The 1,153,433-nt window shown below is 43.2% G+C and overlaps 5 protein-coding genes and 3 long non-coding RNA genes across 26 annotated transcripts; 4 read left to right on the forward strand and 4 right to left on the reverse strand.

The window, feature by feature from the left end:
- Nucleotides 1–4,899: 4,899 nt before the first annotated feature.
- Nucleotides 4,900–9,441, reverse strand: SOX4 (SRY-box transcription factor 4). Its single transcript, XM_084850136.1, has 2 exons — nt 9,380–9,441; nt 4,900–8,643 (listed from the first exon to the last, which is right to left on the reverse strand). The coding sequence occupies exon 2, from the start codon at nt 8,607–8,609 to the stop codon at nt 7,326–7,328; it is 1,284 nt and encodes a 427-aa protein (XP_084706262.1). The 5' UTR covers nt 8,610–8,643; nt 9,380–9,441; the 3' UTR covers nt 4,900–7,325.
- A 10,990-nt stretch (nt 9,442–20,431) lies between these two features.
- Nucleotides 20,432–70,782, forward strand: LOC146347223 (uncharacterized). The gene is made up of 4 exons (XR_014790202.1): nt 20,432–20,573; nt 47,810–47,891; nt 62,210–62,358; nt 70,192–70,782. It is a non-coding gene; the product is annotated as an uncharacterized LOC146347223 (long non-coding RNA).
- Nucleotides 70,783–122,308: 51,526 nt separating this feature from the next.
- LOC146347224 (uncharacterized) lies at nt 122,309–132,218 on the forward strand. Of its 3 annotated transcripts, XR_014790203.1 has the most exons (4): nt 122,418–122,681; nt 130,596–130,653; nt 130,904–130,988; nt 131,527–132,207. It is a non-coding gene; the product is annotated as an uncharacterized LOC146347224 (long non-coding RNA). The 3 variants fall into 3 exon arrangements; XR_014790205.1 differs by lacking the exon at nt 130,904–130,988 and having other exon boundaries at nt 122,309–122,681; nt 130,596–130,861; nt 131,527–132,218; XR_014790204.1 differs by lacking the exon at nt 130,596–130,653 and having other exon boundaries at nt 122,426–122,681; nt 131,527–132,218.
- Nucleotides 132,219–150,799: 18,581 nt separating this feature from the next.
- Nucleotides 150,800–612,411, reverse strand: CDKAL1 (CDKAL1 threonylcarbamoyladenosine tRNA methylthiotransferase). Of its 11 annotated transcripts, XR_014790207.1 has the most exons (16): nt 612,341–612,411; nt 606,681–606,850; nt 604,202–604,314; nt 556,052–556,136; nt 484,393–484,489; nt 481,945–481,993; nt 472,185–472,305; nt 435,361–435,464; nt 322,315–322,481; nt 310,806–310,951; nt 273,820–274,000; nt 267,243–267,305; nt 220,241–220,422; nt 175,756–175,839; nt 174,774–174,938; nt 150,805–152,778 (listed from the first exon to the last, which is right to left on the reverse strand). XR_014790207.1 is itself a non-coding variant. In XM_084850140.1 (15 exons), exons 2-15 carry the CDS (start codon nt 606,845–606,847, stop codon nt 152,575–152,577), a joined length of 1,746 nt encoding a protein of 581 aa, XP_084706266.1. In that variant the 5' UTR covers nt 606,848–606,850; nt 611,637–612,411; the 3' UTR covers nt 150,806–152,574. The 11 variants fall into 11 exon arrangements, 8 of the variants coding, with proteins under 8 accessions (XP_084706269.1, XP_084706266.1, XP_084706264.1 ...); XM_084850140.1 differs by lacking the exon at nt 220,241–220,422 and having other exon boundaries at nt 150,806–152,778; nt 611,637–612,411; XM_084850138.1 differs by lacking the exon at nt 220,241–220,422 and having other exon boundaries at nt 150,806–152,778; nt 611,572–612,411.
- LOC146347226 (uncharacterized) lies at nt 611,872–622,313 on the forward strand. The gene is made up of 2 exons (XR_014790209.1): nt 611,872–612,610; nt 613,453–622,313. It is a non-coding gene; the product is annotated as an uncharacterized LOC146347226 (long non-coding RNA).
- Nucleotides 612,900–642,708, reverse strand: E2F3 (E2F transcription factor 3). 5 transcript variants are annotated; one of them, XM_084850147.1, is made up of 7 exons: nt 642,210–642,704; nt 624,295–624,406; nt 622,136–622,355; nt 621,350–621,508; nt 620,422–620,536; nt 617,432–617,567; nt 612,900–615,729 (listed from the first exon to the last, which is right to left on the reverse strand). In XM_084850147.1, exons 1-7 carry the CDS (start codon nt 642,549–642,551, stop codon nt 615,464–615,466), a joined length of 1,350 nt encoding a protein of 449 aa, XP_084706273.1. In that variant the 5' UTR covers nt 642,552–642,704; the 3' UTR covers nt 612,900–615,463. The 5 variants fall into 5 exon arrangements, with proteins under 5 accessions (XP_084706273.1, XP_084706278.1, XP_084706277.1 ...); XM_084850152.1 differs by having other exon boundaries at nt 617,432–617,570; XM_084850151.1 differs by lacking the exon at nt 642,210–642,704 and adding an exon at nt 641,348–641,575.
- Nucleotides 642,709–672,822: 30,114 nt separating this feature from the next.
- Nucleotides 672,823–736,974, forward strand: MBOAT1 (membrane bound glycerophospholipid O-acyltransferase 1). Of its 3 annotated transcripts, XM_084850153.1 has the most exons (13): nt 672,823–673,046; nt 691,476–691,621; nt 691,986–692,063; nt 700,360–700,455; nt 705,881–705,936; nt 708,998–709,052; nt 712,470–712,653; nt 713,167–713,359; nt 718,183–718,286; nt 721,866–721,930; nt 723,269–723,401; nt 725,964–726,115; nt 735,045–736,944. In XM_084850153.1, exons 1-13 carry the CDS (start codon nt 672,957–672,959, stop codon nt 735,181–735,183), a joined length of 1,491 nt encoding a protein of 496 aa, XP_084706279.1. In that variant the 5' UTR covers nt 672,823–672,956; the 3' UTR covers nt 735,184–736,944. The 3 variants fall into 3 exon arrangements, with proteins under 3 accessions (XP_084706279.1, XP_084706281.1, XP_084706280.1); XM_084850155.1 differs by lacking the exon at nt 691,476–691,621 and having other exon boundaries at nt 672,902–673,046; XM_084850154.1 differs by lacking the exons at nt 672,823–673,046; nt 691,476–691,621 and adding an exon at nt 675,665–675,933 and having other exon boundaries at nt 735,045–736,974.
- Nucleotides 736,975–945,299: 208,325 nt separating this feature from the next.
- On the reverse strand, nt 945,300–950,503 carry ID4 (inhibitor of DNA binding 4). The gene is made up of 3 exons (XM_084850156.1): nt 949,783–950,503; nt 947,938–947,996; nt 945,300–946,828 (listed from the first exon to the last, which is right to left on the reverse strand). The coding sequence occupies exons 1-2, from the start codon at nt 950,197–950,199 to the stop codon at nt 947,952–947,954; spliced, it is 462 nt and encodes a 153-aa protein (XP_084706282.1). The 5' UTR covers nt 950,200–950,503; the 3' UTR covers nt 945,300–946,828; nt 947,938–947,951.
- Between the last annotated feature and the right edge of the window lie 202,930 nt (nt 950,504–1,153,433).

The raw sequence follows: 1,153,433 nt of genomic DNA on the forward strand, positions 1-1,153,433 counted from the left end.
TAACCAGTGGGGGCTTAGGTGCGACCATTGCTGGTTTTGTGCCCCAGTTCTTATGGCACCATGCTGATTCTGCTAACCCATTTGGATTAGCAGGGATCAGCACTGGGGCTGTCATTGCCCATGCGGAACACATAGGTGTCAGGCATGTAGCTTTGGTAAGCCCATTGCTAGCAAAAGCCTCAGCCTGGAAGCTGCCCAACACTAACCCTAATCACGCTTGCTTGAGAAGTACGCCCATTGAACTCAGTGGCATTTATTGCCAGGTGAAGATGAGTAAGATCGGACTGCAGGTTTTCAACAAGAAACAGCCAGCACGCTTGCCAGCAATCAGTTGTGGAAATCTGATTTGTTTCTTAAGTAAGAGCCAAGGTTCCCAGACAGCCCACTCCTGCCTGCCTCAGAGGAAGAGAGAAATCAACATACCATGGGAAAATATTCTTCTCCTGACCACAATAGGATACTACTGAAGTGTCAAATTAAAAATCATCATATGATAGCTATCTGAGCCATACAACTTGGTGTTTCTTTTCTCCCATGAATGGTCTGAGGGCGTTCCAGAATGTTATTTGATTAGGGGGAAAAACACCTTGTAATTTCCTGGTCTACATTTATTAATGCACTGTTTATATTCAGTTGCTACTTTACCCATTTTTTTTTAGAACCCAAATTAAGGGTTGTTTCCATTGTTAAGTCCCATTAATTTAAATGGGCCTACTCTAAGTAGGGCTAACATTGCAACAACCCAGAATTATCCCTCTGAATACACCCTTTCTCTTTCTCACCCTCTCTCACACTTTTAAGCTATAGCAACCCTGCTTTTCCTCAAAAGATTGATCATAGAAAAAGGAAATCCACTCTCACTGGATTTGTGTGTATGCACACAATTCAAGTTTTACATAATTATTTTAAACCATGAAAGATCAGTATTCCAGGTGAGGCCTATCCAACCATTCCCTTGCCTTGTACAACAATATTATACATTTGCTATCCAAGCACTGGGAATGCTTCATTTTCTAAATTCAAGAATTATGCTGCCTCCCTGTTCTGCAAATGCAGCACACTGATAGCTCACAACCATCTTTGATTGACGAAGACCTTGAGATAATTTCTTCCCCTGTAGTTTCAAGCTGACAAGTCTTCTCCAAGAGAGATCCAAACAATACCTTAGTAATCCCAAGCACCTGACTTCACATATGGTAATATATTTCACGCCGCTTCTGTTCTGTTTAAATTTTGTGATTCATTTTGTATAATTGGAGGTTGGACTTGATAGTCTTATAGCCCCCTTCCAACTGTACTATTCTATGATTCTATGAATTGCTCAGTCACAGTGTGTGGTGATCATGTCAGTTGACATATCATTAGTACAAATAACAATAAATTAAAAGTAATTTAAAATACGTGCTCAGTATGACCCTGTTAACCTGTTCCTTTCCTAGTAAGGGGTGACATGATAGCTATTTTCAAATATTCAAAGGGCTGTCAACACAGAAGATGGAACAGACTTGTTCTCTGTTGCTCCCGAGGGTAAGACTAGAACCAATGGAGGAAAATCGGAAGAAAGCAGATTTCAGCTAAACATTAGGAGAAACTTCCCAGTGATAGGAGCTGATAAGACAGTGGAACAGCCAGTCTTGGGAGGTTATGGGTTTTCCTTTACTAGAGGTGTTTAAACAGAGGCTAGACAGCCATCTACCAGGGATGCTGTGGTCACATGCTGCACTGAAGTTCCTGCATTAAGCAGGTGGGTAGATTAGAGGATCTCCAAGGCCCCTTCCAAGACTACTATGATTCTATTTTGCAAATAATTAAGCTGAAATATTCACCGAAATATTCACCAGTTGTTGTTGCAGACCCGTGGATACGCATGTGTGAACTAGCTAACAGGGTGCTTATTCTTTTACTGTTTTATTTCTTGTGTTCACCGCTCCAAAATCTGTTCTAGATATGGAGCGGTATATAAATATTGTAAACAAATAAATCAATAATAAACAGGTAAAATAAATGTAAGATAAGAGTCTCTGTGAGAAATCTGTCATTACTGCAGTTACACACTAGATCCATGATTGGATCTCTTGACATTTGTTTTGATTGGGAAGCAACTGGAAGGTCACCAAATTGGCTTGGAGCAGCAACGCTGGTGAAAGGAGTCTTTATCCCTTCCCCTCCATGCAATTTCCATTATGTAAATTACTGCAGCCCCCACCACCACCCATACTGCTTGCTTTCCCGGGAAAAAAATACAGGCATAATATAGGCACATGCCTTTTTCCCACACCAGGACAAATGGAAGCTAGAGACAGGGGCAGCAATTTAATTTGGAAAATGGCATGGAGGAGAGGGAGAGAATTCAAGACACACACCCACTCCGCCATCACCACTTCTCCACTCCAATTTTTCCCCTTACCTGATTAAAATCGTTGTCAGGAGATCCAGTCACAGATCTCCCATGTAACATGTGGTTTGAGCTTTACAACAGACAACAAAAATAAGGTAGTGGCCTGTATACTCTCCCTTGGTATGCAACGTTTTGCATTTTAAAAAACATTAATTAAAAATCCAAAAAAGGCTTTGAAGACCCGTGAGCTTCTACAACCTATGAAATGCTGAGGGCATAGAGATGAGAATTCCTTATTTGTAAAGGAAACTTAGTTTCAAACAGAATGCCACATTTTTCTACAGATTGCTCTTATTACCATCCTGGAAGAGAAAAAGGGCCTAAAAATACAGGAAGTCAGGCACGCTATGAGAGTCTCGATTTAAGTCTGTGGTGGTGGGAAGTTAATTAATTGAAGCTATCAGCTGAGCGAAAGGAAAGCGGAGATAGGAAATCAGTCTGCTTGAGCTCCTGAGAGTTTATAGTATGCTACAGATAATTAGGATTAGGCGATTCATGTGGCAAGGTTAAAATATCCCCCTCCCCATTCAGCTATATAGCAATAAAGCATTTATGTACACTTTAACACTGAATAGCACAGCGGGAAAAGTTTCAGGAGCGCAGCAAGGAAAAAGAGTGTCCTTCATAAACCCCAAATAAACTACAAGGCTCCTGTCCCAGTCCTACTACAACTCTGAATATGTATATTCCCCTTAAGGACTGGGTTTGCTGCATATTTTGATGTGATGCGAGTCACCACTTGTAATCTTATTAAGATGGAACACAGTCACTTCTGAAGGTCAACCTCCTCCTCCTGAACCTCTTCACAAACCTGATAGGGAGGTAGACCATCATAAAGTAAATGACTGTATCTGGGGAAGTGGAGACGTTTAACATGCAATAAAGCCCTGCCAACCCCCTGGAAACTAAGGAAAGCAACATCAAAGGCCTAGTATGCAACCTTCACTTAATTTGTGACATCATTAGCCAAGAAACCAATTTCCCCCATCTCTATTTGCATAATTAAAAACTCTTGCCATTTTTAAAAATGTGCACCCTGTTTCTTAGTATCTCTATATTATCTTAAGAGGACATACCTTATTCCACAACTCCAGTACTCTCATAATGGACTGCCTTCATCGAAAGTTAAAAAAACTGAACAAAATCCCCTTATACAGTAACGATAATCCAGTGTGCCCACCCCTCACTTTAACAAAATAAAGGTGAATATAAACATTTCTATTTCCACTATGAAATAACCCACTTGTTAGACAGTGCTCTTAAACAACCCCATCAACCACATCTGGTAAGTCCCATTACTTTCAATAGAAACTATTTCCAATGAAGCATGCTTAAAAGTGCAGCCTATTAATCAAGGTTCTTAAACTGCACAAGAAGTAGATACCTCAGGGTCTTTTTTAAATTGATATGAGAGGGAGGTTTAAAAAAAGATTTCGTCAGATATACTTTCAGTTTATAGGTCATTACATTTCCAGTGCAACTAGCTACTAAGATTGCATCCATGGCTCTGTGTGTGTGCGCGCGTGCGCACCAACGCTTCCATCACACTGATCTGCAATGCAAATTCTAAGCTTCTTCATCAAAGCTGCCACAGCACTTAACGGTTCACCCACTGACCTAGTATTTCACATCTGCTTAAAAAGGATTATCTAAAAGGCCAAAGGAACTACTAGCCAGTGAAGCAATCTTAAAGAATAGCCCCACTTAGAAGAAACTGTTCATAGCTTGCACCTGCCTTCCCCAACTCATGTGAAAACTCTTCATTTTTCCTTGCAATTAGAACACAGCTGGTATTTTCAAGCCTTTCCCACAAATTGATTGTAAGGGAGTAGGAAGATAGGAAAGAGCTACAGTTTGATTTGTGTTTTGGCAACGCACCAAACTAAGACCATTTTAAATATACTTTCTACAATGTCAGAAGATGGTATCTAAGCTGTTTTGAAATATATGAAATTCTAAAGTTCTTCCAGTTGCAAAATCCTTTTGTGGCTCACAAGAGTAATTGAACAATGTGCCTTCTCCATCTTCAGTGTAGATGAACACTGGGGCAATGGACAGAGCAGAATTACTGGCAGAAGGATACTGAAAGAGGCATGATTTTCACAGTGCAAGGACAGGCTATGAGAACAAATGGTTGATGGGGCCCTTTAAAGCTCATTCCCTGTAGCTGTGTTTCAGCTCTGATGGTGTTTTCTTTGTTACTAAGTGTAGCTAAGCCCATCTTCCCACACCTCTCCCTCCTTTTTTATTCTTCCAGTGAAAACGCTATTAGCATTTGCTTAATGCATACACACATTCCTAGAAAGCATGCAGGCCAGCACACATACAAAAGGTCTGAAGCGGCCAATTGAGGGGGGTGGGTGGGAAAAAAGCCTCTGCATTAACAGTTCTGCATAGCAGAGTGTTTACTGCAAGGATGTTTCACTGAAAGTGTGCAAAAACACAGAATAACCACAAAAGGGGAGATCTGAATGACAACAAGAACAGCAGAGTTTTAGGGTTCAGTTCCAGCTGATTTTATTTCCTTTGGAAAAAAAGGTTATTTACAGAAAGTATATTGACAATCTGACAGGCAGTGAACTTGGCATAATTAGCCAGCTTCCCCCCACCCCATCCCCACATTGTGTTATGGGCAGATCGTTAGACAAAGATATTCCACACAGCATATTGCACAGGATGGATGACCAAAAAAAAAAGGAAAGAAAAAAGGAAAAACCCTTAACGGAACCTCCTCATTAGGCTGATGTCCTAGCGCCTGTCACGTTATATTAACATACATAAACACACAATCTTTTTTGCTTATTATAATACAGACTTAAATGTACAAAGATGTTTTCACTTTTTCTCATCTTAAACACAACAGCTATAAACCTGAATACATATGCTATCATCATGCCATAAGAGACTAAAACAATTATATTTAGCGACAAGTAGAAAGGATTAAATAGTCAAATACAAGAATGAAAAAATGCAGTACATAGTGTCGCGAACTCAAATCGGCATTTAGATAGATCCAGTGATTTAAACGGCACGGTTTTTTGTTTTTTTGCTTATAAAAAAGTGCAAAAGATGTGGTTTACAAGTTAAAGCTACAGGATCCCTTTTTTCCTGAAAATACTCCTGCTGTTTCTGTACAACATACTATTTTCTCTGAGAGGGGTTTTATTTGTTAGAAGTTAGCCCTACAGTGAATTAGTTCAATCCCTCTCTCTCAACTCATAAGGAGAGCTGAATAGCAGATATAAGGGATACTGTCTCTTTAAGAAGCCTGCAGATTGGAGTGTAAACATGATGAAAGTAGGGGCTGATTTTTTTGTGTGAGAGAGATTAACCAGCAGCCCTGTTATAATCAGGAAATTCAAAACAGCACTTTACACCCCTTATATATTTTTTACAAAAATACACTGAGAAAATAATCAAACGTTTTCATCTCTCTTCTCTTGTTTTTAAAAGTGTCAAAAGTCTACATTTAAATATAAAAAATTAAAAGTTAAAACTCTAGCCCTTCAGTGAAGGTGACATAAAAATGGTGTGGGTAACAACAGAACTACCAAAATGGACAACGTAATACAGATAAAAAATGTTTGGCCAGTATAAATACTTCACTTTATAAAATGGCATCCAATTTCATTTACAAGGAAAAAAATGTTTCAAGAATGGATCATCATGGTGTGAAAAGAGTCTTCATTTACATCTATAAAGGAACACACACGCATCCACACATACATACAGACACTGAGGAAAAATTTGGTCCTGATTTTTTTTAAAGTCCAGCACAGATTTGAGTTGCGTTTGAATCCTTAAAGAGTTAAGAATGAAAAAAAGCTGGTGATAATTTTGTAGGAATCAAACATAGCGCCATCTATCTGCTTTTTATATTATTCTAACACTATTCTTTTAAAACTGTTCAACAGTCTTACAGAAACCTCAGAAAGATCGATAGGATAACATGCTATATTAAACCCCACCAGTGAAATAATCCAACACCATCACGATTCTGAGTAAGAAAAACACGTTTTCGCAAGGAAGAGCAACTGCCCTCTATTTCCCCTGTACCACATCATTACAGAAACTTGGTATACTCTATATCTGTCTCCATTAAAAAAAAAAGTTCAGTGTTGTTGGAATTCCACACATACTGACTTCTCTGTATATAATATAAGGTGACTAAGAAAACTGCTGCCACCTTCTCCTTTATACGTGCAAATCCTTTTCGGGTTTATTATTATCTTCTTAGCCGAGCTTCCAGTTCATTTCTTTTTTTAAGGAACACCTCCCTCGTTTTCCATCCCACTTAGGATTTCAGTCCAGTTCCCGGGGCCTGTCCCTTACCACGTCTCTCCTCTTGATGTACCCCCCCCCCAACCCAGCAAACTAGGGCTAACCATTGCAAGTCCAGCAGATCGGTCTGAAACAGATCCCCACCCCACCCCCCAAGATATCTAATGTACATAACACACAGTATTCCCCACCCCCAACCCCTTCAAAATGGGCAAGAAACAAACCTTTTGGAGATGTGCGTGATTTCCAACCCCCCCCCTCCCGCCGCATTCTTGTTTAAGCCACTCGAATCTCGCCATAGTCTGTGAAACGTGGAACTCTTTCTTCGGCTGTGGGAGCGTGGAAAAAAAAGGGGGGGGATCTGTTTAGCTAGACAGATACTTCTGCGGTTACTTTTTCTCTCACAAAAAAAAAAAAAGGAAGAAGGTTGATCCCTTTTGCCATTTTCTTTTTAGAATCGCAACCCCCCCCCCAGTCAGTTTCGTTGGGGGGGGGGAACCCCGCAGCCACCGCGGGCGAAACGCTCGCTCTCCAGTCCGTGTGTAGCGTGCGTGGGGTCCGTGCCGTGTTTGCGTCTCTCTCGCTCCCCACGCGCGCGCGCACCCACTACTTTTCTCGTCTCCTCTCCTCTCCTCCTTCGTCCCCCTCAGTACGTGAAGACCAGGTTGGAAATGCTGGATTCGAGCCAGTCCCCCGAGATCATCTCACTTACCTCCGGGGTGCAATAGTCTGGGAACTCGAAGTGTGAGCCCGAGCCGGGCTCCAAGCTAAAATCCAGGTCCCTGTCGAGCACCGACGAGCTCAGGCTGCCCAGGGCCATGCTGTCGAAACCCGGGCTGGGGTTGAGGTCCAACAGGTCGTCTTCGAACTCGTCGTCCGAGGAGGAGGAAGCGCAGGAGGCGGAGGAGGAGCCCGACGACGACGAGCGCGAGGTGGACGGCGCTGGCGAGGGCGCCCTCAGGCTGGTGTAGCTCCGGTGGTCCGACGGCGAGCAGCCGCCCGCGGGGGAAGCGGAGGGCTCCCTGCCGCCGCCGCCGCCGTCCTGCTGACTCCCGGCGGCGGCCGCTTCGTCGTAGAGGCTGAGCGGGTCGCTGGCCTCTGTCGAGGTGCTCAGCGTCGGGCTGGCGGGCACGGCGCCGCCGGGCGACGAGTGCGAGAAGAGGTAGAGCCGCTTGGCCTTCTTCTCGGGGAGGTGTTTGCTGCTGCTGCTGCTGCAGGGCGAGGAGGAGCCCGGCGAAGCGGCGCGGGATTTGTACAGCGAGTGGTGCTCCGGGGGCAGGAGGGCGGCCGGCTGCTCAGACGCAGAGAACGCAGACGAGCTTTTGCTGCCGCCGCCGCCGCTCAGGCTGAGTTTGGGATGCGGCTTGCCGGCGCCACTGGGGGAGAGTTTGGCGGCGCTGCCCTTTTTCAGGACAAGTTTGGAAGAGTTGGAGACGGCGGCGGTGGCGGCTCCTCCCGGGCCGCCGCCGCCGCCACTCCCTCCACCCCCGCTCTTCTCGCCCGGCTTCGCCGAGTTCGTGCCCGATTTCACCTTCTTCCTGGGCCGGTACTTGTAGTCAGGGTAGTCCGCCATGTGCTTGAGGCGCAGCCGCTCCGCCTCCCGGATGAAGGGGATCTTGTCGCTGTCCTTGAGCAGCTTCCAGCGCTTGCCCAGGCGCTTGGAGATCTCGGCGTTGTGCATGTCCGGCGACTGCTCCATGATCTTCCTCCGCTCGATCTGAGACCACACCATGAAGGCGTTCATGGGCCGCTTGATGTGCCCGCTGGGCGTCTTGCACCAGCTCGGGTCGTCCGCTTTGCCCCCCGTCGAAGCCGTGGAGCCCGGCGTGGGCGAGGAGGCGATGCCCAGCTCGATGCCAGCGCCGGAGTCCGAGCTCTCGCCGGCCAGAAGCGCTTCCGTGTTCTCCGCGTTGTTCGTCTGTTGCACCATCTCGGGGGCTCGCGCGCGTTGGCGGCGGCGGCAGCTGTGGGGAAATCGGAGGGTCTCAGTTTGGCACCAGCTTGAAACAAGACACTCAAGTTTCCCACTCACTGGGCGTCTCAAGCTCCCTTCGCAAGCGCTCCGTCCTTCTGCTACTTAAGGCACCGTCCCCTCTGGGAAGTAGTTGTAGCTCCACACCGCTTTTGTCTCTCACCACTTTCTGCACGCCTTTCCCCAGCAACTTTGGCCTGGGAATCCAGTTGCAGAAGCCGGGCTCCAAAGTGGAAAGAGGTTTTCTTTCAAAACAAAACACAAAAAACACCAACCGCCAATCCAAGTTCTCTCTCTCCCACCTCTTCCCTCACCCCGGAGTTCACAAGTGCTTTCCCCCCCTTGCTTTTCTTCCACTCTTTCCCTACTCGAGGTGTTTCAGCAAAAAGCAGCACGCCCACTACTAAAAGTCTCTCGTTTCTTTAAAGGGCACACCAAAATCCAAAAGCAGTATTTTTTTTTTTTAAAAAAAGCCCACCTCCCACAAAACAAAACGTCCGCAGTCTAAGACTCGTGGCAGAGGGATCAAGAGTTTGTTCGCTTGTTACTCAGTGGCTGCGAGGAATTAAACGGGGGGGAAAAAGCCCCGCTCATGCAACCAAGCAGCATTAATAAATGTGTGTCTTCCTGGTAGGAAGAGCGGTGACTGGTGCAATGAATGTATAGAGTCCCGTCTCGCCTTCCCTTGGATGTACAGTCCCAGAGAGAGGAAAGAGACATGTACAAACCGGGGCTATGGAGTTGGCCTGTCTCCCCCTTACACACACTTTCTCCTGCCGTAGCTTAGAGCAGACCCCAATTCCACCTCGCGCCTCTTTATCCCTTCACAGTCATTTCCCCAGCCAATCGCAGGCTGTATCCAACGCTCCGCCGTGCCAAACCCCACCCCCTCCGCTCCGATTGGCTTGGAACCCAACGTAATAATAATCACCGCGTGCAATGAGAAGCTCCAAATCTGACCTCATTCCAATTTACACAAACTTTTTAAAAGGGCCAGAAGTGCAGCTGAGATTTCTGAGGGTGTTTTTTTCTATTTTGCATTTCCCCTCCTACTTCCCCATGTATGTATGCGAGACCGTGCGCGTGTGCGCGCGCGGGAGAGGAAGCGTGTGCCCGTGTGATACTACTCTCAACTACAGGGGGTGGGGAGGAGAGAGACGAGCTCTGCCCGTTATGTTAGAGAAGGGGGATGGGAAGAGGACAAACGCCGTATTGGAAGCCTTGACTTCCGCATAAAAGGAAAAGCGACTACTTGTTTCAATGGAAATAGCACGTGTTTTTGTTTAATCCTTACACTGAGGCACCTTAACGGTTAAAGAAAGCGTTCTCCCAGAAATTAGCGTCGCCGCTCTTTTCAGCGCGCCACAGCATTTTCTTACACGTTTCCTCAAGATTATCCGTATGAGCAGAGCATGCCTTTTGTACTGCAAGGTTTTGCCTAATTATTTCTATAATCCACCCACGTATACACACCAAGGTAACACAGTACGGTAGTTTCTACCTACTTGTTAAGGTGTATGAAGTCGCGTTTGTTTAAATTACACTACCTTGTCGGTTTCTTTGTTAAGCTTTTCTACATTAAACATCATGACTGTCAATTACGCTATGTTATTCACATGCAGTAGCGTTGGATTGGTTTCTCTATCTGACATGGGATTTCGTGTATCCCTGAATTATGTACATTCAGTATTGAGGCAGGCCTTCCTCCTGTCCCCTCTTCACTTGTCTCTAGCACGGAGGCAAAAAGCTCTGTGAAGAGCTCTACTAAGAAAAGTTTTGATCAGAAGAGTGGCAGGTAGAATGAACAAGGTTGCAGGAAAAATAAGGCTGTAAACTAGAAGCTCCCCCCACCTTCACTTTAATAGGCGTAGCTATGATCATGCATAATTATGATCATGTACCTTATTGTGTTTGTCTGTTTATCAAGTAGCTCAAGTCTTAAAATTACACTCCCTTTGAAGACAGAAAAAAATAAATTTAAAAACAATAGCTCACATATATATATATAAATTATCTCATCTAACAACATTAATGGTATGTGAATAAAGCAGCTTCTACCACACCCATCAAATCAGCATTTGTGTTGAAGCATGATGGACTGAAAGAAAAAAGGGGGATCTTCACAACTAATTATAGGCCACTTGATATAATGTAATATATATTTAAAAAACAATGATCAAGCAGAGTGTAAAAGTATCCCCCCAGATATCTGAAGTCCTCAAAATTAGTCCCCCAATAAGGCTGCCATAGATATGCTGTAGTTAGTGAATGAATCGATCTCCAAAACTTTTACTGTCATGATCAGTGCCGCCCCCCCCCCCCCAAATGCTGTCAGCCTACTAACAAGCTGGGCTCCAGCAATGGTCTTTTCCTGTTTAATCAAGGACCTTAAGTCATGCAGCTAATGCTGAACAGTGTGAAGAGACTGTTCACAAAACACACCACAACTGAAAGAGTATAACACACGAATTAACACATCAAATGACCTTTCAAACACAGTTGGGCTATGTATTATTTTATTCAGAAATTCACAGAATAGTAGATTTGCTTTACCAAAAGTCTTAGCCAAATCACATAAAACAGTAACCAGTACTTTGAGGGGAAAGGCAGAATGCAGCAGTAGAACACATGCTTGGTAGACAGTAGGCCTCAAGTTTCCCTGGTGTCTCCAGGTAGGATTGGGAAACACTCCTGTCTGAAGGGCCAGAGAACCAAGGCCAGTACTGTGGAATCAATACTAAGCCAGGTGGACAGTAAGGCAGCTTCCTGTGTTCTGTTCCTAATTAAAGGTACATAAGATATTCACCTATGCTAAATAGAATCAAGAGTTGGTGTTACCAGTGCAGCCTTACAGAAACAATATATTGTATACCATTAAGGTGCCCTGGCCCCACAGCCGAATTCCTTCCCCCAGTAATCCTGATAGGACCAGCAAGGAAAGAGCAATCTGCATCATGATCACTGGGGGAGAAAAGACACTCTGTCCCCTAGCGATCCTCATATGGATCTCTGGGATGTGCATGTGCAGACCTCGACCCCCAAGCCAGCAAAACATGCGGCTCTCAAGATCAAAAAGATTGTGCATCCCGATATATCTTTACAACCTTTGGAAAAATGATCTATAATCAACTGAATTGAAGTAGTTAACTAATACCCGTATCTCAAACTGTACATACATCCCAAGGCCTTAGAGTCATATAATCAGTTTAATCATACCAAGGATCCAAATATTAAATATATTTAATATTATTTAAAGCAATGTTCCAATCAAAACATTTATGAGAACAGTGTGACGGAGCTTTTGTTAGCTTGTTAACTACACACAAGCCTAGATCTATGACGTACTAATTGCACACAGTATTTTGGGACTGTGTTTTATAGCTATTTTTGTAGACAGTATATTTGTATTACATCGTGTGTCCTCGGATTTATTGTTCTTTTCTCATCTTTTCTTTGAAGTACGTGCCAATGCATTTTTAGAATTATATTTGATTGTCCCATTTAACAAAGCACGCAAGCCCCAAATCAGATATTGTGCAACCTATTCTATGCATGTTTATTCAAAAGTAAGTTCCACAGAATTCAGTGGGACTTACTGCCAAGGAATTGTGCACAGGATTGCAGCTGTGCACACACTCTGATCCTCTGAATGTTTACTCAGAAGTCAGTCTTACAGGGTTCAATGACTTACTCTCAAGTAATTGTAGTTAGGATTGCTACAGCCTTAAATGAAGGTTCATAGACCAAAATATATGTATATATTCTATATGCTTTTAAAAAACATATAAAACACATTTCTCAGCCACAGTCTTTATTCCTTTTTATATTTCCAAATATTTTAGCAGTTACTCTGGTGTATATGGGCATTGCTGCAGCACCATTGTGACATTCTGTGTCCTTGTATTGGCACAGATGGCCCATCCTATATGCAATTATGTGGGAAGTCTTAGGATAGGGGTTTACAACCTGATCCTATGATATGGCACTTCACCGCTACAGTTCTAGAATTGGGTTTAAGGGCCCAAACACAAAAACTCACAAAGCTGCACTATCAGGAGGAGTTTGTCCTGGCATCAAAACGATGCAGCAGCAGCAATTAATACGATGCTTTAACGTGATACATTTGTACAATACTTCTGGAACTGGAGCCACGGATAAGTGTCATCATCCTTGCTATGGATACTTCAACAGTGGCAACAAATCCACTACTTCCACTGCCACACCCACCACAGACCAACATAAACAATCTGCCCGGCTGCAATCCATATATCACTTCAGCAAGACTACTATGAAATAAGTAGTTTGTAGCTGAAGTCAAATGCTCTTTATATCACTTCCTTAATGAAGAGAATTTTTGAAACTATTAACACATACATTACTACCAGATATGTCCAAATGGAGTCCCTTTGTAAACAAGAATCAGATGCTGCCTCTTTTGTTTAGAGTCAATAATATTATTAGCATAGATACAAGAAAATTATGATGCAATACATGCATAGAATATCTTGATATGTCACCCCCTCTCTTCAGGCCGGACAGTGTTTAGGTAAGTTACCCACATTTTAATCTCAAAAAGGTAAGAGGTGTAGGCAGAGTTTGATCATCATCTCCAATTTACCCAGCCCTGATGACAATGAAGTCCTTGGTTAGGTCATAATGCCCCCCACCCAGTTTTTTTAGATTAGTTTTATCTGCTACAATGGCCTGCTTAATTTGTCAAATTCTATTTTTTAAACTGCTGGAAGTCCTTCTGAGTGCTACAAATGCAGTGGAAGGGTGGGATATATTTTTTTATATGTAGGGTTATATCCAATACTAGTCTAACTGAAGTCCCATTAATTTCAATGGGTCTATTCTAAGTAGGGCTAACACTGGATACAATCCATACATAAAATGTCAATATGATTTAAGGATCACCAGAAAGCCACTAGCCCTATTCACTAAGTTCACCTATTAATACATCCTAACAAGTTATCTTGCTGGGCAATGTTAAATCACAGTCTTTTGCAATGGAACTTAGAAGCAAGTCGCGCTGTACCCAGTACGATTTACTTGAGTAAATATGTAAAGGATCCAGCTGAACAACTAACAGCAGCTAGGCATGGCGGAGAATTCCGCCACAGATCTCAGTGAAATCTGTGGCGGAATGAAGCCCCCCCCCCCACGAAATGGGCCCGGAACGGAGCCTACCTTGGTCGGCCGTTCCGGTGCTCCTCGAATGGCGGCCGCGTCTGCAGCCGCCATTCACGTCTTTCGAATGGCCGTGATAGGCTATGTAAATACTTACGTAGCCTATCACGGCTAACGCAGGGACGCCATTTGCGTCCCTGCGGAGGCTGTGATAGGCTACGTAAATATTTACGTAGCCTATCACGGGCCGGCATAGGGATGCAAATGGCGTCCCCTACACAGGATGCCATTTGCGTCCGCACCAGCCCGGCAGTGGCTGGAGGCCCCGCTGCGGGTTGGCCCTGCTGCGGGTTGGCCCGGCTGATGGCTCTGCAGCCTGGCTGTGGAGCTGAGCTCACCAGGCAAGATTCCGGGGGGGGGGGGGAACAGATCGCCTTCCCCCCTCGAGGATTCCGGGGGGAGGAATGGATCGCCTCCCCCCCTCGAGGATTCTGGGGGGAGGAACGGATCGCCTCCCCCCACCTGCGGAACCCGGCGGAGCCAGGTAAGCGGGATTTCGTACACCCCTAACAGCAGCCCTTCCATTTCTGGATTTACATTCACAGACCCAAATACTGTAGAAAACTATTTGCATAAGTGGCATTACTCTGAAATCATATGAACGAACGTAGAACAAAATTTGACTATCTACAGATGCCCTTACATACAGTAAAATTTTACACAAAAAGATTGTTTTGTTGTACAGCTTAATCTTGTGCATGTTTTCTTTAAAAAAAAATCTCACTGCGTTCACTGGAACTTCCAGGTAGGTGTCCATAGGATTTCATCCTTAATAGGACACAAACCAAGGGTTTCATCCAATATCATGCAAACAGACGTCCGCTCACATGAAAGGACTTCCCCTCCCTCTCACCCCACACCCCTACAGTCCTCCCCACACATTCCAAATCTGCTGAAAGTTTCCCCAACCCACCGCACTAGATTCTGGGGGTATGCGTGTTGGGGGAGGAATTTGTTCTGCTAGTAGTGTCCATTCTGCTGGTAGGCGGAGGGAGTTTGAGACAACCCCAGATGTTCTGGCAAAGTACAATGCCAGTTTACTGTCACTATTGCTATCTTGTGTCCCAATCTTAAACCCATTTACATTAAACTCACATTCATGTAAATGACATTCTCTTATAAGATAGAGGTGTACAAAATTACGCATGGTGTGGAAAATGTGGATAAGGAGACATTTTTCTCCCCTTCTCATAATACTAGAACCTGGGGTTATCCCATGAAGCTGATTGATGGGAGATGCAGGACAGATAAAAGTACTTCTTCACACAGCATATAAACTATGGAATTTACTTCCACAAGATGTAGTGATGGCCACCAATTTGGATGGCTTTAAAAGGAGTCAGACAAATTTCTGGAGGAGAAGGCTATCAATAGCTACTAGTCCTGATGGCTATATGCTACCTCTAGTATCAGAAGCAGTATGCCTATGCACATCAGTTGCTGGGGAAATATGGGTGGGAGGTGCGGTTGCACTGAAATCCTGCTTGTGGGTTTCCCGTTGACAGCTCGTCGGCCACTGTGTGAACAGAATGCTGGACTAGATGGACCCTTGATCTAATCCAGCATGGCTCTTCTTATGTTCTTAAGTTAGTAAGTTCAGGAACTCTGCCTAGATGTGTCCTAAGCCCACTAGAATAACAAGTCTGCAAAGAAGCAAACCAACTTGTTATATTATGTACAGGAATTTCGCAGTGTATCAAGTTTTTGACACCTATCTTTGAATAGACAGCATTTCTTCTGATCTAGTGCTTCATTCACAAAACATAAAGCCTAAAAGTTTATCCTCCCACCAGGGTTAAACAGAAAAAAAGGAAGAAAAGTATCACTACACAAAAGAGTAGTGGGGATCAATCTACTCTGTGTTCTATTGATGTGCAAAACCGTAAATCATGGGGTTAAAAAACCCCAAGAACAACCTTGCAAACAGATATAGAACCTCATAACACAGTAAAATGGCTCCGGAGAAGAAGTAAAGAAGGAAAGTAACAGTTGAAAAATAACTGAAGTGGAAAAGCAATAGAGGGGAGGGTGGTGTTCAAATTTCCCACACACCATGCTGCTTTGCAATAAAAGAAGCAGGCTGGCAGGGTTTTATTACATACATTTGGATGTAACATTTCATACATTAGACCCTTATATGGACAAAATTGCAGCAACATTTTATGTGAGTCAACTGGGAGGCAGTTGTCTTATCTATTATAGTGTAGCTTCTTACTACAAATGTATCAGGAATGTGGTTGAATCTGCCTCCCCTCCAATTGTCCGAAGCCTGAAAGCCTTTTAAGAAGGCATCTAGGTGGCTGCTTCTAGTCCTGACCCCAACCTGCACATACCATCCACAGCCTCCTGTGCCATGCAACAGCTCTCAAAATTCATCTGCCAGACTACCTCCATTCTGGTAGCTGTTGCTAGTGCAGAAGCATTAATACACCGATTCTTCACACAAATATGATGTTCTGTGTCCAATCATGTCACCAGCAGAACACACCCCTAGTATTATAACATTTTGCTGGTGCAGTAAGCCTTGGCTTTATCACACTTATATACCACTGCTGTGAATAAGAGTCAGGCAGTAAATATAATTCACTTACCCATAACATTAGCTTAAGATGAACTTCTCCATTTAGATTTATTGTGCAATGTTTGATATTTTGAAAAAAGGAGCAGATGGGAGGAAACGGAGGAGTGCCTGCCCCAGGTGAAGTCATGTGAAGGGCACAAAAGGCAACGCATCTGAATGTTAGGGCCCTGCAGGAATAATGTAATTTTCCAGGTGCTTTTCTGAGCATGCCCAGACAGCTTCCCCTCAACCAGGCTACAGGAAGCAAGAGAAGAAATACCCAGCGATTCACTGTGCTGGGGAGAAGTAATCAGAACTCAGAGAGCCTTGAAAGTATAGAACAAGCCATAATCACACACGCAGCATAAACTATAGGACATGCAGTGCAGGAGTCCTCACAATTGACTTTCCACCCTGAGTATATTGGAGAGAAAGCATCACCTAAAGGAGCAGCTTACAATTTTTGACAGCTGTAGTGAGCAGCAAAGGAAAGACAGGTGGTGATTGCAGGCTGGATGACACAAGTGTACACTGGCAGAAGCCTTTCCAAATTTCACTGTGTTTTGAGCTGCCTGCTACTTATCCTTCATCTTTGGAGTACCCTGTATCTTCTGGTCCTGTTGCTTCCACTTGCACTTAAAGTGGAAGTGCTGTGCTGAGTGCTATGCTAATAAATCCTTTGAGAGGAACAAAAAAATAATTTTCATCCTCATAAGCCTGAAAAATGGTGAGAAATGGGGTGGGGAGTCCCTTATCCAGAGTAGTATATCATCTGCATATAAAATCAATATTTTGTCTTCAACTTAAAAGCAGTATCAACTATGTATCATGAATGGCTATGTAAGTCATTCAAAATAGCATTTTCAAGAGTCAAAATTAGCCCTGTGTAAATCTGAAGCTTTAAGATTTTTAACAATGCCGAATAGAACAAGCATTTAAAATTATTGGGGGAGGTAGTTTAAAATCAGTTTGTATAATCAGTTAGCAGTTAAGTCCACCAATGCTGTTGCTGTTAAATCACATTTTGCAGTTTAAAATTATTGGACATTCTGGTCACAGTCCTGAAATCACTTCACAGGAGTTTTGTGGAAATCAATACACTGGAATACATGGTTAGAAGAATTCACTTCTAATTAGATATCTTGCAAGTAACCAAAGTATGTCATGGAAAACAAGACACTAGGTGGCAGTGCTGAGCCTCTTCTGCAAAAAAATAAGTAGACGTGGGAAAATTTGGATGCAACTAACACAAGGTATTATTTTTTCCATGATTTATTGAACAGCATACAGCTGTGCATTTCTGACTGAGCTCCAAAGGGTTTTTAGAAATGCTTTCTTAAGGGAAAACACCATACACCTACACACATCTTCGACAGTTGGAAGTTAACTCAAAATATTACCATAGTGTGGGAAAATGAAGTCTATTTATTTCCTTTTTTGCAAAGTATTAGAGCTTATAATTTATGATATAAAGGAGGAAAAGTGCTAGAAGTTATCTCAACAACTGGCTCCAGAATAACCCCCATAGTAAAAGCTCAATCCTATAGCACTAATCTTATGCATACTTATTTATGGCTGCCACTGAACACAATGGAACTCGCATCTGAATAATCATGTATAGAATTGGGCTGCCCAAATAATTTTCATAAAACTGATGAGGGCCATTGTCATTGTTAATAGTCTTCAAACATTTCTGAGGTCCCATCTACCCACTCCACTTTTTTATGGGGCTACCTTAGAGTATATGTTTTCGTACAGGCGTACGTTTGTAGGGATGTCATGTATGCTGTTATTTTTTTGTTTTGTAAACATTACTCTGACTGCTTTAACTTTGGTCTGATGACTGCAATAAAAATAACAGAATGTAACTTAACTATTATATGAATCGGATTTTAAAAGCTATGGGGATCACATTCCATAACCACCAGATGCATGGGGGTCGCACCCATAGTTCTCCATGAAAATATGCCAACTTCACTTCAGTTAGACACCAAATCATTGATCTTGCTTCAATTAAAGGTTTTTTTAAAGCACTGTTCTGACATCTCTGGCAAATTACCTGATCTTAAACACACATATTATGCCTTGCTGTGTCCTGGGGACTTCTAATGACGATAAGGCCCAGGCTGTCCTATCATACACTTCCTATCCTAATGCTGAATATTCAGTATGGAGGGTGATAGGAAGGTCCTGTTAAGGCCTGTGGACTTTATATTTGATACTCTTCCTGACACAGATAGGGGCAGATGAACTAGAACTCCTCTCAGAATGTGTTTATGGGACTAGAAGGTTCAAATATGTTTTCAAGTCCTGATGTTATTGGCATTAAAATACTTCTCTTCGAGGTAGCTGGTGGTGTAGCATGCTCAGAAATCAGCAAGTTCAGTGGGACTTACTCTCAGCTGTGCATGCAGAGGATCATAGCCTAAGGCGGCAATCCTATCCAGAGTTAGGAATAAGCCCCCACTGAACACAATGGTACTGAGTAAACATGCACAGGATTGCAGCGCAAGACTATCAGTTGTGACCCAGGAAGACCCCAGTTCAAATCTTACCTAGTGATTTCATGGGTGAGGTGACCTTAGACTAGCTACTGTGCATGCTACCACATGGCACGGAGTTGCAGCTGGTCCCAGTTGCCTAATTTGCATACCTATATGCAGCTGGAAATTACATTTTTATTTGCTTACATCAGGGGTACAGAATCTCAGGCCCCAGGGGCCAAATACAGCCCTCTTGGGATCACAATACAGCCCTTCGGGCTTCCCCAGATGGCTCCACCCCTTTCTCCTGACCCCACCCTTTTCCTCACGCATCAGTAGTTTGTTCCTAACTTTAATGCAGTCCCCTGCCCCCATTCTAAAAGGCTGAAATGCCTCTCTTAAGGTGTAGTTTCTGGCAGTAAAAGCTTTAAGCTAAAATAATGTTGGTATTTTGGCCCTTTCGCCTTTGGCCTCATCCACCGAGATGCAGCCCCCAAAAGCTTCTCCAAAATGGAATTTGGCCCTCAGGCTAAAAGAGCTTCAATACCCCTGTCTTACAGTGACAATTTTAAGAAGGAAAGGTTCCTCTTGTGCAAGCACCGAGTCATTAGTGAACCCTAGAGGGACACAGTTTTTCCTCGGTGTTTTCCTGGTAGACTGTATAGTGGGGTGGTTTGCCATTGCCTTCCCCAGTCCTACCTACCTTTCCCCCAGCAAGCTGGGTGCTCATTTTACCGACCTCAGAAGGATGGAGGGCTGAGTCGACCTGAGCTGGATACCTGAGAACCAGCTTCCGCTGGGATCAAGCGCAGGTCGTGGGGAGACTTTCGGTTGCATTACTGCCGCCTACCACTCTGCATCACATGAGGCTCGACAATTTTAACAGGTATCCAAAAATGTTTTGTCACCCAGGAACCCATGAAAAATACAGTACCTGGTGGCTGTCAGTCAGTACTCCTTGCATTGACAGGTGCTTAATGGCAACTTCGCAAGATTCCCAAAAGTCCCTGCCGCTTGAATCGGGAACCTGGTCCTGTGGGTGCTGTGGCTTAAACATGTAACTTTTGAAAAAGTCACTGCCATCTGCAGGGCACAATAGCTTGTATCCAATATTTCTCTAACAAGCCCCATTCATTTCAATGGGTCAACTCTAATCAAGACTAGGATTGTATACAACCCGATCAGTGGGGTTTGCTATGATAAGCAGGGGTCCATAATAAGCAAGTCACTGGGAAAGCATCAGGTTTGAGAGCTACAGATTGGACAATCTGTCATTCACTTTCATGCAAGTATTTACCAAATTGTTGTCATCCCTATTCCTACATGTCAGATGTTTCCCATGGTGGAAACCACTGTTAGATCTCTGTCGCTTCTCAACTGCTGAGGGGAAAAGAAAATAATAATAATCTGAAACGATCTGCACAGGAAAAGGGAAAGGAAGCGAGGCTGGCCGCGTCTGAATCTCGAGCAGCAGCAGCTCCTCCGACACTATTCATTCGATTCTCCCCATCCCCCACCTTCCTGTTTTCTCCCCCGAGGGTGGCGACGGGGTCACCGGGAAGAACGGGCCAAGAGAGGCAACCTCCGCTGCGCAACGCCGAGGGGGGTTGTTCGCTTTGCGGTCAGGCAGGCCCAGACTCCTGCTGGAGCAGGAGCCCGAGGAGGAGGAGCAGCAGCAGTAGGTGGCAGGTGAGGCAGACAGCACGGCTCGCCCCCAGGTTCGAGGCGGGAGCAGCTTGGCCGACCCTGCCCCGAGGCGCAGAGAGGCGCGCGCGCGCCTCATGCGCGCCGCCGCCGGGAGGCTGCTCGCTGCTTTCGCCTGTGCGGCTGCGTAGTCGCTACGGCTGGAGCTCTTTTTACCGGGAGGAGCTAACACGGGGGGCGCGCCAGCTTGACCTTTTCGCGAGTGACGCCAGCAACTAACCCTTCTCCTCCTCCCCCCAAGCAGCTGCGCTCACCACCACTAGCCCCGGGGGGAGGCGAGCATACTGGGAAGTTTCCCTCCCGCCGCAGCACGTTCTCAAGCCCGCGCGCCTCCTCCCTTGAGGCACCCGACGCAAGCAGCAACAGCCGCCCCCGTTACCCCTTCCTCCAGAGCGCCTTATTGCGAGCGCGGGCACTTTCCCGCCCTCTCTCCAACCGCCCTGGAAGCCCCGCGGCGGGCGGCTCTGGCTTAGGACTCGGGCTCCTTTATGACCGTGGGAGCGAGCCTCCCGGGTCGGTTATGCTCACCGCGCGGGTTTCAGCACATTGACTCAAAAGTGAGTCCCACTGGGCGGAATGCGAGCCGCTCCGCGGTAGGACTGCCAGCGCTGCAGTGCACTCCTGTGCGCGCGCATAGCCAGGGTTGTATCCAACGGTCTAACTTACGTCCCATTCATTTCAATGGGTCTACTCTGAGCAGGGTTCACAGGGGACGCGCCCCAGCGGAAAACGCAAGTCCTTCTCGAGTAAGGCTACAACTGCAGCCTCAGGAGATTGTAGTCGTTGGCCTAGACGCACTGTTTGGGGTCCCCGCTGAACGAAGGAGGACGTGGTTCTTCCGAGTGAACGTGCGCGAAAGGGCTGTGCTGCGAGCCTGTGTGCCCTTCAGCTCCACCCGGGATGGGGCTGTGCAGCAGCCTTCCTTCGCCTGCCAAATCCCCTCTTCTCCCCCCACCTTTGACGTTCGACTTGGTCTTGGGTGGGGCGTGGGGTGGGGAGAAAGGGGGAAGGAGAGCGCGGGCTAAGGAGCAGCTTTCCCAGGGAAATGCCACGCGACTCTTGGCTGACGGGAGATAAAGGAAGGAGCGGGCGTAGCGCGGGGCGGGCGGGCAGGCAGGCGGCGCCGGGAGTCCTGCTCGGAATGGAATTGCACAAGCGCGCGGGGACGGGTGCCAGCCCAGGCTTGGCGGTGAGGGCCGCAGTACGCACCTACTCAACTTCCCTCCCCTGGTGCCTAGCTAATGCACTGAGGGCGCAATCCTGTGCGTATTTAGACAGGAATGTCCTACGACTCCTAGCATTTCCCAGCCAGCCAAGCTGGCTGGGGAATGCTGGCAGTCGTAGGACTGCCTAAACATGCGTAGAATTGCGCCTTAAGATTGATATAGAGCCCTACTGACTTCAGTAGGATTACTGAAGGTTTGCTCCCGCGTTGGGGAGGTGGTTGAGGTCCGAGGCTTCCTCCCCACTTCTCGTGTTCACGGCCAAGGAGAGCAGCACCCACTGAGCTAAAGCGAAAATGTGGATCAACTCCTAAGCATGTCTTCCCGGCAAGCTTGAGCCCTGGCAGCGCCTGCCATTTTTCGAAATGAAGCACCAGCTGAGGCGTAGTCGATTGTATCCTGAAACAAGGGCAGTAAAGACAAAAGTAACATTTTAAGGCTAGAATCCTATGCACACTTACCTGGAAGTAAGCGCCATTGGATTCACTGGGCCTTCTGAGTAAGCATGCATGGGATCGCACTGTAAGTGTAACTGATGTGGTTTGAATACACCAGCTTTCTCTACCCTGGTGTCCTCCAGATTTGTTGGATTTCAACTCCCATCAGCCTCAGCCAGCATAACTGATGGTCAGGAATGCTGGGAATTGTAGTCCAAAAATCATGAGGGCACTAGGTTGGTGCCAAATAGATGAAACCATTTCCACTACGCTTGAAATGCCATTCATGTTTTCACCCATGTATCTATGTCACATACTCATTTAAAGCACTTTGGGACTTCTCTGCTGCACATGTGTGAGACAGAAATGCAATTTTAAATAGCCTTGCATCAGGTTTTTAAATTCATGGCCATGCAAGAAGCTGGACTTACAGCCACATTTTCACTTTTCTCCATTTGTATACCCTGTGAAAAGATTTGCCCTAGGTGAAGTGCATTTTTAGTCCTTCACCTGCCATTTTACCATAAAGTTCTACATACTTAGCAATGACTTTTCACATTTTCACTCCCCATACCTAAGTATTCCTTCAGTCATGATTAAGAGGTACAATAGTCCCTTAACTGATTACTTTCCTGTTGTGTCTGGGTATCTGACAGACAGCAGTTCTCCCCCTCCCTTTTCTCTTGTGAAATGGACAAAGTTGGCAAAAGCATTGCCAGTTTCATCAGTGTGTGTGTGAGAGGGGGAGTGTCCTTTAAAAAGGTAATATATATTAGGCATAGAGTACAGGTGAAATTGCTAAGAACTTCCCCCTGACATTTTCAGTTTCACACAAGACAAAATCCAGCCTTGTAAATAAGCCTCCACCCCAAATTACTATCCTGCTGGGGGCTCTGGCAGAGAAGGGACAGCATATGGTACAGAGTATGGTATGCTGGGCATGGGGGGAGGGGACTTTCCTCTTCCACCAGTCCGCTCACTCACCTGCCTGTAGTTTCACACGCTTGCATGGAATTCCTAGTTTCCCCATGGCTACTAGGCTAGTACTTAAATACAAGGCTGGCAGATTCTGTGAAATTGACATGGCTTTTCCCAAACTGTGGCAGTTTTCCTGGAGATGAAGATTTTGGTAAAATTGACAAGGCTTTCCCCAGGCCTTATGACTATGAGCAGAGATTGGGAATGGTGAAGTAAACAACTGTGTGTCAGGCAGGTAATGCAGGAAGTGGAAAGGGGGAGGGTGTTATACAATGCCAAGCTTTCATCAACTATGTTATGATGGGATTCCATCCAAGTCTAGTCACAGGGCAGTATGGTCCAGTATCTATGCCATTCAAGGCAAGTATGGGAGTGCCTTCTGTACTAACTGCAGGGAGTGTGATAACATTGGAAGTGGAATAAGCATAAGTTGTGAATGGTGGTAGTGCACATTAAGTGAAGCAGGAAAAGATTCCTGAGTGATCATTAAAGCATTTGTAAATGTATGTGAGCAATGAATATGAACTTGAGCACACTCCGGGAGAGAGCGGAGGACAGGAAGACCTGGCGTGCTATGGTCCATGGGGTCACGAAGAGTCGGACACAACTTAACAACTAAACAACAACAACAAATGTATGTGTAATTTTGGCCTGATTCTGGAATAAAGGACAAAGGAGAAGAAAGCTTTTTTTTAATGTGGGTTTTAAGGTTTTTTTTAAATTTTCTCCTGATCTTCATGGAGTATTCCACATCTCAGGATGGCGTTTCATCCTGGAATGAGTAGGCAAGGTCCACTTCTAATTCTTGCCTCTCCAGGGGGAGGAGCCATCCTGTCCCTAGGCCAACCTTGCGTAGAAAACAGAGTGGTTGGGTCTGGAGCTCCTAAGATCCCAAGCCAAACCATCAAATTCCCCTACCCAAACACATCTGATAATGGTTGCCAACTTCTCTTGAAAGGCCCCTCTGCCTCTAATACCAGCAAGCAGAAATTTAACAAGCAAAGGGTCTTCCTACCAGAGATAAAATGATAGGGAAAGTTTAACATACTAAATTTCTACATGTCAGCAGCTGTTAAGGCACCAGAAATCTTGCTACAAAAACTTTCCAGTCTTATCTACCATTCCATTAGGCTCCTAATGGAGGCAGATATGGTAGCACAAATATTTAGAATTGAGTTGCGACTGATTAACCAGTACGCAATAAGCATACCCTTAACTCTAAATATGAAGTATCTTCAAGAAATGTGTTTTAAAGTTATAGATATTATTGTTCCTAGAATCATCCCTTTAAAACAGTATAGAAGAGAATATTAGATTGGTCATCCACCAGTTTTCCTCTGCTACAGTTTTCCTCTGCTACATTGCTACATCTGACATTACAATCAGTTCTTATGATTGATCTTAATGTGCAGGTGTGCTTAACTGAGGCAGGATGTTTGAATTTGCTTTTCTCTAGAAAGTTTGTATTTAAGGTTGATGAATTGTTACCTTATGAATAAATTTTCTGGACAGGAAATTGGGAAGTTGCAACATCTTACACATTTCTAGAGACTGCATAAAAGTAGTCACTTCCAATGAATCAAAGCATTTATATTTTTAGAACCTATACTTTTGGACAAGACATATTGCAATGTCTGCACTAATTCCCCAAAAAATGGAAAGCTATTTTTCACCTAAAAGTAGGGCTGAAAAATTCTCTACCATCTGCTTGCCTTTACTTTATGCTGTTGTGGGGGGAGGCATACACTGCCACTATGCTGGCAGAATGATTGCCATATCCAATGTGTGCCTAGGAGGGGAAAAACATACAATCAGAAAATACGAACACCGTAGACACACACCTAACATCCCTGGAAATTCTACCAGTGCCAACCAATCAGGGACTGTTCTAGAGACAATTCTCCCACATCAACCCCACACAGAAGGAGCCAATGATTTCATGATGATTGGGGTATCCCCCCCCCCATTGGACATTCTGCATTTCAACACATAAGGGTGCCAGAATGCCCACCACTCCATGAAACCCCCAAGCACAGCCAGCAAGAACCCCACTACTGCCAGCCCACAGATCTCTGCAGGCAGGGGCTCAAATCCCCTTATTCTCCTCACAGCTGCTGTTTTGGAGCACAGCTCAAAGGTGAAGAAGGAGAAGTCAGAAAAATACAGCCACATATGCTGCATCATCTTTTCTTTATCATCCTCCTCCCACTAACTGACTGTCTCAAACATCCTGGCAGCAGAACCCATCCTACTTGTGCAGACTGAAAGGCCTGCCCCCTCACAGCCCAGGAGACCGGAGTGAGCAGGGAGAGAGGAAGAGCCGCTGTCCTTGAACCTATCAAGTTTTCTGCCCACCCCTCTGGGGAGTTTGATCCTAAGGCTAGCAGAAGCCAGATAAAACTGGAATGGAGAAAAGAGGTCCTTAATCACCGCTCAGCACCGAAGGAACACTGTGGCAATGTCAAAGCCTATACTGAACAGCATTCAGCATGAAGGAGAGACTGAAAGGGAAAGACACATGTGGGGTTGTCAACCAGTAACTCCAGCAGAGCTCCTGTGCCTTGGACAGTGGCTTGGCAGACAGCAATGTAGCAGGTGCAGTGTCCCTTATGGCGCCAACTCCATGCTAGGAACACCACCTGTAACGTAACTGTCTGTCATGGAGCTTGCAAGTAACTTGACTGGAGCAAGCTGGTTAACAACTCTGTAGAGGAACAGCTGATCTTTTTGTTAGTCATGGGGTGAGCCAGTATATGGAACAACATAAGTGTTCTGAGTCATGCAAGCTGTTACCAAAGGCCAGGATCATGTCATTAAGGGTGATTATATACATCCCAATGTACATCTTGACGGTGAAACTGACATGTGCATAACTATTCTTAAGTGATGTTTACAAATCTTACAGTGCATGTATACAAAAAGTATGGGGCGCTTATGATTGGTTTATAAGAGTACTTCCTAAAATATGTTTAGTAAGCTTTCTGCAGATTTCAACAGTCAATTCCCATTTACAAATATAAAAATTGCACTCAGGGCAATGAAAATTATGTGTAGTTTGCATCGGGTTCAGTAATAGAAAATACAAGATACCTGTTTATATTTACAAGCTAACTAGTCATATGGATCAGAAAACCGGAATTCACTTCTGTAAAATGTGTTTCAGATGTAATCATAAGTCTCCATTGATATCTTCTGTTTGACATCAGGCCCCATGGAAAGCCTTTATGAATTTAAGCGTGACCAGGATTGGCTTTTGAATGGTGTGCACTATGTCCAAGTATTATGCCCTACAGTCTCATGTGTTGTGGTCTTAAAGGGGGGGAAATGGAGAGAACAAGGCTGTCTCTGCTGATCTGTCAGAACTCCTCTAGTTAGGTAATATTCTAACTAAGTGGGTGAGGCTTCAGCCAGCTTGATTCCCGGAGCCTACAGTATCTAAGAGATAATTACAGTGCATTGTTGCACTGTCCTGTTTCTTCTATCACTTATCCCCAAACATGCCTGAATCTGTAGATGATCTGGAACATTAGCTCTAAGCAGTATTAACCAGAGAGACATTTCTAAATCAGTTAGAATGTCAGCAACACCCAGTGTTTGGGGCAATTTTGCCCAACCGCAGCCAAGAATATTTCCATTAATCTGCATCAACCTGTCCTATAAAATGAAATTGTTATGGGTCAGTTAATTTCACATACTGTGAGTGGTACTGCATCTACAAATATAACTAGAGCTGTAATATAATTCCTTTTTGGTTTGTATCTCATATCAAAATACAAGGTGTTGATATATAAAAGGTGGTTTCTGTGGCATTTACAGGTTGTATCTAGAGGGGTCCCTCCACTGGTAGATGGGTCTTTGATTCCAAAAAGGCTTCCATCGCAGAATGGGGAGGGAGGCTTAAAAAAAATTTACCTTCATGGTGAAACCTCATACACTGTTCTTGAACCCCTCCCCCAACCCTCTGGAACAGATGGGGGGTGTGTGCCATGAGCTACAGGGGGCGGGGGAATTGGCGAAAATCATCTCCCACCCTATTCTGCTAACAGAAGCCTCTGCTGGATCAAAGAGCCTTCCATTAGCAGAGACACCACATCAGATACTACACTGTTTATTAGTTGCAATATTTATATCCTGCCTTTTGTCATATAGTTCAAGGCAGATTACATAAACAGTAAAAGAAAACAATATATAACAAACTTCTTATCTAATTTTCCGCAGTTCTATCAAAGATGGTTTCGCACCATTTTCCATTTTCTGTGCTTTGCTGTGCTGCTGTGGGTTTGTTTTTTTTACTGGCTTTCTGGTCCACCACTGCTGCTAATGCCCACAACTCCTCAGTCCCTAAACACTGCCATTTATGGGCCTTTATCTATTGACCAACCATATCACAGTACAGTGATGTTGTCACCTAACAGTAGAATTCCAGTGGCAATTTATTCAATCATACTATATGTTTGTCTCAAAACTGCATATGATCTCTTTGTTAATTTATATTGATTTGTTGAGTTCTTCTGTATTCATTTTACCTTTGTATCTGGTTGATGAACTCAGTTTAAAAACACTGCTAACATTTTGAAACAGGCTGTGAAAGATGGCCAAAAATTAGTTGATTTCAGAAAGTGGTGGAAACCAAAACACAAAGAATAATTCAACATAACCTTAGTAATAACATTTGGCAGGTATTATAAGGGAAAAATATTTTTATACCACCTTTTGAGGCAAAACCTCCTCAAGGAAATTTACAAGATAAAATTATAAAGCAATAAAATATAGAATACAATCAACTAAAACAACAGCATAAAATGTTTATTAAAATAACAGCAACAGTAAAAACTCCACTGTACATAATAAAGATCAGCAACCATTCATTTAAAAGTAGACTGGGACATCCAGGCCTTTAAGGCCCATTTTAAAATATTCAGAGAGGGAGCCAGGCACATCCTATGCAAGGATATTCTATAAGGACGAAGCCACCACGGAAAAGACCCTATCTCTTGTGCCTGACAACCGAATAGATCTTACTGGCAGGCATGGGAGCTAGGCCTCTGTGGTCAATCTTAGGGCATAAATAGGTTTATTTTTGAAAAACAAGAACAATTGCATAAGAAAGACTAGTATGTTATTTCACTGAAAAGTCATTATTGTCTTTATCTGAAAAGCACTGAGGTAGATAAGTCAACCAGTATGTTCCAGTCTATATACCAAATTTTTTGTTCTTCTTGGCCAGACTTTGTCTTGTAAATCATAAATCTGCAACTCAGACAAAAGTTTGTGCTAAGCAGAATGCTTTCAGCTGTTCCTAAATACAACAAAACCTTTTAAAATTATTATTTACCAAACTAGAAAATGCTCACTTATCACAATCTGTAGTGTAAATCACAGGGAGCATTTTATAGAAGGCCAGGTGCAACGTTATCATTGATTTGTTTTACCTGCAGCTGCAACAGTTGGTGTCAGTTAATAGTTTACTTGCTGTCGAGTATGCTATTTCCTTTTAGCGGCTTCCTGACTACATTGCCCTATTGTGTGCGTGTGCGCGCGCGTACACATTTGTAGTTGAATTTTAATGTCACCATTTGGAAATTAATGCTGTTTTGTTGTTTAGAAATTGAAAACACATGTGCACAGTGAACCTTACTACCCTGAATGGTCCCTGATGAACTTAACCTTCATCTCAAGCATTTACAACATCTCGGTCAAAAAAATCTTATCTTCTTTTCAGCTGTAGAAGAGGGTGTACAGTAAGACAGAGATTGGACTGAACAACATGTTTAGAATGGTGGCTGCATGTTTCTTCTCAGAGTGGTGGAAATGGGTGTGCAAAGCTCCCATGTTCTCTCTCAGAACTATTGCTACCACCTCGAGGATTGATTTTTGGAGAAAAGGGCCTTAAACAGAAAGATTTCCTGGGAGCCCAGTGGTCCCAGGGGCTTACTCTCCACGAGTTTAATATGATGGTTCTATAACTCTGTTGTTATATATTTTCTGTATATTGGCCTGGTCATCTTTGGAAGGAAAGACAATTTAGAAATTTCAGAAAAATATTGTATGGAGTTTGGATGTAGTTTAATACGATACAATAGAACTGTTTGTATGCCATGGTTCTGCAAAAACACAGGAAAAAGCACAGAAGATGGTACTGATCGCAGAATTCAGCTTCCCGTGAATCAGAACTATCCCTCCCCCCCCCCTTTTAATACTCACATTTTATTTTTGGAACTGATAAGTACTGTGAGAGGACTAAAATGAACAAACCAAATGTTTAGAAACACAGCCTAGTCCTATGGCCTGCTGTATAGAGCAAAAATACATAGCAGCATTGTGAAGGGCTGTTGCACCAGGGATGTGTTTCCACCAGCGATTTACTCCAACCTGGCAGCATGCGGAGGTCACGCGGTTTACATGACGTCGTGGCCATCCAGCAGGCATCCCGGAGTTTATCGCAGAAAAACCGGTTCTTCTGAGACTGGTTATAGTCCGACTTTTCCTCTTTACTTCAGCTCGGTTACAGTCCTGTTGGGGTGTGTTCCATCACTTGTACTTGTATTGGTATCATAGTCCTACCCATGGGGGCGTTTAGCCCTGCCCGTGGGGGTGTGTTGCTCACCTGCCTGTGACCCTACTGACCCAACCCATTCCGTTCCTGTTTTCTGGAAGTTTCAATGCCTTTTCAAGCAGGATGCTGAGGGGCCAACTTTTAAAAAACACAGTGAAAATAAGTGCTAGATCACTAGTGTGTATACGTGAGCTATTGCAAGCAAGCGTGTACTACCACTACAGACTGAAAATCAGGTTTATCTCAGGTCACTTCCCCAGAAGTACATGTGGGGAGGATCCATGGCCAATGTTCCTTTGTGTCCTTCAGTCCCGTTTCGCAAGCTTCACAGTTCAGCCTTTGTATTACATGCTAAGGTGCTATCTCATTAGAACACCACTGCACATCAATATGGTATCAATACGCATACCCTCTATGTCAGTATCTTGCTATCACACTCTATCACGAAATAGTATTAACATGCATTTGTGCTATCGCGCGATAGCACATTGGTTCGGGGTGCCTGCTGACTCCTGTTGTAGTCAATGAGGCTTGTACCTCAAAATACAGTATCATGCATTTGCACTATTGCACGACAGCGTTTATTCAGGGGTGCCTGCTAATGTGGTAGCCTGGTATTTAGAGGGAAAGGGGGGGGAAATGGGCAGAATGGGGCATTGGTCCGGGAAGTCTACTCAGAAGTAATTCCTGTTGTGGTCAATGAGGCTTCCTGAGATTGCCATTAAGGGGAGTAGCGCCTGGAGAGGGGGAGTCTCTCTTATTGGTTGAGCAGCCCCTGCCAGTCTGATGATGCTCACTTCCAATCCCACCCACCTGGAAATATGTTTCTGTCAGCAACTTATAATGGTGCAGTGCAGTCCTTTGTGGAGCCCTGTGCGGAGCCATGCCGATTCCATGAAAACTCCAGTATTCCTTTGTTTGCTTAACCCTTCCATTGTTGTGGAAGGGTTAAGCAGCCCAGGACAGCACTGCAAATTGTGGTGCTGAAATAATGGGGCAAAATGAAATGTAAATGAGGCTTTACATTGATCCAGCAAATCGAGAGAATGCAGTATAAGTCAGTTCTAGGTGTAGAAGAATAATTATGAAGGGCAGTACAGTAGAGATAAAAAGCACAATCCTGCCGATGTTAACTGGATCAGGGATAAGCCTTTGTATCACTGCAGCTGCAACTGCAGCAGCAGCAGGGTCTTTACCTGTATTTGACTGCCAAGGCTCAAATGCAGAAGCTTAGTGAAACTAATGGAACAACTTTCAAGTAACTGCATTCATGCCTAAAATTCAAGGGACCCATGATTAAAACTACAGATAATGTACTATGTATATTATGTTGAAGGACACATCAATAAAAAATGTTATATAATCTCAAATGAAGTCAAATGACTAGAAAAGTCTGATTTGCATAGGTGGGGGGGGGGGGAAGGTGCTACTGCTCAGCATATTTTGCTACACCAGATAACTTCTGAGTCAAAAAGATCCCTAATTACTTCTTAATGGTATCATGCCTGGAGAAACATTCACAGTAAATACCTACCCAATTACATTGCCACAAATGTGGAAAAACTAGGCACCATCTTGCAGGAATTGCATGATATATATATGCTGATATAGACAAACTGACATAGAAGAAGAAAAGCAGGTGGGTGTTATGAGCAGAAACCTACAAGGGGGGCTGTTGCTCAACCCCTTTTCTACCTGCACCCTTTCCCTACTCCTAATGGACTTCTCTAAGCTGTTTTCCTACCAGTAGCATTCAAAACACACTCCAGTTTTGAAATCTGCATGGGGGAAAATAATTTGCAGGGAGCAATTGGAGCAGAGAAGCAGTGTGGTGTGGGGAAAGGGGTCATCACCCTGTCCTCCCAATTCTTCTGTGGTCAAAATTCTCTTCTCAAAGCTGCTTAAAAGAAATCAGCATCAGGGCTAATGTATGCATAACATTTAATATGTAATCAGTCCTTATGAGCAAATTTTAAAATACATATATGTGTGCTTGTACATATTTATGTTTGTATAAATGAGTGCCTGTGAGAACATTTAGCACAGCAACCAAATAAATTATGTTTACTATCTGTTTAGACTACAGTTACATAAGAAAAAACAGGCGCATGATCTCTTGTGTGCCATACACCTGTGACCTCTCACTACGCTTCTTTCACTGCTTCTTTAAAATCCTTCCTTGAAACTTCTTTCACTATGTCTACCATATTTCTGGCACCATATAGGAACTAAGCAAATGCAATTTAGTATTGCAATTATTACTTTTAAACCACTCAGTCATACAGTCCATGCATTATATAGTACATGTTGTTATCAAAACCTATAAACATTTATGTCTCCTATTAAAGGGCACAGTGTCTGTTCTCTCTTGTTTCACAAAACTTGGAACACTAATTGTGCCTGAGGTTTTGTCTATATGTACTTATATAAACCAAATGAATTTGGCACCTGGCCTGTTTTAAATTGGCCTGAAGGGTGAGGTGCTTTTTTCTGGTTTGGTTTGGTTTTGGTTTTGTACCATCTGACCAAAGGTTTCCACCCTATCCAGATGCGTGTGTGTGTGGGTGTGCACACACACAATCTCAAAGGTTAAATTTCTACCTGGGAGAAGTGACTGTTCTGTAGCTATACTTGATCTGGCTGAAACTTTCTTGGTAGCACTACAATAAACAGCAACTTGTTATGGGAACACCAAAGCTGATTTAAATTTGTTACTTGTTTGAGATAATACTCACTGTTTTATCTGTCTGTGATTCACAGCCTCAACAGGATTCTACTCATCATTTAAAATTAAACAAATAATCAGACATTGATTCAGGCAAACATGTTTAACGTAGGCTGGTGTTTAATTATTGTGTTGTACTAACATGGCTCTCCTACTGCATAATAATAGGCACATACATTTTAACATCCAATTTTATCATTTTACAGGATTAGCTAAGGTGGTTCAGGAATTCAGCTATTCAGTTACAGTTCTGGGGAAATTCATGAGAGAGGAGGGGGGAAAGCATTGTTATTCTGTTTGCTGATACAACATGTACCTTTTCTAAAAGCCAGAATGCTGATGTAACAGGCAAGATGGCTGTGTAAGACTTGTTTCAAATTGAAGCAGGGAGATATTCATTTCAAAATACCAGAGCTGCTGAATCTCATGAAAGAACAGTTTAGCTGGTTGTCGGGTCAAAGTAGGGATAGGACAAGCATCTAATATGGCACTCAGCACTTCCCTAGACCTAATGGAAAAGTAAAACACTGCTGGAAAACGTGAGCACATGCTTTGCTTTAAGATCAGAGAAATCTGTGGGAACAGCCTCTGTTTTGGGGGTTCCTGAAAGGGGAGGCTACAAATGGAGTCTGCAGAAGACAGACTCTTCCATATTCAGCCCGTGTGGTGTATATTTATCTTCCATATTCAGCCCGTGTGGTGTAGTGGCAAGAGTGTTGGACTGGGAGCTGGGAGATCCGGGTTCTAGTTCCCACTTGGCCATGGAAGCTCACTGGGTGACTTTGGGCCAGTCACACACTCTCAGCCCAACCTACCTCACGGGGTTGTTGTTGTGAGGATATAATGGAGAGGAGGAGGATAATGTAAGCCACCTTGGGTTCCTTGCAAGAGGAAAAAAGGCGGGATATAACCGGTTCTTCTGAGACTCTGATATAAATGCAATAATAAAATATTCAGAGGAAATAAACATTATGACATGATAGCTAAGTCCCCTCCCTAAAACTTGAAACACTGGCCTCAAACTCACACAAATCTACAACACCCACAAAATGAAGGGGTTACAACTCAGATATCAGTATCTTTCTGCTGAAGTCCTGAGCCAAAGAGCTGTGCTACAACGTATCACAGAAGTGCTGCATAATGCTTAACTAAAATACACCTGGATTTTCTCCATTCACTTGTTTTCTCATGAATACAAGATGTGGCAGGTTACCACCTACAGAGAGGGCATACAGCTCTCTCTATACTAGCTTAATGCTACCATTTGGAACCTGCACCAAACCCGGATGATTACTCATATCTGACAGCAAGAAGGATGGCTGGCGACTAGTCCACCATTGAAGATGTGGTGGGAAGCACTGCTGGAAATGAGCTCCCTGGATTTACTCCTAACTCACCTGTCAAATATTGCATCCATCTTCCAACAACAGAGAAGATGCTCTATTCAGTACTGGTCCAGCCTAGAGATTAATTTCAGGGTGTCTGTGATCTAGTGGTGAAAATATACTTGGACGATAGTCTCTCGTTATCTTGCTTTTTAAAGTACGTGGTTGTTACTTGTTAATAATCTACTGGTAGTAAGTCTGGCTTCAGTCTTTATTTGGCTACTGGATTATTCCTTACATCATTTTACTTGACTTCTGCAGTTATTCTTGTGGGTGGGGAAGGGGACTGTGCAACCCAGCTGAAGTGCGGTGGGCTGATGAGCAAAGGGATTGAAGCAACAGAGCATGCAAAGATAAGGGAGGGGAGGGTTCCATTCCTCTCACCCACATGATCCTTGCAATGTAAAAAGTAGAGACACCTCCACCTTCCAATTTAGATTTGAATGGGGCATGCCCAGCAGATCCTCATCTGATGACCTCAGTGACCAGGCAGACTGGTAAGGGAGAAAGTGCTCACTCAGATACTTCACATGCTTATATACCACCACAAATGCCCTTTGTGAACCTATACTTGTACTAAATAAATTTCATTTTCTGTACAGCTAACAAAAAGGAGGCTTTAATTTGAACAGGCACAGTACCTGGCTATGCTCATTGGACCACAAAGGGCACTCTCATCACTATATTTACAGTGGGAAAGTGGAAACTGTATGTATTTATTTATTTATTTATTTATTGCATTTATACCCCGCCTTTCTCCCTCTTGCAAGGAACTCAAGGCAGCTTACATTATCCTCCTCCTCACCATTGTATCCTCACAACAACAACCCTGTGAGGTAGGTTGGGCTGAGAGTCTGTGACTGGCCCAAAGTCACCCAGTAAGCTTCCATGGCCAAGTGGGGACTAGAACCCGGATCTCCCGGCTCCCAGTCCTTATTTAACATGCTTTCCAACAGAAACCATTGTTAACCATGCCGTGGGTGGCTTGCAGTATTTTAAGATTTCCTGCCCCTGTGTTTATTCTACCCTTTTTAATGGTCCCTTTGCCCATCCCTTCCATAGACAGATATTTTAAAATCTCTATCATATCCCTTCCATCTCACTCGCTTTTGTATACTCCAGTGACCAATTCCTTGCTAAACCATGCACATACATCCCAAACACTACTCCCCACACTGTTTTCATATTTTCCTTCTCATCCTAACCTCTCAACCCTCCCAGATGAATATCTGGTCCAAAAGATTGTTCTATGAATCTCTCTGAGCTGAAATTTATTTAAGGGGTGTGCAAATAAATAAGAAATGCAATACATTCTTATACAAGGAAAAGCAGGGTGGCATGTTTCTTTCTTACATTATTGCTTAATAAATTAAAATGGAAGCCTGCAATGACTGTGAGCAAAACCACCATTTAAATCCATGACCACCCAGTAGAAAGAAGGGAACAACAGAAGTGGGTTGTTTTGCTGTGGAATTGATTGCAGTCCCACTTATGGTTGAGCTGATATTCTCATTCCGTGTGTGTGTGTGTGTGTGTGTGTGTGAAGTGTAATTGATTAAACAAGCAAAATGAGTTGTATTACTGAGTCAGAGACAGGCAATAATACAGAATTACATGGTGTGTGTGTGTGTGTGTGTATATATATATTACACACACACACACACACACTGTGTGTGTGTTCCAACCCAACAAACCACAAACATTTAAAAACAAATGAGGAATGAATAAGGCCTTAATCTTATGCACACTTACTTGGGAGTTAAACCATCAACCTATTCAGTAAACATGCATAGGATCTTGCTGTTAGGTAAATTTAGCATACAGGTCATTTCACCATTTTGTTTTTAATTGCCAAAGCTGTGCTAACAAACACGTTTTCTCTAGGCCAAGTGTAGGGAACTTCCAGCCCATGGGCCAAATGCACAGCTGAGGCCTCCCCATCCAGCCCACAATGTCCCTTCCTCAGCCCCATCACCTGTGCAGCTATTTGGCTTTTTTTTTTAAAAGCATCCATTAGTGCTTTTGGGCTGCAACCCCCCTCCCCCTGTGAAAAGGGGGAAAAGAGAGAGAGAGAAGAGGAAGAAGGGAGAAAGAGAAAGCGGTGGAAAAGAGAGTGAGATGGATAGATGGATGGAGTATGAATGGATGGGGAGGGTGAGAGAAAGGAGACAGTATGTGGGGTGACTGCCCCCCTCATTTTTGCCTCTGGGCACACCCACTGGCATGATGCCCCCAATAGATTTCCCTTGAGACAGTATAGCCTTTGAGTAGAAAAAGATTCCCTCTTTCTAGGCGTCTAATATTACACTCTGCATTTAGGACAATGTGAGAAAGTAGCAAAGAAACTTCAAGGCTCACTCTGAACTTGGGGGGTGGGGGGGATTGGAGTGCTAGTTCCTGAATGATAAAATTATGGTACCTGGGCAGGACCCCAGGGGCAGGACTCACGGTGTCAAGGTGTGGTGCCCAGGAAGGGTTCCTGGTGGGGGTTAAGGGATGGAATGTGTGTGCCTGGGGTCATACCCCTGTGGCACAGTGGCAGTGGTAAAAGGGCTGGATACAGCCCACAAAAAATCCTATGTTCATCTAAGGTGTACAGCTATACCATGTGCTCACAAGTCTCCCGCCATCCAGCAATTCAGCCGTGCATGATACTAAGCCACAAAAAACACCTTTTCACATGCCCCTTTTTCATTCAGAAACACGCATGCCACATGCCCCCACACAGAGAAAAACCCTTACATACTGTCATACAGGGGGCAGATCCCACCTCCCACCCCCAAGCAACTTGTTGTTTTCTGGCAGTCAACACTAATTATATAGCCTCTCCCTATATATGCCTGCCTGAAGATTGAGATGTGTTGGAGAGGCCCTCCTCTGCATCCCACCAGTGTGAAACATACACTATGGTGGGACGTGGGAGAGGGCCTTCTCTGCTCTGACACCCCAGTTATGGAATACCCTCCCCTTGGAGGCCCAGTTGGCGCAGATGTTGGTTTCATTTCGGTGCCAGGTTAAAAGTATGGCTTTTCATCAAAGCCTTTGAGGGCTAATTGAATTCCCTAAAGTCACACACTGTTTTATTGTTTTAGATTTTCTAATTGGTATTAGATTGTTTAATGGTTTAGGGCGCAATCCTATGTGTGTTTAGACAGAGAAAAGGCCTACAACTCCCAGCATGCCTCGGCCAGTATTTCTGGCCAGGGCATGCTGGGAGTTGTATGCCTTTGTCTAAACATGCATAGGATTGCCGCCTTAATATGCTTTTAGCTGTTTAAATTATTCATTGTTTTATACTGTTTAAATTGTTTTTATCTGTACGCCACCTTGAGATCTTAATGATATAGGGCAGGATACAAATGTTTTAAATAAATAAACAAGCAGTCACAAGTAGCATAAAAATTGAGACCAGCCTTTCCCAATCTGGTACCCTCCAGGTGTTCTGGACGACAACTCCCAGCAGTCCTGACCATTGGCCATGCTGGCTGGGGCTGATGGAAGTTGAAATTCAAAATATCTGGAGGGCACCAAGTTAGTGAAGGTTGGCTGAGATGTAGTGCAATGGTTTGAAGAAATGCTCTAATCACATGACTCAGGGTCCTCAGAGGTCTGCCCTGTTCCATTGCTCTGCTCATCACTGGGCACAATCTGGAGAAAGTTAGTAATGCATAAGTCCAGTAAAAGTCTATTGGACTTTAGGCAGCTGAATGCACAATAAATTTCCCAAATATATCAACAGGCAAAATAGACACATCTGGATTTTGCCACATGTTTTCTAGTATGCTGGATTTATATCCGTATAGCAAAATCATAATTTCTGAAATGGCACTTGGGTGTTTAAATGTCCTGCTAATTTCAACAGAACTGTCTCACGGCTAATTTCAGGAGCATAGGAGCCTGCCTTATACTGAGTCAGACCACAGGTCCATCTATCCCAGTTTTGTCGACACTGACCGGCAGCAGCAGCTCTCCAGGGTTTCAGGCAGGATTCTTTCCTAGCAATACCTGGAGATGCTGGGGATTGAACCTGGGACCTTCTGCATACAAGGCATGTGCTCTACCACTGAGCCACAGCCCCTGTCCACCATACTTTCTCTGGCTTGTTCCCTCTCCCTCTAAAACCCAGCTTCAACTATTCTATTGGAGTCATGCTTAGTATGATCAAGAAACAAAATCTTGGAAACTGACAGGAACTGGGTGGGTGGGTGGATGCTAAATCTGGGGCAGGAGATGAAGGGAGGAGGTGCATTTCCCACACTCCTGAATACAGTCTGGGAGCTGGCTTTGGAGAGACATTTTGAACACATTGTCTTCCTCTCCCATTTCCGAAAGGTAGCTTCAAAGTTGTGGTGGAAAGGAGGATTTGTTTCCGATGGTTGCCCACCATCTCCACCAAGAAATGCTTGGCTAATAGAGGGCACATAGTTGCCCTGGGCGAGTATTTCTCAGCCCTTGCTTGGGCCCGTCACTTAGCTGACTTCTGCAACTGCACATACAGACAGCAATTTAGCAATCAGTTTTTGAGGTGTTTTCATATACATCACAAAGTAATATTCAGAATCTTGGATGTAAATTAGAACAGTTTGGCTTATTTAGCAACTGAAATAGCCACACAGGCTTGGAAACTGGGATTGAATTTGGTGTGACAATAGTCATTTTTGTAATATGCTAGTTAATTCTAAAACCTGGTCGTGGCCAATTCCTGGGTTGTTTAACCCAGGAATTGGTGAGGATGTGCAGGAGTGAGTGAGTGCGCTTCCTCCCGCCCACTCACCATTTCCACTTTCAGTTAACATCCTGGGTTGTTTTGTGACATCCAAACCTGGAAATTCTGGGTTATTTAGGTGTTTGTTGTTGGGTCAATGCTGGGTTGTTCAGCCCCTAAACAACCCAGTTTCTAGGTTCACACATCATGAAATAACCCAAGAATATGGGCGTTCCTGAGTTGTTAATTGAAAATGGAAGTGGGTAGGTGGGAATCTGCATGTTTGCTCACCCCCACACACTCCCAAACAACCCGTGGTTAACAAGCCATGGGTTGTTTGACGTGCAAACCAGGTCTAAATGTGGAATTAATGAATAACAATAATTATTTTAAAGATACTGCGTAAGCTTTTGAGTTACACAGAACCTTTCTTCTGTATAACCTGAAGGCTTCCATAAGATCTTTACTGGTTGGTTCATATACACACACACACACACACACTCATTCACACATATATATACATAAGCTGAAACATTAGCTTAATGTATATTTTTGAATACTCTGTTGTTAGTCTTTCTATCATTCATATATATATATGTAGGTAGGTAGGTAGGTATATGTATGTATATGTCTATTCCTCTCCCCTGTGTTTACTTCTGAGGGCCCAACACTTGTTACCAGCACAGCCACCAGCCTCTGGATAATTCTAAGGCCTTCCATCAGTCTTTGCAAGGACCAAGGAAAGGTGCTGGGTTATTTAAAAAAAACTCCCCCATGCCTTTTGGGGGATTTTCGTGCAGCTATTCTTCCTAGTGTTTCAAACCTCAGCTATATTTCCTTCAGTTTGTAGGATTTGGGGGGAAGAGGAGCTTTCTGATGATGATGCTCCCAATATGAAGAAAGAGGAATTATTTAGAGAGAGAGAGACTCTACCTCTTCTCCCCTAAAATCCTTCAAAATGGATATTTAACCTAAGTACCTGGGAGGGCTTCCCAATGCCTGATTAATTCATACAGAAGAAGCAGACTTTGAATGGTGGCTGTCACCAGCAGAGGAACATTTTCCATCTTTTCTACAGCCACAAAATACATCTGCGTTAGGCAGTTTTCAGGAGTCTGATGGTGACAGCAAATATAATTGCCAGCATTCACACAACAATACTGCTCAGCCCTTACAGGTCATCTGCACTGAAAGTCTTATAAGCCACAACTGAAATGCAGCAATATTAGGTTTGAGATTATAGATGGCCCTTTAAGAGAGGGCAGCAGTTATGCAAGTGATGACTGCCCTCTACACACACACACACACACACACACACACTTGGGTATTCCCTGAAAAATGATAGTCTTAATGCCTTCCTGGATATAGCTATCTTTTTTTTTTTTTTTTGGTAAGGGACACAAAAATAGCAAGGAAGAGATGGAATCATGGCTGTACTTCTTAGCTGGTTGATTAGGGAAATGTTTGCTTCAACTCATATTATTATGTGCTATAGATAGGAGCCTAGATGGAAGAGAAACCTACGTGGTGAGACTAGGTCATTGGATCAGGCCAATCATAGCCTAACAACCTAATCCTATGCATGATTTCTTATAAGTAAGCCCTCTGAATTGAATGGTACTTACTCCACGGTAAGTGTGCAGCCCTAGGATTGCAGCCCTAGTTTAAGATGGGGAGACAGAAAGATTGTGGTCCTGCTGGTTTCTGCCAGTCCACTCCAAACTATACATTTTGGTGTTTATACCCAAATCCAGATCTATTCCACAGAGCTCTGAGTGTCCGCTGATGCCAACAGAAGATGTATTTTTTAAGCTTAATTGCCATGAAAGGGAGTGATTTTCAAGGCAGACTGCACTGTGGCTTAACCCTTCCCTCCCCGCATGATGGAGTACCCCCTAACACATATACACACACACAGCAATTAAGCTTAGAAAACATTAGTGTTAAGGGAAGCTTCTAAGCATAATTGCATGAGGTGAGTTTTCACCAGGAGTGCGGGGAGAGAGAAATCAGGGAAGGAACAGGGGGATGGCTTTGCCTTCTGTGAATTTAAAAAACAAATCCTAGTAATTATTTTAAAATGTACATATATTATAAAATGTGCATGTATATTAGTATATGCAATTTTATGCAGATTTTTGTCCTGTGAGTCTGGACCCAAATCTTTCAAAAGCCTAGCAACTGCCACAGGACTCCTTTGTTGTTGTAGGAACTGTTCATTTATGAGGATGCTGAGAATTCTTCTTTAGGAAACTTGGCCTCTTCATAGAACTATAGTTTCCAGAGATCCTTGATTTAATACTATGACACTTAAACATGTTTGAAACTGGTTTCAATCTGTAATGTAAACATGCTGTTCTGATTTTCCAAATACTATTCATCAGTAGTAGCTCCTATTGATTTTAGCTGGAAAGTCTGCCAAATGTTTGTCACCTACAAAGGACTGCAACTTGAGTGCCAATGTAAGAATTAAAGGTGCTACAATTAGGCTCTTAACTTTGGCTTTCTGTGCTTTGTTTCTATTCCCCATAGCACCCATTGCTTCTAACATGACTGTGATCTGGATCTGTGATCTGGATCACAGTCATGTAAAAACCTTTCTCTAACCCATGCCTGCCAATCTGTTGCTCACCTTTTGCTTACAACATTAAAACTTACCTTCTTTGCCAGTCTCTTTATAAATATTGTGAACAATTCTGTATGCCAAAGGATAACTCTACTACAAAGCAGCAGAAACCCTCTTTTTCTTCCCCAAAATTAAGAAGACAAGCTGCCCCATGCAAAACAGCTGAAATCAAACAAAGCTGACATAGGGTCATAATGGGGAAATCCCCAACATCAGTCCCTTTGTTGCTGTTTTTTGGGCCAGCCTTGGTATGCCAGGTCATCCCTCTGGTGCTACCTTAGAAACTGGCCTTATTTTTTAGAGAGGACATTGAATTATAACAGTGCAAGTCAGCTGACTGCTTTGTCACAGAGCTGCTGCTTTCTACATTATCGCAAGTGCCAGAGCTCTCACTGCTGCAGTTTTCTAGTCGCAGTGCGGCAAAGCAGACGCCTAGAACCGGGCATGGAGTAGCATAGGTTTTATTTTATTTTTTTATTACAAAAAAACCTTCCATCTCTTTTAATATACTGTACTTTTTGTTTTCTTTTTTTTTTACTTTTGTTAGAGTGCAGGAGCAACATACCACCTGGATGTGCACGTTGGCTTCTGACATTAGCAGCATCTCTGAACTGAGGCAGGCACTGCTTGGAGCCTTTTACCTAAATTGCCTCTGACGAAGAATGATTGGTTTTCTGCCTTGTATGTGAACACTTGCTTATGCCACAACGATATACACCTGCAAGAACAGGACAAAGGAGACGATACCTGTTACTGTCTGGGGCCTTTTACCTCCCTTTCCTTTCCTTTCCTTTCCTTTCCTTTCCTTTCTTTTCTTTTTTCTTTTCTTTTCCTTTCCTTCTTTCTCTCTCTCCCTCCCTCTCTCTGCTGCTCTGCTGCTGAAGCCTTCTAAATGTCCCAGAGTAATATGTTAGTCCTGGTCCTTTAGCTAGCCACAGTTCCTCACCTCGGTTAGAGCAAAAGCTCAAACAAGAAAGCAGACTCCCTGACCTAAATCAATCCCAGTCCTTTTGGATGGATGCAGGGTAGAAGTCGACTAGCAATGACACAACCAGCCATCAAGTGGAGAATCTCTGGGATTGCAATCTGTTTCGGTTTCAGCCTGTGAGAATTGAACGCTCCACTTTGTTACCCAACTGCTGCTGTTTTTTTTTTGTTTTACGATTTTCTTCTTCCATAAGCAGCTATTAATTGGTTTTTTTTGAAGTCTCCTAAGTGTATATCTGTGTGGATTAGCCTGTCGCGAGTGCAGTTCTTGTCCGCGTCATGTTGGAAACAAGGGCACTGAAGTCAGCTTGCTTTAACAGTTGTTTCTTTCTGCGTGATGCTATGCAGCTAGAATGGGTTACACTGACAACAAAGGAAGAAGCACAAAACACCACTATCTGCTGGGTTGTTGTTGTTTCAGGAAAAATATAACTCTTCTTCAGTTCAATATACTATTTTTGTCTTTTGCTGTTTCTTTCCTTTTTTAAAGAAAAAAAAACCTAATCAAAGAGCCTAACAGGCACCGTTGTGGATGTGGGTTTTTAAAATACTATGGGGGGTGGAAGGGAGAAAAAAAGACAGCTCATGGAGAACTGCGATTTGAAGCAAGCAGCACATCTTTTGCATTCTTGCTGATTTGAAATACTCAGTTTTTGCGAAGAGGAAGCCCTAAGGGACAAGTTCAGTAACTAAGAAAGCGATCGTAGATAAAAGAAATAAAAATGACAAGCGTAATGGAGGCTCAGCAGAAGAAACTGTCAGAGAAATCAGTGCCTGGATGGCAATCTTACCCAGTCTGAATAATTATGAATAATTCATAGAACAAAATTACTCTGCTTTCACCTTTTCCACTTAAAATGGCATGATGTGAATCTCTAATAAATTTTCAAGATACAATATAATGCCAATTTGAATCTGAAGAGCTTTTTGCAGCCAGATGCTACATCCTGATTCTTCCGATACCTTTCACAATTATTCTGTGAGAATCCCACTTCATCACGAAGCACCATTACCAATGAAAATTACTGTGATTACAATGGCAACAATAGAATGCCATCAAACGATTTCTAATTTACCTAATTTACTAAGGCTGGCTGAATTGGTTTTCATGCCCAGGTCTCCATGCTTGGCATCTTGGATCCATATCAGAATGAGACAAAAATGGCTTGGTAATGTGTTCTGTATTCAGCACCTTTAACTTCGACAGCACAGGCAAAGTGTATGTTAAACATGGTTACAGCCATATATGTTACATGCTTGTTTTCCAGCATTCTTGATGGTTTTGTTTAGCTCCTGGGCGTAGGATGGCACTCTGTTACAGGTTTGTTTATACCGTAATGCTCAAGTGCTTGAACTGCAGCAAATTTTCAAATGAGTAATCTATACAGCTAAAGCAGTGCGTATACTTCGAATCAGATAAGTTCTTTCCCCACATTTGAACGGTTATCTGTTTCCAAGTTAGAAAAGCTTTCTGCCGCTGCTGAGAGTTAAGGTTCAACTACCTAAGTATATAATCTGGAAATGAGTGCAATAGACAAAGCCGATGATAACTGTGTACATAGCTTTGAGGATTTAAAAAAACCTCTTATTCAGCCCTAATTCTGTGTTTTTACCATTACATGTTTTGTTGAATTAATATGTGTTGATCATTTGAACAAAAAACAGTTTTTAAACAACCAGGGAGCAATATAGGACAAGATCAGAATATGCTCGTATTCTCAGTGAGCCCTTTTCATGAGCTCTTTTGGTAATGAATCTCTACTTTGGTGCTAGCCATAACTATAGAAAGACTGAGGATTTGAAGAACAGTGGGTTCCTAAACAAGTTAATATAAAGTGGAATGTTGTGAACCTAAGTTTAGATACATATTGCTTCTAAATGCAATTGTAATAATAAGGATAGCTGGAATACACTGGCTTAAAATCTGCACTTTGGTGGAAAGTAATTTGAGTTTATACATTAATTTTATCTTTCATTCCATCAGCAGATTCATTTATTCACTGTAAGGTGTTTTTATATAAGTGAAGATGGCATGCAGTAGTTCTTGTCAACTACATGACTGTTTAATTATGCACTGTCTAACGTGTCTTAGTGGGAAATGCCTGCTATTTGCATGTAGTTACATTCCATGCCTGATGAGTATAACAAGAGCATATTTAACAAAGTACATCCAATGTGCATTTTTCTAATAACTTTTGAAAATATTTAAAATTTGGTTTCCATTTACATGGAAGCATCTATTTTTGTTTGTTGAAGGACTGCTTTTCCGTTGCATTTTAGCTTTCAAAGCATTTTACCTGAAACGTTGACAAGAAGAATGTGCTTTGGGCTTTAGTAGTTTGTGCATCACAATCTCAATGAAATATAAACTGTCAGATTTATATATGCTGTTTTTAATTGGTGCCTCGTTTCACACTCTACTGCATTCCGTGTTTGGGATCAGATTTGAAAGAGGTTCTTGCAGCTGATGACATGCTAACAGAAAATTCAAACTTATAAAATGACTTTAATTGCGGCAGTGCAAAGCTTGTGCCGCAGTATCCCATCCCCGATGAGTGAAGAGCTATCTGCCAGAGTGATGCGGCAGACACTAGAAAAACAGTGGGTTAGATCCAGACTTAGTCATAACTCAAGTAGACCCACTGAAATCAATGGCCAAGTTAAGTCATGATTTCATTGGGTCTGCTCTATGCGTGACTAAGTCTGGATCAAACCCAATATGCAGAGCTGGATTGCTGTTGGCAGTGGCCCAAGTGGTCCTTGAAATATCACATATAGAGCCGTCAACAGCTCCACCTCCTCTCCAGCTAGTGCCAGGGAAGAGTGTCGAATTGATACAGGGCTACAAGCTCTGGTTCTAGATTCAAAGTCTCTTACTGGCGCCAGCACTGAAGCCACATTTGTGGCATTGCACCAGTAGAGGGGACATTGTGCCTGGTTCTCGGCATTCTGGGAAGGAAGAACTGATGGACAGAATGAGACTGTAAAGGACTTTTAGGCTGCATCTTGTATACATTCACTTGGGAGTAAACCCCACTGAACTCAATGAGACATCTCAGTAGACTTGCGTAGGCTTGTGCTATAAAAGGCACTAGATTAGTTTGTTTCCTTATTCTATACCAATGCCAGTGCAATCTTTCTTAAAGGGCTCTCTACTTAGCGTTGGAAGCTAACGAAGAAAAGTATAAAGATGCCTGCTCGTCATTTCTGGTGCTGAAAGTATGTTAGCAGAAGCCTAATTCAAATGAATAAGTACATTTGAATCAAACTGCTTATTAAAAAGTATCTTGTCTGCATACCTTCTAAATGCAGGAGAATAACATTGATTAATATTAATCCTGTTTAGGGAACATGGTTGATTTGAAAAATCAAGAACAAAACTATGACCACACTGATGTTATGTTTCATTTTCAGAATTTGATTTGATATAGAATAGGACCCATACACCGAATCTAGACATTTCAGTTTATGTAGCTGAAATAATGTTATAGTTAAGATGCTGCACTAGCAAACAGCCCACATGCACCATCCTAAGCATGCATTTGCATAAGGTGCTGAAATAGCAGCCTGTAGAGCAGGGGTTATGCAACATGGTGCCCACAGGCACCAATGTGCCCCAGGACACTTTTCCTGGTGCCTGCCAAGGTGCCCTATGCTTCCCACATTAAAAAAAATTTTTTTTTTAACATACTGGTACTGGGATCGGTTCCACTGCTGCCATCTTCATTCCCAATTAATGCCCCTCGGCCACACATGGGGTACAGAGACATTCTTAGGAAATGAAGGTGGTGGGTGGCTGCAGGCCAATGCTTTCCTCTGCAGTTTGCCTAGCCACCAAAAAAAGAAGAAAGAAAATGGACTCCTGTCACTTCCATCTGGTAAGCTTGGGGGAGAGCAGTGGGGACAAGGGAGAGGAGTGTTGGGGCTCAGACCCCATCTCTGCCTTGTACTCAGTCTTTGGGGCAGGTTAATTGTCCTTTGTGACTAGCCACACCTCTGATGGAAGCCATTTTGTGGTGGTGTCCATGACAGTTTCTCAAATTGCCAAAATGCCCATGGCTCAAAAAGATTGCCTGCCCCTGTAGAGTAATAGCAACCTGTGGAGCATTTCCACATGGGCTGGAATATTACAACAGTGATGATGTGCAAAGAGTGAGTAGGCCATATGATACTAGCTGTATTCTTTTCTGGTTTCTACATTATACTGAGACTTAAAGGTATTAATTGTTTGTCTTTATTATGCATAATCCTGAATCTTTAGACTCATATCTGAAGTCACTACGAATATTCACTATCCACCTCAATAGTTTTTGAGTCTGTCCTATACAGAAGTTGATTTGAGGCCTAATCTAGAGGGTTTCTCTGAATATGTCTAGTCCTGAGGATGTCATATGTAACAATATTCAGCAAAAAGCTGACAAGAGCACTTTTTATTACATGTTTTTATATTCAGAAAGAGAACTTGCACCTCTCTCCTTGGGGGTGGGATGTACGTTGGCATCTGCTTGCAGGGAAGACATATATGCTTCATTGTTGATGTGATAACATGTTTTGGAAAACTGAAGTGCGAGTACACTGTGCATCTATTTGTCACTGCATGTCATTACCATCCTAATACTCGCTGTACCGGCACTCCAACTGCTTATGCTAGGATGTACCAACACCGACAGCACATCACAAACCATAATATAATGCCAGCTTTACAGGGATGTTATAACATGAGCATGATGATGATGATGCCACTTTTCAACCAGAAAGCCCTCAAAGTTGCACACACAAGTTAAAAATACAAATATCAAAAACAATTCAGTTCAACAAGTTATATATATATTAAAAGCATCTTAAAGTAGCAGGAGATATACAAGAACTGGAGCTGTGGCACAACTCAGTTATCACCATCAAAAGGCAGGAACAGAGGGGCCAAATGGACCTCCTGGGGAGACAACTTCCGAAACCTAGGTGTATAGCTACGGTCCTGCATAGCTATTGGCCTAACGGTTTCAAACAGTGGTTAGAGAAGAGCCCTTTCCAACGATCTTAGCTGGTGGGCAGTATCATATGGGTCCAAGCAGTCCTTCAGATAGCATAACCCAAGCCGTTTAAACCTTCAGAGAAAGCCTTTCCCTTTCCACTAGTACAGTTTTGCACATGATAAGACTAGTTTATCATGTGCAAAACTGTAGAACACCTGCAAGTAACAGATAAGTTGCACATAATAAAATGTACTTGCAAAGATTAACAAGTTAACTTATAGCACAATCCTATACACGTCTACTCAGAAGTAAGTCCCACTGCGTTCAATAGGTACTCCCAGGTAACTTACTTTCGGGTATGTGGGTACAGGATTGTATCCTAAATTAATAGGACTAGTATAATACTCCTGCAAGTGATATTCCCTTTTGAAGGAGTCAGATTAAATCATTTTTGACATACTTGATTCATGTTGTGTATATGCATCAGGCTATTAAAAACATACAGCATCTTTTATACTGCTTTATTGGGGGTGGGCTGCTGGGGAAGGACAAAAGGTGGAGGAAGCTGTGGCAGAGCTATTTTCACGTCTAAACTAAACTGACTATGTTTTTTCCTGTTTTCTCAGGCTATGGATAAAGAGCATTCTTGGATATAATTCCACTGTGTTCATGAAATATTCCTTCCATTTAACTCCACAGCACCCTAAGGTATTGGTAGCTTTCAGTCTACTTTTCCTCCAGGCCTTTGACTCTTAATGGATAAATGCATTTAGTCTTTAGCATATGAGTTTCCCGCGCCGTCAGCGGAATGGTCATGAGATGTCCCCAGCAATGAAGTGAGTGAGGATGTCTCTGCCCACTGTTTTATTTATTATATTTAAAATAGTCATATCCCACCACATGCTAGACAGCTTACAAACATAGTTAAAATCACAACATCCACTATTTATAAAAGCACATTTTAAACAAAGAAAATATACAAAGCAGCATGAATTATGTACATAGCTAACTAACCCCACTGTTTTCTGAATGAGCTCCTTCTGCTGTGCCAAAGATTTCTACCACATTTTTAAACCATTCTCATTCAATTTGACAGAAAATAAACCACTTTTGAAAAATGTTAGAAATGAGAAGAAAACTTTGAAGAAGTTCTCATAGGTGGGGTTTAGAGTTCTTGTGCTTACCTTTCTTATGAAGTGACCAGCAATGTCTGTGAGTGTCCTTTCTTTCGTTATACAAATCCCTCCTGCAGCCTTGCTGGCTTCCAAAGCTTCAGTTAAAGTCACAAGAACATGTTACCAGGTAACTCCTCCCACACGGGACATTTTCAGATCAGGAAGTGTGGGAGGCCAGGGGGGCTGCAGAATGATGGGAAGAAAGAGGAAAAAATCACACAGCCCCCACAGCCTCCTCGCAACCACCAAAAGAAATTCTAAAGAAATTCTTAAAGCGCCCTGAGAGATGAGCCAGAAAAATGGAAGCTTTTTTCATGGGGGAAGAAAACTTTTGGGAAACTGGAGAAGTTTTTTGCACAGCACTAGCTAGTACAGTGATTGAACAGTGAGCAGGACACCCATTGCTTATCTTAATTGGCAGAAGCAAATGTAGATATGCAGATGCCAGGCCACGAAGTGCTGTGAAGGTTAAAACTAATACCTTGAATTGAACCTAGGCATGTGGTATCTGTATTGGCCCAGGAGCGTAGCCAAGTCATTTGTAGTGTTAGAAGGGCCTAGAGATCCGTAATGCTTGCTTAAGTTCATTATTGGTGCAATTCCCATGCTAGTAAGCCTCTGAGCATGTACAGATGAGTCAAAAGGTCGATAACAGCCTTCTTGGTGCATTCCTTGCTAATGAGGAGAGTCTTTATCTCTGATGTGCCTGGGAAGCAAAGTCTGTTTACAGGTGGCTGTGCCTGAGAACCAAACACGTCTACCCTATGCTGAGAATGAACGCTAGGGGCGCGTGCTGCTGTTACGCTGCTTATTGCTAACCTGTACAGTATAAGACCCATTGTACCCAATGGCTGGGGGTTCAGAGAAGCTGTCTGATCCAACCATTGGTATGCCTGTGTGCTGTAAGTTACTCAATAAAGTCTCCTTTTAAGCAAACCTTTGAGTCTGATTTATCACTATCTTGGCACTTCCAACCTAAGAGTTCAACGCCCACGGCCAGGGCAATACATTATCCTCAGGCATTAGCCAGAGCCCTGGCTGGGCCCATTAGTAATGCCTGCTCTGCTCCCCACCATGAGTGTCAGGTGACTTGAGTTGGGGTCTGGGAGCTACCATTTTAATTTTCCACAGTGTCCTGAACACAACATTGCTCAAGAGTATTGAGAGTATTGTGAGAAACTAAAATGGTGCCACCAGTGGGCATCAGAGAGCCCCAATTTTAGTTTCCCACAATGTCCCAAGCAATGCTTTGTTCACTGGACTGTGGAAAATTAAAATAGCAGCCCCCAGATCTCCACTGGAGCAGCCTGGTGCTCACTGGAGCACAGCTGCTGCTGCTGCCCACCACTGTTGCTAAGTAAGCCTGCTGGGGGGAGGGCATCAGCATAGGAGGAGGTGCACGAAGTGGCACTTTGCCAAGAACCCCCTAAAACTTGGACCTGTATTTGTTGTTCAGTCGTTCAGTCGTGTCCGACTCTTCGTGACCCCCTGGACCATAGCACGCCAGGCCTTCCTGTCCTGCACTCTCTCCCGGAGTGTGCTCAAGTTCATATTCATTGCATCGGTGATGCTATCTAGCCATCTCATCCTCTGCCGGCCCCTTCTCCTTTTGCCTTCAGTCTTTCCCAGCATCAGGGTCTTTTCCAGAGAGTTTTCTCTTCGCATTAGGTGGCCAAAATATTTGAGCTTCAGCTTCAGTATCTGTCCTTCCAATGAGCACTCAGGGTTGATTTCCTTTAGGATGGACTGATCTGACCTCCTTGCAGTCCAGGGGACTCGTAAGAGTCTTCTCCAGCACCACAGTTCGAAAGCATCAATTCTTCGGCGCTCAGCCTTATGGGGGATTTTCCTGCTGGTATGGCTGGTGCTCCTGTCGAAGCCCAGGTCGCTCTGTGCAATGCAGAGATGACTCGGGCGGTGACACGATCGCGCCCAAGCGCCCTCTCCCTCTGAGCAGAGCCCGGCCAGCTCCTTGGTATACACCTGAGCTGAGGTCAATGAAGCAAGAGGGGAGACGGCTAGAACGCAGGTGGAGGAAAACTCGTGCTGAGTCTGACCGAACACAGGTAAGAGCCCACTATCGAGCCTACTCTGTGGCGGTGAGGGTGGCAAAGAGACAGTTCTTTTCCACCAGCATGGCATCTTCTCAGTGTCGTCCAGCGGAGCTTTTCCGAGTGGTTCGTGGCCTGTTACATTCTGGGCCAGGGAGAGAGACGGTGGAACCCTCGGTAGCACGCTGTGACGAGTTTGCACGGCACTTTGAGGATAAAGTTGCTCAGATTCGTCATGAATTGGACACCACCATTAATGCAGTTCCATTGGTAGAGGCGTTCAGAGCACCGTCTGGTCCAGTTTTATTGGATGAGTTTCAGTTATTGAGGCCTGAGGATGTGGACAAGGTGCTTGGCCAAGTCCGATCGACCACTTGTGTGCTTGACCCTTGCCCTTCATGGCTTATTAAATCAAACAAGGAGGGGTTGTCCGGCTGGGTCCAGGAGGTTGTAAATTCCTCCTTGAGAGAGGGAGTGGTGCCTGCTGCTTTAAAAGAGGCAGTAATTAGACCACTCCTGAAAAAGCCTAACCTGGACCCAGAGGATGTTAACAATTATAGGCCAGTGGCTAACATCCCCTTCCTGGGCAAGGTGCTTGAGCAGGTGGTTGTAGGACAGCTCCAGGCACTCTTGAATGAAATGGATTATCTAGATCCATTTCAATTGGGCTTCAGGCCTGGTTTTGGAACGGAAACTGCCTTGGTCGCCCTGTGGGATGACCTCTGCCGGGAGAGGGACAGGGGGAGTGCGACCCTGTTGATTCTCCTGGACCTCTCAGCGGCTTTCGATACCATCGACCATGGTATCCTTCTGGATAGGTTGTCTGGGTTGGGAGTAGGAGGCACTGCACTACAGTGGTTCCGCTCCTACTTGGATGGCCGATTCCAGAAGGTGGTGCTGGGGGATTACTGCTCTGTGCCATGGCAATTGTGCCATGGGGTTCCACAGGGCTCTATTTTATCCCCCATGCTGTTTAACATCTACATGGAACTGCTGGGGGAGGTTATCTGGAGGTGTGGGCTGAGGTGCCATCAATATGCAGATGACACCCAGCTCTACCTCTCTTTTACATCAAAACCAGGTGAGGCAGTGACTGTTCTGAATCAGTGCCTGGACACGGTAATGGACTGGATGAGGGCTAATAAACTGAAACTCAATCCAGACAAGATGGAGGTACTGTTAGTGGGTGGTTCGTCTGCCCGGCTAGGTGATATTCAACCTGTTCTGGAGGGGGTTGCACTCCCCCTAAAGGATCAGGTTCGTAGTTTGGGGGTGCTCTTGGATCCAGAACTGTCACTTGAGGCACAGGTGAACTCAGTGGCACGGAGCACTTTTTATCAGCTTAGGCTGGTATACCAACTACGCCCTTATCTGGACGGAGATAGCCTAGCTACAGTTATCCATGCTCTGATAACTTCTCGTCTGGATTACTGCAATGCATTATACGTGGGGCTGCCTTTGAAAACGGTCCGGAAACTTCAGCTGGTCCAAAATAGGGCAGCAAGACTGTTAACAGGGACTGGCCTGCGAGCTCATATTACGCCAGTACTTTTCCAGCTGCACTGGCTGCCAGTCCATTTCCGGGCCCGATTCAAAGTGCTGGTGTTAACATTCAAAGCCCTTAACGGCTTGGGGCCAGGTTACCTGAAGGATCGCCTCCTCCCATATGTGTCTGCCCGGACCTTAAGATCATCATCAGCGGCCCTTCTCCGTGAGCCCCTGCCAAAGGAAGTGAGGCGGGTGGCTACTAGGAGGAGGGCTTTTTCTGCTGTGGCACCCCGGCTCTGGAATGAGCTCCCTAGTGAGGTTCGCCTGGCGCCTACATTGTATTCCTTTCGGCGCCAGGTGAAGACCTTTTTATTTTCCCAGGCATTTTAGCATTTTAGCTTTCTAAATTTTTATCTTTGCTGTTTTAAATCTGTATTTTAAACTCCTGCACTGCTGCTAGGTTTTATTGTGGTTGTATTGTTATATTGTGGTTTTAATGTTCTGTATATTTTAAATTGTTTTATTGTGTGTTGCTTGGATTTAATTTTTGTGAACCGCCCAGAGAGCTTCGGCTATTGGGCGGTATAGAAATAGATAGATAAATAAATAAATAAATAAATAAATAAATAAATAGTCCAGCTCTCACAGCCATACATTACTACTGGGAAAACCATAGCTTTGATTAGACGGACCTTTGTTGGCAAGGTGATGTCTCTGCTTCTTACTATGCTGTCTAGGTTGGCCATAGCTTTCCTCCCAAGGAGCAAGCGTCTTTTAATTTCATGGCTACAGTCACCGTCTGCGGTGATCTTGGAGCCCAAGAAAGTAAAATCTGTCACTGCTTCCATTTCTTCCCCTTCTATATGCCAGGAAGTGATAGGGCCAGATGCCATGATCTTAGCTTTTTTAATGTTGAGTTTCAAACCAGCTTTTGCACTCTCCTTTTTCACCCTCAACAAGAGGCTCTTTAGATCCTCTTCGCTTTCTCCCATTAGGGTGGTATCATCTGTATATCGGAGGTTGTTGATAATTCTCCCAGCAATCTTAATTCCGACCTCTGATTCATCCAACCCAGCATTTCTCATGATGTACTCTGCATATAAGTTAAATAAGCAGGGTGACAATATGCAGCCTTGTCGTACTCCTTTCCCAATTTTGAACCACTTGGTTGTTCCATGTCTGGTTCTTACTGTTGCTTCTTGGCTCTCGTACAGGTTTCTCAGGAGACAGGTAAGGTGGTCTGGTACTCCCATCACTTTAAGAATTTGCCACAGTTTGTTGTCCACACAATCAAAGGCTTTAGCGTAGTCAATGAAGCAGAAATAGACGTTTTTCTGGAATTCTCTTGCTTTCTCCATGATGCAGCAAATGTTGGCGATTTGATCTCTAGTTCCTCTGCCTCTTCGAAACCCAGCTTGTACTTCCGGTAGTTCTCGGTTCGCATACTGCTGAAGCCTAGCTTGTAGGATTTTGAGCATCACCTTGCTGGCATGTGAAATGAGCGCAATTGTGCAGTAGTTTGAACACTCTTTGGCGTTGCCCTTCTTTGGAATTGGAATGTAAACTGACCTTTTCCAGTCTTGCGGCCATTGTTGAGTGTTCCAAATTTGTTGGCATATTGAATGCAGCACTTTAACAGCATCATCTTTTAGGATTTTAAATAGCTCAGCTGGAATACTGTCATCTCCACTACCTTTGTTGTTAGCAATGCTTCCTAAGACCCACTTGACTTCACTCTCTAGGATGTCCAGCTCAAGTTCAGTGAGCGCACTATCATGGCTATCAGGGACATTAAGATCTTTCCTGTATAGTTCTTCTGTGTATTCTTTCCACCTCTTCTGAATCTCATCTGCTTCTGTTAGGTCCCTGTCTTCTTTGTCCTTTATCATGCCCGTCTTTGCACAAAACGTTCCATTGAGATCTCCAATTTTCTTGAAGTGATCTCTAGTCTTTCCCATTCTGTTGTTTTCCTCGATTTCTTTGCATTGTTCATTTAAGAAGGCCTTCTTGTCTCTCCTTGCTATTCTCTGGAACTCTGCATTCAGTTGGATATATCTTCCCCTTTCTCCCTTGGTTTTCGCTTCCCTTCTTTCCTCAGCTACTTGTAAAGCCTCATCAGACAGCCACTTGGCTTTCTTGCATTTCTTTTTCTTTGGGATGGATTTCGTTGCTACCTCCTGAACAATATTACGGACCTCCGTCCATAGTTCCTCAGGCACTCTGTCTATCAGGTCTAATCCCTTAAATCTATTCCTCACCTCCACTGTATATTCATAAGGGATATGATTGAGGTCATACCTGAATGGTTTAGTGGTTTTCCCTACGATCTTCAATTTCAGCCGAAATTTTGCATCAAGAAGCTCATGATCTGAGCCACAGTCAGCTCCAGGTCTTGTTTTTACTGACTGTATAGAGCTTCTCCATCTTTGGCTGCAAAGGACATAATCAGTCTGATTTCGATATTGACCATCTGGTGATGTCCATGTGTAGAGTCGTCTCTTGTGCTGTTGGAAAAGAGTGTTTGCTATGATCAGCGTGTTCTCTTGGCAAAACTCTATTAGCCTTTGTCCTGCTTCATTTTGTACACCAAGGCCATGCTTGCCTGTTATCCCGGTGATTTCTTGACTTCCTACTTTAGCATTCCAATCCCCTATGATGAAGAGGACATCTTTTTTTTGTGTTAGTTCTAGAAGGTGTTGTAGGTCTTCATAGAACCCATCAACCTCAGCTTCTTCAGCATCAGTGGTTGGGGCATAGACTTGAATTACTGTGATGTTGAATGGTTTGCCTTGGATTCATACTGAGATCATTCTGTCGTTTTTGAGATTGTACCCCAGTACTGCTTTTCCCACCCTTTTGTTGACTATGAGTGCTACTCCATTTCTTCTAAGGGATTCTTGCCCACAATAGTAGATATGATGGTCATCTGAATTAAATTCGCCCATGCCTGTCCATTTTAGTTCGCTGATTCCCAAGATGTCGATGTTCAATCTTGCCATCTCATGTTTGACCACCTCCAACTTACCTTGATTCATTGATCTTACATTCGAGGTTCCTAAACAATATTGTTCTTTACAGCATCGGACTTTCTTTTCACCACCAGACACATCCACAGCTGAGTGTCCTTTCGGCTTTGGCCCAGTCGCTTCACTCTTTCTGGCGCTACTTGGAAATACCCTCTGCTCTTCCCCAGTAGTATATTGGACACCTTCCGATCTGAGGGGCTCATCTTCTGGCGTCATCTGTTTTAGCCTTGTGATACGTTCCATGGGGTTTTCTTGGCAAGAATACTGGAGTAGGTGAAGGCCATTTCCTTCTCCAGTGGACCACATTTTGTCAGAACTCTCTGTCATGACCTGTCCGTCTTGGGTGGCCCTGCACGGCATAGCTTATGGCTTCACTGAGTTACGCAAGCCCCTTCGCCACAACAAGGCAGTGATCCATGAAGGGGTGGACCTGTATAGCCTGTATAAACTACACCAACCTGTATAAACTGCACAGTCACAGAACCTAGTTGTATAGTGTACATTTAAATAATAAATCATTGAAAGAAACGCTGCAAGCCTTTAAGAACATAAGAGCCATGCTGGATCAGACCCAGGGTCCATCTAGTCCAGCATTCTGTTCACACAGTGGCCAACCAGCTGTCAACCAGGAACCCACAAGCAGGGCAGGAGCACAATGGCACCCTACCACCCATGTTCCCCAGCAACTGGTGTACATAGGCTCACTGCCTTTGGTACTGGAAGTAGCACATAGCCATCAGGACTAATAACCATTCACAGCCTTTTCCTCCAGGAATTTGTCCGACCCCCTTTTAAAGCCATACAAATCTGTAGCCATCACTACATCCTGTGGTAGCAAATTCCATACTTTAACTATGCACTGTGTGAAGAAGTACTTCCTTTTATCTGTCCTGAATCTCCCAACAATCAGCTTCATAGGATGACCCCGGGTTCTAGTATTTTGAGAGAGGGAGAAAAATGTCTCCCTATCCATTCTCCACACCATGCATAATTTTATAGACCCCTATCATGTCTCCCCTTATCCTCCTTTTTTCCAAGCTAAACAATCCCAGCTGTTGTAACCTTCTCTCATAGGGGAGATGCTCCAGCCCCTTGATCATTTTAGTAGCCCTTTTCTGCACTTTTTCCAGCTCTACAATATCTTTTTTTTAGGTGTGGTGACCAGAACTGGACACAATATTCCAAGTGTGGTCACACCATAGATTTGTATAGGGGCAGAATGATATTGGCAATTTTATTCTCAAGTCCTTTTCTCATTATGTCTAACATGGAGTTTGCCTTTTTTTACAGTCGTCGTACACTGGGTCGACATCTTCATTGAACTGTCCACCACAACCCCAAGATCTCTTTCCTGGTCAATCACCACTAGCCCTGATCCCATCAGGTTATAGTTGCTTCTATATGCTTACTAATTCTATCTTTAATAATGTCTTCAACCAATTTACCTGGAAAAGACATTAAGCTAACTAGCCTGTAATTTCCTGGATCCCTGCCAGATCCCTTTTTGAACACTGGTGTTACACTAGCCATCTTCCAGCCCTCTGGTATAGAGGCTGATCTTAGGGACATGTTGCATATTTTGGTTAGAAGATCAGCAATTTCATATTTGAGCTCTTTGAGAACTCTCAGATGGATACCATCTGGGCCCAGTGATTCATTTGCTTTCAATTTATCAATGAGGTTGAGAAATGAATCTTTTGTTGCCACTATTTGCCTCAGTTGCTCAGACTCCCTTCCTGAAAACATCAGTTCAGGCACAGCTATCTATCCTATCTCTTCTGCAGTGAAGATGGATGAAAAGAATTCATTCAGCTTCTCTGCAATCGCCTTGTCCTCCTTCAGTACTCTTTTAACTCCATTGTCATCCAACGGTCCAACTGCCTCCCTAGCCGGTTTTCTGCTTCTGATATATTTAAAAAATTCTTTATTGTTGGCCTGGATGTTGTTAGCGATATGCTCTTCAAAATGCTTTTTTGCATCTCTTTGCTTGCATCGCCTTTGTGCAAGCTTGTGCCATCCTTTGTTTTCCTCACTTAGGCAAGACTTCCATTTTCTGAAGGAAGCTCTTTTCTCTAATAGCACCCTTAACACTGCTCGTTAACCATAAAAGCGACCTCTTGGACTAGGTGCTACCTTTCCTAACCTGTGGAATACATTTTAGCTGGGCTTCTATTGTGGTTTGAGTAATCTCCAAGCATTTGAAGGGATTTAATCGTCTTGACTCCCCCTTTTTACTTCCTTTTCACCAATTCCCTCATTCTAGAGAAGTTTCCTCTTTTGAATTCAAATGTGACTGTGTTGGACTTCCTGGGCAATTTTCCACTTAAATATATATTAAATGTGATAGCACTGTGAGTTTGATATTTGATTGAAAAATATTCTTTAGGTTACATTCTAATAGAGTTGCAACCTGATGCTAACCATGTTTATTGTAAAGTGAGTTTCACTGATTTCATTAGGATTTGCTTCCAGTTAAATCTAGAACTGGATCCTTACCCCTTTTTTTAATATTCCTAATTTCTAAAATGGAAATTTGCTTGGTGAAAGTCAGATGTTCACCTAAGTGAAGAACTGGTGTAGACTTAGTACTAGTTCCCTTGAAACTGCTTTTAGGAGACCAGGGGCTCATCTACACTAGGTGTTTACTCCAGTTCTGTCCAACCCCAAGTCGATTATGTCAGATGACAGATGCCCCTCCCCATAGCTAATGTGGTGTTTCTTGCCCTAAATCAGGTTTTTCTTTTTAAAAACACCCCTTGTTTGTGGCAGGTTTTCCAGTCACAGAAGCTTTGGTGCAGTTTGGGAGTCCATGTGACCTCAGCTGGCTTCAGCATATGCTGGTGGAAGCAGCACTGCTTTGCAGAAGGGAAGCATTGCATGGGGTGGGGGCTTATGTTTGCCCGGAAGTAACTCATTGCCTTGGGGATGGGAGTCAGCCCTGCTGCTTTGAAAGGATGCTGCTTTGACCCTGTGCTCAATCGCTGCCTGCCCCTTTAAATATTCACTAAGCACAGGAGTGGGGAGCTGCTTTGAAAGGATGCTGTTTCGACCCTGTGTTCAATCTCTGCCTGCCCCTTTAAATATTCTCTGAGTGGGGAGGGAGCATAATGAGGCTGTTACGTATGGAAATGCAAAGGTGCGCAGAGCCTTACTGATTTTAAAAGGAGGCGGGAGAGCAAGCCTCCATGCTTCCTCACACCTACCCATTTGATGACGTTCAGTTCTACTTGTCTGCCCCATGCAAGCTGATATTTTTAATGTATACCCTGCATTACTGGCTACCGTTTGCCCCAGGAGGAGCTAACCCGATTTCATGAAAATCCATATTTAAATGGACCACCTCAAAGCTCATTTCCATGTAGATTGGCTCCAAGAGCTAGCAACAGAAGGCCACGGTCCCAGGGCCTCCCCCAATCTCTGAAGAGGAAGCCAGCATTACATCCGCATGTGCCATATTTGAGTAGTTTGACTTTGCTGCGTAACAACACTGGGCACTGATTTAAGTACTTGCCAGTCTTACTTCATTTCAATTTGAGCTAGGTGATTGATTATTTCAATTCATTTTCAGTCTAGTAATCAAAGGAAAACAAAGCAGCCACTGTGGAATTAGAGTAAGTTAGTCATTTCTTTATAAGCCTCTACTGAACAAAACAGACATTCACAGGGAGGCGGGAGAAAGCAATGCATTGAGGTTGCTTAGAATTAATTTCTTACTAAAGGTGCTTTTTTGGGGGGGTGGGAGACTGGTATATTAGGGTCTGTCTGAGCCAGAGTAGTTCCTTTCCTTTTAATTTGCTCTTTGTTTTTCATTATACCTTATTTGTTTCGATGCTACTCTGTGCATTTGCAGTACACACAGAGGAACATAGCCTACTCCTATGCATGATTACTCAGAGCTAAGTCCCACTGTGTTCAATGAGGCTTGCTCCCAGGTTAGTATGCGTCGAATTACAGCCACAATGACGCAAATATACTGTTTCACCTGACAAGCTGGGGTGACTGAGTAAATTTACTAGGTAGGTGGGCCTGACTACTGTAAACTGCAGTAAATTTTACTCACAGGTAGATACAGCAGCACACCTTAAAATAGGGGCCAGTGTTCCTTTCAGAAATACTGCAGTAAAGTTAGTTGCTCTTTAATAAGGTGTTCAGGGACACCACCTAAGCTGGGGTCAAGATTACACCAGCTGCATGTGGTATGCCCTGGGATATATTACACAAACAGACGGTGGTATGGGCAAAGCCATAATTTAGAGCAAGGAGACAAAATATCTCACCCCTTTGCTCTACTTGGAGCAGTATATTGCTAAACAATTTCCTTGGTGTCCAAAGGTACCATATTTTATTCCTCAAAGAAAGTACTTTTGACATGCTTGAAGTTTAGTTCAGTTCATAAATTACAGCATTATGAACTTTTGAACATATGGAACAGGTTATTTTTCTTCCAAGGTTTTCACTTGCAGTAGATTTTATATTAAAGCTGTCCTTGGACTCTAGCTATTGAGTAACTTAAGGTCACTTCCTATGTTAAAGTTGTTATCCACAGGTGTGTTCGCACAGATCACTCCTGAAACAAAAAACATAACTTTAGGAGGATTTATAACCCTGCCTGCAAGAGCTGGGTATTTCAGAGGCCATAACTCAGTGGTACAGTACATGCTTTGAATGCAGAAGGTACCAGGTTCAATCCCCAGCATCTCCAGGTGGGATTGGGGGACAATCACTGCCTGAAACCCTGGAGAGCCACAGCCAGTCAGTGTAGACAATACAGAGTTAGATAGACCAGTGGTTTGACTCAGTGGAAGGCAGTTTCTTATCGTCATATTTCAAGACTCTGGAGATGTTCAAATACGGGGGTCTTAATTATCATTTTGATTGAACATTCCAGGGCATCCTAAGAATGTATCCCTGATATATACATTCAGTTATGGATGATGTTATTTCCCTAAACTTCCCTGGTGATGTAGGAGCAGGATAATGCAAGAACTAACCTTAGCATAATTCATCTCCCACAGACAATTGCATTAACCTCATTGCAACTGTTCACACAACTCCATGCACATGCGGGTGGGGCATGGAGACACAAGATCATGGCAACAAGCTCCTCCTCAACCTATCTGTTTAGGTTACAAATTGTATGTGCATAGGTTTTGTACATGCAGGTGGATTATCTGCACATACAATTTACATGCATAGGGACTGTACAACAGTGGCCACTTACAAATTGCCAAAAAAGATGAAATGCACAAAAGAGAGGACAAAAGAGGATGCCAAGTTGCATAACATTTGCATGCTTATGTACATGTATAGACAAAAATTTAGAAATAATTAGTATAATTTAGGTAGAAATACAGTATTTCTCACCATTCTGTGGAAGACTGTGACCAGGTGATCTGTGTGCCCGCCTGTTCAGTCCGCTGCCTGGGGTCCCATCTACATGAGCCTTTTACTCCGGGGTGGCTGTGAGTCGAGGTCCCTTGGGATAGATGATGCGGTCACCACTTCACAGCCATCCGTGGTTCTCTCCCAGGAACTGCAGATTTCCAAGGTGGCGTTTTGCTGTGATTTTGGGGGGTTGCTGCAGGGCTCCCCGTGGTTGCGGGCCCTCTGTCCCCTCCCTGAACTAACTTCGCATTTTGCTGTGGCCGTGTTGTAGGCGTGCGTAGTGCTTGTGCCCCTTTACGCCCCCCATCCCTTTGCAGCTGTGCAGTTGCAGAGGCAGGGAGAGGCGTTTTCAGTTATTTAATCACACTTTCGCACATTTTTGCAGCTTCGTATCTTCGCAACAGTTGCTTTTGGTCTCAGGGCCCAAGGGTTGGGGGATCTTGGGGGAGGACCATCTTCACTCCGGCTACGAAGTCATTTTACCTTGGTTTTGTCTGGCATGCTACCCTTTTTGTTATGAATGATATTATTACAAGGGCAGTAACCAGATGCCTCAGCAGGAATATTTTCATTAACTCCCATTGTTTATATGTACACAGAATTTTAAGACTCTATTTTACATTACAGTATCTGTTCTCCCCCCCCCCTCCTTTTTAATTTCAGCTTGATATTCTGTCTCACTGTAGTCCACTTTTTATTGATGGGACAAAATAAAGTGACCAGAGTAGTGCTTATGAAGGATGGGGGGAAATTGCTGAGCTTGGGGCCAGACAAAGGTAATATTTGAACTGGCCCTGAGTTAATGTCTGTGAAGCATTTTGAGCACCAAGGAGATTGTGTTATTCCATACAATTTTTCACCTCTAAAGTAGAGTTTGGGGAGTGGGAGAGGAAAAAGGACATTGTCAGGAAAAAATATTTGGGACGTTCCTACCAGTCCCTTTAACTGGGTAAATAGAGTGCACTCTTTTGTATTGCATACTAATAGTTGATTCCTTACTAGCCTCAAGTCTACAAAAACAAATCAGATGTTCAGGAAGTGATGGCCAGCAATGTGACATGGCTCAAAGTTTGTTTTTTTTTTAAAGCAATATTATTACCATCACTTTGACTTGGGGTCCAGCATGAAGCAGTCTTGAGACCTAATATTTATTTGTTGTTTGTTTTTAACATTTATATTCCGCCAATCATAGCTCTTGAGGGAGCACATTCCACAGTTTCAGAGTGACACAGGAGAAAGCCCTTTCACACATGCCCAGTGAACGGGCCTCTGCGAGTAATGGTGCACTCAAAAAGGCCTCTTAATAATCGGGCAGGTTCAAAATGAGACAGGCAGTACCATAGATAGCTAGGTCCTAAACTGTTCAGGGATTTAAAGGTTAAAATCAACACTTTGAATTGAGCCAGGAAAGTAACTGGCAACCAGTGCTAGTCTTTCAGGATGGGTGTAATATAATCCTGATACCATGCACCAGTTTGCAGCCTAGCTGCCACATTTTGCACCAATTAAAGCTGCTGGGTATTCTTCAGGACTCACCCCATGTAGAGTGCATTGCAGGCCATAGCTTGATGGTTAAGGAACAGTAGCCTGGATTGTGCAGGATAATCTTGGGATAAGAGCAACCTGATTCTACTTTCCAGCGGAGTTGCACAAGATGGCAATTCAGGTTTTTCTTAGTCTGTGATGCTATGATATTACCAGTCACATGATTGACTGAAAGCAGCTTTATCCAGGCCAAAAACAGATGACCGTTGAAACGGCAGAAGATGACTCAAGAGGGAAATTGCCCCAGGATAAGGCCCATACATATCATGCTTGCAGTATGCTAGGAAGTATCTCTTCACGTGGCTGGCTGCTTGTGTGAAGTGGCACCTACATTATTTGTATTGTATTGATTCCAGCTCCACCAGGGAATGAACATGCATACACCTGAAAACGGAGGGGCATTTCTTTATGTGGTGTGACTTGTTCCAAATAATGTGGGCATCACTTCGCACAAGTGGTTCGGCTGTGTGGAGAAACACCTACAGTTTGGACTTTTGAGAGAAACGTAAGTAACATTCATCAGAATTTGACAGAGCTAAGAAAAAAACATGGCTTTTAACTGTGCAACCAGCCAGGCTTCCCAAATTCTGCTTTCCTCCATCACATATTCTTAGTTAACTTAGTTTTTCCTTATTACAACGGAAACACTTTTAGCATGGTATTTCATAAGAACATAAGAAAACCTATGCTGGATCAGACCAAGGGTCCACCTAGTCCAGCATTCTGGCCAACCAGCTGTCGACCAGGAACCCACAAGCAGGACATGAGTGCAACAGAACAGCGACTGGTGTACATAGGCTCACTGCCTTTAGTACTGGAGGTAGCACATAGCCATCAAGACTAGTAGCCATTTCATTATTCTGTTCAAATTGAGAAAGTAGGGCTTAAGAAGCCTATACCTATCCTTCTGAAATTTTGCAAATTTCTTACCTAGGGACACTTCCATGATGTATGCCACTTTCATACAAATTGCCCTCAAAACATAAGAGGGGAAGCAGAAGCAGATCCCTTTCCTGCTCCAAACTTCAAAGACTCCCCTTGCCCAAACCCTCATACTTTAAGATCGTAAGAGAAAGCTCTTCTTCAAGTACCAATGGTACATTATGTCACAACAAGGGAGAGAGTGTGCCTTGATTTTGGAACATCATCCCATAGAAGTTTGACTGGTGCCAACATTGTGTGTGTGTGGGGGGGTGCCAGGTCAAACCTAATTTGTTTGCCGGGCATTTTAAACGAGTTTATTAAGCTGGTTAATGTGAATTGTCTATTTTATGTATTTCCTGCCTTTTATTGATATCGTTTGATATTATTTTACTGTTTTGTTGTATATCAGGTTAGGATTTTATAATTAGATTTTGTATACTGCCCTGGTATCATAAGATGAAGGGCGATTTAAAAATATTTTAAGGAATAATCATTAAAAAAATCCTGCACATATCCTTCTGAAATTTTGCAAGGGCACCTCTATGATATATGACATTTTCATATAGATTTCCCACAAAAACATGGGGAGTAGGGGTAAGCACATTCTTTTTTATACCCCCAGACTTTAAAATCACTACTTGCACAAAAGCCCTGCATCTATTTGTCTGAGATTCGGTAGACGTCATCCTCTTGGAAGGAACTACTATGCCTGAAATATTATCTAATTCTATAACCACCCCACCTACCACCCACCCTGCCAAGTTATAGCTATTTGTTGCTTTCCCCAATATAGTAAATGGGAAGACATATGAGCCTTCAGATTTTTTGAAGCGAAGTTTTGATTCAAGGTGTCCTCTGAAGTGGTCCAAGCCAAATCAGGGACCTTTCCAAAGTGCCAAAGCACAGTCTGAACTGAATCTTATATTTGATGCACACCCCTACAAAAACATGAAGAACAGCAAAATCTTAAAAGCCAGATAAAAACAAGCAGCTGGGCTAAAACTAAGTTGGATAGGCCTCGGATGGCCTTCTCTCTGTCCTATCAGCCAGGACAGCTAGGCTGATGAGGACGAGGGAGAGGTCCTTCTCTGTGGTGGCCCCCACTCTGTGGAACTCCCTCCCTAGGGAACTCCGCCATGCCCCCTCTTTAATGAGCTTCCGCCACGTGTTGAAAACTTGGTTGTTCAGGCAGGCATTTGGGGTAGGTTAGGGAAATTTTAGAAAATGATGTTTTAATGTGTAATTTTATTGTTTTTAAACTGTTTGTATTATTGCACATCACCCAGAGTGGCCGGGCGACCGGCCAGATGGGCGATTAAAAAATTACATAAATAAATAAAATAAAAAAACTTTTCCTGGCACCAAAAGAACAGTAAAAGAGGTATCAGGCAGATACCTGGGCCCAAGGGCTCAAGTCTTTGTGGAAACATCTCCCTATGAACTGAAACCCTATTCCTTTTTATATGAGAACTCTCACCTGAATCCTTGATATATGGGGGGACTCACTAGTTTCTCAGTGGTGAGGTCACTCAGGATCATTATCATCTTATTCCTACTTCATACTATTGATGCTGCTGAAGTTAGGAATAGGGTAGTCCAGAACTTTCAAGCTGAGTCCAAGCCTTTCAGCTGTTTGGGCGGTTCATAATTAGCTTGACCCTGGGCCTAGCAAGAGCCCTCCTTGACACCACAGCCACCCTCCTATATCCAGCTGAAACCTACCTGGTAGAAACAATGAGAAGGAATGCCACTGTAGCCTTGGGAAACCGCAGCAACATGGTGTGTGCCAAGAACCCTGAGGAGTGCAGTGCTACAGACTTCCTGGTCTGGGACCCAGAGACCCTGAGAAATTACAGTTTCAAGGGATCCTGCTGCCCTTGCTACTGTTGCCATAGCATTTTAGGGCCTGGTCAACCGCATAGCAGCAGATCTTCTTAGGTAAGTCTCAGGGTCAAACTATGTGTTATTTTTATTACGTAGTGCGGGAGTTCCCTGTTTTTGTTTTGATTACTGTAAAGAAAACGTGAGGCCCTGATATGGGTTGGGGCACTGTACATGGGGACAGGAGGTTTATTTCTCCTCTCCCCTGCTGCTTCCCTTACGAAATCCCACCCTGCTGGTGTTGTTAAACAAAGAAAAGGTTTTTAATTTTTTTAACAGTTGCATGGTGGGTTGGGGATTTGGGGAAGGGAGCAGCTGAGGAGAGAAGGATTAGACCTCCCTCATGAGAGGTGGTCCTGATCCTGCTTGGGGCCCCTGTGCACTTTATTTCAAGTAATCAAAAACAATACAGGGAGCTGTATGCTTGATTACATAATTACACAAATTACATAATGTGTAATTTGACCCTCAATGGGAAAGGATAGAGGAAATGGGATAGCAGGGGATTCACAAGGGGGGAGGAAAGGCGCTCAGATCTCACTGGGTTCCTGATGACATAACTGGGAGTACAATGAGACCTGAAGTTTGGACCTAGAACAAGCGAATGGTCCTGAGCTTGTTGTTGTTCAGTCGTTAAGTCATGTCCAACTCTTCGTGACCCCATGGACCATAGCACGCCAGGCCTTCCTGTCCTGTGCTCTCTCCCGGAGTGTGCTCAAGTTCATATTCATTGCATCGTTGATGCTATCTAGCCATCTCATCCTCTGCCGTCCTCTTCTCCTTTTGCCTTCAATCTTTCCCAGCATCAGGGTCTTTTCCAGGGAGTTTTCTCTTCGCATTAGGTGGCCAAAATATTTGAACTTCAGCTTCAGTATCTGTCCTTCCAATGAGCACTCAGGGTTGATTTCCTTTAGGAGTGACTGGTTTGACTTCCTTGCTGTCCAGGGGATGCGTAAGAGTCTTCTCCAGTACCACAGTTCAAAGGCATCAATTCTTCTATGCTCAGCCTTCCTTATAGTCCAGCTCTCACAGCCATACGATACTACTGGGAAAACCATAGCTTTGATTATACAAACCTTTGTCAACAAGGTGATGTCTCTGCTTCTTACTATGCTGTCTAGGTTTGCCATAGCTTTCCTCCCAAGGAGCAAGCGTCTTTTAATTTCATGGCTACAGTCACCGTCTGCGGTGATCTTGGAGCCCAAGAAAGTAAAATCTGCCACTGCTTCCATTTCTTCCCCTTCTGTATGACAGGAAGTGATGGGGCCACATGCCATGATCTTCGTTTTTTTAATGTTGAGTTTCAAACCAACTTTTGCACTCTCCACTTTCACCCTCAACAAGAGGCTCTTTAGCTCCTCTTTGCTTTCTGCCATTAGGGTGGTATCGTCTGCGTATCTGAGGTTGTTGATAATTCTCCCGGAAATCTTAATTCCGACCTGTGATTCATCCAACCCAGCATTTCTCATGATGTACTCTGCATATAAATGAAATAAGCAGGGCGACAATATGCAGCCTTGTCGTACTCCTTTCCCAATTTTGAACCAATCAGTTGTTCCATGTCCGGTTCTTACTGTTGCTTCTTGACCCTCATACAGGTTTCTCAGGAGACAGGTAAGGTGGTCTGGTATTCCCATCTCTTTAAGAATTTGCCAGAGTTTGTTGTGATCCACACAATCAAAGGCTTTAGCGTAGTCAATGAAGCAGAAATATATTTTTTCTGGAATTCTCTTGCTTTCTCCATGATCCAGCAAATGTTGGCGATTTGATCTCTAGTTCCTCTGCCTCTTCAAAATCCAGCTTGTACTTCCGGTACTTCTCGGTTCACATACTGCTTGTAGGATTTTGAGCATAGCCTTGCTGGCATGTGAAATGAGCGCAATTATACGGTAGTTTGAACACTCTTTGGCATTGCCCTTCTTTGGAATTGGAATGTAAACTGACCTCTTCCAGTCTTGTGGCCACTGTTGAGTGTTCCAAATTTGTTGGCACATTGAGTGCAGCACTTTAACAGCATCATCTTTTAGGATCTTAAATAGCTCAGCTGGAATACTGTCATCTCCGCTAGCTTTGTTGTTAGCAATGCTTCCTAAGGCCCACTTGACTTCACTCTCTAGGATGTCCGGCTCAAGTTCACTGACCGCACTATCATGGCTATCAGGGACATTAAGATCCTTCCTGTATAGTTCTTCTGTGTATTCTTTCCACCTCTTCTGAATCTCATCTGCTTCTGTTAGGTCCCTGCCTTCTTTGTCCTTTATCATTCCCGTCTTTGCACAAAATGTTCCCTTGAGATCTCCGATTTTTTGAAGAGATCTCTAGTCTTCCCCATTCTGTTGTTTTCCTCGATTTCTTTGCATTGTTCATTTAAGAAGGCCTTCTTGTCTCCCCTTGCTATTCTCTGGAACTCTGCATTCAGTTGGATATATCTTCCCCTTTCTCCCTTGCTTTTTGCTTCCCTTCTTTCCTCAGCTACTTGTAAAGCCTCATCAGACAGCCACTTGGCTTTCTTGCATTTCTTTTTCTTTGGGATGGATTGAGTTGCTGCCTCCTGAACAGTGTTACGGACCTCTGTCCATAGTTCCTCAGGCACTCTGTCTATCAGGTCTAATCCCTTAAATCTATTCGTCACCTCCTCTGTATATTCATAAGGGATATGATTTAGGTCATACCTGAATGGTTTAGGGGTTTTCCCTACGTTCTTCAATTTAAGCCGAAATTTTGCAATAAGAAGCTCATGATCTGAGCCACAGTCAGCTCCAGGTCTTGTTTTTACTGACTGTATAGAGCTTCTCCATCTTTGGCTGCACAATCAATCTGATTTCGATATTGACCATCTGGTGATATCCATGTGTAGAGTCGCCTCTTCTGCTGTTGGAAAAGAGTGTTTGCTATGATCAACGTGTTCTCTTGGCAAAACTCTATTAGCCTTTGTCCTGCTTCATTTTGTACACCAAGGCCATGCTTGCCTGTTATCCCGGTGATTTCTTGACTTCCTACTTTAGCATTCCAATCCCCTATGATGAAGAGGACATCTTTTTTTGGTGTTAGTTCTAGAAGGTGTTGTAGGTCTTCATAGAATCCATCAACCTCAGCTTCTTCGGCATCAGTGGTTGGGGCATAGACTTGAATTACTGTGATGTTGAATGGTTTGCCTTGGATTCATACTGAGATCATTCTATCGTTTTTGAGATTGTACCCCAGTACTCCTTTTCCCACCCTTTTGTTGACTATGAGCGCTACTCCATTTCTTCTAAGGGATTCTTGCCCACAGTAGTAGATATGATGGTCACCTGAATTAAATTCGCCCATGCTTGTCCATTTTAGTTCGCTGCTTCCCGAGATGTCGATGTTCAATCTTGCCATCTCATGTTTGACCACCTCCAGCTTACCTTGATTCATTGATCTTACATTCGAGGTTCCTAAACAATATTGTTCTTTACAGCATCGGACTTTCTTTTCACCACCAGACACATCCACAGCTGAGTGTTCTTTCGGCTTTGGCCCAGCCGCTTCACTCTTTCTGGCGCTACTTGGAAATACCCTCTGCTCTTCCCCAGTAGTATATTGGACACCTTCCGATCTGAGGGGCTCATCTTCCGGCGTCATCTGTTTTAGCCTTGTGATACGTTCCATGGGGTTTTCTTGGCAAGAATACTGGAGTGGACTGCCATTTCCTTCTCCAGGGGACCACATTTTGTCAGAACTCTCTGCCATAACCTGTCTGTCTTGGGTGGCCCTGCACGGCATAGCTTATGGCTTCACTGAGTTACGTAAGCCCCTTCGCCACAACAAGGCAATGAAGGGGGGTCCTGAACTTACAATGAACTAATTCAGACCCTGTCTGAATTGCACCCAAATTAGATCATTTGAGGCAGACCCATTCCAAATTAATGCTGGAGAAGCTCACCAATCAGTACGTCATACTTTATTTATTCTATCGCATCTGTACAACATTTTCTGCCAGTTAAGCAGCATTTGAAGCAGCGTACTATATTACAAACGGTATATCACAATTCTAAAATGAGTTTTAAAAACATTCTGGAAAAAATCCAAAGCCAACCCCCTTTAGCCATCCTCAAACACCTTCCAGAAAAGTCAGGATTTGACAAGCCATCAAAACACTAGCAGATATGTGGCTAAACATGCTTCCACGGGGAGTATCATCAAAAGTATGGGTACTAATATGCACACACTATAGAAATTCCAATCAGTACCCACTCTCCCACTAGGGTCACAATCCTGATTGGGGCCGCTACACTGGCAATTTGTCAAATACAACCCTGTACTCAAAGGCATGATTAAAGTCATGTACATGATTAAAGTCATATGAAGTTTGGCCCTAATTCCTGGCACAATGTAATTTCTGCATGCAACAGTTCTGTGAGGCAGGTTATGCTGAGATCCAACCCTATGATTCTATATATAACAATAGTGACTAGCCCAAACTAATCCAGTGAGCTTCATGGCCAGGAAGAGATCTGATCCCTAGTCTCTTTAGTTCCAGTTCAATATTCTATCACAAGGAGTAAGCCACTCCTCTGTGGCAGCTCACCATATAAATCATATGAGTTTCCCCATGTTGCTACAATTATTACATTTGCGCTGGAATTCACAAAGCATGATCACCATCTTGTAACAACCACTAAGGGCTTCATCACACAGAGCTTTTATCCCACGATTGAGATTGCTCCTTCACAGAAGTTTGCAGGCTCTTTACATGACGCCGTGACCCTCCTGCACTAAATGCCCTTTGTTCTGTTCTTAAATAGATTGCAGATAATGAGCTATCAAATTGCCCCGCTGTGTTCCACTTCAGTTTCCTCCCTGAAAAGGGTAAAAGCGGCAAGAAGAGGCGTGAGATCAATGAAAGAGAATGGAAACTCAGATACGGGGAGGAGGAGGAGGAAGGGGGTGGGGGGAAAGGAAGCACATGAAAAAGGGTGTCATTGTGATTCTGCATTTAAACCGGAAGCAGAAAGCCCCATTTAAACTGCAGGATTTTATGATGGTGTAGAAATGCCCTATATGCAGTGCTTTTAATAGCCTCCATGTGGTAAGATGGTAAGATGGGCATACTCAGACATTATTAAAGCTGTCCAATTTTCAAACTGCTTAGTTCTGGTGCAGCTCTATTTATTTCAGCAGGTCCCTTTGATGAAGTCTTGATATATAGGTCACACACACAAAGAGGAAAGTAGCAGAGAGAGAGAGAGAGAGAGAGAAATGCAGCAAGAAGTATAAATACATGCTCAAAACAGATTTCCCCTCCTGATCCTTTTTTATTTACATGATCAAAAACACCCCCAGATCATAGGGTGCCTCAATGGCAAAAATGAATAGGAAGGTCTCTGAGCTACCTACAACAGCCCAAAACATCATAGATTTTGATTGCTTACTATACAACTCTATCAGGGTTAGTCCAAAACATCTGGAGGGCACCAGGTTGCCTATTGTGTGGTGTTGTTTTAACTTAGGGCATTATAGTGTATGACCTTGTTGTGATAGTTAATTATATTTCTTTCCTTTCTAGGAAAGTGAGTTTACTCTTTCTGGATTGTGCCAAACCGCAAACCCTTGAAGATCATATTGTGGCTCTGGATGGAAAGGACCACTTGGGCTTCAGCCATCCCTGGGAAAGCTGCACCGTCGTTTATTATTTTAACTGGCCAAATGCCCTTTGTTCCCACATTAACAACTTCCCTGTGGTGCCTCTAACCTTGACATTATTTTCATTTCCACGCTAAATTTCAGCAACTGAAATACAAGGTTCTCCAATTTTAAGGGAGGGAAAAAGAACGGTGTGCTTTATTAATTCTAAATGTTACATGCCATTAACAAAGTCAGTAAAAATCACAAGCTGTGTCTATTGGTCCAGTTATGTTCACATAACACATCCTGACAACTCTTCCTAATGGCAAAAGAAAGCAGAATAACTGTTTGGTATCTTCAATTTTTGTTTTGCTTTTTTTATTTTCCTTCAACGGATGATTTTTGCTTGTTTTGTGTAAGCTGTGCAAATTAAGTCAACTCTAGCAACAGATTTAAATATAATATGCAAAGTCAATTTTGTATAGTTCGTTTTTATGACACTGCAATAAAGTCATTTTGAAATATTGGTTCCAATATTGTTGGCCTGTATTTGGAATTCCATAAGAAGAAAAGAGGAGAAGTCTGGGGCATAATTTTCCCTTATTAAAATTGTGTTTTTGTGCTTTTTGGCATCACCCTTCACCCTACAGATAAAAAGGTAGCTACCCCCACCCCAATGCTGCCCCTAATTTAAAAAGGGATGTGTTGCATGCATTTGCTACCAGAGGATCCCTCCCATGTCTTTTGATTTGATATGCTGAATACTGGTGCTGACAAAGCTTCAGTGGAATGGGAACAGGCCCAGTTAGTCATAAGAAACTAATGTGATAAGTATCAGTAATATCAGGGACATGAATGGTTAGGACACAAATTATGCATTTATTTATTTTATTTGTTGTTGTTGTTGTTGTTGTTGATATTATCAATATCTCACCTTTCCATCAAATAGTGGTTCCCCACTAGGCTAACAATAATAAAACCAAGATGAAAACAAAAACTTAATTAAAACAATCATAAAAACAAATAAATTAAAAGCACAATTAAAAACACAATTAAAAAATATATATAAACTGCACCCAATCCAATAGAACTCCCTTCAACAACAGATCAGCTTACATGCCAAAGGCCTGCCTTGGCTGGAAGTTCCAGAGCCTGGGAGCAGCCACCAAGGAGGCCCTCTCTTGCATCCCCACCAAACATGCCTCCAATGGTGGCAAGATCAACAGAAGAGCTTCCCCTGAGGATCTTAAAACCTAGGCAAGCTTGTATGGGAGAAGGTGGTCTTTCAGGTAGCCTATTCCTAAGCCATATTGGGTTTTATAAGGTCACAACCAGCAGTTTTAATTGCGCCCAGAAAAAGGCCGGTAGCTAGTGAACTGTTGTAACAAGGGAGTCATGGGCTCCCTACAACTAGCTCTGGGTAACAGTCTAGCTGCAGCGTTCTGTACCAGCTGAAGTTTCTGAAAACTTTTCAAGGGCAGCCTCATGTAGAGCCCCTTACAGTAGTCCAAGCAGGATGTAACTAAAACATGTGTCATCATGGTCAAATCAGACATCTCCAGGAATGGGCACAGTTGGTGCACTAGCCTTACCTGTGCACTCCTGGACACCGCCAAAACCTGAAGTACGGTAGGGTTCAGGGAGGGCTTTTCACTGCTTCCTTTAGATAAGATGGAATCACACCTTGTTATAATGAGGAATTCACCACTACCATTACCCAGTCAGCCAGTCCCCCTGCCCCCTAACTGCTCTTATAAGCCAGGAAGGGCAAGGGTCCAGCACACATATAGTAGGCCTCATTTCCCCAAGGATCCTGTCCACTTCCTCAGGCTGTACAAATTGTAAAGTATCCATTATAACTGGACAAGCAGAGACCAAAGTTACATCCACTGGACCTGTATGAATTATGATGTCTAAGTCAGCACAGATCCAGGCAACATTATCTGAAAAGTGTCATGCAAATTGGTCACAACAAGCTACCAAGTGGTCTACTTTTCTTCTGGTAGAGTGGAATGTAAGAGGCCTTTGACTAACAGAGAGCTCTGTTAGGCAACTCTGTGCAGATGCAATTGTGGCGGAGAAGAACACTTTCTTTGCTGCCGCCACTGCCATGGAGTAGGCCTTCAGATGGGCCATAGCCAGTGTTCAGTTGGACTCGTGGTTCAGGTTTTCTGCCAACATCACTCTATTCATTCCACTCATTTCATCGCCATCAGCTGCCTGGACAACCAGGGGGCTTGTAAAGCTCCACTTAGCAGGACAGGATACTTAGCAGGAGTGATTATATCAATGGCCTGGGCTATTTTCTCATTCCAAAGGTCAACAGGGCTTTGACAGAATTGCCAGCCAAGGTGACAGGAAAATCCCCAAGAGCTGTCAGAAAACCATTTGGATCCATCAGCCTCCTGGGGTGTATCATCTTGATTGGTCCCACACCCCTGTGGAGGCTCTGAGTCCAAGAAAGTCTTGACCCCACCAGGTAGTGCTCTGGCCATGACAATGAAACTATAGAGAGTTCCTCCACCCCGAGATTACCGTCAACCCACCCAGCATAGAAAACCAGATACCGATTGAGATAGATCCATGGCCACTCTGACAGGGAGCTTTTCTGCATGAGGCACAGTGCCTCATTTATTGTGTGCTCATGATTCCTTACTCAGTTGTTTACGGGTTCTTTAGACAACATCAACACCCTCCAATTTTGCTTCTGTTTTTTAAGAGCACTTCCATGGGTTTTTTTAGAGTGGGGAAATTGGGGTATTATTTCTGAAAGTGAAAGAAAAGTATTTTCCTACTTGTGTAATTGCAATATTATGCTATAGCACAGCATCATCCAGTGGTTATGTAGTGGAAAAGCAGGAAAGGAAAGTCTCTTTGTGTAAAGCTTGGATTTCAATTCTGCAAAGAAACCGAAAGCAAATACAGCAATGAACAGCCTCATGCAGAAAAGTTCAGGGTGGTCTCTGCATGTATGTTTGAGGCCCACAGCACAACAAGCTGGGGTGGAGGGGACTCCAGCACCTCCCCACTCTCACTGGCAGTGGCTCTCCAGCGTCTCAGACAGTGAAAGAGGCATTTCCCACCACCTGCTACCTGAACTGTTTAACTGGAGATGCTGGAGATTGAACTTGGAAGCTTCTGCGTGCAAAACATGTCTTCCTTCATTAAGCAATGATCCATCCCAAAAGTTAAACACATGTTTAACACACTTCCATTGAAATCAATAGGATTTAGAAGTACTGGCTGGAGTGTGCCCTTCTTTCTTGTGAAGATCATAACAGTATCTGAACTCCACCATAACAAAACAAAGCAGATGAGATCCTTATGATTAATACAAGAAGAAAAAATATATTCCAAAGGTCTAGTATTAAGGAGTTTCTCCCCTTTTAATCAGGTAACCAAGGGACTCAGTTGAGAAGGGTATCTAATTACACCCTTTTCAAAGATAAGAGCTCTAGTTTGATATTGTAATGTGAAAGGGAATTTGAATTAAGGTGAGTTTATTTTTAAAGATTAAGACAATACAGTTTGATTAACATTTCATTACTGAAGATGATCCTTACTCATACTCAAAAGAGAGAGCATATCGCTATAGCCCATCTAACTGAACATCAAATTGCTCTCCAATGCTGTTTTCTAAATTAATCTGAAAATAGCTCTTGAGGCAGCGTGTAAAGATTATTAAGCCTGAGTTCTTATATATGCAGAAAATTTGCTTTTGCATGATTACACTCTTAAAATGTTAATACATGCACAAGAAAATGGCATCCTTTAATCTCTAAGAAATTTGTATCTCGAAGAAACTCTTTGCTTTTTCTGTGCTTGGTTTATTGGGTTTTGAAAGCATGCTACAACTTTGCAAATGACTGGATATTAATCATCAACTAATTTATGCCCCAAATGAAATCACTGCATGGCCTCCATTTTTTAAAATAAATTGGAATTTACATAAGATTTATAAAAAGGAGTGGGGAAGCAGAAGTGCCTCCATAAGAACTGAGGTCAATGCATCTTTTATCTTGATACTGATTCCACCTCTTCAAGACACACTGAAAATGGTCTCCCTACTTTATTAAATGATGTGTGTACAGATTTTAGCATTAGCCAGGCTAATTGACTTCTTAATACTGTGTAATTCCAGAATTTTTTAAAGTTAGAGAATAGTTCAAAGAATTTAAATACAGAATAAATCTAGCAAGAATGGATGGATATGCAGTAGATCTCTCATCCTCATCCTCTTTAGTAATTACTTACATGTTACATTTTTGTTTGTATTTTACTGTATTTTAATTATGTACAGTGTTTAAATTATGTACCATGCCCTGAGAATATGCTGAAGAGCATGTTTTGTTGTTTATTCGGTCAGTCACTTCCGACTCTTTGTGACTTCATGGACCAGCCTACGCCAGAGCTTCCTGTTGGCTGTCGCCACCCCCAGCTCCCCCAAGGTCGAGTCCGTCACCTCCAGAATATCATCCATCCATCTGGCCCTTGGTCGGCCCCTCTTCCTTTTGCCTTCCACTTTCCCTAGCATCAGCATCTTCTCCAGGGTATCCTGTCTTCTCATTATGTGGCCAAAGTACTTCAGTTTTGCCTTTCATATCATTCCCTCAAGTGAGCAGTCTGGCTTTATTTCCTGGAGTATGGACTGGTTGGACGTTCTTGCAGTCCAAGGCACTCTCAGAATTTTCCTCCAGCACCACAGTTCAAAAGCATCTATCTTCCTTTGCTCTGCCTTCCTTGTGGTCCAGCTCTTGCAGCCATATGTTACTACGGGGAATACCATTGCTTTAACTATGCGGACCTTTGTTGTCAGTGTGATGTCTCTGCTTTTAACTATTTTATCAAGATTTGTCATTGCTCTCCTCCCAAGGAGTAAACGTCTTCTGATTTCCTGGCTGCAGTCAGCATCTGCAGTAATCTTTGCGCCTAGAAAGACAAAGTCTGTCACTGCCTCCACGTTTTCTCCCTCTATTTGCCAGTTATCAATCCAGCTGGTTGCCATAATCTTGGTTTTTTTGAGGTTTAACTGCAACCCAGCTTTTGCACTTTCTTCTTTCACCTTCGTCATGAGATTCCTCAGCTCCTCCTCGCTTTCACCCATCAAAGTGATATCATCTGCATATCGGAGATTGTTAATGTTTCTTCCAGCGATTTTAACTCCAGCCTTGGCTTCATCAAGCCCAGCACGTCGCATGATGTGTTCTACGTACAGGTTGAATAGGTAGGGTGAGAGTACTGGAGATCGTTACCTTGTCGTGGTGCTGGAGCTTGAGATCCTCAATGATGTCATGAGCGAAACCGTGAAGGGACACCCAAGACGGGAAGGTCATGGCAGAGAGGTCAGACTAAATACGATCCCTGGGGAAGGAAATGGCAACCCACCCCAGTATTCTTGCCATTAAAACTAAATGGAAGAGCATGGTATTAATGCCTAAAATGATTATTTAATGTATAACCCACCTTTCAGCTCAGCATAGTTAACAACATAAAATCAATTAAAAAACAAATATTAAAACAGGAGAATGCAAATACCAGCAAAGACCTTAAAAGTACCCACTAGAAAAACTAAACGTCATCCCAGCCTATGGAGGATTTTCTCTCCCCAGCACTGCCTCCACCTATGGGGAAATTGCTCCTTCACTGGGCAATCCCACCTATACGTTTTTTTTTTATTTTTAGTGATTGTTTATATTTTTGGGCCTAAGCAACTCTCTGCCACTGTAACTCAGAGTTCCACAAGCTGACCTTTTCTGCTGCCACCAGTTCTCTTATAATACTTTAAAACTTCTTAGTAGCCTGGAATAAAAGACTTAGGCATGAGATGGGTACCAAAACTACAGACAAGATGAACAATTAAGTTAATTTATTAAAGGGATTTTTGTACATAAGGGAATATTAATATCTACTTTGGGGTTTTCGAAAGAATACTTGCTGACACTTCTTAAGGACTCAAGAGACACTGTTGCTGCTAAGCCTCTTAATGACTTCTTTTACCTCAGGCCAAATTCCCTCAGCCTCTAACCCACCCAAATATACTCACAACCAGGTCCAGCCTTTAGGTATAGTCTTTTTCTGCCTCCCAAAGCTCCTCCTGTTGTGCTACTGCCTGCCTGGGCAGTCTATCTCAGTTTTTACTGCCTTCTTGTGTAACTTTCTTCTGGCAAGATCTTGGGGCAGCCTCCTGGCATAACACAGCCACCTGCTCTCTACCCCTGATCTTCACCAGCCACATAAGGTTATCCCACAGATAATCTCCCGCCAATCAAAACTGTATTTACCTGAACCGGGCCCCATCTATAAATATTCACAACGATCATCTCTCTCCCTGCCTTCAGAATATCACTAAGCAACTACTTCACAGGCCTTTGAAGTAACAGAACAAGGCCTCGGACCTATTCAGATATAGCCTTTCAGAGGCCACACAAAGTGAACATTACCGAACAGCAACAGTTATATATATGGCATTTGTTCACACAGCCTCTCTCAAACAGCAATCCTAAGTGAGGTGGGGGACTTTCGTGGTGGATGATCCACCACTTCCAGAGCTGTGCCAGCTCACTCCAGCCAGAGCGGGGTGGTGGTGCTTTTTTCTGGTCAATCTTTGATTTTTAAAAATTTCCCTCACATTGAAAGCAATGGGAGGGGAAATACCTATGATAGCCTGGAGCTGGTGTGGGTTGGGGGCCTGATCCAGGGGCATATCTTGGAAAATGCTAATGGTAACTAGGGTGCTTTGGATCCAGCAGATACAAAGCCACCCCAACATACACACAACCCACTGAAATGCCCTAGATCAGGCCCTACTGCCAGCAGTACTTCTGTGCCTGCAGAAATTTCCACAGGTGTACCAGGTGCCTCTGGGCCAGATGTGCTGCCCCACCAATGGAGGGCTTCCTTTTCCATTACAACCCCCCTCAGCCCGCCTTCGTTGGGGGCTAGAATTGCTTTCTTTCTACATGAAGCTGTTAACTGGCTGTTACTCCGCTGTATCTACTTTCAGTTTCATCACAGAGTTGAGCTCTGAGCACTACACAAGTGTTTCCTTTCCTGCTTTTCTGCTACATAACCTCTAGATGGCACTGTGTATAGCGGAATAGCACAAATACACAAGAGGAAATTGCGCTTTCTTTCACTTTCACAATTAAATGCTGCATTTTCCCTGCTCTAAAAAAACTGGCCAAAAATGCTCTTTAGACACAGAAGGAAAACTGGAAAGTCAGCTAAAGAACCTGTAAACAACCATGAGTAGGGAGTGACAAGCGCACGATAAAAGCCCACAAACTGCAGATCACTGTGTGTTTCTCTGTAAAAAAAAATTAATATGAGCAGCCCTGCAGGGGAGGCCATTACAGACCACTAAATTAGAATCAATTAACTTTACAATGCAGTAAGCTCCATTGAAAATCATGCATAGGAGTGCACTGCAACATAAATTCAATTATACCCTCTTTACTCATCAGCAAATTGTAAAATGAGAAGAGAGTGAGTGCAAGCATTTACACTATTGTGATTCCTTGCTAGTTTGCTGGAAGGATTCACAAAATATTCCCAACTCATATCTGGAAATACAGCTAGGACATTAGAATGCCCACTGGTGATAGTATGAGAAGTCAGCTCTTTGGATCTGCTTTCATGGGTGATATTTTTTGTTTATTTCTCACTACTTCCCAGTGTGTCCACACCACCCCCTTCTTTCTCTTAATGCCCTTTCAGGGCCATTTGACTTTCTTCCCCATCATGTCAGCTGTCATTAACATTTCCCTCACCTTCTTCCCTCTTCCTGGAAAACGAAGCTTTAGGCTACAGGGCCCCTTCCATATTAGGGCTTTTGGTCTACATTTCTTTGACAATCTGAACTGGCAATGAACTATATCACCTCTGCACTGCTTCCGTAAACCGTAACACTATATGTGTCTTGCCTTTGGCCTTTCTCATCAATGCGACATTCATTATGACACAAGATGGTCAAAGACATCAGGATTTTCCAGAAATTAAAGAATGCAGCTGCCAGTGAGAGAACCGGTGAGGTTATCCTGTGGCTAGGGGATGTTAAGTTTATTCATAGTAAAGCAGAATGACTTGACTATTTCATATTAGCTACTAAAAGAGGTGGGCATGGGTGGCCACATAATATAACTGCACAAGGAGAACTAGCAACACTTCAGAACTTACATTAGAGAAGCCACCCCCAAGATGCAGATTGTATGCCCTCTCAGCAGGGACTCTGTAATTTCTGTGTTTAAAGCTACAATATTGATCCTTCTGTCTCAAAACATTACCTTTTTTTGGTGGTCTAAAATGAGCTACTGAGGCTGCAAACCTGTGCACTAGGAGGTAAAGACTCCATTTCACCTGGGGCTTACTTTTTATTTTTTTATTTACTTGTTTGTTTGTTTGTTTGTTTATAAGACCATTTCTAGACCAACTTTCAGTCCTAACAAGGATTCCCAAAGAGGTTTATGATACACTGAAAACCAATAAAAACACACAAAAAAAAGTTTTAACATTTTAACAGCATTTAAAAACCAAGGTTATTTCTGAGTAAACACGCATAGCTGCCTTCTTCAATCTGGGTCCTCCAGATGAGTTGAACTTCAGCTTCCATTAGCCCCATTCAGCATGGCCAATGTCCAGGAATGCTGATAGTTGTAGTCCAAAACATCTGGAAGGCACCAGGTTGGGGAAGACTGGCATATAGGACTGAGTTGCATATGGGTATTGCAGGCCTTAGAGCTACATTCCATTGCATATGTGCCTATATAAGGTATATATCAGGATACATGCAATCAGGATTGCACAGAGAAACCTTTGGCTATTGCTGTGTTATATGCTAGCCTTCCCCAACCTGCTCCCCTCCAGAAGTTTTGGACTACAACTCCCATCAGCCTCAGCAAGTATGGTCAATGGTCAGGGATGATGGGAGTCACAGCCTTTTGTCAGGAGTGCCCTAGTTGCCTCTTACAGTCACCTCCAATAGCCAACTCAAGACACAGACGAAAAGGATTCTTTTCAAGGCTTTATTCCATTTACAACTTAATGACTCTTTCAGATGCTAATCACCAGCGACTAAGCAAGGAACAGCCCTGGGGAAAGATAGCAGAGTAGCCTATGCTCCAGGTAAGGCAGTTGGTCCCCGTTTGAAGGAGAATCATGGGAAGACCCTGAACTTATGGGCTAGGGTGAGATCCTCCCTCTTTCCCTTGGGTCCTCGGGACACGACTGTTGCTTGTGCGCCAAACGAGCGCTACACCTCCTTTCCGCGCCCTCCATCTGTCGTCGTTCCCTGCATCAGCGCCAATCATCCAGCAAGCCCCCTTCCAGCGCTCTCTCGCTGCCATGGTCACTATCTATCCTAGGAATGCTGGCAGGAGGAATCTCTGCCAGCTGCTGTGCTTGTGAGAGATGAGCGAGCTCCTCTCCCATGGATTGCTGTTCCTCCTCAGAATCAGAACTGCTCTGGGGTCCTATTGGCTCAGTTTCCACCCTGACACCTTTAATATCTGGAGGCCACCAGGTTGCTATATGCCATCAGTATACTTGAAGCTGCTATCCTAGATACACTTTCTTAGGAGTAAGCACCATGGGGCTGAGAGAGATTTATGTCTGAGTAAACATGTATAGAATTGCGTTGTTAGGTTATACTCTCTCTTGGAAGTAAATTAACTGAAAGGAATAGGGCCTAACTTATGTAAGCTGAGGATGGTTAGGACTGGCCTGTTAAGGGGTTTTTAGTTTTCACACATGGCAGAATATCAGCCTGTAATATCAATATTAAATCTACAATAGCTGCAATGTACATTAGATTTCTGTCCTGAGTTAACAACATTCACACATGTTACTACCGGTGAAAGAGACAACTTTTGTAGTTTTATATATAAAAATGCTTTCAGGGTTCTTTTCACACACACCGAACCCAAACTGTGTTCAAGGAGAGTAAGAGGAAGCAACTATACTGTCATTTAGCCAAATTAGAATAGAACAAGTTCAGAGCTGCTATTAGAAATAAGGTGGTAATGTGATCTGGGAAGTTTTGCCTGTATGGGTTGCCTTGCTCTGTGCTTTCTGTATTGTCTAGGGTTTGACAATTTAAAAAATGATGGTGACTTACCTAGTGTCAGTTCATGATTCAAGAAGAATGGGATCAGTGGGCCCAGATAGAGAAGATGTTCACTTGTAACTGCATTCAGCCTCTTGGGCTATCAAAATTGTGAGGACATAAGAACATAAGAGCCCTGCTGGATCAAACCAAAGGCTTATCTAGTCCAGCATCCTGTTCCCACTGTGGTCAACCAGATGCCCATGGGAGGCCCACAAGCAGGACATGAGTGTAATAGGACACTCCTGCTCATGTTCCCCAGTATTGTGAGACATACTGCCTCTGATACTGGAGGTAGCCATCAGGACTAATAGTCATTGAGAGCCTTATCCAATCCCCTTTTAAAGCCATCCAAGCTGGTGGCCATCACTATATCTTGTGGTAGCAAATTTCATAGTTTAAATATGCACTGGAAAACAGAACCTTGGTGAAATAAGCCTAGGGAAAGTCCACCCCCCCATCCTGGGGGTACTCTACCCCTTCCAAAATAGCTGCACGAGGTGGTAAAAGTGTGTGTTACTCTATGACACACACATTTTCTGCAATCAGTTTAGTGATCTGGAAGAGGAGAGTGGTGCTGTCAGCTTGAGAAAATGACAGTGGAAATTATTATTTTGGCTCCTGGAGTCTGATGGACTGCTCTTTGTCCTTCTTGCTTTCTGGATTATACAGACACAGAATCCGTGCCAGTTTATGTCATGAGATGACCTGATTCTTCAGATAGACTATCCAGAACCCCCCGCACGTGTGCGCGCACACACACACGCACACACTGAATCTATGTTGCCCAAACCATGTGTTACACATCCGTCAACCAGTTAATTCAAAGCCATGTTCATAAACTGTTACTCTATGACATTGCCCTAAGTCCCAGTCCGTTAACATGGCCAATCCCATTTGTTTTCACTTTTAAGTCTAAAAAGGTCTGATACATCTGATGAAATAAAAGCATACATGTGTAGGAGTCTTGGTGAAGTACTCAGCTCCCATTTTGCCAGTCACTCAAGAGAAACAGCTCAGGTCTTTATGCGTATAATCTGTATTCACCAACAGTCCCTTTAAGGTTTCCTCCAGTTTCTAAGCACTTAGCAGAAAATGCCACCATGAGTTGCTTTTCCTCTCAGCAGCCAAGACATTGGAAGCCTCCGATTCTTTGCTTTTTGGGACAGCATCCAGATTCTGGCCTAGAAGTTTGATGTTCCATAGTGGGGATAAGACCTTGCAGTTTTCTAGACTTCCTGAATATGTAAAGGCTGGAAAAGGCCAGTACAGCCAGCTGTACTAAACTCTTTGGAGAAGCATAAAGGCACACGTTGGAATGCATGCCCTGAGTTCCGTTTACACAATCCAGCAAAAAACAATACAGCTTATTAAAGTGTTGGCAGCACTCACACAGTGACTCCCAATGCATTCTGATTGACCCAACTGGAACGAAATGAAACTACACTAGCTCAGGAGCAGACAGAGACACCAGGTGCTGCTGCTGCTGCTGCTGCTGCTGCTGCTGCTTCTTCTTCTTCCCAAAGTAACTATTCACCCCATGTAAGGCCAGCTGCACATGTTACAAAATGAGCTGGGAGCTCAGTTGTTGTTGTTGTTGTTGTTGTTCAGTCGTGTCCGACTCTTCGTGACCCCATGGACCATAGCACGCCAGGCCTTCCTGTCCTGCGCTCTCTCCCGGAGCGTGCTCAAGTTCATATTCATTGCATCCGTGATGCTATCTAGCCATCTCATCCTCTGCCGTCCCCTTCTCCTTTTGCCTTCACTCTTTCCCAGCATCTAATGAGAATTTTTGCTACTCAACAATAAGACACTAACAAAAGTAACATTTCTCTGTGAATCAAACAGATCCATGACAATTGCTGTGGCTCAAAGAGATATTTGAAAATATTGATAGACAGCAGACCTAGGGCTGCATACAGATTTGGTCATACTTAGAGTAGATCCATTGAAATCATTGGGACTCAAGTTATAAACATTTCCACCATTATTTCTGTTTCTAATGCCTATGTTGTTCTGGCACACCCATATGTCCTACCCTTATCACATCTTATACTTTTAGATGCTACAAGGAATGTCCAGCACATACAATCGTAGCTCCTGTCCACAAGCTCATAGCTCCAAAGGCTCAATAAAATATGCAATTCCACTTTCTCCTGATTTTCTACTCCCCCATTTGCATTTGAAAGCTTCTAAGCTTTTATGTAAATATTTAATCTGGTAATCATTGTGCCACTTCTTGATATGTAGTTACAACATTTTAATTATTTTTAGAGGTTCTGATACAAATTCTATGCAATAAACAGACACCATGATCATATTTAGTATGGTGCGCAGATTAACAAACACAAATGCAATCAGCCTTAATACAAATCAAAATATATGATAACATTTCAAACCCTTTTTAAAAGCATTACTGCTTGAAGCATAACCGTGAACTCTTTGGGGGCTTGGATTGGTTTCAATATTCCGACAGTAAACAGACAGTCATTTTGAACATAGGTGCTAAACATTATACGAAGAATGGGTAGATCCAATGGTGTCATTCCACTGACAGAACTAATTCCGTCAGTGGAACTGGAAGGGGGCAATTCCCTTTCTCCCACAGCCCCCCATCTGTCTTCTAATTCTGCTCCAAGGGCTGGGAAACCCTGAGGGACAGATATCTGGCCAGTGCAGAGGGCTGCAGGGGGGAGCAGAGAGGGAGAAAGTCCGGTTTTGCTAGCAAACATCCGCTAGTGTGATGTTGGGTTCAACTCAATATCATAAAGAGCAAATAATAAAAGAAGGGTTATTGGAATGCATGGTGATTGTAAACCACCCAGGCATTTGCCAGTTGGGTGGTATATAATAATAATAAATCAGGAGTTATAGCTACACATGATGTAGTAAGATTATTGTAATGGTAGAATCACTGATTAAAATCAGAGGCATTGCTTCTGGACACTCTCCCTCTAAGGGAGAGAGATGTGTGGGGGGTTTTATGTGTGCATTTATTTAAAAGATTTATATACTGCCATTCAGCAGGGCTTCCAGGGGTGTTTACCAAAAAAGAAAGATAAAAATATTCAAATAAAATATTTAAAATATACTAAAGATAATTTTAAAAATAAAAAGCTTGGGAGAATAAAAACTGCTTTGCCTGGCACTAAAAGAATATCTGTGTTGTTTCCAGGCAGACCTTCCCAGGGAGGGAATTTGACAAACAGGGTGCTACCACCGAGAAGGCTCTCTCTTTGGTCATCAGCTGCCTTCCCTCAGAGGAGGGGGGCTGGAGGAGAACCTCTGAAGATGACCTCAGTATATGAGCAGGTTGGGATGAGAGCAGGTATGCATTCAGGTACATGGATCGTAAGCCATATAGGGGTTCAAAGGTAAGCACTTGCACTTTGAACTGTGCTTTGGAAGCCCATGAATGCTTGGTACCAATGAAACATGTTCCCACTGACTGGCCCCAGTCAACAGCCTGGCAGCTTGTTTTTGAACTACCAGAAGGTCTATGCAAATACAGTATTATTGCCTTGCCACCAGTGATGTAGCATTAACCCATGTAACTCCAAGACATGTCAACATGAAACAGTTATTTTAGGCAGCAGAATCTAGTGACATTTCCTCCCTCAAATCTTCATCTCTGTCCATAGCAGAGGGGATGTCAATATGCTTTGCTTGAGTTGTGAAACTGTCTAAGGCTAGCACAATATACACACTAGTTATAACTACTGATAACAACTGCTTTAATTCTTGTTTGTGTATTCTCCATTTCCAGGAATAACAAATGTCTGATCATGTGTATAAAGTCTGTGTGATTTTGATATGCATTAAATGCTTTAGAACAGGAACACAAAATAAAACAATTGGTGAGAATGTCAGTAAGATGCTTAAGAAGCCCAAATATGTTATGATATTCTTTACACAGGAGAAGTAATAAACAGAAGAGGCAATTAAAGAAAATGTTTTGCCAGCTACTGATAGCTGAAATGGGATCTGAGCCCATTCACACCTTTGAAAGGTTGACCATCCATATATCTGAGCATGACCTTGGTTTGATAAGCTACATGCTTTTAGCATTTTCAACTGCCAATATTACCACTAGAACCACTAGTAAAAAATAACACACACACACAAGTCCAAGAGTACTTGAAATAATTAGATTACTGTGTGTTTATTCAAGGAGAATTAAATACAAGTAAAGCACAAAGAAAACTCACAATGATTATTGATATGAACCAGGGAAATATACAGTCAGTCAGAAAGCTTTTTAATTGCTCCTTTTGTTGAGACCCTGGAAACTCAGTCCAAAGGATATTTCCTAGTCTGAGCAGCATACATAGCATAGCATACATAGTACTCTATTCTTCTTCTGGGGAGGGAGAACAGGGGAGCCCTAATCAGACAGCTGGTCCATGCTTCATTGGTGGAATATCTCTTCAAATTAAAAATATTCACCACGGATTGCATCCAATTGTGGCTTTACAGTAGTCAAAAACATGTTCGCACAAGGTGAGGCGTCCAATTTTCACTGATTCCCACCTCCACCAATTACAGCACTCTATGCCATATCCCATCCTGTTCCAGAGGTTCCCCTAACCCTCAGGAACAGCGTTTCAGTTGTGTGGGAGAGAGCTGCGGTGGGTAGGAGGCTGGCAAATGATCAGCCCCTACCTTACATGAGTGTAAGTGCTTTCTGCTAGCACAAAGCCACCCTTGGATAGAGTCACAAATATAAAGGCTAGGAAAATATGGTTTATCTGTAATAAGCCTTGGTGAAAAGACCCTACAAAAATGCTGCCTTCCTTTCACACCTTCTCCCAGGCTAACAAACCTTTCCTTACTGTACCAGATTGGATATCAGCCTTGATGGGATGGGCCCTTCTTCCCAGCTACTCTTTATTTTAAAATATGACATTTCCTCATTTTATCAACAGCAGACTACGTACAAATGTGGGTTGGTAATGGAAAGACTTAGACTCCACTGGCATTTCCCACGCAGGCTGCTTCTGATAATTATGCACGAATGTGGATCAGGTCATTCTACATGCCATCCACCAGCAGTTTCTCCTTTATTAGAACTCCACACATCTAGATGGCTTCAGATGGTGTGTGTGCGTGTGTGTGTGTGTGTGTGTATGCATGTGTAAACATTCTCGCACATCATTAAAGAGGCATAAACCTATCTACAATTGGTCAGGACCAAATTTTTATGCTGTTCTTTTCATCCATAGCCATTTCCTCATCTCCTCTTGCTGCAACACTAGAGCTATCATCACCAGCTACATCCATTCACCACCCTGCTGATTTAATTTGTCTCAGTAAACTCTAACCCAGCAACTCACCATCAGCTGCTACTACACGGTCCCGTCTCAACTTCTGCTTCTCCATCCCACATTTCTATGGCGCTGTACATGAAAGCTGCAATCCTATGCAGACTTATCTGGGAGTAAGTACATTGAACTCAGTAGGACTTACTTCTGAGTAGACATGCATAGATAGGATTGTGCTGTAAATGTACTGGGGTCTGCAAAGGTGCAGCTGAGCAAATGCAGCAGTATTTCGGGGCGGGGGGAAGCAGTGCAAACCCATGTGAGAGCTAGTGTGGTGTAGTGGTTAGAGTGTTGGACTGGGGAGGCTTCAATTCAAGTTCCCAATCAACCATGAAGCGCACTAGGTGATTTTGGGCCAGTCACGGGCTCTCATCTAACCTACCTCACAGGGTTGTTGTGAAGATAAAATGGACAGGAGGAGGATCATGTATGCTCCCTTGGGCTCCTTGGAGGAAAAGGCAGGATATAAATGTAACAAATAAATAAACAAACCCAAGTCTGCCCCTTCCACCCAGACATATGCATATATAGATGATTGTGAAGATGGAAACTGACACTGAGAGAGAGAACAAGAGGAAATGAAATGTGACAAGACTGCTGGTCTGGATGCAATTAAATATCTGACAGATACGAACACAAAGTTAGTATTTCCTATTACAGATTTGCTAGTACTGAACAAATGGGATCTCCTAGTGTTTTGATATGTTTTCAGGACAGAAGGTTTTGAGCATTCAGATACTGAGGGTTTTTTCCACTAGGAGCTTTAACAACAATTTTAGCTCACATGGAAATTATTTTTAATCAGCTGGGAGTGGTTCCCTAATAATTCCTGACACTGCTGCCTACTGTTGGTATCCTTTCCAGCCTGGCGCATGATAGGAACTACAGCCCGCATGTGGACTGACCTCTGTTCGCAAAACCCCACATGATTTTTATTAATGGTAAAAAAAAAACACCAGCCAAAAAAGGCTAAAATTATGACCAGTTGTACACAAATGACTGAGAGAATCATAATGGGACCTCATCAGTCTGACTTTGGCCAAATAACAGCCAGAGATCCAACAACATGACACATGAATGAAACATTCATTCTTTTATTATGGGTGCTTCCAGATGAGGCTTGTAGCGTACCATCCCCCTGCCTCATTCACATAATTTTACTGGGGGTCTAGATGTTGTCATCTTCCATTCATAACTCTTCGGTGTTTTCTCATCACTTCTGTCTTTTTTTCCTTACTGCAGAAAACCAGCTAAGGAAAACAGATGGAATTGCTGCTCCTCAGATTAGTAGCACTTTAGGAATCCTTCGTCTGGAAGCACCCTGTATGTCCTGACACTGTATTGCAGTACTGCATTTGAAATAATACACTCATGTTTCTTTTGAAGCACTTTGTTGTTCATTTAGTTTACAATCCAGCACCTCTTACGTAGTGCTAATAATGATATGCAGTTATTGAAGGATTTATTCATTTGCTGAGGTGTTGAGCCAGTTTGGAATCTAGAAGCATAGTTGAAGAGATGTGCTAGGTTGACCCAGCTACCAGGCAGGCTCAAGCTCTGGAATACAGCTGGATATATTAAGTTTGGGCTCCAGGCTTTTTATCCCGCACTTTACCAGGGCTTCCAGATTCTTTGTGGGATTAAGAATGGCTTCCTTACACGGGCTGACATGGGCTGTTTTTTCAGGGCTGTCTTTCTCGGCAAGTTCTCACACAGCCTCTTCGCCACTTCCTCAGAACTTGCTGCATCTCTCTGCTTGGTCTAGGAATTGGGGGAGCGAGGTGGGGGGAGAAAATGCTGAAAGGGGAATGTTTGGTCAGAACTTGCTGTGCTTTTCCTTTTTCTCCCCATCCTGCTGACTCCACTGAGGTAGCAGAGAGGGCACCCCAATTTACCCAGTCAGAAAGGACCACCCAAATATGAAATATCAACTCCATATTACATGTTTATCCTGCCATTTGTCCAAAGAGCTCAGAGCTGCATACATGTCTCCTTCATTATAGAACAACCCTGCAAGGTAGCTTAGGCAGAGGAGAGGGGCGGGGTTGGGAGACTAGTGCAGAGTGTCTTCCCTTCTTCCATGATGGAGTAGCTTACCATATTGAACCACCCTATGGGCTCCTTCACGTAGGGTTTTTTGGTGTGATTGTCGTTCTTCATCCACAATAGTTACCACATGCAATACACGACATCATTGTCCTGCAGCAGCTGACCCACACCATCCCCTTGTTTTCCCCATTATATTTCTATACGCGGAAAATGAGGTATTATTTGCAGCCATGTAACAGATCCACCCCCCTTCATGGATCACTGCCTTGTTGGGGTGAAGGGGCTTACGTAACTCAGTGAAGCCATAAGCTATGCCATGCAGGGCCACCCAAGACGGACAGGTCATGGCAGAGAGTTCTGACAAAATGTGGTCCACTGGAGAAGGAAATGGCAACCCACTCCAGTAGTCTTGCCAAGAAAACCCCATGGAGCATATCACAAGGCTAAAAGATATGACGCCGGAAGATGAGACCCTCAGGTCGGAAGGTGCCCAATATACTACTGGGGAAGAGCAGAGGGTATTTCCAAGTAGCGCCAGAAAGAGTGAAGCGGCTGGGCCAAAGCTGAAAGGACACTCAGCTGTGGATGTGTCTGGTGGTGAAAAGAAAGTCCGATGCTGTAAAGAACAATATTGTTTAGGAACCTGGAATGTAAGATCAATGAATCTGGAGGTGGTCAAACATGAGATGGCAAGATTGAACATCGACATCTTGGGAATCAGTGAACTAAAATGGACAAGCATGGGAGAATTTAATTCAGGTGATCATCATATCTACTACTATGGGCAAGAATCCCTTAGAAGAAATGGAATAGCACTCAGGCAACAAAAGGGTGGGAAAAGCAGTACTGGGGTACAATCTTAAAAATGATAGAATGATCTCAGTACGAATCCAAGGCAAACCATTCAACACCACAGTAATTCAAGTCGATGCCCCAACCACTGAGGCCAAAGAAGCTGAGGTTGATCGGTTCTACGAAGACCAACAACACCTTCTAGAACTAACACCAAAAAAAGATGTCCTCTTCATCATAGGGGATTGGAATGCTAAAGTAGGAAGTCAAGAAGTCACCGGGATAACAGGCAAGCATGGCCTTGGTGTACAAAATGAAGCAGGACAAAGGCTAATAGAGTTTTGCCAAGAGAACACGCTGATCATAGCAAACACTCTTTTCCAACAGCACAAGAGGCGACTCTACACATGGACATCACCAGGTGGTCAATATCGAAATCAGATCGATTGTGTCCTTTGCAGCCAAAGATGGAGAAGCTCTATACAGTCAGTAAAAACAAGACCTGGAGCTGACTGTGGCTCCGATCATGAGATGCTTCTTGCAAAATTTCGGCTTAAATTGAAGAACGTAGGAAAAACACCTAAGCCATTCAGGTATGGCCTAAATCATATCCCCTATGAATATACAGTGGAGGTGACGAATAGATTTCAGGGATTAGACCTGATAGACAGAGTGCCTGAGGAACTATGGATGGAGGTCCGTAACATTGTTCAGGAGGCAGCAATTAAATCCATCCCCAAGAAAAAGAAATGCCAAGAAAGCAAAGTGGCTGTCGGATGAGGCTTTACAAGTAGCTGAGGAAAGAAGGGAAGCAAAAAGCAAGGGAGAAAGGGGAAGATATATCCAACTGAATGCAGAGTTCCAGAGAATAGCAAGGAGAGACAAGAAGGCCTTCTTAAATGAACAATGCAAAGAAATCGAGGAAAACAACAGAATGGGAAAGACTAGAGATCTCTTCAAGAAAATCAGAGATCCCAAGGGAACTTTTTGTGCGAAGACGGGCATGATAAAGGACAAAGAAGGCAGGGACCTAACAGAAGCAGATGAGATTAAGAAGATGTGGAAAAAATACACAGAAGAACTATACAAGAAAGATCTTAATGTCCCTGATAGCCATGATAGTGCGGTCAGTGAACTTGAGCTGGACATCCTAGAGAGTGAAGTCAAGTGGGCCTTAGGAAGCATTACTAACAACAAAGCTAGCGGAGATGACAGTATTCCAGCTGAGCTATTTATGATCCTGAAAGATGATGCTGTTAAAGTGCTGCACTCAATATGCCAACAAATTTGGAACACTCAACAGTGGCCACAAGACTGGAAAAGGTTAGTTTACATTCCAATTCCAAAGAAGGGCAATGCCAAAGAGTGTTCAAACTACAGTACAATTGCGCTCATTTCACACGCCAGCAAGGTGATGCTCAAAATCCTACAAGCTAGGCTTCAGCAGTATGTGAACCGAGAACTACTGAAAGTACAAGCTGGGTTTCGAAGAGGCAGAGGAACTAGAGATCAAATCACCAACGTTCGCTGGATCATGGAGAAAGCAAGAGAATTCCAGAAAAACATCTATTTCTGCTTCATTGACTACGCTAAAGCCTTTGATTGTGTGGATCACAACAAACTCTGGCAAATTCTTAAAGAGATGGGAGTACCAGACTACCTTACCTGTCTCCTGAGAAACCTGTATGAGGGCCAAGAAGCAACAGTAAGAACCGGACATGGAACAACCAATTGGTTCCAAATTGGGAAAGGAGTACGACAAGGCTGTATATTGTCGCCCTGCTTATTTCATTTATATGCAGAGTACATCATGAGAAACGCTGGGTTGGATGAATCACAGGTCGGAATTAAGATTTCTGGGAGAATTATCAACAACCTCAGATACGCAGACGATACCACCCTAATGGCAGAAAGCAAAGAGGAGCTAAAGAGCCTCTTGTTGAGGGTGAAAGAGGAGAGTGCAAAAGCTGGTTTGAAACTCAACATTAACAAAATAAGATCATGGCATGTGGCCCCATCACTTCCTGGCATATAGAAGGGGAAGAAATGGAAGCAGTGACAGATTTTACTTTCTTGGGCTCCAAGATCACCACAGACAGTCACTCTAGCCATGAAATTAAAAGACGCTTGCTCCTTGGGAGGAAAGCTATGGCAAACCTAGACAGCATAGTAAGAAGCAGAGACATCACCTTGCCGACAAAGGTTCGTCTAATCAAAGCTATGGTTTTTCCAGTAGTATCGTATGGCTGTGAGAGCTGGACTATAAGGAAGGTTGGGCGCCAAAGAATTGATGCTTTCGAACTGTGGTGCTGGAGAAGACTCTTACGAGTCTCCTGGACTGCAAGGAGGTCCAATCAGTCCATCCTAAAGGAAATCAACCCTGAGTGCTCATTGGAAGGACAGATACTGAAGCTGAAGCTCAAATATTTTGGCCACCTAATGCGAAGAGAAAACTCCCTGGAAAACACCCTGTTGCTGGGAAAGACTGAAGGCAAAAGGAGAAGGGGATGGCAGAGGATGAGATGGCTAGATAGCATCACCGATGCAATGAATATGGACTTGAGCACACTCCGGGAAAGAGAGCTGGACAGGAAGGCCTGGCGTGCTATGGTCCATGGGGTCATGAAGAGTCAGACACAACTGAACGACTGAACAACAACAACAGATCCACCATCACCCACCCGCGTATTCTTGACATCGCGTTACGACATGCTTTGTGTAGGCAGGTGTTCGGTGGTGCAGTGTTTACATCACCTAGTGACAATGATTGATTGTTACTCTCTCGCACCTCCCTTGACCTTCAGCCTCTTTGCCATTCCGGTCTTGGGAACAACACCAGGAACTTCGGAAGTGCAGTATACCAGCATTTCACGAATACAGCATGTCAGAGACCACTACTGCTCCCCAACACTGGCAATGCTGCAACCTCTTTCCATTCAATCCCCTCTCCCAGTGTATACTCAAATGAGAAAGTGTTACTGGTTGCTTTTACAAGGACAATACGGACTTGTGCATGTGTGTGTGTGTGTGTGTGGGACTTCAGAAGTTCAGCATACCAGCGTTTCACTAGTACAGCATGGCTGACTTGCGCATACGGGGGATGGGGGGAGAGCAGACTTCTGAAATTGCAAACGTAGTGTGGATTGTATATAGACATTGCCAAGGTAGGGATCAGAGACAGCAGAAGTGAAAAGAGGAGGCAAGGAATTTGCAATGGAAAAGTTCGTGCCAAAAGGGGGGAGGGGCTACCCCAGAGGTGGTGGACAGATGGCATACAACGCTGCTGACATCTGATAACATCCTGCCAGGCTCCACCCACCAGTGTAAATGGCAGGTAGTTTTATGCAATAAAAGAAAAAACTGGCTGCATAAATAGCTGATTTAAATTCACAAATAATCTGGAAGCAGAAGCCCCAGTAAGTTGTGGGATAAAAAGCTTGGTGTGGTGAAGCCCTATATTTACCTCATGGTGCTGTGGTTATAGTGGAACTGTGCAGTTTCATATGGCCAATAAAGCAGATTTATATTTAAATACTGCATTATCTCTGATCTTTTAAAAAGTGGGATAAAGGTAAAAAAAACACCCATGGAGATGCCCTGGAGGTTGATGACATCGTATAAAAGACCCCCAAACCTCCATGAATGACCAATCACAAGCGTGCAATAAAAGCCCCATGTGAAGGAGCCCTTCATCTCCTGTGGAAGAAAAAGGACGTTATGAAGAGTTCCCATGGATTTCAGAAAGTTAGTCTAGAAAGTTAGAATTAGTGCCAACAACTACAATTGCTAAAAGTGAAGGACTCTGCAGCCACCAGACCTTTATTATATCTGGATCCATCCCTTATTTCTTTGTTTGCTTTCTAAAACATACTTTGTTCCAATGCAAACACATAACAGTTCATTCATCCTGCTGTCCTGTAAGCATACCAGACACTGACAGTGCGCTCTGTGAGGATATAAATACACTACAGTCAAAGGAGACTAGTCTGTTGGCTACTACCCTTCAAGCCCCTTCAATTGGTTCATTGATCTTATTCAAGTGCTGGGGCAGATCAGATCTGACAGTGTTGAGGGGGACTATTCCTTCAGACTTCAGAGAGGAATATTGCTGCTCTAGCTCTTTGACAGTTATCAGCATCCTCCTTTTAAGCTGTTACTTTGGCCTATGAGCCAGCTGGCTTCATAGTAAGACAAACTTGGCAACTCCTAAGGCATCAAAGCCTGTGTGAGTTTAGCAAGGTATGATTTATAGCTCCTCTTTATTGTACAGTATATGCAGAAGCCAAAACTATGTAATCCCCTCTTGGAAAGAAAGAATTCAATCTTTTTTTCCAAGTAATAACCAGCATGAGGCAACTGGGCCTCTGTACTCCTGGGATGGAATTATGTTTTGGCAAGAGTAGTTTTCCTTTTGGGGCTGACAGTTCTGGAGTGGTTTCAGAGTATTCCATGACCAGCTGACATGAAAAAGCACTAGAAGGAAAGTGTTTGTTTATATCCTGTCCTATCCTGAAGACTCTGGAAGGATTGCAATATGAAGCCACATCTCCCCGCACAATCCATTTCTTGTGTGTGCCGTGGTTGGTCCAAATGTGGGCAATTGCTCAGCCATCCACTTCTTCCAGTCATATCAGAACAAATATATATGTGAGCTGTTTCCTTCTTCTCTTCCTGGGTTGACTGATGAACAATGTCAGGGACTGATGGGGCAAGTACTATTTTTCATGGCCACCAAACGTGGCACCCAAACATTTCAGTTCCCACAGACCTTAACTTAAGCCGCATGGACATATATCTAGCACTTCTTGTTCTTCACAGTTCTCCATATCACTCATAGTATGCATTTTACACTTTGCCAAAGGTGAAAGTTTGCTTTTAGACAACATGGAGAAGTGCAGGGAAGAGGAGGCATAACTTCTGTGGAAGTCCTACGAGAGAAAGCTGCAAACTGCAGCTGTGGGACTTATTTCTGCCTTTGCTATATGTACATTTGAATTCCCTGCTAAAACTGCAGTGCCATCTGTCCCCATAGGGCAGGGTCCTTTGTGGCCTTCCAGATGTTTTGTCCTACAAATCCCATCATCTGTCACCATTGGCAGTGCTGGCTATGCTTGATGGGGGTTGTAGGCCAAAACGTCTGGAGGGCCAGAAGTTGCTCATCTCTGCCATAGGAGAATGCCATTATATATTATCTCAGTGTTGACTATATAGATCCACTGGCATCTGCCTTCTCTGCCTGGGATATATGACAATACTTCTAATGTGTTACTGGCATACCATTGTTTGATTCAAACCTAGTTGCTATTTCTCCCACTGTGGGGTGTTATAATGCCTTCTGCCTTCATTAGGTTGATAGTTAAATAATTACACCAGTGTGGTGCGGTAGTTGTAGTAGTGTTGGACTGGGCCCAAATCCTCACTCAGCCATGAAGTTCATGGTGTGACCTCAGACCAGTCGCTCTCTCTTAGCCTAACGTACCCCACAGGATTGTTGTGAGGATAAAATGTGTGTGTGTGGGGACCATGAACGCCACCTTGAGCTCTTTGGAGGAAGGATGGAATATACATATAATAAATACATTAAATACATACATACATACCCCACTTTTACCCCATTTATTTTCTCTAAAAGCAATATTTCTCTCCTACATTTATATACTGCTGCACATTGGTTTTTCTCTTGGATTAGCAAGGTTATGGCAATTCTTGATTTAGTTTACTTGGTGCATTTGTAATTCAGTTGCTTCTGATGTATCTAAACTAAATAATTGCTCATAGTCTGCCAAGACTGTTCTTTAGCTTATAGATTTGTTTTGTCATGATATACTGTTCCTTGTGTCCAAAACCAGTATGGTCTATGTTCAGATGGTGTTTTGAAATGCTTCTCACAAGTATAAAAGAAAGTGGTAAATATTATCTAAGAAATACTAAAGAGATAATGCTCAACCATTATGCGATTTTGTAAAAAATCAAGGACATTGTATTAAAGGACCATGACATCTTTTACTGTTCTCTCCTGTTTGATTATGTTTTTTGTCAATGTATTATTTTACTTTGTTTTATTGCTTGTACCCCACTTTGGTATTATTTTATAATGAAAAGCAGGTAACAGATGTCTTAAATAAATACATTCTAACACATTTTGGCTAGACTTAGCAGCCAGCCATGATTTGCGGTTGCCCCTTCTCTTGAGCCCTGTGACACATGTAGAGATTTTAAGGAAATGGTCTCTCACCTTGTGCCAGTTCTGATGAAGGTTAGAAACAGCGTAAATCTTTCTCCCTGCTTCTTAGTTTCAAAGCTGGAGCAAATGGAGAAATAAGACATGCACCCCACTGAGTTTTCTATGTGCACCAGAGAATCCAGAGGATGGGTGAGTTCAGTTTCTCAGTGCCAGGCTTTAGAGAAAGGAAGAAGGAGAGAGAGAGAGAGAGAGAGAGAGAGAGAGAGAGAGTCAATCAAGAAAGATAATCTTGAACAGACTACACATTTTTGCTGATGTAACCTTTTGGTTACTTACGGTGGAGACCATACACCATCTGGAATGTAGCCTCAATTGCTGAGGAGCAGATATGACAACAGCAGCAGTGTCCTACGAGATAATGCATCATCTTCAGTTTTGATATCAAAATCCAAATGCAAAATATTACCTTTTTCACTGTAGCTTTCAAATTTTGTTTCCACTCTAATGTATACCCTCAAGAAGAATTAAACATCCTCTTGCTCCACCTGTAATGGCCTGTGAACCCTTCAGTTGCTCTAAGGTAATTATTCGAGCATTATCCTTGCCTGGGGATTTTCCATTCTATTAAAATAACAGCACAATTAACAGAACCGCATTTTCAGAAAGAGGCAGGGCACAGTTGGTAACAGATGCTCCAAATACAGAGATTGGCAACAGCCCTGACTATATTTCCCTCCTATAAATGCTGGGTTGGATTAATCAGAAGCTACCTTGTGAAAAGATGAAAAGCTTGACCTCTTCATCAGGGAACATCAAAAAGTAATCACAGCAGTTTACTGCTTCCTTCTTCCCATGTATAATAATTGCCTGATGGAAGGAATTTAATTTTCATAAATTAAGGTCATCTGAAGTCATCTGTTTTATTTAATAGAATTTAGTAAAGAGAATAATTGAGTTTATGTCAGGCAGCAATGAATATTAGTGGAAGTCAGTTACAGGCTATAGCATATGCAGTGTTCATTGTGATATTAGTAAAGAGGTGGGAAATGTAGAACCACTACACTAGCTACTAACGTGCAATACATTAAGGGTGCAATCCTATGCATGTTAGACAGAAGAAAGTCCTCCAACTCCCAGCATTCCCCAGCCAGCCTAAGCAAGCAATCCTATGGCCCTTAGACATTGTCTGTAGGATATGGGGTGTTCCTGGGTTATTGATGAACGTGGATGCAAAGTGGAAGTGGCAAGCAGTCGGGAGGCAACACACTTCCTCACTCCATAGGTTGTTGTTATGTGCAAACTGGATCACTATCTGTTACCAGCTAATTTTAGCGTAGCAGGAAAAGGCCTGAGGGGGATGGGAAAGAAAATATTTCCCCGAAAACTCCTCCTTTCAAGGAGTAAATATGGGCCTGAACTCATAGTATACAGTCTACGCTGTGGCAGTGGTGAAGAAAGCTTACTTCACCACCACCACTGCAGTCCAGTGTTTTCCAGCAGAGCTTTTCTGAGAGGTATACGGAGTTCCGCAATCTGGCTCAGAAGATGATTTTATAGAAACCTCAGAAGCTCACTATTACAAATTTGCAACACTTTACACAGGGCTCCCCAACCTGTTTGGACCTGTGGGCACATTTGGGAATTTGAGAAACTGCTGTGGGCACCACTACAAAATGCCTAATCAGTGGATCATTGCTTGGGCATCTACCTGTCACATCTATGGATCTTATGCTGCATCTTATTCAGCAAACGTTTTTGTTTCGTGTCCATTGGACACCACAACCTCTCTTTAATAAGGGACTGCCTAGTCTGGCTAGTTGCTGGCAGTGCAATACAGCTAATGCTTCTTTTAAACATATGTTTTGGCAATGTCCAGTTGTTGCATCTTTTAGGGAGGAAGTTATTACACGAATAAATTTTGTACTGGAACAGTTTCGATCTAATATTCACTGATGTAAATTAAACTTTAAATTATTAAATTTATATTATTAAATAATTATTAAATTAAATTATTTACCTGTTTCATGGAAATTAACAAATGGTCAGCGTAAATAGATTCTCCATGCCCTTTTGACAGCTAAAAGACTGATATTACAACACTGGAAGAATAAACACTCACCTCCTATAATGCAATGGTCTGAGGACCTTACAATGCTTTCATTATTTGAACAGGTAGCATATAGACACCACCTTCAAATGGACACCTATTTGGATAATTGATCTGCTTTTGCTGAAGCCTATGCTAGAAAGTTGTATCCACTGCATATGTATTAATTGTTAGGGATATATACAAATCCATGTACATATATTAAAAAAGAATGAATGAATGAATAAAAGTTTTGCGGGTGCCCATGAGTGCCACATTGGGGAACTTTTCGGGGGCACCACTGGAGATGCCACAGGTGCCATGGCACCTGTAGGTGCCACATGGGGGACCCCTGTTTTACAGACTCTCAGAGCAATCCTGTGTCTACTCAGAAGTAAGTCCCATTAAATTCAATAGCTCATACTCCCAGATAAGTCAGTATAGGATTACAGCCTAAGTCACTCACATCTAGTCTAACTTGGATGCCACAGTTATTACAAAATTGGTCCCAGTTGCAATATATTTTTCTCTTATCTGATCAAACTCTCCGACTGTAAGATCTGTCTCCGTGCGTCTCTGCCTGACCCATTCTACATGGCCTGCAAGGTGGTGATCTTGTTTAGGAGTTGTCGCTAGGGGCAACACTAAGTTTTGGATAAACTGTACTATTTTTGCTGCTATTTGGAATTTGCTTTTCTATTGTTAGGCCTTAGTACCACTAATTATTAGTGGATTGTTTAAGCTTGGTGTATATTTATTAAGATGAGATGTTTCTGATTTGCTCTTAATATTGGTAAGACTGTTTACCTAAATTTTGTTGATATATTTTGTAATTGTTAATGAATTGACTTGAAATTGTTATGAATTATTGTGCAAACTTTTCTGATACTGTTGCGAGACACTTTTAGTATGGTTTACCATAGAAAAGTGGAATACAAATAAACTGATTATGATGGTATCAATTTTTTTTTTTGATATTTGAGGATGTGGACAGTGTACTTGGAGAAGTGAGAGCCACCATGAAGACTGGGGATAGGCAACTTGTGGCCGTCCAGACGTTTTGGCCTACAGCTGCCATCATCCCTCACCATTGGCTATGCTGGACAGGGCTGATGGGAGTTGTAGGCTCTGGAGGGCCACAAGATGCCCACCCCTGATGTAGACTCTTGACCCTTGCCCAGCTTTGCTTATTAAGTGAGCTACAGTGGGTCTGCGTGTCTGGGTTATAGAGGTAATAAATAAGAACATAAGAGCCATGCTGGATGAGACCAAGGGTCCATCTCATCCAGCATTCTGTTCACACAGTGGCCAACCAGCTGTTGACCAGGAACCCACAAGCAGGACACGAGCGCAACAGCACCCTCCCACCCATGTTCCCCAGCAACTGGTCTACATAGGCTCACTGCCTCTGGTACTGGAGGTAGCACATAGGCATCAAGACTAGTAGCCATTGATAACCTTCTCCTCCAGGAATTTGTATAATCCCCTTTTAAAGCCATCCAAATTTGTGGCCATCACTACATTCTGTGGTACTGAATTCCATAGTTTAACTACGCGTTGTGTGAAGAAGTACTTCCTGTTATCTGTCCAGAATCTCCCACCAATGAGCTTCATGGGATGACCCGGTACTTTGAGAGGGAGAAAAATGACTTCCACTCCACATTCTCCACACCATGCATAATTTTGTACACCTCTTTGGGCATCTCTACACCAGCCTAAAATCCTGCATTTAATACAGGGCTTTCTGCTTCTGTTTTAAATGCAAGGTCACAATGACTCCATTTTTCACCTGCTTCCTTTCCCCCTCCCCTTTCCCCCTCCTTCTCCCCATATCTGAGTCTTCCATTATCTTTCATTGATCTTGCTCCTGTTCTTGCCGCTTTTCCTGTTTTCACAGAGGGAACTCAAGCTGAACACAATGGGGTAATTTGATAGCTCATTATCTGCGATCTATTTAAAAACAGAACAAAAGGCATTTAGTGCAGGAGATGCATTGGAGGTTAATGGCATCATGTAAAGAGCCCGCAAACTTCCGTGAAGGAGCAATCTCAATAGCAGGATAAAAGCTCCATGTGAAGGAAGCCTTTCAGGTCTCCCCTTACCCTCCTTTTTTCCAAGCTGAACAAGCCCAGCTGTTGTAACCTTCCCTCATAGGGGAGATGCTCCAGGCCCTTGATCATTTTAGCTGCCCTTTTCTGCACTTTTTCCAGCTCTACAATATCTTTTTTAGGGGTGGTGACCAGAACTGTACACAATATTCCAAGTGTGGTCACACCATAGATTTGTATAATGGCAGTATTATATTGGCAGTTTCATTCTTAGTTCCTTTTCTAATTATGCCTAACTAAAGTTTGCTTTTTTTTTTTTTACAAGGCTGCACACTGGGTTGACATTTTCATCGAGCTGTCCACCACAACCCCAAGATCTCTTTCTTGGGCTGAATCTACACATAGCAGTTATACCGTTATCATACTGTTACCATAACTATTGGTGCCCATTGGTGTCATGTGTAGCAATAGTTATGATAACGGTATGATAATGGTATAACTGCTATGTGTAGATTCAGCCTTCATTGGTCACTGCTAGCTCAGATTCCATCAGGTTATACTTGAAGTTGGGATTTTTTGCCCCAACATACATCATTTTACACTTGCTTACATTTAACTGCATTTGCCATTTAGATGGCCATTCTCCCAGTTTGGAGAGATCCTTTTGGAGCTGTTCACAATCCCTTTTTGTTTTAACCACCCTAAATAATTTGGTGTAATCGGCAAACTTAGCCACTTCACTGCTCACTCCTAAGTCCAGATCCTTTATGAACAGGTTGAAAAGCCTTGGTCCTAATACAGATCCCTGTGGGAGCCCACTATTTACTTCCTTCCATTGGGAGAATTTACCATTTATTCCTACTTTCTGCTTTCTGTTCTTTAACCAGTTACTGATCCATAGGAAGACCTGTCCTCTGATTCCATGACTGCTAAGTTTGCTCAGGAGTCTTTGGTGAGCGACTTTGTCAAAAGCCTTTTGGAAGTCCAAGTAAAAAATATCTACCGGATCATCCCTATCTACATGTTTATTGACACGCTCAAAGAACTCTAGAAGGTTAGTGAGACAGGACTTACCTTTGCGGAAGCCGTGTTGATTCTTCTTCGTCAGGGCTTGTGCTTCTATATGCTTACTAATTCTATCTTTAATAATGTCTACAACCAATTTACCTGGAACAGACATTAAGCTAATCGGCCTGTAATTTCCCAAATCGCCCCTGGATCCCTTTTTGAAAATTGGTGTTACACTGGCCATCTTCCAGTCCTCTGGTATAGAGGCTGATCTTAGGGACATGTTGCATGTTTTGGAGAAGATCAGCAATTTCATACTTGAGCTCTTTGAGAACTCTCAGATGGATACTATCTGGGCCCGGTGATTCATTTGCTTTCAATTTATCAATGAGGTTGAGAACTGAATCTTTTGTCACCACTATTTGCCTCAGTTCCTTAGACTCCCTTCCTGAAAACATCAGTTCAGGCACAGCTATCTGTCCTATCTCTTCTGCAGTGATGATGCATGAAAAGAATTCATTCAGCTTCTCTGCAATCGCCTTGTCCTCCTTCAGTACTCCTTTAACTCCATTGTCATCCAACGGTCCAACTGCCTCCCTAGCTGGTTTTCTGTTTCTGATATATTTAAAGAATTCTTTATTGTTGGCCTTGAGGTTGTTAGCAATATGCTCTTCAAAATGCTTTTTTGCATCTCTTATTGTCACCTTTGTGCAAGCTTGTGCTCCCTTTTGTTTTCCTCACTTGGGCGAAATTTCTGAAGGAAGCTCTCTTTTCTCTAATAGCGTCCTTGACACTGCTCGTTAACCATGCCAGCCACCTCATTACCCCATTAAAGGAAAGTTTGATTCCAGTAGCTCTTAGGCTGTTTTGAAAACCCTTTCTGGGGGGAAAAAATCACTTGATCCAGTCAGTTTTAGCAGCTATGCTCTATCACGTTGTTTCAGAGTTTCCTTATTTGAGCAAGCTGCTTGAGCGTCGCTAATGGTGATCTGGAAGTAGGAATGCCAGTTGGGGTTCCTGGGAGGGTCCCTGAAGCAGCCAGTATTGCTACTTATATATTGCTAATGGAAGCACGAAAGCAGCAATGCTGGTGGTGGGGTGAAGGAGCCCTCAGTGATCCCCAAAACAGCCTCCCCCACCCCAGTGTGTGTGTGCACGCAGGGAGAGACCTCCAGGCCCCATGCTGACCATCAGTGCGGTCCTTGAGGGAGGTTATTCCAACCTCTTTCCCCTTTCCACCTCTGTATGAGACAAAAGAGTGTAAGGAATGAAATATCTCCGAAAATGGAAACACACAAAAAAACATGGATGGGAGGGCAGCGGAATCATGGCAGCAGACTCCACCCTGCCCTCTTGTGTGTTCAGTAGCTCCCCTGGAATTACCCTATGAGCTCTGGCTCTGGGTGGAGGAGCCAATGAATATGTGATGGAGGCAGGGCCAGCCACCCCGCCTTCCACAAACCCTGCATTCTATGTCTACTTTTGGTCATGTGAACAAGACTGTTGTCTCTCCATTTTGTGAGATATTTCATTCCTTATACTCTTTTGTCTCATATACTGTAGGAAAGGGGAAAGAAAGTGGAAGAAATGGTTTCGAGGGTTGTCTGTTCCAGACAACAACAACAAATTAGTCTGGAAAGGGCTCTGCCAGAATGTTGGTTTCCAACTGAAATTAAAGCACTGGATTTCTAAATTGTTATTTAAAATAAAAGCAATAATTTGTTTCCAGCTGGTACAATTGTTAAAGAAAATGCTTGCAGTCTCTAGAAACAATATTCTCCTTTCCCTTGCAACAAAGATAATTTATTCTGTCACTAGTAAATCTATCCAAAAATGTTATAATTTTTAAAGTATAAGATTTTCAGTGACAGTAATTTGCCATATGGAAGAATAATCGTTGGATTTTAAAAAAATCATTGGCATGTGTGCAAATTGCAAAAAAAGAAAATGGTAATAGAAGGTTAATGCATTTTGCTGTTGCTGAAATTATTCATCAGCTGTTTTTGTATTTAAAGGTGTCAACAGCTTGTCTCTTTTCTCGTTTGCATTGAACTTCTACAATTGTTAGGTGTTAATCTTTGCACCTTCTAACTTTGAAGTATTGAAGGGAAAAAAGCAACTTCAACAATTCAAGGGCTGAGAATAATACATCCTGGAGATGTAGTTAATTATCTGTCTAATGATCTATATGTTAATCCCTGTGTTTATCAAGAACATTAAAAGGAGAGGCAATAGAAGTTTCTGAAGAGTCATCATACTGGTGAGTGCACTGGCTTTTTAAAATGTCATTTGCATGTTGTTTTGACTGTAATTCTCCATGTCTTTCTCAACCCCCCCCCACAAATGTTTAAAGGATTAGAATAAATTGATTAATTTGTTTTCACTCTGTAAATGATTAAATAAGGAAGCAAAGGTAAGACATAAATGGTATAGCAATTCTATTAGCGCAGTCATGTCCTTGGTATAAGCATTCTGTTGATTCTTTATTTACTATATTTCAGTCCCACCTTTCCACCCAAGATGACTCACAACCATAAAATATCAAACAGATTAATCACATAACCAACATAATCACAACACAAATAATAATACCAGTTCAAACCAAACTCCACACCAGACACACATTAAACAAAGGAAACAGAAAACTCAGTCTCCAAAAGAGAGAGAAAAAAGTGTCAAGGAGGTGAGGAATGTCATTCCACAAATATGGAGCCACAACAGAAAAGACCTGCTCATTGTGGATGCCAACCTAACTTCAGCCAAGGATGGCACCCTGAACAGGACCCTATTAAAATGGTTTGTTTGGGAGACAAATAGTTTCATTCTTATGAAGCAGTATTACTTAGGATGGAACAGACTACAGATTACAAAAACCATAGAGCTCCTACTGAGAATGGAAGCCCCATGTCAGGTTAAACCCCCTCTCTCTCTATAAAGTGCTTTTCAACTTAGTTTCGGCCCTGGCGCCATTACACTGTGTATTTCTCTCCTCAACAGAATTGGTTTCTAGGTGCCAGTGGGAAAACATTCACTGTAATGATGCCAAAGCATGAACTAAGTTGAATTTGATGTTATAGAAGAGGAGGGAGGACTAGACACACAGCTACCTTTTTGGCAGCAAGTCTGTGTAGTTGTTGTTTGTTATACCTAGTTTTCTCCTCAGATCTACATCCTAGAGCTGTGATACATAAACCATGAGGCCAGGCTGAAAATGCATTCGCAGCGCTTCTCTTCTTCCCTGCCCATAGTGAAAAATGGAAATTGTTTAATAATAAACTTTGCAGACTTCAGAATAATTAGATCAGAAAGCCCCTGATGTATCAGGATTTTAAAATGACATTGTACTAGTAGTGTAAAAATAGATTCTGGATGGAACATGATTGCCTGAGGAGGAAATACAAATTCAGAATGTCTGTTTGTCAAACCAGGAGTGGTACTGTACCCAGCGTAGTTACCAAGTTAGCATACAGTATATATCCCCACTAGATCACCTGTCATAAGAGGGCGCTGGGAGCATGGACACAGAACTACACTACATCCTACATTATAATGTAGTGTGCAGCTACGCCTCACTTACTTCACTTTCAAGTAAGCATGAGGCTGCCTGATCCAGTCTCCTCCCCTAGATTCTCCCCTCCCCAGGATGAGGGGCTAAGACACTTTAAAAAATCTCCATTGGCACCATGGAGGCTTTTAATATATTTTAGGCTGTGTGGGGGAGGGAAATTTAGGGGGGAAGCAGCTGGGTGGGAAGGTTTAAATTTCCCCTACTCATGCGCAGTAGTACCAATCTGGAATGGTGAGATTCAGCTGCAAGCATAATATTAAGAGATATGTGCTGGCTGAGGTTGATGGCAGTTGTAATACAACACTTCTGGAGGGCACCAGGTTGGAGAAGGCTGATATGCTAATAAGGGAAGATTTTGTGGCTGCAGTCCTACACATAGTTACCTGGGAGCAAGCCACACTGAATTAATTCATAGTAGACACGCATACGATTGTACTGGTAAGAGAAAAGAAAATAACTAAAGCCACTTTTAGATCAGCATCATTGTGCAAGGTCAAGGAGGGTGGCGTGTGTGTTCTCCACTTATTTAAAATTGACTCCGGAAGTTTTATGCAATCCAAATGCCTTTGCACTGAGTGAATGAGAACCAAGAAACTGAGCAGGGAAGTGTGAGATTTTTTTAAAAATAGAAAGTGGTTAATCTTAGCTCCTGGAATTTAGGGACTTTCCATTGCTTGCATGTCTCAGTGTGTGCATTATTACTCAAAATGCACGCCAAGAATAATCACTGCTGACTGTGGGAGACTAGGGAAAAGTCATTGGGCAGGGTTGCTTGTCACATGAAATACACCACACTGTAATGGTTGATTTATTTGCTGTTTTTGCAAGCAACGGGTAATGTTGACACTTGGTAGAAGACAGACCCCAAATGGGGTCAAAAGACATATTTTTCACAGTGTGATTCTGTTTAGGAGGGTCCAATTTGTGCACTGTATTTTGTATTGCAATGAATGTGGTTATTTATTATTTATATAGCACAGTCCATGTATGTGGAGCTTTACAAAGTAATGTATGTAAAAGCCAGCCCTCAGGAGTTTGCAGTCTGTATTTTGACAGAGGAGTGATGACTGAAGGAGAAGGGAAGACAGAAAGGTAAATGGCACAAAGTCAGCAGTAGGCAGGATTGCTTGAAATAATGCATTTTGAGGCCATGGGTATATACCATGTATTAGATACTGGATGTAACTTTCATCTAGTTTTATAGGAATAAACATATTTTTTAAAGGCTCTCAGGTACATCATGTTTGACAAACTCTTACCAAATGATTCTTAAGCCATCTGTGTTGGAGCAAGAACTTACGAGGCCTTGTTTATAATGAAACAGTCCATATAATTAAATATGCTGGTTGTGTTCGTAGAACACAGGATTTTCAGTAATGCCATATGTCTACATGTTAGCTTAACAGTCATGTTAACTTAACAGTCAAACACAATAATACTGTTCCTGCCTTTTAAAAAAAGTTAACAGGGTATTACAAATTTTTGATCTGGAAAAAAATGGTTGAGAAAATTTGTAACTTTCACCAAACTTGAGAACTGTTTTTCATGTAGACTTTTTAGTCTATAACAATTCGTCCTTATAGAAACAGGAAGAAGTAATTTCCCCTTTCAATAACATTTATAGCTTTAAGAAGAACACAGGAAGCTGCCTTATATCAAGTCAGACCATTGGTACATCTAATTCGGTATTGTCCACACACTTTTGGTCTTTAACTGATGGGTTGGGACCCAGTAGTACAGCCTTCCCCAACTTGGTGCCCCCCAGATGTGTTCACAGCTTGACCTAAGGTGAGCCACTGCAACAGCACCACCACCACACAAATATATGGCAAAAACTAAATGAAAAAGTGGGTTACAGTTGGATCCCAGGTCTGAAAAGATTGAAGAGTACTGGTTTACATTGCCTGGCAGTGGTATTTCCTATAATTTCCCTCTGCCTCATGAAAATGTGGTTCAGCCCTAGTAAATAGGGACCTGTTCCTGACTTGCACATCAACTGCCAGTAAATATCACACAGAGAAAATCTTCCTTTAAAGGGATTCCCCAAAACTGAATTTTGTGTAAGAACATTTTATTTATTTATTTACGTATTCATTACATTTAAATCCCATATTTCCACTAAAAATAGTGCTCAAGGCCACTAACAATAAAATACAGATAAAATAACAAATGTATAATTTAAACATTAACGCTCATCAAATAAAAACACATCAGTAAGAAAAAAATAACAATATCCACCAGTTTAACACTTCTGCAGCAAGTCAGCTTAAACACTCAAAGCTTGCCTGAATATAAATGTCTTTGCCTGCCAGCAGTAGAGAAGGAACTAGCTTGGCCTCCCTTGGCAGGGAGCTCCAGCGCCTGGGGGCAGCCACTGAAAAGGCCCTGTCTTGTACTCCTGCCAAATAGGGGTGGTGCTAGGTAGCTAAAAGAAGGGACTCAAGCATATAGGACCAGCACACACACACACACACACACACACACATTTGCATATGCTAATTGACATATGCAAATATATGTGCATAATTACAAATAATTACTATAATTTAAAGTTTATAGAAGGCAAGCTAATTAACCTCTTGGTTGTGTTCAGGACAGAACTGTGCAAAGTCCCAAATTGTGCTTGCTTAAAACTTACCCTCCATGCGCCCAGTTTTCCTTGGTCTTTCCAGCCCAAATCCAGATGGGAAGGATGGAGTGCCTGGAACCAGCAAGGAGGTGTATGGCACCTTAAACATTTACTGATTAATTGCAAAGGGACCATTGCACACTGGCAAGGGAGAGTGTGGGAATGTATTGTAGACTATAATAGCTCTTAGGCTGCCAACTTACACAGTTACTAGGGAGTAACCCCCATTAAACATAGTGGGATTTACTTCTGAGGAAATCATCACCACTCTCCCCACCCCCACCCCCACGCACAACAGCACCAGGCAGAGACCTCAGGACTGGAGGACATCGCTTTCCTGCTCCTGAGCAGCCACCAAAGATGGCTCCTCATTTTATTTCAAATACTTAATTTTGGCACTTTCTGGGATTCTAGAACACTTCTTTAAATACTTTTAAAGTATTTAAAAGGCCTGTTTCCTGCCTCCCAGCTGAGCAGAGCAGAGGAAGCTGCTCCAGCTGGTCTTGGGACTATAGAAGCAAGCAAGCTCCCAGAGAGCTAGCGAACAGGGAGAGCAAACAGAGGGAGCAAACAGGAGTTGGCCAGGGGAGTTGCAGTTGCAGAGGAGACAAAGGAGATAAAGGAGACAAAGGAGACAAAGGAGACAAAGGCAAAGAGTGAGTAGAGGACCAGGACCAGGCTACACTAGAACAATCAGAAAGCTAGACACAAAAAGGGAAAAGAGGCTATGGAAGGACAAGACTCTCCAGTGGTGGTGACCTGCAAGGTGTGTGCCATGTTTGTTTTCTTGCCTGAGAACAACATGGCCTACACGTGCAACAAGTGCAAGTTGATCACACTGCTGGAAGATAAAGTAAGAGGACTGGAGCGGCAAGTGTCGACCCACCAGGGAATAAGAGAACACGAAGAGTTCTTGGACAGGATGGTGGAACTACAGCAGCAAAGTAAAGTACAGGAGTTAGAACAGCAACAGCAAGCTGAGGCAGAAGAGGAAACTGCTGAGGTGAGGAAAAATGAAGTAGAGGATACTCCTTGGAAAAGGGTGACAGGAGCAGAAAAACTAGAAGACACTCTGCACCAGCGGAGGCAGTGGAACTAGGGAACCATTTCCAGGTACTTGCAGATGAGACTGGAGGACAGCTTGCAGAGGAAGAATTACAGGGGAACCTGCATGACAACGAGCAAGAGGCTGAAGGTCAGTCAAGCAGAGGCGATGAAACCAAGGCCTACAACAACAAGAAGAGAAGAGTAGTAGTAGTGGGAGACTCCTTGCTGCGTGGGATCGAAACCTAAGTATGTCACGGAGACCCGTGGACTCGCCAGGTATGCTGTCTCCTGGGAGGACGGATTAGAGATGTGACTGAAGGGTTGCCTGCACTCATAAAGCCCACTGACAGGTATCCCTTTCTTCTCATCCATGTGAGAACAAATGATACCACCAAGCGCAGCTTCGAAGAAATCATGTCAGAAATTGAAGCTTTGGGAAGGAAACTCAAGAACTTTGGGGCCCAGATAGTTTTCTCATCCATCCTTCCAATAGTTAGAAGAGGGATAGAAAGGGAAAGAAAAATACTCCAGGTGAATGACTAGCTATGAAAGTGGTGCTGACAAGAGAGATTTGGATTCTGGGACCACGGGCTATACTTCCTGGAAGATGGACTGTTGGCAAGGGACAGGTTGCACCTCACAAAGGCTGGGAAGAACATGTTTGGCCACAGCATGAAGAACTTTATCAGGAGGGCTTTAAACTGAATGCTATGGGGAAGGGAGACATAAAGTTGGGGGTAACAATGGACGAAGGCTCATGTGCCACAACAGAGAGAACAGCTCTAATAGTGCCCAATAATAGTCTTCAGAAACATGTAGGAAGAAAGCCAAACTATGAAGCACATTGTCTTCAATGTCTATATACTAATGCCCAGAGTACGGGAAACAAACAGAACGAACTTGAACTCTTAATACAGGAGGGAAGTGATGACTTGATAGGTGTAACTGAGACTTGGTGGGATGACTTTCATGACTGGAATACAGCAATTGAAGGATATAACTTATTCAAAAAGAACAGGAGGAACAGAAAGGGAGGTGGGGTTGCACTATATGTGAAAAATACATATCTCTGCACAGAAATACAGGAGGATGAGCTTGGTAGCCCCATTGAGAGCCTCTGGGTTAAAATAAATGGAGCAAAGAATAAAAGGAACACGGTGGTTGGAGTCTACTACCGGCCACCCAATCAAGGAGAAGGCAAGGATGAAAGTTTTGAAAAGCAAATAGACAAAGTTTCAAGGAAGCATGATATAGTAGTAATGGGGGACTTCAATTTCCCCGATGGGAGACAAATTCTGCAAAACATGGCCCCTCCAGGAAATTCCTAACTTGTGTGCTGGATAACTTCCCCCTACAGAAAGTAGAGGTAGGAACTAGAGGATCGGCTATCCTTGACTTGATCCTAACCAACAGAGATGACTTAGTGGGTCAAGTAGCAGTTACAGGAACTCTGGGGGAAAGCGACCATGTTATACTTGAGTTCTTGGTTCTAAAGGAAGCAAAAGCTGAGCATAGCCAAAGCCGTACCCTGGATTTTAGGAAAGCTGATTTTAATCAACTCAGAACAATGAGGAAGGTCCCATGGCAAGTGACTCTAATGAGAAAAGGAATCCAAGATGGGTGAGAGTTTTTAAAAAAGGAAATTCTCAAGGCACAATTACAAAAGATTCCAACAAGAAAAAAAGGTGGAAGACAACAGAAGAAGCCAATGTGGCTTCACTAAAAGCTTAGAGATGACCTGACAACAAAAAGGGACACATATAGGAAGTAGAAGGGAGGGCAAGCAACAAAGGGATGTTTGTTTGTACAGGCTACCTGCCTGTACAGGCAGGTAGCACAGAATTGCAGGGATGGCGTCAGGAAGGCTAAAGCTGAGAACAAGCTGAGGTTAGCGAGGGATGCTAAAAGCAACAAAAAGTCTTTCTTCAGCTATGTGCATAGTAAAAGGCAGAGGAAAGAAATGGTTGTTCAGCTATTAAATAAGTATGGCAAAACGATAACAGATGACAAAGAAAAGGCAGAAGTGCTCAATTCCTACTTTGGCTCAGTCTTCTCCCAAAAGGCAAAGGTGAAGTACAGGGTGAAGGGGCAGGATTGCAGCTTGAGATCAACAGGAACACCTAATTTGAATGAGTTCAAATCTCCAGGGCCAGATGAACTGCACCCTAGAGTAATAAAGGAACTGGCAGAAGAACTCTCAGAGCCACTGCCTGTTCTCTTTGAGAAATCATGGAGGATGGGTGAAATGCCAGATGACTGGAGGAGAGCTAATGTTGTCCCTATCTTCAAAAAGCGTAAAAAGGAGGAACCTGGGAACTACAGACCAGTCAGTCTGACATCAATCCCTGGGAAAATGCTGGAGCACATTATAAAGCAATCCATCTGTAAGCACCTTGAAAACAACGCAGTGATTACTCAAAGCCAACATGGATTTGTCAAGAACAAATCCTGCCAGACAAATCTGATCTCATTTTTTGATCAAGTAACCTCCCTTGTGGACTGTGGAAATGCTGTGGACATAATATACCTCAACTTCAGCAAAGCTTTTGACAAGGTGCCCCATGATATCCTGAGAAGGAAACTAGCTGAAAGTGGGCTAGATGAAATAACAATCAGGTGGATCCACAGTTGGCTACAGAATTGGACTCAAAGAGTGCTTATCAATGGAATCTTCTCAAACTGGGGAGAGGTAACAAGCGGGGTACCGCAGGGCTCAGTCTTGGGCCCAGTGCTCTTCAACATTTTTATTAATGACTTGGAGAAGGAGGTGCAGGGAATGCTGATCAAATTTGCAGATGACACAAAATTGGGCGGGATAGCTAATACCTTGGAAGACAGAAACAAAATTCAAAGTGATCTTGATAGGTTGCAGTGCTGGGCAGAAAACAACAGAATGACATTTAATAGGGATAAATGCTAAGTTCTGCACCTAGGAAAAAGAAACCAAATGCACAGTTACAAGTTGGGGGATACGTGGCTCAACAACACTACAAGCGAGAAGGATCTTGGAATTGTTGTCAATCACAAGCGGAATATGAGCCAAGAATGTGATGTGGCTGCAAAAAAGGCAAATGCTCTTTTGGGCTGCATTAATAGAAGCATAGCTTCCAAATCCCGGGAAGTACTAGTTCTCCTCTACTCAGCACTGGTTAGGCCTCATCTGGAGTACTGTGTCCAGTTCTGGGCACCGCACTTTAAGAAGGATGCAGACAAACTAGAGAGGGTTCAGACGAGGGCAACAAAGATGATCAGGGGACTGGAAACAAGGCCCTATGAAGAGAGACTGAAAGAACTGGGCATGTTTAGCCTTGAGAAGAGAAGACTGAGGGGAAATATGATAGCGCTCTTCAAGTACTTGAAAGGTTGTCACAGAGAGGAAGGCCAGGATCTCTTCTTGATCATCCCAGAGTGCAGGACACGGAATAATGGGCTCAAGTTACAGGAAGCCAGATTCCAGCCAAACATCAGGAAAAACTTCCTGACTGTTAGAGCAATACGACAATGGAACCAGTTACCTAGGGATGTAGTAGGCTCTCCCACGCTGGAGGCATCCAAGATGAGGCTGGACAGCCATCTGTTGGGGATGCTCTGAGTTGGATTCCTGCATTGAGCAGGGGGTTGGACTAGATGGTCTTGTAGGCCCCTTCCAACCCTACTATTCTATGATTCTACTTCTTGGGTTCTAACTTCTTGAAATCCTGAAATCTACACCAAATGTTGCAATATAAAGTTTCTAGCAACCTTGTTATCATACAAGTCGTAAAGTACAAAAATGGATAGTTGGGTTCCTTTATTAGGACCAACCAACATTCCTAATAAAGGTATTGCCCAACTGTAGATTTTGAGTTTTTATTTCTCATGGGCCAGCATGGCTACCTATGTTTGGGGTTGTTTGTTTTTTAAATTATCAAAGTTATCAATCTCCAGGTTTCTGTCTTGATCCAGATATTTGAACTATCATCAGGGTGGAGAAGACAGGTTGTTGTTGTTGTTGTTGTTATTATTATATTTATTTATATCCCGCCTTTTTCCCAGTACTGGGACTCAAGGCGACTTTACAACATTAACACTTGTACAATTAGAACCTATAAACAGAAGTATAAATAGAAGTATACAAAAGTTAAAAATATAATTAAATAATCAATATTTAAATTGTATAAAATATCAAAACGATATTTGATATTTTATACAATTTTAATGCAGCTCTGAGCACATTTACTAAGGAGTAAAACTCCACTCCTACATACTCTTACCTGGGAGTAACAAGTACAACTTACCTCTGAGTAAACATGTTTAGGATTACATAATAAATTTGATGTAATCCTGAACATGCTTCCCCATCCACAGATCTCTCTGTATCCCCAGTTTTTATCCTACTCCATATAATTTCCTGTACCATCTCAGCCACCTTTTCCAACCCCACAGATCTCTGTAGCGATGTCCAGGGCTGGCCCCAAGTAGGGGTGGACGAAAGTCCCTTACCTGTCCTCGAAGGACGTTCGCGGTGGGGGGGAGGCGCTTCGCTGCTCCCCCCGCGAAGTTCAGGCCGGGGAGGAGGCTTCCCGCCTCGCCCGGCCGCGAACGCAAAAGTTTTTTTTAAAAAAACAAAAATGCCCCCTGATAGGCTACGGGACAATTAACGTAGCCTATCACGGCTAGATTTGCAAAGTCAGCCGTGATAGGCTACGTCAATCGTCACGTAGCCTATCACGGGTGACTTAAAAAAAAAAAAAGTGTGTACGGATAATGGCGGCCCCCATAGGGAGCCGCCATTCGCGTTCCTTATTTAGTCGCTGTAGTCTACGTAAATGTTTACGTAGACTACGGCGAAAATAAGGGCAACGCAAATAGCGTTGCCCTTATTTTCGCCGTAGTCTACGTAAATCTTTACGTAGACTACAGGGACCAAATAAGGAACGTGAATGGCGGTTCCCTATGGGGGCCGCCATTATCCGTACACACTTTTTTTTTTTTTTAAGTCACCCGTGATAGGCTACGTGACAATTGACGTAGCCTATCACGGCTGACTTTGCAAATCTAGCCGTGATAGGCTACGTTAATCGTTATGTAGCCTATCAGGGGGCATTTTTTTCTTTCTTTTATTGTAATGGTGGCGGCGGCAGCCGGTCAAAAGACCGGCTGCCGCTCCCGCCCCACTTGAACACCCGCCGAACCGCCGGCTGGACCCGCCGCCAGGAGGGACATTTGGCAAAGGTAAGTCCCGTCCCGGGGGGGGTGCGGAGGATTTCTCCCCGAAACTTGTTTGGGGGGCCGAACACGTTGGTGTTCGGCCCCCCGAAGTTTCGGGGAGAAATTCTCCGCCAACGCTAGCCCCAAGACATTTTGCTTCCTGAGGTAGAGCAGCAAATAGCCCCCACCTCCCCAGTCAAAGTGGATAGTAGTACTTAAAGCAAGTCAAGTTGTTTTGGCCCCTGAGGTAGAAAAATCCTACAAGCACCTCTCCCCTTCTTCTGGCAGTGAAAATACAATAATAATTAATAAATTAAATAATGGATAATTTGCTACTTTTTCATGAAGTTCCAAATTAGCTGTCTGAAGCAGCTGCCTCAGGTTTTAAAATGTGTGTGTGTGTGTATGTATCTTTAAAGGATCCTGTCTCCTAAAGTTGTATAGTCAGGGGAGACGAGGGCTTCTGATTTCAGAAAAAAAAAAACCTCAGGCAGAAAGATTCAAGAGAGATAGCAGGAGGGGAAGCATATGTGGGTAAAAAGATACCTAGTCAGGGGGATCAGATGCAACAGAAATCATCAGGGCTCCTGCACTTTTATTTCAGCCATTTTTCTCCAGTCACATGAAGTACAACGTATTTCAAAATAACTTTCTATCCAGTGGACTCCAGTACATACAAGTTTATTATGCCGCAGTACATTTGTGGGTCTTTTCAGGTGCCACAAGGCATTGTGGCTTTTGAATACAAAAGAACAAGAAGCCCCTGTCCTTCTCCCACATCTGTTCACCTTTTTCTAGCCTAGTGCAAACCCCTGATGTCAAGAGGGACCATGCACGCACCAGAATCTGGCCACATGGATCATGCCAAAAGCAGGTGCACTCCAGAAGGAGGCCTGCAGAGCCAAGGAGCTCTAGACACACTCAAGCAAGCTGGCAAGCCATACATTCATACATTCCTTTGCCCCAGAATTAGACACAGCTGCTCATTCAAACCCTTTTTGCAAGCAAACCCCTTCAGTTTTTCCCCAAGGCAAAGGGCCTGAACCAACTTGGGGGAAGCAACAGATGAGGAAGGCCTCTGACGCTCCATTTGATATGTGGGCTGCCAGTGTACCTGCTCTTCCTCTTGTCAGGGCCTCACTACCTACAATGACCCAGGGCACAAGTGCCCAGTAGCAATTGGCTGGGCAGGTCTCTGCAGGGTCAGGCACACTCTGAGAAAGCCGGGTGATAGTGGTGCTGTTAGGCAATCTTGACCTCTGGACTTAATGAAAATAATGAGCAGACTGTACAAAAAAAGGGGGCAGTCTCCCCTCTAGTTTAAATGGCTGGTGCTTTCATGCTACATTCCCTATTACTAGTCTGCTAAGGGAGTGAGTCCTAAGGTCTCCTACTAATTGCAAGGCGACTGAGGTCAGAGGGAAGAAGGAAGCTTGTATTAAGTTGATGATGGCAATTGGGGCAGCTCTAAAGATCCAGGACCCATGGCCAGGTGGGTCCTTCTTAACACGCCCATGCTGCCAAATGTGCCCCCAATCGTGGCAGGACAGAGAGAAGGGCCCCTCCTGATGCCCTTAAAACCAAGGCAGGCTCATGAGAGAATGCAGTTTTCAAATAGCATCATTCCAAGAATTGGTATAGTAGAAATCTTTGAAGCGCAGGCACTCATCATGACAGTCCCATAGCCATTCTCCCAAGGAAAGTCCACAAATTAGGGCAGCTGTGTTGATCCATATCAACAAACCAGTTCTAGCAGTTTTCATCTCCACCAGCTGCAGGTCTTTTGTAAAGCTAATGGGTCTTAATTGCCTGTTCAAGACCAGGAGCCAATCTAAACGGAAATACTTTGTGAAGCAATTTGGGCAAAATCCGCATTTTCACAGAATCAAATCAGTTCTTTCCATGGTGCATGCAGTGCTGCATTCCTCTGCTTTTGCTATGTATACGGGAACTGAAGCCACATTATTTGGGGTGGGGTGGGTGAGTCCTGCCACAAGTAGAAATTAATGTCAGCAACTGCGTAGGTGTGGGGCAGCCAATGAGCAGAGGCCTGCTCCTCCTCCCTCGCATGTTCAAGGCAGTGCAATGGAGGACTTGCTTATGAATAGATGTTCATGACAAACCCCACATACCCCCCCCCCACACACACACATTTACCAGGCAGCTGCCGACAGGAGGGCAAGAGGCACTGAGAGCGGAGAGCGTGGAGCCAGCGAGGAGGGAGAGCAACTAGCATGTTGACTTCGATGTATCTTAACTGCCCAACCAACAGGCTTCCCCGCCCCCAGATAAACAAACATGGGCTCACTGAAGTGCTTCTGAGCACACATTCATGAAAATCACCCACCTTGGCAATCGCCCTTTCTTAGCTGCGCAGCTTTGAATCAACAGGCATCCACCGTTTCTCAGCTGTGCTCCTTCGTAGCTGCACAGTTTTGAAACAGCGGGGCTGGCAAAGTGGAGCTGAAGGCAATGAGTTACTTCCAGGTAGACGTATTTACCCCTTTGCTCTCCCCACGCCCCGGCCCACGCTAGTTTCCCTTCCGCCAACCAGTGCTGCTTCCACCAGCCCACGCCGAAGCCAGCTGAGGTCACACAGACTCCCGAACAGCACTGAAGTTGGTGTGACAGGAAAATCCGACACAAAATGTGTTTGAAAAAAACCCGGATTTAGGGCAAGAAACACCAGGCTAGCTACGGAAAGCAGCATGCGTCATCTGACACTATCAATTTGGGGATGGAGTAGAACTGCAGTAAAAGCCCCATGTAGATGGGGCCTAAGCCACCCCAAAATACTTTGCATTACAACAGGGAACAATATATTGTTGTTGGGAAAATTCATTTTCCCCAGCTACTGTGAGGATTGCAGGTAAGCTCAGAGAAAACGGGGAATTCTGAGGGGTTTTCAGATGATGTCAGAGTCCCAACTAATCAAAACCTGCTGGTGCGGCACCTCTGCAAGCCCTGGCTCCAGTATACCACTGGTCCCAAGTTGTGTAATCTTTATAGGTCATAACGAGTACTTTGACTTGTGCCCAGAAGTGGGCCAGTAGCCGGTGAAGCTGTTGTAGCAAGTGAGTCACATGCTCGCTATAACCAGCCCCAGTCAACTGTCTGGCCACAGCATTCTGGACCAGCTAACATTTTCAAACAGTTTTCAAAGACAACTGTAGAGCCCGTTACAATAGTCCAAACAGGATGTGACTAAGAGATGTGTCACTATTGCCAGACTTGAAATCTCCATAAATGGGCACAGTAGGCACAGTAGCCTTATTTGGGCAAAGCCACTCCTCGCCATTGCCAAAACCTGAGCATCAGAGTTCAGGAATACACTCTGCAAACCTGAGTCTTCAAAGGGAAACTGTGAACCTGAGGGCTTCTTCACATGAAGCTTTTATCCTGCTATTGAGATGGCTCTCTCACGCAAGTGTGTGGGCTCTTTAGATGATGCCGTGAACTTCCAGGGCATCTCCTCCCATTTTCCCCAGCCTATCCCATTTTCTTCAAATGCAAAAAATGCGGAATTTTTTTCCATCCCACGGAGCAGGAGTGCCATGACCTCCCCGTTAAATTCTCCAATAGTGGAAGAAACTGCTGTGTCTGGTTGGCTGTGGGCTGCACTCTCTCCGCACCTTCCATGTAAATGTGCTTGAGCACATTTCTCGACTGGAGGGAGAAGACGGTAAAATGCCTTCCTGCAATGAAGGGAGACAGATCTGATCCCCCACCACATCAAGCTCAGAATCAACACCCTCTGTTGATTTAGAGCAGCCCATTAAGTTCAACAGGGTTTATTTCTAAGTAAGTGCGCCGAGGGTTGCAGACTTACAGCGCGATCTTATGCCTACTTAGAAGTAAGTCGTAGCTTTCCTGGGGGCTGCAAGGAAATAGTACAGAACAAGTTAAGAGATGAAAACAAGACTCTCCCACCCCTGCTGCTCCTTTGCACACATGCCAGTGAGGGAGGGAGGCGCTCCTTTGATTCCATCCACCTTTAAAGTCACTAGAAGGGCTTCTGACTTCCCTCCTACTGCGGAGCCATCAATCATGTTACAGGAACCAATGATCAGCCTTCTGTCCTGATTTTTCTGTGCAGCCATGAAAAAGTATAGAGGGCAGGGAAGCACTATGAGAGGTGCCTGCATACAGGGTCAGTCTAAATCCCGGAAAGGATCCAGAATCAAAAGGATCAGTTTGTAGTGGGATAAAATGCCAGGTGTGAAGAGAGCCTGTGGGCTCCTTCACACCGGGCTTTTATCCTGAGATTGAGATTGCTCCTTCACGGAAGTTTGCGGGCTCTTTACATAATACAATGACCCTGCCATGACTGTCCTGCACTAAATGCCCTTTGTTCTGTTTTTAAATAGATCGCAGATAATGAGCTAAGTTCTGCTTCAGTCTCCTCCATGAAGAGTAAAAGCTGCAAGAAGAGGAGCGAGATCAATGAAAGATAATGGAAGACTCAGATACGGGGAGAAGGAGGGGGGAAGAGGAGCGCATGTAAAGGGAGTCAGTAGTGATCCTGCATTTAAAGCTGATAACTGAAGGGCAACTTCAAAACATCCTGGCTTGCAGACCTGCACTGCAACTCCTTACATCCCCTAGCAGCAGCCGTAGCCTCTACATCTCTTTGGCTGCCAAGCTAATGTTTGCAGGGCCATAACAGCAATGATGATTTAGTTCTTTCTTCTATAGTTGTGAAGGCAGCAAACCTATGTGTTAGAATCAGGTTGATTCCAAATTCCTGTGAAAGTGCTAAATGGTATTTAAACTGCAGTATGGGCAGACATCATGGATCACTGCCTTGTTGTGGCGAAGGGGCTTGTGTAACTCAGTGAAGCCATAAGCTATGCCGTGCAGGGCCACCCAAGACGGACAGGTCATGGCGGAGAGTTCTGACAAAATGTGGTCCCCTGGAGAAGGAAATGGCAACCCGCTCCAGTATTCTTGCCAAGAAAACCCCATGGAACGTATCACAAGGCTAAAACAGATGACGCCGGAAGATGAGCCCCTCAGATCGGAAGGTGTCCAATATACTACTGGGGAAGAGCAGAGGGTATTTCCAAGTAGCGCCAGAAAGAGTGAAGCGGCTGGGCCAAAGCCGAAAGGACACTCAGCTGTGGATGTGTCTGGTGGTGAAAAGAAAGTCCAGTGCTGTAAAGAACAATATTGTTTAGGAACCTGGAATGTCTTATCAATGAATCAAGGTAAGCTGGAGGTGGTCAAACATGAGATGGCAAGATTGAACATCAACATCTTGGGAATCAGCGAGCTAAAATGGACAAGCATGGGCGAATTTAATTCAGGTGACCATTATGTCTACTACTGTGGGCAAGAATCCCTTAGAAGAAATGGAGTAGCACTCATAGTCAACAAAAGGGTGGGAAAAGCAGTACTGGGGTACAATCTCAAAAACGATAGAATGATCTCAGTACGAATCCAAGGCAAATCATTCGACATCACAGTAATTCAAGTCTATGCCCCAACCACTGAGGCTGAAGAAGCTGAGGTTGATTGGTTCTATGAAGACCTACAACACCTTCTAGAACTAACACCAAAAAAAGATGTCCTCTTCATCATAGGGGATTGGAATGCTAAAGTAGGAAGTCAAGAAATCACTGGGATAACAGGCAAGCATGGCCTTGGTGTACAAAATGAAGCAGGACAAAGGCTAATAGGGTTTTGCCAAGAGAACACGCTGATCATAGCAAACACTCTTTTCCAACAGCACAAGAGGCGACGCTACACATGGACGTCACCAGATGGTCAATATCAAAATCAGATCGATTGTGTCCTTTGCAGCCAAAGATGGAGAAGCTCTATACAGTCAGTAAAAACAAGACCTGGAGCTGACTGTGGCTCAGATCATGAGCTTCTTGTTGCAAAATTTCGGCTGAAATTGAAGAACGTAGGGAAAACCACTAAACCATTCAGTTTTCATATCCCTTATGAATATACAGTGGAGGTGAGGAATAGATTTCAGGGATTAGACCTGATAGACAGAGTGCCTGAGGAACCATGGATGGAGGTCCGTAACATTGTTCAGGGGGCAGCAACTAAATCCATCCCCAAGAAAAAGAAATGCAAGAAAGCAAAGTGGCTGTCTGATGAGGCTTTACAAGTAGCTGAGGAAAGAAGGGAAGCAAAAAGCAAGGGAGAAAAGGGAAGATATATCCAACTGAATGCAGAGTTCCAGAGAATAGCAAGGAGAGACAAGAAGGCCTTCTTAAATGAACAATGCAAAGAAATCGAGGAAAACAACAGAATGGGAAAGACTAGAGATCTCTTCAAGAAAATCGGAGATCCCAAGGGAACGTTTTGTGCAAAGACGGGCATGATAAAGGACAAAGAAGACAGGGACCTAACAGAAGCAGATGAGATTAAGAAGAGGTGGAAAGAATACACAGAAGAACTATACAGGAAAGATCTTAATGTCCCTGATAGCCATGATAGTGCGGTCACTGAACTTGAGCCAGACATCCTAGAGAGTGAAGTCAAGTGGGCCTTAGGAAGCATTAGTAACAACAAAGCTAGCGGAGATGACGGTATTCCAGCTGAGCTATTTAAGATCCTAAATGATGATGCTGTTAAAGTGCTGCACTCAATATGCCAACAAATTTGGAACACTCAGCAATGGCCACAAGACTGGAAAAGGTCAGTTTACATTCCAATTCCAAAGAAGGGCAATGCCAAAGAGTGTTCAAACTACCACACAATTGCGCTCATTTCACATGCCAGCAAGGTGATGCTCAAAGTCCTACAAGCTAGGCTTCAGCGGTATGTGAACCGAGAACTACCGGAAGTACAAGCTGGGTACAGACAGGAGGGGTGTGTGCCAAATCCTTCCTTCCTCCTATTTCCCCTCATAAAATTTCCTTCTGCCAGGCTCTTTTCCTCCTCAAGGCCTGCTCCCAGGACCAGCAGTAAAGTTCAGCACAACTTACATTCTTATACTCAAGCTTGCTGCTGTAGTATCTAGTTTGGTCCTAGTCATAAACAAGGCAGTGACGGGCAGCCATTAGAATACAAGACCCAGCCTTCATTTTTCCCACTCAGCATTAGAGTTCAGATGGCTCTAAAGGTGAAACTCCCTGCACCTCCTTAGTCCCAACAGAGGGTCATATTACATTAAAGCCATAGCGTGCAGTTGCCCCTGTACTTTTTAATTATTCACAAGTAAGAGTACATGACAACAATCTGAACCACTTTGTGCAAAGAAGGGAGGCTTAAACCTTAATATGTGCTCTCAATATCCTCCTGCATGTGTGGTTTTAAAAACACACAAAAACCTCAATTGACAAATATCGGGAGGTGGGGGGGGATGTTTAAACCTTCCCATTTCTAATCAGCCCCCCCTGCCCCGCGCTTACTTGTGAATAATTAGTAGGATGGCAACTGCACACGATGTCTTTAACATGGACACCAGAACTCAGGGCTGGCCCCACCATTAGGCGGAGTGAGGTGGCTGCCTAGCAGCTGAATGTTGGGGTCATGAAAAGATAGGAAATTGTTGCTGTTGTATTTTTACTGCCAGGCAGGACAAGAGGTGTTTGTGGAATTTTGTGCCTCAGATGCCAAAATAATGTGACCAGCTTTGGATACTGTTTACCTTGATGGGGCTCTTACCCTTGGTGGGGTAAGAGCCCCATTTGCTGCATCGCCTCAGGTAGCAAAATGTCTTGAGTTGGCCATGACTTGAGGCCTCCAGGGATACAGCCAATGGCAGTAGGAATCAGAGAGGGGCGCCCCTCTAAAAACTCCAGAAAGAAAGGAACATTTTAACAGGAATTACCCCCCTTTGGTTTCTCTGCTGCAGCATGACATTGCCAGCTGCTGCAGCTGCTGAGTATAGTGGGCAAGGCATCTAAATTGTTTTTTAATCTAAATTCATCTAAATTCATTTTTTTACATCGCACATTTTAATTGCCTGAAACCCAGCTTTCTGCTTTTAAGGACTAGGGGCGTGGTTCCACCCTATCAGCTTCACTTTGTTTGCAACTTTGTTGCCATGTTTCCCCAATCGTATCTTTTCCTTTTCCAGTTTCCACAAGTCCCAGCTTATCATCACTGTAGACTGGCGCTCTGTGCTGTTTCCTCTGAGCTCTAATCGAATTATTTTCTTGATGGCTGGGTGGTGTCTGGGTGGAGACTGGGTTGGTCATCAGTGTTCCTGCCTCCTTGGCCATCTTTCCAGGACAATGGAAGGAGAAGCTAATGGAGGAGTACAGGGTTTTTAAAAAATGAATCAGCTTTGCTGGGAAGTGAGGCTTTCCCCCTCTCCCCCCTTTCTCCTAAAAGTCCAGATGTACCTGCATTTCAGGAGCAAGCCTCACTGAGCACTTTGGGAGTTACTTACGAGTAGACACGCATGCTTATTTATTTATTTATTTATTGCATTTATATCCCGCCTTTTTTCCTCTTGCAAGGAACCCAAGGTGGCTTACATTATCCTCCTCCTCTCCATTTTATCCTCACAACAACAACCCTGTGAAGTAGGTTGGGCTGAGAGTGTGTGACTGGCCCAAAGTCACCCAGTGAGCTTCCATGGCAGGGTGGGGACTAGAACCCGGATCTCCCGGCTCCCAGTCCAACACTCTCGCCACTACACCACACTGGCTTGTGTTGGGAAAGGGGTGGGGAGAACACAAAGAGGGAAACTAGTCCCCATTTTAATCCAGAGGACCTCATTGACCACAATGGGAGTTACTTCTGATGAGACAGTAACGGGTTTGTTGGGGGAAAGAGAGCGAAACCAGCCCCCATTTGAATGCACAGGAACTCTATATGGAAGCTGTGAATGAGTTACGTCCTAAGGCAATGGGCCAAAGCCTTGAGATTGTGCTTAATTGCATTTAAGGAATTGGGTTTAAAGGTGTGCCACTTCAATTGAGGGGGAATCTCTGTAAGTTCCCATGTAGGTATTCAAAGGCAAGCCTCATTCAGCACAAGAGTTACTTCTGAGGAAACCAGCCCCCGTTTTAATGCACAGGATCTCTATATGGGAGCTGTGAAGGAGTTACCTCCTAAGGCAACAGACTGAAGCCTTGAGATCGTGCTTAATCGCATTTAAGGAATTGAGGGCTTTGCTATCTGTCGTGGCTTCTCTGTTATTTCTGTGGTCATTGAGAGGGCAAGCCTCATTCAGAACAATGGGAGAAAACACACCTTGACGGGGGTCATGGGCTGTGTTCTAGTGCTTATTTTCAATTATATTGTAAAAGTTGGTCCCTAGTTGCTCCAAAACAGCGATGAAACTTCCAGAAAACAGGGAGGGAAAGGGTTGGGTCACTGAGGTCGGAGCAACACACCCACAAAGGCTGGGCTATACGCCCCATGGGCAGGACTATGATACCAGATCCAGTGCGATTGTGGAAACAGGTCAGTAACAGAGCTGCGGTAAGCTGGAAAAGTTGGACTATAAGCAGTCTCAGAAGAAGCGGTTGTTCATCGATAAAATGCAGGGCTGGTGCTGAGTGGTCATGACATCATGGAAACACAGAGACCTCACCGCACAGGTTGGAGTAAATCGCTGGTGGAAACACAGCCTAGGGCTTTCTTCACATGGAGCTTTTATCCTGCAGTTGAGATTGCTCCTTCAAAGACGTTTGTGGGCTCTTTACATGATGCCATGATCCTCCAAGGCGTCTCCTCCACTAAATGCCCTTTGTTCTGTTTTTAAATAGCTTGCAGATAATGAGCTATCAAATTACCCCGTTGTATTCTGCTGGAGTTCCCTCCATGAAAAGAGGAAAAGCGGGAAGAAGAGAAGCGAGATCAATGAAAGATAATGGAAGACTCAGATATGGAGAGAAGGGGAGTGCATGTAAAGGGAGTCGTTGTGATCCTGCATTTAAAACGGAAGCAGAAAGCCCTGTATTAAATGCAGGATTTTAGGCTGGTGCAGAGATGCCCATGGAGAAGGCTTAATGGAGGGCGACCCGTCTGGCACTCTTTTTTACAGGAAGGAAATGTTACAAAAAAAGAAGGAAGTCTCATTGTCTGACAGAAGCAGCCACTAGCAGCAACACAGAAGGAGCAGAGGGGTAGATGGACGGTGGAGAGACCGCACGGACCAATCACTGCCTATCGGGTTGGCTCAATTGAGGCTGACCCACCAATAAAAATTCCTGTGGGCAGGGCTCCTCTGTAGGCGTGCAGTAGAGCTGTCTCAGGGCAAGCCAAGGGAGGAGCAGGTAGCGCTAGCGCAGTTGCTCTGGCTGGGGTTAGTGGTTGTTTGTTTTTTCTGTGCTGAAGACAAGATGTCAGAGTCCAGCTTGCTGCTTTCCAATTCCCCATGACCTTATTTCCTTCTTGTCTCCTGCTGGCTCCTGCATGCTTGCTAAGCCTTCCTGCTCAGGGGCACTCAAGAGTGACTGAGTGGTGTGCTGGTTTGTATGAAGTTCAGTTGGGGTACGTATGTTGTTGCTTGTTTGCTTATTTTGCTCTGTGAGTTGGGTTTCTTCTCCCCACCCCCCATTATTTGTGCTGTGTTGAACTGTATTACTTATTTTGAAAACATTTTTAAAATGCATGATGGATAAGAGTAGAATATTTTTGGCTGGGTTGAAATAGATTGCAAAGTGTGTTTTTTATGCTGTGTTGAACTGGCTTATTGAGTTCCAGAACTGTTTTAAAATGCATGGGTAAGACTGAAATAATTTTTAGCCGTGTTGAAATAGATTGTAAAGTGTGCTAAACAACTGAGGAGCGCCTGAGCCATGCTGCTTCTGTTTTAAAAAGCCATTAGGGTGCAATCCTATGCATGTTTATGCATGTCTTACAACTCCCAGCATTACTCATCTGGTATGGCTGGCTGGGGAATGCTGGGAGTTGTAGGACTTATTTCTGTCTAAACGTGCATAGGATTATGCCTGTAAACTTTTTTTAAAAGCATCTGTTTGGTCTAAAGAGCTCCTCAGTGTGCTGGGGGTGGGGGCGAAGAGAAGGCTTTCACTTTCTCAGCTTGCTTGCTAGATTTAAAAATCTGTTGTTGAAACCTTTTCCCCCTTTTGCTTTTAAAAAGTGGTGCAACTGTACTGATGTTGCTTGTTTTGTTTTTGCTGAATTTATGTAATTCTGGCAGAGCTACTACTATGAAGCTACTTTACAGGGTTGTTGTAAGGATTGATGAGCCAGTGTACTACAGGGCTTACACACTTTGAAATGTGATGCCTAAGCGCCAAGGCTGATATGTTTCCTCTTTGATGCAAGCTCCGCTTCTTTGGCTCAGCCTCTGCTGCCCTGCCCGCTGCCCCACCACTGAGATTGGCCATTGGCTCCCAGTGGATACAGGGCAAACTGCTGGAAGTTGTTCCTCCATTTTACCCTCAGGCTCACCCAGCCTTAAGGCCTGCCCTGTATTACCACAGTTGTTGCTAAGCAAAAAAGCTGAGTGGCTTCTTAAGTGGAAGGGGCTGAAAACACACTGCTGAACAATAGCACAGTGCTCTGAAAACCAATTAAGGAACACCAGGAATTTTGCATATTGTTAAGAAAAGTACAGACTTACTGGGAGAAAAACAAAAACAGAAAGCCACCAGAATGGCATTAAGATATTTGTTACAGTCCTTTTAAGGCATATTTTGTGGGTGTGTTTCTCTCTGCTTGTCAGTGACCAAAAAGCTCTTGGGCAGAAAAGTTTGCTTATAAGCAGCTTCCTGAACAAGCTCTCCTTAATTACTTTAAAGTCTCTGCAATTCAAATACTTGGAAAGTTCTTTCTAACAACCGCAGCAGCATTAGCAGAGCAGTCAGGGTGGTCTTGTTACTTGAAAGCCCTTTGAAAATTCGCAGCCCACAGTCATCTTGACATGTCAACGTCCACAGAGTCAGAAAGAGAGAAAAACAGTATTTCGAAAGGCCTGTTAAATACACTCCATGCACATACCACCCTCACAGCTATGTAGGTTGGGTGAGATTATGCTCTCTGTCAAAAACTGATATTTTAAGCCATTTGTATTGTATTCTGCACAGCAGAAAAACCCCCCTCTGCACTTAAATATTTCTGCAAGGAAAACACCCTCCATGTTTCATGGGGTGGAGGGGTGGGGAACAAAAACAAGTTGTTTCTGAGTAATTATTCATGAAGGGCCCTAAGCACTCAGAATCTGGAATATGAGCCAGGTATACCATTTCACTTACAAGGCCGAAAATAAAAGATTTCTGGATTTTCCCCTTTGAAACATTTAAAATTCACTCTCATGTAACAATTTAAGATAATGGTAGCAATTATTCCAACAAACTAAGTTAGCAACAAGGCCACATAAAGATTCTGCTCTCTTCTGTTCCACAGGCTTTCCACAGCATTCAGCTGAACTATACAACACCTGAGCTTGGGGGGCGGGGGAATCAAAATATGCTGTCTCGACCCTTGCCCATCATGGCTTATTCAAGCCAACCACAGGGGCGACTGGATGGATCTGGGGAGTGATGAACGCATCATCATGTGATCGTGTGGTCCCTACTGCCTTGAAGGAGGTAGCGGTATGACCACTCCTGAAACAACCCTCCCTTGATCCAGAGATCTATGCTAACTATTGTCCTGTTGCAAATACCCTGTTCCTGAATAAGGTGCTTGAGAGAGTGGTGGCATCTCAGCTGCAGGTGCTTTTGAATGAAACTGATTATCTGGATCTATTTCAGTCTGGGTTCAGGCATGGGTTTGGGACAGAATCGGTCTTGGTCACCCTGATGGATGACCTCCTTCAAGAGACAGGGGAAGTACAATGCTGTTACTACTTTTCCATTGCTCAGCGGCTTTTGATACTGTTGACCGTGGTATCCGCCTCCATGAGTTGGGAATTGGAGGCACTGTTCTGCAGTGGTTTGACTCATCCTTGTGGGGTCAGTGCCAGAGAATAGCATCAGGTGACTGTACCTCAGCCCCATGGCACTTGAACTGTGGGGTGCCATTCCCAATGTTATTTAATATCCATATGAAGCCATTGGGAGCGGTCATCAGGAGATTTGGGGCAAGGTGTCACTGGTATGCTGACAGTATCCATCTCCATTTCTCTGTGGCATCTGAATTAGGAGAAGTAATGCACGTTCTGAACCAGTGCCTGGATGCAATTATGGCTTGGATGAGGGCCAATAAACCGAAGCTGAATCCTGATAAGGTAGAGACCCTATGGGTTGGCAGTTCCAGATCCGGGAATTGGGGTGTTTGCCTGTGCTGGATGGGGTTGCACTTTCTCTGAAGGAGCAGGTCTGTAGTTTGGGGGGTGCTCCTGGATCCATCTTTGTCACTGGAGGCTGAGGTGGCCCAGAGTACCCATTACCAACTTTGGTTGTTATGCCAACTATGCCGGTTCCTGGATAGGCATAGCCTAATCATGGTGATCCGTCACGATTAGACTACTGCAGTGCGCTTTATGTGGGGCTGCCCTCATGTGTGGTGCAGAAGCTGCAGCTATAGCAGCTAGGGTGCTCACTGGGACACCTAGCTATGCTCATATAACACCTGTGTTGAAAGAACTGCACTGGCTGCTTGTTAGCTACTGAGCTGCATATAAGGTTATGTTATTGTCATATAAAGCTCTAAACAACTTGGGACCAGGATACTTTCCCTTATACATACCCAGGCAACCTTTAAGATCAGCAGAGGAGGCCTTGCTGGTCATTCCAAAACAAACAGAATGTCACCATGAAGTACCGAGGTGGTGGGCCTTCTCTGTAGTGGCACCCACCATCTGGAAAACCCTCCCTTGTATAGTTCAGGAGGCACAAAATGTGACATCTTCTAAATGAATATTTAAAACACAAAGCGGGGGGGGGGATCAAACTCAGATTTTGTCTGAAAGCAACAAAAATCGTGCCATAGCCTTACCAATGAGTAAGGGCCTCTCCAGTCATTCTCTTTCTCTCACATGCACACTACACCTGTATGGGAATCACTTTTCCATGGTGTACTCCCACACAGCTGTGGTATATGTGTCTGCAGGGCCAATTGCATGGACCTGTCCCATCTGAATGCCTCCCCACAAGGAAGAATGACCGGAATTTGATGAGGAAGATCCTTGTGATCAGCCTGGCCCACTTTGTAGCTGCATTCACACAGAGAATCTGATGCTTTCCTCTGAGTTCCTCCACCATCTCAAGCTAGATGGGTGGTGACTGGAGAAAGGGCCTTTTGTGTTGTGGTGCCCTCCCCCCCCAGGGCAGCTCAGTTGATGCCAGTAGTATTGTCTTTTCATTTCTGCACAAAGACATTTTGATTTGCCCAGGCATTCCACCATGAAATGTGAATTGGCTGATTAAATAGGTTTTATCTACTCTGCTGAATCTTTTATGTTGAATTTTTATGCATCTGTTGTGTTTTGTGTTAGTTTTGTGATTTTATACTTATGTGTGTGTATGTTTTTTTTAAATGTCTAATTGCATGCCACCCTGGTAGTCTTAATGAAAGGCAGCCGAAACCCCTGTTAAATAAATAAATATTGCAGGAGAATGCCCCCTCCCCCCAATGTGGCTGTGTTTGTAGTTCTCCATTCCAGCGTCTGGGAGGCACATGGACATAACTGTGGTCAGAAAAACAGCATTAGAGATAATCAGCTGTTTGGGAGACGGAATGCAGTGCTGAGTTTTAATCTGTCCCTTCCCTCTCCCCCCTGCACAATTGCTCAGTCATTATTGCAGATTATCTGACCTCAGCTGCAGCTGCTGCTGCTGCTCTAGTACCTGGGTGATACCTGGAGGTGGAACTGTCTGTGCCAGCAAGCGGAGTGGTTTGGGCCATTTTTATTTTGGCAGGTCTGGAGGGGAGGCTGACTCAAACGTTGTTTATGGATCTGTGGTGCACAACTTAAAAATGGCTGTGCTGGGAGTTGAGAGTGAAACAGCCTTGCTCCTTGCTTTTCTGGCAGCCGAAGGCAACCAAATATTTTTCTGGTGAATTCACAGCCCTAGTTGGTGCTGCACAGATAGGGTGGCCACTTGCATGTCCTCTTTATTGACAGTTTGCATCACCAAAAAAGAGGACAGAAGAGGACAGCGATTTGCATAAAATCTGCATATGCTAATTTATATCTACAGATGGGGATTTAGAAATAATTACTGTAACTGAAATAGAAATATATATCTCACTATAGTGTGGAAGACTGTGATCAGGTGACCTGTGGGTCTTGCTCAGTCTGCTGTCCAATATCATAGTGCCCTTATATAAATGTATAGTGTGGCTGCAGTTGCGTATAGTTCTGGTCACCACACCTAAAAAAAGATATTGTAGACTGGAAAAAGTTCAGCAAAGGGCAACTAAAATGATCCAGGGTCTGGAGCATCTCCCCTATGAGGGAAGGTTACAACAGCTGGGATTGTTTCGCTTGGAAAAAAGGAGGCTAAGGGGAGACGTGATAGAGGTCTACAAAATGATGCATGGTGTGGAGAATGTGGAGAGGGAGACATTTTTCTCCCCCTTTCATAATACTAGAAGCCAGGGTCATCCCCTGAAGTTGATTGATGGGAGGTTCAGGACAGGTAACAGGAAGTACTTCTTCACACAGTGCATAGTTAAAGTATGGAATTTGCTACCACAAGATGTAGTAATTTGTAGTAAAGCCACCAACTTTGATGGCTTTAAAAGTGGGTTAGACAAATTCCTGGAGGAGGAGGCTATCAATGGCTACTAGTCCTGATGTTTCTATGCTACCTCCAGTATCAGAGGCAGTAAGCCTATGTACACCAGTTGCTGGGGATCATGGGTGGGAGGGTGCTGTTGCACTGAAGTCCTACTTGTGGGTTTCCTGTCGACAGCTGGTTGGCCACTGTGTGAACAAAATGCTGGACTAGATGGACCCTTGGTCTGATCCAGCAGAGCTCTTCTTATGCTGTTGATGGGCAACTTTAAGGCTCAGCTCACACTTCTGATGGTTCTTTATCTTTATATCAGACTTGGAATGGACAGCCATTCAAATAGAGGATGCTGTCAAAGAGTGGCTTCCAAATGTATTCAGTCTTCTGACAGCCCTTCAAATAGAGGTCTGCCCTCTGTAAAACAGCACACATGGCCAGCCTATAACTTCTGTAGGTGGATCATATACAGCATTTAACAACTTGATGGAAAATATTTAGTGTTGTTGTTGTTGATGATGTTCAGATCCATATGTCATCCTTGTTTTTTAATGATGCAAATCTCATGCTCTCTCTCTCTCTCTCTTTTGGCCAGAAGACCTTTACTGTTAATGCATTAAAGTCTTCAGAAGAGATCCTTAATATTCAGTGACACAACAAAATTATAACACTGACCTTTCAGTTGAAATTAAAGGAGGGAGCATATTGGGCAAACAGATTCCCTGTCAAATAAGACTTTCCCCAAGAGTGAAGACAGCAGATTATTTTCTTAGCTTAGGGAGAAGAAGTAGAATTCAAAAATGGCTTGTTCTTGTCAGAGTAAATCTTTTAATGCCTTTAATGAATGTTCTTCCCTCCCCCTTTATGAAGTATTCTCAAATTATGGGCAAATTTCTGATATCCTCACAGTCAAGTTTAATTGTGGCAATTCCTCCAGCAAATCGAAAGATGACATTCTTCTTCATTCCATAGATGGAATGCTCAACAGAAAGCAGGGCTGAAATGTCAGGGTGAAATAATGCCAACAATTATTCAGAATGTTACATTATCCTTGCCCTCAGAATTTAAGAGGCAGGGATGAACGGGGGTTTTTTTGTCAAAAGTCAGGAAGTCATCTAGAGACTCTGCTGACATTTATGATTAATGTGAGGGAGAAGAGAGACACGATACCATTACATTCCTGTGTGTGCAAGAAATCCATTGCTAGAACTCATTACAGAGCCTGTACTTATCAATCATGGCACATCACTTGTAATCTGGGTACCTATGCACCTTCCAAAAATTAATATATATTTTACCCACAGGAAATAAATAAATTATATCACTATACAGAGATGAGGTGGGAAGCATAGAGTATTTTATTTCTCCATGTAATGCATTTTTTTACAGAAAAGCCACACATACAGTGGAAATATGTTCTGTTTTGGCTTAGGCCTTACACATTCTTGTAAAAAAAAATTCTTTCAGTGGAACAAAAAGAGCCTAGAGTATAGAAAGTAGTCCCTTTACACAGATAAACTCTAGATCATTAGTAAATGGAAAATGTTTTCATGGTTAGGGTTGCCAAATGCCACCTTTCTAAAAACAGTGACTCGGGCACAGGCAATGCCACAGACACTCCGTGGGCTGGAAAAAGAGGTATGTAGTCAGACACACTAATTATTTTTAAACATATTCAGTATTATTTCTAAATAAATGATCTAAAGGATGCAGGATTCAGAAGACTGCAAGTCAAATTGTGCTTGTGCAAGAGCAGGGCTTTCGTGCCTCCTCTTTCTCATTGCAGCTCCTTTCTCACTGCAGCTCTGTGCACCTCCTGAAAAGCTGCTCCTAGAGTTTGGAGGACCCTATGGAATGGTATGGGGTGGAAGGGAGTTGCAGCTGGGGGAGAAAACTGGTAGGAATCAGAGACCCTCCCTTATACGAGCAGAAGTGCCTTCCGATAGTGTGAGGGCCATCACTGAATTTCAACCCATTGCTTTAATCTGTAACAGAGTGGGAGGGGAATGGGCAGTTGAGATTGTGGGACCTTGGGTTGTAAGTATGCCCTAAGAGAGAGAGAAAGGGGGTGCCAGAAAGAGAGAGAAATGAGAGTGGCAGAAAGAGAAAAGGGGTGGCCCTACTCACTGCTGGGTTTGGCTTCACTGGCTGTCAACATGCAGCACCTGACAGATTACCCACGGGGGAATGTTTCCCCTGGCAGAAATAAGGTCGCCCAACCCTGACCTAGGGAGACTCTGGGTCATACTTGGGAAGGATAGTAATAACTTGGTGATTTACTTTATATACTAACCTGTACAACTTGTGATTTGCTAAGCTGAATGTAGTCTACTACCCGTGCATCGTGTCCTGCGAGATGCTTGACAGCATCACTGGTTTACAGCCTGTCAAGCAAAACTATAATAAAAGAAAGGAAATAAAAGAAAAATGGGCAGCTTATGGAGTCCCTGCTGAGTTGTTTTCATCTTGATGGGTTTTAAGTTGTAAAAGGCTATAATGAATATTTTGCAGCCTTCACAATCTGTTTAACCATGTTGAGGGTTATTTTAATGAACCAGGAAATTAAGATGCTGTAGACATTTTATCAGTAGGTATGCACGTGCAAGTATGAAGGTGAATATTCTGTGGGATTTCAGGGTGGCTTTCAAAATCCCTACATTATTTACATTTACCAACATTGTTGCTCTATATTGCTGGTGATCATACATATATAGAACCCATGTCATCTGTACTTTCTTAGTTATTATCTCAATTCCAGTTCTACAGGTTTTGCTGCCAAACAAGATCCAGTGAGTTTGATCGGACGTACACCCGAAGTAAGGACTTACACCCAAAGTAGGAAAGTCAGTGTGGAGCTGTACCTGAGTCATGCGTTCAAATTCCCAGTCAACCATGGAGCCAATTAGATGCCTTGGAGAAGTTACTAGCCTTTGGCTTTCTTCACACGGAGCTTTTATCCTGTGATTGAGATTGCTCCTTCACGGAAGCTTGCGGGCTTTTTATATGACGTCGTGACCCTCCAAGGTGTCTTCTGCACTAAATGCCCTTTGTTTCATTTTTAAATAGATTGCAGATAATGAGCTATCAAATTACCCCATTGTGTTCTTCTTGAGTTCGCTCCGTGAAAAGAGGAAAAGCGGGAAGAAGAGGAGTGAGTTCAATTAAAGATAGTGGAAGACTCCGATATGGAGAGAAGGAAGGGGAAAGTGGAGGGGGGAAAGGAAGCGGGTTGTGATACTCCATTTAAAATGGAAGCAAAAAGCTCTGTTTTAAATGCAGGATTTAAAGCTGGTGTAGAGATGCTCTCAGACTTATCCATACCAGAAGATTGCTGTAAGGATGAGTTAGGATAACCTCATGTGTGCTCTTTCTTTGGAGATGGGGTAAGACAAATGTGATAGAAAGATAGGTGTTTGCATAGGGTTGCAAGCTTAGAAAGCTTATGGTACCTAGTGCTAGCAAGCAACACAGGTAGAAATGGCCTAGATTTTTCAGTGATTTGATATTTATTTTACCGATGTATATATAATTGTGCCCTCATTGCAAAGTCCTAAGCAACTGGCAAACCAGAAGTATATGAAAACAATTGTATGAAACAGATTCCTGATAGGTTTCCAGACTGTAAAGATAACCAGCTTGGTAGGAAGCTTTCATTACCAAACTGAAATAATGATTTCTTTCTCTTGCAGACGCTTCAACTCATAGATTGGTCTTTTGACAACTCTCCTCTCTTTTCTGTCATGTGCCAGACTTTTTAGGTCTAGATATATTGCTACTGTGCTTCTCTTTAATGTGTAATGTGTGTATGTAATTATAATTATGCCTTTCTCTTATTCTTCTGTACAATTTCCTTTCTGTTATAGTATTCTATACAAATCAGTTTTTGGAAAAGAAAAAGGCAGCAAATGGTCAAGGAAACCTGAAATACTGAAAACCTTAATGTCCAAGTTTGTTACTTTGCTTCTTTTACATTAAAGGGCCAAGATGTAAGATAAGGAGCTTTGATAAACTAGAGAATTCTCAGACGGAAGGGCCCTTGTGTGATGTTTTTGCCCTCCCATTGCATTTTGTATCCCTAGTGATAGGAATCCAGTGATGATTACTGGCAAGTGGTTAACAGTATGTCCCAAATGGATGGTGTAGGAATTGTAGGACCCCACACCAAAGGGAATCTACCATGGTAAGATTCTGAAGCAATGGTATAAAGCTTTTATCTGTGTAGACTGTATGTAGCCAGTATGAGATACCCAGTTACTCCACGAATGTCAACTCATCTCTCCTTTCTTTAGAAACATGAACATTATTGGACCACTTTAATTTAGTAAATCATTTGACATGCTCTGCATAATAAAATTACTGCATAAACATACACATTGGATACAAAGCCTGGCTGGTCCTTCGATAAGTTCACTGCCTCCTTTGTTATTGGTTATCGGAGATCTAGACTAAACACAATGTGCTGGGCTTATAACAAAAATACCTGTAGGGTTTCACACAGCCCGTATTTGTCACCTATGTTGCAGCATTGGCATGCTAGCAGAGCATATACATGGGTCATGGATCCCTGACAAGACCCTTGTCTTGGAGAATGAGAGGGTCCTGGGGTTTTGCCTGTGTTCATGCTTCTATTTATAATGCTATTTACTGCCAGCACCAGCAATTGGGGTGATTTGATAATGCATCTTCATCCCAACTGCTGGCTAAGGAAAACACAGGACTTCTAAGTGAAGCCAAGTGGAGGTCAGCGGACGCAACTTGTCTGGGTTGAGTTATGCCCTAGTGATGCTGGGATAATAGGATTTAGTTGAATGTATGACTGTATCTTTTAGGATGTGAGGGAACCGCCACCCTTGGCGAACAGCTCGCTCACTAATGCCCTGCGTAGTTCCATGATCGGGGGGGGAGGAGCTTGCCGTGGCTTCCCTTCCCACAGCGTGGCTCTGCTACCCCGCCCCCAGCCAGTGATTGTGTGAATGCAGCCACTGCCTCTTACCACAGTCCCACTCCCTGTAACATGGCTATAGTAATAATGGACTTTTAACTGCATCTGCAGGGGTAGGAAACACATGGGTGGTGGTGGTATGAAATAAGACCTCAGGTAGAAAAACTCCTGGTTTTGCTGCTACCCTTTGTTTTTGGATAGACATATTATTAGTACCCAATCACAGCTGCACAAAAATCCTGGATTGCTGACTTGTTTTCCATGGGGCAGTCATCACTTGTCCATGAGGGAAGAACGGTGGTGTAATGGGAAATTTTGAAGTGCAGGCATTCATCGTGACAGTCCCAGGCCCCCTGTATAATTTTACTTTAACATCCTGAGAACCTGTTTCTCTTCTTTGTGATCCCTAACAACAAACCAGTTGTAGGAGGTTTGATCTCACCAGGAGCAGGTCTTTTACAAATTGTAATGGCCCATTCAAGAGCAAGCTGCCCCGAAATGCTCTGCATTACAGCAGGGGGAATATATTGTTGCTGAGAAAATTCATTCTCCCACCCCCGCTACTGTGAGGATTGCACCTAAGCTCATAGGGAACAGGGAATTCTGAAGGAGGTGGCAGATGAGGTGAGCATCCCTGGTAATAAAAAAGTGTCAGTGCTGCGTCCTTGTGAGTCCTGCCTCCACTATACCACTGGAGAAGAACAAGAAAATGGGTTAAAAATGAAGCAGGAAGTTTGTTCTCCAGACAACTGGTGTGTTGATCATTGTCTGTGACTTCATCCATTTGCTAAAAATACCGAAAGGTGGGATCAGGCTAGTTCCTCACAAAACAGATGTGCAGAATAGCATCTGCAGATTGTGTCATGTATCATATGTCTTACAAGAATTAGATTTGCTCTTTTTCTTTTCTTTCCTTTTTAAAAGAAAGCTGAGTGTCTGGGGATTATAGTTCATCCAGGCCAACTGCCCTCTTACCATGGACACCAATGGTTGGCATTTGGTTTTCTGGCAAGGATCACATGCAGTGACTAGCTGCTCAATCTTCTCACACAGCAACCCCCCCCCCGCCCCCAACTGGTTTCACACATTATGGTATACATGTGTTTTCCACACAGCAACTATGTTAATGTAGGAAAACTGTATTTATTGCAGCTGCTTGGAGTCACAAATATACCTGTAGTACTTTGCTGCTACTACATCTTTGATGCATAAATCAAACCTGGAAGGAGATCAGCATTTAAGGTAACACAACCATGTTTAAAACCGTTCCTCTGTATCAGGAGAATCAATGACCTCTCAAAGTTGCTTATTTGAGTTCAAAGACTCCTATTTCTAATACAAAAATTCAGTGCATTACCACACAGATCTTCCTAAGGAGATGTACTGAGCTGTCTGAAAGATTCCATCACTAACGAGGTTTTAGCAGCCCGGCAAGTCTGTGCAGCAAGAAACTTCCAGCAGACAGAAATAATGATGGGACACACCTTTAAAAATCAAATCCCTACCCCAAATCCCAATGTTACATTACTTTGTTTGACAATCAAACTGTCTCCAAGAGCTTTCTCCAGCCTTAGGTTTTATTCTATCACATTATATATTGCACTCTCCCCCTCTCTGCAGTGTGAGAGTACAGTCAGGGGGCTCGTAGCGCTTTGCTCTGAAAGGGATATGGAGAGAGGATTGTATGCTTACAAGAGCCTATGTGGTTAAGGACAGTCAAGAGGTTTCTTATTAACAATGGAAATACTAAGAAGCGCACCAGTTCCATCCATACAGTAGTTTAGGATAAAGTCTCCTTTTTGGAGATGCCAGAACCGATGATTAATCCCTCTAACTCAGTTCTCTCTCTACCTATCTACCTACACTCATATTCATATTCACATATATATATACACACACACACACACACACGAGACATGACACAAAGATGATAAACAGCTATGCTGGAGCTCTTACTTGTGAGGAGATCTGATGCTGGACAGGGCTTTATTTTTAAACCTGTTGTCCTTAGTGGTAATGGACTCCTGGTTACAGAATTCCAATTTCATTTTGCTTCGGAGTCAGCAGCGGGTGGGGGGTGGGGTGGGGTTGGTATTTTGCTGTAGACCCCGACACCCCATCATAAGCTATCCATCCCTATAATAAGGTTTTCAAGTAGCTTCTCTACTAGGCAGATCAAGTGACACCTGTTGGGGGGGCTGAGCAAGCCATATTTTTGGCAGAGGGATTAATCGGCTAATCTGCTTGCAGAATTCTGTTTGTTTACCATGCGGTTGGATTTAGGAGGTTTGTCTGGCGTTCTATTTATTTACCAGGAGCTGAAGCGGAGATCTGCTTACTTAGATTATCTTCCTGCTGTTTACAGCCTCTTTGGTTTTTCTTAGTTGCAGGAGCCCAGCAGTCCTAACTGCTTGGAGACTCCAGTAAATGGTGGTCAACACTGAAGCTTGATGAGCCAACAGGGTTCCAGGAGCATTTTCTGGTTTAACAGCAAGCCCAGTTAACTCTTCAGCCGCCAAAACTTCACTCTTTCTCTTTCCCTATATAATTACGCTGCTGTTCTTCCTCCTGCTTCTGTTCCGGATTATCCCAGCAAACTGATGGGCTATTTGGAAGAGCTGCCCACAACAGAAAGAGACAAAATACTGGCAACAGATAAAACAAAAGGATACACACACAAAGGCTCTTTAATTAAAAACTCCTCAAAGGGATATGAAATGCCAGCAGAGATTTTAGTTACCCTGCTGAGCCTCTGTCTGATTAGCTACAACACATCTGCTTGGTTTCCTAGTATCCATCTGTACTGTTAAGGAGAAATTTATTCCGACTACCTCAGTTCACAACAAGATGACTCCACAATGGCACTTTCAAATAAACCCATGGTTATGCATGCTGACAGTGTTTGTAAGTATTTCTTGCTGGGTTGACAGAGCACCCATCTTCGGTGTACATATACATGCACACACACATGCTCACAAAATAATGAATGTCTGTGTAACTACATGAGAATAAAAACAAACCTTTTTTATCAGAGACATAATGATTCTTCTGACTGTCTGCCACAGCTATGCATAAATTGGAAAGTGGTTTGTAACATAATTCACAATTTTGTAAGTTTATTCTATAGATTCTACTGGCTATTGTACAAATCAGAAGATTTTAATACCAAAAGAGAAAAGGGAAAAAAGAGCCAAAAATATATCATATGGCAACAGCTGTTTTTTTTTTTTTTTTGTAAAGGCATGCATACAAATTGCTAGTATTATGTGCGTCTAAATGTCTGCCAGGTGACATAAATCCTGTTACTAGCTGACTTTTGTGAAGCTCACAAGATTATATATACTGTGTATATATCTATATTTCTATATCTATATCTATATATATCTAGAGAGAGAGAGAGAATAAAATATACATATATAGACACATATATGCACACAACTTTTCTGGTCGCTCAAATGGATTACAAGCCAATAATTAAGAAATGACAGGTAAACCAAAAATATAAAACAATTGTTTTAGGAATAAATATTACAATTGCAAGGCAGAGCTGCTCAGTTTCTAGGGTGTCAGCAGCAGCCAACAAATAATTAATGGTTTCATTGACCATCACAGATCTGTGGAATTTGTATTGATCCTTAACGCCCAGGTAATTGACTGTTTACAGAGTGTCAACTGTAGTCATTCTGGGTCAAAATGGGGAACTGGACTTTGCAAGTAATTTGGAGTCTACAGTTGGGATTCCTACGAATTCAGAAAGCCTTAGCTATGTTTCAGAGGAGTGCAAAATTATGAGATGATATTCGTATGTCACCTTCCCTCCAAGGTCAAGGTGGTGTACGTGGTTCTCGCCTGTTTTATCCTCACAACAACCCTGTGTAATAGGGTTAGGCCAAAACAATGACTGGCCCAAAGTTTCCCCAGTGAGCTTCAGGGCCGAGTGGAGGTTTGAACCCAGGTCTCGTCTTTCCTAATCCAATACCTGTTTGCTAGTGAGACACCAAGATGGACCTTCTCTGCCACCTGTCCTATGGAATGATCTCCCCGCCGAGGTATGTCAGGCCTCAATGTTGGCATGTTTTAGGTGTTCATTGAAAATGTATCTGTTTGCTTTGGCTTTCCCCAAGCCATGAGCCATCTTTGTATCAGCTTCATGATACTATCGTGCATGTGGTTTTTGTTTGTCTGTTTTCTTTTGTAAACCACTTTGGGATTTGTTTCAAATGAGTAGTACTATATAAACATTGCAAATAAATAAATAACCATGATACCACACTGGCTCTTGATGGGCTAGGAATCAACTTCATGAGAACTATCTCTTTCATTTTCTAAAAGGCAAATATACCGCCCCCATGGCTGCAAAGAATATGCTTGAAAGCATGTGGGCAATGCATCCACTGAAATCTCAGAAGCCAAATGGAATAGAAATTGTGCGGATTTGTATATTTTGCATAATTTACACAGATGGCATAATTCAGTTTTGTATTGCCATATTAATTTATTTAAAGCATTTTACTCTGCTATTCAGCCAAAAAGGGCTCTCAGAGCAGTTTAATAATAAGACAATCCCTCAGGCTTGCAATCTAAAAGAAACCCCAAAGGAAACAGGATTGGGAGAGGAGGAGGAAAGAAGCCAACTCAGGCACTCGTTCTCAGTTCCTAGGGCCTTATCGGTGTTCTTCTCTGGCAGGGGAGGGCAAAGCAAGCTCCCTGCAGCTGCTCCTTCTCTGGCTGAAGTTTGGGGCCAGGTTGGTCTCCCTCGTGCTAGGATGTCCTTCCTGGGGGGCTGGGGCACAGCCCCCTGGTGGCCCTTGGTCCCCTGGCTGATGGATGAGGCCAGTGTGTGGTTCGCTTCTACTCTGCAGACCAGGGCAACTGTCAGTTGGAGATGAGTGTTCTTCCTTGTGCAGAGTGTTCCTTAAAAACACACATACAAAAATACTAGGTACACACAGGGGTGGCCTTCAGAGCAATGCAGAACTATCAGAAGGTTTTCTGTCCAGAGAAATTTCATACTGTTGAGGTTGTGCATAAGGAGGAGGAATGGCAGAGATGCAAAAAGTAAACCCAGCATCCACTCGGAAGACCGACTCTCTGTGACCTCAGCTCCCTCACAGACTTCCTGAGATAAGAAATGAGCACTTCTGCAATCAAATATGGAGGCTAAGAAATCTTCATACGCTGTCCTACCCAAATGTAGGATTTTTAAAACAACCACAACTACCTATTCACATGTGAGGAAAAGTCACACAAAGTGGCCCTAAATGTTTTTCTGCACTCAACTCTTCTATCTTTTCTGCAAAAGATCAGAAACTCTCTGCACAAGTATATAGATGAGAACCGCTGAATCTGATAAAATCCTCTCAGGGACAAAGAACCAATGATGGAAAAGTGCACTAACCACCATCTGACCTGTAGAATCTATCCATGTGCATAAAACTGGTAAGAGGAAAAGTGAAATATTTGAAGTAGGTCAGGCTGAGACCCCAAACCTTCAGAGACGAGTATAGAAAGACAGGAGGAAATTATGGGGACCTCTTTATTTCTTGGAGATGCCATTAAAAAACTAGCACACCCTAAAATGTACCACTGCACTGTTTTGGCCCTGAGGATTCTTATGATGGATTTCTGATGCTTTGGCTGTCCAATAAACTGATGAAAAAGCAGAGCCTTTGGTACATGTAATTGCTGGCATGAATGGAGAAGTGAAGGGATTTGCAGAGGGCTGTATATAATATGAACAGTTTCAAACTGAGCCATTCCAAGGCAAGATCCATTAAAAAGCACTTTGGGGAAACACAATCAGTAATTTTTTTTTAATGTTTTTTCTTTGAGTACATATACTAGTATTTCTTTAAAAGTTTGTAAGGGAATTCTCAGGTGTACTGATTCTTTTTAGAGGTAACACTTCTGTGGACTTCAGGCTGCTAGATTATCAGAGCTGGGGGACCGGGTTTGCCTTAGACTGAAATGGAATGTGTGACGTTTTCATAAGTTTCTAGTTTGACAGCTAAGTCAAAAACTATGTCCACGTTTACACCTATGAGAGAGTAAAACAGTCAGTGTAAGACTTTGAGCCATGGTGGTGGTGAACAACACGGACAAGCAAAACAAATATTTCCTTTTGAAAATATTTTTATGTGTGAACGTTCATTCTTTTCAAGTAAACAATGCAAGATGTTTTTATAGGCCAAGTGAATGCCCCAGTCTAGCCACTTCCTCACAGATGGTTTGGTTCTTGTCCATGACCTTTAAAAGATATGCCTAAGAATTAAAATGTATACCCTTCCTACATTCAAAGAACAATGGTTTCAGTGGTCTGCAGTCTTTACAAAATCTCTAATGCTCCTGCTAGATAATATATGGTCTGATGTGCTAATGTGACTAGGTTATTATCTACTTGAAATGACTACAAATATTTATATTAGTAACAGGTTCTGAGAATTAGATACTATTCTAGTCTGCTTGGAAAAATGTTTTGTGCAGCTTGAAAGCTTGTGTACACCTTTATCTGTAATAAAATGGTTCAATTAAAGGTAGGCACATAACTAAATATTATTTTATATATTCCACATCTTTCAGTCTCTTGGAGGAAATAAAGCCACATGTTTCTATACTAAATCAGGAGACTGGAAAGCTACAGTCCATAAATGTCATGTGAAGCAAAAGATAAGTTATTTACCTTTTGGTTTTTATTCAGACCATGATCTCATACATTTAGACTGGCACTACAAATGCTATCTTTTATATACTAGTTTAATTCAAGAGGAAAAAGCAATCTGAGCCTCAGCTTTAACTGAACAGCAGTAGACTGCTGAAATGCAAGGAGAATCTATTAGTATATATCGTGCAATCCTATGAATATTTACTCAAAATTATGTCCCGCTGTGTTCTGTGGCACTTACACACCCCAGGTAAGTGTGTAACCCAAATACATTGCCTACGAATGCAACCTTAATGTCTCAGCCTCCCTGTTTCTTCTGCCCAGGACAGATATAATGATCAGGTGGTTTATAGTATTTTAGGACAAGGGAGCCTTATTTGTATATATAACTATGTCACGATGGCAGAAAGCACAAGTTACCTCTTATATTTTGAGCGGGATAGCTGGATTTTGAATTCACAATAAATATTTCCTCCCTATCCGCCCAAAGAATGCCCTTCCAGTCTCCACATCCTAGTTAAACTAACAGGCAGTATTTAAAACAAGCAAACCAACCAACCAACCAACCAACCAACCAGAAACCATGCCGATTCCCATGATTCCCTGGGTGTATTTTGTAACAACTGCTTGTTGGTTACAGACATTGCCTATTCCTTGCAACCATCAAGGACTGGCCTGCGAGCTCATATTACGCCAGTACTTTTCCAGCTGCACTGGCTGCCAGTCCATTTCCAGACCTGATTCAAAGTGCTGGTGTTAACATTCAAAGCCCTTAACGGCTTGGGGCCAGGTTACCTGAAGGATCGCCTCCTCCCATATGTGCCTGCCCGGACCTTAAGATCATCATCAGCGGCCCTTCTCCGTGAGCCCCTGCCAAAGGAAGTGAGGCGGGTGGCTACTAGGAGGAGGGCCTTTTCTGTTGTGGCACCCCGGCTCCGGAATGAGCTCCCTAGTGAGGTTCGCCTGGCGCCTACATTGTACTCCTTTCGGAGCCAGTTGAAGACCTTTTTATTTTCCCAGGCATTTTAGCTTTCTAAATTTTTATCTTTGCTGTTTTAAATCTGTATTTTAAACTCCTGTACTGCTGCTAGGTTTTATTGTGGTTGTATTGTTATATAGTGGTTTTAATATTCTATATATTTTAAATTGTTTTATTGTGTGTTGTTTGGTTTTAGTTTTTGTGAACCGCCCAGAGAGCTTCGGCTATTGGGCGGTATAGAAATGAAATAAATAAATAAATAAATAAATAAAGTGTACTTAATAGATTTTCCTGATTATATATCATCAAATTTTCAAAGGTGGTTTTTTCCCAAAGAGGTCCGGATTTCCTTAATAACCTTAAGGCTATATTTCTAAGCTGTAAATACTGAAAAGATAAAGGTTGGGAATATTGCATTTCATTCCGTATTTGTTCATATGATTTAAATGTTCCCTTATCTATAAGTGTGGTTATTTCTATTAGCCCATGATTGTACCATAAAGATAGATTCCCTAGCTGTGTTTCATCTATCATCTCATCATTATATGTAATAGCTGTTAATGGAGATAAGCCCAGACTTAAAACTCTTTTAAGTTTCAACCAGTTGTTAAACAGGGCTTTGGTACATGGGTTCATTCTTAATATATTTCTGTCAAATTTATTGATTAAACCATGTCTTCAAATTCATAAGCATAGCTGCAACATAGTAATTGTTTATGGATGGGAAGGCTAATCCACCATTCTTCGTTGGTTTTATTAAAGTTTTTTTTTGCTACTCTTGGTTTTTTCCCATTCCAAACAAAATTTAAGAACATTGTTTGCCAGTCTCCAAGTATCTTTTGTGGGACCTTTAATGGTATGTTTAAGAACAAAAATAAAATTTTTGGAAGTACCACAATTTTTAAGGCAGATATCCTACCCATCCACGAAATATGAAAGCTAAGTCATCTTTTACTTCACGCAGACTTTACGATGATTATATTCTGTTAAGATATCAAGATTTTGTGTAATCCATACCCCTAAGTATCTAAGTGGAGTATCTTTCCAAGGGATTTTATATTCTTCGGTAATCTTAGTTTTTGTAGAATTATCCATATTGAATCCAATCCACTCTGATTTTGTAATATTAATGTTATATCCTGATACTTGACCATATTCCTGGAACAAAAATAAAAATTTATCGTAAGTGTTCATTTGTTGTTCAGTCGTTAAGTCGTATCCGACTCTTCGTGACCCCATGGACCATAGCACGCCAGGCCTTCCTGTCCTCCGCTCTCTCCCGGAGCATGCTCAAGTTCATATTCATTGCATCGGTGATGCTATCTAGCCATCTCATCCTCTGCCGTCCCCTTCTCCTTTTGCCTTCAATCTTTCCCAGCATCAGGGTCTTTTCCAGGGACCTTTTCCAGTCTTGTGGCCATTGTTGAGTGTTCCAAATTTGTTGGCATATTGAGTGCAGCACATTAACAGCATCATCTTTTAGGATCTTAAATAACAGCTGGAATACTGTCACCTCTGCTAGCTTTGTTGTTAGTAATGCTGAATTAAATTTGATTCTTGCCCACAGTAGTAGATATAATGGTCACCTTAATTAAATTCGCCCATGCCTGTCCATTTTAGCTCGCTGATTCCCAAGATATCGATGTTCAATCTTGCCATCTCATGTTTGACCACCTCCAGCTTACCTTGATTCATTGATCGTACATTCCAGGTTCCTAAACAATATTGTTCTTTACAGCATCAGACTTTTTTTTCACCACCAGACACATCCACAGCTGAGTGTCCTTTCGGCTTTGGCCCAGCCGCTTCACTCTTTCTGGTGCTACTTGGAAATTCCCTCTGTTCTTCCCCAGTGGTATATTGGACACCTTCCGACTTGAGGGGCTCGTCTGAGATGGGAGTACCAGACCACCTTACCTGTCTCCTGAGAAACCTGTATGAGGGTCAAGAAGCAACTCTAAGAACCGGTCATGGAACAACCGATTGGTTCAAAATTGGGAAAGGAGTACGACAAGGCTGTATATTGTCGCCCTGCTTATTTCATTTATATGCAGAGTATATCATGAGAAACACCGGGTTGGGTGAATCACAGGTCGGAATTAAGATTGCCGGGAGAATTATCAACAACCTCAGATCCACAGACGATACCACCCTAACGGCAGAAAGCGAGGAGGATCTAAAGAGCCTCTTGTTGAGGGTGAAAGTGGAGAGTGCAAAAGCGGGTTTGAAACCCAACATTAAAAAAACGAAGATCATGGCATCTGGCCCCTTCACTTCCTGGCATATAGAAGGGGAAGAAATGGAAGCAGTGACAGATTTTACTTTCTTGGGCTCCAAGATCATTGCAGACCGTGACTGTAGCCATGAAATTAAAAGACGCTTGCTCCTTGGGAGGAAAGCTATGGCACACCTAGACAGCATAGTAAGAAGCAGAGACATCACCTTGATGACAAAGGTCCGTCTAAGCAAAGCTATGGTTTTCCCAGTAGTAATGTATGGCTGTGAGAGCTGGACTCTAAGGAAGGCTGAGCGCCGAAGAATCGATGCTTTCCAACTGTGGTGCTGGAGAAGACTCTTACGAGTCCCCTGGACTGCAAGGAGGTCAAATCAGTCAATCCTAAAGGAAATCAACCCTGACTGCTCATTGGAAGGACAGATCCTGAAGCTGGAGCTCAAATATTTTGGCCACCTAATGCGAAGAGAAAACTCCCTGGAAAAGACCCTGATGCTGGGAAAGATTGAAGGCAAAAGGAGAAGGGGACGGCAGAGGATGAAATGGCTAGATAGCATCACCGATGCAATGAATATGAACTTGAGCACACTCCGGGAGAGAGCGGAGGACAGGAAGGCCTGGCGTGCTATGGTCCATGGGGTCACGAAGAGTTGGACACGACTTAACGACTGAACAACAACAACATAGAGACTAGGGGGTCATGCCAAAGGCTTTACAGAAAAGGTGATTTGCACCCGCTCTCAGATATCCAACAGCACACTCTTCACTGGACCATCCTTTCTGAAGGAAACGAAAATAGCTGCATGATTGCCAGTTAGTTTTGCTGCAAATTCTTTTATCATATTTGCATTGATGAAGGAACAGCTTCATTACTGCGGCTACTTCATTAGCATTCACAAGACCTGGCACCAACAGTTAAAATATCCATTAGCTTTTCAGCAAAGCACAAACCCCACAGGTATTAGGTGAACCTCTGGCTGCTAAAATATACTACAGAAAGAGCAAAAGGGAATTTCTGCAAGACTGACTTTTTGGATTATTCAAGAGTGATATAAAAGCAACGGCTATTCCTGCTGAGAGACAGCTTGAAGAATTTGTGCCTATTGCTCTTCTTTTTTAACTACACATCTAGGGCTATGCCAGCTGATAACATGGCGGGATGTCTTGCTTGTTTGCAGCAAATCCAAAGAAGGGAAAGCCAAGAGGAATTGTCTTATGTAGATTACAAGGCAGTTTGAAAGAAGCAACTTTTGTGGCTTGCCTCTCATTTTTGTAGGTCTGGCTAATTTATTTTCAGGCTAGTTCATGCATGTGGTGGCGCTGAGTCTCCTCCAAGCTTGTGCTGTTCCATGTTACTGGAGGAAATGTAAGTGAACCGGAAATGAGTATGCATCCAGTTACATGTGCTCTTTTGCAATTCCCCCCAATCATGGAGGCTCCAGAAATAGCCACCACCTTCATGACAAGTCCACATGTAACTCCATTTACATGCTGCTCCTTCCATGTAAACAGAAGCAAGGGCAAGGTCAGGGTTGCGTAGAAAACACAGCAGTGGCACTGTGTGGGGGGCGGGGGGGGGACACCGGCACTTAGTGAGCGCAAAACTCAGAGCTTGATATGTGATTGGTTTTGTTCAGTAAAGTGTGGGATGGAATGCAATACAATGGACATATGCACACACTAAGTAGCTTCTTTTTATCGAGGGTCAGCCTGGTCTTCAGATGCACCCCAGTGACCTGCCCCACACATTGAGTGCTACATGCTAAGTCAGCTGCTGGGCTTCTGCTGTGCTGCCTCTCGGCTCAGAAATGGCTTTACTGAGCAGCTCAAGCCAGGTTTTACCACTGCCTCCAAAGCTTTCACAGCTTAGAGTTGTGTAATGGCTTCATGCAGGGCTGAGATGGAGCAGATCCTGAAGCAGTGTCATTATAGACAGAAGGATTCCAACAGCTGCATACAGCCTTCAGTGTCTTCCAGACTTGTGCTTCCCAGTAAGCCTGCGCAAAGGTCTAGTTTTTTTCAATTATCTGTAAGACCTCAAACTGTGAGACAACACAAGTTCTGAAAACTACATAGCCTTTTCCACTTAGACACATGAGAAGGCAGGTGGGTGGTGGTGGTAGTAATGAGAGGAAAGGATAATGTCACAGCAGCACCCAAATGTACATTAAGCACCATATAAATGTGATGAGCAGCACAGAGAAGTGGTAAGAGATTGGATGAAAGGCTTTGGGGCTTGGCAAGGGAGGTGGCCAAACCCACTTGGCCCCCAGGTAGCATCTAGTGATGTTATGCTATGTCCCCTGGTTTTGTGGCACATTATAGAAATGCCTTCCTGGCTTCCATATTTTAGACTGGAGAAGTGGCCTCTTGCTTAGTCAAATCACTAACAAAATGGGCTACCTCAGCATGCACGCTTCTGTTCTTGCGAGAGAGAGAGAGCGAGAGAGAGAGCACGTGTGTATGTATCCATCCATCTCTATCCCTGCTGCTGCTTCACTGATGCTGACATACGATATGGCAATCTTCTCATTCGGATTGTCCTTAACCCTTTTATGGGGTGGGGGAGGCTCTAACAAAAACAAGTCAGATCACCACGGTCTCACGGTATATCTTAAGTTATACCTTCAACATAGGAAGCTGACTTATAACACTTCAGGCCATTGGTCCATCTAGCCCAGTTTTGTCTATGCTGACTGGCAGTGGCTCTCCAGGATTTCAGACAGGGGTCATTCTCTAAAAGATGCAGGGGACAGGACCTGGGACTGCCTGAATGCAAAGCAGGTGCTCTTACCACTGAGTTATGATCCTTCAAGTTTCTGGGTTTACTGCATGCCTTTTATGGTATGCAGGATCACAGACCCTGATAATAATGAAACATGTTGGCCTTCTATCATTGAGATGCTGACATATTTATTAATCCAGGGGAAGAAATGGAAGCACATGGTTTAGTGCTAAGAAGTAGAAGTTAAGTTGCTTCTTTAAAGCTAAGCAATGTACATAGGCATGAAGTTTAGGTATGTTTTTGAAATAGTATTAGATTGAAACACTTTGACACAGGCCTATTGTCTCTGTGAGTGTCATTCCTGTTTTGTCTTGTTTTTTGCAGGCTGCATATGCACAAAAAACATATTTATTCTGCTAATTTCTGCAGTCTTTTAACATGCAAGTTTTCAGCAACCGTTTGTGTTTGATTATTTGGGATATATTTTGCCCCACCATTCAACTTTAAAAACCCACAGTAGCATACGAAACAAAAATCATTTTAAACTTACATCTGTGCTACTTTCTTCAGCCATCAACATACCTGGTTCAATGCCTGTTATCTGGATTGTGCTCAAGGACATCTAGCAAGTCTGTTTCCAACTGGTGAGCACCATTCAAAGCCTGCTGTGTGATGCCAAGACATATAAAACTTACCCCTGACTATTTGGAATATTTCAGCAGGCTTAGTTGTTTGGGTTGCTTGGTCCTCTTTTATCTTTTCAGTAAGGTTGCATATCCATAGCAACTGCAGGAGACCGTTCAGGAAGGGGGTGTTGGTCCCTGCCAGGCCAACGGAAGGGGCTTGCTATCTTGCCTCTCCCGCCAAAGCAACCAGGTGGAATGGCTGCAGATGGATGTAGTTCTTGGGAGGGGAGGAGCCAGATGGCAGGTGGTCCCAGCAAGCTTGATGGAGGGAGCCACGTTTTCTTGGCTTTCCGCCCATCTCAAGTCATTCAAAAAGGCTAAATTGCACATGGAAGGATAGAATAGGCCTATATTTAGTGGGGCAAGAACATATATTTGTTTTTGTTTAACTGCTCTCTACATACCACAGATTTCCATAAAATGTGTATGTGATAATTCATATAAATAAATACAAATTTAGAAAAATTATAATGTAAATGAAAATAGAGTGCATATTGTCACCATAGTGCAGAAGCCTGTGACAAGGTGACATGTGTCTGCCTGTTCAACCTGTTGTTCGGGTGCTTACTGTTGATGAGTAACTGTTTCTATGGTTCTTTATCTTTAAACCGGGCTTGGGTGAGCCAGCCCTTCAAACAGAGGATGACCCTCAAACAGAGGAGTTTTCTCTGTAAAAGGGGACACAGGGCCACTCTAAGTTATAGCATCCATTCTGGAAGCTCTTGTTACAGTTTTTGGATAAAATTGGTTTAGGCGGCCCATTTGCTGAATGAGTTAAAATGATCTATACAAACCCCAGTGCTTGTGTTCTTGTGAATGGTGTCGATTCAGACAAATTCTGAGGAGGGGAACTAGACAAGGTTGCCCTTTATGTTATTTGCGTTATCTATAGAGCCTCTTCCTCAAGCTATTAGAATGGAAAATATATTAAAGGGGGTAAAGATTGGTAGTGAAGAGTTCAAAATTAGTCTCTATGCTGATGATATAGTTATTTATTTATATGATCCTATGAACACTTCCCCTTCATAGATCATGGCCTTGTTGTGGCGAAGGGGCTTGCGTAACTCAGTGAAGCCATAAGCTATGCCGTGCAGGGCCACCCAAGATGGACAGGTCATGGCGGAGAGTTCTGACAAAATGTGGTCCACTGGAGAAGGAAATGGCAACCCACTCCAGTATTCCTGCCAAGAAAACCCCATGGAATGTATCACAAGGCTAAAAGATATGACGCCGGAAGATGAGCCCCTCAGGTCGGAAGGTGTCCAATATACTACTGGGGAAGAGCAGAGGGAATTTCCAAGTAGCGCCAGAAAGAGTGAAGCGGCTGGGCCAAACCCGAAAGGACACTCAGCTGTGGATGTGTCTGGTGGTGAAAAGAAAGTCCGATGCTGTAAAGAACAATATTGTTTAGGAACCTGGAATGTCTTATCAATGAATCAAGGTAAGCTGGAGGTGGTCAAACATGAGATGGCAAGATTGAACATCGACATCTTGGGAATCGGCGAACTAAAATGGACAAGCATGGGCAAATTTAATTCAGGTGGCCATCATATCTACTACTGTGGGCAAGAATCCCTTAGAAGAAATAGCACTCTTAGTAGCACTCATAGTCAATAAAAGGGTGGGAAAAGCAATACTGGGGTACAATCTCAAAAACGATAGAATGATCTCAGTACGAATCCAAGGCAAACCATTCAGCATCACAGTAATTCAAGTCTATGCCCCAACCACTGAGGCCGAAGAAGCTGAGGTTGATCGGTTCTATGAAGACCTACAACACCTTCTAGAACTAACACCAAAAAAAGATGTCCTTTTCATCATAGGGGATTGGAATGCTAAAGTAGGAAGTCAAGAAATCACTGGGATAACAGGCAAGCATGGCCTTGGTGTACAAAATGAAGCAGGACAAAAGCTAATAGAGTTCTGTCAAGAGAACACGCTGATCATAGCAAACACTCTTTTCCAACAGCACAAGAGGTGACTCTACACATGGACATCACCAGATAGTCAATATCGAAATCAGATTGATTATGTCCTTTGCAGTCAAAGATGGAGAAGCTCTATACAGTCAGTAAAAACAAGATCTGGAGCTGACTGTGGCTCAGATCATGAGCTTCTTGTTGTAAAACTTTGGCTTAAATTGAAGAACGTAGGGAAAACCACTAAACCATTCAGGTATGACCTCACTCATATCCCTTATGAATATACAGTGGAGGTATATTAAATAGATTTAAGGGTTTAGACCTGATAGACAGAGCGCCTGAGGAACTATGGACGGAGGTCCGTAACATTGTTCAGGAGGCAGCAACGAAATCCATCCCCAAGAAAAAGAAATGCAAGAAAGCAAAGTGGCTGTCTGATGAGGCTTTACAAGTAGCTGAGGAAAGAAGGGAAGCGAAAAGCAAGGGAGAAAGGGGAAGATATATCCAACTGAATGCAGAGTTACAGAGAATAGCAAGGAGAGACAAGAAGGCCTTCTTAAATGAACAATGCAAAGAAATCGAGGAAAACAACAGAATGGGAAAGACTAGAGAGCTCTTCAAGAAAATTGGAGATCTCAAGGGAACGTTTTGTACAAAGACGGGCATGATAAAGGACAAAGAAGGTAGGGACCTAACAGAAGCAGATGAGATTAAGAAGAGGTGGAAAGAATACACAGAAGAACTATACAGGAAAGATCTGAATGTCCCTGATAGCCATGATAGTGCGGTCAGTGAACTTGAGCCGGACATCCTCGAGAGTGAAGTCAAGTGGGCCTTAGGAAGCATTACTAACAACAAAGCTAGCGGAGATGACAGTATTCCAGCTGAGCTATTTAAGATCCTAAAAGATGATGCTGTTAAAGTGCTGCACTCAATATGCCAGCAAATTTGGAACACTCAACAGTGGCCACAAGACCGGAAAAGGTCAGTTTACATTCCAATTCCAAAGAAGGGCAATGCCAAAGAGTGTTCAAACTACCGCACAATTGTGCTCATTTCACATGCCAGCAAGGTGATGCTCAAAATCCTACAAGCTAGGCTTCAGCAGTATGTGAACCGAGAACTACCGGAAGTACAAGCTGGGTTTCGAAGAGGCAGAGGAACTAGAGATTAAATCGCCAACATTAGCTGGATCATGGAGAAAGCAAGAGAATTCCAGAAAAACGTCTATTTCTGCTTCATTGACTACGCTAAAGCCTTTGATTGTGTGGATCACAACAAACTGTGGCAAATTCTTAAAGTGATGGGAATACCAGACCACCTTACCTGTCTCCTGAGAAACCTGTATGAGGGTCAAGAAGCAACAGTAAGAACCAGACATGGAACAACCGATTGGTTCCAAACTGGGAAAGGAGTACAACAAGGCTCTATACTCTACTGTAACTAAGCTGAAAGTACAGGGAACTGCAACAATCACATGTCTTCCCACTTACCCTTCCCACTTACCCTCCATTTTGCTCTGCTGCCGCTGTTCTTGCCTTTGTGTCAGTTTCTAGATTGTAAGTCCTTGGGGCAGGAACTTGTTCTCTCTTTTTTTGTAAAGCTCCACGTACAAGGATGACATCATACTACCACTACTATAGATAATCCTTGGGCAATTCACATTTCTGTATGTAAGCTAAGATGAATTAATTTTCTACACAGATTTTTGCTTTGGGTATAATTATGCTAAAACTGTGACATCGGGATGTGGCAGCAAGAGGACGACAAAAATCCCGACAAACGTAGCACATATTAAAAAATGTTACATGCAAATAGTATCTCTAAACTCCAGATCTCCTGCAGTCCCACATCTTATTTTGTTTAGCTCTCTTGGTTATGCTTCAGGGGCAGTAGCTTTCCTAGAGTGGGTAGAGTCAGCTGTAAGTATTTGCCACTTGAAAGAATGTGAATCCACAGTAACCAAATGCAAATCTATTATTGACTAGCACCAGTGTATGAGGTAGCATTGGGTAAAAATATCACATTGCTAACCTAATGTACCAGGGAATATTGTATTCTCCAGCATAATGAGTGAGTTGGTCTTTATGACACCTTGAATTTACACACGTTACGACAAGCTATTTTAAAAAACATATAGGCTATTAAGTTGCTTTTACAGGCATCACATATTAGGAAACATCCTGTGTGTGGGCAGACCATGCTGTTCTCCCACATGTACTCAGATGTAGTGGAAATCTGGAGCTTTTTAAGTTGTCAGCCCTGTACACAAGGCATGAGGAATTCTATTTTCACTCATACCACAGTGAGAGATTAGCAGCTTGAAATCACTTTGACAGTTTGTTACTCTATTGCATGCTGCAGGGAATTTTAATTCCAACCTGTGAAATTGTAATTGCTTCTCAAAAAGAACAGAGGAATTCTGGGAAACGGCTACAACTAAGCTCAATATCAGAGTTGCCAGTTGCTGCCACTTTAGATATTACTTGCTGTTATTCAAAAATCACTCCAGCTTTCCATATGGGAAGCTGAACTAGGGAGTGAGACTAAATTAACAGGAACTGTCAGATGTTCCGAAATCTGCAGGCAGAAACGTGACAAAGGTGGCTGAGCAATTGTCAGAAGATTCTCTCTCTCTCTCTCTCTCCCCCTCCCCACACACACTCTGTCTCTCCCCCCCTCCTCAAGAGTATTGTGCACTTTCCCCCATTACATTGTCCATTGATAACATGGACTCATATGACTTGATCATGTGAGTTGCAGCAAATGAAAGGCTTAAACTCCAAACTACCTTAAATGCACCCCCCCCCCCATAGAATAGATTTAATAACTGTTTAGAGCTGAAAAAGGATTTCATTGTTCACATTTTGCAGGACAAATTCATTTGGCCATTTTTTTTTTTCCTACCAAGATGTCTTTTTTTAGTCACCTTGTGGAAGAAGTTCTTATGGTTCCCAGACTTGTGGATAAGTGAACATGTAAACTATAAATATGGATGTATCAGTGATACAGTGCAAATACTGGCTAAAGACAGCTTGAGATCCCTAGGTAGCCCAGTCTCACTTTTTCTAGTGTTTGGGCCATAGCACCTTGAAGCTTGCTGCCTTGGCTACTTTCTCCTAAGCCAAGTGCTTCATCTAAGCCAGGGGTGGGAAACTTGTGGCTCTCCAGATGTTTGGGCCTACACCCTCCATCGTCGTCCACCATTGCCTATGCTTGCTAGGGCTGCTAAGAGTTGTAGGCCAAAACTTCTGGAGGGACACAAGTGATCCACCCCTGATCTAAAGCTTTGGTGCAGTGAGCCTTGGGTGCTCTTTGTGGGGTTTCTTCTCCTTTCTGGTCTGCTACTACTAACTTCCACATGTGGAAATTTTCATATGAGAGATAGGGGAACCCTTTATGATTGCAAAGAAGCCAGTATGAGTCTGTGGCCACCAATCTACACACACTTACTGCGAAGTGAGCCCCAGTAAACACAGCAGGACTTACTCCTGAGTAAACATGCATGAGGTTAAACTCTAAATGTTTCTGAAGACTCCCAAATGGGTTGAACCATAGAAGATGGGGAACGAGCTCCCTGCTCCTCAGCAGCTCCAGGAGGCTGAGGGGTCTCTCTTGCGGCCAACTGGCAGGAGGCACTTGGCTGAGAGTCAACTCAAGCGAGCCGTCTGCGTTGTCAAAATCCAAGACTGCTCTGTTGCCCGGGGAACTACAAAATCTTGGACAGATGTGATTCTTCCTTTAGGAAGCAAATATGGATTGCCAATGTACCGGCTCCCTGATGATGAAGGACACCAAGTAGGGAGCAGAACATTCATACCTTCAAATATTCCCTACCCTCACCCTCCATGGTTTAGGGAAGCATTCTCGAAGCTGATGCCTCCCAGATGTTTTGGACTACAACTCGCAGGATTCCTGACCACTGGCCACGCTGACTAGGGCTGATGGGAGCTGAAGTCCAAAACATTTGGAGGGAACCAGACTAGGGAAAGCTGATTTGGGGAAATCAGTTCTATGGATATATACTGTTACATTTATAGCTTGAATTACTTGTTCTCCTATGGATGTGAAGAAAATATGCAGCAGTATAAATAACAGTTCCAACTTAGTCTGATGGCAATTTTGAACAATTTCATTCTAATACAAAAAGATGGCATGTTTCAAGGTGTTTAAGAAAAAAACAAGTTTAATAAGGCTTTAAATGATCATCATAGAAGGGAATTGTCGATTACTTGCCTAAGAAATATACTTAAATAACTTAATTTTCTAAAAACTCACACTTGTGTGGCAGTTACGAAAATGGTATATATAATAAATGTGTTACAGAAATAAAGAAGGAAGAGGTGGACATTTTTAATACAAACTGATACTTTGGATCTTGAAGAAATAACGAAAAGTGCAATCCTATTCATGTCTAGGTTGCCTAACATGAATAGGATTGCACCCTAAAGAACTTATACCAATGTAGGAGAGGTCTTATCCAGGTTGTGACTAAAAGGTAAGGCCTTGGAGTATAAATTATTATCCAACATTTGACTCTGAAGTTTTCAATCCGCAAGTTATATTTCTTAATGTGATCATCATTCAGTTCAGCTTTCCACTTGAGCACCTCCATAATAAAAGGCAATAAGGACTGCCAGAAGAGCCACACTTAGTGACAGCATCTTCAGTACACTTCCCCCTTGTTGCCAAGGCAACCGCATCGCCATCCTGTGGCTCAATGGTGCTTTTTGCCTCTCAGCAGATGGACACGTTTTTGCTTTTGAGCTGTTCTCCACTACATGTCTCAGCTCCTGTGGAGAAATGCAGAAATTAAATCAAGAATAGATGCAAAGAACATTTGGCATATATCAAGTACAAAGGAAATTTTCCTTCAACTCTGAACAGCCTAGAATAAATTAAAGAATGAAATACAATTGTACAAAACAAAGAATTGGTGCTGTTGCTGCATGGAATCAGCCTTTTCAATGAAATCAACTGCCATAGCAATAAAGCTGTTAACATCATCGTAGACTAAAACCCCACTGGTTAGGATATAAGTGTCCTAACCAGTGTCAATTAATTTCAGTTTTGTATTTTAATTTTGGTGCTCTTGCATTTTCTTAAATGGCGAATCTGTAAGCGGTGATGAAATGGACAAGCAGCACTGCTGTCTTCCCCACTGTACAGCACCACGAATACTGTAATTGCTTCTGTCCCATGTACACTGGCCCAGCAGTGTTCTAACATCCTTTCTACAGTCCTTTCTCCATCCCTCTCAGGAGGTGGCTGGACTAAAACAGTCACTTCACTGATTGTATTCAGAGCCACTTTTTCCATGTAGGGAAGAGCATAAATATATATAAAGCAGCAAGTGATGCATTCATGTGCATCCCTTTAATTGCATGTAAATATGGTGCACATATAACTGGGAAGCTAGGGCCAGTTGCAGTTTCCCAGCACCTGAAATAGATATGAATGCAATCATGACTGTAACCACACAGCAGTTTCATGTTTTCCTCCTACATATGCCGTTCTGGGGGGCAAATGCAGGTGGTCCTGCAAGATCCATACACACATTCCTGCCTGGTGGTCGTCTGGTCTCCCAACCTTGCTTGTATGTCTGCCTGTCCATCTGCTCATCATTGCCCTGCATTTTTTCTCAATCCTCCCCCTGATGGTTTCCTTCGATTTAGCCTGGGCCCATGATGAATTTTGTCTTTACAATGCTCATCTTCTACTACATGCACATGAACTTGCTTTCCCCATCCCACCTAGACCCTTCTGTGATATTTTGGCTGGACATGTAACTCAGTGCCAGCCTCTGATCCTGCAGGGACTCTCAGCACCTCTTGGGTAGTTGAGCAGCTTACACCCCAGGGCTGACACCTCTTCAGTTTTGATTATGTCCTTCACCTCTTCTTCCTGGCTAATCACTGTTATTACTTGTAATCTTCCCTTCACCTGCTGTGAAGAAATGCTGTGTATATAAGTAACTGGATGTTCTGTAATGTTAAAATACTCTGTGTGACCTCTGTGAGGCTATAATGTATCTACGTAGGCCTGAGGTCCTTCTTTCTGCCTCCATTTCTATCAAGTTCAGGTTAGTGTATTTCAAACTCCGAAGTATGTCTGCATGAAGAAAATAACAAACATGCTATTTCTGTTGTGCTTCTCATGTTTTTATTTAGACAGCTGACTGCTCAAATGGAATCCAACTGCCTCTAGGCCTAGTCTTCTATGTATTGCAGTCCTCGGTTTAGACATCGAGCATGCCTTTAAGCTAATTTCCCCATACCTGAGCCCTGAGCATGGATTTCTATGATGTGCATATGGTTCTCTGCTTTATAGGTTTAATATGCTTAGGAATGATGGTTATATATGACCTAATGAATTCCTTATTGGAGTACCTATAGTGCCTATTACCAGCAAACTAATTTCCCAAAGTGATCAGTGTGTACATTTTGGGATTCTTGTGTGATAAATAAACCACCTCCCTTTGGAACAGACTGGTGTGTGTGTGTGTGTGAGAGAGAGAGAGAGAGAGAGAGAGAGAGAATCATTGGGGCAAATCTGCTGAGACTCACTATTGCCAAGGTTAAAAGATCCCTCATATGTGTGTATCGTGGAACATGTTGCTCACACATGTGTCTGGAAAGGATGCTAATTAACAGCCTGCTTGAGCTTAGTGCTCCTTTAGCGTGCTGTGGTGTCTTGGTGGATTGTCTGGTATTTCAGGCAAAGTAGACTGAATACATGAGGGATCCTGGTATCAATAGGTGCCTCCTCTGAGTTGGCATCAGACATGCTGATGAGGCCAGGACAGTGTCTGCCTGTAGCAAACCTGAGAGCATGGCCCACACAACTAGCACCTTTAAAATATTTACATGTATTTATTACTTTTCTATACTGCCCAATAACCAAAGCTCCCTAAAACGTAAAAATATGTAAAACATAATATAGAAACCATTTACATACAAAAACAGTTTAAAACAATCAACAATAAAAATCTCAGGACTAGTTAAATCTTATCATATACTGTCAAATGCCTGGGAGTAGAGGAAAGGCTTAACCTGGCTCAAAAAGGATGGCAGTGTTGGTGCCAGGTGGACTTCACTGGGGGGAGTGTTTAATAATGGGGGGGGGGCACTGAAAAGGCCCTCTCTGTTGTTGCCATCCTCCAAACCTCCCTCAGAGTAGGCAGCTAGAGGAGGGCCTCAGATTACAATCATAGTGTATGGGTAGGTTCATACTGGGAGAGGTGCTCCATAGGTATTTTGGTCCCAAGCATGTAAGGCTTTATAGGTCAAAACCATCACCTTGAATTGGGCTCAGAAACATACAGGTAGCCAGTGCAAGTGGGCCAGAATTGGTATTATATGTTTAGGCCTTATGGTCCCCACTCTGGCTGCTCCAAACTATCTTCAAGGGCAGCCCCATGTAGAGTGCATTAGAACTTTGCCAGAAGTTGGAGATTGCCAGAACGTGGACTATTGAGGCCAGGTTATCCCTGACCAGATAGGGGTGGAGCTAGGCCAACAACAAAAGGTTGTAGAAGGCATTACATGACAGTGAGGTCACCTGAGCCTCCAGTGACGAAGATGACTCCAGGAAAATCCCCAAGCTATAAAACTGCTCCTTCACAGGGAGTGCAACCCCATCCAGAACACCCTCCATCCAGTCAGAACAACCACCCACTAAAAGCATCTTGGTCTTGTCTAGATTGACCTTCAGTTTATTGGCTCTTATCCAGTCCTTTGCTGCAGTCAGACACCGATCTAACACAGCCACACCTGATGATAATGAAAAGGAGAAACAGAGCTGCATGTCATAAGCATAGTGATGACAATACACTCCAAAACTTGAGCTGACCCCACTCAGTATTTCTTGACTGTGCTCCTTACAGGATTTGGACAAGAAAAACAACAATTATTGTGGTGAGCTGGGTGGGTGAGAGACCATAGAGACTTCACAAACTTCCTTTTAAGCATCCAAGGTGGCAGTGACTTATGGTGCATGAATTAACTACAGGTATGAGAAAGTTATGGAACTTATAGAAAGGTTGCCCAGAAAGGTGAAGTAAAGGAGAAGGAAACTCAGTGCTTAAGCCATGAAAATAAAAGGATGATAATTGTATCCACCATTCAGAAGGAAGTACTAGATTTCACCATAAAATATTACATAAATAGATGGCTATTTCCATGTAGTGACAGGCAGCTGGTCAACACCTGGCTGGCCACTGTGTGAACAGAATGCTGGATTAGATGGACCCTTGGTCTAATCCAGCATGGCTCTTCTTATGTTCTTATCTATTCCTAATTTAAGTTTTATTTCATAATATGATTATATTCTACTGCCATTGATTAAATCAATATATCTGAATAAGCCACTTTTCCGCCATATCCTATATTTTCTGAGTTAAATTCTGGAACATCAATTACAGTAGTTAATGGGGAGTTTGGGGAATTGTTCTTATTTTATATTTATCCCAGATCCACAGAAGATTTTTAAAAATCCTGAGCATGAATCCATACTAATAATTAGGGTTGTGCTGGGTCCCCCGATCTGATTCAGAAGCGGCTTTGTGGCTTCAGAGGTGGCCCTGATTTGGCTCGGGCTGATTCGGGGGGGCCTCCGACCCAATTCGGCCCTGAACCCAAAGCAGAATTCGGAGCTGAACCCCACTTTGGGTCCCCCCTCGACGCCCCTGCGCAACCCCCCAGCTCCTTACCTTGCTGCCGCCTCCTCCTCTGTCACTGCCACCACCTCTGCCGCCGCCTTCTCCACTTTCACCACCTTCTCTGGCTCGCCACTGCTGCTATCATTGCCACCGCCAGGTCCTGAGGCCTGGACACATGCTGCCATTTTTAGAATGGCAACCTCCTGGAAATTCCTGGAAGTTTGCAGTCTAAAAATGGTGATTCCCTGCAATAAGAGTCGGCGCGTGTCCAGGCCTTAGGACGTGGTGGCGGTGATGACAGTGGTGGCAGAGATGGCAGCGGCTGCAGCGATGGCAGTGATGGCAGTGGAGGCAGAGATGGCAGAGGTGGGGATGGTGGTGACGATGACGGCGGAGGACGAGGAGAAGGCGGCAGCAATGACAGCGGAGGAGGCGGATAGCTCAGCTCAGGTAAGGACCTGGAGGTGCCAGTGTGGCTGGGCTGGGGGTGCAGAAGCTCTGAAGCGCTCAGTTCTGCTTTGCCTTGGAAGGGGTGCAAACTGACCTGAAGCAGCCCGCTTTGATTCGGGGCTTGGGTCTCGGGCTGAAGCGATACACAGCCGTACTAATAATGTTTGCAGAGAATCTCCTATTTTTTTTCAAATAGACATAGTGGCAAATCTGGATTTTTAATCCAGTCAGTGATGCCTTGGACATTTTCCCAGCAAATAAATCATATCATAAAGGCTATCTTAAAAGGGATTGGCTTTCACTAAATGAAAGACTAACAGTGCAATGTCTTCTCAGAAGGAAGTCCTATTGAGCTCAATAGGATTTACGTCCAGGTAACTGTATACAGGGCAGCAGCCTCAAATCTTACTCCTCCCTTCACATTGAAGGTGTGGAAACCTTCAATATGAAGGTTTAGCGGAAGCCTAAACTTAGCGGAAACTCACCAGGAAGGGCTGGTCCTGCTGAAAGCATGTTCAGTGCCACCCATTAAGTTTCCTTTCATCATGCTGATACTCTTATTATTTTGGGTAATGTTTGGCAAATTAGACATTATCCTAAGTACAATTTATAACATAATGGTGAAATTTTATCACTTAGGAAACAAAATTTATTCACTGAATCTAGGTTATACTGTAAATTGATAATGGGATATATATATATATAGGTGTCCAAGGAAATAATTAGATGCCTCAAGTGAATACTATTCTGTGCAAGCTTTTTCTTCCAAGTTCAATCAGTCTACAAAATGAAGTCTATTATGAGGTAGCTTTTGTTGCAAATTAGTAAAATGTTTAATAATTGGTGCTCTGTGGTTTCCAGTTTTATTTCTCCATATAAAGGTTAATTAGCTTTGACTCCAGGAATGAAATAGTTGTAACCAGTTATTAATTTTTCAGATTCATTAGGCAATTGATTTTAATTACTCTACCTGTCACTACATGGAAATAGCCATCTATTTATGTAATATTTTATGGTGAAATCTAGTACTTCCTTCTGAATGGCGGATACAATTATCATCCTTTTATTTTCATGGCTTAAGCACTGAGTTTCCTTCTCCTTTACTTCACCTTTCTGGGCAACCTTTCTATAAGTTCCATAACTTCCTTGTACCTGTAGTTAATTCATGCACCGTAAGTCACTGCCACCTTGGACGCTTAAAAGGAAGTTTGTGAAGTCTCTATGGTCTCTCACCCACCCAGCTCACCACAATAATTGTTGTTTTTCTTGTCCAAATCCTGTAAGAAGCACAGTCAAGATTGAGTGGGATCAGCTCGAGTTTTAGAGTATATTGCACTAGTAACATCAGCTGAAGCAACACTGTCGACAGGCAGCTGTATGGTGCAGGATCAAGCGTCCTCTAGCACCATAGAGACTTGTGAGACACACATGCCAGAGCGTCTCTCACAGGAAGACAGGAAGAGACGCAATGCTGCACAGAAACACAATGGAAAGGAAGCACCCCAGATATAGAGATGAGCTTTTGCTGGTGTTTTTGATGGGTATGGTAGGAGGGGCAGGCACAACTGCTACTTTATTTTTGCAGCAGTTGGGGGGGCAGAAAGGGATCAATGGGAGGAGGAGGGACAGGTGCTGAAACTGCTTTATTTCTGTGCCAGTTTCAGCAGTGCTTTTGGTGGCAGCAGTGGCAGGGGAACACAGCAAGGCCAGGAAGGTTTGCATTGCATATGGTAAAAACAGTGAAAATTGTCTCTGCGAAAGACCATAAAGAATTCCAGCTACAAAAGGTTAGCTCGATTAAATGTAGGAATACACAAAATGGTAAAAACCCACATCAAGATGAAATGACAAAAGCAACTGGATACCATTACTACTTTTTGTAACAAGAATAAATTGTCATCAAGTGTACAATCTTGTTTTTCACTTATTATGTATGATTTGTTGTTCTGTTGTTTATAATAAATATACAGGGCATTTTAACACGTTGCTCTGGTATGTACTTCCCCTTAAGAGTTCCATATCTAAGGAATGTATCTCTAGCATCAAAACAATTGTAATTTATATCAATCATTAGATATAAGCTGATTAAAGTAAAGCAAAAGGCTATTTATTTTAGGCCAGTGGCCTCTGTTTTATGTAGTAACACCGCTAGTGAACCACTAGACACAATATTTAGCAAATATTTTCAAAATCACTCAAAATTTGCTTTCAAAGTTGTGTCTTGAAGTCTTGTTAAATCTTCTAAAATGACATTTAAAGCCCAAAATTAACAGTTTGTTGGGAAGCCTTGTTTGTAATGCGGATGGTTTTTCCCAGGGATATGATAGATTTACATGACATCCTTGAAATGCCGCAAGGCTGTTTCCCCCCCCCCCATAATGACAGAATTTTAATAATTAATCCTTTCATTTTTTAACAATGCAGCATAAATATCCACATTGTTGCTATAAAAGAAACAACAGAAAACTGAGAACAGCAATACCTGTTCAGTTTAATGGGTACTTGCTTTAAACAGAGCAAGAAAGGGGAGGAGGGAAAAGCCATGTATGAAAAAAATGAGTGTATTAATCAAACCTGGGAAATGGACAATATTTTTGGAAATTCCCCAAATCAAGTGTAAAACTCCCCAACCACAAGGCAGGTATTTAATGTATCAGTGGAAATGGCCTTTCGACTTGTTTTGGCTGCAGCAGCAGAAGCAGAAACATAAGGTTTTACTAATAAGGTATAATATAAATTATTAAAACTTCCAGGGTATGATCAAATGCATTTCAGATTATTTTCTGAATAATTCTGTCCTGATGTGTGCCAGTAATATTATATTTTGTGTGTTCTTATTCAGTCTCACAGATCCCCTTTTTCTGATGCACCTGAATTAAACTGCAGCCTACAACTGAATCGGCAATTAAAATCTGTGCATCACAGCGCAGGTTTTCATGAGGTCTTTACTCTATGTCAACAAGCACAGAAAAGCCAAGTCAGCGAGTGTGCAAACAAGTATCTACACAAAAATTGGCAGAAGTATATACATTTGCAAATTAAAAGAAACTATTAAAAGAGAAAAACAAAACAAGACTGATAAGGACCTGTGAGCTTCCAGGACTATGGTGGCTAAGCCCCACAGATTAAAAAAATCTTGATAATGCACTCTATTGTCTGGAGATGGAACTTCCTAGTTCCTTTTTCTCTTTCTCCCAGGACAGAAGTGAGAACTGCCCATAGAAAACAATGGAAAAATAAAGAATTTTACCATCGCTGTGATTGGGAAGCAGCATGTCTACCCAGAAACAGAATGTAGCAGCAAAGGGAGTTAATGCTTTAACCCGATTCTTATTACATGTGAAAAATGTGTTTAAAAAAAATTTAAAATGCAGCGTGGTTGCATGTAAGTTAATAAAGTACAAGGCTTCAATATACAGTTGAGCACGGGATATGAGTCTGGGAGGAAGTCTGAGGGGCCAATTTCAATAGGTTGACCTTTGCTGTAACCTAAGGGGTGTTTTATATGCAGGGATTTTGGCTGGAAATCCAAACAGCCCCAGTCCCCGCTCTAACCTGCAAAGTTAACAGTAGGTTACATTACAGGGCTGTTGTAACGTACACACTCAGCCAGAGCCCCAACCTGCAATATGGGGATGGAGGGCTGTATTGGCACTGGTTGTCTGCAGATCAATTTTTCAAATGTTTAAAATTCTACAGCATGTTGAAGGTCTCAGTTGAAAAATAACAACAGGAAAATGGAGAGGGGAGACAGGGAACTGGCCTGCTCAAGCCCCTAACAGCTTATAGTAAGTATCTTTAAGGTGGGGATTAAAACTCTCCTCCTTGCACTATACAGAGGACAGCAACTTTCCCCCTGCAGAAACCTCCTCACCCAGCAATAAAGGAGAACAAAAAAGTTGGCTGTTTTTGTCCTCTACGAATTATTAGTTTTTCCTCCTCTGCCATCTATCTGGCCAAACAACACTACTCACTCGCTCTGATCTATACCAGTTCTAGGAATCTTTACCTTTGAGTGCTTCCTAAGGTTTGCCCCACTGCCTCCCCACTCCTTGCACTGAAGACTTTGCCTCCTTCAGTACAAAAACGGCATCCATCTGTACTGATCTCTTTAACAATTTCCCACAATTTCCTCCTCTTCCAGCTCACCCCTGTCCTACACCTTCAATCCTTTCCGACGGCCTCACTTGATGAGCTAACTATCCTGTTGTTCTCAGCAAAGCTCTTCAAATGTGCCCTTGATCCTATTCGGCCTCCTGGTTGCCATCTTCTCTGCTGTTATCCCTTCTCTCCACTGGCTTCTTCCCTACGGAAACACACAACTGTTTCTGTTATTGTAAAAACAAACTCATAAATAACCAGACTTTGGACACATCCTCCATCTCCAATCACTGTTCAATGTCCCTTCTACTCTTTATCTCCAGACTAATGGAGTATGCTGCTCACTCTCATTATCTTGACTTTCTCTTCTCTTTTGGCACCTCTCCAACCTGGCTTCCACCCTTAGCACTCCACTGAGACTGCCCTCACCAAAATCACTAATGATCTTCTCATTGCCAAATCCAAAGGTCCTTATTCTCTTTGACTTCTCTGCCTGCTTTTGATATAGCTGATCACTCCTTGCTTGATACCCTTTTCGCTCTAAATCTCCGTGATCCTGTTCTCTCTGAATCTGTGTAATCACACCTTCAACGTTTCCATACAGGAATCCTCTTCCATTGCTTTCCCTCTCTCCACTGGGCCCCCCAGAGATTTGTTTAGTATGTAGGAACATTTGGGTCACATGGGATCAAGTGCATACTTTCATTCATTCATTCATTCATTCATTCATTTATTATTGTATTCCTGCCATCTCCTTTCCACGTTGTCCTCACAACAACTCTTTGAAGTAAGTTAGGCTGAAACTTACTGGTCCAAAGTTACCCAGAGAGCTTCATGGCCAAGAGGGGACTAGAACCCAGGTCTCCTGAGTCCCAGTCCAACAATCTACTACACCACCTCTTCATATGTTAGTGTAAGTGGTCCAGATGGCTGACCTGGGATTTGAACACTGATCAACCAACTACAAGTCTAGCTAAGTCCAGCAATAGACCACATTGGCTCTACCTGAGTTCAGCATTAATATAAGATTCTTTATATCACTGTCATGGCTCCATTGTCCCCTAATACTTGTAAGCAGTTTAAGTGCCTGCTGTGCTGGCTGGCGTACATCTAAACACCTGAAGGAGTGATTTGAGAATCTTTTTTAATTTCATGCTCAGTCAAGTTTAAATGCCATTAACAGAAATTCTCTCATTGGAAATATCAAGTTTTGAGAATTATTTTGATGGGGGAAGGAGGTTTTATCTGACCTAATCAGTACTGAGATGGTCTCACAGAAATGCTCCTAGTGCATGTAGGACAGAGCTGTGCTCTCTAAAAGCCACTTGGACAAATCACAGGGTGCTGGGTGCATTCTTGGGCCTATTTTCAAATGAGTGATGTACTTCCTTTCCAAATACACAACACATATCCTATCGGGGAGGTCTAATTCCTTCTAGGGGCATTTCAAGAATAGTTTCAAGAGAAATTATTTTGATTCTTGAAGATATTTTACATTCAGTGTTCTCAAATGGGAAATAGATATTCCATGTCTCAGCTCAGCTTTATCCCATTGACCCTGCATGTAATCCTGTAAAGCTCCAGCTATTTATTATACAAGACATTTACGTCATTAAGGCTTGAAGTAAGGGTTATCACTCAAGTACCTCTATTCAGAATCATGATGCTAAGGATTCCGGCATGGCTAAATCAATTTTCTGAACACTCTTGTGTCCGTGTGCACACGTCAGAGTCTCTATCAAACTGCTAAGGGAGAAGAATGTTTGACAACAGACCAACGGATACAGATGTGTCACACAGGCAGTCATGAAACATTGCATTGAGTCCTTTTTGGCCTGGACACTATCAAGAACAGCTGAAAGGAGGCAAACTTTGGGCACTACCACCAGCCAAGGGGCCTAGGGCCACTGGTAGGCTGCACCCCTGCTTCCCAAGGAGAACATTATGGCAAGGTAGAGACCAACCTGGCACCATCCATCAGCCAGCAGCTCCAGTAGTCAAGTGTTCTGTTACCACAGCAGCCAACCAGATGGCTATGGGAAGCCTACGAGCAGAACACTGGATGACTAGTATGATAATGTAAGGGCTATTCTTGAAAAAGTTGAGTTGAGTTGAGTTCATAGCCTACATTTATGACTGCTTTCAAGAAACATCTCAGCTGACCAACTTGCCTGCTGCTCTTCCTAGTTTGATCAATTGGAGGTCACAGCAGTATTTCTCTCTGTCTTTGTCTATATATACTTACACACACACACACACACACACAGTCAACAACCTCTTTCCATCTATTCCTAGAATCTTTTAGTCCTTGAATCTATTTATTCCTTGCTTCATTATGAAGCTAAGATTTTATAACTCTGCAATAAAACCCCAGAATATTTCGAAACTTTCCTTCAGAACTGCAAAAGAGAACTTCTTACTGAACATTAAAACAGCTAAACTCTTGAAGTATAAAGGTCATCAAGATGTGAAAACCTTCATTTTCCTATTTCACTCACTTAGTGAAGGGAAAGAGTTCATAGCAATATAGCTTATCAATATGTAGCAGCCAGCCAGCCAGCCAGAGGTGTGGCATAATTATATTTGCAAGAATGCTTTTTAATACTCATGCATCACTAACACTAGCAAAAAATTCCCCCCCTTGCAGGTTAGTTACATTAAATCATTTAAAATGTTTATGCTGGAAACGATCTGTTTGTATCAAATATGTATGATCTCAGAGGTCCTAAGCAATATAATTTCTTGCAAAATATGAAAAGCTGAATCCATGTGAGCCTCTTGCATTGTATTCACAAGCTTAGCAGGGATTCTGAGAGCCAGCTCTCTCTGTCTATTGCAATCGCTTTTGTGAACCCCAAGTAGTCTCACAGAAACTGGTTAATGCCAAAACCACCTATCAGGAGTCCAAAGAAAGAAAATGTGGAAGAAAACATTGGAGGCACACTTGAAAATGACAACCATATGAGACAGACCCAGAGGAGAAAGGAATACAAACTTACAGTACAACCACATTGTGACCTTGGCTGGTTCATGTTTTTAGATGTTATTTTTGGCGGTTACTTTCTTAGACTCAGAAGGCATCACAACAGTAGTCTTATATACGAAAGTGATCTCTGAGGAAACAGGAGTATGATTTCTTCCTCCTAGGGAATTCTAGGCTATTAATCTATGCTTACAGTGTTCTCAGCCTCTTTGTTTATGTGCAGACATGCATGTTAAACAGTTCTGGTAGGAAAGAAGCTTCCAACCAGATAAGCACAATTTCTAATGCTTATCACACATAATAGCCTTGGAAAGAATGGGCAGTGTGTTGTTCCTATAAGAGATCTTTTGAATAACATTATCTGGTTCCCTGATGCACTTTGTTCTTTAGCAGCTATTTCTAGGTCAGGATGAATGTGAATAACTTGCAAGACAGTTTCCTAGCTTAAATATTGGACAACTGAGGTACAGAAGATGCAATCCACATCCCACTGAAGTCAATTTGAGCAGGGGTTTCCAGGGCTTCAGCCTTTAAATATGCTTTTCATACAACATATGAAATAAAAAAGAGCATGAATGAGTACATATACAATAATCTTTCTTCAGCACTGGGTAATCACAGCCAACCATCATATATCATCATATAAACCAGCCTACCTCAATCAGGTGGTCTCCAGATGTTTTGGATAACAACTCCTATCATCCTCAACCTGTGGCCATGCTGGCTGGGAATGATGGGATTTCTAGCCAACACATCAGACAGACACACACCAGGGTTTCAACTTTATGCACGCAAAGTTCATTTGCTTTGAAAAAGGCCCACAAATTAAAAACTGCTTTATATCTACACATACACAAACGCACAACTCAGAACATATGAATCTTCTTTGGACTTTTAGCCTAATGCAAAGCAATACACATGTAATCTATTTAAAACTGAGTTTCCTCTTAAAAGATAGATGGGAGATGGATGCTCCTTAATGTTCCCCTGAAGTTGCTACTAGGATCAAAGCTTTATATGAATGAAAAGCAGGTTGAAAATGTGTGCAATAGTTCTCACTGTATATGAAATGATACACAAAGAGGAAAGCCAGAAATCTGATAGTGACCTGGAGCCCCAGATGGTGTTGCCAAGGAAGAAACGTTTTGCCATGGAAAAGCTATTGCCATGTAGCCTGAGCAGCACCATATCATAGTGGCCGTGGCTGAATTTATTCTCTCTCTAGAGCCAATCCCTACTCTCAAGAGAAGCCATAAAGTTAATCTGGGAATGACTCTCTTCAGCACAATTGCTAGGAAACAATTGACCTTACTGGTTATAATGAAATATATCGGTTAAGTTTATGTTTTTGTTCTTTTTGCCATGCAACAACATGGGAATGTGACTGCAAAAAAGGCAAATGCTATTTTGGACTGCAATGAATCATAGAATCATAGAATAGTAGGGTTGGAAGGGGCCTACAAGGCCATCCAGTCCAACCCCCTGCTCAATGCAGGAATCCAAGCCAGAGCATCCCCAACAGATGGCTGTCCAGCCTTGTCTTGAATGCCTCCAGTGTGGGAGAGCCCACCACCTCCCTAGGTCATTGGTTCCATTGTCGTTTTGCTCTAACAGTCAGGAAGTTTTCCTGATGTTCAGCCGGATTCTGGCTTCCTGTAACTTGAGCCCATTATTCCATGTCCTGCACTCTGGGATGATCGAGAAGAGATCCTGGTCTTCCTCTCTGTGACAACCTTTCAAGGACTTGAAAAGCGCGATCAGATTTCCCCTCAGTCTTCTCTTCTCAAGGCTAAACATGCCCAGTTCTTTCAGTCTCTCTTCATAGGGCTTTGTTTCCAGTCCCCTGATCATCTTTGTTGCCCTCGTCTGAACCCTCTCCAGTTTGTCTGCATCCTTCTTAAAATGTGGCGCCCAGAACTGGACACAGTACTCCAGATGAGGCCTAACCAGTGCTGAGTAGAGGGGAACCAGTACTTCCCGGGATTTGGAAGCTATGCTTCTATTAATGCAGCCCAAAAGAGCATTTGCCTTTTTTGCAGCCACATCACATTGTTAGCTCATATTCAGCTTGTGATCGACAACAATTCCAAGATCCTTCTCACTTGTAGTGTTGTTGAGCCACGTATCCCCCAACTTGTAACTGTGCATTTGGTTTCTTTTTCCTAGGTGCAGAACGTGGCATTTATCCCTATTAAATGTCATTCTGTTGTTTTCTGCCCAGTGCTCCAGTCTCTCAAGATCACTTTGAATATTGTTTCTGTCTTCCAAAGTATTAGCTATCCCGCCCAATTTTGTGTCATCTGCAAATTTGATCAGCATTCCCTGCACCGCCTCCTCCAAGTCATTAATAAAAATGTTGAAGAGCACTGGGCCCAGGACTGAGCCCTGAGGTACCCCGCTTGTTACCTCTCCCCAGTTTGAGAAGATCCCATTGATAAGCACTCCAAGCTTAGTGCTTGGAGTCCGATTCTTTGAATCCGATTCTGTAGCCAACTGTGGATCCCCCGGATCGTTGTTTCATCTAGCCCACTTTCAGCTAGTTTGCTCCTCAGGATATCATGGGGCACTTTGTCGAAAGCTTTGCTGAAGTTGAGGTATATTATGTCCACAGCATTCCCACAGTCCACAAGGGAGGTTACTTGATCAAAAAATGAGATCAGATTCGTCTGGCAGGATTTGTTCTTGACAAATCCATGTTGGCTTCGAGTAATCATTGCATTGTTTTCAAGGTGCTTACAGATGGATTGCTTTATAATGTGCTCCAGAATTTTCCCAGGGACTGATGTCAGACTGACTGGTCTGTAGTTCCCAGGTTCCTTCTTTTTACCCTTACTGAAGATAGGGACAACATTAGCCCTCCTCCAGTCATCTGGCACTTCACCCATCTATCACCCATTGATAGAAGTATAGCTTCCAAATCAAATGAAATACACTTTAAAATGTACACTTTAATTTTTAAAGTTGTGCATTTTAAAACTTGTGCATTTTCATGTTTTAGTCTATAGGGGAAAAGGGCACACTTTTGAAAAATGTGCACTTTTGCTGTTTGAAAAACTGAAAAAACAGGTCGTAAATGAGAATGGAGGAGAGCCATACCAAACTTTGAAGTACAGTTCAGAGAATCTCAGAAAGCTCGAGCACCCATGGTTCTCCCATCCCTAGCCACAGCACCAGAAAATAACGTAACACACAAAGGTCAACATCCAACACAACTAAGTGACGGCAATGTAGGCATAGGGAAATCTGAAGTGATGCTTTTCCATCCACTTTGGTATAGGGGCAAGCTCTTTATATATTGTGAGGATGCATGCATGGATTTTCCCCTGGAACTTTAGTAAATGGATCTCCCTTTTCTCAAAGTAATTTAAAATGCATAATACGTATGTACTCAATATAGTACTTCTTTCCAGCATGGACCATTCCATTTCTGACTTTCCTAAGACAAAACATCTTGTAAAAATAAGATTTGCCTACAAACCAAAATGTAGAAAAATGCTGAATATCCCTGTCAGTGGACTGAACAAAGATCTCAGCTTCTTGGATCACTGCAAACTATATGCAGTTTTACCTTCTATGGAGAAGAGAGAGTTGATACATACTGTGGAATTTGTTACTAACATACTGCCTAACATAATTCACAGTTTCATTTTTAACTAGTTCCACCTTGTCAATAAAACACAAAGCAAGTTAAGTGCTCACTGAAATTAATAGAACTGAAGCACATAACTTTCCCTGAATATCCTTCTATATGTAAGCTTAGAATTATTCTTCATATTGCTTGTTCTATTTTAAAAGAAATAGCCTGGGAAGTTTCTGAAACTTGCATACACCTCTCCAATGGAGGCTGGTCCAATTCATCAGCTGTCTCTCACTACTAAAAAAAGTATAATGTTAAGTTGTCTTAATTCAAAAATTTTAACCAAGTACAAACTGATAGCACAGAAATTAAAAACAAATAAAACACAACTTCTTTGTCTGCTTCAGCCTTGGAAAGATAGGACTTTAGTTTCATAAGACTTCAGAATACAGTTTAAGACAAATGTCCCAGGAGACTTTGTTCCAGCCAAAGCTTTTAAGACAAGAACACTTCTTTCTTGTACGATAATGTACACATCTAATCTGCAAAGTGTCATTTCCAAGAGAAATATTGATGTGCTCTTGAATTACTAATACAGACAAAATTCACTTAAGCATTACTTTGAAAGCATACATTAATCTTTTTTGGAATACTTTTAGAATTGCAGGTTGCTTTTTGTTTCCCTAAACATCCTAGAGGATGTTATTCTGATCAGGGCTGGCATCAATGGTAGGCATGGGTGGGCACTTGCCTCGGGCCCACACCCCAGCAGGGGTCCATTGACAAGAGCTCCCTGGTATTGCTCCTCCTTTTCACCATTGCGACCTGGTTGTTCACCTGCCTCTCGCCTTGGCCCAGACAAGGTGGTGGTGAGAAGGAGGAGGAAAAGATGTCACTGCCTACTTGTTTACTTGCTCTTTGCCTGCCGAGCAAGCAAATGGCGGCAATGATGAGAAAGAGGATTATCACCTGGTGATAATGGCGGCGAGGTCGACTCCCTGAGGGAGGAGGCCCCTGAGGCTGTCTTGCCCAAGGGCCCTCAAAAACCTGGAGATGGCACTAGTTCTGGTATGGGGACAACCAAGGAGGGTTATGTGTTTGACTTGTGCATGTGTACTGGGTAGAACATACTTCTAACACCATTTTATTTTACATAAGTAGAAAGCGCTTTCTTTCTAACACTTATGAAATACATTTAAAATAATTCTTTTGCCTCTTCTTTCTGTCAGCCTCTATTTCCTCACCCGAACCTTTCTTAGAGGCAGAAATCTAAGTTGACTTTGCCTCAGTTATCCATGCACAGGTGATCTCCAGGCCAGACTACTGTAACGTGTTCTATGTGGGGCTGCATTTAGAGATGATTTGGTAACTTCAACAGGTGCAGAATGTGGTTTCCCAAGTATTGATGGGTGATGAACAGTCAGTACGTTTCTAAGCCCAATTTGAAGTTCTGATTTTAACCTTTAAAGAATTAAATAGTTTGGGTCTGAATTACTTGAAGGTCTGCGTTCACCCATACTAGATTGGCAATGGAGGTCCTTCTTGCTTGCTTGCCTCTGAAAGCATGTTGGTGGGGGACCGAGGGAGAGGGCCTTCTCTGCGTTGGCCCCACATCTGTAGAATGCACTGCCAACTGAAGTTCACCAAGACCTCAAAATATGTGGCTGCGTCTTCCTAAGACTGTACTACTATAGACTGCAGGTGGAAGAGCTTATGATTGAATAGTCCCCATGTAAAAGCACATTCTGCAAATAAAAAGCAAACATGTCAAGGACAATGTAAGAAGGCTTAGCCTTCTCCTTCTGTAGTGCTTTCTATATTTGGGCTCTTTAGTACTGCTGAAGTGTTGTTCCTCTGAAATTACCTGGAAGCTGTATTAAAACTGTGGTATTAGATGGCACTTAATAAAGTGCTGTATCCCACAGTGCCTGTCCCCACTTAACGTATTTGGCCAAGAATGCCACCTGCACCTTTCCTAAACTAAGGGTGCAATTCTATGCAAGTTTAGATAGAAAAAAGTGCTAGGACTGCCAGCATGCCCAAGCCAGAATGCATAGGATTGCACCATGAGCTAAATAGGAGCAAGGAGTTGTCATTTATGTTAGCTTTTTAGATAATTATCGCTTCCTTCTTGATATGTACTGCTAATTCTAGGAAGTGGGGGCTGGGGGGGACAACCAGCTATACAAAAAGATGGAATGAATAGTGAATGTATTACTCAAGGCGCAAGTATAATAGATAACATTACATTCATCCAAAAACAAAATCTGTGTTTAACATAGACTCTGCTTTTGTATCCTACGTAGATGTGCAATGCCATCAGCATTCACATATAAAGGAAAAAATAAACAAACAACTCCATTTTACTGGATGTTTATTTATGTTTTGTTGTCTCTTCTAACCATGGCAATGAAAGCCAAAACTAAGGAAGAATTTAAGAATTAACCTATAAGAAATAATATTAAGGGTACATGAAAAATTCAGGCACAATTGGTTCATCCAAAGGGTAATAAACATATGCAGCGAGTTATGTTGAAATGTAAACCAAACCTAAGGAAAAATTAATTCCAGAGATGCAGCTATTTCAAGTGCAACAGTATTTCAGGCATACTCAGGGAACTAGGATTATGACCCAAAATGAACCTGCAAAATTCATAAGCAGCACGTACTATTTTTACATAAAATTAGAGATTTCTCATGAAACCATCTCAGACTGGCAACGTTCTTGTCTGATGAGTCAGCTGGATTCTATCAAGACAGCCCTTTATTATTTTCTCCATTAAAGCTGCCCCTTCTAAGTAAACACCTATGGGAGAAATTAAAAAACCAAAAAATCCAAAACAAAACAAGATGCTTTTTGCTCTCTGGACACAGAACGCTTACTTTTTCATAAGTGCAGACGTCACGGCCATTTTTCCAAGACATAGTCATCCTAGTCTAGGTATGCATTTTAAAGACAGTAGATTTTTTAAATGTGGGGGGACCTAGCTAGTAGGTGCAGTTTTATACTGCACAACATAGAGTTGCCTCTGAAGTTCCATTTTCCTATGCATATTTTAGAAACAGGAAACTTGGGAAATGGCCAAAAATGGCTGGAGATGCTATGCTTTGTAATGCACTACACATGGATAGGAGAACAGCATAACAGAGAGCACATGGTGCTCTTGAGTTCACATGACTTGGTTGCACCTAACTTTTCTGACATTAAAGGCTGGTGGGATTTTCAAAACACTACTATGGAAATGTAACACCAAGATCAGCCTTTAAAGAATAAGATATAAGATCACTGGGCTGGTTCTAAACGTCCACCTCTGATAACTGGAGTCTTCCTGTGATGGAAGGCCTCCTTCCACTGATGAAAGGATTCCCTCTGCCAGAAGAAGATTCCTTCCACTGTAGGAAGGGAATCTTTGGATCCAATTCTTCTTCTGTCAAGACACTCACATTTTTCTCTGCCACTAGAACTGTCCATTTCATAGCAAGACTAATCAAGTTAAGAGCTATGAACTGTGTCAACCTGTTTCTCTTCATAAATGTACTGTATTCTTGTGACTTTGTTACACACATTAAATGTTGAGGGGTGCTATCACAGTCACAAAATAGTTTTCAGATAAAATTTGAAATGGGTTTTCTAGTCTATTTGTAAGGAAAATAAGGTTCTCCAAGTGTGTTTGAGAGAGTCCTTTCCCTCAGGTGAAAAAAAGGATGATCTCTTTTTATAAGTTTCACTTCATTTTTAGATATTGCTGGCAATGTGCTTTTAAGAAGTATCTGAGCCATCTTCCTAACTGTTTGGAGCATTCTTGAGTGTGAGAGATCACATGAACTACCTATGATATCACACATTCCAAAATTCTGCAATAACAAGAATTTGCTTCAATTCACAAATTGGCTGGGATCCAATTCACACAATCAAGCAACCACCAGGTGACCCACACTAAATCCAAACTGGGTAGAGGCTTCTGTATATAGTGAGCCGTTCATGCGCAATTATTCACCTTGCAGATCTCTCACTTTTACCATGGCAACGATGAGCTATTTTTTAAAGCAATTCACAGTGTGGAGAAATGTGCATGGCAGGTAGCGGTTCGCTTGGCAAAGGGCTACATACAATGGCTTGCCATGGGGAGTGTCCTTCACACCATTTGGATTTCAATTACATTTTCTCGCTTTCATGCTATTCCTCTATCCTACCCCAATCTTATCTAAATCTTCCTTATGATCATGAATCTCAATTGCAATTTCCTAAATTAATACTTTCTGCTCTTCTTTAGCTGTCTTTAATTCCTCATAGTTTTCCATACAATCCTGAACTTTAATCTGCATTTGTGTAATTTTAGCTTCAAATACCTTCAGTGTGTATTTGATTTCAAACATCCACCACACAACTGCTTGTTTCTCTGCGTCAGTTCTTATTCTGAACTTTAGTTGAAGGTCTAGGAAGGAAAATAGAACTCTGACTTGGGTTCCTGCATTGAGTAGGGGGTTGGACTCGATGGTCTTATAGGGCCTTCCAACCCTACTATTCTATGATTCTGTGATCTGTTTAGAAATGTGCAGTGTACAAAGCATAAATACCTAATTACTTGAAGAGCAACCTCCTCAAGCAAAGAATTCTGAAATACTGTTTTGGATTCCACATTGCTAGTATTGCCCTGCATCTACAACATAAAAGGAGTAGTCGTAAAAAGCTAAAGGGCAGCATTACAACACCTGAACCATGCACCCTGCTTACATCAGCATCACAGCCTCTTATGAAAGCCACTTGTTACCTGTTGTTTTTAATCATTATTTCTGCCCATCTCTCACTTTTAATATATCCATCACCTTCTGATCCCCTGGCTACAAGTTTATTGGCAGCATATAGTGGTTAAGACGCTGAACTGCAGACTGGAAGGTCGGCAGGTCAGCAGTTTGAGACCCGAGTGCCGCGTGATGGAGTGAGCTCCCGTCTTCAGTCCCAGCTTCTGCCAACCTAGCAGTTCGAAAGCAAGAAATTGCAAGTAGATACATAGGTACTGCCTCGGCGGGAAAGGTAACAGCGTTCCGTGCACCTTGGTGTTCAGTCATGCCGGCCACATGACCACGGAAGCGTCTTCGGACAGCGCTGGCTCTTCGGCTTAGAAACGGGGATGAGCACCGCACCCTAGAGTCGGACACGACTGGTTGGGGACACCTTTACCTTTACCTTTATTCCTCGCAAGGGCCACTCTGGTTTAATTCCAATAATAAAAATAGAGTTACATGTAAGTAGTTACAAGATGCACTCAGAGAACACAGATGCTAACGCTGGATCTTTCCAGATGTTCTCAGAAATGCACAAAGTATATAATGTGTAGTCCTCTTCAGGAATTCTACTCACTATGTTGTATGAATGTGTGAAGAGAGGAGTGTTCTAGCTCCACCCCGTCCATTGTTGCATTTGTCACCCTGTACATGAGGTGACAGTCTGAACAGGAGAGACCTCTCTATTCGTGCAGGATCTCCATGCATGCAAGGCAACAGATGCAATGATGGAGGGGTGGGGCTAGAGCGCTCCTCTCTTCACGAGTTAGAACAGAAGACGAGCCCTGCTGGATCAGAGCAAGGGTCCATCTAGTCCAGCATTCTGATCACACAGTGGCCAACCTGCTGCCCACGAGGAACCCACAGGCAACACATGAGTGCAACAGCACCCTCCTTCCATGGTCCCCAGCAACTGGTGTATACAGGCACACTGCCTTTGATACTGGCGGTAGCATGGAGATCAACATGCTAAGTAGAATGCCTGAAGAGCAGTTTGTGTGTGAGTTTGAACTTTTGGAATAGGAAACTCTCTTGGGCAGTTGATAAAATAGCTTCCAGGCTACTTTGCCTGGATTCTCCCCCACGTGGAGGAAAATGTGCAATGAATCTGGCCAAAACCAGCTTAGAGCCCATTTCCCTTGTGCCCGAGAGATATCTCTTCTTGCCACTAATGGATCCATGTGGTCTTGCCCAGTGGAACTTTTCTGAGTGAAGAAGGGCTTTTTCCAGCCTAGTTTAGATCCTTCTGGGGCTTTAGACCATTCAGTAGCTCAATGTGACAGCTTTGCAGAGTACTTCGTGGATAAAATCTCTCAACACACATAACAGAATGAATTCATTTGGAGAAGTGGTGGATTTGGACAAGGTGCTTGGTGCTGGTCACACCACTGCACACCCACTGGATCCTTGTCCATATTTGCTGTTAGTTACCTGTTACCTGTTAAGGTAAATTGCTAGATCCATCCTGATTATAACTAATGCATCTTTACATGAAGGACCTAATGCCATCAATCTTTAAAGAAGCAAATGTGAGGCTACTGTTAAAAAAAGCGTTCCTTGAGCCCTGGTTTTGGAGAATTATGGGCTGGTTTCTAATCCACCATTGCTGCCCAAGGTTGTCAAATTCTCAAAGTTGTCAGTTCCAGACACTTTTGGAAGAAATGGAGTATTCAGCATCCATTTCAACCTGTGTTCTAGCTGGGGGACCAACTACCTCAGTCACACTGGTACACAATCTGTATGGGTGAAAGACTGGGGGAGTGTGGCCCTTTTGACACCATTGACCATGGTGTCCTTTTGGATGGCTTGAATTGGGAGTAAGTCATGCTGCCCATCCACCAAGGAGCAGAGCTCTAAAAAACACATAGAACAGCTTGAAATGGTAGAAAACACCACAACATGTGATGTGGCCCTTAGGTTTAGGAGGGTAAATCATATTGGGTAAAAATGATGGCTATTCATATGTTTTCCTTCCCAATTTTTTCGTCTTACATTGTGGAATGAAAAATGAAATTACAACTGCTTCTGCAAGGCAGAGATGTAAAGCTATGGCACATTAGTCAAAACATCATTTAAATTCAGAATTTAATTTTGTTAAAGAAAACAGTAAAGTCTCATACATATATGAAAAAGAGAACTATAAAAAATAACAGAAGCAGTGTTTAGAATCATTATATTTGCATACCGCTCCTCTTTTACCCAAGTAAAAAAGTTTAAAATGTCTTTTACCCACCTCTGTTAAACCAGAAACCTCTCCTTTGGCTAATGGCCTTATGATAGATGGGGTGAACACTCTGGCATCTGACACAGGCTGCCCCCTCATAAAGTGCTTCCCTGCTTCAAAAATGTCAACTTCCACCATTTTACCCATGAATTTGGGGTTCTTTGGCACGAGAACCTTGAAAAGAATGATACAGACAACTTTTTCTAACTGGAATACATAAAAGTACTTGGGTTTTTCATTCAGAAAGGGGAAAAGGTAAATATCAACCAGCAAAGTTCAAAGCTCAATCGCTCACATATTATAAAATTTGGTAACATCTTTATATGCCTTGGCAAAAACTTATGCAGCATTAGATCTACTTTTTCTTTCTGGCTCTTTAAAGTATATCCTCAGGATTTGATTATATGCAATCTAATTAATTTTTGATGAGAACATTTTATCCACTTTGATTTATAATCAAAATATTCTTTGTACTTAAGAATTGCTTTGTTTTAATTTATTTGACTCTGATATGCATAATAGTTAAAGTAAAGATATTGTCTTTCATATAACTTGGAATTCATCTACCCTTATAAACATATACTTATGTATATAGCTGGAAATCAGCTGTGAACCATTTCTGCCCGGAAGAACTGCTAGTCTCTGAACTAAAAAGTGAAGTATGGAAGCCATCTAAATAAGGGTCAGTCAGATACAAGGGAACCTTCAGATGAAGGGCACCATTTTTTAAAAAGAAAAACATGGAAAGTACATAGATGAACTAGAAGAATTAATGTTTATATCAGTCTTTCCAAACTCTATATGTGCTGAACTATAAGACCCATCATCCCCCACCAGCATGGCCACTGAATGATGAAATGTTTAGTCCAACACATCTGGAGGGCACTAGGTTGGGGGAGGCTGCTTTATTTAATTGTTACAGGAAGGAAGGAAGGAAGGAAGGAAGGAAGGAAGGAAGGAACTACAACGTTTCTTCTTTTTGTAGTGGTACCTGCTCGTAGAATCGATTATGAGCAACATAAAATTTGGAATCAAATGATTCTTCTGTCACGAGAACTTCCTGTCTCTCTCCAATCTGTGGAATAAAAAATGCAAGTAGTGATCAGTCAAGACGTGACGCCATTAGTTACCCTCTGAAGAAAGGAGGGACTAAGAAACTACCTTTTTCAATTAACAGGCTGTTGCTGGATAATTTAGTACCCCACTGGGAAAAAGTACCACTTCAGGTTATCCATATGACAGATAACATGATTACAAGAGATTAGCAGAGTTTGAACTATACAAAATATTTTTTAAAAATCTAAAGCTCACTTTTAATCGCCAAGAGCGTTCAATGTGAATCTAAAAAAAGATCTACATCAGTGCATCATATATGAACACATGCATGTTGCATGTGCATCTCCATGGTACAGATATGGATTTTCAGATCTTTACAGGTGCTCCACCTATAAATATTGTACATATTCCTGGATTATTTTTAAATTTCTTGACTTGCTTTGACAACTGCAGTTGCAGGACCTCACAATGTTATCCACTGTCTAAAAATATTAACTGCTCCAAGTTTCTCTTATCTTTGTTTTGCTGAGCAATAATTACAGAAGTACCATAAAGATTCTTAATAAAAAAATAAAAGTTTTAAAATCATAAGCTACAAAAATTAAACTATTAATTACCATTTACTGATTGCCTTCACTGGAAGACAATCTCCAGTTTTAATGAAACTAAAAGTCATAGTTAAACAAGGACATAGTTATGCATTATATTATCTTAGTGTAGTGAAGACTGCTTTCTACAAGAAGTATTACAAAGTACAGTTCATGTGAAAGTCCTACCCTTATGCAGACTTCAGGTTTGGGGGATACACAGAATTAAAGAATTCTGAGCCCAGTAATTTGCTTTGAGTAAAGTTCCAGAACTGAATGGAGCTCACAGTCCTTCCACACAAAAATCTACTCCTGGTTACACTCCTCACCCCACTTTACTCACTATCAACAGTATAATGGTGTGTGTGTGTGTGTGTGATTTTGTTGTTGACATTGTTAAATAATTGGGAGTAAGAAATCTTTGCTGATCTAATTCAAATAATCCGGAAATCTACCTGTAGATTCTGATCCACCTGGACCATCCCTTGACTAAACCATTTTTTTTTCTTATTCTATTATTTATTCATTTATTTTATACCCTACCTTTCTACCCAAAAACAGCACTCAAGGCGGCTTACAAAACAATTTAAAATAGATTAAATAATAAAACACATTGCAGCACCCAACCCACAAACCCATATACAGGCCAAGGGCCTTCTTGAATAAAATGGCCTTTCCCTGATGTTGGAAGGACAACAGAGAGGAAGCAAACCTAGTCCCCCTTGGGAGAGAGTTCCACAGCCTGGGAGCAGCCACTGAAAAGGCCCCCTCTCACGTCGCCACCAAATGTGCCTTTGATGGTGGTGGTCTTGAAAGAAGGACCTCTCCAGAAGATCTTAAGGACTGGGCAGGCTCATATGGGAGAAGGTGGTCTTTCAGGTAGCCTGAAAGGCGAACAGGGCTTCATAGGTCATAAACAGCACTCTGAATTCTGTCTGGAAACAGACCAGTCGCCAGCAAAGCTACTGTAAAAACGGAGTTGCGTGCTCCCTGTAAACAACCTTAGTCAACAGTCTGGCTGCAGCACTCTGGACCAGCTGAAGTTTCTGAACAGTTTTCAAAGGCAGCCCCATGTAGAACATGTTACAGCACTGCAAAAGGGATGTAACTAAGGCATGTGTGACTGTGGCCAGATCAGACAGGAATGGGTGCAGTTGGCGCACTAGCCTCAGCTGTGCAAACACACTCCAGGCCACCGCTGAGACCTGGGCGTCCAGGTTCAAGCCCAAGTTGAGGAGTGCATCCAAACTGCAAGCCTGAGTCTTCAGGGGGAATGTAACACCATCCAGCACAGGTTGATTCTCTATTCCTTGATCTGCCTTTTGACTGAGCAGGAGCACCTCTGTCTTATTTAAATAAAATTTCAATTTGTTTGCCCTTATCTAGTGCATTAACAATATCAGGGACCAATTTAGAACCAGAACAGCTTCCTTGGATTTAGATGGAAAGAAGAGACAGAGTTGTGTGTCATCAGCATACTCGTGGCATCGAACCCCAAAACTCCTGTAACCTCTCCCAGTGGTTTCATGTATATATTAAATAAGATGGAACCCCAATGGGCACCACAGGCCAACCGCCATGGTGTTGAACAGGAATCCCCCAGTGCCACCTTCTGAGATTGGCCCTCCAAGAAGGACAGCAGCCACCATATAAAAGTGCCTCCCAGTCCTATCTCAGACAGATGCCCCAGAAGGATACCAAGGTTGATGGTACTGAAAGCTGCTGAGAGGTCCAGCAGAACTAATAGGGACACACTCCCCCTATCCAGTTCCTAGTGCAGATCGTCCACCAAGGTCACCAAAGCAGTCTCTGTCCCATAACCAGGTGTGAAGCCAGATTGAAATGGATCTAAATAATCTGTTTTATTCAGAAATCCCTGGAGCTGAGAAGCCACCACAGACTCCAGCATGTTGCCTAAGAATGGAGTATTGGAAACTGGCCAAAAATTATCCAACACAATAGGGTTCAGGGAGGTGTGTTTTTAAAAAACAAAACAAAACAATGGTCTCACCACGATCTCCTTTAGGCAAGACGGAATCACTCCTTGTCATAAAGAGATGTTCACCACTGCCCTTACCCTCTCAGCCAGTTTTCCCCGGCTATTTTATAAGCCAGGAAGGGCAAGGGCCCAGCACACAAGTGGTAGGCTTCACTTCTCCAAGAATCCTGAACACCTCCTCAGGCTGTACAATTTGAAAAATATCCATTGTAAGGACAAGCAGGAACCAAAGTTATATTCGCTGGACCTGTATCAACTATGGTATCCAACTCGTCACAGATACAGTCAATTTTATCTGCAAAGTGTGCGCAAATTGATCACAGCAGGCTATTGAGTGGTCTACCTCTTCTTCTTGCAGGCCAGAGTGTAACAGGCCTCTGACCACTGAAAAATCTCCACTGGGTGACTCTGAGCAGATGCAATGATGGCGGAGAAGTAGAATTTCTTCGCTGCCCTCATTGGCATGGAGTAGGCTTTCAAATGAGCTCTAGCCTATGTTTGATCGGATTCATTCCGAATTTTCCACCAATGTTGCGCTAGTTGACATCCCACTCATTTCATTGCTCGCAGCATCCTGGAAAACCAGGGGGGCTTGTTGGGCTCCACTCCTTGGGAGAGGACACTCATGCGCGATTGTATCTATTGCCTGGGCCGGGTGTCTGTTCCAGAGATTAACCCTGCTCCTGGCACTCCACGTGGAGGCAATGGCGAGAAGTGCCTGTTATCAACTTCAGCTGATACACCAGCTATGCCCATTCCTGGAATATGTGGACCTGGTAGCGGTGGTGCATGCGCTGGTAACCTCTAGGCTCGATTTCTGCAATGTGCTGTACTTGGGGCTGCCTTTATATTTGGTTTGGAAACTTCAACTGGTACAAAATATGGCAGCCAGATTGGTCTCTGGGACATCCTGTGGAGACCATATTACATCAGTTTTAAAGTCTTTACACTGGCTGCCAATTTGTTTCCAAGCAAAATATGAAGTGCTGGTTCTTACCTTTAAAGCCTGACATGGTCTAGGTCCAAGGTACCTTAGGGAGCGCCTTCTCCCCTACATCCCAGTCCACCACCTAAGGTCCTCTGTGGGCTCTCTGCTGCGGCTGCCTAATGTGAGATTGGCAGCCACACTCAAGAGAACCTTCTCCTTTTCCACCTCTCAATTGTGGAATGACCTGTCAGTTGAATGCACTTGGTGACCTTGTTGAAGGTTTTTAAGCAGGCATTAAAGACGCTATTATTCTGGCAGGCCTTCCCTTTTTAGAACTCTTGTTCCTTTTGCCGACTTTTGTATACTGTTTTGAGCGGTGTTGTTTTAAGCTGTGTTTTGTTGTTGGATTCTTTAAAAATGGTTTTTAGTTCAAAGTAGTTTTTAGTTATATGTTGTTTGTGTGTATTGTCCATGTGCTTGTATGTAAATGGTTTTCAAACTGTTTATATTGTATTTTAATGTTTTAACTTTTGTAAACCTCCCAGAGAACTTCGGCTATGGGGCGGTATAGAAATGTAATAAATAAATAATAAATAACCAGGGCTTTGACACAATTGCCTGCCGAGGTGACAGGAAAATCCCCAAGAGCTATCTGAATCCATCAGTCTCTTGGGGAGGACCATCTTAATCGCCCCCACTCCTGCAGAGGCTCCAAGTCCCAGAAAGTCTAAATCCCACAAGGTAGTGATCTGTCCATGACAACAGAACTATAGAAAGTTCTTCCACCCCTAGACACCATCATCCCACCCTACACAGAAAGCCAGATCGAAATTGTGCCCTGCTGAATGAATGGGGCCAGATACTAATTGGGACAGACCCATGGTTGCAATGGAGGCTATGAAGTCCTGAGCCACTTCTGAAAAGGCAGCCTCAGCATGTACATTGAAGATCCCCAGCACAACAAGTTGTGGAGGCTCCAGCACCAACCCCAAGACCACTTTGGCTAGCTCAGGAAGGAAACAGTTGAGTAGTGGGGTGGGTGGTACACCAACAGAATCCCTATTCTGAAAACCCACTTTCAGATATACAACTTGAAACTGGAACACTGTGGGATGGGGGACCTGGACAGGGGGATTAAATTATGATACACCACTGTGACTCCGCCTCCCCATCCCCCAGGTCCTGGCTGCTTCAACACAGAGAACCCAGTTGGACAAAGCTGGGAGAGATTTACTCCTGCAGTCTCATCCAACCAGGTCTCCGTGATATAGGCCAGGTGGGCATTCTCATCCAGGATCAAGTCCTGGATGGCTATTGTCCCATTCATCGACCTGGCATTCAGGTCAGATATTTTATCATGCAAGATATACTGATGTACTGGACTGGATCTTTTGTTCCGTTATGGAAGGAGATAGAACCCCTTCCCTGAGTAGAAGCTCTTTCTATTCCTGGAATGGAAACATAGGGTCCAAGCTAGCGGGTTAGATATGGGCTTAGTCATACTTAGAGCAGACCAACTGAAATGAATGGGGTCTAGGTTACTCATGCCTAACTTAAGCCTCCTTGATTTCAATGTGTCTACTATGACTATGTCTGGAACTAGCCAAATGTCTGTAACGCAGGTTTTCTATTTAATGAAAAGAAAATACAGTTTTTTTGCTTTTCTAAAAGCCAGGTGAACAATAAGAAAATGTCAAACAGAGCCAACTTCAGTAAAATGAGTTTTTCATGAAACCTACCTAGAAAAATACATAAGGTTAACACATAAAATTCTGACCTTAAACTGAAAAATATTTCTAATGTTATCACAAAAGAATTAGCCACAAACACCTTTATATTTATTGCTGTAATGTCACATTAATAGTGAACTATTGAAATTACATTTTGAAAAAAGTATGATCCACAATTTCTTTCAAGTTAATGAAAATCATAACCTTTCCCTTTCAATTCCTCACTGAAAACGAATAGAGCATATCAAGTGCAGACTCCAGATTATATGGTAATTTTGTAAACTCTTTTTGCAAATATTTGCTTTCAGGCTTATCAGAAAATAACAGAATCCCTCATGTTATGCATGTATGAAAACCTTTATATTGTTTCCTATATTTCTGCATATATAATACCTTGACAATTACAGGAAAACATTCCTGTAACGAAGCTATAGGATGGGTTCGTACTTACAGGGTTGCCCGCAGGTACAGTTGGGAATGTGTGGAAGCTGCCGCAAAAGCTCAAACGGCAGGTGAACACATGTACTTCCAAGTGGAAGAAATATGCATGGCAGCAACCAATTTGTGTAATTGCACTGGTCCTTTTTTGGGCTACAGGCTCCGCAAGGAGGCCTGGTTTTCTCAATGTATGAACATTCCTCGCCTGCAGGCCTGCCATCAACATGCTGCCGAGGTGCTTAGATGGGGCGTGAAGTGTGAACCAGCCTGCACATATAGATTTTGACCATAACGGAAGAACTGTAGTTAATTTGAATGTCAAGTCTCCATTTTGGATGCCAAAGATGTTTCAGCTTAAGGGGTTGTGAGTTTCAGACTAAACCACCTTTTGAATACTGAAGCATTCATAAACTGTGTAACTTCTCCTCTGATTAAGTTATCAGCATTCTCTCAGAAAGGATATGTAAATTTCTGGAGAAAGTACTCTTGTTAAAACGGTTTACCAACCAATTCTAGGACTTGCTATTTTTTTCTGTGTTCACCTGTATCAGGCTACCTCAACTGGTGTCCCTCTGGATGTTTTGGATTACAACTTCCCATCAGCTCCAGCCAGCATGGCCAGTGGTCAGGGATGATGGGAGTAATAACAAAACATCTTTAGGGATCCAGGCTGGGGAAAGCTGGCTTATATAATGAATACCCATTGGAACCAGAAAATGTCAAAACAAACAGAACATAAATGTATGCATTTAGGGAACAAAATAATAATAATAAAATCCTTCCAGCATCAGCCATTATCATTCTTTCTCTCATTCACTGTGGAATAAACTGCACCACAGTATCATAGTATTCTCTACTATTAAGATAACCAGAAACTACTCTGTATGATGGTGGTGGTAGACGTGTGCTAGTTTGTTTAAAAAGCAGATGTGGAAAAGTGAATGTTGTACAAAAATAACTGAACTTCAGTTTCGTATGACCGGAGAATTCTGCACAGGAAGATTCACTTGTGTCACACAGGTAATATCTGTCAACTTCCTATTGACCAAGGTGATGGTCTTGGAAAAGGCATGTATCTTTCGCCCAGAGTGTCACTGCTTCCTGACACTGAGTGGTATGGCTCAGTTGGCAGTGTTGTGCTTGATACAGCACATGCTTAAGCATTTAACACAAACCACCAGGCTCCACTCCTTTACCAAACAGTTGGATATGATGGTGGAATCCAGGCATCCTTGTTATCTTAACTAACACATTGGACTGAGCTGTTCAGCAGCAAGTGGCTAACCTGTTTTGATGGAATGGTGGGCCTATGTTGACTGTCAGAAGGGCCATGGCCCCTCTGGCTTGCATTGGATCACCTTCTCTGATGTCACCGATGGGCAGGGCAGGGCAGGGCAGGGCAGGGCAGGGCAGGGCAGGGCAGGCCTTGGCTGGTCACCTGAGTGTTGTTTGTGACTTGAGAGAACTTAGAATTGGAATTCCAAGGCATATGCAGTATATATTGGCTACATGTCATGGTCTTTCAACTCATACCTTGATGTTGCAAATTAAGTTAATTTTCTAGAACCTCTCAATAGAAACAGACTGATAAGCAACATTTGCTTATGTTGTGCATTATTACATGTCAAAGCCTTTGGGATAATACATAAGTATATAACATATCCTCTGTACTGGGCATAATGATCCAGAAGCTGCAGCTGGTGCAAAATGCTGCTGCCCGTGTGTTGACAGAGGCAGTGAGATGTGAGCATATCTCACATGTTTTGAAATCTCTGCACTGGCTGCCAGTGAGTTCCCAGATGTAATTCAAGGTGTTAGTCCTATTGTACAAACCCCCAAAAGGCTTAGGAGTAGGGATGCTGGAGAAATCTGCAACAGATTCAAATGAGTTTGGCTTTCTATGAATCCAAGTGGCAGATTCTGCAATGGACCAGCTTTTTCTGAGTCGCGTGGATTCTGTGGACTGTTTTTTAATTTTTTGAGGGGATTCTCACAAATTCGTGCTTGCACTAATGTACATTTGCACTTCCACAAGTAGAATGAAATTCTTGTACGTCCCAAATTCTGTCAATGAGCTGACAAAATTCCATCAATGAGTGGACAACGGAAAGAAAGATGCATGATAATCCATGAAACATAGACAGAATGGATTTAACAACATCCATACATCCCTTCTTAGGACCCAGGTACTTGACCTTCCCCATTTCCAACCATCCCTGGATTTAAGATCAGTGGGGGAATCTTTCCTTGCAGTGCCCTCAAGGAATGTGGCCCTGTGGGGCTACCACACATGGCAGCACCCCAGCTGTGGATCTCACTTCCAGTAGAGATTTAGTTGTCCCACATGGTGTTGTCATTTAGGCACCAGTTAAACACCTATTTATTTGTATAGTCTTTGGGGGTATAGGCAAGTCTTTTGATTGATTCTGCTGATGCTTTTATTGTATTTTATTATATATTTTAGAGTCATTCTTTTAATGTTGTCTATATGGTGCATTATCTTCTATATAGCCACCCTGGGTGCTTTGTGAGGAAGAGCAGGATATGAATAAAATAAAATAAATAAAACAGCTGTACAATACATGTAGTGTTAGTAATGCTGTACACACAAACGCCATGTTCTCCTCTTCTTCATTTAGCAAAACAGAACTGATCTAGGCAACAGATGTACACAGTGCAAACCTCCATCTTTTCAACTATTTCGCTGCCTGGCTTGAGGCTGGAGAAGCAGGAAGGATTAAAAAGAAGTCAAAGAAAGCAGGGTTTGAATAGCATCTAGTTAGCATAACAAAAGGAAGCCCCTCAGTTGTTTAACATTGGGTAATGCATCTCATTAAATACAAGTGAAAGAACAATTATTTAGGCCCCCTATGACTACTGTTTGGCACTGAGATATATATCAGAGAGAAATCACAGGGCCATTCTGCTGGGAGAGCTTTTGCTTTCCCAGCCCAGCAATCCTGCTTCAGGGTAAATAGCCCACTTCCATTACTGTGCACCTGCATCTGACTGCTTCATTTTGATTTGGTCTCTTGCTGTGAAAATGTTGCTTCTTCAAGCATATACAAGCTCTGAAATGCAACTCATATGACAATTATATTCAGAGATGTCAGCGGTGACCTAAAAATGACAACTGGGCCTCCATCTATCTGCTTCTTTTTAAATTTTGTTATGTTTTACTGATTTCCACTCCCTTACTGTTGCTCTTGTTTTGTACAATAGGATAATCAAATTAAAATATAATGCTGGCAGTTCTATAAAACTGTATTTTAAAAAGAAATTAAACAGGTAACATTTGCCTGTCAGAGAATTAATTTTATGCTTCATGCCTCCCAAAGATTGCCTCTTTTGATTTTCTTTACCAAAAATATGGTCTTGAAGTGACCATATTTAAGGATGCAGAATACATTAATTGCTATGGAAACCTGCATTGGTTACTTATCATGTGCCAACTTCAATGTCTATAATTACAGTTTTTAAAATCAGTATAGTAATAATACAGGTACATATAAAAAATACATATTCCATCACTACTTCTATATATGCATATTCAAATTTTAAAAATCTGTGAAAATGACTTATTCAATAAAATTCTTTGCAACTAAAAATAATCTTAAGATTTAAGTGCATTTATTTTCCAGATATATCATACCTATATAAATTACTTTTTAAAGAACTGATCTACAATATTATCATGGTAATAAAATCAAAAGACTTTTGATTATACTGGTTTTCCAAAAATTTAGAACATTGGTCTAAGCCAAGTAAAAGTTCCTAATTTCTTATATCCTTCACATCCTTCTCTAACTCTCACCGACTGAGCATGTTTAACCACAAGTAATATCTACCATATTCATTTCAGCCGTAACTTCCAATTGTAGGCTACTATATTTTTACACTTACAGGCAACCTCCAACCTTGCAGTTCTTGAAAGATAATGTATTAACTGTTTATTTATTTCTTGCACAATATCATCTATATAGCCTAGTAATAAACACATTGGGGTAAAAAATAAATTGCAAAGGAAGATATATTCTGAATAACCAAAGAACTCCAAACATATTTCCAGGAGGCTTGAATTATCTGACAACCAAACCACATATGAAAGCTATTGTCATGACGCAGGGTTGTGATTCCCCCTCCTCAGGAGGAGAAGCCTCTGATACAGATCTCTCAGAGTCAGAAGAGGACATGGCTGCGGAAGCACCTGTTGGTGCCCCTCTCGTCTTAGGGCCCTGAGCCCTGTAAGAGCCCCGTAAGAGCTCCTGGGACCTGCCCTCCTGCTTCTGGAGGAGGTTACATTACTAGCCTCAGATTCCAAGAACTCTGTCCTGAAGCCATCACCACACCCCAGTTCCCTCCATGCCAAAGGCTTCAAAGGCAAGCACGGACCCTTTCAAGGAGAAGGCCCCATTCAAGTGTGAGAAGAGCTAGCTTGCAGCCTCCAGGAAGTGGAAGGCTCAGTCTGAGTCTGCCAGTTGTTGGAGCAACATACAAGCTGAGCTTGTCTGCCTCCTGTAGAGGCCCACTTGGAGCTCTCCATGGTGCTATACACTCTTTGATTTCTCTAACTGGTATCTGACCTTGCTTCTGGACTTTCCCCTGTGTTGACCATCCTGGAACATGGCCCTTCCTATGCCTGACTTTGCCTATTGGAGCTGAATCTTTCTTTGTTGATTGTATCCCTGAGAAGCTGGGTGTAGCAGTACCCTCAACTGGGTTAGCCCTCATACTTAACAGAATCTGTGGCTTGAAACAGTATAGCTATTTTCCTCTTTTTTTCCCAAGTTGAGAAAATATTTACTTTGTAGAATACATTGTTCAAAGGCAAGATATTATATGCTGTATTCTTAGTATTTGTTGGTGTTCTTGAGCCTGGGGTTCCATCAAGCATCACTTGCCTAGTGCAGATGAAATACTGCCAAACAGGTGACTGGGGATGCCATGTAAGCTTGTGAGCTTCCTCCCTCTGTCTTACAGGAATTCCCCTCTCTCTTTCACTAACTATGGTTAGTGTTATGTGCAACCGGCATTCTTGCTAATCATAGCATCAAACCACAGTTTGCAACCATGGTTAGAACCAGGCTTGGACTGGTGCATGCATAGAACTAACATAGTAAGCTCCAAAATTAAAAGGGAGGGGAGAATGCCCTCATGAGAGGAGACGCACACAAGCCCACAGGGTGCTCTCAACAGTCTATCCATGCTTAAGTGACTGGGCAGCATTACATCTGCACTGAACCAATGCAGTGTACTACATGGATGCTGCTTTTGCAACTCTGGTATAGGGCACATTATAGGGCTAGGGACTTCTGCACTAGTACAAGAACGTTTTCAAGGTTGTGCAGCTCCCATTCATTTTAATGAGGGTTGTGCAGAACTTCCTGATGTATTGTGGCCTTTATGGTCAGGAAGTCTCATTTTTGAGAATAGCTTTTGTTTTGTTTCTTTTTTGGTTTACATATTTTGGAGTGAGACAAGTTTGCCCTTTGGGGAAATAAAATATAAATATATAATATCTATCAGGTTGCATTTGTGTGACATTTTCACTGTCAGATCTTAGAAGAGAGTAAGAAGAAGAAAAAGACTGAAAGCTGAAAGGCAAAATAATGCTGAGAATTCTACACAACCTGTATCTATCCACACTGATAAAGAATTAGAAAATATTTATTTGCTGACAGTTCTAATAAATGTCTAAGTTAGAGAATCGGACATGTTCATGGATTAAAAGCACAGTAAGCAGCAGGGCTTGCATCAGTACCTGGCATCCTCAGGCAGCAGCCAAGGGCCCAGCATCACAACAGGACCCACCGCTATTGCCTGCTCTGGGCCCATTTATTCCTTTATTTATTGTCCCAGCTCTCTAAGAAGCACTGGGTGGCTGGGCCCAGCTGCCATATTCCCATCAACATTAGTACCCCCAACTATGCTCTAATGCATGTGAAATCCACATATTCATGAATGCAAAAACAGTTTTATTTATTCCTTTGAAAAAGTAGCTCGTTCATATGTATACCTTTTTAATTCTTTAAAGGTAGTGTCAAAAATGTACATTGCCATCAAACTGTTAGGATCCTTGCACCCTCAGTTTTGGCTTATTTTATCAAATGGCTCAAGCCTGTTTCGTCCATTTAGAATACAGACAGCATAGAATCATAGAATAGTGGGGTTGGAAGGGGCCTACAAGGCCATCGAGTCCAGCCCCCTGCTCAATGCAGGAATCCAAGTCAAAGCATCCCTGACAGATGGCTGTCCAGCTTCGTCTTGAATGCCTCCACTGTGAGAGAGCCCACTACCTCCCTAGGTAATTGGTTCCATTGTTGTATTGCTAAGTAAAAATAACATCCAAAAGTCCAAAGGCTCTGCATGGCCTGAGGGGGTTGCTCCACAGCAGATTCTACAGGTCAGATTCTTAGAAATCCAAGCTCATTTTAGTCCACCTTGAATTTCCCCAGCATCCCTAGGTACAGACACCAAAATCAGAGGTGCCCCAACAACCTTAGTAGGAGAGAGTTGAACTCTGTAGAAACAGATGAGTAGTTGTCACCATATCATGAATAGTTAGAAAGCACTTTGGTGTGAAGAAAGCACAAATGTAATTATACCTGCACTTTTAGGTAAGAACTATCCCTATGTCCTTTCTAGAAAGTTTTTTGTTTTTGTTTTAAATGTGACTTCATCCACTTGTGCATCTTTCTGTTAGCAGGATTTAAATAGCTGATTTGAACACAGTGTTCTGCTAAATTTCAATTGATGCTAAAGCCTTGCAGGAATATACTGGGGGAAGGGTAAAAAAAATTCCTGCCTTTCTCCAAAATCCTCAAAGTTGGCTCCAGTTGTGGTTGGTGAATGGGCTGGTGTAAGTGGAGAATATCTCCAGCATCAGAAGGCAACATAGAGGTGGTAACCCTGAACAGAGTCAGGAGGCTACTTACTCAGCTAATGCAAAAAAAGCAGCAAATCTAGATTTGATCTCTTCAGTACACTCCCTGCCTCAATCAGTCCTAGCAATGACTGGAGCTCAAAGTAGTTGTTAGCAGGGGGGACATGGGAATGGGGGGGAGGAGCTAAGGAATAAAGATGGTTCTTTGCCTTCTACTACCAAAGAAACTACCAGGAGGTGGGAGAAGAAAAGGAAGCAGAAATGAATAAAAAGAGTTATTTGATCCTCCTTCCCCCAGTTCCTCTTGTTCACCTGCTCCACAAATTTCCAGTAGTCCACATTTTGTGTCTGCATGGATATCTGTATCTTTTATATTGTATTATATATGCATTTTAGCGTGGGCCGTTAGAGATTTCATTATATTAAACAGTATAGAAGTAAAATGAATAAATAAATGTGGTTGACATCCTTAGCACATTTCAGTAAATTTGTACTGTGTTAATTTTCCATTCATCATCAAACTCTCTTACAAAGAGAAACCAATGTTGACTTTAGTGACCGAACTCCTCTCTTTGCCACTGAATATTAAGATACACATTGACCAAGTTTGAATGATCTGCAGTGGCTCGGCGTGGGTTATTTAACCCATGATGAGCTGCAGAGCCTGCAGGCACCACATTGTATATTGAGCTGTCACTCAGAGGTTGTTGTCTCGGATGAACCTGGGAAGCATGGGTTATGTGAGGCTAAACAACCCTCGCATAACCATAAAGCAGACCAGGGGTTAGGCGAGGGTTGTTTACCTAACCCTCACCTAACCCACGCTTGCCGGGTTCACATGACATGACAACCCTCGAGCGGGGCTTGCATATTCAAAATGGCGGCAGATGCACCACAGCCTCATTATGGGTTAAATAACCTATGGTGGGCTGTCATGTCATGTGAACAGTCCCATTATTAAAAGCTGAAGCATCATCCCCATCCTTTTTTCTTTTCTTTTCTTTTACGTACTGAGTATATCATAAGACAGCAAGGGGAGAATGTGTTATTGCTTTCTTACTTAAGAACTGGAGGGAAAAATAATAAAATTGGCAGTTAGAGAGAAAACACTGTAAGCATAACTACTCAGAGTGTCTCTTGTGCAGCCCATTCAAATGAATGCAGCATTGTGATAAAATGCTAGTGTATTTACAGAAACAGGCAAAAACAGGATTCAGCAGGAATCAGACTACAGACAGCTTCACTATGTATTATCTTAAGCACATTTTGGTCATTAGAGAGCTATCAGCATTGGCAAAAATCTATGCATTTGACATTTTGCAGTGTATTGTTGCAATGATATTGGGATTCAAGTGTAAACCTGTCCCATTCATGGCACACAGATGTTGGCAAAAGGTGAACTGTACACTATTGCAACTGCTGCCAGGTGTTTTACATAAAACTGTATAACAGTTTTCACTTAGAGTTATTTTTAACTACTACTGTTTCATTGTTCCCAATCAATTTGTGGTTTGTCAAGATCACACGCACTCCTGGGGAGGTGGGGAGAAGAAAATTGGACAGAATGTTAGTTGCACATTTTACCTCATATCTGGTTCTATACAGGCTAGAGATTTGTGTGTGTGTGTGTGTTTTAAATAAAGAAATACTGAGAATCCAGACCAGCTAATGGTCCAAACAAGAAGCTGATTGTATGGGGAATCATGGGGAATACGACTAACTGGGCCACTGGAAGCCTTAATGTTGGAACTAGAGCCCCTTCCCTTCAAACAACATTTTGTCCCTAGGACCCCTATAAAGTCTCTTAAGTTGCTTGAAAGATAAACCTGGAATTCTAGATGCTTTGAGGTTAAATCCAACTGGATGAAGCTTTTATTACATGTCAGCAGGGAGGAAAATTTCAATCATTATTTTCCCCAATATTGTGCAGTACTGCAAGATTAAATTAATGGCTTTAGATACATGTCTTAGTACTGCCAATATAATCCTACTTAAGGCAAAGTACCCAACTTGGGAATGATTAGAAGGAAAATTCTTACCTTGCCATGCTCATAGTGGGCAAAACTCTTGTTCCTCACCTATTTTCAGAAGGAATGAGCAGCTAATATGGATAAATGGCACAGGAAAAAAAAAGTAGCGTGTAGTACGGAAGTGGAAAGAAGCAGACAGGTGAACCGATTATGCTTAAGAGCTTTTTAAATTAACAATCCCTTTTTCACAGCATTTTTTTTTTTGCAATTATTCTTTAAAAGTTTTTGCCTTTGGCTTGTTTAACCCCCACTCCCTCCTCATGACCATAAGGCTAAAACTGAACATGTTAATGATGTTCTACCCTACTTTCTGAATAAAGAGTGGAGTTCGTTAAAGTGAAGGAAGCTACTGAAAACTCCTCCGACACATGCATGTTTATGCATGGCTGGCTGGGGAATGCCAGAAGTTGTAGGACTTCTTTCTGTCTAAACATGCATAGCCTTGTGCCCTAAAGGTAGGAAATCAGGAATTATGTGACTGAAATGAAGGCAGATTTGTTAACTGGCATTTAAAGAGGCAGAAGTTATTTTTCTATTGCATCATACTTTCTATGCTGTTTAACATCTACATGAAACCGCTGGGGGAGGTTATCTGGAGGTGTGGGCTGAGGTGCCATCAATATGCAGATGTCACCCAGCTCTACCTCTCTTTCTCATCAACGAAACGAGGTGAGGCAGTGGCTGTTCTGAATCAGTGCCTGGGCACGGTAATGGACTAGATGAGGGCCAATAAACTGAAACTCAATCCAGACAAGACGGAGGTACTGTTAGTGGGTGGTTCGTCTGCCTGACTAGGTGATATTCAACCTGTTCTGGAGGGGGTTGCACTCCCCCTAAAGGATCACGTTTGTAGTTTGGGGGTGCTCTTGGATCCAGAACTGTCACTTGAGGCATAGGTGAACTCAGTGGCACGGAGCACTTTTTATCAGCTTAGGCTGGTATACCAACTACGCCCTTATCTGGACAGAGATAGCCTAGCTACAGTTATCCATGCTCTGATAACTTCTCGTCTGGATTACTGCAATGCGTTATACATGGGGCTGCCTTTGAAAACGGTCCGGAAACTTCAGCTGGTCCAAAATAGGGCAGCAAGACTGTTAACAGGGACTGGCCAGCGAGCTCATATTACGCCAGTACTTTTCCAGCTGCACTGGCTGCCAGTCCATTTCCGGGCCCGATTCAAAGCTCTGGTATTAACATTTAAAGCCCTTATCGGCTTGGGGCCAGGTTACCTGAAGGATCGCCTCCTCCCATATGTGCCTGCCCGGACCTTAAGATCATCGTCAGTGGCCCTTCTCCGTGAGCCCCTGCCAAAGGAAGTGAGGCGGGTGGCTACTAGGAGGAGGGCTTTTTCTGCTGTGGCACCCCGGCTCTGGAATGAGCTCCCTGGTGAGGTTCGCCTGGCACCTATATTGTATTCCTTTCGGCGCCGGGTGAAGACCTTTTTATTTTCCCAGGCATTTTAGCATTCTAAACTTTTAGCTTTGCTGTTTTAAATCTGTATTTTAAACTCCTGCACTGCTGCTAGGTTTTACTGTGGTTGTATTGTTATATTGTGGTTTTAATGTTCTATATATTTTAAATTGTTTTATTGTGTGCTGTTTGGTTTTAATTTTTGTGAACCGCCCAGAGAGCTTCGGCTATTGGGCGGTATAGAAATAAACAAACAAACAAACAAACAAATAAATAAATAAATCATACGTTGGAAATCGTTGTGTACATCTGTGTCCTCTTGGTTGATTGAAACCTGACTTGATTTATATAAAGCACAATTAAGACCAAAAGCAGAACTCTTATTTGAGGAAGAGGTAATCATGTATTTTTTTGGCAAGAAATTGCTGGAGAGCAGGGAGGGAAGCATCAAGAAGAGGAATCTGCATTACTGAGGTGATGCAGGATACTGTAGCCCTCAGAAATGTTATCTTAGGAGACCACATGCAACACACAATAAGACATCATTGCAGCTTTTCAGCCGGTCTGAAGCTATTTTCTGTGCTGTTAGATAAGTTATATGTCAGAGTGCAGTTTTCATGGGAAGGTGAATAAGAAAATTTATGAACAAGTGTTCTGTGCTAGTAGCTTATACTCTGTCAGTATCAGCAGATAGCAAGGTGTTTTCTTTCCTCACTAAACTGGATTTTACTACCAAGAACATAAGGAAATAAGAAGAGCCATGCTGGATCTGTCCAAAGGTCCATCTAGTCCAGCATACTGTTCACACAGTGGCCAACCAGCTGCCCATGGGAAATCCATAAACAGGACACGAGTGCAACAGCACCCTCCTGCCCATGTTCCCCAGCATATGGTGTACACAGGCATACTGTCTCTGATACTGGAGGTAGGATACAGTCACCAGGACTAATAGCTATTCATAGCCTTCTCCTCCAGGAATTTACCCAATCCCCTTTTAAAGCCATGTGAATTGGTGGTGATCATTACATCTTGTGGAAGTGAATTCCACAGTTTAACTATGGTACTGTGTGAAGACGTCCCACCAGTGGGACTCTGTTTTTAACCTCCAGTGAGTAGAGGATCAAGCACAGGCTACTCTAGTACAATCAGAAAGCTAGACACAAAAAGGGAAAAGAGACTATGGAAGGACAAGACTCCAGTGGTGGTGACCTGCAAGGTGTGTGCCATGTTTGTTTTCTTGCCTGAGAACAACATGGCCTACATGTGCAACAAGTGCAAGTTGATCACGCTGCTGGAAGATAAAGTATGAGGACTGGAGTGGCGACTGTCGACCCGCCAGGGAATAAGAGAACACGAAGAGTTCTTGGACAGAACGGTGGAACTACAGCAGCAAAGTGAACACCAGAATCTTGAAGAGCAACAGCAAGCTGAGGCAAAAGAGGAAAATGCTGAGGTGAGGAAAAATGAAGTAGAGGATACTCCTTGGAGAAGGGTGACAGTTAGGAGCAGAAGAACTAGAAGCCACTCTGTACCAGTGGAAGCAGTGGAACTATGGAATCGTTTCCAGGTACTTGCGGATGAGACTGGAGGAAAGCCTGCAGAGGAAAAAGTACAGGGGAACCTGCATGACAGTGAGCAAGAGGCTGAAGGTCAGTCAAGCAGAGGCAATGAAACCAAGGCCTACAACAACAAGAAGAGAAGAGTAGTAGTAGTGGGAGACTTCTTGCTGTGTGGAAACCCAAGTATGTCGCAAAGACCCGTGGACTCACCAGGTATGCTGTCTCCCGGGAGGACGGATTAGAGACGTGACTGAAGGGTTGTCTGTACTCATAAAGCCCACTAACAGGTATCCCTTTTTCTCATCCATGTGGGAACAAATGATACTGCTAAGTGGAGCTACAAAGAAATCATGTCAGACTTTGAAGCTTTGGGAAGGAAACTCAAGAACTTTGGGGCCCAGGTAGTTTTCTCATCCATCCTTCCAGGAGTTAGAAGAGGGATAGAAAGGGAACGAAAAATACTCCAGGTGAATGACTGGCTACTAAGGTGGTGCCAATGAGAGAGATTTGGATTCTGGGACCACAGGCTATACTTCCTGGAAGATGGACTGTTGGCAAGGGATGGGTTGCACCTCACAAAGGATGGGAAAAATGAGTTTGGCCACAGCATGAAGAACTTCATCAGGAGGGCTTTAAACTGAATCCTACGGGGAAGGGAGATGTAAAGTTGGGGGTAACAATGGATGGAGGCTCATGCACCGCAATGGAGAGAACAGCTCTAATAGTGCCCAATAATAGTCTTCAGAAACATGTAGGAAGAAAGCCAGACTATGAAGCACATGGTCTTCGGTGTCTATATACTAATGCCCAGAGTATGGGAAACAAACAGAATGAACTTCAACTCTTAATACAGGAGGGAAATTATGACTTGATAGGTATAACTGAGACTTGGTGGGATGACTCTCATGACTGGAATACAGCAATTGAAGGATATAACTTGTTCAAAAAGAACAGGAGGAACAGAAAGGGAGGTGGGGTTGCTCTATATATTAAAAATATATATCTCTGCACAGAAATACAGGAGGATGAGCTTGGTAGCCCCATCGATAGCCTCTGGGTTAAAATAAATGGAGCAAAGAGTAAAAGGAACATGGTGGTCGGAGTCTACTACCGGCCACCCAATCAAGGACAAGACGAGGATGAAAGTTTTGAAAAGCAAATAGCCAATGTTTCAAGAAAGCATGATGTAGTAGTAATGGGGGAATTCAATTTCCCCGATATTTGTTGGGAGACAAATTCTGCAAAACATGGCCCCTCCAGGAAATTCCTGACTTGTGTGGCAGATAACTTCCCCCTACAGAAAGTAGAGGTAGGAACTAGAAGATCGGCTATCCTTGACTTGATCCTAAGCAACAGAGATGACTTAGTGGGTAAAGTAGCAGTTACAGAAACTCTGGGGGAAAGAGACTATGTTATACTTGAGTTCTTGGTTCTAAAGGAAGCAAAAGCCGAGCGTAGCCAAACACATATCCTGGATTTTAGGAAAGCTGATTTTAATAAACTCAGAACAATGATAACTAAGGTCCAATGGCCAGTGACTCTAACGAGAAAAGGAGTCCAAGATGGGTGGAAGTTTTTAAAAAAGGAAATTCTCAAGGCACAATTACAAACAATTCCAACAAGAAAAAAAGGGTGGAAGACAACAGAAGAAGCCAATGTGGCTTCACAAAAAGCTTAGAGATGACCTGAAAACAAAAAAAAGGACACACATAGGAAGTGGAAGGAAGGCCAAGCAACAAAGGAAGAGTACAGGCAGGTAGCACAGAATTGCAGGGATGGTGTCAGGAAGGCTAAAGCTGAGAACGAGCTGAGGTTAGCGAGGGATGCTAAAAGCAACAGAAACGCTTTCTTCAGATACGTGCACAGTAAAGGACAGAGGAAAGAAATGGTGGTTCAACTATTAAATAAGGATGGCAAAATGATAACAGATGACAAAGAAAAGGCAGAAGTGCTTAATTCCTGCTTTGGCTCAGTCGTCTCCCAAAAGAGGGTCTATGACCCCCCTGGCAAAGGCGAAGTACAGGCTGAAGGGACAGGATTGTAGCTTGAGATCGATAGGCATATGGTCAAGGAACACCTAATTACTTTGAATGAGTTCAAATCTCCAGGGCCAGATGAACTGCATCCTAGAGTAATAAAGGAACTGGCAGAAGAGCTCTCAGAGCCACTGTCTATTATCTTTGAGCAATCATGGAGGACGGGTGAAGTGCCAGATGAGTGGAGGAGGGCTAATGTTGTCCCTATCTTCAAAAAGGGTAAAAAGGAGGAACCTGGGAATGACAGACCAGTCAGTCTGACATCAATCCCTGGGAAAATTTTGGAGCACATTATAAAGCAATCCATCTGTAAGCACCTTGAAAACAATGCAGTGATTACTCGAAGCCAACATGGATTTGTCAAGAACAAATCCTGCCAGACGAATCTGATCTCATTTTTTGATCAGGTAACCTCCCTTGTGGACCGTGGGAATGCTGTGGACATAATATACCTCGACTTCAGCAAAGCTTTCGACAAAGTGCCCCATGATATCCTGAGGTGGAAACTAGCTCAAAGTGAGCTAGATGAAACAACAGGCAGGTGGATCCACAGTTGGCTACAGAATCGGACTCAAAGAGTGCTTATCAATGGGATCTTCTCAAACTGGGGAGAGGTAACAAGCGGGGTACCGCAGGGCTCAGTGCTGGGCCCAGTGCTCTTCAACATTTTTATTAATGACTTGGAGGAGGAGGTGCAGGGAAGGCTGATCAAATTTGCAGATGACACAAAATTGGGTGGGATAGCCAATACCTTGGAAGACAGAAACAAAATTCAAAGTGATCTTGATAGATTGGAGCGCTGGACAGAAAAGAACAAATGAAATTGAATCGGGATAAATGCCAAGTTCTGCACCTAGGAAAAAGAAACCAAATGCACAGTTACAAGATGGTGGATACATGGCTCAACAACACTACAAGTGAGAAGGATCTTGGAATTGCTGTCGATCACAAGCTGAATATGAGCCAACAATTTGATGTGGCTGCAAAAAAGGCAAATGCTGCATTAATAGAAGCATAGCTTCCAAATTCCAGGAAGTACTAGTTCCTCTGTACTCAGCACTGGTTAGGCCTCATCTGGAGTACTGTGTCCAGTTCTGGGCGCCACATTTTAAGAAGGATGCAGACAAACTGGAGAGGGTTCAGACGAGGGCAACCAAGATGATCAGGGGGCTGGAAACAAAGCCCTATGAAGAGAGACTGAAAGAACTGGGCATGTTTAGCCTTGAGAAGAAAAGACTGAGGGGAGATATGATAGCGCTCTTCAAGTACTTGAAAGGTTGTCACAGAGAGGAAGGACAGGATCTCTTCTTGATCATCCCAGAGTGCAGGACACGAAATAATGGGCTCAAGTTACAGGAAGACAGATTCTGGCTGAACATTAGGAAAAACTTCCTGACTGTTAGAGCAATACGACAATGGAACCACTTACCTAGGGAGGTAGTGAGCTCCCCCACACTGGAGGCATTCAAGATGAGGCTGGATAGCCATCTGTCAGGGATGCTCTGAGTTGGATTCCTGCATTGAGCAGGGGGTTGGACTTGATGGTCTTATAGGCCCCTTCCAACCCTACTATTCTATGATGCTATGATTCTAAGTACTTCCTTTTATGTGTCCTGAAACTCCCACCAGTCAGCTTCATGGGATGGCCCTGGGTTCTAATATTCTGCTCATTAAAATGATTAAATAACATTATATCAGGCTTTAAAAGCAAAACTATGTATGCATTTTTAAATGGCGATGCAATCGTAATCAGTCTTACAGTGAAGAACTGGTTGATCAATGGAAACAAAGCCCTATGAAGAGATACTGAAAGAACTGGGCATGTTGAGCCTTGAGAAGAGAAGACTGAGGGGAAATATGATAGCGCTCTTCAAGTACTTGAAAGGTTGTCACAGAGAGGAAGGCCAGCATCTCTTCTTTATCATTCGAGAGTGCAGGACACGGAATAATGGGCTCAAGTGACAGGAAGCCAGAATCCGGCTGAACATCAGGAAAACTTCCTGATTGTTAGAGCAACACGACAATGGAAGCAATGACCTAGGGAGGTGGTGGGCTCTCCCACACTGGAGGCATTCAAGACGAGGCTGGACAGCCATCTGTCAGGGATGCTCTGACTTAGATTCCTGCACCGAGCAGGGGGTTGGACTCGATGGCCTTGTAGGCCCCTTCCAACCATACTATTCTATGATTCTATGATCACTATAATGCCTCTTCTATAGAAAATAAACTTAAATGATGTGATGAAACACCATACTCACAGAGTATGTTCAGGACTGTTTTGAAACCATTCACATGCTAACATATTTAGTTTCTATGGAACGTGAAATAAGAAAAATCATTGTACTACAAAACAATATTAGGACTGTTATGGCTTTAAAAGGAAATTAAACTGTATACTATATCTTTTCCTACAAATGACCTTTACAAGTCATTTTTTTTAAAAAAACACAATCCTCTATGGCCTAATATTTTTTTAAAAGTGCAATACTAGTCTCCTGAGCTTTGCAGATGCCAATTAAATTGATACAGTATTTTCGGCTCAATTGCTTCACTTTTCCAGAAAGTGAAATCCTACCCTTTTCAACAACTGCTGTGTGCTGAGATTGGCCTAACCAGTGCCTCTGTCCAGTATGCAGCATAACTGTCATCTTGCCAGGAAATTAGATTCCTTTTCAGCTGTTCCAAAAACTTCATCACAGATGATCTGTCTAGTCTAGTTTCTCCCTTGCAGAGCAGAAATCAGAACAGATGTTGGGTTTGTGATTTCTGCATTTTCACTCTGGGAATTCAAACTTAAAAATAAAGGAGAAACTGTCATTATTAAATGTGAGAAATTAAAGTATCAGGTGGAAATAAGTAATCGTCCAGATCAATAGCCAATTAGTTGTTTAATGCATTTGATCATATTTCTATACTAAGATGGGTAAATTCAAATGGTGCTTTATACTACTGCATTGTTGTGGCGAAGGGGCTTGCATAACTCAGTGAAGCCATAAGCTATGCTGTGCAGGGCCACCCAAGACGGACAAGTCACAGTGGAGAGTTCTGACAAAATGTGGTCCGCTGGAGAAGGAAATGGCAACCCACTCCAGTATTCTTGCCAAGAAAATCCCATGGAACGTATCACAAGGCTAAAACAGATGACGCCGGAAGATGAGCCCCTCAGGTCAGAAGGTGTCCAATATACTACTGGGGAAGAGCAGAGGGAATTTCCAAGTAGCGCCAGAAAGAGTGAAGCAGCTGGGCCAAAGCTGAAAGGACACTCAGCTGTGGATGTGTCTGGTGGTGAAAAGAAAATCCGATGCTGTAAAGAACAATATTGTTTAGGAACCTGGAATGTAAGATCAGTGAATCAAGGCAAGCTGGAGGTGGTCAAACCTGAGATGGCAAGATTGAACATCGACATCTTGGGAATCAGCGAACTCAAATGGACAAGCATGGGCGAATGTAATTCAGGTGACCATCATATCTACTACTGTGGGCAAGAATCCCTTAGAAGAAATGGGGTAGCACTCATAGTCAATAAAAGGGTGGGAAAAGCAGTCCTGGGGTACAATCTCAAAAACGATAGAATGATCTCAGTACGAATCCAAGGCAAACCATTCAACATCACAGTAATTCAAGTTGATGCCCCAACCACTGAGGCCGAAGAAGCTGAGGTTGATCGGTTCTATGAAGACCTACAACATCTTCTACAACTAACACCAAAAAAAGATGTCCTCTTCATCATAGGGGATTGGAATGCTAAAGTAGGAAGTCAAGAAATCACCGGGATAACAGGCAAGCATGGCCTTGGTGTACAAAATGAAGCAGGACAAAGGCTAATAGAGTTTTGCCAAGAGAACACGCTGATCATAGCAAATACTCTTTTCCAACAGCACAAGAGGCGACTCTACACATGGACATCACCACATGGTCAATATCGAAATCAGATTGATTATGTCCTTTGCAGCCAAAGATGGAGAAGCTCCATACAGTCAGTAAAAACAAGACCTGGAACTGACTGTTTCTCAGATCATGAGCTTCTTGTTGCAAAATTTCGGCTTAAATTGAAGAAAGTAGGGAAAACCACTAAACCATTTGGGTATGACCTAAATCATATCCCTTATGAATATACAATGGAGGTGACGAATAGATTTAAGGGATTAGACCTGATAGATAGAGTGCCTGAGGAACTATGGACAGAGGTCCGTAACATTGTTCAGGAGGCAGCAACAAAATCCATCCCCAAGAAAAAGAAATGCAAGAAAGCAAAGTGGCTGTCTGAGGAGGCTTTACAAGTAGCTGAGGAAAGAAGGGAAGCAAAAAGCAAGGGAGAAAGGGGAAGATATCTCCAACTGAATGCAGAGTTACAGAGAATAGCAAGGAGAGACAAGAAGGCCTTCTTAAATGAACAATGCAAAGAAATCGAGGAAAACAACAGAATGGGAAAGACTAGAGATCTTTTCAAGAAAATCGGAGATCTCAAGGGAACGTTTTGTGCAAAGATGGGCATGATAAAGGACAAAGAAGGCAGGGACCTAACAGAAGCAGATGAGATTAAGAAGAGGTGGAAAGAATACACAGAAGAACTATACAGGAAAGATCTTAATGTCCCTGATAGCCATGATAGTGCGCTCACTGAACTTGAGCATCCTAGAACTTCCTAGAGAGGGAAGTCAAGTGGGCCTTAGGAAGCATTACTAACAACAAAGCTAGCGGAGATGACAGTATTCCAGCCGAGCTATTTAAAATCCTAAAAGATGATGCTGTTAAAGTGCTGCACTCAATATGCCAACAAATCTGGAACACTCAGCAATGGCCGCAAGACTGGAAAAGGTCAGTTTACATTCCAATTCCAAAGAAGGGCAATGCCAAAGAGCGTTCAAACTACCGTACAATTGCGCTCACTTCACATGCCAGCAAGCTAAGCTTCAGCAGTATGGGAACCGAGAACTACCAGAAGTACAAGCGGGGTTTTGAAGAGGCAGAGGAACTAGAGATCAAATCGCCAACATTCGCTGGATCATGGAGAAAGCAAGAGAATTCCAGAAAAACGTCTATTTCTGCTTCATTGACTACGCTAAAGCCTTTGATTGTGTGGATCACAACAAACTGTGGCAAATTCTTAAAGAGATGGGATTACCAGACTACCTTACCTGTCTCCTGAGAAACCTGTATGAGGGACAAGAAGCAACAGTAAGAACCAGACATGGAACAACTGATTGGTTCCAAATTAGGAAAGGCGTACGACAAGGCTGCATGTTGTCGCCCTGCTTATTTAACTTATATGCAGGGTACATCATGAGAAATGCCGGGTTGGATGAATCACAGGTCGGAATTAAGATTGCCGGGAGAATTATCAACAACCTCAGATATGCAGACGATACCACCCTAATGGCAGAAAGCGAAGAGGATTTAAAGAGCCTCTTGTTGAGGGTGAAAGTGGAGAGTGCAAAAGCTGGTTTGAAACTCAACATTAAAAAAACTAAGATCATGGCATCTGGCCCCATCACTTCCTGGCATATAGAAGGGGAAGAAATGGAAGCAGTGACAGATTTTATTTTCTTGGGTTCCAAGATCACCGCAGATGGTGACTGTAGCCATGAAATTAAAAGATGCTTGCTCCTTGGGAGGAAAGCTATGGCAAACCTAGACAGCATAGTAAGAAGCAGAGAGATCACCTTGCTGACAAAGGTCCGTCTAATCAAAGCTATGGTTTTCCCAACAGTAATGTATGCCTGTGAGAGCTGGATTATAAGGAAGGCTGAGCGCCGAAGAATCGATGCTTTCGAACTGTGGTGCTGGAGAAGACTCTTACGAGTCCTCTGGACTGCAAGGAGGTCAAATCAGTCAATCCTAAAGGAAATCAACCCTGAGTGCTCATTGGAAGGACAGATGCTGAAGCTCAAATATTTTGGCCACCTAATGCGAAGAGAAAACTCCCTGGAAAAGACCCTGATGCTGGGAAAGATTGAAGGCAAAAGGAGAAGAGGACGGCAGAGGATGAGATGGCTAGATAGCATCACCGATGCAATGAATATGAACTTGAGCACACTCCGGGAGAGAGCACAGGACAGGAAGGCCTGGCATGCTATGGTCCATGGGGTCACGAAGAGTCGGACACGACTTAACGACTGAACAAGAACAGCATTTGATTACAATGGACTAAAATTAATTACTTATACCACCAACTAGAAATAATAATCTCAGAATGCTCTACAGAGATGGCTATGCATAAACACTGCAGATTCTGAATAATTCAAAATAATTGCCTTCCACAGCTATGGTCTAAAGAACAATGTACTCCGGCAGGCTTCACAAAATTAACTTCTAATAATAGATCCTTTCAAATGTGGGAAATGATTGGGTCTTTGAATTCTACTGTATTTATTATTCAAAGCATGTTAATATGGTTTGCTAAAAATCTGGGTCAGAATATAAATACACTTCAGTATAATAATAGTAGTAGTAATATTTTATTCTATCATCATAGGCTGTAACAGTATAAAACAGAAATAACAGCAGAGTTGTAAAAAAAAATAGCTACAACAATTGGTTAAAACAAGGTTCAAATGAAATCGACAATTCATCAAACTTATTTTGTTCACTGGTGGTATGTATACTATGGGACACCTATAATTGTTAATTATAGTGTTTATAAATAATAGTTATTTATCACATAGATAATCGACAGCATGGACCTTTAGAAATGTGTATTTACAAATATGGGATGGCTATGTGAAAACTGTCACCTTGTTAAATAAACTTCTCCGGGCTTCCACTGAGCTACAAATTAGCAACGTAGATGCCAACAAAATTATGCACACCGGCTAAACTACTTGTTTGAGACTACTGAACAACGGTAACTTCTGCAGTAGTTCTTTATATTAAACTGCTTTTGAAAAGAGGTTTAGAGAGCCTCTTGCTCTCTAAATGGGCTCTGGACAGTGAGGGGCCATAGGATCCTTTGGATTTCCAGATCCAAGGTTGGAGGCAGCACTCTGACCTCAGAGGAGAGAATCCATGCTCTCCCTCTTTCCCCATCCCAGTCAGCAGTGGAAGAACCATGCTGACTGCTCTCTGGGGCTGGGAACTCAACCTTGGAGAGGGCTAAAGGGGGTGTTTTGGTGGGAGGAGAGGGGAGTGGACTGGAGAGGCTGGGATATGAGCTACCCTGAGGCCTCTCCAGCCTCCTTCCCTCCCCCTCTGAGATGCCCGAGCTAGATGGGCAAAAAAGCTCCGCTAGTGAATATGCAGAGTGGGAGGAGCAGAGAGGTGACGATCACCTCTACCGCTCCTCCTGCTCTGCACTGGATGCTCATAAGCCTCCCAATTTGGAGGCTTACGAGAACTGAGAACGTAAACAATAGGATTGTACCCTTAAGGATTTCAGTGGTGCTCCTGCAAAAAATGGCTAGAAGACCCCTGAGATATGCATGTATAACAACCCAGGTGTCTTGATAAATGGTTGATGTTGCAACATGAAGAATCCCTACATACAGAAACAATTCCAGTTCTTGCCCTCTTTAGAAAAGTTCTAATAATCTAAATGGTTATGTAATAATATTAACTTAAAAATTCTTTCTAGACAGAAGACTGATTATAGATTATTGACTCACCTGTTGTGAAACTTTACACCCTGATGTAACAGTAGTAATTCAAACATTTCAATATGATAGTCTGAAGTAGATAAATGACCTGAATTCAAAAAGTAATGCCACATATTTGCTATTTTTCTTGGAAATGATACTGATCACTTACAGCTTTAAAAAGGTTGCATTTGAGATTTTAACTACACACTGAGAAAGATGGCATAAATAGACAGGATGCTTATGTGTAACTGTAGTTCTTCAAGTAGTCATCTGTGCATCACACATATTAGCTCTGCTCTTGCATGGAGCCCCGATCAGGAACCTTCTATAACCGAGGAACCCTCCCCTACCGTCCCAGTGCACATGCCCAAGCAGGTTACTGCCTATTTCCTCAGTTCCTTCAGGCCACTGAACACATCCTTCGAACTGATAGAAACCTCAGTACCAAAACAGATGCTGAAGTGGGGATGGAGGGTGGGTTGCGTGAATGCACAAATGACCACTTGAAGAACTACAGTAACAGGTAAGCAACCTGTCTTTCCTCTTCATGGTCTCTGTGCATCACACATATGGGCAAGCAGCAAGCTGACTTATTGGAGGAGAGTTCAATGCCCTATTGCAGAACAGCCAACTGGACAGCATGTCCAAAGGAGCAATCAGCTCTGGCCCTTGGTAATGACTGTGAAAGTCAATGCTTCCAACCAAGGGGTGCAAAAGCACTGATACCCCTTCAACAGGCAGATGAGAAGCAAAAACTGCTGCTAAGTAAAGTCACAAGGAGGAAACAGACAAACCCTTTTCGTGAAGAGAGATAATGAACTTGAGAACTTGGTGCAACAGGCTCCAAACTGGATCAAACCTGTGAAGGTTTGCAAAACTGCAAAAAGAGGCCCATTTGTGGGCATACGACTTTGGTGTAGCCAGCTTGTGAGCAGTGTTAAGCACCCGTTGAACTGTCTGGGATACAAATAGAAGGTACATTTACTGAATCCTCTATGCCATCATGTGGAATGTCTCCAGGTCTGAAGGGCGGATTCTGCCTCAGGAGGTTTGAGATCCAGGGGAGGCAAACATACTCCCCCCAAACATACTCCATCTACGGGGGGAGGGGGGCGGTGCAGACAGCCTTGGAGGTGGATGGCACTGACGGAGAGGTTGAGCTCGAAGCCATGGAGGGAGCCATGTCAGAATTGGCTGAGGCTCCTGACGCCCCAAGGAGGGGACCTTTGGAGACTTGAGACATTTTGGCCAATGGCCTTTGATCTGTAAACTTGGGGTCAGTGTCCACTGCTCTCAAGGCTTGATTCCAGAGCAGAGCGTGAAGTCTGGTGGACCTATTTTGCAAAGGCCTTCTCCTATGCCCTTCTCCTAAACAAAGGAGACAAAGCAAATGCCCATCAGTTGTGGGGAGTCTGCTCCCACAACGAGAACTTTTGTGAAACGGGGCCCAAAGGACCATAAGCCCTCAGGCAATTGCAAAGATCACAACAAAAATAAAAACACAAAACCAAACAGACAGGAAATATGAGAGGATAGAAATAATAGTAAGAGAAAGTGAAAACAAACCTCAGCATGCTCTAATTTTCCTTCAGGAAAAAGGGAACAAGAGGGAAGATTCCCTATGAGGCTGCCACAGGAGTGACTGAAAGAGAATTTCAGCCATGTGCACTGGTATAGTGGGAAGAGTTCCTGCCAAAAATTCCTCATCTATAGAAGGTTCCCTGCAGGGCTCCATGCAGGCACAGAGCTCATGTGTGTGAGGCATAAAGACCAATGCATATGGTTTTCATTATATGGACTGGAAATCAAAATATTTGATTATGTCCTATGAAAGAAACAAAAGTTAACAGATTCATTTGACATGCCTGAACATACCTTCAATTCATACACCTCAGGCTATAAATATACCATGGGAATTCCAGATTATGTTTTGTGATTTCATTGTTTTAGATTACATTTATTACTGTGGATTTTATGAATATTCTTAATTCATAATCATTTGACAGAGCTTGACACCTCTGTTGGAATGGTTTCCATGGAAGCATTCAAACCACTGTCTAGTCCAGTTAAATGGATCAGTTTCACTAGCTGTGTCCTGAGGAAGTAAACAAAGCACTTGGACAGAATCAGGTGACTGTCTGTGTACTTGACTATTGTCCATCTTAGTTAATGATATCTAGCTGTTGGGTGCATCCAGGAGTATATTAATGTCTCTTTGAGAGAGTGAGTTGTCCTAGCCATCTTGAAGAAGGTGGTCCTTAAACAATCTTTGCTGGATCCAGGAGTTTGTCTTAACTATCACCCAGTTTCAAATATTTCCTTGTTGGGCAAGGTGCTCAAGTGAGTGATGGATGTCCAATTCCAGGTTATCTAGACCCATCTCAATCTGGCTTCTGGCCTGGTTTTGGCACCAAAACAGCCTTGCTCACCCTGATCTCTGGAGTGAGAGGGGAAGTATGATCCTGTTGATTGTCAACCTCTTGGCAGCTTTTTGATATCATCAGCTATGGTATCCCTCTGGACTGGCTCTGTGAGTTAGGAATGGGAAGCATGGTGATAGGGGCTCTGCTCCTACTTGCGGGGTTGGTTCCAGAAGGTGATGTTGGGGAGCAAATTCTGCTTCAGTCTTTGACACTTGAGCTATGGGATCTTGCAAGGTTCCATCCTGTCCCCCATGCTTTCACCATCTATATTAAGCCACTGGGTGAGGACCTCTGGGGATTGGGAGTCACATACTATCAGTATAACGATGATACTGGGCTCTATTTCTTCTAGTCATATACTCAGGTGAGGCTGTAGAAGTGCTGAACCAATGCCTGGACTCAGTAATGGGCTGAATGAGGGCCAATAAACTGAAGCTGAAACCTGACAACAAACTGAAGCTGAAACCTGACAAGATGAGGTGTTGTGGGTACATGGTTCTTGAGTGTGAAGAGACGGTGTCTAACTTATTCTGGATGGGGTTGCATTCCCCCTGAGAGCTCAGGTTCACAGCTTGGGGTACTCCTAGATCTAGCACTGTCACCAGAGGCCCAAAGGGCCTCTGGGGCACTGAGTGCCTTCTACCACCTATGTCTAGTTCACCAGTTACGCCACTTCTAGACAGAGAGAGTCTGGCCACAGTGATCCATGTTCTGTTAACTTCTCAACTGGATGAGTGCAATGTGTTATACATGAAGCTGCCCTTGGAGACAGTTTGGAAGCCTCAGTTAGTATAGTATATGGTTGCCAGAATTCGGAGTGGTGTGGCTTGGTTTTATCTGTTGTTTTCTTGTCTTTAGCATTTGTTTTATGTTGTATACTGCCCTGAAAACTGGTATGATGACAGGTAGAATACAAATGGCTTTAATAAATAAATAAAATTAGTGAAGAGGCAATGCAAGCAAGACCACATTCCTGATTTCTTTGTTTAAAATTCAGTTTATGAAATCCAGAAGATGGGGAGCGGAAATGTATTGAATCCCAAAGAGCACTCAGAATCTGCAATTTTAAATTAATTTATGTAAACTCAAAAGCTTACCTCCCATAAATAGCATACCCATGGATATGAATGCTTTAAATCCTTAGTGAACCCTTTGCCTTTGAACCTTAAGAGGAATAACTAAGCACTAACGTCCATTCTTGAAGTACTTTGGCCACATAATAAGACAGGATACCCTGGAGAAGATGCTGATGCTAGGGAAAGTGGAAGGCAAAAGGAAGAGGGGCCGACCAAGGGCCAAATGGATGGATGATATTCTGGAGGTGATGGGCTCGACCTTGGGGGAGCTGGGGGTGGCGACGGCCGACAGGAAGCTCTGGCATGGGCTGGTCCATGAAGTCACAAAGAGTCGGAAGTGACTGAACGAATAAACAACAACGTCCATTCTATCTCTGTAATGAATTATGTAATGCAATACTGAACAGGCCTCATTTTAAGTCAACCCTGACGTACTGAACTGATCTGAAGGAGCAGATGATCGCAAATGGTGCTATAATAAATAGATACAATCATTTCCCTATAGGGCAGTATCTTCCCTGGTAATTAGTAGTTTTTGGTAATTTAAAAAGATTAAGGGGAGCTATTCAGAATGGAATAACTAAACTGTAATAGAATAGCCTGTTTCTGGTTGGCAATATTGTAAAATCACTTGGCAGAGCCATCCTAAATATTCAGTTGACTCAGTGAGTAACCGAACAGCAATGAATAGCAAAAATAGAATTCAAAATGGTTTCATATAAATTTGCACACTATGGTATAGCTTATCTGGAAAAAACATAAACAGAGCATTAACTTCTCAGAATGGTATTATATTGGAAGAGAGCAATCCAAAAGTATATGCTTTAAAGGATGGAGACAAGTTCTACCAGATGCTGTATTGGCTCCAGCACATCAAGTGGCAGCACTGCTGTGTAGAACAATGTTCTAATGTATTGGTCTAAAACAGGTGGGCTGGGACCCAGAACTGGATGGTGAGCCAACCTAGTCATGCCTGGGCAAGTCTGAGCATGTTTCCTGGTCAGGGACGAGTTGAAGCAGGGAGGGGGAAAGAGGCATTGAAAACCTACTGGCTTGTAATCTGTCTTTTTAAACTAGTGATATGATGTAGACTTTGCTTGATACAGGAAATAGCTCCTGCAGCCTGGATCTTTAGTTATTTTTACCCATTTGTTTTTTATCCTCAAGATTTTACTTTATAATCGGAATCCTTAGCATTTTCTGCAAACGAACAATAGTTATACATCTGCCCAGATAACACTGGCTATTGGGTGGATTAAAACTGTTGTTGTTGTTATTATTATTACTTTAGTTCAATTCTGCAATAAACAAACAATTGGCCTAATAAACACCAGGGTGGATATTGCTATAAAATATTTGATACCCTGTATGCCACACATAGGATACTTGGTTCATAGGTGGCTACAGAGAACTGCTGCAGCATAGCGGCTACTTCTACTTTTATTCAACGCAAATCTACTTCACCATCTGAGGGAACATGATGCAGCATCTGCTGGGAGATATATGGGAATCCTATGTTCACTGTGCTGAGTTCCATGATAGAAAAAGATATAGATCTACTAAATAATAGCAGGATTCTGTATATTATAACAAAACTTTAAAATTGAACAAATATGTAACAATACATTAAAATATAATTCAGCCAGTATAAAAGAACATTTCCAGAACCACAGTAATAAAACACAGCATTATCAATAAAACACATCAAATAAAACACATCAACTAAACCTCATCTGAAACAGGTGGGTTTTCAGACCAAGGGAACCAGCCACATATCCCCTAGGAGAACATTCCATAAGCTAGGGGCCACTACTGAGAAGGTTCTGTCTCCAATGCCTTCCAATCTAAGTGATCTGAAAGATGGGCCAATTGGGCCGCCAATCCAATCTTAAGCATGGGCAGGTTCACATGGGAGCAGGAGATCCTTTAAATAACCTGGCCTCAAGCTATTTAGGTCTTTAAAGGCCAAAACCAGCTCTTTGAATTGGTTCTGCTGGACCTCTTGGTGGCTTTTGATATCATCAACCATGGTATCCCCTCTGAGGCATCTGTTTGCGATGGGGCTGGGAGGCACTGTTTTACAGTGGCTCCGGTCCTTGGAGGGGCATTTCAGAAGGTGGTGCTGGAGGATTCCCGTTTGACCCCAGGGCTGCTGGTCTGTGGTTCCACAGGGTTCCATTTTCCCCACGCTATTTAACATTTATGTGAAGCCACTGGGAGATAATGTCCGGAGTGTTGGGGTTTGGTGCCACCAGTATGCTGATGACACCCAACTCTACTTCTCCTTTCCATCTGAATCCGAGGAATTTGGCTTCTTCTGATGTACCCTTTAAAATGAGGAGTGCTGTAGCTGCTTCTGCATAGCTGGGACAATATTTAAATGATTCAGCCATGTGTGTAAGAGCCAGTCAAGTGGGAGAGGTATGCTGATTCCATGGGAAAGGCCCCTGCCCACACTGTGGAATAATTTTAGAACTTTCTCCCAGCCATGTGCAAGTTGCTCATGGATAAGCAACTCCAGTATGTTGATGACCCCTAACTCTTATATCTCCTTTCCATCTAAGTGCAAGGAAGCCTTTCTAATTCTAAATCTAATGTTGGTAATGGACTGGATGATGATGAACAAACTGGAGCTTAATCCAGACAAGACAGAGGTGCTCCTGGTTAGTCGAAAGGCAGATCAGGGAATGGGGACTCAATCTGTGCTGGATGGGGTTACACTCCCCCTGAAGACTCAGGCTTGCAGTTTGGGTGCACTCCTGGACTTGGCCCTGAACCTGGATGCCCAGGTTTTGGTGGTGGCCAGTACATTTGTGCAGCTGAAGTAGTGTGCCAACTCCACCTGTCCCTAGAGATGTCTGATCTGCCTACTGTAACACATGCCTTAGTTATATCCCATTTGGACTACTGTAACACACTCTACGTGGGTCTGCCTTCGAAAACTATTCAGAAACTTCAGCTGGTCCAGAATGCGGTGGCCAGACTTTTGACTTGGGCCAGTTGCAGGGAGAACATGACTCCCTTGTTACAACAGCTCTACTGGGTATTCTGGGAGCAATTCAAAGTGCTGTTGTGACCTATAAATCCTTTTACGACTTGGGACTAGGCCATCTGAAAGACTGCCTTCTCCTATACAAGCCTGCTTGGGTTTTAAGGATTTCTGGAGAGGCTCTTCTTTCTATACTACCACTTTCAGAGGCACATTTGGTGGTGAAGTGAGAGGGCCTTCTCTGTGGTTGCTCCCAGGCTGTGGGACTCCCTGATGAGGGAGGCTAGGTTGTCTCCCTCTCTGTTGTCCTTCCGCTGGCATGCAAAAATGTTTTTTATTCAAGCAGGCCTTTAGTGTGTAACCCAGTCTGTTGGGATGGGTGTTGTTTTTGTTCTGTTTTTGTTGTGTTCTTAATTGAATTGTGTTATTGTTTTAATCAAGTTTTTAATCTCATTTTTAAGAGTTCTTATTTATTTATTTATTTATTTCTTATTTATTTATTTATTTATTTGTACCTTGCCTTTTTATCAAGAAATGGCACTCGAGGTAGCTTACAGTCATAGATAAATGAAAACTTCATTAAAACAATAATAAAACAAATGCATTAAGAACACAATTGAAAACACAACTCTAATCCGTTCTTAAGACTGTAAGCCGCCTTAAATGCTACTTTCTTGGTAGAAAGGCAGGGTACAAATGAAATAAATAAACAGTACAGGATAATTATCTGCAGGAGCAGAACTGCAATATTTGCTACAAGAAGTGACTATTCAGTGCCATGACATCCCCCAAATCAGCCAATATGTTTTTGGTTTAGTAACTACCAGATTGCTCCTTCTCAACCTGATTAAAAACAACTTAATATCCATTGTGACTGCAGGTGTCAAAAAGCCAAGAGCGTAACTCTAGGGATCAGAAATAGCCCATGCAATTAGAACTGTATACAGCATGAAGTAAAAAAAAAAGCATAAATTAACAATGTCGACTGCAATCACCACAATTAATCTATGGATGTTTTGCTTAAGTTTGCATTATTAAGGGCTCTAGAGCAAGCAGGTGGAACACATGCTTCAATATGTGTAATTGGGCAAAAGATCTGTCACTTGCCTTTGCTTTCAAGTCAAAAATACCTCCCCTTCTGCTACAGTTGATTTGGCTTCTACTAATGTACCCTTTAAAAATGTACCCAGCATGAGGGGAGCTGCGCATTTGTGAGTTGCTGCTGCATAGATGGGAGAACATTTAAATGATGCAACCATGTGTGTAAGAGCCAATCATGTGGGAGAGGTATGCTGATTCTGTGGGAAAGGCCCCTGTCTGCATTGCTGGGTCATTTTAAAACTTTCTCCCAGCCATGTGCTAGCAGCTCATGGATAAGCAACTCCCAGACAGTCGGGACAGTGTTGAAGTGCACCTCTGTGCACCCAGTTGTTGAGACTGGAATGGAGGGCCTTGTTTCAGATCTCATCTATCAAAGAGTCAGATCCCTTAACAGAAAGGAACAGGCCCTCTTTGGTTGCAGCCCCAAATTGGAGGAGTGAGCCCCTTGAGGAGATGTGTTACAGTATATCCCTTTCCATTTTTACATTAGCTTTTGCGAAATCGTGCTGCTTCCGTTGCATTTTTACTTTGTGATTTTAAGGCCATTTTCTATATTTTAGCTAATTTTATGTTTTTATGTCAAAAAATGAAGAGGCAGGATAAAAAAGAAACATTGACAGGTATCTTACAAACAAATGTACACAATCTGCCAAAATGAATGGTAGCAGAGTCTATTGCTTGCCCCTATTTTTACTTGCTGGTGACTAGAAGCACTCAGTACTATTATCTGGACCCCCCCCCCCCCGAAAGTCCCTATACACTACGAGAAACAGTTCTGTTGGCTCAGTGAAATACCTGAGCAACGAGATAGCTCATAATTTCAAAGAAAAATCTTCTACGTTTTGCTTGCTTCCCAGTTTAGCACAATTAGAAAAGCCATAAGATGCCATGAGGAATAAAATTGTTGGAAGAAAATCAGAATGTTCAACAAGCGGACACAACTGAAAAAAGAAGTTGAGAAAGTGAGAGAGAAAATATTTCTAGCATAAGCCTGATGCAGTCCAGCAGCATAAGTTTCCAGTGCTTGCAGCTGTCTGACTTGCTGGTTTCCATCACCACAATGCTTGATGTTTGTCCCCAGAGTAATGAGGAGGTAGCATATCAGATTCCTGCAGATGCTGGCAACGGAAAGCAAAGCTTTGACATCCTGTCACAAGGATGACAGGACAAAACGGCCTGCACTAAACAACAGTTCGCACAGGGTAATTTGATGTATCGAGTTCTTAAGCTTCTCAGATGCTGAAGTCAGCTTGCCATGCAAGATAAGGGAAGAACATTTACTTTGCTGGAGAGTCTGGTGTTATGAAGAATTAAGGGAAAGGGAACTGAAACTCTCTATGGAAAGGAGGGGCAAATCTGCAAAATGTGCTTTTCCGACCCTGTTCATAGAATCATAGAATAGTAGGGTTGGAAGGGACCTACAAAACCATGGAGTCCCACCCCCTGCTCAATGCAGGAATCCAAGTCAAAGCATCCCTGACAAGTGGCTGTCCAGCTTCATCTTGAATGCCTCCAGTGAGGGAGAGCCCACCACCTCCCTAGGTTATTCGAATCATATTCGAATCATAGGGTTGGAAGGGGCCTACAAGAGCATCGAGTCAACCCCCTGCTCAATGCAGGAAGACTGATTCCCAGGCAGTCTCCCATCCAAGTACTAACCAGGGATGACCCTGTTTCACTTACGAGATCAGGCGCATCCAGCCCTTAATTGGTTCAGTTGTCGTATTGCTCTAACCGTCACGTCTGGCCAGAATCTGGCTTCCTGTTACTTGAGCCCATTATTCCATGTCCTGCACTCTGGGATGATCGAGAAGAGATCCTGGCCTTCCTCTCTGTGGCAACCTTTCAAGTACTTGAACAGCGCTATCATATCTCCCCTCAGTCTTCTCTTCTCAAGGCTAAACACGCCCAGTTCTTTCAGTCTCTCCTCATAGGGCTTTGTTTCTAGTCTCCTGATCATCTTCACTGCCCTCCTCTGAACCCTCTCCAGTTTGTCTGCATCCTTCTTAAACTGTGGTGCCCAGAACTTGAGACAGGACTCAAGATGAGGGGTAACCAGTGCTGAGTAGAGGGGAACTAGTACTTCCCGGGATTTGGAAGCTATGCTTCTATTAATGCAGCCCAAAAGAGCATTTGCCTTTTTTGCAGCCACATCACATTGTTGCCTCATATTCAGCTTGTGATTTACCACAATTCCAAGATCCTTCTCGCTTGCAGTATTGTTGAGCCAAGTATCGCCCGTCTTGTTACTGTGCATTTGGTTTCTTTTTCCTAGGTGCAGAACTTGGCATTTATCCCTATTAAATTTCATTCTGTTATTTTCTGCCTAGCACTCCAGCTTATCTTATCAAGCAATATCAAAAACAATCAAGATAGACACTTGGGTGACTGAAAATGCCTTTCTCATTAGTTTCTAGTCATTTAATGTTAGTTTACTATTACAAAAGCTGTTCTGTAATGCTGGGCAGTATCCAGCAGGGCTGCTCCGCTTTGGCTGCTGCTGCTGTTTAGCTCATGGGAGCAACCACTTGCACAACAGGGCTTTCACACTTCTAGAAACAACCCCAGAAACTAGTGGAAATGCTTGTTTTCAGACTGGGACAGGTCAGCAGAGCTCCCTTCTACAAGCTCTGTTGACCTCCCCCATTTGGGTTGTTTGTAGAAGTGCAAAAGCCCTGTTGTGTGAGTGGTTGCTCCTGCAAGTGCACAGTCACAATAGGATATTGCTCATGATACCAAAGTGTATTTTCATCTATTTTCCAGATTTTATTCTAAAATAAAATATTGAAAAGCATTTAATTTAATTTACCAGTAACTATACAAAAACCTCCTCTCCCATATTGGACATTATTTAGCACTATTTATTTATTTGGTCTTTTTGCCTATTACAAACCAGAGATTGGGAGTGGGAGAGAGAATTTAAAAGAGCAACAATATGAGACAGGGATCAGCCCCAACACCACATCTGGCCCACATCTGCTCCCCCTTCATCATGAACCCAGAGACAAGAGTGCTGTGAGTGTGGTGGCTACAGCAATTCAATTTGCTGCCACTTCAAACTAGGAGATGAGGGCACACCATCCCCTCCTCAGATTGGCCCTTCCATAAAAGTAGTTGCCACCTGGGCATGTAGGAAATAGATACACAGAGACCCCAAAGTTTTGGGGCTATCCATTACAGTCAGAACAGTATTTATTTTTATTGTATATATTTAGCACATTTATATCTTGTTTTTCTTCCACTATGGAGCTCAAGGCCGCCTGCCTGGGGTTCACAGGCAGTACCCCATCCAGGCATTGACCAGACCCAAAGCTGCTTAGTTTCAGCAAGGAAACTGCATCGTCTACTCTCACACCATGCCCTGGGACCAGAGCAAGCCTGCACAGGCTTGAACTAGACATTATTGCAAATACTAGGCCATCAAAAACAGGAGTCCCATGTTTCTTTCTTCCCCTTTGGCTTGTAACATCTAGGAATACTGTATACATAACAAGATGTCACTATGCTTTACTTTTCCCTACCCTGGCAAGTGGCAGGCAGTGCATAGCTGTAGATATACTGCCGAAGTAGACATAGTGATTGTTTTTAAAAAAGGGCTAGACTTATAAATATGGTCAGGGCCAGAAATATCGGAACAAGGATAACTGTTTTGGCAGTTGGCCTCTGTACACCACCACATTGAAGTTGAAAGGAAACACACCCAGAGGGGAGCGAAGTCAGGACTTTCAGCTGTAATTCAAGGGGTTTGACAAAAGTGGGGCACTAACCATTCAGGAAGTACAGCCAGTGGCATACACACACACCCATCGTTGGTGGCTCATAAGTAATGGAACAAACCAACATCATTTCAAACTTAAGGATCGCCTTTACTACCTGGATGAAAACTTTGCAGTCAATGACTGCCTGAAGTCTGGAACCCATGGACATGACCAAATGCTGAGTTTCCTCCCTCGAGATGCTTTGCCAGGCCTTTACTGCAGCTGCCTTCAGCTGCTGCTTGCTTGCGGGTCTTTCTGCCTTCAGTCTTGTCTTCAGGAAGTGAAAAGCATGCTCTCTTGGGTTGAGATCAGGTGATTGACTTGGCCATTGAAGAACATCCCACTTCTTTGCCTGGAGAAACTCTTGGGTAGCTTCTGCTGTATGTTTTGGGTCATTATTCATCTGCAATACGAAGCCGCGTCCTATCAGTTTGGCGGCATTCAGCTGAATTTGAGCAGGAAGTATAGCCCTATACACTTCAGAATTCATCCTGCCGATTTTATCAGCAGTCAGGTCATCAATAAACACCAGTGACCCAGTTCCATTGGCAGCCATACATGCCCATGCCATAACACTGCCTCCACCATGTTCGACAGATGATGTGGCATGCTTTGGATCATGAGCTGTTCCTTTCCTTCTCCATACTTCTCTCTTCCCATCATTCTGGTACAAGTTAATCTTGGTTTCATCAGTCCAAAGAATCTTATTCCAGAACTGGGCAGGCTTTTATAGGTGTTTGCTGGCAAAGGCTAATCTGGCCTGTCTGTTCTGGAGCGTTACCAGTGGTTTGCACCTTGTTGATAATGACATGCCTACCTCCGCAAGAGCGTTCGTGACCTGGCTAGATGTTGTGAAAGGGTTCCTCTTCACTATGAGCAGAATTCTGCAGTCATCCACTTTAGTTGTCTTCTGTGGTCTTCCAGGCCTGTTGCTGAGCTTGCCAGTTAATTCCTTCTTTTTCAGGATGTTCCAAACGTTGTGTTGGCCACTCCCAATGTTTTTGCTATCTCAATGTTTTTGCTATCTCTCTGATGTGTTTATTTTGTTTCCTCAGCCTAATGATGGCCTCCTTCACTCACATGGACACCTCTCTGGACCTCATGTTGGAAGTTGCAGTGAACAGCTACCAAGTGTAAATGTCACACTCAGAACTACCTCCAGGCTTTTGATCTGCTTGATTGGTCATGGGGTACCCAGGAAACAGGCCACACCTGGCTGTGCAGCTGCTTGTCAGCCATTCGTTCCATTACTTATGAGCCACCAACTATGGGTGTGTGTGTATGCCACTGGCTGTCCTTCCTGAATGGTTAGTGCCCCACTTTTGCCAGACCCCTTGAATTACAGCTCAAAGTCCTGACTTCGCTCCCCTCTGGGTGTGTTTCCTTTCAACTTCAATGTGGTGGTGTACAGAGGCCAACTGCCAAAACAGTTATCCTTGATCCGATATTTCTGGCCCTGACCGTATGTGCTTTATTTTATTTATTTCTAGCATTTGACTGGATCCCATTTGAGAGCATTGCCAGTGAAATAGAACATTTACTCTGAACTCTGTAGCACTCGACAATAAATTTCTCACCTCATTAGTGAAGGAAACTTTAAACTTTTTATTAACACTTGGCGGATTGATATTCATGATAGATTTCTTCCATCACCTCAATTTAAGATTGTATAGCTGGAAAAATTATTCACAACAAGAAAATTCTGATACGTGCTGCATTAATTCAAACTACATGAGGGGAAACCACAGCAAGAATATAACTGACTTGGATATCCCTGCCACCCACCCCAATCATATTTGTCAATTCAAAATTCTATGTGAGAGCATTGTAGTTATGTCTTCTCTCTATCTCCCAAACCAACTAATAATCCCGCTCAGTTTTCTCCCCCAAGTCAGCCGTTCTGATCATGTTGCTGTACGAAGACATTAATAGTCCAACAGGGAGATTTTGTCATACAGAACTGGAGATGTTACTGATACAGAGAAATTACCATTTCCAGGGCCTATGAGCTCATCCCGAGTCAGTATCAGCTACAGAGCAGGAGCACAATCATCACCTTGCAGTGGCACAATTTTATTTCTTTATTAAAATTTCTTATAAAATAATAATGTGTAATTAATAAATTATAATTCATTAATAATTTAATAATCATTTGTTATTTATTAACAATCATTTATTAATAATTATATTTATTAACTAAAGTTGCACCCACTGCAGATGCAGCTCTGTTTCACTTGCTGACTTAAAATGTAACTTAAAACTTAAATCTAATGACAGTGTGGTCCGCAAGCACAGTGTCCTTAGGATGGGGCACAAGGAGCTATCACCGTTCCTTTCCTGCCAGAGCAGAACCTCCATTACAGGGCACAGCTGTACCGGCACAGCTGTCAAGTTCCCAATTCTGGTCCAAGGTCTTTCTGGAGGCCCTTGCATCAATGCATGGCTCACAGGAGCGGGCACTAACATCAGCCTCTTTGAAAAACTGCCATTTTAGGCATCTGTTTTTTGCTTTTAATGATGCACACACAATCTTTGTATACAACTAAGGAAAGAAAACTCTCTGTTTTCCTGGTCTTTTTCTTAAAAAGCAACTCTGCAAAATGGAAAAAAACACAGAGAAGAGGCCTTTTATAGGAATGGATGCAAGCAATGCTTGCTAACAATGCCATTTAGCCCCAGGAGGTCAATCGTAACAAGTGCAGTGAAGATAAAAAGGTGTGTTTTAAGTTGCCTTTGGTTGAGTGAATGTATAACCTAGTATAAATACAGTTGCTGTTAAAGCTTCCTGCGTTTGGGCCAGGACATGCGCTCTGGGGGCTCATAATGATCACCTTCAAGAAGAGACACAAATTAAGAGGGCCTTGAATACTTCTCTCACTCAAATCAAAATCCTGGTCAACTAGAATTCCTGGACTAACAAACTTCCACCACTAAACCCCCTAATTGCTTCCTCCAGCCAGGAGAGGGTTCAGTAGACATCATCTTTATGGGTTTGCATAGGAACTTTCAAAGGCTACATCTGGGGAAAACTGATGGTGTGTGTCCATCCACAAAAACCCCTGTGGGTAGTGCTCCGCTGCCAGGATTTTTTGTGGATGGGCACTCTTGCCCTCGGTGTCCTGTGCAGAAGGTGGAGTCCCTCCCCTCCAAGTGGTTTCCCTAAAATGCTTTGTCCATACAGAATGATCTCTCCAGGTCACAAAAAGCTATCAGTTGAGAGCTGGGATTTGGGAGGCTTGAGCCATCATGACTGAATGAGAATTGTGGTTTTGGAGGAAAGATATGCCTCCCACAGAGAAATACTGTGGGTGGAAGCAGTAGAAGCAGCCCTAATGTAACTATATTTTATTATCTTAGGTAAGCCACTTTGGAAATCCTTCTGGATCGAAAGGTGGGATAGATATCAAATAAATAAATCAAATTAAAATGTGTGGAGTAAATAAAAATAGAAAAGACAAAAGTGTAAGCATCATGTATATAAAACCAGGGAGGCATTCCACAAATGGGGTGCTACCACAGAGAAAGTTCAATTTCTGTGAGAGAACCCAGAGAAAGGCCTCATCAGATAATCATAAAGCACAAGCAGGTTTATTTGGAAGCAGGCTGGTCCCAGCCTCTGAATGGCTTTAAAGGTAAAGATCAGCACCTTCAGTTGCACTCAGAAATGCATGGCAAACAGTGAGGCTGTTTCATTCTGGCAAAGTATGATTCATGGAAACAATTCTTATAGACAAAAAAGTCCTATATGTGTTTGATTTATTTTGTAAATACTTTTCATAACAATTATGTAGCTTCATCCACTTCTATCTATCCCTTGCTTCATTACGCACCTGTACCATGAACATTTGATGGCCTCATTTGCAGCCACAGCTAAAGGCTAGTCTGAGAACCACTGTCTTTAGTAGTATGCATCTTTCTTCCACTGAAGGAATCAGTAGCTGTGCTGACACCAGTATTTTCACAGAAGATCTAGGTTTGCACAGATTTTTATTTCTCCAGGTAAAGGGTTGTTAGTCATGACTACCTTAAGTACCATTCATTTTAATGGGTCTACTCTAAGTAGTACTAACATTGGATACACCCCAGAATCTACAAGGACAACTATTAAAAACAACTGAATATATATACATTTCTTTATTTTGTTTATTAACAGTGGTTTTATAGCAGCCATTAAACAGTAAGTTCTATGTGTGGTGGACAAAAAAATTACATTGGACTCTGTGGGAGCTCATTCCAGTCCAACTGTTCACTGGGGACAGCGAACAAGCAATTTAAAGAAAGAGAGAGAGAGAGAGAGAGAATGAAAATCTTTCTGAAAAATCTGTGGTGGGTCATTGTAACATGAACCATTTTAGTCTGCCTTTGTCAGACAGCAAGACCACTGTCGCTCTAGCTGGATGACTCTTGGTCATTTACCTGACTATTGTGTTCTGTGGTATAATAGGGAACGAAGGAGAAAATTGCTAAGCAGCAAAGGCTATTTGAGAGCGCTGGGTACCCTATTAACAAAAATATGTGGGAAAGATGAAGGTGTCTTATTACAAACTACTTTGAGATTACAAAATGATCCTGAATTACTATGGAGCCATTATATTAACAGCTCCCCATTGCTACCACAAGCTTTTTCCTATAATAAATGTGATGTGTAGGTTGGGGCTCTTCCATTATACCCATCAACATTCTTTCTCTCTCCACCATGTTTTTGTTTTGGTGTATTTTTCTTTGTTTCTTTTGTCTATTTGCTTAACATCAAGCTTGAAGAATTCTGGTGAACCCCAAAGATTGCTCACTTTGTGATAGTTCTCTACACCCTAATAAAGCTTTTACGCTACTGTTAGTTTTGATTTTTTTCAAATTAATCAGCATGTCTACCTACACTTTATGCACACTAGTATAATTGAAGTCACTAAAGGTTTTGATTGCAGTATGTTTAATCTACAAAGCATTGGGTTGGTTCAGACACAATGGGAAACCATGGCCTCCCACTGAGTGCACGGGACATGGTGAGTCTCAGGCTCACACACTTCTCTTCTCTCCTACGTGAGAAGATTGAAAGCTTTCTCCTTTTGATTTTAAACAAACCAGAGTTACCCATTTACATCCCACTTCAAGGAACCCTTGTTAGTTCAAAGAACCCAGGATCAAACTGTGGTTTATGATCTCTGCTTGTTCATTAGCTAGAGTATAAACTAACCAGAGGTCTCTGAGTTCAGACATAATGGGAAACTATAGTTAGTTTAAAACAGGGGTGAGCAGAATGTAGATTGGGATCTACTGGTAGATCTCTAGTTGGTCTGCAGTAGATCTCAAAGTGTTTCTAATTTTAACAAGAGCAAGGTTTTGTTGTTGTTGTTTTAAAGGCTATGGCTGGCTTTCTGCTAATTGCGTTATCTCTCAGCCTCAGTGTTCTTCATCTGTGAAACAGGAGTATGAATTGGTTGCTTTTGACCAGGAATTTATTTAGCTTTGGTGGCCAGTTTTAGAATGATGTATTGGAATCCCTGATCTCTGGTAACTTGCAAGTAGATTTATGTATATCTCAGTTCATAGGATGCAGCAAATAATTGACTCAGCCCCATGTGCCACCATTTTGTGTCTAGCTGTGGTTGGTGGTAGATCTCAGCATTCTTGTAAAAAAAACAAAGTAGATCCCACAAGCACGAAGTCTGCTCATCCCTGGTTTAAAATGTCTCCTCCGCTTTAGCACAAAAGAGAAGGAGAGGGGAGGGGAAAGTGAATATCTGAATTGTCCCATTGTCTTTATGAAGCAATCTAACATGATGCCAAGAGTCAACATAGATGCCACTTTGGGAATACAGAGAAAAATGAAGAACTAACATGGGATATTACCAAGGAATGCAGTAAGACAGTTTTCCACTATATAAACAGTAGGTACCTCATTGTTTTTGTTTGTCTTCTGCACTGGTGAGACTGTTCATCTATCAAGATCCCATTCTTGGCACTCGGCCTACCCTGAGTGCTGCTGCCATATTTTTCTGATTTACTGCAGATGTAGAAAGAAGTGTCACAACCTCTGCGGTGAAGCTCTCCATGGTGTATTTCTCCTGTATTTTCTGGCTGGCAACAAAAAGCATCAGCCTTAAGGAGCCAATATAAAGCAGTGTGTGTGTGTGTGTGTGTGTGAGAGAGAGAGAGAGAGAGAGAGAGAGAGAGAACACACGGGAAGAATGAAGGTTCTAATTTTAAACCTTACTTTTTAAAGGCACTTGCTTTTTGCTCAGTGCTGATTTTAGTGATCAGTCTGACACCAGCTTCCAAGTAAGTGGCCCAGCTTCACAGCTTCCAAGATGCTTCTATTTTGCTGCCACCTGAACTCCAAGTTAGTGAAAGCTATTTTTTATTATTTGTAATTCTTCTCGCAATCCTTTTATATTGCAGGCATAAAATTGGCATATTGCCAAGTTCTCCCAAATTGGGAGAGTAAATATGCACCCTTAACAAGAAGTATTTGTCCAACTGTCCAAAGAACTCTGAGATCACTAATATCATTGACATACACACAACCAACTGGTAGAAGAGATCAATGAAATGGTGCCTTATTGACTCAATAGGTATGTATATAAGACACATGAAATTACATGAAATCAACACAATCTAAAGATGCAATTTACAGAAATTATGGGTAGTATCCAACAGGGCCCTGCACTTATGAAAGTGACATAGCACTAGCTTAAGTGACCTCTAACACAACACTAATAGTGTAAGCTACGTCATCTGTGCAAGAGCCACATTGGATACTGCCCTACATAAACATTTTTATCAGTGGACTAACTGTAAGGTGGTCTAGTGTATGACTTTAATTTTTAATCTGCTTGGGCAGAACATGGAGACTATATATGACTTACATACAGGGAAATTAGTTATAACAGATTAGTGGATATCAAGCCAGCCTTATGCTACTTTCCCAGTTGTAGAAGGTATAGACTTGGTTTATATCACACACACACATCTGCCCTGGCTACTAGGCATAGTGGCAGTCCTATTGCTTAATTAAGTCTCCAGACTATTTTCAGTGCATAGAAATCACTGCGTGATAGAAAATTTATCAGATGGCGATTTTGAGTCAGAGCCAATTTGCAGACTAAGTGAATTGGCCCTATGAGACTAGGGCCAAGTTTAAATTTTAAATTTGAGAAGACAGGATGCCATATTTTTGGTCTCACATCGACTACTGAATCAAATTAATAGCAAAATTGCATAAATTCAGCCTAACATTCGAAGTGCTATACCTATTTATTTGAAAGACTGCCCTATCAGTTCCATTGGAGCCTACATCTAAACGCATACATTCTTAAATGTGCTTTCTGAAAGCAAATTCATTAGATTGGATTAAAAAAAAAAGGTAAAGGTGCCCCCAACCAGTCGTGTCCAACTCTAGGGTGTGATGCTCATCTCCATTTCTAAGTCGAAGAGCTGTCTGAAGATGCTTCCGTGGTCATGTGGCCGGCATGACTGAACACCGAGGTGCACGGAACGCTGTTACCTTTCCTGCCAAAGCGGTACCTATTTATCTACTTGCAATTTCTTGCTTTCGAACTGCTAGGTTGGCAGAAGCTGGGACTGAACATGGGAGCTCACTCCGTCACGCAGCACTTGGGTCTCGAACTGCTGTCCTGCCGACCTTCTGGTCTGCAATTCAGCATCTTAACCACTAAGCCACCGCGGCCCCAATTAGATTGGATACAGAAGGTTAAATCCAACATCACACTAGTGGACATCCACTAGTGCAGTGGGACTTCCTCCCTCTCCCCTCTCCCTTTCTGTGGCCTTCTGTCCCACCCAAAAATCTGCTCTGGAGGGTTTCCTAGCTCTCCACAGCAGATTTTGAGGGCACACGGGGGGACCCATTCCTAGAGGACTTTTCTTTTCCCTTTTATCCTAGGGGTCTGGCAGGCTGCCAGACAGAACGCGGGAAGGGCACACTCTTTGTACACCTGGTTTAAATGCAAGGGCAGACCACTCTTTTAACTGTAGTATGTGGCAGTGATACAAACAGAAAAATGCTGAATACTAATATTCAATTATAAATGAAGCAATAACAAAATTTCTTATTGGTAAACAACTTTCTTTCAGATCCCTACTCCAAATACTTTAGAATATCAGATAATTTGATCTTTTGCTGAAAAAGCACTGTAGGCAAGAAAATGATGGAATTTGCTGTTATAATTAAAATGGCTGCAATAAAAGTTATGTATGACTTAATAACAATGCAAGGGAAACAATTACAAGTTCAAAATTTGCTGCAAAGCTACTTGTATATTTTTGAGTTGGCCCCTTATAAATTTTCTTCCCTGAGAATCTACAGATCATAACCAACGGGATGTTTCTTTGTAATTAAAATGTTTGGAAGTACTGCTCCCAAGTCTTATTTGAGACAGCAGTAGCAATTCCAAGATACAAATTCCTTCGTGACAGCTTTCCTGTTTCTAGAAGCTATCATATGGAAATCAAGGTATAAATCCAGGTAATGAAACCAGTCAAACTCCTCATAAAATGTCACAGTATTATGAGAGTCCACATCATCTTAAATACTGTACTGTCAGTCAGTCATACGGCCATCCTCTACATGACAGTAATTCTGGCCCATTGCATGCTCCGAAGCAACAAACCCCAAACCTAAATTCCGTACTGTTATGACACCTTCAGCAGTAAAATAGACTTATTCTTCTCTTTAATGCTCTCTAGGAGGCGGCAGAACACTCAGTGTCTGAGGATAAGCAAAATGTTTATAGAACAAGGAGGGGAGAAAAGTGACACTATGAACCACTACACTTGAGCGTGTAATTTACAAATAAATGATTTTATTAGAGGTCCTGGAGAGGAAAAGGTATACAAATGTTATTTATAGTGTCAGAAGGAAAATGTGACAGCTTTAACACGTGTGTGTTTTTCTCCAGTTTGTCAACTACATAGCTGAAATAAATTTCTTATTTTTTTTAATGCTTCAGAAGAAGATGACATGAGACTGAATTCATATTTTTAGATCCTTCTCCAGCCACTGAGTTGGTCGCTTTGCACAATCCACAAAAATGGCAACAGCAGAAGTGTACATGACTCATGCTTCCTCTCCCCTTGCAGTGCTTGAATTATAAAGGGGTCAAAAGGGGGATTACCGCCCCTTATTTTTTGTGATGGCCCCATAGCCACTATTTTAGAAAGGTACAACCGCTCCTCCTGATTTGGCTAGAATTAGGAGTTTGGGGGGGGGGACTTGTGGATTTAATTAAGGTCTCCATACATTTTCCCCAATTTGAGCAATGACTCCCATACTTCAGGACATCAAACAAATGGGAGAGATACAACATCGCCCACAGAGTGTGGACAGAACCATCATTTTCCCATGAGAGATGGCTCCTCCCTTTGCACAGGACCAGTAAAAGAAAAAAGGGGAATGCTGAAGCATGAATAATTCATGCTTCTTCTTCCACCAATTCTGTAGACCAGGGATGGGCAATCTGCACAGCCCTAAGCTTGAGTTCTTGGTTCTAAGGGAAGCAAAAGCCGAGTGTAGTCAAATGCGTACCCTGGATTTTAGGAAAGCTGATTTTAATAAACTCAGAACAATGAGCAGTAAGGTCCCATGGCAAGCGACGCTAATGAGAAAAGGAGTCCAAGATGGGTGGGAGCGTTTAAAAAAGGAAATTCTCAAGGCACAATTACCAACAATTCCAACAAGAAAAGGTGGAAGACAACAGAAGAAGCCAATGTGGCTTCACTAAAAGCTTAGAGATGACCTGAAAACAGAAAAGGACACATATAGGAAGTGGAAGGAAGGCCAAGCAACAAAGGAAGAGTACAGGCAGTTAGCACAGAATTGCAAGGATGGTGTCACGAAGGCTAAAGCTGAGAACGAGCTGAGGTTAGTGAGGGATGCTAAAAGCAACAAAAAGGCTTTCTTCAGTTACGTGCATAGTAAAAGGCAGAGGAAAGAAATGGTGGTTCAGCAATTAAATAAGGATGGCAAAACGATAACAGATGACAAAGAAAAGGCAGAAGTGCTCAATTCCTACTTTGGCTCAGTCTTCTCCCAAAAGAGGGTCTATGACCCCCCCGGCAAAGGCGAAGTACAGGCTGAAGGGACAGGATTGTAGCTTGAGATCGATAGGCATATGGTCAAGGAACACCTAATTACTTTGAATGGGTTCAGATCTCCAGGGCCAGATTAACTGCATCCTAGAGTAATAAAGGAACTGGCAGAAGAACTCTCAGAACCACTGTCTATTCTCTTTGAGAAATCATGGAGGACGGGTGAAGTGCCAGATGACTGGAGGAGGGCTAATGTTGTCCCTATCTTCCAAAAGAGTAAAAGGGAGGAACCTGGGAAAGACAGACCAGTCAGTCTGACATGAATCTCTGGGAAAATTCTGGAGCAATTTCCAGCAATTATAAAGCAATCCATCTGTAAGCACCTTGAAAACAATGCAGTGATTACTCGAAGCCAACATGGATTTGTCAAGAACAAATCCTGTCAGACGAATCTGATCTCATTTTTTGATCAAGTAACCTCGCTTGTGGACTGTGGGAATGTTGTGGATGTATTATAGCTCAACTTCAGCAAAGCTTTCGACAAAGTGCTCCATGATATCCTGATGAGCAGAGTAGCTCAAAGTGGGCTAGATGAAACAACGATCCAGTGGATCCACAGTTGGCTACAGAATCGGACTCAAAGAGTGCTTACAATGGGATCTTCTCCAACTGGGGAGAGATAACGAGCGGGGTACCGCAGAGCTCAGTGCTTGAAATTGGGCGGGATAGCTAATACTTTGGAAAACAGAAACAAAATTCAAAGTGATCTTGATAGATTGGCGCGCTGGGCAGAAAACAACAGAATGACATTTAATAGGGATAAATGCCAAGTTCTGCACCTAGGAAAAAGAAACCAAATGCACAATTACAAGATGGGGGCTCAACGACACTACAAGCGAGAAGGATCTTGGAACTGTTGTAGATCACAAGCTGAACATGAGCCAACAATGTGATATGGCTGCAAAAAAAGGCAAATGCTCTTTTGGTCTGCATTAATAGAAGCATAGCTTCCAAATCCTGGGAAGTACTAGTTCTCCTCTACTCAGCACTGGTTAGGCCTCATCTGGAGTACTGTGTCCAGTTCTGGGCGCCACATTTTAAGAAGGATGCAGACAAACTGGAGAGGGTTCAGAGGAGGGCAACAAAGATGATCAGGGGACTGGAAACAAAGCCCTATGAAGAGAGACTGAAAGAACTCGGCATGTTTAGCCTTGAGAAGAGAAGCCTGAGGGGAGATATGATAGTGCTCTTCAAGTACTTGAAAGGCCCCTTCCAACCCTATTATTGTAGCAGCCATATCGGGGGTCAAACTAAGTAGCCTCATACAGTCTCATGCTTCATGTTCTTGCTGAGCTCTTTCTCCCTTGAATATATTGTTGTAAGCTGACGAGACACAGGAATTCCTTATCTTGTCAAAGGTCATACAATTGTATATCTTGTTCTCTGCTGTTCTCTTCTGTTCTCTGCTTATCACGGCTACCCTATAACCCAGTTCTTGTATTATAAACAATGGTGCTAAGAGAAGAAATGTTGAGGACTGCAACCCCACATGGGAGAGAGAGGAGGAGCCGTTTCATATGTGTCACAATGTCTATAAAAACAATGTGTTGATGTATTTCGGGGCTTCTGGCTCTTTGGAAATGATTCCAGCCTTAAGCCCGCGCGTTAAATAAAGAATCTCTTTTTCCTTCACTCCGTGATCTCTCTGACTCTGGGTTCTGCAACATAAATGGTGCCGTGACTCGGATGTGGCAGGCTCTGAGCCAGACAGGTGGCATTTGCCTGCTCTTGATCGCCACACCGGGAAGACGAGCTCGGCGCATGCCTCCCTTTCTTGGCGCCACCGACCTTTTTGTCGGATAAATGGGAGAAAGCCTGCACTGGGACTGCCTGAACAGCAGCAAGCAGCAAGAGAACCTTAGGAAGCGGAGGAAGGAACTTGAGCCCTGCCTGTATCGCAGCTGCAACTGAGTTGAAACCACATTGGAAGCCTTCAGGAGAAAGGCAAGTATATGGGAAAAAGAGGGCCCCGCCTTTAGGGAGAAAGGCCACTGGGCAGAAAAAAAGAGGGCCCCGCCTTATGAAGAAGGTCAGTGTTGGTGGTATACGTATACAAAAAGAACCTACTCCTTGTGGGTAGAAGGGGGGCCTGATCATACCCCCGAGTGGGTGCCAGTACCCAGCACACCAGTACTCAGTAGGAAGCTGAGGAAGCTGGGGAAGCCGCTTTCCACTCTGGTAAAAAGTGGAAAAAGTGGGTGGCAGGGACATATGGATGCACTGGAGAGATTGATGATTGTGTGAGTGGCTACTGCGGTTTCTGACGCATACCGTTGACCGTCCGGGTGCCCAGGCCAGTAGCAAAGTGCGTGGTGTGTAAAATCCTCTTGTGTCGGCCAGTGAGACCCCTTACTCACTGACCAATTCCCCTTCCCTAATTGTGTCTGTCTTCAATTTAGGAGGGAGGCTATGGGTGGTGGGGGAAGCAAACCTTGCACCCCCTTGGGATGTATGCTAGCAAATTTTAAGAAAGGTTTTAGTACAGATTATAGGGATCTCCCCATGAATCCTCAATGGTTGCGGATTTTGTGTGAAATAGAGTGGCCGTCTTTTGGTGTAGGATGGCCTACTAAAGGCTCTTTGGAGCCCAGCAAAATCAGTCGTGTATATGCCATTGTGGTTGGGAGACCTGGGCACCCCGACCAATTTCCCTACATAAACTCGTGAGATTCCATAGTCTGTGCTTCTCCTCCATGGCTAAAGAAATGCCTAGAATCCCAGGCAAATGTTTTGGTGCTCAGAAAAGAAAAATTGGCCAAGAAATTACAACCAGTGTTAGAAGCCCCGTGTAAAGATCTGGCAGAGCTAACGGCGTTTCCACCTGATTATGCCCTGCTTCCACCACAGGCCCATGTTACTGTAAGACCACCCCGTCGAGATCCAGATCCAGTGGCTCCTGACCCCTGCCATCCCCCCTGCAGAGGCATTGCCCCTCGTTTTGACTTAGAACTGTCGCCATCAGTTTCAAGCCCCACCGGCAGTAATTCGCCGATTTCAGCTACGGTCCTCAACTCCCAGATATTGCTTGCCGAGACTTCATCTCTACGGGATCGGGAGGTTCCCCTCTTACACCTCAATCAGCATTAATAAAAGAAACTGAAGAATTGAAGTGTGGGGCAGAAAATTTAATAAAATTGGCGGTGACCCTTAAAAAGATGTGTTCTCACAAAAAAGGGGAGGCGAGCTCGTCTACTGCTCAAGACTTGCACCCCCTTGAGATGTATGTCAAACAAAGAAAAGGGTTTTTTTTTAAAAAAAGATTCAGAATAGAGAGGGAAAACAGCAAAAAGCTCAAGGTCAAGCTGAGAGAAAAAAAAGAACAAGGTTCTGAGGCTGTTAATTAGAGAAATGTTGTTGCAGGACAGCCTGGCTTTTAACAAAGCGTGGGAGCGTGAGAGTGTAAGGCCGAAGAAGTAGCTGTTAGCCTAGCGCGCCAAGAGGGGGGGCAGGAAAATTGCCCACAACGTTCTGAGTTGTGCAACATCATCACCTCGCCTAATTGAGATGAAATCCCTAAGAAATAGAAACTGAAAATGAAGACCCAGAAGATGAAGGCGCAAAATAGAAAATAAAGGTGAAGAATCAGCCCCCAGGGCACAGGCTAGACCCCTCTTTGAGTGGAAAGTGTGCCATAGGACGGTCCCAAGGCAGAATGAAGTGGAAAGACCACGTTGAAGATCTCTGTCAAGGTAACCGTGTTTAGCTTTGAACTGTGTTAGAATTGCATAGAGCCTGTAGCTACTGACCATCGGCTATATGATTTCTGAAGAGTGTAACCATTAAGCTTTTGCCGTGGGATTCCCTGCAATGACGAAATCTCACTGATTTAAGTGTCCAGTGTTACACTGCCTGAGTGTGTGCGCTGAAGAGACCGAGAAACCAGACAGCATGTTCTTGGCCAAGCCAAAATCACGCTACTACCATGCTCCTAAAAGCTGCAATAAACTGTGTAAGCTGGGAGACCCAACCTGATTGAGAAGAAAAGAAGATATTGGAGTAACTGTCTTGAAAAACAGTGAGATCTGTGTAGCTGGCTGGCTGACGCTGTCAGTGATGTTACAACTTTAAATTAAGACTGTTTTCCTGTTTGAGACCCCAGCGAAGAAAGCTGACCTGAGTTATTTGTTGCCCATGCCAAAGCAAAGGTTTAGCTGCCCTGCACCTCATCGTGTCCTGTTTTGAGCTTGGGATTTACAAATACAAACAAACTGAGAAGCTTGCCTTTGAAGTCCTGCAAATCACCCCACCGCCTCCCCGAAGATTAATTGCTGCCTGAAAAATGCAAGTATAAGGCGATGCCCATCACCCCCAAGCGTCCTGAGTTTCGGCACTCAGTGTTTCAGTGCTTTCGTGTACCAGGTTAGAAAAGAAAAAAAAAGAGTAAGTTTTTAAAATGTCTGTGAGAACCTGACAGAAGTAGAATAAAATTTACAGAGGAGTTGCCCAAGTTAAAGCGTCACGGCTAGAGAGCTGAGCTGTGCCGCTCTGTTTAGACAGAGGCCTTGCTAAAAAGTTAAAGGCCCTTGTCTGTCAGAAGGGGTGTAGGGCCACACTTCCCCTTTTTAAACTGATGCAAAAGTGGAGAGCCTTTGCTGGAAACATTTCATCTTCATTGCCCAGAGCCTTCTCTGTTTGCCTCCATCATCATCTGGGCTTTTTAGAGACACTCTGCACATGGACTAAAATTTTAAATTGTCAAAGACTTGCCATGGACAGTGCTGTAAAGCTTTTGATAAACTTGAACTCTCATCGCTGTGGACCGTGTGTCTGTGTTTGTAGTCAGCTCAGTGTACAACAAGCTAAGTTTGATATATGACTTTTAGATTTCCTTCTGCTAAAACTCATGCAGCATAGAGTTGCCGATGCAAAAATGGTGACCTAGAACTCTCTGCGTGTGTAAGTATGCCCATCCCTTAATTTTGATGGGCCCTGAGCTTTCAGCCAGAAGAGCAGTATGATTGCTGGATCTGCTCCATCATGCCTTACCATGCAAAAAGTGTTTTCCATTCATTGTGTTAAATTGCAGAAAAAGTTTGTTGTGTATATTTTATGATTTCTTAGATATAAAGTATATGTGATATTTGCAGATTAGTGTTAGTTGCAACTCCAAATGATACTGAGTGTGGTTCTCAATGGATGACAAGAAGAAAAGACAAAAAGCAAGTCGAGAAAGAGGAGGCAAGAGGCAAAGAGAAAAAACATTTGTAGAAAAGAGGCGTGGCCATAGTTGCCCCCAGGGTAAATTAAAAGCAGCTGATTGTGCCTGGAGCTTATTACCTGGGATAAAGTAGCCACAATAATGTAATAGTTCTTTAAGATGAAGAAAATGTAACTAGAAAGAAGAGCCTATCCCAAATGTGTGTCATTGAGACTAGTGTAAGGCAGAAAGGTTTAAGTAAGTGAGTTTAACTTGAAAAAGACAAATAAAGAGACAAGGCTGGTGCATGGAGCTGAAAGTTTTATATAAAAAGTTCGAAACATGATCTGCAATACAGGCAGATCAGCAAAGAAAAAGAAAGCAAAAGAAAGAGAAAAAATTTGTCTTCCCATACTAATAAATAAAAGTGTTATCAAGCACTTTGGGAAGCGAAGTTGTTTACAGGAAGCTGTGCCTGAGAACCAAACACTTCTAGCCTATGCTGAAAATGCTTGCTAGTGTTGTGCTGCCTCATGAGTAACATGTATGGTATAAAACCCATTTAGCCCAATAGCTCGTGGTTCAGAGAAGCTGTCTGATCCAACCATTAAGTACGCCTGTGTGCTGTAAGTTACCCAATAAAGTCTCCTTGTAAGTAAACCCCCCCTGCTGGAATCCTATCACACAAGCGGGGCTAGAGCGCCTCATCCAGTATCAAACCCTGCTATTAGAAGCCATGAAGGCAGGTATAAAGAAGTCAATTAATATGACCAAAGTGTCTAAAGTGCTGCAAGGTGCCACCGAGGCCTGAGAGTGTACTTGGAGCGTCTTTCAAATGCCTATCGCCAGTATACCCCCCTCAACCCAGAGGCCCAAGAAGACGTGGGCGAGGAGAAAAAGAAGACCCGGCAGAGGCAGAAGATTCTTAAAAAAGAACCAGTGTGCCCAGTGTGGACAAGATGGACATTATAGTGGCATGAATGCCCAAATAAAATGAATCAAATACACAAAGGAGAAAACCAAAGGGGCCAGAATGGGCGAAGAAGGAGACAGCTTGAGAGGGGCCGAGACATTGACTTCATAATTGACACTGGAGCGGCCTCCGTGGTCTCTCTGACTCTGGGTTCTGCAACACTATGATGCTATGATTCTATGATTCTAAGTACTTCCTTTTATCTGTCCTGAATCTCCCACCAGTCAGTTTCATGGGATGACCCTGGGTTCTGGTATTCTGCTCATTAAAATGATTAAATAACAGTATATCAGGCTTTAAAAGCAAAACTATGCATGCATTTTTAAATGGCGATGCAATCGTAATCAGTCTTACAGTGAAGAAATTGCAAATAGGGAAATTCCTGAACTTCCTGGAATACTACATACATTAGCATGAATGGGAAAGGATGGGTTGGGGGAGAGAAACAGCTACTCGTTAATTAGAGAAGGGGGACTGTTTCCCTCTCCATGATCTTTCTAAGTTTCTTAGAAAGGTTCTAACCTTCAGAGCTGAAGAAAAACTGAAAATATGGGAACAATGACACTTAGCTTCCTTAGTGAAGTGGGCGCAATTCTGGAGCAGCCTGGAAGGTATAGTTTATCTCCCTGTCTCCTCTATAGGGTAAAGGTGAGAGGAAGGAGTAGAATGTTCTTCTCTCTTCTTATTTTCATGGGTGTATTACAGTGTAACAAAGCATTTTGAGAAAGGTTACTCTGATTGGCCGGTGTTATATAACCAAAGGAAGGAAAAGGGCAGGCCAATGAATTTTGATTGAATTTGATCCTTAATTAGATCAGAATTAGCCAAGACTGGAGGCAAGACCAGAGTGCAAGACCTAGGTTTAAAGGCTGCCATTTATGTTGATCAGCTGCACCCAACGCTTAATTTGGGCCAGACCTCAATCCCACAACTTTTTAATGTAAGGGATGAACCTTAGAACATGTGAAATAATACCAAAGCTGGACAGCATCAATATGTGCAGAGTGGCCTCCCTCCATCATTGGCCAGGTGGTAGAGCCAATGAGAAGGAATGTTTGTTAACTGCTCACACCTATGATTCTGCTGCTGTTATACTTGCATGCTTAAGATCCCAATATCTCCAGTTACAAATAACTTAGGAAGAAAGGGATAGGAAAAGCCTATGCTTCAAATCCTGAAGAGCTATCAGGGAGACAGACAGACAAAATGACCTAGATGTGGTTTTGATTTGGCTGTTAAAGGCAGATCTTTAAGCACAAAAGCAAAGTCAGATACCATGTGGCACCATCACCTTATTAATGTCTGTTATCTGCAGCAGCATTATATATTGGTAAAGTAGAATCGGTAAAGTAGGGAATGACAAAGACATACTCTGTATTTTGTTTTACAAGTTAACCCAATTAGTTGGACTATGTCTCCCAAGCATTCATTAACAAGTATTTCCAACTGTGCAAGATATTAGCATCATTTTCGAGGTGCAGATGGTGTTAAAATGCAATTTAAAAATATGATTGGAATTGCAAAGCTGAGAACCCCAAGTTCATCTAAAATGGGGGCAGCTTATACTTATCTAAGGAAGCTTATTTGAGGTTAATTAGTTTGTATTTTATCCAGCCCTCAATTAAAAAAAAGACTCTCATTCTCTGTTGTAATTTTGAAGGAATACTTAGCTTTAACAGACTTTCCTGAATAACCCCTTGAGAAGAAGGTATTAGTTAAACATTACTATTCATGTCTGTCAGCGTGTTTTTTTTAGCGTATTAGACTGCAGTTGCCTTTCTCATTACACTTTAGACTTTTGAATGTATGAAAAAAAATCTCACACTTGTAGAAATTGCGTAGAATAGTGTTTCACAAACTATCATGTCTGATTCCCTAGGGGTGACACATGAGGGACGGGAGCAAGTTGAAAGTGAAATTACAGTGAGAATGACAGGCCTATGAATCTGACTGAGAATACAGGAATAAGAACCACAGTAAGAATACAGCAGCAGAAGGTAATGGACACAAGCAGATTCTAGCAAAATGGTTCCTCTTGATATATGTGATCCATAGGAAGTCTTCAACAAACCTGCTTGTCAACAGGGCACGGGCAAAAAATGTTTTTTTTTTTTTAATCTTGGTGAGCAAGAATGCTCTGGGAGGGAGGTTGTATTATAGCAGCTAAATTATGTGGCCAGAAAAACCTGGAAGAGATTTTTGCAAGAGAGTCTGTTCTCTAGTTCTGCAAGGTTTTTTCCCTTTCCCCTCTCTTCCTTTTCTGGCAGTACTGCAGATCTGATTGATGGACTGAGGGATATGTGTGTCTGCACCATTTGCAATCTCTCTCTGGTGCTGTTCAGTATTGTGTTTTAGTTACTCTCCCCCACCATGTGCAAACTTGCTTTCTTCATGCAATCTCTCCCTCCCACTCCTCAACCTGGGAATATATTCCTTCCAGTTATCTCCCAGCCAACAAGCTCCTTCTGCATCTCTACCTGTGCAGTCTTTCTCCATTCCTCATCCCCACTTGCTTCTTTCTCTCATACCCCATTCCACATCAGAAAGGCAGCAGCGGGGGGAGCTGATTAAGGAACAAAGACTGGGTTGTGAAGGGAGCTCCTGCAGGGAAGGAAGAAAAATCTGGAGTGGATTTCTTTGAAAGAGAGGGAGACAGTATCTCCTAGCCTTTAAACACTGATATTGAAAAGAGATGCTGTGTTTGAGTTTGCCATGGAAGTGGGTGCAATGTTAAATTTTCATAAAGCGACCTCCAGAGGACTCAGGCTTATGGGAAACAATATCACTTGTGCTATTTACCCTTGTCCTCAATTCTGTAGGAGGGACAGCCTGTCACCTGATTTATTTATTTATTTATTCATTTCATTTCTATACCGCCCAATAGCCGAAGCTCTCTGGGCGGTTCACAAAAATTAAATCCAAGCAACACACAATAAAACAATTTAAAATATACAGAACATTTAAACCACAATATTACAATACAACCACAATAAAACCTAGCAGCAGTGCAGGAGTTTAAAATACAGATTTAAAACAGCAAAGATAAAAATTTAGAAAGCTAAAATGCTAAAATGCCTGGGAAAATAAAAAGGTCTTCACCTGGTGCCGAAAGGAATACAATGTAGGCGCCAGGCGAACCTCACTAGGGAGCTCATTCCAGAGCCGGGGTGCCACAGCAGAAAAAGCCCTCCTCCTAGTAGCCACCCGCCTCACTTCCTTTGGCAGGGGCTCACGGAGAAGGGCCGCTGATGATGATCTTACGGTCCGGGCAGGCACATATGGGAGGAGGCGATCCTTCAGGTAACCTGGCCCCAAGCCGATAAGGGCTTTGAATGTTAACACCAGCACTTTGAGTCGGGCCCGGAAATGGACTGGCAGCCAGTGCAGCTGGAAAAGTACTGGTGTAATATGAGCTCGCAGGCCAGTCCCTGTTAACAATCTTGCTGCCCTATTTTGGACCAGCTGAAGTTTCCGGACCGTTTTCAAAGGCAGCCCCAGGTATAATGCATTGCAGTAATCCAGATGAGAAGTTATCAGAGCATGGATAACTGTAGCAAGGCTATCTCTGTCCAGATAAGGGCGTAGTTGGTGTACCAGCCTAAGCTGATAAAAAGTGCTCCGTGCCACTGAGTTCATCTGTGCCTCAAGTGACAGTTCTGGATCCAAGAGCACCCCCAAACTACGAACCTGATCCTTTAGGAGGAGTGCAACCCCCTCCAGAACAGGTTGAATATCACCTAGCCGGGCAGACGAACTACCCACTAACAGTACCTCCGTCTTGTCTGGATTGAGTTTCAGTTTATTGGCCCTCATCCAGTCCATTACCGTGCCCAGGCACTGATTCAGAACAGCCACTGCCTCACCTGGTTTTGATGAGAAAGAGAGGTAGAGCTGGGTGTCATCTGCATATTGATGGCACCTCAGCCCACACCTCCGGATAACCTCTCCCAGCGGTTTCATGTAGATGTTAAACAGCATGGGGGATAAAATAGAGCCCTGTGGAACCCCATGGCACAATTGCCATGGCACAGAGCAGTAAATGGGTCAAAAGGGAAAGGAACTCTGGATGTGTACAGAGGCACTTTTACTATATTCGTGCCAGCTACTAGACATAATTTTTGGGTACTGAGCCTGAACATAATTTGTGGATTCCCACCCATAGTCCCTAAGAAAACATCTCATTTCTACAAGCCAAGTCAAAATGGGAAAAGTGGAACAGTTAAGATAATGGTTTAGTAGGCACTGTCATCACAGAGGAATGTTGTGCAAATCCAACTCCTCCATGCAACATATCGATTTTTAAAGTGTTGCTTTTTAAATTTCTGGCTTAGTACTAAAGCATGGAACCTACTACTAACAGTTATTTATCACCAGAGATGTGCTGGGCACTGTAGAGAATACAAAAATTGCATGATCCCTGCTTAGAGTGTTAGTTTGGCGTTAGATGGCCAATATTGGGGAAAATTCAGAACAATGAAATAACAAAATAAGGATTGCCAAATGTCAATGAAGAAGCAATTAAGGACAAGATTACAGTGATTCTGGAACAGCTTTGTTTATGAAGTGAGTCTTGAGAAAGGACTTGAAGGAGTAGAAGGAGATAAGATAAGCCAAAAGTACAGGAGGCACCCTTGTCAATATGGTGTTAGGAGTTTATCACTATGACATGTCCAAATGCCCTATTTATCAGGGATAGCCCCTGTTTTCTGGTACCTGCTGCTAGCATGTCACTGTTCCTACTTTGCCTTTTGGATGAGATTTTGGGCGTGGCTATTAAAAACTGTTTTGGTGCACGCACATGGGTACAGACCCAGATTCCTATCCAGATAGCAAATGTTGTTTAAAGTGTTTGAGTTTGGGAATGAACCCCAAAGGGGGCACTTTTAGGGTAGGTTTTGGAAGGGTAGGGTAGGTCAAGAACTGCCACAATAATTTTTCAGGATTGGTTCCAAAAGGGTGTGAAAATATTGATCCATTCAGAGTGAAGGCAATGCTGATTCACTGTAATTAATTATATTGCAACAGAGCAAAATCTGATTGACTTAGTAGCCAAGTGACATCATCATCATCTCTCTGATCCCTAATTGTTTGTGATTATCCACATTACTGTTCCTAGGAAGACAACAAAACGTCTGCTGAAGCAACAGAAACAACTGCAGAAAATAGGAATTAAAAAAAAGTGAACATCCACATAATTTATGGAGCTTGGGGGACCTATTTCATCCCCTCCCCAAAAGCACTACTTTAGACTAAAAGAGCAAACTGGGATAACATTCCTTATTTGAGTTGCAACTATTCTATCACAACTACAACCAGATCCTCTGTGTGAATAAACATTCTCATAATTAAAAAAAATTAAAATCCTTGAAGGCCCCCCCCAATGGGATAGAAACGTAAAAATAAATAAAAAAGAAATCGTTATGGGAAGCCAACCTGATTCAGAAGCCAGTGTAGAATAAGCTACTGCAGAGTAAAACAAAGGAAAGCTTTTAGCAACATCTAATTTGGGTAAATCATAGAATCATAGAATAGTAGGGTTGGAAGGGGCCTACAAGGCCATCGAGTCCAACCCCCAAAGGGGCAGCCATATCAGGCAGTGATTCTTGGTGACAGAACAGGATAGTAAATTCGCATGAGGACCCCTATTTTAATCTGTGAAATGTTGGAGGGTGTGCATTTAATTTAATTTCATTCACTAGCATATCACGCTTAGTTTATTTACACTCTCTAGGCCTGGTACTTGGAGGTTAATTTGAGTGAAGTATGAGTAGAAGAGAGAGAAAAAGAAATAAACAAGTATTTACACATATAATAGTAATCTCAAGTACTGTTTGTACATTTGAACTATCGTCCATTTTTCAAAGAATGGGTAGTCCATGACAAGATGTTTTATGCACTCAAGACCTACTAACAATAATTTGCATATAATGTTGATGTTAAGGAGCACATTAACTGTGTAGGGATGGAATGAAAAGATGGTAAAAACAGCAATAAATTATATTGTGGAACATGGCTTGTAAACAGAAATTTGCCACTGGTTCATAATTCATTCACTTTATTGTTTATTTGTCACTAGCTAAATGTCTATCAATATGACAAGGTGGGGGGAAAGCCTAATATTTATTTATTTATTTATAAAAACATTTCTATGCTGCATTTCAGTCCTAACAAAGCAGTTTACGAAACAAAATATCACAGCTATTGCACCCATGTCTAACTTGTGTTTCCACAGGCAGCTGGTAGTCCACTGTATGAACAGAAAGTGGGACTAGATACACCCTTGGACTGATCCAGCATGGCTCTTCTTATGTAAACCCAATTTAAACAATAGCAGAATGAAAGCAGAACATTAAAACCCAGAAGAACAGAATTCAAAATTCAATTTCAAATTAAAATCCATTAAAAGCCAAGCAGAAGAAAAATGTTTCTGCCGTCTGCCTAAAAGAAATCAGAGACAGGGCGAATCTAGCTTCCTTTGGGAGGGAACTCCATAACCCAGGTGCTGCCATAGAAAGGGCTCTGTCCTGCATTTTCTATCAACCAGAACTGCTTTGGGGGTGGGCCCAAAGTCAGGGCCTAAGAAGCTGATTGCAATCTATGGGCAGGTTCGTATAGGAGGAGGTGGTCTTTCAGATATTCTGGCCCTACGCTGCTTAAGGCTTTTTAGTATTGCAATGGCCTTCCTCACATCTCAAGGATATCTATTCTCCTATATAGCAAAAAGTAATAATTTCAATTCATAAGATATGAAGATTCCATGGACTGAAACTTGGGAGACACTCCAGGGTGAAAATCTAGCACTCTGCATTGAAATAGATGGGAGTTATGAAGAAATATGCTTAGTAGACAATAGTGGCGCGTAATGTATACTCAAGGTCAAATTATGTAAACCCGAAGTGTTCTCTGTGTCATGTATTATGCTGTAACACAAACACTGTGCAACAGCAGGGGTTGAGAGTAAAAAGGCAAATTCATTTTAATGAGTTGAGGTCTGAAGGTTTGTGTTTTACCATTAAAATATTCCTTTGATCTTTGCCATGAAGAACAAACAATTCTTGTGCTTTCATCCGTAAAAAACTGACTTGACTTCTACTGAGCTGAGGTTATGATCTTTCATTTCAGAAAAGAAATGTGACTGCACTGTGTCACCCAGAGTCACAGCGCATGAGAGCACTGCATCAGAATAGTCAGAACATTTATGTATCCAGAGAAGCTTCGGAAAACAAACCAACTATTGATGCAGTCTTGCAATACTGTGCAGCTACACAGGGTTAGCACAGAGATGCCGCAAAACTGTTCTTAAAGCCACTTAAGAATTCCTATGGCTCAGAGAAAATGTGTGTGTTGGAGTTGGGCAAACTGCAGATTTCCCCCTTTTCTTCTATTTGGCCCATTGTACAGATCTCAGAGAGAGAGAGAGAGAGAGAGAGAGAGAGAGAGATTTCCCATTATCTGTCAAAGGTGGTATATAGTTCAGTACAGAGGGAAGTTCATAAAAGCGTTTCATACAATCTAGTTATTTTTGCAATGGCAGCACAGAAGGTTTGGGAGAGTTTCCTGAATCACCCTTGAGACTGTTATTGCTTGTGGCTTGCGATAGGTTGGATTTTTAAAATTAGTTGATGTTTATATATTGTACTTGCAAATTATTTTATTGTTTGGATTTGCTATTTGTAATGGCCTATGACTTAAAGATAGTTTTTAAATATGGTAAGCAGTATATAAATCTAGTTATATACCATACTGCTTACAGATATTTTAAAAACGTGGTACACGTCAAATAAATCTATTACATAAATAAATAATAAATGGAGATAGACCAGCCTTCTCCAAGATGCATTGGATTAAACTACCAGCTTGTCCCTGCAACCAGGTTGGGGAAGGATGCTAGATAATAAGTTAATACAATTTTAAAAATATTCTTGAAGCCACAGATGGGCTTCAAGAAACCTCCTCTCTCGATCTTCATTAGGTCCTTATATTGATTAAGCTGGATCTTGATATTGCATTTAAAGAGAGTGCATAGGGAATGGCACAGGCCAGCTTCTCAGGACTTGCTGCTGGAGCTGATTCACAGTGCGAATTGGATTGCAAGTTATCACTCAGGGCTATTCTTATTCTAGTCCATTCCATTTTATACGACAGGCTACCTTTCACCTTAATGAGCTGGACTTTGATAATGGAATTAGAGGAGGTTTTTAAAAAATGCAATATATTATAGTAAGAGCAGGCTTAATAATTTAAGGGTCCATAATGCCTGCCAACCTGAAGAGTCCTGTTTTTAACTGACTGATCAATCAATGTTTGCAACAATGGCATTAACACAAATTATTCTTTATAGGTTGACAGTTCCAGTTCCCCGCCTCCCGCATGTTATATCTGTGACTGAATTTTTAAACAATTAGGCTACACGGTTTAAGAAACAGAATATGGATTTCTGAGTGCTTAGAGAGCGAAACAATTCTGCATTCCACGGGTAGCCAACTTGCTGCATATTTGCCACGAGCCGGACAAATAGTGGAAGTTCCCCAACTCCTGAATCTGCAAGCCTGGCTGTGACTCAAGAGTCAGGGCACACTTGCCTGCCTGTCACTTCCCTGCTTTGCTTATGCCTGCTCCCTGGCTCAGTAGACTAGACGGAAAAGTACACCAAGACCCAGGAGCTGCTTATGTACTACCAGACTAGCGCTATCTCGTACACTGGACTGGACTTGCTGCACACCTGCCAACAGGGCTGGCCTCTACTGCCTTATAGGAAACATTTTAGTCAATTTATAACAAGTGAACTGTGGTCCCTAATATTATTCTAGCCCGGGACTGACCTATAGCTAAGAGCAGGCTATGTGTTTTCTATGATTCTACCATCACATTGTGCAAGTGCAAAATGTAGTACTGGGTGCAAAATGAAGTATTCCAAGAATCTCAGTAGTCAAAGAAAGCTAAATGAAACTTGCAGTAGTCAGAAGGTGGGACTTAAATACTGTGCGTAGCTCTTTGCTCCTTTTACAACTAGCTGAAACAGAACAAATTGCACAAAAATTAGTACATACTTGCTGAACTGATTCATTTGAATAATTTATACACACTGTAAGATTCAGTTTTTCTTGGCACTGGATTATGTTACAGTGGAAGGGAGTTGTGATTTTTTTAAAAATGTATACTACACAAAGCCCTAAAACATTTTTCTATTTATAATACAAGTCAGATCCAAGTGCATTGTCTTGCTTTTGAAGATTAGGTAAAAATCTTCCTTCATTTTATAGTTCTTAGGAGGTCATCAGCTTTGCTAATCTTTATGGAAAGAAAGAATAAGGCTTTGACAATCACAGGAATTTAAACACAGGTTTAATTAAAGTGCATCATATTGCTGATAAAAAATATCAGATAACAACTGCTGGGTAGTACCTATAGTAGGGTGTTTTGTGTTTAAAAAGATGTTGCAGAAATCCTATGATAAATGCAATAAAAATAATTTTAAAATGTATGTGCGCAGAGGCCTTAGGGAATCGAGCACAATTTAAAAATCTAATCAATCAATCAATCAAGATTCCAGATTTGCTAAAATTAAGGCCACTAAGTTATCATGGATGTGTGTATACACAACAGCCAATCTGAACTGGTTTGCCTTTGCTTCATCAGTAACTGGTTCTTCTGATTTTTAGACACGTTCCTTGTAGTACAGCATTTATTTTGCTCCACACTACACTAATTATAAAGGAAACCATGCCAAATGTCTCCAAATAACCCTCATAAATATTTACCCTAAAATAAACTCTGTTAAGAGTGGTTCGACTAAAATTAGACCAGGTGGTTTTTGTTTTAGCTGGCAGGAAGGTAAGTGTAGACTGCACCTTCTATTGTGTTATATGTTACATTCGAAAAAGGATTTTTGAAGTACAAGTGAGACTGCAAAGGCAGAGAAACATGCACTGACTTTGCATTATTGGTTGCTCAGCTTAAAAACAGGTTCAGATGGTTTTTCAGATGTTTGGGGGTGATATTATGTTAGTGCACTGCATTTTATGCATTACTTCCCCATTTTGGTAGCAATCCTGAGGCTTCCTTCTCAGAAAACAGTCTTCCATATTTATTTATTGTACTACTCTGTTTTTCCCAACAGAGCTGTGTCAGAGCCAATATGATGTCATGGGCTATTTACACCTAGTTGTGGTTAGGCCAGGTCAAAATTTATTGCTTATGGCCAAAGTACTTTCCAAAAGCATCAACTCAAACATATAAACTCAATTCAACCATGTGCTATAAATCACATTTACACATTCAGATAATAGATGATGAAAATATAAAACACAGTAAATAAAAAACAAAAAAGAATAATAAACAACAAAAAAATTCCCCATCAGATCAGGGCATTGCTGTGACAACTTATGGCAATCCCTAAAAACACTTTTACATGAATCCTTGAGGCTGCCAGTAAAAAAAAGACGGACTCCCATATGTGACTGAAAATAACATATATATTTGGGGGACACTTTTTTGAAAGTAATCCCATTAATATAGTACCTACAAATTTAAAGCAGGCTTCCAAATACAAAGGACACAATAAAATATAATGGGCAGCATCAAATCAGACAGTAGCGCTAACAGAAATGATGTTGCACTAGCAGAAGAGACCCCTAACACAATGTCAATAGCATTGGCTGGCACAATGGGTTTTCTGGGGAATTCTGTTGCACCACTAATGCTATTGGTGCTCTGCTATAGGTCCCGCACGCCAATGCAACATAATTTACATTAGCCCTAGTGTCAACTGGATACTGCCCAATGTGTGCTCAAAGGAGCCTGGTGATACTGATCATCAATCATGGCCAATCAACTACCAATCATAGTCTATAAACCAGGGCTTCCATGAGGGTCTATAGGGCCTGGGGCAGAGCTGATGTTGGGACCTCTGCCACTGCCTCCTACAAGGACCCATGCGTGGGTGGGGCTCTGGTGAACATCATGACACGAGACCAAAACTACACGGTCTGAGACCAAAACTACACACAGGAGTGAGGGAGGTGGCCCTTTACTTTGTGGGGGCAAATTACCCCAGCTGCATCCCTACTAAAAGTAATAAATAGCCTTTGACATGTAATGCTTTAACATCCATAAATGTAAAACAAGGATGGTTTAACTGAGCATAAGCATTTGAAAATCCCAGGTGTCTTCTTCCTCAGGATCCTAAAACTGTGATGTTCTGATGCCAATAAACTTGTAACATGTTTCTTGCTCTGACAGAGTGCATACTTGGGGGGGGGGGTTCTCTTGTTGCTCATCCCAGAATTCAAATCAGGGATCATAAGCATACAACAGCTACTGATTTTGAAAATCCTTATCTCTATATACCACACTGTAACATTCTTATTTCACACTTTTAAAATCGAGCCTCTCCAAATATTTTCTGGAACACTGTGGCATTTATGTAATGGAGTCTAACTTCCATGATGAATGCCACTGGCAAGCAAGCAAGGAGAATCACATAAAAGCTTAGCTCAACATTTATATTAGAGTATATTAGGTTATACTCTAATATATTAGGATATCATCATCATCATGGAACTATGTAGCCTTTTAGAGTGTTCAAAGCGCTTTACATACTTTCAGATTTTGGCTATCCTAAGCAGTCATAGGGTTGGATCAAAAGGTTCTGCTTCACTCGTGAAAGGACGCTGTCTGTGAGTGGAAGTTTCTTTTATGAGTGGAATGGAACCTTTGGAACCAGCCCATAGTGTTTTGTGGATGGCTAGCCTGATGTGTCAGACAAGCATGAGCCAGATGTCAACTATGGTGATATCTATGCTGATCACAGGTAGTCCCAAATACACTAGCATGATCAGCACTGGGGAGGAAAGGGGAAAATGGGATGATAGCAGCAAACATATTGCCCATAGTTGTGACTAAACGAGCGCTCAGGAGAGTCCAGTCATTACCACTCCCCGTCTGGAAAATTAGAATAATGCCAGCCTGGATTTGGTGCAACTGCCAAAGAAATCAAGATGAATAAAGCAAAGGAGGTCAAATCAGTCAATCCAAAAGGAAATCAACCCTGACTGCTCATTGGAAGGACAGATACTGAAGCTGAAGCTCAAATATTTTGGCCACCTAATGCGAAGAGAAAACTCCCTGGAAAAGACCCTGATGCTGGGAAAGACTGAAGGCAAAAGGAGAAGGGGACAGCGGAGGATGAGATGGCTAGATAGCATCACCGATGCAATGAATAAGAACTTGAGCACACTCCGGTGGAGAGTGGAGGACAGAAAGGGCTGGCGTGCTATAGTCCATGGGGTCACAAAGAGTCGGACACGACTTAACGACTGAACAACAACAACAGCACAAAGTGCCATATTAATGAAAAATAACAACAATGAAGGATTAAGGTCACCAAATTTCTATGCAAAACTGTGTTCAAGTTTCAGGAGCTATTAGCTCTAGAGACACCTTTCTGTAGCGTATCTTTTATCTTATTATGAGTTCTTGTGGTTGTGATTAACAGATGTATATATGAAGGGCTGGTATGTGAGTAATCCTGTCTTGTGGCAGGATTAACTTGATAGCCTTGCAGGGTCTTCCATTTTTATTGGCTTGTGCTGCCACATCTAGTCATATCAACAGTACAATGGCAGCATAAAAACATGGTGACACTGCGCTGGAGGAGTTTGATGCTTCAACCAATCTTAAGCATGTGCCACCCCAGCAATTTTTAAGCAGGAACAGAAAATCTCTTTAGACTTTAAACAGCAAGTTTTAAGGGTAAAGTAACAGAAACATGCAGCACTAAACGAATTCATCAAATGTATGTGAAAATGAGATGTACCTTTGTCTTTTTGGAGTGATGATATTTATGCATAAGAATGAACGGCACGTATATGAAACAGAGCTGATTCTCATCTCTTCAAACAGATTAGAAATCATATTCCCAATTTTGAAGTGCGTTATTGTGAAATGCACAAAACAACAAATAATTTTGTTTCCCAAAGGCCCATTTTAAAGTAACCCCAAATATAATTTGCAACCTGAAATTAATTGTACACCAAGTTATTTTGATATGTTCAGATTTATTTATATTCCCTTGTGCTAGAAATTCATAGAATGGATAGTGCAATCCTATCTATGTTTACTCAGTAGTAAATCTCAGAGATCAATGGGACTTGCTTCCATGTAAGTGTGTACAGGATTGCAACCTGAATGAAGCACAATTGCCTTCCTGAACTACTATGAAATATATACACATATGAATGAATCTCTCTTTGTAAGCTGCATAAATAATTTTATATGAAACTAATTTTTTTCTATCAGATTAATTGTTTTTAATGTTATATATTAAAATCAACACCCTTAGACACTGACATGCACACACATTAAACAGTCATGAATATATTTGCTTGGTTTTCTTTTTCTAGGTTATGATTAATGCAGCCTATCAGAAGCCAGATGGTGCAAAACCAAAACCATCAATCAAAATGAAAAGACCACTGAATACTATTCCACAATGATGTGCTTGCAAATGGAAATTTTGTTCATAGACCCTTGGCTATGATATGCAGAGAGAACCATAAACAGGCTTGCACTGTCGCCAAGGAATTGGCAGAGATGGCCTGTGCTTTGTTAGGCTAAAAAGCTGGAGAGGCGATGCTTGCTGCTGAGAGTGGGAAAGATTGTACAAGCCCAAATGTTACCTACATTTTTTTTATTTAAAAAAAACAAGTTAAAAGTGGATCTGAAAATTATTTTAATAATGTTTGCATTGATGACAGTATCTGTCAAACTGTCCATTTGCCATTGATTTAATGTGGGATAATGCCACCCATTAACAAGCAGCTGCCACTGTCTGCCTGACACATGAATCGGCATTTAATGACTTGCCCTGCACAAGCTTTTTAAATACAGTAATCCCAAATGTCTTGGTTTTACAATACATTTTCCCCCTCTAAAGTTCTGAAAGAAAACAAATGCTCATCCACTTATACATTCATCTGTGATGGCTGGTTCCTGATTCATTTCTCTTAGCAAATAAATGAGCATTTTGAATATGCATAATTTGACATACATGAGAGCCACCAGCAAATTCAGAACACAATTTATTTTTTTACACAAAGACTTTTTTGTGTGGAAGTGTAAAATAAATTCCTCATCTCTCTGTGAGTGTGTCATACACATACATGCAAACACCTCCATAAATATATGATTGTGTGGATAGAAGGTTGAAATGTTTAATCTGCAGACATCTGGCATGACATGTATTCATGATGCCAATTATATATATTCTACGTATTCCATGTTTTTCAACCCAACCCTTTCATAAATATTTTTATCTTTTTTCTGGTAATGTTGGATAAGTATTACTGAATTCCACAATACACTTGCGCTAGAACAGTCTTATTAAAACCAGTGGATCTGCTTCAAGGTATGTTATCAGTAAAATTCATTTCACTGAGGTTGGGGATGTCGTGGAAGTCCAGGAAAGGGGTGGACATCCCCTTTCTTGGCCCCCCCGATATCAGTCCGCGGATCCCCATGCTTGCCTGACTCGGCACATGCCGAGTCAGTCAAGCTTGGGGATCCCTGCTTACCTGCAAGCCACCATTTTGCGGAAAATTGCTGGTAAGCTTTTTATGTAAATGGCTATTTTGTGCAAAATTAGACCATTTACACCTGCAATTTTACATAAAAGGCACTTCTTATGGCCGCCATTTTGTGCAAAATGGACATGTATGTAAAAAGCTTATGCTCCGTTTTCCACAAAATGGCAGTTCGCAAGTAAGCAGGATGCCGTGTGCTGCTCACCCATGGACTGACCGTCTGGCAGCTTGCACTATGCAGGGGTGGGTGGCTGGCCAGCGAGTGGTGTGCAAGGCGACTGTGAGTCAGTTCTGCCATCCCCAACTGAGGCTTGCGCCAGCTGACCCTTTAGGGGATTGAGAGACGATGTATAGTAATATCATGGTTTCCATACATTCCCACATATGGGTGACTAGTAAGCGACATATCTGAAAGAGTGTGCAGGTTCTCCAGGAATAAAGACTTTGAAGGACAGGTTGCTTATCTGTAACTGGTTCTTCGAGTGGTCGTCTGGGAATTCACACATATGGGTTATGCACCTGTGCAGAATAGTCATTCGGAACATTCTAGAGCTAAACAGAGTTTTAGGCAGGAGCCCCACCCACCTCCTCTGCACATGCTCCAAGCATGACTCTTGCTTGCCTCTCAGTTCCAAGTCCACTGCAGGGGAGGAATAAAGAAGGTGAGGCATCGAAGCAGGGCAGAGGGTGGGTTGTGTGTGTCAGGGTTGGAACTGAGCCCATAGAACCCCAAAGCAGCTCTGATTCTGAGGAAGAGCTCCAACCTGTGGGAGAGGAGCCCGCTCGTCTCTCAGAGGCGCAGCTACAGGGAGAGGCCCCCCCCTGCTCTCATTCCTGAAAGAGATAGTGACCCTGGCAGCGAAAGAGCGGGGGGTGGGGTGTTGGTGGACACTCGGCGCCGACGCAAGGAGAGGCGCCAGATGCAGGGCGCCGAGAGGAGGCGCTTTGCCTGCTTGGTGCTACGACAATGGTCACGTCCAGAGGACCCATGGGTAAGAGGGAGGACCTCTCCATAGCCCATAAGTTCAGAGTTTTCCCGCTCTTCTCCTTCAAACGGGGACCAACTGCCTTACCTGGAGCTTAGGCTACTCTGCTAACTACGCCAGTGCAGTTCCTTGCTTAGTCGCTGGTGATTAGCATCTGAAAGAGTCATTAAGTTGTAAAGGAATAAAGCCTTAGAGAGAATCCCTTTTGTCTGTGTCTTGTTTGGGCTACTGGAGGGGACTTTAAGAGGCAGCCAGGGCGCTCCTGACAGTGTGAGTTCACAGATGAGCACTCGAAGAACCACAGTTAAAGGCAAGCAACCTGTCCTCCATCTTCATGGTCTCTGTGAATCACACATATGGGTAACTGAAAAGTAAGAGACTTACTGGAGGAGGGAGATGTCACACCAGAATTGAAGAAAAGACCGCTCTGCTGAAAGCCACATTGGTGCAAGCTCTGATATCCAGGCAGCAATCTTCAATAAAGGCACAAAGCTGAGCCCAGGTTGCTGCAGTACACAGTTGTGGAAGCGAAATATTTCTGTAGGAAGCAGCAGAGGATGCTATGGCTCTAGTTGACTGACACTGTACTTGTCAAGGGCCCAGTAAGCATGCCAATCGATAAGCAAGAAGTGTGGCTGAAAACACCCACTTGGCAAAGCGTTGAGGTGATAGTGGGTGACCCTTCTTGGGTCCAAGTGGCAGACGAATAAATGAGGTAGATTTCCTAAAAGATGATGATCTATGGATGAAGGATAAAAGTGTCCTCTGACATCTAAGGAATGAAGCTTGACCTCAATTGGGGAGGTAGGTTGAGAAAGGAAAGTTGGTAGTACAATATCTGAGTTAGATAGAATTGTGAGATAACCTTTGGAGGAAAGGACCAGTCTAGCAGTAGCACTACTTGTTCCTATGAAAAGCTAGGAATGGTTGGTCATGCTTTAGAGCGCATAGTTCGCTCATTCTGCATGCTGAAGTAATAGCAATCACAGAATCACAGAATCATAGAATAGTAGGGTTGGAAGGGGCCTATAAGACCATCAAGTCCGACCCCCTGCTCAGTGCAGGAATCTAAGTCAAAGCATGCCTGACAGATGGCTGTCCAGCTTCATCTTGAATGCCTCCAGTGTGGGAGAGCCACTACCTGCCTAGGTAATTGGTTCCATTCCATTGAGAAAAACCACTTCATTGTGAGGAGCCTAAAGTCAGCCAGGGCTATAGGTTCAATGGGTTTGGCTGTTAACTGAGCCGGTACCGCTGACAGACTCCAGTCAAGACTGGCATGGAGGCCAGTGGATAGAGGTTAGCAAGTCCTTTAAGGAACCATTTAATGTGAGGATATGAGAAGAGAGAGAAATGTTCAATATTGTCATGGTTAGCAATAAGGCTGCTAAGTAAACTTCAATAGAGGAAAGAGCTAAATCTCTACATTTCAAAGAAAGAAGTCCAATATATTCAGTAGACTACAGGAATTTGGGTCCTGTTCCGTGAGAAATTTCAGAAAGACTTTCCACTTGGCAGCATACGAGGCCTGGGTAGAAGGTTTGCATGACACAGTTATTACTTGTAGGACTTTGTTGGAGAATTAGCGAGGGTGTCCACTTTCAATGAAGTGAGACACAGAGTCTCCAGCTCCGCGTGCCTGATCTTCCCACTGCTCATTGTGAAGAGAACTGGGAGATAAGGGAGATGGATAAAAATGTTTGGACAGCAGAAATGTCACAAATTATTTGCCTTGGCCACAAACCACATTTGGCCTGGCCACCATGGGGTTATAAAAATGCAGTGAGCCCCATCTTCATGTATCTTGTTCATCATTCGTGTGACTGAAGGGAAAGGGGGGAAAGCATAGGTTACAGTGCCTCCCTAGTAAAGAGGAAAAGTATCTCCTAGAGAGTCCGGGTCATGCCCAGCTATGCTGCAGAAAATTTGGCATTTCATATATAGTGCTGTAGCAAAGAGGTCGATATGTGAGATGCCCCCCCTCCATATCAAAGAGTTCTAGTGTGACTGTCAGAAAGAGTTCTCACTCATGATGGGTGGTTTCTGATCTGCTGAGCGAGTTGGCAAGAGTGCTGGACATTCCTGCGAGATGTATGGTGACAGGGGCGATATGACGTATGCACCAGTTCCAGAAGAAGGGGAGGGGATCTTGTCCCACCCTGATTGTTCATATAGAAGACAACTGTGGTATTGTCCATTGCGTTTTGGATGAATCGCACTTTGACGGAAGTTTCAAGTGCCTGTAGGGCTTTAGCAACAGCCAGAAGCTCAAGTTGGTTGATCAGGGTCCACACTCCTCTGATCGTGAGTGAACCACAGTGAGTGAACCACAGTGGGCTCCCCAACCATGAAGGGACGCATCTGTGGTGACTGTTAGGGAGCAGCGGGGAGTCCAGAAGTTGAGCCCCCATAAGGGGTGTGTCAGAACCGTCCACCAGTGTAGGGAACATCAGACTGAATTGGGAAAAGATAAGCAATGGGTCTGGGGGTCCATTTCTGGGTTGAAGATTCGTAGGAACCAAGACTGGAGCGGTCTCATAGAGAGGCATGCTAACAGAATTGCTGAGGTGGTGTAGGCCATGAACCTGAGAAAGCATTGGATGCTGGTTGCTTGGCATTTGTGGGTAGCCTCTAGTTTTAATGTAAGGCATTACAGGGTGTTTGTTCTGTCCTTTGGTAGGTAGGCATGGGCTCAAGAGGAGCCAAGAAGAGCTTCTATGAATTGTAGGGCTTGAGATGGGATGAGACAGGATTTTTTCTTTGTTGACCTGCAGGCCAAGAGATTCCAGAAGCAACAGGGCAACGTTTATGTTGGCGCTGAGGCAGTGGTGAGAGGGGCACATGAAGAGCCATTCGTCTATGTATGGAGAAATGACAACCCCTTGAAGTCTCAGATGTGCTGCCACTACTGCCATACATTTTGTGAAGACTCTCAGAGCTGTGGCTAAGCCGAAAGGGAGCCCCTTAAACCAGAAGAGTTTGTAGCTCAAGGCGAATCTGAGAATGGGGTGAGATGCAGGGTGTATAGTGATGTGGAAGTAAGTGTCGCAAAGATCTGTTGTTGTGAACCAGTCTTCCCGATGCAGGAGAAGAATGAAGGAGAACAGTCTTCCCGAACTATTTTGGGCAGATGGAGTGGTTTACATCCCGAAGGTCAAGTATAGGTTGAAGACCACCATCCTTTTGGGGGAGTGTAAAGTACCTGGAAAACAAACCGGTGGTTCTTTGAGCTGGGGAGAGTTTTTCTATTGTGCCCTTGGTCAAGACCATAGCAATTTCTTCTTTTAGAACCCTAGTAGGGTGAGTAGAGCAGAAGACCCCTGTAAGGATGGGGGGGATCTCTGAATTTGATGGAATAGCCTCAAGCAATAATAGAAAGTACCCACTTGTCAGTGGTGATGGACTTTCAGGCACAGAGAAAGGGTTTGAGCCTGTTCTGGTGGAAAAGAGCTGGTGGTTGGGCTCCTCTGTAGAAGTCAAACATACCATTTGTTTTGATCAAGGTGTTTACCATGAGTGGGTTGGCAGTATTTGTTCTGAAATTGTCTTTTTGAGTGAAAGGCCTATGAGCCTTCTTTGGAAGCTCAGTTTGGGCCTTAGTTGGGTTGGTGCTGAGATGGCCATTGGCACTGCCAGTAAAGACTTGGTGGGTTGGCCAAGGATTGGGTTCCCATTCCCATCTTTGGGGTGAATATCTTCATTGTGTAGACATGGTCAAGGGTGTCATCCATGGATGAACTGAGAAGGCCTCTGGCATCGAATGGGAGGTCCTCCACTCTCAATCTAGCTTCCTGATGGAGTCCTGCAGTATGGAGCCAGGCATGGAGTCTCAAAGAAATAGCAGCGGCCATGGCCTTTGAGCCCCAATCGGCCAAGTGGCGGGGTTTGTTATGGCCTCCCATAGCAATTGTTGGCTGGCTGCCATGCATGCTTCATAGTTTATTTATTTATTTATTAAATTTATTAATCGCCCATCTGACTGGTCACCCAGCCACTCTGGGCGATGTACAACCCACCATAAAACAATTTAAAACAATAAAATTTTACCATAATTTTTTTTTTTTAAATACCCTAACCCAACCCAAATGCCTGCCTGAACAACCACGTTTTTAATGCACGACGGAAGCTCATTAAAGAGGGGGCATGACGGAGTTCCCTAGGGAGGGAGTTCCACAGAGTGGGGGCCACCACAGAGAAGGCCCTCTCCCTCGTCCCCACCAGTCTAGCTGTCCTGGCTGATGGGACAGAGAGAAGGCCATCTGAGGCTGATCTTGTTAAGCGGCCTGTCTGGTGCTGCTGGAGGCGCTCCTTAAGATAGGCTGGGCCGGAACCATATAGGGTTTTAAAGGTCAAAACCAACACCTTGAATTTGGCCCAGAAAACAACTGGTAACCAGTGCGGCGTGTAACATAGTTGGCGGTGTGGAGTGATAGGGTTGCAGCGGAGTAGATTCTGCATGCCACTTAATCTAATTTTCTTCTCTCTGAATCCACGGGAGCAGAGTGAGGCTTTTGGTTTGTCTTTGATTAGGGTGCTTCCACCATTATGGTGTGGGGTGTTGGAAGAGGAAGGAGTAATTATTTTCATGAACCCTGTATAGATTCTCTATTTTTCTAGATGTGGGCAGAAGAGTAGAGGGTTTCGCCAAGCATTGTTTGATTACGTGCAGTAATGTAGGGGTAGGTGATTGTACGGTTCCAGTGAGCAGCGTTCCTGGAATCACCATCCAGGCTCTAGATATCTGGGGAGTTACTGCCCAATGGGAGTTGTAGTTTCTCTAGGACTGACGCTGACAATCACATGAGAGTTTGAGGCGCTGTGTGCACCGAGGGTGGCTGATTTGGAGCTGGTGTAGGCTCGGGTTCAATGTCAGACTCTATCCTACGAGCTGTCTTCTTTTTGTTTTCTGGTCCCGGAGACTGGGGGTTAACAGGGCATTTGTTTCATGACTTGGTCCGCTTGACCTATTTCGTCTCAACTGTTGGTACTGAAGGGCTGGTTTCAAGCTGTTTGAGGGGATGGCCAAAGCTGTCAGTACAGCAAGGGCTGGTACTCCCGATACTGGGGATGGTTGCCCTGAAGCGCTTTCTATGATGTTATGCAGACGCTGGTCCAGTGTGGCCGTATCTGCTGCCTTGTTCCCACAATAGGGCACGGAGGCTTACCATTCTGTTTCTCCTGGCCTGCTTCATAAAGGCCTGGCAGTGGGTACAGGAGTCCACCCTGTGTGCCTCTGTAAGGCAGAGAAACGGAAATTCTTTACTCACTGGCGAATTTCTATTCTTGCCAAGTGAAGGAGGCCAGCCAGTACAGGGAAGGCTCCACCTCTGGGACAGAGAAGGCAGTCTCCAAAAATAACTTCCGGAGGAGGCGGGGCCTCCCCCATGTTTGCCAGTTGAGTCTTCCAAGTCATTGAAACTCCTCGGAAGCCTCCTGTCCTGACGGTCTCTGATTGTGAATCTTGAATGATGATCAGGCTGAGGAAGCAATAGTGGTGTAGCCTGCCTAGCCTAAGAGTTGCCTAGAAGAAGGCCGGCCCGGGTGGGCCTGGCTGGCCTCCTTCACTTGGAGAGAACAGAAATTCACTGCTGAGTAAAGAATTTCCATTTCTCGTACAGCGTGCAGGAGGCCAGCCAGTACAGGGATGTGCCAAAGCAGTTCATCCCTGGGTGGGCCAACAAACCTTTAGGCTGGCCCCCTGCTAGGGCTGTGGAACCCTCTGGAGGACCCTCCTGCCAAAGGCACCCTCTACAGAGGCAAAAAGGTTGATTTTGTAGTGATGTGTAGTGCACGGATGACCACGTGGCCACCCTCCCCCAGAAAGCTGCTGAAGTGGCCATCCCCCTAACCAAATGGGCCAATATTCCCTCTGGGGCTGTTAGGCCACTGGAGGTGTAAGCCAGCGTGATGCACTTGCATAGACAGCATGCCAGAGAGGCTATTGGCACCTTCTTGCCCAAGGAGGATGGTCTGAAGGACACGAATAGGGCACTGTGTTGTCTGTGGCGCCTGGGTCTATCTAGATAGAACGTGAGGGCCTGCCTGACATCCAGGGTATGCCACTCCCTTTCCTGGGGGCTGGAAGGGTGAGGGCAAAAAGATGGGATGACCAGTTCCTGGGCTCTGTGGAAGTCAGAGTTGATCTTGGGGATGAAGGTTGGGTCCAGGCGGAGGAGCACCTTGTCCCTGTGAAAAATACAAAGCTCCTTTTTCCGCCGAAAGAGCCCCTAGTTCAGAGACCCGCCTGGAGGACATGATAGCCAGAAAGAATATCATCTTGAGGGACAACACCTTACGGGTGGCAGCCTTAAATGGGGTCCAAATGGGGCTTTGGACAGTGCCTTGAACATAGCATTGAGGCTCCACGTGGGGAACCTTCTCACCAGGTTGATCAGTGAAGCTTTCCTCAGGAACCTCTTGATGTGGGGGTGAGAACCTAGGGCTCCCCCTCCTAGCTACCCTAGTATGGATCCTAAGGCAGAAACCTGTCTCTTTAGGGTATTAGTTTTAAGACCTTCTGACAGGCCCTCCTGGAGGAACTCCAGGATATCACCTACTAATGGGTCCCTCCCTGTAGTCTGGGCCCATATGATGAAAGCCTTCCAGGTGCGTTCATATGATCTGTTAGTGTAAGACTTCCTGGAGGCTAGGAGGGTGGAAACCACCCTTGAAGAGTAGCCCTGGACCCCTAGCAGTTTCCGCTCAACTTCCAGGCAGTTAGCTTCAGGAAACCTGGGTCTTGAGTCAGTAGGTCATGCTGGGGCAGCAGAATCAGAGGCTAGACCATGGATAGGCTTACCAGGTTGGCGCTGGGCTGCGCTGCGCTGAATGTCCATGGAGCTGTAGCTGGATGAGCGTGAGTGGGTGCACTGCTTGCGATGGGCCCTTTCCCTAGATGTGCTCTAGTGCTCACGGTGTCTCACCCCCTCCTGTGGGGAGGCCTTGCGTCTGATTTGGAAAATAGTCTCCTCCACTAAATCCAGCATGGACCTTTCCCTCTCCTGGATTTGTTGTGGGGGCTGGCCCTTGGGGTTGGGCCCATAGCTGGGCTCCAGGCCCTCCGCCCTTTCCTCCAGAGGCTCCTGCAATGGGGAAGGTGGGGGACTGGAGTCCTCCATTTCCTGCCCTTCCTGAGGCTCCAAATGGAGGCGTGGGCCTGATGGGTTTGCCCTGGATTTCCCACTCTTTTAGTCCCTTGACCGGGGGGGGGGGGAATGGGATGGGGGCACGAGGGGCCTTGCCGCCGCCTGACTCACCCTCTCCAGACCGCTCCTGTTCCTTGGAGGGAGGAGGGGGCAATGGAAACCACTGCCTCCCCTAGCAGGCCACGTCGCCTGGTGAGGCCTTGCTCCGCCACTCTGTGCTGGTTGTTAGTGGGGAGGGGGCCAATAGTGGCGCCTGCCTCGACCCGTGGCAGAAGATTCACCCCACGTCACGGGCGGAGTTGGACCTTTGGGGCTTCCCCAGCACCTGTGCGGTATGCCAGTATGCCAGAGGAGCAGTTGCCTCCCCCACGTCACGACTGCAAGTCACTCTTCTTTTGTCTTCTTTCTCCTTCTCCTCCTTCTTAAAGTTTCTCTCGCATGCGATTGCTAGGAGAAGCTGCCACCTTCCATGAGGCAGGAAGTACAACTGGCAAACATGGGGGAGGCCCCACCTCCTCCGGAAGTTATTTTTGGAGACTGCCTTCTCGGTCCCAGAAGCGGAACCTTCCCTGTACTGGCTGGCTTCCTGCACTCGGTAAAGGCCTTCATAAAGGCCTGACGGACAAAAAGGAACAGAGAGGCAGGCGGGAGCGACACCTGGAGTGTACGTAGAGGAGGTGGCGGAGCTTCCGCCTAAAACTCTGTTTAGCTCTAGAATGTTCCGAATTATTGTTCTGTGCATATGTGTGAATCACAGAGACCATGAAGAAAAAGAATAGTTCTGAGAAATGCTGCAACTTGGCCTAGGACAGGGGTGGGCAACATGGTGCTTGTGGGCACCAATGCACCTGTGAACACTTTCTTGGCACCTGCCAAAGTGCTCTACCTCTCACAATTAAAAAAAATGAACGTATTTTCTTCCTGGCAGCTGGGATTGCTGTCAAATAGGTTTCTGCTGCTGCTGAAAACTGTGAGTTCAGGAAAAAAGGAAAGTACCACATTCTGGGTCAGATCCAAAGTTGCAACTAGGTGAGGTGTTGAAGACATTAGCCAAGGCTGAGGATGCAGAACCTAGAGAAGCCGATTTCTGTAAATGATGTTTCTTCTATCTCTGAGCTGCTACAGTTGTGGCAATCAGAACAGAACAAGTAGGAAGATTTACATGCTGTGCTCTTGAGGATGTGCAGATAATCCGAATCTGCTCTTCTAAGTGAAGGGGCAGGAGCACCAACTCCTTTCTAACAGGTCTTAGAATGCCTTTCTAAAAGCTCTAGAACTCTACAATGAGGACTGTGTAGGCATAGAACCAATATGTGGGACTTCATAGAAACCATAATGAATATGGCAGAAGCACTGTGCAAATGTCATGAGGCTTTCATAATAGTAGATAGTGTCACGTGCACGCTGGAGATAAAAATGTACTCCACTGTTCATAGGTGTGCATATCTGCTACTATCCAAAATAAGAGGAAAAACCAGATACACAAGGCTATATGTGCATACTTTACTAAACATCCCTCCATTTTTTACGGATAGTTCCATCCACTCCTTTTTAAAGGGTATCAAAGGCCACTACTTCGTTATTGAGCTGTACAGCTTTGTGTATAGTTAAAGTGATATCCCACCTTTCTTTCAAGGAGCTCAAGGTGGCATACATGGTTGTCTCCTTCCCATTCTATCCTCACAACAACCCTATGAAGGCCTGAGAGGTAGTGGCTGGCCAAGGTCATCCAGTGAGCTTCATGGCTGGATGGGGATTTTGTATGTGGGTCTCCACAGTCCTTGTACGACATTCTAACCACTATGCTACACTGACTCTCCATGTGTTGGCTCCTTCAATGTTATTTTTTTGTTTGGGTTTAGTTTTCCTTTGGCAATCTGACTGCACATTAATACAAACCTTCCCGAAATACGTATTCAGGTCAAAAACCTCCACACAATTATGGGCTCTTCAGCCATTAGTAAGCCACTTAGTTTAAAGTTGTTTGCCTGTTCAAGATATCTGGCAATGGTTCCATCTAGCAAGTATCTCAGGTGATTCTCTGACTTGATAAATTATCCCTGAATATCAACACTATGCACATACTGTATATAGGAAAGACCAAAACCACACATCTTAAATTCTTCATAAATACAGTTCCTGTAAGTAGCAGTTACAGGAACTCTGGGGGAAAGTGACCATGTTGTACTTGAGTTCTTGGTTCTAAGGGAAGCAAAAGCCGAGTGTAGTCAAACGCCTGGATTTTAGGAAAGCTGGATTTTAGGAAAGCTGATTTTAATAAACTCAGAACAATGATAAGTAAGGTCCCATGGCAAGTGACGCTAACAAGAAAAGGAGACCAAGATGGGTGGGAGCTTTTAAAAAAGGAAATTCTCAAGGCACAATCACAAACAATTCCAACAAGAAGAAAAGGTGGAAGACAACAGAAGAAGCCAATGTGGCTTCACTAAAAGCTTAGAGATGACCTGAAAACAAAAAAGGACACACATAGGAAGTGGAAAGAAGGCCAAGTAACAAGGGAAGAGTACAGGCAGGTAGCACAGAATTGCAGGGATGGTGTCAGGAAGGCTAAAGCTGAGAATGAGCTGAGGTTAGCGAGGGATGCTAAAAACAACAAAAAGGCTTTCTTCAGCTACGTGCATAGCAAAAGGCAGAGGAAAGAAATGGTGGTTCAGCTATTAAATAAGGATGGCAAAACGATAACAGATGACAAAAGAAAAGGCAGAGATGCTCAATTCCTACTTTGGCTCAGTCTTCTCCCAAAAGAGGGTCTATGACCCCCCTGGCAAAGGCGAAGTACAGGCTGAAGGGGCAGGATTGCAGCTTGAGATCGACAGGCATATGGTCAAGGAACACCTCATTACTTTGAATGAGTTCAAATCCCCAGGGCCAGATGAACTGCACCTTAGAGTAATAAAGGAACTGGAAGAAGAACTCCCAGAACCACTATCTATTATCTTTGAGAAATCATGGAGGATGGGTGACGTGCCAGATGACTGAAGGAGGGCTAATGTGGTCCCTATCTTCAAAAAGGGTAAAAGGGAGGAACCTGGGAATGACAGACCAGTCAGTCTGACATCAATCCCTGGGAAAATTCTGGAGCAGATGATAAAGCAATCCATTTGCAAGCACCTTGAAAACAATGCAGTCATTACTTGAAGCCAACATGGATTTGTCAAGAACAAGTCCTGCCAGATGAATCTGATCTCATTTTTTGATCAAGTCACCTCCCTTGTGGACCGTGGGAATGCTGTAGACATAATATACCTCGACTTCAGCAAGGCTTTCGACAAAGTGCCCCATGATATCCTGATGAGCAAACTAGCTCAAAGTGGGCTAGATGAAACAACGATCCGGTGGATCCACAGTTGGCTACAGAATCAGACTCAAAGAGTGCTTATCAATGGGACCTTCTAGGGAGAGGTAACGACTGGGGTACTGCAGGGCTCAGTGCTGGGCCCAGTGCTCTTCAACATTTTGAATGACTTGGAGGAGGAGGTGCAGGGAATGCTGATCAAATTTGCAGATGACAGAAATGCTTTGGAAGACAGAAGCTAATGCTTTGGAAGACAGAAACAAAATTCAAAGTGATCTTGATAGTCTGGAGCGCTGGGCAGAAAACAACAGAATTACATTTAATAGGGATAAATGCCAAGTTATTTGCACCTAGGAAAAAGAAACCAAATGCACAGTTACAAGGTGGGGGATACATGGCTCAACAATACTACAAGCAAGAAGGATCTTGGAATTGTTGTCAATCACAAGCTGAATATGAGCCAACAATGTGATATGGCTGCAAAAAAGGCAAATGCTATTTCGGGCTCCATTAATAGAAGTATAGCTTCCAAATCCTGGGAAGTACTAGTTCCCCTCTACTCCACACTGGTTAGGCCTCATCTGGAGTACTGTGTCCAGTTCTAGGCACCACACTTTAAGAAGGATGCAGACAAACTGGAGAGGGTTCAGAGGAGGGCAACGAAGATGATCAGGGGACTGGAAACAAAGCCCTATGAAGAGAGACTGAAAGAACTGGGCATGTTTAGCCTTGAGAAGAGAAGACTGAGGGGAGATATGATGGTGCTCTTCAACTACTTGGAAGGTTGTCACAGAGAGGAAGGCCAGGATCTCTTCTCGACCATCCCAGAGTGCAGGGCATGGAATAATGGGCTCAAGTTACAGGAAGCCAGATTCCGGCTGAACTTCAGGAAAAACGTCCTGCCTGTTAGAGCAATACAACAATGGAACCAATTCCCTAGGGAGGTAGTGGGTTCTCCCACACTGGAGGCATTTAAGACAAGGCTGGACAGCCATCCGTCAGGGATGCTCTGACTTGGATTCCTGCATTGAGCAGGGGGCTGGATTCGATGGCCTTGTAGGCCCCTTCCAACCCTACTATTCCATGATTCTTCTATTGACCTAATTAATGGTGTTTATGGGCACAATCTGCACTGCCTACTTTTCTGAAAGAGGCACACAGAGGCAGGGTAGCAGCTCGTCAGAGTTGGGCTACATTCCCTAGGGTCTAGGGGATGTGACTGAGATCCTCTGCTAGCTGCCCATGACACAGCCACTGTTATAAAAAGAAGGAAGCAAAGTAAAGATGTGGCAGACATTAAAAAATGAAAATAAGAAAATACATCCCGTCAACTCTTGATCTTTAATGTGTCATTGTTAAGCTGCTCTGCATATGATACGGCATTGGAAGAAAAGAAATTTACTTTTCCCAGGATAGCAAAAAAACACCTCGGACTAGCCCTGCATAAAATGCCTGAGGAGCACTAGGCAAAATGAGATAATGGTGCCTTCCTAAACTGGGTACTCGGATACCATTTATAAAGATGCAGTCTACCATCTAGGCAACTGTTTTGTATATTTCTTACAAAGATAAGCCAGAGAGGTTACCTTAACCCCAGTATAGAATGCCTTAATGCCATTAGGAAAATGCTCCCTTGCAATACATAAAAGGCTGTAATAAAATTCTTACTCCAGTGAGAATGCCTCGGTGAACAGACTTACCTTTCTGTGTTAGTAATAAAAAGCTTTCTATCTCCCTTAACATCTCTCATTCACTTTATATAAAACAAAAAGCTCTTCTCACATGCAACATGTGAAAGTGTCTCTTAAACTGGAACAGAAAATACCAAGAAAACAAAGTAGCTTAAGAACTGCTTGACATGAAGGTCTAACAATATAAAGGGATAATGCTAAACTGAGAAAGAGCACTGAAATCGCCTTTTTGTGTCTGAAAGGAATCATAATCCTAAAGTCTTGGATAACTGGGGCATATAACACTAGAAATAGTTTAGAACATTGTTATATAACGTGTTACAGTGGCAGTTCAAGGATCTTATCGGCCTTGAGTGATACTCCCTCCTCCCCCTAGTAAAGTTCAAAATTCAATTCAAATACTTAATGTACAAAATTCTATATCAGCTGGGACATGTTAATGTTAGGGAGTGGTTTCGCCACCTTCATGGAAACTGCCATCAGTCAGAATTCTCTTGTGAAGGATCCTCATCATTGCACTTGCCTGTCCTTGGTTAGTCCTGATTCAGTCTGGCAGGACACTTAGTAAAACCCATCAATTTAGATTTGCTTAGAACTGGTTTGCAGGGATTAGATCCAGATTATTATATGTTTTTGTGACCTTTTTTGCAGTGTTTTGTCTTGTATGTCATATCTGCATCATACAAGAGAAAAGCAAAAACTGCAGGGGCAATAGTTTGTACATCAATTTTCTGAGCACCAAACTCAAAATGCAAGACTATAGTGAGGAAATCAGAGACATGAGAAAGCAAGTTTGAAAAATCTTTGGAGTTTTTGTAACAAAACACAATAACTTCAAGCACAATTATAATGGAGACAAATCTTTTGTGAGATAGAACGAATGATGGGGTTTAATTTGACTATGAATATCTTACTAATATTGTTGAATTATATAACTGATGTCCTAAATGTGAATCAGGTGTACTTGATTGCTAATCTTTTGGTGGCTGCAAAGGTTGCATTGGCAAAATATTGGAAATCAGTAACTATACCAAATATTAGGGAATGGTTGTTTAAGGTGCTGGAATTGGCTCACATGGACAAATTGATAGAACTGATGCATAGATGAAATGGGCAAATGCTTCAAACAGGTTTTTTTTCTTAAAATGGAATCTGTTTATTAGGTTTTGGAACAGTATTTCTGTGTTAAGATTTATATATCTGTATTCAGGATAGGATTTGTCCTGAATACATGGTACTGAATTGGTTTATCCCCCCCCCCTTCTTTTGTTAAAGTTATTTGACCGGTTTTGTATTTTTGTATATAAATAAAAATAAAAATAAATTAAAAAAGAAAGAAAAAAGAAATAACCTAAGGGCCGTATCAGCTACAGAATTCAAAAAGTGGACACGCTTTCAGATAAAAGCCAAGTTGGAGATACTGAAACGGAAGTAATTTCAGAGAATAAAGCTATACCTTTATCAATTTCTTTAAAGATTTAAAGAATGCAGACAATCCTACTCACAAATGCATATCACATAGAAGAGGGGGGAAAGAGAAACAAATCTAATGCTTTTGAACTCTAAATGAAACAGAGACTACCTTAAACCTATTGGTTTTATATCAAGAGAAAAATGTGATCAGGGTCTTCAGTGACTTAAATGAAAGGTATCTCATTCTGGACAAAATCCAGCAAAAAAAGAAAATAAACAAAACTCAATCGGCTGAAGAACATTCTCAATTTGGAGCTTTTCCATAATACGTGGAAAGACTTTAAAAATGTTGAAAGAAATCTCATTAGCTTTAGTCATTTGTTAGCTATGGCATGTTTCTCTACAGGATTTTCAACAGGCTTCTGGAGCTTGAGGTAACTCCTGCCTATTTTGTTTGCTTTAAAACACCACAGTGCCCCTGAACAACATCTTCTGAGCCATGAAGACTTACTGAGGAGGATATACCCCAAGAAAGACAATAGCAATGTCCCATAGCATCTCAAAAGCTCATGTCCTGTTTGTGGGTTCCTGTTCGACAGCTGGTTGGCCACTGTGTGAACAGAATGCTAGACTAGATGGATCCTTGGTGTGATCCAACATGGCTCTTCTTATGTTGTTATGACCAAAAGTGGGGAAGAAAAATGTATGTCGCTAAGCAAGTGCATTCAGATGCCACAAAATGTGACAAAGAAGCTCCACACTTAGTGAAAGGGTAGCTTTCCATAGTCCTCACATTGTACTATTACAAAAATAAAGCCCTGGGTTTGTCTGTAACTGCACAGAATCTGTAACAAACAAGCACAGACATGCCTTGGACATTTCTCCACTTTCTGGATGCCCTGCTTCTTTTAACCATGGTAAAAATAGACTTATTTTTCTGGCATGTCTCTGACACGGTTGCCACACCAGACAACATTTGAGATATAAATGTTACATTATGTCCTCTCTTACAACCCCTGCCTCCCTCTGTCTTTCCCTATGGTCTTCTACTCCTTTCTCTCTGAGAATAGTGGGAAGTAAAGTCCTATGTATCAGGCTACAGACACTTGCAAGAGACAAATTTCTGAACACAAACAGGGGAATACCCTAAAGCTATGAGGATAAATACATATTACACAATTATTACATCTTAAAGTTTGCATCCCATGTGGAAGTATTTCTGGCACAGTCCTAAACCCTTTGGGCCTAATTCAGAGTCCTTTGCACACATCCTGGGTTTTGGTGCCTTTTCTAATCCAGCAGCCTTTCCCAACTTCAAACCAAATTGAACCAAAAGCCATTTGCAATTGTCCTGGGGAGAAAGGAGAGAAAAATACAACAGTCTCCCTTCAAAGATTAGGATTTTGCTGGATTATAGCCATGATGAAGAAATACGTTCCACTGAAGTCATTGCAACTCCAAGAAATGTAAAGAATTGTACTTTTAAAAAATCTGTGGAAAATATTAGGAGCTAAAAATAAGTGAATTAACTTGTTGGGCCACCATAAGGCAGCAGCTGCATCAAGGTATTGAATTTCAGAAACTCTAACCTAGAAATTTTAATGTGATGTGAACATTATTAGGTTACAGCAAATGTTTAAACTAAAAACAGCAGCAGCACAGGGCTTGTATAAAGAAACTACTTCTGGTGGTGGTGGTGGTTGTTAGGTTGGAGAAGTATGTGACAAATCAAATCCCTACTTCTGATATAAATCCACAGTGCCCCCTAGAGCATCGGGTCAGCTGGCGCCCTGCTGGGCAACCTGAATAGTTTTATCTAGCCTTATCTCACTTCTTTGTCCTCCAAAATGCGAACAAACCTTAATCCCTTTTCTTGAACAGGCTGAGTGGTTCCAACCACCTTGGGCTTTTGAGTTGTAAGTTACTGTCGTTAACAAAGTGGGTCCAGCCACAAGATAATTTTCTGATCTGCTGGCTAGGCCACTGACATCAGAAATGGAGGCTACTGTAGTATTGGACTGATCAACCATCAGTCTCTGCAAAGAGACTGGCTTTTACTGAGTGGGGATCCCCATAAAAAAGATCCCCTCAGTACTTTTAGAACTTTCTTATATACCATCTAACAGGAAGCCAGATGCGCACGTTCTCTCTCTCTCTCTCTCTCTCTCAGACCATCCTCTCCACAATAAATTCAGCATATGCTCTAGGACCCAGGACTGTACTGAAGTAGGTAATGTGACTAGGTAATTTAGACTGACTTTTTTATTTTTATTTGCAGTTCCTGTTTGTGTGTGTGATTGTTGCTGTCCCTGTTTTTTCCCCCTTGTTTCTCTTCTTTTCTCAAATCAACTCCTTTTTATATTTAGACATTCGGCTGTGTTGTTTTAAAAAGGGATTTCTCACTGAACTCTTCCCCATGTGAAAGATCACATGGTTACAAAGCTTGTGTTTTAGGATTTTTATAAGGGTTTTGGGAAGAACTCTGTTTCTGAGCTTTGGAAAGGAAAGTCTAAAGCACTTTTATTTTTTCTTTGGTCTGGGCTGAAGGGAGGGGTCCTTGGCAATAGGGCTCAAAAACTCCCCAAACAGCTGTACACTAGGGTGTGATAGGAACTCATCCTGACTGGTGGCAGCCTATCAAGAGGTTCTATTCCTGGGGAACCCATGTAGAGAAGGGGTCTACCAGGAGGAGAAATTATTCCCCCCTCCTGGTGCTATAACAAAGTACCAAAGGAAAATGGATTGTTTCAGACATATAGTAAGATGTAAACAGCGCAGAGATGATTTGGGATGCAAGAGCACACCTTTTTTGATGGGCTGCATTACTCTATCCCCATTCCACCACAAAACACAATTTTGTGATCTTCAAAAACTATTTGCCACTCAATTCTGCAACTTCTGCTATTTATAAAAGGCCTTAAACATAAGATCAAAAGTACAATACTAAGTACAATTCTTTTCCATACTTTCTGATGGCGAAAAAAATAAATTTATTTGAAAAGTAAGTGTGTAAGTGCATAACTAAAGTCAAAATCATTTCAGGATACTTTGATAAAGTGCCACAAAGGAGATGAACAAGAAGGAAGCAGAGGTTAGTTACAATATGGCCAAGCTCCAATAAGAGTGCTAATAAAAAGAACAATGGATTTTTTTGTACCATGAATGGAAAAAAATGTGCCACCAGGGAGTTTAGACGAGGAAAAAATATTGACGTACTTCAGTAGCTTCTTTTTATTGTATCTTAATTGATCTACTATTGTTGTTCAGTTGTTCAGTCATGTCCGACTCTTCGTGACCCCATGGACCATAGCACGCCAGGCCTTCCTGTCCTGCGCTCTCTCCCGGAGTGTGCTCAAGTCCATATTCATTGCATCAGTGATGCTATCTAGCCATCTCATCCTCTGCCGTCCCCTTCTCCTTTTGCCTTCAGTCCTTCCCAGCATCAGGGTCTTTTCCAGAGAGTTTTCTCTTCGCATTAGGTGGCCAAAATATTTGAGCTTCAGCTTCAGTATCTGTCCTTCCAATGAGCACTCAGAGTTGATTTCCTTTAGGATTGACTGATTTGACCTCCTTGCAGTCCAGGGGACTCGTAAGAGTCTTCTCCAGCACCACAGTTGGAAAGCATCGATTCTTCGGCGCTCAGCCTTCCTTAGAGTCCAGCTCTCACAGCCATACATTACTACTGGGAAAACCATAGCTTTGCTTAGACGGACCTTTGTCGGCAAGGTGATGTCTCTGCTTCTTACTATGCTGTCTAGGTTTGCCATAGCTTTCCTCCCAAGGAGCAAGCATCTTTTAATTTCATGGCTACAGTCACAATCTGCGGTGATCTTGGAACCCAAGAAAATAAAATCTGTCACTGCTTCCATTTCTCCCCCTTCTATATGCCAGGAAGTGATGGGGCCAGATGCCATGATCTTAGTTTTTTTAATGTTGAGTTTCAAACCAGCTTTTGCACTCTCCACTTTCACCCTCAACAAGAGGCTCTTTAGATCCTCTTCGCTTTCTGCTATTAGGGTGGTATTGTCTGCATATCTGTGGTTGTTGATAATTCTCCCGGCAATCTTAATTCCAACCTGTGATTCATCCAACCCGGCATTTCTCATGATGTACTCTGCATATAAGTTAAATAAGCAGGGCGCCAATATGCAGCCTTGTCGTACTCCTTTCCCAATTTTGAACCAATCGGTTGTTTCATGTCTGGTTCTTACTGTTGCTTCTTGACCCTCATACAGGTTTCTCAGGAGACAGGTAAGGTGGTATGGTACCCCCATCTCTTCAAGAATTTGCCACAGTTTGTTATGATCCACACAATCAAAGGCTTTAGCGTAGTCAATGAAGCAGAAATAGACGTTTTTCTGGAATTCTCTTGCTTTCTCCATGATCCAGCGAATGTTGGCGATTTGATCTCTAGTTCCTCTGCCTCTTCGAAACGCAGCTTGTACTTCTGGTAGTTCTCGGTTCGCATACTGCTGAAGCCTAGCTTGTAGGATTTTGAGCATTACCTTCCTGGCATGTGAAATGAGCGCAACTGGATGATAGTTTGAACGCTCTTTGGCGTTGCCCTTCTTTGGAATTGGAATGTAAACTGACCTCTTCCAGTCTTGTGGCCACTGTTGAGTGTTCCAAATTTGTTGGCATATTGAGTGCAGCACTTTAACAGCATCATCTTTTAGGATTTTAAATAGCTCAGCTGGAATACTGTCATCTCCGCTAGCTTTGTTGTTACTAATGCTTCCTAAGGCCCACTTGACTTCCCTCTTGAGGATGTCTGGCTCAAGTTCAGTGAGCGCACTATCATGGCTATCAGGGACATTAATATCTTTCCTGTATAGTTCTTCTGTGTATTCTTTCCACCTCTTCTTAATCTCATCTGCTTCTGTTGGGTCCCTGCCTTCTTTGTCCTTTATCATGCCCGTCTTTGCACAAAACGTTCCCTTGAGATCTCCGATTTTCTTGAAGAGATCTCTAGTCTTTCCCATTCTGTTGTTTTCCTCGATTTTTTTGCATTGTTCATTTAAGAAGGCCTTCTTGTCTCTCCTTGCTATTCTCTGGAACTCTGCATTCAGTTGGGTATATCTTCCCCTTTCTCCCTTGCTTTTCGCTTCCATTCTTTCTTCAGCTATTTGTAAAGCCTCATCAGACAGCCACTTGGCTTTCTTGCATTTCTTTTTCTTGGGGATGGATTGAGTTGCTGCCTCCTGAACAATGTTACGGACCTCCGTCCATAGTTCCTCAGGCACTCTGTCTATCAGGTCTATTCCCTTAAATCTATTCGTCACCTCCACTGTGTATTCATAAGGGATATGATTTAGGTCATACCCGAATGGTTTAGTGGTTTTCCCTACGTTTTTCAATTTAAGCCGAAATTTTGCAACAAGAAGCTCATGATCTGAGCCACAGTCAGCTCCAGGTCTTGTTTTTACTGACTGTACAGAGCTTCTCCATCTTTGGCTGCAAAGGACATAATCAATCTGATTTCGATATTGACCACCTGGTGATGTCCATGTGTAGAGTCGCCTCTTGTGCTGTTGGAAAAGCGTGTTTGTTATGATCAGCATGTTGTCTTGGCAAAACTCTATTAGCCTTTGTCCTGCTTCATTTTGTACACCAAGGCCATGCTTGCCTGTTATCCCAGTGATTTCTTGACTTCCTACTTTAGCATTCCAATCCCCTATGATGAAGTGGTGTTAGTTCTAGAAGGTGTTGTAGGTCTTCACAGAACCGAACAACCTCAGCTTCTTTGGCCTCAGTGGTTGGGGTAGACTTGAATTACTGTGATGTTGAATGGTTTGCCTTGGATTCGTACTGAGAGCACTGTATCGTTTTTGAGATTATACCCCAGTACTGCTTTTCCCACCCTTTTGTTGACTATGAGTGCTACTCCATTTCTTCTAAGGGATTCTTGCCCACAATAGTAGATATGATGGTCACCTGAATTAAATTCGCCCATGCCTGTCCATTTTAGTTCGCTGATTCCCAAGATGTCGATGTTCAATCTTGCCATCTCATGTTTGACCACCTCCAACTTACCTTGATTCATTGATCTGACATTCCAGGTTCCTAAACAATATTGTTCTTTACAGCATCAGACTTTCTTTTCACCACCAGACACATCCACAGCTGAGTGTCCTTTCGGCTTTGGCCCAGTCGCTTCACTCTTTCTGGCGCTACTTGGAAATTCCCTCTGCTCTTCCCCAGTAGTATATTGGACACCTTCCGACCTGAGGGGCTCATCTTCCGGCGTCATATCTTTTAGCCTTGTGATATGCTCCATGGGGTTTTCTTGGCAAGACTACTGGAGTGGGTTGCCATTTCCTTTTCCAGTGGACCACATTTTGTCAGAACTCTCTGCCATGACTTGTCCGTCTTGGGTGGCCCTGCACGGCATAGCTTATGGCTTCACCGAGTTACGCAAACCCCTTCGCCACAACAAGGCAGTGATCACTGAAGGGGATCTACTATTACATGTAGCTCAAAGAGTTCCAGCTGTATAATGCAGTACAAAATTCCCTTCAGAGAACTCAGTTGTCAATTTTTAAAAGATAATTAATTGATTTACACAAGTTTTAACATAGGCAGTATTATATCCATATGGTTGCCCGTGAAGAAGAGTTGGAATGGTGCGGGCATCCTCCTTGCAAGTGCAAGACAGCACTGTTAATATTACCCTTGCACCATTCACTCGCCTTTGCCTAGTTAAGTGAGGGCTCATAGATGGGCCCATGCTCCTTGAGCAATGGTGATCATTCTGAGACTCATCTGCAATTGCAGGCTCTGTCTTTACTCCCTCCCTTAGGATGATATCACTGCCCATATACATAGTGTCAAAGAGAGGGGGAGGAACAGTGCTGCATGCTGACAGTCTACTCCAAAGAACATAAAGCAGCAGATGCATCCAATGGGGCAGCTTAATTTTTCAAGGCATATTTTACCCCCTCTTGTTTCACACAGTTTGAGAACTACTATTTTAGATTCATGAGGCCAAGAGCTTGCTGTATTCCAGCAAACGACTCTATAACTATTGCTGACACAGAGGATATATGGAAGAAGCCTCTCCATGAAAATTTCCACCATGGATGGAAATCCTCACCAGAATAGCATAAAAGAAAAAAGAGTAATCTCAGAACAGGGCTGATTGATATAAGATTCATTTCTGATGGGTTGCAAAAGTGCAGACTCTTGAATATGATAAAAGAAGCCAACGTATCAAGGCGCTGTTGAGCTCTAGTGACCAAATTCAAATCAAACTGTGCCAAGGAATGAGGAAAAGGGGAAAACACAGATGGCTGCTCCTAACAGGGATCCCGCAGTGCTTCACGCAATTAGCCAACACCATGTATCAATCAACCCCAGCAAGAGGGAAAGGAAAGGGAGGGTTTTCACTGAGTTGGCAATCTAATTCCTATGCATGAATCCAAGAAGCAACAAGTACGGCCCCAGCCATTGCAGGAGTAGGACTGCTCATACTCAGCTCCTTAGCAGCTGGAAGAGTAGGATTAGCACAGTGCTATTACTGGTTAAAACATTTCTGAATTTTATTTTTACCTTGTGATCATACGGGTTGTATGAGTGAAACAATCTGGATAGTTCTTTTGTCCTTTGTTTTTTCTGTAGGAAATAAAGAAAACATAATATTATAGGACTGAAAAACAAAAGCCTTGCACATGTTAAATGCTGCTTACATGAAGACATGAACATAGATACATATGGATTTTCATAACATTTTGAGATGCTGAAATAACACATTTTCACCAAAACTCAAGTTAATATCACTGGATACAACCCTGCAAGAAAACAACAACAGATGTTCCAAAAATGTGGGTTTACCCCTTCAAAAATTCAAAACCATTACAGAAAAACCTCCTTTCTAAGGAGGGAAACATGATTACTAATAAGCAACGTAAACTTACAGTAGTCTGCAAAGATCCACAAATGCAGTCACGAGCTCACCGCTGGTGAGTACATTTTTTGCTCTGGTGAGAACATGGAATCAGGAAAAATCTCCACTCTTCTTCCATACCTGGAGAAGCATGAGGACACTCCCTGATGCCACCTTGACCTCAGGAGCACAAGAGAGCAGCAGGGGCTCTCCTTGATACTGCACTGAACCTTGGAGACACTTGGAAAGTGATGAGACTTCATGCTGCTTTCTGAACATCTAAGGCTTAGTGCAATAGGGTCAAGCTCTCTTCCCTCTCCTTCCCTGTGGAGGAGAACAGAGGCTCACCTTCACAGTTGTTCTGGGTCTGAAGTTCAGCGTAATGTCAGAAGACTCTGTGCCCTCCCTCTTGGGTCACTGTGAGAACAAATTCTGGCTGGCTACTAAGGCCAGTTAAGATTTGTTGACCCCTCGTGTTCTGAAATGATCAATGATCACTGCAGTCAACTCATTCAATATACACATCAGTGAACAACTCCCATGAAGCCAAACGATTAAAAAGGCAGCTTTCCAACCTGAGTACTATTACTAATATTATGAAGCATAATTTTGATTTGCAGCATTTATTTTATTCACAGAGACAAATAGTGCTAGGATGGAAATACTTTTCCTCAACATCAAGGAAGAGATGCACAATTACTTTCCAGGTTATGAGTTTTAGCAAGCATTAAGGCCACTACTTGTGAGTCTTCTTCATTATATACCAAGACATCCATGTACTTCTAAAACATACAGCTGAGCCGGTCATATGCTAACTGCCTTCTAGAAAAACAAAATATATCTAAAGACATTCCTGGGAAATTACCCTTGGCTGAATTAATGCATGCCACTTTCTCTGGCCAACAGTACAGGTGACATCTAACAGCCTTTGACTCCCCCAGTATGTTAGATCAGGACGTTATTTCCTAATAAGTGAATTAAATATTTCAGAGAAGCATGTCACCATAATGTTTGGATTATAAACAAAATATCTGTGATTCATCTAGGTTTTACAGTGAATCTGCATATGTTTAGTATATTCTCTTTAAATCCAGTGGGTTGGATCAAAGATCTCCCTTTTTGGGGGGGATCCCACCTCCCCTCCATACTTCACTCCATTCAGTAGGGTCTCCTGACTGTGCACTATTTTTAGGGGGCTGGAGGGGCTGTCATGGGAGGCAGGGGGCAGGGAAGTCCACTTCTGCCAGTGCAGTTCTGCTCCCACCAGCATAAATTTGTATCCAACCCAATATGTCGGGCAGCAGTCTACTTAATGCACTGGGTCAGTATTTACTACTGTATGCTTCTGAGTACGACTGACAGAAATGCTAAAAGGACCCATATTATTCCATCTCATACTATCTGTCCCCTACCTACCAGGAATCCTGGATTCCATTAACAGTGCCCAACTGATAACCAGAACATCAGTGGACAGTCCCTAGTTAGTGTCAGTCCTTCATAAAAGTTAAATATGGGCTTGGAAGGATGGTGCTGCTGCATGGTGCTCTGGTACAAGGAGTTCTGATCCTGCCACATATAGAGGGTTGAGCCAAGAGGAGGTGGCAGTATGTTATAGGTCAAAGGAAGACAGAGGCCAACCTACACTAGGGGAAAACTCTTCCTGGCATAGCCTGAACTCTAGAGCTCATGAAAGGAAGAAACAGGGCCTGGCAACTCCTCACCTGCACCATCACCCATTTCTTGTGTGGACCGATGTTGTCGTCACCTATTCCCCTCTATGCTCAATGGTACTGCCTGAACTAATTAAAACCTTGAGCATCTCCAACTTCTGCATCCATTGCTTCTCAGAAAAACACCTTTAAGCATCTCACTTCATTTGAATCTGAGGGGTGTGAGAATGTTCAAAGCTGGCAAAGCAAAACAAATTCTGATCAGTCTCATAGACCTTCAAGATCTGAAAATCTGGCACCAGTCAGCTGAGGCTACCACCATTACCTGATTCAGGCAGCTGAGCAAACAGCACTTGGAATTACTAAATATGCCACCAAAGTTGGGATATCTCAGGGGAACACTTCAGAGGTACACACAATTCATGTTTACCGATGTTAATAGTTCTTAGTTTTGGTTGCCAGGGGTTGTTTACAAATGTGGTTGTAAAGTAGCATATGCATTTATTTTCAATTTTATATTCAACTTCAGCATTGAAGATCACAAAACTGCTTACAAGAAATCATTAAAACAATAAGCAAACTATGAACCAATAAAGCAAGTGGCAAACGGCAGCAAAAATAGAATAATCAAATCAATGTTTAAAGGTCAGCAGAATAAAAATAACAGTAAGAAAGGAAAGAAACTCTATTTTAGCAGTAGTAACTATAAAAACCAGCTACTTCCAAAGGAATTTTGAAAAGCCAATGTTTTGCCTCATGTGCAAAGGTACTCAGTGCTAGGGCCAGGTGGGCCTTCATGTGGAAGGGGTTCTATAAGGTTGGTGCCAGTACCAAAAAGGGACTATGCTGTCAGGAGCGCCCTTGCTGCCTTCTGAAATCCTCAAGTAGCCAGAATCAACACGCAGACTATAGGGCTCTTTTCCAAGGCTTTATTTCCATTCAACCTAATGACGCTTACAGATGCTCACTGCCTGAGCCTAATGAGGGAAACTTAAGGGAGCTGCCTATCCGGGGTTTCTAGCCTTAGGGAATCAGTTGGTCTCCGTTTGGAGGGAAAAGGCGGGAAGCCTCTGAAATTAAGGGCTAGGAGGTGAAAGTCCACCCCTTTCCCATGGGCCATCGGGGCACAGCTGTTGATGTTGCACCACGTGGGCTGAGTGCCCCCTCTCGGTGCCCTCCATCTCCCGCTTGTCCCTGCGCTGGCGCCTAGCATGCCGAAGCTCCAGTTGTCCCTCCCCCTGCCTGCCAGGGTCGCTACCACTCTCAGGAATGTGAGCAGGGAGGGGCTCTCCCTCCGGCGGTGCCTCTGAACAGTGCGCGGGTTCCTCTCCCACAGTTTCTATCTCTTCCTCAGAATCAGAACTGCTTTGGGGCTCTATGGGCTCTGATCCAACCCTGACATATTCCTAGTGCAAACTCGGCACACTTCAGTTGGTGGAGGAGCACGGAGGACCTCAGATGTTGAATGGAGTGCACATACAGAAGGAGGCAATCCAGGTCTCAAGCCATTTAGGCTTTAAAAGTAAGGATCAGCACCTTAAATTTAGCCTTGAAACAGGCAGGCAACACGTGCAGATTAAACAAGATCAGAATAATGTGCTCTGATTGACGAGTCCATATCAACAAACTGGTAGCGGCATTTTGCACCAGTTGAAGTTTCAGGATGTTTTCCACAGAGTATATTAAAGTCATCTCATTTAGAGGTTACTAAGGTATGAACACCATGGTCAAGTCTGTCTTCTCCAAGAAAGGTTGTGGCTGGAGTACCGTCGGAAGTTGGTAAAAGGTTCTCCTAGTCATTGCTACCACAGCATCTAAAAACAGTGCTGGATCAAGGAGCAACCACAAGCTGCAAACCTGTCTTCAGGGGGAGCCCATCCCCATCCAAAACACCTATTCACATATCAGCCAGTCCCCCAACCAACAGTACTACTGTCTTATCTGGTTTGGACAGGTTTATCTGGTTTGGACACCCAGGACAGGTTTTGCGGCCCCAATTGGGTCCCATGCCTCCGCTGCTGTGCTGCCAGATTCCCTGCAATTTTGCTGGGAAACAAAGCGTTCATTCATTCTGTTTTCCAGCAGTAATGCCAGTACGTGTGCCCTGTTTCTCTACAGAATCACCCCCCCCAGTCCGCCAAACAGCTGCTGGGAATGCACTTTTGTTGGTGGCTGCAGTGGGGGAGCGGAGCGACTCCAGGAGGTATTCAGGGGGCCTAATATGCCCTTCAACCCTCTGACATTGCCTGCATAGACCTTTTAAAGAACTGGAAACCCACAAATAAGCTGTTTGGATGAGGAAGCCCTGCCCCCTGCATGCTCCCTCTCTCTTACCAAATAGCTTTTTAAAAAGAGTTGTGTATACACAGCCCAAGGCTTCTCCATATGTGACCTGTTGGGACTGGAGCTAGAAAATGGTTTAATTTCAGTCAAGGGCCCATTGGAGAGCAGAGTGCCTCTAAACATGTGGGTCTTTCATCACTGAATATCTACAGTCAATCATACTTCCAGAATCAGGGAATAGTGCTTCCAGATTACAGGGGGTGGTCTAAGGCAACTCTCATATTATAAACTAAGTGGTGAATGTTAATAAGCCCACTTTTAAAAATTATCTTAAAAGAATGTTTCTGGACTGATAAAACAAAATCACACACATTAAAATAACATAAACGAACACAATCGTTTTTGGCTTTGAAATAACCTCACATTTTATTAATACTTATGTTGACACTGATAGTCACTTGCCCCAGAGTTAAACAGTTGTGCTCCTTTTAAGGTGTGTTACCATTAAAAAAAGCAAATTAAACCTTACAAAAATAATTAGCTTATGACTAAAAGCAAAATTTAAAAAACCAGAAACCCCTCTCTGTAGGAATGAAAATAGAATTGATTGTCATCTTCCTCAATAAAATTACTTCCCACATTGAAGGAACCCAAGAGGAATCAAAAGGGTTATATAATTTTGTGGTAAGTGTTCCTGAAAACTCAATTTTTTAAAACAATATTTGCAAAATTTGTAATAGATTTTGCTATAGAGGCTGAAGGTGATATTATATTTTACAATGCTGTGCAATCATCATGGAAGATATTTATGAAGTTATGATTCTTTCCATGGAATGGAAGAATCTAACACACAAATCTGACCTTTCATATGTACAAAGATAGCACAGAATTATAAGGAACATATATGAAATCATTACTCTTCATAGCGACCCTTCAAAAAAGTAGGAAAGGTTTGTGTGTGTATATATGAGACAGGGGCGGGGGGGAGAGAGATGTTGTAGAAAACTAACCTCCCATGTTTTTTCTTTCTTTTGGAAAGACAGTTAAATCCAAAGTTATGTGAATAGAATTCTACTCACACAAGAGGGCTTTCCGGCCACTTCCTTCCCACTTTAGCTTCTGAAGGTCAGGAGACCCTCAAGAACAGCATAAGATGTGGCCCAGGAAGCTGCAGTGGAAAGGGGGAATCACATAATTCAGGCGGAGGCATCTTGTGCAAGTCGAGTCACATCCCACTTTGTTCTGCAAGATTCCCTGGCCCTTGGGCATAGCTTTTTGGAGGGTGGAGGGGGCTGTAGTGGTGAGGAGGGGGCATGTAAGCCCCCTTTTAAAAGTGAAGTTCCATTCATGCAATGCTAGATCAAATCCACAATGATTGAACCTGGGATGCCATCAGTTAAACAAATGACATACATAGGGAAATGTAAGTGGGCTCTGCTACAGATTCTGCTTACTGTTCATGATTTCTTTTGACTGCAACTCCTGCTGCTTCAAACCTGGAAGATTACAGATAAAACAGAAGAAATGGAATGCTGATCAAGGAGAGGGAATGTTGGGAGAAAGGCAAAAGAACTAGGTGTGTGTGCATGCATGTCTGAAACAGAGCTCTAGGGAAAACGGTCCTGTGGAGGACTGATTAGAGATAACCCAGGCCAATTTCACATACAGAGATACCAGGAGAAATGTGCAAGCATTCCTTTGCTTAGTAAAAAGTAAATTTGAGTCCACCCTGCAGTATGCTGGCTAATGTGAGCAAAGATACTATTACTTCCAGTGACGAGAAAAAGATTTGCATGCTTCAACAGTTGATGACATCTGAGAATCAGTCAGGATCTGATAATTGGGAAGGAAGTGGCAAGCTTAAGCAGTCCACCCACATCTCCTTTCTCACCTTACTCTGAAGTTCCTTCCTTCCTTTCCCTGCATCATCTGTCTCTCTTTTCCCCCTGCTCTGATTTGCATCACAATTTTATGAATCTGGTTAAGCAAAAATAACCAGATTTTTTATTAATAACCAAATAACCATAATCAAGCCCATCAAAGTCTGATTATGGGCTAATTAATAAACTGTATTTCATGTAAACTTTAAATCTGACAGCATATTCAGTAATAGTAAGTTATTTTAACAAAACTCTGAATTGAATGAGACCAATAAAACTAAGCATGAATCATTCCACCTTCAATCTCATGCAAAATAAAACTCATAGGTAAAAAAACTAGTTCCCATTGTAATATATATTATATCACATATAATGTTATATCTTTCAGAATAGGAAAAAAACCCTCTTACTACTTGGGCTGGAACTTGATGCATTTTAGCAGCAGGAGTCCCAGGGCGTGGGTAAAACTGGTTAATAAAAAGACTTGGAAACTTATACTCTTCTACAAGCTTCATGGTTTCTTGAAAATCTTCATCTGTTTCCCCTGGAAACCCACAAATGATGTCTGTAGCAATTGTTATTCCAGGCACTCTGAAATGAATGAAAACAAAAAGTGTTAAATTGAAGACTGGACATATTAGCTTCTTCCCTCAGGGCAAGAATATGATGGCCAACTAGACTACGATAGCTCATGGATTTCAATATGGCAGTTTCCAGGGCTACCAGTCTAACACTTGACTATTAAACCAGACTCTTGGGAAATGTACTGGAAAACAATGGCTATGTCCGCATATAGATAAGCCAGAATTGTTGGCTTATCCTGATTTACTGTGAAAGAAGCCAGGGTTCATAAGCCAGCAACAACCTAAAGTTTGTTGTTGGCTTACAAACCCTTGCTTTATGGGAGTAACAAACCAGGATCCCAGCTTCAGACATCACAATAAGCTATCTCTTCCTGATTAGTTTTATCTACTTGCGCAAAGGTAGGAGCTAAGTTGGAGCAATGCTGCTTGTTCACAGGAAGCCAAGATAAGCTAGCAATTCTGGCTTACTGTTATGTACGAATGTGGCCAATGATACTTTTCCATCCTAGCTGGCAAGCTGTTGTGTGGATGGCATGTTGAATACTGGGCTGATCTCCTAGGGTGTGAACTGCCAGGGAGATGTGGGTGATCACTGCAATACCAGCACATCCAAGCATATGCACTAAATATGTATTAATGTACTTCTGAACTCTTCCAGGACCTGCATGTATTGGTATTTCAAAACGATAATATAGAGAAATTCTGAATTCTGTTCTTGCCTCATATGGGCAAGATTTGCATCTCTGGCAGACTTAAATGAGGCAAACAATATTAGTCTACAAATGAATGGCAAGTAGCGCTGTCTGACATCTTAACGATTAATAAGATATGTAGTACATTTGACAAAAAGCAGTTATAGTTTAGTTATACCAGTCATTTTAATGACACAGCTGGCAACAGCAAAAGGATGTAACAACTACAGTGGTGGCAATGTCATCCACTTCATGTGTGTTTTTCAGTTTCTATGGGAACGTGAATGGTAAGTATCAGTCATGCTCAGGCTAAAATCAGTTAAATGTCCATGACATGTGTTCCACACAACTAACAAATTCCTCTCCTCATGGAATAATTAAAAAAAAACAACCCAAACCTAGCCAGTATGTGTCCAAATTTCCTGTTGGTAATAATATGGTCACTTCAAACTCATTTTTTCTAAATAGAGTTATTCCAAACAAAATGAAAACCAGTTAAGGAACAGATTTAATTCGATAATAGAACTTAATTCCAACCTAATCAAACAGGTCTGACCTAAATCTTGAAAGTGCCCTCTGCTTTCCCTAACATTCTTATAGACAACATTAATAAATACATTTTTAAAAGTAAAAAAGGAGTACAGAATTAGTAGCCCATGTAAGAGAAAATGCAATTGCTCCAACATCCTCCCTATCTTGACTGCAGAAATTAAACATGATTCCCCCACCAGAAGAATAAGCAATTTACAATATTTGACTATTGTATCCTCAGCTGCAACACCAAACATTATGCAGTGAAATTTACCCTGTGCATAGAAATGTAGCGTAGCTTTTTGCCTGACATGCTCGTTTTATATTTGCAGGATATATATTTTGTAATTTGGAAGAGCTGTCCCTTGGCTTCAGATGTACTACAGACAATAAGGGTGCAATCCAAAGCATCTTTAGACAGAAAACTCCATCAACTCCCAGCATGCCCCAGTCATGTAGAACTTTTTTCTTTCTAAACGTGCATAGGATTGCACCTGAAATGCATTAGAATTAGCAACTCTAAAACTGTTATTTCAAAAGATGAGCAGTAAAGTGTTTGCATTTTGAACAACATACAGTCACAAGTTGCAAACCGTTCAAGCTAAGTGTAGCTTTTGTATACATTTAATTTAATTTATTTTATTTAAGTTTATGAAAGTTCTGTAGACAAGAACATTAGAAAAGTCAGCATTATGCTTCTGTTCAATGCTGTCAAATGTTTCATGAATTCCTCCCAGTGCACACAAGGCCATCCCCGCTGTGTCACATGCCTGCTTCTCCTCCTGTCCTATCTTGTTTACAAATCAGATGCAACTAGAGCTGTATCTCTGATGCAGCTGCCTGTGTTAATCAATGTGTCCAATTAAAAGTGGTGGGTTTGACCTTTACAGCCCTAAACTGTGTGGGACAGGTTATCTTAATGGACTGCTTCCTTCCACACAAATGGTCCTCAGATGGTGGTGCCATATGGGATGGGGACAGAAATATTCAGGAAGTCATTCTTGGTGAGAGAATACAAGTATGCATGAGTGTCCCCATTTTGGAGGGTATGAATCATGAGTTTTATCCAGTGTTAGTCTTACTTAGAATAGACCCACTGAAATGAATGGGACTTAAGTTAGACTAACACTGGATACAATACCAAAAGTTATAGAGACATAATGTATGGTTTTGTTATCACATCATGTAGCATACTAAGTAAATGTGGGGGCGGTACAGGGGGAGGATACAAGCATGTTTAGAAGCCACGTCTCTAAGAAAAAACCCTAAATGCAAACTACTTCTGGACACTATAACACCATGTCATAAAACAATTTGCAGGATCATAAAACCATCTACACTGAAAAATGACATATAAATTCAGTTTAAGGGAGACATTTTATATTTTACTTGTATGCTCTCTTATAAATGTATCTGTCGATTGTATTTATACTTCCAATAAATACATCAGCAGGAGACTACACTGGCAGGATACCCGCTAACATTTTTTATTCATGTACATGTTACCTGTGCTTCACAATTATATCGTTTCATATATTTTCAAATGTTTTCTGTAAGGGGATGACATTACTGTAGCTTGTCTTACACACTGCTTCCCTTGCGCTCTATTTGCACCAAAGTATAACAAGACTTTATACTGTCTGTTGTATTTTCCTTTAAAAGTCTGTAATGACAACATTCTATATAACTCTATGAACAGTGAATATTTTAAAATGCAAATACATATTTCAGGCTTTTAAAAACTGCATTTGGATTGTTTCCACTGCTTTGTATGCCAGAAGGAGGCACAAGGGAGTCACAGTACCTACGGCTTGGGTGCTATGAGGTGCCACCCCTCTTTCCAAATTAGAGTTTTGAACCATAGTAAGTTGTTGTTGTATTTTTCATCTCTTCCCCTTTCAACTCTTGGGGCACTCTGCTACCTAATTCCCAGACAGAAGTCTTTCCTCATCTACTTTCTTGTTGACCTTCTCTCACCTGACTTAACCTTTGACAAATTCTGGTGGAACTGGGATACAGAGCACATAAATTGGCAAAACCTGCAGCAACCTGAGATTAAACACACACACAGTCACACGCACAAGCCAACACTAATGGAAGATCTTCATTTTAATCACAATTTATTTAGCTCAAACGTCTAGCATGTTGTCCATAACCATTTGTGTCAATCTGTCTGCAATACTGGCCTAACTTTCCAGCAACATTGTTTATTTGATGGTGCAAAAGAACATTTCAAGTCATTTATCACCTAATAACGTGCTGCAGTATGCATGTAAACAGTTAGTAAGCTCTTGCTGTCTATATTATCATCTCACCAAGCAGTAGGAAGAATTTTATCATCCATTATGTGAAGATGTGTGGTAAAACAAGTAGTAAAATCCAGCCAAGTAGTTACAGGAACAAGGTGATAATGTAGCATAGAGGTAAAGACAATTTTATCACACCTCGGGATGATGCAATGGGGCTGAAAGTATACACTCTTTCTAAACTTGGATTCCTTCACCAAAAAAACCCACCCCAAAGCATTTAGCAGATGGTACAGAACTGGCCATTCTTAGTCTGTACCCACTGTACGCCACTTCTGTATCTAAATAAAAGTTAAATATTAATACACTACCACTATTACAAAACAGGGAGCAATGATTGTTCTTCGAAGCTTTTCTTAATAGGAAAAATGACTGGACAAACCAGCTTTACATGGGATTACAAACTGGGATATTTCAACTTTCTGTGGCTTTTTCCTTTGGAGCTCATCAACATAAAGGTGCATTTAAAAATATCTAACATAATTTTCCGCCTTAAAGTGTATGCTGGTGAAACAAGCCGTCTTTGGTTTCCATGGCAGTAGCACAGGCTCCTGTAGGTGGTTTCCTCAGCAAGCAGACACAGTCTAAATGTGTCTTGCGCCTACTTTTCATCACTGATTTCCTTGAAGGAATAATTTCAGTCGGGACTCCTGCTCAGGCTTACTTAGCTTTAAACAGTATACACTTCCCATACAAATGAAACCTTGTACAAAACTTCATTAAAGATTTATAGCTTCAGATCATTACTGTTTTATGACTTTAAAATGAGAGACTTAGGACAAAAGCTCAACATCCTTAAACTTCGTTTCCATAAAATCTCTAATAAATACCATCTGGTGTGTACTTTGGGGATATAATACACGTCAAAACCTCAGCCACATTATGAGAACCAGCACCAAGTTTATCTGAAATGCATATTTGAACAGATGTGTGTAAATTACATCTCCTTCTACGCACATGCATAAATTCAGAGCAAGCGTGTGTTGATTTCAAATGCATAAAAAAGGGGATTTGGAGATGCATCGCAAGTGAACGGCATCTCGACGGATCAAGGCTCACATTACTAAAGGTCATTATTAAAATGAAGGTTTGCATTTATTAAAGGCTGCGTCAGGGAAATGATCATGAGAACTGGTTTAACATTTGCTGCATGACAGCAGTCACTGAGACCTGTCAACTCATTTTCTGTTACCACTCTGCGTTTAGTGTTAAAGCTTTCGGCATGATCACAAAATGCTGCTTACCATTCTTCAACAAGGGACAATATTGCTTAGCCTTACGCTGCTTCATTTGGCTGCAAACAGTAACTTACTATGTCAGTATGGCATAAAAACTTGAAAGAAATTCCCCCTTGGGGGGGGGCATTGTTCAAAGATCCCCAACAACATTATCATCATTCTCTCAACACTGACCTCAAGGCTAAATTTAAAAAATAGCAGGTTAGAGTGAGAAAGTTGTGTTTACCATGGTCTGGATGGTTTAATTCTTGTACAAACAGAGCACGAAGTGCGAGTGTATAGAGATATGGACTTGGACTCAGCTATGAAGCTCCTGGGGTGGAGACTGGCAATTTAAGGTCTCACAGGGCTACTTTTCTCAATGGATTTTTGTGTGGATAAAATGAGATAATTTAATATATGGCATCCTGAGATCCCTTGAGGGAAGGTGGAATTCATATGTGAGATTCTTGAGAAGTCCTACTTCTTTTGAGTGACCAAAATAGCAAGCTCCTCAAACAGTTCAACCTACAGACCAATCCTAAGCATATTAACTTGGACGTAAGTTTTAATGTGTTCAGTAGGGCTTACTGTTAAGTATTTCATGATTGCAGCCTTATAAACACTTGCGGATGATAACCAGGGATGCACAACCTGCAGCCTGCATGCAGCCCTTAGCTGCCCGTCTAGGGCCATCAGAGACGTAGGGCCTCCACCCACTTTCCCTCGCAGCCCAGCTGATCACCAGCAATCCTGCTGGATGGGTTAAGGTTTGCCTGCAAGAGTGTTATTTTTCTGCTGCTAGTAGTGACAGAGAAACAGTGATCTCACTGGAGATTGCTGGGGGCTGGGAGAAGTGAAAGTGGCAGAGGCATGGCCTGGGGGCGGGGATGGGAGAGGTGAAAGTTTCTCCCAGCTCCCAGAAATCCTTAGGTCCCAGCATGCAGGGAGGGTTTATGAGTGTGTATGTCTGTGGTGGTGGTGGTGGTGGGGTGCTTATATGTCTGTGTGGGTGAACTGTGTGTGTATGTCTATGGGGGGAGTGTGTATGTATATCTGTGGAGGAGGAAATGTGTGTATGTCTGTGGGGGTGTATGTATGTAGGGTGTAGAGTGGGTATGTTTGTGTGTACATCTGTGTAGGTGTGTGCAGTCACATACGAACATGTGGCCCTTGGCCCCACATCCAACACTGGATGCAGCCCTTGGAGGCAAAAATGTTGCGCACCCCTAAAGTTAACAGTTCTGTAGATAGAAGTGTAAGGAGGAGCTTGTGCGTTCAAGGATACCATGGAGAGTTTGAAACCAAACATGTAACTTCAGAATTTGGTGTAATAAACTTGTTGCCTAGATATTCTGGAAGCTGCATCAAGAGTTTCAAGAAACTACCCTTGCCACTGTCCTCATTACACAATTATTAATTGAATTAACACTATTTTTTCTGAGGTCTTTGCAGTGTTTGTTCAAAGCAAGCTCAAATGGTTACCAACTAATTTACACAAGTTGACTACTAAAAATATTAACATTTTCTTACATTTTACATAAATTTACACTATATACAACAACCTAGCTATGTTGTAATGAAGCAGAAGTATGAGTTACAAAGTGTATTCTTTCATACAAAAAGACAACCAATTAAGCCATTTCTCCCATCACTTTTAAAGATACTGCTGTGCTCGCATGATTCATAGTTACGTTCCAAGGTATGTGAAATCACAATAGCATACATAAGTCTTCTCTGACTATGACAACTACAATACAGTTGTATCAACATTTTAAGAGTTTGCAGAATATCTTTAGATAGCTTAGTGGGGGGTGGGGATGGGAATAAGCAGTGTTAAATAGTTGCAGCAAGAGAGGGTCTTGTGGCACCTTAAAGACTCACATATTTAGCTTACCCTAAGCCCACAAAAGCTTATGCCTCATTTTATGAGATTTATTAGTCTAAGCTTCCACAGGATTCTGTTGTTTGGGGTATGGATATGCCTTGCAGAGGGGCATGCCCTCCCCCCACCCGCAGGCATGGTGGTTGCTCTATCAGCCTGTCCTCGGGCCTCCGGATGCTGCTGTTAAAGGCCAGATCAGTTCAGAATAAGACCTCCCTTATCCATGATTTAATAGTGGATGAGGCGGCCGATCTAGCATGCATAATTGAGACCTGGGTGGGTGAGCAGGGAGGAGTTGGTCTCTCTCAGCTCTGCCCACCGGGGTACTCGGTTGAGCATCAGGGAAGTCCTGAAGGCCGGGGAGGGGGGTGGTTGCTCTGGTCTATAGGAGTTTCATCTCCCTCTGCAGGCTCCCTGTCCATGTGCCCACTGGTCTGGAGTGTTTGCACCTTGTGCTGGGCCAGCGGGACAGATTGGGGACTCTGTTGATGTACCGTCCACCCTGCTGCTCAACAGACACCATAGCTGAGCTGACGGAGGTGGTCTTGGGTGTATTGTTGAGATCCCCCACTGTTAGTTCTGGAAGGTCTCAATGTTCATGCTGAGGGCACTTTGTCAGGGCAGCTCAGGATTTCATGGTCTCCATGACAACCATGGGACTGTCCCAACATGTAATCGGCCCAATGCATATAGCAGGGCATAGTCTAGACTTGGTTTTCTCAACTGGACAGGGAGATGGTGATCTGAAGGTGGGGGACTTTGCTTCTGTCTCTCTGTCATGGTCAGATCATTGCTTGCTGAAGTTTAGACTTATGGCAGCTTTCCCCCTCTGCAAGGGTGGGGGACCTATTAAGATGGTCCACCCCCGGAGGCTAATGGCTCTGGATGGTTTCCAGAGGGCTCAGGGGAGCTTTCCGGCTGATATGGCGGGCTCTCATGTCGAAACCCTGGTTGATCCGTGGGATGCAGAAATGACCTGAGCAGTTGACATGATTGCTCCTGAGCGCCCTCTCCTGAGTAGAGCTCATACTGCTCCATGGTACACCCCAGAGCTGAGAGCAATGAAACAAAATAGGAGACAGCTTGAGTACAGATGGAAGAAGTCCTAGTGGGTGCAATCAAATGCTGGTGTGTGCCTATGGTAAGGTATACTCAGGGGCAGTGAGGGTGGCAAAGAAACAACATTTCACTGCCTCCATTCAATCTTCCATATGCCGCCCAGCAGAGCTTTTCAAGGTCATTCGTGGCCTATTACATGCTGGCCCTAAGGAGACTGTAGACACATTTGAAGCTTGTTGTAATTTCTTTGCTAGGCACTTCCAGGATAAAATCTGTTGCATCTGCCGGGACTTAGACTCTAGACTCTAGTCTTACAGCAGGTGACTCTGGGGAGGTGTCCAGAGCACAGCCTTGTCCTGTTCTCCTGGATGAGTTTTAGTTGGTACAGCTCGAGGATGTTGACAAGGTGCTGGACTGGTTCATGTAACCACTTCCATATTGGATCCTTGCCCCTCTTGGCTGATAAAAACTGGCAGGGAAGGAACAGCTGGCTGGGCCAGCGAGGTGATAAATGCCTCCTTGCGAGAGGGAGTCATCCTGGGCCGCCTCAAAGAGGCAGTGGTGAGACCACTCCTAAAGAAACCCTCCCTGGACCTGGAAAATCTTAATAATTTTAGGCCAGTGGCAAATGTTCCTTTCCTGGGCAAGGTTCTTGAGTGGGTGGTGTCAGGGTGGACACTGAGCCCATAGAATCCCAGAGTAGTTCTGATTTTGAGGAAGAGCAGTCGCTCCTGGGAGAGGAGCGCGCTCCTCTCTCCAGGAGCGACTGCTCTTCCTCAGAATCAGAACTACTCTGGGATTCTATGGGCTCAGTGTCCACCCTGACAGGTGGTTGCTAGCCAGCTCCAAACACTCTTGGATGAGACTGATGATCTAGATCCATTTCAGTTGGGGTTCAGGCTGGGTTTTGGCACAGAAACAGCCTTGGTCACCTTGTATGATGACCTATGTTGGGAGAGAGCCAGGGGGAGTGTGACTTTGTTGATTCTCCTTGATCTCTTGGCGGCTTTCGGTACCATTGACCATGGTATCCTTCTGGGGCGATGGTCTAAGTTGGGAGTGGGAGGCACTGCATCACAGTGGGTTCGCTCCTACTTGGATGGTCAGCTCCAGAAGGTGGTACTTGGGGGATATTTCTTGGCCCCGTGGATTCTCCAGTATGGGGTTCTGCAGGGGTCACTTTTGTCCCCCATGTTATTCAACATCAATTGAGCGTGGTCATCTGGAGTTTTGAAGTGTGCTGTTGTCAGTATGCTGATAACACACAGCTCTATTTCTCCTTTTCATCTTCTTCTGGTGAGGCTGTGGATGTGCTAAATCGGTGCCTGGCTGCGACAATGGACTGGATGAGGGCTAATTAGCTGAAACTCAATCCAGACAAGACTGAGATGCCGTTGGTGGGTTGTTCTGCTGACCAGGTGGAGGGTGCTCAACCTGTTCTGGTTGGGGTTGTACTCCCTCTGAAAGAGCAGGTTCGTAGCTTGGGGGTCCTCCTGGAGCCATCTTTGTCACTTGAGGCTCAAGTAGCCTCATTGGCGCAGAGTGCCTTCTACCTACTTTGGTTGGTGGCCCAGCGACACCCCTATCTGGACAGGGATAACCTAGCTTCAGTTGTCTATGCTCTGGTAACCTCTATGTTAGATTACTGCAATGCGCTCTATGTGGGGCTGCCTTTGAAGACAGTTTGGAAGCTGCAGCTTGTACAAAATGCGGCAGCCAGACTGATAACAGGGACCAGAAGGTCTGAAAATACAGTCAGGGCCAGAAATATTGGAAAAAGGATAACTGTTTTGGCAGTTGGCCTCTGTACGCCACCACACTGAAGTTGAAAGGAAGCACACCCAGATGGGAGCGAAGTCAGGACTTTCAGCTGTAATTCAAGGGGTTTGGCAAAAGTGGGGCACTAACCATTCAGGAAGTACGGCCAGTGGCATGCACCCACTCATCATTGGTGGCTCATAAGTAATGGAACGAATGGCTAACAAGCAGCTGCATGGCCAGGTGTGGCCTGTTTCCTGGGTACCCCATGACCAATCAAGCAGAGAAAAGGCCTGGAGGTGGTTCTGAGTGTGACATTTGCATTTGGTAGCTGTTCACTGCAACTCCCAACATGAGGTCCAAAGAGGTGTCCATGCGAGTGAAGGAGGCCATCATTAGGCTGAGGAAACAAAATAAACCCATCAGAGAGATGGCAAAAACAGTGGGAGTGGCCAATACAACAGTTTGGAACATCCTGAAAAAGAAGGAATTAACTGGTGAGCCCAGCAACAGCAAAAGGCCTGGAAGACCACAGAAGACAACTAAAGTGGATGACCGCAGAATGCTGCTCATGGTGAAGAGGAACCCTTCCACAACATCTAGCCAGGTCAAGAACGCTCTTGAGGAGGTAGGCATGTCATTGGCAACATCTACAGTCAAGAGACGGCTTTATGAATGTAAATACAGAGGCTTCACAACAAGGTGCAAACCACTGGTAACGCTCCAGAACAGACAGGCCAGATTAGCCTTTGCCAGCAAACATCTACAAATGTCTGCCCAGTTCTGGAATAAGATTCTTTGGATTGATGAAATCAAGATTAACTTGTACCAGAATGATGGGAAGAGAAAAGTATGGAGAAGGAAAGGAACAGCTCATGATCCAAAGCATACCACATCATCTGTCAAACATGATGGAGGCAGTATTATGGCATGGGCATGTATGGCTGCCAATGGAACCGGGTCACTGGTGTTTATTGGTGACCTGACTGCTGATAAAAGCAGCAGGATGAATTCTGAAGTGTATAGGGCTATACTTTCTGCTCAGATTCAGCCGAATGCTGCCAAACTGATAGGACGCCGCTTCATATTGCAGATGGATAATGACCCAAAACATACAGCAAAAGCTACCCAAGAGTTTCTTAAGGCAAAGAAGTGGGATGTTCTTCAATGGCCAAGTCAGTCACCTGATCTCAACCCCATAGAGCATGCTTTTCACTTCCTGAAGACAAGACTGAAGGCAGAAAGACCCACAAACTAGCAGCAGCTGAAGGCAGTTGCAGTAAAGGCCTGGCAAAGCATCTCAAGGGAAGGAACTCAGCATTTGGTCATGTCCATGGGTTCCAGTCTTCAGGCAGTCATCGACTGCAAGGGATTTTCATCCCGGTATTAAAGACGATCCTTAAGTTTGAAATGATGTTCGTTTGTTCCATTACTTATAAGCCACCAGCGATGGGTGTGTGTGTATGCCACTGGCTGTACTTCCTGAATGGTTAGTGCCCCACTTTTGTCAAACCCCTTGAATTACAGCTGAAAGTCCTGACTTCGCTCCCATCTGGGTGTGTTTCCTTTCAACTTCAATGTGATGGTGTACAGAGGCCAACTGCCAAAACAGTTATTCTTGTTCCAATATTTCTGGCCCTGACTGTATAAGACCGATTCTGGCCTGCTTGCCCTGGCTGCCTATATGCTTCTGAGCCCAATTCAAAGAGCTGGTTTTGATCTATAAAGCCTGACACAGCTCGGGATCACAATACCTGACAGAACAGCTCTCCTGGCATGAACCAACCCATACACTACACTCTGCATCTATGGCCCTACTCGGGGAGCCTCCTCTGAGGGAGGCTCAGAGGGCGGCAACAAGGGAGAGGGCCTTTTTGGTGGTGGCTCCCCATTTATGGAATAATCTCCCTGATGAGGCCTGCCTGGCACCAACATTGTCATCTTTCTGGCACCAGGTTAAAACTGCCCTCTTCTCTCAGGCATTTGGCAGCGTATAATGAGTCTCTTGATTGTCTCCGGCTGATTGTTTTAAACTGTTTTATATATATATTGTAGTTGTTGTGTATGTTATTTGTTTTATGTCATTATGTGAATGGTTTTTATATAACGTATTTTAATGATTTTTAATTTTTGTGAACTGCCCAGGGAGCTTCACCTATGGAGCGGTACAGAAATAGAATGAATGAATGAGGAGGATGCACGTCTTTAATAAGTGATGTGAGAAATTGTGCTGATTCATCTATAGATTTAGCAGGGCAAGATCCATTATCCCATGCTTCCACTCTCTCTGCGAGGCTATTGGGCCCAATGGGTTCAGTTCAGTCAAGGCTGATTTCCAAATATTCACTCACCATGGTGGTTATGCTGCTGCTGTCTGGCCAGGATGATTATGCTGCCCAACCTTGGAAATGCAGGATGTGGGTGGGCAACAGACAGGCAGTTGCATGGCTATCCTGACCCCTCTTGAGGTTCAAGGATGGGAGGAAGGCTGGCGGCTGTTTGGCTGTTGTGTTGCTAAGGCACTGAGAGCGTCTTGGCAGCACAGGGCCAAACCAGCAAGCTCAGCACCTCTCTTTTCTCCAGGGAAGAGTGGTGGGAGGCTTTCCTGGCACCTCAGCTGTGCAGAAGCTCTATCAGCTACCAAACATAGTTGATCCCTGAATTAAGATTAGAGCCAAACTAGATGTGATGTGGGGGATCTGTGATTAGATTTCCCAGTGCCTTTTTCTTTGCTTCAAAGCAGCTGCAGGCCCTCCCCCCACCCCAATCTGGATGGGGACTAAAGCGCTAGGGGAGATTCTAACACTGTTTTCCCCTGCACTGTTTCTACCACTTAAAATCAGGCCCAGTCTCCAAGCTGCTATTAACTACTGAGTGTTGTACCTGTCTTTCCCCCCGCTCCCTCAGTATTGGCTCTAATGGCAGCTTCGGGGGGGGGGGTATTTTAAATGGGGGGGGGAAATATGCCAGAAGATGTGACATGGGAGAACTGTGATCACATCTACTTTGGCCCTTAGCTCTGCTAAAATCAATGGAGTTTAAGTACTTAAATATGTGCCACAATGGGATTTAGCCACAGCTACCTTTCTCTGGACTGCTTAATAAGGCTCCAATCAAACAACTCATATATTTGCTCCTGAAAATAGTTACCACCATAAATAAACCAGGATCTTTTCAAGTCCAGAGACTGCCTCTTAAGAAATGCTCTTCAGCAGAGCTGGGGCAAGGGAAAAGGATGAGACTGGAAAACAAGTCAGCTAGTTTATCAATAATTACATGTGCCAGAAACTATTTGGCTTCAAACAGTATAAACTCAATAAAAACCTATTGCCCTAAGGCATGAATTTACCTTTTTTATTGTTCATGTCAGTGGAATGCTTCTCTTTAATGGTTCACTACATTTGTGGTTACTTCACAAATCAGTCAATGTTTTGAAACATGTTACTAAGACAGCAGCACATCTAACAATTCTTGGGGAAATTAAAGCAAACTGTACACTTTTAAAAGCTGTGGGTATAATGGTTTGGAGGAATTAAAATTTGGGGATTAATTTCAGACAGCACACTGGGTATGAAATCAATAGAAACTTTAAGCGGGATCTGAACAAAATGTGGGAGTGTGGAGCATTCCAGTTCAGGATTCCAGCCAGCCATGTCCTGTTCCATGATATTCTATTCCACTCCTTCTTCGTTTCCTTTGTCCCTCCCCCAATAACTGTCTGCTAGCATTCTGTGCCCATTGAACATGCTCAAGTCCTCATTGGACCGTTTGGGTTCCCCCACATATACTTTAGTTCCCCTCCCTATACATTTTTTGTACTTCTGCAAACTTAGGGGTTCCCCAAAGCCTGCTGATATCTCCCTCTTGTGCATGAACATAAGAACATAAGAAGAGCCACACTGGATTGGACCAAGGGTCCATCTAGTCCAGCATTCTGTTCACACAGTGGCCAACCAGCTGTCGACCAGGAACCCACTAGCAGGGCATGAGCGCAACAGCACCCTCCCACCCATGTTCCCCAGCAACTGGTGTAACAACAACTGGATGGAGCTGTTTTGGCTATATAAAGATAGGCTCTCAGAGAATGAATTCACTATTCATATATAGGACATTGGTGGTTGGAAGGCAGGTTTTCTTGCTTTACACAAAGTCTACAAAATTATCTCATGCTGGTCTTGCCTTTTTAAAAGCTTTATTAGAAACTTTAAATATTGCAGATACCTATGTGGAACTTGGTCTAAAGCAGGATTAGGCAACCTGGTGCTCAGTAGATGTTTTGGACTCCACAATCCCTGACCATTGGCCATATTGGCTGGTGCTGATGAGAGTTGCAGTTCAAAACAACTGGAGTGTACCAGGTTGCCTATGCCTGGCCTACAGGGTGGGCGCACATACCCTCCAACTACTAAGTAATACTATCCAATATAGCTTCTAATACCCAGTGTATTATCTACAGCTTTGTGAATATGAAGACTACACTTTTCTTTACTTCTGCTCACTGTGTTACAAGGGACCCAAGAATGCTAGAGGCAAATTGAAATAACCACTAGGTTTTATATCATCAGAAGGAAAGTGGTTGTTGCATTTTTGTCCAAGCATACTTTGGTGCAACATACAGTCTTCTGGTCTGAGCACAAACTAGCCCAGTTAGTCTGCTACAAACATCTGGAATCACCATCATCACCTGTCAAGAAGTGTGCCCCATCTGCCAAAGGGGACATGTCCCTCTGTCCTCTTTCCATCCCAAACAATTACAGGGACCACATAAATGCAGCAATTATTTGTTGTTGTTGTTGTTCAGTCGTTCAGTCATGTCCGACTCTTCGTGACCCCATGGACCATAGCACGCCAGGCCTTCCTGTCCTGCGCTCTCTCCCAGAGTGTGCTCAAGTTCATATTCATTGCATCGGTGATGCTATCTAGCCATCTCATCCTCTGCCGTCCCCTTCTCCTTTTGCCTTCAGTCTTTCCCAGCATCAGGGTCTTTTCCAGAGAGTTTTCTCTTCGCATTAGGTGGCCAAAATATTTGAGCTTCAGCTTCAGTATCTGTCCTTCCAATGAGCACTCAGGGTTGATTTCCTTTAGTATGGACTGATTTGACCTCCTTGCAGTCCAGGGGACTTGTAAGAGTCTTCTCCAGCACCACAGTTCGAAAGCATCGATTCTTCGGCGCTCAGCCTTCCTTATAGTCAAGCTCTCACAGCCATACATTACTACTGGGAAAACCATAGCTTTGATTAGGCGGACCTTTGTCGGCAAGGTGATGTATCTGCTTCTTACTATGCTGTCTAGGTTTGCCATAGCTTTCCTCCCAAGGAGCAAGCGTCTTTTAATTTCATGGCTACAGTCACCGTCTGCGGTGATCTTGGAGCCCAAGAAAGTAAAATCTGTCACTGCTTCCATTTCTTCCCCTTCTATATGCCAGGAAGTAATGGGGCCAGATGCCATGATCTCCATTTTTTTAATGTTGAGTTTCAAACCAGCTTTTGCACTCTCCACTTTCACCCTCAACAAGAGGCTCTTGAGATCCTCTTCGCTTTCTGCCATTAGGGTGGTATCGTCTGCATATCTGAGGTTGCTGATAATTCTCCCGGCAATCTTAATTCCGACCTGTGATTCATCCAACCCGGCCTTCCTCATGATGTACTCTGCATATAAGTTAAATAAGCAGGGTGACAATATGCAGCCTTGTCGTACTCCTTTCCCAATTTTGAACCACTCGGTTGTTCCATGTCTGGTTCTTACCGTTTGCTTCTTGACCCTCGTACAGGTTCCTCAGGAGACAGGTAAGGTGGTCTGGTACTCCCATCACTTTAAGAATTTGCCACAGTTTGTTGTGATCCACACAATCAAAGGCTTTAGCGTAGTCAATGAAGCAGAAATAGACGTTTTTCTGGAATTCTCTTGCTTTCTCCATGATGCAGCGAATGTTGGCGATTTGATCTCTAGTTCCTCTGCCTCTTCGAAACCCAGCTTGTACTTCCGGTAGTTCTCGGTTCGCATACTGCTGAAGCCTAGCTTGTAGGATTTTGAGCATCACCTTGCTGGCATGTGAAATGAGCGCAATTGTGCGGTAGTTTGAACACTCTTTGGCATTGCCCTTCTTTGGAATTGGAATGTAAACTGACCTTTTCCAGTCTTGCGGCCATTGTTGAGTGTTCCAAATTTGTTGGCATATTGAATGCAGCAGTTTAACAGCATCATCTTTTAGGATTTTAAATAGCTCAGCTGGAATACTGTCACCTCCGCTGGCTTTGTTGTTAGTAATTCTTCCTAAGGCCCACTTGATTTCACTTTCTAGGATCATAGAATCATAGAATCATAGAATAGTAGGGTTGGAAGGGGCCTACAAGGCCATCGAGTCCAACCCCCTGCTCAATGCAGGAATCCAAGTCAGAGCATCCCTGACAAATGGCTGTCCAGCCTCGTCTTAAAGCCCTCCAGTGTGGGAGAGCCCACCACCTCCCCAGGTAATTGGTTCCATTGCCGTATTGCTCTGACACTCAGGAAGTTTTTCCTGATGTTCAGCCGGAATCTGGCTTCCTGTAACTTGAGCCCATTATTCCGTGTCCTGCACTCTGGGATGATCAAGAAGAGATCCTGGCCTTCTTCTCTGTGACAACCTTTCAAGTACTTGAAGAGTGCTATCATATCTCCCCTCAGTCTTCTCTTCTCAAGGCTAAACATGCCCAGTTCTTTCAGTCTCTCTTCATAGGGCTTTGTTTCCAGTCCGGCTCAAGTTCAGTGACCGCACTATCATGGCTATCAGGGACATTCAGATCTTTCCTGTATAGTTCTTCTGTGTATTCTTTCCACCTCTTCTTAATCTCATCTGCTTCTGTGAGGTCCCTGTCTTCTTCGTCCTTGATCATGCCCGTCTTTGCACAAAACGTTCCCTTGAGATCTCCGATTTTCTTGAAGAGCTCTCTAGTCTTTCCCATTCTGTTGTTTTCCTCCATTTCTTTGCATTGTTCATTTAAGAAGGCCTTCTTGTCTCTCCTTGCTATTCTCTGGAACTCTGCATTCAGTTGGATATATCTTCCCCTTTCTCCCTTGCTTTTCGCTTCCCTTCTTTCCTCAGCTACTTGTAAAGCCTCATCAGACAGCCACTTGGCTTTCTTGCATTTCTTTTTCTTTGGGATGGATTTCGTTGCTGCCTCCTGAACAATGTTACGGACCTCCATCCATAGTTCCTCAGGCACTCTGTCTATCAGGTCTGATCCCTGAAATCTATTCCTCACCTCCACTGTGTATTCATCAGGGATATGATTTAGGTCATACCCAAATGGTTTAGTGGTTTTCCCTACATTCTTCAATTTCAGCCGAAATTTTGCAACAAGAAGCTCATGATCTGAGCCACAGTCAGCTCCAGGTCTTGTTTTGACTGACTGTATAGAGCTTCTCCATCTTTGGCTGCAAAGGACATAATCAATCTGATTTCGATATTGACCATCTGGTGATCTCCATGTGTAGAGTCGTCTCTTGTGCTGTTGGAAAAGAGTGTTTGCTATGAACAGCGTGTTGTCTTGGCAAAACTCTATTAGCCTTTGTCCTGCTTCATTTTGTACACCAAGGCCATGCTTGCCTGTTATCCCGGTGATTTCTTGACTTCCTACTTTAGCATTCCAATCCCCTCTGATGAAGAGGACATCTTTTTTTGGTGTTAGTTCTAGAAGGTGTTGTAGGTCTTCATAGAACCGATCAACCTCAGCTTCTTCGGCCTCAGTGGTTGGGGCATAGACTTGAATTACTGTGATGTTGAATGGTTTGCCTTGGATTCGTACTGAGATCATTCTATCGTTTTTGAGATTGTACCCCAGTACTGCTTTTCCCACCCTTTTGTTGACTATGAGTGCTACTCCATTTCTTCTAAGGGATTCTTGCCCACAATAGTAGATATGATGGTCACCTGAATTAAATTCGCCCATGCCTGTCCATTTTAGTTCGCTGATTCCCAAGATGTCGATGTTCAATCTTGCCATCTCATGTTTGACCACCTCCAACTTACCTTGATTCATTGATCTGACATTCCAGGTTCCTAAACAAAAATTGTTCTTTACAGCATCGGATTTTCTTTTCACCACCAGACACATCCACAGCTGAGTGTCTTTTCGGCTTTGGCCCAGCCGCTTCACTCTTTCTGGCGCTACTTGGAAATACCCTCTGCTCTTCCCCAGTAGTATATTGGACACCTTCCGACCTGAGGGGCTCATCTTCCGGCGTCATCTCTTTTAGCCTTGTGATACTTTCCATGGGGTTTTCTTGGCAAGAATACTGGAGTGGGTTGCCATTTCCTTCTCCAGTGGACCACATTTTGTCAGAGCTCTCCGCCATGACCTGTCCGTCTTGGGTGGCCCTGCACGGCATAGCTTATGGCTTCACTGAGTTACGCAAGCCCCTTCGCCACAACAAGGCAGTGATCCATGAAGGGGGCAGCAATTATAGACTTTATTAATTCCTGTTACAGCACAGGATCAGTCAAATCAGTAGCTGCAGGATCAGGATCTCCTCTCAGCAACTGTAGTAAGTCATTCCAGGAAAAGCACTGAGTATCTGGTTCAATAACTGTAAGTTTCTACAGGGACCTGGATACAAGGTCACAGCATAAGTAGCTGCAGGACTGGGGTGGACACTCTTGGGGCAATACTGGTAAATATCTGCTGGAGCAGGTAGCTGTAGGGTCTGAGGGACTGCTTTACATAAGGATGCTTGAGGTTGAGAAGTAGTTGCAGAGGCAGGATGATCTATTCCTGAGCTTGCTAGGGAAATAAGCAAGTCTTTTCTCATCCACTTGTTCCTGTGGGCTTCTGACTGCCACTAGCTGCAGAGGTAGGTCTATTCTGGATTTGCTAGCAGGCCCTCCTCTGCTTTAGGCCCTTGACCTTCAATGAAGCCCAGCTGCTCTTCTCCCCTTTCTCCTATCTCCTTCTTCACCTTCCAGTCCTTGTTCCCTCTAGTTGCTCTTTTCTGCCACTCTTCCTGAGCCTCTTTACTCCAGCTCCACCTTTGTTCCTCCTCTGAGCTTCTAACTGTCAGACTTTTATCCGGTGCTTCTGTACCCACCTCTTCCTCCTCCCTCAGAGTCCTAGATCCATTTAAAGAGCCCCTGTCCTGATTCCCTTTCCTTCTGTTTAACCAGCCCTAACTGTGGCTGGCTACTGCTGCTAGGCAACCAGGAATACCCAGAGGGTTGTACAGTGACCCCTGATGCCTCTTCATGTCATCTTACTACTGCCACAACTTGCAGGTGGTGCTTCTACCAAGCTCATTAACAGCTACGTCTCTCCCCCTTTTTAAAATTTAACATTCAGTCCAAAGAACAGTTCTGAGTGATTCAAAAGCTAGGCATTTTGTGCTCTTTAGCTGGCCCTAATAAAGGTAGTAAGGTATTGTTTCTGTCTGGATTTTTTGTATACATTGAACCAACATGGCTGCTCCATTTTTTATTTAAACAGGTCACAATTGATTTTACAGTCTTAATATGGTGCCATCCATGTACTGAATACAGCAGAGTAGGCAAAGTATCAGTGACACAGTTAGCATTCAGTCCATCACCAGAGCATAAAACTGCTCAAACAAATAAGAGAGGAAGATGAGCTTCCTTTCAATTTGGGACATGCCTGCAGTTGAGCTGGCTGTGTTTGTAAATAACACAGGAAGTGCAGGAAAGAGCCATGTTGCCTATAGTCTAATATAGGGATGGGGAACCTTTCTCCCCCACTGAGGGCTGCTTCCTCTCAGGGGTAATGTGCCAGAGGCCACACGCTGGCAGTGAGTGGGGCTAAAATCATTCCTCCCCGCTCCAGGCTCTCTCAAGAAGCTTATTTTCTGAATGTATATCCCACCTTTCGCCAAAAATAGTGTTCAAGGAATCTTCCCCCACACACACTTACCTGTCACAGGAATATGCGCCCCCCTGCTGCTTTCCCAGTGGAAGACAGTGGTGAGGGGAGCATTCTCTATTAGGAGCCACCACAAAGGCACCTACCATTGGAAACATCAGAAGCCACTGGGTGTGACCAAAAGGCCATGAATTAGATTGGGGTGCGCCATAGAGCGCATCTAGCCAATGGGCTGGCAGTTCCCCACTCCTGGTTAGTGGGTTCTTCTATAGTATGCAAGCTACTGAGAGATTACCACTAGATGTGCACGGGTGTCGTGTCACTGGTGGGTAGTGGGGCACATACAAAAGCCTTGAAAAAAATGAAGTTGTGGAGAGCACTAAAACAGTCCTTTTATTTTGTTCACAAGGTCACTCTAACTCAAGGGAGGGAAATTTGCTTTCAGCAATGTTGATTTTATTTGTCCCACAAATCTGCAGTATTTTTTATCACACCTTGCCCACCTTTGGGAACCCAGTGCATTATGTGATGGCAACAACCTCCAATCTGTAAACTAATTTTAGTTTTGAATATTACACAAAAATTACAATTTCTATGACTATTCTGTACTCAATTTAACACCTTAAAATGTATTAGTAAAATATCCATTAAAACAAGGTAGGTGCACTACCTGTATAGGTCGTAAATATACGCAATAATTAGTGTAAAAAATATTTTTATACCTTGCTATTTTGGCCCAATGAGGCCCAGTATTAATGTAAATATTTACAAATATTTTACTGTTTGGGTTGTATTTCTTGATTTTATTATCAAATCAGCAAATACACAAACATACATAGCAAATGATATAAATATAAACAAACGTGTTATAAATAGTAAGTACAATGTAAACATAGTAAACATTCATTACGAGAAATATAAACATAGAAAAGTATTCCAAGTTGTGTATGCATACATAAACTTCTGAGGTTATAATAAATAGTGCACAGGGGTTGACTTTATCCTGAATGTTTCATTCAAAACATTTTGAACCATCATCATGGTTAAACAGCATAAACAAATTCTCAAACATCCTTTCTTCACAGAGTTGCACACAAAATGTAAGTTTACAATGCAATCCTATATATGCCAACTGAGAAGTCTTATTTTTTCAATTGCGCTTACTTCCAAATTGCAGCCTTAGTAAGTGTTGCTATGCCCTAGATCCTGTGGCACCATTCCATTAACGGAAAGGGGATCTCCTCTGGCGTGTGTGTTCTCCCTCCCCTGGCACTATGCCTGAATTATTGTTAAACTTAACTGTAGCTATTTGAAGCAAGCCAGCTTCATAAAAGATAGTTTGACGCTGGCGCTGTTCAGATGCGCACAGGGGGAGGGTGTTTAGGGTAACTATGGAGGAGGGCGGGTTAGCGAAACCACGACAAGCACACCAGTCAAATGTCCGGGAACCATGTGTCTCTGTGTGGTTCCTCTATTTATTTTATTTATTTATAACATTTATATCCTGTCTTTTTTTATTATTATTATTATTATTGCATTTATATCCCGCCTTTATTCCTCTTGCAAGGAACCCAAGGAGGCTTACATTATCCTCCTCCTCTCCATTTTATCCTCACAACAACCAACCTGTGAGGTGGGTTGGGCTGAGAGTCTGTGTGCTAGCCTCATCCACAAAGTCACCCAGTGAGCTTCCATGGCCAAGTGGGGACTAGAACCCAGATCTCCCAACTTCCAGTCCAACACTCTAGCCATTACACCACACTGGCTCTCAGTGTGTAACTGTAACCACTCCACTATGTAGTTAGCCTAACCATTTTCCCATCGCTGGTGATCCCAATGGCCTGCACACCGTGAAAAGGCATGCGTTGGCTGCCCCATACATTGTGATGTGTCGGCAACCACAGAGAAAGTCCGTGCCAGCTAGAGTGTCACCAGAAGTGTGGGACACTCTAGGCTGCTGTCACTATGGCCGTGGCCTAGAAACCACCAGGAGCTCATTTTAACCACCGGGGAGCCCACCACACATAACAGTAAGCCATCTCGGGTCCCCTTAACCCTACTGCAAGTGGGTGGTTAGCTGGAATGGTTTCAGGACCATGGTTAGTGGGTTTTTCTCCCCACACACAACATGCTAAGCCACTGTGGTTAGCGCAAATTCCCTAACCATCATGGCTTAGAGTTACATGTGAACAGGGCCACGGTCTTGTTTAAATTAACCAGAGTTAAGACTAACCACAGTTTCCAGGCTTCAGACATAACACTCTAATTAGTCTAAAACAGAAGTGAAAGTTTCTGAACTCCTCCTGGCAGGGCCAGAGGAGAAGAGAGAGCTGAGCCCAAGGCTCTCTGAGGCTCATTCCTGTAAAAATAAACCATGGTACATAATTATATCCAAACAAGGCCAGTGAAGCCCAACCATCAATAATCTCTGTATCTATGGGCAGTATCAATGTGATACAGCCACTCATTGTGTAAACAAACCCTGGAAAACCCATCGCACCAGGAAGCACTATGGGTGTTGCACTGGAGTTCATTTATGCTATCACAATATAATTTACATTAGCAGTAGTATCACATTAGTATTATAGTATCACTGCCCTATAATTTCAATCATGCTGTTTATGCTGCATTTGTTATCTTTCGGCCTTGTAATTTATTGTGTTTTGTTTGTACTGACACTTTTTTTTTTAATTTCCCCTCCTAAGAACTGCTGAACTGAGAGGCAACAGAGACCCCTGGTCTCCCTGCATATTGACCTCATGGAAAGAGTAGCCAATTACATATGTATTGAGCATTTATGCACTGCTGGCTCCACCCCTGACATTGTATGTATGTGCTAGCTTCATCCCCAACACCCATGTGTTGAGTGCAGACAAATGAAGATGAATTCCTATACACCTACCTATGTGGGTATGACTCTGTACACATTGTTGCTATTGTTGTTGTTCAGTCGTGTCCGACTCTTCGTGACCCCATGGACCATAGCATGCCAGGCCTTCCTGTCCTATACACATGCAATGCATGAAAAAGACTAGTGAGCAAAGGGACTCTGGCATGTTATGCAGAGCAGGAACAGTGAAGGGCAGCCTCCTTATCATTCACACATATCTCAAGGAACAGAGAAGATGGAAGGAAGGATCATTTAATTCCCTCCCTTCCTCTGCCCTGCCACTTGAGATATACTGGATATGGGATGAGATAGAACAGAGTGAAAGTGTCCTTCCCTCCCTTTGTTCTACCTTTCCCCAATCTGCGTCACCCATTTGAACATATAATAGGAATATTAGCTGAGTACCACACACAATCTCCCCAATACACTGTCATTTATCAGTGGATGAAGACATCCCACCCCTACAAATCTCAATTTTAAATTAGATAATTCAAGGACTGAATAGTTGGGAGCAGCTGTTTTAACGGGAACATACTGTCTTGTGGCTAAACTGAGACACAGAAGAAATATTTTTAAAGTAGGTTTAGAAAATTCAGAGTCATGTCCTTTTATATTGCAGTTAGCATAGACAGCCCAGAGAGTGGCTGATCCTTCCTTTAAGAACTCTCCTTGGAGAATACCCTGAAACTCAGATATCTTTCTTTTTAATTGATTCATATTACTGATCAGGTGTCTAAATTCCTTCTATCATCAAAACAAATTAGGAAGCAGATGGTTAAGTAAGAATTTGGAGAGAGCGCAGGACAGGAAGGCCTGGCATGCTATGGTCCATGGGGTCACGAAGAGTCAGACATGACTGAAAGACTGAACAACAACAAATATATTTGTATCCTTTGTAAGGGCTTATTCTGTTTCTGTATCAATTTTTATTGGTCTGTGACCATAATAAGTCATTTGTTCATTCAAAAGATTCAGAGTGAGATGAAAATAAACTTTTCACTTAGGCTTGTCACATGGTCAGTTTTTAACTAGCCTTTTTGAAAATCCACTATTTGTTTTAATCAATAAATCCAGCCAGTTGTTTTCAAGCATTCTACATTCAGGGGGCCCTTTCCAAATCAACTTGTATGCCGAGATGCCCCTGCACATGCTAGATGATGGAATGCAGGCCAGGCATGTTAGGTATGATTGATGTGGGCTGAGAGTGTAGTTTAGCACACATAAAACTATCTCCAGATAATGTTGTTTGCCATTACTGATCCTCTCTCCTTAATAAGCTTTCAAAGATATCCAAAGTTCTCCAAACACACCACTGAGATGGACAGCTTTTCCAACATGGTGCCTCCAAATGGTTTGGACTACAACACTCAGCATTCCTCACAACCACTGGCTGGGGCTGATGGGAGTTGGTCCAAAACATCTGGAGGGCACCAGGTTGGGTTAAAACAAGTATTCAATAGATGTTTTCAACATAACTTCAAATGAGAAGAATTATCTCTGCTGGACTTGAGGAAGAACTAACTTCCATTTCCCATAACAAAATAGGTATTATTACTATTGTAAAGGTCTTAAGTATCTTAGGGAGTTTCAGAGGAAAAAAAAATTTGCTACACAGAAGGGAGAAATCTAAGTATTTTAAGCAAATACATTCCTTGACCAAGAGTGAACTGCATACAGAAGCTAAGCAAAGTACACACTGTATTTTCCATGGTGTTAGAAACAGACCCCCTGTAGGCATGAGGCTAGACAACAAATGATCGGAATGAATGGAATGAAGAAGTGCATGTCTAGACGTTTAAGAATTAACACAAAAAGTCACAGGCCAGCTTTTCTGAATGCAAAATCCAAAGAAGAGGGAGTACTGCAAAACTAGTAATGAGTTTTTTCAACCCGACCCCACAGATCATCATTCTGACCAGCAAAAAAAAAAGCAAGTAGCTGTCCTGTCACATCTGCAGGATCACATACTAACTGAGACAGGCTCAGTTAGTATGGTTGCCATGGAAACCATGAAATCCTGAGTTACTCCTACCAAGGGAGCTTTGGCATGAATGCTAAAGTCCTCCAATACAATCAGTTTGGGATGCACCAACACCACCTCAGAGACCACTTCAATCAGATCATGCAAGGAGATGGCTGTGGTGGGCACTACAACAGAATCCCTATACACTCACTGCTCTATCACCAGGTGCACACACTCAAATCTTGCAGATTCTCAGACAGGGAACCTCAACAGGGGGATAGACTCATAATACATCACTGCCACTCCACATAATGATGCTATGTACTGAACTGTAAAAACACACACGATGATCTCACCTGGCTCCAATATCACTGTTGATGCTTTCTGATGACAGCAAACAGGCTTTTAGGACATTCACATTTTTAGAGCATTTTATAAAATCAAGGCTAAAATTAAGAAAAAAACTGTATATATCTTCCTTTTACATTATAGTATGTTGCTTAGCTACTCCATACCTCATAGGCCACCTCAATTTGGAAGATAGGGAGGAATGTTAACAGAGACGGCCCCACAACAATGAAAGCAATTTCAAACAAAGGTTGCCCTAAATGCAAGCATGGGTATTTTGGGGAACAGTAAGATCATTCTTCTTGGGCTGGCACTGGGTGGCCTTCAGCACAGTCAGACAGAAATTTAAATACATATGAGGTTCTGAAAATTTTATCAAGCATTTAAAATGATAATTCCACTGCTGTAAGTGCATGAGCTACCAGAAGAGCCATATTTTAAAAATCCATTAAGAATCCTTCATCTGAAAGGCGTTATGATCTGTTGGGTCAGTGATCTGTAAATGAAGGAGGATCAGCAAAAGGATTATAATTAATCTGAAGGTGTCAAAAATTGCTTCTGTTAATATTACTTACATGCTGATGGAGAGCATTAGTGGGGAGCAAGCTATGCTGCAGCATATCTGAGCAAATGCACCAGGTTTGAAAGACTGCATAACCCAAAACTTAGATTTACAAAACATGAGAGATGATGTACACTAAAAAGCCACAATGATCTATTATGATTTAACCTTCCGCCATCAATGTATTATATATTAATTACTTCAGAATGTTTATATCCCACCCCTTTTCACTGAAACGAGGACAGCTTCCAACTGCTTAATGTTGTACATAAAAATATTTATAATATAATCAAAACATTACAGAAATGAACAGCACCAGCATGGGCAGTAATACAAGAAATATGTCTGTCCAATCTAAGGGGAAGCCTAATACCTGTTTAAACATAAATGTTTTGATCCATTTCTTAAACGCAGGTTGGCACTGGGAACTTTTCTGGGAAAGAGAAGAACCAAGTTTATTTGTGTGATGCCTACCAATAAATCTACCGAGAATAGACATACATTAAAAAGAGGCTCACTGCCCTCTGAGACCTGCTTTTGATGCATGTGTGCCAGTGGCATCTGTGGTAAATCACTGGTATATACTGCCGCCACTGGGTGGCTGCTCTACCACCGTCACCTCTTCCTCCCATTGGGAACCTAAGAGCCCTGCAGCCACTTGCCTGAGATGGGAGGAGGCTGCATTGCTTTTATCTCAGATATTTGGCTGCAGTGTGCTTTCTGTCCCCAAGAAGAGAAGGAGAAGGAAATGGTGGCACAAGAGCAAGGAAGCAATTGCGCAAAGAGGGCAAGGAAGTTGTTGAGGTTTCTCTATGTTTGTTGCTACCATCCCATCCAGTTTTCTCTGCCTGTTTTGGGAGAAGCTTCAGAATTCTTAACCATCAAAAGTCTGGCTTATGTGTGACTCCTAGTTTCCACATGATGGGTGTGCCAGGTAGCCTAGTTTTAAGGCATGAATATCAATAGCTGATGCAAGCAGTATTAAACTCTGTGGAGATCTAGTGTGTGAGCCTTGGGAATAAGGAAATTAATATTCCTCTGCCACCCACAGAACACTGAGCCAAAATATATAAACAGACTATTGACCTAGTTCCAAACTGGAGATTCTTGTACCTAAGGAACACAACCCATGCAAGTTGCTCCGCAGAAGGATCTCCGTCACTTACATGTACCACTTACACGTGCCACTATTTGTGAGACAAATGAATCTCAAGAAAAGACAGAAACAGTTTGATGCTGCACTTTTATGCAATTTTTATTTTGTATTTATTTATTACATTTCTGTAACGCCCAATAGCCGAAGCTCTCTGGGTGGTTTAGAAAAACTGCCCAGAGAGGGTTTTTTTTAGTTTCAGTCATCTGCATTCAATTTCTGGTGTTATGGGGTACATCAGCTTAAAAGTAGTAGACAAACGCAATAGCTATATATTGATACAGAACATGAATTTTTGTTTACTTCGTTTCAAGCCCTAAATATTATTCGATCGAGTTTGCAACAGTCTCAAATTAAAGCTGCTGATGTTTAGATTTGCAGAAAAATAATCACACCCCTGAAAATAAATTGACAGCTTCACAATTAATTGTTAAAGTTTATAATAATTTGTATCACAGAGTCGAACAGGTATGCAATACACAATTGCATGCATTTGCTACTGATATCGACTTCCGGTTGGAACCAATGTCGCCCTTGCAGCATCCTGCAGAGTCTCTGTGGGACGCTATCTCAAACAGCTTTTTAAAAGGTTGAAAAACCTTTTCATCTCCCCCCTGGAATTAAAAGGGGGGGCAAGGCAGCATCTGGATAACAACTTGGAGAAAAGTACTCCCCACAAGGCAGTGGGGGGGCTGGATTCCAGGATTATCTTCCCAGAGCTTAACCATCGCAAAAAGCTGTGCTGAAACTCCTATTTAATAGGAGAAAACAGGACTGACGTGTTCCATTGTAATATATGGATTAAGAAATATCAACAACACCTGAGGGATGGTTTAAGAATATCAACAATATTTGAGAATATGTGAGGACCTGCAAGATTTGTTTGAAGAGAAACATGGCTACACCGAGGAGAAGGAAGGAGATTGCATCACCGCCCACTCCTCCCGTACCTCCTTTGCCAAAAGCTCCGAGAACAGAAGATACAGGGAAATTATTTACTTTGATAAAAACTTTATCTTTGCAATTTGCGGAGCAAGCCAAGAGGTTGGATTTAATCCAAAATTCCATCAGCACCCTGCCAGGAGCTGTGGATTTAATTAATGCTTCCTGGCAAAAAATGGAGACGAAAGTTAACGAGCTACAAGATAGGCTGACAACGAATGAAACTATGACACAAGTTTTTTTCAAAAATATCTCTGCCAGAATTTCCCAACTAGAGGCCTTCACGAGGAGATCCAATGTACGTATTATTGGGATTAAAAATCTGCCTAGTAATGTAAATTTGCCTACCTTTGTGAACAAGCTTTTGCATGAGATACTCCCTGTGCCATCTGATTATTTACTTGATATTGAGCAGGCATTTCATGTGCCAAATGCGAAAGGGACTGACCATATGATTATAGTCCAATTTGCAAGAGTCTCCACAAAGAATTATATCCTGCCCTGGAAAAGACCCTGATGCTGGGAAAGACTGAAGGCAAAAGGAGAAGGGGACGGCAGAGGATGAGATGGCTAGATAGCATCACGGATGCAATGAATATGAACTTGAGCACGCTCCGGGAGAGAGCGCAGGACAGGAAGGCCTGGCGTGCTATGGTCCATGGGGTCACGAAGAGTCGGACACGACTGAACGACTGAACAACAACAACAACAATTTTGCAAGAGAGGGTGGAAGTCTTTTTTGGAAACAAGACAAAGTTATGTTGTTTCCAGATTACATCAAAGAGCTGGCGAATAAAAGAAGGCAATTCATCAAGGCGAAGAATATGGCAAAACAAATGAACTTACAATATTATTTAAAATATCCTGCTACATTTTGCATTGTTTCTGAAGGTCAGATGAAGAAGTTCCTAAATCATGAAATGGCGGAGGCACGGCTGAATGTAAAAACGCGTGAGATTTCTGTTCCAGCCCTATGAACTGGAATTTTTAAATAAGCTTTGTTAACTGTTTATGTTTAGTCTACATGATCCAGGCTAGGCCAGAAGATATCTGATTATACATATATTTGTTTACTTTCTTTCATTTTTCTTCTCTTTTTTATTTTTCTTTAAATTCTCTTTTTCCAAAATAGATATGATATGCTGTATTTAAATATATTGTTTGAGGATGTATTGTGCACACTCATTTATATATCTAGTAAAATATATCACTGATTGTTGTAAGGTTGCTTTTAAGCTTTATTATTATATAACATTATAATTTCATCTTTTTTAATCACTATCATCATCATCATCATCATCACTATAAGATTACTCAGTAAGGTTTTTGGTTGGTTGAATTGTTAAGCTTTATTATTACTATTATATTTTAACTTAAGGGCAATATATAGTTACTGGGAATGAACTGTAGGCCTGCTTTCTTGTTATAAGATTGATGATATGATATTGAAATGTAAGATTGATTATTAAATTGTAATATTGCTAGTGATGTAGGTATAGTTTTTAAAATAGAATGGCATCTGAAGCCTGTGGGTATTAGAGTTTAAATTTAACCCTTTAAAAAAGGAGAGGGAAGAAAAAAAAGGAAAAAGGAAAATTTATTTTCTTTTCCTTTCTTTTTGTTATTGTTGTGTCCTCACAAGAATATTGCATTGTTGGGAAACTGTGGTTATTGATCAGGTTGTTGGTATTGTTTATTTTATTTATAAAGACAAAATAAATAAAAAGTATTTTAATTTGCTACTGATATCTAAGAATTGCAGAAAAATAATTCCATTTTAAAAATTAGTTGAAACGTCGGTAATTAAATGTCACGTTTTTAATTTAGGCGCAGTCTCCCTTTTCACTGTATTGCAATGCCGGCCTACGTATGCTCCCCACCATTGCTAATGCAGGCCCTGCTCCATACAAACAGGAATATTCTCCCAAAAGGCTAGGGGCATGTACTCTACTGAGTACATAGCCTGGTACTTCCCAATATTAACTCCGGCATTGTACTTACTGTATGGGTGGGTTGGGGCACTTTTTTCCTGGTGAGGTCCATGTTACCTCAGTCAAAACCTGTCTGGGGTTTTCCCACCACCACATTCCAGCAATGGGTGGAGCCAGAGCCAAAAGTGGGTGGAGCTACAGAAATGACTCTTAATTTTGTCCAGCATGCAACAGGGGGGAAAAAGAGATTTGCATCCAAGCATTCTTCTTCCCCAATGCGTGTGAGCTCCCCTTTGTGGTTGGAAGGAATCAATCATTGTAGTTGGAGTTAATAATATCAGTAAACTGGAGAGGGGTCAATGAAGGGCTGTGGCCTTGGAGGGCTCTGGAGGTTTGGATTAGGAGGCCTGGAGGTACGCATTTGGCTCACAGACCAGAGGTTCCACATTCCTAACTTTATTGCATGCTATAGGATGTACGCCAGGGGTGTTGACCCTCTTTCAGCCCAAGGGCTGAATTCCATTTTGGAGAAGCTCTTGGCAGCTGCATTCCAATGGTGGGAAGAGCCAAAGGCAAAGGGGAGGGCCCCAAAGACAAAAAATAAATATTTATTTATTTATTTTCTATACCGCCCATTAACCAAAGCTGTCTGGGCGATTCACAAAAATTAAAACCAAACAGCACACAATAAAACAATTTAAAATATATAGAACATTAAAACCACAGTATAACAATACAACCACAATAAAACCTAGCAGCAGTGCAGGAGTTTAAAATACAGATTTAAAACAGCAAAACTAAAAGTTTAGAAAGCTAAAATGCCTGGGAAAAAAAAAAGGTCTTCACCTGGCGCTGAAAGGAATACAATGTAGGTGCCAGGCGAACCTCACTAGGGAGCTCATTCCACAGCTGGGGTGCCACAGCAGAAAAAGCCCTCCTCCTAGTAGCCACCCGCCTCACTTCCTTTGGCAGGGGCTCACGGAGAAGGGCTGCTGACGATGATCTTAAGGTCCAGTCAGGCACATATGGGAGGAGGCAATCCTTCAGATAACCTGGCCCCAAGCCATTAAGGGCTTTGAATGTTAATACCAGCACTTTGAATCGGGCCCGGAAATGGACTGGCAGCCAGTGCAGCTGGAAAAGTATTGGCTCGCTGGCCAGTCCCTGTTAACAGTCTTGCTGCCCTATTTTGGACCAGCTGTAGTTTCCGGACCATTTTCAAAGGCAGCCCCACGTATAACGCATTGCAGTAATCCAGACGAGAAGTTATCAGAGCATGGATAACTGTAGCTAGGCTATCTCTGTCCAGATAAGGGCGTAGCTGGTATACCAGCCTAAGCTGATAAAAAGTGCTCCGTGCCACTGAGTTCACCTGTGCCTCCAGTGACAGTTCTGGATCCAAGAGCACCCCCAAACTACGAACCTGATCCTTTAGGGGGAGTGCAACCCCCTCCAGAACAGGTTGATTATCACCTAGCTGGGCAGACGAACCACCCACTAACAGTACCTCCGTCTTGTCTGGATTGAGTTTCAGTTTATTGGCCCTCATTCAGTCCATTACCGTGCCCAGGCACTGTTTCAAACAGCCACTGCCTCACCTGGTTTTGATGAGAAAGAGAGGTAGAGCTGGGTATCATCCGCATATTGATGGCACCTCAGCCCACACCTCCGGATAACCTCCCTCAGCGGTTTCATGTAGATGTTAAACAGCATAGGGGATAAAACAGAGCCCTGTGAAACCCCATGGCACAATTGCCATGGCACAGAGCAATAATCCCCCAGCACCACCTTCTGGAATCGGCCGCCCAAGTAGAAGTGGAACCACTGTAGTGCAGTGCCTCCAACTCCCAACCCAGACAACCTATCCAGAAGGATACCATGGTCGATGGTATCGAAAGCCGCTGAGAGGTCCAGGAGAATCAACAGGGTCACACTCCCCCTGTTCCTCTCCCGGCAGAGGTCATCCCACAGGGTGACCAAGGCAGTTTCCGTTCCAAAACCAGGCCTGAAGCCCGATTGAAATGGATCTAGATAATCCGTTTCATTCAACAGTGCCTAGAGCTGTCCTACAACCACCCGCTCAAGCACCTTGCCCAGGAAGGGGATGTTGGCCACTGGCCTATAATTATTAACATCCTCTGGGTCCAGGTTAGGCTTTTTCAGGAGTGGTCTAATTACCGCCTCTTTTAAAGAGGCAGGCACCACTCCCTCTCTCAAGGAGGAATTTATAACCTCCTGGACCCAGCCAGACATCCCCTCCTTGTTTGATTTAATAAGCCATGAAGGGCAAGGGTCAAGCACACAAGTGGTCGATCGGACTTGGCCAATCACCTTGTCCACATCCTCAGGCCTCAGTAACTGAAACTCATCCAATAAAATTGGACCAGACGGTGCTCTGAACGCCTCTACCAATGGAACTGCATTAATCGTGGTGTCCAATTCATGACGAATCTGAGCGACTTTATCTTCAAAGTGCCGTGCAAACTCGTCACAGTGTGCCACCGAGGGTTCCACTGTCTCTCGCCCTGGCCCAGAATGTAACAGGCTGCGAACCACTCGGAAAATCTCGGCTGGATGACACTGAGAAGATGCAATACTGGTGGAAAAGAACTGTCTCTTTTCCACCCTTACCGCCACAGAGTAGGCTTGATAGAGGGCTCTTACCTGTGTTCGATCAGACTCAGCACGAGTTCTCCTCCACCTGCGTTCTAGCCATCTCCCCTCTTGCTTCATTGCCCTCAGCTCAGGTGTATACCAAGGAGCTGGCCGGGCTCTGCTCAGAGGGAGAGGGCGCTTGGGCGCGATCGTGTCAACCGCCCAAGTCATCTCTGCATTCCACAGAGCCACCTGGGCTTCGACAGGAGCACCAGCCATACCAACAGGAAAATCCCCCAGAACCCTCTGGAATCCATCAGAATCCATTAATCTCCGGGGGCGGACCATTTTAATAGGTCCCCCACCCTTGCAGAGGGGAAAGGCCGCCAGGAGTCTAAACCTCAGCAGGAAGTGATCTGACCATGACAAAGGGACAGATGTTAATTCCTCCACTTTCAGATCACCATCCTCCTGCCCAGTCGAGAAAACCGGATCAAGCGTGTGTCCTTTTATATGCGTTGGGCCGATGACATGTTGGGACAGCCCCATGGTTGTCATGGCGGCCAAGAAGTCCTGAGCCGCCCCGGATACAGCGGCCTCAGCATGGAAGTTGAGATCCCCCAGGACCATCATCCTAGGGGTCCTCAACACCAAGTCTGAGACCACCTCCGTCAGCTCAGGCAGAGAGTCTGATGGGCAGCGGGGTGGGCGGTACACCAACAGAATCCCTAATCTGTCCTGGGTACCCAACACAAGGTACAAATACTCAAGATCTGCACTCGAATGAGCAGGAAGCCTGGAGAGGGAGATTGAATTCCTATAGACCACGGCAACCCATCTCCCCAACCCTCAAGTTGGTGTTGGTGCTGCACTGAGTACCCAGGGGGGCACAGCTGGGAGAGAGTGACCCCTCCCAGTTCCCCTATCCAGGTCTCAGTAATACATACCAGGTCAGCCCCCTCATCCACAATCAAATCATGGATGAGGGAGATTTTATTTTGGGCCGACCTGGCATTCAGCAGCAGCACCACCAGACCCGAGGGCAGACTGGTAAGGCTGCCAGGAACCATCATGTTGGGGGAAGAATCAGAAGAGGGGACAGCTGTAAGGTGTCTAGCCCATCTTCTCCTCAGCTGGCCTGTTAATCCCCCAATGCCATACCTCCCCCTTCCCGTGACCACAGTTATAGTGGCACCTTCCCCACCCCCTGAGTTGCTCAATAGTCCTCCCAGGCACATATTAAAATGTTAGGATATAAAAATGTTCAGTAGTGTAAAAGAATATAAAAGATAAAAGAGATAAAAGAGAACAGCAGCTAAGAAGGAGCAGATAAAGTCCACGTTTGCCCCTTTCTCCCTCGTCTTTAAAGCTGCTGCCCTCTGCTGCTGCTATTTGCTGCTGGTATCTGTGGCTGCTGGTGTCTCTGGAGAGGCAGGTGGGTGGGTCTTCAGGTGCTGTTCCACGCGACTCCAAGTGTGGCGCTAAGTGCTCCTTCCCGAGCAGCCTCTGGCAACCCCGCCTTAAGTACCTGTTTGGCGGGGGCAGAAGCAGGCTTGGGATCCACCTGGTGCAGCTGCTGGCTGGTCCTCCTTCCCACAGGCTCCTTCCCGGCCTATTGAAGCTTAAAAAACCTCTTTTAACTGCCAGTCATGAAGCCTTAGGAGAAGCATTTTGACCTTTTAGAATGAGGAGAAACCTGCACAAAAGCTGGGAAAACACCTAACAATCGGTGGTCGGGGGAAAGGTATGTGGCCATCTACGGAACCCCAAAGGGCCAGATTGGGACCCAGGGTCTAAGATACTACATCCATTATGTATGCAATCCCCAGTGCCTTGGGCTGTCCCTGCCTAAGGAGAATGTACGGTGTATCTCCTTCAGATACAGAAAAGTATTTTCTTAGATTATTATTACTACACATTGTTGGTGCTGCCAATTATGAAGATATTAGAACATATAATGGGGTAGTGTACGATACTTCTAAAGAAGCAGCTCATGCACGTAATTTACTAATTGAAGATATGGAATGGCAAAAATGTTTAGTACTTGCATTAGCACTGTCGCTATGAAATCTTTCACTGTGTGATATATATTAAAATGTGAAGCAATTTCTTTAGCAATCAATATCTCAAGTTCCACTCTGCCTATTTACATATATATTTTATTAATTAAAGCATTTACCACACAGATTCGGTGAAAAATACCAAAAATCACTTTCTGGGCTAATTTCATCAAAATAATCTGAAAAATATGTGTTTGTTATGTATAAATCCAAAACTATGGGTCACAGCAATTTCTGTTTTTTTTTTTTCATTTTGAAAAAGTTTTCAAAACTGAACAACTGTCTCGTTTACTGTACCGCTCTATCTCTAATGGTTTTAATACAAATTTAATACAAAGGTGTGAAATCTCAAGATCGGGTAAAACAGCTGATTAACAAGGTAACTAAATCATGAATTACACACACATGCTTGCAAAATTTTTTGCAATGGGTACAGCTGGTATATATGTAGTTGCAGGGGTGAGCAATGAGCGGGTCCCCAAAGCATGTCCATTCTACTGTGCTCAAAATATTTCATACAAATTATTTTTAGAGAAGTGAAAACACAAAATTTAGATGTAGTCTGGGAGCTCATGAGGTTTTTCCAGTCTCATACTAAGTGCCCCAAGGAACCCACCCTGAGCTATTGAGCAATGCCCATACTTGTGTTTGTAGCCATGCTGTTGAACTATAGCCAGGTGGAGGAAGAAGGAAAAACTAGTGGGCCTATTGGAACAGACCCATTCTATTAATACAACCTATTATTGGTACACACTGCAGGCGTCTGCTGTAATGTTTTGCTTTTGCAATGTATGTGATGAGATGTCTATAGGGGAATAGCTATATAGGAAGGTCATAGTTGGCTGCTTCTAGGAAATGAGACACTACAAATAAAGACCTTCTCAATACAGAAGTAAAAATAAATGAGCTTTACAGATGTGAGCAGGTTCAAATATCCAAAATCTCTGTGCCTCTCTCGTAGATTAAGCCTCCTCTGTTTCTTTATGTTGGAAATGATTTCTCATGCTTTCTAGCAAACGTTAGCTATTGGGCTTCACTTCATACATAGGTAGAATATTAATATGATTTTTAATTTAAAAAGCCAATTATATTAATAAAGCTTGGATAATGAACTTTTATCAGTTTTTAAAATAAAAACAAATGGAAAATTACTGAAGTTGGATTGATGTATACTCAATAAGTGGCTGTCAAATTTGGATACTAAGTAATTTACATGCGTATCTGGTGCTATGGCTGCTGGATAGAATACATTTCTATATAATTCAGTGACCCAGTTAACATGTAATGACTACCCATGGGTTGTTTAAACCATGGGTAGTTGTGACCACATGGGAACAAGTGAGTGTGCTGCATCCTGCACGCTTGCCCACTTCCACTTTGTAAAACAACCCAACAAGGATCAGAGCAAGACTGAGACTTAAATAGAAATGTGGCAGCCTTTAGGCTGGTTGGCCCTGCCTCCATACTGACTGAGCTGTGATCTCTTAAAAAGGCCTGCCCTATTTTAGCAATCTCAGGCTGTGACAATGTGGGGGTGGCTGGGGTGTACAAGTGTCCTCATGGCCTGAGTCCTCAGAGTTTGAGGACAGTAATACAACCTCCTCTGGATTCAAGGGAGATGACACCTGGTGTCTTTCTAGAGAACTGCGTCCTGGGGAGGTGGAAGCCTCGTGATGCCTTTCTGTGGCCAAGCCATCTGCCTGAGCCATTAATTCTGGAGCCTCCTCGGAGGGCAAGAGGTCAGGATCCTCTGAGGATAAGGGTTTGGGGTCCTGGTCCATGACACCTAAGTACTTTTTACATCCCCAAATCTGCTTCTCTGTACTGTCTTGAAAGTTGATAAATAATTTGGATCCCTACAAGAGTTTTAACAAATATTTGTATGAAATTCTAAACTCACAGTGAAAGCAGAAATACTAAAGGGGAGCTGAAAGCTGGTGGAAAAAAGGTGCTCTGCAGCAGGTATTCTTACTTTGGGAGTCAATGTGCTTACTTTAGTGAAACATGAAGTGGCCTTTTTTAAAAAGGTGTTTGCTAGCTCACAAAGGAAATGCCAAAGTGGAAGAAGGAAATGTGGGAATGCTTGGCTAAATAGTGGAGAGGTGGAGTTTCACTCTTTCACAACAGCGAAAAGTCCCCCAAATTTTTAAAAAGCTAGGGAATGCATTACTGCATTCATAACTGCTCAGAAAATTGATTCCATTTGGCAAGCTAATACAAGTGCGAGTGTGGGGGGAGGAGTTTCCCTCGGTAACCAGCAACCCAGTGGACCAAGTGCAGAAAGGGTGCTGATGTAGGGACCAAGGCAACAAGGAGTTCTGCTGCAAAGGCACCTGGGATATGTGCCGGAGCAGGCAGGAGGCCTGAGGGGAATGAGGGGGAGAACAAGCTACGGCAAGCCCAATTGACTGGTGGGAGTACCGTGGGTTGTTCAGCAAACAACCAACTCATGCTGGCTTATTTGCAGGGTGGCTTAGCGTGATGTGCAACCCCACCCAGTCAGACATTCCACACAAGGTCAATCCGTACAATTTTCAGTAAATAGTCTGTCAATACTCAACCAAACTGTTCATTGTCTAAACTAACTAATGCTGTCTACTGACAATATTTCTTAGGTAAACAAAGAATTCTCTGAGCATGTTGGAGCCAATGGAACATATTTTTAAATAGACTTCAAGTGTTGTCAAAATAATTCATATCATTATGGGAAAGGATTTCGAAGTATAGCCATAGATTGTCATAATTTGCTAAAGCAAATTCTTAGGATTAACAGACAAAGGCCAACTTATCCCATATACAGGAAATAAAAAGCAACTTTAGACAATATTATCCAGTTATGTTATTGCAGCTTGCACAGGTTTTTTTGCATGCAGTGTCAACTATCCTGAAAAGATGGATTAAAGAAGATTTCAAAGAAGTACATTCCAAACATTCTATATATAGCTATTCAGGCATAAAAATAATTTACAATAGATTAGGAACCCACTGAACAAACCACATCAAAGCATAGATAAATTCTGAAGATAGAGAAAGATTATTCTCTTTTCTACCTTAATTGTGAAGCTGCAGGTAACTTACTTTTCTTTAAGGAAATCCACTACCCTTTTGAAGTCTGCCACACAGTATTCTCTCTTCATGTCCATGAGTACACTATCAGAGGCAGATTGAACTGGTACATGAAGAAAAGCATAGACTCTTGGATGGTTGAGAATTTTTGCCATTTCCTAGAATATTAAAAATAAAAACAGTATTATGTTACTATATCATGATAGGTGTAGCATCATCTCTATGCACCACCAATGCACACAAAAAATGTCACACAGATTAACCAACATGACAGTACACACATATTTCAGACTGCGCCCATTGTGTCCTTATTTACAACAATAGTAAATATACATACTTAAGCAACAGAACATCTAAACATGATAGGAGAAGATGGAATGCTCTACAGTTAACATTATCTATCTATTTATTTATTTCATTTCATTTCGATACCACCCAATAGACGAAGCTCTCGGGGCGGTTTTCAAAGGAGACTTAAATTAGTGACTTAAACCCTTGGATAATATGCTGCTTAATGGGATATGCAATTCCACTTCTATATAATATGAATGTGCCCTATCACTATATATATAGTATTTCTGTTTTGGTTAATAAGAATTGGCTTTACAATAAGAAATAAAATGAGAGCACTAGTATACTCAAACACATGTGAAGAGCCTTCAGCAGACATCCTGATCAGTGTTATTGGAGCTAAAACTTACTTCCGAGCTTGGATGTTTACAATCAAGGCATAAAAAAAATCACAGGGCTGGAAGGGATCGGAAGATTACTCATATCCAAACCCCACAGACCAGCCATCCACAGACTAATCCAGGTACCCCAGGCCACATTTTCGCCACAACCAGAACGCAGGAACAAAGAGGGTACACCAAACTAAGGAGCGGGCAGAGAATATAGCTCTGGATCATACAAGGTTCTTTGAATGTAACCTATCTCGGTAAGCTCAAAGAACTTGCATTCAAGCTGATTATGAGAACTACTAGTACCGATGTTGAATGATACTTTTATTCCTTGAAGCACTGTGTGTGACAGCTCCAAATATCACTTAAAAATTTATCATCACTGACTCATCTGGAGATTCAAATGCAAAGCGCTGCATGTGCTAGGGAAAATCCGTTATCTTCATTGCATCAGGACACTGCATTATTTGAAAACTATCTGTAGACTTGTCTATAACATGGAGTCAGCATTACACACCAGTACTAAGTACATGCTTTGCTAAAATAATGGCTTTAGTTGGATAATATGCAAAATCTTAAACACAGTTTGCAAACAACAGTGACTGAAAAATGCTGAAAAATAATATGCCGAAAAATGGTTGGCACCTCAGACAACATAGCTGGAACTATGGGTTAGTTCACACATGCAAGTAGGTCACTTGATTTCTCATCAATTGATCATTCAGCACACAGCCGAATATGTGAAATACTTTTACTGAAAACATGTCTGAGGTGAAGCAAAGAGATATGAAAGTTCCGTGGTGTCTCACTTTGAAGGCCCATTCACACATGCAACTCAACGCTGATCCTGCAGTCATCAAGTGAGGAATAGGCATGTGTGAATGTGCCCTGCTTTCATTCCTTCAATTCTGTTGTCTGTATGGCTTGTCAAACTTTTCATTGCCAGTAGGGAAGTGTGAAATGTATATATTTATTACATTTCTATACCTCGCAATAGCTGAAGCTTTTTGGGTGGTCACCCTTCCCCAAAATGAGGCCCATGTGAAGAATGATGTGCCATATCCCTTCATTCTACTGGTGGTGGAATTTGCCTCACTGTCTGTTGCTAAGGGGAAGATTAAAAACAATGTTTTTCCAGGTTTTTCTTGTAAATGGGGCGGACAAATTTGATTACCTGGCAAAGATCTCCCTTCCACCTCACTTATCTTTCTGGTACTTCTCTATCACAGCTCTCTGGATCCCAACCCATGATTGGTCCTCACTGTTGATTAGTTCACTCGGGTTTCAAAAGTGTACTTCCCCAATAGATAGCAAGTTAAAATTAGACACAAATCTAGTAAGGCCATATGAGGCATAACTGACAGGGAGATATGTCCTTTATATAGTATGGCTAATTCAATCCAAGGTATAAACACATCGAACACAGAAAATGTTTTAGGACACAGAACAACCATATACTTTACCCAGCAGGAGACTGAAGCAGTCAGACCACCTGTATTTTCAATACTGTAAAATAAAATCTAGAATAGCTATATTACAATAAAAGGCTGTAAAACCTACCTATTTAAAATTATTTCTAGGCCACCTTTAAGGTTGAAACCTGGCTCAAACAAGGAACTAAAGCTGGGATTCCTCAATTTTTGTAAGGGCCCTCACTTCAGAGGCTAAGGCATAATGTGAGCCACAACCCATGATTTTGTCATTCTACCCCTCAGGGTTGATGCAGTGGAAGAACCTTGCAACAGAAAGTTTAACTGCTATAATTTCTCTTAGTCCATACAAAAAACTCTTCAGTTGCCTTCCATATAATCTCACTTGCCTTTACAACAGCAAGGTGAATGCATCAAAGACTGACTAGAGTAACTGATATGTAAATTCATATATCCAGGTGAGTGTGCCACCTTGCATTTTTATACAAGTGACTTAATTTCATGCACAAATCCCAAAGAGGAAGATAATGTTGTAGAGATCAACAATTCCCCACATAATTTTATCAAGATATCTAAAGTATATTACTATTAATTTTTCTTTTCTCTCATTTAAAAATTGTACCCAAAATATTGGTCTCAACAAACACACAAACAAAAAACCAAAACAAAATCTTGATGATAATGAAACAAATTCTGTGACTGCAGATTATTCAGATGATGTCGCAAAGCAGAAAATGTGTCAGGTCATCTATCAAGGAACACAAAAGATTTTATGCATTCAAGTCAAATGACAGATTTGTAGCAGCAGAGGTGGTGGCTGATAGAGCTTTAATTACCCATCAGAATATAAATACCTTGTCTAGTGATATATCATTTGTTTATTAATGTACAAATATGAAAAAGAAAAACTGAAGACAGTTAATTAGGCAAGGTCTATATTTGCCCTGTGTTAATAACCTTATCTTTGTCCTGGATTTCTGAACCAATAGCAATTATACAGGTAAGTATTTTATTTTTTACAAAAGTATATAATTTTTTCTTTGTAAAACTGTATTTTCCAGCGGTGCTTAGATTTACTACTAGAAATTTACCAAGACTCAATTAATGCTGATCCTCCTCCTGCTGCTGTTAATCCATGGACAAAATTAGCCACAGCTCCAAAGATTTGCAAGAGGCAGATGGCATTTACAAGTGACTGACAGAAGACTTGACACTGAGCACAAGATTTAAGAGAGGAAGACTCTAAATTCAAATATCCCTTAATTATCTCTCACCAACAATGGGAATTAGGGAGAACATTGTGATGGATTTTAATTGCGGTAGGCTGCTCTAACAGCCAACTTTAGGAGAAAAGCTAGGTAGAAATACAAGCTTGGATCAGAGTTGGACAAGCAGAACTCCACTCATGAAATGGGGCTTTTCTGCACCATCCTTCCCTCCATGACCCCCTGTGCACCCTGCAAAGCCGCTCTAGAGGAGAACCCTCTGGAACGGCATGGAATGTGACACTCTGCTTGCACAAGGCACCCTCACCCAATCCCCCCCCCCCCGCAGTCATCTGTGCTACAGCCCACACTGTTCTGGAGGATCCCCTGACCTCCAGGAGTAGCTTTTCAAAGGGGATAGGGGATAGCATTGAGGGGAAGGGGGCAGGAAAGTCCAAGTATGCAAGTAAAATCCCACTTGTGCTAATCTGGATATGACCCATAATAAATTATTCTAGGATAACACACACATATGCACGGCAATCTAAGAAGAGAGGTAAAACCTCTTACAAATTCACTTCTGCTCCAGAAAGTATGGGCATTTTAAGTTAAGGCACCAACCTTAACATGCCCACCATGAAAACAGCACAGAGGCTGACAGCCTTTGCATATTGTGCTCACAACGAAGCTGCCATGCATGTATGTTTTGCTTTGGTCTTTCAGCAACAGTGTAGCTGGTTCTATATAAACATTTAATAAGAATTTGGTTGAAATAAATGACACGGAACACCCAGTGGGAAAAAAATGGGATGCAACAGCAACATCAATCTGGAAATAAATCCTATTGTTATTTACAAATCCCATTAAGTGGCTGTGAAAGAATACAATGGGGACTGGGAGTGGGGCAAGATGGTGTGGGAAATGGGGAAGGCACCACAGAGAATGAGTGCAATGGGTGAAACAATCCAAGAGTACAGGGACTGGGCACGACTGCAGGAACTGGGTGGAACAGGACTAAAACTATGACAAAGGTTCTCAGTGAAAGAAGGGATGAGAAGACCAATAGGAGACCATACCGCATCATGTCACAAGACCTCTCTCTCTGTTATTTCACCAGCTTTGGGTATTTTTATGTGCTGGTTTCCTATAAGAAGAGCCTCGTGTGGCGCAGAGTGGTAGGCGGCTGTATAGCAACCAAAGCTCTCCCCACGACCTGAGTTCAATCCCAGCGGAAGCCGGGTCTCGGGTAGCCGGCTCAGGTTGACTCAGCCTTCCATCCTTCCGAGGTCGGTAAAATGAGGACCCAGCTTGCTGGGGGAAAGGTAGTCATGACTGGGGAAGGCAATGGCAAACCACCCCGCTAGTCTGCCAGAAAAACGCTAGTGCAAGCGGCGTCCCTCTAGACGAGAACTGCACTTGCTGAAACCCCCAAGAAATCTGAGGATCATGCTTAGAGAGTCAGGAGACACCAAGCACAATTGGGTTTTGGGGCACCTTGGCCAAGTGAAACTGAATTTGCTCAACGTGGGACTGGGCGTGCAGAGTGAGCGGAGCTGTAATCCGAGTCACTGCGCCTGAAGAAAGTGGACGCCCATCGATGGTCTCCACAGTCAAGGGGGCAGGAAGAGGCAGGGTAGGAATATTGTGGAGGTGTGTGAACGTTTCATCTATGAAACTGGTTGTAGCCCCAGAGTCCACTAAAGCCAGGCCTCCACCCCACCCCACTGGGAGGAGCGGAGGTGAACCTGAAATAGCAGATGGGATGTGGTGGGAGGTGGGGGAGGGGGCAGGAAACGTGGGGGAATTGGAGGAGGGAAATCTTGACCCCCCGCACCCTGCCGGGTCTGTCGGCGCCCTTCCAGCCGACTATCGATCTGGAGGCAGGTCTGGATGAGGTCCTCCAAAGTAGGCGGGCTAGGCGGGAGTGCCAACTCATCCAAGATCTCATCGTTCAAACCATCCAAAAACTGAGCCACCAGCGCTGCATGATTCCATTGTGAATCCTGCATCAGCAATCGAAAAGTAGTTGCGTAGCTAGAAACTGAGTCCTTGCCCTGCCTGAGGTGGCGAATCTCCTGAGAAGCTGTCTACATGCGCAGGGGGTCACCAAAAAATCTGGCCATCGCTGTCATGAAGGCTTGATAGTCCCCTAGCAGGGGGTCATTAGTGAGAAGAAGCCCCAAAGCCCATTTAGCTGCCATGCCTGAGAGTAGGTTAATGATAAAGCCCACATGAACCAGTTCCGTCAGGAAATCCTCAGGTCGAAGGCGCATGTACAGCTCTGCTTGGGCACGGAAAATCTGAAAAAGTCCTTTCTCACCAGAAAACTTCTCAGGCAGAGCCACTGGGCACTTGCGGTGGGGGGGAATAGGAGGGGGTGGGGGTTGAGCAGCAGCTTGCAAGGCGCGCACAGCAGTCGTTAGTTGAGCAACTTGATCACGAACAGCCTGGTTCTTTTGCACGAGAGCTTGCACCGCGGGGTCCATGGCAAAGTCCATAGGCAGTAGGAGAAGAGAGAGAGAGAGAAAAAAGAGGAACGGGGACCAAGCTGTCAGAAGCCCCCCCAGCTGCCTCTTTAAGTCCCCTCCAGCAGCCAACTCAGGACACAGACGAAAGGGATTCTTTCCAAGACTTTATTCCTTTACAACTTAATGACTCTTTCAGATGCTAATCACCAGCGACTAAGCAAGGAAACGCACTGGGGTAGTTAGCAGAGTAGCCTAAGCTCCGGGTAAGGCAGTTGGTCCCCGTTTGAAGGGGAAGAGCAGGAAAACTCTGAACTTATGGGCTATGGAGAGGTCCTCCCTCTTACCTGGGGATCCTTGGAATGCGACCGTTGTTTTAGCGCCAAGCGGGCAGAGTGCTGCCTCTCGGCGCCCTCCACCAGGTGCCGCTCTCTCCGTCTCTGCTGAGCATCCAGCAAGATCCCATCCCCTGCTCTCTCACTGCTAGGGTCTCTCTCTCTCTCTCTCTCTCTCTCTCTCAGAAATGCAGGCAGGAGGAATCTCTCCCTGCCGCTGTGCCTGTGAGAGATGAGCGAGCTCCTCTCCCATGGGTGGTTGGTCCTCCTCAGAATCAGAACTACTCTGGGGCTCTATGGGCTCAGTATCCACCCTGACATCCAGCTCCACATTTAACGAACAGTAGAAAAACGAGGAAAGACTATAGGGCTTGCTCAGGGGCAGCAATGAAAGACAGGGAAAGTTTAACCATTAGCTGACTGCACAGGAATAATAAAATTGTGATGAAATCAACTCAGCACTCATCTCAAAGATGGCACGTTCTATTAACATTGGGGAATATACTTATAATCACTTGCTAAATACATTTCACATCTTCCAAACAACTTCACAGTGTGGAATATTACAACATTTAGTGTGTTATAAGAACACAGAAAAAGAGGAGAGAAGATTAGCTGTTGTACTACAATACATGTTTAAGTGTGGTGTCAGGGCATGTCTGGGGAAACCATCTGTAGAGTATCAGCTTAAATGAGGCTAGAGAACACAAATGGTGAGCTGACATGAAGAATCAAAGAGAAAGAGCAAAGCAATTCTATTGTAACTTGCAGCACCCTTGGCATTTTGCGTGCATTCAAAGAAAAAGAAAAGAAAAAAACACTATACAGGACTCTTCTCAATGGCTGGTGTATCACTGAAACATCCTGAATTAATAATGAAGATAAAACCCACAGATGGCATATGGCAGAGTTTGCACTAGACTCATTTTGACAGGTGACATGGAAGACTATGCATCTCATCAAGTGAAATTAAGCATTTAAAAAGGCACTGGCAGGTGTGAACAGCCTTTTTAAAATACAGACTTCTGTATACACCACCAGTCTCAAACACAAGGTGCTATACAGTCAGAAAAATTGTGAAAACATTTAAAAGGTTAATGTTAACTGATTTCCAAAGCAACAGTGAAATAAGTAGCATTTAGAGCCAAATTTATCAATAGCATAATTCCATTGCTTTAAGTTACTTACAACTTACACTGATAAACTGGGTCCTTTAAAGTATTTAGTGTGCAGGCACACATTTCATCATTCATACATAATGTGTCAGGGAAGCTTGGATTAAAGTAAGGTTTCAGTTCTCAACAGCTGCTCAGCTCCGTAACTACCAAGATGTATGAGGGCTTATTTCTATGTATATTTTAAATTCCCTATAACACTGTTGAAAGTAACCTCTAGGATCGGCATCCGAGCACTGGTTAACCAGAACACCCCCAAAACATCATTCCAGAAAAACTTCAAATAGCTAAAGAGAAGAGGCATCAGGAAAAGCCAGTGTTCAGAGTCTGATGCTCTGATTCAACAGAAGGGCTGTGCTCAGGGGCAGAGCCCCTGCTTGGCATGCAGAAGGTCCCAGGTTCAATCCCCAGCATCTCCAGCTAGGGCTGGGAAACCTCTTGCCTGAATCCCTGGAAAGCCGCTGCCAGTCAGTGTCTGACTCGGTATAAGGCAGGTTCCTAAGTTCCCAAGGTTGGTTCCTGTACTTGGACCTCTGACAATACAGTGTGATTTAACAAGCTGCCCAAATGTCTATCAATGAGCAAATTTTTACAGGAAACCACATGTGCCTTTGTCCTGTGCTTGAAGCCATCAGAAATTTAGGAATGGAACTAAAGAGTTGAGAGGAATGACCCTGCATAGACCATTTAAAGACAAACCGATGAAAGACATTTGTGAACTAAAACCTAGAAGCTTCCTCTGTGAAAAGCATTCTGATCAACTTTCAAAAATCTGGGAGATATTTAGATGCTAGGGAGCTCTGGGTCCTCATAACATAACCATAAAATGCCATGTGCTGATCAACTGATCCTAATGAAAGAAAAGTCAAGGAAACCATACTTGCATTCCCACTGTTCATAAAGCTCAATTATGCTAAAAAGTACAAACACTTAAAATATTACAGCTAAACAGTAGATTATGTTTTCTACAGTCTCCTGCAACCTGAGCTAAGCTTTGCCTTGAGGTCTCATTTTAAGACCTGAGCTATGTGGCAGCTCAGATGTAGCAAAGCTCACCTTAATTAATTCGCAAAGGAGCCAAGATCTTGTAAAGCATTTTGCTTCGATCCAGAATCCCAGGTTCTGCAAGATTTATTACTGTCTAAGAGGGGGCTTGTTAGATAACAACAAAGTGCTTTGCACAATGCTCTTTGTAAATGGTTCAGGCCCTTTGTAAACTACTTAGCAAATTGCCATGCAAAGTGTACTTTAGCTTAGTAAAAACTCAAGCTACGTGGAGAGAAGAGGCTCTTTGAAGTAACAAGGTCAGCTCCTGGATTACTTTAATTTCCAATAAAACTGGTTACAACTTTTCTAGGCAGGTAGATTCGCTCAGAAATCTTAGGCCCCAGTTCAAAGCAGGAGGGAGGGAGTGAAGCCTTGAAAACTGGGAGTTTCCTATTCAAAGTGGGGGAATTGGCAAGGATCTGCAAAATGAACTGTGATTAGCTCCCTGCATGATGTCAGAATATAAACTACAACATTTACCCCAGAAACTTCATGTCAACTATAATTTTAATGTGCTGTTTTAATCTTTTTATTCTTTTACTGTTTAATTTCTTGTGTTCACCACTCTGAAATCTGTTCTAAATATGAAGCGGTATATAAATATTGGAAACAAACAAACAAACTAAGGGTACAATCCTATGGCCACTAGTCAGTGGCTAGACGGCCATAGGATAGGTTGGTTCTCTGAGAACTGACCTCCACCCCCTCCAGCGCTGCGTCGTAGACAGCGTGGAACAGCCCCGTGGTCCGTGCTCGGAAGAGGAGCATAAAGAGGTGAAAACGGGGAGTTCTTGGGGGTGTGGATGGCAGAAGTCCTGTTCTGACGTTTCCTACGCGTTGTCTGGCATCCTCCCCCCCTGCTCCGACTTCCCAAGGCTAGACAACCGAAATAGGCTATTTAGCTGTGAATCCAGGGTGGCTGAAGTGCAGAGGGGATGATAACCTCCGTGCTTCTCCTGCCCTGCATTGGATAGGATTGCGCCCTAAAGGAACTAAAATTGCAAACGACAAAGAAATAAGGGTTTTTCACATGTTATGTTTCAGCGAGGAATCCCAGAATGGGTCTTATATTTCTTCCCCTCTGAGGACAAAGCAACACATGAACCAAGTTATATAGTGCTCTGTGACCACCCCCTCGGTGTCCTCAGTGGTTTCGATGGGATATACTGCATTCATATAAACTAGGGGTGCCAAGCCTGAGCCAAATTCAATTTCAGAGAAGCTCTCAAGTCCCACATCCCAGTGGTGGGTGGGGCCAAAGGCAAAATGGATTGGGCCAAAAATACCAGCATATTTTAGCTGAAAGCTCTTACTGCCAGTAACTAAACCTTTGGAGAGGCATTTCCACCTTTCAGAATAGGGGAAAAACGTGCACAAAAGCCAGGAAACCACCAAACAATTGGCAGTCGGGGGAAAGGGGCAATTCACCTGTTAACTTGCCTCCTCACAACAAGGGGTGTTCATATGCTTGAGACTTGGGTTGAGTTTTCTTCCCATTATACAAGTGAATGTGCCCTTAATCCAGTTGTGACACAGAATGCTGTGAAAATATTCTGTGAGCTCCTTTCGATACAGAAATAGCACAATATTATTTCATAAAATAGACTATTGTCCAACTTCATATTTCAATATCTATCTGTAATTTCAAAGACAAATCAGAATTTCTAAAGTAATTATTTGATGATGATCTCTGAACAAAAATCAGTTACAACTTTCCTTGCTTACTAGAGGAAACTCTGATTCTAGTTGTTTTGGCCAACCTCACCATAAGGTACAGGAACTAAAAATACAGGTTAAGAACAAAGAACATCTCAGGAATAGTTATCACACAAATTACTTTCCCTCCCTCTGCTTCCTGCCCAGAATGCACACTGTTGAGGGATTTTTAATTTAGCTGGCCCTATAGGCCAAACAGTGAAAGCATCTGTGATCACCAGCTCAGTTTGCTAGTGTAACTCCCCAGACTAGGAGAAAATATGCATACCAAGTCACATGCAAGTAAACATTGAAATTTTGTGGTAGAGTTGTCAGAAATATTTTGAAGTGTAACAAATTCATTAATTAGACCTGCAAGATGCTTGGAAAAAATGCTGTAGTCAATTAATAAAGTTACTAAGACAGCCCTTCTGTCAGAAGCAGCAGTCTTAAGACCAGAGCACTAACCAGGTAGGCAGCCACACCTCCTAAGTTTTTGTGCCGCAACACTCACCGCAGAAGAGACAAGCCATTCTTTAGCTTTAGAAGTGGTTAGTCTCTTTGGCTAGGAGCAGTATTTTCCCAACCATGTATGTACACATAACTCCTCTTAGGATTGCCGGCATCGCCTTCAAAAATAAAATTGACATTTTACAGTCTGTCTCATTTTTGTTTTGCCTTCTGTTTATGCAGCATTAGTGGGGGGTCACGCCAAACCAATAATTGCACTATATATATTTATAAAAATGGTAACAAAATCTAAAGTGAAAGACTAAAGTATGAAAAACTAAAACCTGAAGTCTGTATTTCTACACATCCTGCTGCTGTCTGACATAATTAAGTTTTTATGGTAATTCTGATAAGCACCTTCTAGTAAAATTTCTTGGAAGGAGTTCAAAATAGCAGAGATCAAGCTAAAGCAAAATCTTCTAATATATGTTGCCACCTACAATGACTCATAAAAAGTGAACATAGACCTTGACTACTACAAGTCTTAAGGCACCAAAGAAGAGTTCACAATTAACTGTAGAATATTGCATGATCTTGTGAGAATGACAGCTTTGAGATGCTTGTATAGGAAAAGATGCTACCTCTGCAGGGCAAGAGGTGTGTAAGTGTGACTGAGAGTGTGAGACAGACAAACACAAACATGTGTTTGCATTAATTTGTGTATGAAAATATATTTATTTCAGTTGTGGTCTACAGTAACTACATTGCTTAGTAATTTGCTGATGAATTACTACTTCCATAAAGGACCATATTTAAAAGCTGCAGTTTTGTAGTTTCATTTTTGTACATTTACATTTTTTCTTGACAAATAGCATGACTGCAGATTCCATCCTGCCTTAGATTTCATGATGTGAATTTAGTCACGAAATAACCCAGTTTTCACTACAGGTAATGATACTGATAGCTGTAACGCTTTAATTCACACAGGATGTAAAAGCAGCATGTTTATTCACTGCAATGATACTCCCTTTGAACATACCTCCAAATGCTCTAAAATATAGGGAGGATTTGTCATGCCAAGTCGCAGCATTGCTCCCTCAGGGATCACTTCAACCAGCTTCCACAGGAGAGTGGGGAGGTCTGTGCCGATGTCTCTTCCATAAGCCCCTGTGTCTTCGCTGGTCAGCCATATCTCACATACTCCTTCTGTCAATGGGAGGGGAGGGGAGGGGAAAGGGAGAGAGAGAGAGAGAGATCATTAACAAATCTGCTTTTGAGCTTGTTATTTTATCATACAGCTGCTCACTCTTTTTTAATGCACTATTTCATAAGGCTAACTATTATGCTGGCAGACTGGGTATTTAATCGCAAAGAAAGAGAGGCATATCCCTTGGGTAGTAGCAGGTTGCTGAGTTCATTTTATGAGCACCAGAGTGCTACAACAATGCTATAAATTATTGTTTTGGAGTGATTAACATTCACAGCCAGTGACTAATGTGAGACGCCTTTTTAATGCAACTCAGACAGGAGTAAGACTGTACTCCCAAGACTATCTGGCTTATTAAGCACTATGAGCAATGCTGCTCAAGCAAGAACTATAGAGCACTGGTCAATCTGCTACCAGATAGCTGACTGATTGTCTAGTTAACAGCCTGTAAAAGGCCAAGTACTTAGGGCTCAAACAAGCCAACTACTTACAATACTGGTTATCATTTACAGTGAAGCAACTATTAACAACTGAAGCCCTTACAGGATTTACAAGGCTGTATTAAAATTCATTAATTTTAAAAAAGACAGTCAATGGAGAAAGATAGGATGGAGAAACAGTCACTTCAAGAAAATGTGTTTTCGAGCAGCTAATACTCATGCATTACTGAGCCTGCAGGAAGTAGTAATACTTTATTTGCTGCTTAAAATAATATAGTTCTTGAACATGCAAAGTTAATAACATCTTCCCTTCCAAGAAATTATTGTTACAGGGTCCACCCACTCATCACAATTTGTCATTAATAGAAGTGTATGCAGCTATGCAGTGTGGCTGATGAGCTGATATTTAAAAAGGCCATGTATAGGAGATGGAACATAACAGAGTCATTTGAACCTGTAAGGATGCTGCTGGTCTAACAAACATCCGTGTGACTCCCCCTGCAGTTTAGAAACCTGATTTTCCAGGATTCCAAATTGCACAGGAAGCCTCCAAAGTCATAGCCCTGCAGCCCCTTGTATTAACATTGCTCTCTCAGCTGAGTAATACCTACGTAGGGCTTTAGTTCCATATCTGTTCTGTGCTGGTCTGGCTGCATCGGGAGTACTATGTCCAATTCTGGATGCCACATTTTAAGAAGGGCTTGGATAAACTGCAGAAGGGAGTGAGGGGTCAGGAATGGCTGGGTATGTTTAATCTGGAGAAAATTAAGGGGAGACATGATAGCAGTCTTCAAATATCTGAATGGCTGTCATGCAGAAGATGGAGCAGAGTTGTTTACTGTTGCTCGAGAAGGCAGGACTACAAATAATGGGTAGAAATTGTAAGATGTAGATTTTGGCTAAATGTTAGGAGAAATGTCCTAATGATTCAACAGTGGAACAGATGGCCTTGGGAGGTGGTGTCCTGTCCTTCACTGAAAACATTTAAACAGAGGCTGGACAGCCATCTGTCAGGGATGTGGCAGTGCATCCTGCATTACAGATCCTGCATTGAGTAAGGGGTTAGACTAGATGATCTTCAAGACACCTTCCAACTCTATGATCATATGATTCATTCCTGTCTTGCATTAAACCAGAGTTCTCTGTTATGTCTGAATCAAATCAGATCCTGGCTTATTATCCTAGTTATTTAACCAACAATAAATTAGACCTCCCCAGACTGGATGTAACAGGGAGCTGCGATACAATGCAAGCCAGCAATGAATCGCCAAAGCTGGAGCATGAGAGATGGAGAGGAGGGAGGAACACACAAGTCTGATGCTTGTTCCCAGCTCCATAAACTATGGTTTATAAAGCCGGAAAAGATAGTGTGAACCTGTCCACTATGTCAATCCATATTTTTTTTAAAAAAAACCCTCTCTGCATTTTAATCAATAATATTGCCAGATACATTATATGAGGGGGAAAATATAAATCAAACACAAGTTAAACAAACTGGATGCAAAAACTGTTCTTAAAGCAAATCATATAAGCAGGACATTATCCACTATTTTCCAGTTGCAAGCATTCATCAAAACAATATGCAGTCTTTAAAAAAGAGTAATCTTAATTTATAATTTTTCCAGCCAAATGGTTCCACATTTTTGACCTGTGAAGAGGGTTTCTGGAATGCTGCCCTGCTGGTGCCAGATGAGTGTAAAGAAATAGTCACTATGAATAGGAATGAAAACAATATTCACACATGGAAAACAACAACCTTCTCTGAAATCTGGATAGGTGGGGATCATTAGCCTCCTGGTGGGTTGAAAATTAAATCGCATGAAGAGGAAGCAGCTGTAACAGTAAATTAGCAACAACAGGAATAACTGTTTTTACTGTTCTACTATCAGGATTTTAAACAACAGGGAATGTCCATTATTCATGCAGGCACAAATGCAAACTTCAGAAAAACCTTCTTCTTACCCTTCCCTTCTTTACATCAAAAACATCAATTCAGATATCACGCCAAACAATGTTAAGGAAGCTTAATTACAGTTTCATATGATATTTGAATTGGCAAACCATGGTGTGCTATTCAGCTGACAAATCAGAAAGCCTGGCTCAAAGTGGGTTTGAAAACCATTGTGGTGTGCTAACTATGCTCTGGTGTGATGCCTGAATTGACAAAGCACAGTCATGGCTCTCCTCCTGACCCCAAAGGCCCCTACACCAAGATCTTGGAATAATGAGCAGATGGAAAATGAAAGCAGACAAGCAGCTCTAAACCATCATTTGTTTTAACATTAAATCATAGTCTGAAGCAATGTCTGAACTGAGCTGTCATTGGAAACTTTTAAGTCTTTTTCTACACAGCTAAAGTAACACAGGGCTAAGCTACAGAATTATCTCTATGGTCCAGATTCCAACAGGAAGAGCTACATATATAAGGATAATGCCAGCATTTCAACGCAAGCCTGGAAGCTAACAAATGGTCACCTTCTGCAACATAAGGTAAATACTATACCCCACTCCTACCAAATGAGAAACTGTAATATTATGCATCAGTTGAAACTTCAAAACTTCAAAGTTTTCAAGGGCAGCCCCACAGAAAGAATATTACAGTGATCAGTCCTCAACATTACGAACATAGACATGAAACATTGCAAAGTTTTTGTTTTCCAAGAAAGGTGTGTCAGGCAAATCACCCAGACCAACTGTCTGGTCTGACAGACATTACAACTTCATCAGTCATAGGCAAATCCAACTCCCTGATAGCCCTGAACCTTCCCATATTCTGTCTTGACTAGATTCTGTTTGACTGTATTGGCCCTATCCATCTGACACGGATTGCTGGTCATTTTTTTAATATATATTTTTTATTTTATCTTTATAAATGACATAAACAATACCAAAATTACCAACAACCTGATCAATACTACAATTTCCCAACAATACAATATTCTGATGAGGACACCACAATAACAAAAGGAAAAGGGGAAAAAAAAAAGGAAAAGGGAGGCGGAAAGGAAGTAAAGAAAAAAGAAGATTCTTTCCCCTTCCCTCCCCCTCTCCCTTAAAGAATTAAGTTTAAACTCCAATACCCAGGCCTCCGATGCCATTCTATTTTAAAAACTATATCTATAACCTTAACAATCTTCCAATTTAATAAACAACCTTACATTTCAATATCATATCATCAATCTTAAATCGAAGAAACAGGTCTGCAGTTCATTCCCAGTAGCCTAAATTAATAATAATAATAATAATAATAATAATAATAATAATAAATATAGTGTTATATAATAATAAAACTGAAAATAAACCTTCAACAATCAGTAATACATTTTATATATAAATACATGTGCACAATTACCCTAAAACAATAAATTTAAATATAGCAGACCATATCTATTTTGAAATAAAAAAATATAAAAAAAAGAAATATGAAAGAGAATAAACGAATATATGTATAATCATTTATCTTCTGACCTAGCCTGGATCACGTAATCTAAACACTAGCAGTTAACAAAGCTTGTTTAAAGATTCCAGTTAATTGGGTTATAACAGAATTCTCACGCATTTTTATGTTCAGCCATGCCTCCGCCATTTCATGATTTAGAAACTTCTTCATCTGACCTTCAGACACAATACAAAGTGTAGCAGGATATTTTAAGTAATATTGTAAGTTCATTTGTTTTACCATATTTTTTGCTTTGATAAGTTGCCTTCTTTTATTCGCCACCTCCTTAATGTAGTCTGGAAATAACATAACTTTATCTTGTTTCCAGGAAAGGCTTCCACCCTCTCTTGCCAAACGCAGGATATAATTCTTTGTGGATACTTTTGCAAATTGGACTATGATCGTATAGTCAATCCCTTTAGCATTTGGCACACGAAATGCCTGCTCAATATCAAGTAAGTAATCAGATGGGATAGGGAGTATCTCATGCAAAAGTTTATCCACAAAAATAGGCAATTTTACATCATTAGACAGATTTTTAATCCCAATAATACGTACACTGGATTTCCTCGTGAAGGCCTCCAGTTGAGAAATTCTATCAGAGGCATTTTTTAAACAAATTTGTGTCGTAGTTTCATTTCCTGCCACTCAGTCTTCTAGCTCATTAATTTTCATCTCCATTTTTTGCCATGACGCATTAATTACATCTACAGCTCCTTGCAAGGCGATGATGGAATTTTGGATTAAATCCAATCTTTTGGCTTGCTCGTAAATTGCGAAGATAAAATCTTTATCAGAGTAAATAATCCCCCTATATCTTCTGCCCTCAAAACTTTTGACACAGGTGGTGCAGGGGGAGTTGATGCTGGCTCCTTTCTTCTCCTCCTCAGCACAGACATGTTTCTCTCAAACAGATCTTGCAGGTCCTCAGATGTTCTCAAATATTGTTAACATTTCTTAAATCATGCCTCAAAAGTTGTTGATATTTCTTAAAGCATATATTATTATGGAACACGTCAGCCCTGTTTTCTCCTATTAAATAGGAGTCTCAGTACAGCTTTTTGTATTGGTAAAGCTTTGGAGAGATAACCCTGGAATCCAGCCCCCCACTTATCTCGAGGGGGGAACTTTTCTCCAAGATATTATACAGATGTTGCTTTGCCCCCCCTTTAATTCCAGGGGGGAATGAAAAGGTTTTTCAATCTTTTAAAAAGCTGTTTGAGAAAGCTCCCATGGGAGCGCCCGTGGGATGCTACCGGAGCGACATTGGTTCCCGATTGTTGGACAATTAAATACAGAGCTGGGTACTATCAGTATACTGATGATACCTTGCTACTGGTCTCTAAGGATTGGGGTGGGGGGTGGACTCATTTGCAGCCTGTCCCCTCCAGCTCAGTAGGTGGTTCTCTCTTTCTCTTTTCCCTCTCTCTTGTAAATAACATTAATTTTATCTCTCTCTCTGTTTACAAATTACCAGTTTAACATAGTATACATACAGGAAATTAAAAGAAGAAAAATAAAACAAATTGTGACAGTTTGTGATTTTAAATTAATGGCGGAATTGTTAATCTTTAATATACTGGCTTACTTAGAAAAGGAATATGATGGCATTTGGGGGGGAATTTATATTATTATTATTATTATTATTATTATAATTTTTCTATACTGCCCAACAGCCAAAGCGCTTTCGGTAGTTCACAAAAATTAAACCCCTAAAATACAACATGATAAAAACAAAATATAAAATCTTATCATACAAAGATTTAAAACAGCTAAAAACAATTTTACAATACAGTATCAGGATCCAATAAGACAAATGACATTAAAAGTCCCATCATATGCTGTCAAATACCTGGGAGCAGAGGGAAGTCTTAACTTAGCACCAAAAATATGACAATGTTAACGTCAAGCGAACCTTGGTGGAGAGGGAATTCCACAATTGGGGGGCCACCACCGTGAAGGCCCTCTCCCATGCTGTCATCCTCTGAACCTCCCTCGCAGGAGGCATTCAGAGGACGGTCTCAGATGTTGTACAGGTAAATTCATATGGGAGAGGGGCTCCATCAGGTATTATGGTCCAGAGCCATAGACAGCTTTATACATCAAGACCCGCACCTTGACTTGAGCTCAGAAGTGTACAGGCAGCCTGTGCAAATGGGCCAAAATCAGACCTTCTGGTCTCTGCTGTCAATCTGGGCATCATAGTTTGCACAAGTGGCAGCATCTGGACTGGTCTTCAAAGGCAGCGCCACATAAAGCCCATTGCAGTTACCTAACTTGGAGGTTACCAGAGCGTAAGTTTATCCCTATCCAGACAGGGGCTTAGCTGGTCCACCAGCTGAAGCTGGTAGAAGGCACTCCATGTCACTGAGGCCACCTGAGTCTCAAGTGACAAAGATCACTCCAGGAGAATTCCCAAGCTATGAACCTGCTCCTTCAGAGGAAGTGCCACCCCAGCCAGAACAGGATAAGCATCCTCCATCTGGTCAGGAGAACCACCCGCAGTCTTGACTGAATTATTAGCCCTCATCCAGTCCATTGTCGCAACCAGGCACCGATCTAGCACATCCATGGCCTCACCTGATGAAGATGAAAAGGATCAGTGCTGCGGATCACCACTATACTGATGGCACCACACTCCAAAACTCCCGATGACCCCACTTAATGGTTTCATGTAGATATTAAATAGCATCGAGGACAAAACTGACCCCTGTGCAACCCAATCCTGGAGAATAAATGGGAGAGAGCAATATCTCCCAAGCACTGTTTTCTGCAGCCAACGATCCAAGTAGGGGTGAAACCATATTCTACTGTCCTATCCATATATGCAAGAACATTATGCAAGTTGAAAAAGATAACTTCTTCTCCAACTGAACTTTTGCCTCCCTTATCTAGTGGTTCATTTGGGGTGTAATAATTATTTCCTAGACTCTGTTGAGTCATTGTGCCTTCAGGGATTTTTACAGGAATTTCCAGTATCCAGATTTCTGCAGCAGGTATGAATAGGCTCAACAGAAAGTTTGTTGACGGAGGCTGGGCCTTCCTTGTCAACATTTAGCACCAATCATTTGAAATTCAAGCTGCCTTTGCATACTTTCCCTATTACTTCTCAAAATTATTTCCTCACAGGACATTTCTAAGACAGACAATACCTACCAACATCACTTTCATCAGAGTAGGTTGTGAAATTTGTATATATGGTATACACTTATGAACATTACATTCAACCACCTTAAATTATTTGAACTGTACAATTTCTGTGTTTGTGCAGACTGAAATCTTAGAGCTGACTGCCTATATCTTTATCCAGTCATCTACATCATTTTCTTGTCTTCCCAGACAACAGAATTTCTGCAGTTATTAGAGCCAAGTACTATCTGGCATTGTCCTGGGCCCGTTCCTTCTGGCACACACTCTGACATTCTGACACAGGACACCAAATCAGTGAGATTATTTGTTGTAGTCAATCTCACAGTAAAAGCTTAATGGTTACACTCACTAGAAATCACATAACTATAGCAGAAGCTATATGCACATTGCTTAGTTCAAGAAACAGTTCAAGATTAATATCGACCACCATGTCCGAGATGAGCCCAATGATGGTTTCCCAAGTCAGGATTTCCATCGTTCAGAATACAAGGCAAGGTCAAGGGTTATGATAATCCAGGGAAGATAACATTCCAGGCAATTCAAGACGTGGTTCAAGAGCAAGTTACAAACTACTATACCCACATGCATGGGCAGAGATCAGTCCAACAATAGAGTCTACATTGGAATCGCCACAGCACGTGTGTCAAAGCTGATCAAAGATCACGGAAAGTCCACACTAGAAAGAATGAGAGCAACGGGTAATAGAGATGATCCCTTTCAGGGTCCAAGTTTCAAGAAAACAGCAGGCAGTTGGGAGTCCTAGGCAGTAGAGATGTTCCCCTTTAGAGCCTCTACTACACTAGATCCTAGGCATGCTAAAACCCCTGGTGTTAGGATGATCCCAGGCATTAAAGAAGGGTTGAGTCCAAACAAGAAAGTGATCCAGGCATTAGAGATGTTGGTTCCAGCATTATATTCCATAGCTGGGTCTTAAGGATACAAGGTTCAAACGGAAAAGGGTACAGATTTTAGTCCAAGTGAGAACTGCTTCGGTCTGTTCAAATGGTGGTAAGTCCAAGCAGGAGAGATTTCGGGTAGTAAAGACAAAACGTTCCCAGCAAAGGCCCTGGCACCTCAGCACTGGTTTAAATGCAATGGAAGAGCCCCAAGGGCCCTCCTTCTTACTGACAGGGGACTCTTAACTCATAAGCTAGCATTATGCCTGAGAGGGCATGTCTACTTTGCCCTCTTTAGACAGTCTCCGTTCCCAAGGTTTGAAATACCTCCTTCTTCAGCCAAGTTTCTTCTCTGCTAGATTCTCACAGAGAGGCTATTAGCCCCCTCAGCTTCAGGCATTTCATTCAAGGTCGAAATCTGCGGCTGGTCAGGAATGTTCAACTCCCCCTCTGCTAAACCAGGCAGAGTTAAGCTCCCACCACTCTGACATTCCACAGCCTTAGTAGGCATCAATTTAACCCCCTCCCTTGGCTTGTAATTGGATGGGAAACAAAGCCGAGTGAAACTCTTATGGCCTAGGGCTTTCTACCACTGGACTGGGTAACCAATAAACCTGTTCTAAACCTGAATCAGAGTCTGGCTCGGAACCGAAAGGCCCCATAGTGGCACTGGGACTAATCCCAACAGGGATACACAATGTCTTTTGACTGTGTGGATCATGCTTATGCGTGCAGAATACAGTTTTCTGAACTGAAGCTATTCTCCTTATGTTAAGAAAGAGACAAAAAGTGTGTATGAAGTTGGTGCTCTTTGAGTGCAGGATTTTTATGCCATTTCTTCCCATCAGCTAATTAACGCATACAATTAATAGCCCAACTATAGGCTTAACCTGATGCTGATGGGCCAAGTAAGTTGAAACTGAAAACATTCATTGTCAAAGCCCACACCTGATCTGTAAAACTGCAGTAACAGTGGCTAAAGAATACCACCGCCACCCTCTCTCTTTAAGCTTTTCTTTGAGCACCTGAGATGGTAGCAGGATGGCTTATACTGCAGGGAGATTCACTGTATGTTGCCACTGGCTCTGACCTTCATCCTCACTTTCTCAGATTCTTATCAATAATTGCCTGGCCACTTTGCTATTCCTTTTCTAGCAGACGTCTTTTGGCAGCCCGCCATGCTCTCCAGAACACAGAAATCTGCCTCTCACTGTCCCAGAGACATTGCAAGAAGACCATCTGCCAAGGATAAGTCCAATTTTAAAGGATTTGTCAAAAATTGCCTGCAGTCTCAAGGACAATTAATCTGAAGCTGCCATTCCTGCTCATGCCCTCAGAATGCATCAGTGATAAAACACTAGCTTTTTAAAAAATAAGCCAGATATGGATAGGAAGTCTTATGAAATCAAAACTAAGTTATGGAAGTTCATTGTTAAAGTTCATCTTGCTCCACCTAAATTCTTTGGTTTTCAATTAACCCAAAGCTAAAACATAACCATTAGAGTAAAGTCCTGTTTTATGGATTAAGCAACATTTAGCAAAAACTACAAGGAGCAAGATGGTAGGGGTGGGGAGCATATTTGTGATCACTTTCTAGCACACTTAGAAAGCACAATTTATTTATTTATTTATTTCATTTATACCCCGCCTTTCTCCCTCTCGCAAGGAACTCAAGGCGGCTTACATTATCCTCCTCCTCACTGTTGTATCCTCACAACAACAACCCTGTGAGGTAGGTTGGGCTGAGAGTCTGTGACTGGCCCAAAGTCACCCAGTGAGCTTCCATGGCCAAGTGGGGACTAGAACCCAGATCTCCCGGCTCCCAGTCCATCACTCTCACCACTACACTACACTGGCTCTCCATTGCACCATTAACTCAGTGCAATACAACATATGAGTAAAATATTGCCTTCAATGGAAAAATCTAAGAGCATGTAGGGATATCACACCAGTCCAAACTAATGGTATTCTTCTGTTTGCAGTTTAGACCCTGGATTCAACCAGGTACTGCACTTCAGCTCCAGTTTTTAAGAATTTGCTGTGTTCTGAGCTTCCTACTCTCCCATCAGATCATGATCCATGGCCCATCAAATAAGGAGCCTATTTCTCAGAGACAGGATTGAATAATGGGCTCACTATGTGTCTACAATTTGAGTTTTTAAAATTATTTCTCTCCTTCCTCCAAAGCAGTGGAGGCTGGTGGCTCCAGTTTCAGAGGGGTGGTGCTTCCATTCTGGGTTTTAGTTAGAATCAGTCAAGCCTCTAATGGTGCTATCCAAGGTGCTGAACCCATTTTGGGTATGGAGTTCAGCACCTTAGATAGCACCTTTAGAGTTCTGTCTGGTTCTAACTAAAATCCAGAATGGAATCACCACCCCTCCGAAACTGGAGCCACCAGCCTCCACTGTTCCAAAGGAAGATTGATAACTGTCTCATCCCTAATAGAACACTGCCTGCCTTATCATTAATTAAAATGTCCATCCCGTAGCAAAAATTTTCAGGGCAATCCTAGACATGCCTACTCAAGAGTAAGCTCCATCGAGTCCAATGAGGCTTACTCCCAGGAAAGTGGGCACAGGATTACAGCCTTAAAATCCTAAATTGTAGACACAATGTGACCAACTTTTGGCTTGGACACAACTTGGCTCTTGAACAACTATATTTAATAATATTAAATGTTGGAATATTGCTTTTCTTGGCAACAGTTGAACTGGGATCCCTGTAAGAGCAAATATTTGGAGAAAAGGAGAGCAGAGCATTAACAAGTGATTGATAATGCAGCAGATGAGGCAGTAAGCATACAAAGGGAAAGATGGGCAGAGGAAGCAGAGATTTGACCAAGACAAAGGACAGGTGGAGCAAATACAGATACAATGGCAGTGTTCAGACAAATCTCAGCTTACTAAGCTGAAATATGAATGAATCTCAGCTTACTAAACTGAAATATGAATGAATCTGTTGTCTATGCACATGGCCGGCCCTTCCACTCATCTCTTTGTGGCCACAATTATGCACGGAAGTCTCTGATTATCCATAATTTCCCATTTTGTCTGAACTGTGATTTAATATCCTGGCTTGTTCCAAAGCTTGTAACTTTCCCAGTTAGGACAAAACAGGAAACTATGGTTTGAGACTTTCTGTCTTGATTGCTTGCACCACGAAGGGAAAAGTCATTTTAAATACAGAGACTGCCCTTCTTTTTTTTTTTAAAGTATGCTATATATCAGCCTTCCCCAACCTGGTGCCCTCCAGATGTTTTTGATTGTAACTCTGAGCATTCCTTACCATTGGCCATGTTGGCTGGAGCTGATGGAAGTTGAAGTCCAAAATATTTGGATGGCACCAAGTTGGGGAAGGTTGCTATATATTTTTCACTTCTGCAGTAGATAAGCCTATGCGATTATTAAATGCTTTATGGAGTATAAACAGTGTATTCCCCGTCACAATGCAAACCATTGTATTTGCTTATAAAAGAGGTCATTCTACCCCTATAGGGACTTCTGCTTTTGTGGTCTAGCAGAGTATAAACTAACACACAGTTTGCAGTGATGGAGTGTCAGTAGAAGGGGAAAGGGAGGAGATTGACGGGGAAACCTATAATGGCTCACTTGATCACTGAAAACAGTATGATAGCTACACTAACAAAAACAGACCCTAAAGGAAACCAAGACAGGCAGAAAAGTATTAATTGTTGTTTTAACTAGTACCTTCTAGATTAAAATGTATATAGTCAATTAAAAAAAAAAAAACCATGGCTCAGTGATGCTGTTCATCATGATGATAGATTGGATGATCTGGCCACCCTAAAACTGCAGGGAAAGTTGAACAGACCAGAAAGCACAACATTTCAAATGGACTAGAGATGAAGGAGAGAGGGCTCTATTTCCCTTTTGACACCTGTTTGTAACATCTATTTCACACACACACACACACACACACTCGTAGTGTAAAAGGTTAGGTTCTGAAATATATAATATTCTGTGTAAATGAGGTCACTGTTACCCCTCACAGATAATTTTCATGTGGATTAGGACATTTGCTAAACACAAAACACATGGAGTGGTGGAACATTAAGTACACAGAACTTGGATGTTCCTAGACTTCACCTTCCTTTCCAAGGTTCTTCCATTCCAGAACAGAAAAGCAATCAGAATTATTAGTTCATACGTCTGGCAATGTAGAATCATATGCAGGAATGTACCTGGCCAACTAATTTTGTTGATACATAGCTGGCTCATTTACAGTCAGCCTCAGTACTAACAAAAGGGCAATTCCAATGTATACACCATGACATGAAAAGCCTCAATCCTAATAACTGTACTTCTTTCTGTAGTTCTGCATGCCAAAGGAACGTTATACTCGTGCTTCTCAAGCAACACCTTTACATACTTATTATTTGTATTTTTTTTATTCCCTCTTGGATTATCTATGATAAAATCAAATTCAAGATGGCTAAACATAAATTAAATAAAATTGAAAACAATCCCAATAAAACAAAATAAACAAATAATAATATAAACAGCACCATAAAAACCGTATCAGCAACAGCATAACATGCATGCATCATGACAAACTGCTCAAAGGGAAGAATTCCCTTGAGGCATGATCAAGCCCCTGGATGGGCTTAAATGACCAATGCCTCTAAATGAGCAGTGGACCTTTGGCCCGTCAGGCCTTCCCATCCGTCCGGTCGAGGCCCCTCCCCTGAGAGGACAAATTGGGGAGAGGATAGCTGGCTCACTTGGGAGCAGCTGCTCAAGGTGCCTGGACCGCTCTGAAGCAGCAGTTCCTGAAGGATTCTCTTGATTTTCCCGATGAGAAAGGCGATGGGAGTGTCTTGCATCAGGATTCCTCTCTGTGCAATGCACCCTCTTCTCAGTGCACAGAGAGGAAATGCAGCTAGCTGTGATGCAGGAAGAGAGCAGTCGCCAGCTTGCTTGGATTTGTCTCTGTGTGGTGAGGAAAGTATTGCTCCCCTTTCTCTGTGCACAGAAAGGGAACATAGCCAGCTGGTGAACCTGGAAGAGATTACTTTTCCTGAATCACTAGCTTCTTGTGTTTCCCAATTGTCTGCATGGTGGGGGGAACCCCCTGCCTCCAAGGAAGAACATCACAGTGGGGGAAGACCAACCTGAAGAGAAGGAGCAGCTACAGGAAGCTCGTTTCACCCTCCCCTGCCAGAGAACACCTGTACGAATTTTGTAACCAAGAACTAGTGGCTAAGTTCCCCCCCCCATCCCTTTTCCTTTTGTGTCATGTCTTTTAGATGTCTTTATTTATCTTATATTACATTACCCTACCGCCCAATAGCCAAAGCTCTCTGGGCGGTTCTCAACAATTAATTGCTGTAAACCTGACGGCAGGGCTGCCTTATTATTAATCTTTGTCGGTTCCTTTGGGAGCCTTTTTCAGCTGAAACGCTGGGTAAAAATGCTTTAAAAATAAAGTAAGTACACAGCAGAACAGAACAATTCAGAATGGAAAGGAAACATACCAAAACACTGCCAAATACACAGGATAGTTGTAGGTAAAATATCAGACACAAAGGGGCATTTTTTAAGAATTACAGGAAATGTTAATGAGTTCTACACACACTGCAGGATGTAGTGACCATTTAGTACTAAATAAGAGTTGGAAGCAGTTTACATAACTTGTTTTTGTGGAAACAGATGCAATGAGTTTCCACATTTTTGAAATACCAAATTATCGTTACACATATTTTATGTGGATATAGACTTGTTTGTAAATGGAGAAATCTATCTAATATAATTTTTAAAAATCTGCTCTGACTAGATATAAACACATTCATGGCTGATAGGTATTTGTTTATAAGTAAGTCCTTCTGACCGCCATGGAACACATTCCTAAACTAGGGCGTTGAGGGCTGTAGCCAATTGAATACAAGCCTTGATTCACAGCAGGTCGAGCTATTGTCACAGTATTAGTTTACGATAGAGAAAATTGTTTATCACTTCTGCAGTCCCTTTAAACCTTTGCATTAATTTGTATATTAAGAATATGGCTGGATCTACACAGAAACACACTTTTCAGGACAGGGGCTTTTTGTAGGGGAAAACTGGAACTGGGAGGGTTCCAGCTTTCTGGGGTCTCTGATTCTCCGTTGTTAAAGCACCTTGGGTGATATTTCTGGGAGCCAAGCTTATTTCTAGTCTTGGAAGCTGGCTGGGAGAAAAGCAGGTTAAAAACGGCTTAGGACATTTGCAGCGTGGGGAGGAGTTAAATACCCTCTCTGTTTCATATTAGAGCTGAGAACCTCATATTTGTCCTATAATGTTTGTCCTATTGAATTTACAAATTCAAGAAAGACACTGCTTACATGACTGACATAAATAAAAGCTCGTTGGACAGCTTCTTAACCAATGAATTCAAATTATTACTTTAATGTTACGTATGATATAATGCATATTTAAATTGCATTTACTAATTGCCATTTTATAAATACTCAGTAGGACCATTTAAGTACATGTTATTCCAAATAATTTTTATAATATAAAGTGCCCAAGAGATTTACAATTGTATATCATTATTTAAAAGAGTCCAACAATTAAGATAAAAATCAATGCAAGATTTATAAATTAATACTTGTAATCTTATCTCTCCTCTTCAGAAACTGTTAAATGTTTGTAATGTTTTAAAAAGTTGATGAGAGGGTAGTACCTAGAGATGGACAAATCGGTTAATGTTGGCTTCTCTCAGTTTCTCATTTTGGTCATCCTAAATTTGATCTGTCACATTTCTGCATTAATTTGCAAGTTTTTTTTAAAGTCTGCAAAAAATGTGCATGCATTTTTGTGGACATTTCCCTTAATAAACACCTTTATGTATCCAGGTTTGCCTAATATGTGCAGTTTTTGCAAGCAGCTTCCCTTAATATAAGGCTGCTTTGTGATTTCCCCCCCACAAATTTATATATTGTTGTGTATGCTTCCCCTGAATATCACCCATTTTGTGTGCATATTTTGTTCAGAAAACTGCGTCACAAAATTCTGAGGAGCATGAATACCGAAGCTGATTTGCATACTGATTTAGGAAGTGTGAACCTGGTAAGTTATTACTGAAATGCGAACTGAATGAAATTCTCCTGCTTCTGTAGTAACATCCCAATTTCTGAAAACTCATTCCTTTTACAGATTATTTGTATTTAGTGGTACTGACTCTCCTCCAAACACAAATTCTGGTAAAAAGGTATTTAAAGCAACACATTTTCCTATTTGGAAGATCTAAAACTCTCTCACAGATACAGAGTCACAGAAGATGCAAAAGATTTGATAAAATTCACTAAGGGAGCAATCCTATGGCCACTAGACACTGTCTAGAGGGCCACAGGATATGCTCATTTCTGGGAGCCTGTGCTCCGAGGTTGGTTCCCAGAAAACTGACTGCCCCCCTCGTCCGCACTGCTGCCAAGGCAGTGTGGAGAAGCCCTGTCTTCCGTGCTCGGAAGAGGAGTGGGGAGTGACTGCAAAGGGGTGTTCTGGGGGGCGTTCTGGGGCAGGGAGAGTGGAGCTGCACATATGACACCTCCAATGTGTCGTATGGCAGCTTCCCTCTCCTGGTCGCCCCCCCCCCCCGCTGCTAGACAGCCGAAAATGGCTGTCTAGCGAAAAATAGCAAGGCAGGAGAGACGCCGAGGGAATGATCCCGCCCCTGTGCCTCTCCTGCCTTGCTTTGGATAGGCAGTCACCTCCGAGGTTGGAGGTGGCTGCCTATTTAGTTGGGATTGCGCCCAAAGGGCTTCGGACCCTCGGAAGCGACCACCTATCCAAAGCAAGGCAGGAGAGGCACGGGGGGGTTATTCCCTCCACACCTCTCCTGCCTTGCTATTTTTCACTAGACAGCCATTTTCAGATGTCTAGTGGCGGGGGGGCCGACCGGGAGAGGAAGGTGCCGTACAACACACTGGATGTGTCGTACGTGCAGCTCTGCTCTCCTTGCCCCGGAACATCCCCCAGAATGCCCCTTTTCAGTTGCTCCGTGCTCCTCTTCCGAGCGTGGAGGACAAGGCTTCTCCGTGCTGCCTCAGAGGAGGTTGGCTTTCTGGGAACTGACCTTGGAGAGTGGGCTCCGAGGTCGGTTCCCAGAAATGAGCATATCCTATGGCCCTCTAGACAGTGTCTAGTGGCCATGAGATTGCTCCATTGTTGTTGTTGTTCAGTCGTGTCCGACTCTTCGTGACCCCATGGACCATAGCACGCCAGGCCTTCCTGTCCTGAGATTGCTCCATACAAGTCTGTTAAAAACACTTTAACTAAATTAGGATGACACACTCTGAGTTTTTAGAAAACGTCAAATCTTCTCCCAGATTCATATTCATCAGAGTTGATAATTCCCTGAGATGGGCTTAAAAAGCTCACTGAAGAACAGCTATGTTCTCCATTAAAAGTGATAGGATTTCAGATTCCCCCCAAGAGTAATCTTCTAAGCATATTGGAAGGAAGATAAGAATTTGGGTGCAGTTATTATCTATTCTCTTCTCCTCATCTATTTATTTGGGATGACTTGCCTGTTCAGATTCATGCACAACTTTAACCAAATTGAAGGCACTTCATGGACATGTGAAGATAATAAAAATATATGCCCCATCACATCAAGGGCAATCTGTGCCTGGATGCATAGAATAAATAAAGGCCTTTGATGTATTCCCATGTGAGAGGAAGGATTCCAGATGTGTTGAAAAACAGTTACAACAGTAGGGATGTGTGCATCATAGTCCTGTACAATGCACCCCACCAAACAGGTGGCTAGTGCTATCAGTGCTATCATAATGGATCAAATACAGTCAGGGCCAGAAATATTGGAACAAGGATAACTATTTTGGCAGTTGGCCTCCGTACACCACCACATCGAAGTTGAAAGGAAACACACCCAGACGGGAGGAAAGTCAGGAATTTCAGCTGTAATCCAAGGGGTTTGACAAAAGTGGGGCACTAAGCATTCAGGAAGTACGGCCAATGGGCCTCCCCCCCATCATTGGTGGCTCATAAGTAATGGAATGAATGGCTGACAAGCAGCTGCATGGCCAGGTGTGGCCTGTTTCCTGGGTACCCCATGACCAATCAAGCAGAGAAAAGGCCTGGAGGTGGTTCTGAGTGTGACATTTGCATTTGGTGGTTGTTCATTGCAAATCCCAACATGAGGTCCAAAGAGGTGTCCATGCGAGTGAAGGAGGCCATCATTAGGCTGAGGAAACAAAATAAACTCATCAGAGAGATGGCAAAGCAGTGGGAGTGGCCAATATAACAGTTTGGAACATCCTGAAAAAGAAGGAATTAACTGGTGAGCCCAGCAACAGCAAAAGGCCTGGAAGACCACAGAAGACAACTAAAGTGGATGACCGCAGAATGCTGCTCATGGTGAAGAGGAACCCTTTCACAACATCGAGCCAGGTCAAGAAAGAACGCTCTTGAGGAGGTAGGCATGTCACTGGCAACATCTACAATCAAGAGACAGCTTTATGAATGTAAATACAGAGGCTTCGCAACAAGGTGCAAACCACTGGTAATGCTCGAGTACAGAAAGGCCAGATTAGCCTTTTGCCAGCAAACACCTTAAAAGGCCTGCCCAGTTCTGGAATAAGATTCTTTGGACTGTTGAAACCAAGATTAACTTGTACCGGAATGATGGGAAGAGAAAAGTATGGAGAAGGAAAGGAACAGCTCATGATCCAAAGCATACCACATCATCTGTCAAACATGGTGGAGGCAGTGTTATGGCATGGGCGTGTATGGCTGCCAATGGAGCCAGGTCACTGGTGTTTATTGATGACCTGATTGCTGATCAAAGCAGCAGGATGAATTCTGAAGTGTATAGGGCTATAGGTTCTGCTCAGATTCAGCCGAATGCTGCCAAACTGATAGGACGCCGCTTCATATTGCAGATGGGTAATGACCCAAAACATACAGCAAAATCTATCCAAGAGTTTCTCAAGGCAAAGAAGTGGGATGTTCTTCAATGGCCAAGTCAATCACCTGATCTCAACCCAATAGAGTATGCTTTTCACTTAGTGAAGACAAGATTGAAGGCAGAAAGACCCACAAACAAGCAGCAGCTGAAGGCAGCTGCAGTAAAGGCCTGGCAAAGCATCTCGTGGGAGGAAACTCAGCATTTGGTCATGTCCATGGGTTCCAGACTTCAGGCAGTCATTGACTGCAAAGGATTTTCCTCCAGGTAGTAAAGGCGATCCTTAAGTTTGAAATGATGTTGGTTTGTTCCATTACTTATGAGCCACCAACGATGGGTGTGTGTGTATGCCACTGGCTGTACTTCCTGAATGGTTAGTGCCCCACTTTTGTCAAACCCCTTGAATTACAGCTGAAAGTCCTGACGTTGCTCTCATCTGGGTGTGTTTCCTTTCACCTTAGATGTGGTGGTATACAGAGGCCAACTGTCAAAAGTTATCCTTGTTCCAATATCTCGGGCCCTGACTGTATTAGAAGGACATGGAATTCCTGGATTCAGACCCCTACTCAGCCATGAAACTAACTTGGTGACATTGGACACCTAGCCTATGGCACAGGGCTGTTGTGAGAATATCATGGGGAAACCCAAAGTATGTTATCCTGGGCTCCATGAAAGACGGTTGGGATACTAAATAAAAATAAAACAAGCTATGTGAGCTATCTATTAAAATGTGTTCAGCAGTGCAAACAAGAATCTATGGATTAGGGTAATAAACTTCTACATTCTAAGTATTTTCTTTCAATAGGAGCTGGAGAAGAGAAAACCTTAATTAGCAAACAATTATCTAGAGGAGTTGTGATGGTATAAAGCAGGGATGCAAAACATGCAGCTTATGGGCCGCAGGTGACTCCCAAATCTTGTCCTGTGGCCCCCAGGATCTGCCATTGCTGGAAAAAGCAGGGCGGGGGGAGAGAAAACCCTCCTCTAGGAACAGGCTTTATGGTTCCTGTCACAGAAGCCTCATTCCTAGACTGTCCCTGGAGCATCCTAGGAAGCAGCACTTGCGGATTCCTGCCAGCTTCCGAAGGTGTTCTGGAGACACTATAGGAAGGAAGCTTCTACGGCAGGAACCATAGAGCTTGTTCCTAGAGTCCTCCCTCTTTTTTGGTGATCAAGTTGGGGTAGCTGAGGAGAATGGGGGGCTTTGACACCTTAATGCTGTGACATGCAAGATTAAATTTTGTTACTGCTGGGGTGAGTGTGAATGGTGTGTGTGAGAAATTGGTGTGCACATGTGTATGCACATATGTGTGGCCACCACCTTCCCAACAGACACCCAATACAAGCCTTGGGGCTACCCTAGTATAAAATTATGTATGCCTCAGTTCTTAATGCATTTATTTAAATGCAAAACCCATTAAAATCATGGGTCTATGTTAAATGTAGTGTATCTTAGATTCTAGCCTTAGAGAATGTTGGTGCTATTTAATGTAACAAAAAGAAAAGATACATGGACTTAGATTTGGAAGAAAAAGCACATAATAGAAGAGGGATTGTGTTTCTGCAGATATACCACAAACAGTTAAATGTGGTCTGATGGCTGAGATGATAGACCCCTTAGTTTATTTAGTTACCATGGCAAACTTCCATTATAACAACTACAATACAACTCTCTTCTAACCTTTTATTAAAAGTAGAAAGAAAGAAAAATGAGGTATGTTAAACTTGTTCTTTATCTCTTGAAACTTCTGCAGCAAGAAAGGTTCTACTTGAGAATTACTGAAGGTATTAATTACTCTTGTGGGAATTAGAAAAAATAACATAAAAGATCTTGAATTGTCTGAAGTCCAACGCCATCCTGTTTAAAACAGGACATAATTAAATACACACAAAAGGGGAAAGAAAATAATAGCAAAATGGAAAATACCGTTTTTGCCTTTGATCATCAAGCTGGCTCCCGGGAAACAACTTGCCTATCACACACGGAACTAAACCAGAAAGAAGAAACAAAACAGGTAGGAAAAATAAAAACTAAAACTGGAGAAAAATTAAAGAACCTAAGTGAAGATGAAGCATTTTTCTTCCCTTCTTCTTTTTGCTTCTGTACAGAGAAGATCATCTGCTGGTAAACAATCCATGAGATTATGAGGCTATCTGAAGGTAATATTAGTTTAATTCTATTGATGTATTTTCTTAATTAGTAAACCAAGATGCAGACTTTATTTATTTATTGGGTGTTTAATGGATTTATAGCCCACTTTTTGGAAGACAAACTCTCACAAATTAGATTACAAATTTAATTACAAATACATAATCAAACCATAAAAATGATATTCAATACATAAATCATAAAAATAACAAATGATACATCTAAAATAGTTGGTATCCTAAGAATTCTGTGTGTGAGTGGAAAGTACTTCCTAAACCTCATGTGGAGTGGTGGTGGTTGTTTTTTCTTTCTGCCTGCAGCCCCAAAGGATCCTCAACATTTAGGAGCAGGTTTTGGGAGGTGTGAGAGACCAATGAGAAGGGAGGGATGTCACAGTACACGTGTGCCTCTTTGGATCTCAGCTAATATTTTTCCACTCAAAATTAACCAAATCACTCCAGTTTTCTTATCTCTTATGGTTAGTCACATACATTGGTAACTATTTCTGGTGAAGAAACAACTATTTCTTGTTCTGTCATCTCTTCTCTACTCCCCACTCCCCCATTCTCCTTGTGGGACATTCCAATGGTTGCAGAAAGTGACATTTAACTCTTCCTTCCTCATTCTCTTCAAATATCTCTAATAAAAGAAGATATGTGTCTGTCTGTCTGTCCATTCTACAATGCCAAGGCCATGAAGCCTAGATATCTGAAACTTGACATGCATAGTAAGAGGACCCAGGGCTGTGCACCTCAGGGTTATTTTGTTTCTAAAATGCATTAATTAAGTTTAATGTGTCCATGTGGTTGAAGCCTGCACTAACATCTTCAGCCACAAGGGGGAGACTTCCCTAACCAGCACATAGCTTTGCAGTCCATACACTTTGAAGCCAGGGGAGATTAGTAGGCCAAGGGACAGAGTTATACGCCTGCCCCTCCCCTCTGCCGTGGGTAGCCCCACCTCAGGGGAATGGAGTGGACAGATCAGGAGACTTTAGGGAATGCATGATGGCAGGGGCCATGTGTATGAGCGTCACGCGCATGGCTTCACTCAAGATGGAACAGGCACAGTGTGTCCCACTCTGACAGCTGCATTGCTTTGCTTGAAGGGTTCACTCTCTCAAACTAAGAGCTATTCCAATTAGGGATGGATGGACCCACCGCTGTCCAGTTTCAGAGGGCACCCAATAAAGCACTGCCTCTGCTTGAGCCCCCACGAGCTCACCGAGCTGCCCGCACTCACCCTGGATTCCATCCATGAGCGCCCACCATTTTCCCAAGCTTGTTTTTGTGAAAAAGGAGGTCTTTAAAAATGCACATATTTAAATATGCGCCAATTTGGGCTGGGAAATGTTGATATGTGCAATATTAGAGGTGTAAATGGGCCATTTATGCCTCTAATACTGTATAGATCAGACTTTCCCAGCCCAAATTTGCGCATAAAGACCTCCAGGTCCGGGTGAGTGTGGGAAACATCCAGGAGGGTGCGAGCAGGGGCAAGCGAGGCCAGAGGTTTGATGGGCACGGTCTGTTGGTGTGGGAGGGGGAAGCCCAATGGACTCACAGACCAGTTGGGTGCTCGCGCCATCCCTAATTCCAACCCATGCAAAGCTGGGTCCATTTGCTAGTAAAATAATAAAGCAGATTTTGGGGGATATGACTGATTCTCTGTTGAGTTTTAAAGTGAATATGCCATACTAAAAAGCATTTTAAAAGCAGCATCCACTCTCAGCATCAGATGAGTTCATTAGAGGTTTTAAAAAACTGTTTTGTTCTGAATTCACAGCCATGAATTTCTGACAGTAAATTCTAGATGTGGATTTTGAACTGAAGCTCGTCATAGGGTTGTATCCATTGTTCTTACAACTTAAATTCCATTCATTTGAATGTGTCTACTCCAAGTATGACTAACATTGCATACAACCCATAGGAGGGATAAAACAATCATCTTCCCATGCTTTTTAAAGTATCAAAGCAGTAACAGATCCGATGAACATGCACTTAGGTTCCAATTATATCATGCTCTTTTCAGAAACTCTAAAGATTTAAGTTATGAATACTTTATATTTACAAGCGGGACTTGCAACAAAATGTTGCTGTGTGGGAATGCTTATGTTCAGCCATATGTATATGAGATATTTATGCACCACTGCAAACATATAGAACAAAAGAAATGATGTATTTTAATAAAAGGGAAAGACATAATATAATTGTATCTAAAACAGTTAACACCTCCAATAAAAAGGCAACTGTAGACTTATTGTAAGTTTCCATTCAGCAGAGGTTCAGGGGTGGGGCAATCTTTTATGGTTGGTAAGGTCCTTTGCTGGAAATGAGACAGAGCCATCAGAAAATTACACCAGTCTCCAACTGCAGACCAGGATCAGACTCTGGAAGCCATTTACTTTCTCCTATGCTATGCAAAAAACAGGTCAAAAACCTCCTTGTCTAATTTATAAATACTTAGGATAGCAATATCCAACTGTAACATACTAACCCCAACCTATGACCATGCCAGGCTGAGGTCAAAATGAATAAAAAATGAAGTCAGAGAAACATCCCTTTGGGCTTGAACTCTTTCTAAACATATATTTGTACTGAACGTTTCAGCATTCCAGGTTTGCCCCAGATCAGTTTCCTGCACAGTTCTTCAAAAGGGTGGGATGACTGACCAATCCCAGAAGCGTGAAGAATGAAACCTTACAGCAAGTCTTCATTTTCCTTTCTCTGAAAGCTTGGGAGTACGGTAGCATTTTACTGTTGGGATGTAAAAGAGCAGTTCATTCCCTTGAGTGGGAAAGACCTACTCCCAGACTTGAATTACCTTCTGTTGAACACATCTTCCAAAGGTTGGCCTTGCAGAGTAAAAGACAATGCAACTGTGTCTAGGAAAAGTATATACAAACTTCCTTGTGGCTGCCTTTCAAACAAGCTCAGTCAAAGGACAGGACTGGTAGGCAGCAGAGGTGGCCACGCTCCCCAAAGAATGGGCCGTGATGCTTGTTGTGGGATCCTTTCCTCCCCCATCTTATATGAATGGGCATCCCTAGGTTGGACACCTTTGGAAGATATTTAGAGAAGAGGGTCAAAAGAAAATAAATAGATGTTCTGTTAGCCAGGACTCCTTGGTCCTGGAGATCGAGAAAGTGAGGTGCCTCCTCATGTCTAGAGTGTGCTACTTACTTTCCTTCTGGTCAGAAGATTTGGGTGAAAAGAAAACAGCATGACTTTTTTGGACCTGTTGAACAAGGAATTTACCTTTGACAGAAAAGTGGGATCTGGTCTTAACACCAGCTTGTCTTTGTGAAAGATGCACAATTCCTTATGTGCACTAGAGTGTTAAGCTTGGGCATTCTATATACCAAGATGATCCCCTCCAGGAATGATCTTTTAAGGGACAGTTTCCTGATGGGTCAGGTGGCCGTGAGTTTGAATGGAGGTTTAGTAAGAAGTGGCAGTACTACTTTCAGTTCCTATGTGGGAAACCAGTACACCACAGAAGATTGAGCTGGGTTCACTCCTTTTAGATACCTGATGACCTGGGGTGCTGGGATAGGGGGCCACCTTTCCTGTGTCTCAGGATGCTTGATATGACCTCTGTCTGCCATTTTAACATGCTGGTGCTAAGCCCTTTGTTCAGGCTGTCTTGCAGGTACTTCAGTAGCCAAAACCTGCAGCAAGCAAACACTTGCCATATAGCTTTACAGACCTTGTGGCCTGCTTTCTGGAAGAAAGAATGGTTACTTCTTCATTTCTATGATTTGTTTCCACCCAGTCTCCAGGCTGTTTTGTGGAGATCTGGCTGAGTGTGCACTACTGATCCCTGAGTAAAGAGATTCTGGTGTAGAAGCAGTCTTGAATGAGCGTGGATGGACAACTTGATGCAATCTGGGAACCACTGGAACCTGGCCTAATGTGGCACAAGTACAATGGCTACTACTCGTTATTCTTTTATGTTGTGGCTGATCAGAGTTACAACATAGATGCGTACAAGAATCTTACTGGGCACTCATTCCTTAGTGTGTCTGCTCCCATCATTTTAGAGTGGCACTGGTGAGAGAAGAAAGCCTTCACTTGAAGGTTCTTCTGTGTCACAAACAGGTCCACCTGGGGAGTTCTGAATTATCTGCAGAACTGCTGGAAAACTGCTAGGTGTAATCACTACTCTATCTCATTCAGAGATTCTTGGCTAAGCCAGTCCATGGTCACATTTGTGGTGCTTGCCATGTGATCTGTTCTTACTGATGTTATGTGTCTCTCTGCCCATGACAAGTACTTGTGGGCATCTGTGTGCGGAGATGTCTGTCTGGTTCTCCCCTGGAGAAAGGCATAGATTTTTGCTGACATTTTGTCTGTATTGATAATCATATCCCTGCCTCTGTTCCAGGGAAGGAATAAGAACATAAAAAGTGCCAAGCTGGATCAGACCAAGGGTCCATCTAGTCCATAATTCTGTTTACACAGTGGCCAACCAGCTTTCGACGGGAAACCCACAAGCAGGACCTGAGTGCAACAGAATGTCTTTATGGCCTGGATCTCCAGCCACTTAATGCTCTGAGAGGCTTTTTTATGGACCTTATACCCTGGGCTACAGATGTTTGCAGATGTTCACCCCAGCCTAAGTGGCTTGACTCCATCACGATCAAGATGCTCAGAGGAGTTCCTACTTGAAATCTGCCTGATGCGGTCTACCATTTGAGTTCCTGGTGGAGCTGACTTGTCAGTGATACTTGCATCTGTCTCTTTTGACCTATTTGATTCACATATAACAAAAGGGACCTTTTGTTATCCAAGTAGAGGAAGACTGAAACCCCATGTAGGTGAGCTGCCAAGGCCACCAGGACTTTGGTGGATACTACAGGTGCTAAGCAGAGGCCACATGGCAGGGCTCTCTATTGAAAGTGGTGCGCCATGTAAATGAAGTACATGGATCTCCAGTTTGATTGATGCATTGGTGTATGTAGGTATGCCTTGGAAAGATTAACTAATGCTGGGAAATTGCTATTCTTGCTGGATTCCAGAAACTGTTTCCATCTGAAAATGAGAACATTTCATGCACTGATTTAGCCCCTTCAAGTCTAGGATTGCTTGCAGATCCCTGTTCCTTTTGAGCATGATAAAAAAAGAGAGAGAGAGAGAGAGAGAGAGAGAGAGAGAGAGAGAGCGAGCAGGTCCTGGACTGCAGCTGGTCCCCTGGGACAGGTACTGAACTGCTTCAAGTATGAGTTTGTGCTTGGCTGGGCATTTTGCCCATGGTGAGGCCACAAACCCATCTCTTAGGATCCTTTCCTAGTTACAGTGAGCCTCAGGCATTCATGCTCTCCCATCCCCCACAGCAAACATGACAGCCTTGGAAATGTTTATTTCCTTTATGATCAACCACTGCTTGCTGCAATATTCAAACTGTGGTTAATCTTAACTGTGGTTTATTGCGACAAGCCAACTTCAAACCATAGTTTATGAAGCTAGATATTTTCAATTACTCATAGTTAAAATTAACCACAAGGCATGCTAAACAGCAGTTAATCTGAAACAGATGTGGAAACTCCCAATCTCCTCCTCATGGCTGCACTGGAGGAGGAGAAGAGAGTGTGTGAGATACCAAGACTTGCTGCTGTCCATTCTTATAACACTAAACCATAGTTTAGAGTTACATCCAACAGCAGACAGTGACTGCGGCTTTAGAGGCAAAGAAAAAACTGCAATGGAATTACCTCTTCATAGGAGTCTTATGCTATTTAATAGTCTCACTGTTATGAACTAGCTTATGTTGTAAAGACAGACAATTTAGAATACCTTTTATAAAATCCTTAAAACCTCTAGCATATATACATTTGCTTTTCGCAAAAGAACGAGAGATTTTAAAACCAGAAAATCCTACTTGTAGAACTGGCTTTTTGTCAATTTGCTTTTAGGAACAGACTTTCCAGAGAGACGTCAAGTGCACTGGCCTGGTAAATGCAGTGTGCAATAAGCCAAGTAACAGAGAACATCCTGAAGACCCAAAGGTAACTAGTCATTAGCTTTCTGCTATTTTGAAGGCATATACTACTTTTTACCAGATTTTTTTTCAGAAATTGAAAACTGTGAAAGACTCAAAATGTGAAAAACTATTAGCATAGTAACTATAGTATCAATCTATTTCTTGCCTTTTTAACAGAGGCCCAACAACTGCACAACCACAGAACATATTTCTGAAGAAATGCTGGATCTGAAGCAGGTTATTAGTTATCTCTAATAAGTCCTACACCATTATTTTAACAGTGAAATCTGAAACACGTTTACTCAGAAGACCCTCTGATTTTAATGGCATTTACTCCCATGTAGGTGTGATTAGGACTGCAGCTTAAATTACTCAAAACATGCAAAAAACAAACAAACAAACAAACAAACAAACGATCTCAAACAAAACTGCATTTCAACACTTAAAATGTTGTAATGCCTCCACAAGTGTGACTGTTTTTTTTGTATAAAATAAACCTTATTTATCCAGATTGCCCAGGACCTGCTGTTCAGTATTACACATTTACCTCACATTTCCCACAGCTATTTATTGATGTGTTTGAAATGCCCTGTTATCCCAGTTCGAAAGTTTGTTCCATGAGGTGCCCAGATAACTGGGGTTCTACTGAACATCAACCTTTGAGAAAATGCCCCAGTCATATGAAGAAGGTGAAAACTGAGGGTTGTGAAGAAGGGAAGGGTTGGAAAGGATCTGAGCCAACATGACACTACAACAGCCCAGCTGTAACACACTGCAACATTAACTAGAGTGGCATGGGAATTATGTCCCTGTGATACAGTTCCACGCTACTCTGGGAAAATGTACCTTAAGGATATTGCCAGGGCTAATGATGTGATTCCTTCCCAAGCAAACATCGACCTCCTATTGTGTGTAAGGCTTGCTGTTCAAAGTGTGGCTTGTGAAATCATATCCTGCTATTTCTGTCCCAAAAGTGCCCAAAGAGGCTTACAACATAATTTAAAAGACATATATATATAACTACAAAACAAATAAAACACACACACACACACACACATCAACAAACAATAAGAAAGAGAAAGAAGTACAAAGCCAGCTTATCCCCCACTTCCCCCAGAGGCTCTCTAGAAAAGGGTGACTGAAGAGATACATTTTAAAATCATGGTTTGATGTGGAAAAAAGAGCTACAAGTAAAAGTACCAGTTTGAACTCTTACGGGCAGTGTTGCTGGATAAATACAGATTTGCGTAATGGACTATAATGGCATCAAATACCAGATAAAAAATATAAGTGAAAATAAATGGATTGCAAATATAGCCATCTTATTCAAGGATTCCAAAGACTCTAGTATAAATATTTGTATATGCTACAAGTTTTCCTAAGCTTGTTTAAATAATACAGCAATTCCTTGAAATAATATGTAGCAGTAAACTTCATGATCTCTGCTGAAAGGAAAAGATCTCATTTCACCCCTTAGTGACTTTTCTTAATATATTCACTAATGGGCAGAGAAGAAAACTGAACACTGATCTATATTGTAATGTGCTAAGGGATTCTGGGATAGTGTTAGTGATGAAGCCTTTGGCACTCTTTGGTTGATCTGATTGGAAACTGTGAGTGTTCATAGCTCTGACCTTCAGATTGCAACACTTAACAAATCTGTAAATATGATTCTTTGTACAATTGTACTCTAACTTTTTTTTTTAATCTAAGTGGGGGCAGGAAAAAATACCAACAAAAAATCAAATGACTTGCAGCTCATTCCTATGCATGTTTACTCAGAAATTAAGTCTCACTGAATTCAATGGGACTTACTCCCACTTGTGCTCCAGATTTTGTCCTACCCATTTCATTGTTCCCCGATCATCAGAAAACTAAGAAGATAGTTTAGCACCATCTGTCTATGGCAGGTGGAGGCCCAGCTTCCATGCCTGTAGCACTAGCTAAGCATTTGTATAGCATGTTAATACTAAGCATGAGTTCAAACAGCTGCTCCCCCCAACTCTGCACCCTCATTTCCAGACTGTGAAGCTGGACCTCGCTTCCCTCGCCCACCCCCTGCAATTTTGTTAATGTTTGGGGGGCATGCCTACAAAGCAGGATAAATTTACTCTCTGAAAGAGAGAAGGAAGAACATCTCCATGTTGTCTAGGCAACTGGACAACACTTTCTCTCTTCCTGTGTGTACCAAAGATGAGCAGCATAGTCTGGGAAGAGAGGAAGTGTTGCCCAAGTGCCTGGACAATGCAGGGGTACTTGACTAGCTTCTGGTGCTGTGTGATTCAGCTCACCTAACAGTCTTGCTTACTGGAAACTCTGTAAGGATTCAAAATGGTGTGAAGGAGAAGAGCCTATTGGCAGATCATTGCATCTGAAGACAGCCACAGAAAAAGCAAAGCAAAAATACATTGCGACAGGAGTTCTTTTTGTAGGGGGAGGTGGATTCCACTATTGTGGACAATACTTCAGCCCAGCTGTAGGTAAACCCCTTTGCTGTGGGACCTGAAGTAATTGATCATTTCAAAATCACACACTTAAAAGTATGTTAATGGCAATAATAGTTTTCCTAAAATCAGAGGCAAGCATATGTTTACACAGAGTAGGCCACACACACCCTGAGTGTTGAATGATGAATGTTTTATTTGGAGGTGTCCTGTGATGCATTTAAGCTTTAATTTGAAACACTATTATTCCCTTATAGCAGGGATGGGCAACTTATTGGCATTGGGAGGCCACATTGGTCTCCACAGAGCCCTTCAGAAGCTGCACCCTTCCCCCCATCATAAGTGCTGCCGAAATCCCAGCGATTTTACAGGGAAAGACAGCGTGCGGAAACTTTTCCATGGGGGGGGGAGCTTCCTTTTTAACAATTTGATACTAAATTGGAATTGCCAAATTGGAATTGCCTCACTGATCATAGAGTCACCCACTATCTACAGAAAGGCGTGTGAAAGCATGTGATATCATTCCATGCAAGGACCAGAACAAAGCCATGATGGGCCCTGGGCTAGAGGACTGCAATGGGTCCTCTACACTGTTACCAAGTAGCTCTCTTTTGAGTGAACAGTACTGACTCCATTCTGAGACAGCCAAAAAAAAAGCCAGGCGTCCTCATCCCCAGCCTGGCAAAGGTGGGAGAAAGGCACAGGAATGGGGTTGAGAGCAACATGCAAGACTAGATCAAGCAAGTTTCTAATGGACTTCTTAAAATGCATCCCCCAAAGGCAAAGGTGGGGGTAAAAATTCAGCAAAACCTGAATGTGCTGGATAGCAAGAGTGATATCCTTAAGTTACCTAGTCAACCACGTGCAATATGCTCCTATTGTTGAACTCCAGCTTTGACACCTTTCTTTAAGACAGTCATTAAGATGCAAGGTCATCTGTTGTTAATTGAATAAGAGGTAGTAAGTAGGACTTTTGTTTTTGGCAAGTACAGCTATCATCCTCAAGCACCCTCTTCTGTTATACTGGATGGAAAGAAGCCAACTCAGTCTTTCTCCCATACCAAGCAGCACCATTTCCAGTGCCTATGAGCAGTGTCATCAGAGTTGTGATGTCACTGCCTTTCTCTGAACTGCATAAGAAGCTTCAGGTTGGGGTAGGCCCAAGTCCCCCTCTTCCCAGAGGTGAGGGGCTATGCTGCTGAAATCACTGGGTGCCTCACCCCTCCAAGGGTAAGGTGCCACACTGCTGCTGAAATCACTCAAGAGTCTCTCCTCCCAGAGGAAAGGCTCCATGCTGAAATCACTGAAATCGCTAAGCTCCTTGCTTGCCAGAGCAAGGTGCCAACAGTGGTGCTTTGCCTCCCCAGTCAAGGCTCTCTGCTTTCCTTCCTCTTCACCTGAGACCAGGAATTGAAACGCGCACTAGTTCCTGTCTGCAGGAAAGGACTTCAGCCCAAGGAAAGGTATATTGCTTTTGGAGGTTCTTTGTAGAAATTGTAGCCTCCACCCCCCCCCCCCCACGTGTGTGTTTGTGTGTGCTTCAAGCCTCAGGAAGACTCCTTCTCACAGTCTTGAAAACTGCTTTTAGGACTGGAGTTCAGCTTCACCAAGAACGCAGCTAATTTCCCCACCAAAGCGTAGCTTGGTGAAGGCTGGCGTATCCCCAATTAGTCTTAAGTGTTAAATCCATTTGTTCAGCTGATTCCCCCAAAACTAGCTTGTGCATTTGAATCTTTGTAAACCCCAATAAATGTGCCATTGCAGGGTTATCCTCTCCAACAGTGTCTGAGTGTGAAACTCTTTGGGTGGGAATCACCTTCTTAGCCATAGACGCTCTATTGCCAATGTCTAAAGATTCCTTATAAGCGGGTGTGTAAGTCTCATTAGAACGTGTGCAAGGTTGTACATGGGACTAACTAGAGCATATCACGTAACAACACCATCCCCAAATCTGTTTTTGGTTTATATAACTTTTGGACTTTTTCAAGCACAAGTTCGTTCCATCCCATTCCCACATCAGTTTGAACATTTATTCTGAGAAAGTCAGCACAAACGTTCATATGCATTTTTGTATGCATCTCCCCTAATGTATGCAATTTTGTATGCATATTTTTTTAAAAAATCAGAGAACTGCACTGGAAATTCAGAGAAGTGCGAAAACTGAAAGATAATTGCACACTGATTCATGTTTTAGTTTGGAAAGTGCAAATTAGGTTGGTTCATATTAAAATCTAAACCAATGAATGTTTCTCCCATCCCTACCCCCAGTTCTGAAATCACACACATGACATTTGCATGCACGCACACACGCACGCACACTCTAAGAAAACTACATTATGTAAAACCACAAGGGGAAAAATACTACATATCTTAATGGAACAACATTTTCTGTACTTTCCTCGAAGACTCTACTGCCCCCTTCAAGTGTTAATCACATGAAGGAGTCTTCTTGAGTACAAGGGGCTGCACTGCTGGCCCACCTTTGATGTTGTGTGAATGTGGGTGTTGGGGGTAGGGAAAACCATGTAGCATTAGGAGTGGGGCCAGCAATGTGGCCCCTTATATTCGCAGAGACCCCATCATGCAAAGAATGTATGAAAGGACTTGACATGTCAACAAATGGTATGGTCTTTGTCAACTTGTTTCCTCTGTAGGACTCCAGAGGAATCTCTACAGCACTGCCTTAAAGGCAGGACCCATGCCATCCAAATCCATACCAGGAAGTGTCCCCCCCCCCTCCATTTTTAGAAGTAAGAAAGCCTGTTTTTGTTTAAAAGGGATTGCTGTTTTAAGAAGTGTCTTGAATGCTACCCAGCAGATCTCTGGACAGTAGGGTCTGAATGGAAAGAATGGAATGTTTCTCTCTTTTTCTTTGTGCATATGAACAGTAAATGCAGAGAAGGGAAAGCACATGATGGCAGAAACAAAATGCTGTGCTGGCAGAATCAAACATGATTGACATTTTGGAAGTGGACCTCCTGAGACAAAGGTCCTTGGGCTGCAGCCCATCTAGCCTATGCCTTAATCCAGCCTTGCCGCATTCTGAAGAAATGGCATATGGGATGGTTGAGGCTAAATATTAGTATTGGTTAAGCACTCCTCCGACACCTGCTCAATTTTTATTCTTAGGTCTCTGAGAAAGAAAAAAACCTTTCTTAAAAAAGCTCAGAAGAAAAATATGGCTCTGGGGAGCTTGTCCCTTGCTGCCAGCCAGCCCCCCCCCCCCCCCATTCCCAAGCAAAGAAGTAGAAAGAGAAAGAGGGAGGAATTGATGATGGAGGGGGGTTGTTTCAAATATAGAATATGCTCAGGAGTGTCATTTCCCACCAGAATGCATGGGTCTTATTTTCTGTGCCTCCCAATTTAATAAATCAAGATGCTAGGTAGAGTAAACAACGAAACCCATACACTACAGCCAGGAATAACAGTCATGATCATTCATCCTTACGGATGAGGCCTACGAGGACTCTCATGTTTTCAGCATGCCTCCCTACCACCAGTTCCCAACTCCATTGCAAGAGTAAGTGTGCTTGGAAAGGGGGGAGGCGCTGGCAGGGAGAAATGGCTATTGGCAAACTCAATACAAACCAGGTCAGAACTTAGACATTTGGGCTCACCTCATTGGGGCAGTATTTTCAGACTGGGGGAGTTCCAATTCCAGACTATCCCAATTCCGAAATCAAATCCATCACTGGGAAATATAGATTAGATGCACATCCATAAAAGCCTCCATGCAAAAATGAGCTTGGTGGCTAGATATGCATTATCAATATGCTTTTGCACAACATGTTTATAGCACGACAGACTGAAATTACTGAAAATCCTGAATGAGAATGACTCCTTGTAAAGTTACTATGAACTTAAATAAAATAAAAGCATCTACCATATTCAAATGGGATCCTAAATCAAGTATAAGCTAGGTGGTACTCTATGCACGGTTGTACCAAAAAATCTCTCATTGAAATGGTGTCAGCCGTATCGTAACTCAAGATAATCTGTAAGAATTTCATTATTTTGATTAAAGGTTTTACTTTGGAAAACCACAGACCATCTCAGTAACTGAGCAACATGTGCTTTTGCAAAGAAATTCTCAAAGCTCTCAAGCTATTTACTTATTTCATAGCTAGGGTTGCCTTACAATGCCCATTGTACTAAGTATTTGCTCAAGTTATTTGGCTGACTGGCTGTCTCTAATTCTGATTTATAACTTGGAAACCAGCAGCAGTCTGTGCTGACCTATGGCATCCTGAACACAAATTAGCCATGCTACTGACCACCCGCAGAGTATCTTCTGCTATTGATATTTAGCTTGGATAAAAGGCACATTTAAGACCACCTATTTTGTGTGCTTGTGTGTGATACACACATGACCAATTGACAGCCGATAGCTTGATATTTAGCTTAACTTAAACTATATAACATAGGAAGACAACATATTTAGCATTTAAAGGCTCTCAAACTCTTTCTTCCAAAACACATTTAAAATATTTTATCTTAAATATCATGACATGATGGTGATGAAACAACACGGTTGATGATTAGAAAGTAGGTAAGAATTTACTTGCAATCATATTCCATGGTGGTGATGGTGACAAAGAGATCTCTGCCACAGCTGCAACAGCTCAATGTTGTCCAGTGAAGCTTTCTGGGGAAGTTAAGGGCCTCCTTTGTATAGGCCTAGGGTGCAACAGCTTGCACCCTTGAAGGCCTGCTGTGACCAATTTGCTGTATATTTTGTGGATAAAGTTCCTCATGTATGTGCTGACTTGGATGACATTGTTTTCACACAGTCAGAGATGGACAGGGCTAGTGCACCATCTAGTCACGTTATTCTAGATATATTTCAGCTTGGATAAGCGGCCTGGAGTACTGAGACCCACCACTTGTTCTCTGGACTCTTGTCCATGCTGGCTTGTGAAATTGGCCAGGGCTGGGTATTTGGATGTTGGAGGTGGCTAATCCCTCCTTGAGGAATGGGATGGTTGCCACTGTCTTGGAAGAAGCAGTGGTGCTGTGTCTGTTCAAGAAACCTAATTTAGATCCAAATTTGGTTTCAGATAATTACCACCCAGTGTCAAATTTGTCCTTCTTGAGCAAGGTGTTGGAGCATGCTGTGGCTTCTTAACTCCAGGAAGTGCGGATAGATATGGATTATTTAGACTATTTAGAAAGGCAGGTAACCTTTTTGGGCCATGGGCACATTTGGCAATTTGAAAAACTGTCCTGGAGACCACCACAAAATGGCTACCATGGGAGGCATGGCAAAGGACAAGTAACTTGCCCAAAAGACTGAGGCCCCCAAGGCAGAGGTGGGGGTCTGAGCCCAAACACACTAAAGAACTCCTTTGAACCTACAGGTGTTCAGCACCGATAGAAACTTATTTCACAGCAATCCCAGCTGCTAGCAAGAAAACATATGTTTGTTAAGTGGGAGGGGTAGGGCTCCTTGGTACAAAGAAATGAGTCTGGGGACGCATGGGTGCCTGTGGGCACCATGTTGTATACCCCTGATCTAGATCCATTCCAGTTCAGATTCAGGGCTAGTTTTGGAACATAAATAAACTTGGATACCCTTGCTGACAACTTATGCTGGGGAATGGATGGGGGGAGAGGGAAGAGTGAAACCCTGTTGATTCTCCTGAATCTCTCAGTGATTTTGATACCATCAATTATGGTATCCTTCTGGATCATTTATCTGGGTTGGGTAGTGTTACAGTAGTTCTGGTCCCTCCTGCAAATGCTCCCATTCCACTCAGGCCATTGTCCTCTCGACTCCATTTGCCAGCATATACTAATTTATAAATGGACTATAACCTGCTTTGCAGGATATGAAATAGGTAAGGCTAAGCAATATCCTTTTACTGGCAGACTATTGACCAAATGGGACTCAGCCTCATAATTCAGACAAAAGGTTCTGCCTCTGTCCAGTTCAACAGCTCTTTACCAGTCTGCAAGTGGGACATTAAACTACTGGAACAAAAGTATGAATATAGTCATCACTCCTTGAGACAGAAACAGTTCTCTAGAGTCTAGACTGGCTATTCCCTGTGAGATTTCCACCCAATTTACCTGGCAAGATATCTTTTTGGGCTGAAATTTTGACAAGTAATTTGATTTGTTGATATTACTTTACTCCGCAGGTAGGAATTAGACCACCAAGAAAATCTTTTTAATAACTAGAAGCAAGGGTGGCAGCAAGGGGGTGGGGGGCTTTCAAGCAGAATTTTTTTTCCAAAGGGGAAAATAATTTTGGATTTAATATTACATAGATACTACCTATCCTTCTTTCCAACGTTTGCTCATTCAGATTCAAGCTTCTCTGTACTAGCCCTCATATTGCTAGTTCTATCACAGAAACAAAATTAGAAATAGTTGTATCATCATCAAATAAATAAGTACATAAACAAACAAATCCTTCACACACATCCACACAAAGTTTTGAATTAGTTTAGATTTCAACATTCTTGCTCTGCCATTCAATTCCGTAACAAAGGTAGCCACAAAAGTGATTGGTGAAGCATTCATCTGTATAACGTAGCCTTCCCCAACATGATGCTCTCTAGATGCATTGGACTGCAACTCCCATAATTCCCAGCAGCATGGCCAATGAATTATGAGAGTTGCAGTCCAACACATCTAGGGGCGTCTTGTTGGGGTTGGTTTGTATAATGTAATAGAAAGGGATGGAGAGGGAGGAATGGTTGAAGTGAGGAAAGGTTTCTAATACTGCTGCAAAGCATATTCCTATACGACTAACCTAACATAAAAATGAATGATGGTGCTTTGATTTAAATTTCATAAATCGGCAATTAATGCTCAAATTAAACTGCAGAAACCCCTGATGGGTTTCGGCAGGGTTAAAGGTTCATAAGAATAACCAATGTAAAAAGCTCTGAAATCTTTTTCACTTTTTCATCTTTGAATAGCAGTGTTTTTTCCAACTAAACGTTTTCTCTGAAGAAGCACTTATGGTTAAAACACACTAGTAATGTTTAGATGTTTTTAATTAGCATTTTAAAATAAAATTTTGAACGCCCACTAGAATTTGATTCCTTCTTCACACTAGATTGTTTTTTTTAAATAGAATTAGTTTTATTAGTTTTTTTCAAATAACAATGAAAAGCAAACAAATAATTTTAGGCCTTTGATTACATTAGTGTATCATCACCATGAGAAGGGATTTAGCACTGTCATAAAAATTACAAGTTTACAGGCAGGGAATTGTACATATTTCAGATATTTCAGTCTTTCAAGATCTCATTAACTGCTGTTCATCCAATTAAATCTCTCAAAAAGGAGCCATGAGTGCATGGGGGTTTGATCCCTTCAAGATTTGACACTGAAGTGTTGATATCTTGCTGAATGATCAGTTTAAAAAGCCCAGCAAGTTCAAAACCAATGTGATCATGAAAAAAATGGACAGAGCTGTGATTTTTCACAGGAAAACGTACATATACCATACCCCCATAATATGTAATTCCATGAAGGGAACCATTGTGTGTGTATGGTGGCCCCCAAATGTGTAAGACATGGAATTTAAAATCTGTCTAGGAAAGGCAAAAAGGTAATATAGGCAGTGATATGGGGAACATTTTCTGTTCCCTAAGTCCATTATAAAAATGATGTATGTCCATTGCAAGTAAAATATTAGGTAAGCCTGGCAGTTTCAAAGCTGTAATTAATGTTTTTCGGGTGATTATCCCTTGTAAATATGAGAGAGAATACTTATATGTCATTGAAATACACCTATGTCTAAGAGTGAAATGGAACTAATAAATAGTGACAGCAAAACTGGAGGTGCCCCAACAACTTACTGGAAGAGAGTTGAACTCTGTCGAAATAGATGAGTGGTTGTCAGCATATCACAGTTTGTTGGGTTGCTAAAATGTATTAGTGTGTCAACAGTTTTCAGTACCTTTTGGATTTTTTTCTTAAATGTAAACAATATAAGGGAAGAACATGCTATTGTCTTTTAATTCTTCAAGTAGTCCAATAAAAACATTTACATAAAATAACATTTAAATCACATTAAGTGTCCTTTAATTTTCCCCCTCAAATATTTCAGGTCAAATATACAAATAATTACAAATATACTTGTAGTGTATTAAGACAAAAAAATAACATGGGGTACTTTTTTTTTTGCTTGTTTACTAAATGCAAGTATTTAGTAAACAAATACTAAATGCAAGTAAAATAAATATGCTAAATTAGATCTCTCAAGGGCAAGGGTGGGCTGCTTGTGGCCCTCCAGATGTTTTGGCCTACAGTTCTCATCAGCTCTAGCCAACATAGCCAATAATGAGGGATGATGAGAGTTGCAGGCCAAAACTTCTGGAGGGCCACAAGTTGCCCACCCTTGCTCTAGGGCATCAGAATGTTTTCCTATCCAAACTTCCATGATTTCCTAGGCAAATAACCCTATTCAAATTAACCTATGCAAAAATGGCCTTAAGCAAATGAAACTAGTTTGCACTGATTTCTTTTTCTGGAAAAATTTCCAATTCTAAATGTTCCAGAAAACCCACATCACTGAATATCAGAGGAAACAAGTTTTCCATGCCGCTATTGGGCCTCATGAGGAGTCTAACTCCAGACTATGAGGAACTAGAATGCAAGTGGGCCAGAAGATAGGGTCAGTTCCCAGAGGAAGCAGATAAGGATATGTGGGGCTGAAGGCAGGGAAAAAGTCAGATGTCAAGATCCAAAGTCAAGATCCAAAACACAAATCAGGAACAGGAAATTAAGATAGTATATTCAAACTAGAGACAGCTTTGACAACTGGGCGGTATAGAAATGTAATAAATAAATAAATAAATTAACTATCTAGAGATTAATTGCTTAGACTGAGGAACAAGCTCAAAATCTAGGACCTTATCCAAGTGGGGGGAAGGAAGTTGCCCTTTGGGTCATCTGAATGAATATTGCGTCAGGCTGGTGCTCTCAAAGCAAGGAGCTCAGTTGGCTGGGCTTGCTGACATTGGTGTAATTGAGCCAGGACTCACAGGGATGCAGCACCAGCACTTTTTCATCAACATGGATGCTGATGTCATCTGCCACCCCTCAGAATTCCCTGTTGCCTCTGAGTTTAGCTGCAATCCTCACAGTAGCTGGGGGAAATGAATTTTCTCAGCAACAATATATTGTTCCCTGTGGAGCTACAAAGTATTTTGGGATGGCTTGGTTTTGAAAGGGCAATTACAACCCATTAGCTTTATAAAATAAGTGATGCTGGTGGATATGAAAACTGCGAGCAACAGTTTGTTGATACAGATCAACACAACTGCCTGCATTTTTGGACTCTCCTTGGGGGAGTGGCTATGGGGACTGACATGATTTGAGACACACAGATACCTTTTACCCACTCTTCTATGCTAAAACTATGCTAAATCGATTTTAGAGGTAAACCTCCAGTGAGATTTCAGTTAATTACAGAACACAGGACCTTTGGGTCTAAATCAGTAATATGAGAACATCACTACTGTTACTGTTTTCGCTCTCAGGAAAGTTTTTTAGAGTGTAGTTTCTGCATTTTGGTAGATCTTGGGATTAGCAGTTTCATACAAACATCCAAGAAAACAAGAGTTTACAATATTCATTATGAGCAAAGCTTAATTCAACTGGGCTGCAGAATGTCTGGAACATGACTAAGAACACGACAAGAAGACAATTGTTTCAAATTAATCTCTGAAAAAACTATGCAGAGGGACTCCTAGATTGCAAACTCACCTTGACTGGTAACCACTTTCCTTGAGATGTTCCTGTAAAAATGTAAACCAATATGTAGAGGCTTTGCTCTAACTACAACATAAAATGAATTTCACCCAATGAGTATGATTTTAGATGGAAAAAAAAGGAACTGTGTAATTATATACATTTACCTTGACAAATAGAAAGCAATCTGTGATTAGAGCATAGCAATTAGGTACAAAACGCTTCCAATGGATTTAATTACCCATCAGTCTACACGTTTCTTAATTACTTCTATCTCACTGCATCAGTAAATGTTTTTGCCTCAGGCAGCCAGTCCCTTATTTACAAAGCTTGAAGATTTTGAAAGTGAATATATTACTCATACCACAGCAAAAATATTTGGGTTATGGTTATATTTTTTTAAAGAATGCCCCTGTGCAGCCACTTATCAAATAAAGACATCCCTTACTATTGCTTCTAGAGTGGCTCCTTCTCCAGCTGATCCTGAACACTATGTGGTGTTTTTTTTTAACTATTGTGTACTGAAGCAAGTTGTACTGGTCATTTTTCAAAACATGGAGTCCTATGAGATGTGAAAAAGTGACACTTTTATTATAGCATAACCTTTTGCAGGAAAAAGTCTACCTCTAAGAGCAATAGTAACACAACGTAGTTCCCTGACCAAGAAAGTACACACAATAATGAATTGCAGTGTTCAAGGTGCCAGAGGAATCTGCTATTTGGCTAATGTTTTTCATTTAGAAAACACCTGAAAGGCATATTTTTATGAGTGCCATATGTCATGCTTGGGATTTTTGTGAGAATTTCAAAAGCTCTCTCAATCCAAGAGCAAAAGCTTAATCAAAACCCATTAGGAGAGCAATCCTATGATCCCTGGGCAAGCATCTCAAGGACCATAGGGTTGTTTGGATTCCCCCTTCCAAGGCTGGAGACAGCGCTCCAACCTCGGAATGGGGAGTTGGACATCTAACCCTCCTCCTCGCCTCCTCACAGCCGGCATGGAAAGAACTGCACCGACTGCCCTCCAAGGTTGGAAAAATGAACTCTGAGGAGGAAAGGGAGCATTCCAGTGGAGGGGGTGGAGGAGACCGGCCAGGCCAGGATATGAGTTATCTTGAGCTGAAGCATCCTCATTAGATGGGCTAAAAAGCCTGATTAGTGAAATCTGCAGGGTGGGAGGACAGGGAGGCAAGGATCGCTTCTGCCACTCCTCCTGCCCTGCATTGGATGCCCCTGGGTTAGGGGGCTTCTAATCACCAAGGGCGCAATCGATAGGATTGTGCCCTAATTTATTTTTTGAAGTTTAATGGCCTATGATAGTTTTACTCAGGGATAAAAAACTAGCGCCGTCATAACTGTAAATCTGCAAAAGTAACTTGGAAGGGGCTGTGGCATTCAGTTCATCTGGTCCTATGCCCTCTACCTGCGGGAGGGAATAAAAGGGAATGGGATGGAATAAGAGAAAGTAGTAGTGAACCATTAGGACAGGAGAAGTCACTGATAACGACAATAGTCAGTGTTAGTCAGTAGGTGCATTTTGTTCTTCAACAGGGAAAAGACAGAAGATGCAGCAGCACCAGAGAGGAAACACCACATCTATCTTTCCTTTCCCACTAAGAGTTGCTACATCCAGTAAGAAAGGGTGCAGGAAAGTTAAAGTCCCAAATTCCTACCTGCAGGAGCTCAGAAAGCTGCTTGCTACTGACAAGATAATGCTATGACCTTGCATTCAAGTATTGCCTGACTGATGTTAACAGTACAACTATACAATAAGTGGTTTGAGGATGGCAGTGGATGGAAACAGCCATTCATTTTCCTGATACTGTCACATTTTCTCATTTCTGAATCACAGACTTAATCTATAAACCTCCTTCTATGACAGGAGTAGGAATGGGTGAATCAGTCTTATTTATGGTCTGTTGCACTTTCACATGTGTTCATCCTTAAGTCCAGTGTGGCCAGCCTTGCTGTTACTACACCATTCATTCCATCAGTGCAGCCTTCCCCAACCTGGTGACCTCCAGATAGGCTACACTGCAACTCTCATCATCCCCAGCTGGTATGGCAGACATTATTGCACATGGGAGACTGTGTGTGTATATTCTGAGCTTGATTTTGTGAAGTGGAGTTAAGGTGAGCCGATGGCGTGGAGCCTCTGCAGTCCATCAGATGGGCGTTTGTGCTATTCTGGGATATACTTGGTTTCCCAAAGGAGCTGTTCACTCCCACATTAGAAGAAAAAATCACATGAGGCAGGAAGGCTAAGGTACTACTACCCTGCTCCTCAAAACACACCTCCCAATTGGGCAGATATCAAAAGCTTGATTTTCCACTTAGCTTGCACTAGTTAAAAATCAATGAGTAAACTAATCTCAATGCAGAAAACTCTCAGGTCATCTACATTATTAATAAGCAATGCAACAGAAACGTGTTTTTGTTCACCTGTCTCTATTGCATTTCCAAACAATTCTGAAATGAAAGGTACTGAAGCATGAAGATTGCAGGCAGTCAATGCATTCTGAAATCACAGTATGGGGAATTAGTGGAATTCTTGCCTCCTCTGGCACAGTGAACTTTCCTTGAAAGCAGACTACAAATTCACAGGGGTCCCTTGCCTTCAATCAAGAAAATGCTTAAAATGACCCCCATCTGCCATTTTAATGTATTCCGCCCAAAGACTTCCATAAATATTTAATGCAAGAAAGGGACTGTTTAAACACAATGAATAGCTTGTGAAATTAAAGTTGGCTGATGGATTACACCAAGTAATAACATTGTAAACAATGTTAGAGAAAGCACAGGAGCAGGACACACACACACACACACACACACCTTGCCTTCTCTTCAGTTAGAGGAATCGGAAAGGTACTTAAAGCACTATTAAGTTAAATAGTTAGATAATGGTTTAGGTCCAAACCTATCCCCCTCCCATGTGCAAACTGAAGGCATTTCTTCATGCACATACATATGTGTTTGTCATCCCACCCACCCACTGCTAGGGATGTCAGAGGATGGAGCGGCTGGGGGATGGAGCTTGATGAGCTTTTGTCGGTTCAGCCCCCAGACTCTGTTCCATTTTCTGCTAGCTGACCTGACTCGGTGTGCAATGAGTTGGGCCAGCTGGTGGAACTTCTGTAACTGGGGGGGGGGGTGTGTGTTAAAAAAACATTTGTGCAAATTCTGGTAGCAAATTGTGCAAATTTGCATAATCTGTGCAAATTTCTGCTGTGAATTGTGCAAGTTTGCACAATTTGTACAAATTACAGCCATGATTTGCACAAATTATCCAAATTTGTGCAATTTACAACTGAAATTTGCACAAATTAAGAAAATTATTACTGCAATTTGTGGAAATGGCACCCACAGGCACCATGTTGGGGATCCTGGGGAAATGGCGATTTTAGGAAAAAACCCTCAATTAAGTTCCTGGATTTCAGGGAAAAGCCTGTGGCTTGGCTTACAAATGCAAGCTGAGCCAGAGGCTCCAGGGAAATCCAACAAGCCACCAAAAGTCTGGATTTCCCTGAAGCAGCCATCCCTGCTCGCAGCTGCAACCTGACGCCTCCTACAGACACATTACAGAGGATCCCCAAATCTTCAGAAAGAGCAAGCAAAAGAAACCTTGTGATACTTAGGATCCAAGCCTTTGGCTACTAGTACTTTTTTCAATTTTGGACAAGCTTTCCATTCTTCCTGCATGTTTGAATGTACAATACATGTTCGTTTTGCATGCAGAACATACTTTAGTAAAACCATTCATAAAAGTCTTTTTACTTTGTTGCTATCTTAATGAACAAGATGACATATCATTATAGCGAACTACTAGTGAAATAAATAACAGTTTTTAGAGAAACAGCAACCAGCATACCCTGCCAAAAATTTGATAGAGAAAGTAAGTGAGCTGATTTTATGTTAGGTAAACAAAGTGGACATAAAGGAGTGAGGCACTGATACAGAATATAGTGGCATTCCACTATATTCAAGGATTTTTTCTTGAAATATATATAAAAATCCAGGAATCAGATTTCCAATTTTAGATTTATACTAGTGTATCGTTATTGTCACAATCCATTGCACACTCCAAATAAAAGCATGCTCATAAATTCAACATACAATACAATCTAGGAGAATTGAGTCACTTCTCATGCAAGACGCATGGTATGTCTTGGGTACAGTCAACAGGTAAGCTCCAGCACCATGTACACATTACGTAAACGTTACCAACCAGTATGAGAATAAGAAAACAGAAAAAGTGATTTACTGGCAAATGTTTTAAGAAAACACATGCTTTTTAAATGTTTATTTCCCATAGCATTGTTAGAAACCGCCCCTTAGGTTCCTCAGCATTCATAGTCTGAACTGAGGCATTCTTGTTGTATAAACAAAAGAAAACATCCAAGGACAGGACACAGACACACATGAGGAGGGAACCAAAAAATGAAAAAAGCAGGGGCTGGGGAAGAAGGGGCATTTATCTACAAGGCCTGACAAGGGAGAGAGGCATATGCTGAGTTGGGCAACTCAGGGGGTGGGGGAGGTGCCACCATAACTGTGGTCACGGGCAGGGGGAGGTATGGCATTGGGGGATTAACAGGCCAGCTGAGGAGAAGACGGGCTAGACACCTTACAGCTGTCCCCTCTTCTGGTTCTTCCCCCAACCTGATGGTTCCTGGCAGCCTTACCAGTCTGCCCTCGGGTCTGGTGGTGCTGCTGCTGAATGCCAGGTCGGCCCAAAATAAAATCTCCCTCATCTATGCTTTGATTGTGGATGAGGGGGCTGACCTGGCATGTATTACTGAGACCTGGGTGGGGGAACTGGGAGGGGTCACTCTCTCCCAGCTGTGCCCCCCTGGGTACTCAGTGCAGCACCAACACCAACTTGAGGGTCAGGGAGGGGGGGTTGCCGTGGTCTATAGGAATTCAATCTCCCTCTCCAGGCTTCCTGCTCATTCGAGTGCAGATCTTGAGTATTTGTACCTTGTGTTGGGTACCCAGGACAGATTAGGGATTCTGTTGGTGTACCGCCCACCCCGCTGCCCATCAGACTCCCTGCCTGAGCTGACGGAGGTGGTCTCGGACTTGGTGTTGAGGACCCCCAGGATGATGGTCCTGGGGGATCTCAACTTCCATGCCGAGGCCGCTGTATCCGGGGCGGCTCAGGACTTCATGGCCGCCATGACAACCATGGGGCTGTCCCAACATGTCATCGGCCCAACGCATATAAAAGGACACACGCTTGATCTGGTTTTCTCGACTGGGCAGGAGGATGGTGATCTGAAAGTGGAGGAATTAACATCTGTCCCTTTGTCATGGTCAGATCACTTCCTGCTGAGGTTTAGACTCCTGGCGGCCTTTCCCCTCTGCAAGGGTGGGGGACCTATTAAAATGGTCCGCCCCCGGAGATTAATGGATTCCGATGGATTCCAGAGGGCTCTGGGGGATTTTCCTGCTGGTATGGCTGGTGCTCCTGTGACAAGTTTGCATGGCACTTTGAGGATAAAGTCGCTCAGATTCGTCATGAATTGGACACCACGATTAATGCAGTTCCATTGGTAGAGGCGTTCAGAGCACCGTCTGGTCCAGTTTTATTGGATGAGTTTCAGTTACTGAGGCCTGAGGATGCGGACAAGGTGCTTGGCCAAGTCTGATGGACCACTTGTGTGCTTGACCCTTGCCCTTCATGGCTTATTAAATCAAACAAGGAGGGGTTGTCCGGCTGGGTCCAGGAGGTTGTAAATTCCTCCTTGAGAGAGGGAGTGGTGCCTGCCGCTTTAAAAGAGGCAGTAATTAGACCACTCCTGAAAAAAACTAACCTGGACCCAGAGGATGTTAACACTTATAGGCCAGTGGCCAACATCCCCTTCCTGGGCAAGGTGCTTGAGTGGGTGGTTGTAGGACAGCTCCAGGCACTCTTGAATGAAACGGATTATCTAGATCCATTTCAATCGGGCTTCAGGCCTGGTTTTGGAGCGGAAACTGCCTTGGTCGCCCTGTGGGATGACCTCTGCCGGGAGAGGGACAGGGGGAGTGCGACCCTGTTGATTCTCCTGGACCTCTCAGCGGCTTTCGATACCATCGACCATGGTATCCTTCTGGATAGGTTGTCTGGGTTAGGAATTGGAGGCACTGCACTACAGTGGTTCCGCTCTTACTTGGATGGCTGATTCCAGAAGGTGGTGCTGGAGGATTATTGCTCTGTGCCATGGCAATTATGCCATGGGGTTCCACAGGGCTCTATTTTATCCCCCATGCTGTTTAACATCTACATGAAACCACTGGGGGAGGTTATCCGGAGGTGTGGGCTGAGGTGCCATCAATATGCAGATGACACCCAGCTCTACCTCTCTTTCTCATCAAAACTAGGTGAGGCAGTGGCTGTTCTGAATCAGTGCCTGGGCACGGTAATGGACTGGATGAGGGCCAATAAACTGAAACTCAATCCAGACAAGACGGAGGTACTGTTAGTGGGTGGTTCGTCTGCCCGGCTAGGTGATATTCAACCTGTTCTGGAGGGGGTTGCTCTCCCCCTAAAGGATCAGGTTCGTAGTTTGGGGGTGCTCTTGGATCCAGAACTGTCACTTGAGGCACAGGTGAACTCAGTGGCATGGAGCACTTTTTATCAGCTCAGGCTGGTATACCAACTACGCCCTTATCTGGACAGAGATAGCCTAGCTACAGTTATCCATGCTCTGATAACTTCTCGTCTGGATTACTGCAATGCGTTATACGTGGGGCTGCCTTTGAAAACGGTCCGGAAACTTCAGCTGGTCCAAAATAGGGCAGCAAGATTGTTAACAGGGACTGGCCTGCGAGCTCCTATTACGCCAGTACTTTTCCAGCTGCACTGGCTGCCAGTCCATTTCCGGGCCCAATTCAAAGTGCTGGTGTTAACATTCAAAGCCCTTAATGGCTTGGGGCCAGGTTACCTGAAGGATCGCCTCCTCCCATATGTGCCTGCCCGGACCTTAAGATCATCATCAGCGGCCCTTCTCCGTGAGCTCCTGCCAAAGGAAGTGAGGCGGGTGGCTACTAGGAGGAGGGCTTTTTCTGCTGTGGCACCCCGGCTCTGGAATGAGCTCCCTAGTGAGGTTCGCCTGGCACCTACATTGTATTCCTTTCGGCGCCAGGTGAAGACCTTTTTATTTTCCCAGGCATTTTAGCATTTTAGCTTTCTAAATTTTTATCTTTGCTGTTTTAAATCTGTATTTTAAACTCCTGCACTGCTGCTAGGTTTTATTGTGGTTGTATTGTTATATTGTGGTTTTAATGTTCTATATATTTTAAATTGTTTTATTGAGTGTTGTTTGGTTTTAATTTTTGTGAACCACCCAGAGAGCTTCAGCTATTGGGCGGTATAGAAATGAAATAAAAATAAATAAATAAATAAATAATGATTTCATTCAACCCTAGTTTCTTTTATTTTTTAAAGACCACACACTCAAAGCTTATTCACATGAGCATGTCTATCACTTGATTATCTCAATCAAGAGACGACTTCTGTATGTGAGGTGCACATCACAGATATAATGCCAGAAGTACAACTGTTATGTCTCCAGACATCACTTCAAAGACCATCTTTTTAAAGAAGTCACTTCACACATTTGCCTGTTATCCAATGTATATTCATCAACTAAGATAATCAAATGATATAGATGCAAATGTGAACCAGCCCACAGTCACTGCAAGATTCAACAAATGTTCAATCTAATCATCAACGTATATTTGGATAGATTTAATTTTTAGAAAATCTTCCAGGCACATATAACATTAACCACTTTGTCAAAAGGACCAAAAAAGCAGCCATACTTCCTGACATTCCATTTTTTTTTTATATTATTTATTTCATTTCTATACCGCCCAATAGCCGAAGCTCTCTTATAATAGCCATTAGTTCCCACAATCTAGAAAAATGGCTCAGTATAAGGTCTGGAAAAAGGCAGTGCTCAGTACAAAATTAAGACTACCAAGCATGGTCAAGACTATGAAACGAGGCCATGTTATGTTGATACCTAGGAGAACTGCAACTCTAACAAAAACCTCAGCATTACAAGCTTTTCCGAAGTCTTGTAAATCCAAAATGTTAGCTTTTCTCTGTGAGGCATTCTCTGTGAGGCAGAGAATCAAATCTGGTGAGGCCCCTGAAATTTTAGGAAAAAAGTGCCTTCCATTGCCCTGAAAGCTTTGCCATTAAGTTCCACACACTTCGTCTTATTCATTTATTTATTTTCATTTCTATACCGCCCAATAGCCGAAACTCTCTGGGCAGTTCACAAAAATTAAAACTAAAAAGTACACAGTAAAACAATACAAAAATATAAAAGCATTAAAACCACAATATAACGATACAACCAGAATAAAACCAGGATAAAACCTAGCAGCAATACAGAGATTTAAAATACAGATTTAAAACAGCAAAGCTAAAAGACTAGAAAGCTAAAATACTAAAATGCCTGGGAGAATAAAAAGGTCTTCACCTGGTGCCGGAAGGAATACAACGTGGGTGACAGGCGAACCTCACTAGGGAGCTCATTCCACAGCCAGGGTGCCACAGCAGAAAAGGCCCTCTTCCTAGTAGCCACCTGCCTCACTTCCTTTGGCAGGGGCTCATGGAGAAGGACCGTTGAGGATGATCTTAAGGTCCGGGCAGGCACATATGGAAGGAGGCGATCCTTCACATTACCTGGCCCCAAGCCGTTAAGGGCTTTGAATGTTAATACCAGCACTTTGAATCGGGCCTGGAAATGGACTGGCAGCCAGTGGAGCTGGGAAAGTACTGGCATAATATGTATGAGTTCACTGGCCAGTCCCTGTTAACAGTTTTGCTGCCCTATTTTGGACCAGCTGAAGTTTCCAGACCATTTTCAAAGGCAGCCCCCCTATTACATATTGCAGTAATCCAGACAAGAAGTTGTCAGAGCGTGGATAACTGTAGCTAGGTTATCTCTGTCCAGATAAGGGCGTAGTTGGTATACCAGCCTAAGCTGATGAAAAGTGCTTTGTGCCACTGAGTTCACTTGTGCCTCAAGTGACAGTTCTGGGCCCAAGACACTCCCAAACTACAAACCTGATTCTTTAGGGGGAGTGCAACCCCTCCAGAACAGGATGAATATCACCTAGCCAAGCAGACAAACCACCCACTAACAGCTCATGTGAAGATCTTCCTCTTATGCAAAGATCTACTTTCAAATAAAAGATCCATGTATACAAAGACACCATGTGTTCATAGATCAGTTATGGTTCCTTTGGTTGCTCCAACTGTTACTTGGATAACTGTGGTAATTCATAGAATCATAGAATAGTAGGGTTGGAAGGGGCCTACAAGGCCATCGAGTCCAACCCCCTGCTCAATGCAGGAATCCAAGTCAGAGCATCTCTGACAGATGGCTGTCCAGCCTCGTCTTGAATGCCTCCAGTGTGGGAGAGCCCACCACCTCCCTAGGTCATTGGTTCCACTGTCGTATTGCTCTATCAGTCAGGACGTTTTTCCTGATGTTCAGCCGGAATCTGGCTTCCTGTCACTTGAGCCCATTATTCCATGTCCTGCACTCTGGGATGATCAAGAAGAGATCCTGGCCTTCCTCTCTGTGACAACCTTTCAAGTACTTGAAGAGCGCTATCATATTTCCCCTCAGTCTTCTCTTCTCAAGGCTAAACATGCCCAGTTCTTTCAGTCTCTCTTCATAAGACTGTTTCCAGTCCTCTGATCATCTTTGTTGCCCTCCTCAGAACCCTCTCCAGTTTGTCTGCATCCTTCTTAAAGTGTGGTGCCCAGAACTGGACACAGTACTCCAGATGAGGCCTAACCAGTGCTGAGTAGAGGGGAACTAGTACTTCCCAGGATTTGGAAGCTATGCTTCTATTAATGCAGCCCAAAAGAGTACTGGCCTTTTTTGCAGCCACATCACATTGCTGGCTCATATTCCGCTTGTGATCGACAACAATTCCAAGATCTTTCTCGCTTGTAGTGTTGTTGAGCCACGTATCCCCCATCTTGTAACTGTGCATTTGGTTTCGTTTCCCTAGGTGCAGAACTTGGCATTTATCCCTATTAAATGTCATTCTGTTGTTTTCTGCTCAGCGCTCCAGTCTATCCAGATCACCTTTGAATTTTGTTTCTGTCTTCCAAAGTATTAGCTATCCCGCCCAATTTGGTGTCATCTGCAAATTTGATCAGCATTCCCTGCACCTCCTCCTCCAAGTCATTAATAAAAATGTTGAAGAGCACTGGGCCCAGGACTGAGCCCTGCGGTACCCCACTCGTTACCTCTTCCCAGTTTGAGAAGGTCCCATGGTGTCCAAGCACAGCCAGAACCTCTTCTTCATTGTATACCAGCCTTCACCAACCTGGTGCCCTCCAATGGCCATGCTAGCTGGGAATCATGGGAGTTACAGTCCAATGTATCCGGAGGGTACTGGATTGGGGAAAGCTGTTCTACATAGTACCTGGTCAATTATATTCTTTTTAAAAATCACTGACTGGGTTTGGACAACATGATAAGCCACAATGGGTTATTTAACCCACTGGGGGTTATCGTATTGTCTGCTGGGAATTTTTAAATCCAGGATAGCTTATTTGGCTAAAATAAGCCACTCTGATAACCCAGTCTGCAGTAAGGGTAACTTAACACATCATGGGTTATCATGTTGTCTGGCACTCACCGTGGCTTATTCTGATGCCAGCCAACTACAGAGTTGGCTGGCAAGAGCAGCCAAACCACTGCTGCTGCTCTGCTCCAGCCTGCAGAGCCCTTTTTCTGAGATCTGACAAGCAGCCCAGGGACAACTGCAGCCAAACAAGTACAGCCTTCCTTAATACAATTACAAAATGACAGCTTTCTCTGAGTACAATGACAGCCTTGCACTATCGCATTACCCCACTATAGTGAAGTTACACAATGACAATTATACAAGCACTTTAGTGATTTTGACACAATAAAGGCTTCATGCCAGCACTGGGTATGGGGGCATGAAGTCTTTATTTCCTATGGCTTTAGCACTATAGTGAACAGAAGCAGCTCCACCAGCAATGTCTGGGCGGGGGGTGTGTGTGTGAAATGTGCAACTCCACTTTACTGTCGATTCTGGACAATCAAGACATCTATACCAGCAATGGCTCTGGGGAGAAAATGCACAAGTGAGGATTTTGTCCCAATCCTGCAAACCCCCAAGAGTTTATTTGTGCCACCCCCTTTTTGTTGCACCTGAGATTTTCCCTTCTTTGGGGTAATTGTGCAGGGGTTTGATGGTGTGTCAGGCGCCTCCCAGCTAGGAAAGGTTGTGAATGAAGTTTGGTCCTGATCCTGCAAACTTCCAGCGCTTTAGAGCCACTACCCCCTTACCAGGGTGATGCTGGAAGTGCTGAATTAAGCCCCTGTACTTCACCCCACACCACTTCCCTCTCATTGGGATATTGTGGAAGTTTAAAACAGGCTGTTGTGATGTTGTCAATGGGTGAAACAGCGCCACTGCTCAGGCAGGAGGACTGCATCGGGACAAGGGATGGGGGATGACTCAGATTATGCACAGTAGCTTAAAAAGCTACTCACAGTAGCTTATTAACCTGGTTGTGTGGCAGGGCATTGTGGACTATTTCAAAAATAAGCTACTGTGTGTAGGTGATTAAGCCACCATGGCTGAAAGTGACATCTGAATGCAGCCAGTGTCTTAAAGTGCATATCAAGGACTGGAGAGAGGTTATAAATTCAGAGGTCACTATTGCATCCTTGAGGGAAGGGGTAGTTCCTGCAACTTGACGGAAGCAGTGGTGAGGCCACCATTGAAGAATCCTAGCTGCACTGGCTGCCAGTACATTTCTGAGCCCAATTCAGAGTGCTGACTTTAACTTTTTAAGGTATAAATGGTTTGGACCCATTACTTGAAGGACCGCCTTGTCCTGTACCAGCTTGCCTTCACTCGGAGTTCATGAGCCAGTTTTTAAAAATTGAATGACTAAAAAGCTTGGGGGAATACAAAGGTCTTCACCTGGTGCTGAAAAGACCACAATGTAGGCACCAACTGAAGGCACAAATATCTTGGCATTCCCTGTTCTATTGAACAAGGGTTGTTATTTCAGGGAAACAATCCTGAGATAAATTCTGAAGCTTGATCATGGAAATAAGAGAGCAGCTGTGATTTGACCTTGGCTTTATTTAGCAAGCTATAGGATCATGTTCTTTCTCCTCTTAGCTTTGATAATTCTGTCAAAAAGTTAATGTCACCTCTAGGCCAATACAATGTGAGACATTGAAAATATGAATCAAACTCATAGTGCAAGTTCACCCCAGGCTTATGCCAGCGGGTGCAATGTTTTGATCATGCATCACATCTTTTCTTTAGATTGATGTGGGAGGAACATTCAAAAGGTATTGCTATTGATAAAGAAACGAAAAGCAGAAAGTAGACTAGGGGTGTGTGTGTGTGTGTGTGTGTGTGTGTAAAGAATAGGAGGGGAAACAGAAAAGAATAACAGAGATGCTGAGAAGAATAAAATGAGGTCTAGACTAATGAAGGACTTCATCCCGCATCTGCAGCATTAAAGCTATTTTCAGTATTGGCCCCTGAATTCACCCAGCACTGCAAAAAAAGAAAAGAAACCTTGCTCCACAAAGACAGACCTTTGGAGGCACTACTTAGTGGCTGGGTGACCAGCCAGATGGGCGATTAATAAATTTAATAATAAATAAATTTAATAATAAATACTTATGTAACAAAATAAGCCTTTATCACCTTTCATTGAAGGCATGTGATAACACCATACGAGTCATACTCTTGAAAATATTGGTTTTGGGAGGTGGGAGAATTAAAATATTGGACAGGAGTGGCTCAATTTGCATAACTTAACATCAGGGCAAGGTTCAGAGCTCAAGCAGGCTCATTAATTTTGCACCAATCTATTCTGCATAAGAATGGGAGTTTCAGTAGATTGCTGATGGTTTCGAACCAAATATTCCCATGTAAACCAAATTATCTAATCAAAATCTTTTAAATGTTGATGTCTCTTGAAACACTCCCTGTATCAACAGCATTCCTCATATGCGCTTTTATTCAAGAGAACTTATGAAATGCTGGGGGGAAAAAAGACATTTGGGGAAAGGAAGGAACAGAAATAGACAAAGCTTCCTCTTAAAATTATATAGCCTGCTGATGGGTACAAGCATAATTTTTAAAATTAAAAATATATGGAGCACTACCATATATACCAATCAACCTATCCTTTGATTATTTGTTAACTTCTTATTCTCATGTCACAATCAAGTAGGAGAAAAACGCAAACTATTATTCAATGGTAAGGTAGTCCTATGTGTGTGTTTGGGGGGCATGTGTTAAATCAATTTTACTTTGATCTATTAACAGAAATGTCCAGGTAAATTAATCCATCCTTGAAGAAAAACAACAGACATTCTGCTGAAAAACTCTTCATTTCCAGTGTGCAAAAGAACACATTTAGTTTGCTATACCATACAAACTATGGTATGTGTCAGGAGAACCCTTGCTGCCTTCTGAAATCCCCAAGTAGCCAGAATCTAGGGATGTACGAAAGGTCCCTAGACCTTTCCGCGAATTATGCTGATGCTGGGGGGGAGGTGTTCTGTCCCTCCCCCTGGAATCCTGGCCGGGGGGGTGAGGCGCTCCATTCCTCCCCCCTGGAATCCTGACTGGCTGGCTCCACTCCGCAGGGATTCTGCGGAGCTGCCGGCTGGCTCCGCCAGCAGCCGGACATCCGGCTACTGGCTAGCAGGGACGCAAATGGCAGCGGCCGTAGCCGCCGCCATTTGCGTCCCTGCAGTCAGCCGTGATAGGCTACGTAAATGTTTTAAAAAAACATTGCTGATTTAAAAAAACAAAAACAAAAACGCTGATTTAAAAAAACAAAAACAGCTGATTTAAAAAAACAAAAACAAAAACGCGCGTATGCAAATGGCGGCGCCCATGGGCGCCGCCATTTGTGTTCCTTATTTTGGCACATCTTAGTCTACGTAAACATTTACGTAGACTAAGACGGTGAAAATAAGGGGAACGCAAACAGCGTAGACTTTTTTTTTTTTTTTACTCAGCCGTGATAGGCTACATAAACATTTACGTAGCCTATCACGGTGTTTTTTTTAAATCTAGCCGTGACAGGCTACGTAAATCTTTACGTAGCCTATCACTTTTTTTGTTTTTGTTTTACCTGGAAATGGCAGCGGCGGCAGCTGGTTGGAAAACCGGCCGCCGCCGAAGCCGCCAGGAAGATCCGCCTAAGGTAAGTCCCGTCCCGGGGGAGGCGGGGGGCCATTCCGCCACTGATTTCGGGGGGCCGAATGCGCTGGCATTCGGCCTCCCCGAGATCCGTGGCGGAACTTTCGTACATCCCTACCAGAATCAACATGCAGACGATAGGGCTCTTTTCCAAGGCTTTATTTACATTCAACCTAATGATGCTTACAGATGCTAATTGCCTGAGCCTGATGAGGGAAACTTAAGAGAGCTGCCTACCAGAGGTTTCTAGCCTTAGAGAAATCAGTTGGTCTCCATTTGGAGGGAGATGGCGGGAAGCCTCTGAACTTATGGGCTAGGAGAGAGTCCACCCCTTTCCCATGGGGCGTTGGGGCGCAGCTGTTGCCGTCACGCCAAGCGGGCTGAGCGCCTTCTCTCGGCACCCACCATCTCCTGCTTGTCCCAGCACCGGCGCCTAGCGTCCCAAAACTCCTGTTGTCCCTCCCCTCCCTGCCAGGGTCACTGCCACTCTCAGGAATGTGAGCAGGGAGGGGCTCTCCCGCCGGCTGCGCCTCTGAACAGCGTAAGGATTCCTCTCCCACGGTTTCTATCTCTTCCTCAGAATCAGAACTGCTTTGGGGCTCTCTGGGCTCCGATCCAACCCTGACAGTATGTATGACACAATATTTAGAAATAACCATCCTAACATATAATAACACAACATAAGGACAACCTTATTGATTTTACTGTTTTAAATATATTTTTGTATGTTTGTCGTCTGTACACTTTAAATGATCTTTATTGTGTTCTGAAATTTTTTAAGCCACCCTAGGAATTTTACTGAAGGGCAGGGTGTTCATCCCTAAAATAAAATAAAACTTTCGATTCACTTTTCCTCACTGGTTTCCAGGTTTATGTCCCCAAGAGACGCATAGTATAAAATCTGCAAACGTTTCACCATACTAAATACAACTGATATTTTAAAACAATGTTTATTTCTAACACACTTAAATTTGATGCCTCTAAAGGGGTGAGGTCAAACCCCTCAAAATACCAGCAGATTTTAGTTTAAAGCTCTTACTGCTGGTAACTAAGACTTAGGAGAAGCCCAACTTTTTAGAATGGAACCTGTATAAACACTAGGAGATCACTAAATGATTGGCAGTTGGGGAAAGGGTACATGGTCATCTGGGAAACCCCAGAGGGCCAGATTAGGCTGGATTTGACCCATGTGCCTCAGGTTCAACACCCTGGTCTAAACAAAAACACAGGTCATATCAGGGCCGGCTGGGAACAGTTCCACATGGTAGGAATCCATGGCCCTGTCTGAGCCTAGTCACAGAAATGTCACAGGATGCTCGACTGAGGTTAAACAGTTCTCTTGTTTTTATTTCAGTAGTTATAACAATAGGCCATGGTGGTTGCCTTTACCCCGTCTGCTGGCTCTTTTCCTTTCCCTTAAAATCTGAGTGCCTGCAGTCTCTCAATCCTTGCTCTATGCAGCACCTTAGTTTTTGCAACACAGTTTCTTTTCGTGCCTTTAGTTGCTTTCATCGGAGTTCTCTCCTCCTCTTGCCAGTGTCTGCTCCTGGCTTGGGCTTCAATCTTGGCACTCCTCCATGAGTCCCACTCCCTGGCTTGAGGGCTGTCTCTTTTTAACTCAACCTCCCTCCTTTTTCTGTCACATGTTCTTCTTCCTCTTTCTCCTTTATATGCTGGGTCAAAGGACCCTGGCAATCTCTGGCATCCCCTCCCTTCCTTTAACCCTTCCCTTGCTCAGACTCCATGTTCTGCCCTACCCCACCAGGTGTCTTCAACTTCCTTCTTTTTCCTCCTGCCATGGTTCCTAGTCTTCATGTCAGAATGTCTGGCTGACCTTTAAGGCATCACTGTCAGCTTCAAACCCAGTGAAACCTGGGTCAGCCTCCAATGGATTCCTTTGCTTGGTCAAAGCATATTACTTCAATTTCTTGCATACAAACAAGAATTTGTAAGAAGCAAGGAAGAACCACCAATATAGGTTACTGATGACATGTACCAGTCCAGACTGAAATATTTAGGGCAGCCCAGCTGGCTTTATGGCATAATGGCCAAGAGACGCTGAAACATCCTGAATGTTATTTCCTTTGGACTTCCCTAAGAAAGCCTGTAAAGGCATAATGCCTGAAGTGTGGCTGTTCCTGACCCCTTCCTCTCATCTTGTTCTCATTTATCTCCACATTTTTTTTTTATCTTACCTGATCGAACATCCTTCTATTTCTTTGGTGCACTGTGGTTATCAGGCTGGGGCCATCACCCCACTAACTAGGAACACAGGAAGCTGCTTTATACTGAGCCTGACTATTGGTCCATCTAGCCCAGTATTATCGACACTGACTGACAGCAGTTCTCTATGGTTTCCGACAGGAGGCTTTTCCTGCCCTACCTGGAAATGCTGGGGATTGAATCTGGAACCTTCTTCATGCAAGGCATGTGCTCTACCATTGAGCTGCGGCCCTCTCAAGTAGCAGCACTAGTCATGGTGGGGACAGGTGGCCCTTGTTGCCACACCCCTTTCGGGGTTCCATGCCACACACTGATTCTGACAGAAAGGTTTGTGATATCACTAGTACTAAGCCTTCATAATTAATTAAAACACCATTACTAATATTTGTATAAGAGCTGAAGATGAGGTAGAGTATAGTTTTATTATTTATTCAGCAATATAGATAAGGAATACAAAGCAGAGTTCACCAAGTACTGTATACAACTCTTGCTGTCCAAGATCATCAAGCCACTGAGCTGTATTTCTACAAAATGCCTTCAAGTAGAAACACCTGGAAAAGATTAAAGGCTCTACCAATGAAGAGGGTGATATCTTTTCCAGAGATTTGAGATCAAAGTGAAGAGGTCCCTGCACACAAGTCAAAACTTTTTTTTAATGGTTTTCATTTTCAAGGTAAGCAGTCATATCCTTTGGTAAATAAGAATTGGTGAACTAAGGCGGCAAGATGCAATGCTTTTCAGCATATAACAACAAGCTCTTACATACACATGATCTTGAAGAAATGTTTCAAGAGTTTATCTCATTCTGAGAAAAACCACTGTATACACATATGCACATACCCACAGCGCTATGCAGAAACCACTCCCATTATGCCACAGTCAATGGTTACAAATCAGACATTATGGCATGCAGCACTGCAAAATCTGAAAAACGTAAGGATGAGAAATACTTTTCAACTTCAAATGAAATATTCTATAATAAACTAGGGGTTATGTTGTTTTCATTTCTTGGTCTTTTGGTCAGTTGTTTGGTTAAAATCTTTGGGTGATATCCAACATTGCACAAGCAGAAAGTAAGCTCGTGCAACGGATCTTTCTATTCCCTCTTCCTCCCTGCAGCTCCCTGTTCTCCCCCACCCATCCCACCCAAAGTATCTCCAGAGTTGTGGGAGTTACTGAACATTGTGGGCTGTGTCTCACAGGGATGCAGTGGGAAGGGGGAATCGATAAAACTGGGAACCTTGTGTGAGTGTTGCAAGATTCCTCTGCCCAGTTTTGTGCAATACCCCTCTCCTACTGCAGCCCCATAAGTCACAGCCCATAGTGTTTGGTAGGATACCTCAACCCTATGGATAAGCTTTTTTGAGAGGGAAGAAGGGACTGCAGGGGGAGGGGGAGAAAGGAAAGATCCACTGTGCAAGCTCCCATCCACTTGTGAAATTTTTGATGCCACCCCTTTAAAAAGAGTGCAAACTATTTATTATTGAGTAAACTCAATGAGGCTCCACTTCAGAGTTCGTAAGGCTGCTAAAGGCAGAATTATAAATTGTGATGTTAAAATTAAGTGTCTAAAAAACTGAGCACTGGAATGCATTGGATTATAACCACCCTGAGCTATGCTACTCGTTTCGATTTTTACTGGACAATAACAATAATACTAAGTGATTATGCAGCACTTTTCCGAAGGGCTCAAAATGTTTTACATACATTCTCAGTAATCCCTGCAACAGCCCTGTAAGGTACATCATCGTCATCATCATCCCTATATGACAAATGGGGATGGAAGCGAAGTTAAAATGGCTTGTTTACAGCACCAAGGGGGTCCGTGGCTGACATCACATTTGAACCAGTGACTTTCTGGCTCTAAATTCTTTCTCTTAATTGCCATACTACATTTGCTTTCAATCTTAGTGGCTTTCTCTTCACTAGAATTTATGGTGGGTACCATTTTAACTTGACACCTACCACTACAAATCTATTGTCTACGTACACATGGACTTCCTCACTTTTTATTTTATTTTTAGATATCCTTGAATGACAACTTACTTCAAGTCAAAACCCACAGCTTTATATGTATACTTGGTAAATTAATATTTTAAGAGATTAAGGAAGCAATCCTTTGCACGTTTAAATAGAAAAATGTCCTACAACTCCCAGCATTCTGCAGCCAGCATAGCTGGCTGGGGGATGCTGGGAGTTGTAGGACTTTTTTCTGTCTAAACGTGCATAGGATTGCGCCTTAGGTGAAAAGTAAAATCTTCAACAAAGCCAATGTTGAAAAATGGTGAGCCTTCTTCAACTGCTGGAGCATATGTACTGGGAAGAGTTTGATAGTAGTACAAGTAATCGAGATATGAAAAACAGAAAACCTTTTCTCCAGAAAGAGATTCTAGATCTAAAACCTTTTGTGCATGCAAGCCCACTATTTGAGAAGGTGAGTAGAAATGGTTGTTCACTGCAGGTGGTTTCAAAATACATTTCCAGCCTCCTAAGGAGCAGATACCCAAGAAGAAGCTAGTCATATAAGTACACATCCATAACCAACCAAGCCATTGCACTTCCTAGGATTACTTGTTCACTGCACCTGAAAACCGTTGAAAAGAATGAACTTCAATTTGCATCATTTAAAGAAGAGCTGAGAATGAGGACAATGTCCACAATGGATCACAGTGAAGCTTGACACTGTTAATCAATCCGGATATATGCAAAAAGGAATCTTTGAATTAATCTAAGGAAACTGAATTTGAATTTTTCCCTAAACCAAAAGTAACTAGCTCACTTCATCTTTAAATTATCTGAAATATATGCAAATTATCTTCACTGCTCTCCTCTGAATGCCTTCCAAGTTGTTTGTATTTTTCAAGTTCCGTCTCTCCAGATTTAGGCACATTTAACATTCAGCGGAGAAGGGCTGAACAGAGGCTTGCTCATAATACTATGAATAGCAAAGCACAGCAGTTGCTTGATTTCTGTAGTCATGGAACAAAAAATACTCACATCATACTTCAGATGTTTTCATACACACACTTATTCCCTGCACAGAGATTAATCAACCCACCTCTCTCCCTCTCTTACCATTACCTACCCCAATTCCCAGTAAATCTGATAAAGCCATCACCACCACCACCACCACCAAAAAAAGCATCTTTTACTGCAGCAAATCCAGCTTTTTTTTTGGCATACCGGAATGGGCTGAAGCACTGGGTATACTGCTTTCCTCTCTCACTCACAGACTGCTGGAGTGTCAGAGTGGGTTTGTCTGGTCCCATCTCTTTGACCCGATAGGCCTTCTGTCTGTCCCATCAGCCAGGATAGCTAGGCTGGTGAGGACTAGGGAGAGGGCCTTTTCTGTGGTGGCCCCCACTCTGTGGAATTTCCTCCATAGTGACCTCTGCCATGCCTCCTCTTTGATGCTTCTTTGAGCTTCTGCCCGGCTGTTCAGGCGGGCATTTGGGGTGGGTTAGAGTTTTTTAGAGCAGTGTTGTTTTGTTATGTTGTTTTGTTCAGTTGATTATGTAAATTCATTATATTTTGTGTTGTTATTAGTATTGTACGCCACCTAGAGTGGCTGGGTAGCCGGCCAGATGGGCAGCTAATAAATTTAATAGATAAACAAACAAACAAATAAATATGTGAGGATGCTTTCTAGATGCTGCAACAGAAGGAACTGGTTGGCTTGGGCTTGGTATGCGACTGTTCCTTTAGCAAAATCCAGCCTGTTTGAGCTACTCCTGCACCATTAACAGGGGTTCATTCCTTGGGGTAGCTTCTGTTTGCAAGACCACCTCTGGGAGCCAATAATGGAGACCATTTAGCATCTCCATGGTTCTCTTTGTCTGAAAACTCCAGCCCAACAGATGCTTCTGTGCCTGGGCTACACAAAAGCCAAACAAAGCACGCACTTTCTGTAAACACACATACACCACAACCCCCACCCCCATAGAGGACTCAGCACTACAGTAATCACCACAGTGAATGGCTAGGATGAAATGCTTCAGGATAATAAATCTCTTCCCATCACCCCTCACTGCAGTCCTTCAATCTAGCCATTGCTACCATCACCACTACGTAAGGACTTGGAACCTGCCTATCACCAATATGGCGGTGATGATTGTGAAGAAGGAGGGAGAGATCACTCTGTCTACCCCCTCACCTCTGACAGCAGAGAAGGAAGGGATGGGAGAGCCAGGGAATCAAGCTGCACCCCTGGACTCTTTCATACCTACTACACCAAATTCCTGACAGACTGACAATACCATCATACGTGCTTTTAATTTTAAAAAATAATGTTTTCTTAGTTATTTAGCCTCTTAGAAATCATCAGACTGTAACTTCTGCATATTTAGAAAATAAATCCAGTCCTGCAAATATTTGGACAAACATTATGTATAATTTAATTTCTGTTCTATCTAGCTGAAAAGCTAAGTTTCAAAGCTGATTCCATGAGGTTTTAAATTGTATCCATGTATCTGCTTGAAAAATCCTATAAGCATTCTGCTTCTGCTCAAGGTCCTCCAAACCACTATTTTTTCTTGTTTTCCAATGGGAACTGCTTTTGTGATCTATGGCTCCACAATGTTATTAGAAGTAGGAGGTATACAAAGAATTGCATATTTGAGCCCCTGGCTTAACCTTCCAGTATTATTCTGTTGGTAACAGCTGTTTCTACTTACCTGAAGTACAGCAGGTGCAGGACAAAGATATCAAAACCTCTTCACCTGCTGCCTCAAATTCTACCCAGGTAACTCAGTGGAACTTATCTTTGTATACCTGTCACCACAACAGATGTTCAATGGGAAGCCAAGATAGCCACACCCACGTATCTTTGGCTTGATCTTTGCCTTGTTTAGTCAATCTGATTAGTTTAACTGAGCTGCACAACAATAAAATTTGCTTGTCAAAATACAGCCAATCTGTTCAGTAGGAAATGCAATGAATCCATAAAAAGCTGTTCTCTTCTTGCTACCATGACTCTAGTAAAAAGGTAAACTTGTGAAAGGGTTTTCACAGCAAGACATTTGGTTCAATAGTTCATATATGCTGATATGTAATATCAAGGACTCTTCATTATGAAAATATTGTGAGCATTCTTTCTAGTTAACAATAAAGATGGATAAATCTGACTGTTTTGCTTTTTCTAAGGTTTGCATTTTTCAGGCAGAAGTTCATTCCATCCTGTTTCTGCATCCGTTTGCAATTTTTAAAAGCCTCTGCATAAAAATTCACATGCATTTTGGTATGCATGAAAATTCATACATAGTTCCCCTGGTATACACATTTTTTGCAAGCAATTTCCCCTAATATATGCCTTTTTGTATGCTATTTTTTCATAATGAATGAATATTCAGTTTCTTTAGTGTATACATTTTCATGTACACTCATTTTTTGATGGGAAAAGTGATTCACAAAATCAGAGAAGTGTAAAAACTGAATGATAGCTACATTCTGGTTTGCATATTATTTTAGGAAGTGTGAATTACGTTGGTTTGTATTAAAATGCAAACCAAACAAATTTCTTTGTCATCCCTAATTTATATCCATCTGGCTCAGCATTGTCCGAGTGCTGAAATTCTTTCAGCCCAAGGGCCGAATTCCATTTCAGAGATGCTCTCAGGGGCCACATTCCGACATGGGTGGGGCTGAAGGCAAAAGGGGTGGGACCAAAGCAAAAGGAGAGGATCCAAAGTATCAGCATAACTGCACAAAAGCCAGAAAATCACCAAATGAGCAGTGTTTGAGGGGAAAAGGGATGGGCTAGGGAAAGGGGCTAACCCGGGAGGGACCCCAGGAAGGCCAGATTTGGCCTGTCGGCCTGAGGTTCTGTCTTGGTGTAGACCACTGGTCTACACTGACTGGCAGTGGCTCTCTAGAGTCTCTCTCATAAACTTTTTAATATTTAGTTTTGAAATTCACAGGATGAAAGAAAAAATCCTCAAACGAGCTGCATCCTCTGCAGATTGAATGCTATGTGTTCATGGTTCATACAAAAGAGACAGCTAACTAGAACTAAACAGAAGAGAGTGCCTACGCACTGGTTTTTGAGACTGTCAAGTGTGATAAACCACTAACCATTGAATATATAGTTCTTGGTGTACAAAACTGCCATAGCAGAAAAAATAAATACACTGAGAATTTTTAATTAGCATGACTGACATGATTTCAAATAATGAAATTCCACTCATAACAGTGCACTGCTAAGGAAGCAAAATAAAGCATTATATTTTTCAATGAGATGAAAATTACAGATACATGCTGCTCATCTCATTAGTTCCTATGCATCTGGTTGAACCCAAAAATAATACATCATAATAAGGGGCAGGGGGACAACAGCAGACTACTGCATTAAAAACAGTGCACTCAGGGTTCATAAATTATGGGATTAAAGAGAGGTTGATGAATCAAGGAATTTGCTGGTCTCATTCATTTAAAAAACTCTGGCGTTCCATCTGAACTGATCCACTGTTGGACTAGTCTAGAGTACTAGACTAGATGGCTCAATGGTGTGATTCAGTATAAGGCAACTTTGGACGTTCTAATATTTTCAACCCAGTAACATTGTTGTTGTTGTTCAGTCGTTCAGTCGTGTCCGACTCTTCGTGACCCCATGGACCATAGCACACCAGGCCTTCCTGTCCTGCGCTCTTTCCCGGAGCGTGCTCAAGTTCATATTCACTGCATCCGTGATGCTATCTAGCCATCTCATCCTCTGCCGTCCCCTACTCCTTTTGCCTTCGGTCTTTCTCAGCATCAGGGTCTTTTCCAGGGAGTTTTCTCTTCGCATTAGGTGGCCAAAATATTGGAGCTTCAGCTTCAGTATCTGTCCTTCCAATGAGCAGTCAGAGTTGATTTCCTTTAGGATTGACTGATTTGACCTCCTTGCAGTCCAGGGGACTCGTAAGAGTCTTCTCCAGCACCACAGTTCAAAAGCATCGATTCTTCGGCGCTCAGCCTTCCTTAGAGTCCAGCTCTCACAGCCATACATTACTACTGGGAAAACCATAGCTTTGATTAGACGGACCTTTGTCGGCAAGGTGATGTCTCTGCTTCTTACTATGCTGTCTAGGTTGGCCATAGCTTTCCTCCCAAGGAGCAAGCGTCTTTTAATTTCATGGCTACAGTCACCATCTGCGGTGATCTTGGAGCCCAAGAAAGTAAAATCTGTCACTGCTTCCATTTCTTCCCCTTCTATATGCCAGGAAGTGATAGGGCCAGATGACATGATCTTAGTTTTTTTAATGTTGAGTTTCAAACCAGCTTTTGCACTCTCCTCGTTCACCCTCAACAAGAGGCTCTTGAGATCCTCTTCGCTTTCTGCCATTAGGGTGGTATCGTCTGCATATCGGAGGTTGTTGATAATTCTCCCGGCAATCTTAATTCCGACCTCTGATTCATCCAATCCGGCATTTCTCATGATGTACTCTGCATATAAGTTAAATAAGCAGGGTGACAATATGCAGCCTTGTCATACTCCTTTCCCAATTTTGAACCAATCGGTTGTTCCATGTCTGGTTCTTACTGTTGCTTCTTGACCCTCGTACAGGTTTCTCAGGAGACAGGTAAGGTGGTCTGGTACTCCCATCACTTTAAGAATTTGCCACAGTTTGTTGTGATCCACACAATCAAAGGCTTTAGCATAGTCAATGAAGCAGAAATAGACGTTTTTCTGGAATTCTCTTGCTTTCTCCATGATCCAGCGAATGTTGGCGATTTGATCTCTAGTTCCTCTGCCTCTTCGAAACCCAGCTTGTACTTCCGGTAGTTCTCGGTTCGCATACTGCTGAAGCCTAGCTTGTAGGATTTTGAGCATCACCTTGCTGGCATGTGAAATGAGCGCAATTGTGCGGTAGTTTGAACACTCTTTGGCGTTGCCCTTCTTTGGAATTGGAATGTAAACTGACCTTTTCCAGTCTTGTGGCCACTGTTGAGTGTTCCAGATTTGTTGGCATATTGAATGCAGCACTTTAACAGCATCATCTTTTAGGATTTTAAATAGCTCGGCTGGAATACTGTCATCTCCGCTAGCTTTGTTCTTAGTAATGCTTCCTAAGGCCCACTTGACTTCACTCTCTAGGATGTCTGGCTCAAGTTCAGTGACTGCACTATCATGGCTATCAGGGACATTCAGATCTTTCCTGTATAGTTCTTCTGTGTATTCTTGCCACCTCTTCTTAATCTCATCTGCTTCTGTTAGGTCCCTGCCTTCTTTGTCCTTTATCATGCCCGTCTCTGCACAAAACGTTCCCTTGAGATCTCCAATTTTCTTGAAGAGATCTCTAGTCTTTCCCATTCTGTTGTTTTCCTCGATTTCTTTGCATTGTTCATTTAAGAAGGCCTTCTTGTCTCTCCTTGCTATTCTCTGGAACTCTGCATTCAGTTGGGTATATCTTCCCCTTTCTCCCTTGCTTTTCGCTTCCCTTCTTTCGTGAGCTACTTGTAAAGCCTCATCAGACAGCCACTTGGCTTTCTTGCATTTCTTTTTCTTTGGGACGGATTTCGTTGCTGCCTCCTGAACAATGTTACGGACCTCTGTCCATAGTTCCTCAGGCACTCTGTCTATCAGGTCCAATCCCTTAAATCTATTCCTCACCTCCACTGTATATTCATCAGGGATATGATTTAGGTCATACCTGAACGGTTTAGTGGTTTTCCCAACGTTCTTCAATTTAAGCCGAAATTTTGCAAGAAGCAGCTCATGATCTGAGCCACAGTCAGCTCCAGGTCTTGTTTTTACTGACTGTATGGAGCTTCTCCATCTTTGGCTGCAAAGGACATAATCAATCTGATTTCGATATTGACCATCTGGTGACGTCCATGTGTAGAGTCGCCTCTTGTGCTGTTGGAAAAGAGTGTTTGCTATGATCAGCATGTTCTCTTGGCAAAACTCTATTAGCTTTTGTCCTGCTTCATTTTGTACACCAAGGCCATGCCTGCCTGTTATCCCGGTGATTTCTTGACTTCCTACTTTAGCATTCCAATCCCCTATGATGAAGAGGACATCTTTTTTTGGTGTTAGTTCTAGAAGGTGTTGTAGGTCTTCATAGAATCCATCAACCTCAGCTTCTTCGGCCTCAGTGGTTGGGGCATAGACTTGAATTACTGTGATGTTGAATGGTTTGCCTTGGATTCGTACTGAGATCATTCTATCATTTTTGAGATTGTACCCCAGTACTGCTTTTCCCACCCTTTTGTTGACTATGAGTGCTACTCCATTTCTTCTCAGGGATTCTTGCCCACAATAGTAGATATGATGGTCACCTGAATTAAATTCGCCCATGCCTGTCCATTTGAGTTCGCTGATTCCCAAGATGTCGATGTTCAATCTTGCCATCTCATGTTTGACCACCTCCAGCTTACCTTGATTCATTGATCTGACATTCCAGGTTCCTAAACAATATTGTTCTTTACAGCATCGGATTTTCTTTTCACCACCAGACATATCCACAGCTGAGTGTCCTTTCGGCTTTTGCCCAGCCGCTTCACTCTTTCTGGCGCTACTTGGAAATACCCTCTGCTCTTCCCCAGTAGCATATTGGACACCTTCCGACCTGAGGGGCTCATCTTCCGGCGTCATCTCTTTTAGCCTTGTGATACGTTCCATGGGGTTTTCTTGGCAAGAATACTGGAGTGGGTTGCCATTTCCTTCTCCAGTGGACCACATTTTGTCAGAACTCTCTGCCATGACCTGTCCGTCTTGGGTGGCCCTGCACGGCATAGCTTATGGCTTCACTGAGTTACGCAAGCCCCTTCGCCACAACAAGGCAGTGATCCATGAAGGGGCCCAGTAACATACAGCGCCTATAATACAAAACTGACAACTATAACCCATTGCAGGGGAAGCTTGTGCCTGAGACCTCAGGCAGCTGTAACTAGTCAGAATAGATAACGCTGGCCTAGGTGGAGCACTGGCCCAATTCAAATCCACATGTTGCAATAATTGTGACCTATACTGGCCTGCTTCATAAGATCTGGCCCACTTAACGTGACTGACTTCCATTTTTTTTCCAAGACCCCAAATTCCATTTTCAGTGGTTTTCCTGCTGATATACATGTATTAACTTCCTGCTTAATTTGTGCGCCTCACCACCATAAATTTGAAGGGGTATGTCACACATTTTTCCCTGACAGGCACTTTCTAATGAATGTGTTGTAGCTTCTGGCTACTCCTTTCCTGGCTTTCACACTTTAATTTGTAATTCCAATCTTATTTGCTGGACATATGTTCCCTAATCTAAACAAAAAATTGTTCATGATTTACCTGGCCCAGATTAGCTTTTCCCCCAAACCATCCCCCCTATGGCAGTGTGAGACTATGATTGGTTCTATTTGGTGAAGGGTGAACTTACCTAGGGATGTACGAAAGTCACTTACCTTTTCGAAGGGTGACATTCGCGGTGGGGGGGAGGCGCTCCGTCCCTCCCCCCGAAATTCTCTCTGGCCGGCTCCGCTCCGCAGAGATTCCGCAGAGCCGCCGGCCGGGGCCACCCGCAGCCGGACATCCGGCCGCTGGGCAGCCTCTAGGGACACAAGTGGCAGTTGCCATAGCCGCCGCCATTTGCATCCCTGTATTTTACCGTGATAGGCTATGTAAATATTTACATAGCCTATCACGGCAAAAAAACAACAACCAACAGCGGACGCAAATGGCGGCAGCTACGGCAGCCACCATTTGCGTTCCCTTTTTTTTGCTGTTTTAGCCTACGTAAATATTTATGTAGGCTATTACAGCAAAAAAAAGGGGGGAACGCAAATGGCGTAGTGGCCGCCATTTGCGTTCCCCCTTTTTCCCGCTGTAATAGCCTACATAAATATTTACATAGGCTAAAAGGGCAAGAAGAGAGAACGCAAATGGCGGCCACCATAGCTGCCGCCATTTGCGTTCCCTTAGTTAAGCCGTGATAGTATCACGGCTATATGGAAACGAATGGCGGCCGCAGACGTGGCCGCCATTCGCAAGTCAGTGTGGATGGCAGCAGGTAGGTGCTCCGTTCCTGGCCCATTTCGCGGGGTGGGGAGGCTTCGTTCCGCCACAGATTTCGGGGGGCTGAATGCACTGGCATTTGGCCTCACCGAAGTCCGTGGTGGAATTCTCTGACATCCCTAAACTTACCCCAACAGAAATCATAACTTGCACACCAGGTTCCAAATTCCTCTGCCCAATCTCGGCTGAAGGTTCTCCATTATTCTGAGTATTGTTTTGTATATACGAACTGTTACATAAGCACAGATCTCATCCTTGCCTGCTAGCCACCCTTCTCCAGGCTCCATCGCTCTCCTCCCAACCTCCTTTTCCTTGAAACGCCATGTGCATGCATTTGTAGCAAGCATGGCTGTGTTCAGAGATAGCGTTTCAGCCTGGCAGCACTTCCTGGAATGTCCGTGTGACCATGCCATGAGACACCCCATGGTGTGGTCACATGACCATTCCAGGAAGTGCCTGTTAGGCTGCAATGCTATCTCTGAAGGTAACTACGCTGCTACAAGCATGAAAGGGGTTTTTCTAAAGTAGTAAGATATTTAGAAAAGAGCCTTTCTGGCTGAAAGGAGTCATGTTCACTCAAATTCCAAAATGCTTGAGAAATTACAGCTGTTAAGAGCCATGCCCTTAACAGACACATTTAGCCAATACAAATGTAGTATGGTTTTCTATGCTGTGGCTAGTTCCAGCTTCACCACTGCCTTGGAGCTGGATGGCTGTCAGTGGCAGAGTTGTGGACCTAAATCCCAGATTTGTCTGTTCACTGGAGCAGACACATGCAACTGAAGCTTTCATGCAACTGAAGCTACTATTCCATGCTACAAGTACTGACCTGGCAACTGTTACTATCCATATAGAATGATCAGAGTTGGAAGGGGTGTGGTACAGGGGGAGCCTGAAGCCTCCTGTAAATTGTGACAGGTGAGTATTTATTTATTTATTTATGAATGAATGAATGAATGAAATGTATACCCTGCGCCTTTCTAAACATGGCCTCCAAGGCAGCTTACCACAGAAATAACGTATACAACCCCCACAACAAATTGTAAAAAGTCGTATTTTATCTTTGAAACCCTTTGAACAACTGTTACAGAGGTTATTTTCTACTTGCATACCTCTGAAATGCTCAAAAATGCTCAAGATGTTAGGTGAATACCAGTGGAACATTTCTACACAACATTGCTGCCCCCTTCTGGGCTGAAATTTTCCATCCCCTAAGCTTCTAACGAATTCTACCATCAAGCCTTAGAGTTTCATGACAAGCCATGTAGGGAAATATGCTCAAAATTACTGAAGAAAGCTAAATTTTCTGGGAATGTGTGTGGGCTAAATTAAAAAAAGGATTTGTTAAGAGCTATAACACATGAGTAATAAAACACATTACTGAATAATAGCAATTGTTACCAAAACATTGATAAATATGGACAGCGGGAGTGTTGCTGCAGATGAAACCATCAAGGAAACATCTGGAATAAATCAGAAATGTCTCTAAAGGAAATGTCTCCAAACACACCCCATCCCCCACCTTTCCCCCTTGTCAAATTCACAGGCTGCTTTAGGAAGAGAATGCCAATCAACTACACCCAAACCTCTCAAAAATGTGTATCACAACTATAATTTTACAAATATTTCACATTTAGAAACAAGATGCCTTAATTCTTTTAGGTTATCAAATAACCTAGCAAAGAAGTATGATGTAAGGAGGAGACTAAGCAAAGCAGGCTAACATAAAATCAATCCTCCCTTCCTCTCTCAGAGCCACCAACATTTCATTACTAATTCCCCAAATCAAACCTCTTATGCAAGTTCATGTACTGTTCAAGGGCTCAGGCAATTCAGTGTCTGCTGTTTTCATGACGCATTGATCATTCTCTTTCTCTCTCCCACATGCATCTTGCCACCCACTGATTTGGCAAGCATATTTTAACCTTTCACCTATGAAAATTAATGCTTCCAACAGCAAACTTATTCAGAAACTGCTCAAGCTTCTTATGGATACTCAACTAAAGTAGAATCCTTTTTCAGAACAAAGGTCATTTTTGTACTTCGAGCTGCTCTTTGGTCTTACATAGAGATGTGAAGGCAAAGGACAAAAACATTCTCCCCCTAAGGCTTAAATGGAAAACCTGGCCATCTTGGGACAAATTTTTAACAAATGTCTTATTAAATATTTTCTGTTTTGGGATGAGGAGTGAAATACTTTTTAAAGCAGTGTTGAAAAATAATATTGCTGCAGACAACTCATGCTGTTGCAAATCTCTTTGATCAAGTGATGATCGCAGTGCTACTGTGTTTGATCGGACTGCTGAACAAACAAGGTTCTGATGTTGGAAAAGTACTTTCAAATGTTGCAGAATACAGAATATCATCAGTTATTTGGTGCAGGAGTGCAGTCTGAGAGTCTGACAACCTACTGCTGGTGGTGCCAAAGCCTTTGTACAACTCCCCACCTCCCACAACTACTCTCACTTTCCCCAAAGCCTCTAACTTCTACACCAAGTGTAATAAACCAATGTTTGAAAATACACATACACATAATCAAGAAACAAACCACAGCTCAATGGCAGAGCACCTGCTTGTCCCAGGTTCAATCCCCAGCATCTGCAGGAAGGGCTGGAACAGCTCCTGCCTGAAGAGTTGGAGAGCCACTGCTGGTCAGTGTCGACAATACTGGGCTAGACGGACCAAGGGACTTAGTATAAGACAGCTTCCTATGTGAAAGCATTCAGATGTTCTTTTTTTAAACTTGTGCATAGCATTCATTTCCTGAAGTCCAAAAAACTCAAAGAAGTAGTTAAGAATCAAAGACTTAAGATCTTTCAAATAATGATTCTGATTACAGAAAAAATTTAAATTATGCAAGTATTTTCAATCACATATTACTTACTGGAATGAAATGGTGGATAAATAAACATAGGTTCAGGTAGCTAACTCTGTGAACAGTTAGCGCCTATGGAAGCTTTCCTCTAGGAGTTAATAGCAGCTTTGAGAGTGGTCATTTTCACTGGGACTCGAGTGAGGGGGAAAGGATTACACTACTTTCCCATGTGCCACAGTCCTATTCCAGATCACTGTCACCTCCCCCAGTCATTTTTTAGTAGGAAAAACCTGGAAAAACTAAATGGAATCACACAGTTAGCGTTATGTCACCAGATAGAGAAGGTATAGCAAACACAACACTCAAAGGTGGTGCCTACGAAGACAGAATACTTTTCCTAAACTGAATGATTAAAGGCAAAAAGCAACAGAAAAGCAGTCCATCCAACATTTTAGAATGCACAACAGCAAAGTATTGCCCATCATGAGAACATAAGAGCAGCCCTGCTGTATCTGACCAAAAGCCTATCTAGTCAGTGGCCACTAAGATGCCCCAATGGAAGGTCACAAGCAGGACATGGGGGCAATAGGTCTCTCCCACTGTAGTTCCCCAGTAAGTAGTATTCACAGGCATGCTGCCTCTGATTCTGGAAGTGGTATATAGCCATCATGACTAGTATGCATTGATGCCATTAACATCTGTTGATACTATTCTAGAACTAGGCAATGGAAGAACTGAGGTGCAGCTAATTCACATGTGATCAAGTCTGCATATCGTTTGTCTGACATGCTAAAGTTGAAGTGATGTAGCATAGCATTTAAGACCATGGTTGTCAAAAATATGAAGTCACTAAACTAGGTTGTTTTTAAAAAGCCACTTGGGAAAGTTCACATGTAACACCAACTTATGGTTTGGCGCTATGGAAATGAGCCCTGTGGTTGCATGCTCACTCACTCCTTGCCTCATGCACTCCACTAAGTTATTTCTGGTTTTGCAGAGCAAGTGAAAGACACACTCTGCCATACTTATTACAGACCAGGAAGTAATAAAAGAAGCAGAATAAGTACAGAAATAATTCCTGTAGTACTAAACTATGGTTTGGTGTTTTTATTAGGCACACTGCATTCATTCTACAGTATTCTAGGGGGTTGGACTCGATGGCCTTGTAGGCCCCTTCCAACCCTACTATTCTATGATGCTATGATTCTATTTTTCAATATGAAATTTGTACCGCCAGAGGTGGGGATGGGGGGAAGTGAAACACATATTTTAAAATCATCTTTACATACTGAGTTTGTGTGTGGACTTTTTAAACTGTATCATTGTTATGAATCCTGTAACAAAACCGGTCAATTCCAAAACTCTCTGTAAGAAATCTGGATCAGTGCTTCTGATGTCTGCTCTCTCCCTCCTCTCCATGTGCGTTGAAATTAATGCTAAGGCTAGGATAGGAAAGACAGGCTACTTACCTGTAACTGTAGTTCTTCGAGTGGTCATCTGTGCATTCACATGTATGGGCTCTGCACCTGTGCAGAGCCTCTATTTGGGAAACTTCTAAAGTGGAGGAACTTTTTGGAAGGAACCCTCCCCCACCGTCCCACTGCGCATGTCTGAGTGGGTTCCCACCTATCTCCTCAGTTCCTTGAGACTGCAAAAAAAAAATAGTCTCGGATCTGAGGATTCCTTGGTATCAACATCAACAGGATATCAACACCAAAGAGGGGACAGTATGTGGGTTGTGTGAATGAAAAGATGACCACTCAAAGAGCTATAGTTACAGGTAAGCAACCTGTCGTTCTTCTTCGTGGTCTATGTGCATCATACATATGGGCGATTAACAAGCCAACTTACTGAAGGAGGGCAGGTGTCCTATTGGAACATGGACGAGAGCACCACTCTTTCAAATGTGTAGTTCAATTGAGCATGCACATCCAATTTATAATGCTTCACAAAGGTTGATGGGGTAGACTTAGGGATGGCACAGAATTCCGCCACGGATCTCAGTGAGGCCGAATGCCAGTGCATTCGGCCCCCCGAAATCTGTGGCGGAACGGCCTGCCCCCCTGCAGATCCCCCCTGGGACGAGACTTACCTGGGGCGGATCTTCCAGGCGGCAGCAGCTGCTAGTCTTCCGACCGGCTGCCGCCACTGCCACTTGCAGTCTTGTCGCTTTGTTTTTGTTTTTTTACAAGACGGGATAGGCTACGTAAAGGCTTATGTAGCCTATCACATCTGGTTTAAAAAAAAAACACGCATACGCAAATGGCGGCGGCTATGGCCGCCGCCATTTGCGTTCCTTATTTTTGGCCGTCTTAGTCTATGTAAATATTTACGTAGACTAAGACGGCCAAAAATAAGGAACGCAAATGGCGGCGGCCATAGCCGCCATTTGCGTATGTGCGTGTTTTTTTTTTAAGCCAGACTTGATAGGCTACGTAAGTCTTTATGTAGCCTATCACGGCTGACTACAGGGACGCAAACAGCAGCGGCTACAGCCGCCGCCATTTGCATCTCTGCTAGCCAGTGGCCGGATGTCCGGCTGCTGGCGGAGCCGGCCGGTGGCTCCGCGGAATCCCTGCGGAGCAGAGCTCGCCGGCGAGGATTCTGGGGGGAAGGATGGAGCGCCTCCCCCCCCAGCGGAACCCGGCGGAGCCAGGTAAGGGGACTTTCGTACATCCCTAGGTAGACTATGTTGCAGCCTTGCAAACGTCCTTTTGAGCCACCCCTCTCCCGAAGGCTGTCGACATTGCTATAGCTCGAGTCGAATGTGCTCGGATTCGATGCAAAGGCTCTTGACCAAGGCTTTAGTTTGCAGTGTGATAGTCTGAACTATCCAGACAGCCAGACAGCAGCGGGATGACACTGGCAGTCCCTTTTTAGCTCCCGCATAGCAGACAAATAATCTTTTTGATTTCTGAAATGATTCAGTACTAGCTTTGTAAAAAGCCAAAGCCCTTCGGACAGCAAGATTATGCAGACATTTCTCCAGGTCCGAAGATGGTGATTGGAAGAAAGCTGGCAGCACAATAGGCTCGTTAAGATGAAATTCCGAAACCACTTTAGGAAGAAAGGCGAAGTCTGGCTGAAGACAACCTTATCCTTGTGAAAAACTGTAAATGGAGCATCAATAGGGAGAGCACCCAATTCACATGCTCTCTGAGATGGCGTGATAGCCACTAGGAAAGCCACCTTCCATGACAGTACATAGAAGTCAATAGTAGCCAGAGGCTTAAATGGCTTTGATGTCAAAGCCTGCAACACTAGCGAGAGATTCCACTGTGGGGTTAAGACCTTCACAGGGAGAACCAAGTTCCGCAACCCACATAAAAATTACTTGGTGGATGAACACTGAAAATCCCTGTACTTGTCCCCTCATAACTGATACAGCTGCAGAGGAATACTTTAGTCCTTTTTCAAACAAGTGATGAAGGAATGACAGAATGTCCAAAATTGAACTGGAGGAATGACGAAAGCCCTTAGAATTGGAAAAATCCTCAAACATTGTCCATTTACTATGGTACAATTGCTGGCTAGCTAACTTCCTTGCGGCGTCCAACACCCACTGCACCTGTGATGATATGGATGTTCTGTCACCTCTATCGAATCCTCCATACTGTCAACTTCAGGGTGTGCAGATCTGGATGCTTGTCCTCGATCCTGAGATATTAGATCGTGCTGGAGTGGAAGATGAAGGAAATTCCCCACGGCCATATTGGACAGAACTGTGAACCATGGTTGTCTTGGCCACCAGGGTGCGATCAAGAGACAGTTGGTCTTTTCCGTCTTGATCTTCGCAATCTCCTTTGGTAGCAGGGGAAATGGAGAAAAGAGATAAAACAGTGTTCTGCTCCACCAAAGGAGAAAGGTATTTCTCAACAATGAGCAACCTACTCCTGCTCTCTTGCAAACTGTATTTAATGGGTTTGAGAACAGATCCACAGATGGGTGGAGATATTTTCCATTCATGGGATGCTTGATAAGTTCGACTGAGGGAATCTGCCAAAGTGTTGTCTACTCCAGCAACATGAATCGATGTCAGACGGATACCCCTTGGGACAACCCAGTTGTAAATTTTGACGGTGAGGCTCACCCGTTTGGATGAATACCTCCTTGCTTGTTTAGGTGCAAAGGAACAGAGGTGTTGTCCATCAGAATTTGGACATGTCTGCTCTGTAGGTAGGTCACAAAAGCCCTTAAGGCTTTCCATACCGCCAATAACTCCAGGAAATTTATGTCAGCCTGTCTTTCTGCTCCTGACCAATGGCCCTGGATTTGTAACAGTTCACAATGGGTTCCCCAACCGAGGAGAGAGGCAACTGTGGTAAGCACTCAAGATGGAGATGGCTGAACAAATACGATACCTTAACTGAGACTGTTTGGATCGATCCACCAACGAAGAGAGGGCACAACTCTGTCTTCTCTCCAGAGTTGGGTTCGATGGGCATCGGTCTCATTGTGGAAAACTCGAATAAACCAGTTCTGTAATGATCTTATTCTAAGACATGCCCACTTCACCACTGACACAGTTCCTGCCATGTGCCCTAACAGACACTGAATAGCATGGGTCGACACATGCTGATGCTGGTAAAGAGCATGTCAGAGTGATTAAATGATCCAAGCACAGTTGAGGAAGATATGCACAACTTTGAGTCCAATACCGCCCCAATGAAAGAGATAACCTGAGCGGGAGACAAGGTCGACTTGTCCTCATTGAGGCAGAGGCCCAGAACTTTGAGAAGATTCAGGACAACTACAATGGCACGATCCAGAGACTCTTTGGAAGGACCTAAGAGGAGCCAGTTCTTCCAAATATAGGTAGATTTCGATGCCCTTGACACAGAGGTGCGCACATAGTACCACCATGCATTTCATGAACACCCTTGGAGAGTACCTAGTGCGAAGTGCAGCACATGAAAATGGAACATGGCGGGTCCAAGATGTCGATGCGTTAATAAGCATCTTTGAGATCCACTGCCACAAACCAGACTCCCTTCCGGAGGAGAGAGAGGATTGTTGCCAGAGTAGTCATTCTGAATCTCTTGGGTATGATAAACTCGTTCAACAGTCTTAGTTCTAAAACTGGATGCAGTCCTCCATGTCTTTTGGGAACTGTAAAATATCGGGAGAAAAAACTCCTTTCCTTCTGATCGGGGGAGACACGTCGAATGGCACCCTTCCAAAGAGGCGGCTCTGTCTTGAGATACAATGGTTCTGACGGCGAAGTCACTTGGACATTTCCCATGGGAGGAAGGAAGGTGTCAGGAGGCGCCCTAGCGGCCTCTTTCAGTAGACTCCAATAGCCAGCTCAAGACACAGACGAAAGGATTATTTTCAAGGCCTTAATCCTTTTACAATTTAATTACTCTTTCATATGATAATCACCAGCGACTAAGCAAGGAACAGCAGAGTGGCCTATGCGCCGAGTAGGCAGTTGATCCCTGTTTGAAGGAGAGTCACTTGAAGACCCTGAACTTATGGGCTAGGGAGAGATCCTCCCTCTTTCCCTTGGGTCCATGGCAGGCGGCCGCTGCTTGCGTGCCAAATGGGTGCTACGCCTCCTTCCGCGCCCTCCATCACTCGTCGCTCTTTGCGTCTGTGTCGAGCATCTAGCAAGCCCCGTTCCCGCACTTTCTCACTGCTAGGATCACTATCTATCTCAGGAATGCCAGCAGGAGGAATCTCTGCCAGCTGCTGTGCCTGTGAGGGATGAGCTGGCTCCTCTCCCACGGATTGCTGATCCTCCTCAGAATCAGAACTGCTCTGGGGTTCTATCGGCTCAGTTTCCACCCTGACAGACATCATGTTTGATCTTGTATCCTCGGCAAACAATCGCCAGCACCCAAGAGTCCAATGTTACTGCATGCCACACTGGTAGAAAGAAAGGTGGCTTCCAAAAGTCAGGGTAGGCAGAGGTGGGGTGACACTCAAAAGCTCCAAGTCAAAGACCCCGTTTGGAAGAAGTGTCAGCCTTTCCACAGGATTAATGAAACTTAGAGGAAGAATACTGTTTCCTCTGTTGCTGCTGTTGTGTTTGGTACCAAGGGGCACGGTCTGCAGATTGCCTCTGAAAATACGACTGGTGTCTAAACCAACGCCTTGGTCTGTAAGACTGTGGTGGTTGTCCTATACCCATCTTCTTTGCTGTTGATCTCACTTTTTGAACAGAATCCATCTGATCATCCATTTTAGAATTAAACAGACCCTCACCATCAAAAGAGAAGTCCTCAATTCTAGACCATGCCTCCGGTGCTAGTCCCGCCGAACAAAGCCATGCATGGCGTCATAAAGCTACAGAGCCTACCATGGATTTAGCATTGCAGTCAGCCTGATGATGGGTGGTATTAATTTGTTGATGGGGAAATTTAACTACTTCCATCTGAAACATTCTGGCCAGTTCTCTCTGCTCATCCGGAAGGTAAGTACACAATGAATCCATTTTTCCCCACAAAAATAACTGATACCTCAACATCATGGCCTGATAGTTCGCAACATGAAGCCCTAAGGCCGCAGAAGAATAAAGTCCCCATCACATGAAATCAAGTCTGCATCCTTCCTTATCAACGGGCAATGCATGTGATTTCTGGGACCAACCCTGAGCTGATTCGACTATTACTGAGTTCAGACGAGGATGAGAGAAAAGAAAAGCAGCATCTTTCTCTTGAATTTTATACATCGACTCTAGACGCTTTGAGGTGGGAGCCATCGAAGATGGAGTGTTCCAAGTTTGTTTCACAGTCTGGAGGAGAGTGGGAAGAAAAGGAATTGCCACTGGTTTTGATGTCTCTGTATACATGGCATCAAACATCAGGTCTTGTATGTCTTCTATGGGCTGCTGCACATCAATTCCTAGAGACTGTGCCATTTTCAGCACCTGCTCTGAAAAATGACCCTTATCTTCTGAAGGGGAGGCTCTGTCTTGGGAACCTACAACTTCATCTGGAGATGAAATAGATGAAGGTACAGAGGAACAGGATGAGGAATCTGATTGATAATCCTCCACAGAATCCTGGGAAAGATCCCTCTGATTTATTGTCTTTGCTTGCTCAGCTTGGTGTTGCACAGGAGGAGATGGCAAAGGACGATCAGGGGGAGCCTGTTCCAAGTAGCCTCGAGGCTTATTCAAAGATGACGAGTGAAGAGGGACTGGAGATGGTGGTAAAAATATCTCATGATCCGGTGTGGGTGTGAGACTGAAGCTGAAGGCCCAATTCTGTACTGAGGAGAAGTCGCTCCTAAGTACCTGGTCTGATCATAGTACAATTCGTAATCTTGATGAAGTAGCTAATTGTCACATTGGTAAGATCTCGGACATGGTACAGACCAAGCAGAGAGTCAATCCCAATCTCAGTGTCTATCAGAATGCTCCTTCCTCCTCACAGTAATTCAGCAGTGATTGGTATTGAGGGACAGAGTCCCTGGGAACGGCAGATGATTTAGACCTTCTGAACCAAGGTGACCGTGATTCTTGATCCCATATGCTTGCTGATGGAGATCGCAAGCGTTGATCCCAAGGAGTGGAATCAGCTCGGTGTTGAATGGGAGAAAAGTCCCTGATCTCACCTTCAGAGGTGGTAGACAGAGGTTCTAATGGTGCCATGGCTGTCAGTACCGATGTCAGCCTTGGACTTGGTGAATTCAGACGAGGGGGCGGAGGAGAGATTTCCGACTCCAAAACTCCCAGTAAAGTCTTTTTAACCTCCTTCCTCTTCTTTTTCTTTGGTACAGCATCTGGGGTAGGCTTAGAGCATTTAACCTTTTTAGCAATCTTTTTAGCCACTGAAAAAACAAGGAACGACCAGGTGTTGGCGGATCTGTTTGTCCCACCTCTGATGTTGAGGGGGTGAAACCATGACAGGCTATGACATCTCGCTGTGCCCAGGGGCACCTGACTGAGGTTGAATTTTTCAGGTATCCACTGCTTCCAATGCTCTTTCCCACAAAATCACCTTTAATCTGCCCGAGTGATTCTTACAGGCTTGTTTGGAGAAGGGCTGGCAATGACGGCACGTCTCTACAACATGCGACTCTCCAAGGCAAAGAAGGCACAAAGCGTGTCCATCAGACGGGGGGGGAGTTTACCACCACAGCGGATGCACTTCCTGAAGGGGGCCTTTAATGCTATATGCTAAAAAATGAAAAGAACAAACAAGTATACGAACTACTTTTTTTTTTTTAGTTAATAAGGAAGAAAGAACGAAATACACACGAGAAACACGGAAAACTTCAGCACAAACTTGCACGAAAAAAATGCAGACAATGTTCCCAAAGAGGCACCCGTGATGGCAGTCAAAAAGGAACTGAGGAGATAGGTGGGAACCCACTCGGATGTGCGCAGTGGGACAGTGGGGGAGGGTTCCTGCCAAAAACATTCCTCAGCTATAGAGGTTTGCTGAATAGAGCCTCTGCACAGGTGCAGAGACCATGTGTGATGCACAGAGACCATGAAGAACTTTCAGATTCCCCCCTCCCATTTCATCTGCCTCCCCCTCACTGACAAAGTACCCCTGTGAAGGATTGCTGGTTTCATCCCAACAACCCTGCAAGGCAGGACAGGCCCAACTTGGCCACAAATTTCCCCAAAAGTAACCCAGTAGCTCCCACCCAGGCCAAAAGGCACTGCATTTAGCACTGAAGTTATTCAGGTAGACCACACCAACTGAGGGTTGGATAAAAGTTTATAGAAAAACTTATAAAAGGAAAAGAGCAGAGGGAAAGGAACAGGGGAGAGGTGGTAGGCTGTACAGGAAATTACAAGCAAGGTTCAAAACTCTAAACAAAAACAGAAACGCCAAACCCCAAGGCACACACTCCCAAGAGTAAACAATAAAGCTAGCTAGTCTATCCTATACATACCAAAGTATGGGCCTCCCAGGATAGCCATCGACCAGCAGCACACCCTAGTACCATCAGGGCCAGAAGAGACACCCACCCCTTCCTTAGCCCTCTTTTTATTGCCCAGCCCTAGCAACTCCAGGCAGATTTGGAACACCCAATCCAAGCCCAGTCCCAGGACACCCCACTCCACCCTCCAAAGAGGTTGCATCTTCCCACCAGGCATGGCTGTTATCACTTTCCCAGTTAGCCGGAGCAACCCGTGGCCTTGAGCTGCCAGGCTGAGAAATGGCCAAAAACCATTCAACCTCCAGGTGGCTGCTGTATACGTGACTACCCCAATGGCCCTCATGGTTCTTACTCTATTAACTCATTCTTGACAACCCCCAATTTCTCCACCTGCGACTGGAGAAGCCATTTAGCCCTAGTTGAAACTGGCTGCGGTGAAGAGACCGTTCCACGCAGGCCAGGGATGAACTGTGCTTCTCATTCTTGTAGCTAGAGCTGGCCCAAGATGTTTTGCCCATCTCAGACAGAGCAGCAAACAGCACACACCCCTCCACTCCCGAAGGTGTGTAGTATAAAAGGCCAGCCAAAATATTTTGGCACCCGAGGCAGAAAAACCCTCATGTATCTCTACCCCACCCTGGCGGTAAAAATACAGTAAAAATAAATCTAATAACTAATGATTTGTGGCCCTTTCATGACACCCAAAAACCAGCTGCCTGAGGTGGTTGCCTCACTCTGCTTAATGGTAGGAATGGCCATGCTTGTAGTTTTGAAGGACCAGTATCACCTGAGGCTGACAGAGAGAGAGAATCCAAGTCATGCATGTAGCTAGCCTTGCCCTGCATTGTGTTATATAAATGGTGGCATTCAATTGACTGAGAGCTAGTAGATATTTCACACTTGAACTGAAGAGAGTGGGGCCACCACAGGCCCTGCAGAAGCAGCAGCAACTTCAAGAGCACAGGGAAAGAGACTAACCCCCCCCCCCCCAATCTCTGTTGGAGCCTTTACGAACTGCACCAGAGGGCAGTATGGGAGAGATCATCTGCTACAGGCTGGAAGAAATCTGTCTGCTATGTCCTGTACTTGGCATTTTTTGAGGAACTGGTCGCTGGAGGTATTATTTATTAATACCTGGCTTCAGCGGAACTTTTTAGCCTATTCAGCTCTGGCTTACACATGATTGATGAATAATTTCAATTGATAATGTGTTTTAATGACTGATATTGCCTATTATGTACTGAATTTAAAATGCTATAATGGGCAGCATCCAATGCAGGGCATACTCCTAGCACAAAGGGAAGCTAACACTGGCTAGCGCAACCAGAAACTATCCAAAACTACTACTTCCAGAGTGCCCACAGAAGAGAGCTCTGCTGACCTGTCTTGTTCTGGAAGCTGTAGTTTTGGCTATTTTCCTGGGTTGTGCTAGTAAGCACTAATTTCCCACTGTGCTAGCGGTTGTTCCCACTAGCAAAATGTGTTGAGAGCTTGCTGACTGCCAAACACTGGATACTGTCTAATGTTATTATTATTGAAATAAACTGCTTAAGTTGTTATTATTAAGTTTTGAAATAAACCGGTGCTAAACTGTGTATGACAATGCACACAAATTGATACGTATTCTTGTTTTTGTATTGCTGTTCTTGCGACATACAAATTAAAGTGATGATTATGATGATGATGATCTTGATGATCATCATGATCTTGAACTACATGTATTAAAACACAGTGCAGCACTGATATAGCTGCAACCATGGCTCAACCTCCCCCACTTATAGCTCTGATATGATCACACATGGAACAGTCTAGCACTTCAGTGGTAGGATTGTTGGACTTTATTCTACCCAGCAGGCAATTTGCTATACACTCTGGACCAGCAGGTGAATGGAAAACGACACTGCTGTACTAGATCATAAGAACATAAGAAGAACCATTCTGGATCAGACCAAGGTCTATCTAGTCCAACATTCGGTTCACACAGTGTCCACCCAGCTGTGAATGGGAAACCCACAAGAAGGACATGAGTGCAACAGCACCCTCCCGCCCATGTTCCCCAGCAACTGGTGTGCATAAGCATACTGCCTCTGATACTGGAGGTAGCATAGAGCCGTCAGGACTACTAGACATTGATAGCCTTATCCTCCAGGAATTTGTCTGACCCCTTTTAAAGCCACCTAAACTGGTAGCCATCACTATGTCTTGTGGTAGCAAATGCCATAGTTTAACTATGCACTGCATGAAGAAGTACTTCCTTTTATCTGTTCTGAATCTCCCACCAGTCAGCTTCATGGGATGATCCCAGGTACTAGTATTATGAGAGAGGGAGAAAAGTATCTCCCTACCCACTTTCTCCACACCATGCATAGTTTTGTACACTTGTATCAGGTCTTCCCTTACTTGACTTTTCTCCAGGCTAAATAATTTCATCTGTTGTAACCTTTCCTCATAGGGGAGTTGCTCCAGCCCCTTGATCATGTTAGTTGCCCTTTTCAGCACTTTTTCCAACTCCAGAATATTCTTTTTTGGGTTGTGGTGACCAGAACTGTACACAGCATTCCTAGTGTTGTTGCACCATCGATTTGTATAAGGGCAGTATGATATTGGCAGTGTTATTCTCAATTCCTAAGTATGCCTAACATGGAATCTGCCTTTTTCACAGTAGCCACGCACTGGGTTGACATTTTTTTCAAGCTGTCCACCACAATCCCAGGATCTCTTTCTAGGTTGGTCAGATCCCATCAGCTTATACTTGAAGTTCGGATGTTTTGGCCCAGTCTGCATCACTTTACACTTGCTTACGTTGAACTGCATTTGCCATATAGATGCCCATTGTCCCAGTATGGAGAAATCCTTTTGGAGCTCTCCACAATCCCTTTTTGTTTTAACCACCCAAAATAATTTGGTGTCATCCGCAAACTTGGTCACTTCACTGCTCACTCCTGATTTCAGATCATGTATGAATAAGCAAGTGTAAAGTGATGCACATTGGGCCAAAAAATCCAAAAAGCACTGGTCCTAAAACAGATCCCTGTGGGACCCTACTCTTTACTTCCCTCCATTGGGAGAATTTACCATTTATTCCTCCTCTCTGCTTTCTGTTCTTTAACCAGTTACTCATCCATAAGTGGACCTGTCCTCTCATTCGATGACTGCTAAGTTTGCTCAGGAGTCTTTGGTGAGGGACTTTGTCAAAAGCCTTTTGGAAGTCCAAGTAAACAACATCTACCGATCACCCCTGTGTATATGTTTATTGACACTCTCAAAGAACTCTAAAAGGTTTGTGAGACAGGCCTTACCCTTTGTGGAAGCTGTGTTGATTTGTTTTCAGCCACACTTGTCCTATATGCTTACTAATTTTATCTTTAATAATGCTTTCAATTTACCTGGAACAGACGTTAAAGTAACTGGCCTGTAATTTCCCAGATCCCTCTTTAAAAATTGGTGTTACATTGGCCAACTTCCAGCGCTCTGGTACAAAGGCTAATCTTAGGGATATGTTGTATACTTTTGTTAGAAGATCAGCAATTTCATATTTGAGTTCTTTAAGAACTCTAGGATGGATACCACATGGGCCCGGTGATTTATGGTCACAATGGTTCTCATTGGAATCTCTTCTATGGCTTTTCTGAATTAGACTTGGGGCACTAGTATTATTTTTGAAGATGTGTACAAATATGGGAGAGGTTAAGCGCTCACGCTCCAACTCTCCTTCAGAAATGTTTCTGAAAGTGGGTCTGCTGTGGAAAACAGACTTGTGGATAGTACTCTTTCAGCATTGCATTTGTATACACCTTGCAACATAGGTGTAGCACTATATGTTCAGAAAGTTATATGATGAGAAGCAAGATTTAAGTTAACAGCTGGCACCTTGAGGCAGTTCAGACTGCATTCTTGCCCACTCATCTCTAAAGTAATGTGGAAGCCTAGTCACAGGAGTTTAAGGTGGTAAGCACAGGAGAGCAGAACTACCCTGGACCTGGGAGAAAAGGAATGTACTAGGTTCAGCTGGCAGCAGGAAACTCAGTGTGGAAGACCAAATTGAGATGGAATGGGTGTCACATACCTGTGTTGGCCTATGCTAGGCATAGGCACCTGGGAGTGACATTGTGGGGAGGATGGTCAAGCCATCTTGGATCCCAGGATGAATAAAGGAGAAGGAGTGTAGTTTGCCTCAAGAATGAGTATTTTAGTGTCTGAACCTGTGACCCATGACAAGAAAGTTGGGAATGCATAGTAGTAGTCAGTCCCAATAGCCTTGCAGATGTGCCTCCACCCACATGTTGCATGATGAAGTACCCAACATGGCTTTGTGTTTATATCTTTGCTTGTGTATGGAATTGTCTGGTGAACCTCTAAAGAATTAGGTTTGTAAAAGGAGCCAGTAATCAAAAGCTAGTGGGTAAATAAACAAGCACTTACAGTCAAATTTAAGTTTCACCATTGATACCTAATTTAAGAGCATGTGAGCCAAATCCATTCTGGATGTTTGCCTTCTGGTTTTATTATTTTTTTTAAATCCTTTTGCTTTAACAGTTTAATTAAAGACGACCATTCATCTCCACACTCAAGATATAAGATATACATAGGATATACATAATTGAATTCATTTTAAATTATGTTCTGAGGGAAAATGAGAGATGAGTAGAACTAAAAAGAAAGCAGTTAAATTGTCATATCATGCAAAAATAAAATGGCCTCATAAGGTAAAAGTCACTACATTACCACTGAATTAGCTTCCTCAACAGTAGTTTTTCAAATGACATTGTACAAAGAACTGTTAAAACATTTGTTTTCTTTAAATTCCATTTCACCTTTTCAATCCAGAAGGATCTCTCAAGGCAGTTTATATAAAACACAGCAGCAAAAACAGGGCTGCTTCTTTCTCCTCTGGCACATGACTTTGCTTTTCCAGTGGCACATCTCCCCACCCCCGCAGCCCTGAACTGCAAGTTTTTCTGATGTCCAAGGGGCAGAGAGGAATTGGTGCAGCAGCTGAGCTTCAGGTGAGCTGCTGAGTGGTTGCAGTTGACTCTTCTATTCACACATTCTACATGGGTAAGCAAAATAAAGACAGACGGGGATGTGGGCAGTCTCTTATGAAGAGTACATAGGTTCTATGGCAGGCCTGCCCAATTTGTGACATGCCAAGTCAAGTGCAGCCGCCAGACAAATGTGATAGGCCACTAGGAGCTCAATCAAGCTCCTGGATTTGCTGCCTTACTGGGATTGCAAAAAAAAGCAGTTGTCAAGTACATGGCAAGCCACAATACATGACTAATGTGCTGTGCTTGGCTTGGCAGGTTGTGTTTGTGCTGGCCTGCTCTATGGGCTGTTCTAGAGGGAGATGCACATGCTGCTACCCTTTCCCAAAGTTCGCCAGGGAATATTCAAGGCATTTCAAAGGAGAAGTCCGAATGTTCCCTAAAGATATTTGAGGAGGATTAAACTCATATAGCAGCATGACAGAATACAAATGGAATTTGCGTCACTAGGGTTCTGGGGGTAGCAAAATTTAACTTGAGCTTTCCAGGGATACTGGATAGGTTATCTACTGTTACTGATCCTGGACTAATGATAGACAGACAGGCAGACTTTCAGGATATTTTAACCAAATCCTCTCAATTCCTCTTTCATACTCATTGCATCTCTGCAGCAAATTTGGACTATGTCGCACTTGTGAACACTATGCCCGGTATCCCCAAATGCAACAAATGAATCAAACAAACCAACCAGAGCCCATTGCCTATGCAGGAGCCTTTTCCTTCTCTTTCAACTCATTTAAATCTTTGATTCATCCCTTGATTGCATACATGTGAATCAAATTAAGGCATTACATTTTCAAGAGCTCTATTTTTTAATGTATCATTTGCCATTCCCAACCATCCTATGCTGCCCCGCCCCCCATGTTCCATTAATACATTGAAAAAATGTGTTCAAAATGTTGTTGGCCCGGTCACAAAGCTGCTGTACACATTAAACTTCCAAGTGTTTAGATTAGGTATACCTACTGCTGCTGAAACAACTAAAATGTTTGACAGGAAGTGTCTTTACAGAGGTGACTTGCCTAACACGTATCTTGGAGACAGCATTTACAAGGGTTGCTGGATCTAGACCTAATTAAATTTTGTCTTCTATGCAGCTCTTAAAGATACAGGAGCCCTCTCTGGGTCTGCATCTGGCAACTCTAGCTGCCCTCACAACCTCTATTAGGATTAAGCAGGGAAGTGCTATTCAAAGACAAATTTAGAGTAGGCCTAGGGCACAGAAGAATTAATGAGAAAATAGCAGATGGTGTTGCAGTACCTCTCACTTCATATACACAACCTCAAGCAGTTTCTATAAACGTGAAAGCTCAAGGGTCCCACCTGGTAACAGGATAATGATCCTAAATGTGCACTTATGTTACATTACCCTGCACACTGATTACAAGTATTAATCCCTTTCATTTTCATGCACCTCTACAATTCTGCCACTTTTAACTGTGAGAACATGACACTCTCCCTGCTTCTAAAATGAGGCACATGCCGGAGAAAAAAAAATACAACAGCAGGCGAATTATTTGTCACCCTACAAGGTGCCAAGTAGGCTTGATATAGATGACATCACCCCCATTTTGCCAATGACAATGGCACTAACAAGAATATATAATCAACAAACCACACAACCAGACTAGCAGTGGCAGGTGCAACCCCCCCTCCTTTTTTTTTTGCTAGGAGTAAGTCAACATTCGCTTCCAGCACAAAACTATTCCTTTTATTACAATGTTAAGCAGAAGTTGGCTTCCAGAAGGCACTGCAGCTGCCGCTGCCACTTCTGCAGATGCTTTCATTAATTTTATCAAGGACATACTGAAATAAGTGCTTATTCAGCACAATGGCTGCTTGGAAGCAGCTGGAGCTATAAAACAAACTATTTGGAAGGGACTACAACTAAACCCAACATGTAGATTAAAAGAAATTAAAGGAGGAAAAATTGAAATGTATTTAAGGCTATAACCCAAACCCAACAAAAGCAAGAAAATTCAAGGTTGCAACAAAGATGTTCCCTGCCAGAAGAGCTCTTGGAAACAAACAAATCAAAAAACCTGTCCCTCTTTTTCCCTTGCTTGATCCAATGTACCTAGGAAATAAAAGAATTTGATAGTGTGCAACTGCAACCTATTCCCTAATCATGCAAAAGAAAAAGCAGGCATTAAGCTATGCATGACTCAAGAGCTTTCAGATTGTGCTTCAACAGTAGGGCCCCAGTAGTTAAAAATATGCAAGCGTGCCACTGTATATCAGCGCCAGAGTTCGTTTACCACTAGTTGAGATACAGAGCCTCCTCTTAAAACATTTGATGTCGCCCCTGTCCTTGTGGTCTTTAAGATTACTCATCTTTTTTTTGTTTTGTTTTTAACAATGTTGTAGAATTCTGGTCATTTTCTTTGGCTGCAACTTTTCCACAAATATTTTACAGGGTAAACACTACTGCTAAATTATTTACAGGGTAAACACTTTTTTTACATAGTCTCTCACCAAAGGCTCCTGAACAAACTTAGCAAGTCATGGAACCAGAGGCGAGGTCCTCTCATCGATCTATAACTGGTTAAACAACAGAAAACAGAGAGTAGGAATAAATGGGAAATTCTTCCAACGGACGGATATAAACAGTGGTGTCTCACAAGGATCTCTCCAAACTGGGACAATGGGCATCACAATGATAAATGTGGTTCAATTTAAGCAAGTCTAAAGTGCTACACACAGAGGCAAAAAAATCTAAACTTCATGTATACAGTGATGGGATCTGAGCAAGTGGAGACTGACCAAGGAAGAGATTTTGGGGTTGTGGTGAACAGCTCGGTGAAAATGTCAACCAATGTGCAGCTGCTGTGAAAAAGGCAAATTCCATGTTAGGCATAATTAGGAAAGGAATTGAAAATAAAATTGCCAATATCATACGTCCCTTAAATAAATCTATGGTGTGATCGCACTTGGAAAACTGTGTACAGTTCTGTTCGCTGCACCTAAAAAGGATATTGTAGAGCTGGAAAATGTAAAGAAAATGGCAACTAAAATGATCAAGAGGCTGGAGCAACTCCCCTATGTTGAAAGGGTATAATTTCTGGGACTGTTTAGCTTAGAACAAAAGGAGAGTAATGTGAGACCTGATAAAGGTGTACAAAACTAAGCATGGTGCAGAGAAAGTGGGTAGGGAGACTTTTTTCTTGCTCTTTCATAATACTAGAAGCTGGGGTTATCCCATGAAGCTGCCTGGTGGGAGATTCAGGACAGATAAAAGGAAATACTTCTTCACACAGTGCATAGTTAAACTATGGAATTGACTACTATAAGATGTAGCGATGACCACGAATTTGGATGGTTTTAAAGGGGGATTGGACAAATTCCTGGAGGAGAAGGCTATCAATGGCTACTAGTCCTGATGGCTATATGTGTCCTCCAGTAACAGAGGAAGTTTGCCTCCCTACACAAGTTGCTGGAGAATATGACTTACTTGTTGGTTTCCCACAGCAGCTGGTTGGCCAGTGTGTGAACAGAATGCTGGATGAGATAGACCCTTGGTCTGATCCATCACGGCTCTCCTTATGCTAACCAAAGGTACACTTTCTATTCATCTTCATTCTAGCCCCCCCCCCCCAAAAAAAAACAACAACCAAACTCTAAAAAGGCAATGTTACTTAACTGGACCTGAATATTACACTCAAAACTTCTCAGTAGCATTAAAAAATGGTAGATGTATCAGCATTAGTTTTGTTTCCTATTTCCTTTATGCCTGTAAGCTGTGAAAATCCTTTATCTTCCTGAACCAGAAACTGTTGCAGATCTGCTGGTTCACAGATGTTCTTATATATTATTCTTGATTGTTTGTCTGTTCAAAATTCCAGGTAATAATTTAACAAAGGGCAGATTGAGGTGTTATATTTTTGCACATATTAGCAGGTTTGGAATGGTGGCTAGTTGACTAGTCAAGCATTGCCAACTGACCACCTAATATTTGACCATGCTCAGATATTGGTAAACATTCCATGAAGTCACCTTAGTGAAAGTGGCAGCCCACCTTTTTAACTGCATCATGTTGTCATTTGATAGTAATGGCAGGAGTGAAGACACTTTGTTTCCCATTGTCAGGAGCAGGGATCACCCACATATGCTTCTCTTATTTAGGTAGGTAGGTAAGTACACTGAAGTTTAGGACACAGCTGCTGCCAGGCCATTTTGTGTCAAAACTAGTCTTGTTGCAAATGCAGGAGAATCTTTTCATCAACAACTTGATTCAAGCAGCCTTAAAAAGAGGACAACCATCTAGAAGTGCTCAGGAGCCTGAATAAAGCTTGAAGTTCTAAACCGTAGTCCAGAATTGGGGTTAAATTGTGTAAAAGGGCAAACAGAAAGGTCTGCTGCACATTTGGGAACTGTGGACATTCCAGCCATATGTTTTCAACAGTGAGGGCAACACTACAAGGCATACACATGGATGAGGACTCTCCCCTCAACAGAAATTGTTGGGTAGGGCCTCCATGCTTAATCCTTAAGTGAGTGAGGACAACTTCCTTTCTTCAGTTCTTAAATGACACATTTGACAACCATAATTTTGGTCTTGCCTTACGAAGCTTATATTCGGTCTGGCCTTCGTATCGTTCTTGCCACTGGTCCTTCAGCTTACATTTAAAGGTGGGTTGATTAACAGCATGGTCACTGTATTTGTATACCGCTTTTCCATATACAGTATGCTCAAAGTGGTTCAGAACAAAATATGAAAAGAACAAAAAAATACATTCCTATCCATATCTACCTATCTATATTTTTAAAAAATCATAATTTCCTAGGGTTAAATCCAACATCCTGCTAGTGGAAGTTTGCTAGTGCAATGGGAGTTTCTCTCTCTCTCCTCCCCTCCCCTCCCCTCTGCGGCCCTCTGTGCCACCAAAAAATCTGCTCCAGGTTTCTCAGCTCTTCAGAGTGGTGCGTGTGGGGAAATCACCCCCTCCAAGTTCCACTAACAGAAACAGTTCCATCAGTGGAATGACATCATTGGATTCAACCCATAATAACAAATAATTGTTTTGATATTGATGTTGTTTTATTAATTAATTGAAGATGTGGGTTTGCCATGCTGGCTGCTTAATCAGCCAGTTCGTTGCCCCTGATGCCTACATGCCCAGCTCGTTCACACTCTGGAGAGCCCTTCCCCTCCCCATTAACCTGTTCCTTGCTTCTTCTGCTGGCCGTGTGTTGTAATTGTGTTCTGAACATCAAAACAAGGTTTGAGGGGAACCACAACACAAACGCACAAGTCATCACAGCAGCACAGGTCACAAATGTCCAGAAAACGGCAGTACCAATCATTCCATTGTATTTGCTGTGTGGCAGAGCGCTCTCTATTGACATCCATCACTGGAAAGCTTCTGCAAAGGCTGAAATCTGGAGACTTCCAAATGATGGGAATTTTGGCAAATAGTGCAGTTATGGCTGTGCTCTGTTACTAAATTAATAAATTAAAGTTGCATACTTTTTCCAATATATTTGACTGATTAATTTATCAAGGGGGGGGGGTTGACCAGTCAATTGAGCCACTACCAAATCTGCATGCACAGATATAGAAATTGACATAGCAACACACAACTTGCCTCCTGACGAAGCTGAAGAAGCCAGAGCTCCAAAAATTGGTTACAGCGATGTTAGTCTGTCACAGATAACAAGCATTTTTAATTTCATGTGCTTTCAATAATCAGGGAATATTTAAAAATTGAGAAAGATGGAAATTCTGTGCAATTTCATTAGTTTTGAGTACAAACGAAATGCTTAGTGATGAACCAACTTTAAACACTTGATTGAAAGATGTCTACTATATAGAGACAGGTTAATAGATCAGGCATGAACACAACTTTTTAAAGATATATTCCTTAAAATTACATGCCCCAGGCACAGTGGAAAACAAGAAGGGCTGTCTGGAGCTTCTGATTTCTCATAATCCAGTTGGTCTGGCACCTAATTTAGATTTCACCCTCACCATTTCCAGTCCTCTTCACCTGCAGTCTCTCCCACAATGCCAGGAAGGGGCAAGCTCAGCTCAAGGTATTTTGATGCCAGAGATAGAAAATTCAAATGGCACATCCCCAACCCCAATGGTGGTAAAAATATACTAGAAATAAATTAATGGTACTTTAAAATCTGTCACCTGACCCTGCCAATAGCAAGGCCGGCCCCAGGCAAAGTCAGGCTCATTAGTTTCACTTATTAGAAATCAACATTAATTTCTATTAATTCCAGGTTGCACAATTTAGAAACACAACAATGTTGCAAACCCTTTCCATACATTCAAATACATACATTAAACCATGGGTGGGCAGCCTGTGGCTCTGGACACCTCTGGGTCTAAGTCCTGGTAAATGCAAGAGATTTTATCTTGGAAGTGCCTAACAAGTGTATTACAGCAAGACTCAGACAGGTCCATAGTGTCCTTAGGGCCAGCATGTAATAGGCCCCAGATGACCTTAAAAAGCTCCACTTGGCATTCATCTATTATGCAGCAGAGGAGGAGAAGCAGGTTTATTAAGCCAGATCACAGCCCAGTATTATGACTCCAACTGTAGTCTAGTCTATATAATATACTAGTAAATGAAACTTACAACACAGATCTATGTTCCTGGCTGTAGCTGGAAATGCACCCTCACTAAATCCTATACTGCAGCGGTGATAGATCACCTCCAAACCCAACATGCCATCCCACATGTGGCATGATTTAGCTTGCACTGGCCTCTATTATGAGGTACACCTCATGTCCCACATTTTGACTGTTAGATGCAAAGATATTTCAATTTAAGATTTTCTAGTGATCAGAGGAACTTGAACTATGTATGTGCCAAATTTCAGCTGTCCACGTAAGCCTGGGCATTTGGGGTAGAGCCCCCATTTTGAGAAAGGTTGTAAACGTCCATTTTTCTGATTTTTAAAAATATAATCAGCGTGCCTTGGGTTATATATATATAAAATTTCAGGGCTTTGGCTCATTGAGAAATGCCATTTATTTTATTTATCCCTGAGTTAGTAAGCTATTTAGGGTGCAATCCTATGCAAGTTTAGGAGTACGACAAGACTGTATATTGTCACCCTGCTTATTTCACTTATAGGCAGAGTACATCATGAGAAACACCAGGTTGGATGAATCACAGGTCAGAATTAAGATTGCCGGGAGAATTATCAACAACCTCAGATACACAGACGATACCACCCTAATGGCAGAAAGCGAAGAGGATCTAAAGAGCCTCTTGTTGAGGGTGAAAGTGGAGAGTGCAAAAGCGGGTTTGAAACTCAACATTAAAAAAACGAAGATCATGGCATCTGGCCCCATCACTTCCTGCCATATAGAAGGGGAAGAAATGGAAGCAGTGAGAGATTTTATTTTCTTGGGCTCCAAGATCACCACAGACGGTGACTGTAGCCATGAAATTAAAAGATGCTTGCTCCTTGGGAGGAAAGCTATGGCAAACCTAGACAGCATAGTAAGAAGCAGAGACATCACCTTGCCGACAAAGGTTCGTCTAATCAAAGCTATGGCTTTCCCAGTAGTAACGTATGGCTGTGAGAGCTGGACTCTAAGGAAGGCTGAGTGCCGAAGAATTGATGCGTTCGAACTGTGGTGCTGGAGAAGACTCTTACGAGTCCCCTGGACTGCAAGGAGGTCAAATCAGTCCATACTAAAGGAAATCAACCCTGAGCGCTCATTGAAAGGACAGATACTGAAGCTGAAGCTCAAATATTTTGGCCACCTAATGCGAAGAGAAAACTCCCTGGAAAAGACCCTGATGCTGGGAAAGACTGAAGGCAAAAGGAGAAGGGGACGGCAGAGGATGAGATGGCTAGATAGCATCACTGATGCAATGAATATGAACTTCAGCACACTTTGGGAGAAAGCGGAGGACAGGAAGGCCTGGCGTGCTATGGTCCATGGGGTCACGAAGAGTTGGACACGACTTAACAACTGAACAACAACCTATGCATGTTTAGACAGAAAAAAGTCCTATAACTCCCAGCATTCCCCAGCCAGCATGGAGTTATTGCACTTTTTCTGTCTAAACATGCATAGGATTGTGCCCTTAGGCTCAAGTAAGTCATTTGAAAAGCAAATAGCCAATGTTTCAAGGAAGTATGACGTAGTAGTAATGGGGGACTTCAATTTCCCCGATATTTGTTGGGAGACAAATTCTGCAAAACATGGCCCCTCCAAGAAATTCCTGACTTGTGTGGCGGATAACTTCCTCCTACATAAAGTAGAGGTAGGAATTAGAGGATTGGCTATCCTTGACTTGATCCGAGCCAACAGAGATAACTTAGTGGGTAAAGTAGCAGTTACAGGAACTCTGGGGGAAAGCAACCATGTTATACTTGAGTTCATGGTTCTAAAGGAAGCAAAAGTCGAGTGTAGTCAAAGCCGTACCCTGGATTTTAGGAAAGCTGATTTTAATCAGCTCAGAACAATGATCAGTAAGGTCCCATGGCAAGCGATTCTAACAAGAAAAGGAGTCCAAGAGGGGTGGGAGTTTTTAAAAAAGGAAATTCTCAAGGCACAATTACAAACAATTCCAACAAGAAGAAAAGGTGGAAAACAACAGAAGAAGCCAATGTGGCTTCACAAAAAGCTTAGAGATGACCTGACAAAAAAAAAGGACACATATAGGAAGTGGAAGGAAGGCCAAGCAACAAAGGAAGAGTACAGGCAGGTAGCACAGAATTGCAGGGATGGTGTCAGGAAGGCTAAAGCTGAGAACGAGCTGAGGTTAGCAAGCGATGCTAAAAAAAACGCAACAAAAAAGCTTTCTTCAGCTATGTGCAAAGTAAAAGACAGAGGAAAGAAATGGTGGTTCAACTATTAAATAAGGATGGCAAAAGACGACAGACAACAAGGAAAAGGCAGAAGTGTTCAATTCCTATTTTGGCTCAGTCTGCTCCCAAAAGAGGGTCTATGACCCCCCTGGCAAAGGCGAAGTACAGGCTGAAGGGGCAGGATTGCAGCTTAAGAGCGATAGGCATATGGTCAAGGAACACCTAATTACTTTGAATGAGTTCAAATCTCCAGTGCCAGATGAACTGCACCCTAGAGTAATAAAGGACCTGGCAGAAGAAAACTCAGAGTCACTGTCTATTATCTTTGAGAAATCATGGAGGACGGGTGAAATGCCAGATGACTGGAGGAGGGCTAATGTTGTCCCTATCTTCAAAAAGAGTAAAAAGGAAGAACCTGGGAATGATAGACCAGTCAGTCTGACATCAATCCCTGGGAAAATTCTGGAGCAGATTATAAAGAAATCCATCTGTAAGCACCTTGAAAACAACGCAGTGATTACTCGAAGCCAACATGATGAAACAACTCTCAGCTGGATTCACAGTTGGCTACAGAATCGGACTCAAAGAGTGTTTATCAATGGGATCTTCTCCAACTGGGGAGAGGTAACGAGCGGGGTACCGCAGGGCTCGGTCCTGGGCCCAGTGCTCTTCAACATTTTTATTAATGACTTGGAGGAGGAGGTGCAGGGAATGCTGATCAAATTTGCAGATGACACCAAATTGGGCAGGATAGCTAATACCTTGGAAGACAGAAACAAAATTCAAAGTGATCTGGATAGACTGGAGTGCTGGGCAGAAAACAACAAATGAAATTTAATAGGGATAAATGCCAAGTTCTCCACCTAGGAAAAAGAAACCAAATACACACTTACAAGATGGGGGATACTTGGCTCAACAACACTACAAGCGAGAAGGATCTTGGAATTGCTGTCGATCACAAGCTGAATATGAGCCAACAATGTGATGTGGCTGCAAAAAAGGCAAATGCTCTTTTGGGCTGCATTAATAGAAGCATCGCTTCCAAATCCTGGGAAATACTAGTTCCCCTCTACTCAGCACTGGTTAGGCCTCCTCTGGAGTACTGTGTCCAGTTTTGGGCACTGCACTTTAAGAAGGATGCAGACAAGCAAGACAGGGTTCAGAGGAGGACAACAAACATGATCAGGAGACTGGAAACAAAGCCCTATGAAGAGAGACTGAAAGAACTGGGCATGTTTGTCCTTGAGAAGAGAAGACTGAGGGGAGATATGATAGCGCTCTTCAAGTACTTGAAAGGTTGTCACAGAGAGGAAGGCCAGGATCTCTTCTCGATCATCCCAGAATGCGGGACACGGAAAAATATTTGGCTCAAGTTACAAGAAGCCAGATTCCGGCTGAACATCAGGAAAATCTTCCTGACTGTTAGAGCAACACGACAATGGAACCAATGACCTAGGGAGGTAGTGAGCTCCCCCACACTGGAGACATTCAAGATGAGGCTGGAAAGCCATCTGTCAGAGATGCTCTGACTTGAATTCCTGCATTGAGCAGGGGGTTGGACTCGATGGCCTTGTAGGCCCCTTCCAACCCTACTATTCTATGATTCTATGATTTAAGCCCAAGCATCTTTTTATCTTATCTTACATGATATTTATCTTACATGAAATATGCACATGCATGTATGAACACACATACACTTTACAGATACATCTTTTAGAAAGACGTTTTGGAAAGTCTAAGGGTTTAAGCTTAATATCCAAAAAATACATAGCTTCAGTACTGCTACTGAGGTGGATATATGATTCACATAGATTAGCTCCATGCAAATGGCTCCCACAGTGCTTGTAAGTCAGGCTGCAGTGTAGGTCTGTCTGACCTGCTTTGTATCTTTACCTTGGAAACCCGTTAAGGGATTGTTCACACATTATGTTTGGTCATGTTTTAAAGATGCAAAAGTCATCTCCACATCTAGATTAATCAAAACAGTGTGACGTACGAGCCAGGAGTAACTTACCAATCACGGCCACATCAACTTTTGTGATGGCCAACTCCCTTACATGCAAAAGCATGCCTTGACAAGCTGTGGCTCAGTTGAAAAAGTCATGGGAACTGCTATGCTGATGAACCAATTCTGGGTGCACATGCAGTCCCCACAAGATATATATTGCTTCTTTGGATCATAATGCTAAAATTTACTTTGGTAAAATAATCTCCAGTTTGTAGTAATATTGTAGTATTTTGTCCCTGAAAACAAATAATAATGATGTATAAGTTGCTGATTTCCCACCAAAATGCTTCCTTATTTTGTGACAAATATTTTTAAAGTATGGGGTTCCATCTCCCTCCAATAATGAACCCAATGAAAACAGATTGGTAAAGTATATTGTGGCTTGAATCAGAATAAAAGTAGGGAATTCCAAAACATTCAAGCTACTAAGCATGCAAGTATATGCTGGCTGTTCCTATTCCCACAGGCCGTTGGGATCTGTTAAACCTTGGACTGGGGAAAGACAGGCAAGAGGCAGAAATAATCTTATCTGGACACAGCATACTACTGTTGTACAAGATCCAACCTCTTTTCTCCAAAGCCATTCTCTCTTCTCAGCTCACATGATGCTTGACAGATATATTAGTACTTGAATATTATTTTTCATGTTTATTTTTTAATAGATTCCACCTGGAACAGCTGCCTAGGATGCCAATCTCTTTTTTCTTCAGTCTTTTGTAAATATTTGAAATAGCTATTCATTAACAGTTGCACATTTATTCAGCACTGTTGTTCTGCTTGTGGACTGGAATTAGCTTTTATTTCCCCAATCCCCACCCCTGTTTGGCTCTGCTGGAGAAAGCCTGCTGCTTAGGTTCAATCTGTCAAGATTCAAATTATGCTCCAGCTGAGACCTAATCAAAGGCGCCTGACCTGGTTTGCAAATAAACCAGAAACAAGAGTGGGATTATTTATTTATTTTCTTTGGGGCGCTTTGTCTGCAAATGAAAGCACGGCAAGAAAAGATTTACAAATACAAGTTAAATTAAAAGCAGCCTCAGCCTTTTCATATGAATTAGATCTTCCTTCTGGCAGTAACTGGAGCACCTTACAACTATGACATGTATAACAATCCAAGACCTGGTTTATAAGATATATTTTAAATCAAAATCTACATTCATTTTAACACAAATGCATAAAAAGCATAAATATTAAGCAATCAAGCTTTATGTGCAATAGTATTTCCCAAATAAATTATTAAATGTAAAATCTCATCTAAAGGGCATAAGAAACAGAATTTATGTTTATTCTACATTCAGCACATGTTGCTACACATTTTTGTTTTTTTGGTCTTACTCTGTAAAAGTTCCTTCCATGTGGATTTCAGATGTCCCATTTTATAGATCTAACATTTTGTTTGACAGATAGTTACAGGTAGATATACCCTTAACCAGCAGTAGTACTGACATATTTAGATCCTGATCATCCTACAACACCCATCACCGTCTGTTTTTATACCGTTTTGCATGTGAAAATGGCTTTAGTATCTATGAAACAGTAGAAATGTTCAGTTAAGATATGGAAGTTAACCCATACACACCATTATTGCCTCTAGGGTTGACAAGTCTCTGGCCCCAAAATCCTGGCAACGAATATACAAAATCAGTTGTACTAATTATGCAAATCAGCTGCACTAAATTAGCATAGCCAAGTTGTACATTCTTTTGGCAGGTCTCTCTGCTTCATCTCTGCTCCTGCAGAACACCAGAGGCAGTGAGATAAGGGGCAACGGAAGGTCTTTATGGGGGATCACTTTCTATTGCCAGGAGACAGGAGCTAATGATCTCGCAGTTCCATAGATAATGGAACCAATAATTCATTTCAGGACTCTGCCTCAGTGTCCCTACCCCTCCAAACCATTCTAATAGCACAAAATGTGTACGTTAGTGCATAGATACAATTTCTTTCCTGACCAGTCTTGAATAATTCTCGTGTTAGATAAATAAGAATCAAACACGTTGTCAGCTTGCACAGTTACGAAATAGACTGAAAGGGGTAGAGGAGTTTTTGTGTGCTCTGATCATAAGCAGATTTATATTCTTGCAATCTGATTTGAAAAGCAATTCAATGTGGAGTGCCCAACTATGAGCAGCTCTTTGTAAATGCAGTTCAGTTGGACTAGAGCCCACATTTCTGTCAAGACGGCTCAAATCTACACACTCTACAGCACATTTCATATTTTTGGATACTTTGCTGTACCCACAGTTATCCGTAAACTGGTAACACCTTGCTTAGATTACTGCAATATACTTTGCATGGGACTGCCTTTGAATCTGTTAGAAAACTACAGTCAGTGCAAAATACAGCCGCACAAGTGTTAATTAGGGTCCATTTTTCTGGAACATATTATGCCAGTCTTGGAACAGCTATGCTGGCAACTGGTGCTGGTTTTGATCGATAAATCTCTAAATGGTTTGGGACCACGGTACCTCTGCTGCATGAAACTGCCTGGCCACCAACATCAGACTCCGAGACGCTGCTTTGTATTTTCTATGCCAGCTGAAGACAGACAGGTGGTGACTGGAGACAGGGGCTTTTCTGTTATAGCACCCCATTTATGGAACTCCCTTCCCAAAGAGGTTTTGCCTGGTGCTATCTTTATTTTTTATTTTTTTACAGTGCCAGGTTTTTATTTGCCCAAGCCTTTTAATGGTTGTGCTTACTTTATGCTGCATTCAAATCTTTCTGATGCCTTGGCAAATTGTCGTCGTCTGATTATATTGTATTTTTGTGTTTTATTTTGTCAGATGTTCTGAGAACCATGGCTGAAGAGCAAATATGAACTGCAATAAATAAGTATTGATGTATACAGATAAAAATAATAAATATCAACTCTATTTATTTCAGTGTGAATAATCTTTGCCTTACATAGACAGTCTTTAAGGTATGGCATTGTACAGGAGCATCACAAAAATGTTTTAACATTCCTCTCATGAACCAGAATTTAATACCTACTTCCCAGATTGCATCATCAAGGTTATGAATGCTAAGTCAGGGGAGCAGTATCTTGCTTTGCTTCATTTCATGTCACATACTAGAAAAAGAAATTGGGACCTAACCCTCAATTCCTGTTGCCAGTTGTGCCAGGGCGAGGCAGTACTGGAATAGCTCCTTCTTCTTGGTTACTACACAGGGTCTTTTTGCAGGTGACACCAGGGGGAGAGGCTTTCCTTCAAATGCCACATTGTGTGGGTCACCTGAAAGAGACCCTAAGCCCAACTGTAGCTGATGCAACATTAACATCTATGTGGAATGAATGCAGAATAACTGAAGGAAGGTATTGTGATATTACATCTATATCCTGCCTCAGGAGAAAAAAAAGGTGAGATGTAAATGTAATAAGTTAGTAAGTAAGTAAGTAAAAAAGAAAGAAAGAAAGATATACAACCTGTAATGAACTAAGTGAAAAGCAAAGCAAAGCAATCATCACACACCACTTAACCCCACAACAGGTGTGTCAGCTAGCCAGCAAGTATATCCATTCACCTGTTCCTTCCCTTTCCAACAGAAAAGGGGCACATAGGCTGCCCTTAACCCTCTAGAGGTTGTCCCAGCCCAGCTTTTCTGAGAATGGGAATTCACATATAAGCCCAATTTTTTCTTTCACAATGGTGCCAGGAAGGGGCAGTCTTTAGTACTGAGTGGGAGAAAAGCAATGCCTCTTTAGGACAGGATTCTAAGCTGCAAAGCACTATGACCATCTCATGGAGAATCCACATGTAGAGGAAGAATTGTGCTGGGGCAGGGAGGGTCTGCTTTCATACCAAGACACCAACCAGAAGCCGACCTCACACTTTATCAACTGCCTTTTTGGGTGCAATCCTGTGCACGTTTAGACAGAAATAAGTCCTACAGCTCCCAGCACCCCCCAGCCAGCCTTGCTTTCCACAGTGCTGCCAGGAGGGGCAGGGCTTGCTGGCTGGGGAATGCTAGTTGTAGGACTTGTTTCTGTTTAAAAATGCATAGGACTATGCCCTTAGACTATTAAACCAATTTTCAACTGATCTGTGAAATCCCCATTTGTTATTTTAGCTATCATTTAACCAGGAGCTGTATGCTAACTAACAGGTGGAAAAATGAAATTTCAGTATACTTTCTTACAACGTATAACTGGGGAGTGAAGAGAAGAACATCTCAATTTGACAATATTCCTGGCCAGTGTTTCAAGGAGACCAGTATATGTAGCTTACAATGAGCTGAGATAGCTCCCAAATACAGGACAAGTATTTACACATCTAAATCACCAAGAAGCATGGGATGAAAAGGGGAGCGCATAAAAGTCAGGCCTTGGTAAGGTGAAACCTAACCCAAATTAAAACAACAGTCTTGTTTTCAAGGGGGAAAAAAGATGAATTTCCATCTCTCCACAAGAAAGGCTGCTGAGAAGGCAGCATACCGACAAATGACTTTTTCTTTTTTTTTAAAGTACAACAGGCTACACATTAAAAACCAAACCAAGATTTATCTGCCTGATAAAGATTTCAACCACAAATGAGGGCATTTTCTCAACCCTGTGCATAAGATGTGTTCAGACTATGCAAGCGAAGCAGAAAGAGCATTTAACAAAGAACCCACCCTCTTAAGCAACATTCCTCCATTGTTTGCCACATTGTAGATCCATGGCAATCATCCTATATACAGAAATGTACCACAACACAAACAGAAATATTGCACAAAATCCAGAAGCAATGCTCAGCTTCTGACCTGTGCTTCTGGGAAGGCTTTATACAGTTTAGATGGTGAGTAGCTTCAAATATATATCTATGTCTTTATGTTTTTGTGGGCAGACAATGTTACATAGCATCAAGTAATGTAAGTTAAGTTTACTCATTAAGTCTGCTTATGCAGCAATGCTTTTTTTTAAAGTTCTTGCAGTTTGAGACTGGCTAATATAAATAAAGCTGCCAAACTTGGTTGCCTGTGTCCAGAAAACAACAATCCCTACCCTCAACTACATAATTTATACACACATATTCTCCAAATCTCTCATCAAAACCAACCTTTTCCATGAAGACTTTGGCTTAAGTCCATTAGACCTCATCCTCAGCCAAAATCAAGCCTATGTATAAGGGCCTTCATGGATTATAGCAGTGGCTTGGGAGCTACTTTCCCGTGGTTTAATACCACTGTGTTAATGTAACCTTTAAAGATGTGGCACCACACAGAAGTGGCATATCACACAGGTCTTTCTCATCTGAGCCTGGCCAAGGAACAACTGCAAGGGAAGGATCGGAGTGACTGGTCCTGCCCACAGAATGCCAAACCTCTAAACATTACAGGAATGCAACTGGATGAAGCAGTAGCTCTCATGCTGCTGCTATAATGTCCAAGGAATGCCTAAGGGTAACTGGACTTCTTCCCCTTTCCTTTCCGGTTCCTCCTCTCTCTGTCTCTCTGTTGTTGTTCTTGTTCATGCCTCTTCATTTACTTCCTTTGCTGTCTCCTCGCACTGTCCCATTTTCTTACTGTACCTCAATAATATGCCATGTACAGTAATGGAATAAACATTTTCTAAAATTTGTACATTAATTTTTTATCTCACTCTTTCTCCAAAAGAAGTTCAGGGTGGCCTACATAGTTCTCCTCTCATTTCATACTCATAAAAACCCTGAGGGGTAGGTTAGGCTGAGAGATAGTGACTGATCCAAGGTTCACCCAGTCAGGATTTGAATCCAGATCTCCCCAGTCCTAGTCCAATACTCTAACGGCTGCACTACAGTGGCTCTCATATAATAACAATAATAATGTAAAAAAACAAAAACAAAAAAACACTACAGCTTCTTAAAGGAGAATGCTATGCCTTGTCAGGGAGATTCAGAACTTTATGAGTTATTTTTATATCATTTTATACAGATTTGTTTAAATTTTACTTATTTTAGCTAGAGCGAAGTTTATTCTATGTGATCCAGGTCTGTGTTAACTTAATGTAAATATGTTATCTTTGTATCAGTACCTAGTGTCTTTTGTTAAATGTTCATTTTGTGATGGTCTAATGACTATATACAAATAAGCAAATCTGATCTGACATGTTATGAGGCTGGGGCGGGAAAGCTTGGAAAGATGCACGAGGTGATGCATTACCTAGGACCCTAACTAGGCTGCAGTGAAACCACCAACACAGATGTGGGGAAGGGAGACTGGGGGGGGGGGGCAGAGCTAGCGAGAGGTACCAGGATGAAATGGAATTGGATCTTCTGAAGAGCAGACAAACTAGAAATGACTGTCTGCATATCTTCTGGAAATCTTGGGTTGGTGGGAGGGGATTCTTCCAGGCAAAATCAACGAAAGTGGGAGTATAGGAGAAGATTGTTTTGTACCATCAGCACTATGTGCACCACTGAATAGGGAATCTAGGCTGAGCTGGTTCTTCACCTTGTGTACCACAGGAGTTCATTGTGAAAACCCTGGATGGAGGCTCCTAACCTTGATAAATACTAATGACTGCTCATTGCTTTTTGTTGTTGTTCAGTCGTTCAGTCCTGTCCGATTGCTTTACCGGTGTAGTTTTTGCTTTCTGGCCTGTGGTTTCTCTCTCCAGGGCTCTAACTAGCTAATTCAAACAGGATGGCCAGGATGGGTATGTGTAGAAGGAGCTAGGCTTACAGCAGCCTTTGCCAACCTGGTGCCCTCCAGATGGGTTGGACTGCAACTCCCATCATTCCCAGCCAGCATGGCCATTGGGAATGGGAGTTGTAGTCCAACACATCTATGGGGTACTAGGTTGAGGAAGGCTGGCTTAGAATAAGATATTAGCATACATCCTGATGTTTCTCACCTACTTGCAAATGAGCAGTAAATCCATCTGCTGTGGTTCACCTGCAATCACAGGAAGAACATGCCTTTTGTTTTCGTACCATGTGCCAATGCCTTGGCTTAACACACCTTATCCAGGCACATAGATTCTCTAGAGTCAAAGTATTAGGAAACTACTTAAAACAGCAGTGGGGCTGAGTTCCTTGGTAACACAACAGATTGCTCGATGCACCTGTAACTGCTTTCAATAACAGTTAATTCCGCATAAAACACATTTGTTTGAAGTGTTATAAACAATGACATCAGGGATAAATCTTGTCGAATTAACAACAACACCATCAACATCAACAACAGACAAACTTTGCCCTGGACAATTATTATTTAGAACTTTTACCTGCACTAAGATGGCATTCAGGGTTGTAAGAATGTATTTCAGTTATTTAGGGGATTTACAGCCACAACATCAGCACAATTTGAAAGTGTCCAGACAAAGAGAAGTTGTCTGGCATGTGCTTTAGAGACCATGTATCATCGGTCTTGAACCAACTTCACTGGCTTCCAATTAACTTCCATGCCCAACTCAAATTGCCGGTTTAACCTATAAACCCCTAAACAGTTTCATGCCAGGATATCTGAAAGACAGCCTCCTCCTATATGAGCCTGCGCATACTTTGCAATCTTCATCAGAAGGCCTGTTAGAAGAGAGGCTGCATTGGTGGGTACATGAGACAGGGCCTCTTCTTTAGCAACTGTCATGTCCCCTGGTTCTGGTGTTTCTCATTACCCCAGATTCAGATGGGTCACAGGTCACCTTACTTCAGAGGAAGTCCTTGGAAGCGCCTTCTATACTGTCCTGGCCTGAGGATCTAGCTCTCCCATCATCCAATGGTAAGGATGACTCCCCTGCAGCTTCTCCTTTCCCTCAGCTATGCAGGACCATGAAACTGTGGGAACATACACCTTATGAGAGAACACTTCCTGCAGAATGCTATCCAAGGTCCTGATGTGATTCCTGCCTTGCCAGACAGGACCCAGAACAGACAGCGAGAACTTAAGTTGCAGTCCACTTCCCTGGGCCTCAAGCCTAGTCAGGACAGCAACATCCCAACTATGGAACACCCTCCCAAAGGAGGTCAGGTTGGTTTGCTACTGAGTTTTAGACAGGCAGTGAAAACTGTACTGTTTTGCCAGGATTTTGACTTTTAAAATGGTTTTGGCCTGTTTTAAAGAAAGTATTTTTCTTTTAATTCTGTTTTTATTTTATGTACATTGTTTTAAGAGCCCTGGTGGGCAAAAAAAGGTGATTAATAATAATAAATAGAAATAAATAAAAAAATAGTCCTAGTCTAACCTTCCAACATACCCTTGCATCTCTGTCATAAGCACACTTGTGTTCACTCAACTGTAAGTGAAGTTAATCTTTTTCAAGTATCTCATACCACAAAACCACTAAAGGGTGGTGCACATGAAACAGACATTATGCAGAGGCTGGCTTAAATGGGTGAGTGCAAATTGCAGGATTTTCTCCACACCACTGATAATCTGCACAGGAACAAAGTTTGATCCATGTACAGAGGAAAATTTGAACATAATTTCTTTAGACAAATTGAATATGGCAATATAAAAGTATTACTTTTAATAATGATCACCATTTTAAAAATAATGTATGGTTTTACATGTCTGTATTTGTGTTGCACAGTTGTCCTCATGGTTACCTAAATAAAGAATGGTTTAAAGGCTGTAATACAACTTTTTTTTCCTTGAAGAACCATTAGGAAACATTACATGGGATAATGAAAAAACTCTCATTCTTCATGTTGTCCTATGTAGCTTTAAGAAATGACAGACTGGTATCAAAATATTTATCTTGGCGTTAAGTGTTTCTACATTAGCAGAGTCAGCAGCCAAGACCTTAACGTTCTTAATACACAAAAGGGAGAGACAAAGAAAATTTAAAGTTAACCATCTCAAGAGAAGAAATTCCTGTTCTAATATATTGGACTTTTGGGGGCCTAAAATATGAGAAAGAAAGGTGTTTAGAGATGAGAAACCTTTACTTCTAAATTTTTACTGAAGTGTGTGGTAAAGTAAGCTACCCCAGTGAATTGAAACAATGCCACAAAATAAGGCATTGCATTGAGTGTATATATATATTTAGCCTTTGCACAAGTAATTACTAGAGGTAAGGTCATCTTAAGATATACATAATGGCTTGCATCCAAATGGCAGTCTTGCATCAGTGGAAGGCATTTCCACTTGCGCAAGGGTCCTCCGCCCCCAATTTCCACCAATTCCCCTCTCAGGTTGCATTCCCCTGCCACCATATCCCAAATCATTCCAGAGGATCCTCCAGCCCTCAAAAGCAGCTTTTGGGGGCTGCAGTGGGGAGGCAGGAGTGGGAAAGCCACACCGAATGAACAGAGTTGATTCATGCGTCTTTGTATCTATGCTTTTTCATCAACACTACAACTCTTCTTCAAGTGTGATGGAAACCCAAGAGTTGCCCATGGCTTTCTCTGGTCAATGTACTTATTGGAGTCATATGGGAGATGGGCAAACATGCATAATGTATGAACTTCAGGTTTACAAACATAACATATGAGATGTAGCCTTGCATCATTTTCTTAAACCTAGGTTGTAAACACTTGCAGTACGATTGGCAGCATGATAGCCACTTAAAAATGCAACTGTGTTGACTAATCCACATGGAAAATTATTAGCATTGTGTTACTTCACATTCCACAAGCAGAACGGCTCCTTCTGTCCACAGAAGGTTTTTGATCCAGCAAAGAAATCTTGTTGGCGGAAGAGGGGAGGTGATGTTTGACAATTGTCTCCTCCCCCTGCAGTCCTCAGTGATACCTCGCACCCTGTTTGGAGAGCCCCCTCCAACCTTCTGGAACGGATTTTGAGAGGGCAGGAGGGGTTACAGGAAGAAATGGCAAAAATCATATCTCCATTTTCACCGGTGGGAAGATTTCCTGAGTGGAACTCCATTCTGGGGAGGCTTCCACTGGCAGGAGTGAAATGTGGACCCAGCCCATACATTTTCAGCATGTGTCTGAGAACTATAAAAATGGAAGACTATAATAGTGTTATAAAAATTCAAGAATGCGGACTTCCACTTGGAGCTAATGTCACCCTCGCAGCATTCCGCGGAGCCTCCGCGGGACGCTATCTCAAACAGCTTTTTAAAAGGTTGAAAAAACTTTTCATCTCTCCCCTGGAATTAAAAGGGGAGGCAGGAACAGCATCTGGATGAAGTTTTGGAAGAATAGTCCTCTGTCCAAATTAGCAGGGGGGCTGGGCTCCAAGACTAGCCTGCCAGAGCTTAATCATTGCTCAAAGTTGTTTCGAACCTTCTATCTAATTAGGAGAAATCAGGGCTGACGTGCTGCATTGTAGTTTATGGATTAAGAAATACCAACAATATTTGAGGAATGGATTAAGAAATATCAACAATATTTGAGGACCTGCAAGATCTGTTTGAAGAGAAGGATGGCTACATCAAGGCGAAGAAAAGGATCCCTGCCTACCCCGCCATACCTCCCTTGGCAAAGGCTCCAAGAACCTAAGATACAGGGGAGTTAGTTGCTCTGATAAAAACTTTGTCTTCGCAATTTGCTGAACAGGCTAAGAGGTTGGATACAATTCAAAATTCCATCACCACCCTGCAAGGGGCTGTGGATTTAATCAACACTTCTTGGCAAAAAATGGAGCTGGAGGTTAACGAGCTGCAAGATCGGGTGGCAGGGAACGAGACTGTGTCACAAGCTTTTTTGAACAATTTTTCTGTCAGAATTTCTCAGCTGGAGGCTTTTGTGCACAGGGCAAATGTACATATTACTGGTATTAAAGATTTAGCTACTGATGTGAATTTGTCTACTTTTGTAGATAAGCTTTTGCATGAGATACTCCTTGTGCCATCTGATTATCCATTTGATATTGTGCAGACATTCCGTGTGTCAAATGCCAACGGGACTGGTTATACGATTATAGTCCAATTTGCAAGAATCTCCACAAAAAATTATATCCTGCGTTTGGCAAGAGAGGGCAGAAATCTTTTTTGGAAACAAGATAAAGTTATGCTATTTCCGGATTACACCAAAGAAGTTGCTGATAAAAGAAGGCAATTTAGCAAGGCGAAAAATCTGGCAAAACAAATGAACTTACAATATCACTTAAAATATCCTGCTCCATTTTGCATTTTTCCTGAAGGCCAGATGAAGACATTTCTAAATCACGAAATGGCGGTGGCGTGGCTAAATGGAAAAGCGTGTGAGATTTCTGTTCCAGCCCCACGAACTGGAATCTACATGTTTTGTTAACTGGCTATGTTTAGTCTGTAAATTCAGGCTAGGCCAGAGATAATTGCTCATATATATATTCGTCCTTTTTTTCTTCTCTCATTTTTCTTTCTTTCTCTCTTTTCTTTAAATCCTTTCTTTTTAAAATGGATATGATATACTGTACTTAAATTTACTGTTTGAGGGTGTATAGAAATGTGCACACTCATTTATATACGTAGTACAAAATACATTAGTGATTGTTGTAAGGTTGCTTTTAAGCTTTATTATTATATAACATTATAAAATTTATTAGTGATTTGTTATTATTATTATTTATCCTTTTTAATCTCCTTCCTTTTTATTACTATTATCATCATTATCATCAGACTGGTTAGTAAGATTTTTGGCTGGTTAAATTGTTTAGCTTTACTATTATATGTTAGCTGAAGGGCAATATATGGTTACTGGAAATGAATTGTAGGCCTGCTTCCTTGCTATAAGACTGATCATATGATATTGAAATGTAAGGTTGATTATTTATGCTGTATTGAACTGTTATATTGCCAATGTTATAGGTATAATTTTTAAGTAGAATGGGATTTGAAGTTTCTGTGTAATGGAGTTTAAATGTAATCCTTTTAAATAACTTTTTATATTTTTTTTCATGCTTTCTTCTTCCTTCTTCTGTTTTCTGTTTTTGTTCTTTCTTTGTTCTTTTCTTTTTCTCTTTCGTTATTGCTGTGTCCCCCTAAGAATACTGTATCGCTGGGAAATTGTAGTTACTGATTAGGTTGTTGGTACTGTTTAGTTCATTTCTAAAGATAAAAAATAGAATAAAAAGTATTTTAAAAATAAATAAATTCAAGAATGCCTTTTAGGGAGGGCGGAGGCACTCTGCCTCCTGCCTAGGTTTGCTCTGCCAATATCACATATTCTACACAATGAATAAATTAATATTGTTCTAAACAATTAAAGGCCTATGGATATCTATATCAAAAGGCCTATTTTGATATCTATATCAAAAGCACCAACCACCTTGTACAACCAGACAAAGGGTGACTATACAGTGATAAAATTGTTACTCTTCCCACACACCTAAAGTGTGCCCTCTGAAAACTGGTGTAGATGCATGCATTGCTTCAAACAATATAATCAATCTGGCATATCTAATCATCTTCATGGTGGATTAGATCTGTCAGGGTAGGGCTAAGGGATTGTGTGAACGAGATTATAAATGCCTCATTGAGGTCCTAACTCCTCTTAAAGTGGCAATGGCAATACTCTTTCTCAAGAAGCCCTCACTTCAACTTCTGACTTAAGCAACTATCAGACTGTCTCAATCTGACAAGTCCATGGCGACAATCCAGCTCCACGTTTTCTTGGATAAAACAGATAATTTGGACATGGTCCAAACTAGTGTCTGACCTGAAATTTCTTTGGTCACCCTGGTAGATGACCTGCACTGAGAGTGAGCTGGAGAGTGCAACCCTGCTGATTCTCTTGAACCTCTCAGCAGTTATCAATACCACTGACCATGATATTGTTTTCTGTGCTGCTTTGTTGGGATGGGTTTGGGGGATACAGTTTTGTGGTGGCTCCTGTCCCTTCTGAAGGACAGGTTGTAGAAGGTGGTGCTGAAGGACTGCTGATCTACCCTGTGAACACTTATGTATGTGGTTCCCCAAAACATTTCAATATTTACTTGAAATATCTGAGTGATATCATCTGGAGTTTGGGCTGGGATGTCATCAGTATGTGCTACCAGGACAAGGGCCACCCCCCGAACACTGGGTTGACTGGTTCTTGTGGCTTCTATGTGTGGGTGTTGGTTATTGTTGTTTTTTGTTTTGTTTTGTGTCTGTTTTGCTTAGGATCCTGTTATGTATCTGGGTGAGAGGATATATGGCCAAGTCGGGGCACTTGAAGGGTCCCCAATTAGTGTGGTTATGGGTCAAGGGAGATATGGTGTTGGGAGGAGGGCTAGCGAGGTTAGGGGAACATGGCCCAGAGAGTTAATGGCTGTGCCGTGTTCCGGCCCTCCCCCCAACCGCAGGCATGGTCAGCCTGCCCTCGGGTCTCCAGATGCTGTCTTTAAATGCCAGATTGGTTCAAAGTAAGACCTCCCTCATCCATGACTTAAAAGTGGATGAGGCAGCCGATCTGGCATGTATAACCGAGATCTGGGTGGGTGGGCAGGGAGAAGTTAGTCTCTCCCAGCTCTGTCCACTGGGGTACTTGGTTCAGCATCAAGGAAGACCTGAGGGCTGGGGAGGGGGGCTTGCTGTGGTCTATAGGAATTCCATCTCCCTCTTCAGGCTCCCTGTCCATGTGACTACAGATCTGGAGTGTTTGCACCTTGTGTTGGGCCAGAGGGACAGATTGGGGACTCAGATTGGGGACGCCCACCCCTCTGCTCAACAGACTCCCTATCTGAGCTGACTGAGGTGGTCTCTGGTGCATTGTTGCAATCCCCCAGACTGTTGGTTCTGGGGGATGTCAACATTCGCTCTGAGGGCACCTTGTCTGGGGCGGCTCACGATTTCATGGCCTCCATGATGACCACAGGACTGTCTCAACATGTCATCGGCCTGACACATGTAGCAGGGCATACTCTAGACTTGGTTTTTGCAACTGGACATGGAGATGTTGGTCTGAAGGTGGAGGACTTTGCACCAGTCCCCTTGTCATGGTCAGATCATTACCTGCTGAGGTTTAGACTTACAACAGCTTTTCCCCTCTGCAAGGGTGGGGGACCTATTAAGATGGCCCGCCCCCAGAGGCTAATGGATCCGGATGGTTTCTAGAGGACTCTGGGGAGGTTTCCGGCTGATATGGTGGACTCTCCTGTCGAAACCCTGATTGATCTGTGGAATGCAGAAATGACCCGGGCGGTTGACATGATTGCTCCTGAGCACCCTCTCCTGAGTAGAGCTCGAACTGCTCTGTGGTATACCCCAGAGCTAAGAGCGATGAAACAAAATAGGAGATGGCTTGAGTATAGATGGGGAAGAACTCCTAGTGGATGCAGTCAAATGCTGATATGTGCTATGGTAAAGTATATTCAGGGGCAGTGAGGGTGGCAAAAAAACATCATCTTGCTGCCTCTATTGAATCTTCTGTCTGCCACCCAGAGGAGCTTTTCAGAGTTGTCCAGGTGCTATTACATGCTGGCCCTAAGGAGACTGTAGATGCATTTGATGCCCGCTGTAATACCTTTGCTAGGCACTTCCAGGATAAGATCTCTTGCATCTGCCAGGACTTAGACTCCAGTGTTATAGCAGGTGAATCTGGTGAGGTATCCAGAGCACAGCCTTGTCCTGTTCTCCTGGATGAGTTTCAGTTGGTACAGCTCGAGGATGCTGACAAGGTGCTTGGACAGGTTCCTGCAACCACTTCCATACTGGATCCTTGCCCCTCTTGACTGATAAAAAATGGCAGGGAAGGAACAGCTGGATGGGCCAGGGAGGTGATTAATGCTTCTTTGCGAGAGGGGGTGGTCCCAGACCGCCTCAAAGAGGCAGTGGTGAGACCACTCCTATAGAATCCCTCCCTGAACCTGGAAAATCTTAGTAATTTTAGGCCAGTGGCAAATGTTCCTTTCCTGGGCAAGGTTCTTGAGTGGAGTGGGTGGAGTGGGTGGTTGCCAACCAGCTCCAGACACTCCTGGATGAGACCGATTATCTACATCCATTTCAGTCAGGGTTCAGGCTGGATTTTGGCACAGAAACAGCCTTAGTCACCCTGTATGATGACCTATCTCGGGAGAAAGACATGGGGAGTGTGACCCTGTTGATTCTCCTTGATCTTTCAGTGGCTTTCGATACCATCGACCATGGTATCCTTCTGGCACGATTGTCTGAGCTGAGAGTAGCATGCACTGCATTGAGTGGTTTCGCTCCTACTTGGTCAGCTCCAGAAAGTGGTGCTTGGGGAATATTGCTCGGCCCCATGGATTCTCCAGTATGGAGTGCCACAGGGATCAGTTCTATCCTCCATGCTATTTAACATCTACATGAAACCATTGAGTGAGGTCATCTGGAGGTTTGGGGCACGTCGTAATCAGTATGCTGATGACACGCAGCTCTATTTCTCCTTTTCATCCTCTTCCGGTGAGGCTGTGGATGTGCTAAATCGGTACCTGGCTGCAACAATGGACTGGATGAGGGCTAATAAACTGAAACTCAGTCCAGACAAGACTGAGATGCTGTTGGTGGGTGGTTCTGCTGACCTGTTCTGGTTGAGGTTGCACTCCCCCTGAAGGAGAAGATCCATAGCCTGGGGGTCCTCCTGGAACCATCTTTGTCACTTGAGGCTCAGGTGGCCTCAGTGGCACGGAGTGCCTTCTACCAACTTTGGTTGGTGGCCCAGCTACGCCCCTATCTGGACAGGGATAACCCGGCTTCAGTTGTCTATGCCCTGCTAATCTCCATGTTAGATTACTGCAATGCACTCTACGGGTCAGGGTTGGAAATGAGCCCATAGAGCCCCAAAGCAGCTCTGATTCTGAGGAAGAGCTACAACCCGTGGAAGAGGAGCCTGCTCGTCCCTCGGAGGCGCAGCTGCAGGGAGAGGCCCCCCTTGCTCACATTACTGAGAGAGATAGTGACCCTGGCAGTGAAAGAGCGGGAGATCGGTTGTTGCTAGATGTAAGGTGCTGGCTCAGAGAGAGGCGCGAGGTGGAGGGTGCAGAGAGGAGGCGCTCGGCCCGCTTGGCGCTATGGCAACGGCTACGCCCCGGTGCCCCACAGGTAAGGGGGGAGCCTCCCCTCCTAGCCCATAAGTTTCAGAGCTTTCCCGCGCTTCTCCTCAAAACGGGGACCAACTGTGTAGATGGAGCTTAAGTTACCTTGTTAGGATACCCTTTGCAGTTTCTTGCTTAGTCGCTGGCAATTATCATCTGAAAGAGTCTTTAAGTTGTAAAGGAATAAAGCCTCGGAGAGAATCCCTTTTGTCTAAGTCTTGTTTGGGCTACTGGAGGGGACTTTAAGAGGCAGCTAGGGCGCTCCTGACACTACGTGGGGCTGCCTTTGAAGACGTTTCAGAAACTGCAGCTCATGCAAAATATGACAGCCAGATTGATAACAAGGATCAGAATGTCCAAACATGTAAGACTGACTCTGGCCTGCTTGCACTGGCTGCCTGTATGTTTCCGAGCCCGATTCAAGGTGCTGGTTTTAACCTATAAAGCCCTACATGGCTTGGGACCACAATACCTGATGGAGCGCCTCTCCCAACACGAACCTACTAGGCTGAACATCTAAGGCCCTCCTCTGGCTGCCTACACCCAGGGAAGCTCGGAACACAGAGACAAGGGAGAGGGCCTTTTCGGTGGTGGCCCCCAAATTGTGGAATGATCTCCCCGACAACGCCCGCCTGGTGCCAACATTGTTATCTTTTTGGCACCAGGTTAAGACCTTTCTCTTCTCCCAGGCATTTGGCAGTATATAATAAGTGTTCAATCAATCCTGGAATGTCTGATGGTTATGCTTGTTTATTTTTGAGATTGTTGTTTGAAGTTGTCTTAGATATATGTTTCTTTTGTGTATATTGTCTATTCATGTGCTTTCTTTGTAAATGGTTTTTAATCTCTGTATATTGTATTTTTCATGATTTTAATCTTTGTAAACCGCCCAGAGAGCTCCAGCTATCGGGCAGTATAGAAATGTAATTCATCATCATCATCATCATCGCAGTGGTCTTTTATCAACTTTATTTGGTATGCCAGCAGCAGTTTGACTTGTAGTGACCTTTCCTAGAGATGTCAAATCTTGCCATGATCAATCATTCCCTGGTCACTTCCAAATGGAATTACTGCAATATGCCCTATACAGGGCTTCCCCTGAAGACAGTCCAGAAGCTTCAATGGGTCAAGAATGCTGTAGCCAGGCTTTTGTCTGGGATCAGCAGAATGGATCACATTATGCCAGATTTTACTAGCTTCACTGGCTTCCATATTGTTCCCAGATACAATTTAAGGTGTTGACTTTGGCCTTTAAATCCCTAGGACCAAGGTATCTCAGGAATCACCTCCTCCCATATGAACCTGATCAAGAACTATGCTCTGCCTTTTTGCTCTGAGGCCCTTCTTGCTGACCCTCCATTAATGGACATAAAGCCACTGGGGATGAGAGAACACACCTTTTTGTTTGTGATGCCTAGTTTATAAAACAACCTCTCTAGACAGATGTGTCTGTCCTCTTCTCTGCTTGCTTATTTTATTTCAACTGATTTTTTAAAAGCTAGAACCTTTTAAGTTTTGTTTTGTTTTAATTTTGTAATTCTGTTGTGCTACTGGATGTTAGTTGATTATGTTCGTATATTGTTCTTGTTTTTAAATGCTGTAAACCATCTTGAAAATGAATTTGCATAGAAAGGCAGAGTATAAACTGTAGAATAAATAAATACAAATGACATTCTAGGCAGAGCAGCAGCCCACAGAGCATGTGTCGATCAGATCTTAAGTGTATAGTGAAAGCAGAACTACATTTATTTATTAAATAAAGACACTAAAAGGGTTTCAGCAAACACTACAGTAAAAAAATATTTTGGATTTAATCAAAAGCAAATAATTGCACTGCCAAGAACAAACAGGCTCCCTCTTTGTTGACCTTCCTTCCATTATGCCTAACAACATGTCACTTAAAGTCTTAGGGGACTTCAACAAAAGACAGTAAAACAATGCCATGATACATAAATTGTTTAATGCTGAGCCAGTAAAAAATATGCAAAGCTAAAAGAACCCCAAATTGAAGGGATTACTATATGTAATAAAAAAACCCCGAACAAAACAGATTTTGAACAATGGTAAACAATAAAAAGGCAATATTTCAAAGCAACAGTTTAAAAGGTTAGGTACAACAAACTTTACATTGTCATCAGGAAGTTCTCGATGTAAAACTCTACGGGAATTAAAAACCAAAACCTTGCCTGTATTTCTCTTTTCTACTGAAGGAAGTAACAAAACCCACATTGCAAAGGACATGTGACTGAGATAGTATGAACAGAGCCTGATTTGAAATTCCAAGAATCTGAGAATATCACCAGTTCTATAGTGCTTTACCAATGCATTTACAGCATAATCCTATGCATGCTGACTCAGAAGTCCAATTGTGTTCCATGGGGCTTATTCCAGGAAAGAGTTCATAGGAAGGACTGCTGCCTCTATCTATTTGACTGATCTAAAGTGAGTCATCCTACTCAACTTGTACACTTAAACACAATGCTATACTGTATTATAATATAAAACATTTCCAGATCCAGGAGAATAAAATTATCTTATTCTCACAGCTTTCACATGCTGAATATATTTATCTAACATGTATGTGGTGAGGACTGGACTTGATGGAGAGGGGTTGGACTCGATAGTCTTGTAGGCCCCTTCCAACCCTACTATTCTATGAGGAGCAACTATAGCAGTTGTGATTTCAGCTGCATTGGTGGAGGCAGGGATCTTCTTCCCCAGACCCAGTGACCCCAATCTTGTCCTGGCACTGCAAATAGTAGTATTTCCCCTGCAGCCCAACTGATCAGCTAAGCTGTTTGGAAGGAAAAAATGGATGGGGCTCCCCGGGGCTTGGCGAGTTGAACTGAGAGCAGTGGAGTGCCACATGCCACCTGGGGGTTGCTTACTCCTGAACTATAGGATAACTTGTAAGTGAATGTACAGAATTTCAATGCATGTTAGAATACTAGCTGCTACAGATTATAGTTTTGTTTTCCCATAAAATTCCCTCCTTGGCCATTGAGCTTCCCACGATGCTCTTGGCTGATTAATCTGAGGCCACAGTGGACCTGGGCCACAGCAACCAAACTGCCATTCTGGCTGCTGTTGACTTGGTTACATGATGTCACTCAAGGATTGGGCAGTTTAGAACCAGGCAACCAAGAGCTAAGAAAGACTGTGGCATCAAAAAATTAATCAGTGCCAAATAAATCTGAACTTTAAATTTCATGAGAAACTTTTGTCATCACCATGTGTTTATTAGTCAACCGAACCTAAAACAACAAATAAAACTAATACCGTCTCAATCAAAACACAATTATGTCTGATTCACACCATTATAGGTCCAGTACTAATAGAAATATTTTAAAATTGTGCAATCCTTAACATTACAGATACTTTTGTTGAATAAACATGCCTTCAGTTGGACCATTTCAGATCCATTCGATTAAAAGCCACTGGCTAATGAGAGCTGACACTTGAAGTAGCTGACACTTATAAAGTAGGACTCCTATCAATTTGCCTGATCTTGATTTTAATTGGCATCAGCATCAAAGATAATTTGTTTAATGTGATTTGAAAAAAAAGTGTGGTATGTTTAACAGCATGCTACTACGTTACTAGCTATGTATATTCATATATTAGTTTTCTTTTAAAAATAACTCTTATGTGAATGCAATACACATCTGGAACACTGATAGATGGAAATGCTAAAACTAAATTATAATCCCTGTAGTGAATATGTACAGTGTTCCAGATTTCCTTTCCTAGTTTAGCACATCAAAAAGAGGAGAGTGATCAGGAAAAAAATGGTGAAAAAAGAGCAACACTTATTCTGACAAATCCATGAAACACACACACACCTACTGGAATTGTACCAATACACAATCATATTTACTATCAGATATACAATCATATTTAAGTATCAGATACTTAAACCATACTGATACAATTTTTGATAGGTTATAACAACTTGCTGATTTAGAGAACAAAACAAATAAAACAAAAAACCCTACCTTGAAAGGATTGTTTGCCTCTGTTTACCAGCTCTTCAATAAGATAACTTGCCAGATCGCCTCTGGCATGCTTAGTTTTGCAGTAGGTACATGCATTCAAACATCTGGAAAAGAAGTATAGAATGTATATAATTTCTGAACTTTAAAAGCAATATAAACACACACAGATACACACACACACTAAGGAAACCTCCCCCATCCCGTAAAATATATTTCTATGCAGCTGCTGAACTTCTACACAACAGTCAATTACTGACAAAATTGAATTTTGACCTTTTTAAAGCCAAGTTCAATCATGATGTATTGCCTCTCAAAGACGATTCATGCAATATTGTTCAGTATTAAAATATTCAGTAATCTTCCTGCTTTTCAACCATTTTCCTGTTTCTTGTCAGATTTTTCTTATTTTGTCTCCCAGTCCAATAATTCAAGACAGTTACAATGCTTCAACTTAACACAAATATACTAGTTGGTAAATCACCTATCCAGAACCTATTCCAATAACTGTTCAATGGTATCCAACTTTTTGGAAAGTCTTGATGGAGTTCATTCTTTTCTACCATAGCAATTTAGAACTTGTTATTTTATCAATCACCATGGCAGTCCAAATCTTCTTTTTTCACTGGACCAGAGATGGTATGCATGCTGATTGCCAAGCTTTTGCTAAGAGGATCCTTGCAGCTATTAACAGATAACTCACCATCACCACTAAATCTCTAGGGATCTAATCTTTAATATCATCCAGGAGTATAGTTGTTGGGGTTAATTGCAATTCATAGCATGTTATTTCTCTGATGCTGTTTATTATTTCTCCACTATTCTTTAACAGGATTACAATGCCACCATATATGGGCAAAAGTTCCTCTATCATTACACATTCAAACATTTCCTTCTTAAATACAATTAAAGATGACAGGCACCACAACAAAAATAAAGCAAATGGCTATTTTGCATTTTCTGAAAGACCTGCTCCGTCGTTAAATTTTGTGTTAGTTGATCATGTGACTTTTTAATTAAGTCATAATTAATCAATTTTAAATACATTTGCACACTCAATTTCAAATTGCCCAAGGATCTTAAGTATGAGATAAGATGAATAAAAGTAAAAAAAAAAAACCCCACAGTACTACTTACAGTAACAAAGCACAACCCAATTAAAATTGACAACCTAACACATGCTTAATCCTTGCCACTGAATGCCAGTCCAAATCTTTTTGGAAAATATTCATGCTCAGACTTTTGACAGAACTCTAGGAGAAAAGACTTCCCCAGCTGTGAACGAGAAAACGTTCTTGCCAGCGCATAGAAGTTGTAGCCACTTGATCTTAACAGTTGTGATGGTACAGTAGAGAGGAGACATCCTTGTGAGGTACGTGGAAGTCCAAGCCTCTAAGAGCTTTATATGTCAAAACTAGCACCTGGAATTCTATCCAGAAAACCATAGGTAGCCCATGATGGAGTGTTAGTGTATTCCATTCTTGGTGAGCAAGAAAGCAAACTATTCTGTTCTGCATCAACTGAAGCATCTGGACAGTAATCAAGGGCAGTGCAATGTAAAGGCTAATACAGTAGTCTAGCCTTGAGGTTATGTCAGCATGAATAACAGTTGCCTTATAAAAGTACTTCTGTTGAAAGAGTGAGGAAACCTAGATTTATTCCACCAGAATTACTATATGTGAGAAAGGTATGCTGGAATGTGAAAAGTGTGCATTAAGAGATTTTTTTTTAATTAGCTTTCCTTAATATTCTATGGAATTCACCAGTTCAAATTTGTGTAAAATAGGCAGAATTAAAGTAATTCTATACTGCATAAGAAAAACAATTCTAGAACTGCATTATTTTTGAAAACTATCCAAAAAGTATATCACAACTAGAGATAAATCCAGAAATCTTGGGGAAAATAGAAGAATATGCAATGCTTATTTTTTTATTGCTTTTTACAGATTTAAAATGACTTTGTTTCTTTAGGAACATAAAATGGATTATGTCTGACTTGGTTTGCTCATAACATTATCACTAAAATTAAAAACATTTAGAATTAAATCAGTTAGTAAATTTGTAATTATTGTCTGAATAAACTATGGGCAGTATCCCATGCTGCCCATGGGCTAGCAGGACACACTCCTAGCAGAACAGGAAGCTGATGGTTCCTGAAGTGAGCGGAAACACTTACTTTTCGAAACAGTGCAGGTCAGCGGGCCAGACCTCTCCCATTCTGGAAATGAGCATTTCTGGGGTTGCTTTAGGAAGCACTAGCTTCCTATTGCAATAGCATTTGGTCCTGCACGCACAAAAAAACTGGCGGAGGCTAAGTAGCAGTTTTCAATACTGTTGTATGCTTTTAAATTCAATATACCAAACATGATAATTTGATGATCAAACCAAGTTATAATAACACATTTTAGGAACTTCAGGAAGTACTCCCTGAAACATCTGGACCATCTTAAAAGCGAAACAAAGCAGGAAGACTGGTTCCTGTTTGTGAAGAGATGGTTACAGTGGAATTTAGGGAAATTTGGCCTGAAGAAAAAGCAACTGACAGCATATTTAGCTGGGGGAAGACTCTCTTACCTATAAGGAATGGTAACAAAACATATTACACTTAAGAACTTTAAGCAATCTCAACCTATTGTTTGAAGAGTTACATTTTATTCCCTTTCATAAATAATTCCCCTTAATGAACATCTTAATTTTTGTTTGTTTTGAAAGGTTTCTCTAGTGGTGGTGTCAATCCCTTGCCTAAGCCATAGGAACTAGCTACTAAGGGAGCAATCCTGTGCATGTTTAGAAAGGAATAAGTCCTACAACTCCCGGCATTTCCCAGCTAGCTCCCAACATTTCCCAGCCAGCTTAGCTGGCTGAGGAATGCTGGTGGTTGTAGCACTTATTTCTGTCTAAACATACATAGGATTGCGCCCTAAGTTTCTTTTAGGTTATTTTGGTGGCAGCAGTTTTAGATTTTATAGCTGAGGGAGCATTTCATAAAGGTAAGATCTAACTGGGAACTTTATTAAAAACTGAGATCCACAGACCCACACCTCAATGTTGTTGTTTTTAAAAGAAGAAACGCAGGTGGGATAACTCACCTTTGTTCCATTGCATGTATCGGAACTGGCGAGATAACATTCACTGTTTCTCCCACATGTGGGTTTTAGAACTATGTTCATTGACTGCTACAGCATCTAACCCAAAGAAGCCGAGAAACACAGGACTCCATAGAGCAAAACCCAAATGGCCAAGAATGCACATTTTCTTCACACTTTATGATGTTGTGACGTTAGTCACATGTGGGGAAATTGGGCATGATTTGGAGCATCCCTAAATGTCTATCAGTAAAAGATAACATTAGATCAATAATTTTAATAAAGAATAAAAAATAACTATGGTGGGAATGTTACAGAGAGGATTAAAAAAGTTTCCCCCATAGCTTCAAAATATCCAGAAATGTTATATCTCTCATCTTCCTACAAAAGTCCTATTACATATATTTTGAGGTTGTAATCGGGTTGTAAAGGCCAGGCAGCAATATAAGCCCTGTCTTTAAACATTTTATTCATCATTGTAAAATAAAATATTTCATAATCCAAAATTGTTTAATTTGGGGTGGGGGACATCCTTGGGAAAACTGTGGGGAAAGCATTTCCCCCAATCCCTAAGTTTTCTTAATTTTTTCCAGGCCTTCATGTCTCTAATCACAACCAGCAACAAATGCAAGCTTTATATTAGTTCTCTGTCTCCAGCTGGTCAAAACAGATGCAATTTTCCCTTCGGTCAAATGCCTCTGAAAAAACATGGTCTCTGTGATTTCCAATGGCTACTTATATTATCAGACTTTTAAAACTGAGGATTAAATCCAATATTGCACTAGTGGAAGTCCACTAGCGCAACAAGACTTTCTCCCTCTCTCCTCCAGCCCTTGGTGCCACCTATAAATCTGCTCCAAAAGGTTTCCCAGCCCTCCGGAGCAGATTCTGAGGATATGGGGGGGGGGAATTGCCCCCACCTTCCAGTTCCTTTGAAGGAACTGCTGTCAGTGGAATGACACCATTGGATACAACCCTCAAATTTGTTTCTCTTCTGTTGTGTTGTATGTAAGAACAAATGGATGTTAAGTGTGTGATTGAAGTCTAAAACATTCATAACAAGATCCATAGTCTCCAAAAATAGAAAGAGCCTTTTCAGAATGTTGTCATTATAAGGACACTTTTCAAGAGAATGGAAGAGGGAGGTTGGGGGCTTAAAAGGGAGTTAAATCAAAGCACTTCTAGTATTTAAAACACACTTTTATTGATGGCATGTTTGTAATAGAATAAAATCTAAATTTAACACCTTCACTATTTGTGAACACAATGAAAAATCAGAGGCTAGAAAAATGTTACACCACAAAAAATTGTTAACCATATTTGACAGTGATGTAGATATAACACTGGAGCACAACATGAGGGCTAAAAGAAGGGAGAGGACAATATCATGGCTTAATCCTTATTCCTTATCCACAGGGTCAGTGAGAGTTTAAGACTATGTACCAGCACTAAATAGTTATGGAATAAGTAAGATGTCACAATGAACTGTTCTGGAACCAATTTTGGTCTATATAATCACTAATTATCAGTGATGGTTGGCACTGTGGTGGAATTTGAAGATTATGATAATTCATTCAAGATAATGAAATCTGAAAGTAGTATATGGAAAATTATAGGCATATTATTTAATAACATAAATAATTTTTAATGCATATTTGAAAAGATTTGTAGATAAGCACAAAAAATAATAACAGATCCTGAAGTTAGTTCATTATATTGACGACAAACAGAAAAAATGTACCTATTCCCCAGGAAGTCATCCTAATATTTTATTTTTCCCTTGTCAATGGACTTTAATCTAGTCAGTACAAGGCTATTAAATGTTGAAACATTCAACACCGATAAGGGTCTTGAGGTGATTCAATCCTACAGCAGAATAGCAAAGGATAAAATGGTCTTCCATGTTTTTCCCTTTTTAAATCCTTTCCTCATACTCCAGTTCTACAAATGTCTATAAATATTGTATATAACTGAAACTCAGATCAAGCAGCTAAGACAAAATGTCTCCTCTTATCATGAAGACATGATCATGATCATAAACCTTCTAGGAATTTTAATCTATAAAATATATCTTTGGATTTAGAAATGGTAAATATAAGACCTATGAGAAGCGGCATCCGCTACAGAGAAAGGAGTACCACAAAGCATATTTTCAGACCACAAGAAAGTAAAGTAATAGCTGACTCCCAATAAAGTGAAGATTAGACACACCACCATGTTTTCTAACACCACTTTGCTCATGTTCTAAAGTGAGCTGAATCTGAAGTGATGTGCCTCACAGTTGGAAATCAGAAGAACTGTGACAGAACAGGGAAAAAGACTTCCCCAAAGTATGGATTTTATCTGGAGAAGAGAATGAAAACAGACAGTCATACAGACATTAAAAAAGATAAAGTGCTTTTGGGAGAAGGATAATCAAAGAGCTCAAATTTTAGAAGCCAATTATGGCCCATAGAGTGCATTTAGGTGCTCACTTTATCCATCTCTGCTTGTAGAAACCAATGCTATGCAACTGATAAGGAAAGATATTGCTTCATTTCTAATCGAAGTGGAAGTAATATACAATTATACAACTGAATTTTAGTCAGGGCATGGGGGCTAATGCTTCACTTACTGCCACAGGCTTAAACGAGTCATGCAATAGTCAGCACCCCATAGCAATCCTGATCTCACAGCACAACCAATGAATCACTGCCAGTTCAAATAAAAAAGTAATCTGTCACAGGCTTTTGGAAAATTACACCCTCTCCCTCTCAGGAAGACCACCACAGCAAGAGGAAGACTGGACCAGCCACAGCCATCAGGTAGAGAAAGAGCAGCTGCAGGGAGCTAGCTTCAAACTCTCCCTGCCAGAAAGAACTCTGGTCTAATTCTGGGCCCAAGAATACCAACAAGGGCAAATATGGCTGGCTCCAACTGGATGTAAAGATCATCCAACTGATATCCTCTCTTGCCTTTTCTTTCCACTCTCCTTTGTCTCTCTTGTTTTTCAGATTAAAAACCTGAGGGCAGGGCATGTTTTCTTTATGAGTATCTTATTTTCTTTATGAGTATCTACGAAGTCTAACAATGGTTCATGTAAAGGAAATTCTACTTGCCATGAATTTTAATTCTGATATGTGGGCAGAAATGTGTTCTGGGTCTCTGAAGAAGCCCCTCCCCACCATAGAGGTGAGGAGGCACTATCTTAGGTATCCTCAGGGAATATATTCTAGTTTCCAATACTGATTGCCCTCTGAGGCAATAGACTTTTTATTTCATGCTTCAAGAAGGGGCAAAATTCTATTTTTCTTCAAGCTGAGTAGAAACAGCAGCTCCTCCTCCAGCACTTCTCCTCTCCAGTTTTAGACAAAAGATATGACAGATATTAGAAGGAATCCCAGAAGAAAAAGGAAGGAATCCCATGGCAGGTTCAGAAGCAGTAGAGACAGCAATCACCATGAAGAGCACATGCAAGCTTACACTGAGACAACATTTGCTGGTAGTTTTCTGGGTACTGGCTACAAGTATCAGTTCTATTAAAAACTAGACATTAGTGTTACAGCACGTACACTACATTACATTTAGTAAAGTAAATGTAATGTAGTGTACATATTTAACATAATTTCGAACTAGCTTCTGCATATGTGAATATATACCATCTACAAGAGTATATTTAGTAGACCTTGATGCCTTATTTTATTTTAGAAATCCAGATCTCATGAAATTTGAAGAACTGTGCCCAATTTCAAAGGTCAAGGCATTCAAGGACATTAATAGGTGATATTTTAGTGATAAAGGCTCAAGATTACCTTATAATTGAACACTGTTTTACAGCGTTATAATATTGCCAGCATCTTAACGTTTTAACACAGAAACCTAATGGATAGAAAAGAACAAATAGAATCAAAATAAGTTAAGAAACAGAGGGATCTGGAAGAGGGTAAGCCATTCAAATGTATCTGAGGAGCTCAAGTCCTTGTTTCAGAAGATGATGGAAACAAGAATGAAGGCATTTACTGTGAACATATAAAAAGTAGGAAGGTGGTGATGAAGGCTGTCTTTAAGCAGAACAGATGGAGTAATCTGACATTTCAGAAGCAAACTTCAGCTCAGACCGATGGGGAAAATCTAAAAGACCAAACAGATGTGACACTGTCAGCAATCCTCTCAGGCAACAATCTGGGAACTGCAACTGTTACTCGGCAGCACAAATATGGTAAGGGGAACTGCTTTGGATGTCTAAAACAAACTGCTGCTACAATTTCTATTTTGTAGCTCAAAATTTTATTGATGAGTACTACAATTGGAGAAATACCATAGTCCAAGGAATAGAATGTCTAACTTGAGACACTTGGATTGAAATTCCACTGAATCAACAGACTTCTGCGGTATCCTGCGTTATCTTATTTTCTGTCTCACTGCCCCATTTGTAAAGCGAAGAATAAGAATGAGCTAAGAATTATGATGTTGAATGTTATGGCGACGATGTATTTTTAGGGCTGGCTTTAAAAAAAAAATCATACATTTTTATTTAAATTAAATGAAGAATCTTAGAAGTACTACTCTGTTTAGGATGCAAACTATACAACTCTTTATAAACATTTAGGAATATATTTTTGAGTGACTGATTACTCATGGATATTATTCAATATGAATATGTGTTATCATTCATTAAAAGACTGCATATTCTTTTAAAGCACCAGGTGATCTTTATTACAAAGATATTTGACCTTATTCTAAGGCATTAATAGCTGCTTGCACAGCAGAGTAACATTTGAAAATGCATCATTCTTTACATTAGAACAATCCTGATAACCATGAAAAACTTTTGTGGGGTCTAAATACTGTGAGCCTGTGCCAAATTATGGCTGTGCCAGCACTCAAGTGCTCAGGAAGAGACATAATGCCAGCCTAAAACCATAAAACATGTTAGGTCATATCAACAGTCAGAGGTGCAGTTCGTAAGTGTTTAGAACTGGTGTGCATAAATTATCAATATTAAATCAATTGTCATTTTAAAATTCAATCATCATGCTTAAGGAAGTATGCCCAGGGTGTATCCAAAAAAGCTGATTTTTGCATGATTTGCATGTGTGGAAGATAGACACAGAGGCAAAACACAGCCTGGATTAGAAAGTATTTTTAATTATTTTGCTTTATTGTTATAACAATGTTCACTGAACACATCATGAAATATCTCCCTAAGCCACAATATTTAGACAAAATTGCAGGTTCCTTAGTTATATAGGGTAATGAATCAGCAGGAGTAATCTGGACAGGAGCACTGGCCTCTTACCCTTACATCTACTATTATTATACACTTCCCCCCTTCTTAAAAAGAATACCTTATACTTTCCTGATAGTATCTGAACAAGCAGTAACAGACACATGGGAGGTGGACTGAACATTTTAACCTAGAATCACACAGAGAATTCAGAGCATAAATTACTGAAGCATTTTATTCCAAAACCACCTGAAGAGGAACAATGATTTATTCACAGGTTAAGTAACAAATGAACATAAGTATATTAATATAGGGCCAACTGGAAAGCATTACATTTGTACAAATTATATGGGGCAATTAATCTATACTTCAAAGTCCTTGGACTAGAAAGTCTGTAAGATTGTGGATCATAGAATTAGAGTTTAATGTGTTTTAAATAGGACACCACTCCCCCTGAAGAAATAGGCACACCATTTGGGAATAGTCTTGAACTTGGCTCTGAGCCGGGATGCACAGGTGACAGCTGTTGCCAGGAGTGTGTTTCCACAGCTTCAATTTGTGCACCAACTGCATCCTTTTGTTGAGACATCAGATTTGGCCACGGTAACACATGCCTGGTTACTTCTCATTTTGATTATTACAGTATGCTGTACATGCGGCTGTGTTTGGAGTGTGATTGGAAACGGCATCTGGTCCAAAATACTGTGGCCAGATTGCTAACTGGAGAAGTTACAGGAAGCATGGGACTCCCATGCTACAACAATTACATTGCCTTCCAGTCTGTTTCTGAGCCCAATTCAAAGTGAGGGCTTTGACCTTTAAAATCCAAAATGGCTTAGGAACTGAAGCCTGCCTGCTCCAATTCAAGCCTGCCTGGGCACTGTAGGTGAGACTCTCTTCTGTCCCACCAACATGAGAAGGGTATTTGGTGGGAAAGCAAGAGAGGACCTTTTCAGTGGCTGCACCCAGGCTTTGGATACTTCTGATCTGTTCCTCCTCCCCAGCTATCCCCCTGCCTACTTTATGATTTAGGAGACACCGTACTGCGGTGGTTCCAGTCCTTCCTCTCTGGCAGGTACCAGAGGGTAGCACTGGGAGAGGAGGTGTCGGACCCATGGCCACTCACTTGTGGGGTGCCACAGGGTTCCATCCTCTCCCCGATGCTATTTAACATCTATGTGAAGCCGCTGGGGGCTATCATCAGGAGGTTTGGGGTGCAGTGTCATCAATATGCGGATGACACGCAGCTCTACCTCTCATTCAAATCTTCACCAAGGTTGGCCGTAGAATCCCTGTCCAAATGTCTGGAGATGGTGAGTGGCTGGATGGGGAGGAATAGGCTGAAGCTGAACCCTGACAAGACCGAGGTACTTTTGGTGGGAGACAAGAGGAGGCTGGGGGATGTTGACCTGGTGTTGAATGGGGTACGGCTACCCTTGAAAGACCAGGTCCGCAGCCTGGGGGTCATTTTGGACTCCCAGCTGTCCATGGAGGCTCAGGTGTCAGCTGTGAGCCGGACAGCGCTGTATCAACTCCATCTGATACGGCGGCTGCGCCCCTTCCTTCCCGACCATCTGCTCCCATCGGTAGTACATGCCCTGGTCTCCTCTCGTTTAGACTACTGTAATGCGCTCTACGTGGGGTTACCCTTGAAGACGGTTCGGAAGCTGCAGCTGGTACAGAATGCGGCGGCTCGCCTGATTAAAGGCAGCCGCCGGCGAGATCACATCACTCCAGTGCTGAAGGAGTTGCACTGGTTACCAGTTGTTTTCTGGGCCAAATTCAAGGTGTTGGTTTTGACCTTTAAAACCCTATATGGTTCCGGCCCAGCCTATCTTAAGGAGCGCCTCCAGCAGCACCAGACAGGCCGCTTAACAAGATCAGCCTCAGATGGCCTTCTCTCTGTCCCATCAGCCAGGACAGCTAGACTGGTGGGGACGAGGGAGAGGGCCTTTTCTGTAGTGGCCCCCACTCTGTGGAACTCCCTCCCTAGGGAACTCCGTCATGCCTCCTCTTTAATGAGCTTCCGTCGTGCATTAAAAATGTGGCTGTTCAGGCAGGCATTTGGAGTGGGTTAGGGTATTTTAGAAAATGTTTTTATTGTAGAATTTTATTGTTTTATTGTATGTTGTACATCGCCCAGAGTGGCTGGGTGACCAGCCAGATGGGCGATTAATAAATTAAATAATAAATAATAAAAATAAAAATGATTGGGTTTTAAAAAATATTCTGAATTGGTATAATTTTGTTTATTCACCACAAACACCTTGCTAACTTCATTTATTAATTTATTTTAACAGATGCTAAATCCAAGATCCAGCTACTTCACAAATCTATCTCAACAACTCTTCAACAACTCTCCATTTCCTTCTTTCAGCATATACCATCAAATTTATTTCGATATACAGTATATGAGTAAATTTATACAAATTCCATATTACTTAAGGGGGGAAGTAAAAATCAAAGCCTGAAGTTTGGAGGATAAAGAGCATATGAGGAGGATAAATAGCATATAAATAGGAAACACAAAGGTTAGCACTGGAACAGCAAAGGACAAATCCAGGTTTAATAAAATGTGAGTAGAGTGCTAGTCTGGTTACACCTAAACCTGGAGTGTATTTTCTGCGTCTTAAGATATCATTTCCTCAATGTCTCTTTCTCCTCCATTCTGTCTGAGTGAACAAAATTATAGGCTCCCCTATATACAAAGTCAAATCTGCACTAAAGCAACATATCTGAATTATTATGTGCAGGAACAGTTTTAACAAGTTTTTTTTAAAGTAGTGGAAAGGAAAAGAAGCAGCTAAATCTTACCATACTTCTGTGTAGTGAGTTATACACTTGGGCTACAAACTTACCTGGGAGTAAGTCCCAATGAACTCAGTGGGGCTTACCTCTGAGTAGACATGTATAGTATTGCACTGTTAGTAAACCAAGGAGTCCTCCAAGATTAACAGCCTCTGAACCAGCCATATTGAAAACTCAGCTGAAAAGTAGACTGCTGCCTGCGATAAGACCTATTGTTTTCATTTCCTCAATGGCTTATGGGACAGAACCTTTTAGAGTGGTTAAATCTCACAGGAAACATTAGGCTACAGTTAATTCTAAAACATGTAACAGGTTCTTGGGATAAAAGGTATTGTTTCAGGACTGGTCAAAACATCCGGAAGAAGGGGGTTAAAAGTTCTGTGTGAGTGGGGCAGAAGCTAGCAAGCTTAATTTAGACAGAGATAACTATCAGACTCACTTCCCAAAAAATAGAAAAGAAAGTGTCAGTAGCCTTTGTGGGAACATAGCTTCTGAATTGTGTGGAAAGAAGAATGGTGAAAAGAACACCATCAGTCGTCAAAAAATGCAACACCATTAAGCTACCTACAGTGACGCTCATACAATATTCCCCCCTCCTATTCCTAACACTGCTCTAATTTGTACTAGGCTCTACAATGACAGCATGTGGTATAAAATGATGCCACCTTCACAGTACAACAAGCATATACCAATGTTACTAATGTTATACTTGGTTAAGTCCAACAATACAAAACATTACTAGTACCTGTTTTTCCAACAACATAATCTAAATTAGTAGTATCCAATAACTACCAGGAAACCTTGAAAACAGCTTAGTAGGAGAAAAGCCACTGATATGTATTCCAGAAAAGGCTTTTGTAGGAACAAAAATTCTGCCTTTCTCTGAATAAGTATTATACTCTTGAGAGAAAATACATAGCTCCAGAAATATTTATTTATTTATTTCATTTCTATACCGCCCAATAGCCGAAGCTCTCTGGGCGGTTCACAAAAACTAAAACCAAACAACACACAATAAAACAATTTAAAATATATAGAACATTAAAACCACAATATAACAATACAACCACAATAAAACCTAGCAGCAGTACAGGAGTTTAAAATACAGATTTAAAACAGCAAAGATAAAAATTTAGAAAGCTAAAATGCCTGGGAAAATAAAAAGGTCTTCACCTGGTGCCGAAAGGAGTACAATGTAGGCGCCAGGCGAACCTCACTAGGGAGCTCATTCCAGAGCCAGGGTGCCACAACAGAAAAAGCCCTCCTCCTAGTAGCCACCCGCCTCACTTCCTTTGGCAGGGGCTCACGGAGAAGGGCCGCTGATGATGATCTTAAATACAACCATCTGCTTCAAATGATACCCAAGGCTTTGAAGTCCATCCTTCCAAAAAGCAAAGTCAGCCTTGAGTCAAGCATCAGTAAGCATTCTAGGAATCTTACTAAGTTACACTCCGCTTTTCAACTGAGACCTGGCTCCTGCACAGGTGGCAGAAGTTGTTTTTTGACAACTGCTGTTATTGGTGGCAGGAGATGCAGGGCAGGCCAAAAAGGCAGTGGGGCTACCTTAACTGTGCCAGGAGCTGAGATATCAGCAACTACAGTAGTACTGCATCAGTTGTCATAATGTTGTAAATGATGATGCCAGCCTGACTCCCAGCACCTCGAAGCAGACCTGCTACTTTAAAGGTAGCATTTTGAGCATGGAGAGCTGTCCCAGCCCTGGTGAAAAGTGAGTACCATAATGCCACAGTTCAGGATACTGAGTATAGGGCATCAGTCCTGAGACTCCTACAGTCCTGAAGGGCAGCAAAGATTGCGTGTACTGATAATGAAAGTGCTCTCTGTCAAAGGGATCCCAGGAATAGTCCTGAGCTGTCATGTAGCCTTGGTCAAAGCATTAGTAGTTGAAGACTGGGAACTGGCCAAACCTTGGGAAGGATGAGAACCCTATGGGGAGCAGCTATGTTATGGAGTATAGTAATTATGGCGCCTAGAACAAAGATGGCACTGTTGGCATGAGGAAACCCTCCATTCAGGAGGCATCTGATTGGGAATTCCATGCAATGTGTTTGAGGTTCCCCAAGATCATTGGCAGCCTTTTGTTTTGGCCCATCACCAAAAGGGCCAACTCCTACAGTTGTCCATGAGACAGAAGGACATGTTCCAACGTGCCTGCTTTGTGAACTTTTGACAATGGGGGCAAGTGTCACCACATCAACACCACAAGGTGCTGGAGTTTGTAGTGGCTTCATAACTCCAACTGGATGCTACTGATTATTTAAATCCATTCCAATCTGGTTTTAGACTTGGTTATGGGAGGGAAACAGCCTTGGTCAACCTGATAGATGACTTACACCAGGGAATGGATGCGGGGAGAGCAATCCCCGCATGAGCTCTCAGTGGTTGAGATACCATCAACCATGGTATCCTCCTGGATCATTTATCTGGGTTGGGCTCAGGAGGCATGGTGTTAAAGTGGTTCTAGTCCTTCCTGGGGGAGTGGTTTCAGAAGGTGGTGCTGGGGGACTTTTGTTCCACTCCATGGCCATTAGCCTGCAGGGTGCCGCAAGGTTCCATCCTGACCCCCATGCTTTTTAACATATACATGAAACCACTGGGGGAAGTCATCAGCAGGTTTAGGCTGAAGTGTCATCAGTGTGCGGTTGATGCTCAGCTCTACTTCTCATTTATATCTACACATCCCAGGGAGAGTGTTGAACTCTTGAACCAGTATCTAGGGGCTAAGCTTCCTTGAATGTACACCCTGAGCAAGCAGCCACAAATCCACTTGCAAGTTCACTGGGGCGAGTGCCCTCGGCCCTCCAACAAGCAGAACACCTGGCACCACACGGTTCTCTATCTCAGAACTTTGATTTCCACTACATTTGGAGCTAGGAAGAAACAGCAGAGTATCTTTCTGAGCACTAGGAATGATTCCTGTGGTTTCTTACCTTCTATGTACCTGAATAAATGATAGAAGCTTGTGCCTCTCTCCCATGCCCTCTATGCATGTCAAAGGACATGGGACAGGAGAATGATGGTGTCACAAATAACAGTGGGCTAGTTACCCAAGCCATCACTTGTGAATCCCTGAGCTGGGGGGGGGGGCAGTCCTCCCATCAAAAATATTACCTAGTTCTGGAAGCTTCCAAACTTTTCTCTACATAGGTGAAGAAACCCATATGTGGGACTACACAGAGATCATGAAGAAGAATCATCCAGCCAGCCATGGCTAAGGCTAACCCCAAGTTTGACAATTGTATTAATTGGAATAGAATAACACCAATTTTAACCAATATTTATCTCATTCATTTAGAATGATGCTGCTGAATTTTTAAAATATCTGCCTTCTTCTTTCTCCTTCTCTTAACAAAAATCCTCAAAAAGCAAAGAGACAATATGGTGATGCCCTTGCTGCCACCCACTTTACGTCATGGCAGAGCCCGCCAGCTGAAGACCAGTAGTTCTATTCCTTGAACACCAAGTACCACAGCAATCTTTTTACAACATTACTGCTGCATCTACAGTTCGCAAAAGTACTTTTTCTGAAATTTTATGATTGCCTTTTCAGAAATTAAAAGTTCTGGCAAATGGCAGGTCTTCCCCTGAACACTGTCTGGATGACAGACAAGTGTAGAACTGCTTTTCTTTGGAGGAAAAGTATGTAAGAAGTATAACTGATTAAAAAATAAAATTTGGGGAAAGGGAAATGGAGCCTTAACGCAGCCATCCCCAACCCTCCAACTTCTATCACTCCCAACTAGCATGGCTATTGGGAGTTGTAATCCAATGCATCTGGAGAACACCAGATTGGGGAAGGCTGCCTCAACTTACTGTGTAAGTGAAACAACTTAAATGGCTCCATCTTCCCGTTCTCTCTCTTATTTCCATGCTTTAAATGTTATCTGCTAATCTCTCATCTCCTATCATCTACCTATTGTGATTTTTTCTGTTTGCACCTGCACTGCCATGTCTTCATATCTCAGTGACGAAAACCAGTCTGATTGCCTTGAAGCACCTTTGCCCAATTTTACTTCCTCTTTAAAGTCACTCAAGCCTGGAACTATTCCAGGTCATCTGTTGCCAGATTTGACAGAAATCATGGTTGACATACACTGTCTGAAATGAATATATAAGTTTTCTTACATATATATGCATGGCTTAATCAAGCCTTCAGTCAGTGAGTCAGTTTTAAGCCACTGTAATTTAGTTCCACATGAAGCCAGCCTTGTAAATAAGCTCCCCAAATTTACTAGTCTACAAACATTTTTACTAGCCTGCTGGAGAGGTTGGCAAAGGAGTGGGGGAGAGCTACATTTCAACGCTGGGTGAAAACAGCTTCAAATGTTAGCTCTACTGAAGTTTGCTCCAGTGAGCTAATTGTTGTAACCAGAAAGGTCATTTTAGACTCCCAGCTGTCCATGGAGGTTCAGGTGTCAGCTGTGAGCCGGACAGCACTGTACCAACTCCATCTGATATGGCGGCTGTGCCCCTACCTTCCTGACCATCTGCTCCCATCGGCAGTACATGCCCTGGTCGCCTCTCGTCTGGACTACTGTAATGCGTTCTACATGGGGTTACCCTTGAAGACAGTTCGGAAGCTGCAGTTGGTGCAGAAAGCGGCGGCTCGCCTGATTAAAGGCAGCCGCCAGAATGATCACATCACTCCAGTGCTGAAGGAGTTGCACTGGTTACCAGTTGTTTTCCAGGCCAAATTCAACGTGTTGGTTTTGACCTTTAAAACCCTATACAGTTCCAGCCCAGCCTATCGTAAGGAGCGCCTCCAGCAGGCAGCTTAACAAGATCAGCCTCGGATGGCCTTCTCTCTGTCCCATCAGCCAGGACAGCTAGGCTGGTGAGGACGAGGGAGAGGGCCTCCTCTGTGGTGGCCCCCACTCTGTGGAATGCCTCCCTAGGGAACTCTGCCGTGCCCTAGAAACTCTTTAATGAGTTTCCGCCATGCGTTGAAAAGTTGGTTGTTCAGGAAGGCATTTGGGGTGGGCTAGGGAACTTTTAGAAAATGATGTTTTAATGTATAATTTTATTGTTTTTAAACTGTTTGTATTATTGTACATCGCCCATAGTGGCCAGATGGGCGATTAAGAAATTGAATAAATAAATAAAGGGACAGAGTGAGAAAATAAATTGGAAAGATTTACTGGCACATGATAAGAACATGCAGATTCAGCAGTGAGATATGAGAATGGTGTATAAATGGAAAAGGAGATATATGGAATGAATGAATGGAAAAAATGTGAAAATGTAAATACAACAGCAATAGAAAATTAATCTAAGGGACAAGATAGTACAATGGAGTTATAAAGATAGCAGCAGTTACTACAAAAACAATTAAACAACAACACTACCAATAAAGCATACAAGTATTACTAAGCCCTAAATTGCATCTACCTAAAACTATCGCCAGTCCAAAGTAGTTAAAATTTACTATATTCCCATTTACACAGTAGTTTAACCTAAAGATTTAAGGAAGGAATCCTTATCGGACCTATCCTGGGCAGAGGAGACAGGCTCATGTGGGCTCATATGGGAGCAGAGGAAGATTGATCTGGGTGGAAATTGACAAAAAGGTTTTTTTAAAAAGAAGTAGTGAAGTTTGAGCCTCACAAGGGAATAAACAAAAATAAAATAAGAAATGTATTTTAAAAAGTTATGAAACCTGAATCCATTTAAAATTGTTCATGAGCCAAGCATCTAGTCCCAAAAGCCTGGCTCAGAAAAAGTTCTAAACGGTCTGGATACGTTAAGGACTGCTCGCTCCCATATAGGCCTGCCTGGTCTTTGCAATCTGGCTTCCTCCTGGTGCCATTGTGAGGTATTTAAGTGAGCATGAGCGACAGGGCCTCTTCATTGGTGCCACAGAACATTGGTGCTCTGAAACACACTTCCAATTGAACTATGTCAGAACCCCCCTCTAAACGCCTTTCAGCAGAAATTGAAAATGTACCTCTTTCTGCAGGCTTTTAGTGTTTAACTGATTAAGGCTGCAATCCTATAAACAAGTACCCAGGAGTAAGCTCCATGGAAAACAATGGGACATAATTCCAAGTATCATCATCTTTATTAGTCAACCAACCATAATAAAAAAACCAAAGCAGACATGTATGCAGACACTGCAGACACTGCACTGTGTAACCTACCTGCAAGTAAGCCCCAACGACCACAGTGGGGCTTACTTTTGAGTTCATACACCTAGGATTGCTCTGTAATTCTACCACTGCCTCAGTTTTGAGTTTTAGCATTCATTATAAACTGTGAGTTTAATTGTTGCTCTTATTTTAAATTATTTTAATAATTTAAATTATTTTAATTGTTTTCTGTGACTGTATTTTATGTATATTATAAGCTGTATTGGGTATGACTACAGAATATAAATAAACATTATTATTATTTTCAGCACGGTAACATTTTTAAAGTAAAATAATTCAAGCGATTTAAACGTTGTAATCTCCCAATTTAAGAACATAAGAAGAGCCATGCTGGATCAGACCAAGGGTCCATCTAGTCCAGCATTCTGTTCACACAGCGGCCAACCAGCTGTCAACCAGGGACCCACAAGTAAGGCAGGAGCGCAACAGCACCCTCTAACCCATGTTCCCCAGCAACTGGTGTACATAGGCTTACTGCCTCTGGTACTGGAGTAGCACATAGCCACTGACTAGTAGCCACTGGTAGCCTCCAGGAATTTGTCCAACCCCCTTTTAAAGCCATCCAAACTGGTGGCCATCACTACTTCCTGTGGTGGCAAATTCCATAGTTTATGTGCTGTGTGAAGAAGTACTTCCTTTTATCTGTCCTGAATCTCCTTCATAGGATGACCCCGGGTTCTAGTATTTTGAAAGAGGGAGAAAAATGTCTCCCTACCCACATTCTCCACACCATGCATAATTTTGTAGACCTCTATCACATCTCCCCTTACCCTCCTTTTTTCCAAACTAAACAATCCCAGGGAGAAAGCCAGGGAGTTTCAGAAAAACATCTATTTCTGTTTTATTGACTATTCTAAAGCCTTTGACTGTGTGGATCATAACAAATTGTGGCAAGTTCTTGGTGGTATGGGCATACCAAGTCATCTTGTCTGCCTCCTGAGGAATCTGTATAGCGACCAAGTAGCAACGGTAAGAACAGACCACGGAACAACGGACTGGTTTAAGATTGGGAAAGGAGTACGGCAGGGTTGTATACTCTCACCCTACCTATTCAACCTGTATGCAGAACACATCATGCGACGTGCTGGGCTTGATGAAGCCAAGGCTGGAGTTAAAATCACTGGAAGAAACATTAACCATCTCAGATATGCAGATGATACCACTTTGATGGCTGAAAGCAAGGAGGAGCTGAGGAATCTCATGATGAAGGTGAAAGAAGAAAGTGCAAAAGCTGGGTTGCAGTTCAACCTCAAAAAACCCAAGATTATGGCAACCAGCTTGACTGATAACTGGCAAATAGAGGGAGAAAACGTGGAGGCAGTGACAGACTTTGTCTTTCTAGGCGCAAAGATTACTGCAGATGCTGACTGCAGCCCGGAAATCAGAAGACGTTTACTTCTTGGGAGGACAGCAATGCCAATCTTGATAAAATAGCGAAGAGCAGAGACATCACACTGACAACAAAGGTCCGCATAGTTAAAGCAATGGTATTCCCCGTAGTAACCTATGGCTGCGAGAGCTGGACGGCTGAGTGAAGGAAGATAGATGCTTTTGAACTGTGGTGCTGGAGGAAAATTCTGAGAGTGCCTTGGACTGCAAGAAGATCAAACCAGTCCATCCTCCAGGAAATCAAGCCAGACTGCTCACCTGAGGGAATGATATGAAAGGCAAAACTGAAGTACTTTGGTCACATAATGAGAAGACAGGATACCCTGGAGAAGATGCTGATGCTAGGGAAAGTGGAAGGCAAAAGGAAGAGGGGCCGACCAAGGGCAAGATGGATGGATGATATTCTGGAGGTGATGGAGTCGACCTTGGGGGAGCTGGGGGTGGCGACGGCCGACAGGAAGCTCTGGCGTGGGCTGGTCCATGAAGTCACGAAGAGTCGGAAGTGACTGAACGAATAAACAACAACAAACAATCCCAGCTGTTGTAACCTTCTCTCATAGGGGAGATGCTCAAGCCCCTTGATCATTTTAGTTGCCCTTTGTGCACTGTTTCCAGCTTTAAACTGTATATACACTTTCACAAGTTAAGTATCCCACACAGGACATTTGACATCAAACTGTTGCTCTTCCAGCAACCAGATCCATGGAAGAGCCACAGCACTAACTAGCAGAGACTTGTTTCCTTGTGAGAGTGCTGGATCCAGTCATGGTCATGGTACCACTGCAGCAGCTGCCTTTGTGAGAAGGCTTCCAGCCTCTGCCCCCAAATAATCTTCAACTGTAAGATGATTCTGCCCCCACCCTATGATTCTGCCCCCACACTAGGAATTCCATATGGGACAGGGCTAGGTAAAGGGCCATTGTTGGACTGTAGGCAACCACGGGTTTAGCTAACCTCATTTTGGAAGCTTATTGTACTCAGATTGTGATCTGAAAATACTGGGGTTGTATCCACTGTTAGTCTAACTTAAGCCCCATTCATTTTAATGGGTTTACTTAAAGTAGGACTTACATCAGAGACACCCCTTAGAGTCTTCTGGTGACCCAGTTCTCTCTACATTGCTTCTATGATATGACTAAAACACAAAGTAGTAGAAATGTCATATGAAAATATTTTCTATTTACAATACCAACACTCTAACCTCCATTCCTTCACTTAAGGAAACAGTTAACCCCACACAGTGTTCCACATCTTTATTTTGATATCTTGTTTTGTCAATAGTTGTAATTTCTATAGTCATACTGGGCCATGAGAAATTCACATGTGCTATCTTGTTCTCAGCATGTTTGGTTGAAAATGCAAACAGTTCTCAACACAATTGACATTCAGGGGTTACACACGAGATGCTTAGGGCACAATCCTATGACATCTTGGAGGCTTACGAGCATCCAGTGCAGAGTGGGAAGAGCAGTGGAGGTAATCTTTGCCTCTGCCGTTTCTTCTGCTGTGCATTTTAGCTAGATGAGCTTTTTCACCTGTCTAGCTGGGGTATGTCAGAGGGGGATGGAAGGAGGCTGGAGAAGCTCTGGGATACCTCATATCCCAGCCTCTCCAGTCCCCTCCCTGCCCATGGAACACCCCCTCTCCGAGGCCACTTTTGCAACCTCAGAGAAGCAGCCAGCACTGTTCACTCTGTGCCAGTTGCAAGGGGAAGGGGAGCATAGATTCCCAGCTCCAAGATCACAGCACTGTCCCCGACCTCTGACCACGAGATCTGGAAATCCAAAGTATCATATGGCCCTCCAGGCGCTGTCTAGGGGCCATAGGATTGCTCCCCCAGCTCTTAAACAGGCCCATTAATTTCAGTGGGCCATGGTATATTAAGACAAAAGTGAATATAGGGTTCATATGTCTGGCTTAACTTATTTATATATAGTGTAAACCAGTACTTGCTTTTCTGTATCCATCATATTGGTTCCCTTCTCCTTTTGGACATGTTTTGGAATGAAGCTAAATCAATACAAAGATCAGGCAGAGGAATGGCTATTTACTCTCAAACTATGGAAAGTAGCACAGTGAACAGAGCACAATCTAATTTGCAGAAAGTGAACATGAAATGTATGCCAACAAATGAGGACAGTTTATCAAAGTAAGAAGAAAAACAGACTAGCAGGGACTGAGGAAAGCAGATGACTAAGCAAACCCTTTTGTAAACACACTCCCAGCTGTACTTTTAGTGTAATAGGAACTCTAGTTGTTGAGCAACAACTTACCTTGCTCCAAGATAACTAAAGCTTTAAAAGGAGTATATAAACACACATGACTCACACATAACCTCAAAGCATAAGAACACTAGACATTTATCTCTTAAAAACAAAACAAAAAAGACATGCAGTCTGGCTCCGGTCTGCAGTGCAAAAGATCATGGGATTGCCAAGCATTTGCAAAAAATTTAAAAATAAAATTGATAGACGTGATGAGTGGCACTTATATGCTTGACCTTTGCAAAAACTGTTCTGTCCCCCCACCCCCTCTACAAATTGCTCAAATATACTGAAGCCTTGTTTTTAAAAGTCAGGCCAAACAAACGTAGATTTTTAAAAACCTGACGTTTAAGTAGCAAACACTACAAAAAGTAGAAGATCAAGGGCCTTCGTCAATCTCCCCCAACCTGGCACCCTCCAGATGGCTTGAACTGCAACTCCCATCATCCCTGACCACTGCCCATGCTGCCTGGGGCTCATAGGACTTAAAATCCAAAACATCTGGATGGCACCAGGTTGAGGAAGGCTGGCCTACATGCATATCCCCCAACACATATATATATATGCACTATATATATTATCTTCATCCTTGAAGTAATGGAAGGTACAGATCCTGTGTTGGAGTGTACCTGCTTAGGGGCCTGGGTAGATGGGATCTGGAATCTCAACACACACAGACTCCTGGGGGTGCTTATAGATCCAGCTCTGCCAATTGAGGCCCAAATGGCTCAGTCACTTCAGTGGCACAGACCACCTTTTTTCAGCTTTGGGTGATATACCAGCTATGGCCCTACCTGGACAGAGACAGCCTGGCTACAGTTATCCATCTACTGGTAACCTCCCACCTGGATTACTGCAATGTGTTATATATAGGGCTACCTCTGAATACAGTCCAGAAACTTCCGTTACTCCTGAACAGGGCATCAAGGCTGCTTTCTCGGAGTGGCCGTTTTGAACATATTACGCCAGTGCTGAGTCAACTGCAATGGTTGATGGTCAGTTTCCGGGCCTGATTCAAAGTGTTGGTGCTGACCTTTAAAACCCTAAACAGCTTAGGACCAGTCTACCTGAAAGACTGCCTTCTCCCATATGTTCCTGCCTGATTGCTAAGATCCTCTTCGAAAGCTGTTCTCTGGGTGTCGCCACCCACAATGGTGCGATGGGTGGCTACTAGGGAAAGAGCCTTCTCTGTAATGGCCCTGTCTATGGAATGCCCCTTCACAGGGAGATCCACCTGGTATCTTCACTGTATACATTTAGATACCAGGTTAAGACCATCCTCTTTAAGGCTTTTAACCTTTAATCTATTGCTTTATTAATTTTACTGATGGCTTCTCAATGTTTTTAATGTTTTTAATGTTTAATTATTGTTACTGTATATTACTGTATTGTTGTATTATTTTTATTGATTGATTGAGTGAGTGACTGTTATTTTGTTGTTGTTTGTCTTTATGATTGTAAACCACCCCAAGGGCATTTGCCAATTGGGTGGTATACAAATCTAATAAATGAAGTAAAGAAAGAATTTTTTACTTCATTGGGAACACCACATGAAAGGTTGACAATGGCAGATTACCACCTCCCCATGAAGGAAAGACATCACATATGTATGTTTTTTGGACTGCTACTATGTATTTTTTTGTAATATGAATCCATCCTAAGGAAATTATGTTGTACCCATTACTTGAATGTCTGACTCCTCTAATACCCAGGGCCTGTTCATGTCATATTTCTATCGTGCTTTTTGTTTAATGATCACATTAAATTGGTTGCATTTATGAAAAGCAATGGTGCATTAAAGATCTAAGATCTAGAAAACAACATGTTTACAAACCAATTTACTTGCTTTGAGTTCAAGAATTGGAAACTAGCCTTTTAAATGAGTGAATATGGGATAGTCCAACATAAGATGACACAAAAGTAACAATGAAAACAGAGTGCTATAGGAAAATTGATGATTGCCATATAAAGGTAAGAATTCTCAATTCTTCACTCAATCAAGAGAAACTAAAACTTGAAGCAATCAGACTTTGGACTTTGAATAAACTATGAATACCATGATACCTCACATAATCCTGAAAGTGATGTGGGGAAACTATTGTTGCTCCGTATGGGAATTATGCTGTGGAATGTCTCAGAGTTCAATTTCGCCTCCCATGCTCTTTATCCCTTGCACAAAACTGCGGGCAAAGGTCAAAGTTATGGTGTACAGTGTCATCAATATGTGAATGATCCCCACCTCTATTTATTCTTTTTATCTGATCCATAGGAGGCAATGCCATTCCTGAACTCATGACTGAGATTGGTAGTAGACTAGATGAGAGTGAAAAAACTGAAGCTCAATCCAGATAAGATGGAAGTGTTAACAGCAAGGAACCTTAGTGGACCAGCTGGACAGGGAAACCCTGGTCTTAAATGGGATCACATTCTCCTTTAAGTAACACATTTTTAGTGCGGGGGTCTTTCTGAACCCAACTTTGCTCCTGGGTTACCAGCTGGCAGCTGTGGCCCAGAATACCTTTTACCAACGCATTCTCTTCTGAAAGACAGAAACCTGGCTTATGTCATTCATGCTTTAATGACCTCTAGCTCATTGTAATACACTCTACACAGGGTTGCACATATGGGTAGTTGGACACTTCAACTGGTGCAGAATGCTGTGTAACTAGTGGCAGGTATAAATTGGTATAGCCAAAGCATGTGTTGAAAAAACTATACTGAGTACCAGTGTTTTCTAGCCCAATTCAAGATGCTGGCTTTTCCGACTGAAGTACTAAATGGTTTGGATCATGGGCATCTCAAGGAGCACATCCTCCCATATGAACCTTCTTGATGTTTAACGTCAGCCACTGAGGCTTTGCTTCAAGTTCCTACTTGAAGATTGACTTCCACAAGAACCACAGCCTTTTTGGTTGTTGTCCTTGAGCTTTGGAATGTATTTCCACTTGCTATTCTTGATTATATTGTTTTATACTGTCTTTTGTTATTTTCATATTAATTTTAGCTGTTTTCTACTATTGCTTTTGTATACTGCTTTGGCATCAGCTGAAAAGCAGCACAGAAATGTTATAAATACATATTTTTGCTTGCAGTTCTTTTGGTCAATTTATTTTAATGAGGAGACAACAATCAAAATAAAGCACAGACCTTCCAAGGATGAGACATTCAGGTAATAGGATATCACTGAGGAGGGTTGCATTGCACCTTGAGTACCATTTTTGATGGTGAGATGGTATATTAAATAAATAAATAAATAAACAGGTCCTCCGCCTTACACTTTGAATCGCTGTGGCTAATCAGAATTGACAGTATGGGACTAGATATGTAGACCACTGACTTGATTGGATAACAGATAGTCCCTTATATCTATATCTGTCTATACTGATGTGTCAAAAGCCTATTTGGGCACTCCTGTACCCACTTACCCAGAGATGTGATCAGGGTCACACCACATGGCTCTACCCCGTATCACACACAGCCCGGCACCCGGCCCCTGCATATACAGTGCAGATTCTGCAAAGGGGAGGCCTGTGCACATACTGCTTACCCACATTTGGATAACTGGGTAAGGAATGCCTGAATATGGCTAATTTTGTGTCAGAGCCTGAATCTTTTTTGGTGGCATCAATAGAGGCACAGCAGCTGAAGCAAGGGCCAGGAAGCAAGAATCTCAAATCTGGACACCCTGAAAATGGTACCATCTATTTCTAAGCCTTTATGTTTTCCATTGCAAGAACTAGCACTTGCTGATTTCAATGACAAGAACAAAAAAAATTACTATTTGTTTAGATTTTTATCCTGCACTACCTACTGTTCAAAGAAAGAAATGGTTACATTTTGAAAATTTCTGCAAGACTTTTCTGTTACAAATGGAGATTCCACAATGGGCAGCACAATAGCCACTCCAATACCTATACTTTACAAGGGCTGATGAATATGTAATGCTGGGGATATCTTAACTCTGGTTACCTAACATCTTCAAACCTTGGCTTTAAAGCCTTGATAAGGATCTTCTTTTCTTTCTTTTTCTCCACTTACTAATAGAAGAGAGAGCACAAGCAAGTGGAGAAAAAGAAAACCCACTTCCTTTGAAAAGTGAAAGGAAGAATGAAAATACCTTTTGAGCAGAGACTATACAACTTGAAATGCATTGGGACCTTTACTCTAAGAGAAAAAGTGACATTATACAGCACTTTTGGATACAACTTCTCTTAGCTTGGCTCAATAAAAACACAATCTGAAACTGTCTAAAGCCAGTCTGGGACCAACATGGCATAAAGATTTGGGCACATATTTTGCAAGTCACAGCCAAAAAAGATGACTACGTTTCTTTAAAATATACGATGTCAGCCATTCAGATTAAAATAATTATAGGACAGACTGTGATCTGTGAAACTGTCTTTCCATTTTGTTACTGTTAACTACCTCTGGTACCATGAATATTTTATGCACTCCAGCTGGTGCTCTTGCATGCTTCAAGGCCAGGCAACAGATACTCCAAAGAATTACAGGCAGGCAGGAACATTCACTTCTGCATTTGAGCTATTTAAGGATGCCTGAACTAATTCTCAAGCAGGGATACAGAAAAAAATTCAGATTTTGTCCCCAAAGAAATACACCCTGGGATGAATCCCGACTTAATTATACTTCAGTTTGATCCATCAAATCAATGGGACTTAAGTTAATCATGATCCAACCTCATAAGCCTAAAATTCAGAATTTAGATGTTTTACCACGATTTGTCCCGTACCCAAAATATTTCTTCATACATTAATTTTTTTGCAATTAATGTAAAAACAGTACTGTAGTAATGACGAAAAACAAAATCATGCATATTTATGATCAGGGATGAATGCTTAAGCTACTTGGTTCCTCAGGAATTTAAGAATTTTGACAAACCAGCCATCCCTGCAAGGACTGCCTCTTAACAATATGCTATGTTTGCTAGCTATCTTATCAAAGCAGTAATGATTCTCAGTTCTCTTGCTTGGGATTTACTAATAATTAAGGAGCTGGGATCTGTAGAGGAAGTAGGAGATCCTCATCCAAGAAAGGAAATTATCACATCAAAAAACCTATACTACTACTACTATTGGCTGTAGAACATCATGAGGTGGAATAAACAAACCACTCAAAAGGCGAACTTTTCCATTTAATTTTCTAATGAGAAAAATATTTGCTATCAAGGTATTTGGCTTGCTAAATAACACACTGTTTAAGATTACTTTTACCAAGATGTTCGCAAAGAAATATATCGTATGAAAGTCCAACAGCCAAAATAGATAATCCATAGAAATGATCTTGAGCATGGGGGTGGAAGAGAACCAAATGAGTAATCAGCCTTTGCTTAAACTGAGCTGTCAGCACTTGCTTCAAGACTTGAAAGTTCCATTTCTCACTAACAAAGAGGGTCTTCTATTGGGAAAATAAAGGTCAATTATGGTGCAGCATTTTACGTCAGCAGGAAAATTTCATACGAGTTTCATTCCAAGTATGAAATTCCTCCGACATATGAATAAGATTTAAGAAAGCATAGGTCAAAACATTATATTCTCAAAATGACTTAATATGAAATAGAACCGTAAGCTATTAGGGCTGCAAACCTGTGCACATTTACCCAAGAGTAGGCTCCAATAAACACAGCGGGCCCCATGTCTGAGTAAATGTGCAATGGATCAGGTTGTAAAGCTATTAAGAACTTTCTTTGATATGTAGAGTTGAATATTTATTTATAAATAAATATTAATGCATTATCTTTATATGCACATTTAAAAACTATAGGTACTTTAAAATACACTCTCACTGAGTCAGATTTAGCTAACATGGACTGCAATATAAAATAGACTGTTGTAGTAGGGCACTTCGGCTATCCTCCAAATGGGTCTTGAAAGGGTATGTGTGCTGTGAAGTACCTGTTAATAAGCTCACCCACCCAGCACACTGTATTGTGTTGCACCTTGGTTTGCAAGAGCAGGACTAGATAAGAAGCCCAAATCATCTAGTTACCTCGATCCCATAAATATCCATAGCTGGGATGGCAAATAATTAAGCTATGTATTTGACAAGTTCCTCCTATGGTGCTGCTGGATCAGTAGGTCATTACAGAAGAATGCTTTGAAATATTAGGTGTAGAGGGCTGTACAACAAAGCTCTATACAGACTGAAATAGTGCTAAGAAAATTGTATAGGTGAATCATTATCAATCTCAACCTGCATTGCCTTCTCTCTGCTTCATACTCTGCTACATCTGGCAAAGTAGTAACAAACCTGACATATGTGCTGGGGTAACTTGTGATGAGATTACAATGCAAGAAGTAATGAAGTTGCGCTCAATAGTGAAATATTCATGGACCATTGTAGCAGGTCATGGAATCCGCCCATTATATTTATTCATGCAAGACACTGTTACAATAATGAAATTAACAGACCCTTAGCCCTCCCTTGGAATAAAATATTGCCTAGTTGACTATGAACATCAGTCACCCACTGCTGCCCCACTGCTGCCGTGTGAACACATTCTCCCTATTCTAGAAGATGACTCCACACAGATGCAACATGCCAGCGTCCCACTGTGTTTTCCCTAGAGTGGTAAATAACACAGTACTATGGATCTCACTTCTGCATTCTCCCTCTGTCCTGGAAGAATAGATGCTCACATGAGCAGGGAAGAGGGTGATCAGAGCATGGGGATGTTCTTGAGTGCTCCCCTTCCCTACTTATTTATCACCACAAGCCAAGGGTTTCAGGGTGGTTTGGAAAACACCCCAGCCACCCACCTTCACTGGGTTCAAACATCACGACAACCTGCACCTGGTGAGGGTAATATGCTAATTAGGTGGCTTGTGACCAGCACGTGCAGGAAGGAAAAATAAGCCACCGGGGCTTTTTTTTACCCTCTGTGATCATGCAAACCCAGTCTGAGTGTACATATTCCAGTATTCAAAAGAAAGAACATTTCCCTGTATGAAAATGTGTTGTGCTAAGTGCCTGAAGGCCCCGGTCCTTCAAGCAGACACTCTGGCATTCTGACACAGGACACCCCAAATCAGTGAGACTCTTTTTATTGTAGCAAATCCCACAGTAAAAGCGTAATGGTTACATTCTTCAGAAAGCATATAGCTGGTGACAGTTAACTATAAGCTCCATAAGTAATTCTAAAACAATCCAAAGCTATAACTATAACTATGTCAGGGATCTAGACAACTTGGTTTCTCCATTGTAATCTCTACTGCTCAGAATACAGGGCAAGCAGCTTGAATGATTCCTGGCTTAAGCAATCCCAGGCAATCAAAGACAAGAGTTCTAGAAAAAGACTTAAACAAATGTTGTGAACCGCCCAGAGAGCTTTGGCTATTGGGCAGTATAGAAATGAAATGAAATAAAATAAATAAATCCACATGCAGAGGTTAAGTCCACCCTTGAAATCTTTGTTGGAACTCCACTTTACATGGGTCAAGGCCTTTCAAATCCAAGAGTCAAGACAAGTTCAAGATGACGTCCACGGTAATCCCACACACACAGATTTCAATGATCACAGCTTCCACTTTGTTATCTCTACACTACATGGGTCCAAATCCATAGCAAACAAGAATTCAAGGTCTATGAAAAGTATAGCAGTACTCTTCATGGCAGGTTCTTAACAATACAAAGTTCAAAGAGACAAGAGTCCAAATTGGATAAAGAGTTCAAGTGAAGAATGCCTCATGAGACTCAGGTGGTAGTAAGTCCAAACAGAGAGGATTTTGGTCAGTGAAGATGAGAATGTTCCTAGCAAAAGCTCCCAGCCTGGGCATCTGCTTAAAATTGAAGGTGTGGCTGTGATGTTCCTCCTCCTGAACAACTGACAAGGGATTTTAGCCCATCAATAAGGCCCCTGCCCAAACAGGCCATCTCCATTCTGCCCTTCAAGGGTGACACTTCATCCTGTGTGACACCTCCAAAAACCCCTCACCTCTCCCGTTAGGTTCTCACAGAGAAGCTGCCCCAGCTTCCTTCCCTGTCAAGGCTGAAACTAGCAGCTGGATGGGGGTAGCCTGCTTTTCCCTGAGAACACTGACAGAGATAAGCTCACACTGATTCTGACATTCCACAGGCTGAATAGGCCCAAACCCTTCCGGACCACTTCTGATCAGATTCTGCCTATAAACCTTAAGGCCCACTGCAGCGCGGGAGCTGGGCCACAACAGTAAGGGCCAAACTAGATGTGCTGTGGGAGAGCTGTGATCAGGAGGCCCTCCAGTTCTTTTCTTTCCTCTTTTAAAGAGCTAATTGGCAACCCCATGCTTCAAGCTGCTTTGAAGACGAGAGAAGTAGTGGTGGTGGAGGGGATGTTTAATCCTTTCCTTCTGTGCCAGTTACCTGATATAAATCACTCCCTCTCCGGCCGCTATTAGGTCTATGGAAGAAACCAGACTTATTTCAGGGACAGCTTTAGACACACATCTTCCCTGTGTGTGAAGCTATCCCAGGCACTTCAAAGAATAGGGGAACCTTGTTAGACTTGAAGGGGTGCAGTCAATTGAGCTTTGGACTGCGTGCATAGAACCATGTAAACTCAAGTAGCCCAGGAGTACCAAGTAGCTCCACGAAGTACCAATAACGAAAAACATGTTTTCCAGAGCCTGAGCTATTATACAATTTCTCTGTTGACTAAGGTTTTCTTTTCTTTTCTTATCAAGATTTTCTATCTGGTTAATTTCACTGTCAACATTTCAAAGTAGCCACATGTAGAATGCTAGTTTGGCTCAATATCCCACAGAAACCTATATATTTTGAGATCGGTCCCCAAGGAAGAAATGTAAATGTTTCTCTTCGGAGCTGCATGTGTTCTTATAAAAATACTAAGGTTATCATAGTTATGGAAAAGATAGGCATACCATGATTTTATAATATCCATGCCTTTTAGGGAAGATTTGGATTACTTATGAACATAGCATTCCTGACTACTAGCGGTCCTCAGCTCAGGTTGTGTATGGGAGACTGAGAAAAAGCCTCAAGTATTACCTGACTCCAAGATTGGTAGAATTGCCCCCAGCCTCCTCCCTACCACTTTCTTCCTCTTGCTATACTACATCACAGGAAAATACAAGTTGATTCAGGGCACAACACTGCATCCTGGGAATTCTCTCTCATTTCTCCTAGATGTGGACAACATATATATCCAATCTTTCTCGCTTCCTCCACACACAGAGTACTGAATATATCCAGTCATATTTATCCCTGTGCCTGAAATCTTCTCTCTCTCAATTTCTGGCATGATGCAGGAACAACTGCTTGAGTTCAAGATCATTTTCTGCTTCCCAAATACTCAATACAGGTGATTAGATAAGAATGTTTGGATAGCAACAGCAATTGGACAATTATTGTTTGAATAAATGAACAAAGTGTCTTTCCAAATAAGTATCATGATAGTTCTGGAACTAAACAGCAGAAATTAAATTAAATAGGGAAATATAGTTTTAGGTGCATAATAACATAGTTATTGCAGGGCAGGAGATAAGATGATGTTCATAAGAAAAGAGATGGCCACCCAGGAAGAAATCTGATAGAAAACCAAATATATTGCATTTTTTAAAACTGCGCAATAGCTTCCCACCTGGCAAGTTTCAATGCACCTATCCAGTGCTCTGTGTTGTGATTGCATCTGGTGAACTCTGAATTGATTTGCGCTTATTTAATTTAGTTACATTACTCTATATATGGAATTTTAAAGAAGGAAGATAGAATGCCCTGTTCTTTCTTTTTTAAGAAACACCATAGCTGCCACCTTGCAGTTGGGAATCCCACATACCACCATACTTAATGTTAGCCACGGTCAGCATTGGTGCAGACTTAACACAATACTATAGTTTATTCAGATAAAAGAAGGTAGGGGGAAATTTGCAGAGGATAGGGAGAGAGGAAAAGAGCAAGCAAATGTAGCAAACACCTGATCCCTTACCCATGGTTAGTGTCTGCACAGACCAATGATTATATGATGACTAGGCATATACATTTTTATAATCCAGGCACTGACCAGACACAGGCCTGCTTAGCTTCAGCTAAGGTGGCTACATCATGTGCCTTTATCGTGTGTCCTCAACCCCACCCCCATCTTTAGTTCCCTCTGACCCAGTGTCTAATATTGAATTTTTAGGCAAGGTGTTCAAATGTGTTGTGATGGCATAGCTCTAGTCTTTCCTGGCTTACACCCATCTTTTAGAACAGAAACTTCCTAGTGGATGAGTTACACCAAAAGATGGACAATGGTGGGCGAGACCCTGTTGATTCTCCTAAATCCCTCAGCAACATTCAATACCACGATGTCCACCAGGACTGATGCACTGAGATGGGGTACCATACTTACCTTGTTTCTGAACTCGGTTATGTTCTGGTTCTTACCTTGAAAGAACCCAAAAGCTTGCAGGGCCTGGGGACCTTAAGGACCACTTTCTCCATCACATTCTCCCCTCTTCAACCTGCCCACTTAGTTCAACACTGGAGGCCCGGCTTTGTATCCTCCCAGCAGACCAAAGTAGGGCAGATGGCTAAGAAAAGCAGGGCCTTTTCAATTGTGATGCCAACGGTACAGAATGCCCTCTCCAAGGAGATCTGCATGGGTCCACAATTGAGCACCTTCTGATGCCTGTCAAAGACTTGGCTTGGTTTAGATGAGAGGTGGTAAAACCTTTTCAGCCCAATTAACAAACTGCTTCTAGGCAAGCATGGTGGGGGCCATATGCCAACAGTGGGCAGGCTCACCCCACCGCTGGCAAGCGGCCCCAACATGATTGCCCAGACCACATTCACTCTCTTTCACACACACATCCCCACCACCACCACTGCAATAAGGCTTTTTAAAAGCCTCCAGTGGCACTAATGGAGGTTCTTAAAAAGCCTCACTGCTACATGGGAGGGAGAAGAAGAAATCCCTTATCTCCTTTCATGGATTGGAGATAAGGGTAGCAGGGAAGCTGGCAGTCTGTATGGGGACCTCCTATGGGCCAGAGGTTCACCATCCCTGTTTTAGATGAATGCTGGTTTTATTCATCTCTTGCTGCTCTGGATGGCTCTATACCCCATTTTTTCATCTGTTGCTCTGTCATTTTATGTCTTTTGACTGAGATAATTTTGATTGCTTTGTCATTAGTTGTTTTGATTTCTTTTCTAAGATAAAGTGGGATAGAAAAATAAATGAAGAACGTATTCAAATCTGCTTCCCCTTCTAGGAGTTATAAAATTCCAGAATATTGTGCATGGAACAACTGCAGCAACCAACAGCCCTATCGAGTTCAACACAGATTTGAGTATGTTTATGAAAAATATCTTGTGGATTTTCCATTCTTGTGCCTCTGTTGTGACTCACGAGGCTCAGGAATGAATTCCGCCCCCCTTATAATTTGGGGTTTTATCCTTATACAACATGCGGACTACCACAATTAGAGAAAATTAGGCAGGTGGTGTGGAGTTTTAGAACCTTTAATTCTTTTGAAAGATACAGCTATGAAGCAGCCCTTATTTTTGTGATTGAACTGATTCTTCAGTTCCAAAAACACATGAACCCAACATTTAGGAAGGGTGCACATATATAAAATGCATATTTTCCTGCAAAGTACAAGGTGTTTGCAGAAAAAGCCAGAATGTATGCATGTGTGCGTTCAGTTCTTCATGACATTATCCTATTTTTTACCCAGGAATCCTCTTCCAAGAAGCAAAACTATTACTAGTGTCAGTGGTTGAGTTGGGCTTATACTCCAAGGGTAGCATCCAATGGGGCCACTTCACTCTCGCTGATTCCATTGTGCAAGCAGGACCCACTGCTTGAGCAACAGGGACTTAGTGCTTCATATGGCAAGCCTTGAAACAAGCAGAAATGCTTGTTTCCAGATCGGGCCAAGTGGACAACGCTCCATTATGCGAGCTCCACTGATCTGCCCCATTCCAGAAACTAGTGTTTTGGCTCATTTCTGGTTCCTGTCCAAAGACTAAATCCCCATTGTGCAAGTGGAGCATCCCACTGGTGCTTGGGCAGCTCTGTATACTGCCCCAAGTCTATTTATTTCGATTCAAACTTGACTTTCTATTATGTATATTCTAGCAACTACGATAAGAAACCAGGAAAGAATCTTGCTTCAGGTCAAACTGTCTGGTAATTGCGGGAAAATTGGAGGTGGGAAGACTATCATCCTCTCTAGTGTGTGCATTGGCTTGCTTGTTCAAGCCATCTTGAGCTATTTGCTCTGCAGTCACATTTCCTCACTGCAACAGTTGTTTGTGGCACGCTCAGGTCTGTACTTGTAGACTCATCTGTGTGTGTGCAGTAGATGGTAATAACTTCTGAGGAGGAAGTTGTCTTTTTAGTCCTAACTATGATTCTATTCCTCTTCATAGCAGCACACAAAGGCTGTTCTTAAGGAAAAGAAAAAAGGAGCATGGCAGGAAAGAACTGGACTATCTAATGGGCCTGCTATTTCCTTTCAACCCTACTCGGCAGACAAGCTGTAATAAACAATTATAAAGGGGATGCAACTAACAGGCACAATAATAGGACTAGCTCCACATACCTTGCATAAAATGCTGCTATAGCTATGCTGGTGCAATACGTACCCTGAACTACACATTGAGCTGCTGTGTGCCCCTCAAGGCTAAGGTGGAAATATTAAATTAAACACAAATACATAAGCCTACAGATCAAAGTTCCTAATATCAGCTCGAACGTATTGACTAATGTAGAACTTCATAAATAAAACAACGAAAACTATGTAACTGGAGGTTTTAAAATTAAATAATATAACGTATTGTTATATTATTTAATTTTAAAATCTCCAGTTACATAGTTGGAAAAGTAACTGGAAAAATACTATGTGCTAGAGATCCTATTTAAATAGTCTAATAAGGAAACAATACTGTTGGTGTATTCCAGTCTCTCTCCCCCTCTGCCTGTCTGTCTTTCTTTCACACACATACACACAGACCTCAGGCAAAAATCAAAGATGTTGTTATGTTTTCTGCAGTAAACAATCATTTTCTCTTTCTCTCTTTTGCTAGACTAATGTGGTTTCTTCTAACTTTTAAGCACAAGCTGTTATGTCTTATGGAAAGAAATATCAAAGCTGTTTACATGCTTCTTTTTGACTTGGTATGATGGACCCACACCATTTATTATTGTTCACTCTATTTAGCTTTCTCAGTTGAAATTACTCTATAAAGATTGTGAAAGAGTTTCCATGTATTACATAATGTTTAAGAATAAAGGTGAAAGAGTTACAAGAAGCTACATCTCATTTACCTTCTCTTTTTCACACTGATCCATGTGGTCATTTCTAAAGTCTTCATACAATAACTCTACCGCCTCCATTTCAAGAATGTGGAATCACTATCAGAGATAACCCTTTTCTGAAAATTGCCAGTTAATGCAGAAAATGGGATACAGGTGTATCTAAAGCTACCTCAAGAATTATCACAGGAACTGTCTATTTAAGTCAGGGGTGCACAACTTTTTTGTCCCTGAGCACCATGTTGGGCCGTGCCAGGTGGCCGCACATGCGTGCGCGTACACACATTTACACACTCATGCACTCTCAAACACAGAGACACAAGGCTTTCTCTTCCTAGTATTAACAAGGAAACCCCTTCCTTATCTTCCAGAAACAGCTTGGTGGGCTACATGCAGCCTGCACTTTTTGCAACCCTGATTTAAGTGATTGGTCCCAGGAATCCTAATATAATCTAAGTAGGGCAGAAATAATGAAGCCACCTGAAACCTTTTTCCATCATAAAACATTTTATTAAAATGTAAGCCTACAGATAAAACTTACTAAGCTGTAGAATGGGCATATGATTGGCTGAGGCACATCAATCTTATAATTAAAATAAAAATAAAAAACCCTTTGAAGTAATTTAAAAAAAGATTTTAGCAGGGTTGGCCCTAGACATTTTGCTGCCTAAACCAGAGCCCACATGATACCTCCTTCTGCTAGGGCCAACACTTGTTGCATCATTCAGAAACCATTTCCTGCTGTCATCTCTTCCTCCCTGACTCCCAGTGTTATCTGAAGCAGGTCACCTCACAGGGCCAGCCCTAGATTTTAGCAAGAAACATTGCTGAGGGGACTGAGAGGGTTACATATGCACTGTGTCTTCACTTAACCCAGCTTGTAACAAAGCACTGAATCACCTTTTAAAAGAGACATCCACAAACATTTCCTACTGTTGTTAAGGACTGAGGACAAAAATAGGGTCAATACACATGACATGCAAAAATCTAGTTTACAAACTTGGATAACGCACTCAGGGCTACTCTGTTCAAGGGTAGCTGGAACTATGCAAATTTATTCATGAGTAGTTCCACTGACTATGTGGATCTTAATAGTCTCACATGGCCCAGATAGAGCACATGTCTCCTGGGTGACTTGGAAAGCACATACACACAGCACATACAACTTCCACCTGAAATATGCAGATGGTAGCCAGGAGTGAAATACTTTTGCACCACACTCCTGCACTATAAGGAACATGGGGTTGTTGTTAGAAAGGTAGAATGTGGTCTGAAATTAGAAGGCGATATAGAACAGCAACACAGAAATGAAAAGGAGAGTAGAGTTCACAGAATTCATTTCAAAAGGGAAAATAGTAGGATGGGGTGTCGGCATGGCCTGGAACTGGCAGAATTTGGAAAGAAGGCCAACACTACATCCTTCAGGGCAAGCTGGGCAGGAGAATGAGAGCCCTCTAAAGTGAGGGAAGGAACAGTGGCGGTGGCTGAGTTGGAGACACCAGGTTTTTGTGAAGGCAAGTCAACAGAGGTACAGAGAATGTAAAAGATCATGGAGGAGGAGTGCTTTCTGGGTGAGGAAGCAGCACTTCCAGAGACAACAAAAAAAGCAAAGGCAGCAAAGGGAAAGCAAAAAATTGGAATGAGATTGGGAGAGAAAAAGGATTCAAGTGTTATGTTGTGCTGGCACCAGGGACAAGACAGGCAAGAGAGATAATGTGATGCCCTTAATTAGACCAGCTGCTGCACTAATAATAAGAGATATCAGATATCATTCATTCATTCATTCATTTTATTTAACATTCTTTTTAGGCCACCCTTAAGGGTAAACCATATTACATTTGTCTAAGACAAAAACAAGTAAGCTTGCAATCCCGTCACCTTCTACAGAAGCAATTTATTCTGTAGTAAGTAGTTCTCATGGCACAGACTATGAGGTAGATGATATTGTTCTGTAGCCCCATTTCACTTAAGCCCAATAGTATAAGCTTTTGAAGTGCAAGAAAAACATAGTTACTTTCATTGCCATTTTCAAATCAGCCTTCTGCTGATTTTTAAATGTTTGAGGGATATATAAAGAAAGATATCTCTCTTAAATGTTAAGCACTTTTTAAAAAGTTGGCTATGGCATTATGCATATGAGTACGTTTTCTGAGCTGATCATATCCACACATGGTAAAACTACACATTACCTACGCCCTCAAAAGCAGTACCAACATGTAGGACAGTTTTCCTGCACTATCATGTGAATAATGAGGGGGAAGGTTACCTTATGGTGGTTCCTCCAACCTCAAAATGGGGTTGTGAACTGTTTAAAAGTTGAGGTAGGAGAAATTAGTTATCATACTGAAGAGACCAGACCTATCACAACATTGAATTAAATTCGCAGGAAATATCAGATACTGCAATACACACATAAAAATACCTTCTATTTTTAAAATTGTGAAATATAAGCAAATAAGTAGGTAGCTTGTTTTAAAGTATTAATGCTTTGAATACCGTTAACGCAATGAATACCCTTGACATTTTCTATGTTTTCCCCTAAATTGTTCTTTATGGTATGACCTGAGGCAGCTCTGCATTAAGCATGGACAAAAATGAAATTGAATTTCTAGGCAGTATTGAATATTTTATGTCAGTTTGAATGATGCTTACCCTGTATTGATGGAAATTATTTCTATCAGTGGGTTCTTTCTAATCTTTGGCAAATCCAATCGAGCTCCCCCCAACCGTTTTCCATTATCCTTTTTCTGACCCAGCAATCTCACTGAGTGACCTTCAAATAAAGAGAAAAAAATGGCACCATTACACATAAAACTAATTTCTTTTACTATATTCTACCCAAATATTTTGTTAAACACGAACAGACTTAACTTGTCTTCTGGTAACCAACCACTTACCAGGTAAAGAAAGAACCAAATATCAAAACGAGTCAGGTAAAAAAAATCCTTAGCTCCTTAGATTGTATTTTCTTAAGCTGTTTGATGAAAGCAGATAATCAATTTTAAAAGTCAGGTTCTTAAGCAACAGCTTTTTTTAAAATTACAATTACCATAGAAATATTTCTTCTGGGTTTAAAGATTTAAAAAAAAAAAAAACAGTATTAGACCACAGAACCAAAAGTGGAAGAAAGTATGTTTAAATTGATGGTGTCAACTTGAGTAAGCATTTTCATTATGTTCTCACAAAGCAAGGCAAAAAGATTCAGATCAAGGAATATTTTCACAGTTTAACTCAACTTGCTGTACTTTTCACTTATAATACCAGTGACATGTTCATTGGATATATGGCCCCATCTGTGGTTCAACTGAGCTCATTTGCCAATAGCATACTTGCATACCAACTTCAAAATATCCAGAGCACAAACACAAGTCTTCAAAAAACCTATCTTCCATCTAATATAAATATTCCTTCAAGTCACCACAATCAAACTGAATGCTAGAAAAGAGGTTGTTTTAGTAATGCTGAGAGATGGTTTCCAATTAAATGTCATTTTAATTTCCAATAATGAATTAGAATTAGAAAGGTCCAAGATTAAAAAAAAACACACTATTAATTCAGATGTATTAAATTCACTAAATCAGAAAACACAAACCTAAGTTTCAACTTTTGAAGCACGGCTGCTTAACTTTATCATTGATCAAAACTAGCTACGTGTGTTCAAAGCAAAACTGCAGCTGCAGCCAAACCATTAGTTCATGTAAGCATAGCAAGTGGCTCTGTTGAGACATAGCTATCACACCAGCTTCAGAAAAAGCCAGAATCTTACATCATGGTTTGAAGTTTGTTTAAGACCCTGGCTTGTTCCAAAGTTAGTAACCATAGTTTGCTGGCATGAACAAAGCTAGAAACTATGGTTAATTGAAGATTTCCACATTTCATTCATGTGCACACTGAAGAGAGGAAAGAAGGCTTTGCATTAGGAGGCAAAAGGCTCTTTCATATCTTGGCTTATTAAAATAAGATATGATCATCCAAACCCAGCCATTGTCTAAGAGGCACACTAGTTTTCAGTTTAAAATGTGGCTGTTCTCTTTGGCAGGAGGAAAGGCACCAAGTTCCAGTTTAACTTCTTCATTTTGCTGTATGCACACATATTACCTCTTCAGAATGCAAGTTGCACAAACATTCCTTGAAAAATTAACTATTTCTTCTATGCACAGCCTCCCAAGTGATGGTTTTAAATTACATATCGAAACAGCAACAGGAAAATGCTTATAATGCAAGTAAAGGGAGACCGCTCTGTGTGTGGCAAGATGTTCGCCTGCAGCATTTTTCAACATACTGCTACCACCCTCACCATATACAAATAAAAATGAGTTTATGATGGTATAGTGAAAATCAGAAGAATCGCATGGTGAGGAAATGCCACATAACTGCCATATAAGGGGCCACAACACAGGAATGACTGTAGCTCAGAGATATTGCACATACTTTGCATAAAGATGGTCCCACATTCAATCCCCAGCGCCAGGTAGGGTAGGGAAAGACTCCTGTCTGAAATCCTGGAGAGCCACTGCTACTCAGTCGATCAATAGTCTGACTCTGTATAAGCCAGCTTCTTTCAACAGCTGTTTACATTAATGAACAAACCCCAAGAGATCTAGGGCTCCTCTACACCAGGGTTTTATCCTGTACCTTTACAGGGGCTTCTGCTTCTGGATTCTTTGCAGGATTAAGATCAGCTCCTTTACACATGCGTCATGTGCTTTTTTCAGGGATTTCCTTTCTCTGCAAGTTCTATATGTTTCATTACACAACCACTAGATGGCACTGTGGTGTAGTGGAATTCCAGAAAGACATACAGCAATGATAGCGCTAAAAAAAAAAAAAAGGCTGGACTTTCCCAATCTTAAAAAAACCGGGATAAAGGTTATAAAGCATAAGAGTGGCCCTGGAGGTTGACAACGTCAGGTAAAGGACCCACAAATGTCCATGAGTGTCCAGTCACTAGCACAAGACGAAAGACTTATGTAGAGATGCCTCTGGTACTTTAACAGTAATATGGCAGTAATACGCTGATTTATTCTATTGATGTAGCACTAAAGACAAAGAAAAGCAATTAGTATGCCCGACTTTTCAGATTAATAACGTAAAACTTTTAGTCAAGGACTCAATTTAATTAAGAGGTAAGAAAGGTGTGATATTCTAATATGTAGTACTATAAAAGATGTCAAAAGTTCAACACTATCTAGAAAAGGCTTGTTATTTTCATGCAAGCATATGCCAAGAATTCCATTATACCCTACTGTGATTTCAGTAATATATGGGCAGTGCTAATAGCTTTCACTAAATTATTCATTTTCATTGTATCACACTGGTAATGGCGATATTGCCAGCTGATTAGATAACTAGTTATTTTCCAATACTGGCATTCATTAAGGACTCTTGGATCTAAAAATATGTATCCTGCTTTGTAATTAAAGTAAATTAATCCAACGTAAGATGCACAAAAATTGAAATGAAAATTACTTCATTCCTCACAAATATTAAAAGTATGTATGAAATATAGATACACCAATGTCAAAAAGTACTGAGGTGATACTACAGCAGAGCAGAGTACTATTTGGAATTTTTATAAATTGTTACCACAACCTAGCAAAGAAATCTACAGCCTAAAGCCAACTGATTTCAAAGCTCTTAAGCACACTTAAGTTTCTGCTGGATTGTGGCCTGTGAAGATAGAAACTCAAGTTTACAAAATGACCATTAATAAAACTAGTAAGTACTAACTACTGAAGGTCTAAAATTCTGATACCTCCTCCTTGGAACTACTAGAAGAGTAAAGACCACAGTCTGTTTCAAGACGGAGTTGGATTAATTAATACATTAAATTCTAAGAATTTTTTTCTGACCTAGTAGAAGCCTAATAGAGGCAGACATTCCCTATCCCCAGGCCCTCATTTCATAACGTAACAAAAACTACATATTTGTTTCTTTCTTTTTAGTGACCAAGGTATAGAAGCTTAGAAGCTGCATATCAGGTGGATATTTAAGGGCCCGCCACCTTAAAAAAAACAAGGATAAATATATACAGGCAGAGGGTTTTTTTTGTTTTTGCGATAATTATGTGTTAATTATGATGGTCATGTATTTTTCGATGGTTGTTACTTCTGATTCCCTGCTCCCTTTCTGCAAAAGATGATTAAACCAGGAAATCTTCACTTAACCATAGTTTCTCCTTTGTCTGAAATGGTTCAGAACCAGACAGGTCAATAAGCCACAGTCTGAATTTGATTTAGTATCCTGGCTTGTTCTGAAGCTAACCATAGTTTCTCAGTTCAGGTAAAATGGGAAAGTGATTAATTGGAGACTTCTTGGTTTAACTGCAGCTCGTACAAATGGAGGAGTGAAGGGGTTATACGTATGGGCAAAAAGCTAATTAATCTGAACCAGGCGTGCAATGGCTTGTGGCTGCTGCAAATAAAATTTCTATTCTATTCCCTGAACCAGGCCTGTAACCTGAGAGAGAGCTTTTTACAATACTAGGTATCTTGGTGCACAAGAATACCTTTCACATCTGACAAATAAAGCTTCAGACAGAGCCTTCTCTGGATAAATTAAAAGTTAAATGGTAAGAAGATTGCCATCTTGCAGTGCATAAAAGCAGGACTTCTTAAGAGAATATCCACTGATGAGTGACAGAATCAGAACAAGAGTTTAGTTATTTGTAAGCAGTTTACTGACCACCCAAACTATTTGCATATAGACTGCTATAGCACAGGGCAAATCCAGTAAAGGGTTACCTTGCCCCTTGATAGCTTAACATCATGCCAGTTAACAACCCTAACTACCCATCAGCCTTACAAACGGTTGCGATAGCACACTTATTCAGCTCTAAAGCCTTTCAACCAGCTTGCTTCTTCATGGATCCCACAATATAGTTATTATGGGATCCATGAAGAATAAGTGTTTCATTTTAGTTTAAAAGCATAGAAGTACAATGTCTTTCAGCTGTGCTGGAATATACATAGATGTAGGATATAACATATTAACTGAAGGCACACACAAGCAAGTGATGAATCATTCATTGTGTTTTTCCTACATGGATTTCACTACTATATATGAAGAAATATGTACAATGACTGTAAAATATTGTGTGCTAAGAAAACACCTGGCTATTTTGCCATATCTACAGGTGGCAAAAAGCTGAAATGGGCCATAGCTTTCCAATGCAAGCACACTTGACAAAATACACATGTGCATTCTTCATGTATTATTTGCATATGCCTTTTCAAAAGGGCTGTGATCTCATTGTAGGAAAAATGACTGAAAGAGAACGTGAGACAGCAATGTTGGGCTTATACTTTAGGCTGACGGATATAATGTCAGTAAAAGTACTATACCTTAGGCTATGCAATGTACACACAGATCGCCTCATGCACTTTTAGCAACCTACCAATAATAGATTGACTTGGTATGGTAGCTAAACAGTTGGCAAACATTTGTTAATATTTAAACTAGGAACAGATAGACCATATTACCAGACAGGTTAATGTGACTGAAACTTAAGAGCAGTTATATGAAGTCTGAAAAAGTTCAACAGTGAAGTAATTTCCTTTGACTTGTTTTCAACAATCCTGTCCAGTGACCCATTTCACAAAACGTTTGGTGAAAACTCAGGACTGAAACAGGTTTTACTCAACTGGAAAGTCTAGTCTCCCCTTAACCCCATATGGAATACACTTTATATTAATATTGCCATTTGATTTTTCTGGAATAACCTTGACGGCATATAAAGAAATATTTAAATCTCTTAATATTTGCAGTATCAAAAGTACCTGAGATGATTTTGTATTAATGAACAACAATACCTATCCTGACCTCATAATTTAGTAGCAATTGCCCTCACAGGGCCAGAAGCATCCCCTATGTTGCCATGATGGCTGCCAGCAACAGGGTAGAGTCAAATGTACATGTTTCATAGGGCTGCTTTGTGTTAAAACAAATGAACTTATGTGGCAGGGTAGAAGTGCCGAGATTCTCAGGATTATAGAGTGTGCACAGATGTTGTTTGGTTAGGGATGGATACATGGAATGCTATTGAGTAACAGAATAATGTCATTATTTCTAAAAGCTACAGTTTGGAAATGCTTTTATTATGACCAACCCCGAAGTCACAAAATAGTGTGTAAGTTTTCAAGTTCTCTAGAATTCTTCATCAGGGTAGGTCAGCCTTTCCCAGCTTAATTCCCTCAGATCTTTCGGACTTTAGCTCCCATCAGCCCCAGCCAACAATCAGGAACAGAGATGTGAAGGCCCGGAAAACTAGGGGGAAAAACATTTTTCCCGTTCTTATTTCTACAAGGACCTTTTCTGTGTCTCTCCTCCCACCCTCCAAAATGGAAATGCTGAACAACGTTGGATTATGAAATATTTTCTTTTAGAATGATAAATAAAATCTTTAAGATGAGCTATTCATATATTGCTACCCAGCTTTTACTCCCCCAACATGATTTCTAAAAACTACGTAATAGGAAGACTTTTATAGGAAGACTACAGATGTAAAAGGTCTGGAAATTTTGAAGTCATGGGTAGAAAAATGTTTTTTTTTCATTCTCTCTAAGATTCCCAGCATTGTTATTTCTTCCATTCCTTATTAAAATTACTGATGTAATATATCTTTTACTAATATACATTTAAGGATATTCTAAGCTCCAGTAGTCAATTAATGTAGTTCTAAAACGCACATATATGAGAAACACTGTACATTATCCTGCCATCGTCACCACATGCAACAGAACATGTGGCAATCACACCTACGCTTCTTTCTTTTCTTTTTTTAAATTAGGCTTCAGCCTATGGAACTCACTGCTGCAGTTTTTAATAAGTTCCCTATCAGACCACACCATAAAGGAATGCTTCCTCAGGTTTAAATCTTTAACTGCTGCCACCAAAATAAACCCTCTATGCCTAAAAGAAACTTAGTATCTGCTTCCCATGGTGTAGGCATGGGCTTGAAAACCACCACTAGAGACAACCTTTCAAAAAGAACAAAAATTAAGATGTGTATTAAGAGGAATTATTTACAAAACGGAAAAAAATGTAACTCTTCAAATAATAGGTTGAGTTTGTTTAAAGGTTCTTAAATTAAATATGCTTAGTTACCATTCCTAATAGGATGAGAGTCTTCTCAGCTAAATGCACTCTCAATAATTTGTCATTCAGACCAGATTTCCCTAAATTCCACCCAACCAATTCCTCACAAACAGGAACAGATGTTGTACACCAGCCTTCCTCTGCCTCCAGTTCTTCCTGCTTCTTCTGGCTTCTAGGATTATACAGATGTTTCAGGTGCTGAAGGTCCTTTAATATATTACGTATAACTTGGTTTGTGCTTAAAATGATCAAGTTTGGCATATTAAATTTAGAAGTATAGTTTATTCAGACAATAATTAAAATTTACCAACTGGGTTTACTTTTACATGTTTTTAATTTCAATGGTAATTGAAAATTATAATGATAAGTGACTTTAGATCTGTAAAGACTGCTAAAAGTATAAATATCACATATTTTTCCATTTCCCCCCAAAATTCATCCCCCTCCCCCCGCAAAACCTCCCAGGGGAAAAATGGGGTTTTTTTCCGGGGTTTCAAAATTTCCAGGAATGCTGGGAGTTGTAGTTCAAAACATCTGGAGGGTACCAGGGTGAGGAAGGCTGGGCTAGGTGATACAAAAAGCAGGAGATGGCGGATGATGATTTAGATGATTACCTAAAAAATTAGGTAAGATGTTGTGGTGATGAGGTCTGTATTTCAGAATCAGTCTCAAGTTGGAGATTTTAAACTGAATGAGTTAGCCACTGCTAAGTGCTACAGGTATCAGATTACACATAGGATTCTATGACAAACAAGCAATGGCTAACCTCCATTCTGAAAACATAAACACATCTATTATCCAGAACTTTCTCTTGCAATGGTTCCTGCAAAGTCAGAGAGTAGAATTACAAAGAAACATGACTTTCTTTATATTGACCCAATAAATTAACCCACAATTTGCCAGGGTCACATTCCACTGCCATTTTGAATATGCAACCTTTGATCATGGGGTTATTTTGTGACATGTGAACCCAGACACTCACCTAGTTCACACAACCATACAACCGATACTCAACCCATATTCATGGTTGAGAACGGGTTGAGTGTGGGTTGTCATTGAACCATGGGTTGTTGTGTTGTGTGAACCTAGCCATGCTAACAAACCATGGTTTGTTAACCACAAACAACGCACGAAGAGAATTCATGGTTTGATGTTCGGTTGTGAACTGTGGTTTGTTCATGGTTAACAAACCATGGTTTGTTAGTGTGGCTGGGTTCACACAGCACAAGCCACGGTTCAACAACAACCTATACTCAACCTTGAATGTGGGTTGTTCCACTGTGTGAACCCAGCCACTCTGTGGGTTAAACAACCCACAGTTAATCTATGATTAGTTCTTAGGTTAACTGTGGGTTGTTTAACCCACAATTAACCCATAGGCTGGGTTCAGACAATACAATAACTCAAACTCAAGGGTTGAGTATGGGTTGTTGTTGAACCATGGGCTGTTGTTGAAACATAGGTTATTGTGTTGTCTGAACCCAGCTGCGCTAACAAACCATGGTTTGTTAACCACAAACAACCCATGAAGAGAACCCATGGTCTGTTATTGGGTTGTTTGTGGTTAACAAACCATAGTTGGTTAGCATGGCGGGGTTCAGGCAACATGATAACCCATGGTTCAACAACAACCCACAGTTCAATGACAACCCATACTCAACCCTTGAGTGTGGGTCATCGCGTTGTCTGAATCCGATCATAGTGTCCGAATTCATTTGAGGTTGAATGTTCAAAATGGCAGCAGCAAGCAACCCACAATTTGCTGCCGTTACATGTGAACGGGCCCATTAGCAAAGCCTGACATTAATTTTGGATGGTGACTAGGCAAAAAAAGTCAAATTTTGGAGTATTACCTAGTAGTTGGAGGAAATGAAACTCTGAAAGTGCCTCTTGAAGTGAGAGAAAATTATCTTCCTCTGTTTGTACATTCTGCTCTGAAAGGCGAAATATGGTATTCTCCAAAGCACATAACAAGCAAAGAAATTCTTCTTGGTCTTTCTGGATCCCAAACACCAGCTGAAGACCAACAGGAAATGACATAACTTACTTTTTAGGCTTAGGTTGAAATTTGAATATGTTTATTTTTTAGTCTCTTGGGGTGGTTGTTGTTAATGTAATGCAAAGGTATTTTCTCAAGTTGTTTTTAGTAAATCCTAAAGAAATTAAACATAATCTACTGAATTCAGGAGCTGAGTTAATCTTTTTAATTTTACTTGTAACTGCAAAAATAATTCAACCTTTCAGGGTCCTTGTTAAATCTCAAAAGTCACACATAGTCTCTCATACATACTTCACAGTTCTCTCTCACTCCAAATGTTAATTTTATATGAGCTATATTTATACTTTCAAAGACCCAGTTTAATTTACTTAATGCAATCACATATCCTGTGATTGCCATACCAAACAGAATATAATTTGTTACGTTAGAGTTAAATCACCTTGGCCTAGTTTGCAAGCCAGACCTGCTCCAACAAACAGGACACAAATGGACAACAGAATGCAATATTTGTTTTTGTTTTTAATGGAAATCAGCTGCCATTAAGAAGGTTCTTTGAGTAAAAATGTTCATAAAGCAGATTAATCAATGTTTAATGGTAAAAAAAACAAAATAGCCAGTTATTTTCAAGAACAAAATTTAAGAAGTACTCATGCCATGTTACCTCCATTCAAATTATACCTTGTGGCTTCTCTACCAAACTATATGAATTATGAGTATAAAGGAGCTCTGTGCTTCATACAGTTTATAGAATCTCCTGCTGTGTTCCAAGGTCTTAATATTGGAAGCTGGACACTAGCATCACATGGATTTCCCAGTGTGTTTACCTTAAAAATGCAGCCACTTAGATGGAGCTTGGTAACTTTAACAGACTTCACACAGTTACAGTTTTGCAGACTGAACAACAGTGGCAAAGCCATAGAGTAAGACAAGAACCAGAAAAACTAGTTTATTAAACAGTGAGTACAACTAAATGAACAGTGATTTCTTTGAAATATTTCATGTCATGATCTTTAGAAGAATATGTAAGTAAAAAGCAACAGTAATAGAATTAGTATTGAAATACAAGAAAAAATTGAAAAACAAGTTACTGAAGATCTAATATTATGCCTTTCTTTATTAATGTGGCTAAGCTTTCTGCATTACATTTTTGTAATGTATGTAGTACCTGCCAGATGTTTACATTTCAGTCATTATTCACAATACATACGTGGCGTATTTCAACAGTAATATTTTTTAGGGATCTACGTGATCAAAATAACATCAGCAAGGAGTTTTGGGAAGAATGAAGGCACACATTACTTCAGCTGAAAAGCTTACCTTTGATAGTCTCCTCAACCACTTCCACTACACGATCTATTTGCTGAACCTGTAAAGCAGTAGTTTATTAAATATTTTGATGAGCTTTGGAAGGTTCTTGCATTGTATGTACGCACTGTATTTAATTCACCTAAAGAAATCAACCCTGAGTGCTCATTAGAAGGACAGATACTGAAGCTGAAGCTCAACTATTTTGGCCACCTAATGCGAAGAGAAAACTCTCTGGAAAAGACCCTGATGCTGGGAAAGACTGAAGGCAAAAGGAGAAGGGGTCGGCAGAGGATGAGATGGCTAGATAGCGTCACCGATGCAATGAATATGAACTTGAGCACGCTCCGGGAGAGAGCGCAGGACAGGAAGGCCTGCCGTGCTATGGTCCATGGGGTCACGAAGAGTCGGACACGACTGAACGACTGAACAACAACAAAGAAGAAATGCAGATTTACTATATAGTTCTCTATTCTTGCTTGCAACATATGAAAAACAAGTTGGGCAGGGAGTCAAATCCAGGTCACACACACTTTCAGTTGCACCCATTTAACATATACACAGGTAAAGGCTAGTGTACAGCCATGCTAATCACCAATTCATACCAGTAAAGAAATTGAGTTTTTAGCACCGCTGAATTCAGCAATAATTGAATGTGAAGAACAGAAGGCTGAAACTTCAAGTACAAGGGAAGCTTATATAAAACAGAGAACAAGTATACTAATGTTTGGGTAGCCAACAAATTGCACAGTCAGCAGGAATTCGTAGCACACCTGGACAAGAGCAGGAGGAGTAGGAAGCCTGGTTATGGTACAAATTCAGACCTGTACTCCTGCCTGCTTCTCCTATACCACATTGTCGCCAACTTCCCAGCTCAGTATCCTATAAGCTATAAGCCCACCCTACAAAGGGTGGGGGTGGGGGGGGCTGAATATATTAAAGCAGTATAATACACACTAGATGGCATTGTTTTATACTCAGGATTTTATTTGTAGGATATGTCCAAACCTTCCAATCTGCTTGTACTACATGGATGGAGAGATAATGGCCTGGTTCAGATATAATATTCTAGTGCTGTGCTGAAAAATTCTCCCACATTTGTTCTGACCATTCTCACTCAATGTGATAGAAAAGAAATTGCTTTACCCCAGGCTGCCAACACAGTTGCTGTTGTTGCCACTTGCAGTACAATGCAGCCCCCCCCCCCGCCCCAAACAAAACAAAGTCCCTTAGGAAAAAAGAAAGAAGCTGTGCTACAACCTCTGCCAGTGGTGAGCCCTACCCGTGAGAAACTGTTGGAGAATTTCTCCTCCCCCTAGAAAAATTCAGTGAAACTGTTCCCACAGTGTCTCCACCCAAAAACAGGGTGGAGAATTTTGAGATGCCACTTGCGCACAGCTCTATAATATTCCCAAGTCCAATAATGTATAGTTGTTGGACTGGGAACAAGTGACAAGCTCCAGCACTTCCTCTACCCCATTCCTCCTCCTCCCCCTCCTCTGTGCGCCTGACATCAGGGCAGACTTTGTGGTTTGTTAAACCACACTTTCCCTGTGGTGTCCAAAATGGAAAGCTGTGGTTTAAGAGCTCTGTACAAACCAAGACTGCAAACGTTCCTTAATTTAAAATGGTAATTGCCCTTATTGATGTGAATGGACACTATACAGAAGCAGAACTTTGGTTGGAATCCACCCTGAAAGCTACTTTCAACACAACCATTTGTACATAGAGGGCATTAGCAAGAAACTACAATGACAACAATTGCACTGCAGAATGATTTGTGTCTATGTTTGATTCACAAGTAATTACAGGTATATGTGAAGAATTCTAGAAGTGAATTAGTATGCATGTGTCTGACTTGCAAGCACACATAAGCATACAGGTCCTTCCAAAGTTATGTTTTGGAGGTGCATGACTTCCTCTTCCGAGGGTAGTATGTGTTCAAGCTCAAGGATTGCCAAATACTGCTAAAAGAGGTTGCTTCTCCACAGAATCTTACTGGCATCATAACCAAGGTACATGAGTCCACTCTGTGGTGAAATAAATGGTGAGGAATAATTGAAGAATACTCTGCAGTTCCATCATAAGATTACATTGACGTGAACATACAGTATTCTGTAATTATACTAATGTTACCAGTCTTACGCCACATCTGTTAGGTAGGACAGAATACAGTCCTACAAAGCTGGTTTAGAAATAATGGCCCGGTTTGCACTTGTTTCCCCCTCAAACAAGCCATGTTTGCACGACATGACAAGCTGTGCCCAGGTGGCTAAATTAGGTGCCCAGCATGAACTGCAGCTTAAGCAACTCACTGTGGCTTGTTTAAGCCGTGGTTATCATGAGAACCAGGTCAGTGTCTATGAGTAGATTTGTAGGTTTATGAACAAGAAAAGATAATCTCCAGATTTTTACATTATTAAAACTCAGGATCAAGCTGTAAAAGGACTGGATTCTCACCCCAATAATGCTCAGGCCCTGTAGGTAGTCTTGTCGAGGCTGGGCTTGCGGAACACATCCAGCTAGAACAACTTTCTTTTTTCCTTCTTGCGCTTTCCTAAAAGATATTTTAGAAAAGACAAATACTATTTTCCTTGAATAGTACAGCAAGCAAATAGACTACAGTATGAAATGCTTATATTTAATTAGCATTTACTAAATAAATCTAAAACAATTGTACTACTTTTGTCACAGCATATCACATCTACAGAAAAACTATAGTGGAACAACTGTAAGATTTAAAGTCTGTCAGGCTTGAGCCCAGGCTCTCTGTTTTGGTTTTGGACTCTGATTCAGATTTGGAGACGGAATTCGAAGAAGTCCAGGAGATATAGGGTGTGGGGAAGGAAATTCCCCAGAACTCCCCAGAAGCCAGCGAAGAACCTTTCCAGGGGCTTATCGAGGAGGAGGGCCAGGGTCAGAGACCATCTTCCCCCCTCTGTGTGGGAACCCAGGCTCTGTTGGAGGGGAGGGAGCTTTGGGATTGATAGATGCCAGTGCTCACCTTCGAGTTAAGCAGGCAGAGTTGAGAGGAGGAGGTGGGAGGCATCACACCAGATGGGCTGCCCATCAGAAGTTGGGTCAGGAGGATCCTCCCTGAAGGAAGAAGCTTAGAAAAAGCCAGCCGCATGGCGGGAAACCCGTCCACAGTCAAAAAGGCAACTGCCTTGCTTTCAGTACCTTTCTTAATCAAAGCGCTATTTAGGAAATAAGGCCCTGAGGACAGCTCCCAGGCTTTGTAGTTGCTTTAGGTGTGAAGAAGTACTATTAGCTGAATAACAGAGTTTGTGGATTACACACTGAGTCTTGGTTGCCTCACATCTCAGTGGGAGGGCTTGGAATCCACAACAAATACAAAGTTTGGCCTGACCTGATATGAAGTTCCCATATATCACCTTCATGTTCAGGTAGAGACAGAGGAACCTTTGGATGTGCCTAATCTCATCTGATCTCAGAAGCTAAGCAGGGTCAGCCCTGGTTAGTAGTTGGATGGGAGACCGCCTGGGAACCAGGCTTCCTGCATTGAACAGGGGGTTGGACTCGATGGTCTTGTAGGCCCCTTCCAACCCTATGATTCTATGATTAAAGGGTTCACTTTTTGGTAGTGCAATTACATTACAGTGTAATTGACTTTACTTTGGGGAATGGAAATAATTACATGACTATAAGCTGACATAATTTCCATGGGCACTCCTTTTCACAATTGTATTGCAAAGTCATACCTCCAGTGCATAACAGCATGTCCTCACAGTTATCTTATTAAAGAATGTCTCTGAACTCTATCTAGTGATAACTTTTCTTGCAGTGGAGTGGCAACCTCCTAAACATTTTTCATGTCTGGTCATGACATAGCAGTTATATTGGTGGGCATTATGGAAACATTTCCAATGGCAATTTTGCAGGAATTCTCAGGACAATAGCTATGAATGAGCAGCCAACAGGTGCACCACAAGCCACACTGTATTTCAAAAGATTATATTAACAGTTCAAGATAATACCAAAACAGTGTCCACCAGTATACTCTGCCTGCTTTGCGCAAACTACACAGCAAATATAAACTTAATCTACCATTAATTTTAAATTCTGTCTGTATGCTTATATATATATATATTTCTTAGATTTTACTTTATACATAAGAAGAGGCAAACTTTTAATTATGCTTTTTCTCTAGATATGAGCAAAGCATTCAAGATTACTTTTTCTTTAATACCGTCTAATGAGTTCTGCTCCGTTTAGTAAGAGCCTTGACATTATTTGTTCTTTAGAAAACTAGCTACAACTGGAATGCTTCTACAAATACCTTCAATCTTCAAAATTATTAATGCTACAGGGGGTAAAACCCCTCATAGAATTTAAGTAACATAAACAGATACATCTCAATTTTCAGAACCTTTCCTACTTTGCAGTTAAATAAACTTTACCTTGAATTCTCAATTTAATTGGCTTTTCCAGAAATACACTTCGACTTAGAACTGATTTACAAAATCTCACTGCATAGAAGTTTAATTAGAGCAATTTTATTTTAAAGACTTGGTATGCTGGAAAACATGATATGCTGAATGGTTAATAACATGGCACATTATTTTAATGCTTGTATATACCCTTTGCCTGCAAGGCCATAAACAATAAAGAGCACAATTCATTCCACTGTGAGTAGGAGATTTCCAGAGAGGCAAAAGAGAAGGTTAAGTGGGGTATGGGAGGTACACACAGAGCCAGTTCACACGATCACGGAGGGTGATCATGGAGGTTCATTTCCCCCTCCATGCGTGCTAGTTGCATGCCGGGGGTTTAGCATAATTACCCTCAGCAATACAGCTTGCCGTGTAGTATGAACTTGGGCAGGGTGGCTTGTTTCTGTGGGTAACAAGCCACTCAGAACCCTACAACAGCCCATGTTTTGGGGTGACTTTTTACCCACAGCAACAAGCCACCCTGCCCAGGTTCACACTACACGACAAGCTGTGTTGTTGTTGTTGTTGTTGTTGTTCAGTCGTTCAGTCGTGTCCGACTCTTCGTGACCCCATGGACCATAGCACGCCAGGCCTTCCTGTCCTGCGCTCTCTCCCGGAGCGTGCTCAAGTTCATATTCATTGCATCCGTGATGCTATCTAGCCATCTCATCCTCTGCCGTCCCCTTCTCCTTTTGCCTTCAGTCTTTCCCAGCATCAGGGACTTTTCCAGGGAGTTTTCTCTTCGCATTAGGTGGCCAAAATATTGGAGCTTCAGCTTCATTATCTGTCCTTCCAATGAGCACTCAGGGTTGATTTCCTTTAGGATGGACTGATTTGACCTCCTTGCAGTCCAGGGGACTCGTAAGAGTCTTCTCCAGCACCACAGTTCGAAAGCATCAATTCTTCGGCGCTCAGCCTTCCTTATAGTCCAGCTCTCGCAGCCATACATTACTACTGGGAAAACCATAGCTCTGATTAGACGGACCTTTGTCGGCAAGGTGATGTCTCTGCTTCTTACTATGCTGTCTAGGTTGGCCATAGCTTTCCTCCCAAGGAGCAAGCGTCTTTTAATTTCATGGCTACAGTCACCGTCTGCGGTGATCTTGGAGCCCAAGAAAGTAAAATCTGTCACTGCTTCCATTTCTTCCCCTTCTATATGCCAGGAAGTGATGGGGCCACATGCCATGATCTTCGTTTTTTTAATGTTGAGTTTCAAACCAGCTTTTGCACTCTCCTCTTTCACCTTCAACAAGAGGCTCTTTAGATCCTCTTCGCTTTCTGCCATTAGGGTGGTATCATCTACATATCGGAGGTTGTTGATAATTCTCCCAGCAATCTTAATTCCGACCTCTGATTCATCCAATCCGGCATTTCTCATGATGTACTCTGCATATAAGTTAAATAAGCAGGGCGACAATATGCAGCCTTGTCGTACTCCTTTCCCAATTTTGAACCAATCGGTTGTTCCATGTCTGGTTCTTACTGTTGCTTCTTGACCTTCGTACAGGTTTCTCAGGAGACAGGTAAGGTGGTCTGGTACTCCCATCACTTTAAGAATTTGCCACAGTTTGTTGTGATCCACACAATCAAAGGCTTTAGCGTAGTCAATGAAGCATAAATAGACGTTTTTCTGGAATTCTCTTGCTTTCTCCATGATGCAGCGAATGTTGGCGATTTGATCTCTAGTTCCTCTGCCTCTTCTAAACCCAGCTTGTACTTCCGGTAGTTCTCGGTTCGCATACTGCTGAAGCCTAGCTTGTAGGATTTTGAGCATCACCTTGCTGGCATGTGAAATGAGCGCAATTGTGCGGTAGTTTGAACACTCTTTGGCGTTGCCCTTCTTTGGAATTGGAATGTAAACTGACCTTTTCCGGTCTTGTGGCCACTGTTGAGTGTTCCAAATTTGCTGGCATATTGAGTGCAGCACTTTAACAGCATCATCTTTTAGGATCTTAAATAGCTCGGCTGGAATACTGTCATCTCCGCTAGCTTTGTTGTTACTAATGCTTCCTAAGGCCCACTTGACTTCACTCTCTAGGATGTCCGGCTCAAGTTCAGTGACCGCACTATCATGGCTATCAGGGCTATCAGGGACATTCAGATCTTTCCTGTATAGTTCTTCTGTGTATTCTTGCCACCTCTTCCTAATCTCATCTGCTTCTGTTAGGTCCCTGCCTTCTTTGTCCTTTATCATGCCCGTCTTTGTACAAAACGTTCCCTTGAGATCTCCAGTTTTCTTGAAGAGATCTCTAGTCTTTCCCATTCTGTTGTTTTCCTCGATTTCTTTGCATTGTTCATTTAAGAAGGCCTTCTTGTCTCTCCTTGCTATTCTCTGGAACTCTGCATTCAGTTGGGTATATCTTCCCCTTTCTCCCTTGCTTTTCGCTTCCCTTCTTTCGTGAGCTACTTGTAAAGCCTCATCAGACAGCCACTTGGCTTTCTTGCATTTCTTTTTCTTTGGGATGGATTTCGTTGCTGCCTCCTGAACAATGTTACGGACCTCCGTCCATAGTTCCTCAGGCACTCTGTCTATCAGGTCTAATCCCTGAAATCTATTCCTCACCTCCACTGTATATTCATCAGGGATATGATTTAGGTCATACCTGAACGGTTTAGTGGTTTTCCCGACGTTCTTCAATTTAAGCCGAAATTTTGCAAGAAGCAGCTCATGATCTGAGCCACAGTCAGCTCCAGGTCTTGTTTTGACTGACTGTATGGAGCTTCTCCATCTTTGGCTGCAAAGGACATAATCAATCTGATTTCTATATTGACCATCTGGTGACGTCCATGTGTAGAGTCGCCTCTTGTGCTGTTGGAAAAGAGTGTTTGCTATGATCAGCGTGTTCTCTTGGCAAAACTCTATTAGCTTTTGTCCTGCTTCATTTTGTACACCAAGGCCATGCCTGCCTGTTATCCCGGTGATTTCTTGACTTCCTACTTTAGCATTCCAATCCCCTATGATGAAGAGGACATCTTTTTTTGGTGTTAGTTCTAGAAGGTGTTGTAGGTCTTCATAGAACCGATCAACCTCAGCTTCTTCGGCCTCAGTGGTTGGGGCATAGACTTGAATTACTGTGATGTTGAATGGTTTGCCTTGGATTCGTACTGAGATCATTCTATCATTTTTAAGATTGTACCCCAGTACTGCTTTTCCCACCCTTTTGTTGACTATGAGTGCTACTCCATTTCTTCTAAGGGATTCTTGCCCACAATAGTAGATATGATGGTCACCTGAATTAAATTCGCCCATGCCTGTCCATTTTAGTTCGCTGATTCCCAAGATGTCGATGTTCAATCTTGCCATCTCATGTTTGACCACCTCCAGCTTACCTTGATTCATTGATCTGACATTCCAGGTTCCTAAACAATATTGTTCTTTACAGCATCGGATTTTCTTTTCACCACCAGACACATCCACAGCTGAGTGTCCTTTCGGCTTTGGCCCAGCCGCTTCACTCTTTCTGGCGCTACTTGGAAATACCCTCTGCTCTTCCACAGTAGCATATTGGACACCTTCCGACCTGAGGGGCTCATCTTCCGGCGTCATCTCTTTTAGCCTTGTGATACGTTCCATGGGGTTTTCTTGGCAAGAATACTGGAGTGGGTTGCCATTTCCTTCTCCAGTGGACCACATTTTGTCAGAACTCTCTGCCATGACCTGTCCGTCTTGGGTGGCCCTGCACGGCATAGCTTATGGCTTCACTGAGTTACGCAAGCCCCTTCGCCACAACAAGGCAGTGTTGCTGAGGGTAATTATGCTAATCCCTCTGGCATGTGCAGAGAGGGAATTAAGACACTGTGGCTTATTTCCCCCTCCATGATCATGCAAACACCGTCAATAGCTGGGTTCCGACAATACAATAACCCAAACTTAAGGGCTGAGTATGGGTTGCTACTAAACCATGGGTTGTTGTTGAAAAGTTGGTTATTGTTTGTCTGAGCCCAGCTGCAATAACAAACCACAGCGTACAACCCACAGTTCACAACCTAACAACAAACCATGGGTTCTCTTCATGGGTTGTTCATGGTTAATAAACTGAAGTGTATCCATAATACAGTTTACTTTCATGGAATTTATCATCAACTTATTGTACGACCACCTGCAACAGGCCTGCCCTTGTAGTAAACACACTGTAGACAAAGTTAAGATGCCAAGGTATATCTTCAGGTTTACAAGAATTGAAGAGTATCTTTCAAGCAGATAAGAGGAAGTTTGCTTGAAAAATGAAGTGGTAGGTACAAGAGGCAGCAGTCTGTAATTAACAGCAGACTAGAAGGGAAAGGTGGGAGCCTTCCAAATATCTTTTATTTGTATATATTTGTTACATTTATATTCCACCTTTCCTTTAAGGAGCATAAGGCAGAATACATTATCCTCCTCCTCTCCATTTTATCCAACCAACAACCCTGTGAGGTAGGTTAGACCGAGAGTAAGTAACCAGCCCAAAGTCACCCACTGAGCTTCATGGCTAAGTGAGGACTAGAACCTGGATCTCTGAGGTCTAAGTCCAACATTCTAACCATTATACCATACTGGCTTTTTAGTCTCTACAGTACAGTTAGGTCTAATAAAAGAAATGTTATTCGCAAAGCTGAGATCATCCTGGTAGCATTTAGCATCTCTTTAGTTTTGCATGCTTCCTCCACTGCTTCTAAATATGTGTTTCATTTCATGATCAAGAACTTTGTTTTTTTACTAAACTCTAGTTCTCATCCCAAGACGTCTGAATGCTGCTTGAGCATGCTAATCTATAGTTCCAGCCTGTGGCTAATGCATGGCTTCATCTGAACATCTCTTGCTCACCGCACAGTTCCCATGCAGATTTTGTTTGGCCAGATACCTATATCTTTTCATGTGAATTTAAATTATTACATACTTCAAGCTACTACTCAAAAGGTTAATCATATGGATTAAAGGACGTCTTGTTTTGGATAGCTACATGCTGTTGCTGCCTACTGTAACATCCACTGTTACTTCATCTGAACATGGTATTGTTTATCATGCCCTTTTAAACAATTTTGTGGTCTAATGTGAAAGGCAGAAGGATTTCAGTTGTGAGCACAAGCTTTCTGTTCATTCCTCTCCCACTACAAATCTTTAAAGTACAAAGAAGTAGGATATTAAGTAGTCAAAATACCCATGAGCATTGCAGAAAGACTAAGATGCCATTGAATTCAGAAGAACATCCACATACTTAAGTTAACTTTTCCTTCTCAATTTATATCAGTGGTGGCATCATATCTGCAAAAGGAGACACTATCTTGCAGTCAAATGCTGTGTTGTACTCCCCACCCCCTTTCATACTTAAATTCCCTGTTTTAACTTTCTCTACCATTTCCTTAAAACGAACCCTGCTCTGTTTCTGTGCTGACTGACAGGCTAAAACTTCAAAGCTTTAACTTTTAAAATAATTTTGATGTAGAAAGAACTAGTACTTATATAGCTGCTGATTCAGATTTCGGGGGGGGGGGGGCTAATAGCTGGGTGTAGGCATACCACTCATGAAATACCACAGGAGGTAACAGCAGGGATCTGACTTGAAACAACCTGCCACTTCTGCATTTCTCTTAAACCTCAGGGTAGATCTTCAATAAATATTAATAGAGTCTTAAAGAAATAAAAACCAAATCCAGTGGACACAATCCACTCTTAACGTGATCACAGCAGCTATAGTCAAAACATCTGGCCTCAGCAGAGGTCTGCTCTCTCTTTTCAGGTGCTGAGAAAGAGTGTGATCCACACAGACAAGCTTGTGGCTGGAGCAAGCAGATCCTGTCCCAAAGGGCCAGGGGTGGGGCCAGGTGGAGAGTGAAGTTCCAGAGAAGCCACCGAGACACAGCAAGAGAAGGAGCCAGAAGTCTGTTGCTATTGCTGCTAATAGTGATGCTCAGCTCAGACTGATGGGCCAGCCCTGAAGTCAGGTCTTTCTAGACCTAGGTGAGCAAGGATTCACCTGTAAGGTCAGCTTACAATTACTGTGGCCTAGATGGTGCTCTTACTTTGGAATAATTAGTCAGCCAGGTTTGCAGGGAAGGCAGAGTACCAGTGGTGCAAAAGGACAGGTGCTGGGTCATGACTACTCAGTGCCCTGTCTTGAGACCCTCCCCCAGCACCTTACATCAATAAGAGTTTTGTTCCCCCATCCCCCTGCTTATGTATGGAGTCAGAGGGTGGGTTCACATGACACAACAATCCACCCTGTGAATAAACTACACAATATGGGTTATTTTCGGAACAACCCACGGTGCACCCAACTATCAGTGGGTTGTTCTCCTTCCCCTCTGGACCTCCATCTGGTATCCCATTGTCCTTAGCAGCAGAAGCAGTCTTGCCTGCCCATCCCATCCCCCACTCCACTCCAATCATGACCCCTTTTCGTTCCCCAGCTTTAAAAAATCATTGTGTCAGTCTTTTGGAGGTGCACTTACAGGTGTCTGATATGTATAGCCTTGCCTTGTCAATGCCCTTGTATGTTTTAGCTGTCAAAGGGAAGTAAGTGTACTAGGAAATGTACAAAGAAATTGACAAGATGAGACTGCATAGAAGCTAACTTGCGCACTGTTGACAGTGACATGTCCGAAAAATATGTGCACCAAAAAGGGGGTGGAGACAAGATCTGTCACTTAGCTCGGTGATCCTCAGGGTTTTAAGTATTGAACTGACACTCATCAGTGTCCTGCTTCCATTCAACGCTTCCCTGAGCTTCCAGCTTCAGATAAAGGGAAGATTCACCCCCCTTTTGCAGCTCCCTTTTGTAGTAACCACGGCAGTAACTGCTCCAAATGGGGCCCACAAAACAGGGGGCACCCAGTTTACCCTTTTCTGGACTAGCTGAAAACTCGGAAAAGTGTTGAATGGGAGCAGGGCACTGACAAGTGTCAGTTCAACACTTAAAACTCCAAGGATCGCCTTGCTAAGTGGCTTATCCCCACCCCCACCATTTTGGTGTACCTACTTCTCCTGATCTTTCCCCCTTCCCCCAACATGTCACTATCAACAGTGCACAAATTAGCCTATATGTATCTCATCTTGTCAATTTCCTTGTATGTTTCCCAGTCCACTTCCTTCCTTTTGTAAGCAGAAACATAAAGGGGCATTGACAAGGCAAGGCTATACATATTGGACAGCCGTAAGTGTGCACTTGTGCACAACCAAAAGACTGATAAAAACAAAAAAACCCAACAAAAATTACGACTCCATTTGCAAATTTCTGGGGACAAAAAATAATTAAAAGGGGCTAGGGACCAAGTGACAGCCCTTCCAAAGTGCTATTTGGGCATCGTTAGAGGCGCAGTCACCGCCAGGGGAAGCTTGAGGCAGCACAGGTGAGCGTGATCGGGAAGAGTGGCAAGGGCTGGCTCTGCCAGGTTTGGACAACATGCCAACCCGTCGTGGGTTGAACAACCCCTAGAAAAAGCCATGGCTTATCAGGGTGGTTTGTTTTCCCAAAATAAGTCACCCTGCAGGAAGCAGTCTGGGTTCAGATGATGCAACAACCCACTGTGGCTAGTTACCCATCACTGATTGTTGTGTCGTGTGAACCCAGTCAATGTGATGAGACATTGTAGAGAATGGAAGTCTGTGCATGACTTGCATTTCCCGAAATAGCCCTTCCTCTCTACCCAATGTATGTTACTTTGGGGAAGGGCTGGATGGGGAAATGAGAAATTCACACTCTCATCACATTGCTTGTATATGTGTGGATGGAAGATGAGTAGATGGAAACAGGGCTCGACTGAGTTCTAGGGGGGTCCTCTCTGCATGGGTGGCTGCATATTTTACATTGGGCACATTTCAAGGTGGACAGGGAAGTTGACTACATTTTGTAAATGTCTTGCTTCTCAATTGTAGCTCCATATTGTAGCTTTTAACTTTAGTTAAAGCTCGAGTCCCTTCCCCCATCCCCTGTTTTGCTAAGACCTCCATTTGGCAAATCTGTGCTGGCAGTTTGCTATCTTATTTAAAAGTTGGGGTTATTTTCCTTTTCTTTGTTGATGTCAACTATTTTCCACAGGTAGACATTTGCATGTGTTTTGCCTTTTCCTCATCTAACTTTCCTCGTATCTTATTTGCGGTGCCCCAAGCCATTTTCAACCTGCTTCTTCAAAACTATGGGCACCTCAACCCTTTAAAAGCCAAACTGGAGCAGGGGTAACTTCACTTTACTGTTTACAGCCTGGGAAACACACTATAAGGCAATGGCAGCTGCATGCGTATCCTCTTTCTCATATATACTTTTTCATATATACTCTCTCTCTCTGACACACACACACACACACGTCCATTAAATGCTAGAAGAGAGGACACACAGCTGCCATAGTATTGTATTTCCTCCACTAGAAGCAGCACCATCTTGGTTGCTAATCTCAGCTTTTAAATTACTAACAGGGCCCTGAGAAGGCAATGCAGTGGTACTGGAAAGCACTATGCAAAGAAAAACCAGCTCTACATTTTTGAGAACAAGTCTAATGTGAAAAGAGACATGGAAATTACCTCAGAAGTGAGCTCTGCAGAAAGCTGCACTAAAAATATAAATCACAGGCATTTAAAGAAAAGGGTAACAGTGCTGCATTTTTGTACCCTGCAATTCAAACCTGGAAAGATTGGTATTTAGTGGAGAATCCAGGCTACTTAGCTGAGAAGAGCCTGTAGCAAAATATGTAAGTGGAGACTGGGACCCAGTTTGTGCATCACAACTAACTATGGGTTAAAGACATCATAGCTGCGCCAGAGTGAGCAAGTACGCTGCCTCCTGCGTGCTTATCGCTTCTGCTTTACATCTGGCTTTGTAAACAATCCAGGAACGCCTCATTTCTGGGTTGTTGTGACATGTTTTAACCCAACAATCACCCAGTGCACCCTGGCAATTCATGGGTTGCACAACCCGTGAACTGGTGTTACGTGCCAACCAGGTCTTTGACTGCGTGGCCACGTGGGTTCAAACTCTGGGTTGTTCATCCCCCAAAACCGAGAGTTCCGGGTTTAGCTGTCACGATACACAAAGCAAGGACAAAACATCCCTGAGCTTGTTTACTGCAGGGGGAGCAAGAAGGAACCATCATGCTCATCTTCTCAGCAACTGTGTGTTGTTACGATGAACCGGGTCAATGAAAGGGGGTAAAGCATCCATTCTCTTTGCAGTTACCCCTCCCATTTGCTTGAAATGCCTCTCAGCCACAAAGAAGCACATTTCAAGGTGGGTAGAGAAGATGATTACATTTTACAAATACTTACTTGTCTTCACACGTCTTGTTAACTCGCATATTTTGTATTGTCATTTTTGTTTTCACATTTTTGTTGACCTAGTTACCTATTTTAACTAGGACTAAAACATTTAATTAGTTAATCCATTAGATTAATTGACCAAGCACCTCTTGATCAATTAAGAAGCCATTGATTAATCTGGCAGTTGGTCAATATATATATCATTACCTAAAGAGCATACATTTGGCATATCTTACAGGAGGCATTCTCTATCCAATTTCATGCACTAAGGAATGCCTCCTTTAAGATAATTTCCTTTTCTTTAGAATTGTTTATTCATATGCAAACTGATATGGATTTCATTAAACAATTAAAACTCAAATGATGAACCCACCAAGATTTCTTTAATCAGGTGACAGCCCCCAAGTTCTAACCCTCCTCCATTGTCCTATCATCATCATCATCATCATCCACTACACTATTTACAGTTTTACCTGTGTATTTTGTTGGATCATGAACTCATCCCTACATTAAGGGTGATCTAGTATGAATGATTTGATAGATAAAATTCATTTCACATGCAATGACCCATTATATAACAAGTCAGACCTAGAATATGCTAGGTGCACTAATCCTGTTTTATAATACAATACACTCTGAATAAAGTAGGAGTGGGCAATGTGTGGCCTTCCAGATGTTTTGCCCTACAACTTCCACCAGCAGAGTCTATGGTAAGGGAAGATGGGAGTTGTAGGCGAAAACATCTGGAGGGGCACAAGTTGCACACTCCTGGAAGAGAATGCCACTCAGGACACAGAACTGAGGCTTTCTTCTGTAAACCAAGTGTTCCTTAAACAGGAATTCAACAGAGCAATATTGCCACCTGCTGACAATCAATGAATTAAACTTTCATGGTTTTAACAGAACACAAACACATTGGTTAAATGAAGTTATTTTTTAAGTATACTTTTTTTTCTCCTGAGCTTAATTTAAGAATTATGGAATATTGTCCAGGATTTGTTCTTGCCCAAATAAAAAGTGTGACAATCCTTTTTCCTTGGTTGAGATAGAATACAACTCATGAGATCAGTGGCTGCTGTGCAAATTTGTTGTCCAAAATATCTAGAGGAAAGCAGGTTGAGTACAGTGTGCTCAAGATCTTATTTCTAACAAAATCTTTTCAGATGCATGCACTCTCTCTCCCCTCTCTCACTGTAAAACCCTGAACAACCCTATCTCCTTTCATTCCCCTTCTCATCTAACAGACTGTAAACCTTCTGGTCAAGAAACATGTCACTTCTGTGCTCTGCAAAGCATTAAGCTGTTGCAAAACAAATGTGTTATGGTTTTGAGAGTTAAACATTAGTAACTGCTGCAACAAGATTCAAAGCAGCTGCATCCCAAAAATCGAATTCAGATTAACAAACACTCAATTTCTTTAAGAGTTATGGGTACATATGTAGGTTTTTCAAAATCTCAAAACTCAAAAGAACTAAGCTATGCCAGCCAAATCAACAAATTTTACGTAGGTAATGATCATTCTGTATTACAGGTATCACTATGGTTTATGCAAGGTATAACTGTAAAGCCCAACCATAACTGTATGTGATGTTGTATTGTCAACTAGCATGTTTGATACAGATTCACTTTTTATCCAGTTAACTTGTGCAAAACTATCCAGAGGCTTAGAAAGGCATGCAAAGTAGTGCTGCAAAACTGAAATGTCAAGAGATTTAACAAAGAATATACAAATCCAACATCACAAAAATGCAGTGATTGGAGCAAATGCCAAGTGCCATATACATCTGAAACCCGTACCATTAGTCTATCTCATGGAGGATGTCTGCTGGGAAGCTCCCAATATAATAAATTAATTATTATGATTTTGATTTTTAAATTGAAATGGGAGGAAGTGCAACTTGAAAAGCCTAAACACATACTTCACACAGAAAAATGTATGGTGCTTAGAAAATAATTTTTGATATGTTAGATATTGTAATGTTTTCAGGCATTGGCTGCAAACTGAATTTCAACCTCAACTATAGTTTTCCTTACTACGCCATAATTCTGCAGAGAGATACTTTACCCTAACCTGGAAAGAGAGCAGAGGTCAAAGAAGCAAATGCCAAATGCAAAATAGATTAAACAAAACAGAAACTGGAGAAAAACATGGTGAAGATATCCCATAATATGCCTTCACAAGTCCGTTCCAAGTCAAAGATAACAAAAGTTGTCAAGGTGACGCAAAGTCATTACTAGAGACCTGGAGGGCAGGTGGAAAAATTGGATCAGGAAGTGGGTTAACAGTTCTGGAAAGTGGCCAGACTTTAATCACTGGAGATTTTAATTACTCAAATGGACTGGTAAAACCTCTTATGCAAACAAACAAACAAACAAACAAAATCTTTAAAAAAAAATAAAACTATCACCAAATACTGAAACACATTCCTGGAAGTAATAATAAGATTACTTCGTTTAACAATATATATAGCCAGGGCTACGCTGACTGGGCCACTAAAGGAAATGAATTAAATGAAATGAAATGTAACAATCAGTTTTATCAAACCACAGCATGAAGCAAAAAAGTAAAAAGCCACACACTTTAAAATCAATTAAAAAATTCCAAGGGCAATGGTGCAAATATTAGGTATGAGTTTGTGATGGAAATTCTCAAGTAATTCAGAAAGGAGAGAAAGAAATCAGCAGGTAGCAAAATACAGGTATGTTTTTTATGGTTGATGAACAATCCATGAAAAAGAAACATGGCTCCCAATAAAAAGACTTCCTCTTTAACCTTGCCCTAGAAAGAATAACATGTACAAATTTGTTTAATATGGTTCCCTGGAGGTTACCATGTATTCTTGTTAAAACATAAACAGTGGCTTGAAAAAGTTTGCTATTTGTGACAACAGAAACATGCATTCCACTGTTATTAATGCATTGTACAAGCTGTGACCCATGAGGAATCACAGGGGGAGGATATAAATATTGGCAAATTCCACCCCCTGGTGCAAGAGCATGAAACTGGATGCATAAATTCCAGTTCATTTACAAGCCCTAAACCTCAACAACTTAACGCTATAGCCAAATTGCCCTGCAGCACTGGCTGCAGAGGTTCAGGGCTAGATGAGCAGGGATGCCAGTACAATGCAGGGATGGGTTATTTTACATCATGCTCTCTATGCTGTAGGGGTGTGTGTGTGTGTGGTGGGAGGATACTGGGCTCAAGAGATGTACACATCATGGCAGACATCCCCTAACCATATTTTCACCACCCACTCCAGAATACTTCAAGATGTTAAGGGATTGGTACCCTTTGTAGTTGACAGAGTTCTTGGTGGGGATTAATTAGGACCAGGGGGACCCCCAGACTTTTTTAGCTTCAAAAATGTCAGAGCACTTGGAGCACCCTGGGTGAGGTTGTTTGATGCTTGGGCAGACAAACCCTCCCCTGCACTTTTCCTTTAATTCCTAGCTGACCTAAATGGCCCTCAATACTCTCGGCCTTCAGGAGAACAATAAGTTTGCTCAATCTTCAGGCTGATGGTGTTTTTCTTTTCTTTTCTTTTTTCTTTCTTTTTCTTTTCTACAAACTAGTATTTATTGTATACTTTGAGAGCTCCTCGAACATGCAGAAGCCTCTGGAGTAACCTTTATTCACTGCCCTACTGATAGGCACAGGATCACCAAGTCTGGTATTAGAAAAAAACATGGTGGTGATGATAGTTGATGAGCTCTGTCTAAGAACTCACTCTTCCAGGAACGTTATCAGTCCCACTTGAATGTCTCCTTGTATGTTTATTTTTGAATCGTTGCCATTCAGGAGCCTTTCTAGAGAACTGAATAAGTTTTTACCATAGTAAATGGATAACTGCTACTAACAGGGTTGTGTGCAACCCTGGTCCAAGAACTAGATTTATTTATATTTTGTACCTAGAAGAACGCAATTCTTCTCCAGGAACTGTGGGCACTGATGCTGTGATTAGCATGTGGTTTGTGACTGTGCAAGTGTCACAGGCATTTGGTAATGCTTGTGATGTGAATATGGACAATGAACAACTTCCACCTTTCATGTCTGTACCATTTTTGTGGCTGAACTATCCTCCATTGTATCATTCCAGTACAGCTTAAGAAAGAGAGAAATAGAGAGAGAATTGCTCCAGAAGAAAAAGAAACAGAAAACTGGTTAAACAAGGCGCACCGAAAATAAGTACTATTTATATTTAGTATAGATATTTTTAGACCACCCACGAATAAATATTCTCAGGGTAGTATACATAAGAAGTAAACTCTGTATCACGAGCATTCTTCATGAGACCTGCAGTTCTGATCTAAATGAACATTTAACCCTCCAAATTGGCAATTTGTGGGTGATATTTCCGAAGGTGAATCCAGGATTTTGAGCACTGGAGGGCAGGATGTTCCAGTTTTCTAACAAAAGCAGAAGGGAATGAAGGAGAGATCTTCTGTGGCAGATATCAGAGTGGGAAGGAATAACAATGCACCATGTATTATAAAACTAAGCATAATATATAACTAACTACAAGAAGTAAAGAAAATAAGCCTCCATCCCTGGATTCCAATTCTGGGCAAGGAAGAGGGAATTAGGAAGGAAGAGCAAATTGGATCCATTTTTATTCCATCTGCTTTTCTGCAAGATACTGATATTAAACTAGTTTTGGCCCCTTGGCTACCACTTCTAAGACTGAAGTATTTTACATACTGTAAAGTAACAGTTAAATATATTTTCTCATATAGGATCCCACATAAGTTATTACAATTACCAGAAAGGTTTGGGTCTCCCCAGACCATAACGATCAATTCATGTTGCTGAAATACTCATCGTATAAAATTCCTAAGTAACACTTAGACAAATTATGCATATGTACTAAGAAGAGTTCAGTGATACTTGTTTCCAAGTAAGTGAGCACAGGACCACAACCTTAAACTCAGTATTCAGTACTGAGAATGCTGGTCAGAAACTAATGAGCAGCATGCATATTTAGTAGATACCTTGTCTATCTTGCTCCATCTTACATTTAACAGATGTACAGGTTGGATCCAGAATTGCGTGACCAGAAGGCCACTTGTACAAAAGGGCTATATCCTACGCCCTCCTCTCCACCACAACCTTCTGTACCCCCCCACACACACATACACACACTACTCTGGATGGGGCATGAAAGCCCTGTTGTGAAAGCAGGCTTCAGCTCACACATCTCTGGATCCAAGCCGATATTTTCCAAGGCTGTTTTAGAAAAATGATTCGATGGGAGGGAAGGTGTCATTAGTATACTACCCAAAAACTGCATTAACAATAACTACAGAACATGGTTAAAGTTGTTAAAATGGTTGTGCAGATGTCATCATAATCAGTTTATTTCTATGCCACTTTTCCATAGGAAACCACATTCCAAGGATATCACAACATCAGAAGAGTTTACAATAATAAAACATAACATTTCAAGCAGATTCATTAATTATAAAACAAAATTAAAGCAAACATATAAATATTAATTTCATTCATCCCACTAATAATTCATATAAGGGTTTAAAAACAGAAATATAAAACATAATCCAAATAGTACCAAAATAATGCATCTTATCCAAGACTGAATGTTGCCCCCAGCAACAACCCCTAAACATTGATGGTCTCTATGCACCATGAGCAGCAGGAACAGCCTTTGCAGCAGGAGTCAGTCATAGCCCTGCCCTTCCAGGCCAGGTGGAAGTGAGACAGAGGACAAGGCTTTGCAGAATTCACAGCCAAATCGTCTCTAGCACATTAAAACATAGTTTAGCATGACTAGACCTACCCTCAGTGAACCTCAGATTTGTGCATTCTCCTCCAATGAGCCACAAAGAAATTAGAAGCTTCCGCTCCTGTTTCAAATTAACCTCAATTTAATATTATGTCTGAACCAATACTGTGATGAAGCTTAACTATGGTTAATGGAAACAAGCGAGCTTTATGAACCATGGTTTGAAGTTGACTTGCTTCCATTAACCGTAGTTGAGATTATAACCAGCTTGCCAGGTCTGGACAGCACAGCAAACAGAGGTTAATGTAAAATAGAAGCAAAAGCTTCCAAATGCCTTATGGCTGTGCTGAGGGGCAGGGGGCAAGCATGTGAGTTGAAGGTTCGTTGAGGGTCATTTTTATCATGTCCAGACATGGCCAATATCTTCACAATAGAGTATTTTCATTCTACAAAACATTTGCTATGCAATATTGCAATACTGAAATTTCAGTCTTTAAAATAAAGAATATTTCCAGATAAAAGGATAAAAATAATAATTTCTCCTTTGCTTTATTATTAGAATATGCTCCAGTCGTATTACTTAAATACTGAAACCTGCAACAGGACCTCATTCCATTAGAAATTCATCAGGTAGTTCAAACAGTGGCTTAATAGGTACATACTGTAAAAGTGAACTCTCAAACCAGGTGCATCAGCTGAAGTCACTATTCAATGGCACATTAAGAACATAAGAACATAAGAAGTGCCATGCTGGATCAGATCAAGAGTTCATCTAGTCCAGCATTCACACAGTGGCCAACTAGCTGTCAACCAGGAACCCACAAATAGTGCATGAGTGCAATAGCACCCGCCCACCCATGTTCCCCAGCAACTGGTGTACATAGGCTCACTGCCTCTGGTACTGGAAGTAGCACACAGCCATCAAGACTAGTAGCCACTGATAGCCTTTTCCTCCAGGAATTTGTCTAACCCCCTTTTAAAGCCATCCAAATTGGTGGCCATCACTACACCCTGTGGTAGCTAATTCCATAGTGTAACTATGCGCTGTGAAAAGAAGTACTTCTTTTCATCTGTCCTGAATCTCCAACCAATCAGCTTCATAGGATGACCCTGGATTCTAGTATTTTGAGAGAGGGAGAAAAATGTCTCCCTATCCACATTCTCCACACCATGCATAATTTTGTAGGCGTCTATTATGTCTCCCCTTACTCTCCTTTTTTCCAAGCTAAAGTATCCCATCTGTTGGAACCTTCTCTCATAGGGGAGATGCTCCAGCCCCTTGATCATTTTAGTTGCCCTTTTCTGCACTTTTTCCAGCTCTACAATATATATATTTTTAGGTATACTGACCAGAACTATACAGAGTATTCCAAGTGTGATCGCATCATATATTTGTATAGGGGCAGAATGATATTGGCAATTTTATTCTCAATTCTTTTTCTAATTATTCCTAACATGGAGCTTGCCTTTTTTTACAGCGGCCACACACTGGGTCGACATCTTCATTGAGCTGTCCACCACAACCCCAAGATCTCTTTCCTGGTCAGTCACTCAGATCCCATCAGGCTATACTTGAAGTTGGGATTTTTTGCCCCAACATGCATCACTTTAGACTTGCTTACACTGAACTGCATTTGCCATACGGGTGCTCATTCTCCCAGTTTGGAGAGATCTTTTTGAAGCTCTCCACAATCCTTTTTTGCTTTAACCACCCTAAATAATTTGGTGTCATCCGCAAACTTGGTCACTTCACTGCTCACTCCTAACTCCAGATACTTTATGAACAGGTTGAAATGCCTTGGTCCTAATACAGATCTCTGCGGGACCCTACTCTTTACTTCCCTCCATTGGGAAAATTTACCATTTATTCCTACTCTCTGCTTTCTGTTCTTTAACCAGTTACTCATCCATAAGAGGACCTGTCCTCTCATTCCATGACTGCTAAGTTTGCTTAGGAGTCTTTGGTGAGGGACTTTGTCAAAAGCCTTTTGGAAGTCCAAGTAAACAATGTCTACTGGATCACCCCTGTCTACATGTTTCTTGACACTCTCAAAGAACACTAAAAGGTTAGTGAGACAGGACATACCTTTGCAGAACCCGTGTTGATTCTTTTTCAGCACGGCTTGTCCTTCTATATGCGTACCGATTTTATCTTTAATAACGCCTTCAACCAATTTACCTGGAAAAGACATTAAGCTAATCAGCCTGTAATTTCCCAAATCCCCGCTGGATCCCTTTTTGAAAATTGGTGTTACATTGGCCATCTTCCAGTCTTCTGGTATAGAGGCTGATCTTAGGGACATGTTGCATATTTTGGTTAGAAGATCAGCAATTTCATATTTGAGCTCTTTGAGAACTCTAGGATAGATATCATCTGGGTCCAGTGATGTATTTGCTTTCAATTTATCAATAAGGCTGAGAATTTCATCTTTTGTCACCACTATCTGCCTCAGTTCCTCAGATTCCCTTCCTGAAAACATCAGTTCAGACACAGTATCTGTCCTATATCATCTGCAGTGAAGACAGATGGATAGAATTCATTCAGCTTCTCTGCAATCTCCTTGTCCTCCTTCAGTCCTCCTTTAACTCCATCGTCATCCAATGGTCCAACTGCCTCTCTAGCTGTTTTTCTGCTTCTGATATATTTAAAGAATTCTTGATGTTGTTAGCTATATGCTCTTCAAAATGCTTTTTTGCATCTGTTATTGTCTGCTAGCATCACCTTTGTGCAAGCTTGTGCTCCTTTTTGTTTTCCTAGCTTGGGCAAGACTTCCATTTTCTGAAGGAAGCTCTCTTTTCTCTAATAGCTCCCTTAAAACTGCTCATTAACCATGCCCGCGACCTCTTGGACTTGGTGCTACCTTTCCTAACCTGTGGTATACGTTTTAGCTGGGCTTCTATTATTGTGGTTTTGAGTAATCTCCAAGCATTTTGAAGGGATTTAATCCTCTTGACTCCCCCTTTTTACTTCCTTTTCACCAGTTCCCTCATTCTAGAGAAGTTTCCTCTTCTGAAGTCAAATGTGACTGTGTTGGACTTCCAAGGTCACCTCCCCTCTGGTCGGTTCCATGACCAACTGTTCTAGGGCACAATCAGTTAGGGTATCAAGAAATTTCAGCTCTTTGTTATGGCTAGAATATGCATTTATCCAATCAATCTGAGGGTAATTGAAGTTGCCCATTATTACAACACTTCCTTGTTTGGAGGCCTCTCTGATTTCGTTTTCCATTGCAAGGTCACTCTGAGCATTCTGGTCTGGGGAATGATAGCATGTTCCTAGCACTAAATTAGTTTTGGAGCCTGTTATTGTCACCCACAGTGCTTCTGAGGAAGAGCCTATCCCTTTTAGGTGTTCTAGTCCACTCGACACTATGCCCTCTTTGATGTACATGGCAACAGTTCCCGCAGTACACCATTCCCTGTCTTCCTATAGAGTTTATATCCAGAAATGACTGTACCCCACTGGTTCTCTCTGCTCCACCAGGTTTCTGTAATGCACACTATAGCCAGGTTTTCCATTAAAATCAAGAACTTCAACTCTCCCATTTTGGCACAGAGGCTTCTAGCATTTGCATAAAAACACCTATACATGGTATCCCTCCCCAGATGCCTCCCCAGATACATGGTATCCCTCCTCAGATGTTCAACTTTTGCTATGGGACATTGGCCCCTTTGACTGGCTATTATGTTCTACCATGTACTCCTGGCCTATTTCCTCCCCTTCTACATTTCGGCAATTAAAAACATTTTCATCTTCATCCCTTTGGGATGATTTAACCCAAACCGGATGCTTCCCAGCTTCTGTCAGCTTTCCCCCAGGGTTTAGTTTAAAAGCTGCACTGCCACCCTTTTTATGTTCAGCACCAGCAGTCTGGTTCCATTTTGGTTCAAGTGAAGTCTGTCCCTCTTGTACAGGCCCAGCTTGTCCCAAAACGTTCCCCAGTGCCTAACAAATCTGAACCCCTCCTCCCTGCTCCACACTCCACATTGAGGCTCATCCACACATTGAGACTCCTCAGCTTTGCCTGTCTGGCTGGCCCTGTGCGTGGAACAGGTAGCATTTCTGAGAATGGTGGTCCTGGATTTCAATCTCCTACCAAGCAACCTAAATTTGGCTTCCAGGACCTCACAACTACATTTCCCCATATCGTTGGTACTGACATGGATCACAACCACTGACTCCACCCCAGCACTATCTACTAGGCTATCTAGAGGGTGCGTGATATCCACAACCTTCGCACCAGGCAGGCAATTTGCCAGGCGGGTAACAGAGGGGGCCTTCTCTGTGGTGGCCCCATTTTGTGGAACTCCATCCCTAGAGAACTCCGCCATGCCCCCTCTTTAATGAGCTTCCACCACACATTAAAAACGTGGTTGTTCAGGCAGGCATTTGGGGTGGGCTAGGGTATTTTTAGAAATATTATGTTTTTAATGTAGAATTGTATTGTTTTAAACTGATGAAGAGATTATTATTGTACATCGCCCAGAGTGGCTGGGTGACCAGCCAGATGGGCAATGGATAAAATAAATAAATAAATAAATAAATGCCTATCACAAACCCAGCTGTCCATGTGTCTAATGATCAAATCTCCGACTACCACAACGCCGCCCCCCCAGTCACATCCTCAGTGAAAGAGGATATTTGTTCATCTTCTGAGGAATGGGTCCCTTCTAAGGGATCATTTCCTTCTTCTTCGGCGTGACGACCTCCTTCCCCGAGACCTGCATTCTCCATGACAGTAGAACAGCTGTCACCCTGGGAGTGGGACACAGCCGATAGGTCCTTGAAGGTCTCATCAACCAACCTCTCTGACTCTCTTAGCTTCTCTAGGTCAGCAACCTTGGCCTCAAGGGAACAAACTTGTTCTCTAAGAGCCAGGAGCTCATTACACTGAGCACACACCCACGACTTCTGTCCAGCAGGTAGATAGTCATACATGTAGCACTCAGTGCAATACACTGGATAGCCCCTGTCCCACTGCTGGCTTTCTATCTTCATAACTGGTTTTTTATTTGGGGATGTTTTCCCTGGAAAATCTAGTTGTTTCCTAGGAGAAGGTGGGGAAAGAATTTATAGTTACTTATTTACAGTTACTTACTGTGAGTATGGAATAGGGAAGAAGAGTCAACTGCCTTGGCTTCCGTGCCCTGTTGCTAAACTCACACAGTTGCTTAACTCGCTTGCTTGCTGACGCTTCGTCACTGGGGCTGAGATGCTTCATCACTGGGGCTCCCCACACTCGGAGAGCTGGCTCCCTCATAAGCATGCCTCCTTATATAGATAGGCCCAACTACTGCTGCAGTGAATCTGATTGGAGGGCCTCATTTGAAAAGCAAGCACATTGCTTTTGTTTCCTTTATATTAATATTTATGAAGTTCTTTGGAAAATATTCAGGATCTGAAAATTCACACTTTCAAGAATTATTAACTGGGGAGAATATTTCTTACTATTTAGGTTGCCTAGGATTCATATCCTAAACTTTTAGATGTAATCCTCTCATTTTTTAAATCAAGTACAGTTTGAGAATTTTATATACAGAAATAAAATCCATATCTCCAGCTAGAGAGAAAGCAAATGGTTTAATAGCTTCTTCAAATTTCGAAAGTAACTAAAAATAAGCTCAATAAGGTCAAAATGTTCCAGGATTGCTGGGAGGGAGGAGAAGATGAGGTTTCACAACATGCTTCCTAGGGGCAGTAACTACCACCATAAGGGTTTCATGTTAAGAGTTGCTGTGCAGGTAAGAATAAGTGTGGTTTGTGTCCCGAACAGACACCTCTGTGGTAGGAGATACTCTATGAATCACTATGAAGTTATCTCTTCATCACCCATCCTATTTGGGAGGAAGAGCAGACATGTGCTAGATCACTAGTGGCATTTCTAGTCCTGAGGGAAAACAGAGGAAAAGACAGCCTCTAGGGATGACTGAAGGAGTTTAGGATTTGAGCAGTGTAGTTGCAGTTGAATAAAGACTAAGGATGGAACTGCTGTAGAAAGAGTTGGACAAACAAATGCTCACTGACTCTCAGTTCCCAGGAGACTATGGTGTTAGACTTAAGTGTGGTAGACCAAATCTTCCATATCTATTGATTTCTGATAGTGTGTGCAAGTAAAGTCCTCACTACTTCAATGCTGCTCCAATGCATTAGAAAGGCAAATCAGAACTGCTGCTCAAACTTCTCCTTCTAAGGGCGGAAGCCCTGCATAGGAACGTCTGATGTTAAAGCTTCGCATACAGAACACATAAATTAGTTTACTTTAGGAAGAGCTCAGTGACAGACTAAAAATTTGCAGAGAAAGTCTGTGAGGCTGCTGCTGAAGAGGTAGTCAGAAGATAACTGTGCAGGAAGGTGTCCTGCCCCATCTCAGCATGTACAGCAGGCTAACCTCTGCTCACTGTGAGAGGCAGCAGTAACTCCTTGATCCTAAAGGGATCAAGAAGCATCTGTGCGGGCATAAGAACTCAACTGTGAGATTAGAGATCATGAAGAAGTAGGGCAGCGATCCATTATAGAAATGTTAATGCATCACATGAGTTTTAGTCGATGGGTTTATCTATTAAATTTGCATACATTCTCAAATGGGTAAAAGCAAATTTCAGAAGCAAGAAACATATTTTCCTTTCTTTTACATACGTGTCATACAAGTCATAGACATTCCGCCTGTTCATGAGAGAAGGGCAACTGCTTCTTCTAAGATGGTGCTTGCCATTTGCAGGTGTTCTATTTTTTTAGAGAAACACATGTTGTTGTTGTTTAAAGATGATTAATCTTTAATCAGTTAATCAGCGCTCCTTTTTGTTCAATTAAAAGTCCTGCCTCATCACACTCCTCCCATCCTTGTAACCTGACCATCTGCATGACCATGACCACACATCTGCTATTGGCCCACTGACTGCTGCTCCAGACCCTGGCTTCTCCCTGACCTGACTATGCACGTGCCTCTGGCCCCTGTGACCTTCCGGCACTGCACTGGACCTTGACCTCGCCATGACCCAGACTACATACTCACTTCTGGCCCTTCCAACTGCGCACTTGCATACCTGATCCCACAGGGCTCTGACACTGAGAACAACGCAAATGGAAACTAATAGCAATGGCTTTGCTGTTGAAAACTGTATTCTTTTACATACAATTCCAGTAACAACTTTTGTCCATTCACTAAGTATTGGCTGGAAAATGTGCGTGCGTGTGTGTGTGTGTGTGTGGGGGGGGGTTGTAGTAATCCATTTTGCAAGCAAAAGTAGAAGCTCAAGTGTAATTTCAGTGCACTTAAGGGAGTCACTGAGACGGGAAGATGAAGGCAGCATTCAGTCATTTTTAGCAAAATAAGAAGACAGCACCGCAGGTTAGCACTCTCTTGTGTATTCTCAAAATCACCAGAGCAGTGCTGGCCTGCAGCTGACCCATGCGCTGGGAAAAGGAAAGCCGACATCAATCCTTCCCCCATCCTTTGGGGAGGAGGAAGTGAGCATTAGTGCTCTAAAAATTAAGTAGATTAAGTGAGACAAGTACTTGAAAAGGAATTAAACCTCCCAAGCTTCATGGTTTTTAGTAGGCTGTTTCAAAAATATATGACATTTTTCCTAACCAGTAATATACAGTAACCATAACCAGTGTAACTAATTTGCAGTGCTCCATGTTTAGAAACAGAAGGAGGGTTGCACCAACTCACAAGTACTGAAAAAGTGGAAACTCGTGAAAAGTGCAAAAGTGTTTATTCCAGTAACAGTACAAAAATGCATGTCAAGCATCAGCTGTCAGGGAGACAACTACAAAAGTTAAAATAATAGCTTGTTTTATCTGTTGCCACACTGCCCTCATTCTTTCTGTTTAATTTTTTGTTTGGTTTGCTTAACTAGCCAGGTATCAAAATTTCCAGCAATCCTATGATTAAATAGAGTGGTTTCACATTATCCACTAAAATAAGAGTCTGACAACAGAACATTCTAAGACTTTCCCACAACCTTTGTTAAGAAAAAGGCCTGATCACTATTGCCAGCAAGGAACACCATACATTCTACCTACTGTAGGGAAGAAATCTATTCAGATTCAGCATTGACATTCCCTAATGCATTAGCAAATTCTTTAATACTTCCACTCTTATTATAGCATTAGAATGCAGCTACTCTAAATATCAGAGAGCACTTAAATAACCTCCCCAATGTGCCTCATGGCATGGACTGTGTCTTGTCCTTTTTATATCAACATCCTATATAAATGCAAGAGATGAGCCATGCTGGATCAGACCAAAGGCCCATCTAGTCCAGCATTCTGTTGCCACAATGGCCAACAAACATGGGAAGCCTACAAACAGGATATGCGTGCAATACCACCCTCCTCCTCATGTTTCCTAGCAATTGGTAGAAAGAGGCATACTGCCTCTGATACTGGAGGTAATATATATCCATTATGACTAGTAGCCACTGATACCCTTATCCTCCATGACTATACTAATAGCAAACTCATTCTCTGAGTGCTGATCCTTAACTACTCAAATGGCAGCATCCATACAAAGGAGAGAAGTATCAGCAGGCTTGGTGTGCAGAAGCACAAAAACCCTTTCAAAAACACCACTAAGACACAGGGAAACCCAAGAACAGTTCAATGAGGACTGAGTATACTCTATGACCACAGAATGCTGAGTGTCTGTTTGGGGAGAGATGGAAAACTGGGGGGAGGGGGAATGGAATGGGGTATACTGGAAAAGGGCATGGTTAACTTCTTAACCAAGAAGGCATTGGATACTGGTTACTCAGTATCGGTGGGCAGCCTTCAGTTCCTGTGTGAGGTGTAGAAGAGTGTCTGCCCTGTCCACAGGTAGATAGGTGCAGATTTGAGTGGAGTCGAGAAGTGCCCCTATGAACTGTTGGATCCGAGATGGGGTGAGACAGGATCTTTCTTTGTTGACCCATAGGCCAAGAGATTCTAGAAGTGGAAGGCTATCTTGATGTTGGTGATGAGGCAGTGGTAACAGGGGACTACAAAGACCTAGTCGTCTATATATGGGAAGTTGACAGTCCCTTGAAGTCTGAGGTGCGCCGCCACTACTGCCATACACTTTGTGAAGACTCTCAGTGCTGTGGCTAGGCCAAAAGGGAGAACCTTGAACCTTGACTCTGACAAAGGGGTGAGAGGCAAGGTGCATGGAGATGTGGAAGTAGGTGTCACAAAGATCTATTGTAGTGAACCTGTCTCCCTGATGCAGGAGGGGAAGAATGGATGAGAGTGTAATCATCCTGAATTTCTTTGGGTGGATGTAGTGATTGATATCCTGAAGGCTGAGTATAGGTCAATGACCCCCATCCTTTTGGGGGACTGTAAAATACCTGAAGAAACCAGTGGTCTTTTGAACAAGGGAGAGTTTTTCTATTGCACACTTGCTCAAGAGGGTAGCGATTTCTTCCCCTAGGATCAGAGGAGCGCGAGTAGATCAGAAAACCCCCGTAGGAGGGGTGTCATAGAATTCAATGGAATAGCCTCCGGTAATGATAGGGAGTACTCATTTGTGATGGACCTCCAGGCAGGGACAAAAGGTTTGAGTCTGTTTGTGTGAAGGAGAGCCAGGGGTCAGACTCCTCCATAAGAGTCAAATCTGACATTTAGATTGGTCGAGGTTTTTACCTCATGCAAATTGGCAGTATTTGCTCTGAAAGGGTTTCCTGGAATGGAAGGAGTACGAGCCTTGTTCTGGTGCTCAGTCTGGACCTGAGTCAGGTTGGGGCCAAGGTGGCCACTGGTGTTGCCAATATGGACGGTTGTCGGGGGCTGATGAGGATTGTGATCCCATTCCCATCTTTCAGGCGGATGTTTTCATTTTGTAGACACGATTCAAGGGTATTCATCTGTAGATATACTGAAAAGGTCTTCGCCATCGAATGGGAGATCCTCCACTCTCGATCTAGCCTCCTAGTGTAGCCCTGCGGTACAGAGCCAAGCATGATGACTCAGAGAGATAGTGGCTGCCATGGCCTTGGAGCTACAGTCAGCCATGTGGCTTGCTGTGTTGATATGCTGCCCTGCAAGCCTGTGGGCTTCAGCTTGGTATATCATTGCCAGGTTTTTGATGTCTTCTGGAAGTTGGTCAAAGAGAGTTGCCACTTTTTTCCATAAGAATTGTTGGTAGGCCACCATGCATGCCTCATGGTTCACCATGCAGAGTGTCGGGGCTGCGGTGGAGTCAATTCTGGGCCCCACCAAGTCGGAGCAATAGTTATCCTGTGCAGAAGAAGGGTTGTTAGCCAGTGTCTCCGTATTAGATGGTCGGGTAAGTTGCACTGCCGGTGGCAATTGTGTAGCGGCTGGTGGATCTGAGAGTTTTTTCAGAGTCACATCCTGGAAAAAGTTATCTGGAAAAGGTGATAAACTCGTGAAGTTTGGTACCATGTAGTTTCCAGTAACTGAGCATCAGGCAGTTTAGATACCGTGTGAGACAGCATTGCATGGTTAGCAGTTTCCTTAGATCACTCTAGAAAGTATGAAGAACGAGCATGCTGGCGGTGAGAATGGTGTCACAGAGACTCTCTATCCCTCGACTCATAGTGGTGCCATTGAGGCAGTGAGCGACAAAACCTCCCAAGGAAGCCCAGAAAGTTGATGAGGTCTGTTAGTATCCAGGCGATCTGTATCTCTGTGGAGAACCATCTCAGGAAAGGTGGTAGTTTTGGTAGTACAGCTCCAAAAAACCCTGCTCCCTGGCTTCACCTTCTGATACTGAGCCCAGGCACTGTATATCGTCCAAGGAATTATGGTCCCACGGGAACTGTATTTTCTCCAGGGTCGGTGATCACATCAGAGTTTGAGACAGCATATGTACCAAAGATGGTTCTGTTGGAAATGGCATAGGTTTCAGTTTGACGTCAGACTCTATCGTACAAGTCTTCTTTTTCTTTTTCAGTCCCGGAGACAAGGGGTTAGCAGAGTATTTATTTCATGACTTGGTCTGTTTGACCTGTTTGTTCTTGAAGGGCTGGTACTTCCAATACCGAGGATGGTTGCCCTGAAGTGCTTTCCATAGTGTGAGCTGGAAGGAGATAAGACAGTGCTAGAGCTGGCTTCTTGCAAATGGAAGCCAAGGCAGCATACAGAGGCCAGTTCAGTGCAGCTATGTCTGCTGCCTTGAGGGCTTGCTCCCACAAAAGAGCATGAAGGTGTGGCATTCTGTTTCTCCTGGCCTGCTTTGTAAAAGCCTGATGAAGGGTACAGTCCTGGAGGAGTCAACCTTGTATGCCTCTCCAAAGTAGAGAAGGCAGTGGAGAGTCTGTCAGTCAATGGTATCTGTCCGCTACAGCGGGTACAATTTTTGAAGAAAGCCTTGGAGACCATGCACCTAAAGGGCAACGAAGAAAAAGGGAAGAAAAACTCAGAGTAAAGAGAGAGAGAGAGAGAGAGAGAGAGAGAGAAGATCTCTGTTCAGTGACCCAGGAGGGGATAGTAGAATTTTGTAGATTTTTTGTCATGAGGTCAGAGAATGTTCCAAATGCTGCTAATTGCTGTGGCAGGCAAAAAGAAACTGAGAGGCAGGTGGAAGCAATGCCTGGAGCATGTGCAGAGGAGGTGGGTGGGACTCCTGCCTAAAACTCTGTTTAGCTCTAGAATGTTCTGAATGACTGTACTGCGCAGGTGCATAACCCATATGTCTCAAGTCACAGAGACCACGAAGAAGCACATTTTGTTACAGGTTCCACTTGTTTATAATGAAGTGAATATGCTAGATTTAGGACTGAGGAATGTGAATTGGCTTGAGGGAGTGGCTATCCTCTTCAAATGCTATTGAGTTACGTTCTTAACAAAGCATTCAGGGGAACTTTGCAAGGGCAAAGGTGTGGTTGCCAGCTGACTACTCCAATTCCCACACTATTCCACTTCTCTTGGTGGTTGCCAGTTGACTACTCCAATTCTCACTAAAATATCCAAATATAGCATCATTATGGGGTTTTTTTTGGGGGGGGGGTGGCAGCAGCCATCTGGTAACCACCAAAAGACACTTTGCCACCATTGCCACAGGTAGTGCTAAAATAGTTTTTAAAAGGAGGACCCACCACACTGCTGACCCCACAAATGGTAAACACAGAAGACAAGTTCCACACAGGCAGAGGGACAGAGTCGAGTCTAGTCTAGGTAATAGGTAACAAGGTTCCAAGGAGCAGACAGAAGGAGAGTCAGAGTTCAGTCCAGAAGTACTCATCCCAGGAAACAGTCCAGAATCAAGGCCAGAGAAGCTGGATTCAGAAAAGTCTGATCAAGGTTGTTTCCAGCAACTCTCAGTCTTACACTGCTCTTTTTATACAGAGGCTGTCAGAGCCAAACCCAAGCTTTAGCTGTGAGCTTTTAGTAACTGCAGCTGAAAAGGTCCTCCTTGTGAGCAAGCCTCCAGCATGCAAGTAGACCTTTTCTCACAACAAGGCCTCTGGCTCAGCGTAGCACTCCTTCTGAGTTCCTGTCTTTTCAGGCGGTGTCTCTCCTGACGGCTTAGGGCTTTTTCTGCCTCCACCTCTGAGGCAGAGTCCTTGTCCTCCATAGGTGATACCCTCATGGTAGTTACCTCTGATGGCCTGGGCTCCTCCTGCTCTACTGACAGAACCTGAGCACTACTGCTGGCAGGTGGTTCCTGTCCTCCAGCTCTTCCTCCAAGGAGGAATCTTCCAGCAAGACCATGACAGGTAAAATCTAAAGTTTTGCTAGTGGAAATCTGATAGTGCAACAGAACTCCTCCCTCTCTCCTTTTCCCTGCAGCCCTCTGCACCACTTGAAAATCTGCTCTGGATGATTTTGCAGCCCTCTCAGGCAGATTCTGAGATAATGTGGGAGGCTGCAGGGAGGATCACGCACACACACCCGGTACTGCTGACAGAACTGCTTTTATCACAAGAATGACACCACTGGATACAAGCCTATAACTCCCACAAAATATATCTCCCTATCTTCCTGCAAATGGGGGGGCGGGGGAGGAGGGGGATTAGTTCAGCACTACTTTCTGCCCTTTAAATAGCAGATAATTGTGGTATATCATCATCTGCTCTTGAAAGTCACCTCAGTTTCAGAAGTGATTTGTTACATGACATGAGAAGCTGTTGTTCAAGAAACATGAGGATAAAGCCCCTTTAAGTGCATCAAACAAGTTGTGACATTCTTTGTATTGTGGACAATTACTTTTTGCAATATTCCTCATATTTATTTTTGTATTTATAAAGCTCAGATTTAGACAGATTACCCAACTATGGAGTACTTCATATATTCTTTGGTCACAATACTGACTACAAGAAACAGCACTACTGAAAGTACAAACTGAAATGGTTCATGAGAAAACCACTTGCACACATGACTGTGTCTGCAATTTTCTGAGTCAGTAAAACAAAATTTATTTCACAGGCAATCAGGTCTTGTTTTCATTCATATCCGTACAAAATACATCACATTTTCTGACATCTAATATCAAGTTAAATTTCAAGGGTGAAATGTCATAGCATCCATGGCCTAAAAGATACTTCAGATAAGGAATTTATTTTAAAGTATTCCATATGTGCTATCGTTCATGGTTAAAGACTTCAAATATGATCCAGTCTTTCACATCATCCTTTTCTCCCTCTCGTTTGTGTGTATGTAGGTCTACTGCTGATACCCTCTTCAGTGAACTGAGTTATGATAGCGCATCTTTGCATGGAGGGGTTTGTTTCCTTTATTTTGTACTGACCACTTTATCGAAGCAATTGTATGACAATTTTTGCTATAGTTCATGTGAGATGGTTGTGAACAATTTTTTAAAATTTTCAATGACAAACAAAAGCAATTAAGAAATCATTTTAGTAGGTCTGATTTAAAGAAGAGTGGATTAATTTAAACCAGGGGTGCAGAAACTCTTTCATCTGAGAGCTGAATTCCATTTCAGGTATGCTTTCAGGGGACACATTCCAGTGGTGGGCCAAAACCCCCGAAGACCAGGATGTTATAGCTTAAAGTTATTACTACCAGTAACTAAGCCTTAGGAAAAGCATTTCAACCTTTTACAGAGGGGTAAACTGCGCAAATGTTGGGAAATCACTAATCAGTGGTTGGGGGAAGGGGGACATAGCTTCTGTGGACACCCAGAGCACTGGATTTGGCCCCCAGGCCTGATGTTCTACACCGTGATTTAAACCAAGGTGATTTAAATCATATTTCCCATTTTAAAAATGTATTCCCTGAACATGCCCATTTAATTTGTTGCTAGAACAATATTGGTTTTCAACTATATAGAGCCATTATACATACAAACTAGGATCATAATTATAACTGCTTAGAGACAAGAGACATATTTTTAATTGGCTCTCTCTGTACATATGCAGGGATAGTAATCAAGATTCCTTACTTGAAGGTAATTTTGGAAATTTGGAAATGGGTTTAGTTGAACCAAATGGGACTTCCGAATAAACATGAATAGAATTGGGCTGTAAAAGCTTCCAGAACTTTCCAGAATAAAACTACTGACAGAACAGCTTTCTCCTGTCCATTGCAGCCCCCGCTCCCACTGCACCCCCCCCAATCTGCTCCAGTGGCTGCAGAGGGGAGGAGAACAAGAGGAAGTCCTGTTGCGCAAGCAGAAGTCCACTCACACAAAGTTGGATTTAAGCCTCTAAGTGCAATGCTTAACAGGTTATTTTAAAAAGGTACAGTTATAACAAATATGAAAAATTAAGTAAATTGTTTTTTCATGATTTAAAATTCAATAATAGTATTATTTTTAAACGTCAACTATGGGAAGTTTCTCTTTTAAAAAGTGATTTTTTAAATATGTCAGCTATAGTAAGTGTCTCGCTTAAAAAGTAACCTGTTTAAAATGTAAAGCTTCAGTGTATAAAAGCTTCAGTGTATAAAAAAGGCTATTCTTTTTTATCTATCCTGACTTAAACCCACTTGGAAGCAAAGGAAAGTCCTCTGACTTAGGAGTATAAAAGGTTATTTATCTAATGGTATATAAAAATAGAACCTCCAAGTGACCTGCCTCTCAACTGCACTATGTACATTAGCAACTCGAAGGAAAATATCAGATCAACCTTGGCTTGCTACTGGTTGGGAAAGTAAAACAAAAGAGTTGTTCAAAGAGTTGTTCAGTGTGTCCAAGAAGATAATGACTCTTGCATTTTTAATTCTATTCTGATTTATTAGTTATCTTGTGAAAGTGTCCTAGAATAATTTAAAAGGAACCTTGAACTCTCCTTGTAGTAGTTATTGAGTACATTTGTGGTCCCTGCTTCTTCAATCTTCACCCCCACCCCTTCTCTTTGGAAGAGGCAAATATAACCAGTAATCTCAAATACGGAATTTACATAGGGTTTGCTGTTAAGGAGGCCACAACCACAGGCAGTAAACAAGATGTCAAGCACATTTAGGACTGAAAATAAAATTATGTCTAAATAGATGTATTTATTTTTACTGTACACTCATTATTTCTAAAAACTAATACGATTTGTCTTCATAGCACTTGTTCGGTGGAAATACGTTTCAAAAAAATGGGTAGTACCCAATCTTGGCATTCCGCTAGTAGTAACAATGTTGCGCTAGCAGAAACCTATGCTGGCACAAGACCTCTCATGACCACCACCTCTGCTGCTGCCACCCTGCTCCTCCTCCTCTCTTCCCTGCCCCCAAATGGCTGCTGCCTGCTTCTCCCCTGAATGCCATGCTCTGAGGGGTCCTTCCTCAGAGCAAGGCATTGGGAGCAAAGTGGTCATGGAAACTATCTGTGCTGTGGCAGCAATTCCTGAGGAAGAATTCCTCAGAGCAAGGCATTTGGGCCAGGCAGGCTCTTTGGGGAATTACGCATTTGCCACTGCAGAAGAGTGGGCAGCATGGCTCCCCAGAGAACCCCTCAGAGCAAGGCATCAGCTCTCCAGAGCCACTGCCCACTTATATCTTACTCTTCCCATTGCTCTTGTGCTGGTTTCCTTTAGCGCTACGTCATTAGCTCTAGTGGAATGCAAGCACTGGATACTGCTCAATGATACCTGCATCTTTACAGCATGTAAATAAAAGAAGCAAAAGTGTAACTATGAGGTAATATTTGGGCAATTCTGCATGAGTGCACTTCAATGGTGCTAATTCAAAACCAGAAGCAGAAGGGTAAACCAATATTCTGACGTTGTTATTCCAGGAGTATTTTAAAGACCTACCCATTTCATTTAAAAGTGCATCTATCTCCGCATCTCCACCCCAACCCACTAAGGGGCCTTTTACTCTGGGGTGGGTGCAAGTCAAAGTCCTTCTGCAGTTGCCACTTCTCAGCCATCCGTGGTTTTCTCCTGGAAAATGCAGATTTCCAAGGAGGTATTTTACTGCAATGTTTTTGGTTTGTTGCAGGTTTCCCGTGGTTGAGAGCCGTCTGTCCCTTCCCCAAACTGACTTCACATTTTGCGGTGGGTGTGTTGTAGGCATGCATAGTGCTTGCCTCGCTCTGCCATGTCCCTTTATTCTCCCCATTCCTTTGCAGCTGCACAGTTACAGAGGCACACAGATGCATTTTCATCTATTTAATCACACTTTCGCACATTTTTGCAACTTCGTGTCTTTGCAATAGTTGCTTTTGGACTCAGTGCCTGAGGGCCAGAGGGGTCTTGGGGGCGGACCAACATGGCTCCACCCACCATTTCAGAGCAACGGGTTGGCACATACCACTCATGCTTGTGAGTGCGAACCATCGAATCTCAGGCTGGGGAACTGACAAACAGATGGCGTGGAAATGAAGGAGCACAAAACACTCACTTTTTACCTAATGAGGGACAGAAAGACATAGCAGAGCCCCTAAAATACAAAACAGCCAGTGAAGTGTTGCACCCCCACACTCACGGGACTGCGCATTTAAGTATAATGGCAAAAAAAGGGCACTGTGGAGTCTGTTAGGGAAGCGCACAGTAAAAAGCAAGTGTATACCACCAGAAGCTACTTTGAAGCTGAAATGGGTGGGTGGGTGAAAGCAGTGCCATGTAGATGGGGCCTAAGTGAAATACTGAAAAGCAGAGCTATTGACTGGTGTTTAAAGGCTACCATAAAAGCATCAAGTCACACTTTTAAACAACAGATCACAATGCTTCCAGTCCAAGGGAACGGTGTAGCCGAGTGAAGCTCACATTCTGAAGGACCCATCATACATGAACCAGTTTGCCCTCAGGGAAGGATATGCCCAGTGGATAATATCCACACATTTTCCCAGCTGCCCCATCTAGTACTAGACAAATATTGTATAGATTGGGTGGTATAATGACAGAATAATACAAAATGAGGCACATTTCAGTACTCTTGTTTGAGAAATCAGTTTTCTTATCTGAGAAATATTTTTTTAAAATCTCAGGCACTTATTATCACTGAATCAACATTTTAAAACTATTAATTTCAATACAGAATAGAGGAGGTAGGGTAATAAGAGCAAATGATCAAGTACATCTTGTGGGACTGCCTTATGATTCAGAGGTTTTGCAAGGAGATAGCAGAAATTATTATATATGATTTCAAATCTCCTGCCTATAAGGTTTCTTCTATAAGGTTTCTTTTAGGTTATGTATCTGATTTAGGGCATTTGATAATCATCAGGATATGATTAATTATTTAATCATAACTGCACAAATTGAGATTGCAAGAGCAATCTAGAACTGGAAATAAATGATTAGCTTAAGTCTACCTGGAATATATTTTACTTGATCAAATGAACACATTAAGGCTGCAATCCTATACATGTTACTTCAGAATAAGTGCCATGGATCGCAATAGCACTTACTTCTGAGTAGACATGCACAGTATTACACCATTAGATTTCATGAAGGAAGGTATGGAATGAAGGGGATTGAAGATTACATGGAATGTTCAAACTAATTTGAGACATATTGGAACAAAATATTCCAACAATTTTTAAATTTTGGTCAGCCTGTTTTTCAGCACTATTTACAATGTGCTGGATATTCAGGTTACTGGGCTATTACTATTTATGTACATGGTTTATAGAATCTTGAGTGTTTGTGTTAATTCAGTCATATCAACTGAATATTATTTTTTTTGGAAAAATTATCATGGTATTTTTTCTGCTGCAAGAAAAACAAATAAAAAAGAATAAAGGATGCATAAAAGAAAATCTCAATTCCTTCTTTCCAACACACTGAAATATCACTCAGTTCCTTAAAGAGATTGTAAAAGTGTACCTACTAGAAGGGCTGTAGCTCAGTGACAGAACACATGCTTTCCAAAGAAAAAGCCTCATGTTCAATTCCCCTGCATCTCCAGGTAGGGCTGGAAAAAAATCTCTGTCTGAAACCCTGGAGAGTGTGGACAATACGAAGCTAGATGGACCAATTGTCTGAGATGATATAAGGCAGCTTCCAATGGTCCCATAATGTACCACGTTTTGATCTAGTCCTCCTTTCAAAATGTTGCCATTTTCATGGGAATCCTGGTTCAATATTAGCACTTTTGCTTCTGTATCATCTGATCACTTAGTGTCCTCATTTATTTAAAAATTTCAGTTCTGTTGCTGGAAGACCATCACTCCTAGCCTAAAGGTTTGGATCCTGATATTACTACTCCATCCTCAATATTACTACTCCAGATACCTTGATGCTGACATATTTTTAAATACAGAGGACCACATTCGGCTGACACACCCCATATTTCCAACTTAACTGCAGATGATATTATCCAATCAACCATTTAAAACAGAACAGGCAGCAGCTAAAACCATATTTATAATCACAGTCACTACCAGTAATAGGATCCTTTTCTTTTTCTTTTAGAGATTTAGATAACAATTCAAGCTACCTCTTGATAAAGTTAAAATGTTGTATAAACATACTAAAAGCATGTTATGATTGTGCAAAAAAAGAAAAGTTCTTTCATTTGTATAAACACCCAGTAGCCAGCATTTCATCACTGCAGTTCACAGCCGAGTCAGATGGTTCCAAAGACACAACAAATAAAGAAAGATCCAAAACAGCACAACCTCTTTTGCCAGATTGCTGCTCAGACAAAAGTACAGCAGGTGGCTATCTACTGCTCCAAATTAAATCATATACTGCACAGAACATTATACTAATCACTGTGTGATTCCTTTTGTTTAACATTACTCATCATCTTCAATTTTCAAAGTGAAAATTGCTTTAATGATGGATGAGCCATAAAAAGAAAGAATGATGATCTGAATTATATTATTCAAAATTGTGTAACAAGAGGGAAAAGCGTTGGCTTCTATCTTCTTCTCCCTTTTACTCCCTCAGTATTATTGTTTATTAAGTAAACCAGGACTTATCTGGAACAAATCCTTGTTGAAACACCAGGTGGCTCATTGGGAACATTCTTCTAGCAACAGATGGCCTAGAACACCTTTATGACATACACCTTTCATGTACAGATCTATGTAAAAGCCAGAGCTTAAAAACATTATGACCACAGCCAATCATGAGAGGCAGAGCATGACCTTTGAAGAGGGCAACAGTTAACACTGCAAAGCCAATGGTTCAATCAGTTGTTTAAATCCTCACATGATAACAATGTCAGGGAGAGAGAGAAAACATTATCACCTGCTAACCAAGACACAGGGCCATGTCTATGTCAAGTTACATGAGCAAGCAAATAACTTGCATTTTGAATTAATGGTGTCTCCTACATGGAAAATATAGTACAATCACTAGGTTTTAACAACCTTTCAATACTATGTCTTGGCATTACATGTCTGGATGTTTAGGCTCTCAGTCTGTGGGATATCAGGTTGCATAGCCAACTAATCTGTCTGTACAGTTTGATTCCTTCACCATCCCAAACCAGATGCTTCATACAAGAAGAGAGTGCTGACCTGACTGTCTCCTGGTCTCAGTGCCAATCACAGCCCTCACCACACTCTGGGGACAACTACACACAATGTTGGAATGAGACCTTTTATCCATCATCCGCCTAGGCAACACACTCACTGTAAAACCAATAACCGTAAAGAAGCCACAAGAATATTGGCACAGACATTAATGATTATTCAAGTGGCAGAAACTATTGGGTATTGGATTCTTATGAAATCTGCTGCTGGTCTCAGTGGCGAAACAAGAGGGATTGGAGCCAGGAAAAATAGTAGGTGTAACTGGTGGAGGGGAAGGGAGCATTCCTGATTAAAACCAATGCTTAATATAACTTATTTCCTATCCACCAGTATTCATGTACAACTGTGTGATGCACACACTCAGGTTAATGAAAGGAACACTGCACATTTATTGGCCAAACAGATGGTTGGTGATGGGGTAGGGGTGGGGTTAGACAGCAGGTGCTATAAGGAACAGAATGTAGCATGCAGCTATGATGCTATTCCACATGTAGATATAGCAGTGATTTAGTATAAAACATTTTCCTTCTATTTTTATTTTAAATATTTATATTCTGCCTTTCCAAGGCAGCAAACAATAATAAAAATAAAAAAGCATCTTCAGTATACAGCTTCTAAGAATGAAACATATGAGCAATCATATTCCAGAGGTTATCTGCATACTCCAACATTTGTAATTCAAGAGGTAAAGGAGAATCCTATGCATGGGATGTAGGGCACAGGTCTACCCCCCGCTTCTGCTTCTACCCTCCCCAACTATCCCTTCCTACCTACCCTTTCTGTTCAGAAAGAGTGGAGAAGGGCAGTGGCATTGGACTATGCATTAAAAGCCTTCTGTGGTGGAAATGGCTCCTAGGGTCTAGTAGGACTTAGTAGTTTTTGAAAGAATGGTGTTCCACAACCAGCAGGCTTCATAATTACTGAGAAGCATCATCACTCTTAATGTATCATTCATCCCCTGCACCCACTGCAAAAGTATTTGTTCTGCTTCTTCTGAAATGAGCTCGTTTTGAAATACAGAACAAGTCTAAACAAAATGTATGCTACATACACAGAACATACTCACCCTCAATACTGAAGATACCTGTCATAGGTAAACCTGCCAGCTGCTCTACAACTGCTGTTTTTTTGGTCAGGACTATAATTATTTGCACTTTGCACCTGTCTGAAGGCAAAAAAGAGACCTCCTTTGTTCTTTGGATTTCTCTTTTACTTAAAGTTATCCCTTGGGGCTTACATTTAAAACGTAGATTTAAATAGCTGTTAATGGGTTCCCCACCTTAATTTAGTTCTGCCAGATTTCTACATGTGTACATATACCTAACCAAAAAAAGATAAAACAGAAAACAAACCAGGAATATTGAAAACAGGGTGCAACGTAATGAAAATCCAAAGACAGATTTAAAAGCTGTAATAGAATGATACAATACCCATATTTTCCAATTTTAGGTAACTGCACAGTCAGTATTTTGTAGGGACTTTGACTCAGTTTTAAAAATTAAACAATCAACACAATTTGATTGTTTTGTAGATTAAACAAGGAGGGAGGAGGTGGTAATTCACATCTGCCTTTGTGCATTAAAGGTTCCACCCACTATTGAGCAATATGAAATAGCCCATTAATTAGTCATAAATGATCCAGTAAACAGCAGTTTGAGGAAAGGCACTTTGTACAAACTTAACTGCCTTGCTCCCAGTTATAACTCTCTAATCCAGATGGTATAAAGTCTTTTCTTTAAAGACTCCACTAACACTTGGTAAACAAAGTGCATATGGTAAGCACAACTTTATCTGCAAGAAAAACACACAATTCCTTTGGTTACCTACCTGCCTACACCATCTGTCAAGCAGATGGTTCAGGTTTCATTCGTAAGATTAGGTAGGGGTGGGTGACTGAAAGAAAGAGCCGCAAGGTAAAATTTGATTCCATGTACCAGCCTGCATTTATTCTGAAACATGCAGCATTAAGATTAAAGACATCAGACCTCCTTGCTCAGCGGTACATCTTATATATGCTTCTCCTCTCTCTATATACAGGTTTTGCAATGCTAGCTTATCAAACAGAATATAGACATTTACTTAAAATCAGGAGAGAGCAAGTTTTTAAATGATGTGGCCCACATCAAAAACACATTATGAGACTGACAGTCCCAATTAATCTCACATTTAGAGCTTAGCAATGTAAGGTAGTATGGTTAACAGTGAGGGGAAACTCCAAGAAAGATAGCATACTGTTTCATATGCAACAATATTTATATCTGTATGTCTTTAACTGTTTTAGAAATTTAAAATAATTCTAAAAATCTGTTATAACGAAGGTGACCTATTATAGTTCCATCTAAAAAGACATTGAAGGCTACTAGATCAGGCAACTATGATACTTCCTGACAGACTAACACCAACTTGGTACGTTCTCCCTTTTAATTATTGCCTTCCCTGCTCTTTTTATTGATCTTTGAAACTGATATCAATGCAACAGATGAAGAAAGGGTTCAGAGTTCAAAGACAATAATCTCTCCGGGAATGACAACTGACCTTAAAGCAACTGTCAGTAGAAGTTCACACATCTGTATATAATAAAGAAACTCTTAAGTCCTATTCATTAAGACAGGCTGAAAAGTATAGTTTTGGCCTGAACACACCTGAATGGAGGAGGAAGCATTTATGATTTTGAGAGGAAGTCTGAACTTGCATCCAAATGTTTCCATGGACGGACGGTTCCAGTACAATCTGTTATACATTAGCTTTAGAATGAAAGAATAATAATAATTTTACACATAAAATTGCAGTATGCTTTAGACTAGATCAGAGCCTCGTGTGGCACAGAATGGTAGGCAGCAGTATCGCAACCGAAACTCTCCCCACAACCTGAGTTCGATCCCAGAGGAAGCTGGGTCTTGCGTAGCCGGCTCAGGTCGACTCAGCCTTCCATCCTTCCGAGGTCGTTAAAATGAGTACCCAGCTTGCTGGGGGAAAGGTAGTGACGATTGGGGAAGGCAATAGCAAACCACCCCGCTATAGCCTGCCATGAAAATGCCAGCGTAAGCAGCGTCCCTCTAGCGGTCAGTAATGACCCGGTGCTTGCACAGGAGGAACCTTTCCTTTCCTTAGACTAGATCACTTTGAAGCTTAAGAGCTCTCCCTAAAGAAACATGTTCCAGCATATCATGTGTGAATCAGCTACCACTACTACTTCCTAAACATTTCACACACATTTCATCAAACGAAAACTAAAGGTCCCCACCTAGTTGCTTATTATGCAACATGTTCACTACTTCTAAATATCAGAATATCAACCCAAGGTCAGACTGATCCAGGGAAAATGCCACAGCATGAAAGCAGTGATGAGATACTGCCAGTAAAGACCTTTTCAAGTAGATATCTCACATTAATTACTCTAAAAGACAATGTCAACTTAAAATTCTCCAGCATTCATTGAGAACATATCTTTCCTATACATTCTTATAAAATAGTTGCCCTATCATATCTAGAGTGCACCTAAAATTATAATGGGTTATATCCAATGGTGGCCATCAGACAAAAAAACAGGACCCATCAGTGCAACAGAGTCCCCCTTTTCCCTGAAGATCCCCATACCCCCCTTCCAACCAAATTTTCTCCAGAGCATTTGGGGAGCCTTGTAGGATAACACCCTCTGAGTGAAAATACTTTTAACACTGCTTTTAAAGATGGTTGGAATGTTGTAGTCCACATGAACATAAGATGTCTTAAAACTATTAATTAAAAAATTATCCAGTTTGTGCCACTTGTTGTTACCAACTCTGGCTTGTTAAGGGAGAGAAAACCCAGTGTTCCCAGTTGAGACATCATGCTAAAATAATACAAGGATGGCGCGAGCAAACAGCTGGAGGAGAAGCCAAGTGGAAGCGATCAAGCAGCAAAGCCTAGCACATTGGCTCGCTCGCGACAACGAATTTTAAAAAAACCCTGGGTTGTCATTGTGTGTGAACCAGTCTTAAAATTGGCACTTGCTTTTACAGGTTGTATATACAGCAGACACACACAGAGTGCCTTCAAAACCCTGAAAAGCATATCAGAATCATTATGTCTTTATGGCTGTATTTAGATGTAAAGACAGATTGCTACCTGCAACTTGTAGTTCTTCGAGTGGTCATCTGTGCGTTCACACATATGGGCTCTGTGCTTGTGCAGAGCCTTGACTGGGGAAACTTCTATAGCTGAAGAATTTGGGCGGGAACCCTTCCCCCACCATTCCAGTGTACGTGCCCCTAGCAGGTTCCTGCTTATTTCTTCAGTTCCTTGAGACCAACATTGTAGCCTCAGAACCGAGAAAAAATACCTTTGGTACCCAACACCGAACTCAAGTATGACACGGAAGAAGGGATAGCAGGTGGGTTGTGTGAATGCACAAATGACCACTCAAAGAACTACAGTTACAGGGAACAACCTATCTTTCTTCTTCGTGGTCTCCGTGCATCACACATATGGGCGAGTAGCAAGATAACTCACAAGGTGGTGGGTCGGTGTCCTATTACAATACAGAAGACAGGATGCATGACCAAAAGTACTGTCACCTCTAGCCCAAATATCCAGTTTATAATGTCTAATGAAGGTAGACGGTGTCAACCAAGCTGCAGCACAGCACGGTTCAGGGATGGCAACACCTCTGTCAAATGTGACTGCACGAGTGCAGTGAGCTCGGACTGGGACAGACAGTTTGAGCGCAGCTAGCTCATATGACAGCTCAATGGTTTTGACAACCCAGAAAGCAAAGTGCTGAGTTGAAACTGGCCCTTGCGCTTTCTCCTGTAGTGCACAAACAGACAGGGCAAAAATCGAAATTGCTCAGTCCTCGACTTGTAAAAGGCCAAAGCATGCTGAACGTCAAGCGCATGCAAAGTTGACTCTAGAGATGTAGATGGGAAGGCGAAGAAGGCAGGCAAAACAATGTCCTGATTTAAATGAAAATCTGACACCACTTTAGGCAAGAAAGAGGGGTCAGGTCTATGAACCAACTTATCGCGATGAAAGGCAAAGTACAGCTGGTCTACTCTGAGCACACAGAATTCACTGGCTTGGCATGCGGATGCAGCAGCCACTCAAAACGCCACTTTCCATGAAAGAAGGTGCAGGTCTGTAGTCACTGGTGGCTCAGAGGGCTTGGGCGAGAGTGCCTTAAGCAGCACAGAAAAGGTCCAGCTCGATACCACAGAGCAAAGTGGAGGTGCCAAATTCCTTATCCCCTTCAGAAATCTCTTTGCTATCAGATGCAAGAAGGCAGAGAAACCCTCAATGGGAGGGTGAAAAGCAGAAATAGCAGACAAATAAACTTGTAGTGATGACAATTTGAGTCCTTTCTCGAAGAGGGAGAGGAGAAATTGGAGTATTTGGTGCAAGGAGCATCGGAGCAGGTGGAAACCTTGAGTGTGAGCAAAGGCAGAAAAAGCAGTCCATTTCCTCACATACAAACACTGTGTAGAGGGCATCAAGGATTTTCTGTATCGGTGCCAGACCAGCTCAGTCTCTGTCACCCAGTCCTCCATGCCGTCAACTGGAGAGTTGCTAGGCCTGGGTGTTGGATTCAGCTCTTCTCCTTGATGAGAAGGGACGAATGTGATGGAAGACAATGGTACCAATCTTGTGCCATAAGCAGCAGGACAAACCACAGTCGGAGGGACCATCAAGGAGTTATGAGGATGTATTCGGTACCATCTGTCCCAATTTTTGCCAGAACCCTGGTGATCAGTGGAACGGGGGGAGGGTAAAACCACATTCCATCCATTTGAGAATGAAAGTGTCTCCCCATGAACTCACGCCGTGACCTTGCTCAGCTGCAGAAATTCTAGAACACAGGATTGTCCTGAGTGGCAAATAACTCCACATGTCGCATGCCCAAGCTCTGAAACAGAGTCCTCAGAACTGATCTGTCCAACTCCCACTCGTGGAAAGTAAGTCTGGTACGGCTGAGCTGGTCCGTCGGAACATTGTCCATGTCAGGGTGGACACTAAGCCCATAGAATCCCAGAGTAGTTCTGATTCTGAGGAAGAGCAGCCGCTCCTGGGAGAGAGGCACTTATCCTTCCCAGGGCCGACAGCTGGCAGGGATTCCTCCCACCGGCATTCCTAGCATAGATAGCAGTCCCGGGAATGAGAGAGCACGGGAAGCAGACTCGCTAGACGTGCGACACCGACGCAGGGAGCGGCGCCAAATGGAGGGCGCGGAAAGGAGGTGTACTGCCCGGTTGGTTTTTCTGAACCAGAAGATCCAAGGGAAAAGGGGAGGGACTCTCCCTAGCCCCTAAGTTCAGCGTCTGCCAGTGATTCTCATTCAAATGGGGACCAACTGTTCCAACTTGGGGCATAGGTACTCTGCTGCTCATATCTAGTTGCTAACAGTAGAGTTGTTAAGTTGTAAAAGAAAAATAAAGCTTTGAAAAGTATCTCTTTGTCTGTGTCTGGACTTGGCTACTAGATTAGACTGAGAGAAGCCTCCAAGGAGCCCTTGACAGTCCATGAACTGCGACCAATCCTATCAGTCGAGGTGGACACTAAAGAAACATCTCCAGCATTAGAGCAAGAAGTGGAGGGTGATCTCATGCTCCCTTCCTTGTTCAGGTATGCAACAACTGTCATATTGTTCAAGGTGACCTGGACTAATCTGCCCACTCGGTCTAGCTCAAACACCTGAAGGGACTTTTTCACTGCCCTGAGCTCTACAAGGCTGATGTGTTGACTCACCTCCATGGCCAACCATTGTCCATGGACCATGAGGCACAAGCAATGAGCTCCCCATACTGAGAGCAATGCATCCACAGTTACTACTTGGGATCACGAGGGTTGAAGGAAGGGCATGCCCTCCGCTAGGTTGGCTGGCATTGTCCGCCATCGTAAGGAGTCCCTGACATCCTGTAGAAACTGCAGCTTGGTCCCATGGGTGTCCCGCTCAGTACTGAAATTGTGTATCAGCCAGTTCTGGAGGGGCCTCATATTCAACCAAGCATAGCGGATTACAGATGTCATTGCAGTCATAAGGCTTAAGACACTGGGTCAATGGCTTGCAACGGTTCAGCTCCACTACCAATGAAATCAACACTTCTTTTTGATCCCGGGGGAGAAATGCTCTGCGAAAGTGGGAGTCTAGTAGCACCCCAATGAACTGCAGACTTTAGGCAGGCTGTAGATGAGATTTTTCGAGATTGTGGCAAAGTCCCAGACTCTGAAGGAGATTTCAGGTCAGCTCTATCAACCAAAGAAGATAGCTCAAAGAAGATGGTCAACACTACCAACAGCCAATCATTGATATACAGATACACCTCGATGCCTCACATCCAAAAATGGGAACAGACCACCACCATGCATTTAGTGAATACTCTCAGAGCAGCAGCAAGGCCGAAAGGTAGCACCCGGAACTTGTAGGCATCAGTACCAATATTAAACCAGAGGTAATGGTGGTATGACTCTTCTATGGTGATGTGAAAGTTTGCGTCCTTGAGGTCGACAGAGGCAAAGCAATCTCCTTTGGAGAGAAGAGGAAGGATTGACACTAGAGAGATCATACAGAACCTCTTGGAATAAATGTAAAGATTTAGCTCCCATAGGTCCAGGATTGGCCGAAGCCCTCCATCCTTCTTTGATACCATAAAGTATCTCGAGTAGGAACCTTCCTGAAGTTGGACATGTGGGACCGGCTCAATTGCTCCCTTCTCAAAGAGCATCTGAACTTCAAGATGGAGGGCCAGAGACAGAGTGGTCACATGGATGGTACTGAGCAGAGGAAGGACATCAAACTCAATTGGTAGCCCCTGCGGATTATAGAAAGGACCCAGGAGTCCAACATGATGTTGCACCATTCCAGATGATAAGATGACAAGAGTTCCAAAGATGGGAAGACAAGCAGAGAGATGAAAGAGAAGGGGGTCTGAGTCAAAGGCACTGCTTAGTTCTGCTGTCAGGTTTGCAGTGATAATTACGTAACTTCAAAGTCAAGAAAGACTTTCCCGAAGCCACCAGCTGAGAACAATGCTGTTGCAAAGGTCCTGATTGTTATGGCTGATATCTGTCCTTATTGATAAGGTAGACACTTGAAACCAGCGTCATTGTCTGGGTGGCTGCTGGGGCATGAACCCCATATGACACGCCATGGTACGGGCCTTCTGTACTGTCTAATGCGTCATCAGTCTTTGCAATCGACTTGATGGCGAGACATATTTATTTGTTGTCTTGATAACTGAATCACCTCAGATTGGAAGAGGTGGCACAATTCCTTCTTGTCAACCGGAAGATGCTCAAAGAGGCGGCAAACTTTATCACACAGAAGCAGCTGATATCCAGATATAACTACCTGATAATGAGATCTGTAGGCCCATCGCTGTAGAGGAATATAACCTTCTCCCAAGTAGATCAAGGCATCTGCCTTCTGTATCAGTTGGAGAAGAATGTACCCTCCATGACTTTCCCTGCACTGCCTCAAAAACTATCGAGTTTGGGGCAGGGTGTTTAAGCAGGTATTCAGCATTAGCGTCTTGTAAACAATACATTCCCTCCAAGCATTTGGACATCGGTGGCACAGTGGAGGGGATTTTCCAGAATTGTTTAACAGTCTGTTCCAATGTGAGAAGGACTGGTATAGCCACAGGCCGGGACAGTTCTTCATTCACCGTGTCGAAAACTGGATCCTGCACCGTGGAGGTTACTTGCTGCGTCTCCAAGCCTAGAGACTGTGCCATTCTCAGAATCTGATTAGAAAATTGTACAAGGCCCTCTGATGGCAAGATGGCATCATCTGACCCGAACATGGCATCAGGGGAAGAAATGGACATAGGGCAGGAAGACTGATAGCCTTCCATTCCAGAGAGTGGGGATTCCCCCAGTGGGGCCTGAAGCAAAGCTTGTGCATCTGTCTCCTTGTGAGGAAGCAACAAAATGTCACCAGTACTAGTTTGTGGCTGTAGCATGGCTGCTGGTTGTTCGGGAAGTGGAACAGCCTGCACCTGAGTTGCTTGTGGCGCTGCAGAACAGGAGCTGTACTCGGAGAGGGTGAGCAAAAAATGTCTTCCAGTGGTCCAGTGGGCGCTGACGGTATCAACTCGCTTCCCAGTAAGGGGGGGGTGATGATGGCGAGGAGGGTATTCAAGACGATGAAGATGATCACAGTCTTCAACCCAATCATGGGATCTCCTGTATTGGGAGTCCCAAACCGAACATCATTCTCAATCAGAGAATGGCAATCTGGACGGTTCTCTATTACAGCTCTGCTCATAAAAACTAGGCACATGACCATGGTTGAAAAAAGCAATAGAGTAGAGCAAATCTGGGTGTCCCCGATGTTGGTCTCAGAAAGATCCATGCCACTGAGGCTGGTACAGACCAGGTGGCAAAGTGGGTGGATTCGGTGGGGATGGGTCCTTGATCTTACCCTCCAATGTCAATATGATCAGAATGGGATCCACCATGGGAGTTGTATTCACCACTGGAATTGGTGAGAATAACATTGGTGGAGAGGGAGGCATGGTCATCAGTACAGGTGACCGCGTTTTATCCCAAGGCATTGGTGGAACAATGGGAGGTGCGGCCACTACTGGAGGGCACTGTCAATCGCGAGATGCCAAGCAGGATTGGGGAGAGCAGTATGACCCGAAGGGCACACTCAATCCCGAGTAAAGTCATCTGACTTTTTAGAAGTCTTCTTCTTTTTAGACTCCGAAGAAGACAGACTTTCCTGTTTTGAAGCTTTAGCGGGGTTAATGTGTACTCAGAAGAATAGGACGTTGAGGGGAAGATAACCCCAAAACTGGAGCAGGCTTTGGTGAATTGTCCAGCTATTCAATTAATTGGTCAAAGTTGGAAATAATGCCGATTAGACATAGGATATACTCTAGTGTATTAGCCAATTGGCAATTTTGATGGTGCCCACAGTTTATTACTTATTTGGGAATAATTATTCCTAGAAATATATCTCAAATGATTAGTTTAAATTTAAACAAGTTGATTAATGATATTTCACGTGACATAGATAGATGGGCATCTTTAAAGTTGTGTTTATGGGTAAGGTGAATACACTTAAGATGAATACCATACCCCAAATTATTTATGTTATATGAGGGATCCCTATACTTATACCTGGCAAATATTTCCAAAAACTCAATGCTTTGTTTCATAAATTCTTTTGGGGTTCCTCTCCACCAAGAACGTCTTTAAAGAGGATGCAACTTCCAATTAATGAAGGCAGGTTCGGTTTTCCAGATCTACCTATGTACCATTGGACCTATTTGCTGACCTGTACTAAATGTTGGTCTTTTCCACTCAAATTAGATTTTCCTCTGTGGTCATTATTGGAATCTTCTTGTCTAGGGCCTCTCTTTAAATGCATGGCATTAAGTTCTCGGCATATTAAGGTAGACAGAGCTCCTCCCACAATTTTGGCAGTTAGGGAAGTCTGGCGTATAATGTCACATCAATTACAGTTTGATCAATTTTCCCATGCCAAATTGACTTTATGGGGAAAACCAGATTTAAGAATTGGCAAGAAAATGTTTTTATGGCGGACCTGGACAGATAAGATGATCTTTACTTTAGATCATAGTGGGGGTTGATTATGAGTTTTTGGTATTTTCAATTTTGCGAGATCAATTTGATCTTCCGGCTTCAGCGGATTGGCAGTATTTACAATTGAAACATTTGTTATCTAAATTTGGTCCTGCTGCTTTTACTGCCTCAGAGTCTCCTTCGCTACTGGAAATACTTATTGAAGCTGCTCAGATGTCTCGACCTACAATTCATGTTTATAGCCATTTATTATCAATGAATAAATATGACACAAGTGGTTTACAGCAGGAATGGAACAGGGAATTGGAACATCCTATTTTGCTTAATCAATGGACTGCCATTTGGGGGTCTGTGTCAGACATTTCAATGGATCTTCAGTTACACCTTATTCAGCAAAAGCTCTTGTTTTGGGTCTATTGGACGCCACAATGTCTTTTCAGTAAAGGCTTGTCAAATTCGGCTAATTGTTGGAGGTGTAATGCAATCAATGCTTCTTTTATTCATGTTTTGGAAATGCCCAATGGCCGCCTCCTTTTGGGAGGAAGTTATTGTATGGATAAATTTTGCATTGGAAAGCTCTTCAATATTTACTGATGTACATGTTCTCTTAAATTTCTTATCTGCTTCTTGGAATGTAAAACATGGTCAGCGTAAATTGGTTGCTAGAAGACTGATACTACGATATTGGAAAGATAAAAGCTCACTGCCTATAACGCAATGGACTGAAGACTTAACACTAGCAACATTTGAAAGAGTGGTATACAGGAGTAACTTGCAAATGCACTTGTATGCAGATATTTGGTCTGCTTTTACTGAAGTTTATGTGTAAACTCCCCCCTTTTTCTTCCCTTTCCCCCCCAAATATTGTAATATTGGAAACTGAGGATTTTTGAATATGCTGTTGTATTTTTATTTCACTCTTTTTTAAAGGTTTTGTAATGTTTTCAGTTTGTTTTGTAAAAAATTCACAATAAAAAAAAAGATTAAAGAAAAAAAAACACTGGAGCAGGCTCCTGTGTGGCAGACAAACTCCCTGAGGGTGAGGCTGGCTTCTCTGCCATACCTCTTGGCTCCTCAACTGCTTCCAATGCTCATTTCCGAATAGTGGCTTTCAACTGCTCAGAACAATTTTGCCTTGCCTGCTTTGAAAAGGCTTGGCAATGCGGACGAGCCTCAGCAATATAGCCTTCTCAAAGGCGATAAAGGCAAAGAGAATGCCTGTTGGACTGCAGTGACTTAGCCCCACAATGGATACACTTTCTAAAAGATGCCTTAAGGGCCATGTGTCCATGAGCGCGATCGCAGGATTACAAAAACAAATAGAAGTAAAAACAACGCAAAGATTAAAGATAGAAAACTTTGATAGGAAGAAGAGAGAATAAAAACCTCAGCTTTGAGAAATGCTTTCAGATTGAACTGAACGCAAGAGAAATTCCCTCATGAGGCTACCACAATGGTGGTCGACAGAGAACTGAGGGAATAAGTGGGAAACAGCTAGGGACATGTGCACTGGGACGGTGGGGGAAGGGTTCTCACCAAAATTCCTCAGCTACAGAATTTCCCAAAATTGAGGCTCTGTGCAGGCGCAGAGCCCATATGTGTGATGCACAGAGACCATGAAGAAGAACCATCGTTTAGCAATACCACACCGATCCTCAAGCACGAGTTGTGTCCCACCAGAATGGCCACAAGGAGATCAAAAGATTTCGCTTCTGTTTTGCAGTTTAGTGTACTCATCTTTCTTTTGGGAAGATGTAAAAAAATAAAGCTATCATGTTGTTGTAACTCCTTAAATTATTTTACTACACAACAAGAAAATAATGCAGCATTGTGACAGGACTTGCCTATAAATATAGGTAAGCAGAACATCCTAGCTAACAAACTTGATCTTACAGGGAAAGGGGCAGTGTGTGTGTGTGTGTGTGTGTGTGTGTAGGGGAAAACAGATGCTTCCAGAAAGGAGTTGCTCATCAAGGCAGCCAGAACCAGGGAAGATATCAGGCACTGGTAGTGGGGGGAGTCTGTTCAAGAGTGGAAGATCTACATATGAAAACCCACCCCTACTCAGACTGTAAGCAACTTTAGTATAAGATGTTTGTAAACCACCTTTCACTATTTAGAATTTTTTGTTGAAAAGCAGGATATAAATAGCCTAAATAAATAAACAATAAAGCAAGAATCATACACCTAGGCCAGCAATCCTGTTGAGCAGACCTTTCCATCTGAAATGTAGGATTGTGACCTGAATATGCACACCAAATTTTATTCTGATATCTCAATCCACAAGTGAGGTATTTTGTTACTAATGCACATAATGCCCATTAGGTGAGTTAAATCAAAGGCCTCACCATTCACTCAACCAGCAAATAAATTATTCTTGCATGGAGGCATTTATTCAGAATACAAGGAGGAGGAGCTTTCAATCCCAGAAACTTGAAGTAGCAAGCAGTACACTAGAGGACTGGTTTAGTGATAGGAACACTTGGGGCTGTGGGATAACTCTTGCCAATAACCATCTTCATATCTGCCTTTCTCTTGTAGCAGAAAGTTTCTACATGCTTTCCTGAGTTCTCTACCTAAGCAGCAAAGAGCTAACCTCCACTGCACATTCATGAACTGAGGTCCCCAAAGTCAAAGCACTGGAGTTAAAATGTGAATACATACAAATGCACCAAGTGTTATTAAATGTCAATAGTCTTACTGGCATTTCCAAGGACTTTAAAATCCTCTTTTGCTGTTTTTCCAAATACTGAAACTCCAAAGTTATGGCATTCATGTTTCAGCCCCACCTCACTCAACCACTCCCCAACTTTGTATCCTTATTTCCAGTTTCTCCCCACAAACTCAGCACACCCCTTTTCTTCTTCCCCACTCACCATCCCAATGTCTACTCCATCTCCTCTCCTCACCACAACTTCTCTATTGTGGTAAGCATAGGGGACAGCGAGGACAGACATGGAGAACCAGACCTTGTCTTCCTCTTGCTCTGCCCACAGCAGTTGCTTCTGTGATGGGTCAAGAGGGAGGTGGTGGAAGATTTTTCCCTACCTTTCTACTGTATCAAAAGTTTTGCTATTGGGGAGCAAGTGCAGGGCTAGAACTGCTTTGGAAATCCAGCCCAAGAGCCACGAAATGAATGACCACAGCCTACTAGAGAGATATCCTCCACCTCCCAGAAGCAGCTTGGCCAGTACAGAAATACATCACTCCATCTCCCCTGCCAAAGTTAGGTTCTGGGTTGGTGAGAGAAGCAGTGCTCCCTCCCCAATCCACAAACTGTTTCAATCTGGTGAATAGAAAGGAAAGAACTACTGAGAAGATGCATGACAATGTACGTACATATGGCCATGTAGTTATCATGATACTAAGCGATAACAGGTTGGGCAAAGGCAAATTCTGCTTTGGATCCCTTTTCCAAGGATGCCCCCCCCTTCTATGTCAGCTCCCTGTGACATAGCCCAGCCCATTCAGCAGAGTTCCTCAGCCCTGGTGGAAGCCATTTCAAGAGGCTGGGATGTGGGGGTTGCCAGGCAGAGGAGAGGGTGCCAAAGTCAACTTCCACCAGCCCTGTTATATGTGCTTTTCTCTGGAACCAACCAAACTAATACAGCTGTTCACCATCTAACCTCTGGTTTGCTGCCATTCTCATCCCAAGAACTCACATCTCAGGTATGAACCACCTCCAGCTGTGCTGCTGAAGGTGGAGCAAAAGTGGTGTCAGGTCTGCTTTTGCAAGCCGCACCTTGCACCAAAGTCAATGAGACAATAACCACAGCCTAATAGAGAGAGATTTCCTCCTCTCCAAAACCCTGCCTGTCCAAGAAAGAAACCCCCTCTTAACACAAGCCATGTAAGTTTTCCTATGTAACAAAGAGCAGTTCTGCTAATGCTACATCATGTACCACAATCCCTGGCTCAGGACTCTGCCCTCTTGTTCCCCTCCTCCAGGCCTGAAGAGAACTGTGGTATATGTGGACACAGCCACCACACCTGTACGCTTAACAGCCACATCCCATCAATGCACGCACCTATGTGAATTGATCTTAGGATCTATGTTGATAGAAGAAATAGGTGGCAGCATGGTGTATGTACATATAAAAGAATGGACTGTGTGACTTGGATTCCAACTTCCATTCTGTAAATGGGGCTTTCCTGTGTTCCCCTTCAGCCCTCACAGCCTCTCTAAAATCTGATGTGGACATCCTAGAAGAGCAAGGCACTGTAGCTGAAAGAGATCCACTGAAGATCAGCCCCCCAACCCCCTGTGGATAGCACAATTACATCTTTGGATCCAAACCTGTAAGTGACGGAGGGGTTTAAGTGCTCAGGTACAGAGCCTGGTAGAGAAACTAAAATGGCTTGTCTCAGTGCAATGTAAGCGTGGGGGGGCACTACACGTTGTCTTGGGAGGAGGGCTCCCACCTCTTCAATGTGGCCTTGAACAGAATCAATGCCACTTGGAAAAACTGCCAAAGGTTTGAACGAGACACTCCAATTTAGGCTTAACTAATCTCTAATAGGAAAATGCAGCATGAATCTGTCAGATTGATTTACAATGTAAAACAATAAAAAAGCTAGCCTGTTTCACTTTTTACAGCCATATCCATCAGTGGAGTTCTGCCTGGGAGCTACGGTGACATCATTACATACAGAACAGTCTCACTGTGTTTTATGAAGTTTGTAAAGTGCATTTCTTTTATGAAATTAAATTCTAAAAGGCAGTGGGTTTTATCTCCTCTGTACGTCAAGAAACCTGCCCCCACAAATACACAATAATGGACCAGGTTTCATGACATTATTGGTTTATATCTTGTGTCTGTATCTGTAGTTAAGATTTTAAAAAAAACCCTGACAAGATAGCAATTTATGTCAAAGAAATCACAGTACTTATACATTTTTTAAAACTGACGTTTTCACATGAGCAAATATTAAAGGTTCCTCCTGTGCAAGCACCGGATCATTACTGACCCCTAGAGGGACGCCACTTGCGCTGGTGTTTTCATGGCAGACTATAGCGGGGTGGTTTGCCATTGCCTTCCCCAGTCGTGACTACCTTTCCCCCAGCAAGCTGGGTACTCATTTTACCGACCTCAGAAGGATGGAAGGCTGAGTCGACCTGAGCCGGCTACCCGAGACTCAGCTTCCGCTGGGACTGAACTCAGGTCATGGGGAGTTTCAGTTGCAATACTGCTGCCTACCACTCTGCACCACACGAGGCTCTCTTAGCAAATATTACCAATACTTTAAAAAAAACTCTTAGAGGTGGCAGAACAGGACGGAGCAAATGGGGCACCAGCACCAGTGGTACTTGCACCTGCTCCTCTCCCCACTGGGGTCCCGTTCACTCTGTCCCATTCAGCTGCCTTCTCGGGATTTATTTATTTTTTTGGAACTGTCAGGGAACCGCAGTAACCACAGCAGTAAGTGCTCCAAAAAGGAACCATGAAACGGGGGTGGGAGCTCAGATCTCTCTTTTCTGAAGTAGCTGGAGATCTGGGGAAGTGTTTAAAAGGTGGGGACACTGAGAAGTGTCAGTTCAACACGTAAAACCCTGATGATCACATTGCTAACTGGGAGATATTGCCCCCCCTTCCCTTTGATGCATCTGCTTTTGCTGCTTTTCCTCCTTTACCAGTGCTTTCCCACTGACAGTTTGGGAATGGGACCCTGGCAACTGTGTGCAAATCAGCCTACATGCAGTCTTGCCTTGTCAATGTCCATGCATGTTACTACTGGCTTCTGTGCTCCCTTTCACAGCTGAAACATACAAGGAAACTGACCAGGCATGACTACACATATCAGACAGCCCTAAGAGCACACTTGTGATAGACTAACAATAAAATTTTTAAAAAACAATTACAACCCCATTTGTGCAAATTTCTGGGGCCGGATGGCCCCCATGTGCACACATTTCTGGGCAAAAAAAAAGCCGGTGAACAAAAAGGGATTGCAATCAGAGCAGAGAGCAGGATGGGATCAGCAGACAAGATAGGTTCAGCCACAAAGGACACTGGGATACCGGCTGGAGGACCGAGGAGGAAGGAGAGGGAGAAAACCCACGGTGAGCCCAATCGACTGTTAGAGGCACCATGGCTTTTCTCTGAACAACTCACACTGCATAGCTTATTCACAGAGTGGCTTAGTGTGTCGTGCAAATGCAGCCATTGACTAAACACTGAGCTAACAGTAGATCCACTGATGAATCTCCCTCCTCTAATAAAAAAAATTGTGAGTCATTGGATTAAAATTACAAAAATGCATCACTTCCGTCAACTGCAAAGGAAGTTACAAAGGACAAGACAGAAATTGTTCAATACATACAATACGTAGCCAATACAAATCAGCTAAGAACTGAGTAGTGTGCAATTCCAAGAACACAGGGGAATTAGCACAAGACTGTTACAAGGCAGTTATGAAAAGTTTCCAAAGATAATTAATACTTTTACTTGCATACCGTTCTCCAGTAATTTAGAAGCAAACAATCTAGGGAAAGTAACTAACTTTCACTTATTTGGGCCAATTATACACTTGAACATTTCATATATTTTTTGCAGTAAATTATCTACATTTTCTAAAAGGACAAACATTTCAAGACCTGAAGTGATTCTTGTTGCACAAACTACTATAGTTTTAAAAAATTCATTTGAATGTGTACAAAGATCAACTGTGTCAGGATTCCTTTTGCCCCCACTAAACTTTAAACGCCGAATCGAACACAAACAAGAGGCTTCAATCTACAGCTTTTAATCCATTACTTCAAAGGGTCATACAGATGCAAATTCTCAGTGACTCTCAGTCTACAAGGAAATGCCTTCAGGGGGTTCAAAAGGTAGCTACAAAAGTTGCCCACTGTTTGAAAGAAAGGTGGTCTCACTAGCTTAACTTAAGGGGTGGGGGGAGGTCTCTGTCTCTCTCGTGAGGCTTCTAAGCGCAGCTGTTCACACAGGGCCAATCAGGTAGACCATCTAAGTTCCGCCCCAGCCTTCTCTCTCTTGGCTCTGCGTCTGCGCCTGGCATCTATTAATTCAGACTACCCAAACCCCGCTTCTCCCTGTTTGTTATCTTTCACTGTGTGTGAAGAGGGGCCCTCCTCCTCCGGCTGGACCTTTGAAACTTGAGGAGCCTGCCTAGCCATGTCTGGACTAGTCTGGGAAAATACCTCCCCCATGTCTGGCGGTTCTTCTTCAGAATCTGAACTACTATCCCACTCTCTGCACTCAGAAACACTCCTGAGAAACAGTAACTTTGCTTTCAGAGAGAGGTATATTTTTGTCGCAGTGATCTGTGATCTTCCTACCACAGGAAGTAGTGATACCACAGAAAGTAGTGACAGCCATCAGTTGGTGGGTTTTTTTTTAATAATTTTTATTTTATTTGTGTCTTTATAAATGAATAAACAGTACCAACAACCTAATCGGTAGCTACAGTTTCCCAAAAATACAGTATTCTTGAGAGGACACAGCAATAACAAAAAGGAGAAAAAAATATTTAAAAGGATTAAATTTAAACTCCAATACATATGGGCTTCAAATCCCATTCTACTTAAAAATTATACCTGTAACATTGGCAATATTACAATTCAATACAGCATGATTAATCATATAATGTCATCAGTGTTAAAGCAAGGAAGCAGGCCTACAATTCATTTCCAGTAACCATATATTGCTCTTCAATTAACATATAATAGTAAAGCTTAACAATTTAACCAGCCAAAAATCTTACTAGCCAGCCTCATAATAATGATAGTAATAATAATAAAAAGGAAGGAGATTAAAAAGGATAAATAATAATAATAAATCACTAATAAATTTTATAATGTTATATGATAATAAAGCTTAAAAACAACCTTACAACAATCAGTAATATATTTTATACTAGATATATAAATGAGTGCGCACATCTCTATACACCCTCAAACAGTATATTTAGGTACAGTATGTCATATCCATTTTAAAGAAAATGAATTTTTAAAAAATGGGAGAGAAAAATGGGAGAAAGCAGACGGACATATATATATATATATATATATATATATATATATGCAATTAACTCTGGCCTAGCCTGAGTCATTCAGACTAAACATAGCCAGTTAACAAAACATGTTTGTGGATTCCATTCATAGGGCTTTGACAGAAATCTCACGCGTTTTTGCATTTAGCCACGCCTCCACCATTTCGTGATTTAGGAACTTCTTCTTCTGACCTTCAGAAACAAAGCAAAATGTAGCAGGGTACTGTAAGTGATATTGTAAGTTCATTTGTTTTGCCAGATTTTTCACCTTGATGAATTGCCTTCTTCTCTCAGCAACTTCTCTGGTGTAATCTGGAAATAACATAACTTTATCTTGTTTCCAAAAAAGATTTCCACCCTCTCTTGCCAAACACAGGATATAATTTTTTGTGGAGATTCTTGCAAATTGGACTATAATCATATAGCCAGTCCCTCTGGCATTTGGCATACGGAATGCCTGCTCAATATCAAGTAAATAATCAGATGGCACAGGGAGTATCTCATGCAAAAGCTTATCTACAAAAGTAGACAAATTTACATCACTAGGCAAATCCTTAATGCCAATAATACGTACATTTGCCCTGCACATAAAAGCCTCCAGTTGGGGAATTCTGACAAAAGAGTTGTTGAAAAAAACTTGTGACGCAGTCTCGTTCCCTGCCACCCTCTTTCAGCTCGTTAACCTTCACCTCCATTTTTTGCCAAGAAGTGTTAATTAAATCCACAGCCCCTTGCAGGGTGGTGATGGAATTTTGAATTGTATCCAACCTCTTAGCCTGTTCAGCAAATTGCGAAGACAAAGTTTTTATCAGAGTAAATAACTCCCCTATATTTTTTGTTCTCGGCGCCTTTGCCAAAGGAGGTACAGGGGGAGATGCATTTCCTTTTTTTCTCCTTGCTATAGCCATGTTTCTCTTCAGACAGATCTTGCAGGTCCTCAAATATTGTTAATATTTCTTAAACCATTCCTCAGATATTTTTGGTATTTCTTAATCCATAAATTACAATGCAGCACGTCAGCCCTAATTTCTCCTATTTAGATAGGAGTTTCAAAACAACTTTTTGTGATGATTAAGCTCTGGGAGGGTAGCCTCGGAATCCTGCCCCCATGCTGCTTCGCCGAGAGGACTAATTTACCAAGACTTCATCCAGATGCTGCCTTGCCTCCCATTTTCATTCCAGGGGAGAGATGAAAAGGTTTTTCAACCTTTGCAAAAGCTGTTTGAGATAGCATCCCGCAGAGGCTCCGCGGAGTTCTGCAAGGGCGACATTAGCTCCAACCACACAGCCACCAGTTTGGATGGCTTTAAAAGGGGGTCAGACAAATTCCTGGAGGAAAACCTGATGGCTACTAGTCTTGATGGCTATGTGCTACCTCCAGTACCAGAGGCAGTGAGCCTATATACGCCAGTTGCTGGGGAACATGGGTGGGAGAGTGCTGTTGTGCTCATGCCCTGCTTGTGGGTTCCTGGTCAATAGCTGGCTGGCCGCTGTGTGAACAGAATGCTGGAGTAGATGGACTTTTGGTCTGATCCAGCATGGTTCTTCTCATGTTCTTATGTGTGGGCTACATATCTGCGTGGGAGAAAATGATTATGTCGGTGGGGGAGCAAATAGTGATTCCTTTGGCGTGGACAAATCATTATCTGACCAGTTTTGACCTTCAGGCTACCTACAACCACTGCAAGGGTGGGGGACCACGTCTGATGGTTTTCCCCCCGAAACTGATGAATCCAGATGGATTTCTAAGGTCTCTTGAGGATTTTCCTGCAAGTTTAGCCATTGGTTCTACCAAGGTCCTGGTTACTGCTTGGAATGAGGAGATGACCCCCCAAACACCCTCGACCTAGTCGAAGAATTGTGTCAGCTCCTTGGTATTCTGAGGAGCTGAGGGAAATGAAACGACTGTGTCAACAATTAGAGAGCAAATGGTGGAGGGCTCATAATGAATACGGTCAAACACCGTATCTTAATTCTGTGGCTGTGATGGCGGCAAATAAATCTTACTTCTTTGCCACTATTGCCACTATTGCATCTGCTCAGTGTCTTCCAGGAGAGCTCTTTCAGATGTTCAAAGGCCTCTTGGGTATAGGCTCTAAAACACAGCAATGTGAAACCTCAAAGGCCTGCTGTGGGCAATTTGCTAGACATTTTGCAGATAAAGTCACTTGTATTCATGCCAACTCGGATGCCACTTTTTTGTCAGAGTCTGAGATGCATGGGGCTAGTGCACCATCTAGTCATGTTATGGGTACCTTTTGGCTTGTGCAACCTGAGGATGTGGACAAACTGCTTGGAGGACTGAGGTCTACTACTTGCTCTTTAGATCTTTGTCCATCTTGGCTTGTGAAATCAGCCAGACCTGGGCTGGGTACCTAGACCTCCGGGGTTGTTAATGCCTCCTGGAGGGATGGTGAGGTTCCCGCAGCTTTGGAAGAAGTGATGAGGCCCTTGTTAAAGAAACAAAATCTAGGGAATGGATGGGGGGAGTGCAACTCTACTGGTTCTTCTGGACCTCTCAGTGGCTCCCTGTCCATGTGACTACTGGTCTGGAGTGTTTGCACCTTGTGTTGGGTCAGAGGCACAAATTAGGGATTCTGTTGGTGTACCGCCCACCCTTCTGCTCAACAGACTCCATAAGTGAGCTGACGGAGGTCATCTCGGGTGTGCTTCTGAGATCCCCCAGACGGTTGGTTCTGGGAGATGTCAACATTCACGCTGAGGGCACCTTGTCTGGGTCAGCTCAGGATTTCATGGCCTCCATGACAGCCATGGGACTGTCCCAACATGTCATTGGCCCAACACATGTAGCAGGGCATACTCTAGACTTGGTTTTCTCAACTGGACAGAGAGATGGTGGGGGGACTTTGTATCAGTCCCTTTGTCATGGTCAAATCACTGCCTTCTGAGGTTTAGACTTACAGCAGCTTTTCCCCTCTGCAGGGGTGGAGAACCTATTAAGATGGTCCGCCCCCAGAGGCTAATGGATCCGGATGGTTTCCAGAGGGCTCGGAGGGGGGGGGGCTTCTGGCTGATACGACTGGTGCTCCTGTTGAAGCCCTGGTCGATCTGTGGAATACAGAAATGACCCAGGCAGTTGACACAATTGCTCCTGAGTGCCCTCTCCAGAGTAGAGCTCGAACGGCTCCATGCGGCTTGAGTGCAGGTGCAGAAAAACTCCTAATGGATGCAATCGAACCCCGGTGCGTGCCTATGGCCGGGTATATTCAAAGGCAGTGAGAGCGGCAAGGAAAACATATTTCACTCCCTCTATTCAATTGTCCATATGCCACCCAGCAGAGCTTTTCAGGATTGTCTGGGGCCTTTTACATTCTGGACCTAAGGACACTATTGAGGCCCGCAGTAAAGCACTGGCTAGGCACTTCCAGAAAAAAATCTCTTGCATCTGCAGGGACTCCAGTATTACTACAGGAGAATCTGGTGAGGTATCTGGAGCACAGCCTTGTCCAGTTTTCTTGGATGAGTTTCAGTTGGTTCAGCTCGAGCACGTGGACAAGATGCTTGGACTGGTTCGTGCAACCACTTCCATATTGTATCCTTGCCCTTCTTGACTAATAAAAACTAGCAGGTAAGGAACAGCTGGCTGGGCTAGGGAGGTTATTAAAGCCTCTTTGCGAGAGGGAGTGGTCCCTGGCTGCCTGAAAGAGGCGGTGGTGAGACCACTCCTGAAGTAATACTCTCTAGACCTGGAAAACTTTAATAATTATAGGCCAGTTGCAAATTTCCATTCCTAGGCAAGGTCCTTGAGTGAGTGGTTGCCAACCAGCTCCAGACACTCCTGGATGAGACCAATTATCTGGATCCATTTCAATCGGGGCTCAGGCCAGGTTTTGGCACAGAAACAGCCTTGGTCGCCCTGTATGATGACCTATTTCGGGAGAAAGACATGGGGAGTGTGACCCTGTTGATTTTCCTTGATCTCTCGGCAGCTTTTGGTACCATCGACCATGGTATCCTTCTGGGACAGCTCTCTCAAGTGGAAGTAGAAGGCATTGCATTGAAGTGGTTTCACTCCTTCTTGGAGAGTCAGCTCGAGAATGCTGTTCCCGCATGCTGTTCAACATCTATCTGAAACCATTGAGTGCGGTCATCTGGAGTTTCGGAGTGCGTTGTCATCAGTATGCTGATGACACGCAGCTCTATTTCTCCTTTTTATCTTCTTCAGGTGAGGCTGTGGATGTGCTGAATCAGTGCCTGTCTGCAATAATGGACTGGATGAGGGCTAATAAACTGAAACTCAATCCAGACAAGACTGAGATGCTGTTGGTGGGTGGTTCTCCTGACCAGATGGATGGTGTTCAACCTGTTCTGGATGGGGCTGCACTCCCCCTGAAGGAGCAGGTCCATAGCTTGGGGGTCCTCCTGGAACCATCTTTGTCACTTGAGGCTCAGGTGGCCTCAGTTGCACGGAGTGCCTTCTACCAACTTCGGTTGGTGGCCCAGCTACGTCCTTATCTGGACAGGGATAACCCGGCTTCAGTTGTGTATGCTCTGGTAACGTCCAAGTTAGATTACTGCAATGCACTCTACGTGGGACTGCCTTTGAAGACGGATCAGAAGCTGCAGCTCATGCAAAATGTAGTGGCCTTATTGTTAACAGGGACCAGAAGGTTCGAACATATAAGACCGACTCTGGACTGTTTGCACTGGCTGCCTATATACTTCCAAGCTCAATTCAAGGTGCTGGTTTTAACTTATAAAGCCCTACATGGCTTGGGACCGCAATACCTGATGGCACACCTCTCCCGAAATGAACCTACCCATACACTATGTTCAGCATCTAAGGCCCTCCTCTGAGTGCCTCCTCCAAGGGAAGCTCTAGTGACAGCCAGGCTGGACTACTGTAATGCAATATATATGGGGATCCCTTTGAAGATGGTCTGGAAACTTCTGCTGGGGCAAAATATGCCCACCCGAGTGTTGGTGCAGGCAAGGCAATCTGATCATATAGTGCTTATACTGCGCCAGCTGCACTGGTTACCGATGTGTTTCTGAGCCCAATTTAAAGTGCTGGTTTTGACAATTAAAGGCTTAAACAGTTTGGGACCAAATTACCTGCAGGACCGTCTTCAGCCTGCCCACAAGTTAAGATCAGCAAGAGAGGCCCTTCTCATTTGCCCACCTGTGAGGGCAGTGAGCTGGGTAAGTGCACGAGAGGGCCTTTTCTGCAGTGGTCCCACACCTCTGGAATAAGTTGCCACTAGGGTCCAGCAGGTCCCCAAATTGCAGACTTTTAGGAAGCCCCGGGAAACCTACTACATTACTCTGGCCTTCCCCTGATTATGTTTTATCGGACTGGGTTGTAGCTGCAGCTGTATGTAGTAGGTTTTGTTTTATGATGGTGTTTGTTGTTTTTTAGGATGTCTGCCACTGTTGCTGTTTTTACTATCATATTGGTTTTTATTATGTCAGTTTTATTGATGTATTGTTTTTATTACCATATTCATTTTTTATGCGAGTTTTATTGTTGTATGCCGCCTTGGGAGGGCTCCTGCCCCTACTATGAAAGGCAGCCAAGAAATATTTTAAAGGAATAAAATACATATCATATTTTGAATTTCAATACGCTGGTGCTGCAAAAGCTTGGGTTAACTTAGAGGTGCCTCTAGGTACTTAACAGCTCCAATCTTGATGAAATGTAGCTTTCACATTCTGTACATAATCTTAGAAGTTATAAGGCAAATCACCAGTGATTAGCAAGAGTCAAAAATTTTAGCTGAAGGAAAGATTCAGGCTACACATCCTGGTTAACTAAAATGGGTCTAAGATGTCCAATGTATGTATCTATAATACATGTACACACTTTAGACAGAATCCATAGCCTCAAAGACAAGGGGACTCTATTTTCTTTTAGGAAAAGAATGCAGCCTGCATATATTTCCTTGCATATAAGATATGGGAATGCTGCATGTTTTAAACCAGGACTTAATATGTACTTACAAAGAATCCACTGATTTAACCCAGTCATGCTAAAAATCAAATCCTACTCATCTTCAGCCAGAGACACATGTTAGAAGGCATCAGTGCCCATGGAAATAGTGATTCAACACGTACAAACTGAACACCACAGTCACTGAAGGCTACTTCAGTGTTATAACCTAGTGTGTTGTCAGAGCCACATTGGACAGAATCAATCACTAGTTTTTGTCTGAAGTGTTTCAGTGAATAATAAAATTCTTGACATAGATGAAACAGAAATGAGACGGGAAGTATGGCTTTTTAGCACAATTAGCCAAGTCTCCAATGATACTAAGATAACGATCTGACAAAGGAAACCAGAATCACACCCTGAGGGTTATATGCATTCCAGTACAAAGGATAGCTTAGCCTACTAAAAAATACAACTTTTTACATTTCCACAACTTTCACATTCAAGATGGATATTTATATTTCTACATTCACACCCTAATTCTACCCAAAGGCAAGAAATACACAAGAATGTACCAGACAGTAATAGCACTCTACCTCGGTCTTGTAAAAACCAGTCACCTGGGCAAGGAAGAAACTTCTCTAATTAGCCAGGCAAGGAACGTTTACAAAAGTTGTGGTGTTTTATTTCTAGGCCACAGATCACCATAGCCCACTGTGGCTTATTTAAACCACAACCGATGATGGGTTATTTGAGAGTTGTTTCCCCCTCCAACAACCCTTGCCACCCGGGTTTAGACAACATTGCAAAACATGGTACTCACTCACATACACACACCCTGTGGGTTGAATATTCAGGCTGGCCACCATCACACACCGCAACCCACCATGGGTTAAATAAGCCAGGGTGGACTGTGGTGATCGTGCAAACCACCCCACTAAAGTTTTTGTGAGCTAGTAGCATTTGTGGATTTATTTGGATGACTGGCCTAGCTCTAAGGAAATGCAGGTATAAAGCAGCGAATGTCTCCAGAGTAGAGCTAATTTGAACTTGTGCTAAGGGCTGCCAAATTGTTATGCATGCAGATAACCATGCCTCCTACCAAGTAATTCTTGGTACAATTACCACTGTAACAACACATTTTATCCTTTGCTCAGCATTCTTAGACATTAACAGTTTCCATAATCTTAAAATAGAGCTCAACGCCAAGTTTCAAAGGCCATATTCTTGTACTCCATTCAGGTGAGTTTTAGGATTTTAAATATTAAACAGTTTGAATAATTCTGTAACGCAAATACTGTTTCCCTTTCCAAAAGTCATTCAAGTAGCACCTTAAACTATTATAATGAGAGCATCTGTAACAGAGCAGGTAAGAGAGACTAAGCTACAGCTCAGGAAGTCCTTAATCTGAATCTCATCTCTGCCATTAACTCCAGCTTCCATATCTAAATGCATAAGGGCTTGTGTTCTAGAGCAAAGGTGGGCAGCCCATGGTCAATATGTGGCCTCCAGCCTACACAGCCCCAGTCACCCCCTGTACCTTCATGCCACTGTTGCAAGGAGAAACAGAAGAGCCATCAGGAAAAAGAGAGAAAAGCTGTTAAGTAAGCAGAGAAAGGGGGGAAGATGGATGGATGGATAGGGAGCATGTGTTCACATTTGTGTGAATGGATGAGTGATGTGTTTGTGAGAGAAAAAGAGAATGAGTGGATGGACAGGATGTGTGATTGAGTGCATCTGCATGAATGGATGCGTAGCATATAAGAAAGAGGATAAATAAATGATGGGAAGAAATGAGGGGAGGGGGGCTAGATTTGGTTCTGCCCACCACTGCTATGTGACCCTTGGTCATTTTCTGCTTCAGTTGCTGACTTCAAAAAAGTTGCCCACCCCTGTAGAGGCTCACAAGAGTTTGGGAACTACTCCCCTGCCCCAGGTGAGAATTCACTCTATATGAGGGGTTATAGCCTTCTAGGCTTTATGGTCCAGAGCATCCTAGGAGAGGTTTGTAAAAGTGGATACCTGGCTGTCTTTGCTTTCCTTTGTACAAACAAGATTAAATGTCTTCAGCATTAGCTGCTTTTGGCTGTACAGTTCTGCAACCTAATTTAGATTAATTCTATGGGCCTTTGGGGGAAAATTTGTCCTCTTTCCTGGGCAGACACTTTTCCAATGACTTTTTGATCATTGGTTCTCTAAGGTTTGTACTGCTTTTGTATGTTCCAAACATTTGGAGTGGCATAGGAAATATCCTAGCAAATGGCCAAATATGAGTTGTTCTCCTAAGGATTATTGATGGTGCCGCTCCAACCTGTCCATCTGTACCACAGAACTCTAGTTTATGTACATGAGAGAGTAGTCAGGGACATAACTGACCAAAAAATGCATATAGAAGGTGTGTCCATTCGAGATTGAAAAAGAGGGTAAAGATTAAAGGAGACCACAGAGAAAAGTCTGGGCTCTACCCCTCAAGAGAGAGTCCTTTTCTTGTTTTCTCTGGAGGCAAATAATCCTACCCATGGATTTTCTTGGGCTCATACTACTTTCTACTTGAAAATCCACTCATTTGGATCAAACCCTTGATAGCACAGCCAGTCCACTAGCAGGATGAAGAATTGCTTTGATTGATGTCAGAGAACACAAGAATTGTTTCCTGATGAAGACTAATATTTGGTTTGCAGTATTTGAGTGCGCTACTACACACATTGTTCAATTCTACTAACATTTTTCCTGTGTAACAGACAGGCAAAAGACTGCAGATCTAATTGAATTGCTCAGAACTCCAACACACTGTTATGAAAGGCCTTCTCCATTTAAGAAAGGGGAGTCCAGAGTCACTCTCCAGCACTTGAGACTAGCGTCTTTAGTAAGTATGCACCTGTGCAGAACTGTCAGTGAAGCATCAACCCTGGCCTGAACTGCATCCTCCCACCGTAATCCTCAGGAATTGTGTAAGTGAGATGGGAAGACTAACCTTCCTGTCAATATATCTCACAATCATCTCTAGAAATGGAGATGAAAAGTTTGTGAGACATCTTACAGTCAGATCCAAAGTAAGATCCCAATGCACAAAACCACTAATTCCAGAAGACTGGATAATGCCTCAGTTCTAACTATGTTGACCTTTCTGATCCTGACAACAATGGACAACAACTTGATCTTTCTGCTGGGGGATAAGAATGTCGAGTAAGAAACTGAATCCAGAACCACTTCCAGATGATGGATAATCTGGGTAGAACTGGCTCTTTTTCCAATTTACCAGAAAACCATTTGTGTGAGCATATTCAAGGTAACCTGTATATCTGGACAAACCTTTTTCAGAGTTAAGAGCTCCAATTAGAAGGTTGCCCAAATAATAGTAGATGCAAATACTTTGTCCCCTGAGTTGAGCTATGATGACTAACATTTTGATGAATGTCCGAGCAGAGATAGAGGACCCAGGCATGATGATGCTGTTTGTTCAAAGAAAATTGAAGACATTTTCCACGGGATGATGATAATTATGGATTGTTTAGATCTATGGACGCCATGTAATTGCCTGGATTAATCTCCATGGCTATGGATGACAAAGTCTCTGTGAAAAACCCTGAGTTTCACAAATTTGTTTAGATACTTGAGGTTCAAAGTGAGTGTTACTCATCTTGGAAATGTGGAAAATTATGGAATATGCACCCTTAACCTTGTTAGTCACAAAGAATAGGCTTTATGGCTTATGATTGTAAAACCTGGAGGAGCGCTTCTTCCACCAATTGTATCTTTGTTCAGTTCATTAGGAGAAGAATACTCAATATTTGGATTGATATTGATCTGCTGCCAGAATAGGGTATCTAGAACCCAGCAGTCTATGAAAAGATTTTTCCATACAAAACTGAAACTTGTGAAAAACTTGTCACCTCCCTTTTACAGGATCTGTGGGTAGGAGGCGAACTGCAAGTGAGATTGGTTTCCTATTTGTAGGTAACACTTAGAATAGTTGCTGAAGTGATGTTACTTGGAGTTTCCCTTTTGGCTTTCCCTCCACCTTGGGTTGTAAAATAGAGTAGGTACAAGACCGAAAGGTGGTTGACAAAATGAATTTGCCCTTTATCTTCAAACTCATTAAAGGCACAACAGTGTGTTTTTGAAATAGGACATGGGAAATACTTTTCTTTTCAGCTAGCTATGTCAGTGATATTGTCTGGAGCGCCCTAGCAGCCTCTTTCAGTCTACTCCAATAACCAACTCAAGACACAAACAAAAGGATTCTTTTCAAGGCTTTAATCCTTTTAAAACTTAATGACTCTTTCAGATGCTAATCACCAGCGACTAAGCAATGAACAGCAGAATAGCCTATGCTCCGGGTTAGGCAGTTGGTCCCCGTTTGAAGGAGAATCACTTGCAGACCCTGAACTTATGGGTTAGGAAGAGTTCCTCCCTCTTTCCCTTGGGTCCATGGGACGCGACCGTTGCTTGCGCACCAAACGGGCGCTACGCCTCCTTTCCACACCCTCCATCGCTTGTCGCTTCCTGTGTCTGCGTCGAGCATCCAGCAAGCCCCCCTCCCGCACTCTCTCAATGCCAGGGTCACTATCTATCTCAGGAATGCTGGCAGGAGGAATCTCTGCCAGCTGCTGTGCCTATGAAGGATGAGCAGCTTCTCTCCCACGGATTGCTGTTCCTCCTCAGAATCAGAACTGCTCTGGGGTTCTATGGGCTCAGTTTCCACCCTGACAGATATGTTTTATCTGAAGAGACTTCAGAAACAATGACCCGGTTTGCATGTGACAGCAATTCCTGGGTTATTTAGCAGGAATGAGCAAACGTGCTGCCTCCTGCACACTCATTGCTTCTGCTTTCAATAAACAATCCAGGAGCTCTGGGATGTTTAGGGGTTACACTCTGAGTTAAACAATCCAGAGTTAACCCAACAATTGCCCATGGTTTGCTGTTTGTTTCGACCTAATGGGTCAAAGTTCCAAACTGAGCGAAAGCATGTGCATAGCTAAAGTATCTGTGGACATGGCACAGGTTGAAAGCCTAACAGAATTCAACCCAGCCATAGAGGGAGCAGGAGGGAGGGGAGTCTTGTTAAAAGCAACAGCAGAGGATAGTAGAGGAACTGGACTTTCAGAGATGGCAGCAGCTGCAGAGAGAGCTCACGGCTCCCTCACTTATCCTTCATTCCCCCATAAAATGTATACTACAGGAGGCCTTGGAGCCCAAGAAAAAGTAGTTGGCTTTGAGGTTAAAATGTCTGAAGAAAAATCTGCCATTTACTAATACGGCAGAAAACAACTGCAGGAAGGGCTGGAGCACTCCCAAGGAGATAGTCCTTTTCTTTCTTGGATAAATGTCCACGAATCATGCTGAGCAGTGGAGAGCAAGCTCAATTGTTTGCAAGAGTATCATAGATAGCCTAGAGAACAGCTGGTGCACAGAGATAAGAATTAGTCGTATCATTCTTCTAATAAAGATGAGCAACTTTCTTAGGGAGCTTTTCAAGCATCAAGGTATTTAATCTTAACATGGAAATTCACTGTAGTACTACTTACACAGACCTACCTTATTGCTCAAATATTAAGCTATTTGGATCATGCTTGCATTCCACTAAACAATGGATTCACTAAGTTTGGTTTTCTACACAAGCGCTGAAAGTATCAAATGCTTGCGACTAGTGATGTTTCTTAAATGGCCTGTTCTGTTTGATCCATGGTGTAGTAGTAAATTCTGAAGTACAGGAGCTCATTGTTACAGTCCCCATAGCCATGTCCCCCTAGGAGAGGCCCAAAAATGCAGTTGGCTGTGTTGATCTATATCGGGGTGGTGGTGTATATATTCACATACACACATTCCAAAGAGCAACAGTACACAGCATAATAACCAATTTATCATGATCGGCTGACAGTCATAAAATGGCAAAGGGCATAGAAGTGGTTAGCATCCTGTACTTTGGCTGGAGAGACCTGAGATTAATTAACCCATGATTTGCGACCATTATGTGTGAATGGGCCCAACATGTCCCAAAGGTAGTAAAAGAAAACCAGCTCAAGTTTTTCTAAGAGTTTCTTTTCCCAGCATCAGGGAGAAATATTTTAATCTCAAACTCAACAAATCTGTTCTAGCAGTTTTCATCTTCAACAGGAGCAGTTATTTTGTAAAGCTAATGGGTCTTAATTGCCCACTCAAGATCAAGCCACCCCCATATACTTTGCATTACAACAGAGATAGTTCACAACAATATGCTGTTGCTGGGAAAATCCATTTCTTCCCAAGCGACTGTGAGGATTGCAGTTAAGCTTAGAGGGAACAGGGAAGCCGGGGGGGGGGGGGGTGGCAAATGACATCAGTGTCCCTGCTAATCAAAAAGTCCAGACACTTAGACCCTACAAGCCCTGGCTCCACTACACCACTGGTTTTGATCAGTAATAAACCAAACTATCATTTTAGTCTGTCAGCAAATATCATACTATTGTGAAAATTTCCTTTTAATACAAGTTTATTATAATGGACCATCTTCTGTCATATGGGCCTGGCTAACCTCTTCATTCTTCACCTGAGGCCCTCCTTCAGATCCCCCATCATCTGAAGTTAGACAGGTAGTGACTGGACAGAGGACCTTCATGGTCGTGGCACCTTAGAATTGGAATGCCCTCCCTAGAGAAGCTCACCTGGCACCAACTTTGATGTATTTTTTGATGCCAGGAAATACTTTTTTGCCAAGATATTCCAGCATGTTTTATAGCTGGATTCAATACTGTTTTTAGTAGATTTTAGCACTTTTTCCTGTGGCTTCTGTAAAATTATTATTTTTATTTTTATGATTCTATTGTATTTGTTTTAAACTCTATGCAGCCCTGAGAGTCATGCTACCAAAGAGAGGTATATAAATTGAATGAATAAAATAAAATGATATTCCTTGAAATACTTGTAGTTTAATTTTACCCATTTATACCGTGTATCATTATGTATATTTGGATATTAACTAGCCAGGCATGTTTGATAGTTGGGGTAGGGGGTAGGATTGAGAGCTACACTTTCTGCACTCACTAACACCGCACCAAACATTCCACAAGCAGAAAAGCCAACCTCCTAACCCCATATTTTGAAGTGGGTAGTCACAGGCTTAACAAAAGATATAAAATATATGATTCTCTAAAAGACTATAAAGGCTACAAATAGATTGACCTCTTTCATTTGGGTGAATGCCAAAGAAGTGTCACTAATATTTTCATATCATTTGGGTATCAGACGCATTAGGCCATGTTTATTAGAGTTCATAAAAGAACATGTTCCTTTGTATCCAAAGAGATAACAACCCAAGAGTACAGTCTGCTTGCTTTCCTGTAAATTGTGTTCTGTGAACAGGTGTATTATGCAGTCAGACAATTGTGTTATAGGCACGCACACACAAAGGATATCTGGAATTTCTTAAAGCTCTAGTTAGGATGTTGGTGTTCCTGCCTCTGCATATGACCCACAGGATAGGGTGGGGCGAACTCCTTCCTGCTCAGTTTCTTCTGTCCAGTATCAAAAAAATAACTAAGAGGGTCCAGCAGACAGGAAGGCAGGTACACTGTTTGACCGAACAAATGTGCAGCTTGCTTGCTTGGTAAATGCCTGGCAGTGTGAGCAAGCCTCAACCTTGTGGCCCTCTCCCACGCACAAAAGGCACATAGAGTGTCCATCTGTGGAGGGACGTTTGCTGCCACAATGGGCACACTTTCTAAACAGGGCCCTAAAGTCCATACACCCTCAGGCGATCATGGGGATCGTAAACAAAAACAAACAAAATAAAATACAAATGCGAGAGAAGAAAAAAACAATAAGCTAGAAAGATAAAGACAAATAACAAGAATTTTCATTTCTCAGCAAGTTCTCACTTCCTAATGGAAAACGAACCCTAGAGAAAGTTCCCTAACAGGCTGTCCCAACAGCAGTCAAAAGAGAACTGAGGGAATAGGAGGAAACCCACTAGGGACATCCGCACTGGGATGATCAGGGGAGGGCTCCTGCTGAAAATTCTTCTGCTATAGAAGGTTCCTGAACGAGGCTCCGCACAGGCACAGAGTCCGTATGTATGATGTACAGAGACCATGAAGAATACCAATTACAGGGAAGCAACCTATCTCTTCTTTGAGGCCTCTGTGCAGTTCAATTGTTGGGTAACTGGTAGGCAAAATTACCTGAAATTGGGTGTTGGTGACATTAAGTGAGAAACTCTCTATAACTGCTCTTCCAAAAGAAGTATTCACACATTGTTTTTGACATGTAGAATATAGTATTTAACAAATGTAGATTACTGGACCACATGGCAATGCTGCAAAAGTCAGAGACCATTCCACAAAACTAGGTTGACAAGGGGTGCTGCTTTTTTCCATTTGACCCCACCTGAAAAAAAATGGTGGGGGGGGGTGAAGAGACATAGCCCTATTCCTACTCATTATCTATCTCACCTTCAACAGTCAGGACAGTCAGAGGAGGGCCTCATGTCATAATCTGAGTGAATAGATCATGATGGTATGGAAGAGAGAAATCTTTCAGATACCTTGATGTCAGGCCATTTAGAGTTTTATAGGTAAAAAACAGTACTTTAAAATTGTGCCTGGAAACAAACTGGAACCTAGTGCAGATCTTTCACACAAATAAAGTATCTCCTCCAAACTCACAACAGGCGACTGTGTAATTCTGTGGAGCAGAAACATTTCAGTCGTAATTAAAATCAGACTCAGTTATACTGTAGATGTAAAAAGACACTGAGATGACTGAGGAAAGATTCATTTTCACCTCTCTGTTTCAATGCATGCACCCAACTATTGTCAAAAATGACCACTTGTAACAGCTGGAACCAAATTGGGAATTCTGTTATCAGGATAATTGGCTAGCCAATCCATTATTATTGCTTAACACCATATTAATGGCCAGTGTTTAGGAAACTAGTCTTTTCTTGGCAAGAAAAGAGCTGACTTACTGCCAGGCTGCCGGTGCTTCAGTCTACAGTAGGCACACAATGTAAGAGAGAAAAGGAATTGCTAATTGTTCATCTACTAGCTGAAGCACCAGTTTCATCCAGCTTCCCCTCCCTCTGCTTTATTTTTCTGAGGACACCAGCTGCTTAACTAGAATTATAAGTATAGCTCATGTTCACTTTCAATAGATGCCCATCTGCACACCACACTAAACATCTGACTGCATAAAATTCCATCTGATTGTTTCACAAAAACATGATCTTTGACTAACAGGCAACATTTTTAGTTTACACTAGACCCAAGTGAAATTAGGCTTCCAACTACTCTTATTCCTATATGCTAATAACTAAGAAATCAACAATTCTCTACTATAATCACAACATGCTGTTTGTTCCACAGCAGAGTTATGTGTGTGTATGTGTGCGCACGCAAACAGTTATGAGAAAAGTCTAACATAAACAAAGTTCACTATTATGTACATTTTTTATAGTTACACATAGAGTCATACCTTTGACCAGCATATTAATTCACTTGAAGCCACAACTGTGACTTTTGTTGCTATGGCTAAAATGTGACACACACAAAAACCCCATGATTAGCAAGCAGAAAAAACTCATGTAACTGCCTACTTACAAGGAGTTCATGAAGAAGAAAGAAGCCCTTATAATGTCAAGTGAGGTGACCAGAAAGGGCTCCGCTCCTTCCACTTGAAGAACCACAGGTGAAGCCCCGTTATTGGGACTAGGGAGTTCCAGGCTGTTCTTGCAGTACTACTGCCCCTCGAGATGCTACTCTTCTAGGCTTAAGCTAAAACTCACTCTTGGCTTGCCACAGCTGCCATCAGCCCAGAAGCAACTGCATTTAGCTCATATGGGTTTTATTTGCAATGCTCTGAATGTCAGACTTGATATGGCTTATGACAAAAGCATATTATTGAAATGCATTCCACTTCTAACTGGCACACACTATATGTATTTAAATACCATGAATTATTTTTCTACAAAGACTATGCAACATCAAAAACATTCAAATGAAATAGGAGTGATATTCCCATTAAAATGCAGATCGGCACCAGACTGGGGAGGGCTGATCTATAATGTCCACGTGTTTAATAGTCCGAGAAGAATATGATGCTGTTCTATTGCTGAACTTAAGTAGGTCGGCAGTATAAACTGATTTAATGGGTCACTATCAGGAACCGACAACTGTAAGTCGCTCTGAGTATTCTGGAGGAAGACTGCGCACATGTAGTCGATCAATAATAAATAAGCAAGACAATTAGTTTTCTTCAAGACAGTTGATTAAATATCACCTCTACATGTCAATCCCATGGGTCTTTTGCTATGATTCACAGTGATACAATAATATGCTGTATTTTCCATAGAAATGCATCCGGTTTTGCATAGAGCATAATAACTTTTGAATTATAATGGGTATCACTCAAACAAAGATTTTTCACTGTCAAATGCAACAGGGTTTCTTTACAAAAGGACAGTAACTTACTTAATTGAGTTTCTAAAGTGGTCCTCAGCAGGGCTTTTTACAGTACAACTGTTCAGCAGCCACAGGTCTGCTTCTGCAGCATTCTCTGGAAGACAGATATATACATTAAACAATTAGAATGTAATCTAGCAGCTCCTAGGTTACATCATATAAAACAGATTGGATTTATCCTTTTAACAAAGCAGGACAGCTATCAGACAAATGCAATCACGCTTAAAGAAAGTTTATGTATGTTTTAAAAATTAACAACAAAGGGTTTAAATGCAGTGAAAATGTTTCACTAATTATTTAAGTATCATGACACAGAGATGTTTACCTGACTCAATAACTACTATGACCTAGTTTGCACACAATGACAAGCCAGAGAATGAGTTGTCACTGAATCATGGGTTGTTGTTACATGTGAACCCTGCAATATGGTTTAGTTATGTGTTGTTAACCACAAAAGATCCAGAGTTCACAACCCAATAACAAACTATGAGCTCTCTTCCTTGGTTGTTTGTGGTTAACAACACATAATTAAACCATAGGGTAGGGTTTGCATGTAACAACAACCCACAATTCAACAACCCCCCACAATTCAACAACCCATACTCAACCCATACTCTGGATTGTCATTACATGTGAACTCATATCATGCACAGGTCACTGTATTTTTTCAGCAGAACTCTGTACTTCACCCAGCAATATACACTAGAGATAACAACCCTGCTAGAGAGCTTAATCTTCCCTCTCTCGTAATTCCAATGAAGATCCTCCCGGTTCCCGTGCGCCTACTAAGCTTTTACTTAGTAAAAGACTTAATAGCCACTCAGGGGGCACTTTTCATCAGTACTGTGCAGGAGGAAGGCTTAAACTTTCCTTCCCCACACAATGTTCAGCTAATCAGCACAGAGCAACTGAGCAGAAACAAAAAGGAGGCTGCAGCCACACCTCCTTTTCCCTGCTAATCAGCAGGATGGATCACATAAAATTAGAGAGTAAACTGGATGCAAACAGCAAACAGCAGGTTGCCCACCTCTAAACTAGTGAGAACCAATGGTAAGTTCCTTGGAGAATATGCCTATTGACCAGGAAATCTACAAAATTCAGTCATGAGATGCACTTTCCCTAAGGCCTGTGGACCATTATGTATATTGCCTAGAGAATGTACAAAATCCTGTTGAGATATGCACATTCCCCAAGGCCTGATGACAATTATTTATTTTATTTATTACATTTCTATACCGCCCAATATTGCCCAGAGAATGTACAAAATCCCGTTGAGATATGCACCTTCTGGAGGCTGGTTGGAAAGTATATATATTGACCGGGAAATGTGCACAATTCTCTCTCCAAAGACAGATTTATGGGCACATTCTCTGTGAGACATGCTGAATGTGCACAATCGCTGGTTGTTATGCACATTAGCATTCAACTCACATTGCCACTATCATAAATATAGACACACACATACATATTACCTCACACACACAATCACTAAAAATAAATACTTGTGCTTGTCCTTTCCTTAGTTCATTTGTCTTTTATTAATAGTATTATAGTGAGCAAAAACAAAAGAAAAAACATGTCTGACAGGAACAACAACAAAAAGTTAATACAACATTCTGGTTCTTATCAATTGAAGGAGCCAAGTAATATACACAAATAGCTTTTGCAGATTACTTCCTGAACGTATCTTTAATTTTTACATGGATGGCAATATAAATTAAAAGGATATTTTTCAGTTCACTACTTACAGAAGCAAGACCACCACATTTTGTGGGTATTTTTGCTTTGTTCCTTTAAAGTGCTTGCTATATCCAAATGAAGGCATTTGAACAATGAACTTGTAACCCTAAAACGTACATGTAAGTTATCCTTCAAACTGGCTTCATGCTCTAAGAAATAGAGCATTTCTCTATTTCCATTTCAATCGGGCTTCAGGCCTGAGCATGGGACAGAAACAGCCTTGGTCGCTTTGGTGGATGATATGAGGAGGGCTTTGGATAGGGATGAATGCTTCTTCCTTGTTCTCCTTGACCTCTCAGCGGCTTTTGATACTGTTGACCATGGTATCCTCCTGGACCGCCTGGAGAGGATGGGCACTGGAGACATTGCATTATGGTGGTTCCGGTCCTTCCTCTATGGCAGGCACCAGAGGGTAGCACTGGGAGTGGAGGTGTCGGACCCGTGGCCACTCACTTGTGGGGTGCCACAGGGTTCCATCCTCTCCCCAATGCTATCTAACATCTATGTGAAGCCGCTGGGGGTTATAATCAGGAGGTTTGGGGTGCAGTGCCATCAATATGAGGATGACACGCAGCTCTACCTCTCATTCAAATCTTCACCAGAGTTGGCTGTAGAATCCCTGTCCAAATGTCTGGAGACGGTGAGTGGCTGGATGGGGAGGAACAAGCTGAAGCTGAACCCTGACAAGACCGAGGTACTTTTGGTGGGAGACAAGAGGAGGCTGGGGGATGTTGACCTGGTGTTGAATGGGGTACAGCTACCCTTGAAAGACCAGGTCCGCAGCCTGGGGGTCATTTTAGACTCCCAGCTGTCGATGGAGGCTCAGGTGTCAGCTGTGAGCCGGACAGCGTTGTATCAACTCCATCTGATATGGCGGCTGCACCCCTACCTTCCCGACCATCTGCTTCCATTGGTAGTACATGCCCTGGTCTCCTCTCAGCTAGACTACTGTAATGGGGGGTTACCCTCAAAGACAGTTCGGAAGCTACAGCTGGTGCATAACGCATATTTAATGCGTGATTAAAGGCAGCCGCTGGCATGATCACGTCACTCGGGTGCTGAAGGAGTTGCACTGGCTACCAGTTGTTTTCCAGGCCGATTCAAGGCATTGGTTTTGACCTTTAAAACCCTATACGGTTCTGGTCCAGCCTATCTCAAGGAGCGCCTCCAGCAACACCAGTCAGGCCGCTCAACAAGATCAGCCTCGGATGGCCTTCTCTCTGTCCCATCAGCCAGGACAGCTAGGCTGGTGAGGATGAGGGAGAGGGCCTTCTCTGTAGTGGCCCCCACTCTATGGAACTCCCTCCCTAGGGAACTCCGCCATGCCCCTCTTTAAAGAGCTTCTGCCACGCACTGAAAACGTGGTTATTCAGGCAGGAATTTGGGGTGGGTTAGGGTATTTTTAAATAATGTTTAATGTGTAATGTTACTGTTTTAAACTGTACTGTTGTACATCGTCCAGAGTGGCCAGGTGACCGGCCAGATGGGCGATTAAGCAATTAAATAAATAAATAAGTACATCAGCTCAAATATATTCCGTTTTCAGGATTAGGATGAGAAACAATTTAGTTGTTAAAAATACTCGATACCTTATACTCCAGTTCTAAATATATTTGCTACCACAAATAACAGCATTTCTGCAAGGTATACTGGATACAAGGAACTCAACAACAATATGAAATCAACACTGTTTAGACAACTCAAAACTGCAACTTTTATCTTTAAGTTGCCTTCTCCAAGAAACTATTGGACTGTTCTGGAATTACACAGAGCCTATAGCTACTGACCATCAGCTATATGATTTCTGAAGAGTGTAACCATTAAGCTTTTTCTGTGGGATTTCCTGCAATAAAGAAATCTCACTGATTTGGGTGCCTGGTGTCAGAATGCCTGAGTGTGTGCACTGGAGGGATCAGGAAACCTGACAGTAGCAACCATACTGCTCCAGTAACATGAGTGGGCCAATTATTTATGTTGGTACTGAGGCCCAGTGCTGATATACCCAGTTCCTTTACTTCAGCCACTTGCATCATCTTGTCAGGCAGAAACAAGGGAGAATTTACTCTTTTCAGCTTTGCCCAACTGTGAACTGTGGTACATTCATTGTACATCTGGCCCAGAAACCTGAAAACCAGCTTGGGGCCAGCTGACAAGCCAAAGCTTAAAAAAACCTAGATATATCTCATCTTGTGCCATGGCTGCCTTTCTTTTCAGGATGTTCCTTTACCAGCACTTTTCCTTGGAACAGTGTAACAGTCCTGGGTGGTTACACTGACTTAGATGCCATTTTTCGGCTTCCATTGTTTCATGGATATCCTGGATCAGGGATGGGATGGCTTCTATGTTGTCAGATGCCATTCTATTTTGCAGACAGGGCTGGGAGCATATTTAACCACACAAACTGGCCTACTAACCGAAATTCAAGAATTATAATGATGTTATCACCATCTCGCAATAAGGTCTGCAAAATTACAGAACACAGATATTCAGGCACAATTGGAACATCATTCCCTATATTTGGAAAGCATGCTGTGAATATCTTTCGAGTCTAATATGACCCGTCACACACTTCTGGTAGCAAGGCTCAAGAGACCTTTGCCTGAATCAATGTGATGTGGCTGCACAATGTGATGTGGCTGCAAAAAAGGCAAATGCTCTTTGGGGCTGCATTAGTAGAAGCATAGCTTCCAAATCCCATGAAGTACTAGTTCTCCTCTACTCAGCACTGGTTAGGCCTCATCTGGAGTACTGTGTCCAGTTCTGGGCACTGCACTTTAAGAAGGATGCAGACAAGCTGGAGAGGGTTCAGAGGAGGGCAACAAAGATGATCAGGGGACAGGAAACAAAGCCCTATGAAGAGAGATTGAAAGAACTGGGCATGTTTAGCCTTGAGGAGACTGAGGGGAGATATGATAGCACTCTTCAAGTACTTGAAAGGTTGTCACAGAGAGGAAGGCCAGGATCTCTTCTCGATCATCCCAGAATGCAGGACACGGAAAAATGGGCTCAAGTTACAGGAAGCCAGATTCCGGCTGAACATCACGAAAAACTTCCTGACTGTTAGAGCAATACGACAATGGAACCAATTACCTAGGGAGGTAGTGGGCTCTCCCACGCTGGAGGCTTTCAAGATGAGGCTGGACAGCCATCTGTCAGGGATACTCTGACTTGGATTCCTGCATTGAGCAGGGGGTTGGACTGGATCGTCTTATAGGCACCTTCCGACCCTACTATTCTATGATTCTATGAGTCTTTGGACAGCTGCTGTCAGTCAGAATAGGCAAAATTAGGTCAGATTAACTCAGTATAGGAATATAGGAAGCTGCCTCATACTAAGTCAAACTATTTGTTTATCCAGAATATTGTCTGCTCTGACAGCAGTTCTCCAGGGCTTCAAAGGCCTACATTATCCTCTTAATTGGCAATGCAAGGGATTGAACCTGGGACCTTTTCCATGCAAAGTGTGTGCCTTACCCATTGAGCTATGGCCCCTCCACAAATACAAGGCAGTGTCATGTATTCGATATTCAAACATACGTAGTTTTCTCATGCCTCTAATTCCACTTCTTCTATTGGACATTTAAATATAAAATTCAATCCATCCTGTAACTGCTTTGCAAATACATGAGCCAAGCACTACCAGGACAGCCATAAGTCAGAATTTACTGTTAAGGGAAAATGTTTTTAAAAATTGACATGTCATCCATCAGGTCAAGGTTCCAAGATTTGGCTCAAGATTCCAGAGATGAACAATGTCAGTACTTACAATCAGTGCCAGACCTGAGAAATAATATTGTCCAGAAAACTGAAAAAGTTCTATATCTATCAGAGCACAGAAAGCTATTACTTCCTGAACCTAACATGACAAGAAGCAACGCGGTCTTCCCACTGGACCTTGTTATTTGTGTTTTCATGAGCTACTAATCATGAGCAGCAAGCCTTTCACCTGAGGGGTAACTTACAGACTATAGTAATATCTTTCTCTTCACACCTGGATAAAATGTGGAGTGCACTTTCTAAATTGCCTCATGGTCAGGAAAGAGGGTAATATACCTTTCTGCATACTACTGATCCTAGAACTACTCATGACAAGATGTCCAGTAGGACTATCCAGCTTTCCTTCTTAAGCCAAAAGGATCAGCACAGATGTGCACTATCATCATTAATTGGACCTCAATGAATGGCCTTCCTTCATTGGCCCAAAATAAACCAATAACTGGGTGTCAGAGACTCAGCCATCATTTCAAATGACAGCTTGATCAGACACCATCTTTGTAGAAAAGTTCCTGTCAAAAACTCTGCATCAGGAGAATTGTCTAGTGAGAAATGCAAGCTAATCAAAAGGAATGTGAGGCAACTCCTATCCCCACATGCATAATCTGAACATTTGAAAAAAAGAATATTTCCGGTGCTGATACCAACATAACTAGCAAAGTATTTTATGTTGTGCTACAAACAGAGCTCCTACTTTTTAAACTAAGGATTTCTCCTTCACAGCTACTTTGTACCTCAGCAGAATCTGACTTGCAGTTTTAAAAGTCTCTTACTGATTTTTATACATATGTTTTCACAAGAGCCAAGGTCAGCTTATAAAATGAAACATACTCTGTTCCAATATCTATTTCTCAGCTTATATTTCTGTAAATTTTGCTTGTATTATGTTGCACCCAGAGGCAATATATTGATTTCAAATGCCTTGCTTCCACTTATTTCCCCTGACATCTAATCCCACATGGAGTCTGGATTTAAGCTATGTCTATCACTTTTAACACAGAGAGAGCTAAAATATAGGGAACTTATCTGAGCCAGATATGTCCAAACACTTATTAAATTGTAGCTTCCAGCTAGTTATTGACTTTCACAGAATTACCTCCATACTTTATCCATTCGTTACTGTATCTGTCTTCTGAAAACTCAGAGATAGAGAGCTGAAGGTCTCATACCCAGAAGCCACATTAAAGCCTTGCAGTACTTAATGGTTATCTCCCAGCCTAGGATATTAAGTGAACAGAATTGCTTGAGAAAGTTTCAAAATGAGTGCACCAGAAATTAAAGCTAAATATACTTTTAATGGATGTCTCATGGGTACCAAGACTTCTAGCAACAGACATGAACAAGCTTCTGTAATACCTATAGCTGGTTCCCACTTCCCTCACTCTTTTGCATAGTTTTGTCTCCATTACTAGACACCAAAGATGTGTATGAAATAGCTATCAGAAATGAAGTGGGGGAAGGGGAAATCAGCAGAAAGGATGGCTGAATTGTGGAACTGCAACCTAGGAAAGATTGGTGGGTTGGTGTGGGTGGCAGGTCTTTAGTGTTTTAAAACATCTCAGACCTAATTCAACATTATATAAACAGCATATATAGATTGTAGCATGTAGGTCTATGGCTCTGTTACGGATTTTCCCTTGCATCCAGTCACTTCTACTGAGAAGGGGTGGGAGAAGACACTGTAATTCCCTTTCTCCCACTGCACTTTTATTGAATTTGGAAACCTGATGCAAACTTACTTCCTTAACAATATAGTATATTGTTAAGGAAGTGAGTTTTAATATGCATAAATGCATAAACATATACATAAACCTTTTTTAATGTCTCAATTGGCTCCCAGTTGGGGAGTGGGATCTCTGAAATTTCTATATTAATAAAGACAAATGTCTAATAAGGGAACAGATTCTTTCTCACTGATGTGACAGGTTAGCTCTTCAGCAAGTCATAAGGCAAGGGTTTTTCTCCCTGGAATGCATGGATAGAGGTGTTTACCAGCATATGCCAGTACCAACAGGGCACTCTGGCTACCCAAACTGCATTGCCTTGAATCCCCCTGCTTTTGTTTGGGAGTAGTCCAACTTTTACTGTTAAAAGACAGAGTACATCTTTGAAAAGAAACTAACATAGCAGCATATTTGGAACATCAATACATTATTTTGAAAGAAAGATCATCCATTTGAGTTCATCAATTGTGTGTGGGGGGGGACGACTCAAGGAAAGCCTAGTGACTTCCTACTGTGTACAAGACGGATCCCACCACCAGAAGTAAAAATAAAATTTAGCTTACTAGTGCTCTGGACACCCAGAGATATTCTACCTCCACAGAGTCCTATAAATCCTAGTAACTCTCAGACATCCATCAGCACTGGGCTAGTCCCCACAATAAAATTTCCCCATATTACATGGGAAAACATAATCATTAGCTGGGCTGTACACTGTACACTTCTATTGCAGCTACAAACTTTTTTCCAGAGGAGACTCACAGGCAGAAGAGAGTAAAGAGGATCTGAACTGGTGAAGAAAGTTCAACCGAAGAGCAAAAACAAAGCACCCTTCTAGGAACCCCTAAATTAAAGCAGACCTGCACACACTATTAGTCAAAGACTCTTCTGTTGTCACTAATTAAACCATCTGGGCCTCTGCTTGCTTCTTCCTTTTCCTGCTCCCCTAAATGTATCACTGTTCCAGGACTTCATAAGCCTGACTAGAGGGGAGCACACGACAGTACAAGGAGAGACGAGGATAAAATACACTGGCAGAGTAGGGGTTTTGCCCCTTGTTATTCTTTTGAATGTTGTTACAAAGAGCAGGTAGTCCCCTGGGCATAGGAATATTTATGGATATGTTACTGCAGAACTCCTAAGCAGTATAAACCTCTTCAAAAAAAGAAGGAAGAGAGATCACCAGGAAAAACATCTTTGGGAATATTCTGAAACTACAGGACTGATCTGTTAATTGCTTTAACTATCACAGTTTACCTACAAACGAACAAGTTGTAATCAATTGACAACCTCAATTAAAAAATAGTCCTGTGAAAAAGGTGCCTATGCAAAACCTTGCTTTTCATGTTGAGTTCTAACTTTAATCTTGCACCACAAATTATCACAATTTAATTGTTCATTTCAATATTTCATGACTTTACCACCTTTGCAGCTGTTCTCTCATAGCATGTGACTGGATCATTTATATTTCTCTATCTTCAAAGATCTACACCAAAATAGAATATCAAGTCTTTACAAGTTAGCAGCATATAAACCTCCATCCCTAGATAATGGTACACTTCAAGTGTTTTCTAGCAAGACTGTTTGAAAGCTTGGAGTGAACCCTAGTGGTGAATATGGAAACTTGTAGAAAAATGAACAATTACACATGAGGATAATGCAACAGTTCTGTCACATAGTGGGCATCTTTTAGAACTGGGTGCTCCACTGGAGTATCACATATTCTAACTACTCTGCAACCATAAGGGCTAGAAACTTTTAAAAGCTTTTCCTGCCCTCATTTTAAAAGGTCTTTAGTTAAACCACCTCTCTTAAGATATGAGTCTTAAGATTTATGCCAATTGTTGCATAGCAGGAGACATGCATGCATGTTCGCACACAAATTTGCATTTCATAAACCAGAAGCAATCCTCACTGATATCAGACATGTATGGAATCTTTCCTACACAAAGCTCATATATATTTTAGTATTTGTTCAAGGAATAAGCCAATGGTATAATCCATTCCTTGTGTTATGATTCCTTCTCCTACTGAGCAAGACAATAAATGTATTCCTTTTCCGCAATTTTAAATTAGAATTTATTAAATTTACGATAATATGACAAGGGTGCAAGATAAACATATTTATTTCAATCCTAACACAGAAGTGAATATTGTCAAGCAGCACCACGGTCAGGGATCTTCGTTGTCTCCCCCACCACCACTAACATTTCATCCGAATATATAACATAAACATTAATACCTTGCTTCAAATGAACATTTACAACCTTTTTTGTCGAAACTAGCATATTTTTACAGAGCATTTATGTAGTACCTCATGAGGGAGCATCGTTCATATATTATATATATGGTGAAATGTAGGCTGATTCCAGGATTCTCTGTGCAAAGAAAATGAACTGCTTGCCTCAGGATCTTCCCTCTTCTGACGTATTGACCCCTCTCCCTCTTCACTGTCCCTGTACCACCACATATTTAATACACATGTTCTCTGTTTTAACATTTTCTTATCAAGCCTGGAAAAATCTACCTTCTCCTGAAATCTCCCAACTGCATTCAAGCTCTATTTCAAAACAGATATTTTAAACTTCTAGAAATATTACTTCTGCCTCTGGAAAAGCTGAAGCTTTTGTCTGCCTCTTTTTCAAAGGGGGAGGGTAGTTTATATAAACAACAAAGAAAAAATTGGTTGGATTTCTAGATTCTCAGAAGCAACAAACCGGCATGGTTTTACAAGAATTAGACTGAGATCATGCACATAATTTTGGTTTCATAGAATAATGAATGGTCCCATTAACATTCAGATACTGTCAACACTGTGGCATTTCTCCTTTCATCCCTACCACAACATAGCTAGAATGACGTTAAGAGTTGCTGGCAAGCGTAATACTATACTGCTTTCTAACAGGTACAATTAGAGAAAATGTTGATCTCATATAACACTGAAGAATCCCACTGCAGGTTGCAAGCACGCTGACGGAGAATTTATCAACACTAACACTATAAAGCAAAATAAATGTAAAGCAAACAAGCCTCTGTCTACCTAATACTTTATGGCAATACAATGTGCATGAGCACACTATTATTCATGCTGAGCAGGCAATCATCATTTTAGATTTCTCCAGAACAGGGCACATGACTTCAACTATGAAATTATACACTACCATGATTGGAACTATACAAATCTTTAAATGAGCTTTGTCCATGGTGCAGTCTCTAGGGCAGCGGTGAGCAAGTGGTGGCCCTCCAGATGTATTGGCCTACAACTTGGCTATGCTGGCTAGGGCTGATGGAATCTGCAGGCCAAAACATCTGGAGATGCACAAGTTGCTATAAGGTGTTGCAGATCTATAGCTCTTCTCCCTCAGAAGTTTAGTCAAAGGCTGAGAACACTATTTATTGAGGACATATTCTGTAACACACTTAGCCTAGTTTTATTTGGAAATGACAAAATGTACTAGTGATGCACATTCCCATGTACACTGTGGGAACCTACTACCAATCAAAGTTTTCAACCACTGTACACATGGCAAGTTATACTTGCACTTATTGGGCTGGATCCAGGATCTGCCTTCCATGGACTGAAGGGCTCTGCTCACAGAAGATGCCTTCCTTTGATTTCCAGGAATTCCTCTCCCCACCACAACTCACCACAATCAGCAGGGTCCCCCGATCTTTCAGGTAGCATTTTCAGGGGGGCTGGAAGGGCTTGCACGGAGAGGCAGCAGCAGGGAAGTCTGCTTCTGCCAGCCCAGTTGCACATGCCGTAAATCTGGAGCCAATCCATCAAGTGTGCCAATGAACACACTTCCCAAATCCATCTATCTCTACCTATTGAAGCACTGAACATGCTACTGATCACTTATCCAAGATGAAACACGGCCTCATCAACACTGTAAAAAATCAATGTGTAAAGAAATGAGAGGTTCAGGATAATTATCGAATTATCACTTATTTTTGTGTAAATCTAATTTGCCTGCATTAAAATTTGCTTCAGCAAATTAACAGTGGGAATAATCCACTGAGTTTTTCTCCTTTTGGTTAATCAGTAGCCTTAATCAGTTGGAAATCAGTTGAGTTTCACTGAACTCTCTGTCAGGCAAGTGAATAATCAGAGCACAACCAACAGAATATATATCATTATTCAGCTTTTAGTCATGCTTTCATGTTTTTCAGGTTAAAGAATCTATGTATTTCCATCCTATAAAGAAAATGGATTAGGCATTAATTATCTTGTACATCTATCTCATCCTTTTGATAAACTAATTTTGCAAAGACTGGAGACAAGAAAAGGCATGCAGTCATGTGTAGCATATCCAATGATAGCTTTGTGTGAGTAGAAGAGCCTCTTCCATTCACAGAAGGCCAGTTTCTGGCTTTGCAGAAAAACACTATGCAAGAAAAGTCAACTGGGAGCCACCCCTCTTTGCACCTAGAACTCTCCTATGTCTTCACATAGCATGGTTCCAGGAGCATTCTGGGGGAGAATAATGGCAGCCACAAAGACTTTCCCTGCTACCTCCACAGACAGTAGCAAAAAGTTAAGGGGAGGGTGCTGCCCACTCACTCACTAATGCACCCCACAAAAACTGTTCATATAGATCTAAAAATGGGGAGGAAAGCATGAAGTGCATTTTCACTTGTTTTAAGTGAAAATGCACTTTAGGCAAATAAGGAGTTCTTCCATCTACCAGCAAGACAGGACAATCCCCAACAGCTTCCAGTGCCCAATGACTGTGGTAGGTTTCACATTTTAGAAGACAAGGAGACACTGTTTATCACATTAGCCATAAGGTTAAGCATGAAGCCATATCGAATAAAATAAACCCTAAATTTCTAGGCTTAGGGGCATCCTTTTCTAAAATAGGAGACTACATTATCTTTGTTTTGGTGGCCAGATCAACCAAAGTGGCTTTAAAAAAAAAAATAAAGTAATGCTCTAAGTCCTTGTTAGGGATCATCCAAATTAAGCACTCCAAAATGAAGGCATTTAACAACCTTGGTCCAAATCTAGATCGACCTAACATCCAAGGAAACCATTAAGAACTGGTTCAGTTTTACTACTAAAACCAGGTTATAAAGAACAAGAGCAGGTCATAGTATTCACACATCCAACTTCAGCCCCTCACACAAAATTTACCATCTCCTTGTTTGTCCATTTGGTTTGACCTTAACTTAAAATGAAGCTTGATGTATTCATGAATTTTGGAAATCAGTCTTAGAAGCTAGGATTTTAAAAATATCTTTCCCTCTCCCATAAAGTCTAGAAACTTGCTTTAAAAATAAAATATATATCTAGCTCATAATTAAGTGGAAGCCAGAGTCCATAGTTTGTGTTCCCATGTAGTAAATCCTGCCTGTGAAAAACCTGTTAAGATTTTTCAGCATGCCTCATTACCAAATGCATTCATTCATTCATTCATTCATTCATTCAGTGGAGCTACATACGAAGGCTAATATATTAATATTCCAAGTCCTATTGTATTCTGTTGTCAGACACACAGAAATACAACCCCACACCCACTCACTTATGCCATACTACCTAAACATGGTAAAAATAAGCTTGGTTACTAAACTCAGTAGATAAAAATGAATGCACACAGGAACACATTTCTTGAATCAAATGCTGATTTTCTAACCATGTAAAAAAAGAGGGCACCCAACAGTTCAAAACAAACGGCTTCCTCTTCTGCGAAGATCAGTTTTATAAAGCTTGAGTGACAAATAAATATCAACAAACTTTGCGGACTTGCACATCTGGTACAGTATTCCACAGACTATTTGTCTTGTAGTTGTAGATTACTTCTCTCCAGACAGCTTTGCCTGGTGATTGTAAGGCAGCACCAAAGAAATATGGCAAGTCATTTGAACCCAGTTAATAAGTACTGAACTCTCACAACTATAACTCTTTAAAGCTTCTTATCCATGGCCTTTATTCCCAATCATTTAATAAGGCAAAAGACTATGATGTAGTCAGAGCTGTGCGTAAGAAATGATTCTCCAGCAATACAAAAAACCAACAGGGTATTGGATCCTGATCAGCTTCCTTTTTTTAAAAAAAAAAGGCCTTATGGCTGCAAAACTTTGATTGAACATGTGTTGGCAATCCCAGCTGAAATCTCAGAAACCAAAAGGATGGCTGAATAAGATTTCCAGTGGTTGCAAATGGGCTTCATTGTTCCTTGCCACTTCCCTGTGACTAACAGGAGAATCCAAAATACTAAGAATTGTGGAATTATGAAAAGTTCTGCAAATTTGCTTTCTCTCTCTCTCTCTCTCTCTCTCTCTCTCTATATATATATATATATGGATGGTTGAAGAATCTAGCTTTTCATGGTCCAGAACCTGGATTGCCTAGGAGCAAAATTTTATTTTATTTTTACTCTTAACAAGGAGTACACAGTTCTTCTGATCATAGCATTAACTATAGCAGAAACAAAGTATAGAGCTAAATTTAAGAGGTTAGCACTTCTTTAGACCATTCACAGAAAACCTGTTTTTTAAAAATTAAATTGACACAGATTTAAAGTATCACTATCTACTCAATCTGGTTAGTTTTTGATTACAGGGCAAGAACAGGTGCAAAATCCTAATATGCTATTTTTCCTCATCACATAGGGTCATGTCTTGGTACAAGCAAGACAATTAAGCATTTGCAGGATATACTCTTCAAGACAGACTTTTTACCCATATGGACTAATTATTTTCGGGCAGTTAGAAATGGCATTCCAACTGAACTAACTGGAAAGGTTACTTAGCAATCTGGGTATGAAAAAATGTTCAAAGCGAATTTACCATTCATTTCAAAATAATAATAGATCTATTAAGCAAAATGGAAATTATTATCTGTAACTTTGTTACAGTATTTCCACAAGACCAATGCATGGTGCGGCCAATTTTTTTTATTGTCTCTCTAAATTATGAAAAAAACACTGTTGGGTGTCTGATCCCCACCCCAACCCACCTCCACTCGTACGAGTGAAAAATGTGCACACCAGAGTATTGTTCCCTCAAATAAGTGAAATAATTGGTCTGGTCTATATTGGTTTGCAAGCAAAACAACACCTCTGATAAACACAACTGAGGTTTCTGCTTATCCAGGGGAGCCCCAAGGCACACAGAAGTACATTAAAAAAAATTGCCCAAAAGGGTTGTTGTGGTGGTAAGCATTTTTTTAAAAAAAAAATCCCCTAGGACTGTGCATGAGAGGTCTCACACAATGGGACAGAGCCCATGTACAGCCCAGTGAGAGTCTCACCCATAGCCAGACAACTGTACAACCACTGAAGGACAGGTCTGTGAGGTGACTGAATGGCTGCTGCCTGACTTACTATATGACCCTGCCACAGAAGTGTGACTTTTGAGTCAGCCTCTCTTTGCTCATCCCCCTTCCCAATCCCCTCCTCCCCAGTGACTTTCCTGCTGAGTATGGGGGAAGGGTGACCTTGGTTGAGAGACCACACCAGAACAATGTCCCACCTTCCATCCACCGAATTCCATTCCCTGAAAGGTGCCACAGAGAACGCAGATGGGTCATGTATCCTTTCTGCCTACTTCAGGATTCCTAGTACTGTATCTGTACAAGTCTACTCAGAAGTAAGTCCTACTTAGTTCAATAAGGCTGTAATTTTATACACTTACCTGAGAGTAAGCCCCATTGGGACTTACTTCTAAGCAGATAGGTATAAAGCTGCCCTATAACACTTGTTCCCAGGCAAAACTACACAGGATTGTGGTCAGACATAGAACCTGCAGAGCTACTTTTATGGATTTTGTCCCTGGACTTCCGTCGAACAGCTTTATGGAGTATTTTGAAGCCCAACACACCGGGAACTATCCCCCACTGGTGGCCAAGCCTACAGACCCATTGCAATATTTTGTTGAAGGTTCTCCTTGTATTTATTATGATACTCTCCAGTTCAAAGACTTTCAGTGTGGTCAATGGCTCATTACCTATTAAAGATACTACCATTTTTTATTATTTGTAAATCAGAGAATGAAAACTGGATCTATAAAGTTCTGTAGCACCAATAGTATTTTGAAAGCCACATCCTAGTGTGGCTAGTAAAGCAGCAGCTTGCTATGCAGTTCACCCCAGAGTCATGGTCTATTGCCCTCCACTGGCACGTGGATGGGGCAACACACCTGTGTTAGGAACAGCTGCAGAGAATTAAAGAGGATCACAGCAAGTAGTAAGATAGGAACCACTCACCAAACGACATTTTGTTCAGGACAGACCCAGCTACTACACAGTGGCGCTGCTCACACAACACACCAACCCACACTCAGTAGTTGAGTGTGGGGTGTTGTTGAGCAGTGGGTTGTTTGTTGAACCATGGATTAGAGTGTTGTCTGACCAGGACATTTTCCACAGGCTAGTTTGTTAACCAGGCAGTGTCGCTTATTTTTCTCAAAAAAGCCACCTTGAGAACCCATGGTTTGTTGTTGGGTTGTTCAGGGTGGTTAACAAGCCACACTGCATGGCTAACAATCTACCCTGCAGAAAATGTCCTGAGTTCAGACAACACATTAACCCGCGGTTCAACAAACAACCCACACCCCACCACTGAATGTGGGTTAACGTGTTGTGCGAACCCAGTCAGTGCAAACCAGTGTAAATAATATTCAGTGTACACTATTAAGACTGGACTGCAACTGACTTTGCAGCATAGTGGGATAAATCCACACTACTTGACTTGTAAAAAAAAGCTGTTGTAACTATGCTAGTTCTCCCAATGCCCAACCTCAAAATGGTGTTGCAACTACACATACCTTGAGGATGACCCCTTACTTGGAAATAAGTTCTACTAAAATCAGAAGCACTTCCCCATCAATTTGTCAGTTCTGAAATGGAGTATTTTAACAAAGCATGTGTACTTATCAATGGCTCCTCCTGGAGAGAAGTGACAAATGGACTGTCACAGGGTTCTGTTCTGGGTTCAGTGTTGTTTAAAATCCTTATAAATTAATTAGACAAGGAGCAGAAGGGATGCTCATTAAATGTGCAGACGACACCAAACAAGGTGGGGTAACCAATACATTAGAAACAGGATTCAAGATGATCTTGACATGATGGAGAAATGAATCAAAATTAACATGTATTTCATTCGAGTTAAATATACAGTTCTGCATTCGTGTAGGAAAAATCAGATGCCCAAATATAGGATGGGGGACCCCTGGCTTGACAGCAGTACATGCGACAAGGATCTAGAGGATTATAGTAAACCACAAGCTAAAGATGAGTCAACGGTATCATGCGGCATCTAGAAAAGCTGATGTAATTTTAGTCTTCATCAACAGAAGTGCAGCATCCAGATCCTGGGAAGTACAGTGTCCACATGACGAAAAGTAATGGCACCACTCTATTCCGCTTCGGTAAGACATGGAGTACTGTGTCCAGTTCTTAGTGAGGTGGTGAAGAAGAAAATAGTGAAGGGGGGAGGGTGTGCCCACATGCATATTTCAAAATGTAAAATGTGCCCACAGACCCAAAAAGGTTGCTTTCCCTTGAGGAGTAGGCAACCTGACCCATCTTAATTTAGCAGTACCTGGACAAAAGGACTGACCACTTGTCTAACCCAGAGAGGCAACATATGATCTACATAGGAAAGGTATCATTTGCTTTGTATGTACTTTTATTGGCTTACTGCTACATATGTCATGCTTAATGTGCTTAAATAAGCCTATTAATTTGTGAACTCTTTACCACATGTTTCATACTTTTTTCTCAGTTCAACTGGAATCTAAACAAACCTGTGGCTGCTGTAATTAGCCTAAGAAAAGCAATACAGTGTTACCATGGCCTTTGAGATCCCTTCCAACTCTACAATTCTATGATCCACATGCCACATTGAAATACGTTAGAAACCAGGCAGTGCGCACCTTAATCTAGCTAAAGGTTGTATACACCACAATCTCATAAACAAGTGCTTCCGTAGACTCACACTTCTTAAACTGTTTTTTTCTCTTTTTGCAAAAGACAATACCAAAGAAGAGTGGGCCAGATTTGTCTTTGTGGGATTTTGTAACTTTTACTGCATAGTCATTTGTGTGCCTTTAAAAACTTTTTTTTTCCAGAAGATACCATTTCATTTATCATAACTGCCCAGTGTGCCAGAAATCCTACTCAAGATCAGAAGCCAAAATCATTACTTCTATTCTTTCCCTTATCGTTTTTCAGTTTAAACAAATCCTAACTTGTTAGGAGAGTAGGTGGTCACAAAAACATTAAAGAATGAAGGCTGCTGCATCAGCAAGAAGTATGGAGTCAGATTTCTTAATCCTCATGGACCTGCGCACAAGAAACCTATACCCTATTTCACCCTTCCCCAACCTGGTGCCCTCTAGATGTGTTGGACTACAATGCCCAATAACTCCAGCCAGCAGAAAATAGAGCACTGAGCTGGAGAAGGCTGTCCTATTTTATTACTGGCTCTTTCAGCACCTCATGGAGTAACTATTTATGTAAGTACATATGATTATTAGCGGTTAAAAGCTATGGACAACAAAGTTACAGCCATGGAGTCTGTACCTCTCCAGCTGAACAAGGTGCATAACACCATCATATTCTACTTGGAAAGGCTGTGGGATATCTGGATACCCAAAGCAACAATGCTGAGCTACACTGACCAAAGGTCTGGCCTAGCGTGGCAATTTTTCTATTGTCATAAGCCACCTCTGGGACTATGCTAAAAACAGCAGCTGACAAGACTTATAAAAATTAATAGTAAGTAGTACTGCAAGTAAACAAGAGTTGGAAACCCAATCAGAAATTCCTCTGAACTATAAAAAGAGGGGGAGGTGGAGAGAGAGAATAAAGAATTGGTCAAGGAAAGTAGTGCATACCCTGTGCTTTTTCTGTCCCTGCCATCAAGCATAAACTTCAAAGATAATGTCCTTTGGAGGCTGCAGATGTTACTTTTGGAAACATGCCATCCACCAAGCAGTTTTGTAAGAGAAAGGTCAAACAGTCAGAACTGCTGAATACTTTTATTCCTTTTGAACCTAAAAAAGTTGCTACAACACAAGGGGAAAAAAAACATTTGTCATTTTCATCTTTGTTCTGTAAGCACTGACAAATCCACAATTACGCATAAAAGCAGCTCCCTTATTTAGTTTTGGCCAGATTAAGCTCTTTTCACTAAGCAAGTAAGCAAATATTATGCAAATTTTCTTAACTGCAAACACAGTGCGGGGTTATGTTAAGCATAAAACTACATTTAACATGCAAAGTGCATGAAAATAGCCATGAAAGTTTTTATCCTGGGAACAGGACTTGCCACATCATCCTTTGCACTGCATGCAAGCTAATCCTTTTCATACCAGCGTCACAACTTCTGACAACAGATAGCCAACTCATTATGCAAATTGCACTGAAGAATCCTTGGCAAGAATAAAAAAAAAATGCAGGGCAGAGTATTTGTATAAAACATTGAATGTTTGCATAAGTACATTTGCGTGGGTTGGGTCAAACAGAAACAATTATAACGGATGGCTCTTGTCAAACCTAACATTCATTGCAAAGAAAACATGCTTGATTTGTAAGGAGCAGGTGTAAGCAGGGACAAGAGGAAGTAACTATTGTATAATCCAGCCTTCCCTAACCTAGTGCCCTCCAGATGTTTTGGACTTCAACTCCCATGGCCAGTGGTCAGGAATGTGGGGGGTTGTAGTTCAAATCATTTGGAAGGCACCAGGTTGGGGAAGGCTGAATAGTCCTTATTTGGTTATAATATCAGTGGATACACAGGAAACAAAGTCCTGGAGAAATTGTTGTAGGGATAAATGTTAAATACATTAGAAAAGGAATGCAAATAGAACTGCCAATATCATACTGCCCTTATACAAATCTATGGTGTGAACACTCTTGGAATACTATGTACAGTTCTGGTTGCTGCACCACAAAAAGGATATTGTAGGAGGTGCAGAAAAGGGCAACCAAAATGGTAATTTGGACTGAATTAACTCCCTCACTGAGGAAAAGTTACAATCTCTGGGACTGTTCAGCTTTTTAAAAAAGGCAGTGAGGAGAGATATGACAGAAGTTCAGAAAATTATGCATGTGGTGGAGAAAGAGGACAGGGATACTTTTTCTCATAATACTAGAATACCAGGACCTCATGAAGCTGAATGGTGGGAGATTCAGGACAGATCAAAGGAAGTACTTCTTTACACAGTGCATTAGCTATGGAATTTGCTACCACAAAATATAGTGATGGCCACCAAGTGTGATGGCTTTAATGGGGGATTAGACAAATTCATGGAGGATAAGGCTATCAATAGCTACTAGTTACCTCCAGGATCAGGGGCAGCATGCCTCTGTATACCAGTTGCTGGGGAACTTGAGCAGGACGGTGCAACTGCACTCATGTCCTACTTGTGGGCCTCCCATAGGCAGCTACTTGGCCACTGTGTAAACAGAAAGTTGGACTAGATAGGCGTCTGGTCTGATCCAACGTGGCTTATGTTATGTTAAGTTATGTTACATACTGACTGGAGATCACTCTCCAGGGCTTCAGACAAGAGTCTATCACAGCCCTACCTGGAAATGCCAAGAATTGAACCTGGGACTTTCTGTATGCAAAGCATATGTTCTACCACTGTGCTAAGGCCACTCCCCCAGAAAAAATATTTCTACTCATACGTTTCTTAACGCACACTGTATACTAGTTATCTTTCCTCTGTTTTTGCTAGGCAGATGTTACATTTCTGACATAGCTGGGTGATACTCAGTTCCCTGCTAACCCCTTCCATATATCTGGAGAGTTATCTTTGTACACAGGGTGCAGTTAATTCTGTTTCTATGGACGTAGGCAAGATGAAATGCAAGTCCTGATGCACAGCTAATATTTTAATAAGATGATTATTCACAAAAAAGTACCTTCTGGATTCAGACTCTTTTTGTACTTTCTGCCTCAGTGCTTAGTAATAATGGAAAACCTTCTGCATACGTCAGCATTCTCATTAGCTACAACACTAACAACTTTCCTTCACCATCCCACCTAACCCCCACCCCCCCAATTCCAAACTACCAAAATTAAAAACAAGAGTCCAGACCAATGTGCAGTTCTTACTGATAACACCCTTGTCAAGGCCCTGAGATTCTAGAGAGAGTTTCAGATCCAGTTACTTCAGTGTGGAGAGGAACTGGTGTGTATCAGAACTGATTTGCAGGACCTGGAGGGGAGGTGGTCGCTTAAAGACCATGACTGACAACCTGGAAGATCAACAAAATTCAGCCAAAACACATTTAAAAGAACCAATTCCCCAGATAGTTTATAAAGCTTTAGTCAGCAATTAGGCCTTTTTACACATTAGAGAATTCAGCCTCTGTCAGAAGGTCTGAAAACATTCTGGGGACTGATAATCTTGGCTCTGAAGTATAATTAGGTTTGCTTTCTTAATGTTCGTGGCAACACCGTGTCCCAGTCCAACCCAACAATAAACTATGGGTTAAAACTCTAGGTTGTTTCCCTCTCAAAAACCCATAGAGTGCTGGGTTTCGACATTGCCGCAAACAACCCCGGAATGGGGCGTTCCTGAGCTGTTTGCTAAACTGGATGAAAAGTGGAAGCAGCAACCAGGAGGGAGGCAGCATGCTCACTCGTTGCTGTGCAGCCCTGACAACCCATGGGTTATTGTTACATGTGAACTGGATCTTTAGTACCAATCCAGAAATCGATAGTGATTTTTTTTTTTTAAGACCGGAACAAGAGGAGCTGGGACTAGGTCAGGTGGGAGGAGCTAGATGTGCTAATTTCTATTAATTAGAGCTATGCTTGCTTTACTTAAGCACTCTTCAGGAGCTTGTTCCTTCTTTGCTCTGTTTCCCTGTTTCTACTTTTGAACAGAAGACACAGAAAAAACAATATTCACATTGTTTTGTTTCCTTACAAGCAGAGATCAGGGGAAAGTAAGAACTCTCTTGATTTGGAAATTGCTGTTTTTCTCATCTTTTTATGAGAGTTCTTAGACTTTTCCTTACCGTTCTCTGAAATCTCTAAATACCTGATCCATTCAAACTATTTCTTGGCCAGCCTTCCCTACAGCCCATTTCTCACCACCTTTTCTCCTCCCAAACTTACTGTTCAAGCAAGGGAGCAAGTGTTTCCCACCCACCGACCGAAGCCCCTTCTGAGCTCTGCCATTCCTTACCCTTTCTCTTTCCTTCCAGGGGTGGGGGAACAAGGGAGGACACCTTAATTAGGTTCTAAAGCCTTATGAATAGGAATGTCACAACTCAAAAGATCCCAGGGAAATGGAGTTTGACAGTGCTCCTGCATCCTTACTGATGGCACAGACCCTTTACAAGCCTTCTGCCAGAGGCTGAATTTGGGGGGAAAGGAAGGAGCAGAGGCAGTTTGGAATGGCCAGAGCTTATTTTTGAGCTGAGCTGAAAATCAAAAGGATTTTGGCTCACATGGTTGAAAAATGTATTACTTCTAAATGGACAAAAGGGGGTTCCCTTCCCCCACCAACCCCCTAATTCTGAAACTCGGCAACATCACTATTTAAGGTAGTGGGGTAGGGGGCTGTTTGATAACACACTTGCACCTTTTAAAATTAAAATTTAAACAAGAGTTTAAAAATCTTTCAGACATGCTGTTTCCTAGACTGCTCTCCCCATTTCTTAAGCTATGTTTATACAATCAGTCATCATGGATAACAACCCTCGAATTCAGGTCAAACTCTGACTTACATGTGTTCAGAGGGTGAATCAAAGTTGAAAGATATACTGTCTGCTAAGAATGAAACTATTAGATCTACCTTATCTTTCACCATGACACAAGGATCAAATATGACAATGCATTGTCATCTTTAGTGGACTGAATGGCTGAAATACAATGGAATTCCTTCTGCATACATATGGGCGCTATTATTCTGAGTGCTTGATAACCATTCTCTGAGATGATAAACTCAGAATCATAATTATGTAAACAAGTCCTTACTTAGGCAATGTTTTCTGAATTACTAAAAACAAATCAACTTCCTTAAGGCCATTTATGATGGGAAGCAAAGAATTGCATTTTAAACAAGTAGATAACTGTACTCAATTAAAGGCCAATACATGTGCACGTTCATCAACTGACATCCTATCACTAGATGTCATAAGAATATATGAGCTGTCAGATGATGGGAATATTCTATCTATAGTGACTGATCTGCGATGAGTCATCTACACATGCAAGGGATCAACTGATGCTAGGAATCAACAACGATCAAACATGCATTTGTGAACTGGCCCCCTAAGGCTGCCTATAATAAAAGCCAATAGAATGTTAGATCCACTCATGAGTTTGCACGAATAGCAGGAACTCGAAGCAGCAACAATTCGTTAAATTAATGTGATTTAATTCTACAATTCTACACATACTTATGTAATTGCATTTATATTTTGTCTTTTCTCCAAGGAGCTCAATCCAGTGTACACTGTTCTCCTCCTCCATATTACCCACACACCAACCCTATGAAGTAGGTTAGGGAGAGAGTGACTGGGCCAAGGTCACTCAGATACCTTCATAGTGAAGTGCGGATTTGAACACTGCCTAGTCCTAGTCCACCGCTACAGCCACTATACCACACTGGCTCAAAATAAACAACAATGAAATCTGTGGAGGATCAAGCTGCATGGAGACGTCTGTCTAGACACAGTAACTGAAATCCAAGCTTAGTGCCAGGCAAAAATAATATTTTTAATTCATACATGGGATAGTAAGATTTTTTCACATTTAATAATTCAATATTTGAGCATGAAAGAGTGGACAATATTCAATCGGACACTAATGCTAATGTAAATTATGCTTCAGCAGTATGTGAACCGAGAACTACCGGAAGTACAAGCTGGGTTTTGAAGAGGCAGAGGAACTAGAGATCAAATCACCAACATTCGCTGGATCATGGAGAAAGCAAGAGAATTCCAGAAAAACGTCTATTTCTGCTTCATTGACTATGCTAAAGCCTTTGATTGTGTGGATCACAACAAACTCTGGCAAATTCTGAAAGAGATGGGAGTACCAGACCACCTTAACTGTCTCCTGAGAAACCTGTACGAGGGTCAAGAAGCAACAGTAAGAACCGGACATGGAACAACCGATTGGTTCAAAATTGGGAAAGGAGTACGACAAGGCTGTATATTGACGCCCTGCTTATTTAACTTATATGCAGAGTACATCATGAGAAACGCAGGGTTGGATGAATCACAGGTCGGAATTAAGATTGCTGGGAGAATTATCAACAACTTCAGATATGCAGACGATACCACCCTAATGGCAGAAAGTGATGAGGATCTAAAGAGCCTCTTTTTGAGGGTGAAAGAAGAGAGTGCAAAAGCTCGTTTGAAACTCAACATTAAAAAAACGAAGATCATGGCATCTGGCCCCATCACTTCCTGCCATATAGAAGGGGAAGAAATGGAAGCAGTGACAGATTTTATTTTCTTGAGCTCCAAGATCACAGCAGACGGTGATTGCAGCCATGAAATTAAAATTTTCCTTGGGAGGAAAGCTATGGCAAACCTAGACAGCATAGTAAGAAGCAGAGACATCACCTTGCCAACAAAGGTCCGTATAATCAAAGCGATGGTTTTCCCAGTAGTAATGTATGGCTGTGAGAGCTGGACTATAAGGAAGGCTGAGCGCCGAAGAATTGATGCTTTCCAACTGTGGTGCTGGAGAAGACTCTTACGAGTCCCCTGGACTGCAGGGAGGTCAAATCCCAAAGGAAATCAACCCTGACTGCTCAATGGAAGGACAGATACTGAAACTGAGGCTCAAATATTTTGGCCACCTAATGCAAAGAGAAAACTCCCTGGAAAAGACCCTGATGCTGGGAAAGATTGAAGGCAAAAGGAGAAGGGCACGGCAGAAGATGAGATGGCTAGATAGCATCACCGATGCAATGAATATGAACTTGAGCACTCTCCGGGAGAGAGCGGAGGACAGGAAGGCCTGGCGTGCTATGGTCCATGGGGTCACGAAGAGTCGGACAAGACTTAACGACTGAACAACAACAAGGATTAGGAAGTTCTAGTGCAATGCCAATAGCGTTAGCTGGCATGATAGGATTCCCCAGAAAATCCATCATATCAGCTAATACTATTGGCATTGCACTAGAGGTCCTTTACACTAGCACAACATCATTTACATTTGGGCTGGATACTGCCCAGCTGGATACTGCCCAATAATGGAACAGCTACAGTTAAGAAATCTAGATGTATTTTAAAAGGCACAATTTTAACAGTGGAAAATGACTTAATCTAGGAAAGCGGCATCTAAGCAAGTTCAATGTCAACAGCTCAATTTTTTTTTGGAAAAAAACAAATTTACCAAGTATCTCAAATGAAAAATTGCTATTTGAATAATGTCAAAAACCTTACTATTTGGTAAGTAGAATACCTTAAACATATAGCACATTCCAAATATGCCTTTTATATAATAGTATTTTTAAATTAAGAAAACTTATTTATTATACATTTATGAAAACAGTATTTAAATCCTCCTTGCAGAACTGCTAAGAGGGACTCCCCACTAAGATGCCTACGGCATTTGCTGAGAAGCAGCAAATCCTGTGGCACAATCTACTTTAACGCATAATTGATTTAAAAAACAGGCACTTTCAAAAAAGACTTGCAATGAATTATAGATAACAAGCACAATTTACAAACTTCTGTGTCATTCTTTGATAATATTCCAAACCCACAAGACTATAATAGTGATACTCTTTACCAGCATTTGATGTCAAATATTGTAGAGATGCTTTTGCAACAACATACATTTAAATAAGATGTTTATTTGTGTAGCACACAAAATACCTTAACGCAGATAAGGGCTGGCTTGGTACGCAATAGCTTCAACTGAGTTCCATGCGACAAAGTAAACAGACTGAAATATGGGATAGAGTTGAGGGGAAGGCTGCCCCTTGATAAGACCTTGAAGTAAATTGGGCGAGATTTAACTTTCATCTAAACAGTATCCCCAGGTGTATCCCTTTATTTTCTCTTATACAAGTGAATGATTGCCATTCACTCTGATAGGAATAAGAAAAGCACTGCACTTGGAGACAACAGATTATACGCAATGCTGGGCAAGCAGATGTTCACTTGTGCAAGGGGGATTTCCCACCCCATCTTCCCTACTACGGCCTCCCCAAAAAGCCTTAGGGGGTTTTTATTCATGCAGCACTGAACACAACGCTGTAGTGGAGGGCGCAATGCACATACATACTCCTACTGCCATTTGAGGAGAAAGATGCAGATGAGAACAATGTAACATTTCTAAAGCCCAGTGCATGCTCTCAATCTCTTAATTACAGTAAAGAGATTTTATTTATTTATTTTTATTTCATTTCTATACCGCCCAATAGCCGAAGCTCTCTGGGCGGTTCACAAAAATTAAAACCAAACAACACACAATAAAACAATTTAAAATATATAGAACATTAAAACCACAATATAACAATACAACCACAATAAAACCTAGCAGCACTGCAGGAGTTTAAAATACAGATTTAAAACAGCAAAGCTAAAAATTTAGAAAGCTAAAATGCTAAAATGCCTGAGAAAATAAAAAGGTCTTCACCTGGCGCCAAAAGGAATACAATGCAGATGCCAGGCAAACCTCACTAGGGAGCTCATTCCAGAGCCGGGGTGCCACAGCAGAAAAAGCCCTCCTCCTAGTAGCCACCTGCTTCACTTCCTTTGGCAGGGGCTCACGGAGAAGGGCCGCTGACGATGACCTTAAGGTCCGGGCAGGCATATATGGGAGACTGGGAACAAGCCACATGTCTGCAGAATCCCTCCCACTCCAGCACAAATTCCATCTTCCTTTCCAATCTCAACCATGGCTTACCGTTATGTATGTAATGGTGGCTAACCATGGTTATCACTAATCAGGATTCCCACTGTAATTGGGGTTTGAAACCAGGATTCCCACTGAAATCAGGGTTTGAAACAAGAATTTGATACTAGTTTGTACTATAGGCAGGCCTGTCACTGGAAAAAAGGAATGGAATCAGCACCTGTAATGTCCAGAAAACATACTCTGTTCACAAGTTACTGTTTGGCTGCTCCTGTAATAAATCTGATGAACATAATTGAAACTACAGGATAAAGTATGCTAATGATCTGAACAGAAGTGGTTCTACATTTAAGATATCACCCTCTATTCTGACAGATACTGAGCAAGTAAACTGACTTTCTGCAGCTGTGTTCCACCTAAACCCTAGATGTAATACAGCCTCCCTCACCCATACGCATAAGGACCCAGCTTTTTGTGGAACTATTGTTGAAACTGCTTATTTCTTATCATTCTGACAACACTGGGAACCACAACAGATGGTCGGCTTCCAATATAGTTCTAACAGGGTGTTTCTTTTGTGCAAACTTCTGATAAAAAAGGCTGCAGCAATGATTTACTAATATTTAATGCTGAAAATCCACAAAACACAAACTGATTCCTTTTACTGCTTAAACTGTTTTCACTTTTTTATCTACTTGCAACTGCAATATGAAAAGAAATAAATATAAGTTAGACAGCAGGTAAAGAAACAGGAGGTAAAATAATCTAGGGAGTTAGATTATAGACAGTAGTTGTGTGGGAAGGAGGAGAAGGAGGGAGAGAAGAGAACACACATATGTGTGTGCAAGCATATGAGTCTCAAAAACAAAGCAATTGATAGTTATTCTTTTCTGTTCCTAAAGTATGAGGTACGTTTCTCAATAACGCATAAGTAATTGTTAGGAAACCCAGCTCCTCCTCAACCACCCCTGCTGCTCAGTTTCTGAGCACATCTTGATGGAGCCAGGAACAAGATACAGACTGACCTTCTTCAGTATCACTATTTGCTCAAACTGGGCTGCTATGAAACTTCTCACTTATTGTATAGATTGTCAAAAAACTCCTCCCTAAATTTTACTGCCAGGCTACAGCGAACAGTTTCCCTTTGGTTTACATTAATGTGCAAAGCACTGTTTTACATGGTCTTGGATAAGAGCATGCCACCCTTCACATATAAACACATACAGGCTTTTTACTGAACCAGATATTGACCTGGATCAGGCATACATAATGATCTTGGGCTAATAAACCATGATTTGTCAAGCTGAAAACAACATTTGTGCCCATGCACTTCCTCCTCGCCTTGCATGCCCAGCTTTGGCACCAGTATCGTTTTATTATTTTATTATGACATTTATATCCCGTCTTTTTTCCTCTTGCAAGGAACCCAAGTCAGCTTACATGATCCTCCTCCTCTCCAATTTTATCATCACAACAACCCTGTGAGGTACATTAGGCCAAGTGAGCAACTGGCCCAAAATCTCGCAAAGAGCTTCATGGCCAAGTGGGGACTAGAACCCAGATTTGCAGAGTCCCAGTGCAACAGATTGGGGATGCTGTTGGTGTACCACCCACCCTGCTACCCAGCATCCTTCTGACTGAGCTAGCATAGGCAGTCTCGAGTGTGGTGTTGGAAGAACTCGGGACAGTGGTTCTGGGTGACTTCAACTTCTGTGCTGAGGCTGTCTCTGGAGTTCCAACTCAGGACTTCATGGTCTCCATGCAACCACGGGGCTGTCTCAGTTTGTCATTGGCCCAACACATGAAGCAGGGCATTCCCTTGATTTGGTTTTTTCTCCAAGTTGTGGGCAGGGTGGTCTGAGGGGTGGGGTGTCCAAGTAACCCCTTTGTCATGGTCAGACCATTTCCTGGTGAGATTTGAACTCACAGTGCTACTTCCCTCCTGCAGGGGTGGGGGACCCATTTGGATGGCCTGCCCCAGGAGACTGATGGAATCTAATGGATTTCTGAATGCTCTTGGGGATTTTCCAGTGGAGAGAGCTGGTGATCCAGCAGAGGCCCTAGCCATACTGTGGAACAGTGAGGTGCGGAGGGCCATTGACTTGATTGCACCCAAGTGTCCTCTCTGGAGCTGCAGATCCAGCTCCGCTCCTTGGTATACTGGGGAGCTGCAGTCAATTAAACAGGCTGGACGTCGGCTAGAGCACAAATGGTGTAAGACTTAAAGTGAAGATGACCAAAGCATGTGTTAGAGCACATTATCGTTCCTACTGCATGGCTTATTTTGCTGCCTCCATTGCATCCTCGAGTAGCCGTCCAGCGGAACTCTTCCAGGTGGTCCAGGGGCTGTTAACATCCTTCCCAGAAAATGGGGCCCTGGCCCAGTCGAGGACCTGCTGCTTTTTGCATTGCACTTTGAGGACAAAATCGCTTGTCTCCGCAGCGAACTTAATGCTGCTGTTATTGCAGTTTCAGTTGAGGTGTCTGATGCCACCATCTGCCCGATTTTGTGGGATCAGTTCCAATAACTGCAGCCTGATGATGTGGACAAGATGCTTTCAGCAATGAGACTGACCATGTGCCGTCTTGATCCCTGCCCCTCTTGGCTAATAAAAGCTAGCCAAGGGGGTATGACTGGGTGGGTTCAGGGAGTGATAAATGCTTCCCTGTGGGACAGTCCCAGCTGTCCTTAAGGAGGCAGTAGTGCGGCCACTCCTGAAGAAGCCCACTCTGGACCTAACAGTATTAGACAACTACCACCCAGTCACAAACACCCCTTTCCTAGGGAAGGTACTAGGGAAGGGAGGGTTGTGGCGGAGCAACTGCAAGCGCTCTTGGAGGATTCTGATTATCTAGATCCATTCCAGTCTGGGTTTCAATCTGGTTATGGGACTGAATCAGCCTTGGTCACCCTGATAGATTACCTTTATCAAGAGAGACTAAGGGGGCTGCAACCCAGTTAATTCTGCTCCATCTCTCATCGGCTTTTGATACCATCAACCACGGTATCCTCCTGGATATCCTCTGTGGGATGGGTATCGGAGGCACTGTGTTACAGTGGTTCTGGTCCTACCTATGGGGCCGATTTCAGATAGTAACACTGAGTAAATATTAGTCAGCCCCTTGGCAACTGAGCGAGCTACAGGGTGCTGCAGGGTACCATCTTGTCCCCAATGTTGTCTAACATCTATATGAAGCTGCTGGGAGCAGTCATTAGGGGATTTGGAGCTAAATGCCATCAGTATGCTGATGATACGCAGCTCTATGTCTCTGTGACATCTGAATCAGGAGAGGCTGTGCAAGTCCTGGATCAGTGCCTAGACTCTGGAATGGGCTGGATGAGGGCCAATAAACTGAAGCTGAATCCAGGCGAGATGGAAGACCTGTGGGTGAGTGGTTCCCGGATCCGGGAGATAGGCTCATTGCCTTGTCTGGATGGAATTGCACTCCCTCTGAGATATCAGGTTTGTAGTCTGGGGGTACTCCTAGATCCATCACTGTTGTTGGAGGCCCAAGTGGGTGTGGCAGCTCGGGGTGCCTTTTACCAGCTTCGGCTGGTTCGCCAGCTATGGCCTTTCCTGGACTTGGATAGCCTGGCCACAGTGGTACAGGCACTAGTAACCTCAAGACTGGATTACTGCAAGGCGCTCTATGTGGGGCTGCCCTTAAGGCTGGCCTGGAAGCTGGCGCTTGTGCAGAATGCAGCAGCTTGGCTGTTATCGGGAGCTGCCCCTTTTTAGCATGTAACTCCTTTGCTGAGGGAACTGCACTGGCTGCCTATTTGCTACTGGGTCAGGTTTAAGGTATCAGTACTAGTGTATAAAGCGCTAAACAACTTGGGACCAGGATACCTGAGAGAGCACCTCCTTCTTTACCAATCTGCCCGGTCACTGAGGTCATCAGAGGGCATGTCCCTGGTGGTTCCACATGGACCTATGGCCCAGTTAGAGTCCACCAGGAAAAGAGCCTTCAGTGTGGTGGCCCCTTCCTGTGGAATTCCCTGCCTTTGGAGGTCAGGCAGGTGCCAACGTTGTATTGCTTTTGGTGCCTCCTGAAGACATTGTTACTTCGAGAGGCCTTCCTTGAGTGACAAGCTGTGCTTTATTACATGTAGAATCTGTTTCTTTTAAAATGTTTTAATTGTTCTAATATTGTGTTTTATTCTTTTATCTGTTGTTCACCGCTCCGGAATCTTTGATGTAGAGTGGTATATAAATATTGTAAATGAATAAATAAACAAACATTCTAACCTCTACACCATACTGGCTCTCTTATTAACCAAGATCTGATCTGATCTTGGTTTCATATCCTGGTTAATAAGCAGGGATTAAACCATAGTTTCCTAGTTGAGAAGTAACAGGAAAGTTAGGCTTAAACAAGCCACAACATCAGAACTAAAGGCAGTCACCAAAGCAAAGGGACGGGCAAGAAGGGAGCATGCAGGCAGAGGACTTGTCCTCAGGCCAATGAACCATGGTTTATTGGCCAAGATCATAACATCTGAACTGGGCCATTATCTCTACTGAGGGGGGAAAAAATCAGACTCTTTTTTTCCTTGACTTGGAACCTTTGCTCCAAGATGTTAAATAAAACAAATGAAGCTGATCTCTATATGGTAGAAGATGCTCATATTATGAGGCATTCTTGGTGTGTATGGAATGCTTTTCAAACTGAGAAGCTCCAGTATTTATCAGTTTCTAACAGTTACTAGAACAGGTCATTTTTTAAGTGAACAGGTAGACTTACATCTACTAGTTTAACTGTGAACAGCAGTTAACACCAAAGTAGTAGTAGGACCTCTTATTTTTCAGTAGTGATTGCGAGTTGCTTTTGTGAGTGAATCAATGCTTACAAGTAAGATTCCACAGGAGAAGCAAAATCGTATCCCACTGCCTGCTAGCAATTATGCATTTCAGAGCCATTACGTTACTCAAGTCTTTCCAAAATGTGGGAGCTGCCAAGAAGCATCTGTAACAAACTGCAAACAATCCAAACCAACAGTGATGCATCAGATGTATCCATAGGGCCCTTTTAATGTAGGTCATGTTTATTTGACCACAGGAAAAAACCACAGTGGCATCTATTTAAAAGGTCCACAGCTTACTATGTAGAAGTGCTACTCCTCACTCAGATATCACCCATTATTTATTTGCAGTGACCATTATATGGGAGGAAAAGAACATGACAATAGTGGCAACTGATCTTTAAACTAATCGATTAGCACTGAAGATGCTTGCATTCAATGGCTGATATACTGATAAATACTACATCACTAATATTTTCAACTGTTCCATCATTTTAAAGTTACATAAAATAAAAAATTCTGAAAAAACAAAGTTACAATTCAAGAACATTTCAAGTAGCCCTAGTGAAGCTAGTTTCTAAAGTGGGAAGACTGCAGTAGCGTTTAGATCAACACTTTCACTGTAATACTTAATGAACTGCCACATGGTTGGTATAGGTAGGCGTCCAACGCTGTACAGGTGCTGGCATCGGAAGAGAAATTAAGTCCAGGAATTTTTTAATCTCCTATCTTGAGTGCATTAGATCAGAAATGGTGCTCATAGGCTGCAATCCTATACACACTTTCCTGAGAGAAAGACCCACTGAAGTCAATGGGCTTTGGTTTTGAGTAGACACACATAGGATTGCATTGTTAGCCATTTTTAATCTGGGACTATAAATGCTACACAAATATAGAAGTAAGGTGATGCAAAACATAACAACTTCCATTAATCGGGGTAGTATGGGGAAGCATGCAACTTACTCTGGCTACTGGGGCCAAAATCATTATACCCATGTACACAGACTGACCTCCTGAGAGAAAGGGGTGAATACATATCTAATAGGTAAGACAGATATGTCCATTCAGTATAGGACTATTTCCAACTCCAAGATTTTGCAAGATGAAGTGTTATCAGACTGTTACATGAACAGGACTTGCAACTATGAGCAGATGGAGCTTAGCAGGAACAATTTCAGAAACCCCCAAAACCCACAGCAACCACCAGGCCACAATCAAGACAATTCACATGAATCACAGCACAGATGACATTACAAGCCCCTTCTTAGCTTCCTAATGTATAAAATACTGAAGTGCTATGGAACAAACAATGACAATAATTAAGTTCAAAGAAATTTGAAAAAATATATTAACTTTAATTATGACCTGAATAGTGTACAATTCACACTAAAACAATATCCTACAAAACTTGCTCATATTAAGCTATTTGGTAATTGATTTTGCAGTACTCTCATATACTGTTATTGGCCTAGCAAAAGTTGAACAAAAATGTATTGTATCCAGCTTGACTTAAGGAAGGCTCTGATGGCAATGTTTTACAGTAACGTACATTTCATTACAAGATGGAACACATTTATTAGTCTAGGATAGTATTAAGCTACGCAAAAATGTTAGGCAGAGGTTCTGAATGCTGCATAATAATTTAGTATTGTACAATATTATTTATACTGTTATTGGCTTTTTCTGTATTATTTTTCTGATAGGATACATGTTAATTATCTGCAACCTCTCATTTTCAAAATTTGCAGTAAAAAGCTAGAACAAAGAGGCTTTCCCAATAAAAAGCTAATTATTCAATATTTATATTAGATATTTGAGATATCTAACATTTAGTGTACACTTCATATTTTAACATGAATAATCCATTGGAGCTGTATTAACTGGAATTTTCCCAAATCTTTCAAATAATGTTCATTAAGATATAGCAGGGTATTTAAAAACGATACTGACAACTTAAATTAAGTGAAGTTATCTAGCACTGCCAACCCTACCTGTGCATCAAGGATAAAGAGCACTCAGCAATTTTATTTAAATGGCTTCTTCAGGATTATTTCAAATGTTGCAGACTCCAGCTGAACTTTAAAGCGTTTAGACTTTAAACATTAATTTACTTTGAATACGTGCTTGTCAAATTGAAAGACTTCTGTCTGGATTGAAACATGCAGTATTAATACTGAACATGTGCATTTATTTCAGGTCAATAGTCATTCCAACTTCCATCAGATGGTAAAAGTAATGTACCCATTAAAATGCATGTTAAAAAGTTCAACATGCTACGTACCAAAAACTGTCCTCAAAAAGAATATGGCATTGCAACCCAAGTATTCATTATTCCAGAACTAACCTTTAATTGCCCCAGATCTAGGGAAAATAAGAACCAACTAATCTCAATGAAATTCTGGAAGTCATCATACTTTGGACTTTCATTCTAATCTACTTGTTACCAGCATTTGCATATTATGAGTAAACAAGGCAGCTAAATACTACTTCATTATTCGGGATGGAAAGTTCTAAGGAGAGGGTCCCTCTACCTGATGAATTCTTCCTGACATCCACTGGAGAGGGAGACAGCATTGAACTGCCAATGCTAAAGCAGGGGTGTCACACCTCAGGCCCAAAGGCCAAATTTGGCCATCTAGGGTTCCCCAGATGGCTATGCCCCTTTCCCTAGCCCCACCTCCTTTTCCCCCAACCACCGATCATTTGGTGGTTCTGGCTTTTGCTTGTGGGTTTTTTTCCCCATTCTAAAAGGTTGAAATGCCTCTCCTAAGGCTTGGTTACTAAAACTAGTAGCTTTAAGCTACTAGTTATTTGGGGCCCTGCTCCCTTTGGCCTTCAGCCCTGACAAGGGCTTGAGAACTTCTCCAAAACATATTCAGCCCTCAGCCTCAAAGAAGTTTGACACCCCTGTGCTAAAGAGTGGTGTCTTACAGGAGCTGAAAATGAGTAGACAAAAGGCAAATAACACATACTAGGAACGCCCTATGCACCTAATTCCTACTGCCACAAACTGAAGAAAAGTCCTTGTAAGAAAGCATCCAGTGGTTCTGGGCATTACTGCTGCTGCTCCCCCCACCCCCAAATAAAAACAGAAGCCCATGGGAAGAACACATTTTATGGATAACTACAGAATGCTTGAACACAATATAAAATGTATTCTGAAAATAGATACAGATTCAGCAAGTGACTGCCATACACACTGGTGCCAATGGCACCGGGACATATACTTGGAAATCCTGGATGTAGGAGTCTAGCACCTCCAAAATAATGGTTTTGAAAATGTTACCTGTTCCACATGCAGGAACAGTTTGACAGGTAGAGCTAAGGGATAAGAGGGTGGTGCTGGAAGGGTTTATATTTGTTAGGCACTGGCAGAGGGAACATTTCGTACATCCAAGCCTGTACTCACAAGCAAAAGCATCTGGCTACATTTGAATCACAATGGAGCGACACTGGTAGAACTTAAAAAGGGCAATTTTAAAACACATTTTAGGGGCAGAGGTGATGGGAGTGTCTGGTCCAGAATAATTCATCCATTAGGGATAGCTGTTTAAATATTTCAGGTTATCTAAGTGAAGACAGGGTAGAACTTGGCAATGAGCATACAGAAATACCTTTTAGAGAGAGAAAAGGGTCATAGGAAAAGTTGCCAACCAAAATAACATTTGGAGAGGACCACAATGTAAAGAAATTGATATTAAAATGCTGGAAACCTCCAACATGGTGGAGTGGAGTGCTTCATTACATCACTCTAAGCTCCTTGGAAGGTTGATACACAAATGCAGACATCCCCAAACTGTGTGCTGGGACACACTAATGAGCCATGAGAAAATTGCTAGTTTGCTGCAAGAAACTAATTAATTAAAGGTTCCTATAAGCTATTAATTTATTTTTTGCTACATGCTAGCAGTTTTCTCATGGAACATTCATGCATCCCAGCACACAGTATGGAACTATACTGCATTTGTGCTATCAGTCTTCCCACAGACAGAGGTACCCACCCACAGATGAGGCTACCTGCTGTGTTTTTGTATGATTTACTGCTCTAGCATTACCTCCTTCCTCTAGTGGAGGCAGGTAATACTGAAGTGCATCTACAATATCTGCAGCTGTATCATATGCAAAATGTAGCAAAACTGCCTACTCTCCAAAAATGCTGCATATTACATCTGAGCACCAGTCATTGCTCCATGCTTGCCTCCTTCATTCAGGAGACACACCCAAATCAATGACATTAAGAGGGGGCAATTTTCATCTGAGGGAAAGCAGTTCTTACTCTTATCCATTTTATACTTTTTGGCTGTAAAAGGGTGTCACCCACTTTATTTCAGGAGTTGAGAAAAGTATACAAAAGAAGCAGAATTAAAATGGCTATTTCTTATTAATATGCAACCTTGGCAGCTCTGAATCTACCTTTGCAAGGAGCTCAACCTGGAATCCATTAGTAGTTGGTGTGTAATGGTGGTTTGCCTGTAAACCAAACTGAAATACTGTCTCTCTTCAGAAAGTTGCAATCCTAAAGTTTCAAACCCAGAATTTCACTCTGTTTTCCCAACCTTTTAAAATGAGAATAAGGTTAGTCTTCCCAGTTTATTTGCATAGAATACTTGCTTTTAAAAAAGTTTCACCACAAAATTACAACATGCATCTAATAGATCTAACTTGGTATCAAATACTGAAGGAAACAGATTTTTGGCATCAACAGTCCTTGGTTAACAGTCTGAACAGTTCCAAGCTTCAAGAGAGAAAGTTTTTTTCTGGCAGATGAAACACAGTCCTTGTGGCTTGAGCCAGGAGTTAAGCAAGTGAACTGTAAGTGAAAAAAGTTCTCTCTCCATTAGGGATTTTTCTTTGCTCAACAATAAATGCATCCTCTTCTTTTTAAACTTTCCATTTTGAGATGACCCAATACAGCAGAAACTAAAAAAATGTAAGGCAGAACCAGAGATGCAGCCAAGCAACCAGAAGCTGCTGGTTGTAGACCTTAAAGTTACTGGAAAATCAGGATTTTCTCTGAGCATATGTACTCGCAGTAAAATAGACATGTGCATGCTCTCTATACATTACTGAGTACAGGTTTTTTTTTCTAATCAGAGGTTAAGGAAAATGTCATTTATGAAATGGCTTTAATGTACACTTTTCTGTTATAGTCTGGTCCTTGAAAAGAAGGGAGCGGGAAGAGTTGATCCTTCATGTACTGTTCACATAGATCAGCAGTTTGTGTAGCTCAGTGGTTCACTCTGTAATCCAGAAGTTTTTGAAAGCTGACAAGTCCAAAGAAGATATGTGGAGCTGGACAGTAAATCGTTCTTGTAATCCTACACAAACCTAATTATACCATGAAAAATTAACATCAATCAATTACAACTAACAAGTCCTAGCAAATGCCTTATTGCGTCAAATGCAAAACCTACAAAAACCTGTAAACTGAAAGAGAAGGTTGAATTTAATGGTTTTAAAATTAAAGAAGACTAGGTTCAAAGAATCAAGGTTTCTGGATTTATAATCTGCAAGTCTCTCTCTATCTCAAAATGTAATGGGGGGGGGGAACCAATACATTTTAAATATTTGTCTCATTTCTCCACTCAACATCAATTCTTACAAACATTTCTTAGTGACCATATAACCTTCCCCAACTTGGTATCCTCCAGATGTTTTGGAGTACAACTCCCAGAATTCCTGACCATTTGCCATGCTGGCTGGAGCTGATGGGAGTTGAAGTCCAAAGCACCTGGAGGGAACCAGGTTGGGAAAGGCTGATATATAAGAACACCATAACACTATCTGCTGCAATAACCATCAGACAATTTCTACAAACCATCTGATGTGTGTTGACACCAGCTAAGTGGACAGTTTTTGAGAGACTGAATAATCCCTCTGTCACTTAAAAATAACAAAAACATTTGGCCTATGCCACAGCAAGCTGTAAAAACCAAAACATAATGTTATGTCTTAGTTCTCTAATCACACAGAATCAAAATTCATAATTTAAATCACGTACATGATTCCTGTCAAGACCTTTAAGCCATTTCAAATAGCACTAAGGTGAGTTCCATGAAGTCATACTCGCTGTAGGCTATATATAAGAACCACAGGCTGCATACATAAGAGCCACAAGCACTCTATTTTACTTCTGAAGATATTAATTCCCAAGCAGCAGTAGGATGAGAAAGGTCATCAACAGGTGCTATAGAAATAAATATAGTACATAATGCACACACTGCTATACACTGCTAGAATTATGCAATAACAAGGATGTTGCCTTTTATTTGAAAGCCAACACACTTTATACCCAATACTCGCCTCACAATTCCAGAAAGTATGCAGTTTTCTAACTTATCTGTATGTGCCTATCTCCCAAAGTGTAATTTTGAAAGGGCAGCAGCAGCAGCTGCAAAATAGAACATCATGTCCCCCGCTCCAACTTAGCCTCCTTTCTGGAAGACCTTTCCACATATAGGGAAGCAACTTCCACAACTTACATACATCAAAATTATTTTAAAAATATGCTGTACCTGGGATTTTTTGTATGACGACCCACCAAGCCTTTATGGTAAGTAGAAGACAACTGTTTAGTACGCTCTATTTCCAGCTTATCAGTACAAACCACTAGCTAACATGGATCGTAATGAGAAAAAAATATATACCACTCCGATTGGACAGTGAAAGCCCAATCTGCAGCACGCTGCTGACATCCTAACACCAGAAAGCTTTATTTGGATACAGCCTCTTTTCTTGAGTGAAAGCTTTCAAAGATTGGCTGTAATGCAATGCAGCATCAATTATTTTCTATGTTTTCATATAAAATGCAGTGCAAGAAACTACTACCTTTACAGCCTTGATTTTCTTAGTAGTTTCATGCCAGTTCTGAAAATAAAGCTCAGTGTTTCAGTAAGAAAATATTTAGATTAATAAGTTGGGAAACCATCCTAATGACCACAGTCTCAAATGATATGATTCGGTATCAATAATTTGGTCAAAAAGCCTTGCTAGATAGAATAATTATTTATGAAAGAAATGATAACAGAAAAAATTGTATCTGTCAGGATGTTACAAAGGACAAAGACATGCAATACTGTCTTATTATTAACTGTGCAACAAGTTCAATGGGAATTTACCACCATTTAATAGAGACCATCTTGGAAAATATGAACCAACCTCAGTAATGTAAAAGCCTATTCATGAGCTACAACGTTATTTCTCATTTAATCTATTAAGTGACAAAACTGAAAATTAAATCTAATAAAACTTAATCTTTTTTAACCTAGTGTCAGTGCTTCCCTGAAGTCTCTGAGGAAGCCTTCTCTAGAATGTCTAGTGTAAGCATAAACAGTGCCATCTTCTGGCAAGTAGTATTATTGTGCCAGTCCGAGGGAATCGCATACAAATTATCCCTGTTAGCCTTAACAGTGGTTAAATATTACATTGGTACTGTTAATGATATTTAACGCTAAGTAGAACTCACTCTTAAACAAGAGTTTTAACTAGCTTTAAGCCTGGTTAAGAGCAAACCCTAGTTAGCATTAACTACTGTTAAAACCGGTGGCATTGTAACTCTTAATTGCCATTATGATCAGTAACGGGAATTTGCATGTGATATGGTTCATACCAATGCTTTAACCATAATCTGCAGCCTTAGGATATACCTGGAATCAATGCTGCTACCAGGAGTAAAGATGGGAGTTGTGTGGTAGATGAGTGGCTGACATCCATTATACCTCATATGCATCCAAAATCTTTCTTACAGAGTAAGAATTTGACAGTCATGTCTTCATAAACTAAAACACTATCTGCTGTGATGTACTCTAGAAGAAGCTGCCCTTAAGAAATACTGATGCTGTAGCTGGTGCAAAAACATAGCAGACCACCACTTGGAGAGGAATGGGGAGACTAGGGATACAATCCAGTGGTGACCTACCACTTGAGGCAAGCACTGCCGTACCCAGTGAGTGCACGCGGCCCCTACCGCCATCCGTGGTGATGTAGCACTTCCAAGGGCAAGGTTCCAAACGACCAGAAACAAAAGTTTCTGGAAGGTGCAACCTTCCCTTCCAGAAACGTGTGTTTCCAGTAATTTGGGGGCTTGCCCCTGGAAGCACTACATCACCACCGGTGGTAAGGGCCACGTACCCACCGGGAACTGGCGGTGCTCACCACCAGCATTAAGTCACCACTAGATCCCACCCTAGATCTACAATCGTACTAGCAGCCTATTACCTTCTGGGTACAATTCAGTGTGATGATTAATTACCATAAAGTGGTCAATGGGGTAGGCCTGACATACCTTATAAAGCATCCCTTGTCATATGAACCCAGCTTCTTCCAAATCTAGAGAGGCCTTGTAACATGGCCTCTTCCATAAAGGAGAGAGCCTTGATAGGACATGGAGCAGAGAATTTTCACCCTTACCCTACCAAACCAAGTATCAACCAAAACCCACCAGAACCCAAATTCTTCAGGTATTTTACAGCCAACTGAAATGTATTAGTTCAAACATGTTTTATTTTACAGATGTTTACTAGGTAGTGACATTGAAATATGTCATTTCTTCTAAGAATTGTTTTATAGAAATGTACTAGGTCTGGTTAAAAAATGGCATACAGAAGTAACTATACTGAGGATATTCTCAAGTCAGAGTGTGAAGGAGTTTCAGGTGGAGAATTCTTTTATTACAGTGCAATTTTAAAGTTTACTCAGAAGTACATCTCATTACATTCAATAGGCCTTACTCCAAGTTAAGTGTATTTATGACTACAGCCATAATCTCCCTTTTCTAGAGCTCAAACTTATTTTGAAAAGTTCCGACAGGAAGGTAGCTCTCTCCCATGTCATATCAATTAAGACCTGTGAACAACTGAAATTGAAAAGAAAAGGGGCTCTTTAAATATTTCACTGGATTACATTACAAATTCACCCCTAAGCATGGAATGCTTTGATATCCTTTCTCTTTTCCACTGACAGGTAGATCCTACATGCTCTGTACAGAGAAGGATGATACCACCCCATAAATAAGCGACTATATTTTAAAAGCCAAACACAATTTAGGATTCTAGGAAAGCGAACCACCATAGCACAGAATAAATGAGCAAGCATGTTTGCTCCTGAAATCTAGCCAATGAACTTTCAAGGTCTGAAAGTCTTAAAAATATGCGAGCAGCCAAGAGATCTGTCTTGTATTAAAAACCAAGCCAAAAACCCTCACTCCTTTATATTGCAATACCTTTTACTAATCAACAGCAATTCTCTTTTGGCTGGATGAAGTCAAAAAGCTATTTATAGTCATCCAAGACAAAGTTGCTCTGCATTGTAAGTAAACCCCAGTGCCAAGGATATGACATATAAGACAAATGTCAGTGTCTTCTGCTCAGTGGGAGTCTCTCCCTCAGCTTTTACACGAAATAATGCTTCATTGTGGTGGGACACAAATGCCAAAAATATTCACAAGCATGCCATTGAGTTGCAAAGCTCAAACTACATTCATCCTATGTTGGCAAGTCAAATCTTTAGTCTTTGATAAGTCAGCCCTTCAGCAACAATATTTAACTGACCTTCCATCTATATTTAGGGGGAGGGCAAAAGATTCCAGATACATGCTTGATGATGAAGTTAGAAGTTCATGAAATAATGCTCCTTGAAGGAAATGTAGCCCCTACCACATCCATTTTAGCAAGATAGGTTAAGGAAGAACTTGAAAAGATTCTGTGAAAAGCTAAGCATTGGGTGCACCATCTGAAAGAGTAAAAAAAATCCTTCTATTTTGGAGCACTATGCATAGCTTATTAGACACTTATTAGCAAAACAGTAAGCAATTCTGTGGGCAAATTTTGCAAAATACTGAAAATAATAATATTCCAGTTAACTACATCCATCCATTGCAAATATGCACCTAACACATGGTCTCAAACAGTAACATTCAGTAATGTAACTACTATCTTTCACCACAGAAAAACAAACAGTAGTTTATTCAACATTTACTAAAATATCAAGCATTGGGTGGGGCCAATTTAACATTAAAAAAGTAAGAGTGTTTCTGGTTCCATTTAGTCCAGCATCCCAACAGTGCCCAGTCAGCAGGGCATGAAGGCAACAGCCCTTATCCATTGTTTGCCAGGTTTCAGCAACTAGAAAAATACTGCCTCTGAACCAGAAAAGTTCCACTTAGGTATCATGGCCAATACCCACTGATACTCCTGTCACTCCATAAATCTGCTAATCTCTTTTTAAACCTGTGGCCATCACCACATTGTAAGGCAGCAAGCTCCATTAACCATGTATTGTATGATTTTTTACCTGTTCTGAATCTACAGTCAGATGAGTTATAGTATTATGAAAAAAATCTCCAACTATTCTCTCCACACCATGCATAATTCTAAACCTCTCTCTGACATAGTCTATCATATCCCTCTAGCTCCACACCCTAGTCATCTTTTTTCTATGCTAAAAAGTCCAAACACTTTACTCTTTCTAGATAGGGAAGATGCTCCAACTCCTTGATCATCTTGGTTACCCTTTTCTAAAAACGTTCCCAGCTTGGCATTCAGAAATGCACACAGTTTTCCAGATGTAACTGCACTATGGATTTATATAAGAGCATTATTATACTGGCTGTTTTATTTCCAATCCCTTTTCAATCATAGCCAGCACGGAATTTGTTTTCTTCAGCACCACAGCATCCTGAGTCGATGTTTTCATTTAACTATCCACCATGATCTCAAAATTTCTTTCCTGGTCAGTCAAGGGGTGTGTGTGCGCGCCTTACCTATAAAACTAACATTTCAAAGTCAAGATTATGCAGCCAAACTTCAAAGCAAAGCTCTCTTAAATATATATACCTGAAATCTAACACTCAAAACCATAGGATTTTCAAAATAGAAACTTTAAGTTTAAATTCACAAATGTACATAAATCCTTGTTTTATAGTTGCATAATATCACTTATGATAATCAAACCTAGTTTCCAGCCAAATCAATCCCTTACTATCCACATTTAAAAAAAAAAAAATCAGAACTGTGGCAGCAAAGAACAGTAACCAGTGGATCCCAAGATACCAGGGGGTGGTGGGTGGAATTAATTGCTACTAATTAAGGTTTTGACTCAAGAAATGAAATCAAGATCTTAACTAACACTTTACAATTATTACAGTATGACAGATTATTTTCAAAATTTGGTAACACAACCTAAAGAACAGAGAATAGAATATTTATCCAATACTGCCACCCACAGCATGCTAAACATACAGTAGTTTTACAACTGTTAATTATCAATTAATGACATTCATTTTCACTTTTATTTAATTCCACTGGGAATAGCCATTTTTAAATTCCAAAATATATGCTATTAAAATTTCCTGATGTTACAATACAATTTAAGATCTGTGCAATACCAAACTATATAAGTGGAGAGGAGATATGAGAAGTACAATCAATAATGGTTAAAGGTTGCTAGAAATAAATATGAAAAAGCTGTAACTCAAAAGAGTATTATAAAAGTGTAAGGTGTATTCACTAGTGCCAGTGACAAGCAACCACAATTACAAACAAAGTTAAGACAGTAACACACTAAAAATCCAAATGATCAGTTTATCAAGTAGCAGGGTTTTCTACCACAGATTTGCTCAGTTATCTGTATTAATGAAAGTGTGGTGTGATCTTTAACTGCCACACATTATAATGGCTGTGGGGGGGAGGCTTAACAAGCGGTAAGGCTTTCCCATATTAACCACTTCGGAGGTTGGGCATGTGCATTAATAATATGTATCAGGTATCATCGAGAAGGGAAGGTACTCCCTGGAGTTATAAAACACAAACAAATGAGAAAAAAAGCTGTCAGAGTGGAATCTACCACCAGAGGAAGATGATTTTCTACCACCTGAACGGGGACTGCATTTTGAGGGTTCTCTTCTCTCCATCAACTAGATATTACTACACAATTTAGCTTCAACTGACTTTCTAACTTAGTATACCACCTTAAATTAATATAAAGATTGCCATGTTTCTCTTTACTTCTGCTCTCTGCCTACCCAGGAACCTGAGTTTTGCACCCACAGCAAGAGACAGATCCCAGTTACAGCCGGCATTTATGTTTTCAGAAATGGAGGACAGCCATTGCTTCATTGTCCCAGAATGCTAGGTATAATCTGATACTAACACCTCCTAGTGACTAATTCATTCAGTCTCCAATCAGCATCTTGACAATGAGTCTAAGCTGCAGACCTCATGGGCACAACATCTGGCCTAATCTTTGAATATTTGTGTTTCCTCCACCCCCTGCTTTTTGTGCCTGATGAAGAGTTATGGAAAACTCAAAAGCTTGCACACACTTTTGTGGCATTTGGTTGGTCTTAATAAAGGTATTGCCCAGTGGTGAATTTTGGATAAAAAGAAACAAAGCAAGACGTACTGGTCCATAACAAAAAATACTAAAATCCATGTTAAGACAATACTAGGATCAACTAAAAATGGTATAATAGTGTGAGCAAGCCTTTCACTCTCCAGATCCAGACTTCTTCATCAGAACAGATGTTATGCATAAGGTGGGGGGGCGGGGGGGGTAATTGTATTGAAGTCATGAAGCCACCATAGCTTAGCCTTATTATTAACGTATTTTGATCATGTGAACCAGGTCTTTTAATTGTACCAAGAAACAGATCAGAAGCCAGTGCTGTGGTTTCAACAAGGGAGTCACATGCTCCCTAAACACAACCACTATTAACAACTGGGCCACCTCCTTCAGGATGGACTGAAGTTTCCAAATACCCTTCAAAGGCAGCTCTATGTAAAGTACATTGCAGTCTTGGCCATATCTGTATTCTCCAGGAATGAACACAGATGGTGCATCGGCCTCAGGTGGGCAAAGGCACTTCTCATCACAGCTGAGACCTGGGCATCCACATCACAGTCCTACTGACCTGGGAACTGGGGTTCCACCCGTATTGGATGGGGTAGCACTCCCCTTGAAAACTCAGGTTCGTAGTTTAGCGTTTCTCCTGGACCCAGCCTTAACTCTGGATGCCCAGGTCAGCTCTACTGACTATGAACATCTGTCTTGTCTAGATTCAATTTCAATTTGTTAGCTTACATCCTGTCCATTACCTTCTCCAGGCAATGATTCAGGACCTCGACAGTCGCCATGTATTGAGATGGAAAGGAGAGATAGAATTGAGTGTTATCCACATATTAGTGAAATTAAACTCCAAAACCCCAACTGACTTCCCCCAGAAGTTTCAGGAAGATGTTAAACAGCAAGGGGGACAAGAGTGAACCCTGAGGGCACCATAGGTCAATGGCCAAGGCATTGAACAGGAGACCCCCAGCACCACCTTCTGAAGCCAGCCTTCTAGGAAGGACTGAAGCCATCATGCCCCCAATCCCATCCTGGTGAGCTGGCCCAGATAGATACCATGGTCAGTGGTATCAAAAGCCACTGAGAGGTCCAGCAAAACCCACAGGGATGCACCCCATATCAAGTTCCCAGTGCAGGTCATCCACCAAAGCCATCTCAGTCTGAAAACTGGGTCTAAATTTGGACTGAAATGGATCAAGATAATCTGTTTCATCCAGGAAAACCAGGTGCTGAGAAGCCACCACATGCTCAAGTCCCTTGCCCAAGAATGGAATATTTGAGAGTGGTCAGAAATTGTCCAGTATGGTGGGACTATGGGAATTTTTTTTTCAGTAACTGTGTCACCACAGTCTCTTACAAAAATGCAGGAAAAACGCCCACCCACAAGGAGTCATTTACCGTTTCTGCCGCCCACCCAGTCCACCTCTGGCTGCTCTTATTATCCAGGATGGGAAACAGTCAAGTGCTCATGTAAGAGGCTTGACCTCTCTAAGAATCCTGTCCACATCTCTGGGCTAACAAACTGGAACATGGTCAACTGAACTGGACAAGCAGGTGCCAAAGACACATCTCCTGGTACTGCCCTAACTGCAGCATCTAAGTTGAAATGGATATGAGTGACTTTATCTGCAAAGTGCCTTGCAAAGACTAATTTACATACTTCTCCTGAAGGATCAGGTATTCAGCCTGGGGGTGCTTTTGGTCTCATTACTCTCTGGAGATAGCCACATGGCAGTAGCAGCCAGGAGTGCTTTTCATCAGGACTAGCTGGTTAACTAGATGTGGCCATAGCTGGAGCAGTCAGACTTAGCCTCAATTATCCATACTCTAGGCAACACCAAACAAGGTTACTGTAATGTGCTTTTTTATAGGGCTGCTTCTGAAAATGTCTCGGAAATGCCAACTATTTGTTGCTGGCAGGGGCCAACAAATTTGAATGTACTGCACCAATTTTGCACAAACCTCACTGGCTGCCTACACACTTCTGAGCCCAATTCAAAGTGCTGTCATTAATATTCAAATCCCTGAATGGTTTGGAACCAGGCTATATAAACGACCACCTTCACCTATATGATCCTGCCTGCACACTGAGATCTGCTCACAGAGGACAGGGCCAAACAAAAATTGGAGACACCTGTTCCATATGTATCCTCGCAAACTGTCATGGCTGCTGGTCATATGGCAGACCTTATATGGCAGGGGTAGGTAAGCTAGTGTCCTCCAGATGTTTTGGACTACAAATCTCATAAGCCCCAGCCATCATGGCCAATGGTCAGGGGTTGTTGTAGCAGTTGTAGTCCAAAACATCTGGAGGGCATCACGTTACCTACCCTTGCTATACTGGAATATTTTAAAGGCATTCCACTCTAGGTTAAAATAAAGAAAGATGCAAAATGTATATAGTGCTACAAAGAGATGTATGGCCTGGTTGTAACATCAAATAACAATGTAAGAATTCCTCTGCTAAGCTGTAAATTAACATAGTTTAGTGCTCAGATTTGCACTATTGTTTAGGGAAAATGAAATTTGGGGGAAAATTGAAAATTTGATGTAACTGCTTAACTTGCTGATTTAAATCATTTATTTTAATTGCTTTGATTTACATCAGTCCCCACAGTTTAGGTGATATGCTGTCCTCAGAATACCAGCATGTGGTTCATGGATTCTCATCAGAAATCCACAAGTTCCAATCCTTCATTTCAGAAATGGAAGTTTTAGCCCTTCTATTTGCATAGAAGCTGGAAGATACATTAGGAGCATTTATAACCCTTAATACAATGAGTTTAACAGAAAGATTTCTAGCCAGATTTACCATTTCTGGAAGCATATCTAGTCAAGTGTTTCACATTTCACATTAACAATTCTACAAAATCATACAAACATGAAAAAGATAACATCCTGGTTTGATATCTTTGTTAATTAATGATGGTTTGTACAAACATGTTTCCCATATTCAGTGAAAACTGAAAACTGCCGTTTGCTGCAAACCATTACTGGAACCTTTACATTTCCTCCCCTTGCACACAAAATGTGTAGAAAAAGGAGATGGAAGTACACAGGCTAGGGAGGTGATTAATGCCTCCTTGCGAGAGGGAGTGGTTCCAGGCTACTTGAAAGAGGCAGCAGTGAGGCCACTCCTGAAGAAATCCTCCCTGGACCCAGAAGGTCTTAACAACTTAAGTCAATAGCTAGTGTTCCTTTCCTGGGCACGGTCCCTAAGCAGGGGGTTGCCAACCGGCTCCAGATACTCTTGGATGAGACCAGTTATCTAGATCCATTTCAGTAGGGGTTCAGGCCGGGTTCTGGCACAAAAACAGCCTTGGTCTCCCTATAGGATGACCTATGTCAGGAGAGAGACAGGGGGAGTGTGAGCCTGTTGATTCTTTTTTGCTCTCTCGACGACTTTTGATAACATCGACCATGGTAATCTTCTGTCTACGCTGGGAGTGGGAAATAGTGCATTACAGTGGTTCTGCTCCTACTTGGATGGATGGCTCCAGAAGGTGGTGCTTTGGGTACATTGCTCAGTCCTGTAGATTCTACAGCATGGGGCTCCACAGGGGTCAGTTTTGTCTAACATCTATATGAAGCTGTTGACTGAGGTCTTCTAGAGTTTTGGAGTGCATTGCCATTAGTATGCTGATGACACACAGCTGTACTTCTCTTTTTCATGTTCATCAGGTGAGGCTATGGATGAATATGATCAGTGCCTAGCTGCAACAACAGTCTAGAAGAAGGCTAATAAACTGAAGCCCAAGCTCAATCCAGACAAGACTGAGATGCTGTTAGCGGGAGGTTCTTCTGACCGGGTGGAGGGTGTTCAGTCTGTTCTGGATGGGACTGCACTCCCCTTGAAGGAGCAGGTTTGTAGTAGGGCTTCTCCTAGAGTCATCAATGTCACCTGAGGCTCAGGTGGCTTCAGTGGCACGGAGTGCCTTCTACCAGCTTCAGCTGGTGGCCCAGCTACGCCCCTATTTGGACAGGGATAGGGCTTCAGTAGTCTATGCTCTGGTAACCTCCAAGTTAGATTACTGCAATGTGCTCTATATGAGGCTGCCCTTGAAGATTGTTCAGAAGCTGCAGTTTGTGCAAAATGTAGCAGCCAGAACAATAGCAGGGACCAGAAGGTCTGAGTTCGTAAGACCAATTCTGGCCCACTTGCACTGGCTACCTGTATGTTTCCAAGCCCAATTCAAGGTGCTGGTTTTAACCTATAAACCTTTACACAGCTCAGAACCACAATATCTGAAAGAGCACCTTTCATGGTATGAACCTGAGGCCCTCCTCCAAGTGCCTCATCTGAGAGAGGCTCGGAGGATAGCAACAAGGACAGGGCCTTCTTGGTAGTAGCCCCCCAATTGTGGAATGCTCTCCCCATTGAGGTCCACCTGGTCCCAACATTGTCATGTTTTCAGTGCCAGGTTAAGACTTTCCTCTACTCCTAGGCATTTGACAACATATGATGGAGCATTTATGCTCAGTTGTTTTATCAGGTTCCAGTCTCTTATTGTAATTGTTTTTAGCTGCTTTAAATTGTTTTAACATTTTGTATGTTAAATATTTTATATTATGTTTTTACTGTCCTATATTTGTGGGTTGTAATTTTTTGTGAACAACCCAGAGAGCTTTGGCTATTGGGCGGTATAGAAATGAAACAAATACAATGAAATGAACCCAAAGCTAACCATGGTACATTTTCATAACAACAAATCATGGTTTGCTGTTACATCTGAATGTGGCCATCCTTTACAGAGCAAACCCGGAACCTCAGTAGCTCTAAAGCTGAGCTGACCAAATGTATTAAGCATGTGTTTTAATCAGATATCTAAGCAGTAGTCTATAAGGGATAAGAAAGACTTCCTTCCTTATGAATGTTGGGGTTTCTGCTCTACCAATAAGACATATCTAATTGAGGATATAAAGAACTATAATAAATAAAAATAGAACAGTATATTGAAATCTCTAGATAATGCTTAACACTCATTACCTGTGATTTTGTATCCATAAGCAGCCAGCTGACCAGCCATGTATTCTCCATCTGAACTATTATGAGAACATCCCCATGTGCGTATCCAAATTTTTTGTACACCAGGAATAACACTGCCAAAAAAGAGATACAAGAATGTTAATTTCATTGCATCCCCACCATAGAGTATTAGCCACTGAGGCTAACACACTTACAATCTTACAATCACTAAAGAATTGTAAGAGTTCACAAATACCCTTGGGAAAGAAACTATTATAATGTATTATTGGTTCAGTGATCATTGGACAAAGTAAAAATATTAATTTTCGGTCCTACCGCATGCTCTTGACCCAATAGTGACAAAAAAAGGATGTGAAAGAGATCTGAAGATGTAAAAGGATCTCATTCCTGAAATTCTAGAAAAGAAAGATGTCTTAATGTAGAGGAAGCTGCCCAGATTAAGGCAGGAGTTCCACAAGTACAGCAAGGCTAAGAAGATAAATAGAGATATAATGAAAAGTCTTTTTCTCCCACCTTTCTAAATAAAATGTTCAAGCCAGAAAACAAAATCAAAACACTCCATCAACTAAGTCATCATTAATTTTAAAAACTAAAAAACATTTAGAATAGTATCAAAACACACAAGACAGCTTAAACAATACATATATACCAAACACATAATAAATATCAATAGGTGCAGATAAGAGCAAATATTTATTACCAAAATCTCTTAAACAGGAGAGTTTTTGCTATTTGCCAGAAGGCCAAGATGACAGACACCTGACTTCCCAAGACAGAGATTTCCAGAGCCTGGGCACATTCACTGGGTGGTATTCAATGGTGCCCTTCCACCAGCAGAATGTACACCACTAGTGCATCAAATTTCCCCTCCATCCTGCAGTCCACCACACATGTCCCAAATGTTATCCAGATGGTTAGGGGACCCTCTGGACCAGATTTAGGGTGTCTGCAGAAGGCAAGAGGAAGGAGGAGGGGAAGGGAAACTCCCCCTGCACAAGTGGAAGTCTGGTCGCATAACATTGGATTTAACCCTCTGAAAATGTCCTCTTAAGTGTAGCCTCCTGCACCAATTTAGAGAGAAGGGCACATTGAGTGTGGACTCCAATGATTATCTGAGTGCCCAGAAGGCTCATACTAGAGAAGGCAGCCTTTCAAATATCCTGGTCATTTAGGGCTTTAAAAACTTAACACACAATCCAGTGCTCTGAATTGTGTTCCATAACGAACTGGGAGACAGCAAAGATGGTAGTGCACTGAAGTAATATCAGAGTTCTTTTGACAGAATGGAGAGCTTGAAACTAGGGTGAGAAGAAAGACAGGATGATAGATAGGAAGAATGTTTTCAAAATAGGACACATCAAGGCAGATTTGAAGAGGAAAGAAAAGTTCCAGAATGTAAACCACAATCTGGAACAAAAAAAAGCTTTTTAGCATAAAGACATGCAGAAATGGCAATGAAGAAGATACAGCTTAGAGCAGAGTGGTAAAACTGCTGAAGTATGCCAAGTTTTAAGACAAAGTACTACCAGTAGGTAGAAAAGCACAAGAGATGACTAATCTCTACTGAGGAATTTAAAGTATTCTGGATACAGTATCACATATGGAAGCATTCACAGATCTGAGATGTCCTGTTGAGATTCTAGACACTGAACTCCATCTTAATATAAATACACATTATGCATGAATTTGAATAATAAATGAGTAGCAAATAGAATGGTTGTGTCTAAAGATTTCAGTACATCAAATTAGATATGGATAGATCAGTCCATTTCTGCTCCATGCCACTTTCACATGTGTGCATCCATTCAATCCTGTTTCTTAAATCCATTTTTTCTTACATCCACATGAAAATCTGCATTTAAACACACATTTCTAAACATATTTTCTCTCAAATTACAGATCTATACATGTATTTTTATACTTTGAGCCGAGAACAGAATCAGAACATTCAGGAAGTGCAAAAATTGAGTGTATAACTAAGTTTTGAACTGCACATTAGTCCAGGTGGTGTGAATCAGACCAGTTTGTATCAGAATTCACAAAGACTGGATTCCTCAAGCATACCTATATAAATATACATTATATTTAATATTATTATTGTTTATCATTGTTACGGTCTTGCTACATGCCTCAGCCAGAATAACTGCTCTCTAGATTCCTGCATATGAAATTACAGCAACTATCATGAGAGGTGAATGTCCAACTACACTTTGAAAAGGGAATGATATGAATGTTTCTTAATTGTTAGACTCTAGAATGGATATGTTGCTCACACCCAAATTTGACAGCAACAATCAGAGATGGCTCAAGATCTCAGTGAAACCAACTTTTCATGCAGAATGTGCCGAGTACTGGAATCGCTTTTAACAGTATAATCTTCCTGACACCACAGGAAATAGAGAAACTGATACGTACAAGTGGTATTTGTTTCTACTACTCTACTTAGGATTGGCAACATTTTCTAAAAAAACAAACATACCTGTCACTGGGAGGATCATCATCTGCTTCTACATTCTTTTGTGAATGTCGTTTTCGCACTTTAGGAAGAATGCTTTCTCTCTTGAACTGCCGATCATGAGGCTTTGGATCTTGTGCTGATACAATATCTTCAATGTCTTCAAGGAGAGAATTGCAGATGGCAGACATTTTCTACAAAAGATGGTACATGGTAACAAAGCAAGAACTTAAAACATCAAGTATATTTTAAATGCTTCTATTTTATTGTTAACCTCCCCCCAAAAAATTGGTTGATGGGATGTTGTATAACATTATTAGCAAATAAATAAAAGAAAATAAACACTGCTGACTAAACATTAAAACAATTGGTCCTATCTTTTTAATAACAGAGGGTAGTATCCCAAGTTAGTCCTACTTAGAGTAGAGCCATTGAAAGGAATGGGACAGGTTAGTCATGATTCATTTAAGTACCACTCATTTCAATGAGTCTACTCTGAGTAGGACTAATGCTGGATACTGCCCAGGGCCTATACAGCTTTACTCTGATAATTCAAGCAATGCAACTAGATTTATTTATAAACCTTTTAACCCAATTTTCTTTAAGACTACCCAAATAACCTTATTTATTGTATTTATTTCAATATTTTTATGCCACTTTCAGGGCAGAGAAGCCCTCTCAAGCTAGCATAAATAAAATAAAAACAATGTAAAACTATAAAACACACATGTAAAGTACTAAAAGTAAAACAACAGCATAAAACAACTCAAATCCAGACCAGTGATCCACAGAAACCATGCAGGTAAAGCAACTTAATAATAAAGCACTTTAAACAGCAATCAATCAAGCTAGAAATCTGAGTGTTAAATAAGTCACTGGCTGCCAGTCTGTTTCCAGGCAGAAAGTGCTGGTAATGATCTATAAAGCCCTATACATCTTGGGACCAGGCTACTTGAAAGATCACCTTCTCACATACGAGCCTACCCGGTTCTTAAGATCTTCTTTCAAGACCACTATCTTTAGAAGCGTGTTTCGTGGTGACCCAAGGGAGGGCCTTTTCGGTGGCCACCCCCCCCCCATAGGAAGCGAGGTTCACTCCCTCTCTGTAGTCCTTCTGCCAGCAGGCAAAGACCACTTTATTCAAGGCCTTTGGCCTGTGGGTCTGCTGGGTTCAGGGCTGTTTTTAATTCTTATTCCCCCCCCCCCCCGTAGTTGTTATGTTTTTATTGTATTTTAGTGTAATGTTTTATTGTTTTAATCAATTTTAGGGCTCAATCGTATGGGTTTAGGCAGCCGCCTCCAAACTCGGAGGCGACCGCCTATCCAATGAAGGACAGGGGAAGCATGGAGGGCATTGTTCCCTCCGCACTTCCCTGCCCTGCATTTGCGGCTAAGCAGCCGATTTCAGATGTCTGGCCACAGGAAGGTGGAGCGGGGGAGGAGGCTGCCAGATGACACATAGGATGTGTCATAACACCATTTCCGCCTTCCCTGCCCCGGAACGGCCCAATTTGGCCACTCCGCGCTCCTCTTCCAAGCGCAGAGCATGGGGCCGTCCTGTGCTGCCTGCGAGGCAGTGCGGAAGAGGGGGAAGGTCAGTTCTCCAGGAACCGACTTCGGAGTGTGGGCTCCGACGTCAGTTTCTGGAAAACCACATATCTAGAGGCCAAAGGACTGCTCCCTTAATTATGTAAAAGAGCAATCCTGTGCATGTTTAGACAGAAAAAACTCCTAGAACTCTCAGCATTCCCCCTCCAGCTATACTGGCAGCGGAATGCTGGGAGTTGTAGGGCTTTTTCCTGTCTAAACATACATAGGATTGCACGCTAAGCTGCCTTGAGTGCCATTTTTCAGTAGAAAGACGGGGTACATATCAAATACAAAAATAAATAGGGGTAAACGTGTCATATTTTAGTTAGCAACTAAAAGCTTATCTAATGCCAGAAATAAGGGCACTCACCATCATTGCAACAAGGTGCCAGTATACATATTTTGGAGACATATATAAATTAATTTGCTTGAAATTATTATCAGCAGTTTCTACACAATTTCCAGAAAACATCCAATGTGTCTGACTGTTATCAATTTGTAATAATGGATAATATCAGATTTACACCTTTTGTCTGAAATGTTAGACACTTTCAGCCTTATGCAGCTAGGGGTATTTAGCACTCATATCCCTAACTGGATGAGGAACTGTGCTCACAGCTGCTGAACATGTGGTTGCCATTCTGCTCGGTTGGCCTACACAAATGCAGCCAAGTTGGAAAATTAGCGATAGGGTCAATTAGCTGTTCAGAAGAGGATCCAAATATTTCTGCCAAATAGCTGACTATCTCACTCCAGGAAGAATCTCAGGTGTGAAATATTGTCTGAACACCCTCTTAGATAAAATGGTGTTTTATGCTCTTGCTTTCAATCACAATGTGATATGTGCAGGTCTCCTTAAAAATCACTCTTCCTCAGTGCAAATTACTCCATAATTGTTCTGGGTATGTTTTCTCTATATATTATGATCAGTCTCTTCCATATTATTCTCCATTGCTTTATAGGGAGAAAAGTGGGTGAACGTACTCTTGTGTACATTTTGTTTTAATCTACACACAATTTCCCATTTTCCAAATAAATAAATAATTGATATGCTGATATTGTACTCATTCATCATGTTACTAATTAAGGGCGCAATCCTATGGCCGCTAGTCAGCGGCTAGACAGCCATAGGATAAGTCGGTCCCGGGAACCGACCTCAGAGCCCGCGCTCTGAGGTCGGTTCCCAGAGAACCGACCTCCACCCCCTCCCGCGCTGCCTCATAAGCAGCACAGATTGGCCCCACACTCATAAGAGGAGCGGGAAGTGGCAAAAATGGAGCATTCCTGGGGGTGGGGCAGGCAGAAGTGCCGTTCTGACGCTTCCTATGCGTCGACCAGCATCCACCACCCCGCTCCGACATCCTACGGCTAGACAGCTGAAATCAGCTGTCTAGCCGCAAATGCAGGGCGTCTGAAGCACGGAGGGGATGATCCCCTCCGCACTGCTCCTGCCCTGCATTGTATAGGCGGTTGCCTCCGAGTTCAGAGGCGGCTGCCTATCCCCATAGGATTGCACCCTAAATTTACTAAAGAATACAATTTTAGGATTGGATTGAGGAGGATCATTTGAGATCTTTAATCCAACTTCAAAGCAGAATTGGTGATACTAGACCTCCATTGTTAAGTTCTTAAGGATATTTTATTTTACTTTTGGAATAATTGGTTGAAGAGACAAAGAACTAATCTTAAAAGACTTACTATGAGGCCAGAGAAAATATTGTCTAAAACATATCGTTTATTACTGCTTTAGGCTGCAATCCTGAACACAGTTAACTAAGAGTCCCACTAAATGCAATTAGACTTACTAGATATGGATAGTATTGCACTGTAAGATAATAAACCTTTAACAATTAGACTTACTAGATATGGATAGTATTGCACTGTAAGATAATAAACCTTTAACAGTGCAATCCTATACATCTCTACACTTTGAGTTCAATGGGCTTACTCCCTAGTAAGTGGGAATAGGACTGCAATTTACATTACATATTTAAGTGGGAGAAAAGCCTACAGATAAATGTACTGATGGACATTTGGAATGATATTGGAAGAACAGTTATATTTTATTAAGGGATAACCATTTTAAAATGTCAATACAATGTTATTTTATGCCTCATAAGTTAGCAAACATTTACAGTAAAGATGGTTGTTGAAAATGAAATCAGGAGGGCAGTGACTTCTTGCATTTCTGGTGGAGCTCTCCTGTAGAGATTTTGTACACTGACGGTAACAGCTATTCAAAAAACCCTGAAGGATGATCTCCCTTTGGATCATAGAATATACATACTAACATATTTGAAAGGTGAGGTACCAAATTCAACAAAATTACTTCATATATACTTGAGACAAGGAAGATTGAATGTTAACAAATTTGGAGACAAATGAGAGCCTTTTTAGGATGCAATCCTATGCATGTTTGGGGTGCGATCCTATTCCTGTAAACCTCCAAACTTCAGAGCAGGAACAGCGTCAGAGATTATCTTCGCCTCTGTGGTCCTCCTGCTCTGCACTTTGGCTAGAAAGGTTTTTTCGTCCATCCAGCTGGAGCACATCAAAGCAGCAGGGAAGGACACTGCAGATACATCATATCCCAGCTTCCCCCTCCTTGCCCACTGGCATGCCCCCTTTACCCCCTTCTTCGAGGTCGCCTTTGGAGAGGCAGCCAGCACAGTTCTCTCCATGCTGGCTAAAGGGTCAGTGTGGTTTCCTGGATCCGCAGTTGGAGCATCATCTCCGACCCTGGATCCAGGAATCCGAATTATCCGATGGCCCCCAGACTGTCTAAGGGCCATGGGATTGCTCCCTCCAACAACAAAAGTCCTATAAAGTCCTCAACTTCATGGGAGTTGAGAACTTTTTTCTGTCTAAACATGCATAGGATTGCATCCTAAGAGTCTTTTGGTAGTCTAAAGTTTAGCAGTGTACAATACCCCCCCCCCCATTATTAACAATTGACAGCACATTAGAATATGTCTGTGACACTGATGGTTGTTTGCTTTGATGTGTGTGTGCGTGCGCATGCATGTGCACATGTATTTGTTTGTGGGGGGTGGCCTGTAAATTAAACATGCTTGTTTTTAAAAAAAATGGTATCATAAACATTTTAAATGGTTAAAATGATAAATCATTATATTACACTATGGTTATCTTATATAATTTTTAAGTTGAAGATATTTCTAATAGGGATAATCGGTAATTAGGTTTTCTTAACTTGATTGTCACATATTGTATTTTAAATATTTAATATAAACAAAACACAGCACTTCTACAGAAATGGAAACCTTTCCACAGCAACAAAAACCAGCAGAAGGGAATATTCCATTACACAAAGTTACTTCTCCTGCATCACTGCTGGCGGCCACATCCTGTCACTAGAAAGCTTCCTAATACCAGGTGTGTCCTGTAGGTTGAGGTTCCGTAAAGGTAACATTAACGCGCTCAAACCCCCTCCGTGGCTGCTTCCCAAGTTTAAGCGTCCGGCCCCTGCAGTCCAAAGAAGGTCCGCAACGAAGCCACAGCACCCGCCCTGGGCAAAGCCCTCCTCCTCGCCAACCAGCCACCAGCGACTGCTTCCTTTCAGGCTAGGGTGGGGAACAACTCCGATCGCCCCTGGCCGTCGGTCATGCTGAGGCTGATGGGAACTGGAATCCAGCGTCTGGAGGGCCAGTTTCCCCACCCCTTCTTTAATGGCCCCGGGCAGCAGAGGGTCACCCGCTCCTCGGGATCTCAGACAAGGAGGCTGTGCCAAGGGCCTCTGCGCCGGGGAGGGCTCCACGCTCGCAGGCGGTTGCCGTGAGGGGCGCGCGCGGGGAGGAGGAGGCGGGGCTCCCACGAAGAGAGGCAGCTCGTGCTGGAGGACGACACGGCGCAACGCGGAAACGCGCGCGGAGCTTAACGGCACAGCGCGCGCGCGGAGCGCAACGCAGCGGGCTACCCCATGGACGCTTCCCAGGGCAACCATCCCTCCGCGCTCCCCTGCAGCAGCCCGCAACAGAAAGAATTGTCCTCTCCCCCGCCCCCCGAGCGTGACGACGACGACTTGGACGGTGGCCATAATTCCCAATAATATTGACTGCAATAATAAAAAGGTTCACCTGCAGAACCTAACGCGACTCCTAGCTTCACATGGACGACGCCATGATGCGGCAACGCCCCCATCACGCGTAAAAAGGCGGCAGCGATGCGACGGCGTGCCGCAAGGGCCAAATTAGGTCGGCCTCAGGTTCGCGAAAGGGGAAGGCGGAAACAACTGCTTGTGAGGAGTGTTCACTCTCGAAAGGAAAATATGATCTAGTGGAATAGGAGTGATGTGGGAATAAGACGACTAAGCGGATCCCACGCCGTCCCTCATGAAATTTCTGGAGGTACATGAAGGCTGATTTAGCAACCTGCCCGGAGCACAAACGTACATTTTACCGTACTCCCTTCTATCCATATCCCTCAGGTCTTAAAAGATCTGGAGTTTTAGGCTAGAGGGACCACGGGTTTTTTCCTTCTTTCCCCTAAATTGAAATATGTCTGGCAGTAGCAATTTAAATATGAAATATGTCTGGCAGTAGCAAACATGACTTGCAATCCCTTTCTTCGATTATCCAAAGGGTGTCCTGGATGTATACAAGATGCTATTGGTGGGCTTACTTTTGAGTAGACATGTATAGGATTGCACTGTAAGCCTCCTTCTCCAACCCATGTTAGACCATGCTCCCATTCCTCTACATGGGTGGGCCACAGCACTGAGGCCCACCTGAAATATGGCTAAGGGCCACTGGTGATCTCTGGCCCAGTTTGAGGAATGCTGCTATATGCTATAGAAAAGCACACCTTACTACGTTTAAAATCAGCCAGAATAAACTTAAGCTTAATTATACTGTGCTGCAGTCCCAGTTGTACCAGGCAGGGTTGGTTTGTTTTTTCAAATTAGTACAGTATGGCAGTCCATTCACTGTGTGGCTATGAGATGCTTTGCTCACTGCCCCTGAAATGCACTTTGCTGGTGTAAAATGCATTTCAAATCTGTTGGGATGACTGAAAAAATATAACAGTAACTCTGAAGGCGATATTTATATACTGATATAAAGCTTTATTGATTACCATAAAAAATCTGTCAGTTACATATATTTGAAGAGGCAAGGTAACAGCTCTAGGACAGTTGTCTTTACGAAGCTTTGCAAAGCTCTTTCTTGTTTTTTTTTACATTATTTTACAGAATTTTAGAACTAGCATACTATTCAAAGGTATATGAAGGTTAGTATTTTGCCCACACATGGGGTAAGTATGTAATTTGTACAAAATGGCATAACATTTTTTCCCTTTCATTTCTTTCTACCCACAGAGATCCCCTTCATACTATAAAAGCATTCATGCTCACACAGATTTTTACTTTCCCCCACAAGACAAACTTTAAATACTGTATTTTTATGTACAGACCCACATGTTAATTTTTCCAAGAAATTACAAACCAGCTATAAAATATTCTGGCAGGTTTTACAAATTCATTCCTATTATACAAAACTGTTAGATGACTAAAGTTTAAGAACACACAACTTAAATAACCAATAAACTATGCACATGTTTGTACATATATAAAAACACACTTAACACTGTTTAACAGTTCTTAATGTGTTGCCTTTTTTACACAATTATATTCCAAGGCTCAATCATACAGTTTTTATACTATTACTCAGCCATTTCATTTGTGAGTGTATATAGCAGCATCTCAGTGGTACCAGAAAACCTGCACATAATATAATTAAAAACACAAACATTTTAGTAATTTATTAAGCATCAGATAGAAAAGAGGTTACACAAACTGCTTAGGATATTCAACTAATTAACCTAAAGTGGCAACATTTTATACAAATGTGTAAGATGTATGAACTCTATTTCAGAACACACACTATACCAGGAAATAGTTATAAATTAAAATTCAATAAAGAGCATGCTGGCAAGTATATTATTTACACTTTGGGTGAAATGTCAGCTTTGTATCAGCTCCCAAAATTGGAAGCAGAGGCAACTAACCCATTAAAATAAACACAGTGTTCTGAATAAGTGAAACTTGGCATAAATAGTATCCCTTAGAAGAAAAAGCCCACAGTGCAGTTCTAGTAGGCACTTCACACAAAGCCCCACTTTGTACCGCAAACTTTACATACCAGTTGTATTGCACACTGCAGCTAGTAAAATTGAACTATGCATCTTTGTTTCATATTTTAATAAGTGACTTCCTTGCATACAGTTTAAATGTACAGTTTTTATGGGGAAAATTGTCACCCTGATCCAGCTAGAGATTATATGCCTGTGAAAGCAGACTTCCACACAAGAATCCCAAGGTGGATGGACAACTGCATGCATAAACTGATACTACATGCCGTTTGCCAGTCCAGCATACTGAGTTGTGCGCGAGTAGGTTTTTTGGGGGGGAAGCTGAAATCCCAACAACTGTTCAGTAGAAGCAGGAGGCTGGCCTCAACACACCCTTCCCAGCCTCCCTTCTCTCTCAAACAGTTGACAGGTTTTCAGCTTTTATCAATATGTTACAAACATGTGGCCCTGGCTGCTACAAGTACATTATGTTGGATTGGAGCTATTGTCTCTGTGTTTTACGTAGGACTGCAATACATTTAAAGTGTATTTTATATGAAAAAATATTTGAGAATATTAATCTCAAAGTTAGGTACATTTGCTCAAAAAAATGGAGCATGGAGAAGAATTCAGACATTCCCAAAAAGCTTTGGAAGAAGTCCATTTCACATCTTTGTTTCTCTATAATACACATACTTTTTTGCAGTTACTATTACTGTCAATACAAATCAAAGACTTGACACATACACTCTCTACAGAAGGCACAACTTGAAATATTAAGGAAGAATTGCTGTGTGCGACTAAAACAGTTCTTGAGCCCTTCACGAAGCTTGTAGACACATTAAATCAAAATAAAAGGAAGGATAGCCATTCCATTTCCATGTGCGTTCCTTTGAAATTTGTCAAATCAGTAGTTACCAGAATATGGGATTATGGTAACTCTGATGAGAAAGTCTGCAGTTCCGTTTGCACTGTTCTAGGAAGTATTTCTTTACAAGTATCAAGCACTCTAAATGCTAATCTTGAAATGGGACATGGGTTAAGAGATAAGAGAATAGGTGACATGGAATGACAGCAGTTATTCTGGTTTCATTTTTAGACATATGGGGCTGGGGGAGAGAGACAAGAAATAATCAGCTGCATAAAAATCCATCCATCAATGCAGGCAATTTTTCAAAATCATAAGCGTCAAAGAGGTCACTGATACCCTCCTCTTCACCAAGGCCGAGCAAATAATCTTCATGAAGTAGAGGTGGCAGCAAGCTTACAAATGGCCCTTCAAAATTTGAAGCAATTTGGTCCTCTGTCTGCTGCAAAAGATTGGTTGTAGAGGCCAATGGGGAGATGGTTGTTGCAGTTACTGAACAGTCAAGAGCTCCTGAGTTATCAGAAATCACCTCTGTTATAAGAAATACCATGATGTTATTTTTAAAAAGTAAACAAAAGAGAACTTGCACAAAAACACTTTTCATATTAAACACACATTAATGTTATTCTCCCTCCCTTCCACCCCCTAGCTTATTTTGAAAGTAAGCTGCTATCTCTGCCCACATTAGCAGAACACAGTATTTCCCACCCCAGGCACTGCTCAGTTCAGGTGGCCTGGTGACACATGAGCAGGGGTGCACACATGCTTAGGTAGTAATGGTGGCTTCAGGAGCATATTCCCTGGGGTTGCCTCTGCCAGGTGCAGAGTTCAGCTTAGGTGAGCCACTGAAGGGGATGGTGTGACTACTCAGTCCTTTGGCCATGCTGAGCATTGCAATATGCATGACTTATAGGGGTACAGCAAACTACAGTGCAAGCAAAGGATATCAAATTTTGTACTGTCTTTTATAAAAAACAGGAGTAAGGAAGTTTCCATTCTTAATGTTATCCTTCTATCTTAATGGCCAAGACGAAGGCCCAAAATAATTGAAAAATAAGAAACTTGGAGAGAGAGAAAGGTGGTGTGGTGTGAGGGTTGCACTAAAATGGGAGCCACAGTTATTTTAAGTGATCAAGATTCTGATTGTCAGAGTTCATCAGGTAAGCAAACATCTATGTTAAAATGAATTAGGCATCCCAAGTCCTTAAGCCTCTCATCGTCTTTACAGATATGGTGTGATGCAGCATGAAGCCGACACCCCACTCCTCTTCACTATTTCTTTGGGGAAATCAGAGGGTGGTTGCAAATGAAGCAGGACAAACCAGGCTGCTTTTGAAAGAAAAAAGGGAAACACACAGGTCACCAGACACCCCAAAAAGATGACAGTATCTTTTCCCCACAGCAACCCTTTGAAGTAATTGTGCAACAACAATGACTTTCCAAAAAGTTGTGAAATTTCATGGGCAGGATGCATTGGGTGGAGCTTTAGCCCTTTCACCACATTCACACTCCTCCTTCCTCCACACAACTTTTTCATCTTGTTAAGCATAGGGCAAGATAGTGTTAGGAGAAGCATGCCTGGCCCTTGAAGAAGCAATGTTCACAGCCTGCTGGGAATGCAGGTAGTGCCAAATCGATACCTTCCGTTCACTCTCACTTGCCCAAAGCCAGCTCCTGGGCTACAGGAGCATGCGGAAACCCATCCCTCTTCTTTCCGTCCCGAAGTTAGTTCTTGGACATTTGCTGGGGAGCAGTATCCTACCAACTGTTTGACATGCTCTGACCATGACAACCATGTTGGAAATTGATACAGATTTTGCCTCTTACAATAAAATGACTGACCATTTTGGTTTAGGTCACAAGACATTATACATATTTAATATTACCTAGAATATAAATAAATATATAGCCCATGTCCAAACACTTGACATGTATGCATGGGTGTATTTGCATAATAGGATTAATATCTGGTTCTGGAATGTCCATACCTACAATCTGGACTGCCAGCTTGGAGCATCCAACTATTTACAATCATAGGTAAGAGGCTATAGCATATATTCAAGTATGACACAGAAGGGGAAGATGCATCTGATCCCCGGTAGAGTTCATACTTCTTTACTTTAGTCCAAAGAAGTCTCGCATTCAACACATTATGGATTTACACGACAGGTGCAATTATGCCTTTACATTAAACTCTGAATATATTTGGTCATGACCAGTTTTTAAAAGTTACCTTTGGAACTGTTTCTTGAAATGTTTCCATTGTGATCCTGATCCTGCATTTTCACTGGACTGGGGTTGTCTGTTTCTTCTGGGCACAAGTAAACCTCAATAGGCCCTTGTGTACTAGATAAGTGTATCATCTTATTCTGCTAAAACAAAGAATCCGAATTTTCAGCATGTCTTGTGCCAATAGATTACTACAAGTAGTTATTGCGGAGTCATGTTTCATTTTTACTCATGTCTGTATGTTAGCCAGAGCCAGGTCCATGTGGAAGAGAAATGTATTTCTGCTTGACATGACACTTGTATTTTTTGTTACTAACAATATATTAAAAGATTGTTGTAATGTGTACATAACCAATTCCCATTTCCCCTCTTCTCCTCTCCCTCTATCCACCCCTCCCTCACACACACACTATTGTGTACAATTTTAATCATTCATATTACTTTTCTACATTTCTGTATTTCATAAACTATGTGAATAATATTCATGATAAAAACTTCTTGGATGGCATGGCCTGTCTTTCTGGATATCAGCCTTTGGTCTCAGGACAATGCTTTAACATACTGACAATTTCATAATTCATGTAGCTCTTAACACACTGACCTGAGGGTAAGCCCTGTGAAAGCTTGCAAGGTAGTTAGAATTGGTCCAGCAAAAGATACTACTACTAACAATACTAAACATGAGATTTCCTTTCTACTTTGACCTATGAGATGTACGAAACACCAACATGATGGTCCTACCCCAGAGGGCTTCAAACAATGTTGATAGATTGTGGAGCTAGAGGCTGACAAATGAGCAGCAAAGTTGTTAAAAGCAAAGGCAGATGCAGTGGTCATGCCAGTCATGAAAGGCTTTGCTGGGCAATATGGATCTTGGGAAGTGAGCTAGTGTGGTGTAGTGGTTAGTGCTAGACAAGAACCAGGTTTAAATCTCTGTTCAGCCATGAGGATCACTATTGGGCCAGTAACTAACACTCAGCCTAACCCACCTCTAGTGATGTGGAACAAAAAAAAAATCCGGTGCTTTCTATTTCCATGGAAAATTTTCCATTTCATAAGTTCATTAGGAACAATGAATAGATGCCAGTTGCAAATACAATACTAGACAAGCTTGATAGTTTCAAAGTTGTAATTAACTATTTTTCAGGTGATTATCCTTAGAAAATAAGTGAGAGGATACATATATGTTGTCTCAGTGTGAAATGGAATTAATAATAGTGATAGCAAAACTGAAGGTGCCCCAACAACAGTAGTGGACGAGTGTTGAACTCTTGAAATGAATGGTTCTCAGCATATCATGCCTAATTCTTTGGGTTGCTAAAATTAGTTTGTCAACATTTTTCTGTACCTTTGTGTTTTTTTTCTTAAATTTAAACAATGTAAGGGAAGTACATGCTATTGTCTTGAAAAAATTTAAAATATTCCATAAACGTTTCATTTAAATCACATTATGTGCACTTTAATTTTCCCCCTCAAGTATTTCAGGTCAAATATTTGTGGTCTACTGGGACAAAAATTGTATTTTATTGTAGTTATTATTTATTTTATTTATTACTAAGACACATAAAATAAACTTGCTAAATTAAATCACTCTCTAGGAGAGGAGTGTTGAGCCTCAGGTCCAGGAGCCAAATCCCACCCTTCTGGGGACCAAATCCTGGAGTTCCCCAGATGGCTATACCCCCTTCCCCCAGCCCCACCCCATTCCCCCCAACCTCAGATCATTTGGTGGTTTCCCAGCCTTTGTGTTTTTTTTTGCCCATTCTCAAGGGTTGAAATGACTCTCCTATGCCTTAGTTGCTGGCAGTCTAAGAGCTTTAAGCTTAAATATGCTGGTATTCTTTGGTATTTTGACCCCATCTTTGCCTTAGACCCCACCTACCACTAGAATGCAGCCACCCGAGAGCTTCTCTGAAACTGAATTCGGCCCTCAGGCTATACCCTTGCTCTAGGGTAGTAGAAAATTTTCAATACAAATTAACATAATTTCCTGAAAAAGTTTACCTAATTTCCAGAAAATTTTCCAATTCAAAATTTTCTGGTAAACTCACATCACTACCAAACAATCATAAGCTAAAATTGCAGGGGGTGGGGGACAACAGACGCCACCTTGAGCTCCTTGGAGGAAAGGTGGGATAGAAAAAGGTAGCTAAGGGCACAATCCTACGGCCACTAGACAGCAGCTAGATGGCCATAGACTGGTTGGTTCTTGGAGAACCACCTCCCAACCCCCGACCCCTCATAGGTGGCGCGGATCATCCCCACGCTTGGAAGAGCAGCACAGAGTGGGGCAAAAGGGGGTGTTCCTAGGGGCAGGGAGTTCTTAAGTGCCAGTATGACACTTCCTATATGTCATCTGGCCTCCCCACTCTGCGCTCCAACGTCCTGTGGCTAGACACCCGAAATCGGCTGTCTAGCTGCAAATGCAGGGTGACTGGAGCACGAAGGAGATGATCCCCTTCGTGTTCCTCCCGCCCTGCACTGGATAGGTGGTTGCCTCTGAGTTCAGAGGCGGCTGCCTATTGGCATAGGATTGTTCCCTGCTTAAATATAGGATTTGATGGAGAGGGGAGTGACATGCTGGGAGGCAGTTCAAGTTACAGGAAGAAGTATGGCACGAAGCACAAACAGTTAAAGAGCCAGAAAGGGCAGGAAGCAGGCCAGCTTCTCAGGGAACAACAACATGAGATGAATAAAGAGAAAGAAGTAAAGCAAGTTAACCCATAAAATATATAACCAAGATCCAGTGGTCATAAGGAAAGTGCAGCCTAGAAGACCAACTTCCCAGGATCTAGAAACCAAAGATTGGAAGGTCTTCCACTAGAGGTTTCTTGTCATATACAAAATCGTATTTCATTCAGTAAAGCTAACACACACAGATATAGTAAAAAGACAAAAGGAGATTTTGTGCATTAATTTAAGACTGATAGTTGACTTGGAAAATAAAAGCATAACCTTATGACAATACTGTGCAAGAAAAGAAATCCCTCTTACCTCTACTGGGTCAGGCACTTCAAGTTTTGTTTCTGGAGGAGCTTTCACAAGTATGACAGTTTGGTCTTTAAGGCTACTAATTTCTCGAATATCTTCATACCTAATATATGCTAATGTAATACATGTTAAAGAATTGTTCAAAAGTAGCCCTTCATTAATTAAGGATTAACATACTAAAGCAGACTTTTTTATACTGTCCCTCCATCGACCTACCTTAAATCTCTCTCTTCCCACTTGGCACACTAACTAAAGAGAAAAAAAAATAGAGAGTCTGCTGCTAAAGAGTGAAACCAATGCAACCTGAACCTAGGCTGAGCAGGAAGCAATTTGTAGGGATTGCTATGCTATACTTTTCATTTGTTGATTACAGCATATTTGTAAGCGTTCTAGATTATACCAACAAATCAGTCTTATAACAACTATGGAAACCCAAAGAAGAGATTCTACTTTGGTGCAACAGATTCTAGTTGCACTATTAAGCAAGGTAGCTACAGTTTATACACAAAGGCTGCAATCCTAAACATATTTACCTGGGAGGAGATCCCATTGAACTCAATAGGACTTCCTTCTGAATAGGCATGTATAGGATTGTGCTGATTAGATCTGTACACTGTACTACAGCACTGGTTAGCTGCCACGGTAGAACGTCATCAGTCATAGTTTGGTAGATAAGTTCTTGCTTGAATTTTACATTGTAACAGTTACAGCCTCATGTCTGTTGTTTACCACTAATGCCACCATATTATTCATTACCACTAGACAAACACCTCAAATATTTCATTTATTTATTGTGTTTATATCCTGCCCTTCCTCACAAAGAGCCAAGGGCAACTAATGCCAACTCTATAGCATATATAATAGTAACAGCAGTCAGAAAAGTGTCAGATTTCTCCCAGGGGTAATAGCCTCATCTGTTATAAAAGGATATCTCCGATTTTCAGAATCTTCTCTTAGTAGCTTGAGGTCATGGGAACAGCTTTGTATCAACTCGTCCAATTTCTTCTCTTCTTGGTTGAGTTCTGCTACCTCCTTAGACAAGCCTTGACAGTGTGCCAACATGCCTCCAAAATCAGATAGACTGCAGCCCCTTCAAACAAATGAACAGACATTTCACATCTAGTCCTAACACTCTCTAGTCCAACATAAAGAAGAGTTTATCCTAAAATCTTATCTGCCTGTTCAATTCAGAACTGGTATTCAAGGATCTGGCAAGTAGCATTATCTGAAAAACTGACTTATCAAAATAGGTTGGCAAAATGGGTGGCTAAACATGATCTCTTTTTAGAAATATGGTTTGTCTTTATTTTGTATATGAGCAGAGGGGCTTCCAAGTTCTGCCCACCATTCTCTCATTCCTTCTTTTGGTTTTCTATGCAGCGATAACCATTCGTTAATGCTGCTTTGGCTGGAAGTGAAAGTGCTGTCTAGCTTCCATTTGTTTTTTGTTGTTTAAGATTGTTTGTGCATAATTACTAAAATGTTGCATGGAATATGTAGCCTTTCCCCTTTCCACAAGTCAGAATTCATTACAGGGTAGTCCAGTGAATGGTGGGCTTTAGTTAACTTTTCCTTCTTGATAATAGCGGTTCTAGGGAACACTTCCAGCAGGATAACTGAGGAAAGATGTACCCTTTGTCATCAAAAATATGATGGTGAAATCTAAAAGTATGCAGCACTCTGATATGCAACAAAAATGTAGAGCCAGGATACTTACATCCACTGAATGTTGTTTTTGGATTTTTTCTTAATGAGGTGAATGCCTTCCAAGACATTGGTGATATCATAAATCCTCCTTTTTTGTACCTTAAGGACCTCTGCTGCTTTGTTCAAATCTACAACACCATCTGGAGATTGGCTGAGCAGATGAATAAACTTCTTTGTGAGAAGACCAAGTGATGTATCATATCGTGTCTTTTCTGAAGGAGATTTGGGAGCTTGAAGAAAAATGTATTTCATGGTAGTTCTGACCCTGGCATAACGTGTCATTTTAAAAACATCTACTAAGTCACTTTCTTTGTTGTATTAAGGACCACTCACAGCTCTAGTTAACTTTATACATCCATCGAGTAGCTTAGCTTGATCATTTTTTCCATGTTTTGTCTTGTGACATGCTAACTTTCAAGATTTCACAATCTAATAGACAGGACTTTGGTCCCTCCTCTGCACACATCGGGTAGTAACCAACTGTCATTCCACTAGCGCAAATGATGTTGCACTAATGGAAGCTAGGCTCTGAACTATGTGCAAGAAAGAGGAGACTCCTAAAGTTACGTTTGTGCAAGTGGCTTGTGCAAGTGCAAGCGGCTAAGCAAAGATGAAGCAGAGTTACTAGCACTACATAAGTTTGCGGAATTACACCGTTGGATACTATCCATCATCTGCAACTTATCTTACACAAGAACAGTAGATCACATACATTATAGACCATGATAAAAATGTATACATGACTAAGGCTGCAATCCTATTCACGCTTACCTGGGAGTAAGTCCATGGGACTTACTTTCAAGTAGACATGCATAGGATTGTGCTGTAAATATAATTTTTTCTTAGCAAATTCAAACAAATCACAGAAAAATAAACAGCACCTCAATGCTCTGTTTTAAAGTGCAAATGTTTGAGTTTTCTACAAGTTACACAATATAGGGAAACACCATGGTGGCATCAGAATAATCCCAAACCACATCAACGCCCACCATTAACTCAAACATTTCCCCTTACGATTTACGAATGAACTGGATGAATAAACAGCGAGAAGGTAAGAAAATAGTACAAGACTAGCCAAAAAGGAACAGAAAGTAGAGAAGGACAACAAGGAAATGCTGAGGGGAAGACCAACCCAAAGCTGGAGAATATGTCTGGGCTTCCATTTGAAACAAACTTCTGCCAAATTAAATTCCTCTCAGCAATCTTAAACTAGGGCTCCACAGATAGCTGCCATATATATTGTATAAATAAAATATAGTGTGAATACGTTGAAAGTATATAGACAGTACATGTAAAATAAGACCGAGTTTGAAGATGCTTCGTGCTTTTGGGCGTTCCTTTCCAAGATCCAGCTTGTAAATAGAAGCTTATAAAAGCCAACATAACCTTAGAAATTCTTGCTTTAGTGCAACCCACTGATCAATTATGAGCAGTGCCTATCTGCTCTTTAACTGTCATTCAGCATAACAATTCCTACGCTAATTTTAAGAAAGGATGGTACTAGATGCTGCAAATTTCAACAACAGGATCACTATGTGCAAGTACAAAATTTGATCTCTAGAGCCATATTTCATCTCAACCTTTTAAAAGCACATTTCTGTCCTTGATTGTTGCAGAATTTGAAAATATATGCAGAATTAGATTCAGGAGTTCAAGCTAAGCTTCCAAAATTTGGTATGATGCATAGGCCTACCTCTCGCTTCCACCCAGCTAGCCACTCCAATTAAGATCTCCATGCCCTTTCTTATCCCTCTGCCTTGTTTTCAAGCCTGGAACTTGGAAGCAAAATCATGAAGAGTAGATATGTGTAAATTTACTCAGAGCAGAATTTCAACATTCTTAGCACAGAAATTGTTTAACTTTGTGATGAGTTCACAGTAGTGGTTAAAATATTATAATAAACTGATCAGTGGTTGAGTCTAATAAGATAGTATGTAGCTTTTTCTCACATACATAGGGGAATTCAGGAACCACTGTGAGACCACAGACTCATAATTTTAGTTTGATTAAATTAAGTGAGAGAAGGATTGCCTCAGAATGTACGGAATGCCTTTGCTGCTCATGTGCTGTTTTACTGCAAGGAGGGTGTGTGACTCAAAACCAGAAGTTTTCAAAGCTCTGAAGTTCTGACAGACCATTGCCATACATTTAACTAAAAAGATTCCTTACTTTTTGGACTATCTGGACTTCTAGTTGCAGCTCTCCCTTTCCCCTTTGGAGTTCTTAATCCTTCAGCTAGAAACTGCTGTCCACTTTCTCCTAGTTCCAGTCTTCTCTTTGCCTGTGAAAACAGCAGAGTTCTTGTGAAGAGCAAAATCAACCTTATAGGATCAAGCTCAGCTTTACAAGACCCAGAAATTAAAATGATCAGGAAGTCAGCCAGATAATTACCTTTTCCTAACATCCTAAGTACCTGTTGATACTGATTTTATTTTATTGCTGATACCGAAGAAGAAAAACGCTATCTTTTAATGGAATTTCTATTGACATAGGAACACGTGCATGCTTGAAGCTGAAAGCCTGCATTCTCCTACATTGATTAGGGCATGCAACTGACAGCCTGTGGCCATGATCTGGCCTGCAACACAGACTAGGATCACAAAGGTTTCCCCTCTTCCTTGTTATGCAGCTCAGCCATTTTCTTCCATACAAGCCAAGACAAAGGAAAGGAGTTCACTAACTCCTTTCCCAGTGGCACAGCAAAAAAGATTTTTGGAAAGACTCTAGTCTGACTATGCACTTCACTGGCTTGTTCTTTGATTCACAAATGGAACACAGCAGGTGAGGTGTATAATAAGTGAATAACCCATCATAGTATTCTTACAACGCATTCTAACTGGGTTACTTGGTCAGGCCCAATGATGCTTTTTGGAGGCACTCAAGTTGCTTCTGTTGAATTCTTCATCCAAATATACTACTTCCTGGTATGTTAAAAAGCTCCCATGTGGCAGCTACAGATAAAGTTCTGCAGGCATCTAACCGATGTAGGTGCTGACGTTAGCATTATTTCCAGATCATGCAAGTGCAGTTACTTTGCTAAGCAATATTATAAAACTCCAAAAGGGTATCCATGTATACCAGAAACAGTTAAAATGTTGTACCAGCTAGATAAGAACAGTAGTCATGTTATAACAAGCCAACTTTGATATGACAGCCTCCACCATACCTCTTATGGTTAGTTGTTTTATTTGCTGCATTTTATTGCACTGCAATTGTTTTAACTTGTTTTATTTTAATATTTTAAGGAATTTCTGTCATATGGTATCCAATAAATAGTATAAATAAATATGGTCAATTTTAGTCATGTAAAGGATAAACACTAAATATGAACAAGCATAGTACACAACAAAGCCACATTCAGCCAGTACAGGACACATCAAAACAAAATCACATGTTCATGAATGTATGACCAGTGTAGCACAACACCAATGTGTGAAACATATAAGAGCAGTGTAAATAATGAATCTTGGTGGCCCGAAACAAAATAAAATCACACACGGCCTATAAGGAACTCTAGGTTTTTAAGTTTGACCTAGATTACTAGACATACATTAGCTAAGGGTTGTATCCAATGGTGGTGTACCATCAGTAGGAGAAAAACTGTTAGTGGAATGGATTTCCACTCCCCCTGCAGCCCTCCACACTCTCCCCCCAAAATCTGCTCCAGAGGATTAGGGAACCCTCCAGAGCAGAGTTGGTGCATGCACAGGGAGATGCAGAGGGGAGAAGACAGGAAGTCCTTCTGTGCGAGTGGACTTCCACTCATGCAACGTTGGCTCCAACCCTAAGAGATTTCTATGGACCTCAGTAGAAAAGCACTGCCTTGAAATGCTACCAAAACTTTTCAGTCAACTTACTTTCTTGTCCTGGAGGCCAGAAGTCCTCCCACAAGACAGAGCTCCAACCTTGCCACTTCCATCAAAGTTACTGTGGAAAATGGATAGAGAAAGGCACAACAGCTCGAGAGGAGAAAGCCTGCTTTGCATGTAATGGTGTCAAGTTCAGTTCCTCCCACCTCTGGTAAAAGCAGTATCAGGTTGTAGAACTTCTAAGACCTGTGGCCTGAGATCGTGAATAGCCACTGCCAGTGCTAGACTAGAGAGAACAAGTCCAGTATGCCTTGGTATAAAGGCAACTCCTTCTGTCTTAATAGGTGTCAGACGACTGACCTGACCCCATCCCTTTAGACTTCTTTTTGTGAGGCCATGTAAACACCTTCACTACGAAGTCTTAACATTTGACTGAAGTGGAGGAATCAATTGCAATACCACTCTGACAATTAACACAGCAAAATGAAAACACTTTTCTGACTTTGCAAGAGGATCAGACTGTATATGTAAGATGGAGGGTATGCTGAAGTGAGAAGCTTGCAAAGAGCCACCATGAAAGTTAAACTTTGTTATAATGCCGAATACTTCTGATATAAGCAGTTAGTTCAGAGAGATCACCCACTAGTCAAATTGACAGCAAATCTCTCTTTCCATCGCACACCCACTTAAACACTGGCACGAGCACTATAGTTATGACAAAAGCATTTAAAGGGAATTCTTTAATATCTGGAAGCAAAGACCAAGGAAGTTACTATTTATAAGTTTAAGGAGATAAATACCCGATTATAAACATGCACCCTTCAGGGTTGATTGGGCATATGTGAATGTTTATGCTCAGGTATGTGGACTACCATCTGTTACGGTTCTGTTCCACAATCATTTTTTTTTTCTCCTAGTAGACTAAATCTTCAGTAGACCAAATCTTCAGCATCTTCCAGAATTATCTTAAGCCTTTATTTGACTTGGCTGTTGGTTTTGAGTTTAGATGGTATTGCGGGGGGCAGGCAATGGAAGAATTTCAGCTTTGGCATATGAGACTTTTTCCTAATTTACTTTTAAAATCCACATCGAGTCAAACCCTTGATCTGTTACAACCTGCCCTGAGTCATATATGGAGGTTTAGTAGTGACTCAGTCCTTAAAAACAGCACTGTCAGCTATGCACTGAGAGTGCGCATAGACAAGTCTTGTAGATAGCAACAGGAATTTTAGCAGCTACTTATTTACTCAAAGATCTTGCCTGCAACTACTCAGATGTTCAACACTATAAAGCTTACCTGAGACAAGCATTGCTATTATTGTTAGAGACACTGAACTGGATCCAGATTTACACTGGATTAACTGTGGTGTCAGTAGTGTACTTCCCAGGCCCCTCCTTTCCATGGCAGCCCCCCTCCCCCCAGCTTCCTGAAAATGCTACTGAATTGAGTGAGTTGTGGTATGGGGACAGGATCCCCCCAAATCGGGTGGTCCAACCTTCCCTGAACAGAATGCTTCCTCTCACATAACGTACCTTCCTCTTGTGGAAAGCAGATTCTGGATCCAACCCATTGATGTCTTCCATAATGGCCAATACCCTCCATCCATTACAAATTATAAAATCCAAAATGGAACATAAGCCGTACCGAATGGTACTTCACTTCTTACAGTGAAGTTAAATAAACTAAACCAACTAAAATCTATTGAAGACACAACCCTCCAGTTTTTCAAACACCTGAAGTTTTCAAATATTATCCCCATGCACATGAGACAGCCTCAAAACTCAGATAACCTTTAAATGTGGATTTACTGCTCTTTATTAAAAGCTACAATAAACTTTGTCTTTAAAATCTATTTTATTTTTATTTTGTTTAATAAAAGACAAATACTCCTTAAAATGTCATTTCTTTTCCTTGAAAGAAGCACATTTGTATTCTGCCTTTCCTCCAAGGACCTCAGGAAAGCATATATGGGTTATTTCATCATATACTCACCAACAGTCCTGTGAGCAGAGAGGTAGTGACTTTCCTACAGTCACCTAGCAAGCTTCATGACTGAACTGGGATTTGTACCCAGGTCTCTCCAGTTAAAGACCAACAGTTAAAGACCAACAGTTAAAGACCATGCACTAAATCACACTGTGTCAAGCATGAAAACTGTGAGGGGTCAGGCAAAGAGTTACTTTGCTAATCATAACATATACATTTATAGAGACTAGACTGAGCAAAAGCCTTCTGCGTCTAAGGAATCATTAAACATCAGGGATATGTTATTCCATTTCACTGTTAATAGTATCAGAGAGGCAGCTTCATTACTGACATATGCTCCATTTAGACGTAGAATCCTTAAAATTATCTTTATTACCAGTACATGTTTTAACAGCCCTTAAACAACAATTTAGACTGTTAGGGATGATTATAACCACAAATTCTGAAATAAGAATTTGTAGTAAGTATCTTAGAAGACAATAATTACATTTAATCCTGTTAATGATACTTACAGTACAATTCTATATATTTCTACTAAGAAGTACACCCCACTGAGTTCAATGGGATTTACTACCAGGGAAATGCATATAAGTTTGCTTTAGTTTTTTAAAATCTCCCAAGGATTCATGACACATTACATCTTTTGAACTAATGCCACAATCCGAAGTGTCAAATGAGGTGCATCTGTGCAATCAGCAAAACCGAGGGGCCCCTCCTGTTAGCAGCCCCCAATGCAGCCCAATAAGCTGCTCCTGAAACTTCAGGGAACTTTACAAACTGCCAACACAGCACAATGAGCCATGATGAAAAAGAACCGAAGCCCCAGTGTGCACACACAAACACTTATGCGCATCTAGCGAGCTCCTTGGATCCTGTCCTCATAGTTACCTCTAAAATATTTAAATACCTCTAAATACCTAAAAAAAATATATAACTCGTAGTTTCCCTCAAGTAACTTATGCATTAAAAGTCAACAATCTGAAGAAGGTTCCAAAATACAGTTAGGCATTGACATCTTCCATAGGGAGGCAACACCTGACAAAACTCAAGGCACCTAAAATGGCTCCCGAGATATGACAGAAGCCATTTTAAGTACAGGACATTTTCAAATGTCATCCAGTTGTCTCCAGAAATCATGCAACCTAGCATTTACAGCTGTACTACTATGACTCAAATTGAAATCCTGATTCTACATTGCAAGTTTCACAGCATAATCTTATGCGCATCTACTCAGAGGTTAATATAGCCTTAGATACTTCCCTGTGAAATTGAAGTATTTGAAAGACATGCAGAACTCTTAACAGTGTTTTACTCTCGCCAAGATGAACCTTCAAAAAATGTGACAGTGTTTCCTAGAGGCTCTTGTTTCCCACAGCTGTATTCCCACGTCACAAATTGCACGTCATTACAGAGAACGGGAAATTGTGGCAAGAGAAGCAGCGGGACAGGGTGTGTATCTTAAATCAAACATTTGGTTTTAAATACTTTTTTGACAGGACACCTACATGAAATTCTTTCCAAAGATGACATAAATCATACAGCAAAGAATGCAATGATAAATATGCATTATAAGCTAAATCTTCCCCTTTTCTTAAGTGTGACGTTCTCTCATGTCAACTGACTTTTTAAATTTCAAGCACAGATTTTGGGTCATCTCTTGGTGTAGTAGTTTAAAGATCTTTACACAAACATGATCTTTACACAAACTGTTTCCCACCTCCCAGCAGAGCAGACCAGAGCAGAGGAAGCTGCTCCAGCTGGTCTAGGGACTATAGAAGCAAGCAAGCTCCCAGAGAGCAAGCGAACAGGGAGAGCAAACAGGAGTTGGCCAGGGGAGTTACAGTGGAAGGAGAGACAAAGCAGACAAAGGCAAATAGGTACGTGGGCTGGAGTACGCCCAGGGGGCTGTCCTTTTCCTTGTGAGTGGCTGTGAGCTCACCAGGTGCTCCTGAGAGCTCCAACTGGAGGGAGTGTGGACTGAGTAGTCCCAGAAGCTGTGTGGGCGGGAAGTTTCAATCTGTTTCACGCCCCCCAGCAGAGCAGAGGAAACTGGTCTAGGGACTATAGAAGCAAGCAAGCAAGCTCCCAGAGAGCAAGCGATCAGAGCGAGTGAACAGGAGGAGCAAACAGGAGTTGGCCAGGGAGTTCGGCAGGGGAGGCCCCTAATATTTTTATTTTATTTTAAACTTTTTAAAATTTATTTTTGTTGTAACACACACTTCCATACCAGTGGGACTCCATTTTTAACCTCCAGTGAGTAGAGGACCAGGCACAGTCTACTCTAGAACAATCAGAAAGCTAGACACAAAAAGGGAAAAGAGACTATGGAAGGACAAGACTCTCCAGTGGTGGTTACCTGCAAGGTGTGTGCCATGTTTGTTTTCTTGCCTGAGAACAACATGGCCTACACCTGCAACAAGTGCAAGTTGATCACGCTGCTGGAAGATAAAGTAAGAGGACTACAGCGGCGACTGTCAACCCTGCAGGGAATAAGAAAACACAAAGAGTTCTTGGACAGAATGGTGGAACTACAGCAGCAAAGTGAAGAGCAGAAGCTTGAAGAGCAACAGCAAGCTGAGGCAGAAGAGGGAAATGCTGAGGTGAGGAAAAATGCAGTAGAGGATACTCCTTGGAGAAGGGTGACAGTTAGGAGCAGAAGAACTAGAAGACACTCTGTACCAGTGGAAGCAGTGGAACTATGGAACCATTGCCAGGTACTTGAGGATGAGACTGGAGGACAGCCCGCAGAGAAAGAATTACAGGGGAACCTGCGTAAGAATGAGGAAGCGGCTGAAGGTCAGTCAAGCAGAAAAGATGAAACCAAGGCCTACAACAACAAGAAGAGAAGAGTAGTAGTAGTGGGAGACTCCTTGCTGCGTGGTATCGAAACCCAAGTATGTTGCAAAGACCTGTGGACTCGCCAGGTATGCTGCCTTCCAGGACGGATTAGAGACATGACTGAAGGGTTGCCTGCACTCATAAAGCCCACCGACAGGTATCCCTTTTTCTCATCCATGTGGGAACAAATTATACTGCCAAGCGGAGCTATGAAGAAATCATGTCAGACTTTGAACCTTTGGGAAGGAAACTCAAGAACTTGGGGGCCCAAATAGTTTTCTCATTCATCCTTCCAGTAGTTAGAAGAGGGATAGAAATGGAAAGAAAAATATTCCGGGTGAATGGCTACGACAGTGGTGCCAACGAAAGAGATTTGGATTCTGGGGCCACGGGCTATACTTCCTGGAAGATGGGCTGTTGGCAAGAGACGGGTTGCACCTCACAAAGGGTGGGAAGAACGTGTTTGGCCACAGCATGAAGAACTTTATCAGGAGGGCTTTAAACTGAATCCTACGGGGAAGGGAGATGTAAAGTTGGGGGTAACAGTGGATGAAGGCTCATGAACCGCAATGGAGAGAACAGCTCTAATAGCACCCAATAATAGTCTTCACAAACATGTAGGAAGAAAGCCAGACCATGAAGCATGTGGTCTTCGTTGTCTATATACTAATGCCCAGAGTATGGGAAACAAACAGAATGAACTTGAACTCTTAATACAGGAGGGAAATTATGACTTGATAGGTATAACTGAGACTTGGTGGGATGACTCTCATGACTGGAATACAGCAATTAAAGGATATAACTTGTTCAAAAAGAACAGGAGGAACAGAAAGGGAGGTGGGGTTGCACTATATGTTAAAAATACATATCTCTGCACAGAAATACAGGAGGATGAGCTTGGTAGCCCCATCAAGAGCATCTGGGTTAAAATAAATGGAGCGAAGAATAAAAGGAACACGGTGGTCGGAGTCTACTACCAGCCACCCAATCAAGGACAAGACAAGGATGAAACTTTTGAAGAGCAAATAGCCAATGTTTCAAGGAAGCATGACGTAGTAGTAATGGGGGAATTCAATTTCCCCGATATTTGTTGGGAGACAAATTCTGCAAAACATGGCCCCTCCAGGAAATTCCTGACTTGTATGGCGGATAACTTCCTCCTACAGAAAGTAGAGGAAGGAACTAGAGGATCGGCTATCCTTGACTTGATTCTAACCAACAGAGATGACTTAATGGATAAAAGAGCAGTTACAGGAACCCTGGGGGAAAGTGACTATGTTATACTTGAGTTCTTGGTTCTAAAGGAAGCAAAAGCCAAGTGTAGCCAAACCGTACCCTGGATTTTAGGAAAGCTGATTTTAATCAACTCAGAACAATGAGGAAGGTCCCATGGCCAGTGACTCTAATGAGAAAAGGAGTGCAAGATGGGTTTGGAGTTTTTAAAAAAGGAAATTCTCAAGGCGCAATTACAAACAATTCCAACAAGAAAAAAAGGTGGAAGACAACAGAAGAAGCCAATGTGGCTTCACAAAAAGCTTAGAGATGACCTGAAAACAAAAAAGCACAAGTGGAAGGAAGGCCAAGCAACAAAGGAAGAGTACAGGCAGGTAGCCCAGAATTGCAGGGATGGCATGAGGAAGGCTAAAGCTGAGAACAAGCTGAGGTTAGCGAGGGATGCTAAAAGCAACAAAAAGGCTTTCTTCAGATACGTACATAGTAAAAGAGGAAAGAACTGGTGGTTCAACTATTAAATAAGGATGGCAAAATCATAACAGATGACAAAGAAAAGGCAGAAGTGCTCACTTCCTACTTTGGCTCAGTCTTCTCCCAAAAGAGGGTCTATGATCCCCCAGCAAAGGCGAAGTACAGGCTGAAGGGGCAAGATTGCAGCTTGATAGGCATATGGTCAAGAAACACCTAATTACTTTGAATGAGTTTAAAGCTCCAGGGCCAGATGAGCTGCATCAAAGGAACTGGCAGAAGAACTCTCAGAATCACTGTCTATTCTCTTTGAGAAATTATGGAGGACAGGGGAAGTGCCAGATGACTGGAGGAGGGCTAATGTTGTCCCTATCTTCAAAAAAGGTAAAAAGGAAGAACCTGGGAACTACAGACCAGTCAGTCTGACATCAATCCCTGGGAAAACTCTAGAGCAGATTATAAAGCAATCAGTCTGTAAGCACCTTGAAAACAATGCAGTGATTACTCGAAGCCAACATGGATTTGTCAAGAACAAATCCTGCCAGACAAATCTGATCTCATTTTTTCATCAGGTAACCTCCCTTGTGGACTGTGGGAATGCTGTCGACATAATATACCTCGACTTCCGTCAAAGTGCCCCATGCTATCCTGATGAGCAAACTGGCTCAAAATGGGCTAGATGAAACAACTCTCAGCTGGATCCACAGTTGGCTACAGAATCAGACTCAAGGAGTGCTTATCAACGGGATCTTCTCCAGCTGGGGAGAGGTAACGAGCGGGGTACCACAACGCTCAGTCCTGGGCCCAGTGCTCTTCAGCATTTTTATTCATGACTTGGAGAAGGTGGTGCAGGGAATGCTGATCAAATTTGCAGATGACACAAAATTAGGTGGGATAGCTAATACCTTGGAAGACAGAAACAAAATTCAAAGTGATCTTGATAGAATGGAGCTCTGGGCAGAAAACAATGGAATGAACTTTAATAGGGATAAATGCCAAGTTCTGCACCTAGGAAAAAGAAACCAAATGCACAGTTACAAGATGGGGAATACGTGGCTCAACAACACTACAAGTGAGAAGGATCTTGGAATTGTTGTCGATCACAAGCTGAATATGAGCCAACAATGTGATGTGGCTGCAAAAAAGGCAAATGCTCTTTTGGGCTGCATTAATAAAAGCATAGCTTGCAAATCCTCGGAAGTACTAGTTCCCCTCTACTCAGCACTGGTTAGGCCTCATCTGGAGTACTGTGTCCAGTTCTGGGCACCACATTTTAAGAAGGATGCAGACAAGCTGGAGAGGGTTCAGAGGGGGGCAACAAAGATGATCAGGAGACTGGAAACAAAGCCCTATGAAAACAGACTGAAAGAACTGGGCATGTTTAGCCTTGAGAAGAGAAGACTGAGGGGAGCTATGATAGCGCTCTTCAAGAACTTGAAAGGTTGTCACAGAGAGGAAGGCCAGCATCTCTTCTCGATCATCCCAGAATGCAGGACACGGAATAATGGGCTCAAGTTACAGGAAGCCAGATTCTGGCTGAACTTCAGGAGAAACTTCTTGACTGTTAGAGCAATACGACAATGGAATCAATTACCTAGGGAAGTAGTGGGCTCTCCCATGCTGGAGGCATTCAAGATGAGGCTGGACTCCTGCACTGAGCAGGGAGTTGGACTCGATGGTCTTATAGGCCCCTTCCAACCCTACTATTCTATGATTCTGTGATTCTATGAAATGAAAGACAAGTATTCCAGCCGAAAATCGAGCTACTAAGACATATGGGAGAGACTCTTCATTTTAACCTTGACATTTAACTTCAAAAATAAAAGAATATATTAATTTCTGGAGTGGGACACACCTATCACCTGAATCTTTCAGTTTTAATTGAATCTCAGGCTAAAATCAAGTTTCCTTTAGCTAAAGATAAGACAGTTACCACAGGTTCTTAAGGAATGGCGCAGACCACATTTTGCAATGATCCAGAGTGAAACAGCATTTGGGAGGTTTGATACAAGAATATGAAGCAAGCCCTTTGAAAGACCCTATTGCATATATGCCATTGCTTACATATTCATAAGGTGCCCTGCTTGGTCATGGGCTTTGTTTCCAAGGGCACATCCACGCTGGCTACAGTTTTAGCTTCTGCATGCTATTCAACTGTACCAATTTAAGTTACACTACCTATAGGTTAACAACTCTTTAAACAACAATACAGTGTGCTTTAGCTGATCTCACAACTTTACTAGTATAAAGACAGAATTTCAAAACGCAGGATATTTTAATGGCTTTAGACAGGAACTGAGCACTGTGTGGGCTTAACCTCTAAATGTGAAATGGTGCTTTCCTGAGGCTGTGTATTTTGAAGTGATGCACTGAGCGCTCCCAGTATTCCATACAGACAAACAATTAAGAGCAGTTCAATACTGTATTGTGTGTTCTAATACTGCCGAAGTAAACACATGTACAGAACATTACCATTTTCACCTTAAAACAGATGAAAGCAGGGACTCAATCCTTCTGATGTTTTTGATTCAGTGTACTGTTGAGATTAAAGAATGGATTTACAATTGGATACATCTTCACAATTGACAGAGTATACATGTACTGGGGAGTCTACTCAGAGTATAAAACTTAGCACAAAAAGCAGACATAGGATCAATACATTCCTAATGTAGTACCCTTCTTGGAAAGCTTGAAGACAGATAGATCTTAGGAGCCTCAAAATTTTAGCTTCTCTCACTTCCTTGCACTAGTGGTGCTCCAAACCACACACCTACACCATTTCACAACTGATGCTAGGACCTAAAAGCTTGATTTTAGCATATGGGAATTCAGAACTTTTTTCCAGCCCTAAGTGAGGCTGAGATGAACTTACATGAAAGCCTTACTTTGGAATCAATAGACGTTCTTCTGGACAATATGGTCAGGGAACAGGGCACTAGTAACTTCCACTTGTCTCATACCTTTCACTCCAGTTGTCTCTTACTTCTAAAGGGTATCATTCATTTATCTTTATTCCTCTTGTCTTGCAATGTGCTTAGATATATTTAGAAAGGGAAATCAGGCTCTCTCTTAGGAAAGTTTAAGACCAGCTTCATGGTGCACTGGTTAAAGTGTTGGGCTAGGACAGCCTTCCTCAACCTGGTGCTATGCAGATGTTTTGAACTCCAACTCTCATCAGCCTCAGCCAGCATGGTCAGGAATGCTGGGAGCTGTAGCCCAAAACAACTGGAGGGCACCAGCTTAAGGAAGACTGGGCTAGGACCTGTGTTCAAATCCCCACTTGGGCATGAAGTTTACTGGGTGACCTAAGGCCACTCACTCTCTCCCAGCCCAACTTACCTCACAGGGTTGTTGTGAAGATGCAATGGGAGGGAGAACTATGCATTCTGCCTTGCACTCCTGAGAGGAAGGGTAGGATTAAAAGATAAATAAATGACTAAAATACTTTTTAACACCCTACCAAATCAACTTCATCATTTGGCAAATACTCCTTTGTACTAGTAGAAATTTATTCCAGCAGTCAGACTAAGGGAGACTTTGTGTTTTATACTCTGGCTCCAGAGTATATAATACACGCCACATTAGTTAAAAAGGGCACGTGTGTCTATAACTCAAAGTATGGAGGATCCTTCAGACACAAGAACCTTACCTACCCCTGCCCCACCAAGCCTCCCAAGCCTGTGTGAGAGTGCATTCTAACCCAACATCAACTAACAGGCTATCGACATAATAGATTTACAGAAGAAGAGCACAAGATCGTATCTTGCTAAAAAGCCATTTACAGAAGCAGTCAGTGTCTTTTCCTCACAGTGCCTTTTCCTCAGCTCTGCTGAAGTCAACACCCAGTCTCATATTGATCTGCCATAAAAAAAAAACCCTTCAACAACCTGATCAACTTCTCAAGCTCCCAAACTAACTCAAAACCCAACTGTCAAGAATGAAAATATATAAAACTAAGCTCACTTTAAAAGGTGTAAGATTGTGCTTTGGGAGCCCTCCAAAGGTTTTCAAGGAGAAAGGAGAAGATCAGTACCAAAACAAGACATCTGCATTATACTAAAAGCATTGAGAACAGAAAAAAGTAAAACATTTCATGCTGATCAGCTAAAAAAAGGTGATGTATTATGGATCAGCCACAAGACTTTGTTTTTGCTACAACAAACAGCTACCTCTCTGACTGAGAAGCATCATGTATGTCTACTTCTGTACCCTGAAATACAATAAGAGCACAATCCTATGCATGTACAGACTGTAAAATGTCCTATGACTCCCAGCATGCCCCAGCATGGCTTGCTGGGGCATGCTGGGAGTTGTAGGACTTTTTTGTCAAAACGTGCATAGGGTTGCACCTTAAATATGCTTAGGTGCCAGAACCACCAAATACATATGTTCCATACCCAAGCGAAAATTTCCTGTACTGTTTAAGTGTTCCAGGAGAAATATAGTGATGGTGACTAATTTGCATGCCATTTCCATCCCTCTCACTATCTGAAATTGTTAATGGATTTACTGCCATTCCTTGGCAAGTTACTTGTCTTTTAGACACACACTCATATTAGCTGCTATTTTTCACCATTATTTCACTTCAGTAAGGCTTTCCCCTTAGCTACTATATGCAAATTGCAAATCATCATTCTGTTTCCTGGAATTCCAGATATCCTTTAAGGGTGGAAATGGAAATGCTTAATTCCAAGGAAAGCCATGACATGCATTTAATTTAAAAACAAACCCGATCTCTCATTTCACATATGTACTGAGGTCAACTTCCTATGTTAATTTTATTAAAGAGCCAACAGAACTCAACAAAGGTGAGTTTGTGTTAAGAAGATTTAGCCCCCTTAAAGAGGCACTTACCAACCTGTAGTTAGTGTTCCCACTTAAAATACCTCATCAAGGCCAAATAAGAAAAAAGTACTAATTTAAAGTAAACCTATCAATGTTGCACTACTTACACTGGATTATTTTAGCATCCATTTCCCCCACAGCAGTTCAAATCTACTTCAACTCCAAGCAGGTAATTAAAAAATGTAAAGGCTGCTATTCTAAGCGAGCTCACTTCAAAGCAAGCACTACAGATTTTACTTTGAGTCAACATTCAGAAGGCATGAGCTGTAAGCTGCACAGGCAGTGTACCCCAATCCAAATGCTGGTCCCACTAAAAATCAGTTTGACAAGTTAGTTATAAGTAATTAAGAAGTCCCATCAATTTAAATAGGGGTTAAGCACAACTAACTTTCATTGGACAGGAGCCAGCATTTGACACAGGTCTGTAACTTGACAGTTTGTAATACAAACACTTCTCTCAACAAATTCTAGCTTGCTTTTGAGGCCACTTTAGATTTAACATTTTTAGGCCAACTGTAGTTGTCGCCCTCTTCCACCACAAGTTCAGTATGTATTTTTAAACTGGATTACAACTCATTTCCAGCTCGCCCATTGATATCAAAATGAATCCCATTGACAGATGCTTTATTTTGGTTGTTCTGCAACCCTGGCTACTTCACAAGCCCCTAACACACCTTTCAGGATACTACCCACATTTGAGAATGCATATGGCTCAGAGGCCACAACACAACTTGTCCTTCTAATGCACCCCCATTCAAATTGCTGGCAGAGAATCAAGCTGCTATTAAGAACAATAATCTTCTCTGCCATCACAGATCTAAGAGATACTTGCTGCTGGAAACTGTTTTAACTGGGCAATGGTTAGGTTGAATTGCCCCAGAGATACTTAATCATTAACCTTCAGACCTCTCAGCCCTTAATCATTCAGGCAGAGATCTCAGATCTGTCTACACCACCTATATCAAGGTTACTGATGAGCAAAAAACCTACTCTTTACTAAAATGACCTGCAAGAAGCCATAAAAGTAATAATATTCCTTTGCCTATAGGTTCTTGGGAGTTATGCACCCGTTTAACACAAACCTGAACATAGCCACTTGCTTGATGGTCTACAAGTATCCAGGCAAGAAAGCTTTTGTATAATTTAAGAGTTAACTCTCCCTTCCTGCCCAATTTTAGGCTGCTGAAGTGCTACAAATATTGGTATGCATGTGCAAGCAGACTAGTAACACTGTGTGAAATTGTCTGATTTTTTAACATCCTAAACAGTATTTGCAGATAACTTCACCAAACATTCATTTTCTCCATTACTTTTAAGTTAGAAAGGAATACATACTGCTGGCACGGTTATACATATGCATCTTGATTTGATAGAATATAAACTATGCCTGCATCTAGCTAGCTAGTTTAAAATTTGAAATTGTCACAGGTATTTGACCTAATCTGTCTCTAACTACACATTAAAAAGATATTTAGGCACAAGTAGTTGCACCAGAACATGGATACACATTCAAATATGGATCCACATTCAATGTGAATTCCAACACATATCCTGTTTGTACCCACAGTTCCTGATCCAGTAAGTGATAACCATACAGATGTCTACGACTCCATGTGGATGTCCATAGTCTGATAAGGGCATATAAGTCCACACACGGTTTTTCCAGCATCTGTACATTTGCATAAAGTCAAACTGAAACTATCACTAAAAAGTATAAAAAAAATCAGAGTCAAATTTTTTCCTAGTGTACATTGACAGGCACTGATACACACAGGTAAAGCACCAGGCAGGGAAATAATGCCCCAGTAATATATATTATATTAGCTGATAAAATATTAATCTTCATTACACTGGCACATGACCTAAAGTCTTCTGCAATACAGAGTTTCCTCGACAGATGACCCAGAAAGAGCTCCCCAGTGGTGGGAAGTCTGAAAATGACTGCTCTAAAATTTCACTCCAAAAATTGGTTTCTAGTACTGGAGTGGCCCCCTACATCGTCGTTGTAAGGGCCTAGGTAACTGCTGTCTACAGCAGAAATTGTCAGCAAAACTTATTCATGAACAGAAGCAGCTTTAGAAACAAGAATTGTACATCTGTTAGTTGAATAACTACACTTGTAGATGCTGCCACATGAATATAAATTTACATTTCTTCAAATTAAAGAAAAGCCCCACATATAATCTCCATATTACAAATAGGTAATCTTAGAACAGAGTTAGTGATCTGCTACTTGACAGACATGATGTGTTTGCACTGGACCGATACTATTCAGAAAGACAACTGGGCAATCAGCTTTCCCGATACAACACTATTTGGTAGAACTTTAAACATCCCAAATTATATACCTGTACTATGGCAGACATCTGGTTGTCATCAAGATATCTCTTTAAAGCCTTAACCCACCACTCCAAAACCCTTCACACAGTTAAAAATCTTTGGTATATTCTTTGAATGACAGAAGCTTATATGACCACTCTCCTGTTTACAGAATATGCCCATTATTTTATTTTACTCTTTCATACACATGTTCTTTTTATTCTTATTGCAAAAGTTTAAAACTGAATTTTCAGAGTGCTAGACATACAGATGATTTACTTTTTTAAAATACTCTTAATATGAAAGCTGTTTACTTCACTTGGCTTATAAGTAAGGAGCCATAGTTTCAAGATGATGGAACAATCCATCCCTGGATATTTACTAAACACATAGTATTTAGTTTGTCTTTCCTCTTTCCCTAACTTTCAACCCCATCAGCCTGGCCAGAGGCCTTCCCTCAAGTGAGTAATTACTATAGCCAAGGCAAACAAAACAGATATGATCAAGAAACCAGTCATGTTGTGGACACAAACAGTAGCTTTTTCACCTAAAAAATAGGTTCAAGTGTTAAATCATACAAAATAAGTAGCCTGATCATCTAAAAGTATGGTATAGGGAGGGGGGCAAAGGGGTAGAAGTGGCCATTCCCACAAGCATACACACACATTATCAAGAACCTTTCAGCCCTATTAGGATAAATCTTGCTTAGTGTTCTGACTGAACCTATGGAAGGACTCCAAATTCAACAGTATCATATCAGAAAATACTTCTGAATCAAGGCCCAAGACAGGGCTGCCCAGAAGTTCAAGACCACACCTAGTTTCCCCATTTTATTTGTGTGCCCTAGTTGTAGGCTTAGGGTCCCTTGCACAGCTAGAAGGGAGAGGGGAAAAATGGTTTTGTTCCACTGCCTCCCGCCACAGTTTCTTGCTATGTTGTCATCCAAACTTCATTTTACTTCTGAACTACCAACTCCTATGACAAGTATATTTGTTGTAACAAGTAGGTATGAAAAAGCCTCCAGGAAGAGCTTCATAAGGAAGGCAGCAGGCAGGGAGGGTGCAATAACTTAATTATTCTCTAACATCCAAACCACATTCCCACAGTTTTTAGCTTTAACACAACAGGGTTTTCCAACTAAAAAGAAGTTCTCCTTTCCTCACAGAGGTGACCCCCCCCCCATGTTATCAGCAAAGAAATTATAATCAAATTATACTTAACAGGCGAGGGGAGCGGGGGAGAGAAGAGTTCAGGCAAGAAAGTTTCAGCTTGAAGCCCCACACCTACACAACCTCACCCCATACACAGTCACCCCAAAACATGAAGCAATTTCAAATAAAAAGAGGCACACAGACAACGGTGGCCTGAAGCAGTTACTTGAACCGTCCAACTTTCAGGGAGTCCTCTCCAATGACAGGCAGAGAGGCCCAAACTCAGCACAGCCAGGAAGGAAAACATGTTGAAGGGTGGGGAAAGGGTAACCCCATAACGGTTATTTAAGTTGAGGGACGAGATGGAGAAAATGAAGGGGGATACTTCTTTGGTAACCCAATGCCCCAACTTAATATATCCCCCCCAGGCGGGGGGGAGACAATCTTTTAATGTTGGGAATCCCTGCTGGGGGGAGTAGGATATCCTTACTTAAATGGACGGCTATTGCAGCCATTACCTTAACTCCCCCCTCCACACACACACACACACCCCACAGTCTTCCCTAACCTACCTGCTGCAGGGGCATTTCCGAGCCTAACAGTGCCCCCAGGCAGCTCCAAGAGTTGAGAAGCAGGAAGGGCCGCGTGTCTGCGTGTGCGAGAGAGAGAGCCAGACCCGGGCGCACACCCTGTGGGGTCTGGGTGCTCCTGTGCGTGCTTGCCCAGGCCAGAGGAAGAATCTGGCGTGCCCCCCTCCCCCCACTCGGATCAGCGCCCCCCCCACTCCCTCCTTCCCTCCCTCTCCCTCCTTCGCCCGGCTCCCAGTCACAGACGCGGCCTCGGCGCACGTGTGCGAAACGTCACCGCCGAGTCCGGGGGTGAAGCGAAAAAGAGACCAGCGGGACAGAGAGCCTCCCCCTTCCCCCACGGCCATGCTGTCTATTCAGACCCCGAACCCCATCCCCGGGGCCAGGCCAGATCCGGGGCGCGCTCGCGAACGCGCACGCCGACACCCCCGCGCGCCCAGTCCCCAATCCACGGGCTACCCCAGCCCGAGACACCGCTCGCAGCGCCGGCCCCGGCGCTCTCTTTGTTCCTGCCACCAGAAATGAGGGAGAGCGCGGGGGGTGGGGGGCATACTTCCCCCAGTGCCCCCCCGAATTCGGAGGGCGCCCACTTCTTAGCTCCGCTCTGTCGCCCCCTCTGCCCAACCATCCCGTCGCCCAGACACGGTGGCTCCCGCTTCAAGCGGGCCAGAGGAAGCCAGAAAAGGGGGGGGGGAGAAAAGTTCGTGGCGAGAGGGGCGATCCCAGACACAAACGTCCCCGCGGCGCCCCCGGCCCTCTTTCAGGCAGCAGCCCCATCCCCCGGTGGGGAAGGAGGGCTGCGCCCGTCACGCACACGCACGCACATAGAGTGGCAAGGAGGAATTACCGAGGATCGGCCTCCACTTTCACCGGCGGGCTGCAGCAGCACCGTCCGCCCGGCGGGCCCGTGCGGGGTGTAGCACAAGGAGGTGGCGGCGGCGCCGCCGCCCACGAGACTGGGCCGGGCGCCCTCCGCCGCGCCACAAGCAGCCCCGGGAAAGCAGGAGGAGACCCACGGCGCCCCCAACGCGGATGCCCCGGAACTGCTGTGGATCTGGATGAAGGCGGCGGCGGCGGGAGCGAAGCGGGCTGGGAGGCTGACGGCGACAGCCGCGGGGGCCACTCCGGAGTCCATGGGAGGCGAGGCCGGCCGTGCGGCGAGGCCGTGCGGCTGGAGTCTCCTTCGCATCCTTCCCCTTGCGGGTCTGCACCAGGAGCGGAGTCTCCTCCCACCCCGCTCGCTTCGCCGCCGACCCCCCCCCCCCCGGGCCTTCCTGGCTCTTTTACTGCTCAATGCCCGCGCCCGCCTCAAAATGGTCCAGGCTGGGGGTACCGGAGGGGCTGCAGCTCGAGGAGGCGACGTCGCTAAGGGGAACGAGCCCGCACAGCGGGCAGATGCGGCGGATGGAACACGGCCACTCCCGCTGTGTGGGGCTGGCTGGAAAATGGCTCCAGGAAGCAGCAGCGGCTGCCGCTGACAATGAATGAAGGGAAGGGAGAGGGGTTACGCGCCAAGAGCCTCCCGCGAAACTCAGATTTCCCGCCCGCTTTTCAAATCAGATTTGCATAACCAGGCCCCTTCGCCACGCCAAGCCTGGAACGCTGTCTCACTGGCCTGCTCCTTCCGCCGGGTCACCCAATCGAGAGAGCCTTCGACACTTTGGTAGCTTCTGATTGGACTGCGGAAGCGCCGGGTTGCCCTGTTTTGCATAGAGTTTTTCTATTGGCTGCGACGTTGGGGGATTCCCTTCTGAGCTGCCGGGATTCCGGACGTTAGCCAACCCCCTTTTTTTTTCTTCTTCGCCTGACACTTACTGGGATTTCCGCGTTTCCGAACGCCTTCGCAAAGAGATGGGGTGCTTATCTCTCCCGTCAAAGAAGAGAATCGACCAAATCCACCGGATCTGGACACAAAAGTGACTGAACGGGTGCAGAATTGACCTCGGCAGATTATAGGCATTTTAGAGATACATTTTATTAAAGTACCATTGTCTAAACTTGTCATGGCTTATAGAATTAATGTGGACTTCCAGACACTTGTTACTATTGCCCTATAAACTGTTATTTACTCAAGACAAGCAACAAACCAAATTGCGGCTTTGTTGGGTTTAAATTATAAATATTTTCTACTCCCGATTCTATTTCCCCAGGTAATAAAAACATCAACCTTAAAATTATTAACATCTATTTCCCCCCTGAATATCTATCTTTCCACAGGCACGTCATACAGACAAAAGCATTGTGGCTATATACCCTTGCACTGAATCTGGAACTTAGGAAAACAATATGGCATCGAAGAAGACAGTCTAAAGGGGACCTGCCAACAGAGACTTCTTTTTTTCAGTGTCCATATTCCTCCTGTTTTTATGGTTATTTTAGGTATCTCAAACTCTGACTGGCAGGGCCAGCCCAAGAAACTTTGTTGCCTGAGGTGAAGGACAAGATGGCACCACCAGCAACCAGCTCCGCCCCACCCCCATTCCACATACAAAAGCTGACTGGACTGGCAGTTGAACCTTATTTCAACACTAGCAATGGGACAGTGTCCTTCATCACACCTGAGAGCAGCAAACTAGCTTAGGGAGTGGAGGGCAAGCTGAGTGGCACACTACACAGCTCCATCCTCAAACACCTCACCACCATTCCCTGGCCCTCAGCATCTGCTGCCTGAGGCAGCCACCTCACTCTGCCTTATGGTAGAGCTGGCCCTGCTGACTAGCATCCAGCTGAGTCTCCCGACTGGCTACATGGAAGGTGTCCCACATAGTCCTTTGTGGAAGCAATCCTTTCTAGCATGAATGTTGTGTTTATAGTCTGCTCTCAGCATGTTGTCCTTCTCTCTACAAATCCTTCTCATCCTGCTTCCTTCCCGTGCTCCCTTGCCTGCTCCTCCCCCAGGGCTGGCCACTCCATTAGGAATGGTGATGTGGCCTGTCTCATGTAGCAGCTTTGGGGGTACCAATGAAGGGTAGCAAACTGTGAATGATTTAGTTTATTGTTATATTTTTACCACCAGAGGGATTACCATTTGTATTTTCTGCTTCAAGCACTAAAATGTCCTGGGCCATCTCTCACCCTTACATTTGACACTGAGTACCTTCCTGGATATTGGCCCAGCTTCAGCCTTCATGCCATAGCAATAATTGTCTCATCCCTCCAAATAGTAAAAAGGTTGCATTTTGTCAAGCTGACCTAGTTGCCCGCCCCATGCCCATTATGAAATGCATCACAGCCTGTCAACCAGGCTTTTCCTGCTGCTGCAAAGGGGCTGTCAGAGCAAATAGGTGTCTAGGGTGTTTTCATATATGTTGCTAAGAATACTTTTAAGGTCCGGTTTGTGTTATCCTCAGCACTGTCCTCTTTGTCTTTGATTTCTCCCTCGCTTCTCACATGCAACCTGCCACCAAGTCATATTGCTTCTTCCTGCACATTGGGAAAATGTGACAGTATACATATCACATATCTAAATAAACAATATGTTTAATATATAAATGGAAACAATGTTTAAAACTGAGTGTTATTTCTAAAAGTTCATCCTGAGAAACCTGTGAAAGAGGGTTGGTTTAGGAATGTACACAGCCATTTGAGCCAAGAGGTATTTTTCCCACTGATGCTCATAACGGGTGTTGATGCTTCCTATTGGGCCAACTTTCCCCCTTGTCATCACTGAAATCTATGTCTTCCCCATTGCTACTACTTCTGTCCTCTCCTTCGGAGATCTCTCTGTGTGTGTCTCTATCCCAAGCACCTCTGCCTCTTGCTTTCATACTTTCCATGCAAGACCTTGCCTTCTTATTTAGTGGAAGAAATGTTCTTGCTAAAATTCTCTGAACCAATCGAAAGGTCTCTCTTCTGTCTTCATTCTCCCTGACCACTTCACTACCTCTCACAGAATTGATTATCGTCTGCTTCTCAACTCCCTCCATACACTAGGTCAGCCAGCCCTAACTTGGCACCCTCTAGATATTCTGGACTACAACTCCCAGCAGCCCCAACCAGCATGGATAATGATCAGGGATGATGATAGTTGTAATCCAAAACATCTGGAGGGCACCAGGTTGGCATAGGCCACATTAAGTTATTCTGTTCTCAGCTGTTTTTCTTCTTAACTGTTGAATTGCTTGGTTAATGCTTCCCCCCAGGAAAAGCTTCTTTTCTACGGTCCCCTTCTATGCCCAGGTTTCTTAGGGTTGCATTCTTTGTCTTCAGCTATCTCATTTTACACACCACCATCGCCAAACCCCATGGGTTTCAGTACACCTTTATCCTGATTACACCCAGTTATACTTCACTAGTCAAGATCTTTTCCCCCTGCAACTATCTCTGCATCTCCAACACCCTTGCTGATAGTTCAGCTTGAATGTCTCATCACCATTTTAGCTTAATATGTCCCAAACTGAACTGCTCAGCTGTCCTCTCTTTGGTTAGTCCCTGTATCCTCTTCACCTTGAAAATGGCAGAGGTAATGACTTCCTATTTCTGGCAAGATCTGCTAAATATATTGTATTTTGTATTTTCTGAAAATGACATATTTGTCATATTTATTTATCTATAATAATAAAAGATGTATGTTTCTGTCCATCGATCAGCATCATAGTGCCAAGACCATAAACCTAGAACCTAAACTTGGCATGCATACTAAGGGGACCCTAGGGATGTGTGCCTCGGGGTTATTTTGTTTTTTAAATGCATTCATTAATTAAAATTAATTTTTAATGTGTGTATGTATTCAGAACCTGCAGTATCATCTTTAACCAGTAGGGGCAGACTTCCCTGACCTGCACATAGCTTGGCAATCCAAGCAGTTTGGAGCCAGAGGAGACTAGTAGGCAGAAGGACAGAGTTATATGCCTGCCCCACCCCCTGGTGTGAGGCAACCCCCTCTCAGGGGAATGGAATGGAAAGACCCCTCCCTCAGGGGGCTATGGGGGTACACCATGGTAGGGGCCATACTTAAGTGTACCAGTGGGTATGGCTTTACTCAGATGGGGTAGGCACAATGTGTCCAACTCTGATGGATGTGTAAATTGGCTTGAAGGCTTTGTTCTATCAAACTAAGTGCTATTCCAACCAGGCCTTTTAGCCAGTTTAAAATATTGGTAACTCACATTGGGATTAAGAGTTGGCCCCACGTCATAAACACTTACAGCAGGACCGGCCCAAGACATTTTGCTGCCTGGGGTGAAGAACAAGATGGTGCCTGTTGTATATGTAGAAGGAATGGCTGCAGAAACAGCAGGCCTCAGAAACAACGGTTCTTTAATATAGCACACACAGAAGTGACAATTTAGCAGAAGCTCTACCCACTGTTGCTGCTCCCAGCTCTACAGGAGCTGCCAAGGTTCAGAACAACAACTAAGCCACAGTACCACCCCCACCCCACCCCCAGGATTCATAACAGTGCCCCTTCCCATTCCAGGTACAAAAGCCAACTGGACTGGCAGATGAATCTGTCATCAACAACTGATTATGGAATAGTATCCTCCACTGCACCTGAAGGCAGCAGTCTACCTCAGGGAGCACAGAGCAAGCTGCATGTCATGCAGGTCTCTCCTCCAACACCTTGCTGCCACCTCCCACAATCTGCTGCCTGAGGCAACCGCTTTCCTAGTGATGGGGCCGGCCCTGCTTAAAAGAGAGAATGCTGATGGGAAACAAAGAGAAAGGGCACTTCGCACAGCCTTTCTCCAGAACATTCCTAGGAACTTGAGCACATTACTAACACTCCAGGTACAAACATACAACCTTTCTCCACTCCAGCAATCGGGGGTGCCAGAGCACCCCACACAGGTAAGAAACCCAAGGGTGGCATCCATTCAACAAAGTGTAACTGTCTCCCATCTCATCACCTTCCCTTGCTGTATGTGATTACTGTGTCTTCCCTAACCGTATTGCTCTATCACACACACCCATACCATGGGGAGCAGTCTCCCACACAGGGGAAGCTCTGCCCTCACACCCAGGCAAGCTCTGTATTGGCCACGGCCAGAAACCCCACTCCAATCATTGCTACTGCTGGCCAAGCACCTATGAGCCCCTTTGCTGTGCAGGATCCTCACAGCCCAGATGCATGCAGCAGAACAAGCCGTGTGCGCACGCAGACATCCATTGCAAGCCCCAAGGGAGAAGGGTACAGTGTGGCCTCAGACACTGTAGTCTCCCCCTTTCCCAAAAGGGAGGGGGGAGGCTGGGGCATGAGCTCTGATAGAGTGCTCAGATGTTATACCACTCATCCTTCCCCCTCACTCTCTTGCAAATGCCCATTGTACATCCAGGTTCAGGGATTATGTGTTTCAGCTGCTGATTCCTGTTCATTTCTCCCCAGTGGTGCAGTGGTACATTTTGAAGTGCTGGCCCTCATCATGGCAGTCCCCCATAACCACGCCCCCAAGGAGGGGCCAAAAAGGCAGGCAACTGTGTTGATCCACATCAGTAAGCCTATTCTAGCAGTTTCCACCTCTACCAGAAGCAGGTCTTTTGCAAAGCCAATGGATCTCAATTGCCCTATCAGGGCTCAGGGTCCATGCCCCCCCCCCCCGTCTGCTATCTGCTCACTCAGGTACCTTGCATTGTGAGGGGGCAGGCCTAACAGTGCTATCATGGTGTATGAGGCAATCAGTTTGGAGGTCGGGGAGATTATGAGAGGGGAGGCTTGTTGGGACGCTACCCAGCAGGGCTGCCCTATCAGGGTGGGAGATTGGTCACATAGGTTGCTGGGGGGGGGGGGAGGTTGAGCAAAAAGGCCTAGTCAGCCCATATAGGAACCTATGCTATTGTCCCATGCAGCAATCATCCCCGGGTGTGCCTCCATGTGGGAACCCTTCCCGGCCTTTCCTAGAGTAGAGTGAGATCATGGATTTGAACCTGGCACCCCCTGCATGTAGGAGAGTGTCTTCTCCCTTACCAAGCTGCCTGGTCACTGAGGTCATCAGAGGGGATGCTCCTGGTGGTTCCACATGGACCTATGGCCTGATTGGAGTGCACCAGGAGAAGAGCCTTCAGTGTGGTGGCCCCCTTTCTTTGGAACTCCCTGCCCCTGGAGCTCAGACAGGCGCCAACACTGTGTTGCTTCTGGCACCTCCTGAAAACAGCACTGTTCCAGGAGGCATTCCTTAACTGATGACCAACCATGGTTTTATTGGCATTCTGTTTTTAAAAAGCTTAATTTTAATATGGTGTTTTAATCTTTTTATCCTTTTACTATTTTACCTTTTATGTCCACCACTCTGAAATCTGTTTTAGATATGGAGCGGTATACAAATAATGTAAATAAGTAAATGAGCTGTTAGGACAGGAAGGCCTGGCGTGCTATGGTCCATGGGGTCACGAAGAGTCGGACACGACTGAACGACTGAACAACAACAAATGAGCTGTTCCACTGCGCTCCTGCAGCCTCTGTGTTCCTGGTGTATATGACTGGTTTTGAGGCTGGGGATGCGGTGGGGAAGATTAATGCCCTGTTGCTGTCTGCTGCTGTGGTGGAGCGGTTAGGGAAGTCCTCTGTGGAATTTGCAGTATGGTTTTGCGTCGAGGCCATCCATTCTCTTTTGTTGCTGACATGACTGTTTTGGCCAAGCATGCAAAAGGTGACTGAAGCATGCCCTTGCCAAGTTCCCCCTGCTGGGGCTTGAAATTGCATCTCCTGCTTCTCAACCCCATGCATTAGGTCAGGGGTGGACAGACTTCTGGCTTGCAGGATCTACTTTGTTTTTTTACTAGAAACCCAAGATCCCCCAACCGGAGCCTGATATGAATTCTAATACATGTAGAAGTAAAGAATTCTGAGCCCGCAAATTTGTTTTTTGAGTAGCAGAACAGAATGGAGCTCACAGTAATTCCACACAAAAATCCACCCCTGGTTACCTCGACTTCTCCTCATTTCTACAGTATAATTTAGGGCAGGGCGGACTCATTTTGTTCTTGCTGTTGTTAAACAGTTGGGAATCAGAAATCCTTGCTGATTTACTACAACTGACCCACAGATCTTCCAGTAGATCCACACCTACCTTCTGCCCACCCTGCTCTAGGCTGAGAGCCACTAGAGGTTGCTGTGGTCAGTGTATAGCTGTGGTTCCCCTTGTTATGTGGTTCCCCAGCCACGTAAACAAACCATAGTTTGTTAACCATGAACAGCCCACGGTTCATAACCCAACAACAAACCATGGGTTCTGTTCATAGGTTGTTCATGGTTAATGTGTCTGGGTTCACACAACAACCCACGTTTCAACAACAACCTATGGTTCAACAACCCACGGTTCAACGACAACCCATACTCAACCTTGAGTGTGTGTTGTCATGTTGTGTGAACCCAACCAGTGTGTACTGTGCAGGACAACATCCTGAGGGTGTGTTGTCATGAGTTCATTGGCCCCCTCTGATTGTGAGAGGCATACAAGCATTATTGCCATCACAGCCCCTAGGTGGTGGTTTTTCCAGAGGCAATGGGAAATGCTTGTGCTATTTTGCGATTGTTTTAGTTGCGTGTTTTCACCCTCCTCTTCTGGCTGAGCATGTTTATAATATAGCAGCCATTGCGCTGACACAATGGCAGCATATCTCACCCCTGTGTATAATTGATGCACAGCAATATTATTTAGTGTCATTTCATTTTTATGACCAGGACTTGCATCTCTTTGTCACACTGTATACACTTTATACATTCCATTTATTTATTTATTTGAAATATTTTTATGCCTCTCCTCAGCCAAAAAGGCTCCCAGAGCAGCTTTCATACAATCCATTAAAAAAGACAGGCCACTGCCCCCAGGCTTACCATCTAAAAAGACACAACGCTCAAGAAAAAGGAATGGGGAGGGAGGAGGGGAAAATAATTATTTTTTTCAGCCGAGCCCTGCTTCCTCCTCTTGTATCCCTCAGCTTACCTTGCTGGAATAGCTGCTGGTGGTGACAGCTGAGGGAGGAGGAGCCTTCATGGGGGAGGTGTTCAGCAGGGCTGGTGGAATGGCCCTGCTGTTCCTCTCATCTGCTTTAGCTCAGCCTGCTGGAAGCTAGAGTGGGAAAGTCTTTAAATTTTTTTCCCATATACAATCTTTCTTGTGATCTCAGGAGCCGTGACAGTTTGGGAGGTTAAGTATGGGATTATAGGAACCTATGCACTAGACAATTTTGCCTTCTCTTTTTCTTTCCATGTTGCTCTTTCCTGCGTCTCTCTGCCTGGGCTCAGCCCCAGCCTCACAAAAACGAAGTCGCAGACAAAAATGAAATGCCCATAACTGATAGGTCGAAGCAAGGTCTGATAGTTACTGGCAGACTAGAGTAGTTTACTTTAATGAGGTGAACATAGAAATGAAGTAAAAATGCTTGGTAGGTAGAGTGTAAAGATTTATATTTGAGTAATGATCAAACTGGTGACCAAGTAATGATCAAAGCCTCCTTTTGACTCAGTGACCTGGTTCGCATGACATGTAACCCACCATGGGTGATCACTGTACTGCGTTTGGTCATCATAGCAATCCAGCATGGGTAATCATCCATGGTGGGTTGTCATGATGTCCAAACCCAGCACGGTTTCTGCAGGGCAGCTTATTTTTCCCGAACAAGCCAACCTGAGAACCCAGGTCTTGTTGTTGGGTTGTTCTGGGTGGCTTGTTTTCAGGGTGACGTCCGAACCTGGCAGGGCGACTTCATCATGGGTTGTCGGGAATGGCTTGAGTGCCGCCTGGCAAGAGCAGTGAAAAACCCTGCCGCTTTTTGCAATCTTGCTAGTGCTGCTGCCATCCTCCCTCCTCCCTTTTCAGTGCCCTCCACCCATGCTCCTAAAAATCAAGAAGAAAGGACACTGGAGAATGTCCCAAACATCTTTGCAACCTAACAAAAAACAGTCTTGCCCAAGTATGCACATTCAAAAGTCCACAGTTTTGAAATGTACGTAAATTTCCCCCTCCATTTTACTGCTCTGCCAAGAAAGTTGTGTATATTTACCAATCCCACTCACTTGTCTGCTCTGAAATTTGCGTATCTTTACCTTGAAATTTGAAATCTTTACTGATTCCTCTGCTCTGCCTTTAAATTTGCATATCATCACTGCTTTGTTACACACACACACACACACACCTGACAGCTAACAGCACAGAACAGTAGAGGGAAGTGACAAGCAGGAAGGGAGCAGGGAGGGGGGAGTCAAAAGCAGCTGATGGCTGCAGGAGAAGGAGATTTTCAGGGGGGTGCAATTGGTAGTATGGGAAGCAACCTTAAAAAAAAAAAAGAAGTACATTGGCAAGAGGGGAATTATCAGTATGCTGGGCTAAATAGCAGACAGTTGATGTTGCCCTCTTGCACACTGTACAAGACCCCAGAATTTTATTTTTTTTTTTAATTTGTGAATGTGTTACCAAGTTCATAAGGAATCAGAAAATTAATTCAATTTGGTGATCTGGGGGGGGGGGATTTTTCTCCGTAGCCAGAGACCCCAGCAGGCCAATTGCAGAAAGGCTGCTGACATAGGGACCAAGAAAATGAAGAGTTCTGCCACAAAGGTGCCTGGAATATATGCAAGGATGTGGTGGGAGGACTAAGGGTGAAAACAAGCCACAGAAAGCTGCAGAGTGCCACATCATCTGCCAGGTTAGTGAGCAAATAACCAACCTGTTAGATAAAAAGTCCTTGCTTTCGGTTTAGAAGAAAAGAATGCCAGGCAGGCAGCAGTGGATCCAACACTATTTTATTGAACGTTTTGCAAAACGGGTGCAGAGCAGTCTGGACCCCGAGACACGTGTGCAAAAGCCTTTTATATCATATCGCTTCTATTGTTCTCACCAGTAACCAATGAAACAGTTAGTACATCGGCTCACTAAGTTAATATCCAATAAACAGTCACTATCAGCTTACCAAGCCGTTAGTCATGAGTGCGTCAGTATGATTCCCTTTTTGCTCCGCCTATATTTTCCCGCCACTCGGGCTCTTACGTAACTTGAGACGCCAATGGTTATGGAGTCTCCTTTTTTCTAACAATTCCCTCCTTTAAGTCTTTATTCACGTCTTAAAGCATTTAAAACGGAGTTTCTTTATCAGCACAATAAAGCAAGAGCATCTGTTTTGACAGAGTGGTTTCAATTAACCGCTGGGATAAGCCTCTAGCGCAGGGGATAATGCAACAACCAAATAACACTAAAACTCCTATCATCACTACAAGCGAAATAAGGATTGAGGCTGCTAGGTGTTTCCATTTTCCAAACCATCTCTCCAACCAGTCAGTCACGGGGTTGTTAATCCCTGAATTCTCGGCTAATTCTTCAGACAAGGCGGTGAGACCCTGCAAAGCCCTTGTTACCGTGCCATCTGGGGCAGTGTTGTTAGGGATGAAGGTGCAACACCGTCCACCTAGCATGACACAAACCCCTCCTTTTTCTGCTAACATCATATCAAGAACATGCCGATTTTCCCAAGCCATTTGGCTGGTGGCATCTAGCTGCTCAGCCAATCCTTTTACAGCATCTCAAGTATAGTTTATAAACCTCTGCTGATTATAATAAACGTAATTGATCCAATCTACATTTTTGTTAATGGTCACCCACCAAAACAGGGTAGATTCAAATCCTGCAGAAATTTGATTTCTTCCTTTGAACTCATCTGGCACTCCCCTTGGTACTCCTATGGAGTCAATATATATTTGATCATCAAAAGGGGTTACTGATCGTTTCTGCCGGGGTTGGCCAGTCTTCTCTGCTGGATGGTATGCAATTGAAAAGGGGACTGCCAACTGAACTAACCCACAAGCTCCGGACCAATTGGAGGGCAATACCTCATACAACTCTAGGCCACCACAATACCACCAGAGATCAGCTCGTGGGATTGAAAGGGAATTATTCCTAAAGTGGGTAGAATTAACACATCTTACTTTACTCGTCAGGTTCCCTATACGCCCCTCTGTGTCTGCAAGGTTTCGGTGTATGCATCCGGTATGGTTTCTTCTTTGCAGGAAGACTGTGGAAGGTCTGACACGATCCTTTGATTTGAGTGGGGGGTATAATTTATTGAGGGTTTGGCATTCCTCCTCTCCCCATGCATCAGGGTGTTGGAACAAACGGATCACGCAAGTGAGGAGGGAAGGAGTGTCCCATCCCAGTGGAAAGGGCAGCACCTTTGCCACAGATCTCCCTGTGGCACAAACAAAACAGTCAGACTTATTTAAAGACTTGGCTGTATACTTTATCCACTCTAACCACACATTATCAGTTTCCTCTGTTATTGGGATCCCTAACCTGGTTCTCCAGGGACGCCTCTCTTTCTCAGGGATCTGTACCAGAAGTGGTCTGAGGGGTGTTGGTGTGACATTTCGGGGTTTTATCTTAAAGCTGTCAAGCCCAAGTCCTTGAGGTATCACCATCCACGTTAATATTTCTTTAACCAACATTACCAACACCACCCACAATACTTGCTCCATATTACAAGTTTTTTGTAATTTGAACCCGAGCTTTTCCCAGATGTTGTGACTTGTATATTACAGGCGATTGTGGCTCCTGGATGGCTTCTTCGCCTGTGTCCTTGGCAGCTTCCAGAGGGGTGCCAGGGAGCAAAGGACCGTTGCCTGTGTCCTCCTGTTCTTTCCAAGTGACAGAAGGAAGCAAGGGTCGCTTAAATGGCTTTATCCGGCTGCAATGTGTCCATTTACTAGAACCCACAAGCTTTACACACGAGTGGCTGGTTGGTCCCACCAAATAAGGCCCCTCCCACCCTTCCTTTAAAGCTTCTTTATTCCACTTTTTCAGCAACACCTCGTCTCCCGTCTGGAAGAGATGGATAGGTGCATCTAACGGCAGTCTCTGAAACGGAACGGAATAAGCTCGTAGCTGTGAAAGAACAGACTGGAGAGAAGTCAACTGATCCCTTAGCATCTGATCACCCACCTCCCACTTGACTTCCTCCCTCCTTCCGCAGTGTACCCGAGGCGGGAACCCAAACATCAGTTCAAAGGGGGACAATTTTATGTCCTTTCTTGGCATCCTTCGAAGCTTCGTTAAAGCTATTGGCAGAGCCTCAACCCAAGTGAGCTTCACCCCTCGTTGGAGTTTGGTTAAAGTCTCCTTGAGGCTCCGATTGATTCTTTCAACCTGTCCACTTGCCTGGGGCCTCCAGGGGCAATGTAAATGCCACTCTACTCCCAGAGCTTGTGCCAGCCCCCGTGTAATAACTGAGGTGAAATGTGAGCCCTGATCGGACTCTATAACTTCGGGCAGGGAGAACCGGGGCACCACCTCCTGTAACAATTTAGCAACAACAGTTTTAGCTTGGCAGTTCCTACATGGAAACGCCTCTACCCACCCTGTCATTTGACATACTATTACAAGCAAATACCTGTAACCCCTACATGGTGGCATCTCAGCAAAATCAATCTGCGCCCTCTGGAAAGGATAGTAGGCCCATGGTCGCCCTCCTTTTGGAGGAGGGGGTGCCCTGGGAGGGTTGGTTTTCTGGCAAACTTCACAGGTTGCGGCTAGTCGGTGGGCGCATACAGTTAAGCCAGGGGAGACAAACAGCCTCTTGCAATAGTCGATCATGGCTGATGCTCCAGGGTGTCCAAGAGAATGGTGAACTTGCTCTAGAACAACCCTCTGCAGGGTCTGTGGAAGAAGCAGTCTTCCATCTGTCATCTGGATCCATCCGTCATCGCAGGGACTTATTCCGTGTTCTTGTGCCATCCGTAACTCAGCAGGGGAGTATGTGGGGCGCTCTTTTCTTTTGGGTAGAATGAGGAATGTTCCTTGGATTCCCTCTCTGGCTGCTCTTTTTGCGGCCTCATCTGCCTTCTGGTTTCCCTGTCTCCATTTTTCCTCTTTTTCTTTCCCATGGGCTCGGACGTGGACAACAGCTACTTGTGAGGGTGAGGGTAGCTGGAGGGCATCCACTATTAGGCCGCCATTAGCCACTGGAGATCCGTTTGCTGTAAGGAATCCCCTCTCTTTCCACAGTTGCCCATGAGCATGCACAACGGCGAAGGCATTTTTGCTATCGGTATAAATATTTACTCGCTTTCCCTTGCTGGCTTGCAGGGCTCTTGTCAGGGCTACCAGTTCAGCGGATTGGGCGGAGAAATGAGGAGGCAGCCTTTCCTCACGCACACTCTCCTCTAGAGTAACGACAGCCGCGCCTGTGTAGCGCCTTCCATCCAGCATATAGCTAGATCCATCTACAAACAGATCTCTGGCTCCCTCTATTGGTTCATCCTCAAGGTCCAGTCGGCCTTTGGTGTCCAGGTCTAATACTTCAAGGCAGTCATGATCTGGGAGTCCTGATCCGTTTGTGCCCAGTAATGTTGGCAGCAGTGTGGCGATATTAAAGCTGGAGCAAGCCTTAAAAGTGAGGTTTTCGTTTGTTAGTAAACCTATTTCATATCGGGAATGCCGGGCTGGGTTGAGAAATTTGCTTCCTCCTCCTGATCCCAAAATTTGTGGCACTCCATGCGGCACCCAAATTTCAATGGGTCCTCCCATTGTCAATTTCTCCGCTTCAGCGCAAACCAGAGCCGTTGCCGCTACTGCCCTCAGGCAACTTGGCCATCCTCGCGCTACGACATCTAGGACCTTGGAGTAATATCCCACTGGTCTCCAAGAGGGCCCTTTTCGCTGGCAAAGCACTCCCGAAGCTATGCCCTTATTTTCATGCACGTAAAGTCTAAATGGCCGGCTGGGATTTGGTATGGCTAGAGCAGGTGGTGACACAAGAGCAGCTTTAAGACTGAGAAAAGACTTATTCATTTCCTTAGTCCATTTCCATTTATCCAGTCTATCTTTCTGCAGCGCCTCATACAGCGGCCGCGCTGTCTCCCCATAGTTTGCTATCCATAGTCGGCAGAATCCGGTCAACCCCAGGTAGGCCCTCAATTCGCGGGGGGACTTAGGGACAGGAGTGTCACGGATGACTTCAACTGTTTCTTGCCCTAGGCTCCGAGTCCCCTTAGTTATGTGGTAGCCTAGGAATTTTACAGTTAGTTGGGCCAACTGTACTTTTTCTTTTGACACTTTATACCCCCCCCCCCCTGCTAGATAGTTGAGGAGGGAAACCGTCCCACTCAGGCATGCATTCTTGGCCTTGGCTGAAATCAGGAGGTCGTCACAGTACTGGAGGAGATGCACCTCTGAGTGCTGCTGGACCCAGGGTTCGAGATCCTTTTGGAGCTGCTGGCCAAAGACCACCGGTGAGAGATTCAGCCCCTGAGGGATGACTGTCCATGCTAATTGAACTTTTGAACCCCCCCCCGGGCTTTCCCATTCAAAGGCGAACAAAGGCCTTGAATCAGGGTGCAGGGGGATGCTGAAAAAGGCGTATTTTAGGTCTATGACAGTGAACCAGGCGTGCTCTTCCGGAATTCCTACAAGGAGGGTGTGTGGGTTGGGGACCACAGGATGGGGGGCCTCGATCTGCTGATTAATGAGCCGGAGGTCTTGCACTAAGCGAAAGCCCTTGCCCCCCCTCCCCTTTTTGGCACAGCGATGATGGGCGTGTTATAGGGGGACATTATCTCAATGAGCCGGCCTTCTTCTCGGAGCTTTGTTATTACTGGTTGTAGGCCCTCCTTTCCTTGGCGGGAAAGGGGATACTGTTTCACATGAACAGGCCTTGCTCCCTCCTTGAGGGGAATTTTGTATGGTGCTGCCGACTTGGCACGAGAGGCCCCTCCAATCCCGGCCCAAGCTAGAGGGTTGACTCTGTTTTCTATTAAGCTCCAGTCCTCGGTGGCCTCTGGGATGGATTCTTCTGCAACCTTCAAAAGGGCCATTTGGTAGTTACTACTCTGCTGTTTAGGGAGCCGTATCTCCATCCTTCCGTCAGGAGTAAAAGCAATCTCAATTTGGAGTTTAGTCAATAAGTCCCTCCCTAGCAATGCCACCGGACAGGAGGGGGTACAGACAAATGCATGTTCTAGGTGTGTTTTCCCAACCTTGGTGAACAGGGGACGAGAGAGGGGCACTTGAGTTGCCCTTCCCTCGACCCCCATTATGGTGGTGAACCCCCCACCTCCCGTTGGGGGCTCACTGAGGGGGAGGACGGACAGGGCGGCCCCTGTGTCCACAAGGGCTTTGTAGGAGCGACCCCCAACCTTTATTTTGACCATGGGGTCCCGTCTTGCCTCAGAGACGGCTAAGAGGGGGCCGGGCCCCGGTCTGTCCTAATCTCTTTCCTGTTCATACAGAACTCTCTGCGCTTCTCCCGTATTTTCCCCTCTCTCTTTCTGCTTCAAAGCCTCACAGTCACGCTTCCAGTGCCCCATTTTCTTACAAAAGGCACATTGATCTTTCCCCAGGGGAGATCCTTTCCTTCCCCCTTTCCTCCCCTTCCTAGCTCCCTCCTTGTCAGGTTTAAGAACCGCAGCAAGGAGCTTGGCCTGCCTCTTGTCTTTTTCTTTTCCTTCTTCTTCTTCTTCTTCTCGCCTCTCATAAACCTTTTGAGCTACTTCAACTAAAACTCCTAAGTCAGCTGCCAACCCTCCTTCAACTTTTTGCAACTTCTTTCTGATGTCCTGGCAGCTATTTCCCACGAACTGAGTCGTGAGGATCCTTAAATTATTTGGATCATTCAAGTCAATGTCAGTATATTTAGCGAAGGCTTCCCTCAGCCTTTGGAGGAACACAGCAGGAGGTTCGTTTTTGTCTTGCTTTAGAGTCAGGACTTTTTGCAAATTGGGGGCCCTTCTCGCGGCTTGCTTCATGCCTGCTAAAATGAGTCGAAAATAGTCAGCATGTAAGCGTCTATGTGCCGCTGTGGCCACCCCCCAATTGGGTCGCCCTGTGGGCAGAACCTCCACCGTCTCCTCCTCAGTTGCTTGGGGATTTTCCTCCCTATACTTGGCTCGTGCCCCCGCAAGGATGGTTGGCTTTTGGCTGAGAAAACAGGTGTTCAATAGCATTTGTGTATCGTCCCATGTGGGGTTGTGAGTAAGCCTCACATTCTCCATCAGAGACAGGAGTAGCCCGGGATTCTCTTCAAAGGAGGGGTTAAATTGTTTCCAATTATACAAATCAGATGTTGTGAATGGGACATAAACAAACATCGTCCCTTGAGGATGTTGGGCGGTAGGGTCGGGGACTTCTCTGATGGGGAAGGTGAACTTCACCGGTGGTTGGGGGTCCTTTCGCAGGTTGTAGTTAGGTCCCCCTTTTGCCTCTCTCTGTAGGACCTCCAATCTTTCCTCTAGGGAATATAGATGATCTTGGAGAGTGTCCTGGCGTTCAACTAGAGGGGTGGGGTCCTCCGGTACTATTTCATGAGAGGGGTCCTTCTCGGGGGCATCTAACCGCTGGGCGGGCCCCTCAGGAGAGGGTGGTGGTTGCAACGAGCGCCCTGCGACGGCTGTCCCGTAGGGAGGAGGAAGCAGTAGGTCCTCCGGTGCCGTGGCCACGACCCTGGGTGGTCCTTCTTTTGGTGGTTTCCTTTTGACCACCATGGGAAGGGCAAGGGACATGCATTTAACAACCCACGGAGCAGGCCTGCCGCCAAGGGGCACACAAGTTGCCCACGAATCAATATAAGGGAACTGGTCCCAACTTCCCCTCTGTGCTACTATTGTTCGCACATCAGATACCAAGGTTGGGTCAAAAGACCCCTCAGGTGGCCATTTGGGTTCTAATATTGGCCATTCCCGGGTGCAAAAAAAGACAAGACGATCCTTTGTCATCTTAGTTCCATAATCCTGCTTAAAATGTGACCAATTGCGCAAACAACACTCCAAGGGCGTATGGGACTTCTTCGCAGACTTAGATTGGGACCCGCCCATGACGGTGGGAATTTCAGTCAGCAATTCTTGCGCTTCGCCCTCCTCTGACCTAGCCCGTCTCCGGGGTAAGGAAATGCAGATCGGGGCTCCTCACTCGCTTCGCCCGTAGGCGTCTCACACAATCACAAACACACCACCGTCCCGCGTTTATCCCCTAATGTAAGCTGTTTCACTTACCCCAAAAGCCTCTTCTGTCCCGCCCGCAGCTGCGTCCAGCTGCTTTATTGATCCACTGCCGGTGCCTAAAAGGAGTGATCACGTCTCCCTCTTCCTCTGGCGTTGGTCCCCAGGCGCTTCTGCCGCCACCGTCATGAGGAGAAGGCAGTATAAAACAACCGCCTGTGGCCACTTCTCCTCCGCGGCCCCTCGGCTCAGCGTGAAGGGGACGCGCCCCGAAGCAGGATCCGAGTCACGGCACCAAATTGTTAGATAAAAAGTCCTTGCTTTCGGTTTAGAAGAAAAGAATGCCAGGCAGGCAGCAGTGGATCCAACACTATTTTATTGAACGTTTTGCAAAACGGGTGCAGAGCAGTCTGGACCCTGAGACACGTGTGCAAAAGCCTTTTATATCATATCGCTTCTATTGTTCTCACCAGTAACCAATGAAACAGTTAGTACATCGGCTCACTAAGTTAATATCCAATAAACAGTCACTATCAGCTTACCAAGCCGTTAGTCATGAGTGCGTCAGTATGATTCCCTTTTTGCTCCGCCTATATTTTCCCGCCACTCGGGCTCTTACGTAACTTGAGACGCCAATGGTTATGGAGTCTCCTTTTTTCTAACAAACCCATGGTAGCATATTCTCAGGGTGGCTTTGCATTACATGTGAACTCCCCCAATATATATGGCAGAGGGAATGATTCAGTTTAGAGATTTAGGCTGCAATCCTATATCCACTTACCTGGGAGTAAGCCCCACTGAAAATGGGATTTACTTTTCAGTACATGTATAGGATTGCACTGTTATCTGTTCATTTAAGGGCGCTATCCTATGCATGTTTAAACAGAAAAAAAAGTCCTAGAACTCCCAGCATTCCCCTGCCAGCATGGCTGGTTGGGGAATGCTGAGAATTGTAGCACTATTTTGTGCCTAAACATGCAGAGGATTGCACTAGAAGTTTTATATGCTGCCTTTACAGATAAACCCCTCTAAAGGCGGCTCCCACAAAACAACATTCAAATAACAATAAATGTCAATACAATAAAATATTAATTAAAGCCAGTGCTAAAACAAACCATTTAAAACTTCCAGCCCAGAGATACTAAAAATGTATAGAAATACAACCCAAAGCATCCAGCAGTAGTCCAAAAAACTCCCTCTCTCTTATAAAAAGGCCATGGTAACAATGGATCTTTAAGGCCTTTCTAAATGGCTATAGTGATGGGGCCTGCCCAATCCCAATTGTGGGTCCACTGCTGAAAAAAGTCTTTTCCCTTGTTCCAGTCAATATGATTGTTTTTACTGATAGGCATGTGAGAAGTGCCTCAGTTGCAGATCTTAATGTATGGGTTGGCTGATAGGAATAAAGGCAGTCCTTCAAGTAACTTGGTTTCAAGCCATTTAAGGTTTTAAAGGTTAACACCAGCACTTTAAATTGGGCCTGGAAGAAAATTGGCAAGCATTGCAGCTGGTGCAGTAAAGGGTGTCACATGTGCTGACTGTCTGGCCTTGCCAATAGTTGGGTGTCCCTGTATTCTGCACCAGCTGAAGGTTCTGAACTGTTTTACAGGCAGCTCCACATACAGTGTATTATGGTAGACTAGCCTGGACGTCACAAGTGCATGCATAACTGAGGCAAGATTAGACCTCTCCAAACAAGAACCAGTCTAAACTGAGAAAAGTTTAGGTGGCCACTGTCACCACCTGAGTTTTCCCAGTTAGCACAGAATCCAGGAGAACTCCCAAACAGTGTACTGGGGGAGGGGGAGCTATGGGAGATCTGTGGGCCATTCTTACTCCCCCAGACCCCTCCCACGGGCACTGTTTGTTTTTAAATCATGTCCATAGTACTATGGAGCCTCCAAAGGGTCAAAATTAGTGTATTTTGACTCTTTTGGTACTCCATAGCGCTGCAGATGCCAATAAAAAACAAACAAACCAATTTTGGGTGCAGCAGAGGGTGGCAGAAAGAGAGGGAGATTGGGGAGGGGAGAGTACTATAGGATAGAGAGAAGGAGGGTTCGGCAGCGCTTTGAGACATGTCCATCATCCAGGGCCTAGCTGGTATGCTGGATCACAGTGACCCACAGGGGTGGGTAGATCTATATGGTGAGCTAATCTACGTGGAGGACTTGACATCTTGTACTCCTGTCCTAGTCCTCCTTGCTTTCATCCTCTTCCAGATCTTCACTGTGAACCTTTCCTATCTTATCAAAATCCTCTGGAGGCTTTCAATAAGGTGGAAATGGCCACTGCAATGGAAGAAGGGGCCCCCAAAAGGGAGCTTGGCCACCATCCTTTCTACCGGTGCACCAGGGAAGGGCTGCACTTACGTGGCTGGGCTTCCAACCCAATGTTGAGCCCCAAAATAGAACAAGTCTCTCCAAGCCCCCACACAACAGAAAAGCAGGTCAGAGAGAGAGAGGCTGCAATTTGTGGGGAAAGGACCTCCAGAAGATAGAATTTGAGAGATGCCTTTCCAGGAATCCCAATGGATCATCCTGAAGACAGAGCTGGGGTGCGGGGAAACACTTGAAACTCCTGTGGGGAAGTGGCCTGGACAAGCCTCATAGCTGCAGTGTGCTGGGCCCCATCTACATGAGGCTTTTATTCCAGGGCGGGTGCGAGTCAAGGTCCGTTGTGATAGATAAGGCAGTTACGACTTCGCAGCCACCCGTGGTTTTTGTCTGGAAAAAGCGGAGTTCCAAGGAGTCATTTACTGTGATTTTTTGGGGTTGCTGTGGGTTCCCCAACAGTTGCGGGCCATCTGTTCCTTCCCCAAACTGAGTTCGCATCTTACAGTGGGCATGTTGTAGGCATGCATAGTGCCTGCATCACTCTGTGATGCCCCTTTACTCCCCTATCCCTTTGCAGCTGTGCAGTTACAGAGGCACAGAGGGGCGTTTTCATTTATTTAATCACACCTACGCACATTTTTGCAGCCTTGTATCTTTGCAACGGTTGTGGACTCAGTACCTAAGGGCTGGAGAGGGTCTTGGGGGAAGGAACAATATCGCTCCGGGCACCATTTCAGAGCAATGGCTAGGCACATAGCGCTCACGCTTGTGACTGCGAACCATCGCGAGAGTCTCAGGCTGGGGAAGTGACAAACTGATGGTGTGGAAATGAAGGAGCACAAAACACCCACTTTTTACCTAAAACAGGGTCAGAAAGACACAGCAGAGTCCCTCAAATATAAAACAGCCACTGAAGTGTCGTACCCCCATACTCATGGGACTGCACAGCTGTGCATTTCAGTATAATGGCAAAAAAAAAGAGGGCACGGCAAGTCTCTTAGGGAAGCGTGCAGTACACCGCGAGTGTATCACAGGGCATGGTGATTCGAAGCTGCATTGCTGCGCAGTTGCGATGGGGTGGGGGGTCAAAGTGGTGCCATATAGATGGGGCCCTGGTCTCCACTCTAGCAGAAGTGTGACTCAGGCTACTAGTACCGAGTGTCCTGGGGAAAAGGGTTAGCAAAGCTCACTAGCAATGCCTCTGGTTCCATGGCTTTGAAAAGTGATTTCAGTGAGAAGCAAGGATCCAAGAGCCAATGGGCCTGGCGGGATCACTGGAACCGAATGATGGAATGACCAGAATGACAGATCCCAGGGCCCATGAGAACACAGGGGTATGGGGACAGGGGGACCTAAAATCCAGTGTTTATATCGTGTTTCTAAAGCCAAGCAAAAGGGGAAAATAACCTGGCCGCGATGAATACCACCCTGAATACTTTGGATATCCCTGCCAAATCTAATCAAAATGGAACCTTCCTAGAATGCTGTCTCCAGGGGTGGGGATTTCCATCTGACCATCATCCTTAAAAGTATTCATGCAACATCTTGGGGGTATGCAACTCTTTGCCTGGGTGTATTCACACCTAAGTCCTGATTAATGCGGTCCAATTCCATTGTGAGACGCTCAATTTTAGTGTGGCTAATTAGGTTATATTGCTGAATCTTGTCCTCTGTACGTGACCAGAAATTCATGACCTATGACACAGTTGCCTGCTGGGCCTCCTCCTTGCCCTCTCCAACTACAGGAGTCAGCCCTTCATGCTTACGCTTCTACATGGAGCCAGGCTGGGCTTCTTAAAGCAACATCAGCCAATATCACAAAGAATACCAGGGTGCAGTGTGTCTCCCAGGCTCCTATGCCTGACAGCCTGCCAACATAGCACCATACATTTTAGGGCCAAATCAAATACTCGCACTATGAGTCACTAGCGCTGAAATCAGTCTAATCACTTGCAAGCAGCTGCAGCTGACTGGCCCTTCTAATACTTTGCTACACATAGAGGACACTTGAGGAGCACGTACAACACTTAGGCCTCAATCGTAGATATATTTACATGGTTGTGCATTCTAGTCCTGTCCTTTATTGTTGTTATTTACATTTATGTTCTTTCCTTCTTCCAAGTTGCTCAGGGCAATGTATATGGTTCCCCGCACTCCTTGGCCACATATTTATCCTCGTCACCACCCCACGAGGTAAATTAGGATGACAGATACTGACCAGTCCAAAGTCACACAGTGTGTTCCAGTTCAGTGTCATCAGTTTTACATGGTGTTATCTTGGAACTACAAAACACATACTGTAAAACCTGTCCTTTTTTCCTTGTTCCACATTTATAGTAAACATTCTTAAAATTTTATAACAGTGCATTGCCCCACACTGGTGAAGAAATTTGAGTGATCCTTCTCAAGTATAAGGAAGATAAAGCAAAGAGATACGTTTCAGCAAACATCTCTCCTGACCCAGGGGAAGGAAGTGCAAAGGAAAAGGAAGGAACAGAGCCATGCAGAATATAAACCTGCCAAAATAAGGACTCCAAGCTCCAAGACAGCAAAGAGGCTGAAAATATATGTGGGAGACTATTTTTCACACCATCAGATGCTCCTAAGGAATGATCTTTGATTTGGGAGGGAGGGTGACTTCAGAGTTGCAGAATGTGTAATGATTAGGTTGATTAAATTAGAACAGAATTTTTCATTTGAAAGTATTATGTGACCTTCCTGTATAGCAGGGGTGAACAACTTGTGGCCCTCCAGATATTTTGGCCTACAACTCCCATCAGCCCTCACCATTGGCTATGCTGGTTAGAGCTGATGGGAATTGTAGGAGGGCCCAGAGTGCCACAAGTTGCCAACCCCTACTGTACAGCCACGTTCCTCAAGAAGCAATATCTCTTGATCCAATTCAGAAAAGCTGATAGCTTCCATTTTATTTTATTTTTTAAAATATAGATGTTCTACATGTCAGCCAGCAGGGGTCATAGTTTCATAGGTGAGCCCCAGTCACTAGAGAGATTATTCTAAAATAGCATTCAATATTCTTATAAGTGCAATTGAGTTGGTTGATTGTTGTTGCTATTTTCTGGAATACGTTCAGATACATTTCAAAAAGCAATTTCAGAAGTGTATTCCACAAAATGGCTTTTAAAACCATTGAAAGAACTAGGGAACACGTTAGCTGTCAGCTGGAGACCTCTAAATCATTTCACATGGTGTCTGTCGCCACATGCTAAGTTCACATGCGCCACACAGATATTCCCATTGCTACCACAGACTTCTGGGGTGGGGCAATGTTTACAATCATGGTCACCTGGCCACTTGGTGAGCTGCTGTACATGAATACCTTGTCTTGTGATGACAATAGCTATGCATACCAGACTTAAGAGGTAATATGGGATGCTTCCAGATAGAGGGGTCCTAGCACTAACAATCAGAAGGCACTGTGCAGCTATTCCATCTTCTCTTCCTTAACGGATTTTCCATGGAAAGAAAGAAGATGGAAGAAGTGGTGGGGAAACATGAGAGGGTTACAAGTGGAAGACATTGTCTGGAGCAGCATAAAATTCCATGAACGAGGCAGTACAATTGCAAAACAAATGCCTTGTCTAGAATACCCATGGTGAGGAGAATAACTTAAAAGATACATGTCAGCTACATAGAATTTGAAGGAAAGCAAGGATAGAACTCAGTATCTGGATAATATGTCATACGAAGCTTATACTGAGTTAGATCATTGGTCCATCTGGCCCAGTATTGACCTCTGACTAGTATTGGTGGTCCAAGGATAGTATCCTATTGCCTCTGTACTCCTGCTGTTTGTGTTGTGTCAGCAGAATCCACCACTAGTGCTTCCAAAAGCAAGCCCGGAAATGGGTGGAAATGCTAGTTTCTTGAATGAAACAGAGCAGTGAAGCCCCCTTCTGCAAGCTCCACTGACTTGATCTGTTCTGGAAACAAGTGTTCCCACTCATTTTCATTGCTTCCACTAGCTTCCCATTGTGCTAGTGGTGGGTCCTGCTAACACAAGAGCAGCGCTGGATAGTGCCTCTAGGTCTCACGGTGTCAGGATTGGCCCCAGGCTCCCTGTTGAGTCTGAAGAATCATATTCAGAGGCAAGGCTAGAAGAACAGCTGGGGCAGAGGGCAGTGGAGGAAATTCCCCAAGACTCTCCAGGAGCCAGCGAAGAACCTTCCCAAGGGCTTATCAGTTAGGAGGATCAGGTACAGATACCATCTTCCCTTTCCCCCCTGTTGGAAATCAGCCTCTTTCAGAGGGGGAGGAAGGGCATGAATTGGCAGATGCAAGAGACCACCATCAAATCCAAGAGGGCAGACCAAGGGCAACCCAAGAGAGGAGGGGGGCACTCTGCCAGGCTGGCCACCCACCGGACGCAAGGGAGGACCAACCCTGAAAGAGGGTAGAGAAAGCCATTTGGGTACTGTGTAGTAGCCTATGGTTAGTTGAGCAGCAACTCTCTTCCCTACTGAAGTTTATCAGAGAACTCAACTTAGCCAACTAGACCCTGAGGGCAGCCTCTAGCTTTTACGGATTCTAATGGTTAGAGGAGCTGCTGTTAGGTCAATAAAAGAGTGTGGATTGAAAGTCCAGTCTCTGTTTTACTGCTCCTGTGGGGGAGGGCCTGGAAACAGGACACATGGGTTTTTCTCATTCCTGTTACCCATGAGAACCTTCTAATTAGAAATGACTGGAATAGAACCTGGGACTTTGTTGAAGCAAAGCATGTGCTCTACCATTGAGTTATGGTCCCTTCACAAGCATTTCAATAATATATAGGCAGCACGTTCCCAATTTACATCAGTGATGAAAGGGATCTAAAATGTTTTCAATCATTGTTATGAATATCCTGAAGGCTTTTGGAAAATAACAGGAAATTGAAGAAAAATGTAAGAACAGAGCAAGTTAAAATAACATGTAAGTACATTCGTTGGGATCCTAGCCCTCCAAAGGTGAGAGGGAACCCGGGATTTCTCTATTACAAGTGGAACAGTCTAGAGCAATGAAGAACTTTCCTTGGGTGGAGGCTCAAGATTCTTACCTTGGAAGTAACTCCATCTTGGTTATTCCCTCTGTACCACTCACAAATGGATCCCCATAGTTTAAAACAAAAAGTAACATTTGACAGGACTCTGTCTAAATAGTCAGGGTATTCTTTGGGCCATGCCCTGAAATCTATTCTAGCCTCTTTTGTTCACTACCACCTTTCACAGCTAGCTCTTCCGCGTTCTCTAAATGCTTTGGGAGCTTCTAGATGAGATTTCTATTGTGCAATCGCCCTGCCTCATTCACTGAATTTTACAAGAGGGTCTAGACATTGTTGCATTTCATTTGTACCCCCCCACCATGTTTTCTACCACAGAAAATCCATTGAGGAAAAGGCGGAAAGGGTTTTACTCTTAAAGGCAACCTAAAAATAATTTAAAATAGATTAATTAAAAATAGCTGCACAATATCTTTTGATTGGCACTTCTAGGAGACATCTGTTTGAGAGCACCCTTTATATAGATTAAGGGCCTAACTCCTAACTTGAATAGTACAGTGGGGTAACACAGTTGAATCATTTTCCTTGTTGAAGAGGGGGAGGAAATTGGCTTCTATGAAGCCAGCATGCTACACACACACACACACCCCTACCTCTTTTGTTTTTGTTTCTGCCAGGACTTTTAACTGATTCTAATGTTCTGTTCCTATTTAAGAACTTTTCAGGTGTGGCTATTATTGAGAGGGTTTGGAGGTAGTGTCTCCTTTTTTCTTCCCCCTTTTTAAAACAAAGGCTTTCTTCATACCTGAGAAGTTCCCTGGATAAGTAGAAAGCCCTATGTCTGTGGGCCACTCTCTTTCTCTGCCATAGTGGTTGACACAGGGCTGCTAAGTTTGCTGTTAGAGGGAATTATTCATAGCCTATTTTTAGTTACATATGCAACATCTTCTGAAAAAGTATTGGTTTCTGGTGAAAGAAGGCCAACATTTCCCTAAATTGGTAAAAATTGAGAAAAAGCTCCACCTAAAATTTTCATTCCTTTTTAAAAAGAAAAAAAGGTCAATAATAAAATAAAAACAAAGCACTGCATTCTCCCCCATGAATCAGCCTATTCACTCAGATCATCATCTGAGGCAATGCTCTGGCTGCCACAACCTTTAGAGCAGGGACTAGTAAGTTGTAGGCCAAAACATGTGAAAGGCTACAACTCCTAGCAGTCCTCACCATTGGCTATGCTGGCTAGGGCTGATGGGAGCAGTAAGCCAAAACAACTGGAAGAGGGCTACAAGTTGCCCATCCCCACTTCAGAGGCTGGATTGGTGGTGACTGAAGACAGGGCTTTTTTTGTGGTGGTGACCTGCTTTTGGAACACCTTCCCCACAGACATCTGCTCAGTGCCTTCCCTTTTAGCATTCAGGCTTCAAGTAAAGGTTATATTACTTTCCCCTGGCTCTTGCTTAAATAACATAATTGCTGTGGGGTTTTTTTTTTTTTTAATACTGTTTGTAACTGTGTTCTGTCTTTTTCTACAGGGTAAAAATACTTAAAATAAGTGTGTTCTTAATTAAGCTTAGTTTTGTGAAATATGGCGGTTGCATTGCATGGAGCCGAGACATTTGGAGAAAACAGATATTTTTCTTGAAATAATGACACTGGGCAATTCTTGAAGTTTTAAAGAATTGTGTTTGACTTATTTTATTGTTCACATGAAACATGGTTAACTGATGGCAACATTTATTTGCAATATTTATACACCACTTCTCATTAGAAACAAATCCCAAGATAGTTTCCAAAAGAATAAAAAACAAATAACAAAAACCAAATGCACATGCACAGAATAGTATGATGCGGTTGATGCAAAGATGGCACATGGTTATGGTAAAGCCAAAGTAAACAGATACATTTTCAATAAACACCTAAAACATGCCAGCATTGAGGTCTGATGTCAGAAGAGGATTCCGCAAGGTGGGTGCCACTGCAGAGAAGGCTTGTCTCTGTTGCTGCCAAATGGAAACTTTTAGGTCATAGCATGGACAACAGGGCTTCCCCTGAAGATCGTAGCAGTCTGGGAGGTTGGCATAGGGAGTAACATCCCTTGAGGTAACTTGGTCCTGAGTTGTATAGGGCTTTATATACTCATACCAGCACCTTAATCCTAGCTCTGTAGTGGACTAATACCCAAATCCTTTTGTACAGACATAATATGTGTGTGGTAAGGCACCCCCATCAAGTAACCTAGTTTCTGCATCCTGACCTAGCTGCAGCTTCTGAACCAGTCTTAAAGGCAGTTCCACATGGAGCACATTACAGTCTTGAGGTAAACCAGTCTTGAGGTTACCAGTGCATGGATCACAGGGGCCAGGCTACCCCTTATCCAGGAAGGGGTGCAGTTTCTGTATCAGGCTAACCTTGTAGTAGGCCCTCCTAGCCACAGAGGTAATTTGGGCCTCCAGTAACAGCAATGAATACACGAACACCCCCAAACTTCACACCTGTTTCTTTGGGGGTAGTACAACCCCATCCAGAGCTGGTAATTCCCAAACCTGGGAACCAGTCACCCACAGTACCTGCATCTTATTGGGATACAGCTTATTAGCCCTCATCTAGTCCACCACTGTGCTCAAGCACCTGATCTAGGTTGTGCATAGCCTCCCCTGATTCAGATGCAATGATTTTTTGTCCCCCACTCGGACTTCATTCACCTTTACCACCTTTTCCTTCTTCAGAACTTACTCTGGGTAGTGTTCCCAAGTGGGTTAGGTCAGATGGGGGAAATCCCCTCCCTTAGGTCCTGGTTGGACACCCCAAAATACATACCACAAACCAAATTATAAACAAAACCAATTCATTAACATACAAATGGGATAAGGGAACAAACAAAGGATACACTAAATGACAAACAAAATCTTCAAGCTGTCCACATACCTAGCTTGTTCACCTCTGACTTACATACAAGTTATTCCCCAGAGAGGATCCCCTGCATCTTCTAACTCTTTCATGAGGTCAGCTTCTGAGCCAGAGCAATACACCCTCCACTCTCTGACAGACTTGCCCCACCAGGTCTCCTGAGATGGACTTCAACCTTTCCTTATAAGAGGTAGCTGACAAAGGCAACTTGCTTTCCTGCAAGTACCCACCCCCACACCTATGCCTTATTAGCAAGGCCGGCAGATGGTGATCAAGGCAGCATTTGGCCCAAGTCCCACAAGCCAGGAACTCTTAAAGGGAGAGTGGCTAGTTTTCAGGTGAGAAGCACAGCTTCTTGCCACAAATGGAGAAACAGAGTCGGGTGTCATAAACCCCAAATCTCCTAATGATCGCACGCAGCCTCTTCATATAGATATTAAATAGTGCTGGAGACAAGATGGTACCTTGAAGCACCCCACAGAAAGACTGCCAGGGGGGCCAACATATAGTGCCCAATGCTATTCTCTGGAACCTGCCCTGTAAATAAGAGCAGAACCCCTGCAAATTGATGCCCCCAATCCAGAGAGGAGATCCAGGAGGATACCATGATCGATAGTATCAAAAGCTTCTGTGAGATGGAGTTGGAGTAACAGAGTTGCACTCCCTTTGTCCCTCTCCCGATAAAGGTTATCCCTCAGGGCAACTGAGGCTGATTCTGTTCCATAATTAGGTCTGAAACAGGTCTAGACAAATAGTATCCTCCAAGAACACCTGCAGTTGAATTACCACCACCCTCTTGAGCACCAAATGGGGGTATTCGCCACTGTGTGATAGTTATTATAAACCCCTGGATCCAGGGAGGTTTTTTCAGGTGTGGTCATACCACCCACTCCTTATGGGCAGCAGTGACCACCCCCTCAGGCAATTATGCAATCACCACTCCCTAAATCCCCAATCAAACCCCCTTGGCTAGCTCAGAGAAGCCATGATGGGCAAGGGTCGAGAAGACAAGTGTCCTATGCACATCTTCTCAGGATTGCCTCCTCCACGTCCCCTGCTTACTGAAACTAATACAAATAACTTGCAGCATATGGGAAAAAGCAATGTATAAAATGATTTATTACTGTATGTAGCAAGAAGGAAAAACTATTATCTTGATTTTTTTTTCCAATTTTTATTTTTCCAAGCGAGATGTTCAGAAAAAAGCCATATTTGGTTTGGAAAATACTTGCTTTTTATTTCAGAGCTTATACCCAATCTTAACTAATAAAGAGTCTAATGAAATATTAGTTTTATTGCATTGTATTTTTTAAATACAGTACACCACCCTAGAATCTGAGGTGGTGAAGGGCAGCATAGAAATGTTTTAAATAAATGAATATTCCCTAATATCTTAACACCACTTGTGATAAATTCAATCTACTGTATTTCAGCCCCGCTGAAACACCACCTCAATGAAGCTGTCTCCTCCTCCCTCAGCTGTCACCCCCAGCAGCCATTCCAGCAGGCTGTATTGAGAGACAATAGGGCTATTCCACCAGCCCTGCTAAAAGAACGCTTTATTTTTCCCCTCTTCTCTCCCCATCTCTTTTTCTTTGTGTCACGTCTTCTTAGACTGTAAGCCTGTAGGCAGGAACAGTCTTGTTTAGCTGTGTGTTAAGCTGCTCCAAGAGCCTTTTGGGCTGAGAAGCTGTCCAGATAAAAAAATACTTTAAGTAAAAATGAATATGATTGCAGCCTTAAACCCCCCCCCCCACACACACACAAGCTCTTTGGTACAGCATACTAATACCCACCTACTTCATTTGAAAAATTGGTCATGCTTAGTTTAAACTGAGTCATTGCAGAAGCAATTTACACCCGCCACCCCAATCCTCAATGGGATTTTTCTAGAGTAAATGTGTTGCCACTAAAACAGCAGAAAAAAGTTATACAAATCCCTGCATCCCCCAGCCAGCAAATGCTGGCTGGAGGAGTTGAAGGACATTTTTCCGTCTAAACAAGCATAGGATTGTGCCCCTAGTTGGGCATTTCTAGAAGTTGTAATTTTGTGTTGTGACCAATAGTTCTACTTAGAGGAGACCTCTTGAAATGAATGGGGCTTAGGTTAATCGTGATTAACTGAAGTCCTACTTATTTCATTGGTCTAATCTAAGGAGGTGTCACACTGGATACAACACTTTACATGTAACATTTACTAATCTGTACTCCAGGCACTCAGCCTGTGACGGGGTTATCACTTTGGAGGCACTGGTTTGAAGATAAAAGCTCCAGAAAAAGACTGATTTCTGCCTTAAGTTTTCTAAACAGCAGGTCAGTCTGAGGAGCGGGGAGAGTTACTCTGGCCTTGAACTGCTAGCAAAAGCTGACGTTAAACCGCAATTTCCGCGCTACAAGAAGATCAGGGCGAGTGAGTAAGGCTTGCAGGGTATGCGCCGTTAGAAACACATCGCCAGAAATGGGAACTGGCCCCTCTTCACACGTGCCATCTTTTACTGTTAAAATAGTATTGCAACATCTAAAATAAAAGGTGCCGGCACTCAAGCATGTCGGGAAGTCCGAACTCCACCTCACAGGGCGGAGAGGCTCCGACAGCGCAGCTGCTTCCGTAGTGAAAGAGAACTTTGTACGTGCCTAAAGAGCCTGTGTATTATCCGACGCCTGAGTGCTGAGCCCAAAGGTTCAACTGAGCCCCAGCCTTACCAAACCTTAATTCCGGAACCCGTTTTCAGCGCCGAGGGTCTGTGAATGAATAGCGAAGAAGGAAGAAAGGAAAGACTGCCCTTGAGCATGTGTAGAGAGTACTATACCGCCAATGGCCACAACGCCCGTGGCTCTGCAGCCCGAGACTGGGCGGGGAGAAAAGACTTGCCTTGCCTTGAGGACAGGCTTCTCTCGCGTTGTCAATCATGGGCTTGCATCCAAGAAATCGCTAGTCCGACTTACATCCCATTCATGTCAATGGGTCTACTCTAAGTGAGACTCCCCTTGGATACAGCCCCTGTACCGTGGTGGAGAGCCCTTGCAGGCCAAACAGGTTCGGGCCCGAAGCAAGTCCTAAAAGCGAAGAAGGCTCTTCCACGGCAGGAGCCTGGGCTCCCCGCCCAGCTCCCGCCGCTTAGGCGCGGCCCGAGCAGCAGCGCGGCTTCGGCGCACGCTCCTTCTTCCTCTCAGGCCCCGAGCGAGAGCCCGAGCCCCGCCCGCGGGAGAGGCGATGGCCTTCCCTCTTCGGAGCGAGGACGCTCTTCTCCCCATTTTGCTGCGAACGAGGAAGGGAAAGGTGGGTGTCAGGCCACCAACCCGAAGTGGAGCGAAAGGCGGAGCCTCGGCTTTCGAGCGGTTGCATTGGTTTGAGCAGCACGTGCCAGGGGTGTGTGTGTGTGTGTGTGTGTGCGTGTGTGCGCGCGCGCCCGCGCGCTCTGGTGCTTGACCATCGCCGGTGCTGTGGTCAGGTCAGGAGGAGCGGGAGCCAGCCAGCCTCGAGTCAAGCCGAGCTGCGGGATGGCAGAAGCAGCCAGAATTCCCTATAGGACCACAGGTTCCACCCTCTTGCACCCGCTGAGTGACTTCCTGGGCATCCCACTGGACCAGGTGAGGCGAGCTCGGCTAAGTTTGCAATGAAGGACGTGCCTGTATGTCGCAAAAGCGGGAAAGAAACGCAAGACTTCGGTACTGAAGATGATGGAAGTCTGGATCGCAGGTTTTAATTTCGAAAAAAGGGGAATTAGGACTGAAATCGTGGGGTTTAGGGAAATGCTGTCTTTGTGTTGATTGTGTGCATATTTTTATCTGTTGTATTATGGAGGATGCCTTTCTCTGGGAGAATGTTAAAAGTCATTCCTTGACGGAGAGTAATGCCTTGTTCAACTCCCACCCCACCCCTGAACACGAATAGCCAGATTCCATACATGTTTGTTTGTTTATTATTGCAGCGGGACTATACATAGTATTCAGAAGTAAGCCCCATTGAGTTCGATGGGTAAGTGTGTATAAGATTGCACTGTGTGAGTGTGTATGGGATTGCAGTCTAAATGGCTTGGTTATTAGCTTGGAAGTACCATGGTTTCAGGACTGTGGCTTTAATTACATGGTGGTGATCTGTGTGCCTTGTAGCAACATTGGTCTTCAACTAATGGATCAGGACCAAAAACATTTGCAGGCCAAGAGAAGGTGAGTCACACTACTGGCACCTGCACCATTTTATCTTGATGTCATCTTTTTAATATCTTTTAAAGGGGTAAACAGGATTTATCCAAAAGATGGTGGGAGCATGGAGAGATGTGAGATAACAGTGAGGGATGGGGGGATAGAAACGAAGTCAGATGTGTAGTAAAAATAATAATTAAAAGTGGGTTTCATGTAGCATGTTGGGTCTGGAGAGGGCAGGGGGAATTTACACTGATTAAAGTAACAAAATTAGTATGCTAAAGTAACAAAACAGGTGAACCTCACTAGGTACTACAGAAACAGTATAAGTTATTTACGAAAGTACTTCCAATTCTCTTTTGTAGTGGCTGACACGTTTTGAGTGTTTTCCCAAAAGGCAAAGGAATTCATCACTGAGGAAACAAGTGATTACTGCCTCTGTGAGATTTGCCTCTTCTGGTGTTCTTTTTGGGGGTAGGTGGGATTATGGAAGGCTAATAATAGGTTATGTAAGAAAACAGGATGGAATAGGTTGATATGAGCATGAAGCCCAGTCACTGGGCACAAGTGAATAGGGGCGTGCTGTTGGATGCCTAATATTAAAGAACAAAGTGCAGGAAATAGCAGCCAAAAAAAAGTATTGTGGTGGTGCAGGGTTTCCCATGGCAACTAAATTGAAACCAAGCCTATCACTGAACTGAAGACACAACCTTCCCTTTTTACCCTCATCTTGAACTCCTTCTCTTTGCCTTCCCTATGTTGAATGTTAGAATGTAAATTCCTTGGAGCAGGGATCTTTCTTATGTTGCTAGGTGAAAGGGCAGTGATGTAAACAATATCACTCTACCCTTCCCTTGCATGGAGTTGTCACTTTAGTCAGCTTGTGATTTTCTCTGCCCCCACAATTTTCCGGGGTGGGACAGGCAGAGCACAGGCTTATGAGGGCATCCTATACATGCCTACTCAGAAGTAAGTGGTTTTCAGCGGTGCTTACTCCCAGGTAAATATGTGTAGGTTTTATTTATTTTGAGTATTTTTGGCCAGTTTTCCAGACAAAGGCCTCTCAACTTGGCATAGAACTGTATAAACCAAAATGTTAAAATAATAGATTATATTGAAAACTATTAAAATGGGATTGCAGTCTTAGATGCACTGAACTACCACTTCACGTTCCTTAAAATCATTCTCTCCCTCTGTGCATGTGGCTCCTTGCTTATGATGCATGACATAGGCCTAAGCATACAGGCATGCTTACCCTGATATTAGTCCCACCGTATTGAAGGGGTCTTACTGCCAGGCAGATGTGCATTCACACACTTACTTGGGAGTAATCCTCACTGAATTGGCTGTAAGTATCCTTAAAACTACTATTTACAAATTCCTTTTTACTGTGAAGTACCTCAGTGGAAAACAGGTTCTGTCTGTTACTGTTGAGCAAGTGGCTTGCGGATTGACCCAGGTCTGGACGTGGGTCAGCTTATTTTCAGAAGTCTTTATTTTGATTTATCCATTACTTAATGCCATCTTGAATGGCTTCCTTGAACTAGATGCTTATGGGTATCTACCACAGAGTAACGTAAACGATAATTTGAGATTTAAAAAGATAATTATGACTCATCCTTGAGATTGATGGAATTGGGATTTAATCTCAAGAACGCAGGTTTGAAGTAATGTATTCATTAATACTCTCATCAGAGAGTCTAATCTTACACACATGCATTCAGAAATAAATCCTGCTGAGTGCCTTAAGGCTTAGGGCACAATCCTATGCATGTTTAGACAAAAAGACCTACAACTCCCAGCATGCCCCTGCTGGCTGGGGCATACTGGGAGTTGTGGTCTTTTTTCTGTCTAAACATGCATTGGATTGCACCCTTAAGTGGGGAAGTGTTCGTCAGAATGTAGCTTTTGCGATGATCTTTGACAATAAGAGTGCCCACGCCCTTCCCTTGCCTCAGTTGAGTTTGTTTTGCTATAAATATTTCAGCTGATGTGGAAGCATAAGACAAAAGTGTGATGCAATATACATACAGTTAAACACTACAGCCCGTGATATGTTTTGTGAAGCTCAGAGCCATGTTTCTGCTTTTAGATAAGTCGCTTGTGATTTACAGTGGCATTCTGAGTTAATTCATGAGCAGGCAACCTATTTCATTGGCAGAGGGAGTTTGTGGTTATCTTAGAATGAGCCTTGTTGTGCTGCTATTTGCTGCTTAGCTCAAAACAACACCAAGGCATCATCTGTCCCAGAGTGCACAGTACCGTTTCCTAGTTTGGCCTTGGGTTGTGGCACGCAGGTTTTATGTCTTGACAACAAGTATTTAATGTTGCAGTAAGTATTAAGCTAAATATTTTGAGAGTGTTTTAAAATGAAATTTTAATATCAAGGCTGCTCTGCTGACTTGGGGGAGCGGTGGGTGTTACTGTGCAATTGCGTGCTTCATTCATAGAGTCTTATGGGGGGAGTCCAGGTGTTGTGATCTTTCACTGTAGCCCTCCTGTGTTTTCCCACTGCTGCTTCGGGTTTTTGTTTCTATAAAATAAATCCGTAAAAGAGGAAAAGATGAACAGCTGCACAGTGGGGTTTGATTGGTAGTGTTAGAAGTACCTTTTGTGATCAAATAGTCCCAGCACTGTCATAAGTTCTTTAAACAATTGTTGGGATGGGACTTAGTCTTGCACTATTAAAGAAAACAAAGTCTAGGATTCAGAGGCCAGTGACTCATCGAACAGAAACACTAAAAGTGCAATCCTATGCATGTTTAGACAGAAAAAAGTCCTACAACTCCCAGCAATGCTGACTGGGGAATGCTGGGAATTGTAGGACTTTTTTTCTGTCTAAACATGTGCTCTTGCTTAGACTGCGCTCTTTCTCAGATTTGCCTCGTGTGCTTATTTGCAGGGACTTTAAATATGTTTTCTTTTGAATCAGTTTTGCTCAGCTATTTGATAACGAGACCTATTGGCTCGTAGGGGCGAAGCACACTTGCAGGGAAGTTCTCTGATAAGATACTGCTGTTGTGCTAGCACAGAATCTAGGGCAGCTGGCTGGTGGATGCTGGGGGTTGTGGTCCAACATGGCTGGAGGGTGCCAGGTTGGGGGAGGCTGATCTAGCGTATAAAAATCTTGTACATCTCCATGTATTTGGGTGGGTAGGTGGGGTAGAGCATCGTTGCAATGTGAGATGTGGAGCCCTGGTGCGATATGTTTGATTCAAGGCTTATTGGAGGCTTGGCCTCTTCCTGGTGGCAGCTAAAGAGGGTGGCCTTTTCATGTTTCTCAGGCAGCTGTGCACCTGCTTCCCTTTCTGCATTCCCGCAGTGGTGAGGAAGTTTGCGGCTATCACAAACTGTTTGCCATACCAACCAGAAAAATGGGCTCTGCTGTTCAGATTGGGCTGCAAGATAGGCTAGACGGCAAGAACTTATTGTAGTCGGTTTTTAAAGCAGCACAAATGAGGACACTCGAGATCAGGGATGGGCTGACCGTAGTCTTGTCTACTTTTTAAAAAAGTAATTAGAATCCCCATGGCCCCCAAATCCATTTCTTCCTAATGATTTTGGGATCTGGAAGGTATGGCACACCATCACCCCTTATCCTTTTCCTTAGTCAGCGGCCCTTCTGGTAGCAGTTTCAGCTTTGGAAACAGCAGAGCTTATACCGACTTGGGGATCTATATGTTGGTTTTTACCCCATATTTGGGGAACAAATTTGGATGCAGCTTGGTGATACTCCTCGTTGTTGTTGTTGTTGTTCAGTCGTTAAGTCGTGTCCGACTCTTCATGATCCCATGGACCATAGCATGCCAGGCCTTCCTGTCCTCCGCTGTCTCCCGGAGCGTGCTCAAGTTCATATTCACTGCATCGGTGATGCTATCTAGCCATCTCATCCTCTGCCGTCCCCTTCTCCTTTTGCCTTCGGTCTTTCCCAGCATCAGGGTCTTTTTCAGAGAGTTTTCTCTTCGCATTAGGTGGCCAAAATATTTGAGCTTCAGCATCTGTCCTTCCAATGAGCAGTCAGGGTTGATTTCCTTTCGGATTGACTGATTTGACCTCCTTGCAGTCCAGGGGACTCGTAAGAGTCTTCTCCAGCACCACAGTTTGAAGGCATCGATTCTTCGGCGCTCAGCCTTCCTTAGAGTCCAGCTCTCACAGCCATACGTTACTACTGGGAAAACCATAGCTTTGATTATATGAACCTTTGTCGGCAAGGTGATGTCTCTGCTTCTTACTATGCTGTCTAAGTTTGCCATAGCTTTCCTCCCAAGGAGCAAGCATCTTTTAATTTCATGGCTACAGTCACCGTCTGCAGTGATCTTGGAGCCCAAGAAAGTAAAAACTGTCACTGCTTCCATTTCTTTCCCTTCTATATGCCAGGAGATACTCCTCATACCTGGTTCCAAATATGCCAAGTGGTACATTTCTCAGTGCAAAAACAGGTGTTGGAACAGGGGACTAGGGAGCTCCTAACCTTTGAGGAACTGCTATTAAAAACAGACACCAGTTCAAAAGGTTTAGCTACAAACATTTATAATATCCTGCTTTCAGGGTTGTGTCGACTTTCTTTTGGTATAAAATTGATCTTGGAAACAGATGTGGGTGTTACCTTAGAAGCCATGTTTTCAGGAGAATGTGGAAGAGACCTCCAATGTATTCTTTGTCCGCTAAATTAAGGGAGCATAACCTTATACTTGTGAATTGTAGGTATTTAACTCCTGTTAAATTAAATTATATTAATAGGGATGCCTCAGATAAATGCTGGTACTGTGGTGAACACAAAAGCTCCTATATTCATATGAGGTGGCATTGCCCTTGAGCGTTCTGGTTTTGGTGCAAAGTGTTTGCTGAAATAGCTGTCGTGATTGGTTGGTAATTATCTCTAGCGCCCTCTCTGTGTCTTTTATCTCTATTCATAGATGCTAACAAATTGCTATTGCATAAAGACCTGATCAGGTTTTTTTGTTTAGCCATAAGATTATCGTACAAAACTGGAGAAATTTGGTCTTGTCCATTCTACAATGGAGGGATAAACTATGGTCAATTGCGCTCATGGAAAAACTTACGTTATATGTGCATTCCTTAGGGAATTATGAGGGACATGAGGAAGACTTTTTTGCAACTTAGCATCCATTTATTTCCTATGCTAATAGAAATACTGACGAATTCAATATACCAATATCTCATATAAATCTGTGGAAAAATTTGGTGTAGTGACAATTATTTTCATCTACATATAACTCTTTTACGGAAGGCTGAGAAGAATAAGGGTATAAGTTTTATAAAGGGAGGTTGCCCATTTCTTGGAAGTATTTTGTGTGTATAGTTTGGTAACTTTTTATTGTCCATTTGATGATATCTTTGTGTGTGTGTGTTGGTTGTATAATGAATTTTATTTTTAAAAAATAAAATCCCCATGGCCCGTGGATGTATTTTAAATTAAAACAGGATCTCTAAAAATCGGTTAGAGATCTTATGATATGAAGCAGTATATAAGTAGCTTAAATAAATAATAAATTAAAATAAGGAATAACTAATCTGTGTTAAATGGGTGTGCACGCTCGCTTAAGATCATAAGAAACACCTCATTGGTTCAGAGCAAAGTCCATTTAGGGTGCAATCCTATGGATGTTTTGACAGAAAAGACTCCTTCAATTCCCACATTCCTCAGCCAGTATGGGCATGGCTGGCTGGAAGGATGCTGGGAGTTGTAGGACTTTTTTCTGTTCAAACGATTGCTCCCCTGTGCATTTCATGAACAACTCCAGTAAGTGATCCACCAGAAACTTGGTATGTGCTCATTTTTGTTCCTCTTAACCAGGATTTTATTCTAGTGGGATTTTTTTTGATAGACATATATACAATTTTATTTTTTGTGGTCCGCATAATACAGGGGTCTTATTTTTTTGCTTGTTATTGCTGAGGACAAATGGAAAAAATCCTTCTTTCCTGCACTCCTTTCCCAAGGATTTTATTAATACTTCCCAGGGATATAACGATTTGGAATCCTGAAAGCAATTCCACCATTTGTCTATCTGGCCCTGTGTCAGATGCCTGCCCCCTGGCTTCCTTTGTAGTCAAGCTGTCAAGCTTTGTTTCCAGTCAGTTACTTTTATTATGCAAACTACAAGCAAACAAGGCTTGCCTCAGGCTACAGAAAGTATCCTCATGCAGCTTATTGGCAACAAGCTTAGGCTATGCATACTAAAGTAGGTTTCAGGTAGCTACTGGGGATTAAAGCACCATGAATGAGAGTTGTTACTAAACTGCCACTGCCAACTACAGACCCCCCCTTCTCCGACTGAGTGGCCTACCAAGTCCAGCCCTCAATGTGGCTCTTTCCACAGGGTCACCTCCCTTTCTGCAAGTCTCTTGGAGCACCTCATGACCATGCGTTGCTCCTCCCTTTTCGTCTGATGTCTAACTCTTGGGTCTGATATTCCCACCCCCTTTTCCTCTTCGCTAGGAACCTGTGTTCCCATGGGTTCAAATGGCCTGGCCTGGGTGTCATCCAAATGATTAGATGGCAGCCGAGGATCATCCTCTTTGTCACTGTATTCTCACTGGCCCCCCTGCAACCTTGAAGCCTTGACAAGTCCTTCCACCTCCCCATTTGACTTGGAATCAGTTCCCATATCTTGGAGTGCATCTGCAGAGGTGCTGGGCCCAATCCCTACATCCTGGAACTAGAACGAAGTCTACTAGCCAAATTAGCTTTTATTTTGCCTTATTCCATTTGAGGAGGCTCTTACTTTATTTTCTGGCTTGGAGGTGTTTTCAGTTGCAACATTTGAGAACCACAAAATGCATTGCCAGTTGTGATCGAGAAGCTGATTGTTTATTCTTTTGATTGCCAAAGAAAAAATTCTATCGTTATTACTACTTAATCTGATAAGGGCTTTTCTCATTTGTTCTTGCAACTCTGAACAAGGTTTTTATTTTTTTCTTGTTATGGATGAGTGGATCTAGACCAAAAAAGGAGTGGTAGAGTACACTACTGTATAGAAAGCAGAGTATAATAATTTGCAGGGACTTGTTTACTTATTTCAGCTATCTGAAAACAGTGATGTGATAATGAGGCCTTGCAAGTTGTGTGCCATGTTTGGCTCAATCTGGTCAATGCTCAAGGAGTTGTATTCACAAAGAGTGTTCATATGTCTCATTCTTGGTTTGTACACAGTGTTAGCCTAAGTGAAGTTGAAATCTATGTGCGTAATCGAGGGAAGGAAAGGTTTGTGAGCTGTTGAAGGAGGTAATAGGACATATTTGAATAGCTCTTCTGGAAAATAATGCCTTGTAATGTTCACTAGTTTATTGGGGGTTCTGCTGAAGGAAGGGGTGGGGTAATAATGCTTGCATTTCATGATGGCGGAAATGTTAAATTCTGGTTATAAACAAAAATAGAAATAAAAATACAAAGCAGAGTGTGTATTAGTTTGGACGGTTGAATACTATGTACTGTTAGAATGATGGAGGTGAGCATCCATGCTGTAGTAGTTTTTGGAAATAGTTCAAAATATATGGCAGTTTTAAATTTTTCTGTATTTCACAGGCATTCTGTGGATTAACATTTCTTTGCTTTAGTTGTCGAGTTCAATAAGGACCTATGTGGAAAAATTACGCAAATGTAGAGGACAGGGTGCTATAAACATTGAACAAATCAACAGGACGAAAGAAATACCTATTCATTTGTACAATCCCCCTGTTTGTTTACTTCCAACATTTTTTTTTTTTTTGCTTCCTGGAAGCAGACTCCTTAAGTTTAACCACCTCTACAGCAGGATTGTTGCACAGAGATTTTAACTGCTTCTGAAGGTCAACTCTCAGACGTCATTGAGGGAATATATACTTTTACTAGTGCTTGGCAATTCTACCCTAGCTTTCCAGAAGAAGAGTGGTGCAGTCTAGTTCAACACTATCAACATAGTCTGAGCAAATGCAAACATATCACCGTGTAAGCTTGCTACACATTTGTTTGCCAGAAGGATTTGCCCAAATCTCCCCCTAAATTCCCCATGGTCCACCTGGCTTGTTTCTCTGGCTTGTCGAGGGAGAGACAAGCCAGAGGTCTGGGTTTGGATGCAGTGGAGCTCCCCTGGGTTGTTTAGCCACTCCCACTTGCAGCAGGAGCAGTGAGGCAACAAGCACCAGCATGCTACCTCATTCATGACAACACACAATCTTTTAAAAAAGTGGGCTGTTGTTGTGATGTGTGAACTTACTAAACAAAACGTACAAAGCAAAAGTGCGTACTCAGCATCTCAGAACTGTTAAGCACAGTTACTGTGTTTCAAGTAATCTTGGGGATGCAGTCATTACTCAATATAATAGGAACATAAATTCTTGCTGGAACAAACCAAGGCCTACTAGTCCAGCATTCTTTGCAAGCTATTTGCATACACTAAGGGCACAAGCCTATGGCCACTAGACAGCCATAGGATTGGCCGGTTCCTGGGAACTGATCTTGGAGCCCGCACTCCCAGGTCGGTACCCAGAGAACCGCCTCCTCACCCCCTCCCCCGCCGCCTCGTAGGTGGTGCAGGTCATCCCCACGTGCTCGGAAGATCAGCATGGAGTGGAGCAAAAGGGGGCGTTCCCGGGGGGGGCGTTCATCAGTGCTGGTATGACACTTTCTATGTGTCATACAGCCTCCCCACCCCGCTCTCTGTTGTCCTACGGCTAGACAGCTGAAATTGGCCATCTAGCTGCGAATGCAGGGCAGCTGGAGCGTGGAGGAGAAGATCCCCTCTGCATGCCTTCCACCCTGCATTGGATAGGCGGTCGCCACCAAGTTTGGAGGCAGCTGTCTATCCCCATAGGATTGTTGTCTCCATGGCTTACCAGAAATGGGCTGTTGGGCCACCAGTGGATGCCCACCATTCCTCTTTATGACAATAAACAGGGATGGCTATTGGTTGCCCTGCAGGCAGCATCCACTCAGTGATGAAGTCTCTTTGCTCTAAGTGGAATATTGAAATAATGTGGGCTCTCCCAGTTTACATGGTACCGTCTTCCTGCAGTGATGGGAATGAGTGAGTAGAAAGAAGAGTATCTGAGCCCAAAGGTTGCTCTTCCAGGGTAAAATCATGAGCAGAATATATTTGTCTAAATAAGGTGAAGGCTATTGATGGCTGCAAGTCATGATGAGTACATTTAGGGCAGTATCCAGCGGGGTGCTCTGCCCCCACCGATTCTCTTATGCACCTGCTGATTCTGTTGTGCAAGCGAGACCCACTGCCTGTGCAACAGAGATTTAATGCTTCCTAGAGGAAGCCCTCCCCCCCCCAGCAGAAACACTTATTTCTGGATTGTGACAGGTTGACGGAGCTCCCTTATGTGAGTGCTGACCTGCCCTTTTCCAGAAAGTCGTGTTTCCACTCATTTCTGGTTGCTCCCGGAAGCGCTAAATCTCATTGTGCAAGCGGTGGGTACAGCTTGCAGACTGGAATTGGGAGGGTGCAGTGGAATCTGCAGAGGCACTGCACCGTGTTGGATAATGTCCATTACATCCGCTGTCAGAGGCAATATGATGGTTGCTGTGGAACGTGATTGGCTACTGTGGGAAATAGGATGCTGGACTAGATAGGCCTTTGGTCTGATCCAAGAGGGCCCTGCTTATATTCTTCAGGTTTGTGGTGTGCTATAAATCAGATTACAAAATATTATTCTTAATTAAAGCCTTAGCTTTATTCTGACCCTTATTGGCATTATGCAGAATTGAGTCATAAGTGTAGAAATAAGCCTGCATTCTATGCTATCATTATATAAATTATAGGGTTTCCGATACATTTCCCCTTTTTCCTCCAGCCTCTCATTTAACATTATTCATTCAAACCTGTTAATTATTTTATACATTTCTTCCTGTTTATTTTGGTTGCTATGTGTCAAGCTCCTGAACCACATTGAAGTAAATGGTTGTTAAAACGAACAAGGTTGCCTACAACCGTAGGAGGACGGACTCCAGAAAGTGCAGAAGTGATATAGTCACTTCCTTTAAATTATACCTCTGCATGGTTGATTGTTTCTCAAAAGATGACATGGGCAACATATTAGTTGTGAAAATCATAGCAATCTTCTGCATTTTCCCGTCAAATTGTAACTTGCTGTGCAGCAAAGAATTGCCAGATTAATTTTGGCTGATTGTGATTAGCACAGTTATTTTGTTTCACGCAAATGTGCTTTGGCATGACTTCTTGCCATGCATCATCCTCATCCATGAAATGTTGATGTAGTGCCATGTTGCATTTGGATAGCAGTTGGCACATGCCATCCCTTTTGAGTCTGTGCTGCCAGAACAAATCTTAAGAATTGGCAAGTTAATCCCCCCGTACTTTGGTTTATATTATTTTATAAATATCCCAAACTATTCTAAAAATACTTTGTTCTCACTGTTTTACAGCAGGCACAATGTTTGAATTCAATCTGGGCTGCTAATTGCAACTATAACCACAAATTCTTTTTGTGAATTTGTGGTTCACAAATTCCAATATGTTGATGGTCATTAATCATTCAAGTACTATGTGTGCTTGACAACTTACTTTAGTAAATCCAATATTTGGGCCGCCAAACTAAATGTGCCCTATTCATGCAATTAGCAAAAGCCTGGTTATCTCTCTCCCTGCTGGGTCCCAGTCCAAATCAGGGCCCTCACTCCTGCTATTTACTCGTTAAAAAAAATTCACACAATTGCTAATGATCTGGATGGAGCCGCATCTACTTTAGCCCTTTATGAACATTCCAAGGCATCACATCAGCTTAATAAATGGGAGCTAGAGGCACCACTGTTAGTGTGACCGTACCACTACACTTAGTTCACTTGTTGCGGAGAAGCTCAGCTGTGCTGGTCCCCTGGGCACGTGTATTGTTTGCTATTTATTTCATTGACATTACCCTGACACTGGCTCAAGAATCCATTTTGGTTCTGGAACCAGCAGCATGGAAAAGCTACCAGGAAGATCGCTAAGGCTCTAGATGGCCGCAGAGGGGCAGAAGCTACAGTGTGTACGTGTTTCCTCCATTGATTAGATTAAAGGGAGTTGTTCCCTGTAACTACAGAAATATGCAAATGCCTGCCTGATTGCTATGCCACCACATAGCCAATGAACCCACAAGGGTACCTTTGAATTGGCTGATCCAGAGCCTTGGTGGGAAATTTGACTTAATCCTGAAGCATCCCCATCCCCTAGATGGGTCAGTAGGTTCAGATACCACCTGGTCAGCCTTAGTTTATATATTTACTTATTACATTTTTATACCACCCAATAGTGAAATGCCTAGAGAGATCTGGCAACAATTAAAACCATAAAATACAACATAAGATACACTATAAAAGTTTAAAATTACAGTATAAAATAGAAGTAAAAACCAAAATAAATCATAGCAGCAATGCCTAGATTGAAAATACAGTAACAGATTTAAAACAACAGAATCTGAAAGACTAAGGTGCCTGGGAAAATAAGTCTTCACCTGGCACCGGAAAGAGTACAATGTCAGTGCTTAGGTGAGCCTTCCTGGGAAGCTCATTCCACAACCCACCTCAGTTAATGATAACTTTTGTAGATAACGTTCATCTACTGAACTGCTATGGCCCTGTATAGCCAGTGAGATGTCAGCTGAAGGCAAGGAACCTCCCTGAGATTTCTTTTCATTCCCCAGCGCCAAACTATTGCTCCTTTGTTTTGACCCTTCCTGGGCCCAGCCTCTGAGCCATTGAGTCCCTTGTATCCTTTGTATGAACCCTAAAACTATCCTGGAGTTTGAGCAGCAGTTCGTTTTTTCTACTTTGGGGAGCTCAGCTCTAAGAGTTCCTAATAATGACATTTGGTCTCCCCATTATCAGCTGTCCAAATGCTTTTCTTTGGATGTCTGTGGACAACATGGTGCATTCCATTGTCCACAAGGCCAGTTAGGCTTTCAACCCATTTTGAATTCATAACTAAAACCTGAGAAACCTATATAGTATTTTCTAACTACTTTGCAACCATCCAGGAAGAAAACTCCTTTGGGTTCCCCTCTTCTGTAAAGAGTGTGCATGTGAGTGTTGAGAACAAAACTGTAAAAATAAACTCTACACTTTTGGACTTTAATAAGTGTTTGCATTGATTTCTGCATTTTAGAAGTGGTTTTTGTTAGCGTGTAAAGCATAAATCTGCAATGTGGATATCACCTCTGTTTCATGGCCCCCTTAGATCCGTGTTCATTGTTACATGTGTATATACCCAAGTTTGAGTGGGCTTGTGAACAAGGACATGCAGAAACATGTTACAGTATAAACAGTTGGTTGTGCGGAGTGTCTTGAGCCTCCACCTACACACAAAGCTGAGGTTGGTGAGGAGCAGGCACTCCCAGCATTTGGAGAAGAGAAGAGAAGAGAAGGAGCAAGCCCCAAATTATTGAAGGCAATCTCTGTGGGGTAGTGACAGAACTTCATTGCTCATAACTGGACACTTCAGGAACATCTGGGCAGTATTCAGAAGAGTTAAAGTTCAATATAAGTTATTGAGAAGCATATAAAATTGCATCTGGATAAAGCCACCCATTCATTCAATCAGCCATTAAAACTGAACATTAAGGGAAACAATTACAATATCTGACTCAAATAACATAAGTGTAATAGTTAATTCTCCATATTTAGTTTTAATTTAAATAATTTTAATTTTAAATGTCCTCCCTATTTACATTTTTGTTGACTAAGGACTTCGTAATCTGTTCCACAACTTCTCCACAAGGACTGCTAATGATTATTCTTTCAGCTGCTTCATAGTGGTAAATCCAAAAAGAACATCTGTTACAATTTGAGTTAAAATCTCAGAAGGTTTATACTTTATAGAGCCTTTAAAGTAGAGCAGCAGAACTTACTGATGAAAACAACACTGAAGTCCAGAACACAGTCAGATTTACCATGTCAGAGACTGCATGAAGTAAAATGGATACTAATTTTAATCATTTTGAGCTAATCATGTAGATTTTTATTCTCGGAAGATTGTAATTTTCTATTTTAAAATAACCCCCATATTTTAAAAACAAGCATGTTTGGTGTACTAAATAATTCATTCCTATGGTTGTTGTCTTGCTTTCAGGAGGGTATTGTTTATAACTTCCTAAAATATATATCTGTTAGGATATATCTGTTACGATATATCTGAGGTACTTCAGAATTCAAAGTGCCAGCTATTAGCAGAAAACAAAGCACAACTAGTTCATACTAGCATTTTAGTCCTTATAATAAGTTTTAATTTGGCCCAGTAGTGTTCTGTATGTGTAGAAAATATTATGACCTGTGCACTCTCATGAGTGATGAATGTATTCATGTATATTTCAACACATGAAAACATCAGAGCAAAATGGCCACTTGGCATATGAATGTTTGTATACTGCAGCCTTTGATCTCAGAAATTGTGACCCTGTAGTGCAAGGGCCACGATGTACTTCTGTTGATTTATTATGAGTGAATCCAAACTGTCTAATTGTATCTCTTGCCTTTTAAGTTCGAAGTGATCCTTGCCATAAGCAACACTCTTTCCCCCACACATATGTATAATTGCTATCTTTTTTTCTTTTTCTTTTGGCTTTCCTGTCACTTAGTTTTCCCCATTGCTAAGTTATTATTTTTTTTTTTTTCCCCTTCATGGATCACTGCCTTGTTGTGGCGAAGGGGCTTGCGTAACTCAATGAAGCCATAAGCTATGCCGTGAAGGGCCACCCAAGACGGACAGGTCATGGCAGAGAGTTCTGACAAAATGTGGTCCACTGGAGAAGGAAATGGCAACCCACTCCAGTATTCCTGCCAAGAAAACCCCATGGAATGTATCACAAGGCTAAACGAGATGACGCCGGAAGATGAGCCCCTCAGGTCGGAAGGTGTCCAATATGCTACTGGGGAAGAGCAGAGGGTATTTCCAAGTAGCTCCAGAAAGAGTGAAGCGGCTGGGCCAAAGCCGAAAGGACACTCAGCTGTGGATGTGTCTGGTGGTGAAAAGAAAATCCGATGCTGTAAAGAACAATATTGTTTAGGAACCTGGAATGTCAGATCAATGAATCAAGGTAAGCTGGAGGTGGTCAAACATGAGATGGCAAGATTGAACATCGACATCTTGGGAATCAGCGAACTCAAATGGACAGGCATGGGCGAATTTAATTCAGGTGACTATCATATCTACTATTGTGGGCAAGAATCCCTTAGAAGAAATGGAGTAGCACTCATAGTCAACAAAAGGGTGGGAAAAGCAGTACTGGGGTACAATCTTAAAAATGATAGAATGATCTCAGTACGAATCCAAGGCAAACCATTCAACATCACAGTAATTCAAGTCTATGCCCCAACCACTGAGGCCGAAGAAGCTGAGGTTGATCGGTTCTATGAAGACCTACAACGCCTTCTAGAACTAACACCAAAAAAAGATGTCCTCTTCATCATAGGGGATTGGAATGCTAAAGTAGGAAGTCAAGAAATCACCGGGATAACAGGCAAGCATGGCCTTGGTGTACAAAATGAAGCAGGACAAAAGCTAATAGAGTTTTGCCAAGAGAACATGCTGATCATAGCAAACACTCTTTTCCAACAGCACAAGAGGCGACTCTACACATGGACATCACCAGATGGTCAATATCGAAATCAGATTGATTATGTCCTTTGCAGCCAAAGATGGAGAAGCTCCATACAGTCAGTAAAAACAAGACCTGGAGCTGACTGTGGCTCAGATCATGAGCTGCTTCTTGCAAAATTTCGGCTTAAATTGAAGAACGTCGGGAAAACCACTAAACCGTTCAGGTATGACCTAAATCATATCCCTGATGAATATACAGTGGAGGTGAGGAATAGATTTCAGGGATTAGACCTGATAGACAGAGTGCCTGAGGAACTATGGACGGAGGTCCGTAACATTGTTCAGGAGGCAGCAACGAAATCCATCCCAAAGAAAAAGAAATGCAAGAAAGCAAAGCGGCTGTCTGATGAGGCTTTACAAGTAGCTCATGAAAGAAGGGAAGCGAAAAGCAAGGGAGAAAGGGGAAGATATACCCAACTGAATGCAGAGTTCCAGAGAATAGCAAGGAGAGACAAGAAGGCCTTCTTAAATGAACAATGCAAAGAAATCGAGGAAAACAACAGAATGGGAAAGACTAGAGATCTCTTCAAGAAAATTGGAGATCTCAAGGGAACGTTTTGTGCAAAGACGGGCATGATAAAGGACAAAGAAGGCAGGGACCTAACAGAAGCAGATGAGATTAAGAAGAGGTGGCAAGAATACACAGAAGAACTATACAGGAAAGAGCTGAATGTCCCTGATAGCCATGATAGTGCGGTCATTGAACTTGAGCCGGACATCCTAGAGAGTGAAGTCAAGTGGGCCTTAGGAAGCATTAGTAACAACAAAGCTAGCGGAGATGACAGTATTCCAGCCGAGCTATTTAAAATCCTAAAAGATGATGCTGTTAAAGTGCTGCATTCAATATGCCAACAAATCTGGAACACTCAACAGTGGCCACAAGACTGGAAAAGGTCAGTTTACATTCCAATTCCAAAGAAGGGCAACGCCAAAGAGTGTTCAAACTACCGCACAATTGCGCTCATTTCACATGCCAGCAAGGTGATGCTCAAAATCCTACAAGCTAGGCTTCAGCAGTATGCGAACCGAGAATTACCGGAAGTACAAGCTGGGTTTCGAAGAGGCAGAGGAACTAGAGATCAAATCGCCAACATTCGCTGCATCATGGAGAAAGCAAGAGAATTCCAGAAAAACGTCTATTTCTGCTTCATTGACTACGCTAAAGCCTTTGATTGTGTGGATCACAACAAACTGTGGCAAATTCTTAAAGTGATGGGAGTACCAGACCACCTTACCTGTCTCCTGAGAAACCTGTACGAGGGTCAAGAAGCAACAGTAAGAACCAGACATGGAACAACCGATTGGTTCAAAATTGGGAAAGGAGTACGACAAGGCTGCATATTGTCACCCTGCTTATTTAACTTATATGCAGAGTACATCATGAGAAATGCCGGGTTGGATGAATCAGAGGTCGGAATTAAGATTGCCGGGAGAATTATCAACAACCTCCGATATGCAGACGATACCACCCTAATGGCAGAAAGCGAAGAGGATCTAAAGAGCCTCTTGTTGAGGGTGAAAGAAGAGAGTGCAAAAGCTGGTTTGAAACTCAACATTAAAAAAACGAAGATCATGGCATCTGGCCCAATCACTTCCTGGCATATGGAAGGGGAAGAAATGGAAGCAGTGACAGATTTTACTTTCTTGGGTTCCAAGATCACCGCAGACGGTGACTGTAGCCATGAAATTAAAAGACGCTTGCTCCTTGCGAGGAAAGCTATGGTCAACCTAGACAGCATAGTAAGAAGCAGAGACATCACCTTGCCGACAAAGGTCCGTCTAATCAAAGCTATGGTTTTCCCAGTAGTAATGTATGGCTGTGAGAGCTGGACTATAAGGAAGGCTGAGCGCCGAAGAATTGATGCTTTCGAACTGTGGTGCTGGAGAAGACTCTTACGAGTGCCCTGGACTGCAAGGAGGTCAAATCAGTCCATCCTAAAGGAAATCAACCCTGAGTGCTCATTGGAAGGACAGATAATGAAGCTGAAGCTCCAATATTTTGGCCACCTAATGCGAAGAGAAAACTCCCTGGAAAAGACCCTGATGCTGGGAAAGACTGAAGGCAAAAGGAGAAGGGGACGGCAGAGGATGAGATGGCTAGATGGCATCACGGATGCAATGAATATGAACTTGAGCACGCTCCGGGAGAGAGCGCAGGACAGGAAGGCCTGGCGTGCTATGGTCCATGGGGTCACGAAGAGTCGGACACGACTGAACGACTGAACAACAACAACAACAAGTTATTTTTCTGACAGCATGCAGGCAATTCTCTTTTCTATGTTGTACATTAGTTTTTTCACTAACGATCTATCTGTCTTCATGTGCTCTATCCTAAATGTGTCTTTCCCTCTTCTTCCTGCCTACTTGAGTTGTGGAGAAGTGATATTGGAGAGGCTATGCTGTTGGCGTGCTGTCCAGGCAGTTTTATGCTTTATGTGGGTGGGACAAACCTGGATTTGCCACTGGGTGTACATTTGACAGGGGGCTGCAGCAAATCCTGATGCACTAACAAATGTACCTATATGATGCATATATTTGCTTTCTACGTTTTTAGATATACATATAAAACATCTTAGGTGTACACCTGGGAACAATAGGTTGTATCCAGGCTACTTTAGTTCAACTTCGTTTGTATTAAAATCAACGAGACTGAAGTCATGACTAATTTGTCACATTGATTCCAATGGGTCTAGATTAAACTAATTTAGGGTGCAATCCTATACATGTTTAGACAGAAAAAAGTCCTGCGGCTCCATGCTGGGGATTGCTGGGAGTTGTAGGACTTCTTTCTGTGTAAACATGCCTTTAGGCTGCAATCCTATATGCTCTTACCTGAGAGTAAGTCCTACTAAACTCAGTGGGACTTATTTCTATGTAGACTACATAGTCTGCAGGATTGCACTATAAATCTGGATCCAACCCAAAATGTAACAAGGCTTAGAATCATAGAAGAGTAGGATTGGAAGGGGCCTGCCTACAAGACCGTCGAGTCCAACCCCCTGCTCAGTGCAGGAATCTTCTTTTGATTGAAATAAAAAGTGAAGTATGAAAGCTGATTCAGTGAATTAGCTTACTGGGAGATTTATGTGCACCTTAAATATCTGTGAGCAAGCAGCTCAGAATCCCCCCCTCCATTTCTTTAAAGCATTCTGCATTGTTGTGTGGAAAAAATCTCCATAAACTGTCCAGGATTGTGCAATAGCATTTTTGCTTGACAGTTGATGAGGAGGCTGACCAAGGCAGATTCCAATCTGTTTTCATATTTCCTTAGGTCAATTTTGTTGCTTGTCAGCTCTTTGCACTCTTGGCTGCGTTTTGGTTTCGCTTGTACTTAAGTCCCAGTCATACAAGCTCTGTGGTTCGTCATGCATTTGCCACCATTTTTGGAGTATATTTTGCTGTCTTCTGCTTTGGTTGGTGAGTAATTGCTGTCTAACACTGTATTAAAACTGATAACGTATTTAATAGATTGTATGCTACAAGCTTTAAAGCATTTTATCAGGCAACTCTAACACCAACACAATTTTTTAAAAAATTAAATATTTTGCTAATAAGTAGTTGCTTTAAAAGAAGATGCATTGAAAAATTCAGTGTGTGATTTAGGAGCAAACTAGTTTTCTTGATCCTTTTTTGAGTTATGTTCCACTGTAAACACTGGATTGGAGGCATGCAGGGTCCATGTTTGGTCTATTATTCCATATCGCTTAGCTATTTTACAAAACATTTTGTCCTCTTGGATCATTAATTTTTGAATATGAAACTTGTGCTTCTTGTTTTCAAGGTACTCCATCCATATTTTTGTTATAGTGATGATAAACTATGGCATCATGAACACGGCCAATATTCCCAACATTCACAGGTGAGGTTACATGACTACTGTAAGTAATGTGCTGTGTCTTTTTTATAATTGTCATTTTTCTCACCTCCTTTCATTAGATTAATTGTTGTTCACTTTGTACTTTTCCTCCCCAGTCACAGAGCACTCCATATTTAAATGAATGTGAACCAGTGCAGTGTAGTGGCTAGAGCAGGGGTGGGTAAGCTGTGGCCCTCCAGATGTTTCGGCCAACAACACTAATCATTGGCTATACTGGCTAGGGCCAGTGGGAGTAGTATGTCAGAACATCTGGAGGGCCACAAATTGCCCACCCCTGGGGTAGAGTGATCATGAACATGGGAAACACCACTTCAAACCCTTGCTAATCAGCCATGAAGTTCCCTGGGAATCTGTATTGCCCCTGCAGTAGGCTTTGAACTCTTAATTTAGAGGTGCCAAGATAGTGATAAATCAGATCCAGGTTTACTTACAAGGAGATACTTTATTGAGTACAATCAGCACACAGGCGTACCCAGTGGTTGGATCAGACAGCTTCTCTGAACCCAGAGCCATGGGGTAAAATGAGTCTTCTACCATACATGTTAGCAGTGAAGCAGCACGACACTAGCAAGCGCCAACTAGCGTTCATTCCCAGCGTAGGATCTTTCCCAGCACAGACACCTGCAGCTTGGCATAAACATAGCCTCACTTTCCAGGCACATCATGATAGACACCTCACTCATTAGTATGGAATGTGCTTGAGGGTGCCCTACTGCTCTTATCACTCTTTGACTCATCCTGGTAAATCAAGAGACCTGTTAGGGAAAACAGCAGGCTTCTGAACCAAAGTCAGAGAGCATAATGGGGCATCTAAGCCCCTCTAAAACTACTAATAGCTTGGTTCAGGCCTGGGGCCTTACAGAAGCCCTGGACATTTATCTATCTTTCAGTCTAATGGACTTCATAGGATTGTTGTAAAGTGCTAAAGGTGGATCTGACTCTTCTTGTACATGCCTTAGTCCTGATCATCCAACCTTAATGTAACACATTCTATGTGGGGCTGCAGTTGAAGAGCATTTGGAAACTTCTTTTGGTAGAAAATGCCACCACAAGGCTGCTCACTGGAGCCAGTTGTAGAGAGCATATTACTCGTGTCCCAACTTCACTCATTGCTGGTCCATTTTCTAGCACAATTCAAGTTGCTGGTTATTATTTTTATTAAACCTTAATGGTTTAGAACCAGGATACATTAAGGACTGCTTCCCTTGTATCAGGGGAGGCCAATCTTTTTGCCCCTGAGGACTGTATGTGGCAGCGAAGGCTGGTGGCTCCGATTATTCACAGCCCCACTGAAATTGGAGCCATTAGCCTCCACTAGTATGTGACAAGGGATGGAAGGTCGGGGCCATATGCCGGTGGTGAATTTGGCCAGAAATGGTGGTGGGCAGAGCCTAAGATTGCCCCACATCCCCCCCCTCACATAGATACACACTTCTCCCCGCACTCACTTGGTGTCTGTCTGTCTGTGTCTCTCTCAATTACACATTCTCTCTTTCTCTCTCCCACCATGCCTTTTTTACGGGTTAAACCTGACCTCCCCCTGTGACTCCCCTTACCTTGAGAGGAGAGTGAGCCATTCTAGCCTGCCTTACTTTGTGGTTTTTCAAGGCCTTGAGAGAGCACAGAGAGTTAGAACATTTTTTTGCCACTACAGCCCACTTTACTCCATGGTTTCACTCTTAAGGTTCTTATTCTTGAGGAAAAAACTATGGAGTATAATGGGATAGAACAATAAAAGATAGTCTAGCTCTCTGTACTCTGTGGCTTCTCTCTCAAGAATATGAGAACGTAATCACAGAGTATGGCGGTCTATACAACTCCTCACTTCCTGCTGAGGTTTAGACTCCTGGCGGCCTTTCCCCTCTGCAAGGGTGGGGGACCTATTAAAATGGTCCGCCCCCTGGAGATTAATGGATTCTGATGGATTCCAGAGGGCTCTGGGGGATTTTCCTGCTGGTATGGCTGGTGCTCCTGTCAAAGCCCAGGTCGCTCTGTGCAATGCAGAGATGACTCGGGTGGTTGACACGAACGCACCCAAGCGCCCTCTCCCTCTGAGCAGAGCCCGGCCAGCTCCTTGGTATACACCTGAGCTGAGGGCAATGAAGCAAGAGGGGAGACGGCTAGAATGCAGGTGGAGGAAAACTCGTGCTGAGTCTGACCGAAGACAGGTAAGAGCCCGCTATCGAGCCTACTCTGTGGCGGTGAGGGTGGCAAAGAGACAGTTCTTTTCCACCAGCATTGCATCTTCTCAGTGTCGTCCAGTGGAGCTTTTCCGAGTGGTTCGCGGCCTGTTACATTCTGGGCCAGGGAGAGAGACTGTGGAACCCTCGGTAGCACGCTGTGACAAGTTTGCACGGCACTTTGAGGATAAAGTCGCTCAGATTCGTCATGAATTGGACACCACCATTAATGCAGTTCCATTGGTACTGGTGTTCAGAGCACCGTCTGGTCCAGTTTTATTGGATGAGTTTCAGTTACTGAGGCCTGAGGATACGGACAAGGTGCTTGGCCAAGTCCGATCGACCACTTGTGTGCTTGACCCTTGCCCTTCATGGCTTATTAAATCAAAGAAGGAGGGGTTGTCCGGCTGGGTCCAGGAGGTTATAAATTCCTCCTTAAGAGAGGGAGTGGTGCCTGCTGCTTTAAAAGAGGCAGTAATTAGACCACTCCTGAAAAGCCTAACCTGGACCCAGAGGATGTTAACAATTATAGGCCAGTGGCCAACATCCCCTTCCTGGGCAAGGTGCTTGAGCGGGTGGTTGTAGGACAGTTCCAGGCACTGTTGAATGAAACAGATTATCTAGTTCCATTTCAATTGGGCTTCAGGCCTGGTTTTGGAACGGAAACTGCCTTGGTCGCCCTGTGGGATGACCTCTGCCGGGAGAGGGACAGGGGGAGTGCGATCCTGTTGATTCTCCTGGACCTCTCAGCGGCTTTCGATACCATCGACCATGGTATCCTTCTGGATAGGTTGTCTGGGTTAGGAGTTGAAGGCACTGCACTACAGTGGTTCCGCTCCTACTTGGATGGCCGATTCCAGAAGGTGGTGCTGGGGGATTATTGCCCTGTGCCATGGCAATTGTGCCATGGGGTTCCACAGGGCTCTATTTTATCCCCCATGCTGTTTAACATATACATGAAACCGCTGGGGGAGGTTATCTGGAGGTGTGGGCTGAGGTGCCATCAATATGCAGATGACACCCAGCTCTACCTCTCTTCCTCATCAAAACCAGGTGAGGCAGTGGCTGTTCTGAATCAGTGCCTGGGCACGGTAATGGACTGGATGAGGGCCAATAAACTGAAACTCAATCCAGACAAGACGGAGGTACTGTTAGTGGGTGGTTCATCTGCCTGGCTAGGTGATATTCAACCTGTTCTGGAGGGGGTTGCTCTCCCCCTAAAGGATCAGGTTCGTAGTTTGGGGGTGCTCTTGGATCCAGAACTGTCACTTGAGGCACAGGTGAACTCAGTGGCACGGAGCACTTTTTATCAGGTTAGGCTGCTATACCAACTACGCCCTTATCTGGACAGAGATAGCCTAGCTACAGTTATCCATGCTCTGATAACTTCTCGTCTGGATTACTGCAATGCGTTATACGTGGGGCTGCCTTTAAGAACGGTCCGGAAACTTCAGCTGGTCCAAAATAGGGCAGCAAGATTGTTAACAGGGACTGGCCTGCGAGCTCATATTACGCCAGTACTTTTCCAGCTGCACTGGCTGTCAGTCCATTTCCGGGCCCGATTCAAAGTGCTGGTGTTAACATTCAAAGCCCTTAACGGCTTGGGGCCAGGTTACCTGAAGGATCGCCTCCTCCCATATGTGCCTGCCCGGACCTTAAGATCATCATCAGCGGCCCTTCTCCGTGAGCCCCTGCCAAAGGAAGTGAGGCGGGTGGCTACTAGGAGGAGGGCTTTTTCTGCTGTGGCACCCCGGCTCTAGAATGAGCTCCCTAGTGAGGTTCGCCTGGCGCCTACATTGTATTCCTTTCGGAGCCAGGTGAAGACCTTTTTATTTTCCCAGGCATTTTAGCATTTTAGCTTTCTAAATTTTTATCTTTGCTGTTTTAAATCTGTATTTTAAACTTCTGCACTGCTGCTAGGTTTTATTGTGGTTGTATTGTTATATTGTGGTTTTAATGTTCTGTATATTTTAAATTGTTTTATTGTGTGTTGTTTTGTGAACAGCCCAGAGAGCTTCGGCTATTGGGCGGTATAGAAATTAAATAAATAAATAAATTCCACTCTACTCTCTGAGCAGGAGAGAAAAACCTCTCTTCCTTGAAAAATAATCAGTGGCAGGAGGAAGAGAGAAGAACTGGCAGGCCACAAGAGAGACCCACCAAGGCCTGCACGCTGTCCACATCTGGCCTATATCAGGGGTGGGCAGAAGGTAGGTCTCCATATGTTTTAGACTTCAACTCCCAGGATGTCAGCATGGCCCATGATCAGGAATGCTAGGAGTTGAAGACCAAAACACCTAGAAACCTACTTTCTGCCTACCCCTGTCCTCTGGTCAGCTGGAGATGCCCTTCTACATGTTCCTTCAACAGCTGATGTACAGTTTGTAGTGGGGTGGCAATGCGTTACTCCTTCCACGAGAGGTTCACTTTGCCTCGTCCGTAATGGCCATTTGCTGCTAGATGAAGACTTTTTCCTGTTTGGTCAGGCATTTGGCTTGACCTCTGTGAATTGTTTCACTGTGCTGTGGTCTAGTCTGATAATTATATTCTATTTATTTATGTATGTATTTATTATTAAATTTATTAATTGCCCATCTGGCTGGTCACCCAGCCACTCTGGGCGATGTACAACATACAATAAAAACAGTTTAAAACAATAAAACTCTACAATAAAAACATTTTCTAAAATACCCTAACCCACCCCAAATGCCTGCCTGAACAACAACGTTTTTAATGCACGACGGAAGCTCATTAAAGAGGGGGCATGACGGAGTTCCCTAGGGAGGGAGTTCCACAGAGTGGGGGCCACCACAGAAAAGGCCCTCTCCCTCGTCCCCACCAGTCTAGCTGTCTTGGCTGATGGGACAGAGAGAAGGCCATCCGAGGCTGATCTTGTTAAGCGGCCTGTCTGGTGTTGCTGGAGGTGCTCCTTAAGATAGGCTGGGCCGGAACCATATAGGGTTTTAAAGGTCAAAACCAACACCTTGAATTTGGCCTGGAAAACAACTGGTAACCAGTGCAACTCCTTCAGCACTGGAGTGATGTTATCTCGCCGGCGGCTGCCTTTAATCAGGCGAGCCGCCGCGTTCTGTACCAGCTGCAGTTTCCGAACCGTCTTCAAGGGTAACCCCACATAGAGCGCATTACAGTAGTCTAAACGAGAGGAGACCAGGGCATGTACTACCAATGGGAGCAGATGGTCGGGAAGGAAGGGGCGCAGCCGCCGTATCAGATGGAGTTGATACAGCGCTGTCTGGCTCACAGCTGGCACCTGAGCCTCCATGGACAGCTAGGAGTCCAAAATGACCCCCAGGCTGCGGACCTGGTCTTTCAAGGGTAGCCGTACCCCATTCAACACCAGGTCAACATCCCCCAGCCTCCTCTTGTCTCCCACCAAAAGTACCTCGGTCTTGTCAGGGTTCAGCTTCAGCCTATTCCTCCCCATCCAGCCACTCACCGTCTCCAGACATTTGGAGAGGGATTCTACGGCCAACCTTGGCGAAGATTTAAACGAGAGGTAGAGCTGCGTGTCATCCGCATATTGATGACACTGCACCCCAAACCTCCTGATGATAGCCCCCAGCAGCTTCACATAGATGTTAAATAGCATCGGGGAGAGGATGGAACCCTGTGGCACCCCACAAGTGAGTGGCCACAGGTCCGAAACCTCCTCTCCCAGTGCTATCCTCTGGCACCTGCCGGAGAGGAAGGACTGGAACCACCGCAATACGGTGTCCCCAATGCCCAACCCCTCCAGGCGGTCCAGGAGGATACCGTGGTCAACGGTATCGAAAGCCGCTGAGAGGTCGAGGAGAACAAGGAAGGAGCATTCACCCCTATCCAGAGCCCTCCTCATATCATCTACCAAGGTGACCAAGGCCGTTTCTGTCCCATGCCCAGGCCTGAAGCCCGACTGAAATGGGTCTAGATAATCAGTTTCTTCCAAGTGTGCCTTCAACTGCACCGCCACCACCCGCTCAATCACCTTGCCCCAAAATGGCAGATTTGAGACTGGGCGAAAGTTGTTCAAAACTTGAGGATCCAAGGAGGGCTTCTTTAAGAGCGGTCTTATCACTGCCTCCTTGAGGGCTGATGGCATCACTCCCTCCTCAAGGGAGGCGTTCACCACCGCCTTGATCCCCTCACCCAGTCTCTCTCTGCAGCTCATAATGAGCCAAGATGGGCAAGGATCAAGTAAGCAGGTGGTCGGCCGTACCGATGAAAGCACCTTGTCCACTTCATCAGGAGGAAGAAGCTGGAACCGATCCCACAAAACCAGTTTGCCACAGGCCGCCTCTTGCTCACTAACTGTATCCACAGCATGTAGAGTAACACACCTAATCTGATCAATTTTATCTGCAAAGTGCCTTGCCAAGGCCTCACAGGAGGTCTTAGAATGCTCCAGTGGTTCCGGAGCCACAGGACCGACCAGGCTCTGGATCACTTGGAACAGCCTCCTGGGACAGCACTCTGCAGACGCGCTGGAGGCAGCATAATATTCCTTTTTTGCTGCCTTCACCGCCACGTGATAGGCTGAAGATACAGCTCTAGCCCGTGTCTGATCGTCTTTGGAGCGAGACTTCCGCCACCGACGCTCTAGCCGTCTCACCTCCTGTTTCAGAGCTCGTAACTGCGGATTGAACCATGGTGCAGTCCGAGCCCTGTTCAGGGGGAGAGGGAGTTTCGGAGCCACCCGATCTAATGCTCCAGTGATTGCGGCATTCCACCCACCCACCAGGGTCTCGACCGAGTGGCCGTTGGCATGCCCCAGAGAATCCCCAAGCGCGTTCAGGAATCCATTTGGATCCATAAGACACCTGGGGCAGACCATTTTAATGGGTCCTCCACCCCTGTGGAGGGGTTGTGGAACCGAGAAGTCCAACGTCACCAGATAGTGATCTGACCATGACAAGGGGGTGGTGGATATACCCCCGACTTCCAGATCACTCCCCACTTCTCCAGAAACAAACACAAGGTCTAGTGCATGACCGGCTACATGGGTGGGCCCAGTTAGAATATGGTGCAGCTCCCAGGAGGCCATGGTCTCCATGAAGTCCCGAGGTGCTCCTGTGAGGATGGCATCCGAATGTACGTTGAAGTCCCCCAACACCAGTAAGTTAGGGGACTGCACATGCACATCAGAGACCACCTCAAGCACCTCGGCCAGGGAGTCAGTCGTGCAGCGGGGTGGACGGTACATGAGCAGAATCCCCAGACTGCCCTTCGGGCCCAACCTCCAGTACATGCACTCAGCAACCTTGGTCTCCCGGAGAGGGGGTCTGGTGAAGACCAAGGACTCTCGGTAGATAACAGCCACTCCCCCTCCCCTCGGCTGCTGTGCATACGAAATAAGTTATTCTTATAACTTTAATGTATTCTTTGAATTTCTTTGAACATATTGTGCTGCTATTGTGAAAGCTAGTTAAATAGATAGGAGACCTGGGAACCCATTATAAGCCACCTTGAGTTCCATGATGGAAGAAAGATGGGTTATAAATGTACTAAATAAGTGTTCTAATCAACAAAGCACACTATGCGCTATGGAGGCCTGCAGATCACCTTAGAGGTTAAAACAATGTGTATTCTTACCAGTGTTTTGAGTTTCCAAAAAAATATTTTTAAATATTTTTTGGGAAATATTTTCTAGAATGCTTTATTCTGAAAAACCATTCTTCCTACCTTTTGCATTGGCTGGCATGAGCCAGCAGGACTTTGTATGGTGCAGTAGATCTGGCACTTTGCTTCCCCACCCTTCACTCCTCCCCAATCTCACTTTGATTTGCACTATTTACTTTAAAAATCAAAAACAAAAAACCTGTCTACAATATATAGTGAGGAGGACTGTGTTTGGGAAATGTCAGGGAAAAGCTTTGCTATGCTTTGGAAATCAATAAGAATTCTCTGAACGTACTTTTGGGGTAGGAAGCTGTAGGAACGCCATGGGTACTTGGAAGACTTAGCTAGAAAATTTTTTGATACTGCATATTAAGCTTACAAGCCCCAGAAATCTTGATATGGCAAAATGATCAAATCTGATTGGGAGGCAGTTTTGAGTTTGGGTTGCAGTTGCTTCATGTAATAAATGTATATGATTTTAGGTACTCTTTTATGGTAGCTATGGGATATCTCACGCTGTGCCACATTAGTCGGATATACATATTCCACTATGGTATTCTCACTACAGATTTCTCTGGGTAAGTAGTGATAATACTTTTGTTAATATATTATGTGCAATGATAAAATAGAAATAAGAGGAATTCAAGGTCTTCTGGCTGATTGTTTTTATTTACTTGTTTAACATTTCAAAATAAACATCAATTGTATTTCTAACTAGCAAACCTACCTGGCTTTGCACAAGTTAGAATAACCATTTGTTATATACAGTGAAGTCGTTAAGCTAAGTTACACAGCTGGCAGACTTGGACAGATTGTGCCCACTCTGTCTGAGAGAAGCCACAGCTCCTAGCACCCCTAGGCACAGCCCCTGACATGCTGCACCCCTGTAGTCCCCTGAGGGAGGAGTCTGTCCATTCCAGTCACCTGAGGGGGGGCTGCTCCACAGCAGGTGGCGGGGCAGCTGTATAACTCTGTCCTTTAAACTACCCCCCGGCTTCAAACTATATCTACTGCAAAGCTATATGCTGGTTATGGAAGTCTGCTACCTAGTGACTGAAGGTGGTACTACAGGCTTCAAACAGAAACTTTTAAATTAATTAAAATTAATGCATTGTAGAAACCAAATAACCCTGAGGTGCACACCCCTAGCGTCTCTTTAGTATTCATGCCAAGTTTCAGGTGCCTAGGATTCACAGGCTTGAAACTATGGCACAGACACACACATACACACACATACTGCTTTATTATTATAATAGATAGATGACACAGCGTTTCTGTGACAGACGGCTGTATGTCATTTTCAGGATAGGTTAAGTGTGACTTATCTTTAAGATTTGATATATGATAAGTTTGTGGAAATAATGTACAGATAGCATTAATTAACTACAACCAAACCAAATACACAGATTATACTTTGTTTATGTCCAGTGGTGGCCATGTTAGCTATCCTTGAACTGAAGTTCAAGTGCTTTAGGAACTTTACTGATGTTCAGAAATTACTTAAATACTGTAGAGCATAATGTTCAAATAAACTGAAATCTTACCATTACATTACAATTATATTATGTTGTACTTGTGGATCTGAAGTTGCTGATACTGATTGGTTGAGCTGGTGTGATCTCATGGACTGCTCATGAACAGTCATGCTGCCTAGAGAACACAAGTGTTAGAATAGTTGTCTAGCTTCATTGAGGGGAAAGATACACTTTCCGTTTTGTTAATATTAAAATGTCACAGATCCCCTAGGGACAAAAATACCTTCATGTGACAGACCATGCTGGGTGAAGAGCTCCAAGGAGATAAAGAAGGTTGAGCAGGGAACCTGGGTGAGGTGTCTGTAAAAAAGGACACAGCAGGGAATGGACAGTGAAATAGGAACTCAGGTGAAAGAGAAAGAGGTTTGAGGAAGACAGCAGAGGAGGCAGGGAACTGAGACAAGGAATAAATGAGATAGGAGACTCTTGGCAGGGTAATAATATTCCAAACCTTATTATGTATTTGCATTCCGAAAGAAACATGCCCATCAATAATGAAGGGCTAGGAATGAGCAGGTGAGCACTGAAGAATCCATAGGAAGGTGTGTGCTGGCCTGTTGCTCAAAAAGCAGAAATGTATAGTGTATAGCAGGTGGGCAGACAGATCTTCAGTTGTTTTGGACCAACTCTGGAAGCCCCTGCCAGCATGGCTAATGGTCAGGAATGCTCAGAGATGAAAATCCAAAACATCTGGAGATCTACTTTCTGTCTGTCCCTGCTGTATAATATGTCAGTATCATAGTTTCTTTTCTACTTGCTTAAAGATTAAAACATTAGCACTGGTTCGGCTTGTTGATATGTTTTACCTGTTTGGATTTAAGCACTTGAAAGATTTCATTAGTTCTTTCTGTAATTATATGTCTTATTCTTTTGCACCAAGAGGATTATGTTGGTGAGTGGCTGTTTTCTTTGTGTTTTCTTCTTAATATTTTTGTAATTTCTCTCATGTTTGAATTTAAATAATAATAATAATAGCTGATTATGGTTCAGATTTTAGAAGAGTAATAATCACTGTCCAAAGAGATCAAGCCCACATACCTGTAGTCTTTAAACTGTCTAAAGATTCCTTGCCAATTAGAAAGCTTTATCTCTCTTGCATTCAGAAAGACAAGCTTCACTTAATCAGCAAAAATTATTACTAACTTTTTTCTAGCATGGCCACATGCAAAAGAGGACAGGACTTGTGAACCTTTAATAGTTGTGAAGAAGAGGGAATTTCAGTAGCATCCTAGAACACTGAAAGTACATTGAAAGAATGTGTTGCCATATACATGTGCAAAGCTACTTGCTCTGTGAGTGTGCACACACTAGGGATGTACGAAAGTCACTTACCTGAACCCGAAAGTTGATTTGCGGTAGGGGGGAGGTGCCCTGTCCCTCCCCCCCCCAAAATTCTGGCCGGGGGGGAGGTGCCCCGTCCCTCCCCCCCGAAATTCTGGCCGGGGAGGGAGGCGCCCCGTCCCTCCCCCCCCAAAATTCTGGCCGGGGGGAGGCGCCCCGTCCCTCCCGCTGCGAATCCTGTCCTGCCGGGAAGCAAATGGCGGTGGCCGTAGCCACCGCCGTTTGCGTCCCTGCAGTCAGCCGTGATAGGCTACATAAATGTTTACGTAACCTATCACGGCTGAGTGAAAAAAAAAACCTGCGCGTACGCAAATGGCGGCGCCCATGGGTGCCGCCATTTGCGTTCCTTATTTTGGCACGTGTAGTCTACGTAAACATTTAGGTAGACTTCAGCGAAAATAAGGGGAACGCTATTTGCGTTCCCCTTATTTTCGCTGTAGTCTACGTAAATGTTTACATAGACTACACGTGCCAAAATAAGGAACGCAAATGGCGGTGCCCATGGGCGCCGCCATTTGCGTACGTGCGGTTGTTGTTTTTTTTCCACTCAACCATGATAGGCTACGTAAACATTTACGTAGCCTATCACGGTGTTTTTTAAAAATCTAGCCGTGATAGGCTATGTAAATCTTTACGTAGCCTATCACTTTTTTTTTTTTTTCAACTTGGAAATGGCGGCGGTGGCAGCCGGTCGGAAGACCGGCCGCCGCAGTTGCCGGAGCTGCCGCCGCCAGGGACATTCGCGCAAGGTAAGTCCCGTCCCGGGGGGGGGCGGGGGGGCAGACCGTTTCTCCACCAATTTCGGGGGGCCGAATGCGCTGGCATTCGGCCTCCCCGAGATTCGTGGAGAAATTCTCTGACATCCCTACATGTATGTGAGCATGCACAATCGGTGGTAGTTCATTATGGGCACCCAGAGACTGAGTTACAATTAATTTGCCTCAAAATTTGGCTTGGCCTGTAGGCTGTGAATTTGAACATGGAAAGACCTGTTCCAGAGGACATCCTGACAAGGGGATGTGGTCAAACAATTATGGAACAACTGTCACAAATGCCTTGCTATGTGCCATTGCTAATGTTATATTTTATTTATTTATTTATTTATTTAACATTTATATACTGCCTTATCTGCTAAAAAGCCATCAAGAGGGTGTACAACAATTTAAAACAGTAAAACCTTGCAGCAATAAAACAAGAACATTAAGCACAGTAAAATCATTAAAACATTAAAACCTACACATTTTAAAAGGCGAAATTGAAAAGATGAGTCTTCACACCCTTTCTAAAAACCAAGAGAGTGGGGCCAATCATAGTTCGCCACCACTGCCATCTGAAGATCCAGAGACAGTGTAGGATCAAGGAGCATTTCTAAGCCATGGACTTTCAGGGGGAGAGTAACCCCTTCCAGAACAGGCTGAATTCCATTCCCTGATTCAGGCTTTCTCCTTACCAACAACACCTCTGTCTTGTCTAGATTTAACTTTAGCTTGCCTTGTTCACTGCCATCCAGCCCATTTTCAAATCCAGGCATGCTCAAGAGTTTTGACTGCTTCCTTGGTATTAGCTGACAAAGAGCTATAGAGTTGGGTATCATCAGCACATTGGTGGCACCCCACTCCGAAGCTCCAAATGACCTCTCCCAGCAGTTTCATGTATATGTTAACAATGTGAGGGACAAGATAGAACCCGGTGGCCGTTGAGTTGAACAGTAATCTCGCAGAGCTCATTTCTGTTCAAAGCACATTACCTAATTCACTATGAGACATAAGGTATGCATGGTTCAAGCTATTTAGGTAAGAACCAGTATTTTCTGGTATGTGAGGGAGAATATTTAGAGGTAGTGCATATTATTTATCTATTCAAAATAGCTATACCCCACCACTCCAAACATTCAGCACAGCTTACAAATATGACAGAAACCATAAAAACTACAAATACACACTAAAACATAACTACTTCTTAAGTAATCGCAAAAAACATTGAACAGCCCTACTAACAAATCAGCAAGATGTTATGGAGCATTGTGCGTGTTGGCCCACCTTGCCAGGAGACAAATCACTGTGTTCTATGCCACCTACAGTTTGGGGGATAGTTCTTTAAAGTATCAGTTACATTAGTTGAATTCTGATGCATAAAAGGCAATATTGTCCTTAATAGTTTCTGTACTGTCTTACAGAAACTATTAAGTTTCTTAACTTACGAAACTTATTTCTTAAGTTATTTCTCTGCATTATGTGGTAAAGGACTCTGAATAATTTTTATCAATAGATGATTGCCTCCAACTTCCTTTGAAGTCAGAGGCGACCGACTATCCAATGCAGGGAGGCCGAAGCACAGAGGAGAGGCCGTCCTCTGGCAGCCCTGCAGTTTTCCTTAGACGCCTGATTTTGGGCGTCTAAATGCTGCTTCGGGGAGGGGGCAGAAACGGGGCTGGGGACCACATAGGAAGTTGTCTAAAACAGGTCTGTTCTGTGGTCCCCACCCCGCCTCTGGGAATGCCCCCTTTTCCCCCTGTCTGTGCTCCGTATTATGAGCACGGACAGGCACGGAGGGGCAGCTGTCACAGTTCTCTCCGCTCTGGCTGTGAGGGAGAGGGGGCAGGGAGCATGGTTGCCCGACTACGAACTCGTAGCTCTGTCTACGAGCTCAGAGCTGGGAAACCGAAAAATTCTATTTTCCTCAGATGCTGTCTAGGGGACATAGGATTGCTCTCTTAAGTGCGCTTAAGTGCACTTGAAATGTGTGGTATTTTGCAGTAAAAAACAATTAAAACAAGTGTCACCACAATCCTATGCATGTTTGCTTGGAAGAGAATTACTCTGTTCGGTGGAGCTAGTAATTGTGTTATAGGATTGCACCTGGTGGAAATTAACACACATGTGGAAATATGGTGTAGCGGATAGAGTGTTTGACTTGGACCAGGGAGACCCAGGTTCGCAACCTCATTTAGATGTGAAGCTCATTATGTGAACTTGCCTAGCCTATCTTAGCAGGTGATGAGAATAACTCCATGCATGTTGCATTGAGCTTCTTCAAGCCAGAATAGTGTATGAATGTGAAAAATACATATAATCACATTTTGAAACATGCAAGATATGACACACAGTTTTTCTACGTTGTATTATAGTCCATTGATGATTGTAACGCAGAAGATCACAACTCTTGCCTTCCAGGTGCATGATGGTAAGGAAGATTTCATTTCTACTTTCAGTCACAATGGCTTCTCCAAAAGTTCTCTAAATAGATACTGGCAGTCTTTGGGGAAAAGCAGCAAAAACAGTCTACATTTGCCAAGACCTTAAGTCATTTTTTTACAGTTAGGGTTCTGTCTGCCTTTCCTTCTAATAAAAAAACAGTCTGAGCTGAAGTACATGGAATATGATCTCACTTAACACTTCTTTTGCTCTGCTGTTTTCACTGTAAAAGAGAATGAAAGCATCGTAACGGATTCTGCTAAATTTCAGTGGTTTACTGTGGAGATCCTAAGTATGTTGTCATGAGTCGCATGCCTGGCTGCTTTGACTAAGTGACTTGGTTAACTAGGTCATGTTTATGGAAAGATTAAAAAACTTCATAACCTCTTTCCCCCCACAGAACATATGTCAAAATCCTTTTTTGCTTGGAAACAGAACAATCAAAATATTTTTGCAACACTGTGTTCATGCCTTTCTGGCTCTTTTATTTAGTGGTGGGGAGAGAGGCACTGTGGTAGATTAAAAAATCACAAATCCTGGAACCTTTAAATCCCTAAGCTTTATTTTGATCATTTTCATCAAACAAAGCCTATTCAATGTGAATAGTGTATGTGAATAGTTAAAACTTTATGTATTGCATAAATACTCTAATTCAAAAATAATCTAATAAAGCTAGGATATCTGTTTCTCAGTACTTCAAAATAGGTTCCAGTTTTGAAGTTGTGGTTCTGGTATGAAGCAGTGCATGGGGCCAGTGACAGACTTTAGGTGTGTCCAAATATCAGTCAAAGGGTATATCTTCATCATAGGTATGCAGCACAAACCTATGTGTGTCTACATAGAAGTAAGTTCTATGGAGTTCAACTGAACTTATTCCCAGGTAAGTGCATATAGGAATGTAACGTTAAACTGGGTGAATAGTCTTTCTCACAGGAACATAAGAAGCTCTCTTACATCAAACTATTTGTCCATCTACCCTGGTGTTGTCTACTCCGATTCGCCCCAGGACATGATCTGAAGGCACATGAGGCAGCCACCCTGCTGAAGCTAAGCAGGTCTGGTCTGGTCAGTGCTTGGAGGGGAGACCACCTGGGAACCACATGTGGCTACCTTGAGTTCCACATTGGAAGAAAGGTGGGGTATAAATGTAATTAATTAATTAGTGGTTCTCCAGGGTTTCCAGCAGAGGTCTTTCCCATCCTTTGCTCTCTGATCTTTTTATATAGATATGCCAGGGATAGAACCTGGGATCTTCTGCATTAAAACGTATGCTACTGAGTTGTGGTATGTCTCCAGTCCTGAAACTGCAGTTCTGCAAGGGGACTACAATGGATCTCCAGAATTCCCTGGAAACTATATCCCAGTTAAAACTAATATAAAACCAATATGAGTGTATAGTGTGGTGTACTAGTGTGGTGTATGGTGAGAGTGTTGGACTAGGAGCCGGGAGATCCGGTTTCTAGTCCCCACTTGGCCATGGAAGCTCCCTGGGTGACTTTGGGCCAGTCACAGACTCTCAGCCCAACCTACCTCACAGGATTGTTGTTATGAGGATAAAATGGAGAGGAGGGGGAGGATAATGTAAGCTGCCTTGGGCTCCTTGCAAGATGAAAAACGATAGGATATAAATGCAATAATAAATAAATAGTGTAGATACACATGGAATGTGCCTTTAGCTACAGTTTAGATTTTGCAGGTCAATGCCACATTTAATGTGATTGCACGTAAAGGGGATAGTTTGCTAAAGTGAAAAGTGTGTGCACTACTTAAACATTGCAGACATTGCTTGAGGGCTGGAGAGGGCAAGCAGAAAGCCTGCAAGAAGAAGAAGAGAGAATACAAAGAAAAGGGCTCCTGAAATAGTGGTAATTAAAAAAAGAAAAAGAAATAAAGGCAGGATCTCTATCCTCTTTCATCTTCTCCCAAAGTGGAGCCCCTAACCCAAAGAAGGAAGTGGGGAGGGGGGCAGTTGGAGAAGGTGGGGCTATAATGTGCAGAGCAATCACAGTACCTATACTGGATGTATCTCTTTCGATCTCTCTTTTTGCTAGCAGCAGCAACACAAGGGATTCACCACAGAGATGGGACAAATGGTTATTTTGCATTTGGTCATCATGCAAAGTGAGTCCTTCTTTTCTGGCGTTGTCCTTTCTTTTGAACTTTTGCTGATGGCTTTTTATCCCCCTCTGAACTCTTGGAATCCAAAGTAACTTTTCAACACTCCCTTTCCAGTAGGTGGCCATGACAGTGGAGGAGCACATTCCACTAAGTATTCACCAGGGCAATGGAAACAGCTGTAGAAAACTGCATTTCCCCAGTATTGCAAAGTTGTGTCTTGAGTACTGAGAACTTGCTGTTTGCGTTGCAATACAAAGGAGGACTATGGAACCTTCAGACAACTCTGAAACTAATATGCATTCATTGCTGGGAGGAGGGACAATTGTTTGAGGCTCTTTGTCTCTGTTGGAAACAGTTGAGCAATGAGCAGTTGAGCACCTCGGGCATAGCAGCTGAATCCAGCCCTCCTGGGTTCCAAATCTGGCCCTTCTATGTTCCTAGATAGCAATGCCCCTTTCCTCCAACCGTTGGTCGTTTGATGGCTTTCCCGCTCTTGTGCAGATTTTACCCCACTGTGAAAGGTTGAAATGCCTCTCCTAAGACTTAGTTACCGGCAGTCACAGCTTTAAACTCAAATAGGCTGCTTTTTTGGTATTTTGGCCCTGCCCCTTTTGCCTTGTCCCATTTGCCTTCAAACCCCCCCCCCCCCCCCCGGGCGAATGTGGCCCTGAGAATGTCTTCGAAATGGAATTCCATCTTCAGGCTGAAAGGTGTTCAACACTCCTGCCGTAGAGGTTTGTTAGGCTGGTAAATTTAAAAAAAGGTGAAAGAAAGTAGGCTACTGAAAACAGGGCAAGAATAAATGTGGGATAATATATACAGCATTTGTTAATGTACTTGTTATCACTCGTATTCATATTTGATTATTATCTGTAGTTGGTTTTCCTCCCCACAATGTCTGATATGATTCTTCTGCTACTTGTTCTTGCTAGGAATAGGCCGAAAAGCTGAAGAACTAACTACTGAGCAGAATCAACTTGCTATAAAGTAAGGAAGTAACTCTTCTATTAATCTAATCTTTAAAAAATGAATTTATTGTTGTGTATACTGTATAGTTTTGTGAGATAGCTTATGTGTTTAGTTCTGTGACTCAATAGCTAGGATTTCCGCAATGTTATGGTATTGTAATCCATATCATTCCCCACACACTTTGCAACACTGGAGTTAGTTTTATATTTTGGGGACCCATCCTTTGTTGAAGATGGGGTTCCCATTAATGGACTCCTTGCTTCCCATTGACTGACTTTGAGTATGTGTGTTTTTTCATGTACACTGTGATGGACATGCAAGTGTGTGAACTAAATATCAGCTGTTGAAACATTCCAAAAATTTGGAAGTTCAGAAGTACTTGTGACTTCCCCCCCAACACACACACACGCGCCCACACACATACACGTGTACCCTTACCTCTTGCCTAGCTTTCAAAAGTGCAGAAGAGAGAAAGTTGGCTAAGGATTTGGTGCCTACTCTAGCAAGGAGTGAAATGTTGTTGGAACAGAAATATGTAGAACAAAGTGCACATGCTAGAAACAACTGGTAAGGGAAAATTGCTTTAGGCTGTGATCCTAATCATTCTCCCTTGTACATTCTGTTGACTTTAATAGAGTGGGCTGACTTCCAAGCAAAGGTAGTTGGGATTGGGTTGTTTGTACAACATCCTGTCTTTCTCCATCTGTTACGAGGAGAATGATTATTGAAGCTCTCAGTACTCCGCTAATTTAATATGTATGATTTTAACTCTACAAGGCATTTAACTATAAGTTTTCAAAAAGAAGGTATATATGCATGTGTCATTTTTATCTGTGATTGGATCTCTCAACATTTCTTTTAAAAAGCGGCCACACCAGAGTCCAATTTGAATCAGGACCATAGTGCTGGGGAAAGGATAGTTTTAAAAGCCTTTGCCCTATGCTGTCTTCCTAATCTAAATCATTGTCCATGCATCCCCCACCCCTAATGCTGCTATCTATCCTTGTGGGGAAAACATATGGATACATGCATGTTTTCCTAGCGGGCAAATAGCAGCATACAGAAAGGATTTAGAGTAGGAAAACAGCATGGGTGGGTGGAAATTCTCCAGTACCACACTGCCTTCTTAAGTACCCCCACCTTCAGTACAAACCCACGCAAACACTTAAATAGACTCAGAAACTCTCTCTCTCTGTCCCTCTTCTTGCCTTGCCTCTCCTTCTGAGGAATGAGTCTCAGTCACTGTACCAGCATTGTGGAATATTCTCCCCAGAGGCCTTCCTGGCTTTACCACTGCTGTTCACCTTTTGGTGAGCAGCAAAGACTTGGCTCTTTCAGCAACCATTTGGATAGGGAACAAATTCTAGTTACATAACTGCTTAATGAGGTGTGTGTGTTTATAAAATATTTCTCTATGACCTTTTGTAATCCTGGTCTGTTTGTGTTTTTAATTGATATCATTGTTTTTAATTGATATAATTGTTTTTAATGTTCACCGCCTTGGCAGGGGTATATGTGTGCCTTCGGACCAGAAGGCGGGATAGAAATGTTTTAATAAAATTAATTGGGGTGGAGCGGGGATATATGGCTGCTTTGAGGGGAGGAAAGGAGACGGCAGGAGGTCCAGTTGCAGGTCTCCTGCATCTTATCTAATTTGGGCCTTGTATGTTTTCTTGTTGTCTGTGGATCAGACATCCCAAATACGGAGGAAGCGATTTGAAGACAAACTCGCTGCCCTGAAAACAAATGCATAGGAACACAGTGACTGTATTCATACCACTTTCTCCACGCTTAAAATACTGTTTCTATGTGAACGACTATTTGTAAAGACATCCATTTCTAAATTTTCTCAACAGGAGGGATTTTGGCACCGTATTCATGTTGCTCATTTTTTTCTATTGGGAGAAGAGGTATCTCAAATACTGGCTGTGCTTGCATGATCACAGTGGGGAAATAAGCCACAGCTTATTTCTCCTGCTGCTTGTGCCTGTCACATGCCGGAGACATGCCAACATATTCAGGGTGGTTAGCAAGCCATGGCCCCCGTCTGAATGAGCCTTTTACTCCAGGGCAGCTGTGAGTTGAGGTCCGTCGGGATAGATGTCACAGTCGCCACTTCACAGCCATCTGTAGTTTTCTCCTGGAAACTGCGGATTTCCAAGGTGGCGTTTTGCTGTGATTTTGGGGGGTTGCTGCGGGGTTCCCCGTGGTTGCGGGCCATCTGTCCCTTCCCTGAACCAACTTCAAATTTTGCGGTGGGCATGTTATAGGCGTGTGTAGAGCTTGCGCCGCTTTACTTCCCCCATCCCTTTGCAGCTGCGCAGTTACAGAGGCAGGGAGAGGCGTTTCCAGTTATTTAATCACACTTTCGCACATTTTTGCAGCTTCGTCTCTTCGCAATGGTTGCTTTTGGACTCAGTGCCCAAGGGCCGGGGGGGGGAGTGGTCTTGGGGGAGGACCATCTTTGCTCTGGCCGCCATTTCGGAGTGAGGGGTAGGCACGTACAACTCACACTTGTGAGTGTGAACCATCGCAAGAGCCTCGGGCTGGGGAACTGACAAACAGATGGCATGGAAATGAAGGAGCACAGAACAACCAATCTTTAACTAACAAGGGAGGGAAAGATACAACAGAACCCCTAAAATACAAAACAGCCAATGAAGTGTTGCACCCCCACGCTCACAGGACCGCACAGCTGCGCATTGAAGTATAATGGCCAAAAAAAAGGGCACAGCGAGTCTGTCAGGGAAGCCCACAGTAAATCGCAAGCATATCCCAGGGGATTCTAGTTTGAAGCTGCATTGCTGCACAGTTGCGATGAGGTGGGGGGTGAAAGTGGTGCCATGTAGATGGGGCCATGGTGTCTTATTAACCACCCTGAGATCGTGTGTACTGGGTCACTGATAGAGGGATAAGGATTGGCTTTGAGGGCTGGGCCGGTCGGGCTGGGGCGCGAAGCGGGGCTGGGCGCGAAAGGGGGGTTGGACTCGATGGCCTTGTAGGCCCCTTCCAACCCTACTATTCTATGATTCTGTGATCCCTGTGTGCTGTTTGTTTGCTTTCTCGGGCTTGGAGTGCTTCAAAATGGAGGGCTCCTAGTGCTAAAAGGCATTGTGCAGGTATTCTGTCTTACCTTCCTTACCAGATTGTTTTGGATAAGCAAAAAGACAGAAGAAGCGGAGGGAAAATACAGGAGAGTTACAAACTTTAGACGATGTCATCTGGAGCTCTCTAAAATTCCAGGAGTGAGGCAAGGCAATTGAACAATAAAAGCCTCATCTGGAAGCACCATTCTGAATGTTATTCTGAATAGAAAGTATTAACTATCCTATACTTATCAGTCTGCATTGAGTTAAATCTTAAAGCAGCACTATTTAAAGTGCTATTTAAACATATTTTGCTCTTTTTTTAAAAAAAGTGTGGCTGTTTTCACAGGGCAAGACCTTCCTTATTGGAGTATTTGAGCTATCAGCTCAACTTCATGAGTATCATAGCAGGCCCATGCAGCAATTACAAGGACTATGTAGCCTTCATTGAAGGGAGACACGTGCGGATGAAGTTATTAGAAGTCAACAGGAAACAAAGGGGTCTTGACAGTCTTCCTGATCCTTCTCCAGTGGTAAGTTGTAAAATGCTACGTATTGATTCATTTTTGTCATAAAACAGTATGAACATTAATACTAATAAGGACACCCATGCAGGATCAGACCAAGAGCCTATCTAGTCCAGGTTTCTCTTCTCACAGTGGCCAACCAGATGCCTCTGGAAGACCACAGGCAGGACCTGAGCACCATAGCACCCTCCCTCATGTCCTGCTTGTGGGCTTCCCGAGGCATATTGGCTCTGGTATTTAGAGGCACATTGACTCTTGCTGCTGGTGGAGGAGGGGAGAGAGCATGTGACTGAGGCGCCTGACTATTTATTCACGTAACACCAAACGGTGGCTTGGCATTGGGCCTGGAGTACTCCACGTTGCGCCGCCAACTCCTTTTTGAATAGTAGCAAGTACAGGCAACGATTGACACCCCCACTGGCTAATTTCTTATCCGCCTTTCATATAGAGGAAACACTTTGTCTTTCAGCCTTCCTTGTCTCAGAACTGATGACAGCAATGTTTTGTTGTCCTTTCCAGGGAGCCGTGCTGCACAAGCTTTGCATCACACTTGTATCTCTGCTTTTGTTCCTGACACTTACCAAAAGCTTCCCAGTGGCATATATTGTTGATAAACAGTTTATTGATAAGACTTCGTTCTTGTCAAGACTTGGCTTTCTGTATGTTGTCATTCAAGCTTCAAAACCAAAATACTACTTTGCATGGACACTAGGTAAGTTTGATTTAATGGTTCTTTTTTATACATGCGCACGCTTAAGGTTGATGTTCGAAGCCAACATGGATTTGTCAAGAACAATCCTGCCAGACAAATCTAATCTCATTTTTTGATCAAGTAACCTCCCTTGTGGACTGTGGGAATGCTGTGGACATAATATACCTCGACTTCAGCAAAGCTTTCGACAAGTGCCCCATGATATCCTGAGGAGCAAACTAGCTCAAAGTGGGCTAGATGACACAACGATCCGGTGGATCCACAGTTGGCTACAGAATCGGACTCAAAGAGTGCTTATCAATGGGATCTTCTCCAACTGGGGAGAGGTAACGAGCGGGGTACTGCAGGGCTCAGTCCTGGGCCCAGTGCTCTTCAACATTTTTATTAATGACTTGGAGGAGGAGGTGCAGGGAATGCTGATCAAATTTGCAAATGACACAAAATTGGGCAGGATAGCTAATACCTTGGAAGACAGGAACAAAATTCAAAGTGATCTGGATAGACTGGAGCGCTGGGCAGAAAACAACAGAATGACATTTAATAGGGAGAAATGCCAAGTTCTGCACCTAGGAAAAAGAAACCAAATGCACAGTTACAAGATGGGGGATACGTGACTCAACAACACTACAAGTGAGAAGGATCTTGGAATTGTTGTAGATCACAGGCTGAATATGAGCCAGCAATGTGATGTGGCTGCAAAAAAGGCAAATGCTCTTTTGGACTGCATTAATAGAAGCATAGCTTCCAAATCCCGGGAAGTATTAGTTCCCCTCTACTCAGCACTGGTTAGGACTCATCTGGAGTACTGTGTCCAGTTCTGGGCACCACATTTTAAGAAGGATGCAGACAAACTGGAGAGGGTTCAGAGGAGGGTAACAAAGATGATCAGGGGACTGGAAACAAAGCCCTATGAAGAGAGACTGAAAAAACTGGGCATGTTTAGCCTTGAGAAGAGAAGACTGAGGGGAGCTATGATAGCGCTCTTCAAGTACTTGAAAGGTTGTTACAGAGAGGAAGGCCAGGATCTCTTCTCGATCAGCCCAGAGTGCAGGACACGGAATAATGGGCTCAAGTTAGAGGAAGCCAGATTCCAGCTGAACATCAGGAGAAAATTCCTGACTGTTAGAGCAATACGACAATGGAACCAATGACCTAGGGAGGTGGTGGGCTCTCCCACACTGGAGGCATTCAAGACGAGGCTGGACAGCCATCTGTCAGGGATGCTCTGAACTGGATTCCTGCACTGAGCAAGGGTTGGACTCGATGGCCTTGTAGGCCCCTTCCAACCCTATTATTCTATGATGCTATGTCTTCTTTTTATACATTCATATAATGGGCATTATCCAATACTGCTGCTGCACTTTCTCTCAGTGGCGCTCACTTCTGCACTGTTTCTGCTTGTTTCCACTTGTTGCTTTAAGAACTGGTTGGTTCTGCTGGCAGACAGGCAGCATAGGATATGTAAATATCTCAGTGGATAAAAACGCATAGAACAAGGTTGATGCACATCTACAATCGCTGCTAACAGTGTGGTTTTCTGGTCACAAATTGTTATGTCTCTGATCAGAGAGACAGTCTGAGCACAATTCAGAGTAGCAGACGTGACAAAGTCCCAATGTATATGAAAGATCTGTAGAGTAGTATTTAGACAGGCTTACGTTTTCTGGATTGTGCCATGTCTGTGCAGGTCTGTAAAATTTTATATCTCATATTTCTATGCCAAGTACACATGAGAAAAGATCAGCAGTTGTCCAGTCTACTCTGCTTTCTAAAGGCAGGATCATTTATCTAGCTCCTCCCACTGGGGATGAACCTATGCAATCCAGACCAGAGTTGTGCCAGAAACAGGGTGCAAGTGCAACACAGCGAGGCTTCTGCAGAGCATTTTCATTCTAATGCAAGTGGATACCCACTGAGCATGGGGCAGAGATTTGGGGTCCCATTCCAGGGGCGAATCTGCCCAATCCACAGTTCTCAAATACAGTTCTGTATTAGAATGTGGTCTGCTTAGGAATCCAAACTCTTCCTGAATTATACAAGTTGGGGTGTGGGGGGTGTGGGTGTATATATGTGTGTGTGTGTGTGAGTGAGAGAGGGCGGGGGGAGGGCTGTCATCTACATTTTGTTTAGTACTGGTTCTACCTGCTTGATACAGCTAGAAAGTGCGGTGCCTACTGTGTGGCTTGAAAAGCCTTCTTAAAATGCCTGGGAAGCAGTGGCATGTCATGATGTGCCACCCATTCCTGGGCACGTTTCTGAAAAAAAGATGGTTGCTCACATGTACTGATGGGGGCAGTCATCTTTTTTTCTTTCATAAAGTGTCCCTGGGAGGCTACCAGGGGCATTGTATGGAAAACAAATGGCAGCCCCGATATATGAGAGCAGCCATCTTTTCCCCCCAAAACTGTACCCAGGAACGGATGGCAGATCATAATACACAGTTGCTTCCCAGGCATTTTAAGAAGTATTTTCAAGTGGCATGGTAGGCACCACATATTCTAACTACTTTCTAGCTGGGAAATGGTACATATAAATAAATAAACATAAAGGGCAGCTCTCAGTTAACTTTGTAAGTACTTTTAAAAAATCCTATTTTTAAACATCTTAAAACATGGTTAAACCATGTGGATTTCTTTAGCGTTTTTCATTTTCAAAAATTCTCACGGAAACAGGGCAGAGCAGACTTACAGGTGACCACATTTGTAAAGAACCCAAACCAGATTAAATATGTTCCGTCTATCCCTAATAGCCACAATGAAACCAAGAGGGAAAGGTGAGCTGCATCATGATAGCTCACACCCTGCTGTTTTCAGAGCAAGATGGTTCAGACCAGATGACAGCCAAGCATCTATTCCCCTTCCTCCTTCAGGACAATGGGGAGTAGAGGTGTGATTCAAGGACCTACATTTCGCCTTTTCACTTTTGTATTGTTTCTCCAAGCCAGCATTTATAGCAGTGATTATGCGATCTGAATGTCCTGGTCACAGTAACCTGAGAATGAAGGATATTTTCAAAACCAGCTAAATTGAAAAGCATACATCTGTGAAGGAAAAATTAAAATGCATAAAATAAGCAGAAGATACAGATGGTTAGATGAGATCATTTTTGGTTATTTAAACTGGAAACAGCATTGGGGATCTGGAACAATTGGGGTCATAAACAACGTTCTGACTTGCAGTATGGTTTTGGGGGGAAAGCAGTAGACTTTTCTGTACAGCAGTGGGTGATGCCTCTCAATGTTCTTCATAAAAGGTAAAGGTAAAGGTGTCCCCAACCAGTCGTGTCCGACTCTAGGGTGCGGTGCTCATCCCTGTTTCTAAGCCGAAGAGCCAGCGCTGTCCGAAGATGCTTCCGTGGTCATGTGGCCGGCATGACTGAACACCGAGGTGCACGGAACGCTGTTAATACAGCAAGCATTTTAATACAGCAAGCATGGTGTACAATTCTCTGTGTACCGCAGAATGCCCCTACTTTCTGGCAAGGAAAGTTGCGGGAAAATCCCCCTCCCTCCAGTGGGAGAGGAGTGATTTCGGATGTGGCAGAATCCTCCATAAGTTGCGACTGCGATCGGTGGAAGTGCAGACGGAGGACCCCGATCGGACCCGATGTGTTGTCGGTGTCACTACAAGAGAGAATATGGACGGCCCTGAAGGGCGACTTAGGACTGGGCTCCCTCGCCTGGGGGACCGTACAGAAGGCCCAGACACGACGGTGGGCTCAGGCCCCAGCCCTCATGGGCGAATGGACATGACGGTGGAGGATGAAAGGGCGGACAGAGTGGAAATGCTAGAGGAGCAGGCGGAACAGCAAAGTTCAGAGCAAGAAGAGCAGGCTCTGACTCGAATTGTCTGGCTCCCGCAAGTCAATCTGGAGTGTCCCGTGTGTGGCACGATCGTTGGCAAGCTGAGGGCGTTAGATCAGCACTTGCGGGGAGTGCACGGGAACATCTCGGTTTTGTACGGCTGCGTAGCCTGCATGTTCTTCATGCTGAACACCAAAATACCATTCACTCCCTCCTCCCTTTCTCATCCAATTTTATCTAATGACACAGAGTATTCTGTTGATCAAATAAAGCTGCTGCTAAGCAGTTCTTGCTTGTAAAGTAGGACAGGCGTGCCTTTGTGTGAGAGTCAATTACTGAATTCCCTGCATGTGAATAGTAGGGGAAAAACAAAGTTCATTCTGTCCTAATGTTAACTGTTGAACTTTAGTTAGAAACCAAACTGAGAGGCCAGTTTTCAAAGTGCTCTGCCAACGTAAGTTCAAGCGCGGTGGTTCTTTTGATCAAGGGAAGAAAGGAGTTCTGAAGGTGCTGCTTCAGGACCAGAAATGCTATAGCAAAATTCTGTCATATTTGATTCAGGCTTGTATCTCCAATAAATGCTGAAAAATAGTCCCCTCTGAACTTCACTCGATCTTGGCCACCCTTGTACACGGCTGACTGGGTTGAATTTCTAAATAAAATGCCATTATGTTCCTTCAGAAGCAGTCATTTTGTGAACTGGAAGTTGACATTTATGCAGTACTTTTATGAAATTGCAGCTTCTGCTTGCATGCTAATTAGATATAGGATCCAAAGAACCATGTGACTCGCTTCATGTACCCCAAATGGCTTTTCAAGCAACAGTTCTCCATGTCATGTAGTAAGCCTCTTTTTAAAACAAAGGGGAGTTTGAAAAACAGTTTTTGACACGACATGGCAGTCTGTTCGTAGGGGTGGGGCAGGAAATCAAAAGTCCAACTGGACACTTCCAAGCCCTTGGACATGTATAAAATAGTTCTTTGGATTTCAACGTAAAACACTTTCTTTTTTGCAATTACAGCTGATGTAATCAACAATGCAGCTGGCTATGGGTTCAGTGGTGTTGATGAAAGAGGCAATTTCCATTGGAACCTACTTTCTAATCTGAATATCAGGAATATTGAGGTAAGATAAAATAAGAGCTTATGGTAGGAGAGAGCATGAGCCTCTCAAGTTCAAGAAAATATTCTAGCTTCACAGATATGCATGTAACACTAGTTCTTTTGTATTCCTTATGACCAAAAATATAAGTGCGTGTGTGTGTGTGTGGGGGGGGGGTAATGTTTCATGTAAAATACAAAAACACCAAATAAGGAATTTTTTAAAATTATCAACGCAAGTCCATGGCTCACCCTTTGCTTGATAATTTGAAGAATTGGAATACAAATTTATTAGATTTCAGGTAAGAGCTTCTTATTCTAGATATAGCTTTATTTCTGTTTGGAAAAGCAGAAATATGCTCCTTCACAACAAAATTATGCTTATATTTCTCCACAAGGATTTTTAAAAATTGAAATTCAAATTATGAAAGTCCAAATAATTTAAAACAATAGATGAAAGGGGAGTCTCAGAAACTACACATCCTTATTGGCTTTTGCTGATAAAAATGGATGTGCTCCTATCACATTATAAATGAATACCAAATCTCAGCCATCTATGACTACTTACAGTGAGAGCCAGTGTGGTGTAGTGGCAAGAGTGTTGGACTAGGAGTCGAGACATCCAGGTTCTAGTCCCCACTCGACCATTGAAGCTCATTGAGTGACTTTGGACCAGTCACTGCCTATCAGCCCAACCTACCTCACAGGGTTGTTGTCGTGAGGATAAAATGGAGAGGAGGAGGATTATGTACACCGCCTCGGGTTCCTTAAAGAAGAAAAAAGGCGGGACATAAATGTAATAAATAAAATAATACTTACAGCTAAATTACAGATAGTGGCCACATTCGGATGTCACTTTAAGCCATGGTGGCTTAATAAGCTACTCACAGTAGCTTGTTTTTGAAATAGTCCACGATGCCCTGCCACACGACTGGGCTAATAAGCTACAGTGAGTAGTTTATTGAGCTACTGAGTCATCCTGCCACCCCCTGTCCCACTGCAATTCTCTGCCTGAGCAGTGGTGCTGTTTCACCCATTGATAACATCGCAGCAGCCTGTTTTAACCTTCCACAGTATCCCAACGAGAGGGGAGAGGTGTGGGGTTAAGTACAGGGGCTTAATTCAGCACTTCCAGCATCATCCCGACAACGGGGTGGGGGGTCTAAAGCATTGGAAGTTTGCAGGATCAGGACCAAACTTCATACACAGCCTCCCGTAGTTGGGAGGCACCCGAAACCCTGGGCAGTTACCCCAGAGGAGGGAAAATCCACGGTTCAACAAAAGGGGTTCACAAATAATCCCTTGGGGGTTTGAAGGATCAGGACAAAACCCTCAGTTGTGCATTTCCGCCATACCCATTGCTGGCATAAATGCATTTATTGTCCACAATCAACAACAATAAAGTGGATTTGCTCATTCCCCCCCGACATTGCTGGCAGAGCCGCTTCTGTTCACTATAGCGCTAAAGCAAAATTGCGTAAAAGCCCCCCATACCCATTGCTAGCCTGAAGCCTTTATTGTCTCAAAATTGCTAGAGCACTATAGTACTTTACAGTACAGTGGAATTGCGCATTTCACACACACCTTCACATTGCCGGCAGAGCCACTTCTGTTCACTATAGCGCTAAAGCAAAATTGCGTAAAAGCCCCCCATACCCATTGCTAGCCTGAAGCCTTTATTGTCTCAAAATTGCTAGAGCACTATAGTACTTTACAGTACAGTGGAATTGTGCATTTCACACACACCTTCACATTGCCGGCAGAGCCGCTTCTGTTCACTATAGCGCTAAAGCAAAATTGCGTAAAAGCCCCCCATACCCATTGCTGGCCTGAAGCCTTTATTGTCTCAAAATTGCTAGAGCACTATAGTACTTTACAATACAGTGGAATTGCGCATTTCACACACACCTTCACATTGCCAGCAGAGCCGCTTCTGTTCACTATAACACTTTGGCACTAAAGCAAAATTGCGAATCCTTCCACCATAGATATTTCGCTTCTTCGTGGAAGACTCAGCAGAGAAGGAAAAAGGGGGTGGGAGCTGTAACTCCCTAACGGCTTGCTGGAATGGGGCAAAACTGCACTGATGGTGTGCCCTCATGGGGAGCCTCCAGATGCTGTAGTGGATTATTGTGGAACTGCACTTCTTCATGGAAAAGGAAGCCGTTTTTCCCCTATTCGCCTATTTTCACATATTTCCCAAGTGGCACAGTTTCAAATTAGTGATTAGGGAAGCCTGTCATTGCATAACATCACTGTAGTGTGGTAGCACGATAGCGTGAGGCTGTCATTGTATTTGGGGAAAGCTGTCATTTTGTAAGTATAGTGAGGTATTAGGGAAGGCTGTGCTTGTTTGGCTGCAGTTGTCCGCTAGGGATGTACGAAAGTGACTTACCTTTAACGAAATTTGATTCGAGGTGGGGGGGAGGCGCTCCGTCCCTCCCCCCCGAAATTCTGGCCGGGGGGGCGGTGCTCCGTCCCTCTCCCTTCCGAATCCTGGCCGGCCGGGTGCGCAAATGGCGGCGGCCGTAGCCGCCGCAGTTTGCGTCCCTGCAGTCAGCCGTGATAGGCTACGTAAATGTTTACGTAGCCTATCACGGCTAATTTAAAAGAAAAAAAAACGCGCGTACGCAAATGGTGGCGCCCATGGGTGCCGCCATTTGCGTTCCTTATTTTGACATGTCTTAGTCTACGTAAATATTTACGTAGACTACGGCGAAAATAAGGGGAACGCAAATAGCATAGCGTCTACGCTATTTGCGTTCCCCTTATTTTCGCCGTCTTAGTCTACGTAAATGTTTATGTAGACTAAGATGTGTCAAAATAAGGAACGCAAATGGCGGCACCCATGGGCGCCGCCATTTGCGTACGCACGTTTTTTTTTTCCCCTTTAAATCAGCCATGATAGTATTTTTTAAAAAATAGCTGTGATAGGCTACATAAATCTTTACGTAGCCTATCACTTTGTTTTTTTACTGGAAATGGCGGCGGTGGCAGCCGGTCGGAAGACCGGCCGCCGCCGCCAAACCGGAGCTGCTGCTGCCAGGAGGATTCGCCCAAGGTAAGTCCTGTCCCGGGGGAGGGGCGGGAGGGACAGACCGTTTCGCCACGAATTTCGGCCTTCCCGAGATTCGTGGCGAAATTCTCTGACATCCCTAGTTGTCCCTGGGCTGCTTGTCCGGTATCAGAAAAATTGCTGTGCAAGCTAGAGCTGATTGGCCACAATGGTTTTGACTGCTCTTGCCAGGCAACTCCATAGACAATCAGAATTAGCCACACTGAGCACCAGATGACACAATAATCCACAGTAGGTTAAATAACCCTTACTAAAGATCATGGGTTATCAGAGTGGCTTATTTTGGCCAAATGAGCCATTGTGGATTTAAAAATTCCCGACAAACTACACGATAACCAACGATGGGTTAAATAAGCCCATTGTGGGTTATTGTGCTGTCCAAACCCAATCAGTGAAAAAAGCACAGACAGAACTATTGCTATAATATAAATAAATATTCAAAACCGGTGTAGTTTAAAATATGGGTGGGAACTGACATTTTTCATGTGAAGTCAGGCCAATAATACATGGGACTTTCTTCTCTCCTAGATGGCAACAAGTTTTAAAATGTATATAGAAAACTGGAATATCCAAACCACTGCCTGGCTTAAACGGTAAGATTGGGTGCTTTTAGCCTTTTTTGTAATCCTCCGCAGTCTTATCTAAACTCATAAATTTAATAGTAGTGTAGTGTGCCTCAAACACGTATTCAACCGTCTTTCAGTTGGTAAGAATAAAAGTTGCATGTTTTTCTGGAACTCCTGTAATGTTACACTGATGAAGGTAGGTTAAATATGAGCCCTTTGCTGAATGCTCCTGAGTCAGGTAGGATGCTACAGTGATCAGGGCCTACTCACTAGTGGGACCCTATTTGTGGAACCGCTTCTCCAAAGAAGCCTGCCAGGCTTAACTCACTTGCCATTTTTGGAAGCTAATTAAGCCGATAGTTTAGATAAGCCTACATGGTTTCAATTTAAATATTTATATTATACTAATTCATTTATATTGTAAACCACCTTGAGAGCCCTTTCAGGTCTGGTAGGCAAGATATATATTTTTAAATAAATAACATTGAAATAAGTGCTTTGTTGGTATCATTTCTGTCACCACTGCATTCTGTATACCTGAGTGATAATGGATTAAACGTTTATATGATTTTTTTTAACCTAGAAGGAGTGATTTAGGGCTCAATCCTATGCATGTTTAGACAGAGAAAAGGCTGGCTAGGGCATGCTGGGAGTTGTAGGCCTTTTCTCTGTCTAAACATGCATAGGATTGTGCCCTTAGTTAATTTGGAAGGTGACCAATACTAATCCTGCATACCTACAGACACAGATTGGAATCCATTCCCAGGGGAAATAGTTGGCCCAATAATTTAGTAAAAATTAGAGGAAATTCAAATTCGTATAGCTGGCAAACTTGTTTGGGACATATAAAAATTAATGCTACTGAAACTAAGAAGGGGAATACAAGCCATTGCTTCAGGAATAAGACTATTCACACTTCTTCTCACAGTGCATTTCTGCAAGTCACACTCATCATGACGTGCGTCTAAACATAAAATAGAAAGTGTATGCATGTGTGTTTTCTCCTGAAAGAAAGATCTGTATATGCCAAAAATCTAGGAACTGCAAATAAACAACCTTTCTGAAATTCTTCCTTGACAAAGTATAACAACTGAAGAAGATGTTGAGGTATTAGAGTCTTTAGGCAATGAATGTGGCCCCAACTTATAAGTAATTAAAATGGGAACCTTGTTGAATCCTGTCTAGCCCTCAATACTGCTAAGAACAGTTGACTGGAGCAGATAATCCAACTGACTTTCATACAAGTGTGCTTTTGAAAGTTCTGCTTTCTGGTGTATCAGTGGAGTTCAGATTTAAAATTCACTTGACGTGTAACTGATGTATTGTTTATACATCCCATTTTACTGGTTTTGTTTTTCTTCCCAGCGTATGCTATGATCGAGCTCCTCGGTATCCTACAGCTTTAACATTTCTTCTGTCAGCTCTTTGGCATGGTGTTTACCCTGGATATTACTTTACCTTTATAACTGGTATCTTTATGACAGTAGCAGCAAGAGCAGTATGTATCTCCTACATTTTTTCTATGGGTACAACCCCAGGTATATTTAGTCAAGCTTAGAGTTCTGTTAGAGTAATTGGGATTTCAGGAGCATAAATCCTAGGGATGGACGAAAGTCCCTTACCTGATCTCACAGCTTGCTTCGCGGTGGGGGGGAGGCGCTCCATTCCTCCCCCCGAAATTCTGGGCAGGGGGGGAGGCACCCGATCCCTCCAGCCAAAATTCTGGCCGGGGGGGAGGCACCCCGTCCCTCCGGCCAAAATTCTGGCCGGGGGAAGGCGCCCCGTCCCTCCGGCCACGAACCTCGTCTCCTGCCAGGACGCAAATGGCGGTGGCCGTAGCCACCGCCGTTTGCATCCCTGCAGTCAGCCGTGATAGGCTACGTAAATCTTTACGTAGCCTATCACAGCTGACTTTGGGGCGGGGGAGCGCGTACGCAAATGGTGGCGCCCATGGGCACCGCCATTTGCGTACGCGCTTTTTTTTCCCCCCAAAGTCAGCCGTGATAGGCTACGTAAGGATTTACGTAGCCTATCATGGCGTTTTTTGAAAATCTAGCTGTGATAGACTACGTAAATCTTTACGTAGCCTATCACGGTTGCTGTTGTTGTTGTTGTTTTACTGGGAAATGGTGGCGGCAGCGGCCGGTCAGAAGACCGGCCGCTGGGAGCCGCCAGGGACATTCGACAAAGGTAAGTCCCATTCCGGGGAGGGCGGACCGTTTCTCCACCAATTTCGGGGGGCCGAATGCTTTGGCATTCAGCCTCCCGGAGATTCGTGGAGAAATTCTCCGACATCCCTAATAAATCCTACTGATTTCCAAAGGACAATTGAGTTTTCTCCAAGCTGCCTTTGTATGAAAAACCATGTTTTCTGAGGTATGTATGCTGTGTTCCTACGTCAGGGAGCCTCCCTCTGCATTTCAGTGAATAGCCAGCTTAGCATGTAGAACAGTTTCCGCTATTTATTTATTATTATGTATTACTATTCCATTTATATACTGCCTTTTCCCCTCTTACAAGGAACTCAAGGCTTACATATCCTCCTCTCCATTTTATCCTCACAACAACCCTGTGAGGTTGGTTAGGCTGAGAATCACTAACTGGTCCAAAGTCATCCAGGGAGCTTCATGGCCATTGGGACTAGAACCCAGATCTCCCAAGTCCTTGTCCAGCACTCTAACCACTATACTACACTGGCTCTGTTGAAATGAGTGGGGAAGGCTTAGTGGGTGCAGGAGTACCACGTATGCATCAGAGTTATGTTGCTTTACTGACACAGATTCTTCCTTGATACATTTCTTTGTTAAGTACATCTTAGACATAGCTTGCTGTGCGCAACTTGTTTACAATGTAGAAGTTAGCTTCCTGGAAATCTTTACCTCCCCACCCCCTGCCCCATTTCTCCAGAGAAATGTTTGTAGGCAGCGTCTGCTAAAAGATCATAAACCAAGGGAAGGTTTGACTGAAGTTCCTGGTGGTCAGGGAACAGAACGTTTGGGGGCTGGGATAGTCCCTCTCTCCTTCTCTTGCCTCCCTGTGAAAGCTGGCAGGGCAGTAGTCATATCACCTATCTTGTTGTCAAGTATCCTAGTCCTTGACAAAATATTCTGAGTTCTTCAAAAACACAAACGTTGCAACTGGAAAAAAAAGTCAAATTGGACAAATATGATGCCTGGATTGTAAAATGAGGGGTTTCTTGATGCAGAGTTTGGTTTACCAGGTACACAGAAATAAGGTTTTGTTATTGCAGAATACTATTTATCATGACAACTCGAATACCTCTTTTTCGTAGGCATAATTCTGATGTTACCATTATGTATTGCATTCCCACTTAGCATACACTTGACGGATAAAAAAAATTATTAAATCTGTGCAACTTGTTTAAAAGGTGACCCTGTAAGATGGACTCTGGGTTCCAGTAAGATCCAGACCCTGGGATTGTCTTCATTCAATTGGTGTGGATAACACCTTATTACATGTGTTGATCTACATGTAGCATCCCCTTGGCTAAGTAATAATCCTTTGTATGTTAATTGTTACATTGGATTTGGCCCTTTGAGATATTTCTGACTGAATCTTTGTGCTCATAGAACTTTACAATACTTCCTGTGCATGTCTGTTCAGATGTAAGCTCCACTGAGTTCAAATAGGGCTTATTCACGGATAATAGTATGTAGCAGGGATGGGCAATCTGGTGCCCTCCAGATGTTTTGGACCACAACTCCTATCAGCCCCAGTCAGTATGGCCAGTTGTCAAGAGTTATGGGAACCGTACTCCAAAACATCTGGAGAGCACCGTGTTGCCTACTCCTAGCGCATAGGATCGCAGCCCACGTACTTCTTCCTGTTCCAGTCAGCTATTCTTCTCACTGTCTCTTCTTAACAATCCTTGAAATGCTTTTTTTTTTTTAACATAGAGGAAAGGAGAAACCAAACATTGTCATTCATTTTGCCAAAATCACATAATTGTCACTAAGTGGCAAATGGATAGAGTAGAAAATCTATGACAGGAGCAGTCACATGAAGATGCTTTTAAATATTTTTGTCTTCTGTTTTTTAGGTAAGGAACAATTGTCGGCACTTCTTCATCTCGCCAAAGCCTCTCAAGTTGAGCTATGACACTGCCACCTGGTTGGTAACTCAGCTGTCTGTATGCTATACTGTTGCACCTTTTGTTCTCCTGGCTGTTGAGCCTACAATTACATTATACAAGTAGGTTATCTCCTATTATTATGGCTCTCTTTAATCTTTTTAGATATGTCAGCCTATGATCACAGTTGGATAATGTTTCATCGTGCTTTGAAGGGAAAGTTAAACGGTTATGTAGTTTGGCTATGTCATCTTTGGCAGCTTAATGCATATTAGCTTTATTTGAATGTGATGCGTATTTCACCTGTGCTACCTCCATGTCACATAGGAGACACTAACCAGTCACTGCCCCCAAACCTATGACAGCTGTAATTTATAAAAGAACAATTTTGATGTAGACAAAATGCGTAGACATTTCTCTGGAGACTGCACATGCTCAGAGTATTTTTTTTAAAAAAATCAGGGTTGGCAAACATTCTAACATATAAGGAATGCAGAAGCGGTTATAAAGTAAAGAATAATGGTGGGGGTAGAGATGTGAAGGCCCAGGAAAAAAAGGAAAAAATTGAGGTGGGGATGGGGTGTTCTGAGGACTGTTTTTGTTTTCTTCTAAAAAATTCAACAGCTTTGGATTATTATTTTTTTTTTTCTTTTAGATTGATAAATAAAACATTTAAGACAAAGTTTTTATATATTGCTACCCAGGCTTTTCTCCCCAAAACAATTTATAGGAACTATGTAATATGACTATTATAGAAAGACTAGGGAAGTAAAATTTCTGGACAAGATGAAGCCACGGGAGAAAATGTTTTTTAATCCTCTCTAAGAGATTCCCAACATAGTTATTTAATGTAGTCTTAATCTAAAACTCACATGTGAAATTAACACTGTAGGTTATCTCCCCACTGCCACCAGATCCAACAGAACAGCATGTGGGTTATCTCACCTATGTTTCCTTTTTAAAAATAACTTTGAGGCTTGGGGCTATGGAACTCACTGCCACAATTTGTAATAAAGTTCCCAATTTGACCTCACTGCTAGGGAATACTGCATTAGCTCTAAAACCTTTAACTGATGCCACTAGAATAAATCCTCTTTACCTAAAAGAAACACAGTAGCCTGGTTCCTATGGCATAGGCATGGGAATGACACCACCACTAGAAACAACCTTTAAAAATGAACAAAAAAGATGTTTATTAACAGAATTTATTTACAAACGAGATTAAAATGTCACTCTTCAAATAATGGGTTGAGATTACTTTAAGGTTCTTAAATTAAACAAGGCTGCTTAATATTCCTAAAGGTGAGAGACTCTTGCCCAGCTAAATAAAATCTCAGTTGCTTTTCCTTCAGATCAGATTTCCCTAAACTTTATCCCACAAACAGGAACAAGTCTTGGAATTTCTGTAAACTTCCTTACAAACAGGAACAGATGCTATATACCAGTCTTCCTTTGCTTCCAGTTCTTCCTGCTTCTTCTGGCTTCTTGGATGATTCAGATGTTCAGGGACTACTTGCTGATGTTCCCTCTAGTCATATATAAATAGAAAACTACAACATATTAGGTATAACTTGGTTTGCTCATAGAATTACCATGTGTTTTTTTTAATCGTTTATTGTGAATTTTAACAAAACAAACTGAAAACATTACAAAACCTTAAAAAAAGAGAATGAAATAGAAATAAAAATATGTTCAAAATCCTCAGTTTCTAACATTACAATATTCGAGGGGGAAAAGGGAGGAGCGCAGAAAGGTTACACATAAACTTCAGTGAAAGCAGACCAAATATCCACATATAAGTCCATTTGCAAGTTACGCCTATATACCACTCTTTCAAATGTTGCTAGTGTTGTTAAGTCTTCAGTCCATTGCATTATAGGCAGTGAGCATTTATCCTTCCAATATCATAGTATTAGTCTTTTAGCAACCAAAAGGGTGCGAAAAATCCATTTATGCTGACCATGTTCCAAGAAGCAGGTAAGTAATTTAAAAGAACATGTACATCAGTAAATATTAAATTGCTTTCCAATACAAAATTTATCCATACAATAACTTCCTCCCAAAAGGAGGTGGCCATTGGGCATTTCCAAAACATATGAATAAGAGAAGTGCTGACTGCATTACCCCTCCAATGATTAGCCGAATTTGACAAGCCTTTACTAAAAGAACATTGTGGTGCCCAATAGACCCGAAACAAGAGGTTTTGCTGAATAAGACGTAACCAAAGATCCATTGAAATGTCTGATACAGATGCCAAAATGGCAGTCCATTGATTAAGCAAAATAGGACGTTCCAATTCCTTTTTCCATTCCTGCTGTAAACCACTTGTGTCGTATTTATTCATTGATAATAAATGTTTATAAACATGAATCGTAGGTCGATATATCTGATCAGCTTCAATAAGTATTTCCAATAGCGAAGGAGACTTCGAGGCAGTAAAAGCAGCAGGACCAAATCTAGTTACCAACAAATGTTTCAATTGCAAATACTGCCATTCCGCTGAAGCCGGCAGATCAAATTGATCTCTCAAAATTGAAAATACCAAAAACTCATAATCAATCCCCACTAATTGATCTAAAGTAAAGATCATCTTATCTGTCCAGGTGCGCCATAAAAACATTTTCTTGCCAATTCTTAAATCTGGATTTCCCCATAAAGTCAATTTAGCATGGGAAAATGGGTCAAACTGTAATTGGCATTACATTATACGCCAGACTTCCCTAACTGCCAAGATTGTGGGAGGAGCTCTGTCTACCTTAATATGCCAAGAACCTAATGCCATGCATTTAAAGAGAGGCCCCAGGCAAGAAGATTCCAATACTGACCACAGAGGAAAATCTAATTTGAGTGGGAAAGACCAACATTTAGTACAGGTCTGTAAATAGGCCCAATGGTACATAGCTAGATCCGGAAAACCGAACCTGCCTTCATTAATTGGAAGTTGCATCCTCTTTAAAGATGTTCTTGGTGGAGAGGAAGCCTAAAAGAATTTACAAAACAAAGCATTGAGTTTTTGGAAATATTTGCCAGGTATAACTATAGGGATCCCTCATATAACATAAATAATTTGGGGTATGGTATTCATCTTAAGTGTATTCACCTTACCCCATAAACTCAACTTTAAAGATGCCAGTCTATCTATGTTGCATGAAATATCATTAATCAACTTGTTTAAATTTAAACTAATCATTTGCGATATATCTCTAGGAATAATTATTCCCAAATAAGTAATAAACTCTGGGCACCGCTGAAATTGCCAATTGGCTAATACACTAGAGTATATCCTATGCCCAATCGGCTTTATTTCCAACTTTGACCAATTAATTGAATAGCCAGACAATTCACCAAAGGTATTAATTTCATCAAGTTGGAACCGACGACGGGAGTCTCGAGATAAACAACAAAAGATCGTCAGCATAAAGACTAATTTTAAATTCTAATCCAAAATGGGCAAATCCATGAATCCTATTATTTTGTCTAATAGCACACGCCAGGGGTTCCAAACATGAATTGAATATCAATGGGGAAAGTGGGCAACCTTGTCTGGTGCCCCGCCCTAGTAAAAAAAAAAAAAGAAAAAAAAAGGTGAGAATAAGCCGTTGGTCATTACTCTCACTCTAGGAGCTGAGTATAAAATTTTAACCCATTTCAGAAATTCTATAGGAAAACCAGAATTAGTCAATGTAGTAAAAATAAATTTGCAATGAATTTTGTTGAAGGCCTTTTCTTCATCCAAGGAAATGATGGCCACTTGATCAGTTCTTTCAGAGTTTAAAGCAACCAGATCAACAGCTAACCTAAGATTATCAGCAGGAATCTTACTAGGACGTTCACCATTTCCCCAATATTTCTGTCGTAGGCATGTCAGAGCAAATTCCGCCTGTTGTGAAAGGATATTATTCAACTCACACTTAGTATTCTGTAGCTCTTGATGAAGTTGTGCTGTGAGGGAAGTGGCAAACTTGAGGTATGAGAGATTTCAGCTTCTTATTTAAGTGTGTCTGCTGAGTTTTTAAAGATTTTTTTATAGGAAGCATAAGAGGTAATTTGGCCCCTTATAAAAGCTTTACTACCCTCCCATTCAATGGCACATGAACCTGCTGTACCCTCATTAGTACTGAAATACTCCGGTAGCTCAGGTAACATCTGGGTTTTAAGCTTCTCATCATTAAGAAGTGAAACATTAAAATGCCAAAGACTGGGGGCCCTAGGAGTATCAGAAAATTGTTGTTCCAAACATACTGGGGCATGATCTGACCAATGTATCAATCTTGCAATCTTTGATTTGATGTACTAAAGTTGTAGAAATAAAAAAAATAGTCTATTCTAAAGCAATTATGGTGAACTGGTGAAATAGAAGTATACTTTCTATCAGCAGGATTTAAAATTCTCCAAGCATCAATTAAACCATATTCTATCATATAAGCCTGAAATGCCAGTCTCACCGCAGACTGAGTCTTGGGAGAAGGTGTACTCCTATCTAACAAATGATCTAAGACCTCGTTAAAGTCCCCACCCACAATCAAATAATCGTAGGCAATATCAACCAGTTTAGCAAAACAATCATGAAACATAGTTGGAGAATCAATATTTGGCCTATATACATTGATCATAACAATTTATTTGCCCATATACCTTCCTACCAAGATCAACAAATGCCCCTCAATATCAAAAAGCACCTGTTGAACTGAGATAGAGTCACTTATGGATTAAACTTGCAGCTCCTCTACACCGTGTTGAACTGTCTGTGACGTAGGCCTCCCCAACTCAATCCTTTTGCAACATCTGCCAATCTGTAGCCATCAAATGAATTTCTTGTAAGAAGGCCATGTCAATGTTAAGCTCTTTTAACTTGGTAAGAACGCTTTTCTGTTTGTTTACATTTCGCAGCCCCTTGACATTCCATGAAGTCATGTTAAACACTGAAAAAACAAAAGCAAATTGTTTGTCTCTCCACCCAAACCCATCTTTCTAGATTTACAAACAATGACTAAATTTATATACCATAACTGGTATAACAAATACATCCTTAATTTACATTTAGGACTAACCATTTCAAACTTTATCAAAGTAATGCTTGTTAAGTAGAAACTGAGAAAAAATTAAGATTATTCCAAAATATGAACCAAAGTTGAAAATAAACCAAAATAAAAATAAAACTCAATCCAATTTGTGTCCACCTACCATACAAAAGTGCCAAAAAAACACCCCTAACAAACCAAAACAAAAAACCTAAACAAAAAAATAAAAACTTTTGCCTTCCATGTGGACCGACATGTAACTGCAATGCTAAGCTTGGCCCCTCCCGCATATTAAATACATACACAGAGCAAAGTTACAAACATTACAAATTTAACCAACAAGAAATAGTAATAATAATTAAAAAAAAGAATTGAAAAGCCAATTGGATATTTTAACTAATATTATATCTTATAATATAATAATCTGTAATAATCTGTAGATGTATTCATATGTGTACATACACACACACACACACACGCATATGTGTATACATATACATACACACACATACACAGACATGTATGTACCTACATAACCTTATTAAGCTAAATATAATATAGTAGTTACATATAACCTGTATTTACTCAAAATGTGTAAATTAACACACTCAAAAACAGGAATTGTGTATATGTTATATGTCTACAAGAGGAAAAGAAGAAAAGAAAAAGAAAAAAAAAGAGAAGGGGGAAGCAGTAGTATACAATGCATTTGATCTGGCATGCCACCCAGACTTATCAACTCATCATCATGGCGATCACTCGTGACCAAGTAAGATTGTCTTCCAGGGGTAGAGTCTTAGCAGTGGGTCTGCAGGTGGCTGTGAAGGCCAATTCTGGATCCACACAGCCTCCCACAGTGAGGACATGGGTTTCCAAGGGGAAGGCGGTCACTTATCAACTATAACCCAAACAAAGCTTGACAGCGAATACTGCCAGAGGAAAAGTAAAAAAAAGAAAAGATAGAAAATAGCTGGATTCCAACTCAAGAAACTGAAGAAGTCGAATCCTTTGTTTTGATTTTAATGCCAGTGAGAAATGATTCTGCAGCATAAGAACTTAAAAACTTCTTCATCTGGCCTTCAATAAAAATGTAAAATGTGACAGGATATTTGATATGATATTGCAAGTTAATTTGCTTTGCCAGATTTCTCGCCTTGGTAAATTGTCTTCTTCTATCGGCGATTTAGTATAATCAGGAAAGAGCATAATCTTGTTGTTTGCTGGCCCCTACCGAAGCTCACCCCACTCTCTTGCTAAACGCATAAGATAATCTTTTGTGGAAACATGTAAAAATTGGATGTTAACAGGTCCTGCTCTAATGCCTTGTGTAGAACTGGGAACACGATAAGCACACTCAATATCAAGTGGACAATCAGAAGGCAAAGTCAATAACTCACGCAGAAATTTATCCATGAGCTCAGCAAGATGGAGATCTATAGCCAGATCTTTAAAGCCAAGAATACGGAGGTTAGCTCTCCGAGCAAAGGCCTCCAGTTGAGAAATTCGAGCAGACAGAACATTATGAGAGGCATTCATAGCAGTTTCATAAGCAGTGACCCCGTCTTCAAGTGCGCTAACTTTCGACTCCATCTTTTGAAGACAGATATTCATCGAGTCCACAGACCCTTGAAGGGTAGTGATGGAATCTTGAATTGTTTCAAGCCTCTTTGACTGCACTGATAACTGCGAGGACAGATTTTTTTTTATCAAAACAAGCAATTCCTCTCCCTCTCCCACGTCTCTAGAAACCTTTGCTGGGGGGCAGTTGTAGGGGGTAGGCGGTGTTCCCAAGCCTTTCCTCCCCTTCGATGTTGCCATCCTCCTCTCACTTCCGAAAGCACAACAAGCAAGTATAAATGTGGAAACAGAAGGAGAAAAAAAAGCTTAAGCAAGTTTAATTGCAAATACCCAGATAACACGACAGCCTCGAAGAGGTAGTTTTAAAGCTGAAACTTGGGAGAGACACAGCAACGAGCTGATCACAACGCCATCTCCAGCCAGAAGATTACCGTGTTTAGTATAATAAACTTAAAAATGAAGTTTATTTAGACAATAGCACGTTTACTGAGTTTACTTTTAAAGATTTTAAATTTTAATCATAATTTTATTAGCAAACCAAGTTATACATAATATATTTTTGTTCCCTCCCCAACCTGATGCCCTTCAGATGTTTTAGACTACAACTCCCAGCATTCCTGACGATTAGCCATGCTGCCTCAGGCTGATGGGAGCTAAAGTCCAAAACATTTGGTGGGCACCAGGTTGGGGAAGGCTGACCTAAAGCAACAAAGTGACTTTAGATTTGTAAAGAGCACTAAAAAAAAGAAAGAAGTATTTCCATCCCCCCTTTTTTTACATGGCTACAAAATTTCTGGAAATTTTACATCTCTTGGTGGAGGGTGGGAAAGAGAAATGTGAGTTGTGCACATTGCAGCAGGAGTCATACATATGGCTATATAAAGGGGCCCTCTTAAGACCATTAAGTCCAGGGTGTAAAATGACCTAGCTGCATTCTCAGTACACATGCGCTACAGAAGCTGTAAAGAGTGCATGTATGTATTATTCACCGCATGTTGTGTTAAAACTCATTGCAGCAGGATCCTCATCCTTTCCCATTCACATATTCATGCATTTTAAAGGGTGAATAATACACACTTGTGCCTTCCATGTTGGCGGGAGCCGGGGGGAGATGGGATGAAGTTTCCTAACACATCTAGAGGTCAACAGGCTAAGTAAGGATGACATAACATGTGGGAAGTGTTTCTCCCATTCCCTTTGTCCCATGCTCTCATGGCTGCTTTTATTTTTCGTTTCCTGATAGATGTTGTTGCTCCATCTGCCTGACTTTTCTCCCCAGAGTAATTAAAGCAGTGACTTCAATTTAGTGAAATTGTACAAATGATCATTTTTTTAAAAAAATTGATACGTTCATGGAGATTAAAACACTGTGTTGTTGTTTTTTAAAGAACAAACCCAAATACCACAGGGCTAAAACTGTGCTTGCCAGGGAGTGGAAAGCAATGGCTCTGGGACAGCAGGTAGGAAGAGATCAGTCAGGGAGCACCTGCCCACCTTGAACTCATAGGAAAAGCCGTGAGCTGAGCTGTGAGGGACAGGCTGTGGCTCACCAGCCAGGGAAAGTTAATTCTTGCTGCTTTCCATGAGCCTAGTTGAAACCTAAATGCTCTCCTTCGCACCCAGATGGAGACTTGAAAGGCAGCTAGCTGTCCCTAGGCACTTTCTACTCGCCTCGCCTCACCTCTACTGTCTATGGTTTGCCTTCCTTCCCCAAAACCCTTTTCACCCAGCCTCTCAGATAAGCCTGAGGAGAATGGGGGACCCAGAGCAAGTTGGATAGATTCTCCCATTCTTCTCCAGAGCCTCACCTGGGCAAGAAATTTGTCATTTCTTGCATAGCCACATTTACTCATCTTGCTTCTGAATGACCACGCATAGGACTGGGCTCTTTGTTAACACAAACCATAGTGTGAGCCTCCTTAGGAGTGCAAGCCTCCTGATAATGTGCAAATGAGGGGATCATAGTCACAGTTTTTAATGAGTGCAAGTTTGGGAGCTCCCACAGGCTTCTGGGAAGGGGAGGTGGAGAGAGCAGTTCCTACCAAGAAGTCGGATTTTCTATGTCCTGATAAAAGCAGGAAGAGTCGCAGGGAAAACCCAGGAGGATGGATGGTGGTTCCATGATGATGTCATGTGTATGCCCTGTAAAAAGTGAGTGAAGAAACTCTGGTGGTCCACAGAAAATGTCTAGTTTGGAAGCACCCTTAATCTCCTGCTCAGGGCCCCATGCATACAAGGTTATGCCTGCCAGATAGATCTGGATGCTTCCCAGAGATCCAGAATGGGCATAATAGGCAGTCCCCCTTTTCAAAAGGTGTTGTTATATTAGTCTGGGAAGATCTGCAGTGTAATACATAGACATAATAATACAGTTAGTTTTTATTATTACAGGTTGTAACCTGGCTTTCATTTGCTTATATTCTTTTGCTGGTTCTTTTTTTGTCACTTACAGGTCATTGTACTTCCATATGCATATTATATGTATCCTTGTATTGCTGGTCCTGCCAATCACATCTCAGAAACACATTGAAGGCCAGCAGCCTCCACTTCAGAGCACACACAACTGTTGTATAAACAAGAAACAAAAATGATACCTCAGAAGGGAATGGCTGATCCTCTTCTGTGAGATGCTGGAAAAATGGGTACAAAGAATACATCAATGCAGTGACTTGATTTAAAATACTTACTGAGGACAGAATGGAACTTGACTGCTTATCCAGTAACAAGATTTAACTGGTAATGTTTACATCCTTGAAGGGCAAAGATTATCTTTTTTATAAACTACAGCTGATATTTTAATGGAATGTTTCTAATGTATTTTAATTTTTTGCACATGTATTTCCCTTCTTAAAGTTTATCTTAATCAGCCAGGATTTTTGAGATGAAGGAAAAAATGATTGTTGGGGCTTAACATACTGATGTTTGAAATGTTTTTTCTTCCTCCCTCAGCATTGACTGTTTAAAGGTGAGAGGCAGCTTATAGTGAATATCTGTAATTCCCAAATGTGGATTGCAGAAGTTCATGACTAGAACTCCTCATAGGTTTGTGACTCATGATCAACAGATGGGAACAGCAGGCACACATCAACTGTGTATCCTTGGCAAAGGGGAAGCTTCATGGGTGGGTCCTCTTAAGTAAAATGTTTGAGAACCATTAACCTAGAACAATGGAAAAGTGCATGCTGAGTGGCTGGAAAATAACCATCAGGAAAGGGAGGATCATGGAACCCTGTAGAAGTGGTTCCCCGTGTAGATGTAACATTAGATATATTCTGCTTGAGTAAGAAATGTGGACTAGTCAGTGAGTTGAAAGAGAAGCACATGCTTTGCCAGAACTCTCTTCATATTTTGCCTGTATTCTATGCTTGGCAATGAGTGGGGCTGACTCCTCCCCACCCTCAGAATTCTGTAATGTTTTGCTGATACTTCCTACGTGTCCACTGTTGCCCACATTCATCATCCCATGATGCCATTTGCCACGTGAAGGCAGATTACTCAGGCACTTGGAAATAGCTCAGGGAGCCTTTGTGTTAAGCACTTGACCTGTTCAGAATATGCATCGTGGAAATTTCTGATCTTAAAAATCAGTGCTTTTATATTTTTTAAAGTCTAGATTATTTCCCCCTATTTTTGCGCAGATAGATACGTACATACGCACACACACACACACGCTTTTCCCATGTGATGAAAACAGGGCAACTTAAAAGTAATCAAAGAGACCCAAGTCTAACCTTGTAAATTTACTTCCTTGCAACCAGCCTACTTGATCCTGTTGCACATAAGCTCTTCTCCCTGCCTGCCCCCTTTGCCTCTTCCTACCTGTCCAACTTCACAATGCATGCAAGGGCTCTAGGATAGAGTGCTGTGGTAGTGATAAACAGACAGGTGTTGCCACTTGTCTGCTACCTGGGAACAATGACCATCCTCTTACGCAAGTAAATGCCATATTGCATCTACCCACATATATTTTTAGTGCTGTTAGGCTGTATATTTCAGAGCTGCATTTTCTCTGATACTTTCATATCACAATGGAAAAATATTAAAACTATGCATTGATTGAAGGATGAAAAACGTTTTCCAATTTCTTGTAGAAATGAGGGGGAGAGGAAATCAATTGGCTCTGATTTTTAATGAGCTGGACTGTTCAAATCAAAAGGTCAGTGTAAAAGCTGGGTTATATGGTATGTTAGAATGTGACCAACTCTATGTGAAATAGACTGCTTTAGGAATGCAGTCTGTTGTTGCTGTTGTCTGTTATATCATTACTGCACCATAATGTATTTATTTTGGACATTTTTTACCTTGCTCTGCTATCCAGGGATTTTAAGAGCATACTTTTTAAAATAAAGATTAAAAAACAATAAAATCAATAAACCTGCTTGAACTTGAATAAACTTGTTGAATAAACAAGCATAATCAGAAAAGGAAGAGTTAAAACAACAGATTTAAAAGGCCTGGGGAAATGGTTTTTACCCGGCACCAAAAAGACAAACCTGCCTGAGGAAAGAATTCCAGAGCCAGGGTGCCATCACGGAGAAGGCTCTACATGGTCACCAATAGTTGGGCAACTTAAAGAAGGTCCACTGAAGCACATGTTATGTCCTGGCAAGCTTATATTGCAGCAGATGCACCACACAAGTGCTGTTATTTACCATTCCAAAAAGCTTGAGTCTGTGTTTCATGCCATAGATACAAAATTGGCAACAATGGTTTTCAATACAAGGAATCCATATACTTGTTTGCATTAAGCCTGCAAAAGAGTCACTTGGAGAAGAGTACATAACTTCACCTGCTGTGTTTTGATAATATTCATCTGATAAGCCTTTTTGAAAGGTAGGTAGGTAGGTAGGTAGGTAGGTGTGTGTGCGTGTACATAATCAGAAACCCTTGTATTTTTTTAATGTGTCCAGCATGTGAGATCTTGATTTTTTCTCTTGCAGAATCTCACCGTTCTTTGTATTTTGCCTGTATTCAGGGCCAGCCCTAGGATAAATTGTGCCCTGGGCAAGCCTTTGCGCCCCCCCTCCCCTCAGCTGGGGCCTGGTGCAGGTGTGATGTTGGAGGCCCTGGCGTTGGAGGCCCTACAAGGACCCATGTATATGTGCACAAAGCTGAGGGACACGTGCCGGAATCAGTGCACGCACAGACTACATCTGAGAATGCTCACTTGCAGCTTCTCCTGGGATCAAGCAGAATGATAGACGTGCTAAATTTTTTCTTACATGGGGATAAGGGCATAGGGATCGGGTTGTGCTTTTCCTGAGTACCTTCTCCAAATTTGAGACCTCTTCTGGCAGAGCTTTTTTCTGCTTCCTGGGGCTCAGTCTCCCAGGTCGTCTTGTTGTGGCCTGCTGCTGGCCTTCTTCACTACTCAGGAAGGATTCTTCCCTTAAGGCCTGGCCTCACACCACTCCTATGCCTTTTCCTGTGGTAACTGCCACAGAAAATTACTCTGTATCTCCTCCCTTCCAAGGATACATTTTACAGCCAGCTTAGGCCTCAACTTAGCATCTATTCTGTTTAATACACAACTATGTAAAATATTTACTTCGTCATGGCTGGGGAGAGATCCCATTACATGTTGAGATGCAGTGTCATCTTACACTCTAGTGTACTATTTCTTGTTCTTATGAAAACGTGAAACAAAATACCAAGAATTCTGGTGAGCAATGTGGCAGGGTCAGGGCAGATGCCAATGATATACATAGGAACTGAGGCAGAGGGCCCCTTGCTGTGTGGGGGCCTGGGGCAAATTGCCCCAGTTGTGTCCCCGCCTCTCCCCCCCCCCCCCGCCGGCAGCCCTGTAGCGTTGCCAGATTGTATAGCAAATGACTTCAGAGTAGAAATGGAAAAAGAAACAGACGTTAAAACTAATTGAAGGGTGATCAGTTTTGTAGGTAGTACCCAAACAACCTATAGAACCTTGGAGGGAAAAGTTACAGACACTTGCTTTTTGCCACCCTAACTCCCTGGAGACAGTATATTAAAATACAGCCACTGAGCTCAGCTTGGCACCCCAGGCAACCACCCAGCTCACGCACCCCTAAGACTAGCCCTGCCTGTATTTTTTGTTTGGTACCACTGTACACACCCCAAGTGGGACACTAAACAGCTCAACTAGATGTGATGTAGGAGATTCATGATAAGGATCTCTTGGAGTTTTTTTTTAATTAGCTCAGGGTGGGGATCAGATCAGGAGCACAATATTGGGTGAGGGAGTTGTTAACCCTTTCTTTCCTGTGCTATTTTCCCCATTTAAAGTTCACACACACAAAGGAAATTTACTATAGGATACCTGTAAGTTTTCTCCTGTGAGACAAAAAGCTTTGGTGTGTGTGTGTGTGTGGTAATTCTAATCAGAAAAATGGTGTTGGGGGCAATCTTAATCCCCTTGGTGCCATGGTCCTGATTTGGGAGCTCCAAACAGCTGCTTTTTTCTTTTAAAGTATGAGAGATCCTAATTTTGGTTCTCCTTCTAGGGACCAGCCCTACTATTAAGCAGAGTGAAGTGGCCACCTCTAACAGCAGATGCTGGAGGGCAGGGAGTAGTGGTCAAGTGTTGGGGGATAGAGCAGTGTGCGCTAAGAGGATTGCCCTGTGCTTCGTAAGCTAGCCTGCTGCCCTTAGGTGCCGTGGATGATGTTCTAGCCAGTGTTTAAGTATGAGTAAACTGCCTATCCAGGCAGCCTCTCTACATGGAAATGGGGGGAGGGGGGAGACCTTTGCCTCAAGAAGCAAAATACCTCGGGCTGGGCATGTGCATCATATTTGGCCCTAAGCTTGTGGGATGAGATGGATCAGTGCAGACCTTCACCATTGCTAAGGTTGTCATCTCTTAAAAGGACAGTTCCACTGGCCTTTGCTAAAGCCAGAAAATGGAGACGCTTTTTTCTACGTGTGTTCCCTTGAGATGAGCGACTTCTCGCTCCATCCGACTACCTTGTTTCCCAAACTTGAACAGGTGTATCTGAGATTCGCCAGATCAAGAGAGAATACAATGTCTTTAAGGACAGACCCCACTCAGTGATAGATTTGCAAATCTATCAAGTGTTTAGGGCTTCAAGAATTAATGTATGGGTAGTGTGCCTGAAACCTCTGTCAAGCGAGACAACACAAATATGGTATTAAAGAATATATATTTATTGCCCAAACAGTCTAAGACAATAACAAGCTTTGGCTAAGATGAGGCAGATTACAAACATCCCTAAATACACACAAGTTATAATCGCTAAGAGTATAATGAAAATAATTGCAAGTATATTTTCAACGAAGTAAAACCCAGGTTCCTCTCAATCTAATAGTCAATACCAAATTTTCATATTTACCTAAATGGAAGGCATGGTGGGCGAACCAGCCTAAGCACGTACGGTGGGTTTCTCAATTCTCCCAGGATTTCTCTCCCAAACAAATAAAACCCTAGTCTTTTATAACCCCCCATGAAGTCAATGACCTCATTTTCAGACCTGGTCTTATCGCTATTCCCATTGTTCTCAATGTAAGCAGGCCAGCCATTGACACCGGTAACACCTAAACAAAGGTATCTGTGTTAAACTAAGCAGCTTGCTGCTTCCAGTACCTGAATGACCCTCTTGTGGCAGCCTTCAATTCCAAGAATACATTCCATTACTCATCGGTCTCTCATAATACACACGGAACTGGTCATGGCTACAAAATACAATAAATTCTTATCAATTCCACACAGTACAATGCATTTTCCGCTACACCCTGACATTCTGGAGGGACAAACCTTCAACATACACCCATAAAAACCTTCATTGCTAATGTGCTAGGTTCTTTGGGACATACACATTTCCTTGCTGAATGAGACCAAAGATTCAGCTAGTGTACTACCCTTATTTCCAATGGTGGGAAAGTCCACAAGCAAGGCAAGAGGAAGATAAATCTCCTTCCAGTGTTTCCTATCTCTGAACATGGGAGTTCCTGACTAACAGCTATTGATAGACATAACCTTCATGAATTAAAAGCTGTCTGAACTTCAAATGTTTTAAAATCTTTTAAGATGTGCCAAAGTTACTATACTCCTTGTTTTGCAAATATTGGTAAGAACCAGCTTAAAAATGATATGTAGTAGTGGTGACATCTAGTGGTTACTACTGTACATTTAGCTGCTCTTCATTCAGTTTTATTATGATTATACTGGAAACATTTATCTCTCCCTCTCTCTGGTTGTAAAGCAGTTACTTTGAGAGTGGAGTGGGATAGCGGTGGAGGAAAACCACTTCCTCTTGTTCGTTGGTCAGCAAGTTTTATTGCCATCATTTATGCTGTTTTTCCTTTGGATTGGCAAATGGGTGTGGATCGAATCATAGAGTCATAGATATGGTAGATATCTCCATAAATATCTGGTAGATCTACATCTACCATAGATATGGTAGATATAGATCATAGATATCTCTGACCTATCATGGATAGGTCAGAGACTTTTCACAGATTAGACCCAGGAGTTGCCAGCTGTTGACCCCTGAATGAGAGACTGCATCCGAGACGAGGGCCCCAAAATCATGCTCAGTAAGGGTGGTTTTGGCTGCGAGAGCTGGATCATAAGGCTGGACCATAAGGAAGGCTGAGCGAAGGAAGATAGATGCTTTTGAACTGTGGTGCTGGAGGAAAATTCTGAGAGTGCCTTGGACTGCAAGAAGATCAAACCAGTCCATACTCCAGGAAATAAAGCCAGACTGCTCACTTGAGGGAATGATATGAAAGGCAAAACTGAAGTATTTTGGCCACATGATGAGAAGACAGGATACCCTGGAGAAGATGCTGATGCTAGGGAAAGTGGAAGGCAAAAGGAAGAGGGGCCGACCAAGGGCAAGATGGATGGATGATACTCTGGAGGTGATGGACTCGACCTTGGGGGAGCTGAGAGTGGCGACAGCCGACAGGAAGCTCTGGCATGGGCTGATCCATGAAGTCATGAAGAGTCGGAAGCAACTGACCGAATAAACAACAACAAAGGGTGGTTTCGGGTTCCACATTTTCCCTATTTGGATTTGATCACTTTCCCTTAGTCTGGAGAAAGACCATTAAGGCTGGAAAATGATAGATGTCTATAAATTTAACAGGGTGGAAAAGAGGGGATAGCTTTTGCCCTTGCTACACGTTGTGGGTAGTTATAGGCACGATTAATACCCATTTGCTGCTACATTGCATCAGGGTTTGTGAATGTGTGAAGAGGCCCAGGGTTATTATTCCCATGAATTTAGACCACTTCAGAATTGAGGCTGCTCTGTTTATACAGAGAAGGGCTCAGCAGCTGCCAGGCAAAGATTTCTACCTACATTCTGGAGTGTGGCCACTTTTCTAACCAGAGCATGCCTTCATGTGAATGTCATCACCAAACAATCCTGTTCCAAAGTGTGATTAAGAGAGTGAAGTCTCTTCATCTTGCGAGGCTGTGTTTGTATGAGGTGGGGTGTGAATACCTCATGCAGATAGACTGATATAAGCTTTGTCAGTGGGTCAAAAATAAGAGGAAAAGAATCCCAAGAGGGCTTCCAGGAGCCAGGCGATCAAGGCAACTTTGTGGGAATACTACCTTTCTTCCCTTTTCAGACCCCAGTAGTGGGTGGAAACAAATCTCTGGAATGTTAGTTTTCTTTGTGCCAAGACTTGGTATAATTGCAATGCAATGTGCCTATTAAGCAGAAGTGCCTAGAGGGGAGTGGTGTTTATACCCTAATCTTGCTGGCAGTACAGTACAACCTTCTACAGCAGGAACAGGTACACTTTGTGGGCACATTTGGAGTTCCAAGTAGGGCTGTGCATCACTTTGGTGCCGAATCCTAATCCTGAAGTGAATCGGCATACTTCAGGGGTGCCTCAGTGCAATCTGAAGCAATCAGACCAGCACTGAGGTGCTCCAAAGTGAAGCGGGTCACCGATGAAGTGCCTCAGTCCGCCTCGAAGATTTGGAGCTCTTCTGATGCCTTCTGAAGCCCAGACAGCCTGTCTTCAAAATGTATCAACTTGAGAAAGATCAGGGAGGGGGAGAGGAGGAGGAGGGAGTGAACTTTGGTGAATGGCAACTCTAGTTGCCAAATTAGGGCTGAACATAACCCAGCAGTCTCCAGTCAGTGACAATGGTGGAGGACGTGTGGGGGATGCTGGATATAATGGAGAAAAAAGCCTACATTTGTTCATTGCATGAGAGAGATCTAGTGGTGTTACTGGAGAGAGCTCTGAAGTTATTCGGCTAGATCTGTGGTTTGTATGTGTGCATTAGACTCTTTCCCACGCACCCCTTATCAATTCAACTATTCCCTTGCTTTCTTTTCTAGAGTATTTATTTAAAAACAAAAACATCTTTGTAGTTTTCCCTGTCTTTCTTGCTAGATCCTTAATTTTTTAAAGTCCTTTCCTCTTTTTCCTTGTTCCTAGCTCTCCCCCACCCCCCTCAATTCCTGTATTCCTTCTCTTCCCATTTTCGAACTATATATCTTTTCCCTAAAGCAAAACAAATTAAAACCCCTTTGCTTGCAGGTAGTTCTGTGTTTGCTTTACTTTTGCTCTGGTGTCTCTCTCTCTGTGTGTGCTTGTGTTGTGGTCAAGCAAAGCACTACACACATCCACATTTCAAAATACAGTGGGTGAAGCACTACACACATAACATCTATTATTTAAATAATACTCCACTGTGTGGCAAAGCAAGCAAGCCCAATATGAGGCATAACTGGTGTATAGGACTATTCCGTAAATGTTTGTTTTGTAAAGCTTATCAGTAAGGATTGCAGTATTACATCATAGGTTGTGGAGAGATTTGAGAGTGTGATAGACTGAGACACGCTTAATTTTTCTTTAAAATGTATAAAAACCTCTGGTAGACTGCTACTACTATGGATGTTCATCAGGCCTCCAGATAACACCTTATGAAAGTCCTCTGATGAAAAGAACTGCAGTAGTATCTGAGGAGCAAACCTCAAACAGAGTACTTGAGAGAGAGAGTGATAAGGAAGTTATATGGATTTAGAAATGATGGAGCTAGGCACATTAAGTTGACCAGACTTTAGAAATCCAGAATTTTTTTTTTTACCACAGGACAGTTGCAAGAATCAATCATCTTTTAAGCCCAAGATGGCAAATTGGCAGTCCACAGCCTGGATGTCAACTTCAACTGGCCCCAGATCACCAAATTTAGTAGTACTACAGGAGCGGGGTTATTTTGAAACTTGAAAGAAACCTACAGCAGAGATTAGGGATAGTAACCTCCTCCTAATCACCACTTAAACACCTAATTTAACTGATTATCCCTTCATGACTTTTGGTTTGAGTTTCTGAGAACAGCACATTTTTTCTGTGCCTAGTACAAAAACTCATGGGCCAAACTGTCTGCAATTTTGCAGGTGGAATCCCCTCCATGGGGGCGGAGAGGTCCCCAATTTTCATGCATTTCTGTGGAAACAAGTGAAAAGTTATAGCTGTTTGCTTTGAGAGGTGTTCTTGAAAAAATCAAATTTTACCTGCGCGAAGCACAAAAACTACTGGTCCAAACTGAAATTTGGCAAGTGGAATCCACTCCATGGGGGCTGAGAGGTCCCCAAAGTTCATGCATATATCATGAAAACTGAAAAAGTTATGTCCATTTTCCAATGTGAGTCAATGGGAAAATGTCATATCAGAATGATTCAGATATCCAAATCTCACTTCATATCCAAAGCAAAGTGGATTGGGTCTGAAGCAAAGTGGGGCTGGCTTTGGAAGATCCGAAGTGGCATCCAAAGCAAAGTGGGGGTCCATACACAGCCCTAGTTCTGAGGAAGTGGCAAAGGCATCACCACAAAATTGGCTACCGTTGGGGTGCTCAGCACTGTGGTGCAGGACCCCCCCCCCCGAAGGAAGAAAGACATTAAAATTCAGATGAACTTATTCAAAATATTTTAAAGAATATAAAAATAAACCCAGGTAAAAGTTAACATTTACTAATGCATAAAATCACAAATTTCCAGGCTAGTGTGATATTTGGCATATTTCTCATAATTGGGAGTGTATGCAGAGCAGTCATCTAGGTGATCATTAGTCATCCTTGTTCTGTATTTTGATTTGATGAGTTTCATTAAGAAGAGTGACTCACATAGGTATGTTGATCCTGCCTCAAGTTACCTTTGCTGCAGTCTTTTTTGGCAAAGGACACTTTTGCAAATTGACAAGATTCCAAAAGTTGTCACGTCCAGCATTTGTTTTTAAAACAAAGTGATTCTGAAGGTCAACTATTTCCAGCCTGACATAGTTCCCCAGTGGATGCTGCAATTTTGTGATGTCAGCTGGGGTAAATGGGTTCACAACAAATGATACGAATGTCAGGATAGTCAGATACGAATCTACAGGATAGTCAAATATGACCCCTGGAATGTCTGGGTATATCTTATAACAGTAGCACCTGCCAAACTCCCTGCAGTTTATTTTTTCTTAACATTGTGGTAATTTATTAGTGCCACTTACATGCCACTTTTTCCTTGTGTTCTGAGCAGTCATGGGCAAAAGGGGAAAAAATATTAAAGCCCTAGCCTTATTACAGCACCACAGAATGATTTGTGGCTGTTTCCTAGAGAGTAATGCATATGGCTGATACCAAGTCATCAGACAAATTCTGCTCAAAAAGCTTGCAGTGTAAACAGTAGGTTAGGGAGTGATTTTGTTGTTGCTGCATAACAGCAGATAACTCCTGGCCTAGCTAGCTGTCTTTCTCCAGAACACGTACGTATGCCATCTTAGCTGCATGGCACAGCTTCTCCCTCTGGCCATGTACTGGAACTGCAGGCATGTCTGAAAAGGAACAGCATTCAGGAAGTAAGCATGAAGCAAACACAGTCACTGGAGGAGCACAGATATAGGCTTGCTAGCTAGTCAGCATTTTACTGGCCTGGTCAGAACGTGGTGGCCAGAATTAGAGGATGCAAAGCCAAAAAAGGTTGCAGAGCACCAGTTTTTACTGCTATTGCACATGGTCTAGCATACATATATGCACTAAGGCATTACGTCAAAGGTGGTGGCTACCATGTGCATGTGCTCTGAAAAGTTTGTGTTGTGAAGGAAAATGAACCAACACCACTCCCTATCTTAATATAAACCACAGCTCGATGTCTTAATATAAGACAGAACCATGGAGATGGCTGGCACTATTTTTCAAAATGCCTTTTGGAGTTTGCACAGACTTCCTTAGGCATCGCCCTTAGAGCCCAAACCTCTTCTTCTGAATCAAATTACTGCCTACCATCTCATCCCCGGGCATATTTAAAGCAATGCCACGTCTGTTTGGCCACTCGGTCAAGGCAGGCAACTTGAAGCTGAGGCACAGTTCATTGGATTTCACAGTCTCCAGACAACTAAGAAAACATTCCTGTCACAAAGGAGAAGTACTTTGCCCTTGGATCCATTTTTGGAGCAAGAGCTCTTTCCCCTTGCAGGGGAGGAACTCAATACATGCTCAGAGGCGTATTACAGAGAGTTCAGCCACAATGGCTTTCCATACCCAGGTAGTTTGTGTTTTGTATTTTTGGCTGACTTCATGCTAGTACCTCGGCTTAAAGAATGGCTAAAGAATCCAGCATGATCTGACACAACAGTACCACTGTTGCCCTCTCAAAGACTATTTTTTTAAAGCTCTGCTTTTGTAAAAAAATAAATGAAAATCAATTGTAATATGTAAGATCTCTGTTGCATTCTCCCCTTCATATGCCCCTAGACCAGAATAAAATCAGTTTAAATTTGACCATAATTATTACCTAGTATTGTGGAGGATCATTTTGCAACTCTTGCTTAAACTATGGCTCATATATGGGCAAGGTTTGGATGGTGTTCTTTGTTCCTTTTCTGGTAGAATTCCTGTTGAATCCACAGGTCAAACTATTACATTGTTCTCAAATCATGGTGACTATGTGTCTATGAACTGTAAGAATTAGACTGCAGTCCTAAACATACTTACCTGACTGGGAGAAAGTCCAATTGAACTCACTGGTACTTCTGAGTAGGCATGCATAGGATTGTGCTGTTTTATTGTATTTTTGTTCTCACTACACATATTCGGGAGTAAAGATCTTGTATGGTTTGAAGTGAACACTTGCAACACTTGCAAGTATTTAGTTGATCGTGTGTGTGTGGATGTAGTTTCACCTAACTTACACATTTGAAAGTGCAAATACATTTGAAAATCCTTCAGATTAAAACAAACTATGCTGTCATCCCAGAATATATAATAAATCTTCCTTATTTTACTGCTGTTGAGAGCCCAGTAAGTTCCTTATTCCGCTTTCTGGCTCATTTCCACCAGGCCTGGGAGGGTGAAGCCCTGACTGACTCCAGCTACAAAGGCTACTCATGGTATGAATCCTGCAGGACCTTCTCCTCTGTTTGCCTTATCGTAATGTTGCTGCTTTGATAGACTTTGTAATTGGTTGAAATGGTAACGTTTTGATACGGATACTTTTGCTATTGAGAACCTAGTGATTTGGATTAGTTAGTGAGGGTTTGTTAGCTCACTGAAGATATATTGGTGATAAGTTATTTATGGAGAAATGCGTTTTCATATATCTAGGAAAATGTTAATGGTAATATCTGTGTTAGGTCGTTTGAAGAAATACCCTGTATATAGCTACTGTTGTTGCATAATGTTTGCTTGGTGTGGCCTCTGCGAGGCTAGACTGTATCTGGGTAGGTCTAAGGCATTGTTTAGCTAAGCCTGTGTAGGAGTGACTTAGTGATATTATGAAGGGGAAGAGAGAGAGAATCACTTTGAATATTGTTAGATGGGGCCTGGATCAGGTCAATCCAATTCTGATTGGCTGGGGATTCTAGCTAGGTGGAAAAGAGCGGTTGGGAAATGAGAGTTGACAGCTGGGAGAGTCAGTCAGCCTGCCGTAGCCAGAGAGAGAGAAGTCCGCTGGCTAGCGTGTGGTGTTCCAGAAGGACTAAGAGAAAGCCGAGGAGAAAGTGAATAGCTAAGGGCCGAACAGTAAGCTATTCCTTCTCTGTGGGATAACCTTACATGGCTGGTGAAGATCAGGAGTAGGGTGCAGGTGACTTATTATGCCAAGAGGCTGCCCTAAGATCTTGCTAGGAGAAGGTGACACAAGCAGGCAGTAGCACAACAGGAGGAGCTTTGGTGTCAGAGGACGACTGTCCCCAGAAGCTGGAGCTGGTTGTGATTGTATTTGGCTGGTGTGGAGGTTTAGGAAATTTAGCCTCAGGTAAAAGAAGTAAAAAACGAGGCTTGTAGCAGCAACAGTGTCTCGAGTCCTTAATCATGGTCACTGAGCAGTCTTTTGAAACCCCCAAAGTAAATATTAGTATTCCCTTATGTGTAAAATATCCCTTTAATAGATTAATTTGTTTAATTGTTCATCTTGTCTCTAGTGTTGGTGTCCATCTCATGCCTAAGCCTCTTGTACCAGGCTACTAGGAGGTTTTAAAGTATTCTGACATAATTGGTGGCAGGGGAAAAGGTCAGCTTGTGGAACTCTTGAGTTATAGTGGCAGAGAGTTCCTTAGGCCCAGAAATATAAGCATTTGCTATAAATAAGAAACCTCCTCATAGGTGGGCTTGCCCAGTGAAGGAGCCGTTTCCCCGGTGGTGGCACTGCTGGAGAGAGGAAATCTCCCATAGGTTGTAATGTGGATATCATATAAACATGCGTTTGATGTATTTGAGCCTGGTTTTATAGTGTGTGTGTATATACACACATACACACACACACACTTATTTGTTTACTCCTTTGAGCTGCTTTGAGCATAACTTGGTAATGCAGCATACAAATAAAAATGATAATGATGAAAGAAGCCACTTTACTATTCTCCCCCGCCCCGCTCAGTTGAACAGGTTTAAAAAACAAAACTAAATACATGAGGATTATGACGAAATACTAGCTAGGCCTTTCAGAGGACTTCATTAGTAGATGGTTGCCGGTGATACCAACTCCAGTGACACCAAAAGGCAAAGGTAGCTGTGTTGGCCATAATTAGAATGCTAAAATCCATTTATTAGTCCAACTCAAAAGTCACAAAAATGTGCAAACTTTTGAGATCTCCAGGTCTCTTCACAAGGCAAGATGTAAAGAAAAGGGGAGATTGGGGGAACGGGGAAGAAAAAAAAGTTGATATCCAATTACTGAGGGTTGTTCAGCATGGCAACTACACCTATAAATTGGCTTGCATCAGGCAGGATTTAAATGATCTTTAACATTCATCTATATTATAAAACCATGATAGCCACCTATTTAACCTCTGTAGAAAACCTGAACCAGTTGACACTAAAGCCTCTTTTCTAGGCACTGGGCATCTCTACACCAGCCTAAAATCCTGCATTTGAAACGGGGCTTTCTGCTTTCGTTTTAAATGCGGAACCACAACAACTCCTTTTTTCACGTGCTTCCTTTCCCCCCTCCCCTTTCCCCCTCCTTCTCCCCATATCTGAGTCTTCCATTATCTTTCATTGATCTCACTCCTCTTCTTGCCGCTTTTACTCTTTTCATAGGTAATTTGATAGCTCATTATCTGCGATCTATTTAAAAACAGAACAAAGGGCATTTCGTGCAGGATGGTCGCGGCAGGGTCACTGCAGCATGTAAAGAGCCCGCAAACTTCTGTGAAGGAGCAATCTCAATTGCAGGATAAAAGCTCAGTGTGAAGGAGCCCACTGTATTATGTAGCAGGAATGGGGTGAGGAGCAGGATGTTTCTGCTGGAATGATCAAGTTTTTTCTATCTTCTCTTAGATTTTATTTCCCAGTGGATTAACTTTTCAGGGCAGCATCACAGACAGAGGACAAAATTCAATTAATGGAATATGAAATATTTATAACCTTGTTCTGTATGTCTATCAGAGAAAGGTCCTTAATAAACCTCATTAGAATGGACTAGTGACTCGTGTCTCTGCTTTTGTAGTCATTTGGAATTTAAATCCAATTAATTTACTGTCCTTGTGAATATGATTTAATTATTTGGAAAGGGGGGGTACTGCATTCGGGTGATAATGATGTGTAGGGAGATGGCAAAAAGGAGCAAGAATGTTGATCACAGGAATATTATTCTCCTGCTCCCCAGCCTGTTGGGAGAGATGTGGTGATAAACCCTGGTGGCGGCTCAGTGGTGGTTGGTGACTCAGGCCCTGAAATCAGCTTAGAAGAAAAGCTACTCTCATTTTCATGACATATATCTAAAATCCTTTGGAGACATGGAACTGGAAAGTTCTGGAGCTCACTAAGTTCTCCCACCTTCAATCCCTCTGGTCTCTCCTTCCATACCCCAAGATAGGAACATTCATATATTCTATATATTGACCTACAATCTTTTAATGCTCCAAGTTGGGGCTGTACCATTAGGTAGAGTGAGTCAGTTGTCTCAGGTGGCAGTGGAGGCAGCTCCCTAACTATTCCTTCAGAGCCCGCCCCCCCCCCGGCTGTTCTTCCCTGCCCCGTGTTGGAGTGCTGTGTTCCATGCAGCCTGTCCTGCACCCCTTAAATTAGCCTGCTTCCTCCGGTGTTGTGGAGGATGCTATCCCAGTACAGTATTGAAATTTTTGTTGTTGTTCAGTCGTTCAGTCGTGTCCGACTCTTCGTGACCCCATGGACCATAGCACACCAGGCCTTCCTGTCTTGCACTCTCTCCCAGAGCGTGCTCAAGTCCATATTCATTGCATCAGTGATGCTATCTAGCCATCTCATCCTCTGCCGTCCCCTTCTCCTTTTGCCTTCAGTCTTTCCCAGCATCAGGGTCTTTTCCAGAGAGTTTTCTCTTCGCATTAGGTGGCCAAAATATTTGAGCTTCAGCTTCAGGATCTATCCTTCCAATGAGCACTCAGAGTTGATTTCCCTTAGGATGGACTGATTTGACCTCCTTGCAGTCCAGGGGACTCGTAAGAGTCTTCTCCAGCACCATAGTTTGAAAGCATCAATTCTTCGGCGCTCAGCCTTCCTTATAGTCCAGCTCTCACAGCCATACATTGCTACTGGGAAAACCATAGCTTTGATTATGCGGACCTTTGTTGGCAAGGTGATGTCTCTGCTTCTTACTATGCTGTCTAGGTGTGCCATAGCTTTCCTCCCAAGGAGCAAGCGTCTTTTAATTTCATGGCTACAGTCACTGTCTGTGGTGATCTTGGAGCCCAAGAAAATAAAATCTGTCGCTGCTTCCATTTCTTCCCCCTCTATATGCCAGGAAGTGATGGGGCCGGATGCCATGATCTTAGTTTTTTTAATGTTGAGTTTCAAACCAGCTTTTGCACTCTCCTTTTTCACCCTCAAAAAGAGGCTCTTTAGATCCTCTTTGCTTTCTGCCATCAGGGTGGTATCATCTGCGTATCTGAGGTTGTTGATAATTCTCCCAGCAATCTTAATTCCGACCTGTGATTCATCCAGCCCGGCGTTTCTCATGATGTACTCTGCATATAAGTTAAATAAGCAGGGCGACAATATGCAGCCTTGTCGTACTCCTTTCCCAATTTTGAACCAATCGGTTGTTCCATGTCTGGTTCTTACTGTTGGTTCTTGTCCTTCGTACAGGTTTCTCAGGAGACAGGTAAGGTGGTCTGGTACCCCCATCTCTTTCAGAATTTGCCAGAGTTTGTTGTGATCCACACAATCAAAGGCTTTAGCATAGTCAATGAAACAGAAATAGATGTTTTTCTGGAATTCTCTTGCTTTCTCCATGATCCAGCGAAAGTTGGCAATTTGATCTCTAGTTCCTCTGCCTCTTCGAAACCCAGCTTGTACTTCCGGTAGTTCTCGGTTCGCATACTGCTGAAGCCTAGCTTGTAGGATTTTGAGCATAACCTTGCTGGCATGTGAAATGAGCGCAATTTTACAGTAAGTATTGAAATAGCCAGTATCAAACTTCTAGTCCAGTTAGCACATGTATGTGGAATTGTGGGGGAGGTTCACCATCTTGAGTTTCACTTCAGGCTGCAAAATCTCTTGGGCTGACCCTGTTACTAGTCGATTCATAGCAGTCATTCAGGAAGGCCTTTTTAAGGCTTCAGCTGGGGTCAGAGAGGGGAGGATGACATTTATAGCAAAGTTTTTAAAAGGCTGAGTCTTTGATATATTCAAAGCCTACATTTCAAAAAGCTGCTGCATTTTAAAGAGCATATGTTATGAAAAGCTCAGTATTGCCTACACTGACTCGCAGCAACTCTCTAGGGCAGGGGTGGGCAACTTGTGGTCCTCCAGATGTTTTGGCCCACAACTCCCATCATCCCTAGCCAGCATAGCTCTCAGTGAGGGATGGTGGGAGTTGTAGGCCAAAACATCTGGAGGGCCACAAGTTGCCCACCCCTGCCTTACAGTGTCAGACAGGAATTTTTCCCAGCCTGCACCTGGAAATGGTATGGATTGAACCTGGGGCCTTCTTCATGCAAAGCGCATGCTCTACCACTGAGCCATACTCTTTCCCCAAATTTAACTTTTTTTCACTCGTATGTAACCCTAGCTGTGAATACAAACAAGTGGTTAAACTGTTAGAGTTGACCAATCTGCAGCAAGGGATCCTGAGTATGTCTCAACTTCCCTGCAGAACATAAGAAGCATTCTTGTTTAGTATCTTTATAGACCAACTTGATGTATTTAACACATGGGGCAAACAAAAACACAAACAATTTCTTCTAGACTTTGTACTTTTTTGGTCCTTATATCAATAAAAGGCACAGCTGTTGCATTGTTGGGGTTGCCAACTTTTCAGTAGGCCGTTGTAGCTGTTTCTTTAACTGCAGTGTGATGTGCAGTCATTAGCAGGGGATGCAGTATATTATTCATGCTGTAAAAAGACTTAGCAGTTGATTCCTGCATACCAGGATGCTGTTAGAAGCACAGAAGCAGACTAGCCTAAGGTTTTTTTTCCATTTTTTTCCTAGCCAATTGGCAACCCTATTCATTGCCAGCTTGCCTCTGGCTTCCTATTTCTATCTAGCTGCTTTTCTTGCGCTCAGCTGTCTTTTCCCAGCCATGGTGTACTAGCCAGCTTATGCATTCGGTTTTGTTTTCATTATGCTAGTGTGCTGTAATGTTTCAAATTAATTTTAATGTTTGTATGTTTTTTCAATTTTAAGGCCTCTTTAAAGCACTTTTGCTCTGCTTCCTCTGGTGAACTGGGGCCTGTCATGAATCCAGAGAATAGCTTTAGAGATGTTGTGTGGTTAACTGCTTCTTAGTTTGCTGTCAGTGTTAGCGTTCTCAGCTATTACCTGCTTAGTTTCAACTAAACTGACTAAACCTTTTGTCTAACTAACATTTATGGACCCCTGATCTCTAAAATGAATGCAAGAAGCCTTCATAATGATGACTGTGATCATAATGGGGGACAGCAAATTCTTTTTAAAACACAAAATAAATGGACATTTTATGGAAAGCTATGGACTTTGGCTGGGGAGTTGGGGAATTACCTCTAATGGCTCCTGATGTCCAGAAGCCATTGGAGATGACTATAGTCAATATCTTTCCAATATCACCTCAGTCTGTATCGCCTTTGGCAAGCTGCTGTCCCTCAGCCTTGGTCCTTTATCTGCAATGTGAGGTTGACAACCATGGTCTACCTTTATGGAGCCATTGCAACAATTAATGAGACAATGTCTGTGATGAACGCTGAATGCTTAAAATATGCTATATAAACCTTTATTATTATTTATATGCAGACTCAGGAAGAAATTATGTGAATTAGGAACTTTGCAAGAGGAATAAGCAATTTTTGCCACTAGGTCTTTCAGAATGCCCTTGATTTGAACCTATATTTAAGGGTTGCCACATCTTACCTTCCCGGGGCAGGTGTGAACACTAGGTCCTCACATCCTAAAGGAGCTTCCAGGGCCCCAAGGCTCCAGAAGAGCCCACTACATGGAGCAGCCAGTTTGTGAGCCTCCATTTTAGTTTTCCCCAATGCTCTGGAATGACACTACATTGGGTACTCTGGGTATTGTGGGGAAGAAAATGGCAGCTCCTCCATCACATGAGGATTTTTATTTCGCAATTTACTGGGGCATCTGTTTCCGCATTCTAAGCAAGATAAAGATCAGCTCTTTACACAGGCATGTTCTCTGCAGCCTCTGGTGGAGAGCGAGCTGTGAATCAGTGGGTCTTCTGAGGGATTCAAGTCTCTCTCTCTCCCCGCAAAGCAGCAGTGTGTGTGTGTGGCTTCGCTGCTGTCAGCTGTTTACACGGGGGGGGGGGTGCTGTCTTCCTCCCTGGTCGGCTCCACGCTCACTTTGAGCCTCTTCTAACCAGGCCAAGAAAACTCTCCTCCCAGCCCAGGTCAACAGGCAGCCATGCTGGAGGAGAGGGGGTCGGTGGGAGGGCAATTGTGATCTTCCTGCTACCCCAATGGCTTCTTCTTCCCAAGCTGTGGCTATAGCAGAAGTGCACATTTACCCACAGCCATTAAAGCTGATTTACATTTAAATAGTGGATTATCTCAGGGTTGTTGTTTTTTAGAGGGATAAAGCTGAAAAACATCTGGATGTGCCCTGGAGGTTGATGGTGCCATGTAGATGACCTACAAACACCCGTGAGTGACCAATCACGAGCACATGGTAAATGCCTCATGTAAAGACAGCCTTGGACTACTGTTGCCACTGCCAGGTAAATCGTAGAAGGCCTGTCAGTGTGAGAGGGGCTTGCCTGAGGGCACTTTATCCAGGAACGCCTCAAACCAGGAGCCAGCCCTGAAGGTTCCTGTGCCTTTAACACCTGTTCAACTGGCTGACATCGCTAACCAAGCTTTTCCTGGAAATAACAGGAAAAACTTTACTGGTTTGTTTAATTTTTTGCCAGCTATGATTAAAGGCACATGCCATTTGTTCAGAAAGTATGTGGCAAACCCATGAGATAGGGAGAAAACTGGGTCTAAACCAGGGGAAAGGAAGGGCATTCAAAAAGGCAGCCACTGTGATTCCAAAATATCCCAGGAATTCCATGCTGTATTGAAGTTAATATAGTTGTAGCAGTAAAGAAGGTATAAAAGTGTCCTGTGTTTTGGGCAACCAGTTTTAGAAAAACTTGTCTCTGCAGACATTTCTTATTTGTATATCTTAATTTAAATGTATGTACATGTAAAACTTCATGACACTGAGGCTCAGCATAATGGGAGCAGCGGCGGGTGGGGGGATGTATGAAGTAGGATGGCAGTATTTTAAAAGACCAATGTCTAAGTTTAAGCAGGAATGCCATTCCTATTCCAGGGAGGGAGCTATGGGTCAAAGAGATTTTAATAGTTGTGCGGGGCAGAAGATTTAAAGATTCCCCAGCTGAGCAATGCTGGGAACTGTAGGACTTCTTTCTGTCTAAATATGCATAGGATTGCACCCTAAACTGCAAAACAGCAGTGATTTTTAAGAGCACTTCTTGTGGCTACTTTATAATACTTCGTAATAACTATAGTATTGTTAGCAGGACATCAGTCTCCCCCATCTCACCGTTTTTTTTTAAAGAATGGGATTTGTGCTTTTGAAATACCAAATATTTAGTCCCCTTATTTCTTTGGACAGTGGTCACTTAGTCCCAACCTGGTTGTATGTGCTGGCAGATTCATGTCTTCAAATGCAGGCTTTGACCCAAATCACATCCAAAATGGAGGGGACGGGTGTGTTTAAAGTGCCAAGGGGCATGGAGGCAGGAGAATGTCTGAACCCTACCCCTACCCACCACTCTCATCTCCCTCAGTTTGTCCCCTGAATTCCATGACAAGGTGTACCTACCAAATCCTCTGCACATGTCAAATGTACAGGAGCCCTGCCTTCCATTACAGCTGGTCACCTCATTTTGGCATGCTGTGTTAGGGTTTTGTAACCTGAGCCCTGGCATGGTTATTGAAAAGTCAGTCCTACTGAGGATAATGAGACTTCCCCCAAATAAGTTTGCAGCATAGGGCTGCAGACGTTGAATTGGTGCGTTTCTCCTCTTTAGGTCAGGACCTGGTAACCCTTAAGACAGGAGTGTTGAACCTCTTTCAGCCCCTGCGCTAAATTCCATGTCAGAGAAGCTCTTGGGGGCTGCATAGAATCACAGAATAGTAGGGTTGGAAGGGGCCTACAAGACCATCGAGTCCAACCCCTGCTCAGTGCAGGAGTCCAAGTCAGTGGAATGCATTCCACTGGTGGGCAGGGCTCCTGTGAGGCAAAACAGGGTGGGGGCAAAAGGACTGAAGCCAAAAATAGCAAACATACCAGCATATTTTAGCTTGCAGCTCTCACTGCCAGTAATTAACCCTTAAGAGGGGCATTTCATCCACTCAGAATGGAGAAAAAAAATGCACAAAAGCCAGGAAACCGCCAAACAATCTGCTGTTGGGGGAAAGGGTGGAGCCAGAGGAAACCCAGAGAGCCAGATTGGGACCCTTAGAGGGCTGGATTTGACCCATGGGCCAGAGGTTCTGTACCCCTGCCTTGGGGTCAAACTAGATGTCATGTTATTAATGTCATTTGGCCTTGTGTGGCTGTGTTTTTTAAACAAATAAGCAGGGGTGGGGAGGAAGCTGGACTGGGATTGTGGTATGGAGTGTGCCAGGTTTTAACTGTCTGCCCCCACCATGGGGCCAGTTGGGACTGGACCCTTCTGATCTTGCTATTTATAGCGGGAGGTAAGTGCCTGTGAATAGCAGGTGCAAAGATGGGGGGAGGCGGTGATCCCAGCTGGGTCTGTGACTGGGGCAAAGAGTTAGAGCCAGCTCCCCAAGCCCCATGAAACACGTCCCACCAGCTATGTGTTTTAAAAAAAAACCCAGCCAAAACTGTTTAGTGTGGCACTATTTTAACCAGGTTTCATTACAAGACAGATTCTCGTGCTTAATTTCAAGAAATAAGAATGCCAGAGCTCAAGTCTGACTGGAAACAATCCTTTGCTCTAGAAGCCCTTTCCATAATCCAGGGGTGAAGAACCTATGCCTCTCAGGACCACATCAGCACCAGCTCTCTAACTCCCATCAGCCCCTGTCAGCATGGCAGTGTTTGGGGATGATGGGAGTTGTAGTCTACCAACATCTGGAAGGCCACATGTTTCCTACCCTTGCTCTAATCCCTGATGTGGGGACTCTTTATAGCTACTTTGTGGTGAAGCAAATGCACTCTGCATCTGTTCAAGGAGCCTCATGTGACCCACCACGGCGTAGTGGTGAGAGTGTCAGACTATGGCTTTGGAGAAGCAGTTTCAAATCCTCATTCCACCCTGAAGCTCACTGGGTGACCTTGGTCCAGTTGCTTTCTCAGCCTGACCTACCTCATTGGGTTGTTACTTGTTATGAGCATAAAAGGGAGGGGGAGGAGAACCATATATGCCACCTTAAGCTCCTTGGAAGATGCTTGGGATATAATCTAATAAAAACAAATCAAAAACATCGAAAAGGGATGCTGCCGGGGCTGGACCCTAATGAGCTCTACCAAAAATTAATCTCCACAAATTCTCTATTCTCCCTTAGCAGGATGTGTGTGCGTGGGCAATATATTCCCCTGGCCACAATGTTACCTAGTGATGCGTGGTTCTGATCACCTCTTCTAAACTATGGCATTTCTTTGGTATGAGTTTTTATGTTATCTTCTCCTTTGGATGTTAAAAAGGAATCACCTCTAAACCATCCAGTGTTTTTGGTTTCCACCTGCTGAGTTGATTTCCCAGTGCCTGAGATTTCTTTGAAACCTGAATGTTTCAAAGCAGCAGCTGAGTCATCAGGGATGGCTGTGAATTGCCTCCTTTTATTTTACATTATTTTATCCCCCCCCCACCGCCTTTCCTAACATTAGGCTGCAAATGAAAATACCTTTTCAACCCTAGTAGTATTATTACCCCTATAGATGGAACCTTTAATGTGTGCTATTCATTGTCATAATAGCTGCACCTGTGTATAGCTAGCATATTGGAAATGCAGCAGCTGTGGGCTATAATTGCAACACGTTATTTTCTGTTTCTCCCAGAAAGCATTGTGTGCGTGCGCATGTGGTCTTAATGCTATGAAGGTCCACATATAAGGATTGTGGACCCTTTTTCCTTCCACAGGGTTCCCCATAAATATACACAAGCATGATTACAAAGCCCCACTCCCCCCTATGCCAGAGTACCAATCTGGCACAGTCTCCCGCCGATGTTGACTGTTTGTTTAAAACAACCTAGCCATGCAAGGCGCAAGTCCTGACCCAAACAGGAGAAAGAGGAGAAAGGACGTGGAACTTAGTTAAGTGTAATCAGTGAAAAGGCACAGAATTAGCATTCCCAACTGAGCAGGAAAAATACACAGCCTGGTCTGCTTTTATGCATCTAGCACAGGGATGGGGAATGTGTGGTCCTCCAGGTGTTCATAGACTGAATTCCCATCATTTCTCACCATTTGTTATGCAGGGTAGGGCTGATGGGAGCTGCAGTCCATCAACATCTGGAGGGCTAGGAAGCGAGTTCTACAAGTGTGGCACCATCACAGAGAAAGCCTGGTCCTGTGTTCTGACCAATCCAGCTTCACTTGGTGGTGAGACTCAGGGCAGGGCCTCAGATGAAGACTGTAGGGTATGGGCAGGCTCATATGGCAGCAGACAGTCTTTCAGACTTAGACTCTATAGGTAAGAAGCAGCACCTTGAATTGAGCCTGGAAACAAATTGGTACCCAGTGCAACTGCTGTAAAAGTAGTGTAATATGGTGAATATGATGCATACCAGACAACAGTCTGGCTGCTGCATTTTGCACCAGCGTTCTGAGCACTCTTCAAAGGCAGTCTCTCATAGAATGTGTTGTAATAGTCTAAGTGGGATGTGACTCAGGCATGCATTACTGTGGTCACATCCTCTTCTCCCAGGAAAGGCTGCAACTGGCGCACTAGCCAAAGCTGGGCAAAGGCACTCCTAACCACAGCTGTCATCTGGCCATCCAGGAGCAGTGCTGGATCCAGAATTACCCCATACTGTGTACTTGCTCCTTCAAAGGGAGTGCAAACCCATCCAAAACAGGTAACAATCCTCAGTTCTGAGTCAGATTGTCTACCGACCAACAGGACCTCTGTCTTGTCTGGATTGAGTCTCAGCCTGTTAACCCACATCCAATCCATTACTATGCCAGACACAGGTTCAACGTTTCCACAGCTTCCTTGGCATCAGATGAAAAAGAGGGAGTGAGAGAGCTGGGTATTATCCACATCATGATGGGATCCAATCCCAAACCATTGTATGATTTCTCCCAGCAGTTTATGGGAGGGGGCAACTTGGCTATGCTGGCTAAGGCTGATGGGAGTTGTAGGCCAAAACACCTGGAGGCTCAGAAAATGCCCACCACTGATGTAAATGTTAAAAAGCAAAGGGGATAAAAAAGAGCGCTGAAGCACCCTGTAAGACAATGGTCAGGAGGATGAAGTGTAGTCCCCCAGCACAACTTTGTGGGAATTATCAATCAAATAGGACTAGACCCACTGCAATGTGGTCCCACCAACTCCTAACCCAGTCAGCTACCCCAGAAGAATATCATGGCTGATGGTTTCAAATGTCACTGAGAGGTCCAGTAGAGCTCTCTCCACCAGCGAAGGTGTGCTTCCATATTCCTTGAGCCAGTGGATCTGTGACTTTGGATTGCTCTGTTAGTCTCTGCAGTGCTTCAGAAATTCTCAGATGTATCTACAGACCTGCACGTACTCAGAACAAAAGTTACAGCTCTAACACAAGATGGCAGTCTTTCCACAGACTTTGCAAGACTGGGGGAACAGAAAATAGAAATTTCTCTGTGGATGTAGTTTTAAAACAAATAAATAATGAATTAATAAAGGCAGGCATAATGTCTTTTTCTTGTTCATCTTGGTAAAGTAGGAACAAATTATATTAAAATGCACTGAAATATCAGAGCTGCAAATGATTCCCTTGTGAGTCTCATCATTTCTAAAGACAATTCTTAGTTTCACACTACATTTTAAGATAGACACAAGTATGTGTGTTCATATATATTTATATTTAGAGGGCTCTATAGAACTATGTGTAGCAAGATACAAATTCTCAACTAAATAAATAAAAGCAAAATAAAACATAACTCTTTTTATGTTCTGTGTATAACGGAGGCTTCCTTTTTTTCTTTTAAAAAAAGGGCCATTTCCAAAAATTGCAGTTTTGGGGTGGGTGGTGGTAAATAACTAAGGCAGCATTCTGGATATGTTGTCTGTTTGTATTATTGTCCATCCAGGTTTACAGAGAAAGATGAAATGGTCTCGAGCTCTTTTATATAGCACAAGGCAAAAAAGAATCATGAAACATATAGACCCCACATTGCAGATAAGTGAGCTGAGCTGAGGCACTTGTCTAGGGTGACCTATTGAGTTCATGGCAGCCCCTGCATAATTTTTCCATGACTATTAAATACCCTAGGATAGTCATGTAAATAAGCACTGAGTAGCCTGAGCTAGTGTTCCCAATCTATGGAAATGTATGTTATGTCTTCCAAGGAAGATCTTTAGAGCAGGATACATATTTTTGCAGGTTCTTGCTCAAAGATCTTTCTGGAAAATCTATGTGTATTTTAAATTTTGACTAAGATGTACAACTTCCACATATATTTCTTGATAGGAATCATTTGGAAACACTCCAGTGGACAAAGAAAAATTGCGAGTCTGTAACTGTCAATAACAGTTGTATTTTTAGCTCAAAGATTGTGATGAAGCACAAATTTTCTATTGACTTTACAAGCAGTGACTCACAAATATGCATAATGCAGTCATTCATTATTTATGATAAATATTGGATGACAAATTTGTGGAATAATTTTCTCAGTAAACCCAGTTGTGAATGTAAAAAATCAAAGAAGACTTTAAAGATGATTTGCCCCTTGTCCGTTCATGAAGTTCACTTTCCACACTCCTTATAGGTCTCTGTTTAATCAATCACAAAATCAGCACAGCAGGATTTTGAAAGCTGCTTCCTAGGAAGTAGGGCTCTAACCCATTTCCTAGAATAAATCAATTTCTATCCTATCCTTTGAGCTAAAAATACAAATCGGCATACTAGTGGATAGAACATTGTACTTTGGGCAGGGATCAAATTTCTGCTCAGCCATGGATCTCACTATGTAACCTGTCTAATCTATCATGCACAGTTGTTGTGAGGCTAAAATCAAGTAACTCCTATGTGTCCCAGCCTACAATCTCCTTGGAGGGAGAATACAAATATGATAACTATACAAACAGTTGTCTGCTATTATTTGCATGCACACTAATGACTGTGCTGCAGACATCAGCTCTTCCTAGTGGCCAGCTAAACATTGAATGGCAAAGTGCATCAGAAGTATTACAGGCCATTCACTTAGTTATTGTCACCCTCAGCAATTCATTCAGTAGTCTTTTAAAATATTTTGCCAGTATTAAAAAAAATACTAAGATTCTCCCCACCCCCCTCGCCCTTTTTTCTTTTTCTTTTTTGTTCTATATGATCAACTACCCTATTTCTGTTTCAGACATGGGATATATAACATGTGACCTATCTATCTATCTATCTATCTATCTATCTATCTATCTATCTATCACATTATGAAAAAAAACAACGCTGAGTTTTTATTCGATCTTTTCTCTTTCTATCCTATTTTCTGCCTTTATACAAGTTTTAACATTTTTGCGATTGCCCTCACGGGCATATGGTCCTCCAGGCGCCTTTCGAGAAGTGCACTTGTTGTGGGGTGAAGCTCACACACAAAGACAGACACAATCTTTGTCTTTTTTGCTTAGGAGAAGGGCATATTGTAGAAATGTGCCATCACTGCAACGCCTTCTGTAACAAGTGGGCAAAAATAGCTCTGATCAGCTTAAAGCTGCTTTGTGGAAAAGGGCGTTGGAGACCATCGAGGGCCCTAACAAAATGGCGGAGGCTGTTGTTCCTACACAGACTGCGATACTACAGCCCTTAGCATTGGGTTCCAAATCTCCTCAATGCCATGCTTTGCAGGGCACCCAAGACCCTCCAACACCGGCTTGGTCTTTGGCATTGACGTTGGCAAAAAGACTTTCAAAGAAAGTAAAGATTTTGAAATGTCTGCCCTTTCGACTTCTGAACACAAGAAAAAGAAGTTGGGCAAAAAAGTTTCTGATGCCACTTGGGACTGGGTGAGAGCAGTTCATTCCGATTTGTCGCTTCAGGGGCATTTGTTGCCTCCAATAGGCACGCCGGTTCGAGATGAGCCTCCTGCTCCTATCTGGACAACACCTCAGGATCAACACACAGGAGTACAGACGTCTACAGTACAGCAGCCTATACCTACGCTGCCGCTTCTGTTGTGTCCTATTCAGGTGGTGTCGGCACCACAGATGGAACCCCCTTTAACATCTACATCAGAGGGTGAGATTAGGGAACGTTCCCCTTTTCAGCCACCTCTGTGTCTGCTGTGGCTGAGGCATGACTTCTACAAACCAGGATGAGATAGTTGCCCATGTTCACCTGAATCCGTATATTCCATGGCATCTTACCATAGATCTTATGAATCAAGCAAACGAGACTGTCGTTGGTACTGAGATCGCCTTAGGTCACCACATTCTGAATGGGACAGACCGCAGTATTGCTATGGTTCTTCAGGACCAAGACAATGGGTTGACTATGACGACAGTGGGAGGCACTATTCGCCCTTGATGGGGCACCCGAGATGGGAAGAGAGGCGTCCTCATCACAAGCTGTCCGCTACTGTATCGACAGCTCTAAAAGAGCCTTTACCACCTTTGGCAGAATCGGTACAGCCCTTTCCACAGGTTGGTCTGCCTCCTCCTGTGCATAGCTCTCCTCTGATTCGACCTTCGGCACCAGGATCTAGTACAAACTTTGTTTCAACCAGTGCCACCTCCAACAACTACAGTACCTCAACCTGCTTCTAAGTCACCACCGTGCCTGTCGGAGACAGAGGGCTTTGAGTCTGACTCATCTTCACAATCATCTCGGCCACTGTTGCTTTCTTCCCCAGATACTATGGTGGGAACCAACGAATCCATTTCCCCTTCATTGAAGGGGATCCATTGGATCCATTGACCCAAAGTTTTGGGTCAATTTTGCTGACCTTTATTAGAATGGCACAAGCCCTGGGACTTGAAAAAACAGCAACTGGCACCTTCAATCCAGGATCCTGTATTTGATGCCATAAATACAAACGCACATAGGCCGTTGGCTACCCCATTGCTACCTACTCTTAACAATCATGGAATACCCCTTCCACAGTACCTCCAGTATCAAAGCAGTTGGAGGGTATGTACCGTCTATAGGACACTAACACAGAATATTCAAGCATCCTGCACCTAACTCTGGTGGTGGAAGCTGCACAGGGCAGGTCAAAGAAAGCATATTCATCTCCCACTGATAAAGAGAGACGAAGACTGGATTTACTCAGCAGGAGACTTTACTCATCTGCATTGATGGGTCTGAAAATCGCTAACTATCAAGCGGCTATATTGGGTTACCAATTCCTACTGTGGGATAAAGTCGGCAAGCTCCTAGATTTTTTGCCAGACGATAAATACCCCAATAAAATTCTTTTAGGATTGAAAGTAAGGCAATCAGTTTAAAAATTTCCCTAATTGCAAAACCTATGTACAATACTTCTTTCCAAAATGGTTTAATATTTGCCCAAACTCAAATATATGCAAAAAGTCTGCACAAGAGCCATGACATCTCCAGTGTTCATTTGGCAAGTTTTAAAATCTCTTTTAGTTTTGCACAAGTAAAATTACTTGTCATATTTGCTACAATATTTGAAATATTGAAAAATTCCCACTCCCTAACTTGTTTGCAATTTTTAGCTACATGTAATTAGCCCATTGGGAAAATATGTCCAATATAAAACAATATGTCTGTGCAATAATATATTGTAAGCTTGGGGCAGGGGGGTTGGTCTAAATTTCTGCGTAGGATTCTGTCAACCCTGAGAGCCTGTGGCTGTGAAAGAGGCTGTTAGAATGTTTCAAACCTGTTGGGCAAGTTTAGGGTGGCAGATTCCCTAGTGTTATGGCAGTTAGTTGAGTGCTGCCTGTCCTCACAGATAGCCGTAGTACAGGCAAATTGCTCTGGAAGCAGGCTTACCCTCCCATCAGAACAACAGAAGCAAGCTAGGGATCCTCATACTTATACCTGGCAAATATTTTCAAAAATGTAATCCTTTGTTTCGGAAATTTTTATGGGGTTCCTTTCCACCAAGAATATCTTTGAAAATGATGCAACTTCTACTTAATGAGGGTGGGTTCGGTTTTCCAGATCTTCCTACATGTCATCGGGCTTACTTGCTGACCTGTACTAAATTTTGGTCTTTTCCACTCAGATTTGATTTTCCACCTTGGTCAGTTGGAATCTTCTTTTCTGGAGCCTCCCTCCAAATGGATGGCATTAATTCTAGGCATATTAAGGCAGCTAGAGCTCCTCTCACAATCTTGGCAGTTAGGGATGTGTGATGTATATAATGTCATGCCAATTACAGTTTGACCCATTTTCCCATGCCAAATTGACTTTATGGGGAAATCCGGATTTAAGAATTGGAAAGAAAATGTTTTTGTGGTGCACCTGGACAGATAAAATGATCTTTATCCTGGATCAATTATTTGGTGTTGATGATGAGTTTTTGTTATTTTCAGCTTTGTGAGATAAATTTGATTTGCCAGCTACAGTGGAATAGCACTATTTGCAGTTGAAACATCTATTAGTATCTAGATTTGGTCCTGCTGCTTTTACTGCCTCGGAGTCTCCTTTGCTATTAGAAACACTTATTGAAGCTGACCAGATATATCGACCTACGATACATGTTTACAAATATATATTATCAATGAATAAATATGATACATGTGGTCTACAGCAGGAATGGAACAGGGAATTGGAATGTCCTATTTTGTTTAATCAATGGACCGCCGTTTTGGCGTCTGTATCGGATATCTCTATGGCTCTTCAGTTATGCCTTCTTCAGCAAAAACATCTGTTTCGGGTCTATTGGATGCCTCAATGTGTCTTTAATAAAGGTTTCTCAAACTCGGCTAATTGTTGGAGGTGTAATGAAGTTAATGCTTCTCTTATTCACATGTTTTGGAAATGCCCAATAGTTGCCTCCTTTTGGGAGGAAGTTATTATACTGATAAATTTTGTGTTGGAAAGCTCTTTAATATTTACTGATGTACATGTTCTCTTAAATTACTTTCCTGCTTTTTGGAATGTAACACATGGTCAGTGTAAATGGATTTTTCATGCCCTTTTGGTTGCTAAAAGACTGATACTACGATACTGGAGGGATAAAAGCTCAGCGCCTATAATACAATGGATTGAAGACTTTACGACACTAGCAACATTTGAAAGAGTGGTACATAGACGTAACTTGCAAATGGACTTATATGTGGATACCTGGTCTGCTTTTACTGAAGTTTACATGTAACCTATTCTCTCTCTCTCTCTCTCTCTCTCTCTCTCTCTCTCTCTCTTTCTCCCTAGAATATTGTAATATTTGAAATTGAGTGTCTTAGAATATGTTGTTATATTTTAATGTATTTGGTTTTGTTAAGTTTTTTTGTTTGTCTGTTTTGTTTTGTTAAAACTCACAGTAACAAACCGATAAAAAACTCCAACAACAGCAACAACAGAAGCAAGCTAAGTCTACAATGTGGTCAGTCTGAGCTGGAGCTGGATCTGAAAAGGAGGCAAAGGCCTCTCATGCTCTCTGCGGGAAATCCAATGGCATGAGTTCCCCTAGACATCTGACGGGGAACAGGAATCTGCTGAAGTGCTAATGCTGTAAATCCTCATCTTATGCTCAGCCTGTATGTGTGTGTAAATAAACCTGATATCACAGAATCACCATAAGTCTCCAGTAACCTCCTTCTAAGGCAGGGATGCAGAGCCTCTTTCAGCCTGAGGGCTGAATTCAGTTTTGGAGAAGCTCTCCCTGCCATAGGCAAAGGAGGTATGGCCAAAAATAGCAGCATATTGTGGCTTCAGGCTCTTACTGCCAGAAACTTAGGACAGGGATTTTAACCAAATGGTTGGTGGTTGAGGGAAAAGGGATGGGGCCAGATGGAGGTGGCAGGGCCCTCGGAGGGCCTGATTGGGACTCCCAGAGGGCCGAATTTGGCCCTTTACATCCCTATTCTAGGGAAACTGAATCTTGGATAAGTGCTGGAACCTCAGAAACCTCTCACCATCCTGAAGCATGGAGCATGCACGTAATAATATGTACATGACAAATGGGTACAATGCCTGAAAGTGTAAACTGTGAGCCAAGAAATCCCTAGTTCTGTTCCTAAAGCCACAAATACACTAGGTGGCCTTAGGCAAGCAGTGTGGGGCAGTGATGTGGGGTAGAACATTTTCTGGTGCTTTATTTTTCCGAGGAAATTTTTCCATAAGTTCATTGGTAAAAATGAATGGATGTCAATTGAAAATACAATATTAGGCAAGCTTAGCAGTTTCAAAGTTATAATTAATGTTTTTCAGCTAATTATTCCTAGCAAATATGTGAGAGAGTATGTATTTGTCACTGAAATACATATATGTCTCAGGGTGAAATGGAACTAATAAATAGTGACAGCGAAACTGAAGATGCCCCAACAATTGCTGTGGAAGAGAGCTGAACTCTGTTGAAAATAGATGAGTTCTTTGTCAGCATTTCATGCACATTTCTTTCGGTTGCTAAAATTAATTAGCGTGTCAACAGTTTGCAGTACCTTTGTTTTTTTCCTTAAATTTAAACTATGTAAGGGGAAGACATGTTACTGTTCTTAAATTTTTACAAGTATTCTAACACAAATTTCTATATCATATAATATTTAAACCACATTTTGGGTGATTTAATTTCTCCCCTCAAATATTTCAAGTCAAATACTTGTGGAGTATTGGGACAAAAAATTAACATGGGGCACTTTTTTTAAAGGTTTGTTTACTAACTACAATTATAATAATCATGCTAAATTAGATCCCTCTAGGGCAGGGGCGGGCAACATGTGCCTCTTCAGATGTTTTGGTCTATGGCTCCCATCAGCCCTAGCCAGCATAGTTAATGGGGAGTTTCGATGATGACGCTCAGCTCTACTTCTCCTTGTTGCCGGAGCCAGCTGGGGTGGTGAAGGTGCTGGACCAATGCCTGGAGGCTGTAATGGGCTGGATGAAGGCAAATAAACAGAAGCTAAATCCTGACAAGATGAAAGCTTTGTGGATTGGTGGTTCCTGAGTCCAGGAATTGGGTAAGTGACCTGTCCTGGATGGGGTTTCACATCCCCTGAAGGAGCAGGTGCATAGCTTGGGAGTACTCCTAGATCCATCCCTGTCACTGGAGCCCCACATGCACTCCGTGGCCCGGAGTACTTGGAGCCAGCTTCGGCTGATCTGCCAGCTATGGCCTTTCCTGGACAGGGATTACCTAGCCACAGTAGTGCATGCTCTGGTAACTTTCTGATTAGACTACTGCAGTGCACTTTACATGGGGCTGCCCTTGAAGATGCCTCAGAAGTTGCAGCTGGTGCAAAATACAGCAGCTTGACTGTTGACAGGAAGATCTTGTAAAGATCATATAACACCAGTTTTAAAGAATTGCACTGACTGCCAATATGCTTCCGGTCGGAATTCAAGTTGCTGGTAGTGACATTTCAAGCCCTAAAAGGCTTGGGACCTCAATATTTGAGGGAGCACCTCCTCCTATATATGTCTGCCTGAGGATTGAGATCTGTTGGAGGAGCCCTCCTCTGCATCCGACCAGTGCAACGCATATACTATGGTGGATGTGGGAGAAGGCCTTCTCTTCTGTGGCACCCTGGTTGTGGAATGCCCTGCCCTTGGAGGCCCAATTGGCACAGACATTGGTTTCATTTTGGCACCATGTTAAAACATGGGCTTTTCACCATTGCCTTCGAGGGCTAAATGAATTCCCTAAACTTGCACGCTGTTTTGACTGTTTTATTTTTTTAGATTTTTAAATTGGTATTAGCTTGTTTAATGGTTTAATATGCTTTTAGCTGTTTAAATTATTGTTTTATACTATTTAAATTGATTTTATCTGTACGCTGGCCTGAGATCTTAATGATATAAGGCGGCATACAAATGTTTTAAACAAACAAACAAACAATGGTTAGGGATGATGGGAGCTGTAGGCCAAAATGTCTTGAGGGCTACAAGTTGCCCACCCCTGCTCTGGGTCATCAGCACATTTTCCGATGCAAACTGAAAATTTTCCTATGCAAATTAACGTAATTTGCAGTGGAAAATTTTCTAGAAAATGTTCCTGAAAAAATGTTCAGAAAATTTTCTGGAAAACCCACATCTCTGGGGTGGGGATCATTACATTGATATACCATACAGGGGCGTTGCAATGATTATTGAAACAATGTGCTTCTGAACACTATATAAATTCCACATATTATATCAACTACATGAAGGTCACATTGGCCATTAATTTGAGTCTTATTAATTCAAAATGGATTGTATCCAATGGTTGTGCAAGTGGAAGGCTGCTTGTGCAATTGATCTTTCCCTTCCCTCTACCCACTGCAGCCTTTTATGGCCCCTAAAAAGCCTCTCCAGAGGATCAGGGACTTTCCTGGACAGCAGTGGGCTGTACTGTAGAGGTTTGCAGTGGAAGGAGGAAATTGCCCAAAATGGCATGGACAAACTTTGCAGGAGCAGAGTTGTATCGTAACTGTTACACCAACCTAAGTGGCCACATATCCTGAAATTCCCTGTATTTCACAGGGAAGGAGTGAGATAGTTGCTTGCTTCTGGAAAACCCCACATGGACTTTGCATCGTGACTCAACTATTTTCACGAGTGGCTGTCTTTGGATGACAAACACATCAGAATCAGCTCTATCTGCATTTCTCATTTTTGTCGCTGCTGGAAAATTGGCCAGATCCTGTTCGCTTTTCACTCAGTTGCATCTTAAGAAAGCTGTGAGAAGCAGCAGTCTCGTTAGACATGCCCATATTTGGAGTTAAGAAGACAGAGCTGTGCCTCACATTCTCCTTTATGTCTTAACAGTTGTCTAAACCATCAAAAAGAGGTTTTTTAAAAAATACATTGTTCAGATTCCCTGAAAGGTAAATTTTGAGGGGCAGTAAACCCCGCCTAAAAAACCAAGATGGGGTAGGTGTTGGGATTCATGTGCACAATTAACTGGCTGCAGTTCTGTACACACTTACCTGGGAGTAAGTCCTGCTGAACTCAACGGGACAGACTTCTGAATAGATGTGTATTGCACTGTTGTTCTATTGGTGCAACAGAAGTGCTTTCCCCATTATAACTCTGCTGGTATAATGCCAGGAAACTAAAATACTAGTATCTTAACAGGCCATATATAGTGGGGGTAGCCTTTATCTAATAGGATCACCTTTCTACAGGGGAAACCTTCTTTGCCATTTATAAAAAAGAATGGGAGGCTTGCGTGAGGCTTGATAGTATTGGAGAGGCAGGGTGCCTTACATTTCCTATATTTACTTATTTGCATTTTCCTACACAAGACTGTTAATCACTGCATCTACCTTCGGTTTCATCGCATAATTGAGATCTGAGCTCTACACAAAGAGGTTTTCCTTTCCTGCTTTTCTGCTACATAGCCTGCAGGTGGTGCTGTGCTATAGTCGACTATTGCAATTACAGAAGTAGGAAAATACCCTTTCTCTCACTTTCAAAAATAATACCCCATTTTCCCCAGTCTAAAAAGAAAACAAACCCTGGGAAAATGCTCTGAAAAAACAGAAGCGAAACTAGAGGATCACAACGTCATCTAAAGAACCTGTAAACAACAATGAATAAGGAATCATGAGTGCACAATAAATGTCTCATGTAGAAAAGCTCTGAGTGCTTATGGAAATCTTCAGGGAAGTGATCATCCTTTAAATTAACATGGTGCCCTCCAGGCGTGTTGGACTGCAAGTCCCATGATTCCCAGATAGGCCATGCTGCCTGGGAATCATGGGAGTTGCACTCCAACACATCTAGAAGGCATCAAGATTGGGAAAGGCTGTTTTAAAGACCTTTTAATATCTTGGAATTCTGCTTCCCCTCCATCTGCCTACATATGGTGGTATATACAACTAGCCATTTTATTCTCAAGTGAGAAACTGTTACATAAAAAGAAAAACAAGCATTTTCCCCACCCCAACCCACCCTCAACACGTGGTCTCTCTTTTTCAGATCATGAAAGTATTTGATTGAATGAACTTCTGCATGAGGGAAAAGAAAAAGACTTGAAAGGACATGAATATATGTTTTATGTATGGTTGTACTATAGGTGTGTGTGTTGTATGAATATATATTTAATTTGTGTGAAACTGTAGTTGTCCAGCAATAATAAAATTGAAAATCTAAAGGAGAACATTATACAAAATTAAGGGGGGAATACCCTTTGTACCCAGTATGAAAATTGTGCAAGCATCGTGGAGGAGTGATGGACTCACTTATCCTTACTGGTGTCAAGTTGTCCGGTAGGTGCTGGTGAGAGTCGTACAACAACATACAGCCAGCAAACTCCAAAACAGTGTGGGAGAGAACTGCATCTTAAAGAGCATCACCATAGCTGTGCTCTCTGTGACACAACCTGCAAGGAAGATCTTTGTTCACCCTGCAAGGAAAAAAAAAGAGTGTGACTATCTCCATGCTCCGGGCCCCACCCCATTGTCATCTGCAGTGCGAGCCTTTGCATCTGTGTTTTCTTTATTCCTTATGTAGTGCTTGCAGGGGTCTGGTCATCTACAGGAAGAGAAGGGAAGAAAGGGCCACATGTCTCTTGCATGCATATTCATATTTGTCTCAGTCTTTCTTAGGCCTGGGTGCATACAGTGTGCATTGCACCTGGACCAAAAAAGACAGAAAAGATCCTCACCCCACAATCGCCACAATACCAGCAAAATGCATTTCCCAGGGTTAGTTTCGGAATGTTCTGACACAGGTAATAGTGCGCTGTGGTAATGGAAAGGTATCTCCATTACCTTTCTACCTCCATGTGAAGTGGGAACAATATCTCCAGGCACTGTATTTAATAAGCAGATAACAAAGTGTCTGTCAACCTCAGCATTTTAGAGGTGGCTTCTATGGAAGGGTTTATAGACCTATTTCCCATCAACGAGTAGCCTTGATGGCATTAATTCCTCCCATTGAAACAAATGAGACTGTGGATGGATCTGACTGCATGGCTTTCAAGGGAATTCATTCTGTATCTTTCATGTTAGTGATATCTGTGAAAAACAGGAAACGGTTTTCCTATCTCATTCACATAATAGATAAGATGAGAAATTAGCTGCTGGATGAGCATCCTGGGGGCTGTTCATTTGTCACAATAAATAAGGGTTGGCTGATACTGAAGAGCTATGCGTGCGTGCACTCTGCACGCACGTGTACACAAACCCACCCTGCCACAATGTCACCATGAAAACAGCTTGGCTGCCTCACTTCCAAGTCAGGTTGTGTGTGTGTGTGTTGGGGTGTGTGTATATATTTTTTGTGTGTGTGTTTTGGAACGTGTATATAAAAAGGATATTTTTGCTCCATCTGTCAGTTTCAATCATAATTCCTTGAGGATCGTGAAGCCATTTTAACTGGATACAGTGAATGAGTACACTAAAGTCATAAACAATTGGTCTATACCAACTGAATATAGGAAATATGCCACATGGGTCCATTTTAGTCACATGGTGCACATGTGGTGGGCTTCCTTGCTCCCAGTGCCACAAGTCTGCTTGAAGGGAACTTCATACCCACGCTCTCACCTTTTTCTTTTAGGACACCGTTGAGAAACCTGTGTCCCCCCAGATGTTGCTCGACTACTACTCCTATCACCTGACCATTGCCTTACTTGCTAGGGCTGATGGGAGTTGGAGTCTAACAACTGCTGGAGGACCACACGTCCCCCATCCCTAACTTAAATGTTGTATCCCACAAAATAATGGCAACCATTGGAACTTGAGGTTGGGCAGGTGAGGGATAAATGGAAAGGACAGTGCATGTCATCTTGGTACCTGGTTATGATTCTGGAACTCTTTCCTCCTGGTCCCAGAACTTAAGAGCCCTGCTGGATCAAACCAAAAGCCCAGCCTCCCCTTTCCCACAGTGACCAATCAGATGCTTCTGGGAAGTCCACAAGCAGAGCACAGAGGCAATACCCCTCTCCCATTGTTGTTTCCCAGCAACTCGTATTTACAGAGAGGTACACTGCCTCTGGTCCTGGAAGTTCCATTTTCCTATCCATGGATTTGTCTAAACCACCTTTAATGCCATCTAAACCAATGGGTCATCACCATGTCATGGGACAGCAAATCCCATATATTAATTAGATGATGTGTGAAGAAGTACTTTATTTTGTCTGTCCTGAATCTATTGCTGCCAAGCAGTGTCAGTGGTAACTGAATTCCAGTGTTGTAAGAGAGGGAAAAAGAAGAAAAATATTCCATATCCATTTTCTCCTAACTAATGCAAACCTTTATAAACCTTGATCTAGTCCCCCTTTAGCTGTTTCCCCCCTAAACTGAAAATATCCGAGTACTTCAGCCATTCATTATAGAAGAGTTGCTGTAGTCCCTTGATCATTTGCTTGCCCTTTTCTGCACCTTCCCATTGTCTTCAATGTTCCTTCTGAGATGGGGTAACAAGAATGGTATGCACTGTGTGTGTGTGTGTGTGTGTGTGTGTGTGTAGCATGTTATGAAATTCTTAAAAGTAGAGGAGCCCAGCCCAGGCTGGCTCTACCATTCGGCACAGCGAGATGGCTCCCTCCGGCAATAAAATATCTTAGGCTGGCCCTGACCTTGGCTTTTTTCCTCCTGTCTTCTTGCTGACAATGACTACTGCTGGAACCTTACAGGGAGAAGTGGGATTCCCCAGCTAGTGTTCCAGGTCTTCTAGAGCCTAAGATGGCTTCTACAAGTTGCATGGTAAGCTGATTCATCATGTGAGACTTCTCTCACCATTTCACTGTGGTTGTAAAGGCCACATATGATGGAATGCTTAGTTTTTATGCAACTTTAAAGGTAGAGGAGCCCTGTTAAGGGCCAGACCCAAGAAGCCTATTGCCAAGAGAAGCACTGTGTAGCAAGCACTTCTTTTTCTTTCTTTTTTTGCAGAGGCATATAAAAGGAAGGAACTTTGCAAAGAGGGCAATGGCCAGAGGTTATTGAAGCTCATCTCTACCTCAGACCTCATGGATCTCTTGTAAGGCAGAGAGTAGAGGTAAAGACAAACATAATAGTCTTTATATTAACAAAGCTGGAGATGTTTTGTTCCAGCAAGCCATCTTTGTTCCAGTATGCTTTGCTGCAACCTAACATCCTTTTGAACTAAGCACAGTCTAATTAAGTCTGCAAAACACCTTCTCTATTCCATCTTCAGAGTGTTATAAATTCCAGATGGAGATTTCATCATACTGAGCAATATCTTTCTCTCCCTCACCTTTTGTTTTTGCTTTGCAAAAAGAATAAGAGGAAGAGTTCTAGGGATGTCAAAAAGCCTGCACACTACTTTGTGATTTTTGGCTGGTCCTGAGAAAGGTTTTGGTTTGCTGTCCCTGCATGGAGTTTTTCTATTGAACAAACATGGCTATTCATTCTTTTAAGGTACTCATTGAAAATGAAAGCCTATAGGATTGGCTGTTTGCCTGGGGAATCTTGTTGACTCCCAACAGACCCCCTTGAAGTTTTGTTTACAAAACGGGATGGGTGGGTGTAGATTTTGTTTTTCCTTCTAGTGAGGACTCCTGGAGCGGATTTCCCTATGGAGCTGTCCAGCTAGGAGATGCTGCTGAAATCTTTGCTGAGCCCGGAGGGAGGCAATTTTCAGGCCACATGCTACTGAAGCAACATTACAATCCAGTGGAAAATCTAGTTATTTAGAAAACTTAAGCCTAGATCAGTTCAGTCTAGAGTTTACACCATCTGTGAGGAACATGACCTGCATAGAAAGGTATGCTTTCCCTTCCCTTCCCTTCCCTTCCCCTCTCTTCTTTCTTTCTTTCTTTCTTTCTTCATTTGCTGTATCTTCTGTAAACTAATTATGCTGTGTGTCTTATTGCAATAAACCCTTGTATACACAGAACCCTAAGCTCTACCAACAGTTATAATCTTGCAAATCACCAGGAAGATGGTTGAAACAGTAAATGGACTAAGTCCTGTTCCTTAAAATCAAGGTTTTAAACAGTGGGTTTCATTTATTTATTTAGTGTCAGCTTCTGCTGGGCTGGGAAATCAACAGAGGCCAGAGCAGGGACTGAGCAGGAGGCTCGGACAGTCAGTGAGTGGTTCAGCAAAACCCAGAGCTGAGACAGCAAAGGTAGGTGAGGAGGAGCTTCCTTACATGCAACTAAAAGGCAAGATGGAGGAGTACTTAAGTGGGCCCCAATGCCTTGCCTCTTCCTGGAACTGGGCAAGCCCCTGAACCAGAACGTGTGCTAGTGTTTGCCACCTCCGCCCAAGCAGGGCTAAAGGAACAGAGGCTTTGGCCCATTGTCACCTGTGTTTCTGCAGTCCTGGAGGTGTCAGAGGTGGGAGGTGATGAGTCGTTTGGTGTAGCAGCTTCCTGGAACAGGGTGTCTGGGGTGGCAGCTTTCAGATGTCTCTCAGGAGGGTTTAACTCCCAAGGTCCCACTCCGAGCTAAAGGCTGCAGTAATACACTGCTCCTCCTTTTCACAGGAGCCCTTATAATGTCTAGGCATGGGTACATCCTCACAGATAGCAATCAGGTTGCAGCACTGGTGGCAATGACTACTTGAAATCCCACAAGAACTGCCTACTGGTACATCTCTCTCTCTCTCTCTCTCTCACACACACAGAGAGAGAGAGAGAGAGAGAGAGTTTAGAGCTTGACAAAGCCAAGAACCAAGAGAGGTTTTAGAAGTGAATGGGATTCTGAAAATGTTGCCACCGTCAAATGTCATTGTTTACTAGATGTTAAAGGGGAGACACAAGTAGAGGTGTGGGTCAGCATGATCCAGTCCTTGTAACATCTAATGGGGCTAATGGATTCCAGAGGGCTCTGGGCTATTTTCCTGCTGGTGTGGCTGGTGCTCCTGTAGAAGCCCAGGTATGTATGTATGTATGTATGTATGTATGTATGTATTTATTTATTTATTTAATTTACAATATTTATATACTACTCCACATCAAAGATAAAAAATAAAGCACCATATTGAAACTATTTAAACATTCTAAAAGAAACAAACTCTGAACTTAATAAACTGCAGCTGGTCACTCAGGGAAGGTCTCTTGAAAGAGCAATGTCTTCAGGAGGCACTGAAAGCAACACGATGTTGGTGTCTGCCTGACCTCCAAAGACAGGTTGCTCTGTGGAATGCAGAGATGACTCAGGTGGTCGACAGGATTGTGCCCATGCACCCCCTCCCTTTGAACAGAGCCTTGCCAGCAGCTTGGCCTAAACCTGACTGAGGGCAATGAAGAAAGAGTGGAGACAGCTAGAATGCAGGTGGAGCAAAACCCCTGCTGAGTCTGGCCGAACACAGGTTAGAACTCATTATCGAGCCTACTCTGTGGTGGTGGGGTGGCAAAGAGAGATTTCTTTTCCATCACCACTGCATCTTCTCAGTGTCATCTGGTGGAGCTTTGAGTGGTTTGTGGACAGCTACACTCTAGGCCAGGGAGAGAAACTGTGGAACCCCCAGCACACTGTGATGAATTTGCAGAGCACTTTGAAGATAAAGTCGCTCAGATTTGTCATGAATTGGACACCACAATTAATGCAGTTCCATTGGTAGAGGCATTCAGAGCACCACCTGGTCCAGTTTTGTTGGATGAGTTTCAGTTATTGAGGCCTGAGGCTGTGGACAAGGTGCATGGCCAAATCCAGTCAACCACCTGTGTGCTCGACCCTTGCCTCCCATGGCTTATCACATTAAATAAGGAGGGAAATATCCAGCTGGGTCCAGTAGGTAGTAAATTCCTCCTTGAGAGAGGGAGTGGTGCCAGCTTCTTTAAAAGAGGCAGTAATTAGGCCAATCCTGAAAAAGCCTAACCTGGATCCAGAGGATGTTAACAACTGTAGGCCAGAACCAAACATTCCCTTCTTGGGCAAGGTGCTTCAGTGGGTGGTTGCATGACAGCTCCAGGCACCCTAGTTGAATGAAACAGATTATCTAGATCCATTTCAATTGGGCTTCCAGCCTGGTTATGGAATGGGAACTGCCTTGGTCACCCTGTGGGATGACCTTTGCTGGGAGAAGAACAGGGGGAGTGTGAGCCCTTAGTGGCTTTCAATACCATTGATCTTCTGGCTAGGTTGTCTTGGCTGGGAGTTGGATGTACTGCACTGCAGTGGTTCCACTCCTACTTAGATGGCTGATTCCAGAAGTTTGCACTGGGGGATTATTGCTCTGTGACTTGGCAACGATGCTATGGAGTAACACAGAGCTCTACTTTATCCCCTATGCTGTTTAACATCTACATGAAACTACTGGGGGAGGTTATCTGGAGGTGTGGGCTGAGGTGTCATCAATATGTGGAAGATACTCAGCTCTACCTCTCTTTTTCATCAGATCCAGTGGCTGTTCAGAATCAGTGTCTAGGCATGGTAATGGACTGGATGAAGGCCAATAAACTGAGACTCAATCCAGACAAGATGGAAGTACGGTTAGTGGGTGGTTTGTCTGCTCAGGTAGGTGATGTTCAACCTCTTCTGGAGGGGGTTGCACTCCCCCTAAAGGATCAGGTTCATAGTTTGGGGGTGCTCTTGGACCCAGAACTGTCACTTGAGGCACAGGTGGGCTTGGTGGCACGGAGCATCTTTTATTAGCTTATCTGGATAGAAATAGGCTAGCTACAGTTATCCATGCTCTGATAACCTCTTGTCTGGCTTACTGTCATGTGTTATACATGGGGCTGTCTTTGAAAACAGTCTGGAAACTTCTGCTGATCCAAAATAGGGCAGCAACATTGTTAATGGGGACTGGCCAATGTGATCACATCATGCCAATACTTTTCCAGCTGCACTGGCTGCCAGTCTATATCCAGGCCCAATTCAAAATGCTGGCATTAACATACTGTTTTTATTTTGTACTTTGTGGCTTTAATTTTTGTGAACCACCCAGAGAGCTTTGGCTATTGGATGATATAGAAATGTAATAAGTAAGTAAATAAATAGTTGTCAAAGACTGGGTACTTCCATGGCACTCATCATCTTGTCTGTAGGCACTGTACAATTGTTCCTTCATTTTGTTGCTCTGCAATTGTCTTCTTCAAGTTCCAAATCCATGAATGGAAACATGGGGAAAGAAGTCAAGGAGATGTATTACAATTTCCTTGAAGCTGGAGCTGAATTTCACAGACAGTCTGTGCCATGTGACTGGGATGCCCATCCCATTGAGGCTTACCTTCTGTAAACTTCAGTGAGGCCTTTGGAAGAAGAGGGTGTGAGAAATTGTCCAGGGATATGTGTGTGTGGAAAGAAGGGATAGTCAAAGTGGGGTGTATTTTTTTGTTTGTTTAATGTTTAGAAAACTAAAGAAAAGGAAATCAATTATGAGTCTTACCTGAATTTTATTTCCTCACCCAAAACCAAATTACTCAGCAAACTTATCGCTTGCTATTGCAGGCCTTGGTATTAAAGAAAACAATCAGGCCAGCAGGATTAATCTCTGACAGCTGCCTTATCTTTAACTTGCACCTTTGTTATTTTCTGATGAGCTTCTCTTTTTTTGCTGCCACGTTGTACCATACCTCACTGGTTCCTTTCATTTTATCACCAAGCAGGAGCGGAGGACCTTTCAGTTTATTAAAAAACCTTTATTTGTGAAGAACAAAGAGGGAGAGAGAAAAGGCAAACAATGAGGTCAGACAATCTCCTTCCTACCAGGAGTCACTCACCTGTTATTTAGAGCGTTATCAGTTTTGGGGGGAGACTTGCATCATTGAAAAATGGGGCTCTGACAGGCTACTCTGTTAAAACGAATACAAACGCATGCCAAACAAAACCAGCAAAACTCTGACGGACACAGATCACCCTCTAGACAATGACCTCGTCAGTTGTCAAAGCAGCTATATTTTCACTTGCTTCTTGGGGGATTTGTTTTACTGACTTTCCTCTGAGGTAGTAGGCAGCCATGACACAAGCATAAAAGACTTGACAGGTTCAGTGGCAAAAAAGTATATAAAATCACACACACAAGATGGAAACAGCCTGTCTGCCAGTAAGAACGGTTTCCATTTCAAGTTAGGTTTTCTCACCTGTCCTTTGCTTTCACTGATGTATACAATGAATGCTGTATGATTTATGCAGCCTGTTCCTATACATGCTTACTCAGATGTAAGTCTAGCTGAGATCAATGCAGTTTACTCTCATCATGCACAGGGCAATTGTGTATATAGTTTTGCAATCTAAGTCAGTTAACCAGGCATGCATTTGGACTTAACTGTCTTTTATTTATCGATCACATTTGTATCCCAGCTTTCCTCCAAGGTGTACATAGATTTATCCTTTTCCCTGCTCACAATAACCCTGTGGGGAAAGTTGGGCTGAAAGACGAACAGAGGAAGATGCCTTATACCAAGTGAGACCCTTGGTCCATCAGGCCCAGTATTGCCAACACTGACCGGCAGCGGCTCTCCAGGGTTTCATGCAGGATTCTTTCTTAGCCCTATCCAGAGATGCCAAGGATCAAATACGGGATCTTCTGCATGCAGAGCAGGTGCTCTGCCACTGAGCTATGGCCTCTCCCCAAGAGAGAGACTTGCACAAGGCTATCAAGTGAGTTTCATGGTCAAGCAATTATTTGAATCCGAGTCTCCACAGTCAAAGTTAAAACTCTAGTGTGTGTACGCGCACGCGCTAAGGAATGCTATCTCAAACTTCCTCAAGGCTGAAATCCTATGCTGTACAAGCTTATCAAGTAGTAAGTCCCCCTGAACTCAATGGGGCTTACTTCTGAGTAGATATACCTATGATTGCACTGCACTGTAAAGTAAAGGAGGCACATGGAGGCTGCTGCATTTGACACTCTAGCTGGGAATTTATGTTTGGGTGGGCAGAAGTGTTTACTCCAAATCTAAATTAGATTAGGGAGAAAATGCTTTAAAATGTATTACATGAGTGGAAATGCTTCTGCTTTACGATTGGAAATGGATAATTTATCAAAGTTTAGCCATATATGAAGTTGTCGTGAGAGTGCAAACCCGCAAATGGATACTGCTCTTAGCCCACACTTTTTTGGGGGGGCAAGCAGCTTGTATAAATGCAAGACTAATGCATGCACACTCGCAATGCATACCCAGAGACCTGAGGGCATCATCATCTTCCCTCCTCCTTATTTGCTAAAAAGCCATCAAGGCAGTGTACAATAAAAATTCAAAACAATAAAAATGTAAAATGATAAAAAAACGAGAACATCAGAAACACTAAAGCATAAAAACATGAAAACAACATAAAAGGCCATATTAAAAAGAAGTGTCTTCATACCCTCTCTCAAAGCCAAAAGAGTGGGGCCAATTGTAGTTCTCTATGTAAGCAAGTCTGTCGGGCAGGAGAGAAGATGTGTCAACAGAAGATTCCCAGGAGTGGGAACTGGTAGTTCTTCCCTGCAGGAGCAGACAGGAGATTGTCATGAAGGGGAGCCTCCTGTCTAAGGCAGTGTGTCAGTAGATAAAAATGAGCCAAAGCCTCTTCTGGCCATAAAGTGTTAAGTGGTCTTAAGTCTAGGAACTTAATCTTGGAACATTTTGGATGCTTCCAGGCCTAGACATGAGTGCCAGGTCCCATTAGAAAAGTGGGTTTCTCTTCTTTCCAGTGATATAAAGCACCCATTCATAGCTCTGAAGGAAGTGATATAGAGGATTTTAAAGTCTGACATTTTTATTCAAGGAAAGCTATTACTGACCCAGGACTGCTTCTTTCCTGGAGAGCAATTCCACATCTCGGAATAGACGTTTTCTTGACAGGTAGGTTTTAACGGTGTCTGTTAGAAGATGGGAGGAGGGGGTTTGTAAGACTAGTTTGTGTTCTGAGGATGGTGATATAGATGAAATAGGCCTACAGCCTTATGCTGTGGGAAGCTGTCTGCCCCCCCCCCATGACTAATAATCTCTCTCTTCTCCTCCCTTCCACAGCTCTTGAAAACATGTACAGAGGGACAGGAGGGAGAGAAACAAAGACAAAGAGGTATAGAAGAAAGATAATGTTCCTCCTATTTCTTTCCCCATTCTTTTTCCAGGCTTGGAAAGATAAGAGGCAGAGGTGACAGAGGGGTGTGAGAAGGAGGGAATGGTCCTGGACGCTGACCTACAGGCATCCCAGGCATGGTGCACTTGCTAATTCCTTCTTTCTGCTCATGACATAATAATTCAGAAGAGGACATTTTACATGTTGCAAGTCAATAATTTACTCCCCTGCCCCCATGAGTTGCACATCAGTACATGTCTTGTGAATGGATGAACATGCAATGCAACACACTCTGCTTGTACCCTTTTTCTTTTTTCTAAACAAATATTTCAGGACATGCTATGCTGTGCTATGAACACTTGTGTTGACTTCCGGATATAACAGAAATCATAATTTCGATAGGGTCTTTTATCATATGGACTAATAAACTCTTTGGAATGTTAGGCAAGATGACCTACACTTCAGTGCCAGTGATTAGACGTAATGATTTTCAGGTCACCAGAAGCCCTATACTTTTAATATTCTCTTCACTGCAAATAATCAGTGACAGCAGGATTGATTGATTGATTGATTGATTGATTGATTTCTATACTGCCCAATAGCCGAAGCTCTCTGGGCAGTTCACAGAAATTAAAACCAACAAGCACACAGTAAAACAATATAAAATATAAAACATTAAAACCACAATATAACAATACAACAAGAATAAAACCAGCATAATACCTAGCAGCAATGCAAAGATTTAAAATACAGATTTAAAACAGCAAAGCTAAAAGTCTAGAAAGCTAAAATGCTAAAATGCCTGGGAAAATAAAAAGGTCTTCACCTGGCGCTGGAAGGAATACAATGTAGGTGCCAGGCGAACCTCACTAGGGAGCTCATTCCACAGCCGGAATGCCACAGCAGACAAGGCCCTCCTCTTAGGAGCCACCTGCCTCACTTCCTTTGGCAGAAGCTCACAGAGGAGGGCTGCTGAGGATGATCTTAAGGTCCGGGCAGGCACATATGGAGGAGGCAATCCTTCAGACAATCTGGCCCCAAGCCATTAAGGGCTTTGAATGTTAATACCAGCACTTTGAATCGGGCCCAGAAATGGACTGGCAGCCAGTGCAGCTGGAAAAGTACTCGTGTAATGTAAGATCATTGGCCAGCCCCTGTTAACAATCTTGCTGCCTTATTTTGGACCAGCTGAAGTTTCCGGACCATTTTCAAAGTGGTCAATCAGACTTGGCCAAGCACTTTGTCCACATCCTCAGGCCTCAATAACTGAAACTCATCCAATAAAATTGGACCACACAGTGCTCTGAATGCCTCTACCAATGGAACTGCGTTAATCGTGGTGTCCAGTTCATGATGAATCTGAGTGACTTTATCTTCAAAGTGTGCAACTGAGGGTTCCAAAAGGTCTCTCCCGGGCCCAGAACGTAACAGGCCACGAACCACTCAGAAAAGCTCTGACAACAACACTGAGAAGATGCAATGCTGGTGGGAAAGAACTGTCTCTTTAGGAAATTAGAGGAGAAGAATAGAAATTCTCAAATTTGTTCAGAATGTACAAAGAAATGATCTGAAAGAAAATGCAGCATTGCAAGGAAGAGAAAATGAACCCAGTGTTTGCAAGAAGGATCACTCCTTAGTACACTAGGAAATTATACCAAAGTGTGCTATCTACAGCAAATAGGCCAAATGTAAACACATTTGAGCTACTGAGATGGTGAAATTATGGCCTAGATTCACCACAATTAAATTGGGATTAAAAGAAAAGAAACAGTACAGCACTAACAGCTTGTTCTTGTTCAGTTACTTGTAAATCCCACTAGGTTTAATGGGACATACTTCCATGAAAACATGTTTACATTCCTAGATTTGGAAAGGACTACAGAGGTCATCTAGTTCAACTCCTGCCCAGGAAGCAGCAACAGAATGCCAGACAGATAGCCATCCAACCTCTGTTTAAATACCTCAAGTGAAGGAGAACACATTGCCTCCCAAGACAGTCTGTTCCACTACCGAACAGCTCTTATTGATAGGAAGCTTCTCCTAATTTTTAACTGAAATCTGCTTCCCTTCCCTCCCTTTCCACCCCTTGAGTTCTCTAGTTCTGTCCTCTGGAGCAACAGAGAACAACCCTGGTTCATCTTCTGCATGACAGCCTTTCAGATATTTGAAGACTGTTATCATGTCTCTCCTTAACTTTCTCTTTTCTAGGGCTCAATCTACGTAGCCGATTTAGTGTGGAGCGAGAACACATCAGGGTCGTTCACAACAGATGACATTGTTGCCAATCCGCAGCAACCCCGCAGCTTCCCTCTGGAAAAAGTGCATTTTCGGAAAGCCCTTTCAGTGTGTCTTTTTTTCTTTAAGTATGGCTCCCATGCAGTTCTGCTGCAGTGTGCCCTGTCCCCCCCCACATTAAATCCTGGGTGTGCCTCTGTGACCTGCCTGTGATCTGGCAGTGATGTGGCCAAGGGGTGGGGCTACCCCTTTTTCTCTCCCATTCCCTCTTTTTCCCCATTCGCATCAGGGCACTTTCGGACACAGGCTTTCTTTCCCACTTAGCACTACTTCACACTGTTGCGTCCTTTCACTATATTGCAGTAGTGCTGTTTTCCTATTCACAATATGCCTAGCGCAGTAGCTGCTTTACCTATTCAAAGTATGCATCCTGTTTTTTTCATTCATAATAGTGTGGTAGCTTGGTTATGATCATTCAGAAAAGCTCAGTATCTGCTTTACCCATTCATGGTATGTGGCCTGTTTTCCCCATTGACAATAGCGCTGTTTCAAGCATTCACAGTAGTGCAGTATCTGCTTTACCCATTCAGATTATGTAGTCTGTTCTTCCCATTCACAATAGCACTGTTTCAATCACTCACAATACAACAGTAGCTGCTTTACATATTCACAGTATATAGCCTGTTTTTCCTACTCATAATAGTGCAGTAGTGCCATTTCAAGCATTCACAATAGCACACTAGCTGCTTCACCCATTCAAATTATGTAGCCTGTTTTTCCTATTCACAATAGTATCTTTTAGTCTTCCACAATATTCCAATAATGGATGTGAGGGAGAGGTGTGGGGTGCAGGGGCTTAATTTAGCACTTCCAGTAAACTTCCCTGAGCAGGGGAATGTGGACGGGTGGGGAAAAAGCCTCTCTTATTCGATGAGCAACACCTATAGGGTTGATGACGTTCGGTTCTACTCCACCCACCCAACCTTGAAGTATGGGGTTTTCAAGTGCTGTATGACTCCTGAAAGTGGGGTTTTAGGTAATGTATACTGTGCTTTCCTTGCTTCATGTGCCTCTGGTGGACCAAAGTAATTTCATAAAAATCCGGATATAGACAGAAAGTGCTTCTCATTCCGTTTCCATGTAGATTGGGCCCAGGTTATCCAGCTCTTTCAACCATTCCTCATCGGACTTGGTTTCTAGACCTCTCACCATCCTGGTCGCCTTTCTCAGGATGTGCTCCAGTTTGTCAATATCCTCCTTAAAATGTGGCACTCGGAACTGGACACAGCACTCCAAATGCAGCCTGACCAATGCAGAATACAGCAGAACTAGTAGTATCATTATCATTATTATTGCTGACATTTCTATACTGCCTTTCCGGATCCAACCAAGGCAGTTCACAAAAATTCAGAAAACAAGAAATGAGTTTCCATGATCTAGATACTAGGCTCCCCTTAATGAAGCCTAAGATTGCATTAGCTTTTCTTAAGCAGCCCCATTGCACTGCTGGCTCATGATCCAGTAAGGCACAGAGAGCCTTTTCACATGTACTGCTGCCAAGCAGTTCACCCCCATTCTATACTTGTGCGCTTGATTTTTTTCCACCGCAGTCTAAAACTTAACATTTCTCTCTGTTGAATTGCATCTTGTTAGCTTTGGCCCTGTGTTTCAGCCTGTCAAGATCCTTTTGAATCTTGATTCTGCCTTCTATGGTTTTGGCAGTCTCTCCTACTTTTGTGTCATCTGCACATTTAATATTCCCTTTACACCCTCACCCAAGTCATTTATAAAAATCTTAAACATCACTGGGCCTAGGACCAACCCTTGAGGGACTCCAGTCAAGACCCTGCTCCAAGCTGACACAGAACCATTACTCATTGGATACTGCACTTTACCAATTCATATAATTTTCTTGACTTGCAGTATTTATTGTCACTGCCTGGCAAGCTGTTTCATGCAGGACTATTTCTTTCTAAATAAAACACAGCATAAATGGCCCAATTTCCATTACCAGTAAAAGCCAGTGGTCGCTTCTGCAGTGGCCAAATCTACATGGAGACAGTTCCCTTTAAAGCCAGATAATGAAACCAGGTTAGCTCCTCCCAGGCCAAACACTAGCCGGTACAGTGGTTTAAACATTAAGAAAAATCTGCTTGCATGGGGCAAACGGCACCTGAGACCACAGGGATGGGTGGGCAGAGTCCCGTGAATAGGTGTGGGGCAGCAAATGAATGGAGGTTTGTCCCCACACCTCTCCACCCCCCTCAGTGAGCTGCAATGAAGGATAAGTTACTTCCAAGTAGGCAGGTTTAGCAGATAGCACTCCCCTCCATCCCTAGCCCTTCTGCATCATTAGGGGTCATGTGGAGGCCATCAGCTGTTAAAACCGGTAAGGCTCTCCGTATCTGCGCATTTCCATAAGTGCATACGTTCACACTTCCATAACAGCGCAGTTTGAGGCTTGCTCTCCGCCACTCCCCTCACCCCACCCCATGGGCAGTGAACTGATATAGAGGACGAGTTACTTCCAAGTAGGGATGCATAGTTTTAAAACGGCAGGCTTGAAGCTTGCTCTCCACCACTCCCATGCTCGGTGAATATTTATAACAACAGGCAGAGGAATTCTCCCGACCTTTCTGCTCCTGTAAAGTGCAATTTGAAGTTACTTCTGGGTAGACATGACTCTGCTCTCCCCACGCCCACCCCATCCCACTTTCCTTTACACCAATCGGTGATGCTCTAACTGCCTGCAGCTAGGGCAGTTCAGCTCACACGAGACTACCAAATGTGCTGAAACTACCATGACAGGAAAATCCATCAGAAAACCAGTTTCATAAAATCTGGATTTTACGGCAAGAAAAAGCAGGCTGGCTATTGAGATGAGCATACGTCATCTACCACAATCATCTTCAGGGTGCAGTAGAACCAGAGTAAAAGCTCCATGTAGGTACCCCCAGTGTTTCCAGCTTGGGCTGGGTGACAGTAATAAAGTGATCTGATATGCTGTCTTCCCTCAGGTGTTTCACCCTTCAGGTTCTCAAGATTTCATGTGTTGTTCCTTGGTGCCATTTTTAAAAAATCTTATTACTGTACTATGGACATTTATGGTTTGTGCAACTGCTTAGGAATCTTGGATGTGGGACCTTCTGGGATTGAACACATACAAGCAAATATGAATGGACATAAAATGAGAAGATTCTATGGAACAGAATCATACAATGCATCTGGGTAGAATGAAGAACTCATTCACAAGAAGAGTGTGTACTCTTAATTGGGTATGCCATGTTGTCAAAATTGAACCAGCCTTGTGCCATCTTGTGCCATTACCATTTTCATGATATGTTTAATCAGGGTATGATTGTGTTGGTTTTACTGCTGTGTTTTTAAATCTCTATATTTTGTATTATTGTTTTATTTTTAATTGCACAATGATGCCTAAAGAACTTGTTTTATAGGCAACATAAATATGAATAACACCCCCTCACACTCAAATAAATAATGAATGATCCAGCCAAATTAAGTTCCATTGAATCAATGGGGAAAGAGTTAAGCCTGTGTTTAACTTTTTCATTGAAATGTGAGTCTGTAACGTATTTAACTTTGGCTGCAAATAGTAAACATATGCCAAGGAAGCAATTGGATGGTGAGTGTTCCAAATTTTGTAAAGAGCTTGCCCAAATCCATCCATCAGCTGATCAACATCTTGACACGTTTGCCGTATGTTGGGACTACACAAACCTTGACATTGGTGCTGCGGTATCATGAAGCTTTAATCTGGAACTTAATTTATTGCTGTCAAAGTATCGTAGGCTGAAAGATATTTCAAGGCCAAGTGAATTTGTTAATGGATATATAACTATGTATAAGTTTACACATAAATAATAGCTATGTCTTTTTTCTTTTTTTTTTAAGGGAACTCATTTTGTATGATTGGAGAGCCAGCATTTCCCCCACTAAGCTGTCGGCCTTCTTTCTAGGTGATTTCATTTCTTCTCCTCCTCAAGCATTATTTAGCCTGACGGCTGCCTTTAAATCCATGCTATAGTAACCTTGCTGAAAAGAACCTGGGAAAATAAGCTGAGACAGCCAGACAAAGGGAGGTGGAAAAAAATATACCAAGATGAGAAGAAAAAGAAAGGTCAGATAATTTGGTGGATAATTTCATCCTTTTGGTTCTAGCAAGCTCTACATAACATACTCTAGACCAGAGTGATTAATAATAACAAAAAAATCAAGGCCCTTAACCCAGTGGTACAGCACATACTTCATAAGCGCAAGATGATAGTATGTTTAATTTCTTGCAACTACAATTAAAGGATCTCAGTTGGGCTGGGAAAGTCCACTGCCTTAGGCCTTTGAGATCCATTGCAAGTCAGTATAGACCAGGGGTAGGCAATTTCATGCCCTTAAGATGTTTTAAACTATGAGCATTTCTACACGAGGGTTTTACTGCACTCTCATGATTCTCACAGAAGTTTGCGGGTCCTTTACATGATGACGTCAACTTCCAGGGCATCTCTTGTGCTTTCTGACCTTCCTCCCTCTTTTAAAAAGACTGAACAACAACAACATAACCACAATGCCATCTAGTGGCTGTAAAATGAAACATATAGAACTTGATGAGAAAGGAATTCCCTGCAAAGACTGTGTCAGGCTATGTGAAGGAGCCAATCTTAATCCCGCAAAGAATCCAGAAGCAGAAGCCCTGGTAAGGATGTGAGATTTTAGCCTCATGTGGAGAAACTGTATACCTTCCATTGGCCCTAGCCCCCATGGTTGATGGTCAGGAATGGTGGGAGTTGTAGCCCAAAACATCACCAGATGGAGGACACCAGATGGGGGAAGACTAGCATAAGGAAACCTCATAAACATGTATTTGTCAAGAGCACATTATAAGCACATCATACAGTTCTGCAAAAGGCTGTACACTGGCTTCTAGTAACCCTCCCCTAAACTAGCTAACTAAAATGGAACCATTTTTTCCCAATCTTCTCCCATAGTGTTGCTTCTTTCTTCAACAGCTTGTTTCTTAAGGACACTATAACATCTTAGGAATCGTAATGCAATATCAATTCTAAGTCAAAAGACAGAACATGAAATATATGACTTGCATTCCCCACTGTAGGTGCAGAGCCTCTGCAACAAAACTAGCACATATGGCCTTGTACAGCATTAGAACCACTCTGGCAGAAAGCAATGGATATTGGCAAAGTCTGAGGTGCAGTCATCTTGATGCACAAAATTTTCTGCTGATTTGAACTTAGTCAGATCTTAGGAAGCCTGAGTTAGTTGTGCATCAGCTTCAGCTATTGGGTGGTATAGAAATGTAATTAATAATAAATAAATAAATAAATAAATAAATAAATAAATGTAAAGGCCTTTTTGTTCTGGCAACTTGGAAAGCAGAGGTTTCTCCACATATATTATTTGGATAGGTGAGTTATAAGCACAAATTATTATTATTATATAAACAGAAGAATTATCTGGACCTGGAGTCTCTAACATAGTGCCCATGGGCACCTCTTTTGGAGTCCACTAGGCTCAATGGGGCTTACTTCAGAGTAGACAAGTATAGAATTGCACTGCACTTCATTTAAAGTCAGACAGCCCTAGAAAATTAACTTTGTAACTACGATTAGTTTGCATTCTGAAATTAAGTTTTTAAAAGTCAAAAGGCACCTTGCAACAACCTCCAACTGATCTATCTCCTCCAATTTTGTATTTTTAGAGTTGCATCTATTTATTTCACTGACTAAAAATAATGGTACCTCCTTCTACACTTATTAGCACTGTGAAGCCAATAAAGTCCTTGGGGACTCAGCTAGATTGCGTTCTGGTTTGTATGCCCTCTACAGGATTATTAATAGCATGGAATCACAGAGCCATTATTGCTCAAGACAAACAGGCCAGAAAGAACTCAGTGTCTCTTTTGGACCTCATGCTTCAACTGGCAAACTGGGACTTGTGGAAAGTATGTTCTTACCAAAGAATAGAGCACATTCAATCTGGAGACACTGAAAGATAACCACATGGGACCTTAGAATACCGTTTTTATATCTACATTCTGGAATTACATTTTATATTTCTCCTTATTTTACAGTTGTTCTTTCCTTGTTATGTTTATTACACAGCATGCAGCTGACGCCTGCGTGGTGGTGCTGGTGGTGGTGAGGATATTGGGAAGCAAGGTGGATGGGGAAAGTTTAAGCCTCCTCTCCCAGAGCATGGTGGTCCCAATCCAGTTCGACCCTTACTCATGGTTAGAGTAGACCCACTGAAATCAGTAGCACTTAGATGAGTCATGACTAACTTGTCCCATTGATTTCAGTGGGTCTACTCTGTCCGCATCCAATTCATAGTCTATGGCTATGTATCATCCAACTCCAACCTCAATGTAACTCTATGGATTTTTATAGAATTGGTTTGAGTTGGTGTTCTCCCATAGATAAAGCTGTGTACAAGAACTCTGCATTCCTGGAGAATTTTAAGGAGGTCCTTGAGATATGCATTTAGAGTCCCGAAGTGAAGGCTAACTCTAGGAAGCAGCTATGTCGCTCCTGAAAATGTCGAGGGACAACTTGCAGCTGTAGCAAACATTTATAGCAGATTTTTAGTCTGTAGCAAACTATACCTAAAGTGGTTATTTGTGCCTTCTCAGTTTGCCGCTTATTTTGCAGTGTGTCATCTCCTTAAATTTGCTGTCAGTGACTTTGTGTCATGTGTGCTATAACATTTGAGATGAAGGGTTCCTTTCTGTTCCTGAGACCAGTGGTTTGAATACCTTTTCCCAGAAAGCTCGGTTTCGGGCATACTGCTGCTTACAAATGTTTTGTTCAGAAAATCACCTCAGCTCCTTGTACTACATTGTACCCCTCACCCTTTGCTGGTAGCCTTGCAGCTCACCCACAATGTTTCCATCATCTGTCATTTCAGAATTGGTCTCATTGGGCAGAATCCAACAGAATGCTTGTTGTTGTTCAGTCGTTAAGTCATGTGCGACTTTTCATGACCCCATGGATCATAGCACATCAGGCCTTCCTGTCCTCCGCTCTCTCCCGGAGTGTGCTCAAGTTCATATTCATTGCATCGGTGATGCTATCTAGCCATCTCATCCTCTGCCGTCCCCTTCTCCTTTTGCCGTCAGTCTTTCCCAGCATCAGGGTCTTTTCCAGAGAGTTTTCTCTCTGCATTAGGTGGCCAAAATATTTGAACTTCAGCTTCAATATCTGTCCTTCCAATGAGCACTCAGGGTTGATTTCCTTTCGGATGGACTGATTTGACCTCCTTGCAGTCCAGGGGACTCGTAAGAGTCTTCTCCAGCACCACAGTTCGAAAGCATCAATTCTTCGGCGCTCAGCCTTCCTTATAGTCCAGCTCTCACAGCCATACATTACTACTGGGAAAACCATAGCTTTGATTAGACGAACCTTTGTGGGCAAGGTGATGTCTCTGCTTCTTACTATGCTGTCTAGGTGTGCTATAGCTTTCCCCCCAAGGAGCACGCGTCTTTTAATTTCATGGCTCCAGTCACTGTCTGCAGTGATCTTGGAGCCCAAGAAAGTAAAATCTGTCACTGCTTCCATTTCTTCCCCTTCTATATGGCAGGAAGTGATGGGGCCAGATGCCATGATCTTCGTTTTTTTAATGTTGAGTTTCAAACCCGCTTTTGCACTCTCCACTTTCACCCTCAACAAGAGGCTCTTTAGATCCTCTTTGCTTTCTGCCATCAGGGTGGTATCGTCTGCATATCGGAGGTTGTTGATAATTCTCCCAGCAATCTTAATTCCGACCTGTGATTCATCCAACTCGGCATTTCTCATGATGTACTCTGCATATAAATGAAATAAGCAGGGCGACAATATACAGCCTTGTCGTACTCCTTTCCCAATTTGGAACCAATCGGTTGTTCCATGTCCGGTTCTTACTGTTGCTTCTTGACCCTCATACAGGTTTCTCAGGAGACAGGTAAGGTGGTCTGGTACTCCCATCTCTTTCAGAATTTGCCACAGTTTGTTGTGATCCACACAATCAAAGGCTTTAGTGTAGTCAATGAAGCAGAAATAGACGTTTTTCTGGAATTCTCTTGCTTTCTCCATGATCCAGTGAAAGTTGGCGATTTGATCTCTTGTTCCTCTGCCTCTTCGGAACCCAGCTTGTACTTCTGGTAGTTCTTAGTTCACATGCTGCTGAAGCCTAGCTTGTAGGATTTTGAGAATCACCTTGCTGGCATGTGAAATGAGTGCAATTATGCGGTAGTTTGAGCACTCTTTGGCATTGCCCTTCTTTGGAACTGGAATGTAAACTGACCTTTTCCAGTCTTGCGGCCACTGTTGAGTGTTCCAAATGTGTTGGCATATTGAGTGCAGCACTTTAACAGCATCATCTTTTAGGATTTTAAATAGCTCAGCTGGAATACTGTCATCTCTGCTAGCTTTGTTGTTACTAATGCTTCCTAAGGCCCACCAATTCTTTTCCACCTCACTAATTCCCTTCCACATGTGGTGTGTCCCACCGATTGTGTTGTACAAGTGGGACCCACCGCTTATGCAAGGGAGATCTACCGCTTCCTAGGGGAAGCCCCGAAATGAGCAGAAATGCTTGCTTCTGGAAGGAGGCAGGGATCTTTTATCTGCTTGCTTTGGGCTGTCCCAGAAGTGCTAAATCGCTGTTGCACAAGTGGAAGGGGCCACTGGTGCAACGGAATCAGCAGGGTGGAAGAGAATCAGTGGCGGTGTAAGTGCCCCATTGGATTCTGCCCATTAAAGTCAATGGGTGTGTATTACTGTCCTGCAGTGTAGCCATGACTGTGACTGGCATATTGACTTCTCTGTTAACTGGAAGTTGCCAAGTCAGATCAATCATCTTCAAATGTTGTTGATTTCAGTACAAACACACAGAAGGGGTTGAGGCATTGTGTATGTGTGGGTGGTGTAGGTGTAGTATACAGAGTATGACCCCTTCTCCACCACCATGTACTCTTTCTTCCCTTGGTTCAGCCACTGTCATGTTTAGGTGAGCAGTGGCTTATGATACCCATGCTAAATTCTGACTTGGCAGTTTTGCTGAGCCAAGGCAAAGGCATGTGCAGTAGTTGCTAGGCAACAGTTAGGGACTATCGGTAGCTGATTGGTTAGCTCCTTCATGCCTAAGACACATACCCCATTTACTTTCTGACTGAGCTGGACCTGAGCTGACACATACTGATAAAGATATGAGCTAGGTATTCCCTCCAAGTAAGGAACAGGAACAGAAAGAGAGAAAGAAAGAACTATTAGTTTAGTGTGCTTTCAAAACGCCACCATATTTTATCTGGTTTCAACAAAATATGGAAATTCTATAAAAGTAGTTTAATGATAACTGCTTTTTAAGTGGCTTCCAAAATAATCGTATATCTCCTTGACCTTTTTATTTCTCTTAAATTAATCCCATTAGTAGATTAGGTGTTGCTCATTCTGGACCGGCATATTTGATCCTTTCAAGAAAATCGATGTGTGGCTTTTCAGTTAAGGAGCATAATGTTCATAAAGTGTATAGTAGTGACAGGGTTACATAATTATCATCATAATAATCCTTTCTGTTATAATCGGTAGCAGTTCTATCCAGCAAAAGGTGCAAGGAGACTAGAAGCTGAACTTCAGTTTAGAGGTCAAGAGGGAGGAGCCTGAGAAAGAACTACAGATCTTGTTTCATTCTCAATAAACCTTTAGCCGCAGCACATAGGCCTCTGTGTTTCATGGGCTAAGAAAGCACTATTAAAACATGGTGTCAGAAGTGAATCTTTTGTTCTGATGACAAAGAAGGCTAAGGAGCACTGTTTATAAAGGCAGCAAGCACACTGATGGCAGAAGAAGATGACATTTCGGCAATGGCGGCCAACATGATTCCAGTTCCAGGGCCCATGGACATGGCAGGTGATATTTTAAATAACTGGATGTTTTTCAAAGCACAGTGGGAGAATTATGAAATTGCAACAGGATTGGATGGTAAAGATGAAAGGATTAGTGTTGCAACACTGCTATCAGTGATGGGGAAAAGAATGTCATTTGCTCCGGCAGCACCTGGATATTCCAGTAGCAGACAGACAAGATCCATCCAAATTACTAGAAGCCCTTCAAAAGCATTTTGAGCCTACTAGAAATGTTAAATATGAACGCTATCTCTTTAACAAATGTGCAAAAGAACCTGATGAAACCATAGATCAATATGTTGCTAAATTGCACAAAATGGCAGATTCATGTGCATATAGCACAATTCAAGAAGAACTGATTAGAGACACACTGCTAATAGGTATTAAGGACAAAGGAGCACCAATTAGAATGCTCAGGAAGCCTGCCATGTCTCTGCAGGAAGCCATAGGCATATGCAAGGCTAGTGAGCAAACTCTACTGAAAATGCAAGAAATGCACCCCTCAGAAGCAGACAGCATGCATTATGCCAGCAAAAATAAACATTCCAACATGAATATGCCATCATGCAAAAATAGTGCTGAGCCCAGAAGATTTCAAAGCGAGAATTGTGGATACTGTGGCAAATAGCATGATTCTGGCAAATGCTCAGCATTTGGAACTATATGCAGAAGCTGTGGCAGAAGAAATCATTATGCCAGAGTATGCAAACGCTATCAGCAAACAAAAACTGCACAGCATGTGAAGCAGGTAGACAATTATAATCTTTGCAGTAATTCAGACGGTGATGTTTTCTACATGCATGACATCAAAACAGTGCATACTAAGGCAAACAAATGGTTTGTCAAACTTGTATTTGCACCTTGCACAGAAACTTTGCAATCCTGGCTCAAGCAAGAAACAGAATGCCAAATAGACAGTGGTGCATCTGTAAATGTAATGGCTTACAGAGACTTTCTCAACATTATAGAAGATGGAGAGGCAAAACGATCACCGAGCAAAGCCAAGCTGAAACTATATGATGGCACAGCCCTCACACCACTAGGGTAATGTGTGCTGCAGGCAGAATACCAAGGAAAAAAGTACCAGCTAGTATTCCAGATTGTGAATTCCAGGCAAAAGCCCCTCCTGTCAACAAGCACAAGTGAATGTATGAACTAGTAACATTACATACTTCACAAGATATCCACATGGTCAGACTAGAAAACAACAGAACCTTGGCTCTGGGATAAGCACAAGGTGGCATATTAAAAGCACAAATCCTAAAAAATTACCATGATGTCTTTGAAGGACTTGGATGTCTCCCAGGCACCTTACATGTCAAAGTGGATGAAACTGTGCAGCCAGTGCAACATATGCCACACAGAGTCCCCATAACATTGAAAGAAAAAAAAATTATGACTGCAGTAAGACAAATGGAAAAGAACAGAATCAGTGACAGAGTGACAGAGCCTACAAAGTGGATGAGTAGTATGGTGGCCATAGAGAAACCTGGTGAACTTAGCATCTGTCTAGATCCAAGTAATTTACAAGGCATTATTACGAGCTTACTAGAAATGCCCACCATAGAAGAAATCTTACCAGACCTTGCCAAGGCTAAAATATTTTTGGTGTTAGATGCAAAAGATGGGTACTGGCGAATTTTATTAGATGAAGAAAGCAGCTACCTTACTACATTTTGGACCCCAGAAGGCCAATATAGGTGGCTGAGAATGCCTTTTGGCATAAAACCACCAGCAGAAGAGTATCAGCATCACCACCAAGATGCACTGGTGGGTCTCAAAGGGATCAGTGTAACTGCGGATGACATTCTGGTGTATGGATGTGGAGATTAAATGGAGAGTGCCATACCCGACCACGACAGCAACCTGCTCTGCTAGAAAGGGCCAGAAAAGTCAATATAAAACTCAATAAAAATAAGATGAGGCTATGAATGACAGCAGTACTCTGCATGGGACGCCTCCTAACATCACAAGGTTTGTAACCCGATCCAGAAAAGGTGAGGACTGTACAATAGATGACTAACCCATCCAATACCAAATCTCTTCAGCAGTTCCTAGGATTTGTTAATTACCTGACCAAATTTCTTCCCCACCTTTCTGATGTTTGTGAACCTCTCAGATGATTATTGGACACAGATACAACTTGGAGGTGGCTATCCCAACACGATGCAGCCCTCCAACAAATCAAAGACTTGGTTACCAGGCATCCTGTCTTGAAGCACTATGACACGAATGAAAATGTCACTATCCAGTGTGATGCTAGTGAAACCGGCTTGGGCGCTGTACATTTGCAAAATGGGCAGCCTGTTGTATTCGCATCGTGATCTTTATTGCAGACTGAATGGCATTATGCCCAAATTGAAAAAGAATGTTTAGCAATAGTATTTGCATGTGAAAAATTTGACCAGTACATACGAGGTCAGAAATCCATCAGGGCTGACAGGGTTGACAGCAATCATAAGCCTCTAGAAGTTATTTTAAAGAAGTCATTGTTAACAGCTCCAAAATACCTCCAACACATAGTTCTTAGGCTACAAGGCTATCCCCTGGATGTACAATTAAGGATGTTGGAGAAATCCTCCACGGACCTCAATGAGGCTGGATTCTATTGAATCCTGCCCCCCGAAGTCCGCAGAGGATCGGATCTCCTACCTGCGCCTCCAGGAGGAATCCTCGCTGGCTGGATCCTCCCTGCCAGCTGGCTCTGGAGCACCAGCGATACGGCCGCCATTGCCGTATCGCTGGCTGGGCGGATTGACTGAGGATGCAAATGGCGTCCCAGACACCATTTGCGTCCTCAGACAGTAGTTCCCTTCAGCCAGCGATACGGCATGGCGGCGGTATCGCTGGCACTTCGGAGCCGGCCAGTGGCTCCACGGAATTGCCACGGAGTGGAGCCAGCCAAAGAGGATTCCAGGGGGGAGGAATGGATCACCTCCCCCACTGTGGACTCCCCCCCCCCAGAACAGCAGGTAAGCGTTCTGCCCATCCCTATGTACAATACAAAAAAGGAACTGAGATGTACATAGCAGATCTCCTGTCCAGGGCACCCTTGCCACAAGAAAGGCACACTGACAAGCAAGACTATGAGATACTCAATTCCCTTGAAGCACAAGCAACACAAAGGGAACTAGAAAGCATTAATTAAGCTGCTTACAGTATATACCTATCTCACAGCAAGGACTTCAAAGAGTCGGGGAAAACACTTTACAGGACAAAGAGCTGCAGGAATTGATCTGTTATTTTAGCAGGTTGGCCAGATACCCAGGAGAAAACTCCAGTGTCCACTTGAGCCTACTGGAACTATCACAATGAACTAAGTGTCCAAGATGGCATCATATTCAAAGGACAATGGATATTCATTCCAAAGACCATGAGGAAAGACATACTATCAAGAATACATTGCAGTCATTCTAGAATAGAAGGATGTTTGCGGAAAGCTAGAGATGTGATATACTGGCCAAATATCGCTAATGATATCAGAGACCTTGTAAGCAACTGTGATTTAGGGATGTCAGAGAATTTTGCCACGAATCTCGGGGAGGCCGAATGCCAGTGCATTCACCCCCCCGAAATTGGTGGCGAAACGGTCTGCCTCCCCCGCCCCCCCGGGACGGGACTTACCTTGGGCGAATCCTCCTGGCGGCAGCGGCTTCGGCGGTGGTGCGGCGGCAGCAGCTGCAGCGGCCGGTCTTCCGACCGGCTGCCACCACCGCCATTTCCAGTAAAAAAAAAAAACGTGATAGGCTACGTAAAGATTTACGTAGCCTATCACGGCTAGATTTTTTAAAAAATACCGTGATAGGCTACGTAAATGTTTACGTAGCCTATTATGGCTGATTTAAAGGGAAAAAAAATACGTGCGTACGCAAATGGCGGCGCCCATGGGCGCCACCATTTGCGTTCCTTATTTTGACACGTCTTAGTCTACGTAAACATTTACGTAGACTAAGACAGCGAAAATAAGGGGAACGCAAATAGCGTAGATGCTACGCTATTTGTGTTCCCCTTATTTTCGCCGTAGTCTACGTAAATGTTTACGTAGACTAAGACGTGTCAAAATAAGGAACGCAAATGGCGGCGCCCGTGGGCGCCGCCATTTGCGCACGCGCGTTTTTTTCTTTTCTTTTAAATCAGCCGTGATAGGCTATGTAAACATTTACGTAGCCTATCACGGCTGACTGCAGGGATGCAAATGGCGGCGGCTACGGCCAGCCAGGATTCGGGGGGGAGGGACGGAGCGCCTTCCCCCCACCTCGAATCAAATTTCATTAAAGGTAAGTCACTTTCGTACATCCCTAACATGTACTGAATTCCAAACAAGTCAGCAGAAAGAACCACTGGTGATACACAGCATTCCTAACAGACCATGAAGCAAGGTGGGAATGGACCTCTTCACAGAAAATGGCAGCAATTATCTCATTCTAGTAGATTTATAGTCAGATTTCTGGGAAATGGATAAACTGCCAGATATCACATCAGCAACGGTAATGGAAAGAATCATCAACCATTTCAGCAGACTAGGAGCATCTCTACACCAGCCTAAAATTCTGCTTTTAAAACAGGGCTTTCTGCTTCCGTTTTAAAAGCAGGATCACAATGACTCCCCTTTTCACGTGCTTCTTTCCCCCCTCCCCTTTCCCCTTCCTTCTCCCCGTATCTGAGTCTTCCATATTGTTCATTGATCTTGCTCCTCTTCTTGCCACTTTTTCTCTTTTCATGGAGGGAACTCAAGCAGAACACAACGGGGTAATTTGATAGCTTATTATTTGCAATCTATTTCAAACCAAACCAAAGACCATTTAGTGCAGGAGACACCCTGGGGCGTGTTTCCACACTATCGGTTTCACTTTGTTTGCAACTTTGTTGCAATGTTTCCCCAATTGCATCTTCTCCTTTTCCTGTTTCCATAGCCCTTAAAGACCCAACTTATCATCGCTGTAGCCTGGGACTCTGTGCTGTTTCCACTGAGCTCTAATTGAATTATTTTCTTGATGGCTTGGTGGAGTCTGAGTGGAGTCTGGGTTGGGTCTGATTACCTCATCAGTGTTCCCATCTCCTCACCCATCTTTCCAGGTCAACAGAAGGAGAAGCTAATAGAGGAGAACCAGATTTTTAAAAAGGAATCAGCTTTGCTGTGAAGAGAAGCTTCCCCTCTCCCCCCCCTTTCTCCTTTCCCCTGAAAGTCCAGATGCACCTGCATTTCAGGAGCAAGCCTCACTGAGCACAACGGGAGTTACTTCCAAGTAGAAACACATATGCTTGTGCTGGGAAAGCGGGAGCGGAAACACAAAGAGGGAAACCAGCCCCCATTTTAACCCAGAGGATCTCACTGACCATAATGGGAGTTACTTCTGATGAGACAGTAATGGGTTTGTTGGGGGAAAGATAGCAGTAAACACAAAGACAGCAACCAGCCCCCATTGTAACCTGCAGGATCTCTATAATGAAGCTGTGAAGTACTTTCTTCTTAAGGCAATTCATTGGAGCCTCATAATCCTGCTTGGTCACTTAATCACACTTAAGGAATTGGGCTTTAAAGTGTGCCATTTCAATTGAGAGGGAATCTCTGTAAGTTCTGATGTGGGTATTCCAAGGCAAGCCTCATTGACCACAATGGGAGTTACTTCTGAGGAGACACTAATGGGTTTCTTGTGGAAAAGAGATGGAAACCAGCCCCCATTTTAATGCACAGGGTCTCTATATGGAAGCTGTGAAGGAGTCACATCCTAAGGCAATGGACCGGAGCCTTGAGATCACGCTTAATCGCATTTAAGGAATTGAGGGCTTTGATATGTGCCCTGTCAATTGAAGGGCTTCTCTGTTATTTCTGTGGTCATTGAGAGGGCAAGCCTTATTCAGCACAATGGGAGAAAACACCCCTTGATTGGGATCATGGGCTGTGTTCTAGTGCTTATTTTCAATGATGTTTTAAAAGTTGCTCCCTCGGCACCTTGCTCCAAAATAGGAATGAAACTTCCAGAAAAAAGGGAGGGAAAGGGTTGGGTCACTGAGGTCGGGGCAACACACCCACAAAGGCCGGGGTACACGCCCCATGGGCAGGACTATGATACCGAACCCAGTGCTGTTGTGGAAACAAGTCAGTAATGGAGCTGAAGTAAGCTGGAAAAGACGGACTATAGAAGAAGTGGGTTTTCCACGTTAAAATGTGGGGCTGGGGCTGAATGGCCACAACATCATGGAAACACAGAGACCTCACTGTGCAGCTTGGTTGGAATAAATCACTGGTGGAAACACAGCCCTGGAGGTTCATGGCATCATCTAAAGAGCCCGCAAACTCCCATAAAGGAGCATTCTCAATTGCAGGATAAAAGCTCCGTGTGAAGAAAGCCTAGGTATACCTGACTGTGTGATTTCAGATGGCAGACCACAGTTCACCTGCAAAGAATTTGCCAAATTTTCAAAAGACTAGGAATTTCACCATCTAACATCATCTCCCTATAAGCAGCCAGTCTAACGGCAAAGCTGAATCAGCCATCAAAATTGCAAAAACTCTATTAAAGAAAACAGCAAGAAATAAAAAAAAAAAATTGGCAAGCTATTCTGGAGTGGATAAATACTCCCACTGCTGGCATGACTAGCAGCCCGGTGCAAAAACTTATGTCCAGATGCACACGATCCTTGGTGCCTACTTCTCTTGCATTATTGAAACCTAAAGTTGCAACAAAAGTCACAGATCAACTGCAACAGAAACTCCGTAAATTTAAAGCCTACTATGACAGGGATACAAAAGAGTTACCACCACTGCACATTTGAGATTCTGTATGTGTCCAGTTATTTCCTCAAGACAAATCATGTCCCTGGACAAAAGGAACTTGCATGGGACAAATAAATCCCTGCTCTTATATTATTGAAGTTAATGGACGGCCTTATCGATGAAATCGCAGTTTCATTTGTCTAATGAGGCCTGAGGATTTCAGGACACCTCAGATGTGGTGGATGATGATATGCAGGGGTATTCTACCACTCCATATTCTCGTGAAGATGCATGCGAGATTCCTGACCCTGAACCTCAAAATCAAGAGACACATGTAACTGCATCACCAGCACAGAACAGCAACATCTTGCTTGATTTCTGCAACGCGCTGTAGTTGGGGCTGCCTTAATATTTAGTACAGAGATTTCAACTGGTACAAAATATGGCAGTCAGGTTGGTCTCTGGGACATCCCATGGAGACCATATTACACCAGTTTTAAAATCTTTACACTGGCTGCCAATTTGTTTCCGAGCAAAATATAAAGTGCTGGTTCTTACCTTTAAAGCCTTACATGGTCTAGGTCCAAGGTACCTTAGGGAGCACCTTCTGCCCTATGTCCCAGTCTGCCACCTAAGATCCTCTGAGGGCTCTCTGCTGCAACTGCCTAATGTGAGATTGGCAGCCACACTCAAGAGGACCTTTTCCTTTGCTGCCCCTCAGTTGTGGAATGACCTGCTGGTTGAAATGCACCTGCTGACCTCTTTGAAGGTTTTTAAGCAGGCATTAAAGACGCTATTATTCCGGCAGGCCTTCCTTTTCTAGAACTCTTGTTCCTTTTGCTGACTTTTGTATACTGTTTTGAAACAGTGTTCTTTTAAGCTGTGTTTTACTGTTGGATTTAAAAAAAAAATTGTTTTTAGTTCAAAGTTATTTTTAGTTATATGTTGTTTGTATATATTATCCATATATTTTTATGTAAATAGTTTTTAAACTTTGTATATTGTATTTTAATGTTTTAATTTTTGTAAATCGCCCAGAGAGCTTTGGCTATGGGGCGGTATAGAAATGTAATAAATCATCATCGTGCAGGATCAAGATACTTCTGTACTCAATGACCTTGTGAAAAGCACACATACCTGCAGTCATATCAAACCACCTAAACAATACACATATTTTATATGAAATGACTGATAGGCAACTTAATTATCTGTCATTCAGAACCAGTACTACTTCCAAGTTAAATGTTCTGCAGATTTAGTTCAAACAGTTATCTTCATGTTACTTATGTGTTCTCTCAACAAATATGACATTGGGGATGTTATAATTGGTAGCAGTTCTATCCAGCAAAAGGACTGCAAGGACACAAAGGGCCGATCTACATTGCGCCCGCCATCACAATAAATGCACTCACATAAAATGTGATTATCCACACTCACCCTCTTTTCCCATTCTATTACCTCCTCGAATGCGAAAGCATGGTTCACACTCTAGCTCCGTGCTGTTTTCCTGCTTTCAAGGAAGGCTGCTCTCTTTGGAGGCCAGGGCGAGAGGCTGGGGGGTGTCTGCCGAGACTCTTTCCCCCACGCCAGCCAGCATGAGGAAGAGGGGCAGCTGCTACTGATAGGCTAGCATAGCTTCCTCGCCACTGGAAGTTTTATCACCAACCAGCAGAGGGCTGGATGTACACATGCTTGTCTAATCTCAGAAGCTCAGCAGGGTCAGCCCTGGTCAGTCCTTGGATGGGAGACCATCTGAGAATCAGGCTTCCTGCATTGAGCAGGGAGTTGTTCTATCCCTTCAAGTGACACTAAGTTTTACCTCCTTCTATCCCCTGCTTTGGTTTTTTTTTAATTAAGTCATTATCTTCAAATCTTCAAAGAAGCGAATCTTCGAAGAATCATAGCTTCTCCAGCCCATTTGCTCCGCACACTTGCCCGGGCAAGCCCAGGCAAGCGTAAATGTTTTCACAGTCCCCTCCATGCTCGCAGCACAGAAAGAAACACACACACATATCCAGGCAGACAGTCATCACTATTCATGGACTAACATCAATAAAAACGTCCGCTGCTCATGTGGTGACGTTAAAATTGTCCACAGACATTTTTATTGATGTTAGTCCGTGGACACTGAGGACTATCTGCCTGGATATATGTGTGTTTTTCTTTCCGACTCAGAGACGGGGAGAAGGGGGTGGGGGAAAAGGAAGCACGTGAAAAAGGGAGTTGCCGTGATCCTGCATGTACAATGGAAGCAGAAAGCCCCATTTTAAATGCAGGATTTTAGGCTGGTGTAGAGATGCCCCTTGTTTCATTCTCAATAAAGCTTTAGTCACAGCACATAGTCCTCTGCCTTTCATGGGCCAGGAAAGCACTATTAAAACACTGTCCTGGAAAGCTGATCAATATTTCTGAAGCACTAGACTGTCAGAGTAGCTGCCTGTTGGTGTCATTTCCAGCCTGTAAATCATCACCTCCTTGCATCATCGTTGCTACCTTTCATGGGCATAGCAATAGCATTTCAATGTTAAAGTGTTGCCATTTTAGGTGCAAAATTCAGCTGAAGGTTCACAAGGCAGTTAGTATTGGTTCCAATTATTGATTGATTGATTGATTGCATTTATACCCCGCCTTTTTTCCTCTTGCAAGGAACCCAAGGCGGCTTACATTATCCTCCTCCATTATAGGAGGAGGATATCCATCCTCCATCAATAAAACATTATTTCTCCCTGGTTCATGTCCTTTGAGGACCAAGAAGAGCAAACACATGAGCAGTGAAGGGCTCAGTCACTGAATTGTGTAGCCAAGGTGGGCTCCAGTGCAGCATTTCCAGCACTGCTTTCTTATTCCCATTTCTTCTTCCTATCTCATGAACCATCTGCAGTGATGAGTGTTCTCATTCAGCCTTTCTTTCTTCTCTTTCAGGGAAGTATTACAGCGGCTAAAGGCCTAATCTCACTGCTGATCCTGCATTTCTGTATCCATTACTCTTCCTGCCCCTCTGGCAGCCACCACCAACCTGCCAACACAAGCCTGTAACTGTTCCCAAACTGATTATTTTATCAGGAAGAGAAAGATTGTAAAAAAACAAAAATACACAGGCCTCCAGGCTGTTTACACACACTTCAGTATTGGTGGAGAGAATCACCAGGATTGTGGTATTCTATGAAAGAGAGGGGAAGGAGAGGATGAAGATTTTATTTTTGCCTCTGTTTTATTAGTCTGTTACTATCACAGGATGACTATGGTTGTAGTTCAGCTGCAAAGCTCGTGTGGTTGTATCAGGGTTGGCTCCTGGTTTGAGGGGGCTCTCAGCAAGGTGCCCTCTGATGTGCTTGCCCCCTGTCTGGTGGGGCCCCCAGCAGCAGCAGCAGCATTCTGATTAGTGCCAGGTGGAACCTGCCATTTAGATGGTAACATTAAGATGTTGGCGCCCCCAGTCTATCCAGCACCCAACCTAGGCAGGGAGGGAGGACAGAGGCGTTTACAGCCTCTGGTTCCTCTGATTTTGTAACTTCCAGCTAGAAGGGCCTCTGAGCCCATCTGAATGACTTACCTTCCAGTGGCCCAAACAGGCAACCGAGAGGCTTGTGGATCTACGTCGTTCCTTCCACCTCCTCTCCTCACTTGCTGTCCCACCCCATTTTCTCCCTCCTCAACCCTCTTCTGGCAATGGAACTTTACATGTTGGATGTGAGGGGGATGGAGTCCCCTCCCAGATTTGCCCCCCCCCCAAGGTTGTAGCTGTATCTATGGCCTGGGGGGTGGGGGTGGGGATACCGCAATATCCTGTGGCCCTGCGACCAGAAACCATAGGATTGCTCTGTAAATTAATGAGGTCTAATTGCATTAGGAGCTGGGGAGAAATGGTGATTTGGCCAAAAATTCATGAAATTGGTCCCGTAAGTTGAGGAGAAATTATCTTGTGAAATGGCCTCTCCCCCAACCCCTACCCAATTCTGAATAATTTCACTGAATCTTCAGCAAGTTTACTTGGGAGTAAGCCACATTGAATTCAGTGGGATTTATTTTGCATTAGGCATGCACAGTATTGCACTGTTAATCTCTCATTTCATCCCTGCATCACCGTGTTTCCCCCCCCCCCCAAACCCTGGCATGTGAGTCTATTAAAACTTTGGGTCTGTTTTTTAATAAAGTATCTTTGCGAAACATTCTTAGTTTAAAAATCCAAACATCAAGTATGTTTTCCCTGAGTAGTTCAAGTTTAAAAATAGGGTTGCATGGAACAGCACGCTGTGTGACTATATTTTTAGCAAGCCTGCTTCAATTACTGCCCTTTCTTTGAAGGGGTATTTAACACTACACCTCTTGAATAAAATGAGCTGCTATGAGAATGATCTGCCCACTCTGTAAAAATGTGTGTTTTTCTGTACATATTCAACTGCTGTTGACTATAATGGCAGGCCCCACTGAATGTCAAAGGAGGCAGACATTTTGAATTTCCAAAAAGCTCCTCACAACAGGAGTTTCTGTGAAAAACAAAATGGCAGCTGCTGCAATTCTTTCCCCCGCCCAAAATAATTTTGCCTCATCCCCAAAATACAGCCAAAACAAAACAGCTGATTTTGAAATGACTGAGGGCATCTCTACACCAGCCTAAAATCCTGCATTTAAAACAGCTTTCTGCTTCCGTTAAATGCACGACCACAACGACTCCCCTTTTCACCCATTTCTCTTTCCCCCTCCTTCTCCCCGTATCTGAGTCTTCCATTATCTTTCATTGATCTTGCTCTTCTTCTTGCCCCTTTTCCTCTTTTTATGGAAGTGGAACACAACAACAAGGTAATTTGATAGGTCATTATCTGCGATCTACTTAAAAATGGAACAAAGGGCATTTAGTACAGGAGACACCCTGGAGGGTAACAGTGTCGTGTAAAGAGCCCGCAAACTTTCATGAAGGAGCGATCTCAATCGCAGGATAAAAGCTCCATGTGAAGAAAGCCCGAGAAATGGTCGTCCTTGTCAATTTAGAAGTGGAAGACAGGAGCAGCAAATATCCCATCCCTTCCAGGAAGGGGAAGTTGATCTCAGGTTACACTGCTAACATAGATACTCTGCCCATGTGAGCAGATATTTGTGGAAGCAATGACTGATTTGATAATTGGAACCAACTCATATTTTAGTCTAAGGAGCCAATTCTTTTATAGAATAAAAAGTTCAAAACACAACTGAGCAGTATGAAGTTTGCATTTTGCAACCAGAGAAGCTGAAAAACAAATGTAAAAGTGTGTCTACAGGCAAAGGAAAACAAAAAGACTTTCCCTGCTACTTCCATCAGGTCACTTGAGTGCTGATATACAAGGGGCATTTAGAATAAAGACATTTCTCTGACAGCACATACAAATGAAACAAAAATTGGCCTAAGGCTGTGATGCCAGAATCTAAACAGAGAACAGGGACTTGGCAAATATACTAGCTTAATACACCAGAGAAATAGAGCTAGAATAATTTGCAGTGTGGGTGATGAAAAGATGAAAGAGGAAGGTATAACGAACCCTGGGAACTAAAATAGGCTTTATAGGCTGCAAAACATGCCCCATAAATATAGAAATTGAACTAAAGGAGGCCAGCTACCACTAGCATTGTGAAGGGATTTTATAGCTCTAAATGCTTTGCCCAGCCAACATTTTTTGGAACAAAATGTTCAAGCTTTTTCACCTGACTGATGAGCAAGAAAGATCCTGTAGAATCCTAAGGCAGCCAATGGTGCTAGACTTGGGACATTCACATTTCTAATGTAATGGCCCAGAGAAAAATAAATGGATGAGAGAGTGGAACAGGCTTGATTGGAAAGGGCAAAGAAATTGCAATGCAGTACGTGATGGCGAATGGATTTCAGTGAGGCCAAATGCACTGGCATTCGGTCCCCTGAAACCCGTGATGGAACGGCCTGCCACCCCCATGCACCCCTGAGGATCCCCCCAGGATGAGACTTACCTGGGGCGGATGTTCCAGATGGTGGCGGCTCTGGCGGCGGCTTCGGTGGCGGCGGCGGCTGGTCTTCCGACCGGCTGCTGCCGCTGCCATTTGCAGTCTGGTCTTTTTTTTACATTGACATGATAGGCTACGTAAAGACTTACGTAGCCTATCACGTCTGGGTAGGTAAAAAAAAAAAAAAGTACACAAATGGTGGCGGCTACAGCCGCTGCCATTTGCATTCCTTATTTTTTGCCATCTTAGTCTACATAAATATTTACGTAGACTATTACGGCAAAAAGAAAGGGGAATGCAAATAGCGTTGTGGGCACTATTTGCGTTCCCCTTTCTTTTCGCCGTAATAGTCTACGTAAATATTTATGTAGACTAAGATGGCGAAAAATAAGGAACGCAAATGGCGGCGGCTGTAGCCGCCACCATTCGCGTACGCTTTTTTTTTTTACCTACCCAGACATGATAGGCTACGTAAATACTTACGTAGCCTATCAGGGCTAAATACAGGGACGCAAATGGCGGCGGCTATGGCAGCTGCCATTTGCGTCCCTGCAGGCTGCCCAGCAGCCAGATGTCCGGCTGCGGGCAGCCGGAGCCGGCTGGTGGCTCCGCGGCTTGGCTGCGGAGTGGAGCCAGCCAGGCAGGATTCCGGGGGGGAGGGACGGAGCGCCTCCCCCCCGTCGAGGATTCTGGGGGGGAGGGACGGAGCGCCTCCCCTCCCAGCAGAAACAGAATGGAATGGAAGGTAAGTGTTCCGTCCATCCCTAGGAATGGCAGGATAAAGCACATTCCAAATTGTTTGAGACTTGCTCCTGGATATGCTATAAGAGGATATGCTATAAGAACATAAGAAGAGTCATGCGGGATCAGACCAAAGGTCCACCTAATCCAGCATATTGTTCACACTGTTTCCACAGTGGCCAACCAGTTGCCTGTAGAAAACCCATAAGTAGAACATGAGTGAAACAGCACCCTCCTGCCCATGTTCCCCAGCAACTGGTATACATAGGCATACTGCCTCTAATACTGGAGGTAGCATATAGCCATCAAGTCTAGTAGGTGTTGATAGCCTTCTCTTATATCAAATTGTCTAATCCTCTTTTAAAGCTGTCCAAACTGGTGGCCATCACTCTAACTCCTGGTAGTAAATTCCATTGTTTAACTATGCTCTGGGTGGAGAACATAAGAAGAGCCATGCTGAATCAGACCATCTAGTCCAGCATATTGTTCACACAGTGGCCAACTGGCTGTCTGTGAAAAACTCACAAGTAGGACATGAGTGCAACAGCACTCTCCTGCCCATGTTCCCCAGCAACTGGTATACATAGGCATACTGCCTCTGATACTGGAGGTAGCATATAGTCATCAGGACTAGTAGCTATTGATAGCCTTATCCCCCATGAATTTGGCTAATCCCCCTTTAAAGCCATCCAAATTGGTGGCCAGCGCTATGTCTTGTGGTAGCGATGGAATATCCCTACATTTTCCTGTACTTGGCACCAATGGAAGCATGCAGCGTCAAGGGGCAATTCTTACTGGGACAGTAAAAGCTCCTTTAACATGTGATCCTGATCCTGTTGCTGGGGTACTCTTCAATACACTTAAAGAAACTTTACTGAGCTATTTTTGCTTTGTAGGACTACAGAACATCTTCCTCCAGAGTACATTTCCATCATTATCAGCCAGTAACTGCAGATGTGGAGGGAGTAAAAAGAGGGGTAGAAAAGGAGGCAACCTAAGGATGTATGAACCTCTGCTGAAGAATACCATTAATCTTATCAAAATTCCCTCAGAGTTCCTCATATGCTTTGCCCAAGCAGTAAATTTCCTTAAATTTTGCCATTTGACGGCATCTCTATTTTAAACCACAGGAGATGGCCACAGCTGAATGGGATGGGATATCTGAATGGAACTGAATTCAATATTCCAAATAACATTATATAGTTCCAGTCCAGCTGTCCACATGTTGGGAATATGTCTCAGATCCATCACAATTTGGACAGCATTGGTGACACAAACCAGACAGTTGTCAGGGTTGGATCAGAGCCCATAGAGCCCCAAAGCAGTTCTGATTCTGAGGAAGAGATTGAAACCGTGGGAGAGGAGCCCGTGTGCTGTTCAGAGGCACAGCCGGTGGGAGAGCCCCTCCCTGCTCACATTCCTGAGAGTGGTAGCGACCATGGCAGGCAGGGGGAGGGACAATTGGAGCTTCAGCACGCTAGGTGCTGGCTCAGGGACAAGCGGGAGATGGAGGGTGCCGAGACGAGGCACTCAGCTCTCTTGGTGTGACGTCAACAGCTGCGCCCCGATGCCCCATGAGAAAGGGGTGGACTTTCGCCTCCTAGCCCTTAAGTTCAGAGGCTTCCCGCCTTTTCCCTCCAAACGGAGACCAACTCATCCTCTAAGGCTAGAAACCTGCGGTAGGCAGCTCTCTTAAGTTTCCCTCATTAGGCTCAAGCAATTAGCTTGTATTCTCTGCTGACCCCCAAGACCATCGGCATCATGTCACAGCCGTTTTACAGTGCCTCCGTGAACACCATCTTTTTGTCAAGCTGGAGAAATGTGCCTTTGACTTGACCTCCTTGGACTTTCTCGGCTACATTATTTCAGCAGATGGCATCAAGATGGATGCTGAGAAGGTCCAGGCCGTCTTTTCCTGGCAGGCTCCATCCACAAAGAAGAACTTACAGCAATTCCTGGGCTTTGCCAATTTCTACAGGAAGTTCCTGTCCGGCTATGCTCGACTGACATCTCCTCTCACAGACCTCCTTAAGGGCAAGAAATCCCCTTTTCGTTGGACTGCCTCTGCCCACCAGTCTTTCGAGGAACTTAAGAGGCTTTTTAGTTCTGAGCCAATCCTGTTGCACCCCGACCCGAGGAGGCCTTTTGTAGTGCAAACTGATGTGTCTGATTATGTGGTGGGGGTGGTTCTTTTCCAGCCAGGTCAGGTGGGCAGAGAGTTGCGTCACTGCGCCTACCGCTCCAGGAAGTTAAGCATGTCCAAGTGGAACTATACCATCTGGGAGAAGGAGCTGTTAGCGATTCAGTCCGCCTTGGAGACATGGCGTCGTCTTCTGGAGGGGGTGCAGCACCCTGTCAAAGTCAGGACTGACCATCGCAACCTGGAACATCTCCAGACAGCCCGCGCCTTAAATCAGCGGCAGATTAGGTGGTCTTTGTTTTTTCCCTGATTCAACCTGAAGATTCACCATGTGAAGGCCGCCGACAACCAGCAAGCAGACACCTTCTCTCGTAAGCCGGATGTCCAGCCAGGGGGTGAGGAGAGTCCCTCCCCTGCCCTCACTCTCCCCCCTCGAAAGTCTGGCCATGGCAGTGGTGCCTCTCTCTTGGGCGGAGCTCCTTCGCACTGAACGAGCTTGGGATTCTTTGGTCTGCGAGGTGGAGGAATTGGGGCTAGCCTCTGCCTCCCGCCCCCCAGTCTACCCCCTTCTCCATGCAAGGCAGGTTGCTTTACCATTCAGGCCGGGTGTATGTGCCTTCTAAACCCCTCTGTGAAACAGTCCTCCATCAGTGCCACGATTCCTTCACCGTTGGGCATTTTGGCTTTGACACGGGATTTTTGGTGGCACCGAGTGTGTTGGGACGTCAAGACCTATGTCACTTCCTGCATGACCTGTCAGCGGGCGAAAGCCCCCTCATATCATGAGCCCCTCCCTGCTCACATTCCTGAGAGTGGTAGCGACCCTGGCAGGCAGGGGGAGGGACTACTGGAGCTTCAGGACGCTAGGTGCCAGTGCAGGGACAAGCGGGAGATGGAGGGTGCCAAGAGGAGGTGCTCAGCCCACTTGGCGCGACGTCAACAGCTGTGCCCCGATGCCCCATGGGAAAGGGGTGGACTTTCACCTCCTAGCCCTTAAGTTCAGAGGCTTCCCACCTTTCCTCTCCAAACGGAGACCAATTGATTTCTCTAAGGCTAGAAACCTCTGGTAGGCAGCTCTCTTAAGTTTTCCTCATTAGGCTCAGGCAATGAGCATCTGTAAGCATCATTAGGTTGAATGGAAATAAAGCCTTGGAAAAGAGCCCTATTGCCTGCATGTTGATTCTGGCTACTTGAGGATTTCAGAAGGCAGCAAGGGCGCTCCTGACAGTAGTGGAGGTGCCCAGTGTGCACCATCTTGTCCATTTGTATGGGATGAGTTTCGGTTGTTGAGGCCTGAGTACTTGCGTCTGTCTGTCTAAACACTTGTGCTCTTGATTCCTGCCCATCTTGGCTGATTACAGCCAGTAGCTCTGGCCTGGGGACCTGGATCTAGTAAGTGATCAATGCTTCCTTAAGGGATGGTCGACTGCCAGTCTCTAAAAGAGACAGTGGTTTGGCCTTTCCTAAAGAAGTCAGGGTTTAGGGATGTTGGAGAATTCCGCCACGGACTCCAGTGAGGCTGGATTCTTTAGAATTCTTTAGAATCTGGCCTCCCGGAGTCCATGGCGGAACAGACTACCCCCCGCCACCCCCCAAAATCCCCCCCAGAATGGATCTACCTGGATCCGGCGATGGCTGTAGGTCATCTTCTGGCTGCTGCCAGGCTGCTGCAGCCACAAATGGTGGCCGTCATAGTGGCCGCCATTTGCGTCCCTGCCAAGCCATGATAGGCTATGTAAGTATCTACGTAGCCTATCATGGCAAAAGGCAGGGACGCAAATGGTGGCCGGCATAGCGGCTGCCATTTGTGGCTGCAGCCCGGCTGCAGCCGGAAGTCCAGCTGCGGCCGGGGAGGATTCTGGGGGGGAGGGACGAATCGCCTCCCCCCTCCTGCGGACCCCAGCGGACGGAGGTAAGTGGGGTTTCGTACACCCCTATCAGGGTTAGAACCAGAGGAACTTAATAATTTCAGACCAGTAGCTAATCTTCCATTCATGGAAGACTGGCAGGAAGTGTGAAGGGGGCCAAGATCTGAATGTTATGGGCTTGTACATTAGGAGAGTTTGGTATACACAGGTAGATATTGCCTCACATGTAGGAGGCTGGGCCAACACAATTTCTGTTCCTTTCTATCTCCGCCAGGCTGGAGACAGATCAGGGCCGGCCCTTCTATGAGGCAAGGTGAATCCCCCACCTCAGGTGGCAGATCCCACTGCCAGGAGAACTGCATGCCCCACCCAGTGCTCCAGAAAGCTGCGCTGGCTGCTCTACTGCTGCAGCAAGAGTGGCTGGCACAGCTCTCTGGAGAGCCACCTGTCTGATGCCTCACTTTGAGAACCCCTCCGTGCATGACATCAGGTGGGTAGGCTCTCTGGGAAGCCCCACTGGCTGCTCAGAAGCAAGCAGCCACTTTGGCTCTCCAGAGAGCCTGGCCCAAATGCCTCACTGTGGGGGGTCCTTATTTAGAGAGAGGTATTGGTGGTGAGGTGGCCCTGGAGATTGCTTATGTTGCTGTGGGCCACCTCCCTGCCAATGACTTGCTCTAAGGAAGGACTCCTCAAGCAAGTTGAGAGGCCTGCTGCCAACATTAGCATCAGGGGGGAGGAGGAGGAGGGCAGTGACCAGCGACTTCTTCCCAGCAAGATGGGAAGATTGGAGGAGGAGGAGGAGGGCTGGGCTGTCGGGTGCGGGAGAGAATGGAGGGTATCAGACGTGGGGAGAGGAGGAGGAGGAGGGCAGGTGGCAGTGGATGGCACCATCATCATGAGAGGGGTGGGGGGCTCTGCCTGGCCCAAATGCCTCACTGTGAGGGGTCCCTCTTTAGAGAGAATCATTGGTGTTGAGGCGGCCCTGGAGATTGCCTGGAGAGAAGAGCGGGTGGTGGCGGCAGCAGGAGGTCTTACACCAGCCCTGAGACAGATAATTGTTTTTAAGACGAACCTAGGAAGCTGCCTTATACCTGGTCAGACCATGGCAGGTGTTAATATTGGAGTTGGACCCACCTGGGCATGGGCCCTGGGTCTTCTGAGCTGTGCCCCAGATCTTTAGAGCTCCCCCAATTGCCATCATCTAGCTTAATACAAGCCTGCTTCTCCTCTCTGAGCTCAGTAGTTTTGCAGTTACTAGGAGACCTTAGCAGACCAATAAGGAGTGTAGCATGAAGACACCAGCCTTTTAAACTAGAGTGGAGACTGCCACATTTCCTTCCATGGTCTGTTCATTATTTTTTCTCTCCCCCTACTTTCCTGCTGTATATGTGGGAGGAAGATAGGGGCTTCTTGCTCTTTTGTGTTCAGAAGCCACAATGCCTTGTGGCACTTTAAAGACTCACAAATTTACTGTGGCATAATAATCTTTCATGGTCTGGGGTCTACTGTACAGAAGGTTATTTTTTTTTAATGATGTTGCTTTTCACGTAACCAGAAAAAAACTTGCTGAAATAAAGGTATAGGAGACCTGGTGATGTCTGTTGCATCTGATCCCCCCAGAGTAGCTGGCTTTTTACCCACATACTCCTGCCACCTCCCCTGAATCTTTCTGCCTGAGGGTTTTTTTTTCTGCAATCACATGTCCTCCTCTCCGCTGTCCATACATCCCTTTTTACAAATAGGGATGTCCTTAGGAGACAGGTTCCTTTAAAAACAGACAGAACCACACACGCACGCAGAGAGACCCATTTCAAAGCTTGAGGCAGACAACTGATTTGGGGTATAATGAAAACGTGGCAAATTATTTATTGTTTAATTTATTATTGTATTTTCACTGCCAGGGAAGGGGAGAGGCATTTGTAGGATTTTCTGCCTCAGGAGCCAGAACAATTTGACTGGCTTTGGGTACTACTATACATGTTGACGGACGGGCAGCAAAATGTTTTGGGGCCAGCCTTGGACATGGGTATAAAGACCTGTGGGGTGAGAAAAGATAGCCAAGATGGTACAGGAAATTGTGGGATAGGGAAACAACTGGGGGTACAGAGAGATCTGTGGATGGGGAAACTTGTTCAGTATTACATCAAATGTATTTTGTAAACCTAAACATGTTTACTCAGAAGTAAGTTGCTCCTAATAGAGTTATCCAACCATTTTGGTACTTTAAGAGTCCTATGATGATGAGGTTGCTAGAAACTTAATATTGCAATATTTGGTGTAGAATTTAAGACTGCAAGATGTAAGGAACCCAAGAACTGTAAAAATGTGTTTGAGAATCCCAGAAACTAAACAAATAAAATAAAGTATTTGAAATAAAATGAGGAGCCACCTTTGACGGCAGCTTGCTCTGCCTCCTCGCCTGGTCAGAGGGCCAGGAGCAGCAAAGCAACATCCTCCACTCCTGGGTGTTTGTTGGTGATGGCTGGGGAACCACTTGAGAATTTACTCAAAAGCAAATCCCACTATGTTTAATGGGGTTACTCCATAGCAATTGTGTAAGTTTGCGGCCTAAGACCTTGGGTTATTATAGTCTACAATACATTCCCACACTCTCCCTTGCCAGTGTGCCATGTTCAGAGTGCAATTAATCAGTAAATGTTTGAGGTGCCATACAGCTCTTTAGGATGTTCTAGTCAGCCAGACTTCGTTATCCCACAGCGCAGCCAACAGAACACAGACTTTTTCTTCCCAGAGGCAAATGTGACTGGAGGGTACATCTTACACATTTACTGGTAAACCTCTATACTTGGAAAAATGGGGATTTTAATTCCCCTCTTTGAAGATGTGGAGATGCTGTGGCATTATAAAAAACATATAACTGAGGAGGTATGCTCCAGCACCTCGTCCTTTCAGTGCTATGATATTCAGTTTGCAATTTATCTGTAAATGTTTAAGGTGCCATACAGCTCTTTGCTGGTCCCAGGCACTCACTCCATCTTCCCCATCTGGATTTGGGCCTGAAAGACCAAGGAAAAGTATGGCGGCATGGAGGGTAAGTTGTAAGCAAGCACAATTTGGGACACTGCACAGTTTTGTCCTGAAAGCAAGTTGGAGGTTAATTAGCTTGCCTTCTATAAATTTTAAATTATAGTAATTATTTCTAATTATGCACACACACACGCATATATATATATATATATATGCATATGTAAATTAATATATGCAAATTTGTGCAATTTTGTGTCCTGTGGGCCTGTACCCAGGATCTTCCAGCACCTCCCCTGGGTCAGACTATTTGTCCATCTAGCCCAATATTGTCTACTTCAACTGGGCACAGCTCTCCAAAGCCTCGAGGATTCTTTGCATGCAGATTTTATCCTGCTATTGAGATTGGTTATTCAGAGAAGTTTGCAGGTCCTTTAGATGAGGTCATCAATCTCCAGGGCATCTCCCACACTAAATGACCTTTATTCCATTCTTTGAGATAATAAGCTATCAAATTACTGTGCTTGAGTTCCGATTGACTACCCCCATGAAAAAGGAAAAGCCATAATAAGAGGAACTGGAGCACACCACCATCTAGTGGTTGTATAATGAAACATATGGAATACTCAAGGGGGAAAAGAGGGGGAAGGAAGCTTGTGTAAAGTGAGCCCATCATGATCCTCCATTTAAAACGGAAGCAGAAAGCCCCATTTTAAATATGGAATTTTAGGCTGGTGTAGAGATGCTCTCATTCAGAGGTCTTTCTCATCATCCACTATGCTTTTAACTGGAGATGCTGCCTGGGATTGAACCTGCAACCTAACTGCCTGCAGAAAGGAATTCCTCCCCATCAAATACACATACATTTATTTTGTCCTGCTGTTATTTCCGTTTAAACATGTTTTGAAGGGTTCCTCCCCCAAACCCTGCAAACCTGTCCACTAGAAACAAAAGCAGAAGGAGGATGTCAGGAGTGCCCTAGCTGCCTCTTACAGTCCCCTCCAATAGCCAACTCATGACACAGACGACGAGGATTCTTTCCAAGGCTTTATTCCTTTATGACTCTTGCAGATACTAATCACTAGCGACTAAGCAAGGAACTGCACTGGGGTAAATAGCAGAGTAGCCTAAGCTTCAGGTAAGGCAGTTGGTCCCCGTTTGAAGGAGAACCACGGGAAGACTCTGAACTTATGGGCTATGGAGAGATCCTCACTCTTTCCCTTGGGTCCTCGGGACGCGACCGTTGTTTTAGCGCCAAATGAGCGGAGCGTCTCCTTTCAGCGCCCTCCATCTGTCGCCGCTCCCTGCGTCTGCGCCGAGCGTCCAGCAAGCCCCCCTCTAGCGCTCTCTCACTGCCAGGGTCACTATCTATCCCAGGAATGCTGGCAGGAGGAATCTCTGCCAGCTGCTGTGCTTGTGAGAGATGAGCGAGCTCCTCTCTCATGGATTGCTGCTCCTCCTCAGAATCAACTGCTCTGGGGCTCTATGGGCTCAGTTTCCACCCTGACAGAGGGTACAGAACATGAGCTGAGTAGTGGTTCTGCTTTCATACTGCTTCCAGCCTTCCGAAAAGAACATCATCTGTCCCTGGCCTTATTCTAACAATTATCCAATGCATTCTTTCATTTTCTAGAAACCATTTTGTTGTGGTTTTTAAGTCCTACAATATATCCTTCCTGCTTGCAATATGCTTTTTATTTTTAAACTCACAACATCTGAACAGAACTTCTCCCATTCAAAAAGGTAACAGGGGACTTTATAGCTCAGTGATGGAGCAATAACCTCTGCAGTTTTGGAACTGTATCACTTTTGAAATTGGTTTTCTTTAAAAATAAAACCTAGTTATTATTTTTCCCAGTTCCATATTTAGGAAAGAACAGAAGCAGCAGTTCTGTATTATCTGTTTTAACAATACTAAAAAAACCCCACAATGGCTCATGGATATCTGTGCAGACATACATAATATATGTAGTGAAAATACATTCTGCCTGCATGTATGTCTTGATTATGCACTGTTTTTAAACAAAAAGAATGGTAAAGACTATTGTCCTCCAGAGCTACAGTTAACATGATTTTACCAGGGATCTTAATCCTTGAAATAAACAACAACAACTTAAAATGTCACCAGGCTTTGTGGACAGATTTTATTTCTATTATAATAAGCATTCATTTCCAACACTTTGTAAACCAGTGTTCTTGTAGACTTCCCCAAATACTGTTTGGGCAAGAGTTTGGAAATTGTCATATAACCCAGAAAAGCATTCAGCTACAGTCTTGTTGTGACCCAGGCAGTTTCTAAGGACTGTTCTGCCACTTAATGTGAAAAACAACCATCCTTCCAGCTTAAAGGGATCCTTGAGATAGGCTGCCCTTCCTCCACTCCAACCCCGACATGAATGTAGCAACTGTAGTTTGTCATTTTGCCCTTCCTTTTCTGAGGAAAAAATGCTAGTGATTTCTTTTGACTTAAACTGGGCATTCAGAAAGCTGTTTTTATTAATGAACCATATTAAGCCACCAGTGAAAAGCTCCCTGACTCTGTTTAAATAACAGGCTATGATTCCTCCCACCCCCTCCCTTTGGCTCCACTGCTATTAATTGAGGAGTTTCTTTGTTTCTTTCCTAATGAAGCTAACAGAACACATCTGTCAGGTGCTCGTATTCTTCACCCGTCTATAGTATGTAATAGCCCAGCTGGAGGCTATAATGCTACACAATACCCCTGGCCGTTACAGCAACTATTTATTCCTGGGCTTTTCCTCAGATAGGGATTTGGGAAAAAAAAGTCTGAAATTTGGGCCTAATTGCTGTTTACACAGCGATAGACACCTGTTCTAGCAGAGACCCTGGCTCATGAATCCCACACCTCAGACCGTAGGGAAAGTGGAGAGGAAATTTCTGTCAGCTGCTAGTTCAGACACTGAGAAGTTTCCTATGTGTTTTTATATTGAATGATCTCTGTCCAATAATTGCCCTAACGCCATGCTGGTTTTTGGCTGTGTTCATTTGAAGGCTAAAATGGGCATGGTGGGAAAGATATGCATTTGCACACAATTGTGGTGTGTGTGTATTTAAAAAGATACCCAGCTTACTGCTTCTGTTGCTTTGAAGCATAACTGTAGATAGTTAAGAGTCAGTTTGTATATAATATTAAGGCTGCTTTGGCAGATTATGTTCTTTTCTTTTTGCATGTGATATAATGCTCATATGCATGATGCTGGCATCCTCTGTAATATATGAAATTGGAGAAATAAAGGGAAATGGAAGGGCAGCAATGCCTGATAATGCAACGCTGTGACTAAGAAAGGGGCAGAGAATTCCTACGTATGGCTGGGGAGCAGGAAAGTGGATCTCCTACCGTACCCCTTCCCCGGTTGGCTTGTGCTGGCTAATGCGGAAGATGTGTATCGGGAGGTTTTGCTGGGCTTTTTAGCTCAGTAGTCCTTTGCATTCACGGTTCCCCCCACCAGTGATAGCAATGCTGAGGGAGGGGGAATGGATTAGCTGTGCTCCAGCACCTAGACTGAGCCTGTCTACAGAAATGGAGCAGGCAGCTTCGGATTCTCCCTGCTCCATCCCTGAAAGGCCAAATTTGGGGGCTTTCTGACAGCTACTGCTTTCTGCCTGGCCAAGCACAGCAGGAGCCTCTGCCATGGCAGAGTCCCCACAAAGGTGCCCCTCTCTGCCATGGATGTGTAGAGCCACCAATGTGTCATACTCCCTCCCTCCAGCCATCAGCTTTGAGGTTTAGGGTTGCACTTCAAGCTGTGACCGAAGAAGGCTTTGGTTTAAATCTCACCTCTATCAGCAACGAACACAATGGGTGACCTCGGGCAAGCTGCTATTGTTCAGCCCCCCTCCCTGCTCCCCCGCAAAGCAATAGGGTGACCACAGTACTGATCTAGCATGTAGAGTTGTTGTGAAGATTACTGAGACAAATATACATTTGAGAATGCTATGTAAGTGCAAGTAGAACAGTGGAGGATGGTGGCTCCAGTTTCGGTGGGGCCATAAATCCATTCTGGGTTTCAGTTGGAACCAGCTAGAAGTCTAAGGGAGCTGTTCAATGTGCTGATCTTAATTTGGCAATGGGGTTCAGGACCTTGGATAGCTCCTTTGGAGTTCTGGCTGGTTCTGACTGACACCCTGGATGGATTCACAACCCCACTGAAATTGGAGCCACCAGCCTCCACTGCAGCAGAATGTTATTTAAGTATCACAACTAATGACCTTCCTTTGAGTATGTTTTACTGGGCTGTTCTGGGTTGTGGTTGCAATTGTGCCGAAGGTTTTTAGCACTATTTAAAGTTTAAGTACTCTGATCCCCAATATGTCTGGAAGATCATGGAAGTTCCTGTGCATGAGACCTATGAGCTAGTTTTGTCACCCACATAATTCCTGTGTGGGGGGGGGAGGAAAAGCAGCTTGCCCTGAATCAGCAATGTAGCCACCTTCTAGGCTGTAGCTAAGGGCTGCTGTTTTGGGGGTCCATGCTCTATAACCTGCTCCATAACCTATTGCCAAATCTCAGCCGCATGGAGTAGGCTGTGGTCATTCAGCAAGCTCTCTCTACACATGGTCAGATCAACGCTTATCTCTCTTTATGTCCCTCTTTACATTGACAAGCTCTGGCACTTCAAGGAGATTTTAGGGCTGGCCCCAAGCTAAGCCTTGCTTGTTAGGGGGAGAAAAATCCATTTTCCTATTAGAGTTTTGTCGCTCATGTACTGGTTCCATCTCCCTTCCCATCACTTGAGTGGGTGGGGCTCATGGCAGCCAGCTAATTTTCTTGATTGGCTCATTTGATAAGTGTATACTTCCAATATTGTGCCTGGATTTGTTTACCCCTCCCTGGTGAAACCCCTCTATAGTAAAAAATAAATAAAAATACCATGCTGATGGTAGTCCTGGGTGGATTTGTTATAGCCAGCCTATTAATGGAAGAAACTTTGTGTAATAAACCATACTTGATTCTAATATAAGTTAGCAGCCTCTCCAATGTAGTTCAGAGCTCAAATTGATTAAAATGCAATTAGGCCATAAAACTCCTTGTTTATTACCTCAGCTGTTTGTCAAAGGCACAAAGCTAAAGGAATGGTTTGATTTTTTTTCCTCCACCGCTTTTCTCTCTCTTCCTTTTTCTTCTGTGTTTATTTCTGATCAGCGCCAAGCACTCTCATTAGTCAGGTACAGGGCAGAAATAAAATGTTATTGCCCTGCCATTTAAAACATAGTCCTATCAGAGGGCAGGATTTTCTACTGCTGACAAGGGAGGGTTGCAGCAGGCAATTCTTGAAAGTTTATTTTCCACACATGAGTGCCCTGGAGCTCTTGGATGGGTACTTCTGTGCAACTGAAATGGCCAAAATGCCAGTTGATTGTCATCTTGTGATATTTGGTTATTCAGAAATTGAAAACAAAAACAAAAATAAAGGCTGTTAAGGAAGGGGATGGAAAAATGAGGACAAGTTTTAACTGGAAAATGAGCTTCTCTGTCATAAAATGATTTTGCAATCCTGTGAAAAGCATACAAGTGAAGAATTAGTCCATGGAATAGCTGAAGGACATTTTTACAGTTGAGGCATAAATCGGCTATGATGGCCATAACTTACGTTCAACTTATCTTTCAAAATCTCTCCCACATTTACACTGTTCATGCATAATCTGAAAAAGCATACATGATCCAATCTGGCTTAAAAAGTCAAATGCACTTTTTAAAAACACAGCAACCCTGTGTGTAGTTCTTCTGGAGTTAGTCCCATGGAACTTGGAGGAACTTGCTTCTGAGTAAATATGCATTGGGTTATTCCACAAGTGATGTCCTTCCTTGATAACAAGAGAAAATCAGGAGCTAATAAGTACATTGTTATAGAAGCCACTCAAATGTTTAAGAACTTTTAAAGTACGTGGTGCGTGTGTATAAACATCAAGCTTTGAAACAAAGGGATGAGTAAAGGACTTCGGTTGCTGGCAGACCATGAGATGTTGGAGGTTAGCAATGGAAAGGGGAAACAATACTAACTCCATAGCCTCAGGGCTCACAAAGATGGATGTGTTAAAGCCAGAGACAGAAATTAATTTCCTATGGGAGTAAACAGAAATACAGAGGGAAGTTGGGGTCATTTAAGGATAGGTAATAATGTAATTAGAGTTAATGAAGATTGGAGGACTCCAGGTCCAGCTGGGCTCCCTGTAAAATTCTAAAGGGTCTACTAGCTGCAACAATTTATTGGAAATAAAAAGTGGGAAGCAGATTCAGATTGCAGCCTGATTTGAAGGGGAAGAAACCACCAACCTTGGAAGGTTCAGACCTAACTTTTAGCATTTCAGAGGAAATACAGATTATGTATCCTTGTTTGTCCCTCAAGACCTATGTAATCCACAGGCTGTTTCTGGCAGGAGTTCCATATAGACCAATGTTGCATACAGTGGTGTAGTGGTGGTGGGTTGCACTGGGGTGTCGCTCCAGCACTTTTTTTGAAGCCAGCCCCCAGCCGCGTCGCAGTCTGCTAGGGAAGGAGGAGCAAGCAGAAGAAGTGCAGCGGCTGCCTCTGGGCTGCTGGCCAGACAAAGGGAGCGAGACAGGGAGCCTGAGGGAGCTCTGCAGCCTCTTCTCGCCCCCCCCATAGCTCTTGGCTTCTCTGCCCGTCCCTGCTCCGTGCCTGCATGCCCGGCACTGGCCTCGTCTCCTGCAACATTGGCCACCCATTCAGGGCTGCTGCTGCTGGCCACAGCAGTGGCAGGAGAGTGGGGTGCTGCTGTCGCCACCATTATTTACTTAAGGGGCAGGGCAGGTGGCTGGTTTGTGCCAGTTTTTAGGATCACACAGTCCTATGCATGTTTACTCAGAAGTCAGTCCCACTACATTTAATTGCCAGTTGGGATTTCTCCCAGGCAAGTGTGCCTAGGACTGCAGCCTTAGCTGCCTTCCCAAGATCTCTGTAAATTTAATTCGAAATAAAGACCCATTGGATTGCACTGTTAGTTCTTGGAGATTAATTTCTACAGTAAGCAGAATTGCCCAATGCAACCTGCTCTGTCAGCTACATTTTTTGGTACAAGGTGGGCATGTACCTGGGCAAACAAACCCTGGTGGAGGGAAGGGAAACAGAAAAAAATCAGTTGTGGGGAGAAGAGAAAGAAGGGGTGTGTGTGTGTGGTTCAATCCAGCTGGGTGTGTGGACGTTTCTGTTGCGGGATGGGAGAGACATAATGAAGGAGCTTAGGGAAGGCTAATGGGTAATGTTGGGGCGCTAAGGGAGTGTGCAAGCGGGCTGTTTAATTGAGGAGGCATCTGTCCATGAGGGCTGAGCTGAGAGGGTGAAGCTTCCATAGAGTATCATATTTTGAAAACCTAAAATGTCTGTGAGTGAGTGAGCGAGTGAGTGGGTGAAAAAGATTAGCACCCCTGCATTGTTTTCTCAGACATCCAATGGAAATACCACTGCCTTACTCTCAGCTGCACTGTTTTTGGATCCCGGCTGAAGGCTGTATATCTTACAAGGTTGCACAATCTTAGCAGGGGCATGGCTGTGAGGGGGCACGGCTGTGACTGTCACAAAGGGACCTGCTCTACTGAATTTGCCAGTACACTACTGGTTGCATACATTAATGTATTCTAAGCATGCCCCCCTGATGCCTAGTATCGAATAAGGGAAATTTTTCTAGTGCCTTATCTAAAAAGCAAACATCTGCTTATGATAATTTAGAATGCTGTAGAGTAAAATCTTTCCTTGTATTTCAGTGGCAAAGTATCTCACTGACTTTTAATAAGGTCAGATTTTTAACTGCTTTTTCTTTTCGTTCCAAAGGTCATCTGGTGGGAAGTGGTGGGTATGTGTTATATATAATATTCTATACTTAGAGCAATTCCTCCAAGAAGCTGTTAATTGTGTCCCTGGAAAAACATAGATTATACCTTTGAGCCACACGCTTTAAGTAGTAAAACTCAATCTGCTCTTGAAAGATGGCATTGTTTTCAGTGCATTCCTACTTTTTCAGCATCTTTTTAATTTGATTTCTATTATATCTGTTAAGCAGGAAGGACACTGCTGTACCCAAGGCCATGAGTATATTTTCCAGTTCTTTGTCACTGCACAACAGAAGAAATGGGTACTGAGGGCAGTATTCAGCATCGTGATGTCTCGGCTTGCTTGCTTTTCAGATTTCAACCCCTTCAGGCTGTCAAGATAGGCTTGAGACAGGAATGATAGGAATGTGTTCAAGTGTCAGAAAGGCAACGAAAGGGTCAGGACTTCCTGATTTCCAGCAGCAGCCCAGACGCAGACACAGAAGGTGAGGGGCCAGTGGCCCAGGCTGGGGAGGCACTGGGTCCAAGCCCAAACTCTGGAGGTTGTGCTCAACAGCTAGGGACCTCTGAGCCTGGATCCCCAGGTGGTGTGGCAGAGCCAGGGCCTCCGGCACTTTGGGATGAGCAGGGATGATGACCTCATCTGCCACCTCCCTCAGAATTCCCTGTTCCCGCTGAGCTTAGCTGCAATCGCCACAGTGGGTGGGTCAGTGGGTGGATTTTCCCAGCAAGGATATATTTCTCTCTGTTGTAATGCAAAGTATTTTGGGGTGGCTTGCTCTTGAATGGGCCATTAAGACCCATTAGCTTTACAGATGACTTACTCCTCCTGGAAATGAAAATTGCTAGAACTGATTTGTTGATATGGATCAACACAGCTGCCTGGATTTTGGGACTCTCCCTGAGGCGTGGCTATGGGGACTGCCATGATGAGTGCCTGAGGTTCAGCATGTACCACCACACCACTCCCCTTGACCCTGACCCCATCGAGGGATGGGCATCCTCACTCCCACCACCACCACCACATGCCTTGTGCTCCACCGAGCCGTCTCTCCAGTGCAGGTAACGTGGCGGTGAGAGAGGCTCCCGAGTACCAGGCCCCAGACCAGAGGGCTACCCCTTTCAGGCTCTGCGCCCCACAGCAAGAGGGCGGAGCCTGACAAGCAAAGCCGTGGCTAGGAATGAGACAGGAGCTCAGTTGGGACTGAATCTCCTTTAGGGCAGCCACTTGTGAATCACCCAAAAAAGAGGACACCGTTATTGCATAGAAATTGCATGTGCTGAATTATATGTCTAGATGCAAATTTAGAAATAATTATTATAATTTAAATAGGAATAAAGTACTCCTCACCATAGAAGACTATGACCAGGTGACCTATGTGTCTTTCTCAGTCTGCTGTCCAGGTGCTGTTGATGGGCAACTTCAAGGCCCGGCTGTTCCGTCTGGCAATGTTTTACTTTTATACCAGACTCAGACTGGAGAGCCCTTCAAATACAGGGTGCTTTCAAACAGATATGTCAGAGAATTCCGCCACGGATCTCAGTGAGGCTGAATGCCAGTGCATTCAGCCCCCCGAAATCCGTGGCAGAACAAAGCCCCCCCCCCCCATGAAAGGCGCGCGAAACGGAGCACTTACCTGCTGCCGTCCGTGCTGACTTGCGAATGGCGGCCGCAGTGCGGCCGCTATTTGCTTCCTCATCATAGCCGTGATAGGCTATGTAAATAATTATGTAGCCTATCACGGCTAACGCATTTGCGTCCCTGCAGAGGCCGTGATAGGCTACGTAAGTATTTACGTAGCCTATTACAGCAAGATAAAAAAAAAACCAGCATACGCAAATGGTGGCGGCTCCGGCAGCCACCATTTCCATTCCCTTTTTTTCGCTGTTTTAGCCTACGTAAATATTTACATAAGATATTATGGCGAAAAAAAGGGGAACGCAAATAGTGTAGTGGGCGCTGTTTGTGTTCCTCCCCCCCCCCACTGTAATAACTTACGTAAATATTTACGTAGGCTAAAACGGCGGGAAAAAAAGGAACCCAAATGGCGCCCGCTATGCTATTTGTGTTCCCCTTTTTTCGCTGAAATAGCTTACGTAAATATTTACGTAGGCTAAAACAGCAAAAAAAAACGGAACGCAAATGGCGGTCACCGTAGCCGCCGCCATTTGCATACGCTGTTGGGGGTTTTTTGCCTGCAGGCTGCCCAGCGGCCGGATGTCTGGCTGCGGGCGGCCCCGGCCGGCGGCTCCGCGGAATCTCCGCGGAGTGGAGCCGGCCGGGTTAGGATTTCGAGGGGGAGGTGCGGAGCGCCTCCCCCCCACACCATGAATCACCCCGTCGAAAAGGTAAGTGACTTTCGTACATCCCTACTTTCAAAATACAGGACAGTCCTCTGGCAGCCCTTCAACTAGAGGACAGTCCTCTGCAGTCCTTCAGAGAGAGGACAGTCCTCTGTAAGAGAGGAAACTTGGCCACCCTAATTTAACCAGTCATCTGCTCCTTGGACTGTGTGTAGGGTCCTGAACCCCCTTGTTTCCTGAAATCCTGTTTGAAACCTGCCTGTTTGCTTCCCACCTGCCCTCTCCTTCTGTCTCAAACCGGTGGCAAGGCCCATATCCTTCTGGCCCACCTGTGGGCCATACCTCACCGAGACCAGATAGAATTTTGTTATTACAATCAGGGATGCAAAGAAGGATGAAACTTGGTCATTTGCTCATGGCTTTAAATTTACCAAGAAATGTAGACATTTCCAAGTATCCAAGTATCCAAGTGTTAATTGTGTTTCATACATTTTCTATATATATTGAGTAGTATGCAAACTCTCTTGAGAAATGTTTCTAGTCATCTTTGTTGGAAATTTTGGTGTGACTTGCAGCGGAGTTGCCTTAGATAAAGAAAGCATGGTAACATAGCATTTAGTTTTGGAAGGAATAAATGCAGGCTAGAGCCAGTTTAGAAGACGTTCAGATCGACTCTATTAGTGCTTTTATACACATCGTCGAAGAAGGCTATCTAACACTGTTTAACTACAAGCACTCCCTAAAGCTGGGTGTGCGAGTGCAAGTAAGTGAAGGCGTGAGATATAGTTACTTGCTCCCATCAGGGAGAGAGCACATGTTGCCTGTTGCAGAGGTGAAGGGGAGGGAGTAGGACAAAGGAAGCAATCAAGTTAGAGGACAACAAGGGGAATAAACAAGACCAGCGGTGTTGATACACCATGTTCTCTATCGCCCCCTAGTGCCTGTTCCTATTATCCAACAATCTTGACACTCATTTTGCTTTCCTCCAAGCTCCTCATGCATCTTCTTTCCAAGCAGGAATCCTCAAATTGGTCTCACCATCTCACTTTACAGGAAATTTGGTATCTCTTGTCCCAACTTTGCCTAGTTTGTGGGGAGCTTCTTCATGAATCATAGGTTCCCAGCAGAACATCCAATGCTAGCGCATTAACGTTTTCTGTAGGCCTCAAGTAACTATTGAACAGAACATGCCCAACAAATTGTGTTGTTGTTGTGCCTCCCTAACGTTTCTGCCAAACAAGACCCTCAAAGCCTTCCTCAGCATCTTGGCCTTGGCAACGTTTGTCATATAATGCACACTGCACAGTGTTCCAACAGTGCAGGAGACTGCAGAAGCAGTGGTGCAGCTAGGTGATTTTAGACCCTGGACTGAATGGTCTTACGGGGATCCCCTTTAAACAGCCCTATGTACTCAGTTGTGAAGAACACAGGCCACCATTCCATCCTTTGCAATGCTTCTGCATTCCTTCTGTGTTAGGGTGTTTGCTACCCCTAATTTGGACAAAACCATGATACTCTGAGCATGCGCACTTCTGCATTTGAAATTCGCTTAAATCACACCACCATCATGACTGCAGGAATCAAATGGGAGTTTGCTTCTGCTGCCCTAATGCCCTCTTCACCTGTCCCTCTCTGGTGGTCATTGGGGGCTGTGGACTTTGGCTCCAAGGCCCAGCCTTCACTGCCCCACTGTGCACAACAATTACCACCAGCCAGAGCAGAGAAGGAAGGAGTTTTATTTATTTACTATTACAAATATTTATATCCTTTCTTTCAGGATATAAATCGTTCCAAGGTGGCTTACAAATACTGCAAAGATACATCAATAAATGATATTAAAATATAACCGTTCCTGAGGATCCTCCCAACAGGGCAGTTGGTGGTAGAAGGCCCTGTGCAGAGAGGGAGGGAGACAGGGAGGGGCAGCCCAGCTGGAGCAGCCTCTGAGGTGGTCTTCTTTGCCTGCCTCTCTCTTCTGGAATCTTCCTCACAGGGCAGTTTTAGCAGCTAATTTTAAGCCATTGTTTTCAGCATCCAGGTGATGTTGTTCCTTCTTAGCCCCTTCTGTTTTATTAGCCTCGGGAGCCCAGAATTAATACACTAAGGCGACAGTGCTATATACACTTACCTCAGAGTAAGTCCCACTGAACTCAATGGGGCTTACATCTGAGTAGACATACATAGGACTGCACTGTAAAATGATTAAGGGCGTACAAGTCTTTCTTATTTCCATGCATTTGGAGTCTGATGCTCTCATCATTGTTGGCCCCTTGGGACACTGGTTCTGCATTAATGCTCCAAAGAGGATGAGGGTAACCTAAGGGCCCCTTCGAAGACACTGAGAGAGATGATAGAAAACAGATCTTCCACCTCTAAACAGAGTAACAGTGACTTACAGGAACTGCTACCATTCATAGAAGTGTAAGCGCGTCACACATTTCAGTGCATTGGCAACTTAGGCATGCTCATATGATGTGGGACGGTTCCTTCCTCTTGCTTGTGCTGCAACCTCACTCATGTATCATATGCTATATGATTGCTATAATATGGGTATGTGTTGGATAATATGCTACATGGGGATTAAAATGGCTGTGGAATAAATCCACTTTTTAACATACCCAGAGCCATGTCAGGGGCCAGGCTTCAGGCTGCTTACCACTTCCGTAAGCAGTGGTAAACGTAGGCAATTTTAGACTCTATAGGCCCCCCCCTCTTTAGATGGTAATGTGCATAACTTCACTTTCTTCAAAATGTGGTAAGTCAGCTCTGGTGTGTTTGGGGTAGGGTGGCCATCCTTCCTCTTTTACAGAGGATAGTCCTCCTTTTGAAGGGCTGTCCAGTTCAAGACCAGTATAAAGTTAAAGAACCGTCAAAAGGGCCTTGAAGTTGCCCATCAACAGTACCTGGACAGCAGAATAAACAGGCAGGCACTCAGGTCACCTGGTCACAGTCTTCCACACTTTGGTGAGATGTATCTAAATTAGCATATTGAAATTTTATGCAAATTGTCCTCTTTTTTTGGTGCTGCATGCCCTTTTTTGAGGATTCACAAGTGGCCACCCTAATTTGGGGGCCCTCCTGCTCATTTTGCTGAGTGGGACCCTGGACATCTGCCCCAAAGTCCTGCACTGAGTGAACCAATGAAAACCTGTGGTAAGTCTACTTACATGCCCCTTATGCTGAGACTGGGTTCACACAACATGACAATCCACACTCAAGGTTATTATTATTATTATTATTATTATTATTATTATTATTATTAAATTTATTAATCGCCCATCTGGCTGGTCACCCAGCCACTCTGGGCGATGTACAACATACAGTAAAAACAGTTTAAAACAATAAAATTCTACAATAAAAACATTTTCTAAAATACCCTAACCCACCCCAAATGCCTGCCTGAACAACAACGTTTTTAATGCACGACGGAAGCTCATTAAAGAGGGGGCATGACGGAGTTCCCTAGGGAGGGAGTTCCACAGAGTGGGGGCCCCCACAGAAAAGGCCCTCTCCCTCATCCCCACCAGTCTAGCTGTCCTGGCTGATGGGACAGAGAGAAGGCCATCTGAGGCTGATCTTGTTAAGCGGCCTGTCTGGTGCTGCTGGAGGCGCTCCTTAAGATAGGCTGGGCCGGAACCATATAGGGTTTTAAAGGTCAAAACCAACACCTTGAATTTGGCCTGGAAAACAACTGGTAACCAGTGCAACTCCTTCAGCACTGGAGTGATGTGATCTCGCCAGCAGCTGCCTTTAATCAGGCGAGCCGCCGTGTTCTGTACCAGCTGCAGTTTCCGAACCGTCTTCAAGGGTAACCCCACGTACAGCGCATTACAGTAGTCTAAACGAGAGGAGACCAGGGCATGTACTACCGATGGGAGCAGATGGTCAGGAAGGAAGGGGCGCAGCCGCCGTATCAGATGGAGTTGATACAGCGCTGTCTGGCTCACAGCTGACACCTGAGCCTCCATGGACAGCTGGGAGTCCAAAATGACCCCCAGGCTGCAGACCTGGTCTTTCAAGGGTAGCCATACCCCATTCAACACCAGGTCAACATCCCCCAGCCTCCTCTTGTCTCCCACCAAAAGTACCTCGGTCTTGTCAGGGTTCAGCTTCAGCCTATTCCTCCCCATCCAGCCACTCACCATCTCCAGACATTTGGACAGGGATTCTATGGCCAACCTTGGTGAAGATTTAAACGAGAGGTAGAGCTGCGTGTCATCTGCATATTGATGACACTGCACCCCAAGCCTCCTGATGATAGCCCCCAGCGGCTTCACATAGATGTTAAATAGCATCGGGGAGAGGATGGAACCCTGTGGCACCCCACAAGTAAGTGGCCATGGGTCCGAAACCTCCTCTCCCAGTGCTCCCCTCTGGTACCTGCCGGAGAGGAAGGACCGGAACCACCACAATACGTTGTCCCCAATGCCCAACCCCTCCAGGCGGTCCAGGAGGTTGAACCATGAACCATGCGTTGTTGTGTTGTGTGAACCCAGCCCATAAACAAGCCATAGTTTGTTAATCATGAACAACCCAAGAAGACGGTTTGTTGTTGGATTGTGATCTGTGGGTTGTTCATGATTAACAAACTATGGTTTGTTAGTGTGGCTGGGTTCACACAACACAACAACCCACGTTTCAACAACAACCCGCACGCAACACATACTCAGCCTTGAGTGTGCGTTGTCATGTTGTGTGAACCCAGCCAGTAAGGGAGTTTGCCTGAAATCAATAGGACTGATTTTCTAGGCAATATATTTAGGTTCAGTGTATTGTGTTGTGTTAGCATTTGGTGGGTTCTTTTGGCATATATCCAAAACAAAATTTTATCTCCACTTCCTTGCTTCATTGTAAACTTCTGTAAGATAACATGAAATCTGGTGGCAATTTATGGCACTGGCAAGAAATGAATAGAGTTCAAGAGGTAAACATTTATTTCATATCTCCTTGTGAGCTGAAACATAAAACCATTTTATTTCTGAGTATTTAGAAGATTTTCATCCAGAGACATGTCCATGTCAAGGAATATAGGGCACAATTTACTATGGTAACCTGTTCGGCAAACACAGCCGTTGGTTTTGTGAAAATTTCAATTAGCGCCCCAAACATTTTGAAAATAGCGGAACCATTCAAAGTATGCAGCAGTTGCTCAGCTGCCATTCAAGCACTAGATGTAAATATAAAACAAAGCGGTAAAGGCTGGCTAAACATCTGGTAATATAATTTTGAGACATTGTCTCTGCTTCTTTGTTTAGTGTTCATTGATTTGTTTCTCCCCTTTTATTATAAAATGGATTCCTTCCAAACAAAGACCTATATGTGTTTTCATTTTGATAAGTTTGGGTATGATGTAGGGTTGCAATGGGACTGAGCAATCATGGGCTTTCATTGTTCTATGAAAAGAAGAATTTGCACAATTGTACCTTTACCCACCACAGCAGCAGTATGACAGGAGAAGCTGTGCCTTCCAAAATCCTCCCTTCTGTGCAATTACTACGTAGCAAGGGACCATTTTCTGCATTGAAAAATGGGTAATCTTGCTGGTGTCTCCCATATTAAGATGAGAAATGGCTCACTGACCGTTCATGGGGAGCTTCTACAGCCATAAGAATCAGTTCCCAACATCCTGCTACACTCTGCCCTGATCACAAAATGCAGCCCAAGATGCGACTAGGAGAAACAGTCTGGGTTCACAATAGCATGGGTCACTGGGGGCCCCAGGGGCAAGGAGCAGGTGTAGCCTCCATCCCAAAGGTGCCCCACAGTTGGAAAACAGTTTCATGGTGGGGGCTGAATGACCCCCCCCCAGCCAGCCCTTCACTGACCAGATGACATCAGGAGGTGCAGACTGGATGACGCCACAGATAAGGCCACACCTACTGATGTCATCCACGCCCCAGTCAAAGTGCAGGCTGGAGTTCCAGCCCGCGCTTTGGGGACTGGCTTTGCTTCAAGTGAGCGTTCCCTGGCTGGGGAAAGCTTGTGTGCAGCAAAGCCTCTCCGACTGAGGCAGTGGCTGGAGGCGGGCTCCAGCCGCCGCCTCGGTCAGGGCTGCTTCGCCTGCATCTCATCCTCCCCAATGGGGGAAGGCGCAGCATCGGTGAGGCATCCCTAGCCAAAGCAGCAGTTGCAGTGCTTCAGCCTGGGGGTCAGGCCCAGCCCGACGTATCTTGCCGCCTCAAGCGAAGCAGAAGTGCTACTGCCGCTGCTTGCCCACCTGCTTGCTCAGCTGGCCTACCCACTTGGGCAGGTGGCCGCTCCCTCACATGCTTTGCCAGCTGGCCTGGCTGGCTACTTGCTCCTGCCCAGCTGGCTGCTCCTACCTTGTGCCCCAGCCGTAGGACTCCTGCAAGAGGTCAGCTGAACTCCTGGAGGGGATCAGGCAACCTTAAGGCTGGAGCACAGAGCAGGAGTGAGTGGCCAGCCAGGCCAGCTGGCTGAGCAAGTGAGGGAGCGGCTGGCTGGCTGAGCTGGTAGGGTTGGTGGGCAGCAGCTGCCGATGGTAGGAAGTGGCAGCTGGCAGTGCACCCAGCAGGTTGCTCTAGAGAGCCCTGCCAGTTGCTCTCTTTCTGTGGCAAATGCCACAGCAGAAGAGTAACTGGCAGGGCTCTCCAGAGCACTCACTGCAGGCTGTGAGGAAACAGCAGCAGGCCCTCCTGGTTGGGGGTGGGGTGGGGAGAGCAGCACAATTCACCTCTCTTCCTGCTCCGCCACCTGCTGCCAGCGCATCAGCTTGCGTAATGGTAGGGCCAGCCCTGCTGGGGATGCGTCATCTGCATCATGTCCTCCCCAATGGGAGAAAGTGCATGGGTGGCTATGTGTCCTCTTTTACAGAGGACATATTTTATTTGAAGGGCTGCCAGAGGATTGTTCTCTAGTTTGAGGCATCCTCTGTTTGAAGAGCTGTCCAGTCAAAGACCGGTATAAAGTTGAAGACCCATCAGAAGGAAGAGCCGGGCCTTGAAGTGGCCCGTCAGCAGCACCGGGACAGCAGACTGAACAGGCAGGCACACAGGTCACCTGGTCATAGTCTTCCAAACTATGGTGACATGTACTCTATTTTTATTTAAATGATAATAATTATTTCTAAACATGGAACTGGACATACAAATCAGCATATGCAAATTCTATGCAAATCAGTGTCCTCGTTTGTCCTCTTTTTTGGTCACGCAGCCTAGGCACAGCACAGGCAAGCCCCTGGCTTTGTGGTACACACGCTTTCCCCATGGGGGCAGTGTGTGAATGGACTCAGTCAGCACTGGAGGGAGCAGCTCCTCCCAGCGCCGGCTGACTCCCCTCCCATCCACATCTCTACTCTTACCTCTGATCTCAGATTGAAGATAAAGTCTGGAATTCCCCTGTACATTGCTCACCCAAGCAGCTCACTGGGGAATCCCCACTGTTATCTTTGATCCCAGACCCAGATCAGGGATAACAGTGGGGATGTGTGTGGAGGTCTCAGCTGCTTCCACCTCCTGCAGGAATCCAAGCAGCTTTCATGGACTGGATGGGGAACCTCTCCAGGCCATAATAGGCCCGCACGTTGGAGGTTCCCCATCCCTGGCCTTCTAGTTCAGCAGGCTCCAGGACATGAGTGCAGAAACAGCCTCTTCCTTCTGTACCCCAGCAACTGGAGGTGTATACATAACCATCAGGACTAGTAGCCATTGATAGCCTTCTATCAGATTGTCTAACCTCATTTTAAAGCTGTCCAAGTTGGTAGCCATCGCTGCATCTTCTAGTAGTGAATTCCATCATTTAACTATGCTCTGGGTGAAGAACATAAGAAGAGCCCAAGGGTCCATCTAGTCCAGCATTCTGTTCACACAGTGACCAACCAGCTGTTGAGAGGGAAACCCACAAGCAGGACATGACTGCAACAGCACCACCCCACCCATGTTCCCCAGCAACTGGTGTACATAAGCATACTGCCTCTGACACTGGAGGGAGCGTATAGGCATCAGGACTAGTAGCCATTGATAGCCTTTTCCTCCAGGAATTTGTCTAACCCCCTTTTAAAGCCATCCAAGTTGGTGGCCATCACTACACTACCTCTTATGGTAGCAAATTCCATAGTTTGACTATGCACTGTGGGAAGAATTGCTTCCTTTTATCTGTCCTGAATCTTCCACCAGTCGGCTTCATGGGATGACCCTGGGTTCTAGGATTATGAGAGGGAGAAAAATGTCTCCCTATCCACTTTCTCCACACTATGCATAATTTTGTACCCCTTTATCATGGCTCCTCTTATTTGCCGTTTTCTAAGCTAAAAAGCCCAAAACATTGTGTCCTTTTCTCACAGGGGAATTCCTCCAGCCCATTGATAAGTTGGGTTGCCCTTTTCCCCAGAATTCGGTGCAATGCATCTCTATGGAAAAACACCCATATATTGCGCTATGTAAATTCTTCTTTTCTCCTTTCCACCCAAAGGACTGGCAAAGAAAATAATGATCAGTAAGACAATAATTGAGGCTGCACTCCTAAGCACATGCAACTAGGTTCATGTAGAGCTGCTGCTGCTTCTCCTTCTCCTTCTCCTCCTCCTTCTCCTCCTCGTCCTCCTCCTTCACCAATATCCTCTTTTTCCACTTGACAAACCATTTTTGAAAGTTGGTAGTGTTTTGAAGGCAGCTTGTGATGCACTTTGGGGAACTAATTTTTGGGGTGGTGGAATCAAAAACCACCACTGCACATGCCCCTATAGGTTGTTTCAGGACTACAGCCTAGGGAAGTTAGAAAAATAAGAACCGAGTCCCTTAAAAGTTGGATGCAGTGGTATCAGATGAACATGGGGCTCTGGGCAACCCCGAAGTGCTCAACTCAACCAACGATCCTTCTTTGTGGGATCCTTCTTTGTGGTCAGGGGTGCAACGCAAAAAGCTGTACTCCTATTTTATAGGAGAAAACAGGGCTGACGTATCCCATATAATATATGCTTTAAGAAATATCAACAACCTTTGAGGGATGATTTTAACAATATTTGAGAACATCTGAGGACCTGTAAGATCTGTGTGAGAGAAACATGCCTGTGCCGAGGAGAAGAAAGGAGTTCGCATCTACTCCCACCGAACCTTCTGTGTCAAAAATGCCAAGAAGAGAAGATATAGGTGAATTATTTAAGCTGATAAAGACCTTATCTTTGCAATTTATGGAGCAAGTCAAGAGGTTGGACTTAATTCAAAATTCCATCACCGCCCTGCAAGGAGCTGTAGATTTGATTAATGTGTCACGGCAAAAAATGGAATCGAAAATTAATGAGCTTGAAGACCGTGTGGCTGGAAACGAAACCATGACACAAATTTATTTTAAAAACACCTCTGATAGAATTTCTCAACTGGAGGCCTTCACGAACAGATCCAATGTAAGTATTTTGGTGATTAAAAATTCGCCTAATGATGTAAAATTGCTTGTTTCTGTGGATAAACTTTTGCATGAAATACTCCCTATTCCATCTGATTATTTACTTGATATTGAGCAGGCATTTCATGTGCCAAATGCCAAAGGGACTGATTACACCATCATAGCTTTGCAAAAGTCTCCACAAAGAATGTTATCCTGCGTTTGGCTAGGGAGGCTCGAAGTCTTGCCTGGAAACAAGATAAAGTTATGTTGTTTCCAGACTACATTAAAGAAGTAGCGAATAAAGGAAGGCAATTTATCAAAGCAAAGAACTTGGCAAAACAAATGAATTTACAATGCTACTTAAAATATCCTGCTACTCTTTGTATTGTGTCTGAAGGTCAGATGAAGAAGTTTCAAAATCATGAAATGGCGGAGGCTTGGCTGAATGTAAAAAAGCGTGAGAACTTTGTTGCAACGCCATGAATTGGAATCTTTAAACAAGCTTTGTTAATTGTTTCTATTTAGCCTATTTGATCCAGGCTAACTCAGAAGATAAATGATTATATATATGTGTGTGTGTATATACATATATACATATATATATATATATATTTGCTTACTTTCTTTCATTTCTTACTTTTTCTTGTTTTTTCCTACTTTTATCTTAAAATAGATAATATATCTAGTATAAATTACTGAATGTTGAAGGTTTATATTAAGTTTTATTGTTATATAATATTATATATTGTTGTTGTTCAGTCGTTCAGTCGTGTCCGACTCTTCGTGATCCCATGGACCATAGCACGCCAGGCCTTCCTGTCCTGCGCTCTCTCCCGAAGCATGCTCAAGTTCATATTCATTGTATCGGTGATGCTATCTAGCCATCTCATCCACTGCCGTCCCCTTCTCCTTTTGCCTTCAGTCTTTCCCAGCATCAGGGTCTTTTCCAGTGACTTTTCTCTTCGCATTAGGTGGCCAAAATATTTGAGCTTCAGCTTCAGTATCTGTCCTTCCAATGAGCACTCAGGGTTGATTTCCTTTAGTATGGACTGATTTGACCTCCTTGCAGTCCAGGGGACTCGTAAGAGTCTTCTTCAGCACCACAGTTCGAAGGCATCGATTCTTCGGCGCTCAACCTTCCTTATAGTCCAGCTCTCACAGCCATACATTACTACTGGGAAAACCATAGCTTTAATTAGACGGACCTTTGTCAGCAAGGTGATGTCTCTGCTTCTTACTATGCTGTCTAGGTTTGCCATAGATTTCCTCCCAAGGAGCAAGCGTCTTTTAATTTCATGGCTACAGTCACCATCTGCGGTGATCTTGGAGCCCAAGAAAGTAAAATCTGTCACTGCTGCCATTTCTTCCCCTTCTATATGCCAGGAAGTGATGGGGCCAGATGCCATGATCTTAGTTTTTTTAATGTTGAGTTTCAAACCAGCTTTTGCACTCTCCTCTTTCACCCTCAACAAGAGGCTCTTGAGATCCTCTTCGCTTTCTGCCATTAGGGTGGTATCGTCTGCATAGCGGAGGTTGTTGATAATTCTCCCAGCAATCTTAATTCCGACCTGTAATTCATCCACCCGGCGTTTCTCATGATGTACTCTGCATATAAGTTAAATAAGCAGGGCGACAATATGCAGCCTTGTCGTACTCCTTTCCCAATTTTGAACCACTCGGTTGTTCCATGTCTGGTTCTTACTGTTGCTTCTTGACCCTCGTACAGGTTTCTCAGGAGACAGGTAAGGTGGTCTGGTACTCCCATCACTTTAAGAATTTGCCACAGTTTGTTGTGATCCACACAATCAAAGGCTTTAGCGTAGTCAATGAAGCAGAAATATACATTTTTCTGGAATTCTCTTGCTTTCTCCATGATGCAGCGAATGTTGGCGATTTGATCTCTAGTTCCTCTGCCTCTTCGAAACCCAGCTTGTACTTCCGGTAGTTCTCGGTTCGCATACTGCTGAAGCCTAGCTTGTAGGATTTTGAGCATCACCTTGCTGGCATGTGAAATGAGCGCAATTGTGCAGTAGTTTGAACACTCTTTGGCGTTGCCCTTCTTTGGAATTGGAATGTAAACTGACCTTTTCCAGTCTTGTGGCCATTGTTGAGTGTTCCAAATTTGTTGGCATATTGAATGCAGCACTTTAACAGCATCATCTTTTAGGATTTTAAATAGCTCAGCTGGAATACTGTCATCTCCGCTAGCTTTGTTGTTACTAATGCTTCCTAAGGCCCACTTGACTTCACTCTCGAAAGAGTGGATGTCCGGCTCAGGTTCAGTGACCGCACTATCATGGCTATCAGGGACATTCAGATCTTTCCTGTATAGTTCTTCTGTGCATTCTTTCCACCTCTTCTTAATCTCATCTGCTTCTGTTAGGTCCCTGCCTTCTTTGCCCTTTATCATGCCCATCTTTGCACAAAACGTTCCCTTGAGATCTCCGATTTTCTTGAAGAGATCTCTAGTCTTTCCCATTCTGTTGTTTTCCTTGATTTCTTTGCATTGTTCATTTAAGAAGGCCTTCTTGTCTCTCCTTGCTTTTCTCTGGAACTCTGCATTCAGATGGATATATCGTCCCCTTTCTCCCTTGCATTTCGCTTCCCTTCTTTCGTCAACTACTTGTAAAGCCTCATCAGACAGCCACTTGGCTTTCTTGCATTTCTTTTTCTTTGGGATGGATTGAGTTGCTGCCTCCTGAACAATGTTATGGACCTCCGTCCATAGTTCCTCAGGCACTCTGTCTATCAGGTCTAATCCCTGAAATCTATTTGTCACCTCCACTGTAGATTCATAAGGGATATGATTTAGGTCATACCTGAATGGTTTAGTGGTTTTCCCTACGTTCTTCAATTTCAGCCGAAATTTTGCTGTAAGAAGCTCATGATCTGAGCCACAGTCAGCTCCAGGTCTTGTTTTTACTGACTGTATGGAGTTTCTCCATCATTGGCTGCAAAGGACATAATCAATCTGATTTCGATAGGGATGGCGGAGAATTTCTCCCCGAAACTTTGGGGGGCCGAGCGCCAACGTGTTCAGCCCCCCGAACAAGTTTCGGGGAGAAATTCTCCCCCCCGCCCCCCGCACCCCCCCCCCGGGATAGGACTTACCTTTGCCGAATGTCCCTCCCGGCGGTGGGTCCGGCCGGCGGTTCGGCGGGTGTTTGTCCGGGGCGGGAGCGGCAGTCGGTCTTTCAACTGGCTGCCACCCCCGCCATTCCAATAAAAGAAAAAAAAAAACCGCCCCGTGATAGGCTACGTGACGATTAATGTAGCCTATCACGGCTAGATCTGCAAAGTCAGCTGTGATAGGCTACGTAAATCGTCACGTAGCCTATCACGGGTGACTTTAAAAAAAAAAAAAGCGCGTACGGATAATGGCGGCCCCCATAGGGAGCCGCCATTCCCGTTCCTTATTTGGTCGCTGTAGTCTACGTAAATCTTTACGTAGACTACAGCGACCAAATAAGGAACGGGAATGGCGGCTCCCTATGGGGGCCGCCATTATCCATACGCGCTTTTTTTTTTTTTTTTAAGTCACCCGTGATAGGCTACGTGACGATTAACGTAGCCTGTCACGGCTGACTTTGCAGATCTAGCCGTGATAGGCTACGTTAATCGTCACGTAGCCTATCACGGGGGCGTTTTTTTTTTAAAAAAAAAACTTTGGAGTTCGCGGCCGGGCGAGGCGGGAAGCCTTCCCCCCGGCCTGAATTTCGGCCGGGCGAGGCGGGAAGTCTCCCCCCCCCAGCCTGAACTTCGCGGGGGGAGCAGCAAAGCGCCTCCCCCCCACCACGAACAAGCTTCGAGGACAGGTAAGTGACTTTCGTCCACCCCTAGATTTCTATATTGACCATCTGGTGATGTCCATGTGTAGAGTCGTCTCTTGTGCTGTTGGAAAAGAGTGTGCTATGATCAGCGTGTTCTCTTGGCAAAACTCTATTAGCTTTTGTCCTGCTTCATTTTATACACAAAGGCCATGCCTGCCTGTTATCCTGGTGATTTCTTGACTTCCTACTTTAGCATTCCAATATTATATATATATAATATATATATATATAATATATATATATATATATATATATATAATTATTACTATTATTACTAATAATACGAAGCTTTTGGGAATGAATTCTAGACCTCTTTTTTATATAAGATTGATGATATGATATAGAAATGTAAGGTTGTATACTAAATTGTAAGATTGTTAAGGTTATAGATATAGTCTTTAAAATAGAATGACATTGGAGACTGGGGGGTGTTGGAGCTTAAATTCAATTCGTTAGGGGGGAGGGAGAGGGAGGGGGAGCGAGGGGGAAGGTATTTTCTTCTTTTTGTTTCACTTCCTTTCCTCCTCCCTTTTCCCTTTATCTTTTTCTCTTTCTTTTTTCTTCTTTTTTTGTTACTGTGGTGTCCTCATCAGAATATTTTATTGTGGGGAAATTGAAGCATTGATGAGATTGTCGGTAATTTTGGTACTGTTTACTTCATTCATATAAAATAAATAAAAATATATTTTAAAAAATGAAGTATTTCAGTGCATTTCCTAATGTAGTACTGTAAATATCAGTCTGCTTTCTAGTTGGACTTCTTAAGAAATACAACCAATCTCCCCTCTTACTCGCTAAAAATCCTTCCGGGGTGTGTGTGTGTGGGGGCGGATGTCCAGAGGCATGGTGAATGCATATCTGAACTGGATGTTAGCATTGTCTGATTAACCCCGAGGCTCCCATTCAAAAAATAAGGAACAACTATCTAGTCTGCATGTAGCGGGTGGGTAGAAAGGGCTATTAATATGCATCCATGGTTCTGCTATTTGCCCTTTAAAAGAGAACATGTGTAACTCCACTTTGAACCCATGATCTTGAAGTTACTTTCCATGCTTTGGTTTGCTCTCTCTGCAATGGGCAGCTGCTGGCACAGAAGATATTTCCAAAGAGTGCTTATGTTTGTAGCTGTGCCCACCTCTGCTTTGCACTTTTGATGATAAACTACTTGTGCCATGGCTGGTCCTTTCAGTGCAATGGGTTGCTGTTGTAGCAGACATATGAATTCAAAGGACTGCTTTTGTGTTGCTGTGCAGGCTCAAAGGACTGTTTTGGGTTGTAGAATAGGTCAGCAGAAACCCCCCAACACAGAGAAACTTCTGCTTTGAACTCAAGATGTTGCAGTTAAATTGCATGGCCCAATTTGTGGCTCCACCTACTGTGAACCTTTGGCTCCACCTGTCATTACCTGTTCTGCCCCTCCAGGCCTAATGGACACCAGCTGCCACTGCAATTAATTAGTTAGTTAGTTAGTTAGTTAGTTACATTTATATCCCACCCTTCCTCTGAGGAGCCCAAGGGAGCATACATGGTCCTCCTTTCCATTTTATTCTCACAACAGCCCTGTGACGTAGGTTAGGCTGAGAGTCAGTGACTGGCCCAAAGTCACCCAATGAGCTTCATGGCTGAGTGGGGACTAGAACCTGGGTATTTCGAGTTTCAGTCCAATACTCTCACCACTACACCACACTGGCTTTTAGTGATGGCACAGAATGCCATTCACAAACACTCCAGCAAAGCTGTCAGGATGTTTGCAGTCCAGCTTCTGCAAAGGAAAGGAAACTTTCCAGTTTGGTTGGGAATAAAACCTTACACAATCCCTTGGGACAGGAACAGTGTTGTGGGGCAAGTAAAAGAGGTCCAGGATATAGAGAAGCTAAGAGACAGTGGTCTTGTTCCATGCACACGGGGAGGACAGTGGTTAGGGTAACTACAGAGTGATGATGGTTAGTGAAATCATGATGCGTGCACCCATCATATGACCAGGAACCACCCCCCTCCATAGTTCCTGTAACGACCCCCTCCATAGTTACTGTAAACATCCTCCCGCTGCCACTGGTGATTCCAGCAGTCCTCGCGCTGCGAAAACATGCGTGCTGGCTGCTCCATCCATTGCTATGCGTCTTCAGCCAGTGAGAAAGTCCGTGCCAGCTAGACCATCTCCGGAAGTGTTGGACGCTCTAGGCCGCCATCTCTAGAAACCACCAGGAGCCCATTCTAACCACTGGAGAGTCCACCACACATAACGGTAAGCCACTCTGGGGGCCCTTAACCCTGCTGCAGGGGGGTGGTTACCCGGGGTGGTTCTGGAACCACGGTTGATGGGTTTTTCTCCCCACACATGACACACTAAGCCACCATGGTTAGCACAAATTCCCTAACCATTATGGCTTAGTGTTACACGTCACTGAACAGGGCCAGTGAGCCTAAAGTTGAGTTGAACTGCGTAGAGTAGGCAACAGACTGAAAAAAAAGGAACCCAAGGAAAAGATAAAAAGTAACCGCAGCAGCAGCAACAACACACATGCAGTATCTAGGGGGAAATATGATAAGAGGATATAAAATTAAGCCTGCTGTGGAGAAATTGGATAGACAGAATGTTTGCTCCCTCTCCTATAGTACTAGATTTCAGGGTCATCCAACGTAATTAATTGGCAGCAGATTCAAGATAGACAAAAGAAAGCATTTCTTCAAACAACGCATTTATGGAATTATGTGCTGCCTGCGAAATGTGGTGGCCACTGAGAAATTCATGGAGGGCAGGTCTATCAATGGCTATTAGACACAATAACTAAATGGAACTTCCATGTTCAAGGCAGTGTGCCACTGGCACCAGTTGCTTGAGGGGAATGGAATGCAACATCAGCAAAGGACTGTTGCCTCCATCTCCTGCTTGTGGGCTTCTCAGAACATCTGTTTGGCCATTGTGTGAAACAAGTATGAAAAATACCAGCATAGCATCATAGAATAGTAGAACAGTAGGGTCAGCAGGGGCCTTGATGGACTTTGGTGATCCTGCAGGGGCAAAGGAGAGGAAGAGAAACCAAGGAGAAAGTAGGGCAGGGCTCAAAGCCTCACACTTGGGTGCTGTGACCAGAAGGATTTGGAAAGATAATGGCGGATGTGACAGCTGAGGACTGTGGGACAAGGAGCTAAAGAGGGACAAGATCAGATCTAGCATCTAGAATCTGTACCTTTGAGATGCAGAGAAGAGGTGCAATTCTGCCAGCTGTGGACTTCTTGTTGGGAATAGTGCAACTTCGTCTGCAAGTTAATGGAAGGGGGCAGTGTTGTAGTTAGTTAATTCATGGAAATTTTGACTACAGCTAGATTTAGGATCTCGATAGCCGACAATGTGGTTTCCAGTGATTCTTTCTCTCACTTCCACCTCCGAGTTCCTCCATTGCTGGGAGCACATGTGTTTGCTCTCTCCCTCCTGCCAGTGTAATAGGACACAAAATGGACTGAACAAGCCCTTTTGAAGCCCTATGCTGTGCCTGCATTGTATCTGCAAGAATATTTGTGAGTAAAACTGTTTTCTTTCCTTCAGTGATGAAGAGTGTGGTCTATTTTTATTATTCTAAGATAGCCTGTGTGCCTGGTAAACGCTCATTCTGTTTGGCTTTTGTTTTTTCTCTGCTAATTGCCTTTCTAACAGAGCCATCATTACTAAATAATCCCATCGCTTCTCTCTGCCTGAGAACTCTGTGAGGCACTGCCAGTCACAGCAGACTGAACTGGGCTAGATACATAAATGATCTAATCTGATGTAGAAGCTTCTTCTGTTGTTATTGCTGCAGAACTGTGACTCTGCAACTCTGTAACAAAGGCTATGAAGCAGTGAGGCAGTGTGTGGCGGCCGGGAGAATGGGCTGCATTTTGTATATTGATTTGCACTAACCAGTCCATGTGGTGGTGGTGTTTCTGCTGCAGACCTTTGGTTTCTTGTAATGGAGGATAATGAACCTTTTAATGCTATGTGTCTGTGCTCCAGCCATGGAGAAGTATCAGGCTTTCAGCCAGAGATGGTCCTGTCTCTTTAAGTTTCCTTAACGAAAAGAGGACACATCCAGTGCAAACTCTTCATTCTTACCTTTGATGCCTTTCTATGTGCTCACCCAAACCTCTTTTTGTCCTTCCCCTCCTAGGATGCCATTAGTATCTGTACGTCACACCAGCCACACCACTGGCTCTTGCTCTTGCCCTTTTCACTGCTGCAACTTTTCTCCTCTGACCTTCCTTTGGGTTGGATCCAAGCCTTGCATGAACAGATGTCTGCTTGCATAGTGAGACTTCTGATCATGTGATGGTATGTCCCCATTCTTTCCTCCCCTCAGCAGCCCCCTGGGGAGAGTGCAGAGTGTGTGTGCAGAAATCAGTGCCCCTAGTAGTTCCCTTCCGCTGGCAGAATAACCACCACTGGATATAACCCATTGTCACACCTCAGTCCTCTCATCTCCTTCAGCCGAAATCCTTCACCTCTCCTGTCACTTATACCATTGGACACATCCAATCCCTTCACTGGTTTCCCCCCTCCCTGCCCCCCACATCCAGCACAAAATCCTTGTTCTTACTTTCAGAGCTGTTTAGTGCTTTGCCCCACAATCTCTGTTTGCCGGTATCTCCTAATACATCCACAGCTCCAGCCTTGGCTCTTGCAACTTTGCCATTGTCACTCACTAGACACCTCCTGCTCTCTTAAACTTCTCTGACATTCTTTCTTGCCGCACCTTATGCTTGGAACTCCCCCCCAAGCAGATTTGTCGGGCCCCCTTCTCTCTCCTCCTTCACCAATCTCCTCAAAACTTGCCATTTGCTTCAACTCTTATGCCTCAGCTCCAGCTGTAATCAAACCTAAGTATATCATGTAATTGTCTTTGCTGAAACTCAACCCCTTCCCACCCTCTCCCTTCCTGTTTCTCAGTTGACTTCCCCACTCTCAGATAAAACTAGGATGTTGAACCTCAGGCCCGTGGGTCAAATTTGGCATACCCGGAGTTCCAATCCAGCCCTCCAGGGTTCCCAGAGGGCCATGCCCCCTTGCCCTGGTCCCACCCCCCTTCCCCCACCTGCTGATTGTTTGGTGGTTTCCTGGCTTTTGCCCCTTCTCCCCCCCCTTCTGAAAGTTTGAAATGCCTCTCCTAAGCCATTGTTACTAACAGTAAGAGTTTTAAACAAAAATATGGGGGGTTGGACTCGATGGTCTTGTAGGCCCCCGCTGACCCTACTGTTCTACTATTCTATGATTCTATGCTGGTATTTTTCATATTCTGGCCCACACCTTTTGCCTTTAGGACCACCCACCACTGGAATGCAGCTGCCCCAGAGCTTTTCTGAAATTGAATTCAGCTCTCAGGCTGAAAGAGGTTCAACACCCCTGTCATGAAGCCACTTCAGAGCAGAAACCAATCTTTCTTGCTTATGGAACTCCATAAAGCACCATGGAATTGATGTCACTGCTTGATGATGATGATGATAATAATACCAATACTAATTACTGTTATTCCTATGCTAATCTGTCACAACAAAAACAACAAAGAGTTTTGTAGCACTTTAAAGGCTAACTAATTTATTATGGCATACACTTTTGTGGATTAAGGTTCACTTTGTGAAATGCAACTATAGTCAACATACCTCATGCTCCCTCTTTCTGCTTTTACTGTCATGTGAAGTTTAGTGCCTCCATTTTCCATAACAACAGGCCAAGAAAGAGTATCACGTGCCTCTAGGCTTTTAAAGGTTTTTTATATTGTAAATAAATTCTTGAGGGTTCCCTTGCAGCTCAATCCATGAAGTAACTGTACGAAAAAGAAAAGCTGCCATTGTCTCATGAACACATGGAAACAGATGATAAATAGACACTGTTGACATGGTGCTCTATGGTAACTGTTGTAGAAATAATAATTTTTCAACCTTTTGTTAAACTAATAGGATTGTTTTTGGAATATGAAAATGTTATTAAGCAAATAATAACATTGCATAACTTAGCTATGGTGAAGATGAGATCATTCACACTGAATTTTCTCTCTGGCTCATCACAGACTGGTTTCTGACATGAGAACTGCTGATAGTTTTTTAAAAAAATAATTTTTTTTTTAGCTGAACTCATAAAAATGATCTGAGCTGTGTGGCCTGCATCTGCATGTTAATAATTTCACTCACAGATGATTCTTGGAGGGGCTATTTTTAAATATTCTGATCTTTTAAAATTTTGCTTTGAATTTCAGTTGTATGATGGGGAAAGCTCCCTTGCTGGTAGCATTGCAGAGATCAGCCAAAAGACAGGGAGAGCGAATATGGTTCAATGCAGTGGTCAGGGCTGCTGTCAGCACCTGACCCATCACCAATGCTGTGATCCATCCTCCATGTTAATATTCCCCATGATATAGTCCCCATCAGGGAAAGGGCCGCGGCTCAGTGGTGGAGCACCTGCTTTGCATGCAGAAGGTCCCTGGTTCAATCCCCGGCATCTCCATCCAGGTAGGGCTGGAAAAACTCCTGCTGCTGCCAATCAGTGTTGACGATACTGGGCGAGAGGGACCAATGGTCTGACTCGGTTAATGGCGGCTTCCTGTGTTCCACTGTAGCATCACTCCAGGGCATTATGGGTAATTAAAATGCTGGCGGTTTGCAACAGATCATAGCACTGCTGCTGACACTGACACTCCCAAAAGGTGAGCCCACTGGAGTGGGTGGGCACTAATGTAGGAGGGGGCCTACCTGCAGACACTTTTCCAGGGCCTCCCTCAAATGTGGAAGTGGCCCTGTCACTGGCCTTCAAATGATGTTCTTGTGTTTTCTGAGGAAGCCTGTGCATCCTCAGAAGCTTATCAGGGGTTCCTCAGTGAAAATCAGCAATGACAGGGGGATGTTCTTGAAGTTCATGCCACTAAAAGGCCAGGGGCGTTGCATGTTGCCCACCTCTGAGTTAGGCTATACGGAATTGGGCTATACTAAATCATCAGGTTGACTCACATCCTTAACCAAGGATTATTGATCCATAGTGGACAAAGAGGCTGTGTGTAGTCCTCTACACTATGCATACAAGGATCTATGTATACAAGGAATTGTAGGTAGAGATGTACAGATCCCTCTATCTCGCGTCCGCGGGGGGGTCCACCAGAGGGGGAGGCGATCCGTTCCTCCCCCCAGAATTGTCAACGGGGGTGGAGGAGGCGATCCGTTCCTCCCCCCCCGGAATCCGAGCTGGCCGGCTCCGTCCCGGCTCCTACTGCGTAGAACAGTGCTATCCAGACGCAAATGGCACCAGCTACGCCATTTGCGTCCCCGTTTCTTCTCGTGATAGGCTACACATCTCTATTTACGTAGATACTTACGTAGCCTATCGCGTGAAAAACCAGGGATGCAAATGGCGTCCACTACGCCGTTTGCGTCCCTGTTTTTTCATGTAATAGGCTATGTAAGTATCTGCATAAATAGAGACGCGTAGCCTATTGCGAGGAAAAACGGGGACGCAAATGGCGTAGCGGACGCCATTTGCATCTGATCACTTCCGGGTTCTGCACAGACAGCGGAACGGAACTGGCCAGGGGCGGATATTCAGTCCGGAGAGGCACAGGTAAGTGCGTTCTTTCCGCCACAGACTTCGGGGCGAGTCCACGGAATCCATCCCTAATTGTAGGCCCCTTTGCATGAAGGCTCAATGTTATTCATCCTTCCTCCTCATACTTGCAACAAATATGCTCAGTCCCTAAGATACAGTCTCCACTCAGACAGCTCCCCTTGAATGGTACCACTTTGGAACAGAGATGATGGATTGCATGCTTGAATTCTTTCCAGTATAAAAAACTCACAGTGACAGCACACAGAAAATTGACATATCAGAAAAACTAGCACATCGGGGGAAAGGCTAAGCTAGATCTTTTCTCCCTGTCATGTTACCTTCTCTGGTCATGGATTTTGTGAAATTGGGGGAAATGCAATGTGATTCCTTTCCCGGATTCTGAAGTGGTATAGTCCCAGAAAGGCTGTGCCACATGCCTTTTCTGAATGACTAGATCAGCCCTCCACTATGACCTTGACTGCTTTTACGCATTGATTATTTGACGTTTGTGTACGTGTGTTTGTTATTGAGGCTTTACACTCCAGTACTAACTGCACTGGATGAAAGCAAATTGCAGAGATGGGGATACATTATGGGTTGGATCCAGACGAAGCTAATCACACTTAGTTCCCATTGAAATCAATGAGATTTAACTTAGTCACGCATTTAGAATCCGTGGGCTATTATAACATCAGTACTTTTTATTCCCATCTGCTTGTGCATCTTTTTTTTTAGGATTACTGATGGAATGGCCGAATTGCCCGCAAATCAATTTATTTCATTTATTGCTGTTTAATAAAATCTACTTCACAAAAGTCATCTGGCTGGGTAAAACGTTCCCTAAACGTGCTAATAATGTGTCTCTTGATAGGATCAACTCCTGTTTGGAATGAGATTTCATTCTGATTCTCTCACATTCCATCCCCAGTGCTGACATTTTTTTTTTCTTTTGCTGATGTTCCATCCTACTGTGTTACCTAATGATGCCCACTGGTAGCCCACTCTTGTCTTCCACACAGAAGTGGGTACTGCTCAGTGATGGAATAAAAGATATGCATGCATAACTCCTGCCGCTCTTGGGGGCTCCTCCCTTGATGAAAGGCGTCATTATAACAGTACTACGATCATTATCATTATCATGAAAAATCTTCCCAAGGAAGCGATTCCACCTTCTGTTTCTGACACCTCATTTCTCTGTTGTCTCCAGAGCCTCTTTTGTATCTCCTAGGAGCGTCAGTTCACATCTTAATCTCTTTGTGTGTAATCTCATTACAGATAATCCCATTTGCTGGAGATGTCAGGAGTACCTCTTCTCTATGTGAGGAAGGATTTCCACTCATCTCATTTTGTAACTGATCCCAGATACATTTATTGTAAACAGACTAGCTGGAGTGAGGATCTCCCTCAGGTTGGCGTTTCCTATGCTCCACTGGCATAGAAATATGTCAGGGAGATGTGTGGAATGGGGGGGGGGGCAGAAATACTGGCTTTTCCTTCCAATTACTCTCAGCAAAATGACTCACTATTTACACTAGATGGAGAGGGAATTTGTGATATTTTCCCAGCTAAAAGAACAAGATTTATAAAGTAATTAAAAACAAAAAACTCTGAATGACTTTTAGAGACTTATTTATCTTGAGCCCAGTCAGTCCTGGAGAAGAAGACACAGTGTGAGCTGCCCCTTCCTTTGATTCGGTGTTTTGTTTTGTTTAAAACCAATTGCTGTTTTAGTCTTGTCAGTTTGGGCAGGATATAGATAGCTCTCTCAATTTGTAAAATGGGCCACAGTAGGTAACCAGTGATGTCCTTTGGGAAGGAAAGGCCTTGGTGGGGTGGGGAGAGGGGGAGACAAAACAAACATGGAGGACAAATGATATGCACAGTTTGTGGGGAAAATGCAACTCTTTTGCAGTTTCTTCTAACATGCTAATTCTTAATACTCTTGTGTAGGGTACTATCACTGGTGTTTTGTTTTTAAGATAAAAAAATCTCAAACCTAATATTCTTATTAATAGGAGGAGGTAGAATTAAAAAAAAACCACTCTCTTTCATTTGATGGTTTGGGGGGAAAAAGATGTTTGTACCACTCACTGACTGGCTAATGAATAATCAGATTTCACAGCTTGAGTGCTGGGGTGGTAATTTGGTTGCACGCCATGCTCCAAATCCATGGAATAGTGCTTCATTAATGTGAAGACCTGTATAATCAAACAATTAGCAGTCTCTTTGCTGCTAAAGCAGCTTTTCATCAGCATATATACTTTGCTGTAAGATGAGGCTCAAATCACCGTATCTGACAGCAGAACTACTAAATCATCGTGGCCAAGAAGCAGCATGGACATCCAAGCTGTGTTTTTAATCCCCGAAGGTCATGTTGTCACTCCAGGCATGTCACACTGCACATGTTGTATAGTATCAAGAATTGTATGACGTCAGGAACCAATGGACTTGCTGTTTGGTATGAATGGCATTTACATTTGAAACCTATGGGAAATGAATGAACAAACAATTTCCAATAATAGTATTAGTAGTAATAATCCTGTCTGATTAAGACTTAGAACTGATTCTCACAGACATTTTTCTTCCCTCAGCTTGATTTGATTAACTGCCCCCCAGCCAAGTTGGCTTAGATATCAGTGGCAGGGCTGGCCTTAGGGGTGGGTGAGCTGGGAGGTTGCCTGGGGTGCCAAACTGAGCTGCGTGGCTGTGTTGTTTTTAATGTGCTGTCCGCAGTGAGCTAGGGTGGCAAAAATCAAGTGTCTGTAGCCTTTCTTTCAAGGCTCTACGGGTTGTTTGGGTACTAACTACAAAAATGATCTACCTTCAATTAGCTTTAAAATATGTTTATTTTTCAATTTCCACTTTGATGTCATTTGTGCTAGGCAAAAGTTGGTGGAACGCAGCTTTATTTTGAGGCAATGTTACTGAGCACTTAGCACTTCAAATACTGTAAACACTATAAGCACTATATAAATAATAATAAAATAAAGCCATATGCTGTAAGAGGTCAGCTGGATACCTGCTTTATTTATAACTTTTCTTTATTATTTTTAAAGATAAAAATAATGGATATTCTAATATAAAGAATGCTTGCCAAAGGTAGGAACTGCTGCAAAACAAAACATTATAAATAAAACCTGTGATAGTTCTGCTGTTTTGCATTGCATAGTGCACTGCCACAGCTCAGAAGGTGGCTTTTCAAACTTTGTCTTGTGAAAACTGTAGCACAGTGGCGGAGAGATCAAGGTTTTGAGCCATGGACATCACACCTGCACCAGGCCCCATAAATCCTCTGGGTGGCCCTGCAAAACTGGCAGGGGGGGGCACCGAAGGCACTTCTTGCCCAGGGTGCTATTGATCCTAGGGCCTGTCCTGATCAGTGACACTGAAGTCTTACAAAAGGATCAATCTGTACCCAGACTGTAGACCAACCTATATTTGGAAGGCTGGACTAGCACATTTATACATAGCTTGGGCTGACTTAAAGGCAACTTGCATTGAATGAACCTGAAAAAAAGAACCTCAGCATGTGAATCCCCCCCTTTGGGAGAATCAGCACACACTGGCTACAAGAATATTTTGTCCCTTTGATGCCGGCAATGAAGTCAGTGTTTGTGCTCTGAACATGGGCAGCATCAAGGGCCACATCAAAGGAGCTTGACAAACCTCTTCCATGGGAAGCAACAGGAAATAGCACGCGGACTGTAGATCATTATGTGTGACAATTGCACTTATGTCTATCTCGCTATGTGTTCATGTAATCGCGGACTGTAGATCATTATGTGTGACAATTGCACTTATGTCTATTTTGCTATGTGTTCACATAATCATGGGAAGCCACAACCCAATCTTGCCAGTGTTTCCCAGCCTTCAGCAACAGCAAAGAGTGGAGAAAATTAAAATGTGTCCTTTCACATATGAATAAGTATATTATTTTGGTACAGATGAGGAACCAAGGCTGAGAGAAAACGAGTTACCCCAGGACACATAGTGAATCCATGGCAGCTAGCATTGAAACCCAGGCCTTCTAAAAGGCAAGTATATCTTTACTAGATTGCAGTAAATTCCCCACTACACCAACCATTTCCCCTTCTCCCACAAAAGTAAAGAGGAAAATGAAACAACCAGACCTTCACAAACACATGAGGTTCTCTTTAGTCTTTATAATGGTTGCTCTCAGTACTTTTCTGAGAGGTAGGTTGAGTGGATATTTTTGTAGAATTCTTTACAATAACCCCAACATCTGTTTCTGAAATCCCAATATATAATTTTGAGGGTATGAAGGATAGTATGCCTGATTTGGTGTGTTGTAATGGAGGGTGATTTGTAGCTAGGTATCTATTTATGATTCCTTTGTAGGGGATGGATCATAACTCCTGGGATTTAACTTTGCAAGGAGTTCTGGCCTCCACAGGGTGGAGGACTAATTCAGATAGTCTGCCCCCAAGACGCTGATAGATCAAAATGGTTTTCCAATGGCCATTGGGGAATCTTGTACTGGGAAAGCTGTCAAAACCTTGCTTATTCTCTGAAATGGAGAAATGGCACAGGCAAATGACACAAGCATTGTGCCTGGACCGGAAATATCAACCTGTGAAGGGCACAGGGATGTGTTGTTCCCACCTCCAATGTTCTCATGTGCACGGACCAAGCCCTCACTGTTTCCAGCCTTCCAGAATTGAGCAGGAAGATCTCAAGAAGGTTTCTACTTGTGCTGAAAGCCTAGTGAAGTGAAGCAGGTAACCACCAGGGAGAGGACCTTTTTGGAAGGTACCCCGGTTATGGAACAGCCTTCCCAGACAGGTTCACCTGGTGGCATCCTTGTGGTCTTTTCAGTGTCAGGTGTCTTTCTGTTCATCCAGGCCTTTTAAATAACTTGTGTTGTCTGGGCCCCTCAATTTTAAATCTGTGCTTTGAATTTTGTGGTTGCTCTGAGATTTTTCTGCATTTGGTTTTATGGCTTTGGGTGAGTTAGAGGATGGTGGCAGCTGCAGCAGGTTCATGGGCCCTTCTGAGCTGCTTGGCCCTCAGCAGCTGCCTGCCTATGACAACCCCTCCTGACACTGGGTCCAATCTGAGATACCATGGGCGATTAGGAGAGACAGGGCCATCTCAGTGGTGGCACTTAGTTTGAGAAACGTTTGAGGAGACAAATGAATAGTGTCCTGCCAGTTTTATATATTTCTTTTTAACGTCAATCGTTTCTGTGCTGCTGTTCTGTTTTGGGGCTGGTTTGAATGCATTTTGGAAAAGTTATTTTGATGTGCTTTTACCATTTTGCTATTTAACGTAAGCTGCCGTGTGCATCCTTTGGATGGAATGGTGGCATATCATTTTTTTAAATATATAAAATAAGGTTGGGTCCAGTAAATGGTCTGAGAGCATCTGAGGCTGCAGCATTGCTGAAGCTAAGGAGGTGTGAATCCAATCAGCGTCTTGGATGGGAAACACGGGGAGCTCCATGTAAAAGTAGTGTGTGTGTGTGTGTGTGTGTATACAAAGATATATAGATGTTGTATCATCTATAGGATGTATCATCATTTTGTTAAAAAAAAATAGGAAATTTACTAGGTAAACTGATCTTCAAAACGTTTACACTAGTTGCGACTTAAGCATTTTTTAAAATCCCCTGCTTGGAACTGGCCACATCTCTCTTGAAAAACACATGGGGTCCCAAATCTAGATTGGAATCTGGATTTGAAAAAGGAGAAGGTGGTTAACAGTTTGCCTTCTGATTTCCCCATCAAACAAATGGTTTCCTTGAAGCTGATATTTTCCCTGCCTTAAAAACAAACAAAATGTAATTTGATCTGTGTAGGCCTGAATTTGAATGTCTGAAAAGATAAAGAGGGCAGCTTGAAGAATTTAGTTTTTATATTTAGGATTCATGTGGAATCCTCCAAAGGAGCATTTTGATGTAAAGCTTGTGTTTGGGGGCAAAAGTTTTTTTTTTAATTTAAATAACATACAGGATTCTCAATTTTTAATTAGTGGCTGATGGCAAATTCACAACGCTGAAATGGAGAGTGAAGGTATAGTATAGCTAACACTGTAGTTGCATGCAAATGGTTTAGATACATCTTATAATCATGCTAAAAAGTTTTTGTTCGTTAGACCTTTTAACTTGGGTATGTTTTTTAGAATTTAGGGTTTTAATTCTTTGTTTTATTTTTGTATTTTATGTTGAGATTTAATAGATTGTAAATTCTAAACGGAATGTAAGGCGGAATAAGCATGTTTAAACCAAAATAATAAATAAATGGCTATACAGGGGTCCTACTGTGAATGAAGATCATGAACGTTTATATAATAAAGCCTGTGCAGCCTATGAGTGAGATTAGCACCATACTAAAAAAAAAAGGTATGGTGCTAGGTAGCTAGAAACAAACACTGAGAAAAATCGAACATGTAATTTTCACTGGTAACTATCAACTTGACAGTAATTGTGTATGTGTGTGTGTGTGTATGTATTATTTGTGGCCAACATTTCCAGGTCACATATTCTGCTGTCATAATTTGTTCCAACCAATCTGTTATGCAGTGTAGCAGATGTGTTCAATGGGAGAGACCTGGAACATTTGGCTATAGTAGTACAGTTCATGTAAGGAGGGGTCCCAGACAGTGTAGCTAGTGCCTGCTTTACACCACCTGAGGATTCAGTCGGTTACACTTGCTGTTCACAGTGTTTAGAAGCAGAGGATCTTAAAGGGATCGGGCTTTGAGTTTTGTGTGTAGCTACAGATTTTATTCTGTCACCAGTATGCTTTTGAAGATTCTTATCCTATTGATCAAAGAGCAACTTCAGTCACGAAATGTACATGCTCTATTTATTCTTTCGTAAGCTAAGAACCAGCCCCTGTGTCAGCAGGAATTCAGTTTCTCCTTCGCTCTTTCCAGGCTGAAATGATGAATGCTGTGGAAGATTTTAATTGAATTTGCATCCTCAGCAATTCAGGATGCCACAGGTCATCTTTCCACGCCCAAGAAAACACTACACGGTTTGTATAGGAGATCTCCCAGTTTGATAGCAAACCACTATGGCTACTACTGCAAAGCAGTGACTTTGTTCGCATGATCAAAAGAAGCCACTGTGGCACCGGCATGTACCATGATTTAAATAAAACAACATGGCTCATTTAATGGTGGCACATGCTGGGAGCAATTTCCATAATCATCACCTGGGTGTGGCTTGTCGTGTCATCTGAATCTGCGTGGCATGACTTGTTGGAGGGGAAAACAACCCTCCAATAATCCTACAACAGCATACCCCATGAGGTAAATAAGCTACAGTGGCCTAAACAAGCCACAGTGGCTTATTTTGATTATGTGAACTGGCCCAGTGTCTCTAAGTAGTGAGATTAGGTAGTAATCATAGCCACAGAAATGTGTGTGGCTGAGAATGTAACAGAGAATATGCCTGGGAAAGTGTAAGTGGGCTCCACCAATGTTCTCCACTTACGGTTTTTAACCTACCACTTGTACTGTTTTCTGACCATGAACAGTAGCAGCTCCTGTCTCCCTCTGCAAGCCAGAGAGTTTGAAGTTGTAGAAAGGGATAGGAAGATGGAATGCTGCTTGTGAAGAGCGAGGGTTGGGAGACAAGGTGAGGACCTGGGAGCAAGGGCTTTTCTACACGAGGCTTTTATCCTGCTATTAAGATTGGTTTCTCACGGAAGTTTGCGGGTCCTGTACACGACGTTGTCAACCTCCAGGGCGTCTCCCACACTAAATGACCTTTATTCCATTTTTTAAAAGATCGGAGATAATGAGCTATCAAATTACCGTGTTTGAGTTCTGCTTGAATTCCCTCATGAAAATAAGAGGAGTTAGACCACAGTGCCATCTAGTGACTGCATAATTAAACATATAGAACAATGCAGATAAGGGGGGAAAGGGAGGGGGGTAGCGCCAGTAAAGGGAGCCATTGTGATCGTGCATTTAAAATTGAAGCAGAAAGCCCCGGTAAAGTTGCAGGATTTTAAGCTAGTGTAGAAATGCTTTAAGAACGTGGAGGAGAATGAAGGAGCCTTTCCTTGCCTGAGCCCAGTAGCAAGGAAAATGTCTTGTTGTCCAATGTCTGATATTTCAAGGGCTGGATGTACCTGATCTCGGAAGCTAAGCAGGGTCAGCCCTGGTTAGTACTTGGATGGGAGACCGCCTGGAATGAGGCTTCCTGCACTGAGCAGGGGGTTGGACTTGATGGTCTTGTAGGCCCCTTCCAACCCTATGATTCTATGATGTCTCCTCAGAACCTGTCAGCTTGACAAAGTGTTAAGATGCCACCCTTTATTCCCATGTTTACCTCTACTCCATTTTGTCTAAGACTGGCCCCTCTAATCTTCTTCCCTAGATACTGATTGTGGCAGAACTCTGCCCCTTCTCTAAGAAGTGAGATAGGACTCTTCAGGTTTCTGGTTTTTCCGCTGCCTTGTGAGGCTTTTAGTTGACCTTCATTAGCTGCTGTTCTGTTTTGCTGTTCTTTTTTTATTGGACTGATTTTCTCTGCACTTTCATTGTATTTATATTTTTTGAATTTCAATGTAATTACCCGTTATGTGTTTTTTTTTTTAAGTGACTGTCAGATGTCACTTCGGGCGCCAACGTGGAAAGGTGGGATATAAGTTTTTAAAAAGAAATCGTCCATCTTCCAGCCATTTCGCATTTGTTCACTGCACGTTGAGATGAATATAAGCGCAAATGCAATAGGTCATGCAGCAACAAAACAGAAATGTAGGCTGGTTTAGAACAAGGTTTGGAACAAGGTAGGTCACTATCACATGCCTTAAAAAAGAAGGAACAGAAAAAAAGGAGGGAGGTGTTAGCCTATGGATTCTTATCCCTTATCCTCTGGTTTATTTTTCTCCATCCTTCATCCATGATTAGAAAGTCTTGTGATATAAGATCCCCAACTCTTTAGGTCCATAAGCCCATCCTGGAGGAAGAGGGGCAGCTAAGTTATTACGATTCTAGCTCATTTCATACATTTTGAGCTGTGATGTGGGTGCCCCTGGAAAGTCCCTCCTTGGTAGTTTGGACCATTGCAGTGGTAGGAATAGAGGGAGCCACCTTTATACTGAGTCAGACTGTCAGTTCCTGTGGCTCTGTCTTGTCTACACCAGCTTCCTCCAACTTGGGGCCCTCCAGATGTTCTGGACTACAACTCCCAGCATTCACAAACATTGGCTATGCTGGCTGGGGCTGATGGGAGTTGAAGTCCAAAACGTCTGGAGGGCGCGAGGTTGGGGAAGCCTAATCCATACTGACTGGCAGAAGATCTCTAGGTAGGATCTCCAGGCCCTACCTAGAGATAACAGGATCATTGAACCTGGGACATTCTGCATGCAAAACATGTGCTCTGCTACTGAGCTGTGGCAAGTACTGCTCACATGGGGGTTCTAATTTATGGGCTTAGCTTCCGGCATTAGCCATGCCAGCGGAGGGATGATTCTGGCATGGGAAGTAGCCACATGAATTGGAAAAGTCTTATGAAACAATAAAGTATCTGACATTGAAATTGCATGCAAAGTCTTTAAATTTCAATTAAATAAATGGAATATGTTAGCTGTGACTAGCTTAAATCTTATTGATTTCAATGAAACTTAAGCATGACTAGTTTTTTATGGATCAGAGCCATAATGTTTAATGTACAGCAGCATGTATTATTATTATTATTATTATTATTATTTTCATCATCATCAACAACACATTAATGTCCCAGGTCTGCATAACTATATGCTGTAGATTCTCCACAGGATCCACTAATTAGAAATTCACCCACTCTACCACTTATAAATTTGACTATGTCCATAAATTAACTGAGTTTCACAATATGCCAGGTTTATAGATATGAATAATGCCTGACTTAATCCTAAAAATAATCTAATATAGTCTTCTTCCAATGGGAAAAAGATTTGAATGAAGATGTTCAATTTTTTGCTCTAACCTATGAAAAACAATTCTGATTTTCCTTTTCTCCATTCTGCAGAGAATATACGTTAACAAATTGTTGCTATGAACTAACCTACATTTAAAGCCAGAAATGGCTCTCAGAATTATCCTTCTCTGTTCACATATATTTGACGTAAATTACATCAAATTGTATTTGAAATACCAAACTGGCATTAATGGAAGCTTCCCCCCACCCCTGCTGCCCCTTGCTTCAGGCACCATTTTAAAATAGATGAGCATAAAAATGCAGTCTGCATCATTAAGTTTATATGAAACTAGTGAGAATAAAAATCACCATGTAAGTTTTTAATAAGATGTGTTTTTCATTCCAGTTTAATAACCCAAGTCTATATTCATCTTCCAGTATAATAAATACACTGAAAGGAATGCATTCTTTTGTGGGCTTTAACGTGTTGAAGGTTTCAGAAGATGGAGCTTTCCGGGAAGCTGGGAGAAGAAAATTCTTTAATATGGCAGCGCAGAGTATTATTATCATAAATAATTAATGTGCACAGCGGAAGAACGCTGAGCTTCATTAATAATTCTTATTTTTAGTTGGCATCAGCTAGAGGTGCTATATCTTTTTTCATCCGATCTGTGTCAATTTTCTTGATTTTAATTTAATAGATGTTAAAATTTAAAGGCATTGTACTGCATTTGGCAATGGATGGTGTGTGTGTGTCTCTGTGTGTGTATTTATGCATTTGTTTGCGCCTTTGCATTAATAACCAAGCACTAATTCTTACCCACAAAGATATTTTTAGTAACGTGCACAGAAGGGAGAAAAAAAAGTAGCAATGTAGAGGCAAGGTAGAGTGGGCATCAATGTCAGCTCCTTTCATCTTACATTTCCCCGTGGGACTAGTTAAGATTCTTCTTTGATTAGGACCTCAGGAAATATTAAAAGGCTTTGCTGCGAATCGGAGCTCATCAAAACTGACTCTGTTTTTCTTTCTTAAAAAGGAGGAGGAGGAGGTTGGGAAAATTCACTGCCTGCTTTGCTTGCGATGTCAGGTTCCCTTCAAAGGCAGCCTCCCATGATGATGAACAGAAAGCTAATTTCTCTGACTGGTTTGCATGATGACGCTTGCTTTCCCCTGAACCCCTCATAAAAATGGTAACCGTCATTGGATCAGTTGCTTGTGTCAAGCTGTTATGATGGATACACCATTGCAGATTGCTTAGTTTAGTTGTGTCTCTGCCTGTTTCTCCTTGTTACTCAGCAAGCTGATTTATAATGAGAAATATCCGACAGTGAATCCTTGATCATGGCTTCACATATTCAGTAGAGCAACTTGGTTGTGGTTGCCTAGGACCAAGCAGAAAATAGAGTATACACTAATTTGTGCGAGCCAGTCTAGACGTGATTTTTGCCAGGGAAATCAGCATCCCCGTGGTGAGTTTCTCCTACATCCAAGCCATTTCAACAGTGCTCAAATTAGAGGGAGCCGTTTAGCTATCATTTTTAGAAGGCTATGGGGAAGGATGTTTTGGCTAAAATGGGGTGGGGGTGGGGAGGCGGGGTAGGGCTTTTGGAGCCCATGAAGGGCCCTCCTCCCTATTCCATCGTAATGTATTTATTTGATTTGTGTGTGTCCCCCCCCCCCTTCTATCAGGAAAATGTAGCTCAAGGCAGCTAATTTGAGCACTGAGTATCAAGAAGCAGAACTTACTGTATATGAGTCAGGGCTATCATGTTGTTACTTAGTTTCTCTGCTGCAGTTCACATCAGTGGCAGCCATTATCAGGACTAACCCAGGCTCTCTTCACACCTGGCATTTTATTCCAATACAGACTGGTCCTTTTGATTTCAGATCCTTTCAGGGATTTAGACTGGCCCTGTATAGAGGCTTCCCTCCGCCCTATAACTTTTCATGGCTGCACGGAAAAATCAGGACAGAAGGCTGATCATTGCTTCCTGTAACATGATTGATGGCTTTGCCCGTCCCTCCATTCCTCCCAGCAGGAGAGAAGTCGGAAGCTCTTCTAGTGACTTTAAAGGTGGAGGGAACTGTCCTTCCAGATATGTTTCCTTGGATCCTTGCGGTGCTTCCACAGGAGGCTTCCCATCTAGTGGCTTTCTTCCCCTCCCCCCTGCACTGTTGTTGCTCTTCCCCTTTATTCTGGCTTCCCAACGACCCTGTAAGGTGGGCTAGGAAAAGTGATAGTGGCTGGCTTTCTCTGCCCCCCCCCCCCCGCCGTGCTGTTGTTGCGCTGTAAGTCTGCAACTCTCAGTGCACTTACTTGGGAGTAAGCCCCATTGAACTTAATAGGGTGCTCTGAATCAACAGAGGAGGTTGATTCTGAGCTTGGTGTGGTGGGGGATCAGATCTGTCTCCCTTTGTTGCAGGGAGGCATTTTACCCGCTTCTCCCTCCAATTGAGAAATGTGCTCAAGCATTTACATGGCAGACATGTGGTTTGAATCAAGGAAAGTCCTTTCTCAGCAAGATTTTAGCGGAGGCAGGAGTCGCCCTCCAACTGTGCGCCCCCCCCCGCAAGGAAGGGAGAGAGCACAATTGGCGGGTGATTCTTGCCCTCATGCCTGTCAAATCTGCTTGGTTTCCTTTGGTGCAACCTGCTCAGGATCTCCTGAGTGCGACACGCCCCGCAGCCCATCCTCAATGACTTTGTCATCCTGACTGTGTCCCCAACAACTGAGAACAAATGCCCACAGCTGGCAGACGGTTTCTTCTGCTATTGGAGAATTTCACAGGGAGGTCATGATGCTCCTGTTCCATGGGCTGGAAAAAATACCACTTTTTTTGTGTTTGGAGAAAACATGGGATAGGCTGGGGGAAGTGGTGGGAGATGCCCTGGAGGTTAATGGCATCATCTAAGGAGCCCACAAACTGCTGTGACAGAGCCATCTCAATAGCAGGATAAAAGCTCTGTGTGAAGAGAGCCCAACTCACTGAATGATGGCTCTAATATATGTGGTGAGTTGAGTTCTGTTTTTTTTTTTTTTTGCTTAATGGCTGGAGTATGGGAAATTTGCTATGGGTGTGCCGATCCCTGTGACAAAAAGTAAATCTAGATCTGGAAAAAACAGAGACGGTTGCTTATTTTCTCGCCAGCCCAGTATTATCATTTTTTTGACAGCCTGATCACTTCAGCTTAGAGTTTTCCAACAGGAGAAACATTCCCCGCCCTTCCTCACCATTTGCCTGGTGAGACATGGCAAATGGGGTGCATCAGTACTTGTCCCCCAGTCCAATGTGTCATGCCACCATACACTGATGTGACCCTAAAGTGGATTGGGTGGAGGCACATTGTACTGTGGGTTTGCCTATAACAGAGCACACTCAGATCATTGGTTTTTGCCATGGCCACACCCTAACCATGAACATACCTTAGCATGCCACCGGAATTCTGTGTAACTATGCCAAGATCACTTGTATCAAAAATGGCATTTTTATGTAGCATTTGCCATGCAACTACAGAACTGCAGATGTGGCATTTGCATGTCTCAAGCTGTAATGCGGAATGTGTTCACAAGCAATTCTTGCTTTTTGCTGCAAAATAGTTCACCCTTTTCCCATTTGTATCCATAGCTGGAAATCTTTGCCATCTATCTAGGATGCAACCTCATCCTAGAGGGGCTGTAGCTCAGTGGTGGAGCACCTGCTTTGCATGTAGAAGGTTCCCTGTTCGATCCTTGACATCTCCAGGTAGGGCAAGGAAAGAATCCTGCCTGAATCCCTGGAGAGCTGCTGCCAGTCAGTGTCAACAATGCTGGGCTACGTGGACCAAGGGTCTGACTCAGTATAAGGCAGCATCCTGCGTTCTTGCATTATCCCTCCCTCCTCCCTCTCTTCTCATCCAGGTTTCTTGAAACAGCTTGGAGGGAGGTGGGGGCAGGGTGTGTGTGGGAGGAATGAAGAGCTCACAGTGAGCTACAGGAGGGCCTTATTGGGCAGTATGCCTTGACTTCAGCTTGTATTTCTTCTCACCTTTCCCATGCAAAAGCTGAGGGGAAAGGCTGACTGGACTGTTCCAGCAGGGTGGGGAATGTTTCTTCTGCTGGCAAATTCTAAGCTGAAGTGATCTGAAGCTGGTACAGCCTGCCTGGGATTCATGTACTGGGATGCTCCTCCACATTAAAAAAAACCCGAAACTCTGCCAACAGAAGAGTAGTAAAGCAGGGCAAACGCAAGGTGAGTAGCCCAATAAAATAACTTTGTATGAGATGGGGAAGCATTCAGTCATGCAGTCCTCTCTTTGTATATTCTCAAGTGGTGCAGTCCATGAAGGGTTTTGAGAAGCAGGCAGGAGTCAGTCTCCTGTCAATGGACCAAGAGCTTTTCTACACGAGGCTGTTCATCCGCTGTATCCACTTTTGGTTTCGTCACAGAATTGAGATCCGAGCACTACATGAGGAGCGTTTCCTTTCCTGCTTTTCCACCACATAACCTCTAGATGGCACTGTGGTATAGTGGAATAGTGCAGATGCACAAGAGGAAATTGCACGTACTTTCACTATCACAATTAAATGCTGCATTTTCATTGTTCTAAAAAAAGTTGCCAAAAGTGCTGGTTAGACACAGAAGTGAAACTGGACAGTCACAATGTCATCTATAGAACCCATAAACAACCATGATTAGGGAATGACAAGTGCATGATAAATCCGTCACATAGAAAAGCCCCAAATTGTCTGGGCACTATGGTATACTTCATGGACCCAGGAAGATGCAAAGGCATAAGCTTAATTGAAGGCCAAATGACATATTTTCATGCTTTTAAAAAAGGGTACTTAAATTTTTGCTGCATGGAACTTTTTGTGTAAGCCGCCTTGGGAGGGCTCTTTCCCTCAAAGTTCATCTAAAAATACTCTAAATAAATACATACATTTTCCAATTTCATTTCAAAGAAAAGGCAGCTGCAGGGCCCCCATCCCCAATCTGGAATGTTTCCTCCTGAAAATGGTCCTTGAGCTTTGCCTCCGAAGGTGTTCTTTGCAGTAGCCACTAATGCCAAATTATGGTTTGGTGACTAGGAACACCCCTGCTGACTCAAGGTCTTGGTTCTCCCCTCCCTCCTTTCTTCTCATAGGCTGTTCTATTCCCTCCTTCCAGACATGGTAATTATCCCACAGTTTGCTGATCAAGGACCAAGGAGCTGGAGCCAGAATGTCACAGAATGAAGCGGTCAAGGTAATTGCTAGGCCCCATCCAAAGACAAGCCTAGGTCACCTCACACTGTTGTACAACCCTCTGTGAACCCAGCCATCTACTGGGAACCCAGCAGGCTGTGGAGGTGGGCATCCACGTGCAAGGAGGTGGGACAAATGGGAAGAAGAGAGCCTGTGAAAGGCCAGGGACATGCCAGTCACTAAACTGTGGTTTACAATGGAATCAAGCCATAATCAGTGCAAACTGGTTTTATTGTAAGATGTCTTGAATAAGAATAAAATAGATGCATATACTGTCCACCATATTAAAAAAAACCTCTAAGCAGTTTACAGGGAGATTAACATACATTAAAATACATCATGATATACATTAAAATACATCATAATAAATACAAAAACCTTTATATAAAACATTTATTTAAAAACCCATCAAGATCAAATACACCATAATTAGCAAACAAACTGGGCAGCACAATCACTCAGGGAAGGCCTGGGAAAAGAGATGGGTCTTTAAGTGGTGCCTAAAAGCATGCCACAGTTGGTGCCTCCTGAATACCAGGGAACTGCATAAGGTGGGCGCCACCGCAGAGAAGGCCTTGCTTCTGGGTTGCCGCAACACGGGAATCTGCAAGTTGCAGAGCATGGTCTCTGATGATCTTAACCAATACATAGGTCTACATCAGGGAAGGTGATCTGCCAGGTACCCTGGGCCCAGATTGTTCAGAGCTTTATATGCCAATAGCAAGCCCTTGAACTTGACTTGGTAGCTAATGGGTAGCCAGTGCAGTTGCTTCAACATTGGTGTAATATGTGCATCGCCAGACGCCCCACTCAGCATCCTGGCCACCGCATTCTGCACCAGCTGCAGCTTCCAGACCAAGCACAAAAACAGCCCCACATAAAGCACATTACAGTAATCTAAACATAAATATACATTCCTCTTTACAGACTGCAATAATACACTGAATAATAATACATGTTTCTTTACAGCATAACAACAACAACAATAAACAAACTGGAAAAATAAGCTGGAAATACATGTGCTTCTTTACAGACATTCAAAACTATGTTCAGTGAACATAGGGGGTGTGGGGTAGGGGAGAGAACAGTGGCCATTTTGGTCCTTGACCTATAGACATTCAATTGAATGCATGAACGGTGCTCTGACATGTATAACTGTATGTGTGGGATGCCTGTTCAGGTATTCAAATGAATGCATGTAGGCTGGGGAGTCTGCTGCCATGAGGGACCCCCCCCCCGCCCCATTGAACACACTTTGGATTGTCTTTGAAGGACAGTACAGAGCGATGCTTGCCAAAAACTTCCATTGCTGCTTGCTCAGGTACAGTCTGTAGAGAGAAGCTCTGGGCTGGACGGAACTGTCACAGATGTACATTGAAATGACTCAAAAACTTGGAATCGGACTCTTGGGAGCAGACGCCGAAGCACAATTGCAAAATAGGACCCCATCAGCAATGCATTGGAACTTACAAGCTAGGGCAAGAGGGAGCATTAAAAAAAACCTTTTCCTAAGAAACTTCATTTGAGATGTGATTTGAAGGAGTGATTAGCAGTTGGCAGAAATTAATGCCGCATGCATTTTGATAGAAAACAAACCAGATACGATGCTGGCTGTTAAACCTTTTCAAATCTGGTTTCTCTCTACTAAACACGGTCCTTCAAGCTCTGTCCATCTGCCTACCAGAAAAGAATCTTTTACATATTACGAGAGAGAGAGAGAGAGAGAGAGAGAGAGAGAGAGGATCTTGTTATAAAAATGCTGCTGTGACTTAGTGATTACATGTTCACTTCCTTGCTCTCAGCAAGGAAACTGGCTGATGTTAAACTCAGGTCAGGGGAGCAGCAGGTAACTCAAGTGCAGCACGGGAGGAAAAATATGTTTACCAGATAGAATGTTAAGGTCTTCTTTGAGAACAGCTTTGGATGTTACAATATTCATGAATTTATATGTGATTATACACAGATCATGGAACATTCTAAGAGATATGATGCACATCGTCTTTTACTTCCACATGTGACGAAGATGTGCATACAGGGGATGCACAAGGTCAAATTTGTATCGGATACACATTCAGAGGAATGTGTGAAAAGCAACACATTTCACGCTTCTGATGTCTTGTACACATTTTGGCAGCTTCAATAGCATTGACTTACGTGGGATTTATTTCAGTCTCTCAGCCATGCACAGGGTTGCAGCCAGGGTCATTGATTTACCATGCAGATGAGATTTAACCCTGGAGAGGCAGTGTAGTGAGTGATGTATGGGCAGTCTGCTAATGTTGACTGAAATACCACTTGTGGATCATTCTGTGCCTCATCCTGATGTAAGTCACCCAGGGACAGGTTATCAGACTTTACCTGTGAGACAATGAACTAATTCTCCCCTTTCTTTATAAGCACTGAAAGGATGTCATCAAACACCACAAGCAAATGCTGTCATAGAATCATAGAACAGTAGGGTTGGAAGGGGCCTACAAGGCCATTGAGTCCAACCCCCTGCTCAATGCAGGAATCCAAGTCAGAGCATCCCTGACAGATGGCTGTCCAGCCTCGTCTTGAACGCCTCCAGTGTGGGAGAGCCCACCACCTCCCCAGGTAATTGGTTCCATTGTCGTATTGCTGTAACAGTCAGGAAGTTTTTCCTGATGTTCAGCCAGAATCTGGCTTCCTGTAACTTGAGCCCATTATTCCGTGTCCTGCACTCTGGGATGATCAAGAAGAGATGCTGGCCTTCCTCTCTGTGACAACCTTTCAAGTACTTGAAGAGTGCTATCATAGCTCCCCTCAGTCTTCTCTTCTCAAGGCTAAACATGCCCAGTTCTTTCAATGTCTCTTCATAGGGCTTTGTTTCCAGTCCCCTGATCATCCTTGTTGCCCTCCTCTGAACCCTCTCCAGTTTGTCTGCATCCTTCTTAAAGTGTGGTGCCCAGAACTGGACACAGTACTCCAGATGAGGCCTAACAGTGCTGAGTAGAGGGGAACTAGTACTTCCTGGGATTTGGAAGCTATGCTTTTATTAATGCAGCCCAAAAGAGCATTTGCCTTTTTTGCAGCCACATCACATTGTTGGCTCATATTCAGCTTGTGATCGACAACAATTCCAAGATCCTGCTCGCTTGTAGTGTTGTTGAGCCACATATCGCCCATCTTTTAACTGTGCATTTGGTTTCTTTTTCCTAGGTGCAGAACTTGGCATTTATCCCTATTAAATGTCATTCTGTTGTTTTCTGCCCAGCGCTCCAGTCTATCAAGATCACTTTGAATTTTGTTTCTGTCTTCCAAAGTATTAGCTATCCCACCCAATTTTGTGTCATCTGCAAATTTGATCAGCATTCCCTGCACCTCCTCCTCCAAGTCATTAATAAAAGTGTTGAAGAGCACTGGGCCCAGGACTTTATACATGTATAAAGCGACTCTCAGTACAGTTGTGTCTGTATAAGGCCTGTTGCAATTATTGTGTGCTGTACTGTAGCCCTCATTAAGAGGGTTATGGTTTTTCCCATGTTACTCTGCTATACCAGTTGGGGCCATGGTCCCTGGCAGTGGAGGCTGGTGGCTCCAATTTTGGTGGGGCTGGAAATCCATTCTGGGTTTTCGTCAAACCCAGCCAGAACCCTAAAGGAGATATCCAAGGCGCCAAACCCATTTGGGAATAGGATTCAGCACTTTGGATAGCTCCTTTAGAGTTCTGGCCGGTTCTGACTAAAACCCAGAATGGATCCCTAGCCCCACCAAAATCAGAACCACCAGCCTCCACTGGTCCCTGGTTCAATCCACAGCATCTTCAGTTAAAAGGATTAGGCAGGAGGTGAGAGGGAAGACCTTTTTCTGCCAGTTGCTTCAGCTCTAAGTAGATAATATTAGGCTAAATGGATGCGTAGGCTGATCTGATGTAAGGCAGCCACATGGATCCCTACTGGGAGCTAGGATCGTAAAACAAATGGGCCAAGGCTACCCTTCCCCCTACATTGTGAACATTTTCCTTTGGTAAAGGCTGTGTGCTTTCCCCCTGTGGTGCTGAAGTGCACAACTAGTGCAGGCTGTTGTTTTCCTTAAATAGCAAAATAACTATTCACACAAATGGACAACATAAATAACAGTCATAGAGAAATCCAGCAGGGCTACACAATAGATGCTCCCTCATACCGGTCCTGGGGGACCCCCCCTTGAAACAAATTTGTGGGCTGAGGGGCCAGCTGTGGGAACTACCATCTTCATTTTCCACAATGCCCCTGGTGGAGTGTCACTCCCGGGCATTGTGGAATGTTTAAGTGGCGGTTCAGTTGGGGCACTGCTATTGTAGCCCTGCTGCTTCTGCCAGCAAATAAATAAGCCTGCCACACAAGCCCGTCAGAAGTGACTGTTAGGCTCCACCTCTCACTGAGGACTGAAGATCCTGAAAGGAGTAGCCCGCTGGTTTGGGGCCTGGCACTCGGGAGCCTCTCTCACCGCCACGTTACCTGCACTGGAGAGACGGCTCGGTGGAGCACGAGGCACATGGTGGTGGTGGTGGGAGTGAGGATGCCCATCCCTCGATGGGGTCAGGGTCAAGGGGAGTGGTGTGGCGGTACATGCTGAACCTCAGGCGCTCATCATGGCAGTCCACATAGCCACGCCCCGGGGAGAGTCCCAAAATCCAGGCAGCTCTGTTGATCCATATCTGGTCCACGTTGATTGTTTTGGATATATGCTGTTGTTGTCTGTGTTATTTGTTCTATGTCATTATGTGAATGGTTTCATACTTTATTTAATGTATTCTTTTTTTAAAAAAAATTGTGAATTGCCCACCTTCAGCTATGGGGCGGTATAGAAATATAATAAATGAAATGAACTATCAACAAGTCAGTTCTAGCAATTTTCATCTCCACCAGGGGTAAGTCATCCGTAAAGCTAATGGGTCTTAATGGCCCATTCAAGAGCAAGCACCCCAAAATACTTTGCATTACAACAGGGAGAAATATATCCTTGCTGGGAAAATCCCCCCCCTCCCCCCCCCCTACTGTGGCGATTGCAGCTAAGCTCAGCAGGAACAGGGACTTCTGAGGGAGTTGGCAGATGAGGTCACTATCCCTGCTCATCCCAAAGTGCCGGCGTGCATCCCTGAGAGCCCTGGCTCTGCCACACCCTGCTCAAACCTGGAGCCAGCTCTGCAGAGATTAACATGGCACTCCCCTGCAGTCTCCTCTTCTCCACCAAAGCCGACAGGGGAGCTGTAGTAGAAAAGTTGTTCTGAGGAGCTTTTATCAAGAGGCATGAAACATTTCCCTGGATAAAGAGCTTCCTCCAAACACGTTGGGAGCCATCTATACTGTGCAGCTGTATCTAGTTCTCTCAGTATAGCTGTCTTCTTGAAGCAAGCGATCATTTCTCCCATGCGTTACACGTGGACCAGATATTGCTCTAGTGTTGTTGAATGGAGACGGTGGTATTATTAAACAATTTCTAACATGCCTGTGAGACACACCTTTACTGGTCTTCTGGAAAAGTCCTAAGATCTGCCTGGACTGTGAAGGCTGTGCTGACTGGGGGTGCTAGGAGTTGTATTTCAACACATCTGGAGGGCAGCAGGTTGGAGAAGGCTATTTTACGCATACCCAGTTCAGCCATTTTCATGTTATCAGACTGCAGCCTAATTTGCAAAATGATGGGGAGCTGTCTAATAGGATATCTCTGTGACCAGGTTTTCATGTAACAACAACCCAGAGTACATGATGAGTATGGGGTGATGTTGACCCATGGGTTGTCATTACATGTGAACCCTGCACTAGGGTTTAACTACAGCTTGTTAACCACGAACCACCTAGAGTTCACAGCCCAACAACAAACCATGGGTTCTCTTCCTGGGTTGTTCATGGTTAACAACCCATAGTTTAACCATACTGCAGAATTTCCACAATTCAACAACAACCCACAATTGAATGACAACCTATATTCAGCACATACTGTGGGTTGTTGTTGTGTATAACCCAGACCTATAAGTGGCTGCAGCAAGCAATAAAAGGTGGAAAGAAGGCAGCTTGACCCAGGTAAAGTTGCACAGCTTGCAAACCCATTCCAGACTTTAGCCCAGTTTCTCCAAACAACAAAGGATGACACTTCTTTGCATTGTAGGGCTATGGAGAGACAGATTCATTAGTCTTTATGAAGGTCTCAGTTGTTACAGTAAGAATGGAAAATGTAATTTCAATATGCATAATAGGACACTGGAAGTGTGTAACTCAGAGTAGTATCTGGCTTTTCTGTTCTACCCCTTACCTTATTTATGGATACTACTATTTGTTACACAGTGCCCCCACAACATTGACAGTATAAAGGTCAGCTATTTAGTATCAGAAGGGGAAGTTTGATGAGTGATTAGGATCTACTTTTACTTCTTCTTTGAGATGAAAGATGGAGTGCAAATGTGTAATAATTTTTTTAATGGCATTACAAATTATTTTCATTATTAATGGTGGTTGCAGTAGTAGTTAACCCTGTTATACAGTATATGGTTATCATGTACAGCTTCTTATTCTGAACACAAATAGATAAGCATATGCCTCTAGTCTTAACCTACAATGTCTTAGCATCAGGATTTGGGTTTTGAACTGATGACCTATGAAACAGGGATTCAGGCTGTGTACCGCCTTCTAGGTTAGGTCATATGAGGAACCTGAAGGGCAGCTTTCCCCAACTTGTTGTCCTGCAGATGTTTTGGACTACAACTCCCAGCATCCCTGATCATTGGCCATGCTGGTTGGGGCTGATGGGAATGGAAGTCCAAAATATCTGGAGACCACCAGTCTGGGTAAGGGAGACCAGCTGAGCCAACTTCTGCAGGGCAGACTCTAGCATTGTGGGGCCATTGGCACAGTGCCCTTTGCAGGGTGACCTGGTGGCAGAAGCAGTGGCAGGCAGTAGCAGCGGTGCTCCGAATGAACCACCATTTAAATATCCCATAAGGTCCTGGAGCAACACGACATTGGGGACGTTGTGGGAAACAAAAATGACAGCTCCCACATCCAGCCACTGAGCACAAAATGTGGTCTAACAGGGCCCCCAGGGCAGTGGGCTGCCCAAGGCTGCTGTGTGCTGATCCTAAGCCTGCACTTCCATAGGCCAGAGTTGTTCCAGTGATATTTTCTGACCCTAACAAAGGTTTCTGCATTGAGCTCACTTGCTGGTCTGAGCATTAGGAGAGCGGCTCTTGATGCCTTTGGGTACCTCTGCCTTGCCTTCAACTTCACAGGCACAGGGGCTAACACCTGGGTGGGCTGATGGTAGCACAATCAGTGCAATAGCTTTGCCACCATAGCACCCTTCAGTTTTAGTAGCTCATATGATTAAACGATTAAAGGCACAATGTATTCGTTTGATCCCACCATTCTTGGTGCTGTGCTGTCCAGCACTAAGCTGCCTCTCCTCCTCCTCCTGCCCCCCCCCCTTGCCACTTCATGGCTCTACCTTTAAACAAGTAAAACAACAAAGTTTATTCCCCAGGCTATTGCATCCTTTAGTGGTTTTTTAAAAATACGTTGTGCTGTTAGATCTTTACGCTGCTGCTGGCTTTTACTCTATTTTTTTTTTACTTTGGCTTGTTTCTGTTTTAAACTTTTATTGGCTTTATATTATGTTTTATCATGTTTTATTTTATGGTTTTGATTTTTGTGAACCACCCACAGAACTTTGGCTATTGGGCAATACAGAAATGTAATAAATACGACGACGACTACTACTAAATTCCACATTTGCTTTTGCTTGGCGACTGTAAAAGATATACCTATGAAATGGATTTGCTTAAAGCTTGAAAAACGTATTGCAGAATCCTACAGAAACTGCACCATTTGCACCATGATGTATCAGTCTCCTGAGCCCTCTTGGGAGTGACTTTGTACAGAGATACGTACACACACCTGCAACACACCTGTGTCACACCTCTGTTGCGTTTCTTGGAACCTCAAGGAAAATTCCAGGGAATGCAAAGCACACCTTGAAGTAAACAATCTCTATCAGAGTCAGAGCAGGGGCAAAAGAGACTTCCTGGGTGCTGCCTTCCATTTATTCCGCGTAACGTACTAGCTTTCTTATCCTGCACCAGTGTTTACTCCACCTGTTTAAAGACACTTTCATTGCCAGCTCTCCTCCCATTTCAGATGCTAATCTAGCATGGAAAAAAGAGAAAATGATTGTTAATATGGCTGGAGGTGGGTGGCGTTCTGTGCAATTTTTTAACCATTAGGGCAAGGGAGTGAAAATGTTTGTGTTTCAAGAAAATGTTTTGTCCACCCATTTAATCTGGGTAAAGGGTGTTGCCCTGCACCTCAGGGCAGGCTTGGGTGAGTGGCCTGATTATCACTAGAATGAAGAAAAAGATTGGAGCGAGGATCCAGTTCAACCATATTCTGTGTGTTATATTAAAGGCAGCAAAATGGGGCAGAACAGAGTGTTCTGAAACTTGTAATCAAATAGCCTGTAGCTAGTGTTTGCTTTTTGGAATGTGATATACAGGCATTACTTGGAGAGGTGTGTGTGTGTGTGTGTGTGTGTGTATGAAAAAGCTTTAGAGAAAGCGAGGGAACCTAATAATAGCCGCTTAACCACATGAAAGCGAGAAACAACATAGACATGATAACTGAATATGGTTTTGATGGTCAGAACATGCCTTTAGTCTACAGCTGTATTTTCCAACTTGAGGCTTGATCCTGCCAACCACAATGACAACTTTTTGCATGTAATTGCCCATCTATTTGTGCATTCAGGAATGGATTCCATTTTATTTTTTTAGCTATGTTTTAATAATGCTTTAAGACTTTTTTCTGATTTTTGTCATCAAAATAATCATTGTGGTTTAAAAGCAAAACAACCCGCCCCCCTGTTTATATATTTTCATTTTATTTGTCCAGCTCCCAGTCCACTAATGCATGCATATTGTACATGGGTCCTCTTGAACCGCAGCGCATAGACTTTTCAAAGTGACATGGTATTGTGGAACCATGAGGGCTGCCAGTCTAAAAGTGATTGGATGAAGGTGCCAATTACTTTCTGTTTGTCTGAAAATTACCGGAATGTTCACACTGAAATGCTCCATAAGGAGGCGAAGTGTCAACACAGTAGAACATGTCTGGTTAATTTGAACATAAGCTCTCCACATGGAAGTGTGTATACAGTATTTTTAAGTACTAAGACAAAAATGTAAAAGACATTCCCTGTTTTAAAAGGATCTCACTGCTCAAGAGAACACAGAAGGTTTGTTACCTATAATGATTCAGGTATGCAATAGACTATGTCTGCTGGGCTGTTGCTCTGATTCCTCCCTCCGTTCTCTGACCCATGAGCCGGGGCTGCATGCCCAGGACCTTATGGCTAGGCCTGTAGCCGGAAATGTTGTGATGAGGGGGCATAGAATCATTGCCATGCAGCTAGAATATAGATACACATAGCCTAATATGGGCGTAATCCAGTGGGGTGCTTACACTCCCACCAATTCTCTTGCACCCTGCTGATTCATTTGTGCAAGCGATGGGTCCCACTGATTCCGTTGCATGAGTGGGACCCACTGCTTGTGCAATAGAGGCTTAGTGCTTCCCAGAAAAAGCCCTGAAAAGAGTGGAAACACTGGTTTCTCAATTGGGACAGGTCAATTGGGCTCCTTTCGGCAAGCTCCGCTGACCTGCCCCCTTCCAGAAATAAGAGTTTTCGTTCATTTCCAGTTGCCCCGGAAGAGCTATATCCTTGTTCTGCAAGTGGTGTGCACTCTTGTGGACAGGAATTGGCAGGATGTAAGAGAATCGGCGGAGGCGTAAGCACCGTGTTGGATTCTGCCTTTTGTTTAAAATTATTGAATCACATTAAATATTAATAAAATAAAATGTAATATTCTAAGATTTAAAAGCAAGAGCCAAGTGTTTGTCGGTTTAACTCAGTGACCTTGGCACTCATTTGCTCGAACACTGAAAAGCAAGATTAAGTTCAGCAAGCAACCAAATGAACATTTAGATTTCTCTCTCTTTAAGAAACAAACAGAAACCATGGGGTGATCAAGACTGGGACCCTAACTTGAAGGGGGGGAACCCTATTTCCCTATGCTGTTTTCCCATTGAAAATCACCCCACACAGTTGCCATTTGCCCGTGAAGCTGCCAAAAACAACGAGTAGTAACTTTGGGGGAAATAGCAGCTTGTGGGACTTGGGATTTTCAGCAGGAAAATGCCCCTGGGGGAAAGGTTTAATCACCCTTCACCATAGTCCCAACCTGGATTCCTCCCCACCCTTTCTTGGTGGTGGCCGCTTGTTAAAAGACAAAGAGAGAGAAGGAGTCTCCCAAACAAAGGATGCAACGACATCTTTAGCATCATGTATAGTTTGATTTTGAATACGCCCAGAGACTATAGAATAAATTGGATAAAGAGAGACCTGGTTTTGTGGTTTGTTAAACCCTAGCTGTTGCCCTCCAGATGTTGTGGGCTTCAACTCCCATCAGCCCCTGTCAGCATGGCCAGTGGTCAGGAATGCTAGGAACTGTAGTCCAAAACATTTGGCAGGTGCCAGATTGGGGAAGGCTATCATGGTGAGACCTCTTGCGCACATTCATGCCTGATTCTTGAACTATGAATTCTCTCCCAGTGAACTCTTGGTGCTAATAGGCTGCTGCTGCTTGTATCTGACTACAAGTTCACTCGACCTGTTGCCTCTTCCTTCCCACTGCTGTCGAGAAGATTGTTTGCTTGGTTCCTGCCTTTCCTTCCTTTCTTAGAGAATCAAGCCTTCCTTATTTCAACATGTGTGCTGTGGGAGTATAAACAGAACCTTACACTGTAAAACTTTAGAAGATTATTTTCACCTCCAATTTACTATTACTATTAGTAGCAGTAGTAGCAGTAGTAATTACTTTGATGCTTCAGACACTTTGGGCAATATCATAGCCCCATGGGAGAATGTTCTCCAAAACATAATATTCAATATGCTATAAGATTCATGGGACATCATAAAGAATTGTACCATGTGTCATTAAAGATCAATGCCATTTAGGGTGCATTAATATAAAGATTATATTCAAGACTCAGGAAGTAATTGTGTCATTTCAATTGCACTGGGAAGACCTCATTTGGAGTACGCTGTGCTGGTCTGAGCATTTTAGATTCAAGAAAGATGCTGACAAATTAGAAAGGATTTAGAGGAGGCCTATGACCTGGTAGGAAGTCAAGAAGGTAAGTTGTCCGGGTTAGGGTGTGGAGCAATTCTCATTGTCCATTTTGTGCTCAGGTATGATGTTGGAGTCATTTGCCTATTCAGCACATGTCTCTTGAAATTATTTGTACAGTGAAGATTGACCCAGAGGAAAGGCTAAAGGGAATGAAGCTGTTTAACCTAAAGAAAAGACTTATCAGGAATATATTGATAATTTTAAAAGGGTATTGGAGGCAAACAACTTGTTCAGGAAGCAGTTGGTTTAAAAAAAAAAAGAAGATAAATGAAGATCCAACTTTAGAAGGATCTTCCTAATAACAAAATAATTTGGGAATAGGACGGGTTTCCTTGAGCAGCACTCAGCAGGATGTAGATTTGGATGTGCTGGCAGATCTCTGGGTGATCTGCAATAGATCAGCAAGGATTTCTCATTTCCAGTAGTTTAACAATAGCAGCAACAAAATTAATCCCCCCCTCCCCATACTGCTGAAATGAAGGATAACCAAGAGTGGATTTTTGTGTGGAAGGACTGTGAGCTCTGTTCAGTTCTGGTACTCAAAACAAATTCCTGGGCATAACATTTTTAAAATTCAGGCAAAGCAATTCTATGGTCCCTAGGAGGACATCCCAGGGATCATAGGATGGTGTGGATTCCACTTGCCCCTGGCCATAGGCACAACTATGACCTGGGGAGGCAATCCGAGCAGGGACTTCCCCCTCTCAGCTACTGCAGAAAACTCCACTGTGGCTTCTCTTCCAAGGTTGCAACAGTGACTTTGGAAGAGAGTTGAGGAGGGAGGAAAGGGGATGTGATAGTGGGCAGAGAGGATAGGGTACAGGAGAGATATGGGCGCCATCTACACGGGGGATTTACTCTGGTCCTACTGCACCTCACAGGCGTTCATGGCACATGATGTTTCTTCCACTCTGCATCAACCACAGTTTTTCTTGCCGTAAAACCAAATTTTTGCAAAGTCCTTTTGTGACCGATTTTTTACCGTGACTTGCCTGCATTTTGGGACACAGTGTGTTGTAAGCTTGTGGCGCTACTCCAGGGGGAGTAGGTGTGGCTTCAGCACTACCGGGATGTCAGCTAAGGGTGGACCCAACAGGAATGAAAGGAGTTTAACCCTTCCTGTCAGCTTCACCCTCCACTGACCATTGGGAGGTCTTTTTTTGGCTCTGCATGATTGATCACCCCCTTGAATAAGCTTAATGAGAGAGTCACACTCTCTCCTTTGTCTCTTTTCTTTGCTTCAAGGAACAACTAGCTGGCATGAGTAACTACTCAGAAGTAAATCACAGTCTCTTCAATGAGGCTTGCTCCTGAGAAAGTCAGCATGTTGCTTTTGGGATGCCTTTTGAAAAAAAATCTTCAAAAAAATCCACCATCGCATTATCTGTGACGACTTAATGAATCACACACACACACACACACACACACACGACGTCCCCAGATGGAGAGATGTTATTCCTGCAATGCTGTTATTCCTGCAATGCTCCACCCTCCCCTGACTTCCAGATTCTTTCTGTTGTCCTCTGTATTTCTCTGCCTCAAGGAAAAACTAGCTGAAAACACACCTATAAACAGTGCAGCTCTCTGTGCTGATCTTGGCTATTTTGCAATCAGTGGGGGGGTGGTTGAGGAGGGGGAAGAGAGAGGATCTCCTTGCCTTTTTGTGCTGTCCCCTAATTCCCCCCCCCCCTAGATCTGCCACCTCAAATGTTTGGTGAGATGATGCTGGGGCTGGCAGCTGCTTCCCAGTGTGGGGCTGATCTCTTGGCGAGCCCTAGGCTGAGTGGTTGAGGTCAGTAGCGGCAATGTTGTTTAAAATCTCCCCAGTGTTTGGGATGACTTTTTAAAAAATCTCTGCTCATTCGCTGCTTCACATTTTCGGAGCTGTGAATAACACACACATATCTCACATGGCTCTGCTCAGCAGAACGAATGGAAAACATCAGATAAGATTGGCTGTTGTTCAGTCGTTAAGTCGTATCCGACTCTTTGTGACCCCATGGACCATAGCACGCCAGGCCTTCCTGTCCTGCGCTCTCTCCCGGAGTGTGCTCAAGTCCATATTCACTGCATTGGTGATGCTATCCAGCCATCTCATCCTCTGCCGTCCCCTTCTCCTTTTGCCTTCAGTCTTTTCCAGCTTCAGGGTCTTTTCCAGGGAGTTTTCAATATACAGCCTTGTTGTACTCCTTTCCCAATTTTGAACCAATCGGTTGTTCCATGTCCGGTTCTTACTGTTGCTTCTTGACCCTCGTACAGGTTTCTCAGGAGACAGGTAAGGTGGTCTGGTGCTCCCATCTCTTTAAGAATTTGCCACAGTTTGTTGTGATCTACACAATCAAAGGCTTTAGCGTAGTCAATGAAGCAGAAATAGATGTTTTTCTGGAATTCTCTTGCTTTCTCCATGATCCAGCGAATGTTGGCGATTTGATCTCTAGTTCCTCTGCCTCTTCGAAACCCAGCTTGTACTTCCGGTAGTTCTCTGTTCACATACTGCTGAAGCCTAGCTTGTAGGATTTTGAGCATCACCTTGCTGGCATGTGAAATGAGCACAATTGTGCGGTAGTTTGAACACTCTTTGGCATTGCCCTTCTTTGAAATTGAAATGTAAACTGACCTTTTCCAGTCTTGTGGCCACTGTTGGCTACTCAGAAATAAATCACATTGACTTCAATTACACTTACTCAGCATGGGAGAGGAGAGAGGTGTGGGGAATTGGGGATTGCTTTGCCTTTTGTTTACAGTCTTCACTTATCCACTGTGGCGGACTGTGCTTAAGTTTAATGACTTTAAAGAAGGAAGCTTGTTGATACCTTTTGTTTTCAATCTCTGCTTATCCGCTCCAGTGGACCTGTGCTTAGGTTTAATGGCTTGTTGATACTGCAAGACTCCACCCATGTATGTCCAAACTAATGCAGTTTCAGTCTGCCATGTGAAAACATTTTTTCCCTCATGTATATGCCGCTTTAATTGGCTGCATGTACCATGGGAAGAACAAATGCAAATAGATGAAAACCACATGATTTTAACTAAATCACTCTGGAAAGTAGATGGGACCATGGATCGGCTAGATAGGGTGGGCAGGTTGTGGCCCTCCAGATGCTTTGGCTTACAACTCCCATTCGCCGTACCCAGCATAGCCAATGATGAGGCATGAAGAAAGTTGTAGGCCAAAACATCTGGAGGGGCACAACTTGCCCGCTCCTGTGCTAGATCCACAAGTCTCTGCATTGCCCACCCCTCCCACAGCAAGCTAAGTGAGCTAAATGGGCTGAGAGCCCGTCTAGGTGAAAATTATTTTTAAGGTGGAACAGGAGGTAAAAGCTCCTCCATCATTTCACCTGCCCTGGCTGGCTCTTACCCAGAGCCCTCCATCTAATGAGTGTCAGTCTTTTGCATCAGGCTCTGGTTGGTGGATCTCAGGGTTCTAGCAATAAACAAAGGAGACCCTGCAAGCCTGGAATCTGCCCATCTTGTCCTTATGAAATCCCCTTCTTGGTAGGTTTTCCAGAGCCAATGTCAATGGAGCTTTAATACAAGGATATCTTTTCTCAGGCTAACAGATGGGTCTAGAACAGAGGTGCAGAACCTCAGGCTCGGGGGCCAAATCTGACCTTCCAGGGTTCCCCAGATGGCCATGCCCCCATCCTTTAGTCCCACCCCCTTTCAACCACCAATCATTTGGTGCAGTCCCCCCACCCCCATTCTACAAGGTTGAAATGCCTCTCATATGGCTTGCTTACTGGCAGTCAGAGCTTTAAGTCAAAATATACTGGTATATTTGGGTTTTTTGTCCCACCCCATTTGTTTTTGGCTTGCCCCCTTTTGCCTTCAGCCCCACCCACCACTGGAATTCAGATCTGAAAGCTTCTCCAAAATGGAATTTGGCCCTTGGGCTGAAAGAGATTCTGCACCCCTGGTCTAGAGGGCATATGGAATTCCTTTATTCATTGGCCTCCTTTACATTTTAGAAAATGCACTGGCCCTGTTGACATAATGCTAAGCCATGATGATTAAGCATTTTGAGTTAACTACGATGGCTTAGCGTGTTGTTTGTGGGGCATTTTTCCTAACCACGGTGGCTTCATAACCACGGTGTAACCACACTCACTAACCATGTGCTGCATTGGGGTTAGCATCTCCTATCATGGCTTAGTGTGTTGTCTGTCAGGCTCTGTGGATAGCCAAGTGCTAACACAGAGCTCTGCAGCAAGAGCAGCCGAAAACGGCCCTGCCACTCCTGCCAGCGCGTGAGTTCTCCATGGTCAAAATCTGCCTAGCAACACATGACACAGCAGCTGAAAGCCAGCCTCCTTGCTCTCCGTCCCTTCCTGCTGTATGAAATTGGAGAAGTGTGTGGGGCACAAAGATGTTTTTGATCCCCCGTTGCAGTTATTAGCACAGTGACTTTGAGCGCTCTACACTCCCAGGCACAAATACCTGCAGCCACTGTGGAAAGCGAAAGCATCCCTGTGTGGAATCACCTAGTGGGGAGATGACTGCTGCAGTGCCGTCCCCAAGATGGCCTCTCACAGCAGCCACAGGTTGGCCGCTTGCTCCACTGAAGCCACCTGGATGTGTGGCAGCCCGGACAGAAGACTGCAGGGTTTTGCAGGGTAGGGGGGTGGTTAGGGAGGGGTTAGGTTAACCACGCTGCAGGCTGTGGTTATGAGCACGTGTAGCTGGAGCAGGCGGCATGGTCAGTGGTAACCACCATATACTGTGGTTAGCCTAACCACCCTTGCCCAAGTTACATCTGAACAGGACCACTGTGTGTGTAGTGCATGTAGCTGTAGTGTACCCTGTAACATATTTATAAAGAAATACATGTTAAAATGAAAGAAATGAATAAAAATGTGTGAGTGCTACATGTTTTTTTGGCTATATGAAAGAAGACAAGTTATGGGGTAAGGTGCAGCTTTATATGGAATATATGTATCCATCTGCTAATTTTGTAATGTGTTTTGCAATCCTAGGAGCAGTCCCCCAAAATGGTTAGCTTCCAAGTGCCCAAGCCACTACCAGGCAGGCCCAACAACTTTCTCATTTGTAAGCAATTTGGGGGAAAGAATGCTGAGGAAAACCACGTGCAGTAAACAAGAAGAACAGAGAGATACGAACTTACCTGGTCTGCTGGCTTGTTTTTCTTTTAAATTTCACGTAACTACCCAGGACTAGAATGAAATCTTATATCCTGTAGTTTATTAGATTAACCTTTCAGAAACTGCTTTTAATTAGAACACTGGGAAATCTCTTTTCACTGGCTGCCAAGGAAAGCATCTTTTTTTTTTTTAATTGTAAAAAAATATTCACACAAGCAGGGAAACAAATTAAGCAGAAAGAATTGTGCCATCCTGCAATTTAGTCATTCTGCATGATAGCTGATCAATAACAGAACATATTTAATATATTGCACTAGGATTCACTGTGGTCAGGGGGAGGACTGATATTTGTGAGTGAGACCTGAGTGAGGCCACTCTCCTAAGAACAGTTTATCTCTGTCACTCTGCCTCTGTTTGTGGTCTTGGGGGACTTCAGCATACATATCCAGGCCACCTTGTCTGGGTGGTTCAGGATTTCATGGCTGCTATGACAACCATGGTCCTGTCACAATTAATATCAGTGTTCTTCCTTGCAAGGCCTGAGAGCCACTGGTGACTCCCAACCACCTCAAGCTTGGATCTCTGCTTCTCTTGCCTTCACTCTTTCTCTCTGGAGTAGCTGCTCATTCTTTGCAGGGGCTCTCTAGCTTTGCCTTGTTGTTTAGCTGCTGTGATCAGGGCTTCTAGAAGATGCTTTGGGGGTGGGGAGTTATTTTGCAGCACTGAGCAGAGCAAGAAAAGCTCCATTCCAATCTGAGGACCAAGTGAGCCTGTTGGAATTTGCCTGCCTGGTGACTGACTGATGAGGCCTTGCTTGGATGACATGTAGGAGGTTGGGGAGAGGAGGTCCCAAAGGCTTCCAGGTGAGTGTGATGCTCACTATTTGACTGGGATGTGTGGCGAGAAAAGCCCCCCCCCCTCCCTGCACAGCCTGGGAAAGGACCCCAAGTGGCCTCAGTGGTGGTGCCTGGAGCCAAAGTGGCTCCTGACTGAAAAATAATGAACATCTAGCCCAACAACTGTGTGTGGCCACAGGACATACATTGCACTTATTTTCTGTAGTAGTTTAGGTAGGCTGACCATATTTCCTTGAGACAAAAACGGAATGATGACAAAAACAGGACGGGGTTATGTAATATTCCATATTCATGAAAAAGTAAGATGATAACAAAAGTTTTATTACATGAACATATTGAGCTAACAATTATTCTTCAGTGACAGAACTCATTCAAAAATTTAGGTAGACATAGAGGGGGACTGTATTTCGCCACGATCATGCCATGAATATTTCTCCAATGAAGTAATCTTACGCAGCAAATTTCGGTCTTTCAACACCTTATCATAAAACTTCTCACACTCCATGACACAATTTTGTTTTACAACTAACATAGCCCTCATTGTCTCAACACTTAATCTAGATTTCTCCTTTGACCACATACCGTTCATAGCAGAAAATATTCTCTTGACAGGTGCTGTACTTCCCATTGTGTACTACACAATATAACAAAACAACTGCAGCTCCCTTTGTAGTCTCTCAGGCTATAAGAGACCTAAAAAACAACCTAAACTCACTGCAAAAGAACATGGAAAGGGGCGCAAATGAATAACACTAATTTATTGCATATACACACAAAAAAACCACTCATAAATATACATATATAAAATACTTATAAAATATCACATGAGCAGTAAACAAATCTGTATGGCATACCACAGAGAACACTCTAATGCAGGACTGCAGTGGCCAGACTGCAAAAAATCATAAACATACACCAAAAAAAAAAAAAAAAAAAGGAATGAACACCCCGACTGCTATCACAAGCCAGTATATGCTAATGTCCCACCGGAGAGTTCCGCTGTAATAAAAAAATAGCTAACAGCCTGTTGAACCGAAATGAGTCTGAAAAGTCTGAATCAAACTGAATGTAGGGCAGAAAGAATCTCTATGGGCGGAATGATGGTAGAAATAACAGTAAGCCTCACCCTCCTGGCTCCCACACGCTGAATGGGGCTTAGCGACCGCCTCTTGAATTCCCCGCCACTGCAGACAAGCAAGGGGGCGGCGTCTGATCGTCGCTAGCTCAAGAAGCCTGGCCCTGACTGGATAAAGTAAAGAGAACTTCCTCTTTCGTCACACTAGTAGTTTTACTGCACGCATTGATTAGCATAGAGCCTTATGATAAACGCGTTCAGTTTTTTACAAAAAATTAAAAACGGGACAAAATTAACATTTATATTAAAACGATGGGATGGTTGGGAAATTTGAAAAAAATGGTACTGTTCCATTTAAAATGGTACGTATGGTCAGCCTAAGTTTAGGGGCCATGATCCATGGGTGGTGGAGCTAGAAATAGCTTCACTGACAATATGTGTTCAGGTTTGGCCACCCTTTACCCTTGTACCACCTTTGGAGGCTGATGGGATGTGATATTCCCCCCAGGTAGTGCATTATTGGAATTACGATGGCTTTTTGAAATGTAGTTGTATTAATGTTGTGGTCTACCATATTATTCTTTTACCCATACTATATACTCCCCTTTTCAACCCCAGCAGAGGAGCACCTTTGGCAGAACTGTTATATTGTATTAATTTGATTAATTTTGTACCCTTACTGCACATCTAGCCAGATGTTTAGGAGAAAATACTGGCATGGGATCTCGCTGCATCAAGCGATTATGCCACACACATTTAAATGCATGTAAGTGCATAGAAATCTTGAACTTGTGCTAATGTCCATATTGAATTGTGGCAGAGGCATGCAAGGGATATACTTTCTTGAAGTATTAGATGAAGGTGTTCTTGGCAATGAAATGGGACTTGTGATATGCTTTGACCATACAGACAGATCATAAGAACAAATCCACAGCCTCCCTTCAGCTGACGAAATCTACATGACTAAAACAAAGAATGTGCAAGTAGCGTTAGCTCACCGTGGCCGCAGATGAGCCCTTGCTGCCTTGGGATAATTGAATCATAAAATATCCACCCACTCGCCAGTGATACGTTTTGAGTGTGCAGCTATGTACATTATTCCAAGGGAAATTAGGTTGGCATTTCACTGAAGGAAATAGCACTTATTTTAAAAACAGCAACAACAACAATGAGAGAGAGGGGAGGAGAGAGAGGGAGAGAGAGAGAGCTTGCTTTGTAAAGAACTTTTTCAGCATTGGTAGGAAAATGTCACCGCATCCTCTGAACAACAACATCGTGTGCATCCCCACTTCCGTGCCAAAGAATGAACAGAGATAAGAAAACAGTGGGCCATGCTTATCCTTGCTCCTTTTAGCTCCTCACAGCTGTGTTGAGGCTGGATCATCATTACCAACAAATGAAAAAGACGGAAACATTAGCTCTGTGGAATCTTTGAAGAAGCTGGTGGCGATGAAGTTAGGCAAGCATGGACAATGAGAAGCATTTAGGAAAAGGTCGGCACTTAGACTGATGTACGCTCTTGTTCCAGGGCCGCTCCAGGGCTAAGATGTGCTTGCACTGTAGAAGGAGGGATCTTGTTAGGGGTGTCGTTGGTTATGGGCTTCCTTCTGTGTGACAGCAGAACAGTAGCAGCCTGGTGAAAATAATCACTACTACCATTGTTTGCAGAAGCTCATGACTCCTATGGGAAACCTTCTAATGCTGCTTCTTTCTGCAGGACTTCTGCCAAGCAGCCAGTGCACTTCTCTCTTCCCACCAGCTGGCCATGTTTGATCCTTGGTAGTTTTGACTGAGCAGTGTTGGGAATCTGTGGAACTGCCAATGGCTTAGCTGTGCTGGAAAGGAACGGGTAGAAACAGAATAATCATGTTCATATAGATCCCAATAAGTGTTGCTATGAGCACTGGTGAAGAGCCCCCCCCCCCCCACACACACACAGGCTAAGTCACTGGCTGCTTGATTTTCTATTCAGTCCACTCTTGAGTACTGAAGCAGTGGTCATCTGCCAGTGTTTGTAATAGGAGGTCAGTATGCACCGGCATTCAGTAAATTGGTATTATATGCCTCAGATTTGAGCTTTATTGGTTTTTACTTTATTTCAGAAATAGCCTTGGAGGGAACCATGATTAAAAATCTACATGGACAAATATGTGTCCAAAGACAAGCAGATGGTATCATCGTCAGAATGTAAGAACATAAGAAGAGCCTTGCTGGATCAGACCAATGGCCAATGAAGTTCAGATTTCTGTTCCCACAGTGGCCATGGAAATGCCTGAACGGCAAGCCCACAAGCAGGATATGAGCTCAATAGCACCCTTCCCTCTGGTTCCACATCGGCTAGTGTTCATAGGCACACTGCCTCTGATGCTGGAGGTAGCATATAGCCATCATAAATAGTAGCTACTGATAGCCTTCTCCTCCATGAATTTGTCTAATCCCTCTTTGAAGCTATCGAAGTTGGTGGCCATCACTACATCATGTGGTAGTGAATTCCACAGCTTAAGTATGCACTATGTGAAGAAGTACCATATCCAACCATCCATCCATCCAACTATCATCATCATCATCTCTATAAATCAGGCTTCTCCAACCTGTGCCCTTCAGATGTTTTGGACCATACTTCCCAGCATTCCTGACCATTGGTCATGCTGGCTGGGGCTGATGGAAGTTGAAATCCAAACCCTCTGGAGGGCACCAGGCCTGGGAAGGCTGCTATAAATAACAAAACCTGCATGCTACAGGTACTAGCTGCACGGAAATATTTATATCCATGGACATTATTTCCATTATTACAGATGCATTTTCAGAAATGCCACAGGTAGTAGAAAATCATACCAGGCACGTTAACATATGATGTTCAGCCCAGAGAAAAAGTTAGACATGCTTATGTTTCTTTGAAACAAATGGGACATAGGCTTTACATGGAAGTAAGCCCCACTCAGTTCAGTGGGACTTACTTCCATTAAGTGCAATGAGACTTACTTCCAAGTATATGCATAGAATGGACTGCAGAACTCTTAACTGGCTACAATCCTATGCACATTCGGAAGTAAGTCTCATTGAACTTAGTGGAACTTGCTCCTGAGTAAACAGACTGGATAAGCCTGCAGTGCTTTTGGTAGGACAGTGTGCACTCCACTTTCTCTGGATTGCATTCCTTGTCTCTAGCACAGAACATAAAAAAATATCTGAAGACCCTTCCCAACTCTACTGCACTTGACAAATGCATACGTTTGAGCCTGAGATGCAACTGACTTTCCCTCAGAATGCACATGCATGAGTAGTAGTGTGGTGGGTGGCCAGGTGTTATGTGTGACTTACCAAATTTCATGCACTTCTGTGCAAGCAGTGAAAAGTTATAGCTCTTTGCTTTGAGAGATTTCCTTGAAAAAAAAAATCAAAATTCACCTGCGCCTTGCACAACAACTAGTGGGCCAAGCTGTCTGAGATTTGGCAGGTGGGATGCCCTTGGGGGGGGGGCTGTGCATTCCCCAACTTTCATGCACTTCTGTACAACCAGTGAAAAGTTATACTCTTTGCTTTGAGAAAAAAAATCAAATTTCACCTGCGCCTTGCACAACAACCAGTAAGCCAAACTGACTGAGATTTGACAGGTGGGATGCCCTCGGGGGGGGGGGGGGCTGTGCATTCCCCAACTTTCATGCATTTCTGTACAACCAGTGAAAAGTTATAGCTCTTTGCTTTGAGAAAAAAAATCAAATTTCACCTGCACCTTGCACAACAACTGGTAAGCCAAACTGACTGAGATTTGACAGGTGGGATGCCCTCTAAGGGGGCTGAGATTTTCCCAAATTATATGTATCATGAAAACCAAAAAAAGTTATGGCCGTTTGTGTTTTCCCATGCAAATCAACAGGAAAACACCAAAAATGAGTGATTTGGATATCTGAATCTCGCTTGGGATTCGGATCTGAGTCAAAGTGGATGGTGTCCGAATTGGTCTGAAGTGAAGCGGGGCCGCTTCAGAAGGTCCGAAGTGGCATCTGAAGCGAAGCAGAGGGTCCGTGCACAGCCCTAGTTTTAAACAGAATTGCGTTGGAAAGTGTCTCCATGCAGATGGGGCCCTGTCAAAAGGATTGAGTAGAAGCTGCTGGGAAAGATCTCTGCCAGAGACCCTGGAGAGACTCTATGCAAAGGATGACAATGTTCTTGGAGAATAGAGGATTTAAGCAGCGGCAGATAAACTCATACCTGTATGACAGTCTTGCATCTGCCAAAATTCCCCCTTCTACCTCAACTATTACAGGTATCCCAATCCCAAATAGTACCTGTATTATCTGGTCACCTTAATTGTTATCTCATTCCAGCCAGTCCTCTTCACTGCAAATGCTGCTCTCTTACAGAATACAGCGTCTTGCATTTAATTGTGCTTGTTCTCAAAAGTTCCATTAAATTTGAAAAACAAGCTGTTGTATTGTTTCGGCAAAGTGATGCTTTTGATTTAAATTCACTGATTTGGCATTCACTGTTTTGTATGTTTATTTGTAATGCAATATCTTCCTTTGAAAATTGAGAGATTGGAACTGAATTTAGAACACATGTTTAAGGCACAATTCTATGTTTCATGTTCAAATATCAAGTCGATCTCTGCATCTGTTGTCAAAGGAAGGGGAACGGAAATGCAAAATATATTGCAAAGGGATACCTAAAGTGACCCCACTTGAACATTGAGATTTACCTTGTTCTGTGTAAATGTAGTGGTAATCCTTTTTAGTCAGAGTAAAACGTCAAGACACTAGGCTTTACTTTCCTAGTTCGGGAAGAAAATGTATAGCCTACGGTGAATGCAGCTATTTACAAGGAAGTTAGTAAAATACAATTCAAAATGTACTCATGTGAATCAAGAAGTAGGCCTGTCATTTCTTTCTCTTAAGAGATCACATTATTTCTTTTATTAGGTTTGGGTTCAGCTACTGTCTAGTCACGATGTGAACAAAATTCAGAGCACATTCAAGCTAGTCACTGTTTTATTAATTGACAATTCATGTCTGATAGTAGCTCCATTCCACTTCCTTGCAATGTGAACTTGTCATAGAGTTCACAGCCATATCATTTCTCTAGTTATTCCTGTGGAAAACCACTCACACTGTCGATCCACAACATACATATTTGAGCGTACCAGTTCTCAAGGTATGAGGGAAGAAAGAGCAATTATGGCTCCTTGTATTAGTCCTTGACCCAGGAATATGCCTAGTATATTAACCATGTGTCCCCTGTGCCTTGTTTTGAAGAATAAACGGCCCATTGGGGCATCTAGTTGGATGCTGTAGGAACAGAACACCAGACTAGATAGGCCTTTGGTCTCATCCAACATGGCTTTCCTTACAGTCATTATTCCAGGCCCATCAGTGCCTGTATTGGTGGAGATGGGACAGCCCCCACGCCTGGACATTATTTTGCACTTGGAACTCTTAATTTCTGCTGGTTCAAAGCAAGTGTGGAATGCTACCAAATGACAGCAAAGTGCAAGGCAATCTGAAATGAAGACTAGTGAAAGAAGATCTATGTGTTTTTTTAATTGAGGGTTGTTGTTGTTGTTATTATTTTAGAAGCTTATATTGGAAAGCATGTCAAATGCAGCCTATCTGCCATGTTTGGGAGCCCACCCAGGGCACATTAAATTTGTTCTTGTTGCCTGCCTAGACGTCAAGCAAAAGCAGGGGGTTACAAGCTGGGCCATAATAAATGACTGGTGGGCTGTGTTTGACTTGGCAGGTCAACAAGTTGCATAGAACGAATTGACCAAGATGGTGTCTTGGTCCATTTCCACTACAAGATGCAGTGCCTTCCGTTTTCTTTCTCCTCAGCTGATCTTATTGATAGGCTGTCCATATATCTTTTTTTTTTTTTTTACAGAGGACAGCCCTCTATTTGAATGGCTGCCCAGTGCAAGTCTATCTTAAAGATAAAGAACCATCACAACTGTTGCCCACCAACAGTTATCACCTGGGCAGCGGACTGAACAGGTTGGCACACAGGTCACCTGTTCAGTCTTCCATGCTATGTACTGTATTTCCATGAACTGTATTTCTACGTAAATTATAATAATTGTTTCTCAATTTGCATCTATACATATGAATTAGCATGTGCAAATTGCATGCAAACTTGTATCCCCTTGAGTTCTCTTTTTTTGGTGATGCTTTCTTCTTTGGGGGCAATTAATAAGTGGCTATCCTACTTACTGAGCAGGCTAGCGACGAAGCACATTATGGGGTTATGCGGCTGTCTTTTGCTATCGGCTTTTAGCAAGTTCTCCATATTCATTTAATTGGAGAGTTCTATGAAGGATAAATTATAATACAGGATGACTTGAGCTTTCTTGGACTGCAGTGAGAAATGGGAGTGTCACCTGTTATTTGCTTGTTTGTCACACATTGTGGCCCATGCATAAGTACTGCCAGACTGAATGGAGAGGAACCTAACAACCTCTGTATGGCTCATTGCTTATCAGGAGCAGGCACTGGCAGCCATATTGTAGGTCAGCTGAAGCAAAACAAAGCAACAACAAGGAGAGTCCTTTTGTGATGGATGAAAAGGGTTTGGAAATGTCTGAGCCATAGAGTTACCACTGCTTCCAATGACTTCTGGACTGAATTTTTTTAAAAAAAGTCTTTTTTATTGCCTGTGTAGCCTGGGTGTTTGTTGCTGGGTCCTTCCAAAAATCTGTATTTTAATGGCCTTTTTAAAAATCTTGTATAAAGTTGAGGCACAGTCTGTGCTAAAAGTGACCCTTTCTTGAGAGAAATGATTCAAGTTTATAATACCGGAGCCTTGCAGCTTGTAAACTGAGATAAGGGTCTGTCAGTGCTTTCATTACTCAGGCGCAAATTTCCTTTACAATCTACACTGTAGCTTTACTATTCCCAGCATGGCTTTCCTACTCTCCTTTTTGTATGCTGTACTTATTTTGCCAGCTACAATCCCAGTTATGGGAGATAATGGAACAAACACAAAATGGTTTATACACTATAAACCCTACTATCAAGCCTTAAGAAATGTGGGCCTTATATATCTAAGCATATTTACTTGGAAGTAAGTGGCAGTGAAATGTATGGAACTCACTGCTAAGTAAACGTGGTTAGGAACGTGCTATAAGAGATAGGGCTCGCCTGAGATTTTTTGCTGCCTGAGGCAGAGCAGCAAATGACACCCCCACTCCCATCTTGTAGGGTGGCCAGGTGTCCTCTTTTAGAGAGGACAGTTCTCTATTTGAAGATGCCCTCTGTTTAAAGGGCTGTCCAGTCTGACCCCAGTTTAAAGCTACAGATCCATAAGAACTATTGCCCATTAACTGTTAGCACCTGGACAGCCGACTGAACAGGTAGACACACAGATTGCCTGGTCACAGCCTTTGCATTATGGTGAGATGTACTGTATTTCTATTTAAATAATAATAATTTCTAAATTTGCATTTATATATATAGATCAACATTTGCAAATTTTATGCAAACTGGAGTCCTCTTTTTTGTGTGATGCATTTCTTCTTTTTTGGCAATTCATAAGTGGCCACTGTACTCCCAAGGCAAGGTGCACAGTATCCAAAGCCAAATTTATTTTGGTACATGAAGCAGAAAATCCCATAAGCACCACCTCTCTCCATCCCATTCAGTAGAAATACGATCATGGTGAAATAACTAACTAACCATTTGCTGCCCTTTTATGACACCTAAATCTGCTGCCAGATGTGGCCAGCTCACTCTGCCTAACGGTAGGGCCGGCTCTGATAAGGGACCACTTTCTTCCAAATGTTGTCTTATAATTTAGACTTGCTCGGAAGCAACCTCTTAAGAATCCAGTCACATACAAAGAAGAACCTGCTCTTGGGGTTAGTCCTTATATGGTGCTGGACATGGGCAGCACATGGAAGGTGTTGAAGTCCCTATATCAGGGAGAAGCCTGGAAAGTGAGCATGTGGTAAGTTCAGTGATTTTTTTTTCACATGGAAGACATTTAAGAGAGACCTCCTAGGGTGGTCATGTGTCCTCTTTTACAGAGGACAGTTCTCTGAGGGCTTCCTCTGTTTGAAAGGATGTCTTGTCCAATTGCGGTTTAAAGATGAAGCACAGATGAATGGTTTCCCATCAACAGTTAGCACTTCAGCAGCAGAATGAACAGGCAGGCAGGCAGGTCACCTGTTCACGGCCTTCTGAGATGTACTGTATTCTTATTTAAATTATAATAATTATTAACAAATGCATTTCCTCTGTTTTTGGTGATTCCTAAGTGGCCACCCTTGCGAGCGGAGAGGGGTAATAAAGAGACAGACGCAAGTGCTTGGATTGAAATCGGGCCGCATTTATTGAAATATCTGCAAAGGAGAAAACCTAGGACGGGCACTGGACTGTGCCAGCTGCTAGCTGGCACTATAATGGGCGAAAACATACACACCTGAGGGGTGGTGTGACAGCATCACCGCCCCTCCCGACTGCCCCTTATGGGGGAGGTAGACCTTCCCCTGTCTCCCCCTACTGGGCCACAAAGCTCCTGGGTGAGTGAGGTGAGTTGGTCTCACAGGCAACCTTTATCCCCCTGCCGAGCTGCAAAACCCATTTGGGAAGCCTCAGATGTCACCTGTCACCATAACAGTGCCTCTGAATGTTCACCATCCCTTAGCTCATTCCCCCTGGCCCGTCCTAGTCACCAACTGAAATGCGACCTGAACTTAACAAAAATTAGACCAGAATTACCTAAAGGACTCACCCAACCCCATTAACAGTGTGAAGTAGGCGAAAAGACGCACAGCCCAGGCCAATCAGACTGTGAGCCAAAAATTCCTACATGGCCCCCCAAAGGACAGCTGGTTAGAACCCACACTGCTTAAGGGAGGGCGGGCAGGAGCCCTTCGAGTGAGAGACAGTTGGGAGGGGCACGGAGAGTAAATAAGGCCTCTCCGACCCCTCCGCTCCCTAGTGGTGCCATGCGGGTTCCACCAAGGGTGGCCCACCACATCCGCTAACCCCCTCGCAACGCCCTACCCCCCCAGCCAGGCAAGCTGGACGCGGGGGCAGGGCATATCTGCATCTGAATCTGAGCTGGTGGCATGTGGATTTAGTCAAGTGACCTTAGACCTGTGCGACCCCGGCACATGGAGGGACCTTCTCAGTAGAGCATATTCTGCTGCTCTGGTGTTATGGAACCGCTTTGCTGCTTGTAAGTCTGATTGGACTCTCCTCACAAGCATTTCTGGAGGTCTGAAAGGCTGTGCAATTTGAAGTGGTGCTCAGATTTGCAATTAGAACTCTGTTTGGGGATAAATTGCCCCTCATAGGGCACCAAACCAAATTCTGTGCCTATTGACGCAGATCATATACAGCTTAATGGAACAGTTCTGCCAAAAAGACAGTTTCAGTACAGCAAGTCCCTGTTTAATAAGATCCTAATTGCCTCACACTGCATTTCTCTATGAATATATTTGCTATAGGAAACCTTGCTCTGTTCACATAATGCTGGCCTAAGAAATGTGTTTGCCTGATGCGGAGCCGAAATGGTACCCCCACCCCTGCACCTGGGGCCATTGTAACGCCTCTCTGCACCCTTCAGGCACCAGCCCTGCCTTCATCTCTCCACCCCCCCCCCCAGGGTGCTGCCTTGCAGGGCTGGCCCTGTATTCACACACCAGGTCTGGCCGGACTCAGGGACAGATGATGTTTGTGGTCATCTAATTTTGCTCCTGTTCTCTGGTCTCTGTGTGAGTCATTTCACCATGCATCATCTCTGATAGCCCAAGCAGAGATCCGAAATGTTGCGTTAGCCCAGTGTTGCGTTCTTACTCCGGTATGGCGCATACAGTGAGAATGCAATGAGAGCAATGTTCTGTAATCTGTGTGTGAATGCCCCCCCTTTCCCCCCTCCCCATCCCCATTCCAGGAGCCTATTAAATTAATGAGACAGAAGTCAGTGCGCTGCAGCAGTCAACATGTTATTGGTGGTGTAGCTCTGGTGCGGTTACAATGTGCCTGTTTTTTCTCCTGGGACATTTAATTTCCGCTTCTCAAATGAGCTGCAAAGCTGTGAAGCCTGGCAGTGTTCTTTCTAGACACTCTGTGATGCAGATAATGAGGGTACTGATAGGTGCCTAGGAGACTGTGATGGCTCTAAGCACAGCTATGGTCTGATAATGCTTTATGCCAGCAGTGTCACAGCGGAACCACCATCATCCCTCAAGGAATGGTTCATCTTTATGTGTAATGCAGCAGCTGTCACCTAAATGGCTAATGGGGAAGCAAAGTAGAACCTTACTGCTAGTAATCTTTGTCACTTAATAATTTTTAAGAGGATCAAACTTCAGGAGCGCCTGCAAGTTCCTATAAAAAGCCCCCCTCGCCTCGCCTCGCCTCGCCACCCCCACCCTACCCCACCCCAATCCTGCACTTTTGGTATCATTATTTTGTTTGCCGTGGATTAAATGTAAATTGAGAAATCCTCGCTACGACTCTGTGCAGATCTAATTTAGTATAATTTGAATAGCCAAGTAATTAAAATGTATTATAGGTTGAAGATGCTGAGATGGTGGAGTGCCTGCATTTAAGAGGAAGATTTATTGGGCTCACAGCAACCACGGTGAACCTTCTACAACCACATTAGCTAACATCTGTCGAGATGCAGGGGCGTGAGATGTGTGCACCACACACCAAGTGAGTGTGTGTCTGTACAGGTTTCGAGTGGCAAAATCAGGGCCATGGAGTGAGGTTTTGCAAATTAGGCTGCACAAAAATATGCCACATGCCTCTGTGAACATATAGAACTAAATTATAGCTTTACACGGTGCTTGTTTGCACAGCTAAAAATAAATCTGTGGTGTATATCCATATACTGCTTACATATACTCATCCATTTTAATTAATGTTGGGCTCCCGCAGTGCTGCAACTGCTGTTTCATTTGGTTTCAGCAGCTAGGTAATAACAATAAGGATAATAATGGAACAATTGACACAAACGATGTCGTTGTTGACATTGTACCATTAGCATTTCAAGCCAGTTATTTGGTTTGCTGTTTGTTTGTTTTTTTACTTTAGTGCATAAAATGGAGTCAACTTGGTAGGGAGGGACATTGTGATTCTGGACAGGAGCCAACTTTGTTTTAATCATACCTTCAGAGTCAGACAGACTAGGGGAGTTAAATGTTTCATGCTAGGAAAGATGGCGAACCTCTTAAACTATTTTTTGTTCTATAAATCAAAGCGCAGAGCTCATATTTGAATAATAATAAAAAATAAGTGCCAACATCATTGTCAAAACCAGTACCATGTAACGAAAATAACAGGCGCTAGGCCAGGCTGCTGAGAGGAGCCCCTTTAACTGGCGTTTTTAAGGGAAAAATTAATAGAGTGCAACAGCACCATATTACAGAAATCACAGGACTGAGGCTAGGGTCTTTTTTAGCTTGTTCAATGATTTGGCCGTGGTCAAAAAGACCTTGATTTCTGGTATCAGAAAACAATAAATAGGGCCATGGCTCAGTGGCGGAGCCCCTGCTTGGCATGCAGAAGGTCCCTGGTTCAGTCCCCGGCTTCTCCAGGTACAGCAGGGAAAACTCCGGCCTGAAACCCTGGAGAGCTGCTGCCAGTCAGTGTCGACAATACTGGCCTGGATAGTCCCATAGTCTGATTCAGTATAAGGCAGTTTCCTATGTTCCTATGCACATTAAAAAATAAATAGGTTGGAGGGAGCAATCCTATGGCTACTAGTCAGCAGCTAGATGGCCATAGGATATCTGGTTTTCTGGGAACTAACCTCGGAGCCCATGCTCTGAGGTCGGTTCCTGGAGAACCAACCTTTCCCCTCACAAGAGGAGCACGGAGCGGCCAAAATGGGGTGTTCCGGGGGGCGTTCCAGGGTGGGGAGGGTGGAAATGCCGATACCACAGATCCAATGTGACACCTGGCAGCCGCTTCCCCCGCTCCACCCTCCTGTGACTAGACAGCTGAAACTGGCCATCTAGCCGAAAATGCAGGGCAGGAGAAGCGTGGAGGGAACAATCCTCCTTGCTCCATCCGGCTGCCTCTCAGGGCCGGCCCTGTATTCACACACTAGGTTTGGCAGAACTCAGGGACAGATGATGTTTGTGGTCATCAGATTTTGCCAGCAACCACCCGCTCAAGCACCTTGCCCAGGAAGGGGTCATTCCCTCCGCGCTTCTCCCGCCCTGCACTGGATAGGCGGTTGCCTCTGAGTTTGGAGGCGGTTGCCCATCTGCATAGGATTGCGCCCCAATTTGAGATATTTTCGACAGTTCTGCAACTTTTCCAAAGACCACCTTAATTTGCTCACAGACCACAGTTTGTGAACCTCTGGTATAATATACTGAAAAGAATACTAGGAAGAAAATACTATTAGAGTCAAAGTAAGTAAATTTGTGTAATGAGAAACTTAGCATTGTACAAACGTCAAGTGTTTCTCCATGATAAATGCTGCGTATTCAAGAATGGTTTGCCTATTCTATGGATGCAGAAGGAATTAAGGCTGCAGTCGTATACATACTTACCTGGGAGTAAGTTCCACTGAACTGAGTATGCCTTACTTCTGAGTAGGCATGTGTAGGATTGCACTGTGAGAGACATAACAGATATGGGCCAATGTGAGAGACATAACAGATATGGGCCAGTGGGACATAAAAAAAAAAAAAAACCAATGGGGAAAGGCAGGATGATTTTATTGGGAGGAACCCTGCTCAATGTGTTTTCCCTTACATGAAGGGATGGTTTTCCTCTGTGTTCAGTCAGACTTGTTTAAATGTCACCAGAACTTTGCAATGGAGACAAGCTTACTATGGTACTTGGCATCATCTAGCCTGCTGCATTAACTGTATCCCCAAACCTTGAATGAGCGCACCTAATGCCACTTGCAAAAAACTGCAGCTTATATCCCATGTTGATTGATCTGGAATAAATAGCCCCTGGTTCCATACTCACTAACACAAACATGATTTGAATCCGTAGTTCACCCATAAGCTTTGATCACAAGGATGGAAAGATTTACCCACTATGTGCTCATCTGGACAGAGATAACCTAGCTACAGTTATCCCTGCTCTGATAACCTCTCGTCTGGATTACTGCAATGCACTATACATGGGGCTGCCTTTGAAAATGGTCCAGAAACTTCAGCTGGTCCAAAACAGGTAAGTGAGATTGTTAACAGGGACTGGCCAACATGATCACATCATGCCAGTACTTTTCCAGCTGCACTGGCTGCCAGTCTATTTCTGGGCCCAATTCAAAGTGCCAGTATTAACATTCAAAGCCCTAAACGGCTTGCGGCCAGGTTACCTGAAGGATTGTCTCTTCCCATATACACTTGCCCAGACCCTAAGGTCAGCTTCAGTGGTCCTTCTCCAGGAGCCACCACCAAAGGAAGTGAGGTGGATGGCTAGCAAGAGGAGGGCCTTTTCTGCTGTGGCACCCTGGTTGTGGAATGAGCTTCTCAGAGAGGCTTGCCTGGTGCCTACACTGTGTTTTTTTCAGCACCAGATGAAGACCTTTTTATTTTCTCAGGCATTTCAGTATTTCAATTTCTGTTTTAAATCTGGTATTGTATTTTAAATCTTTGCACTGCAGCTAGGTTCTATTTGGTTATTATCTTTATTTTTATACTGTGGTTTTAAACATTAGAATTTTGGTATTGTATTTTATTGTCTTGTATTTTATGGTTTTAATTGTTGTGAACCACGCAGAGAGCTTCGGCTATTGGACGGTATAGAAATGTAATAAATAAAAATAAATAATGAAATAATGAAATAGCTTTGCAGCCACCTAACAAATGCAGGGTGGGTAACTGTACCACATCCCATGCTTTAAATTCCAAAGTCTTTTATTCTGTCCACATTGTGTTGACACTGTCTGGAGTAGCCTTCCTCAACCTGTTGCCCTCCAGATGTGTTGGACTACAATCCCCGTAATCCCCAGTCAGCATGACTGTGGGGATGATAGAGTTGCAGTCCAGCAGGTTGGGGAAGGCTGATCTGGAGTACGTAAAGAGTAGAATGCAGAAATGGTCAGCAAACTTTTAGAAGATGGTTTCTTGATTTTACCTTTGGCTGTATAAAGTGAACACTGATAGACAACACTGACTTTGAGGCTTTATTGTGAGCCAGTGTGGTGTAGTGGTGAGAGTGTTGGACTGGGAGCTGGGAGATCCGGGTTCTAGTCCCCACTCGGCCATGGAAGCTCACTGGGTGACTTTGGGCCAGTCACAGACTCTCAGCCCAACCCACCTCACAGGGTTGTTGTTGTGAGGATAAAATGGAGAGGAGGAGGAGGAGGATTATGTATACCACCTTGAGTTCCTTGGAGGAAAAAAGGCAGGATATAACTGTAATAAATAAATAAATAAACAAATAAATTTGTTCAAAACACCTATGCATAATATTTTTACAAAAAGGATTGTATGGCAGTAAGTCCCTACTCTTGTACCATTAGCAGTGGGCTGCAATGAATATGTGGATCAAATATAATTTTTATTTAAAACTATATTTACAGTTTAAAGCACTTCGGTTTTTATCTGGAATTGACAAATGTGGCATAATGTGATTGCTTTCGGATTCATGCAGCTTGCCTTCACCTATTTAATTTTGTTCAACTCATTGACTTCAACTTCATGAAAATGAACGTAAAATCACCAGAGACTGCCTTAGCAAAATTCAGCATCTTCCCAGTAAATGACACACCAATCAAGTAACTGGTCATCCAGCATATGAAATATTGCCATCAAATCACAAATTACATAAACATAAGTCTAATGGCCTTAGGTTACAGGAGCGAAGACTTCAGTTGAACGTTAGGACAAACTTCTCTACATTAAGAGCAGTTTGACAATGGAACCAATTACCCAGAGGGGTGGCGGGCTTGCCATCGCTGGCGGTCTTCAAGCAAAGTCTTGACTCTTGACAGCCATTTGTTGGCGATGCTCCAGCTCTGGATTGCCTGCATTTGAGCCCACAGGGCCCGCTCCAGATCTATGACTCTGTGTAACCTGTATAACGCTGAAGCACCTTTTTCATTTTATTTCATTTGATGGTCATTTAATTTGCAATGTTTTGATTTATTTACTCTCGTTGCATTTTGATATTCACAATGACCATGCAGGTTATACAATCCAATGTGTAACATTTCAAGAGTTGCAGCAGCAATGAGATTTCCACGAATGGAATCTGTGAAAGTGTTTGAATGTGAATGTCCTCTGTGAATATTTGATTGAGAGGACAGAAGTGTGCCACATGAGATGCATTTGCTTTTGAACCTGGTTGAGCCAGCCCTGCTTTCAGTTTCTTGCATTGCAAAATAAGTGGGACCATAGCTTTGGGGTGGGACTGTAGCTCAGTGGGCAGAGCCCCTGCTTTGCATGCAGAACGTCCCAGGTTCAATCCCCAGCATCTCCAGGTAGGGTGGGAAAATTTCCTGCCTGAAACCCTGGAGAGCCACTGCCAGTCAGTGTCAACAATGCTGGGCTAGATGGACTGTCACCTATTAGCAGAGCGTATTGTTACCACCCTGATCTCTTGCATCTTTGCCTAGTGCTCCTGATTCATGTATAGACTTCTGCTGAGCTGCAGTTCACATAAACCATACATCGAATGGCATAAGGGCTCCAGTTTGGGTATGCAACGAGCTTGACAGAAGGGGCAGAATTTGTGCAGAGTTTGGATGGCTGAGGAAGAAACTAAATATGATGCCAGCCATTCATGCGGTGAGCAATTCTGTTTTTGTGGGTTTCATCAGCTTAGGCCAATATATCAACTATGACCTTATCTGGACAGAGATAGCCTAGCTACAGTGATCCATACAGATAATCTTTCATTTGGATTACTGCAATGCGTTATGTATGGGGCTGCCTTTGAAAATGGTCCAGAAACTTCAGCTGGTCCAAAACACGGCAGTGAGATTGTTAACAGGGACTGGCCAATGAACTCATACATATTATGCCAGTACTTTTCCAGCTGCACTGGCTGCCAGTCCATTTCTGGGCCCAATTCAAAGTGCTGGTATTAACATTCAAAGCTCTAAACGGCTTGGGGCCAGGTTACCTGAAGGATCATCTCCTCCCCTATATACCTTCCCAGACCCTAAGATCATGTTCAGGGATCCTTCTCCGTGAGCCCCTGCCAAAGGAAGTGAGGCGGGTGGCTACCAAGAAGAGGGCCTTTTCTGCTGTGGCACCCCAGCTGTGGAATGAGCTCCCTAGAGAGGTTCGCCTGGCACCTATGTTGTACTCCTTTCAGCACCAGGTGGAGACCTTTTTATTTTCCCAGCATTTTAGCACTCTGATCTTTTAGCTCTGGTGTTTTAAATCTGTATTTTAAATCTCTGCATGTCTGCTAGGTTTTATTCTAGCTGTACTTTTATATAGAAGTTTTAAGCTTTCATATTTTATGTTGTTTTATGCTGTACTTTGTGGTTTTATTTTTTGTGAACTGCCTAGAGAGCTTCGGCTATTGGGCGGTATAGAAGTGAAATAAATAAATAGTTGTCAAAGACTGGGTACTTCCATGGCACTCTTGTCTGTAGGCACTGTACAGTTGTTCCTTCATTTGTTGCTCTGCAGTTATAAATAGCAGAGGGGGTTCTTCACGACAACGGAATGAGAAGCACATTGGAGGATTACCCGGATTTCCATGGACTCGGCCTTGGTCCATCAGGGACACATGAAGCAAGATAAGCCGAGCATAGCATACCTTTAAAATCTGGTTTTCAGCACTTGAAAGGAACATACTTCTGGGTGGGGTGGGGAGAGTAGAACCAAACATCATCAAACTGGCAGGGGCTGCTCAACCAATGAAAGAGGCTTGTTTCCTGCCCTGTCCAGGCTCCCTGCTGCTACTACATTATGAATGGAGAGCAACTAATTTTCCCTGTCTGTGCAGATTTCCCTGAAGAAACCATAATCCCCAGTTCTCCGGTGCGGCATCTGAAGGCTCCTGAGAGTTCCCCACTCCAATTTCACCGCATCCCAGCAATCTGCTGCGGAGTTACTGCTTCCAACCCATTTCCCCCCTACATGTGCACTTTTGCCTATTGCTTCCAACACCCTGCCCTCGAAACGCCCTTTCTCCTTTTCAGAGCACCGGAGAAGTGGAAGAGTGCTTTGGGGTGAGTTACTAAAGTTAGCCTTTAACCCTTTCACTGCAGAGGAGTGAGATTTATTTCTTACTTCTGAGTAAGCATGCACAGAAATGCGGGGGGATATGTTAAAGATTAAAAGCAGGCTACCTAAGGTGATTGAGTGTCCCCACTACTGCAGTAATGTGATGGGTTGCTGCTGCGCTTCTGGGGATTTTCTCAGTGGGAAAAACTACTTCCATTGGGGAAGCAAGAGGGAATGGGGTGTCCCACCCCCTTGACAGAGGTGTGCCCAGGATTTAATGTGGGGTGACATGGCACACTGTGGCAAAACCGCCAGGGAGCTGCTTTTAGTAAAAAAAGTTGGAGTAAAAGGAGTTTCAGAAAATGCGGCTTTTCAAGAGGGAAGCAGCTGGTTGACAACGGATTGGTGATGATGTCATCTGTCGTGAAAGAATTCAGACTGCTCTAACTTGCTGGAGTGTGTTTGGTGGGGTGGGTCCTCCTATTCAAGCCAGCTTGCTGAGGCCTCTCCCACCGGCTACTAGCAATACCTGAACAGCCACTCTTCTACCCTGCAGGTATTTAAGAGCGGAGGCTGCCAGAGGCAGCGCCTCTGCACGCGCCGTGATGTTGCACTGAGGACCACATGCAAGACCTGCCCTACTGCCTTCCCAGAGAGACCTTCAACTAGCTAGTAGCAGCAAATAGCAGCAGCAGAGGGCAGCAGCTACAAAGAATAAGAAGGGGCAAATGTGGATCTTCACTTGTCCTTAGCTGTTGCTCTCTCTCTTTTATATTGTTTTATATTTTAACATTTTTAATATGTGTCTGGGAAATAGATTGAGTAACTCAGGGGGTCGTGGGGATGCCACCATAACTGTGGTCACAGGTAGGGGGAGGTATGGCACTGGGGGAACAACAGGCCAACTGAGAAGAAGAGGGGTGAGATACCTTACAGCTATCCCCTCTTCTGGTTCTTCCCCCAACCAGATGGTGGCCTTGCCATCTTGCCCTCGGGTCTGGTGGTGGTGTCGCTGATTGCCAGGTCAGTCCAAAATAAAATCTCCCTCATCCATGATTTGATTGTGGATGAGGGGGCCGATTTGATCGTGGATGAGGGGGCCGACCTAGTATATATTTCTGAGACCTGGATGGAGGAACTAGGAGGGGTTACTCTCTCCCAGCTGTGCCCTCCTGGGTACTCGGTGCAGCACCAACATGGACTTGAGGGTCGGGGAGGGGTGTGTGTGACCATGGCCTATAGGAATTCGATCTCCCTCTCCAGGCTTCCTGTTCATCTGAGCGTGGAACTTGAGTATCTGTACCTTGTGTTGGGTACCCAGGACAGATTAGGGATTCTGTTGGTGTACTGCCCACTCTGCTGCCCATCAGACTCCTTGCCTGAGCTGATGGAGGTGGTCTCGGACTTGGTGTTGAGGGCCCCAGGGATGACGGTTCTGAGGATCTCAACTTCCATGCCGAGGCCACTGTATCCAGGGCAGCTCAGGACTTCATGGCCGCCATGACAACCATGGGGCTGTCCCAACATGTCATCGGCCCAACACATGTAAAAGGACACACGCTTGATCTGGTTTTCTCGACTGGGCAGGAGGATGGTGATCTGAAAGTGGGGGAATTAACATCTGTCCCCTTGTCATGGTCGTATCACTTCCTACTGAGGTTTAGACTCTCAGCAGCCTTTCCCCTCTGCAAGGATGGGGGACCTATTAAATGGTCCGCCTTTGGAGGCTAATGGATTCCGATGGATTCCAGAGGGCTCTGGGGGATTTTTCTGTTGGTATGGTTCGTGCTTCTTTCAAAACCCAAGTTGTTCTGTGGAATGCAGAGATGACTCAGGCTGTTGACACGATCACGCCCAAGTGCCCACTCCCACTGAGCAGAGCCCAGCCAGCTCCTTGGTATACGCTTGAGCTGAGTAGGGATGGCGGAGAATTTCTCCCCGAAACTTCGGGGGGCCGAGCACCAACGTGTTCGGCCCCCCGAACAAGTTTCGGGGAGAAATTCTCCGCCCCCCCCCGCACCCCCCCTGGGATGGGACTTACCTTTGCCGAATGTCCCTCCCGGCGGCGGGTCCGGCCGGCGGTTCGGTGGGTGTTCGTCTGGGGCGGGAGCGGCAGCCAGTCTTTCGACCGGCTGCCACCGCCGCCATTGCAATAAAATGAAAAAAAAAAAAACACCCCCGTGATAGGCTACGTGACGATTAACGTAGCCTATCACGGCTAGATTTGCAAAGTCAGCCGTGATAGGCTACGTTAATCGTCACGTAGCCTATCACGGGTGACTTTAAAAAAAAAAAAGCGTGTATGCAAATGGTGGCCCCCATAGGGAGCCGCCATTCGCGTTCCTTATTTGGTCGCTGTAGTCTACGTAAATCTTTACGTAGACTACAGCGACCAAATAAGGAATGGGAATGGCTCTCCCTATGGGGGCCGCCATTATCCATACACGCTTTTTTTTTTTTTTAAGTCACCCGTGATAGGCTACGTGACGATTAACGTAGCCTATCACGGCTGACTTTGCAGATCTAGCCGTGATAGGCTACGTTAATCATCACGTAGCCTATCACGGGGGCGGTTTTTTTTTTTCTTTTATTGCAATGGCGGCGGCGGCAGCCGGTCGAAAGACCGGCTGCTGCTCCCGCCCCGCACGAACACCCACCGAACCGCCGGCCGGACCCGCCGCCGGGAGGGACATTCGGCAAAGGTAAGTCCCGTCCCGGGGGGGGGGGGTGCGGGGTGCGGGGGGGGTGCGGAGAATTTCTCCCCGAAACTTGTTCGGGGGGCCGAACACGTTGGTGCTCGGCCCCCCGAAGTTTCGGGGAGGAATTCTCCGCCATCCCTACCCCTCAGTCTTCTCAAGGCTAAACATGACCAGTTCTTTCAGGCTCTCTTTATGGGTCTTTGTTTCCAGTCCCCTGATCATCTTCGTTGCCCCCCTCTGAACCGTCTCCAGCTTGTCTGCATCCTTTTTAGAGTGCGGTGCCCAGAACTGGACACAGTACTCCACATGAGGCCTAACCAGTGCTGAGTAGAGGGGAACTAGTACTTCCCGGGATTTGGAAGCTATGCTTCCATTAATGCAGCCCAAAATAGTAATTGTCTTTTTTGCAGTCACATCACATTGTCGGCTCATATTCAGCTTGTGATCTACAACAATTCCAAGATCCTTCTCGCTTGTAGTGTTGTTGAGCCAAGTATCCTTTGACCTCCTTTTATTTTTTGATTTGTGTGAAACTCTCTCAGTGTTGTCTTAAGGTAAAATTCTGCATGTTTTTCTTATATCTCTGATAATGAAGAAGGTGGAGCTGGACAGTGAAGGGGAAGTTCACACAAAACTGGGAAACGCTGGCATCTTTTTAATGAGGTAAAAGCCTCTTCATAATGAAACCTGGAGTGTAGTGCCAAATTGGAAGGAAAGGGTGGCATAACCTGGGACTTGAAATATGATGTCCCAGGGCATCATCTGAAGGCACATGAGGCAGCTACTTTGCTGAAGCTAAGCAAGTTTGGGTCTAGTCAGTGCTTGGAGGGGGAGACTACCTGGGAACCACATGTTGCCACCTTGAGTTCCATGATGGAAAAAAGGTGGAATAGAAACGTAATAAATAAATAAATAAATTTGGGCTGTAGCCTTATTCAGGTGTGGTATAAAAGGTGGTATAAGACCCAGTCAGGTTCCTGTCCCTATGGAAGGAGCCTGATGAACAGTGATCTGTACTCAGGCAAACCCCCTTCAGTGACATCAAAAAATGTGGTGGCTGGGGCAGGGGGTGGGAGTGGGGGCATGGTCAGTGTGCATGTTAGTGTCCAGGGGGTGGGACTAACTCACAAATTTTGACTTCAGTACAGAGAGGAACCAAACACCTGAATACAGCTTGTACCTCCTCCTTATACAAAATATAATTGTAGATCTGATGGGAATAATGCCATTCTAGACACACCTGTAATTATAAGTGGTGTGTGAGGGACTATTCACATGACCAAAGATGTTCATGTCACTGGAGGAAAGAGAAAATCAACATATACGCATAAAAGCAATTAAGACTGGTGTTATACCACCTCAGCTATTAATTACTATAATGACAATGCCTATGATTACCATTAGTGGTACACTACTAGCAGTAATCTTCCTATTGCATAACATTGTACCTCCACTAAATTGCTCTTCTGGAAGCACACACAGAATCAGTACAGAGAACACTTCGGGTGCTATTTAGTTTTGTATACAGGGTTTTTGTACACATGACAAGGCATAGTCCGTCCTGGGCATAGTCTGAAGGCACATGAGGCAGCCACCATGCTGAAGCTAAGCAGATCTGGGTCTGGTCAGTGCTTGGAGGGGAAACCACCTGGGAACCTCATGTAGCCACCTTGAGTTCCACAGTGGAAGAAAGGTGGGATATAAATGTAACAAAAATAAATGACTGACTGACTGACTGACTCACTCACTCACTCTCTTTGGGAGCCCCTCAGTTATGGACTGTCCATATCTTCCTATTGCACATAAATACAGACACACACACACAGAGCCTTCACACGCTGCCTATAAAAGGACGATAATAAACCTTTTCTACTTTAAAAAAAAATTTTGGGGGGGTATCTGGCTAAACAGCTAAGCAGGAATGAATATAAATGAGGTAAGGATTTCATAAAAATTGACCCAATGTCTGCATATCTGTGGCTCTCTACGTAGGTATATTATTAACAGCCGATTGATTATTTGTTTTGAATGGGGTCAGGAGGTGGAAGTTCAACAGTATATGTTTACAATGAAAAACCCCAGAAGTTTAAATAAAGTCAGTACTTCTGTTCCATTGTAATTTAAAGGACCTACTTTGGATTATTACTGTTTCTTGTTCTATTCACCGGGTGGGGTGGAAGCATGAGAGAAAGCATGAATCCTGCAGAATTTTAATTGTATGCATGTGTGTAACAAAGTGCACAAATTCTTGCATTGCAGCATACTTTGAGTTACTGTTCATGTAGAATAAATAATACGTCATATTGTAAACCAGCCCTTTGGCCTTCAGGAGTAACTATAGACTGTAAGTGTTGGGCTTTTATGCATTGGGAAAGATCCCCCCTCCCCGCTTTAAATAAGTCTTTGATATAAAGTAGGATGATAAGAAGCTGCCTTATACTGAGTCAGACAATTGGTTCATCTAGCTCAGTATTATCTACACAGTCTGGCAGCGGCTCTCCTGGCTTGCAGGCAGAGGCCTCTCCAAGCCCTATCTGGAAATGCTGGCGATTGAACCTGGGACTCTTTGCAAGCAAAGCATGTGGCCTACCAGTGAACTATGGCCCTTCTTCATAAACAAAGACAAAACCAATAAATGTGTATTTTCCCACCATTCGTTTCCATCTGCTATATTTTTAAGGCACTGTAGGCTGACATCCCTGAGTTGTCACGGCTTTACCTGCAGCATAAGCTAGTATCATTTTTTTCTGGTTGTGACGCAGAGTACTTTGCCCACTGTCAGCTCTAGAAAATTCTGAATGCTGAGCACCCCCAGTCCAAGTAAGGCAATGAGATGTGTGTATAGAATATGGTGAGCCTGTCTTATGTTCTCCATGGTTGGGCCAGCTTGACATTACTGGCTTCCATTTTAAAAGTGCAAAACTCAGTTTGGGGCGTCAGAAAAACTGATTTGTTTTACTTGGCCTGTCTCATTCTTTGACACCTAAACTACAAAACTTAGATTTCACCCCTTTCCTTTCTGCCTGGTTGATGTTGCCCAATCACCCTTAATACAGGTATAGACATCTCACCAGGGTAGAGAGATTGTAGATATATCTTCTTTTCATTTATGTTTGAATTCCAAGTACTCTGGTGTCCTGAGGATAAGACTGTTTTTACCAGTTGTATTGGTTGGGCCTTATTCAGAACCCATCAGAACTCTAAAGGAGCCATCTAAGGTGCTTCACATCCAAGGCATCCAAGGTTCTTATTTCGAGGGCACACTGCAGTGTGTCAAAAAGATCATGTATGGGCACTAGCCAAAGAACTGTTCTCACTATCTATTTGTTGGGCAGTCATGAAATGACTATGGGCTCCTTCACACTGAGCTTTTATCCTGCGATTGAGATTGCTCCTTCACAGACGTTTGCTGGGTCTTTACATGAGCATCTCCTGCCCTTTGTCCTGTTTTTAATTACCCCGTTGTGTTCCGCTTCAGTTTCCTCCATGAAAAGAGTAAAAGTGGCAAGAAGAGGAGTGAGATCAATGAAAGATAATGGAAGACTCAGATACGGGGAGAAGGAGGGGTGAAGGGGGTGGGGGGTAAGGAAGCACGTGAAAAAGGAATTTGTTGTGATCCTACATTTAAAATGGAAGCAGAAAACACCATTTTAAATGCAGGATTTTCATTTTAGGCTGCTGTAGAGATGCCCTATATCAGGGGTCCCCATCCCCCGGTCCACGGACTGCTACCGGTCCGTGGCCTGTTAGGGACCAGGCCACAGTAGGGGTGTGGGAACCCCCCCTTACCTTGGGTATGTGGGGGGGGAGGCGATCCGTGGAGCTGCCGGCCGGCTCCGGCCCTGTTCTTTGCAATAATAGCCATTTGCGTCCCAGTGGCTGGAAGTTCTCCCCCACCCAGAGCCAGCCGGCAGCTGCGCGGCGAGTCCAGGACTGACGAGGATTCCGGGGGGGAGGGAGGGACGGATCGCCCCCCCCCGCAGACCCAAGGTAAGGGGGGTTCTCACACCCCTACTGCAGCCCAGTCCCTTCCCCCTCCCCAGTCTGTGGAAAAATTGTCTTCCACGGACCGGTCCCTGGTCTCAAAAAGGTTGGGGACCGCTGCCCTACATCACTTGCTAAGTTTGTCTTTATAGGTGGGCACTACATTCATATCATAATAATAGTACTTGACATGTTTCTATCCATTTACAGTGTTCAAAATGCTTTGCATCCATTATCTTGTTATAATCCCTAAACAACCCCGTCAGTTAGGTCAGTATAACTATCCCTAGTGAGTTCATGGTAGAGGCACAATTTGAACCAGGGACTACTGGATTTGTAGCTCAGTCTCTGAGTGCTATGTTGCACCAGCTATCTATAATTCCTAGGCATCATGTGATAAGCACAATCATGTGACCTGGCCTGATAGCCACTGACATTCGATTCATGTGACCATGCTTATCACATGATAGTTGCAACTATGGCATGTCTGCTGCCTCAGAACAGCAAAAACACTTGATCCAAGATCTGCCTTCCATGAGAGAAAGGGCTCCACTTGTTGGAGGTCCTCCACCTGATTTTTGAGATCCACCCTCCCCATCACATCACAGCTCACCCCATTCAGAAGGGTCTCCTGACTCTGTACTATTTTCAGGGGGCTGGAGCGGCTGCTATGGAAAGGAGGGGTGGGGAAGTCCACTTCCATCAACACAATCCAGGGTAAATCTAGATCCAGGCCTTGGTATGAAATTGCTCTATCAGTAAAGCAGATTTTGCATATTTTCATTGCACCAAATATCATCTGATTTGCATATTATTAGAATAAATGGCATAGATTAGTGACAGGCATTTGCAACAATGAAGAACTTACAGAAGCCTGCATGGCTCATTAGACTCTTGTTGCATGCTAAAGGGGGTCAGACCTTATTATAAAGGAGAGAAGCTAGCCAGGAAACTAGCAAATGTATACATATATCCAGTATTAATAAATATGAACATGTTCTTTATGTAGAGTATTATTTATTTAGAATGATTTCATGTCCTTGAAATCACTTGGGAAAGTGCCAGTGTTAGACCTGAAGCGGGGGGGGGGGGGGGCTACATTTAAATCTCTTCTTAACTACTGAATTAGCTGACATTAATTTTCTCATCCACTGCTCCATTCTTTGCGGCACATGTTCAAATCACTCTTCCCTCTAAAAATATGAGAGCTATGGCATTTGGACACAGTCCATGCCACAATGGAGCCATCTTATTTCCATTGCCCTTCCTGCCTGGCCCTTGGTTTGTTTGTTTTTGATTGTTTATTACATTTCTATACCACCTGGAGCCTACAGCTCTCTGGGTGATTCACAAATCAAAACTTAAAACCATAAAATACTGTAACATAGTATAAAAACCTTAAGCTTAAAACCAGGGTAAAAGACAGCGGCAGCGCATAGATCTAAAAATGCACTAATACACTTTTTAAAATGGCAGGATTAAAAAGCCTGTGGAAACAAAAAGGTCTTCACCTGGCTCCCAAAAGATCATGATGTAGGCCTCTCTCCGGTCGGCATTTGACAACTGGGGTGCCAGTACTGAAAAGTCCCTCTTTTTAATAGCCACCCACCTCACCTCATTTGGTGGGAGCACCTGGGGAAGGGCCCCTGAGTATGATCATAGGGTCTAGACAGGTCTATATGGAAAGAGACAATCTTTCAGGTAACCTGGCACCAAGCCTTTTAGGGAATTGTAAGTTAATACCAGCACTTTGAATCGGGCCCAGAAAGAGACTGGCAGCCAGCGCAGACCATAAAGCACTGGTGTAGTATGATCAAATTGGCCCGTCCCTGTTAACAATTACTGCTCTGTCCCTTGGCAGTTATGTCATGAGGTGCCACAGGGCTCTGTTTTATCCCCCATGCTGTTAAACATCTACATGAAACCACTGGGAGAGTTTATTCTGAGATAAGGACTGAGGTGTCACCAGTATGCAGATGACACTCAGAAATATCTCTCCTTTTCATGAAGTCTAGGTGAGGAGGTGGGCATTTCGAACACTGTCTGGGTGTGGTAATGGACTGGATGAGGGCCAATAAATTGAGACTCCATCCAGACAAGACAGAGGTATTGTTAGTTCTGTTCTTCTGCCCAGATGAGTGATAGCCTGTTCTGGAGGAGGTTGCGCCCCAGTGATGGTGCTCGTGGATCCAGCATTGTCACTGGAGGCACCGCTGGCCTCGGTGGCACAGAACACCTTTTATCCACTTAGGCTAATATTCCAACCACAACCGTATTTGGACAGTGATAGCCAAGCTACCATTACCCACGTACTGGTAACCTCACTTTTGGATTAATGGAATGTATTACATGTGGGGGCTGCCTTTGAAAATGGAAACTTCAGCTGGTCCCAAATAGGTACTCCAGTCTTGGATTGTATAGTAGCCATGGGACTGAGCTGTGTGTGGACCAGGGAACAGCTGGGAGGAAGAGAAAGAAAAAAGAGCTCCATTCAGTCCTATGCCAATGCCAGCCTCCTAGGATAGATCGTTCCCTTATTTTATTTATTGTTTTAGGAACATAAGAACATAAGAAGAGCCCTGCTGGATCAGACCAAACATCCATCTAGTCCAGCATTCTGTTCACACAGAGGCTGACCAGCTGTTGATGGGAACCCACAAATAGGCCATGAGTGCAACAGCACTGTCCCACCCATGTTCCCCAGCAACTGGTGTACATAGGCTTACTGCCTCTGATACTGGATGTACCTTAGAGCCATCAGGACTAGTAGCCATTAATAGCCTTCTCCTCCAGGAATTTGTCTAACCCCCTTTTAAAACCATCGAAATTGGTGGCCATCACCAAGTCATGTGGTAGCAAATTCCATAGTTTGACTTTGCACTGTGTGAAGAAGTACTTCCTTTTATCTGTCCTGAATCTCCCACCTATCAGCTTCACGGGATAACCCCAGCTTCTAGTATTATGAGAGAGGGAGAAGAATGTCTCCGTATCCACATTCTCCACACCATGTATATTTTGTACACCTCTATCATGTCTCCCCTTACTCACCCTTTTTCCAAGCTAAACAATCCCAGCTGTTGTAATCTTCTCTCATGGGGGAGTTGCTCCAGCCCCTTGATCATTTTAGTTGCCCTTTTCTGCACTTTTTCCAGCTCTACAGTGTGTGTGTGTGTGTGTGTGTGTATAGTGACCAAAACTGTACACAGTATTTTAAGTGTGGTCGCACCATAGATTTATATAAAGGCAGTATGATATTGACAGTTTTATTCTCAATTCCTTTCCTAATTATGCCTAACATGGAGTTTGCCTTTTTTACTGCAGCCGCACAGTGGGTTGATATTTTCATCAAGCTGCCACCACAACCCCAAGAGCTCTTTCTTGGTTGGTCACCGCTAGCTCAGATCCCATCAGGTTATACTTGAAGTTGGGATTTTTTTGCCTCTGTGTGTAGCACTTTACACTTGCTTACACTGAACTGCATTTGCCATTTAGATGCCCATTCCCCCACTTTGGAGAGATCCTTTTGGATCCTCACAATCTCTTTTTGTTTTAGCCACCCTAAATAATTTGGTGCCATCGGCAAACTTGGCTGCTTCACTGCTCACTCCTAATTCCAGATCATTTATGAACAAGTTGAAAAGCATTGGTCCCAATACAGATCCCTGTCGGGCCCTGCTATTAACATCCCTCCATTGGGAGAATTTACCATTTATTCCTACTCTCTGCTTTCTGTTCTTTAACCAGTTACTGATCCATAAGGGGACCTGTCCTCTCATTCCATGACTGCTAAGTTTGCTCAGGAGTCTTTGGTGAGGGATTTTGTCAAAAGCCTTTTGGAAGTCCAGGTAAACAATGTCTACCGGATCACCCCTGTCTACATGTTTATTGACACTCTCAAAGAACTCTAAAAGGTTAGTGAGACAGGACGCACCTTTGCAGAAGCCGTGTTGATTCTTCTTCAGCAGGGCTTATACTTCTGTATGCTTACTAATTCTATCTTTAATAATGTCTTCAACCAATTTACCTGGAACAGACATTAAGAAAATGGCCCTGTAATTTCCCAGATCCCCATTGGATCCCTTTTTGAAAATTGGTGTTACATTGGTAGGGATGGTGGAGAGTTCCGCCACGGACTCCAGTGAGGCCAGATTCTTTAGAATTGATAGGCTAAGTATTTACGTAGCCTATCACGGCTACAGGGGGGACGCAAATGGCATCCCCTACGCAGGGCGCCATTTGCAGCCGCAGCAGCCCGGCAGTGAATGGAGGTCTGGCTGCGGATGGGCCCGGCTGGCGGCTCTGCGGAGTTGCTGCGGAGTGGCACCAGCCACGGAGGATTCTGGGAGGGAGGAACGGATCGCCTCCCCCCCCCGGTGGACCCTCCGCAGACGCAGGTGTGTGGGGTTTCGTACACCCCTATACATTGGCCATCTTCCAGCCCTCTGGTATAGAGGCTGATCTTAGGGACATGTTGCATATTTTGGTTAGAAGATCAGCAATTTCATATTCGAGCTGTTTGAGAACTCTCGGATGGATACCATCTGGGCCTGGTGATTTATTTGCTTTCAATTTATCAATAAGGTTGAGAACTTCATCTTTTGTCACCACTATTTGCCTCAGTTCCTCAGGCTCCCTTCCTGAAAACAACAGTTTAGGCACAGGTATCTGTCCTATATCTTCTGCAGTGAAGAGGATGAAAAGAATTCATTCAGCTTCTCTTCAGTACTCCTTTAACTCCATTGTAATCCAACAGTCCAATTGCCTCCCTAGTTGGTTTCCTGCTTCTGATATATTTAAAGAATGCTTTATTGTTGGCCTTGAGGTTGTTAGGTATATGTTCCTAAAAATGATTTTTTGCATCTCTTATTATCTGCTTGAATCTCCTTTGTGCAAGCTTGTACTCCCTTTTGTTTTCCTCATTTGGGCAAGACTTCCATTTTCTGAAGGAAGCCCTCTTTTGTCTAACAGCTTCCTTGACACTATTGGTTAATTATGCCGGTGACCTCTTGGTTCTACCTTTCATAACCTGTGGAATACATTTTAGCTGAGCTGCTTTTATTGTGGTTTTGAGTAACCTTCAAGCATTTTGAAGGGATTTAACCCTCTTGACTCCCCCTTTCAACTTCCTTTTCACCAGTTCCCTCACTGAGGAAATATCAGTTTTAATCTGGTATTTCCTCAGTTTCCTCAGTGGCTTGGGTGTATCATCATGTCTCCATCAGGGCTGTGAAAAGATGCTCAAACTATGCTTAGGTCCACTTGCATCAGCTGGCATGGGAGTTGTTTACATTGCACTGCCATGTACTGAATTTACCAGCACCAATGTTGGCATCCCAGCACAAATGCCTACACATGACTGGCATCCTATGTTAGAACTTGGTGTGTGCTATATTCCCACCATGCACTGCACTGGCTCTGTGTCACACACAAAGGTTTAGGTCAATTCACACAGTGCAATTGATGTTACAAATGTGGGGTAAGTTGATAAATTCAGAGTTCAGTGTGTGGACAAGCATGTGTGAGACAAAAACACACACCCCAATTTCCAAAGCACTTCACATTATTTTATTTATTACTACTTCTATGCAGTTTGATATCCTAAAATATTTAAGTGGTTTACATCAATAATACATATAATATAATATAATATAATATAATATAATATAATATCCAATGTAAAACCAATATAAAATAATAAATACATTGAACATGTCGCAACAAGGACAGCAGTTTGATTTCGCTACGTTGGCATCTTTGGTAGCATGGGTCACTCACATTGGAAGCTGGTATGATGGTGAAAACCTGAACGTCTGTTTCGCTGTGTGGTTCTGTTCAACCCACATTCTCAGAAGACAGTCTGGTTTGGTATCTGGGAGGAATTGGAACTACTTATTGGCTCATGGTTATAAAAAAGAAAAAAAGAAAGTCAAAATGACTAGCTACATCCTTTGGAGTGAAAATACTTTAGAGTATAAATTAAAAGAACATCCAGTATTAATGAAGGGATTTTTTCTCTCCTTGCTGGTGCCACAGATCTGTATATTGAAGTTTATCATTTTAAAAAAAATCCATGTGATTTTGTAAAGAGAGACATTCCCATGCAGACATTATTACCTGAAGAGAATCAAACAGCAAAGGAATGAACAGAGAAGAAATGTTCAAGGCTGAATGCACACAGGGAAACATTTCATATTTTCTAGTACTGGAAGCTGTATTTCAGTATTTATGTCAGTATTTAAAAACAATTTATCTAACCCTCAGACTGAGGCTATGAGCATGAATATCTAACATAGGAGTGATGAATGTGTTCTCTAGCTCACATTCCTGATGTTAGGGACTTGAGATGTAAAACCTGGAGCCAGGACTGGCTCCAGATGAGAGGGCACCTCCAGCAGTGCATCATCTAGTGGGCCCCACCCCAACACCATTGAGGCTCCCCTCGAACGTCACTGCTCTACCCTGGTGGGCTTACTGGTGGTGGCAAGTGGTGGGTACCAGGAGGAGTGCCACACACAGTCTGTGTCAGGTAGCTGCAAGCTGCCAGCTATTTAAAATTGGCTACACTGCTTGAATGAGTGACAGCCCAGGGCACTGTGGGAAATTAAAATGGTGGGCGGCTTCGCAAACATAGCTGCTGCTGCCATAAACCTATGGGCAGGGGAGCAGGTGAGAGAGCTCACCATGGACACCAGAGGGTCCTTCCAGGATGCTTGGGCCCTGGCAGCTGCCAGCTGTGCTTGAAGCCTGAAGGGCAGTCAGCAGAAAGTACTGCTTTGTTGACCAGGCAATGGTAGAATGTCAGGCTCCTAACACTTATATCAGGCCTGATCAGTTCAGAGGCCTTGTACTTGTAGTAGGTCTGACCAATCCAGAGGCTTCATGTTGCCTGCCAGTTGCTGGAGCTAGTGTTGTATACACCCATTCCCTCCTGTGGCTAAAGACAGCTCTGAGGCCCACACATATATAACTTGTAGAGGCTATATCCCAGTCTTAATTCCAAATTAAGGACTTTACCTGTTGAGGTGATATCTGAGGGATGTCCTATTTGTTGGAACTAGTCCACACCCATGTCTATGGAGAGACCCATTCTCACTTGTAAATGCCACTACTACATGAATTATCTTCCTGCATTGCAGTGAATGGGGAAGGCATTCTGAAGAGTGAGGATGGCTACTGTTCTGTTCTCCTAGGCCCAGAATCCATTACTGGATCGTGACATATACCTAACCTATAGAGTGCCAGCCAGCATGGCCATGGTGCCCTCCAGCTGTGTTAGACTGCAGCAGGGGTGGGCAACTTGTGGCCCTCCAGATAGCCAATGGTGAGGGATGGTGGGAGTTGTAGGCCAAAACAGCTGTGGGGGGACAAATTACTCACCCCTAGACTACAGTCAGCTTGAGATAATAGGAGTTGAAGTCCCATGCATCTGGAGGGTGCGAGGTGGGGAAGGCTGCTTTAGAACAGAATAAGATGTATCACTATCAAAGCAAATCTCTCTCCTCCTTTTCTTTTTTAAATTCTGCACTATATCATTCATTACCAAAAAAGGATTGCATCACTGATCCTGTTTTGATATGATCTGGAATATTCTCACATTCTGTGTCTTGGAACTATGCAAATAACATTTGTTTCAACACCAATGCTATTTTTTCCCCTCAGTAACCACGGATTTTAATCACTGTGTGTGTCTAACAAAGCTGGCATTTATACGAAGCCGCTGATATCTCCAGATTTGTTACCACAACACTGGGAATAGATTTTATTTGTTTTATTCAAAATTTATTAATCCCTTTATATAGCTGCATCAGTTTGCCAATGAACACTACTACATCATTACATTTTTGTAAGTTGCACTATAAATCTGCAACTTAATCCACAATTGTACTGCATCGTGATGTTCTTGATTATTGTTCATGTTCTTTGCCTCATATTGCAAAACCTATTGTTAAATGCCCCTTCCTCTGGGCAGGGTTAAGAGCCAATCTACTCAAATGTTAATAGGCAATAATTATTATGTGGTTGTGACTGTTACTATTTATTTTATTTATCACATTTATATACCGCCCTTCTGCCCACACACTCAAGGAGGCTCACAGTTTAAAATAATGGCCTACAATATGAATCAGAATGAAACATGATACAGAATGAAAAAGGAACAGGGAGGGAAGAGGAAAATAAGCAAAATGTAGGTACCGTGGCTACTGCAAGAGACATTTTGTTGTTGGGGAGGAGACAAATGATTATTTGTTCCAAACTAGCCAATGGAGGGGGTGTCACTGTCTCATCTCTGCCTTTAATGCAGCCAACTGGAATGGCTCTTGATGGAGGCTGTTCCAAGACTGCTAATAGTCACTACTAGGAGGGCTTGCGCACTAGCCCTTTTCTGTATTACTTACACTGTTTGCTTCTTCATTTATTATTGAGAATCCAGATGATGCTTGCATTTTCTATGTTTTCTCCCGTTGTTCATTTTTTTCAGGTGTTTGTTCATTGTGATTTTGTAAGCTTCTAGTGCAATTGCATCTCAGTCATTTGTGGTGTGAACAAACTAGTTCTATTGTGTTACTTGGTGCAGAGGAATATAGAGCAACTTGACAATTTGTAACCCCAACTTCCTACATTACCTACTTCCAGCATTTCTTTCATTGTGCCCCTGTTCTTCCGTGAGTGGACCTACTATGTCCAGTTCTTTTTGTTTAATTATCTGGTATGCACACATGCTCTTTTGAATTAAAAATAAACACAAACCTTGACCTTCTCTCTTCAGTGCAGCAAATGCAGACCAAAATAGGGTTAGTAAGACAGCTAGAAGCAGTCTTGCAATTTGAAGTTGGACACAGAGATATATAGAGCTGGGAGTTTAAGCTGGGGCTGGTTTAAAATTGAAGCATCTTTTAGGTGCAGTTGCTCTTTGGGTATCTAAAGCAGGATTAGCAGCTGTGCTGTGTGCTGTAGGTGTCGGTTTGCTTCCACTATGCTCTGCTTGTATTTTTGTAAACAAATAATTAACACAATGGCACCATAAGGGATACTGGTCTCTCTTGCTCTTTCACCCAAAGGAAACAAAACATTGTCACCAGATTTCTCACTGCTTAGGGAAATGGGTGTGCTACACTATAAAAGGAAGCTCTCAGAAACAGGGTCTGCCTTCCACCCCTTCTTGCACTCATACCTGAAGTAAGTTTTTATTTTGAAAAATCCTGGGCTTTCAGGTGTATGTAGAAAGAGAATGATCGGAGATACAAATTACAATGGCTTACATATCTAAGACTTCACCTCCACTAAAAATGGTATCCCCTTCAGTGATATTTCATACTTTATATAATTATAGCATGTCCCAGAGCAGTCCCATTTAAATAATGCATCCATTTACCAATTGTTCAAATTGTTCAATTGTCTCTAGATATCCCATAATGAGGTCTAACAAAAACAGGATCTTTTCTTTTGTATGTATGAGTTTTGAACTTTGTGATTATATTAAATCGTATACAATCATCTTCTTTCATCTATTATATGATTTCTTTTTAATGCGGGGAGGGGAAGATTTTTCTGTTGTGTGAATCTCAAACCACAGAAAAGGTACCTATTTAATTTTTTAAATATTCAGGAAATATAGTCTGTTCTTCATTCCTTATGCAGGAGAAAAAGTTTTTGGCATCACACTTACATAATTTATTTGTTCATTAATCAAACAATAGAAGCAGGTTTTGCCAAAAATATCTAGTGAGTCATAAATTTCTATATATCCTGATGTGTTTCAGTTTCATCATATATCACTTCAAGTTTCTAAAACAACAAGAGGCACATTAAAATATTTCTCTTTTTTGTTTCATTTCAAGCACGTTTACCGTTAGCTGCTTAGCTTCATTATGTATCATACTCTGAATCTACAAATCAAGTATAATTGGACTTAGAGAACTGATTGGATTTCTAATTAAGCTACATTGGAAACAACAATGCGCAATCAGTAAATATTCTGACTATGTACATTTTAAAGAGCAACTCTTGGGCTTTTTGCTGATGACTAGACACCAGTGTCATTAAATTTGTTGGTGGCAAGCAAATTTGAAAGCTAAAATAGAGGCAATTAGGAAAGATCTTGAAATATTTAATCACGTTTGTCCAATTAGTGTGCAATTAGGCAATGGTGTGGCGTGGGACAAACATTCTGCCTCAGAGTTTGGTGGAGAAGGATCCCTTTGAAATTTTGCTGTTTAGTTTATTGATATATAAAAAGGAAGTTATGGCTGTAATTTCCAATTTAAAAAAATACTGTGCAGATGGTCTGGCTATATATTTAACAATGTTAAACAAAACTAAACAACAGAAGCATGTTACCTGAAATTACACAGCTGTGATCAGTGAATATGCTCCAGATCATGGTAGATTACAGCTGTGGTTAGGGTGTTCGTTGGAGCTGCCAGCTATTTGATGTTGGAAGAACCATAAACTCACCTGCCATGTCTTCTGGTTCTGATGACTCATTGTCTGAATCATTCCGGGAGATCCTATTAAACACACTCCTTGTTCTTCCAGGCCTTCTTGTGTTGGTGTGCTCTTGAGTCCTACTGTTGACCTTGTATGGTTGATTGTTGATAGCTTATTAAGGTTATTTGCTTTAATGAGTGTTTGCTTGCTTGATTTTAGTATACACGTTGTTAAGATTAGTCAGGTCAGCAGGAAATAAGCCCAAGGTCAAATTAGGATACAATATGATTCAGAGAGATGAAAACGAAGGTGCCTGCACATACTAGTATTGTATATTGGTGAGATTACCTGGCTAGTTTTAAAAACTCCCCCACCTGTGATTAAGTGAATGCTCAATGCTATCCAAAGACAACAATTTAATTAAAAATACAGCAAGGTATTTTGCTTATTGATACAATTTATAAAAAAGGAATTTTCATAAGAATCCCTTTAGTATGTCCCTGTTTTCACCCATTCAGAGTTTGGTTGGCCCATTACTCAAAGCAGACACTAATAGGTTACTTTTTTTTAACAACAAAAAATGAAAAATGAAAAATGATGTGCCAATGTTTTAAATTACTATAATAGATGAGTGAGCTGGACATCATGAGATCTGCAGGGGCATAATTTAGGGAAAGTGGGAGGGCAGCCACATAACCCATCTTTCTTACTTAGGAGCAACTACATATTTCAGCCTTCCACAACTTGCCTCCCTCCAGATATATTGGACTACAACTCCCATAATTCCCCAGTTGGCTAGTTATAATCAAGTATGAAAGCAGCCACCACAAATACTAACATGAAGTGATCTTTAGCAATTCAATCTTAAAACGAACAGACCTTTGAATCTGCTTTGAATTTTGCCCTCCATAGAAACCTGAAGTGACCCTTCTGATGATGTGGTTGGATCAAGGATTCCATGCTGTTTGCAGCTGGGTAAATCTGCTGAACTTCTATTTCCACTTCTCCACCCCCACCCCCCACCACTTCCAAAGAACCACCATTTCAACAAGATCTACATGACAGTAGGTATGTTTTTCTTCCATAGCACATCAGATCCATTTCACGACATAGAGGAAACACAGACTGGGTGCATTCACATGATCACAGGGGGAGGGTGGGTAGTGGAACCATGCTGCGCACAGGGGTAAGGGAACCATGACATGAGTACCCCCCCACACACGACCGCAGAACCATGCAGGACAGCATGGTTCCTTTCCCCATCCCCACAGCGTGGTTCCTGTGTCATCTTCCTGCCACTATGGCCATGTATCCCAGCGGCGGCGGCGGGAATCGGGTTGGACTGGCTGCTCCAGCCATCGCTATGTGACAGCAACCATAGAGATCGCCTGTGCTGGCTAGAGTGTTGCCAGAAGTTCTGGATGCTCTGGGTGGCTGTGGTTGCTGGGATTTATTCATGGAGCGGCCGGATTTATCCATGCATTGCCTGACAGACGATACAGTAAGCCACCCCGGGCCCCTTATCCCCACTGCAAAGGGTGGGTAATGGGGGTGGGTAATTTACCAATCATGGGGGGGGGGAAGCACCACCCACACTACATGCTACTCTACCGTGGTTTTCTTCTGAATGTGACCCACGATGGGTTAGCGTTATGTGTGAACCCAGCCACTGTGTCTAGATGGGAGGTCTCCCATAGTTGTAATGCTGCAGATGGCTACTGCTATTTGAGAAAACATTTGCAATGCTATCCCTGCTCTCCATGTTGCGTAAAGAGGGCAGGCTATCTTTGCAGCAGAGGAATGCTGTGTCAGGGTGGTAAATATATATATTTTTTAAAAAAATATGGGAGACTTGTGCTCCAGTGCTTCTGAGGGTGAGCATAGAGCACCCAGAATAAACATCCAAATATATAAAAATAAATAAAAATGTAAAAGGAAAGATTTTCAGATTTTTTTTACAAGTGTTTGGGAAGAAACTTGTTCAAAATGGTGCAGGGGAGGGACTTGTGATGCCTTGTCACTGGTGTCAACCAATAGGTGCCAGTGGCACTAACATGACAACTGTCCCCACACTCCCAATTGTAGAGACAATGGGTTAAATCCAGTGTCATGCTAGTGGAAATCCACTAGTGCAACGGGACCTTCTCCCTCTCTCCTCTACCCTGTGGCCCTCTGCATCACCTGAACATCTGCTCTGGGGGGTTTCCCAGCCCTCTGGAGCAGATTTTGAGGGCACGTGGGAGGCTGCAGGGGAGAAGGGGAATCCCCCCCCCCCCAGTTCTGCTGATGGAAGCAGTTTTGTCAGTGGAATGGCGCCATTGCATCCAACTCAATGGTTGCAATTCAACTAAGAGTTAGGTAAATACCATTCAAATACATTTGTTTAACAGATTTAACTTTGTCTTGGATTGGGCCAGTGAAAACAATTTACTAGCTACATGGAGACCAGTTTGAGAGCTAATAAACCAAGATTCTCCCATAATGGACTTGTGCCTGGGCCAGCATCATCTAGGTATTTCAGCTATGCAGGTCTCTCATGACAACAACAACTGCATCTGGAAAAATCTTCAGAGGAAGTACAGCAATGTCTTTCTTTGGGCTGGATGGGACTCTGAATCCTACAGACCTCTGTGACCTCCCCCACCCCGCCTTTCCTGGTTGTGATGTAATTAATATTCATAACCTTTTGAATCATATCGTTTAATCTGTCATCTGCACATTTTATTTTACTTGGAGAGTGTTACATTTTAACAATTGTGCTCAGAGTTCTGTGTGATAAAATATGTTTTATTGCACATCACTCACATTCTTCCTTCGATATAATGGTGGCCCCTTTAGGAAAAAATCAAACCATAAATGAATTTTTAATATCTTGTGGAGCAGGAGATATCTTTTTATCTTTACTTGGCAGAGATTGTTGTACTAGAAGGCTGCCATAATAATTCACCAGCTCTTTTTTTTTTTTTTGCGGACATTGATTGATTGATCTGTAAAATTTCTTTCCTATTTTTTCTCTCATCTGGGATTCCAAGCTGCTGCCCAAAATACATATTTTATCAAAGGATACATTTTGCGTTAAATAACTGTAGAACTGGCATAAGAAAATTAAAGTGCCTTCAACTGATAATATATATCATGTGTCCTGAATTTTTGGCCATCCTTGAATTCTGTCAGGTGTTTTCTTCAGAGAAGGACTGAGTGGTGGTAAATAAATTTTCAAACGCATTTTAATATTGGGCTTGGAATGGGAAATATTGGGATTGCCAAGACTGCATAATGCAATATGTCAGTTGCTAAACCTAGTAGAACTTGCCTGTTCACAGTACTGGGATGCTATTCCATTATTGCTTTCTCACTTACAGTAAGTGTACCTATTTTCACTCGACAAGTGCTGGTTAGTATTCAGATTTCTATCTGTTATTGTTTATAGCTTCACCTCGCCCACCTTTTAATCCTAGACAAAATGACTTTGGTTTTCCAGCATATTGGATATGGGGACTTGTTGTTTTTTTTTAACTTTATTGCCTGCGATGAAAATAAAAATAACTTTCCAACACTTCACATCCCTATTATACATATCTGCGAGGCTCAGACACATGCGGAGCTCCACATGTGTTCAGGCTGCCCCCATTCTCTTTGATTTTTTAAGAAAGTTTGGTTCCATGCCCATTGCACATGTGTAGTGCTGTTGTGACGGGGCTGAGAGTGTGAGCTGTCAGCCAGAAACTACTCTGCTCATGTTGTCTAATATAATTTGGGGAAATGTCAGTGGTGCAGGAACAGGCAACCTGATGTCCTCCAAATATTTTGGACTTCAGTTTCCATAATTTCTGACCACTGGACATGCTGCCTGGAGCTTATTGGAATTATAGTCCAAAACTACAATGGGAGGGCATCAGGTTGCCTACTTCTGTTATAGCATAGTGCCCAAGAGATTCAGGTATGACTCAGAAAGTCCCCAGTTTGAATCTTACCTCTGCCACGAACTCATTAGGTAGCCTAATAGCAAAACACTTTCAATCTTTGTTCCATACCTACCCACCCCTGCAATATGGGAGATAATAATACTGACTTAACCTTAATGGGTTGTTATAAGGTTTACATCTAGATACTCTATGCGAAGTGGTTTGAACATTTGAAAGCACTATACAAATGTTGATGATCAGAAGTGGTTTGAACATTTGAAAGCACTGTACAAATGTTGATGATCAGAAGTAGTTTGTGCATCACATCTGCAAAGATCTATGCAGCGTTTAGTCTATGCCAGGGTTGGACGAATTTACCAGCTTCCCTTCCATTTGGTTGCTCACTTTTCCAGCATTATGTTCATTCTTTTCTATGTCTGATCAGTTTGCAAATGTGTTTTTCAAAAGTCTGCATGAAAATGTATATACACGTATATCTAAATTTACAGAAATTTTTGTGCACGTGTATCTATTTACATGTGCACAAATTTTTGTGCACGTGTAAATGTACGCATTTCTAAAGACCAAATATCTGCAGTTTTGCATGTGCTTTTCAAAACGTATGTATTTTTTTGCAAGCTAATGCTGTTTTGTGTACATTCTCCCCTAATATATGCAGTATATGCACACTTTCCCCTATTGTAATCATATTGTCTGCATTTCCCCCTGTTGTAAACGTTTTTGTCTGAATTTTTGGTTTGTGAACTATACTGGAAAATTTGGGGCAGCGAGACAGTCGCTGTAGCACTTAATTCCAGCTTGTCTGTGAGTTCGAGCCGCGTGAATTTGGTAAGTTCGCATTAAAATGCAAACCCAGCCCATTTCTCACTCGCCCCTACTCCCTGCCAAGACGTTGCTGCCTCCCCCCTCTACACTCTTTCTTTAGGGTGAATGGCTGTCCATACGTCCAGGGTTTCCCACAATTATAGCTGTCGTTAGAGCAACAGAGAAAGAGCCTCTGAAAGGGTTGGAACTGGCCAGTGTGAAAACTGAATGGCCACAACTTGCCTTTTATCCTTTAGAGTTTGTGCATCCCTCACCCCAGCTTGTGTTCCAGTGTTTGCCACACACATCCTGGGACCAACAGGGTGGGCCACACACATCTCGCATCCAGAAGGAGCAGAACAGCTGTGCCTGGGAAGAATGATGCTAATGTGGCTGTGTGATTTGGCAACTCGTCTAATGTGGTTTGATCAGATCTCTTCCCATGACACTGTCAACAGTGTCTGCTGTGCCACGTTCTGCTGCCTCCTGGTAACATATATGTAGTGAGTGACAGGAAATCAAACCCCCACTTCCCACTCAGTAGCACACAGCAACTGCCTGTCAAAATCACACAGATGGCTTAGAATACTGGGTTTGTTTTGTCAGGGAAGGGTGGGGGTGGGAAAGAGAGAGAAGATTGTTTTTCCTACCTTCTTTCCATATTATGCTCTAGACTGTGTGAATTCACAGGAATGTCTGTGGAAATTAATTATACTCTGAGCGCTTAGTAACCAATGAATTGTAAATTGTACATTATTAAAACAGCATCAGAGCACTGGCTGATCTATTATTCTCCGGGGGAAATGAATGAAGATTAGACCTTTGTGTGCTTTTGAGGTCTTTCTAGACACCATACAGCAAGCTTTGAAAAGAAAATATTACAGTAGGGTTCCCTACCACCACCACTTCTGTTTCTCCATCAGTTGAAACAGAAACAGAATTGCATTGTTTAGTTCCACAAAATTATCATACATATTTTCATATGTCACACAACCACCCCAATTCCAGATATCTAGTAGCACTTATGTATGATAATTATGGATCTCCCCTCCTCCTTTATTCCTACCAGGCAGATGACTGCAGAGAAAGGGTGTCTTCATCGACAGGCCCGGTGTCAGTACCTAGCATAGTGGGGCAAATGCTGACGTCATTACTCCTTTTTATTTTAAAAAAATTAGACTTGTTTTTGGCAGTGGCATTCATCCTGGGCACTCAGCAGACCATACAAGTGGACAACAAAGCAGCTGCCATCACTATGTTTATTATCCCAGAATGCATCTGGGCCCCAATGTATGCTACCATTGCTCAGGCTAGCAAACTTATGGGAGGGGCAGCTGCAGGGATGAGTGGTAACGCTCAGCTTGGTGCTCAGCAGAGCAGAGAAACACCAAGAAAAGCAGCTGCTAATGCAACTACTACCCTCATTTCCAGGGGTCACAGAGGGTAGCTTGCCCAGGGCCTCCCTCAAAGCTGGCAACAGCTCTGTTTACAGAGGCTGGAAACAGACTGGGCTGTTCTCATGACACAAGCCTGTGGCATGTGCGGGGTGCGTGTGGCTGCCATTTTGCATATGCAGCCCCTGCTTGGGGGTTGCCATGTACGAACCTGACAAGCGTGGGTTATGCGAGGATTAAACAGCCCTTGCATAACCCATGGCCTTTTAGGGTTATGCAACAGTTGTTTAACTCTCACATAACCCACGCTTTCCAGGTTTGCATGACATGACGATGCATTTTCAATCTGGCGCCTCCAGGGACTGTGGCTGTTCATGGGTTAAATAACCCATGATGACCCACAGTGTGTTGTCCAAATGTCCAGATGGCTTATGGCACACACACTTTGTGTGCTGCTGCCCACAATGGTGCAACAGATGGCTAAAAGGGAAAGAGGCTTCTCTGTAGTGGTCCCCATCTGTGGAATGCCCTTCCCATGGAGAACTGCTTGGCGTCTTCGCTGTATACATTTAGATACCAGGTTAAGACCTTCCTTTTCTAGCAGGCATTTAATATTTAAGCTGTTGCTGTGTTCATAAATTTTACAGCTAGCTCCTGAATGTTTTCAATGTTTAATATTGTATTACTTTGAAATTTTTATTGTTGTAGTTTTTGTTTGGTTATTTGTTTCATGTTTTTTAATGATTGTAAATTGACCCAAGGGCATTTGCCAGTGGGTGGTATACAAATCTAATAAATAAAACTTGAAGGTGGCATTATAGAGCCATTGTTGCTTCTAGTCTACAGACTAATTTCTTTTGTCGTGCTATTGTCTTTGGCCAAATAAGTTTTGGAAGCACTATATAATACTGTTTGACCAGACACCATAGTTGTACATGAAATATGAATGTGTATAATGGGCAATAACTATCAAAACACCTTCAACTCTCTAGGGAAAAAAGTTCTCTGTCTCTAGCCTGAATTCCATCTTCTAAACAGGAGGCAGGGAGGACCAAATGACTGCAGCATTGGATCAATCAATCAAAGTTTATTATTTGGTCACCGACCTGTTCAGCAGCATTGGATCTCTGGATTAAGGGAGAACCATGTAAACTGAGTTACAAGAAATGGAGGATCTTCCCCCACCCAACCCTACCCTACCCCACCAACGCTATGACCTACAGCCCACTGTGGCGTAATTAACCTGTGGGGGCTGTCGCATTATGCGGGTGCCCAGAGGCGCCATTTTTGCATGGCACCTGCGGGCGCTTGGCTTGCCGTGGCTTGTCGTCTCATGCAAACCCAAGTGGCAGGGGGTGATTAAGGGTTAGACAAATAACCCATGGTTTGTTTTAGGATTATTTGAGCGTTGTCTAACCCTCAAACAACCTCTGTTGCCTGAGTTTACATGAAATGACAAGCCACAGCAAGCCGGGCACCCATGGGTGCCATGAAAAAATGGCACCCATTGGTGCCCCGGTACATCACAACAGCCCTCTTGGGTAAATTAAGCCATGGTGGGCTTTCATGATGTGCACACAGGCCCATTAGGTCTTCGCACATATAACAGGTGTGATCTGTGAGCAGAATCTTGCTTCTTTGTGTGGATGGACACTTTCTGTAGTGGGGCCATTGCATATTGGAGCCACAACTCAGCTCAGAGTTAAGCACACTTAAACAACATGAAAATAAATAGGCTTAAGCATGCTTAACTCTTAACTCCTTGTAAATGTTCAAACAAAGGCACATGGGAAGGACCATCGTGTCAGGCTCTGCTCTCAGCTTATGCACATTTTGAATTTATGAAGAGAGCAGGCCCCACGGATCATTGTTGAGGGCCCAGACAAGCTTGTAACATGGCCCTTCTTCCCCATACATACCACGAACCTGTCCATGAATACAATCTCATGAATCATGAAAGAAATGTTTCTATTTTAATTCTGGGGGTCAGAGACATGGCAGTAGACTCCACCCTCAGTTTATGTGCATTCATTTGAATATGTGAAGAGAGCTCCAGTGCATGACTGAGAATCCTGAAAAAGACCTCTGTGAGTACACTTGGGTTTTGTTTTATTCATTACCATAATTTATATCCTACCATTCTAAAGATACTATACTCAACTCAGCTTATGATGTATAAAATAAAGCTGCAAACTAACAAGTATAAACAAGCCATCAGTTATTAAAATAGCAGCAGTTTAAAACACTGGCCAAGAGGCGATGTGTTAATTAAAAGCACCCTGGAATGAAACAGCTGTTACTGCTTGCCAAAAGGCAGGCAGTGATGGGGCCAAGTGTCCCTCCTTGTGGAAGGACATGTTCTACAGTCTGGGTGCCATGACCGAGAAGGCCCTCTTTTCTGTGCGCCCCCCCCATTACAACTCAGACAGCATGAGAACATTGAGTGGGATATCAGGGTACCCCAGGCCATTTATGGCAGGGGTAGGCAACTTTCAGGGGCCAGGGGGCCGCATTGCCCACCCAGAACCCATCGGGCGTTGCTCTTCTCTCCAGCCACCAAAATTGCTGCTGATGCTAAATCTGTTGCTGTGGTGACAGCAACAAAAAAGCTGCAATTTTAGAAGGAAATGGGGTGCATGGGGAGTGTGCACCTTGTTTACAAGCAGAATCGCAATCACAGGAGGCTTCCAGGGGTGCGATTCTGCTTCCAAAGTGTGTGCCCCCCCCATACACCTCAGGGTTTATTTTAACCAAATGCTGCTTTTTTGTTGCTGTTGCCAAATTCAGCAGGGGCACTGGGATGCAAAAATGTCCAGCAGGAGCCACATGTGACCCACGGACACATGTTACCTATCCCTAATGAAGGGCTTTATTTCTTGTGTGCTGCTGAAGTTCCACTTCTATTGGTGGAAGCTAAAATTGCATTTGCCTTTTTTGCAGTCACATCACACTTCTGACTCATATTCAGTTTGTGATCGACTACAACTCCAAGTTCCTTTTCATATGTACTGTTGTCAAGCCAAATATTCCCCATCTTATACCCATGCATTTGATTTCTCTTTCTTACAATATAAAAACAATGTAAAATAATAAATAGGAGACAGATCTGTGTTCATGGATCACAGATAAAACTCTGCAGTAGTCTTGCCTGTAGGCTTTTCATCTTTTTAGGCAATTCTCTCATATGAAGTGCAGTACCTGTTTAAATTCAAAAGAGGGCAGCAGGTTACCTAGGCTGTTAGGAAGGCAAGGAATCAAAGTGGAGGACGTCTTGAGCAAAAATCGGTGGTTATGAAAAGCACACATCATGTTCTGAAAGATTAATTTTAATGTATGATGAATTTATGTTCTTGGGACTATATATTTACATAGAAATGCTTTTAATTGATCACAGTTATTAGGAAATTCAATTGGCTTTTTTTATAATGACTCCTTGTTGCATGTCCGTGACTGTCATTATGAAATAGCAAGATGATTGTGCATCAGAATGAACAATGTCCTCATGCAGTATATTGAGGTGAAACACTAAAGGTAGTGTTAAGCGTTACAGTGGAGGTGGGCAGACTTCAGACTTGCAGGATCTCTGGTTTGTTTGTTTGTTTGTTTTTTACGAGAAGTCTGAAGTCCACCACCAACCAAAGCTTGACACACAATGGTGCCATAGGGCGGAGTCATTTATCCACTGCACCCCATGAACCACACACTAGATATGTACAAATCTACATGTGAGTTACATAGATCAAGGATTCTAATATATCACTCTACACCAGCCAGCAGAGCTGAACAAAGGCTGGTAAAAAGCAACTAATTAGCACTCCTGTTTTACAGATGAGGAGCACTGAGGCTGAGATAAGCAATTAGCATAAGACCAGTCATGGCAGGGCTGTGATGTTGATGATGGTAATGATGTTTATTACCTTGATCTTGATAAAATCAGAACCCTTGGAGATCTACTACAAACCACCCAGACATCTACCAGTAGATGTTGATCTATATTCTGTCCACCCCTGCTTTACCGGACAAAGGTGGCAGAAAATCCATGTAGCATCAAGGTTCTTATGAGTAGGTCTGGGTTAACCATTATGGCAAGCATACTACAGCATCAGGCCCAAAGCAAATAGAAGTCATACCAATAGACCTGGTTTTCATATAGCGCTAATCTATGATTTATTTCCCCTTCATGGATCACTGCCTTGTTGTGGCGAAGGGGCTTGCGTAACTCAGTGAAGCCATAAGCTATGCCGTGCAGGGCCACCCAAGACGGACAGGTCATGGCAGAGAGTTCTGACAAAATGTGGTCCACTAGAGAAGGAAATGGCAACCCACTCCAGTATTCTTGCCAAGAAAACCCCATGGAACGTATCACAAGGCTAAAAGATATGACGCTGGAAGATGAGCCCCTCAGGTCGGAAGGTGTCCAATATGCTACTGGGGAAGAGCAGAGGGTATTTCCAAGTAGCGCCAGAAAGAGTGAAGCGGCTGGGCCAAACCCGAAAGGACACTCAGCTGTGGATGTGTCTGGTGGTGAAAAGAAAATCCGATGCTGTAAAGAACAATATTGTTTAGGAACCTGGAATGTCAGATCAATGAATCAAGGTAAGCTGGAGGTGGTCAAACATGAGATGGCAAGATTGAACATCGACATCTTGGGAATCAGCGAACTAAAATGGACAGGCATGGGCGAATTTAATTCAGGTGACCATCATATCTACTATTGTGGGCAAGAATCCCTTAGAAGAAATGGAGTAGCACTCATAGTCAACAAAAGGGTGGGAAAAGCAGTACTGGGGTACAATCTTAAAAATGATAGAATGATCTCAGTACGAATCCAAGGCAAACCATTCAACATCACAGTAATTCAAGTCTATGCCCCAACCACTGATGCCGAAGAAGCTGAGGTTGATCGGTTCTATGAAGACCTACAACACCTTCTAGAACTAACACCAAAAAAAGATGTCCTCTTCATCATAGGGGATTGGAATGCTAAAGTAGGAAGTCAAGAAATCACCGGGATAACAGGCAGGCATGGCCTTGGTGTACAAAATGAAGCAGGACAAAAGCTAATAGAGTTTTGCCAAGAGAACATGCTGATCATAGCAAACACTCTTTTCCAACAGCACAAGAGGCGACTCTACACATGGACGTCACCAGATGGTCAATATCGAAATCAGATTGATTATGTCCTTTGCAGCCAAAGATGGAGAAGCTCCATACAGTCAGTAAAAACAAGACCTGGAGCTGACTGTGGCTCAGATCATGAGCTGCTTCTTGCAAAATTTCGGCTTAAATTGAAGAACGTCGGGAAAACCACTAAACCGTTCAGGTATGACCTAAATCATATCCCTGATGAATATACAGTGGAGGTGAGGAATAGATTTCAGGGATTAGACCTGATAGACAGAGTGCCTGAGGAACTATGGACGGAGGTCCGTAACATTGTTCAGGAGGCAGCAACGAAATCCATCCCAAAGAAAAAGAAATGCAAGAAAGCAAAGTGGCTGTCTGATGAGGCTTTACAAGTAGCTCACGAAAGAAGGGAAGCGAAAAGCAAGGGAGAAAGGGGAAGATATACCCAACTGAATGCAGAGTTCCAGAGAATAGCAAGGAGAGACAAGAAGGCCTTCTTAAATGAACAATGCAAAGAAATCGAGGAAAACAACAGAATGGGAAAGACTAGAGATCTCTTCAAGAAAATCGGAGATCTCAAGGGAACGTTTTGTGCAAAGACGGGCATGATAAAGGACAAAGAAGGCAGGGACCTAACAGAAGCAGATGAGATTAAGAAGAGGTGGCAAGAATACACAGAAGAACTATACAGGAAAGATCTGAATGTCCCTGATAGCCATGATAGTGCGGTCACTGAACTTGAGCCGGACATCCTAGAGAGTGAAGTCAAGTGGGCCTTAGGAAGCATTAGTAACAACAAAGCTAGCGGAGATGACAGTATTCCAGCCGAGCTATTTAAAATCCTAAAAGATGATGCTGTTAAAGTGCTGCATTCAATATGCCAACAAATCTGGAAAACTCAACAGTGGCCACAAGACTGGAAAAGGTCAGTTTACATTCCAATTCCAAAGAAGGGCAACGCCAAAGAGTGTTCAAACTACCGCACCATTGCGCTCATTTCACATGCCAGCAAGGTGATGCTCAAAATCCTACAAGCTAGGCTTCAGCAGTATGCGAACCGAGAACTACCGGAAGTACAAGCTGGGTTTAGAAGAGGCAGAGGAACTAGAGATCAAATCGCCAACATTCGCTGCATCATGGAGAAAGCAAGAGAATTCCAGAAAAACGTCTATTTCTGCTTCATTGACTACGCTAAAGCCTTTGATTGTGTGGATCACAACAAACTGTGGCAAATTCTGAAAGTGATGGGAGTACCAGACCACCTTACCTGTCTCCTGAGAAACCTGTATGAGGGTCAAGAAGCAACAGTAAGAACCAGACATGGAACAACCGATTGGTTCAAAATTGGGAAAGGAGTACGACAAGGCTGCATATTGTCACCCTGCTTATTTAACTTATATGCAGAGTACATCATGAGAAATGCCGGGTTGGATGGATCAGAGGTCGGAATTAAGATTGCTGGGAGAATTATCAACAACCTCCGATATGCAGACGATACCACCCTAATGGCAGAAAGCGAAGAGGATCTCAAGAGCCTCTTGTTGAGGGTGAAAGAGGAGAGTGCAAAAGCGGGTTTGAAACTCACCATTAAAAAAACGAAGATCATGGCATCTGGCCCCATCACTTCCTGGCATATAGAAGGGGAAGAAATGGAAGCAGTGACAGATTTTACTTTCTTGGGCTCCAAGATCACCGCAGACGGTGACTGTAGCCCTGAAATTAAAAGACGCTTGCTCCTTGGGAGGAAAGCTATGGCCAACCTAGACAGCATAGTAAGAAGCAGAGACATCACCTTGCTGACAAAGGTCCGTCTAATCAAAGCTATGGTTTTCCCAGTAGTAATGTATGGCTGTGAGAGCTGGACTATAAGGAAGGCTGAGCGCCAAAGAATTGATGCTTTCCAACTGTGGTGCTGGAGAAGACTCTTACGAGTCCCCTGGACTGCAAGGAGGTCAAATGAGTCCATCCTAAAGGAAATCAACCCTGAGTGCTCATTGGAAGGACAGATACTGAATCTGAAGCTGAAATATTTTGGCCACCTAATGCGAAGAGAAAACTCTCTGGAAAAGACCCTGATGCTGGGAAAGACTGAAGGCAAAAGGAGAAGGGGACGGCAGAGGATGAGATGGCTAGATAGCATCACGGATGCAATGAATATGAACTTGAGCACGCTCCGGGAGAGAGCGCAGGACAGGAAGGCCTGGCGTGCTATGGTCCATGGGGTCACGAAGAGTCGGACACGACTGAACGACTGAACAACAACAATGATTTATTTAACCCATGAGTTGTTGAAATCTGGGTTGTGATGTGTAAACCCAGCTGGAGTAACAAACCATGGTTTATTAACCATGAACAACTCAGAAAGAGAACCCGTAGTTTGTTGTTAGGTTGTGAACTCTGGTTGTTTAAAACATGGGTTGTTGTTACATGTGAACTCAGAACTATGGTTGTTCATGAGTTGTTTTGCCAGGTTACAGAGGCGGTGGGCAAGTGTGGTAAAAAACAAAACACCCCAGCTGTTCTACATGCCAGTACTTCAGTGCTGCAAAGACATTCGGGGCATAGGGAGGTAGCAGGTGAAGGAGAAGGGAAACAAATAACCCAGAGATTGAGAAAACAAACCATGGTTTGTTCAGTAGGGATGGCAGAGAAATCCGCCACAGACTCCAATGAGGCCGGATTCTTTAGAAACCAGCTCCCCAGGGTCCATGGCGGAATGGACTGCTCCCCCCTGCCCGTGAAGACTGGTTGGGACGGGCCCTACCTGGTGGCAGTTGATCCGGGTCCATCGCCTTCGTTCCACAGCCATCCCCTGCTGGGCTGCAGAACACAATGGCATCCGGCGTAGCGGATGCCATTTGTGTCCCTGCCCTTGGCTGTGATAGGCTACGTAAATATTTACGTAGCCTATAACGGTTAAAGGCAAGGACGCAAATGGCATCTGCTACACCAGATGCCATTTGCGTGGCAGCGGCCGGAAGTCCAGCTGCGGACGGGCCTGGCCGGCGGCTCCACGGACTTGTCGCAGAGCGGAGCCGGCTGGAGAGAATTCCAGGGGGAGTGATGGATCGCCTCCCCTGCCCCTGTGAACCCCCCTAGTGGACTGGTGAGTCTATTTCGTACACCCCTATTGTTCAGTTGTCTGCCAGACACACTCTAGGTAGGGCAGCAATCCATGGTTTAACCATGGCTTAAATAACCCACCATGGGCTAGTGTTATGTGTTAATCAGGTCATAGTGTAATTTGACTGAGAGTGCCACTTTATAGAGATTATGACAATCTTTGTAATGGTGTCTAAAAAGATAGGCCTTTGGTCTGATCCAGCTTGGCTCTTCTTATATTTTCATGTTCTCACTCTACAACTCCCATCACCATCAGCCAACACGACCAAATCATGCTAGAAAATAAAATGCTGCAGCTGAGTGCTGGAAGATGCTGCAAATTAGCTGCTGAAATAGATTGTTTTCTAATATTCATGATGAATCTAGCAGGTTTGTATATAGCAATATATGGTTACAATGACTGGGGCTTTTTAATTTAGAAAAAAGTGAGTAAGGGGGATGTGAGAGAGGTGTATAAAGTTATGCAGGCTGTGGAAACTGGATAGGGGGATTTTTTCTCCTGTGATACTAGAACATGGGGTCATCAAATGAAGCTGATTGGTGGGAGATTTAGGACAGATAAAAGGAAGTACTTCTTCACACAGCACATAGTTAAAACTATGGAATTTGCATCCACAGGATGTAGCAATGGTCACCAACATGGTCAGATTTAAAAGAGGATTAGACAAATTCATGGAGGATAAAGCTATCAATGGCTACGAGTCAGGATGGCTATATAGTACCTCCAGTATCAGAGGCAGTATGCCTATGAACACCGGTTGATGTGGAACATGAGCAGGGGAATGCTATTGCACTCACGTCCTGCTTGTAGGCTTCTCATGGGCATCTGGTGGGCCACTGTGGGAACAGAATCTTGGGCTAGATAGACCTTTGGTCTGATCTAGCATGCCTCTTATTATGTTCCTACTATCATTGGGTTCTTACTATCATGTCTGCCCATGGCTTCCACATCATTGGGCTACATCTAACATTGTGGGCATTTGCTCATGCAATGAAACTTTTCCCAACACTCCTCGCTGCTGCAGCCCCCCATGCAGCCCCAGATCTGTTCTTCCAGACCTTGAGCATTTCTTGTTGTTGTTCAGTTGTTAAGCCGTGTCTGAATCTTCGTGACCCCACCCTTACTGGGGCTTCTGCTTCCAGATTCCTTGTGGGATTGAGACCAGCTCCTTTTCGTGTGGTTTCATCTGGGTTTTTTCTTTCTGGGCAAGTTCTATATGTTTTGTTATACAGCCACTAGATAGCGCTGCGATATAGTGGGAGGCCAGAAATTCACTGGAGATTTATGACACTTTGCAGTCTCTTATCACATTTTCCCAATAGAGAATTACCCACTATAATGGCCAGAAAGGACAGGAGGGGCCCTGGAAGTTGACAATGTTGTGTAAAGGACCCGCAAAAAACTGTGAGTGTCTAATCACGAGTGCAAAATAAAAGCCTCGCATAGAAATACTCCTTGTCTCCTGCAGGGATGGATGGAGTAGGTGTTTGCAAGCCATTTGTATTCTGATTGGCATCAGAACGTTCTTCAACTCGGTTTTAGTTTCAAAAATAAATCGTTCCTAGAATGCTCCACAAATGAAAGTAAATACACAGTATAACATTTAGGTGGGCTAGGAGACAACGGGGACAATTTAGACAGCTATATTTCATCACTGTCCTCTTGTTCAGTTTTAAAAAGGTTGCTCATTAAAAACATTTATAGCAGACTACATCATCAAGCCAAAGTAAAAGTCACTTTATTTGCTTGATGTTGAAAACTCTTGAAAGCAGAGCTGCAAATAATTTGATGACTACTACTGTAGTCTTATCTGCATCATCTTTTAAGTGATTTCTGGAGACCCCCATTGTATCATATTATATAAACCTACAGGTTTGGATCCAGTAGACCCATTGAAATCAATAAGAGCATTTATTTCAATGGGTCAAACCTAAATTTGACTAAATTTGATTTATGTTTCTTATTCCTTGAGATTTGACTTATTCCTTGAGTTATTCCTTGAGATTTGAACTCCAGAGTTAAGATTTCCTTCATGGTGGCCTGCTGTGTCTTGCTGATAGAACACCCCACAACGAAAATTATTTTAAAAACTTTATTTGAAGAAGGTTGCAACCTGGCACTTTCTGCAAGTACATGTACTGTGGATAGTCTATGATTTATTCATTGATTTGGATTTCTACCCTGCCTTTTCTTTACAGCTAAAACATAGGCTGGATTTGCACTTTCAGTGTTTCAAATCACTATGTCTGTTATGACTTGGGGGGTGTTTACTCCGAGCCGGTTACGTGTTGAGCTTGTTACAGATGGATGATGTTGTGGCCATCCAGCAGCCACCCCAGAGCTTATCAGGGAAAAACCAGATTTCCTGAGACTGCTTAAAGTCCGATTCTTTTCCTCAAGTCGGGTTCTCCCCGGTATAGTTGCTGTGTGCCCCAACCCCCTCATTGACCTTGGGTATGCTAGCCCTGCCCAGGGGTGTGTCTTTCACTGTGACCCCGGTCAAGGGGTCTCCCATCTCCTGCCCTATGATTCCCAGCACAAACTAATTAGTGTCTACTTAGAAGTAACATTGTGCTCAATGAGGCTTCTCTCTCAGTTGCGCACATCGGAAGTAATTAATCCCTCCCCCCTTACAGCAATCAAGTGCAGCAACAGTATAGAAAGATTGGGGCTCGTTAGGAGGCTTCTCTCTCAGTTGTGCACATCGGAAGCAATTAATTCTTTCCCCCGTTACAGCGATCAAGTGCAGCAACGAGCTACAAAGGGGTGTTTCCTCCCATTTTGCTGAATGAGGCTTGCCCTCTTAATGCCTACAGAATTTAAAGAGAACCCCCTCAATTGACAAGGCACAGCAGGATCTCGAGGCTCTGATTCTCCTTTGTTTGGTTTATTGCCTTAGGAAGAAACTACTTCCACCCTTCTTTATAGAGATCCTGCGGGTTAAAATGGGGGCTGGTTTCTGTCTTTGTATTAGTGCTCTCTTTCCCACAACAAACCCATTAGTGTCTCCTCAGAAGTAATTCCCATTGTGGTCAATGAGGCTTGTTCCTGAAATGCAGGTGCATCTGGACTTTCAGGGGAAAGGAGAGACAGGGGGGGGGAGAGGGGGAAGCCTCTCTCATTGGTTGAGCGGCCCCTGCCTGTCAGATGATGTTCACTCCAACCGCCCCCCCCCCCGGAAGTATGTTCTGTGAAGTGATTTTTACTGCTCCGGAGAACCTGCTCATGGAGCCCTGCTCACAGCAAAGACGATTCCTTTTTAAAAAATCCTGTACTCTTCCATTAGCTTCTCTTTCCATTTTCCAGCCTTGGCCAACTTTCTCAGTCATTGCTGTGCTGCCTGTATCACTGGTCTCAGTAGTGAAAATATGAGATACCCCCCCTCTCCCCATGTTTGTGCATTTTATGTAGTGGGGAAAATGTGGCTATTTCATACTACCTTGCAAGGTATGAAAGAGAGAGGGACTGTGATGATTCCATTCTAGCCAACGTTCCTCCCAGGTAAAGAGTTACAGCAGTGACATCCAATTCCAGAAGGACTTTTTAGAGGCTTTGCATTAATGTGACACAGGAGCCTTGTTCAGGCATTCAAAAAAGAGTTAACAGCAAGGCTTGAGGAGAAGGGGCGCTCCACCCCTGTCCTTTCCTCTGTTGTGTTTGTCACTCTGTAGTCATGGAGGGCGACTGTCTGAAGAGGAATATCTCCTGTATCTGTGGGAGTTCTCCACATGAGGCAGACTGCTGAAAAATCTGGCTCGCGTGAAGAGAAACCCCCACAGCTCCAGGAGATGTATCCATGACTAGAGCAACAACTGCAACAGAGGAGAAGGGGGGGGGGCTAGAGCGCTCCTTCTCCTCCTGCATTGCTGTTAACTCTTTTTTGAATGCTTGAACAGGGTCAATACTCGCATAGGGCCATTTCACACATTATATTTTAAAGTGTACTTCTAGGGTGCTAACTGCATGTCACACACATACACATGTAACTAAGCCCTAATGTGATTTTTTTTCTTTTTTTAATGTGAAGAACTGCTTCCAGAGAAGAAAATTTAGAATGGAGAAGCAGTGAGAGAGGGCGGGAGTGCCGCTGTTTTACCAACCTGAATATTTTTTGCTCCAAACTACACCCCCCCCAAACCGCATTTTTCCCTTATAAATTTCTGAAACTGTGCTTGCCATAATGTTTTTATGTGACATGTTTAAGTGTATGTCTATAAGTGTGTGCACTGTTCATTAACTGTACCAGAATTCTTGTATAGCATGGTACTTACCATCAGCGTCAACTGTGAATGCTGTTACAACTAAGGAATGCATTGTGTTAAAACCCAGGGCCAGCGTCAAGGGTAGGCATGGGCCCACACCCCAGCAGGGACCTATTGACAAGAGGCCACCTGAAGTTGCTCCTCCTTTTCACCATTGCAATCTGCTTATTCACCTGCCTCTTGCTGTGGTCCAAACAGCGGTGGTGAGAAGGAGGAGCAGTAGATACCACTGCTCACTGGCTTTCTGCCTGTCAAGCAAGCAAGTAGTAGCAATGATGAGAAAGAGGATGAGGAGCAATAGTAGCTGGTGAGAAGGTAGACGCACTGAGGGAGGGGCCCACTGAATGTGTCTTTCCTAAGGGGCCTCAAAAACCTGGAGCTGACACTGTTAAAACACCATGTAAATGTTCAAATCTTTACTTGCACAGAAATGCAGAACCACAGAACTGGAGGAGGCTGTGTAGGTCCTCTAGTCCATCCCCCTGCTCAGTGCAGGAAATCCAGAGCTAGCGCATCCCGAACAAATGGCTGTCCAGCTACTGCTTGAATACCTGCAGAGAAGGAGAGCCCCCGTCTTTCCAGGTCAGGGGTGGGCAGAATGGAGCTCCCCAGATGTTTTGGACTTCAACTCCCAGCATTCCTGGCCATTGGCCATACTGACAGGGGCTTCGGAGAGATGAAGTCCAAAACATCTGGAAATCTACCTTCTGCCCACTCTTGCTCTAGGTAATTGGTTCCTTCGTTAAAATGCTCTTACCATCAAGACGATTGTCCTAATGTTCAACTGGAATCTACCCTTCTGTAACTTAAGCCCATGAGATCTAGTCTTCCCTCTGGAGAAGCAGCAAGCCACCCCCCCCCCCCACCGTGAAAGTAGATGTCCCAATGCTCCATATGCTGAAATGCAGATAAGAAAAAAAAAAAGACCACACGCAAATAGTGTTGGTTTCTAAGTTTTGCCCTGCCTTTGTAACCGACCAACTACTTTTAAAGCTGCTTCTGATTTACTGTGAAAAGGCTTTTTGTTTACACAGCAGTGCCTAACTGGTGCCATAAGTGTTGCAGGTGTTCTTTCCTTTTTCCCTTTTAATCTGCCATCCTCCTACCTTGCACAATAAAAGCCCTGTATAAAAAGGTAGTAGTACTAGATGAAGGAGTCCAAGAGACAACTCATACCCCACCCAGCCTCTCCAGAATCCATGTAATTTCATTGCAGGGTTATATAAAATGGCTAAAATCTCAGAGATAATCTTAAAAGATAAAAATAGCAACATAGAATCAGAATAGTTGGAAGGGGCCTATAAGACAGTGAGTCCAACCCCCCCCCCCTACTTTAAAGTTTATTCACTTTCTCAACAATCCTTTGGGGTACATACATCAAAGGCCTTGTTCTCACTGAGGTAGTAAACCTGGGTCCAGCTGTACCACTTCAGACTGTGGAGGGGGTGTTACATGTTTGAATGCTCCTTAATACAAAAGACATACCTTCATATAGAAAACTAGCATTTCAGGGAAAAGAGTAGCATTATAACTGCTCTTAACATCCAGGTACCTGCACTGAGGATATTTTTGGGTGGGGTGGGTTATGGAGGAGCACACAAGGATTTCATACTAAGTGGGCCAAAGTTATTTCCAACTTCCAGATGAGAGGTTGGATCCAGATTTTGTCATGCTTTAAGTAGACCCATTGAAACCAACTATTCTACTTCTCTAAATATGACTAAATCTGGATCCAACCTGAGGAACTTGGACTAAAATATATTGATAGCATAAAACCATCCGATTAGTAGATTTACAGAGATAAAACCTGAACCAGGATTCCTGGAGTCAAATCACTGTGCTTAGGGTAGTTCATAGTCCAGTCAAGGCCCACACAACAAAACAGGGTCCAAGTGACCAGAAGGATGACAGTACCTCCTCGAGCCACTGCCAGGGAGTCCTGAAACATATTTGGGGACTTGTTGTAAGCCAGTCTTCCCCACACTGGCGACCTTCAGATGTTTTGGACAATAACTCTCATCGCCCCTGACAACTGTGCTGGCTGGGGCTGATGGGACTTGTAATCCAAAACATCTGGGGGGAGCACCAGGGGAAGGCTGAGTGTGTGTGTGTGTACATACACAGAGTTAGACATGGAGAGTGTCAGCAACATTTTCTGAAGTATAACCTCTAACAGATGCTAGCCTTACTATAGAAAATGGAAAACAAAGAAACTGATTTACATGTTTCTCTCATTATTTCACACATACATTTATAGGACCAAATTTGAACAAAGCCATATTTATCCCCTGAGCCCTCTTCTGATGTTAATACCCAGGTGTTTAACACTTGTCTCTCTCCCCCCCCCCCCAGCTGTGTACAGAAATAGCTCTTAAAGACTTGGAAGTGATAGTATACAGCTGCGGTCGCCCTCGATACATTCATTCTTTTAGTCTCCCACCATGGTCTCTGGTCAAACTGTTTCTGCAAGATTTGGTAGCACTATGAGTTGTACCTTGGGGTGGGTGGGAAATCAGAATAACCCCCCAAACACATGTCCAAAACTGCAGTAATAAGACTGTGTATATGCTTTTTTCTTTTCTTTTTTTTAAACTGTTGGGGATGCCATTTGGATAATGTCCATCAGCATCATGTAATTCTTCCATCTCTTTACTCTGGACATACAGCAGTTCTAGAATGTTGTTTCTCCAGTTCATTTCATTGATTCTTCAGTATCTTTACTTGGGAGTAGGTCCCATTGAACTCAATGGGCTTACTTCAGATTAGATATGCATAGAGTTGCACTGTTACTCTAGGATTCCCTCCCCTCCAAAACTGGCATAGGATGCTTTTTAAAGCTTTGGGTAAACTTGCTTTCATAAAGCATATTTGGAGGGGTTTTGCAAGACATTCTTATATTAAAAAAACCCAAATGTTAAAAACAGTTTTCTTAATAGTTCAGGCTTGAAAATAGGGTTGCATGGAATGGCACATTGTGTCTTTATATTTTTAACAAGACTGCATTGATTACGTTTTTTGTTTGGAGAGGTATTTAACTGTACTGCACCTCTCAAATAAAATGAGGTGCTGGAGGAACAATCCTCCCACTCTGTAAAAAGTATATGTGTGTGTGTTTTCTGTAGATATTCAATTGCTGCCCATTTTCATGGCAGCTCCCAGTGCAGCCATTTCAGGACAGGACTTTCTGGGAAAAACAGCATGGAGGCTGCTCTGATTGTCTTCTCCAAAAAAGAATTCTGCCCCACCTCTGAAATATAGCTGAAACAACACAGCTAATTTTGAGATGGGTGAAACAGCTGAGAGTATATCAGTTCAGTACAGCATTAATATATTTTGCTACTGGTGATTTATTGTTAACCACCCAGCGAATGTTGGTCCATGGGGTCATGAAGGGTCGGACACGACTGAACGACTGAACAACAATTTAGCTAGCTAGCTAAATAAATAAAAATATATAAATTAAAAAATAATAGCAAGAGGTAAGTCACTTCCATTACTCTACAGAAATAATTGTCTACAAACAGCCTCTGCTTAGGAAGTGACATTTATTATCTTCTTGCTTGCCATGATAGAAATGAGGAATAATGGGTATTCAGCAGTCAAAAACAGGTGTAAACTGAAAGAGATTTTTCACCCTGATTGCTCAGCTATGTTCATTTATTGTTGAGGTAAGGTTACTGTCTTTTGCCATTTTTACTCCTTACTTTTCTTGGAGAAAGGAGAAGATGGTAATCTGAAAACTGGTTAAACTTATTGGCTAAATCAGAGCAGCTCATTGTGAAACCTTACACTACACACGATTGTTATGACAATAAACACAAGTGAGGTCCGGTTATTACATGCACAGCTCTGTCCTAACTGCTCTCTCTAGCAACTCTTAAATACTCTCGGTGTAGCAACACCTCACACACCTGTTCAAATAATAATCATCCCCATTACCTTCTGTTGACACTGACTCCATACTTTTGCTTCATATAATAAGCGCCTGTAGTGAGCTGCAAATTGACAGCTAGGGGGGTAGCTGGAGCTGTTTGTTTACCCATATCCAGTTTGTTACCACAAATACTTTCAGCCAAGAGTTGAACAAAGATTGGTTTGACATCCTTGTTGAGCAGGATTTCCCCCCCGCCCCACCAGCACTGCTCCACCCCACAAACCGGTGATTCTATGCAGAGTTGCACAGGTGTTCCCTCACACCTGTCTGTCAGAGAACAGAGTAGGGTTTGTTAGTAACCTCAGACTTACCTGGAATTAAGTATTTGTTTTAAGGTTTCAGTGAATCCAAGTAAACAAAGCATGATAGTATGGTTCATATTTAGCGCTCAAGCTTAACAGTGTGAAAAAAATAAATCCAAACAATCTCATAAATGCTTAATCCTCTTCCTATAGAAGATAGTGGCCAAGTTCCTGTTAACTTCTTTGACCAGCAAAGAAAAGTATCTCTTATTTCTTCAACACATTAGATTGCAAGCTATGTTTTCAGAAGAGTTCAGGCCTTTGAGCATATCTGTTTAGGCATGTGAATACACAATACAGACCTAGAAACTGAAGTATTTTAGCACACAGCCATTAGCTGGCATGTGCGTGTATTTGATATGTATGAGCAAACGGAGTTTGGCACTGACAGCTCATGATCATTTGCTGGTAGGTTTTCCTCTTGTGGTTACTTTGTCTGTTGTATTCCCACATTCCCCCCTATTGTCTGACCCCAATTTTTGAATTCTTCTTCAGAATTACACTTTCCCTCCACTGCAGTGTCCCCAGTTTTACCTCAGTATTCTCTCGTGGACCCTACACATGACTGCCCTGCACTTCTGGTGGTACTTGAGGGAATATCTCATTGGATTAGTTTGCCGGTTATCCGAAGCTTCAATTGTACATGCCCTACCAACCCCTAGATAAACCCACATAGGAAAATTGTCCTGTGTGAAGTGGCTTTTCAAGCCTGGACAGAGGCTTAATGAAGGCTGCAGGCATTCTAGGGATCCAGTTTCTATGCCCCAAATGGCTCCCTGTGGCTTTATGATTACTGTTATGCACCCTTCTGCCCTCCGATATCCTGAATTTTCATCCCATTCTGTGTCAGTCCTGGACCTTTTAAAAAATGATGCAAAATAAGCAAGTGTATGTAAATCTGTTTACTGTTCACATTCTAGTATAAGTTCAGAATTGGTGCAAGTTGAAATCTGGGGCCTGTGTAATACATGCTGTCCCAAATGGATGGCATATAGCTGATTTTTATGGATGTCAGGGTCTCAGACAAACATTAGAGGCATATTTGAGTCATAAAATATCCCACCCACCCCTCAAAGATATATTGGCAAAGCCACATTTCAAAAATATATTAGCAAGCAGTAAGAAACTTTTAGATGGCTGCATTCTAAACATTTTTTTTTAAAAAAAATGTGGATATCCCGAACACTCCCCCACTCCGACCCTGGCTTTATTTTTATTGTGTTTCCATAGCAAATGGCAAGGTCTCTGTTAACACTAATAAAATAAACACAGAATGGGAGTTTAAGATGGGTGTACAAACAACATTCAGATTAGATTTTGCAAACTGAATTTATTCTATAAGCAAGCTTGTTAGAAAGTCATTTTAGCTTTCTTCCTATTAGGGCTTCAAATTTTCTTTTTCAGCGAAAGCTTTCATTATTCCACCCTATGTGGAATCCTGTAGTGGTATCGAAGGACCCTAGTGTCCTCCACAGAGATTGCTGCTGCATAACAAACTTGCACTTTTAAGCGGCAACACTAACATTTTCCTGTGGGTCAGCCCTTAACTCTCCTTTGCCTTGGACAGACACACAGCAGTTTTATTCTGTAAAGAAATGAATGGATCAATAAATAAACAGGATGAAGGCGACTATGGGCTGCCATCTATCATTTGACTTTTAAAAAGCTTTAAAAACAACAAGCAGCACATTATATTTACTGACTTTTATTAAAGATACACGACAAGAAGTACAGTTAACACAAGGTGAAAATGAATCAAATAAATAAACCACAAACCAAACACACAGACTTTCCACCCTGTATTTCAGTTATCAATAGGTTCAGCATTAAAGATGAAATACTATCTTCTAAGACAAAGGAAGCTTTAATTCTCTCCCCCACCACAAAAAGATAAGAGTGGAGATTCTATGGGAATGGGGTAGAACTTGATAATGATGTAGCATTTGGAGATATCTATTGAAGATGGGAGTCTACGGGATCTGTGCTATTTGGGAAAATCCTGAAAATATGGGAATCCCCAAGACTTGTTTGCTGTATGCCATACCCACTCGATAGCTTATGATTTTGTGCATAACTGACCTTTAGAGAATAAGGGAAGCTTTAAGGGAACATTGTAGAGGACTTTTCTGGGAGTGTTAACCCATAAGAGGGCTTGCTAGTAAGCAGCATGAACTTAGCTAAATTTGAGTGTAGAAGACATATAGATCTTTTGTATACAAGGCTATTAATCTGATGTATTGACTTTCAGTTTTGTCTCAGAACTGAGATCCCAGCTCTATGTAAAGTGCTTCTCCTTTCCTGCTTTTCCACTACATAACCTCAAGGTGGCAGAATATTGTAATTACACAATTAAGATAACTTTTTCCCCACTTTCACAAATAATACTCTATTTTCCCTGTTCTAACCCCCCCGCCCCAATAAAGTGCTCTAAACTCCAAGGCAGTTATAGGATTCAAAACAAAGGGAACAAAGAGCTCGCTGGTACAGAGGCTGGACCCAGGATGGGTTAAAACAAAGGAAGCAATAGTGTGGTTCTGGCAACTGAGTTGACTGATGATCAAAGTATATTTTAACTCAGGGGTGTCGAACTGCTTTCAGCCTGAGGGCTGAAGTCCATTTCAGAGATGCTCCCTGGCCTGTGAGGGGGTGGTGCACAAGGCAAAAGGATTGGTGCTAAAATACCAACATATTTTAGCGTAAAAGCTCTTACTACCAGCAACTAAGCCTTAAGAGAGGCATTTCAACCTTCTAGAATGGGGGGGCAGCACAAAAACTGGGAAACGACTGAACAGTTGGCAGTCAGAGGAAAGAGGGGGGCAGGGGAATGGTTAATGGCCATTTAGGGATTCTGAGGGCTGGATTGGGTTCCCAAGCAGTTTGGATTTGACCATGGAGCTGATTCTGGACACCCCGTATTTAACTCAACAGGGTTGGGGAATTTGCAGCGACTTCCATGACCAACATGCTTCTTGCCCCTTCCATGTGGTCTCTGGAAGGGCTTTAATGCCACAGAGCATGAAGGAAACCACCTTGAATATATACATTATATTTCTGTGCCCATGAAACCAGGCTTCTTCTCCCCTCCCCAAGCCTTGCACTTTCCTGTTGCAGAGTACTAGTGCTGACGCAATTAATTCATAATGTTATGAATTTATGACATCAGCATATTTTGATACGATGCTTCCAATTTAGCATAACAACTTTACTGCCAGGCCAAATTGGTTCTGAACCAGCAAGGCTGTGGGTGGTGAGAAAAAACAACAATTATGAAAAACACACATTCCATAGCAAACCACATTGGTTTATGCTACAGTCTGCTTTTGGTGCATTTGAGCACATTCTTCCTGATTAATATTTCCAGTACAGCTCTTCCAATCTGTTGACGGCATGAAGAGATATTTATCTTTAAATGGACTAAATACATATTTAGATGATAGAATGAAGAATCTCTGAAAGAAGTGATAGCCTATTGAATAAATAATGCATCTTTTTAAAAAGTCTAAATGCGACTTTACAAGATAAAGTGCAAGCGCTTCAAAGGAGCCATTGATCTATGGAGTACATAATATGCATGTTAAAAAATGTTTGAAATACTTATTTACATGACATACGGCTCAGAAGGAGCCATTACCCTCTTCAAGTAAATGGGATGCATTGTAAAAATTGTCTAAGCATTGCTTTTATCAACTGCTAAGGAATCATGTTCTCTGTTAAACAAGCTATGCCAGTAAAGAAAGATGTTAATTTGCAAATGAGCAATAACATGGCCCCTAAATTAGGATATAGAAACTCAGTCCCACTGTTCTTTATTCAGCCATTCCATGCAAACAACATCCTTCATTTTGAGTCACATGGTGGTTATCAATAAATCTATTTCTATGGTAAATTGCACAGTCATATCTAGTGGTGCTGGAGAAGACTCTTACGAGTCCCCTGGACTGCAAGGAGGTCAAATCAGTCAATCCTAAAGGAAATCAACCCTGAGTGCTCATTGGAAGGACAGATACTGAAGCCGAAATATTTTGGCCACCTAATGCGAAGAGAAAACTCTCTGGAAAAGACCCTGATGCTGGGAAAGACTGAAGGCAAAAGGAGAAGGGGACGGCAGAGGATGAGATGGCTAGATAGCATCACCGATGCAATGAATATGAACTTGAGCATGCTCCGGGAGAGAGCGCAGGACAGGAAGGCCTGGCGTGCTATGGTCCTTGGGTCACGAAGAGTCGGACACGACTGAATGACTGAACAACAACAACAACAATCTAGTGAAAGGCAGCAGGACTCGCTCCATAGCAAGAGATATGGAGGTAATGGCCTGGTTTGCATGACACGACAGCGTACCATGCCTTCATTTACCCACAGAGGCTTGTTTTAGGGTTATTTGAGGCTTGTCTCTAATCTTGAAACAGCTCCTGCTGCCTTGGTTCACACAACACGGCAAGCCATGACAAGCTAGGCACCATACAAAAATGGCACCCGTGGGCACCCGTCATGGCACAACAGCCCCCATGGGTAAATTAACACATAGTGGGCTGTTGTGTCGTGCAAACCAGGTTAAGAACTGTAGTAAAATTGAATCTAGTCCAAGTCTGATGTGGACAGTTTCTGTTTGCATTCTTGCTACAGTTCTAACGTTAACGGGCCAAAAGCTATTGTGAGAGTTTGGGCCTAGCACTTCTGGAAAGTTTACCATCAGTGGAAAGAAATCTACATTTCTTCCTGAATAGTAATTTAATCAAAATTCATAATCACTGGGTTTAGCATATGAATTTGCTCAAATTGTAACGCTTAGGGTTTTGTTTTTTACGAATTAAGCACCATTTCCTCCAGAAGATCTTCTCCAGACTGAAATGTTAAATGAGTCTGCGCATGCTCACTTAGTGTTAAGCAGACCGGGTGCACAAAGCCGGCTGCTTCAGAAGTGCATGCAGAGTCATTAATGTTAACCAGTTATTCTCAATTAAACTCTTGTTGATTGCAGTGAACATGTAACCAGACCACCTGACCAAATGGCCTTTTGTTTGGAAAGTATCTTCTCCATTTGAGTCAATAACTTTTCACAACTGTTTGCGGCAAATATTTTTATGTGATTGCTGTTCCTCATACAGCTCTAAAATGTTTTCTTATTCCTGGGTGTATTGTTTGTGGGCAGGGTTCATTTTCCAAGCAGCTCTCCAAAATGGTTGTGCTATGGGGTGGGTGTAGAGCAGGTGAAACCAAAGTTCAGTTCCTCAGGGGCAGTACAATAATTTGCATGTCTGTGGCACCATCATCACACAGACTAGCCTTCTCCAACCTGGCATTCTCCAGATGTTTTGGATGACATCTCCAATCATCCTTGATCATTGGCCATGCTGACTGGGGCTGATGAGAATTGTAGTGCAAAATATCTGGCACGCACCAGATTAGGGAAGGCTGGCATACAGGAACATGACAAGCCAGGAGAGAACTCTGGGAAAACAGATGTTTTCCCCCAACGGTCTCTTGGTACAAAAATACCAACCAAATCAAAAAATGTGGGTGAGTAAATGTCACCCATTATGATTTCAGAAGTCTACAAGGATTTGTAGTGAATCCTGCTTGTGACTTTGGCCTGTGTATATCAGGTAACACATTTCCTCCCACTTACATGGAGTGGTGAACACCGTATTATTTTTCTTACAATTGTGATGTCTGTTTCTCCTTTGTAGTGGTGACTACTGTCCCTTTACTGCAGATATCATAGCAATAGCATTCAAATTTAGGTGAGACCTTTGCAGATCAGAGATGGGGGATGTGTGACCCCCCAGATGTTGTTGGACTGCAACTCCCATCAGTCCTAGCCAGCATAGCCATTGGTGAGGGATGATGGGAGTTGCGGCAACATCATCTGGAGGGCCACATATTCAACATCCCTGTTGCAGATAAATACAGGAGATCTGTGTCCATTACCAAGCAATTACATCCATGTTGAGAGGTGTTTCAAATTCATCAGTGAGATATATCCACAGTGCAAACCTTAGTACATATTTCTGGTCATCAGTGACACCAGAGGTAGACTAAATATGGGAGAAATCCCAGTATATTATGTTCATTTTCTATTTTTTCTTTCCAAGCAAAACATTCTAAGAGAAACCTAATTTAAGACCATGAATTATAGCAGATATCAAGTCTCATTGGTTATACATGACACCAGTTTATGCGAGATATAGTACAGCTATCACATCATTGGTATATTGTTCAGTTCTTTACGGTGAAATTCCGTGGAGCTGTTGTGTGTACATAAGGAAAAGTACATGCTTTCAAATGTCCTGCATTAGGCCAGGTATACTACACCTGATCTCAAAATACTGAAAGTTCGAGAAGGCAGTAGTGGAGCTATTTTCTACCTTTAATAGCTCCATGGCTCAACAGGTGTAAGGTCTGTTACCTTAAGGTCTGTTACCAGTGTCAGTAAGGCACTGAAGCACCAGAACTCTGCATGCAAAAACTATTAAAGGCACAGGTGCCCCTTTGGGGGTTATAATTCTACACAGGAGCAAGTGGAACTCTGCCATGCCCATAATAAAGAAATATACATTTAAAAATGAAAACACAGAATGGCTGTCACTCAGCATGAAGTGTCTGAAGGATGTGACTGAGAATATGGATTTTGCTCTCCTATAATGTAATGATCAAACAATGCAGAAAGTAGGAACTTTCCAAATATGAGAGATAATTAAACCAAGAGTAGAAAATCCTATTTGGATCCTATGTCACTGCAGATGTAGCATAATGGTTAATCCAGCCAAGATGCAAATAATTCTTTTTCTTCATTCTTGCTCTCCTGCTGCAGTTACTCAATAGGTATATGGTTTAGAGGAGACAGAGATGGATGCTGATGGCAGCAGTTGAAGAACTCTTAACTTATATAGGCTAATTGACTATGGTACAAGAATCTCACACATGAAATCTCTGAAATATGAGTAAGATACTCAAATGAGGATGGATAATATATATCGTTAACATTAGTGTTCATGCAATTAATTTGTATGCATGTTTCTTTGCCCTGTACACTGTTCGAAAGCAGGAGCTACAGTCCTTTTGCTAGAGCTCAGTCCTCCACCCTCACACTGTAAGGTCTTAGGGATGGCGGAGAATTTCTCCACGAATCTCGGGGAGGCCGAATACCAATGCATTCGGCCCCCCGAAATTGGCGGTGAAATTCTCCGCCCCCCGCCCCCCACGGGATGGGACTTACCTCCTGCGAATGTCCCTCTCGGCAGCGGTTCGGTGGGGGCGGGGGGTGGTCTTCCGACTGGCTGCCGCCGCCACCATTACAAAATAAAGTAAAAAAAAAAACACGTGATAGGCTACGTAACGATTTACGTAGCCTATCACAGCTGACTTTGGAAATCTAGCTGTGATAGGCTACGTAAATTGTTACGTAGCCTATCACGGGTGTTTCCCCCCCCCCTTTTGTATTTCGCGGCCAGGGAGACAGGGCGCTTCTCCCCGGCCTGAATTTCGGCCGGGCGAGGCAGGGCGCCTCCCCCCCGGCCTGAACTTCGGGGGGAGAACCGAAGCACCTCCCCCCCACTGCGAAGCAAGCTGCGGGACCAGGTAAGTGCCTTTCGTACATCCCTAAAGGTCATCCTGTTCATGCAGACTACTCAGGGCTCTGGAAAGTCCAAGCTTCATGAAATGGATTTCTCCTGGAGTATCTTTTTCAGAACCGACTACCCCACAAAATACGACAAGAGTAAATAAACAATGAAATGCTTTTAGTGAAGATTATGTCAGTTGATTTAAGTGTTGCTTTCATGGATTAGTGGTGCCCATTGGGAAGGGGGATGAACACCACCATTGTGGCCAAGGTTCTAGAATTTTCCAAAACTTTCTCTGCACAGTGACAGACCCATATGTGAGAATTCAGGGAAACCACAAAAGAAGGGCATATCAATACTTCGTCTGTCTAATTCAGAGTAGTATATATTTCCACATAAGGAAATGCATGCTGGAAGCATTTTGTATTTGGAAACACGTACCACTTTTGAGAAGCAAAATGATAAATGATAATGCACTTGAAAAGTCTATGCATTTATTTGCTGTAAATGTAACAAATGTAGAGGTTTTCAACATAACTTTAATAGAAAGATTGAAAAACAGAAATAATGTGGAAATATAGAGCATACCATGAGGATCATGTCATGGAACTGCAACTAAAACCAATGCTTAAGTTCTTGTGAACGCTTTAACCACTGAAGTGTACAAATAGTTTAGTGTAAGAAGCCTTGCACAATACTTTTCCTCCTCAGAAATACTACATTCTACAAGTATTAATTAATGGAATGCAATGACCTCTGTAGGTAATTGGGGGATATATCCAATTGCTTCTCTACAACTAAAATGCAGTGCACCTTCTCATGTCTGAATAATTTCTGACAAGAAAAATGTAAGTAGCATTTCTGACATTTGACACCAATACCTCTATACCTGTATCATTGTGACAGGATTGCAAAAACCCACAACCTTGCTATCATGTTTCATTAGACACACAAAGTAATTGTAGTTGCAGAGAAGCCCGTTTAATCATTGGCATCCAGTGAACAAAAATCAGCTAAAAATACAGAGGCAGATCTGCTCACCCTCTCTGTCCTTCTCCTGCATTTTTTTTTAAAGCAGGGAATAAAAAGTATATGGTAATGAGTAACAATCCTTTGTAGCCCCCCTCAAATCATCAAGCAAAGACTGCAATCGTATGCACACATTACACAGGGAATAAGACCCAATAAACTCAGTGGGTTTTATTTCTGACTAAAGATGCATAGACTATTTTCCTTCCAAATCTAACATGCCTTCTCCCTATAACAGAATTCAAAGACATCTTTGTCAACGCATCCTGAGTACTTCACAAAAGGAACCATCAACATATTGTAGGTGGTGTACAAATGTGAATCCAGAGATCTGCTCAAAGTGAAGCTAGGATAAACAGCAGCAGATTAACATTTGCACCAAGTTCCCCAATATGTGTTTATTCCCCATGCTGACATTGCATGGATATGCAGGGATCAAGGCAGTCACTGCAATAAATGCTAAAGTTATTGTTTATCCCCGCCAGCAGTGACATCATCAATCAACTGAGGGTGGTGCAAATGCATGGTAAAGTATTGTGCCAAACTTCCTGCACCTATTTCCTTGGCTCCTCTCTATGTAAGCCAGGAGTAACCACCTCCTATGTGTAGAATGATTATGCAGAGTAGAAACTGGCATTAGTGCAGCAGATGTTGCACAATTCTCCCCCTTCTGGGAAAAAACTGTGCCAATGCAAGGGTTCCTTGCACTGGTGTTATCCTTCTTGAGTTTACTGAATGCACACTTTCCCATCCCAAAATAGGCCCTAAGACTACATTCCTAAGCACACTTCCTTGGATGTAAGTCATATTTAGATTAATGAGACTTAGGGTCAAGCTGATTATAGGGTGCAGATGACCTTCTCTTTTACTTTAAAGTAAGCATGAGGGGTTCTAAACCATACCAGGGGCACCACGGATGGGTTGGGGAGTTTCAAGCATTCTCCCCAAAACGTTTGGTTTGGGACATTTTCTTCCCCCACTATACTGGCTAAAAAAAGGGGGGGGGGAGTGCCCACTGATACGAATGGGGTTTTTATTGTTGTTGTTTAGCCCCCACAGGAGGGAGACAGATTTCTGGGAGAGAAAAAAAAAGGGGGGGAACTTGGAGGGGAGGTTTAAATCTCCCCTAGCCATGTATGTTGCTCCTGATATGAACTGGTGCTCTGCATGCTTATTATAGAATAAAAAACAGGAAGAGGGCCAACTGCATATATTTAACATGTGTAGTCTGACTTTTGCTTCCATGCAGATGTTTATTGTTTTTTAAAATAAGGAACTTTAAGGGTTAAATCTTAATAGCAACTCAGCCTAAATATATAAGCTTCCTAGTCATGAGTAGCCAAGTTTTTATGCTGTGATTAAATTTCTAAGAAAAACATCAAAAGGAAACTCTGGATAGCAACTGTGGTGCATGATGGAATTTTTCCTCTTTAATCTTATACAACAACCTAATTGTCAATCTCTATCACACAATTTATATAGTAAATGGTCTGTTAGTAGAACTTAATATTCCAAACAATAAGTTATAACCATTTTATAGACGCATAGATACATTAGTTGGATAAATTTCCTAGATGGGTTTTCCCTGCAGAACAGTGAAATATGCTCGTAATGAACTGTAATGTTTTATTAAAACTATTCCTATGAATAATATTGTCAGACTTATTCTAAAGAATCATGTCCAGGTTGGCTCTTCTTTGTAATTTTCAGCTACCTGTACAAATTTCACTGCTTCTTCACCATGCAACCAGTTTCAATGGCTGACTAGTACTGCTTTAACAGTGCAACCAAACATCTCCTCCATTTTCAAGGATGTACTTGCTTTTCAATGTCACTCTGCAAGAAAGGGTAACGCTAACCATCGAACTGAGCAGTCAGCAGCACAGAAGGTGGCCTTCAGTACATGACAGTACTAGATCGCTTCAGAAGGGAGTTCTTTTAATTGAAGCTAATGAGAGTGGAAATAATTTGGATGGAGCAAGGTTGTTTTAAATTAGGAGACACATTTGGACTGGGGTTTGCATTTCTTGCACTCAACGTGAGAATTGGTTGAACCAGATATAACTGACACAAATGTACAAGTGATTAAAAACAAAACCCTCTTCTGCTCTCTACACTGTATTAACATCCGCACTTGACACATTCTAGACCAAGAGGTGTTCTTAGCATCACTTGTGAAAATGCCCTCAGTGACTTCCCAGATTCACCAGGAATGTCTTGGAAGTGGTTTGAAGACAACATGCAAAGTATGTGAAAAGCTATTAAAATCCCACCGTACATACTTCTATGCACTAGAGTGGCTCTTTTCCATTTGCCCTTAAAATGAGTTACAAGAGGAACAATAAAGAGGATTGTAAATAGATTAAAAGGCATCTTTGAGTAGTCTCCCCTCCCTTTGCCTGCAAAAATAACCCAGGGTAAGAACCAATTATATGGATGCAAGTGCTGTTCTTAACCTTAGCCAAACTCAAGCCTGAATATACTGCATTAACTTGAGTGGAAGCCTGGACCCCACGCTTGAAATCTTGTTTCTTTTGAGGGTATCACAAGGCAAAATGAACTAACCATACTTTGCTAAGTAGTATTTTATCGTTCATTTGGATTTCTTCATTTCTAAGAACAGTTGCTTTATAAAAGAACATCTATTTTTGTTCATTAAACATCATCAGGCTAGGGTAACACAAACATTTCAGCTCAGGTGTCTAGGCTCTTGGGAATGGTTTTTACACGAATATACTCCATTCCTTCAATGGATTTACTTTAATAATTATTATTTGCAGTGTACAATGACCCACATCTGCCATTGTCAGCTAGTGTTTTGGCTAGCTTAATCTCACTACCAAGCATCTTGATTAACGAACGCTGATCTTGTTGACATTTTACCACACTTCTCAATAGCTAAATAACTTTAGTGTGTTTATTTCTTCATAGATATTTAACTTGTTAAAAGATCCCCTAGGCCAAAGTACTTTGACACTTTTTATAATCTGAAACAAATCCTCCCACTTTCATTTTTTTTAAAAAAATCAAGCAGACCATGCTACACACACAGTTGGCTAACTATCTACAAAGAACCCAATTAAATCCTACCTAATTCACCCACCCTGTGAAAATCCCATCTCAGTGGTGTGTGGATGATCACACGAAATATATAACTTTCGCAGAGCCTGGACAGAAGGTGAAACTGGACTATACAAACTGTTGCAATAAGATTAACCATTAAGTGCCACATATAAAAAAAGTGAAACAGATGTACAGAGTATTTTGGAAGTACTGAAGAAAGAAAGAAAGAAAGAAGCAAATCACAGCACAAAGCACATCAATCTAGTTTAATGTTTACATGTAGAAGTTACACATAACAGAGACTAAACAGGATTTTCAGATGAAACAGGGCTGCAATGAAATGAATGCTGCTGTATATTAGAAAAATAATCTTGATACAGTCATCTGATTTTTTTTTTGGTCTACATTTAAGTTCTTTGAAATTGATTTACACCAGTAATTAGACTGAAATTTTCCCTGTTGTCCCACCCAACCCTCCAAGTTTCAGTACCAATAGTCTTTGGATGAAAGAAACAGCAACTGTACATTTGTTGATAGTTTGCCCTTTGGTTATCAGCAGAAAACTTTTTTTTTTTTTTTTTACTGTTTTTCCAAGGTAATATGCCACAGGGCTAAAATTCCGGGGTAGCATCCCCCCTTAGGTGTTACAAAAATGTTCAGTGTTTTGTGATTTGTGATTATTATTTATTTAGGCAACAAAAGATTTTATAAATGCTCATTATATCTCAGCACTGTATCCATAGTGAAAAAGTAGTAATTTCAGTTAATAACAAACAAAATTCTTACATTTCAATGTTGTTTCGCATACACTGTAATATAAACCCCAGTGCCTAACAGACAAAAATGTAATTTCAAAACTGTATGGTACAAACAACTTTTAAATTCGGATTAAAGAAAAAACACATCAGTATGGACTCAGAACAACTTTATTTGTGGTTAGACATCTCATGCATTCATGCAGGACCAACACTATCTACAGCTGTAGCTTCCGAATCTAAAGGATTTGGGGGGCGGGGCGGGGGGAAGGGATCAGAGACATCCCTCAACATCCAATATATTGTCATTATCAGCAGTTCTGCACTTGAGACAGAAACAGTTTTCCCTAAAGAAATATTCCCACAGATTTAAAAAAAAACATACACAGCTTTATAATATTTACAAAAAAATATTTAATTAAAAATATTTTATAATTACAGTAGGTCTATTAAAGCATATACTTTTCTCACTTACACTTATAGAACCTCTCTCTATATACATAGTATGAAATGTCACTCATCTGTATCTATACAATATGTAACATTCCTGCAGGGAGAAGAAAGTCCCCGAGGAGACAATAAAATCATCTATTTTAAACAATAGATGTCAAAACAAAAAGTTATCTACAATGCCTCTGGTAGATTAGTAAAGCTTCAGATTTCAGCTGCTCAGCGCATTAAAGTTATACTTCTAAACTCCAATTTGCCCTTAATCTTCTATCCAACAGAAGAGCCACACTTATGCTGAAGATTTAAACCCCCTCCCTCCCAGACAAGTGTACAATTCACATCTGATCTGAAACAAAAGAGTTAGGAGACACGTGTTTAAAATGCTATGAACGTGCAAAGTCGTGAGAAATTCTCTCTTCCTCTCTCTCTAAAAGAAGTATGGAAAGAATTCTGGAGTAGTTGAATTATTATTATTATTATGTTTCCTTTTGCCCAGTGGCTGATAGTTCTTCCCTCCCCCCCTCTAATGAGTCTTTCTTTTTGCTTCTCTGGCTCAGGATCTGCCTGCTGCACACCTGTGGAAGAGGAATGAATAGAGGGGGGGTGTGAACCATTCTGCTCCAGACTGACTGGCGCCACCAACAAAACAGAAGACATGCTTGATCAACAACCCAAAACAAACCAGGTCAAACAACAACTGCGGCTCTCAGGCTAGGCCAAGCAGAGGAATACACAGCTGCAAGTCCAAGCTAGATGCTCTCCAGAGAGTGGAGGAGAGAGAAGGAGTTTCGAAGAGTGCCCTCCTAGTCGTTCCTCTACCTCTGGTATTGCAGATCAGGCACGGGGGTGAGAAAAAACTGCATCCCAATCCTATGCATGTTTACTTGGAAGTAAGTCACACAGAGTTACAGTGGGACTGACTTCCAAGCAAAGGGGTGGAGATCACAGCCTTACTGCCAAATCCATTGAAGACAACCAACTTCATTTCCATAATGTATTATTCATTGGTTTTATGGAAAAGCAGCCTGATCTGTGAATCAGTTAAGAGCAAATGCCATTCCCTTTTCTTTAAGCAACATGAAAAAGTGCGTTCTGTTTTTCTTGCGTTCTGTCTATTGCACACCCTTTAGAACATATTGTTTATTTAACTGATCCTGACCCTTTAATACATATATAGAAGCAATGTATTCATATTGACCTGCCTGTCCCCTTCAAGTAAATATGTAGAATTAAACAGAAAATATGATTAAAAGCTACATACCAGCCTGAATCACAAAACCATTTTAAGCCAGATAACTCAAAAAGTAAACCAATTGGGATTTGGTTTTTTGGGATTTAGTATTCTGGCTGAATGAGTTGGTGGATTGCAGCCTTGCGTCCTCATTCTAAATATATTTCTTTTTATGTTTTTGTCCTACCGATCAGAAGTCATACTTAATTTCTAGCAAGGGTGCCAAGGACTGGAGTGCCTGATTGCTGAGTGAAAAGAACTGCAACCTGATCCAAACTATATTTACTCAGAAGTAAGTCCCACTGATTTCAATGGGGTTTCCTTCCATGTAGGTGTGCTTAGGGGTTGCAGCCTTAGATAAAACCAGTTAAATACCAAAGACGCTGATAGAAACGGCAGAGTGACCATGTGCTCAACTCTGCTAATGTGTCAATCTTAAAAGAGCATACTCACCTTGGAAGTGCAGTTCAGCGGCACAGAATACTGTCCCCTTGCTTATTAACAGCACCAGCCTGCACAGCAACGACAGAAGGAGCGTGACATTAGAGTTAGTGCACACCACATGCTTAGTAATAAACAACGCTCATTGTTTGTCTGGCTGCACCTTCTCTAGCAAACTGAGATGCCCTGCAACTGGGGAAAACAACGCAACCTCACACAGGGGCAAAGACAGTGGTGAGGATCTGTCAGCCCCAGAGTACTCCTCTCTACAGATCTCCTCCCACAGTTAGCGACAGGTTGCAAGCTGCCCAGTGTGGCAAACTCTCATGTCGCAGACCTACAGGGACATCTGACGGCAGTGGAGGGTGACATTCTTTCCCAGCGTGACACAACCAAGCAAGGACACCCATTGCAACATCCAGTGATTCCAGAAACAAATATCTGTGAACTAAATAACTGTGAACTAAATATCTGGCACATGACTTTTTCTTCCAGTACATTTTCACTACTGGGCTTTGTAGATCATGGAGATGAATGATGGTACTCCATTCCTATGTACCCTATGGTAATTCACTTGAAACAATGTTTTTATACACACACACACACACACACACCCCGTTCTGGTGCACTTATATTCCAACAGTTTAGTTGTAAACCCACTGACTCCAGTTCACAAACACCACAATTAGTGGATGAGGATGGGTTGAGTATCTCTGTTCACTTGCAAAGATGCATCCGGACAATTCTGTCAGGCCCAGTAAAACAAGATGCAGATGTACACCCAGACAGAGAAGCATTTGCATCCACACTGGCAACATGTGAGGAAGCCTGTTATTTGTACAGACTTCCCTTGCTAGATCAGGGTGACTGTGGGAAGTGATCTCCACTGAAATAAATGAAAATTGTTTGCATATAATGCATATTCAATTGGCATGCAAATGAGCTATGGTGTACACATATGAAGACCATATACACTTTGTTGCACACCAGTTATTATGGAATGCCTGTGCAGTGTATGTAGAGTTACTGAATGACAACGCCAGGCAACAGTCTGTGTATGTGTACAAACAGGTATAATACATGTGTATCATTTGCTGTTGAGTGTGCGTAGGTATGTGCCCTCACACACAGATGCATGCAACCCAATTGCATATGCCATTTAATACTATGTTAACACATCTGCCTTACAATCGACAAGCCAACTAGCCCATACTGTTTGGTTTCCAGGACCCTCACTTCCACAGAGATCAGATCAAATGATTCCTAGCGGGTTTTTCACACATTTAGCCACCACCGTGTGCTAGGTACTGTACAAAAGGGAGAGATGGCACGAGGCCCGTGAGCTCCCACACTCCCTAAAACAGATGGAACCCAAGCGAAAAGGGTTAGAGGAAAGGTGAAGTTCCAAAGGGGGAAGGAGAAGGGGGCGTTTAATTCGTAGTGGATCCCGTCTACAAGCACTCCGGCTTCGTGGCGCTGCTCCGAAACGTCCACCTGCCCCAATCAATGAACGGGGCCCAGATTCTCTCCGTGCGAAACGCTCCGGCTTAACAGGCTGGAGGATCGTAACGTCGGGTCGGGGCTCCACTTCGCCCCGATAGCCCGGGCCTTCCACCCGCGCGCGCACGGCGGGGGGTGGGAGAGGAGGGGTCGGGATCCGCTCCCTAAGCAGGGTCACGACCATTCATTCATCCGGTTAGCAGGCGGACGGCCATCGTCCCGCCTCCGAACGGGCGGACGGGAGTCGCGAGCGGCGTGCGCGCTCTTCCTTCTCGCCCCCTCCTGCCCAACCCGCCTCTCCCCTCCCCACCGCCGGATGTCGGTGCGTTGAGCGGCGCCCGGCTCGGCGGCTCTTACCGGGTCGGCGTTGAGCGCGGTGAGCGGGGTCCGGGGAGGCCCTGCGGGGTAGCTCGCCGGGTGCAGCGGGGGCGCCGGCTGCTGCCGGAGCAGCGCCGGGTGCGTCTCCAGGGCCAGCTGCAAGTCGAGGATGTAGTCGATGACATGCTGCAGGATCTCCACTTTGCTGACCCGCTTGTTGGGCGGGATGGTGGGCACCAGCTTCCTGAGGCGGCTGTAACAGTCATTCATATCGCACTGAAGGCACAGAGCCGCCGGCTCTTCGCCCGCCGACGGGCTCCCCTTGTAGCAGCCGTGCTCGGCCAGGCAACGCAGCGCCAGATCGCCGCCGCCGCCGCCGTCGCCGCCGCCGCCGCAACAGCAGCCGCTAGCCAGCGCCTTCCTGCTGGGGTGCCGCACGGGACTCACCGCTTTCATAGTGCAAGAGAGCGACCGCCCTCGGGCCCCGGAGCCGAGCAGCTCCCAACCGCAGTGCAACAAGGCAAGAGGCGATGCAGCCGTGCTTGGCCGAGCAAATCAACGCGATGGGGAGCCTGCCGCGGTTGGCGCGCGATCTCCGGGATTTTCAAAGGGGAAAAAAGCGGGAGGGGGCCGGAAAATTAAGAATCGTGGGAAGAATTAAATGGACAAAAATCCCCTTCCGCCACCTACCCGGAGAATCTCGCCGGCTGACCACTTCGCCTCTCTCCAGCTCTCCCTCCAGCCCCAACCGCCTCTGCTCGGTCCAGTTAGCAACGCCGCCGTATTTATACAGCACGGCGCACAGGCGGGGCGGGGCGCGCGCTGCCCGGGCCCAAGGAGAGAAAAAAAAGGAAAAAAGGACGAGCGGGTGGTGGAGACACAAGGAGTGAGGGAGGGAGAATGTGTATGTGAAAAAAAGAAAAGAAAAGTGAGGCACGAGCATAGGGCGCCGCGCTTTAGCCAATCAGGAGCCGCGGTTTCCTCCACGGAACGTCGCGCTAGCCAATGGCAAGCGGCTCCATTCTGTCAAACGCTGTGTAGGGTCTCGGGAAAGGGAAGGCTGTTGAACCCGAGGGAGGAGAGAGGCAGGGAGGGAGGGAGAAAGAAGTTCCTTACGAGGAACTGCGGGAATGCGAATGGCACTCGCTCACGCTCGCCTGTGGCTTGCCTGGATCTCGCTCGGCAGCAGGCAGCGTGGTGACAGGAGATGCGCTGCCCGTGAAGCCGACAAGAAGCAATGGCCGATCGTTAGCACTTTTCTTTTTTCTTTTGCGCTCCACATTTATTCTTCGGGCGGCGTAATTATCACTTCACCAGCTAGCCCCTGAAGGAGACGGTGGTAGATGGCGGGTTCTAGTTTCTTCCTGTACATTTTCATACCGTTGGGATCCCCCCGCCCCCGCCGTCTTATTGACACACAAGGTATTTTACTAGACAATAATCAGCTCCAAACTTGAATGCAGAGAAGTTGGGGGCGGGTGGGGGGAGAGGGGATTTTCCTTAAGAAAAGCAATTGCCTTGCAACATTAAATTAGAGCACATAACTATTAAAAATTCATGGTGATGGGGTATTTAAAATTCCTCCATGCCATATAATATTAATCCACTGAATGTAAAATTCATACCTGTAACTTAATTTGCCTCATTAGTCCCCCAAATCACGTATTAGTTCAATGTACCATGTTTTAAATATGATGCTAGCAATGCCCAGAGCTCTGTGTTTTGAGGCAGCACATTAAAATTAACATGCACATACCTCGTAGTGGACTGTAGCCTTTTAATTGAATTATCCCTTGCGCCAACTTTCTATGAAACCCTCTTGCTAAATTCTAGATTAAAACCCATTAAACCATTGAGCTAAAACTTAACAGTTAGAAATAAAACAGCATCCAGTATTTCTTAGCCATGCAATAATTTTGTACTCATGGAATCATATAATTCCACAGGATTAGTGAATTACATAAATGAGATCATCTGGAGTATTCTCACTGATTTTGAACTCTAAAGAGCCACTCAGCAGCCAGCCATTGGGTTCAAGACTACACAGTCCTCATTCACTGAATGATTACGAATCAAACGTAATTAAAAGGGCAAAATGAATTTATTTTTAGTGATCATATATAGCCATTTTGCTCCACTTCCTCTTGGTTCTGGAATGCTAAAAATTCTAGAATGCCGATTGGATTACTTGAATCAAAACATATGGGAGAGCAGGGGGCACATTACACACACACCACCACCACCACCCCCCACAGGAAAACCTATTTTTCTTACCTTGTGTGCCCTTAAAAATACATTTGATAGTGCTTATTGTTTAAGAACCTACGTTTTTCCTTTTATATGTGCCTAGAAAAAGCCCCAGTAAAGTCAGTGTGCAGAATCGAAATACAAAATAAATATAAACTAGTTAAGCCAAAGCACTTCCAGAATTTTAGTTGGTGGGTTTCCCTGGCTGCAATCGTTTACTCAGGGGTAAACCCTGTTAAGCTCAGTGGGGGTGACCTGAAAAGTCAACATGCGTAGGATCAGGCTGTGTGGTTGTATTCCAAGTAAACATGTTTAGATCTTGCTGCTAATCAGCTTAATACCCTAATCCAAAATGTACTTGTCTAACTTTACTTGGAAGTAAATCTCACTGGCTTCAACAGAATATGCCTAAAGACAACTGGATTAGAATTAAGGTGCCCAGGAAATATTCAATTAACTATGATATAAGAGGTAGACAGTACTATAGTTTCTACTCATTGACAGTTCATCGGAAAATTCATTTACTTCTGAGTATTTACCACTACTATTTCTAGATAAGATTCTAATACATTTCTTTGTAATAACAACTTTTCTCTTCTATAGAATCCTGATGATGTGGAGGCTGCCCCTGCCCCAGTAAACTAACATGATATCTAGACTGAGTAGGTGAACTAAAATCTCATTGTTCTCATCTTAATTAAAATCTGTGTGAAACTAGATACACTACTGTAGTTAATTGTTTTGGTTCACAGAATCAGTTTTAAGAGCTAATCTGATTTCACTTTAGGAAACTGGTGGGAAATCCCAGTATGGATCCCATTTTCCTGGTACCAATGTGCACATGTTTTTGAGGTATGTCTGTGTTGAACCATTCTTGAGTCTTCTTCAGCAGCAAGCTTGCAGAAGGAAGGAACTTTTGTAAATTGTGGTAAAGTCTTCTATATTGTATGGTTTGGGAAATTATCCCCCCCGCCCCCAAATCAGAGGGTCTAGAATTCAAAATGCTTAATACATGTTAGAATAATTTTTATGTATATACTTAAATTGGAATATTTATTTTGAGTGCATTGGCTTCCTGAATTTGCTGTGTTACTGTTTTTCTCCCCACCCTCCCCACCTGCTTTTGCTAATGGATGAAGTTATGCATGAAATACTGACCCATTAAAAAAGGCACAATGGCTGGAAAATCTGTGTGCGGAGTAGGTCATTTTTCCTGATAGCATCAAGTTTATTTATTTCAGAGATTTTTATTCCATCTTATCTATCTCACAATCCTAAGTGGCTTTACAATATAAATAAAACATGCAATAATAAAGTGCAAATATATCAATACATTTGATAAGGTGTTATCAAATTAAAACAAAAGCATGCAAAGAAATTCTAAACAGCAGCAGCATTAAAATAAACCTCAGGTCCCCTGAAAAGCCTACTGAAGCAATAATGCAAGAGGGGAGGGGTTCTTAAATAAAAAAAAATGAGAGATAGGAATTTGTGGACCTCATAAGGAAGCATATTCCACAACCCTGGAGCCAAAGCAGACAAGATCCTGTGTTCCATTTTCCAACTGGTCTTACCTCCTTTACTGAGACAATATTTAAGCAGATTGAGAAAAACCAGAATCAGGAGACTGTGATTATTATCCTCTGAAGTTGTAGAGACTTCAGAAAGTCCTAAATCTTTCCATGCCTCAGTTTCCTCTTCTGTAAAAAAATATTCCAGCACTAAAAATTTTCAACTGCCCTGAGAGCCTCTTATAGGGGCTAGCATTTGGATAGTAATGGCTAGCCTAAAATCATGCTAATATTATTAAGAGGCAGATCTCCATAAAATTATTTAATGTCATCATCACTGGCTCAGGAATACATCACAAAATATTCAACTTTCTACATTCAGACTAAACTGTGCAAATTAAGCAAATATACATCAGCAGTCTTTAAATGTAACTACCTTCTTAAAATATAAGAACTGATTCTGGCCTGCTTGCACCAGCTGCCTATATGCTTCCAAGCCCAATTCAAAGTGCTGTTTTTGACCTATAAAACACTACATGGCTCGGGACCACAGTACCTGACAGAACACCTCTCTCGGCATGAACCGACCTGTACACTACGCTCTGCATCCAAGGCTCTTCTCTGGGAGCCTCCTCTGAGAGAGGCTTGGAGGGCGGCAACAAGGGAGAGGGCCTTTTTGGTGGTGGCTCCCCATTTATGGAATAAACTGCCTGACGAGGCCCACCTGGCACCAACATTGTCATCTTTTCTGCGCCAGGTTAAAACTGCCCTCTTTTCTCAGGCATTTGGCAGCGTATAATTGTTTTAGGTATATGTTGCTGTTGTGTGTGTTATTTGTTTTATGTCATTATGTGAATGGTTTTTATATTTTATGTAATGTATTTTAATGGTTTTAATTTTTGTGAACTGCCCAGAGAGCTTCAGCTATAGGGCGGTATAGAAATATAATAAATGAAATGGGATGAATGAAATGAAAATATACATGCACCAGGACCCTATGTGCCGTAGTGGGGAAGCGGAAGAGGAGAAACCCAAGCCTGAGAATTCATGGTAGCAGCTCCTGAAGAGACCACCAACAGAAGACAATGGTGCTGTTTTATCTTTCCTGTTTTGTGTTTATTGTAGTATTGTCAATAGTAAATTTGAGGGAGTGTCTTGGATGCTTTTGCAGAAAGGTGATAATTAAATGCAGTAGGTAAATAAATAAATACATAAATAAAGTGATTAATTCATTCTGTTTTCAGGTTCTAGATTTCCTAAATGGGTTATAAGCTTGGACTTTTGAAAATGAGCATTTCAGGATGGCACATTTTGATTACAGATCCCATGTTTGCACTGTGCATGTGGATGTGTGGGTATAAAATACTCTTTTTCTGATGTTCATGGATGAGTGCCAAGGCTTATGTAGCACCCACACACCAGAGGAGGCATTAGCACACTCAGTGAAACTTGCAGAAGTACAAAGAATCTTTAGGAGGAAAACAAATCTGAGGAGGGGAAACAGCCCCTTGAGGACTGAGTATGCTCAATAGTCATAGAACGTTGACTGTTGGGGGAATAAAATGGAAAACTGGGTGGGAGGGGCATGGAACGGGGAAGAGAGCATGGCTGACTGAATGAAACACTGAACGGGAGCGTTCCATGATGCAACTCTGAATACAAGGCTTCAGTGACAGTAGAATACCTTATTTATGATGCTCACCTCACTCTCATCTGGTTTCCAAACCTTTTAACCAATACTCAGTTTTTCAAATGTGTCAAATATAGTAGAACATTATCATGTCAGGGATGCTTTGACTTGGATTCCTGCATTGGGCAGGGGATTGGACTCGATGGTCTTATAGGCCCCTTCCAATCCTACTATTCTATGATTCTACTGTTGTAAATGGAATCTATGCATCTCTGAAGGATGTCTTATCCTCATTCTAGGAGCTCATTTTTCTGAGCTCTTAAATGATACCTTTTTTTAGCCATGTCCTTTTAAGCAGTTTCACCCTCAAAGACTGTGCTTTGCTACTGCACTGAATAACTGTGCAAGATATGAAAGAAGAACAAATGACAGTAGTGCAATTATTGATGTGCTGGAATCGATGATAGAAAATTGGAGTGCCGATCTATGCCTACAAAAGGGTGACCATAGGCAAGTCACTGTTTTATAGTCCTTATGTACTTCATGGGGTTCTTTGGAGGCTAAAATTCTCTTCTGAGTTTCTTGGAGGAAGGGTAGGATACAAATGCAACCAATACTATTTATTTATGTTTCTGACTTTAGCAATATGCAAATACATATCAAGCAATCTGTGCAGACAGTATTAGCTTACATCAACCATATGCATTTACAGCAACAATTCTGTTAGAAGAGCTCATAATCAGAATCTATAATTCTGTTTCTATACCGAATTCTGTTTCTATACAGAACCTCTTGACAATAATATTTAAACTGTGTTTCTAAAAACATTTTCTTCTCAGTTTCCATTTCAAATTAAAGCTTTTAAAAACAGAGGCACTTTAAATATTGTATTCAGGTTCATCTCTTTACAATCAGAGTAATCTAACTGATGAAGTTGCTCTTGGACAACCTTTCCCAACCTGGAACCCTACAGTTGTTTTGGACTACAACTTTCAGCATACCTGACCACTGGCCCTGCTGGCTGGGGCTGATGGGAGGTGAAGTCCAAAACTTCTGGAGGGCACCAGGTTGGGGAAAGCTACTCTTGGGTGTACGGCAAGCTGAATTTAGTTATCTATGAATCTCTGGATGTATGGGTCATTCCAGACAACTCTTTCATTGATGTATCTAGGGCATGTCTCCTCAGGACCTCATATACTGTTAAGGAACAGTTACAGTTTCTTACAAAAGATGTGTAGCTGAGACATTCCCAGTGACATTACTGCTGGGTTCATAGGTGTACTGCACACAATACTAAAGGACACCTTGGGATAAATCACTTGCTACCGTTAGGGCCAGAAATATTGGAACAAGGATAACTGTTTTGGCAGTTGGCCTCTGTACACCACCACATTGAAGTTGAAAGGAAACACACCCAGATGGGAGCGAAGTCAGGACTTTCAGCTGTAATTCAAGGGGTTTGACAAAAGTGGGGCACTAACCATTCAGGGAGTACAGCCAGTGGTATACATCCCCCCCCATCATTGGTGGCTCATAAGTAATGGAACAAACCAACATCATTTCAAACTTAAGGATCGCCTTTAATACCTGGATGAAAATCATTTGCAGTCAATGACTGCCTGAAGTCTGGAACCCATGGACATGACCCAATGCTGAGTTTCCTCTCTCGAGATGCTTTGCCAGGCCTTTACTGCAGCTGCCTTCAGCTGCTGCTTGTTTGTGGGTCTTTCTGCCTTCAGTCTTGTCTTCAGTAAGTGAAAAGCATGCTTTGTTGGGTTGAGATCAGGTGACTGACTTGGCCATTGAAGAACATCCCACTTCTTTGCCTTCAGAAACGCTTGGGTAGCTTTTGCTGTATGTTTGGGGTCATTGTTTTGTTGTTGTTTATTTGGTCAGTCACTTCCGACTCTTCGTGACTTCATAGACCAGCCCACTCCAGAGTTTCCAGTCGGCCGTCACCACCCCCAGCTCCCCCAAGGTCGAGTCCGTCACCTCCAGAATATCAGCCATCCATCTTGCCCTTGGTCAGCCCCTCTTCCCTTTGCCTTCCACTTTCCCTAGCATCAGCATCTTCTCCAGGGTATCCTGTCTTCTCATTATGTGGCCAAAGTACTTCAGTTTTGCCTTTAATATCATTCCCTCAAGTGAGCAGTCTGGCTTTATTTCCTGGAGTATGGACTGGTTTGATCTTCTTGCAGTCCAAGGCACTCTCAGAATTTTCCTTCAGCACCACAGTTCAAAAGCATCTATCTTCCTTCGCTCAGCCTTCCTTATGGTCCAGCTCTCGCAGCCATAGGTTACCATGGGGAATACCATTGCTTTAACTATGCGGACCTTTGTTGTCAGTGTGATGTCTCTGCTCTTAACTATTTTGTCAAGATTTGTCATTGCTCTCCTCCCAAGAAGTAAATGTCTTCTGATTTCCTGGCTGCAGTCAGCGTCTGTAGTAATCTTTGTGCCTAGAAAGACAAAGTCTGTCACTGCTTCCACGTTTTCTCCCTCTATTTGCCAGTTATCAATCAAGTTGGTTGCCATAATCTTGTTTTTTTTGAGGTTTAACTGCAACCCAGCTTGCGCACTTTCTTCTTTCACCTTCGTCATGAGGTTCCTCAGCTCCTCCTCGCTTTCAGCCATCAAAGTGGTATCATCTGCATATCGGAGATTGTTAATGTTTCTTCCAGCGATTTTAACTCCAGCCTTGGCTTCATCAAGCCTAGCACGTCGCATGATGTGTTCTGCATACAGGTTGAATAGGTAGGGTGAGAGTATACAACCCTGCCATACTCCTTTCCCAATCTTAAACCAGTCCGTTGTTCCGAGGTCTGTTCTTACTGTTGCTACTTGGTCATTATACAGATTCCTCAGGAGGCAGACAAGATGACTTGGTATCCCCATACCACCAAGAACTTGCCACAATTTGTGATGATCCATACAGTCAAAGGCTTTAGAATAGTCAATAAAACAGAAATAGATGTTTTTCTGAAACTCCCTGGCTTTCTCCATTATCCAGCGGATATTGGCAATTTGGTCTCCAGTTCCTCTGCCTTTTCTAAACCCAGCTTGTACATCTGGCAATTCTCGTTCCATGAATTGCTGGAGTCTACCTTGCAAGATCTTGAGCATTACTTTACTGGCATGTGAAATAAGTGCCACTGTTCGAATGTTGGGGTCATTATCCATCTGCAATATGAAGCGGCGTCCTATCAGTTTGGCAGCATTCAGCTGAATCTGAGCAGAAAGTATAGCCCTATACACTTCAGAATTCATCCTGCTGCTTTTATCAGCAGTCAGGTCATCAATAAACACCAGTGACCCGGTTCCATTGGTTATGGCCCATGCCATAACACTGCCTCCACCATGTTTGACAGATGATGTGGTAGGCTTTGGATCATGAGCTGTTCCTTTCCTTCTCCATACTTTTCTCTTCCCATCATTCTGGTACAAGTTAATCTTGGTTTCATCAGTCCAAAGAATCTTATTTCAGAACTGGGCAGGGTTTTTTTTAGGTATTTGCTGGCAAAGGCTAATCTGCCTTTCTATTCTTGAGTGTTACCAGTGGTTTGCACCTTGTTGTGAAGCCTCTGTATTTACATTCATAAAGCTATCTCTGGACTGTAGATATTGACAATGACATGCCTACCTCCTCAAGAGCGTTCTTGACCTGGCTAGATGTTGTGAAAGGGTTCCTCTTCACCATGAGCAGAATTCTGCGGTCATCCACTTTAGTTGCCTTCCGTGGTCTTCCAGGCCTTTTGCTGTTGCTGAGCTTGCCAGTTAATTCCTTCTTTTTCAGGATGTTCCAAACTGTTGTATTGGCCACTCCCACTGTTTTTGCTACCTCTCTGATGGGTTTATTTTGTTTCCTCAGCCTAATGATGGCCTCCTTCATTCGCATGGACACATCTTTGGGCCTCATGTTGGGAGTTCCAGTGAACAGCTACCAAATGCAAATGTCACACTCAGAACCACCTCCAGACCTTTTATCTGCTGGACTAGACATGGGGTAAATCAATAGCCATATCGAACCCTATTGGCATCGGTAGTTGCTATTCTATGCAATCTGTAGGCACCATGCAAATACAGCCAAGTAATGCAGGCCAGCAAAAAGCCAGGGAAAACCAATTTTTTTATAGTTATTCTGATCGATTAAAATTGTCAAGAATATTCCTATTGACCCCAGTGGACTTTAGACGGTGCATCATTTAAAAGTAATTATCACATCATAGAATACTGGAAGTCAGTTGTGTCCACTGTCTGAGTGTCTAGTTGCCTCTCTGTGTAACTAAGCAGCTCATTACACCTGACAGAAGCAGATGAGATTTATCTGGAGATAGAACTATTAGAATGGACATAGAACTATAAGTACTTAAGAACTTGCAAGGCTGGATAAGATCATGGCCCAACTACCTCAGTGCTCTGCTGCTAGATTTCCTGATAATAGTCAACTGCTTGCTATTACGCGAGACTTCATGACGATAGCCAACTGCTGTTAGTCTTTAGTGCCTGGTAGTCAAGGTCTAGGTTGGCTATGCTTGGAGCTCGTGCTTGTGCCTGAGAATCTCTGCTAATCCTGTCGCTGATAGACCTATTTCCTATGTATTTATTGGTAGTGTTATCTAATCCTTTAAAAGCCATACACCATAGGGTCCCTCACAAGAGATGAAAAGAATATGATTTAAAAATATATTGTGTGATGGAAGTATTTCATTTCATTTTTCCCAATTAAACCTGCTGCCTGTCAACATGAGTGGATCACCACCACCACTTTTCCTGTATTTTGAGAGCCTGTTTCTGTATTTTTAGAGTGTGACTAATTTTTCATTATTTATTTGGGTGGGCAACTTGGGGCTCTCCAGATGTTCTGGCCTACAACTCACCATTGGCTATGATTTATTTCCTCTATTAGAGTACTGAGTTTACACATAGTTGTGTTACCTTTGGTCAGGCTACGAATGTCCTGACTATTTTAAATATCTCCTCCCTCTGATAATGTTTAGTGCCTTTTTCTGTACTTTATTCCACTGGTGGGATTTGGGGAAAAATGTTTAGTGCTTGGACAGTCACTGTGTTGTAATAGACCTCATGTTGTACCTGAGTTCAAATTCTCACTCAGAACTCCAGTGTTGATGGGAGGATAACATGAGGGAAAAACTGATATATGCTATCCTAAGCTCCTTGGAGGAAAGGCATGATACAAATCTGAAAGATAAATACCATTTAGGAGGGAGTAAATGATTATTTTCCCTGTAGGAATCAAGTTTTGTCTCACCTACATGAATGGTTAGGGCAGGAGTGGGCAACTTGTGGCCCTCCAGGTGTTTTGGCCTACAAGTCCCATTATCCCTAGCCAGCATAGCCAATGGCAGGGGTTGATGAGAGTTGTGGCCCTCCAGATGTTTACAAGTTGCCCAACCCTGGATAGTATTTTACAGTAATTGTGGGAGTGGGGAGGACCACTTGCCTATCCTTTTCCTCCTCTAATGTGACTTTCCCTGGCTCCAGCTCTAAATTTAGATGGTATCCCGATACATTTATCTTTTAAATTCCTTTTGTATCAGTTCCTGACAATGCATTTTGCCTTTTAGACTACTGCAGTATGCAGAAGTGACCTTTCTACTATAGCCATAAGATTTCTTTTCTGAGTAACTACACCCAGTGTAGCTCTTGAGTTGGCACTGAATTTATCTTGCCTTTCTGTGTCTACCCAGTTCAGAAAGTTTCTCCTGCAGCTCTTCAATCTGTTTTTATTTTTTACTATCCTGAAAAGTGTCACCAGCATATTGACCCAATTATTAATCATCTTGACATCCATTTCATTTCATTTATGCTTAAGAGCCAAGCCATACATTAGATGAGTCACATAATGCAGCTCTACTGAGAATATTAACACTTTCAAATGCAGGTGCGGAGTAGGAACACAGGCAACCGCCTTATACCAAGTCAGACCATTGGTTCATCTAGCTCAGTAAATGACTAGCAGTGGTTCTCCAGGCTTTCAGGCTGGGGTTTCTCCCAGCCCTACCTGGGGTTGCTGGGTACTCCATCTAGGATCCTCTGCATGCACAGGAGGGACTCTACCACTGAGCTATGGCCCTATGGTTTGAATGCTCCTGCTTGTAAAACCTTCATGCGGATGATTCTGTGATTAGGGATAAGGATTCTAGCATCATTCTCACCATGATATATTATTTTTTCCTTTTATCTATGGGGAGCATTTGCTGTGATGGAGCATTTGTTTATGCAGTTTCTCCACCATTCTGAATTGGCACATTCTTAGGAGGCCCATGATTCTGCTGGAAGCATAGATCAACCCTCTTAAGTTCTGATGCTGAGATTCTTTTAGACTCCTTTGTTTATCTCTTTTTAACTGGAATTATTCTGTGCTTTGTCTCATGTTTCAGTGGGCTCCCTGTTTATAAGAGGTATTTTGTGACTGTTAAGTGTTAGCATTCAGTTAGTGACTTTGTCAAATACTTTCTGAAAAATCCAGATATACTTAGGATCATCCCTACCGATATGCTTGCTGACCACCTCAAAAATTCCTAATTTGTTGGTGCTGCTGACTTTCTATTGCAGAAGCTCTGTTGTCTGTCCAACCCGTGTCATATTTTTAACAACCACCATTGATCTAGAGTAAGTTTGGTTAGAAACTGGTGTCCAAACATCATGGATTTCTTTCTAATTGTAGAAGAAATTTGCTTATGATGAAACAAGTGTATTAATTTGTTACATTTTGACACTCACTTTGCTAATATTATGTAACTGTGGTTCATGAGTTCCTAGCTTCCTGATAGGTTGGCCTGTGGGCCATCTGTAGACATTTTGGCAGAGGTAAAATGTCAAAAGTTGTCCCACTCTCCTTTCAGGTTTCTGGAGGATCCAGTTGTTTTCTCATTCCTCCTACTGATCCTGTTGACTGCTGAGTCCTGTCAGGGACTCTTTCATGTTCCTATTCATACATAGTAGCAGAAGGATAATAAAAGAGGAAATGGTGGGGTGTATCACCTTCCTCATTCTGGGTGGAAAGACTGTCTGACTCTCCTTTTTTTCTTGGCTACCTTGATTCCTATCACCAACTCACATTCTCATGCATTAAAAATCACTCCCTTCTCCACTGAATTTGGACTTAGAAAAAAACAAAACACATCCATCCCCAGTTAATAGAGTTGGTGGGATGAGGATCCCATGGTGGGATGATGATCCAATACCATTTATGATGGAATAAGTCTTAAATACATAGACAATCCCACGTAAGGGCCTATAGTTATGCTATACTAACTATACATATGATATGCATATGATCTCCTACAAGTGTGGGAAGCTGCTTCTGTGAAGGAGCTCCATTATATAGTTCAGACAAATCCCTTCTTTTCCAGACATGGCTGAGGTAGCCAAAACCATGTGTGAAACCTCCTCACACTAATGAGCCCACAAAGGGTTAGAGAAGCCCATGAGATCATTTGGGCATCTTGTGGGAACAGGTACAGGCCCTAGTCAACCTGCACCTTTTAAGGATCATGACCCAGGTGTCATCTTTCACAAGAATGGCCATCCAGCTGCAGCAGCAGTGTTCCCTTTCATGTTTAATGCTTTAGACAGAGAAGTCATCTCTCCTTTCATTCTTATAATCTACAGTTTCACCCTCCTCCCAGCATTGTAACAAATATCGTCCCTAAGATTCCCCCCCACCAGACACACACACACACCTTGCACTGAGAGAAAAGATGTTGACTTCAGCTAGAGCTTCAGGTTGCTACAACATCAGCACCAACTGAAACTTAACCTGATGCTATAGAAACACAGCTCACAAAGGGTAGGCTCTTGAGACATCATTTATTTCCAATTGTTATTGATGGCCTTTCATACTTTGCTCGTGGGTCTACTTTACCTTGTCACTTATGAGCTACAAGGTTATCAATAACTCATGGAAATAAATGTCTTATTGATAGCTTGCTGTATATCCAATGCTTTGTCTCTCTTTCTCACACTTACACACATATATAAAAATATACTCGGTCATATATAATGCAAACCAAAGAGAGAATGAATAAAAGTGTTTGATGTTACCAACTCTCTTATCTTTGAATATTGAGGCTTTTAAGACTCAAGGGTTCCCCCTATCCCTTCTTCTAAAGGCATTTCACAAAGATCTGTCCCTAATTTATTTATTAAGGTAAGCCTTCAGAACAAGGTAAAATTACCAGACCGGCCTATCAGTGCCTTTATATACACACAAGCGTATTCATAATTAATGGAATGGTCTATAGTGTTGTGTCTAGAATAAACTTAAGGTCAGATCTCTGGGAGACCAAATCATGCCATTATGCCTGATGAGAAATGAATACATGCAGGAACTAAAAAGTGCTGAGCTGAAAGGGAATGGTACTGAATGTGCAAGAGGCATTTTGAACAATTCATTCCTAAGTGAAAGTGCTTTTTCCTTAGCTTTCCTTCATTGCCTTGATCTGACTAAAACTGTTGTCGGGGCAGGTTAATGATTGACCTTTGCAAGAACCACATACCAGTCTTTGTTCCCTAGCAGTCAGGAGCTTGCAGAGGCTAGAAATCTTTGACGGAGAGAATAGGATTAAACTGTTGTAAGAAGCCCGCTGCAGGTGATGTTCAATGGGGAGGGAAGGAAGAGTTTCTCAGGACATTTCCATTCTGCTGCAGAGTGCCATCACATTAGATCTCTGGCCAAGTGTATTAAAGATATGCGTGGTAGAGATGCTTAATTGTTATTTTTTCTTAATCAGATTCTTGAAAAACATGCCTTGTTAAAATGTCATGAAACTTTAAAAAAGAAGCAAAAAAGGACACGATGAACTAAGAAATCATTATATAACTTAATCTACACACTAACACTAATTCAAATTGTTTACTTATTGCCCTTTAATACTGAAAAACATGATGGGAAATTGGAACACATAGTGAGTTGCTTCTGTGAGATCTTGTTTGGTGCTGTTTCCAGTAAACAAGAATCCAAAGGTGTAGCACAACCAGAAGTTTGTAATTCTTTTAGCACTACTTAATACTAGGAACGGCCCATTCACAAATTCAGGTAATAATTACATAACACATTAAGTCATAGTTTAAGGTCATTTAACATGTCCTTTTACCTACTGGACAACAAACACAGAGATAAACCATTTGGCATTTTTTGGAGGATCATCTTGAGCACATTGCAAGACTCAAGGGATGCACATGGATCATTGACAACAATACTGTCTGCAGTGAAGAAGCCTTTTTTTCCTAGGGACAGCAGCTCTGGTTAAAACCTGAGTAAAGGAGTGATAGATTGATTGATTTACCAGCGGGTTCAATGAATATTTCAGCCCTAGTAGTGGTCTTCCTCCTTTTAAACCAGCTAATTAAATAATTTAAATTGTATAGTACCTTGATTGAGGCAATTATACTTTGAATTGCCAGTTATTTGGCAATTATTTAAAGTGGTATCAACCTTTTTATAAAAGGACCATTTTTTTTCTTTTCCTTCAGGAATGTATCCTCAACTCCATGTTAAATTTAGCCCTCATGGTTAAAGAAAGAAAACAACAAACTGTTCATTTCAAATTGCTTTGTGTGTTTTGATGAATGAGGACAATTAAATAACTAATCTATTTTTAATTTTTTAACCTAAGACAATCTTTTTTAAAATTAAGTGCCCTACTTTTTCCTCTTCCCATTTTAACAGCAGAATTTGATTCTTTACCTCCCAATACTTTTGGAGCTGTGAAAAATAAGTTATTTTTAATGTAAAGTTCTAACTCTTCAAAGAGTCTACACTCTTTGAATACTAGAAATATTCAATGAAAAGGTCTTCATCTCTAGAAATGATCTATGAGTTTTTCTTCAAATTAATTTTGAAAGTTCTATGTTTTACTACAGACATTTGAAAAGGAACACATTTATTACAAAAATATTCAAAATTTATTATGAACTACATGTAAAGTGCTTTATAACTTTTAGCTCTGTATCATCCCTAAGAAATCTTGTGCAACAGTCAACCAGCTAAATCTCTTACGGCAGAGGATGAGATGGCTAGATAGCATCACCGATGCAATGAGATGGCTAGATAGCATCACCGATGCAATGAATATGAACTTGAGCACGCTCTGGGAGAGAGCGCAGGACAGGAAGGCCTGGCGTGCTATGGTCCATGGGGTCACGAAGAGTTGGACACGACTGAATGACTGAACAACAACAACAACAACAAGTCCCATTGATTTCAGTGGAAGAATTAAGCACATACTTAAATTTCTCCCATGAATGGGACTTAAATGTACCTGTTGTGTCTGCATGGTGTCCAATATTATTTAGTTTGAGTGCTTTAGGGCACAATCTTATGCATGTAGGACTTTTTCCTGTTTAAACATGCATAGGATTGTGCCCTTAATAACCCCAAACAGCAGCACTGCTAGTCCCAATCCATAAACAATATCCTGTTCCATGTAATGCATGGGAGAATAAGCTTTCTGTGGTGGAGGGAAGTCAGCCCTTACAAATAATTGGATCTATACAGCCCTGTGCTGGGAGAATGTTCAGCCTAGAAAGTTGTCTTTTAAAAGGAATCAGTTTCACAGTTTCATAATGCTGCAGGAGAAAGGGGTAGTGTTGGTGGCAATTGCCACCTTCTTGTTATTGTTTAAAGGGCTGTAAGACTGTTTGACTGAGTGGTACAGTGGCTAAAAAAGTATAAATAAATAATAAATGGTAAATTAACAGCGCAATCATGTCTACTCAGAAGCAAGTCCCATTAAGTTCAATAGCACTTACTTCCAGGTAAGCGTGTATAGGATTGCAGCCTAAATTAAGTTTAAAGTATTTACAGAATTCCACAGGTATATAATGTCTGTGAATAAATATTGCTCGTTGCTAGCAAAGTGAAAGCACGGGGACTGGCCAGTAGGTGCCTGGGATAGTCACATAACCACAATATATGTATATAATACAGAAATGGTAACCAATGTGCTAGCTGGGGAAAGGGTGGGGAGAATAATGTTATATATGTGACAAAATATTCCTATTTGAATAAAGCTATTTGAATATACAAATGAACTGGGCCTAATATGCTAACTTGTAGCAAGTGAGGCATTTCATAGTTGCTGTTGACAGCAAATTTGCACCCATTAGCATTTTAACAAGTAAAATATAAACCTGGTTTTCAATCATTTATTTACACAGAGAGGTCCAACTTCAAATGGAATTTCCCTCCAAGCAATATTTGCTTGTATTGGACAAATAAAATCTTACAAGAACAGGATCCATGTGCAAAGGTGGTGGAATCTCTCAAGCCAAAGATGTGTGCCTCTATAATTACCTGGGAGTCAATTAAGAAAGCTTAATTATGTGATTAAGAATACACTGCTTTAGGGATGGGGAACCTCCAACCTGTGGATCCGACATAGCCTGCAAGAGCTCCCTACCAGGCCTTCCTCTGGTTATTGCCAATCAACGACAGTTTCCCTGCTCAGTCACCCATGCTGCATTTTGGCTTTTTAAAAGCCTTCATGGGCACAAATGGATACTTTTAAAAAGCCTAATTGCAGAGTGGGAAGGGGCATTTTTGGGAGGGAGTGGCTGCTGGGGACGGAAGTGCTAACCCTCCCCTCCCCAACACTGCACCCCCCCTCAAAAACCCACCCTTTTCCTTCTGAAATCAGGCTGTTTAAAAGCCTCCATTTGTGCCAATGGAGGTTTTTTTAAAAGCCTAATTGCAGTGTGTTGGGGGCATTTTCAGGGGGAAGGTCTAATCTTCCCCTCCCTAACACTGCCACTCCTTTGAAAAATCAGCCCTCCCATGTTTCAATCAGACATTTAAAAGGCTTCCATTGGTACCAATGGAGGGGTTTTAAAAGCCTGATAGAATTGTGTGTGAGTGCGTGAATGGGGTTTGGGTAATCATGCTGCGGAGTCACATGGCAGCAGTGGGTAGCCCCACCCACTTCTGGCTGTAGTCCAGCCCACTTCTTGCCCAGAACCTATTTGACTTTTAGGCCAAAAATGTTTCCCCACCCCTGGTGTATATAATATGCTGTATAATTGTGGCTGTTGAAATTAGAGAGAGTTGCTGGGTCAGGAATATACATGGAATCTGATATTGTCCTTGAGAAGAGAAAGAGTGAGAAGTTGGAATATGCCAGTTGTGCTTGAAAATGGTAAAATATATTAATCTTGCCAAGCTGTACAATGTTTCTCTCCTAGAGTGCATGGCCTAGCCCTGATTGTATCTGTGCCAAGCAACTAATGCATTCTGGCGCTCCATTTAAAGCAGATAATTTGAGGCCCTCCAGATGTTTTGGCCTGCAATTCCCATCATCCTTCACCATCCCTGGCTAGGGCTGATGGGAGTTGTAGGCCAAAACATCTGGAGGGTCACCATTTGCACACCCCTGATTTAATGCTAGATCCTTGTGTCCTTTATATCATGTGCCATATTGCTAGGTTGTTTTTTATTTATTCCTAATCATTTATAATGTGCCATCCATATACACGACACTTCAGTGTTTCACAACTTAAAGATAGGCAGGTCTCTGGCCTCAAGAAGATAACAATCAAAAATAGCCAGTGGTGAAGACAATGGAGGGCAGTAACACCTTCAATAAGTATAAAAACACATGTCACATTGAAGAGCAGGGGAGTTGGGAGCACCCTGCCTGCGGTTAGTCCAAATATACCTTTCTTCTTCATGGCTGAACTCTGAAAAGGTTTTTGTAAGTCTGAAGTAGCTGGTTGTGAACGGTAATGAATGCCTGACTCCTGGTACTATCACCAAGAAGCTGTCCTTCATTCCCCAGAGCAGTTTTGCATTTTAAAAAACGAGTTTACTTTACAAAAATGAGTAAGATGGCAAATCTTATGAATGAGTGTGGGTTTTTTTTTAAGGCGAACAGCCTGCCTGATTCATGAGGGTGGGCAAGACTGGTATCTGAGCCAGAATTTGATTTGCTGGTATGCACATCTATTATTTCAATGGCAAAGCCGGAAGGAAGGTGGGCTTGCACAGCAGCTGAAGAATTCTCAGTGAGCTCTGTTTATATATTCTATCTGTCATCGCCTTTGGTTAAAGTTGGTTATAAGGATTAAGGAGTTAAGCCAAAGGTTTTGCAAAAAAAGAAAAGAGGTTGAGGAGTGGTTTTAAGGAAGGCAGTGATGCCACGTACGTGTTCAGGGATGGGCAGGGCTAGGCTGAAGTGACCTGCTTCTTGTGGCGCCTTGGGAAAAGAATAGATGAACTGTGGTCTGCATAGTGCAGCAAGCCTTTAGAAGTTTTTGGTCCTCATGGGAGAGGGGTACAATGTGGGTTCCACTTTAGTCAGCAAATAAACACTAGGTTGTTTATTTCTCCACCCACAAGATTGTATACAGTAGTGGCTTTGTGCTAGTGGAAGCACTTTCACTTGGGCTAGCAGGACACCCAATATTCGTTGATCCCAGCTCTCTTCTACAACCCACTTGGTGTAGTGGTTAGAATGTTGGACTGGACCTCGGGAACCTAGGTTCAAGTCCTCACTCGGCCATGAAACTTACTGGGAGACTCTGAGCCAGTCACTCTCAGCCTAACCTACCTCACAGGGTTATTGTGAGAATAAAATAGAGAGGAGAGGGATCATGTACGCCACCTTAGGCTCCTTGGAAGAAAGGTGGAATATAAACGTAACAAATAAATACTGCTCTGGAGGGTTCCCCAACCACCAAAAGCAGGTTTTGGTGAGCACGGGAGCTGCAGTGGCTAAGAGGGACTGGTGAAAAGCAGATCTCTGCCCCGCTCAGACGGAAGTGGCTAGCACAAAGCCACCACTGGATACAGCCCGCAAGGTTAGCGATGGGCAGAGTTGTGTTAGAGAGCCACTGAAAGTGTTAGAGTTGGAGGACTGAAAGTCACAGGCAGAGATAAAATAGGAAACAAAGTCTGAAAGAGGGGGTGGTAGAAGGTAAGGGCAAGAAGAGGATAGGAACCCAGTAAAGGGATTTGAGAAGGGACTTGCCATATGGTGTTAGTGATGAGATATAAATTATTTTGGGAGCAGAGTTTTCGACAGCGGAAGAGAACCTCCATGCAACAGAAAGAAGGTAGCAGTAGTCAGGGAGGGAGACAACCAGCCAGAGCATGTAACTGGAGCTTCAGCTGAGAGATCAGAGAGGAACAGGTAGATTTTGCTATGTCAGCCTGTTCTGGCTACATTCAACAAAAATATTCTAGAATTTCTCCCAAATCACCAATGTGAAAACAATATACAGTGCCCGAGTGAGTCGTTTCTGCATCGACAGCGGCATTGTTCATTTATTGAAAATGCTTTAGTGCATTAAGCTGCAGGCAATGAGAAATTGCAAGGATAACCTTCGCCTGCTGCTCACTATCTGGCTGTTCTTTTATATCATGAAAACATGACTAATTATTCCAAACCAAAAAGAAAACATGACACAATTTAATGTTGTTGTAGTTACTGTAAATGCATTACATGAAGGCTGAAGCCAGTTTTGTGTCTCAGACAGTATTGGTTGCATGTGGGGGCAGGGGACCCTGTTGCTCATATTAGGTGGGTGGATGGAAAAGGGAGGCACACAAATTACACTACTGGCAATCTGGAGCACCGGCTTCTGCTTCATCCCATGTCCCTAGTTGCTTCCCCATTGCTTTTTCAGATATCAGTGGGTAAAGAGGGCAACAGTCACCCACCCACTGTCAACCAGGCTGGGTCCTCCAACACATATTACATGTCGCCTAAACCTGGGGGGAAAATAGGGGTGTCATCTTTTTGTCTAGCAGGGCCCTTTGGCTACAGCTGCATGGCAGGCAGAAGTTCAACAATTTCTGTTTGCCCCCCCTCAACACACACTACCTTTCCAGGGTGGTAAAAGCTGCACCTGTGGATATTCTGCCTGTCACAGCGCTGTCAAAAAGTCACAAGGCACTTGTGGCGGCAAGTCACAAGACCTTCCGTAAAAGGCGATAACGCGGAGCGAGGTCCTGCCCCGCCCCTTCCATGCCTACACATTCCTTGCTTTTGTCTTTCTTCTGTGCAAGAAATGTGGGATCTCAGCCTTTGGGCAAGACGTGAACTTCAGGCAAAGGTGATTTGAGAGGCAAGTGAAATAACTTGCATCGGGGGCGGGAAATGAATTTTTAAGGATTTATGCATTGCAGAACCCCGGGGCCGTTCCGTGGCCCGTGGTGACCGAAGCCACGTGTGCAAGCATCAGTATTTTTGCAGTTGGGGGAAAGGGTCCTGTGTGTGAGGGGGCGGAGATGTTATCCGCCTAGAAGCCTTCTCCCCACCCCACAGCATGCGGGGCTGGAGAAGAGCTGCAGGAAAACAACGCGGCGCGAGCTTCGCCGGGGCGCTTCTTCCTTCCCCCCGCCCCTTTCTTTCTTTAGCAGGCTCGCGCCCAGCGCGCGACTCTCGCATGGGCTTCCGGCCCCCGTCGCAGCTGATTCATTGGCTCCGGCGGCCCAGACGGGCCGGCGCCTGGCTCGTGACATCACCCATTCACACTTCGGCCCAGCTGGCGCCGCCCGGGCGGTCACCGTGGCAACGGGGACGCCGAGCTTAGCGCGACGACTTCCAGCTGTACAACAAGGAACCCGCGAGCGAGGCGCTCCAGGTGCGCGTGCGCGGGAGAGCGCTTTTCGGCTCCTGCTCCTGGCTGGGCAGCAGGTCTCTGCTGAAGCTCGGAGGCGCTTCGGTTGGTTCCCCCTGTGCCCGCGCCTTGGGGTACGTGGCAGGAGACGGCCCGCGCAGGGAGCTTGTGGGCGAAGGCCTCGTTCTTCCCGAGGCAAACCTGGGCCTTGGAGACCTTGGAAGGACAAAGGATGGACAGTAAATGACCATAGTTAATAATGTGGTTGCTGCTGTCGGTACTGCCCTTCTGACCTCGCTCTTTGCAATATGTATTGCATAAAAAAAGCTGACCTCCCCCATGATGCTCCATGCATCTGATGAAATGGGCTATAGTCCACGAAAGCTTATGCCACAATAAATGTGTCCGTCTTCCAAGTGCATAGGATCGTGCCCTTGGTGACTGAGGCAGAAAATTCAAATGGTACCTCGGTGGTAAGAATATAATATAACTGAGTGACCGAAGGAGTCTTAAGGGCTCCTTCACACTGAGCTTTTATCCTGCGATTGAGATCGCTCCTTCCCAGAAGTTTATGGGCTCTTTGCATGACACCGTGATCATTCAAGGCGTCTCCTGCACTAAATGCCCTTTGTTCTGTTTTTAAATAGGTCGCAGATAATGAGCCATCAAATCACCCCGTTGTGTTCCGCTTCAGTTTCCTCCGTGAAGAGTAAAAGCGGCAAGAAGAGGAGGGAGATCAATGAAAGATAATGGAAGGGCATCTCTACACCAGCCTAAAATCCTGCACTTAAAACGGGGCTTTTTGCTTCCGTTTTAAATGCAGGATCACAACAACTCCCTTTTTCAGGTGCTTCCTTTCCCCCCACTCCATCCCCCTCCTTTTCCTCGTATCTGAGTCTTCCATTATCTTTCATTGATCTCTCTTTTTGCTGCTTTTACTCTTCACGGAGGAAACTGAAGCAGAATACAACGGGGTAATTTGGTTGCTCATTATCTGCGATCTATTTAAAAATGGAACAAAGGGCATTTAGTGCAGGAGGCGCCTTGAATGATCACGGTGTCATGTAAAGAGCCCGCAAACCTCCACGTAGGAGTGATCTCAAGGATGCCATTTTAAATGCAGGACTTTAGGCTGGTGTAGAGATGCCCTTAACCATAGTAATGTTGGGGAATTTCAACCTCCCCTCCACAAACTGCAGTAGAAATGTATATAGCTATGATCGATTTGATGTGTAAAAAGTAAATAGGAAAAAAACCGTTTGCAATAGCAAACCACAAAGATTCAGAATCAAACAAAAGGAAGTATTATATTACAAATAATAACTAACCTATGGGACTCATTGCTACAGAATATTGTGGCTGCTGTGCAGCCTAGTTTCTCATCTTCACTGGATATGTTATACATATGCATTCATGTATAAGGAATACATTGTTTTGACTGTAATAAGAATGTTTAGAATATGTTAATTTTTATAGAGCAAGGGTGGGCAATGCCCTGGACACCTTTTTTTGGCACCCATCAAGGTGCCCTACCCCGCTGACTCTTTTCTTTTTAAACATATATTCTTATTGGCAGCTGGGATTGCTGTGAAATAGGCTTCTGTTGGTTCCGAAAAGTGGGTTCAGACCCCACCTCTGATTTTACTCAGTCTTTTGGGCAGGCTACTTGTTTTTGACATGCCTTCCATGGCAGTGATTTTGTAGTGGTGCTCAGGTCAGTTTCTCAAATTGCCAGATGTGCCCACGGCCCCCAAAGGTTGCCTACCCTGTTATAGACCAACATTTTGTCCTCTGCTTATATTTTGGGTTGGATCTAGTATTGTATCTTCTGAGTTTGGGGCTGAATCTACACATAGCAGTTTTACCGTTATCATACTGCAATGATAATTATTGGTGCACATGACACCAACGGGAACCAATAGTTATCACTGCGGTATGATAAAGATAAAACTGCTATGTGTAGATTCAGCCTTTAATAGCCTTGATAGCCAGAAGTGAAATCTCTGGGTTTGAGATGGTATGCCTTTGATTACTAGATGCTGTGACTCATCTTTCCCCAACCTGGGTGGGGAGTTCTGGGATCTGTAGTCCAACACATCTGGAGAGTATCAGGTTGGGGACAGCTACTGCAGATTAACAGGGTTGTATAGTTGCCATGTACCTCAGTTGCTGGAGAACCAGAACTTGCATTCGGTGGAACATTACAAGATGAACAGCTAAGATTAGCATCAAATGTGTAATCCTTTCTCCTAGAGGCTCACTAAAGCCCAAGCATTTTCTGGAAGGTTTTCTTTACATTAGCTTTTGGTGCGCAGGGAGAAGGATGGTTTAGGGTGCAATCCTATGCAGGTTTAGACAGAAAAAAAGTCCTACAACACTGCTGTAGGACTTTTTTCTGTCTAAACCTGCATAGGATTGTGCCCTTAATTGTTGTAACTGGAGCTTTATGCTTTTAATGAATTTGTTACCCATCCTAAGCCCTTGAGATTGGGTGGGCTATAAATCAGATAAATAACTAAAATGTCCATGAAGCGGAATAATTTTCATACATTCACCAAACAAAAGTTGGTTTAGCGCCAGGTTGCAGTGTCATTTTGTGTATAACTTGAACTTAGTCTAGAATTAATATGATCAATGGCCAATCTGCCATTTACTTCAGTTTGTCCTTCTGTTTTTCAACAACCCATTTTATTTGTTTATTGATTTAAGGCATTTTTACTACATCCTTTAGGCAAAAAATCTCCCAGAGCAGCTTACAAATATCAGTAGTGAGACAGTCCCTGCCCTCAGGCTTACAATCTAAAAAACATACAACACAAGGAAAAAGGAATGGGGAGGGAAGAAGAAAAAAATAGCTCAGGCACCAGTTCTTAAAGTTATTTATTCTTGGAAATTTGATTATATCTTTTCTCAGTCAATTATCCTCTTTTTCTTATTTTCACATGCCAGTGTAAAATCTGAGTGTCTTTTCTCTTTTGCTAAGATTTTTAATTAGTTTCTTTCTGCTGATACTGTTTTTGTCTTCCTGTCTAGGAAAAATATCTTCAAAGAGCTTTCATTTTAAAAATGAAGCATGACATGGTGGATGGCTCTTTATATTCACCATAGTAATGCGGTTTTCTTTCCTCTCTCATTTGAGGCCATTCTTTCCCCTAAATAGGGGAAGCTATCTGAACTTCAATTTGCTCCTGAAATTTGAAGCCCAAATTCCCAGACAATGCTGTGGGATTTTTAGTGAAAGATGTCTAGTTTAAAAATCTTATTTACAATTCCCCTCCCTCTCTAGATTTGTTACATTATTTCAGCTAAGTGGTATTGTCTGTAATTCAAAGTGTCATCTCATTTTGCTCATCAATGCCATTTTCATCTACCAACCTTTTCCTGGTAATTATGAGCATGTTTTGAATACCAATTCCTATGTCCTGTTTTTGGTTTTCAACAGCTAAACATAGAATTACATTTGTAATCTTTAGCTAGTCCCAAATCTGCAGTAAACATGTGAACAACTATGAACTTTTTAACAGCTTTTTGAAATTTCTTCTCTACTATTCAGCATGGCTCACCGTTCCGAGTTGTCTGGAAATGTTTGCATGTTTGCATGGCAGGCAATTTTTATGGTGTGTGAGAGAAAAAAATGGGCAGGACCAAACCCAAGAAAGCAAAAAGGGAAGAAAAGTCTCATAATAGTACTGAAAAATACAATGGAACAGGAATAAAATACAAAGTAAAAATATAAATAAACACAAAGCAGGTAAAACATCAATCCAATCAATGCAAACAATCAGTTAAAACCAATTACAGCATATTTACAAATCAGGTTATGAATCAAAGTCTTGTATTTGTACAAATAAAAATGTATTTGCCTGCGAGCAGAAGATAGTCAGAAACAGGCCTAGCTTGGCCTCCCTTGGGAATGAGTTCCGGAGTCTGGGAGCAGCCATTGTGAAGGCTTTACCTTGTGTTTCCTTCACAAATGTGCTTCCGATGAAAGAAGGGTCTCTCCCAATGATCATTAAAAGAGTCATGCTGGATCAGAACAAGGATCCATCTTTACCATCATTCTGTCATACAGTGGCCAACCTGCTGCCTGTAGGAAACGAACAAGTAGGGCATGACTACAATGGCATCCTCTGACTCGTGTCCCCCAGCATAGGCATACTGCCTCTGATCCTGGAAGTAGCTTATAGCCATCAGGACTAGTAGCCATTGATAGCTGTATCCTCCATGAATTGGTCTAGTTCCCTTTTAAAGCCATCCAAATTGGTGGCCATCACTACATCTTGTGGTAGCGAATTCCATAGTTTAACTGTGTGCAGAAATACTTCCCTTTATGTGCCCTAAACCCCGCACCAATCAGCTTTGTGGGCTGACTGAGTTTTAGCACTGAGAGGGACAAAAATGTCTCAGCAGCATATGCTTGTTATATTAATGTATATGCTTGCATTGTTAAGTGCAACCCAGGTAAGTTAGTGTTAAAAAAAAGTTTGGGAGTGAGTGAAAGGTGGGAGGGACATGTGTGTGTGTGTGTGTGTGTGTTTCTGTGTATATATATATTCTGAGGTTTTAAAAGGAGAGAGCTGACAATCAGATAAGGCTTTACGGACTGAGGAATCTACATCTAGTGAGTGGGGTTTTGGGAACAGGGTTTAGAAAGTGTAGAGTAGGCAGGTAGGTTAGGACCAGGCATAGTTTGATTAATAATAATATATCACTCTTCTTGTTTTAAACAATTTTTATTGGTTTTATTATAACTAAAAAATCCCATGGGGTGGTTTGTCTTATTGTGCTACCATTAGAAAAACATATTTCCTTGTTCTCCTGTATTGGGTGGAGGGAACCAATTAGGCATACTGGGTGTCTCTTTAACCCAGGGAGTAAAAGGGACAGAAGCTGTGTGTGTCAGTGAGGACAACTGGCCAAAGCGGAGGTAGACGTCCGGGGGGGGGGGGTCTTCTCAGTTTCATCTGGTGGAAGCTGTAGAAGGTAGAACTCAAGGCAGGAGCGTTAGTCTCTCTATCCACTTTCTCCACACCATGCATGACTTTGTATACCCCTATCATGTGGTGGATCCTGAGAATGCATGTATGGTGGAATGTGGTCTTTCAGATAACCAGGGCTAAATCTACATGGAAACAGTATGAGAAGTGCTTTCTGGTTATATCCAGATTTTAATTAAATCATTTGGGTTCATCAGTGGCACATGAAGCAAGAAAAATGGAGTATACACTACCTAAAAACCCACTTTCATAGGTGAAACTGCATTTGAAATCACTTTGCTTTGGGGTTGAGTGGGTGGAGAACTGAATGTCATCAACCTGCCAGTAAAACTGAATGTCATCAACTGTGTAGATGCTGCTCACCAAACGAGAGAGGCTTGTTCCCTGCTCCTGTCCATGCTTCCCTGCTCTGGGGAGTTTAACAGAAGAGATGAATTATGCCCCTGTAGTTTAGCCCACACCTCTCCTCTCACATCCACCATTTGTCTTCATAAATGTGCTCCACTTCTAGAATGGTTACATTGATAGGAAACTGTGTGCTATGTAGTGCAAAATAAAAATAAATAGTGGAGAAGTGCCCTATATCCAAAGCATACCACTGCGGAATAGTGAGAGTGAAACTGCTATTGTGAAACAGTGCCACTGTAAAGTAACACACAGTAAAAATAAATGTTCAAGAAGGGAGTGGCAGGAGGAAGCATCACGTGCCCTGTATTTGAAGCAGAGGAATAGTGAGAAAGTAAAACAGCGCAATTGTGAAATAGCGCAACTGTGATATAGTGCAATATAAAAATAAACGGAGGAGAAGGAAAGGAGAATGCCAGTGGTGAAAGAGTTAAACAGCGCTATTGCAAAATAGCGCTACTGCTAATCAGTGCTAACTGGCAGGAAAAGAACCCTAATCCTGTGTCCAGAAGGGCACTACTACCAATGTGAAAAAAGAGGAATGGGGGAAAAAAGGGATGGCCCCACCCCTTGACCAGGTCACAGACACACCCCTAGGCACACCCAGGATGCAGGAATTAATTTGGGGGAATGGGGCACACTGCAGTGAAACCGTGTGGGTGCCACATTGAAGGAAAAAAGATGGAGTAAAACAACTTTCTGAAAATGCGCTGTTTTCATGGGAGTGGTGACAACATCATGTGTCATGAACAACCCTGATGTGCTCTCGCTCTGCACCAAATCACCCATGTAGATTGGGCTCTGGTCCCAAGTCATGTAGGGCTTTATAAGCTGCAACCAGCACTTTGATGTGTGCCTGGAAATGGACTGGTAGCCACTTAAAGTCTTGTAACATGGGAGTCACATGCGTCCCATAACCAGCCCTGGTCAATAGTCTGGGTACCATGTTCTGAACTGGTTGAAATTTCCAGACATTCTTCAAGGGTAGCTCCATGCAGAGTACAATTGTTGTTCAGTTGTTCAGTCGTGTCCGACTCTTCGTGACCCCATGGACCATAGCACGCCAGGCCTTCCTGTCCTGCACTCTCTCCCGGAGCGTGCTCAAGTTGCAGAGTACAATAGAATAGACCAAATGAGATGTCGCCATGGCCCGATACATCCAGGAAAAGGCATGGTTGGTGTACTACCTTTAGCTGTGCTAAAGCACTCCTGGCCACTGCTGAAACCTGGGCATCCAAGTTCAGGGCTGAATCCAGGAGTATCCCCAGATCACAAGCTGGAGTTCTCAAGGGGAATGTAACCCCATCCAAGTTGGGTTGAACTTCTGTCAGTAGTTTCTGTACTGTGTTAAAGGGAACCCTCCTCAGAAACCTCTTGGGATCCTCAATGAGAAGAGTGGCAATGGTGAGCAATCGTCCCTGGAAGACAGCCTGTTCACCATTATTATCTTCCCCTGCAATTTGCAGCCTCATGGATGTGTTCTAGGGTACATTCTCTGTACCATGATTATGATGCCTCAAAGGCATAACCCAGTGCACTGCCTGAGCGGAGTGTGTGCCCTAGAATGTGCCCCAGAAATGAATCCTCCTTAATAAGCAGGGATCCACAGAGGACGAGTCATTGTGGACGGCAATTCTGAGAAGTAGAACATTTGAGAACCACTTATGAGTGGTCAAGCTATTTGACAATGCCCTAAGTCAGCCTTCCCTAACTTGGTGCCCTCCAGATGTCTGGGATGACAATTCCCAGCATTCCTGACAATTGACCATGCTGGCTGAAGTCCAACACATCTGGAGGATACCACGTTGGGGAAGGCTGCCACACGTGGTAAAGGCAGCGGGGGGTTGTGGCACTGACCTGGCTATGGCGGAGTCAGCCGGCACATATGCCTGCTTCTCTTGCACTGTGCTGCAATGTTCTTCCCAGCTCAACAGAGGAGAAGAGAAACAAATTGCGCCAACGTACAGCATGTGTGCCGTCATGCATTCTAGACTGGAACTGACTTGGGCTTTTGACTTGACACACTTGCCACAAATATTAGATATCCCTGGTGTAGCCTGCTCTGTGCATGGCTGGGGTGACCTTCCCTGACTTTTGGCAGAGTATCAGATCCAGTGACCTTCCCCTTCCACCTCCCTGCTCGGCTGCCATTTAGCCCCAAGGTGATGATTAAGTGCACATGCAGTCTGGGGTGAGAAGAGAGTATGGGAGCCAGAGCAAATTAAGATGTCACTGCTACAGCCTCAAATACCATGCTGCTGTAGACAGCCAAATAGGTGCAAAGTTCCCATATGCCAAACCAGAACCAATCCTGCCCCTGCGAAGGCTCAAGGTGAAAAGGCATAGATGACAGAAAAAGTGCATACCATATAGACAATTAGGCATATAACTTCCTGTAGTAGTATAGGGTACCTTGTAGCTCTGCCCACCAAAAGGAAGAGTCCAGAAGCCATCTTCACATTTTCCTTTCTAGGTGATGTTTCTGAAGGAGCAGAGAATGACACAAAGACGGGCTACTCCTTTCTCCCACTGTGGTGCAAAGTCCTTTATTTTGTAGTGAAAGTACCAGCAACAGCGGGATAAAGCTGTTGCTATTTGACATCTGGGAGTTTATTCACTGGGTCCATTTGTGTAGCTATGCCAATCCACCTTTTTGCTCACAGGATCGTTTTGCTTCTCTGTGCTATTGTTGGTACTGGCAGGCTGAAGGCCTAGAGTACTGGTGCTTCAGGAGGTGAGGTGCCCAAGGCTGGCTGCTGGAAGTCGTTAGCATCTTGCAGGGTGTGGTGGCCCTCAGTGTAGATCTTGTAAGTCTAACAAGTTCAGACTTTTAGGTTGGCATGAGAGCAGGTCTGGCCTCTTTGCTATGTAAGTCCCTCTTGCTCTGTGCTTGTGGCACCGTGTGGGTTTTTTGGCTTTTATTCTTATTTATTAGAATACTGTATATCCCACCTTTCTGCTTCCCAAAGCATCATTCAAGGCATCTAACAACATTCAAAGAACAATACAATAATAATCAATGGTTAAATAAATACCAAAGAAAATGGCTATCCAGCCTCATTCAAGATGAGGCTGGACAGCGATCTGTCGGGGATGCTCTGACTTGGATTCCTGCATTGAGCAGGGGTTGGACTCGATGGTCTTGTAGGCCCCTTCCAGCCCTACTATTCTATGAAAAAAGAAACAACACAGAAAATAATTAAAGCATCATAGGTAGCTTAAAATTCCAAGTGTAATACCCCTCCCTTTCACCCCAGTGAAGCCTTTTTTGTCCCCCCCGCCCCCGGATCTTGACCTTTTTGAGAACTGGTGCTTTGACCTGTTCTGTTGCCTCCTATTCCTGCCAACCTGAGGAGGTAAATTCTGCCTTTTAAAAGCCCTTTGCTTCCCCCACTCTTCCATTCCAAAGGATTCAATTTAGTTTAGAAATATTAGTTCTTTTCTTAACATCCACACAGGAGTTGGATAAAGCTTACTGAGCACTTAGTGATTTATTTATTTATTAAATAGATGTGTCCTAAAAGTCCTGACAGAGTCTGGACTATGTATAGCTTTTATTAAATATTCAGTTGTCAAAACATTAAGTTGATAATGCTGTACTTTTGCACAAGCACACTTTAAAACTTGTATAATGTGCTATTCTCTTGACAGTTTTCGAATAAGTGAAAAGATGGATGGATTCAACTTGCTTTTTTTTTTTAGTTCCAGTCATGTTTTATTTGAATAATATAAGCAGAATAATCTTTCTTTTGTTTTATGAAATACATTTCTGAAGTGAATCTGATACTCGTAAAAAGTATTGTTTTGACAACCCAGGTCCTGTATTAACAGGCTGTTTATTGGTCCAGGGCAGACATAATGTATTAATCTCTCAACCATGGCTAAGAAATCAAAAGTGGATTGTGGTCTGGATGGGGCTATCTCCCCATCCAGTATGAATCCCCCCCTTCCCTTGTCAGTGTTAACAATGGCATAACATTACATCCTCACCAGTATTAACACTGGTTAAAGTTAACCAGGGCTGGTAACTAGCCTCAAACTCTGGTTTCAAATTCTGTTCAAAAGTCAGTCCTGACCAGTGTTGGTGCAGACATAACACTACACCATTGTTAATGGTCAGAAACTGGAGGGGACTTGTTTTGTTGGGAGAGTGCTTAAGAGATAAGGAGCATTAAATCTGCACTGCACATTAGCAGCCATATCCATAGTGTACTTCTCTATGGTCACGTTACAATGATCATGGGGGGAAAAGAAGCCACCATGGCTTCTTCCCTCACATGTGCCGTGTGCTTGACTGCCATTTGCATGCATGGGTTGCCATGTCATCTGAAACCGGGCACAATGTGAGTGGCTTCTTACCTACCTTGCAACCCCTACTACAAGCCACGAGTTGTGGCATGGGTAAGAAGCCACCCCCACCATGCCAAGTTCAGATGACATGGCAACACGCGCAGTGTCGCGGGTAATTATGCAAATGGCGGTCATGCGTGCCGCATGCAGCGGGGTGGAGGAAGAACTCACGGTGGCTTCTTTTCCCCCCATGATCATCCAAACCCGGTCTAAGGGTTGGTGTGAATGCATGTGGAAGAGGGAGTGTGGTACAGAAGTCACAGAGATATAGGATCCTGGATATGGTTTAACACAGAACCCCTGTGTCTTTTAACCCAGCATTTTTATAACACTACACAATTTTCTTTCTCTTTTTTTTCTTTCCCCTTGTTTCTCATTTCCTCTTTTTCTTGGCTATGTGCTGATAATGGGAGGTATTTTGTTCAGTAACAGGAATGGGGAAGAAAATGCTACACATTTCATTAGAAGCAAAATCAATTATTACTTTTTGGGGGGGAAAACTACCTGCTTTCAATTAAGCAGGAAATTATCTAACCGATTACTTAATTTTCTCTGCCCAGCAATTCCACAACTGCTTTATACTGAATGAAGCATGAAATTAAATATGTAACAACTACCCTAATGGTTATGTTTTGAGAATGCCGCAGTTTGGAATCACTAGTGCCAGTTTGTTACCAAAAATAATAAAAACATAAAAAGAGATGATTGCTACAGCAAAGCATTTGATATCTGAATCTATTTTGCTGCAAATTATTTCAAGTTTTAATGTATAAGAAAGAAATCTTAATTTGATATACGCTTGGACACTGGATCATTTCCCTTTTCCTTAATTTCTGTGGGACTGTGGATCTCCACTTTTCCCAATATCTATCAAATTAGAACTTCATAACAGAATGTTTGATACTAATTGGATACTGACAATGTAATTCTATTATTATATATACCTAGAAATTAATTTTTGGGACCCGTTCATAAGAACAGAAGAAGTACCCTTCTGGATCAGACCAAAATCCCATCCAGTTCAGCATTCTGCTCCCACAGTAGTCAGCCCGATGCCTATGGGAAGCCCACCTTTCAGACAAGAGTGAAATAGTACCCTCCTGCTCATGTTCCCTGGTGACTGGTATTCAGAGCTGGCATACTGCCTCTGATACTGGAGGTAATATATGGCCATCATGACTGGTAGCCATTGATAGTCTTATGCGCCATAAATTTGTCGAATCCCTTTTTAACGCTGTCCATGTTGGCAGCTATTACTACATCATGTAGTAGAGAATCTCATAGTTTAACTATGCGCTGGGTGAAGAAGTACCTTCTTTTGTCTGCCTTGAATCTCCCACCATTCAGCTTCATTCTTTCTCCATACCACACATGCTTTTATATGCCTCTATCATGCCTTTCCTTACTTACCATTTTTTCTGAGCTAAAGAGTCCCAAACTTTGTAATATTTCTTCATAGGAGAGCTGGCGTAGAAGCCGCTTATGCTAGCATTGTGTCGATTGTGCGAGTGGAGCGGCAGCACTGGATACTGCCCTAAAATTCCTGGGGGGGGGGTGGGATTCATTTTCCTGTGATGTAATGGTATTGGAGGTAGAATCCTTCACAATGGTAACCTCAGAGAATGTTAAAATGGATTAGGGGATCACAGCTGAAAAGGAGGAGTAAGGAGTGTATACATGTACAACGCTTTTCAACGCTTTTTTCTTAGTCAACTTAGCATACATCCAAAGTCTTGGTCCATGTATCAACCGCGAGTGAAAGAAGTCAGATCTTCCATAGATCCAAGAAAGACCTAGGAAAATAAGGAGATTTGATGTTGCATGAGGCAGTAATTCCCAGCTGTTTTAAGACGTGGAACTATCAATGGAATCTTGTCTTTGGGACAGCCGTGCAACCTACCACCAGACTGCCAGGACCTACTACCATTGGCAGGAGGACCATCGCTGGGAGCCATCTTGGCTGGCCTCCCAGAAGCCACTGAGAAACACAACTGCTGTCTGTCAGGGGACACAGTTTTCCATCTGAGGGTGATGGTGGTGTTTCAGTGGCTTTCCCAGACAGAACCACTGGCGCCACTGTCACCGGAGTGAAAGTCAGAGTAAACAAATAACAGGATTAATGTAGTTTCATTGCCAGTGCAAGAAGGGAGGAAGACTAAGAAGTATTATGTGCAGTCAGCTACTGGTCCATTGATTTACTTTTTAAAAATCTAATGTTATGAGTCTCAAATCTGGCTCTATTTACATAAAATATTTATATATCAAGGCAGACAATTTCACAACTTTTGAAATGTATTATCCTGTTGGATTAGTCTTTTCATATGCTAACCACATTACAAGTAAACATTTTCGTAGTCTCCTCTGCATGAATGTGGCTAAAAGCTTCCTTGTTATTTTATAGTTACAGCATTTCAAATGTTTCTCTCTCTCTCTCTCTTGGACTTGGTTAGGCACCATGCCAGTTTTACTGCTAAATTACAGCAGAGAAAAATACTCCAAAGGATTTGATTAGATTTCTTCCTTCTGCCCATGAGCAAGCAAGACAAGACAAATTGGTGTTGGTAAAAATACAAGTAAGATTGTTAAGAACAGCACAGATTACAGTTTTCCCCCTTTGTAATGTTATAAATGAATGCAACCATTTGTAATTGTAATTACCCCTTATTGAAAAACACAGAACTAGACAAATGTTAGTGTATAAGAGGCTGCATAATTGAGGGGATGCCTATCTGTTAATGGAGTTCTTCTTTGCTTCAATCCTGTCTATGAATATGGGTTAGCCTAGACTTGGATTCCTCACTGCATTTCCTTTTATTTTATACGTTGTTCTCCTGGTTCTTATCCTCATGTGTTCTTCATTGAGATTTGCTTTCTCTTCCAAGAATTGCAGACTAGTTTCTCCTTCCCCCCTCCGCTTATCTCCATAAATGCTTCCTCCTCCTCCTCCTCCATAATTTCCAGGGAGTGCACCAGGCCGAAAGGCAAAGAAGTGTTCATCTGATGAACAGGGGTTGACCCTTGAAGAGTGACATCCTTCAAGCAAGTGGGTGGAGCTTGAGAAGGGTGGACTTGCGAAAGAGACCTATAAGGGCTCAGTTCACTTCCAGCCTTTGCTGGAGCAAGTTGCTCACTGAGAGTTGTCCTTGGTGCTGCAATCACGAGCCTGCCTTGCTGTTGTGCCTCATGGGTATCTGCTACAGATAGATCGGAAATTGCACAAACACACAGTATGTGTAGTCTGACCTAGTATAAAGTGACCTGGTGTAATCTCTCATTTTTTACTTTGGTAGATTAAGGTGTGGCATATTTGAATACTGATGGTCCACTGTAGTATTTAGCATGAAGAAATGTGATCTTTTATTAATCTGGTGTGTGCTGCTGTAATGCAGCAGAGAGTGTGTTGGCCCAGGAAACCTATGTTGAAATTGGATTTTTCTGGATAGCCTTGGGTCAAATCCAAATCACATCCCATTGATTCGGGGGAGACTCCAACAGATTTTAATTGTTGCCGTTTGCACTGCTGTTTCCAGTTTCGGTACCTTATTTGGGAACTACCTTGGAAGCTCGTTGTGAGAGAGAATGAGAGAGACTATGTATGTGTGTGTGTTTGCATGTGAAATGTAGTCTTGTAGAAATAATCATTAGCAGTAATGCAGTAGAGTTAATGAGGAAAATGCTTGCTTTATTCCAAAAAAGAGGGCTGCTTTCTTATATAAGTGATAATGCTTAAACTGGTTTTACAGCATAATCTGTTGTCATAAGTAAGTAAATAAAGGAAGGAAGGGTGGCTAAGAAGAGGCTAGCATGTTTTGGACTCGTTGGGTTGATGGCAGCTTTATGAGCTAGCAATAAAGGTGGAGGTGCGAGGCATTGCCTAAGGATTAATAACAGGGAGGGATGAGTTAATGGCCTGAGGCAGAGGCAAAGGGCCATTAACCACAGCTTGCCATTAATCCTCATTATGTATTCCCGCATCTCAGTTCTCCAATCCCAATGAAGGACAAACCAGCATTCTATTCACTTTCTGCCACCCCTCTCCCTTTTTTACCTGTGCACTGTAGTTTACTAAATCACAGCATAAGGCCAAGCTCATGCATCCTTGCTCAGGGCAATTCACAATTACATAGGGCCAACTTTCTCGATTGCCTTGCTTCTTGCATAATACAGCCATTTATTGCAGCTTCCCCCAACTGGTTCCCTCCCGATGTTTTGGACGTTAACTCCCATCGGCCCCAGTTGACATAGACAAAGGTCAGGAATTCTGGGAGTTGTAGTCCAAACAGTCTGGAGGGCACCAGATTAGGGAAAGCCTGGCTGATGGTATAGTACAGTTGTAAGTAAAGAGGGAGCAAGCTTCCCTATTTGCTTCGCTTTGCACAGGGGTAAATGACCGAGGGCTGATTCTTATATGGCCTAGCACTGCGGTGGCTGCTGCTTCCACCTGACTGGACCGCAGCTGGCACCAATATTATTGAAACGAAGGGCTCAGGCAGGGAGGGGGTAGATGACTTTCCATGCTGGTGCTGCACTTCCGTTTGGACTACTGGTGCTGGTCTTGGAATCCCATGTGGTCTCTTGGGATGGCTGGTGCTCATTAGGGATTCCATCTGGTTCCTCCAGTTCTGGTGTTGCCAGTGCAGTCTGGGACGCAGCCAGCAGGAAGCAGCCACTACATATGCCTCCAAGGTAATGTAAGAATCCATCTTCTGTAAGCAGTGCAATGCAGAGAGCAGCAGGCTCTGCCCATTTCCCCCGGAGTGGCCCTATTACCTTAAGTGGGACTGAAAGGGAAGCTGTTCTATGGCTGGCAACCTCAAGAGGCTGCTGTTGATGGGTGACCATTGCCCGGACCAAGTTGGCATATGTGATGAAGCTCCTTGGAGATATGAAATGAACATCTTACAAGAAAATGCTAAATCTGTCAGTGGTCAGAATCGAAGCAGAACAAAAATGTGTTCAGCTTGGTGTGGGTATCAGTCAGCAGGGTTATTACTCATATGGCTGATGCAGTAACCTGTCAGTGGAAAACACTGGTAGGTAGTCTCCTGCACTTCATGCATGTCATGTACATTGTAGTTCATAGCCGCTGCTACTTCCATAAGCTTTTAATTTGACTGACCTCTTCATGGTTTTGTCCACCATTGTTACCAGATGCCTGGCTATCCTTGCGACATGTTTTTGCTCCATTCACTATGCATGGGAGCCTCCACTTCAATGTAGGAGTGCACGAAAGCCACTTACCTGGTCTCGCAGCTTTTCGCGGTGGGGGGGAGGCACTTCGCTGCTCTCCCCCCGAAGTTTAGGCCGGGGGGGGAGGCTTCCCGCCTCGCCTGGCCGAAATTCAGGCCGGGGGGGAGGCTTCCCGCCTCGCCCGGCCGAAATTCAGGCCGGGGAGGAGGCGCCTCGCCTCGCCCGGCCGCGAAATTAAAAGTAAAAAAAAAAAACGACCTCGTGATAGGCTACGTGATGATTAACGTAGCGTATCACGGCTAGATTTGCAAAGTCAGCCATGATAGGCTACGTAAATCGTCACGTAGCCTATCACGGGTGACTTAAAAAAAAAGAAAAGCACGTACGCAAATGGCGGCCCCCATAGGGAGCCGCCATTCGCGTTCCTTATTTGGTCGCTGTAGTCTACGTAAAGATTACGTAGACTACGGTGAAAATAAGGGCAATGCTATTTGCATTTCCCTTATTTTCGCCGTAGTCTACGTAAAGATTTACGTAGACTACAGCGACCAAATAAGGAACGTGAATGGCGGCTCCCTATGGGGGGCTGCCATTAGCCGTACGAGCTTTTTTTTTTTTAAAGTCACCCGTGATAGGCTACATGACGATTTACGTAGCCTATCACGGCTGACTTTGCAGATCTAGCCGTGATAGGCTACGTGACGATTAACATAGCCTATCACGGGGGCGTTTTTTTTTTTTAGTTTTATTGGAATGGCGGCGGCGGCAGCCGGTCGAAAGATCGGCTGCTGCCCCCGCCCCTGACGAAGACCCGACGAACCGCCGCCGGGACCTGCCGCCGGGAGGGACATTCGGGAAAGGTAAGTCCTGTCCCGGGGGGGTGTGCGGGGGTGGGGGGGTGCGGAGAATTTCTCCCCGAAACTTCTTCGGGGGGCCGAACACGTTGGCGCTCGGCCCCCCGAAGTTTCGGGGAGAAATTCTCCGCCAACCCTACTTCAATCAATGTGCTACTTAACTATAACCTCCATTCCCCATCTAGTGGTGACACTAGAAAAAATAAAAGCAAGAGCTTTTACTGAGGTACTGAGGGGGGCAAGCTTAGTCCTACAAGCACAATCTGTTAGGAAATGGTGCTCTGCGGTGACAGTGGGGTGTGTAATTTTTCAGGAATGGGGGGAAGCTCACTTGTTCACTCTAGTCCTTACCTCCCACTTAGCACCAGTGAATCCATCTTCTCCCCATGTCTCTGAACCCATCTCCGTTGCCTCACTGAGTATCCAGCTCCACTGTCACTAAATTCCCTTCTACTCTAAATATAACTCCCTTGACCCATTTAATCTTGATGCTGCCACCCCAAATGGTTGCCAAACACCTAGCACTCTTAATTAAACAGCTACTGATGAGCTGAAGGAAGTAATGGGAGAGCAAATAGTGCATCATAGAATCATAGAAACATCGCGATCATGTCTCCTCTTAATCTTCTTTTCTCCAGGCTAAACATACCCAGCTCTTTCAACCATTCCTCATGATTTCCAGACCCCTCAGCAGCCTGGTTGATCTTCTTTGGATGTGCTCCAGCTTCTCAATGTCCTTCTTAAAATGGGGCACCCAGAGCTGGACACAGTACTGCAAATGTGTCCTAACACAGAATAGAGTGGACTCAGTCCCAGGTGAATACAGCAGGTGACACTGTGCTATGAGCAATCTGGAGCCAAATAGTCCCTTTCATGCCTGTCCCCCCTGAAGTACTATAAATGGCCCTCATGACATGTGACAACACTGCCACTGGGTATTCCTGTTGTATTGACCCTTGCCCACTGCCGTTTCTCACGCAGGTTGGGATCAGGCCCTGGACCTAGTGTGTCACAGGCTGCCATGGAATCTGGGTTTGACTCGGGCAAGGTAATGGTCATGTAGGTTAGAGGCAGGAGGTGTGGTTGTGAATGGACTAGAGGTCTGGTACTGGATCAGGCAAAAAGAAACCAAGGGCCAGAGGCAGGAGATGTAGTCATGGACAGGCTGGAGGTAAAATGGCAGATTGGATAGGCAAGGCAGTCTGCATTGTTGCCCAGTGCAACAAGTTGTTACCCAGTGCAATGAGCTGCTGAGACTGCCAGACTAGCCTAGAAGGGGAAGGGCTTTATAAAGGCTGCTGCTTTCCATTCATCAGCAAAGCGTCTTTAGGCCATGGGGTCAGTTGACAGCGCTCAGTTCAGCCGTGCAGCCCTTGCCGTATTGAACTTAGCCCGGAGTGCTGGTGGTGCGGTAGGTAAAGTCCCAAAGACTGGCTGCCAGAGGCCCCAGTTTGAGACTCCCCCCTCCACACCTTACGGTCCTGGTGCTCAGGGTAGGTCTTGTAGACCTAAAATATTCAGACCTGTGGGGCTTGTATGAGAGCAGCTTTGGCCTCTTTGCTGTATAAAGCCAGTTTGGAGAACCAATGTGGTGTCGTGGTTAGAGTGTTGGACTTTTACTCAGGAGATCTGGGTTCCAGTCCCCACTCAGCCATGAAGCTCCCTGGGTGACTTTGGGTCAATCACTGACTCTCAGCCTAACCGACTTCATCAAGCTGTTATGAGGATCAAACAAAGAGGAGGAGGATCATGTATGCTGCCTTGGGTTCCTTGAGGGGAAAAAGTGGGATATAAATGTAAGAGATAAATATGCATGCACCTCTTTCTTTGTGCTTGTGGCACACTGTTTTTATATGTGGCCTCACAGAGAGCCCTGCATCAAGGTTTGGACTTAGATTTTTAGGATCTTTCCTGCCCTACAGTTGTAGAACAATATGAAATATGTATGAGAACTTACCTTTGTGAAGGAGGGTTCCTTTATTTTCTCCAGTGAAGGGTCACAGCAGTTGAATTCTGTGTATGTTTTGAAAATACTTATTGTTCTCATCTATTGACTTGGAGGTTGTCTGCTCCCTGCCTAGGACCTTGTTTTGCATTGTTCCTAATATTAATTGTGAGCAACATAAACAGCCTATCAGCAAAGCTGCCATATTAGCTATTCATTGGGAATCTCTAGTGTAAATATTCATTGTTGTTGTTGTTGTTCAGTCGTTCAGTCGTGTCCGACTCTTCGTGACCCCATGGACCATAGCACGCCAGGCCTTCCTGTCCTGCGCTCTTTCCCGGAGCGTGCTCAAGTTCATATTCATTGCATCGGTGATGCTATCTAGCCATAAATATTCATTAAGGACAGCTAATTCTTGAATGTCTGTAATTAATATATCTCTAGTCCATACATGAGTACTTGCATGCATGGGAAAATAATTTCTTTCTTACATTTGTATCTTGCTGTGTGACCTAGAAAGGACAGGCTTGCAATAAAGTGTGTGTGTGTGTGTGTGCGCGCGCGCGCACATGTGTGTGTGCACACACACATGCACACCAAAACGCCATATATAAAACCATAACACAAACATGCATAGTAAAATACATAAAATGTAATGATCTTCGCCTAGCAAGTGTGGGGGCAGAGAGACACGTCTTGCATAAGAGTGGATTCGAGACTTGCCCACCAGCACTATTGTGACTTTTCATACTCTCTTAAAATTTGTCTGCCTCCCATATTTCTTGTCTTTTTCATGCAGTATCTGTCATTTGACATATGGAATGTTCAATGTGCTGCTAACATGCAGTTTTACGTTGCTTTGAGGGGATTTTCCCAGTACCTTCAGCTTTCTGGTATGTAGAATTCATTGTATCTAAGTGCATAAAATAAAGGGGAAAAGATCTTTGAATGTGACAAAGCTAATTTTCTCCATGAATAAATAATGTATATTTAATTGTGAAATACTATCTTTGGAACAGTGTGTTGTGACATACCCATTTTCCCTCCATGAACTAAGCAAAAAAATTTTTTTTATTTTTTTTTTACTGTGGGAAAAAATGCTGCTCTGATTGTAGAATCAGTGAAGCACAAAACACTCTGTGGTGTGGTTGATGCGACATTTCAGACCTGGATCACATTCTCTTTCTTTCTGCAAATGAGAACGTCCTATGAAAAATTCTAGACTCCTTGACAGTTCTTGCATAATGTAAAATGTTTACTGACTCCCTCATACTCTCATGTAGTGCCACTGTTCCTTTGTATGAGAGCCAGTGTGGTGTCGTGGTTAGAGTGTTGGACTGGGACTGGGGAGATCTGGTTTCTAGTCCCCACTCGGCCATGAAGCTCACGGGGTGACTTTGGGCCAGTCACTGACCCTCGGCCTCACCTACTTCACAGGGTTGTTGTGAGGATAAAACAGAGAGCAGGAGGATCATGTAAGCTGCCTTGGGTTCCCTGCAAGAGAGAGAGAAAAATGTAATAATTGGGATATAAATGTAATAATTAATAAATACATAGATAAATTTTGTTTTACAACATTGATCACAAATGGAGATAAATTATTAACTGCCTTGCAGTTCCATGCCTCCATCCTTCTTTCACCCCATTGTGTTTCTGCTGCAAAGTCTCTTCTATAATGTGGATAGATAGTTATTATCAACATTTGCATCTTGCCTTATTTGCAGTATATACAGTAAAGCATCAGGATATTAAAACATGAAAACAAATAATGTAAACGGCTAGACTAAAAATTGGTGTCTTCGCACTCTTTTTAAAGGCCCAGAGAGTGGGGGTCAATTGTAGTTTCTGAGAGAGCGCATTTCGTACTTTGGGAGTGACACAGGAGAAAACCTTTTCACGGACGCCAGACGGGTTGCAAACAAAAAGGGGAGCGAGCCAATCCAAGTTTCGAAGTTCAGAGAATTTCTGTGAGTTCTGACATCTCTGGTTCTCCCATCCCTACACGCTGAGAGGCAGTACAACTTTCATAGATGTTTGCAGTACACCCAGCTTGGCAAGAGTGGGATAAGGGTTGGTGATGATACAGCTCCTGCAGTTCATGCGTTGTTATTTCCCAATATTTGTATGTATCTCTTTCTTCCTTTCCTTGTTTAATTATATCATTCACACAGGAGATGAGTCATTAGTTGAAGTACTGAAGACAATGGATGTGATTCTTCCCTTCTTTCCCCTTGGCTTGGCACCCAAGTACAGTAGCTGAATTGGCAGTAGGAGAATCACTTTGAAATCCGCTTCCAGTGTCACTTGGTCTAACTAAAAGCATCCAAGCTAAAAAGCTGGTCCATCAGGCATTAGCTGAAACGTCTGGCTAACATCCGTGCAAAATATGTTTCAGAATTCTTACAGTACACACAGCCCTCCTAGTGCTTCCTTTCCAGTCTTCTGAAGTGACTTTTCTTTCATGCGAGTCAAAGGCCTTTTTCAAAGTTTCAAACCATCTTTTTTTTTTCACAATGGTCTGTTGTGCTTGGCAGTTGGTGCTAGCATATGATTCACATTCAGTTAGTTCAGTGAGTGATGTACAACAGCTCTATCGTATACTGAAAATAAACTCTGGGGTTTGCTGTCATTTTGTGGGGGGCTTCCAGATATGTGTGATTTCTAGTCTCGTATCTGACACGGGTGACTGGATTAGAATGGAGAACATGGGCAGCATGACTTAGTGGAATTGGCCACATTTCACAAAAAGTCCTTTTTCCAAAGGCAGAAGAAGAAATGTTCCATTCTGTTCTCTGCCCCATCCGGTGTGTAGAATAAGGGGGAGATCACACCATTTGTGACAGTACGGACAGCACATTAGTGTTGCCCAAAATTTGTTGGAGCTGATGAAGCTGAGCTGAACAAATAAATTCAGTTCTTAGCTAAATACATAGCCATTTTTTTAAAAAAAAATTCAGCGTCACTTTTGACTTGGGAAGGATAAATCTGTGTAACAGAACTTGGTAGGGATGGGCGAATCTGTCAATTTTGGTTTCTCTCAGTTTCTCATTGTTCCCATCTTAAGTTCGGTTTGTTTCATTTCTTCATCAATTTGAGAATGTTGTTTTTAAAAGTGTGTACACATTTTCATGGGTATTTCTCCCAATATTTTAGTAATCAATTTTGCCTAGTACACATTTTTTGCAAGGAATATTCCCTAACATAATGTACTGATGTGCATTGTTTTTACTAATATACACATTTTGTGTGTGCATTTTCCTAATTTATGCATTTTATATGCGTTTTGACTGGAAAATTGCATGGGAAGATTCAGAGAAATGTGAATTTTGAAGGGCAACTGTTTTGGTTTGTGTATTCAGAAGTGCAAAATTACCTAAGTAGTAATAAATTACGTAAATTCAAATGAATTTCTCCCCATCCTTAAACTTGGGTAGAGAAAGAAGTTGGTACTTCTGAAGACTGCTTTCGATGCTGTATTTTGCACACACTGTTGCAGTCCTGAGCCCCAAATGCAAGCACCTAGCATTGCTTGTGCCTTTTTTTAACTTGCAAAATTCACCACTGTGACATACCTTTTCATATCAGCTACCAATACTGCCAACTATTAAATCACTCTAATAGAAAATTCAGGTGGTATAAATGCTGGCAGGATTGTAACCAAAATGGGACCACTGAGAAAGAAGAGGGAGATATCAGCATGCGCAAGGGGAAGCCCATGGTTTGCTGAAGTAAAGGAAAATATTTAGGGGAAATACCTAAGGGGGAAATCTACCCTGCATTACATGAATAGCCCAATGAGGACTAAGCATGCTCAGTAACCATGGAATGTTGAGTATCTCTGGCTGGGGGGAAAGGGAAAACTGAGTGGAAATTGAATGGAAATTCTAGAAAAGGGCATGGCTGGCTGGAATCCTGAACTGGAACACTCCACGCTGATACATAGGCCAAGGCTGGCTTCAGCCAAAGCTAGGATTTTGCATCCATGTCTGTAATATTTCATCTATATTTTTCTTCTGTGATCTGTGACTACAAACTGTAGTGTCTGCCTGCAATATCCCCAAACCACCTTGCTCTTTTATTCCTGCATAGCTGTGCATCCCCATCTCTGTAGGTGCAGAACCTCTTTGTGCCCAAGGACCAAAGGCCATTTTGGAAAAGCTTGTGGGAGCTGCATTCCTGTGGTGGGAGGGACTGAAGGCAAAAAAGGCCTAAACCACCCTCATATTTTAGTTTAAAGCTCTTACTGGCAGTAACTAAGCCTTAGGCATTTCACACTTTTAGAATGGGGGGGACCCATGCAAAAGCTTGGAAACCACCAAATGATTGTTGGTTGGGGAAAAGGCATGAGGGTTGGATTGGGAGCCCAGGGGGTTCTGCACCCCTGGTGTATGGAATACAGCTGTGCTCTTTTCCCACCCACTCTAACCTTCAAGATTTGCATAAAAGTATGGCAACTCCAGGCAAGCTTTAGTAGCTCGGGGATTTACATAGTTCAGCTGGAACCCTCCCATTTTCTATCTGGCAGGGCCAGCCCTTCCATGAAGCAGGGTGAGGTGTTTTCATCAGGTAGCAAAGGGTGCCCCTCCCTGCCACTACTGCCCCACTGCCTTCAGCAGGTGTTCTGGAGAGCCCTGCCAGCCCCTCTCACACCATGGCATTTGCCTCAGTAAGGGAACGGCTGCCAGGGCTCTCTAGAGCAGCTGCCCATCCTCTGTTTCCTTTCCAGAGAGCCTCGGCTATTGGGTGGTATAGAAATGAAATGAAATGAATGAATGAATAAATTGTTGTGCACCCCTTTACTTTTGCTGCCAGACCACATTGACTCTATGGAGAACCATGTAGCCAGAAGAAGAGGCTTTGGGACTCCTGGGGTCTTGTGGTGGCAAAGGTGGTGGTAGGGGCAATGACAGAGTGCCTCTCCCAACCTGAACCTACCCAGACACTACGAACAGCAAAAGATGGCCACCTCCAAGAGAGGCTCGGATGGTGGCAACAAAGGAGAGGGCCTTCTCAGTGGTGCCCCCTGATTATGGAATGATCTCCCCACTAAGGCTTGCCTGGCACCAACACTGTCATCTTTTCGGTGTCAGGTTAAGACTGTCCTCCACTCCCAGGCATTTAATGGCTTATGATGGGGCATTTATGTCAGCTGTCTTTAACAGGTCTGGTATTTTATTGAAATTGTTTTTAGCTGTTTAAATTGTTTTCAATTTTGTATATTGAAATTTTATGCTGTATTACCTTGTATCTGTGGTTTGTGATTTTGTGAATTGTTGTGAACTGCCCAGAGAGCTTCGGCCACTGGGCGGTACAGAAATGAAATAATAATAATAATAATAATAATAATAATAATAATATTACAGTCATTATTTCTACATTTGCATAGCTACATATAAATTAGCATTTGCAAATCTTTTATGCAAATCTGCACCCTCTTTTGTGGCGACATGTAAGTGGCCATCCTATGTGTCTCCCCACTAAGCCTGGAAAGTTTTCATCACCCACAGAAGCATTTAAACAGAAACATAATCTTGCATGTGGCTGATCTTATGGGTAGAACATAAGAAAACGTTGGAGGGAGTTCCCTAATGGCAGGTAGAACACTGTGAGCACGTCAGCAGCCTGATGTGCAGCCATGAAGGAGGTCACGCTTCCTACTTAGCTTCATCTCCTTGCCAGGAAAGACTTCACCTGCTAAATTTTGGCACATCAGCCTCCTCTTAAAGGTGCAGGACCCTGGTCTGTAAAGTAGGGAGCAATCTTTATCACAGCAAATGTTGCACTCAGTGAAGGCTAATGGGTACAGGTGGAGTCTCTTCCTCTTCGCTGCTTTCCAGGTCACTGCGCATATCATAGATTATAGCGATTTTGTGCGAGCCCATTTACTGAATGTTCTTTGGCTTTTCGACGAGGATCCAGACTGAGTTTTAAATGGACCACTTAGAAGAGGGCTGTTGAACCTCTTTCAGCCAAAGGGCTGAATTCCATTTTGGAGAAGGTCTTGGGGGCCTCTTCTAGTGGCAAACACAAAAGGGGCAGGGTGAAAAATACCTGTGTATTTTAGCTTAAAGCTGTTACTGCCAGTCACTAAGCCTTAGAAGAGACATTTCAACCTTTCAGAATGGGGAAAAAACTACAAAAACCTGGGAAACCACCAAATGATTGGTGGTTGAGGAAGACTAGGTGGGGCCAGGGAAGGGGGCGTGGCCTTCTGAAGAACCTCAGAGGGCTGGATTTGGCCCCCGGGTCTACGGCTCTGCACTCTCCTGACTTAGAACGTAATTGGGCAGTGACTGCTGCTGACTACCTGGGAAAAAGGTTTTCAGTCCACTGTAATTTTAAAAACTGGGAGTGTATATGCACACATGTGAGGGGGTGCACAGTTATTATATGCTTTGAAATTATTTGGCTTTGTGGGAACTCCATACACATAATGCAGCTTCTGAGACTCCCCCTTATCTTTGCTGCTGACTAAACTGTTTCAGACGAACAGAGGATCTTTGGGAGCTGCCTTGAGCGGAGCTTGAGGAGCTGAGGCCAGCAAAATGGCCAAGAGGCTGACCTAATCAAAAGTGAGAGGGCACATTGGAGCAAAACGTAAGACTGGTGGGGTCTGCTGTTTTCTTTGCTAAAAGCTGGTGGGAGTTAATCAACTCTTTTATCTTTCTCCACACTAATCTATTACAGAGCAATAGGCACACACAGTATATGTGGTAGCAAATGTCCTATGTGCTATTCCATGAGCTACAGACAAACATTTTGGTTTGTTTTCTGACAGATGTTGACTTCATGCGCTTCAGACATAATTTTTTTTAGCTTGCCTTGTGACCAGTGGAAATAACTGAACACAAAGATAAATTGGACTGAGTTCAGAGAAGGGCAACAAAGATCATCAGTGGACTAGAAATGAAGTCCTACAAGGAAAGACTGAAGGAACTGGTATGTTTAGCCTTGAGAAGAGAAGACTGAGGGGCGATATGAATGATACCACTTTCCAAGTACCTAAAGCAGGAGTTCCCAACTTTTTTTGACCTATGGGCACATTTGGGAATTTGGGAATGCTGTGGGCACCACCACAAAATGCCTAATCAGTGGATCACTGCTTTGGCATCTATGGATCTTAGGCTGCGTCTTAATCAGATCTTAATCTTTTGTTTCATGTCTATTGGATACTGCAACGTCTCTTTAATAAGAGATTGTCTAATTTGGCTAATTGCTGGCAGTGCAGTACAGGTAATGCTTCTTTTAAACACATGTTTTGGCAACGTCCAGTAGTTGCTGCTTCTTGCGGGTGGTTATTACACAGATAAATGTGTACTGGAACAGTCTTTAATATTCATTGATGTATGCATTCTTTTAAATTATTTGCTTCATGGAAATTAACAAATGGTCAGCGTAAATGGATACGTTTCACCCTTTTAACAGTTAAAAGACATTGGAAGGATAAACACTCACATTCTATAATGCAATGGATTGAGGACCTTCAACATTTTCAGTATTTGAATGGGTAGCATATAGATGCTACCTTCAAATGGATGCTTATTTGGATATTTGGTCTTCTTTTGTTGAAGTCTATGTGTAATTGCTAGAAAGTTGTATGCATTTCATACAAATCCATGTACATACATACATACATACATATATATATATATATATATATATGGGCGGGGGAATTTGGGTGCCCATGGGTACCACTTTCCGGACCTTTGTGGGCACTGTGGGTGCCATGGTGCCTGTGGGCATCACGTTGGGGACCCTTGACCTGAAGGGTTGTCGTTGTCACACAGAAGAGGGTTGCAACCTGTTCTCTATCACCCAAGACTGCAGGACATGAAATAATGGGCTTAAGTTATGAGAAGGCAGATTTCAGTTGAACATCAGAAAAAAACTTCGTAATGGCCAAAGCAGTCAGACAATGGAATCAGTTGCCTGGGCATGGCCTGGGCAGGGGGCGGGGAGGCTCTCTGTCACTTGAAGTATTCAAGCAGAGACTGATCAGCCATCAGTCAGGGGTGCTTTAACTGGATTTCTGCACTGGGCAGGGAGTTGGATTCAGTGGCCTAGAATGGCCCCTTCCAACTCTATGAAAGACCACATCCTATTAATTCTAGCCATTTTCTTCAGATTTTCCTCATTGTCCATTCCCAGTCTTCAGTTCTCACCCCATTTGCTGTCTACCAAAACCCTTGTCATAGATGTGGCAATCTAGCAGCCAATGAAACAGGATGTTTTGAAGCTCAACAATCAGTGCAGAATTTGCAAGGAGACACTATTAGGCAGAGGACACTGCTTGCAGGATCCAGTTGTGGTATACTTTGATCTTTTACTTAGGATAATGCCAACCCTCTTTCCCCTCATAGCTGTCTCTAATGCCTCATGGTGGGTGGGTAACTGTTTTTGGCCTGAATGCTGCATTGCCTCATGGGAGACCTTCCAAGGGATGTATGCCATTGGTGGACTGGAGCCCAAAGTTGGTGGGGCCAGAACTCTCTTTTCTCATCTACCCTCCACCAATCCACATGCACCCCCATGCAACATATGCACACATGCCCATTTACATCCCCCACCCATCCATTCAGTTCGCTCCCTCTCCCATTTGCTCTATCTTCTCTCCCTTCTCTCTTCCCTCCCTTCCCCAGCTGCCTCCCCTCCTCATCCCACCCCACACAGCACTAGTACTTAGGGTTTAAAAAAGCTCCAGTAGCAACAATGGAAGTTTTTTTTTAAAAGCCTAATTGTTGCATGGGATGATCTCCCTCTCTCTGTGTTTGCAGCATGTAGGGGAGAGTTAGGGAGAGTAGGCTTATGGTCTCTACTTGTGATTGTGGAAGAGGCAGTATGTAGTACTTTGTGTTTCTTTTTATGGGTTTCCAATCCACATTTTGTTTAATATTTTTATTTGCAAACAACAACAACAAGATAAAAGGGAAAAAACACAAAAGAGCGGGGTGGGGGGAGAAGAAGAAAAAGACATATCAGAAAACTTATCCATGCATAATAATAATTTACATCACCCTGAATATAAATAGAAAAAGAGGGGAAAAGAAGGATTTAACACTACCATTTCAAATATACATGTTAATGTAAGCAGTTCAAAAGCATCCATACAAAATTGACAGCTGTAGAAAATACGTTCATATATAGCAAGATCAGTAAGATCTTAAGTCCACTGAATGACAGGTTGATGGGTATTTATCCTTCCAATTCATGTGCCCACTCTCCTCCAAGACAGCCTTCCCCAACCTGGCTGGGAATTATGGGAGTTGCAGTTTGGAGGGCACCAGGCCAGGGAAGGCTGCTCCAAGAGGCCATGAACATTTGGGCAGCTGCTTGGATTACTGGATCTATACCGCTTGCCTAAGGGAGCAATCCTATGCATGTTTAGACAGAAACAAGTCCTATGGTTCCCAGCATTCACCAGCCAGCCATGCTGAGATTGTGCCCTAACATTCTTTTGCCTAAAAAGAGTGGAACTCCCTACCACTACGAATTAGACAGGTGCACCAACCCTTCTGGGTTTTCTGCGCCTACTGAAAACGTACTTTTTCCAGCAAGCATTCCCAGGTAATCTTGTCTTCGGTATGAAGTAATATTATACAGTATTTAACTATGACCTTGTACTGTGCTGAGTTGTGCATCGCTCAGAAATTTCTATTAATATAAGTGACTGATAAATGTCATTAAATAAATACATTAAAATGATACTTTGAACAACAATTATCCTCTCATTTTCCTGGGTCATAACCTCTTATGACACTCTCCCCGCCCCCACCAAAGAATAGAGATACCAAAGAAGTTCCAGTATGCTTTCAGGTAATAGACATCTACCACAAAAATATCAATTTTGCATGAACAGGACAATGTTGTAATCTAGTGTGTGTAATATATGCAAATCTTGTAGCATATAAAGAAGGGTAAACATGTCCCCTGATGGTTCCAAAAGTGCTCGTGAACTCTTTATTTGAAAACAAGTAGAGCTCTTCCATTTGGACATCCCTCAAAATAGTGAACACTTAAGCTGTTCTGCATTTCTTGGCTTTCTGGTGCTGTTTTATGGCACACACAACTGGCAGCATGCCCATATTGGTTTCTGAATGCCTGAGAATCCCTGCAGGTATAGTAGGGCTGCATTGTGCTGGAAACTGTACCAGTTTGAAGAGGAATGAGGCCATTTTGCTCTGCGTGATAGTGCGGATGTGAAGGTGTATGTATGTATGTATGGATGTGTGTGTGTATGTGAATGTAACACTGCAATTATTGCCTATGAGTAGATATCCCCTGGTACAAAATGTGATGTGTGAAGGGTTTTGTTCTTTGATTAAGTATTGTTTGCAGAAATTCAAATCTGGGAGGTTGTACTAGATAGGCTGGCCTTATATTATCCTCATTAGGATATAACACTCTTTTATTGTAATGTATGTTATTGTCTCCTGTATTATTGTAATGTGCATATTTTATCTGTTTTGTTCTCTAGTTATTTGAAATTGTTGTATTTTATTCTTGTTCATCATCCTCATTTATTATACAACGCAAAGACTATGACAAAGGAGTATAAATTCGAAAGTACAGATAACTGAAAAAGGGAAAAACATATACAATGCAGCATTGTCCTAGGCCCCAGATTCTCCTACATCCTAACAAAATGTGCTGTAGTTTTCTTTGCTGATAAGGCAAACATCAGTACTCTATACGTCAGGGGTGCAGAACCTGAGCATTGAATTCCATTTTGGGGAAACTCCTGGGGGGCCACATTGGTGAGCCGAATGGAAAGGGGGCAGCGCAAAAGAGGTGGGGCCAAAAATGGCAGCATATTTTGGCTTAAAGCTCTTACTGCCGCTAACTAAGGCATTTCAACCTTTTAGAAGGGGGAAAAAAACGCATAAATACTGGGAAGCCACCAAAAAATTGGTGGTGGGGGGAAAGGGCCTGGGGAAAGCAGGCATGGCCATCTGGGGAACCCAGAGGGCCAAATTTGGCCCCAGCACCTGTGATTCTATACCCCCACTATAGGTGGTTGCAGTGAGGTCTCAACACAGATTACATTGGTTCGTGTTATGTTTCTGTTGTTGTAGTAAAATTGCCTCAAGCATTCATTGAGTCAAGGGGCGCTTAAAAAATACATTAAATAAACAAACAAACTGAGCATCAGTGCAGTCTAGTGGTCAGAATGTTAGACCACTGGGAGACATGGGCTTACGATCCCACCCCGTAATGAAGCTCAGTGGGTGCCCTTGGGCTCCCTCAGCACAAACTACCTCACATAGTAGCTTGTGAGGATTGTTATGAAGATAAAATGGGGAAGTGAGAACAATGAAAGTGGCTTAGCACTCCTTGGAGGAAAGGTGGGATATAAATTTAAATAAATAGATATGTAATGATGATGATGATGTATTTATTCAAAGTACTTTTGAATTTCCCCTTCATCCTAGGATATCAGGATGGTGTACAAGAGGCATAAAACCCAAAATAAACCACAATATAATGTAATAAAACCATAAAACATTCCGATAAAAACAGCATAGAAAGTACACATAAGCCAGCATAACACTTAACAATGCCTAGGCAGTTCACTAAATTTCATCCTGCTGCTGAAACAATAACAACGTTTGGTGCCAGTCAAGCTTCATTTGGGAGGCCTTTCCAGGTACGAAAGCTGACGGTGCTGGTCCATGTACAAAAGCCTATTACGCTGACAGCTTAATCTTATTTCAATACTGGCAACAGTGTTGTCCTCCACTTCATCTGGGGATAGCAGGGTAGCTTAGGGGGTGCAGGGCAGCTCATGTGGCACATACAGGTCTGTCCATTCCATGCCCCTCAGCACCTGTCACGTGAGGTGGGCCTCCTTCTGCCCAATGGTAAGGCCATCCCTGCTCCCTTCACTGTCATTACCACTGCAAAATCCTGTAGGAGCCAACTGAGGGAAAGCCTGCCCTTCTTTGTTGCACAACATCCTTACAGTGAGGGATCTGGCTGTGGGTATATCAGGAGCTGCTCAATCTGTGCAGCTCCCCTGCATGATGAGCTACTGAATTGTAGGTGGCAGCTTCCCAGTGAAGGACTTTCAGGCCCTGGACTGACTTCTCCTCCCAAGATTCTTGGATCCTCTTGGACAGGAAGGAGTGCAAGAGGACTTAGTGTTCCAGGTGAGCCTTGCGAGACTTTTTGCATGACTGCTGTCTTTTGCCAATAACCTAATTTTGTTACATCCTAGAAATTATTGTGGTGCTTGGCTGAGAATCAAGTGTGGGCATTTTCTAGTTGTCCAAAAATCTTGAACACTCCTCTAAAACAACAACAACAACATGGCTATTATATACATAACACTGAAACACAGCTGTTTTCTTAAATGCTTTTAGTCATTCCTTCATAATTACAGAAGCATGCTGGGGCAAAATACACATACAAGAACATTATGCTTTTGAAATAAAACGTATTCCATTTTTATCAGTTTCTCACAGCATTTTATTACTGGACTGTAACAAGATACTTTTCAGTATGAACTGCTAACTTCTGTATGAAAAGATTGTGGTACTCAATGTATTTGGAGCAGCTTCTTCTTGTGGTAGGAGATATTATATTGGAATTTTGGTTTTATATGGCTTTTATTGGCATTTTGGTTTTAATAATTTTAATATGGTGTTTTAATCTTTATCTTTTTTGCTATTGTACTTATGTTCACTGCTCTGGAATCTGTTTGGATGGGGAGTGGTATACAAATGTTGTCAATAAATAAATAAATACATACATAAAAATTATATACCTTTTTCCTCTAGCAAAATAATTCATGCACCTGTTCCAACCTTTGGTCCAGAGCAGTGTTTGTGCCATTTAAAATATGCAACATCTCTCCCCCAACCCCAGTTCTAATGGGACATTTGAATGCCATTCACCATCATTACCACACAGGGATCAGATAAGAAACAAATGGGACAAAACATCCTTCTGACAATGTGTCAGTTCCCATTTTTATTTTGTTAATTTGTAACACAGAACTATCATATATCAGGTGTCCTGGTTTACATAGCTCTAGTGAGGACAAAATGCCTTTAAGATGGTGTGCAGGTATATTAAGATGGTGAATCTGCAACCTTATCACATCCTTCTCTGTATGAACCACATATTCCCTTATGTTTTTGCCTGGAGGAGTAGCTGTTGTGTTGCATTCTACACCCACTTGTTGGTGCAGTAACTCAATTGGGCCTCAAGGATTACTTTCTCAAGTTATGAACTAAAAATATTGCAGATGTTTCTGCAAATCACACTTACGCCTGAAAGGGGAAGGTTCCATCTTAAGCCCCACACTCTTTAATATCTATACGAAGCCACTGGGTGAGGTGATCCGAGGGTTTGGAGTGATGTGTCATCAGCACGCTGATGACAGCCAGCTCTGTTTCACAGCTGTGTGTCATTTGAGCCAGGCGAGGCTGCTCAGGTGCTGAACCATTCTCTGGATAACAGCTAATGTGCTGAAGCTCAGTGCTGGAAAGTCAGAGGTACCGTGGGTAGGTGGTTCTCAAATCTCATAAATTGATATTCAGATGGTTCTGGATAGGGTTGCACTCCCTGTGAAAGAACAGCTTGGGGATGGGGTCCTCCTTGATCCAGCATTGTCATTGGAGGCCTTTTATCTATGTAAGTGTCTCTTCTTCCAGCCTCTTTTGCTTCGTTTCCCCTCTTCTCCTTACCCCTCCTCTTGCCTTCCCTCTCAGCTAGCCTTTCCTGTCCACCACCCCGGTGATTGGCAGTGCTTTGAAGCCTCCTGGGCTGCTGTGGCCATGCCCTCTCTTCACCAGTCACTGCCAGCCAGTCAGCCAGCCAGCCGAGTCCATTCCCTCTGCCCCTTGCTGGTTATCTTTCCCAACTGACTCTCAATGTTCCTGAGAATGTTCAGTCCTCATTGGGCTGTCATGCACGTGTGTGTGTGTGTGTGTGGGGGGGGGGGTGTTGGTGCTGGTTGCCCCCTCATGTTTGATTTTTAAAACATTTTTTGGACCTTTGCAAATCTCTGGGTTGCCCCCAGCATGCTCATACCCCTCCTCCTTCTTGCCTGTTGGCTCAGTGTTGGCTACAAAGCTATTGGCATGCTGGGTCTGAGTTTGGCATTAGAAGGAGTGATGACTGTGGCCAGTTCAGGCTGGTTAAACCTAGATAGAGGATCACCTATTTCAACATAAACCTGTCAACACACTGAAGCCATCTTCAGAGGACCCTCGTGGATTCCCCCACTGCCTGAGCTGAGGTGATCTGTGTGCAGATTGTAATATTCATAATACATGTATCTTCCTCTCTTTAGGTCAGGAGTGCAGAACTCTTTCAGCCTGAGGGCCAAATTCCATTTCAGAGAAGTTCTCCGAGGCTGCATTCCAGTGGTGGGTGGGGCCCAAGGCAGAAGGGGCAGGACCAAAAATACTCGCATATTTTAGCTTAAAGCTCTCACTGCCAGTAACCAAGCCTCAGGAGAGGCATTTCAGCCTTTTAGAATGGGGGGAAAATTGCACAAAAGCCAGGCAACCGTCCAACCATCAGTGGTTGGGAGAAAGGGGAGAGGCCAGGGGAAGGCGTGACCTGCTGGGCAACCACAGAAGGCTGGATTGGGATCCCTGGAGCACCTCTGTTTTATGTATATGAGCTGGGGAGCCATAGCCAATGGCATTTTCCTGTCATAAGAAGAAGGGAAAAACCCAAGTGTTATGATCTACATGTGTGATTTCCATTTAATTCTCACAGGAAAGTGCTTTCTCTGTAAACTAGTGAAATGGCCCTTAATTTCCCCAGAGTTGTTCATGTTGTGTTTGTGGTGTCCCCCCCCCCCAAATCTTTGGTATGTAAACAGAGTTCACTGATGGCAGCTATTCAGGTTATTTTTGGTTAAAGAAAAGGGGCAAGAGAAGTGGAGTCATTCTGATATATTCGAACGGATTCTGTTTCAAGTGGATTTATATCTAGCCTTCCAAGGAAGTCAGTGTTTGCGAGGCCTGTGGTGTCTGACAGCGTAGTTTCTTCCTTAAGAAGAGTCAATTGTTGGTTAGCTGTAAATTTAGCAAGTTTGCTATATATCATGGATTTCGTATGACTGGAGAGAACATAATAAATTATTTTTCCATTCACAGAGGATAAACATATCCTTTCTTGGCAGATTTTTATTGTTATTTTAAGAAAAGGGAAAAGCAAAATATGTAAATAGCAATATGCTAATGTACTAAAATAAATATATGAAAGCTTTTTCTCACAGACAGCTTCTAGAAAAACTGCCCAGTTTTCCCCAAGAAAGGGTCAGAAATTCAGAGTTCCCAGAAAGTCAAAAACTGCTTTATAGTTTGTACCAGACACCCCTCACACTTTCCCCCAAACAATAAATGGTCGATCAGTCTCAGCTGTCCGCGGCCACTAATGTCTCATATACCGTGGCAATTGTAGGCTGACACACAACACTGGAGATCTGAAGAGATGTTTAGACTTCTGAGAGTGCCTTGCGTGCAAAACTTTAGCCTGCTTGACTTTACTATGCTGCACTGTAGAGGCATAATAACTCCTGCCCAAACGATACAAAGGCACAGTGTATCAGAGGGAACTTCATGAACTCATCTTGCCCTAGACCGAAGTTGTGGCAAGGCAGAGTCAGTCAAGTTGGAACAAACTTTGGAAGACAGCTAGGGTTTTTTTTTTTTTCTTAGGTATTTTTATTCATTGGAATCATATAGAGAGGTATTCATATAGAGAGGTATTTTTATTCATTGGAATCAGACATGTAGGCAAGAGACTAGAAGCAGCTGGAAGATGACATGCTGGGAGACAGAAAAGGAAACTAAATTCTTCATTTTAAAATAAATATTCCTACATCTGAAGCAACCATGAGTAGATTTGCTATCTCTCTCAGCATTGACCATTCATATGCTATTTCAGGTAACCACAAGCACATTTCATACTGCATCATCCTGAATGGGGCCTGAAGCTCAGCAAGTTTTCCCCAAGCACCCTAAGGATTAGTTTACACAATCTAGAATGCAATGCAGAGAGTAGGACTAAATTCTTCCAGAGTAGAATGCTTATGGCAAGTCACCTAAGTAAGCTGAACCACTTGGCACAAGTAATGGCAATATTTCTATCCTGGGTCAATAGCCAAGTGTAACTTCAAGTATCACATCTAGGGATGACAGAGAAATCTGAAATGAATTGAAATGAATTTGGATTTCTTCTAATCTGGTCTGTGGATTCCGCATCAGCCCAGTGCCTGTGGGTCCAGAGGATTCCGTGAACATGCAACTTTTTTTTTTTTAAGGCACTAAATTTACGTAAATAAATTCATAGTAAAATCCAGAAAGCTGGATGAAGAATGGTATGTGAATGCAATTCACAGACTATTACAATAATACACTTAAAAAAAAAAAAAAGTAAATATATACGGCTTGGTAAAAATGCGACAAAAATATACGCCTTTTAAAACAAATGGATTCTGTACTATTGTCCATCTTTCTTTGGCCCCTCTATTAATTGTCTGCTGCAAGAGGTGAGGTGACCCATTATTGCAGAGAAACCCCAGCCCCACCGTCTCATACTCCAGAAAAATAAGTTTATCTTCATGGTCATATATGCCTCTCTTTTTATATATTGTATATTATTTACTCTGAGGTGAATAATAACCCCAAAACATAGGCAATCCTTTGCCTGCTGCAGGCCTCAAACTTCATTCTTGGAGATGTAGTCTCTTCTCAATGGCTTGAACCCTTGCTTGACGATCATTACCTGAGTAGATAGAAAGCGAGGAATAAACCACAACATTTCTCTGCATCTTGCAGGCAGTGTGTTAGCTGACATTGTCCATGTAGTAGTTTTACAGCATACTTACAGGTCCTACTTAACCTCCGCACATCCACCAGCAAGTGTCTGAGGAGTACAAGAGGAGGCTATGTTGTAACCACATTAGAAGGATGGCCTTCCTCTGCTGCAGCTGCTCCTGAGTCTCCTCCTGAGGGGTGCTGTTGCTGCTGCACCATTTCTTCCATCTCCTGTACACCTTCACCATTACCCTCAAGATGCTTGGTGGATTTGAGAAATGAGACACTTGGATTTGAGAAATGAGACACTTGGAGGAGGTGGACCTCCTCCTGCTGTCTCATTTCTTGTTCTGCCTCCCGCGCTCTCTCCTCAACAAGCAATGCAGGATGTACAACTGTGAAATTTCACAGTAACAGAAATTATTTTACTTATGTATGTGGGGAATAAAATCATATTCATTGATCAGGCCATCACCATTCCCTAACATATCAACCACAGATTCAGTCCCACAATGCAATACAAGGCATACATTCAAATAATATCTACAAGTTACTCATTCTTTCTCTGTGCATCGGTAAGGTTGTTAGTGTTATTGTGTAATTACTCTATCTGTGTGACAGCAAGGTAGCCCATTGGTCCATTAAGGTAATAATTAGGGAGGCAGACTAGGAAATATTGCCATTTTTGGCAGGACGATGGGAAATGTAGGACTTCTATAAACATGCATAGGATTGCACTTTTATTCACTTTACAAACGATATTGCATTGCTGTGCATTTGCAATGCTGTTTCTGCCTGTCTGTGCACTTTAATACTTCTTTCTTGATGTCTGAATTTGAGTGCCATTTCTCGGTAGAAAGGTGGGGCACAGAAATTTAGAAATCAATAAATCAATATTAAGTGCATAGAGAGGCAGCTGCAGGCTATACAAATGCACTGTGTGCAATGCCATTTGTAGAGTGAGTAAAGAGCCATACTGGATCAGACCGAGGGTCTATCTAGTCCAGCATTCCATTCACAGTGGCCAACCAGCTGTTGACCAGGAACCCACAAGCAAGACACGAGTGCAAGAGCGCCCTCCTGCCCATGTTCCCCAGCAACTGGTGTAGATAAGCTTACTGCCTTTGGTACTGGAGGTAGCCTTGACCCACACAGCCCTTACCCTCCAGTAGTATTGGGGTGGGTTTGGCAATGGTGTCCTTTTTTTCCGCTGCATCCTTCCGTAATAAAGGAGCCCTTCAGGCACTTCTGCTTTGAATGCAGTTGCCCAGTAGTACATTCATGCCCCACCCATTGCATGCATCTCCTGATTAGCTCCCAATATGGTTCATTCCTGCAAGAGCTGCTCCCAAAGAGCACTCCCACTGCCTTGCAGTTTTTTATATTAACGAGGAAGGCCTTAGTTTCCTCTGTCCCCCACCTCCTACCTAAGGCTGCTCCTTCTTCAGCCATTATAAAGAGCAGCCAATGAGAAAAAAAAAAGAGTTGGGGCGGGGAATGAGACATCAAGAACTGTTTTGTAATGGTTTTGATCCACAATGAAGGCCTTCAGGAGGAAACTGGTTGCCAGGAAGTTTCCGATAGATTCTGCACAGTCAGAAGTGGAGGTGGAGGCACTTTTTTTATTTATGCAAAGTGCAAACATGTGACCCTAAGTATTGGGGTTTGTAGACTCACTTGACAAAGCTCAGAAATTAAAGGCCAGTAAATGAGAGGGACACACATAATAAATAATCAGAATTTATTAAAAATAATTCTTTCCACAGTCCCTGTCGGAGAAAACAAGACCATGGCAGTGTGCACAAAGTGTGGCAAAAAATGATGCCAAGGAAAAAAAAAAGTAAAAATCACTAAAAATTCACAGTTTCTTCCATAAATGCCATGCACCCATACCTGGGCATGGGATTTGCATTCTTCTGTATGGATTTAAGTAATTTTCCAAGGGAAAAAAAGAAAAACATTCCATAGGTTTGCGAACGATGGAGCGGCGGAACACTGTACATGATCCATGGAACTCATGTGGGACAGATGAAATAATATTCAAACATCCCTAAACAACCCATTTTATCCTAAGTGTTAAGAAAAAGTAATTTACTGATATCTAACCCCCTCCTCCAATAATTATACAAGGTGAAAACCGAGACATCCTAAGGCCATTTTTATATGAAATGCTTTTGATACGGAATGTTTCACATGCGTATGTTCTTAGTGCAGAATAGGAAGTGGGGGACATTTTTAAATTGAATAGATGCCCTTACCTAATGTTGGTTTTATATCTGAACTAATGAAAGATCCATTGGAATGATGGGCTGTGAGATCAAACCTGTCACCCTAGTCTGATTTCATGAAGTGTCTTCCCAGCCTTGGTTTGGAACAACTTAATACTTAGGAGGTTCTTTAAAAGCTTAGAATCAGAATACATCTCCCTCCAAATCTACTGCTGTTTTCAGATGTTATATAATGTGTTAGAAGAGTGAGAAGTATAAATGCCCTTCCTCAAGCTCCCAAGTATTGTTCAAAATAGAGAATGAAGCATCTCCCCCTGTGGAGTGATGTGCAAATTCCAGATGCAGGAGAAGTTGTCACATCTCTCCATTGGCATTGTGGTGTGTTCCTTTTGGAAATTATGCAGAATGCACATGTAATGGCACTTGTACTTCTCTCTTACTGCTCCTCCAACTTATCACCTAATGTCTGAAGCCAGCCATATCTGCATGACATAATGGACATATCTACTCTACAAACTAGTATCAATATTAAATGAACAGCTGTGGTTTCTTCCAAAGAATCGTGGGCATAATAGTTGGGTCATATGAGGGTGCTGAGAATTCTGTACGTGGTTCCCACCTCCCCACTTCCCCTTACAGAACTACATTTCAGAAGTTTTTCTGGGAAGTCATGATTATTATTAAACCACTTTAATTTATGGCACAATGCCCAATGTTTGAAGCTGCTCTACATGGGCCTTTGACTGACATGGTGTAGGTGAAATTGAGTCAGTGGTCTTGAACCATTTAGATGAAAACAGACAACACTCTGTGTCTATTACAGATATACAAAATGGAAGCACGTCTTCAGAATGTGTCTTAGGATGTAAATTCCTAATCTGAGACGCATCTAAGAGCCAAATGAGATGTTACACACAGATGCAGGTAACATTACCATATGTACTGCGTAGAAACATGAAACTCTCCATAATACTCCATGCATCTGGTCATGTGGGTTAAAGTCCATGAAAGCTTGTTACTCTTTAAGGTGCTACAAGTTAAGTGTCTGTCTGGAAGCATCCTCAGGGGGCGGGGAAGAGAGTGATAAATCTCCCACCCCCAGAAAGGGCTGTAGAGTACATGGTTCAGTCCTTGGCATTGGCTGTCTACCCTGGAGAGCCATTGCCTTCCCCAACCTGGTGCCCTCCAGATGTGTTGAACTCCAACTCCCATCATTCCCAGCCAGGATGGTGTGGGTGTACATCATTCTGGAGCAATTACCTGACTTGGTATAATAAGGCAGCTTCCTATGTTCCCCTCATTTCCACATTCCAAATCTCTCCTAAATGGCTTTCTTCTCAACAAAATTCCGCATTCTTGTTTTTGCACATTTGGAACTATGCAAGTAAAAGCGTTGGGGGGGGGAGGACCAAAATTTGGAATAGGGAAATAGAAAGTGTCAAAAGGGTTAATTATACTCCCACACCTCACTATCCCAGAGTATATTGTCCCTCTGAAATTGTTTACTGTTTTCTTTGTGGTAAGGTTACTTGCATTTATGTGTAACATCTAGTGTGCTCTAATAATGAGAGAAAACATATAAATCCTGTGAAACAGCGGGATGCAGGATTACATAACTTCCAAAAAGGCCAAGGGGGAGACTGGCCCTTGGCACACTGTGAAATTCACAGGGTTGGATCCAAACGGATATTGATACCTAGAGTAGACTCAATGACATAAGTCCCATTGATTTCAATGGGCCTGCTCTGACTAAATCTGGATCCAACCTCAGTATTTTCAATTCACACAAAGCTCATGGGGTACACACTTGGAATTGCCCTTTCTTTCTTTCTTTCACTTTTTTTTTAAATGTAGCAACTGCTAATTCTATGGAGCTGTTCAGAAGAAGATCACACTCTTATTTTTGTGTGAAAATTCTATGCAAATATCTATAATTGAGCATACACATAAATGCTAATTAAACAAACTTAAAATGAGAACCACCTCTCTTTAACTACCAGCTTCGGTGAAGAAAAGAGTGATTAAAGTCTACGGAGGGGTGACTAATCCAAGGTTAGTGACCTCATCAAAGCTCCCCAACACTGGTATTAGCATTAAGGAGCAAAAGGGCTTGAAAAGGTGAACACTGACGTGTATTTGGAGGACCTTGCAATCAACTTTACTTCAAATATACTTTAATTACTAATGTACTGGGTCATTGACTTCGACAATGACAACAAGACTATCACTTTTACCTTAATTAGCCTCATTGAGAAATGCGCTTGCACATTTCAGCTCTTGGTAAATAGAGCAGCGTTCTAATTAAAACACACACACCACAAAAACGACACATATGCATGGGAAACTACTAGAGAGAGAGAGGCAGAGATAAGGTTCTAAAGTTCACCCATTAATTCTTTATAAAATACATACCGAACTCTCTCAAGTATTGTAACGGAGAACAGTATAAGAGAAAAGCAAATGGTTCAGTTTTGCTGTGTTGCTTAGGAAAAAGCTGAAAGGGAAACCACTGGCCGCTATTCTGTTGGGCCTTGCAAAGCAACTTAGCCTGTTCATCTTCCATGAGTCCATATGGATAGCATTTTGGCAAGATTCTACTAGCGGGTGCTGGTTTTTCTCATCCCCCCCCCTCAAGATTTGGAAGTTTCAACTCTATGTGCTGGACTGGCTTGCCAGGTTGGAGGAGCCAGGAGCAAATGGCTCTGGAGATAGCTTGAGAATATTCTCTTTCTTTGAACAATAGCGATGGGCATGATAGAAGAATGAGCCTAGACAAACAGAAAGACTGAATTGTGATTGATTAGCCATTTTTACCACACAAACATATGATTCTTGCATTTACATTCTCAATTGCCAGTCTGAATGGCCTGCGCTTACCTAAATCAATCCTTTTAGTATTATAATCCTGCTGATTTGCTACACTTCACCCAGATAGCGTACCTAGGTGATGTTCATCAGCCTTCCATGGCTGGCAATTTGGGTGACCTTCCATGCAGTCTCTTCGAAATCTAGGTTTGTACTGAACTTGTGAACCTAACTGACAGTGCCCAAAATGCTTTTCAACACATAGAGGTGATTGGGTAGGCTGCTGAGGAACAGATTGACAGCTGGCATATCTAACTTGTGAGATGGGTCAGCTAGCGATCCAGAATCCGCCCTCCACTCTCCTTTCTCCTCCAGCAGGGGCTGTTCCTCTATAGAAAGGCCATTTGCTTTTCATGTTGTAATGAAGAACAATGTTTTAACAGACAAAAGAGCTTCTAGTTTATTATTGTGCTGTCGTGGACTAGGGCTAGATGCTGGGAAAAATGGTAATTCACAGTGTGAATTCTTCTCTTCCACTGATATGGGCTAGAGCTGAGCCCTTACAATGTATATTGCCTGTAGTACAATGGTGTATATTGTGAGAAAAGCACAAATTGCAGCTTCCCCCGCCCGCCCCGCTTTTCTCCTGTTTTCAATAGCCAAGTAATCACAGTCTTTCTTTTTATTTTATTAAAAAAATACAGTCCAAACAACCCCACAAACATGATCCTCTAAAGCATGTATTGCTGAAAGTAGTTAATAATGTTAGTTTTCACATTTGCAAACTGATATCCAAAAATGAATGAGATACCTGTATTCTCTAATTTTTGTCTTCCAAACCCAACCCATTGGAAACACACTGCAGACATCCCCACTCCACCTTTCTTCAGCATCCTAAACAGGGCTGTTATTGGTTTAATAGTGTAGCAGAAAACCCAGTGTTTCCTTTGCAAATCATTCAATTCTGCAAGGGGATTGATCATGCTATGTAAAGCTATTTTAATGGGAAAGTTGTAGAATGTTGTTTTTCTGTCTTAACCTATGCAAAAGCCTGTATTCTCCCACCAAAAATCTTTGCTGAGCTTTGGGAAGTACTCAGCTAGCATGTAATATTTGTTGGGAAGGGAGAGTCAGAAATTCAAAAGGGACTGAGAAATGTAGGAGGGTGGAGGATAAAGGGGAAGAGATATCTCAAACAAGCAAGTTAGACGTTTTGATTCAATATTCTGATATTCTTATCAAGGCTTTCCAGAGTGTGGCACAAATGCAAAGTGCAAAGAATGAGGAGAAAGCGACAAACATGTATCCACGTCTTTCTAGCTGCACAATTCCCCCCCCCCCCAATATTTTAAGTGTTACAACGGGGGGGAAAAAAAGATCTAAGGAAAATTATTGACAAATACATATTAGGGCTTCAGCAGTAGAAGTAAAAAAACTCCCTGTTTTTAATTTATTGAACTAAAGCCAGATTTACTCAATTAAGATAATACACTTCAAGGTTAACGATCATTTGCTGTTACTTACATAACCTATTGTACAATTATGTAAATTTTGGGAACAGAACACTACTGGAGTGTCTTAATTACAGGCAAAAAAAAAGTGTGTGTAATTTAAATATGAATAAGTGAATTGTTGCTTGTATTTCCTGCTCACTAGTTCCTAGCATTTTAAAGCTCAGTAACAAACTAGTTGTCTCTATTGTTTCCGCAGCCTTTCCCTGCGTAAATACATGGTATGTGAAGAAGGAAAAAGAGAAGGAGCACAAGAAGGAGAAGACTGCTTTTGGCAGCTTGGCTGTATATTTTGTTCCAAACTAGAGGAATATCGACAACATTTAATATTTCATCATACTGTTAGTTTGTATAGTATTTTTTTAAAATCCTGGAACTCCATATACATATATTCAACAAATGGAATTGTACTTATTTTCTTTATAGAGCAGTCTGTTTCAGTAGACACAAGAATATTCAGGAATAAGGTTTGTACTCAGGATGCATAATTCGCTGATGGAATCGGCTGCTATAAAAAAGGATCAGACAAATCTATGGAGGATCGTTGTATCAACTGCTATTGGCCTTGGAACCTCCATGTTCAGGGGCAGTATGCCTCTGATCCAGGTACAGGGACAAACGATGGGGGAAGTGTTCTTGACTGATTGCCTTGCTCGTGTGCTTCCCAGAGACAGCTGACTGGATATTGTCAGTCTGAAGTCACTACAGGATGCTGGAATAGAGAGACCCATGGTCTGATCCATCGGAGCTCTTTTTATGTTCCCATTGCCAAGTAAGCATGTTGAGAATTGCAGCCTGTGACAAGCGACACTTGAGTAGGCAACCCTTTTGGGCTGTGGGCACATTTGTCAATTTGAGAAACTGTCCTGGGCACCAGCACAAAATGGCTGCCATGGGAGGCGTGGCAAAGGACAAGCAGCCTGCCCAACAGACTGAGTACAAGACAGAGGTAAGGTTTGAGCCCCAACACACTAAACAACTCCCTTGAACTCATCGTGTTCAGCACCAACAAGAAACCTGTTTCACAGCAATCCCAGCTGCTGGTAAGAAAATGTGTTATTTTTTTTTAAAGAAGTGGGAGGGTAGGGAACTTTGGCGGGCCAGGCATCAAGAAAAGTGTCTGGGGGTGCATTGGTGCCCACAGCCACCATGTTGCCTACCCCTAAGCTATACCCACATATGTATACTAAGGATGCTATATCCTGCCTGCTTCCCAGGCACAATGTCAGCAACTATGACATTTCAAGGGGATCTGCAGAGGAAAACTTTTCACTGGGTAGTGCCTGTGCCTCTTGATATTATACCAGTATTTAGGCACTAGCCTGGTCACCATAGGTGACCAGGAATTTCATGCAGTTGAGTGCATGGACTTCCATGCAGGAGAGTGAACATGTTGGTGGAGGAGGGATGGAGAGCTTTGCTCTGCTCTCCACCCAACGAAGAAACCAAGGGGCTAATAGAGGAGGGAAGCAACCTGCTCCACTCCCACAACAGAAATGCTTCTCTCTGTCCTTCCTCTGCCAACTTCCATCAGGGTAGAATTTTATTTTTTTCAGATGAAAGTAATTATTATTATTTACAATAATACTTACTGTAAATAATTATTTACAAGGCTGGTGTAGAATTCAGCCTCAGTCCCCCCCCCCCCCAACCTACACTATGAGAACAACAACACTGACTGACCTTAAAGGAAGTTTGTAAAGGTTACTGAAATTGAGAATAATGTATGTGAAACAATCTGAATGCTCACATAAATGCAAAATAAATGTTGCCATCATAGGAACACAGGAAGCTGCCTTATACTGAGTCAGACCATGGGTCCATCTAGCCCAATGTTGTCAACACTGACTGGCAGCGGCTGTCCAGGTTTCACAGGCAGGATGCTTTTCTAGCCCTACCTGGAGAAGCCGGGGATTGAACCAGGGACTTTCCACCACTGAGCTGTGGCCCCTCCCCAATCATCATAATTAATTTTGTGTTTGGATTATCAGGATTCCCCCACCTTTTGTTTCTGGAGCTTTTGGTTCAGAAGAGCTGTTTTAAAAAGAGATATAACCCTAGTAAATAAAAATATATAAATAAGACGGGAAATAGGGCATGGTTTTATAATATTTTTGAGCCATATCTTTACATCCGTGCTCTACATAGTTTTAGAAGCCTCGTCTCCCTCCATGCCCAGTTGTTTTCGAGTTGCTTGTGTGAGTACAAATGACCTCTGGAAGAGAGAAAAAAAATCTGTTATTAATCATGCAGATCAACAAGGGAAGGCCTGTTTGATAATAAAAACCATGCCTCTGTCCTGCGGCCCAGAGAGCTGACAGCAGTTCCCAGTGTGCACACACAGGAGCCCGTGAGAGAAAAACCCTGTCCTTCAATGGTGTGGCTGCCACTCTCCCCCAGGAGCGAGACGTTCACTATTCACTCTGTGCCTGCCTCATCCTTTCCAACATGTTCCCACTGATACATTAAAGGAATTAATTGCTCATAATGATCTCACCATCTGTTAACAGAGGTTCATACCTACAGGCTGGTGGCATGTGGTGGCCCTATTCAGCCCTCAATAGGCAGTGCTGAGGGAACACTTTCCCACATTGCCTTCCATTGCGGCCTGAAAAGGGGAGGAGAGCTCAGTGTTGGCCATCTGCTCCTCGTCTTTCTGTGAGAGACCTCGATGCAGTCCAACACAGCTCTGATCTGACTCCAATCTGATTGGAATGTGGCTGATCTGAGAGGCTCTCAAAGCTGTGAAACTGAGTCAAAAGGAGATCCCCATTGTCCTGGAGGGGCTGAAAGAAAATGATCACTTTAAAATTCATAACTCCCAGGTGCCTGCCATCTATTCATTGTGGGGTGGGGGTGGCGGAGAGAAACTCTCTGAACTTCTCTTCATTAAAAGAAGAGAAAGGGGGGGCAAGGAGGGAGTGAGATGATAAAAAAGGGAGAGAGAAGGAAGTCGTTTGTGGGAATGTGTAGAGGATTTCAGGCTAAACAAATGAGGAATTTGGATTTTCTTTTTAAAAAAGAGAGAGGGGAGGAAAGGGATGCATTTGTAAAAGCAACGCCTCGGTGTCGCAGGCCCTTCAAAGCAATGTCTCTGTATTGGAGGCCCTTCCTTGGGGCACTGAAGCAAAATAAAACCCATCTTTCAACTTATCCCTGGATTTTTTCCCACCTTAAAAAACGAAACAGAACAATGAATGTGAATAGTACATCACACATGTCCTCACTTTTCAGGGATGGAGAAACCTATTCTCGCTCTTTCTGTGCTCTCCATCTTTTTTTGAAATTAGTTCTTATGCTTCCTTAAAGGAAGGCCTAAGTCCAGAGGTATGTAACCTTATTCCACTATATAGGTGGAGCATGGCAGATTTTAGTACACTGGAGTGGAACTAGGGAAACAGCCAAATTCGCACCCTCCAAATTCCCCTGCCCTCACTTCCCAGATGCAGTAGCTCCAAAAAACCTTTTATTTATTTGTATACAATGTTTAAATGATTTTTATGCCACTTTTAAGGGTGGAACCTTGTCGTGACTACAGAGGACCGCTGATGTGTCTGTTTTCCTCTATATTTGCAGCTTGGATTTCTAGAATTTCTTATGATCACTGTGCATGTGCTGTTGATTCTTGCTGCACTTTCCTAATTCTTTCATTCATCGTGAGTTTTTCCGCCTTCAGTTGAGCCATCTACATGAGTGCCATGTTTTTGTTTTGTTTTGTTGTTGAGCTTGTGAACATGCACATGATTTTAATACTAATTTTAGTGCTCTATAGTGCTAACATGGCCAATTTTTCCCCATTGGTGGGGCTGTGGGCGGGGTGAGGCAGTGGTTATACTGGGGGGGAATAGCAGTGGGGGCCACAGCAGTGGGGGCCACATGTGGCCTGCGGGCAGCTTGTTGCCCACCTCTGTACAACATACAGTTGTTCATGTGCAGGGCTTAGCTGAAGGAGAAAATGGCAACAAATGAAAGACATGGAAAACTGTGACCAGTGGAAGCTGGTGGCTGTGATGTCAGTGAGGCGGTGAATCCACTCTGGGTTTCATTCAAAACCGGTCAGAACTCTAAAGGAGCTATCCAAGGTGCGAAACTCCTTTAGAGTTCTGACTGGTTCTGACTGAAACCTGGAGCAGACCCACCACCCCACTGACATTGGAGCCACCAGCCTCCACTGGCTGTGGCACAGGCAAAGCACCCATGTACCAATTCTAAACTTAATTACAAAAAAACTCTATGAACAACTGGAAGACAGCTGGAGTGGTGAGTTAGGCACAGCCAATCCATGAACAACATGGAATGGGGGAAAGGTGCCTATCCTTAGGAGGCATGCATACAGATTACTTGTTCCTTCACCGGCAAACAATCCAGTCCTGATTTCTCCTCTGTGATCTCAATGTTCCTTATTATTTCCGTGACCTCTCTGAAACAAAGGATGCAGTATAGAGCAGTGGAAGCAGCCTTGACATCCAAAGATCCTGGGTTCTAATCCCGGTCATGCTGCTGTGTCTTGGTGGGACTCAAGTGTTCCATCTTCAACATGTACATCACATGTATGCCTTTTCTAAAGCTCTTTGAGATCCTATGTGGCACTAGCACTAGCAATATGGTTGTCGCTTGTCATGGATGGCCAGCTGTCTGTTTCAGTGGGTACCCATGTTCAGGCATCACCATCTCACCGTTGGAACCTTGCAGTGGTTGCCTCTCTGCTGCTCTCAGCTGGGATTCCTTCCTAGAATAACCACTTAGTGTTCTCTTTGCATGTGCTGAGGATAACATCCCTTAGGGATAAAATGACTGTTTTGTCAGGTGAAGGTGTGATACACAGCGCGCAGATGAAGCATTCTGTATATCAGGGATTGGCTGGTGTTGTGGATGGCCTTACCCAAATCCAAATCCAGACGTGAACTGAGTGGTCTTCAACCCATGGCGTGCCACAGAGCACTGGGCGGAGTGCAGCAGGCAGAGGGTCTTGCTCTGCTGCCCAGGCAATGGCAGAAGGGCATCTTCCTAGTTTCTGTTATCAATCCAGAGGCTTCATACCGCTTGCTAATGACTGGGATTGGTGTTGTATACTTGTATTCCCTTCAGTGCCTGAAGAAGGCTCTGAGGCCTGAGTGCACATAGTTTTCAGGTAGTTCACTATGCTTAAATCTCAGCCTCGAGCTCCTGGTTCAAGGCCTGGAGTTTCTGATACTGTTTCCACCTCCACCCTGGTTGCAAGCTTGAGGGGGCCACTGTCAGTGCCCTCTGGTAGCCCCCCTCCTACATTAGTAGCCCTTATGTAGCGACAGTGTTTGCAACAGTATCAGTGCCCTGATGCAGCTACCATTTTAATTTCTCACAGTGCTCAGAGTGACACTATTTCAGGGGCACTATGGGAAAATAAATGGTGGCTCCTAGACCCAGCCAGCTGGCACTCATCAGCTCAGAGCGCTGCATAAAGGGATGTTCAGGGCAGGTATTAGAGGTGAGCCCTGCTGGGACACAGGAGGCCCAGCAGCTGCCTCAGGGTGCCATGAGCTGGTTCCAGGCCTGCCTGTAGAGATCACAACCCAGAGTCCACCTCTCTTAGACCTGGCAAAATACCTAACCAAGTAGATAGAGGGATATATCTCACTTATGAAAACCAGCAAGAGGAAGGTTACAGCTGCCATCTTATACACTCTTACCGGGGAGTACAATACCATTGAACTTGGTGGAGCTTGCCTCTGAATAGTTGTGCATTGACTTGCACTGTAAAAGCCAGTTCCATTTCTCCTTTCAGCCTGCAGCAGATGTCATGACTCTCTGTGCTGACTTTTAGCTATGCTGCCATGGGCTGATTTACCTGGGACATGCTGACATGACATGTTGAAGTTGGCACTGTTCGGCTTTTTGACACCTGATTGGAACCACAGCTGTTCATGGCCATTTGTGTGGAGGTCTCCCCAACTGTTTCGGGCAGTTGGCACTACTCAAGCATGGCAGTGGAAAAAAAGGTCTCACCTTGTTAAAACAGCCTGAACATGGGTGGCCAGTCCCATGAGCAGCTTGCCATGCAGCTGTGTTTTCCAGCAGTCACTGACATGTCTGCTTGTACTTGTATATCAGGATTCAGAATAGGCCGGAGTAAACATCTGTCAGGAACGGTTAGATATTGCAAGTCTTGCCACCTGGAGGTTGTACTACTTAGCATTTACTGTCCCTTCCAGTGCTGCAATTCCACACACCTGAAATTCTTTATGCTGCTCTTCCATGTTAGCATATGCTTCTGTCATACTCATTGTGCCTCTTCACTCATAGGTTTCACCATTTCTGCATTTGTATTCACCAGGCCAAACACTACTCCCATAATAAGCTGAGTCAGTATATTTGCATAATAATCTCTGGCAAATACTGGAAGGATCTGACCTCTCTGGTCCCTGATAGTTTAAAAAGCTTAATGTCAAATTAACATTTAATAAATCCATACAGAGCAATAATGTTAAATGAAGAGTAATGGTTAAATACACAGAAACCAGGAAGTGTGCATAACTTACCTTAATACTGTTCTCCTGTATGCACTATATTATTACTCTGTATTACATGATCCTCATTTGATTCTGTCAGGCATAGATCACCTTCCACATCCACACATACCCAGTCATACATGTTGGGCTAGTCTTTGGGGCAATCTACATTACAACTTTAAACTGGTTTCAAACTGGTTTATCTAAAGGGATCCTGCAGTTTCATGAGGGTACTGAGAATTCTTTGCTAGAGACCCCTGTCCGCTGCCCAAGCAGCCCCTCTTCCTAGAGCTACAATTCCCAGAATTCCTGTATTTGTTAGCCATAATTGCTAAAAACAGGTTTGAAACCAGTTTAAAGTTGTCATGTAGATTGTCCCTTCTATTAATTTCTTATTACATATGGTGCCTGCAACAAAATAAGACTGCAGTAAGGTTGCAGTCCTGTTCAGGGTGCCAGCCAGCCAGGCAGCCAGCCAGCCAGCCATGTCCTCTTCAACAATACTCTGTTCCATTCCCCTTCCTCTGTGGTTTTCTGTCCCCTCACCCCAACAGTCAGCCAGCTTTCTGTGGCCACTTAGCATGCTCAGCCCTCATTGGACTGTATTGGTGCTACCACCGCCCTTTGGGATTTTTTTTGTAGTTCTGTAAACCTTGGTTTTCCCCAAATCTGCTGATACCTCTCTTGGGCATGGATGCTGCCATTTTGGCTACATGAGGACTGGCACGCTGAGAACTCAAATCACTATTTAGTATATATGATGGTCTTCTTAGGACTATTAGCCAATTAAATATTTTCTAGTTGATGTGTCACCACTCACCAGCCTTTTAAATCGATGGAGTGATCAATGAACTTCCATATTACCAAAACCTCAATACAGATGACTTTTTGAGATATGTTGAGATACTGAATTACCAAAATAAAAAAAAGAAAAGAAGAAGAAAAAGCTATGCCTTTTCATTAGAAGGAAAAGTCATTGGTCAGACTTTCCTTTTTAGCCTTCCCTATAGCAGCATACTGGAAACAAAATACGTGTTGGAAAAATATGTTCTTAACAAACAGCCCCACTAATTAAAATCAGTCCAACTGATTAATCAAATAATATCCTGATCCTGTGCAGAATGCGCTTAGGCATGCCTACCTCTGCGGAGGATAATGTTGTAAAGCTTTTCTAAAACTCATGTACTAGCTAAACCGATTAAAGCTTGCAGCTTTAATTTTTCTTGAACTTAAATATCATTCCTTATATATCCTTTTCTTTATATAGCACATTCTCATTAACTCTAGAGGTCAAAGATGATATTCAAAGACATGGCTAACATTACATCTAGTTCGACTATACGGATGTCATCGTGTGCACACTCACTTGAGAATAAACCCCCCTTGAACTCAGCAAGATTTACTCTGGAGTAGACATGCACAGGGTCAGGCTGCAAGCCCTTGATTTCAATAGAATATACACCTGAATGAATGGCAGCTTAAGGTTGCTTTTAGATATCCAAGTGTGAGCAACAAAGGGACTATGGTCCAGCCAACTCAGCTTGCCACTTGCCACAAACCTAACGGCTGGGTTTATGAGTGGTGTTGTGATTAGATTGCCTCTGTCCACACAAGGCAAGTCAACTGAATTCACCCTCAACTAGGGTGAATGTACGGATTTTGTTAAATCTGTTCTGTGTTTCACAGATTATCAGGCGTCTTTTGTTGACAGAATCGGATTTTTCAAATCAGAATTTCATTCTACTTGCATTAATATGCATATCCCTGATATGCTGGGAGCAGAAAACAACAATGCAACGAAAACTGTTTTGCCAAGATTGATTTAGAAAAGAGAAATACTCGGAGCATGTGCATTTTCACATTTTTAAACTTTGTTAAATCATAGCACCATCATGACTATGGGAATAAAGTGCAGCTTGCTTCTTCTGCCCTGATGCTAATCACATTCACTTTGGAATAAGCATAATTTTGCTGTAGAAAAATATTTTTTTTAAGTAAAAATAATAAAATGAGCATCTGCAACCATATAAATGCCTGGATAACCACCTCCTGATTATACAGTATTTTTAAAAAAATAAGTAAGAAGAGATGCTGCAGCGAATAGCAGGAAAGCTATGGTCAGTAATTTGGTTCAGGCAGAAAGGGAAACCATGGCTTTCTTCTGCTGCCACAGGGCTGGGGAACTTGCCTCAAAATGTTCCTGGACTACAACTCCCATCATCCCTGACCATTAGGTATGCTGGCTGGGGCAGAAGAGAGATGGAGTTCAACAAAATCTGGAGGGCCGCTGGTTCCTTGCATTACAAGAAAAAGCCATGGCAAGCCTTGGACTTACACTTACACATCCTTTCTCTCTCCTCTTTTGTGCGAGCGAGGAGAACCTGCTTTTGATTTAAAACTAACCACAGTTCTCATGATGGTTGAACCTGGGGAACTGTAGTTTGTTGAAACTATGGTTAGTGAGAACAAAGGAGGATCTGAAACTATGGTTTTATCCTGGTTTGTTCTCATTAACCATACTTTAAATAAATGTTGGTTCCCAAAATGCAGGTGTTACAAGGAACTGTGGTTTAAAATTGAAGCTTTCAGTATTGTCTTTGCAGGTGGATTTTCAACAAAACTAACAACTTGATTAAGGAATTTGGATGATTATTGTGCCTTTTATCCTCACTTTAAGGGAGTATGAGGAGTTATGGGGTAGGTACCCACTATTCCCAGTTTAAAAAAGGGGGAAATGAGCTTTGAGATACAATCATTCATTTGAAGCTACACAATTAGTTTATGGCAAATCTCAGGTTTGTATTCAGTTATCCCATGGCCTTAGGTATGGGATCACACTGATTTCTGTCTTCCTAGAAGATCATTGTCACTTGGGAATTATTATTGTTCTGGCATTCACCGGCATAATGAACCATACACTCCTGAGGCTTTCCCCTGTTGATCAGCCATTCCAGAACCCAAACAAAACTGCAACAAAACAACTAAATGTTTTCCATTCCTATCTCGTAATTGTAATCCCATCTGATACGGCAACTGTACCCCTACCTTCCCGACCATCTGCTCCCATCGGTAGTACATGCCCTGGTCTCCTCTCGTTTAGACTACTGTAATGTGTTCTATGTGGGGTTACCCTTGAAGATGGTTCAGAAGTGCAGCTGGTGCAGAACGCGGCGGCTTGCCTGATTGAAGGCAGCGGCCAGTGAGATCACATCACTCCAGTGCTGAAGGAGCTGCACTGGTTACCAGTTGTTTTCTGGGCCAAATTCAAGATGTTGGTTTTGACCTTTAAAACCCTATACGGTTCCGGCCCAGCCTGTCTCAAGGAGCGCCTCCAGCAACACCAGATAGGCCACTCAACAAGATCAGCCTTGGATGGCCTTCTCTCTGTCGCATCAGCCAGGACAGCTAGGCTGGTGAGGACGAGGGAGAGGGCCTCCTCTGTGGTGGCCCCAACTCTGTGGAACTCCCTCCTTAAGGAACTCTGCCATGCCCCCTCTTCAATGAGCTTCCGCCACACATTAAAAAAGTGGTTATTCAGGCAGGTATTTGGAGTGGGTTAGGGTAATTTTAGAAATGTGATGTTTTTAATGTTGAATGTTATTGTTTTGAACTTGTTTTATTGTTGTACATCGCCCAGAGTGGCTGGGTGACCAGCCAGATGGGCGATTAATAAATGTAATAAATAATAATAAATAATAATTAGTCTATTTTGTAATCCAATTTACAGTGCAATTATATACATGTCTACTCAGACGTAAGCCCCATTGAGTTCAGTGGGTCTTACTCCCAGGTAAGTGAGTAGAAGATTGCACACTTGGTTTCCCAATCCTTCATTAGAATAATACTGGATAGCAACATAATTATTGGGTTTTTTTAAAGCAACCCCTTCCTTCTCAGTAATCTGCTGGTCTATCTGAGTTCAGAACAACTACAATGGCATTTTTTTAAAAAAACACCCTAAACCCGAGTTTTGCATTTTGCTTGTATCATGAAAGGCAACGAGGAAATAATCAACAAGGCCTTATTAGGGGCTCTAATGTTTGTACTGGTCAGAATTTTTCAATTAACGCTGCCTTAGAAAACACAGTTGCTCAGCTTTTGTCTGTGGGCGGCAGAAGAATACGAAGAGCAAATAGATTGGATGGAGGCTGTGTAGCTCCAGCTCCTGGGAAAATGTAACAGGTGTTATAGCTCAGCTGGGTATGAGCTGCATAAAAAAAGGCCCACTCAGGCTCTACCCCATAGAATTCCCCTTTCTAACCAGAGCTTCAAACAGGAAGAAACTAATGACTTCATTACCATCTCAATTCTGGGAAATGCTTCGTCCAGACCTGAATCATTAAAGGAAAGGTATAGCACTCTGTGTGACCTTACAGGATCAAAATGTTATTTAGAGCAATTCCATTAGTCAAGGCTATAAACCTGAAAGAACACACCCTTTTGCTCCAGCACTTAGACCATAAAATAGGAAGGGGCGGCGGGAGCCAACAGGAATAGAGCAGAGGAGGAGGACCAGGGACTAAAAAACATATTCTGCATACGCTCTCGTTGTGCAGCATGATTTCCTTTGCTCTCTTTGAAGCAGATCCACTTCCAACATTTCATCCCTTCGTTCTGTGTGTCACTCATTTAATCGATCTTGTTGGTTTCCCCTCTTCCAGTGCGCTATTGGAAGGATCAGTGTTTGTGTGCTGCCCTTATTTTATTTATTTACTTTAAAACAGTTATGTCCCGCCTTATTTCCCAAGCATTCTAGGAGGCTTACAACAAGTCAATAACTCAGCTGTTCAAAACATTTCCCCACCCCCCATTCAAAACATAGGATGATCCACAAAAACAACAGTGGAAAACTACAGCGCAACTGTAATCAAAATATTTACAATATTTTAACCCCTCCCCCCAATTAAAACAGCAAATTAAAATTACACCCTAAATTACTTCCTTGCAAGGAAGGCAATTTGGCACAGAAAATCCCTCAGGCCCCATTTAAAAGTAATCAGTGTATACCTGCCAAGTTCTACTAACATGGAGCCACCACTAAAAAGGCCCCATCTCTAATACCTGTCAGTCCAATACTTTCTGATGGCAGGCCCACAAGCACCAGGCAGCTATATTCTGCACCAGTTGAAGCTTTCAAAGGCACAACAGAGCACATTACAACAGTCTAGTCTAAATGTAACTAGAGAATAAATTAATTACTGTGGCAAGATCAGCTTTCTTTAGATAGGTCACAGCTGGCAAATCAATCTAAGCTGACAAAAGGAGCTCTCCCTAAACTTTTTCCGTTCTAGCTGCTCATTATAAGACCTACTATGCAACTAACTGTGTCCCAGTTTGCTTGTTTTCCTTTTCCCTCCTCATCCCTTTTCCCTTTTGTATCCTGTCTTTTAGATCTGCCTTCCCTAACCTGGTGCCTTCCAGTTGTGTTGGACTACAACTCCCAGCATCCCCCAGCCCCCCATGCCTGAAGGCAAGGTCTTGTTTTTATTGATCTTATGTAAGTCACTCTGAGGGACTTTTCCACAGGAGTGTGGGGTAAAAAATGTTGTAAACAAACAAATATAAAATGTATCTGAGTGTTGCACAGACTACAGCTAGACAACAAGCAGTGGAGGCTGGTGGCTCTGATTTCGGTGGGGCTGTGCATCCATTCTGGGTTTTAGTCAGAACCAGACAGATCTCTAAAGGAGCTATCCAAAGTGCTGAACCCTATCTCCAAAATGGGTTCAGCACTTTGGACAGCTCCTTTAGAGTTCTGACAGAAACTTGGAATGGATTCTGAAATCGGAGCCACCAGCCGCCACTGGCAACAAGATATATGCAGTGGCCTGCTTAAGGTACAGGAGATCAAATGTGCACATATAGAACTTTCCTGCCTTCTATGGGTTCCTTCTTTATCTCTCTGAGTTGGGCAACCCTCGTGTAGTGGGCGCTGTGTATACACATCGCTTTATAGTGCGCTTTGGGTCTATATGAGGATGGCAACCTGCAGTTTCCCATGCGTAAAGCCCAATTAGTTAAGTGGGTCTTGCATGTGGGTAAATGTAAGTAGGAATGCAGCCATCTGGGATTCGCACACTGTCATGTGTTGACCACCGTTTGCAATACACTTCTCTTCTTGCTTGATCTATATCTGTGGAAGTTCAATGGGGCATATGAAACTGCCATATGCTAAAGGCCAAGGAAAGCAGACATTACTTTAAGATGTAGCTAGCAGTGATGTCACCACCACCACCACCCCACCCTGGAATTTTCACTCTAGTGTAAGCACAAGGATCCTAGCGTGGGGGGCTTGGGGGACTAAAGCAAATGGATCACTATTTTGCAATAAAATTGCAGGCATGCCCCCCTGATCTGGATTGGGCCTATAGTAGAAGGAGTGTGTGTTAAATCCCCCAACCCCCATGCTAGGGTAATAAATGGCCCTCAAAGCAGACCTTTGGTCCATGTAGTCCAGTATGGTCTACTCTGATCAGCAGAAACTCACAAGGGTCCTAGCCAGAAGTCTTCCTGGAATTCTGAAATTCTTTTAACTGGAGATGCCAGGGACTCATAGAACCGGCTCCATGCAAAGCATGTGCCCTACCGTTAAACTTTGCCCCACCCAAGCACCTGAACTCTTATTATTGCATCTCTTCATGGCATTGGATTTGCATTCCTTGATCAATAGCTACTATCATTCTCTCTCTCTCTCTCTCTCTCTCTCTCTCTCCTTGTATTCTTAACTCTGTATGCCACCCCTGTTAGAGCTCTGCTTTTGGAATTTGCTTACAGCTGATGAGTTGAATGTGTCGCTAACTTAGTGTACCTGATTAGTAAGTGGCTGACGTAGTTGTTGTGTTTTAGAGCTTACACAACAAACTATAAACTGGTCTTCCTCAACATAGTATCCTCTAGATGTTTTGTATGACAACTCCCATATCTCTGAGCATCGGCCCTGTTGTCTGGGGCTGGAAGTAGTTGTAGTCCAAAACATCTAGAGCAGGGGTGGGCAGAAGGCAGGTCTCCAGATGTTTTGGACTTTAACTCCCAGAAGCCCCTGCCAGCATAGCTAGTAGTCAAGATTTCTGGGAGGTGAAATCCAAAACGTTTGGAGATCTACCTTCTGTCCTCGCCTCACCTAGAGGGCACTAGGTTGGGGAAGGTTGCTAAACTATCAGGAAAATACATTCTCAATATGTACAACGGAGGGGAAAATTGAACTAAGAACAGCCTTTCAATAAAAGTAGCAATTAGCTGAGGCTATATGGGATAGTGATTATATTCTGAAGTCATAGCAAAGCTGTGTTCCAGTACTGTGATACTTGCCTGAAAGATCTCCTGAATTACACATCTCATCTTCTTCCTTGGCAGCTATATAGTGAAGGCCTCAGAATGGCAGACTGGTTATCTTTCTGGTCTTTCCCTGTTTAAGTACAGCAGCTGGGAATGGAATGCTTCCTTGGTTAAGATAACTCTCCCACAGGAACGTCCCATTTTTATCTTCCCTGTCAGTCCTGCCCTCAGATCTCACCCAAAGCCACATGATACGTCAACAGGTCAGCCAGATGGATCACATCACACAAGGCTCCTCTTGTTCATCTGGATACCTGGCTGAGTCACATGACTGTATGACACAAACCTTACTGAGTGGGAAAAAGTGTAGTATGATGTCCTTCAAATGTAAAAACTGGATACTTAGTCCTACCATCCATTAGGCAGAGTGAGGCAGATGCTGGGGATTTTCCATAAGAACATGGGACACTGCCTTATACTGAGCCAGACTGCTGGTCTCATCTGGCCCAGCGTTGTTGATGCTGACTGGCAGCAGCTCTCTAGGGTTTCGGGCAGGATTCTTTCTCAGCCCTACCTGAAGAGGCTGACAATTGAATCCACTGGTGCAAGTAGTGCTCAGGGCCCCCAGAACCCAAAAACATATTTGGCAACCCTGATAATAAAGAAATGGCCATACTTCTCTAGATGGCCATATAGGGGGAAGGGATGCCCATCTAGAGAGTAGCAGGTGATGGGGGCTGCAGCAAACAGGTCCTTCATCAGTACCTGCAGCATCCTTTCTTATTTTTAAACATTTTAAAGTTAGGAGGCAGCTGGCTGGGCATGTACATGTTTACAGATGGTCATTTTATTACTTTAAAATATATACTATGCTTTTCTACTACAAAATGGTTCATATGCCCAAGTAAAATGTGTTTAGCCTCAGGGCAGCAGAAGAACATTTTTTTCCTGTAGTCATCTTGGTGCTATGATTTAAGTGAATGTAGAATACAAAACTGCACATGCTCAGAGTATTTCTTTATTATCAGGGTTGCCAAATATGTTGTGTGGTTTGTTTGTTTCTTTTAGTTTTTTGTTATATTGTTTGTATCAGGGATGTAGAACCAGTTGTGAAGCATGGAATGGCAGGGCAGGGCGGGGGAGAAGAGAAATGTTAGTTGTGTGTTTCATAACTGAAGTAATGTCCATCTGCCTTACAGATAATTAAATCCAGGGTCTAAAATGACCTAGCTGCACCACTGCAGAGGGTACACTGAATTGTCTTTTAGCTATGGATGTCTGTCTCTGGGAAATCTGGCTCTTTTTTGACTCGACTGAGTTCTGCAGCCTCTATGATTCAATTTCCATTTGCAAACCAAGCTTGCAGACATTTACCTGAACTCTGGGAGGTTTTTGTGCACATTTTGCACAATCTCTAAGCAATTTGCACAAATTACAGCAGAATTTGCGCAAATTGCCTAGAAATATGTGCAAATTGCTCGGGCGTTTGTGCAAATTACACAAACTGTAATAAATTACAGAACCTGCAGGGGAAAATGTGCAAAATGCCCGGAAAACCTGCGAACTGGCCTGACTCACTGCAGACCAAGTTGGGCACCACAGTGGGAACTGGAATGAAGTCCAGGTGGCTGAACCTAGCAAAATTCATCAAACTCTACCCCCAAACGGACATCACTACTCTCAGGTCAGGCAACAAAATCTCTTTGGCCAGCCCTGCTTAAAATATGTATTTCCACTGTTGCATTGATGAAGTACTACTATGCTTCTTTTTCTTATGCTTCTTTATGGCGGAACTATAACAGAAGGGTGTTGAATTTGTGTTGCTTCCCTCAGTATCCACTGCTGAATTATTATCTACTTCTGTTGCTGGATAATTTTCAGTGCCCCAGTTTCATTTTACGTTTCCTCACAAAATTGCTTAAGCACCTAAAGCAGTTACTTCATTAGCTGATGGGGCTTTTACATCCAAAAATTGTGGGAAAGTTGTGATAGTATGAAAATAGGAAAGTTTGAAGCTAACAGTTTCTTTGCATAGCTGTCTGAAATATTTTCCCCTTCAGAATTTGTGCCTTCTAAAACCCATTTTAATGACTGATGTACTGTTAATTCAGATACATTTCAAAAGCAGGCTGAATGGGTATTCAAAGAATAAACACAGGCAAACACCAAAGGATCAATGTACGCTTCCAAAATGTCAATGCATTCTTCCAAAATGTGAAGAGAAATATTATTTGATGGATTCTTGGTATTCAGCTAATCATTTTTCCTTCACCTGGTGCTTGCTAGGTATTTGCATATCCTGATAACAGAAATTCATAGGACTTAATAAGCAACTTCCTATTACATTAGCCTATTTCCATCTTGTTGCAAAGATATCTGATTATATTACTGCATTTGTCTTCATGCCTGTGATGCAAAGTATGATTTGCTTATAGCGTCATAAAGATAGCTAATGTAATGATATTACAGAGGAGGCATGCCATGACATCACAGAAGTTTGGGACTGTGTGGAGCACATGATGATGTGGCAAAATAGACCATAAATTCTGCTGTAGGTCTACATGTGTCTTTGTACTGCACGCTTGCAGCAGAACAGCTCACTACCCTAAGAAATGTATATTTCATCCCATAACCTATTCTAAAGATCACAGATGCACACGCTGATTATTTTGGGCCTGATCTACATGGGAAATTTACTGCGGTACTACTGCATGTCACTCATGGCATGACACATGATGTTACCCCTAATCTATATCAGTCCTGGGTATTCTTGTTGTAAAAAATGCATTTTCACAAAGTCCTTTTGTGATAGATTTTTCGGTTACCACAGCTTCCATGCACTTTGGGAATCAGTGTGTCCTAAACTTGTGGTACTATTCCAGGGGAGAAGAGTGTCTTCAGCATGCAAGGAGAAAGTTGCGTCGGTAAGGGTGGACCCGACAGGAGTTAACCCTTCCTGTCGGCTTCACCATCCACTGACCATTGGGGTTTTTGTTTGTTTGTTAATGTGGGCCTGCACATTATTGCACCTGTGCTTAATGGATAAGACACGTTCTCTCCTTTGTACTTTTTATTTCTTTGCCTCAAGGAACAACTAGCTGAAAACATGCAGATAACCATGTCTCCTCAGAAGTAAATCACATTCTCTTCAATGAGGCTTACTCCTGAGAAAGTCAGCACGTTGCTTTTGGAATGACTTAAAAAAAAAACTTCACTCTTTCGCAATGTAAAAAAAAAAAGAAGGAAGGAAACTTGTTGCTGTTCCGGAGAATCCATCTACATAGCCAAATTAATGCAGTTTAAGATGATGTTTGTCACACAAAGGCGACATTCGTATCAAGACTACACCAGATTAATTGGCTACGTGTGCCACGGTAGGAGTAGATGCGAATTAAAGAAAATGTGTTTTTAAACTGCATCAGCGTCAAGATGCCTGTGTGAGCCTTGGTGTGCAGGCTCCCTATCCACCTCAAGGGAAGGATCTGATCTGCACGTGCAAAAGAATGAATCTGTGGGGCAGGCTCCTCCATTGAAATAAGGAATGATCATTGTAAGTGGAAGTCCATACATCAAAGTTTCCAGTACTTCGTTTAGAGTTTACAGTCAGATCCTCCAAATATGTATCATTGGGACCCATGTTAGAAAAACACACTTGTGAGCCTCCCCTGGCAGAGCGGAATGGTGGGGGTGGGGTGTTTGTATGCGGCCTGCCACCCATGTGTTGCCCACCTCTGAGTTAAGGGCATGTTCCTACAACATGTGTTTGAAAATTAATACACCTTGAAACATTACTGCACACATTGCTGTATTCAAAAAGGGCAACCCAGCCACCTGCAAATCTATGCTACTTCTGTGTGCAGATACCTTTGGATTGGCCTAAGATGGGGCGGGCAATTTGTAGCCCTCCAGATGTTGTTAGACAGCAACTGCCATCAGCTTAGCCGCTGTTGAGGGATGATGGGAGTTACACTCCAAAAACATCGGTGGGGGTGCTCAAGTTGCACACCTCTGGTCTAAAATGTGTGAGGAACACAGAATTTTGTAATTCAGAACTCTGGCAGGCCTGGTGTCAGCACCCAGCAACGTGGGGCAAATGTTGGGGCCTCAGGGTACTGGAGGGCCCACTCTGGCTGACACTGGATGCTGATATCCCCCTTTTGAAGTTTTTTTATAAAAGCTTCTGGGGCACCTTGCTCAGGCCTTCCTCAAAACTGGTGCCAGTCCTGCACTCTGGGCTAGTAAGGTGCTTGCATGGTATTACTTCAGACTGCAGGTGAAGCTTCCCATGATCAAAATGCTCCTCCATACAAAAACCAGTCAATCGATCCCTGAACTTAGAAAACTAGCATTTTGGGAGAGGGGGCATCTATTTCTTTTTCTATGTGTAGGGAATTGTTTCCTGTGCATTTAGTCAAGTGAACCCCAACCGGAAGCCTGAAGCCATTGTAGGCACAAGTTTACCACCTCAGAGAGAATTAGGTCTCTTCTTGGCTCTTGCTGATGAATAATTCATGGTTTAAATTAGACCCAGTTCTGTGGCATCACATATCACAAGCCCAAATGAACATGTAAGATAGCGCAGATATGTCTTTTGGTTTTCTCCTAGGTGCAAAAATGAGTCTTTGATAAATGATATGCTGCTGGGTGTTTATGCTGTCATCTTAGATAGAGTAGGCAGCGGGCATTTTGCCAATGTAACATTTCTCCTTTGAAAGGTGCACATTTGCATTTATTCCCTTGCATATTGAAGGTGTGTGCATGTATTATTACAGACACTGATGGCTGTGAGCAGATATTTGCATGTATGCCACTAGCTGACAGTTTGAGCTATTCCATTAACAAATATTCTAATTGATTCCACACTGTACTTGCCTATGGTATCCATTCCAATAATGGTGGTAAACTGGTATATGTTGAGGATTTTAGAAAGGGTCGTAACTTCTCTGGGCTTTGCTAGGCTTTTATAATGCACTGCTTGGGGGAAAGCTGTGAGAACTTTTGCCAGGCAATTTTGTGTATGTGTCTTCAACAGGCCTGGATGGATTCTTTGTCTCAATGGATCACTTTACCACAACATGGAGGAGGAATGGTTAAAGCCCTGCTGCTTCGTACACTAGGCTCCCAATCCATTTTGGGTCCCCTGTGCTTCTGCATCCCTGCTCTAACCAATAGGCTCCCTCAGGAAATGAATATTCTAAAGCAGGGGTCCCCAACCTTTTTAGACCCATGGGCACATTTGGGATTTTGAGAAACTGCTGTGGGCACCACCACAAAATCGCTCCCATGGAAGATGTGGCTAGTCACATAACGGCTGCTGTGGGGGCCTGGCTAGTCAAGAGGTGGTGGGGGAGAGGAATAGCAAGGCTATAGGCAGGAAGAATGGAGAAATGGAAAGAGTTGCTTCCTGGCCTGCCCAATCTTATGTTCACATAAACCTTTCCCCTTTGCTTGCTCTCTCCCCCTCTCCATTCCCAATTCCGCCACGGATCTCGGTGAGGCCGAATGCCAGTGCATTTGGCCACCTGAAATCCGTGGCAGAACGAAGCCCCCGCCCCGCGAAAGGCGCGCGAAACGGAGCACCTACCAGCTGCCATTCGTGCTGCTTTGCGAATAGCGGCCACGTCTTCTTCATTATAGCCGTGATAGGCTACGTAAATACTTACGTAGACTATCACGGCTAACGCAGGGATGCCATTTGCGTCCCTGTGGAGGCCGTGATAGGCTATGTAAGTATTTACGTAGCCTATTATGGCAAAAAAAGGGGCGCAAATGGCAGCCACTACGCCATTTGCACCCCTGTCTTTTGCCGTAATAGGCTACGTAAATATTTACGTAGCCTATCATGGCAAAAAAAAGGGAACGCAAATAGTGGCTGCCGTAGCCGCCGCCATTTGCATTCCCCCCCCTTTTTTTTGCAGTGATAGGCTACATAAATATATACGTAGCCTATCACGGCAAAATACAGGAACGCAAATGGTGGTGGCTACGGCAGCCACCATTTGCGTCCCTGTGCAGGCTGCCCAGCGGCCGGATGTCCAGCTGCAGGTGGCGCTGGCCGGCAGCTCTGCGGAGTCACTGTGGAGCGGAGCCGGCCGGGGAGAATTTCGGGGGGAAGGACGGAGCGCCTCCCCCCCACCGCGAATGTCACCCTTCAAAAAGGTAAGTGACTTTCGTACATCCCTATTTCCTCACTATTTCTCTCCCTTCGCCATTCCTACCCTTCTTTTTTCTCTCCCTTCCTAACTCGTAGCCTCGCTCTTTCTCTCCCACTCACCTCTTTATCTTGCTGCTTCTCTCCATTCCTAGCCTCTAGCTCCACTATTTCTCTTCCCTCAACTCTTTACTGCACTGTTTCTCTCCCCCGTGCAACTCCTAACCTCTAGTCTCGCTCTTTCTCTCCCCTCTATGCCTTTGCCTTGCTTTCTCTTTCCTGCCCATGGAACAGCTGATCACTGGCAGGTTCAGAAACAGGAAGGCGAACCTGACGCCCTAATTTTTTTTAATAAACATTTTTTGGGGAAAGGGGCAGGCAGTGAAGAGCTTTGTGGGTGCCATTGGAGGTACCCCCTATTTTACAGCCTTCACCAGAATACATGTGGGGAATTGCTTATCTGAAACAGTCCTGAATTTAAAATCTACCTGCATGTGATGGAGAGTTAACATATGAAGGGAAAACCTTGGTCTAGCCTTCTCAGTGGTGTGTTATTTCTACAGGCGGTTGCACACGTGCATATCCCATAGATCAGGGTCCTTGACCTCTTTGGGTTGGTGGTCACATTTGGAATTTTGAGAAAGCGACATGGGTGCCCACAAAATGGCTGCCATGGGGGCATGCCTATTTATAAAATGGCTGCCATGGTGAGCATGGCCAGTCACAAAACACTCATTTCCCAGAAGCTAACTGGAAAGGCTAAAAGTAACTTGCCAAGATCCTAAGTACAAGGCTGAGATGGGGCTCAAGCACCAAAACACAAAACCACTCTTTTGAACCCAGATAAAGGTGGTGCTGCAGGGCAGCATGTTGCTTTGCAGCATGTCAGCCTCCCAGTTTTTTAAAAAAGTAATTTTAAAATTCTTACGTAATAAAATTAAAATCGAGAGGGGTAGGGAGCCTGGCAGGCACAGAGAGAGGTGTCCATGGGCTTGATGACTCATAGCTTGATGACTGCAATATAAAGTGATGACTTCAATATATGAAATAGCCACCCCAGATCAAACATCAAAGACGCAACTGTGATATCACCTCATATTATAATTTTTTCAATAGCAGCACTTCATACATGCAATTCATCAAATGCTTAGTCATTGAGTGGTGAGATAACATGATAAACATGCATTTACATACTAGCTGTAAAATGCTAGGCCAATAAGAGAAAAATAATTTCTTTAGTGAGCAAATAAGCTGCCCCTTCATAAGTTGAGACAGAGGGTAGAAGGGCTCTTCATTCCTTGCCTTGCACGTCAATCAGATCAGAGCTTTTCTCTGTCATTGGACCAGAACAGAGAAAGGGTGGGAGAAGAGCATTTTATTTTTTAAACAGAAGGCCAGACAAATGGAACAGTTTCAAGTTTTCCTTCACAACTCTGAAGACAGAAAATCACTTGAACAAAACAAAAATGAAAGGTTAGACATCTAGGCTAGGCGATGCCTTGCTATCTAGGTCAGCTTTTTTCAACCTGGCACCATACAGATGTATTGAACTACAACTCCCATCATACCCAGGATGATGGGAGTTGCAGTCCAACACATCTGGAAGGCACCAGCTTGGGAAAGGCTGGTCTAGGTACTATGTGGAAAGCACAGAATCTAAGTAATACATGGATTTCTGGGTAATACATGCTCCATCATGCTCCATCAACAGAGGACAAACCCAGGCCTTAAAGGGAAGCTGCAACCCCCACAGAATGAACAGAGAGTTGACCTTCATGAGAAAGGATGGAAGGCCAGCTTACTGCAATTTGTCCTCCTGCAAAGTAGCATTAGAGCCTTTGTGGTCCAGACTATTCTTGTGCTTGTTCAACACACACATCAGTAATGAAACAAAAGGCTTTATTAAGACCCAAGTAGGCAACCAACTGCTAGTTCCTGAGGAGGAAGTCTTATAACAGATAGGATTCAGGTCAGAGTGAAGGAAAACTGGAAAACAAAGAAACAGAAACAAGCTTTTAACCGTCTTCCTTAGCAGCCCAATTTATAGTGTAAGTGCCATTCAAGGAATGCTGTTCCTACTTAGAGGATGAATATTGAATTTATACAATGTTGATGAGAAGCGGACACCTACTGCTCTGTCGTGATGGCTACTTTGAAGAACATTTCCATTTTGGGAAGGACCAACTGGGTGAAACCACAGCCTTTGAGCTGAGGATGATTTCCCTATGGTAACAAAAATCCACCTTGGCTGAGCTAGCAATTACACAGCTTACCAAGCACTGCCTATGGATGGTAGGTATTTAAGTGTAATTAAGAGGGTCTTATGATGTCCTGTGTACTGTGTGTGTGTGAACATGCCAAGTGATGCCATCTAGAAAATGTCATGAATGTACACGGCACACTTTGGGCTGAACTACACATTTTGAGAGACACTGGGCTGCTATATATATTAGCACTGTTATATTAAAATGGATAGGACTAAGAGCATGAAAAGAGCCATGGTGGATCACACCAAAGGCCTTATCTAGCCTAGCATTCTGTTCGCGGCGGGACCAGCCAGATGCCTATGGGAAGCCTACAAGCAGGACATGAGAGCAATGGCCCCTTCCTACTTGGGTTCCCAGCAACTGGCATAGAGAGGCATACTAGGCATAGAGAGGAAGATGAGCCCCTCAGGTCGGAAGGTGTCCAATATGCTACTGGGGAAGAGCAGAGGGTATTTCCAAGTAGCGCCAGAAAGAGTGAAGCGGCTGGGCCAAAGCCGAAAGGACACTCAGCTGTGGATGTGTCTGGTGGTGAAAAGAAAATCCGATGCTGTAAAGAACAATATTGTTTAGGAACCTGGAATATCAGATCAATGAATCAAGGTAAGCTGGAGGTGGTCAAACATGAGATGGCAAGATTGAACATCGACATCTTGGGAATCAGCGAACTAAAATGGACAGGCATGGGCGAATTTAATTCAGGTGACTATCATATCTACTATTGTGGGCAAGAATCCCTTAGAAGAAATGGAGTAGCACTCATAGTCAACAAAAGGGTGGGAAAAGCAGTACTGGGGTACAATCTTAAAACTGATAGAATGATCTCAGTACGAATCCAAGGCAAACCATTCAACATCACAGTAATTCAAGTCTATGCCCCAACCACTGAGGCCGAAGAAGCTGAGGTTGATCGGTTCTATGAAGACCTACAACACCTTCTAGAACTAACACCCAAAAAAGATGTCCTCTTCATCATAGGGGATTGGAATGCTAAAGTAGGAAGTCAAGAAATCACCGGGATAACAGGCAGGCATGGCCTTGGTGTACAAAATGAAGCAGGACAAAAGCTAATAGAGTTTTGCCAAGAGAACATGCTGATCATAGCAAACACTCTTTTCCAACAGCACAAGAGGCGACTCTACACATGGACATCACCAGATGGTCAATATCGAAATCAGATTGATTATGTCCTTTGCAGCCAAAGATGGAGAAGCTCCATACAGTCAGTAAAAACAAGACCTGGAGCTGACTGTGGCTCAGATCATGAGCTGCTTCTTGCAAAATTTCGGCTTAAATTGAAGAACGTCGGGAAAACCACTAAACCGTTCAGGTATGACCTAAATCATATCCCTGATGAATATACAGTGGAGGTGAGGAATAGATTTCAGGGATTACACCTGATAGACAGAGTGCCTGAGGAACTATGGACGGAGGTCCGTAACATTGTTCAGGAGGCAGCAACGAAATCCATCCCAAAGAAAAAGAAATACAAGAAAGCAAAGTGGCTGTCTGATGAGGCTTTACAAGTAGCTCACGAAAGAAGGGAAGCGAAAAGCAAGGGAGAAAGGGGAAGATATACCCAACTGAATGCAGAGTTCCAGAGAATAGCAAGGAGAGACAAGAAGGCCTTCTTAAATGAACAATGCAAAGAAATCGAGGAAAACAACAGAATGGGAAAGACTAGAGATCTCTTCAAGAAAATTGGAGATCTCAAGGGAACATTTTGTGCAGAGACGGGCATGATAAAGGACAAAGAAGGCAGGGACTTAACAGAAGCAGATGAGATTAAGAAGAGGTGGCAAGAATACACAGAAGAACTATACAGGAAAGATCTGAATGTCCCTGATAGCCATGATAGTGCGGTCACTGAACTTGAGCCGGACATCCTAGAGAGTGAAGTCAAGTGGGCCTTTGGAAGCATTAGTAACAACAAAGCTAACGGAGATGACAGTATTCCAGCCGAGCTATTTAAAATCCTAAAAGATGATGCTGTTAAAGTGCTGCATTCAATATGCCAACAAATCTGGAAAACTCAACAGTGGCCACAAGACTGGAAAAGGTCAGTTTACATTCCAATTCCAAAGAAGGGCAACGCCAAAGAGTGTTCAAACTACCGCACCATTGCGCTCATTTCACATGCCAGCAAGGTGATGCTCAAAATCCTACAAGCTAGGCTTCAGCAGTATGCGAACCGAGAACTACCGGAAGTACAAGCTGGGTTTCGAAGAGGCAGAGGAACTAGAGATCAAATCGCCAACATTCGCTGCATCATGGAGAAAGCAAGAGAATTCCAGAAAAACGTCTATTTCTGCTTCATTGACTACGCTAAAGCCTTTGATTGTGTGGATCACAACAAACTGTGGCAAATTCTTAAAGTGATGGGAGTACCAGACCACCTGACCTGTCTCCTGAGAAACCTGTACGAGGGTCAAGAAGCAACAGTCAGAACCAGACATGGAACAACCGATTGGTTCAAAATTGGGAAAGGAGTACGACAAGGCTGCATATTGTCACCCTGCTTATTTAACTTATATGCAGAGTACATCATGAGAAATGCCGGGTTGGATGAATCAGAGGTCGGAATTAAGATTGCTGGGAGAATTATCAACAACCTCCGATATGCAGACGATACCACCCTAATGGCAGAAAGCGAAGAGGATCTCAAGAGCCTCTTGTTGAGGGTGAAAGAGGAGAGTGCAAAAGCTGGTTTGAAACTCAACATTAAAAAAACTAAGATCATGGCATCTGGCCCCATCACTTCCTGGCATATAGAAGGGGAAGAAATGGAAGCAGTGACAGATTTTACTTTCTTGGGCTCCAAGATCACCGCAGACGGTGACTGTAGCCATGAAATTAAAAGACGCTTGCTCCTGGGGAGGAAAGCTATGGCCAACCTAGACAGCATAGTAAGAAGCAGAGACATCACCTTGCCGACAAAGGTCCGTCTAATCAAAGCTATGGTTTTCCCAGTAGTAATGTATGGCTGTGATAGCTGGACTATAAGGAAGGCTGAGCGCCGAAGAATTGGTGCTTTCGAACTGTGGTGCTGGAGAAGACTCTTACGAGTGCCCTGGACTGCAAGGAGGTCAAATCAGTCCATCCTAAAGGAAATCAACCCTGAGTGCTCATTGGAAAGACAGATAATGAAGCTGAAGCTCCAATATTTTGGCCACCTAATGCGAAGAGAAAACTCCCTGGAAAAGACCCTGATGCTGGGAAAGACTGAAGGCAAAAGGAGAAGGGGACGGCAGAGGATGAGATGGCTAGATAGCATCACGGATGCAATGAATATGAACTTGAGCACGCTCCGGGAGAGAGCGCAGGACAGGAAGGCCTGGAGTGCTATGGTCCATGGGGTCACGAAGAGTCGGACACGACTGAACGACTGAACAACAACAACAACAACAACAAGTAATTTTCCTAATATAATGCATTTTAATGTTATTTTCACTAAGATACACATTTTTGTGTGTATTTTCCCCAAATATGCACATTTTTGTACTCATGTTGTTGTTATTATTGGAGAACTCTATAGCAAAATTTGGAGAATTTTGAAGTATAACTGAGTTTCAGGTCATGTATTGGTTTGAAACTGTGAATTCCCCCCCACCTATCCCTAGTGTATTTTGAGTGTTATTCATCACTGCTGAGTTCTCCTTTTGGTATTACTTCTCTTACTCATATGACTTGTCTAGAGGGCTGTATTTTGCTTGATGCATTGCAAGCTGTGCTGGGCTGATCTGTCAGGGATGGCTATAATATTCTCAGTCATATCTTTAATCAATCTTTGTTCTATTTACACTGGGGATTTTTCAGCCCCACTTGTTTATAAATGGGCGGTGTGTGTATGTGTGTGTGTGAGAGAGAAACTTGTCCTGTGATAGCATTTATTTGCGAGTGTACTGTATGCACATATTCATGTGTGGTATCTATTAAGGACATATAGCAGAACTAGGAACACCAAATTCATTTTTATAATAAATTACTTCAGTGGGCAAGCTTAAGGGAAAGTGTCTGACTGTTCATGACTCCAGGATTTCACATACAAATGTCAACATAGAAACAAAGATTTATAACAATCTTTCAAGCCCCCTGTCCCATGCAGAGTGTGACATGTATGGTTACTGGAGGTGTAAAATATTTTGTAGGAAGCTGTTTTCTTGTGGACGTTTACTGCTTCTTGATGCCAGCTACCCTAATTTCCAAAAATGCTGTCACTAAATGCACGATTTTGATAGAAAGTAGTTTTTCCACAATTTTCATAGCAATTTCCTGCACCAATGCTTAACCGACTGGGTATCTTCCAGATGTTTAATCTTACACTTACAGTGCAATCCTATGCCTGTCTCGTCAGAAGAAAGCCTATTGAGTTCAGTGGGACTTACTCCAAAGTAAACGTGTACAGCATTTCAGGCATAATCCAGGTTATCATATAACCCAAAATCTGTAGAGCCTAATTTTCCTGAACACCAAGAGAAATGCATTTATTCTGCACATGCTCAGAGGCAATTTAATATTATTATTTAACCTGTACAGCTGGATCTGGGACTGAACCCTGGCTCAAATTAAGCATTGCTTTCACTCTGTGAGCTTGATAGAGCCAATGTTAAACACATTTAATTTGAACACCATTCATTTATTCATTTATTTATTTATTTATTGCATTTATACCCCGCCTTTCTCCCTCTCGCAAGGAACTCAAGGCGGCTTACATTATCCTCCTCCTCACCGTTGTATCCTCACAACAACAACCCTGTGAGGTAGGTTGGGCTGAGAGTCTGTGACTGGCCCAAAGTCACCCAGTGAGCTTCCATGGCCAAGTGGGGACTAGAACCCGGATCTCCCGGCTCCCAGTCCGTCACTCTCACCACTACACTACACTGGCTCTCAGTGAAGGGAGACTCTCTCTTTGAAGGGAGAGTTAAGCAATCCTAAATTACTGGATTGCTTAACAGTGCAGTCCTATATATGTCAACTTGGAAGCAAATCCCCTGCTCAGTGGGGCCTTACTCCCAGGCAAGGAGAAGCAGGATTGCAGCCTAAGCTTCTCACCTTGAAATCAGTGGGACTTAAAAAGTGCTTAGTTTTGGCTGGATCATGTCCCAAGCAAGCCAAGCAATTAGCCCAAGGCAAAAATATATGACAAAATGTTTCCTTAGCATATGGCTTGTGAGTCTATAAAGAAATCTGGCTGGGAAACCATGACTCCACTGAGACAATGCAAATCAATCCTTGTGTGTGTGTCTTACATTGCTGAACTAACCCGGGATTTTCATAGAGGGTCTGTTCCTTTCCTTGCCACCCCTTCCTGCGTTCTTTCTGTTACATCCTCCAGGAACGCTGATTTTCCCTTCCCCTATAGGAAGTCTCATTCATTCTTCCATTCATGTTTAGAAGGAATTTCTTAATTCATTTTTTTCCTTGAGCAAGATTACCACCATCCATGTCCCTTCCCTCTTCTCCTGCCTTTGCCAGGGAGAGAAAAACAGAGCCTGCCCAGATGGTTGAGGACCAAAAAGAAGGAACATTTTCTCATGCTTTTAAAAAGAGCACTTTCTTTCCTGCCTAATATTTAGCTCCTTCAAATGCAAATGGAGAGGTTTCACTCCAAGGTTAGCATAACAATTATGGGAAAGCTTTAAATCTGAAGCATTTGTTTACAGCATGAAAAGAGTCCACAGTCCAAAAGCTCTGAGGCTAGGCCTTTTCACCAGCTATTTTCTGACTAAGTAGTGAACGGCAAGTCAATTTTAGATCACAAAGAAAACTAATTTATATCGCAGAGTAAGCTAATTTTAAGAGTAAGGAACTTCTACATTAGAAATGAGTTTTTTTAAATGCTGCTGAAGAAAAGTATTAATTTCTTTTTTTTTAAGATTGCATCTTTATTTTTAATGAGTCTCCTGAATGTTTTGAAGTTACAGACCATCTCTTCAATATGGTCTTTACATTTCTGTATATCTGGAATTATTGCTGGAGTGTGAAGAGCAAATCTAAAATCAGAAGCATTTCTACAAAAACCTTACATCATTCCCTACCCCCATACCATTTTCTGCTTCACTTGCTGCCACCCTCATTTTTTTAAATGGGCGAGTCTTAATTAATTAAAAAAAAAAACCTTTTAGTGAGCACTATAATGGTGAAATGTGCCATAATAAATCTTCTATCTGTGCCAGTGAAGACAGGAAAGCTCCCTAGTTAATGGCTGACTGGTGTGGCTTCAACAACCTCAAGTTATGCAGCTTCCTTCAACTTCATGTGTAGTGTTTTGCAGATGATATTTTCAAAAGTTCTCAAGGGTATAAAAGAGCACACAGGTGAGGTCTGAGGTCTCAAACCCTTTGCCAGAAACAACACACCCACTCTGACAGGGGAAACCATGCAAAACAGTAACAACATTTTTCATACTGGGTTAGTGCATCCCAACAGAGTGTTTCAAAAATTACTGTTCGCTTCGCCAACGTTTCTAGTTCACCAGAAAGATGGGGATGCTTCCAAGGTTAGGGCCTGGCTTGGGCTATTTGGGTGCCTGCATTTAAAAATTGCCCCTCTGCACATTATATCCAGGAATTACTAGGCTTTAAAGATTTGTCGGCCCCTAGGGCTTTGTCTGCTAATAAAGCCTCCTCCTCTTCCTCCTCCTCCTCCTATTTCCAAGCGGGGTGGGCAACTTCTGGCCCTCCAGATATTTTAGCCTACAACTCCCATCAGCCTTAACCAGCATAGCTAATGGTGAGGGATCATGGGAGTTGTAGGCCAGAAATCAGGAGGGCTACAAGACACCCATCCATGGCCTATACCAGCGGTCCCCAACCTTTTTTGCACCAGGGACCGGTCTCGTGGAAGACAATTTTTTTTTGGGGGGGAGGGTGGTTTCACAGGTGGACTTCCGGCCACTGGGATGCAAGTGGAGTCCACGTAGTGGACGCCATTTGCATCCCTGTTCTTTTCAGTAATAGGCTACGTAAAGATTTACGTAGCCTACTACTTGAAGAACAGGGACACAAATGGCGTCCACTACGCGGACACCATTTGCGTCACAGTGGCCAGAAGTCCGCCAGCAGCCGGAGCCGGCTGGCAGCTCCGCGGACTTGCTGTGGAGTGGAGCCAGCTGGGGCCAGCGAGGATTCTGGGGGGGAGGGATGGATCACCTCCTCCCCCCCGCGGACCCAAGGTAAGGGGGTTTCGCACACCCCTATGTGGCCCATTTCCTAACAGGCCACGGACTGGGACCGGTCCGCGGCCTGGGGCTTGGGGACCCCTGGCCTATATTATCACCTTTTCTTGCCCTCATAGAGCACTGGACCCTGCATCCCTCCCTTGCCCCTCCTGCTTCTGAGTAGCAGCAGATCATGCTACCCAGCTGGTGTACATTCTACAGAGTACTTCCTTGCACCCAGGGTTGTCTAGTAGTGAGACTGGTCTTGCTCAGGACCAGTGGCATAGTGGAGGGAGGGCTCGCAGGGACATAGCCCTGGCACATTTTCATTAGCAGGGACTCTGATGTTATTTGCCACCCCACTGTTTAGTTCAACTGGTTTAGGAACAGCTGTATAGGGCTATTGTGGACTACTTTCAGCTGGATCCACAGACAAGCTGTGGTAAGTCCTCAGTCCTGTTTGAACCCAATCAATCCTGCCCCAGCTGGAACTGTGAACTCCACCATAAATTCCAGTTGGGTTGAATTCAGCAGCACCCATAGTTACACTATTTCATAAAGGTCTGAGGATTTGGGAAGCCTTTCTGGACATTCCATACCTTTGAATGGAATGCCCTTAGTGGAAAAGCCACCAAGAAGCCCTCTCAAAGCTCCCTTACTGTTTGAATACAGAACATAGATAGTAGTATTGATAAGAAAGAGAGGGCATTATCTGTCAGTCTTAGCATTCGAGAGAGAGCATTTGGGAGGAGGCTGTTTCTTTGGTGTGTTGGATTGTTCATTTCACCATGCTGGAAGCTACACTATAGACATATCTAGATGATCAAATAGAACATGCCTCTGTTGCATTAAATTGTTGAGCAATAGTCCCACAAGTGTTGATTCAAAGACCAGTGTGCAAAATCTAGTTGGAATATAGTGGACGAGGTGGGGAGGGGACAACCTTACTGTAGTTGAGACTTGCTAGGAGTGGGGCTGTGCTCGTCATAAAAAAAAACAAACCCATAGAAGATGTGTGGTATAGCGCTGGAGGAATGTACTGCCTGCATTGATTAGTTACTACTGAATGGACCTTGCTTTGCACAGGTTGGAATAGACCTTAGTTTGAAACCTTTGAGCAAATTTACACAGCTGTCAGAGTGGGACATATTGAGTCTGCCCCATCTGAGTGAAGTCATGCCTGCTGGCATCCCAAGGCTAGGGATGTCAGAGAATTCCGCGACGGATCTTGGTGAGGAACGCAAGAAAGGGGAACGCGAATAGCACCCAGTACGCTATTTGCGTTCCCCTTTCTTTTCTTTGTCTTAGTCTACGTAAATATTTACGTAGACTAAGATGGCGAAAAATAAGGAATGCAAATGGCGGCGGCCGTAGCCGCCACCATTTGCATATACGTTTTTTTATTTTTACCCGGAGCCCTCCGAGGAGCAGAGCTGGCTGTCGAGGATTCCGGGGGGAGGGACGGAACACCTCCCCCCCCCATGAACAGAATCCGTGAAAAGGTAAGTGACTTTCGTACATCCCTACCCTAGGCATGGCTTCTGCCATGGTGTAGCCCTATAGCCTCCTGAGGAAGGGGACTTTCTACTCCATTCCCTTGAGGGGGGGCTGCCCTACAGCAGGTAGGGATGGCGGAGAATTCCTCCATGAATCTTCGGCAGGCCGAGCACCGAGGCATTCGGCCCCCCGAAAGTGTTGGGAAAATTCTCCGCCGGCCCCCCGCCCCCCCCCGGATGGGACTTACCTTCAGCGAATGTCCCTCTCGGCGGCGGGTCCCGGCGGCGGTTCGGCGGCATGTCGTCGGGGGCGGGGGCGGCAGCTGGTCTCCCGACCGGCTGCCGCCGCCGCCATTACAAAATAAAAAAGTAAAAAAACAACAGCACACACCCGTGATAGGCTACATGATGATTTACGTAGCCTATCACGGCTAGATTTCCAAAGTCAGCCGTGATAGGCTACATAAATCTTTACGTAGCCTATCACGGGTGACTTTGGAAAAAAAAAAAAGCACGTACGCAAATGGTGGCGGCCCATGGGTGCGGCCATTTGCGTTCCTTATTTTGGCACGTCTAGTCTACGTAAAGATTTACGTAGACTACAGCGAAAATAAGGGCAACGCAAATAGTGTTTTTTTTCCCCCCCCAAAGTCACCCGTGATAGGCTACGTGACGATTAATGTAGCCTATCACGGCTGACTTTGGAAATCTAGCCGTGATAGGCTACGTTAATCGTTACGTAACCTATCACGGGTTTTTGTTTTTACTTTTTCTTTCACGGCTGGGGAGACGGGACGCTTCTCCCCAGCTTGAATTTCGGCCGGACGAGGCGGGGCGGGGCGCCTCCCCCCCGGCCTGAATTTCGGCCGGGCGAGGCAGGACGCCTCCTCCCCCTTGCCTGAACTTCGGGGGGAGAAGCAAAGCGCCTCCCCCCCCACAAATCACCCCTGCGAAAAGGTAAGTGACTTTCGTACATCCCTAACAGCAGGTGGGCAGAGGGCAGGTGTATAAGCCTCAGCCTATTAATCTCCCCTGGCTTCATACTGTATGGGCTGCAAACCTATGTGCTGATTAGGGAATTTCCCCCTAGTGGCTGAAGATGTTACTGCATGATTCAATCACATGGACACATTTAGATAAAAATGAATTAATGCATTTTAAAAAATAAAATAACCCTGAGGTGCACACCCTTAGGGTCCCCTTAGTGTGCATGCCAAGTTTCAGGTGTCTAGGTTTCATAGTCATGAAGCTATGGTGCCAGCAGATGGACAGACAGACACACATCGTCTTTTGTTATTCTACATTGAAATGGCGGTATATTACTGGAAAGAGAACAAGGGAGGAGGAAGCATTTGTCACATTTGGTCATTTTTAAAGGTCTGCATGCACACACCTAGACTACAGTGGTACTGAAACAGAACATTCAGCCTCTAAAGAATAAAAATAATTATGTTCAGAACACATCATGGGCATGGAGGAGGAGTTGTGCCACTCATTGGCAGTGCTGCCACAGGTGCTATCTGCTCGGGCGCGTTCCACATATCACTTCTGATTGCAACTGACATGCTAGCTGAATATATCTTATATATATTCAGAAGCAATATTTTCTCATGTGACAAGATAATGTGGTTTGAATGCTAGGAAGATGTGAGTTCCCAGTACCAGAAGCTCCACCTTCAGGAATGAAGTTTGGATTCCCTTGAAACAAATTAATTTAACTCCACTATGAATAGGGATGTCAGAGAATTACGCCATGGATCTCGGTGAGGCCAAATGCCAGTGCATTCGGCCCCCCGAACTCCGTGGCGGAACGGCCTGCCCCCCCGCCCCCCCGCGGATCCCCCCCGGGACGAGACTTACCTGTGGCAGATCTTCCGGGCGGCGGCGGCAGCGGCTGGTCTTCCGACTGGCTGCCGCCGCCATTTCCAGGCTTGTAAAAAAAAAAAAAAGACGTGATAGGCTACGTAAATCTTTACGTAGCCTATCATGGTTGGGTGGGTTTTTTTTTTAAAAAAAAACCGCATACGCAAATGGCGGCAGCTACGGCCACCGCCATTTGCATTCCTTATTTTTGCCATCTTAATCTACGTAAATATTAGTGGGTGTAAATAGCGTAGTGGGTGCTATTTGCGTCCCTTTTTGATTTGACGTTTTAGCCTACGTAAATATTTATATACGTCTGCATGCACATAATAGTGAAAATCTGGCTGCGGACGGCTCTGGCCTGGCTGGGCCTGGCTTGCTGCCCTGCAGAGCTGCTGCGGAGCACAGCTGGCCACGGAGGATTCCGGGGGGGAGGAACGGAGTGCCTCCCCCCCATCAACATAATCCGCAAAAGGTAAGTGACTTTCATACATCCCTAACTATGAATGTATGGTCTGGATGGGCCCTATGACCAGCAGGGATAGGAAGTACCTGAATAAATCCTGCTTGAGAAACCCCAGTAGCAAAGCTTTGGGGCTGAAGACACACACCAGTTTTAAGAGAACTGAAGGTAGTGTAATGGAAGCAGCATTTCCCATGGTATACATACCCATCTCTTTCCCACAGCTTTTTAAGCACTACTTAAAAAAAATGCACTTAAGCATTTTTTTTTGTTCCTGTTCATAGCCATTGTTCCCCTGTTGAGTTTCCCCAATCTGCTGTTGCTTAGGGCTGGTGGCGGTGGGGAAGATAACTGGATGCCGGAATTGCATTTTCTTAGGCTTCCAGACCCCTTGGATGAATTTTAAACTTTCCTTGGTTACTTGTTTCCAGATATGTATCTAGCGAGGCCTTTTCCTTATAGCAATTTAAAGAAAACGTTCAAGCAGTATTCTACAAACTGGCTCATTAGAAGGAAACCAGCTTGCTGCCATGGTTGAGCATCCTGGCCAATGGAGTAAATGGCACTGGGTGACTGACAGATAAAGGAAGAAATGAGGTCCTCCTTTATTTCCCTCCATTTCATGCACTGACCAGTGAAGGAAAAGGAGGGCTGGGTGAGTGAGAAGTGAGAAAAATTTCTGTATCTTTCTCACTGTTCAGTTATAGCAGTCATCCTCCCCCTGCCCATTCCTGCAAAAAAGACCCCACTAACTGAGGTTTCTCATTAAGGTAGGGATGTCAGAGAATTCCGCAACGGATCTCGGTGAGGCCGAATGCCAGTGCATTCAGCCCCCCGAAATCTGTCATGGAATGAAGCCCCCGCCCCCCCACCCCCTGAAAGGCGCACAGGACGAAGTCCCCACCGCCCCCGCCCCACGAAAGGCGCATGAAACGGAGCACTTACCTGCTCCCGTCCGCGCTGCTTTGCGAATGGTGCTCGTCCTGGCTGCCATTCGCTTCCTCCTCTTCCTAGCCGTGATAGGCTATGTTAATACATAGCCTATCACGGCTAACGCAGGGATGCCATTTACATCCCTGCGGAGGCCGTGATAGGCTACGTAAGTATTTACATAGCCTATCACGGCAGCGGGGGAAAAAAACCCAGCGTACGCAAATGGCGGTGGCTACCATCATTAAATACTTACGTTGCCTATCACAGCAGGGGGAAAAAAACACCAGTGTACGCAAATGGCAGTAGCCGCTGCCATTTGCGTACACTGGGGTTTTCCCCCCTGCCGTGATAGGCTACGTAAATATTTACGTAGCCTATCACGGCTCAATACAGGGACGCAAATGGCGGCGGCTATGACAGCCGCCATTTGCATCCCTGCAGGGCTGCCCAGCCGGGCAGGATTCCGAGGGGAGGGACGGAGCGTCTCCCCCCCACCGCGGATTGCCCGGTGCAGAGCCAGGTGGAGGTTTCGTACATCCCTACATTAAGGTTAAGATTAAAACATATATAACATATAAAAACTATGTGTGTGTGTGTGTATGTGTGAGTGTATACACACACACACACCATTCAAATGGTGAATGGTAAGGTACCATGGAGTCAGCTAATGTTTCTGATTAGATTCTAGATATGATAAATCTCCAAGGCTTTCCTTTCTTTTTCTTTGGTTTTGGGAAAACTTTTTAGGATGGAACTGGCAGCCAGGTTTGTAAGAAGAGGCAACTCATCAGCATCTGCAACGTCCTTTACTGTCACTAAAATTGCAGTGAAAAGCTTCCGTTTGGTTAAGCATTCAAATCACTGCAATGCATGTGCCTTTTTTCTTCTCATGATTTATGGAAGTAAAAAGGAAAATGAAATGATAAAAACCCAAACATATGGACCACCTACAAATAGTGGCAAATTGCCGAAGAAAGGGCTAAAGCTATAATTCAACATTAGCAGCAGTTCTATAGTCATTCTCTTGCTAGTAGGGCCTCGTTTGCATGGTGAGTGATTATTATCTTTGTTTTTGTCATCTCATTCTTCATCGCAGCCATGCCTGTAGGCTTAGCTAGCATATATAGAATGCACTCTCTTCTGATCTTTGGTATAAATTAAAATATCTCAGCTGCTTCTCACAGTATGCTTGATGGCTACTGAATTGCTGTAGTGATTCTCTTGTACTTGTAAACATACAACAGTGTGTTTCCTTCCTTGAAGAATTCATGGTTTTTTGCTTACATGCAGATGCTTAAAGTACATTGGGAAGGAACTATTTTGTAATATTTTACTGCATTATTTTGTTTAATTGGAGCCTTGGTTGAGATTATTTTGTGGGGAAAGCCATTTCCAAACTGGGTTCACTTTTTTCTTCTCAACTCTATCTGTATTGCACCGTGACTAATTATGTGTATATGTTTGCCCCATGCCTTGGCTCCAGAACTCCTTGAACAGTTGTATCACAAGCAGCACACAGCTGCTTGAGGGCATTGTCATGCCTGAATGCGCAATGAGCATGCGCTGATTTCAAATAGCCTGGCAGAACAAAGTCAACGCACTTTCTAAAATATCTCCCCCACCCCCAAAATTGTATGAATTGTCTGTCACTGGGTGGTCTTCACTAGGGATGGACAAATGTGTAAGCTCCACTTCCTTCCACATTTCATTTAAAACACACACACACACACACACACACACACCCCTCAAGTTTTTTTCATTCTGTTTATGAAGAAATATCTGTGAATTTTGGTAAGAGCTTATCAGACAAGCCGAACAAAGTGCTCACCTCTCTGCAGCAGTCAAATTCAATAGGTACAGATATTCTCAGCACAGAGAGTATCATGTTGTAGCTGCCTGACATGTATTTAAGTATTTTTATGCCAGTCCTCAGTCAAAAAGCCTTCCAGAATGGCTTACAAATAATCAGTTAAACAAGACAGTCTCTGCCTACAGGCTTGCATCTGAAAGGACGCAACACTCAAGGAAAAAGGAATGCAGAGGGAAGAGGGAAACAAAATTAATTCCCTCAGCAGGGTTGGTGGAATGGCTCTGCATCCCACTGTCAGCTCCCTCAATACTGCCTGCTGGAATGACTGCTGCTGGTGACAGTTAAGGGAGGAGGAGCCTTCATAGGGGGAGTTTTTCTGGAGGGCTGGTGGAAATCCAGGAAATGTAGCTATAAAGATGATGAGCCTGTCAGAAAAAAAGAGGTGGCCACTCTAATTCAGAACTACAAGCATGGCTGAATATATGGCTGATTCAACCCAGACTTTGAAGAGCTAATCAAAGCCCTCCACATGGATGGATGAATGTGTCAGTTTTGCTGTCTCCCACATTTGATTTTTTTTAAAAACTCAAGTTCTTTCCATCTTGCTTATGGAGAAATTGCAAATGTTGGTAACCTCTTATCAGAAAACAAACTCAATGAAATTCTCACCCATCCCTAGTCTTATCTTAGTCCACCCTCGGATTGTCAAACTCTTCCAGACTCTTCCTCTAGCACAAGGGTGTTAACTTTCTTTTCGCCCAAGGGCTGAATTCAGTTTTGGAGAAGGTTGTTATATATCCTAGAGGGGAGTACTGGGGGTTAGTTATTGTTTCTGAACCTTGGCAGCTCCTTGTAAAGTTGGGAGTAGCAACAGTGGGTGGAGTTTCTGCTAAGTTCTTAACTCATGTGTGTGATAAATAAAGAACAGTTGTGTTTGAGGCCCTGAATTCCTACAGTCATTTCCTCTACCTATACAGGGGCTGCATTCCTGTGGTGGGCAGGACTGAAGGAAAAAGGGGCGGGGCCAAAGACAAAGAGGGGAGCGCCAAAATACCAAATGTGCCAGCACAGTTTAGCTTAAAGCTCTTACTGACAGTAACTCAGCCTTCAAAGAGAGGTCCCAACACATAGTCTGAAGGCATATGAGACAGCCACCTTGCTGAAGCAGGGTCTGGGTCTGGTCAGTGCTTGGAGGGGAGACCACCTGTGAACCACATGTAGCCACCTTGAGTTCCACAATGGAAGAAAGGTGGGATATAAGTGTAATAATAAATAAATTTCAACCTTTTAAAATGGGGGGAAACTGCACAAGGGCCGGAAAACCACCAAACAATTGGCGGGCGGTCAGGCGGGGGTAGGGGAGTGGGAATCACCTGGTGACATGGGAAAGGGAGCAGGGCGATCTGGGTCATGGGAACTCAGGCAGGCTGGGTTGGGATGCCGGACTGGAGGTTCAACTCCCCTGATCTAGGGGCCACACCTGTATTTTTTAAAACTAAAACATATCAGCACCATCTGTAATTTCACACCAACCTCACTCAATCAGACACTAAAATGTGAAAAACTGGAAATGTTTCCTCCATCTCTCGCAAGGGATCTTGCATACAGTATGCAATGTATATGATAACTGAAAGCTATTGCTCATATACACATTTGCCTTACGTCATAGGGACCCCAGGAGTCAGCATTCTTGTCCCCTCAAAACAAGTTACCCAAAGAAGTATATGAAAACTGATCTCTGACACATGCTAACTCTGAAGATGGTTGTATAATTTTTGTTGAACAATGTAGGAGTGCTGTGGGCTCCACAGGGAACCCCTGTAGTTGCTGAGAAGGTCCACAGAAGTTATATTTCACAACCCTGGTCTATGTGGTTTTGGAGGGCAATGTTCCGAGGTTTTGTTCATGTATTTTGACTTTGCCATTGGAACTGTAGCATATAATGGAAATGTTTTACATTACAGTGATAACAGGCTTCTGAAAACAAACATTCAGAATTAGGGCTGTGCACATATCCTCCTGATATATATGTCTGCTACCTAGAAGTATGGCAGACACAGCTTTCTTACAGAGTATGGACAGTATATAGCCTGACATCAGCAAGTAGCAAACAACATTTTTGAGTGTAAAACATGCTAGGATTTTCAGAGAGATGGTATGAAATCTGATGACATGGCTCTATATTTTCTAGCTCCGATTTAGATCTGGAGGCTTTCTTTACATGATTTTAGAAAGACTTACATTTGCTACATAACATTGGTCTAATTCACTTCTGTATAACTTAGCACAAATCTCTTTTAAGTCATTGGATTTGACTGTTCCTGCAGGAGAGTTACAGAAGATCCACTTCATAACCAATACTGTCTTGGGAAGAACATTTGAAATGAAAAAACAGATGGCATACTTTATTATAATTCAAGGATGGGAAGGCCAGCAAGTCTTTTTTTTTTTTTTTTGGCAAAACGTTGTTTAGCTATGACAAACATAGTGCATAATTCTGCTAAAACACCAAACCAAAAATGGGCAATTGTTCTTTGAGCAGCTTTCCCCCCATTCTAGAAGGTTGAAATGCCTCTCCTAGGGCTTAGTTACTGCCTGGTAGTAAGAACTTTAAGCTAAAATATGCTGGTGATTTTTGGTATTTTGGTCCTGCCCCTTTGCCTTTGGTCCTGCCCCTTTTGCCTTGGGGCCTATCCACCACTGGAAGGAGGCATCCAAGAGCTTCTCTGATACTGAATTCAGCCCTGAGGCTGAAAGACGTTCTGCAGCACTGATATATAGGATTGCAGTCTTAGATGTGATTTAATCAAAGTTACTAACAGAACACTCCTAGCCCCATGATAGTGGGGGTTCTCCTCTGCTGACAGGGAGCTCTGCAAAGAGAAAGCTGTAAAGTGTTTCTGCTGGCAGTAGCAAGCCTAAGGGCCCAAAATGTGGTGTTCTGGAGGTGGCTTGGAGATGGCTTTATCTGCTGGAGCCAAAGGTGCTCTGATCCAGGCCTCTCAGCTATGGCAGACTGGAACCACTGTAGCTTCTTCCCCCACGTTGCTTTCAATGAGGAAAAATAAAAACTGAAAAGATCTGCTGGGCTGAAAACAGCAACTAAACATCCCCCTGCCACACCTTCCACCCTGGCCAGTGTGAGCCAGCAGGTCTTCAGATATAGTTTCATATCAGTGCAGAAAAGGTGGGGGTGGGGAAATGGCCAATTCATCTAAAATGAATTGCTATGGCTGAGAACTTTCTCTTGATTTCACCGATTCCTCTGTGTTGGTAAAGACAATGCTAGAAGCAAGCAATTTAATGGCTACTCTTAGATTTGGCCTTGGCGTACTTTCAGCTCAGTAAAAGTATTATACTCAGGTGAGCCACTTCCTTTTCTTAGTTGTTTTGATGTCCATTCCCCCCCCCCCCCGCTTTTTTTATTTAAAAAGAAGCTATTCACTGTTTATGGTGAATACCGTAATGTCTTTTTTACTGTATTTTCTGGAAATTTGGCTCTGTTCTGTCAGCAGGTAAATAGTCTTAAACCTTTCAGGGTTTTGTCTGAGCAAAGCGGAGTTGAAAAGTATTGCACATGTTCCAAGCTACAAGAGGCGACCCTTGCTGTGTTCAAGTGGGTCCCTTCCTCTCATTTTTTTGTTTGCTTCCTATGAAGGGCAGAGCCACAATGAAGCTTTAATCAGCTCCACTGATTTAAAGCTAATTTGCACTTGGCTTCAAGGTCTGTAGCACCAGTTGAAGGCCTTTAAAATCAGAAGTCAGAATGAAAAGCCTTACGGAGATCACATTGTGTTGCGTGGGCAACAAAGAATGACAACTTCCAAAGATTCTAAATTACTTATGCGGGAGAAAAGAACAAAGAAATGTTTTCTCTTTTGTTAATGTAACCACTTTGTTGAGTTTTGCAATCTGCATTTCTGTTTTATCATGTCTATAAATAGAGCTGAGTGGATATGTCGGATTTTGCTTTGTGGTGCTTTCAACCCTGTGGATCTAACTAAATTTGCAAAACTAACTCATATCAATAATAATGTATTTGTTTTCTTTTCTCAATAGGAGTCAAACACTGTCTTTTTTTCCAATCTGATGGCACTTAGGAATGCAACATGCCATCAGTTGTTCTGATGGGCAATTCTACAGAAATCTCTTTTGAGTCTCATTTTTGTTTACATGGGGACATAATTGTAGATGACATTTGTCATTTGTCATTATTAGGGATGGGAGAAGTAGGGATATTTCAGCTTGGTGAAAATTTCCAAACTTTACTTTGAAGCTTAGTTCGGCTTGCTCCCGTTTTAGTTTGTGACCTGTTTTTTGGTTTGTTTGAACAGGAAAAGTGCACATTTCTGTGTGCATTTTTCAAACACTTGCACTTTCCACTCATTGATTGAAGTGTGAAAATGCGTCTTTTTTTTATGCAATGGCAAGTTCGGGAATGTGTGGACATTTTTCAAAAAATGCACTCTTCACATTTACATTTGGGGTTCTGAACGGGGCAAGTTCAGATGATCTGCAAACTGAAACAAAATTTTCATACATCCCTAGTCATTATAAGCTGCAATGGAGGCTCGTTGTAAGTTTCTTTATCAGTTACTGTAGGGGCAACATTAATCAGATTTGTAGAAAACTGATCACCTTCTGGAAAATTCAAATAAGGACACTGTCAGATTAGTTACTGGCTCTGCACTGGTTGAAGCTAAATTTTGGTTAAAATGTCTTGACCCTTTATGAAGTTGACTGTAAGCTTGAGCTCCGTGATGATGACAGATAAGCAGACATTAATGTTTCATTGATATTAAAGTTTTTACTTATAATTTCTATACCTGATCCTTATTTGTACTCTGGAACGTTTCTAATGTATAGTTTACTTTTTGTTATGTTTTGTTATTTTTGTTATAGTTTCCTTTTTGTTATGAACTCAGTTCAATACAAGTAAATTACTACTACAATCTGGTAGTGATAACATTGCATATCCTCCAAGAGCTGGTAGCTGATGCTATGTGTGGGGTTGTCCTTGACAACTGCTTGGGTGTTTCACTTGGTGCAGAATGCAGTGGGCTGTCTCCTGTTGAGTATGGGTCCCTAGGATCAGATATCTGCTTTGGCAAGTGAACTGCCCAACAAAATTAAGGGACTGCCCCCTTCCCTCATAATACCTAAACCAAGTTCCATCTTGAATACACCATACCAGTATGATGTGAGCAAAACAGGTGGACAGTGAAACATTATGAGTGGCTGTTTCACATCCAAGTAACTCCGTTCCCCTGGAGCTATGTCAAAGACTGAGCACGGGCATCTTTAGAAGCACTGTAAAAACCTTTGGTTTGGTTTTTGGTGGCCAAAAACCAAAGTGGGGTTTATTCATGGGTGGTTTTCATTGCATTCTCCTCTGAATGGTTATTTTAGTTGGGTTTTTTTTTAGTACACCTTGCTCTTCTGCATGCCCTTTTCATGTAGAGGATTGTGCTGTTGGCACTAAAACCCTTTATCTGGCAACAGCTATTATGTTCTTTTGAATAGTGTTTTTCTCACATTGTACATACAGAGTTGCTCCATTTGTTTTCATTATAGGTGCTGAGAAATACTAGATTAAGTATAATCTAGGGATGGGGAACATGTGGCCCTCTAGATGTTGGACTGCAACTCCCATCATTCCTCACCATTGTCTGTGATGGCTAGGGTATAACCTGTACTATCTACAAGATTTTATAAGTCACTCCAGGTCTGAGAAAGCAAGTAACTGGGTTGAGAATGCCAGTCATAAGGATTGACAGTTAATTTTGCTTTGTCTCAGTTTCTATTTTTCCAATCTCACATTCATTTTCTCCCATTTCTGCTTCAATTTGCATTTTTTAAAGTCTACATGAACATTTTTATCCATTTTCATGTGCATTTCTTCTAATGTATGCATTTTTGTGTGCAGTTTTGCCTATTACATGCATTTTTGGCAAGACATTTTTCCTAATTTGACACATATTCATATGTTATTTTAACTAATATATGCATTTTATATGCATTTTTTTCATTGGAGAACTGCATCACAAAATCCGGAGACACGAGAATATTGACGTATTACTGCGTTTCAGTTTGCATACTGGTTAAGTGGAAGTTAGATAAGTTTGTATTAACATTTCTCCCCCATCCTGAATCATGTAGGACCCCCTCTCTGATGCATCTTTATGGTCAGGATATCCTCAAACCTCTGACTGCTAAAACTGAGGTGTGAACAGCCAATCTGTTCTTCAGTGTTTTATGGCTTCCACTCTATCAAGCTGCTGTTGGAAACAGAATAAAGAATGTGATAGACTAATGGTGTGATCAATTTCAGCAGTTGTTATGCTTGGAAAATATCTCACTAGTAATATAATCATGATTTATTTATGTATCATTTATTGATAGTAGTTTTAATCCTCCCAATAACAAACATTCTTGGGCATATTAGAAAATGTGTTTCTCCCTTTTTTTACTGAGTCTGAAAAGGGTAATATACATCTTCGGGGTGTTTGCCACACCACACAAGTAGTGTGTGCTGTACTAGCTTCTCTTTTGGACAGATAGGTTTGGCTATTCCTGTTGGCCATATTTTAAACCCAGATTAAGTGTAAAGTGTTCATCCTTTATATTTAAAGGCATGGCTGTACATCCTCTCCCACATTCCCACTCCAGTGGAATGTACTGGCATATTCTAATGACTTTTATAAAGTCTGACAAGTTCAGTATGGAATTCCACAGCATCTGCTGAAGAGATGCCTAGAATTCCTCGCCTGTGTTTCATGTTTGCACCGATCCTGATGGATCTATTTTTAGAGTATGTGATGATACAGAACAGAGGTGAGAAACCAAGTTTCACATGGATGGCCTAATCTGAAGTATAACATAAACCCAACCATTGCAGCTAATTTGCATATCCATGCACACACATGCGCAAAACAATGGTACAGTATAATTCAAGGGTGTCAGAAGGGGGATCTGGATGTACTGGTAAATCTCTGTGTGATTTGCACTAGATTGGCAAAGATTTCTGACTACCGGTTGTTTAATAGCAGCAACAACATGCTGCTAGTACTGCATTTTTGTTTCCTAATAGTTTAATAGCAGCAACTCCCCTTCCACCTTTAATGTTACTTACTGCTGAAGAAAGCATGGGGTAGCGAAGACTGGCTTTTTCTGTGAAAGGACTGTGAGCTCCGTGCATTTTGGGTACTCAAAACAAATTCCTAGGCTCATTTTTTTTAAATCCTAAGTATTTGCTTTTGCACCAGGTTCCAGCTGGTGGATCTTGGGGACTAGTAAAAAACAAAGTAGATCCTGCAAGCCTGAACTCTGCCCTCCCCTGATATAATATACATTAATATGGCAGAAGCTGGGCCAAAGCCATTGGTACACCTGCTGATCAACTTAGGACATGGTTATTTGAGTAAAATCACATTTTTTATGATGCCTCAGAAGCAATTGGCAGTTAACTGCGACTTCAAATTATACTTATCAAGATTTAGTGATGTCTTATAAAGGGTATAATGAAATGGGGCATCCTTCTCAAAAATTGAGACTAGGAATGTTCCTTACTGAAGAGTCCATTCTCTGCCCCATCCCAGACTTATCCCTCAATTGTCTGCTTATCCCTTCATTGTTGAGTCTCACTCCTCCGCAATAAATGCAAAGTCAAAACCCCTGCCATCTAAAACCCAAGGAAGCTGAGGCAGCCAACTCTTCCTTGAGGAATGTAGTTGACTTCTGGGTGATATGAGGCAATTTCTTGGATTAGGACTTCATTTTCAAAAAGCAGTCTTTGCTGTGTACTGAAGTTTGAGAAGCCCAGTCTTGCTACATCAATTGGCACAAGCTAGGCTGATTGAGAGGTTGTGGTTTTACAGATCCCAAGCGGGCATAATTATGAGTCAAATGGGATTTGAAATTATGATATTGTATAAATAATAGAATCATAGGGCTAGAAGGGACTGGAATGTCATCCTGACCCCACCCAACCCTGGGAGGACAGTCCACCAACCAGGCTTCTACGGATGAAGCTTGGGCAAAGAGCAGGAATGTGCAACATGAACTGGGGGTTTTGTACATGGTGAGCAAATAGCCTGAGATAATTCAAGCGAGTGAGCCAAAACACATACTGCCATATTCACCACTACATCACCAGGGAAAATTAAAATGAGATGGAGTAATTTTGATTGTCTTTTAATTTGTTAGCATTTGAAACAGTCCTGGTTCCAGGTTTTGGAGGGCCCTTGGACAAGACACCCCCAGTGGCCCACCTTATTCATGGAGTCTACCTTCTTACCAGGATTGTCACTAGCTGCTGCTGCTGCTGTTCCTCCTCCTCTCCTTTTCATTGCTGCCACCTACTTGCTTGCCAGGCAGACAGCCAGTAAGCAAGCAGGTAGTGGCATCTACTGCTCCTCCTTCTGACTACTACCATTATCTGGGCCAGAGGAAGAGGTAGGTCAACAAGCAGGTCAAATGTGGTTCCACGTGGACCCATGGCCTGACTGGAGTCCACCAGGACAAGAGTCTTGAGTGTGGTGGCCCCCTTCCCGTGGAACTCCCTGCCTTTGGAGGTCAGGCAGGCACCAACGTGTTGCTTTCGGTGCCTTCTGAAGACATTGTTATTTCAAGAGGCCTTCCTTGAGTGACCAGCTGTGGTTTATTAAACTCAGAATGTTTTCTTTTTAAATGTTTTAATTGTTTTAATATGGTATTTTATTCTTTTATCTTTCTTGTTCACTGCTCCGAAAACTTTTGATGTTGAGTGGTATATAAATATTGTAAACAAACAAACAAACAGGTAGCAATGGTGAAGAAGAGGGGCTAGGGGGCCTCTTGTCAGTAGGCCCCCTCCTGGGGCTTGAGCCTTCAGCTGGTGCCCAGCCATTCTAACCCTTGGTGCTTGCAGTGATTTGGAACACAGCGCAACCACATTTCCAAGGGTTTCCTCTAATCTGCTTTAAGATTTAGAAACATTTTTTTTAACCAACCAAACCCAACATTCTTGTAAATTGAATAAAATTCACTGAGTTGCATGGATGTGCTTCTGATTCTTTATGCCATTTAACTTTGATTTAATGTATTAATAAGACATCGTGGTTAAAGTCAAAATGCAAATAAACAAAGCAGAGCCTTGAATATATAAAAAAAGGATTTCTGGAAATGCGCATCATGAATGTTAATGTAAAACACAATATATTGGTTTTTTGTCACTTTGCTTTGGGGTTTTTTTGGAAAAAGAAATAATAGAGATTATGCTTTTAGGTTGGTGAGTTTGGGAAATGTGTTTGGTTGATAAGAAGAAGGGTAGTTTAAGGGGATTCTGCTGGTTTTCTCTCTGTTTTCTGCCAATTTATCTAAGCTCAGTCAATAGAAAATATGTGCAGGGAGGGGCAAGTAGAATTACATAAGATAAGAACAACTCAGGCTTTTGATAGCAACACAAGTTCCAAAGAGGAAATCTGGATGTGAGTTAAATGTAAGAAGTTTTTTTTTATGCTTATCAGAGACCAACCTCACAAGTGATTGATGTTTCTGTATCACAAAGGTTAAGATTGTTCAGCTTTGTGGAACTGGTTGCTATGTGATATGACAATCAACTTTAATAAATTTGCAAAAGGTGCACTGATATTTTCTTCAGGATCAAGCGTTTCATTTTCAAGAATCCTCAGTAGATATGAATTTCCTGGCTTGTTCATGAGTTGGCTATATGGGGATTAGTCTGAAACAACAGTGTTGTCACAACACCTCAAACACTGGGAGCCAGAGGTGCTTTGCTGGCTCCTCAACCTCATATCAAACTTCCTTACCTAATCAAGATTCAGAAAACGTTTGTCACAGTTGTCAACCTGAAATAATAACTTTGCTACACTCAGGCAAGGAAATAGGAAAAGAAGCATCCCCTTGTTAGCACTCTTGAGCAGGTCCCAGGTAGGGATGTATGAGAAATTTCTTTCAGTTGGTTTTTGATCACAATTTACCCAGTTAACACCAAATGAACCGAACATGGACTCAAATGCAATCTGCAGCCAAAGTCCATATATTTCTGAACTTGCAACGTAATTCATGGACTGAAAAAAGAGAATGTTCAAAAGCCTTGAACCCTTGAAAGACCAGGTCCGCAGCCTGGGGGTCATTTTGGACTCCCAGCTGTCCATGGTGGCTCAGGTGTCAGCTGTGAGCTGGACAGCGCTGTACCAACTCCATCTGATACGGCGGCTGTGCCCCTTCCTTCCCAACCATCTGCTCCCATCGGTAGTACATGCCTTGGTCTCCTCTTGTCTAGATTACTGTAATGCGCTCTACGTGGGGTTACCCTTGAAGACGGTTCGGAAGCTGCAGCTGGTGCAGAATGCAGCGGCTCGCCTGATTAAAGGCAGCCACCGGCAAGATCACATCACTCCAGTGCTGAAGGAGTTGCACTGGTTACCAGTTGTTTTCCAGGCCAAATTCAAGGTGTTGGTTTTGACCTTTAAAACCCTATATGGTTCCGGCCCAGCTTATCTTAAGGAGCGCCTCCAGCAGCACCAGACAGGCAACTTAACAAGATCAGTCTCGGAGGGCCTTCTCTCTGTCCCCTCAGCAGGACAGCTAGACTGGTGGAGATGAGGGAGAGGGCCTTCTCTGTGGTGGCACCCACTCTATGGAACTCCCTCCCTAGGGAACTCCGCCATGCCCCCTCTTTAATGAGCTGCCACTGCGCATTAAAAATGTGGTTGTTCAGGCAGGCATTTGGGGTGGATTAGGGTATTTTTAGAAATATGATATTTTTACTGTAGAATTTTATTGTTTTAAACTGCTTTATTATATACTCTGTACATCACCCAGAGTAGCTGGGTGACCAGCCAGATGGGCAATTAAAAATTTAATAAATAAATAAAATAAATAAAAAGCATGTGTACATTTGAAAAATGCACATGAGAAATGCACACAAACATTCTTTGATGAATGGGAGAAGAATGTGTACATTTCAGAGATGTGTACCCACTCAACTGGGTGGTACTTGTTGTCTTGTTCCAGATCTAAACTTGGTTTTTTTCAATAAAAGCCTCACTAGTTGCCTTTAGAGCAGTGGGGACAGCTCCATTTCTCAAGGAGGCATTTAAGCACCTCTGATGTCAAGATCTCCAACTCAGCCCCAGAAGATTTCCCTGGCCAAGATGGGCAAGGGTCAAGAGAACACGTGGTGGGCCTCAAGCCTCCAAGTAGTTTGTCCATGTCCTCAGGCTGTACAAGCTGACAAGTATCCATAACGATTGGACTAGAGATGGAGCTGTAGCCCTCTCCATCTTTGACTTTGTCAGAACAATGGCATCCAAGTCTGCCTGGGTGTGAATGACTTTATCTGCAAAATGACCAGCAAATTGGTCACAGTGGGCCTTTGAGGATTCAAGCTGTTGCATCCCAGAGTCTTCACTAAAGAGACCTTTCATTACCCAATAAATCAGAAATATGACACTGAGCTGACACAATAGTGGCTGAGATGTTTTCTTTGGTGCCATCACTGCCACAGAGTAAGGATGAAAATGGATTCTTACCTGGGTTAGATCATATTATGAACTACTAAGAGATGTTATTGTATTCAGTGGTCTATAAATGCCACAAAAATAAATACATACATACATACATACATACATACAATCATACATATATATACATTACAGGTCTTTTGTCATTTAGCATGCCACTGCCTCCATGGTGACTAGAGGTGTACAAAACCCCACTTACCTGGCTCTGCTGGGTTCCGCGGGGGGGGGGGGAGGCGATCCGGTCCTCCCCCCAGAATCCTTGATGGCGGGGAGGCAATCCGGTCCTCCCCCCCAGAATCCTGCCTGGCTGGCTCCGTACCGCAGCCAGTCCATGGAGCCACAAGCCGGGCCAATCCGCAGCAGGGCCCCCATCCGCTGCCGGGCTGCTGCGGACGCAAATGGCATCCTGCGTAGGGGATGCCATTTGCATCTCTACGCTAGGCCATGATAGGCTACGTAAGTATCTACGTAGCCTATCATGGCAAAAGACAGGGATGCAAATGGCGGCCGCTATGCCATTTGCGTTCCTGTCTTTTGTTGTGATGGGCTATGTAGATACTTGCGTAGCCTATCATGGCAAAAGCAGGGGCGCAAATGGCGTAGCAGTTGCCATTTGTGTCTCCGCTTTCGCCATGATAGACTACGTAAATATTTACGTAGCCTATCACAGCTAAAGCAGGGATGCCAATGGCGGCTGCTATGATGGCCGCCATTTGTGGCCACAGCAGCCCGGAAGATGACCCAGAGCCGCCACCGGAGCCACCGCCAGGTAGGTCCATTCTGGGGATTTCGGGGGGTGGCGGGGGGGTAGTCCATTCCACCACAGACTCCGGGGGGCTGGATTCTAAAGAATCTGGCCTCACTGGAGTCCGTGGTGGAATTCTCCAACATCCCTAACGGTGACTCCTGTGCTGCTAAAGGCACATGTTTTCTGCCCATGTGGTTCCTCTGTTGGTAAGGTTACCTTATCATACTGTGAAAGGTCATCCAGCCCATAAAGAAGTATGTTGTTTATGTGGTATGGTTATTATCTCATCCACAGAGGAATTCCCAGGTGTGGAAGTCTTTGCACATGCTTCTCGTGGCAAGGGAGCAGCTCTGGGAATGGAGTCACAAAGAGATTGAAAGGGTTTCAGGCAAAATTATCCCAGGATCACTGTTTTAGCAAAGCTTTTGAACAACTTGAAATATAAACCACCCTTCCCAACCTGCTGCCCTCCAGATATTTTGGAATTCAACTCCCATCAGCCCCAGGCAACATGACCCAGGAACACTGGGTGTTGTAGTCCAAAACACCTGGAGGGCACCAAGTTGGGGAAGGCTAAAATGTATGTATCTTAATAGATGAACATGTGGATCGCTTGACCAACGCACTCACACTGGTTTATATGAGTGGATCATACAGTTAAAACAGATAGGAGAGCTCTTATTGGTGGGGAGAACTCCTGACAATGAAATAATTATTGATAAGGGCTGTGTTATGTCTGTTTTGTCCTCTTGAAACACTTTGAAACATTGGTCCCGAACTTAGGGGAACTATGATGTGGTAGAGAAAAGTACATTGCCAATGTGATTTCTACATGGCACCTTTTGATTAATAACAGATTCCTGCTCTTTGCTGGGAAATGAACTATATTTGACACAGCACGCAGGGGCCTTCCAGCTCTTGCTGTTGTGGTGAAAGAATGGGATTGCTTTCAGTGACTGGGTACATATGGCTTCAATATTATAATTCACAGTTTTGTAATACAGTAACTTCATAATAAAATATTTTGAAGAGAGAGTGATACTGCGAAGCTTCTAATACAGCTAATGGGTTTGAAGGGGATTCTAATGCATTGAGAAGGACCTGAATTGAGTTCTTGTGTGCAAAGGGGGATTATAAAATATAATTATGGAGAGGGAACAGCAGCAGGCCTGAGGCAATTCTGTTGATGCCTGGGTGCTACCAACAATAATTTGCACTGATGAGAATGCCTAGAAATGTTACTCTGGATATAGTTAATTAGCCACCCTAAAGGTCTGGCTTGGTAACTAGATAAATGGTTTGTTAGGAGTGTGCATGTGTGGGTTCAAATGTTTAAAAAGGCCTCACTTTGAATCAGAGTAAGACCCTTTTGAGTTTGGGTCTAGCTCATAATGGGGTTTTGTCCGTAACTCCTGCTGCTAGGAAGTCATACATGGCCAGCTCCTGTCCTTCACAAGCAAAATCTCTTACCTTTACAAGAGGAATGGTATAACTGGGAGCAGGGAGGTCTTGCATCTGGAATTATCTGTCCTTAGGTAGAAACCATCCTCTGATCATGCTTAGGAACATAGTTTTCTGCCAGTGATAATGGGCTTTGTCATTTTCTCTGTCTCCCAATTCAGTTCGGGGGCAGAGAAAGCTACATATCTCATAAAGAGTCTTGTGGCACCTTAAAGGCTAACAAATTTATCCTGGCTCTCATGGATAGCCCACCTCATCAGATCTATGGAGTATGATGAAGCGTTTCAGGTTTTTATACAGTATATATAGTGGGGGCTGGATGGATGTGTGTGTGTGTGGGGGAGAGAATTGTGAACAGTGAGATCAGAAAGAAAATGAAATGCAAAAAGTGAAATTCACATTATTAACAGTGGTCATTCACAGTGCCGTTGTTGCTTGTAACACAAACACTCTGGCACTAGGTAAGCCAATTAAACACTTGTAGTGTGATAAAACTCCCTTGCCCCGATTCAAGTATCCGGCAATAGAGTTAAAACTGTGTTCTATGCTCAGCAGTCTGTCAGTCTAGTCTCCTCTTGAAGTTTCTTTGCTCTACAGTGCTTCAAGGTCAGGGACAGAGTGTCCTGGGAGGCCAAAGTGTTCTTCCACTGCTTTTTGAATATTGCCATTTCTCATGTCATATATTTCTCCATTCAGTCTTTGATATGTGGCCTGTTGCTGCCAGAAAGTAGCTGTTTTAGATTGGGGAAGCTGTCCTTATACAAGGATGCAAACATAGGGACCAAATCCAGCAACACATCCAGATTCCAGTTCTGTCCCCATACCTACTCTGGAAACACTATTACAGGACCTAATAATGACACCCACAACTTTAGGGATTCATTTACTTACTCATCTTCCAATGCAATATATGCCAACTTCTGTCAGCAATGTCTTTCTGCATTCTGCATAGGACAAACAGATCACTCTCTATGGAACTTTCATATCACCTCTCATCAGTTCAAACACAGTACCATTCAATGGTGCCAATGAACATATTGTGCTATATGCATCTTTGAATGATGAAACTTTGAGTGATGTGTTTTTCAGCAACCTATAAGCCTACATGAATCAGCCCTAAGTACAGAGCTGGGAAGATTCAGCCGACTGTACTTCGTAGGCTAAAAGCTAAGTAGGCTTACAGATAAGCAAGAGAACTGTGTTACAGAAAATGTTAACTACTAGATGTCTGCTGTAACCAAAACCTGAGCTATATAGTCAGTAACAACCACCTTCTCTATAGCATTATTATGGAAACAGCCACTTTGTGTATGGATGATGAAGTGAATGAAAGGATCAAAACCTGTTGTTGGACTGCAAGAATCCTTGCAGTTTTCCATTTGGAAAAACAGTAGTCGTTGGAGGTCTGAATACTCAGCAAGAGATGGGGGTGGGGGTGGAATATGGCATGATATATAACTGTCAAACTGGAAGGAAAGTGAAGGTGGGTGGTTGTTTGTTTTTTAAAAGAAACATACCAAGAAATGTAAATAATTCATGGCATCCAGCTGAATGTGAGAGAAGGATCTGAGCACTTTGGAATCTCATTCTCTCTTTCAAAAGAATGAAAGCTTTGTTGTTAATTGTGAGTATCATTGATTCGGATTTGGATGTCATAAAGCAAGTATTCCAGTGTGTGAATAATGCTGCGGAGTGCTGATGACCTTGAATATTAGCCACTATCACATTCATGGCTCCAGGTACCCATTTTGATATTCATGCTATGAGCATTGCTGTTTGTATGAAATGGTTATGGCTCCAATCTCCTATAAACAGGAGGGAAGACATTCAGACTCTGGATAGCAGTATTAAATGACTAATCTAGCCATGACACTGGTTGTGTATAAGTCAGGCACATTTACAGCCTTATTACGTTCCCAAATCTTTGATGGAAACTGAAGACATTTTTGAAAAAAGGGATCACATTGATTGTGACAAGGTGTAGACCTGTGTGGAACCAGATTATAAACTTAAGTCACTTTGAAATCATAGCCTGACCTTAACATTTTTAGTCAAGATAATTTAGTGTTTGGTTTATTTCTTTTTTCCTGAATGAATTCTGTAGGCCCAAAGCAAAAAAAAAAAAAAAAGGACTTTCCTGAAGGAATACAGGGAGAGATCAGAAGGCAGTAGTGATCCTGAAACATTTCCCCTTGACAAATGTAATAAATGCACCGTTGGCCTTTTTGGCATTCATGGAAATACAAATCTATTGCCTCAACATGGGCTAATCTAAACTATTATTTTATTATTGGGTTGGATCAGGGATCTGCCTTCCGCAAGAGGAAGGGACCTCCTGTGAAAGGAAGGGCTCTGCTTGTGGGAAGTTCCTCCATCCAATTTTTGGGGATCCTGCTCCCACCCTAATCTCATCTCATTCAGCAGGGACTCCTGACTCTCTGTGTAGCATTTTTAGGGGGCTTGAGGGACTGCTGTGGGAAGTAGGGGGCAGGAAAGTATACTTTCACCAGTGTGGTTGATCCTGCATAAATTTGGATCTAATCTTTGTTGTTGTTGTTCAGTGCCACCGGTGTACATAGTGCTTTGCAGAGCTTTATAAACCAAAAATAGACAGGCCCCTGCCTCTAAGAAGCTTACCATCTCAGACTGAAACTGAACTTAGGAAGCTGCCTTTCATGCGAATCTTATGAAGATGAATGAATTGCCATTTAGTGCACGCTAAAAATATTATAGACACGATGTTCATAATAATACTGTCATAGCAGTGCTGCTGTGTTACAGGTAGCAAGGCCTATCCCTTTAAAAGCAACACTTCCATAAGATTCAGTCAAAGCTGCTTGTGAAAATAAAGCCAATCAATTTAATGCAAAGGCAAAACTAAATAAGATCAAGTAGGCAAGTGCCACTGGCAGTTTCAAATTACAATCAAATCAGGGAGAGCTATTAAACCAATAGAGGGGAAAGGGATGCATTGCTTTGCCCTGCTTTTTCTTGTTAGACTTCTACAAAAGGTCACCATATGACATCAGAAGATTCTCTATAGAATTTTCATTCAGAAAAGATCTCTCTCTCTTAAGATCCTGCCTTGTTTGGACAGTTATTAGAAAATCTGTAGAAAAAAAAGCTATGTGTTTCTGAATGACTAGCTTTTATTACAGCAAAACAGCTCTTAGCATGTTTTGGATTATGGCCAGGATGGCCACATGTCCTACTTTACAAAAGACGATCTTCTATTTGAAGTTGTCCTCTAGTTGAAGGGTTGTCCAGTCCAAGTCCAGCTTAAAGATAAAGAAACATGAGAAGGGAGAGTAGGGACCTTATCAACAGTTACCACCTGCACAGCAGACTGAGCAGTTACACAGGTCACCTGGTCACAGTCTTCTGCATGCTGGCGAGATACTGCATTTCTATTTAAATTGTAGTCATTACTTTCACATTTGAAGATATAAGTTAGCCTGTGCAAATGACATGGCAATCTCTGTCATCTTTTGACTTCTTTTTCGGCGAAGCACAAATGGCCACCTTAACTGTGGCTTCAGGTTTGCCACAGGTACATGGAAAGTTATGCCTGATATACATGCTGGGAATCCCATTTTTTAAAAAAGTCTAATCCTCATGACTGGAGGGGAAAACTTGACATGTTGTGAGAAGTACCTAGTGTAACCTTAAAAACCAGGGTGATGCCTGGATAGGACTACAATGATCAAAGGCTGCAATTGGATAATTCCCATGACATATTTCATTGTGTATCTTAAGAACTGCAAAAAGTCACCTTATAGGGTGGGAAAATTGCTTGTGTGAACCCACTTAGACACTTAGCATTATTATATAACTGATCAATCATCCACAGTCTTCAGAGTCTGGAGCTTGCCAAAGGCAATGCTTCTGAACTGTCCGAAGCACCTAACAGGAAGAGAGATGTTCCTCAAACATCTCTCCCTCCCTCCCTCCCTCCCTCCCTCCCTCTCTATCCCAGAATTAAAGTATTAAAGTAAGGTTCAATGTGGAAGTCAAAGTAAGAAAGTAGCCCCTTGAGCCTCCCCAAACTGAACAACTTTAGGGCACCTGCACCTTCAGCACGTATGAACCAAACTGGCATTAGATTAATGGCAATTCCAACAGGCATCATTATCACTATGTTCAAGATGGTATAAGGTCATGCTCTACCAGTGTGCTCATAACAGGCCATTTGGGTGGCAGCGTAAAAATGTAAGGTAGTTAAAATTTGATGGCTTGAAGAACATGTTGCTAACGAGTCTTTTGCACTGAAGTACTTCAGTCCAAATGCCACTAGCAAAGGTGGCCAAATCCTAAAACTGCAGAAGCTTCAGGGCCATTAATTAATTAATTAATCAATCAATTTATATATCCTGCTTACCATATCAATGTATATCTCTAAATGGTTTGTGTGTCACTTCCCATTGCAAAAAGCAGTCTTGAAGTGACATGCACACAAATACAGAAATCTATAATTAATATAACAGAATTCAGCTTGCAAGAGATCAAAAGCTTTCTAAATGACGTCTTGACTGATTAGTTTTATTATTATGGCTTTGTACTGTTGTGCTGTATTTGGATTGTAATATATATATATATATATATATATGTGTGTGTGTGTGTGTGTGTGTGTGTGTGTGTGTGTTGTAAGCTGTCCAAAGGGTGGAGGGATTTCTTTGGAATTATTTCATGGGATATAAGTCATGAATAATCAGATTCTCTCTTGCCCACATGAGGACATTTTCTATATGTAATAAGCTTCTGCCATGAGGCTATTATGGAAGATTTGAAAAGGAAAACATTTTCACTATCTTTATTTTATTTTTTTAAAATCAGGTACAGAGAAAGATATGCATAGATACATAGAAATGTAAGAAAACTGGCTCAGGAAATTGGTGGTAAATTGAAGGAGAACCTCTAAAATTCTATAACTACTCCTAAAATTATTACTTTGATATCAATGATGTTAAACATAGCACATATCATGATTTAAAATATGTGATGGATTTCTCTGCTGAAGCTTCCCAATTCAGATAATTCCATTTCTGCTGGAATATTTTATTGGCGTTTTCATCTGTTCAATTTACCTGCATTTTTATTTTCTGAGGTCAGAGAGCTCTTTGCATTACTGGAAGCTCTTTGCTTGCTTGATAAAGGTGTGGATGTGAATATGCTGCTCTGGCATCATTTTGTTCAGCAAAGGGTGGTGATCATGGGTTGCTAGGAGGCTGCATTCATTGTGCGACTATAGGGTAGTCTGCTGTTATTACCATTCATAGTTCCTTTTTTGTTCTCACTTCTTTTACAGTACATTACAGCACGTTTTAGTGCAAAATCTGTCATTATTCTTTCCGTGCCGTTATTATACCTTTCTAGCATATCTGAACGTCATGACAGTTGTGCTATTTTAGCTCAGGGTTCTTTTCCCTCCAAATAATAATAATAATAATAATAATAATAATAATAATAATAATAGTAGTAGTAGTAGTAGTAGTAATAATAAAAAATTAAATTTTAGACTCCCTCCCTCAAAACATTGTTATGCTGTGTGTTGAAGGCAAGAGCAGAAAGGACAATTGATCTGCAGAATCCACTAGCTCAAAATACAGTGATGGCCATTGCCATGTAGAGTGATGCTGTTCATAGAATCATAGAATAGAATCATAGAATAGTAGGGTTGGAAGGGGCCTACAAGGCCATCGAGTCCAACCCCCTGCTCAATGCAGGAATCCAAGTCAGAGCATCCCTGACAAATGGCTGTCCAGCCTCGTCTTGAAGGCCTCCAGTGTGGGAGAGCCCACCACCTCCCCAGGTAATTGGTTCCATTGCCGTATTGCTCTGACACTCAGGAAGTTTTTCCTGATGTTCAGTCGGAATCTGGCTTCCTGTAACTTGAGCCCATTATTCCGTGTCCTGCACTCTGGGATAATCAAGAAGAGATCCTGGCCTTCTTCTCTGTGACAACCTTTCAAGTACTTGAAGAGCGCTATCATATCTCCCCTCAGTCTTCTCTTCTCAAGGCTAAACATGCCCAGTTCTTTCAGTCTCTCTTCATAGGGCTTTGTTTCCAGTCCCCTGATCATCTTTGTTGCCCTCCTTTGAACCCTCTCCAGCTTGTCTGCATCCTTCTTAAAGTGTGGTGCCCAGAACTGGACACAGTACTCCAGATGAGGCCTAACCAGTGCTGAGTAGAGGGGAACTAGTACTTCCCGGGATTTGGAAGCGATGCTTCTATGAATGCAGCCCAAAATAGCATTTGCCTTTTTTGCAGCCACATCACATTGTTGGCTCATATTCAGCTTGTGATCGACGACAATTCCAAGATCCTTCTCGCTCGTAGTGTGGTTGAGCCACGTATCCCCCATCTTGTAACTGTGCATTTGGTTTCTTTTTCCTAGGTGCAGAACTTGGCATTTGTCCCTATTAAATGCCATTCTGTTGTTTTCTGCCCAGCACTCCAGTCTATCCAGATCACTTTGAATTTTGTTTCTGTCTTCCAAAGTATTAGCTATCCCTCCCAATTTTGTGTCATCTGCAAATTTGATCAGCATTCCCTGCACCTCCTCCTCCAAGTCATTAATAAAAATATTGAAGAGCACTGGGCCCAGGACTGAGCCCTGCGGTACCCCACTCGTTACCTCTCCCCAGCTTGAGAAGGTCCCATTGATAAGCACTCTTTGAGTCCGATTCTGTAGCCAACTGTGGATCCACATGATCGTTGTTTCATCTAGCCCACTTCGAGCTAGTTTGCTCATCAGGATATCATGGGGCACTTTGTCGAAAGCTTTGCTGAAGTCGAGGTATATGATGTCTACAGCATTCCCACGGTCTACAAGGGAGGTGACTTGATCAAAAAATGAGATCAGATTTGTCTGGCAGGACTTGTTTTTGACAAATCCATGTTGGCTTCGAGTAATCACTGCATTGTTGTCAAGGTGCTTCCAGATGGATTGCTTTATGATCTGCTCCAGAATTTTCCCAGGGATTGATGTCAGACTGACTGGTCTGTAGTTCCCAGGTTCCTCCTTTTTACCCTTTTTGAAGATAGGGACAACGTTAGCCCTCCTCCAGTCATCTGGCACTTCCCCGGTCCTCCATGATTTCTCAAAGAGAATAGACAGCGGTTCTGAGAGCTCTTCTGCCAGTTCCTTTATGACTCTAGGATGCAGTTCATCTGGCCCTGGAGATTTGAACTCATTCAAAGTAATGAGGTGTTCCTTGACCATATGCCTGTCGATCTCAAGCTGCAATCCTGCCCCTTCAGCCTGTACTTCGCCTTTGCCAGGGGGGTCATAGACCCTCTTTTGGGAGAAGACTGAGCCAAAGTAGGAATTGAGCACCTCTGCCTTTTCTTTGTCATCTGTTATCATTTTGCCATCCTTATTTAATAGCTGAACAACCATTTCTTTCCTCTGCCTTTTACTATGCACGTAGCTGAAGAAAGCCTTTTTGTTGTTTTTAGCATCCCTCGCTAACCTCACCTCGTTCTCCGCTTTAGCCTTCCTGACGCCATCCCTGCAATTCTGTGCTACCTGCCTGTACTCTTCCTTTGTTACTTGGCCTTCTTTCCTCTTCCTATATGTGTCCTTTTTTGTTTTCAGGTCATCCCTAAGCTTTTTCTGAAGCCACATTGGCTTCTTCTGTTGTCTTCCACCTTTTCTTCTTGTTGGAATTGTTTGTGATTGTGCCTTGAGAATTTCCTTTTTTAAAAGCTCCCACCCATCTTGGACTCCTTTTCTCGCTAGCATTGCTTGCCATGGGACCTTACTGATCATTGTTCTGAGTTTATTAAAATCAGCTTTCCTAAAATCCAGGGTACGCGTTTGAGTACACTCGGCTTTTGCTTCCCTTAGAACCAAGAACTCAAGTACAACATGGTCGCTTTCCCCCAGAGTTCCTGTAACTGCTACTTTATCCACTAAGTCATCTCTGTTGGTTAGGATCAAGTCAAGGATAGCCGATCCTCTAGTTCCTTCCTCTACTTTCTGTAGGAGGAAGTTATCCGCCACACAAGTCAGGAATTTCCTGGAGGGGCCATGTTTTGCAGAATTTGTCTCCCAACAAATATCGGGGAAATTGAAGTCCCCCATTACTACTACATCATGCTTCCTTAAAACATTGGCTATTTGCTTTTCAAAAGTTTCATCCTTGGCTTCTCCTTGATTGGGTGGCCGGTAGTAGACTCCGACCACCAGGTTCCTTTTATTCTTTGCTCCATTTATTTCAACCCAGATGCTCTCGATGGGGCTACCAAGCTCCTCCTCCTGTATTTCTGTGCAGAGATATGTATTTTTCACATACAGTGCAACCCCGCCTCCCTTTCTGTTCCTCCTGTTCTTTTTGAACAAGTTATATCCTTCAACTGCTGTATTCCAGTCATGAGAGTCATCCCACCAAGTCTCAGTTATACCTATCAAGTCATAATTTCCCTCCTGTATTAAGAGTTCAAGTTCGTTCTGTTTGTTTCCCATACTCTGGGCATTAGTATATAGACATCGAAGACCATGTGCTTCATAGTCTGGCTTTCTTCCTACATGTGTCTGAAGACTATTATTGGGCGCTATCAGCGCTGTTCTCTCCATTGCAGTGCATGCGCCTACGTCCATTGTTACCCCCAACATTACATCTCCCTTCCCCGTAGGATTCAGTTTAAAGCCCTCCTGATGAAGTTCTTCATGCTGTGGCCAAACACATTCTTCCCAGCCTTTGTGAGGTGCAACCCATCCCTAGCCAACAGCCCATCTTCCAGGAAGTATAGCCCGTGGTCCCAGAATCCAAATCTCTCTCGTCGGCACCACCTTCGTAGCCAGTCATTCACCCGGAGTATTTTTCGTTCCCTTTCTATCCCTCTTCTAACTACTGGAAGGATGGATGAGAAAACTATCTGGGCCCCAAAGTTCTTGAGTTTCCTTCCCAAAGCTTCAAAGTCTGACGTGATCTCTTCGTAGCTCCGCTTGGCGGTATCATTTGTTCCCACATGGATGAGAAGAAAGGGATACCTGTCAGTGGGCTTTATGAGTGCAGGCAACCTTTCAGTCACGTCTCTAATCTGTCCTCCCGGGAGACAACATACCTGGCGAGTCCACGGGTCTTCGCGACATACTTGGGTCTCGATCCCACGCAGCAAGGAGTCTCCCACTACTACCACTCTTCTCTTCTTCTTCTTGTAGGCCTGGGTTTCATCGCCTCTGTTTGACTGACCTTCAGCCTCTTGCTCACTCTCATGCAGGTTCCCCTGTGATTCTTCCTCTGCAGGCTGTCCTCCAGTCTCATCTGCAAGAACCTGGAATCGGTTCCACAGCTCCACCGCTTCCACTGGTGCAGAGTGGCGTCTAGTTCTTCTTCTCCTAACTGTCACCGTTTTCCAAGGAGTATCCTCTACTCCATTTTTCTTCACCTCAGCATTTCCCACTGCCTCATCTTGCTGTTGCTGTTCAAGCTTCTGGTCTGCCCTTTGCTGCTGTAGTTCCCCCATTCTGTCCAAGAACTCTTCGTGTTCTCTTATTCCCCGGAGGGTTGACAGTCGCCGCTCCAGTCCACTTACTTTTTCCTCCAGCAGCGTGATCAACTTGCACTTGTTGCAGGTGTAGGCCATGTTGTTCTCAGGCAAGAAAACAAACATTGCACACACCTTGCAGGTCACCACCACTGGAGAGTCTTGTCCTTCCATAGCCTCTTCTCCCTTTTTGTGTCTAGCTTTGTGATTGTTCTAGACTAGCCTGTGCCTGCTCCTCTACTCAGTAGAGGTTAAAAGCAGAGTCCCACTGGTGTGGAAGTGTGTGTTACAAGACAAATAAATGAAAAAAAGTTAGTAAAAAAAAATAAAAAAAAATGTTAGGGGCCTCCCCCTTGACCTCCCCTGCCGAACTCCCCTGGCCAACTCCTGTTTGCTCCCCCTGTTCGCTCGCTCTGTTCGCTCGCTCTCTGGGAGCTTGCCTGCTTCTGTAGTCCCTGGACGAGCTGGAGCAGCTTGCTCTGCTCTGCTCTGCTCAGCTGGGAGGCGGGAAACAGACTGAAGCTTCCCGCCCAGTCAGCTGCTGGGAGTACTCAGGCCACACCCCTCCAATTCAGTTGGAGCTCTCAGAAGCTCCTGGTGAGCTCACAGCCAGTCAGAAGGATAAAGGGCAGCGCCCTGGGCTTCCTGCAACCCACTTACCTCTTAGCCTCTGTCTCCTTTGTCTCCTTTGTCTCTTCAACCACTGCAACTCCCCTGGCCAACTCCTGTTTGCTCCCCCTGTTCGCTCGCTCTGTTCGCTCGCTCTCTGGGAGCTTGCCTGCTTCTGTAGTCCCTGGACCAGCTGGAGCAGCTTGCTCTGCTCTGCTCTGCTCAGCTGGGAGGCGGGAAACAGACTGAAGCTTCCCGCCCAGTCAGCTGCTGGGAGTACTCAGGCCACACCCCTCCAATTCAGTTGGAGCTCTCAGAAGCTCCTGGTGAGCTCACAGCCAGTCAGAAGGATAAAGGGCAGCGCCCTGGGCTTCCTGCAACCCACTTACCTCTTAGCCTCTGTCTCCTTTGTCTCTTCAACCACTGCAACTCCCCTGGCCAACTCCTGTTTGCTCCCCCTGTTCGCTCGCTCTGTTCGCTCGCTCTCTGGGAGCTTGCCTGCTTCTGTAGTCCCTGGACGAGCTGGAGCAGCTTGCTCTGCTCTGCTCTGCTCAGCTGGGAGGCGGGAAACAGACTGAAGCTTCCCGCCCAGTCAGCTGCTGGGAGTACTCAGGCCACACCCTTCCAATTCAGTTGGAGCTCTCAGAAGCTCCTGGTGAGCTCACAGCCAGTCAGAAGGATAAAGGGCAGCGCCCTGGGCTTCCTGCAACCCACTTACCTCTTAGCCTCTGTCTCCTTTGTCTCCTTTGTCTCTTCAACCACTGCAACTCCCCTGGCCAACTCCTGTTTGCTCCCCCTGTTCGCTCGCTCTGTTCGCTCGCTCTCTGGGAGCTTGCCTGCTTCTGTAGTCCCTGGACCAGCTGGAGCAGCTTGCTCTGCTCTGCTCTGCTCAGCTGGGAGGCGGGAAACAATGTCAAAGGCGGGAAACAATGTTCAGGAATGTCTCAGTTAATCAGCATGCCATGGCACTCCTCATTGGGCTCAGGGGCATCGTCAAGGGTAAGCATGGTTGGGCACCTGCCAAGGGCCCACACCTGAACAAGGCCTCACTGACAAGAATCATAGAATTCGGGTTGGAAGGGGCCTCCAAGGCCATCGAGTCCAACCCCCTGCTCAATGCAGGAATCCAAGTCAGAGCATCCCTGACGGATGGCTGTCCAGCCTCGTCTTGAACGCCTCCAGTGTGGGAGAGCCCACCACCTCCCTAGGTCATTGGTTCCATTGTCGTATTGCTCTAACAGTCAGGATGTTCTTCCTGCTGTTCAGCCGGAATCTGGCTTCCTGTCACTTGAGCCCATTATTCCGTGTCCTGCACTCTGATATGATCGAGAAGAGATGCTGGCCTTCCTCTCTGTGACAACCTTTCAAGTACTTGAAGAGCGCTATCATATCTCCCCTCAGTCTTCTCTTCTCAAGGCTAAACATGCCCAGTTCTTTCAGTCTCTCTTCATGGGGCTTTGTTTCCAGTCCCCTGATCATCTTTGTTGCCCTCCTCTGAAGCCTCTCCAGTTTGTCTGCATCCTTCTTAAAGTGTGGTGCCCAGAACTGGACACAGTACTCCAGATGAGTCCTAACCAGTGCTGAGTAGAGGGGAACTAGTACTTCCCGGGATTTGGAAGCTATGCTTCTATTAATGCAGCCCCAAATAGCATTTGCCTTTTTTGCAGCCACATCACATTGTTGGGTCATATTCAGCTTGTGATCGACAACAATTCCAAGATCCTTCTCACTTGTTGTGTTGTTGAGCCACGTATCCCCCATCTTGTAAGTGTGCATTTGGTTTCTTTTTCCTAGGTGCAGAACTTGGCATTTATCCCTATTAAATGTCATTCTGTTGTTTTCTGCCCAGCGCTCCAGTCTATCCAGATCACTTTGAATTTTGTTTCTGTCTTCCAAAGTTTTAGCTATCCTGCCCAATTTTGTGTCATCTGCAAATTTGATCAGCCTTCCCTGCACCTCCTCCTCCAAGTCATTAATAAAAATGTTGAAGATCACTGGGCCCAGGACTGAGCCCTGCGGTATCCCACTCGTTACCTCTCCCCAGTTTGAGAAGGTCCCACTGATAAGCACTCTTTGAGTCCGATTCTGTAGCCAACTGTGGATCCACCAGATCATTGTTTCATCTAGCCCACTTTGAACTAGTTTGCTCCTCAGGATATCATGGGGCACTTTGTCAAAAGCTTTGCTGAAGTTGAGGTATATGATGTCTACAGCATTCCCACAGTCCACAAGGGAGGTGACTTGATCAAAAAATGAGATCAGATTCGTCTGGCAGGACGTGTTCTTGACAAATCCATGTTGGCTTCGAGTAATCACGGCATTGTTTTCAAGGTGCTTCCAGATGGATTGCTTTACAATCTGCTCCAGAATTTTCCCAGGGATTGATGTCACAGTCAGACTGACTGGTCTGTAGTTCCCAGGTTCCTCCTTTTTACCCTTTTTGAAGATAGGGACAACGTTAGCCCTCCTCCAGTCATCTGGCACTTCACCCATCCTCCATGATTTCTCAAAGAGAATAGACAGCGGTTCTGAGAGTTCTTCTGCCAGTTCCTTTATTACTCTAGGATGCAGTTCATCTGGCCCTGGAGATTTGAACTCATTCAAAGTAATTAGGTGTTCCTTGACCATATGCCTATCAATCTCAGGCTGCAATCCTGCCCCTTCAGCCTGTACTTCGCCTTTGCCAGGGGGTCATAGACCCTCTTTTGGAGAAGACTGAGCCAAAGTAGGAACTGAGCACCTCTGCCGTTTCTTTGCCATCTGTTATCATTTTGCCATCCTTATTTAACAGCTGAACAACCATTTCTTTCCTCTGCCTTTTACTATGCACGTAGCTGAAGAAAGCCTTTTTGTTGCTTTTAGCATCCCTCACTAACCTCAGCTTGTTCTCAGCTTAGGCTTCCTGACACCATCCCTGCAATTCTGTGCTGCCTGCCTGTACTCTTCCTTTGTTACTTGGCCTTCTTTCCACTTCCTATATGTGTCCTTTTTTGTTTTCAGGTCATCCCTAAGCTTTTTCTGAAGCCACATTGGCTTCTTCTGTTGTCTTCCACCTTTTCTTCTTGTTGGAATTGTTGGTAATTGTGCCTTGAGAATTTCCTTTTTTAAAATCTCCCACCCATCTTGGACTCCTTTTCTCGTTAGCATCACTTGCCATGGGACCTTACTGATCATTGTTCTGAGTTTATTAAAATCAGCTTTCCTAAAATCCAGGGTACGCGTTTGACTACACTCGGCTTTTGCTTCCCTTAGAACGAAGAACTCAAGTACAACATGGTCGGTTTCCCCTAGAGTTCCTGTAACTGCTACTTTATCCACTAAGTCATCTCTGTTGCTTAGGATCAAGTCAAGGATAGCCGATCCTCTAGTTCCTTCCTCTACTTTCTGTAGGAGGAAGTTATCCGCCACACAAGTCAGGAATTTCCTGGAGGGGCCATGTTTTGCAGAATTTGTCTCCCAACAAATATCAGGGAAATTGAAGTCCCCCATTACTACTACATCATGCTTCCTTGAAACACTGGCTATTTGCTTTTCAAAAGTTCCATCCTTGTCTTCTCCTTGATTGGGTGGCCGGTAGTAGATTCCGACCACCAGGTTCCTTTTATTCTGTGCTCCATTTATTTTGATCCAGATGCTCTCGATGGGGCTACCAAGCTCATCCTCCTTTACTCCTGTGCAGAGATATGTATTTTTCACATACAGTGCAACCTTACCTCCCTTTCTGTTCCTCCTGTTCTTTTTTAACAAGTTATATCCTTCCATTGCTGTATTCCAGTCATGAGAGTCATCCCACCAAGTCTCAGTTATACCTATCAAGTCATAATTTCCCTCCTGTATTAAGAGTTCAAGTTCGTTCTGTTTATTTCCCATACTTTGGGCATTAGTATATAGACATCAAAAACCATGTGCTTCATAGTCTGGCTTTCTTCCTACATGTGTCTGAAGACTATTATTGGGTGGTATCAGAGCTGTTCTCTCCGTTGCAGTGCATGCGCCTATGTCCATTGTTACCCCCAACATTACATCTCCCTTCCCCGTAGGATTCAGTTTAAAGCCCTCCTGATGAAGTTCTTCATGCTGTGGCCAAACACATTCTTCCCATCCTTTGTGAGGTGCAACCCGTCCCTTGCCAACAGCCCATCTTCCAGGAAGTATAGGCCGTGGTCCCAGAATCCAAATCTCTCTCGTCGGCACCACCTTCGTAGCCAGTCATTCACCCGGAGTATTTTTCGTTCCCTTTCTATCCCTCTTCTAACTACTGGAAGGATGGATGAGAAAACTATCTGGGCCCTAAAGTTCTTGAGTTTTGTTCCCAAAGCGACGTGATTTCTTCGTAGCTCCACTTGGCGGTATCATTTGTTCCCACATGGATGAGAAGAAAGGGATACCTGTCAGAGGGCTTTATGAGTGCAGGCAACCTTTCAGTCATGTCTCTAATCCGTCCTCCCAGGTAGGAATGTCAGAGAATTTCGCCACAAATCTCGGGGAGGCCGAATGCCAGCGCATTCGGCCCCCTGAAATCGGTGGTGAAACGGTCTGCCCCCTCCGCTCCCCCCGGGACGGGCTTACCTTGGGCGAATCTCCCTGGTGGCGGTGGCTCCGGTGCCGGTTTGGCGGCGGCTGCGGCGGCCGGTCTTCTGACTGGCTGCCGCCGCCACCATTTCCAAGTAAAAAAAAAACAAAAACAAAAATGTGATAGGCTGCGTAAACATTTACGTAGCCTATCACGGCTAGATTTTAAAAAAATACCGTGATAGGCTACGTAAATGTTTATGTAGCCTATCACGGCTGAGTTAAAAATAACCAAACAACTGCGCGTACGCAAATGGCGGCGCCCATGGGCACTGCCATCTGTGTTCCTTATTTTGGCACGTCTAGTCTACGTAAACATTTACGTAGACTGCGGCGAAAATAAGGGGAACGCAACTAGCGTAGAGAATCCTAGACCATTTTTTTTACCTCAGCATTTCCCACTGCCTCAGCTTGCTGTTGCTCTTCAAGCTTCTGGTCTTCCCTTTGCTGCTGCAGTTCCCCCATTCTGTCCAAGAACTCTTCGTGTTCTCTTATTCCCCAGAGGGTCAACAGTTGCCGCTCCAGTCCACTTACTTTTTCTTCCAGCAGCGTGATCAACTTGCACTTGTTGCAGGTGTAGGCCATGTTGTTCTCAGGCAAGAAAACAAACATTGCACACACCTTGCAGGTCACCACCACTGGAGAGTCTTGTCCTTCCATTCCCTCTTTTCCCTTTTTGTGTCTAGCTTTGTGACTGTTCTAGACTAGCCTGTGCCTGCTCCTCTACTCAGTAGAGGTTAAAAGCAGAGTCCCACTGGTGTGGAAGTGTGTGTTACAAGACAAATAAATGAAAAAAAGTTAGCTAAAAAATAAAATGAAAAAAAAAAGAAAAAAATGAAAAAAATTTAGGGGCCTCCCCCTTGACCTTCCCTGCCGAACTCCCCTGGCCAACTCCTGTTTGCTCCCCCTGTTTGTGCGCTCTGGTCGCTCGCTCTCTGGAGCTTGCTTGCTTGCTTCTGTAGTCCCTGGACCAGCTGGAGCAGCTTGCTCTGCTCTGCTCTGCTCTGCTCAGCTGGGAGGCGAGAAACAGACTGAAGCTTCCCGCCCACTCAGCTGCTGGGAGTACTCAGGCCACACACCCCCAATTCAGTTGGAGCTCTCAGAAGCACCTGGTGAGCTCACAGCCACTCAGAAGGATAAAGGGCAGCCCCCTGGGCTTCCTGCAGCCCACTTACCTCTTAGCCTCTGTCTCCTTTGTCTCTTCTACCACTGCAACTCCCCTGGCCGACTCCTGTTTGCTTCTGTAGTCCCTGGAGCAGCTGAAGCAGCTGCAAGAGCCTCCTGCATTTGCTCCTCCTCTTCACCACTGCAACCTGCTTTTCACCTGCCTCTCAGTCTGGCCCAGACAACAGAGGTGAGGAGGAGGAGGAGGGGCAGTAGATGCCACTGACTGCTTGCCAGGTGCCAGGTTTCCAAATCAAGTTCCCAGCCACACAACTTTTTGTGTCATCCGAAGCTGGTGAGGGTGGGTTGTTGGGGTGGTTATCAAACCGCCCTACAATCCTACAACAGGCCATGGGTTCTAGGTAGTTTGTTAACCATTCCAACAAGCCACCCTCACCAGCCTCGGATGACACGAGAAGCCATGTCTGGTGAGGGTAATTATGTAAATCAGCCAGCACACAACCAGCACAGGCAGGGTGGTTAACAAGCTTGTTAACCACCTGTGATTGTTTGAACCGGGCCACTGAGGAAGGGGACCCACTGAGGGTACCTTGCCCAAGGGCCTTCCAAAACTTGGAGCTGGCACTGACTAGGCTGCTTTTGTGGTCCCCAATGCCAAGGTATTTTTGTACTACTTCAAAACGTAGCTCTCACCCAAGCCTGCTGATATCTCCATGCTTCTTATGTAAGGGTGGTAGGTATTATGTGGGGCACACACCAGACATCTTCCAAAAACTCAACTATTTATTATTCCAAATCACTGGGAAAACCCAGAGCCAAAAGAATTTGGATTGCAAGGGGAAAAAAGCACTGAGAGAACCTCAGCTGAGAATTGTCTTGGGTTACTGGTCTACTGAGGCCCAAGATGTTTCACCCCACTGATGGGGCTACATAGGCCCATTCACTCATATAGGTTTCTGCTCCAAAAGTGAGACTGCTTCCTCCAATTCATTCACTACATTTCTATACTGCCTAATAGCCAAAGCTCTTTTACTCTCTTAGTGGTTCACAACTTGGGCAGAACTCACTCACACAGCCTGCTTCTACTAAGGCGTTCTGGGCTTGCCTCTTAAAGAGACAACAGGTGCTGATGGAGTTTTGGCCATATAAGAAATGGCACTCACAGTCTGAACATCAGAAATAGAAGGAATGATGCTTTAAAAAACGGATTCTACAAATCCCTGGAGAATAGGTCTACTGGCAGCATTAGCTATGGTCACTAAATGGAATCTCTGTGTTCACCATAGGCAGTATATACTCTTGATAATCACATGTTGGAGGCAGATGACAGACAAGTGACTGACACTTTCATCCCCTTCTTGTGAGCTTCCAATTCATCTGGCTGGCTGCAGCTGGAAACAGATGCTGGGCTTGATGGATCTTTGGTCTAATGTAGCAAGTAATTCTGATGTACTTGGTAGCTAATAAATCTTGTCCAGTATGTCAGCTGGCTAGTTCCCACTACTGGCGCTAGGTTTTTGAGGGCCCTTGGGCAAGACACCCTTAAAAAATTAGACTTGCAACAGGATAGTATTTTCAAAATGGTAGGAAAGACACCAATTTTAAAGTTCATGTCTGAAATTTTGTAGCATATTGTGCTTGCCACCAAACACCATAGAAATAACTTTGCCATCTTGCTTGCTCTTTACTGAACTATGAGGAACAACAATGTCACCAGTGTAAAACTAAAGTGCCTATTTTCATCTGACAAATCTTGGAGAGAGTACTGATGATATCTAGTGATGCTGCCAACTTTTGTGATTAGTCAGCTCATTGGTCAAAACTTGTCCATTTGAAATATTTATCTTTGTAGCGTGCCTGGATCACCTCATTATGAATTTGCTATTAAGTTTGGAATTGATTGCAAGCTTCGAAACATGCACAGTAAAGTAGTACACAGATTCCCCCCTAAATTTTCAGTTGTCTTATCATCTAGACTCCCAAAAAAACTTATTTGAAGCAATCTCCCTAGTTGCTTCTGTCAGCATTGTTGCCACCACAGTTCTGACTCCCATGAGGAGGACCCTGTGGGTCCATCTCCATACCGGCAATCAGTGATGGTGAGTAAAAATCACATGACATTATCAAGCAGGCAGGCCATGTGAAAACAACCAATCAGAAAGGGGGCACATACCGAGGTGACACATGAGGTCATGCTGCTACTATGTAATTCCAAACTACAGCTCCCAAGATGTACCTTGATATTGTGAACACACAAGAACATGCATACACAGAATGAGATTTTGTATTAAAGGAGAACTGTCATCGAAGCTCCCATGGGTGAATCTGTTACTTTCTGAGTAAATCATGAATTCACTTGGGGTAAGTTCACCCATCACTAGTGGTGTCTAAGTAACTCCTCCCACAAAAGGAATGGCTTCAGTCAATGGAACAGGGAGGGAGCAATTCCTTCTCCCACTGCAGCCCCTGGCACTCCCTCTAAATCTGCTGTGAAGGAGGGAGACCCTCTGGAGCAGATTTGGGGGAGGGCACTGGGATACAGAGGGAAGGAGAGGAGGGTGAAGTCACCATTGCATGAGCAGAAGTCCACTCATGCTAGGGATGGTGGAGGACTCTGTCCAGGGGGTGGGGCTTGCTGAGCTTTCATCAGCTCAGCCCCCTGGACTTCAGCTCATTTCCCTGTGAGCGGGCCCAACTTAACCTGCATGAAGTAGGGCTAGCTGGCAGATTTGCAGGGGGGTTTCCTCTGTAAATAGGAAGTTGTGCAAATTGTGGCTGCAGTTTGCACAAATCTTCGGGGTGAGGGGCTGAACAAGTTCCCAGATTTTGAGAGGAACCTGTGGCTTGGTTCACAAATGTGAGCCAAGCTGGATGGGCAGCAGGAATCCGTCGGGCCCATAAAGGGCCGGATTTGTAAATGACAGATGTCCCTACCTCACACCATGTTGGATTTTGCCATATATGTTGGCAACATGGTGCCCTTCAGATCTTTTCTATAAACGTCCGTAATCCCTGACCATTGGCCATGCTGGCTGCAGTTTATGGGAGTTGGTCGAAAACATGTGGAGGGCACCAGGTTGCCTACTCCTGGTATATATTAAAACAGAGTACTGTTTTGAGAGCATCAAAAAAGATCTAGTCCTTTGTGTAATTACCCAGTTGTCTGCCAACTAAATTAGTAATAGCTGCCATCTGCTTGGTATGGAAATTGGCTGTTTAGTTTGCTAAATTGTGAAATTCAGATATCTTCCCCCCTCCTCCCCGCTCCTGAGCCTCACTACCACCTTAGGATTTCCAGGTACAGACTCTGACAGTACCCCGTGCTTTTTTAAGTTGCGTAGAAGGAAGAATTTCATCATATGTATTGGATGCCAGTCTCTGGCCAGTAGACACGTTGCACTTGCATGGAACCCTGTATACCATGTTGAATGAATTTTATTTAATTGATTGTATGCATAGACCACTCTATCCCATAGACTTCAGGAAAGTAACAAAATGTTAAAAACTTGAAATCTTTATACATATTAAAAAACTCAAACTTCATACTACTCTGTGCCTGACCTCCAAATCCTTGATCAAGACTGTGACTTTTTTGTAGTAGCCATGAGGGCTAGACACTTACTTTTCTTCCCAAAAAATGTGAAAGAGATTCTTAGGAGTTTGTTAAGACCCAGCAGCACACCACAAAAAATACTTTGAGGGTCACATCTGGCTCATGGCACCTCATCCAAATCTAAAATACTACAAGAAGACGAGGATGGTTTGAATATTGTATTTGGCCAATTTCCTCATGGGTTCTGCTCAGCAAAATGCTTAAATTCTAATCTCATCATCTTCATAATGGATTTGGAACTTTTACATAATGTTAAACGTTGGGACAAACTAGTCCAGGCAAATAATTCTGGAATATTTTTCCTTAGCTTAACTCAGCTGCTAAAAGTAGTGCAAACTGCACACTTTTTGGAAGCGATAGCTCAAACTCAGTCCAGAGCAAATGCAATCACACATGATTCTCAGCCCCTGCTCTGTAGGGTTCTTTTGCCTTTTGACAGAGAAGTCAGATAAAGACCATACATTTGGTGCCAGTCTTGTTCGCTTGGCACCCGTCACATGAGAAAAACAGATGCATTTGGCTGTGTGTCCTCCTCAGATTCCCATTTGGCTAATTAAATTATGCTGATACAAAATTCCACCCACCCACCCCATTTTAATTGGTCTTGATGTTTATTTTCACTCCTTGCCTTAAGGAAGTCTGCAGTGCTGCTGTATCGGTTTTGTGCCTAACGTACCTATGAAATATTCCTGATGAAAAAAATGTTCAAGAGAATATAATTGTTCTTAACCCCACTATTTAAGGAATGCCCCAGTAGAATTGGGTCTCTATTCAGGCACCGCTCAGCATCAAAAGTCTCCTCTCCTTAGCTCCTTTCCCAACATTGGTTCCACTTCCATCACCTTCTGCCAGCAGTTTGGCAACCCACCTTGGTCCCAGCTATCAGGAGAACATAAAATAGTGCTTCGAATCCTTCCAAGGGAAGCCCCCAATGGAATTTGACTCCATTAGGCATTACTGTTGGCAGGCCTGTGTGTCTGGGTCAATTGGTTTTTAAGAGAAACATGGCTCTCCCTGAAGTGATAATGCTGTGCAGTGGAGGCTGGTGGCTCCGATGTCAGTGGGGCAATGAATCTGTTCCAGGTTTCAGTCAGAACTCTAGAGGAGCTATCAGAGGTATGGAAGCACCTTGGATAGCTCCTTTAGAATTCTGACTGAAACCCAGGGAGGTTTCACCGCCCCACTGACATTGGAGCTGCCGTCCTCTATTGTATGTCTGGGTTGTACCACTTCAGACTTGCACGGTGATGCCCACAGGACTGAATTCTCATCCATACAAAAACAAAATCTCTGACCATAGAACATTAAAACCCAACGTTCTCCCTGACATCTAGTTTTCTCTGAACAAGGAATCATTTTGTATGGAGGGACATTCAGTCATGGGAGCCCCCATCTGCAGTCTGAAATGGTATAGCCCAAAGACTGGTTAATCACCTCAGTGAGAATTAGGTCTAAGGGCCAAAACAAATCCATATCTAGGCTGCTACATCTTTTCTCTCTCTTTCATTTCTACTCTTGAGTAAGTGCGGGGCAGGGGGAGGAATGCAGTTTGGAACCCTAGCACGGGTGGTAGGGGGGCTTTTTAGGCCCCACTGCACCTACTCTGGAGTAAAAATGAAACCATAGATGTAGCTGTTACATATGGATTTAAAGTAATGTCTGGGGGGATTTGGCCCTAAGAGAAGGTGCTCTAGTCTGCCATCTCAAATAATAGCCTTCTCTTGGATTATGATGTCAGTAAAACAGCCTGTCACTCATCAGTACTTAGCAGTGTGTCTTTATAATGGCTTCAGGTGGCTGTAAATCTGTCTCCTCACTCCTGCAAAGAACTCTTGCATTATCTCTTTCTCTGGGTGTATTTATAGGTGCTTAAAGGAAACACAAACCCTGCAGGTGATTGGCTTTGAGCTGTCTTGGCACTTCAAAAGGACATTCACTCATCTTCTTGCGGCTACAAAATGAGTCTGCTTTTGCCTTTTGACAACCATGTGTCAGTGAAAGTCTAAATGGGAAGAATCCCTTTGGCTTTGCAAGAACCTAGAGCTCACTGCCTAAATAGAAGGGCAGTTTCAAGTAACAGTGGTTGATTCTGATCAGACCCGTTTCAGAGCTTGATAGTGTTGGGAGACACCAAAGAGCCACTTCCTCAGATGACTTCCTGTAAAAGCAACACCCAGCAGTCCACCAACCAGTCACTGCCCCGCCTCTCAGGCCAGCTCTTGCAGGCAACGTGCACCACAAGAATGGAGCAGAAACCCTGCAGAAATGTATTTGTGGAGCAGATAGTGCTGGGGATCTTCTGTAAGAATGCTGACCTATACCTCACAGGCGAAGGTAGTCCTCAACCCCGGAAGGGTCTCTCACTAGTCTAAAATGGAGGAAGTCAAAATGCTGTCATTGGTCAGACCTTGAGCAGGAGCAAAACACATCCACTGTGCAAAGGACGTTTTATTGGGTGCAACACTAGGCCATCTGTCTAAGACAGGGGTGGGCAACCAAAATTGGGTGGGAGCCAACTGAACCCCACCCAGCCCTCCACAGGCCAAATGACATTAGAGAGGGAATGGCCATGCCCCATGACATCATTTGACATCAACTTACATCAGAGAGGGAATGACATCACCAAATGACAACACAGGGAGAATGGCCATGCCCCATTACATCATTTGACATCAACTTACATCAGAGAGGGAATGACATCACCAAATGACATCACAGGGAGAATGGCCATGCCCCATTACATCATTTGACATCAACTTACATCAGAGAGGGAATGACATCACCAAATGACATCACAGGGGGAATGGCCATGCCCCATGACATCATTCGGTCTGTGGTGGGAACATCAGGAGGACAATTCTCCCAGAATGTCTGCCCAGGAACCAGGTTTGCTCTGCATGGGCCTTCTCCCATTGGTGAGAGGCTGTGGCAGGAAGAGCCACTGAGGCTGAGCCAGCAGCTGGAGGGGCACTCCTCAAACCACTGGCTCAGTCATAGCATCACAGGGGTAGGACCCCCACCTGCCCATATCCCCTGCTGTTGTCTTTGATCTGTGATTGGAAAGAATAGCAGGGATTTCCCTGTGGTGCAAGTCAAGCCACTCTGGAGGAATTCAGGAAGGCTACACAGGCTGGATGGGGAACCTCCTTGGCCCAAATTAAGTCCTGAGATGGTGGTCCTGTCCCCCCCCCCCGCCCTAAGGGCTGCCTGTTTCACGGAAACATCTCACAAGAAAAGCCCAACAAAGGACTTTACAGAGGCCCAGAAGATGCGTTATCGTCTCACAAACATAGATGTGTTTGTATCACAAGACAACTTTGCTCAATAAAGTTGCTGAGAATCTTAGAACTAAGACAATGGGGAGACTGCCTGTTCCCCATTTTGGAGTTCAAGGAATATACCTCAGGTACATCTGAAATGCATCATATTTCTTCATACACATTTTTGGCCCCATAGGGAACTACAGGGATCTTTGGTTGATTCATACAGTGTTTGACTGGCATTATGCGGAAACAAACCAAGCATGCCAGTACATACTCAGCAGAGACGTGCAGCCAATCCCAGTTCTCTGTTGAATGCATGTCTACGATTCTCATGTTTTTAAACACCCGTCTTTTTGGCCACGCATTGTGGCAATCTTTTCAAAAATCTGCCCATTTTCACCAGCCAAATTAACTTCCCTGGATTTTGATTCTGTTGCTCCAGACCTATTCTAATCACTCTGCCACCATAAGATTAACAGTTAACATTACCAATGGATTGCCTGCATAATTGGGTGCTGTTGTGGAAGTCCTAGGGCAGTCTCCTCTTACAGCTTTCAGTTACTTATCAAGCCATGTTGCTTTGGTTTTGTTCCAAATGATAACCCCCAACATACAGCCCAAAATAGCCATAAGCAGCTTAAATCCATAAAGGCACAATCCTATGCATGTTTAGACAGAAAAAAAACTCCTACAACTCCCAGCATGGGAGTTTTTTCTGTCTAAACATGCATAGGGTTGTATACCCTTGGTGCCACTGCTGCCCTGAAGCTGTCAGTTTCAGAAAAGCAGGATCCTACTTCTCCCCTGCTCTCATCTTGCCTCCTACCAATATCTTATAAAACACAATAAGAAAGCTTAAAATGTATTTGATCTTTCTTGTGCATGGGCAAACAGGCCCCGTTTCTCACAGAGCAGTCACTGTTTGTGGTTCCTTTAAAGTACATCTGCTGTCTTTGTTAACAAAGAGCCTTTCCATTTAAAAAAGAAAAGAAAAAGCCTTTGGCGCTTGCTTACTTGCCTGTAATATTCATACGGCTTCACTAATTTTGAAAAATTCAGAATACAGTTTTGCCACTTTAGAGGTAATCCATGAAAGCTCTCTTCCTGTAGATGGCAATAAATCATACCCTCCACTAAAAGCTTGGATGTCACTGGAAATTTATTGCGCAGAGCTGGTAGTGGACTTAAAAGCCATTTCACATGTCTTATTACTTCAGTCATCTAATTTATGGGTTTCAGCCACCATTGTAGTTGGAAAAGTGTTTTCCTTCATCTGGTTAATATGATCTCCGCACTTTCATTTCATTTTCTTTCTTTCCTGTGCTTCATTCACTTTTCTTCTGATAATGGTAGCAGCATTTTGGCATCAAGGCAGCATGTTCAGATCTGAAAAAGAAAGGAAGGGAGGGAGGGAGGGAGGGAGGGAGGAAGGAAGGAAGGAAGGAAGGAAGGAAGATGGAGATGGGTTGAATGTTGCAAGCCTGTAGTTGTAGTTGTCAGAAGGTATCATAGTTATTGTGAGGTAAGAAATGTTGCCCCAGGCATGGAGAAGCTGTCATGAGCTCCCATATCTCCATGTAAGGAAGAAAGAAGGCGGCAACCTAATACAGATGAGATTAGCCTAAATAACACCTTTCACACAACAAATCATGAGATGCTTGCAGAGTGGCCATTTGTGCATCACCCAGAAAGAGGAAATGGAGCACCCAAAAAGAGGACAAAAGGGGACACACATTTGCATAAAATTTTCATATGCTAATTTATATGTATAGCAGCAAATTTAGACATAACAATTACAATTTAAATGGAAACACAGTACATTTCACCATTGTGCAGAAGGCTGTGACCAGGGGACCCGTGTGCTTTGCTCAGTCTGCTGTCTGGGTGCTATTGATGGGCACCTTCAAGGCCCAGCTCTTCTTTCTGTTGGTTCGCTATCTTTAGACTGGGCAGCCCTTCAAATGGAGGACTGTCCTCTATAAAAGAGGACACATGGCCTCCTAGTGTGCTCCTCAAGTTTGGGAATTATGAAAAAAAAATGTGTTGGAACAAAGAGCCAAACTAGATGCGGTGTTATATTGGTGCAGCCGTGGGATTTCCTCCCAATACAATAGCCACACCAGAAGAGGGATCTTCTCTCCTGGGACGACAGCAGGGGAGGAAAAGGTTACATTCCCCCTCCACACCTGGTGCCATTCCTAAAATTATCAGCCTCCTCGGCAGTGGTGCAGTGGCTGGAGAGGTGCAGTGCCGACACAATTTTATTAGCAGGGTGTGGTTATGGCAAGTGTCATGAGGAGTGTCTGCACTTCAGGGTTTACCGCTGCACCCCAGCAGATGTGTTTTGCGGGGCTTTTTTTGCTTTTTTAAAAATGTGGACATTAAATGTATCTATGATTGTCAATCGATGATTGTCACTGATTGCATCTGTGATTGTCACTGAAGTTCTAGTTGTTTTATGGGATAGTTGTATTTTAGTATGATTTGATTAATTTTTTAACTTCTAAATTTTGAACGTTTTAATTTTGTTGTAAGTCTTCTTGAGTCTTTTTAGAGAAAGATGTCTAAGAAATAATAATAATAATAATGTTAATGTTAATGATAATGAAAATAATAATGCTGATGTTGCTGATTAGTGGGTACCAGCAACCTTGTTAACAAATTAAAAGTGGGATTTGGTCAGTGTAGGACAAAAGATGTAACAGTTGGGATGAGTTAATCAGTTCTAAGCCTAAAGTCTCACATGAATTATCATGGAATTTCCAACAAGACATAGCCTATTTTCAGTGCTGTTTTTTTTTTTTTTAAAGTCTGGTTTTACAGTTCATGGCTCTCAGAGACAGAATTTCTTTTAGCTTTTGTCTTAGACAAGGTGCATTAGTGCAAGCAAATAGCCAATTCACATTACTACGGTTACATACTGTGATTTTGCTACATAAAATCAATTGTATGAATGGTGAGGTATGAACTATTACTGGACACATATTGGAATATCCATAAGACAAAACTATATGGCAGAATGCTCTGAAAAAAAGAAGTAGATTTCATGCTGAATTGACCAAAATGGTTGTGTGAATTGTTGAACATAGTCTTACGTAAAGACCAACAGGAGATGGAGTAATCATTCTGATCTATGGCAAAGAACTGGTATTTATCTCTGGTATAAGTGTCTTCCATAGCAAAGACATGATGCAGCCACCTTGCTGAAGCTAAGCACAGCTGGGTTTGGTCTGTGCCTGGATGGGAGACTGCCTGAGAACCCTGTGCCTGCTTCTCACTGATTTCATTTCAGAACAATGCATAATAATAGCATGGAAATGTGAACAGATGAGTTAAGTATAATGAAATTAAAAATAACAACTAAGCAGCACATGACACTCTGTCTACATGATAAAATAATTTGCAAGTTCAGCTGTAATACTGAATTTCACTGAACTAAGTTTCAAAGTTCAATTTATTCTCAAGACCGTAAGCACATGCTAGTATTGTAAGTTACATTTGTAATTCAATAAATAATACCAGTATAATACCTGCATGATAGACATAGTCACTGTTCATCCTTAGAATGGTCAACTTTGTTATCATCCACTATTGAACTCATGCCTGACAGACATACTATGAGAATACTCTCCAAGAACTCAGAAGGTGATTGTAGGCTGTCACTCAACCTCAGCCCGCAGTTGCCATATGGGGATGATGATAATAATAATTAATATTTTATTTACTTATTTGCGATGTTTATATGGACTGAATGCTCTCTGGGCAGCTCATAAAACATGGAATAATAAAATACAACAACAAAAAACAACAAATTGCAGCAGAAAATTGTGGTTTTTTTGCACCAGACAAACCAAATAATGTACCATAAGGTTTTTTAAAAGTACATTAAAATTTACAGCATTGAGATCATAATTTTAAAAGGCCTGGGAGAATAAAAAGGTATTCACCTGGCACCAAAATGACCTTAAAGAAGATGGCAGGCAAACATCTCTGGGGAGGGAATTCTACAATTAGGGTGCAACACCCAAAAGGCCCTCTGTCTCACAGCAACCCATTTTACTTCATTTGGTGCGGGCCTCCAGATCAGGGCTTCTGAAGAGGATCTCAGGGTTTGGGTATGTATATGTGGGAGGAGGCATTCTTCCAGGTAATCTGGTCCCAAGCAATTAAGAACTCCGAAGGTCAATGCTAGTGATGAGTGAACTTACCCCAGAAGAAATCATGATTTGCTCATCAAGTTACAAATTGCTTGGCCCAGTCTCAGGCAAAAGTTCTCCATTGCTTTGAGAACTTTTGCTATACAAATCCTTGCGATGCGTGTCAACAAAGTGCATCTTGGGAACTATAGTATGACATTACGCTATGTATGATGACATCATACAGCACTACGTTATGTTCCCCTTTTTGACTGGCTGTTTGCACATGCCCTACAGTTGACCTTACAGTTGGTATAGAGCTATGGAGCTAGAAGGAGCAACTGTGGATTGAGTTGCTGTGTGACACAAACAGTGGAGGCGTGAGTACTGGGAGACTCATTGGGAGACTTCCTGCTTCCTCAGTGCTGAGGTGAGTGTGACAGCAGAAGAGGTGCTGGGAGTGAGAGGGATGGAATAAGAGGGGTATGAAAGGGGGTGGCGGGGGTGGAAGCAGCAAGGGCAGGATTAAGAAAGGAGAGGTGGCGGGGAAAAGGAGAAGCGGTGGGGGAGATATTGGGAGAATGGGGCAGATTAATGGGAACTAGGTTCTGTGTATGTGTTCTGTTCACTTGAGCTATGAGTGAGAATGCTGGGGGAGAAATTAGTTCAGTTCACATTTTAATACAAACTTATCTAATTTTATACTTTTGAACTGATACATGAATGGAAACTCAGTTATCCTTCAAAACTGGCACTTCTGTGAATCTTGCAATGGAGTTATCCAATAGAAAATGCATATAAGAGGGCATGTATTAGAGGAAAGGGCATGCAAAAGTGCATATGTTAGTAAAATTAATGTTCAAAAATTCATTATATTAGGAACATTGCTTGCAAGAATGTGTATATTAGGCAAAATTGTGTAAAAATGCATGTATTATAGGATCATAGAATAGTAGGGTTGGAAGGAGCCTACAATACCATCAAGTCCAACCCCCTGCTCAGTGCAGGAATCCAAGTCAGAGCATCTCCGACAGGAGAAATGCATACAACAATGCATACAAATTTTCATGCAAACATTAAAAAAAAAGAAATCTCGAAAGTTCAGGGTGAACCAAATTTAAGAGTGGAAGAATGAGAACTGAGAGAAAATGGACAGATTTGTGCATCCCCAGCTGGGGCTGAAATTGAGGAAGAAATTCAATGAGAAGAGGTAGCTGTTAAGTGTAGAGTAAGGGTTGGATCCAGATTTATACTGGGTCAACTGCATTGGTGGAAGTGGAATTCCTTGCCCCCTCCTTTCCATTGCAGACCCTCCAGCCTGCTGAAAATGCCACACAGAGAGTCAGGAGACCCTGTTGAATGGGGTGGTGTGGGTGGAGGGCATACCTCTCAAAATTGGGTGGAGGGACCTTCCATGAGCAGAGCCCTCTTGTGGAAGGCAGATCCTGAGATACAAGGTGCAAGAAAAGTGAAATGCCATCAAGCAACGGAATTCTGGCCCTTGATAATCAAGGAAATCTTGCTCTTGGTAGCCAGCAGCATAGCCTTAATTCTGCAGAAGTAATAAAAATGTAGGGAAACCTCTATAAAACTGAGAAATGGCATGTGTGTTTGAGAGAGAGTGAGGGAATGAGCAAGAGACAGAGAGAGAGAGAGAGACTGTAGCCACTACATCATCGATACCATCTTCTACATGCAAACTCTAGTGTTTTCCTTTGACTTGATCATTAAATGACATCCTGTATTTTAATTGCACAAGGCCTGAGTTGCAAAAGCAAAATGGTCTCTTCAATTCAGCTCTGCAGTCACTGAAGAACCAGTAGCATCTAATTTTGGTTTAAAAGTAAAGAGTATAGCCCAAGGTAAAATGAGTTCCCTACATGATTATTTACTGTCTCCTGACACCCCACCCCCACCATTTAATTAGACTCTGAGACAGCCAAAGAGACAGACATTATATAGTATACCACTACACGGTATGTGTTGCTCTAGCTTGTTTACTTTAATGATAAGGATTCTGTGTTGGGTGCAGTTAATTGGTATCAAAGAAGAAATGTCTGGGCTGAACAAAACTGAACTGCTTCTTTATTTCTCTCATTGACTCTCAGTGACTGAGCCAGAATATAGTTTGATTTGCAGTGTTGCTGGACCAAAAGCAACAACCCAATAATATCCCTGCTTATCATAGGAGTTATCAAATCTTTTCACAGTGCATCTTCCATTAAAAAAGAAGTTTTTTTTTTAACCCACTTTGGGTTTGGACCAGACTTCCAAGCAACAGGGACAAAGAAGTAGCTACAGAAATGATGTGAGAGCTGTGAAAGACCACACTGGAGTGGGAGAAAGGAGTGAGCGATCCGCCGCTTTCTCACATGGGGGGCAAATCAGCCCTCTGCTTTGTGAAGACTTCCAGAAATATTGCCCTAGGACCTGGGTGTTGAACCTCTTTCAGCCCAAGGGCCAAATTCAGTTTCAGAGAATCTCTCAGGGGCCGCATTCCAGTGGTAAATGGCGCTGAAGGCAAAAGGGTGTGGGGCCAAAAATTCCAGAAATATCTAAAATGCCAGCATAGTTGAACTTGCAGCTCTTACTGCCACAGCAATTAAACCATAGGAGAGGCATTCCATCCTTTCAGAATGGGAAAAAATATTTACAGAAGGTGGGAAGCCACCTAACAATTGGTGGTTGGGGAAAAGGGGAAGGGGGCAGGGCCATCTGTGGAACCCCAGAAGGCTGGAATAGGACCTACATAGTTCGGATGTGGCCCGCGGGCCTAAAGTTCAACACCCCTGCCATAGGAGATGTAAGAAAATAGCCCTGCTTTCCAGACCAACTGCCTGGAGCTGCTTAGATGGCTTGTACACTTTGGAAAACGTTTAAATTGTTGCAGTCTGGCTCTGCTTTAAGGTTTTACTGTTTTGCTGCTTTGTTATTTTACTGCCCTTTTACTGTTTATTGGCCGCGTGGTTTGAGGCTACTATTTGTGTCTACTCTCTCTTGCTTAATTTGTTGTGATGTTTTTGGCCTATATATTTTATATTTATTGCTTCTGATACTCATTTTAATTTGGATTTTTGTTATTTATTGTAATTATTTATTTTGTTTTAGTTGCGAACCACTTTTGAAGACCCCAAAGTAGGAAAGCAACATGTGAATATTTTCATCCAATACCGCAATAGGAAAATACCAGCATATGGAAATGAGCACAGTTTCATTGAATATAATGGCACTTGAGTAATACTGAAGTAGGATAAAGTCTTGAACATCGACAAGGTGTGTAGGTTCTGTTGTATTCTCACAAGGGCAAGGCATGTGAAAAGAAATTTCAGAGTAAAAGAGGGAACTTCAGAACAGCATTCAAAGAATTTATGCCTGAGGGATAATTGTTTCTTCAGGCCTGAGCAAAACAACAACACACTTCCATATTTCTGACAGTACAATAAGTAGCATAACTAGAATGTAACTTTGGCAATTTCTCAGACTAAATGTTTGCTACAAAGTAACCCCATACTGCTTCATTACAATGGAGTCCTGGTCCCCATCTACACACACCTTTTACTCCAGGGGAGCTGTGAGTCGAGGTCCTTCGGGACATACGATGTAGTTGCCACTTCACAGCCATCCGTGGTTTTATCCTGGAAAATGTGGATTTCCAAGGAGGTGTTTTGCTGTGATGTTTTTGGTTTGCTGCGGGTTTTCTGTGGTTGTGAGCTGTCTGTCCCTTCCCCAAACCGACTTCGGATTTTGTGGTAGGAGTGTTGTAGGCGTGCGTAGTGCTTGCCTCACTCTGTCATGCCCCTTAATCGCTCCATCCCTTCGCAGCTGCGCAGTTACAGGGGCAGGGAGAGGCGTTTTCATTTATTTAATCACACTTTTGCACATTTTTGCAGCTTAGTATCTTTGCAATGGTTGCTTTGTAGTCAGTGCCCAAGGGCTGGGGGTTCTCGGGGGAGCAAAGGTCCAGGACCAACTTCACTCCAGTCACCATTTGGGAGCGACGGGTAGGCACGCCTCTCATGCCTTGGTGAGTGTCAACCATCGCAACAGTCTCAGGCTGGGGAACTGCCAAATGGTTGGAGTGGAAATGAAGGAGCACAGATCACCCACATTTTACCTAACAGACAAACACAACAGAACCCCTAAAGTACAAAACAACCACTAAAACCTGAAGTGTTGCACCCCCACACTCACATGCCTGCACAGCTTCGCATAGGGATGTTGTGAGCGCCCGTTTGGGGGCTCAAGCTCAGCGGGTTCCCGCCAGTGTGGCCCCCCGGAGGCCAGTCCGCGACTTCTGCTGGTGCTGAGCAGAGACGGGGCAGTTGCTCTGGGCAGTGGTGGAGACAGCAGGATGGGAAGCGAGAGGGAGGCAGTGCTTCCCTCTTGCTTCCCATCCTGCTTCTGAGAGCAACTGTGCCCTTCTCTGCCAGTGCTTGGCAGAGAAGGATGCAATTAGGGGTGGACGAAAGTCACTTACCTGTCCTCGAAGGACGTTCGCGGTGGGGGGGAGGCACTTCGCTGGTCCCCCCGTGAAGTTCAGGCCGGGGGGGGAGGCTTCCCGCCTCGGCCCGGCCGAAATTCAGGCCGGGTAGGAGGCTTCCCGCCTCACCGAAGGGACATTCGGTGAAGGGTAAGTCCCGTCCCAGGGGGGGTGCAGGGGGCGGGGGGGTTCGGAGGATTTCTCCCCGAAACTTGTTCGGGGGGCCGAACACGTTGGCGCTCGGCCCCCCGAAGTTTCGGGGAGAAATTCTCCGCCAACCCTAGATGCAATTGCTTGCAGTAGTGGCAGTGACAGCACTAGGGATGTCAGAGAATTTCTCCACGAATCTCGGGGAGTCTTCTCCAGCACCACAGTTCGAAAGCATCAATTCTTCGGCGCTCAGCCTTCCTTATAGTCCAGCTCTCACAGCCATACATTACTACTGGGACTTCACTTCTTCACTTTTACATGTCTATTAAATGTGGATGAGATTTTAATGGATGGTACATCCAATGGATTCGTCATATGAGAATATCTTGAGAACTACCACTTCCTGTATGAGCCTCCCCATACACTGAGGTTGTCAGATTGGGCCCTGCTTTGAGTGCTGGCATCATCTGAGGTTAAGTTTGTTGGCATTAGGGCAGAGCCTTCTAGGTGGTGGTGCTCACTCTCTAGAGCCAGTGTGGTGTAGTGGCTAGGGATGGCAGAGAATTCCGCCACGGATCTCGGTGAGGCCAAATGCCAGTGCATTTGGCCCCCCGAAATCTGTGGCAGAACGGCCTGCCACCCCCTCACCCTCCCGCGGATCCCCCCGGGACAAGACGTACCTGGGGCGGATCTTCCGGGCGGTGGCGGCTCCGGCAGCGGCTGCGGCGGCTGGTCTTCCGACTGGCTGCCGCTGCCGCCATTTCCAGTCTTGGTAAAAAAAAAAAAAAAGACGTGATAGGCTACGAAAATCTTTACGTAGCCTATCATGGCTGGCTGGGTTTAAAAAACAACAACACCCACATACGCAAATGGCGGCGGCTATGGCCGCCGCCATTTGCATTCCTTCTTTTTGGCCATCTTAGTCTACGTAAATATTTACGTAGACTATGACGGCGAAAATAAAGTGGAATGCAAATAGCGTAGTGAGCGCTATTTGTGTCCCCCTTTGATTCACCGTTTTAGCCTACGTAAAGATTTACGTAGGCTAAAACGGTGAATCAAAAAGGGACGCAAATAGCGCCCGCTACGCTATTTGCGTTCCCCTTTTTTTTGCCGTCATAGTCTACGTAAATATTTACGTAGATTCAGACGGCCAAAAATAAGGAACGCAAATGGTGGCAGCCGTAGCTGCCGCCATTTGCGTATGCGATTTTTTTGTTTTACCCAGAGCCCTCCGCGGCCCGAAATCTGGCTGCGGACGGCTCTGACCTGGCTGGGCCTGGCCGGCTGCTCCGCAGAGCTGCTGTGGAGCACAGCTGTCCATTCGAGGATTCCGGGGGGGAGGAATGGAGCACCTCCCCCCCGTCGAGGATTCCGGGGGGAGGGACGGAACGCCTCCCCCCCACCATAAACATAATCCGCGAACAGGTAAGTCACTTTCGTACATCCCTAGTAGTGGCTAGAGTGTTGGACTGGGAGTCGGGAGATCCAAGTTCTAGTCCCCACTCAGCCATGAAGCTCACTGGGTGATTTTGGGCCAGTCGTAGACTCTCAGCCCAACCTATCTCATAGGGTGCTGTTATAAGGATAAAATGGAGAGGAGGATGATTATGTATGCTGCCTTGGGTACCTTAAGGAGGAAAAAAGGCGGGATATAAATGAAATAAATAAATAAACAAGTAAGTAAGTAAATAGCGCTCCCTCCTTAGAGTGGTTTGACAGGCCATCTCAATTTTGGCCTTTAGGAAATTAGTGAAGACATTTAAGGAGCAATCCTATGCATGTTTAGACAGAAAAAAGTCCTACAGCTCCCAGCATTCCCCAGTCAGCAGTGCTGGTTGGGAAATGCTGGGAGTTGTTGGACTTTTTTCTGTCTAAACATTTATAGGATTGCGCCCTTAAGAACGTAAGATGAGTCATGCTGGATCACATCAAGGATCCATCTGGTCCAGCATTCTGTTCACACAGTGGCCAACCAGGTGCCGATGGGAAACCCACAAGTAGGGCATGAGTGCAACAGCACCCTCCTGCCCATGTTCCCCAGTACCTGGTGTACATAGGCAGACTGCCTCTGATACCGGAGGTGGCATAGAGCCATCAGGAATAGAAGCCATTGATAGCCTTCTCTTTCATGAATTTGTCTAACCACCTTTAAAGCTATCCAAATTGGTGGCCATCACTACGTCATGTGGTAGCAAATTCCATTAGGAGTTAGTGGTAACTGTTGCCCAGACCTTACGGTTATTTAAAAATAAATAAATTGGAAAATGCATTGGCTGCCATGGATTTTTTTTAATGATGACACTGCTTGTTTTTGTTTTCTGTTTTGATATGTGAAAATTTGATTGAGTTTACTGATGTGCTGTTGGTTTTGCAGATATGGATATCTGTTTTATGTTGTCTGGTCTTTTAAAGCCATGTTGGTGAGGTATAGCCCCTCCCCCTAAAATAAATAAATAGGCAATTTATCCCCCTTGGTGGTTTCTTTCAGCACCAACCAGTCCTTTCAGGTTGCTTTGAGCTTGGTACGTCTGCAGCTTCTTACAGCTTTTCCTCTCAGGTATGGCAGCATCTATCTATGAAAAAGGTTAGTCTTCCCTAGAGATATCCAACTTTCCTTCATCTTATTTACACCAATTCATTAGGATTAACTTCAGCTGATTTTACTCCTCACACACAATTGAAAAAAAAAAAGCTGGTAATTAATGTTTGTCTTCCTGGAAGTTCTTCAGCTCCTGGGTTAACTGAAGGGCACTGCTGAGCTGACAGGCCCAATATGCCCTCCTGTTTATTATGTTTTGTTCAGTATGGATACATGTATTTGAGGCAGTCTGCTGCTCTCTCTTAGAAATTATGAAAACCCCAAATTTAGAGTGTAACCCAATGCTCAGTTATCCTCATTTAGCTCCTACTGAAATCAGTCAGAATTATATGCATTGTCTCTTTACTGTATTAAGGCTCCCTTCATGGATCACTGCCTTGTTGTGGCGAAGGGGCTTGCGTAACTCAGTGAAGCCATAAGCTATGCCGTGCAGGGCCACCCAAGATGGACAGGTCATGGCAGAGAGTTCTGACAAAATGTGGTCCACTGGAGAAGGAAATGGCAACCCACTCCAGTATTCTTGCCAAGAAAACCCATGGAACGTATCACAAGGCTAAAAGAGATGACGCCGGAAGATGAGCCCCTCAGGTCGGAAGGTGTCCAATATGCTACTGGGGAAGAGCAGAGGGTATTTCCAAGTAGCGCCAGAAAGAGTGAAGCGGCTGGGCCAAACCCGAAAGGACACTCAGCTGTGGATGTGTCTGGTGGTGAAAAGAAAATCCGATGCTGTAAAGAACAATATTGTTTAGGAACCTGGAATGTCAGATCAATGAATCAAGGTAAGCTGGAGGTGGTCATACAGGAGATGGCAAGATTGAACATCGACATCTTGGGAATCAGCGAACTCAAATGGACAGGCATGGGCGAATTTAATTCAGGTGACCATCATATCTACTATTGTGGGCAAGAATCCCTTAGAAGAAATGGAGTAGCACTCATAGTCAACAAAAGGGTGGGAAAAGCAGTACTGGGGTACAATCTTAAAAATGATAGAATGATCTCAGTACGAATCCAAGGCAAACCATTCAACATCACAGTAATTCAAGTCTATGCCCCAACCACTGATGCCGAAGAAGCTGAGGTTGATCGGTTCTATGAAGACCTACAACACCTTCTAGAACTAACACCAAAAAAAGATGTCCTCTTCATCATAGGGGAATGGAATGCTAAAGTAGGAAGTCAAGAAATCACCGGGATAACAGGCAGGCATGGCCTTGGTGTACAAAATGAAGCAGGACAAAAGCTAATAGAGTTTTGCCAAGAGAACATGCTGATCATAGCAAACACTCTTTTCCAACAGCACAAGAGGCGACTCTACACATGGACGTCACCAGATGGTCAATATCGAAATCAGATTGATTATGTCCTTTGCAGCCAAAGATGGAGAAGCTCCATACAGTCAGTAAAAACAAGACCTGGAGCTGACTGTGGCTCAGATCATGAGCTGCTTCTTGCAAAATTTCGGCTTAAATTGAAGAACGTAGGGAAAACCACTAAACCGTTCAGGTATGACCTAAATCATATCCCTGATGAATACACAGTGGAGGTGAGGAATAGATTTCAGGGATTAGACCTGATAGACAGAGTGCCTGAGGAACTATGGACGGAGGTCCGTAACATTGTTCAGGAGGCAGCAACGAAATCCATCCCAAAGAAAAAGAAATGCAAGAAAGCCAAGTGGCTGTCTGATGAGGCTTTACAAGTAGCTGAGGAAAGAAGGGAAGCGAAAAGCAAGGGAGAAAGGGGAAGATATAGCCAACTGAATGCAGAGTTCCAGAGAATAGCAAGGAGAGACAAGAAGGCCTTCTTAAATGAACAATGCAAAGAAATCGAGGAAAACAACAGAATGGGAAAGACTAGAGATCTCTTCAAGAAAATTGGAGATCTCAAGGGAACGTTTTGTGCAAAGACGGGCATGATAAAGGACAAAGAAGGCAGGGACCTAACAGAAGCAGATGAGATTAAGAAGAGGTGGCAAGAATACACAGAAGAACTATACAGGAAAGATCTGAATGTCCCTGATAGCCATGATAGTGTGGTCACTGAACTTGAGCCGGACATCCTAGAGAGTGAAGTCAAGTGGGCCTTAGGAAGCATTAGTAACAACAAAGCTAGCGGAGATGACAGTATTCCAGCTGAGCTATTTAAAATCCTAAAAGATGATGCTGTTAAAGTGCTGCATTCAATATGCCAACAAATCTGGAACACTCAAGAGTGGCCACAAGACTGGAAAAGGTCAGTTTACATTCCAATTCCAAAGAAGGGCAACGCCAAAGAGTGTTCAAACTACCGCACCATTGCGCTCATTTCACATGCCAGCAAGGTGATGCTCAAAATCCTACAAGCTAGGCTTCAGCAGTATGCGAACCGAGAACTACCGGAAGTACAAGCTGGGTTTCGAAGAGGCAGAGGAACTAGAGATCAAATCGCCAACATTCGCTGCATCATGGAGAAAGCAAGAGAATTCCAGAAAAACGTCTATTTCTGCTTCATTGACTACGCTAAAGCCTTTGATTGTGTGGATCACAACAAACTGTGGCAAATTCTGAAAGTGATGGGAGTACCAGACTACCTTACCTGTCTCCTGAGAAACCTGTACGAGGGTCAAGAAGCAACAGTAAGAACCAGACATGGAACAACCGATTGGTTCAAAATTGGGAAAGGAGTACAACAAGGCTGCATATTGTCACCCTGCTTATTTAACTTATATGCAGAGTACATCATGAGAAATGCCGGGTTGGATGAATCAGAGGTCAGAATTAAGATTGCTGGGAGAATTATCAACAACCTCCGATATGCAGACGATACCACCCTAATGGCAGAAAGCGAAGAGGATCTAAAGAGCCTCTTGTTGAGGGTGAAAGAGGAGAGTGCAAAAGCTGGTTTGAAACTCAACATTAAAAAAACGAAGATCATGGCATGTGGCCCCATCACTTCCTGGCATATAGAAGGGGAAGAAATGGAAGCAGTGACAGATTTTACTTTCTTGGGCTCCAAGATCACCGCAGACGGTGACTGTAGCCATGAAATTAAAAGACGCTTGCTCCTTGGGAGGAAAGCTATGGCCAACCTAGACAGCATAGTAAGAAGCAGAGACATCACCTTGCCGACAAAGGTCCGTCTAATCAAAGCTATGGTTTTCCCAGTAGTAATGTATGGCTGTGAGAGCTGGACTATAAGGAAGGCTGAGCGCCGAAGAATTGATGCTTTCGAACTGTGGTGCTGGAGAAGACTCTTACGAGTGCCCTGGACTGCAAGGAGGTCAAATCAGTCCATCCTAAAGGAAATCAACCCTGAGTGCTCATTGGAAGGACAGATAATGAAGCTGAAGCTCCAATATTTTGGCCACCTAATGCGAAGAGAAAACTCCCTGGAAAAGACCCTGATGCTGGGAAAGACTGAAGGCAAAAGGAGAAGGGGACGGCAGAGGATGAGATGGCTAGATAGCATCACGGATGCAATGAATATGAACTTGAGCACGCTCCGGGAGAGAGCGCAGGACAGGAAGGCCTGGCGTGCTATGGTCCATGGGGTCACGAAGAGTCGGACACGACTGAACGACTGAACAACAAGTGTATTTTGTTTTATAACAAGTAGTTGGCCAAACGCTAAAGCAGGTGGTGGCTGGGTAGGTGGTTCCAAGAGAGAGGGCCTTTTCAGTGGTGGTGCCCCAGCTGTGGAATCCCCCCCCCCCCGAGGCACACTTTGTACCTGTCTTGGTGTCATTTTGGCACGGGGCGAAAACCTAATCATTTGCCAAGGCCCTTTTGAAATGCCTTAGCTTTAAGCTGTTCTTCCTTCTGTGATTGTTTTTATGCTGTACTTTGACTTCTTTGCTTTTCTTATTCTTGACTTTGGGGTTAGTGTGTTGCACTGGGACTGGGGAGACGCGGGTTCTAGTCCCCACTCAGGCCATGAAGCTTACCAGGTGACTTTGGGTCAGTCACTGACTCTCAGCCTAAGGTACCTCACAGGGTTGTTGTGAGGGTAAAATCGAGAGGAGGAGGAGAAGAATCATATATGTCACTTTGGGCTCCTTGGAGGAAAGGTGGGATATAAATCCAACAAATGAATAAATAATAAATAAAATGTGCATTGTTTTATTTTTTGCTGTGAGCTGCCCTGAAAACTTTTGTTATAGCATGGCCTATAAATACTGTTAATGATAAACAAACAAACAAACAAACAAACAAAGCACACAGGTTGGTGTGGAAAACTGCATAAGAAAAGCTTGAATTTAAGTTCTGAATAAATATTTGGCTCACTAGAAACTTTAAACTTCTATGTTCTTTTTCATAATGCTTCCAAAAACCTACTTTGGCCCAACTGCTCATTTTTCTTAGGGATACTGTTAGTAGTACTGAGACTGAAATAAACAGAGGGTGCCCATTCCAAAATCATTTATTGCACAATCCTATGCATATTTACACAGAAGAAAGTCCTTCAGCTCCCAGCATTACCCAGCCAGCCATGCTGGGATTGTAGGACATTTTTCTGTCTAAATATGCATAACACTGCACCCTTAAAGTCTGATCAGTCTGAAATGGACCCATTTAGTACATGAGCTGATATGGTTTTCCTGTGGGGCCATGGATGCATATGTTCTGTCCTGTCAGAAAGGGCATGGGGAAATAAAGTACACGGATGGATCTAGACCTGTCATTTCGCCATTGGAAGGATGCCACCTGCGGAATGGGATGTACACGTCCTCTCCTCCTTGCAACTTCCCCCATGCACCTTCCAGATCTGCTCCAGAGGGGCCCCCGCATCCCTTTGCGGTAGATTTGGAGGATGTTTGGGGGCCTGCAGGCAGGAAGGGAGGACATGGAAGTCCTGTTCCACAACCAATATCGTTCCACTGTTAGAACAACAGTTCTGGATCCAAGTGAACCCATTATCTGCATGCAGAAGTTTCGAGCCTACAGGTCTATTCTTTTAAAAAGTAATATTATGTTAGGAAAACTATCAGTGTTCCCCCACCCCCTCCTCATATATCTATGGATGAACTGTAGGGATACTATTTCCGGTGGGGGACATTAGCAGATCACATGGGTGATATCAAAGTTCACAAGAGAAATCTGGTGATTTATGAATGAATGAGCCAAAATAATCAGGAAAGGTTTGTAGTTGAAAAACACCCTGAAATTCTGTGACTGACTGTGAAGACAAGGGCTGGTCAAGCTAGCTAACAACCTAGATATGATAAACCTCTGAATCCAGATTGCATAAACATTTCACTACCCCTAAGAGTGAAATGTGAGTCCATGAATGCTTGAGACTTCAAATGACATAAGAAACTTGTCTGTGACTAAGGCTGCCATCCTGTAACCACTTACCTGGGAGTAAGGGCCACTGGACTCAATGGGACTTACTTCTGATTCTGAGTAGGCATGTAGAGCAGCCTTCCCTAACCTTGTGCCCTCCAGATGTACTGGACTGTAACTTCCAAATCACTATTTGGCCATGCTGGCTAGGGATGATGGAAGTTGTAGTCCAACACATCTGGAGGGCACCAGGTTGGAGAAACCTGATGCACTGCAGGATCATGGCCTGCTAATGTGCATCCTTGCGGCATCTGACCACTGCTGGAGAAATAATATTAGACTACAGTTTGATGTAGCCTGGGCATCCTTACATTTTTGTGTCTTGCTTTTTTCTTGCTTTTTTTTTAAACATTATTCATCTTTGAAATTATCTGAAAGAACTCACTACAAAGCAAAATCACTGAGAGGTTTTACTTTGTTTCTCTTTTAAGGTAGAAAAACAGTACTGGTATAATTATGTGTTAATTAGACACAATGTAATTGCTCCTGTTTTGATCTGGATTAAGAAGCAGACTTTATACACCTTGATTGATAGAGAAGAGAATGGTCCTTTGCATTCCTTGGTCTAGATTGTATTGTCTCATTAAAATACCCCTTTCCTGTAATCACCATTTCACAGTTCCGTCATCTCCAGATACTGTGAAACAGCTGTGCAAAGGTCAAGTACAAGAGGGCAATGTGAAAAGAAAATCACAGCTCCCAGGGTTTCTAACCACCCTGTTAACAAATTTACTGACATGGGGCATAATTTTTACTGACGCTGCCCATTTTTTTTTACTGACACTGATTCTTAGGGCTCCGGAGGGAGCCGCTACTGACATCTCTCTTGACTTTAAAATGCTCATTGCTGAAATGGAACAGTTTTGGGTGAAGATTTACATACTGCTTGCAACATGCTTTAGTGGAGGGCATCCATTTTCCGAATTTGTGTGATTCACAAAGCATCTCAGCGATAGCCTCAGCTGGAATTGGGATGTTGAACAGGGAGGACTGATGCTAAAATACAAAGAAAAAATGCTTCTTGACAGCCCAGCTGCATCACACATTTCAGCATTCTTTCATGGAAGGCACTTCCTGTGGTATATTTGCTAGATCAGGTATGGGCAGAAGGTACATCAGAATCTACCAGTAAATCTCTGGATGATTTGCAGTAGATTGGAAAGGGGATCAGACTTCCCATTGTCTTGTGCCAAGACGTTTGCTATCATCAACAGCTGCTCTGCAAATGACCACTGTTAATAATGTGATTGTCACTTTCTGCATTGGATTTCCTTTGGCCTCACTGTTTACAATATCTACTGTATAAAAATCCTGAAACTCTCTGTACTGCTCCATGTAACTGACAAAGAGGGCTATAGTTCATGAAAGCTTATGAGAGAATCAATTTGTTAGTCTTTAAGATGCCACAAGACTCTTTGTTGTTTTTGCTGCAATAGACTAAAAAGGCTACCCTCTTGAAATAATGATAACAAAAGGTGTCCCTCCAGTTCAATTAGGTGGCCAAAATGGAGAAAACTTTGGAGAAAACCAGAAGTGGATTTGTGTGTGACTGTTTTGGACAAAGCCCGAAATAGAGTTGTGTGTGAAAGTTTTGGAGAAAACTAGAAGTGGATTTGTGTGTGAAAACACTCTTAAGGTCAGTTCTGATTTGGAAACAAAATCCTGGGCTGACCATGCCCTCAGAAGCACCCTGTTCCTTAATTCTAAGAGTATGTCCTTCAGCCTTTGCCCCCTCCAAGCCACTAATTTGCACAGGGTGGACTTCAAGGTTCTAGTAAAACAACAACAACTAGTAGATCTAGCAAGACTGAAGACTTCCCACCCTGGTGCTAGATAATGGATTCTGTGGCATTTCTGCCTAAGTGAATAAGACTGCTCTTTTGTCTTTACATCATTGTAAAAAGAGAATGGGACCAAAGTGCAATGAATAGTCTGGGAATGCCAGAAACTAAGTAGGTGTGGACATGGTCAGCACTCTGGATGGGAGAACCCCATGGAAGAACAAGATATAGTAAAGACATTTCCCCCCCAAATAGACGGGAGTCAAACTTGCTTGAAAACTGTGCCTTCTAACCCTTTTTGAAGCCCGCCTAATACTCCCAGATGCATACGAGTTGGCTATGGCTGCACACTGGTAAGGACTTGGTCCTAGGGATGTGAAAGCCTGGGGGAAAAAACCTGGGGACAATAGGGGAAAAATAGGGGAAAGGCCATTTTTTCCCAAGGACAAAAAAGTCGGCCCCCTTCCCCCCTTTGGGCCTTCCCAACTCTATTTAATGCTTTGCACATGCTCAGAGAGTCTCTTCCCAAGGCACACTGAATGTCCGGAGAACAGCCATTTCAAAAATCATTACTATATGATTTTGGAGATTCAGGATATGTCTGCATCAAATTGAATGCCACAAGCTGTCACTGAAACTGGTGTGGGAAACTGGTGTAATGCAGTCCACGCCACCCCGTGAGGGTATAGTTGTTCAATCCATTACTAATTATCCCCAAGTAGCACTCCAGTTCCTGTTCTTTATGCAAAAATTAGTAGTTCATTAAAGAGAGACAAACCTTCATTTGATTAGTATGGACAAGATGTATCTCACAACCATTGTCTTCCCCTGCTCCTTCCCTTTCCTTTAAATGAATAATTCCATCTGTTTGGGACCATTTTGTATCAAACGTATTGTACAGAGTGTATATAGGCACAGGTGCAATTGGCTATGACAGCATTCCTGACCATTGACATTGCTGGCTGGGGCTGGTGGGAGGTGAAGTCCAAAATACCTGGAAGGCACCAGGTTGGGGAAAGCTGGGATATGAGATTTGAATTAGGGACTTCCTGGCTCACAGTTCTCACTCCTCCTACAGCAGAATTCTGTGCATGTCTACACAAATGTAGACCTTGCTCAGTTTAATGGGACTCCCAGGTAAATGCGTACAAGATATACCAGGGATGGGCAGAAGGTAGATCTCCAGATTTTTTGGACTTCAACTCCCAGAAGCCCCTGCCAGTATGGCCAATCATCAGGAATGCTGGGAGTTGCAGTCCAAAACATTTGGAGATCTACTTTCTGCCTACCACTGAAATACATTACACCAAGACCTTCCACTTGTGAGCAACATCTCAAAAGAAGCACTGAAGCTACCTGACCACATTTCTGGGAAGGTATATCATTATGTTTGAGTTGTGTGCACCAACCCATACAAGATATCCCATTGGAAGATTAGGCATTCTATTCTACAGGTTTAACATGTTCTCTAGAATTAGAGAAACACTTTTGTTGTTTATTTGGTCAGTCGCTTCCAACTCTTTGTGACTTCATGGACTAGCCCACGCCAGAGCTTCCTGTTGGCCGTCGCCACCCCCAGCTCCCCCAAGGTCGAGCCCGTCACCTCCAGAATATCATCCATCCACCTTGCCATTGGTTGGCCCCTCTTTTTGCCTTCCACTTTCCCTAGCATCAGCATCTTCTCCTGTCTTCTCATTATGTGGCCAAAGTACTTCAGTTTTGCCTTTCATATCATTCCCTCAAGTGAACAGTCTGGCTTTATTTCCTGAAGTATGGATTGGTTTGATCTTCTTGCAGTCCAAGGCACTTTCAGAATTTTCCTCCAGCACCACAGTTCAAAAGCATCTATCTTTCGCTCAGCCTTCCTTATGGTCCAGCTCTCGCAGCCATAGGTTACTACGGGGAATACCATTGCTTTAACTATGTGGACCTTTGTTGTCAGTGTGATGTCTCTGCTCTTAACTATTTTATCAAGATTTGTCATTGCTCTCTTCCCAAGAAGTAAACGTCTTCTGATTTCCTGGCTGCAGTCAGCGTCTGCAGTAATCTTTGCGCCTAGAAAGACAAAGTCTGTCACTGCCTCCACGTTTTCTCCCTCTATTTGCCAGTTCTCAATAAAGCTGGTTGCCATAATCTTGGTTTTTTTGAGGTTTCACTGCAACCCAGCCTTTGCACTTTCTTCTTTCACCTTCATCATGAGGTTCCTCAGCTCCTCCTTGCTTTCAGCCATCAAAGTGGTATCATCTGCATATCTGAGATTGTTAATATTTCTTCAAGCGATTTTAACTCCAGCCTTGGCTTCATCAAGCCCAGCACGTCGCATGATGTGTTCTGTGTACAGGTTGAATAGGTAGGGTGAGCGTATACAACCCTGCTGTACTCCTTTCCCAATCTTAAACCAGTCTGTTGTTCCGTGGTCTGTTCTTACCGTTGCTACTTGGTCGTTATACAGATTCCTCAGGAGGCAGACAAGATGACTTGGTATCCCCATACCACCAAGAACTTGCCACGATTTGTGATGATCCACACAGTCAAAGGCTTTAGAATAGTCAATAAAACAGAAATAGATGTTTTTCTGAAACTCCCTGGCTTTCTCCATTATCCAGCGGATATTGGCAATTTGGTCTCTAGTTCCTCTGCCTTTTCTAAACCCAGCTTGTACATCTGGCAATTCTCGTCCCATGAATTGCTGGAGTCTACCTTGCAAGATCTTGAGCATTACCTTACTGGCATGTGAAATAAGTGCCACTGTTCAATAGTTTGAACATTCTTTGGTGCTTCCCTTCTTTGGTATGGGGATATAGATTGATTTTTTCCAATCTGTTGGCCATTCTTGTGTTTTCCAAATTTGCTGGCATATGGCATGCATCACCTTGACAGCATCATCTTGCAAGATTTTAAACAGTTCAGCTGGGATACCATCATCTCCTGCTGCTTTGTTATTAGCATTGCTTCTTAAGGCCCATTCAACCTCACTCTTCAGGATGTCTGGCTCTAGCTCACTGACCACACCATCAAATCTATCCCCGATATTATTATCCTTCCTATACAGATATTCTGTATATTCTTGCCACCTTTTCTTGATCTCTTTTGCTTCTGTTAGGTCCTTGCCATCTTTGTTTTTGTTCATACCCATTTTTGCCTGGAATTTACCTCCAATGTTTCTAATTTTCTGGAAGAGGTCTCTTGTCCTTCCTATTCTATTATCTTCTTCCGCTTCCGCGCATTGCTTGTTTAAAAATAATTCCTTATCTCTTCTGGCTAACCTCTGGAATTTTGCATTTAATTGGGCATATCTCCCCTGATCACTGTTGCCTTTTGCTTTCCTTCTTTCTTGGGCTGCTTCCAGTGTCTCAGCAGACAGCCATCTTGCCTTCTTGGTTTTCTTTTTCTTTGGGACGTTGTTTGTTGCTGCCTCCTGAACAATGTTGCGAACTTCTGTCCATAGTTCTTCCAGGACCCTATCTACTAAATCTAGTCCCTTAAATCTATTCTTCACCTCCACTGCATATTCATTAGGAATATTAGTGAGCTCATATCTGACTGATCTGTGGGTCTTCCCTATTCTCTTTAGTCTGATTCTAAAATTGTGCAATAAGAAGTTCGTGATCTGAACTACAATCAGTTCCAGGTCTTGTTTTTACTGACTGCATAGATGTCCGCCACTTTTGGCTACAAAGGATGTAGTCAATCTGATTTCGGTGTCGACCGTCTGGTGAAGTCCATGTATAAAGTCGTCTCTTAGGTTGTTGGAAGAGAGTGTTTGTTATGCACAGTGAGTTGTCTTGGCAAAATTCTATCAGCCTATGTCCTGCTTCATTTTGTTCTCCCAGACCATGCTTGCCTGTAATTCCAGGTGTCGTTTGACTACCCACCTTAGCATTCCAGTCTCCTGTAATGAAAATAACATCTTTTTTTGGTGTACTATCCAGTAGGTGCTGCAGATCCTCATAGAACTGATCTACTTTTGCTTCTTCAGCATCTGTGGTTGGGGCATATATTTGGATCACTGTGATGTTAAATGGCTTACCCTGAATTCGAATTGAGATAATTCTGTCATTTTTTGGATTGTATCCAAGCACTGCTTTAGCCACTTTATTATTAATTACGAAGGCTACTCCATTTCTTCTGTGGTCCTGTTGTCCACAGTAGTAGATCTGGTGGTCATTTGATGTGAAGTGGCCCATTCCAGTCCATTTCAATTCAATGACACCCAAAATGTAATCTTGACATCTCCCCAATAACCACATCCAATTTGCCGTGGCTCATAGATCTTACATTCCAGGTTCCTATGGTGTGTTGATCTTTAGAACATCGGATTCGTCATTCATCACCAGCACCATCGGCTGCTAGCCGTCCTTTCGGCTTTGAGCTAGCTGCGTCATCACATCTGGGCTAGTTGAACTTATCCTCTGTTCCTCCCCAGTAGCATTTTGACCATCTTCCGACCTGGGAGTCCCATGATGGTATACTGACATATCTCTGGTTGTACTGATCCATTTAGTTTTCATGGCAAGAATACTGGGGAAGGAAACAGGTTACCGTTTCCTTCCCCAGGGATCGTATTTAGTCTGACCTCTCTGCCATGACCTTCCCGTCTTGGGTGTCCCTTCACGGTTTAGCTCATGACGTCATTGAGGTGCTCAAGCTCCAGCACCATGACAAGGTAACGATCTCCTTTGCTGAAGTCAGAGAAACACTATCTTGGGGTAAATGCTAGCAAGTGTTTGGCAATTGTCCTTCCATAGTAGAAGATATTTGACATATCCTTCATATCATTGTGCTGCTGTTTTTAAATGGATTTTATATTCATTGCTGTGTTAGATTATATTGTTTTTAATTTCTATTTTTAATATGTCATTCTTGTAATTATTGGGTTACATTCAACATCATGCTAGCGGAAGTCCACTAGCGCGATGGGACTTTCTCCCTCTCTGCTCACTCCTGCAGCCCTCTACATGCTGCCCAAACATCTGCTCCAGGGGGATTGCCAGCCCTCTAGAGCAGATTTTGAGGTCCCGCGGGGAGGGGGGGGGTGGCAATGGAGGGGAATTGCCCCTCCCAATTCTGCTGATGGAAATGATTCCAGCAACAGAATGATACCATTGGATATAACCTATAATGTTGTGTTTTCATTGTCATAAGTTACCCTGATGGCTGTATGAACAGAAGAGTGGGATATAAATACGTTGCTGCTGCTGCTGAACATCAGAAGTACCACGCTGGAGTCTGCTACATTGCTTCAGTTCAACCGTAGTCTAGATGTCATTTAGGTGGCTTTCAGGTCTTTGCGTTCATGAACATGCTTTAAAGATCACACTGGTCTACAGTATGGCACTTAAGATTAAAGTCAATCTGAAGTGACTGTGCCTGGATCTAAGTGTCTGAGACTGCAATCCTATACTCTTTTACCTGGGAGTAAGCCTCATCGAACTCAGTGGGCACTTCCTGTTCAGTAGACATGCACAGGATTGATTGCTGTGTGTGCTTACAATACAAAATAAGTCTATTAGCCACACACATGCCCCCACACTGCAACTCCCATCATTCACAGCATGGGTAATGGGAGTTGCATTCCAGGTCAGGTTGGTTGGGAATGATGGGAGCTGTAGTCCAACACATCTGGAGGGCACCAGGTTAGGGAAGGCTGTCCTCCTATGGTCATAAAGCAAGGATGCAAAACATCAAGCCCAGGGGTCAAATCCAGCCTGCCTGGGGTCCCAGTCCGGCCCTCAGGGTTCCTCAGCTGGCCAGGCCCCTTCCCCGAGCCCCACCCCCTTTCCAACCAAAAATTATTTCATGGCATTTTGGCTTCTGTGCAGTATTCCCCCTGCCCCATTAAAAAAAGATTGAAATGTCGCTCCTAAGGCTTTGTTACAGGGCAGTCAGCCTTAAGTTAAAATATGCTGGCATTTTGGCCAGGCCCCTTTTGCCTTTGGCTCCACCCACCACTAGAATGTGGCTCCCTGGGAGCGCCTCTGAAATGGACTTTGGCTGTCAGGTTGAAAGAGGTTCCTTGCCCCTGGCCCTGGCCTACAGGAAGGCTACTTCAGATGAAGCCTGGTGCAAATGATTTGTTACTAGGTTTCAGGAGAATAGGCAAACCTGAGAGCAACTGATATCTGTTGGACCAGATATAGCCAGTAGCCATTTCAGAAAGAGAAGTGATCTAGTATTAGCCTTTACTTTCTTGAATATTTAACTCAGCATTGCCATTTTCTGTTTATGACCTAGACTGTGTATAGACAATATTGTTTTAGAAACTTGAAGAACCTGTGGGATACACGCACTCATTTTGTTCTGCACCATTATATTATCTCATCTCATACGTTTTGCAGGTTTCTGAAGGTCTAAAAAACCTCCAGAGCCTGCTTGACCAAAAATCATAGTGGGTACTGGGAGAGAAAAGGAGCCTGTGTACTCTGGGCATACTACCCACAAGTCTCTAATGGTTGACATAAAATGTATATTATGTCTGATATAAAATTTATTGTCCCTCCCTTTAAATTCTCATCCAGTCACCCGGCTATGTTCTTTGCGATGCACTTTCTTGTGGGTGGGGGAGTGAGAAATGAGGTACTTCTTGCATCCCCCCTCAATTGTTGCCTGTGAGTAGAGAAGCAAGCGCAGGGAACATTTTGCATTCTCTGAATGTATCACACAGTAATTCCGCTGTCTGAAAACTCTGTAATGTCAATAATTGATGCACTTGAGAAGTGGTAATTAAATTAGTTAATTATGCTGGTAAAATTACATGCAATTATGTGACTGCAGGGTATGTTTAGTAAATTAGGCTTTCCCATACTCACTACATATTGTGGTGCCAATTTTGTTCCTTGATGATTAGGTAGCTTTTGATACTTCTTAATTGATTTAATACCTGGATCTTCATTAGCCCTCAATTGCTATGCAATGTATGTCAGACATTTCTCTCTCTCTCTGATATTTTACAGAGTGTCATTGATAAAAAATACCAACATATATATATATATATATATATATATATATACACACACACACACACACACTCCTTTTTACATGTTCAAGCATCAGGGAAGTATCCATTCATACAATTTCACAACCATGAGATGCCAATCATGTACCTGTCCCTCGACACTGCTGAAAACAAAATGACTGTTTCCATTTATTTTCCTCTTGAAAGATCAAAATAAATAGATGTTTCCAAATAAAATCCTGGCATTGTGACAGCAATTTTAATGAAACCGGTGATGTTGCGGGAGCTGCAATGAGAGGTTATTAAAAGGTGACATCAATTCAAATAAATCTTCCTAAGAAGGCCAGGCTCCTGGCAGGCTGGAGTCACACACGGTGCCTTTTAGGAAGGAGATTTGGGGAGTACTTTAGAGGAGGGCTGCATCTCTCCACTTGCCAATTATTGTTCAAGAGATGGCTGCTTCCAGCTTGGCTGTGGTTATGCCCAGGAACCTCTCCTGTCCCCATAGCATACAGCTTATCTCATTACTCATTACCCTTACATGATCTGCACTCCACTGTAAACTGCTACATCACCCCAATCAGCTGCAACATGGATGCCTGTGTGTGTGTGTGTGTGTGAGTCAGCCTTCTCCTTCTCCAGTCAGATTTCACTATGTGTCGACATCACTGAGGGCAAAGCTCATTCAGAGTGAGGGCAATGCCTATACCAGGAGTGTTGTTGTTCCCATCAGCAGCGGCATCATGAAGCCAAATCTGATGGCCTACATGATGGTGTCACTGTTGCTAGGATGAAGACCTTTAAAAAAACATTTCAGCATGGAAGCATGTAAAAAGGTACGTTTTGGGGAGCTTTCAGGATCCATCTCAGGCCCCAACATCCCCTTCTGTGCTGAAAATGTTCACTGGAAAATATTTGCCTCAGCTGTATTCTGAACAGAGCCCTTGTGCAGCAGTGGTGTTAGGGTGGGGTGATAGAGGCCGGATCAGGGCACAATTTGAACAGGTTGCAAAACAGGCAGCAGAGGCAGGGTTGGCTTCAGGTGTTTGTGGGGCCCCTGTTCCCCAATAAGCACTCCTACTCTCTGTTTCCAGTCCACACATATGCGCCGCCCACGTAGCCAGCCCTGTCAGTGGCTGTGCTTCCTCTAGTGGATGGGCAAGTAGGCGTAGGAATTGCTGCTGCTTTAATTGTTGTGAACCGCCCAGAGAGCTTTGGCTCTTGGGCGGTATAGAAATGTAATGGATAAATGCATAAATAAATAATAAAAGCTGGCCTGGCCTGGGGCTTCCTTTACCACAGCCCAGCCCTCCCACAACTTAGTAGTGTTACTGGGATGGCAGAGGCACTGCTGGCAGTATTGGATTGGTGCCAGTGCTGGGCTGGCAGCATAACTACTCCCCACCCGAGAGCAACTGACTGGCTGGGCAGTTGAAGATTAAGTAGCAAGCAGTGTCTGACACTTCAAAAGGCCACCACTATGACCACACACCCTTCTCCCTGCTGGCTGCCTGGCTACTGTGGCAACACAGGGCCCCACTCTGCTGACAGGTGGCTGCGTCCACGTTCCTGACTACTTAGGCAGACCAGGCTGAACACCAATGGCAGCTTGTGGCAGCATCCCTTCTGCTTCCTGTTGGCGGTGGGGCCCTTGCTAGTCCATGGGTGCCAGCTGATGCTCAGTCTGGTCAAAGGTCTTGTGGTATACTGAGAATTATTAAAACGTTCAACGATGTCATGGTTTCTTTGAAAGCTTCACGCAATTAGGCATGGGATTGGATCCAGACTTATGTCATACTTAGAGTAGACCCATTGAAATCAATAAGACTTAAGTTAGTCATGAGCAACATAAGTCCCTTTGATTTCAGTGGGACTACTCATTGAACTACTCACAGGGACTACCCATAGATCAGGAGTGGGCAACTTGTGGCCCTCCAGATGTTTTGGCCTAGAACTCCCATCACTAAGTCTGGATCTAGCCCAATGAATTATTTAAAATTTAATAGAAAGGAATCAAACACTAACACCAGACAATCATAATGAAAGACAGTGGATTGGATCCAGATTTAGTCATGTTTAGGGGAGACCCATTCAGATTAATGGGACAAGTTAGTCATAACTCACTTAAGTCTCATTGATTTCAAAGGGTCTACTCCAAGCATGACTATATCTGGATCCAACCCAGAAAATAAAAATAATGATTACATAGCGCACTTTGTGATTACATAGCACACTTCCAATAAAGAAGGCACTTAAAGGACCACAATCATTCTTAAGTCACCCCAGAATTTACTAACCACTTTCTTTAGGGTCAGACCAAGAGGAATGTCTGTTTTATACTCATTTACCTATTGCACATACCCTCTCCCTTTTTAAAAAGTGTGTGCGTGTGTGTGTGTGTGGTGAGTTCCAGGGGTTGTAAACTGGGGGCCCTCCCTAGGAGTAGAAATGATGACTAGTTATGGCACTGGTCCGATGTCCTTTAAACCACCCTGCTAGGATGAATGTTCTCATGGGAAAGGATATCCACATCATTGTGAAGACAGTATGCCTAGAAACAAAACTGTATCTTGGCTTGTTTGTGTAAGTGAAGCTGGCATGCTACCTTGCAAGCTGGCGTTACGCCATCCCACCAGATGGGCAGCAGTGTAGGCAGCCAAGAGACCATGTATCAGCATCAAACGTGTGTGTTGAGGGCAGGATCCCTAGCTGGGAGAGTGTTGAAATGACTCTCTGTCCTAAGCTGGCATACCTGGAATAGAGGAGATACACCACTGCCGTCCTAGCTCTGAAAATTCACAGAAGAGGTGTAAGCACAGCCTTGTAAACCCACTGCAAGGTGAGTTTTTGGCTATATGAAAGCATGATTAATATTCTAAGGAGGTGGGGAGGGCACAGGGGCATCCCAAGGTGTACTGAGACATCTGTTACATCTTTATCTGCATTTAATGAGTGGCTTTAAATATCCTAATCTGAAATCATGGGCAATACGGAAATTCTTGAAGTCCTTTGACCTCTTTATTCTGGGAGAGCCACATACATACTAAAGGGGTTTCAGACTTTTATGGCTGGAAAACCTACCTAAATCCAAACCTTATGACTGAAACACTCTTGAACTATAAGAAAAGGGGAGAGAAGAGATGTAATTTGGAGCATGGAGCATTTCTTTCATTTCCCCATTCTATCACCACCTTAATTTCATTTGACTTCCTTTTGAACACAGTCTTGACCCTGGTTATGTTATTACCGAAAGAGCTCTTAAAACATTTGGGATAAAGGACTGGGATGCCAGTCCTGATCCCAGTTCCAACTTCCCTGCGTAGAACACTGACAGCTCAAGAGGGGAGGCTATGAGCACGATCGGGGTTCCATATCATGTGGAAACCTATGCATGTCAGCTTTTCCTTGGAAGATGCCAGTAGTGGGGCCCTTCTTCCCATGAACAGCATGAAGTGGACTACAGAAGTCTTTACATCTGTCCAGCTTTTGAATGTTCTCTGCCCGCACAAAGCCTGATTCCTTCAGGTAGGGCTTTCAACTAGGAGAATGCATTTATGAATCAGGCTGAGTCACCTTTTGCGGCCTTCCCCAACCTGGTGCTCTCCAGATGTTTTGGAAGACAACTTCCAACATTCCTGACCATTGGCTATGCTGGCCAGGTCTGGTGGGAGCTGAAGTCCAAAACATCTGGAGGGCACCAGGTTGGGAACAGCTGATCTAGTGAATCACAAGTTAATTTATTTATTTATTTATTTTATTATTAAATTTATTAATCGCCCATCTGGCTATTAACAACATACATACAACAAACAATAAAACAGTTTAAAACAATAAAATTCTACAATAAAAACATTTTCTAAAATACCCTAACCCACCCCAAATGCCTGCCTGAACAACCATGTTTTTAATGTACAACGGAAGCTCATTAAAGAGGGGGCATGACGGAGTTCCCTAGGGAGGGAGTTCCACAGAGTGGGGGCCACCACAGAAAAGGCCCTCTCCCTCGTCCCCACCAGTCTAGCTGTCCTGGCTGATGGGACAGAGAGAAGGCCATCTGAGGCTGATTTTGTTAAGCGGCCTGTCTGGTGCTGCTGGAGGCGCTCCTTAAGATAGGCTGGGCCGGAACCATATAGGGTTTTAAAGGTCAAAACCAACACCTTGAATTTGGCCCGGAAAACAACTGGTAACCAGTGCAACTCCTTCAGCACTGGAGTGATGTGATCTCTCCGGCAGCTGCCTTTAATCAGGCAAGCCGCCGCGTTCTGTACCAGCTGCAGTTTCCGAACCGTCTTCAAGGGTAACCCCACATAGAGCGCATTACAGTAGTCTAAACGAGAGGAGACCAGGGCATGTACTACCGATGGGAGCAGATGGTCGGGAAGGAAGGGGCGCAGCCGCCGTATCAGATGGAGTTGATACAGCGTTGTCCGGCTCACAGCTGACACCTGAGCCTCCATGGATAGCTGGGAGTCCAAAATGACCCCCAGGCTGCGGACCTGGTCTTTCAAGGGTAGCCGTACCCCATTCAACACCAGGTCAACATCCCCTAGCCTCCTCTTGTCTCCCACCAGAAGTACCTCAGTCTTGCCAGGGTTCAGCTTCAGCTTATTCCTCCCCATCCAGCCACTCACCGTCTCCAGACATTTGGACAGGGATTCTACAGCCAACCTTGGTGAAGATTTGAATGAGAGGTAGAGCTGCGTGTCATCCGCATATTGATGACACTGCACCCCAAACCTCCTGCTGATAGCCCCCAGCGGCTTCACATAGATGTTAAATAGCATCAGGGAGAGGATGGAACCCTGTGGCACCCCACAAGTAAGTGGCCATGGGTCCGAAACCTCCTCTCCCAGTGCTACTCTCTGATACCTGCCGGAGAGGAAGGACCGGAACCACTCCAATGCCCAACCCCTCCAGGTGGTCCAGGAGGATACCGTAGTCAACGGTATCAAAAGCCGCTGAGAGGTCGAGGAGAACAAGGAAGGAGCATTCACCCCTATCCAGAGCCCTCCTCATATCATCTACCAAGGCGACCAAGGCCGTTTCTGTCCCATGCCCAAGCCTGAAGCCCGACTGAAATGGGTCTAGATAATCAGTTTCTTCCAAGTGTGCCTTCAACTGCACCGCCACCACCCGCTCAATCACCTTGCCCCAAAATGGCAGATTTGAGACTGGGCGAAAGTTGTTCAGAACTTGAGGATCCAAGGAGGGCTTCTTTAAGAGCGGTCTTATCACTGCCTCCTTGAGGGCTGATGGCATCACTCCCTCCTCAAGGGAGGTGCTCACCACCGCCCTGATCCCCTCACCCTGTCTCTCTCTGCAGCCCATAATGAGCCAAGATGGGCAAGGATCAAGTAAGCAGGTGGTCGGCCGTACAGATGAAAGCACCTTGTCCACTTCATCAGGAGGAAGAAGCTGGAACCAATCCCACAAAACCGGTTTGCCACAGGCCGCCTCTTGCTCACTAACTGTATCCACAGCATGCAGAGTAACACACCTAATCTGATCAATTTTATCTGCAAAGTGCCTTGCCAAGGCCTCACAGGAGGTCTTAGAATGCTCCAGTGGTTCTGGAGCCACAGGACCAACCAGGCTCCGGACCACTTGGAACAGCCTCCTGGGACAGCACTCTGCAGACGCAATAGAGGCAGCATAATATTTCTTTTTTGCTGCCTTCACCGCCACGTGATAGGCTGAAGATACAGCTCTAGCCCGTGTCTGATCGTCTTTGGAGCAAGACTTCCGCCACCGGCGCTCTAGCCGTCTCACCTCCTGTTTCAGAGCTCGTAACCGCGGATTGAACCATGGTGCAATCCGAGCCCTGTTCAGGGGGAGAGGGCGTTTCGGAGCCACCTGATCTAATGCCACAGTGATTGCGGCATTCCACCCACCCACCAGGGTCTCGACCGAGTGGCCGTTGGCGTGCCCCAGAGAATCCTCAAGCGCATTCAGGAATCCATTTGGATCCATAAGACACCTGGGGCGGACCATTTTAATGGGTCCTCCACCCCTGCGGAGGGGTTGTGGAACTGAGAAGTCCAACATCACCAGATAGTGATCTGACCATGACAAGGGGGTGTGGATATACCCCCGACTTCCAGATCACTCCCCGCTTCTCCAGAAACAAACACAAGGTCTAGTGCATGACTGGCTACATGGATGGGCCCAGTTAGAATATGGTGCAGCTCCCAGGAGGCCATGGTCTCCATGAAGTCCCGAGGTGCTCCTGTGAGGATGGCCTCCGAATGTACATTGAGTTAACACATAAAAAGGAATATATTTTATCAAAGGGCTAACAAACAGTGCACTTTTTTCAGTGGATCCAACCATCTCCACTGAAAGAGATCTAAGCTGAAACTCACGAAGCCACATCTTCAAGTAAGTGATTGTTACTGCTGCTATAATATGTGGCATCAAACTGTTGTCCAGAGGGACATCTTGGCAGTGGTATGAATTGAAAAGTTAAGGAAGATATAACCTGCATTCTGAGTCCAGTCCCCACCTCTGTTCTACCCCCTGGCATACCCCCAACAACCATTGGGTCAAAAAGGTCATCACATTTCTCCATGTTCCACCTTGCCTTTCCATGCCTCCCCTGGAGTATCACCATGGCTTGATGTGACCTCAGAGCACCAAATAGAGTGCGGAGGGCCACTGGGAAGGGGGTTTGCCATGATTCCGAGCGCCACCATTTCACTGTGTGCTGGCAGCTGAGATCCTTAACCCCAATTCAATGTGATTTCATGATAGGTTGCTGACATAAGGAATTGGACTATAAGGGAGGGACCATCACTCGGTGGGTAGAGCACCTGCTTTGCATGCAGAAGGTCCAATCCCTGGCATTTCCAGGTAGGGCTAGGACAGAATCCTGCCAGAACCACTGGAAAGCTGCTGCCGTCACTGTCAACAATACTGGGCTAGATGGACTGAGGGTCTGACTTGGTATAAGGCAGCTTCCTATGTTCCTAACAAGTGTACTTTGTGATATTTGCCAGTCATATGATTGCCAAATTGGCATCTTGAGTTCAGTCTGCTGGCTCATTCAGTTTTGAAAATGTGAACCTAGGTCTTATTCCAGATGGCCAGTTGTCTCAACAAGTAAGAAGGGATTGGTTGCAACAGCCACAAATGACCACATAGACTTTTGCGGTCCAAAAGATTAACACTATCCAGAAACTTGGGAAGCATCCTGGAAAAACAGCAGACATGCCTTGTCCTGATGGAACTAGAATCCATTTCTGCAAACTGTCCAATCCTCATTGGTCATGCAATGGCCCCAGCCTGCGCATTCTTTGGGTGAGGGACCAGCAGTGGTGTCATGGAACCAGGGCTCACTGGGTCACAGTACCGGCACTTTTTGATCAGCAGGGACTCTGACAGTATCTGCCACCCCACTTAGAATTCCCTTTTCCCTCTGAACTTAGCTGCAATCTTTACAATAGCTGGGGGGAAATGAAACTTGCCAGAAACAATATATTATTCCCTGATGTATTTTGGGTGGCTTGTTCTTGAATGGCAATTCAAACCCATTAGCTTTACAAAAGTCCTGCTCCTGGTGGAGATGGAAACACCCCCCTGCTAGAACTGGTTTATTGATATGGATAAACACAGCAATGTGCATTTTTGGACTCTCCTTTGGGGCGCGGCTATGGGGACTGTCATGACAAGCGCCCGCACTGCAAAATTGAGCACTACACCACTGGGGACCATCTGTAAGTTCCAACCAGCCTGGACTTTGCTGCCATGAAGATGCAATTGCCCTTCCCTCTTCATGTGCCATGAACCTGATCTGGATTGAATCCCCTCCCCTCACAGCTGCTATATGCAAAGGTTTAAAGAGACTGGAGAACAATCCAGACATCCCTTCATCCACAGACTTCATTGGCCACCTTCAGATCGCTACTGTCATCATGTTACTTATAATAAATTTCAGTGTGGCTTTGAGCAAAGAATTGCCAGACTACCTATTAAGCCTTGCAACACTAGGGCAGGGGTGAGGAACCCCTGAGCGATAGGTCATATGCAGCCCACATCTCCCTCTTTGTCCTTGCACCCCATGGACAATTTGCCTTAGAAAAAAGGTCCCATTCACATGAATGAAACCTATTGTGGGATGGGGCAGGGGAGGAAGTAGAAAGAGAAAGGGAAGAGAAAGCAGGGGAGAGAAAGAAAGGGGAGAGGGTTGGGGAGAAAGAGAAGGGAGAGTGAGTGAGTGAGGAAGGAACGAAAGAAGGAAGGGAGGGAGAAAGATAAGGGGAGGAAAAGAAGAGGGAGGTGGATGGGGTAGAAGAGGAGTGGATAGAGGGAGGGAGGGAGGAGACAGATAATGTTGCTTTGGCCCCATCCACTGCTGGAATGGGATTCCTCGGAAGGTGCACATGAACAAATGCAGTGCTGAAAAAGTTGCCCCACCACTGCAGTAGTGGAATGTCACATTGAACACTTAGTGCCAAAGCAGCTGTTCCTACATTATCAGGTTTTGCTTTAGTTAATCACGGGGGTGTTGGGGTGATCCTTATCAGAAGCACTGCATGCAGGGAGGGGAGGTGGATGTCTTTAGGCCCCAGCAGGATCAGTGTCTAAATCACTCCCACCTCAGTGCACAGCTATAACACAGAGAAGAAAATCCCGCTTGGCACCAATGGGATTTTCCTCCCTCTGCATTCTAGACAGGCGGGTGGGGTTGATTTGGACTCCAACCATGCAGGGGAGTAAAGGCATAAGCCTCCCCTCTGCACAAAGCATTTTTAGTAAGGTCCGTACTCCCCCGCCCCCACAACAGTAATTAACTAAAGCAAAACTGGATACATAGCCGTATGCTACATATTTACAGAATGTCTGCTTTGGCCCTCACATCTGAATAAACATGCATAGGACCTGGCTACTAATCAGCACCAATGGTCTACTATCAATTAACAGGCTAGACAGAAAAGTAGACTGAGTGCCCTCTTCACTCACGGAGTCATCAAATCGTGTGGTTGATCAAAGCAAGGCGGTGCGGCCTCACAGTCGTGGAGTGGATGTCCTAATCCGACATGTTGATCTCAACAGAAAATGTGCTAAAGATGATAATCTGTTTGTGCTTGTAAAGAGATTTATATATACACAGGCATCACTGGTGCACGGGGCTCATTCCTTGTGTGTATTTAAAAAGGGAGAATTTTTGTTTCTTTATGTAAGGAATACTTTTATTTTCCAGTGCATCCAAAAGCATCCCTAACTAAGCCATATAAAGGCAAATCACATCTTCAGACTGGGTGACTCACCCTTCTTTCTTGCTTGATTTGGTGCCAGACAGAAATTCCATTTCTAACTTATAATAACATTAGAGTTTAATTCTACAGATTCAATCAAAGCTACACTTAATATAAAGAAAACAAATTTGCTATTTTATAGCCACACTAAATACTTTCCCCAGAATGCTTTGGGGTGTGTGTGTGTGTCTCTTTTATTTATAGTTTTTCACAATGCTAGAGACTTTGTTTTAGTACTGTGTATTTATCTCTGTAGAATAATCATTTTCTGGTTGGTTTCACATCGAGCCCCATCAAAATTAGTTGTTATAGTTTTGTGCTCTTTAATTTTTCCCCCTTCTATCCCTGCTGCTGCAATACATTACACTTTATATTCTTCAGCTATAAACTCTGCGCTCACCTAATTCTTTGCTGCATTTTATGTACCGCCCCTTAAAAAGCATAAAACTTTACAAAAATAATTACAACTCAAATAAATAATCCTAACTATGATAGAAACACCATAGATTTTGCCTAGAAATGATTGGAGGAGGCTGGCTGGTGAGCTCAATTTGAAACATGTTAAAGCATCAGCAGTTTTAAAATGTTAAGGTAATGGTTGCTGGTTGCTTATTATCATTCATCCTTTCCTTTAAGGAAGAAAGGAACAAATATTTTTGCATTATTGATTACTTTCTTGGCAGAATCTTTTACTGCAATTCTTTAGACTGTAAATGTATTTTCTGTGGAGGCAGCTATGGCTGGTTTAACTTGCCCCGGAGCCTCCCTCACAATGGGCTTTTCTAAGTTTTCTTGTTGATTTGGGGAAATTGTGCAGCATAAGAAAGTAAGTAGAATGTAAGAAAAGTCCTGCTGGATCAGATGAAAGGCCTATCAGTCCAGCATTCTGTTCATGCAGCGGCCAACCAGATGCCTATGGGAAGCCCATAAGTAGGCCATGAGTGCTACAGCACCCACCTGTTTGTGTTCCCAGCAACTGGCATACAGAGACGTACTGCCCCTGCTACTGTAGGTCACATATGGTCATCATGACTAATAGCCATTGAAGTCCTTATCTTCCATGAATTTATCTAATCCCCTTTTAAAGCCATCCAAGTTGGTGGCCATCACTACATCTTCTAGTAGCGAATTCCATAGTTTTAACTATGTGCTATCTGAAGAAGTACTTCCTTCTATCTGTCCAGAGTCTCCCACCATGCAGCCTCATGATATGACCTGGGTTCTAGTATTATGAAGGAGGGACCTGGGCTCTAGTATTATCCACTTTCTCCACACTGCATAATTTTATACACCTCTGTCTTGTCTCCCTTTACTTACCCTTTCTCTAAGCTAAACAACCCAAGCACTGTAACCTTTCCTCATAAGTGTGTTGCTCCAGCCTCTTGATCATTTTGATTGTCCTTTCCTGCACCTTTTCTAACTCTACAATACCCTTTTTGAGGCACAGTGATCAGAACTGTACGTAATATTCCAAGTATGGTCGGTTGCACAATACATTTGTATAAGGGCCAGGGATGTCCGCTGTGGGGAAAATCCGGCCCTTCTGGGCCTGATGGATTCCCGTGCTGCTGCTGGCCTGGCTTGCCTTTGCCAGCTGAGTCAGGTTTGCTCCTGAAATCTAGGAACTTTTTTCCTTTTTTGTAAACGTGGTGTTCCACAATTTACAGCAACAATTTGCTCAAATTACAGCTGTAGTTTGCGGAACACAATGTTTACGAAAAAAATCCCCAGATTTTGGGAGCAAACCCCTGGCTTGGCTTGCAAAGGCAAGCTGAATTTGGGGTGGAAAACTGGCAGGGAGAGCGGAAAGGTTGTGCGTGGCAGTGGTGGCTGCGGAAAATCTGCCAGCTGGCCCGGCTCGCTGTGGACCGAGTTGGGCCAGCTGGTGGATGTTGGGCTGGAGTCCGGGGGGCCAAGCCAGAGAAAGCTCGCCAAGCTCTTCCCCCCAGATTCCTCCAACATCCCTCATAAGCACATTATGATATTGATAGTTAGGATTTTTGCCCCAACATGCATCACCTTACACTTGCTTACAATGAACTCCATTTGCCATTTCAATGCCCATTCCTCCAGTTTAAAGATATTATTTTTGAGCTCTTCACAATCTCTTTTTATTAACCACCCTAAATAATTTTGTGTCATCAGCAAACGTGGCCACCACACTGCTCACCCTTAACTCCAGATAATTAATGAACAAGTTTCTTGAGAATGAGGAATTTCATTAGCAGTTACCTTTGAGAAACAGCAAGACATCATCAACGTGTGCATAGATATATTTTTTAAAAAATGCAGCCTTCTTTCTGGTTCCCTCATTTTTCATCTCGTCTTCTGCTCTATCCATGTTGGGTTTTTTTTTTTGTAATTTCACAGTGGGGCTGTTTGGATGACATGGTAGCCCACTGCCATGAGGCTGCAGTGCATGCAGGGTGCATGAGGCCACCATTTTGAATATGCAACCCCCATTTGGGAGGGTTAAACAACCTTCACATGTCCTATGGTCTAGTTTAACCCTTGCATAACCCATACTTCCCCTTCATGGATCACTGCCTTGTTGTGGCGAAGGGGCTCGCGTAACTCAGTGAAGCCATAAGCTATGCCGTGCAGGGCCACCCAAGACGGACAGGTCGTGGCGGAGAGTTCTGACAAAATGTGGTCCACTGGAGAAGGAAATGGCAACCCACTCCAGTATTCTTGCCAAGAAAACCCATGGAACGTATCACAAGGCTAAAAGAGATGACGCCGGAAGATGAGCCCCTCAAGTCGGAAGGTGTCCAATATACTACTGGGGAAGAGCAGAGGGAATTTCCAAGTAGCACCAGAAAGAGTGAAGCGGCTGGGCCAAAGCTGAAAGGACACTCAGCTGTGGATGTGTCTGGTGGTGAAAAGAAAATCCGATGCTGTAAAGAACAATATTGTTTAGGAACCTGGAATGTAAGAGCAATGAATCAAGGTAAGCTGGAGGTGGTCAAACATGAGATGGCAAGATTGAACATTGACATCTTGGGAATCAGCGAACTAAAATGGTCAAGCATGGGCGAATTTAATTCAGGTGACCATCATATCTACTACTGTGGGCAAGAATCCCTTAGAAGAAATGGAGTAGCACTTATAGACAATAAGAGGGTGGGAAAAGCAGTACTGGGGTACAATCTCAAAAACGATAGAATAATCTCAGTATGAATCCAAGGCAAACCGTTCAACATCACAGTAATTTAAGTCTATGCCCCAACCGCTGAGGCTGAAGAAGCTGAGGTTGATCAGTTCTATGAAGACCTACAACACCTTCTAGAACTAAACCCCCCAAAAGATGTCCTTTTCATCATAGGGGATTGGAATGCTAAAGTAGGAAGTCAAGAAATCACCAGGATAACAGGCAAGCATGGCCTTGGTGTACAAAATGAAGCAGGAAAAAGGCTAATAGAGTTTTGTCAGGAGAACACGCTGATCATAGCAAACACTCTTTTCCAACAGCACAAGAGGCGACTCTACACATGGACATCACCAGATGGTCAATATCGAAATCAGATTGATTATGTCCTTTGCGACCAAAGATGGAGAAGCTCTATACAGTCAGTAAAAACAAGACCTGGAGCTGACTGTGGCTCAGATCATGAGCTTCTTGTTGTAAAACTTTGGCTTAAATTGAAGAACGTAGGGAAAACCACTAAACCATTCAGGTATGACCTAAATGATATCCCTTATGAATATACAGTGGAGGTGATGAATAGATTTAAGGGATTAGACCTGATAGACAGAGTGCCTGAGGAACTATGGACGGAGGTCCATAACATTGTTCAGGAGGCAGCAACGAAATACATCCCAATGAAAAAGAAATGCAAGAAAGCAAACAGACATCAGGCTGTCTGATGAGGCTTTACAAGTAGCTCACGAAAGAAGGGAAGCGAAAAGCAAGGGAGAAAGGGGAAGATCTATCCAACTGAATGCAGATTTCCAGAGAATAGGAAGGAGAGACAAGAAGGCCTTCTTAAATGAACAATGCAAAGAAATTGAGGAAAACAATAGAATGGGAAAGACTAGAGATCTTTTCAAGAAAATCGGAGATCTCAAGGGAACCTTTTATACAAAGACGGGCATGATAAAGGACAAAGAAGGCAGGGAACCAACAGAAGCAGATGAGATTAAGAAGAGGTGGAAAGAATACACAGAACAACTATACAGGAAAGATCTGAATGTCCCTGATAGCCATGATAGTGCGCTCACTGAACTTGAGCCAGACATCCTCAAGAGTGAAGTCAAGTGGGCCTTAGGAAGCATTACTAACAACAAAGCTAGCAGAGATGACAGTATTCCAGCTCAGCTATTTAAAATCCTAAAAGATGATGCTGTTAAAGTGCTGCACTCAATATGCCAACAAATTTGGAACACTCAACAGTGGCCACAAGACTGGAAGAGGTCAGTTTACATTTCAATTCCAAAGAAGGGCAATGCCAAAGGGTGCTCAAACTACCATACAATTGTGCTCATTTCACATGCCAGCAAGGTGATGCTCAAAATCCTACAAGCTAGGCTTCAGCAGTATGTGAACCGAGAACTACCGGAAGTACAAGCTGGGTTTCGAAGAGGCAGAGGAACTAGAGATCAAATCGCCAACATTCACTGGATCATGGAGAAAGCAAGAGAATTCCAGAAAAACATCTATTTCTGCTTCATTGACTACGCTAAAGCCTTTGATTGTGTGGATCACAACAAACTGGCAAATTCTTAAAGAGATGGGAGTACCAGACCACCTTACCTGTCTCCTGAGAAACCTGTATGAGGGTCAAGAAGCAGTAGTAAGAACTGGACATGGAACAACCGATTGGTTCCAAATTGGGAAAGGAGTACGACAAGGCTGTATATTGTCGCCCTGCTTATTTAACTTATATGCAGAGTACATCATGAGAAATGCCAGGTTGGATGAATCACAGGTTGGAATTAAGATTACCAGGAGAATTATCAGCAATCTCAGATATGTGGACGATACCACCCTGATGGCAGAAAGCAAAGGGGATCTAAAGAGCCTCTTGTTGAGGGTGAAAGTGGAGAGTGCAAAAGCTGGTTTGAAACTCAACATTAAAAAAAACGAAGATCATGGCATGTGGCCCCATCACTTCCTAGCATATAGAAGGGGAAGAAAAGGAAGCAGCCAGTGACAGATTTTATTTTCTTGGGCTCCAAGATCACCGCAGATGGTGACTGTAGCCGTGAAATTAAAAGACGCTTGCTCCTTGGGAGGAGAGCTAAGGCAAACCTAGACAGCATAGTAAGAAGCAGAGACATCACCTTGCCAGCAAAGGTCTGCATAATCAAAGCTATGGTTTTCCCAGTAGTAATGTATGGCTGTGAGAGCTGGACTATAAGGAAGGCTGAGTGCCGAAGAATTGATGCTTTCGAACTGTGGTGCTGGAGAAGACTCTTACGAGTCCCCTGGACTGCAAGGAGGTCAAATCAGTCCATCCAAAAGGAAATCAACCCTGAATGCTCATTGGAAGAACAGATACTGAAGCTGAAGCTCCAATATTTTGGCCACCTAATGCGAAGAGAAAACTCCCTGGAAAAGACCCTGATGCTGGGAAAGATTGAAGGCAAAAGGAGAAGGGGACGGCAGAGGATGAGATGGCTAGATAGCATCACCAATGCAGTGAATATGAACTTGAGCACACTCTGGGAGGGAGCAGAGGACAGGAAGGCCTGGCGTGCTATGGTCCATGGGGTCACGAAGAGTCGGACACGACTTAACAACTGAACTACAACAACAACCCATGCTTGCTGGATTCACACAACACAACAACCCCTGACTGGGGGTTGCATATGCAACCCAGTGCCCAGGGGGTCATGGCTCATCACTGACCTCTTTTCCCAGGCATTTCGCAGCACATGATGAGTTTTAATCGGATGTGTCTTTAGTTATGACTGATGGTTCAGTGTTGTTTGTGTATATTGTCTGTGTGCTTTTATGTGCTTTTTTGTAAATGGATTTTAAATTTTTAATATTGTATTTAATGTTTTAACTTCTGTAAATCACACAGAGAGCTTCGGCTATGGGGTGGTATAGAAATGCAATAAATAAATAAATAAATAAATTTGCACACTACGGAAAGCCGTCATGGGTTAATTCATGGGTTGTTCTAGGGTTATCTGAGGGTTGTTTAACCCTCAAATAACTCACAATGCCATGGTTCACACAACATGACAAGCTGTGGTGCATCCCTGCTGCAGCTTACATATTCAAAATGTTGGCCAGTGTGTGTCTCAGAGCCCCACCAGTGAATTAACCCATGGTGATTTATAGTGACATGTGAACCAGCCCACTGTCTTCATGCTGTCTTTACCATTCAGTTCTCTATCAGACTCCAGGTACATCACCAGCTAAAGGATTATTTGCAATAATATTACTGGGCCAACAACCTGTGAGATTTCAATTGGACAGTGGAGCATCATGCAATATGTTTCCCCAGTATGAATTAGACCCTAGCACAACCATTAGGCAAAGCAGCCACTCTCCTGATAACGTACAATCAAAGCATCTTACAGATAGCAGGGAAAGGCATTCTGAAACTAACAAATCCCCCAAACAACAACATGTATCAACTTACATTTGTAGTTGTGATGGAAAGGGACCAACCCACCTGTTCAAGTAATGCAGCCATCCAAGCAGTGGATTATAGTGCAGCACCAGAATTTTATCTGTGCAATACAGAATTCTCCCATATCCTGGACCATGGAAAGTATCCTAGAGAACTGTGGAGGTGTTTTCAAGGAGATGGTTGTTTTAATGGAGAGCTACAGCTAGAAACGGATCGGCTAATAGACCCACTTTGCTTGCCAGTGGCATTGTATGAGCCTATTCATAAAGAACTAGACAGTTTGCAGAAAAGATTCAGCATCTCAGAAGAATCTCACACTCCCTGGATAAGCAGCTCATAGTAAAGAAGCAATTAGGCAAATTGAAGATCTGCATAGACCCGAAGCCATTAAACTGGCCACTCAAAATATGCTGTTACCCATTGCCTACAATTGATAATATCTAGCCATGATGTCTCCAGAGTCTGAATATTCACTGTTTGTGATGTCAACAATATTACAATAGCTTCTAGCATGTAAAGCTAGATGAAGAGTCAAGCAAACTGATTACAGCTCCTACGCGTTTTGGCCACTATAGATGGCTCTGTCTTCCCATGGGCATCTTGCCAGCATCCAAAATGTTTCAGAGGAAACTAAACCAGGCACTCAAAGGATTGCCGAGGTGTGAAGACAATTGCAGATGACATCCTGATTATAGGAGAAGTGGCAAATGATATAGAGGAAGAAAACGATCATAATTACAAGCTACAGTCATTCTACCAATTGGTGCAGAGAGAGGACCATCAAATTCAACCTAGTAAAAATGAAACTCAAACAGTGGCAGGTGACATACATAGGGCATGTGCTACCAGCTGAAGGATTATGGCCACGTCCCAGAAAGATAGAGGCAATTCAGAACATGCCACCAGTGCCTACCACTAATGGATGTGACCGGGGTTCAGTGCTTCATGGGAATGATAAACCTCCTGGTTAAATTTTGTCTGCATTTGGCAACAGAAGCAGAGCCTCTATGCCACATGACAAAACAGACAGTAGAGTGGGACTGGGCAGGGCCACAGCAAAGAGCATTTGAGAGACTAAAGTAATTAATCATAGATGCCCCTATTCACAGATACTATCAGCCAGGAGAGCAGCTGACTCTACAGTATGATGCATCTGAAAAGGGACTGGGCGCAGGTTTGTTTGTTTTTACAAGATCAGCCAACTGAATATGCAAGCTGAGCCTTGTCAGAGACAGAACAAGGGTATGCACAAATAGAAAAAGACCTACTAACTGTGGTGTTTGGAATAGAGCGTTTCCACCAATATACTTATGGGCACCTAGTAATTGTGCTTTCTGATCACAAACTGCTAGAATCAATGATGAGAAAGCCTCTTCTTAGTGCACCTGAATGGTCATAGTGCATGTTGATGTGTCTATGTAAATACCAGGTAGAGATTAGATATTGTCCAGGAAAAGCTCTAGTATTGGCAGACACTCCGAGTCATGCCTGTCTACTCAGCATGGAGGAAACTGTACAGGGCAGTCAGGACTTTGAGTTGATGAACATGATGCACTACCTCCAATCAAAACAACAAAGCTACAGGAAATTAAAGAGGAAGAGCATATTTTTAGTTCAGGGAAGAACTCAGTGTCCAAGATGGATTTGCATATCATGGGCAGACACTTGTCATTCCAGTCTCTTTGCACAACAGAGTCATGGGAAAGATTCATGCCTCACATATGGGAGTTACTCCAACTGCTTGGAAATTCAGAAGCCAAAAAAGTGATCTGAAAGCTAAAGCCACACTTTTCCAGATGTGGAATATCTGACACAGTCATTAGTGATAATGGACCTCAGTTCACATGTTAAGAATTCAGAGTATTTTCACAGCTTTAGGAATTTGACCAGCTTACCTCATCCCCAGCATATCTACAGAGCAATGGAAAAGTAGAGTCAGCAGTTAAAACAGCAAAGAAGCTGCTGAACAAAGCTATCACCTCAGAGTTGGACCCCTATTTGTCTCTCTCCTGACCTATCAAAATACCCCATCACAGACAAGCACAGATGCCAGACAAGGTCAGCACAAGCTCTGATGGGATGTAGAACCAAAACTTATGCTACCAATGCACCGACATCTGCTTTCCGGCACTAGTAGGAAATTGCAGAGAGGAGGTGGCTTCTAATCAAAGGAGACAAGCTGGGTACTATTACCATTCACCCAGAAACCTCCCAACCCTAGAAGAGGACTGTCCAGTGTGGATACATACAGCCTATAGAAAGACTCAGAAAAGCATAGGCACCTGGAGTTGTGGTAAAAACAGTGGATCCCAGATCCTGTGAGGTGACTACTCCAGAAGGCAGTGTACTACATCTGTGCTGTTACAAGCAGAAAGAAGAGTTACAGCATGATATGCAGCAGCAACTGCCAAATCTGAAACTCCATCAGAGACTAGGGATGATCAGAGTCTCCCTCAGAGACTCTGATCATTCCAGAGTACAGGATATGGAATAATGGGCTCAAGTTACAGGAAGCCAGATTCCGGCTGAACATAAGGAAAAACTTCCTGACTGTTAGAGCAATATGACCATGGAACCAATTACCTAGGGAGGTGGTGGGCTCTCCCACACTGGAGGCATTCAAGACGAGGCTTGACAGCCATCTGTCAGGGATGCTTTGACTGGGATTCCTGCATTGAGCAGGGGGTTGGACTCAATGGTCTTCTAGGCCCTGTCCAACCCTACTATTCTATGATTCTATGACTTCACCCCAAGGATTGGAAGAAATCAAAGAGTCAGATCTAGAAAATAGTGACAAAGGGCAAGAATTAAAGATGTCCAGATCAGGTCGCCTTTTAAAGAAACCAGCATACCAAAAGGACTATGTAACTAACTGAATCCATGGTAAAGATGTGATGCCATCAAGGGCATGTGCTAGCAACCTCTGACCTTTGGTGGGAGGGGATTGTAGAGTATTCAGGATTGTAAACATTTATTGTAAATATTTGGTATTGTTTCTTGGGGTTTATTGCTAAAAAAGAAAAATAAGTGAAAATCTGTATAATGGAACTAAGTGGAGAGACTCAGGATCCAGTAAGGGATCCTGAGTCTCTTGACAGGAAGTGGTGGGACAGGAAATCTGTGGGAGGGGCTCTCAGCAGCTGGCCTAAAGCAGACTGGTTCAGCACACTTAATTAACAGAATTAGAGAGCAATCCTATGGCCCCTCCACAGAGTCTGGGGGTCATAGGTTAGTTCAGATTCCTGAATCTGAGGTTAGAGGCAGCACTCTGACCTCAGACCCAGGAGTCCAAATTCCCCTCCCACCCCTAGCCAGCATAAAGAGAACCACCCCTCCCTCTCCTCCTTGCAGCTGGCATGGAGAGGAGGGAAAGGGGGCATGCCGGTGGGCAGGGAGGGGAGGGTAAAGCTGATGTCAATCCCCAGGCCTCCCCAGCCTCCTTCCCTAACACCTCAGCTAGTTGGGTGAAAAAGCCCGTCTTGCTGTAATACAGAGTGGGAGGAGCATGGAGGTGAAGATCACCTCTTCCACACCTCCCACTCTGCTTTGGATGGCTGTAAGCCTCTGAGTTTGGAAGCTTATGGCTGTCCCCATAGGATTGCGCCCTTAAGACATTTCCTCTGATCTAAACTGTGAGTGTTTTATGCTCTTGAACCATTCTACCCCAGTACCAGACAAGTAACAAGATTACTGTGAGCATATGCAGAGTGCCTTTCCCCCACTGCTGAATAATGACCGCTAGCAGTCCCTCATTGAAGGAAAGGCTCTCAGGTAAAAGCCTGGGGCTTCTAGGTGCATTTGAGCCCTCTGTCAGTTGAGTCGTTAAGCACTGCCTTGAAAGGAGGCTGTATGTGTCAGATGTGCATTGTGGGTAGGTGGGGAACAGACCAGAGTGCACTAATTAGAACAGGATTCTTCCTTTGTACTGCTCAAGTCCCCATTGGTCCTCCCCTCTCTGATGGAACCATCAAAGATTTATAAGAAAATCTGTGTTGGTTCCTGTGCATTTTGCAAAAATGTTTTTTTTTTTTTTAAATGCACCCCTGGGTAAAGACAACAAAATTATGCACTCAAATCAGACTCCAGCTGTGTTTAAAAATTTGGTCACGAGTTTGTTTACAAGAAGATAGCAACTTTCACATCCCTGACTGTGGAAAGGAATGGTTTTTAAACTAGTCACATCATGCGCTTCCATGCTAATCTCAAATCTTGAAGGCGGGGGGTGGGGGAAGGGGAGACAATCTTGTTGCCTTTGTGTAAGCTTTCCTACTGTCTGGCTGCAATCACTACCCTTGCTCTTTCCCAGTCACCAGGAGGCTGCTACATTTTTCCAAGAGGCTATCTGATAACATTTGTACAGAAAAGATGAGTATAATGCTAGGTCAAAGGAGAACACTCCATATATTGTTTTTCTGACAAGCCCTACAGGATGTGTATCTTCTGCACCATATGAAGGATCCTTAGTGCCCAAGATTTTCGCTTTGCATTTCATTTTCTTGACTGTAAAAATACTGAAGTCTTTTTCTCCACAAAGTTCATAGGTTTTTAGGTTCAAATTCAATTCTGGGTGTATTCATGTTCGCAGTTTCCTGGAGGCTTCTACCATGATGCAGTTCACACTTGAACAGAATTTATTCAGTGCTATATCAGTGCTGGGAGATCTCCTCTTTAGCATTGCTACAGAATTCTTCATATGCAGTATTCCCAAAACATCCTATGGCTCAAACCCTATGAAATGACATAGATGAATAGAGATAGAGAACTCTTGTCATAACACTTTGTGTAAATGTAGGTTCAAGGCATACATTCACTAGGAGCCAGTATTGATATATCTCCTCTTTCTCTTTCACTCTCCTCTCCTCTTTCACTATACTAAGCTATCACATGAGCTGGACCCTCTGCACCTGGGTGGAATTTCTGTTCATGGCATTCTGTCCCTGCCTCCTTTCTTGTTTAATTTTTTTGAGGATTAATCAGGGAAATGAAGCCTCCATACAAACAGATGTTTCCATGAGAGATTTGATCAGTGCCAGGTCTTGTTGAATATCTGAATCATGACACTGCTTTCCATCTCTATTTGCTGTGTACCTTTACAATTCATACTGGCAATTGTCTAGTAAATTTAGAAGACATTGCCAAAAATACTTCTCATGCTGTTGGTGGGTAACCTGTTATCACAGACAACCGTTACACTGGAGTGCAGAAGTTCCTAGTTAATATGGTACCCTAATTTGCTGGGAACAGGTGTTTGTTGGCATTGTTTTATACATAAACTCTTTTCAGTGCTGGACTTTATAGTGGCCCTAACTGTAAAAGGTTCTTGCAGAAGTCAGAGAGTGAGAATGAATGCCAAAGGCCAGAGATCATACATGGATTGTTCTTAAAGCAGATACTAAGGTTTATATATACAAACCATTTGGTGTATGTTATAAGAAAGTGATTTTATTTAAAGATGTCTCTATTTGAACTTTAAATTTTACAAGTGTTAATTTGGTAGGATCACAAAGAAAACAAAACAAAACTCAAAAAGGTTGGATAGCTTTCTTATGGGTACAGAAGAATTTCATGAGGTCTTACTGATTAATTTGGTAGTCAGAATGAATAAAAAACTGGGAAGCAGTAAAGTGGACATTGAAAAGAAAATAGTAGATGTAGAGAGGAAGATTCAACAGATGCCTAGACACAGGTTTCAAGGAAAAATATGAAGTTATCATTCAATGAAATATATGATTCAAGAAAAAGTAATTCAAGGGAAATTATGAAGTTAAAATTCAAAGCCTACATGGTGTAAAAGTTGGTAACATTCCTCAGAGTAATTTAGAAAAACATAGAACTGTTGATAGCAACTCGAAGGTGTGATGCAATAGTACAAAACATGGCAGAATGGAATTTTCCTATAACTGAAATAATTTGCATAAGATATTCAGCCATTTGGGGGACCATTTGTGGACATGTTACATGCATTTTATCATGGTATATAAGATGCATTCTTTGATCTTTTGCTCTGTGTGACAAGTCCCTTTTGGGGGTTGCAGAGCAGGTGTGCTGGGATATCTGAAAGATTTGTTTCACCAGCTGAGTATTGCAGATGGGTTCCTTGATATTCTTAGATCCCTGGGTTCAACTTAATGATGCACCTCAGGATCACGAGACAAGTGATGAGCTTTTAAGACTTACTTTCTGGGGTTCTCTTTAAAACAGTTTTTCAGACCACAGATCGTGTCATATTGAGCAAAAACCTTTGTTTCATGTCTATGGGATGCCACAAGATCTCTTTAATAAGGGTTTGTCTAAGTCAGCTAGTTATTGGAGGTGTAATGCAGCTAATGCTTCTTTTCAGCATATGTTTTGGCAATGCCCAGGTGCTGCCCCATTTTGGGAGGAGGTTACTATATGGATAAATTTTGTATTGGAACACTCCTTAAGATTTACTGATATACATGCTCTTTTAAATTATCTTCGTGCTTCCTGGAAGTTAACACGTGGTCGATGCAAATAGATTATCTGCATCCTTCTGACAACTAAAAGACTGATATTACAACATTGGAAAGATGATTGCTCACCTCCTGTAATGCAATGGATTGAAGACCTTACAATGCTTTAAGCATTTGAACAGGTAGTGTATGGATGCCACCTGCAAATGGATACTTAGTTGGATATTTGGCCTGCTTTTGTTGAAGTTTATGTATAGTTCTTAGAAACCTGTATTTTCACATTTCATATGTATGCATTGGAATTGATATATTAAAAAACGCTGTGAGATAAGCTGCTATCACATTAACTATCTCATTAATAAGAAGTGCAACTCATCTCACACGTTCCAACTGGGAATTGGTTACATTTATTTATTAAATGTCAAGATTATTGGCTTGCAGCCAATATTTGACTGATAGTTTAATAATAATAAATGCCATTTGTCAAATAACAAATGGCATTTAACCTTGGTCCTCTTCTCCTTTGTTTCCCCATTCCACTGTCTCTGTGCATCCCAGCTCTCTCCCTTGTCTAGCCTGTACCTCTTGTCTGAAGTACTGTTGGTGAAAACACAGGACAGGGCCTACTTAGTGGTAGCTGAAAGCTACAAAACCCTCTTTCTAGGGTTTTCGTCTCTGTGTTTTCACTGCCAGCAGATAAAAACTATATTCTAATTCTTCCGATGCTCATTTCAGGAATCTCCAACAATTTTTTTTTCCAGATTTTTTTTTTCCAGATTTGTTGTTGCTGTTGCTATTTATTTTAGTTTTGGTTGTTACTGTTCTCTTTGTTTTACTGGTGTCCTTTTTATGATGACTGTTAGAGAAATCAAATACTTACTTCTGGAAGGGGGAGGCAGGGAAGGAGAAGCATTTTCATTACATAAAGATGATTTGCTCAGTAAAAAAAGAAGTTACATGAAGTTTTCCTTTCCTCTCTCTCCTTTTTTGTTATAGTTGCTAAAGAAAGATGTTATCCTCACCCCTGGAAGACAGAGACACTACACATATGTTGCACATGATGTCAAGTTATTGGCTGCAGCCTGTGTTCTTACAGCCTTGAGATGACATAATGAAGTACATTCTGTGAAAGTAACTTAAATTGTTACTCTTTGTTCCAATGAACTAAATACATCTGGTGCAGACAATCATGCTGGAAAAAGGAAAAGCCTTTTGTCACAAAGTGCTTGCAGATCACAAGTGAGACCTGTTTTCTTTTCTTTGGTGCACAGTCATGTTCTTTCAGATTCTCACATTTCCACAATTCTGCCATCATTTCGGGCCAAACTAGACATTTCCTTGATAAGTAGTATGTAGCTACATGTCAAGTTTTTTCCTTAAAGAGTAATAGGCAGGGATGGGGAATCTTACCAGGAATGCAGTGTGCAGGGAGGCAAGGGTTATCTCTTCTCTCCCCATAATGATCGGAATACCATCACCACGCCCCTGTACGCCGCTGGAACACTTAGATATAAAGCCTCCATTGGCACCCCAGGGACTTGTTATCTAAGCATTCTAGCTGCATGTGGGGTGGGGTAGAATTGTTCCAGTTGTGATGGGGAGGGAAGAAATAAGCATCCCTGCCCCATGCACTGCGTTCCACTGCCTATAATTAATTCAGAGAAACCTTGATACATAGCTGAATGATACGTATCAACTAGCGACTACTGAAACATCATTAGTATCTAAACAACAGACTTTAGGAGATGTTGGGGAAGCCCTCTCTCTCCCTGAGACCCCAGGGCAGGGGTGTGCAACCTCTTTGGCCCTAAGGGGCACACCGGGTATCACCAGGGAGTCCAGGGGCCACACGTGCACATGCACACACATATTGGGGTGGACACACACTGGGGTGGAGGGCAACATACACACATACTCTGGGGAAGGAAAGAGGCTGCGGAAGCGGTGATCCTGGCTGCTTTGGGGTTACTGGGGCAGGGAGGAGGCTGCCGCCACCTCCCTGCCCCAGTGAATCTGACCCGACAGATTGCTTGTCTCCAATCTCTCATCAGAGACTGGGGATAAGGAAGAGATAGGCAGTGTCACCACCGCAGCAGGCTCACGGGGATCTGGTGGGCCACCAGAAAAGGCTTGGTGGGCTGCACTTTTTCCATCCCTACCCTAAGAGTTGCTGAGAGTCAGAGTACACAATTCTGAGTCCAGTATTGATGGACAAATCGTCTGACCTGGTATAAGGCAGTGTTCAGTGCGCCTAATATTGTGATTCAAACCTGAAACCATGCTCAAATTCTCAAGCCAATAGCCAGACCTAACCAAATCTTGGGAGTGAACATGACATGAAATCCACACATTTCTGTAACCCGTCCTTCTCCAACTTGGTGTCCTCCAGATGTGTTGGACTACACCTTTCATAATCCAATGGCTGTGTTGTCTGGGGATAATAGGAGTAGTAGTGCAACACATCTGGAGGACAGCAGGTTGGGGAAGGCTGAGTTAGAGAAAAGTATTCTTTTTATTTCATGTTCACTCCCAAGATTTGGTTCAGAACATAACTGCAAACCTTTCTGGGAAATGAAACTGACATGGAACTTCTTAGGCACACTGAAACTATCTAAAATGCTGCTGAAATATACATTAAAACCGGCTTCTTAAGTGGGAATATGTGAAGGTCACTACAAGAAATCTATTGGAAATTTTATGTTGTTGGTTCCTACAGTATATTTCCTATAGGATTAACATTCACCAGGTTTCGTTTAGACTTATTCCATTTCTCCCAATTGATCCCTCTACTTAACGATGCATTCCTTACAACCTAAACTCCCCAGATAGTAATATGCATTTGATTTTGCTTGCAGTCACAGTGTATGATGTGTCATGTAGTTATAAAGATTCAGAGACACATAGTCAATAGTTGTTCTGAGCAGGGAAGAGTAATGTGCAGTGGAGGTAATAGGTGGTCAGGGCCAACCATGTACTTGCTGGCCCTGCCTCAGTGTACACACTGGTCCTGCCCTCTTAGCCTCAGATGTCTTGCATTGAGCAGGAAGGTCTGAAGGGCTTCTCTGTGCATTTGCTTGAACACAAGTAGTATCTTCTATGTAATCAAGAACACTGATGAAACTGGACAGGTTCACACAATCAAATCAGCTCATGGTTTATACAAGGGTTATTTAACCCTCGCATAAGCCACCCCTGCCAGGTTTGGATGACACGACAAACACTGGTGCGGGGGTTGGTTATGCAAAATGGTGCCCACGGATGGCGCAGTCCACTGTTGTCATTAAATAAGCCATGGTTGGCTGACTTGATTGTGAGAACCAGGTTACTGAGTTCCTGATTTTGTGGACGCTTCTACTCACATTCAAGCAAGTCCACATAGAAATCCCCTTCAGATTTCTATGAGCAGATTTCCTGCTCATTTAGAAGTGTTGTGGGTGAAGTGGACAGAGCAGGGGACATTGGGGCTGAGGCTGGTGCACAACGCCCTTTGTCTCATAGACACGTTGCTATTTTATGCTCAAGTGTTAACACCTGAACAGGGCTCCAGTGTATTTAACATGTGGTTTACTGCATCAAGGAGGTTTGGTATTAAATACTTTTTCAAATGAACTGAAGAATGAACATTCAGTTTATTTCAGGATTCAGCCAAAGTACAGGAGGCAATTTGGTGAGAATAAAGAGATTGCAAGAACACAGAAAGCTTATTTCCATTGTGCAGGAAATACGAGAGCAGTTCTTGGATGAGGGTGCAGTGAATTCAAAAAAAGCAAATGTTGATATGCAGCTCTATCAGAACATTACCTTAGGGATCGCCTCACCCTGCAGGCTCCTGAGGTTCACTTATAACAGAGTGTTTAGGGCTGCAGCGCTTGCCCTCTGGAATGTGCAGCCCATTTGCATGAAGCAAGTGTCTTCACACACACTTTCCCTGAAGGGAGGCCCAGCCACTATGGTTGCAGTCAGCCTGTGACTATTTTACTGTGTTTCTATTAGGGATGGGGGAGAATTCCGCCATGGACCCCAGTGAGGCTGGATTCCAAGAATCCAGCCCCATTGGGGTCCATGGTGGAATGCAACACTCACCTCCATGCCCCTCCAGAATCTGTGCAGGTTGGCTCCCTCTGCATGTTGATCCCATAGAGCCAGCCACCAGCTCCACTCTGCTGGCGATACGGCTGGCCACCATTGCCGTGCCGTATCGCTGGGGTAGGGTAAGTGAATCTCCGGATGCAAATGGCGTAGTGGGTGCCATTTGCAGCCATAAAGCTGATAGATTAGCCTAAATGCAGCTGTTTACGGCTGCATTTAGGCTAATCTACCAGCTTTATTGCCACAAATGGCACCCACTACGCCATTTGCATCCGGAGACTCACTTACCTACCCTACCCCAGCGATACGGCACGGCAATGGTGGCCGGCTGTATCGCCAGTGGAGTGGAGCTGGCGGCCAGCTCCGCAGGATTGCCATGGAGCGGAGCCGGCACAGATTCCGGGGGGGAGGGATTGATCACATCCCGCCCTGCGGAAGCCCCGCGGACTGAAGGGGTTTTTGCACATCCCTAGTTTTTATTGTCGCAGTTTATGTTTTTATCATGTGATAAAATGTTTTTAACATGTGAACTGCTTTCATAGTCTCCTGGAAAGCAGTATATACATTTATGTAATAAATAAAACAAAACTGTGCTTTTCGTACGTTTTTCCCCAGATTCTGCATGTAACAAAATTCAGCGGCAAACGTCGTGTATAGTTCCATGTAAATGAATTGTTTTTCCCCAAGCAGCCCCTGTGTATCCAAGAAAACAGAGTATAAACTTGCCATTGAGAGCCTCATTCTCATTACCTTTACCTGCAAAGTTTGGTAGAATTTAGTAGAAACCTAACATGTATAATTCTTGTTACCACACTGATCACAGCTTAGAACAATTATTAATAGTATACAGTGCACTTATTTAAATTTCACCTAAGTATCAGCTATCAAAATAGTCATGTTCCATCATTATTATTGCTTCTCTTCAGAATCTATGCCTTTTTACAGCTTCTGAGATGCTGATTGTGGACATTACACCATGAACAGGCTCCCCCCCCCTCCTTTGTGATGTTTCTGCATTTAGTTATCAACTCTCCCACATTTAGTAGGAATATAGTCACAGTGGCAGAGAAAGATGTCAAGAATAGATCAGAACTCCCCTCTCAGCTTCTTGCTGTAGAGCAATCAGACATTTCCCCAGGAGATTCACCAGAAAATTAAGACCAAATTGGCAATGGTGGCCAATTACAGGAGGCTTGGTCTGGTTGGCCAAGCCTCCTGTAAAAGGAAGCAGGAAGGGCCACTGTGAGAACTTGGCCTTTTGCTGTGACCATTCCCTCCAAAGAAGGCTCTCTTTGCTGCCTCCATTGCATCCTCAAGTGGCTGTCCAGCAGAGCTCTTTCAGGTGGTCTGGGGGCTGTTAACACTCTTCCCAGTGAATGGGTCCCTGGTCCCCTCAAGGACCTGCTGTGACCTTTTTGCATCGCACTTTGAGGACAAAATCGCTTGTCTCCGCAGTGAACTTGATGCTGTTGTTAGTGCAGTTCCAGTTGAGGTGTCTGATGCCACCATCTGCCCAATGTTATAGGATCAGTTTCAGTTGCTGTGGCCTGATGATGTGGACAAGGTGCTTGCAGCAATGTGACCAACCACATGCCCTCTCAATCCCTGCCCCTCCTGGCTAATAAAAGCTAGCCAAGGGGGTACATCTGGGTGGGTCCAGGGTGTGGTGAATGCTTCCCTCCAGGAAGGGGTGGTCTCTGCTGTCTTTAAGGAGGCAGTAGTGCAACCACTCTGGAAGAAGCCCACTCTGGACCCAATGGTATTAGACAACTACTGCCCAGTTGCAAATGCACCTTTTTTAGGGAAGGTTCTGGAGAGGGTTGTGGCAGAACAACTGCAGACACTCTTGGAGGATACTGATTATCTAGCCCCCTTTCATCCTGGGTTTCATCCTGGTTATGGATTGAATCAGCCTTGGTCACCCTGATGAATGACCTATATCGAGAGAGAGGGGAGGGCAACCCTGTTAATTCTGCTCGATCTCTCATTGGTTTTTGATGCCATTGACCATGGTATCCTCCTGGATCGACTCCATGGGATGGGTATTGGAGGCACTGTGCTACAGTGGTTCTGGTCCTACCTGATTTTAGAAAGTAACATTGGGTGACAACTCCCCAGCCCCTTGGCAGTTGAGCAATGGCATCTTGTTCCCAATGTTATTTAACATCTATATGAAGCCGCTGGGACTGGTCATTAGGGGATTTGGAGCCAAGTGCCATCAGTATGCTGATAACACCCAGCTCTATCTCCCTGTGACATCTGAATCAGGAGAGGCTGTGCAAGTACTGGACCAGTGTCTGAACTCAGTAATGGTCTGGATGAGGGCCAATAAACTGAAACTGAATCCTGGCAAGACAGAAGTCCTGTGGGCGAGTGGTTCCCGAGTCCGTGAGATAGGCTCATTGCCTGTTCTGGATGGAGCTGCACTCCCTCTGAAAGATCAGGCCTGAAGTTTGGGGTTACTCCCAGATCCATCACTGTCGCTGGAAGCCCAAGTGGCCATGGTGGCTCAGAGTGCCTTTTACCAGCTTTGGCTGGTTCACGAGCTACGGCCTCTCCTGGACAGGGATAGCTTGACCACGGTGGTACAGGCAGTATTAACCTCAAGACTGGATTACTGCAATGCGTATGTGGGGCTTCCCTTAAGGCTGCTCCAGAAGCTGAAGCTAGTGCAGAATGCAGCAGCTCAGCTATTGTTGGGAGCTGCCCCTTTCCATCATGTAATTCCTTTGCTGAGGGACCTGCAGTGGCTACCTATTCACTACTGGGTCAGGTTTAAGGTTTTAGTACTAGTGTACAAAGCACTAAACAACTTGGGACCAGGATACCTGAGAGAGCACCTTCTCCCTTACCAACCTTCTTGGTCACTGAAGTAATCAGAAGGCTTGCTCCTGGTGGTTCCACATGGATCTATGGCCCAATTGGAGTCCACCAAGATAAGGGCCTTTAGTGTGGTGGCCCCTTTCTTTGGAATTCCCTGCCCCTGTAGGTCAGGGGCAGCACTGTTCTAGGAGGTCAGCACTGTTCTAGGAGGCATGCCTTAATTGACCAGTTATGGTTTTTATTGGCATTGTGTTTTTAAGCAAGCCTAATTAAAATGTGGTGTTTTTAATCTTTTTAGTCTTTTACTGTTTTATTCCTTGTGTGCACTGCTCCAAAATCTGTTCCAGATATGGTTGTTGTTGTTCAGTCGTTAAGTCGTGTCTGACTCTTTGTGACCCCATGGACCATAGCAGTTCAAAAGTTCTTCAATTCTTCAGCGCTCAGCCTTCCTTAGAGTCCAGCTCTCACAGCCATACGTTACTACTGGGAAAAACATAGCTTTGATTATGCGGACCTTTGTCGGCAAGGTGATGTCTCTGCTTCTTCCTATGCTGATTAGGTGTGCCATAGCTTTCCTCCCAAGGAGCAAGCGTCTTTTAATTTCATGGCTACAGTCATGGTCTGTGGTGATCTTGGAGACCAAGAAAATAAAATCTGTCACTGCTTCCATTTCTTCCCCTTCTATATGCCAGGAAGTGATGGGGCGACATGCCATGATCTTAGTTTTTTTAATGTTGAGTTTCAAACCAGCTTTTGCATAGGGATGTCAGAGAATTTCGTCACGAATCTTGGGGAGGCCGAATGCCAGCGCATTCGGCCTCCCAAAATCGGTGGCGAAATGGTCTGCCCCCCCCCCCCGGACGGGACTTACCTTGGGTGAATCTCCCTGGCGGTGGTGGCTCCGGTGGCGGTTCGGCAGCGGTTCGGTGGCAGTTTGGCGGCGGCGGCCGGTCTTCCAACTGGCTGCCGCCACCGCCATTTCCAAGTTTAAAAAAAAACAAAAAAACAACGTGATAGGCTACATAAAGATTTATGTAGCCTATCACGGCTAGATTTTTTAAAAATACCGTGATAGGCTACGTAAATGTTTATGTAGCCTATCATGGCTGAGTTTAAAAAAAAACAAAAAACCGCACGTACGCAAATGGCGCTGCCATTTGCGTTCCTTATTTTGGCACGTCTAGTCTATGTAAACTTTTACGTAGACTACAGCGATAATAAGGGGAATGCAAATAGCATAGACGCTACGCTATTTGCATTCCCCTTATTTTCCCCATAGTCTACGTAAATGTTTACGTAGATTAGACATGCCAAAATAAGGAATGCAAATGGCGGCGCCCATGGGCGCCGCCATTTGCGTACGCGCTTTTTTTTTTTTAACTCAGCCGTGATAAGCTATGTAAACATTTACGTAGCCTATCACGGCTGACTGAAGGGACGCAAATGGCAGCGGCTACAGCCGCCGCCATTTGCAGACCCGGCCAGCCAGGATTCGCAGCAGGAGGGATGGGGCGCCTCCCCCCCTGCCAGAATTTCAGGGGGGAGGGACGGGGCGCCTCCCCCCCATCCAGAATTTCAGGGGGAGGGACGGAGCGCCTCCCCCCCACCGCGAATCAAATTTCGTAAAAGGTAAGTGACTTTCGTACATCCCTACTTTTGCACTCTCCACTTTCACCCTCAACAAGAGACTGTTGGAGATTTGATCTCTAGTTCCTCTGCCTCTTCAAAACCCAGCTTGTACTTCCAGTAGTTTTCAGTTCACATACTACGGAAGCCTAGCTTGTAGGATTTTGAGCATAACCTTGCTGGCATGAGAAATGAGTGCAATTGTACGGTAGTTTGAGGACTCTTTGGCATTGCCCTTCTTTGGAATTGGAATGTAAACTGACCTTTTCCAGTCTTGTGGCCACTGTTGAGTGTTCCAAATTTGTTGGCATATTGAATGCAACACTTTAACAGCATCATCTTTTAGGATTTTAAATAGCTGAGCTGGAATACTGTCATCTCCACTAGCTCTGTTGTTACTAATGCTTCCTAAGGCCCACTTGACTTCACTCTCTAGGATGTCCGGCTCAAGTTCAGTGACTGCACTATCATGGCTATCAGGGGCTAGGGATGTATGAAAGTGACTTACCTTTTCACGGATGTGATTCACGGTGGGGGGAAGTGCTCTGTCCCTCCCTCCAGAATCCTCAATGGGGGGAGGCAATCTGGTCCTCCCCCCCGGAATCCTGCCTGGCTGGCTCCGATCTGCGGCGGCTCCGCGGAGCAGCCAGCCAGGGCCGTCCGCAGCCGGAGTTCCGTCCAGCTGGAGTTTGCGTCCAGGCAGGCTGCCGTGATAGGCTACGTAAGTATTTACGTAGCCTATCATAGCAGGCCAAAAAAAGAAAAACAAACAGCGTACGCAAATGGCGACGGCTACAGTGGCCGCCATTTGGGTTCCCTATTTTTCACCGTTTTATCCTACGTAAATGTTTATGTAGGCTATTACGGTGAAAAAAAAGGTAATGCAAATAGCGTAGTGGCTGCTATTTGCATTCCTTTCTTTCGCCATAATAGCCTACGTAAATATTTACGTAGGCTAAAATGGAGAAAAATAGGGAATGCAAATGGCGGCCGCCGTAGCTGCTGCCATTTGTGTACGCTGTTTTTTTTTTTTGCTTGCTGTGATAGGCTATGTAAATATTTACTTAGCCTATCAAGGCAAACAGCAGACGCAAATGGCGGCCGCAGCAGCCGGTCAAAAGACCAGCTGCCGTGCCGCCACCACTGCCGGAGCAACCGCCACCGGAACATCCGCCCCAGGTAAGCTTTGTCCCGGGGGGGAATCAACGGGGCGGGGAGGCCGTTCCGCCACGGGTTTCGGGAGGCTGAATGCCAGTGCATTCGGCCTCACTGAAATCCGTGGCGGAATTCTCTGCCATCCCTATCAGGGACATTAAGATCTTTCCTGTATAGTTCTTCTGTGTATTCTTTCCACCTCTTCTTAATCTCATCTGCTTCTGTTACGTCCCTGCCTTCTTTGTCCTTTATCATGCCCGTCTTTGCACAAAAGTTTCCCTTGAAATCTCCAATTTTCTTGAAAAGATCTCTAGTCTTTCCCATTCTGTTGTTGGAAAAAGAGTTCTTTGCATTGTTAATTTAAGAAGGCCTTCTTGTCTCTCCTTGCTATTCTCTGGTACTCTGCATTCAGTTGGATAAATCTTCCCCTTTCTCCCTTGCTTTTTGCTGCCCTTCTTTCCTCAGCTACTTGTAAAGCGTCATCGGACAGCCACTTGGCTTTCTTGCATTTCTTTTTCTTTGGGATGGATTTCGTTGCTGCCTCCTGAACAATTTACGGACCTCCGTCCATAGTTCCTCAGGCACTCTGTCTATCAGGTCTAATCCCTTAAATCTATTCATCACCTCCACTGTATATTCATAAGGGGTATGATTTAGGTCATACCTGAATGGTTTAGTGGTTTTCCCTACGTTCTTCAATTTAAGCCGAAATTTTGCAAGAAGCAGCTCATGATCTGAGCCACAGTCAGCTCCAGCTCTTGTTTTGACTGACTGTATAGAGCTTCTCCATCTTTCGCTGCAAAGGACATAATCAATCTGATTTCGATATTGACCATCTGGTGATGTCCATGTGTAGAGTTGCCTCTTGTGCTGATGGAAAAGAGTGTTTGCTATGATCAGCGTGTTCTCTTGTCAAAACTAGGGATGGCGGAGAATTTCTCCCCGAAACTTCGGGGGGCCGAGCGCCAACGTGTTTGGCCCTCTGAAGAAGTTTTGGGGAGAAATTCTCCACCCCCCGTGCCCCCCCCGGGACGGGACTTACCTTTCCCGAATGTCCCTCCCGGCGGCGGGTCCCGGCGGCGGTTCGTCGGGTCTTCGTCAGGGGCGGGAGTGGCAGCCGGTCTTTTGACCGGCTGCCACTGCCGCCATTCCAATAAAAGTAAAAAAGAAAAAAAAACGCCCCCGTGATAGGCTACGTGACGATTAACGTAGCCTATCATGGCTAGATCTGCAAAGTCAGCCGTGATAGGCTACGTAAATCGTCACGTAGCCCATCACGGGTGACTTAAAAAAAAAAAAAAGCGCGTATGGCTAATGGCGGCCCCCATAGGGAGCCGCCATTCACATTCCTTATTTGGTCGCTGTAGTCTATGTAAAGATTACATAGACTACGGCGAAAATAAGGGCAACGCTATTAGCGTTGCCGTTATTTTCGCCGTAGTCTACGTAAAGGTTTACGTAGACTACAGCGACCAAATAAGGAACACGAATGGCGGCTCCCTATGGGGGCCACCATTTGCGTACGCGCTTTTTTTTTTTTTAAGTCACCCGTGACGATTTATGTAGCCTATGTGACGATTTATGTAGCCTATCACAGCTGACTTTGCAGATCTAGCCATGATAGGCTACGTTAATCGTTACGTAGCCTATCACGGGGGCTTTTTTTAAAAAAACTTTTTATTTCGCGGCCGGGCGAGGCGAGGCGCCTCCTCCCTGGCCTGAATTTCGGCCAGGCGAGGCGGGAAGCTTCCCCCCCCGGCCTGAACTTCAGGGGGAGAGCAGCGAAGCGCCTCCCCCCCACCGCGAAAAGCTGCGAGACCAGGTAAGTGGCTTTCGTGCACTCCTAGTCAAAACTCTATTAGCCTTTGACCTGCTTCATTTTGTACACCAAGGCCATGCTTGCCTGTTATCCCAGTGATTTCTTGACTTCCTACTTTAGCATTCCAATCCCCTATAATGAAAAGGACATATTTTTTTTGGTGTTAGTTCTAGAAGCTGTTGTAGGTCTTCATAGAACCGATCAACCTCAGCTTCTTCGGCATCAGTGGTTGGGGCATAGACTTGAATTACTGTGAGGTTGAATGGTTTGCCTTGGATTCATACCGAGATCATTCTATCATTTTTGAGATTGTACCCCAGTACTGCTTTTCCCACCCTTTTATTGACTATGAGTGCTTCTCCATTTCTTCTAAGGGATTCTTGCCCACAGTAGTAGATATGATGGTCACCTGAATTAAATTCGCCCATGCTTGTCCATTTTAGTTCGCTGATTCCCAAGATGTCGATGTTCAATCTTGCCATCTCATGTTTGACCACCTCCAGCTTACCTTGATTCATTGATCTGACATTCCAGGTTCCTAAACAATATTGTTCTTTACAGCATCGGACTTTCTTTTCACCACCAGACACATCCACAGCTGAGTGTCCTTTCAGCTTTGGCCCAGCCGCTTCACTCTTTCTGGCGCTACTTGGAAATTACCTCTGCTCTTCCCCAGTAGTATATTGGACACCTTCCGACCTGAGGGGCTCATCTTCCGGCATCATATCTTTTAGCCTTGTGTTACGTTCCATGGGGTTTTCTTGGCAAGACTACTGGAGTGGGTTGCCATTTCCTTCTCCAGTGGACCACATTTTGTCAGAACTCTCCGCCACGACCTGTCCGTCTTGGGTGGCCCTGCACGGCATAGCTTATGGCTTCACTGAGTTACGCAAGCCCCTTCGCCACAACAAGGCAGTGACCCATGAAGGGGCTCCAGATATGGAGCAGTATATAAATGTTGCAAATAAATAAATAAAAAATAAATTTTGCTTGCCTGTCCCAAATTCATATCTATCTGTCCACCTTATTAGATCTATTCCCTGTTTGATCCCACTACTTCCAGTCCTCCTTGGATCTTCCTAGAACCAGCCTGGCAAGCCTTTCCTTATGCCCAGCATCCAATTCTACGTGGGCATAGAGTTATGGAGAAATATGTGGGACTTTTGTGGGGAGGGAGAGATGTTAAAAGCTTCTGGATACCTTGATGTTCTCCTTCTCTCTGTGTGTGTGTCTGTCTTTGTCTTGCCAGCAGTCTCTATCCCAGGGATGGGGGAATGTATGGCCCATCAGATGCTGTTGGACTGCAACTCCCATCATCCCTCACCATCAGCCAATGCTGACTATTGCTGATGGGAGCTGCAGTCCAACAACACCTGGACCCTTTGAGGTCCTGTAATTGGAATACGTACACTTTAAATCCTTTAACAAGGACCTACCCTTTTAAATTATGGAGTTGTTTTGAATGTTCTTGATGTTCGTTTGTTTTTAAATTCTGTTACGTTTTTATTGTTTTTAATTGTTGTACACCACCTTGATGGCTTTTTATCAAGTAAGGTGGTATATAAATGTTAATCAATATAAATAAATACATACATAAATAAATCTGGAGGGCGACGCATTACTATCCTCACAAAGAACCTATTTCTCCCTTGAAAGCAATCAGCTCTGACCGGTTATTTACAGGTGGAACCATGGACAGCTCCTTCTCCCTGCTCCCCATTCCTCTCTTTTTTCAGGGCACATACACGTTCTACTTTGCTGATGTCTCGGTGACCAAGAGCAATCTTTTTAGTAGTCTGCCTCTATCTTTCAGCATTGGCAAAGCAACTGGACTTCGACAACATAGAAGAATATTGGATGTCTCGCTGATTATATTCCATGCTTCAGATTTTTCTTACATCATAGAGTTTTAAGCTGCAGATCATGTTACCCAAACTTAGAAACTGTAGCATTCTAAATGCATACTTCTTTAAATCTTAGGGGCAGTTTGGTGACAGAGAACAGCATCACAGAAATGCCCTACCCCCACGTCCGGCTCACCTGGCAGTGGGGGGGGGGCGTTGTGGGCAGGTGGGGGAGAACATGACTTGGACTGCCATTGGGCAGCCCTTCCCGCCATTTGGAGGGGTGAGGGGCTGGAGGGGTTTTGTTCTCATTCCCGCACCCATCCCCCCTCAGTCTCTTTCTGGTGCTGCTCCCTCCCACCCTCCCTTAAGCAATGTGGGTGCCAACTGGTCGCCCTTTTCGGGGGCTAAGTAGGAATTTTGGGCTCACAGTCCGATTGGACGAGACTGCCTGTCTTTTCGCCTACTTCACATTGTTAATGGGGTTGGGTGTGTCCTGTAGGTAATTCAGCTAATTATTCTTCAGCTTAGGTTGCATTTATCTTGGCAGTTAGGGCAGGCCAAGGAGAACAAGCTTAGGGATGGTGAGCATTCAGAGGCACCTTATGGTGACAGGCGATGCCCGAGGCCTCCTGCACAGGTTTTGTGGCTCAGCAGGGGGGATAAGGGTTGCCTGGGAGACCGACTCACCTCACTCACCCAGGAGCTATGCAGCCCTGGGAGGGGGTGACATGGGAAGGTCTACCTCCCCCATGAGGGGCAGACCGGAGGGGTGGTGATGCAGGCATGCCATCCCTCAGGCTGGGAATGTTGTCACCCAAAAGGTGCCAGCTAGCTGCTGGCACAGACAAGGCCCATCCTATGTCCCCCCTTTGCAGTTATTTCAATAAATGTGGCCAAATTTCAATCCAAGATTTGTTGTCAGTCTCTTCATTACACCGTCTCTGCTCGCAACAGAATCACAGGACTGAAAAGCCTAGCTAGGGTCAGCTAGGCCTATGACTTGTTCGTTTCTTTTCTAGAGTTGGGCTATCTCAGTAAATTACCAGGCAAAATGATTCCACATCTCCTCATCAATAGATTTCATTGTTTAGGAGATCCAAAGGTGGATGAACAGCCTCATCCTAAGCCCTGCTGGGATGACGATGGTGATGACTTGAATAGATTAATATACCACTGACCATATTTAAAAATATCTCTAAGTGGTATATAAAAAATTAAATACATTAAAATACATGATATATATTAAAATACAATTACAATACATAATAATTGCTCAAACATGTATACATTAACAACAATATTCAAACTAATACAATATCATAATTGCAAACAAACAGACTGACTCAGGGAAGTCCTGGGTAAAGAAGTGGGTCTTTGGTTGGTGTCTAAAGCATGGTACTGTTCATGCCTCCTGAATACCAAGGTCGAGGTCATTCCATAAGGTGTCAACCAGCATGGAGAAGGCCCATTTCCTGGTTGCTGTGAGATGGCAATCCGCAGATCACAGTAGCAATAGTTAGCAATATCTCCTACAATGATCTTAATGCTCACACAGGTCTGTCCGGGGGAAGGCAATCCACCAGGTAACCTGGTCCCGAGTTGTTCAGGGTTTTATATGCCAACAACAAGACCTTGTACTTGGCTCAGTAGCTAATAGTCATCCAGTCCGCTGCTTTGACACCGGTGTAGTATGTGCATGGCCAGGCGCTCCACTCAGCATTCTGGTCACCATAGGATGGTGGACCAAGGATGGTGGACTACAGCTTCTGGACCAAGCACAAGGGTACCCCCATATAAAGTACATTGCAGTATCTAAACATGAGATTACCAATGCATGGACTACAGTGGCCAGGGTATCCTTGTCCAGGAAATGGTGTAGCTGATGTACCAGCCTGAGTTGGTAATAGGAACTCCTCATCACAGAAGCCACTTGGGCCACTAATGATGAAGGTGAATCCAGGAGCAGCTGACAAGTCCAGGGATCGGGCTGGCATAGCAGAAGTGTTGGACGAGTGGTATTTGCACTTCTTTTTCCCTCTGCAGCCATTAAAACCAAAAACTAATTCCTTCCCACTGAAACCAGCAGGCAGGAATGAATCTATGACAGATCCACTGCGGTTCCACAGCCTTTTCTGGCAACCCCCACATACCTCCTTTCCTGCTTTTCCAATGTCAGAGATGACGTGGCTGGAGAGGTTATTGCAAATGCCTTCTTATTTGCACTGCAGTCTGCAAGTACAGGTGGCATAACTAGATAGTCTAAGAAAATGAAATGTCTGCAGTCATACATACATCTTTTAAACTGTTGTGTATTTTATATCTTAATATTTTAATATGTGCCTGGGAGGACTATTGGGCAACTCAGGGGGTGGGGGAGGTGCCACCATAACTGTGGTCAAGGGCAGGGGGAGGTATGGCATTGGGGGATTAACAGGCCAGCTGAGGAGAAGAGGGGCTAGACACCTTACAGCTGTCCCCTCTTCTGGTTTTTCCCCCAACCTGATGGTTCCTGGCAGCCTTACCAGTCTGCCCTCGGGTCTGGTGGTGCTGCTGCTGAATGCCAGGTCGGCCCAAAATAAGACCTCCCTCATCCATGATTTGATTGTGGATGAGGGGGCTGACCTGGCATGTATTACTGAGACCTGGGTGGGGGAACTGGGAGGGGTCACTCTCTCCCAGCTGTGCCCTCCTGGGTACTTGGCGCAGCACCAACACCGACTTGAGGGTCGGGGAGGGGGGGTTGCCGTGGTCTATAGGAATTCAATCTCCCTCTCCAGGTTTCCTGCTCATTCGAGTGCAGATCTTGAGTGTTTGTACCTTGTGTTGGGTACCTGGGACAGATTGGGGATTCTGTTGGTGTACCGCCCACCCCGCTGCCCATCAGGCTCCCTGCCTGAGCTGACGGAGGTGGTCTCGGACTTGGTGTTGAGGACCCCCAGGATGATGGTCCTGGGGGATCTCAACTTCCATGCTGAGGCCGCTGTATCCGGGGCGGCTCAGGACTTCATGGCCGCCATGACAACCATGGGGCTGTCCCAACATGTCATCGGATCAACGCATATAAAAGGACACACGCTTGATCTGGTTTTCTCGACTGGGCAGGTGGATGGTGATCTGAAAGTGGAGGAATTAACATCTGTCCCTTTGTCATGGTCAGATCACTTCCTGCTGAGGTTTAGACTTCTGGCGGCCTTTCCCCTCTACAGGGGTGGGGGACCTATTAAAATGGTCCGCCCCCCGGAGATTAATGGATTCCAGAGGGCTCTGGGGGATTTTCCTGCTGGTATGGCTGGTGCTCCTGTCGAAGCCCAGGTCGCTCTGTGGAATGCAGAGATGACTCGGGAGGTTGACACGATCGCGCCCAAGCGCCCTCTCCCTCTGAGCAGAGCCCGGCCAGCTCCTTGGTATACACCTGAGCTGAGGGCAATGAAGCAAGAGGGGAGACGGCTAGAACGCAGGTGGAGGAAAACTTGTGCTGAGTCTGACCGAACACAGGTAAGAGCCCACTATCGAGCCTACTCTGTGGCGGTGAGGGTGGCAAAGAGGCAGTTCTTTTCCACCAGCATTGCATCTTCTCAGTGTCATCCAGCGGAGCTTTTCCGAGTGGTTCGCAGCCTGTTACATTCTGGGCCAGGGAGAGAGATGGTGGAACCCTCGGTAGCACGCTGTGACAAGTTTGCGCGGCACTTTGAGGATAAAGTCGCTCAGATTCGTCATGAATTGGACACCACCATTAATGCAGTTCCATTGGTAGAGGCGTTCAGAGCACCGTCTGGTCCAGTTTTATTGGATAAGTTTCAGTTACTGAGGCCTGAGGATGTGGACAAGGTGCTTGGCCAAGTCCGATCGACCACTTGTGTGCTTGACCCTTGCCCTTCATGGCTTATTAAATCAAACAAGGAGGGGTTGTCCGGATGGGTCCAGGAGGTTGTAAATTCCTCCTTGAGAGAGGGAGTGGTGCCTGCTGCTTTAAAAGAGGCAGTAATTAGACCACTCCTGAAAAAGCCTAACCTGGACCCAGAGGATGTTAACAATTATAGGCCAGTGGACAACATCCCCTTCCTGGGCAAGGTGCTTGAGCGGGTGGTTGTAGGACAGCTCCAGGCACTCTTGAATGAAACGGATTATCTAGATCCATTTCAATTGGGCTTCAGGCCTGGTTTTGGAACGGAAACTGCCTTGGTCGCCCTGTGGGATGACCTCTGCTGAGAGAGGGACGGGGGAGTGCGACCCTGTTGATTCTCCTGGACCTCTCAGCGGCTTTCAATACCATCGACCATGGTATCCTTCTGGATAGGTTGTCTGGGTTGGGAGTTGGAGGCACTGCACTACAGTGGTTCCACTCCTACTTGGATGGCTGATTCCAGAAGGTGGTGCTGGGGGGTTACTGCTCTGTGCCATGGCAATTGTGCCATGGGGTTCCACAGGGCTCTATTTTATCCCCCATGCTGTTTAACATCTACATGGAACCGCTGGGGGAGGTTATCCGGAGGTGTGGGCTGAGGTGCCATCAATATGCAGATGACACCCAGCTCTACCTCTCTTTCTCATCAAAACCAGGTGAGGCAGTGGCTGTTCTGAATCAGTGCCTGGGCACAGTAATGGACTGGATGAGGGCCAATAAACTGAAACTCAATCCAGACAAGACGGAGGTACTGTTAGTGGGTGGTTCGTCTGCCCGGCTAGGTGATATTCAACCTGTTCTGGAGGGGGTTGCACTCCCCCTAAAGGATCAGGTTCGTAGTTTGGGGGTGCTCTCGGATCCGGAACTGTCACTTGAGGCACAGGTGAACTCAGTGGCACGGAGCACTTTTTATCAGCTTAGGCTGGTATACCAACTACGCCCTTATCTGGACAGAGATAGCCTAGCTACAGTTATCCATGCTCTGATAACTTCTTGTCTGGATTACTGCAATGCGTTATACGTGCGGCTGCCTTTGAAAACGGTCCGGAAACTTCAGCTGGTCCAAAATAGGACAGCAAGATTGTTAACAGGGACTGGCCTGCGAGCTCATATTACGCCAGTACTTTTCCAGCTGCACTGGCTGCCAGTCCATTTCCGGGCCCGATTCAAAGTGCTGGTGTTAACATTCAGAGCCCTTAACGGCTTGGGGCCAGGTTACCTGAAGGATCGCCTCCTCCCATATGTGCCTGCCTGGACCTTAAGATCATCATCAGCGGCCCTTCTCCGTGAGCCCCTGCCAAAGGAAGTGAGGCGGGTGGCTACTAGGAGGAGGGCTTTTTCTGTTGTGGCACCCCGGCTCTGGAATGAGCTCCCTAGTGAGGTTCGCCTGGCGCCTACATTGTACTCCTTTCGGCGCCAGGTGAAGACCTTTTTATTTTCCCAGGCATTTTAGCTTTCTAAATTTTTATCTTTGCTCTTTTAAATCTGTATTTTAAACTCCTGTACTGCTGCTAGGTTTTATTGTGGTTGTATTGTTATATTGTGGTTTTAATGTTCTATATATTTTAAATTGTTTTATTGTGTGTTGTTTGGTTTTAATTTTTGTGAACCGCCCAGAGAGCTTCAGCTATTGGGTGGTATAGAAATGAAATAAATAAAATAAAATAAATAAAAATACCCTTGGCCCTTTGGGAGTCTTAGATATAATGTTGCACACTTCTGTTACAATATAGTCAAAACTACTGGTCTAAGAGGGCAACCTCAGTCAAGATATGGAAGGACAGATAACCAGCAGGAGGATCAGAAGCTGTTCTGCCAACCTTCTCTTCCAGCTTTCCCCAGCCTGGTGCCCTCTAGTTGTTTTGGACTTCAACTTCCATCAGCCCCAGACAACATGGCTAATGGTCAGGAATGCTGGAAGTTGTAGTCCAAAGCATCTGGAGGGCACCAGGTTGGGAAGGCTGATATATTCCTTGTAGCTACCTTGGGAGCAAAAGTTGGGGGCAGAACCTGGATTGCAAAGATGTGGAGGTAACCTCTGAAGCATCCAGCCATCAGTCTTGGTATTTAATTTCCCCAATGCCATCTCCTCTTCAGATTTTTCAGGGCTGAGCCTTATAACTGAAAAGATGGGGAGTTGTGTGTTCATGAGCATGAGATCAAGCCAAGCCCAGGAGATACTCTTCAACATTCTGTTCTGCTATCCCAGTGTTGAGGAGCCTGTGTAATAAAAGGGCTGAAACAGAAACACAGAAAATGTTGAGTTTTAATTGGTGTCTCACAGAGAGATTTCAATGAGGGCTTGTTTCAGCTTTGCTGAGACTTTGATGTTGTTTCACTTATCTTCTTTAGACTGGATATTTTAAATATGCAGCTCAATTATTTATCTGCTCTGTCCAAATGAAATGCAACATTACTTATTTCTGACTGCCAGATCAGAAATAAAGTCTAAACAGTACTGGATTCTGCACAGATCCTGGGTGTGGGGTGTGGAGTGGGGAAGGAACTATTGTGATGAATAGGTGAAGATACGATCGGCAAGATGTTACATTTGATGCGCTGTTTTTTATTGCACTCACCTTTCAAATACTAGAGTGTTAAGGTTATGCTTGATCACTGGTGCTCAGAACTTCATGACTTCCACGCACAACTGGTGTTGTAACCCATGTTTTCAGGACTAGCCATACCCCACTTTCAAAAGCTAGGTCAGCCTTCCCAAACCTGGTGCCCTCTAGATCCATTGGACTACAACTCCCATTATCCCCAGCCAGCATGGCCATTGGCTTCTGCACTGTGGCTTGCTTAAGCATAGTGGATGGCAAAGTTAAAGCACAAGGCTATGAATGCTGCAGAATTGCAGCAGCATCTTCTGCAAAACATGAAAAAAAATCAAAGCCAAGCACAATTACTGGCAACATTTCTTGGGTTTTCATTTGCCTTTCAGTGAGCTTATGGGAACTCCTTAGTTCCTTCCCCTCTCCTGTCTTCTCCTCCACATGCCTTGGTTGTTTATGTTAGGAATATGTAGCTGGGATTGCAGGGTGAGGTACAAACTGAGACTGAAAACCTAAATGCAATTTCTAGACCACCTTTATTTAGATACAATGCCATTCAATTCAATCCATTCACACTTAATCCATTCACACAGATAGTTACCCATGTTGGAGCATCAGAGCCTGATGATGGTCAGTCAAGTTGTATACTCAGACACAGGAGGTGGACAACTGCCTCTTTGATGTTCCAGTCTTTTTCTCAGATTTCTGCTGATTTGGGGGTATCTTAAATACCCTTTTTCCCAAGTCTTCACACGATGTGGAAAAATACACCTGTTGACTACATGCAATTGGGCTTTTCCCCCTGGAAACTCTGCTGTTTGATGCTAAAGGGCATCACCTCTCCCTTAGAAGCCTCAACCACCACTTCACCAGCTGGCAACATTCCTGAATTATATGACCTTTGCCTCAGGTTTTGGGCTTGTCTTGGGAAGTCTCTTGACTGAGCGGGTTTCCCAAACTCAGCTAATTGCATGCACCTTGTTGTTCATGTTTCCTGGTCAGCTTTACATGTACACACTTGCTTGTCCCAATTCTCCAGCCTTCACTGCATGTTTCTTCTGGTAACTTTCCTTCATTCAAACCTCTGGCGCCCTTTTGCCCAATAAGGGGGGCCATTATATGATCTTATGCATCATTTACTTAATGAAAGGAAAGACATCCCATAGTGCTGCTTCTAATCACTAGTGGAGAGCCAGTGTGGGTAGTGGTTAAACTGTCAAACTAGGACTGGAGAGAACTGGGTTCAAATCCCCCCTCTTGGTGTTATCTATCTTTCCCAACCCACACTTGCTTTCACTGGCTATTCAACTTCCAACTATTAAATGCCTGGAAGTTGGTGCTTGGAGATGGTGGAAGGAAGGAGGAAATTCTAACACTGACAGCTACCACTCATAACAGCAATACGATATATTTATTTTTAAAATCTACTTCTGCTGTTATCTCTCATAGATTTGGACATATATGTTGAGCAGGCTGAGCACTGCTCTGTGCAGGATTCTCTTGCAACAGAGAGTTATCAGAGAAGTTTACAATTATAGGATCAAAATTCAGCACTGCCTTAGAGGAACTAGTGGGTACAGGATCTTTGGTTGGCAATTTACTTTGTACTGGATCTAGAGTTAAATCAATCAATGGTGCCCCATTAAATAGATCTTGTGTTTTTGGAAGCAAAGGTCTAGCTTGGCCCAAAGATGGCAATAAGGGTTGTACTTCCCTGTTTTGGAATGCCCGTCTGGCTCTGATGTTAAATTTTTGAAGAATACCCTCTGATGCCATTATTTTCCTCACCATCCAAGATGAAGAAAGGGTCAGCACCAATCTT

The sequence above is a fragment of the Heloderma suspectum genome, chromosome 4 (genome assembly GCF_057233095.1).
Source record: "Heloderma suspectum isolate Gila_16-S chromosome 4, 16-S_ref, whole genome shotgun sequence".
In the NCBI taxonomy this organism is placed as follows: domain Eukaryota; kingdom Metazoa; phylum Chordata; class Lepidosauria; order Squamata; family Helodermatidae; genus Heloderma; species Heloderma suspectum.

Coding starts and splice junctions, on each gene's coding strand:
- ID4 (XM_084850156.1), bottom strand. CDS start 950,199: ATGAAAGCGGTGAGTCCCGTGCGGCACCCCAGCAGGAAGGCGCTGGCT. Junction 947,997..949,782: donor CCGCGCTCAACGCCGACCCG/GTAAGAGCCGCC, acceptor GTTGCTGTGCAG/GCTGGTGCTGTTAATAAGCA.
- MBOAT1 (XM_084850153.1), top strand. CDS start 672,957: ATGGCAGAAGCAGCCAGAATTCCCTATAGGACCACAGGTTCCACCCTC. Junction 673,047..691,475: donor TGGGCATCCCACTGGACCAG/GTGAGGCGAGCT, acceptor ATATTTCCTTAG/GTCAATTTTGTTGCTTGTCA. Junction 692,064..700,359: donor AATATTCCCAACATTCACAG/GTGAGGTTACAT, acceptor ATATGATTTTAG/GTACTCTTTTATGGTAGCTA.
- SOX4 (XM_084850136.1), bottom strand. CDS start 8,609: ATGGTGCAACAGACGAACAACGCGGAGAACACGGAAGCGCTTCTGGCC.
- CDKAL1 (XM_084850140.1), bottom strand. CDS start 606,847: ATGTCTGCCATCTGCAATTCTCTCCTTGAAGACATTGAAGATATTGTA. Junction 481,994..484,392: donor AGGGCCTGAGCATTATTGGG/GTGAGAATCCAG, acceptor ACTGCTTTACAG/GTTCAGCAAATAGATCGTGT. Junction 175,840..267,242: donor ACAACCCGTATGATCACAAG/GTAAAAATAAAA, acceptor TTTATTCCACAG/ATTGGAGAGAGACAGGAAGT.
- E2F3 (XM_084850152.1), bottom strand. CDS start 642,551: ATGCGAAGGAGACTCCAGCCGCACGGCCTCGCCGCACGGCCGGCCTCG. Junction 622,356..624,294: donor AAGTCCAGATAGTCCAAAAA/GTAAGGAATCTT, acceptor TTTTTCTTCAAG/CTCCCAAATCTCCTTCAGAA. Junction 617,571..620,421: donor AAGTGCCTGACCCAGTAGAG/GTAAGAGGGATT, acceptor TCTTTGTTTTAG/CAGAATAAGATGATACACTT.